Source organism: Papio anubis, chromosome 4, assembly GCF_008728515.1.
Source record: "Papio anubis isolate 15944 chromosome 4, Panubis1.0, whole genome shotgun sequence".
Lineage (NCBI taxonomy): Eukaryota > Metazoa > Chordata > Mammalia > Primates > Cercopithecidae > Papio > Papio anubis.
In genome coordinates this window covers 37,692,379-38,845,811 of record NC_044979.1, presented here as the reverse complement: position 1 = coordinate 38,845,811, position 1,153,433 = coordinate 37,692,379, and the positions used below count along the sequence as shown (strand labels likewise).

Below are 1,153,433 nucleotides of genomic sequence, written 5' to 3'. Positions count from 1 at the left end.
TCTCCTAATGCTATCCCTCCCCTAGTCCCCCACCACCCAACAGGCCCCAGTGTATGATGTTCCCCTCTCTGTGTCCATGTGTTCTCATTGTTCAATTCCCACTTATGAGTGAGAACATGCAGTGTTTGGTTTTCTGTCCTTGTCATATTTTGCTGAGAATGATGGTTTCCAGCTTCATCCATGACCCTGCAAAGGACATTAACTCATCCTTTTTTATGGTTGCATAGTATTCCATGGTGTATATGTGACACATTTTCTTTTTCCGGTCTGTCACTGATGGATATCAATATATCTGTTTTGGTACCAGTACCATGCTGTTTTGGTTACTGTAGACTTGTAGTATAGTTTGAAGTCAGGTAGCATGATGCCTCCAACTTTGTTCTTTTTGCTTAGGATTGTCTTGGCTATGTGTGCTCTCTTTTGGCTCCATATGAAACTTAAAGTAGTTTTTTTTCCAATTCTGTGAAGAAAGTCAGTGGTAGCTTGATGAGGATAGTATTGAATCTATAAATTACTTTGGGCAGTATGGTCATTTTCATGATATTGATTCTTCCCATCCGTGAGCGTGGAATGTTCTTCCATTTGTTTGTGTCCTCTTTTATTTCGTTGAGCAGTAGCTTGTAATTCTCCTTGAAGAGTTCCTTCACATTCCTTGTAAGTTGTATTCCTAGAGTTTTTATTCTCTTTGTAGTAATTGTGAATGGGAGTTCACTCATGGTTTGGCTCTCTGTTTGCCTGTTATTGGTGTATAGGAATGCTTGCAATTTTTGCACGTTGATTTTGTGTCTTGAGACTTTGCTGAATTTGCTTACCAGCTTAAGGAGATTTTAGGCTAAGGTGATGGGGTTTTCTAAATATACAATAATGTCATGTGCAAACAGAGGCAATTTGACTTCCTCTTTTCCTAATTGGATACCCTTTATTTCTTTCTCTTGCCTTATTGCCCTGGCCAGAACTTCTGACACTATGTTGAATAGGAGTGGTGAGAGATGGCATTTTTGTCTTGGTTTTCAAAGGGAATGCTTCCAGTTTTTTGCATTCAGTATGATATTGGCTCTGGGTTTATATAAATAGCTCTTATTATTTTAGATACACTCTACTGTTCCTAGTTTTTTGATAGTTTTTAGTGTGAAAGGCAGTTAAATTTTGTCGAAGGCCTTTTCTGCATCTATTGAGATAATCATGTGGTTTTTGTCTTTGGTTCTGTTTATGTGATGGATTACGTTTATTGATTTGTGTATGTTGAACCAGCCTTGCATCCCAGGGATGAAGCCAACTTGATCGTGATGGATAAGCTTTTTGATGTGCTGCTGGATTCGGTTTGGCAGTATTTTATTGAGGATTTTCTCATCGATGTTCATCAGGGATATTGGTCTAAAATTCTCTTTTTTTGTTGTGTCTCTGCCGGGCTTTGGTATCACGATGATGCTGGCCTCATAAAATGAGTTAGTGAGGATTACCTCTTTTTCTGTTGATTGGAATAGTTTCAGAAGGAATGGTACCAGCTCCTCTTTTTAATTCTGGTAGAATTCGGCCATGAATCCATCTGTTCCTGGACTTTTTTTGGTTGGTAGGCTATTAATTATTGCTTCAATTTCAGAACCTGTTACTGGTCTATTCAGAGATTCACCTTCTTCCTGGTTTAGTCTTGGGAGGGTGTATGTGTCCAGGAATTTATCCATTTCTTCTAGATTTTCTAGTTTATTTGGTTAAAGGTGTTTATAGTATTCTCCGATGGTAGTTTGTATTTCTGTGAGATCAGTAGTGATATCCCCTTTATCATTTTTTATTGCGTCTATTTGATTCATCTCTCTTTTCTTCTTTATTAGTCTTGCTAGTGGTCTATCTATTTTGTTGATCCTTTCAAAAAACCAGCTCCCAGATTCACTGATTTTTTGAAGGGTTTTTTGTGTCTCTATCTCCTTCAGTTCTGCTCTGATCTTAGTTATTTCTAGTCTTCTCTTAGCTTTTGAATTTGTTTGCTCTTGCTTCTCTAGTTCTTTTAATTGTGATATTAGGGTGTCAATTTTAGATATTTCCTGCTTTCTCTTGTGGGCATTTAGAGCACCTGTATCTTAACAATGTTTGTATCCTGTGTCTGGTAACATTGATACCTACAATTTGTTCATAAATATTTGTTGAAAGCGTTCATATTAATTAATGCAGGCCTTTTAGGAGGCATTTTATAGGTAATTACAGTTAGTCACTTTATTTAAATCAATGAAAGCACATATTTTGCCAAATGTGTATTAGCACGAGATATTTGGAAATCCAGAGCAAATTCTAATTGCCCAATATATTCCAGATGAATAATATTTGAGTAAAAATATACCACCACATAATTTTTATTTAGCTTTTTAATTTTGTTTTATAACTATTTGTGTTGCATGTAAATTTTTATTTACGTAAGTCCTGAAGATACAGTTTCAATGAAACAGTTTTATTTTTTTGGAACATAAATGCAGAAACAGAATGGCAATTGCCATTAGTACATCAATTAAGTTCCCAAGATAAATCAGAAATAAAAATAAAAATTTTGTGGGGTTTGGTGCAGAAAGAAAGATCTGTCAAGGTGGTGTCATTGACTAACCACATCCACAAAGCACATCATTAATCTACTATGATCAAGTTGTGGGGAATCTGGCGAAGGATTCTGAGTATCTCCCTCTTTATCCCTTCCAAAATCTGGAATACTTATTTTATTAAGCTATTACACCAGTTTTAACACTTTTCTTGTGTTCTGTTCTTTAAAATAAATTAATTTAAGAAAATCATTTTAAAATTATGCACAGCTGCAGCCTGGAAAACTTAAGGTAGCACCTTATAGTATCAATTTTAGGAGCTTTATTTGGTGCATTTAACACAACTGGTATTGCAAAACCCACTTCACCTGTGCAAGTTAAAAGCCTAGCTTGTTATCCTCTTGGCTCAATGAAATTCTACACTTGATATTTAGTATATACTCTACCATCATTCATTACTTCTGGCAAAATGTTCTGCCTTAGCATTCAATTGCATTCTTCCTTTTTCTTCCTATTCATTTTGCTTTAATTCTGAGGCCCATATGAGGGTAGAATATACCATATTTTAAAAATTACAAAAATTTGTATAGGCAAACCATTTTCTTAAAGTTGATGGCCATATGTTGTTTTTCGTAATATTTATAATCTTGTCACAATCCACTTAAGGAAGTTTGCTTAGATTTCAGTGAAATCTAGTCTAATCTTCCAGAGTGATTTTTTTCCCCCTGGGTTGGGGGATAACGTTACTACAATTAATAATTATGGTGCAGAATTTCATGCAAGTCAGGTGTGCCAGCAGTGTGATAATTTAAACATATTTAAATAAAAACAAACAAAAAATGAATGCACAAACTTGCTGCTGCTTAGATCACTGCAGCTTCTAGGACTCAGTTTCTTTTAATGATTTAAAAACAAATCAGGAAAAGTAAAAATAAGAAAGTTGTACCTGAAAGGAAAAACAATCCATGTATATTTTTTAAAAATTACCATGTATATCCTATTTTCCTTCCAGTCCAAACCCCCCTTTTTTTGCCAGTGACAGGAGTATATTCTTCCATTAAGATTACAGCAGTCTGAATTGTCTACTTATAGCTGCAAGTCCATCCAGGATTTATGCTAATTAAGATTTTTTTTCCCATCAAGAATAAGACTTCTATAAAAAGGAAAAAATTTAAAGTACTCCACAATAATTATACTTCATTTAAATTTGGAAATATAAAAGGCTCTGTGGCAACAACTGATGTTATCCCTTTACATTGATAGATGTCACAGAAAGTACTAATCTATACAGGCTTCTCTTTGTACGCTACATTTTATTTAGAGACAACATATGAAGCTTTCTCTTGATGTCACAAATAGGCACACAGCAGTTATTTTGCAAAATGGGCTCATGGTTTTAAGAGCACCGTTTGTTAATGACAGGTGCACTTAGCTACCATATCTTCATACACTTTTTAGGCAATTGAGCCACCGTGTTCAATGGTCAAAACACTCAAGGGGCTGTATTTGGCAGGTACACATGATGTCCTTGGTACTGAGGAGTCTAGCTTCTCATAGATTTTCTGCACCATGTTGTGAACTAGAGAGCTATACCAATGTCCACTGCCCTTGGACATTCCCCTTTACACTATCGAGGGTTTTACTTACGTGGAACCACCATCCAGATAACTTAAAAGTAAGTTATCTGAATTATTTGAAAAAAAGAACAACTTATTCTTTAACTTCTTTTTTTTATGTGTTTTTTAACCCTATAGAAATCCAAAAGAACTAAAAGAAACTTTGACATGGAAACATCAGGTAGATCTGTGTTATTCTGCAATTGGGTGAAGCTAAGATTTGGAGCCAAAGAATTCTTAAGGCCATAAAGGTCTGCCTATCTCCTTCCTACTTAGCATCATCTCTCAAAATTTCCAACGTGCAGTCTATTCTTCTTCCAGTCCAAACTCCTTTCTTCTTTCTGGATATACCAGGCAATCATTCTTGTATACTGTTCTCTCTAATTGCAATATTCTTTTAATTTTTTTTCTTTTACCCCAAATATAACCATTATTATTTCTCCAAACCCCACACATGCTTCCCTCCCACATTCATATACTTCTCTACCAAGTGAAATCTCCATATTCCTTTTATATTTAGATTAAGTGAAACCTTTCTTAAGGGTGTCAAGCGCAAATTGTTTATACATTCTCTGAACCTACACTTTCTATTTAGCAGTTAAATATTATATTGTCATCCTTAGTCTGTTTATCTTTCTTCTCCATTAGATTTGGACTTCTTAAGAATAGGGAGTGTGCTTATTTATCATCCAGACCCAGATCAACATTTAGAACCCAGTTGGCATTCAATAAATCACACATGCCTATATGCATGAATAAATGGCAAAGCAGAAAACTGGGTAAGTAAACATGAAAATTGTATCCAAATGACATGCAAGCACTCAGACAGGTAGAATAGCATCTGGAAAGAAAGGACATGTAGAAATTGGTTGAAATGAAAAACATTAAGAATCACCTAACTGGTTAGACTCTGTGGCTCAAGACTATAATCCCAGCACTTTGGGAAGATGAGGCTCGCCGATCACCTGAGATCAGGAGTTCCAGATCAGCCTGGCCAATATGGTGAAACCCTGTCTCTACTAAAAATACAAAAATCAGCCAGACGTGCTGGCAGGCACCTGTAATCCCAGCTACTCGGGAGGTTGAAGCAGGAGAATCACTTGAACTCCAGCCTGGGCGACAAGAGCGAAACTCCATCTCAAAAATAAATAAATAAATAAAATAAGAAAGAAAAAATGACTTAACTTATTATTAGACTTGCCAGGTTTTATTGATTAAGGGAACTGGTATGTGCAGATGAGGACCAACAATGTCCATATTACTCACTTAGTATATATCTTTATATATTGTCTATCATTAAGTGGTGTTCTAAGAGCTTTTCTTCTCTAAAAGCATTTTGTAAATTCCTTAAAATTGGTAGGTGTTTATCATCTAATACTACCTATCGTACTTCTCATCATGTGGCCAAACATAAGCTCTCAGTTCATAATTTTAAGTTCAAAAATGTGTTCATGTTTTTCCTAAGAAAGTTGCTGCAAAATTTTAGGAAGTTGTAATAGTGTTACAGGTTGAATTGTGTCCTGCCCTCTCTTCTCAATGTATACATTGAAGTCTTAACCCCCATTACTTCAGAATGTGACTTTAATTGGAGATGTGTTGTTTACAGTGGAATCAAGTTAAAATTATGTAATTGGGTGGACCCTAATCCAGTTACAGTCAATGTCTTCATGGAAGGGGAAATTTGGACACATATATGAATGGAGGAAATATAATTTGATGTAAAGAGGCACAGGGAGAAGATGACCATTTAGAAGCCAAGGGAAGAGTCCTGGATCAGATCCTTCCCCCACAGACTCAGAAGGAACCAAGCTGGCCAGCACCTTGCTCTCAGATTACGGGCCACCAGACTGTGAGATAATAAATTGCTGTTATTTAAGCCACCAAATCTATGGTATTTTATTATGGCAACCCTAGTAAGTGAACAACACAGGGAGTAATAACTTAAATATCAAAAAAAAAATACAATAAATGTCCATCTTTGTATTGTGTCTGTTTGGGTAATGACCTCTTTATTTTATTTTGATGATCCAGAGAATATTATCTTAGTTCCTATATTGAGTGTCACATGAAGATATTTGTTCTCTGTATTCTGAATTTTTATCTATTTAATGTTTTCAACATATTGTAAGATTTGATTTATTGAAATGGTTTCTTATTTAGAAGTATGACCTCAATCACCCTGAAATAGCAATGTTTGCAAGAGACTTTCCTGAATATCCTTAAGGAGAAAGCCAATTGAAAAAATCAAGTAGAAGTCAGACATTTGGAGTCCTCTGGGATATTTTGGTGACACATGAAAGTCCAATTATCTTTCCACTTTATAAACTTATTTCTTAACTTAGAAACTGGTGAGTTTTTTCCTTTAAATCACATCTATTATTCATTGCAAAAAAATGAAAAGGCTCTCAAAATTTTGTCACCACAAAATTATTAAATACTATTTCTCCATAAGTATTGAATTCATAATTAAATCATAAAATAGGTTCAATAATGGGATTTAGTTTAATTGGCTGATCGATAGGCTTTTGACACTTAACTTTCAGATTTTCCCAAGGTACTGTAAAGATATCACTTGAATGATGTATTTATACAGTAACAAAATATAGCATGTGGAAAATGGGTTTAGATAAAGCAATTATTTTTGGTAAAATCAGAAAGTGAGGTACTAAAGTACCATAAAAATATATTTTTTCTGAAATCCCTTGAATTATTGAATTATTTATAATAAATAGTAGTTTTCCCTGCAAACATGTATTTCTTTTTTTTTCTTTTATTATTATTATTATTATTATTATACTTTAAGTTCTAGGGTACATGTTCATAACGTGCAGGTTTGTTACATATGTATACTTGTGCCTTGTTGGTGTGCTGCACCCATTAACATGTCATTTACATTAGGTATATCTCCTAATGCTATCCCTCCCCCCTCCACCCTCCCAACAATAGGCCCCGGTGTGTAATGTTCCCCTTCCCAAGTCCAAGTGATCTCATTGTTCAGTTCCCACCTATGAGTGAGAACATGTGCTGTTTGGTTTTCTGTTCTTGTGATAGTTTGCTGAGAATGATGGTTTCCATCTGCATCCATGTCCCTACAAAGGACACACACTCATCCTTTTTTATGGCCACATAGTATTCCATGGTGTATATGTGCCACATTTTCTTAATCCAGTCTGTCACTGATGGACATTTGGGTTGATTCCAAGTCTTTGCTATTGTGAATAGTGCTGCAATAAACATACGTGTGCATGTGTCTTTATAGCAGCATGATTTATAATCCTTTGGGTATATCCCCAGTAATGGGATGGCTGGAACATATGGTACTTCTAGTTCTAGATCCTTGAGGAATCGCCATACGGTTTTCCATAATGGTGAACTAGTTTACAATCCCACCAACAGTGTAAAAGTGTTCCTGTTTCTCCACATCCTCTCCAGCACCTGTTGTTTCCTGACTTTTCAATGATTGCCATTCTAACTGGTGTGAGACGGTATCTCATTGTGGTTTTGATTTGCATTTCTCTGATGGCCAGTGATGATGAGCATTTTTTCATGTATCTGTTGGCTGTATGAATGTCTTCTTTTCAGAAATATCTGTTCATATCCTTTGCCCACTTTTTGATAGGGATGTTTGTTTTTTTCTTGTAAATTTGTTTGAGTTCTTTGTAGATTCTGGATATTAGCCCTTTGTCAGATGAGTAGATTGCAAAAATTTTCTCCCATTCTGTAGGTTGCCTGTTCACTCTGATGGTAGTTTCTTTTGCTGTGCAGAAGCTCTTTAGTTTAATTAGATCCCATTTGTCAATTTTGGCTTTTGTTGCCATTGCTTTTGGTGTTTTAGACATGAAGTCCTTGCCCATGCCTATGTCCTGAATGGTATTACCTAGGTTTACTTCTAGGGTTTTTATGGTATTAGGTCTAACATTTAAGTCTCTAATCCATCTTGAGTGAATTTTCGTATAAGGAGTAAGGAAAGGATCCAGTTTCAGCTTTCTACTTATGGCTAGCCAATTTTCCCAGCACCATTTATTAAATAGGGAATCCTTTCCCCATTTCTTGTTTCTCTCAGGTTTGTCAAAGATCAGATGGCTGTAGATGTGTGGTATTATTTCTGAGGACTCTGTTCTGTTCCATTGGTCTATATCTCTGTTTTGGTACCAGTACCATGCTGTTTTGGTTACTGTAGCCTTATAATATAGTTTGAAGTCAGGTAGCGTGATGCCTCCAGCTTTATTCTTTTGACTTAGGATTGTCTTGCAGATGCGGGTTCCATATGGATTGGTTCCATATGAACTTTAAAGCAGTTTTTTCCAATTCTGTGAAGAAACTCATTGGTAGCTTGATGGGGATGGCATTGAATCTATAAATTACCTTGGGCAGTATGGCCATTTTCATGATATTAATTCTTCCTATCCATGAGCATGGTATGTTCTTCCATTTGTTTGTGTCCTCTTTTATTTCACTGAGCAGTGGTTTGTAGTTCTCCTTGAAGAGGTCCTTTACATCCCTTGTAAGTTGGATTCCTAGGTATTTTATTCTCTTTGAAGCAATTGTGAATGGGAGTTCATTCATGATTTGGCTCTCTGTTTGTCTGTTACTGGTGTATAAGAATGCTTGTGTTTTTGCACATTTCTTTTGTATCCTGAGACTTTGCTGAAGTTGCTTATCAGCTTAAGGAGATCTTGGGCTGAGACAATGGGGTTTTCTAAGTATACAATCATGTCACCTGCAAACAGGGACAATTTGACTTCTTCTTTTCCTAACTGAATACCCTTTATTTCTTTCTCTTGCCTGATTGCCCTAGCCAGAATTTCCAACACTATGTTGAATAGGAGTGGTGAGAGAGGGCATCCCTATCTTGTGCCAGTTTTCAAAGGGAATTTTTCCAGTTTTTACCCATTCAGTATGATATTGGCTGTGGATTTGTCATAAATAGCTCTTATTATTTTGAGATACATTCCATGAATACCGAATTTATTGAGCATTTTTAGCATGAAGGGCTGTTGAATTTTATGAAAGGCCTTTTCTGCATCTATTGAGATAATCATGTGGTTTTTGTCTTTGGTTCTGTTTATATGCTGGATTACGTTTATTGATTTGCATATGTTGAACCAGCCTTGCATCCCAGGGATGAAGCCCACTTGATCATGGTGGATAAGCTTTTTCATGTGCTGCTGGATCTGGTTTGCCAGTATTTTATTGAAGATTTTTGCATCGATGTTCATCAGGGATATTGGTCTAAAATTCTCTTTTTTTGTTGTGTCTCACCCAGGCTTTGGTATCAGGATGATGTTGGCCTCATAAAATGAGTTAGGGAGGATTCCTTCTTTTTCTATTGATTGGAATAGTTTCAGAAGGAATGGTACCAACTCCTCCTTGTACCTCTGATAGAATTCAGCTGTGAATCCATCTGGTCTTGGACTTTTTTTGGTTGGTAGGCTATTAATTATTGCCTCAATTTCAGAACCTGCTATTGGTCTATTCAGGGATTCAGCTTCTTCTTGGTTTAGTCTTGGGAGAGTGTAAGTGTCCAGGAAATTATCCATTTCTTCTAGATTTTCTAGTTTATTTGCCTAGAGGTGTTTATAGTATTCTCTGATGGTAGTTTGCATTTCTGTGGGGTTGGTGGTGATATCCCCTTTATCATTTTTTATTGCGTCTATTTGATTCATCTCTCTTTTCTTCTTTATTAGTCTTGCTAGCGGTCTACAATTTTGTTGATCTTTTCAAAAAAACAACTCCTGGATTCATTGATTTTTTTGGAGGGTTTTTTGTGTCTCTATCTCCTTCAGTTCTGCTCTGATCTTAGTTATTTCTTGTCTTCTGTTAGCTTTTGAATGTGTTTGCTCTTGCTTCTCTAGTTCTTTTAATTGTGATGTTAGAGTGTCAATTTTAGATCTTTCCTGCTTTCTCTTGTGGGCATTTAGTGCTATAAATTTCCCTCTACCCACTGCTTTAAATGTGTCCCAGAGATTCTGGTATGTTGTATCTTTGTTCTCATTGGTTTCAAAGAACATCTTTATTTCTGCCTTCATTTCATTATGTACCCAGTAGTCATTCAGGAGCAGGTTATTCAGTTTCCATGTAGTTGAGTGGTTTTCATTGAGTTTCTTAGTCCTAAGTTCTAGTTTGATTGCACTGTGGTCTGAGAGACAGTTTGTTATAATTTCTGTTCTTGTACATTTGCTGAGGTGTACTTTACTTCCAATTATGTGGTCAATTTTGGAATAAGTGTGATGTGGTGCTGAGAAGAATGTATATTCTGTTGATTTGGGGTGGAGAGTTCTGTAGATGTCTATTAGGTCTGCTTGCTGCGGTGATAAGTTCAATTCCTGGATATCCTTGTTAACTTTCTGTCTCGTTGATCTGTCTAATGTTGACAGTGGGGTGTTGAAGTCTCCCATTATTATTGTATGGGAGTCTAAGTCTCTTTGTAAGTCTCTAAGTATGTGCTCTATGAATCTGGGTGCTCCTGTATTGGGTGCATATATATTTAGGATAGTTAGCTCTTCCTGTTGAATTGATCCCTTTACCATTATGTAATGGCCTTCTTTGTCTCTTTTGATCTTTGATGGTTTAAAGTCTGTTTTATCAGAGACTAGTATTGCAACCCCTGCTTTTTTTGTTCTCCATTTGCTTGGTAGATCTTCCTCCATCCCTTTATTTTGAGCCTATGTATGTCTCTGCATGTGAGATGGGTCTCCTGAATACAGCAGACTGATGGGTCTTGACTCTTTATCCAGTTTGCCAGTCTGTGTCTTTTCATTGGAGCATTTAGTCCATTTACATTTAAGGTTAAGATTGTTATGTGTGAACTTGATCCTGCCATTATGATATTAACTGGTTATTTTGCTCGTTAGTTGATGCAGTTTATTCCTAGCCATGATGGTGTTTACATTTTGGCATGTTTTTGCAATGGCTGGTACCGGTTGTTCCTTTCCATGTTTAGTGCTTCCTTCAGGGACTCTTGTAAGGCAGGCCTGGTGGTGACAAAATCTGTGAGCATTTGCTTATCTGTAAAGGATTTTATTTCTCATTCACTTATGAAACTTAGTTTGGCTGGATATGAAATTCTGGGTTTAAAATTCTTTTCTTTAAGAATGTTGAATATTGGCCCCCACTCTCTTCTGGCTTGTAGAGTTTCTGCCGAGAGATCTGCTGTTATTCTGATGGGCTTCCCTTTGTGGGTAACCCGACCTTTCTCTCTGGCTGCCCTTAAGATTTTTTTCCCTCATTTCAACTTTGGTGAATCTGGCAATTATGTGTCTTGGAGTTGCTCTTCTCGAGGAGTATCTTTGTGGTGTTCTCTGTATTTCCTGAATTTGAATGTTGGCCTGCCCTTCTAGGTTGGGGAAGTTCTCCTGGATGATATCCTGAAGAGTGTTTTCCAACTTGGTTCCATTTTCCCCCTCACTTTCAGGCACCCCAATCAGACGTAGATTTGGTCTTTTTACATAATCCCATACTTCTTGCAGGCTTTGTTCATTTCTTTTTCTTCTTTTTTCTTTAGGTTTCTCTTCTCGCTTCATTTCATTCATTTGATCCTCAATCACTGATACTCTTTCTTCCAGTTGATCGAGTTGGTTAATGAAGCTTGTGCATTTGTCACATATTTCTCGTGTCATGGTTTTCATCTTTGTCAGTTTGTTTATGGCCTTCTCTGCATTAATTATTCTAGTTATCAATTCTTCCACTCTTTTTTCAAGGTTTTTAGTTTCTTTGCACTGGGTACGTAATTCCTCCTTTAGCTCTGAGAAGTTTGATGGACTGAAGCCTTCTTCTCTCATCTCGTCAAAGTCATTCTCCATCCAGCTTTGATCCGTTGCTGGCGATGAGCTGCGTTCCTTTGCACGGGGAGATGCACTGTTATTTTTTGAATTTCCAGCTTTTCTGCCCTGCTTTTTCCCCATCGTTGTGGTTTTATCTGCCTCTGGTCTTTGATGATGGTGACGTACTGATGGGGTTTTGGTGTGGATATCCTTCCTGTTTGTTAGTTTTCCTTCTAACAGTCAGGACCCTCAGCTGTAGGTCTGTTGGAGATTGCTTGAGGTCCACTCCAGACCCTGTTTGCCTGGGTATCAGCAGCAGAGGCTGCAGAAGATAGAATATTGCTGAACAGCGAGTGTACCTGTCTGATTCTTGCTTTGGAAGCTTCCTCTCAGGGGTGTCCTCCACCATGTGAGGTGTGGGGTGTTGGTCTGCCCCTAGTGGGGGATGTCTCCCAGTTAGGCTACTCAGGGGTCAGGGACCCACTTGAGCAGGCAGTCTGTCCGTTCTCAGATCTCAACCTCCGTGTTGGGAGATCCACTGCTGTCTTCAAAGCTGTCAGACAGAGTCGTTTGCATCTGCGGAGGCTTCCGCTGCTTTTTGTTGTTGTTTAGCTGTGCCCTGTCCCCAGAGGTGGAGTCTACAGAGACAGACAGGCTTCCTTGAGCTGCTGTGAGCTCCACCCAATTTGAGCTTCCCAGCGGCTTTGTTTACCTACTTAAGCCTCAGCAATGGTGGGCGCCCCTCCCCCAGCCTCGCTGCTGCCTTGAGGTTAGATCGCAGACTGCTGTGGGACCCTCCCGGCCAGGTGTGGGATATAATCTCCTAGTGTGCCCGTTTGCTAAGACTCTTGGTAAAGCACAGTATTGGGGTGGGAGTTACCCGATTTTCCAGGTGTTGTGTGTCTCAGTTTCCCTGTCTAGGAAAAGGGATTCCCTTCCCCCTTGTGCTTCCCAGGTGAGGCGATGCCTCGCGCTGCTTCAGCTCTGGCTGGTCGGGTTGCAGCAGCTGACCAGCACCGATTGTCCGGCACTCCCTAGTGAGATGAACCCAGTACCTCAGTTGAAAATGCAGAAATCACCTGTCTTCTGTGTCACACGCGCTGGGTGCTGGAGACTGGAGTTGTTCCTATTCGGCCATCTTGCCAACATCACAAACATGTATTTCTAAACTAAAGCCTCATTTACAAAAACATATAAATGTATCACTCAGGTCAGTTTGTCATTAAGAAATGTTTGTTTTTAAACTCTGATAACAAGAGGGGCAGATGCACAGGAAGGTAGTTCCCTTCCCTTCCTGCTTTTGAGTGTTAACAGAGTGAGGATATAGTGGTGAAGTAGCTGCAACCCTCTTTTGACCACGACAAAAGAGTCACTGGCACATTGAGTGGCAGGACAGAAAAAGGGAAACTCTTGATTTTGCAATGACATCACCAAGCCTCTGAACAACCTTTGAGTGTACGCTTACTAATTTATGGCATATGATATTTATTAGCAAGGAAATATTACTTAATAATTACGAGTATGGAATCTGAAGCCAAGTTTATTTGAATTTAGAGGATAGATTTTTGACATTTACTAGCTGTATATCCTTAGGTAAGTTACTCAACTACTCTGTGCCCTTGAGAAGAAATAGGTAAGTCAATAGGCTTCTTATATTTAATTCTTGCCCATTCCTATAAGCATTATGATGGCCTGGTCAAACATGAAAAACTAAAATCCTGTAAGCCTCTCATAATTACTTGGTAATGATGCTTTTCTAAAGCCAAGAACAGTGGATCAAGATGAATGATTTTGTTATCATGTTTAAAATAAAACCTAAAGGTTCATTATAGGTACCTAGTGTGTGGTTTGGGATTTGCACCATGGCTGACCTTTGATTTCAAAACTCAAGTAGACTTTTCTGAGCAAGGACATCTCACACATTTCCTGGCAGTTTGCAGCTGGAGAGACAGATGTGCCCTGCAAATCCCACAGAGGAAGACAAGAAAGCTTGCTTTTGACTTATCTTGCCTTAATGTATGTGTATTCTCTCCCTGTCTTTCCTGAACTGTATTCTTTACTATAATACCTCTTAGCCATGAGTGTAATTTTACATTGAGATGTGTGAGTCTTTTCAGTGAATCACTAAACTAGTGAATGATTACAGGACAGCCAAAAAATAAAGCTAATATTTATTTTTACCTTACAGATTTATGATGAGAATTAAAATAATTCATACATTTAAAACACTTTTAAACAGTTGTCTGGGAATTATAAAATAAATACATGGGTTATCGATCACTACTTAAAGGAAAAAAACTTTTAAAGTGAATTTCAGTAGCTGTTTAATTACTGAAATAGGAAATACCCTACTCTTTCAAGTTTCCTTTTCAAAAAAAATTAACAAAGTCTGAGCTTTTTAGATGACTGGCCTAAAAAAAAAATATAGATATTGGAAAGAGATCTCTTGATGAGTAATGTGCAGAAAGTGAGAGTACTTCAAATTGTGTTTATAATTGCTAAATTAATGTCAAAACTAATATTTTAGTGTGCATTTGCTGTTGGCCGACGATTTAAATATGGTTGTGCCTCCCGATGCCTGTCCACGGAAGTGTATCACTGCATTAACATTGATAAATTCTGGGTTTTGCTTGATAGTAGTTAGACGATAATAGTACATTGTTTCATTAAAGAAAGGCCAAAAAAATGATCTTCTACTCTAATGAAGTGAGCAGGTTTGTCTTATACCATAACTAAAAAAATGCAACTGTTCTAGTGTTGACAAGAGCTGACTCAATGAAATGAAAACACCATCTGTGCTGAGAAGACATATACCTGTTTGTATGATTTTCTTCTCAACAGCCCCTTGTTTACAGTGTAAGTGAATTTTATATCAATATAAAGTGTGAGTTTACTGCTGCAGAAGTCCGTAACGTAGGAAATAGACACATTGAAAAGCCTAAGATTGATTGTCCTTGTAAAAAGCAGAAACACAGCATGCACCAGTGAATATGTTGAAAAGTACAGAAGGCTTGGAGGCATATTTACATTCACCAGAGGTTCAGTCTTGCATTATACGTTCTAGGAGACTATATTCCAACTTATCCTGCAAATTAGAAAAATTAAAGGTAAATTGACAATATGAAATAACTAAAGATCAAAATTTGTGTTTTTAATGTCCCTTCTAAGATGTGAGATATTATCTTAAATGAATATAGTGTAGCTTTATCATACAATAAAAGTAATTAGTATCTGCATATTGTTTACAGTGTCTGAATATGATTTTTCAGTGTATTTTCACACTGTATACGTCATTGAAGGTAGGATCAGTGTGTGAATATGGCTTTACAGTGCATTTTCACATTCTATACATCATTGAATGTAGATTAAGAATACTAACATTGAGTTGGATTTTACTACCTACTAGATGCTGCAGATTAGACTAGGTTCCCTTCATGATGATGATAATGATAATAAAATAATAAAATTAGGAGCATATACTCAGACAAGGCCCTGAGAGGTACTTAAATACATTAGTTTATGAATGTATCATGTAACACTCACATTGGTCATGGGAATTAGGAAGAACCAATGTTTCCAGGCTTTGTGGGGTCCTGCTACTTAGTTCTAGGTTCTGCTAAACCCAGCCTCTTCTTTGTTGCTCCCCAAGTCCTAGGAGGGCTAGCTGCTCCTTAGAGTTTTTAACTCTAGGTTACCCCTGGGATCACGTTTGCCCTTTCAGCCTTCTGAAATCTTAGAACAGCAAGTTTCTATTAGTGATTTTCAAAAGGGGAGGGAGTATACGAATAGGGTGTGGGTCACAGAGATCACATGCTTTAAGGGCAGTTTCTTACATAAAAATTTTCTCGGCCGGGCGCGGTGGCTCAAGCCTGTAATCCCAGCACTTTGGGAGGCCGAGACAGGCGGATCACGAGGTCAGGAGATCGAGACCATCCTGGCTAACACGATGAAACCCCATCTCTACTAAAAAATACAAAAAACTAGCAGGGCGAGGTGGCGGGCGCCTGTAGTCCCAGCTACTCAGGAGGCTGAGGCAGGAGAATGGCGTGAACCCGGGAGGTGGAGCTTGCAGTGAGCTGAGATCCGGCCACTGCACTCCAGCCTGGTCAACAGAGCGAGACTCCGTCTCAAAAAAAAAAACAAAAAATTTTCTCCTGTTGAATTCTTAGCATGTCTTCTATTTCCAGACTGGACTCTGACTACTGCAGTTACACAAACTGATATAATTTATTTCTTCTCCAATTTCAATCTAATTCCATTAAAAAATATTTATTCAGAACTTACACAATCAGGCACCATTACAAAGGTAACAAAACCACAGACCTCACATTAGACAAGCTGAAAGCATGACTCCTGAGTAGCCCACATTGCCTGCTTGCCTTCTGTTTATACTTCAAGCCACACTACTCAATCACCAATACCTATATTAACCTGTTATACATTTCTGACAGGCTGAAGGGTAACTGCTAATTCTCTCCACCTGATGACAATATTTTAATGCCATTTCTTCTAAAGCCTAGAATTTAATTTTATGCTTTGCTTTTTGAGAATATATATATGTGCTTTTAACCTCAATTCCTTTAGGAAAAATATGAAAGCTATTTTAGCTGAGAGGCTACTCAACCAGAAAAAATAAGTAATAAAAATAAGCAGTGAGAGAAGATTTAAGAGTCTTCAACAGGCGTAACTAGAGTAAACATATGTGTAGATTTGAACAATAGTTTAGAAGTATTACCTCGACTTAGCTTTCGTTAAGATTTTAAGTATTATTATCAATACTACATTAAAATAAATTTATCTCATCTGCCCTGGTCTGTCTAATAGTGAAGGCTATGTACAGTAAAAGTATTCTGACTTTAAAATGTGTTCAAATCTGAGAGATTGCCAGTACTTAGCTATTTCCTTCTCATGATTCTTTATAAGCACAGGATTTTTTATAATTACTTTTCAACATGTAGAGTGCTTGCTGAAAAAAAAAGAATTATCTTGAATCCAAATATCTAGAGAGATCTGTTTCCAGTCTTAGGTGGTGGAAGAAATATTAGCTATTGCTCTCTTTCCAGGTCATCAGGAGTATCATGCCATAGTTAGCCCACTAACACTTTCATATTGCTAGTTCACATGGTCAATAGGAAACACAGTAAATTATAGGTTAGTTAATTTTAGGAAATATGTGCAGGAAGTAAATTCTCTAAGATTTAGGACAATTGAGAATTATCTGAAGGTTCTTGCAAACCTGATTATGTGAAGTTTTTGGTAGAGTAAATCTACCATTTATTTATCTTATTTTCAGAAACACTTATTTTGCGATAATGCCTTTTTGCAACAATCACTTCAATTGTGAGGAAGTTATGTTTAATGTAAACTTTAATACCAAATTCAAATAAATAAATAACCAGTGATGGATATATAATTGTACTTACTGTTATTTACCTTTCTATAAGGTCATATCTGATACCATTTGTTCATCGAAACCAGGTGTCAAAAATCTTCCTAAAAAGCATCAACTTTATTTTATACATTTATAGTCCTTTTAAGAAGACAATTGAACACACACAGTTGCAGAAATTGTGATTATATGTCACTCTGGGCAGCAGTACTTTTTATTTAGATCAACTGTCTCTTCTCAGTCAGTTTCACTCCTATTAGATTCTATATTCTTTTGTATACTAAATTTTTTTTACTCTATTAGCTGAAAATCTCTTATAGTCTGGAACAACATATTATTTATTTTGAAGAAGAAATACTTCTATGATTAATTATTTTTCCTTCTGTGCTATAGCCTAGACCATAGAACAAATCTCTGGGGTATCGGGGGAACCCGACCCCAATAATTCAATGTGAGTCTTTTTCTATTTTCCGTAAGTGTCAACTGGTCTGAGAAATAAAGGGAAAGAGTACAAAAGAGAGAAATTTTAAAGCTGGTTATCCGGGGGAGACATCACATGTCAGCAGGTTCCAGGATGCCCCCCAAGTCGCAAAAAGAGCAAGTTTTTATTAGTGATTTTCAAAGGGGAGGGAGTGTACGAATAAGTTGTGGGTCACAGAAATCACGTGCTTTAAGGGCAACAAAAGATCACAAGGCAGGAGGTTAGGGCAAGATCACAAGGTCAAGGCGAAACTAGAATCACTAATGAACTTCCATGTCCCACTGTGTATGCATTGTCATTGATAAACATTTTAACAGGGTTCAAGAGCAGAGAACCAGTCTGACTAGAATTTGCCAGGCTGGAATTTCCCAGTCCTAGCAAGCTTGTGGGTGCTGCAGGAGACTAAGGTGTGTTTCATCCCTATCTACATCTGCATAAAGGCAGACACTCCCAGGGCAGACATTTCAGAGGCCTCCCCTGGGAATGCATTCTTTTTCCAGGGCTGTTAATTGTTAATATTCCTTACTGGGGAAAGAATTCAGTGATACTTCTCTTACCTGTTTTTGGTAATAAAAGGAATATGGCTCTGTCCTGTCCAGCCCACAGGCAGCCAGACTTTAAGGTTATCTCCCTTGTTCCCTGAACATTGCTGTTATCCTGTTCTTTTTTCAAGATGCCCACATTTCATATTGTTTAAAAACACATGCTCTACAAACAATTTGTGCAGTTAATGCAGTCATCACAGGGTCCTGAAGTGACATACATCCTCATCTTACAAAGATGTCGGGATTAAGAGATTAAAGTGAAGACAGGCATAGGAAATCACAAGAGTATTGATTGGGGAAGTGATAAATGTCCATGAAATCTTCATAATTTATGTTCAGAGAGTGCAGTAAAGACAGGTGTAAGAAATTATAAAAGTGTTAATTTGGGGAACTAATAAATGTCCATGAATCTTCACAATTTATGTTCTTCTGCCATGGCTTCAGCTGGTCCCTCTGTTCAGGGTCCCTGACTTCCCACAACACTGGAGTACAAGTGAGAAAAAAAGGAGTAGGAAAATACAAAATTAAACTAGATTTATATTCTAAGATAGACCTCCTCACACTGAGGAGGATCTTTAGTCTCTCCATCTCATAAATTCCATCCCATTATTCTGACATCTTTTCAACCTGAAATCCTCTGTGTATCCTCTCCATTTCAGTATTAAGCACTGATGATTTTCACTATCTTTTGTGTGTGCTTTTATAATCTCATACTAAATATTCAATAATTTTAAATAAAATAGGCAAAATAGCAAAAACAAAACAAAACCACAAGGTCCATGTTTAGAACCATAGCTGGCCAAAAATTGGTGCTAAATAAATATTTGGTGAATTAATAAAAGGGAAAGACAGAAGGTTGGTGGAAATTAGACTTACGTAGAATGTGCAATAAAGATAAAACACATTAGAAAGCACAGTAATATTATAGAATCATTGATTTCATAGCTGAAAGAGATTATACAAATCAGTGGAGGAAAAATTTGATTCACACAAATTTGATGCACATGTAATATTTTAGAATTACAATAATTATAAACAATAGTTTTCATGAAACAAACAAGGAAAATTTTCTATATTACAAAATCTGAAATCTCACTCATTTAAATAGTTATTTGCTTCTGGTTGCATTTATTTTCACACAGACATGGTTCAACTGCTCATTCTGCCTCAGTCTATTGTGAGGGCTCCTGCTGAGGCTAGGGAAAATGATCTCCTGTTACAGCATCTAGTTTCAATATTGCTGTACCAAATACTAAATCTCACCTCTTATCTTCCTTGTTCTAATTAGCAATCCATTATTATTACATAAGGCTTTTAATCTTTATGGCCATACATTATGTTTATTCTTTCATTGTTAAAACTGTTAGCAATGTAAATTCTTTTGAGAGGCAATTCATTTAAGTGAACATACACATCCTTGCTCTTTACAATCTCACACCATAAATTCTGATTCCTTTAGCCTCCTCATGTCTTTGGAACTTAACAGCAAATAAAATCACAATGACTGTATCTACTGGCAAGAATTAATAGAGTTGCCAATGTTTCTTGATCACAGAGGGAGGGATGTACACTTCTATTAACTGCTTTGAAATGATCTGGGGTCATCATTTCCGTAAGTGTTTTTCCTGATCCCCTATATCACGAATAATGTCTCCTTTTAAAATTCATGCCCCATTTTTTTCTGTCTGTCTTTAATAACACTGACTGGGTGTCTTTTTTTTTTAAAGTGACTGTTTAATAATTTTAACTAAGTATACAATATATATGTATTTTTAAATTCCATTGAAAAATCCTTGTCTTTGGCACTGACATGAGATTCATATATTTATTTTCCTTTTTCACAGCAACAATCAAAATAAATGTTACATATTAGCTACTGAAAATCTTTCTTAAATTAGTAAGTGGCTGACTCAATATTTAAGAAAGACATTCCTCTTTAACAACATCTGTAAACTCTAACAGTTACATCCTGTTAGAACTTTTTAGGAGGCTATTTATTCCTTCAACTATCAAATGGCATTCAGTGGCTAGTATGCGCCAATTCCATAGCATTGATAATTAAAACATCAAGAATAATGCAAACATTTACTTCCTGCACTTCCATTCATAGGCACTGTGAATTCTTTCTGGTTCTATTAAAGAAGTCTTGTGAAGGCTTTTAAGGAGTATCGCTGAGATAGAAAATACTTTGTTGGGAAAAATTATTTTAATACTTCCTGTATGTAAGTATATTAAGACTTTGTGCAGCAGATTGGCTCACCCAATACTAATATAACACTTCCCCTTTTATTTTCTACCTGGGAGCTGGAAAGTTAAATACACAATTACTCAGCTTCCCTTTTGCATATAGGAGTAGAAATATGGCACAATTCTGAGCAATGGAATATGAGTGAAAATACTTTTCAATAAATTCAGAGTAAAGGTTTTTTTCAAAATAAATATACAGATGTAAATGACTGCCCCTGCTCTTTTTTGTTGCCTTAAAATGGGACATGGTGTGTAGATACCAGTTTTTCCTAAATTGATCTATAGATTCAGGCCAAATAAAAACCTCAGGTAATCATTTTGTAGATATTAATGGACTAATTCTAAAGTTTATACAGATAGACAAAAGACAAGATAGTCAATACGATATTGAAAAATGACACAGTTGGAGGACTGACACTTTCCGACATGAACACTTACTATATAGCTACAGTAATCAGGATAGTGTGGTTGTCATGCAAGAATAAACAAATAGATTAATGGAATGGAATAGGCAGCCTGGAAGTAGATCTACATAAATATAGTCAACTGACCTTTGACAAAGCAGCAAAGGCAATACAACAGACCAAAGATAGCTGTTTCAGCAAATGGTACTGGGACAGCTGAACATCCACATGCAAAAAAAAAAAGTCTAAACACAAGCCTTACACTTTTCACAAAAATCAATTCCAGATGAATTATAAACTTACATATAAAACATAAAACTATAAAACAACTAGAAAATAATATAGGATAAAAACTAGATGGCCTTGGATTTCATATTAGTCCATTTTCATGCTGCTGATAAAGACATACCCAAGACTGGGCAATTTACAAAAGAAAGAGGTTTATTGGACTTACAGTTCCACATGGCTGGGGAGGCCTCACAACTATGGCAGAAGGTAAGGAGGGGCAAGTCACATCTTACATGGATGAACCCAGGCAAAGAGAGACAGAGTTTGTGCTGGGGAAATCCGCTTTTTAAAACCATCAGACCTCATGAGATCCACTCACCATTGCAAGAATAGCACGAGAAAGACCCACCCCCATGATTCATCTACCTCCCACTGGATGCCTCCCATGACACATGGGAATTGTGGGAGTTACAATTCAAGATTAGATTTGGGTGGGGACACAATATCAGGTTTGGAAATGACTTTGTAGATATGATACCAAAGACAAAAGATATAATACAGAAAATAAAGAATTGATAAGAGTTTTAAATATTTACACTAAAATTAATATACATTAAAATTAAAGGTTTCTGTTGTGCAAAAGATGCTGTTTAAAGGAATTAAAAGACAAGCCCCAGAATGAGAAAAAATACTTGCCAAGCAATCATCTGATAAAGGAATTATATTCAAAATATACAAAAAGCCCTTAAAACTTGGCAATAAGAAAACAAACAACTCAATTAAAAATGTATCAAGGACATTAACAGAAACATCACCAAAGAAGATACACAGATGACAACCATGTTATATGTCATCAGGGATACATCATAGTGATACTACTTAAAACACCAACAAGATACCACTACATGTATATGAGAATGACGAAAATCTAGAACATTGGCAACACTGATTACTGGTGAGGATGTGGAGCAACATGAACTCTCATTCAGTGCTTGTTGGAATGCAAAATGGTACAGCTACTTTGGAAAACAGTTTGACAGCTTCTCACAAAACTAAACATTCTCTTACTACATGATCCAACAGTGGTGTTCCTTGATGTTTCAGTTGAAAACTTCTGTCCACACAAAAATCTGTACAAGGATGTTTACAATTATAGCACTTGCAGACATCATTGCAGTAACTTGGAAACCACCAATAGGTAAGTGAATCAATAAACCATGGTATATCCAGACTATAGAATATTATTCAACATTAAAAATATATGAGCTATCTCATGCTGCTAATAATGACATTCCATAGATGGGCTAATTTATAAAGGAATGAGGTTTAATTAACTCAGAGTTCAGCATGGCTGGAGAGGCCTCAGGAAACTTAGAATCATGTCAGAAGGGGAAGAGAAAACATCCTTCCTCACATGGTGGCAAGAAGGAGAGGAATGAGAGCCAAGCGAAGGGGGAAGACACTAATGAAACCATCAGATCTCATGAGAACTTAGTATCATAAGAATAGCATGGGGGAAATTGTGTCCCCATGATTCAATTATCTCTCACCATTTCCCAAATTATGAGAACTACAACTCAAGATGAGATTTGAGCAGGGACACAGCCAAACCATATCAAAGCCATAAAAAAACATGAAGGAAATTTAAATGCATATTACTAAGTGAAAGAAGCCAATATAGAAAGGGTATCAAATAGATACGCTTTTAATTATATGATTTTAACTACATTAACCCTAATGATTTTAACTATATGACATTCTGGAAACAGGAAACTATGGAAAGAGTAAAAAGCTCAGTGTTTGACCAGGGTTAGCGGGAGGAAGAATCAAATAAGTAGAGCACGGAGGACTTTTAAGGTGGTACAAATGTTTTGTTTGAAACCGTGATGCTGGATACTTGCCATTATACATTTGTCCAAAGCCATAGACTGTACAATACTGAGATTGAACGCTAATGTAAACTGTGAACTTTGGTCAATAATGATATGTTGATATATGTTATCTATTTTAACAAATGTACTACTCTTGTGGGGATTATGAATAATGAGGGAGGCTATGCACATGTAGTGGTGAGGGGTATATGGGAAATTTCTGTACCTTCCGCTCAATTTTTCTATGAGCTTAAAACACCTTTAAAATATAAAGTCTGTTTTTTAAAACAGTATATGACAAATGGACCTACGAGGACATTGTTTGATGATGAGGTCACACACAGTCATCAAATAACATACAAAACAGAAAAGCCTTGCTCTGCAAGAGCATCATTGATGGCTGATCGGCAGCTGCATCTTTCATAGCTCTTGGGAGTGAGACCATAAAATCCAATTTATTTAAGCCATGAAGGTTAGTTTTTCCAGTTACTTGCAACTGAGTACAATCCTGATGATTCATAGTACAATTGTGGATAACTTTTCTTATTTATTTGATTTTTTGCTGCCATTTCACAGTGTTGCACAACTGAGGAGAAAGCACTCATTCACTTTGTTGGAAACAAAAATTTTGCTCTCTAAGATGTTTTACAATTTCTACAGAGAAATAAAGTTTGATATTTTTAATTTACTACAAATAACTTGCATCAAAAATATGTCAGTGATAGGCAGCATTTCAAAAATAAACTAAATATTCTGTAATTTCATATATGTAATCAGGGGCAGAATTCTTTTCTCTTTGAGAAGAAGAGTTATTGGAAAATGACAGGAGGAGCAAATGCAATGTGGCTGGCAATATTTTTCTGTTCCTCTGTAAGCCAAGATGTGTGGAAGTAGAAGCCAATTTTTCTTCAGTGCTGAGAAATTGAGACTGGATAGCAAGCGAGAGCTGAGTACATTCGAGCAAGATAAAAATGCCATGGCATCAAAAGACTCCCAAATAAAACCTTAGCAGAGAAAATGCAACAAGCCTAGGAGGTTCCAGTACTTACAGACTTACAAGAAAGCAAGGTGTTAAAATTTATTTTTGACAGAAGAGAAAAAAGAGGAAAAGGAAGAAAGATTGCATTACCACCAAAGAAAAATATTTGAAAAAGTGAAAAGGGACCAAGCATATCTTGCTATTTGATTTAATTTGAAGCAGACTGATATTTAATAATTTTTAAACTATGCTAATAATGTAAGCAATTTTAAATAAAATAGACCTTTGATTATGTAGTTATTGGAAATTGGCCAGTTAAATTAAAAAGTATTTTTCAGCAGTGAATAATAAATACCCACACCTTAAATATTTTTAAACATAAAATGCAAAAATATAGAAATCACCATCTGATACAGACATAAGTATTTATTTTCAAAATTTAAAATATATTTCAGACTTTCATACTCATACTTACTTGGATAGAATTATTAGCAAATTATTATTAGGTTTTATGAATTATCCAACCCCATTTTCATTAGAATAAATACTCTTTCCTTCTTTATTCATATGGACCAGTTTATACATGCTTTCATTGAAGTATGTGATTGCAGTAAGTGTAACTAGAATAAATATATAATTAGTTTGGCATAAAATGGGTATATTCTTACTAATCGCTGAACCAGTGGGAACAGTGACTATGTGAGCATATTAGTAGAGTGGTTATATAAATCATTCTCTAAATTAGAAAATTTTGAGAGTGAAAAGGAATGTTAATTGAATGAGCACTGGGAAGCAGTCATAAACTGTGAAGTCCCAAGTAAACCTGGATGTTCAACAACTGAATATTCAGTGTGTGGTGAACATTCATTAATCCATTATAGGAAAAAAGGATATAAAAGTTAGGAAATGTAGATAAAACATAGTCCATTTTTAGGTGTTGCCATTTACTTTCATGTTCATAGAAAATGTCTGCTTGATGGAATTGTATAATGCAGTTTTGTATAATGTATATTCTGTTCACTCACATAAATAATTTAGGTTGAAACATAAGAAACACAATCATTTGAATTAGACCACTGCATTCAGTTAATGAAAGTGAAATAAAGAATATACAAAGGGTGACATCAATTTCACACTCCTAAAATGCTATGAAATTCTACAAAGACCTTTTCAACCCTTCACTCAGAACAGATTTTATTTATTCTGTTAGTGTTAATGTGTTAGAGAGGCTTTGTCATGCTCCCCCAGTGACAACTCAGAAGCCTTGTTCTATCCAGGAGAATGGGCTCGAATCATAGGTTTAAGTCCATTTCTCTAAAGGGCCAGCATAGCCATGTTCCTAAAGACCCTCGTGTCTACCACATTGGTTAGAGTCCATCCACAAGCTATGAAATATTCTCAGTTGCAGCTGAACAGAAGCAACTCTCCTACCACTAACTCAAATCGATATCCCTTATTTGCCATCTCCACCTATTTTCAAAATTTTGTTTCAACATTTGATTATTGTAGCTATTAATGTCGATGTGCTACAAAATAAGCCTTCTGCTATATCAGATACTGCTTTTATGTTTATTTTGGGGTCTGGCTTGAGTAGTGAATGATTGTGAAATGCATGGAAAATGAATTTGAGATTCATATAAATAAGAGAAAAAACAAATCTATTTAATTGACTAATTCAACCTCCCTGAAAGAGTGGGGATTTTCTCCTGTCAGTATATTTTTGTGTCTCCTTCATAACAATTTAGAGACACAAATATTTATAATTTGGAAATGCACAATTCCAGATTCTTCTTTATGTTTCCCCTTTTATAGTAAAACTATGACTGTATGTAATTTTCTGGGTAAATCAAGACATTTAATTTCTCTTAACCTATTTCCCAGATGATGTTTCAGTTGTTCATTTATTCTGTGACATAATTTCAGAGGAATCATTTTCTTTTCAGTTAAATTCTAATTGTAAAAGATGAGATGCCTCTGTACTTTGAAGATTTCATTTTTTTTTTCATAATTTTTCTATAGCATTTACATTACAATGTCCAAGGAGCATTTCAAATTTCTTCATGTAAACTACATCTACTACTAATTACCTAGGATTCTTTTTTATCATAGGTTCTCCTAGAAATAATGAAGCTAGAATAAAACTGGTTCTGAATGTACATGCAAAGAGAATATTATCCTAACTTCCCTTCACTTATTTTCACCAATTATTGTTCTCTCTCTCTCTCTCTCTCCCCCCCACCTCCCTTTCCTCTATCTTCTTTTCTCCTTCTTCCTCCATCACAGACACACATACACAATCACACTGAAACATAAGAGCTAGCTGCAGATATCATTACTCATCACTTCTAAATGCTTAGTGTGCATCTCTAAAGAACAAGGACAGGCTCCTTCATAACCATAATACAATTGTCACCTCTGGGAATTTAACCTTATTACTATTAGTACTTACATATAGATCAGAATCAAATTTCTGGAAACTAATCCAGAATCCAAAGTCATGTTTTGCATTTATTTATCATGACTCTATTCTCCTTTATTCCAGAAAGTCCCCTCAATTTTTATTTTGTCTTTCATAACACTGATACGTTTGGAGTGTCATGAATGGATGTTTTGCAGAGTGAATATAAATTAGGGCTATATGATTGTTTACTGATGAATATTCAGATTAAACACTTTTGACAGGGAATCTACATATATGATAGTATTTTTGTTCATCCACCATATCAGAAAAAAAAGTTATTATTTATTTCCACAGTAAGAGCTCTGATTAAAAAAAAATCATCTAACCTATTTGCTCATTGATAATATACACAAAAATAGTTTTGTAATTATTACTCCAATTCTACTAACAGTGACAAACTTGGTAACTAACTTTACGATGTTTTCAAAGTTCCTTTGATTCTTAGACTATCTCCAGCTGAGACTCTTCAGAATATCATATTCAGAGATTTTTTTTTTCTACTTTGATACAATTATCAATTTTATATAAGGGTGTATAAAATGTGAAAAGGTTAGCCTTGCCTAGCCTCCCAGCCTACATCATTTATTGTGTTATGTTACTATTCAGTTTTAGTTTTTTCCATTCTGTGTATTTAATTTTCCTTCTTAAATATGGAAAATTTTAACATAATTCAGAAGGCAAAATGTCCACAAAGGAATGTCATACTCTTCACTGTCTATTTGCCCTATTCACAAACACCTTTTTGTTGCAAATCAATTACATTTACTCCCCATTTATTTCTTCTCTGTTTCTTATTTGCAGAAATATTCTTCTTTTCTGTTTACACAAAAATTTGTTTTCTACATACATTTTTGTAAAATATAATATTAGTATGTTTCTTGCATCAGATTGTATGAGGATAAAAGAAAAGAAGTGAAGAAAAGGCTGGATATTTTGGAGGAGAGAACACACTTAAAACATTTGAAATAAGTAGTTACATGCATTTATAATATTGATCTTACTCATCTTTCATAAACCACTTAACAGAGCCTGATGTTAAATATATATGCATGATGGTTAAAACTGAGTGTCAACTTGATTGGATTGAAGGATGCAAAGTATTAATCTGGGTGTGTCTGTGAGGGTGTTGCCAAAGGGGATTAACATATGAGCCAGTGGATTGGGGAAGGCAGACCCATATGTAATCTGGTAGACACCATCTAATGAGCTTCCAGAGAACATAAAGCAGGCAGAAAAATGTGAAAAGGTTAGCCTGGCCTAGCCTCCCAGCCTACATCATTCTCCCATGCTGGGTTCTTCCTGTCCTCAAATATTGAACTCCAAGTTCTTCAGTTTTGAAACTCAGACTGGCTCTCCTTGATCCTCAGCCTGCAGATGGCCTATTGTGGGACCTTGTGATCATATGAGTTGATACTTAATAAACTTACCTTTATGTATAATATATATGAGTGTGTGTGGGTGTATATATATCTTTTTATATATGTGTGAGTGTATATATATATATACACATATATATTCCATTAATTATGTCCCTCTAGAGAGCCTTGACTAATATAGATTTTGATACCAGAAGTGGTTCTAGAGGAACAGGATATTAAGGATGAAGTTCTTTCATTGGTTGGGGAGTTTCTGGAGTTGGCTGCTTAGACCCAAAAATGCTAAGGACTTTACTTTTAATAGTATGGAGAAGACTGATAATCCTTGGCATGATCTGTTTAGATAGTTATGGAAAATAAATGCATTTGACACTCCTGATTCATCACTTGTGAGAGACATGGAGTTTAGTGACTCTATACATAATAACTATGACCATATGTGGAGAATCAAGGAACATAATGAAGCTGGTTGGTTGTGCCTAAGTTCAGTGGACAACGTGATAAAATAAAATGATGAACTCTGGGATTCTGTCTCCTTGCTTAAGAAGCAGATACTGAGCCTCAAATCTCCTAAGATTACCCTAGGTGAGAGTCTAATCTCCTGTAGAGAAGGAACTGAAATTGTGGAAAAACAGACACGAGCTCTTATCGTGCAAGTGGCTGACCTGCAGTGAAAGTTGCATGCACAGCCTTGCCAGGTGTCTACTGCTAAAGTAAGGGTATTGATTGGAAAAGAATGGGACCCTGCAACTTGGAATGGGGATGTATGGGAGGATGCTGATGAAGGTGGGGACACTGAGTTTGTAAACTCTAATGAACCTTTTTTCCAGAAGAAACAGATTCTCCATCCCCAGTAGTGGCAATATCCCCTCCCTGACCCATGCTGCCGTCAGCCTTTCCACATTTGTCTGAGGAGATAAAACCTGTGCTGCCTGAGGCAACAGTGATGGCCTCCCCTGAGGCAGTTGCCAGGCAAGGTAATGTTGATTCTCCTCAGGAGCCACCCCCGACACCTCTGTTTGCTTCTAGATCTGTAACTAGACTAAAGTCTTGGTGGGCCCCTAGACATGAGGTTGAGAGTGTGACCCATGAGGAGGTATGCTATACTCAAAAATAACTGCTTGAGTTTTCTAGTTTATATAAGCAGAAATGTGGAGGACAGACATGGGAATGGATATTAAGGGTGTTGGATAATGGTGAAAGGAACATAGAGTTGAATCAGGCTGAATTTATTGATGTGGGCCCACTAAGTAGGGACTCTGTGTTTAATGTTGCAGCTCAGGGAGTTAAAAAAACAAAAGGTTCTAATAGTTTATTTGCTTGGTTAGCTGAAATATGGATTAAAAGATGGCCCGCTGCGAGTGAGCTGGAAATGCCTCCTTTGGTTTAATGTAGAGGAAGGGATCCAAAGGCTTAGGGAGATTGGGATGGTGGAGCAGATTAGTCACTTTAGACCTACTCATCCCAGCTCGGAGGGTCCAGAACATATACCCTTGACCAATGCCTTGTGAAATAGTTTTGTGAGGGCAGCACCTCCATCTTTGAAGAGCTCTGTAATTGCTCTTCTCTATATGTTGGATCTAACAATGGGAACCCTAGTCACTCAACTGCAAAATTAAAATACATTGGGAATAATTGGATCCCGAAGTGGCAAGTAAGGCCAAGTAGTGGCACTCAATCATCAAAGGCAAGGTGAGCATAGCTACCATAATGGACAGCAGAGGCAAAGAGGCAATTAGAATAGTCTGACTCATGTAGAACTCTGGCATTGGCTAATGAATCACGGTATTACTAGAAATGAAATTGACAGGAAGCCTACTGCATTTCTACTTAATTTATACAAGCAGAAAACTTCTAGATTGAATGAACAAAAAACTAATTTGAATTATAAAAACAGAGAATCACGGCCCCTCAATCAATTTCCAAACTTGAGCCAGATTACAGACCCAGAACCCCTTGAATGAAGGAGAGACTGGGTCCCATTGAGGAAGGACCCCAATACATTACCAACAATTTATGCAATGACTTTCTCCCATCCTTCCCCAAAGAGACCTCTGACCTTTTACCAGGGTAACTGTGCACTGGGCAAAGGGAAATGATCAGACATTTCTGGAATGTGGACACTGGCTCTGAGCCGATGTTGATTCTAGGGGACCCAAAACATCACTGTAGTCATCCAGTTAAAGTGGGGGTTTATGGAGGACAGGTAATTAATGGAATTTTAGCTCAAATCTGACTTATAGTGGGTCCAGTGGGTCCCTGGACTCATCCTGTGGTCATTTCCCCAATGCCTGAATGCTTAATTGGCATAGACATACTTAGCAGCTGGAAGAACCCCCACAATGGCTCCCTGACAGTTAGGGTGAGGGCTATTATGGTATGAAAGGCCAAATGGAAGCCATTAGAGCCGCCTCTACCTAGAAAAATAGTAAATCAAAACCAATATCACCTCCCTGGAGGGATTGCAGTGATTAGTCCACCATCATGGACTTGAAAGACATGGGGCTGGTGACTCCCACAACATCCCCATTCAACCCTCCCATGTGGGCTGTGCAGAAGACAGATGGATCTTGGAGAATCACAGTGGATTATCATGAGCTTAACCAAATGGTGACTTCAATTGCAGCTGTTGTATTAGATGTGGTTTCATTGCTTGAGCAAATTAACACATCTCCTGGTACCTGATATGCAGCCATTGACTTGGCAAATGCTTTTTTTTTTCCATTCCTGTTTACAAGACCCACCAGAAGCAATTAGCCTTTAGCTGGCAAGGCCAGCAATATATACCTTTATTGTCCTAACTCAGGAGTATATCAACTCTCTGGCTTTGTGTGATAATCTTATTTGGAGAGACCTTGATAGCTTTTTACTTCTGCAAGATATTACATTAGTCCATTACATTAATGACATTATGCTTATTTGATCCAGTGAGCAAGAAGTAGTAAGCACACTAGACTTACTGGTGAGACATTTGCTTCCAAAGGATAGGAAATAAATCTGACTAAAATTCAGGGACCTTCTACCTCAGTAAAATGGCTAGGGGTTCAGTGGTATGGGGCCTGTTGAGATACTCCTCCTAAGGTGAAGGATAAGTTGTGGCATTTGTCCCCTCTGACAGCCAAGGAAGAGGCACAATGCCTGATGGGCCTATTTGGATTTTGGAGGCAATACCTTCCTTATTTGGATGTGTTACTCTGGCTGATTTATTGAGTGACCCAAAAGGCTGCCAGTTTTGTATGGAGTCCAGAATAGGAGAAGGTTCTTCAGCAAGTCCAGGCTGCCGTGCAAGCTACTTTGCCACTTGGACCATAAGATCTAGCAGATCAAATGGTGCTTGAGGTGTCAGTGACAGATAGGAATATGCTGTTTGGAGCCTTTGGCAGGTCCCCATAGGTGAATTACACCAGAGGCCTCTAGGATTTTGGAACAAGGCCTTGCCATCTTCTGCAGATAACTACTCTCCTTTTGAGAAACAGCTCTTAGCCTGTTACTGGGCTTTAATGGAAGCTAAACATTTGACTATGGGTCATCAAGTCACCATGCGACCTGAACTGCCCATCATGGACTGGATGCTTCCTGACCCGTCTAGCCATTAAGTGGGTTGTACACAGCGCATTCTATCATCAAATGGAAGCGGTATATACATGACCGGGCTCGAGCAGGTCCTGAAGGCACAAGTAACTTACATGGAGAAGTGGCTCTAATGCCCATGTTTTCCACTCCTGCCACACTGCCTTCTCTCCCACAGTCTGCACCAATGACCTCATGGGGAGTTTCCTATTATCAGTTGACAGAGGAAGAGAAGACTAGGGTCTGATTCACACATGGTTCTACATGATATACAGGTGCCACCCGAAAGTGGAGAGCTACAGCACTGCAGTCCCTTTCGGGGACATCCCTGAAGCACAGCAGTGAAGGGAAATCTTCCCAGTGGGCAGAACTTCGAATAGTGTATCTGGTTGTGCACTGTGCATGGAAGGAGAAATGGCCAAATGTGTGATTGTATACTGATTGATGGGCTGTAGCCAGTGGTTTGGCTGGATGGTCAGTGACTTGGAAGAAGCATGACTGGAAAATTGGTGACCAAGAAATTTCGTGAAAAGGTATGCGATGGACCTCTCTGAGTGGTCAAAACTGTGAAGATATTTGTATCCCATGTGAGTTCCCACTAATGGGTGACGACAGCAGAGGAAGATTTTAATAATCAAGTGAAAAGGATGACCTGTTCTGTGGACACCACTCAGGCTCCTTCCCCAGCCACCCCTGTCACCACCCAATGGGCCCATAAACAAAGTGGCCATGTTGGCAGGGATGGAGGTTATACATGTGCTCAGCAACATAGACTTCCACTCACCATGGGTGACCTAGGCACGGTCACTGCTGAGTGCCCAATTTGCTAACAGCAGAGATCAACACTGAGCCCTTATTATGACACCATCTCTCAGGGTGATCAGCCAGCTACCTGGTAGCAGATTGATTATACTGGACCTCTTCCATTATGGAAAGGGCAGAGGTTTGTCCTCTCTGGAACAGACACTTACTCCAGATATGGGTTTGCCTATCCTGCACACAATGCTTCTGCCAAGACTACCATCCATAGACTCACAGAATGCCTTACCCACCATCTTGATATTCCACACAGCCTTGCCTTTGGGATCTTGTGTTAATACTTAATAAACTCACATATATATATACACACACACACACACACACACATTTGTGTCTTTATTTTATTTTAGACTGTTCTTTATGGCTAAAGAAGTGTGACAGTGGGCCAGCTGCAGTGGCTCATGCCTGTAATAGCAGCATTTTGGGAGGCCGAGGTGGGCGGATAACCTGAGGTCAGGAGTCCGAGAGCAGCATAGCCATCATGGCAAAACCCCGTCTCTACGAAAAGTACAAAAATTTTGTTTTTTATATTTTATGGTGGTGGGCACCTGTAATCCCAGCTACTCGGGAGGCTGAGGCAGAACCCGGGAGTCAGAGGTTGCAGTGAGCCGAGATGGTGCCATTGCACTCCAGCCTGGGTGACAAAAGTGAAACTCCGTCTCAAAAACAAACAAAAAGAAGTGTGGCAGTGGGCTCATGCTCATGGAATTCACTGGTCTTACCCTATGATCCTGAAGTAGCTGGATTGATGGAATGGTGGAATGGCCTTTTGAAGTCACAATTACAACACCAACTAGGTGACAAAACTTTGTAGGGCTGGGGCAAAGTTCTCCAGAAGGCCATGAATGCTTTGAATCAGTGTCCAATATATGATGCTGTTTCTTCCATAGCTGGGATTCACAGGTCCAGGAATCAAAAGGTGGAAGTGGAAGTGGCACCACTCACCATCACCCTTAGTGATCCACTAGCAAAATTTTTGCTTCCTGTTCCCACGACATTACATTCTGCTGGCCTAGAGGTCTTAGTTCCACAGGGAGAAACTCTGCCTCCAGGAGACACAACAACGATCCCATTAAACTGGAAGTTAAGATTGCCACCTGGACACTTTGGGCTCCCCCTGTCTTTAAGTCAATGAGCTAAGAAGGGAGGTACAGTGTTGGCTGGGGTAATTGACCTGGACTATCAGGATGAAATCAGTCTACTACTCCACAACAGAGGTAAAGAAGAATGTGCATGGAATACAGGAGATCCATTAGGGAATCTGTCCTGTGATTAAGGTCAATGGGAAACTACAACAACCCAATCCAGGCAGGACTACAAATGGCCCACACCCTTCAGGAATGAAGGTTTGGGTCACTCCTCCAGGTGCTTTGCTGAGGTGCTTTGCTGAAGGCAAAGGGAATACACAAATGGGTAGCAGAAGGTAGTCATCAATATCAGCTACAACCATGTGACCAGCTGCAGACTCAATGACTGTAATTGTCATGAGTATTTTCTCCTCCTTTTGTTAAGAATATGTTCGTACTTGTAAGAAGAAAATATCTTCATTTTCTCTCCTTTTTCCTTTATCATGTGACATAAGATTTATTGACTTCACATCAACATTGAAGTATTGTTAACTTTATGTAATAGTATTTGGGTTGGGGATTGGTGCATTTCTGGTTGTACGAAAGATAACTCTATTACGTTAGGTGTAATTATGACCTTATTATTGCCTTTATTTGAAGATAATGTATGATCTCAGGAGATGTGTATGGGTTCAGGTTGACAAAGGGTGGACTTGTGATGGTTAACACTGAGTGTCAACTTGTTCGGATTGAAAGATGCAAAGTATCAAATCTGGGTGTGTCTGTGAGGGTGTTGCCAAAGGAGATTAACATTTGAGTCAATGGACTGGGGAAGGCAGACCCACCCTTAATCTAATGGACACAATCGAATCAGCTTCCAGTAAATATAAAGCAAGCAGAAAAACATGAAAAGGTTAGACTGGCCTAGCCTCCCTGTCTATATCTTTCTCTCGCGCTGGATGCTTCCTGCCCTTGAACATCAGACTCCAAGTTCTTTAGTTCTGGAACTCGGACTGGCACTCCTTGCTCCTCAGCTTTCGGACGGCCTATTGTGGGACCTTGTGATTATGTGAGATAATGCTTAACAAATATATATATATGCATGCACACACATATATCTGTGTCTTTATTTTATTTTAGACTGCTCATTCTTTGTATCTTTTTAACAAACTTAGTTTTCATATATATATATAATAAATATGTGTGTGTGTGTGTGTGTGTGTGTATTCCAGTAATCGTGTCCCTCTAGAGAATGCTAATACAATATACTAAGGGAAATATTGCTTTCTAGTTCTCATTTAAATCATGAAGCAGCAAAATAACTTTCAATTCACATTTGCAGATGCCTTCATCAATGCAAGTCATTTAAATTTTCTGATTAGATTCGATAGTCTGGACAACTACATAATCCACTTTTATTTTGCACAATCAGATTCAACTGGTGTTTACGTACATACCTCATGCTAAGATGGGGCTAATGTTTCTATACTATTTTTTTCACTTAATCTTTGCAACAATCCTGCATTTTTCCTATTTTGAATTTAAGGAAAGTAAGTCTCATCCTAGTGTCGCTAGTGGCAGAGATAGCTTTGGGACTAGGTGTTTTAATAGAAGGTCTCTTTCTACCAGATGAAAGTAGGCATCATTATTTTTGAATATTCTTCTAGGTTTTTAACAACACTTTTCTTATTTTCATAAATGCATCCTTTGAAGCATTTATATTGCTTCATTCTACTCTCCCAGCCCCCAAAATGATTTCTCCAAAATAATTGTTTACCTTTCTGATTCAATTGTCAGAAAGTTAATTTTGTGGATTGAATTGGCTGCCCCAACACACGTTCTAACCCCAAGTACCTGTGAATGTGACCTTATTTGGAAACAAGTTCTTGGAGAGGCAAGCAAGGTAAGATTAGGGTATATTAGATGAGGGTAGGCCCTAAATCCAATGACTGGTACTTGATTAAGAGAGGAAAATTTTCAAATTCACAGACTCAGAGGACTGACAACAACATGAAGACAGAAGCAGAAATTGGACAGATGCAGCTACAGGCCAAGGGATGCCAGGAATCACCAGCAACCACCAGGAGTTAGCAGAGCAAATAATTCTTCCTCAGAGCTTCCAGAGAGGGAGCATGGCCCTGCCCATCCCTTCATGTCAGATTTCTAGCCTCCAGAACTGCAAGAGAGCAAAATTCTGCTGTTTGCATCCACCCACTAATTAGTATTTTATAGCAGCCTTAGGAAATGAGTACAGTGACGAATGACTTGCTGTCTCCTGCCATCAAATTTTCATATACACCTTCCACAAATCTTTCTGTTTCTCATACTCCAACCATTTTTTCTTGTCTATCCAATAAGAAGAATCCTAAACTCAGACATTTCTCCCATAATAACTGATTTGCTGAATTTAGATGAGCCAAAAAAGCAAGAAGTTAAATTTCCTTCCAGCTTGTCTAGGAAATTCATGGATTTTACCTCTACTTCCTGTATGAATTTTTATCAGATAAAACTTTCATTTTGAATTCACCCCGAGGATCTCTCCTTGTATTGAAGGACCTGAGAGTTCACACTTGCCATCATACAACACAGGGCTTTTGAAACCCTGAGGGCCTCATTACAGAATGGCCCTGCTTCCTCTCTCAGTGTCAGAATGTGGAATATTGACCCTAAAATCAAAGTGTCAGTCCCACTCAACCCTTTTCAAGCATCCTGAAGGCCCTGTGCTGATGAAAACCTTTTTTCATTTCTCTTTTTTAATGTATAAATTGAATACAGAATAAATGATCTTTAATTAACAATTGCATTTTAAAGTAGCCAGTGTAAGTATTGTCCTAAGAAGTCCTGTATGTCTAAGGGAAAAATGTGCACGTATATATTTCTCTACTTGGAAAAGCTAAAATTTATTGCACAGAGAAATTCGAAAGTGAATTAAGTTGACACTATTACAGAGAGAGAATCTGGGCACTGTTTGTCAGTTACTAAATTATTTTTGCCTGGTGCACTTTTTCAAACATTGGACAAGCAAATAGGTATAATACATGGCACACCGTAAGGGGTTAGCTATTTTCTACTAAATTAACCACAACAAATGGAAACAAGAACAGACATTCTCCCGACACTGACTCAGGTATAGAATTAGTATCACTGACACTCACCAAAAACACAAAATAACATGAATAAAAATGAAAATTTTCTATGGAAAATGAGGATACTACATTCATATTTGCTGAATGACTCAGAATACATTCTAGGTGGCCTAAGATGAATGTCAGGTATAATTAGAAATACATTTACATTTAAATTGTTGAATTGTGAATCCCACCAGCACTTGATAGTTTCCTCTGTGTCTTTATTTTATTTTAGACTGCTCATTCTTTGTATCTTTATTAGCAAACTTAGATTTCAAATATATAACAAAAATGACAGAAAACACCATTTCCAATGAATCTGTCAAATGCCACAATACTTTATAAAATAATAAAAGTAAAACCATGATCAGAATCAGGAGACATGCTAAATATAATTATTTCGAACACAAATATTGTCAGGACAGTTCAGTCCTCACCTCTTTATGAATAATACTTACCTTTATTCATGACCGTCTTTTTTTTCCTGGGCTTGTTTCTTTCAACAATTTCAGTGCATTAGTACCATACATCCTGTCATAAGAGATACACTAGTGTTCTGAAATTTGTTCAGTTCCAACTACATATGGTGACCAAAAAACTTTTAGATATTCAGTAGCACAACTGGATCTGTGTTCTTGAAAATGTATACATAAATTACTGCTTCTTCCAATGCCTTAGCATATCATTGTTTTGAAAGTATTTTTCTTCTATGATTAAATAGGGGACGGAGTATCTATGTGAATTAATGAAAGCTGTAAGTTACTCATTATTTAGGAAAGGTAAAAATGTTTTTAACAACATTTAGTAATAGACAAGTGCTAAGTAAAACCTAAGAGGGGACCTGCTACGTCTACCCTAATGAAAAAATATAATTTTTATTTAATATATTTTCATTCAGAGTGAGGTGAAGTAAAGCTCAAGCATTTTAAACTATGATGTTTTATTCATATATGCTTTTCTTTTGTTTTTTAAGATTATATAAATAAGGTTTAGTTTGGCCTTAGTAGAACACACACTGATTCCTCATATCCATGGTTCTAATTAATAATAATTAAAAGACTATGTTCAGTACACAATCACCAGAGACAAAACGTTTAATAAATACCAATGAGACTATACTGAATATCCAAAAACTAAAAATTAAATTATTGTAGTTTTAGCAAATTTGATAAACATAGTAGAAATTAATTTAATTCAAACTTGGCTGTATTGTTTTGGAACAGTAAAACATTAACTGTTTCAGATGTCAAAAAACTTTTCAAATATATTATAGTTGTGTGATAATTCTCTTAAAGTGAATTATGGAAAATACATGTATAGCCTTTTATGTTCTCACCGAAGTTCATGGATATATATTATATCTCTTTTTGGAAGTTTTAAATTGAGTGTAAACAAAAATAAGTGAGGACAGTTTAGTCAAGGAAGAGAATCCACATTAAAAAAAAAATACTTGGGAAAGAAAAACAGTGAATCATTCAGAATCTTTCTAGTTGTATGAGATGGCTACATTGTTGAATGTAAGACCAGTGCTTTTAAGGCATGAGCTCAGATCATGAAGGATCTTAAATGTCAAGAACTGAGACTTTATCAGAAGACTATGCAGAGACTAAAACGATGTTAAGGAGATAGATGTTAGCATTTTAGAAACATCAGTATAGAGACCTTGTGAAAATTGGATTTGGGGAAAGATTGGATGTGGGGAGAAGTGGTTTGCAAGTTTGGGTAGGTCAAATGACATTTTCTTGAATTATTTTTCCTCCTGGAAGAAATCTGAACTCAGAGTAATATGTTCAACTATTTAAACACATAGCACAAGTTTTCATAGGCTGATTGAACATTCATTTCAAAGTCTATATGCCAGCCCCAGAAGTCTGAAGGAGGATTGGAGATATATTCTGGACCTGGGTTTACCCCAGCATTTGACATATATTTAACAAATATTACAGCAAGTAGGATTCTACTGTTCATTATGATCCAAATAATACATATATCATCATTAATTTATTAAGATTCTAGAAAGAAGCACTCAGTTCAAATGTCTTGAAGCAGCAGGCAAAATGCAATTGAAGAGATTCAAAATTTTTTGACCATCAAGACTCAGAAACTCTCTGTTGGAGATGCCAGTGACCACCTCTTTGTCTCTTATTCTAGGGCATGGCATCTGTCCATAGCAGATGCTAAAGCAAATTTCATTTTATTTTTGACATCTTTTCATACCAACGTTTGCACACAATCACATGTACACATACACATATTTATAGAGAATAATAGACTCCGACTTCAAATGCAGAAAAAAAAAAAAGCCTCCAAATTTAGGATTAGGGAAAATAGTATTTAGTCAAGAAAGGAATTATTAGAAGTCATACAGTCTCATTATATAGCCTCATCCTCAACAAAGAATAGCATAATCATGGGACAAAGGTACTCCCTGAAAGACGGGGTATTTACTTATTATATTATTCCCTTCACATTTTTAATGTTCTACATGTTCCTCTGTTTGTTCTTTTGTATATTTTCGTGTTTAATAATTCTGAATATGAGAGAAGTATATGCACACATAAGAAGATGCCATGCTGTTGTCAGATTTTTAAAACGTATGCCTCACAAATATATGTAAACTTTTCTTATAAGAGTGAAACTCTAGTTCTATAAGAAAGGAGCAAACTACTCCCTGATCCCTGCATGAAAGACAGTAGGATATCAAGAGGCCAGAGTATGAGATGCTTCATTTCCCCCTTCCTTTTTTGTTGTGATTTCCCACTGACATATAAAGAAGGTTTGGATAGGACTAAGATCAGAAGTGTAGCAGCTTACAAACAGCAACAACTTGAGAAACCTCAAAAACTACTCAGTGGAATACCATATAGGTTAAGTGTTGATTATTCTACTCATTTTTTCTTTCTCTCCTTAAACAAAACAAAACAAAACTACTCTCTGCCATCATTCAGGATGCTGGAGGATACTATCCTGAGTTCATAGGACTTCTCAAGCCTGTGTACAATGTAGGCTCAGGGTATCTATCATGGGTTGAATTGTGTTCCACCCAAAATTCATATGTTGATGTCTTATCCCTCAGTATGTCAAAAAGTGACTTCAATTGGAGATAGGGTCTTTACAGAGGTAAACAAGTTAAAAATGAGATCATTAGGATGGGCACTAATCCAATACGTATGATGTCTTTATCAAAAGAGGGAATTTAGACACAAAGACACACATAGAGGAAAGACAGAGTGAAGAGACACTCACACAGGGAGAAGACAGTCATCTGCAAGCGAAGGACAGTGGCCTAAAACAGAGTCTTCTTTCATAGTGCTCAGAAGAATTCTCAACCCTATCAACACCTTGATTTTGGAATTCTAGCCACAGAATAGCAAGTACTTATGCTGTTTAAGCCCACTAGTCTGTAGGACATTTATATGACAGCCCTGACAAGCAAGTATCTTATGTTTCTTCCTTCTGCATCATAAGTAGACAGCATCTCCTGGCTTCCAAGGGATTGAATTTAGTTATGGTTTATCATTTTTAATGGACTAAATGAAGTTCTAATATTCTGAATGTGTTTATATTCCTTCTTCATGATCAGTTTTGAGGAATGGCCATCAGTGAAGGTCTCAGTCAATACAGATATGGAAATGCCAGACAAAGGCTAAGAGAGTATGAGATGGGTAGGGGGATTGCCATCCTGGTTCAGAATGGACCAGCTGACAAAGTTCAAATGTACCTGGGGACCATGCAGTGAAAATAATGTACCATTTTGCATAACATGGCATGAATTTATAATATGAATTCATAGTGCTATGACACTGATTTTCTAGATAAAAAGTCACAGCTATATAATCAATAAAAATAAGGTATGTAATCATTAAAAGATGATTTGTTTAAGAAATATTAGTTACAATATCTTAGGAAAATCACATAAATCCTCTCGCTTGTTGTACAAATTTGGTACAAATTGCTGGTAATGGAATTCAAGTAAATTATAAGCAGATGGTTTTTTGGGAGGAGTTCACTCTCAAGTGTTGACAAACATTTCAAAGAGACTGCAAGGAGTTCCATTTCATAGTCAAATCAGCTATAATTGTCTCTCAGTAACCCGTAATAAAGAGATGAATTTTAGTTACGGACTAATTGGTTTTAGATCATTATGTCTTTAATCTCTTTTCCATGAAAGTTCTGAAAATATTCTGAAGACATTCAGGTTGTTCTCTTTTCCCTTGGCTCTTCATTCATGGAATGCTATTTGATAGTAATATACTGCTACTATTTTCTCTAGGAATAACATATTTTCATTAAATTGTGTAAACACATAGAAGGACTTAGATTCTTAGACATTTTCATCCATTCTTCTAGGATGTTTATCAAGCAAACTAAATTATTGTCCATACTTACATGTTATTTTACCAGTACTTCTTTCTATTTCTCAATATTTTTCCCCATTAAGTTTCACAAAATTTTGTTTTTATTCAGTTCCTTGATTTTGTTGCCTTCCATTGCTCATCATTTACCTTTTGTGTTTAGAAGGTATATATTTTAAGTTATTATGCTGCTACTTTTAAGTTGCCCTTTCCAAAATCTTCTAGTTAATTTAATCAGAAGATCGAAAGAAGATATTCAAACTAGTTGTTTCCTGACATGTAATCACAATAGTCGTGTAATGAGATTGTTCACATTTTATATTGCCTATATATATGGCACGACAAAGGCAAAATTTATGTGAGTGTCTTATTGTATCATAGACCAAGTCATTTGTCTGATACATTAACAAGGTACTTCTCACACTGCTCTTCTAGTCCAGCGCCCTGCTGGGCTTATTCAACTTTGTTCAAACTAAGTAAAAGTCTGGTGATCTCAGTTGGGCAAATGGGAATTTGCTACTACTAAGCTCTCAAAAATAATTTCTATAAAATCTTATCTTTATCAACAGACAGATTTGATTTCCTAAGGCCAAAATAGTAAAATGTTAAAAGACAGCTAAGAGCCATTTATAACTGTCATGTCTTTTACAGAAGAACAATGTATTTGTCCAGTGAAAAATGGATCGCAAAGATGCTTACCTCCTACAAAAATCAGGTAATCATGATTATTTCACTCATAGGAGAGCAAACCTGGTATGGTTTTATACCTGTTATAATGAATACATAAGCCGTGAAGATGAACACAAGGCTTTGCTCTGCTTTGAAATCTCCTGTTATCTAACCACCAGATTGAAATTACAGTTAATTAAATCTTCAATTATTTTTCGCGTGGGATTTGGAGAAACTACTTCCTGAGATGTATTTATTCTGAATTAACTAGTAGTTTCAGTAAATAAAAGAGTCAATAATTTATTTGAGATTCTAATAGCCTTAATCTAAAAGGTTTTCCATAATTATATATTTTGGTTGTTGTGACTGTAACTACAAGGACATAAGTGCAGTAATAACTTTTGCAAAATTTTCTATCTCCATTAAAATAGCACAATATACTATTTATTTATTGGCCTTTGATGATTTGCCAAAGTGGATTAGTCAGTGTATGTTAATTGTATAATTGCTTGCAATGGTATTGTGAGCTGCTCATGCTTTTAATTTCATATGATTATTAAGTCTCCCTCACAAGTACCTTCTATTCATCTACTATACACATAAAGAGAGAAACTATTCTGTAGAACACTATAAATTATACCAGCTGAGCTTTAAAAGCCATACAAATGTAGCCTGTGAATAAACTGAACTCCCACCTGCCGTGGGAGCACAATATTAGATATGAAAGCTGTTCTGGAATTCTAAAGATGAACAAGCATAGGAAGAATACAAAACGCCAGCTATAAAACAATTGAACAAACACATTTCCCCTTTTCCCAAAACAATTTACATGCAGTTATTTTGTGACATCTATGACTATTAATACATAGATGTATTACATAATTAAGTTAGAACATACAACATTCAATTATTTATGTTTATTTAACTAAATTATTTTCCTTGTTGTAAAACTACTTTCCTGAAAACCTGTAATCATATCAGTTTAAATCTAACAATAACATGTATTGATCTTTACTGTAATTTCAAACATCCAACATAATTAATTTTAGCCTACAACATAAATGACAGTCATATTCAAAGTAAAGCACATGTATGTAAAGCAGCAAACATGGTAAGAGGAGGCAATAAACTGAATGATATCCTGAAAAATAGTGTTTCAAAATTAGTAACATACATACCACTTAATATTTAAGAAGAGAAGTTTCATTTTGATAAAAGAAAATCCACAGTATTTTTTGGAGAGTAATAGTGGCCAGAATGGGTGATAATAGAATATGGGGTTTCTTTTAGTGATGTGTATAGAAGCAAAAGGTGAAGATAGACTGGCATATGGAATTATAGCCCCTTCATATTACTCCAAACCCAAGACTGAGAGATATAGAAAATAAGTTATATTTATATGAAAAGATATGTAGATTTGAATGAAAGAGGAAACCATAACTCCAAATGATCAGAAACAGAATAATGCAAAAGATAATGAATATGATTTGCTAGAGTTGCCAGCTAAGTTAACATTTGGGTGAATGTGTGAAGTGTCGCTGCAGAATCTGACAAGCAAATCAACATTTTGTTAGCAATGTCAACCAGGGTAGTAGAGCTGTCAACTCCCAAGCAGAGGCGGTTGGTGTGAGACATAGGGAAAGAGACACAGAACTGGCTGACTGGCTGACATATTTAGGAATACGGGGAAGACCTCTAAACCAGAGGCTAGCTACTGCCACATCAGAGGTAGTGATGAGAGCTAAATAACAAAATGGGAAGAGCTAAATATAACAATTAGTAGGCTCAAGAATTCTTTCAAATTATGGTGTGCATTCTGTAGTTGTTATTTATTTGTTATTTTTCAAAGCAGAATTCCTACCCTCTGTCCATTCCTTGTGATAACAACATCTTTACTTTCTTTTGAAAATCCACCTCTCCTCTGTCAGTTCCTCTGAGTCTACGGAAGTGGGAGCTGGGGAACTGCTACTGCTGCCCTCTTGAGAAAAGGATAAATCTTTTCTGAGGAAGGCATCACAGAAAAACGTAGATGAGATAAGACACTGTAAGAACCAACACCTGGGATTTTGAAACTGCATCAGGTTAATCTGCAGTCAGCAGTACTCCTAATTTTCCATCTAGATGAGCCCATAAATTCCCTTTTAGATTGAGAAAGTTTGAGTGATTTTCTTGCCATTTGCAATAGACAGTTCTACTTATTAATAATTTGTAATGTGAAAGTCAACACATGAAAAGTAAGAAAAAAAGGCTCAGGGAATATGGGGCATTGATATGGGGGTAGAGAAGTTCCAATATATTTTTATAATAGAAACTACCAGAAAAAAAAAAAAATAGAAGAGAGTAAAAGAAATCACAATTGGAAAAATGAAAAAAAAAAAAATAGTTTCAACTAAGCACTAAGTGGACTAAGTAATCAAGACACAACATCTAGGTGAATGATGATAATATTTTTAAACTGGAAAGGATTAAAAAATTCATTACAGCTATGGATGAAGCAACATATGCTCACTGTTCTGAAAGGAAGTTATTTAAAATCCAAACTTTTGTAGCCTGATGAACTAACAAATAACCAAGGGCAAAATAAAATTTTGTTTGATAAAGCATGTCTCATAAAGGTTAGCACATATAATTCATATCTGAGAAAATTACTAGACAATATATTTGAGAAAACAGATATAATAACAATTCAAGAGCAAATTATCCAATACCAGAAGTAATAACAACTAAATAATAATATTAAAAAATACTAAAGTCCAATATGTGTGAAGAACTAAGTAAGGTAATATCAAAGCTTAAAATGGGAAATGGAGGTGTTTGTAAAGGGTAATAAATTTTTGGGGGTGAAATATGTTAAAATCAGATACTGATTATTTTTAGATAAACATCATTGATTTCTTCCATTCAATTGCATGTTTCATATCAGCATAAAACAGGGTATAAGGGAATTCAAACTAAAAACTTATCCCTTCCTACCACATTCCAATCCAATCAAATGTTTACCTTTCTTCCTTTATCCATAGCAAAACATAGAAATTTATTTCCTCCACCTGACTCCATTTTTTTCAAACCTTGCATTCTCTCTTAAAGATACTCCTATTGGATTGAAAAACTACCTGTAGGATATTATACTTATCACCTAGGTGACAAAATAATCTGAACACCAAACCTCTAGGACCCAAAATTTACCTATATAACACACACACACACACACACACACACACACACACACACACACGTACCCCTGAACCTAAAATAAAGTTAAAAAAAAATACTCCTGTTGGGTTTCTAAGCCCAAAAATGCAATAGATCTTTTTTTTCCTTCTTTTTTTGTGTGTGTTTTTGTTTGGTTGGTATGTTAGAAAAGAATCTCTGACTTGACCTACTTTCATTTTTCCTTTATGTTCTTAGGAGCATTACAAACATTACACAGCATGATATTCTCTTTCTCATTTCGGAATTGTCGTGTGTTACCTGATGCTACTGTATGGTCTCAGTTTTTCACCTAACTCACTGGAAATGTCTCAGTTTCATTTTAGGAAATTCTTCAGTGCCCAATCTCTTAAAGATTGGAATAACAAAGGGCTCATTACTGAAGCCTTTTCTTATTTATTTATTTTTTAAATGTTTAATTTTTGTGGGTACATAATAACTGTATATATTTATAGGGTACATGAGATATTTTGATACAGATACACAATATGCAATAATCACATCCCAGTAAATGAGAAATTAATCACCTCAAGCATTTTTCCCTTCTTTTTGTTACAAACAATCCAATTGCACTCTGGGTTATTTAAAAATGTAGAAAAATTATTACTGTGTTATCAAATACTAATTTTTATTCATTCTAACTATATTTTGCACACATTACCCATCATCACTCATCCCTCCTCCCGCATTACCCTTCCCAGCCTCTGGTACCCATCCTTCTACTTTCTATCTCCATGAGATCAATTGTTTAATTGTTTAAGTCCCACAAATAAGTAAGAACATGCAAAGTTTGTCATTCTCTGCCTAGATTATTTCACTTAACATAATGATCACCAGTTCCATCCATTTTGTTGCAAATAACAGGATCTTATTCTTTCTTATGTCTGCATAATACTCTGTTGTGTAAATGAACCACGTTTCATTTGTCCATTCATCTGTTGATGGATACTTAGGTTGCTTCCAAATTTTGGCTGTTATGAACAATACTGCAACAAACATGGAAGTGCAGCTATCTCTTTGACATACTGATTTCCTTTCTTTTGAGTATGCACATAGTAGTGGAATTGTTGGATTATGGGTTAGTTCTATTTTTAGTTTTTTAAGAAACCTTCAAGCTGTTCTTCATAGTGGTTGTACTAATTTACGTTTCTACCAGCAATGTTTAAGCATTCCATTTTCTCCACATCCTTGCCAGCATTTGTTATTCCCTGTCTTTTGGATAAAAACCATTTTAACTGGGGTGAGATAATATCTCACTGTAATTTGATTTGCATTCTTCTGATGATCAATGATGTTGAGCACCTTTTCATATGACTGTTTGCCATTTGTATGTCTGTCTTTGAGAAATGTCTATTCTGATCTTTTCCTTACTTTTTAATTGGATTATTATATTTTATTCATAAAGAGTTGTTTGAACTCCTTATATAGTCTTGTTATGAATCCCTTGTGAGATGGGCAGTTTGCAAATATTTGCTCCCATTCTGTGGGTTGTCTTTTTACTTTGTTTATTGTATCTTTGCTTTACAGAAGCTTTTAAACTTGATGTGATTCTAGTTATGCATTTTTGCTTTGATTGCCTGTGCTTGTAGCTATTGCTTTGGAAACATTTGCCCACACCAAAGTCCTGGAGATTTTCCCTAATATTTTCTTGGGGTAGTTTCATAGTTTGAAGTATTAGATTTGTCTCCAATCCATTTTGATTTGATTTTTGTATATGACAAGAGACAGGGGATTAGTTTCATTCTCCTGCATATAATATCCAGTTATCACAGCACCATTTACTAAAGAAACTGTCCTTTCCCCGTTGTATATTCATGACATCTTTGTCAAAATTTAGTTCACTGTAGATGTATGGATTTGTTTCTGGGTTCTCCATTCTATTCCCTTGGTCTATATGACTGTGGCTTTTTATTTTCTGCCACTACCATGCTGTTTTGGTTACTATTGCTCTGTAGCATAACATGAATTCAGGTAATGTGATTCCTGCAATTTTGTCTTTTTGCTTAGGATGGCTTTGACACTTCTGGTCTTTTGTGGTTCCATATATATTTTAGGATAGTTTTTATTTCAGTTCTGTGAAGAATGTCTTGGGCACTTTGATAGGGATTGAATTGGATCTACAGATTTCTTTAAGTAGTACGAACATTTTAGCAATATTGATTATTTCCATCCATGAACATAGAGTACCTTTCCATGTTTTGGTGTTCTCTTCAGTTTTTTCCAGCAATGTTTGTACTTGTCCATTTCATACTACTATGAAGAAATATCCAAGACTAGGTAATTTACAAACAAATATAGGTTTAATGGACTCACAGTTCCACATGCCTGAGGAGGCCTCACAATCATGTTGGAAGGCAAAGGGGGAGCAAAGGCATGTCTTACATGGTGGCAGGCAAGGGAGCATGTGCAGGGGAACTGCCCTTTGTAAAATGATAAGATCTGATAGACTTATTTACTATCATGAGAACAGCACAGGAAAAACACACCCCAATGATTCAGTTACGACCCACCAGGTCCCTCTCAGGACATGTGGGGATTACAGGAGCTAAAATTCAAGATGAGATTTGGGTAGGGAAACAGCCAAACAATATCATTCCACTTCTGGCCCCTCCCAAATCTCATATCTTCACATTTCAAAACCAATCATGCCTTCCCAACAGTCCCCCAATGTCTTAACTCATTTCAGCATTAACTCAAAAGTTCGCAGTCCAAATTCTCATCTGAGACAAGGCAAGTCCTTCTGCCTATGAGCCTGTTAAATCAAAAGCAAGTTACTTGCTTCCTAGATACAATGGGGGGTACAGATATTGCATAAATACACCCATTCCAAATGGGAAAAATTGGCCAAATGAAGGGGTTTCAGGCCCCGTGCAAGTCTGAAATCCAGTGGGGCAGTCAAATCTTAAAGCTCCTAAATGATCTCCTTTGACTCTATGTCTCACATCCAGCTCATGCTGATGCAAGTAATGGGTTCCCATGTCCTTGGGCAGCCTCACCCCTGTGGCTTTCCAGGATACAGCTGCCCTTCTGGCTGCTTTCACAGGCTGGCACTGAGTATCTGTGGCTTTCCCATGCACATGGTGCAAGATGTTGGTAGATCTACCATTCTGGGTTCTGGAAGATGGTGACTCTCTTCTCACAGCTCCACTAGGCAGTTCCCCAGTGGAGACTCTGTGGGGGTCTCCAACCCACATTTTCCTTTGGCACTGCCCTAGTAGAGGTTCCATGAGGGCTTAGCTCCTGCAGCACACCCCTCATGGACAGCCAGGCGTTTGCATACATACTATGAAATCTAGGCAAAGGATAGATGCTTGTCTTCTCAATCCTTGTCTTCTGCACATGCACAGAACCAACACCACATGGAAGCTGCCAAGGCTTGGGGCTTGCACCCTTTGAAGCCATAGCCTGATTGCATGTTGGCCACTTTCAGCCATGGCTGGAGTGGCTGGGACGGAGAGCACAAAATCCCTAGGCTGCACACAGGAGGAAGGCCCTGGGCCTGGCCCAGAAAATTATTTTTCCCTTCTAGGCTTCAGGCCTGTGATGGGAGGTGCTGCCGTGAAGGTCTCTGACATGCCCTGAAGATATTTTTCCTATTGTATTGGTGAATAACATTTGGCTTCTCATTACTTATGCAAATTTCTGCAGCAGACTTGAAATATTCCCCAGAAAATGATTTTTTCTTTTTTTATACTGCATTGTCAGCCTGTAAATTTTTCAAACTTTTAAACTCTGCTTTATTTTTTTTTTTAAATACTTTGCCACTTAGAAATTTATTCTGCCAGATACCCTAAAAAATATCTCTCAAGCTCAATGTTCCACAGACCTTTAGGGCAGGGGAAAAATGCTCCCAGTCCCTTTAATAGCAAGAGTGACTTTCGCTCCAGTTCCCAAGAATTTCTTCGTCTCCATTTGAGACCACATCAGCCTAGACTCTATCAGCATTTTGGTCAAAGCTATTCATCAAGTCTGTAGGAAGTTCCAAACTTTCCCACATCTTCCTTTCTTCTGAGCCCTCCATGTCTCTAGGAAGTTCCAGACTTTCCCACATTTTCCCATCTTCTTCTGAGCCCTCCAAACTGTTCAATCTCTGCCTGTTACCCAGTTGCAAAGTTGCTTCCACATTTTCAGGTATCTTTATAGCAGCTCCCCACTCTCGGTACCTAATTGCTCTATTCGTCTGTTTTCACACTGCCAATAAAAACATAGCTGAGACTGGGTAGTTTATAAAGAAAAAGATGTTTAATGGACTCACAGTTCCACATGGCAGGGAAGGCCTCACAATCATAGCAGAAGGTGAAAGAGGAGCAAAGGCACGTGTTACATGGGCAAGCAAAACAGCATGTTCAGGGGAACTGCCCTTTATAAAACTGTCAAATCTCATAAGACTTACTCACTATCATGAGGACAGCATAGAAAAAAGCCTACCCCCATGATTCAGTTACCTCCCACTGGGTTCCTCCCATGAAACATGGGAATTAGAGGAGCTATAATTCTAGGTGAAATTTGGAAGTGGACAAAGCCAAACCATGTCAATGTTTTATAGCTTTTATTGTAGAAAACTACTTTTTTGGTTAAGTTTATTCCTAGGCATTTAATTTGATGTGTGGCTATTGTAAACGGGATTATTTTTTAATTTTTCTTTTGTATTTTTCACTGCAAATAGAAACAGTGAAACTCAGGAAAGCTGAAGGATACAAAATTAACATACAAAAAACAGTATGTTCCAACTTCTGTTTTTATGACCTTGAGCAAGTCAACCACTCTGTGCCTCAATTTCTTCAAATGTAAAATAGAAAGAATAAGAGTGCCAATTATTTTAATAGTTTTAAAAGAAGGATTAAGTATATTAATGTATACAAAATACTTGGAGAACCATCAACCTCATTAATTGCTGTACAAATATATCAGTATGTTACTGGTCATTGTAGTGATTATAATAATTAACCTCTTCTTTGTCATAACTTTTTGCCAGGTACTTCACTGAGTGTCTTACATGTTTTGTTTTTTTTTTAAATTTAATCCTCACAACATGTGTATGGGATGCTTACAATGATCTCCCTTAATAGAGGAATCATCTCAGTTTGGAGATAGTAAGAAACTTTCCTGGTATCTTTTAAATGATGAAGCCAGAATTTGATCCCAGGCATGAAACTTCAGAATGTTCATGCTTAAGAACTATGATACACATATTTATGTGTCTAGACTTTGAATACTGCATACAGAAAAGACCTTATCTAATTTTATATATAAACAATGTAGAAGATATAGAACACTGCAAAGAAGAAAATCAAAGTTATTCCATCATTGTAATAGTACATTTTCTTCCAGACTTGGCATAGACATAGACAGCTACACACTTAATGTCATGTGTTTTATTTTGTTTCATTTGTATACTATTCCCTTGAGTATGAGTATGGATTCATTTGGCAGGATGACTGGACCTCTAACAGCCACTGAAAACTTAGAAACTTCTTTGCTATAAAGGAAGAATCAGGATCCAGTTGTTACTATATATCCCTTAATCTTCATAGACCCATGAGTTGTTTTGAAGAGCACTTGACGTCTCTTAGCAACTGTAGTTCATACATGTAAATCTTTCTGATGCTCTGGATTTATACAACAGCAAACCCATCCAGAAGGAGAGAGGCCAAAGTGTACTTAACTAGGGATTTGGGAAGAATAGGGCCAGCTGGACAGCATTGGTTGAGTGCCAGAAGAAATACTAGTGTTTTCAGATACAGAGTGTGATGATAAATTTTGTGTGTCAACTTGACTGGGCTATGGTGTGCCCAGATGTCAAACATATGGTTTACTAGCAAGCATGTTGTTGCAAATATTTGCATCTATGTTCATTAAGGACATTGGCCCATAGTTTCCCATTTTTGTTTTATCCTTGTCTGGTTTTGGCATCAGGGTAATGATGGCTTTGGAGAATGCATTCAGAAGAATTATTTCCTCTTCAATTTTCTGGAAGAATTTGAGAATTGGTATTAACTCTTCTTGAAAAGTTTGATAAAATTAATTTGTGAAGCCATCAGGTCCTAGGTTTTTCTTTTATGGGAGACTTTTTTTTAATGATTCGATCTCCTTATTCATAATTGGTGTGTTAAGGTTTTCTATTTCTTCTTGGTTCAATCCTGGTTGATTGTATATATCAGGAATTTATCCACTTCTTCTAGGTGTTCCAATTTGTTTTGCCTATAGTTGTTCATAATAGTCTCTAATGATCCTTGGTGTTTCTGTGGTATCAGTTGTAATGCCTCCTGAGAAATAACAGAGAGACAGGCTTACTCTTCCATCAATCCAGCTTCCCCAATTCTCACTGAAAGTTATGGGTTCTGAGAAAGCTGAAGCTTATGCAAGAGAGAAATGAACAATCTTTAGGGAATCAACATTGTTATGAGAATGCTCTCATAACATGGTAGAGAAGCGTATCCAATATGAGGGCAGAAAAACAGAAGAATGACAGTCAGCATCTGGAATCATTCATGACTCTCTTTGTGTAAGGAACCCATAAAGAGAATAAATATGGAGAAAGTTTACTCGAAGTGTGTATTTTCTGATAAGCAAGTCAGTGACAATTAAGGTTATTGACTGTGATACTACTGTAAATATGATATATCTGTATCTGGGATACTGAAATGTGGAACATGCATTAGTAAGAATGTTTGGCAATGCATGGTGATATAATATCCTATTTCACTGCCTTACCTTTATACTTAAAAGATAGCATTTTCTCATGTTATCAATTATTCTTCAAAATATGTTTTAAACAATTACAGAATACGTCATAATATCACTAAATTTAATCAATTTCATCCATTTCTAAATGTAGTCAATGCCAGTGTTATTGAATCAGCCAGGTAAAAAAGAACCAATAATTAATTTTGTGATTAAATACAGACTAAATAAAACCATTAAAGAGACTTCCACAATAATTCTTTCTTAGAAAGCAGAAATTGTTTATTCCATAATGATGATTTTAAAGTAATAATTCCCTTATGTTGTTGTTAGCCAATAGTTCAAAATAAACAAGCAAACACAAGATTTGTATGTTAGTAATAATCCAATTACTAATATAAATTACGAATTTATAATAATCCAATTACTAATATAAAATGTTTGTCACCTCTCTTTTGAGCAACTAGGAATAAGTAGAGAGGTAGTTTCCCAACTAAAGAATCTAAGATCATTACTTTTACACTCAGTGTTGGAGAAGAATTCTCCCTAATTTGAGGGCTATTCCAGCCCTACCCAACAAATCTTGAAAACCATAACCTATAGGGTTAAATAATTTATAAGTAATGAAAATACATAATTTTTAAATAAACATTTTTAGGAATATCAAAATAACAAGTATACAACTACATTTTATTGATAATATCTGGCATACAATAAAACAAACAACAACAACAACAACAACAACAAAAACTAGGCCTAGAAAAGCCAGAAAAATACAGTTCATAAGGCAATATATCAGTCAATTGAAACCAATACAGAACTTACTTGGATGTTAGGTTTTGTAGGCCAGTACATTAAAAAGATGATTATATCTTCATTCCATAGGTTCAATAATTAGAGAGATGTGGGAGATATAGAAAAAGACTTCCAGTTATAAAGAATACAATATGTCTGATAAAGGATACAATAGATGGAATTAATAGAAGAGTATATATTTCCAAAGAAAAGATTAGTGAACTTTACACCATAACAATAATACACATACACATACACACATACGGAAAATGGGTGAATAAAAAGAACAGGTCATCAGCTGGGCGCACTGGCTCACGCTTGTAATCCCAGCACTTTGGGAGGCTGAGACAGGCGGATCACTTGAGGCCAGGGGTTTGAGACCAGCCTGGCCAACATGGTGAAAACCCATCTCTACTAAAAATACAAAAACTTAGACGGTCATGGTGGCGGGCATCTGTAACCCAGCTACTTGGGAGGCTGAAGCAGGAGAATCTCTTGAACCCGGGAGGCGGAGGTTGCAGTGAGCCAAGATCGCATCATTGCACTCCAGCCTGGGCAACAAGAGTGAAACTCTGTCTCAAAACAAATAAACAAGCAAACAAACAAACAAAAATACCGAGGATATCAGTGAATCATGAAATACTTCAATCAGCTTAATATTTATAAAACTAGAAAAAGGGAGTGGTTACAAAAAAAAGTATATCCAAATATTTTAGATATTTATTATTAGAAATAGGAAGTGGTTACAAGAAATACTATGTTTAAACATTTTTTAAAACTGAAAAACATGATTAACTCACAAATCCAAGAGGTTTATTGAACTCTAAGCAAGGGAAACATCAAGTCAGGGAAAAACAATATTACAGTAAAATTATTGCAGGAATCAATGAAAAAGAAGAGACTAGACCAAATTATTTCAACCACTAAAAGAAAGAAAACAGCCTGTCGACCTAGAAACACACGTTCAGCAAAAATATATTTCAGAAACAAAGATAACATACATTCTCAGATCCAGAAAAGGTAACAAAAGTAATCACTATCAGACGTGAGCTGCGTTAAATGTTAAAGAAATATCTTTAGGCAAAGATAACCTAAGAGTAGGTTGAATATATTTCTATACATATGAGTTCTTATATGTGAAGTGGTATATTATCTCTTGAAATTATAATGTAATAAATTAGAGTATAAAAGTCCTTAAAAAAATTAAAATAATAAAATTAATAATTGTAGCCAATAAGCCAACAAAGGAAATAAATTAGAATTATAATGAATATTCAATTACTCTAGCAGAAGGCATAAAAAGGAAAAATTACAAAAAAAAAAAGAAACAGGTGAGGCAAATAGAGAACAAATACCAATATATTGATATTGATTTCACACATGTTAATAATAACATTAGATGTGATTGGTCAAATTTCTGCAATTAAAGGTAGAAGTCAGATGAGATCAAAACAAAAAACCAAAATGATCTATCTGTTAACTGCAAGAAACACACTTCAAATCTAAAGAAGGAAATAGATTCAAATTAAAATAATGGAAAAAGCATACCGCACTAACACTAACTGAAAATAAGTTAGAAGGACTATATTAATATTAGAGAAAATAGATTTTAAAGAAAAGAATGTTGCCAGAAATAGGGATGATCAGTTTTGAATGATAAAGACATCAATTGATACGTACAACATAAAAATTATGATTATGTACCTCGTAACTAAATTTTAAACTTCGTTTAAAGTTTTTGAAGCAAAAACTTACATGAATAATAAACCATGTAAGGAAATGTTTAATATTGTGAAAAATTCAGTATCTATAGCTCTATAATTGTTAGAACAAGTACACAGAAAATCAGTATAAGTATATATGTATATTTGAACAGCAGTATCCACCAAGTTGACCTAATTGATATTCCTGCACATGCCACTCACGAAAGGAAAATATATTTTTAAAGCTTACAGGGGACAAATATAGATAATTCTCTGAGCCATAAAACAAGTCTCCATATAATTAAAAGCATTTAATGAATGCAAAGTATTTCTGTGTTCACAATTAAATGAGAAATAAATAACATAAAGCTATCTAGAAATACTCTGAATAATTATAAATTAGTAAACTTCTAAATAACCCATGGGTAAAAGAAGAAATCTAAACAAAAATGTGAAAGAATTTTTAGAAGAGAAAATGAAAATGAGAAACGAACTGAATTTTAGCGATGATTCTAAAGTTGTAGCTAAAGGAAAATTATAGTATTTAGTTCCTATATTAGAAAACAAGGAAGATCTTAAATCAAAGACCTCAGTTGTTACTGTATAGCCCTTGGAAAAGAAGAACAAAAAATTAAAGAAAAGAAAAAAAAAAAAACCTCGAACAACCTAATGATGCATCTTAAAGAGCTGGAAAAGCAAGAGGAAACGAAACTCAACATTAGTAGAAGGAAAGAAATGATAAAGATCTGGGCAAAAATAAGTAAAACTGAAACAAAGACAAAGCTGCAACAAATTAAAAAATTGAAAATTTGTCTGTTGAAAAGATAAACAAAATTGAGAAACTTTTAGCCAGACTAAAAAAGAAAAAAAAAAAGACAGAACATCCAAATAGCCAAATAAGTAAAATCAGAGATGAAAAAGGAGACGTTACAACTGATATCACAGAAATTCAAAGGATCATTGGAGATCACTATGGCCATATATATGCCAATAAACTACAAAACCTACAACAAATGGGGAAATTCCTGAAAACACACAACCTACTAAGATTGAACCATGAACAAGTAACAAAATCAAAGTTGTAATAAAATGTCTTCTACAATAGAAAGGTCCAGGACTTATTTTCTTCACAGCTGAATTTTACTCAACATTTAAAGAATAACTGATGCCAATCCTCCTGAAACTATTACAAAAAAAAGAAAAAGAAAGAAAGAAGTAGACTAGGAGGTAGTATTGTAGTATTTTCAATATCATTCTACAAGACCATTATTAGCCTAATATCAAATCAGGCAAAGACATATCCAAAATAGAGCAAACTATCAGCAGAAGTAAGGACAAAAACAATATGATCATTTCAACTGATGCTAAAACAGCATTTGGTCAGATTCAGCATCCCTTTGTGATAAACTTCTCCTGAAAAGAAATGGGATAGAGAAAGAACATAATGCAACACAATAAAAGTCATATACAACAGACCCACAACAAGTATCATACTGAATGTGAAAAAATTGAAAGCCTGCCTCTGAGACCTGGATCACATCAAGGGTACCCACATTTACTACTGTTAGTAAACATGTTAATGGAAGTCCTAGCTAAAGCAATCAGACAAGATAAAGAAATAAAAGGCATTCAAATTGGAAATAAGGAAACCAAATTATCTTTATTTGCAGGTGATATGATCTTATATTTTGAAAAACCTAAAGACTCTAACAATATCTATTAGAACTGACAACCAAATTCAGAAAAGTTGAAGGATACAAAATTTACATACAAAAAACAGTTTGTTCACATATGTTTACACTGCAAATTCAATAGCAGTGTGATTCCATACTCCATGATCTTATACATTTCCCTATTACACTTATAAACAGAAAAAGTGCTAAACTTATTGTTAATGGACTTGATAATAGATGTTCAATTCATTTCAATTCCTCATTCATTGGAAAATAGTAAATACTTTACTGTGCTAGGCCACCATGAGGACTTCAAGGTGAATAAGGATGATTTCTTGTCCTTAAATGTCATACAAAAAAGCATAAAATTGAGCAGCAAAAATTAACTGATGTTGATCTTTTCGAAAAAAACCAGCCCCTGGATTCACTGATTTTTTGAAGGGTTTTTTGTGTCTCTGTCTCCTTCAGTTCTGTTCTGATCTTAGTTATTTCTTGCCTTAGGCTAGCTTTTGAATGTGTTTGCTCTTGCTTCTCTAGTTCTTTTAATTGTGATGTTAGGGTGTCAATTTTTTTTTTTTTATAAACCACTAGCAAGACTAATAAAGAAGAAAAGAGAGAAGAATCAAATAGACACATTAAAAAAATGATAAAGGGGATATCACCACCAATCCCACAGAAATACAAACTACCATCAGAGAATACTATAAACACCTCTAGGCAAATAAACAAGAAAATCTAGAAGAAATGGATAAATTCCTGGGCACATACACCCTCCCAAGACTAAACCAGGAAGAAGTTGAATCCCTGAATAGACCAATAACAGGCTCTGAAATTGAGACAGTAAGTACGAGCCTACCAACTAAAAAAAGTCCAGAACTAGACGGATTCACAGCCAAATTATACCAGAGGTACAAGGAGGAGCTGGTACCATTCCTTCTGAAACTATTCCAATCAATAGGAAAAGAGGGAATTCTCTCTAACTCATTTTATGAGGCCAGCATCATCCTGATACCAAAGCCCAGCAGAGACACAACAACAACAAAAAAAGAATTTTAGACCAATATCCCTGATGAACATCAATGCAAATATCCTCAATAAAATACTGGCAAACTGAATCCAGCAGAAATCAAAAAGCTTGTCTGCCATGATCAAGTGGGCTTCATCCCTGGGAATATGCAAATCAATAAATGTAATCCAGCATATAAACAGAACCAAAGACAAAAACTACATGATTTTCTCAATAGATGCAGAAAAGGCCTTTGACAAAATTCAACAGCCCTTCATGCTAAAAACGCTCAATAAATTCGGTATTGATGGGACTTATCTCAAAATAATAAGAGCTATTTATGACAAACCCAGAGCTAATATCATACTGAATGGGCAAAGACTGGAAGCATTCCCTTTGAAAAATGGTGAAAGATAGGGATGCCCTCTCTCACCACTCCTATTCAACATAGTGTTGGAAGTTCTGGCTAGGGCAATCAGGCAGGAGAAAGAAATAAAGGGTATTCAATTAGGAAAAGAGGAAGTCAAATTGTCCCTATTTGCAGATGACATGATTGTATATTTAGAAAATCCCATCGTCTCAGCCCAAAATCTCGTTAAGCTGGTAAGCAACTTCAGCAAAGTCTCAGGATGCAAAATCAATGTTCAAAAATCACAAGCGTTCTTATACGCCAATAACAGACAGACAGAGAGCCAAATCATGAGTGAACTCCCATTCACAACTGCTTCAAAGAGAATAAAATTGCTAGGAAACTAACTTACAAGGGATATGAAGGACCTCTTCAAGGAGAACTGCAAACCACTGCTCAACGAAATAAAAGAGGACATAAATGGAAGAACATTCCATGCTCATGGATACAAAGAGTCAATATCGTGAAAATGGCCATACTGCCCAAGGTAATTTATAGATTCAATGCCATCACCATCAAGCTACCAATGACTTTCTTCACAGAATTGGAAAAAATACTTTAAAGTTCATATGGAACCAAAAAGGAGCCCACACTGCCAAGTCAATCCTAAGACAAAAGAACAAAGCTGAATTAATCACACTACCTAACTTCAAACTACACTACAAGGCTACAGTAACCAAAATAGCATGGTATTGGAACCAAAACAGAGACCTAGACCAATAGAACAGAACAGACCCCTCAGAAATAATACTACACATCTACAACCATCTGATCTTTGACAAACCTGACATAAACAAGAAATAGGGAAAGGATTCCCTATTTAATAAATGGTGCTGGGAAAACTGGCTAGCCATATGTAGAAAGCTGAAACTAGATCCCTTCCTTACACCTTATACAAAAATTAATTCAAGATGGATCAAAGACTTAAATGTTAGACCTTAAACCGTAAAAACCCTAGAAGAAAACCTAGGCAATACCATTCAAGACATAGGCATGGGCAAGGACTTCATGTCTAAAACACCAAAAGCAATGGCAACAAAAGCCAAAATTGACAAATGGGATCTAATTAAACTAAAGAGCTTATGCACAGCAAAAGAAACTACCATCAGAGTGAACAGGCAACCTACAGAATGGGAGAAAATTTTTGCAATCTACTCATCTGACAATGGACTAATATCCGGAACCTACAAAGAACTCAAACAAATTTACAATAAAAAAAAAACAACCCCATGAAAAAGTGGGTGAAGGATATGAATAGACACTTCTCAAAAGAAGACATTTATGCAGCCAACAGAGAAATAAAAAAATGCTCATCATCACTGGCCATCATACAAATGCAAATAAAAACCACAATGAGATACCATCTCACACCAGTTAGAATGGTGATCATTAAAAAGTCAGGAAACAATAGGTGCTCGAGAGCATGTGGAGAAATAGGAACGCTTTTACACTGTTGGTGGGACTGTAAACTAGTTCAACCCTTGTGGAAGACAGTGTGGCGATTCCTCAAGGATCTAGAAGTAGAAATACCATTTGACCCAGTCATCCCATTACTGGGTATATACACAAAGGATTATAAATCATGCTGCTATAAAGACACATGCACACATATGTTTATTGCGGCACTATTCACAATAGCAAAAACTTGGAACCAACTCAAATGTCCATCAATGATAGACTGGATTAAGAAAATGTGGCACATACACACCGTGGAATACTATGCAGCCATAAAAAAGGATGAGTTCATGTCCTTTGTAGGGACATGGATAAAGCTAGAAACCATCATTCTCAGCAAACTATCACAAGGACAAAAAAAAAACAAAAAACAACAACAAAAAAAACACCGCATGTTCTCACTCATAGGTGGGAATTGAACAATGAGAACACTTGGACACAGGAAGGGGAACATCACACACTCGGGCCTGTCATGTAGGGGGAGAGGGGAGGGTACCTAATGTAAATGACGAGTTAATGGGTGCAGCACACCAACATGGTACATGTATACATATGTAACAAACCTGCACATTGTGCACATGTACCCTAGAACTTAAAACATTATTAAAAAAAGTTAACTGATGTTATCAAAATATAATACAGCCAAAATGTTTCATTTTGAATTATATGCTTAGTATAGAAGATTCAGTAAAGATTTCCAAGTTTGATACTTGTTTGTTTATATTATTAAATATGTATATCTTGAGTCCTAATTTTTTTAGTACAAATATTACTCTGAAGTTCACTCAGTAGAAATAATTTATTTCTCTCAATATCTATCTGCAGTTCAATTTCCCAATGTTTCTCTTGATCTCCTGTAGAGACTGAACCCCTTTGTACTGATGCCAGTCCCATAAAAAAAAAAAAAACTTACTCTGGTTTTTGCTTAAGTTAATTGGGTCAGAGGATTCTTAAACTGGGGCACTGTTGAAACCTTTTGACATCTTTTGTGTATGTTTATCCAATTGTGATAAGATTGCGTAGAAGTTAGGTAGATGATTCAAAACTGTATTTGAATTTAAAAAATTATAGACTACCTTTTTAGGTCTAGATTATCTCATTGTTACCGACGTATATTTCACTTTATTTTATTGATCCTCCACTGAGTTGCTTTCAGAAAGCAATTTATAAAGTACAAACAAACATCCTGGGATTCTTATCCACAAGGAATACTTTCCAAGACACCCAAAAGGATGCCTGAAACCACAGATGGTACTGAACTCCATATATCTTATATTTTTTCCAATACATATATAACTGTAATAAACTTTAACTTATAAATTAGTCACAGTTAACAATATTAATAAACTAGAACAATTATAACAATATGTTTTAGTAAAAGTTAACATGAATTTGATCTCTCTCTCTCTCTCTGTATCTCAAAATGTCTTATTTTATGTACTGTACTAATCCATTTTCAGAACACAGTTGATGGTGGAAAACTGAAACCACAAAAGCAAAATCTTGCAATAAGGGGAAATGTACTAGTCCATTTTCACACTGCTATAAAGCTACTACCTGAGGCTATGTAATTTATAAATAAAAGCGATTTAACTGACTCACAGTTCTGCTTGGCTGGGGAGGCCCCAGAAAAGTACAGTCACGACTAAAGATGAAGGAGAAGCAAGTGCCTTCTTCACAAGGCCACAGGAGAGAGAGTGCACAGGGAAACTGCCACTTTTAAAACCACCAAACCTTGTGAGAAGATCCTCACTGTCACAAGAACAAAAGCGGGAAAATGCAAAACATGGGGATAACAATTCCAGGTGAGATTTGGGTGCGACACAGAGCCAAATCATATAAGGGGAGTATTAATGGTGTAAAGTAGGGTATTTATTATAAATTATTAATTATTAATCATTAATGATGTAGTGTATTTTAGCATTATGGATCTTTAAGGTGAAAAGTTACATATTTTGGGCAGGAATACTACAAAAGTAAATCTGTGTTCTTAGTGCATCATATCAGGGTTTACAGTCTATTTGTCTCATGTATGGTAATGCTAACTTTGATCACTTTGATGACAAGGTAAGGTCTCCCAGGTTTCTCTAGTGTAAAGTTATTACTTTTTATTTGTAATTAAAATTACTTCTATGAGAAATGGATTCATTTTTTATATTGGTCGATATAGGATGTTTGGAAGATTTGTATATATTTGGTTTAAAAGGAGTGTCTGGACACAGAAAACTCCCTTATAAATATTTTTATTATTCTTTTCTGTACAACACGAAAGGGAACTAACAGAGAGTTCTAGGCTGATCTTGATCCACATCTCCTTACTTTGTTAGGTATAACTCTACAAGATTCATTAAGCTACTATTAAAGCTTAATTTAATAGTATTTTTATTTTTAGATTATTTTGATATGGCTTTAACTAGAATTGCAATATTTTTATTATTTTTTTAAAAATCCATTTAACTTTTAATTTTTAATTTTCTGGGTACATAGTAGGTGCATATATTCATGGGGTACAGGAGATATATTGATACACACATGCAATGCCTAGTAATCACATCATGGTAAATGGGGTATCTATCACCTCAAGTATTAATCCTTTGTGTTATAATCTATCAAGTTGTAAACACTTAGTCATGTATTTCACGCCTGTAATCCCAGCACTTTGGGAGGCCGAGACGGGCGGATCACAAGGTCAGGATATCGAGACCATCCTGGCTAACACGGTGAAACCCCGTCTCTACTAAAAGTACAAAAAACTAGCCGGGCGAGGTGGCGGGCGTCTGTAGTCCCAGCTACTCGGGAGGCTGAGGCAGGAGAATGGCGTAAACCCAGGAGGCGGAGCTTGTAGTGAGCCGAGTTCGTGCCACTGCACTCCAGCCTGGGCGACAGAGCAAAGACTCCGTCTCAAAAAAAAAAAAAATATATATATATATATACTATTTAATTATTATTGACTACAGTCACACTGTTGTGCTATCAAATACTGTCTTTTTTTTATTCTTTGTATTTTCGTGAACTATATTGTTTATGCCCATTAACCATACCCACTTCTCTCCCATTCTTGCACTACCCTTCCCAACCTCTGGTAACTATTATTCTACTGTCTATCTCCATGAGATTAACTGTTTTATTTTTTAGCTCCCACAAATAAGCAAGAACATATGAAGTTTGTCTTTCTGTGCCTGGCTTATTTCCCTTAACCTAATGACCTCCAGTTACATACATGTTATTGCATATGAATGGATCCTGTTCTATTTTGTGGCTGAATAGTACTCTATTGTTTATAAGTACCACATTTTCTTTATCCATTCTGCTGAACACAGGTTGCTTTCAAATCTTGCCTACTGTGAAGTGTTTCAGTAAATATAGTAGTACAGATATATTTTCAGTATGTTGATTTACTTGCTTTTGGATATACACCTAGCAGCAGGATAGCTGGATAGTATGGTAGCTCTATTTTTAGCTTTCTGAAAAGCCTCTAAACTGTTCTCCATAGTGGATGCAGTAATTTACATTTCCACCAACAGTGTACAAATTTTCCACTTTCTCCACACCCTTGCTACCATTTGTTGTTGCCTGTCTTTTGAATATATGCCATTTTAACTGGTGTAAGATGATATCTAATTGTAGTTTTTATTTGTATTTCTCTGATGATCAATGAAATTGTGCACCGTTTCATATATCTGTTTGCCATTTGCATGTCTTCTTTTGAGAAATGTATACTGAGGTCCTTTGCCCTTTTTATAATTGGATTATTAGATTTTTTGCTATTGAATTGTTTGAGCTTCTAATATATTGTGCTTATTAATCTCTTTCAGATAGGTAGTTTGCAGATATTTGCTCCCATTCTATGAGTTGTCTTTTCACTTTGTGGATAGTTTCCTTTGTTTTGCAGAAAGCTTTTAACTTCATATGATCCCATGTGTCCATTTTTGCTTGTTGCCTGTGCTACAGGGGGTATTACCAAGAAACTTTAGCCAAGTCCAATGTCCTAGAGAGTTTTGCCGATGTTTCTGTTTAGTAATTTCATAGTTTTAGGTCTTAGATCTAAGTTCTTAATCCATTTTTATTTGATTTTTGTATATGGCAAAACAGAGGAGTCTAGGTTTCATTCTACCACATATGAACATCTACCTTTTCCAGCACTATTTATTGAAAAAACTGTTCCTTCTCCAATATATGTTTATGGCATCTTTGTAAAAAAAAATGAGTTTACTGTAGATGTATGAATTTGTTTCTTAGTTCTCTATTCTTTAGTCGGTGTGTCTGGGTTTTCATGTAAGTACCATGCTGTTTTGGTTACTATAGCTCTGTACTATAATTTGAAGTCAGGTAATGTGATTCCTCCAGTTTTGTTCTTTTTGCTTAGGATATCTAGGGCTCTTCTGGGTTTTTTGTATCCCATACAAATTTTAGGATAGCTCAATTTCTGTGAAGAATGTTGTTGGTATTTTTATAGAGATTGCATTGAATCAGTACACTGCTTTGAGTAGTTCAGACATTTTAACAATATTGATTTTTTTCAATCCATGAACATGGAATAGTTTTCCATTTTTGGTGTCTTCTTTAACTTCTTTTTTTTTTTTTTGAGACAGAGTGTCACTCTGTCACCCGGGCTGGAGTGCAGTGGCCGGATCTCAGCTCACTGCAAGCTCTGTCTCCTGGGTTTATGCCATTCTCCTGCCTCAGCCTCCTGAGTAGCTGGGACTACAGGCACCCGCCACCGCCTGGCTAGTTTTTTGTATTTTTTAGTAGAGACGGGGTTTCACTGTGTTAGCCAGGATGGTCTCGATCTCCTGACCTCGTGATCCGCCCATCTTGGCCTCCCAAAGTGCTGGGATTACAGGCTTGAGCCACCGCGCCCAGCCTTCTTTAACTTCTTTAATCGATGCTTTTTTCTCTCTTTTTTAAACTTTTGTTTTAGGTTCAGGGGTACATGTGAGATTTTGTTACATAGGTAAACTCATGTTGTTCTACAAATTCTTTCATCACTCAGGTATTAAGCCCAGTGCTCAATAGTTATTTATCCTTCTTCTCTCCCTCTTCCCAGCCTCCTCCATCAAGTAGACCCCAGTATCTGTTATTTCCTTTTTTGTATTCATAGGTTTTCATCATTTAGCTTCAATTTATAAGTAAGAACATGCAATATTTGGTTTTCTTTTCCTGTGTACATTTGCTAAGAATAGTAGCCTCCAGCTTCATCCATGTTCCCACAAAGGACATGATCTCATTCTTTTTTATGACTGCATAGTATTCTATGGTGTATATGTACCACATTTTTTTCATTGGTTACAGGCACACCCACACGCTAAGATGAGAAAGAACAAACACAATAACTCTGGTAACTGAGAAGTCAAGAGTGTCATATGTCTTCTAAATTACCATACCAGTTTTCCAACAAGAGTTCTTTACCAGGCTGAGGTGGCTGGAATGATAGAAATATACTTTAGAATATGGATAGAAACAAAAATAATCAAGATTCAGGAGGATAAAAAAAATTCAATCCAAGGAAACTGAAAATTACAAAAAAAGCAGTACAGGAGCTGAAGACAAAATAGTCAGTATAAAAACGAGCCTAACAGATCTGACAGAGCTGAACAACACAATACAAGAATTCCACAATGCAATTACAAGTTTTAACAGCAGAACAGATCAAACTGGGGAATGAATCTCAGAATTTGAAGACTGGCTCTTTGAACTAAGCAGTCAGACAGAAATAAAGAAATTTTGAATTTAAAGAAAATAAGAATAAAAAGGAATGAACAAAACCTCCAAGAAGTATGGAATTTTGTAAAGAGATCAAACCTACAAATCATTGGCATCCCTGAAAGGGAGGGGGAGAAAGCAAACAACTTGAAAAACATATTTTACAGTATTGTCTATGAAAACTTCCCCAACTTTGCTGGAGGGGCCAACACTAAAATTCAGGAAATGCAGAGAACTCCTAGCAGACTCTACACAAGAAGATTATCCCCAAGATACATAATCATCAGATTTTCCAAGGTCAAAATGCAAGAATGTTAAATAAAGCTTTGAATAAACTTTCTGCCCCTGTCTCTTTCGCTACCTCCTCTTTAAGGCTAATAACTGCTAGATTTGTCCTTTTCCATGCTGTTTTTGAGATCCTGTAGGTGTGTTTTATTTTTGTTTTTTTCTTTTTTCTCCTTGACTATGTATTTTCAAACAGACTGTTTTCAAGCCCACTAATTCTTTTTCTGCTTGATCCATTCTGCTATTGGAGGACTTCGATGCATTCTTCAGTACTGTCAACTGCACTTTTCAACTTTAGAATTTCTGCTAATTTCTGTTTAATTACTTTAATCTCATTTAAAAATTTATGTGATAGGATTCCGAATTCCATCTCTGTGTTATCTTGAGTTTCATTGTATTTTCTCAACACAGAATTATCTGTCTGAAAGGTTGTATATCTTTATGTCTCCAGAATTGGTCCTTGTTTCCTTATGTATTTCATTTGGTGAGGTCATGTTTTCCTGAATTTTCTTGATGCTGGTGGATGTTTGTTGTTGTCTGGGCATTTAAGAGTTAGGTATTGACTATAGTTTTTGCAGACTGGGCTTATTCGTACCCTTCTTTCTTGGAAAGGCTTCCCATGCATTCAAAGAGATTTGGGTGTGATCTGTATTCGTCCATTCTCACACTAGTATAAAGACATATCTGACACTGGACAATTCTTGAAGAAAAGAGATTTATTTGACTTACAGTTCCACAAGCTGTACAGAAAGCATGGCTGGGGAGGCCTTTGGAAACTTATAACCATTGTGGAAGGGGAGGCCAGTACATCCTACATGACTGTTGCAGGAGAAAAAGAGAGAGAAGGGTGAAGTGTTGCACACTTTCAAACAACCAGATCTCATCAGATCTCTATCACAAAAACAGCGATCATCTCCCACTAGTCCCCTTCTCCACACTGGGAATTACAATTCAACAGGAGATTTTGGTGGGGAAACAGAACCAAACCATATCAGGATCTGTGCCTTATCTTCATTAGACGATACCTCAAGCCCAGTAACACTGTTGTGTTTGTGGACTAATAGAGGTATTGCCTTTGTGATATTGAATAAGATTCAAAATAATTGTTTACCGGGCAGATACTCTTATTCCCTTCCCTTATTTTCTCCTAAACAAAAAGAGTATTTCTCTCAATCTCTCTCTATCTGCTGAGCCACCTGGAGCAGAGGGTATGGTAACACAAACACCCCTTTAACCACTACCACTGGTAATGTGTGGGGTCAGACCTGAAGCTAGCACAGCAGTTGGGATCACCCAAGGCCCACTGTAATCATTCCGTGGCTGTCCTCTATGCATACTCAAGGCCCTCAAGCTCTGCAGTCAGCATGTGGTGAAGCCAGCCAAGCTTGTGTTCTTCCCTTGGTGGTGGCAAGTTTCCCCAGGCCCTAAGCAGGTCCGGAGATGCTGTGCGGGAGCAAGGGCCTGGTGTCAAAAGTCTTAGACATTCACATGGTGCTTTATACTACTGTGGCTAAGCTGACACTCGAATCACAAGGAAAAGTTTTTCCCACTCTTCTATCCCCTTTCCAAAGGCAGAGGAGCCTCTCCCATGACTGCCACAACAGCAGGACCATAGGGAGTACTGCCAGGCTACCCCTGATGTTTCCTTAATGCCCAAGGGCATTTAAGTCAGCTTATGGTGAATGCTGCCAGGCTTGAATCTCCCCTCTTCAGGGAAGTGGGATCCCCTCTGACCGAATGTAGGTCCAGAAATGCCATTCAAGAGACAAGGCCTGGAATTAAGTGCCGCAAGAACACATGCGGTGCTGTGGCCAAGGTGGTACCTAAGGTGCAAAAAATCCTCTTTACTTTTCTCTCTGCTTTTCTCAAGCAGATGGAGTTCTCTCACCTTAGCCAGCATTGCAGGGAAGGTATTGAGTCTCACCTAAACCTAGCATGTCTCAGAGTCTCACCCAAAGCCTATAGTGTACTATCTGGGTATTACTGCTGATTATTCAGGGCCAGAGGGCTCTTTAGTCAGCAGGTAATAAATCCTGTCTGTACTGGGTTTTTCCTTCAAGATAGCGAGTTCCCTTGTAGCCCAGAGTGTGTCTAGAAATGTCATCTAGAAACTAGGGCCTAGAAAAAGGGCCTCAAGACACTGCCTAGTGCTTTCTCTCACTGTGGCTAAGCGGGTATCGAAGATTCACGACAAAACTCTCTTTACTCTTCCCTCACCACTACTCAAGCAGATGCTAAGTCATTTTTTTCAATGCTGCAAGCTGTGTTGCCTGGGGTTGGGTGGAGGGGTGATGCAAGCACTCTCTTAGCCTCCCTGACTGGCGTCTCACTAGGTCGCATGTCCTCTATGTCCACTGGCTCTGAGCCCAGCACAGCACTAGAAGTTGACTAAGAATTGCAGTCCTTGTGATTTAGACTGTCTTTTAAGTTTATTTAGAACCCCACAGCCCTTTAGCCTATGATAACAAGGCTTTCTGGAATAAAACTCAACCACTGTGATGGGTGATTCCCCTTTGGCTTGGGGTAGTCTAAATACTCCTTCTGTGGGTGGGTGTCAGGTGAATTCATCTGGTTTGGCCTTCTACTATGATAGGGTAGCAGTGAGTTCAATGCATAGTCACACAGGCATTGCTCACTTCCTCCCCAAACAGCTGAGATTCCCTCTTCATGCCACACATCCACTGCCAGGACATGGAGAAGGGGTAGTGTCAGCAACTCAAGACTGTCTTTCCTAATCTCTTCAGTGCTTCTCTCAGTGATATGAAGTTAAAACCAGGATTGTGATTGCTCACCTGATTTTTGATTCTTATGAAGTTGCTTTTTTTGTCTAGATGTCAAATTTGATGTTCCTGTTTGGGGGGTGGGGGACAGTAAGTAAAGGCTTCTATTCAGCCATTACCTTTCCCTTAACTAGAAATTTAGTTGAGATCAACCACGTCTATCTTGATAATTTCTGAAAATATTTTCTAAGGCTAAACATCTTCCTGTAATGGTAAAAGCAGATTTTCTTATTTTTTCTTTCAAAACATATACTTTATTTTGATATTTTAAGGAGGTTGTATCTCAGTTCATTTTCATGGTAGAGATGAGTTAGAGTCCTGAGTTCAATAAATAATTAAGCATTTACTAAAGAAGCTTCATCTATTTCTCCAGCTTTTTCATATTGATTCACCCATCTGGAAACTTTTTACTATCTAATATCAAAATCGCTCTGCACACAAAAATAATCCTTTCCTCACAAGAAACTGCAAGGTTGTGAAAACAGAAATAATGCATTTTCCACTATAAAAAACTGAAACACCATTATTAAATACTGACATGTAATACTTTCTAGAGTAGTTGTATTAAGGCAACATATATCATATTCTGATTGAAGTATATTTTATAAGAGCACCATTCTTAAAGGGTGAGCACTGTGTCACTTGACAAGTATGTATGTTCTGGGCACTGGAGCCATCACAATAATGACATTTGTGGCTCTCGGTCAGAAAGCTTATCTTTTGCATTTCATGAGGACAGTGAACGTTTCTTTAATTATAGCTTCTCCTATACTACTCATTAATAGAAAAGTAAGATGATTCACTAAATATGAATAGAAAATAAGCAATATATGCTTCTTGTATTAACTTCCAATTATTTATCAAAGAGTTATGGCTGAAAAACTCAGATATAGCTAAGAAATACCTGCCCTCGTCCTGTCCAAAATTATTTACAGTTTTTGTTTAATATCCTTAATTTATATACCATCGAGAGTCTTCTACTCATATGTATCTTCCTGCCCTATATACTTCTGAAATTTGGACACAATGTCTAAATATCTACCTCACATGCTCCAAGGTTTCACTTCACTTTAATCCTCCTCTTTAGTTTAACAATTTACGTCCTCCCATTGAATTTTCAATTATCTATTCTTTTCAGTCTCAGTCTACTCACTGCTCTGGATAACTCCCACATCCTATTCAAACTTCTCAAACCAGACCATAAGAACTATATGTGGTCTTCTGCCTGAAAGAAATACTTAGACATTCTCTAGTCCCTCAGTAGTGATTCAACCCCTTATTTTCCCTTTCTATACATATACTCTAGACCCCAATACTTTCTATTCCATTAATATAAGAGATTAGTGCATTCTCTTGATAAAAATAATTTAGTTTTCTAAAAAATTACAATTATTTTCTGATTTAAACATTTTGAACTACTAGAGTATATAGCGATTAGCTTCTATCAGAATAAGGAAACACTATTATAGCTTCCTAGTTTACTGGCAACATGTACATTAAATGTGCTTATGAGCATTTTTAAAAATCCTGAGGCAATATACTGTAAGAAAACTCTAGGAATTCTGCCAAATATTTTGTGATTTGGCTGATATTCAAGAACTTTATGGGGCACAATTTTATTACCCCATTCTGCATGACATTGATTTGCCTTTGAACCCAACTAAAGTCCATTACTCCATAACTCAAGTTAATGGGTATATAGATAGGAAATTTCCTTACCACAGCAGTATTTCTCTCAATATTTTTTATTTATTAAATTTAATAGATGCTCAAAATCAATCAATTTCTAGGAGCACTTCAGAGAGTAATAAAGGATGATACTGAAATGTGTACATTTCTGCAAATCCAGTATGAAATAGAGTTTTAAGAGAGATTTCCGTGTAATAGAGGACATAGAATTTATCTTGCTTATCTGGATTTCTGTAATTTTTTAATTGCCTATAATACTTTGTTCAAAAAATTCAATAATTTTGAAATGTAGTGATGAAAAATGATTTTTATACCAGATATTTACTTATTCAATAAATAACTAAAAGCCTTAGTACAGTACTTCATACGCACAGAGTCTGGTATAATTTTGGTTTATAATGGAACTACTTTTCAATGTACTACCTGGAATAGCACATTTGACAAAGAAGAAATTTAATCCTAGATAGCTGAACAATGCTGATAATAATTGAGAGCTTTAAAATGATTCCCCTCACTCAAATATTCACATGTGGATGTTGAGTCACTAATCAAACTCATGGTTCTGCGAAGGAACTAAATTACATCAAAAGACAATCAATCACAGCTGATATCCCAAGGGATTAGCAAAGAGTCCTTCTACAGCCCAACTAATCAACCCCTAGATAATGTGCCTAAGATCCAAATACTCTGTAAGAAATCCAAATTGCGTTTCCTTGTACACAGCACACTACATTGCATTTTAGCTAACAGAAGATAAAGACAGTGGAAGAGGAGAAGCAGAAGAAGAAAACAAATTTTTCTTATTGAACACACCCATGTAATCATACCATGATTAAGAAAAGAATGTTTCTATCCCTCAAGTGCCTCGTTTTTGAGTACCTCCCTCTCTCACCACCAGCCACTAGGATAATCACTATTCTGATTTCTAACATAGATTAGTTTACCTGATTGTACTCTTCATACAAATGGGATCATAAAATGTAGTTTTGTGTCTGGTTTCTTTTACTTATTATTATGTTTATGAAATTCAATTCTATTGCTGCACATAGTGAATTTTCCATTCCATTTGTGATATATCATTATATTCTAGATAGATGTGCCATAATTTAATTTTCTAATATATTGTTGATAGCTTTTTTATTATTACATGTAATGTTGCTATGAAGATTTGATATTTTACCAGATTTTTCAATTTTCACTTTGGAAATTTCTTTCAGTATATACCTGGATTTTAATTTCCAGACTATAGAGTGTGCACATGTCCATCTTTACTAGATACAGGCCAACAGCTATTTGAAGAATTTATGATCTCACCAGCAGTATATGAGAATTTAAATTTGTATACATCATCAACAACATTTGAATTTACCGTCTTTTTTTTAATTTAGTCAGGTTGGTGGGTGTGTAGTGTTAGCAAATGAAGTTTTAATTGCATTTCTTTGATGTCTATACAGAGTGACTTTTCATGTTATTCAGCCACTTGAATACGATTTTATGCAAAAAGCTTTTAAAAGATCGTATCCTTAGCAAATGTTTCTCTTGTGTTTCCTCTGACTTACTGATTTGTGGGAGTTTAAAAAATATACTAAATATAGTACTTATATGTTAGATACATTATGAAAACATCTCTCATGTGGTTTGTACTTTAAGCTTTTATTTCTATTACTTGATGAAAATCAGTTCTTAATTTATTTCAACACATTTTTATTATAAATAGCACTATTAGTATTCTGTTTAAGACATATATCACTGTCTTAGTTATGAAGTAGCATTCATTTGTTTTCTTATGTTTTCTTGTTTATATTTAATGACTAGACATGAAATCTGTCATAGTTTGTCTTTTATTGTTTGTGCTTTTGTTGGTACATAGAATGCAAATTTTATACCAGTGTTGCATGTAATGATGATGCCAAATTCACTATTAATCCTAATAGTCTTATCTTTGATGGCAAAATCAATATGAGAAGACGCTGAACATTACTATAGATTAGGAAAATGCAGAATATTCCATAATGGTCACATATTGACTCGAAAGCTCAAATTAAATAACAACAACACTGACCATATCACATTTTGGTGAGTATTTGGAGCAATTAGAACTTACACATACCTCTCATGAGAATGTAACATGGTACAGTTCATTTGGAAAATAATTTGTAAGTTTCTTAAAAAGGTAAACATATGTGCACTGTAGCTCAACCATATCATTTTCAGATATCTACCCAACAAATATGTGACCATATGTAAAAGGGAAATGTATGGCAAAAAACAAATGCCAGGTAAAGGGAGATGGACACATATTGTTGTATACTTTTCCGATATATGAAGTGATGCAATATTACCTGAACATTGAATATGATCATTAAGACTTACACTGTAAACCCTAAAATAATTACTAAATCCTATGCCATAATTATCATGTTATATAAACATATATTTGTGTGTTTTCTAGATTAAAGAAAAACTTTTGGGAAATATATGTTTGGAAAATTGAGACATTATTTTTTATGTAAAATAACTCTATTGAGGTTTAATTTACATAATATAAAATTCACCTAATGTACCCCTACAGTTCTATGAATTTTCACTAGCATATAAAGTCGTGTACACAAAGCAAAAATAAAGATATAGAACCTTCTATCACAACAAAATATTTCTTGATATCCCATTGTTGTCAACCCCTTTCTTCATGCCAAATTCATGTCTGCAATTGATTTGTTTCTTGTTCATTCTTTTCTTTTCCATATTTATCACACACACACAAACACACACAAACATTTACACAGAAGTTTTTGGGTAAACATATTTTCATTTATCTTACGTAAACAGCTTGCTGTGGAATAGTTCAGGTGATAAGTATATGTTTAACTTGGTAAGAAACTTCCAAAATGCATTTTAAAGAGGCTGCATCAGTTTGCATCCCCATCAATCGTATATGAATATTGAATTCACATCTTCACTAGCATTTGTATTTGCAGGTATTTGCTTTGTTTTGTTGGTTTTCCCTTCCAGTAGCTATGCAGCGGTATCGAATTGTGATTTAACATGCATGTCCTTAGGGACTAAGGATGTTGAGAACATTTTCTTTCCTTTTATTTTTACTTGGTATGTATTAATTGTACACATTTATGGAACACAGGGTGATATTTTGATATATGTACACAATGTGTACTAATCAGATCAAATCAGGGTAATTAGCATATCTGTCACCTCAAACTTTTGTTATTTCTTTGTGTTGTGAACATTTAAAATTCTCTCCTTTAAGTTTTAAGAACACACAACAAATTTTAGTTAATTATATTCACCCTACAGGGATGCAGAACAACTGAACTTCTTTCTAACCCCCTAAAACTCGGTATTTGTTACACAACTTCTCCCCATTGTTCCCTCCCTTTACCCTCCCCAGCTACTAAAACCCACAATTTTATTCTGTACTTTCATGAGCTCGTTTTATTTTTTTAATTTTTAGTGAGAATATGTGCTATTTCTCTTTCTGTGTCTCAGATATGTGTGTGTGTGTGTGTGTGTGTGTGTATTAGTCGGTATTCATGCTGCTAATAAAGACATACCTGAGACTGGGAAGAAAAGGAGGTTTCACAGAGTTGGAGAGACCTCAGAATCATGGTGGGAGACGAAAGTCGCTTCTTCTGTGGTAGCAGCAAGAGAAAATTAGGAAGAAGCAATAGAGGAAACCCCTGATAAACCCATCAGATCTGGTGAGACTTATTCACTATCACGAGAATACCACAGGGAAGACCGGCCCTCATGATTCAATTACCTCTCCCTGGGGTACTGCCTTCCCAGCAGTCCCCCTAAGTCTTAACTCATTTCTGCATTAACCCAAAAGTCTGAAGCCCAAAGTCTCATCTGAGACAATGCAAGTCTCTTCCACCTATGAGCCTGTAAAATCAAAAACAAGCTAGTTACTTCCTAGACACAATGGGAGTACAAGTGTTGGGTAAATACAGCCATTTCAAATAGGAGAAATTGGCCCCCCCAAAAAAGGAGTTACAGGGCCCATGCAAGTCCAAAATCCAGTGGGGCAGTCAAATTTTAAAGCTCCAAAATGATCTCCTTTTTCTCCAGGTCTCACATTCAGGTCACACTGATGCAAGAGGTAGGTTCCCACAGTCTTGGGCAGCTCCGCCACTGTGGCTTTGCAGGATACAGTCTCCCTCCTGGCTGCTTTAACGGGCTGGCTTTGAGTGTCTGAAGCTTTTCCAGGTCCAGGTTGCAAGCTGTCAGGGGATGTGCCATTCTGGGGTCTGAAGGATGGTTGTCCTATTTTCACAGCTCCACTAGGCAGTGCTGCAGTAGGGACACTATGTGGGGTATTCAACCTCACATTTCCCTTCCACACTGCACTAGAAGAGGTTCTCCGTGAGGGTCCTGCCCCTGCAGCAAACTTTTGCCTGGGCATCCAGGCATTTCCATACATCTGCTGAAATCTAGGCAGAGGTTCCCAACCTTAAATCTTGACTTCTGTGCACCCTCAGGCTCAACAACATGTGGAAGCTGTCAAGGCTTGGGGCTTCCACCCTCTGAAGCCAGCCTGAGCTGGACATTGGCCCCATGTCAGCCACAGCTGGAGCAGCTGGGACACAGGGCATTCAGTCCTCAGACTGCACACAGCACAGGAATCCTGATCCTGGCCCACAAAATTAGTTTTTCCTCCTGGGCCTCTGGGCCCGTGACAGGCAGGGCTTCCATGAAGGTCTCTGACGTGGCCTGGAGACACTTTCCCCGTGGTCTTGGGAATTCACATTTGGCTCCTTGCTACTTATACAAATTTCTGAAGCCAGCTTAAATTTCTCCTCAGAAAATGGGTTTTTCTTTTCTATCAAATAGGCTGCAGATTTTCCAAACTTTTATACCCTGCTTCCCCTATAAAACGGAATTTCTTTAACAGTACCCAAGTCACCTCTTGAATGCTTTGTTACTTAGAAATTTCTTCTGCCAGATACCCTAAATCATCTCTCTCGAGTTCAAAGTTCCACAAATCTCTAGGGCATAGGCAAAATGCCGCCAGTCTCTTTACTTAAACATGACAAGGGTCACCTTTGCTCCAATTCTTAATAAGTTCCTCACCTCCATCTGAGACCACCTCAGTCTGGACCTTATTGTCCATATCACTATCAGACTTTTGGGCAAAGCTATTCAATAATTATGTAGGAAGTTCCAACCTTTCCCACATTTTCCTGTCTTCTTCTGAGCCCTCCAAACTATTTCAACCTCTGCTTGTTACCCAGTACCAAAGTCACTTCCGAATTTTTGGGTATCTTTTCCAGAGTGCCCCACTCTACTGGCACCAATTGGTAGTATTGGTCCATATTTACTTTGCTGGTAAAGACATACTTAAGTCTGGGAAGAAAAAGAGGTTTAATTGGACTTACAGTTCTACATGGCTGGGGAGGCCTCAGAATCATGGCAGCAGCAGGAGAAAATGAGGAAGAAAAGTGAAAATCCCTGATAAACCTATCACATCTCGTGTGACATTCACTATCGCAAGAATAGCATGGGAAAGACTGACCCCCATGATTCAATTACCTCCCACTGGGTCCCTCCTACAATATATGGGAATTCTAGGAGATACAATTCAAGTTGAGAATGGGATGAGGACACAGCCAAACCATATCAATGTGTGTATGTGTGTGTATTTATTTATTTGGTATATATAATATATGTATATATGTTTATTATATTTTATATACACACATTTTTCATTTATCTGTTGATGGAAATCTGGGTTAATCCCATATCTTAGCTATTGTGAATAGCACTGTATTAAATATAGGGTTACAGATGACCATTTGACATACTGATTTCTTTTTCTCTGGATAAATATCCAGTAGTGGGACTGCTAGATCATATGGTAACTCTATTGTTAATTTTTTGAGAAATCTTCACACTTTCTTTTATACGGCTGTACTAATTTACATTCCCATCTACAGTGTGAGTTCCCTTTTCTCTGTACCGTTGCCAACATTAATTATTTTCTGTCTTCTTTAAAATAGCCATTTTAACTGAGGTGAGCTATTTCATTGAGGTTTTGATTTACATTTCCTTGATGATCAGTGATGACAAATTTTTTTCAGATACATTTTGGCCATTTGTATGTCTTCTCTTGAGAAATGTCTCTTTAGACATTTCACTCTCTGCCCACTCTTTTATTAGATTTTTTTTTGGAGAGTTTGTGTTTTTTTAATGATTTCTTATGACTTTTTGCACTTTTATTTTAAGTGCAGGGGCACTTGTGCTGATTTGTTACATAGGTAAACTTGTGTCATGTGAGTTTGTTGTACAGATTATTTCATCAGCCAGGTATTCAGCCTAGTACCCATTAGTTATTTTTCCTGATCCTCTCCTTGCTCGCACCCTCCACCCTCCAAAGACCCCAGTGGTGTTGTTCCTCTCTATGTGTCCATGTGTTCTCACCATTTAACTCCCACTTATAAGTGAGTCATGCAGTATTTGATTTTCTATTCCTGAATTAGTTTGCTAAGGATAATGGCCTCCAGCTCCATCCATGTCTCCACAAAGGACATGATCTCCCTTCATTTTTATGACTGGATAGTAGTCCATGATATATATGTACTATAGTTTTTTTAATCAATTCTATCACTGATAGGCATTTAGGTTGATTCCATGTCTTTGCTATAGTGAATAGTGCTGCAGTGAATATATGCATGCATGTGTCTTTATAATAGAATAATTTACATTCCTCTGGGTATTTACCCAGTAATGGGATTTCTGGGTTGAATGGTATTTCTTTCTTTAGGTCTTTGAAGACTTGCCACACTGTCTTTGTCAATGGTTGAATGAATTTATACTCTCATCAACAGTATACAACATTCTTTTTCCTCTGCAACCTCTCAAGCATCTGTTGTTTTTAGAGTTTTTAATGATAGCCATTCTGAGTGGTATGAGATAGTATCTCATTGTTGTTTTGATTTGCATTTCTCTAATGATCAGTGATGTTGAGGTTTTGTTCATATGATTGTTGGCCATATGTATGTCTTCTTTTGAAAAGTGTTCATGTCCTTTGCCCATTTTTTAACGGGGTTGTTTGTATTTTTATTTTTTTATTTTAGTTTTTTTGTATTGAGTTACTTGAGTTTCTTTTATATCTTGCATATGAGTCTTCACAGATAAATAGTTTGCAAATATTTTCTCCGATTCTATGTGTTATCTCTTCACTCTGTTGATTATGTCCTTTTCTGGGTAGAAGCTTTTTCATTTAATATAGTCCCATTTATCTATATTTGGTTGCCTGTGATTTTGAAGTCTTGGCTATAACATTTTTACCAAGATTGACTTTTTGAAGCATTTCTCCTATTTTCTTCTGGGAGTTTTATAGTTTGGGTGATTATTTTTAAGGTTTTAATCCATTTTGAGTTGATTCTTGTGTATGACGATAAAGAAGTATCTAGTTTCATTCATTTGCATACAAATATCCAATTTTCCTAGCACCGTTTATTGAAGGGGGTGTCTTTCCCCATTGCATGGTCTTAGCAACTTTGACAAAAAACAATTGGCTGTAATTATATGAATCTGTTTCTGGGTTCTCCATTGTGTTTCACTGGTCTATTTGTCTGTTTTAATGCCAGTACCATGTTATTTTGGTTACTATGCCTCTGTAGTATATTTTGAAGTTAGGTAGCTAACTATAGCTTTTTTTTTCCCCTCAAAATTGCTTTGGCTGATTAGGGTCTTTTGTAGTTCCATATGAATGCTAGGATTTTTTTTTTTTTCTCTTTCTGTGAGGAATGCCATTTGTATTTTATAAGGATTACATTGAATCTTTAGACTACTTTAAGTAATATGGTAATTTTAACAATGGTAATTCTTCTAATCCATGAGAATTTGATGTCTTTTTTTGTTCCTTCAATTTTTTTCATTAATGTTTTGTAGTTTTCATTGTAGAGATCTTTCACCTATTTGTTTACATTTATTCCCAGGCATTTTTAAATTTTTGTAGACATTGTAAATTAGGCTGCTTTTACTTATTTCTTTATCTTGATACTTTCTTGGTAAATTGAATGATTGAAATCTTTGCCTATGTTTTTTAATTATTTGTTTTTATATAATCAAGCTTGAAAATTATATATTCTAGATGTAAATACTTTATCAAATATATTTTTGAAATGTTTTATCCAAATCCATGTTCAGTGTTTTAATTAACTTAACATTCCCTTTTTTAAGAGCAGACATTTTAAAAATTTGAGGCAATTATATATATGTAATATATATAATATAAATGTGTATATATATACATACACACATATGTGTATATAACATGTGGTGATGCCTTCTCTTGTATTCATGATATTCATAATCTTTGACTGCCATTTTTATCTCAATTGGCCTGGAAAGAAGTTTTCATTTTTATTTAACTTATTAAGAAATAACTTTTAATTTTATTGATTTTCTTAAATTTCATTGTCAATGATATTGACCTTTGTTTTTCTTATCATTTTTATATACTCCTCTTGATTTATTTTGCTACTCTATTTGCACTTTCTTTGGGGAAAACTTAAACCATTGATTTTTTTTTTCCTTTTCAATGTATTTCAGTACTATAAGTTTTATTCTAAGCACTATCATGCATCTCACATAATTTCATATATCCTGTTTTTATTTTATTCTTTAGTTCATAATGCTTTATTTTTCTTATTTCTTCTATAAAATGTAGGCTGTACACAAAGGTGTTAGTTTATTTCAAAATGTTTACGAGATGTCTTATCTCTTTCTCTTCTAGATTTATAATTTAATCATAGCCAAGAAACACATTTGTAATAGTATAAAAACTTCTATAATTATTGTCATCTATTTTATCATCCAGATTATGATCTATTTTGGTTAATGCTTTGCATGCACTTGAAAAGTAATAAATATTTGGCTGTGTTTAGATGAACATTTTCTAAAGATCTTTTACAGATGACCTCAGACTTACAATGGTTCAACTTTTTGACTTTATGAGAGTGTGAAAGTGAAATGCATCAGTAGAAACCAAACTTCAGTGCAACATTCAGTAAATTACACGAGACAGTCAATATTTTATTATAAATAGGCTTTTTGTTAGATAATTTTGCCCAACTGTAAGCTGATGTAATTTTTCTGAGGATATTTATGATACAGTTGGCCATGATGTTATACAGGTTAGATGTATTAAATGCATTTTTTGACTTACAATATTTTTCACTTATGATGGATTAATCAAGACATAACCCCATCATAAGTCCAGGAGCATCTATAGCCCACTTTCTAAATATAATTCTTTCAAATCTTTTATATCCTTAATTTTTATATGTACTTGCTCTATCAATTATTGAAAGGAGGTGCTGAAACCCACACAACTATAAATTTGGGATTTCTTTTGTATCCTATCCTTCCTTTTGATTCACTTTTTCTTCATCTGGTTTGGAACTTCATGATTAGATGCATCAATTGTTATAATTGCATGTTCACTTGGTAAATTGACCCCTATGTTCAGTATAAAATGAGCTTTCTTCCTTTTTTTTTTTTTTTAAAAAAAAAAGACAGAGTCTCGCACTGTCACCCAGGCTGGAGTGCAATGGTGTGATCTCAGCTCACTGCAACCTCCACCTCCCGGGTTCAAGCGATTCTCCTGCCTCCTGCTAAGAACCTGAGATTGCAGGCACCCACCATTACAACTGGCTAATTTTCTGTATTTTTAGTAGAGATGGGGTTTTACTACATTAGCCAGGCTGGTCTTGAACTCCTGACCTCATTATCTGCCGGCCTCGGCCTCACAAAATGCTGAGATTACAGGCGTGAGCCACAGCGCCCAGCCAAAATGACCTTTGTTATCTCCATTTCTTGATCTGGAATTTACCTTGTATGTAGCCAAACTTTTATTTCAATTAGAATCAGCATGGTATAATATTTTCCATTATTTTACTTTTAAACTGGTTGGCTCTTTCTATGGGAAAAAAAAAAAGATACTTTATTTCTAGACAGGATATGGCTGTGCATCTTTTGTTGTTATTTTTTAAATTCTTTTAATCCAAACTGACAGTCCCTGCCTTTTAATCTGGGTGTTTAAACCATTTACTATCTCTGTGTATTGATATGTTTGAATTTAAATCTTCTATTCTGGTATTTATTCTTTTTTTTTTTTTTTTTTTTGGAACCTACTGCTTTTTAATTCATATGCACTTTTACATTTTAAAAAAGTTATAATTTCACACCTATAATTTTCTGTTCTTTGTTTTAAATTTATATATACTTTTCCATGTCTCTATACAGTTTAGATTTAATGGGTAATGTTATCTTTTTATTGTTAAAAATTGAGGTTTTTTCAGACTTTAAACCAACGAAGATCAAAAAAGACAAAAAAGGGCATTACGTAATGGTAAAGGGATCAATGCAGCAAGAAGAACTAATTATCCTAAATATATTTGCACCCAATACAGGAGCACTCAGATTCATAAAGCAAGTTCTTAGAGACCTACAAAGAGACTTATACTCCCACACAATAATAGTGAGAGGTTTTAATACCCCACTGTCAATATTAGACAGATGAACTAGACAGAAAATTTGGCACATATACACCATGGAATACTATGCAGCCATAAGAAAGGATGAGTTCATGTCCTTCGCAGGGACATGGATGAAGCTGGAAACCATCATTCTCAGCAAACTATCACAAGATCAGAAAATCAAACACCACATGTTCTCACTCATAAGTGGGAGCTGAACAATGAGAACACATGGACACAGGGAGGGGAACATCACACACTGGTGCCTGCTGGGGGTTGGGAGGGTAGTGGAGGGATAACATTAGGAGAAATACCTAATGTAGGTGACAGGTTGATGGGTGCAGCAAACCACCATGTCACATGTATACCTATGTAACAAAACTGCACATTCTACACATGTAACCCAAAACTTAAGGTATAATTTAAAAATTGAGTTTTTTTTCATTTTTACTATTATTTATAAATACTGATGAACATATTCATATTTATAACTATTTTTATGATATGGATCACTCTTTTAATTGTTTTTTATTTTCATAGGTTATTGGGGATCTGGTGGTATTTGGTTACATAAGTTCTTTAGCGGTGATATGTGAGATTTCAGTGCACCCATCACCTAAGCAGTGTACACTGTACTCAATTTGTAGTCTTTTATCCCTCAACCCCTTCTCACCTATTTCCCATGAGTCCCAAAAGTCCATTGTGTCATTCTTATGCCTTTACATCCTCATAGCTGAGCTCTCACTTCTGAGTGAGAACATAATGTTTGGTTTTCCATTTCTGAGATACTTCAATTAGAACAGTAGTCTCCAATCTCATCCAGGTTGCTGTGAATGCCATTAATTCATTCCTTTTTATGGGTGAGTAGTATTCCATTGTGTATATATACCACAGTTTCTTTATCCATGCATTGATTGATGGGCATTTGGGTTAGTTCCACATTTTTGCAATTGCAAATTTTGCTGCTATAAACGTGTGTACAAGTACCCTTTATGTACAGTGACTTGTTTTCCTCTGGTTAGATACCCAGTAGTAGGATTGCTGGATCAAATAGTAGTTCTACTTTAGTTCTTTAAGGAATTTCCAAACTGTTTTCCATAGTGGTTGGACTAGTTGACATTCCCACCAGCAGTGCGGAATTGTTCTGTGTTCACCACATCTATGCCAACATCTATTATTTTTTATTTTTTTTAACTATGGCCATTCTTGCAGGAGTAAAGCGGTCTGGCATTGTGGTTTTGATTTTCACTTCCCTGATCATTAGTATTTTTTCATGTTTGTTGGCCATTTGTATATCTTCTTTTGAGAATTGTCTATTCATGTCCTTAACCCACTTTTTTTTTCTAGTTTGTTTGAAATCATTGTAGATTCTGGATATTAGTCCTTTGTAAGATGTAGAGATTGTGAAGATTTTCTCTCACTCTGCGGCTTATCTGCTCACTCTGCTGCTCACTCTGCTCACTCTGTTCTTTTTGCCATGCAAAAGCCCTTAAGTCCCAGCTATTTATCATTGGTTTTTATTGCATTTGCTTTTTGGGTTCTTGGTCATGAAATCCTTGACTAATCCAATGTCCAGAAGGATTTTTCCAATGTTATCTTCTAGAATTTTTATAGTTTCAGGTCTTGGATTTAAATTCTGATCCCTCTTGAGGTGATTTTTGCATAAAGTGAGAGATAAGGACACAGTTTTATTCTTCTGCACGTGGCTTGCCAATTATCCCAACACCATTTGTTGAATAGGGTGTCTTTTTCCCACTTTTATGTTTTTGTTTGCCTTGTCGAAGATCAGTTGACTGTAGCTATTAGGGTTTATTTCTGGATTCTCTAATCTGTTCCATTGTCCTGTGTGTCTATTTTTATGCCAGTACCTTGTTTTAGTGACTATGGTCTTACAGTATTGTTTGAAATCAGGTAATGTAATGCCTCCAGATTTCTTCTTTTTGCTTATTCTTGCTTTGGCTATGTGGGCTCTTTTTTATTCCACATACATTTTAGGATTGTTTTAACCAGTTCTGTGAAGAATGATGGTGGCATTTTGATGGGAATTGCATTAAATTTGTAGATTGCTTTTGGCAGTATGGTCATTTTCGCAATATTGATTCTACTCATCCATGAGCATGAGATGTGTTTCTATTTGTTTCTGTTGGCTGATTTCTTTCAACAGTGTTTTGTAGATTTCCTTGTGGAAGTCTTTTACCTCCTTGGTTAGGTTATATTTACTCATATATTTTTTATATTCGGTAATCTTCATTTTTTATGTAGATCCAGATTTTAATCTAGTATCAATTTTTTTTACCTGAAGCAATTCCTATAATTTTCCTCAGAATGCTGGTTTGCTGGTAATTATTTTTTTTCCGTTGTTATTTGTCGGGAAGATACTATACTGAGTATAACATTCTAGGTTGGCATTTTTCTTCCAGAATTATAAGGATGTTGCTCTGCAGCATTATGATTCATCATTTCCAAAAATATTTCCATCATCATTCTTTGTTCTTTTGAATATGTATCTTTATTCTATATAATGTCTCTTTCTTATCTCTGTTCTTTTAAATTTGTGAGTTCTCTCTTTTGTAAGATTTATATCATTAGTTTTAAATTGTTTTAATCTAATGTTCTTGGGATTTTTGTCATGTTTCTTGTGTTTGTTGTTTATTGAAGTTTTTGGTTCTGTGGGTTTAGAGTTTTTATCAAATTTTAAAAATTACTTTTTCAGTCTATCATTGATGGGCATTTGGGTTGATTCCATGTCTTGGCTATTGTGAATAGTGTCGCAATAAACATACATGTTCATGTGCTTTTATAAGAGAATGATTTGTGTTCCTTTGGGTATATACCCAACTGAGTTGAATGGTATTTTGGTCTTTAGGTCTTTGAGGAATCACCACACTATCTTCCATAATGGCTGGAAACATAGAAGGGAACAACACACTCTGGGGCCTTTGGAGGGTGAAGAGTGGGAGGAGGGGGAGGATCAGGAAAACTAATGGGTACTAGGCTTAATACCTGAGTGATGAACTAATCTGTACAACAAACTGCCCATGGCACATGTTTACCTATGTAATAAATCTGCACTTGTACTCCTGGACTTAAAAGTTTAAAAATAAAGAAAAGTTAAAAAAAAAAAAGAAAATTATTTGCCATCATTTCTTATTCTAGATTTCCACTGCCCCCACTCCCTGAACTTCTCTTTCTGAGATTCGAATCCCAAAAACATTAGAAGTAGTTGATATTGACCTGCAGTACATTGATAGAACACAGTTCAATTTATTCTGTCTTATTTTCCTTACTTCATTTTGAATTCTTTCTATCTGTAGGCGATATATAAATTGCTGTAAATACCATTCTGGGTTTTTAAAAATTCTCTAACATTATATTTTTATCCATGTTTGGTATGTCATTCTCTGTGCTTCCAGATGTTTCCTTGACATTCTAATTATCTTCTATACCTTCTTTAATATTGAATTCTTTTAAAATATCTGGTATAATTGCCTTGTCAAATAATTCTATTTTCTGTATTATTTCTGGGTCTAGGATTATATGCTGATTTACATCCCAGATAGGCATAATTTTTCTGCTTCTTTGCATGTTTGATGATTGAACATTATATGTTGTAAACTCTACATAGATGCTAGGTATATGAATGAGGCTAGTATTTCTTTAAGTATTTTTTACATTTTTCTGTGATACAGTTAATTTACTTGAAAACAACTTGATCCTTTCTATGTATATTTTTAACCACTGTTATGCTTAAAATCCCAGGGACATTTGGATTGGGTCCAAATCGGCCTCATTACCATGGCAGAATGCTTCTGTATACGTGTCATGATTTGGAGTATATTAGGAGGTTTTTCTACTCTATTTCAAGTCTTGCTGAGCTTTTGAAATTTTGTTCTACTGTTTATGGGAGTGACTGCCTTAAACTTAGGTATTTTTTGTTGTGTTTTGTATTTACAAGTATACATTGCTCAGTATTCACCAAAAGAATCAATCCACGTTCTCTGTGTATACTTTCTCTCTTCACTATTCTTCCCAATTTTGAATTGTCTCCACAACTCAGGAGGTTTCCTTTGCTGAGGCTAAACATTCTCTCCAAGTAATGCACTGGGTATACTTCAGAGCTAACCTCATGCACTTTTCTACTTTCAGGATTTATTTTTACTACCTGATTTGAAGTGTCTGAAAACTCTTATTTCATATATTTTTCTGCTATTTTTAGTTGTATAAGGTGGCAGAGTAAATTTGTCACATCATTATAAACAGATGTTTATGTCACCTGTTCATTAACAGCAAGTTTAAAGATTGCTTGAGGCCAGGAATTCAAGACCAGCCTTAGCAATAGAGAAAGACCCTGCCTGAAAGTAGTTAAAGCATGTTGCGAAAGAGAGAGAGAGAGAGAAAAGAAAAGGAAGTAAAGGAAGGAAGGAAGAAGGAAGGAAGGAAGGGAAAGGAAGAAGGAAGGAAGGAAGGAAGGAAGGAAGGAAGAGAAAGTCAGGCATACTGGTGTGCACCTGGATCACAGCTACTCAGGAGGCTGAAGTGGGAAGATTACTGGAGCCCAGGAGAGATTGATGCTGCAGTAAATTATCATTGGACTTTTGTACTCCAGCCTGGATGAGTGATAGAATGAGACTCCTCTCTAAAAATAATAAATCAGTACAAATAAAGTAAGTTTGAAGATGAATGATATGTTTAAAAGTTATCAATAATAAAACAACTTTTGAACAACTAACAGAAGATGAAAAAAGGCTTACTATTTTCTCTATAGAAATATTATTATAAAATATTACCTCAAAGACAATAAAAGAATAATAGAAAAAATACAGAAAATTATTGTATACTATATCAGATAATATATTTTCTTATTTTTCTCTATTTTATTGTTTGTGCTGTGTCAGCTTTTGAAATTTATGACTATGGCCTATTTTCTCTGTCTAAATAAATATTCCATACTGTATGCATTTTTTCTGTTTTTTCTTTTGTTTTAATCTGAATATGTTCAACAAATTGTGTAAGTTTAAGCTTCAAAAAAAATGGATTCACCATTGTCATTATATGGAGTACAAAAATAAACACTGAAAGAAAATTTTAATTGTGCAGTAATTTTAATTGTTTTGAATTTGGTATCTTTCTTCAATTAAAATTGTATCACACTTGATTTGGTTTCATATGTTCCCATTGTCTTTTAAACCTCAGAAAATTTTCAAAGTATTTTCTCTTATTTGTACATCTTGTTCCATGATCTTGAAAATGTTACTAGTGCAATAGCACCTTGAACATATTACTTCTCTCCATTTAAACATCCTCTTCTTTTAAATAATAAAAGAAAAATATTTTTATTATTATAGACTAAACAAAAATAGGAGCTTGGCACATAGCGGTTAAAAATAACAAAATTCACAAGATATGAAATTAAATAGTATAAGGATTTTACTTATAAAAACGGGAATACCTTTTTGCAATTCTTTCATGATTTCTATAGAAATTCACTGATCATGTCATTTTTAAACAACAAAAATAATATTGCTAAGCATAAAATCAACCTTTTCTTTATCTAGGTGCCTTCATACATGGAAAGAACCTTCTCCCTATGAATTATGTGTATCCCATAAGTGATTATTTCAATAATTTCTGATGATTTTGATAAAGTTGAAGTTTACATTTCTGTAAATTAGTCATCAGACATTTCTATTGTTCCACTCAAAGGCATCATTATTATTACGTCTGAGATTTTGTATTATTTGCTTTAGGTTTTTGGACTTTGTAAATGAACCACCACTTTCAGTGATATCATAAATAATTCCGTTTGCTCTGCCACTATTCCTTCAATCCCCTCAGCCAAACCATGTTCCGTCAACACATCTCGAAATATATCTCATGGAGTCTGTAAACATACTCCTATCACATAAATTACCACACTTGGGTGGTTTATATCCTCCATTCTCCTCCCTTATTGTTTTTTCCTTCCAGACAGTAATCTGAAGGATCTGTGTGACCTGAAATGGATTGGACTTCTAGACAAATTGCTCTATGGTTCCGGCATCATCAGATACAGAATCTGTTGTGTTAAATGCTTTGGAAAGATTGGCCAAACTACACTTGGGAAGTGAGACTAAGAAATAGCAGGGACTACTTCTGGGAGATAATTTTTAAAATTATTTCAAATGCCTGCATTTGAATGATAGGAAATTTATTTGAATAATGTTCTTCAAAATAGTAGTTTGTGCTTTGGGGAGCCATATTGTTTATACAAAGCTCACCTAAGAGTTGTCATAAGGTAGAGAGGGATTATAGCAAAAAATAAGAAAATGCCTGAAGTATTCTTATTAAACAGAAAAATATAGATAAAAAGCCTATTACTAGAGTTATCATGTAATGTTTTTAGAAATTATAATAAGACAAATAAATGATGATCCAAATAAAAGAAAAATATCTATTGGAAGAAAAGTAACACAAAAGTACAAGAATTTCTATAAATATGAATGCATACAGTTACTATCTTTCCTTATACTAGTAATAATATATTCAAGAATTTACTTTGGACACCAATTTTATAAAAAGCAACAAAAATGTAGGTTGTACAATAGAGGTTGTACAGATTGAAAATATTATTGAGAAATTTTTTAAAAGTTAACTGTTTAGAGAAGCAAATCCTATATCTTCCTTACAAGTATTAATTTAGAGGTTTATCATTATCCCCTAATATATGAATTTTTGGTCAAACTAGATAATGTCATTCTCTAAAACATCTAAAACAACATTGATTTCTTAATAAATTTCAAAATGTTAATAAATCATTGTGAAATTGTAGGATGATATTAATAAACATGAAATACTCAAAGCTATATTAATTTAACCTGAACATTTTAGAATCAAGAATTTGAATAATGGATCAGTGTGTGTGTGTGTGTGTGTTTGTGTAAGTTAGATTAATCATAGGAAATTACACAAAGTACCATTATCCATGGTTAAATTAATTATTTTTTCTTCATTCCTTTAAATTGTCTATTTTATTATGTAGTCCTATCAATTCTACACCTCAAATCAATCTTAAATTTTCAACTTGTTTTCCTCTACACTGTCACTACCCCTATAAAATCAATCATCATCTATAATAAACTATTAAAACAGTCTTGCAAAAATTTGAAATAATCCAAAGAGTTATTATAAAAGTCTTCATAATTCAGAAAAAAAAAAAAAAAGTGTTTAAACGCAACAGAATACAGGAGTAATGTTTTAAGAGGTAGTTAATATTTATAAATCAAAGGATTTCTTAGAGTATTTTAGTTTGAGACTGTGGAAGGTAAATATTAAAATGACCACAGATTCTTGCAACTCCCCTCATCAATGGAGGAAGCAGAACTAAAAAGAAATAAAGTAGCATAAAGCATTGAGAAAGCGAGGAAAGGACCACCTAAGGTAGCATTGATGATAACCAAATCAAAAATGAAATAAAAGACCATTCTAAACCATCTTCTAGCCTTTATATTTTAAACTTGTAAGTTATTTTTAAGCTGTTCTTTCTAAAAAAGAACTGTTTATTCTTGTCATTAACATCATTAAAATAATTTTTGATTTTTTATAGACTTCGTGTATACACAAAATAAGTAACAATTAAAATAAAATAATGACTATATACACTATATACATAAAAGATGAATCTTCTATAAAATGACTTTAGGAAAAATTTCATTTTTAGGCCAGGTGTGGTGGCTCACCCCTGTTATCCCAGCACCTTGGGAGGCCAAGGAGGGCGGAGTTTGAGACCAGCCTGGCCAACACGGTGAAATCCCGTCTCTACTGAAAATACAAAACAAAATTAGCCAGGCATGGTGGCGGGCACCTGTAATCCTAGCTATTCAGGAGGCTGAGGCAGGAGAATTGCTTGAACCCAGGCGGCAGAGGTTGCGGTGAGCGGATATTCCACCATTACACGCCAGCCTGGGAGACAGAGCAAGACTCTGTCTCAAAAAAAAAAAAAAAAAGGAAAAAATTCAGTTTTTGAAATCATCTTGTTGAAGTATAAAACCTAAAAGGAATTTACAGGAAAAAGGGGTGGGGGTAGTGTTGGAGAAAGAGTGTAATTTTCCTTCTTTTGCCTTCCCCCTGATTTTCATCATTCTTACTGTTTTGGACTTGCACTTCTACAATTAAATATTTTCATCTTAATTTTTGTCTCAAATTCAGTTTTCTACATGAACAGAGCTTAAAAAAAAAAAAAAAACCTTTCTCAAAGTCTAGAGAAAATTAAACAAGAAGAGGCCATTTCTTCATTTCTTCCTGTATTCTTTAATTCAAGATTATTTTAATTCAGCTAACCTAGAAACTGGTGGGGTTGGAGAAGACCAATACTGGCAACCAAGCTAATTTTATTAAAGGACAAGCCATGGGAAATTACATGATTATGAAATAAAAAGCTGACTTTTTTGTGCTTATTTAATGCACTTCCTATCATAAATTCTGTGCTTCACTTTGTAGGAAGGATACAGTTAGTGCCTTCCCTGTCAAGTTATTTTCTTGAATTCTCTGTGAGACAGTGGCTAAGCAGATCCACTTAGGATCCTAAGGGGATAAACAGAGCACAGAGGCCTGTTGATCAGAGACAGAACTTTTTTTTTCTTTTTTTTTTTTTGAGACGGAGTCTCGCTCTGTTGCCCAGGCTGGAGTGCAGTGGCGTGATCTCAGCTCACTGTAAGCTCTGCCTCCCAGGTTCACGCCATTCTCCTGCCTCAGCCTCCCGAGTAGCTGGGACTACAGGCGCCCACCACCTCGCCCGGCTAGTTTTTTGTAGTTTTTAGCAGAGACGGGGTTTCACCGTGTTAGCCAGGATGGTCTCGATCTCCTGACCTCGTGATCCACCCGTCTCGGCCTCCCAAAGTGCTGGGATTACAGGCTTGAGCCACCGCGCCCGGCCCAGAGACACAACTTTTAAGACAAAACTTGACCCAAGGAGTAAGCACAAGTAGGCAAGTTCTCCCACATTGCTTAACAGACTTTAAATATAAATAAACACAAATAGACTAGGAAAATTATAAAGAACAACTTTTAAAAATTGTTTTAAAAGTTATTAAAAACATTTTTGACAAATGCTTAATGAAGTCATATTTGTTGCCTACAAAATATCTATACTGAAAAATCCTTAGGCTACTCTTTATCTGCCCACCTCCACAGTGCTTATAAGGTATCCACTGCAAAGGATTGCACTTTGCATAATGGAAGACCTGCATTTTTAATATTATTATTATTATTGTTATTATTTTGAGAAAAGTTCTCACCCTGTCACCCCTGCTGGAGTGTAATGGCACAATCATGGCTCACTGCAACCTCCACCTCTCCGGCTCAAGTGATTCTCCCACCTCAGCCTTCTGAGTAACTGGCACTACAGGTACACACCACGATGCCCAAATAATTTTTGTATTATTTGTAGGGACAGGGTTTTGCCGTGCTGCCCAGGCTGATCTTGAACTCTTGAGTTCAAGCAATCCACCCACTTTGGCCTCATGAATGCTAGGATTCCAAGTGTAAGCCACTGCGCCAAGTCCCTTCTGTATTTTTATCTCAAATATGTTCAAGATTGGCAAACACGAATAGGAAAGTGCAGGTGATATAAAATACAAAACAAAACAACAGCACTGAAATAAAACTTAGTTCATTGCTACATAGAAAGACCCTTCTCTTCTATATTCTAGGATATTGTGTGCTATGAATTAATAACAATAATGTGATGCTTTTCAATGTCTTCTCTCAAAGTTACCTAAAAGTTATTCTTTGATTTTTTAAACTTTGGGCTATGACATTTTATAGCTGAATAAATATATAATTTAAGTGTAAGTTATCAGATATTGAAGATTTACATATCAGTTGAATATTACCCATACAGCCTGGATTTGAAGCTGGACATTATGACTAGATGTTATTATTGTAAATCCTTTTGGACTGAAGTTTCAGTTTTATATATAGGAGGGTATATGCTAATGTGGTCAGCCAAAAAGTGTGGGTTTGAAGTGATTCTTCACTTTTATTATTATAAGTGTACATACCGGTTTTCTACTCAATAGTTAACTACCCAATATCTACTTTCTTATAATGAAAATATCTAATTTTCATTTGATGGTTTGTGTCTTTCTCTCTCACTTTCAGTCCATGTGGTTAAAGGGAAAAGGCTCCAGGGATGGGCCATCATTGCAAGCCTGAGCCAACATGACTTTGGCTTTCTGCTAAAGAAACATTCAGAAGGACATGTGGCCGAAGTTGTTCCAATCAAAATGAATCTAAAAACCTTTCTTGAAGCTTCCAGAAAAGAAAGGTTTTTGTTTGTTTGTTTGTATTGTTTGTTTTACTGGATACACTAAGGTATATAAAATGGAGGCTATCTTATAGAATCTGAGAATAAAATCAGTTGAACAGAAATGTTAGGAGATCAGGAAAACTGATTCCAGTTATGTCATTTGCAGCAACATGCATGAGACTAGAGGTCATTGTGGTTTTTGGTTTGTTTGTTTGTTTGTTTGTTTTGAGACGGAGTTTTACTCTTGTTAACCAGGCTGGAGTGCAATGGCGCGATCTCGGCTCATTACAACCTCCTCCTCCCAGGTTCAAGCAATTCTGCTGCCTCAGCTTCCCGAGTAGCTGGGATTACAGGCATGCACCACCATGCCTGCCTAATTTTGTATTTTTAGTGGAGACGGTGTTTCTTTATGTTGGTCAGGCTGATCACGAACTCCCGACCTCAAGTGATCTGCCCACCTCAGCCTCCCAAAGTGTTGGGATTATAGGTGTGAGTCACTGTGCCCGGCCACACTGGAGGTCGTTATGTTAAATGAAATAAGCCACCTTCGAAAAGACAAATATTGCATGTTCTCATTTATATATGGGAGCTAAAAACTTTGATCACATGGAGTTAAGAGAGTAGAAAGGTAAAGAACAGAGACTGGAAGGGTGAGTGGGGAGAATGAGGAAGAGAAATGTGTTAAAGATACAAACATACAGTTAGATAGAAGGAATAAATTCAGTGATGGATAACAAAGTAAGGTGATTACAGTTAACAAAAATGTCTTGTGCTCAGGTGACAGATACCCTAAATACCCTGACTTGATCACCATGCATCATATGGAGGTAACAAAATTTCACATGTACCCCATAAATTAGTACAAATAAAAAAAACGACCCCACCTATTACTTGAGCAAAGAATCAGCTCTACTTTTTAAAAATTTTAACATCTACACTTCTTAGGTAAGTAGGAAAGTGAATCTTGTTATTAACCTAGCTTGTGTGAATTGGATGTGCTCTCACTAGCAACTACAGAGATACAACAAAGCATTAAAACAGTGAAAAAATGATTTGGTGTGCATTTGATTGCTTTGTTGGTGATTAATCTCTGTAGTCATGAGACTTCTACGGAGCAAGGTATTACAATAATTTTCCAGAAATATTCTCATTTACCTATGATCTAACCCATCACTAGTGAACAACCAAAAGCTAAAGCTCCCCAAAATATATAATATATTAACTCTCTATGACATTGTAAAAGTCACAATTATGTGTTGCTCTCTCCTTATTACCTAGAATGAGTTCTGAGGGAAGACTATATCTATATTCATCTTTATTTAACTTTCAGAGAGGACTTACGATAATGTATTTATTTGAATATTCAATAAATGGAAATGATTGACCTTTTCACTAGAACAGAAGGCTCTGTTGAATATGTGCTGTTGATGGCCAATAGAAAAGAGGGAGAATCTACTGTTTCTGATATGATCATTATAATTTTGTTCACTCCAACCAGTCGACTGCTACAGCGGAAACTACAATGCTTACCTTCAAATGCACTGGATTTCAATTTGTTTTACAGTGAATTGAGTTTCGATATCTTCATGTTTACAATAAACAATTTGAAATGCATTCTACATTTGGGGAATTATCCTAGGTCCATGTGCCAGAAATATAGTGCTTTTTGGCAGTCTTCTAATCCCTGGGGCTTAAGTTAAATAAGGAATGGTTTGAAAGTATACAGAATTCTGGGGTGATAAAGCCAAAGAATTTAAATGACTTGCTTGTTTTAGATACTTGCCTTCTCTGGAAAAGCTGGAAGAATGTAAATCTGATTTTTGTATTTTAAGCACTTCCACTGCGTTTTCTATCACATACATATGCACACAAACATGCACACACACAAAAACAGAAATTTTATCATTTTATGTTATAAGTTTCACTGAGACTCACCCCCATACAACATGTTCTAAGAACCTTATCTTATTTGGTTGCACCTTAGACGTCATGCTGTTTATGAGACAAAAGCATGGCTGTTGCTGTCAGCCAGGCCATCTGGCAAGGCTGAAAGTGGTAGAAGGGTGAAAGTAAGAGTCCTACTCCGGCAACTGATTCAGAAACCTATTAGGGAAGAAGTCAAGAATTATGGATTACTAGTTACTATGTCTATGTGCTAAAACATAAAAACACATAAAATCTGTCTAGTGAATGAACACATATATGTATGTTAATTGGCTGGAGCTGTTCTTTAACTTTAGGAGGAGGAAAACATAAATGACCAGAGTAAGCAGAGCATATTTATTTTTTTTCTCTACTACAAAGTAGATATTTTTTCCAAATATTTACTTATCTAATATTTAATAAATTATATAGCTCATAGTAAAATTAGCTATTTGCAGACAGTTATGTAAAACTTCATGTTGAGAAATATCTAAAAGTACATGACACACTAATACACCTTCAAGGTGATATTCATTAGATACGATACACAATGAAATGGAACTTCTGCTTTGTTCTGAATACATTTTATCAGTTATTTGAGAATTTAAAACACATAGTAGAATTACCATTTATAACATTTACTTTTAATATAATTATATCTCACTCCATTTAATTACATTAAAAGAAATAAAAAATGTATCTTGATTTCTTTTAAATGGAGTGGGATGTACTTACCCACAAGAACCAGATTCTACTTCTGAATGACAGATTGACTCTACAATATTTATTGCCTGAAATAAAGATGATTTTCAAGTGTTTTTGATACATGAATATTGTTTCAAAATAATATTAACAAAATAATTATACACACACACTTACACATGTTAACATGACAAGAAAAGTAAAGAATTAACCAGTTGCTTCAAAATTTTCAGTCAGATGAATATATTTCATTAAAACGAGGAAAACTTTACTTGCATAATACAGGAAGCTATCTTAAATCTCTTATTTATTGATATGGGTATTAATATGGGCATAGTAATATAGTGCTGTTATTCTTCTGTGCCTTTAACATTATATATGCTCCCATGGCATAATGTTAGAATACCCATTTTAGATGTAAGTTCAAAATTCAAAGATGAACAACGTAACTGATTGTTCTATATTTGTATGAATCACTTTTATGATTACTTCCGATTGAAGGAGAATGATACAATGTGACTGTGTCCCCACCCAAATCTCATCTTGAATTCCCACGTGTTGTGGGAGGGACCCAGTGAGAAGTAATTGAATCATGGGGGCAGGTCTTTCCCATGCTGTTCTCGTGATAGTGAGTAAGTCTCATAAGATCTGATGGTTTTAAAAAGAAGAGTTTACCCATACAAGCTCTCCTTCTTTTGTCTGCCACCATGAGAGATGTGCCTTTCACCTTCCACCATGATTGAGAGGCCCCCCAGCCACATGGAACTGTAAGTCCATTAAACCTCTTTCTTTTATAAATTGCTCAATCTTGGGTATGTCTTTATCAGCAGTGTGAAAATGGACTAATACAGTAAGTTGGAACCAGAAGTCGGGTGCTGCTGGAAAGATACCTGAAAATGTGGAAGCAACTTTGGAACTGGGTAACAGGCAGAGGTTGGAACAGTTGGGAGGGCTGAGAAGATGATTAAAAAAATGTGGGAAAGTTTGGAACTCCCTAGAGACTTGTTAAACAGCTTTGACCAAAATGCTAATATAATATGGACAATGAAATCCAGACTGAGGTGATCTCAGATGGAGATGAGAAACTTGTTGGGAACTGGAGCAAAGGTGAATCTTGTTATGTTTCACCAAAGAGACTGGTGGCATTTTTCCTCTTTCCTAGAGATTTGTGGAAATTTCAACTTGAGAGAAACGATTTAGGGCATCTGGTGGAGGAAATTTCCAAGCAGCAAAGCATTCAAGGGGTAACTTGGTGCTGCTAAAGGCATTTAGTTTCGAAATGGAAACAGAACATAAAATTTCAAAAAATTTGTAGCCTGACAATGTGATAGAAAAGAAAATCCCATTTTCTGATGAGAAATTCAAGCTGGCTGCAGAAATTTGAATAAGTAGCAAGGAGCTGAATGTCAATCCCAAAGACAATAGGGAAAAGGTCTCCAGGGTATGCCAGAGGTCTTCATGGCAGCCCCTCCCATCACAGACCAAGAGACCCAGGAAGAAAAAGTGGTTTTGTGGGCCAGGCCCAAGGCCCCTGTGCTGTGTGCAGCCTACAGGGTTGGTGCCCTGTGTCCCAGCTGCTCCAGCCATGGCTGAAAGGAGCCAATATAGAGCTTGGGCTGTGGGTTCAGAAGGTGCCAGGCCCAAGCCTTAGCAGCTTCCAAATGATGTTGGGCCTGCAGGTGCACAAAAGTCAAGAATTGAGGTTTGAGAACCTCCACCTAGATTTAAAAGAATGTATGGAAACACCTGGATGTCCAGGCAGAAGTTTGTGAGCCTTCCCCAGTCACATGGAACTGTAATTCCATTAAGCCTCTTTCTTTTATGAATTGCCCAGTCTCAGGGTATCTTCATCAGCAGTGTGAGGGCCCTCATGGAGAACATCTGCTAGGGCAGTGCAGAAGGGAAATGTGGGGTTGGGACCCCCACACAGAGTTCCTACTGGGGCATTGCCTAGTGGAACTGTGAGAAGACAGCCATTGTCCTCCAAACCCCGGAAAAGTAGATCCACCAACAGCTTGCACCATGTACCTGGAAAAGCCACAGACACTACACCAGCCCATGAAAGCACCCAGGAGGGGACTATACCCTACAAATCCAAGGGACATGTCTCCCCAAGGCCATGGGAGTGCACCTCTTGTGTCAGTGTGACCTGGATGTGAGATATGGAATCAAAGGAGATCATTTTGAAGCTTTAAGATTTGACTTACCCACTGGATTTTGAATTTGCATGGGGCCTGTAGCCTTTGTGTTTTGGCCAATTTCTCCCATTTGAAATGGCCATATTTACCCAATGCCTGTACCCCCATTGTATCTAGGAAGTAACTAACTTGCTTTTGATTTCACAGGCTCATAGGTAGAAGAGACTTGCCTTGTCTTGGATAAAACTTTGGACTGTGGACTTTTGTGTTAATGTTGAAATGAGTTAAGATTATGGGGGACTGTTGGGAAGGCATGATTGGTTTTAAAATGTGAGGACATGAGATTTGGAAAGGGCCAGAGGTGGAATGATATGCTTTAGCTGTGTCCCCACCCAAATCTCATCTTGAATTCCCACATGATGTGGAAGGGACCCAGTGGGAGGTAATCAAATAATGGGGGCAGGTCTTTCCCCTGCTGTTCTCATGATAGTGAATAAGTCTCACAAGATCTGATGGTTTTAAGTAGGGGAATTTCCCTGCACAAGCTCTTCTTCTCTTGTCTGCCACCATGAGGGATGTGCCTTTTGCCTTCCACCACGATCGTGAGGCCTCCCCCTCCATGTGGTACTATAAGTCCAATAAACCGCTTTCTTTTGTAAATTGCTCAGTTTCAGGTATGTCTTTATTAGCAGGAATTATAAGCAATAGCACCTAACAAAGGTCTAATGTCAAGAATCTATAGGAAACAAACAAAGCAATATATGAAAAACAAACAACTCCATTAAAAAGTGGGAAAAACGTGAACAGAGACTTTGCAAAAGAAGATGTACACATGACCAACAAGCATAGGAAAAAATTCTCAACATCACCAGTCATTAGAGAAATGCAAATCAAAACCACAATAAGATACCATCTCACACTAGTCAAAATGGCTATTATTAAAAAGTCAAAAAAAAAAAAACCACAGTTGCTTGCAAGGTTGTGGAGAGAAACAAAATGTTTATACACTGCTGGAGGAAATGTAAATTAGTTCAGCCACTGTGGAAAGCAGTTTGGAGATTGTTCAAAGAATTTAAAACAGAACTAACTTTCGATCCAGCAATATCATTACTGGGTGTATATCCAAAAGAATATAAATCATTCTACCACAAAGACACAGGCATGCATAGTATGCTCATTGCAGCACTATTCACCACCGTGACAATACGGTATCAACAAAGATGCTCATCAACTGTGGACTGGATAAGAAAAATGTGGTACATATGCCCTATGGATTGCTATGCAGCCATAAAAATGAACAAAATTATGTTCTTTGCACCAACAAGGATGCAGCTGAAGGCCATTTTCCTAAGCCAAATAACACAGGAGCAGACAACAAAATACCACATGTTCTCATGTATAAGTGGGAGTGAAACATCCAATACATATGGACTCAAAGTTGGGAATGAAAGATAAGGGGGTCTGTTTGGGGGTAGAGGGTGGGAGGAGCATGAGGATTGAAAACCTACCTGTTTGGTACTATGCTTCTTACCTGGGTGATGAAATAATCTGTGCACCAAACCACAGTAACACACAATTTACTCATGTAACAAAACTGCACATGAAGCCCCTAAACTTAAAATAAATGTTGGAAGGGGCCGGGCATGGTGACTCACTCCTGTAATACCAGTGCTTTGAGAGGCTGAGGCAGGCTGATCACCTGAAATCTGGAGTTCGAGAGTAGCCTGACCAACATGGAGAAACCTCATCTCTACTGAAAATACAAAATTTGCCAGGCGTGGTGGTGCATGTCTGTAATCTCAGCTACTCAGGAGGCTGAGGCAGGAGAATTGCTTGAACCCAGGAGGTGGAGGTTGCGGTGAGCCGAGATGGCGCCATTGCACTCCAGTCTGGGCAACAAGAGTGAAACTCTGTCTCAATAAATAAATAAATAAATAAATAAATAAATAAATAAATAAAATAAAAATTAAAGTTAGAAGGGATAAAAACAAACAAAAAAACAAAAATTGAAGAAGACCTGCCTTCTGACTTAACAGCTTTTTAGCAGTTTCAAATCACTTTTCTCTGATACTCATTTTCCTAGCTTGTAAAACTGGAATAAAAAATGTCTTCTCTACCAGTTTATTATTATTTTTTTGTAAAACCTACAGGAGTCCATGAACGTGATTACACTTTATAAACTGGCAAATGTGAGGTAGATGTGAGGTACCAACATAAAGTTTAAAATACTGCCCTAGACAATTAATACTAGGCATTATTAAACCCTCAAAATATTTTTTTCATTAATTATATTCATTTTCATGTATTAAATAGGAATATTTACTAAGTTTGAGAGCTTTCTTTATTCCTTTATTTTTTTCTTCCTTATTTTTCCCCTATCCTGGCCTTGAATAAAGAAATAAGTGTTTCCTTCCCAAGCCAACTCATGCTGAGTGCACAAAAATTGTGCACGCATGGATTTTCAGGATGCCCACAAAGTTTCAGGCATCTCTGTGGCTCATAAGGCCACTGCAGGGTTGCCATGGGTACAAGTGTGGTGAGTACATTCTTGAGAGAACCTATCATATACTCCTGGGAGACTGTGTAATACTGTGGGTGGAGGGGGCCAAAGATGGAGCCACTTTTCCTCCTTTTGGAATGGCAAGAATATATGACTGGACAAAGGACCATGTGTATGTCAAAGAAAGTAGCTGTACTTGGGCTCTCTTATCACGGGTCCATGTCAAAAGGCTCATGACCAGGCAAAGGGTCCCCCCACAGCTAGAGGTTGTGATAGATACTGTGGAGAGTGAGATCTAGAGGTTGTGCTTAGTAAGCAGTCTCAACCAGGAAGATTGTTCATATCAGGGTACTCTTCGATGGAGGAGCTCTTACAGAGCCTCTGGAAGAAACCACACCTGTGTTCCACAAGAAAGCTAAAACTGGAACGCATATCAAAAAGCAAAACATGTGATTCCGTTTTTATATCTCCTTTTACCTTTATTTTTCCTTGGCAAACGAAAAAGAGCAAAATAATATGTAAGCTGAGAGAAGAGGAGAGAAAAGAACAAAAGGAGAAATTGATTCTCTTTCCTAGTGTTGATATATCTGACAACAAATCAAGTGTCTCAGATAAAGTGAGGCACAAAGCATTGAGTTGGATATGTATGTGATCGAACTTATGGTTCAGACTGCAGTGAACTTTTTAAATTACAAAGTGAGTTTTGATTACTAGAGGGATATCATTCTTATTAGTGTACGTGAATAGACAACTTAAGAATAAGCCCAAGATGTCATCAAGAAACAGGAAATGTATACTCAGGAAAACTTGTTTGAAGGAGCAAAAATTAAAGATACTTATTCTGTAAAGTTCTAATGACTTGTGATATTTACTACACACATTTTAGATTTCTTATCATCTTTTCTCTTGTTTGACTTGTTATTCTAGGGCATTTTCTCAGTTTTGACTTCAACATTATTGATTTCATTTTCTCCAATGCAAATTATGTCATATGTTGGTTCCTATATTTTGATATTTATAGAATCTCAATAACGGAATAATGTTTATAAGGTATCTGTATGATATAAGATACCTTATAAACATAAACTCAAAACACACACACACACACACACACATTATTCTTTCATTCCTATTGGGAAGATAAAGGTAAAAACATGCCATATAAATTAATTTGCAGAATTACTGTAATGTTAATATATCTGGGCCATTGTCTAGACTAATTTAAGAAATTGAGGAGAAAAGGAAATTTAAATTAGCTAGAATAACAGAAATGTGACAATAATGATTATGTCCAGTTTGATTAAATCTTGAAAAATTCAACTTAGTTTGCTAGTTTGTTAGATTTATTACTAAGTTATACAATGCAGTAAAGGGTATTAGAAAATAACTTAATTCTGTCATATGCCTAATTATATTAGCTACTCTTATCCACTATATAATGATTAATATTAACTGGTAGTTGTTTTAGATTAATGATAAGTGAATTTATTTCTGTTCAACATAATCAATGCTATACAACACATAACATTTATGTTAACATTTGAATCATATTAATAGTTATCAATGGATTTAATAGCATTTTCCTTATAATTAATCAGAACATGGAAAAGCGCCTTCCTTGCTTATGGGAAAGCATTATCAAACCAACAGCTTGTCATTAACAATGTTAAATATATACTATATTAATAATATATAGCAAATGGTTTACATGATAAAATTTTTTTATTTGAAACAACATAGTGTTTGACATTTGAATGATATTAAAAGACAAAAATGCTAAAAATAAGCAGTATAAAAAAGTTTTGTAGTTGAGAAAAATGCAAAATTTGAAAAATGCTGTTTTAGGCAAAGATTGGGATGAAAAAAAGGTTGACAAGATAGGCTCAATATTTAAACAAATCAGGAATAAACACAACTTGTCACAAGTGACAAAGATAGAATTCAGCAAAAATTTTTCATCATGTCTGAAAAAATAATAAAAACAATCTAATAATTTAAGAGCATACTTCAGTTCTTCTTAAGCTTTAGTCAAATATATATGGTTTTAAGTATCTTCTTGGTTTTATATTCAGAAGCATTTCCCTTATATAAAACATGCTTGTTTATGCATATAAATACATATTTTTAAGAAGTTATGGCAACGTGTTCAAATATCGAACAGTAAATGTATACATATATTTCATAAAGAATTGCACTGAGAGATTTAAATTACTCTGAAATCATCATGCTTACTGAAAGTATTGGGCATTTAAGTCCATCTGTAGTTTTTTATGTTAATATAATTAGTATAGAAAGTTTTTAGGTGCAATGAGCCTTTGTATTGTGCAGCACTTTAATATAGTAAGATTTCTTTTCACCTATGTATTTAACACCATGTGCATGAGTTATATATTTAATGGCATGTGCATATCAGTTTTGCCATCTATTTGAAAAATAATTATGCATGTAGGTGACATATTTGCCAATATTCTTTTCATTTTGGCATTTCTAATCATTCTGGAGTTTTTAATGTATAAAAATTATTTTTCTTTCACGTTGTGGATTCTATTCAAATGGTATCTTGATCTACATTATTAACAATAATGAGCATTTATGGAGATATCGCTCATACATGAAATAAAATAGATTATTTTAGTCTTGCCATGTCAGCACTGGTACTAATTCAAAACCATTATGCTTTTTCCTACTATTAAAATTGATTACTTTGAAATTGAGTATTTAAAGACTTAAAGAGGAAGGGCAGTAATATTCTTGATTATGCCATGGGGTGAGGGATTCAGTCCTGAAGGAAAATACTGAAGTTTCTCTAGAGTTAATATCTCATCATGGAAAATAAAAACACTTGAAATTTTTGGACCAGGATGCAGAGAAACACAAAACATTTGCCAAAGATATAAGCAAAGCTTATTACAAGGTTGGGTTCATTGATAGTACTCACATTAATTTCCGCTGCAGAAAATAAGAGTGTCTTGAGAGCAAGGGCAAAGTTGCCTTATAAGGAGTTTTTCTTTTATTGTGTGAAAACTGCTTCAATACTCAAAGCTTAAGGGCATTTTGCTCTGGCATCACTTTGAAAATGCTTCCTTCTGCTTCAGTTACCAGAGGACGCCTAAGCTGATCTTAAATGTGTTTACAGACATTGTTCTTATGTTCACAATTTATCAAATGCTTTTGGTGCATTGCTAGAGATCTAGGCAACCTTCAGTGCAAAGGACCATGAAACTACTCTTTCCCTAAGCTAAAGTTTTATAATAGCTTCATTATCTTTATTTAATGTTTGTGTAACAAATGAACCCCTAAAACTAAAACCATAAAATAGCATGATTGATCATTCGAATTAATGAGTTAATATACCAGAGACTATAGATTCAAATGAAGATTGCAGTTTTGCCAAAAACTCCTAAAAAATTTTTGATCTTCAGATCATGTCAAATATCCTTTATCCATCTTTATTGGTGGTAAATTTTGCTTTTGGAAACAGTTGCACTAAATTAGGGGTCACACTAGTGAATAAGTAAACAATTAAACTAAATAATTACATTTCAGTGAAAAAAATAGATTATAAGCTAAGAGGTGTATTTCCATATCTGTTGAGGTCTGTCTTCTGTCGCTGAAGAGAGTAAGTACAATTTAGATGACCCTGAGCACCAAACAACTCAGCTGTGTAAAAATAGGGCACACCCCCGGAACTTGATAACACGAGTCATAATACAAATGCGACCTGGCTCATAAAGACCCAAAAGGAAATCAAAGGGTAGTCACAGCCCTAGGTTTGTTGCCAAATAATGTGTAAACCTTCTATTAAAAATTATCAGTGAGTAGTTGTATTGAAATGAATTGGATTGAGACAAAACGGAGTGTTTTCTCTCCAGAGAGAAAATTAGTGAGTATTGATTGACTTTCTCCTTGAATTATTTTCTATTAAGAAATGTATAGACAAATAAGATAAATTATCTCTTTTTGCTTATAAAATATTGTATTGGAACTCCTCATCCAAATGAATACTAAGGGGATCTTTCATAATTCTTAAGATAAAGATTATTCTCACTCTCTAGGTTTCCATGGTATTCATTTGGGTCTATTTAATCTCATTAGAGTACCCTTCTTGTTTTTACCCAAAGTCCATATCATAAATGATTCTTAGATGTTCTGTGAAGAATACCACAAGATGGCAGTATTTCAGAAATGCATTCTTGGAGACATCACTTCTGTATCCTATCTAAAATAACATAATAACTTTGGTTGTATTTTTAGTGACTAAAAATACTTAGTTGTCACTTCAAGTGATTAAGAATTAATGATACTATAAAGTCTGTTTAGTAATAAGTAAGTTGTTTCCTTTAAGTAATATAACTATCAGCTGATTGTTCCAAAACATTAGTAAGTTTCATCAACATATAAATGAGCTGAAGCTAAAGAATTGTCAGATTCATAAATCTCATAATTGCTTACATGTTGGTCTATAACTATAACCATACTTTTAAATTGTTTGAAAAAAAACTCATCCTAAAAGACATCAATTATATTTTATTTCAGCGTGATTGTTTAATAACCAGTTTTAGAACAAGAATTAGAAATTAGCAATTACACATATTAAGTACATCATTCATATTTTTCAAAACAGTTCAGATTTGGGTATCATCGAGCTTCTCAATTTTAATTACTCTCATAAAACTCCAAAATGTTGCTTGTAAAAGAGAATATGGTTTTAACCAAAGAAAATGCTTTCATTTCAAATTTATAAGTATGTAAAATGCAGAGGGTAGAAGGCAGAAGGGTAGCAAACAGCTTTGAAATAAAAAGTGTTATTCCCTTAATGCCTGATTTTAATTTCCAATTATCTGCTCAAAATTTTTAGAAAAAAATATTGCTACAGAATAGTCTAATAGTTGATAGAGCTACATCTGGGTGATGCTAACTATTTTTCTGGTGCCAAGACTCCTAGCTGTTGAACAGTTACAAAAACTCATGGAAATACAATCCCAATATTTTAAATATTGTAAAAGTAGTACCTGTTTCTTAATAACCATCAATATTTAATAGAATATTTCATAATGCAGAACTTGACTTAGGGATAAAACAAACCCCAAAATTTCTATTTGTCAGTGAAAGCTGTATTTTAACCAAAGAAAAGAGAAGATATAAAAATGTATTTTCTAAGATAGTATTGCCACTGAGTTATAACAACTTGAATAATTTCCGTTGAATAAACTGTAAACTATTTTGTGATGTCTTGCCAGAGGTAGTAGTGTGATTTTTTTTAGTTTCAATTACTTTACCTCTCTGTTTGCATGAGTTGTAATTATCTATATAAATACATGTTAAAAGTTTCCATTTTCAGTACAGCTGTGTAATCTGCTGCAATGTTACCCAAGTACAGAGTTTGCATGCTTGCTAGGGTTTTGTTCCATGATATGATGCGATAACCTCTCTACTGTCCCTAATTTATCCCAGCAATCATCCCTTGTGCTAAAATTGGTTGTATAATATAAATACCTTGAGTTTTGTATTCAGAAAATGTTAGTTAAAAGTTTACCTCCCTGAGTAAGATACAGTTAAACTACAACATCTGGGAAGACACAATCAGAAAAAAAAAAGTTTAATAGTACAAGATAGACTATATCATGTACAGTGCGTCATACTCATTGGTGCAGATGTTACTCATTAAGCAGATGTCATACTTAACATATATGATTTTTCCCCACCCTAAAAAAACTAGTAGTTATCCATCACAAAAGATATACACAGAGTAGATTAGATCCTTAGAACAAAGAGCTGAATATCCTGAATAAAGACATTAGATATTTTTAGTACATATCAAAGGGAAACAAGCATTCTGCCATTCTTTCAGTATTTTATTATTAAAATTTAACAAGCATGAAGAAGTTTGAAGACATTTTGAGAATTTTGTATTGATAATTAAACACTCAGTTTTTAGATTTGACAATTAAATTTTTCTACATATTATGCATCTTTCCACCTTTCCATTGCTGTAATGATCAGTCAATATACCTTATTGTGTGTTTCAAATTAGGTTGTTGATACCCATATACTTTCTTCCAAATATTTAAGCATGTATATTATCAACTAATGTTTAATATTTGTAAACTCTTTAGGTAAAATTTATATACAACTGAATGCACAGATCTTAATTTTAGATGTCTCAGATATTTTCGCCAATCCATACACCTGTGAAATCCGAACATTTAACAAAATGTAAAATGTTACCATCACCTGAGAAATTTCCCTCTTGCTCTTTCAAAGTCAATACACATACTCACCACCCCAACAACAATGTTGATTCTTTTGAATTTTATCTACCATAAATCAATTTTGCTTTTCCTAGAAACTGAGAAAAACAGAAGTAAACATTATGTGTTATTCTATATAATGATTTTTCACTCGATATATTTTTGAAATTAATATTTGTTGCTGCCTAAATAAATATTTTATTTTTTTATTGTGTAATAGTATTCCATTGTATGAATATGCAGCAGATTTTTAAAAATCTATTTCCACATTGAATGACTTTCTGCTGTTTCCAGTTTAGAATGAAGTAATTATGAATAAATCAGCTTTGTTTTTTCACATTTTTTAAAATTTTGATTCCCCTGAGTAAATATCAGGAAGTGAAATTGTCAGGAAGAGGTATGTTAAGGTTATAAGAAACTACCAGGCTTTTCACCAAAAGTTAAGGTGCTGAATTCAGGTCCAGCTAAGATGTCATAGATTCATTTCTCCCTGTTCCTCCCCATTAAGTACAACATAAAACCTGTGAAAAATGCAAGAAGTAACCAAAAGAACTCTGCAAGGTGGTAAGGGAAAGGCAAACTGGTTTGGAATACCAAGACTGAAGAAACAACACAGTGGCAGGATATTGTATGTGTCTCCACTAATAGAAGAGGAAGACTAGGTCTGGCATTTCCCAGTTCCCAGCCTAGGAAGAGCAGGCAGTACAGATTACCACATTCTTTCCTCTTACCCAATGAAAGTCATCTGACAACAAGCAGTCTTGTATCACCTTCAAGGAGAATCAAAACCTTATTACCAACAAGCAACCATAGGAAGTACTCTCTTTTCCTGCTAGATCTGAGCCTCCCCTCCTCCCCAGCCACCCCTTCCCCCATGCCCTTCCCTCATTAAGAGATACCACAGCAGCCAGGCAGCAAAGTAAAAAGAGACTAGACCAAAGCAACTGGAGAAATATGCTGGATCCATAGATTGGAACACTATGATTATGATGTTGATTCTTTCAGGCATAATTAATGGATTCAATGCCATCTCAATCCAAATTCCAGCAAGTTAAAGTATAGATATTGACAAACTGATTCTAAATAAGATTCTAAACTGAAAAAAATGCTTATCTATGTACAACAAAATGAAAAAAAAATATATATATATATATATACACCTTCTATGTCTCATAAAAAGCTCAAATACACCATAGACCTAAATATAAAATGAAAACCACAAAAATTTCTGGAAGGTGACATCGGAGTAAATCTCAGTGACATTGTGTTTGGTGATACCTTTTTAGATATAACACCAGAAACACTATCCACGAAAGGAAAAATTGATGTTAGACTTCATTAAAATTTTTTTTAAAAATGTGTTCTGCAAAAGACATTATTAAGAGATTGAAAAAACAAGCCAAAGACTGCAAGAAAATCTTTGCAAAACACGTATATGATAAAGGCCTGGCACCAAAAACATACAAAGACCTCCAAACTCAACAATGAGAAACAAACAATCCAATTTAAATCCGTTTAATTATCTAAACAGATACATCATCAAAGAAGATATCAGTTTTGTTCTGGGATTGCAGATTAAAACAGCAATGCCATAATAACCTACTAGAATGGTGGCTGGACTGGAGAGAGTGTGGGATGGAGGGGTTGGAAGTGTGGCTGTAAAGGCACCATAAGGAAACCTTGTGGGGATGTGAATATTCCGTATTTTGACTGTATCAATGCCAATATACTAATTGTGATCATGTATTATAGATCATGTACTATAATTGTGATTAAGTAAAATATGTTACCAATGAAAAAACTGGTTAAAGTGTTCATAGGATCTCTGTATGTGTTTTTTACTTACAACTATATATAAATGTATAATTTTATAATTAAATATGTATTTATTTTTAAACATATGGATCACAGTAATTCAGAACAATTTTTAAAAGACCTTTCCTTTTCCATTTGAATTGTTTTGATTGATTTAGTAAAAATCAAATGATTGTATAAGTGTAGGACTATTTCTAGTTTTTTTCTTCCATTGATCTATTTGTTGATCTCGTGCAAGTAACACACTCATTATGCTAAATGTATAATAATTCTTGATGTCTGGTAGTGCAAGTCCTGCAAATTTATTCTTCAGAAAGCTGGATTTGACCTTTCTAAGTTCTCTGCATTTCCATATTTTAAGGAGGAAATATCAATTTCTTAAAACAAAACTAGTGTTATAATGCCTGATACTTCTTATAGATCAATTTGGGAGAAATGGCATCTTAAAAATTAAATCTTCCAATCCATAAATATGAAAATATTATCAATAACGATTAATTTCTCTCCACAGGGCTTTGTATCATTCAGCGTAGTAGTTTTACTCCAATTTATTCTTAAACTTATTTTCTGGAGCTACTGTGAATTACTCTTTTATTTTCAAATTGTTCATGCTACTATATAAGAATTTACCTAATTTAAAACTTTGTCATATTTACTTATTATTGATTTAGAGTAGTTCTTCTTTAGGTCACTTAAGATTTTCTATGAAACCAATTATGTCATCTGTAATAATCCACTGCTGTCAAGGCTAGGACCTTCAGTAAAATGTTGAATAGCAATGGTAAAAAACAGACATCTTTCTCCTGTTCTTGAGATTGCGGGGAAATATTTATTACTTTGTCATTAAGTATAATTTTATTTTTATAAATTCCAAATAACATGTTTAATTGTCTTCAATAGTTTTAGTATATTTTCTTATATACTTAATTTTCTGAATATTTTAACCTAAACTGATGTTGGATTTTTTCAAGTGATTTTGCTTCATTTATTAAATGATTGTACAGCTTTTCATCTTTATTCTGTGTTTCTGGTACTTACGTAGGTTTACTTTTTAATTTAAAATTGTTTTTATGTTCTTGGAAGAAATTTCTTTCTGTTATGGTCTATAGTTATTTTTATATATTATATACTATAAAATTATTGTTTTAAATATTTTGATAAAATTTTTCTATGTTCATGATAGATACTAGTCCCTAATTTTCCTCTTCATTTGTAATATCTTTGTGAGTTAGTATTAGGTATATGGTATCTTCAAAATAAGTTTAATGATGCTTACTCCTCTTTTATTTTTAAAATACATGTGTGTCTTTTTATTTATTTATTAAATATTTGATACACTTTACAAATTGTTGTAAATTGTTGTTTCCCTCTTTTCAAAAATATTGTTTTGCATTGTGTCTAATGAACAATGTCTGAAAACCTTTATTTCATGTGTTTACGCCCATATTTTTTGTTGTTTCAGTCAAGATTGTAAATTCCGTCCTTAATACTTCACTTTGTCAGGAGCAGATATCCTTGTTTGCATTTCTTTCTCTTTTAATCAGCTAATAGGTTTTTTTCCTGTGCTTTTTTCAACTAGCTAGTAGATTCTTCCCCTCTTTCTGATAAAGCTAGAAATAAAGCCTGGAGCTAAAGCTTACATGAGCATACTGTTAGTGCATGAGATTTCAATTTAGGGAAATCTTGTATAAAAGAAATAAGGAAGTGAGGAAGAAGTGGAGCAAAAACTAATTCATGCAAGTATCTTGCATAGTTTGCCAAAGATTTTCTTTGGTTGCTCAGACACATGAGATATCTCTGTAGAGGCTATAAGTAAACGCTTTCTTACTAGTGGTCCATCAAAGAAAAAAAAGGTGAATGCTTTATAAGATAGCTCTCTCCAATATCCTGTAACCTTATGGCCAAGTCTGCTCCTCAAAATAGTATTTCTTCTGTGCTGATGTTGTAGTATTCAGTGGTGTCATGTAACTGCTGAGGAAGCTGCAACCTTAGTGGACCCAGTTGGACCAGAACTGGGTTGCTGGAGTTGCAGAATGTGTGATTGAGGTTAAACCATAGCCTCTCCTTTGCCTCCAGGTACAGCTGAGACAATCATCAATAGAAGGATATAAAGTCAGTGCAATGGGGATCTAGGACCTCATAAGTGATGTAAGTCTCTGTGACAGCAGCTCTGGCCAATAAAATAGGCAAGGAGTTTAGGCCCCTTGGTCTGAGGTGACGAAACAGATCTGGAGTGGCAGATAAAATGAATCTGCTGCAGTACTTGAATGACTCCTCCCTTAAACTTTAGAAAAAATAATAGGCAAGAAGAATTTGGAAGTATTAATTAGATATGTAAATCAATGGAAGTAAAAAATTATTTTAATTTGCAGATACTGCTCCTATAATTTATATAGGTATATATCTGCATATATATATGACTTTTCATTCTTAATAAAGATTTTTTAATTCAGAGAAATTACAATATAGAGAGAGATATAGATACATAGATATAATGTTTTCATAAGTAGTTCCTGCCATTTGTTACAAAGTAAATTTCTAAATCTGTTGATCGGCTTTAATTTGTTTTTTTATCGCCTTTCAGCACTTGTTTTATCTACCTTGGGTCTAGATGCCATTCCTTTTGAAAGTAAGTGTATAAAAAGCCACACACACCAAGCTGCTATGAGCTATAAAATTTGGAAAGAGCTAACATCTGTGTTGTGTCTAGGAGAAAATATTTGCTATTGATTCCCTTTAATGGCCACCTAGAGGTCCCATCAAAGATATATGTAATAGCAAATATGGGGTTGCCAGATAATAAACCCTGGAATACTGAATAGAATGGAAGAATTACTCTTGACTAGGAAATAAAGATGGATTCTTATAATTATTTCTTGTTAGATCTGTTTAGTCACCCTACCTCTGGAAAATAAATAGGCTTATATGTAGAAAGATATACAAAAATTGAAAAGTGAGATTTAAAAGTTAAGAGGTGCTCTTATGTAAAATTCGTTTTTGAGTATTATTTCATAAAAATAATTTATAAATAAAGAAAACAATATTTTACTTAAATATAATTTCAAATTGGAGTTTGAGAAGATAAACAATGGAAATTATTTAAAAGATCATATCCTACGTTTAAAATAGATGGAGGAGACAGATTTTCAGTATCTTATTAGGAGAAAACAGTCATAGCAAAACATTATAATCAATTGAATAGAAGATAAAAAAAATGTGAGCTCTAAGATTAATTCTAAACATATGCTTAATAATGGAAATGTTATACTTTCATATTGTGAAAGTGAAATATGACCCTTAACAAAACCTAACTTGGAAAATAGTTACTTTAAGTATCTAACTTCTGGTCTGATATTTCTTGAAAAATAAGACTTACTTCATTGTCATTAAAGGAAGCTAGTAACTAAATTAAGCTCTTTATTAGAAAACATAAGTGCAGAAAAATTAAGTGTTAATTTAACATTTATACAATTATTGAAAAAATAGATTCAAATGTTGATGCTTTTGACTCAATATCTAGCTCCAGTATTATTTCCTACATGAAACCTGTTTTTACTTCCCAAATTAGACATTTATTCTTGCTCTTCAATGCTCATTTAATTGTTACACATTTATGAAATTATCTTTTTTTTTTTTTTGAGACATTGTCTTGCTCTGTCACTCAGGCTGTAGTGCAGTGACACATTCGTACCTCACTGTAGCCTAGATCTCCAGGCTCAAGTGGTCCTCCCAGCTCAGCCCCGAATGAAATTATCTTTCATTAACTTTTCACAACAAATAATAAGCTCCACATCAGGATAAAAGTTGACAAATATTTTGAATGTTTACTCTATGCCAGGGATATTACTAGCCACTCTGATTTTAAAAAGACACAGCCATTTCCTTAATAGAATTTCCAGCCCTGTCAAAAAAAAAAAAAAAAAAAAAAAAATGAATTAAGTAAATAATAAACATTAAAATAGGTGAAAACAAAATGGGTTAAATTTTCCTACACAAAAGTCACTTGACTTTTCACAGATTGGTTATTTGACCATTTTAAATTAGTAAAATAAAATGGGAAATAATATATATCACTACGATAAACTATGTCTCTCTTCAGTAAATGTCAATTGAAATGGCAAAAGGCACAATTGCTTTAACGGTGTATATCAGTATTTATTTGGGCAAATTCTTTATTAAAGCTATGTGTTTTATGCACATGTGCATGTGCACACATGATATTCATGAAAATTTACTTTTCTTTTACAAAATGAAAACCATTTAACTCGCATGAAGATTAACAAACAGAACCCAACTAGCAGTTCATCATGCCCCCTTCTACTGACTGACCACTCCAACAGTAACTACTATTTCAACCTGTAATGCTGTAAATTATTTTTGCTTGTTTTTGAAGTTTATATATAGAAAACAATATGTGATAAACACTTGTGTCTGGCTTCTTTCAGTCAACACTACTTTTGTGAATTTCAGTCTCTGTATTAGTCTATTTTCACACAGCGATAAAGAACTGCCTGAGACTGGGTAATTTATGAAGAAAAGAGATTTAATTGACTCACAGTTCTCCAGACTTAACAGGAAGCATCACTGGGAGGCCTCAGGAAACTTACGATCATGGTAGAAAGTGAAGGGGAAGCAAAGCTTATCTTCTCATGGCGGCAAGAAAGAGAAAAAAATGGGGAGTGCCACACGCATTAAGAAAAAACAGATCTTGGTAAAACTCCCTCACTATCACAAGAACAACAAGAGGAAAGTCTGCCCCCAATTCAGTCACCTCCCAGTAGACCCCTCCTCCAATGCATGGGGGTTGCCATTCAAGATGAGATTGGGTGGGGGCTCAGAGCCAAACCACATCAGACATAAAAGCATGTTCAATTTGTTTCATTGCATAGTTCTCAAGCATTCCATGATCTGAAATATACCACACTGTAATAATCCATTCGCCTAGTGGTGAAGATTTGAATTGTACCCAATATTCAGCTATTAAGAAAATTGCTGCTATTAGCATATATGTTAGTGAATATGTAATTATATTGGGTACATAGCTAGAAGAATTACTGTGTTCTTATAAATGACTCAAAGTTAAAAGTAATACTCTGTTTTGGGATGCTAAATTATAAGATATTAAGGCCAAGAAAAATGATCAATCCAACACACATACAAACAATTAATGAGAACAATATCAACATTTATTTTTCTTCAACCAGCTAAGTAGGTTTTGAGCTAGTGGAAAGAGAAAAATGCTATAGGGGCATACTATCTTGTCAGAAACAGTCTGTCACTGCTTGAGCCATTGCTATGTCAAGAAGTGTGACGTCTGTTAGCCAGATATTCTTCCTATGACTTGCACAAAGATGTCGAAGTATCCTAATGATGTGTCGTCTCAGTCTGAAAACGTTTTTCAGTATTCTTCATCAGGAATGCTGCATAAGTATTGATCAATGACAGTTTGGTTGGATCATCCTTAATGCTAAAACTTGCACTTTGAGCAGCCAAGTGTCTTAAGCACAAAGCTTTATCAATGTTCAGTGCTATTCCAAGATTTCTTTCCAAAGCAATCATCTTGTTTACATTACTTATTTTTAAGGTAAAAACTTGTTTTTAATTTTTTAAAACTTTTCTCAAAACAACATGTTCCAACACAAGCTTTACAGAAATATGTTTATACTATTTCTTAAAAACATGCTTACAATTTGGTAAGGGTAGAATGAAAACACTTTCAACACAAGTTTATTTGGATGGAGGAGGGGATAATTTCTTTTTAGATTCATATGCAAATCATGAGCTTCACAACCCATTTCTGGGAAGTTCCATCTATATTTTCTTGATTCTTACATGTCCACATCATGATTCCATATCTTGGTCACTATTTAAAAGTTTAGTGTGCCTTTCTTAGTAATTTAGGAGTAATAAATTTCTGTTGTATATGTATTATCTATATAGTTTTCATAACAGTTGCATTTCCTGGATTTCCAGGGACACAGAGATGTACCTTGTACAGTAATTACACCAGTGCTTCTTAAAAAGTGTACCTATAAGCCGTATGTTGTGCAGAGTCTGGAAGGATGTTATAATATTCAAAGTATTTCTGATTTTTAAAAAATATTTTTACATGGACCGGGTTATATAATCTGGATAATTTTAGTTCAAGTATCAGTTTGGTTCAGATTGCCCATATTTTTGAGAGTTATATTATTATTGCCATTTTCTTGATGTGTTGGGTATTCTGCCCCTTCTTGATGCTGAATCCGCTACAATTGACCAGCCTAAGTTTGGTTTTGTTATTTATTTGTTAAATAAATTTGCAAGTTTATATGTGATGAGTGAAATACAATCAAGTAATTATACCTTTTCTAATTATTCATTAGTGAACATACATCTTGGCTATACCAAGTTTGCTTTCTGTAACATTTACTTCTGAGCGTAGTATCTAACATCCCTCCTCAAAATCTGTAGTGCTATTCTCAGGTTTCATAAAGTAATAGCTTGCTCCTAACATTTGCCAAAGTTTTCCAAAACTCTGTCATCGATTTTTGTTGAGGTGGGTTTTTTTTTAATATTACATAGTCGTTATTTGAAGACTTGAAACAAATATCATAAATATTATTGGCCTTAAAATAGATAAAAGAGTAGAGGAATATTATGGTAGTCTTGAGCAAAGTATAAGTTATGAGCTTCATAATTGGATGCATTAATCAAATATTTTCATAATGTGTTCTTACAACAGGGTAGAATGGCTTTAGTATTAATACTATATTTTCCATGGCGTGATATGTTTTTCTACAGCTACTCAGCTTGCTCAGCTTATTCAGGGACTTCTTTGGCTGTTACCTCCCCAGATATCACACATAATTTTTGTCTTTTGCCACAATTTATATATATATTTAGAATTATGCCTACTTTTCCTAATTTTTAAAGTGGATCTTTTCTAGGAGAAAAGTGGGGAATAATATTGCAGAAGGTAAATTTATCTTTTTTTATATATTCTTATTCACTTGACATCTCACAGTTCTTGTATCAATTTTCCATTAATTATTTTGAAACTATTTTTTTCTTTATATCCGTTTTTAGTAGTCTATCCCTCTTTTCTATCTTTTTCTTTGTAGTTAGAGGGTGCATGTTACTTCTACCTGATATTATTTCTTCCCAAATCTGAATTACCATAGCTTTGAAATAAATCCCTCGATCTGACGGGAGACCTCCACTTTCATCAAATGCTGACCTCCGAATTATTAATTCCTTTGAAGTGGATTTGGAATAATTATTATATACTAGGTATTGCATCCCTACTTCTGAGGACATGCCCACTATACTTAAGCAATTTTATCTTCATTTCGAATGTGATAAGAGTCCTTGTTACATTTTTAATATTCATCTTTATTAATTTTAGCTTGAATATACACATAGGGTACTCTGTATGTATCAGAGACAGATTCTATGTTTATTCAATTTAAAAAAGCAAATAATAAAAATGTGTTTTCTTAGATCCCTATTCTTATCCCTAGGGTGACTTACTGAAAACCAAGTCAAGTATCTTATACAAAGTCTGAAACATAGGCACTGAACAGAGGAAAACGAATTTTCTCTGCTTATTTACAGGAGAAAGAGTTAGTTGCCTCCTATTCCCTTCCCAAAAGGAGAAAGCAAAACCTTTACTTTTAGAAACGTTGGAAAGATAGAACGGAAAGGATCCTGGGTTCTCACTCTAATCTTTGGGAAACTAAATACATCTCACAGAGTGCAAGAAAAACCTTAGCATATGCAGTTTTTAACATCTAGAGATGCCTTCTAGGTCTTGCCCTCATTTTGCCTTGAAATGGAAACACATACCTCTGGAGTTAAATAAATCTCCCAAGTTCTCTCACTATCTATGCAGTTGTAAATTAACTTCCTAAGGCTTGATCTTAAGAATGTAATTATATTTTGTGTCAATTTTGCTGATATTTGTACTATACACTATCCTCTCTATTTCATAGGCTAGCAAGTATTAGCTTTTTTTCTTAACTATTTCTTCTTTTCTCCCCTGATCATGATATTATCAATAAAATATTCTACCGTTATTTCTTCCTTTCAAGTCTGATTTAAATTCTGTCTATATAGATGGTTTGCTATTACCAGACTATAAGGTAATCTAGTAATTGTGTTAAAGGCCCCTTTCTTTGTGAAGGTCATGTGGAGAAGACTTTCCTATGCTACTAATAATGCAAACTCTATATTAAATTATTAACATGCATGTTTAGGGGCTGTTTCAAATCTCATGTGTTATTTTTTTGCTGTGAAGCAGCCCTGCAATTTTAGTGACATTTTCTTTTTAAATTCCTAACATCAACAATAAATCTCTATTCTTCCAAGGCTTTGTTGACTGGCCCAATGGAGAGTTACATGGAAATATTATTTGTCTAATAAGGTTTTCTTCTAAAACATATTGTATTATGTTGTTATACCTTCTAATCCTCCTGCGATATTATGTTGACAAGTATTTACAATTTGGTCAATGTTAAGTATTTCAAGATTTCACTTAGTTTTATCTCTTTTATGAGCTCTGTTAAATTGTTTGTTTCCAATTTTCCTGAGTTTTTTTTCTTCAAATGGTATTCATTCCTATTATGCATTCATAAATTGGTGCTTTTTACAATATTATAGTTTCTTAACGGCTATACTAAAAATTGTCTCCGTTGTTCCATTTCCTAGTTATTGATTTTTAGGAAGCCTTATTTTTATGTTTTATTTTTATTCTCAATGACTTGCTTGCTCTGGAGTTATTGTTACTTGTATATCTATTCAATATATTAGTGTTTGATGTTCTTCTTTATCACTTTAGGACTTATAAGTAACAGTTGTATAGACAGAATTGTCATCTGACGTGACCAAAATCTGAGACTCCCAGGTATATAGGTCATATATTTCCTAATCTGAGGGTTTATTTAGATGGGTTCTGGTCCTGAACTCTAGAATGCACTGCATTTTTTTTCTTCTTTGTGTTTTTGTTTTGTTCTTGCTATGTTTTAATCTGGGTTTTGGTTACAATCTACAATCCTTGGTTTCCCTGCCAGGACTTTTACATTTTTTTTTTTTTTTCTGATTATCTGAATCATAGCAGTGTTTTTGTGTTAGTGGCATAAACATTTTTCAATTAGGGCATTTTCTTGTTTTCACTCCCTCTTCTGTCCACTATGTTATTTCCCATTTTTATTATATCTAAATATTATTTTATACTATCTATAGGTAACACACATATTTTGCTTTTAGAAATGCAGCTGTAATTTATGAATTTCAAGGTATTTTTCTCTACATTTCTTTTTTTTGCCATTATATTCATTTTAGTTAATTTTATTTTACATTCAGGGGTACATGTGCAAGTTTGTTGCATAGGTATACTTGTGTCATGGGGATTTGCTGTACAGATTATTTCATTACCCAGGTATTAAGCCTAGTACCCATTAGTTATTTTTCCTGATCCTCTCCCTCTTCCCACCCTCCACCTTCAACCCTCCAAAAGGCCCCGTTGTGTGTTGTTATTCTCTATGTGTCCATGTGTTCTCATCGTTTAGCTTCCCAGCCGGGGCCTCCAGCCACTCCTGGAGATGTTCCGCGACCTACAGAGATTTGAAAACTCCCTGAGATGAAACTCCCAGAGGAAGGAGCGAGCCACCATCTTTGCTGTTTGGGTGACTCAGCAGCTCCAGCCTTGGGGCCTTGGAGAGGCAAAGCCAACCAGGTGGTGGAAGCAGTACCCTAGAACGGCACAACAACCCCACAAAGATGTGCCCAGACTGCTTTTTAAGCGGGTCCCCAATCCCATTCCTCATCACTCTGTGGAGCCTCCAAAACTGGGGTCTCTGACTACCCCAACCTGTGTTCTCAGGCTGACAGAGGCTTCAGGTCTCCTTGGGACGTAACTCCCAAGAGGAAGGGCAGGCCACCCTCTTTACATTTCTTCATAGACAATGGCTGAACACTTATGTGCACACACACATACATACATGTGTGTGTATGAATAAGCGTATAGTGTCTTTTTATATTTAATTTTAACTCATAATATTTATCCTGTGCCATATTCTCAGTCATTCAGAAGGCATCTATCAATTCCTCGATTTTTTTCGATAGGAGCTATAATGCTATGTAACTTAGTTTTGTTTCTTAGTACAGTTCTCATTGCTGTCTTTTTAATTTGTTCTGTTTCTTTTACACACAGAGGTCCTTTATACCTTTCTGGTTGTGACTAGTATATCCATTCCATTTTTCCAATGTGGTTATTAATTCAGTGGCTACTGTTATGATTATTAATGGTTTTGTTAGGCCCTGGTCATCAATGTTTCCATTGTTTGAATAGATACCTCAGTAGAGACCTGATATTATTTTTGTGCATTTAATTTTTAATTATATCCATCACCTCTAGTTTTACTTCTTGATCTGTTAGAAAACTAGTGTCATCTTCTTTTAAATATTAAGTAGCGGTCATGGAGCTTTGAATTTTCCTGACTCACGGCAGAATCCTTTCCTTAAAATGTATAGGTTTTTCCCTAATGTATGCTCTCATTCCTAAGACTTCTGTTTTGGGAACTCCTTTTGCTTTTGATGTTTTCTTTCAAATAATTGCCCTAGCTGCCAGAAACCCATCCTCATCATCCTTTATCCCAGGTAGACAATTCATAGATTTGTGATCATATGAGTCATCATTTGGTAGACAGCTAAGTTTTTATATTTCAACTACATTTCCTGCCCTACCTTCCTGTCTGTCAACACTGTGCCAGGTGTCTAGGTTTAGGTTTAGCAAATCAAAAGGCAGAGAACATAGAAAGATATCACTGATGACAAGCACATATTCATTTAGTGCAATATTCACATTTATTTTCACTCAACAACCTGAAGAAGTGAATTAAGGAGGAGAAGGAACAGAATATGAGACACTACATCATCAGGAGTGGTCATCCTCTCACTGCCTTTGAATCACAGATACCTTTGAATCACAACAGAAATAACAGTGAACCCCACTACCAAGATTTTCTTTTTCCAGACTGAAAAGGGCATTGAAATAGATTTACAGTTAACATTTTACCATTTGCAGAATATCTGATTCTTCATGAGAGACAGAGAGAAATTAATGTTTGCTGCTTGGTTCTCAATGACAGTATGACTGACCAGGCTAGTGTTAAAACTTTTACTAAGGGACTAGGGGGTTTTAGGAGCCAGGCATCATAGCATAGAGCCTTATTACTGCTTCCTCAAGCTTTCTTTCCAGTGTAAACCTCTTGTTTACACCAGGTGAAAACATGTTTTTCACTTTTAAAATCTTCTCAAAAACAACATCTTCAAAAACAAGTTTTAAATAAAATGTGTTTATTACATTACCTAAAAACAGTGTTTTCACTTTGACAAAGTAAGGTGGAAACACTGCCAAACAAGTTGCACATTTTAGGGCCCAGGGAAATGAATCATGCTTCATTCATTTTCATGCAAATTATGCACATTACATGTATACATATGTTTAGCTACGGTAAGTAAAATAAGTGGCACACAGTTTCCTAAAGTGGTTATACCAATGTACATGGCCAACTCCTCATATGAGAGATCCAGCTGCTCCATTTTCAAATCAAGACATAGTATTTTTATTTTTCAGCTTATCAGTTACAATGGTACATGGTGATATTAAATATTTTAATTGCAATATCTTGATTACCAATAATGCTGAATATCTTCCTTTTAGGTTTATTTGTGAAGTGTTTGCTTTGCCGATTTTTCTATTTGGGTTTTGTATTTGTTTTGCTTATTGATTTGAGGAAGTTCTTCCAATACTGTGGATACAAACTCATTGTAATTCAGCTGTTTATAGAATCTTTTGAAATTATTCAAGTCCTTTCAATAATTTGAGACTCGTTTTATTTCCCAGAAAAAGGACAATTTTGGTAAGTGTTTCTGTGTTCTTGTAAAAGACATGTTCAGGGTTGTTAGTTTCAGCATTCTAGATATGTAAATTAGGTCTTGTTTTTGAATTTTGTTGTTAAATATTCTATATAATTACTGACTTTTTATTACTTGCTCTATCAGCTAGCAAGTTTCAACATGTTACAGTCTGATACTATAATTGAGCATTTGGTATTTTATTTTCAGATCTTTTTAATCTAATATTTTTCCATTATATTTAAAGCTTATGATTTGTATGTATATGTATGGTTCTATTTTGGTTTTCTTGTTAATCAAATATAAAAATTGTCTTCTATTGGAGTACATGTACTTTCAATGTATATACTGCTATATTTGAGTTTTCGTATGCCATCTCTCATTTATTTTGTTATTTGACCGACGTATTAATAATGCCATCTTCCTCTTCTTCAACTAAAACTCTGACATTAGTAAAACCATGTATGTCATAATATTGCTGTGAAGACTAAATGAAATAAGCATAGGGTATATTTAGCAGACTCTGATTCATTTAGTCTTCATCATAATATTATACATCATATTACTAATGTTAGAGTTTCAATTGGACAAGATGAAAAAGTTCTAGAGGTAAATGGTGGGGATAGTTGTATAATAATCTGAATGTACTTAATGCCACACAACTGTATGTTATAATATAGTTAAAATGGTAAATTTCATGTTAATATGTTTTATCATAATAAAAATTTGGAAGTAAGGTGAATAACTAAATAACTAGCCCAGAATCACATACCTTGTGCTGTATTAAAACTGGAATTTAATCTTATGCCTGTCTGACTCAAAAAAGTGCATATTCTTAACTTATATGGTACACTTTGATATCATTTAAAATGATATTTATGTAAATTATAGCCCCCAATGAAATAAGTTATATTTAGAATGATATAATTTCTACTAAAAAACTGAAAAATAGAAATACTCTGCAAAAGGAGACAATGCTGTTGTGTAATGAAAAACTACCTCAATTGCCATATAATTAAAATCTTGACTAGATATTTGTTCTAGAGAAAATAACTTAATTTTCCAGGGCCTCAGATTGATCTATAAAAGTAGGAAACACTTTTATTAATTACTATTTAGATCTTATATGACAGTTAAATTCAGCAACTGATGGATTATATTCACTTAAAGATATATTATCTAGAAAAGCTGACACTAGTAGTTGATTGCTTAAATGTGTAATGATTGGTTCTTCTGTTTGTACCAAATTATGTTAACTAATGTTGGGCTCAAAAAACAGTGCCCCAAATTATGACACTTTGGCTTTCTGAGTGCCTTGGATTAAAGAAAATTGAAAGGCATCTGAAATAAGCCTCAACACCAAGGTCTTTCTACGACATTTCCCCAGCACCCTGTATCTCTGATCTTCTTTCTTTCCCAAAGTGCTGGAAAGGATTTGCTCTGGAGTGTTCTTAACTGACTAGAGAAGCTTCATTTCAAAAGAAATGCTAGTGTCTTAAAACCCCTTCCTTAGGAATCTCATCAAATAACCAGGAAAGTTTAACCACTAGAAAAGAGGAGAGACTGGGAGACATCACCATGCACAGAAAGAATTTACACCAGTTCTTCCGAGGGCAGCTCTGAGAGATTGCCTTGGAGACTTATCTGAAGCATAGGACAACCTTTGTTCACAGTGAAGTTCCACCATTTACCACCACCTCCCGTAGAACTCAAAGACACTTTGTCCCAGGCTATTGTTCTTTGGGTTCATTCAATTCCACCTGAGAATAATTGAATCCTGTAACCCCTCATCTTCCCTTCCCTTATAAAGATGGATATATAAGCATCTAGATCTCATTAAGTTACTAGGTAATTATTTTCTTGAGATTCCCACATGCTTATGCATATTAAATAAATTTGGTATGACTTTTTCTCCTATTAATCGGCCTTTTGTCAGGTCAACTTCAGCAAATCTTCAGTAGGCAGGGAGGAAATTTTCCTCTGTCCCTACACTGTACTAAACATGTACTTGAAAAGTTCAATTTAAAAAAATAGATGGAGTACGTTTGAGATTTTTTAGATGCTAAAGGAAAAAACAGTTTCTATTTTTTATTTTTCTATATATTCAGAAATCAAAAGTACATGAAAAAATATTGGTAGACCTAATGGAAGATATGGCCTCAGCTCTTTATTATTATTATCATTATTATACTTTATGTTCTAGGGTACATGTGCACAATGTGCAGGTTTGTTACATATGTATACATGTGCCATGTTGATGTGCTGCACCCATTAACCCATCATTTACGTTAGGTATATCTCCTAATGCTATCTCTCCTCCCTCCTCCCACCCTACAACAGGCCCCAGTGTGTATGTTCCCCACCCTGTGTCCAAGTGTTCTCATTGTTCAGTTCCCACCTATGAGTGAGAACATGTGATGTTTGGATTTCTGTCCTTGTGACAGTTTGCTCAGAATGATGGTTTCCAGCTTCATCCATGTCCCTACAAAGGACATTAACTCATCCTTTTTTATGGCTGCATAGTATTCCATGGTTATATGTGCCACATTTTCTTAATCCAGTCTATCACTGATAGACATTTGGGTTGGTTCCAAGTCTTTGCTATTGTGAATAGTGCTGCAATAAACATACGTGTGCATGTGTCTTTACAGCAGCATGATTTATAATCTTTTGCGTATATACCCAGTAATGGGATAGCTGGGTCAAATGGTATTTCTAGTTCTAGATTCTTGAGGAATTGCCACACTGTCTTCCACAATGGTTGAACTAGTTTACAATCCCACCAACAGTGTAAAAGTGTTCCTATTTCTCCTTATCCTCCCCAGCACCTGTTGTTTCCTGACTTTTTAATGATCGCCATTCTAACTGGTGTGAGATGGTATCTCATTGTGGTTTTGATTTGCATTTCTCTGATGGCAGTGATGATGAGTATTTTTTTCATTTGTCTGTTGGCTGCATAAATGTCTTCTTTTGAGAAGTGTCTGTTCATATTCTTCACCCACATTTTGATGGGGTTGTTTGATTTTTTTCTTGTAAATTTGTTTAAGTTATTCATAGATTCTGGATATTATTAGCCCTTTGTCAGATGGGTAGATTCTAAAAATGTTCTCCCATTCTGTAAATTGTCTGTTTGTTCTGATGGTTGTTTCTTTTGCTGTGCAGAAGCTCTTTAGTCTAATTAGATTCCATTTGTCTATTTTGGCTCTTGCTGCTATTGCTTTTGGTGTTTTAGTCATGAAGTCCTTGCCCGTGCCTATGTCCTGAATGGTACTGCCTAGGTTTTCTTCTAGGGTTTTTATGGCTTAAGTCTAATATTTAAGTCTTTAATCCATCTTGAATTAATTTTTGTATAAGGTGTAAGGAAACGATCCAGTTTCAACTTTCTACGTAGAGCTAGCCAGTTTTCCCAGCACCATTTATTAAATAGGGAATCCGTTCTCCATTTCTTGTTTTTATCAAAGATCAGATGGTTGTAGATGTATGGTATTATTTCTGAGGGCTCTGTTCTGTTCCATTGGTCTATATCTCTGTTTTGGTACCAGTATCATGCTGTTTTGGTTACTGCCGCCTTGTAGTATAGTTTGAAGTCAAGTAGCGTGATGCCTCCAGCTTTGTTCTTTTGGCCTAGGATTGTCTTGGCAATGAGAACTCTTTTTTGATTCCACATGAACTTTAAAGTAGTTTTTACCAATTCTGTGTAGAAAGTCATTGGCAGCTTGATGGGGATGGCATTAAATCTATAAATTACTTTGGGCAGTATGGTCATTTTCACGATATTGACTCTTTGTATCCACGAGCATGGAATGTTCTTCCATTTGTTTGTGTCCTCTTACATTTCGTTGAGCAGTGGTTTGTAGTTCTCCTTGAAGAGGTCCTTCACATCCCTTGTGACTTGTATTCCTAGGTATTTCATTCTCTTTGAAGCAATTGTGAATGGGAGTTCACTCATGATTTGGCTTTCTGTTTATCTGTTATTGGTGTATAGGAATGCTTGTGATTTTTGCACATCGATTTTTTATCCTGAGACTTTGCTGAAGTTGCTTATCAGCTTAATGAGCTTTTGGGCTGAGATGATGGGGTTTTCTAAATATACAATGATGTCATCTGCAAATAGGGACGATTTGACTTCCTCTTTTCCTAACTGAATACTCTTTATTTCTTTCTCCTGCCTGTTGCCCTGACCAGAACTTCCAACATTATGTTGAATAGGAGTGGTGAGAGAGGGCATCCCTGTCTTGTGCCAGTTTTCCAAAGGAATGCTTCCAGTTTTTGCCCCTTCAGTATGATATTGGCTATGGGTTTGTCATAAATAGCTCCTATTATTTTGAGATACATCCCATCGATACCTAATTTATTGAGAGTTTTTAGCATGAAGGGCTGTTGAATTTTGTCAAAGGCCTTTTCTGCATTTATTGAGACAATCATGTGCTTTTTGTTTTTGCTTCTGTTTATATAATGGATTATGTTTAGTGATTTGCATATGTTGAACCAGCCTTGCATCCCAGGGATGAAGCCCACTTGATTGTGATGGATAAGCTTTTTGATGTACTGCTGAATTCAGTTTACCAGTATTTTATTGAGGATTTTTGCATCAATGTTCATCAGGGATATTGGTCTAAAATTCTCTTTTTTTGTTGTGTCTCTGCCAGGCTGTGGTATCAGGATGATGCTGGCCTCATAAAACGAGTTAGGGAGGATTCCCTTTTTTCTATTGATTGGAGTAGTTTCAGAAGGAATGGTACCATCTCCTTTTTTTACCTCTGGTCGAATTCAGCTGCAAATCCATCTGGTCCTGGACCTTTTTTGGTTGGTAGGCTCTTAGTTATTGCCTCAATTTCAGAGCCTGCTATTGGTCTATTCAGAGATTCAACTTCTTCCTGGTTTAGTCTTGGGAGGGTGTATGTGTCCAGGAATTTATCCATTTCTTCTAGGTTTTCTAGTTTATTTACGTAGAGGTATTTACAGTATTCTCTGATCGTGGTTTGTATTTCTGTGAGATCGGTGGTGATATCCCCTTTATCATTTTTTATTGTGTCTATTTGATCCTTCTCTCTTGTCTTCTTTATTAGTCTTGCTAGTGGTCTATCAATTTTGTTGATCTTTTCAAAAAACCAGCTCCTGGATTCATTGATTTTTTGAAGGGTTTTTTGTGTCTCTATCTCCTTCAGTTCTGCTCTGATCTTAGTTATTTCTTGACTGCTGCTAGCTTTTGAATATATTTGCTCTTTCTTCTCTAGTTCTTTTAATTGTGATATTAGAGTGTCAATTTTAGATCTTTCCTGCTTTCTCTTGTGGGCATTTAGTGCTATAAATTTCCCTCTACACACTGCTTTAAATGTTTCCCAGAGATTCTGGTATGCTGTGCCTTTGTTCTCATTGGTTTCAAAGAACATCTTCATTTCTGCCTTCATTTTGTTATGTACCCAGTAGTCACTCAGGAGCAGGTTGTTCAGTTTCCATGTAGTTGAGTGGTTTTGATTGAGTTTCTTAATCCTGAGTTCTAATTTGATTGCACTGTGGTCTGAGAGACAGTTTGTTATAATTTCTGCTCTTTTACATTTGCTGAGGAGTGCTTTACTTCTAACTATGTGGTCAATTTTGGAACAAGTGCGATGTGGTGCTGAGAAGAATGTATATTCTGTTGATATGGAGTGGAGAGTTCTGGAGATATCTATTAGGTTCGCTTGGTGCAGAGCTGAGTTTAAGTCCTGGATATCTTTGTTAACCTTCTATCTCATTGCTCTGTCTAATGTTGACAATGGGGTGTTAGAGTCTCCCATTATTATTCTGTGGGAGTACTACTCTCTTTATAGGTCTCTAAGGACTTGCTTTATGAATTTGGGTGCTCCTGTATTGGGTGCATATGTATTTAGGATAGTTAGCTCTTCTTGTTGAATTGATCCCTTTAGCATTATGTAATGGCCTTCTTTGTCTCTTTTGATCTTTGTTGGTTTAAAGTCTGTTTTATCAGAGACTAGGATTGCAATCCCTGCATTTTTGTTTTCCATTTGCTTGGTAGATCATCCTCCATCCCTTTATTTTAAGCCTACGTGTGTCTCTGCACATGAGATGGGTCTCCTGAATATAGCACACTGATGGGTCTTGATTCTTTATCCAATTTGCCAGTCTGTGTCTTTTAATTGGAGCATTTAGTCCATTTACATTTAAGGCTAATTTTGGTATGTGTGAATTTGATCCTGTCATTATGATGTTAGCTGGTTATTTTGCTTGTTAGTTGGTACAGTTTCTTCCTAGCATCGATGGTCTTTACAATTTGGCATGTTTTTGCAGTGTCTGGTACTGGTTGTTCCTTTCCATGTTTAGTGCTTCCTTCAGGAGCCCTTGTGAGGCAGGCCTGGTGGTGAGAAAATCTCTAAGCATTTGCTTGTTTGTAAAGGATTTTATTTCTCCTTCACTTATGAAGCTTAGTTGGGCTGAATATGAAATTCTGGGTTGCAAATTCTTTTCTTTAAGAATGTTAAATATTGGTCCACTCTCCTCTGGCTTGTAGAGTTTCCGCTGAGACATCCACTGTTAGTCTAATGGGTTTCCCTTTGTGGGTAACCCGACCTTTCTCTCTGGCTGCTCTTAACATTTTTTCCTTCATTTCAACTTTGGTGAATCACAATTATGTGTCTTAGAGTTGCTCTTCTCAAGGAGTATCTTTGTGGCATTCTCTGTATTTCCTGAATTTGAATGTTGGCCTGCCTTGCTAGGTTGGGGAAGTTCTCCTGGATAATATCCTGAAGAGTGTCTTCTAACTTGGTTCCATTCTCTCTGTCACTTTCAGGTACACCAATCAGATGTAGATTTGGTCTTTTCACTTAGTCCCATATTTCTTAGAGGCTTTGTTCATTTCTTTTTACTCTTTTTTCTCCAAACTTCTCTTCTCACTTCATTTCATTCATTTGATCTTCAATCACTGATACCCTTTCTTCCACTTGAGTGAATCGGCTACTGAAACGTGTGCATGCAACATGTAGTTCTCGTGCCATGGTCTCCAGCTCCATCAGGTCATTTAATGTCTTGTCTACACTATTTATTCTAGTTAGCCATTTGTCTAACCATTTTTCAAGGTTTTTAGCATCTTTGTGATGCATTCAAGCGTCCTCCTTTAACTTGGAGAAGTTTTTTATAACCGATCATCTGAAGCCTACTTCTATCAAGTCGTCAAAGTCATTCTCTGCCAGCTTTGTTCCATTGCTGGTGAGGAGCTGTGTTCCTTTGGAGGACAAGAGGCACTCTGATTTTTAGAACTTTCAGCTTTTCTGCTCTGGGTTCTCCCCATCTTTGTGGTTTTATCTACCTTTGGTCTTTGATGATGGTGATGTACAGATGGGATTTTGGTGTGGGTGTCCTTTCTGTTTGTTAGTTTTCCTTCTAACAGTCAGGACCCTCAGCTGCAGGTCTGTTGGAGTTTGCTGGAGGTCCACTCCACATCCTGTTTGCCTGGATATCACCAGCAGAGGCTGCAGAACAGCAAATATTGCAGAGCGGTAAATGTTGCTACCTGATCCTTCCTCCGGAAGCTTCATCTCAGAGGGGCACCCAGCTGTGTGAGGTGTCAGTTGGCCCCTACTGGGAGGTGTCTCCCAGTTAGGCTACTCAGGGGTCAGAAATCCACTTGAGGAGGCAGTCTGTCCATTCTCAGATCTCAAACTTCATGCTGGGAGAACCACTACTCTCTTCAAAGCTGTCAGACAGGGACGTTTAAGTCTGCAGAACTTTCTGCTGTCTTTTGTTCAGCTATGCCCTGCCCCCACAGGTGGAGTCTACCAAGGCAGGCAGGCCTCCTTGAGCTGTGGTAGGCTCCACCCAGTTCGAGCTTCCCTGCCACTTTGTTTACCTACTCAAGCCTCAGCAATGGTGGACGCCCCTCCCGCAGCTTCACTGCCACCTTGCAGTTCGATCTCAGATTGCTGTGCTAGCAGTAAGCAAGGCTCCGTGGGCGTGGGACCTTCTGAGGCAGGTGTGGGATATAATCTCCTGGTGTGCTGTTTGCTAAGACCATTGGAAAAGTGCATTATTAGGGTGGGAGTGTCCCGATTTTCCAGGTACCATCTGTCACAGCTTCCCTTGGCTAGGAAAGGGAATTTCCCAACCCCTTGTGCTTCCTGGGTGAGGTGATGCTCTGCCCTGCTTCAGCTCACACTCCGTGGGCTGCACCCACTGTCCAACAAGGCCCAGTGAGATGAATCCAGTACCTCAGTTTGAAATGCAGAAATCACCCATCTTCTGCATTGCTCACACTGGGAACTATAGACTGGAGCTGTTCCTATTCAGCCATCATGGAACCACCTCCAATACATGGCCTCAGTTCTTATACTATGCTCAACTGTCAGCAATTCTTCAATACAGAAATTCACATTTGATTAAATAGTTCAAGATTCTGGAGTACAGAATTTACCCTAACTGGAAATATTCATACTACCACTTATTTTAACTCCCAATCACTTATTTTTCTCATTATCTTACTTCACTTAGCCCATTACAAAGAACTGAAATTAATGTGTTTTATTTTATGTTACTTTTAAGTTGTGTTACCTTCTTTAAAATGGTCTGTAGCAAAAAGTTAGCTAATTTTATTTTATATGGTAACTATTTTCTTGGTGGTGTTATAAGAAGTTTCAATTCAGCCTCACCTCAAAGAGAGAGGTTAAGTAATAAAGGTATTATCAACATTGCAGTTTTAACAGTTATTCTTTATTTCCCAATTTATGTCATATTTACACCTATTGATTTTATAATTGAATAGAACAATTTAATTTAGAGACTAAAGATATATGAGATTTAGCTTGAACTTAAATTCCATGTTCCTCACTTATTAGAGGCAAGTTATTATCCTCTGAGGCCTTTGATTTCATCTTGAAAATAAAGGTAGTAATATTTATCTCTGCTTTATTCTGAGGAATAAATGGGAAATAATATGATAAAATGCAAACTTAAAATGTTATTTCTGTCGCTTTCAGATGCAAAATAAAAATTCAGAATTTAACTGACTTTTACAAGTATATGCCAAGTTAGTGGTAAAATAAGCACTAGAATCACATGTTTGTGTTTTTTGAATATTTATATATATTGCTTTTCAGTTATACTGATAAAAAGAATGCATGCCTTTATTGATATGTTATTAGGATGTGGTGAACAATATAAAGTTTATTTGTATTTTTCTATTTTTTAGGGCATCTTGAAAAAGAACAATCTCTTTTATATTATAAATTTTTATCTACATAATTTGGTAACATGACTAGAGAACTTCCAATCTCAGAGAGGGTAAATAGTGAAGCCAATATTGGAATGCAGAAAAATACTGACGTTCAAAACTAATATTTCTAATATATTACTAGGTTTGTATTACATAATATGGGATAATTTAAAAATATAACTGATAGAGAATTAATTAGGTTACAAATGACTAAGTCTGTTTAGGAAAAAGAGATAAGTACAATAAAAATAAATGGGCACATGTTATAAATAATATTTGAAGACAATATGAAAGCTCTTGAAACAGCATGAACTACTTCACAAGAGAATGGTATAGGCAATATACATGACAGAAATTTAAATGAGGGGTAAAAAAAAACCTCTCTCTCTTTCTTCACAGAACCTGGCTAATAGACTGGGAATGGCAGGTTTGATAGGCTTACACCAGTTCCCTATCCAGGTTTAATTTCTCATATCACCCATTAACTTCAGCCTCCCTTTGTAATAATATTACCTATGCCTGTAAGGAAAAAGTTAAAAGGGTTTCTTCAGATTTCAACTGTTATTATGTTCTCTGCAATAGATACTGGATATTTTTCATACATTTGTTCTGTCAATGTATTTTCTTTTGCCTCTTAGAAACATTCTCTGACATGAATTCATTCTTTGATTAACTGAACTTTGTACAATACCTTGTACATTCAGAATTGCACATACTGGCTTCATAACCTTCTTAGATACTTGTGTCAGGTTAGATTTGGCTTAAATATATATCAGGCTAAATTTTTTTAACTATATACTGCTTATAAGAGACATACATAAAATAAAAGGGCCTAGCCTTCTATCTGGGCATAAGCTTTTGGGGAAAAAAATGCATGTGAATTTGCCTATCTAAGTGTAAAGATTCAACTCTCAAAACAAAACACACAAACAAAAAACCATGAGGATTTCTATCAGAATTCACTGAGTTATATTTTGTAGCAAATAAAACTCTAATCCAAATGTAATAATTCAGCTTTCAAATGATCTATCTGAATTAATCACAAGGACCAGTTACCAGTGGCCTAGAGACAGAAGTAGGGAAAACTACATATTTGTAATCAGCACCTCAAGTGCAAGACTGGCCTTGCCCAAGTCACACGTTTCCATAGCTGACCACATCTAGAGACTGAGGTGAGGTGAGGTGAGCTAGAGAGGCCTAGCCATTTCCATCACTATTAGGCAACTCTGACAGGCAATCCTTGTTCCAGATATTTTATCCTGTTGGCCAGAGTTTTGACAATTTTGCATCATAGCTTGACTTGATTTCACTCTGTCCAATTCTGCTTCCTCTCCCTTCCTTTAAGGTGTGTTGATTCATAATAAACATCTTCTGCTTTAAACTTCATCTCAACAGCTGTTTCTGGTACACCCAACCTGTGATAGTCTGAAACTGATTCAGACCTTGTGAACATAATGATTTTATTTTGAAGAACATTTACTTCCTTTATTACATACACTGTCTAATTCTATTTTTGTTAACTTTTCTAAGGGTGAGGAAGTACATTTGCCTGCTATTTATTTTTCAAACATAAAAACAAGCATTTTCAATGCTTGAAAGTTAAAAGTCTGGTTTCAAGATTTCTCTAAAAATTATTTTGCTATAGTTAATTTAATATTTATTTTTAGTCGGATTCTGGAAAACATAGTGCTTTTATTTCTTTCTTTATTCATCTAAGTGTTCACGTGTGTAACCAAAACTAGATATTTTCTTCCTTAATAGATCATTTTTCCTTCTACATTAATAGAGTCATTAATTTTTATCAGTTTTATACCCATTCAAAATTAACACTATATTTTCCACTATTCCGTTTAGATAGATGTGAACATAGACTAAATTGCAGCCAATAGTATAACTATGATAGGTTTGTTGTCCAATGCACTGCAAGTCAATATTCTGAGACACTAAGTGGCAGCAAAGAAAGAGGTTTAATTTTAAGGCTGCCTAATGAGGAGGTAAGAGGACTCCTCAAATCTGTCTCCCCAAGGAATTTGGGGCTAGGGTTGGGTTCTTAAGGGTTTTGATGTAGGCCAAAGTGTGGAGATCATCGTTTGGTGGAAGAGTACAGGGTGAAGTCATGGAACAGAGAGGTGGAGAAACTGTATTTTCATGCTGATTCAGTTCCGTTGTGGACTTCAAGCTGTTTGGGGTCAGCTGTTCTGCTGGCATTCAGAATCTGAAAAATGGTGATCCTTTAAAAAAGAAGTCTTATGATTTTAACATCAGAGATCTTAACTATAAGAACAATCAGGATGCAAATTAATTCTTAAACGCAAGCTTTATAGTTCTAATATCAGAATTCCTATCTATAGGAGCCATGAAGATGCAAATGATCAGTATCTAGTGCTACCTGTTAGTTAGAAGGAAGAAGGCCAGAGTGCAGCCTGATTAATGCTTAAATATAGCTATATTTCTGTCCAGAATTCTTGTTAGCCTTGTGAGGATGGCTTCCAAAAGATGTTTGAGAATGCCAAATTACAACCTCTAGGACAGAAAATGAAGAGGGGATCTTATTCACTTTCTCAAAATGCGGAAGTAATGGCTGACATCTAGCCATCGTGGACAATGAGGACAAACATTATGATCTAGGAATGATGAAGGAAAAAACTGAATTTACTTAATTCTGGACAATGCAGGGCAGCACATCATCCCTGCAAGGCCTAGATTTGGTCTTACATAACACAGAACATTGTTTTAGCCACCAGGAATTTAGACTTACCCTTGTATGCAGCCAAACTTAATTCTTACTGATACAGATCATTTATTAGTTATGTGTTTTGCATGGGAGTATCACTGATTCTTGAAAAATTGTTTAAGTAAATGATCAATATATTCACATATAACATAGCATAATGATTTAAATCTTAACTCTGATCCAGTTGGTATGCATTGAAGCACTGGTTCCAACACGTATTAGCTTTACGACTTTATACACCTTACTAAGTCCCTCAAGGCCTCACTTTTTAGATTGTAACTTGTGTTAACAATAGTGTCTGCTTCACAGTTTTGTTGGGTGCATTGAATGTGGTAATATATGTCAAATACTGAGCCCTAGGCATACCACATACTAAAAGCTCATAATATTAGTCATTATTGATTTTCTTATATACATATGTAATGATAAACTATGCTGAAAATAAATGGATGGCATACTTTTGGTATAGGCAAAAGATAAAAAGAAGTAAACCTATCTATTCAAAGGTATAGCCATAAGGCTATTTGATACTGGTGTGTTTAAATCATGAGGGAAAGGATGATTTATATTCCTAAAATGATGCTACATAAAGTCCATGATTTTTTTAAAAATCTACTGTTTTCCCTAGCTATGATGGATACTTTTTTTATTTGTTCACAAAGGTATTGTATCTAGCATTCATAGAAGTGGGATCCTCGCTATGGGCAATTAAAAAAAATGGCGACTCCATAAGGAACACAAAAGCTTTTAATGAATTCTTACCACATCTTCTCACTTATTTTAACATCCATGAATACATGCAGTCAGAATTCAGCTCTTTGTGTAATTTAAGTGTGACTAAACTTTAATCAATTTTGTTCTCCGAATGCTTAGCTTCTTAACTGTCATTCTTGAGGAGAAAAAACTATCCCTAGATTATTCACATTCTTTATTGCTAAAAATAAAAATATCCACTCTTTTTTAGATAAAGTACACCATTTCTTTCCTATATCATGCTGCTTTAAAGAGTGTATTTTTTTATTTAATGTACTAGTATTAGAAATGCTTTCATTAAAATGTTTAATTCTTTTAAGACTCCAGGTTACTATAAGCTAAATTTTCTCCTGATACACACTCAAGGGTGATTTCAGGGCCTACCCTGCTATTTCGTGTAGAATATAATAAGCAAGGCACTGGGAATCAAGATTCTACTAATAACACACTCTATGAATTTGGCTGTCACGCCAGATTTCTAAGTGTAACTTTCTAAGCAGTATAATGAGAGAAGCGTCTTGTATAAAGGAGATTCAGATTTATTACTTAACTGTTACATGATCTGCAAAATATGAATAATCTACATTATTTCTTACATAACTAGAATTGTGAACTATAGCATGTTAGGTAATGCAATATGAATGTTAGCAGCACCAAAATAAATCCTTAATAGTTAAATAACTGTGTGCTCTAAAAGTAAGCTTTTATCAATTTGAATAAAGAAATTTAAATACAGTCAGTCAACTGTATTTAATACAATAGGTTTCACATTCTTGTATTCAACCAACTGCAGATAGAAAATTTTCGGCGGAAAAAAATGGATGGATGTATCTGCACTGAACATGTACAGACTTTTATTTCTTGTCATTATTCCCTAAACAATATACTATAACAACTATTTACATAGCATTTACATTGTGTTAGGCATTGTAAGTAATCTAGAGATGATTTAAAGTATATAAGAGGATGTATGTAGGTTATATGCAAATACTAACACCACTTTAATTCAGGGACTTGAGCATCTGTGGATTTCAGCATCCATTGGAGGCCCTGGAATAAATATCCCATGGGTATTAAGGGATGACTGTAGTTTTACACACTGAGTTAGTCTGTGTGTGTGTGTGTATAAGTGTGTGTATGTAGTAGGAAGGGTAATTGCAATTTTGATTATAGCATTAACATATGGTCCATGATTATGGGTAATTTCTTAGTTCAATTAAGCAGTTTCATAAAAAAGAAAGCATGTTTATAGAGTCACTTAGATCAGAAACATTCCAAAATTTGGCTACATTATAAGAAATACCTGCCATTTATAATGTCAGCACAAAATAACATGGATTTGTTTATTTAGGGCTGTATAACACACTTCTGGGACAATCAGTTACTTCTGATAACGAATCATCATAGGGAAACTTTGTGATATATGCAAAGATATTCCATGGGCAATCACAGAAATTTCAAAGATGATTCATGCACATAAAAATCTATAAATCTAATTCTAAAAATGGGATTAGATTTTCTTTGAATGGTTCAGCAATTTTTAAAAACTTGTGATTGCTATAACACCAAAGTAGTTCAGATCACAATAAGTATATTCATTCCATCAGTACCTCATTCTGTGACCTAGTGTTCAGTTTAAGGATTCGTATTTGCATATCATTGAATATTCCAGCCTTTTTTTTTTTTTTTTTTTTTTTTTGCTTTTCCACTAAAGTTACAATTTTCTAATAGGTTGATATCTTGCCCTATTATTTTTAGTATGATTTTTATATCAACAGGGTTTAATGGAATAGAATTTCCAAATTGTTGAATTCCAAAAATTTTCTGAGGAAGAATTCCAATAAATCTCCTCAGAATTTTGTGAAAAGAAAGCTATGTGACAGCATTAACATGAAATCCAGTTCAACTTTGTACAAGTGTTGCTATAAAATGAATATCTTTAAAAATAGGATAAAGATAGAGTTATTTAATATCTTACATTGTCAAATCATGCCATCAATTTGAATTACATAATTAGTAGGAAAAAGAACTTGAGATAAAGACAATGAAGCTAGGCAAACCCACTTTCTTACTCTATTAGATAAACTATTGAAAGTTTTTTTGCCTTCTCATGCGAATGTCATAGATCTAATCTAGAAAATAATTGTCTTTTGTTGTTGTTTTTAGTTGTTTGTTTCTTTTTCTTGTCTATACCACATTTACATATTTCTCACTGCAATGTTATTTGAACTTCTTAGGTCATGATTGTTAACAAGAAGACTAGCAGTATATAGTTGAAGGAAACGAACGTAGTTTGTTGGTGACAGGACTCAAGGTCCTGTTATTAGAAAGATGTTGATTCCTATTCTAGATCATTTATGTTTTCAAATACTTATAGAAAGAGCTTTTTAATTTCCATCAAAAAATTCTACAAAGTTTTTGTATGAGTTCGCATTGAGTATATAAATCAAAAAGTAGGAAAATGATACGTTATCATTACTATCTTAATGTATTAAAATGGAAGTATTTATTTAGGATTTTATTGTAAGCAATATTTTGAAATTTCAGTATTTTTCACATTTAATGATTTCAGATTTCAGAGCTTTCAAGTCTATTTCTAAAACTTTTGATAATGTTATAAATGGAATTGATTTATTAATTTTATTTTCTAATTGTTTTCTATTGTATGTAAACATATAATATATATTTGTATACTTAGCTTGAATCTATCAACCTAAACTCACTCACTAGTGCTGATAGCTTTATATAGCCCAGCATAATTTCTAAAAAAATCAGATCTTTAACATACATTGATAATTTACTTGTTTATTTAAATTAATGTTATTTTACTTTTTTATTTTAATATAATGTTAAGTAGATATTTTGAATAAAAGAGAGAAAACATCATTTCCTTATTTTCTGTTTTATGGTAGACAGTTTTAATATTTCACTAAATTCATTGTATAAAATGTTGACTAGAAGAGAGCATTCATTCTTCCCTTGAACTCAGCCTATGATGGAAGTTATTCAATATTTCACCATATAATTTATGACATAATAACTTTCTATAACTGTATATTATCTGAGCTTTTTTTGTAAATATCTTTTATTAGACGGATGAAGTTCCCTATTAGTACAGAGTTGAGAGTTTTTATCATGCATATGTGTTAGAAGTTTTTCAAAGTTGTTTCTGATGTTTTGAACTGAACTTTTAATTCTTATTGTTTACTTGTTATGATTTATTATCCTGTTAATGGGGTGCACTATTTTCAAATTTAAAAAAAAGCAAAAAGCCTTTACATTCCTGGAGTAATCCACTTGATCATGATATAATGTCATTTTTATATATTGCTGGATTAAATTTGCTAATATTGATTAAGAAATTTGGCTTCTACATTTGTAAGTGATATTTGAGTATATTATGCAAAATAAGATTATTTCAAAAATATAATTCATTTTCATGAATCTATGGTACTATTGATATATTTTATTTATATATACATTATGAATTATAGATGGAAATTCATTTTTTAACAGAAATTAATAAAAGAAAAAAGATAGCCATTTATATTTATCTATTTTTGGTCTTTCATCTTTCAGTGTGGCAGTTCTGGAGTTTCAACTCTGCTTAAGATGAACAGTTGTCTAATTTTAGTATGCTTTGTCACAAACTCCAGCTCTTCAACTCCCCTGACCCTTAATCTCTACTTTTTCAACTCAGTAAGACTGCCATCCTGTTTTGCTCACCTACATTTTTTGGTTCCCCCACCATATACTCTGCTTTTATTTCCCAAGAACTTGACATATGCCACAAACATATATTTGGGTAAACATCAATCTCACCTTGATTTTTTTGTCTTTTTTAAAAATTCAGAGACTCCTATTGAATGAATGAAAACTTTTACTTTATTTATTACAGTTGTGTAAGACAGGAGGATAAATATGCTTCCAATTAATACTATCATGGCCAGATATGGAGGCCACTTTTGTTTGCTTTTTAAATTTTAATAAGATCTTATATTCTACTTGTCTCTGTGAGAATGGTATGAGAATTTGGCCTTCATTAACTGACTGATTCTATTCTTGTAACAATATAAGGACAATATTGTGAACAAAATTATTACACAATACTTTTAATAAATAATCTATGATTTGTAAATTTTATCTGAGTAGATGGGAAGAAGCATATATAAATGAATCTACCTGAGGAAAGCATTATGATTTGGGATTCTCTTCATGCAGTGACTAACTTGTAGGGACTCTTGTATCTGAATATGCCCCTTCCAGAGATGTATTTAGGGCCTTAAGAAAATATTTGGCTTTTGCAAGGCATAAGATTTTCAAGTCAAGGCAGCTCCCATCACTGAATCTTAGCTCCATATATCATGTATCATATGGACAACTACAAAGGAAATTCACTGAAAAAGAAGAACATGTTATAATTGCTAATCTAGATCCACCTATGTAGACTGGAACCAAATGTGGCCTATAATAGTCTTATAAACTTTTGGTTTCAGCTAATGTCCAGCTGAAACTAAAAGACCCCTTGGTGTTTAATGCCATGAGGCTTTATGTGCAGCCTACATGTTTTTGATGAAGCCATAATAATACTTGAAATCCATCATACTAACATGATCAGTCTGCATTCCACTGAGTCCACAAAGCCATCATACTAACATGGTTATTCTGCTTTCCACTGAGTCCAGATCTTACTTCTGCCATATAGCTTCTTAGGCCAGGTCATTGTTATTTCTGAGTCCTATTCTTCCAGAGACTAGTTTTTGGCAATGCCTTTTTTCATCTGCCTCCTGTAAACTGCTTCCTCTGTGGACTGTTTCAACAACCATATTCCCAAACACAGGGCATTTGAACTTTCTATTTCACATATCAGAAACTCTGTTGCCATGGATAATTTCATGACTCACTCCTTAAATTAAATGTATGAATATCTGTGTTGAAATGTTTCTGCCCTATTAGAGAAAGAGGAGGAGAGGGGGAAACAGAGAGAGAGAGAGAGAGAGACAGAGACAGAGAAAAAGGGAGGGGAAGGACGGAGAGAGATTATGTTGAGTATATATTTATGTGTTTATCATATATCTCTCCTCCATACACACACACATGCACACACACATCCCTCACAGGCTGTCATCCGAGGTCCCTGGGTGGTAAAGCTTTGTTTTGTTCTCTGCTTTGTGACTGTCATTAGGAAGAGCACCTGGCTTATTGTCATCATTAATTTTATGGGTCAACTTTACGAGACCACAGGATTTCCAGATATTTAGTCAGACATTATTCTGTGTTCTGTAAGGGTGTTTTTGACTGAGATCAACTTCTGAGTTAGTATACTGAGTAAAGCAGCTCGTCCTCCTTAATGCAGGTGAGCTTCATCCAATCAGTTGAAAGCCTGAACAAATCACAAAAGCTAACCCTCCTCTAAGTGAGAGAGAATTTCTCTTGCTTGACTGCCCTTTAACTGGAACAATTGGTCTTTCCTGTCTTCAAATTGATAAATTGGCTTTTCCTGAGTCAAGACTGCCAGCCTTTTGAGAGGAACTACCCCATCAGCTCTCCTGGGTCTCTAACTGGTCAATTCACCCTGTTTCTCTGGAGAACCCTAATATACTTACAATAGGTGCTCAGTATATATTTCTGAAAATGTTTCATTTTTTCTTACCCATCAGAATATAAATGTGGTTCCTGGATTCTACTTTTGTAATAAATGAATTTATAATTAACAAACCATAACTATGATATAATTATATCAAAATTAAGCCAGTGTGGTTTAAGAATAATATAGAGTTTTAACCTTACATATGCTATTATTTCTGCTAGGTAGAAGAAAATGTATTTGTTATTTTCTGGTGCTAACATTAAGAATGTAAATATTTCATAACTGGAATATTTTTAAAGAATTTAACAAATATAGGAAAATGCTAATAGAAGTTTGGAGAGAGTATTTTCTAAGTATAATAGGAAGGGAAGAAAAGTTAACTTAAGTAACTAATAGATTTGACTATATGAAATTTAGCTTCCATATGGCAAAACAATAGCATTTAATGAATTTAAATAAGGAATAGAGGATAAAAATTTCAATAAATATGAAGTTAAATTAATATTCATTATATATAAAGTACTATTATGATTAAACAAGAAGAACAAAGATATCTATAGAAATTAAGACATGGTATATAAGGAGCAAATTAAATGGGAATGAAAATGGCTGACCCAGGCAAAAACAGTAAGTCTAACTAATAGCCATGTCAAGTGAAGCTAAAGCAAAACTGAAATACGATTTCCACTGTAAGTTTAGGAAAAAAATAATTGATAATATCTAATGTTTAAAATTGCTATAGTATTTTTTGGAGGGCATGTGACAAAAATGGTTACAATTTTTAGATTGTAAAGATGTTCATACATTTAGAAATAGCCACTAAAACCATGCATCATTTTTGTAAGAGCAAACAAGTAAAAACACAGTTATTGGCCAAGTTAACCATAGTGTATCCATATTATAAAATGCAATTCAACTATTAAAATGAATCAGGTAAATCTGTATTATTTTTAGCAAAAATAATGATGCATAGAATAAGGCATATATCTTATTTATTGTTAAAATATTTGTATAGGCCAGGTGCGGTGGTTCATGCCTGTAATCCCAGCACCTCAGGAGGCTGAGGCAGGTGGATCACGAGGTCAGGAGTTCGAGACCAGTCTGACCAACATGGTCAAACCCCATCTCTACTAAAAATACAAAAACTAGCCAGGCGTGGTGGCACACGCCTGTAATCCCAGCTACTCAGGAGGCTGAGGCAGAAGAATTGCTTGAACCCAGTAGGCAGAGGTTGCAGTGAGCCGAGATCACGCCACTGAACTCCAGCCCAGGCAGCAGAGGGAGACTCCATCTCAAAAAAAAAAAAAAAAATTGTATATGCACACATATATATACACACATACAGAGAGGCTCTTTTGAAGAAGAAGGTCATATTGAGGCAGGAAACTATGAGAGGATTTACATTTTTAATATATATTTTTCTCTTTATTTATTTATTTATTTATTTATTTATTTATTTTGAGACGGAGTCTCACTCTGTTGCCCAGGTGACTCTGTCTGCCTCCGCCACACCATTCTCCTGCCTCAGCCTCCCTAGCAGCTGGGACTACAGGCGCCCACCACCACACCAGGCTAATTTTTTGTATTTTTAGTAGAGATGGGGTTTCACCATGTTAGCCAGGATGGTCTCGATCTCCTGACCTCATGATCTGCCCACCTTGGCCTCCAAAAGTGCTGGGATTACAAGTGTGAGTCACCATGCCTGGCCTATTTTTCTCTTTAAATAAATAGCATATTGATACAGTTTGGCTCTGTGTTCCCACCCAAATCTCATATTGAATTGAAATTTCCAGTATTGAAGAAGGGGCCTGGTGGAAGGTGATTAAATCGTGGAACTGGTTTTTAATGGTTTAGCATCATCCCCCTAGTGCTGTCTTATGTTAAAGTTCTTATGAGATCTGGTTGGTTGAAAGTGTGTAGTACTCCCCACTTTGCTCTCTCTCTCTCTTCTGCCGGCCATGTGAAGATCATGCCTGCTTCCGTTGGCCTTCTGCCATGATTGTAAGTTTCCTGAGGTCTCCCTGGAAACAAGCCTGTAGAGCCCACACATCCATGAGCCAATTAAACCTGTTTTCTTAATAAATTACCGAGACTCAGGTTTGTCTTTACAGCAGTGTGAGAATGGACTAATACACATATTATTTCAATAATTACAATATTTTGAAGAAAAATACTAAAGTGACTTTTACATGTATAGAATGTCAAGTTTCATAAATGTTTTTATATCTTTCTTGTAAATGTATATGTTGGGGGAACCCACTCCCAATATTTCAACGTAGGTTCTTTCTATTTTCCATAAGTGTTGGCTGGCTGAGAAATAAAGAGAGACAGTACAAACAGAGGAATTTTAAAGCTGGGCCACTGGGGGTGATATCACATATCGGTAGGACAGTAATGCCTACCTGACTCTCAGACCAGCAAGTTTTTATTAAGGGTTTCAAAAGGGGAGGCGGTGTAAGAACAGGGAATAAGTACAAACATCACATGCTTCAAGGGGCAAAAAGCACAACTACTGATAAGGGTCTAAAAAAGATCACATGCTTCTGAGGGAACAGGACAAAGGGCAAAAACAGAACTACTGATAAGGGTCCAACAAAGATCACAAGGGAAAGGGCAAAAGCGGAACTACTGATAAGGGTCTATGTTCAGTGGTGCACGTATTGTCTTGATAAACATCTTAAATAATAGAAAACAGAGTTCAGGAGCAGAGAACCCATCTGACCACACATTTACCAGGGCAGAGTTTTTCCCCACCCTAGTAAGCCTGAGGGTACTACAGGAGACCAGGGCATATCTCAGTCCTTATCTCAACTGCATAAGACGGACATTCCCAGAGGGGCCGTTTATAGACCTCTCCCCAGGAATGCATTCCTTTCCCAGGGTATTAATACTAATATTCCTTGCTAGAAAAAGGATTTAGCGATAACTCTCCTACTTGCACATCCATTTATAGGCTCTCTGCAAGAAGAAAAATATGGCTTTTTTTGCCTGACCCTGCAGGTGATCAGACGTTATGGTTGTCTTCCCTTGTTTCCTAAAAATCGCTGTTAGTCTGTTCTTTTTCAAGGTGCACTGATTTCATATTGTTCAAACACACATGTTTTACAATCAATTTGTACAGTTAACACAATTATCACAGTGGTCCTGAGGTGACGTACATCCTCAGCTTATGAAGATAACAATATTAAGAGATTAAAGACAGGCATAAGAAATTATGAAAGTATTATTTAGGAACTGATAAATGTCCATGAAATCTTCACAATTTATGTTCCTCTCCTGTGGCTCCAGCCGGTCCCTCTGTTCAGGGTCCCTGACTTCCCACAACATGTATATATTATCAGGATATATACAATAATCTGTTATCATTTTATAATCACAAATATTTCATAAGAGTTAAATAAATCAAAATAAATATTAAGTGATAAATGAATAAAAAATTACTTACATTGAATAGCTTTCAAAGTCTTAGAGCACAAATATGAAGTATATTGTAGAAATATATATTTACATGCATTTTTCAAATAATAAAAATTAAATAAACATTGAATATAAGCATATAATTAATGGTCACATATAGGATAAAAATGAGAATTATTTGGTTGCCAAGATTGAGAGCTATAAAAAATGTATTCATATAAGGAATTATAATTGAATTAAAGATAGTACATCAATACTTTCTTTTCAACTCATGTCCGAAATTATAATATTGAAATGTTTAAAATATGGACAAGTAGCTGCAAATGTTTCATAAAGAAGTGATTTTAAAAGGAAAATAACTACAATCACTGCATCTCATTAACCTCTCTTAAAATAATCTGTCATATATGAAAAAAGTTTAAACATCTAAAGAAAAACTGAGTTCAAATTGCTCCCCACCTAGAGTAAGAATAGGTTATGTTAAACACATGAATTTCCCATTTATGTGATAAAAAAGGAGGCCGGGCGCGGTGGCTCAAGCCTGTAATCCCAGCACTTTGGGAGGCCGAGATGGGCGGATCACGAGGTCAGGAGATCGAGACCATCCTGGCTGACACGGTGAAACCCCGTCTCTACTAAAAAAATACAAAAAACTAGCCGGGCGAGGTGGCGGGTGCCTGTAGTCCCAGCTACTCGGGAGGCTGAGGCCAGAGAATGGCGTGAACCCGGGAGGCGGAGCTTGCAGTGAGCTGAGATCCAGCCACTGCACTCCAGCCTGGGCGACAGAGCGAGACTCCGTCTCAAAAAAAAATAAATAAATAAATAGATAAAAAAGGTATTCATGCCTCAAGGCTGCACTGGAACTTTTTTTTTCTTTCTATCTCCTGGATAACACAATACTGCTTGGAAATATAAGACAACATACACTTACATGAAATATTTATTATATCAGAGATTCTAGGCATTTTGCTTGCTCTTTGTTAATTTTTAGCTAGCAGAATTTTTTTTTTAATAGCAGATATAAAAATAATGTTTGCAGGCTGGGCACAGGGGCTCACACCTATAATCACACTTTGGCAGGCTGAAGTGGGTGGGTCACTCGAGGTCAGGAGTTCAAGACCTCCCTGGCCCACATAGTGAAACCCTTCTCTACTACAAATACAAAACTTAGCCTGACATGGGGGCTTGCAACTGTAGTCCCAGTTACTCGGGAGGCTGTGGCAGGAGAAATGCTTGAACCCAGGAGGCCACAGTTGCAGTGAACTGAGATTGTGCCACTGCACTCCAGTCTGAATGACAGAGCGAGACTCCATCTCAAAAAATTATTATTATTATAAATAATTATGATAATGTTTGCATTCACCAAATAATTTCCCATGAATATTATCTGCTTTGAAAAGTCAAGGAACATACAGAATGTGTCCATGTATATGGATATGTGCTATAAATATGCATTATATACATCCACCAGAGCATGGTTTGCATGATTAAAAGCTACTTGCAGTTAAAAGGTAAGGAGAATGGGGTATAGTGATATATTCATTGTATTAGAGCACCGTACTTTCAAAGAGTTAAAAATAATTTTTCATTTTTTCATATTGTGATTGTAAACTCCCTGAAAAATTAAGAAAATGGTTTGGGCATCAAACCAGCAACTATTTTCTGCATTTTTTTCATTCTTTCAAGGCAGAAAAGAGGCAGGTGGCATTTCAGGTTTTATTGAATAGTTAGGAAGTCGAAACAGAAAACATAATCTTATTTCTGGTTTCTCAAAGGTCATACAACTAGTCAGCAGTACCAAACATTATAGTATCTATAGTTCTGCTTATTTTATGAGAGGTACTTTACATATATTGTATATTTTCATACACAATTGAAACTCTTAAATGCAAATATTATTTTTTATTTAATGGAAATCATGAAACAGGTTCAGAGATATTAAATCACTTGCTTCAGGTTAAGATGGTACACAGTGGCAAAGCTGAGATTTTAACAAAAATATGAATGCCCCCAAAACTTTCTACTTCCCTCCACTCAAATAATTGACTATATTAGTGTTGATAGTTAAACTATGATATGAATTCTAAGGGAGATATTATAGATATTTAATAACAAAAGAAAACAAATTAGTAGATCTGCTCAATAATATTTTGAAAGAAAGTTCAATTTTATCTATCAGGGGAAATTTGCCCCCAATATTTCATGTGGGTCCTTTTCTATTTTCCCTAAGTGTTGGCTGGTCTGAGAAATAAAGGGAAAGAGTAGAGTACAAAAGACAGAAATTTTAAAGCTGGGTGTCTGGGGCAGACATCACATGTCAACAGGTTCCATGATGCCCCCAAGCCGCAAAACCAGCAAGTTTTTATTAGTGATTTTCAACGGGGATGGAGTGTATGAATAGGGTGTGGGTCACAGAGATCACATGCTTCACAAGGTAATAAAATATCATAAGGCAAATGGAGGCAGGGCGAGATCACAGGACTGGGGCAAAATTAAAATTGCTAATGAAGTTTTGGGCACGCATTGTCATTGATAACATCTTCTCAGGAGACAGGGTTTGAGAGCAGACAACTGGTCTGACCAAAATTTATTAGGTGAGAGTTTCCTCGTCCTAATATGCCTGGAAGCGCTACAGGAGACCGGGGCTTATTTCATCCCTTATCTGCAACTGTAAAAGACAGACATTCCCAAAGTGGTGATTTCAGAGGCCTCCCCTTAGGAACACATACTCTTTCTCAGGGCTGTTCCTTGCTGAGGAAAAGAACTCAGTGATAATTCTCCTATTTGCTTTTGAAAGAAGAGAAATATGGCTCTGTTCCGCCCGGCCCACAGCAGCCAGACTTTAAGGTTATCTCCCTTGTTCCCAGTGCCCAGATTTCATGTTGTTCAAATACACATGTTCCACAAACAATTTGTGCAGTTAACGCAATCATCACAGGGTCCTGAGTTGACATTCATCCTCAGCTTACGAAGATGACCAGATTAAGAGATTAAAGTAAAGACAGGCATAGGAAATCATAAGAGAATTGATTGGGGAAGTGATAAGTGTCCATGAAATCTTCACAATTTATGTTCAGAGACTGCAGTAAAGACAGGCGTGAGAAATTATAAAAGTATTAATTTGGGGAATTAATAAATGTCCATGAAATCTTCACAATTTATGTTCTTCTGCCATGGCTTCAGTCGGTCCCTGTGTTCGGGGTCCCTGACTTCCTGCAACATTTATCAATTACAATTTACATAATAATTGCAGTAACAAAATGCTTCTAATTGCAATCTTGGTAATTTAATTTAGTTCATAAAGAAAATTTTTATATTTTAGCTTCTAAGTACTCTGAAGTATGTGCATGTAAGGGAAGCTTGTCTTTTTAAGTGAGATAAACGTGTATCATTAATCTATTTACAACTTTAGGTTTTTTTTATTTAAGTAATGAAAAATATACGTATTAAACCTACCTTCAGATCACATCATCACAGAGTTCCAACTGTTGTACAAGAAATTGTGAAATACCTTTTTTTTCTAATCCTAAAACCAGAATTATATTTTCTAACATACCACAATTATTTGGATGGACAGGATTGTTGCCTGCAATACAAAGCCAAGGAAAATAGCTGCTATTTAAATATCATACAGGCTATAAGTAATAGTTGCTTCATGAGGGAGAAAGAATGTTTAAAAGGGATATTAAATATTTAATATTTACGCAATAATAATACTAATAATATTTTGTATTTATGTTGAACTTGTTAGCCAGAGCACTTTTCAGAGATTGCTTCAATAAACACAAGGCAGTCAACATTACTTGTAATATACCAAAGTAGGACCATGAGTGTGTCATTCAAGTAGACATCTGAAGACACAGAAAGAACTGGAAGAACTTATCTGCTAAATTAAAGGTCAATAGTAAATAAACCACAGCAGCAGAGAAGTTCTTTCCTGTGTCAATCCAAGGAAATATTTGCTACATTAAAGAGGTAGTCACATAGAAAGGAAAGACCATTGCATTTTGACTCTGAAATCTCAGCTATGAACTATACCAGCTATGAGACCTGGTGTAAATCACTTAACTTCTCAGTTCTAAAGGGAGAATAATAATTCTTGGCCAACTTACTTTAAGGGTCAATATAAAGTAAAATATGTTAGTATGTAATAATACATTTTAAATGATGTAGAGCTGTATAAATACAGGATATTCTTATTGTACATTGCTAGATTTATTGGTAAACTGGCTCCAATGGTCAAACAAGTATGATAAGCAGCTTGTGAAACTATTTAGTATTTTCTACTCCTTGAGTCATTTCATCAAGCTCCTGGGAGTTGAACATATTCCCAATAGTCTATATATCAACCAGTTGGTAAGTGGCAACATAAATTCACCTTACCAGGATTCACTCAAAAGATGTAAAAAGAGATTCTGGCAATGTATATAGGCTTTGTTGCACAGTGACAAGTCTTTAGTCAGAACCAAAAAGCCCTGGTATAACCTTACATTTAATGTTGCTTGATATGCCGTTTTATTCCTAAGAGTGATCATTCTTTCGGTCTTTTATTGTTGATCTTTATAATTCTGAGCAGAATTATCTACCCTACAATTGGTTTGAAATATCCAGTAATAAAGTGGTATATAGTGTCCTGCTAAAAATATATCTAAAATATTTTTTGCATGATTGAGAATTTTTCTTTCCATAATTTATGTAAATGAACAATGCAATAATTACAAAAACATGCAGTGTACCAACATTCTCCTTTGGGCCCACATTGCTCATGAGTTATGAACTCTTCTCATAATACTGGATGTTTCCTCAGTGAGCCCCTCAACACAGCACTCTAGAAGACACCACGAATTAAATGCCATTTAACCTAACTTACTCTGTCTGCTCTAAGGTTTGGGATCACTTTAAGAAGTAGGTCAAAGGAGTAGATATCAGTCCTTAGAATAAACACAGACTTTACCAGGATTCTGAAAAATATTTTCTATTTTACTGTGATTCCTGATATGCTGTGGCATAAGAGTGATAATAATAGTGATTATTAGATATGCTGTGGCATAAAAGTGATAATAATAGTGATTATTAATACAATAATTTTTGCCTAATTTTACAAATGTATTTATATCAATGATAATGTTGACAATAAATCATAATTGCTGAAAACAGTAAGAATTGATTTATTGAGTCATAAATATTAGTTATAAAAGATGAACTGATTCTGCTTTAGCTAGGAAGAAAAAACTAGTATATCCAACATAAACAATCCTAATATTGCACAAAATGTGTAATAAAATTAGAGTTTTCCAAAAATGGACAATAGGCAGTGTGAAACTGTGATTCCTGAAAGAATAGACACTAATGAAAATGAAGTGATCCCTACAATCAAAATTCCACAACTGGAGACAATTTGCAGATTGTGACACAGAGAAATGGAATCCAAGCAGAGCACAATTATCTCACTGAGCTGAGAATGCAGAAATCATATATGCCACACTTGCTTTACCAAGGACTAAAACTAAACTCTGACAAAATTCAGAAGGAGTTTAGTCTAATAAAGGTAAAGGAGCTTGGAAAACAAGTAAAGAAACAAAATTACACAAGTTCAAACTGATAATCCAGTATCTGAACTGCCTGCTATACTCAGAATTAAAATGATTTACAAGAAAATTAAGAAAACACAGTGTCTCTACAATGTATTATCCAAAATATCAAACATTCCATCAAAAATTAGACTTATGAGGAAGCATAAAACTATGATTTGTAATTGAGAAAATTTAGAAAGGAAATAGACCTTGATCCTAAGATGAACCAGATGAGAGAAGACTGACTTAAGTGTATACTGTATGCATATTTCAATAATTATATAAAACATGGTAAAATAAAACTAAATTTTTCATGAGTGAAAAGATAGAGAATTTCTGCAAGTAATGAAAATTATTCAAAAATAATAGAAAATTCGAGAACTGAAAGGTAGTATATTAGTAATAAAATTCATGGAATGGGCTTATTAACAGATGGAAATGGCAAAAGAAAATCAAACAACTAGGAGACATATCAATTATCAAAATCGAAGAAAAGAAAGGAGAAAAATGCAAATTAGCAGTACTTCAGTAACTTATGAGACAATATCAAATTGTCTGTCCTAAATGTTATTGGAGTGCCATATTAAAATAAAGTTAGAAAATTCTTTCAAGACATAGTGGCCCAACACCTCCAAAATTTGGTGAATATTACTGATTTGCTTGTCCAAGCAGGATAAATACATAGAAATAATCAAACTTAGGCACACTGGAGTCATACAACTGGACACCAAATATGAATTTAAAAAATTTAAGCAGTCATAGATAAAGAAAACAAGAGTTGACTTTCCATGATAAGACAATGTAATAAAATCTTGAACAGCTGAAATAAAAAAGAAAATCTATAACCTCAATATTATGTATTGGGGTAAACACCTTTTAAAAGTGACACTCTAAATAAATATTCAAATAACATAAGCAGATTATTCATTGCAAGCTCAAGTAGTACACTAAAATTAATCTGAATTGGTCCCCTTGAGGTTGAAGACAAATGATACCAGATGGAAAATCACTTCTACAGGAAAGAATGAAGAACATCAAAAATAATAAATAAGTAATTACAATAAAATACACTTCTTTAGACTTATAATTTTCTTAAAACAAAATCAACTACTTGAAGCAAAAATAATTATTCAGTAAGAATGGTATTCAAGATATATATGAAACATAAAAATATATGACAGTCACACAAAAGATGTGGAGCCTGAAAATAGAATGAGAGAATATAATATACTAATATATTGGTAACCTTGAAAGTGAGAAGCAGGAAATGGAAACTCGAAGTGGGAAATATTAATTTGAGGAGAGAGAAGAGTGAAATGCCAGGTGTGAAGTGTGAAGCTTGACAAACTGGTCACAAACAGTCTAGATAAGCAGACATATTAGGAGCCCTAAAGCAACTAAAAATGATATAAAACGAGGTGGCAGCTAAGGAGGTTATATAGGAAACAAAATGGGACTCTAGAAACTTTTGATAAGCCCCCAAAAAGGCAGAAAAGAAAGAACAAAGAAACAAAACAGAATGGAAAATTGAAAACTATTAGCAAGATGGTAGAGTTAAATCTAGCAAAATCTAAAAATTAACTCTAAAATGGAATAAATAGCAAACACAACATAAATTATATGTTGCATTTACAATATGAAGGTTAAATAAAAACACACACACGTTGAAAATAATTGAGTAGAAAAAGAAATGCCTAGCAACTTGCAAGCATTAAAAAACCTGGTGTTCCTATTTTAATATTAGAGACTATATTAGTCTGCTCTCACACTGCTATAAAAAACTGCCTGAAACTGACTAATTTTTAAAGAAAGGTTTAATTGACTCACAGTTCTGCACGGCTGGGAGGCCTCTGGAAACTTACAATCATGGTGGAAGGGAAATCAGCCACGTCTTACATAGTGGCCGGTAAGCGAGAGCGTATGAAACAGCAGCTGTCAAACACATCGAACCATCAGATCTCGTGAGAACTCATTAACTATCAGGAGAACAGCATAGCGGAACTGCCCCCATGATCCAATCACCTACCGGGTCCCACCCTCCACATATAGGGATTATGGGGATTACAATTGCAAATGAGATTTCGTGGGGAACACAGAGCCAAAGCCTATCAGAAACAGTAAATTTCAGAGCAAATTGTATCATAAGAGATAAAGATGAACATTATATAATAATAGGAAGATCAGTTTAATAGGAAGATGTGACATCTATTAAAACAACATCAAAGTTCAGAAAACAGAAATTGACAGAACTAAATAAAAACTTATAATAATATTAAAGATTTTACCAGTCATTCCTCAATAACTAATCGATCAACAGATGCAAAAATTAGTAACTATGTAGAAAATGTAAAACAAATTTAAACAAATTACAGATGCTCCTGGATAGATTAAGTTATGTCTGGATAAACCCATCATAAGTTGAAAATATTTTAATTATTAACTTCAGTAGTCAATTGTAATAATAATTAAAAGCAGAATCAATGTCAACCCTACACAATTTTTAAAATACAGAAAAAAGGAATATATCCCGACTTAATTTTACAAAGCAAGCATAAATGTGTTATTAATGTCCTGAAAGATATTATAAGAAAAATAATTCTGAAGGATGTAGTTCAAAAAGCCTCAATGAAAATTTCAGATAAAATCCTAAATTCTATAAATATGTAACACATATTGATCAAGTCAGGTTTATCTTAGGATGATAAGTTTGTTGCATGTCAGGAAATTATATTTTTTACCACCTTAATGATAAGAAAAATTATGAGATACAGTTAATGTAGACACTAAGCCTTTGACAAAATTCAACACACCCATTCAAGTTTGAAAATCTCAGAAAACTGGATTTTGAAGGTGTGGCAGTCAAGCCATAAAATGATCCCAAATGATTCCTGTGTCCTAGTAATTGTGAAACTCTCTCCTCTTTAGTATGGTAAAAAACTGTGACATGCTTTTAACCAAAAGAATATAGTAGTGATGAGAAAAGATCACTCCCATGATTCTGTGACCTTGTGACAGTCTTTGTTTCACTGGTTGACTCACTAGAAATTCATTGCTGGTTAGAGAAAAAAGAGACCATAATGGGAAAGCGTGGCCTTCAGTTGAAGACCTGTGAGCAGAGGATTCAGCTGTGCTTGGTATTGACAGTAGACTCTCTCAATCAGTGAAATAATAACTGTGTAGTGTTTTCAACTATTACAGTTTCAGTAATTTATTAGGCAGCAACAGAAAACTATTTTGATACCAAAAAGTGAGACTGCTACCTTAATACTTAAAATGCAGGTGTGGAGGCCGGGCACGGTGGCTCAAGCCTGTAATCCCAGCACTTTGGGAGGCCGAGACGGGCGGATCATGAGGTCAGGAGATCGAGACCATCCTGGCTAATACGGTGAAACCCCGTCTCTACTAAAAAATACAAAAAACTAGCCGGGCGAAGTGGCGGGTGCCTGTAGTCCCAGCTACTTGGGAGGCTGAGGCAGGAGAATGGCGTGAACCCGAGAGGAGGAGCTTGCAGTGAGCTGAGATCCGGCCACTGCACTCCAGCCTGGGTGACAGAGCAAGACTCCGTCTCAAAAAAAAAAAAAAAAAAAAAAAAAAAATGCAGGTGTGGCTTTGGAACCATGCAGAAGGTGGTGACAGATATAAATCCCGGGGCATGATTGAGTATGCCTAAACTGCCTTGAACAGATTGTAGAAATGTGGACTTGAGGATGCTGCTGATAGAGTTCAAAGAAAGTGAGAAAATTGTTACTGGGAAGTGGAAGGAGAGAAAATCACGTGTAGAATATATTTTTGTTTCTATAGATTTCATTTGTTGTAAAGCAACCTTGTATTCTTATTATTATCTTTACAGTATCATGATATATCAAACTTGGTTTAATTTTATTATGCTGTATTTTGCTTATGGTTTTTGCATCAATATTTTACAAGGAAAATTGATGTCATTATTTTTGTTATACCATCTTGATTGAATTTCGTTTCCTATTGAGACCCTCTAACAGGATAAAATGCTAGTTGTTCTTTTTTTTTCTACTATTGGAAAAATGTAGGTAGAATTGTGATGACCTGTTTCTTGAAAGATAATATTTGAAGGCAGTGATCATGTTTTTCTCATCTTTGATACTCCTAGCTTTTAGCATAAGACTTAACAGAAATAGGTAGTCAATAAATAGCTAATAAACCAACTTGATACAAAACTCCATTGTTCAATGTGTGGAAATTATAATATTTCATTTTGACTAATGTGCATCATATTAGGAATGCAAATAACTGCATCTGCATCCCACATACTTAATTTTAGAAAAGAGAGTGCTAATAAAATATGGGCACATTCATTAAGTAACATAAATTACATAAACCATTTGAAATTTTAGTAAAATATTAATATATACAGGATATCAGAGTTTTCATAAAATATGACATGCACAGAAAAGGTTTTATAAAAAAATAGAAATACAGCTTAAGTGAACAAAGACTTGAAACATTCATGGTCAGTACAAATTAATGTAAAGATGAAAGAATGTCACATAAGGAAACATGGGTTTAAGCTTCAGCTATATTTTTTTTAAATCATGTGATTTAAGGTAAGACTGAAGTTCTCTGAATTTCCAATATTGTTTAGCAGGAAAGGGCATAGTTATTTACATCACAAGGATTAAATTAGGTTGTATATTTTAAGCAACTGTGGACTATAACACAATATACAAATATAGAGTGTGAGTAGAGGTGATTAGGTGTAAAATAAAACATGGTAGGTAAAAAAAAGAATTTGATGAGACGATTACATGAGATAGTAAAATCATTGAACAAACACATTTTTCATATACAAAGAAGGAATTAAACAATTACTGAAGCTAAATTTTCAAATACACTGCTCATAAATGAAAAAAGAGAGACAAGCTAAATTAATTTTTTAAACTATGAAAAAAGTATTTCAAGAAATTCAGCAATGAAATTAGGGAGAGGTTTCTCTAAATGGGCAACCTGAAATTGAATTATTTATGAGGTTAACCAAACATATCTTTTGGAACCTGTGAATGTTATGCTGCATGGCAAAAGGGATTTGCAGACACAGGTGTACTTATGGGGAGAGTACTCTGGTTTATCCAAGTGAACCACATGAGCTAATGACATGAGCCCTTAAAAGCAGAGAACTTTCTCCAGCTGAAAGCAGGAGACATAGCAGCAGATGTCACAAAGTTCCAAACAAACATGAGAAGGATTTGATGCATGATTGCTGCTCTGAGATACAGGGACCCAGGCTGAATGACCAAAAATAGGCCTCAAGAAACTAACACAGTCCTCAGATGATAGCCAGCAAAGGAAGGAAAAACTCGGTACTACAAGCTCAAAGAAGTAGCCTCTACCAACTGATTCTTCCCAGATCCTCCTGACAACAGCCAAGCTGAACAACAGTATTAATTTGGGCTTGTGAAACTGAGAATAGAGAAACAAGTTGATCCAACCTGGTGCCTACCAAACAGTGAGATATTACATTTGTGTTATTTTAAATGGCTAAGCTTGTGAAAATTTATTATGGCAGCAATAGAAACTAATACAATCTGTGAGAACAGAATATGAACAGAATTAACTACAAGGACAGTGAGCAGATTGATTAAAAGTGTGTTTCTGGGTCTTACAAATGATTCAAGAAACTCAAAAGAAACTCAAAATATTAATATTTATCTTTTTGAATAAAATTGGTATATCTAACAAGTATTAGAAACATTAAGGAACCATGTCATACTGATTGTTTTTTGTTTTACAGAATACCTATCAGATAAAATTAAGCATAAAATTTACTTAGCCTTTTAAGAAAGCCTTTGAAAAGGTCATTGAGTATTATCCATTATAGTTTAAACCACTATACTTAACACAGTTTTTTTTCATAATGACCACCTAAAGATATATATATATATATATATATTTTAAAGGAAGAAGTGAAGTCAAAAGAAGACTATGCCTCTAGGAGTGAGAGACACTTGTTTGAAGGGAGAGACAGCACTCAATGTCTCAGTGATGAAGAGGAAAACAAAGTAAAGGGAGGTCATTTAAAAGTTCTACATAAGTGAAAAAATATCTCAAAATTAGAAAACACAATATTCCCTTTCTCATAAAAATGTGCAATTCATTAAAGAAACAGGGCTACTTGTACCAAAAGAAAAGCATAAAATTGATTTAAGAAACCTAAAAAGCTACCCAAATTTCTTAATATTGCTTCCATATAAATACTTGTAACTGTTTTTTGGAAAAATATTAGACATTTCAAAATAATAAAAACAGTAAGAATAGGCAATACTATAAAATGCTACTTAAAGAAGAAAATAGTTGATAATCAAGACATTGCAGGTGATAAAAAAAAAGTTTCCCTCGAACCCTCAATAAAGTAGAGAAAAATACAAACCATCGACACAATTAAATATCCTTAAATAAGCACTGAATGACATTAAGACACATCACAAAATGAAAATTTTACTCATTGCATAAGTGAATAGTAAACAGGAAGACAAGAAAAAAGGGTTCAATTAACCAAGTAAAGAAAAATTTTTTAAAAAGTAAGGAATCACCTCGGTAGTCAAGATTAAATTTCAAGATAGGCAAAGGAGATTCAATTCAACTCAAATAATTAGGAACACTGAGAAGAAAAATATAATAACAGCAAAAGAAATCAAAATAAAGTTAGATGCAAAACAGAGATGAGAAAACATAACAGGGAAAAAGCTTAGTTATATACAAGATAGACAAATATCCAAAATATAAACAATTGAATTATATAAATAAGAAATATGAAACTGTATAACAGATTAATTATTTAAAGTCTACTCTGAGAAAGCTGTCACAAAATAAAGGAAAGGACAATTTTTACCTTGGAAAAATACATAGAATAGTTAACTTTAAAATGTTTCATAGCAATATCATATGAAATTAAATGAAGAAAGAATATACCCATTCATAATTTGGATTAATACACATTAATAAAGAGCACAAGAAGTGGTAAATATAGATGAATACATATAAAATACTTTTTTTCTATTTAAAGCAATAATAAAAAAATCTATTTTAAGATATTTAGGCAGAAGTAAAACCATAACAACAATAGCACAATGGATGAGAAGGCAAAATAATTTTCTAACATTGTAAGGTTTTTAATATTATATGTAAAATCATATCATATTATTCAAATGACTAATGATTCACAATATAAACTCTAGAGCACCTTCTAGAAAAAAGTAAGCAAACAACAAGAACAAAAATAAAAGCCTGATCTAGTAAACCAATTCTGGAAGTGAAAAGGAAAAACATTCAAATCCAAAAGAGAAAATAAAAAGTAAAAAGAAATAGCCTTTAAGAGAACCAGAGAAAAAGTAGCCAGACAGTAGACTTAAACTCTACTATATCAATAATCTAATTTAATTTAGAGGGCCAAAACACTCCAATTAGAAGTTAGAAATTAGGCTGGGCGTGGCAGCTCATGCCTGTAATCCCAGCACTTTGAGAGGTTAAGGCAGGCGGATCATGAGGTCAGGAGATTGAGACTATCTTGGCCAATATGACGAAACACTGTCACTACTAAAAATACAAAAAAATTAGCTAGGTGTGGTGGTGTGTGCCTGTAGTGCCAGCTACTCAGGAGGCTGAGGCAGGAGAATCGCTTTAACCCAGGAGGCAGAAGTTGCAGTAAGCTGAGATCACACCAGTGCACTCCAGCCTGGGTAACAGAGCGAGACTCCGTCCCAGAAAAAAAAAAAAGGAACATCCAGCATTATTCCATCTACAAGAAGAGCACACTTTACAGACACAGGTAGGTAAGAAGTAAAAGGATGGAAAAGGGAATACCATGCAAACATGAATCCAAAAAAAGCTAGAATGGCTATATTAAAATTGTGCACAGTACATTTCAAAGTAAGCAATATTAGCAGAGGGAAAGGGGAATATTTCATATGACATCAAGGATACTTGTTAGAAATTTAATGTAATTATGCAGACAAAAAATTCCGGAAGTGGTGATAGGGCCAAGAAGTAATTAGATACTGAATATATACTTGATAGTTTTTCCTAATGTGTTGAACCTGAGAAAATGAAAAGACTCAAAATGATTCCAAGGTTTTGACTTGAAACTATATAGTATTATATTTGCCATTTAGTGATTTAGAGAAAACTACATGAGAACTGGGGGAAGAGAGTAAGAAGTCTAGATTTAAATACATTAGACACTGTAATAGAGATATCAATGAGTCCACCAGATAGTCTGGAATACTGGAGAAGTTCTCATGAAAAAAAGAATAAAAACATTCAATGGATAAAAGACATAAATGCATTAAAAACAAGGAGTGTAGAATTAGAGTCTCCGTATAAATTGAGTATGATTTCCAGAAGGAAAGAAAAGGATAAATAAGACAAATGTGATAGACAAAGTAGAGACAATCATGCGAAATTTTTCAGAATCAGTCATTGGTGGGGCATGACACAAGTGATTAAGTAGGGTAGTGGACACTAAACTCAACAAAAATAAATACCTCCGCTTTATGATCTTCATCATTATCATCATCGTTATCATCTTAAGTACCATCCACAAATGCCACAAAGCTCTGGAATACTATTGTTATTGTACTGGAAATATAAAACTCTAAAGTAGTTAAAACATAAATCAAATGTAAATAATATATTTTCAGGTACAAAAACTAGAAATGATTACATTAAAAAATCTCTAAAAGACTTCTTAAATAATGAAGTTCGTGGTGAAGGAAAAAACAAAGTAAAAGAAATGGAAAGCAAGAAGGTATGATTCCCCAGAAAAATCACTGGAACATACTAATAAATTATAATAAGCAGCTCTAAGTAATGCATTATTTTTAAATAACGTAGTTCAAAATTGCACTTTATTAGTCATTAAGAAAAAGCAACACTGCATTAAAACAGAAGTGTGATATCATTATACATTCACCAGAATAGTTACAGTAAAAATGAAAGGCAATTTAAAATTTTGCTAGAACATGGAGCAACTTGAACTCTCATACAACAGTGGTAAAAATGTAAATTGGTACAACTACTTTGGAAAATTGTTAGGTAGTATCTACAAAGGTGAAATGTTTGTTTAACATATATCCCAATAATTATACTCCTAAATATAAAACACAAAAAATGCGCCCAAAAAATGTACAAAATGATTGATAACAGAACTATTTTAATAGCTTCAGATGGAAACAATTCAAATGTCCAACACTAGTTGAATTATTAAAATATTGTGAGATATTTATGTAGTGGAACACTAAGCAACAATGAAAATGAAAGACTTAAAACTACATCCACACCATGAGTAAATCTCAGGAACGTAAGTTAGAATGAAAGAAGTCAGGCATTGACGACTACCTGCTATGTGATTATACTCACATAATATTTCACAAAATGCAAAATTTATATACTATGTTCAAATTCAGGACAGTGTTTAGGAACAGAAGTTGTTACTGAAAAGATGCATGAGGGACATTTGGGAACTGATAATGTTCTATCTCTTAATCATCTTAGATGAATCTTAGATGTATTCATCTTACTAAGATTTATTTAGGCATCTAATTTATGTACTTCTCTGTATGAATGTAATACTTTGGTAAGAAATTTATAAAATGAAAAATGTGGATGTTGGGAAGACTGGCACACACCAAAAAGATCTTTGGAAGGAAGACATTGACAGTGGATGGAAAGAAGACACACATGCTGGCCTAGGGATAGGGAGGAAGCAGGGAACCCTGCGTGGGCTACTGAGCGCAAGGACTCATTCCTAAACCCCAACAAGTCCTGGAGAAGGGGTGAGTTGAGCAGGCAAAGAGCAACCCACTGTCACCTTGGACTGTGGAATCTTGGCACCATGACCCCCAAGGATACTTGAATTGTCAGGGAGAGCTGTTTAGAGAGGGGGTAGTGTCAGAATTCAGCCACTGTGGAGCAGCAGGTTGGGTGCAGGAGCATCTGTAGAGGAGCATGGACAGGGACGCCCATCCTACAAGGCTCATTTTGATCCCCTAAAAGATTTTAGTGTTACTAGAACTATCAGACCTGAACAGTGTAGGGTAATTTCACCCATGAGATGGGGCTGGTCCAACCTAAGAGCACCTATGTCTTCTGGCCTTTCTGAGGGCCCCAGTCAGTCTGCACCTGTTTGCAATGCAGGCTGGGATGCCCAGCTGTGCTGCCTCCTGGGGGCCACCACTGTAACTCCTGTGTGATGGAATGTGCCTGACCATTGGAAAGCTCCAGCAGAGCAGTCCACACCAACATGCGCCAGGCTTTTCGCACCCACTACAGCATCCCCCATGCCGCTTTGCCAGCATGTACTTACCAAAGCAAACCCCCACATTACCTTACCAGTGTGTCTGTGCAGGGGCTGACTTCACCTCCCTTTCCCCACCAGTGTATATGTGCACCTGCACCCCATCATGCTACTGCTACCAGTGTGAGTGTACCCCACCCGCCCCCACCACACCACCATTGACAAAGAAAAGGTCCACAAGGAGACAAGCATCCCTACCTGGCACCCAGCATCCATGACATGTTCTCACGCATGAAGCCTTCTATCCTCCACACTTGCCAGTATACCCCCACCACCCCTTCGGCACTGACACTACCACTGGCATGAATATATGCACAGAAACCAGTGGCCACACTCCTCACCTTGCATGGCCACTGCTATTCCTGTGCATGTGAGTACAGAAGGTGCTAGCCTCGTGCCCACCAGGACCTTGCTTCCTTGCAGACAACACCACTGGTGCGAATGTACACATAAAGTTGCTTGTAGGCTCTGCCATGTCCCCACACCATGCTGCCACCATGACTGCTGTGAACACCCACAAAGAGGCTGGCACCCCTGTCCCTGCCAGTGCCCTGCCATAACTGAGGATAGCGTACCCTGCCATGCTGCCATTACTGATGGCACAAGCAAACAGGCATGGACCCTGCTGCCATCACACAACAAAGCACCTTCCTTGGCACCACCCATCAGAGTGTTGTGACCAGCAGTCCAGGAACATTTCTGATGCAGCAGGTTCCTAAGCTTGAGGTGGCAGAGAACAAATCTGGGAACCCAATATCAGGACCCCATAGTTAGAAAACACAGTCCAGGAGTCCTGAGTTGATCCTTGGCCCCCTAAAATCTTCCAGAAATAAAGCTGGTTGACTGAACTCACCATACACTCTAATCAAACCCCTAAGGACATCAAAGAGGGAAAAAATTAAAAAGAAAGAAAGAAAACGAATCCAAAGGACAGCAACTTTGGATTGAAGGAACATCAACCCACAAAGATGAGAAAGCACCAGCACAAGAAGGACTCTGGCAACTCAAAAACCTGGAGTGTCTTCTTACCTTCAAACAACCCCACTAGTTCCCTAGTGATAGTTATTAACCAGGCTGAAATGACAGAAATAGAATTCAGAATAAAGATAGGAATAAAGATGATCAACATTGAGGAGAAAGTCAAAACCCAATCAAAGGAACCTAAGGATTACAATAAAATGATGCAAGAGCTCATACATGAAATTGCAATTATAAGAAAGAACCAACCTGATCTGGTAGAACTAAAAAAACACACTGCAAGAATTTCACAATGCAATAACTAGTATGAATAGCAGAATTGACCAAGCAGAGGAAAGAATCTCAGAGGTCAAAACTGGCTCTCTGAAGTAAGTCAAATAGATAGATAGATAGATAGATAGATAGATAGATAGCCAGAAAAGGAAGGAAGGAAGGAAGGAAGGAAGGAAGGAAGGAAGGAAGGAAGGAAGGAAGGAAGGAAGGAAGGAAGGAAGGAAGGAAGGAAGAAAAGAAACCTGAGAAATATGGGATCATGTAAAGACCCATTCTATGACACATTGGCTTCCTTGAAAGAGAGGGAGAGAAACCAAGCATATTGGAAAACATATTTCAGGATATTATCCATGAAAATTTCTCCTCACTGATTAGAGAGCACAACATTCAAATTCAGGAAGTGCAGACAACCTCTGAAATACTACATAAGAAGATAATTCCCAAGACACATAGTCATCAGATTCTTCCAATTAAAGGCAGCTCAAGAGAAGGAGCAGGTTGCCTACAAAGAGAACCCCATCAGGCTAACAGGAGACCCACCAGCAGAAACCCTACAAGTCAGAAGAGATTGGGGGCATATATTCAGCATTCTTAACTTTCAACAAAAAAAGTTTCACATCCAACCAAACTAAGCTTCATAAGCAAAGGAGAAATAAGATACCTTTCAGACAAGCTAATGCCAAGGGCATTCATTTGCCATGAGACCTGTCTTACAAGAGGCCATGAAGGGGATACAAAATATGGAAAGGAAAGACTGTTACTGGCAACTACAAAAGCCCACTTACATACATAGAGCAGTGACACTGTAAAGCAATCACACAAACAAGTCTGCATAATAACTAGCTAACAATATGATGACAGGATTAAATCCATACATATCAACACTATCCTTGAATGCAAATAGGCTAAATTCCCCCAATTAAAAGGCACAGTGTGGCAGGTTGAATAAAGAAGCAAAACCCAACAGCATGCTGTCTTCAAGAGATCCATCTTACATGCAGTGACACCCATAGGCTCTAAGTAAACGGACAGAGAAAAATCTACCAAGCAAAGAGAAAACAGAAAAAAAGCAGAAGTTGCTATTCTGTTTTCAGACAAAAGAGACTTTAAATCAACAAAGATGAAAAAAGACAAAGAAGGGCATTACATAAGAGTAAAAGGCTCAATTCAACAAGAAGACCTAACTATTCTAAATATATCTGCACCCAACACTGGAAAACTCAGATTTATAAAACAAGTTCTTAGAGACCTACAAAAAGACTTAGATAACCACACAATAATAGGAGAATTCAACACCACACTGACAGTATTATATCACTGAGGCAGAAAACTAACAAAGATATTTGGGACTTTAACTCGATACTTGACCTAATGAAACTAACAGACATCTACAGAAAACTCCACCCCAAAATAGAATATATATTCTTCTAAACTGCACATGGCACATACTCTAAAATTGACCACATATTCAGGCATAAAAAATGTTCAGCAAATTAAAAAAATGAAATCATACCAACCACACTCATGTACCACAATGCAATAAAAATAGAAATCAATTCTAAGAAAATCACTCATAGTCATACAATTACACAGACATTAAACAACCTGCTCTTGAATGACTTCTATGAAAATACTGAAATTAAGTCAGAAATCAAAAAGTTATTTGAAACTAATAAGAAAAAGATACAACATACCAGAATTTCTGAGACACAGCCAAAGCAGTGTTAAGAGGGAAGTTTATGACACTAAACACCCACAACCAAAAGAAAGATCTCAAATTAGCAACCTAACATTGCAACTAGAGAAACAAGAGGAAACCAACTCCAAAGCTAGCAGAAGACAAGAAGTAACCAAATTTAGAGCAGAACTGAAGGAAATTGAGATGTGAAAACCCATACAAGAGATCAATGAATCCAAAAGCAGGTTCTTTGAAAAAATTAATAAGATAGACCACTATGTAGACTAAAAGAATAAATGACAGAAGACCCAAAATAAACACAACCAGAAATGGCAAAGGGGATGTTACCATTGATCCCACACACACACACAAAAAAAAACCCTTCAGAGAGTACTATGAATACCTCTAGGCACACTGGCTAGAAAACCTAGAAGAAATGAATAAATTACTGGAAAAATGTAACCTCCCAAGATTGCACAAGGAAAAAATTGAATCCCTGAACAGACCAATAAGAAGTTCCAAAAGTATATCAGTAATAAAAAGCCTAGAAACCAGAAAAAGGCCAAGAACAGACAGATTCACATACAAATTCTACCAAGTGTATAACAAAGAGCTGGTACCATTCTTACTGAAACTATTCTAACAACTTCAGGAGGAAGGACTCCCAAACTCATTTTATGAAGCTAGCACCACCTTGATACTGAACCTTCCAGAGACATAACAACAACAAAAAAATACTTCAGGCCAATACCCTTGAGGAACATGCATCCAAAAATCCTCAACAAAATGCCAGCAAACTGAATCCAGCAGCACATCAAAAAGCTTATCCAATGTGATCAAATAGGCTTTATCCCTGGGGTTCAAGGTTCATTAAACTTTCACAAATCAATAAATGTGATTCACACATAAACAGAACTAAAACCAAACATGACACAATCTTCAATAGATGCAGAAAAGGCTTTGGTAAAATTCAACATCCCTTCATGTTAAAAACCCTCAACAAACCAGGCATCAAAGAAACATACCTCAAAATCATAAGAGCTATCTATAAAAAACTCATTGCCAACATCATACTAACTGGGTAAAATCTGGAAACATTCTCCCTGAAAACTGGAGCAAGATAAGGATGTTTCTACCTCACCACTTATATTCAACATAATATTGGAAGAGTTAGCTAGAGTAATCAGGCAAGAGAAAGAAATAAAAGGCATCCAGATGGAAAGAGAGGAAGTCCAGTTATCCCTATTTCCACATCATCCTGTACCTACACAACACCATAGTCTTGACCCAAAAGCTCCTTGACCTGATAAACAACATCAGCAAAGATCAGGATACAAAGTCAATGTACAAAAATCAGTAGCATCCCTATACAAAGACAACATCCAAACTGTGAGCCAAAACAAGAACATAATCTCATTCACAATAGCCACAAAAAAAGAGCATACTTAGGAATACAGCTAACCAAAGAGGAGAAAGATCTTTAAATCAGAATTACAAAATGCTGCTCAAAGAAATCAGAGATAACTCAAAACATTCCATGTCCATGAATAGGAAGAATTACTAATGTTAAAATGACCACACCACTCAAAGCAATTTATAGATTCAATGTTACTATCAAACTACCAATGAAACTCTTCAAAGACTTAGAAAAAAGCTACTTTAAAATTCATAGAATGTTAAAAAACCCCGTCTCTACTAAAAAAATACAAAAAACTAGCCGGGCGAGGTGGCTGGCGCCTGTAGTCCCAGCTACTCGGGAGGCTGAGGCAGGAGAATAGCGTAAACCCGGGAGGCGGAGCTTGCAGTGAGCTGACATCCGGCCACTGCACTCCAGTCTGGGCGACAGAGCGGGACTCCGTCTCAAAAAAAAAAAAAAAAAAAAAAAAGATTATGAATTATAATAATGCATGTAAAAATGCTGGCATATATAAATTATCTGCATTTCTTGAGATAACAGTATGGCTTTTATCTCATGTGAATTTTATTAATCAATTTTCAAATATTAAACTATCTGGTATTCTCATTATAATACTTTTTGGTAATGATTTGTTATTTTTAAACACTTATGTGCTTGATTTCCTAATGATGTAGTTATTCTGCATGTGTTTCTATAGGCATAATTACTTACTGTTATCTTGTTTAAACTAATCCTTTTTTTTTATTGAAAGAGTATTTATGTATGTTGAAATGCGTAGATTTTAATAGTTACATCTCAATATGTTCAGAAAATTTTAAGTAAACATGTAGCCAATACCACAAACAAGGTAAAGAACCTTTCCATTACCTCAGAAACTTACCTTGTTTCATTTTTCAGTCAATGCCTTCTTCTGAGAGGCACTACGGTTCTGATTCTTTCCTGATAGATTAATGACATATTTTGGAATTTCATATAAGTGGAATCAGTTAGTAAAACATTATTGATATTTATCCATGTTATTTCTTAGAACAATTGTTTATCAATTAGTGTTCCATTTTATGCATACACTGAGCTTATTTATCCAGTCTTGTAGTTGAACTTTTCAGTTTCTAGTTCAGGGTTATTAAGAATAATCAGATTCTCCAAGGTCAAAATTTTTTTTTAAATGTTAAGGGCAGCCAGGAAGAAAGGTCATGACAGCTACAAAAGGGGGCCCATAAGACTAACAGTGGACCTCTCAACAGAAACCCTACAAGTGAGAAGAGGTTGGGGACCAATATTCAACATTCTTAAAGAAAATAAATTCCACACCAGAATTTCATATCTGGCCACCTAAGCTTCATAAGCAAAGGAGAAATATGATTTTTCTCAGATAAGCAAATGCTGAAGAATTTGTTACCACCAGACCTGCCTTATGAGAGCTCCTGAAGAAGGCATTAAGTATGAAAAGGAAAGACTGTTATGAACCACCGCAAAAACACACTGAAGTACACAGACCAGTATCACTATAAAGTAACCACATAAACAAGTCTGCAAAAGAACCAACTAATATCATGATGACAGGATCAAATCCATACATATCAATACTAACCTTGAATACAAATGGGTTAAATGCCCTAATTTAAAAACACAGACTGGTAAGCTGGATAGAGAACCAAGACCCATTGGTATACTGTCTTCAAGATATCCATCCCACATGTAATGACACACATAGTCTCAAAATAAAGGAATGGAGGAAAATTTACCAAGCAAATAGAAAACAGAAAAAAGCAGGGGTTGCAATCCAAGCTTCTGACAAAAACAGACTTTAAACCAACAAAGATCAATAAAGACAAAGAAGGGAACTGCATAATGGTAAAGGGTTCAATTCAACAAGATCTAACTATCCTAAATATATATGCACCCAACACATGAGCTCATAACTCAGATTCATAAATCAAGTTCTTAGAGATGTTCAAAGATGCCTAAATACCCACACAATTATACCGGGAGACTTTAACACTTGAATGACAATATTAGAGAGATAATGTGGATAGAAAATTCACAAAGATATTCAGGACCTGAATAAATTCAGGATGAAATGGCCCTGATAGATATCTACAGAATTCTCCACCTCAAAACAACAGAATATACATTGTTCTCTTTGCCGTGTGGTACAAACTCTAAAACTGATCACATAATCGAAAGTAAAACACTCCACAGCAAATGCAAAAACTGACATCTTAACAAACACTCTCTTAGATCATAGTGCAATCAAATTAGAAATCAAGATTAAGAAATTCACTCAAAACCATACAATTACATGGAAATTGAATAATTTGCCCTCAATGACTTTTTGGTAGATAATGAAGTTAAGGCAGAAATCAAGAAATTATTTGAAACTAATGAGAACAAAGATATAACATACCAGAATCTCTGGGACACAGCTAAGGCAGTGTTAAGAGGGAAATATATAGCACTAACTGCCCAAATCAAAAAATAAAAGTACCTCATGTTAACAACTTAAAATCACAGCTAAATAATTAGAGAAGCAAGAGCGAGCAAATCCCAAAGCTAGCAGAGGATAAGAAGTAACCAAAATTAGAACTGAGCTAAAGGAGATTGAGACATGAAAAACCTTTCAAAAGATCAACAAATTCAGGAGCTGGGTGTTTTGTTTTTGTTTTGTTTTTGTTTTTGTTTTTAAATTAATAAAATAGACCACTAGCTAGACAAATAAAGAAGAAAAGAGAGAAAATCCAAATAAACACAATCAGGAACGGCAAGGGGGATATTATCACTGACCTCACAAATACAAACAACCATCAGAGAATATTATGAACACTTCTATGCACATGAACTAGAAAATTTAGAAGAAATGGATAAATTCCTGGACACATGTACCCTCCCAAGACTGAACTAGGAAGAAATTGATTCCCTGAAATAACAAGCTCTGAAATTGAGTCAGTAATAAATAGCCTACCAACCAAAAAAAGCCCAGGAACAGATGGATTCATGGCTGAATTCTACCAGATGTTAAAAGAGGAGCTGGTACCATTCCTGCAGAAACTATTCCAAAAAAATTGAAGAGGAAGGCCTACTCCCTAACTCATTCTATGAGGCCAGCATCCTCCAGATTCCAAAACCTGGCAGAAACACAACAATAAAAAACTTCAAGTCAATATCCTTGATGAACATTGATGTTAAAATACTCAACAAAACACTGGCAAACCAAATCCAGTAGTACATCAAAACGCTTAACCATCACAATCAAGTAGGTTATAAAGTTCCTATACACATCTTTATAACAACATATGCTTTCATTTTTCTTTCGTAAGTACCTAGGAATGCATTTGTTGGATCATACGGTGGAATTATTTACATTGCACAAAACAATTTTTCATAGGCATATGACCTTTTCATTCATTGTAAAAATGGATAATTATTAATATTATCAACATGAATAAAATATTTTCTTCCAATTCTGTGACTTCCCATTTCCTTATTTGCTTATTTAATGGGTCTTTTGATAAATGAAATGTATTTTTGAAGGATATTTTCACTGAATATACACAGTTTTCATTTAATTCTATTTAGCCTTCTCCTTTTAGCCTTTTAAAACATATTGCATTTTATAGTGGCTTCTATTTTTTCTACTGAGAAAATACTCATTATCATCATTATTGTTCCCCTTTATGTTATTTTTTAAAATTTCTCCAAATGCATTTATCTTTAATTTTCAGCTAGGTGAGTATGATGTGCCTGGGTGTTTTTTATTTTGCATTTTATTATACAGTAGATATATTGAGCTTCTTAGATATTGTGATTAATGTTTTTCCTCAAATTTAAAACATATACAGTTGTCATTATCCAACAGTTTTTAGACCCCATCCTCTCTATTCTTTCCTCTTGGAGCTCAATTACATTTTGTTAACTGGTACTAACTTTTTTGTATTAAATATGCTGTTAAAGACAATTTTTAATTTCTAAATTTCCACTTATGTGGAATTATGTCTTGTTTAAAATTTCTATTCTTCTCCTGAAACTCCCTTATCTTCATCAATTATTCTCCCTTTCCTCTAAATCATTTTATGTATTTATAATAGATGCATTATATAATCCTTGTCTGTAAATTCTGATAACTTCATAATAAGTAGGGTTCATCTATGAGTCTGTTTCTATTGTCAGTGCTTTCTGTTAATAAAAGTTTTAATTTTCATGCTTCTTTGCATATTTCAATAATTTTTATTTCGGATTTTAGTTATAAAATATAAGGAATTACACTTATTTTTGGTTTGTTCTATTATTTCTCCAAGATTGAAAAACCTTTTGTCAGTGATTAGACAGAAGGACAAATTCAACCTTTTATTGTATTCAACAGGTGAACTAATTTAGATTCCTATCAACAGTGTAAAAGCATTTCTATTTCTCCATAGCCTCCCCAGCATCTGTTGTTTTTTGACTTTTTAATAATCGCCTTTCTGACTTGCATGAGACGGTATCTCACTGTGGTTTTGATTTGCATTTCTCTAATGATCAATGACATTGAGCTGTTTTTCACATGTTTCTTGGCCTCATGTATGTCTTCTTTTGAGAACTGTCTGTTCATGTCCTTTGCCCAATTTTTAATGTTTTTTTTTCCTCCAAAATTTGTTTAAGTTCCTTGTAGATTCTGGATATTATACTTTTGTCATATAAATAGATTCCAAAAGTTTTATCCCATTTTGTAGGTAGTCTGTTCACTCTGATGATAGTTTATTTTGCTGTGTAGCAGCTCATTAGTTTAATTGTGGAAGACAGTGTGGTGATTCCTTGAAGACCTAGAACCAGGTCTTTCAATTTGACTCAGCAATCTCATTACTGAGTATATATCCAAAGAAATATATTCCACTGTAAAGATAGATGCACATGTATGTTCATTGCAGCACTATTTACAATAACAAAGACACAAATGCCCACTTGATAAAGAAAATGTTGTACAAATACACCATGGAATACTATGCAGCCCTAAAAAAGAATGAGGTCATGTCCTTTGCAGGAACATAGATGGAACTGGAAGCCATTATCCTCAGAAAACTAACACAGGAACAGAAAACCAAATACCGCATGCCCTCACTTGTAAGTAGGAGCTGAACAATGAGAACACATGGACACAGGGAGGGGAACAACACACATGGGGGCCTGTTGGCTGGGGAAGAAAGAGAAAGAGCATCAGGATAAGTAGCTAATGTGTGTGGGGCTTAATACCTAAGTAATGGATTGATAGGGGCAGCAAATCAACATGGCACACGTTTACCTATATAACAAACCTGCACATCCTGTACATGTATCCTGAAACTTAAAATAAAAAAGTAAAATTTAAAAGAAGAAAAAAGAGCAGGTGCTCTAGAGCTATAAATACATTGAGTTTCCATGTGATCAGACCAACTTCCAAAATCCTGTGCCCTCAATAGCTTTATGACTTTGTCAGTATTTAAGCTGAGAAATTTGTGAGCTGCAATATTCTAATATTTTCGGTGGATACATGGATTCAACTCTAGCAAGATCTTATATTGTCTTGCAGTTTCTCTCTGCTTTACTCTCCCTTGTATGAATGGATTGTTTTTACATTTGGCACTCTTTCATTTCCTGACAAATCATAATCCATTAAAGTCTTCGTTGGTTTCTCCCTGTACCTGAGCATCTTCACTATTTTAGTAAGGGTGCTCTTCTATTTGATATATGACAAGCCAGACACACTCCTTCAGAAATGGAAGCTGCCAGCAGATATAAATTGCTTATTTCTCTCTGAAACTCATTTAACCAAAGCTTTTTTGTGTCCAGTCTTCCTTTTGAGGTAATACAACATTTTGATTTATATTTTCACCTGGGATATTCTTGTGGTTAGCATAGACATAAAGATTTTCTTCATTCTTCTACATCCTATCTACATGTGAAGTTCCTAACATCTAATTTTAAAGCATTTTACCTAGGATGACATTGAGAAAGTTAGTTATAAAATGACAGTTTTAGGACATGCTACCCCCAAATAAGGCACCTTGAAAGTCATTGTCTCACCTTCTCCCATCTTTCTGTGTGAGAGCTGTCCATAAAAGGATTCTCTGGTCTACTTCTCCTGACAGTAGGTCATAAGACCATCATGTAACAGGCATCCTGCCCCATACTTGGGGAGAAGAAATGTCATACAGATACACAGAAGAATCTGAACCAACAGGTCTTGCTGAGTCCTTCCCCCATGCCCCAGTTTATTACCATTAGATTATACTCCTTTTTGTCCAATCATCTTTCTCCACAACTATCCACTTCTTTTATCAGATTTAGCACAAAAACACATAGATTTCCCTGGGTCATTTGGACCTTTGTTTCTAAAAGCTCCTATGTAACATAAAACTTTAAATAAATAAACTCATTATGCTTTTCCCTTATTGATGTCTTCTGTTACATGGATGTCAGCCATGAACCTTTCAAGAGGTGAGAGAAAGATAATATTTTTTATCCCCTATAAAAACAAATGATTTATTTAGTTTATATTCTAGTTGAGTGTGTAGAGCTGCTGCCTTCTGGCTTCCTTGACCTATTGCTTGCTATAAGCATTAGACTCAAACCATGATTTTTTTTAAAGATGAATCTGATTATCGTTGACTCATTTCTTCCTTCTTAGTAGCTTAAAAAGGCGGGGTGGGGGGGCATGTTTGAGTAATCTCATTTTAAATCAGATTGATGAATTATCTGCTCTGTAAAGCTCCTTTCCTAACAAGGTCATTATTGTAACAAGGAAGCTCTATCTACCTTCCCTGAAGTTTGTTAAGAATTATAGGTAAAGGATTCCTTTTCCACGAAGCATGATTTATACTGCATACAATCTATGCCCAGACTTATTATGCACCTCTGTGTGATAAATTAGTTCCTCCTTTATCTTGTGCACAATGAGCTGCCTCCACTTTCAAGTTTTATTCGATAGACGCTATTTCATATTGAAAAATATGTCTCCAGTATTGTGGTCATGCCTCCTTTTCGAACAAACTATATATATATTTTTTACCTTCATAAAGGAACAGGGGTGCACTCCAGTTCTAGACTTCAAGCAGTAGTCTTGACTTTAGTCCACCATCTTACGTGAATTACTTAAAGCCTCCAATACCCTTCAGAATTCAAAATCTTGATTACCATTTTTTGCTTTTAAACTGTGATCCAATTTGCTCTTTCCTTTCTGCCACCACACCACCAAAATGCTTAATGTTTTCAAATACAGTGAGGTGCAAAAGCATGACATCTAGACACAGGCTATCTAAATTTGATCACTACTCTTGGCCTCAGTATCTTAAACTATAATAATTAGAGTAACAATAAATATTAATAATACCTACCTTAGGCCGGGCACGGTGGCTCACGCCTGTAATCCCAGCACTTTGGAAGGCTGAGGCAGGTGGTTCACAAGGTCAAGAGATGGAGACCATCCTGGCCAACATGGTCTAAAATACAAAAATTAGCTGGGCGAGTGGCATGTGCCTATAGTCCCAGCTACTCAGGAGGCCAAGGCAGGAGAATCACTTGAACCCATTCACTCATTGTTAGTTTCAATTTGCTAATACTTTGCCAAATAATTTTTGTGTCTATGAGAGATACTGGTCTGCAGTATTTGTTTTTGCTTTGGTTTTTGTTTTTTCTTGTAATGTGTTTCCTTTATAAATTACCCCATCTTCCATATGTCTTTTTTAGCAACATGAGAATGGACTAATATAGTTAGTATGGCTAGTATGGCATATATTTTTCCATATCTTTACTCCTTCTCCTTTTTTTGAGACAGAGTTTCACTCTATTGCCTACGCTGGAGTGCAGTGGCACAATCTTGGCTCATGGCAACCTCTGCCTCCTGGGTTCAAGTGATTCTCGTGCCTCAGTCTCCTGAGTAGCTGGGATTACAGTCGCGCAACACCATGGCTGGCTAATTTTTGTATTTGTATTAGAGGTAGGTTTCCCTGTGTTGGCCAGACTGGTGTCGACCTCCTGGCCTCAAGTGATCCGCTCGCCTCAGTCTCGCAAAATGCTGGGATTACAGGTGTGAGCCACTGCGCCCAGCCCTATACTTTTACTTCTAACCTAAAGTAACTTCACTTTTATTTTAAAGTGAGGTTCTTATAAACAACCTATAGTTGCGCATTGTTTTTATTATCCACTCTGACAATCTTCATTTGTGGGAATAGTGTTTTTTATTTTTAGCATTTTCTATTGATTCTTAAACATTACCCATATGTTTATGAATGTTGTCCACTTTTTCATTGTCCTTTAACATTATAAATAGTTATTTTCAATTCCCTTCATGACAATTTTAACATCTGTGTTGTAACTGTCTTTTTTATTTTTAAAATGTTCTTAACAAAATTGTATATATTTGTGTTGTATATAAAGATATTTAAGGTATGTATTACCTCACATACTTGTACCTTTTTTGTGGTAAGAATAATTAAAAATCTACTTTCTTACTCATTTTTAAGCATGTAATGTATTGTTTCTAACTTTAGCCACCATGATATACAATAGATGTGCTGTTATTAGTTCTATTGAGCTGGAATTTTGTGACTTTTGAATATCTCCCCAGTCACCACACCTCCCAGTTTCTTGTACCCACCATTACACTCTTTGTTTCTATGAGTTTGACTTTTATACATTCTACATATAAATGAGAAATTGTGGTATTTCTCTTTCTGTTCCTGGCTTGTTTCACTTAAAATAATTTCCACCAAGTTCATCCATGTCATCACAAATGCTAGCACTTTCTCTTAAAGCATTCCTTCGTGAATACATACCAAATTTTCTTTATCTCACCATTTGTTGAGAGGCACTGAAGTTCATTTTATATCTTGGCTATTGTTGCAATGAACATTGGAGTGCAAATATCTATTTGACATATTATCATACTCTGTATATAAACCCAGGAGTAGGATTCCTAGATTATATGGTAGTTCCATTTTTTAATTTGGGGGGAATCTCAATACCATTTTCCATAATGATTGTGCTAATTTACAGTCCCAAGAACAGTGTACATGGGTTCTCTTTTCTCTATATCCTTTTTAATACTTACCTTTGGTCTTTTTGATAATAGCCACCCTAACAGGTGTGAGGTAATATCTCATTGTGATTTTAATTTGCATTTCTCAAATACTTAGTGATGTCAAACAATTTTCATATACCTGGTGTCCATTTGTATAACTTCTTTTAAGAAATGTCTATTTAGGTCCTTTGTCCTTTTTAAAAATTGGATTATTTGTTTTCTTACTAGTAAGTTGATTAAGTTACTTATATATTTTGAATATTAACCACTTGTCAGACTATGGTTTGCAAATAAATTATCTCATTTTGTAGGTTGTCCCTTCACTCTGTTGATTGTTTCCTTTACTGTGCAGAAGTTGTTGATGTAATACTATTTGTCTATTTTTGCTTTGGATGCCTGTACATTTAGAGTCATATCTAAAAATCATGCTTAGACCAGTGTCATAGAGCTTTTTCCTTTTGTTATTTTCTAGTAATCACACAGTTTTAGGCCTTTCATTTAAGTCTTTAATCCATTTTGAGTTGATTTTTGTATATGTCAAAAGATATGGGTTCTTTTTTGTTTGTTTGTTTTACATTCTGTTAGTATGGTATATCACATTTATGTATTTGCTTATGTTGAATCATTTTTGCATCCCAGGGATAAATTCCGCTTGATCATGGTGAATAAGGGTCTTAAGTTTGTCTTTGATGGAAGACTTCTAATTATTTATTAAATCTCCCTACTTATTATTTATCTATTCTGATTTTCCCTTTCTTCATTATTCAGTGTTGATAGGTTGTATGTGTCTAGGTATTTATTCAGTTTGTTAGTGTACAAGTGCACCCGCTTATGATTATTTATATTTCTGTGGTATCAGTTGTAATGTCTCCTTTTTCATTTATAATTTTGTGTATTTGAGTCTTCTCTCATTTTTTTAAGTTAGTCTTGCTAAAGGTTGACCAATTTTGTTTATTTTTATTTATTTATTTATTTTTGAGATGCAGCCTTGCTCTGTCGCCCAGGCTGGAGTGCGGTGGCACAATCTCCACGGCTCACTGCAAGCTCCGCCTCCCGGGTTCACGCCATTCTACTACACGCGCCTGCCACCACGCCCGGCTAATTTTGATTTTGTATTTTTAGTGGAGACAGGGTTTCATCGTGTTGGCCAGGATGGTCTCGATCTCCTGACCTCGTGATCCGCCCGCCCAAAAACCAACTCTTATTTGTGTTGATGTTTTCTATGATTTTTCTAGTCCCTATTTCATGTATCTATATGCCGATCTTATTTCCTTCATTCTACTAACTTTATACATAGTTTATTCTTCTTTTTCTAGGTCTTTGAGGTGTAATGTGTGGTTATTTCTTTTCTTTCTTTTTATTTTTTTTAGGGGAAAGCGTGAACGCAGTACCCCACTACCGCAAATTATGCAGTTCAGTTTCCTACATTTGGGGAAATCACAGAGGTCAGCATATCCGGACTGCGATGGATAAGCTTCGCCCTGGGAAAACCACTTTCGTGATCATGGTATCTCCCCTGCCAGGTAAGTATGTGTTCGGTTATTTCTTTGATATATTGCTTCTGTTTTCATGCAGGTGTTTATATGTTTCATGTAGGTCTAACTTCACTCTTAGAACCACTTTTGCTGCATCCCCTAAGTTTTCGTATGTTGTTTTTCTATTTTTGTTTGTCTCAAGATGTTTATAATTTCTCTTTCAATTTTATTTGACCCATTTGTTGTTCAGAAGCATGTTGTTTAATTTTCACATATTGTGAATTTTCCAGAATTTCTCCATTTATACCGTTTTATTCATACCATTGCGGTCAGAAAAAAATTCTTGATGTTATTTCACTTCTCTTAAAGTTGTTAAGACTTGTTCTGTGCCTAACATGTGATATGATTCTAAACCAACATGTGTATTCTGTCCCTGTTGGAGGGACTGCTTTGTATATGTTTCTTTGGTCCATTTGGTCTAAGTATAGTTCAAGTTCAATGTTTTGCTATTGATTTTCTGTCTGGATTATCTGTTCATTGTTAAAAGTGGGATATTGATGTCCCCTACTATTGTTATATTGCAGTCTATCTCTTTCTTCAGATTTATTAATATTTGCTTTATATGTTTAGATGTTTTGATTGGTGGTGCATATATGTTTATAATTCCTACATCTCCTTGATAAATTGAACCCTTTATCATTACATAATGATCCTTTTTGTCTTGTTATACGGGTTTTTACTTAAATAAAAGTATAGCTACCCTTGCTGTCTTTTGGCTTTCATTTGAATGGAATATATTTTTTCATTCTTTCACTTTACTGTATTTGTGTCCTTAAAAAGTGGAATTATTCACATAATTGATTTTTTTGAAACTCTATTTAGCTACTCTGTGTTTCTTGGTTGCAGAATTTAATCTGTTTATCTTCTAGGTACTATATTGATAGGTAAGGGCTCACTAATGCCATTTTGCTCATTGTATTCTGGTTGTTTTGTAGATCCTTTGTCCTTCTTTTTTTTCTTGTTGTTTTCCATTGTGATTAGATAATATTTTCTAGTCGTATGCCTTAGATTTTCAACTTTTTGCCTTTTGTATATCTACTATAGCTTTTTTATTTGTGGTTACCATGAGGCTTAATGTAAAACATTTTATATATTATATAGAAGCTATTTTAAGCTGATAACAAACTTAATTTTGATTGCATAAGATAACTCTAGATATTTACTCCACCCACATACATTTTTATAGTTTTAATACCAAATTTAAATATTTTTGTATTGTTTATCCCCTAACAAATTATTGCAGCTATTATTTAGTAGTTTTGTCTTTTAACCTTCATACTAAAGACAGAAGTAATTTACACACCATCATGATAGTATCAGAGTATTCTTAATATGGTTGTGAAATTATTTTTACCTGTGAGTTTTATACTTTCATTTTTTTTGTTACTAATTAGCATCTTTTAATCTCATCTTAAGTACTACCTTTAACATTTTTTGTAAGACAGATCTGGTGATGATGAACTCCCTCAGCTTTTGTTTGCTTGGGAAATCTATCTCCTCTTTATTTCCAAAGAAGAGCTTTGCCAGGTATGGTATTCTTGGTTCACAATTGTTTTCCTTCAGCATTTTGAATATGCTTGAATATTTGAATATTTCAAAATATCCATTTAGAAAGTGGAATTATTATTCCACTTTCACCTAATCTATATCTGCTAAAAAGTCCCCTGCTAAAACTACTGAAACTCCCTGATATGTGATTTGCGTCCTTTGCTGCTCTCAGTATCCTGTCTTTGATTTTTGACAGTTTGATTACAATGTCTTGATGTAGACTGTTTGGATTGAATCTGATTGGGACATTTAACCTTTTGTATCTGGATATTTATATCTTTCCCCAGATTTGCAAAGTTTTCTGCTATTATTTATTTCAATAAAATTTCTGCCACTTTTCCCCCCATTTCTCATCATAAAGTTTCTATGATTTGGGTTTTCTTTTTTTGATGCTATTCCATAAATCGCATAAGCATTCTTCTTATTTATTTTATTTTCTTTTTTCTGCTTTCTCAGTATATTTACATTACTTCAAGTTCACAGATTCTTCTACTGGATTTGCTGTTAACTTTCTGTATTAACTTTTTTTCTCATTCATTATATTTTTAGGCTCTAGAATTTTCTACTTGATTTTTTTAATAATGCAAAAATTATTTAATGATAAAGATATTCATAGACTCAATTAATTTAAAATATTAATCATTTAATAATTATTTATTATTATAATTATATAATTTAAATAAATAATTTTAACTGCTAAATTTTTCATTTCAAATCACTTATCGCTTTTCTGATTTCAATAAGTCGTTTCTCTGTATTTTCCTGGAGTTTGCTGATCTTCCTTAAAATAATTATTTTGTATTCTTTGTCAGGAAGTTTGTAGGCTTTCATTTGTTTGGGGTCAGCCTCTACATTCTTGTGGTGGTATTATGTCTTCTTGGTTTTTCATATTTCTTGTTGTCTTATATTGATGTATGTGCATTTGATGGAGTAGTCACCACTTGCAGACTTCACAGGCTAGTTTCAGTGTGGAAAGATCTCCCCCTAACTGGGAAGAGAGGCTGGGAGCAGAATGTGATGGTAAATATTAGGTGTCAATTTGACTGAATTGGGAGATGCCTAGATGGCTGCTAAAGTATTTTTCCGGGTGTGTCTGTATGGGTGGGTTGCCAGAGGAGATGGACATATAAGTCAATAAAATGGGACAGAAAGTCTCATCATCAGTACGGGTGGGCACAATGCAATCAGTTGCGCACACAGATAGAACAAAGCAGGCAGAAGTGGGAATAAGCAGCTTGCTGATTCTCTCACTTTCTTTCTCTTCCTGTGCCAGATGCTTGACTCCTCTCCTCCTGTCCTTGAACATCAGACTTCAGGTTCTTTGGCCTTTGAACTCTGTGACTTGCACCAGTAGCCTCCCAAAGGCTCTTGGGCACTTGGCCTCAGACTGTGGGTTACGCTGTCAGTTTCCCTGGTTTTGAGGCTTTCAGACTTGGACTGAGCCATGCCACTGGCTTCTTTCTTTCCCAAGCTTTCAGACAGCCCATTATGGAGATATGCCTTTTATCATGTCAGCCATTCTCCCTAATCAACTCCATTTTATATACACATATATCTTATTGGCTCTTTACCTCTGCAGAACCCTGAATAATACAGGAAATGTGAAGGCACTTGCTGGGTGGGGTGAAGCAGTTATGACACTTAGGAGGGAGTAGCTAAGTAGTCTTGGTGCAGCTCTGTCAGTTGATATTGATGTTGAAGATTTCTCAGTTTTTTATTGACTCGTTTCTCTTCTATGACATTTACATGTGTTAATTCTTATATAGTTCCCTACTTCCTCAGAAAGAACAGGAAAACTGGAATGGGCAAGAGTGAGAGGAATGCCAGTCCCCCACTGCTTTGGAACAAAGCTTTGTTAAAGTCTTTCCCCCTGGAAAATAGTCCTTTGTTATGGAGAATGACCAAGACATTTCCACAATGATTACTCCTGCCCCTGCCCAAGCCACAAAGTGGTATTTCTTGGATTTTTATCACAAGAATGTGGTTGGATTCTTGGAGGCAAAACCCAGGAAATTATTGGGGCACTCTTACGTCTACATGCCTTTTAAAGAAATTCTCAATCTCAGGCCAGCAATTCAGCTTCAAACAATTTATCAAATTACCATTTAAGTGTGCTTACTACTCTATGGTTCCAGTGGCTTTTGTTCTCAGTAAATAGGTCTCAGCTGTAACATTCAACATTAGCCTATGGAAACTCCTTTCTCTGGCACATCTAACAAGAGTCATTGATTTTGCATTTGTTCAGTATTTTCTTGTCGTAAGGACACGAGTAACAACTTCCAGGATTTTTACACGTCAGTGCTGAAAGTGGAAACCTCTACTTAGAAAAATTGTTAATAATAACATTTTAAGTAAAAAATGGTATGGAAGAGGAAAACTTTATAAGTTACTTCTGTCTAATTCTCACCTTGGATCTGTTTAATTTCAAGTACCTGAATCTATGTGTTTAATAGTGTGGTTAAGTTGTAGTTTATGCTGATTTAATAAACCATAAAAGCAGAAGAAACATTGGATTCAAATAAATTTGTAATTGAAATTCTGCAATTAATAATTTATGTTCTCCTTGTGTGATTAGCCAAAAAACTGGATCCTGGATTAGTCTGGCTGCCAGTTATATCTCAAAGAACATTTGAAAAGAAAAATATGGCTAACACTTTTAAAAAGCCCTTTTTATTTTCTCATTTGTAATATTCTATTTGTTTATTCTGGATGTTCACATTCACAGTCAGATATGAGCAGTGTTTCCATTTTGGCCTATTCTATGTACAAGCTTAATTAAAGATAATAAAAGAAAACCGCTAACTCCAATTTTCTAAATTCTCTTCTGAACCATAGAAGAATAATAACCCCCAAGAACACCACACTACATTTTTAAGGCAAAGTATTAGGCCAGCAGCAGACATTGTCCTCATTTTCTGCCTCCTCCACACAGCCATTGGCATTCTAGGCTATTTTTTTAGTCTGTGATCCCTATCATTAAAGGGTTGGAGCTGATATACAGCCAGTTCCACCCACTGCACAGATGCAGGAACCGATGGAGGAAAACAAGACTGAAAATAAGTACCTGTGATTTAAAAGAAAAAACAGTCATATCAAAGACAAAACATCAAGGCATTGTGAAAGCAAAGTGTGATACAGCTGGGCTATGTTACAGCACCAAAAAGATTTAATTGACTACACATTAATAACAAAAGCTGTCTGCCCAATGGTTTTTAAAAGAAAAACAATGATTAATAATGAGTTATTCAATTTAAAAATATTTTCTAATTACTTAGATATTCTTATATGAAAAATGATTTTTCTGCTAATAAAAGTCTATATTGTAATATTCAAAGAATGAAATAGTGCTGGATTTTGAATATTTTCCAAAGGAAGGAATCTTAGGTAATTTGCATGTGTTTTTTCTTCTGCTTTCTTTGTATAAAAATAGATATAAATAAGGACTGTGGAAAGCTTTGGGGATTGGCACTGGAAAATGACTGCTTTTAGAAGTGTGGATTTTCATAGATATATATTTTTGTTGTGACATTTTGTTTTGCCTTTTGACTTCAGTGAAAGTTTGCACTATTAAACTTTAAGATCAGGCTACAGAAAAGATTCACTAGAACTTCAAAAGCTTCTCTTTCTTGTACTCAAATATAAATGTATCTGCATAAAAATTCTCAGCAACATCATTTGGCTCTTCTATGTGTTGCTGTTCTCAGTAACAAATTAAAAGAAAAATCGCCCCAGGAGGCAACATTTTGTCTCAACGGTACCATTTGGCATCTTCACAGTGACTTCTCCAGAGCATTGCTGCTCTTATTAGTTCTGTGAAGGTGGAATATCATTGGAGCCTCAGGATAATGAAGGCATTGGTTCCATTATGAAGAAGTAAAGCATTTTCCCAAAGTGGCCATCAAGCTGCTTGACAATGAGATAGATTTTCACAGAAAAGACTAATGAAGTTCAAAAAGAAGTAGTGAGTTCAGTTCTCCTTGGTATAATATAAAGCTTTTTCTTCTTCCACAGACAAAAGTGCTCAGTTTCCTTTTGTCATCTTTCCCCTTTTAAGCTTCAATAGCCACTTCATTAAGTGAAACAATGCTGTCACCATCCATCATCTGCCAGGCTTCTAATTCCCAATACAGCCTGGTACTCTGCAATCCCAGTATGCAGGTCACAGTTTCCATCTGGATTTGCATTTTTATCTATGAATTCATAATATCCATAAGTTTTCTAAGAATATTAAAAACATTGAAGTGAAAGAGAGCAAGTACATGTTTCTCCTTTCAATTCAGTTTCTAACACAGTGCATAATATTTTCAGAATTTGTTTTGTGGGGGAGAGAATCTTTTTCTATTTTGTTCACTGACATATTCCAATTCTCTAGGATAGTTCCTGGCACACAGTAGGCCCCCAATATAATGCTGAATTGCTTGTTATACAAAACTTACACTCGGAAAAAAACAGATAAATGCCAATTATTTGTGCTGTGAAATACTGTAATTTATGTTTATGTCATTATGAACAACAGATTTTATAACATTAGCTAATTCTATTTGTTAGAATCAGTACGTGTTAAACAAGAAGACCATTTGACAATATATGAAACATAAAAACAAGTCCAAAAGAATCAAAGAGGCGGCCTTGTTAAGCTCAAACCACAATCAACACTAGGAAGGCAGATCGGCGGATCCACAGATCAAGTCCGAGACCATCCTAGCTAATTAGAAACCCCATCTAAAATACAAAATAACTGGCAAAATGTAGCGCCATAATCCCAGCCTACTCGGAAAACTGAAGCCAGAGAATACGTAAGGCTCCAGGAGGCTTACACGAGTAGAGGCGTGAGATCCGGCCACTTTCTGCACTCCAGCCTGGGCTACAGAGCCAGACTCCGTCTCAAAAAAAAAAAAAAAAAAAAAGAATCAAAAAGGAAAAGACTTAAAAGTATCATAACAAACCAGAGAAAGATTTAATGAAATACGATATTTGTCCACAATGTGTTGACTGATATATCAAGTTTTTTCCTCTGTGTTGGTTCTCATTCCTGTAGGAGGCAATTCTGTCATTTTAAATTGGAAGCCTTCGATTACTCTCAAACATATAGCTTTTCTTCTTTATGATTAGACAAGCAATTAGGTATTTCCCAGGGACATTTGAATTTAAGGTACAAAAAAGATCTGATTTGGGCTATAACACCTAAATCTTCCCTTCTTCCCGACTCTGCAGGTATGTTAATACAACTAAACAAATAGATCTTAATTATTTATTTTATATACCCAAATAAATTAATGTTTCTAAAAGCATACAAAAATGGACATAGTACTCCATTGTCAATATCTTTTATTCTAGGATAAATAAGAATGTAGGACAGTTTCCTTATTTTGACAACAAATAGAATTTATGTATATATAATGGTCTGATTAAATGATTGAAGCTATTCTCACAATTTGTGTGTGGAGATTCAAGGTTGTAGTAAATACTGCACAAGGGAGTCAATGTGGGAAGGTAAAATCTGACCTATTGTCCTCATCTCTTTAGAAATTCTAAATAAAAGATAGGTAGTGCATCAATGGTCAGTAATTAATGGCAATAAAAGTAATCAAATTGATATGTTAATGGACGCTCCATGACTTTCTTCCAGCATTAAAACAGAAAGCTTTTTATCCTCCCAATTGGTATATATCGCTATACTATGATCTAACACTTCTCAGAAACCTGTGACATCTAGAATTCTTATTAGTTATTAAAATTCATTAGTTAAGAATATGATAATTATATGAGTAATGTATGTTCGTGGTTTTTAAAATATTCAGCTAACAAGAAGATTTTCTTTTCTCCTCCCCAAGTATACCCAAATGTATACATTCAGAATTTAATAATATTTTTCATAACTGTATTTTTTCACATAATAATATATTGGAACATCTTTCATTGTTAACTGTGTAGATTATTTTTGTTCTATATAATTGCATCTTTATGTTCCATTGGAAGATGTAGCATAATTTGTTACTTGAAAGTTTGTTTCAGATTTGCTTACTTCACATTGTTTGTTCATAAAGCTTATTTCATATTTGTTACATGAAAGTGTTCTTTCAAAAAATACATCCACATTGTAATAATTTTCAAATAGCCCAGAAGAAAATAAATTTAAAGTAAAAGTCTTCGTCTTCTCACTCGCAAAGGTAATTAGTGGTAAACGTTTGTTTTCGCTCTTCTGATATTTACTATTACATCTATCTTTAAGTGTTTTGAGTCTATTTACTAATTAATTAACTTTTTAGAGTATTGTTGATTCACCATCATGAATTAGAACATTTATGTGTTAACCCATGCCTCCTTATTCCCATAACTCTTCTAAGGGTTGTTTTCTTGATTTAATTATTATATCAAAACACCATATTTTGATTCAGAAACTGTAGGCAGATCTTGTTGTCTATGTTAAATATTGCTGTAGTGGATCTCCATGTTTTGTTCTCCAAGCACCTGTATTTTCATGATCCACTTTTCACTGGATCATATCCATGTGCACAGAATGCTGTTGTTTCTCCTTAAAAAAAAAAAAAAAAAAAAAAACTGTTTTTATTCCTACTTTTTTTCAACCAGTTACTGTCTTTCCTCTATGTTATAGAGAAACTCCTTTGAAAAAGTTGGTTATATATAGTGTCTCTAAATTCTGACTTCCCATTTAATTTTTCTGTATTTACTTAAATATATATCTGCTCTTTCTTTTTTTTATTATTATTACACTTTAAGTTCTAGGGTACATGGACACAACGTACAGGTTTTTTACATATTATACATGTGTCATGTTGGTTTGTTTCAATTCAAATGAGGCTCTGCATATTAAAGAGTACACATATGTTTATATTTTACATGATTGCTGATTTATTTGGAATTACTTATTAGGTTTCAAAGGAATCTCTGCTTTTCAAAGGAGTATTTAATGTATTTCTATTTATTTAAATTATTGATTTACATGAATTTACTTTAAATGTGACATTCTGTGTTTGATGTTTTACATTAATGCTTCCTTCATTTTCCTTCTTTGACTTCTCTTACACTGATTGAATTTCTTTCATTTTCGTTTTTCTTACTTTATGAGTTTGAAAGAGAGAATTCATATACTTTTATGGTTCTATATATACTTTTAGGATTTTTTCCATTAATTTCAATAAAAAAGAACTACATATATATATTTTTAGTAAACTAGAATATTTCTTTAAAAGTGTCAGCTTTCTCTTTGCTAATTTCTATATTATCAACATCTAACATTTTAAAGTTCCTTTTAAATATCAAATTGAAATATGCTAATTAGCTTTCAAACATAACCATAATATCCATATTGTTATATGACTTATCAAAATACCTTACTTATTTACTTGTGTACCTGTTCTCCTTGTAACTGATTACAATTGCCTCTAGGAATTCATGCAAAATAGGCTCGAGGACCCCCATTGATTCCCAAATCAGTGAATTGGGAAATAATTTATTTAAAATAGTTCATTATTTACATATAACCTATGCACAATTTCCACATATTTTCAATAATCTCTAGATTACTTATAAAACCTACTACAATGTAAATAGTTTTGAAATAGCTGTTGTACTATATTTTTATTGTTATATAATTACTTGAAAGTAACAAGTATAATTTGTTACTTGAAAGTTTGTTTCATATTTGTTTATTTCGCATTGTTCATAAAGTTATTTATGAACAAATATTTTTTATTGTGTTTTTTTAAAAACATTTTTTAAATTTTTATTGTGTGGGTTTTAAAAAATATTTTCAGTCCACCTTGGTTGAATCTGAGTACTTGGAATCCATGAATCCAGACAGTCTACTGTACTGTCTTCTGTGGGTTTTTTAAATTTTCTTTCTGAAATATAGTCTTAGATATTCATCTACTCAGAATTTGTGTACTTTCAGGCAAATCAAAATATATTTATTTTCCTAACGAGTGGTAGACTATGATTCCCATGTATCTATTAGATATTCTAATCCTTGAAAGTTATCTGTATTTTCTTTCTCTTTTCTCTCTCTCTTAGTTTTTGAGTATTTTTGTTTGGAGAGCTTTACTTTTCTATTTCATGAAGGTTTTTGTTTTTTGTTTCAAGATTTAATTACAAATATTTTCTTTTTTTACAAGAGCCGTCTTCATATTTGAAGTTAAATGAAATATTGGTAATATTTCAATATAGTATTTTGGTATTTGTAGTCTAGGAAAATATTCAGAGAATGTAAAATTGCATATTTTTGCTATGAACCAATCTTATATCATCAAAAACACTGAATACAACATATGAATTTTCCAAACAATGTACAGTTCACTAAACTGTTTTCCTTTGTCCAAAAAGTGCTAGAAAATATATTTCCTTTAAAAGATTTAAAGGACCATGAAACTTTTTTTTAGGTATCAGTGCCTTTTCTTGAAAGATAACCCCTCTCTCTTCATCCCCTAAAAAATATGAAGCTGAGGAAACTAAATTAAATCAGTTCTCTATCCCCAGTCCCACCTTCAACACCATTTCTCAGCTTCCAGTGTCTCTGCAAAAGTTAATACTTTAATCACTGTCCATTGTCACTTCATTTAACAGAGGAAATTGACCCCGTTTCCATCATTTGAATCACCAGTTCATCTTGTATCCCTTGAAAATGCCTAGACCCATTATAAAACTTTTCTTTGGTCTAGGATGAGCATGTTACTCTGTTCTTTAACCCGCTTTTTTTTATTTCAAACTCTGTCTTCTGGATTCTCTTCATACTGAGTCTTTTCCTATGTATTAGCATGCATTACTAAGTTTGTTAGTGTTCCATATGATATGTTTTAGTGATATGGCTATATATATATACACACACACACACACACAAAAATGTCATATATATATATATCCTAAAAGTCTCACCCTCCATTTTAACCCAGATTTGCTCAATTTCTTCTCCTTAAGAGAAATCACCTCTTCCCAGATAAAGCATGTAAGTTGAATTAGTATTAGCTTAACATTTTCAAGTTACAAATACATTTTTCTTTCACTTTTTACTTTACACCCCTACATTTTCCCTTCCCCCTTTCTATTTCCAATTATTTTTTAATTTAAGGCATGCTTTTCTCCTTTCCTTCAGTTTTTTATAACATTTATATAGAGAACATGTGAATTAATATCCTGACTGCTTTCCAACGCTTCTTTATGTTGCTAGAGTTATCACTGCAGCCAATATTTCAATATTGGAAAATAAAGTAGCAATCATGGTGATCTACCACATCCCTCTTTAACTATTCTATTTTTACTTAAAATAATACAACTATGTAATGATTGTTTTTCTCTGAAAACACTGTGGCAGTTTCTGAATGTTGGAAACCCAAAGAACTGTTTATTGGCATCTTTGTGAACGAGAGATTAAGCATTGAAATAAAGAGGCATTGTTTTAATTTACACAAGGTATTATTTAGGCAAATGGAAGAACTATATTTAGATACTTGAAGTACAATACTCAGAAAATTACTACTACAGTAACAACTTCATTAAAAATAAAAACGAGTTCATTTAATTAAATTAGTTGTAATTGCTAATCTATTAGAAACACTTCCAGAAAGGCTATGGCATTCTTAGATTTCAAGTGAGATAAATCTCAGAGGATAGAAAGCTCATTAACAGTTCCATACTTAAAAATAAAATAAATCAAGATCTAGGACTGTAAAGATTTAGGTGGTTTTTAGAACCTTTTAAAATAAAAGATTGTGAGAGGGAATAGAAGAGCTTATCTTTAGAAAATAATAGAGGATTACTGTAATACCGAAGTTTAGAATATAGCCTATATTTAAATCAAACACAGCAATGTTGTATAACTCCTAATAAAAATGTTACTTAAATTTTACTGTGTTTTTTTCAGTGAAAATCATACTATTAATAATCTGGGAAGAGGCTGCAGTTCAAAGTCTCTGCAACAAATTTTGAGCCTTATATAGTGTGTGAACATTTCAAATGCTACTGTTTACTAGCTGTGTGACCTTGAAAAATTAATTTAACATCCTACATCTCTGTTTCCTAATCTATAAAATTAGGTTAGTAATAGCAAATGCTTCATAGTTTTTTTGAGAATTCAATAATATAATATGTGCAAAGTCCTGAAAACAGTAACTGGAATTGAGCAATATGTAGTTAATTTTAGTGGTTGCTGCTGCTGTTGTTGTAATAATGATAATGATAATAATAATAAACAACTATTTTACTATCATTACTTTGCTGTCTGTCCTTTTGCACATTTCCTTTTCGATTTACATTTAAAGGACCATTTATCAACTAGAGCTCCAAGTGCAATCCATAAATTCCTTCAAATTTTTACTTTGAACATCTTTCTTCTAATGTGGCAACATTCCTCGTGAACCTGCTATTAGATTACCTGTAGCTCTGACATGAGGAAAGATTTTTCAAAACAAGCAGAAACTCCTTTTCCTCCACTCTTTGCTACTTCGCTCTAGTGCTTTATTTCTGGGAACTGTACATTGTAGTATTATAAATGCCGTTGTCAGCAGCCCCCACAACACACTCACACACTCACACATTTCACTTGCACTCTGTAACTTTTCCTTTTTTCTCCTGAGAATCACCACCTTTGAATGCATGTGAAAAATTGTAAGCACTGAAAGGTCAATAGCTTGCCTGGAAGAAAAAAAATCAGCGAACAGCCAAAATATGTTTGGCTGCTTAGCTTTCATGTCATCAAAGACTGATTCTTTGACTCGTTGGATAGGCTATGAGAAAAATTGAAAGCACCTTCCTACTATTTCCCAGGTAACTCTGTATAACCAGACTGAAAGAGACAGAGAAAGAGAGGGAGAAAGAGAGGAAGTAGGAAAGGAAGAAATTGAGGGAAATTAAAGGACAATATACTGCGTAATGAAGGGAAGCTTGGTAAGTTCTTCACAATAACATTGCTCAGGCCTTGGGCATGGGAGCGTACTACAAGATTGCGACGTTATACTTTCCTGATTTTTACAATGGTGGAATTGTATCATTTTGCATTTATGTATAGGTATCTTAGTTGAATGGTGAGATACTATTTTAGCCCACAAGATTAATTAATACTGTATGTTTCTGTACTACAAGAAAATGTTAAACTTTGATGAGGGGTATGTCAACTCAGGCTATTATAACAAAGTACCATAAACTGGGTAGCTTAAAACATAGAAAATTACTTCTTACAGTTAAGGGGGCTGGGAAGTCCAAAATCAAGGTACCAGGAAGGTGGTTTTCATTCTGAGCGCTCTTTAGGCTTGAAGGCAACCCTTCTCACTGTGTACATACTTGGCAGAAAGAGAGAGAGTGCTCTCATCTCTCTTCCTCTTCTTATGAGGGCACTAATCCCATCATAAGGGCCCCATTCTCATGACCTCATTTAAACCTACTTATCTCCCAAAGGTTCTACCTGCATATATCATCACATATGGGTGTGAGGACTTTAACATAAGAATTCGGGGGAGCAAGATCATAAACATTCAGTCCATAACAGCTTGTGTATGTGTGTGCTTATGTGTGTGAGAGAGAAAATTATAAGTTCTGTGCAATTATGTCGAAGTGAAGCATGACAAAAAGAGAATTTTTAACAAAATTTCTTATTTCTTGGCTAGATATCTGTGTATAGGACTTCCCCTGCTGATGCACATATTTATTTTCTCTATTTTTATGCACCACACCCCAGTGCAAGATTTATGAAACTTGAGCCCATTTTTTTCTATAAGTAGAAACAACTTTGATCACAAACAGGCTGATTTATGAGCTGAAAAATACCTAAGACAAGATAACCTTTTACAGAAACCTTATCTTTTTAATCAACTTACATTATATAATACACTATCTTACTTAAAACAGCATTGCTTTAAGTATGAATTATATGCCATTAGAAATATTCTCACTTACAAAAGGCCCAGCACTTCTACATGTCAGCTTAATGATTAGACAAAAATAATGTCAATATTTGAAAATACCTGATAACATGAAGACTTAAAGTTATTACTAGTAATACTAAAGTTGATTTAGAGTTTAAGCAGATAGATTGCTTTGGAAGAATAGACAATTTGAAGACAGTATGTCAATGTAGTTACATACAAAGGCTGGGATATCTGAACCTTCAGAAATCCTAGTTTGTATGTGTGTATATGTGTATGCATATATTAGGTACACTGTTGTATTATAAAAAAACTCTTGCTAAATCTAATTTTTATAATTTTAGATAATAAAATTATAAGTAAGGTTATGACTAAGTTTAAAAAGGGTTAGATGGATGTATAATGAGAAGAAGTCTGGTAGGTTTGTCACGAAAGGGCAATAATTTTCTTTTCATTATCTTTTGGACTTTTTTTGTTTTCTTGTAATTTAAATTCTCAACATCTAGAGCTAAAGATATAAAAGAAAATGTTCAGTCAATATTGCACAAATGAGAGAAAGAAATAATGCACTTGTGTCAGTACATCATGCCTTTTTCCAAAAATGATTTCTCATTTTATTGATAAAATACAGCAATATAAAACATACTTAAATGTTTTATATACTACAACAAAAAATAAATTACAGTAATGTAAAACAGACTCAGGAGAACAGATGCACCCAATGTCATTAAATTATCTACAATTTTTGAAATGTTTTCACTTTTTAAACACCATTATTTTTATATTAAGTTTAAATTGTCTTATCAAAGCAATAATGGAGATGCATTTCCCCGAATCCACCACCTAGCTCTACTCATCATTAATTTCCTTTAAATAGATTTTATTGCTTAGAGCAATTTTAGATTTACAGAAATATTGTGAAAATAGTGCAGAGATTTCCCATACACCTCACATTCAGTGTCCCCTACTATTAATATCCTACATTACTATAATACATTTGTTATGTTTAATAAATGAATATTAATACAGTATTATTAACTCAACCCTGTACTTTATTCAGGTGTCTTTAGCTTTTAGCTAATGTTCTTCTGTTCCAGGGTCCCATCTCGGTTACCACATTACATTTAAGTGCCATGGCCCCTTAGGCTCCTCTTGGCTATAACAATTTCTCAGGTTTTCTTTGCTTTTAATAACCTTGACAGCTTTGAAAAATGCTAGTCAAATATTTCATATATTTTTTATTGGGAATTGTGCAATGTGTTTCTCATGATTATGCTAGGGTTATGTTTTTGCAAGAAAGTTACAGAGAAAAAGTGTCATTTTCATGCATCATATTAAGAACATACACTATCAACATTAATTATCACTATTAATGTTGATGTTGATAACTTTGCTGAGGTAGTGTTTGCTGGGTTTCTCCACGAAGTTACTGATTTACCCCTTTTTGTACTATAATTCTTGGAAGAAAGTCACTATGGATAGCCTACACTTAAGGAATAGGGAGCTCTGCTCCAACTACTAAAGGGCATAGTATGGACATAATTTATTTGAAATTTTCCTGCAAAGATTTTTCTATTCTTTATGTATTTTTTTCCTTCAACTTTTAATTTTAGTTCAGAGGTACATGTGCAGGGTACTTACATAGGTAAACGTGTGCCATGGTGGTTTGCTACACAGATCATCCCATCAACTATGTATTAAGCCCAGTATCCATTAGCTATTTTTCCTGATGCTCTCCCTTCCCCCACCCTTCCCACTGGTGCCCAATGTGTGTTTTCCCCACCCCCATGTGTCCAGTGTGTTCTCATCATACAGCTCCCATTTATAAGTGAGACCATGTGTTGTTTGGTTTTCTTTTCCTGCATTAGTTTGCTAAGTATACTGGTTTCTGGCTTTATCCATGTCTCTGCAAAGGACATGATCTCGTTCCTTTTTATGGCTGCTTAGTATTACATGGTGTATATGTAGAACATTTTATTTATCCAGTCTATCATTGATGGACATTTAGGTTACTTCCATGTTTTTGCTATTGTGAACAGTGCTGCAATGGACAGACACATGCAGGTATCTTTATAATCGAATAACATATATTCCTTTGGGTATATACCCAGTAGAGTATTGCTGGGTTAAATGGTATTTCCACCTCTAGATCTTTGAGAAATCACCACACTGTTTTCCACAATGGTTGAACTAATTTACCCTCCCACCAACAGTGTAAAAGCATTCTTTTTTTCTCCACAACCTCACCAGCATCTGTTGTTTTTTGACTTTTTAATGACAGCCATTTTGACTGGTGTGAAATGGTATCTCATTATGGTTTTGATTTGCATTTCTGTAATGATCAGTGTTGCGTTTTTTTCATATTTTTTTGGCCTCATGTGTGTCTTCTTTTGAGAGGTGTCTGTTCATGTCCTTTGCCCACTTTTTAATGTTTTGGTTTTTTTCTTGCAAATTTGTTTAAGTTCCTTGTAGACTCTAGATATTAGACCTCTGTCAGACAGATAGATTGCAAAAATTGTCTTCCATTCTGCAGGTTTTCAGTTCACTCTGATGATAGTTTCTTTGGCTGTGCAGAAGCTCTTTAGTTTAATTAGATCCCATTTGTCAATTTTGGCTTTTGCTGCTATTGCTTTTGGCATGTTTGTTATGAAATCTTTGCCTGTGCCTATGTCTTGAATGATATTGCTTAGATCTTCCTCTAGTGTCTTTATAGTTTGGGGTTTTACTTTGAGCTGTTTAATCCATCTTGAGTTAATTTTTGTATATGACTTAAGGAAGGGGTCCAGCCAATTTCAATTTTCTGCATATAGCTAGCCAGCCTTCCCAGCACCATTTATTAAAACGGGGATCCTTTTCCCCATTGCTTGTTTTGTCAACCAATTGTTGAAAATCAGTTGGTTTAGGTGGGCAGTCTTCTTTCTGAGTTCTCTATTCTGTTCCATTGGCTGATGTGTCTGTTTTTGTACGGGTACCATGATGTTTTGGTTACTGAAGCCTTGTATAGTTTGAAGATGGGTAATGTGATACCTCCTTTGTTCTTTTTGTTAAGGATTGACTTGGCTAGTCAGGCCCTTTTATGGTTCTATATGAAATTTAAAATGTTTTTTCTAATTCTGTGAAGAATGTCAATGGTAATTTAATGGGGATAACATTGAATCTATAAATTACTTTGTGCAATATGGCCATTTTCATGATATTGATTCTTCTTATCCATGAGCATGAAGTCTTTCTCCATTTGTGTCCTCTCTGATTTCTTTGAGCAGTAGTCTGTAGTTCTCCTTGAAGGGGTCATTTACTTCCCTTATTAGCTGTATTCCTAGGTATTTTATTTTCTTTGCAGCAATTGTGAATGGGAGTTCATTCATGATTTGGCTCTTTGCTTTCCTGTTGTTGGTGTATAGGAATGCTAGCAATTTTTGCACATGGATTTTATATCCTGAGACTTTGCTGAAGTTGCTTATCAGTTTAAGAAGCTTTTGGGTTGAGACAATGGGATTTTCTAGATATAGGATCATGTCATCTGCAAATAAAGATAATCTGACTTCTTCTTTTCCTATTTGAATATCTTTTATTTCTTTCTCTTGCCTGATGGCCCTGGCCAGAGCTTCCAACACTATGTTGAATAGGAGTGAAGAGAGAGGACATCCTTGTCTTGTGTGGGTTTTCAAGGGGAATGGTTTTCAGCTTTTGCCCATTCAGTATGATATTAGTTGTGGGTTTGTCATATACGGCTCTTATTATTTTGAGGCATGTTCCTTCAATACCTAGTTTATTAGAAGGTTTTAACATGAATGAGTGTTGAATTTTATCAAAGACCTTTTCTACATGTATTGAAATAATCATGTGGCTTTTGCCCTTAGTTCCAGTTAAGTGATGAATCACATTTAATTATTTGCATATGTTGAACCAACCTTGCATCCTGGAAATGAACCCAACTTGATTCATTTACTTACATCAGTATGTACTCCTAGATATTTATTTTGTGAAATGTTTTATGATAATATGGATTTCTTTCTAATCTTGTTCATATAATCAATTACATTATTTGATTTTCAAATGTTGATCCACTGTTACATACCTTAAATAAATCCCTCTTGTTGATGACATGCAATTCTTTTCATACACTGTTGTATTAACCTGCTAATATTCCATGGTTAAATATTAATAATATCATCCCTGGTATCCTATGCATACATATTAATCAAATGATACAAATATATTTATCTATATACATTTTTATTAAAATAGTTCAAAATTCCTAAGTTATATTAAGAAAATTTATTAGTCTTTAATCTAACGTCAAAAAATAAAGTGAAGTTAACATGAAAAATTGTAGACGTGTTTCATTTAAAAGTTTTCACATCCAAACATTATCTCAAAAGATCAGACTAAGGATAAGAAAAGTAACTATGGAACACATTAAGGCTGGAATCCTTACATAATTTTTAACTTTGCTCTAAATTACAAATCATCATTTGACTAAGTCATTAGCATTCTTAAATGTCTTCTAAATTTTCCTTTCCTTTATAAAATTTTTGTTAGTAAATTTATTACTATAACATTTTAACATGACATTTTTAATGTGTTAGGTAAATATTAGTACTAGTTTTGTTTTAAATTGATTCAGATATGGATGGATGCTTTTCTCTTCTTGAATTCTTTACTTAACTTATTTTCTAATTGATTAGATTTTTGTCTTTAGGTAGATATATCATGGATGGCTTCTGTGTTGTCATACCTGAGTTCTTTTATATTTCACATAGACTGTTAGTTTATTTTATGCTTGGAAAACGTGTAAGTTGAGTGTAATATTTTTAGGTTATACTTTCTATTATTTAGAGCTTTCCAATCATCATTTATGTGTTTGCAAGCATTTAAGTGATGGTAGAAAGAAGTCTGAGGCTATGCCGACTGTCTTCCCTGCCTGCAAGGTTTTTTCCACTATTTGATGACAAAAATAATTATTCCCTCCAACTTGAATTTCTATAATGTTTCTCTATATTATAAATGATCATAAAGAGCCTATGTGATTGCATTATTTCTGCCTTGTTTACTGTTTCTTGCTATGTTGAACTAATTTTCTTATTTTCTTAGAGGTTCTTTTGGTCCTTGATCTAATTACTTATGTCTCCAAGCTACATTTTCATTCTTTTTTTCTTTTACATTGTGTCTTATAGATAGTATTTTCTTAAATTAAAAATAATATTACAATATTTTCAATCTTTAAGTCATTTGTTCTGTGTCAGCTTCATATTAATCTACATTGTTCATAGGATAATTCTTGCTTTTATTTTCATAAATTAGTTTGCAGAGCTACCTTTCCATTTCTTTTTACATTTTTTTTGTTGGATAGCTTTGTCAAGATCTTTCCTTCTGTCTTTGACAGTCTTGACCATGTTCCTATCATGTCTGTACTGCTTATTTTCCCTGCCTCATTACTATTTAAAACTAGTGATTTTTTCTGCCAGCCACATTTTGGTAGCCTGAAAGCATGACAGGAAAGGAGATACTTGGGTGAGGCAGTGTGTAGCCTTTGTTAGAATACCTGAGCTCTGCTTTGGTTTCTGCAAAGATGTTAAATGCCCTCATACTGTGTCCTCAACAGCTGCCATAGAAACTAGTGCATTGTAAGTTCTTAATTAATGATTTTTGAGTGAAAGTATGAATAAATATATTAGATGTGAGTACCTGTTATTACTTTTCTGCTACAGATTAGATTCCCAATTTATTATGTAATTTGAAATTCACATTTCTATTAGAGCAAATTAGTAGACGCATGCAATGCTGCATAAAGCTGCTTAGAATTTGGACGCTGGTGCCTTTACTCCTATTTTAGTAACCCAAGCAAGTCACACCTTTGGGCTTAATATTGGAGAAGACATTCACATGCTACCCATGAGGAAGTGCTGCAAATGCCAATTGGAAGACTTGTATGCTTCTCTTACAGTGAAGGGAAGAAATAATCAGGAACAAAAATTCAGTGCACCTTAAGCTGCTCCACCCCTTTCATGTGGGCAGTACTTTCCAGAACGCACCAATTATAATATGTGTAGGTAAAGATACTGCTTCAGAATTTTTTCTTCATTTTTGAGGCTCATATTAAGAATTTCTGGCTTCTATTTGCCCATCCAGTGACCTCTTGGGCTTACAGGCTTCAATAAGAGTACTGAATGCCAATACTCTTGGCAGCTTTTCCAGTTTCTAGAATCATTAGTTTCGCAACATTTTTTCAAGGATTTTATTTTTAATGTTCATTTGTTTGAATACTGAAAGAAAATGATGATTTGATGCAGTTCAATTCTGCCATTTTTACATAAGCTGTTCAGGCAGAAATTTTGCCCAAGATCTTTAAAGCAATAATATGTACTCTGATATTCTTTTATACTATCATTTCCAAATATTACAACCTTCTATGCAAGACAATTTTATTCAATGTATACTTTTATGTACTTAATATATGGCTCCTTCTAGATGGTTAGTACAGTCTTAAAATTCCATTAATATTATCTTTATTACTTCATATCAAAGGAGTATAATGTTATTTATTTAATTAATATTTTAGCTAGGCATGGTGGCTTCTGCTTATAATCCCAGTTCTACTGAATTAAGAATTAAGTAATTTTCTATTAGATTTAATTCTTAATCCCAATTCAACTCACTGTATGTAGTTTCATGTTACAGGTATACATACGCCTATATTTATTTTACATAAAACATAATTTATTTAATTACATGAACTTGAAATGCACTCACATTAATAAATAACTTTTACAGAACTGAGAAAAAAAATTATTTATTTTTAATTGTGAAACCAATCTATAACACCTAAGTTCAGGATAGCAAATAACATATTTTGGCAAGTATTCATTAAGGCAAGTACTTATAGGTAACTTTCATAACTCTTAATCAGCAGTGTTATAGCATTCAAAATTGAAAAACCATGGCTGAAAATCAATTAAAACTATAAGTAAACATTTCTCCAAGTTTTAATATTCTAAAACATTTTTTATGAATCTCCACGTGATGCAATTTGAAACTATATCATATCTCTACACTAATATTATTTTATTTTTATCATTTTTCTATACATATAAAATAAAAAAATGTCAGTGTAAATAGAAAACAATTCAAATTAATATATAGAAAAGGTTCGATGATGTCACCTAAGTCTCCTCTTTTCCTCCACTTTTAAATAAGTAATATTAACATATTGCTTTGTGTCTTTCTACAATATAATTTATGCACATATAAAAGAATAATTATACATCCTTGGAGTATTGTCATTATTATGAGGTTTCTTTTGGAAGGAAAGGAGCATAAATCTAGTCATATTAAGTGTATAATTTTGAAACTTTTTTGTTTTTTGCTTGTTTGTTTGTTTGGTTGGTTTTTGAGACGGAGTTTCACTTTTGTTGCCCAGGCTGGAGTGCAATGGCACAGTCTTGGCTCACTGCAACCTCCGCCTACCCAGTTCAAGCAATTCTCCTACCTCAGCCTCCCGAGTAACTAGGATTACAGGCATGTGCCATCACGCCCAGCTAATTTTGTATTTTTAGTAGAGATGGGATTTCTCAGTGGGCAGGCTGGTCTCGAACTCCCAACCTCAGGTGATCCGCCTTCCTCGGCCTCCCAAAGTGCCAGGATTACAGGTGTGAGCTACCGCCACTGGCCTGAAACTTATTTTTAAATTAACTCCATGGTATGAATATTTCTCTCCTATTTTAATAGACAGATGGATAAATAGACGGTGAATTGATATACAGATAGACAAGTGAATAGAGATACGGAGAGATGAAAGAGAACTCTAGAGAGATAGATAGTTATTTTAAGTGTTATATAATATTTCAAAACCAAGTTTTTTAACTGTGGCTTTGTCACTACAACAAATCTTATGATCAATATCATATACATATATATACACACACATAATTACATACTGTTTATCATAAATTATTTTCCAAAAATGTTACTCTTTCTGAGCTAAGTGATAGGCCAGAAACTTTCCAGAAAGGTTGTAGCAGCTCATCTTTCCAAAGGTAACCGTTGAGAGTGCTTCTTTCCTCAGAGTCTATCCCACGCTCTTGGTCTCTCTAATATTCAGGCCCTGGGATATTTAGGCAAAGATGAGGAGAATGTAATTTCACCACTTTTCAGTCTTTCTAATGCTTTTGCATTTCTGCAGTAGACAGCACTCTGGATGTAGACTGAGGCCCATTTGCCTCCAGCAACACTAATGCCTCACACTTGCTTGCTGAATAAAAATTACTCCCAGAGACATACATCCCAATAACATTAGTAATTCTGTAACTTCTTTCTTTTAGCACTAGGGCATGCCTTTATCAAAGGTCTAAAGAGAAAACAAACAAAACAAGCAAACAGACAAAAAACCCTACCCATTAAACCAAGAAAGAAACAGAAACACTTTTGAGGCAAGAAAATAGGGTCTGGAGTCAGGGAACCTAAGACCAATTCAGACTGACTTCCTAGAACTAAATCAAAAGGAAAACCCCACATTTCCATGCCCAAGTAACAAAAGTACCAGAGGCTACTCCGTTTGCAACCTCTGCTCCTCTTCTGTGCAGCAGATGAAAAACTGAAAGTGCCTCTGATTGATTCCTTCCTGCAACCAATCAGGGCTTTTCAATGGGTCAAGTCTTTATTTGCATAAGAGTATAACTTTGTAAGTTTACTTTAGCCTCTGATTGGTCACTATATGCAACCGATCAGACTGATCACAAGACAGTACTTCATTTACGTAGGGTATACACCAAGTAAACAAAGGGAAACCTCTAGAGGGTATTCAAACCCCAGAAAATTCTGTAACTAGGTCCTTGAGCCGTCTGCCCTGGCCCGTTCCCACCCTGTGGAATGTGCTTTCATTTTCAGTAAATCTCTGCTTTTGTTGCTTTATTCTTTTCTAGCTTTGTTTGTGTATTTTGTCCAATTGTTTATTCAAAGCACCAAAAACCTGGGCACTCTGCACCGGTAATACTTTTCTATCATGATAAAGCTGCTTCCTTTCATGATTCAAAATAATTGATTTGCATAAATAATGAGTATTTCTATATCACAGTTTATTCAATATTAAGAAATCGATGTTACTTCTTAAAATATTATCTTTTATTATTATTTGTTTAATCTCGAGTCCTTCAAAAACTAGGAAATTTTTGTGGAAGTTTTTTTTTTTTTTTTTAACTAAGTGGAAGTGTTTGGCTTGACAAGACCTTATTTTGGGAAAGGTGGGTTAGAACCTTGGGGTAGAAATTATACCCTGGACTTGGCACTCCAGACAATAAACCTGGCATGATGCTGAGAATTATGAGAGGGAGTAGTTAGCACTCACAGGGTAATAGAGATGTAGAGTTCCTATTAGAAACTTTTCTTTAATTATCTGATTCGTAGTCTGAGATAAGCTAGAATAAAAGATTAAAACCTATGAAGAGTATGCAGCAAGAAATAAATTGTTTACAATTATATTTAAAATAGTAAGTAAAAGTACTTTACTCATATTTAAATATTCATATTTCCTCAACCTTTGCTTTAAATTTGGCATTACCCTGCATGTGAAGAAAAAAGTTGAATGTAGTTTTTACCATGTATTTTTAAAATATCTGTTTAAGCAAAATATGGTAATCTTTTGCCATATCCAATTAGTTTTGAAAAACAAGGATTCTTATTTATCCATCCACAAAGAATACCTAATTCACTCTTAAACTAGTAGAACATAAGAGGATCACTTTGTTTCAGGTATTGAATATATGTCTATATAAAACATAAATATACATTATAACATAATTTCATAAGAAAGATATTCCACCTGACAAGGAACAGTACAAGTCTTCCTTAATATACAGATGGAAAAGAAGCATAGAGAAAATGTATTTCTCTTTTCAATTTAGACTGTGTAGTCACTAATAGCAAAAGGGACTGGTTTTCAAAAAAGCTATAAGGACCTCAACTTTACCCATAATGGAATAACTGACATGGGAAATGAAGAACTATAAACCTGAACAACAATTATCAGATATTCAATGAAAAACAGGACTGGACTATGAGCCATGAAAGAGAGGAAAGGGAAATGTAAAGGCACATCAATTGTCCAGACTTCGTACTTTAAGGCAGTTACTGGACTGCATCACAAAGGAGGAGGAATTTAAGCAGAGCATAGTGTTCTCAATGAAGTAGTAAAACCAATAAAGAAGTTGGGGAAGCTGAAGCAGATAGAATTTGTGGATCAAAACATGGAAGGAATGGGATATAGACAAATAAAGAGCTCAATAAATCTTTGACGTGTCCCAGTGTCTGTGGTTGAGTATCACCTTGATAAACCTGAAAAATAAGACTCAAAATCACTAAGCTCATCTGTTGTTACTTACAGATGAAAGTAACAACCTATGAAAAAAAAAGCCAACACTTTTTACAAATTGATGATAAAATTCAAACACTCACCAACATTATTATTTCTGATGTCCAAAAAGGAAAAATAGACAAAGACACAGAAAATAATGACACTTGGATAAACATAATCAATATAAACAGACTCAGAAATGGCAGAAGTATTAGAATTATGAGACGAGGACATCAAAATAACTAGTATAAATATGTTCAAGGATTTAAGGTAAAACATAAATATGATAATCGATCAAATAAAAAAATTTTAAAAGAAATCAAGAGATAATTTAAGGTGAAAAATATTATATCTCAAATGAAAAATTAGCTGTATGACCTTAACCGTAAGTTAGATATTGTAAAAATCATTTCTTTTTTTTTTTTTTTTTGAAACGGAGTCTCACTCTGTCGCCCAGGCTGGAGTGCAGTGGCCGGATCTCAGCTCACTGCAAGCTCCGCCTCCTGGGTTTACACCATTCTCCTGCCTCAGCCTCCCGAGTAGCTGGGACTACAGGCGCCCGCCACCTCGCCCGGCTAGTTTTCTGTATTTTTTTAGTAGAGACGGGGTTTCACCGTGTTAGCCAGGATGGTCTCGATCTCCTGACCTCGTGATCCGCCCATCTCGGCCTCCCAAAGTGCTGGGATTACAGGCTTGAGCCACCGCGCCCGGCCTATAAAGATCATTTCTAAACGATTAGTGAACTTAAAGGCATAATATAAAATATTCGAACAGAAACAAAGAGAGAAAAATTATGAAGAAAAAAAACAGAGGCTCGATCTATGGGACAACATCAGACAGAAAAACATAACAATTATTAGATTTCCAGATGAAGAGGGATGAGTAAAACAAATTTTTTTTTAAATAAAAGCTATAAATTTTCCAAATTTTGGCTACAAACTTGGGAAATGTATAGCAAAATAGAACATGTTCTCCTCCCCAGTAATGAGAAAAACACATAATCTACAAATATATCTCAGAGAACTGAAATCACAAGTAATCCAAGTATACTAGATTCCAAAACATGACAAGCTCCTCTTTTGATAGGAAAAATACATACATTATTTTATCTTTTAGAAAACAGAACAAAAGGATGTGCAGGTAAAGAAAATAAATTAAAGAATTCTCAAGGTGACACTTTGGGTGAGAGAGACAGATAAGAATCTTAGCTTGGTCCATTCACAGGAAACAGAAGCAATGACCCCTCGTAGCAATGAATATACCTAGTGACTAGATTGTGCTTTCTTCACATCATTCTCCAGCAAAAAAAAAAAAAAAAAAAAAAAAGTAGGATTATTTGGATGATAATAGGAATAAAGCAGGAAAATATGATTTACATACAAAAAAACTTATGATGCCAGAAAATAAGAAAATACTCAGAAAATAATGAAGTCTTGTAGAAAGAACAACAAAGACAATTTGAAAAAAGAGATCTTGTAGAAAGAATGAGGTCTTGTAGAAAGAACAATGAAGACAATTTGAAAAAGTTCCTAACAACTAAAGCTCAGAAGTTTGAGAAACAAAATAAATACTTGTATTATTAGATTATAAGCCATAGAGATTTATTTTGAGCAACAAAATAAATACATGTGTTGCTAGGTTCTAAGACATAGAGATAAATAACCCAAATTCAAACAGATTAGTAAAGTAAAGAAAACAAAAGAGTAAAATAAAGAAAGAGCGAGATAAGGAAAGGAAGAAAGAAAGCAGAAGAGACAACACTACTTAAAATAGCATTCCAATTAAAGATGTAACACATACTGTTTTTAAATCTCATCAGGCAATTTCTAACAAATCGAAAGATTGATTTTTAAATATAGAAGGACATACCAAAACCTAGAATAACCAAAACAATTTTCAAAAAGAATAGCACATCTAAAGAACTCACAGTATCTAGTTTCAAGTTATATTCATGTATCCTCTGAAATCTAGGCGGAGATTCCAAAACCTCAATTCTTAATTTCTGGGTACATGCAAGCTCAATGCCATGTGGAAGCTTCCAAGGCTTGGGATTTGCACCCTCAGAAGCCACAGGCTGAGATGTACATTGGCCTTTATAGTCATAGTGAGAGAGGCTGGGAAGCAGGTCACCAAGTCCCAAGGCTGCATAAAGCAGGGTGTCCTGTGTCTGGTCCACAAAACCATTTTTTCCTTCTAGGCCTCTGTACCTGTGATGGGATGGGCTGCCACAAAAGTCTTTGACATACTCTAGAGACATTTTTCCCATTATCTTGGCAACTGTTTGGCTCCTTGTTACTTGTTCAAATATCCTCAGCTGGCTTGAATTTCTCCTCAGAAAAATGTGGTTTTTTTTTCTTTTCTATCATATTGTCAGGCTGCAAATTTCCTGAAATTTTATGCTCTTTCCCTTTTAAAATGAAATGTCTTTGACGGCACCCAAGTCACCTTTTGAATGCTTTGCTGCTTAGACATTTCTTCTGCCAGACACCCTAGATCATACATTTCAAGTTCAAAGTTCCAAAAATTTTTAGTGCAGGAGTAAAATGTCACCAGCATCTTTGCTAAAACATAGCAAGAGTAATCTTTACTCCAGTTCCCAACAAGTGCCTCATCTCCATCTGAGACCACCACAGTTTGGATTTTATTGTCCATATCATTATCAGCATTTTGGTCAAAGCAATTCACAAGTCTCTAGGCAGTTCCAAACTTTACCACGTTTTTATGTCTTCTTCTGAGCACTCCTAACTGTCCCAATCCGAGCCTGTTACCCAGTTCCCAAGCTGCTTCCACATTTTCAGATATTTTTCGAGCATCACCCACTCTACAGGTTTCAATTTACTATATTCATCTGTTCTCACACTGCTAATAAAGACATACCCAAGACCAGGTAATTCATCAAGGAAAAGATGGATTCACAGTTTCACATGGCTAGGGATGCCTTACAATCATGGAGGAATGCAAGGAGGAGTAAAGTCAAATCTTACATGAATGGTGGCAGTTGAGAGAGAGCTTGTGCAGGGGAACTCCTCTTTATAAAACTCCCAGATTTCGTAAGACTTATTCACCATCATGAGAACAGCATGGGAGTGGGAAGGCCCACCCCCATGATTCGGTTACCTCACACTATGTCCCTCCCATGACATGTGGTATATCAGTCTGTTTTCATGCTGCTGATAAAGGCATACCCAGGACTGGGCAATTTACAAAAGAATGAGGTTTAATTGATTTGCAGTTTCACATGGCTGGGGAGACCTCATAATCATGGCAGAAGGCAAGGAGGAACAAGTCATACCTTACCTGGATGGCAGAAGGCAAAGAGATGGCTTGGGCAGAGAAAATCCTGTTTTAAAATCGTTGTAACTTGCAATAACCATTCACTATCACCAGAATAGCAAGAGAAAGACCCACCCCCATGATTCAATCATTTCCCACCAGGGCCTTCCCCCAACAAGTGGGAATTATGGGAGCTACAAGATGAGATTTGAATGGAAACAAAGAGCCAAACCATATCATTCCACTCCTGGCCCCTCCCAAATCTCATATCTTCACATCTCAAGAGCAGTCATGCCTTCCAACAGTCCTCCAAATTCTCAACTCATTTCAGTATTAACTCAAAAGTCCACAGTCCAAAGGCTCATCTAAGACAAGGCAAATCCCTTCTGCCTATGAGCCTGTAAAATCAAAAGCAAATTAGTTACTTTCTAGATACAATGGGGGTATAGGCATTGGGCAGACAGCCATTCCAAATGAGAGAAATTGGCCAAAACAAAGGAGATACAGGCCCCAAGCAAGTCTGAAATCAAGCTGGGCAGTCAAATCTTAAAGCTCCAAAATGATCTCCTTTGACTCCGTGTCTAACATCCATGTCACAGTGATGCAACAGGTAGGTTCCCCTAGTCTTGGGCAGCTCTGCCTCTATGGCTTTGCACGGTACAACTTCCCTCCCGGCTGTTTTCATAGGCTTGCCTTGAGTGTCGGGAGCTTTTCCGGGTGCATAATGCAAGCTGTTGGTGGATCTACCATTCTGGAGTCTGGAGGACAGTGGCCCTCTTCTCACAGCTTCACTAGGCAGTGCCCTAGTGGGAACTCTTTATGGGGGCTCCAACCCTACATTTCCTTTCCACACCTCCCTAGCAGACGTTCTCCATGAGAGCCCCACCCCTGTAGCAAACTTTTGACTAGGCATGCAGGTGTATCCATACATCTTCTGAAATATAGGCTAAGGTTCCCAAACCTAAGTTCTTGACTTCTGTGCTCCCGCAGGCTCAACACCATGTGGAAGCTGCCAAGGCTTGAGCCTTGCACCCTCTGAAGCAACAGCCCATGCTATACCTTGGCCCCTTTTACTCACAGCTGGAGTGGCTGGGATGCAGGAGACCAAGTCCCTAGACGGCATACAGCAGATGGACTCTGGGCCTGGCTCACAAAACCATTTTTTTATTCCCAAATCTCCATGCCTGTGATGGAAGGGGTTGCCGTGAAGACCTCTGAAATGCCCTGGAGAAATTTACCCTATTGTCTTATGAATTAACATTCAACTCCTCCTTACTTACGCAAATTTATGCACCCAGGTTTAATTTCTCCTTAGAAAATGGGTTTTTATTTTCTATCACATTGTCAGGCTGCAAATTTTTCAAACTTTTATGCTCTGCTTTACTTACCAAACTGATGTCTTTAATAGCACTCAATTTACCTCTTGAATGCTTTGCTGCTTAGAAATTTCTTCCACCAGACACCCTAAATCCTAAATCATCTCTCTCAAGTTCAAAGTTCCACAAATCTCTGGGCCATGGGCAAAATGCCACCAGTCTCTTTTCTAAAACATAACAAGAGTCGCCTCTGCTGCAGTTTCCAACAAGTGCCTCATTTCTATCTGAGAGCACGTCAGCCTGGATTTTATTGTCCATATCACTGTCAGCATTTTAGTCAAAGTCATTCAGCAAGTTTCTAAGAAGTTCCAAACTTTTCCACATTTTCTTGTCTTCTTCTGAGCCCTCCAAACTGTTCCAACCTCTGCCTGTTACCCAGTTCCAAAATTGCTTTGACGTTTTTGGGTATATTTTCAGCAGCGCCCCACTCTACTAGTACCAATTTACTACATTAGTCCATTTTAACACTGCTGATAAAGACATACTCAAGACTGGGCAATTTACAAAAGAAAGAGGTTTAATGGACTTACAGTTCCACATGGCTGGGGAAGCCTGACAATCATGGCAGAAGGCAAGGAGGAGCAAGTCACGTCTTATGTGGATGGCAACAGGCAGAGAGGGCTTGTGCAGAGAAACTACCATTTTTAAAAGGATCAGATCTGGTGAGACCCATTCACTATCATGAGAGCAGCATGGGAAAGACTCCCTGCCATTATTTAATCATCTCCCACCAAGTCCCTCCCACAACAGGTGGGAATTACGGGAGCTACAAGATGAGATTTGGGTGGGGATACAGAGCCAAACCACATTACATGGAAATTGTGGGAGCTACAATTCAAGATGAGATTTGGGTATAGACACAGCCAAACCATATCATCAAGTATTGGCAATAATTTGAAATAATTGAAAATCTCTTTCATTGCTGGTGGGAATGTAAAATATTACTGCCAATGTAGTACTTTTCTCGTAAGTCCAACATGATGCTACATAGAACCAGAACACAACTCCAAGAAAAATTTGGAAATATGTTATGTTCACATAGAAATTTCTCCATAAGTATTTGTAGCAGCTTTATTCATAATTGGCATAAATCAAAAACAACCCAGATGTCTATCAACTAGTAAATAGATGAAGCACTACAAATGTCTGCATTAGTAATCAATACTTTTTAGTATTAAAAAGTTAGTACATAAAGTAGAATAACCATACATAAGCACTAACTTTTAACTAGAATTTATAGAAATAAAAAGACAATGGAAAAACATCTCTGAATTGGTAAAATAAAGAAAACTGTCCAACTCAGATGCTATATCCATTGATATCCATTATAAATAAGAGTAAGTATATTTGCCACAATCTCGTTTTACAGAATATAGAAAATGTTAGTTTCTCATCTATGTTCATCCATTTTTTTTTTTTTTAACTACGCTAGGTCCTAGATATCAGATTTGAAAAAGCTTCTGTGCTTACCATGTAACCTACATACAACAGAAGTTTGATAAAATATGACAGATTTTATTGGAAAGACTAACTCTGTGTAACTTCTAAAAGAAAATCTTTACAACAATGAGATTTGTCAAGATTTCTCAGACAGTTAAGTAAAAGCATGACTCATTAAAAAAGGATAAATTAGAGGACTACGTCTGTATTAAAATATCCTAATCCTAGAAAGACACTGCCTCAGAGATATTGTGGGTTTGGTTTCCCACAACTTCAACAAAATGAGTATTACAACAAATGGAGTCATTCAAATTTTGTGGTTTTCCAGTGCATATAAAAGTTATGTTTGCCCTAGACAGTAGTCTATTAGGTGTGCAATAGCATTATGTCTAAAATACGTATATTCCTTAATTTTAAAATACTTTATTGATAAATGTGCTATAGCCATCATCTGAGCTTCAATCAGTTATAATATTTTTGCTTGTGGAAGGTCTTGTCTCAGTGTTGATGGCTGCTGACTGATCAGAGTGATGTTTGCTAAAAGCTGGGGTGGATATGGAAATTTGTTAAAATAAGACAATGTTAAGGTTTGTATATTGGTTGACCCTTCCTTTCACAAAAGTATTCTCTGTAGTTTGCAAAGCTATTTGATAGCATTGTACCCACAGTATAACTTATTTCAATATTAAAATTAATCCTCTCAACCCCTACTGCTGCTTCATCAACTAAGTGTATCTAATATTCTAAATCTTCTTTTGTCATGTCCACAATGTTCATAGCATCTGCACCAGAAATAGATTCTATCTCAAGAAACAACTCTTTTTATTCTTCCATAAGAAACACCTCATCCATTTGAGTTTTATTTATTGCAGCAATTCAGTCACATCTTCAGGCTTCTTGTCTAATTCTGATTCTCTTGCTATTTCCACAACAGGTACATTTGAAAACAAAACAAAAAAAAAGCCTCCATCTTACCACACAACCTACATACAACAAGCATTTGATAAAATCTATCACAGACTTCATTGTAAAGACCAAATCTGTATAACTTCTATGAGAAGTTTGCTTGCTCTTTTACAGTTGCAGTTGCTTACTCCACTGAAGTCCTGAACACTTCAAAATCATCCATGAGGGTCAAAATCAGCTTCCTCAAAACACCTGTTAATGTTGATATTTTCACCTCCCATGATTTGCAAATGTTTTTGATAGTATATAGAATGGTAACTTTTTGCTAGAAGATTTTCAATTTACTTTACCCAAATCCTTCAAAGGAACCACTATCTATGGCAGCTGCAGTCTTGTGAAATGTATTTCTTAAATAATAAGGCTTGAAACTCAAAATTACTCCTTGGTCAATCCACTACAGAATGGATGTTGTGTTGCAAGGCATGAAAACATTAATCATAATTGGCATAAATCAAAAACAACCCGGATGTCTATCAACTAGTAAATAGATGAAGCACCACAAATCCCTGCATCAGTAATCAATACTTTTTAGTATTAAAAATGTATTACATAAAGTGGAACAACCATACAAAAACACTAACTTTTAACTAGACTCTATAGAAGTAAAAAGATAACGGAAACACATCTTTCAAAGAGACATGTTTAAAATATATAGAGAGCATCTATAACTCAATAATAAGATAAACGAGCAAGTCTTAAAAGTGAGAAAAGATTTAAAAAGTCATTTCACAAAAGAAGATAGGCAAATATTCTGTAAATACATGAAAAGACACTCACCATCACTAATAATCAGGGAAAGTCAGATTAACACACGTGATGGAACAATGGATACTACTTTACATTAGTGAGAATTGCTGAAATTAAAAGATCAAAAATTTAAAGGATTACCAGAGATGTGAAAAAACTAGAAAATTCACACAATGTTTGTGAAAATACACAATGATAAAATGATTCTAAAAAATAGTTTAGTAGATTTTTAAAATAAACTAAACCATACCCTTATTAAAAGATATAGTGATTTCAAGTCTAGGTATTTATAAAAGCTTGTCCACCTGAAAACTCATATGAATGTATAGTACCATTTTTATGGGATCTGACAACTAAAAGCAGTTCAAATGTCCAGCAATGTGTGAAAAAAAAAATCAAATCAAGTAATAGAATACTAATAAGCAATAACAGAAAAATACTACCCAATTGATACGGTTTGACTGTGTCTGCGCCAAAACCTGAACTTGAATTTTATCTCCCAGAATTCCCATGTGCTATGGGAGGGAACCAGGGGAAGGTAGTTGAATCAAGGGGGCCAGTCTTTCCTGTGCCGTTCTTGTCATAGTGAATGAGTCTCACGAGATCTGACAGGTTTATCAGGGGTTTCCACTTTTGCTTCTTCCTCGTTTTCTCTTGCCGCTGTTACATAAGAAGTGCCTTTTTTAGGCCGGGCGCGGTGGCTCAAGCCTGTAATCCCAGCACTTTGGGAGGCCGAGATGGGCAGATCACGAGGTCAGGAGATCGAGACCATCCTGGCTAACACGGTGAAACCCCGTCTCTACTAAAAAATACAAAAAACTAGCCGGGCGAGGTGGCGGGTGCCTGTAGTCCCAGCTACTCGGGAGGCTGAGGCAGGAGAATGGCATAAACCCGGGAGGCGGAGCTTGCAGTGAGCTGAGATCCGGCCACTGTACTCCAGCCTGGGCGACAGAGCGAGACTCCGTCTCAAAAAAAAAAAAAAAAAAAAAAAGAAGTGCCTTTTACCTCCTGCCATGATTCTGAGGCCTCCTCAGACATGTGGAACTGTAAGTCCAATTAAACCTGTTTTTCTTCCCAGTCTCAGGTATGTCTTTGTCAGCAGCATGAAAACAGGCTAATACAGTAAATTGGTACCAGTAGAGTGGGGCATTGCTGAGAAGATACCAGAAAATGTGGAAGTAGATTTGAAACTGGGCAACAGGCCAAGGTTGGAAGAGTTTGGAGAGCTCAGAAGAAGATAGGAAAATGTGGGAAAGTTTGGAACCTCCTAAAGACTTGTCGAATGGCTTTGCCCAAGTTGCTGACAGAAATATGGACAATAACATCCAGGCTGAGGTGGTCTCAGATTAAGATGAGGAATTTGTTGGGAACTGGAGTAAAGGTGACTCTTGTTATGTTTTGGCAAAGAGACTGGTGACATTTTGCACCTGCCCTCATGATTTGCAGAATGTTGAACTGGAGAAAGATAATTTAGGATATTTGGTGGAAGAAATTTCTAAGCAGCAATGCATTCAAGAGGTGACCTTGGTGCTGTTAAAGGAATTCAGTTTTATAAGAAAAGCAGAGCATGAAAGTTTGGAAAATGTGTAGTCTGACTATTCAATAGAAAAGAAAAACATTTTATGAGGAGAAATTCAAGCCTGTTTCAGAAATTTGCATAAGCAGTAAGGACCCTACTGCTAATCCCAAAGACCATGGGGAAAGTGCCTCCAGGTCATGTCAGAAACCTTCACGGCAGCCCTTCCCATCACAGGCCTAAGGGCCCAGGAGGAACAAGTGGTTTCATGGGCCAGGCTCAGGGTCCCCGTGCTGTGTGCAGCCTGGGGACTTGATGCACTGCATCCCAGCTGCTCCAGCCATAGTCGAAAAGGGCCAATATACAGTTCAGTGTGTGGCTTCAGAGGGTGGAAGCCCCAAGCCTTTGCAGCTTTCATGTGGTGCTGAGCCTCAGGTACACAGAAGTCAAGAATTTAGGTTTGGTAACCTTGGCCTAGATTTTAGAAGATGTATACAGACACCTGGATGCACAAGAAAAAGTTTGCTGCCGGGGTGAGGCCCTCATGGACAACTTCTGCTAGTGCAGTGTGGAAGGGAAATGGGGGATTGGGACCCCTACACAGAGCCCCTACTGGGGCCCTGCCTAGTGGAGCTGTGAGAAGAGGGTCACCATCCTCCAGACCCCAGAATGGTAGATCCACCTACAGCGTGCACCGTGCACTCGGAAAAACCAGACACTCGAGGCCAAAGGGAGGCTATACCCTGCAAAGCCACAAGGGCAGAGCTGCCCAAGACTGTGGGAACCCACTTCAGTGTGACCTGGATTTGAGACCTGGAGTCAAAGAAGATCATTTTGGAGCTTTAAAATTTGACCACCCCGTTGGATTTCAGACTTGCATGGGCCCTGTAGCCCCTTTGTTTTCGTGAATTTCTCCCATTTGGAATGGCTGTATTTACCCAATACTTGTACTCTTATTGTATCTAGGAAGTAACTAGCTTGCTTTTGATTTTACAGGCTCATAGGCAGAAGGGACTTGCCTTGTCTCAGATGAGACCTTGGACTATAAACTTTTGAGTTATTGCTGAAATGAGTTAAGAGTTTGGGGGACTGTTGGGACAGCAGGATTGGTTTTGATATGTGAGGACATGCGATTTGGAGGGGTCAGCTGTGGAATGGTATGGTTTGGCTATTTCCCCACCCCATTCTCAACTTGAGTTGTATCTCCAAGAATTCCCACGTGTTGTGGGAGGGACCCAGGAGGAGGTAATTGAATCATGGGGGCTGGTCTTTCCTGTAGTGTTCTCATGATAGTGAATGAGTCTCACAAGATCTGATGGGTATATCAGGGGTTTCCACTTTTGCTTCTTCCTTTTTCTTTCTTGCTCCAACTATGTGAGAAGTGTCTTTTGCTTCCCACCATGATTCTGAGGCCTCCCCAGTGATGTGGAACTTTAAGTCCAATTAAACCTCTTTTTCTTCCCAATCTCAGGAATGCCTTTATCAGCAGCATAGAAACAGACTAATATACCAATTATGAATCAATGTGAAAAAAATCTCAAAAACATGCTTATCACAAAAACAGAAAAGAATTGATTCATCTTGAATTTTACAGTGGGAAAATCTAATCAATAGTGTCAGGCCTCTGAGCCCAAGCTAAGCCATCGCATCCCCTGTGACCTGCATGTATACACCCAGATGGCCTGAAGTAACTGAAGAATCACAAAATAAGTGAAATTTAAATGGCCTGTTCCTGCCTTAACTGATGACATTCCACCACAGAAGAAGTGAAAATGGCTGGTCCTTGCCTTAACTGATGACATTACCTTGTGAAATTCCTTCTCCTGGCTCATCCTGGCTCAAAAACTCCCCCACTGAGCACCTTGTGACCCCCACTCCTGCCCATCAGAGAACTGTAATTTTCCTTTACCTATCCAAATCCTATAAAACGGCCCCATCCCTATCTCCCTTAGCTGTCTCTTTTTTCGGACTAAGCCCGCCTACACCCAGGTGATTAAAAAACTTTATTGCTCACAGAAAGCCTGTTTGGTGGTCTCTTCACACTGACGTGCTTCACAAATAGTAATATTGAATAAGGAGAGAATATTTCCATAGGGAGAATAAGACCAGAGAAGGGGTGTGGATGACTTAAAGGGGCATGAAGAACTTCAATATATCATCAAGTTGGGTCCACTGTACTGAAAGGACATAAAGATAGATGTGTACCCGCCCCCCACTACACCTTTGTTCTGCTCTCTAATCTTTGCACATACCAGAGATTTCATAAGTTCTGTGAGCACCTGTTTTTCGGCACGTACCAGAGATTTTGTTTTGCACATACCAGAGATTTTGTAAGTTCTGAGGCAAGGTCACAAGACTTGTTTAAGTAAGATAAACTCTTGCTGCCATAAACCTGCTCTCCCGCCTCAAAGGTTGAACTGAAATATCAGAAACGGCGGGAACCAATCATAGTTAGCCAAATCGCCTTGTTCAAACACTAGCCAATCATATATCTGATTTGTATAATAACTCTATGCCCACTTTTCTTAGACTATATAACACTGCTCGGAGCTCAGTGGGGGAGCTCTCCTGCCCGTCTCATTTCGCAAGCGAGGGAGAGTTCCAGGTTCGAACCTGTAATAAAGATCCTTGCTGCTTAGCTTTGACTCTGGACTCTGGTGGTCTTCTTCGGGGAATAAACGGTCTGGGCATAACAGTACATTCCATTGATTTGTCTGTTTATTCTTTCATTGTATTTATAACTGGCAATTCAAAATTATAAAAGCACTGTCTATCAAATTTATAACTACTGGAAATTCATTCAAAGTTTTATATTTGATTTACTGTAAGTCCTCAATTTTGAGGGCATTTTGAATTTCCATTCCTTTTTATGCTTAAAACATTAATTTATGTATAGTTGTGGGATACTGCATTAGCAACTACTGGCCAGATGCTATTTTATATTATTCAGCTTTGTGCTAATGGACAAAGTTTTCTATCACTTTGCAACACACTGTTAATTACAGGAACGTAACACATATTTGCATTATGTATACTAAAGTTAATTCTAAAATAGCAACAAAACTTAAGTGGACCCTTCAAAACTCCTCACATATAACTTAAACAAAGTGTATGTATATAAAATTGAATCACCTAATTTTGTGTGCTTCATCTTTCTCCCTCTTCACTTCCTCCTTACCATCTACTCTATATCAGATGCCATTGTGAATTGTGATTTTTTTCTTTTATTTGATTTTATTTCTCTTTTTGAAACTTTATTAAAAAATATGTTTACTTCTCCAGAGTATTGCCAACAAGGTATAAGAGTTTTGTGTTCTTGCTTGTATTGTAAGTGTCATGCACGTCCGTGCGAAGAGACCACCAAACTGGCATTTTGTGAGCAATAAAGCTTTTTAATCAACTGGGTTCAGGCCGGCTGCGTCTGAAAAGAGAGTCAGTGAAGGGAGATAAGGGTGGGGCCATTTTATAGGATTTGGGTAGGTAAAGGAAAATTACGGCAAAGGGAGGTTGTTCTCTGGCAGGCAGGAGTGGGAGTCACAAGGTGCTCAGTGGGGGAGTTTTTGAGCCAGGATGAGCCAGGAAAAGGAATTTCACAAGGTAATGTCATCGCTTAAGGCAAGGACCGGCCATTTTCACTTCTTTTGTGGTGGAATGTCATCAGTTAAGGCGGGACAAGGCATTTGCACTTCTTTTGTGATTCTTCAGTTACTTCAGGCCATCTGGGCATATACATGCAAGTCACAGGGGATGTGATGGCCTGGCTTGGGTTCGGAAGCCTGACAGTAAGTATATACATATCAATTGACAGCTATGTCCTTCTTCCTATGTGAAATAGGGTGTTAATATCTTCAAGATACTAACAAAAGGAGATAAAGACGAGTCTTAGAATTAAATAGAAAATATTTGTTTTAAAGAGTGAATGAAGAGCCAGTTCCCCCATCGAAATAAGAAAACAATATTCTGTTTATATTCTACATATACCTATTTTTACGTCGCTTAACATGCAGGATATTGTCATGCGCGTCCGTGTGAAGAGATCACCAAACAGGCTTTGAGTGAGCAATAAAGCTTTTTAATCACCTGGGTGCAGGCAGGCTGAGTCCGAAAAGAGTCAGTGAAGGGAGATAAGGGTGGGGCCGTTTTATAGGATTTGGGTAGGTAAAGGAAAATTACAGTCAAAGGGGGTCGTTCTCTGGCGGACAGGAGTGGGAGTCACAAGGTGCTCAGTGGGGGAGCTTTTTGAGCCAGGATGAGGCAGGAAAGGGAATTTCACAAGGTAATGTCATCACTTAAGGCAAGGACCGGCCATTTTCACTTCTTTTGTGGTGGAATGTCATCAGTTAAGGCAGGGGCAGGGCATTTTCACTTCTTTTGTGATTCTTCAGGCCATCTGGGTGTATACCTGCAAGTCACAGGGGATGCCGCGGCTTGGCTTGGACTCAGAGGTCTGACAGATATTCTCACTGTTTATTGTATGTTTATCTCATTGCTGATTTATTTGCAATTAAGTTAAATTGCAATACTCCAGTTATGAAGTGAGAAAATATATTTTCTTGTTGTTTGAGTTAGCTCAGTGAGTTATACAGTAACACACAAAGAAAGTCAAAATTATGCATTCAATTGATAATCAGACCATGCTCTTTTAACTACCACAGCCTCAGCTCACCCTGACCAATATTTCACTCAGGCAGGTAAACTCTAATTCAGAAGTAAGGCAGCAAGTTTTACATTGTTATGTGAGGACTGGAACTTCAAAAAATATATTCAAGTTACATGCAGGTAAACTCTAAGCCAGAAGTAAGGTGACAAGTTTTACTTTGTTATGTAAGGACTAGAACTTTGAAAAATATATTCCAGTTACAGAGAATGTGACACAGTGACATCTCAATAAAATAAGACAGCAATTTTGCTCTTTGCCTATCATTAATATTGGAAGCACCTCTCATTAAAACTTTCCCATAGACATCATATAACATCATGAGGTTAAAACAGCTATAAACAAACATTAAGTAAAATTAAAATAGTTGTTTCACCCCCTTGACAATTTCTATCTTTTGTATTGCAGGATATGAATATATCCACTTATTGTTCGTTCTTTCTAATTTAATGTATTAATGTATTTTTCACTGTAAGGTACTTGAATTTTGTAATAGCTTAGAAAAATGTGGTGGTGCTTGATAGTTGAAAATATGTTGGCATTGTTAAAGCTAATTGCCCAAAGATTTACAAGTAAAGACACATTTAAAGGCACAATCATTATGGTAATTGCTGCAATGAATGCTGTGAACTTTTCAGTATATTGTTAAGCAATGCCCTGGAGAGGTGTTATTTCCAACACATTATTTTTGATATGGCATCTCTTAGACATTTGCTAGTGAATACCCAATTTACTATTGAGGATATATTTCAATAATTTATTATTTATTAAATTATCCATAATCAATGAAAAATTACCATTCCAACACCACCAATATAAATTTCAATCTAGTGAAAAAGTACAGGACGTTAGATTTTAGCATCTGTGGCAGTAAAAAAGCTTAAAATAAAATCAAAGAATTTTACTTGGCTGAAAAGCAATTGTAAGGGAAAAAGATAGGCTTGAGTGAATAAGATTATTAAAAATACAATACCACAGCCACCTTTTTTTTAAGTATATACAAATGGCAGAGCTTTCACCGTTTTAAAATTGAAGAACCTTCATTTAGGATACATTACCTTTTTAAAAAAACTTTTCAGTTCCATACTCTGTGAAAGATACATTCTAGCAAAAACATACGCTCAATCAAAAAAAAAACAAAAAAACCCTATACTCTTTCAATTACTGAAATTCAAAGTGCATTTAATATCTCTGAATGTAGCTGATACTGTAACTCTCACAAGGGGTTGGAAAATCTCATGTGAGATTACAGGAGCTCCATTTGGGAGATCTACTTTGACTGTTCAATTCAATTGGAATTGATCAAGATGGCCTTAAATTTCCTCCTCAGCTTGAGTAAACTTGTCTTTTTCTTGATTATTGGCTCCTGACCTTCCTTTATTTATAGCATTTACTTCAGGAAACTTGCAAGTGTAAGTTTTTTCTCTTCCTCTTTGAGATGTAAATCTTTCTTTAAAAGCCTCTTGCCAGTTTTACAACCCAGAAATATCTTTCTCACAGACCTGAGAACCACTCTTTGAAATGTACTCATGAAAGAAGATAGTATGCATTTCCCAATTTTTATGGGAGAAGAGCATAAATTCTGGAGATGTCTTGCTCAAAGTTGTAAAACTACCTTCTGTCATAAAGTTATGAGAAGTTTACTTTGCTTTGGATGAAGCCAATTAGTACACATAGATAGCCAGTGTTTTGTAATATCCTCTAATAAATTTCTTCCAGCTCCTTCCAGCCTTTGAAAAACCTACAGCCTTCTACTTCAGCAGAGTTGAGATCAGACTTAGTTCTCATCTCCCTCCCCTATTGAAATAGCCTTGAAGGAAAAATTCCTTGACTATTCAACTTTGATGTGATTTTTGCTTTGATTGAATCAATGATCAAATATTTTAGTAATTTAGGAAAAGACCTTTAACTTGGCTAACTTGCCTTACTTTGTTGCACAATGGAAAAACAAAAGAAAACAAATAAAAATATAGATCTTGAATAAGATAACCTGGATTTTAGCTCAGTTTTCTCTATTTTCAAATCATTAAAGAATAGTTCATATCTTCCCTGTTATCACCAAGTAAACATTAACAACATATTAAAGAACAGGTACACGTATATTGATAGCACCTTATGTTTATTTATCATCACTGAACTTATTTTTGTTTTCTATATAATGTATAGATTTAGAATTTGTACTACATATGAAAGATTAGACAGAAATCTGAATAAATTCTGTCTGGTTATTACCATTCAATATTTTATAAGTTGCTACCTCTAAAAAGAATACACTGAGATATTCTTTTAATGTGGTTTTGTTGTAGTTCTGGCAATTAACACATCAAACATTAATTCATTTAAATGAAAGAAAACATATTATTATTCTAATATGGTTAAGCAGTGCCAAGTTGTTGTGAGATTTGCATAGACGTATCATCAAATGGCAATATCTGATCAGTGACAACAACACACCTTCCAGTCTACGTATTTTTCCTAGTTGTGTGATATAGCTTTGATATAATATCAGTGTTACAAAAATTATAATTCCACTCACTAATTTGTAGTCGCTTTATAAAAACACTCTCTGAGTTGAATGATTTCATCCAGAGCTCCTGACACATATCTTAATTTTAGCTAGAAAAGCCAGTGAAATAATATTTCAGAAGCTATCCACAAAAAAAGTCAACAGATTAGCCTACATAATAATAAAGATATTTTATATTAAAAATGTCATAAATACAGTTAATAGACAAGCAATATTTTAGGGAAAAAATGTACAACATATATAGAGGGCAACAGTTTAATATATAATAACCTCTTAAAATAAATATAGTAAATCATTAGAATAATAGACAAAGGAAAGGTACAAACACTTGATTTAAAAAACTATAAAACAAACTACAGTTTGCCAACAAACAGAAAAAGATGTTCAAGAAAACCAGCAAATTTTTGTGACAATCAATTCAAACCAAAAAAATTAAAACTATACACCTATTAGATTATTTTTAAAAATTATTCTTCATATTCAGTTAACATTGATATTAGAGTGATATTTTATCTAAGTTGATTTTTACAGAAATATTTAACCTATTTATGTGAATATGTGAATGTTCACTGAAACATTGTTTATAATGGCTACATTTTACTCATAACATAAATATCCACTGATTAGGGAATGGTTAAACTATGTATGAGGTATTCATTTGAAAAAATTACAAAATCATTAAATCTTTCCAAAAGCTAAGAGTTCTAAAATAATGTTCTAGAAAGAGAGATTTTAAAAAAGCAAAAACAAAAAGCGATTTGTGAAATTATGCATAAGTATTAATATATTTCATCCCATATGTTACAAAAAATTATGTTTTTGTCTATGTATGTACACATATAAATGCATAGACATACTCATATCAGATTTTTTATTGTTGCTACCAATTTGTATAAGATTAGAGAATTAAAGTAGGGCTTTTCCTTGCATTATGTATACTGGTTTAGTTTTTGACTATTTGCTTTCCTTTTTTTTTTTTTTTGAGATGGAGTGTCACTCTGTCGCCCAGGCTGGAGTGCAGCGGTGCAGTCCCAGCTCACTGCAAGCTCCACCTCCTGGGTTCATGCCATGCTCCTGCCTCAGACTCCAGAGTAGCTGGGACTGCAGGTGCCGGCCACCACATCCGGCTAATTTCTTTTTTTTTTTTTTTGTATTTTTAATAGAGACAGGGTTTCACTGTGTTAGCCAGGATGGTCTTGATCTCCTGACCTCGTGATCCGCCCACCTCGGCCTCCCAAAGTGCTGAGATTACAGGCGTGAGCCACCGTGCATGGCCTGACTATTTGCTTTTTTACAATGAAAATATATTGATGTGCTGTTAGTTTGCTTAAATTGTTTTAGTTTTAAAATGGTAAAATACAAAATAGCTAACATCAAAGCTATCCCAAAATTTAATTATTTTAGAACAACAATTTTACCTGGAATGACAAATTTCCAGAAGTTATATTTTAAAAATTTTGATGATGGGAAAATGCTAAAAGTATTTAATTACAGGTATTACATGTGCCATTTCTTTGTAAAATTATGTAATGTCCTTACAATTTTCATGCTATAAATATGTAAATTTAAAAAATTATCTTGATTATACTGCTGGAAATAGTCAAAGATGTATTGGGGCTTACTATTAATTCAGTCAATGATAGTTAACTGGAGCCCTATGGTGATCACTTAGTCAATATCAGAAAAGCTATGAGGACATTTCTGATTATCACATTCCTATCAGATTAAATTTATTTCCAGCAATAACTACTCAGTGGGTTCCACTTGGAACTCTTGTTTCTGCTGCTGTGGGTTATAACATTTAAGATGGTAGAATATTGATGACATTGAAAAAACACATAAAACTTCATTTGACTTTTGATTGAGCTTCACTACCTTGCAGACACAGTGCCTTACTTACTTTTTCATTCATGTAGCCTATTTCTGCTGATGTTTATTTTCTGTTTTCAGTTGATACTATATTTAAATAACATATCTTTCTTTTTATTTTGTTTTTGTTTTATAATTGTCTCACTTACTATTGGAATTCTGGAGTTAACATTGTCAAAGGACTTTAGTTTAAGCCTTCGTATGTTCATTCATATTCAAGCTGAAAGAAAGCAGCTATACTGAAGTAGTAAGCTGTGCTTTTATGAACCAGATGCTGATCTCTAAAAGTCCTCAATAAATAGTAACCCTTTCTGTTTCTAGGTTTCCGAACAGACTGAACAAGAATACCTAACACTTCTATAGTTATTCAGTTCTTACACATACCAGGTAATGTTCTGAGTATCCGAGTTAAATGGAATTTTATTTCCACTTTACAGATTAAGAAGTGAGGAACAAATAAATGCAATAGAGATTATATTCTTAATATGTGATAGGACTCTGATTTGAATGCAGGCTATTAGGCTTCAAATTTGTTTTTTTTTTTGTTTTTGTTTTTGTTTTTTTTCCTGACAGACGCGGTGGCTTTCACCTGTAATCCCAGCACTTTGGGAGGCCAAGGTGGGTGGATCACAAGGTCAGGAGTTCAAGACCAGCCTGGCCAAGATGATGAAACCCCATCTCTACTGAAAATACAAAAAGTAGTCGGGCAGGGTGGCAGGTGCCTGTAATCTCAGTTACTCAGGAGACTGAGGCAGAGAATTGCTTAAACCTGGGAGACAGAGGTTGCAGTGAGCTAAGATCCAGCCGCTGCACTCCAGCCTGGATGACAGAGTGAGACTCTATCTCAAAAACAAAAACAAAAAGATTTTTTTTATTTTCCTTTTTTTTTTTTTTTTTTGCGCAATAATGGGGAGTAGGGTTGTTTTGTTCTGCTATTAAATGCACTTAAGATGAAAATAAAATTAATTTGTAAGTGAAGAAAATTGTCACAGAATGCAATCTGACTCAGAAGCCAAGCTCTCAACCACTGTTCTGTACTACGTCTTTTTTGTGCATGTCTATGTTTATGTTTATATCTATATATCACTCCATATTTATATAGGATATATATGGATATATATGCTTAGTTTGCATACCATACCTAACACATAGTTATTTTAGTTCATGAAATATATCTACTTCATAAATTATATTTTTCCAAAAGCTAACTCATCAAGTCAGAATGGAAACTAACAAGTGGAGCACATCTTGTTCCTATGTAGGTTCTATATACGGGATTAGTTTCTTTGCTGTGAATCATAGACAATTTACTATGGCCATCTGGGCTTGAAAATTAAGAGGGGTTCCTGGCTCCCCACACAGAAAATCTTTATGAAATGTCATAGTCATCTATGTAGTACAACTTTGAGAAATAAAGTGAGAGGTTTTCCTCTAAGAACCTCTAGAACTGAACCCAGCGGTCTTCTGTCTTTTCATTCATTGTTAATGCATGGCACCTGGTCATCAGTGGGTTGAGATTTGTTGTTAAAAGAGAGGCCATGTGGACACTGGACAAAGATCTTCAACTTCACTAAGTCTACATTTTCTCCTACCTAAATTAACATAGGAACAAATCACTCTGCTGTTTATCATAAGTCTCTGGAACATAGTAAGTCCCTGGTAACATCAAAAAATTCCACAAAATGAAAATCATATTATAAAATCATTACCAAAAAGAGTAGATATTTTTTAAAGGAAGGGGAAAGTGCAAACAGGGTAGATTAAGGGCAGAGCAGGTGTATAATCTCAGCGTAAAGAAGAGGAAACTAGTCCCCTAAGGGTTACAAAATCAAAGAGCAAATACCCAGGAGTAGAAGACAGACAAAATTCTCAGTTGATCTTATACAGTACAAACAATCTGGTGAGAAATGCTGAAATTTGAAGAACTCCTCAGATCATAAATTCAACAAGTTTTGGAATGACTCAGAGGAATTTGAATGACAATTCTCCAGAATTATAAAAAAAAAAAAATTCTAAAAATGTATTTCCCATTCTCTTATATAATAATATTTACATTGAAATCTGGGAGTTTATTCTCAGAAAAGAATGGCTTTATCATTGAAAACAGATCATTGTATGCTGTTATGAAGAACTCTGTTACAACTGTAAAAAAAAAAATAGTCATGATACAGACATGATATTGTTATCTAAAATCTCCTCTTGTCTCAGTGCAATAAATAGAAGTAGAGTGATGTCCACTCAGGGTTAAATGTGAGTATTAACAAGGAGTTTAAAGCCTTCTCTTTTATAAGTTGAAAGCAGTCAAAGAATTACATCTCTTAAAAGACATTAGTAAATAACAGATTTTTTAAAAGCTAAAGATTAGAAACATTATATATGCAGAAGTTCTTATGAATTTGTAAGCAGTGAATTACTAATAAGTATGCTAAAGTTTATACTGACTCACATGCAGAAGAAGATTTATATATAAATGCTTACTGTTGGATTGTTTTCAGTAGTGACACTGGAAACAACCTAAAATCAATAGACTTGCTGAATAAATGAAGACAATCCCATGCAATATGTTGTTATTTACTAATTAGTAGGACTAAAGTAGATTTATGTGTACAGATATGGAAAAAACAATCTAAGGTAAAATAAGTAAAGAGAGGAAATTGCAGGTAAATGTGTGTCTATGTATGCATGCATATATATGTCTCAAAGTGTATATAACAGTTGTTTGTGTACATTTAATCTGCACTAAAGATGTTGTTGTGGGAATTGGAGAACTGTAGAGACCAATGGGTGAAACAGGAATATTTTAAGTGGCCACTGGCCCAGCGGATTAACATTGAAAGGCTGAGCCCTGAACAAAGGCACACTTGACTTTTACACACACTTCTGAAAGGGGGTTGGCTGGTTTTAATGACGTGGTGGGAACTTAATGGTGCAAAACTCACTGGGCAGGCAAGCAAGCTTACAGAAGCAGAACAAAGTTAGTTAATCAGACTGTGACAGATTTTGTAACCCAAGCATACCTTGTGACCTTGGAGCTGTATTGAAGGGAAAACTTGAGAAATTGAGAAACAGTAGGGGGATGAAGAGACAGTAAAGGAATTGTTTTTCTTGTCATTGCTCTGATGGGGTGTTAGGAGACTCTCTGAGACTCATTCCTGTGGATTCTGGCTTCCTGGATAGCGTTATTATGTCTCAGCCAGGGCCCTGCCTATTGCTGGCCTTGGAGTGAGTCAGCCAAGTACAGGAAAACTTGTTTTCTCTTTTAACTTCTGCTTCATTCCCCATTTTGATGCTTTTTATAAATGAGGTTTAATAGATACCATCACTATTACTTAATTCTTCATGTAAGGGTAGGTTTTCTTCGTTTGGCAAAGGTTGATATTTAGTTAGAGCCATTAGCTGAGTGTTAGTTTGCCTGGTTACACAAGCCTCTATGGTCTATTGGATGTTTTTAATAAGGAGGAGTAAGAGGCAGGAGAGTAGTAAGCAACTTCCTAGCATGGCCAGAACTATTCTTATTAGAGTTTTAAATCCTCCAACGGATGAGAACTGGCCTCAAAAGAGGGAATCGGGAGACCATCCTTTCCAAGTCTGGACTGGAACATGGGCTAATTTTTGGATTTTGGCAGTTCTATTTTCGATGACCTTCCCATTGTCATAAATTTTTAGCTAGCAATTAGTTAGATTGAACTTCCCACATACCCCTCCCTCCTGGGCTAGGAGGTAATCTAAGGCCAGACTATTTTGATAAACAGCATTTCTCATTTTTGTGGTTTGCTGGACTAATAGATTTAAGGTCTTTGCAGTGTCATTAGTAATGATTTCAAGCACTGCCTGTAACTTTATGATGTGGTTGAACATGTAAATAGGGGTGTGGTATCCATACATTCCATCTTAAGCCCAGGTAGCTGGTCCGTAATATTGGATTATTCTTTCAGGGGGCCATTTGTTATCCTTCCAATTCCCTATGGTTATACTCCTTTTATTTCTCTTTTTAGTTTCATCGTAGACAGGGCACCCTAAGGCTTCTCCTTGCTTTGTAGGGATTAGAAAGAAGGACAGTCTAATTGTCCTTAGTACACAAACTGCTGTCCATTTTGCTGGCAGTTGCCGATATGCGTGTGGCCCATAGATCCAGTAGGGGCCAGAGGGTACCTGCCAAGTATTTGGAGCTTCGAGTTGGTACCAAGAGTGGTTTAAAGAAGGGAAACGGGAGAAGTGGCTAGGATGAGGTGATGTGGAATTATTTTTGCCCTGCCATGAAGTTTTTCCTAGCGTTTCATTGTAATATTGCTGTCCTAGGCAAGTTAACTCTCCTACCGGGAGTGTAAAGGGTTTTCCCCAGCGAGCAATGCAGAATCTTCTGATAATAGAGGTTTTTAAGAGCCAGATGCTCGAGCTTGTGAGCATTGGTTTGGGAGAGGAGACAGAGTGAAGCTATTTTGGCACATTAGCTCTCTTAATTCCCACGGCCATTGATCCCCCATGTTGGTTCCTTTGCAAACATAGCATGAGGAGACATGTAAACTGCTAGCTATGTTTTCAGCTGGTTGGGCAAACAGATTTCTGGCCAAAGGAGGGGGCTCAGGAAACTTCTGGTTGATATGCTCATAGAATGACTTGAACACTCAGAATTGTTGGTTTGAACAGGTCTGAATTTTCTTCATGGTATATAAAAAAGAAAACATTTTTTAGGACGGCTTTTCCCCCTTGATTCTTGGTTAAATAGGAGTATCCTATTGGCTCTTCTATTCCTGTAGTCCCTATCTGTATATTTGGCTTTAAGATGGTGAAATTTACAAGACTGCAAAGTTTGCGGTACAATCTGGCTCTGCTGGTATTTGGGTAAACATGCACTGCCTGTTTAGTAGCCCATGTTGTGCAGTCCCAGGTGGAGCAAGCAGGGGGAGTTCTTACACTTTTACAACAAGTTCCTACAGGAAAGGTTGGTCTCTGAACGTTGCCTGGCAAACATTAAAGTACAAGGATATGGTTCCTTTGTGGAAGGGGGGGACCCTGTTTTCATTTAAAAGGGCTCCCTCTTCTGACCCGTCATGGATTTTGAACCAGGTCCCAGGTAAGAATCTAGGGTCATAACACACATAAGGCTGGTTATTTCCTGGGTCACAGGTTGAGTAGGTGGTCTGGTTGTGAGTACAAGTTCCTAGATGGGTTCCGGTACACTCATAATAAGTATGGTATAATAGAGTTCTGATTTATAGTGCTTCCTGACCATGTAGTATGAGTGCGTCCCTCTTAGAGTTCTCCTTTTAACATAGCTAAGGGGACCAGCAATATTAAGGTAAAGAGTAGCGTACTCATACTCAGCAGGTACAAAAGAGATGTTTACCCAGAGGAGGGGGTTGAGAAAAGTGACAGGACAATAGTAAAACAACTAGTATTATAAGGAAAATTACTAGGCTGAAGATTTCTAGCCACATTTACTTCCCTAATGATGACTCAAGCTTCAGCCGTGCATAGACTAGTCAGCTTCTGGGGTGACTAGAGCAGGACTGTTGTTGTCTCCACTGGCAACTCGGTCTTGTCGCAGGATCAACCTGGTGGGATGGTTTGGGTCCTGATGGCTGGTCCACTTGTCTCGAGCTTCCAGTTTCAGCCAACTGTGGTACATACAAGGCACAATTCCTGCAATTTTAACAGCAGTGGGAGTGGACAAGATTATAGTATGAGGCCCATCCCCTGTGGGTCCCAAAGTAGTGGTTGGATTCAATTTCTTAACCCAAACAGAGTCTCCAGGTTTAAATGGGTCTGTAAGGCTTATGGGCATTCTTTCCTGTACTCAGCCATGGATTTCTTGCATGACTATCCCTAAAGCCTGCATTTGCCTCCTTAAGGCCAATTTCCCTAGTTCACAGAGATCACCCTTAATTTGACCTATGATGCGGGTGGCCGGCCGAACAAGATCTCATAGGGTGAATACCCAGTTTGTTTTGTGGAGGTGCATCAGACTCAGAGGAGGACCATGGGCAGGACCTGATCCCATCTTAGATGAGTTTCTTAGCAATATTTTTTCAGTAGCTGTTTGAGTGTCCAGTTCATGCACTCCACCTTTCCTGAGCTCTGCGGCCAGTAGGCTGTGTGTAATTTTCATTTTATTTTCAACAGCAGTTTTAGTTCTCGAACTATTTCGGCTACAAATGCCAGACCATTGTCTGACCCTAGAGTTAGGGGAAGTCCAAATATGGTGACAATGTATCTTAACAATACTTCAGTCAATTCTCGTGCTTTCTCTGTTCTAGTGGGGAAAACTTCGACCCATCGCGAGAAGATGCAGACGAGCACCAGCATGTACCGGTAGCCCCTGACTTGGGGCATCTCATGAAATCTGCAAGTAGGTTTTAACAGGATGTGGTCCCCATTTCCTGAATTCCCGGGGGCCAAGTGGGCCCTTGACTTGGGTTGTTCTGGGCACAAGTTAAACATTGTTTACAAATGGCTCGGGTGATGGCAGTGAGCCATGGCACATAGAAATGGCGTCGTAATAGCATTTCTAGTGCCATTTTCCCCATATGAGTTCCTTAATGGAATTGTCTTACAAACTTGAAGCTCCCATTTCAGGGATGGGTAGGCAGGCTCCCATTGGAGAATTCCCACCATTCTCCTTCAGTGTACTTTCCAGATACTCAGGCAAACCAGGCCTTCTCATTTGGAGAATAACTTGGGACCTCCAGGAGGGAGGGTTCTGGGAGGAGAGGCGTATCTAGAGTTTCGTTCTTAAAATGCAGTGTAGTCATTGCTGCGCATTTTGCCTCCCTGTCTGCCTTTCTGTTTCCCATGGCCTCTATTGTTCCTGCCTTTTGTTGCCTCTTGCAGTGCATAACGGCCACTTTCTCTGGGGCCCATAGTGCGTCTAAGAGCTGTAGAATTTCTTCTTTGTATTTTATTTATTTGCCCCAGCAGTTAAGAGTCTTTTTTCTTTATATATAGCCCCAAGAACATGCAACATGGCAAAAACATATTTGGAGTCTGTATAAACATTGACCTTTTTGTCTTTTGCCAGCAAAAGAGCTCTCATCAGGGCTATTAGCTCTGCCTCTGAAGGCAGAGGCTGAACCTCCACTACTGAGTCCAATGTTACCAGCATATACCCAGCTCAGCAGACACCATCCAGTATAAAACTGCTCCCATCTGTGAAGTATTCAACACCTAGGTCTCTGAGGGGTTGGTCTGTAAGGTCTCCCTGGCTTGAGAACACTTCGTCTACCGTTTCCACACAGTCATGAAGCAGTGCTCCCAGCTCTATTGGGAGCAAGGTGGCTGGGTTAAGGGTATTTACTGTTTCCAGAGTTATATGAGGATTTTCACATAGGAGACCCTGGTACCAGGTCATCCTTGGATATGATAACCAATGATGCCCTCTCTGGTCGATTAATATTATAACTGAGTGTGGTACCCAGATGGTCAGTTGTTGCCCTAGAGTCAGTATGTCAGCTTCTTGTGCCAATAGGGCAGTGTCGGCTAGTGCTCTGAGGCAAGGAGGCCACCCTAGTGCTATGGTGTCTAGCTGCTTGGATAAGTATGCCATTGGATGATGCCGTGATCCCACGACTTGAGTCAGGACACGTATAGCCATTCCTTTTGGTTCATGGATATATACAAAGAAAGGCTTAGTTATATCTGGCAGTCCTAAGGCTGGGGACTGAGTTAAGGCTTCCTTGATTTGCTTGAATGCCCTCTCCTGGTCAGCCTCCCAGAGGAGGGACTCCCTTTACCTCCGCTTTATGGCTTCATATAAGGTTGCCACTAGGTGGTTGGAGTTGGAAGCACACAAACAGCCTGCTTTTTTGTTCAAGGCTGAGCCAGCATTCTCTTTGACTTACTATGAAGTCTAAATACTGGACTTTTCTTGAGCAGATTTAAGCCTTTTTCCTGGACACCTTATATCCCGCTTTCCACAGGAGGTAGAGTAGGTCTTGGGTTCCTTGGAAGCAGTCCTCTTGGGTTGGGGCTGCCAGAAGAAAGTCATCTATATATTGCAGCAAGGTACAGTTATCATTGGGCATGGTGTAGGCCTTGAGGTCTGAAGCCAGTGCTTCTTCAAAGATTGTGAGAGAGTTGTTGAACCTTTGTGGGAGTCTTGTCTAGGTGAAATGTGATTCACCGCAATGAAATGCAAAGATGGGCTAACTGGTGCCAGGTGAAGACAGAAACATTCATCTTTCAGGTCTAAGCAAGTAAACCGGGTAGCACTTGCTGGAATAAGTCCCATTAAAGTATACGGGTTTGGTAGCACTGGCTTGTTGGTTACAGTAGCCTGGTTACAGCATGTAAGTCCTGCACTGACCTATATTCACCAGATGGTTTCTGTACCAGCAAGAGTGGAGTGTTCCAGGGAGACTGGCATTTGACTGAGATTCCATGTTTGAAGAGCCATTCTAAGTGTTTGTAAATGCCCCGTATGGCTTCTTGGAAAAGAGTGTATTGGTGAACCAGAACTGGAGTTGCCCCTGGTTTTAACTCTACTACCACTAACGCTTGATTTTTGGCCAGCCGAGGTGGGTTATCTTCAGCCCATACTCCAGGAATCCTATAAAGTAGCTCATACAGTTCATTTATTCCCAGTTCTGGTGACTCTTTTGTGTATAGTCTCCATTCCTCAGTCTGTGGGACAGTAAAGGTTAATACCATGGCCTTCGGGTAAGTCACAATAAAAGTCATATCCCATTGTGGCCCAAAAGCAATCAGCCCTTGCAGTTTTTGGAGTAGGTCTCTTCTCAGCCAGGGGACCGGGCAATTTGGGAGGTATAGAAACTCATGCTGGATTTCTTGTCCTCCTATGACACACCTACTTGGCTGACAAAATGGCCTCTTCTCTGGGACCCCAGTGGCCCCAACAACAGTCATATGGTTTTTGGATAATGGCTCTATGGGCCAGGTTACTACCGAGTGTTTCAGCCCCAGTGTCTACCATGAAGTCCATTAGTTGGTCCCCTATTTCCACTGTGACCATGGGCTCCTGGGGGCCTAAGGAGATGGATCCCAGTCTGGCCTAGTCTTCATATTCTTCAGTCTTCACCAGCCCAATAAAGTTGGTGTCTGACTCCCTCAGCATGCAGCAGTCTTTGACTGGTGGCCTTTTCGTTTCGCAGCCCCTGCCATTTTCTTCACTGCTTACTGGACACTAGTTCTTCCATTGTCTCTCCTTTTTGCATTGTGCACATTGATCCCTATCTAGCCCTGAGTGACTTTTGGGTCTCTGTCCAACCTGGCCGTTTCTGCACCTGCATCTGCATCTGCATCCCCTTGTGATGCTAGTTTCCCTTTCTGTGAGGGCGCCACTAGCAGATCAGCCTTTTTCCTGAGCCTCCACTCAGCCTCCCTTTTAGCCTCCTGGTCGCAGTTAACGTACACCTTGGTGGCCACTTCTAAAGCTGGGTGGCATTCACACCTGCAAAGTCCTCTAGCTTTTGCAGCTTCCACCTGATGTTCCCCTGGGCTTGTCCTACAAATGCCTTATTCACCATGCACTGATTTTCAGCGGCCTAAGGCTCAAACAGGGTGTAAAGTTGGAACACCTCACAGAGTCTCTCATAAAACTGGCTAGGGCTCTTATTGATTCCCTTAAGCACTCTGAGATCTTTCCTATATTGATTGCCTTTTTCCCACCTTCCCTCAGCCCTGGCAGCAGTGCTTCTCAGTACCTCTGCAGGTGCTGGAACTGGGTCACATCATTCAGGTCCCAGTGAGGATCTGTTTCTGGGAACTGACCTTGAGCATATGTCTGGACATTAAGTGTGCCTTCTGGCGCTTTGGCTTCTAGCCAGCGGAGGGCTGCCTGGGTTACCTTTTGGTGCTCCTCACTATTAAACAGCATTAGGAGGAACTGCTTGCAATCTGGCCAGGTTGGATTGTGTGTCAGGAAGATGGACTGCATTAGATCTATGAGGGCCTGGGGCTTCTCTATGTAGGAGGGAATATAATGTTTCCAGTTTAGGAGATCAGTGGACAAAAAACGCTGGTAGAAGAAGGTCTGTTGGCCCAACTGGACTTGACCCTGTTCATCATAATATATGGGTCCCTGCATCTCCCTGAGAGGTATTTGCATAGCCTGGGCATGACCAGATCAGAGGCAGCCCACTTGATCATCTTGACTTTCCCCCTTAGGGTTCCAATCTTTCCTTTTGGAGTGGGACCCAGGACATGTCACCATCTGAATCTGACTCCTTGGGGGCTGTTGGCCTCAGTAAAGGGGGGTAGATTGGGATATATGGAGGAAGAATTTTTATCTCTTCTGGCAGTCCCTGCAAAACTGTTTTTTCCTGTGGCTTTCCCTTTGTTTTGGTCGCTGACAGCAAAGCTGATTTTTCTTTCACTTTAGGCTCAGCTCAGGACACGAGTGTTTTGCAGTAAGCTGCTAAGCAGGGCTGCAGCCACACAGGCTGAGTTTGAACTGTATTTAGCCATGAGTTAATATAAAGAAATTGGTCTGGGTGTCCTGGCTGTCCTCCGACCCCAGTCACCACCTTAAATACATGGTCAATTGTTTCCCTATCTATGGTTCCTTTGGCCAGCCATTCAAAACTAAAAGAGGGCCATTCTATTTCACAGAGAGTACTCAACTTCTGGGGGGTCAACTTGATCCCATAATCCCCCCTTTAACCTTTCATAAAGTTCTTTAACCTACATTCTAATGCGGTGGGTTTTGATGAGTTCCCTCCCATGTCCTCCCAGTTATGGTACAACACATTCACTCCCACTTTTGCTTCAGACCAATTAGTCCACCTCCTTTGCGGGAGTTTTCAGATGCTGCTTAGCTTTAATGGAGGATTTGTATGAGTCCCAAACCTGGGCCACCACAATCACGAAATTGTGGGGTGCCTCACTAAGCTATATGCAGTAGCCCTGGAGGACATTTGCCATTAGTCCCAGTCGGTCCCACACGTCACTTGGAGTGTATGGTCTATGCTAAGAGTCCTGTGGCCACCACACTTCACTCCCTGCTTTGGTTCCTTCTGGAACCACCTATTTCACATGCATTCACACACTTCCCCATTCCTAGTTTCCCTCTCTAGGCTGGGGTATAGGTTTCATCCGAATTAGTGAGTCACTCTCGTGTTCTGGGTTCGATTACCAGGTACACCCCAGGAGGTGATCAGGCTCCCCTTCCATCCTTATGGGACAGGTCCTGCCTTGGGCCCAAACCTTAGCACAGCCCTGTAGTGCGCTGTCCTTGGAAACATCCTGTAACCCCTTAGGTTCCATTGTGCTGTCAGGGAAGGGAGACAGGTTGCATGAGAGCTGATCCCCCCTACAGGTTGAAGTTCTCCCAATGGCACCTGGGATCAGGGTTCTTCCCAGGCCTGGGGCTCCAGTACCAAAGGCAAAGGAGACAGTAAATCTTTTGTCTCCAATCTTGGACGAGCCCCCATAAAATGTTACAAGAATCAGAGGACCATAGAGACCAATGGGTGAAACAGGAGGATTTAATTAGGTGGCCACTGACCCAACAGATTAACATCCAAAAGCTGAGCCCTGAACAAAGACAGGGCTTGACTTTTATACACACTTCTGAAACAGGGTTGGCTGATTTGAATGACATGGTGGAAATTTAATGGCACAAAACTCGTGGGCAGGCAAGCAAGCTTACAGAAACAGAATGAAGGCAGTTAATCAAACTGTGACAGGTTTGGTAACCCAAGCATAGCTTGTGACCTTGCAGTTTCATCAAAGGGAAAACAGAAACTTACAAAACTTGGGAAATTGAGAAACAGTAGGGAGATGAGGAGATAGTAATGGAATTTGTTTTTCTTTTCCTTGCTCTGAGTGGGTGTTGGGAGAGTCTCTGGGACTCATTCCTATAGATTCTGGCTTCCTGGATAGTGTTATCACATCTTGGCCAGGGCCCTGCCTATTGCTGGCCTTGGAGTAAGTCAGCCAAGTACCGAAAAACTTGTTTTTGTCTTATAACTTCTGCTTCAATGAAGTGTGTAAATACACACTTACATACACTTGTTTATGTTCAAAATATTTCTGAGAGTATACAAAAAAACTTAAAAGGAAGTTACCCATAGAAACTTGGAATGAAAGATGAGATCAAGAAATGATGAGATTTATTTTTTACATGAGTTTAATAACTCTTTTTAAAAATGCATCATGCAAGTATATTTTTTCATAAAATCTTAAGTTTATTTAAAAATGTGTTTTGTTTAATTCCTTATATTGAGAATTTCATATCCCCCTCCATACATGACAGTGTTCCTCTCATTTCTGATGGAGAAAAGAAGGGCTAAGTGTTTTTCTTCAAATCTGTCCTATGGAGGTCAAAGAAAATAGTGAGAACAAAATTAAAATGCTACACAATGGAAAAGCAAACAAATTTTCAAACTTCTTGATTCTTCCTTCATGGTTTTATTTGCTAAAATCTCAAAGGACCATACTGAGAAAGAGCAGTAACTAGAACCATAAAAGAAAATAATAGAAATGTAAGAAAACAATTATACTTAGTACTAGGGAAAGAGATTAAGAAAATAGTAAACTTAGAGAAAAAGGAAATAATTATATAAAGGTAGCTCTTATTACCATTAACAGCAACTCCCGAGAACGATAAATACCTATGGCAATGGATATTAATGCTGATCTCAGCAGGGGAACCAGAAATTAGAATATTCAATTTATGGTTATAATTTCTAATTTTTCTCACTTTTCTACTTTGGACCAGGTTGAAAGGAGTTACTAACAGATTTATATAAATCATTTGATTTTGTTTTGTTTTATTTTGTTTGTTTGTTTTCTTTTTTTAAAATAACCTAAGAAATCTATATTGTGGAAAAGGATCATAAAGAAAATTGTGTCATGTCTTCCCAATAACCATTAAATCTCTCATTCAACATACTGTTTAAAAGGCTGTTTGCGGGTCAGTCGTGGCGGCTCACGCCTGTAATCCCAGCACTTTGGGAGGCCAAAGTGGGCGGATCACAAGGTCAGGAGATTGAGACCATCCTGGCTAACATGGTGAAACCCTGTCTTTACTAAAAATACAAAAAATTAGCCAGGAGTGGTGGTGGGTGCCTGTAGTCCCTGCTACTTGGGAGGCTGAGGCAGGAGAATGGCATGAACCCAGGAGGCAGAGCTTCAGGGAGCTGAGATTGCACCACTGTACTCCAGGCTAGGCGACAGAGCAAAACTCCATCTCAAAAAAAAAAGCAATTTGCAAAGCAGTATATACAATTGGTCCTGCAAAACTGCATATTTCTATGCATGCATGTGAAAGTGAATATATGCACATGAATGTGAATACATGCAAATAAACAAGAATACATAGATACAAAAATGTCAGGAAATTTCAATATCAAATTAACAGTGTACTTCTTTAGATGAAAGAGTGAATTTTTATATTTGACATGGGAAAATATTAATTTAAATGTTTTCATAAGTTTTTAATAATAAGGTTTTATTAGTTCATATATTATTTTTAAAAGTGGATAAAAACAATAGATAAGTTTATGATAGCTAAATAGATATACAATAAAAAAAAAGATAATCTACTGACTTGAAGATGTTATCTGATTTTTTAAAATTCTAGATTTGAGTTCCAAAAAACTTTCAATGCTTTGAGAAGCTGAACAAAATATACTATGGTTTTTGTTGTTGCTGTTGTTTTCCCAATGTCTATTTAGGTACCTTCACTCTTCACTTGGGCTTTTGGAAGACGGAAACATGGATGAGTTTATTGGCTCTCCAAACTCAAACTTACAGTCCTATGTTATTCTATTGTCTACACTGCAGGAAAAGATGAGTAAATTATTGATTTTATAGTAATTTATATATACTAATATAGATGTCATTACTAAAAAGTTAGTACATTTTTCTCTATCTTCTGAGTGTTTTCTCTTAGTTTTCAATTAGTTTAAAACTAAGGAGTGGTAGAGAAGTATTGTGTAGCAAACTCCCTTCAAATATTTCACATTTTCATACAGTATAAGCATTCATGTTTTGTCTCTGTGGAAAATCAGCCATAATTAATCCTATTTTAAAGAAGCAATATTAGCCTCATATAACTCTCATAAGACACCCAATTGACTCTCTGAAAACCATAAAATAAATCTAGAAATTAACAAAAGTATAACACTGTAACTACCAACCAAAATTTGAAACAATAACAAAATAATTTTCCTAAATAAAAAAGACAGTTATTTTTCAAATTTAAATGCATGTGATTGTCACAGATGAACAAAATATAGAATATTTGAATCAGTGAATAAAAATATTTTAAAAACATAAAACTTTGTCATTTCCAGACTAATCCATATCTCAAGTGTTTTGAATAAACATTCTATTCGGACAATTCACATAATTCACATAACAATTTATCTTAAATTCAAGGGATAAGTAAGAGCATATTTTAAAGTTACTTCTTTTAAAATTACCTCCCCAAAGTTGCATGAAATTCATAGCGCAATATATGGTTAAATTTGTTCAAGAACCTAATTCACAAAAACAGTTTTCTAGTCTCTTTGTACAACTAGCTTATGTTTGATATGTGTATGAAAATGTTCTTGCTTGAGAGTCAAGTGTGGAATCCTAGCAAAAGTTATGATTGCAAATGAAGCTTTGAAGTTTTATAGCAGGTGTTGGATTTGTCTTTTACTTCTCTCCGGAACTTTCCTAACCTTGAACAATGTATCAGTCAGGTCTCCAACATGACCCTCAAATTGAGTAACTGGAGCAGAATTTAACTAATATATAGTTTTACAAAGATGGAGCAAGAAACCAAATAAGAAAGCTATGGGTAATAGAGTATCCTCGTGTTAGCAGTGGTTCAGGGATAAAACATTGAGGCCCAAGTGGTGAGCAGAGAGATTTGCATAATAACCCAGAGAGAGAGAAAGAGCATCCATTGGCCATACTGAGCCAGAGAAGACCCCACAAAGACAGTAATTTTTCTACCACTGCTCTTTATCATTTAGTTATAACGGGAACACAAATGTGTCTCATTTTGAAAGCCACAGAAGTCAACCCACCAGAACATAGAGAAGGTGTAGAAGAGTGAAAGTGTATTTGGAGGGATAATCAAAATGTACCTAAAAGAGAGATAGACAACATGGGAATGGGTTTGGCATCAATATTAAGACTAATAACCACCAGCATTTTTATCTAATGACTGAGTTTTCACCTCTGAGATAGTGTAACAATGTCTCAGCAGGAAGAGAGGTTGATAAAGACATTAATGACACTGAACAAAAGGTAAAATATCAAAGTCTTGCATTGTACTCGGTTTCTGGCATACAATCCTGAGAAATATCCTAATCCCTTAACAAAATACATTCACAAGCATGTCAAGCAATTTAAGCATGCCTTTCTATTTACCCAAGAAGAAACTTTCAAGAAACAATGAAGGGCCAGGCACGGTGGCTGACGCCTGTAATCCCAGCACTTTGGGAGGCTCACGCCTGTAATCCTAGCACTTTGGGAGGCCGAGACAAGTGGATCACGAGGTTAGGAGATCGAGACCATCCTAGCTAACACAGTGAAACCCCGTCTCCACTAAAAATACAAAAAAATTAGCCTGGTGCAGTGGCGGGCGCCTGTAGTCCCAGCTACACGGGAGGCTGAGGCAGGAGAATGGCGTGAACCTGGGAGGTGGAGCTTGCAGTGAGCCGAGATTGCGCCACTGCACTCCAGCCTGGGCAACAGAGCGAGACTCTGTCTCAAAAAAAAAAAAAAAAAAAAAAAGAAACAATGAAAACAAAAATATGACCTCCAACCAAGATCTCACTGCACATATGCCTAGGGAAAGTCAATTATCTATTTCACATGTCTCATGTTAACCTCTTTCTCTATAGCTCTGGGAACCACTGTATCTGCCTGAGTGGTTGCAGCACGTTTCCTTTTTAAGGAAGTATCATATAGACTTCATCAGTTTAGATTTTTGTATGACATTGCTTAGAATATGCAATGAACTTGAGACAGGTGTGCACAATTGACATAAGAGTAATAAAGATTGTAATTGCTGAATGTTAATAAATTTTGTCACTTTAAATAAATTAAGGCATTATGCTAATAACAATTTAATGTCCTGCTTCTTGAAGTGTATCTTGTATGGTCATATGCCAATAAGAATGAAGCCCTGTTTCTGCATGTAATAAGAGATGTGATCCAACTGAGAATTGTTTAGCTCAATTGGGCAGAGTTGGAGATTTATCTAAATCAGGGCACAGGACTAGTGTGGAGTACATTTTGGACAAGGGTTGGCGATTTCATCCAAGTCAGGTAAAATAGGACTGGTGTGGTGTGCATTTGGGTTTTGAAATGAGGCTTGACAACCAACTGGAAGTGTATTACTTTCCACAACAAAGTCTGGGAAATGTATGTATTGTCATTGAAAATAGAATACCAAGATTAGTTAAGTAATAGTCTAAGAGAAGACATTGAAAGCAGATGTTACTATTAATAGATCAAAGCCACATTCAATGCAAGAGATACAGACTGAATCATAAGTATATTGTCATGATACTATGGGAAATAAAATGAAAATTTCCCCCTCCTTAAAAAGCCTGGTGTATTTGGATAAACTAAGCCCTAATTACTGCACTTTAAACCATTTAAAATAATATGACAATAATATTGTACTATACAAAGATATATTTATTCAATATTAGTTAATGGGATATTTATTGAGTGTTATTGTGTGCTTTAGGCATTGGATGTACAAAATGAAAAAAATAGACAAGATTCTGATCTAATGGAGTTTACGTTCAATTGCACAAAAGAGATAATGAGTAAATAAAACAAATGCAAACAAAATGGCAACTAATGATATATGCTATAAACAAAAATTGAGTAGGATAAGGAGAGAGAGCCACTATAACTACCATTTAAGATAGAGGAGCTAGAAGGTGACATTTAAACAAAAATTTGAACAAATTTTGAGAACAAACCATAGAAATGTCTGAATGAAGAACACACAGGTGAAGGAAACATTAAGATCAAAGTTATTGAAATGAATTAATAATTGTCATATTTGATAAAGAGCAAGAACTCCATTGTATTCTAAGCTTGGCACAGAAGCAGGGGCTGATTTCAGAGAAGTAATCAGGAATCAAATCATATAGACTCGTCCAAGCTAAGGTGAAGGGTTGGAACATTATTCTAAATGTCATTAAAAGCCTTGGGGGATTTGGGGTAGAGGGATGTGATGACCTGAGTTAAAAAATGGTCAATATAAATTCTCTGTAAAGAATAAACTACAGCATGCTAATCTCATAAAATGAATGTGAAAGTGTCCTATTCACTTCATTTTTGGGGGAAGAAATTAAGAAGGATTGGCATCACTTCTTTAAATGTTCATAACTAGTGACGCCAACTGGCCCTGGACTTGACTTTGCTGGGAGGTTTTCAATTACTCTTTTAGTATTCTTGCTAGTTATAGGTACAGTTGGATTTTTATTTCTTTTTAATTTCATCTTGGTTGGTTGTGTGTTTTTAAGAATTTATTTCTTCTAGGTTATCTAATTTTTTGCTATATAATTGTTCATAGTAGCCTTGTAGGATACCTTTTCATTTCTGTGGATGAGTGGCAATGTTTTCTCTTTCACTTCTTATTTTATTTATTTCAGTTTTCTCCTTTTTACTTAATCTAACTCATTACTTATCCTTTTTTTATATTTCAATTTTATATTTTGTTTCTTTGATTCTTTCTATTTTTTATTCTTCATTTTGTTTATTTCCGTCCTAATCAAACTAAACCTCTGCATAGAAAATAAACAATTATGGAATGAAAAGACAACCTACACAATTGGAGAAAATGTTTGCAAACCATATATTTGATAAGGAATCAATCTCCAAAATAAAGAAGAAACTCCTACAACTCAAATAACAAAAATAATAAATAAAGAAGAAAATAGAAACAGTCAATGAAACAAATAACCTAATTTTAAAATGGCAGAGGACTTGAATAGACATTTTTTTACAAAGGTAATATACAAATCGCCAACGAGCATGTAAAAATATACTCAACATCCCTAATCACTAGGAAAATGCAAACCAAAACCACAATGAGATATGACCTTACACCTGTTAAGATGACTATTATGTATATATATTTTATATAAATGTATAAAATACAAGCTATATATTTAATAAGCTATGTATGTTATAAAATCTATATATATTATATATGTGTGTGTGTGTGTGTGTGTGTGCACATGGCTGTATGAGTATACAAGATGACAACTGCTGGTGACGATGTGGTGAAATTGGAATGCTTACAAACTGTGGGTGGGAATATAAAATGATGCCACTGCTGTGCAACACTTATGGAGACACTAAGGAGCTTTCTAGCAACACCACATGATCCAGTGGCACATATCTAAAAGGATTAAAACCAGTATCTCAATGAGGTACCGGCATTCTGGCGTTCATTATAGCACTGTTCACAATAGTCAAGGTCTAATTGTCCATCAACAGATGAATAGGTACAAATAATATGGCACATTCATACAATAGAATATTAGTCAGTCTTTAAAAAAGGAAATCCTGCCATGTGTAACATGGATGAACCCGGAGAGCATTATATTACATGAAATAGCCATTCACAAGACAAACCATGCATGATATTACTTATGTGAGGTGTATAAAATAGCCAAACACTCAGAAGAGAGTAGAATGGGGAAAGAAGAACTGTGGAGTTGCTATTCGGTGGGTATAAAGTGTCAGTTATTCAAGATTATTAAGTTCTGGAGATTTTCTGTAAAACATTGTACCTATAATTACAATAATAGATTGTTCACTTAAAATTATGTTAAGTGGGTAGATCTCATGTTGTGTCCTTACCATGATACAAAATAAAAGGAATAAAACTTTTTTTAAATAATAAATGCTAAGGGAGGGAGATTTTTTCAGAGAGACCAGGTAAAGTCTGACTATAGTAGTGTAGGTGAGAGATGATGATCTTATGCCCTTAGAATTTGTGACCTATCATTTCAATAATCATTCTGTGTATTACTTGTATGCTTGTTTTCTAAATCAAAATTTTATTCCTGACAGGGTGTGGCTTTGTGTCCCCACCCAAATCTCTTGTTGAATTGTAATTCCCAATGTTGGGGGAGTGACCTAGCGGGAGGTGATTGGATCATGGGGGCAAATTTTCCCCCTGCTCTTCTGATGATAGTGAGTGGGTTCTCACGAGATCTGGTTGTTTAAAAGTGTATAGCACTTCCCCCTTCCCTTTCTCTCTCCTGCTCTACTGTGTTAAGATATGATTGCTTCCCCGTCACCTTCCACCATGATTGTACATTTCCTGAGGCCTCCCAGCCATACTTCCTGTGCAGCCTGTGGAACTGTGAGTCAATTAAACCTCTTTTCTTCATGAATTACCCAGTCTCAGGTAATTCTTTATAGTGGTATGAGAACAGACTAATACAATTGCTTTTTATAATTCTCAAATAAGCATATGAACTTATCACTTAGAAAAAAAGAGTACTAATTGATACATTGGGTCTGAAAAACATATATAACTTAAATGCTATTTGACACTGACTAAAAATCTCTAATGTTTTCTTTTGTTACTTGCCAAAACATTTCCCAATCACTCTTTTGCATTTGCTTCATACAATTCAGCATCATCTTCTGTCATCTCTGACCAGCTGCTCTGATTGTGAAACTTCAAATAGTTTCTCTAATCACCAGCCTCCCATGACTGTGTTTTAAGTTCTGAAAACAACCTGGGATAAATTTAGAAATCAAGAACAAAGCACATATGAGACTCTAGATTTAACAGCTTGTGCCTTTTAATGGCATCTGTTATCGTGTCTTTGAAAAGCTATTTATCACCACAATTCCCTACTGTACTATTTGAAATGGGTGGCTCTTTTGTCTTCCTCACCCAAACATTTTATGTAAGCAAGATCATTAGGGTGATAATAGGAATATCCATTTAAAAAAAAGAACTGATTTCTGTGTGCTTTGGAAAAACTTAATGTGAATCTTGTATCACATATTCAAATAAAATTAAATATAAAAATTTCCACAATATTTCAAAATACCTATTGCCAGTATTACCTGCTTGACATCTAATTGGACAATCCTTCAGTTTCACACAAACATGGAAAACATGTGATATAATCAAACAGAGTGGAAGGTAAGAATAGAACAGTTGATATTAATGTTTCATTTTATGCCATTGAACATATCCATCATCCATATGGGCTATGATTATCTAACTTGAGAAATTAAAAGTTTTATTCAAACATACTTAAGTTCACTTTGGGGTCTGAAACTTTAGTATTTTTTAGCAATAAAAATCTTCCAGGTTTAGTTCTCCAACAAAATTGTAATATGAATCACTGAGAAATAGGACACGTTTGATCTTTCACTCTACTTGTTCTATGCATTCTATTACCAACACAGACTTTTAACTGAGTGCATATTAAATTGGTGATGTACAATACAAAGTAATGTAGCTTTTAGTAAATTTTAGTAGTTGTACAATTGGAATTTTTATTCTAGTTTAAGAAAATAAAAGTGTTTGTACACATTTCAAGAACATAAATAAGTCTGGTAAGATTTTCTTTAAGATATATGTTAAGTTTGGGGTGTTTTTATTATCTTCCACTTGCATTAATTCATGATACAAGTTTTTCTCTCTCCTTCCCTTCAGCATCTCGCCAGTTTCTTTCTATAAGCAGTGTCAAAGTTTGCTTGGAAGCAGCAGATTATAAAACAAACTAATCTCATGAGCAGGAGAAAATCACTGGGCTCAAAATCTTGCCTGTCTGGAGACAGTCAGACTTTCCATCAGGGACCTGCCAGCTCTAGTTCCACAAATCCACTTCTACAAGCTCTTTGTCTGAAATGAACAAGGTAACTCTGTGAAATACAATGTGTTTAGATGTTCTGTTACTTACTATTTCCCTTTATTATTCAGTTTGCAGAAACTCTACAGACTATATCACTTGAAGCCATGAATAAACCCCATAGCTATTTATAGAAAGATAATACATGGCATTTTTATTTTACAGACAATTTTCCTTCTACAGAAATTTAATACCTAAATTCATGGTAAAATGTTTAGAGTAAGATAGAATGTAATGATGCCAGTATGTGTCAATTTGCTACTTTAGTGTGTTCTGTCATTTTCATCTCTCCTGTTTTCTGAGTGATAGTAATTGATGCTGCAAAAGGACAAATCAATGTATTGTGTTCGTCTCTTCATGAAGCAAAAGTAGCATCTTCCTACATTGAAATGAAAGCCGAAGAGGGCATGAGCCAAAGGAGAGAACTAATTTAGTTATATAATTTTAGAAACAAGATGTGAGCTCAGTTTGTTCAAGGTAGGGCCAAGGCATCTGTTAGTCATAGTCATATACATGTGCAGGTCAAGATTCACTTTCTAAATCCTCACTATACCCCAGTAAAAAATAGAATATCAATATAAACAACCATAAATTTTAGGTATTTTTTATCAGTTTCCAAAGATAAGCATCAACTGGAAGAGTAACATCAGCAAAATGGCTGACCAACAGTCCCTTGACCTTGTCCCCCTCACAAAGTCAACCAGAACAATGACTAAACAAATACATATTAATAAAAATAACAGAGAGAGAGCCAGAGTGTGTAAGAGGAGTAACAGAAACCCTGTTGAGCACAGAAATCCAGGATAGCTACATAAAGAATACAAAAAAAATCCAGGCTTCCACCATCCCGTCCCCCAATTGAGATTAGCTGGGAACCAGGAGGAAATTTTCCCCACAGCAAGGAGGTAAGCAAGAAGATTTCAACAACTCTCTTCGACACCTTAGAAATTGATATAGTTTGGCTCTGTGTCCCCACCCAAATCTCATCTTGTGACTCCCGTAATTCCCACATGTTGTGGGAGGGACCCAGCGAGAAATGACTAAATTATGAGGATGTGTCTTTCCCATGCTGTTCTCATGATAGTGAATGGGTCTCACAAGATCTGACGGTTTTAAAAATGGGAGCTGCCCTGCACAAGCTCTTTGCCTGCTGCCAACCATGTAAGATGTGACCTGCTCCTCCTTGCCTTCTGCCATGATTTTGAGGCCTCCCCAGCCATGTGGATTTGTAAGTTCGATAAATCTCTTTCATTTGTAAATTGCCTAGTTTCAGATATGTCTTTATTGGCATATTGGTCCATGAAAAAGAACCAATACAGACATGTACAGATCTCACCTCACCACTGGGGTCCCATATAGTGCTTACAGTCACTAAGCCCAGCTAAGGGAGCTACCTAGAATTAAGGTTGCTGTGCTCTTCCAGAGAAGGAGCTTACACTGTTCCCCAACCCAGTGGTCACACGACTGCTGTCCTATATCATCTTGGAATTAGAACTACCAGAGTATGTCTTACAATGGGGGCAAGCAGTCATTGCTGCCCTTCATTGATGAGGCTAAGCTGCCAATGGGCCACACCCGTTTGTTGGGCTAACATCCCAAAGCCAAGCGGCAAGCATATGTTATACCCTTCCTCATGGAAGCAAATTGAAGAAGAACCAATCCAACCACCTATCCCCTTGTTCCCTGTGCCTAGAGCTGAAGTGGTACCATCTCTCCCAAGAAATATTACCTTGGCTGTCAGAGCAGTTATGTCTCCAAGGTGCCTATGTTGAAGCAGAGCCCTATATGCCAGAAAATGGTCCTTTGGCTGCCAAGAGCAATCACATGCCCCAGAACCTGAGCCGAAGAGACACCTGGATCTCAGTAAAATGGTATTTATATTCATAAATATGAACATAAATATGAGCTACCCAGCTCACAGGCATGAGCTGAAGCAGCACATTTCCTTCTGAAGAAGAGGAACTCTGGCTAAGCTGAGAAGCTTAACATCCCAGAGCTAAGCTGATGTAGTACCCCATGTCTCATAAAAATAGAGCAGTGGCTCAGCTGCCACATTTCATCCTACAGGTGAAACATCTCTAGTACCCTGCCTGCCTAGAGCTGGACTAACCCCCTAAAGTATGAGCTGCTAAGATACCTCTCTCCTTGCGGAATGGAGTTATCACTGAGCTATTCTCTACTTCACTGCAGGATCCAAATGATGGCTGCACTCTGCCATTCTGTGTTTCTAGCTGCTGCTGCAACTGGCCTCACAGAGTCTGGGATACCATTGAATTCTACCATCCCAGAGTATATAGTCAATATTATATAGTGCCTCATTCTCTGAGATCCAACTTGCCACTGTACCCTATTAAAATGGATTTTCTGAGCCCTGTTGAGTCAGGTTGAACCCCTGGGTTAGAATCACAGCTAGAACCTGACCCTGGAGCTGCTAATTGGTGCCTCAGAGTCATAGATTATGGCTCTGTGGTCAATCTACATCCTACCATGCCACAGAGAGTGAATCTTCAGCCCAAGATCAAGGTGCCACAATAGGTTTGCAAGCCCCTGAGCCTATGGCCCTGGCCCCACAGCCACTTCAAGCACCTGTACCTGGAACCCAGTGCTACTGCAGCTGCTTACAGGCTATGTCAGACTTGAGAAGGATACCCTCAATTTGAAAAGTGGAAATAGAAGAACACCAAAAACCCTTGACACTGAGGACATTAACAACATATACCACCACTGATGCTGCCACAAACTTCCACAGCATAGGCCACTGAGGCACCTGAAGTCATTGGTGAGATTGAATGCAGCTGCAGAAGTTGCATAGAGACATACCACTGCACCTATCCAGAGACGCTTATCACATCCTTCACAAGCAGCATACTAAAACCCAAATGCAAGTGAAAGTCTTTCTCTACAAAGAACACTCTAGAAAGTTTTGAAGACATAATTGCTCCACGAGATGCAGAAACATTGACAAAGAAACATGAGAAAAATAAAAAATAAAGGAAATGTGGTACCATCGAAGGAATAAAATAACTCCTTAGTAACAGATCCCAATGAAAATAAAATCAATGAACTTTCAGAAAATAAATTAAAGTAATGGTCTTAATGCAACTTCACGAGATTCAGTAACAATACAGATAGACAAGTCAATGATATTTGGGAAAGAAAAACTATGATATGAACAAAAATTCAAAAAAAAACCTATAAATTATTTTTAAAAATAAATGGAAATCTTGTAGCTGAAGAATTCAATGAATGAAATAGAAAAATACAGTAGGCGACTACAATAGCAGACTTGATCAAGTAGAAGAAAGGCTCTCTGAACTTGATAAGTAATTTGAAATTACTCAAAGAAAAAAATGTAAGAATAAAAAAGAGTGAGGAAAACCTACAGGTCTTATAGGAAACAATTAAGACAGCAAATGTTCATTTGATGAGAGCTAGACAAAAAGGAGTGAGTGAGGCATTGCAAATCTGCTTAGTAAAATAATAGCTGAAAATTTCCCAAGTTCAGAGTGAGATATGTGTATCCAGGTACAGAAAATTTATAAGACTCCATAAAGTTTCTCTCTGAAACATGTTATAGTCAAATGTCAAAAGTAAAAGACAAAAAAGATTATAAAAATAACAACAGTATCAAGTCACATAAAAGGGAATCTCTATTAGACTAACAACAGGTTTTCTGCAGAAACATTGCAAAGGAAGAGAATGGAATTATATATTCAAAGCACTGGGGGAAAAAAAAACTTTCCAGCCAAGAGTCCCAGCAAAGCTATTCTTCAGAAATGAGAGGGAAATAAAGTTTTTCCTATACAAGCAAAACCTGAGGGAATTCATCATTACAATGCCGATCTTACAAAATAATGCTCAACGGACTCCTATATCTAGAAGTGAAAATATGATAATCATTACCATGAAAACACACAAAGTTATGAAATTCACTAATATAGTAGATTCAAAAAGAAGAAAGAGAAAATAATTCTAACTTATCCCTACAGAAAACCACCAAATTGGAGTGATAAATGGTAAGAGGAAGAAAGAAACATAGAACATAAAAAAAAGACCAGAGTACACAGAACAAAATTACAGGACTAAGTCCTTACCTGTCAATAATAACCTTGAATTAAATGTATTAAATTCAGCACTTATAATACATAGACTTGAAGAATGAAAAAAAGAAAAAGACCCAACTATATGCTGCCTACGAGAAACTCACTTTTCCTGTGAAGTCATATAGACTGAAAATGAAGAAATAGAAAATGATACTCCATGCAAATGGAAACCAAAAGCCAACAAGAGTGGCTGTATTTATATCAGATAAGACAATCTTTAAGTCAAAATCTGTAAAAAGAGACAAATAGGGTCCTTGTATAATGATAAAGGTATCAATTCAGTAAGAGTATATAATGAGTCTAAATATATATGCATCCAATAACACAACACACAGATATATAAAGCAAATATTATTACCTCTAAAGGGAGAGGTAGACGCCAATATAATAATAGTTTGGGGCTTCAACATTTCACTTTCTGCACTGGCAGATCATTCAGACAGACAATCAACAAAGAAACATTAGATTTAAACTACACTTTAGACTAAATGGACCTAATAGACATTACAGAACATTTCACCCAACAACTGCAAAATATATAAAATTCTCATCAGCACATTTACCAGGATAGACCACATGTTAAGCCACAAAACCAGCCTCAACAAATGTAAAAGAATTAAAATGGTATAAAGTATTTTTTCTGACCACAATGTAATAAAACTAGATATTAATACAAGAGGAACTTTTGAAATTGAACAAATATGTGCAAATTAAATAACATGCTACTGAATGATGAATAAATCAATAAAAAATTAAGAAGAAATCAAATAATTTCTTAAAACATGAAATAGAAATGCAATATACCAAAACCTAGGGATATAACAAAGGGACAATTAAGAGGAAAGTTAATAGCAATAAATGCCAACATCAAAAATGTATAAAGATTTCAAATAAACAACAATGCATCTCAAGGAATTAGAAAAGTAAGAACAAATTAAATTTTTTTAAAAAGAAGGAAGGCAGAAAGTAATTTTTTTGAAAAGTGAAACAAAATCAATGAACACTTAGCTACATTGATTAAAAAAACACCAAAATAAACAAAATCAGAAATAGAAAAGCAGACATTATGCATGATACCACAGAAATACAAATGGCCATTGGAAGCTATCATGACTATTACAACTATACACCTACAAATCAGAAAATCCAGTTGAAATGGATATATTTTTCAACACATAAAACCTAACAAAATTGAACCAAGAAGAAATAGAAAATGGGACTGGACCAATTACAAGTAATGAGATTGAGTTTTTAACAAAAATTCTTCCAAGAAAGAAAAGCCTAGGACCTATTTGCTTCAGTGCTAAATTTAACCAAACATTTAAAAAATTAATACCAATTCCTCTCAAAATTTTCCAGAAAATTTAAAAGTAGAAAATTCTTATGACTTAATTGCACAAGACCAGTATTACCCTGATAACAAAACCAGAAAAGGACACAACAAAAAGAAGAAAATTTGTCTCTGATGAATATGGATGCAAATATTTTCAAGAAAACACTAGCAAAGTGAATCTAATAGCACATTTAAAAGGTCATTTACCATGGACAGTTGGGATTTATCCCAGGGATGCAAGGATGATTCAACATATGAAAATCAATAAATAAAATACGTTACATCAACAGAGTGAAGGAAACAGTATGATCATCTCAGTAGATGCAGAAAAAGCATTTGATAAAATTCAAATTCAATACTCTTTCATAGTAAAAGCTGTCAACAAGTTAGATATAGAAGGAATGGACCTCAACACGAAGCCCATATATAACAAACTCATAACCAACATCATACTAAATGGAAAAAACATGAAAGCTTCTCCTCTAAGATATGGAATAAGACTAGGGTGCCCACTTTTAATCAAAATAGTACTGAAAGTCCTAGCTAGCACAATTAGATGAGAGAAATAAGCAATGACTATCCAAATTGGAAAGTAAAATTGTCCCTCTTTGCAGACAACATAAGCTTATATTTACAAAAACTGAAAGACTCCTCCAAAAACTCTTAGAACTGACAACTAAAGGTTTTAAAGTCGCTGGATGCATAATCAACACACAGAAACTAGTAGTGCTTCCTTACACCAACAATAATCTATAAAAAAGAAATCAAGAAAGCAGTCTCACTTATAATAACTTCAACAATAAAATAACATGCTCAGGAATAAATTCAACTAAAGAGGTACAAGAGCTCTACTATGAAAACTATAAAATACAGATGAAAGAAATTTAAAAGGATACAAACAAATTAAAAGAATCCTATGTTCATGGATGGGAAGAACTAATATTATGAAAATGACCATACTACCAAAAGTAATCTATAGGCTCAATTGAATCCCCAGAAAAATACCAATGACATTCTTCAAAGAAATATAAAATAAAATTATTAAATTTGTATGGAGCCATAGAAGACCCTGACTAGGCAAAACAACCCTGAGCAAAATGAATAAAGCTAGAGTCATTACACTATCAGACTTCAAAATACACTACAAAGTTATAGCAATCAAAACAGCATCTTGGTGGCATAAATCAGACACATACACCAAAGAAACAGAATAGTAAATAAATAAATAAATCTACATACATACAACTAACTGATATTTGACAAAAATCCAAGAACATTCATTGGGGAAAGGACATTCTCTTCAAGAAATTGTGCTGGAAAAACTGGATATACATATATAAAATAAAAAAAAAAAACAGATTCCTATCTTTCATCATATACAAAATTCAATGTGCAAGGAACTCAAACAATGTAACAGCAAACAAATATATAATCCAATTAAAATGGACAAATAAGCCGAAAAGATATCTCTCTAAAGATGACGTATGTGAAAAATATGTGAAAAAATATGTGAAAAAATGTTCGACATCACTAATCATCATGGAATTGCAAATCAAAATCACAATGTGATATTATCTTATGCTATGGCTATTATCAAGAAACAATAAATGCTGGTGAGGATGCAGAGAAAGGGGAACTCTTATACACTGTTGGTAAGAATATGAATGAGTCCAGCCTTTACACAAAAGTGTTGAGGTTTTTCAAAAGGCTAAACATAGAACTACCATATGATCCAGGAATCCCACTAATGGATTCATATAAAAAAATCTGCATGTCAAAGACATATCTGCACTCTCATGTTTACTGTAGCACTGTTCACAATAGCCAAGATGTAGAATCAACCTAAGTGTCCATTAACAGATTTATCTTTTAAATGTGGTATATATACACAACAGAATACTATTTGGCCAAAACAAAAGAACAAAATTCTGTCATGTGTGGCAACATGGATAAGCTTGGAAGACATTATATGCTAAGTGAAATAAGCAAGGTGCAGAAAGGTAAATACGTCATGTCCCATTCAAATGTGGAAGCTAAAAAAATTAATATCATAGAGGTAGAGTGTAGAATAATAGCTATTAAAAGTGGAGATAGGTGGCAGGGAGAGAGGATAGTCAAAGCTGGTTAACAGATACAAAAGTACAGCTAGATAGGAGAAATCCATTCTAATATTCTATTGTATTATAGGGTGATTATAAATAACGACAATGTATTGTATATTTTAAAATAGCAAGAAGAGAGGATTTTGTTGAATGTTTGCAACATGATGAAACAATAAGTATTTGAAGTAATGGATATTCTAATTATTCTGATTTGTTCATTGCACACTATATACATGTATTGAAATACACTGTACCCTATAAGTACGTGCAACTATTATGTGTCAATTAAAATTATTTTAAAAGCAAAATAAATATGTGTAAACATTTTAAAAAGAAGTATCAGTAAATTACCTGAATTATGCCCTCAATTTTTCATCTTTATTTTCTGATTAAGTATCAAATTGTATGCCTTTGTAAATAAATAAATATTTTGTTTAATTTCATTTAGTCAAAAACTTTCTTCTAAATATTCACTACACTCGGACACCATCATGTCCTAAGAGAAAAGTATAAAAGTTTTATTATTAAATTAGTTCATAAATACAGAAACATATATGCAATATCATAAAGGGGGTATCACTTACCACTTTTTTAAAAGTTTATTATTGCCAGATTTAAGATGATTGTGTAAACTTCAGCTTTCAGCTGTCACTTTCCTGTACACATTATTTTCATCTGTTACGGCAATGTGTCAATTATTTTGTACTGTAGCTTGTTACAATTTAATAATCTTAAGTTCATGAAACAAAACAAGGAGAAATCAGAAATTAGGGTTCATATTACTTCCAGGTTTGAAGAAATATATACATAGACATTTGTAAAACCAAGTATGTGTGCCTAGATACCTTATTTGAAATGATGAATATTGACATACATATTACAGAATCTCCTAAAATTAGTTCATTAGGTCCTATGGATCTTTGGATACACTGGAGAGGATCAGAAAAAATAACTAATGGGTACTAGGCTTAATACCTGGGCGATGAAACAATATGTACAACAAACCCCCACGACACAAATTTACCTATGTAACAAACCTCCACATGTAACCTTGAACTTAAAATAAAAGTTTAAAATGGGATAATCTAAAATACCAAGAAAATGTATGCATCATGTTAGTGGTACTTGCTATACCTATACTGTTCAGTTGCATGTTGTTTTTTGTTGTTGTTTGGTTTTGTTTGTTTGTTTGTTTTTGAGATGGAGTCTCACTCTATCACCCACGCTGGAGTGCAGTGGTGCAATCTCGGATCACTCTGACGCGAGGGTTCAAGCAATTCTCCTGTCTCAGCCTCCTGAGTAGCTGGGATTACAAGCATATACCACCACACCCGGCTAATTTTTGCATTTTTAGTAGAGATGGGTTTCACCATGTTGGCCAGGCTGCTCTTGAACTCCTGACCTCAGGTGATTCACCCGCCTCAGCCTCCCAAAGTGCTGGGATTACAGGCATGAGCCACCGCGTCTGGCCTGTGTTTGTTTTTAATTTGCTGTTTGGAAAGGTTTGATGTACATTTAAATTCTATTGACACTTGCTATAAACCTTATAATATTTACTTTAAAATATTTAAACCAAATTATATCTCAAGTATGTCAGACAAATATTTTATGCCTTAAGTTATAGGTGGGCTATTGGTATATCCATATGACTTTTTTCAAATTTCTCCATAAGTTGTTTTTGTCTTCCAGCTGCTGTGCTCCTCAGAATTTTTAAAAACATTCATCTTGTTTCAAAGGTAAAATAAGTCTGAAACAAATATTCTTAATTATTTACTCTGATATTTATTTACTTTTTCTAGTTATCTGACTAGAGGTCCTTCTTGGATCTAAATATTTGTCTAGAGTCTATTCTATCAGTATTAAAGATAAATTCAGTCCATTTAGCTTAGCCAATATTAAACTCAAATCAATGAGAATTGTACTATCATTCAAATCCAATGTTTACTACTAAATTGTTAGTTGCAATTCATAAAATGTTTTAGATCTGAAAAAGAAATTTGTGCATAAAATGAGATGTTAATTCAGGGATTTGTTTTTGAGATATTCTTACGCTGGAGAGGCCACAGACATGCGCTTCTGTTACATAACCCTTAGTACAACTGCTTAGCTACCCACATTATCCTCCTGGGGTTCAGCTCTCTGGAGTGTGCCATAATTTGTATCCTCACCAACAGTTTTCTCTATAGGGGCTGCTATATAGAGACCTCATTTCTTAATTACAGTGCAAAACTGCAGGCATTACATTTAGCCACAATCCCAAACATACCTAAATATGTATCTGCATGTGACTATAACTTTAAAATTGAACAACAGTATACATGTCCTTCCATATGTAAATATTTTTTTTTTTGATAAGTAAAAGCTTATTTGATATCTGGATTATTTTTGACTAAGCAAAAGAGAAAATGTGTGAATATCAATCTGGATGCAAACTAGGTTCCAAATTTAAAAACACAAACTCAATTCTAATAATGATCATTTATTATATCATTTTATTTAGACTCAGGAAATATTAGACATTTAAAAGGCTTTTGATAAGAATATCTTTTTAACTTTAAATCTGCTACCGAACATTAATGAATCATCAAACATGGTTTATATATCTCTAGTTAAAATTAGAATTTTTAGAAACACAACATTCAAAAAAATTATTAGGCAGCCATCACCACCCATATCTTAGAGGTTTAGGCTGAATATCATTAGATAAATTAAGTTCCCAACTGCCATAAAATAGAGGTAAATTAGAACTCAAGAATCATTTTATTTTCAACATTATTTAATCTCAAAAGAGTACTCTTAATGAGAAAAACATAATGATTCTTAAGAAGATTCTGATTAACTTACCATGTGAACTGGAGGGAAATAAACTGAAGCACTGAAATGAAGCAAAAGAAAAAACATCCAAAAATTTAGAATTAAGATTGTGAAAATTGTCATGGTGTAAGCAATTACAAATAATTTTATCAGAAAAAATAGTGGAAAACATCAAGTTATTAGTGAATATGACCATGGAACATATTTTCAATTATCAGAAATATAATCCAGATTGCTTTTAAAATTTATATTTATTTTAATAAATATATTAGATAAGACCAGTTTAAAAGTCAACTATTTCCAAAATGCATATGTTTTCCAAAGTGTTTCTTGTCTCTTTATGACCTCAAAGGCAAACACATTTAATACTTAACTATTTCATTTGGTGATTTTCTCCATAGATCCAAATAATATGAATATACTATAATGTATCATATAATCAATTTAAACTTCTTACTATAAGATAATATTATTCTTTGGCTAATTTACACCTTTCATTTTCCACTCAGTATAATTATGCCTCAATTTTTACTTAAAATCATACAGTATTTCCGTGATGATTTTTCAAATATTCCTCACTGCTGAGCCAAGAAGTCTACTCTGAGTACATTTCCTTCCTTTAAAACTTAAAGTTTTTTAAAACTTAAAAAAAGGTTAAAAATCCCTGTCCCTCCCCATTTGATTTGATTTTCTTTGAACTTACAAATAAATCACCACACAAATTCCAGAAATTCTGTAAAATGCCTCATTTTAAAATTTCCCATATTGCCAAAGCTTTCCTTTCATTTTCAAGCATGCTTCATGTTTCCACTCTCAAGACTACTCGTGACATCAGACTTTCTACTAAAATAGGATCTTTGTGCACTTCAGACCTACCATACAACCATCACACAGATACTCTCTTTTGCTGTGATCTTGGGACTCTTTTTTTTTTCCTTCCTTCCTTCCTTCCTTCCTTCCTTCCTTCCTTCCTTCCTTCCTTCCTTCCTTCCTTCCTTCCTTCCTTCCTCCCTTCCTCCCTTCCTCCCTTTCCTCCCTTTCCTCCCTTCCTCCCCTTCCCCCCTTCCCTTCCCTTCTTTTCTCCTCCCCTTCCCTTCCTTCCTTCTTCCCTTCCCTTCCTTCCTTCTTCCCTTCCCTTCCTTCCTTCTTCGCTTCCCTTCCTACCTCCTTCCATTCCCTTCCCTTCCTTTCCCTTCCCTTCCTTCCTTCTTCCCTTCCCTTCCCTTCCCTTCCTTCCTTCCTTTCTGTCTTTCTTTCCTTCTGTCTTTCTTTTTGTCTCTCTTTCTCTTTCTTTTGCATCTCTACTGTGTCGTGTGCCCTGTTCCCTGGATCACAGTTCTGCTTCTGTCTTGACTTCTCTTGTTTTGATAGAAACAATTTTGAAAGGGCTTCCATAAAAAGAGTACAGGACAGTCAAATTTTCTATACTTTCCATACTTTGAAACTAAAAATACTTTATTTACTCTGATATGTATTAGTTTGAATGAATAAATAATTTTAGATTGTAAATACATTTTTCTTCTAAATTTTGAAAATATTTTCTAATATTCTTCTTGTTTCTATTGCATTTAAGAAACTGATATTATTCTGATCTACCATCCTTTGTATTTAGAAAACTTGTTTGTTATTTGAAAAACTATAATGTTTTAATTGTCTCCTAATCACCCCATTAATGAGGGATGTACTGTCACTCTGGGTTATGGGAGATGTCTAAAACATAATATCCTACACTGGAGAGATAAGATCAACAGCATTTTGTTAGTTACATGTACCTACAGTTCAGGGAGGTGGACACTGTAGGTCCACATGAGGTTTGCACTCAGGAACAGGGTGAACAGCTAGAAGCTGTGGGGGGCAGGATTTGTAGTATCAAGAAGCTGGACCTTATCTGTAGGAGAAGAGTGGTGGTTGGGGAATACTTGCAGTGAGGCCATCAGAGGCACTCCCAATTTACCAGCTGTCAAGGCAGAGAATAGTATTAGTTTTAGGACTTATTTCAGAAACATCTCTTTACTTTCTATGCTGTAAAATTCCATGATAATATATTTTCATAAGTTGATTTCTCATTTCCTGAGAAATCAGGCATGTAGGTCTTTGAACCCTGGAAATTCATGCCTTCAGTTCTGAGACTTTTTAAAAAATTATCATTTTAAGAATTTTCTTTCCTCTATTTTCACTTTTCTTTTTTTTTTTCTGAAGTTCTGTTAGCCAGTTTTTTGACTTCTTCAATTACTTTAATTTTCTTTTTTATTTTCTCCTATTGAGCATCATCTTGTCTTCCATTTCTTTTTCTTGAAGGATAAGATTTGACATTTCTACAAATGATTTTACTGTTTCCATAATTATTATTTTTAAATTTTTTGACTTTTTCTCTGAATCATTTTTAAGTACTGTTTAATAGTTGTCATATCTTCTCCATTTTCTCTGAAGATATTACTAGTATATTTCTTCTGTTATTGTCTCCATTTTTTTCTATTTGCTTGCTTTATTTATGTCATTCATTTTTAAATATTGGCAGCCCATTTGTATTTACAAACAAGGCCCTAAAAATTGATTGAAAGTTCTATGTGGATTGGATTTACTGGAAGGTAATCAAGTCTCCTATTTGGGTGGTAAATATGAATCTGTCTGCTGTTGTTTAGGATCTGCATAGGCAAAAGGGCTGAGTAGTCTCATTGTTGTATAATGCAAACTGGGAATTATCAACTCTATACTCAGAATGGCACCAACTCCTTAACTTCCACTTTTCCTAAGGTCCCTAATACACAAAATACACTTCCTTGTTGTATAACTACATTAGGTAGAAGATCTGAGGGACTAATATAGACTCTCCCTCCCTTTTTTTTTTTTAACTAACTTTCCATCAAGCCCCCATTTTTTGTGCCAATACTCACACTGTGACAATATCTGATGTGTCTGTTTCCATGTCTTTCCAAAGGCTCTCTGGGTCTGTCACTACACCCCTACTTCTTCAGCTGCATCCCAACTCAAAGGCAATTAGGTATGCCTTCTTTTTCTTTGCTAAGTTATTTCTCATTTATTCTTCTGACTTATGTATTCTAATACTGTGGGTCACATTTGCAAATTTATCCTACTTTCATTAAAGATGAATTTTGCGGTTGTATTCCGTGACATCCTTGTTAATTTGGTGAGTTTATTTTGTTTGTTTTTTGTTTTCTCACAGAAGAGGTGGGAAGCAATATCTCTTTTCCAGGACATTGAAACCAGAAGCTTAGACAGGAATTAAAATTTATTTTTCTATTTTTTATGAAGCATCTCTTCTCATTTTGACATTCTTTCTTGTCAAATCATTGTGAGGTGGGAATTCAAAAATTACCTCAAAATAAAGATATGTTGTTAAAAATTAATATAGACAACTTTAATTTTTAAAGAAATATCAAAGATTGTGTAGGATTTAGGGCCTTTTTAAAATTAGTTGGAAACATATTTGAGGATAAAGTAAGACTAATATCTCAAAATTACTGTATTTCTTTAGAGCCGAAGTAAGGAAATTATTTTTTAAATTCTAGACCTTTGCAAGACATTTGAGTGACAAAGACACCAAAGAGATTTGACTAAATAGTGTACTACTAGAAGTTAACTTCATATAAGGAATCAGAACATGTCTGACCAGATTTATGCTTTAAAATGGAATTTAAATGCATGTTGCAAAAGTTTTCATCAGTGGTGCAAAAAAGCAATTGAAATTTAAAGTTATTATCTTCACTTCTCTCTTTCCTTTTATAAACATCAGGATCCACAATTTTTAAGGGAAATAAGACAGTCGATCATGATTATCTACCCATACAATGAAAAAACATGAGAAGCTTTGACTTAGAACTCATCAAAATTTTAACAGCATTCCAATACTTGTCATCTTTCACATCTAACTCTTTCACATTAATATAACTTATTCCAAGAATGTAGACTATACTTTAATCCTTAATGCATTATGAGGTACCATTTCCCAGTATGTATTCTGCAGAATGCTAACATGGCAGATACACTTAGAGTAAATGTTTCTGAGGTCAGTATTTTTAAAATTTTGACTCCAAATGAATTTTATGATATTTGAAATGCTTATTCACATACTGCAAGTAGTGCTGATCCATGCCCTAAATTAACACTCTTTCTTATCATGTTTTGTCAAGCTCATCTGATCCAGACTGTTGTTTATTATTTATTTCTAATATAACATCCAGACACTATTTATTTCAGCAAAGTTTCACAAATTTAGTTTTCTATATTTTATTGTTATTTTATGTTGTATTTTTATTTGTTTTTTAAGTCAGAAATACACAACCTAAATAAGATTTTAAAAGGAGTTGCTAATCAAGACATTTGAGGTCTTAAAACTCTGCAAATAATATATATATATGAGCCAAAATTATTCTACTTGTATAACATGGGAGGAAACAGTAATAAATAAAATTGTTACTTCTTCTTCTTCTTTTTTTTTTTTTTTTTGAGACAGAGTCTCCCTCTGTCGCCCAGGCTGCAGTACAGTGGTGCAATCTTGGCTCACTGCAAGCTACACCTCCTGGGTTCATGCCATTCTCCTGCCTCAGCCTCCCAAGTAGCTGGGACTACAGATGCCCGCCACCACGCCCAGTTAATTTTATTTTATATTTTATTTTTGTATTTTTAGTAGAGATGGGGTTTCATCGCATTAGCCAGGATGGTCTCGATCTCCTGACCTCATGATCCGCCTGTCTCAGCCTCCTAAAGTGCTGGGATTACAGGCGTGAGCCACCGCGCCTAGCCTAAAATTGCTGCTTCTTTCTTCTTATGCTATATGTTTTCAGAGCTTTAAAAAGACACATTTAAGTAAATCAAAGGATAAACTCTCAGGTAAGATAGGAGGTTGTAAAATACAGCAATAGGTGCAAGATGTTGATTTTGTTGCTAAGATCTTTTTTTTTAAATCTTTTGTTCTAATTTGTTACCTCCCTTTTGGTTCTAACTTGTTTTAACCGGTACGTCTGAAGCCTGTGGTTTGTCTCACTTCAATTAAATTCATAGCATTTATACTCCCTTCTTCATCACTGGTTTTAAGCAAGAGATTCCCATCACCTTACTCTCAAGGGAAATCTCTAGGCTCAACTTCCAGGGTATTTTTTATGTAAGCAACAGAGTGTTAATTCAACAAAGAACTACATTGCATTATACATTATATTTCAGAAGTATTTAGGTGCCAAATAGGTACTTTCTAAAACTTGAAAAAAGTATGAAAGAACACAATTAGAATGAGTTTAGTTACTCCCTATCAAAAACCTGATACTCCTCTCTGTGTTCGTGACTGCTTTCTTGTTGCTGACTTGGTTTCCAGGTACTATTTACACACAGCAAAATCCAGGATACTTAATCCATTCCCCAGCTAAGTGCTTCTTGTACTTCATGATTTGATTTAGCATTCTTGAGTCAGGACTCTAGTCTATAATAGTCCTGATATGATGACTCAAGAAGGCTCTGGATTGCTTTTGATGGGCCAAAAAAACTCTGCTGTAGTCAAGAAAGACCACTTCTGCTGCAACTCCTATTGACCATTGAAGTCAGTGACTGTCAGCTTGACTGCAAGTGGAAAACTGGAGCACTTATAGTTCACAGACTTGATTTGCACATGTTCCAGGCTTATGATTTTCAAGGCATATTTTGCTGGAGAGCTGAAATCACCCTTTTGAAGAGCTGAGAAGGAAATGAGAATGAAAAAGTCTTTTTTTTAAAGGGACAGAACATTCTGTCTTCAATCCTCCTCACTTCACATAAAAGAGCATTTAAGTAAGTCCTTGCTCTTATAAGTCACATTACTGATAATTTTAGGCAGAAAAAATCAAAGTGGGTATTATTATAGCTTATTCAAACTAATTTATTGAAAATTGGCTAGAAGTGTAGCCCCTACAAAGAACCAAGCATCAATATTACTAAAAAGAATAGGAAGGATAGGTACTCAGGGATTATGGGTGAAGACAGACATGTAGATACATATGGCAAAAACTGTGATTACTCCATTAATAGAATTATGTTTAAAATGTTGTGGTAGCAAAGGCTAAATGCCCGTAGAAGTTAAGTAGTGAGAGAGAACTTTACATATAAACCCCAAATAGAGGATAATCATTACATTAATGTATTGATAATGCTGTGTGACAAATTATGACTTTAATGATTAAAGACTTTACTGATATTTGCCTTATTTAAGCTTTCCTGAAAGTCTTCAAGATTGCTTTTGTGAAAGGAGAAAAATTTTATAAAAACATAGAAATAAAAAGGACACAACATGTTTGAGAAAGGGATGAGTTGTTTTGTGTTTATAAAGTGAACATTACACACCGGGGCCTGTCAGGGGCTAGGGGGTTAGGGGAGGGATAGCATTAGGAGAAATACCTAATGTAGATGATGGGTTGATGGGTGCAGCAAACCAACATGGCACTTGTATAGCTGTGTAACAAACCTGCACATTCTGTACTTGTATCCCAGAACATAAAGTGTTAAAAAAAAAAAAAATTTGTGTTTTGAATTCAGGAGGAACCACTTGGGTCCAGATAGTAAAAGTATTTTATTTGCTTGTTTTGTTTTGTTCTATTAAACAAAACTTGGGAGTAATGCAATATTATCAAATTGTAATAAATAAGAGAGTAATATAATTAGATTTATCTTTTAATAATTTAAAAATCATTGCAGAATAATCTAGTTAACCCATGAGATGAGCAAAAGTGAAAGAAAAAACCACAGGAGAGTATCAATAATTAAGAAGGATGCAAAGCAAAAGTGGTTCTCAAACACTGCTAGTAACAGTCAATTTGGACAGTTGTGGGAATATCTAATTAAGTGGGGAATGTATATACCTCCTGACACATTAGTTTCTCTTCTAAATATATACCCTAGACTATATTTGACTTATGTTCGCAACGAGACATTCAAAAACATCCCTTGCAATGTTATTTGTAGTGGATAGATATTAGAAACAATCAAAATATGCCATTTATTGGGAAACAGAGAAGGAAAATGAACAGTAAGTTGAAACGCTGTTGAGCAATTAAAACCTTCCTTAGGTAAACAAATGTATATCTCAAACACATACCGTTGAGTGAAAAATCAGGAAGTGCCAAGCAATACTTTTATTTGTATTAAAAACTACATAAAAAGAAAAAGTGTATAGCAAACTCAAAACAACTTCTGCCCCAGAGAAATAGAATGGGAATGGAACTGATAAAGAACACTTTAGTTAAGCTTCATGTGAAAATATGACCCATGTGTAAATCTTTTTTATTAACGCATTTTTATGTCTTGAAATCTAAAAATAACTAATCAAGGGAATGGAGAACCTTGGTGATTATCTTAATAATCTTTCAGTCTTTATATATTAAAGAAACGTTAACCACCGTAGAATTATCATGTGAGGAGAGCAAATTCTCAATAGTTTAGCAATAGATAATGCAAGAGTGAAATGAAATACCAGCAGTAAGGATGACAGTATTAGAAAATTAATCAAATGGAGCTGCCATTAACCGAAATAAGACAAACAGGATAGAAAACAGGTTTGGAGGGGGAGTCTAGAATTTTAGCTTGAGCAATAATTCATTTGACTTGCACAAAGTGATCCAAATTAAGAGGGAGTTGTAATAAAGTTAGGAAACTTGGCCAGGCTCACTCCTGTAATCCCAGCACTTTGGGAGGTTGAGACAGGCAGATCATGAAGTCAGGAGGTCAGGACCAGCCTGGTCGATGTGGTGAAACCCCGTCTCCACTAAAATACAAAAATTAGCCGGGCGTGGTGGTGGTCACCTGTAATCCCAGCTACTCGGGAGGCTGAGGCAGAAGAATCACTTGAACCCAGGAGGCGGAGGTTGCAGTGAGCTGAGATCGCACCACTGCCTTCCAGGCTGGAGACGGAGCAAGACCGGGGCCGGGGGGAGGGGGACGGGGGAGGAAGATATGAAACCTAATATACCAAAAAAAAGGTGGAAGTATATATTTAGTATTCATGAGGTAAATGGATAAGGTAACCTAAGGAGAACACAGATCGAAAACAGAAGTGAGCTCAAGACATAATTCTAAAGTAGCTTCTGTTTAGAGGGAAGAGAAAAACGACTGCAAATATTTTTGCTTGTTTTTTAAAAAAGAATTGACATATATTCAGTAGGTAAGCAGACTGCTGAAGAAAATAGTCTACTGTGTGGGTTGCTGCAAAAGATCAAATAAAAAGATGAATGAAAAAGTCACTGAATGTGACAAAAGATTGCTGGTGAAAGCGTAGACAGAAAAGAGATGACAATGAGTGGGTAAAATCTTGAGAAAATAGATGAAATTATTTATATTATTGTTATAGCACAATTTAGCAAAAATCATTTTTATAGCATACATAATTGAATGGGGATGATCTGGCTAAAAGCAATTTTTAACTGAATTGAAATTTAGTAAGGTGATTCAGTTTTTGGCAATATAAGAGAAAAGCCTCTTCAGAAATCTCCAAATCCCATCAGAAAATAGTTCTCATTAGTAGTTTGTAATGAACTAACCTGCAAAATCCTCTGAAAACTTTGTAAAGTTTGCCTTTAATCATTAAATGTAAACTAAACAACAAATGAACATATTTGGCCATATTATTAATTATCCTACTGTTTAATTATGATATCCAGTTAAGTATTTTGTCTGAAAGACATCACTGACAAACATGAGAAGTTAATAGTGCAATATATTTATTTATATAGACTGGTAACTGTTGTAAGGTACATTTTATCTGATTTGCATTTTCTAGAACTGAAAATCACGTTTATTGAAGAGTATAGATTGTCTAATATGAACTTTACACCATTTTAACTCTTCTAAGTTGAATTATGGGAAATACCTTTTCAAAGTTAATTAGTTTTCATGTCATTTAAGAAGTTAAGTTATATTATTTCTACTTGCTGTTTTAAAATCAAACATTTTAAGAGGTGGTATTGAAATTAAATATTAAGGAAACAGTAAGATCTGAAAAAAAAAAAACCAAACCATCTGAACAAATAGTCAGGGAAGGTATATATTACTGATTGCTGGCTTTAACCTGAGGATATTTTCAACTTTTTCTCTTCTGAAAGAAATTCCTTATGACTTATACTGATCCAGTTTTCAATAAATCCAAAAGGAATTTTTCTGTCTTCAAATTCTGTAAACTTTCATCATCATATGACACTGCTCATGTTTCCACTTTGTAAAAAGTGTCTTTATTAGTATCGTTTCCGTGTCTTAATTTGTTTCTTATCCCTCTTCCTTTTGCCTCTTTTAAAAACATTTTTATTAGATTTGATAAATAATAAAACAAATGTATTTAAGTGTACAATTTAATGTGTGCATTAAATTGTGTGTCTGTGTGCGTGTGTGTGTGTGTGTGCGCGTGTTAATGTGGAATTAAATAATTTGTGCCCAGAGGGCTAGCAGTTGTGGTTTTCAAAATACATGAATAAATACTTAGACGAGTCTCCCTACAAGAGGAGAATCTTAAATTCGTTCTCCTCAATGTAAGCTGAGATAGCTTCAAAATAATAAAATGTGGTAGAAGTGATGGCATGTTACTTTCCAGCATCATTTATAAAAAGACTGAGCTACACCTTTGGTTTCTTCTCTCTGTTTCTTTCTAGTGATTTTTTTTTCTGTAGACAAATTTAATTCTAGATAAATTGTAGATAATTTTATCAGGTTAAGGAAGTTATTTTCTATGTTGCTGATAGGTTTTTTTTATAAAATTAGAAATGAATTTTAAACATTGTCAAATAATTTTATTCATTTTTGAGATGATTCTATGGTTATTTCTCTGTAGTCTAATATAGGAAAAGATATTGACTGATGTTTCAATGTTTGAATAATGGAATTGCTGGAAGGTATTCCATTTAGTAATATGGGTTATCCTTTTTATATATATTTCTATTTGCTTTGCTAAAATTTTGTTATATAAATGTTGGTCAGTAATTACATTACTTTGTAATATCTTTTAGGACTTCTGTTTGTTTTATTGTTGTACTGATTTTGATATTGGGGTAACATAAGTAGTTTCTCCTTTTCAATTTTCTGGAAGGGATTGTGTGGAACAGATGTTATATCCTCCTTAAGTGTTTGCTAGAATTCACCAGCAAGGCCATCTGGTCCTTAAGTTTTATTTATTGTGGAATGTCTTACATTTAATATAATTTGTTATTATATATACAATTATTCAGGTTACCTATTTTTTTCTTCCTTTATTCTCCTTCTCCTCTTTTTGTTAGGCAAACTAAAATCCTTATTTGGAATCCATGTAACCATCAATTTCCTTTGTTCTGTTCCAGTAGCATTCCAGAGTATTAGTTGCCACGTCTGCATAATCTCCTCCAATTTCTGCCAGTTTCTTAGTCTTGTTTCACAGGACCTTGACACTTCTGAACAGTACTCTTCAGGCATTGTGTAGAAACTCCACAGTATGAGTTTACCTGATGTTTTTTCATGAATAGATTGACTCTATGGATTTTGGAGAAAAATATCATAAAGGTAAAGTGTCTTTCTCATCACATCACATCACATCGCATCACATCAAATTGTACAGGCTTGATCAAAATGACATTGCTAGTGATATTAGCCCCTGACCACCTGGGTTAAAGTGGCATCTGCCTGTTTTATCTACTGTGAAGTTAAACATCTTTCCTTTTCTATACTTTATTTGTTAGAAGTGACTCATTAAGTCTAGTCACATGCTCAAGGGGACGTGAATTAAAGTCTCCTTCCTGGAAAGAAGGACATCAAGAAATATGTGGATATATATGGCCAGGTGCAGTGGCTCATGCCTGTAATTCCAGCACTTTGGGAGGCCGAGGCGGGCAGATCACCTGAGGTCGGGAGTTTGAGACCAGCCTGACCAACATGGAGAAACCCCATCTCTACTGAAAATCCAAAATTAGCCGGGCGTGGTGGCATGTGCCTGTAATCCCAGCTACTAGGGAGGCTGAGGCAGGAGAATCACTTGAACCTGGGAGACGGAGGTTGCAGTGAGCCGAGATCGCACCATTGCACTCCAGCCCGGGCAACAAGAGTGAAATTCCGTCTCAAAAAAGCAAAAAAACAAAAACAAAAACAAAAAAGATGTGGATATATGTGAACTACCATAGTAATTAACATATAGAAGAAATTCTACCCTGTTTATTACAGGAACGAGAAATATCCCTGCCCCTCTCTGAGTCTTAGAATTTATTTTCTACCAATCCTTTTGGGAAGTTCTGTCCTGGCCTCAAGTCATTTTTTCATTTATGCACTAGGCATTTAGCTGAAGACTCAAGGCTGACACCTTGCAGTTCTGTGGTCCTTGCATTCTGTGAAGTCCTCTCCCATCCAGTTCTCCGCCCCGTGAACTCCAGCCTCCTTTCCCCCTCGCCCTGGAATCTCAGCTCCATTGCAATGCACAGGACTGTTCCTAAGTTTCTTCTCCCTGCACTGTGGCCTGTAAATTATCTCCAGGAAATAGCCTGGGCAGTGACGGGACTTACCTTATTTATTTTCTACATCTCAAGTATCACTATCCTTCATTGCCTGGTGTCTGACATAGTGAAAACCATTATTTCATGTATTTTTTTTCTGATTTTTATTTTTTCCCAATCAAGTGGATAATTTTGTCTCTGTTACTGCATCTCAGTTAGAAGCAAAAGTCTTTGCCCCGCTTTTATTTCTTTCATTGCCTATCTAACTCATAAAATCAGTACGCCTATATCCTTTACCTACAGTTGACAGATTGTTTAATAGTCAAAGTAGATTTTACCCTTCTTGAATTTATCTCTTTTCTTGATTTTTTAATATCGCAGGAAATATTTACTAAGGTTAAAATCTAGAAATCTCAAGTATAAAAAATCCTAGGGCTGCCCCCCGTTTTAAAAAAAAAAAAAAAAAAAAAACTCTCTGAGCATCACTTTTTTGTATTTAAAAATAATGGATAAAAATAATATAGACATCACAGTTATGTTCTGAAGATTAAATCTGAAAAGCATTAAAAGCAACTAGCGCAGTGATTAGCACGTAGTAGAAGTTAAATGGCCTACTATAATTTCCATCTTCGTGAGCAGCAATATCATCTGAATTACCATCATCATTCCAAATATCTTTATTCTTTATTCTAACTACTTTGTTTATTTTGCCTTCTTCCTTTCACTAAAACAGGGTCTTCCCAAATTATCCTTCTATTTGTCTTATCTTTATAACCTTTATTCCTTTATTGATATTTTGTTCCATTGTTTTAATCATGTCTTATGTTGTTGATGATTGCCAAACCTTACCTTTAGCTATTACCTCTTCCCAGAGAGCCTCTCCCAAGATTGTGACTTTATTCTTCCTAACTTCAACTCAGTCTTTCACAGGTGAAATTTAACACATTTCTCAACACCACTGCCCCTACTCACCTCAAGCTGCTTTCTCTTAACATTTGTATATAATTTGCTTATTCTCTATTCTTTTATGCCCTCCAGATCAAAACATTAGGATTAACTTTGATCATTTCTCTTTTTTTCCTTAAATTCAATTCTTTGTATTCATTACCACTACCCTGTGCTATTTCATACTTAATTTTTACTTGATTAGAGAATTATAACACTCTTCAAATTAATTTAGTAATGTCTATATACTTTATTGTTTTGACCATTTAGAAAACATTTTTTTCTCCTATATGAGTGTCAAACAATATACTAAACTCTAAAAATAAATTTCTGTAAATTGTATATATAAAGTCAAATGATGGTCTCAAATTTAGGAGTCAGTGTCATTGAATGGTAGTATTATTATTTTTTTTATTTTTTATTTTATTTTTTTGAGACGGAGTCTTGCTCTGTCGCCCAGGCTGGAGTGCAGTGGCCGGATCTCAGCTCACTGCAAGCTCCGCCTCCTGGGTTCACGCCATTCTCCTGCCTCAGCCTCCCGAGTAGCTGGGACTACAGGCGCCCGCCACCTCGCCCGGCTAGTTTTTTTTGTACTTTTTAGTAGAGACGGGGTTTCACCGTGTTAGCCAGGATGGTCTCGATCTTCTGACCTCGTGATCCGCCCGTCTTGGCCTCCCAAAGTGCTGGGATTACAGGCTTGAGCCACCGCGCCCAGCGGTAGTATTATTTTTTAATCCACATAAAGACCTTTGAAAAATAAATGAGTTGGAAATGTGACTCACATGATTCATTCTGTATACTTTTCAAAATGTGATGATTGATTTTGTATGTCATCTTGACTGGGCTAAGAAATGCCCAGATAGTCTTTCTGGGCGTGTCTGTGAAGGTGTTTCTGAAAGACATTAGGATTTGAATCAGTAGACTAAGTATAGAAGATCATCCTCATCAAAATGAATTGACGTCATCCAATCCAGTGAAGGCCAGAATAGAATAAAAATACAGACAAAGGGCAAATTCACTCTATTTCAGCTGCGACATCCATCTTCTTCTGCCCTAACACATCAGTGCTCCTGGTTCTTAGACCTTCGGACTCAGGACTTACACCACTGCCACGCATTGCCCTAGGTTCTCAGCCTTTCAACTCAGCCAGAATTATGCTGCCAGGTTTCCTGGTTCTCCAGGTTGCAGACTGCAGACAATGGGACTTCTCGACTTCCATAAATGCATGAGCCAATTTCCATAATAAATCTATACATCTAGATCTATGTCTAAATAGATCCTATTTGTTCTGTTTCTCTGGAGAACCCTAATACACAAAATTAATCTTTCTTGCTCATATAATTCTTCAAAAACTTTCTGTTGCTCTATTTCCTTTTAAGTGAAATCTAACCTGTTCAACTTGACATTCAAGTCGTTTGCAGTGTGCCCATCATATTTTCAGCCTGCATATCCCGGTACTTCTTTAGGTACTTAAACTATTTTCTTTCTAATAAACCTCTATTGCTCAAAATTTTCTCATACATGCTACACTTCCCCTTTTTGCATGCTTCTTCTTTTATTTCCTTATTTTAAGTATCCACCTCAAGATTTTTCCTCTGAAATTTCTGCTTGTTAAACTCTATCACTCCCTCCATGAAGCCCATCCTGGTATTTTATCCATATTAATCTATTTTTTCTCTAATCTTCCTCACTGCATTTTAAATGTCTTTTGTAGTATTTATGGAATTCTACCTTTTATTATCTGCATTATATTTATTTTATTTTATAATCAGTTTATGCTGGATTATAAACTCTTTGGTAGTGTTTGCTATTACTTATTAGCTATGTATTTTAAAACAAACTGTGATATCTTAATGTACCTACAAATATTTATTGATTTACATTTGATTTTTTAATGTGAGGTTTACAATATAATATTTTTTTCAATATAAAAACTTACCTGAAAGTTTTCATTCCCATAAATATTTTGGTTTTGGCAATTATACTGTGTGTAATATATAATGTGGATTTTTCCCCTAAAGTAAGGGTATTTTAAAATAACAATGAAGGCTCTGGTGCAAGTATCATTACTGACTTTCCTCAGATTTAGGAGTTGTGATAAGAGGTTTGCTACATAAATTTCAACTTAAGCTAAACTGCCAGGAGGCAGAAGAAGAACACAAGTTCTCTTCAAAGCTAAGAAATGACTCAAATTTGTAACGCTTCTTAGAATTCATCTCTCTGTTAAAGATGCTCTGTTAAGCAACTAGTTTTGTTTCATTAGCATATTAAATAATGAATACAAGTCATGATTTGGTATGCATTCAAATGTATACACAACTTGTGCACACACTGCAATTTTTTGAATCCCACAAAATAAAATACAAACTTTACTTTTTGTTAATACACAATTACATAAGAACACTTTTCACAATTATTTATAAATAACACAATTACATAGCTATCAGAGATATAAGGAATGTTCAAAAATACCTTCATAAATTAAATGTGATGCTCTTCATAGAATATTTATATATATGTACAAATTTACTTCAATTTCCTGTACAGCATCAATTTAACCATATGCAAAATGTAATTCTTAGTTGCTCTTATTTATTCTTATGTTATATATATAATCTATTAAATTTATTATTATTTGGTTTTTCTTCATGCCTTTGTTTCTAACAAAGATGTTATTTTGTAAGTCATGAGTACATATATGTTGATTTGAGTGTTTCTTGTAGGAAATCATCTGAGTACTTACAGGATGGCTTGAGTGAGAACACAAGATCCCATAAAAACAAAGAATGAATTCAGTGTATTTTCTTCAGTCAGCATCTCTCCTAGGATTAGATTTATGCCGTTCTATTTCCAGTTTAATAGCTATTTTGGTCATGAGAATGGACAGATACTGTGTCTTCATCAGTTCCCAATACAATTTATGTGATGAGACTATGGTACAGGAATGTTAATGTTTTATATATTTCTGACAGTAGTAATGTACCATTCTATTTTGACCTTTCCAATATGATACAGATCGATTATATGGGTACTTTATTTCTTCCTTTGTCTACTACTGTAAAAGTCTATTAAGAAAAAGGGCAAAACCAATCAAAATTTCTAATGTGTTAGATAACAGTTCCCCAGTTTTGTTGAGTTAAAGTAGATATAGTTTCACTATTTAAATACATCCATAAATATGTTCCTGTCAGCAGCAGGCTTCTATTATTTTTTAATATAGTATATATATTTTTCTTCTGAATTATAATTTTATGTAATATCTAATCTCATGCATTTCATTGCCAGCTACAAATTTCATAAACAGAAACAAAGAAAGAAATTCATGATGTTTAGCTTCTAGATTCTAGACATTCGGGGGTGTGTGTGTGTGTGTTTGACAAAAAAGAATATTTCCTCTAGATGTTGGACAAGGTAACAAGGTACTTTGAGAAATCAAAGCCAGATGACTTTTCAGAGTAATAAAAAGTTTCTGCACAGACTTGCAAGGTAGCTAGAATTAATATTTGAATGCATAATTTTAAATTATTTATTAATGATAATGCAGACAATGAGGAAAGAATAATCTAAGTCTTTATCATTCCAAAAGTCAACCTATTACTTCATGGTTTAAACAGACTGACTTTTATTTGTTCCATACAAATGTATCTGTTATAAAAACCAACCATTTCAGTCTCAAAAATCTCTCTCTAAGATGCATCAAAATCCTTAAATTAGGAATGTGAGAGATGTCTTATAAGTGCTGTCCTGAGATCTCCTGGCTCATGCCGAAGGAAATCAATTAATAGCAGTCCAGTGATTAAATGCACGGTAGGTCAGGTCTGCTGAGTCAATAATTTCCATTTTCACCACTGCAGGGGTATCATAAAAGAAATACAATGTGTTATCTTGAAGTTGAAATTAGTGTTTTTGCCACCTATAGGCAGCTTCAACGATACTGCAAATCTTTGAGGATCACTCCTTATATAGTTTAGACAAACATTATAATTTTTATTTCTAGTGTGACCATATTTGAACATTTGGGACAAAGCATGTAGTGTGCACTTCTCTCCAAAGTGAAATCAAAAGGCATAATATGACCACACTGTGGTTGAAGGATGTAGCATGGTTTGAGACAAAAATAAAGGAAAAGAATTGAAATTGCTTGTCTTGTACCTCAGTAATCTTCACTATCCACTCAATATTTTTTATAACAGAAGGTGGATTACAATATCTCGTTGGAGAAAAGAGAAAGAGAAAGAAGGAAGACAGCTACAAGCTAACATCTGTTTGTGTTTGTATGGAAATTGATGGTACAATTAACCTGTAACCCTGGAGTTATCTGTTCCTGAGTTTTCCCAAGAAGAAATCTGGGAGTCATCTTGATTACTTTGTTTACCATCATCTGTATCTAACGGTTATTCAAGGCTCCTTACCCTCTCTACTGCCACTGTCTTTTACATTCAACAAATATTTGTCCAGGCTGGGCGTGGTGGCTCAAGCCTATAATCCCAGCACTTTGGGAGGCCGAGACGGGCGGGTCACAAGGTCAGGAGATCGAGACCATCCTGGCTAACATGGTGAAACTGCGTCTCTACTAAAAAAAATACAAAAAACTAGCCAGGCGAGGTGCCGGGCGCCTGTAGTCCTAGCTGCTCGAGAGGCTGAGGCCGGAGAATGGTGTGAACCTGGGAGATGGAGCTTGCAGTGAGCTGAGATCCAGTCACTGCACTCCAAACCTGGGGGACAGAGTGAGACTCCGTCTCAAAACAAACAAACAAACAAACAAACAAAAATATTTGTCCAGTTACTATTTTGTGACAAACACTCTGTCTTCAATTTCACTGGGATTTTTGTAGCTATTTATGTTGTCTATGCCTTCACTTTTAGCTTTATTAGTGACATTCTCTACTGACATTATATGATTTTAATGTCTATAGATACATATTTTGAAGAGCTCATGTAGCTTTATGGTTTATATTCACAAACATTAATGTCATTACATATTCCTTAAGAAATTGGCTACTAACTTTCACTCTAGTAAGATTTCTTTTTTTCTTGCTTGAAAAACATCCTAAATTGCTTAAAATAGAAGTAGCATGTTCTAGGATACTTTGTTTGCAAAAGTTGATCTTTTTGACTGGGATTTTTTTTTTTTTTTACCTTTTTGCTAATTGGCTAATTTCTACTCAATCTCTTGGCTTACTAGTCTAGATTTTGTAATTCCACTATGTGCTTCCATCACAACTTGTTTTTCCTTTTACCTTAGCACTTATCACATTGTGGTTTACTTTCTTTTAAGTAAACCTTTTAGTTTGAAATCTTTGTAGATTCATACACATAGGTGATAAATAAGGTAGAGATCCATGTGCCTCTTATCAATTTCTGCCTGTGGTAACATCTTGAAAAAACTGTAGCATAATATCAAAGCCATGATGTTGACATGGATAAAACCTACCAATCTTAGCCACATCTACCAGATTTACTTTCACTCTTTGTGTGTGTGTGTGTGTGTGTGTGTGTGTGTTTAGTTCCGGGCAATTTCAGCATGTGTAGGTTGTATGTCCACCACCACAGTCAAAATGGAGAACAGTTCCATTACCACAAGCTTTCCTCAGATTGCCACCTATAACCACATCCAAGAGCTGATTTCCTCAGCCTCCAATCCTGCCCTGTATTTATCAACTCGTAACCACTAATCTGTTCTCCGTTTCTTTTCTTTTTTTTTTCATTTCAAGAATATCAATAGAATTATTTAGTATATAACCTTTTGGGACTGGCTTTTTACACTTAGCAATGAAATAAATCAAAGAAAGCCTAAATGGATGCAGAGACATACCCTATTCATGAATTAGAAAACTAAATATAGAAAAAAAGAGAATTATTCTTAAATAGATATATAGAATGAATTGAATTTGTGGCATAATCCCAGGAAGATTTTTGTAGACATAGACAGGCTTATTCTAAAATTTATATTAAAAGTTATGGGCCCTGGAATAGCAATGTTTTTCCATAGAAAAAATGCAGTGGGAAGAATCACTCGACATAATACAAAGGTTTGCTATATAGCTATGTTATCGAGACAGTGTGATATTGGCAGAGGGATAGACACATAGACCAGTGGAACAGAATAAAGAACCAGAATAAATGTGTAAATGTGTACAACTGATTTTTGATAAGGGTCAAAAGCAATTCAACAAATGATGCTGCAGCAACTGAACATCCTGTGACAGAAAAACAAAGCATTCTAAATTGCACACATAAAAAATTAAGTCAAAATGAATATTAACTTAAAGTCAAATACGAAACAATGAAATTTTAGATAAAACATACCGGAAAATTTGGGGAATCTAGGTCTAGGAAAAGAGTTCTTAGACTTGATACCATAAGCATCTAAATTAATTTTAATGGGTTGTAAGGACTTTTTTTGTCTGTTTGTTAGAGATAGAGTCTCACTAAATTTCCTGGACTGATGTCAAACTCCTGCCTTGGCCTTCCAAAATGCTCGCATTGCAGACTTGAGCCAGTGTGTCTGGGAAAGGATTGTGAGGGTTTGATAATAAGGAATGATAGTAAGCAACATACCTCATTTATGTTTGTAAAACAGATGCCTATATATTGCTTGCTCATATCTAACATTCTTAACCGGCTTTTGTTTCCAAACTGCAAATCAACGTTTTCACTCTTTGGCAGCATACAGGCATTGTTCATTATTATCATTATAATCATCATCATCATTATTCACAGTAATTCCCAAACTTAAAAAATCCTTGGGAACAAAGTATCACTCAATCAGAAAGTTGGATTTTTCTCTCATCAGCCATGGCCTGGGTAGTTTCCACGGACTTAGTGCTATCACAGGCTCTTGTCTCCCTAGGGCAAGTCAGTATTATTAGTTGGCAGCATTTTAACACACACACAAAAAAACAGGCACTTTGGGGGAGAAGACAAAAGCCTTGCTCCTGGGGCTAGCAGGAAACATTGAAAGGGCAATGCAAGCAGAGTTCACTTCCCCTGGAAAACAAGGAAGCAAGCTGGTACACCCCAACACTTTGCCTTGAATATAATTCAACGATGTTACCACGATCTCCTTCCAGTTGTCCTCATGTGGGGACTCCAAGATCTAGCACTTGCTGCTAAATTGTCATTCCCCAAGATGAGCTTCAACCCTTCAAGAAAGTCTTCCAACAAAAGTTTTGTTACACTGCCAATAATTCTGTCAAGTTGAGTGATGAATTACTCTATCTTGCCCTTCTAACTCTTTTTTCCATACATCAAATATACTATTTTCTCCATTCTTTGCATATGCTATTGCTTCTGTCTGGATATTTCAAATTTCAAGCATCTCACATTTCTTTTCCATCTATCCAAATCTGTCAGCTTTCATCATGCATTTTATGACTGCCTACTTCAAGATACCTTCTCTGAAGATTTCCAATTCAAATGCAAATATCCCTTCTGACATCCTGTAACATGTAATATTTTACACATCATATGCTATTTTTATTGTGCTTACTTTTTTCTGTGTTTAACTTATGTTAATTTTTTGTTTGGTTGTGTGTTTTGGTTTTTTGTTTGATTTTTTTTTTTTTAATGGTTTCACTCTGTCAGCCAGGCTGGAGTGCAGGAGTATGACCACAGCTCACCATAGCCTTGACCTCCTGGGCTCCAGTGATCCTCCTGCCTCAGCCTCAGCCTCCCAAGTAGCTGGGTCCACAGGTGCAAACCACGATATTCAGCTAATTTTTTTTTTCTTTTTTTTTTTTTTGAGGCAGAATCTTACTCTGCTGCCCAGACTGGAGTGCAATGGCACAGTCTCGGCTCACTGCAGCCTCCATTTCCCAGGTTAAAGCGATTCTTCTGCTTCAGCTACCCGAGTAACTGGGATTACAGGTGCCTACCACCATGCCTGGCTAATTTTTGTATGTTTAATAGAGACGGGATTTCACCATGTTGGCCAGGCTGGTCTCGAACTCCTGACCTTATGATCTGCCTGTCTCAACCTCCCAAAGTGCTGAGATTACAGGTGTGAGGCACCGCGCCTGGCCTAACGTATCTTAATTATTTAATAATCTCCATGAGATTGGGCCTATTGATAGGTTTAACAAATATGAAATATTAAATTTTCTAATTGGATATTTGTGTGTGTGTGCATATATACACTCACACATACACAAATTTAGTTTTTTGAGTTGACGTTCTGTTTAATCAATTTTTATAAAAGTTTTTGGCAATAACTTTGATTCACACAGCCAAATGTTTGGTTTTTATTTAAAATAATCATTGCTATATGCTGCTGAAACATAGTAGATTGTTGGGACAGATTATAAGTGTGTGTGAGGAGGTATGTGTAATGTGACTCTTTAGAAGTTTGACCCTAAAAAGCCTGGTAGAACTTGGGGTACCCTGAACACAGTGTTTTCAGTATCTTGGATAAATCATGCAATGTGTGATTTAGCACTTCGCATGATTACTGTGATTCACATATATTTGAATTCACACTGATCCTCTGTGCTAAATTCAGTTAGATGCCAAGATTTAGAATTTGGGTGCATCCACAATATTTTTCTTTTTTCTGTTGATCTGCTTGTTGTGATTGGTGATTACCAGCAGCTGCCGTGCACACTTGCTGATAATAAGAGATGTTTAGTGTTCTGTTTTCCAGTTTCTCTTGTTTCAAACGCTCCACGATAATCAGCTTATCTGCATTTGGCTTTGACAGGATGAGACTATCTTTACCCCTGTGAGTTTAGTTCTTCCATCATGGATATAAATCTTTATGGCTGGACACACAGTGATGCTGACTGGAGAATAGGGAAGACTAGGCTTCATTCTGGCTCCAAAATGGGAATCAGCCCCTCTCTCTGGTAGAAAATATTTAGAGAGCTTGGTCATCAGACACGCTTGTCTGCATGTCCCCTCATTGTTGACTGGTTTCTGGAGATGGAGGACTGTTTTTTAACAGCACTTCTCGGAAGAAGGGCCAAACATCATCTAGAACTCTGCAAAGATAATGAAAAAATCTCTCGTATCTGCAGGTTAATGTGAATGTGAGGTTACATAGACGTTCCACAGACATTCTCCTTTCTCATTTGCATGACTCAGTCACAACATAGGATCCAAGCTGGTCTATCTGGAAGCAGAGCCTAAAAATCCACATTCTCTGTTTCAGCTCATGTACCCATCGTGTATCTTTGTGCCAGAGTAGCTAATACCAAAAAACTGGTAGAAGGAGAAAAACTCATTGATTGAGAGTGGTGATCTTCATTCTTCTTAAGGACTATAGCTTCTTTAGCAAATCATTTAGTTAAACAGCATGAAAACGTGGTTTCCTGCACTCACCTTTTAACAATTCATCTATTAAATTATATATCTATGTAACAAACATCTTGTCCGTAATATGGAATACATAAAACACTTCTAAAGCAATATTTTGTCAACTATATGTATGTGACTTTTATTTCATTGGTTTCTGCTGAAAAAAGATTGCTTGCTAATTGAGTATATTTCAACTTGGGAATGATTTGTTAATTATTGGTTACTAAAATGTACTGCATATTAGTATGAGTTAAGAGGCTTTTAATATTCCTGCTTCTCAGGTCACACACAATGCCAATTAAACCATGTTCTTTGGGAATGGGGCCCAGGCATCGATGGTTCTTTGAAAGCACACAGAGGATTCTAATGAGTAGCCATGTGTGAGAATCAGTGATTAACTAATCACTCTAAGTACTCATATCAGAGTAGTCATCTCCTCTGGCTTACTGGGATAGCCAAAATTTCAAATGTTTGCTCATCTTTAGCACTTTAGCATATAGATAGATAGTTGAATCTAGATATAGATCTAGATATGCACCCTTGGTACTGATTCGCTCTGACTTAGCCATTGTAAGCATTCCCATTTCTGTTAAACTCTAAAAATAAATGAAATATTTTTGCCTCAAGTATCCTATTTCTATGGCTTTAGACATCCCAACAAAATTCACGCTGGTTCTTCTGTAAGCTTTGCGTGTTGGAGGCAATTTATTCTGTTTGCTGCCCAGTAAAACTCCTGGGCCTGAAAATGGCATCCAAATTACAATAATGGAAATGTGCACATGCCTTGTAACTGGGGTGGATCAGAGAGTAAAACATTAAATAATATGATACAGTGAAAGCAGCTCCAGAGACATTTTCTGGAATCTGCTGTATGATATTCAAGTCTCAATGTTTAGGTTTTTAGAGCATCTTCATACATGTTACTTCCTGCTTTTGTTCGTTTCTGAGCACACATTTCGTGAATGGAAGTATCCAGCAGGATAAAATTGGAGGGTTAATTTAGATACATGTCTCTGAGATGTGAATATCAGTTATCACATAGGAAATACTGAAGACAGTTCCTGCTTCAATACTTCTTTCACCTTGTGGTTGCTTGTTGTTGTTGCCATTATTGATTTTAGAAATTCCTAATAAATAAATGCTTGTTATTGTTGCCATTATTGATTTTAGAAGTTCCTAATAAATATTATGAGAAGTCCAAAATGTGATGAAGTGCATTTGCCAAGAAGAAAAGGCCTCTCTTTCAAAACTCCTTCAGTTTTAATCCCTTCTGAGATATAACCCCTGACAACAACAATCTGAATTCAGTGTGAGTTAAAAATATGGCCACTTTATAATGCACACACCTAGATGCATATACAAGCATACTTCTTTATGTGTAGAATTGCATGAAAATATATTTGCTTATAGAGATATGAGAAAAAAAATGTGTGTTTTATTTTTCTTTCTCTGTTTTCACAGTCACTCTATATAGCAGAGAATGCTTCTGACACACAATGTGTGAAGATTTTTCCCCACACAACAAGTAAGGAGTTCTGCAGTGGACACCAGCTGGCTGTCCTCTAATTCAATTCTATCCCAACACTGTCTACCTGGAGATAGTGTCAGATCCCAAAGGTTGAGGGTTCAGTCTTGCAAAACTGGCCCCCACTTCAGATGCTAGTCAAAAGCACGGGTTGTGATTTGTCCTTCTGACTGACCAGTTGTGAATCAGGATTCCCATGACCCTTTCCTTGGATTTCATTAATTTACTAGAGCAGCTTGCAGAACTCAGGGAACTATGTTTGCTGGCTTATTATAAGGGATATTACAAAGGATACAGGTAAATGGTCAGATGAAAAAGATGCATAGTGTTGGGTATATGGCAAGGAGTGTGACATTTCCATGGCCTCTCAGGGCTTACCACCCTCCAGGAACCTCCACTTATTCAACTATCTAGAAGCTCCTAGAACACAGTTTAAAACAAAATTTTGGAAGCTTAACTAATTAAATATTTGGCCACCAGTGATCAACTTAACCTTCAACCATCTTTCTTCTCGCTGGAAGTTAGGTGGTGTGGTGGAGGTGAAAGTTCTGATCTTTTAATCCTACCTTGGTTTTTCTGGCCCCCAGTCTCCATCCTGAAGCTGTCTAGCAGCCCCCAGCCACCAGGGATTTTATTAGCATAAGAAAATGCTCTTATCTTTCTGGAGATTCCAAGAGTTTTAGGAGCTGTATGCCAGGGAATAAGGACTATGGCCAAATGTATATTTCACAAAATCAGTTTCTGTTTTAAATTGGATTTTTTTATAGGCATTGGTGTTCTGAAACTTGCTACTTTCTAACAGTAGTGAAGACTTTTTCATATTAGGAATTATTATTTCTTTATACAGTATTTTATTTTTATTACGGTATAGTTACAGTAAAATGTGCAGATCACAGTTTGGTGACATTATTGTAGCTACAATAACTAAATAAATAACACTCAGGTAACCTACCCTCCAATCAAAATAGAGAATACTTGCAGTGTTCTGATTTGCATGTTCATACAACATGACTTTTAATGACAACACAATATTGGTTTGTATGAATATGTTATTTTTTTATTGGTGTTAACTGAAAAATCACAAGCTTTATTTCTTATGAAGTATTACAACCTGCAGCCTCTAGCTAAAACTAAAAGCAGGCACTTCAGAGAAAAAAGGAGAACCTGAGATCTATGCCCAGTGAGATTAGCTACACATACCTATTCATTTATGAGGTAGTATTAATGTACGCATACTGAATACACATGTATGTTACATATGACCCAGGTTTTCTTTGGGGTGGAGATATAAGATTTCAATGCATTACAATTAGGCCTTATACATCTAAAGATGAAGCAGAGGTCACTCAGTGCACAGTCTCTGTAAACTGGCCAAAACCAGTCCCTGGTTGGTGGTCCCTTATCAGCCAAAAGTTGCTTAAATCAGTCTTTTGTCCAGTCAAAGCTGTAGTTATGGCTTGTGGAACAGGGGATTTAGTTAGTCAGTGTTTGGTGGTCAGTGAGCTGCAGTTGCCTTAATATTGCTTATCTGGAGGCTAGTGTTTATTTAGCTTCTAGAGAAAAAAGATCTTGTGGCAGTTAGAACAACAGTTTATTCTTTAAGTGTAGGGGTGCATAACTAAAACTTCGGCCAATATGACCTTAGATCTTTATACTTTGGTACCTTATTGCCACAATGAGTCTGTTCTGTCAGTCTTATGTTCCCTATTTTAACATTAATGCTGATCAGTTTTGTCTAAGTCACAAACTGGAGGGGTTATAACAAGGCATGTCCAACCTCCCATCCCATCATGGCTGAGAACTCAGGGTTTAAAGTTTCTCTGGGGTCCCCTTGGCCAAGACAGCAACTATTCAGTTTGTTGGGGAGCTAGGATTTTATTTTTACTTCTCAATTTCTCAGTGTCTTATTGATAAACAATTGTACTGTTTCCATTTTCTCCATTCTAAAAATTAAAATCAGTATCAATATGCATTTATACCTGTGCACATGTCCAGGTGCTTCTTCAGAGTAGATACCCCGAAGTACAAATGGTCACACAAACACTTGTACAGTTATTCCTCTAATAATACTTTTAAAGGTATCACTTTGGCTGACTGGACAATTTTCCTTCATGTTATGAGGAGAGGGAGCCAGATGTAAACCTCCGTGATGACCAAACTCAGAAGAGCCCGACTTGGGGTATGAACATTGTAGTATGTTTCAATCTTAAGTGGAGCTGAATTCTTTCTTCTTATTACTCCTCTGAATTTGTTGTGAAAATCTAGTTTTATGTTAAGCTTTGCTGCTCTGTTTCTATCTCGGATCCCACTAACTATGAAGGAAGTTCCCAGGTTCCCTCTGCTTTGATTTTAGGAGTTTATCTAGAGGAAATCATAGCTACCTACCCACTCCTATAGCCATGAGTGGTTGATTTATTTCTCAAGCAGTTCTTCAATTAAGTACTGATATGGTCTTGCTACAGCTCAATCTTTGTGGATTCTAAATTTGGAGTTTCTCAGCAGCTTATATGGCGAAGTCTGTTCTCACCTATGCAACAGTTTTACTTTATGCCTTTTTTTGCTTGTTGTTTCAATTCATTTTTTTTCCCAAATATGATTTCCTCTGTTTTTTATCTTCTAGAAAATACACATTTGTATCAGTATTTGTTAACTTTATAATTTCTTGTTTTATTGCTATTATTTACTTTAAAATAATATATTTTCTGCTAATTCAATGACATTAAGTTGAAATTAGATGGGAAGAAGAGATAAATGTGTGTGCTCAGTCTGCCACTTGGAAGTAGAATCCAAACCTGCTTCTGGAAAATGCAACTTAGTTCATATAATTTCAATGACTGTGGCAAACCATAACTTGTAAGCAATATCTCCTCACATTTTTATTCTATTTCTGAAGCTAATAGTAAATCATTACACTATGTTTTTCTATTCTTTACTTTTAATACACATAAAAGAGGCAAGAGTTTAAAGAAAATTCTCAACATTATTATATTTAAAATATCTGCTAATGGTTTAAACTTTGTGTCTGAGCATTTGTAGTCATTTGTATGTGTATATGCATGAATGTTATATGAAGATATATGTTTTAGAGTTCAGGGGCAGTTTCAAGTTGAGATAGCACTTGACTCGAGGTTTCTGACATGTATTTGATAATGGATGGTTGATTCCATGAACTGATTATGAGAACACACATTGCCTTCACTCCTCTTCTGAGATGTTTGTAGCTATCTTTCCTTAATAAAAAAAAATAGCTTCCAGACCCTGGGACATATCGATAGGCACCAAGACACTTTGATCCTCATTCCAGCTCAAGCAAAGATAAGAAATTGCTGACTTACTTGAATTACCATGAAAGTTAGGTTTAAATGAGTTATAAGACATTACACTAAACAAACTAATAATTGAATTAAGAGAAAAAATAATAGAATTTACTTCATATAAAGGCTTATTTTCAATGTTTACATTTTATATCAGGCTAAATGATGTTAAAACTCTTTTTGCAGGAAACTGGACCATTATAAAGTAACTTTTGACAGAAGATCCCTAGCAAGATTTTTTGTGAACTTTTTTCTTTTGGTTCATCCATACAAAAAGTAAGAGAGTGAAATAGGAAGTAATTTGCCTCAGCTTACATAGTAAAAACACTTAGGACTCCTTCATATGCAGAGCTCTAGACTAAAGGCTGCCAGAGACCTTGGCCTTGAATGTCCACGGCATAATGTATACTGCTTGGTAAATCAGAGCTCCTCCAGATATCTTGGGAAATTTGTGTAATATTAGAATTGTGAACAGTGTTAACAATTTTCCAATTAGGTACAAAGAAATTTTAATAACATACGATGGTGTGTCTTATTAATAGGTTTTACATTTTTTAAAATGTTTAAAATTTTATGAGAAAAACTTTTGAAAACTTGCTTCAGAAGAAAGCAGTAAAGTCTAGCATAATTAAGTAAAACATTTTGAAGTACAAAAGAGAAAATTTCAGCTCCAAATTATTTCACTTGGAATCAGTATTTTAAGGTTTATAGAGAAGTTGATTTCATATTTGAAATATTGAGTGTAGTAAGGTACTTCAACCAACAAGGGGTGCTTTAAAGGAACTCTTCATTAAAATAAAAGATTTTATACTTATGAATGCTGTCACTAGTACTTACAGTTTTTCTTGCACGAATTCAAAATATTTCTAGCTGTGAAGCAGAAATCGACATATAATTAATTTTTGATCTTAGCAAAGCAGTTTAATCCATAAGTAAGTAAATCATATTAATGGTCTACAAAACTGTGTTTACCTGTAAAAGAATGTTTCGTAAGTGTCAAATGAAGATTGCAAGATTCTTTATGAGTTAAGGCGAGCTAAGTTGCCGAAACAAAATTACAGATATAACATACATTTAGCAAGATGTTAAGATGAAAAAAATACATGCATGTGTTTTTATATTTTTAACAAAATATCAAGACTTGAGCTATATATACACACACACACACACACACACACACACACATAGACACACACACACATATATTTCTTAGTTAAGAGAGAATCCCTCTATCCAGGGAAGATATAATAGATCAGTGAGGTCTCTGCTAAAAATACAAAAAATTAGCCGGGCATGGTGGTGGGCGCCTGTAGTCCCAGCTACTGGGGAGGCTGAGACAGGAGAATGGCGTGAACTCGGGAGGTGGAACTTGCAGTGAGCGAAGATCACGCCAGTGCACTCCAGCCTGGGCGATGAGCAAGACTCCATCTCAAAAAAAAACCAAGCAAAAACAAACAAAAAAACCACAATAGATCAGTGAGAAAAGATGCATTTATGTATGCTTGGGGGGTGAGGGTGAAGAGAGGGGTTCTGGATTCAAATAGTTATGTGGAGTCTCGCACTAACAGCAATTCTTCATTTTCAACAGTGGGCTTCCAAGATCATACTGGCTCTCGCTATTCAAGGCAAGAAGAATGGTGAAAGAACATGGAAGAGTTCACATATATCACATAAAATAATAAATCTGTGTATGAAATGTTTCAGGTAAATTAAAAATAATTAAATAAGAATGAATATAGGTGAGATAAAGTTTTAGGAGAAAGATTTCAAAAAGATAGTAATTGTATGAATGTTAAGAAATTTAACTTTTAAGTAAAAAACAACTTGCTTTTCCAGCTTTATGAGCAACACTTTAAAACATTAACAGTTCTCTTTTTGGAAGATTAGGTTGACATATTAAGCAGTTTAGAAGTCCCAGTTATTTAAATTAATTTTTAATAGGATGATCTTAACTTTATTACATTATAACTGAGCAAACATGCACATTCCCCAAGAACTCATATATTAACAGACCATGCAGCTGTCAAGTATTTTTGAAAAGGCAATCAAAATAACTGTGAAACTATTTTTTATGGATGACATAATCCAAATGCAGAAATGCATTAGAACATCCTCTGCATATTCCATAGCTTAATGACCAATCTCATCTTCATTCAGCATTTTTCATCTACTTGTGCTTAAAAGGATTGAAGTAATTCTAAAACCAGCTTTCATGCAAACAAAATATATTTCTCCAAATTATGAGAGCTGTCAGAATATAAATGCAATGTATTACCTGAGCAAAACGTAAGCCCCTTACCTCTCATGTCTCTTCACAGCTTTACTTTTGAAAAGTATTACCAACTGCAAATCAGTTATATGTTCGAAATCTTTTAAATAGTGGAAGTATACAAAATGCAGCAACTATTAAAATTAGTTAAGTACAGCAAAGCTTCATCATAAACAAAATGAGACATCTTTTCTTATAAATACATTCACTGGATGCAGATAATGTACTGAAGTTCTTTATTTGACCCTCTCTATTTGAGATAAGGAATATAATTTACGTGGATACCAAAGAATCGAATGTTATCATGTCAAGTTGAAAATGATTAAGTGATTTTTTAATCCAGTAATTAGAACCTAATTTAACACAGAAAATTGTTATTGAATTAGAGTATCCCAATTTTATTTTTTCATTTATTGGTAAGTAACCTTCTTTGATGACAATGTATACTTTGCTCAATATATCGGATTTTAAAATGTGTTTTGTAAGCAAATATCTCATAATTTACCTCAGGCTATTATAAATATTGAGTCATTTTCAATAGCCATAATTTTTTTAATAATTGATTTGTGTATGTCTTTCAACTAGTAACTTCTATGTTTAGTACAGATATCTTTCACTGTTGTATTCTTGGCATATAAAACAATATCGAGCATGAACTAATGGCTCAATAAGTACTTTTAAATAAATAAATGAGTTCATGACCTTGAGTAAACCATGTAATAATGCTAATATTAATATGCTATATGTCACAAATATTAATAAAATATACTGTTACCCTAAAACCTTTTGATATAAGATCTCCAAAAGATTTAAAATAAGCAAATCTACTTTTGCATTAGAGGGTTTCTTGTTACTTTAAACACAGGCATTTCAGTTTTCTTCAATTGCCAACCAAGCCTAATTTTTAACCAATTGTCATAGGGTATTTATATACTAAATTAAGTGAAGAGGTGAAATGTTACATCTCAGTTTCAGGATTTGAGTTTTCTTCTTTTCAAAACAGTCCCTATCCATTCCGCAAAACATTTACTACTTCTTTGACTAAGGTATTGAGCTGAACCTATTCAACTTGGCAATCTACACCCTTCTGATTAATTCAAAATGGATTTCCATCATTATTTCCCCTGTTCTACATTCTATTCAATTCCAGTGTTGTGGTAATGATGTTCTCTCTTACAGAACTATTGTGCTACTTAATTGATGTTTGTTATACACTTGGAGATCCTTGGATGGTAGATGATATTCTGGTGCCAAGTACATTATTATTTCATTAAAATTAATGCCTAGATGAAACACAATGTGGGAAGTGATGGCCTGAAAAGTGTTTTCTATTACCACGTAGACAGAATATACTTTTTTTTTTTTTTTTTTTTGAGACGGAGTCTCGCTGTGCTCCCAGGCTGGAGTGCAGTGGCGTGATCTCGGCTCACTGCAAGCTCCGCCTCCCGGGTTCACGCCATTCTCCCGCCTCAGCCTCACCAAGTTAGCTGAGGACTAGTCTCGATCTCCTGACCTCGTGATCCACCCGCCTCAGCCTCCCAAAGTGCTGGGATTACAGGCTTGAGCCACCGCGCCCGGCCGACAGAATATACTTATTTGGCAGCTTTCTAGGTACAGTCTAAGCAGGTGGCCACCAGCAAACTGATACCTATAAGAGAAATATTTCATTCACACAATTTAGGTTTTAATTGAATTATTTACAAAGAATATAAATTCTGAGCTATTTTTGCCAAGTGGATCAATTGCTTTATACAAGGACAAATGAAAACCTATAAGGAAAAATATAAAGCTTCAGATTACATTTACAAGAAAATGCTTACTTTAAAGACACAGTTTGGTGTCTTCAAAGAAACACATTTTAAGATAAACTCTAACCAATACCACTACTTGAAGATAATAATAATTGGCATTTTAAATATATTTATTTATTGTGGTATACAAACATACACAAATACATGCACATACACATAGTCATTCATACATGTATGCTTTGCTTTACTTCATATTGTGAAACATCAAATATTCTTCAAAACACTATTTGGAGAGCTGCTAAATAGACTTTTATTACCACTAATTTAAAAATCAACAGTTAACTGAATTAAACTGTCCAATATTTGATTAAACAATAACAACGTGATGAAATGCATGTTGAAAAATTTGCATAGATTTTTATTTCCTTAACATATATCACTTAATGAGGAATTATTATTTAAAGAATATTAATAAAAATGTGAGGCTCTTGATTTAAAATATTAAATAAGTCTAAAGATTCTAAGAATTACACTGCCACTGGCAGTCCACTTGTACATATGCTTACTGCTTATTTATGATTTTTTTTTTCTTTTTCTTTTTTATCTTTTGGGTATGTGTTGCAGGAAGTCAGGGATCCCGAATGGAGGGATGGGCTGGAGCTGTGGCAGAAGAACATAAACTATGAAAATTTCATGGACGTTTATCAGTTCCCAAAATTAATACTTTTATAATTTCTTATGCCTGTCTTTACTGCAGTCTCTGAACATAAATTGGGAAGATTTCATGGACATTTACCACTTCCCTAATAATACTCTTATAATTTCTTACCTCTGTCTTTACTTTAATCTCTTAATCCCATTATCTTCATAAACTGAGAATGTACATCATCTCAGGATCACTGTTGTACAAATTGATTGCAAAACATGTGTGTTTGAACAATATGAAATCAGTACACCTTAAAAAAGAACAGAATAACAGTGATTTTCAAGGAACAACAGAAGATAACCATAAGGTCTGACTGTCTATGGGTTTGGGCAGAATAGAGTCATATTTTTCTTCTTGCAGAGAGTCTATAAACGGACATGTGAGTAGGAGAGATATCACTGAATTCTTTTCCCAGCAAGGAATATTAATAATTAATACCCTGGGGAAGGAATGCATTCCTAGGGGGAGGTCTATAAACGGCCGCTCTGGGAGTGTCTGTCTTATGCGGTTGAGATAAGGACTGAAATACACCCTGGTCTCCTGCAGTACCCTCAGGCTTACTAGGATTGGGAAATTCCATCCTGTTAAATTCTAGTCAGACCGGTTCTCTGCTCTCAAACACTGTTTCCTGTTAAGATGTTTATCAAGACAATATGTGCACAGCGGGACATAGACCCTCATCAGTAATTTTAATTTTGCGTTTGCCTTGTGATCTTTCTTGCCCTTTGAAGCATGTGATCTTTGTGACCTACTCCCGGTTCGTACACACCCTCCCCTTTTAAAAACCCTAGTAAAAACTTGGTGATTTTGCGGCTCAGGGTTGTCACCACGGTCCTACCAATATGTGATGTCACCCCCAGAGGCCCAGCTGTAAAATTTCTCTCTTTGTACTCTTTCTCTTTATTTCTCAGACTGGCCAACACTTAGGGAAAATAAAAAGGACCTATGTTAAAATATTGGGGGCTGGTTCCCCCAATAGTATGTAGTAGGCACATATATTTATGGGGTAAAACTAAACATATTTTTAATGCATGGAATAAAACTAGAAATTAATAATGAGAAATTTTGGAAAGCATTCAAATACATGGAAAATCATTTATTCAAAACATGTTTTATTTACATAAATTTAAAGGATACAGGTGTAGTTTCGTTGCATGGATACATTGCATAATGGTCAAGTCTGGAATTTTAGTGTAACCATCATCCAAATAATGTACATTGTATCCATTTAGTAATGTCTCATTCCTCCCCTCATTTTCATTCTCCCACCATTCTGAGAATTCAGTGTTTATTATTCCACATTCTATGCCCATATATACACATTATTTAGCTCTCATTTGTAAATGAGACCATAAGGTATTGGACTTTCTGTTTCTGAGTTGTCTCACTTAAGGGCCTCTGGTTTACCCATGTTGCTGCAGAAGACACAATTTCATTCTTTTTAAAGGCTAAATGGTATTCCATTGTGTGTAGATACATATATATACATGGGGACTAGCAGTAATGCACGAAGTACATAAAAGCACCTATGTAATAGTGCTAATTGATTAGTACTGACATGGTAGTCAAAGTATGTGCTGAGAAAGAATTCACATAAATTTAGGAGATAAATATACATGCATATATATGAGAAATTTTCTTTATCCAGTCACCTGTTGATAGACACTTAGGCTAATTCTGTATCTTTGCTGTTAGGAATAATGCTGTAATAAATATATGTGTGCAGATATCTTTCTGATATAATGATTTCTCTTTTCTTTGGATAGATATCCAGAAGTGGGATTGAATGGTGGTTCTATTGTTAGTTCTTTGAGAAACTTCCCTACTGTTTTCCATAGGGTTGTGCTAATTTACATTTCCACTAATAGTGTATAAGAATTTCTTTTTCTCCACATCCTTGTCAACATCTGTTATTTTTTGACTTGTTAATAATAGTAATTCTGACTCGGATAAGATGATATCTCATGATCTTATTTGTATTTCTTGTTCGTATTTATCTAATAATTAATGATCTAGAGCATTTTTCATATGCTTGTTGGTTAACTGTATGTCTTTTGAAAAATGCCTATTCATGTTTTTTGCCCACTTTTTAATGGGGTTATTTGTGTTTTTAATGTTATTGCTTGAGATCCTTGTATATTATATTCTGGATATTTGTCCCCTGTAAGATTCATAGTTTACAAATATTTTCTCCCATTCTGCAAGTCTTCTCTTTACTCTGTTGATTATTTCTTTTGGTGTGAAGAAGCTTTTTAGTTTAAGTAAGTCCTATTTGTCTATTTTTGTTTTTGTTTCTTGGCTTTGAGATCTTAGTCATGAAGTATTTGCCTAGACCAATGTCCAGAAGCGTTTTCCCTAGATTTTCTTTTAGTGTTTTCATAGTTCCGGGTCTATTGTGACATATGTGTCCATATTTTTACCGATTTTCTAGTATTGTCCTTGATGGTTTTCATTTGGTTCATAATCAATTACATGAAAATATATAGTAGAAGCTTTTCATGTAACAATAACATCAATTATTTTGTCTGCTATACGTGCTCCCATATGGAACAAAGGCTTTTAGGCAGAAACATGCCTGGTGTGTTGGAGAGACAAAACAGTGATGACTTGTGTGTTAATACATGAAGAAGATGGTATTAAGAATTGATGTCTGTGATGGGGCATTGACAGCATGATGGACCTTTCGAGGTAAAGTAAGATCATTCATATGAACTAAGAGTAAAATGGGGAGTTTTAGAGGCTTTAGAGAGGAGTCACCAAAATAAAGAAATGTTAAAGAACATGATTGAAGGCAAAGAGCACAACCAACAGTGATAAATTGTATTATTGGGTCAAATATGATAACGATTTAACAACACTGAAGTCATGGACATTGTGTCTGTGGGGCAAAAGTCTAATTGGATTGGGCTTAAGAGAGGATGAGAGGAGAGCGGGTGAGGATAGAAAAGCCATTCAAAGGTTTTTGCTACAACATGGGAGCAAGACAATGCAGGAAACAGGTTTTATGTTTTATTTTATATGTAGAATAGGAAAAATACAGCACACATGAAAGCTAATGAAAATGATCCAGTAGAGAAAATAGGATGTATAGATGAAACAGGTGTTAAAGCAAACTAAATATGGCCTGAGAATGACTCTATACTTCTGTATTTGAGTACTTGTGGATGAACTGTAATTTAGCTTAATAGTCAGACAAAACTGAAAACCTAACTTAATATTATGCACTGTTAACAACAGCTGAGCATTGGCCAATCACAGTGTCCATACTTTGACTACTTATAGACTGCTGACTGTTTGAACTGTGTTCAAATAAGGCAAATACCGAGCTATAATCAATCTTGCTGTTTCTATACCTCACTTCTGATTCCTGTATGTCACTTTACCTTCTTTGTCTATAAATTTGTTCTGACTACAAGGCACCCCTGTAGTCTCTGTGAATCTGCTGTGATTCTGAGGGCTGCCTGATTTGCAAATCCTTCATTGCTAAATTAAATTCTTTTAAATTTAATTGGCTAAAATTTTTCTTTTATTGGATGGTTTCAGAAGTAAGATCCAAAGTGGAGCTTCTAGCAACCCCTGGGAGTGCTCAGTGAACATGCAAGGTACCTGCAGGACCCACTTGTGTCCACTGATCTCTCAGGGTGGCTGGGGATTATGGGTAAGCTCCCTCTCAGATTTTGGAGCTCCAGGAATTTGTGTTTTGAGCTCTTTGAGTCTCTTTGAGCAAATTTCTGACCCAAACTGGGTTTGGAGTCATGACAGAAGCTGGACTGGATCTAGGAATGGATTTGATCTGGGTATTGACTGGCTTGGATCCAGTTAGAGGCCTCTTACATCTGACTGGGTCAGAAAGGAACTGGTAGTAAGCAGTGCTATTGCAGAGATTATAAAATTTGGCTTTTAAAATTCGCAGAGATTTTGTGTTCTATCCCTTTGTTTCATTTTCCTTGTGCCCTTAGGTAGGAAACATCATTGGCTAAGTTCATCAAGATAACCTGAGAGTAAAGCCAATATTTTAGGTAAAAATGGGATCTTTAATTGCTGGAAAACTGATTTACTTCTGGCTTATACATTAGGCCTGGGAGGCAGCTAAGTCTTGCAGAAATGGTGACATCTTACTAAAGATAACTTACAGTGGAACATTCCCAATGAACAACAATACACTGAAGTACATTTAAAAATGAAGGCTGTTGGTAAACCCCCTTTTGGCTAAGAATGGATTTGGCACTATGGGATGTCAACTGCTATTCTCTTTGGAATAATATGCCTTGCACCCTTTGCTGATGGCTGTGGGTGACAAAATTAGGCATATACAGGTTCGTGGGACATGGGGAGTGTTTTCCTTCCCCCTCAAAAAAGGGAAACTTGAGAGCCAAATGAGACTGTTGGGAAAAGATTCCTTCATGACAGCAGCCACAGCCACCTGAACGTTTCAGTGTCACTGCAATGGATAGGTCTTTCTCTGGCCTCCCATGCTTTTCTCTCTCCTTTCCCTTTTTTATCTTTTCTGTTACTCCAGGCAACCACCTTGACCAAAGACCATATGCTGAAACTTCTAGTGGAAGGTTGGATTAAAGATGATGGGGCCCATGTGAGGGCAAATTTAAGCGTTGCCAGCTTGGTATTGGGTGCTAAGCAGAGTGGCTAATGTCTAGGCTTTATCACATGCATTTTGCTCTGGCCAGAATGTAAAAAGGTAATGTTCCTTTATAATGCAGCTTGGCCCCCAGCACGATGGTGTGGCAAGCTGAGTCGCTGAGGTCACTTGGGGAAAGGGAACCCAGAAGTCTGGCATGCTGGCAAAAGGGTAAGAATTTCTTACCAGTCAGATTACTGGCTTCACTCTCTCTGTGCAAATGGTTGAATGAATGGTAAAAATCACTGTTTATTTCTTCTGTAAAGTTCTGATTAATGCAAAAAAGAATTCTGAGGCCAGTATGAAAGCGATATATTTGTGCTATGAATTCATTTTTCTGTGTTGAGGGGTACTTTAGGATAAAACATGGACTTAGGACCCCCATAAGCTTGCTGCTCAAGACGGCCCAACAAGCTGGTCAATTACAAACTTTGCTTCAGGTCCCTGAAACAACCAAACACAAAAGACTAGATGGGGTCTTCATCTTGGTTTATGTCCTTAGGTGCTTGACCTTGTAACCACGTGGCTGTTCTTTCGGTCTCTGCCTTTCAGGGAACAGGAATTTTAGGATTTATGTAATAGTTAGCTCTAAAAATTATCTTGAGTAGTTAAAATCCTTTTTAACCTCAAAATTAACTACTCTAGGCTCCCTCTGAGAAGGGTGAGCTTGCCCCATGCTATAACTCAATAGCTAAGGTTTTTGCCCTTTCATACTGGTAGTCTGGTTCAATTCCCTGCTTAGGAAGTAAGTCCTTTCTGGTTTAATATCTGCATGTCCTTGTCTAGTCTCTTTTCCTCCACAGGCTGTCTTAAATTTTTCTTTCTCTGAACACCTGAAAGTTACCTTTGGTAAAAGTTCAGAAGCTAGAAATATCAGCCATTTGACCTGGCCAAATTGGGTTAAAAAATGTTTCAAAAGGACTTTATTAAAAAGTGCTATGGTTATAAGTCAGTTTAATTAAAAGTAGATATTTGAGCTCTCACAGGCTGGACTCCCTGGGAAAAACAGGAGGCACCCCTTTCCTGGTCCTGTTCTTTCAAGAACTCCAACATAAAACAAGTAACCAATTAAGAAACTTAAAAACTGACAAATGAAAAAAAAAATCTTAAAACTATTGTAGTAATGATTGTCTGTGTAATTATATATGTGTTGTGTGTAATGTTTGTATAAAAGAGCTCTAATTAATTGGCTTAAAAATTAGCGCTTAAATATTTTGAAATCAAAATAAAAAGCCTTTTAGTTCATGTAACTCTAGTAATCTTTGGAAAATAAAAACAGCTTTATAGATGATTGATGAAATAAAGACATTTGTTAAAATTGTGCCGATCAGATATTAGGTTTGCTAAATGCTTTAAGTCATAAACTACTTTGACTTTTGAAAATTGTTCAATTTATTTTGGTGTAGAAAGCTGAAACTGGATCCCTTTCTTACACCTTATACAAAAATTAATTCAAGATGTATTAAAGACTTAAATGTTAGACCTAAAACCATAAAATCCCTAGAAGAAAACCTAGATAATACCACTCAGGACTTAGGCACGGGCAAGAACTTCATGACTAAAACACCAAAAGCAATGGCAACAAAAGCCAAAATACACAAATGGGATCTAATTAAACTAAAGAGCTTCTGCATGGCAAAAGAAACTATCATCAGCGTGAACAGGTAACCTATAGAATGGGAGAAAAATTTTGCAATCTACGTATCTGACAAAGGGCTAATATGCAGAATCTACAAAGAACTTTAACAAATTTATAAGAAAAAAACAACGCCATCAAAAAGTGGGCCAAGGATATGAACAGACACTTCTCAAAAGAAGACATTTATGTAGCCAACAGACACATGAAAAAATGCAAAAATGCTCGTCAGCACTGGTCATCAGAGAAATGCAAATCAAAACCACAATGAGATACCATCTTACACCAGTTAGAATGGTGATCATTAAAAAGTCAGGAAACAACAGATGCTGGAGAGGAGATGGAGAAATAGGAATGCTTTTATACTGTTGGTGGGAGTGTAAACTAGTTCAACATGGGGTGGGTAGCTGGGGGAGGGATAGCATTAGGAGAAATACCTAATGTAAGTGACGATTTGATGGGTGCAGCAAACCAACATGGCACATCTATACTTATGTAACAAACCTGCATGTTGTGCACATGTACCTTAGAACTTAATGTATAATAAAAAAAAAAAAAAGCTGAAAAATTAAGACTCAGGAAAGGAAAAAGAATTGTGCAAGATCCCAGTGCTGGCAGCAGAACTACAACTAGAATTTCAGTTGTCTGACTTCTGATGTAGCATACTACATTCGCACCATGCAAACCTACCCATGTGCAGTGCAAATGAGAACATTTGGACACAGGGTGGGGAATATCACACACTGGGGCCTGTCGGGGGTGGGGTGTTGGGAGAGGGATAGCATTAGGAGAAATACCTAATGTAAATGATGAGTTGATGGGTGCAGCAAACCAACATGGCACATGTATACCTATGTATCAAACCTGCACATTGTGCATATGTACCCTAGAACTTAAAGTATAATAATTTTAAAAAATGAAAGGTTAAATTCTAAATAAGGCCTGGGAATATAAGGAATTAGCTATGCCCCTTAGCTATGGAAAAAAGTAATAAAGTAAAGAGATTTTATATAAGAAAGGATGTTGTATGGTAAAGTCTTGTCCTAAAGTAAAATGACTGGTTATTTCAAAAGAGGGATGTTTAGGGCAAGTCAGAAAGTCTAAACATGTCTTACATGGTATGTGTAAGTCATGAAAGAATTATGAAAAGGAATTTATGCCAGAAATGTCATACAATTTAAAGGTGCTTAGGCCTCCTAAATGCTTCATAAAATGCCATTATGGCTCTTAACTCTACAGCCTGCCTACTTTCCAGCTAGGTAAGGCCTGGGACATGTGGAGTTAGACACTGGAAAGAGTCAGGCCTTATCTGCATTTCTATCTGGGTCTTAGGCTCCACACCTAGTACATAATTAAAATCCCTTACTTAACAAGGTTTTCACCAAAAATAAAAGTCGTTAAGAGTTAACATTGTAACTTGTAATTGAGACTACTGAAGAAATAAGTTTACATGCAAGGTGTGTAAGTAGAATGAAATGTGGTTTTTGTAAGAGATTATAAGAAAGTATGGGAATGTAAATCTTCACCAGGTTAGAGGGTTAAATAATTGTTTTAAATTAAATAAAGCTAAAGATTTGAACAAGTTGTGGAAAATTTATAATTAATTGTAAGAGATTCTATGTGTGAACATACTGACTAAAGTTAAAATAGCGTTGTTCAGTTTTTTCCATAAATTGCACATTGAAATAAAAGCACAACAGAGTTTTCTTAGACCATTGTTCTTCTCTGAGAAAAAAAATCGTAAAGGGTTATAAAAGGTTAATAAAAAATTTACCTTAAGGTCAAACTCATTAAAACTACATGGAATTATAAAATGCTATTAAAAACAATCTTTAACATTAAAAATACACCAATGGAAACATAAAATTTAGTTTTCTCTTTTTAAAATGATTTTTATGTAATATTAAAAGATAATGAAAGGTTTTTGTTTACTTTTTAAATAAACTACAAAAGAAAAAGAGGGGGAAGGGAAAGAAAGGAGACAGAGTCAGTTGGCCTCATGCTGTCTTCACGGGGTCTTCTTTGGAAAGCTGAGTCTTCTCTCTATCAGAATAATGTTTTTTCTTTTAAAATGTTTGAGTTATCATTTTGACTAAAACGGGCCAAAACCGGATTATCATGCTAAATCAGCCAATACTAAAATGGTTTAAATATACAATTTGTACACAAATATACAATTTGGGTACAATTTGAATGAACTTCATGGGCTAAGTCAAATGACATGTGATAACTCATTAGTCATCAGTGCTATGAACCTAAATTGGAGAAACAACTGGTATTCAAGAGTACCTAAGTCCTATGTTAAGCATGGACTCACGAGAAACCAGGACAGCTGCCTTATCTTTCATGAGTCCTTCAAGCTTTTGTTATTAAACGTTCTGCATTCCATGACTCGTCATGGAAAAGATAAAATAATCCAAATTGAATATATTTATGTGATGATTTATAAATTGCAGAAATAGTTTAAAACCAATGTTTGGTTACATATTACTGGAAAGACAATCAAATCTTCAGGTGCATTTGGCTACCTGATGGTCCATTTAAACATTTATAAAAGGATTTCATTCAATTATCACTTTTATTGCATGTTTTCTGGTTGTATAAAAGCTTTCCCATGCAAGAGGGCTGGTGTTATAACAGTAAATTATTATGCTACAGTGTATATTCACCAGGTAAATAAAAAGCTTCTTATGGTTCACTGAGGACAATCCCTTCACAATCTAGAACCTGAAGACTGGATCTTCTGAGAACATCAGAGAAAGACTATCCTGGCCATCCACACTGCAGGAAAACTTTGGAGCCTTGAACCTTGGGTTCATAATCTCACAACTAAGAAGGGTCCCTCCACACTCCTGGAACTGGACATCCATTGGAACCCTTAAGGTAAAACTAACCAGAAAAATTTCTCCCCAGAAGAAGATGGCATCCTTGATGTAAACAACTTTCCCCAAAATCAGAGATCAATACTTCTACTATCACAAGACTCATATCTTTGAATATGTTTTTCCTTCTTTATGCCTCTACGAACAATAGACATGAAAAGGGAGTCCATTATGTGCACTTATATGGTATACTTTTATTTCTGCAGAATTTTGCAGCCAGCTTTATACATGAATGAACTTAGACTTTAATAGATAAAAGATAAGGGCCCAATGAAGGTGAGAAACTTTAGTGGTAAATACATTGCCTCATAATCAGTCAAAACTCCTCTTAACCCACATCACAGATTAAAGAGAATATGCCAGGAGGCCTTCATTCTTTCAGAAGGATATCATTTGTTAGGTCTTTTTTCCATGGTTTAGAATAAAAGAGGCATTAATTAGAAATGTCTCCCTCATAATAGGCTCTACAACAAATTGTACTTTAAAGGCTATCGTTACACAACACTTTAAATTCTCTTGTGAAAGTTATATTAAATAGTAGAATTGGCTAAACAGAAAAATGCCCGTGCAGCTGCTGGCACTTGTGGCCTATGGATAAATACATCAAATGTAGATTATAAAAATTCAATTGTAGGGGATTAATGAAAAAACCGCTTAGTCATATGAGCAGACTCTTCATCTAGTCATTCTTTAATCTATTTAATTTTAGATGGTTTGGTTTATCTGGACCCTGGGTAAGAAGCATAGCCATAATAGTCTCCCTGGTGCACTATATACTCTCAAAGTTTTACATGTTTCATGCACCCATATCTGGAACATCAGATGGTCTCTCTTCAACTCGAATGACAAAAGCTGAAAGAAATGTGCAAGCGTGAGGACACTGTAACCTATGAATGACACACTGAGACCAGAAACCCAAAATGATGGTAACTGAGAGTGGCACTAAGGACCTAAGTTTTGCTCATACTCTCACCTAGGTGGGAAGCTGGCCATAAGGGGGGAATTTTTTTAAAAAACAGAATTATGGGAGGCCATTATTTTGGACTAAGCTCATGCACTAGGCCCCAACAAATCAAACCAAACTATAATGGAGTCACTCGTGCTAAATGTGACATAATCAAACTAAGGCTTTAAGAAGAAACATAGATCCTAGAACAGACAAGGTTTTGTTTTTCTCCTGTAAACAGGATGTTCCTGCATAAGGAGGTACTACCCTCTACTCAGCCCTTACTCCCTCCTTGCAAAACCTGCTGCTCTACTGTTTCCCAGTGGGTTTCACAAACATAGAAGTACATTTATGATAGTGATAAGAACATTAATGACTAAGGTTTTGGTCAATCTCTCAAATTTGAGAAAATGACCAAAAGGGGGGAATTGTTAAAGTAAACTATACATGGTCTGAGAAGGACTTCGTACTTTCGCATTTGAGTCCTTGTGGATGAGCCGTAAGCTAGCTTAATAGTCAGACAAAATTGAAAACCTAACTTAATACTATGCACTGTAACAGCAACTGAGTGTTAGCCAATCCCAGCGGCCATAGTTCAACCACTCATAGATTGCTGAGTGTTCAAACTGCATTCAAATAAGGCAAACGCCGAGCTGTAGCCAATCTCATTGTTTCTACACCTCACTTCCAATTCCTGTACGTCACTTTACCTTTTTTGTCTATAACTTTTTTCTGACCATGAGGCACCCCCGGAGTCTCTGTGAATCTGCTGTGCTTCTGGGGGCTGCCCAATTCATGAATCCTTTATTGCTCCATTAAACTCTTTTAAATTTGATTTGGCTGAAGTTTTTCTTTAATCACAGGGAAGAATTACTAGAACAAGTTCTTTAGTGGAAGGGAGGGGTGACATTTAGTGCACAAATGGGATGTTTGGTTTTACATAGGAATAAGAAAAAATTGATCTTTAAGGCATAAAATCAGGTGAAGATGCTGTAGGTGTGTACAAATGGTGATACTGTAGCAGGACGAGCGGCAGACAAAACTCCTCAGACACGGAGTTACAGAAGGAAGGGGTTTATTCAGCTGGGGGCATCGGCAAGACTTCTGTCTCAAGAGCCGAGCTCCCTGAGTGGACAATTCCTGTCCCTTTTAAGGGCTTACAACTCTAAGGGGGTGCGTGTGAGAAGGTCGTGATTGATTGAGCAAGCAGGGGGCACGTGACTGGGGGCTGCATGCACTGGTAAGTAGATTGGAACAAAACAAGGTAGGGATTTTCACAGTGCATTTCTATACAATGTCTGTAATCTATAGATAACAGAACCAATTAAGTCAGGGGTCGATCTTTACCAGGCCCAGGGTACGGCGCCGGGCTGTCTGCCTGTGGATTTCATTTCTGCCTTTTAGTTTTTACTTCTTCTTTCTTTGGAGGCAGAAATTGGGCATAAGACAATATGAGGGGTGGTCTCCTCCCTTAATACTAGTATATGAAATTGTGTTCTCACAGTATCTTGTTTTCATTTCATCTTGCTCATATGTTTTCTTGACTAAATATTTTAAATTTTAATGTCGGCTTCACCAATCTTATTTTTATAGGCTTTGTAGTTTTTATATCTTTCATTAAAAAATCATCCCTTACTTGTTATGACTAAAAAGTGTCCCTGTACTATTTTATTTTATAAGTTTTGCTTTCTACATTTAGTCCTTTAATCTACCTGGATTATATTTTTTGAGTAAAAATTTTAAAAGGTAGGGGGAACACAATGTTTTAATTTCAATTTCAAAAATTAAAAAACTAATTGGGGATAATGAACATACTAATAATTTATACCATAAAAATAAATTTAAGTATATCTTTCCATTTGTTTTTTAAGTTTAATATCATTTAATACTATTTATTATGATTTACTTTTTAAATAAAGTCCTGTACATATTTTGTTAGAGTTATTTTAAGTACTTACTGTATTGTTAATACTGTAAAGGGTATACATTATTTAAAAACTATTTAAATATCTTATTAAATGTACCAACCATTATTTAAAAACTATTTAAATATCTTATTAAACGTACCAACCGGCCGGGCGTGGTGGCTCACACCTGTAATCCCAGCACTTTGGAAGGCCGAGGTGGGCGGATCACGAGGTCAGGAGATCGAGACCACGGTGAAACCCCGTCTCTACTAAAAATACAAAAAATTAGCCAGGCGCAGTTGTGGGCGCCTGTAGTCCCAGCTACTCGGGAGGCTGAGGCAGGAGAATGGCGTGAACCCGGGAGGTGGAGCTTGCAGTGAGCCGAGATCGCGCCACTGCACTCCAGCCTGGGCGACAGAGCGAGACTCCGTCTCAAAAAAAAAAAAAAAATGTACCAACCTAGAAAGAGTACAATTAAGAAATATCCTTATTTTTATCCAAACACTGCCCTTAAACTGTTTAATTTCCTTTTTTCTTCTTCCCTGAATGATTCCCAATACAGAAGCCTTCACTTTTGACTGCAGAAACAAATTTTATATCGGGAATTATGTCTTGCTTTCAGATATTAAAATATGAGTACAGTATAGTTCAATTTAAAATTTAAATCTCACTTTTAGTTCATGGATTTTGTCTTTCCTTAGCTCAAGACTGACTTATGCCTTGGAGACCTGTACCAAGAGAATATTCTTTCACTGTTACTTCCTCATTCATTACTTTCCTAAACTCTCTGCAACTTCTGGGTTTTTCTTTCTTCTCCAACGTGTGGGTGATGTCAAAGCAAAACTTGAACCAGACAAAGCTAAACAGGCAAGGAAGACTATTCGAGATACAGAGGAAAGAGGTTAGAATTCAGTCTGAGCTCACCACTGCTGAAATAAAGGACTAGAACATTTTTTAGAGTTGGAGTAGGGGAATCTTAGGTCACCTGTGTTTGCTAATTAGCTTTACCTAAAGTAAAAGTAAATTTTCTCTTATCTTCATGATAGGAAGTAGTTTTACAAAGCAGAGTAAGGCTCCCACTGACCACTGGTTTCTTCTCTCCCACAGAAGCTGGGAGATGGGGATTACATTTCAAAGGGATGGCCCCTGGATCTCTGAAAAAGGGCATTTTTGGGTTGTAAAACTGGCAAGAGGCTTTTAATAAATTCTACATATTAAAGAATAGGAACAAAATGTACAATTACAAGATTTATAAACTAAATGCTCTAAGTAAAGAGAAATGAGGGGCCAAGAATCAAGAAAAGTCTGTCTCACGATTAGTCAAATGGAGGGAAATATTTAGGTCCTCTTGGCCTGTGATGGTCCCTTTCTTACTGTTTTGTATCTTAACCAAAAAATAGAAAACAGGAAATCCCCTTTTTCATCTGTAAGTTTTCCTAATGATTTATGCTGGTATTAGGAATGCAATTGATTTGTAAATATTGACTTTTGTGTTACAGCAGAAAATCTGTGAAACTCTTACATTATATTAATTTATCATATGTTGTCTTAGGTGTTGTTTGCAAGCAATGATCTTGCCAGTAAATTACAATAGTTCTGTTTCTTTCTGACTTCTTTTTTTTTCTTCATTTTTTACTTTCCTGGTTCGCTAGGACCTCTTTTATGATGTTTAATCCAAGCAGTGATGGAAAGTATTCTTTTGTGCATTCTGTCTTCAAAGGGAATCATTCACCTTTGAGAATGAGATCTAATGTAAGTTTTTGGGAGGATTCTGTTTGTCAGAAAAAGATAATACGTTGATAGTCTTATTTTACTGAGAAACTTTACCTAAGGATTTGATTTCCCCCTTTATAATGGGTTTGGAAATATAATCCTTATGACTTTAATGTACACAAAGTTAACACTGTTTTGTTCTGTAATTTTTTTCTTAGCTATTTATGCATTTATTATTCCAAGATGAGATAGAAATCAGTTTTGTTGTTGTTGTTGTTTGTTTGTTTCTTTTGTTTTGTTTGAGACAGAGCTTGTTCTGTTTTCCAGACTGGAGTTTAGTGGTGCAATCACAGCTCACCGCAGCTTCGCACTCCGGGACCCAAGAAGTTCTTCCATCTCAGCCTCCTAAGTAGCTGGGCCACATGCACACATCACCACACCAGGCTATTATTATTTATTATTTTTTGTAGAGACAGGATGTCCTTATGTTGCCCAGGCTGGTCTCAAACTCTTGGCCTCAAGTGATCCTCCTCCCTTGGCCTCCCAAAATGTTGGTTATACGGATGGGAGCCACTGCAACAGGCCAAAGCTAGTACTTTTAAAATGTTATTTTTACATTTACGTATTTCATTTCATACCTCTGGAATTAATGTTGGTGAATGCTGTGTCATAGGAATCTAGCAATTTTCCTGATTTTTGTTGTTATTTGAAATGTCTATAACATTCAGTGTTGTGCTAGGATGTGCTTCTCAGCACTATTTTTTATAATATAGTAATGATTATCATGGACTCTTGTGCCAGAATCCTCAGTTTCAAAATGCAACTTCTCTACCTTTGGCTATGTGTCCTTGGTGAATAGGTAATCACTTAGTGACTTGTATACTCATTTTGGCTTTGAAGATGGAGAAAGAGGACACATATCAAGGACTGTAGACAGCCTCAAGAAGCTGAGAAGGATGCCTGGCTGACAGCTAGCAAGGAAATGGTGACTTCAGACTTACAACAACGAGAAAGTGAATTCAACCGATGACGTGATTGAATTTGGAAGTCAGTTCTTCCCCAGAGTCTCCAGTAAGGACCATGGCCCTGGAAAACCTAGATTTTAGGCAAAGAACAACAACAAATACCTTTGTGGGACATATCACCTACAGAAGCTGCAAAATAATAAATTTGTTTTCTTCTAAGCCAATACCGTTAAGGTAATTTGTTGGGGTAGCAACATAAAACTAAGACAAGAGCATGGTTTTGCACATTAACCGAGTTCATTTATGTCAAACACTGTGAATAGTACCAAGCAGGTATTAAGGGATAAATAAACCACGTTATTATTAGGCTAATCCCTCTATTATCTCATTCACCCAAATCAGAACTTATTTATTACAATTTTATTGTACATATTAATGTCTGCTATAAAAGGCACTCTCATATTCTTTTCAAGGTGTTTTTGGTTATACTCATTCATTTCTCCTTCGCACCCTGTCAAAACTGGAAATTTTGTTGGAAATAACTTAAAATGTATACATTTGATTGTCCTTTCAAATTCCATTAATGAGAAAACATAGTTCCTGCAACTAGATTTATTATTAAATATTTCTATGTTTGTGCTCTTCCAATAATTATTTTAGCTGTTTCTCTTATTCAATACATATTCGTAATACTATAGATTATTTCAATTATTCCATATGCTTTAACTTTATTTTCAAGGATAAATATTATCCGTGGTTGCATCTCATTCTCTGTCCTGAATATTTGTTGTATATTGTCACACTCTCAATATCTCATATTTTATTTATTTATTTATTTATTTTTAGATGGAGTCTTGCTCTGTCACCCAGACTGGAATGCAGTGGTGCGATCTCGGCTCACTGCAACCTCTGCTTCCTGGGTACAAGGGATTCTTCTGCCTCAGTCTCCCTAGTAGCTGGGATTACAAGCGTGTGCCAAGCTAATTTTTCCATTTTTAGTAGAGATGGGGTTTCACCATGTTGGCCAGGCTGGTCTTGAACTCCTAAGCTCCAGTGCTCTGCCTGTCTCAGCCTCCCAATGTGCTGGGATTGCAGGCATGAGCCACCGTGCCCAGCTCCATATTTATTTATTATACTAATGTTATATCATTCTAATTATTTGTGTTTATTCTCTAAATTATGAGATTTTTACAGTTGTCATCTATATCACTGATTCTATTTTATGTAGTTTTCGTTCAAAAATAGGCATAGAAATTTCTAGGAACTAGTCTAAGAAGATGTGTTTTCTCTGGGAATGCATAGATATCTACCATCATCTCCTGAAGAGATTTTTTTTTCTCTTTGACTTTGTTTTCCTCTCTCTCTTTCTCTCTGTGCTTTTCTTTTTATTACTTATCAAATACCTTTCTATTTAAATGTATTGTGTTATAATATCATTTTTCCTCTATTTTTAAAGTCAGTATTTTCTTGAATTTTTGAGAAAGCGTAATTATATTTTTCTTATTTATCTTCATGGCTATTTCATTTTTATGTTGATTATTTTTTGTTGATTTTATGATAAAATTCAGTTGCTCTTTGTTTGCTGATCCTACAATGCTGAGCGGTATGGGTTTGACTGTAGGCCTTTTGACAGCTGAAATTTTCAGTACTGGGTTAGTTATTTTCTGCAAGTATTTGTAATTACTTTGAGGACAACTGGGAAATGAACCTGATGACATCATAAAATATGTGTTCCCAGGTCTCTATTGTTTAAGGTTCATTTATGAAACTTAATTTTACCGAAATTAAAGGACTTTCTTGGTCACAGAGAGAAGACATTTTTAAAATACTAGTATATGTAGCTATACTTTTGCCGGGAGAAGTCATTTATAGTAATACGGTGGTAATACCACTATATCTGGACAGATCACAATGTGAGTATCTACAGACTGTGTCTTTCTTTGGTAATTTTTTCCAGTGCAATGCAAACACATCAGTAGAATTCTGTACGTATGCAGACTAGAAATCTACATGTTATTAAACCCATTTTGAACAACTGGCGTCAAGAAGTCTCAAATGTTTTGACCCATTTTAAGCAATTCACAAAGATACTAGCCACTCAACTTCTCAGTGCTTGTTGTTGTTTTTCTCTTATTCTTCTGAAAATAATTGACTTTCATGCATCCTTTCATCTTTTTAAAACCTCAAGGAGAGCCTTTAAAAGAAGCAGACTGGGGGAAAAAAGCCTCAAAGGGAAACTGAAGCACAATTTCAAACTGTTTCGCAGAGCTGGAAGCTGCTGAAAAATAGAACCTGTGCTAGGACTTCTAGATAGCAACATGGAATGGAGCATGGTTTCTCCAGGGACTGCCTTAGGAGTTGTAAGCAGCAGTGCATTCATTCACTAATCACAGCTTCCATCCCAGATAAAAACAAGTGTCTCTTGTTTAGTACAGAGCTGAAGGTATTTGGCATCAATTTGGTTAGCCTTTGACTCCCTTCTTTAAGACCTTCTTTTTATATAGTTGCACTCTTGTCTTAGCATTCTTCCTGTCTCTGAAATCAAAAGCAAAAGAGGAGAGGCCGGGCGTTAGTGGCTCACACCTGTAATCCCAGCACTTTGGGAGGTCAAAGCGGGTGGATCATGAGGTCAGGAGTTCAAGACCAGCCTGTCCAATATGGTGAAACCCGGTCTCTACTAAAAAATACAAAAATTAGCTGGGTGTGGTGGTGCACGCCTTTAGTCCCAGCTACTTGGGAGGTTGAGGAGGGAAAAGTGCTGGAACCCAGGAGGTGGAGGTTGCAGTGAGCCAAGACCATGCCCAGCTTGGGCAACAGAGTGAGACTCTGTCTCAAAAAAGAAAAAAGAAAAAAAAGAGGAAAAACAGAGTATATCAGAGGTTTTGGTGATAGAAACTATTCAGTACTATCCATTTCTCTTACCTCAGCTCGTACACAGTTAAAGCTAATACCACAGTTGAAATTTTATATATAAATATGAAAATTTTATTAATAATATGGGACATGTGCATTATAGAAATAATTAGAAGACGGATTAAATTTTCTCATGCCCATAGCATGATTTTTTTAATCTATTGATAAGCAACAAAATACTGAGTACCTAGAGCATTACACAACATCCATTTTAATATGTCTCATTGTTTTGTAAATTATACATTTGGGCAGGTCTCTATTGGGTGATTCTTCTATTTCATGCACCATCAGTTCTCCAGTAATAGTATTTAGGTGTCCAGTGGACTTATCTGGATGGTCCAAGATGGCTTTGCTCATTATGGCTGGCACCTTAGGTGGTAAAGACTAAAGGTTAAACTCAACTGTAGCACTCCTCTAGTTTCAGGGCCTGTCCAAATGGTCTTTCTGGCAGGGTAGTTGGATAACTTACATGGCAACTGAAGGTTTCAAGAAACTAAGATAGAAGTTGCTAGATTTCTTAGAGTTTAGGCAGAGTGTTGTTTTTATTGACTGAAGCAGTCTTGAGCCAGCCTACATTCTGGGGGAATATGAATATACTCAAACTCACAATGAAAGAATATATTTTCAGTGCTTAATAACAATTTGTGGACTATCTAATGTTCCTCAGTTTAGTTTCTGTTTGTGCATTCACCTCAATAGTACTTATTGTAATGCCATATGTGGCAGGGAAACATTCACACTTTAATATAGTCACCATTTATTCCCTATTTTTGCAAGTATCTATCTTTATTTATTTATCTACCAATCATTTATAATTGATCTTTATATCATATCATATATGTTAAATAATGTATTTGAGGCGGCTAGCCTGAGCTCCCAAAGTATGTTAAAGTGGTATATGGCAAGAGTTGAAGACAAACGTGAGTTGAAGAAAATAACTTTTCTCTAAGAAATAATAAAGCATAAGCACCCATATATTCATCAGTGAGTTAATCAAGTGTTACTTTAGACCTATAAGTGAGAAACATAATTGGCACAATGAATGAGAAACCGAGAACTAACCCAAAACCTAATTTATCCTCAGCAGAAGTCATTCAAGGGGAAAGAAGGCAAACCAAAACAGTGAATTTGAAAGGGGTAGGGAAGAAAAATAGTATGGTATTCTTATTTGTTTATACTTCACTGTAATAACATAAAATTATACAAAAGAAGGAGGGAGGGTGGAAGGGAGGCAGGGAAAAAGGCCAAAGAAGAAAGAAGAAATAAAAGAGAAAGGAAAAAGGCAAAGAAAATGAGAAACAAAGAAGAAGTGGAGGAGAGAAACTTCTGTTAAGAAAAAAAAAAAGGCTGTCATTAGCTACTAAAAAGAAAGTATGTTAGGGTGGGGTGGGTTTTTTTTAATGGCTTTTCAGTACTTAATTCAATGCTGGGAACTGTGCACTTATTAAACCGAGATTAAGTGAATGAAAATATAATCCAATCTAAATATTTGACCAGGTTGGGATACAATGAATTGATCACACATATGGACTTTACTGTTACACGAACAGTTTTAAGTCACCTTTGTAGATATCATCTAAGTAAACATATGAATATTGAATTAATTAGATATTTGGGAAAGACATATAGGTCCTTTCAACTATCTTGAGAAGTAATTGCAAACTTTGTTGAGGATATATCTAAGGCAGGAAGGTAAGTATTAATATAGATCCAATGGTTATCACATATATTTAGAATTAGTCATTTTGCTACAGTGTACAGTTTCTCATATACATTACTATGTATATAAAACAAGCCACACACCATTGTCCTTCAGCACGACACTACTCATTTGTGTAGCATCAATTGTGATGTGCTTTCACACCTGTATTTTAGGAATCTAGAGTGAGAATGCCATCATTGAAAAGGCTATTTTCACCATCCCAAGTCCTTAAAAACAAATCTGCATATGCCAAAAGTATCTTCAATCGCACACTATGAAGAAAACCTAAGTGTGAGTGTAGATTAAAAAGTAACAATTTTTTAAAATTATATACTATTTCTCTTTTAAAATATATTGTATAATGTAGATATGTGTAGAAAAATTTTAAGAACATATATAGCAAAATTTCATGAATCCACAAATGCAGCTTGATCAAGATTATTTTTTTAAAAAGTTTGACTAATATAAATTATTCCTGGAAAGTAGTGATCAAGTTCTCACGAACCGGATTTTGTGCCTGTTTTAAGTCAGTTTCTGGAATCAATTATAATTTTAATGTAAACATTTTAAATCTTATTTGAAAGTGTCAAGTTATATTCACTTATACAAAGTTTATTAATTACTGTAGAATTTAATTAGAACCTCTACTTTATATGTATGTGTATATATGATAGTTTATAAATAATATAAATACAAAATATCTCATTATATGAGATTATATACTATATATTGATTATATATTATGTGAGACAATATGATATATAAATATGTTATACTATATATGTTATATGTTATGTATACATAATATATTACTTCATATCATGTGAGATAATTACGATCATATGTATTATAAAATGCTATTAAATAATATAATCTCATATATGAGATTCATAATTATGAGATAATGTAATCTCATATTATATGATAATACTCATACATATTACATATTCCCATATATTATTATTATATTATTCTCATATGAGAATATATAACATGAGATAATGTAGTTTTATGTTGTATATTCTCATATAATATTACATATGAGATTGCATGGCACAATATAATCTCATTATATATTATATTATCTCTAATAATATATATGTATGTATGTATATACACACACACACACAATTCACAGTTGAACAACACAGGCTTGATGTACATGGGCCCAGTTTTATGGCAATTTTTTTCAGTAAATACAGTCAACTCTCTGTATGTGTAGGGTACATATCTAGAATCCAAGGCTGATAGAAAATACAGTATTGGCAGGACATGAAACCTGCTTATATGGAAGGCTGACTTTTCATATATGTTGGTTCTGCAGGGCCCACTGTGGGACTTGAGCATGCATAGACTTTGGTATAGGTGGGAGGTGTCCTGGAATCAATTTCCTGTGTGTAGGGGTGTGTGTGTGTGTATGTGTGTATGTGTGTGTGTGTACCCATATATATTTACATGTGTGGTAATTTTCAAAATTTCTGTGGGGTGGCTACAGCTTTATTAGTACCATCTCATTACATGCTATCAGTCATTCAAAATATTATCTAAAGAAATATGCATCATATATTGTAAAGAAGAAGAAACAAGCCAAGAGAGACTGTATTTACATAACACTTTGGTTCTATAAAAGAATTCTTCCTATTCTTGGAAGGCAATCTTCTACTTCACTATTTGTTTAGTAGCTTCTGACTTTTAAATTTTTTTTCTAGTTCAAAGAAAAATAATCAAAAGAAGAAAGCAACTTTTTACACATTGCACATACATCTTCCCATAAATTACCTGGTATTAGTATACAATAAATAAATTTCATATAGAAAATTTTAGAAACCATATATTTTGGGCATACTTACCACTACCAACCACTAGTTACCAAAGAGATTGAATATCACTATATTAAAAGCTTCACTCAAACAGACTTGAACACAAAGTTGATGCGTAAGAGTCCAATTATTAATTCAAGAGGCAGTCCATTTCACTTCTTACAGGTATCTATAAGAACTGACTTATCATGAACCAAAACCTGCTGCTTGTCACTCTTCAGTGCTTGGGGTGGCGGTGGTAGGATGTAGATAATTTTATTATCTCTATTATTTACATAATTCTTTGACTTATTTTAATCTCTGTCCCACTGGACTAAAATTTCCACAAGAGTGGAAATTTTGGTGACAGCTATTTTCAAAGCATTTAGAACTTATCTTTCCTAATAAAAAGTGTTTCAGAAATATGGGGTGACTGAATGAACAAATAAAATACAATAGATATATAATAGAGTGTGTCGGATGCTATTGATGAACCAGAACATTTGCTTGGGCCACCTGAGTTTATGGGTACCAACAAACAGTTTCCAACATTCTTAACTCAAAGGTCTGCATCTGTCTCCCTTTTCTGCCTAAGATATATATGTTATATATATTATTTCTACCTTATATATATATAATATATATTACATATATAACATATATATCATATATATTACATATATAATATATTGCATGTATTATATATTATATATATTACATATATTATATATTATATATATATATGAGACAGAGAGAGGCTCTCTTTATCACCCAGGCTGGAGTGCAATGGCATGATCTCGGCTCACTGCAACCTCCACCGCCTGGGTTCAAGCGATTCTCCTGCCTCAGCCTTCAGAGTAGCTGGGATTACAGGTGCCTGCCACCACGTACGGTTAATTTTTTTTTCTTTTTTTTTGTATTTTTAGCAGACATGGGGTTTTACCATGTTGGACAGGGTGGTCTTGAACTACTGACCTCTGGTAATCTGCCTGCCTCAGCCTCCCAAAGTGCTGGGATTACAGCCATGAGCCACTGTGCCCGGTTCCTTTTCTGCGTAAGATGTTTGCCCACTGCCAAGTGAGCCTACTCCCTATTGCCAGATGCAATGGCTGTAGTGTCATGGCGTTGCCACCCACTGGGAGTGACCCTCAACAATGCACTAAGAGAGTTAGTAGAAAAACTTGCCCTCTGATAAAACTATCCTGGGGTCTGTTCCATGATATTTCCAGAGGTCAGCAAGATCCCAGCAGGATTTAGCTTCAGTTGACTTCAGGAGCAACCGGTTCATTCATACGTTATTTATCAGCTTTTCTTTGTCCCCCTTTTCCCACTTCCTTACTTGTGCTTCTCAGTACAACACTTGGGGGAAGCCAAACGATGGACACATAAGTCATCAGTGATGATCGTTCCTCTGGGGAATGCTTATTATTACATCAAGTTGAAGTTAATGAGCATTTGATTAAGAATTAACTTTGCTTTTATATTGTTATATGCCTGAATAAAAAACAAAAATTGGAGTCAGCAAAATTATACACTAAAATGACTTTATTTGATGTATATTTAAATGAAAGTGAAAATAAATTTCAAATTCATTTTGTACAGAAATATGTATTTATTCTTATGCTTTTATGTAAATGCCTATGACTCTGCTACTCATAGTTGTCCTACAGGGCTTAAATTGGAAAATAGAATTCACTATATGTATAATATATTACATAGATTATTTCATATTTGATAATGGTCTTCTCTGTAGGTTAAATAGTCACTATAGTTTTGAAAAATGAAACAGTATCTTATTACATCTCAAGATAAACATTTCAGACATAGAAAAGTGAAATCTTTAATCTTTTATAATTTCTAGCAAAATGAATTTTCAAGCTTTGTGTATAAAACTCTCAAATATGTTAAATATCATTTGTTTTCCAGTATGTTTTCAACTACATTTTATTTTTGAAGGACCTCCTCATAAAAAGATAAAGTAAAAATGAAGATGAAGATTGGAATAATGCATTTTATCTTTAAATGAAGTATTTCAAAACTGATTTATGTTTTCACATATGTATAACTTAGCAGTGGTCTTTTTCATGTTGGTACCTGGGGTGGGGGAAGGGAGGCATGAGTTGAGCAAAATAATGTAAGATGAGATCTATCCTTCTCATGATCAACAAGGTATTACTGACTAACCCATGTGATGAAAAAGCGAATAAAGAGAGATTCCACATTGGACGACAGGATTCTGTTCTAATATCTATGCATGTGCTGTTTAGGAATGTAATATAAAAACTACTATACCTTGGCTTTGTGAAAGAAAAATAAATCTTGGAGCCCCAAAATCACTAAGCTAAAAGGTAAAGTCAAGTTTGCAACTGCTTAGGGCAAATCTGCCTCCCATTTTATTCAAAGTCATCCCTCTGCTCACTGAGATAAATGCATATCTAATTGCCTCCTTTGGAAAGGCTAATCAGAAACTCAAAAGAATGCAAACTTGTCTCTCACCTACCTGTGACCCGGAAGCCCCCTCCCTGCTTTGAGTTGTCCTGCCTTTCCCGATGGAACCAATGCACTTCTTACATATGTTGATTAATGTCTCCCTAAAATGTGTAAAACTAAGCTGCGCCCTGATCACCTTGGGCACGTGTGGTCAGAACCTCCTGAGGCTGTGTCACAGGCACCTGTCCTCAGCCTTGGCAAAACAAACTTTCTAAATTAACTGAGACCTGTCTCAGAGATTCAAGGTTCACATCTCACTAACCACAAAAGGATTTTGAGTGGAGGTGCCACTGACCTTTGACAAATCTCCTACCTGTGCTTAGTACCAGCTGGAGCTATCTTTATGACTCAAACCAATAGGACAATTTGCTGAGGCCTGGAAGTACCCTCTCCAGAGAATCCCTTATCTCCCAGCATTTGGTCAAGATCTAAAGTTTATTTTGCTGTACAACTCCTTATTTTGGAATTGTACTTGCTTCCAACACAAGGAAGGCAAATTTTCCTGCTTCCATGATGATGGAAGGGCAGGTAACTCTTTCATGAATTTTGAGCTCGCTTCCAACAAGAAAGATGAATTTGAGTCTTTTCCTGCTTCTAGGATGATAGAGCAGTCTTCACCCTGAGACTCATCCCTAAGTAAGTAATAGATAGGGATCCACTCTATCATATATCACAGGTAAGTATAATGTTTGGGGTTTCTCTTGGCTAAAGTTAAGATTAACAACCAACTGGTTTTAATTTCTCCTTACCATTGGAGCGCTCAGTAATTGTATAAATTGTGTCATCGTTTGTTTAGTTTAACTGTTTTGTTGTTGTTGTTTGTTTCTGTTTTTATTGTTGTTTTGGTCTTTTTCCCATTGGGTTTGATCAACCACCTCCTACTTGATCAAATAAGTTCCAACTTACCAAGAACAAGCCCTCTGAAGTAGCTAAATTCCCTTGGTAAAAAGGAAGAGGAAAGATTTCTCATTTTGACTACTTAGGGGCTTTATTTACATAACAAGGCCATCTTTTTTGCTATCCAAACCCATCTGAAAGAGCACTTCCAAAGCTAAAGGTTCTACCTTCTTTTTTTCCACGACAACAGCCTGGGTTTCATTCCTAAATCAAGTTCTTTCTGGTTTGAGACTTGGTACTTCCGAAAGAGCAGCAATTTGTCTTAGCTGAAATTTTTTTTTTTTTTTTTTTTTTTTTTTTTTTTCAGACGGAGTCTCGCGCTGTGTCACCCAGGCTGGAGTGCAGTGGCGCGATCTCGGCTCACTGCAAGCTCCGCCTCCCAGGTTCAGGCCATTCTCCTGCCTCAGCCTCCGAGTAGCTGGGACTACAGGCGCCCGCCACCACGCCCGGCTAGTTTTTTGTATTTTTAGTAGAGACGGGGTTTCACCATGTTAGCCAGGATGGTCTCGATCTCCTGACCTCGTGATCCGCCCGCCTCGGCCTCCCAAAGTGCTGGGATTACAGGCTTGAGCCACCGCGCCCGGCCTAGCTGAAATTTCATAATGAGATTTAAAGAGTTTTTTTTTAAAGGAGTTCAATGGTTAAAAGTTAGGTTAATTAAAAGCTAACATCCAAGATATGTGTGTGTGTGTGTGTGTGTGTGTGTGTGTGTGTGTGTGTATTTAAAGGCCTTCATGTTTTCAGGGTTTTTTTCCCCTAGGACTTTTTTTTTTTTTTCTTCTTTGGCGGGGGATGGGGAGGGGGACAAAAGTATTTTTTTCTTCTTGGTTGATTGAATTCTGTTTTCTTCATTTACTTACGCTATGTCTTCTTTCTCTTGCACCCTCTGCTGCATGAGTGACCTATAATAGTTTATAATAACCTGGGCTTCCTTAAAGAAAATGGAGAAGGCACCAGACTCCCTTTCAGGGAGAAATCTGTTTTTCCTCATGGAACTCCAAGAATGTAAACAGACAAGTTCATGTCAGCTCTTAAACTGCTTACTTTTGAATTGTGTTACCTGATTTTTTGGCTAAAATAGTTATTGCAGCAGAGGGTACTCTTGGGTTTTTAAGGAAGAGTATAGTTTAGACACTTAGAAGTTTCTCTGTTTAAAAAAAATTTTAAGGGCATTGTAAAAACATCATATGGTCTAGTCGCATAATAATTCTCCTTTTTAGGAGACACAGAATTAACCTCAAAGATCCAACTAAAAGATAAATAGTCCCTATGTAAATAAAATTGGTCTCCACATACAGTGTTACGATACATTTCTCTAATTTTAAGTTTGATTTGACATTCGTCTTTAATCTCCCTGTAGCACCACCAGACTTTTTCTCTCTGTGTTTTGAGATATAAATTTTACTATCAGATTTTTTATCTAAGAGTTGTTTCCTTCAATATGCAGACTTACAGCTATTTAACTGACAACTGCAATGGTAATGGAACAGGTTATCAACAGTTTGCAAGTCTAAGATAGGGGGAAAAAAAAGGAGGTCTTAGGAATACATAAGACGTACTTCTATCGGTATGCCTAATACATCTGTGTATTTACTGCGTATTATGTGTACGTGACATTCCACTACTGAAAATATATACAAGACCTCTAATTAATTGGCTAAAAGAAAAAATAAAAGAATTTAAGTCAAATGCTTTTACTTGATCAGAGAAAAGAAAGACTAGTCAAATGCTTTTTTAAGTTTACATGACTGAAGTAAAATCTTTAATAAATAAGCTAACTTTAAAATTATTGGTAAAGTAAAATTCCTAATTCATGTGGGACTTAAAATCTAGATGATGGGTTGATAGGTGCAGCAAACCACCATGGCACATGTATACCTATGTGACAAACTTGCATGTTCTGCACATGTATCCCAGAATGCAAAATAAAATTTTAAAACATTATTGGTAAAGTAATATTAAAAATGTCTTAAGAATTGCTAGTACATTTTTGTTTGCATTTAGTGATCAAGCAATTCCATTCTGCCAAATATTATAAGGTGTCAAAATTTGTCATAGGAGACACAAAACTATAAACCCAGTCCAAAATGGAATTATCTTTGCTTGTGTAAATTTTAATAGATAAGACATTGATTTTGGTTTAATAAAAAAAGCCACATCTTGAAGTATTTAGTAAAATTACTATAACTTACTATCTCGTGGCTTTAGACAGTCTAGTCTACAGGGGGTAAGGAGGTTTGTTTTGGGAAAGGACTGTTATCATCTTTGATTTAAAGTTAAACTATAAACTAAGATCTTCCCAAAGTTATTTTGGCCTATGCCCCGGAACGAACAAGAACAGCTTGGAGGTTAGAAGCAAGATGGAGTCATTTAGGCCATATATTTTTCATTGTCTCAGTTATAATTTTGCAATGGTGAGTTTCATAACTTTGATGACTATCACAGTTTTCGTAAATAATCTAGGTAAATAGTTAAAATAATTAGGTAAATGTATGGGATAAATACTTGTGGGCAAACTTGTCATAATTTAGAATCTAAATTGTATTAAATTAAATAATAGATATTTCATTATTTGAGTATTTTCTAATAAAAATATTTTGTAGGAAAACATTTTTTTCTAAAAATCTGTCATTTTTAAAAAGGAAACAATTTTTGTCCAGTTCAAAGATTATGTAAATGTTATATATAAAACAAGGTAAAAGGAACCAGGAAATAAGAGAAATATAAAGAAAGTTATAGAAATAAAATGTATTTTTTGGTAAAAAAAAAGTTTAAAAAGAAATAATTTTATATGAGAAAGAATCTTGTATAGTAAATTTACTCCTATAATAAAATGACTGGTTTTGTATGGTAAATTTAGTCCAATGACAAAATGACTGGTTGTTTAAGAAAGACAGGTGGTGTAATCCAGAAAGTCCAAGCATGTCATTACATGATCAAGCTGTCTATAAATAAAGGGAAATTATCATGGTCTTTCAAGAGATTGGGTTTGATGTAGAAAAAACAAAACAAAACAAAACATTTATACACTGAAGAATTGGTTAGAACAATAAAATTTTCTTAAGGGATTGATTTACTCTTAATAACTTGCAAGGGATTTAAGTTTAGGAGATTTAAGAGATTTAAATTTGTTTTTTTTTAACCCAAAGTTCAACTTTTATTGCATCTCACCATTTTTGGTTTTCTCTTTTGTTTTAAAAGGCACAAAATAGTAATGCTTTCCTTCAAGTAATTTTCAGCTCATATAAGTTCATTTTTGTTTGTTTGTTTGTTTGTTTTTGCCTAGAGTTCTGTTTGTTGTGGCATGATACTAACAATGTTTTCTTAAAGATCTAAAGGAAATGTTTTCATCAAACCTAAAATTTTGTGCACTGCAGAAGATCTTTTATTTTGCCTTTTGGTAGCTGGCCTAACAGATTTTACATTTATTGAAATAATTCCTGTCATTATTATTAACTTTTGGTTTACTTAGAAAAAACTGAGATAAAAAATAATTTAGGTAGTATTATTACATTCATGTATCTTTATATGCTTTTAAGGTACTTATGACATTGAGCTACAGGGCATTGACTTCTGGGTCTAAAAGGGACACCAAGTCCTGCTAAATCTTAAACACTGACAGTGATTAAAACTGGTAGTGGTAAGACTTCTACCAGGCCTGGTAGAAGATGCCAATCAAAATAAACTGCATTTCTGAGACAGAGGGCAAGAAATTAAGGCTATTCAACTACTCATGGCCCAGGGACTACTGTGGAAGAGGGGGGCATGGGAGATTGTAAGTGCTGATTTTTAGCGATAAGACAAGTTTGGCTTCTCTATAAATTAATCATTAATGTCAAAGGCAAACTGATGCGAGACCAACATAAGGGCCCCTGTGTCAGATTAATAAAGTTTCCTTGAAGCATTAACTGACTCCTGAACAAAGGTTCTAAAGATTATGAAAGGCTTATGGAAGTTACATATTATGGTCAAGATTAAAATTTTATAGATCATTTATAAAACTTTGGAAAAAAATTTAATTGGTGTCATGCTGTTTTTATTAGGGCTTATTTAAAAAATTAAGTCTCCTCTCACAAAAAATGATAGTTTTCCCCTTTTTTTGAAATCCTTGAGTTATCACTGGTTTAATGAATGACTTATTTTACAATGATCTGTGATCCTATTTTGTGATATCAAGTGTTTTAAACCTTTGATATTTGATAAACTTTCCAAAATCATATTATAAATTATGTCTTTTTCTGACCTAATTAATCTTTTAAGATATTAGTTTTCCTAAAGCCCAAAAATGATATATTTGGCTTATTTTGTATACAAATTATACAGGAAGCATTGTCAAATATAAAATGGTGTTTGATTTTCTTTGGGCTGAATTTGTATACATATGTTATTGGTATGTATTCCAAATTTATGGAAAACTATAATTCTGATATGACTTAATGTATATTATCAGTAACAATTATAATTGTTATTTTTTGTGTGCACAGAGGTAACAAATTTCCTTGTCAATTGTGTCTTTGACTATGACTGCCCTAAAACTTTTTGTTATCCACAGACATTTGTTGTCTTGTTTAGGTCCTCTTTAGAATGGGGTTTTATAATCAGCTATAAAACTCTAATATTGGCTCTTGAATGCAGGTTTCTGATAACTTTGCAGAGTGTAAAATCAGAATAGAAGAAAAATTTTCAGGACGCATGGAAAGCTGAAATGTTCATGAGTATCAAACAGGACAGGAGTTAACTGTATGGATTCAACCATAGAAAACTGAATTAATCTTTTTAACTTTTTGGTTAAAACATTGCTGATCCTTTGTTTTGTTGTTCAGAGTCAAGGAAATTTTTCTTTTGAGCTACTGACAGCTTTTAACAATTAAGTATACTCCTAGAGCATATCTGTTTCTCTCTACCTCATTTCTCCAGAATTTGGAAACTGTAAGTATTCCTAACTTACGACAGTATTGTTATTTGCATAGGTGCAATAAAAATCTGTTTTCATTTGTAACAGGACACAATTAGTTAAAACTGGTTATTTTACCAATGCTTTGACCAGAATGGTGTGCTTTCCTTTAAGGAATCAAACTTGACTTATAGATCCAATAAAAACCCTTTGGGAAAACTGGTTCATACGTTGTCTACACAGTCCCTGTACAACGTTCCTGACCTGTGGAAAGTAAAGATTATCACTTTCTGAAAGGCCCCAGGAGCACCAAGTTATCTTGGGACCTCAAGAGGAGAAGAATTCACCCAACTTACAGGTATTTGATGGTACAAATCCATGGCTTGGCTCAGCTTTAAATACGTCTTATCTGAAATTCCATCTGTAGAACAAAGTTCCATCAAAGTAATTTTAAAAACTTATGTGAAAAATACTTATTTTTACCGCACTTTATACCAATAATCTGGCCAAGTATAAGAGATCACATTGATCCTACCATGGTTTGTATTTCCATTGTCTTCGATGAGGTGGCTGTTAGTATCTAGAGCTCATTTTTTATTCTGGTTGTTTGCTTCCCTAATGTTGAGTTTCAAGAGCTCTTTGTATTATATATTTTGGATAAAACTGCTTTATTATATATATCTTTTACAAATGTTTTTTCTTATTCTGAGGCTTGTCTTCTCATTCTCTTGACATTGTCTTTTGCAGAACAGAAATTTTTAATTTCAGTAAGGTCTACTTTATCATAATTTCAGTAAAATCTATTTTATCAAGTATTTTTTTCCATGGGCTATGCCTTTGGCATTTCCTTGCATTTAAAAAAAATGTGAATTGGTGATAATTATGCCCTACACAACTAAATCTTCCTTCAGGTATAAAGGCAAACAGAAAACCTTCAAATAGAACAAAGACAATTGTTTTCTTACTTTTGAACCAATATCTTCATACAGTCTTGAACTTTTAGATGACTTACAAGTTACATAGAAGTTATTTAGAAATGGCATGTGATACCATTCCCTCTGAATCCGGTAAGGATCAAAATAGGATTAAAAAAATACCTTTGCAGTCTAAGTTATATATATATATGACAAAAAAGTAATTAAAGATACCCAAGGCATTATTTAAGGGTGGAGAGAGAGGCACGTTTGAGAAAAGATTTTCTAAATATAAACAGGGTAAAAAGGGAAATTATTTTGTTAAAGAAATGAGTTCAATAAATTGATTTTTACTAATGATAATGAATAGGAATGTTCTCTGGAAAGCAAGTTCAAAAGGCAAATGAGTCCAGGAAATTACAATGCTACTTTTGGAAATAATTCTAGCTATATTTTCTAAATGTTTATAGAGAATTTTAAAAAGAACAAAAAGAGACCGTCTAAACTCAGAGTTACATAATCATGTGACATTTATTTAAATCTGCTAGTATGAAAATAGGAAAAGAACAAGCAGGTCAAAGGTAGTTCAAAGATATTATTTCTCTTAGAATATAAATTAAGGAACATTTAAGAAATATATTTTGGGCCGGGCACGGTGGCTCAAGCCTGTAATCCCAGCACTTTGGGAGGCCGAAACAGGTGGATCACGAGGTCAGGAGATCGAGACCATCCTGGCTAACACGGTGAAACCCCGTCTCTACTAAAAATACAAAAAATTAGCCGGGCATGGTGGCGGGCGCCTGTAGTCCCAGCTACTCGGGAGGCTGAGGCAGGAGAATGGCCTGAACCCGGGAGGCGGAACTTGCAGTGAGCTGAGATCCGGCCACTGCACTCCAGCCTGGGCGACAGAGCGAGACTCCATCTCAAAAAAAAAAAAAAAATATATATATATATATATATTTTGCATTTACTAAGAGACAAGCAAAGTAAAGCACTAATACTTTATCTGAAAGTAAATAATATATAAGTACAAATGGTAGCAATTAATATTTATAATTGTTTTTTATATTTGAATTACACTTTATTTTTCCATTGGCACTTCATGCAATATGGAAAAACAAACCCTACCTAACCCTGCCCCATCTTCTCCTTTTTCTCCCAGGGACAGCTATTATTGGCAGTTCTTAGCAGTGCTTTTGAAGATACTCTTCAAGATACTGGAGACACATATAAGCATATAACATGTATTACATTTATGCACATATATACATTAATATAGCCAAAAATAGTTCACTATATACAATATTCTGTACATTGATTTATTTAATTAGCACTATATTTTGAAATTTATGTATAAACATATGTGCAGTTTATTCTTTTTAACAGCTACAGTTGTAGACATACATATACACAACTATGTATGACTGTGTCATATTTAGATATTATCAAATCTCATATATTATTTCCAGTAACACAATTGCTATATCAAAGGGTAAGTGAAATACTAATTTTGGTAAATATTTCTAACTGCATTATAGTTGAACTCCAAACATCAGGTTAGACATTGCCTGTCTTTCCACTTCCTCTAAGATTTTCACATCTAAATTTGGTTAGTGCCTAACCAAGCTATGAAAAATGGCATCACATAATTTTAATATAATTTTTAGAATTATGAGTGAGATCAGTTTTGTATGTTTGAAACTATTAAAATTGACTTTTAATTAAATTGTTCATATTCTTTGTGCATTTGTATTGAGCTAATGTATATATGACATGCATTTTTCTTTTTTTTTAGAAGGAGTCTCACTCTGTCTCCCAGGTTGGAGAGCAGTGGCGCGATCTCGGCTCATTGCAAGCTCCGCCTCCCGGGTTCACACCATTCTCCTGCCTCAACCTCCCCAGTACCTGGGACTGCAGGCGCCCGCCACTACGCCAGGTGGTCTCGATTTCCTGACCTTGTGATCTACCCGTCTCGGCCTCCCAAAGTGCTGGGATTACAGGCGTGAGCCACCAGGCCCAGGCACATTTTTCATATTTATCTAACAAGTAGAGAATCTAGCCCTATTTATGTGATATGAATTGGAAATATTTTCCCACTTCTCTGTCGTTTATGTTTACATATTTTTGTATTCATGCAAATATTTTAAAGTTATTTAACCTTATTTTTACTTTTATGATACCTATTGTGTCATGTTTGTTCATTCCAACATTATTAGAAAATCATCCCATATTTGTGGAACTTTTATAATTTAATTTATCATTCTTAATTTTAGATCAATTCAGAAATTTGAGGTAGATAAAATAGTAGAAGAGGTCTCAACTTTGCTTTTTTGCACTGATTATCCTGTTCTCCCAACATCATTCATTGAATAAATTTTTTCCAGCTGATAAAATCCATTAAGTTCAAGAGTATATTTCTCTCTAGACTTTCTATTCTATCAATCAATTCACCAATAAAACATTTTTAACATATTGTAATTTCAGAATCTACTTTATATTAAACTTTAGTGAGCCCTAGTGAGTTCTCTTCCTTCATTGAAGTTTATTTACTGACTTAATTTTTGTTTCTATGTTTCTGAAACCAAAAATAATTTTTAGTACTTTATTGGATCATAGGAAATTTACATGGAAATTTAGGAAAAATTAAATTATACAATATTGAGCTATCTTATCCAAAATATGACATGTTGTTATATTTTTTACATAATTTTGTCCCAGTGTAGCAGGACGAGCTGCAGACAAAACTCCTCAGACACCGAGTTACAGAAGGAAGGGGTTTATTCGGCCGGGGGCATCGGCAAGGCTTCTATCTCAAGAGCCGAGCTCCCCGAGTAAGCAATTCCTGTCCCTTTTAAGGGCTCACAACTCTCAGGGGGTGCATGTGAGAGGGTCGTGATTGAGCAAGCAGGGGGTACGTGACTGGGGCTATGTGCACCGGTAATTAGATCGGAACAAAACAAGATAGGGATTTTCACAGTGCATTTCTATACAATGTCTGTAATCTATAGATAACAGAACCAATTAGGTCAGGGGTCGATCTTTAACTACCAGGCCCAGGGTGCGGCGCCGGCTGTCTGCCTGTGGATTTCATTTCTGCGTTTCAGTTTTTACTTCTTCTTTCTTTGGAGGCAGAAATTGGGCATAAGACGATATGAGGGGTGGTCTCTTCTCTTACCAGGATATCATTTTTCTACCTTTTTCATTTTTTTTAGTTGAGTTATTGTACCTTTACATGCCAATTGCAGGTAATAATATACAGAATATCTTGCACCATTCCTCCTTTTCCCTGATGGTAAATTGGAAAACTATAGTATGATATGACAACCAGGATATTGATATTGATAAAATCCACTTATTCAGATTTCTCCAATTTCACCTGGAGTGTGTGTACATATATTAAGTTCTATGCAAGCTTTTCACCTGAGTCCGCTGCTATACTCAAAATAATGAACAGTTTTAACATTAACATTCCTTCTGCTTTTATCTGTTACCTACCTTCCTCCTGCTACATTTTCCGTATCTAATTCACAGTAACCACTAATCTGTCCTCCATTTTTAAAATTCTGTCATATCGAAAATGTTATAAAAATACAGTCATGTTGTACAGGCATATCTCAGAGACATTGTGGAGTTTGGTTTCAGACTACTACAATAAAGCAGATATCATTATCAACCAAGTCACATGAAATTCTTGATTTCCTAATGCCTATAAAAGTTATATTTATATAACACTGTACTCTATTATATGTGTAATAGCATTATGTCTAAAAAACAATGTATACACCTTAATTAAAAATATTTTATTGCTACATAATCTAACCATTATCTGAGCCTTGAGGAAGTTGTAGTCTCTTCAGTAGTGGAGAGTTTTGTCTTTATATTGATGGCTGCTGACTGACCAGGTTGGTGCTTACCGAAGGTTTGTGTGGCAGTAACAGTTTCTTAAGACAGCAATGAAGCTTGCTTTATCAATTGACCCTTCCTTTCAAGAAAATTTCTCTTTAGCATGTGATTCTGCCTGCCAGCCTTTTACTCACAGTAGAACTTCTTTCAGAATTGGAGTCAATATTCTCAAACCTTGCCACTGTTTTATCAACAATGTATATATCATTATAAACCATTGTAATGTTCTAAACTGTTTGTTGTCATTTCAAAAATCTTCACAGCACCTTCACTGGGAGTAGATTCCATCTCAAGGAACCACTCACTTTGCTCATCTATAAAAAACAACTCCTCATCTATTCACATTTTATTGTGAGATTGCAGCAATTCAGTCACATCTTCAATCTCCACTTCCAATTCTACCTCTCTTGCTATTTCCATGATAGCCGTAGTTGCTTCCTCCACTGAAATAATGAACCACAAAAAGTCACCCATGAAAGTTAAAATCAACTTCTTCCAAATTCCTGTTAAATTTGATTTGTTAACCTTCTTTCATGGATCATGAATGGTCTTGATGACATCTAATGTGGTAAAACTTGTCCAAAAAATTTTGCCAAGTTCCATCAGAGGAGTCACTATTTATGGCAGCTATAGTCATACAAAATGTATTTCTTAAATAATAACACTTGAAAGCTGAAATTATTCCTTGATTCATGGTCTGAAAAATAGATACGCTGGCAGGCATGAAAACAATATTATTATTCTTGTACATCGTCATCCAAGTTCTTGGGTGACCAAGTGCATTGTCAATGAGCAGTAATATTTTAGAAAGAATCTTTTTTCTGAGCAGTAGTTCTCAACAGTGAGCTTATCATATTCAGTAAACCCATGCTGTAAACAGATGTGCTGTCTTCTAAGCTTTTTTGTTACATTTATAGAGCACAGGCGGAGTAGATTTAGCATAATTCTTAAAGGCCTTGGGATTTTCAAAATCATGTACGAGCATTGGCTTTAGCTTAAAGTCACCAACTATGTTAGCCCTTAACGAGAGAGTCAGCTGTGCTTTGAAGCTTTAAAGCCAGGCATTGACTTCTCCTCTCCAGCTATGAAAGTCCTGGATGGTATCTTCTTCCAACAGTAGTCTGTTTCATTTACATGGGAAATCTGTTGTTTAGTGTAGCTACCATCATTAATGATCTTGGCTATATCTTCTAAATAAGTTGCTTCAGCTACTGCATCAACACTTGCTGTTTCACTTTGCACTTTTATGTTACGGAGATAATTCTTTCCTTAAACCTCATGAACCAACCTCTTGTAACTTCCTATTCTTCTGCAGCTTTTCTCCTCTCACAGTCTTTGTAGAATGAAAGAGTGTTATAGCCTTGCACTTGCATTGTTTTGGCTTAAGGGGATATTGCAGCAGATTTGATATATCTAGACTACTTAATCTTTCATATCAGCAATAAGGCTGTTTCACTTTCTTATCATACATTTGTTCACTTTTGAATAGCACTTCTAACCTCATTCAAGAACATTTCCTTTGTATTTACATTAACTGTTTGGTACAAAAAGTAGGGATTTTGGCCTGTCTTGGCTGCCAACAAGCTTTCCTCATTAAGTTTAATCATTTCTAGCTTTTGTTTTCAAGTGAGAGATGTTCAACTCTTCCTTTCATTTGAACACATAGAGGCCATTGTGGTGCTATTAGTTGGTCTAATTATGTTATTATTGTGTCTCAGAGGATAGGAAGGCCTGAGAAAAGGGAAAGAGATGGGAGAACAGCTGATAGGCAGAGGAGTCAGAATGCACACTACATTTATCAGTAAAGTTTGACATCTTATATTGTTGTAGTTTATGGCACCACCAAACAATTACAATAGTAACATCAAAGGTCACTAATCATAGATCACTGTAACAGATATAATAATGAAAAAGTCTGAAATATTGGGAGAATTACCAAACTGTAACACACAGACAGGAAGTGAGCACATGCAATCGGAAAAAAGGGTACTGATAGACTTATTCAATGCAGGGTTACCACAAACCGTCAAATTGTAAAAAATGCAATATCTATGAAACACAACTAAGGTGAAATTAAACGAAGTATGCCTGTAATACATTTGGGGATGTTTTTTCTTAATTTTTACTTATCATCATTTCCTGGAAATTCACCCATGTTGTTTTGTGTATCAATAATTCGTTCCTTTTTATTGCTGAGTAGTGTTCCATGATACACATATGCCACATTTATCCATTGTAGGAAATCTGAGGTGGTTAAACTTTTGATTGTTGCAAGCAAACCTCTTATGAACATTCAGGTACAGATTGTTATGTGAACATAAGTTTTCATTTATCCGGGATAAATGCCCAAAACTGAAATTACTGGGTTATGTAGTAGTGCTATGTTTAGTTTAGTTTATTAATAGAAACCATGAAACAGTTTTCCAGAGTAGCTACATTACTCTTCATGCCCACTACAAATGTTGAGTGAGCCAATTTCTCTGTATTCTCACCAGCATTTGGCATTGCCACTATTTTATATTTTAGTCATTCCGAAAGGTGTATGTGAGGTTTTATTTTGATTTTAATTTGAATTTTCCTAACGAATAATGATATCGAACATCTTTTCATGTATTTATTTGGATCTGCATATCTTCTTTGGTGAAACTTCTGCTAATATTTTTGTTCATTTTTGAATTAAATTGTGGTTTGTTGTATTCTGAAAATTTTTTATCTAGCCTAGATGCCAATACTTTGTCAGGTATGAGGCTTGAAAATATTTTCTCTTAGTCTGCATCTTTTCTTTTAGTCTTCTTCACATGGCCTTTCACAAAGCAAGCCATTTTAATTTGGAATATGCCTAATTTAATAAATTTAATTTGTGTGAATTACGCTTTCAGTTTCAAGTCCAAGGACTTTTTTTCTAGACCTCAATCCTGAAGATTTTCTCTAAATCTTTATTCAGAAATAACATTTTCTCTAAATCTTTATTTGGGAATAAAATCACAAAGATTTTATTCCTGTTAATTTGACAGCTTTACGTTTTACATTTAGTCTGTAATCCCATTTGAGTTAACTTTTGCATAAAGTGTGAAATTTAAATTCAGGTCATTTTATTTTATTGTCATTTTCCCTATTGATGTCCAATTCCTTGAGCACCATTTTTAGAAAGAACATTCTTCCTCCATTGAAATACTTTTGCTCCTCTGTCAATAATCAATTGGGCATATTGGTGTGGGTCTATTTCTGGTTCTATTTTCTTTTTTTTTTTTTTTTTTTTTTTGAGATGAAGTCGCGCTCTATTGCCCAGGCTGGAGTGCAATGGTGTGATCTCGGTTCACTGAAACCTCCACTTCCCAGGTTCAAGCAATTCTCCTGCCTTAGCCTCCCAAGTAGCTGGGACTACAGGTATGCACCACCACACCCAGCTAATTTTTGTATTTTTAGTAGAGACTGTGTTGCACTATGTTGGCCAGGATGGTCTTGATCTCTTAACCTCATGATCCAACTGCTTGGGCCTCCCAAAGTGCAGGGCTTACAGGCGTGAGCCACCACGCTGGACTCTGGTTCCATTTTCTGTTCCATTGATCTATGTGTCTTCTCCTGGCAATAACCTTGATGACTGTAGCTATATAGTAAAAGTTAATTTAAGGTAGAATAATTTCTTCCATTTTATTCTTCCTTGTCACGATTGTTTGGTCTATTCTAGGGTCTATGCCCTTTTTATATATGTGTTAGAAGAAGCAGCTCTCTATATTAAAAAAGGACTGCAGGGGTTTACATAGAAATTGCATTAAACTTAAAGACCAATTTGGGGAAAAGGGATATCTTTATCATGTCGAATCTTTGAATCCACAAAGATTACATTACTCCATTTATTCATGTCTTTGATTTCTTTCATCAGCATTTTGTAATTTTAGTCATATAGACCCTGCACAGATTTTGTTGTATCTACTTAAATATTTACTTTTGTGGAACAATTATAACTGATATTGTGTTTTTTATTTTGGTTTCTGTGTATTCATACCTATACAAAAAATACTGTATTAAAAGTAATTGAAATCATATACAGTATGTTCCATTTATCAAAATGGAATTTAACTAGGACTCAATAATCAAAAGTCAAGAAGAAAATTTCTAAACGCAGTGAAATTAAATAACACGCTTTTAAAAAAGGAAATCTCTAGAAAGTTTTATTAAACAATTAAATGAATAAAAATTCAACTGAAACACATCCAAATCTGTGAGACACTGCTTAGGCAGTTCTGAGAGGAAAATTTATAGCACTAGATGACTACATTAGAAATGAGCCAGCAATTCCTCTTCTGGGTATATATACAAGAGAAATGAAATCATCACCTTGTAAAGACGTCTATATTCCCATGTTCACTGCAGCATTATTCACAATAGCCAAAGTACGAAAACAACCTAAGTGTCCATCACAGATAATGAATGAGACTGTGATATATATGCCTTCATTTTAAAGGCTAAATAATATTCATATATATACATATATAATGAAATATTATATATACAAACATATATATACATATACATGTACACACACAATGGAATATTATTTAGCCTTTAAAAAGAAGCAAATACTATCATTTGCCACTGCGTGGATAAAACTGGAGGATGTTACAGTAAATGAAATAAGCCAGACACAGAAAGAAAAGTATTGCATGATCTCACCTACATGTGAAATTTTTTTTTTTTAATTGAATATACAGTGATAGAGAATAAAACAGTGGTTACCAGGGGTGGTTTAGGAGGAAGCAGATGTGGAGATGCAGTTCAAAGAATTCAAAGTAGAACATATTTATGATGAGTATGTCTAAAGACTTAATGTACAACACAAGAATTATAGTTACTAATAGTGTATTGTATTCAGGATTTTTGCTAAATTAGTAGATTATAGGTGTTCTTTCCATAAGGGAAAAATAGGTAACTATTTCAGGTGATGAATGTGTTAATTTGTTTTACTATTGTAACCATTTATTATATATAATCATAACATTATGGTGTCTACCTTAAATATCCAAATTAAAATTTATTTTACAAAAACTAAATAAGAAAAAGTTTCAAATCAATAACCTAAATTTCTACCTCAAAATACTAGAAAAAGGAAGCAAGCAGAAGAAAGGAAATAATAAACATGAAAAAAGAAAATTAGTGTAATTAAAAAGAAAAAACAATATAGAAAATCAGCTAAACAGATTCTTGTTCTTCAAAATATTGCTAAAATAGACAAACTCTAGAAAGACTAAGAAAAAAAGAAGACATATCACTAATATCAGGAATGAAAAAGGGGATATTACTGCAAATCCCGCAGCCATTAGAAAGAGAGTAAGGAACTGCTATAAATGCATTATACTCATACATTTGGCAACTTAGAAGATGTGAACAAATTCCTTGACATTTACAAGTTAATTGTTGGGCTTGCCATTCTGCCCTCTATGACCTTCCCACTGATTATCTCCTATCTCACTGACTTTAAACTCACGCATATGAGGCCCTCCATCCTATGGTACTTCACCTGTACTTCAAGACCAAGTCAACAACACATTCTTCCCTGGAAGTCATTCATACATTTAAATTACCAAGGTAAGGCCACCATCACACATGTTCCCAAGCTGGATATTCCACCAGTTGGGTCTCAAAAACTAAATATATCTGTGATTTCTTTATACGTGGTCATAGAAATCCCAGAGAGTATTGTTATTTTACCAAATTAGAGTCTGAAACCTTTTACTCTCATTTTTCCACACTTTCTATGAGCCTTTACAGCTGATATTTTATTTCTTAAGTTGCTTTATGATTGCACGACATTTCTTGTATATTTTCTTTACATTTATATACTTTTATATTCATAAAATATCAATTAAAATGTTCAGACCCAGTCATTTGTGAGTAGTCTATCTTTGTCAAATTTATTTCTTCTGTGAAACAAATGTCTTTAAACTTTTCTATCTCCTCTGGGGTCGGTTTGGGAATTTTTATTTTCTTCAAAGTTTATCTATTCCACTCAAATTTAACATGCAGTTTTACACTTTGTTTTTGTATTTAACAACTAATTTAAAAGAGATTTCAAAGTATTTATCATTCTTTTTCATATGCAACATTTGTCTACAAATATTTGGAATACAGTAAGTTTTTTCAAAGAGATGCAACATAAGAGTTTTTCTTTGTTGTTGTTATTTTTGTTTTTTCCTTTGGAGAATATGCATTCCTAACACCTAAAAGAAAATATGTGTTTTCAGGATATATATAATTCATAATTCTATATGTTGAATTTGCAATCCAAAAGTGAAATACAAGTAACCAAAATATGATAAAGTATAATTGTTTATCTAAAAATAAGATATTAGTTATGATGTTATTGAAATATTCAAATAATAAGATTTTTTAATACTCCAAAATTTATAAAATTCTTGTCTTATAAATACTGAAGCTATTATTTGGTGTGTTGAATAGCCTAAATTGTTGCCTATTTTATTGTAGATTGAAATTTTATCATTATAAACTATCTGTCTTTTGGGTATTTAATGCCATTAAATTTAATTCAGAACTGTCTGACTCTGACATTGTGACCAAGGTTCTTCATCTTTTTGGTATTTTTGTCATTAATTTTATTTTCAAATTATTCAGACCATTTATAGTTATATCACTTTTTAAAAACCATAAAATTGAAATAAGCAGCTTTTACTCATTAAAAATGCAATTATGAAATTACAGTTGTATTTATTGATATAACAGATATATTTGGTCTTACTATCATTTTTATGCTCTGCTTTTGTTTTTGTTCTATTTATAAATATTAAAATCTAGTCTTCTTTTCTGTAATAATTTTGTGTATGTATTTTATCTGAAATTTTGGGAGGTTTGCGTTTTTTATTCTTTCATTCCTTTCATATCTTTAATTTAATATTCACAATACACATAACTTTCTAATCCTAGACCTTGTCTATTAACTTCTAATTTGAGTATAAGGAAGGCACTTTTTCACTTATTTATTTCTGTATTTCTACCTGAATATCTTCAGATTATATTTTTAAAACAGGCTTGAGTTTTAAATTATTTTAGATTTAATGAAAAATTTAGGCCGGGCGCGGTGGCTCAAGCCTGTAATCCCAGCACTTTGGGAGGCCGAGATGGGCGGATCACGAGGTCAGGAGATCGAGACCATCCTGGCTAACACGGTGAAACCCCGTCTCTACTAAGAAATACAAAAAATAGCCGGGCGAGGTGGCAGCGCCTGTAGTCCCAGCTACTCGGGAGGCTGAGGCCGGAGAATGGCTTGAACCCGGGAGGCGGAGCTTGCAGTGAGCTGAGATCCGGCCACTGCACTCCAGCCTGGGCGACAGCGCGACACTCCGTCTCAAAAAAAAAAAAAAAAAAAAAAAAAAATTTAAAGAGTTATCCATAAAATTTCCATAGACCTTCTCACCAAGTTTTCCCTATTATTGACCTCTTACATTAGTATGGTGATTGTTTATGGTTAATGAACCAATGCTGATACATTATTATTAACTAAGGTCTGTGCTTTAGTCAATATTATTATTTTTTATCTAATTTACTTTTCTGCTTCAGGATCCCATATAGGATAACACACTACATTTAGTTGTCATGACTCCTTCTCCTTGCTGTGATAGCTTTTTACTCTCCTTGTTTTTGCTACCTTAAATGTTTGAAGGATTACTAGGTAAGTCCCTCTATTGAAATTTATCTCATGTTTTCTCATGGTTGGCATAGGGTTATGGGTTTGGAGGAGAAAGATTACAGAAACAAAGTTCATTATCATCTCATCATATCAAGAGTACATACTGACAACATGATTTATCTACTGCTGACATTGACCATGATCATCTAGCTGAGGTGGTATTTGTCAAGTTTATCTCTTATAAAATTTTTTTAATCTACTTTCCATAGTATACTTTCTGTATGGAAGCCATTGTGTGCAGACTACACCTAAAGAGTAGAGATTTATGCCCTCGTATCCCACTTGAAGATGGATCATTTATATAAATTATTTGAAATTGTTCTGCAAAGGAGGGGTATCTCTTCCATCTCATTGATATAGATAAATGATTCATTCATTTACTCTCCTTGTTTCATTTACTCAAGGTATAAAGTAAATATCCATGATTTATCTATATAAATGATGTCTATATCTAAATCACTGATAACTATATCAAGTATACATAGTATATCAATGTATAAATATTCATGAGTCCATACTGATTTAGATAAATCACTGATATATCTATATTATACTTATAATACAATATTATAAATCAGTGGTATCTATACCTAAATATAAGTAATGTTATATTGCTATAATAATTTACATTGAAATATTATAGTATTATTTACCTTTAGCTATAGATAGCAGTGATTTATTTATATCAAAATCACTGATATCTATATCAGTATAGACTCATAGATATTTACTTTAAAGCTTGAGTTTATAATCCAATACTAATACATTTATTTTGTGGTTCACATGGTTTCAGATTGGGAGAGCCTTTCAGCCATTGGAGGGGCTTTCAGGTGCCTCCTATTTCCCTTTGACCACCAGCAATAACAATGTTTAGCTTTTTTTCATATGTTTGCTGGCCGTGTAAATGTCTTTTTTTGAGAAGTGTCTGTTCCTTTGCCCACTTTTTGAAGGGGTTGTTTTTTTCTTGTAAATATGTTTAAGTTCCTTGTAGATTCTGGATATTAGACCTTTGTCAGATGGGTAGATTGCAAAAATTTTCTCCCATTCTATAGGTGACCTGTTCACTCTGATGATAGTTTCTTTTGCTGTGCGGAAGCTCTTTAGTTTAATTAGATCCTATTTGTCAATTTTAGCTTTTGTTGCAATTGCTTTTGGCATTTTTGTCATGAAGTCTTTATCTATGCCTATGTCCTGAATGGTTTTGCCTAGGTCTTCTTCTAGGTCTAACATCACTGGAATTAAAGAAATGCAAATCAAAACCAGAATGAGATATCATCTCATGCCAGTCAGAATGGCAATTATTAAAATGTCAGAAAACAACAGATGCTGGCAAGACTGTGGAGAAATAGGAATGCTTTTATACAGTTGGTGAGATGTAAGTGAAATTCAACCATTGTGGAAGAGAGTATGATGAATCCTCAAGGATCTAGAACCAGAAATATCATTTGCCTTAGCAATCCCATTACTGGGTATATACCCAAAGGAATATAAATCATTCTACTATAAAGGCACATACACTTGTATGTCTACTGCAGCACTATTTACAATAGCAAAGACATGGAACAAGCCCAAATGCCCATCAACGATAGACTAGATAAACAAAATGGGGCAGATACATACCATGGAATACTATGCAGTCATAAAAAAGAATGAGATCATGTCCTTTGCAGGGGACATGGATGAAGTTTGAAGCCTCATCCTCAGCAAACTAACACAGGAGCAGAAAACCAGACACTGCATGTTCTCACTCATAAGTGGGAGCTGAACATTGAGAATGCACGGACACAGACAGGGGAACAACACACACCAGGGCCTGTTGGAAAGTGGGAGGGTGAGGGGAGGGAACTTACAGGATGGATCAATAGGTGCAGCAAACCACCATGGCACACGTATATCTGTGTAACAAACCTGCATGTTCGGTACATGTATCTCACTTTCTTTTTTAGAAGTAAACTAAAATAATAACAATAATAATAATAAAATAAATTGCACTTTCTTATTTTCTGGCACTACAAGATATTCCAGGTTCATTTTGTGTATTCCCTGTCACAATCCTAGAATTAGCCATTTCTCCAAAGAAATCTGGGTCCCTTTACTGCAGAATGGTATCAAAACCCGAAATCTGCTATGTATGCTTGTTGATGTCAAGGGTCACTGCTTCTAGGCTCTCTAGACTCATAGGGCAAAAAATGTACCTGCCTATGATTACCCAGGTGTATACAAATATTTATATGTATTTCTACATGTAACAATCTGTATTTATATATTTTATTCTCCATCTCTATACATTTGACTTTTAGATTCCACATATAAGCCAGATAATGTAATATTTTTCTGTGTCTAGCTTATCTCTATGTCAGGCTTATTTCATAATGTCCTCTAGTTTCATGAAAATGACAAGATCACCTCCTTTAATTCAGATTGTTTAATCATGAAATATGTGGGAATTTCCCAGCTACTTTTCTGTTATTGACTTCTAATTTAATTTCATTGTGTTATGAGAACATCCCTTGTATAATTCATATTATTTTAAATTTATTAAGCTGCGTTTTATGGCCTGGAATGTGGTCAGTCATGGTGAATGTTTCATGTGAACTTGAGAATAATGAGTGGTCTGCTACTGTAGGATGGAACTTTCCATAAATGCCATGTTTCAAGTAACAGCAACTTTCTTTACAAGTGAGTTTCCGTATTCTTTGCTTTCTTCTAGACAACCGAGACCAGCAACTGTAAGACCGCTTATCCTGTAGTCTCTTTCATCATCCCTGTCTTCCTGCCTCACTGAGAAAGAATTCCTTCCAAAATTTGTCTTCTAATTTCTCAGAAAACATCATATCTTTTGCATACATCACAAAAACATCATATCTTTTGCATGTCCTTGGATTTTTAAAAAATCAAATGGAATTATTCCCAGACTATGCACTGATGTAGATACTGTTTCAAAGAAAATATAAAGATTGTCTGAAAAACAAATCTGCATCAATTTGGAGCAATTGCTTCAACAAAATAATTTGTGACCCACAGTGCCAAGTAGGTCAACATGCTGTGGTTAGGCAGAGAAATATTTTAAAAAGTTTTGTCAGGAAGGGCCACTTAATAACATGAGAGTTGCTTGACATTACCCTAATAGGAGTATTCTAAATCATGCCCTAAAGTGAATATACTTGAAAAAAGTTCTATTTCTAATAAATAGCATTATGTACATGATATAAATAATAAAAGGTAGAATGTGTTGATGAAATTGCCGGAGGCAGTATAAGTAACTAGAAAAACAACATACAAAATTAAATGCTTTGTTATATTATGCTAATTATAAAAGCAATAATTTGTCACCCATTGAATATTTTGTATGAAATGCTTATTATAATAATGAATGTAATTTAAAAGAAATGGAGACCCTGATGAGGCAATAGAGGTTAAATGGTCTCAATATTCTTTCTCTTAAGCAAATGTGCTCAACAACCATTTATAGTATGCAATTTTTAACTTCTTACAAAACAGAACTCTTACCAAAAATGATAAACATGACGGCAATTTAAGCATTGTTTTAAAAAAAGGGATCTCTAACATTTACATAATCTCCTGGTACTGAAATGTGTATTATTTTAAATGAGTGTTATTTACTTAATAATCTATAAAAAGTCATCTGACTCCTCCATAGATTTTTTTTTTATGCCAAAGCATATTAGAGTCCTTGCAGTGAAATATTAAACCCTTAGGTTATAAAACTTACAAATGAGCCATAACTGTCGATTAGGTCAGTACAGGTGCTACATATGGGCCATCTTTTGGTTAAAATTGCCTATAATATTTCACAGATAAAAATATCAAGCCTGTACCACAATGATTTACTATAAAAAGAAGATGCCATAAAAATGAAATGCATACATATTTTCCTTTCAAAAAGGTGTGAGATGCCTGAAAAACTTGATTTCTAAACATTTTAAGAGGCATTACAGTTCAAGAAATATTCTGTATCTTTAAATGTTTTAGAATGACATGTATTTAGATTATTCAGATTTCATTCTAATTTATTTCCAGTTATGCTGGAATAGGATTGGAAGAATTATTTTAATTTATACCTATAACTGGAAGAACAGGACCAAAGATAAAGAAAGAAAATTAGCAATGTTATGAAGTGAAAGAAACACAAAACTGTAAATTCAGAGATCTTTATTGTAATCTAAGCTCTGCTACTAACTAGCTGTGTTATCCAGGCAAGGTATCTTACTTATTCTATCTTCAGTCTGGTTTTCTCTAGAAGAAAGATATTAAAGTGTAATTTCTAAGGACAATCTCTGAGATAAATCAAGTTCTCAGTTACGAATGCCCACTTTTTAAAGAAAATTGAATTTCAAATTTAGATGTAATTTTTTTTTTTTTTTTTTTTTTTTTTTTTTTTTTTTTTTGAGACGGAGTCTCGCTCTGTAGCCCAGGCTGGAGTGCAGTGGCCGAATCTCAGCTCACTGCAAGCTCCGCCTCCCGGGTTCACGCCATTCTCCTGCCTCAGCCTCCTGAGTAGCTCGGACTACAAGCGCCCGCCACCGCGCCCGGCTAGTTTTTTGTATTTTTTAGTAGAGACGGGGTTTCACCATGTTAGCCAGGATGGTCTCGATCTCCTGACCTCGTGATCCGCCCGTCTCGGCCTCCCAAAGTGCTGGGATTACAGGCTTGAGCCACCGCGCCCGGCGATGTAATTTTTAATAAACAAAATAAATATGGGGGTGCTTTACATTTCTAAATCTACCAGTAAAGTCTCAAAGAAGGACCCCTAGCTAAATGGTAGAGAGAAAACATCAAAATAATTATACATTTCAAGATAATTAAAAATAATAAATTTGTTAATCAAAAATCAGGTTAACATTGAATTGAGAAGTAGAACAATTACGTAATTCCAAACTACTTTTGTTAGTTTTTTATTTAAAATAATTCAAAATATTTAGATTTACAGAAAAGTTGTGTAGTGAAGATAGTTTTCATATGCTCTATTCCGTTTCCTATATTACTAACATCCTAAACTGGTATCATACATTTATCACAATTAATGAAACAGTATTGATCCATTCTTACGAACTAAAGTTCATTCTTTATTAAGATGTTTTTAGTTTTTACCTATGTTGTTTTTCTATTCCTGGTTTCCATCCAGAATATCACATTTGTTTTGTTGGCATGTCCTCTATGGCTCTTCTTGGCAGTGACACTTTCTCAGACTTGCCTAGTTTTTGATGATCCTGGCAATTTTAGGTATACTGGTCAGGTATTTTGCAGAATTCAGGTTTCTCCAAGGTACTATTTTTCTCTTTTCATACCTGTGCTCTTCTGAAGAAAGTCACAATGTACAGACCACGTTTCAGGAGAGGGAAGTGAAGACTCACCTCCTTTAGGACACTGTCTACATTAAGTTCTTCTGCAAGGGAGATTTATTTTTTGTCTCCCTTTATTTATTTATTTATTTATTTATTTATTTATTTATTTATTTACAGCAGTATGGACTCATGGAAATTTATCTTATACTCTAAGTTTTGATCCAATACAACTTTATTTTGTTGATTGAATTTTTCAGTTTTGGCCAATAAAATCTCTTAACATTTGACTATGGCATCTCTTCAACATACTTCCAGAACTGTACATTTTTTTGTACCTTATTACATCCAGTCACTATAAGATATACCAAGACTATCTTGCATACTTCCTGCTCTAGTCCTAGAACCAGCTATTATGTTGCTGTAAAAGTAATTGCGGTTTTTGCTATTAGAAAATGTTTGACGGTATGACAGCTCAAGCCTGTAATCCCAGCAGCACTTTGGGAGGCAGAGGCGGGTGGATCCTGCGAGGTCAGGAGATCCGAGACCATCCTGGCTTCTTTCTGGTGAAACCCCGTCTCTACTAAATACAAAAAGTAGCGGTGAGGTGGCTGAGCGCCTGGTGCTTCTCAGGAGGCTGAGGCCGAGGAGAATGGCGTGAACCGGGCCGAGGCTTGCAGTGAGCTGAGATCCGGCCACTGCACTCTAGCCTGGGCGACAGAGACTCCATCTCAAAAAAAAAAAAAAAAAAAAAAAAAAAATGTGTTTCTCCGAGAGACCTGTTTTATATTTTTTTTTTTTTTTGAACTAGTCTGGCTCTGTCGCCCAGCTCGGCTGGCGGATCTCACTCCGCTCCGCCTCCGAGTTCCTCAACACTCCCGAATGCTTCAGGACCACAGGCGTCCACTTCCGGCTTCAGTTTTGTATTTTCCAATGAGATGGGGTTTCTGCATAGACCCTTCAGGATGTCTCGATCTCCTGACCTCATGATCCGCCCGTCTCGGCCTCCCAAAGTGCTGGGATTACAGGCTTGAGCCACCGCGCCCGGCCTGTTTAATATTTTTTAATTGCAGATGCCATTAGAAACGAAGATCTTGAATCTTCGTTTCTAATTAGTGTCACCATATTGCATTAGTGCTGAGATGCCATTACTTGTATACGCTCTTAGCTTACAGACAAGAGGATATATGTACATATATACACTAACCTGTGTACATGCATGTATCTATACATAGTACTCTATTTGGTGGCTCACGCCTGTAATCCCAGCCCTTTGGGAGGCTGAGGCGGGTGGATCACGAGGTCACGAGATCTAGACCATCCTGGCTAACATGGTGAAGTCCCATCTCTACTAAAAATACAACAAATTAACCAGGCGTGATGGCACGTGCCTGAAGTCCCAGCTACTAGGGAGGCTGAGGCAGGAAAATCGCTTGAACCCAAAAGGCGGAGGTTTCAGTGAGCCGAGATAGCGCCCCTGCACTCCAGCCTGGGCAACAGAGTGAGACTCTGCCTCAAGATAATAATAACAATAATAATAATAATAGTACTCTATTTATGAATCTGTGCCTGCATTAAGTTAGATATGAGTTCATAATGACGTCCCTAAGTCAAATCACTTACCACATGGATCTTCCCAGGCTTACTGTTCATTGTAACCTTCCACTCCAACATTGAGAAAACTGTTCTCATTCACCGTCCATTTTTCAATTCTATTATACAGATCTAGGGGTTTCAGACTCGTTAGCCAAAAGTCTTACTGGAAACAACTTTGTTAACTAGACTGTAATGCTTATATATTGTACCTTTGAATCTGACTATCTCCACTCATTTCCAAAGTGACTTAGGTCAGCACCATTTTCCCCTGACTCCATTAGGTAAGATTATTCTATACATATGCAATAACAGACCTTTTTCATTGTCTGCATTCTATCCTGGGATCTCCCAACTACATAAATATTCATTTGTCATTTTCATACATTAAGGTCCACTCTATGCTATATAATGCATGGGTTACAACAAATTATAGTGCCATGTATCCTCAATTACAGTATCATATACAGCTATTTTATAGCCCTAAACAATCTCATGTGGTTTACATATTTAACTCTCTCTCCCTGCAAACCCTGGCTAGCAGTGATCTTTTTTGCCATGTTTATTTTTGCTTTTTCACTATGTCACATGATTTGGTCTGAATATTTATGTTTCTTAAAATTCTATTGTTGAAACACTAGCCCCCAAGTTGGTGGTATTAAAAGATGGGACCTTTGGAAGCTGATTAGGTCATCCACCCTCATAAATGAGATTAATGGCCTTATCAAGAGACCACAGAGAGAGTCCATTCCTCTTCCACCATATAAGGACAATGTAAAAAGAGACAGCTGTCAATGAATCAGGAAGTGGGACATCAGCAGACACTGAATCTGCTGGCACTTGGTCTTGAACATGCCAGCCTCTCAAACGTGAAAAATAAATTTCAGTTGTTTATAAACCACCCAGTTTACAGTATTTTATTATAGGAAACTGAATGATCTAAGACATCATATAAACAAAAGCCTGCACTTTGTAGCTTTTTCAGACTGACATTTCTTTAAGCAAAATTCATTGAAGTTTCTTCCATGTTTCTGCATATCTAGCTAGCTTATTTTCTTTTACTGGTAAATAGTATTTCATCGTGTGATTGTTCTACAGTTTGGTTACCTATTCACCTACTGAAGTATATCTTGGTTGCTTCCAGGTTTGGTGATTATGAACAAGGATGCTATTAACATCCACGTGAAGGTTTTTGTCGGGACCCATATTTCTAATTCAGTCTGGTAAATACATAGGCATTCAATTGCTAAGATCACGTGGTAACCCAATGCCTAGCTTTATAAACAACTGTCAAACCACCTTCAATATGTCTGTGCTTTTTTGCATGTCCATCAGCAAGGAGCACTCTTGTTGTTCAACATTCTTGCTCACTATTGGTAGCAAGAGGCTTTTATTATTTTAGCCATTTTAATAGGTATGGAATGGCATTTCCTTGCTGTTTTGTTTTGCAGCTCCCTAGTGACAAATGGGATTGTTTGTAGAAAAAACACAAATTGTTTTTCCTGTGCTTTCACAGTACAGAGATCAACACAGAAGACTTCTGTGACCACATGTGTGGGGAATTCTCCTCATCAACAAGCAAACAATCAATTCTGCAGTGAACACCATCTGAGTCTCTTCTAATTCATTTCAATTCTGATGCTATCCACCTTGAGATAGTGTCAAATGTCACCAGGTGCGAGTTCAGTCCTCAAGCCTGCCCCCACTTACAGAGCTAACCACAAGTCCTAGGTTGTTTTACCTGTGCTTCTGACAAACTAGCTATAAAATGGGGATCCTACAAACCCCTCCTTGGGTTTGGCTAGTTTACTAGAGTGGCTCACAGAACTTAGGGAAGCACTTACTTATGCTTAATGGATTATTACAATGAATTTTACAGATGAAACAGCTGAAGAAATACTTAGGATAAAGCATGGGAGAGGTTAACCATGCTTGCATGTCCTCCCCAGGTATGCCATCCTACAGAAACCTCCACGTACTCAGCTATTGCAAAGATCTCCAAACTCTACCCTTTGGGGGTTTTATGGAGGCATCATTATGTAGCTATGATTGATGAAAACATCAGGCATTGGTGATAACTTAACCTTCAGCTCCTTTTCCCTCTCTGGAGATTGGGAGGAGAAACTGGGGACCAGCCCTTATCCTGAAGCTACCTAGAAGCTGTCAGTCACCAGTAAACTTATACTTGATATTCTCAGTATTTTAGGCATCATATGCAAGGAAATGGGGCTGAAAACTAAATATATGTATTTTACAACGTCACAGGGTTTGAACTTTTCATATGCTTATTTTCCACTTGTATATCTTCCTTGCGAAGAACGTTTTCAGATCTTTTGCTCATTTTTAAATTGGGTTGTTCATTTTCTTACTTTGAGATTAAGATGCTCTGTATATTTTGGATACAGTTCCTTTATGAGATACATGATTCTCAAATACATCTCCCAGTCTGTGACTTGTATATTGTATCTTGTGAAAGTGTCCTTCAAAGAGTGAAAGTTTTGAATTTTAATAAAATCCAACTTATCTATTCCTTCTTTAATGGATTGTCCTTATGGTTCTTTTAAAAAATTCATCACCCAAGGTCACCTGTATTTTCTCCTATATTTTCTTTTAGAATATTTACAGTATTAAATACGGCATTTTACATTTAAGTAGGAGAGATGTGAGGTCTGTGTCCAGATTTTTTGTTTGTTTGTTTGCTTGGTTGGTTGTTCATAATGAATGTCCAATTGTTTCAGCAGTCTTCGTTAAAAAGAAAAGCACTAAGTTATTTTGATAGTAGTATTCTTTTGTCAATACCATGCTATGTTGAAGACTGCCGCTTAAGGGTCAGTCTTAAAATCAATTACTGTGAGTTGTGCAACTAAGTTCTTCTAGGAAGAACTGTTTCTCCTTTTCTAGTGCTTTTTAGAATGCTTGCACTTCAATGTAAATTTTAGAATTGATTTGTCAATATCTATAATATATTTTGCAGGTATTTTGGCTGGTATTGCATTGAGTCTACAGATCAACTTGGGAATAACTGACACCAGGCCTCCAATCTATGAACATAAAATATCTCTTCATTTATTTATATCTTTGATTCATTTAATCAAAGATATGTGTATTTCCACATAAAGACCCCGTTGTATATATTTTGGGAGAATAAACATATTGCCTTTGGTCCCTTTGTGCTGCTATAGTAAAATATCTCAAACTGGGTAATTTATTGAAGGAAACCAAAAATGTTTCACCCCAAAATATATATTTTTGACATATTTTGAGATGGCTATTTAGAGGAACTGCAAACACAAAAACAGGCCTAAAAAGCTACTCTTTCATAAGGGAGATTTGCATCTGTAGAGGAAATAAAGTGAGATAAACAGCAGATGCAAACTGGCTTTCTCTGAGGATCCTTCTTGGATCTAGGAAAGATTAACTGAGAGTCTGACACCTTTGAAGGTCTAACAGAGAAACTTACCCCGCAGGCTAACCTCTATTCTTTCTGAGAGTTTCTACCTGTGAGGTTTTATCTGCATAACAAGACATCTTTGCTCTTTGCCTTTCTTTCTTGCTCCCTTTCATAACTTGTCTCGCCTTGCTCCAAGCCCCTATTCCTTCTGTAACCTCAAGACAGTATAAAAACATCAATCATCTGGCCCTTTCTCTGAGTTTTCATATTTGGTATGGCTTCTATGCACATGTATGCACATTAAAAACTGTGTCTGCTTTTTACCTGTTAATCTATTCTGTTTCTTTTATAAACTCAAATGATCAAATATTCAGGGAAAACACTAAACTGCCCCACATGATAAATAACAGAAATTTCGATCTTGCAGTTCTGGAAGCTGAGAAGTCCAAGATCAAGGCACAGCAGGTTCAGTGCCTGGTGAGAGCTGCACTCCCCTTTAAGATGGTGCCTTAAAGGCTGTGTCCTCACGTGGTGAAAAGCAGAAGGGCAAGAAGGGCCTAGCTAGCTTCCATTCAGCCTTTTCGTAAGGCTGCCAATTCCATTCACGTGGGCAGAACATCCATGGCTCAATTGCCTGCAAGGCCTCACTTCTAATGCTGCGTTGGGATTTCAGTTTCAAAGGGGACACAAACAATAAAACTATAGCATTTCTCCTTTGGCTCCCCAAAATTTGTATCCTTCTCACATACAAAACGTATTTATTCCCTCCCAATAACCCCCAAAGTCTTCATTTGCTCCAGCATGAACTCAAAAGTCCAGCATCTCATCTAAATCAGGTATGGATGAGACTAAAGGTACAATTTATACTAAGCAAATTTCTCTCAAGCTACGAATGTGTAAAATCAAACAAGTTCTTGTTTCCAAAATACAATGGTGGCCCAGGCATAGGATAGACATTTATATTCCAAAATAAGCAAAAATAAATGGGTAACAGGTCACAAGTAAGTTCAAAACCCAACAAAGTAAACATTAAATCTTGAGGATTGAAAATCTCCTTTGACCTGATGTCCTGCTTTCTGAGCATACTGGGGTCAGAGTTGGGGTCTCAAAGCCCTGGGAAGCCCCGTGTCCATGGCTTTGCCTCATGCAACTCACATAGCAGCTAACAAGTTGGAGTCCAGTGCCTACAGCTCTCCCAGTCTGGCATTGCACACTGTTGGCTCTGCAGTCCTGGGGTTTTGGGGGTTGCCTCAACCCCATGGTTCTATTGAGCATGGTCGTAGTGAAGGTTCTCTCTACAGTAGCCCAACCCCTGTGGGCTCTCCTATGCATCCTTTAAAATCGAGGTGGAGGCAACCATGCTTCCACTGCTTGGATGCTCTGTACACCTTCAGAGTTAGCACTATGTGGATGCTGCAAGGATTAGGGATTGTACCTCTGGTGTGGTGGTCTGACCTGCACCTGGATGCATTTGAGCTACAGCTGAGGTGGCCAAGGAGCACTGTGCTGAAATGTGAAGGACAGAAACTTGAGGCCCAACTGGGCTGCAAGCCTCAACATCCAAAGGGTGCCCTAGGCCCCTCGCCTGAAATCTCTCCTATCAAGGCCCTGGCATTCTGGGCCCATGATGGTAGTGGCAGCATCAAATATTTCTAAAATGCCTTTAGGGTCATTCTTCCGTTGTTCTGATGAATAATATCTAGCTTTCTTCTATCCATAAAAATCTCCCTATCAAATGTTCACTTATGCACACCCTTGGCATTTTTTTTTTCTTTTTACCAGAATTAGGATTTTTGTTATTTACATGGCCAGGCTGAGAATTTTCCAAATCTTTTAGTTCTGCTTTCCTCTTGATTATAAATTTTGTGTTTAATTTGTTTATTTCTTGGTTTTATTTCAAGTAGAAGAAAGGTTTTATTTCAAGGAGAGAAGCCATGTATCATCCTCGATACTTTTCTTAGATACTTCTGAAAAATATCTTAGTTTGTCACTCACAAGTTCTGCCTTCCACAAGGCAGGAAGTGGGTCATAGACACAATTCAGCCAAGTTCTTTGCTACTTTATAAAAAAGATGGCCTTTCTTCTGGTTTGCGATAAGATATGCCTCATTACCATCCTAAACCTCCTAAGAATAGCTTTTACTGTTATTTCTACCAACATCCATCTGATCATGACCACTTAAGTCATCTCTAAGAAGATTAAGACTCTGTCTATGGCTCTCATTTTCTTCTGAGCCCTTATCAGAATGCAGTTGTTTTGAGCATGCATTCCCAAAGTCTTCCAGCCTCTACACATTACCCAGTTCCGAAGTCACTTCCACATTTTTTAGGTATTTGTTTTAGCAACACCCCACATCTGGTACCAATTCCTGTCTTGGTCTATTTGGGCTGCTATAATGAAGTATCACAGAGTACGTAGTTTATAAACAATAGAAAAATTTATTTTTCACAGTTTTGCAGATTGGGAACTCCTGCAGAATCAGGGCACTGGAAGGTTTGTTGGATGGAGCAGTCTATAAATGTCAATTATATCAACTGTACTTAGAGTGCCATTAAAGTCAACTATATCCTACTGATTTTCTTTCTGCTTGATCCATCAATTACTGAATAAGTGTTATCAGTGCCTCCAACTGAAATAGTAAATTTATGTATTTTCCTTGTAATTCTATCAGTTCTTCCTCATGTGCCTTGATACTCTTTTATTTGGCTCATATACATTTAAAATGTTCATCTTCTTAAGTGATTAAACCATTTATCATTATGAAATGCTCAGTAATCTTTCTTGTTCATAAGTCTGCTTTGACTGAGTAAAATATAGCTGAACCAGCTTTATTTTGACTAGTATTAACATGGTATATCTTTCTCTATCCCTTTGTTGCCCACATATCTGTGTGCTTGAATCTAAAGGGAGTTAGTTTCAGGAAATATATATTGGATCTTGATTTTTTTAATCAACTCTAGTAATCTATCTTTTAATTGGTGTATTTAGACGACTAACATTTAGAGTGATTATTATAGTTGGATTAATATATACAGTATTTATTATCTATTAGTCACATTTGTTTTTTCCCTTTTCCTTCTCCTTGTCTGCCTTTTATATTTGTTTTATTTTTTTAATTTAATATTTTACAAGATCTCTCTAAGCACATCAGTTATTTTGCCTTTCAAAAATTATTTGTTGCTGTAGAGTTTTGACACACATTCGAAATCTATCTTCAAATCACATATCATTTTAAATGCAGCACAGATACACTGTAATAGGTAATTCTCAATTGTTTCCTCTTGTTCCTTCTAACATTGCTGTTTCTATTAGTCTGTTCCATTGCCATAAAGGAATACCTGAGACTGGGTAATTTACAAAAGAAAAGAAGTTTAATTGGTTCATAGTTTTATGGGCTGTACAAGAAGCATGGCAACAGCATCTGCCTTTGAGAGGACTTCAGGAAGCTTCCACTCATGGTAGAAAGTAAAGAGTGAGCAGCTGCTTCACATGGTGAGAAAGAGATCAAGAGAGAGGGGAGGAGGTGCCACAAACTTTTAAACAACCAAATCCTGCATGAACTCACAGAGTAACAATTCACTCATCACCATGAAGAGGGTACCAAGTCATTCATAAGAGACCTGCCCCCAAGACCCAAACACCTTCCACCAGGTCCCACTTCCAACAGTGGAAATAACATTTCAACATGAGAGTTGCAGGGGACAAAGATCCAAACTATGTCAATTTTATTCATTTTACTTATCCACATAATTCCCAAAATGTTGTTAATATTATTACTTTAAGAAAGCAGTTACTTTTAAGATCAATAAACATAATTGATCTTTTATTTTTTCTTGTTATTCTTTCTCTCAGCTTGATCCAAGTTTGTGGCTTACATTCCTTTCTTTCTGCCTGTAGAATATCTACTAAATTTTTTTGCAGGGAAGATCTGGTTGAAAATGAACACTCAATACATAAAAAATTACGTCTTTTTTTACATTTGAAGGATAATTTTAATGGATGTAAATTTTTTTAAAATACTCTAAATATACTTACAGTATATTTAAATATTTTTCACCACTCTATTCTTTCTTCCATGGTTTCTGATGAGTCATCTACTATAATTCTCTTATTTGTTCATCAGTAGGTAAGGTGACATCCTTTCCTTCTGGCTTGTTTTAAGATTTCTCTTTGTCTTTGGTTTTCTGCAGCTTAAATATAAAATGTGTATCTGCAGCTCGTTTTTTTCTTAGCAGTTCTTCTGTTTGGATTTGTCTAGTTTCTTGAATCTGTGTTTTGGTCCCTGCCTTAGTTGTTATAATTTCAAATATTTCCTCAGTTCCTTTCTATTTATCTTCTCTTATTCTAATTACACACTTTTACACTTTTGAAATAATCTCAAAGGTCTTGCATATTCTTTTCTACTTTATTTTTATTATTTTTTCTCTTTGTTTTTCATTCCTGTATGTTAGTAATGTTTGTGGAGGGTGAACATTCTCTAATCTTCTAATTAAATTTGATGGTTTTAGTGGCCTGCTTTCCAGAGTTGTGACTTTCACAAGTGTTTCTCCAATGGTTTAACTTTTTATTTTGTTCTGCTGTCTACTTCTTTTTCCAGCCACAGAGTTCCAGAATGCTGTTTTATCTTTCTTCCTTCTTAGTTGAAATAAAACTAGTATTAGATTTAGAACTGTGTTCTGTCGAAGTCCTTTCCCCTGGGGACCTTGCCTTTATTATGATCAAGGTTCTGGGAATATTGCATAATGATTACTCTTCTCTCCCTAACAGAGCCATGAGGTCATCGTTGGATCTTCACTGTGAGAAACTGGTGGTATTCTTGGAGGTAATATCCACAAAAATCTTGCAGTGCCCATGCTGTGGTTCTGAGGTCTTTCTCACTCTCACACTCGACAGTTCATCAAAAGTCCAGACTCAACAATTCATCAAAATTACCCTTTAAATAATAAGTTATAGCCCCAGGGTCACCTATTCCAAGTAAGCCATTCTTCATTGCTATCTCTCTGTATGCACTCTCTCTACAGATTTGGGGTTCTGTAACTTCAGGACCCAGAAATTATTGGTTTTCAGCTTTTCCAGCTTTTACTATTGTAAGAATGGTGTAATTATTTCCAAGTTCTTTACATGTAATAAATAAATCCTGAAGTGTAACTAAATGCTTTTAAGTATAAAATTCTTAACCAGTGATACCTCATCACCTTAAAAAAAATAGTTAGGTAAGTATCATCTAGGAATCTTCTTAGAAAATAGACCCCTAGAGATTCTGTTTCAGAAGTGTTGTGATCCAGACACCGTTATTATTAAAAATTAACCTTGGTAATTTTTTTTTTTTTTTTGTACAATCAGGTTGTAGATACTAATGGCCTAGAAAATAAAGGTAATTTTCTTAGAGTTATTGTCTCAGTTCAGTAAGGTTGCTATAGCTAAATACCATAATCTAGGTGGATTATAAGCAACAGAAATTTATTTCTCACAGTTCTGGAGGTTGAGAAGTTCACAATCAAGGCACTGGCAACTTTGGAGTCTGCTGAGTGCCTTCTTCTTGGTTCATAGATGGCACCCTCTCACTGCGTACACACATGGAAGAACTGGCAAGGCAGCTCTCTGGGGCCTCTTCTATAAGGGCACTAATCTGTCCCCATAATGCCATCACATTAGTCACTGAATTTTAATGTATGACTTTTGAAAAGACACAAACATTAACATTAATAACAGCTATTGATTTTTATTTTCTACTTCTTTTCATATCTAACATAAACCGAAGTTATTTTAAAGCAGTTACTATGATCTTAAGTATTCTAGTTTTATATTCCTTCAAGAATTTGGTCCCACAGAATACTATAATCAAATATCATCAATCTTTCTTAAGCCTAAGATAGAATGTTGGATCACATTTGACTGGAATCAAGGTATCCATTAAAATTCTGGAAAGACCTTCAAAAGATGTCACATGGAAGCATTAATCAGGTTCCTTAAAAAATGATAGAAGCAATCAATTTAAAATATTGGCATGAAGAGAATACCTAAAGACACATTTAAATTTCTATAGGAGAAAATGGTTAAAATTAATTAGTCAGATATGAGGGGGTTGGAAAACTGGATATGTAAAAGTGAAGTTGGAGATCATGCTTAATATTCTATTACCTTGAAAATTAATTCAAAGACCAGAACAGACTTGACCTCTCTCTATATAATGCAAAGTTAACAGTATAAATAGAACCCAAGAGTGATGAAATAAATTCATTACTCAGAACTGGGCAGTAGCAGAGCCTCATGATTTTGGTGCAAGTTTTGTTAATGATTATAAACAAAATGCTTATGTGTGTGCACATGTACATATCTGTGTATGTGTATTTATATGTTGAAATATATACGTTTCCATCAGCTTAAAGGGATAGAATATTATGAGAGGGAGATAGAGACAGGGAAATGAGATAATGATGAACATAACATATAAAGCTATGTGAGTGAAGACTCCTGGTTTTTATATTCTAGCAGTTTATAGAAGAGAAAAATGCAAAGGGTGCTGTGCATAATTTGAGTTCTGAGGTTATTAGTCCTGCAGGAAATATCCATCTCAAAATTTTGACATGGAAAAGGGAAAATAGATCCAAGTTCCATATTACTAAAAGTACCAGTATTCCAAGTTTTATTGAACAACACTTGATGTTACTGGGCTATAATCTAGGAAATAGCATACCAAAGAATCTATGATAATAATAATAGTAATAATACAAATATGCTAAGGATGTAATGGTGGTAACCTTGAGTAAAAATTTATGGACTCTTGCCTTATATAGAGTGCCTAAATGTAAACAAAGTGTACTAATGTTGACACATTGAACCCCTTCCAAGCCAGCATTTCTGAAATTAGGGAGTTAGAATACGATACAATCAAGTATCAAAAATACAAAGATAACACAGTTTAAAATTTTTATTTTAAATTTACTACTTAGCAAATTTGAATTCGGTCCTCATCAATCCTTGAATTCCTTCTCAAAAATTAAATGTGTTTTACCATTGAGTGAAATAGAGGAGAGGAAATAAATTGTTTAATTATGTGCAAAATGATGTATTGGGCTTTGTGTGGTTTCCTGCCTACCAATGACAATATTAACAATGAAAGTAAAACAAGGTATGAATCCAGTGGCAAGTTTATGATTGTAAACTAACTGTATTCAGAAGATACTTCACTGGTCCCAAAGGTTGAATACAAGCTCATTTAAAGTCAGCTTAGCTAGCAACTTGCCTTCATGGTATATAATAAGATTTCCAGTACCCTGGATAAGAATAAGGAGCTACAAACTTAAATCATACTACATGACACTTCAAAAGGTTTTTTTATCTCACCTAATTTAAGATTCATAACTAAAGCCAGGCTATGATTTTATTCTGACATTTCATCTGCTTAGCATAAGGAAGAGTCATCATGACCTCACAATCTGATCCAGCCACAGTCATTCAGCAATCTAATTTTATACTCAGTGGACTGGAATATTTTCCATCATTCTGGAAGTGTTCTGCCTCATCTAGGAAACACTGGTTCTTACATTTTATCTTCTAAATTAGTTAATGGTGTAGTAGTGAACATGCAGAGTAAGATTAAGTGCATTTGTTTTAAAATGTAGATATTAAAAATCTTATTAATAACTCTTTTTAGATATTGTGCCAGCTGTTTGGTAACGACTGTCCTCTAGTGCAGTTTATACTGAGATATTTGCTTCTTAAAGTTTTCCTGATTAAGTGAATCAGAAGTACTTAGGGTGCAATTTATACTTCTCTCAGTTCCAGATTGATCTGCTACACAGATTAAATTAGAGTTGACTATTAAAAATTTTCATTTTCATGTTTTCTTTTTCAAATACTTACATATGTAATGTTCCCTCTCTGTAACTTTGTTTTAATCTAATCCAATTACAATCAGCATGTATAAACTGGTGAAACAGGAATAATCTGTAACTTTCAAAAATAATTACTATATATTGAGGTTCGGGGCTCTTCTGCAGGTAGATGACTAACCTATCTTTGAATAGAGTGATTAATCCTGCTAAAATCTAGATAAAAACTGAGGCCTAATCATGATAACTAAAACACACTAGCATACTTTGAATAAGGGCTTGGGGAAAGAGATGAAAATAATAAACGCTATAGTCAATGACATTTCTGTTGGGATGCAGAGTGGGAGAAATACTTGATTAGATGAAAATTCTGCTAACGATTACATAGGTCTGCCATCCACAAATCCCCAAAGCAGGGTGCTATGGCTGAAGCAGAAACCCAAGAATGGCGGGGAATATCCATCCAACCAATCGTCTGCTCCTTTCCCCTCACAGTAGCCTCAGAAATATCCCCAGATAATTCGGTGGGTAAGAGAATTGAAAAACTTCACATATTTTTAAGATTCTGTAAGCTGATCTGCAGTAGTTTTTTCTAATATTGTTTTTCATATTATGCCTCTCAGCAGTACTTTAATAAATGTCTCTTAAAGAAGATGAGGTCAAAGACAGTTATGACATTTACTAATACTATTTAAAAGGCCACATTCATAGAGTATGTGAAGCATTAGATAAAATAGCATTCTATAGGTAGACGTATTAATACTTTAGTATTCATAGTGGAGGTGGACTGAAGCATGCTATGTCTGAGGTTACAGGTATAAAAAGACACAAAACCTCACAGACATGCACTGAGCAAAATTAATATTTCTTCAAATGTAATTTACAGGAAACTGATTGTCCCCAAGGACATCGCAAGTTGTCTGCCAGCCCAGGTTTCTCTATTGAATTACTTTATATTATTTAATATGTTTCTATCTTGCCTAATTCCAAAAGTGATTTGTACTTAAAATACCTACAAGAGGAAAAATTGAGTACATGAGAAAATTAGAGCTAAGATCCAAAATATGCAAAATGGAATACATCCATGGAGATGCTATGACTTGAAATAATCATTGAGGTTTTCTACCACTATCAGAATTGACATAAAAATTACAATGAGTTTGCAAATGTCTAACATGCAGACAGAAAAATAATTATGTTAATCATATTGTTCTTGAGACAGAACCTACTTTCTCAGAGTTTGTAGTCCAATCTGTGAGACAAATACATACATACCCAATTTCAATCTACTATCCAAATATTATGATAAATTATTCAAAACATGCAGCCTGGAGTAGAACAAAATAGGATGCAATGACCTACATTGGGATGCTGTTGTAGTAATCCAGACAACTAAGGTAGTCATAGTGGGTATAGAAAGATATTAAAGAAGTGGAATTTATAAAGTATAGTGATAGATTGTACATGGAACATGGCAGATGAAAAGGAAGCAAAGAAACATAATACCACATTTTTTGTTGCTTACACCATTCTCCAAGATTAAGAAACAGGAAGAGGGGCCAGCCACGGTGGTTTATACCTATAATCCCAGCACTTTGGGAGGCCCAGGCGGGTGCATCATCTGAGGTCAGGAGTTCAAGATCAGCCTGGCCACCATGGTGAAACACCCTCTCTACTAAAAACACAAAAATCAGATGAGCGTGGTGGTGGGAACCTGTAATCCTAGCTACTTAGGAGGTTGAGGGAGGAGAATCACCTGAACCCAGGAGGTGGAGGTTGCAGTGAGCAGAGATTGCACCACTGCACAACAGCCTGGGTGACAGAGTGAGACTCCGTCTCAAAAAAAAAAAAAAAAAAAAAATGTGTTTCAAGGAAGTGAGTTACACTTTCAACAAATAATTGAGTTAGAAGCTGCTTAGGAGAAACATAGCTATTTCTGGAATTAAGATCAGCATGAACTTTTCTCTCTGTGTGTTAATAGAAGACAATGAAACACAGTGAACAATATATTCAATAACATCTTTATAGTAAATAAGGGTCCTTTCTTGCACATTATTTTACATGGTCAAAAAATACTATTTAACTATGGTTAAGTGAAAGGAAGTTTAAAGGAAGTATGTCATCCAAGTAGACATCTTGGAGAGTTGGGCTCTGGATAACTTTCTTCTCAAATTATTTGAGTTATTATAATGGAAACTTCTTCCCGTTGGGGATTACTGGGAAAACTATTTCTGGCTCTCCTTTCACTATTGCAAAGAGTGATTTTTCTGATCAGTGGAATGACAAGGATCTCACAGCTATTGATACTCTTTCCTCCGTTATTAAATTTGGAGGTGCTGAAGGTGATTGTTTCAGTATAGTTTTCTCTTTTTCACTTTAAGGCTAAGCTTACAGAAACGTATCAGTCTTCACTGATTCTAGGTACCATAAAATAAACACATCTGTGTCCAGGCCAGGGTCTGCCTTTTAGAAGCACGTTTGAATTAAAGTCTACTTTATCAGCACTTGGAGGACAAGATGAATATAAAACAGTGCTTTTTCTTGGGCTGCTTGAGAAAATGTCCAAACTGCAGACCAAATCTCTGTGCATCAATCTCAGATGTGGATTTTCTAAAAAGTAGCAGAAATGTTTATTTTTGCTGCAAATACAATATTTTAAAATCTAGCTTTCTGAGAAAGAAAAACTAGTATTTTGAAATCAATCGAGAATTTGTGTCTATATTTCAAGCCTTAGAGAGTCTGTAGTAGCAAGGATACAGTTTTACCCCCAACTCACATACAGTCTCTTATTGGGATAAACGTTGGAATACGTAGAAGAATAGATGAAATATATGACACTCAAGAAGGTCTAGACTTGCATTTTGGTGAGTTTCTCAATTATTATGGTATTTAGATATTCCTAGAAAAATATTCAAAATGCATGTTTCCCAATTCTAATCACAGCAACCCAAATCAAACAGATCCAGGGTGGAATCCAGTAATGTGTATCTTTTACAAGAACAACAAAATATTTTGATCCAGATATTCATGTATCTTCTTTAAGAGACACTATTATCAGTATGGAAGCAAAATAACAATATCCCAATCAAGTACTTGTTAAATGTTATGCATCTTGGAGTCTAAAATTGTATTCCCCAATAGCTACGCCAAAAATAACCAATACCCCAGCCACCGTGAACTTAAACAATGTTAATACAATGTTAATACCTGGTCCCAAACTGATTGTTGCTTCTTTTATGTATTGAAATAATAAAATAAGGGTAAAAGGAAATAGTAATATTATTCTCTTAATAATTTGAATATAGAAAACATAAAGAGTACTTACCAATATATTCAAAAGCCAAAAAGTCATAATATTGATAAAAGCTAGAGAGGCATATTGTACTATCTTTCAATTAAGTTTTGAAAAAAAAATCAGAAAATATATGTACTGCTATAAAACTGAAAAGAAAAGATATTAGAGCAGAGAATAAACCAGTTGGTACAGTTGGTAATAGGATGGAAAGATAGCCATGGAGCAATGAAGTCATTTTTACATATTCAAGGATGCCAAAGCTACAACAAAAACCCAGCCTACAGTTTTGCTTTTTCCTAAATCCTTGTTTTGGGGTGTGTGTGTGTGTGTGTGTGTGTGAGATCTGATGCCTATTAACCATTGTAGTACATTTCCCCTTACTTTGGATACACAGTATTACCTTTACTCTGTTTCGTAATATTATAACAGAATACATTCCTCTGCTGGGCATCATTTCATAGGTTTCTAATCTGAAGGTCATTGACTTTATTATATTTATTATATTTTATTTCTAGTTTTCTATAAGAAGTTATATCATATCAAAAAGAAATAATCTTTTAAAAATATTTAATTATAATTAATGCATTACTCCTATTGAATAAAACACACGACTGTATTACACCAGCTTTAATGAATCACTGCTCCACATCTCCTACTTTCCATGCTTTCTCTAATGCCTACTGTCTGACATACTGTGAAGTCAGCTCACAGCGAAGTGTAGTCAATGCAATTTGCAGAATCCGAACAACAGAATCAGAGCAGAGTATAAAAAGTTTAATTTGGTGCTGAAAAGTAATAGTTAAATAATCTTCACTGAGAAAATTAATCCTTTTATATACTTATATGCAGTACTTATTATGTGCTTATTATTAAAGTGACTAATTTCTGTTTGTGTATATGTTTTCATTTTAAGAATTTTAAAATAACTGTGACAATGGATATTTTATAAATTGTCAATGAAATTATGATTCTTTTGTTAAGAGAATTACCTTCCTGTATGCAGAATGAGACTCTCAAACATAAGATATTTAATAATACTTCAACCTGTAGCTTCTTGACATGCTTCATCCTTCCCCTTTTCCAATATAGGCATTTAATACTATAAATGTCTCTATATCCTCTGTTTTTGCTGCATCTGATAAGTTTTGATAAGTTGTATTATTTTTACTCAATTCAAAGTATATTATAATTTTACTGTGAGTTTTGTTCCACCCATGGGTTGTTTTGAAGTGTGTGCTTAATTTCCAAGCATTTGTAGATTAAAAAACATATTTTAGTGTTGCTTTACAGTTTAATTCCACTTTGATCAGAAAAATCTTAATTATTATTTCAATACTTTAAAATTCGTTTACACTTGCTTAAGTGGTTAGCATATAGTTAATTTTGAGAAGTGTCCCTTTTTTACTCATGAATGATATGCATTCTGCCATTCTTGGCATAGCATTCTATAAATGTCAAAAAGAAAAAGTTGGTTAATTGTGTTATTTAAATATTATATATCCTTTATGGTTTTGTGTCAGCTTTGTTTAACTGTTGCTAAGATTTCTGTTCAAATTTCAAATATGATTTTAAATTTTTCTATTTTCCGTCTTATGCCTTTAAATTTTGACTTTTTGCATTTTGAAGCAATGTTAGTAGCTACATATAAATTTTATATGTGTATGCCTCCATTTTTTTTTGACTTATTTTATTTATTTTTATATGTATAAATTTATGGGGTAAAGTGCAATTGTGTTACATGCATAGATTTCATACCGGTCAAGTCAGAGGCTCAGGGTTTATAAGGACAGTTTTATCTACTTAAAAATTTCTTTTCTGGGAGGCCAAGGTGGGTGGATCAAAAGGTCAGGAGTTTGAGAGTAGCCTGGCCAATATGGTGAAACCCCATCTCTACTAAAAATAAAAAAATTAGCTGGGCATGGTGGTGTGTGCCTGTAGTCCCAGCTGCTCCGGAGGTTAAGGCAGGAGAATCGCTTGAACCCAGGAGGCGAAGGTTGCAGTGAGCCGAGATCACACTACTGCACTCCAACCTGGGTAACACAGCAAGACTCCATCTCAAAAAAAATAAAACAAAAACCAAAAAACAAGCAAACAAACAAAATGTCTTTTCTTGCCTCTAATAATATTTCCTACATTAAAGCTTGGAGTTTTAATATTACCATAGTTACATGAAATTTCTTTTGGTTAGTATTTTTATATTTTCATGGCATAAGATTTTTTTAAATTGCCTTCTTTCAATCTATCTATGTTCTCATCTAAAGTTTGACTTTTGTAGAGAGAAAATGACTGGCCTTTCATTATCTTATCCTTTCTGATGACCTTTGTCATTTAACCGTTTATTTCTTTTATGTTTAATCACCTATACATAGATTTAAATCTACCATTTATCTATTTATTTTCAAATTGTTCCATGTATTATTGATTTCTTTAATCTTCTTTTCTACTATTCCCTTGAATAATGAAATATAATTTACTATTTTGTTTGACCTCCTTCATTCATGCATTATTTATATCTTTCTATATTATTCTTTTAGTGCTTAGTTTTTAATGCAGACATGAAAATATGCAGCTCTAACTGCTTATAGCCTTATAGCCTTAAATAAGTAATTTTACCACTTCTTTTTTTTTTTTTTTTTTTTTTTTTTTTGAGACGGAGTCTCGCTGTGTCGCCCAGGCTGGAGTGCAGTGGCGCGATCTCGGCTCACCGCAAGCTCCGCCTCCTGGGTTCACGCCATTCTCCCGCCTCAGCCTCCGAGTAGCTGGGACTACAGGCGCCCGCCACCTCGCCCGGCTATTTTTTTGTATTTTTAGTACAGACGGGGTTTCACCATGTTAGCCAGGATGGTCTCGATCTCCTGACCTCGTGATCCACCCGCCTCGGCCTCCCAAAGTGCTGGGATTACAGGCTTGAGCCACCGCGCCCGGCAATTTTACCACTTCTTAAACAACATGAGGACCTTGTCAAAGTTTATTTCCACTTACCTCCCTTCTCAGTATAAATTTTATTACTTCACTTGTTTTCAAACACACATCATAGTTAATTATTTTTTACTTTCAAATATAAAAAGTGTTTGTTTGTTTGTTTGTTTTTTAACTCTCCTCAGGTATTTTTCATTATGCCGCTCTTCATTCCTTTCTGCATCATCAACCTTCCATTTGGGATCGTTTTTCTTGTGCACAGATGCACCTACAAATAACTTATCAAAGCAGTGTCTCAAGTGGCTAGTTATTTCCAAGACAATTAGGAAGACCCCAGCCAGAAGTTACCTTCAAGTCTTTCCCCTCCAGCCCTCTGGCCACCTCCTTCCTCCACAAATGATAGGATGAGTATAACCATTAGTAACCTGCACCACCTTCTAAACAAACTATGCAAACAGACACAGAAGAATGTCTACCAGAAAATGTCAAATACAAAACAGAAGGCACATCCAAAATTCAACAAGGATACGAGGAAAGCCAGTAACATAAAAAACTTATAGTAACAAACCAAAGTAATTATAATTGCATGAAATATAAAGGTCTAATATGAACGAAGACCTAAATCCACTCCTCCATATTATAATCCCAAAGTTTCAATTTGGAGTTTTTATGCTAACTCTGTGTCATAACTTCCCTGCACTGCTTTTCATTATTTTCTTTATTACATGGTCGCTTCTGTCTTCCTGAACAAAGGCAGAAAGTTTGCGTGCATTTACTTCGCCTCTCCAGGGACTTACATAAATTTTGTTTTTAATGAATAAGTGCTCCGAATTTTAAAATCTGATACAAAAGTAACCTGTGGAATTCAACTTTAAATTAAGTATAAACAATATAATCATCAAGATTATAGTTCATAAAAAATCCATAAAAGAAAAAAATACATAGACATAGGTAAATTTTTTGTAATGGTTGTTGAAATATTGTACAAAATGGTAGTTATGTTGGATTTATTTTCTTAAAAGAATAGAGTTAAATAGCATATTACTTTTCTAGAAAATGTAGCCATGAAATCTTTCCAGAATGTATCACAAAGGGATTAATTGTGAAAAATGTGGCTAAGAAAGATAAGGGAAATAGAAAATGAAGGCAGATTTTCCAAGTCCTTCTAATGGAAAAGGAAGGAGAAAAGAAAATGGGAGAAAGGTTGTCTTTAAAGAAAGACAAGAGAGGCTGGACACGGTGGCTCATGCCTGTAATCCCAGCACTTTGAGAGGCCAAGGTGGGTGGATCACCTGAGGTCAGGAGTTTGAGACCAGCATGGCCAACATGGCAAACCCTCGTCTCTACTAAAAACACAAAAACATTAGCCAGGCATGGTGGCAGGCACCTGTAATCCCAGCAACTCGGGAGGCTGAGGCAGGAGAACCGCTTGAACCTGGGAGGCGGAGGTTGCGATGAGCCGAGATTGAGCCATTGCACTCCAGCTCGGACAACAAGAGCAAAACTCCGTCTAAAAAAAAAAGAAGAAGAAGAAGAAGAAGAAAGAAAAGAGAATACTCCAAAGCCAAGAAAAGATGTGCATATACAAATTGAAAGAGTCTCTAAGTGGTAAGCAGGAAAAGATAAAATAATTATTTAAAAATAAACATGTGTAGTAAAATTAGAGGATCAACAAACAAAAATAACAAAACTTTCTTTTTTTTTTTTTTTTTTTTTTTAAGAAGGATTTTTCTGTTGCTCAGGCTGGAGTGCAGTGGCGCAATCTCAGCTCACTGCAAACTCCGCCTCCCGGGTTCATGCCATTCTCCTGCCTCAGCCTCCCGAGTAGCTGGGACTACAGGCGCCCGCCGCTGCGCCCGGCTAATTTTTTCTATTTTTAGTAGAGACGGGGTTTCACCATGGTCTCGATCTCCTGACCTTGTGATCCACCCGCCTCGGCCTCCCAAAGTGCTGGGATTACAGGCGTGAGCCACCGCGCCCGGCAAAAATAACAAAACTTTCAGACAAAAAAAATAGATTTAGAATGAATCACAATGAAACTTATTTCAGATTTCTCATCAACAATAGAATACAGGAGGCCGGGCGCGGTGGCTCAAGCCTGTAATCCCAGCACTTTGGGAGGCCGAGACGGGCGGATCACGAGGTCAGGAGATCGAGACCATCCTGGCTAACACCGTGAAACCCCGTCTCTACTAAAAATACAAAAAACTAGCCGGGCGAGGTGGCGGGCGCCTGTAGTCCCAGCTACTCGGGAGGCTGAGGCAGGAGAATGGCGTAAACCCGGGAGGCGGAGCTTGCAGTGAGCTGAGATCCGGCCACTGCACTCCAGCCCGGGCTACCGAGCAAGACTCCGCCTCAAAAAAAAAAAAAAAAAAAACAATAGAATACAGGAAACAATAAACATTTTCAAAGGAAAAACAACAGATTCTGTAGCTAAGCAAGTACGAAGCTGAAGCACAACTAATTCAAACATGAAAATTTTCAGAGTATACCATCTAAAAGTTTAATGAAAAAATTCCTAGAGTATACACTTCTGTGAGAAGAAAATTTAATTCAAGAGAGAGAATAAGGTTGCAGGAACAAAAATGAACAAATAAATCTGTAAAGCTAAATGTTAAGTGTAGGTACGTATAAATGGGAAAATGTAACAAATCTAGAAATGAGTTGCCAGACAAAATCAATGGGGGAAGTAAAGACTGGTGGTGAGAAAGTGACAGACTCTCTTTTTGACCAATTTGACAGAAGATAGCTAAAGGAATCAGAAGTATCATTAGATGTTTGTTTTTCTCAGATATGTAGATGCTGATTAATTTTACACACATTTGGAAAATGAGTTTAAGTATGAGCAATCAATATTGAATGCTAAGAGACTTCTGATTCCTGAAGGCTATCAGCAGACAGGAAAAGGTCTCCCCTACTACAGCACAAATAGTCTTGAATTACCACCATGAACATACATTTAAAAGCATTACTTGGCTCATAGAAGAAAATCACCAAAAAGAAGAAAACAAACAAACATCAACTAAAACAAGATCTGCTTAATAAATGCCATTAATTGTTTTGCCTGGGGCAAAAGTCAACAGGGGTCTTAAGTTCTGGAAACTAAGACTTTAGTACACACCAAGGTGTGAGCATATGAGAGTGGAAATTTTAAAGAGGCTACAGTGGTTCCAGATAAGTAGTAACTTTGGCTCCTGGCAAAAGCAAACATAAATAAAGTCATCTCATCTAAACTCAAAACTAAAACTATGGGCCGGGCATGGTGGCTCACTCCTGTAATCCCAGCACTTTGGGAGGCTGAGGCAGGCAGATCACTTGAGGTCAAGAGTTCAAGACCAGCCAGGCCAACATGGTGAATCTCTGTCTCTACTGAAAATACGAAAATTAGCTGGACGTGGTGGTGCGCACCTGTGGTCCCAGCTGTACTGGAGGTTGAGACAGGAGAATTGCTGAAACCTGGGAAACAGAGGTTGCAGTGAGCTGAGATCATGGCACTGCACTCCAGGCTGGGTGACACAACGAGACTCTGTCTCAAAAAAAAAAAAAAAAAAAAATTGCTGGAACTGTTGTTTACAGAAAAGATATATATATATATATATATATATATATTTTTTTTTCTGCAGAGGCCCAGCCAAGCTAGGGGCTCTAAAGAGTAAGTTTCTCTCGCTCCATGCCCTGTCCTCATTCCTACTCTCCACATCTACCTTCCATCCATATACCCTTGAAGTAGCCCTAAGAGAAGCAGCATAGCAATGGCACTGAAAGGATACCAGGCACATTAACTATTCATTTGTCAAAATATGTAAGAAATCACCATAGTGTAGATGATGCCTGTTTTAATTTAGTGTCTATGACTTATAACTACTTTGACTTCTGAAACAAAATAGCAAGACCAGGCCAGAAAGAAGGAAGAAACTAACTCAAATAGAGATGCATCACAAATGCATCTCAAATAGGTATGGCCACCTACTGAATATAAAATTTCAGCCCCTATGTAGTTATTTTCACAGTCTACACAATGTGCAGAACGTGAGGAAGTTTTTCTTTCTTTCTCTCTCTTTCTTTCTTTCTTTCTTTCTTTCTTTCTTTCTTTCTTTCTTTCTTCTTTCTTTTCTTTCTTTCCTTCCTTCCTTCCTTCCTTCCTTCCTTCCTTCCTTCCTTCCTTCCTTCCTTCTTTCTTTCTTCCTTTCTTTCTTTCTTTCCTTCTTTCTGTTTTTCTTTCTTTTATTTTTTTTTGAAGCAGAGTCCCACTCTGTCACCCAGGCTGAAGTGCAGTGGCATGATCCCGGCTCACTGCAACCTCCACCTCCTGGGTTCAAGCGATTCTCCTGCCTCAGCCTCCAGAGTAGCTGGGACTACAGGCTAGTACCACCATGGCCAGCTAATTTTTGCATTTTTAGTAGAGACGGGGTTTCGCCATGTTGACCAGGCTGGTTTCAAACTCCTGACCTCAGGTGATCCGCCCACCTCAGCCTCCCAAACTGCTGGGATTACAGGCATGAGCCACCACACCTCGCAACTTGAGGAAGTTTCTACACTTTGAATGACCCAAGCTCAGATAAGAACATAATAAAATAGAATAATACCTACCTAGACTAGGAAAAATGAAAAGACTTGGGATCTAATATTCATCTATGTACTGATTTTCTTAGACAAAAAAACTTAACCTGTTTTTGCTGAGATTTTTCTTTTTATCAAAGAAAGAAATGAAAATCTTAATGAAGAAAACACTAGGAAATCAAATTGGTAGAAAAGTGAAAAAAATCTCCTCTAATACAAACACTCAGAAAACTACTTCAGTATTAAAAATTTCATGAACACGCATACACATGCATATGGTGCTGGTTTAATAATGATGGAGAAAAAGATTGCAGAGGAAAGAAAGTATATTACAGACTGAAACAATACTACAGCTTATCTAATAAAATAAATTATAAATAGCAAGGAAGATTAGTCATTGCTGAAATCTGTACTGTTACTTTAAACACTGAGGTAAAGGACAAAGAGATTAAAGTGATAAGAATGAGATAATAGGTACAAAGAGACTGATGATCCAACAGAAGCTTCCTAAAATGGAGAATGCATCAACTGAACCTGAAAAATGTATTCAGAGAAATGACACAGCAAAATTTCCTGTAATGAAAACTTGCATCAGTAGATTAAAATATCCCAATTATAGCAAAATGAGTTAAAAGATAAAATCAACTTTGAGTTACACGCTGACTGTTAAAAAGGTCAGATATTTTTAAAGTATACTTCATCTAGGTAGAAAAAGAAAGTCACCTGAAAAGAGAAAATCGGGCTGGACTAAGACATTCACAAAATCAGAAACAGTACAGTAAAATGTTAAAAGTATTGAGGCAATATTGTTACCAAGAAAATGATATTCAACCTAATTTTCACTCAAATATAAAAAAAGAAAGATGTTTTCAAATATGAAAAAGCTCAAAGACACCTTCATGATCCTTTTTTTTTGTTAATAAAAAACTACTTATTTAAATTTTGCTAACCAAAAGAGAGTTAAAACATATAATTGAGAAATGGAGAAGCCATTTAGAAGGGCTGGTGGTATTTACTGAAGTCATATAAATATGACGTTAAGATTTTGAAAGCAGGAGAATTGTAGTTGCAGACTACAGTAAATGTAGTTGCAGAAATGTAAGTGTTACAAGGTAACCAGATAAAAATATTTTCTAAATATTTAGGGAGGAACAAATTGGATTGAGGTTTATAGTGCCAACAACTTTATCTTTCATAGATGGTAGTTAATTAATAATAAATTAATTATTATAAAATAGACACAGAATGGAATTGATATAAAATAGAAATATTAAGGTCGGTGCAAAAGTAATTGTGGTTTAATGGCAAAAACCACAATTACTTTTGCACCAATTTAATAATAATATATTAGTTACTATAAGATAGAAATTGAATTTCAAATAAACAAATGACTTTAACATTGCCAATACCTACTGAAACTCTGACTGTGTTGTCTGTGCTCACTATCTGTATTTCGCTCTTGAACTTGATACAATCAGTTCTTCACTGCTTCTAGTCCATGGAAACTGCTCTTTTTAATATGACCAATGAATGCTATGTTGTCACAGCCAATGGTCATTTCTCAGCCTACATCTGCATATTTCCTCTATCTATCCCATTTGTCATTTTGATTATTCCCTTCTCCTGGCAAGACCTACTTTCCTTGTTTAGGACTTCATAAAATATATCCCAATTTTCCTTTGATACCATGGCTTGCACCCTTTTAATATTTCAATTAATCGTTCTCATGCTAGCAGCTATAAATGTTGTAGTGCTCCTACATTTATGTTCCAGATTTCTCTGTCTGTACTGACTTCTTTGGTGATCACATGTAATTTCTTCGATACGTGAAATGAATTGATGATAGCACTTATATGCTGTCAATTCCTAAACTTTACATCTAGCCTCTCCCTGAACTCTAGTTCAAATATCTAACAACTTCCTTGACATCTAAATTTTAATGTCTGATAAACACCCCAAATTTATATCTAAAGTGGAACTCTTGATACCCAGCCCCATCCCCACCATTTATTGACCTGCTAAGCATCTTGTCTTCCCAATATTGGTAAATAGTAACATTCTTTTCCTTCTTGGCTCCTTTCTGTCATATCTCATCTGCAATTACTCAGCTAATCCTATTGGCTTCACCTTCAAAATATGTCCATTTCCACTGTAGTTTGGTACAAATGTGTCATTTCAATAGACTACATACTGGCCTCCCTGCTTTTGTGTTTGTTCCTACAATGTACTCTTGGCAGTGCATCTAGAATAAGACTATTAACAATTAATTCAGATTATTCATTCTTTTGTTTAAAACTCACTAAGGTATCCCTGCCTGTCTTATAGAAAGGGATAAATAATAATAAAATTAATAATAACAATAATGATTTTCAGTGCTTTCTACAATCTGATCTCTATTACATCTTATTATAGGCAGTAATAATCTTTGATCACCTAGGTTGAACAGTTTATTGAAGGCAAGACTTTGAAGGACCAGTAAGACATCATAATCAAATATATGATAATGAGTAATATGAGAAAGTCTTGGTGGATGTGTCTAAACAGGTCAAAAATTTTAGAGAATGAACTATAAACTTCAATTCAAAAATTCCCAGCACAAAATCTAACCAGGATATGAGAAATTTATCTTACTACAGTAAAGTTATCAATTATAGCCATAATATTTAATCTACAATTACAAAACTATAACAATAGCTGAATTCACAGCCTTGACTAGACTCATGTTTGAAACAAGGGGGGCCTGTTCATTAAATGGAAGACATAATAGAGGAATCAAGACCATCCTTGGAAAGATAAAAATATCTCCTATTTTTTGAGACCCTTGATAGCTTCCTTGAAGTTCTTGTGATGATGTCACTAAGGCACTTTATTGGCAAAGGAAATCAAATTTTTTTCATTACTTACTTCAAAACATCCTCAAGTCTTGTAAAGTCTAGGATGCCTCAAAGGAACAAAATAAATTTAAACCCAGTCTGGGCATGGTGGCTTATGCCTGTAATCCCAACACTTTGAGAGTTCAAGTCAGGAGGATCACTTGAGCCCAGGAGTTTGAGACTGGCCTGGGTAATATAGGGAGACCCCATTTCCACAAAATAAATAGAATAAAAAAATAAAAATAAATCAGCTAGGCATGGTAGTGCATGACTGTGGTCCCAAGCTACTCAGGAGGCTGAGTTGGGAGAACTGCTTGAGCCTGGGAAGTAGAGGCTGCAGTAAGCCATGATTGTGCCATTGCACTTCAGCCTGGGAGACAGAGTAAGGCTCTGTCTCATAAATAAATAAATAAATAAATAAATAAATAAATAAATAATATAGATTTAAACTCATAAAAGTACAAACTCAAATCTCAAAAATTTTGAGAATTTATACTGGGAACAGCCTGAGGAATATGTGGGGATAGATTCTAAGATGATAGAGTAGAAGGCTAAGTTCAGCAGTTTGGACACACATATCAGGGATTCAGAATTCAAAAAGCTGTGTGATATAATATAATTTTGGAGCTTGTTAGTTGGCCAATAATATGCTCAATCAGTTGCCTGAACTAAAAGAAGTGGAATTCTCCAAATTTCTTGGTATGTCAGATATACTTTCTGAGGATGTCCAAATCAATATATTCCATTTCACATGTCCTCTTAAAATATGATATTGACACTCTTCCACCAAGAGGTGTAGGTCTATGGTCTCTCTCCTTGAAATTCAGACAGGCCTGTGACTATGTCAAAAGTAACAATTCACAATCTATTCCTCACAGGATATTCACCCTTGGAATCAAGCCACCATACTGCGAGTATGCCAAGCAGCCACATGGAAAGGCCAGATAGAGCTGCTCCAGGCACAGCCTCATCTGAGGTCCCAGGAGATGACCAGCATTGAGCACCAGACAAGTGAGTAAACAAAATGTCGGATGATTCCAGATCACTGTAGCTGACACTGAGTGTAGCAGAACCCTGTATATTTTTGCCTATTCAGGAACAAAATATAAATTGTCATTGCTTTAAGATACTTAGTTTTGGTATGGCTTATTTCTTAGCAGCAGATCATCAGAACCTTTGGTATAATGTGCCATTCTTTGGCCTATTTGAGCTTAGATCTATTTCTCACCTATTTCCTACTCTGTACTGCATTTCAGCTGGTATGAGTCCTACAAGCTGTATTTCCAGGCTCTACAAGTTGGCTTACCATTTAGCTCAGTTAACAAGAGGAACTAGAGGCAGTTTGGAAGGTGGGAGGGACAAGCCAGAATATTTAGCTTACACATTCTCTGTTTTTCACACAGAGTACTTCGATGACTGTCATCTTGTCCACATCCCCAGCTTTCACAAGACAGATCTGCTGTGGTTTCAGTTTCTTCTAGTTGACTCTGTGATGCTTGGATTCTAGCAAATCTGCCTCCTTCCTTTGTCCGTACATGCTGATGGATGGTAACAGCATTAGCAAGAATCTGTCTTTCTCTCATCATTCATTACAGTATGTGGATTCTCAGATATTCCACCACCTATTTAACAAATCCCATGTATATTATATATGTTTTAAATACTGTAATAAGTCTACCTTTTGTTTCCTGGGTTGGACCCTACCTGAGTACAAATTTAGCTAAAGGAACCCAAATACATAAAGGACAAAGACATTCGGAGTTGATCCATCATGTGCGAACTTCTTATCCATCTCCTAACCAAGGTGGGAGGGAACATCATTGATCAACTGAATTTTGGCTAGATTGCTGCTCATACATGATTCAGCTGGCCCTTAGTATTTTGATTAGTTCTCCAATTCTTCAGTGTGTATTTGGAATAAATTCACTCAACAACTCTGAATATCTGGAGCTAGGTTTGTATGAGGAGGCAAGTAGAAGTCTTGGCTCTCCCACCACTGCTCAAAATAGTAAATCTAAAAGAACATTTCATCCTAGTGGAAAATTCTAGGGTGATGCTATCACATTCCCCTTTAGATTGACTGTTTGGCTCATACTAAAGAGAGCTGCTGATATAAATGTGGTCTTCTAACTTGAGTAAATTATATGACTGCTGGACCCTGTTACGAATCCACTGATCTAGCAAATTATTTGTATTCCAGTAAAAAGAAAATACTAGAAACAGTTGGCTTTTACCAAGCAGTGACAACAAGAAGCCATCTCCGACTTATCTAGAATTTATATAAATGCTTCTGTACCATGTAGTAATCCAAAATCCAAAGAGGTCTTAATCATATTGGCATAGCCTCTGAACATCAAAATTACACACTATATTGATGATGTAATGCTAATATGTTCCCATAAGTAAGACACAGAAGATATTCAAATGCCTTAGTATGGCACATGGATGTCAGTTATGGGAGATAAATCTTATGAAATTGAAACTGTGGCCTAAAGAGTTAAAGAAACCAATGACTACATTCTTGGATTTGTAAGATAGCATATAAAAAAAAGAAGCAAGTTGCCGAAAAGCTAAAACTGAAACTGTATCTCAGAGTAAAAACCTGGTAACTAACAAAAGTTCTTGAGTTTGTAGGATAGCACATAAGAAAAGAAACAATTGCTGCAATGCTGAAATGGCCTCTGCTTGTGAGATGAAAAACAACTGGCTGAAATTGGTAGGAACTAACATGGTTGACTGGAGTTTGCACAGAAGGAGCTTACTGACGTCACGGTCTGAATTTCCACCACGTGTTTCATACTAACACCCCCTGAATTTGCACATGCAACCCAAGAGTTACCGTGAACTGCCATGTCCAAGGACTTTCCAGACCTCCCCTTTCCTTCTACCAATCACCTACTAATCTGAGAATCCATCCCCTGAACCATTTCTAATAAAAAGACAGCATTGAAGCCAGCATGGGGAGACAGACTTGAGCTTGATTTACATCTCCTTGAGAGTCGACTTTCAATATAAAGCTTTTTTTTTTTTTCCAAAAACCTGGTGTCATTGCATTGGCTTCTAGCACATCAGGCAGCAAGCCCCTTTTGCTCCATAACAAAATGATAGGTTTCTGTCATTTCAGTGGATTTTCTAGGAGATTCAGGGCTGTGGGGTATATTATCTATTAATAGACCCACATTGCAAGAAATGTATGCCTCATATAAAATCACCAAATTGTTTTCTGAATGAGTCAGTCAGCAATCACATGGACAAAATAGCCCAATTTATGTCAATTTGCATTTTTTTTTTTCAGACACACTAGTGTTAATAAGTTTTTGAACAAATAGCTATGGTAACAGAGTTAATCATTTGTACTTTTACTTTAACATAGAATCCTCAACAAGATTTAATTGGGAACCTCTACTACCAAGCATCCAGTACTTTCACATTAGCAACCACCTCTGCAATTCAAATGTAGTACCATACCCAGAGCAAGCAGCAAGCCAACTGGTGATACGAAGATTATACAGATGCCTCTCATCTTCAGAGGCAACAATTTCTTATCAACAGAGTAAGTTTTTACTCTGAATTTAGATTCTCCTCCTCTGTTTACTCTTCTTGTCAACTGAATTATCTATGGGATTCTTACTATCTTACATTCTAGTATAGGGCTCCATAGAACATTACTCTGGCCAAAACACTGCCTGTTTAAAAAAAAAAAAAAAAAGGCAATTGGCTAAAGATTTATTGGTCTTTTGCCATGTATATCATCATCCAGAAGTAACTAACATTATGGAATGTATAAATATTGCTTTACAGGAAATAACACCTTGTGAAATTAGAGCACTGTCCTACAATATACACTACATATTAGGAGTACCGATAAATACATGGTGCTGCTTCTCTTAAACAAATCAAAATTCATGGATCAGTTTAACCAAGTGTGGAAGCAGGAGTTACATCTCTCCTGTTTAACGGTAGTGATTTCACACTGATTGTTGCCTTACGTTCTCATGATTCTGAGTCATGTTGGTTTAGAGTTATTACTGTATACGGGAGCACTATTTGCACCATTGAACAAAGAGTTTTCAAGGAATGAAAGGTTAGAAATACCACAGGCTATTGTCAGAACTGAAAGACATTGTAAAAATAAGCAGAAGTGTTGGGAGGTGGTTCGGATAACGTGGCTTGATGTTTAATCCTGATTGTTGAAGTGAAATTATTTGTCATTACGCTTTAGCAAAAGGAAGAAATTTTTCCAAACACTGGCAAAGGAGGGAGTCCTCTAGGCTCCTAGTAATCTGCCTTGTCCTGCAGTAAAGTTAAAGGAGGACTAAAGCCGTACATATAGGCACAACTGCAGTCTTTACATTCTTCAAGAATAATTTGGTTTTGTTTTGTCATATTTTATCATTATTATTATTGAATTATAACTTATATTAGTGAAATTATAGATTGTCTGTACACAAAGAGTTTCGACAAATGTATACACTTGTGTGACTACCACCCAAATTAAGATACATCATATTTCCTTCACTCCAGAGAATTTTTTCATACACGTTTCCACCAAACTTTCCCACTCTAACTGCAATCACTGGTCATATATCTATCACCATTGGTTAGTTTTTCCTGCTGTTGAACTTCATATACATAAAAATCATAGGGTATACATAAACTCTTTTCTGTCTGACTTCTTTCACTCAACATTTTTTGAGATTTACTTATGTTGTCATATGGATCAATAATTTACTGATCCTTTTCATTTTGTTGAGTAGTATTCAGTCGTATGTGTAGATTGCAAATTGTACATTCATTCTCCTGTTAAGATCATTTGGGTTATTTCTAGTTTTAGGTAACTGTGAATAAAGTTACCAGAAACATTCGAATACAGCTCTTTTTGGAGGACGATGCCTTCATTTCTCCTGAGGGATTACTGAAGAGTGGCAATGCTGTACCACAGGAAGGATGAAAGTTTAGTTTTTAGGAAACTGCCAAAAAGAGAATCCCAGCTGTTCCACGCTTGCCCCTATTTCCTGTTGTCATTTGTTTTGATCTCAGCAGTTCTTTTTGGTGTAAAGTAGTACTTCATCATAGTTTTAACTTAAATTCCCCAGATGCCTAATAATATTGAGTCCCATTTCACAAACTTAAATCCATTTGTGTATAAATTTTGTGAAGTATTTTTTCGAGCATTCTGCTCATTTTTAAAGTCAGTTGTTTGCCTGTTTAATGTAGTCATTTAGATTCAATACCCCCTTAATCAGAACTCAGCAATCATTTTTTGTATAAGTGGACCAGGAATTTATAAAATGTATATGAAAATTCCACGGACACAGAATAGCTGAAACAGTCTTGAAAAAGAGGAACATACTTGGAGGATTTATATTATCTGATCTCAAGAATTACTATAAAACCAAGACTGTGGTAATAGTATAGGTATAAACAAATAGATCAATGCCAAAAAAAGAATGACTAGAAAAAGATCCACACATACACGGTCAATTAATTTTTGACAAGATTCAAAGCAATTTGATGGGAAAGTTTTCAGCAGATGGTTCTGAAATAGATAACTATATGGGAAATAAATGAACCCCAACTACTACCTCATACTATAACAAAAATTAACTTGAAGATCATCATAGACCTAAATGAAAAAATTTAAAATAATGCTTTAGCAGAATGTGTAAAGATCATTTTTGCAATCTTGAAGTATGCAAAGATATCTCAGATATTACGAAAAAGCACTAACCATATAAAAATCATAAATACAACTTCATCAAAATTAAAACTGTGTGCTTATCAAAATAAACCATTAAGAAAATAAATGAGCAAACTGCAGATTAAGAGAAAATAGCCCCAAGGCATATGTCTGACAAATAACTTGTACGCAAAACATATTTAAAGACTCCTAAAAGCTTAAGATTAAGAAAAAAGTAAAAGTGTTGGGCCATTTTCACGAGTAAAGATTTCTTTGTTGATTTACAACTAGGTATAGATTGAATTTAGATAGTTGTAATGGATTTCATACATAACCGTACCTCACCTTCGCAATATGACTTTATAATTCCTCCCATTGAGAGCCTCTGGCAGGTACAACTTTCTCTGACAAATGGAATATGGCATAATTAATGATATGCATTTCCAAGCTGACATACCAGGCAACCTTGCATGCTTCTTCCTTCTACCTGGTTGTCATGCAAACAAGCCCAGGCACCCTGCTTAGGATTGAAAGATCACATGGAGAAAAGACAGTCTTACCCAGCTGAGTGCATCCTGTACCAGCCTAGCTTTGGCCAACAAGCACCTGACTGCAAATGCCTGCATGAGCTTAGCCAAGACCAAAAAAAATCACCCATCAGAGTGAGCACAACTTGTCTCCTCATAGATTTGTAAGCTAAATATATCATTGTTGTTTTAAAATATCTCTTTTTATAAGCTCTTTTTTGTTAAAAGTATATTCATAGTTTCTGTTTTTCTTTTTAAAATATTTGCTAGAATTCACCAGGGAAGCCATCTGGCTTTGAGCTTTCCTTTGTGGGAGCAGTTACTGTTTTATTGTGTTTTTCCCTCCTGTATTCCCAGCAGCTAAAGTTGAGTTTAGCAATTAAAATTCTCTTAGGTCAGTTAGGGCCAAGCAGGAAAGCGATGGCACACTCAATGTAAGATAATGCAAGGAATGCTCAGTGAAGGACAAACATACTAGATAGGGTCAGGAGACGGAGATCACAAGGGGCCTTTTTGTACCCTGGGACTAGCAACACTGAGGCTCTTAGCCAAACAATTAAGAGGAGTAGGGTGATTACTGGAACCTGGAAGAAAAGAGGAGCTGTGTATTTCTTGGGATACATCTAGCTCAAGGAAACTAAACAGAAGAGGAGCCTTAATTTTAGTTTCCTTTCTCCCTCTGCTCTTTTGTCAGGGCTCTGAGGTTGAACTCAATTGGAAGCCAGAGATTAAAGGTGCCCATTCTTGTGGTTAAGTAGGTGATCCTCCTAGGACAGAGAACAGGATACAGAAGCATGTGTCTGGGAAGGCAAAAAGATGTTACTGTAGCACTCAAGAAGATACACATTCTTGAGAATAAAATCAACTGACCATGTATGTGTAGGTCTATTCCTAGTCATTCTTTTCTTGGCTTTGATCTATTTGTTTATACCTACACTATTACTACAGTCTTGATGTTAAATATTCCTGAGATATATATTCTTATATATTCTCTCTCTCTGTCTATATATATATATAATATATATATTCAAGAATATGTATCTTCTTGAGTGTTACACCACATATATGGTTGAATAAATTAATGCATAAATGAATGCTTTATATATAATGTTACAGTCACTCTGAAGGCAATTTGGAAGCATATACTGGCATTTAAGGTATTTGAATCCATGTCTCAGAATTCACAATAAAGAAACACTATCATAAAGGCACCAGAAGATACCTTCTAGAAAGATAACTAAAGGGATAACTTTGGTTACTACTTGGGATTAGGGTAAGCTTTAATGGGAAATCTCTCTCTCCCTTCTTTCCTTCCTTCCTTCCTTCCTTCCTTCCTTCCTTCCCTCCTTCCTTCCTTCCCTCCTTCCTTCCTTCCTTCCCTCCTTCCTTTCTCTCTCTTTCTTCCTCTCTCCTTCCTTCCTTCCTTCCTTCCTTCCTTTCTTCCTTTCTTCCTTTCTTCCTTTCTTCCTTTCTTCCTTCCTTCCTTCCTTCCTTCCTTCCTTCCTTCCTTTCTTCCTTTCTTCCTTTCTTCCTTTCTTCCTTTCTTTCTTTCTTTCTTTCTAGATGAGTCTCACTCTGACGCCCAGACTGGAGTGCAGTGGCACAATCTCAGCTCACTGCAACCTCTGCCTCCCAGGTTCAAGCGATTCTCCTGCCTTAGCCTCCCAAGTACCTGGGACTACAGGTGTGCACCACCACGCCTGGCTAATTTTTTTTTTTTTTTTTTAGTAGACACAGGGTTTCACCAGGTTGGTCAGGATGGTCTCGATCTCTTGACCTCGTGATCTGCCCACCTCTGCCTCCCAAAGTGCTGGGATTACAGGCATGACCCACTGTGCCTGGACTATCTGTAATTTTTAAAAAATGAAAAGGAGATTTTGTACATGTAAATGCTTGGATAATTAAAAGATAATTTACATTTTGGAAAACAAATATAGCAATCATACTAGAGATAAGATAAAATAGATAAAATAGAGTCAAAAGCCAAGATAAAATAATTCCTGCAATTAATCATTCCATCACATGTCCCTTATCTTCATGGCAGGCAAAGGAAAATGAATAATATAAAAGACTACAAAATGTTAATCGTCTAATGAAAAAAAACAAACCAGCTAAGATAAATGCTTTATTTCTACTAAGCTCCTCCCAACATTAAACACTTTGCTTTTGTATTTTTTAACAAACTTTTACATAAGTGACAGAATTAATATTCACTGTATTATCTTATTAGAAGTTAAACAAATTGCAAAAGCAACCTTCTCTGTAAACACTTTCTTATATCAAGTAGTTAAAAATGATAGACATTATTATTTGAAAAGTCAGAGAACCAGTCATATATAGTGCATTCAAGTGGTATAATCTGATTAAAGAATAAAGATGCCATATCTTTGTTAATTTTCTAAAATATATTACACGAAAGTATATTCATAATGATAATTATATAAACTTTACCTTTTTAATTAAATATCTTTATCAAGGACAGTTGTAGTCATCTGCCTCCATTCAGTCTACTAAAACAAAGTACCACAGACTCGGTAGCTTCTAAATAACAGAAGTTTATTTCCCACAGTTCTGGAGGCCGAGAAACATAAGGTCTAAATGCCAGCAGATTTGGTGTCCAGGGAGGGCCTACCTTCTCATAGATGGTACCTTCTCCCTGGGTCCTCACATGGTGGAAGCAGCAAGGCAACTCTTTGGGTCATTATTTATAATGGCATGAATTTCATTCATAAAACCTTCACCTTCATCATCTATTCACCCCTTACAGTCCCCGCCTGTTAATACCATTAAATTAATGGTTAGGTTTTCAATGTGTAGAGTGACAAAAATATTAGCAGTAGTTCATAGACAAACTCCAATAATAAACTGATACCAAGCCATAATAGATGTTCTGCTGCTGTTTTCCAATTATTTATCTTCAATGAATAGGTAAAGAAAAGTCATTAAGAAAATAACACATGGGCTACAAAAATAAGATTTATAATAAAAATGAGACTACATGATTTTTTTATGTATGCAACTCCTCTCACTTGATCAATTCACATTAAATTCTCTTTACTAGAACGCATCTCTAATATTTACAGAAAATAACATATTTTATATTTAGAAAATTACACAGGAGCCTATAGTTTACCAATCAATGGTTACAGTTTACTCCTTTAATTGTAAAACAAAACCATAAAGCTGCAATGACAAATTGTTCTTCCCATGAAGAGCTGATTGCCTAAAGAAGAACATCCTATCACTTTATGATTTTGAGTGATGGGTTCATATGTTTTATTTTAAATATTCTAAAGAGTCTTTTTGCTGCTGAAATTTCTTTCCAAGCATACAGAAGTGTTTTTCTTTCTTCTTTTTTACTGAACAAACCTAAGATGCTACTGAAGTAGTAATATTATTATATTTTATACATACATTGGAACATCCCCATAGGCAAACAATTTCAGCATAGTATGCAAAGGGAGTTGTTTTTTGATGATTTTCAGGGATTTTATCACTGAAAGTATCATATGAAAATGCCGTACCTATGACATGACTAGGGCATGATGTTTTCTAAAGGATTATATGTAATCTGCTCATTAATACCCAAAATTGTAAATGAAGTCTGCTAAGCATAAGTAGCAAAATACAAAAAAAAAAAAATTGAGGGTCTCCCTTTCAAAAAAAAATAGACGGAATATTTAAACCAGAACACCCTTACTTCATGTAAACAATGAAAGTTCTATCCAGTTATTTGACTGTATATTTTGGTAAATAGAATATCCTAACTGACAGTTTCTTTATTTTACATGTATATTAGGCCCTTCTTTCAGTACTAAAAAGAAATATCTGAGACCGGGTAATGTATATAGAAAAGAGGTTTAATTGGCTCGTCGTTCTGCAGTTTATAGGAAACATGGTATTGGCATTTGCTCAGCCTCTAGGGATGCCTCAGAAAGTTTACAATCATGGAAGAGGATGAAGAGGTGAGCAAACAGGTTACATGGCAAAAGCAGGAACAAGCAAGAGAGAGAATGTGGTGGTGGGGGTTGCCACACACTTTTAAATTACCAGATCTCACAAGAACTCACTCACTATTGTGAAGACAACACCAAGCCATGAGGGATCTGCTCCTATGATACAAACATCTCTGATACGGTTTGGATTTGTGTCCCAGCCCAAATTTCATGCTGAATTGTAATTCCCAATGTTGGATGAGGGGCCTGGCCGGAGGTGATAGGATCATGGGGGTGGATTTCCACCTTGTTCTTTTCATGATAGTGAGTGAGTTCTCACAAGGTCTGGTTGTTTAGAAATGTGTAACACCTCCTCCCTCACTCTTTTCCTCCTGCTCTGGCCATTTAAGACTCGCCTCCTTCCTCTTCACCTTCTGTCATGATTGTAAGTTTTCTGAGGTCTCCCCAGCCATGATTCCTGTACAGCCTGTGGAACTGTGAGTCAATTAAAACTCTTTTCTTTACAAATTACCCAGTTTCAGGTATTTCTTTATAGCAGTGTGAGAGTAGACTAACACAGAAAACTAGTACTGGGAAGTAAGGCATTCCTATAAAGATAAGTGAAAATGTGGAAGCAACCTTGGAACTGGGTAATGGGCAGAGACTGGAACAATTTGGAAGACTCAGAAGAAGACAGGAAGATGAGGGAAAGTTTGGAACTTCCTAGAGACTTGTTGAATGGTTGTGACCAAAATGCTGATAGTGATATGGACAATAAAGTACAGGCTGAGGAGGCCTCAGATGGAGATGAGGAACTTATTAGAAACTGGAGCAAAGGTCACTTTTGTTATTCATTAGCAAAAAGGTTGGAGGCATTGTGCCTCTGCCCTAGAGATCTGTGGAACTTTGAACTTGAGAGAGAGATGATTTATGGCATCTAGTGGAATACATTTCTAAAGAGCAAAGCATTCAAGATATGGCTCTTGCTGCTGCTAATGGCATATGTTCGTATGTGTGAGCAAAGAGATGCCCAAGGCCTTGGAGTCTGTCCCTTGCCTCACTGTGGCCTGGATGTGAGACATGGAGTCAAAAGAGATTATTTTGGAGCTTTTAGACTTAATGACTGCTATGCTGGGTTTCATATTTGCATGAGACCTGAAGCCACTTTGTGTGGTCTGACTTATTCCTTTTGGAATGAGTGTATTTACCCAATGCTGGTACCCCGATTGTACCTTGGAAGTAACTAACTTGTTTTTGATTTTACAGACTCATAGGTGGAAAGAACTTTTCTCAGATGAGATTTTGGACTGTCGACTTCTGAGTTAGTGCTGAAATGAGTTACGAATGGGCGACTGTTGACAAGGGATTATTATATTTTGCAATGTGAGAAGAACAAGAGATTTGGGAGGGGCCAGGGTTAGAATGATATGGTTTGGATTTGTGTTCACACCCAAATCTCATGTTGAATTGCAATGTTGAATGAGGGGCCTGGTGGGAGGTGATTGGATCATGGGGGTAGATTTATCCTTGCTGTTCTCATGATAGTGAGTGAGTTTTCATGAGGTCTGGTTGTTCAAAAGTTTGTAGCACCTCCCTCTTTACTCTTTTCCTACTGCTTTGGGCATGTAATATGTGCCTCCTCCCTCTTTGACTTCCATCACGATTGTTAGTTTCCTGAGGCCTCCCCTTTCAGCCATGCTTCCTGTGCTGCCTGCAGAACCATAAGCCAATTAAACCTCTTTCTTTACAAATTACCCAGTCTCTGGTAGTTCTTTATAGTCAATGTCTAAGTAATGGGGACTATATATAAAAATCCCACCAGGCCCTACTTCCTCCAGCATTTGGGATTACAATTCAACATAAGTTTTGGGCAGGGACATTTAATATTCTAAACTGAATACCAAGTATGTATACAAACATTTGTAAAAATGATCAGAGTTTAATAAAATGAATTTAATATTTTCTAAATCGTCATGTATCATAGCCCACCATCACCACAGTAGAGGACTTTAAAGGATATATTTATACCCCTTGCCTCTCTATACTCCCTTTATATTGCCCCAGGTGGCAATGAAAACATCTAATATATAGATGCTAATATAAAATATATAGATGCTAATATCTTAGCAGACATTTGACAGAATAAAATCAATTTTAAAGGAATTTTTTAAACATAGTAATATTGAAGAAAGTTTTCTACTCTCAAATCATTTAAAAAGTAATATAGAGATATTTTAAAAAGTACAGATCTATTGGATAATTTAGCATTTTCTGTTCTTGGGATTTCTGAAAATATAATAAAGGGACCAAAATTTTCTTGCTAAGTATTATTCTACATTACCAGGAACTAAGAGAAAAGAGTATGGTCAAACTCCAGGTGTTAAATTAAACTACATAGCATCTTTATAAAAAGCCAAGTTGGGTCTAGTTTAACTGTGAGAATGGGGATCTAAGCAGATAATCCTCATCAGTGCAGGCATGATGGGGGCTGAATAAATCAACAGAGGTATTTTGGTCTGCTGTCATGAGAAAGAAGGCCTGTGACAGTCAGGTGCAGTGGCTTATGCAAATAATCCCAGCACTTTGGGAGGTCAAGATAGGAGGATCACTTGAGACCAGGAGTTTGAGACCAGCTTGGGCAGCATAGTGAGACCCTATCTCTACAAAAATTTTAAAAACTAGCCAGACATGGTGGCGTGCACCTGTAGTCCCAGCTACTCAGAAGGTGGAGGTGGAGGCTGCAGTGACCCATGACTGTGCCACTGCTCTGTAGCCTGGATGACAAAATGAGACCCTGTCTCAAAAACAAACAAACAAAAACCAGAATAAAACAAAGACCTGTGAAGACAGACACACACTGAGGGAAGGAGGATATGTGAAAACAAAGGCTGAAATTGGAGTGATACAGCTATAAGTCAAGGAATGCCAGGGACTGCCAGCAACCACCAGAAGCTAGAAAGAGGAAAGGAAGGGTTCTTCCTCAGAATGAATTATAGCACCCAGAGTAATGAGAGAATATATTTCTCTTGATTTAAGCCACCAAGTTTGTGGTACTTCGTAGAAAACTTTCTTCCGATGTATCCCCAAGAAACTAATGCAAAGATCAAAAAACAAGGAAGGAATTATTTGCTTGCCACACTGCTACTGAAAATAAATGTGCTTTAATAATTTAGAGGAATCTTTAAAATATTGCATTTCCTCAAAATTGTTGTTAAAATCATGACTTCCAGTCACAATGTTCTTTTCTGTTGGTTTATGTGTTTATTGTCTATTGTCTCACTTCCTTGGGGCCTCCTATGCAGCCAACTCAAAGTATTCAATTCAGCATATTCTCAGTGCTCAAATATGTGTAAAACAAAATTTTTTTAAAGGAGACATATAGAAAAGTTGACTAGCATAAAGTCTTAGTAAAATTTTTGACAAAATATTCAAAGCAAATGTAGGAGCTATGTCACTGTCTTTTCCTCTTATGTGTACACAATACTTATAAATATGATGAGATGTCCAAACAACTAAACTTCATAATTTTTACTCGCAGCTGCTGCCCCTTGACAGAACTCTGGCCAAAGCAGCAAAATAAGAACAGAATTTACAATTTGATAAAAATAACTGTGAAAGTGTCCCATCTCAGTAAAAGAGAAGTTATTAGCAAAAATATTTGGACACAATAGGAGTCATGTCTCCATCAACTCCAAAATCTCCATGACAATAAAAATTGGAAAATCAAAGCTATTTAAAAGAAGTCAAAGGCATTTTTGCATATTAATAACTGAAATTAAAATAATTATATAAAACCAGAATTCTTTGCAAAGATGGTATTTACTTTTATCCAAAGATCTACCTCAAAAAAATGTGAACTGATTTATAACTGTCTTAGTAGGAGAAAATTAACAAATTTTCAAAATAAAGAAAAAAGAGTTCTAGACAGGACCAAGGTAGAAAAGATCCCCAGTATCTTTAGTGAACAGGGATTGGTAATTAATCCCACAATCACACTATATACACATACGTACACTTTTTGTTTTTTATATTTATGTTGAAGTTGTCTGTTGAAATGTCTTTTACAACACATTCTTTCTATAGTCAGTAAAACTGTTTTTTTTCATTAGGCCAGAGGAAATAAAACTCAAACTCCAACACAGAAAAAAAGAGATTAGCTACATGTTATGCTATTTCCTTGGTCCCGTTCTTCTGTTTTATATATATATGTACACACACACACATATATATACACACACACATATATATACACACATACATATATATACACACACACATATATATACACACATACATATATATACACACACACGTATATATACACACATACCTATATATATACACACACATATATATACACACACACATATATATACACACACACATATATATACACACACACATATATATACACACATACATATATATACACACACATATATATACACACAGACATATATATATACACACATACATATATATACACACATACATATATATACACACATACATATATGTACACACACATATATATACACACATACATATATATACACACATACATATATATGTGTGTATATATATGTAATTCATCATTCAATTCACATATTGTGTTTATGCAGTGTCCATCAGCTTTGCACCTATAATTTATCACTTTAATCAAGCTTGAATAAAAGGATTGTGACACAGTTGGATGTATGATCTGAGAGCCTAAATTATCTTTTGTTAAGGCCACTTGTTCCCATAGCTTCTTTGAATCCTATGAGCTGAGTCCTAGGAGCTATGGGCATGGTTGAGATCATGTCTCACAGGTGCCTAAAGTATCCTTGATGTTAACACTACAGGACAAGAGAGAACTATTCCTGTACACAGTGCAGATCTCCACAGGGACAGTTCATTTTCTATTGTTTTCTAACTTGCCACAAAACACATTTTTCCTACAATTCAATGTTTAAAAAAACAATATTATGTTGTCAGCAGTTGAACATTAATATAAACCTACTTATAAATTCATCCAGCTTGATAAGATCCACTCAAGAGCTCCAGTGTTTTTGACAATTTAAATAGGAATTACTGAGTGAGAATTTTTTCATCTGTTTTGGCATATCACATTATACAAGTATTTCCTCAATGAAGATAAAACATTGCATTTAGACATTCCCAGTAAAATAAATCCTTGTGTAGAAAGTATATTAAACTCGCAACCAAAATCATAATTAACAGCAATGTATATAAATAGAACACTGAACCAGAAAAACTCAGATTCTACTCCTTACACCACTTAAAAAATGTGACTAAGCAAGTTATTTAACATCTCCTAGATACAAACTCCTATCTGAAAAAATGCAGATAAGAAGATATGTCTTACGAAACTCTATGGACTAATAATTGTGTTATTAGAAGAATAAAATGTATAAGAAAGCAATGTAAACTAACCAGATCCTCAAAGTATGTAGATTATTTCAAAAATTATTTATATTTATTTTATTATTATTTTTTTGAGATGGAGTCTTACTCTGTCGCCGGGCTGGAGTGCAGTGGTGTGATCTCGGCTCACTGCAACCTCCACCTCCCAGGTTCAAGTGATTCTTCAGTCTCAGCCTGCCAAGTAGCTAGGACTATAGGTGTGCGCCACCATGCCCAGCTAATTTTTGTTTGTTTTTTTTTTTTTTTTTAGTAGAGACGGTGTTTCATTATGTTGGCCAGCATGGTCTCAATCTCTTGACCTCGTGATCCACCCACCACGGCCTTCCAAAGTGCTGGGATTACAGGCGTGAGCCACCGTGCCCGGTCTATTTTTATTTTTTAAAAATAAAGTACATATTTTAAAACATTACCTAATGTTAAAAGACAAATGTCAAAAATGGTAACGTCCTTTCCCCAAATTCCCTACTACCAGTCTTACTTCCTGGAGTAAACACTTCTTGATACAATTTTCAGAGCATGTGTTGATATCCTGTTATAGTGATTTAGCACTTTTGAATCTTCTGCTCTTCCCTGTAGCCCAAACCTGTTAACCTACTCGTCTTACCAACATTGAAATTGTTGGATGATTACGTTATCATTTATGTAATGTATTAGGATTAGGTTTCCATTGTAAAAGTTTCTCTGAAATTATTACTCATTTGAGTTATCTATGTCTTCCTGGGTATTTTTTTAATATGCTCCAGCATATCTGTCAAGGCACAATCGTTGTTCCAAACGCCCAGGCATATCGGGTAACTTTTTCCCCATTGGATGCCACTCTTTCATAGTCCCTGATCTTTCTATTCTAACTTTGACTGACCAGCTGTTAATATTGCGAATTAACTTCACGACTCACCATTGGGAATCTCTTGTTTCATGGGTGCCATTTCTTTTTTTAAGTTTCTTCCTCAGCACAGCCCCCCCAAAAAAGGGGTTACAAGAGACATACTGTTTCGTGATTCCTTGCATGTTTAAAAATGTCATATTACATTTTCTCACTTGAGTGAATTTAGCCAAGTATAGATATCTCTCTATTCACCTTCAGTGGATAGTCTTCCTCCTCAGAGGTCATCAAGAAAAGTGGACTACAGAGCAACACAGTCCTAACTCAACTGATGAATACACGCAAAGGCATGAACCTCAAAGCCATTCAGCATAAAACCTATCCTTGCAGGGATACAGATAAATAGCGCAGAAAGAGCAATGTGACGCTGCTAACTCTGGGAAACATAAGCACACCAACCTCCATGCCAGTGAGGGGAAGAAGAGGTTTACACTTCTCAAAACTGTCCAATCGCACAGGCGGAAATTTACATATACAAATATGCTTTATGTTTCAGCTTTGACCTCACCTAATCTTCCATCCAATATCTCACTTGGGGCATTCCACAAGATCTGTTTACTTCTCCCTCCAAATCAGCCTGCTCACTATATAAATGTCATTAAATATGCTTACTTAGCTGGATTTTAGGCTATAGTTTTCCTGCCTCAATAGTCATTTCTCATTACATTATATATCTCTTTACAATCTTTACATAAACAGAAGATCCCTTCCATAATGCCTTTTAGTCAATGGTAGGCATTAAATGGAATCCATCTGTTCTTTTTCTACTCTGTTCTTTGGGTTCCATTTTTTTGTGCAAACTATGTTTATTTTTCTTCATATTCATACTGTACTTTTAAAATGCTATTTTAAGTTGAATTTGTTTAGTATATTTTATTGTCAATTTTACTTATCATCAGTTTACTTTTCAAGGTTGAAAATTAAATGCCTTCAGGGATTTGAAGTCGTTACTCTACTGTCTTCTAAGATCCGGTATTGTTAAGTCTGAGAGCATTCTGACACCCTGTTAGAATGTTTTCTCATTGTTATCGTAGTCTTCATCACAGAGTAAGCAGATAGTAAACTAAACTTCATCTGAGTGTATCCAGAAGCTTCAGGGCAAAGGGGTGCAATATGCTATTCAGAAACAGGAATATATTTGCAAGAAGATCTGGAGTCTCAATTACTTCCCACATTTTTGCAGTCTCAAAGTTTAAAATTTTATAAGCATATTAGGAAATAAAATTTATAAACCAAACACACAAAAATAAAGATGCTTATGATAAAATCTCCTAAGTAAAGGATCCATAATATATTATAAATTAAGTAAAAAATGTAATTACTTAGCACATATCAATGTATTATTTATCTTTAATACAAAAAATATAAAAAATTTCATTTAAATGGCAATAAATATGGTATCAATTTCTGCTTATTAGCCTATTTTCCTGTTTCTATGTAATTGGTTCTGCCTATTTTTTTTTTCATATATTTGCCTGAAAGCTTTATCTATGAACCTAAGACTGAATAACTGAGGAAAGGGGAAACTTGTCAAATAGAAACTAAGCATAAACATATAATAAGAAGAAACTGCCAAATTTAAAAAAAAAAAGACAGAAATACACATCCAAAATATTATATATGTTGGCCATCTGCACAATCTTAACTCACAAGGTAATTGTCACCATTTAACTGCATTTTTCCACATCTTTTTACTGAGTAATAGTGAGAGTAAGAGAAATTTCCAAGTTCCTGTCCTTTCTGATCCATTGATTTGTTCTATGGCCTTCTGTCTTGACACTGTTAGACCTCAATTTCACAATCTATAAAACCATTCCTGTTAGATTTACTTTGGACCCAGTACTCTGGTCTCTGGGATACTTTAGGAGGAAAAAAAGGGATGACACATCCATCCCACATCTTTAGAATAGGCAGTTCAAAATAATTCATGTTTTCTATGTCACCCTATAATCTAGAAGTTTTTCATGCACTATAGTTTTAATTACTTTTAATTTTATATAAATTTAAAAGTTTGCATTATTGATGATTTTTTAAAATTATCTTCAATAAAAGTGAAATAATATAAAGTGCAGTTGGAAAACTACAAAAAGTATCATAGAATATATGATTGTAAAATTATTTTTGTACAATAAATACTTTTAATTTTTTGAACTTGCGGAGAGGGGAGATGTTCTCTTCTAATGACACTGAAGAAACAGATAATATCTAGAATTCTCATCACAAAATATAATCTTCACAGACCTCTTATATTGGTTTAATATGCTATTCTCCTCTTTGTAGATATGAGCATTTTCAGTTCTCTGATATATGTGTTACTAAGTAGAGACAGTGAAAAGAAAGGTTAACCATAATGAAGACTGAGATTTTGCTCAAAAATACACATCAAACATTTTATGTAAATTTGGTGAAAAATATGTCCAACTATACTCACATGCTCTCATCTCAACTTCATTAATCTTTATGCCTTTAGAAGGAAAGCCTTTGCAAGCATCATAATAAAGATTCCTAGAATTCTCTCCAAATCTTCTTTGTTCTTTATTTGTCTTCTAAAGTATTAAATACCATCACATCAATATAGTAATATCATGAGATTTTTAAAATTATTCGATTCCTAAATTTAAAATTATTAGTAATGAGATCAGTGCAATTGATTATTTAAAACAGCCATTTTATATCATCATAATGAAAAAGTTACTTTAATTTTATTAAAACTGGTAACCTCGCCTTTATTAATTATCAATATTTATTTTATTGAATTTAAATATATATAACTGTGTAGAAAAGTTATTAAATTAAGAAGGCAGAGTGTAAGCATACATGCCCCCAGTTTAACAACCGCTTTACTGTAAGGGTCCTTGTGAGAAAGGCTTCCTCACCAGCCACAGAAGTAGGATTAAGACAGGCTGAACGCAGCTTTTCTTACTCCACTGCTAAGTATCTGAAAGTCTATTCTCCTTCCCTAGAAGGTAACTGATCGTACCTCACATTTCTTCTTCAAACATTAATGGGCCATTTATCAAACCTGGGAAATGTCAGCAGATGGACTCAAAGTCAAAAGGTGCCTTATTAATGTTAAATATATTATGTGTGGTTTAGAAAGTATAAACTGCATTTCAAAAAAGAGATGCTGGCTAGAATATTAAATCTATATTAATTTTACAATTAATATATAATGTATAGAATATATTTATATGCAGTACATTTGTACTAATACAATAGAATTAATATAACATAAGACTTTGGAATGCAATTGAATCCAATAATTGAAATACAAGTAATACAGTAGTATATATCATTAATACAATGTATTTAGAGGAAAGAATTTGAAGAGCAAAACTTTCCATTGGTAACTACCTACATTTTATGTCTAGGTTTAAAGACCTAAAATTATTTTCCTAAAATATTACTCTCAAAGTATCTAATTATAATTTTGTAACCTAAGCAATAAAATACAAGTATAAAATCATATTTTATTTAAAGATGACTCAAAATTGTTTGACTCTTAAATATGCAGGTGCAGTACCTCCAGAATCAATATGCATTGGTTGTTTAAAAGGATATGAAAAGAAGCAACCCTTTTTTTCCTTTAAACTATAGATGCATTAGATTGTTTGGTGTTTCTCCAAATGTCTTACTTTTTTCCCCCTTAAGGATATTCTGCAAAGGTCATCTCTTATATTAAATGAGAGTTAAAATACATAGGTTCAATTATTACATAATATTTCATATTATTTTGCTTTACTTGTATGAGAAAATAGCTGTGAACAATGTAAAACATCACGATTTATTGGTCCAAGGGTCATAGCTTTGGATTAAATGGTCGGGAACATCTATCAGTTAAGTTAGATGACTCATAGATCAATTATTGATTTATCTTTATATACAGTGTTTTGATGTTGTTTGAAGAATGAGGGTAAAGAGCAAATTGTTCTTGGTGAATGAAATTCCAATTTAAATTGTATAGTTCAGAGCTAAATTATCACTTTCCCTTATTTTACTAAGCAATTAAAGTAAGATACATATTTTAAATGTGTTTGATGTCTGCCCTTTTGTCCCACATAAAATAACATCCTCAATGCTGCCCACATGATTTTATCATCTTAATTGTTAAAAGCCTCAGGAAAGATCTTACCCATCTATCACATCTCTATTGTCCTTCTTCCATTCTGCCCTTTAATGTACCCTCACCACATTTTGGACACTTCTGGTGGAGGGAGCAGTACAGTGCTTTTCTAGGAACCTCTGTATGAACAATTCGGTTTCCTGTTTGGGTTCTAATATTCTTGCCTATTGTCCCCCTGGTGCATCTGAAACAGTGTAAGAAAAAAGATGTTGTACAGGATATATGCATACTGCTACTGTACAACATTAGAGTAACAGAAGGCCAGGCAGGCTCCAGTTTTATATGACGTCTGGCTAGCAATCAGTATGACGTCTGGCCAGCAATCAGGTTTTTGGTACTGACAGAAGTCTTCATTAGTTCCAGATTGCAGTTCTTATGTTAATTGTATGAGATGTCAATCCTGCTGAAAATTTGGCAATAGTTTCAAATTTTATCTTTAATTCTGGGTGTTTTGACTTTTACTAAATATTCATAAAAACCTTAGAGAGAAAATAATGTTTTAGAAGCAAAACCTTACTATGGTCAACTAGCTATTAAAAGGGAAATATAGTTCTCTTTCCTTATTGACTGCCACAAACACCAAGATTCAAGTTTATATTAATATAAAATTGAGTAATGATATTTTATCTGGGCTAGTATTGAAATATACAGTAACATATTGGCAAGTAGATAAAAACATCCTTTCCTTTGAAAATGTATACACATACATGCCCACACATAATATCCTATTTTATTTGCATGACGTCTGAAATCCACATTGGAGATAGTAAAAAACAGAAGTTCTACTTGAATCTGTAGACATTTTAATCAATAACACGAAGAAAAATTTCTGTATCTCTCCATCATAAAGAAGATAAACAAGATTAAATAAAATAAAATGATGCAAGAGAGGATAGATATGACAAAAACCTTTTAAGTAAATGATTATAGGTATTTCTTAGAAAGGAGCTTGATGATTAAAACATAAACAAAAGCAAATTATAATCAACAAATTTTTCTGAAAATATTGAGAGGAAAATATAAAGGGAAAATAAAACCTGTGAAAGCAGTTTGAAGAAACTTACTGTGCTTAGGAAGAAGAAGATGAATATGATGGAAGAAAATTAATATGAATAGATACCAGCAAACGTTTTCAACTATAAAGATTTTTTTTTTAATGCTCAGGACTTATTGGCAAGGAAAATAATCATGTTATTTACAAAGGGAAAAATTCATGATCGCCTCTGATGTCTATAAGAAAGTAAACATAACATAGTATTGCAGATATAAAACACTAATTTTAATCACATCATATAAATTTAATATTAAATTGAGCATTTAATATTATTGAATAACAATTTAATTATATGTAAAATTTAATATTAAACATATTGACTTGCTTAGAAAATATATGCAAAGGATGCCATTAATATATATGTAACCGAAATTTATAATAAATGGATGGAAAGATATGCTTAAGCAAATGCAAATAGAAAATACATACAGTAATACTTAAATTTGCAGTTAAAGAAAATTTTTAGGCAACTTTGAAGATGAGCTCTTTTGAATGCATGAATTATGGTTATATGAAACCAAAGAAACAACTCAGCATTTGACAGATAAAACACAAAGACATACATACATACACACAAATAACACATAAATAAAATAAGCAATTTCAGATATATGTATTACTCTAAAAACAAGAACTTATTTCTATATGTCCTAAGCATAAATTATATCCCAAGTCCTAAAACCTAATATTTTATATGTCACAGATTAGCCAAATTAATTTCTTAATGAATTTTCTTTCTTTCTTTTTTTTTTTTTCTGAGATGGAGTCTCGCTCTGTCACCCAGGCTGGAGTGCAGTGGTATGATCTTGGCTCACTGCAACCTCTGCCTCCTGGGTTCAAGGGATTCTCCTGCCCCACCCTCCCTAGTAGCTGGGATTACAAGTATGTTCCACCATGCCCGGCTAATTTTTTGTATTTTTTAGTAGAGACAGGGTTTCATCATGTTGGCCAGGCTGATCTTGAACTCCAGACCTCGGGTAATCCTCCTACCTTGGCATCCCAAAGTGCTGTGATTACAGGTGTGAGCCACCACACCCAGCCTCTTAACAAATTTTCTAAAAACAAAACAAGCTGTTGCACACTTGCCTGCCACCCTCCCCCACCACTGCACCAGTGCACACTTGCCTGTGGACACCCTACCACCTTGGTGGCACACACTTGTCCGTGGCCCCCTGCAGCAAGGATTCCTTCATGATCCCCTTACCTCCCTTTCAGAGTGTTGTTGCCAGCAGAGGAGAATACCTTGACCCCTCCAGCATAGCATGGGGCAAGAGAACAAAGCTTGGTCCCAGCCTTCCTGGGGACTAGAGACAGGGAGAATGAAAACAAGCTGGAAAACATACTTCAGGAAATTATCCAGAAGAACTCCCCCAGCCAGGAAATACAGAGAACGCCATTAAGATATTCCATGAGAACATCACGCCCAAGACACATAATTATCAGATTCTCCAAGGTCGAAATGAAGGAAAAATTGTTAAGGGCAGCCAGAGAGAAAGGCTGGGTTACCTATAAAGGGAAGCCCGTCAGACTAATAGCGGACATCTCAGCAGAAACTCTACAAGCCAGAAGAGATGGGAGGCTAATATTAAACATTCCTAAAGGAAAGAATTTTCAGCCTGGAATTTCATATCTAGCCAAACTAAACTTCATAAGTGAAGGAGAAATAAAATCCTTTACAGACAAGCAAATGCTGAGAGATTTTGTTACCACCAGGTCTGCCCTGCAAGAGCTCATGAAGGAAGCACTAAATATGGAAAGGAAAAGCCAGGACCAGCCACTGCAAAAACACACCAGAATATAAAGACCAATGACACTAAGAAGAAACTGCATCAACTACAGTGCAAAATAACCTAATAGCATCATGATGACAGGATCAAATTCACACATAACAATACTAATCTTAAATATAAATGGGCTAAATGTCCCAATTAAAAGACACAGACTAGCAAATTGGATAAGGAGTCAAGACCCATTGGTGTGCTATATCCAGGAGACCCATCATACATGCAAAGACACACACTGGCTCAAAATAAAGGGATGGAGGAAAATTTACCAAACAAATGGAAAGCCAAAAAAAAAGCAGGGGGTGCAATCCTAGTCTCTGACAAAACAGACTTTAAACCAACAAAGATCAAAAAAGACAAAGAAGGGTATTACATAATGGTAAAGAGAACAACTCAATGAGAAGTGCTAAGTATTCTGAATATATATGCACCCAATACAGTAGCACCCAGATGCATAAAACAAGTTATTAGAAACCTACAAAGAGACTTAGACTACCACACAATAGCAGTGGGAGACCTTAACACCCCACTGTCAATATTAGACAGATCAACGAGACAGAAAATTAGCAAAGATATTCAGGACTTGAACTCAGCTCTGGATCAAGTGGACCTAGTAGACATCTACAGAACTCTCTACCCCAAATCAACAGAATATATATTCCTCTCGGTGCCACATGGAACTTACTATAAAATCGACCACATAATTGAAAGTAACACACTCCTCAGCAAATGCAAAAGAACTGAAACCATAACAAAGAGTCTCTCAGACCACAGTGCAATCAAATTAGAACTCAGGACCAAGAAACTCACTCAAAACCACACAATTTCATAGAAATTGAACAGCCTGCTCCTGAATGACTCCTGGGTAAATAATGAAATTAAGGCAGAAATCAAAAAGTTCTTTAAAACCAGGGAGAACAAAGAGACTACTTACCAGAATCTCTGGGACACAGCTAAAGCAGCGTTAAGAAGGAAATTTATAAGACTAAATGCCTACATCAGAAAGCTAGAAAGATATCAAATTGACACTCTGACATCACAGTTAAAAGAGCTAGAGAGGCAAGAGCAAAGTAATCCAAAAGTTAGCAGAAGACAAGAAATAACTAAGAGCAGAGAAGAATTGAAGGAGACAGAGACACAAAACACCTCTCCAAATAGTCAACGAATCCAGGAGGTTGTTTTTTGAAAAAATTAACAAAATAGATAGACTGCTAGCCAAACTAATAAAGAAGAGAAAGAAAAATCAAATAGACACAATAAAAAATGATAAAGGGGACATCACCAATGACCCCACAGAAATACAAGCTACCATCAGAGAATTATCTATGCAATAACCTCTACACAAATAAAGTAGAAAATCTAGAAGAAATGGATAGATTCCTGGATGCATACACCCTACCAAGATTAAACCAGGAAGAAGTTGAATCCTGAGTAGACCAATAGCAAGCTCTGAAAATGAGGCCGTAATTAATAGCCTATCAACCAAAAATGTCCAGGACCAGATGGATTCACAGCTGAATTCTATCAGAAATACAAAGAAGAGCTGGTACCATTCCTTCTGAAACTATTCCAAACAACTGAATAGGAGGGACTTCTCCCTAACTCATTTTATGAAGCCAGCATCATCCTGATACCAAAACCCAAAAGACACACAACAAAAGAAAGAAAATTTCAGGTCAGTATCTCTGATGAACATCAATGCGAACACCCTCAATAAAATACTGGCAAAACAAATCCAGCAGCACATCCAAAAACTTATCCACCATGATTGAGTCAGCTTCATTCCTGGGATGCAAGGCTGGTTCAACATATGCAAACCAATAAACATAATCTATCATATAAACAGAATCAAAGACAAAACCACATGATTATCTCAATAGATGCAGAAAAGGCCTTTAAAAAAAACCAACATCCCTTCACGTTAAAAACTCTCAATAAACTAGGTATTGATGGAACATATCTCAAAATAATAGCAGCTATTTATGACAAACCCACAGCCAATATCATATTGAATGGGCAACAGCTGGAAGCATTCCCTTTGAAAATTGGTACAAGACAAGAATGACCTCTCTTGCCACTCCTATTCAACATGGCATTGGAAGTTCTGGCCAGGGCAATCAGGCAAGGAAAGAAATAAAGTGTATTCAAATAGGAAGAGAGGAAGTCAAGCTGTCACTGTTTGCAGAAGACATGATTTTATATTTAGAAAACTCCATCATCTGAGCCAAAAATCTTCTTGAAATGATAAGCAACTTCAGCAAAGTCTCAGTATGCAGAATCAATGTGCAGAAATCACAAGCATTCCTTTACACCAATAGGTAAGCAGGGAGCGAAATCATGAATGAACTCCCATTCACAATCACTACAAAGAGAACAAAATACCTAGGAATACAGCTAACAAGGCATGTGAAGAAATTCTTCAAGGAAAATTACAAACCACTGCTCAAGGAAATAAGAGAGGACACAAACAAATGGAAAATCATTCTATCCTCATGGATAGGAAGAATCAATATTGTAAAATGGCTGTACTGCTCAAAGTAATTTATAGATTCAATGCTATTACCATCAAAGTACCATTGACATTCTCCACGTAATTGGAAAACTATTTTAAAATTCATTTGGATTCAAAGAGACGCCATATAGACAAGACAATCCTAAGCAAAAAAAAAGCTGATGGCATCACACTACTTGACTTCAAACTATACTACAAGGCTACAGTAACCAAACAACATGATACTGGTACCAAAACAGACATATAGATCAATGGAGCAGAACAGAGACCTCAGAAATACACCACACATCTACAACTATCTGAGCTTTGACAAACCTGGCAAAAACAAGCAATGGGGAAAAGATCTCCTGTTCAGTAAAGGGTGCTGGGAAAACTGGCTAACCATATGCAGAAAATTGAAACTGGACCCCTTCCTTACACCTTATACAAAAATTAACTCAAGATGGATTAAAGACTTAAATGTAAAACCCCAAACCGTAGAAACCCTAGAAGAAAACCTAGGCAATACCTTTCAGGACATAGGAATGGACAAAGGCCTCATGATAAAAACTCCAAAAGCAATTGCAACAAAAGCCAAAATTGACAAATAGGATATAATTAAACTAAAGAGGTTCAGCACGGCAAAAGAAACTATCGTCAGAGTGAACTGGCAACCTACAGAATGGGATAAAATTTTTGCAATCTACCCATCTGACAAAGGTCTAATATGCAAAATTTACAAGGGACTTAAACATATTTGCAAGAATAAAAACAAACAACCCCATCAAAAGTGAACAGACACTTCTCAACAGAAGATATTTACATGACCAAGAAACATATGAAGAAAAACTCAACATCGCTGATCATCAGAGAAATGCAAACCAAAACCACAATGAGATACCATCTCATGCCAGTCAGAACGGCCATTATTAAAAAGTCAGGAAACAGGCCGGGCGCCTTGGCTCACGCCTGTAATCCCAGCACTTTGGGAGGCCGAGGTGGGCTGATCACAAGGTCAGGAGATTGAGACCGTCCTCGCTAACACGGTGAAACCCTTCTCTACTAAAAATACAAAAAATTAGCCAGGCATGGTGGTGGGCACCTGTAGTCCCAGCTATGTGGGAGGCTGAGGAAGGAGAATGGCCTGAACCTATGAGGCAGAGCTTGCAGCAAGCCCAGATTGTGCCATTGCATTCCAGCCTGGGTGACAGAGCGAGACTCCATCTCAAAAAAAAAACAAAAACAAAAATAAGTCAGGAAACAATAGATGCTGGCAAACCTGTGGAGAAATAGGAACACTTTTACATTGTTGGTGGGAATGTTATTAGTTCAACCATTGTGGAAGACAGTATGGCGACTCCTCAAGGATCTAGAAGCAGAAATACAATTTGACCCAGCAATCCCGTTACTGGGTATAGACCCAAAAGAATATAAATCATTCTACTATAAAGACACATGCACACATATGTTTACTGCAGCACTATTTACAGTAGCAAAGACATGGAACCAACTCAAATGCAAATGCCCATGAATGGTAGACTGGATAAAGAAAATTTGGTACATATACACTATGGAATACTATGCAGCCATAAAAAGGAATGAGATCATGTCCTTTGCAGGGACATGGGTGAAGCTGGAAGCCATTATCCTCAGCAAACTAACACAGGAACAGAAAACCAAACACCATGTGTTCTCACTCATTAGTGGGCATTGAACACTGAGAACACATGGACATGGTGAAGGGAACAACACACACCAAGGTCTGTTGACATGTGGTGTGTGAGGGGAGGGAATTTAGAGGATGGGTAAATAATAGGTGCAGCAAACCACCATGGCACACTTACACCTATGTAACAAACATGCACGTTCTGTACATGTATCCTTCTTTTTCTTTTTCTTTTTTTTTTTTTTTTTTTTAAATAAAGGAAAAAAAATGGGCATACTACCCAAAGCAACTTACAGATTCAGTACTAATCCTACCAAACTATCAATGACATTTCTCATGGAATTAGAAAAAATTCTAAAATTCATGTGGAACAAATAAAGAGCCTAAATAGTCAAAGTGATTCTAACCAAACAAAGAAGGCCTGAGGCATCACACTACCAATTTCAAACTACACCACAGGGCTTCGGTAACCTAAAGAGCATGGTACTGTAACAAAAATAGACACATAGACTAATGGAACAGGTTAGAAAACCCAGAAATAAAGTCACACACCTACAACCATCTGACCATTCTGGACATAGGCTTTGGCAAAGATTTCATTATGAAATCTCCAAAACCAATTGCAGCAAAGACAAAAATAAACAAGTGGTGCCAAATTAAACTAAAGAGCTTCTGTAGAGCAAAGGAAACCATCAAAAGAGTAAACAGGTAACATGCAGAATGGGAGAAAATATTCACAAACTATGCAGCCGCAAAAGGTCTAATATCCAGAATCTATAAGGAATTTAAATTAATAAGCAAGCAACAAAGAACCCCATTAAAAAGTGGGCCAAGGATATGAACAGACACTTCTCAAAATAAGAGATACACATGGCCAACAAGCATATGTAAACTGCTCAAATCACTAGTTATTATTGAAATGCAAATTATAGCCACAATGAGATAACATCTCACACCAGTAAGAGTGGCTATTATAAAAACATAAAAAAATAACAGACGTTGGTGAGGTGGCAGAGAAAGGGGAACACTTATACACTTCTGGTGGGAATGTAAAGTAGTTTAGCTACTGTGGAAAACAGTCTGGAGATTTCTCAAAGAAACTTAGAACTATCATTCAACCCAGCATTTCCAATATCAAGCATATGCCCAAAGGAATGTCAATCATTCTACCACAAAGATACCTGCATATGTATCTTCATCACAATGCTATTCACAATAGAAAAGACAAAAAATCAACCTAAATGCCTATCAATGGTAGAACAGATAAAGAAAATGTGGTACATATACGCCACAGAATACTACACAGCCATAAAAAACAACGACATTGTGTTCTTTGCAGCAACATGGACGGAGCTGTAAGCTATTATGCTAAGTGAATTAATGTAGGAACAAAACACCAAATACCACATGTTCTCACTTATAAGTGGGAGTTAAACACTGAGGACACATGGACATAAAGATAGGAACGTTAGATGTTGGGGCCTATTTAAGGGGGGAGGGTAGAAGGAGGGTGAGGGTGGAAAAACTATCTACAGGGTACTAGGCCCACTACGTGGGTGATGAAATTATTTGTGCACCAAAACCTAGTGACGTGCAATTTACCCATGTAACAAACATCCACATGTAATCCTGGAACCTAAAATAAAAGTTGAAAAAAGAAAAAAGTACCAAAACTCCAAAACAGCCATATTAACAACTGTTCAACAATTGTCATTTGAAAAAAAGACACAAATATCCAGTTTCAGTAATGTTTTTAACAAATAAAAGAAATATGAAGAAGCTGTAAAATAATTTTAGAATGCTTCTTATAATTCTATATTAATATAATTTAAGTATATAACACACGTGAACCCTTTAAGAGATTATGAGTAGCATGTATAACAAAAGAAGAAAAGCCTTAATTGACCAATAAATTTGGAGCACCTAGGAAAAACTGTTTCAAAAAATAAATCTAAAAATGGTGCAATCTGAATCAATTATAAGTGACTTCTTTTAGAATTTCAAAAGGGTTTCCATAATCTGTAATGTATGTCAGCACATAGGAAAAACTGAAAAACTCTCATACTCATGATATTAAGGGAGCATACCAAAATCAGGTAAAACACAAAAGTTTACCATAAATTAGGAAAATGATCAATGGAAGAAGACATAATTCACAAGATACAAACTATAAAGAGTAATTGATCTATTGTTAGTATTTAATATTACTTTTAATCAAGTAAATTAAAATTACAATTGTACATTATTTTGCTTTTCTACTTGAAAAATACTTTTCAGAAATATAATGTTACGTATTCCTGAGCAGTAAAATGGGCAGCTTCACACATGCTGGTAAGAATATAAAACGGCACATTTCTGAAGGGCAATTTCATGATATACATAATGAAAATTTCAAAGATAAAAATTATTTCAGCCACTAATTCCACCACAAAAACTGTTTATAAGAAAGTAGTTAAATATGTGCACAAAAATTTAAGTACATAATTTTCATTCTTACCACCTTTATATTGGCAAGAAAACTGAAAATATGTTCGAGTGCAACAAATACGTGATAGATTAATTATCTTTTGACGTATCCACATCATAAAATCATATATATATGATATCAGTTTAATGTTTAGTTATGCAGAAAACACTTATGTTAAATTAAAAATAGAATGTATAACTATATGGCCGGGCGCGGTGGCACACGCCTGTAATCCCAGCAGTTTGCGAGGCAGAGGTGGGCAGATCACCTGAGGTCAGGAGTTCGAGACCAGACTCAACAGGGAGAAACCCTGTCTCTACTAAAAATACAAAATTAGCTGGGTGTGGTGGTGCATGCCTGTAATCCCAGCTACTCGGAGAGCTGAGGCAGGAGAATTGCTTGAACCTGGGTGGAGGTTGTGGTGAGCCGAGATCGGGCCATTGCACTTCAGCCTGGGCAACAAGAGTAAAACTCCATCTCAAAAAAAAAAAACAAACAAACAAAAAAAGAAAACAGCCGGGCGCGGTGGCTCAAGCCTGTAATCCCAGCACTTTGGGAGGCTGAGACGGGCGGATCACAAGGTCAGGAGATCGAGACCATCCTGGCTAACACGGTGAAACCCCGTCTCTACTAAAAAATACAAAAAACTAGCCGGGCGAGGTGGCGTGCGCCTGTGGTCCCAGCTACTCCGGAGGCTGAGGCAGGAGAATGGCGTAAACCCGGGAGGCGGAGCTTGCAGTGAGCTGAGATCCGGCCACTGCACTCCAGCCTGGGCGACAGAGCCAGACTCAGTCTCAAAAAAAAAAAAAAAAGAAAACAAAAGAATGTATGAACATATGACCCAATAATGCTCATTTTTAAAAATGACAAATAAAAAATTATATACATTTATGGGGTACATCATAATGTTTTGGTATATGTACACATTGCGGAATCGCTAAACCAAGCTAATTAACATATGTATTACCTCATAAACTTATTTTTTCGTAGTGAGAACTCTTAAAATGTACTCTTTTGGCAATTTTGAAGATGTACTACATTGTTGTTAACTATAGTCACCATAATGTACCATAGACCTTTTTCAATTTACTTCCCCTGTCAAATAAATTTTGTATCCTTGACCAACATCTTCCCAATAATATTTAAAGGATTATAATTTAGTTACATGTATATAAAACTACAATAAGATGTCAGATTGGACCTTACCTGGTAAGTGGGCCTGGAGCTAATATATGGTTAGAGAAAATGTATCAAATTTCAATCAATTGGCTAAAGCAAATGCAGAGAGGGGAGGCTAACATGTCCTGTGGAATTTACTAGGACATGACTAAACTCAAACTACTATCCAAATCTGTCCTCCCTTCTCTCATCTCCCTGAACAAGCCATGCATGGGCACAACTGTGCTAAGATGTTAACCAAGGGAGGGAGGAATAAAGCTCTTTACCTTTCCAAACTCGAGTCAAATGAAGGGGCTTCCTTCAAGGCAAGTAAAATGAATCCAGGGGAACTACTCATAGGGATTGGGGGCAGGGCATAGTCTTATAGGAAAGGGAGACTAGCGTCTTGTTTCACACTTTTTTATATAGTAAATTGCACTTTGCCTCCTACACTCATTTAAGCAAAGGCTGTAGGGACTCAGAGAAAAACAGTAGATTAGAGAAGCATCCATGGAATTGGCTGCAATATCCCCTGTGATGGTTAATATTGATTGTCAACGCGATTGGATTGAAGGATGCAAAATACTGTTCCTGGGTGTGTCTGTGAGGGTGTTGCCAAAGATTAACATTTGAGTCAGTGGACTAGGAGAGACAGACCCACCCTCAATCTGTGTAGGTACCAAATGATCAGCCGCCATCGCAGCTAGAATAAAGCAGGCAGAAGAACATGGAAGGATTTGACTTGCTGAGTCTTCCAGCCTTCATCTTTCCCCTGTGCTGGAGGCTTCCTGCCATCAAACATCAGACTCCAAGTTCTTCAGCTTTTGGACTCTTAGACTTGCACCAGTGGTTAGCCAGGAACTCTCAGACCACAGACTGAAGATTACACTGTTGGCGTCCCTACTTTTAAGGTTCTGGCACTTGGACTGGCTTCCCTGCTCCTCAGCTTGAAGACAGCTTATTATGGGACTTCATCTTGTGATGTTGTGAATCAACAGTCCTTAATAAACTCCCATTCATATATACATATCTTATTAGTTCTGTCCCTCTAGAGAACCCCGACTAATATATCCCCATTGGTAAGATTCCTGTGGGTAAAGTATAGGGCACTGTGGTAGTGGGAATGGTGACGTGCAAAGTGAAGAAGTCCTGCACAGAAAATCTCCAGAGAGAGTGAACTGTGCAGTTGGAGGCCCCCAAGGTTCTCCATAACAAGCACACACGAGGCTCAGCATTTGGAGTCCTGCCACAAAGTATGTTGTCAGATGACTCGTGTTAGTGAAAAGTCCTCTCCCATTCCTACAAGAGGAAAGTAGTGAAGACATTTAATTATCCCAGGGGATGACTTATCTGTATTCCGGGTCATACGAGCACAAGTTTAAAGAGCTTTGGATGGAAAAGGAAGAGGTCACAAAGCTTTCAACTGAATATGGAATTGGAATTTTTCAATAGACTAGACCCAATTGAAATTTACAAAAATTGAAAGAAATCAAAATCTACGGATTTTCCAAAGCAGTCATTTAGGAATGAAGAAAAAAAAAAAGGAAATTCACCAACATGGTAAAAGGCTATGATTGGAGAAAACTAAAACCACTTCTTTTCTGGAGTCCACTGATTACAAATTGTTTAAAAATCAGTTAAAAGTAATTGCTTGACAAGAAAATGAATAACGGAAAAATAGCCTAGTATTATCGCTTATAAAACTTCACATAATAATTTTGACTACAGTCTTAGAAAGGACTATGTAAGATAATTTATTTAATAACCTGGGAGTGGGGGCAGAACTCTTTATAGCTAACATTTTATGGCAGCCCTAAGTTGGTCAGCTTAATTAATTTCTATCTCAAACTAGCTAATGTCTAACACTTAGCTTTAGAATTTTAAAGACTAAATTATCTGTTAAATCTATGACATGAAAATTGAAGGTTTCAGCCAATTATCTGGATAAATATAAAGATACTGCTTAAGGATAGTTCTGGCCAACTCCACAGGTCCCTGTGAAACAGCTCTTTAGGTTGAAGGGTGTTGACAATTCCTGGAAGCAAATGCAGGTTCCCGATTTTATGACTTCATTTTCTTTGCCTCTGTAAAATCACAGGGATCACTCATCAAACAATAACTAGGAAATGTACTTGCCTAGATCCTAATGACTCATTGTAACACAAGAATCTAGGGCAATAAGGCTGGACCCAGACTGGTATTAAACTATAGCTTTGCCCCTTCTTGGCTGGGTGACTGGGAAGTTATGTGGCTGTGCCTCAGCTTCTTCATTTTTATAAGGGGGCTAATAGCTGTTTTGCTTGACAGGGTTATTATTAAAAAGAAAACCAAATAAAATACAAAAATCACTCAGAATATCAGTATTAACTAAGATATTGATTTTGAGAGATTATTACTATACACAGCTATTGACCAAAAACTAAAGCAATCAATATTTCAGAAAACTTTTAAAAAGTAATAAGCATCAATTTTCCTACCTTTTCCTAAATGATACTCCTACTTTCACCTTCATACCTGAACCATATTATTTTAACATCCTGATGTTTTTCTGGATTATATTTCAGTACTCATGCAGCTGAGTATAATAGGTAATAAAGAGATTGAAGAGGAATGCTCTTTACATAAAGTATCATACTTCCACAATTGAATAGCTGCAAAATTCTTTTTCCTCTGCTAACAAAAAGATATATACTTGCTTTCATCATTGAATGATTTTTTTTTCTTTTTAGTTTTACATCTGGGAAATATGGTATATTGATATTGAAGCCATATTACACTGGAATTTTTACATAATATTCTCTCCCCTTTAAATATCTTAACATTTTATTATTGCAAATATTGAAGCTGAAATTAACTCAAATCCTGTGTTGATCCAGGAATAATTTAAGTTATAAAATTAACTCAGAAGATTATGTGTAAACTGTGATTGAAACAGACTCTCCCGTCTTATAGAACTATAATTTCTCTGCAAAGTGAAATCCAATCAATAATTAGCATTTACCGCTGGGCGTGGTGGCTCACACCTGTAATCCCAGCACTTTTGGAGGTCGAGGCCAGTGGATCACGAGGTCAAGAGATTGAGACCATCCTGGCCAACATGGTGAAACTCCGTCTCTACTAAAAATACAAAATTTAGCTGGGCGTGGTGGTGTGTGCCTGTAGTGCCAGCTACTGGGGAGGCTAAGGCAGGAGAATCGCTTGAACCCGGGAGGCAGAGGTTGCAGTGAGCTGAGATCCTGCCACTGCACTCCAGCCTGGTGACAGAGCGAGACTCTATCTAAAATAATACTAATAATAAGCATTTACCAGTAATTTATATGAAGAGCAAGAATCAATCTCTAATATAATTTTGCCTGTGATAAAAATAAATCTAAATCCCCTATTGCTGGTGGCTTGCATAGAGAGAAGGATAGAAAAAACTAAAGAAAGACTGGTTGAGAGAGGCAAATGTGGAAGAGAAGGTAAGATAGAAAAAGAGGGAGAGGTTGTAAGGGAAGGAAGAAGGTGGATTAAGTTTAATTACTAGTGCAAACATCATAGACCACATTATCCACAGTCATTTATGGGCTAGGGGTTAGTGAGGACAAGTTATCCTTTTATTTCATGGCTAATCACCATCAAGAAAGGGATAACCTTTGGGAATATTTTAATTGGGAAAGTAGCATACAGTTATACATGGGTTTGTTAATGCCCATGATTGTTTTCCAGAAAGAAATAAATACATATATATATTTTTTACTTTGTTTAATACATTAAATATAAATCCTGTGCCTACAGAAGGACTGACTGAATTTCAATTTGTCCTGAGTTGGAAATTAGAAAGAAGATTCATAGAACACTGAATAGACCCAGTTTACTTAAAGTACGCAAATGAAGTAATGTAGCATTTATCCACACAGTAATTGCATCAGGAGTCTTTGCAACATCTCAGATGTAGCTTCTTGGCCCCCTGCCTCAGGAGAAGTACTCTATTGCAAGAGCTGAAATTAAAACAAGCTAATGTAGATAACTCAAATTTAGGAAAGCAGCCTCTATAATTTTGCACTTAAATCTTATACTATTTCAAGTAATCACTGCTGGAGGATATGCCAATTGAGTATAGCTACAACCTACCAATCAGAGGTTTAATCACGAATAATTTTGGTACCTGAGTACAATCTGCTTGATAGAGCATGAACAAAGAATGCTATGTTTATTTTAACTTAGTAGTTGTTAGAAGGCAGAATTGCAAGAAAAATATGGAGTCATGTTGCCAGATCTCTGTGGATTTGGCATAAGAGTTCAGGTCAAATGAACAAAATATTGATGTCCAAATTTTTTTAAATATTTAAGAATTATCTATAAATTTTATGTATTAGAAACTTTAATTGAAGAATACTGTATAGGAGGTCTGTAATATATTACTAGAAGTGAAGCTGAAAGGGTAACAAATCAAACTAGCCAAGATCATTCATTGATTCTTTTTTTTTTTTTTTAATTGAAACGGAGTTTCACTGTTGTTGCCTAGGCTGGAGTGCAATGGTGTGATCTTGGCTCGCTGCAACCTCCGCTCTCGGGTTCAAGTGATTCTCCTGCCTCAGCCTCCCGAGTAGCTGAGATTACAGGCATGTGCCACCACGCCCAGCTAATTTTGTATTTTTACTAGAGACAGGGTTTCTCCATGTTGGTCAGGCTGGTCTCGAACTCCCTACCTCAAGTGATCCACCTGCCTCGGCCTCCCAAAGTGTTGGGATTACAGGCGTGAGCTACCGCACCTGGCGCCATCCATTGATTCTTGATCAGGATTTAGCATTAGGATTACCTTCCTCTGAAGATGTAAAACACTTGCCAGCAGGCTGAGATTCATTTTAATAGTTAAACTTACTAAAATGTAATGTAGGTACCACTTTCAGATTCCAAACATAGAAAACAGGGTCTGACAATAAGTGCTCAATAAATAAACAAATATTTGTTTATTAATTTGTTAATTAGAGTTTTTTAGAACATTCATATTTTTAAATTTTGGAAACCTACTTTGAGTCCCCAAATGTATAGCATTGAATCAAAATCTTGTTTTACAAGCATTACAACCTCCAGTGCCCCAAAATCATGATATGTTGACCTGTTCTGCCAGTGTCATTAAAAATGTATGCATCCCTCATTAGTATGTTATGACAATTAATAATATCATTTAGAAAATTCATCTCCTAGGCAATGAGGACTTGTATCTTCACTATCAGTTCTCCTTTTTTAAGACATTGGCTAAAGAAACATATTGATCATATTATGCAAACATTTATTTTTTTCTATGTGGTCACTGTTTGTGACAACCAAGGCTTATTAACTGTTGGACCCAGTACAGTCTGTCACATGTAATTGATATTACCAGAACTTATCAGGTTCTTCCTTTCCCTGGCATAGTTCTATGATAGTTCTATGATAGCTTCTAAAACAACCAATGTTATAGTCAGTTGCCAGCATTTGCTGGTTCCTGCCTTTACACTATCTTTTTTATACCCTATTTTTGTATCACAGTTACTTATATTTTTTTATTATCTAGTATGAGGATGTGCAAGTCATAGTGGGTAATGTTGGCCATGTAATAACCCTCAAACCTTAGAGGAGTAGCAATATAAATGTTTATTACTCATTTATGTCAAAGAATAAATAGTCGCCAAAAGTAGGAAGAAAAGGTTAAAATTTGTGCAGTCATTCAGAGACACAGGATTACTGAAGCTTGGCCATCTGTAATACATGGCTTCAAATTTAAAATGGTGACACCCAGTCAACAAAACAGGGAAATAAATTGAAGCAAAGCTCCTAACTGCCTCACATCAGAGGCGATGTATCACTTGTGCTCAGAATTCATCGGTGGGAATGAGTCATATGACCCCGCCTGTAATCAAAAGGGTTACAAAACCTATTTTCACAGTGCCCAAGAAAAGGAAAAAGTTTAAGGATCATCTGGCCAGTATTTGACATTGATTTCACATAAATGTGTGGATATTACAGATCTGTTCATTTACCATCATCATCCTCATCATCCTGATACAAAAATTGCCATGATATTTGCAGTATGAACTCTCACACAATTTCCTCAAAGGATGATAAGTCTGAAAAAATTATTTTATGCCAGGCAACATAAAGATATAAGAGATTCTTCCTGTTTTTTTCTTTACCAAAGATAGCAATTTAACTAAGTTTTTACTTCATTTTAAATAGAGAATAGTAGTAAAATTCAACATAAGGGCACCAAGGATACACATGGGCCAAGATTGCTGCAGCTACTGGGTCAATTTTAGCAGTGACATAATGGAAGGGATCTATATTTATGATGACTGAAAATTTATTTTTCAATTTAGTATATATTACTGTACTTTTTGTATTTCTCTTTTACTAATAGGGTTTTATTAACAAACTAAGACATTTTTGTGACATTGACAACAGTTACTTTGAACATGAGTTAAAACCCTTTCAGGCTCCATTGAGAGGCTTTTCCAGGTGAGTGATGTTTAGGTCCAGCCACCTGTGACTGTAATCAGAAAGCTGGTCTGACTTCTGTGACGGTCGAATTGTGTCAAAATTGTCTTAAAGATATAGTATATTCTCTTACAGGTAGAATTTAACTTATTGTTTGCTTTCACAAATTGTTATAAAACTCTAAAACTTTATGTAACTAAGTTTCGGGTTTCCTTTTACCCTTCACACTTTAAAGAGAAACCCATCATCACTTATTTTTATTACTGAAGCCTAAAATTCTAAAAGTCATTTTGTGTGTTTCATTTGCTGGGCTTTTTCTATTCCCAAATTCATTCATATGCAGAATTACCCATGATATTCTGGAGAAAACAGGATGTCATTCTCTAAATGAAACACTTGGAAGGAGGATTATTTCTATTTCAAGCCTCCAGTTTATTTTAATTTATTTGCTGATGGAGCCAAGATCTGCAAGGAACAGTTCCACATTCTCATGCTGATTCTAAGTGCAAAAATCTACATCATGACCTTTGTATTAACAGACACAATATCTCTTTAAAAATAGAGCATTCTAGCCATATGTGCCAAGGCCCTAGTAGATTCAAATCTAAACAGACAACATTACTATAGAAAAGTTTCAGTCTTAAGAAGAGCAGCTTTCACGCAAGTGAATGAGAATTTAAAAAAAAAAAAAAAAAACAGAAAAAGAAGAAAGAATACTGGGCTTAAAATACATTGTCAGAGTAGCAACATCCAAAATAGAGTGAAAATATATGCCTCAACTTAAGCAGTTTTTGTCTGTCACTCATTTCATGCTTTATAATCAGACTCAAGTGAATAATATCAAGGCAATGCTTTTGTTTCCTCAGAATCCATTTCTCCTGGGTGCTCCACTCTATCTCCATGAGTAATCTTCTGCTTGGCACTAAAGGGAGACTGAGTCTGCTACTCACATTGGCTTGCGCTGGCTCCTAGATGTTGTCAAATCAGTGACTTAATGTACATTCTCTCTGCTTGTGTTCATTCTTCACACTCTTCTAAGACCACGGAACAAGATAAATAACCACCAACATATTTGGAATAAGCTATATGATGTAAAAATAATTGAATAGCGGGTGTTTTGTTAATATATAGGTTGTCACTGATTGATATATCCTTGAAGGTGAACATAATTATTTAAGAGGGGACTATTGAAATCATTGAGCATGTGGTCTCTGGGGGAACAGAGGGGCCCTTAAAGGAACTGTTTCCTCACAGGGTGGGGAAATAGATCCTAATTACATCATCAATTAACAGTGTACAGCATTGCATGGTTTACTTCAGGTGACTTATTTAATACATCAACCTTGTGAGTTAGATGCCATTAGTATTATCTATAGTTTTCAGTTGAAGAAATGAAGATTTGCAGAATTTAAGTAATTTAACCTGTTTTGAAGTTAGTATGTGCCAGAGTCATCATTTTATAAAACTCTGATCCCCTGATTCAAAATCTTATGCTTTTATTTTTTTTTTCTAATACGCTAGTGATTTTCAGATTGTATTCTGCAGTGATATGGGTCTCTGAAAAGAAACTTCAGGGGCCACTCTAAGAAGCGAGCAGAGACTCAAAGCAAATATGAATTCAACGCCATCCCTCCCTATATCCATCAAAGCAACTCTGTTTTTATTGGTTGTTTAAATTGGGATTTTATGTAAGATTACATTTAAACATTAAAAAAACATAGTGGCAGTAACAAGTCAACAAAAACAACAGGATTTTAGTACAAAATATTGTACTACATCTTCTTTTTCCAAATAGAGACTGCTCAAAGTGATTCCTCAGTAAATAAATTTAGTCTATCAAGTTTACCTAGGAAAACACAGCAAGGGTTAAAATCAAGTTTTTGCTTATTCGTTTGTTTGTTTGTTTGTTTTTAAGAGACAGGGTCTCACTCTGTCACCCAGGCGGAGTGCAGTGGTGCAATCATAGCTCACTGCAACCTCGAACCCCTGGGCTCAAGCAAAGATCAGGATTTTTTTATGGATAGTATTTTCAGGTATATTTTTTTCTGTGCTAATTTTGTTTAAAGATGAAATTGTCATGTCATTGGTTTAACGTACTGGGTTTAACAAATGTCCTAGTTGTTAATGCCTATGGGGGATCTACACAGTGCCTCTTCTATGAGAAGATAGATAGATCCCTTTGTGACAAGACCTGAGTTCTTGGTCATAGATGATTGAAGTAAGGTTGAGATCTAACCCAAGTTGGGCCAATTTTATTACCTCCCCACATAAAAAAATAGATTGGTACAGCAGGTTAAAGCTGGAAGCTGAAACACCTTATAGTGTAATTTCACAAACTACAGAATTGTCCAGGTTTCTGCTCATTCTGAAGCCTTTGATTTTTGATGCTTCTTCCTCTGATTCCTTGACATTGTTTGTTAGCTCACGGTTTTGTTTTCCTTTTTTTTTTTTTTTGCAATCAAAAATATGTTGCCTAAGAAAGCAGCAATTTAAAAAACTAATTGGAAGCAGTTGTGTTCTGGAATTCAGAGGTGTTTCCCTTTATTTTTATTCTTTCTTATTAATGAATTGAAGAAAATTACTTAATTCCTATTATACTTTATAATGTTATAAATCTATCAATAAATAATTTTCTTAATTTATTTCTAGTATATTTTTATAACATATGAATTTTCCAAATATAGGTAAATTTTTATCTCTATTAAGTCTAATAAATCAATGGGAATGTTCTTCAGATATTAAATCCAATTTCTTTTTTCTCAATTTCTACCTCTAATCCTAGAAATGTATTTTCATATTTGAGGAATCTTCACTTTTTGTATGGTTATCATTCTGCTGAAATATTTTAAAGCAGGTTAATTAATTTTGTAATATTGTCTCAAATGTGATCATTACTGCATGTGACAATTTACCTAAGTCCATATACTAAAACAGGACTATTCTGAACTGTTCGACATATAAAGTAAAAGCCCTATTTTACATCACACTCTATTAACAGAAGTATGAAAAGTGTAAAATGAGTGAGTGTATATAAAGGAGGATTTTACTGATGGTGATTAAGTTTTTAAAATTTTATTGTATTTCACAGTATATTATTTTATTAACCTAGAGGAAAGGAGGACACCTTGCACAACGTTTAGCCCCCATCATTATTCAATTAAATAGACTATTTGGTAAATAAAATTCTCACGGTAAACTGTTGAATTGGGTCATTCTGAACGTCTTCTAATCATTTTTATGGTTTTTTTCTTAATAGTTATACATTATTGCCTTATGTTCCCTTGGTTCAGGTGTCCATCAATTCACAATTTATTAAACAATAACCTCCCAACTGTCCTTCATATCTTTGGCTCCTTTTTTCCTTGCCGTCTCAAATCCAATTCTATGTATACCCAACCCATAAATTATTCCTCATCAACACCAAATTTACCTTTCATCGGCTTGCTAAAAAACAAACAAACAAAACTGTAAAAGTACTTTAATCTCATTTTCTTTTCTTTTCTTTTTTTTTTTTTTTTTTTGAGACGGAGTCTTGCTCTGTCACCCAGGCTGGAGTGCAGTGGCCAGATCTCAGCTCACTGCAAGCTCCGCCTCCTGGGTTCATGCCATTCTCCTGCCTCAGCCTCCGGAGTAGCTGGGACTACAGGCGCCCACCACCTCGCCCAGCTAGTTTTTTGTATTTTTTAGTAGAGACGGGGTTTCACCGTGTTAGCCAGGATGGTCTCGATCTCCTGACCTCGTGATCCACCCGTCTCGGCCTCCCAAAGTGCTAGGATTACAGGCTTGAGCCACCGCGCCCGGCCAATCCCATTTTCAGAAAACAATTTAATACTTTGGAGAGGCATGCAGTGGTCTCTGAATTGATATCATTTGGTCCAACACAAACTACTTTCATAGAACCGGGCACCTTTAATATATTTTATTCTAATCCTCATAATAAATTAGTTGAGAGCATTTAGTTTTCCCTGTTTTATAGCTGAAGAATCTGAGGCCCAGAAAATTTAACGAATTTTCCTAAGTTGCATAGTAGAAGCATCTGACTTTGAACCCAAGTCTGTTGGGATTCCATGAAATAGTTCATGAAAAATAGATTCCAAGGTCAAATAACTTTAGTAACATAAATTATGATATATATCCATCATGGAAATTTAAATTTTCCATTATCATTTTAAATAACTTAAGATACTTACAATTATAAATGTATCCTAATTTGCTTAATTTTTCATTTTCCAAACAAATTGGACCTCCCTACCTTTTTCATGTCTCACTAATATTACCACTAGTAGACTATTATAGAATTATTTTCATCTGCCTAATAAATATTCTGTCTTTGTGGCTTTACTGGGAACTTCTCCCTACTCTATGCAGCCACAGTGATACTCTCAGTTATATATCCACCTCCTCCTATCACAATGATAGACACATTACTCAGGTTGTTCAATGAAAATACCGCATACCATGGACACAGTACATATTTAAAAACTAACAAATGATATAGCCAAAACCAATTAGAATCTTTCCTGAGCATTAGAAATGTTACCTTTACACAGGCATCTTTATATCAAATGTGTGTAGAATAAAGACAAACAAAGTCAAGAGATAGAATAAGTAGCTGAGATATCCTAGGTCCAATTGTATTTACAATAAACCTTGCCCTCAAATTCACAGACAAAAAGACCAATGAATTCTCTTTTGGAATAAGTTTATTTGAATTGAGGTTTGGTCACTTGCAATCAAAAATTGTCCTGACACAAAAAAAGCCTGTGACATTTGTGTACCATGCAATGTACACTGGCAAAAACTGCACAGATCTGTGCTAAAATGCATTTAATTACCTTCATAACACTATAGATCCCAATAAACAATTTTTTTCTAGGTTATCTCCCTTCAACTATCATTTCTTTGTGATTTAATGCATATTTAACTACTCATCAAATGACAGAGGCTTTTTTTCTTGTTGTTGTTTATCATTAAATATTTACCCATAATAAGCTTTAATCATATTGTTATTTAGCTAGTTACTATAATCCAGTTGTAGATCAGGTGTCCTAGAAGCTTTGCCCTGAATGGGGATTCTCGTGCTAGCCACTTATTATGGTACTGTGCTTGGGTGAAACATAAAAGCGAGGGAGAAAAATAGAAGGGAAGAAGCTTATAAAGATGTACATGCAGATAAAATCTAGCCTCCGTCTCATCCCATAGGGAGTTCTAGCTCAGGAATGTTTAGAATCATCCTACACTGAAGTAAAATGTCTCCCTTTTATTTAGGTCAATTCTAAAAAGAATGTAACTGCAACTGTTCCCACCAACACTCACAGAAAGTGAAAGATAGGTGCTTTCAGTCCAGAAAACGTATCTTGCAAGGCTACAACAGAGTCAAATGCAACCTCCAATTCCTTCCAACATGTCCTTGAAATAGCTTTAGGAAACTGCAGGGTATAACCTAGAAAGAACTCAATTATTACAATAAGATTGATCCAGGTTAAATTTCAGCACTGGTGCTTAATTTTTGGGTGAACTTGGACAAGTCATTTCACATCTATTGGCCTAGGAATAATAATACATAGACATTCCTTTCTTTGTAATGATTAAAGATAATATATTTAAAGATTTTGCCACGTAAATAGGCACTGAATGGCACATGTTAATGATACATAAAATTAAGCAGCTTGGTGGTTTTTAAAATCTCAGCACTAGCTAAAACAACATTTGTTATTTGATACACAAAAATAATTTAAAAGTAAATTTTTACTGAGCCTCTTCTCAAGAATAACAAAATCCAACCAGGATTACATACCTAATACTCATCAAACTGCTTTACAGTCTTCATTCCTTCTCGGTCTTGAACTGTACACCACAAGGCAGCTTACTTCTAACATTTCAGTCCTTCCTCCTCTAGGCTCCCCTAAGCTACCCCACAGATCACAACGTACAATAGGCCATCTTGAATTTTTCCTTCTGTATTTGTTTACTAAGGCTGCCATAAGAAAGTACCAACGAGTAGGTGGTGTAAATAATAGAAACTTATTTTTTCTCACCTTTGGAGGCTAGAAATCTGAGATCAAGGTGTTGGCAGAGTTACTTCTTCTGAGCTCTCTCTCTCTTTGGTTTCTCCATGGCCATCTTCCCTTTGTGTCTTCACATGGTCTTCCCTCTGTGTGTGTTTGTGTCCTAATCTCCTCCTCCTAAAAGGACACCAGTCATTGTGAATTAGGGTGCCCCCTCGATGACCTCACTTTAACTTCATCACCACCTTTGAGGCCGTATCTCCAAATATGGTCATATTTTAAGGTACTGGGAGTTGGAACTTCAACATATGAATTTTGGGGGGAACACAATTCAGATCATTACACTTTTGCTTTTCCTGTAGCTAACACTTGCCAGACACTCTCTGTTTATTCCCGTGTAAATTGTGTTGGCCTTTCTGACTTCACAATGTCTGCTTGTTACTCTTTATTGTGATATGCATAAAAATGACCCAGGAGTTAGTCTGGCAAAGGAAAATGCTCATGGGTATTTATTGGGCAGGTGAGAGGGAACAAATATGAATGGTCATTAATTAAAAATTTTTCTGTTATGTTTTATAACAAAAATAGATTAAAAATAATTTAAAAATAGATCTTGTGGAAACACATCTCATTGAGACTCAACATCGGTAGTTACCATCTTATGGACGAGATGGGCTCAATGAAATAATTTATTTTTGGAGCCTGAGAATATTAGTTGAGAAGAGTGTGACGGTTTCATCTTTTTCTCAGGCGAAGTTTTGTTTTACTTTAATTATAAATCCAGAGTGGAAAAATAGACTGAACTATTACAGAGATGGTGTTTACTCTATAAAATGTAGTTGTCTTAAAAACAGAAGATTACCGGATAGAAAATGACTAGATCAAGATTATTTTGTTACATACATATTATGTCTTGATTGTAGAGAGCTTAGAGTTATATTTACCTGTAACTTTTGCCTGAAGGCAGCTTTAGAGTTGGGCAGACACAGGATATCTGAGAAAGAGAGGATCTCTGACAATTTTGTAGTGGGAGAGTCAGCTACTAGGTTGTCTACCAGGGAAAGAAGTCATTTGTTTGATGAGAACACATGTAGCCTTCAACGCCGAAGAATAGAAATCACCGTTAAAAAGAAACACCCTAAGAATCAAAATCGAAATGAAAATAATGAGGAGATGAGAAGTAGAGACTATCAATTTATAAATGTTTCAAACTGAAAGAGAGAGAGAGAAATAAGACTGGTTATTAATATTTGCATTTAGGTTAACTCCCATTTTTTCTGTAAGATGTTCCTCATACTTTCTCTTTATTTTATCAGCAATTTTCCAGTGTCTGCAATAATTATTGCTAAATAACCCAAAACTTTCAATTTCCTTATTTCTTTCCAGTATAAATTTTTAAAAATGAGTTCAATAGCTCAGACCCTTCAGAATAATCATTAACTTACCAGTCTTTTTATTTATTAATATCCTTTCTTACATCTTGTGCTCCCTTTTCTCCAAAGTATTTGTAAAATTCTATTCTCTTCAAACCCTTTGGCTACCATGAATTATTTCTGCCTTTTTTCTTGTACTGAGACCTACAAATAATGTAGCATGCCTTTGTTAAGTTCAGTTTTTGCATTTTCAATATCAGTTTTTATTATAACAATGAGAACCATAATTAGCTTTCTATAAAATTATTCTAATGACTTATAGATACAACTTGTCATCACCTATATAATTATACATTTTATATATGATATATATGTAATATTTCCAGGCTATTTGGAAAATATAAACACATAAGATCCATCTAATATTTGATGGATATATATGTACATATACAAATTCATATATAATAGCACTTCACATGTTGCCTGTGAATTATATACTAAGACTAGCAATACATACTAGAAATATTTGACAAGATATATAATACAGATCTTATTTATATTGTGTTAATCCCACTTAAACTGTATGTAATATTTACTGGAGTAATAGAAAATGCTACCTAGATTTCCCTACTAGACAGCACTCCTTCTGGCTGCTGGGATTACTGGCTGCTGATGGCTCCTCTCAGGAAATAATTCTCAGCTAAAAAGAATATCTTTATCCAAGGTCACATCTCCCTCCTGGAAGTCAGCATGCAACCAATGACTAATTGATGTGGAAATATAAACACCTGATGCCCTTGCCTCAAATTGGAGCAATTCTGAGACATTGTTCCATCTCTAGAGCTCCCATAGGAGCAACTGAGACTTTTGGTGCAGCTACATCACATTCAATTCTTTCCTCTGTCCAAGCCCGCTTCCTTTAATTCTCCACAGATGTTGACCCTGAGGGCAACTTGAATAAATTTTCAGCATGCAAATCTCTGCCTCAAAATTTGTTTCCCAGGCTAACCACCATAAAACCATTGGTACGAGGAATGGACCAAGGAATCAGGCTCTAAAATAGTATTTTGGAACTGGACTACCTCACACTCAAGGGCAAAATAAGACTCCATTGGTTACAGACTGCTGTGATGCACGTGTTAAATTGTACAAGTAGTGAGCAGAAATAAGACAGATATACAGTAGGAGGTTTAATATTTGGGTTTTTAAAGGTTTCTTGGAAGTACATGTTATAAGAACAATGGTATCCTGTTAACTCTTGCTGGATGCCATTTATGGACTGGAAGAAGACAATAAAAAGTAGGTGATTAATTACCTAAGTAAGTGCGGAAGAAGAAGTTTCCTTGGTAGCACAAAAAAAGACTTATCTTCTGCAGCCAGAGGGCAGAAAAATTCTAAGAAAGAAGCCCACGACTTAATTATAAAGAGTAGCAGAGTTTCGGGGAATATAGGGTAGATAACTCTAATGAATAAGGCCAGGACCTAATTATATGAGTAGTGAAGTTCAAGGAAGGCTTATTCTTAGCCTGCTTTCACTGCCCCTATGCCAAACACTGGTTGGGAATGAGGGGGTTACTGAGAATTGGCATGGGGACACCTGTTTTTCTGCACTCAAAATCTTGAAGCTCCAGAATTCACTGAACTCTTTCTGGGCCTGCAAGAGTGGCCAACTTCTTACTGTTGGAGGATAGATGTATATTCTTGATGAAAGCTATGGCAGAAGCCACTGCCTTTTAATATGCGTACCCTTTAGGATCAACCCACATGACCGCTCACCAATTACTAGAACCAAATCACACATGGCCAGGGAAGTTCCGGGCATGCTATGGTAGGGCAGGGACTACATTTCAAAAAAGCTGCTGGACCCATAGCCATTATGTTATATGAGTCGGTATTCTAAAAGTGCTGGATCAAGGGTGCTGAAACATGAGGCTGAGTAAGGAAGAGGTTATTATCTGCAAGCATTGTCTTATAATACAGAATATAACACTCTGGCAAGGATCTCAGGGAACAATACTAACACACTATTTTTGGAAGCATGGAGAAAGTCATGGCTCCCACTAAATTAAGTCGAAATGCCTATGGCAGACGCCGAAAGAAAGGAGCAAAGTACTTGAAGAAGTAGCCATGCTAGAGTGGATATACTACATAAGACTGAAAAACCCATTAGTTACCTTTATTTTGCAGAAAAACTTGAAGGACATCTCATTGAGCAATATGGTACAGAAGGTACTAGTGAAGAGAACACTGTCATCACTGTATACTTTAATGGCTACTATCAACCCTGTTGATAGGGTAGTAGATACTTTTATATTCATAGAAACAATGGGGATTGCACACTCCCTTGCCCCCAGTAAAAGAAGCCAGGTGGAAGGATTTGACTATTAGAAGCAAGTAGAGTTATAATTATCCTAGTGAGAGACAAGGTTGAAGTAGAAGACAAGAAGGCCTTATTACAAAGAAGCATATACGTAGTTAATAGAGCATAGTGTCCCTCGGGTCAAGAAAGTTGGATAGCCAATGAAGTTATTGTTTGATTTATATAATCAAAAGAGATAGAGCCTGAGTGCAGTGGCTCATGCCTGTAATTCCAGCACTTTGGAGGGCCTAAGGCAGGTGGATAGCTTGAGCACAGAAGTTGAGGACCAGCCTGGGACCTGTCTATACAAAAAGATAAAAAATAAACAAACAAACAAAAAACAGCCAGTTGTGGTGGTGCATACCTGTAGTCCCAGCTGCTTGGGAGGCTGAGATGGGAGGATCATCTGAGCCTGGGAGGTGGAGGCTGCAGTAAGCCATGATCCCACCACTGCACTCCAGCCTGGGCAAAAGAGCGAGACCCTGTCTCAGGGGAAAAATAAAAGTGGGGGGGGGGTGCGGAGAGAGACAGAGAGAGAGAGAGAGAGAGAGGAAGAGGATAACCATGAAACCAAAGCCCATTGTCTCAATAAAAGTCATGATCCGTTGTTGAGTGTATAGACCTGAGCCTATTTCCATACCCTTACGCTGTGGACAGAAGTAGATGTCAGGTCCTTAAAAAGGAACAACGCTGCAACACCCCATCAAATACAGAAATGACTCTCCCTACATACATTTATTCGGGTAACCATACACTGAAAAAAAGCATACTACCTAAACATATGAAGAATTATTGGATACAGGGCCTTAGCATCGCTAATTGGAAGCCTGAAGCATCATCTGGTCTTTCCGTTAGGATAAGGGGAATGTAGTTATGACTTTCTTTCCTAGATATTTATTTGGAATAGACATACTTAGTAGCTGTCAGAACCCCTACATTTGTTCCTTGCCTATGCATTAAGATTCATTATAATTAGGAAAGCCAAATGAAAGTCACTGAAACTGTCTCTGCTCCTCCAATCTAAGAGAGTAAATTAAAAACTGCATCTCAGGGAAATGGAAGAGATTAGAGCCACTCCTAAAGACTGTATGGGGTGGTAGTACATTTGATATCCCCATAAAATTCACTAGACTTCCCCTGTAAATGTAAAAAAAAAAAATCCACCCTCCAGATGGATGCTGGAGATGACAATGGATACTGCAAACTTCACTAAGTGATACCTCCACTGTAGCTTCCCTGCCAGCTGTGACGCCTTAGCTTAAACAGATTAACACAGACTCAATTACAAAGTAGTCTTTATGGTTTAAAAATTATAATTTACAGAATCATTTTTCCAGCCCTATTATAAAATATGTCCAGAAGCAGTTGAAATTCAATGGGATAAGACAATTGTACTACTTCTGATCTTGTCTTTTGTCATAACGAAGTCAAAAGAGACATAGGTTTCTTGGTCATTCTATTGTTTCAACATATCAATCGTACAATTTTAGTAAGACTGAGCAAGGAGGTGCAAGTATATTACAGGCCTTGGTTGAAAAAATTACACATGATTTTATAGGGTAGAACTTAAACCCAGTGAAGATTTGGGGTCCTCAGCATGTAAGTGAAGTTTTGGGGAACTAGTAGTCCAGAACGTGCCTTCCACATTAAATAAACTTGTTGAAATTTTATCCCTTCCTTCATTAAGAGGGAAGTGTTTTCCTGGTTGGCCTCTGAGTTTCTAGAGACAGTATCTTCTATGCTTGGGAATACTGCTCCAATTTGTTCAATAATAGACATGAAAACTGCCCGCTTTGTATAGGATCCCAGGCAAATTCAGGCTCTGGTACAAGTGGCCCTATACCTTGTGTCATATATCTCAGCAGATTCTCAGATGTTAAGAGAGTCATGCAGTGTGGACTCTTTGTCAAACCTCAATAGGAAAATCACAACATAGATCCTTACAGTTCTGGAGCAAAGTGAGTCCATCTGCCATAGAAAATTATAAACCATTCTCAGAACAGGTCCTAGCATTCTGCTGGAGTCTGGCAGAGATAAAGCTGTTGGCTATAGGACAGTAAATGACCATGATGCCCAGAATTACCCATCCATCATGAACTGGGTTAGCCAGATCCACCAAATCATGATTGCGAGGCCAGCAGCCATTCTTTGTAAGATGAATGTGGCTCATCTAGGACTGGGAAACACCAGGGACAAGATAATGACATAAGCATGTTGCCTAGATCCCCATGGCATTTATCACTGTTGCACTGATGTCTCTCTCTCACATCTCACCTACGGCCACACGAGGTGGAGTGAAGTCTCAAATCACCAGATGACAAAAGAGGAAAAAGAACATGCCTTGTTCATAGGTGGGTTATCTCAGTACAAGAAAACACGCTAAAAATAGTCCGCTGTTATATTGTAGCCCCATTGAAAGACAGAAGTAAGGAGGAGTCTCTGAAGAGGCAAAGCGTCAGGTGGTATGCTTAGTCAGCACTTTGTATGGAAGGATAAATGGCCCAAAGAGAAACATATAAAAACAAATATAGTGACATCTGGCTTGGCTAATTGGTCTGGGGCCTGGAAAGAGAAAAATTTGAAAATAAATGATAAGGAGGTCCAGGGAAGAGGCATGTTAGAGACATTATTGAAGTCGGCACAAAGGGTGAAATTCTTTGTTTTGTTTATTTACTCTCACCAGGGTATCTGCTACAGAAGGGGCACTAAACAACTAGGAAGGCAGAAGTACCTGACTAGTAATCTGACTTGATCAGCCAGTCTCTGTCGTTGTCTACCCTAGCCATAATAAATTAACAAAGAACCATGGTGGTAAGGATGAAAGATACTCATGGGAACAGCTGTATTAGTGCCCACTCCATAAATCTGATTCCATTACTCCTGTTGCTAAATATATTAGTTGCTTGCCACAGAGACCAACACTAAATCTGGATATGGTATCCACTGAAAAAATAAATAAATAAATAATAAAATAAAATAAAAACAGCCACTTGGTGGCACATTGATTACATTAGACTCCTTTTACCCTGAAAAAGGCAACAGTTAATTTTGAATGGAAATGATATATATCTTAGATATGAGTTTGTCTTTTGAGCTTAGATAACATTTCATCCACTGACATAGACTGAATATAATCATTGTCTTTAAGGAACCACTTTATGCCAAAGAGGGTACAATAGGAGGCACATCACCGTTGAATCACCTGGTTTTATCAGATATCACACTTCCCAGAAGCTTTTGACATGTTGTGTCCTCACGTGTGTATATACAGGAACCTCTGGCGGGAGGAGTGACAGAATTATGTATAAAGTTATCAATTGTTTACGTTATTATTTTAAGAAATATGATCTACATTTACCATATTGAAACACCTAGAGTGAGAATTTCAACCTTGATCTTTTTGAATTGCCATTTTCTTTTCACTATGAATCACTGTCTTTCCACATTTGCCCCTGTGCAAAAAACTGTATAAACAGGAAGAGCAGCAGAAATAGTGTCTCAGGAATAAATGAACAAAATTTCAGGTTAGTGCCTTGTTTATATACAATGATTTTCACATTTGTTTTAATATGGACAAGTTAGAATCAATCTAAATATTCATCAATATGGAATTGGCTATATAAAATATGGCACCTACACATGATCAATAAGCACACAACCATTTAAAATCTGATTTTTTGTTGATTGACTTAGGTACAGTTAGCAAGTAGTGGAGCCTAAGACACAAAACAGGTCACTCTTCCATCTCCTATGCTTTACATGCATATGCAAAGCTGAATGAATTCCAAATTAAGTATTTCATTTTATTTTTATGCATTAATATTCTATGCTGAAAAATGTAATCAATTCTGATTAGTAGTCACTATACCTGGATACAATTCACAGATAAGTTTTATCTCTTCTATTATTAAAAACTAATAAATTGTTCATCTTGTTTTTCTAAATACATCATAACATGGAATAATTCTCATTATATAACATTATGTTAAAAATCAGAATGAGGCCGGGCACGGTGGCTCAAGCCTGTAATCCCAGCACTTTGGGGGGCCGAGATGGGTGGATCACGAGGTCAGGAGATCAAGACCATCCTGGCGAACCCGGTGAAACCCCGTCTCTACTAAAAAATACAAAAAACTAGCCGGGCGAGGTGGCGGGCGCCTGTAGTTCCAGCTACTCGGGAGGCTGAGGCAGGAGAATGGCATGAACCCGGGAGGTGGAGCTTGCAGTGAGCTGAGATCCGGCCACTGCACTCCAGCCTGGGAGACAGAGCAAGACTCCATCTCAAAAAAAAAAAATCAGAATGAGCATAAAATGTTTTGCATGGTCTAATTGATGAACACCTATGGACTGGAGAGGGAGACTGGAGGCTTTGCCCCAACCATAACTCTCTTTTTCTATTTTTTTTCCCATAAAGGTTGAAAGATAAATTTGAATTCTTTTATTTTGAACACATAAAAACAATTACACTTTAATAATATATGTACTATAACAATAGTAAAGTAAAATCATGTATCCAAAAAAACTAATGTAGCACCATGATAACATCTAATTTTGAAAGTATCATTAAAAATTTTAACTTTCTAATATATTTCAATAATTTTCAACAATTACCACTTTAAAGGAGGTACTGTTTAAAATTTTGGGGGGGGGGGCTACTGAAGGAGATGAATATTGTCACCGTGCTTCTCATTTAACAAGGAATTAAAGCTTCAATATGATTACAACAGGAAATAAATATTTAAATTGGGCAACTTATTATTTAGAAAACCACTGTAGTTTAAACCTTTCAGTTTTCTATCCAAGTGATGTAGCTACACTGAAGACCAAGGATATGTGAAGGTTATATGCAAATACTATGCCATTTTATATAGGGGACTTGAGCATCCTTGGATTTTGGCATCTGCAGGGACCCTGGATCCAATTCTCCATGGATACTGAGGAACAACTGAATACACACACACACACACACACACAAATATTCAGCCTTAAAAAGATGATCCTACCATTTGCCACAACATGGATGGACCTGGAGGACATTCTACATGCAATAAGCCTGATATAGAAGGAAAAATATAGCTTGTATGTGAAACACAGAGAATAAAGCAGAGCATCTTCTGTTTTACCCACTCTTCTGCTCTGCTCTTGATGTCTGGCAGGGGAAGTCACCCAGCTGCAATAAGTTGAGAGTGATCGAGGAATCTGACTGCTTGTGAAACAGTCTTAAAATAATTCTCCTGATTTCAAACCTCTCTCATTTTCAGAAAAACCTTTAAGTGACAAGAGTTTTGGGGATCATGTGATATAAACTTGATTGTTTCTTGCTATTCCCTACTGCTGATTTAAATTTTACTTTTAACAGGAATGCTAGTTAACTTACCACTTGTATTTCTGCAATTCGGTTTCGAAAATTGTGTTGGCAACGTTTCCTTTCCTTTTCTTCTGATCTTGTGAATCTATATCTTAGTAAATGTATCCTTTTATGTTTCAGTGGGTTTTCTGGAGAAATCAAATGTGTATGTATGTATATGAATGATCAGCTGCTATATCAAAATAAGAATGTCCATATATAAACTCCTCTTTCTTCCCAGGATATGTGTCTTTTCCCTGTTTCTTAATATTCTATACTTCTGATTGCTGAGGTTAGACAGTAGTCCACTTCTTGTCTCCTTCATCATTTTGCCTTATCCAACCTGCCGATCACTTTTACCATTTCTTCCTTTAAATCATCTCTCAGGATTTCCACTTTCTCTGCTTACTTGGTACCTGTATTCTGGTTCATCCTCATGCCATTTTAGATTCCAGCTCAGTAGACATGAAGCCAATTCAATAAATGTGTGTTAGATTATCCAAATGATACATTTCATGCACTCAATGATCCATTCAGAAATGAGTATTGGAACTGTTTCAACCTCAAATTAAGGTAAAATCTGCTTCTATTAATTTAACCTACACAAGTCTCACAATTTATTGATAATCTTAAAAAGGAAGGAGAAGAAACAAGAACCAAGTAAACAGTCAGTGCTTTCTTATTACATTATCAATTTAATTCAATGGTTTTTGAAAAGCACTTTTCCCAATTTTTAAGTCCATTTATCTGTTGAGATCAAAACATATTAATATTTATTTAACATTGCTCAATTCATTCAATGCATGCATATTCTGTAACTATTATGTGTCAGTTATTTTGCTTGGGTTCAGTTGTGCTTGGATGAGGATGCAAATTTAAATATGAAAATTTGAGAGTGACCTCCCAATGTTCCAAGCCTAGCAGAAGTGGTAAGCTTTTATAAACAGGACACAATATGGTATGCTAAGTGCTACAATGGTGGTGGGAACAAGGCAGATGGGGTGTAGAAAGAACATAATTTTAAGCTCCGTCCACCTCAGCTCTGGGGTAAAGAAAGGCTTCTTAGAGGTAAAAGCAGTTGAAATTATTACAGATATTATTGGAGAGGGCATTCTAAGCAAAGCCATCAAATAGCAAGACAGGATGATGTGTTCCAGTAACTCTGTTTTGAATTATCATATACCATTCATCCTTGTATTTCTGTCACCTGGAATAGATCACAGCTCATGCTATATACTCAAAATTTTATGAAATGAAATTTATTACATTTCATTAATTGAAATGAATGTACCATGCTTGTTGATTTCTTACATATAACAAAACAAAAGAGCAAACACTATGAGGTAACATCCTTGGTCATCTGGTAGGTATCATTTACCTTTGTTCTGGGAACTGCAGTCAATATTCTGTAGTTCCTGCCCTCAGAATGATGAACGACCCTGTTGGAGAAGACTGAGTCTTGTGCAAATAGCACATAATAGAACAATCTGCCCAGTATGTATGCAAAGTAGGAGGTTTCGAGTAAGTGCTGTGAAGCAGAAATCAGGAAACTTAGATTTATTCCCAAACTTCTCTCTAATTAGCTGTGTTAACTTTTTAGAATCAATTATTGTTTGCTTCCCATGTTCTTAATTTAAAAGAATGACTTGCACTAAGTAACGACTAAGTTTATTTTCAGCTTCTAAGCTATACATATATGTCATTAAAATGAGGAATAACAATGCTTCTTTGCCTCTATTCTTTCATAATTGTGTCTGGCGAGGACTGACTTTTGCTTCTAAGGTCAGCACAGAAACCGACTTTCTCTCCTAAACTCCCATGGAACTGTATTGCTAGCTGTGCTATCGTTTAGTGCAGAATAAGATTTAGGGTATAGGTTCTGGCCCGGCATCATTTTATTTTATGGTTTTGAAACTTAATTTCTAGTTGTATAATCTTGGAAATGTATTTTAATCTATCTGTTTATTTATTTCTTCATCTATTTAATGGGAATTCTACCAATACCTACTTCATAAAGTTATTGCTGTAATGGGTTAATGCTCACTCTCAAAGTGTTTAGAAGAGGACTCAGCAAAGAATACATATTTGAAAGATAATTAATAAGTCATGATTACTTAAGATGTTTACATCTTAAGCACCCAGTCCCATACCTTACAAAAAGAATGAGTAGGATACAAGATCAATAGAGAGCTGAGCCCTTTTGTAGGTGTAAATTGCCCAGAAGTGAAGTCTTACCTTCTCTTTCTCTGTAGCGCAAGTGTTTATTCTACTTAGAAATCTGATGGGAGAGTGTAAAACTTTATTCCCAAAAAAGACCTGAATGGAGTAATTATTCCTTTGTGTCCATTATAGTATTTAATAAAATGCCCTCATCTGATCCTTCATCCATGTAAGGAAGAAAAGCTGGGAACTAAGGTTAAATAAGCAAGACCAGCTACATAATTGATAGGCCCTAGGGCAAAATGAAAAAAATGGGGCTCTTGTTCAGAAAAACAGAAAAAGGCACTAAATATAAAACATTTTTATTTCTCCTGTGCATATCTTCTGGTCATTCACGTGAACCATTTACCCATCATATTTCATTTAACAAAACATCAGATCACAATGTAATAATTAAGGATTTAAAGACAGTTACTGGCTGGGCGCGGTGGCTCAAGCCTATAATCCCAGCACTTTGTGAGGCCGAGATGGGTGGATCACGAGGTCAGGAGATCGAGACCATCCTGGCTAACACGGTGAAACCCCGTCTCTACTAAAAAATATTTTTAAAAAACTAGCCGGGCGAGGTGGTGGGCGCCTGTAGTCCCAGCTACTCGGGAGGCTGAGGCAGGAGAATGGTGTAAACCCGGGAGGCGGAGCTTGCAGTGAGCTGAGATCCAGCCGCTGCACTCCAGCCTGGGTGACTCCAGAGCGAGACTCCGTCTCAAAAAAAAAAAAAAAAAAAAAAAAAAAAAAAAAAAAAAAAGGCAGTTACTGCAGAGCATTAAACCAGAATGATACAATTTGCCCAGGTCACATTCCCATAAAGCTAGCTGTAATCTAGAAGCATGAGGGAGATGGGGAAAGGGGCATGTAACATAAGCATTTAATGTTAGTGCAAAAAAATGCAAAATCTATAATGCAGAAAAATCCCACCACATCTCAAAAACTAATACTTCAATGTTGTCAGGCACCTGTGTTTCTCAATGGTAACTTCAAGAGGAAAAACTATATATATATAATTATCCATTAATATTATATATATAATATTAATATATCTATATATAAAATTGAACCTGATATCCAGCATGTGAGTTTATCATGTAACTCCTCCTCTTTACTGACCAGTGTTTCCCCAGCATACTCAGGGTAAAAGTCTAAGTACTTGTATGGTCACAACACCCTATTGATCTGAACCTGTCTCTCTTACCAATTTGTCTTCATCCTATATCATTCTATTCCTTTCTTACTCACTTCCAAGAATGCTGATTTCCCTGTTCTTGCTTAAAAATGCCAATGAGGCCCTTTTCTCTTGGCTTTAGCGTTTTCTCTTATCTTCCTGGAATGCTCTGTTTCCAAATATTCACGTTTACTTTTCTCTTACTTCTTTAAGTTCTCTGCTTGACTGGCATATTTCTGGAGGGGTCCACCCTGACCTCCCTAGCTAAAAATCACTCTCTCGTGTGTGTGTGTGTGTGTATGTCTGTCTCCTCTTGCTCTTTCCATTCTTTCTTCATTGTCTTCATAGAATTTATCCATACTTTTTGTATTTATATTTATGTATTTGTTTATTTATCTGTTTATTTTGTCATCACAGAAGACTACGTATTCCATGAAGTCAGCGACTTTATTTTGTTCACTGCTGCACCTTCACTGCATAGAATGCTGTCTGTCATGTAGCTGATGCTCAATAATATTTGAGAGAGTAAATCAAAAGTATGAAGCAATATAGTCTTGAGGACATTTAAGTGTCAGGCTCTGTGTTAGACCTTTCTGGAAGCCACCCTCTTTAGCCCATTTAACAGGCAAGGAAATGTGGAAATGTCAGGGACTAGATAACTTGATCAAAGATGCTCCTACTGTTCTTCAATGGAAACATTTTAGTAGAACATTAAACCACAGAACAAGAAGAAAACACTTTAATAAATAGTGGGAAAAAATCTAAATCATATGTTCATATAATACTAAGGCTGAGATACTTTACATGTTATGGAAATGACTTAATATCACCTTTGTTCTGTAAATGTCAGTGAATTCACTAAAAACTGATAAGTGATCTCTGGGGCTTTAGCCCCAGATTTTTCTTCTCCAATTTATCCTATCTTCAGACTAATGTTCACAAAACAAATCTTTTATCATACCTTGTCCCCGCTTTTGAACTTTTTATTTTTTAATTTAAAACAGAATGAGATGGTGTCTCACTATGTTGCCCAGGCTGGCCTCAAACTACTGAGCTCAAGGAATCTTCCCCCCATCAGCCTCCTAAAGTGCTGGTATTACAGGTGTGAGCCACTGTGCCCAGCCTTTTGAACTTTTTATTAACAATTACATCAAGGCCAGAGATCCTTGCCTGACTTTCAAGATATTTCATAAATTCAATCTCATTTTTCTTGTATTTTCAAGAAAGATAAATCACACTCTAGTCAGATCAGTGCCCTCAATGTTTCCATCATCTCCTACTGCTCCAAAAGAGATACACTACATACATTCTCATGATATAGCTTTTAATCTTTTCCATTTAAAAAAACAAAAACAAAAACTTCACACTTTAGTGCTGTGATAGGTAGAATTCTAAGATGGCCTTGAAATTTCTCCATTCTGGGGTGAACACACCATAATAATCCACAAAACCGTGTACATGATGGATTAGAGCCCATCATTGTGTTATGTGGTACAGTGGACTTTAAGAAAGTTAGTTTACCCAGGTGGGCCTAACTTACTCAAGAAAGCTCTTTAAAGCAGAGAGTTTTATCTAACTGGTCACAGAAATATAATTCACAAAAAGCATGAAAAACACGAGAGAGACTTCATGCACTACTGCTGGTTTCAAGATGGAGAGGACTGTATGGTAAGGAAAATAATTGGCTTATAAGAATCGAGACAGCACTGGCTCACAGTCGGTAATATGGGTTTATCAGCCTTATATCTGTCAAGGAACCGCATTCTACCAACAGGAATGAGGCTAGAAGTAGATTTTTCCCAGAGCCTCCAAGCAAGAATGTAGCCAATGACTTGATTTCAGCTTTGTGATACCCTGAGCAGAAAACCTGATCACACTGTGCTGACCTTCTGACCAGCAGGCCATGGTATAATAAATAGATATTATGTTAAATGCTAAATTAGTGGCAATTTGTTATTTGGAATAAAAAACTAATACAGTGCCTAATTGCTTCCACTTTACCACCACCGTTTCACAAACATTTTGGTTAAGACTAGGCAGGGCATTCAGCAAAGTAGCCAGAGGATCAGTGCCTTAGTAGTAGTGCTAAGCTCTCCCTGGAAAAAAAGCTATGCTAGCCACGCATGAGCAATGAGTAAATACAGACCTGAAAGGGATCAAAGAGTATGCAAAGAATTTAAATACATAAAAAGTTAAAACTGACATTCTTTAAAGAAACAGCAAAATCTAGAAACACAACTATACAACATGCACAATGTACACAATCACAAAATGTACTATAAAAGCAAAGAAGCAAGAAAATGTGACCCATGCCCAAAAGAAAAAAAATCAGCCAATAGAAAAAGGTCCAGAAGTATCAAAGATGGTGGTACTAAAAGGTAAAGATGTTAAAAAATTTATTACAAATGTGTTAAAATATTTAAAGAAAAACACGAACTTATTGAGAAAAATAAATGGAAAATATAAGAAATGCCTAATGCAATTTTTAGATGTGAAATATACAATAATGAGATAGGATTTAACAGCAAATTACATATTACAAAAAATCAATCATCTTAAAGATAGCAATAGAAACTATCCAAAATGAAACAGAGTAAAAAAGAATGAAAAAGGAACATAGTTTTAGTGGCCCATAGGAAAATATTAAGTGGTCTATCATATATACACATATATTCTTAGGAAAAAGAGTTGGCAGGAAAGTATGTAAAGATACAATAGTAAAAATTCTTCTAACTCTACTAAAATAATTAATAAACCCACAGTTCCAAAAATCAATGAGGCCTAGGCAAGGCACACACACATACACACCACAACAAAATTAAATTGCTAAAACCAAAGATAAACAGAAATTATTACAAGAGGCCAGAAAAAAATACTAAATCATAATGTATAGTGAACCCTAGATAAAAACCAAAAATAACCACAGACACCTTAAGCAAACTATGCAAGCCAAAAGACAATGGAATAGCTTTAGAGTACTATAAGTAAAAACTTGGCAAAATAAAAGTCTTACAAATTGAAAAAGAATTAAAGTCATCTTTATAGGCAGACAGGAGTGTGTACATTGAATACTGTATATAATCAAAAATTACTTCAAAAATAAATGTGAAGTAAAAAAAAATTTTGATAAAAGCTAAATGGATGTGTCATTGACAGACAAACATCACAAGAAATGTTAAAGGAAGTTCCTCGGGTGGGAAGAAAATGATACCAGATGAAAATTGGTATTTCCTGAAAGGAATAAAGACTGTTAAAATAACAAATATGTGACTAAACAAAAATAGTTTTCATTATTTCTAATTCCTTTAAAAGGCCCAAAAGTATACACTGAAGATCATGTTACTTAAATATAAATAAACATTGTGGCAAAATTGCATGAAAACAGGAGCGTAAGAATGGAAGTATGGTGCTTAAGTATCATATATGAGAAGTGATACAACATTTCAAGGTGTACTATAATTAGGTAAAGATGTATGTCTTACACTCTTAAACAGTATTAACAAAAAAGTTATAGATAATAAGTTGATAGTGAAAATAAAGTTGAATATTAAAAATAACTTAAAAATGAAACAGATTGACCTATACAAACAATAGTAGATATAAAATTATATTTGAAAAATATTAAAGTCATGAAAAAATAATATAGGAAAAGAGATAAAGTAGACAAATTCTAGTTAGAAAAAAATGAAAACAAAGAGCAAGATAGTAGATTTACGCCTACCCACATTCAAAGTTACATTAAATGTCAATGATTTGAAAATTCCAATTAAAGGGCAGAGATTTTCAGACTGCATTTAAAAAGGAATCTCAAGCCGGGCGCGGTGGCTCACGCCTGTAATCCCAGCACTTTGGGAGGCCGAGACGGGCGGATCACAAGGTCAGAGTCGAGACCATCCTGGCTAACCACGGTGACAGTCTCTACTAAAAATTACAAAAAACTAGCGGGCGAGGTGGCTGAGCGTCTGTAGTCCCAACTACTCGGGAGGCTGAGGCAGGAGAATGGCAGCCAGGAGGTAGACTTGTAGTGAGCGAAACCCGGTTCAGCCCTGCACTCCAACCTGGCTGACAGAACTCGATCTCAAAAAAAAAAAGCAATCTCAACTAATGCCTCTGAAGAAAATGCATTTTAAATAGAAATACACTAATAAGTTAAATGAAAAATAAAAATATAAAGTATGCAAATGCTAACATAAAATGTTGGAAACACTATATTAATATCAGGCAAAATATAATTTAGAACAAAAGTGTTAACAGAAATAGTGATATTTCATAATGACCAACAGATCAATCAATCAAGATGACAATATAATCCCAGTTGTGTATGTACCAAGTAAGTGAGTTCCAAAATACATAAGCAAAAAGTGATATAACTAAGGACAAATAAACAAATTAAAATTATACTTTGAGATTTCAGTCATGGATAGAGTATGTGCAGATAAATCAGTAAGAATATAGCTGATCTGAAAAAAGTAAAAAACTATCACTGAAATTGTCTTAATTGGTATCTATAGTACATTCCACCAAAGCATAGCAGAATACAAATTCTTTGAATCACACATGGAACACTCACCAAAATAATCCATATTCTATTTAATAACATAAATCATAATGGATTTTAAAGAACTCTAGCCATGCAATGTATATTCTCTAACCAAAATGGAATTAATCAATAAATCAACAATAAAGTTACTTGGAGAATTGCCAAATTTTTGGAAATTAACAAACACACTGCTACCTATCATGTGGGGTAAAGAGAAATTCAGGAAGAACTCAACTCAATTAAACTGAAAATTTAACAAAATTAAATTTTGCAGCTGAAGCTGGGATGCAACTAATGCATTCAATATAAGAAAATTTATGTTACATATACTTACATTAAAAAATAAGAAATGCATAAAATAAGAAATCTGATCATTTGCCTTAATAAGATTCTTTAAAAAGAAAATTAAACCTAACCTAAGCAAAGGAAAAAAAAAATAGTAAACAGCAGAAATCAATGAAGATGCAAATGAGTACACAGTAGAGAAGGGTAATAAAAAGCCCTCAAAATTGAAAAATCCATACCATTTATAAACCTGTATCTATAATTGTCAAGACAAAAAGAGATGACACATTTTTAATATTAAGAATTATAAGGCCGGGCGCGGTGGCTCAAGCCTGTAATCCCAACACTTTGGGAGGCCGAGACGGGCAGATCACAAGGTCAGGAGATCGAGACCATCCTGGCTAACACGGTGAAACCCCGTCTCTACTAAAAAATACAAAAAACTAGCCGGGCGAGGTGGCGGGCGCCTGTAGTTCCGGCTACTCGGGAGGCTGAGGCAGGAGAATGGCGTGAACCTGGGAGGCGGGGCTTGCAGTGAGCTGAGATCCGGCCACTGCACTCCAGCCTGGGTGACAGAGCGAGACCCTGTCTCACAAAAAAAAAAAAAAAAAAAAAAAAAGAATTATAGACAGAAGATCACTGCAGATTCTGTTCTTACTGGGTGAAATAAATATAAGCAAATTTATCCCCAACAACTGTTTGAAACCTTGGAGATTACAGACAAATTACTTGATGGACAAATATTATTTCATGACCAATAGATACTAATACTTTATATTTCATATAAGTTAAATATCATATAATTGCTTTTCTGGTTTTTTTTTTTTTTTTTTTGAGATGGAGTCTCACTTTGTCTCCCAGGCTGGAGTGCAGTGGCACGATATCTGCTCACTGCAATCTCCACTTCCCAGATTCAAGTGATTCTCCTGCCTCAGCCTCCCAAGTAGCAGGGATTACAGCCCACCACCACACCTGGCTAATTTTTATATTTTTAGTAGAGACAAGGTTTCACCATGTTGGCCAGTCTCGTCTCCAACTCCTGACCTCAAGTGATCTGCTCACCTCGGCCTCCCAAAGTGCTGGGATTATAGGCATGAGCTACCATGCCTGGTCCATGTAATTTTATATACATGAAATAGAAAGTAATAGCTTTATACATAATTTGTAATGAATTTGTAATTAAATACTTCCTCCCACAGAGAAAACTCCATACCAAGACGGCTTCATTGGTGAATTTTATCAAACATTTAAGGAAGAAATAATAATACGCTACTAGATCTCTTCCTGAAAATAGAGGAAGAGGAACCAGTTCCAACCTTATTTTATGTGGGCAGCATTACTTTGATAGCAAAACCAGATAAAGCTATTACAAGGAAATAATTCTGTAGACCAATATCTTTTACAATCACTTCCTTGCATGTTCTGTGGTGTGACCTCTACTTAGGCCAGCACTGAAGATGAGCTGCTCTTCCTAGCCCCATTTTCAAACTACCCATCTCTCTAACAACATTCCAAGATACCTCAAAATGGAAGTATTAGACTTAGCAGAGGAGAAAATCCATGTCTTCATGACATTCCTGCTGTCATGATTCCTTCAGAAGTAAATTTTCTGCTATTAAAGTTTATATTTAGAAGCGATACTGTTCATGGTATGCTTGCATTATACTGTATATCAAATGAAATTAACCTGTTTTAATATTAAAAGAAACACAGAAGTTATTAGAACTCTATAAATGTCCCACAGTTAGACTCTATCCAACCTGAAATATATTTTCATGGGAATTTATAGAGATTTATGGATATATTTTATGAAAAATATGTTTGAATTTCAGTTGCTTCCAAATATTTGTCCTTTCTACTTCCTATTTCCAGAAATGACCACCTTTGCTGGGTCCATAAGCATTGAACTGATTATGAGTCAGTGACTATGGCAATATAGGTTAGACTAGAAAAGCCATATAATTATTATTTGCATATAAAACATTAACTTTTACTTTGTTTCCATCAAATTAAGCTCATCATAATAGTTCTTTAATGATTACATTTGCTCTTATTTGAAGGGTTTGCACATTGTTATATAAGTGAAAAATTCAGGCCAGTTTTACTGATATCCCATCAGAAAATGATTTAAGGACTAAAGCACAGTGCATCCATGTTTTCACCACCAAAAATGAAAACAATACGTTGTGAGGTGCTGACTACTTTCACCCTTTAATGTGTTATCTAGACTATCTGTGGTTCCCAGTTGAATAATACATATATTAAAATGATTTTGTTGGACTGGTGGTTTATGATCTGCTGTATTTTTTATACATCTCATTCAAAAACCTTTGGTAAGTTGAGGATTAATCATAGTAGTTTTTATTAAAGATGTTTTAAATGTGCATTAATGACTGCTTATATTATCCACTTGTTCAACTTTTCAAGCTCCAAAATTATAGTTTTATGTGTTGCATGCTTTCTGCAGATTTTTTATTTTGCTCAAATGAGTGTAAAATCGTATATAGCTGAATATATTCCTATTGACATACATATGAATGGGCTCAATAGCTTAATGTAATCTGCCTAAAGATTGTAAGAGTCTGCCTAAACATAAAAATTCAATGACAAGTATATTTTATAAACAGAAATTGATGAGAGAATATATCTATGTAGAGTCTAGACACTCTGAAGTTTGTGACTTGAAGTCAAATTATCTTTTTCTTTCCTCAAATACATTTTTTTACTATAAGTGGAAATTCACTAGCAGTATTCTATTCATGGGTAAGAGTAATGCCAACAAAGTGTTGAAGACAGAGAGTTTCATACAAGTCTAATAAATTTGGAAAAGATAGCATTACCATTCATCATCCTGAATTCCAATTCTAAGTAACTTAGCTAATTGTGTAGCAGAAATCCACATATAAGCAATGAATGTTTGTGTTAAACTTATACTAGTAAATTATTTTTATGGTGCCATTTAGGTCATTCAGTTAATTCCACATTCTCTCATTAATACCTATGCCTATAAACGTGGCTTTAAAACGATGGATAGAGTCAAAGTTTTTTTAAGATGACATTTTATTACCTTTTCATAATTTGGCTTGTTTTAAATTATGTTTAGTCACTTGATAAATGCTTCTCCTGTTTTCCTGTTTTTAAAAGGTAATGTGGCATGAAGCAGTAAAAAGTACTGTACTTAGGGTCAGAAGAAAACACCTATTCTGTCTGTCATGTGAGGTGCAAAGATAAATACTATTTCATTCTTGCATACTGTAAAATATGATAAACATGATTATACAAATATAAGGTTCTATGGGAGAAAGCACACAATGTAAGGTTTTGAAGAAAAAAATTAAAGAGTAGGATATATACGAATAAGAAGTTGCCAGATAGAGAAAGGAGAGGAATGGCATTAAAATCAGAGGGAATCAGCCACAATGTGTGCAAAGAAATAAGAAACAAATGACGACAACAACCAAAAATAAGACTAAAATCTGCAATGTTGTGATATGACTATATTACAGTATGTGTATGTTAATGGTGGTTTTGGGGTTATGGGGAAGAGGAGGGAGGTCCACAGTTGCAAAAAATAAAGTGGGACCATAGCAGATAATATCGTAACTTTATGCTCCAGGCGATGGTGAGCTCTTAAACAAAAATTTAGTGGAGTGAAGTAAAACTTTTTTTTATATCTTTAATTTCCAAATTATCATTGTGCACTGTAGACTTTATCCGGGAGGAAAAAGAAACTGTTGCAGGAAGGCCAATTTTAGAAACCTAAGAGGGTTCATAGTAGAATAGGAATGAAGAAAAATTAATAGATTTGAGAGTAACTTTATACTTTATTACAAATAGTTTATTTTTACTTACAAGGGTAACTACTAAATTTTAATGCCTTAACACAGAAGAAATCCAAATTCAAATTCTTCTTTTACCCTTTTATCATAGATGCAATGGCCACACTGTTATTTTTGAAAGGAATGCCCTTTTTCCCTCACTCCAAATTTCCCACTTCATTATCTAAAAATGGTTCCTCTCATTATTATCCTAACGCTCAGTCTTAACGGATGAAAGTATTTTTCTTCATCTTCTCTCCTAGGTCAGAATTTATTTATTTCTTCTCCTTGCTCCCATGATATATTGCTCGTATGTTCCATTCTTATTTTTTGCTACTTTTACCACATTATAGGAGCCTTAGCGGTAGGGTCCCTACCATGTCTGACAATCTGTGACACATATTCCCTTGATCATAAACACTCAATAAATGTATGGTGAAAGGAAAAATAATTGATTCTAACTCAACTGCAATCTAGATAATGTTATCTTCAAGTTATAAGACACTGACAGCCGGGCGCAGTGGCTCACGCCTGTAATCCCAGCACTTTGGGAGGCTGAGGCGGGCGGATCACAAGGTCAGGAGATCGAGACCACAGTGAAACCCCGTCTCTACTAAAAATACAAAAAATTAGCCGGGCGAGGTGGCGGGCGCCTGTAGTCCCAGCTGCTTGGGAGGCTGAGGCAGGAGAATGGCGTGAACCCAGGAGGCAGAGCTTGCAGTGAGCTGAGATCGCGCCACTGCACTCCAGCCTGGGCGACAGAGTGTCACTCTGTCTCAAAAAAAAAAAAAAAAAAAGACACTGACAAATGATATTTATGGTATAACACAGGATCAGTATTTGATTTTTATGGATATAGGCATCTTTACTCATGTCTATGTGTAAAAGATAATCCTAGTTTAAAATCCCACCCACAAATGTTAGTGTTGACTCTTACAGTCAAATGTATTAATATATGCCCTTTCATATTTATTCTAACGTTGACTGTGAACTCTTATTATAATGTCTATAAGGCTAGTTTATTCAAGTTACCGTTTCTACTAATAGTAAACCATTACTCATATAGAGTTTCATTACATTTAAGCAACCACATCCTTTTAATGACTGAAATGGAACACAGGAATGGAGGTTTATACTTGATTGTACCTGATATGGTTTGGCTTTGGGTCTCCACCCAAATCTCATTTCAAATTGTAATCCCCACAATCCCCATGTGTTGAGGGATGGACCTGGTGGAAGGTGATTAGAACATGGGTGCAGTTTTCTCCATGCTGTTCTCATGATAGTGAGTGAGTTCTCACCAGATCTGATGGTTTTATAAGTGGTGATTTCTCCTCTCTTCTCTCCCCTGCCGCCTTGTGAAGAAGATGCCTGCTGCCCCTTCCGCCATGATTGTAAATTTCCTGAGGCCTCCCTGGTCATGTGGAACTGTAATTCAATTAAGCCTCTTTCCTTTATAAATTACCCAGTCTCAGGGAAGTTCTTTATACTAGTGTGAAAACAGACTAATACAATACCATGGTTTATTAATAAGTATTTGAGTAATGAGTCCTGATGTGTTACTGTAACTGTACCTCTTCTATAAAGATCATTTTTGTGCTGTAAGACCTAGGGTATTTTGAAAAAATTCAAATCTTTAGTATCTGTTCATTCATTATTTTATAAACATTACAGAAACTTATACCTCAGAAATATGGTAATATTTTCCCATACATTACAGCTGTAATAGATTGTACTTTTCAGAAATGACTGCAATTTCCAGTTTCACATCATCTTCTAGAATCTTGCCACTTTGCCATTATAGGGTAATGTTGAACCCCCCTCACTTTGACCTTGAATGGGTTTGTTGAAGCAATAATAAACTGATAGTGACACTATGTGACAGCCAAGATTAGTCATCTAAGCAACATAGTTTCTGTCTAGCTCTTGCTCTGGATACATGCCCTTGGAACTCAGCCACCACGCTGTGAGGAAGCCCAAACAACATGGAGAGATCTGCATGGAAAGGAGGTGAGGCTTTAGGCCCTAAGTCCTGCCCAAGCTCCCACCTGAAAACTGCTACCAATTGTTAATTAGGTGCACTTATCACATGACTTCCTCACCAATGTGTGTATATTGTGACTTCCCACCCACATTATGGAACAAAGAAAATGACTTGTAGTTTTGGGGCATATAGTATTGAAGTAGTTAAAAGGCAATAGTATTCTGAACAAAGTAAATGAAATTATTCGTAAGAGGTACATCCTGTATTAATAGAACATTTCCTTGTAATGTGAATGTGACCTCCAGGACAGCCAAGCTTACTCTGTTTAGTTGGCTTTTTATTATGAGTGCTTAGAACAGACCTCGGCCCAAAGTATGGACTCGGTACATAAAACAATGAATTTATAAGGAGAGATTGATATGGTTTGGATTTGTGTCCCTGTCCAAATCTCATGTCAAATTGAATGAAGGGCCTGATGGGAGATGACTGGATCATGGGGGCAGATTTCACCCTTGCTGTTCTTGTGATAGTGAGTTCTTATGAGATCTGATGGTTTAAAATTGTGTGGTACTTCCCCCTTTGTCTCTCTCTCTCTCTCTCTCTTTCTCTCTCTCTGTCTCTCTTTCTCTCTCCTGCTCTGCCATGGTAAGATGTGCTTGCTTCCCCTTCGCCTTGCATCATGCTTGTAAGTTTTCTTTTTTGTTTTGTTTTCTTTTTTTTTTTTGAGACAGACTTTCACACTTGTTGTCCAGGCTGGAGTGCAGTGGCATTATCTTGGCTCACCGCAACCTCCACTTCCAGATTCAAGTGATTCTCCTGCCTCAGCCTGCCAAGTAGCTGGGATTACAGGCATGCACCACCACATCAGGCTAATTTTTGTATATTTAGCAGAGACATGGCTGCTCCACGTTGATCAGGCTGGTCTCGAACTCCTGACATCTGGTGATCCACCTGCCTTGATCTCCCAAGTGCTGGGATTACAGGCGTAAGCCACTGCATTTGGCCGCTTATAAGTTTTCTCAAGCCTCCCAGTCATGCTTACTGTTAAGCGTGTGGAACTGTGTCAATCAAACCTCTTTTCTTCATAAATTACCCAATCTTAGGTAGTTCTTTTTAGCAGTGTGAGAACAGACTAAATTCGAAATCTGGTACCAGACGTGGGGTACTGCTAAAAAGATACCTGAAAATGTGGAAGTTACTTTGGAACTGCATAATGGGCAGCGGTTGGAACACTTTGGAGGGCTCAGAAGAAGACAGGAAGTTGTGGGAAAGTTTGAAACTTCCTAGAGACTTGTTGAATGGTTGTGACAAAAAGGTTGATAGTGATGTGGACAATGAAATTCAGGCTAAGGCCTTCTCATACGGAGATGAGGAACACATTTGGAACTGGAGCAAAGGTCATTCCTGCTATGCATTAGCAAAGAGACTGGCAGCATTGTGCTCCTGCTTTGGGGATCTGTGGAACTTTAAACTTGAGAGAGATGATTTAGGGTATCTGGCAAAAAAAAAAATTCTAAGCAGCAAAGTGTTCAAGATGAGACCTGCTTGCTTCTAAGAGCCTATGCTCCTTTGCATAAACAAAGGAATAACCTAAAACTAGAACTTACATTTAAAAGGGAGGCAGATGAAAGTTTGAAAAATTTGCAGCCCGACCATGTGGTAGAAAAAGAAATTTTTTCCTGGGGAGATATTCAAGCAGCCAGCTGCAGACATTTACATAAGTAAAGAGGAGCTGAATGCTAATGACCAAGACAATGGGGAAAATGTCTGTAGGGCATTTCAGAGATCTTTGCAGTAGCTCCACCCATCACAGGTCTGAAGACTTAGGAGAGAAAAATTGTTCCTTGGGCCAGACCCAGGGACCTGCTATTCTTTGTAGCTTTGAGACAGGGTGCCCTGCACCCCAGTCACCCCAGCTCCAGCCATAGCTAAAAGGGCCAAGGTATATCTCAGGTCATGGCTTCGGAGGGTGCAAGCCCCAAGTCTTGGCAGCTTCCACATGGTGACGGGCCTGTAGGTACACAGAAGGCAAGAATCGAGGTTTGGTAACCTCCTCCTAGATTTCAGAGGATGTATAGAAATCCCTGGATGTCCACGTAAAACTCTGCTGCAGGGGTTCAGCCCTCATGGAGTACCTCTATTAGGGCAGTGCAGATGGGAAATGTGGAGTTGGAGTCCCACACAGATTCCCTACTGGGGCACTGCCTTGTGGAGCTGTGAGAAGAGGACCATTGTCTTCCAGACCCCAGAATGGTAGATTCACCAATAGCTTGCATTGTGTACCTGGAAAAGCTGCAGAACCTCAATGCTACCTCTTGAAAGTAGCCATGTGGGGGTGTACCCTGCAGAGACACAGAGGAAGAGCTGCCCAAGGCCTTGGTAGCCCATCCCTTGCATCATCATGCCCTAGATCTGAGCCATGGAGTCAAGACATCATTTTGGAACTTTAAGACATCATTTTGGAACTTTAAGATATAATGACTGCCCAGCTGGGTTTCAGACTTGCATAGGGTCTGTTAGCCCCTTCATTTTGGTCAATTTCTCCCATTTAAAATGGCATTTATCCAATGCCTGTAAACCCAGTGTATTTTGGAAATAATTATAATAACTTGTTTTTGACCTTACAGGTTCATAGGTGAAAGGGACTTACCTGGCACCAAAGTCTTAGCTGAGACTTTGGAGTGTAGACTTTTGAGTTAATGCTGAAATGAGTTAATACTGGGGGACTCTTGAGAAGGGACAACTGTATTTGGCAATGGGAGAGGGACATGAGATTTGGGAGGGGCCAGGGGCACAATGATATGGTTTGGATTTGTGTTCCTGCTCAAATCTCATGTGTCAAATATGAAGAGGGGCATGGTAGCAGGTGATTGAATCATAAAAATGGATGTCCCCCTTGCTGTTCTCTTGATAGTGAGTGTGTTCTCATGAGATCCAATGGTTTAAATGTGTGTGGCACTTCCGTCTTCACTCTCTCTCTCCTGCTCTGCTATGGTAAGTTGTGCTTGCTTCCAATTGGCTTCTGTCATGATTGTAAGTTTCCTGAGCACCCTCCACCCAGTCATGCTTCCTGTTCAGCCTACAGAACTGTGAGGCAATTAAATCTCTTTTCTTCACAAATACTCAGTCTCAGGTAGTTCTTTATAGCAATATTAGAATGAACTAATACAGAGAGATAGAAATCAAGGCTAAAAAAGGATAATTAAGGCTTTCAAAAGTATACACAATCGAAATTTTTGCAAAGTGAAATTTGTCAGAATGTTATCTAAATTTATGAAAACGTTAATATACATAAAAATTAGAAAAATGTATATTTAAAACTACAAGAATCTTAAAATCTAACATACATTACTTTCACATTCAATTAATGTTTAATTTCAAATATATGCTATCTTATGTTAACCTTCAACATCATTGTTAAGTGTGTAGAAGTTTTTTATTTAGTTGTCTTATTTGTTTCACATTTTACTAGTACCTGAAATACAGGAATTGATTTAACATCCCCAAAATGTATTTTCATCTGTTTTTTAAATATCATATAATATTTGCAATTTTGATTTAAAAAGTGCTATATTACTTTCTCTAAAGCAACTACCTTCGTGATTTTATCCATAGTATTGGTTGCAAGGTAGGTCGTGTCTTTCTTAATGTTTCCTCCTAAATGAAAAGGTCCTTGCAGACATTATCAATCCAAAGATTCAGATTCAGTCATGTATTTTTCCATTTTACTGACCTGCAGTGAAGCACATCTTTTCCAAGCAACACGTAAGGCATTAGGGGAAAATTCCATAACTATAAAAAATGTTGACTATTTACTCTGCATTGTGAGGCATAGCTCATTCAAAGTATGACTGACAAGAAGACAAATTAACTCAATAGTCAGAGGAAATAAAAATCAGCATGAGAAAAATTATTGAGTGAAAAGTCACTGAGTATGATATTATTAGCCATTTTATATTTCCATAATATAAATTTATCTGTGATAAATCATGGAAACTTCCCACAAAGGATTCATGTATATCCTAAAAATTAACAAAACTATTAATTAGTGTTATTTATAATCACTGGGCTCAATAAATTCAGATAAAATTATGTGGATTACATTTTCTAAAAAAAATTATTAAGACATGTAAAACATCATCTCATTTAGGAAAATGATACCTTGGACAAAAAGAAATATTTATGAAATGATATAACATTCTATTAAGATATTTTTTATTTTATTGTATTCAAATCATTAGATATAAGTTCCTTAAAATTTGTCAAGTGATAACATTTACAGTTTAAACATTAGAAACACTCTATGGTTGATGTTAAATTGTGGTTAGTAATATATCACTTTGAAATTATCTCCTACGGGAAATTCTTGACATAAAAAAATATTAATCGGCCGGGCGCGGTGGCTCAAGCCTGTAATCCCAGCACTTTGGGAGGCCGAGACGGGCGGATCACGAGGTCAGGAGATCGAGACCATCCTGGCGAACACGGTGAAACCCCGTCTCTACTAAAAAAATACAAAAAACTAGCCGGGCGAGGCGGCGGGCGCCTGTAGTCCCAGCTACTCGGGAGGCTGAGGCAGGAGAATGGCGTAAACCCGGGAGGCGGAGCTTGCAGTGAGCTGAGATCCGGCCACTGCACTCCAGCCCGGGTGACAGAGCCAGACTCCGTCTCAAAAAAAAAAAAAAAAAAAAAAAAAAAAAATTAATCCATCACCTATGAATTTACCTCTTCTCATATTATCAAAATTTATAAATAGGATAAAATATGTCATAGTCTATTGCAACTATTAAGTTGAAAAGCACTTTGATATGATTCAGCATCTAAAAATGTAGACTACCAGATAGCTCCACGGTAAATGAATTTCCAGTGTATTAATTACTTACAATAATAGCACCAACAAGTTTGCTCAAATGACTAATGATAAAAGCCTATTTTTTTATTTTACCAAATATCCATTGATAATATCTCAACCTTACTTATTCATCAGCAAGAATACTTCCTAAAGTGTTAAGAAGTAATATTTCTTAAGGACCTCTGAGCATTGCCTTCTGCTTATATTTTATGACACTGCCTTCCTTTAATGTAATGCTTCAGAAATAAGAAATTATGTGTGGATCCCACCATGTTCCTCAACATTGAGTTGATTCTTACTTCCATGCTTTATCCTACACTGTCTTCTGTCATTTCTGGGCAGCTTTCTCTCTTAAATTTCATCTTAACTTGGTAAAACTGGAGTTTTAAAAACTCAGTTGAGGACTGTGTTGGCTAGCTCCAAGACCACCCCCATATTCATAGATTTCCTAGAAAGACTCACAGGATTCAGCCTTTGGGTGTACTTACCACAAAGATTTATTATAGCAATGTAGTAAGGATACACAGTTGGATCATCCTGGGAAAAGGTGCAGTGTTGGGAGGAATCCATGTGATTTTCTTAAGTTTTCTTCTTCCCATGAGGTGTCACACACAGTATCCTCTTCCAGTAACAAAATGCAGCAATATCTGTGATGTGTGCTATGTTTCTGCCCAGTGAAGTCCATTAGAGACCTAGCTGGGGACTGGTCATGCAGGTACCCTCTGCCTAGAATTTACTAGCATTCCTGACTCCCAAAAGAAAAGTAGATGTTAAGTATAAGCCATATTGTTTGCACAGACAAAGCACAGTGAACCACCTTTATCAGTTAACTGTTGACTGGGAACCAAGTTTCTAGATGTCAACCAAGGGCCAACCTTTTAAACAGTCTTCCTATTTTATTTTATATTTTATTTTATTTTATTTTTGGGGGAGCAGACAGAGTCTTGGTCTGTCGCACAGGCTGGAATGCAGTGGCGCGATCTCAGCTCACTGTAACATCTGCCTCCAGGTTCAAGGGATTCTTGTACCTCAGTCTCTTAAGTAGCTGGGATTACAGGTATGTGCCACCATGCCCAGTTACTTTTTGTGTTGTTAGTAGAGACGGGGGTTTTACCATGTTGCCCAGGCTGGTCTCAAACTCCTGGCCTCAAGTGATCCACCCACCTTGGTCTTCCAAAGTGCTGAGATTACAATCGTGAGCCACCAAGCCCGGCCTCAAGTCACCTTTCTAAAGATAGCAGGCTGAGGCCTACTATATTAGTTTTTGGTTTTTGTTTTTGCTTTTTTTTGCACAGGAAGTAATCCTCTATAAAGAATCCGTTTCTGATTCCTGGAAAGTCAGCCACTGGTGTTCAATGCTCCCAGACTTAAATATTTCATAGTATTTTCTGCTTTGGAGTACAATAGCCAATATATTTAGCCTTCTCTCCCATATTACTCCTGCATATCTCTTACATAGAACTTGAAAAATAGAACTCACTTGGGAAAAGTCTCTTGAAAGGATCATAAAGTCCTACTTCTACTTAATTTAGTATTTATATCTTATCCCCCTTTCCATCCTATTCTCTTCCTAAACAATTCACTCTGAATATCATTAAGTAAGTAATTTATCTTCTTTGTCATTGTTAGTACCATATGCAAATATGTGTCAAGGTGTCAAGTAGAAAGGAGGTAGGTTGAGCTGTCATGGCCTGAAGCAGGGTGTTAGAGCCAAGTCTGGTAAGCAGAAAATCCAGAGTAGGAGCAGACCAACACAGGACGCTGGAATCCAAGTAGGATGATGAGGAGGCAGGCATCACTATCGGGAGGCACCCCAGCATGTTGTGTCAGAGCCCAGTAGGTGGGAGGGCATCCAAACAGAGGGAGAACCAAGGTAGAATTGTGGATCTTGGGGCAGTGAGAGGAGGGTGTCTACACAGGGATGAAACAGTGGTAGCGGTGGCTGGCAGAGTATTGGAGGCTAAATGAAGAGAGGCAGTAGTGGGTGTATATTTGGAAAGTTAATATAGATGTAGATATATATTTACATGTATATATTTACTTATATATGTAGGATTTAAAAGACTATATATAGCATATTTGTTTCTAGTCTCCGTGGTCCTAATATATAACAATAAAAATTTTAAATTATTGTTATATTCTTTAAAGAAATATTCCACTGGTTATTTTGATGAGAATGTGTTTCTCAGTTAGGGAGAGAGAAGTCACAAATGTATTATTGCTGTTGATATCAAACATAAGTTCAAAGCACTCCCCAACCCCTACCCTGCCAAGATAAGCTTACTGCATCTAAGAGAACTGGAAGTGAAATTGAGGATGTAGAACAAGATACTAATTTCTAAAGGTTTAATATCAAAGAGCAAATTTCCATAAGATCTAGGACTGTAAGCTCAAGTCTTTCATTAAACCCTTCTACCTCCTGCATTTAGAGCCTACTACAACAGCTATCTTAACACACCAGTATGAAAGATAGCCATCTTTTCCCCTAAATACATTTTCCTTCTACTTGCTGTTTGTTATAATTACTCTTCCAGTCACTGGGCTCAACACCTGCCACTTATCTTTTTCATCTTAGCCTTCCGTACCCAACATTCAGATCATCATGCATAGCAACTTTTTCTCTCACAAGTCATCTCACGCACATTTCATTTACTTTTCTATTGAATCCTTCAGTCGGAGAAGTCTTTTTTTCCTCTTAGTTTCTTCTTATTTAGATTTCTCCTGCATGTAGCTGTAATAAAATTAAGAATTTTTAAAATTTTCTCTATAAATTGGTTAGAGAAATAAACAAAGAGGAAGTTGGATCAGGGTTGGAATATATCTTTTAATTCCTTTCTCCTCTAACTTTGCCATTTCTTTTACTATGCAAGCAATACTTGCTTTGTCTACAGTATTTTCACCTCACATCATACAGTGTCCATGTCTTTTTTCTTTTTCTTTTTTTTTTTTTTGAGACACAGTTTCACTTTGTTGCCAGGCTGGAATGCAGTGGCACAATCTCGTCTCACTGCAACCTCCGCCTCCCAGGTTCAAGTGATTCTCCTGCCTTAGCCTCCTGAGTAGCTGAGATTACAGGCACATGCCATCGTGCCCGACTAATTTTTGTATTTTTCGTAGAGTTGGGGTTTCACTTTGTTGGCCAGGATGGTCTCGCTCGCTTGACCTTGTGACCCGCCTGCCTTGGCCTCCCAAAGTGCTGGGATTACAGGCGTGAGCCACCACGCCACACCGTCTTTTTTCATATTTTGCATGTTTTAAATATGTTTATTGTAAAATATTTTTTAAATGTTTAAAATATTTGTTATTTTTTCTATCCCCTTTTGACTATGCAATCCTTTGCTAGGATAAAAAAGCTATACTTTCCAAATGTCTTTATTCAGAGAAAAACTTATATTTCAAAAAAATGCTGTTGAAAATGAGACACATATAGATCAAGAACATCAAAGGCAATTACTTAATAAGCATTCCAGGTTTGTTGCTCTCCACAGATCCTTCTGCATGGAACTCTGTTTAAAATCAGTTGGAGTTCTGCCCCCACAAAGGTTTCATATAAGGGAAAAAGAATAAGAATTTAAACATAAATAAGTAGAACAAACTTTAATAAGCTCTCTCAATGAGTATTTACCTGAGGGACTGGAACAGCTGCAATGTAAAACCTGCTTAATAACCCTCTATTAAATAATTTTATTTGTTTAAATTAAAATCCAAATGCAGGCTAAGCCATAAACAAAAAAATTACATATTATCATTTTCTAAAAGTGGGGTAATTCAGGGATCTTCTTTTAACTAAATAATTTTAAGAATTCTATTGTTTTGCTTTTCCTTAAACTCTACTACTTTGAATGGTTTATTAAAACCAACCACATAATGGTGTATAAAAATAATGAATATACTTTGTGTATCAAAGTGGCTTGCTAGAGCATATCAAGTGGTTTTAAAGAAAGTAAACAAGCAAATTAATCGCCAGTTTTCTCGCAGACTGTGGCTTCTTAAATGATGAAAACCTTGTAAGACTTCTTTCAGGTTTTCAATGACCATAAATGATTTGGAAATAATTTATCTTTTTCGCCATTGTTAGTACCATATGCAAGAATTTGCTCTTCTCCAGTTTTAGAAAAATAAGACTTTTGTTTCTTCAGAACCCTTGCTGCTTCATTCTCATTTGCAGTCACAATTCTCAGTTTATGGCACTGGAATTTTTCCATAGCAATTAATCCCAAAGTTATAAATATGATAATGAGTCCAAGAAGCAAATTTATATGTTCCTACTTATTTTTCCTTTTTCCCATTTCTGACAAATAAACAGTCTCTTGGAGAATGAAACACTTAGGGAACAGATTCTGAAATGAAACTCATAAGCAAGATTACTTTTGTATTAAAAGAGATCTCCATGTTCTCTCTTTCTCTCATTTGTTTTCCCACAGATGTCAAGCTCCATCAGGGCAGGTTGATCTTGAAAACTCGGGACATTCCACTATTCAACTGGGTGCCTTGCACATTGTGAGTGATCAATAATAATAATCAGTTAGAAACTGTTTTCCTTCTAATTTGCCCCCTGAATTCTTAAGTCATAGGCACAAGTGTGTCAGCATTCATGATACCAAGAATATTTTAATAACAAAATTATTATTTTTACCAGATTTATTAAGGTATGGTTGATGTACAAAACCTGCACATATGTAATATGCACAATTTGATGAGTTTGGCCCATTACCACAATCAAGGTAACAGACATATCCAACACCTTCCAAAGTTTCACTGTGCCCTCTGTTTTGAGTGGCAAGAACAGTTAACATGAGGTCTACCTTCTCAACACAAATATTCTTTATATTAAAAGAACCACTGAGTTCCTTCATAACAACAGCCATCTCATGAGGCTGAATCGAGACTGTAATATGATGGTTAGATTTTGGATACCTATTTGCAAATTTGCTAGTCTTAACAGAGTTCCAATCACATAGATTGTGACAGATTCTCAGAATAGCATTATGGGAACTTTGAGAATTTAGTCCATTTCATTATATAAAATATATTTAAGACTCTCTGTATATGAAGAATAAAGTCCCTGTAAATGGGTTATTTTTAATAGGAACTCTTCAAGGTCTAAAACTTGAAAAGGGGAAGATCTTTTGAAGAGGACTTTGCAAAAGACTTTGACGGTATTAATAAATGGGAAAAAAGAAGTTGAGCTCAGGTTGCCAGCTTGTCTTTTTAATAATAGTCTAAAGAAAGACACAGGGTCACTGCCCTTTCCCTGAAGACCATATCCTAGGGATACTGTGAAGTTTTTGAAAACTCAAATATGTTTTAAGTATTTAGCCTTAGCTATGCTGTGACTTTTATATGTACCCCTTATCTTGCTAGTATATCAGATTTTGTTTCCCCAGGGAACAAAGGTTAAAAACAAACAAACAAAACAGACAGCTGTGTATATTTTCCAATGAATAAAGAGTACAAAAAAAAAATTACCACAGGATAAAGCCCCTCTGCCAAACTCAAAATAGTATGGAACCCAGAAAGGAAATTAAAAATATACTACATATTTTTTCTACATAGTCATAGTTTTTATAAAATGTTTACAATCCATGATCAAATATTTTGGTATTTTTCCTTAGTAGTTTTTTCTTTGGTAGTTCACAATATAAACAAATATAGTGTTTTAAGAAAAAAATTAATACATAAAAATTTGAAGCTGCTAGACTTCAGTCAAAAGTTAATGTACATAACTCAATGACTGGCCAAAGGTTTTGCTCATTTTACATGTTGATTGAATTTCTTTTTTAATTCGGAACTACTATTTTTTAAAATTAAGATGATACTATGTTAAAAATTATCTATTAGAGACTAAAAAAAAGAGTTATCTGGAAAGAGATTTTAAGTCAGATATACTAGTCATATTCTAGTTTATTCTATATACTATATACATATACTAGTATATTCTAGTCAGATATACTAAAGTTATCTTATTTAAAATAGATCATCTAGATCTTTAAATCCATCCTTCTGGGAAGTTGGTATAATTGGTTAAAATATGGGAGGAGTAGATGTGGTGCTCTCCTTCCCTATGACCACAGACATATTTCCTGCCCTGTCAAAGACCTCAGAGAGATACCCGGGGGACAAGTAAGAGAGTATACAGCTATCTGTGCAAATTTATCACTAGTATTGGGAAAAACAAATTGGTATGCAGACTTTACTATTGTAGATGTCTGTTGATGTATTTATGGAGCTAAACTAATATATACTTTAGAGTCGGAAGTCCTGGCAGTGAATCAGCTTCAGCCACTTAGTTGTATAATACAATCCTGGAAAATCATTTAACCTCCTTGAGCTTTGTTTCCCTTTGGGAAAAATAAACATTGGAATAATACACATCTCACAAAGTCTTTTTGAGAATTAACTATAGTAAATACATTGAGAAAGTACTTTTTACAGAGTTGTACAAGTGTGGCTTATTGCTAAGGTAAATTTTTTTTATCCACTGAACATCTTGGTAGTAAATCAGGTTGATTCTTTATGAACATTTTAGAGAGTTAGATTAATAATCTCTAATGGAAAAAAGGTATATATTAACATCTAATTATTTATTCACTCATTCAGCAAACCTTCACTGTATTTCTACTATGTGCCAAGCATGATAACAGATACTTAGGACCAAGAGCTAAAAGGCCAGTGCCTTCTCTCAAGGAAGTTACAGTGCAGTGGCTAAGAAACAGAATGACACAAACAGGTCTCATCTGAGCTGTTACAGACTCTGACGAAGCAGTTAAGTTGGACATCATTTTGAAGAGGTGAGGCAATGGTTCCTGGAGGATGTGAATCTTGAGCTGAGTAGCTGATAACTATGGGGGAAAGGATGCATATACCAAGACCCAAGATCAAGGTACAACACATTAAATTTTGCAAACTAAAAACAGCTGAGCCAGACTGTGAAGTAAGTTAACGTTAAAATATGAGATGAGATTTACAGAGTAGAGGAAACAGAGATCCTGAACAGTCTATATTCTCTTCTAAGGATTAATTTAGGGAAAAAAAGGAAGGCTATTAAAAGGGGTGATGATATGATTATGAGTTCATTAAAACATAACACTCTAAATAAATGGTATACACATTGCAAAGAAAGAAAACTGACCCTATTTGCAGGTGATACAATTGTGTACATAGAAAACTCATGAATTAATAAGTACAACAAAATTGCAGGATACAAGATCGATACACAAAAACAAATTGCATTTCTATATGCTAACAATGAAGAGACGGAATTTGAAATTTGAAAAAACACAATACTATTTATAACTGCTCCAAAGGTAATACAACATTTAGGCATAAGCCTAATAAAAACATATATAGCATCCTGAAAGTTACAAAATGCTGATAAAATAATTTTAAAAAACCAAATAAATGAAGAAACATACCATGTTCACAGATTAAAAGACTCAACAGAAAGATTATCAAGGTCAATTTCCAAATTGATTTATAGGTATAATATAATACCTACTAAAACTCCAGGAAAGAATTTTGTTTATAAAAAAATTAACTCAAGATAGATCATAAACTTAATTTTAAAATGTAAAACTATAAAATATTTAGAAAAAAGCAGAGAAAATCTTCGAGTCTTGGGACTAGGAAGTGTTCTTAGACTTCACACCAATAGCATGATTTGTAAAATAAAAAATTTCTAAATTAGAGCATATAAGGATGAAAAAATTTTGTTTTGCAAAAGCCCCTGTAAAAAGTATGAAAAGACAGGTTCCAGACTAGGAGAAAGTATCTGCAAACAACATATGTGACACAGCGCAATTATTTAGAATATATAAGGAGCTCTCAAAAGTCAACAGTATAAAACAAAACAATCAAAATAAAATGGGCAAAAGGGTAACACATTTTACTGAAGAGTATATGCAGATGGCAAATACGAGCATAAAAATATGTTCAACAAAATTAGCCATTAGAGGAATGCAAATTAAAACCACAATGAAATATCACTACTGTCAAAGAAAAACCTGTCAAAGCTGGAAGCACACTAGGTAAAGTGGAGATCAATTTGTACAGAGGCCACCAGGCATTTTAAAGGAAGAATGAAGGAATGCAGGGCTGGTGAGCAGAGACTCAGTAAAGTCAGGGAACTGGAAAAATTACAAAAATTGGAAGGGGGGTTGCTCCATGTTAAACCCATTTGAGTTTGTTACTGGTGCTTATAGAAAGCAGGCTCCTACCCTCCCACAGAGACTGAATCATAAAGCAGGTCCTCAGCAAGCACTGAATTTACTGGCTTACTTTGGATTCTCCACCCTTCAGAACTGTGAGAAATAAATTTCTGTTGTTTATAAGACACCGAGTTTATGGTAATTTTATAGTAGTTTGAATAGACTAACAGAGTATCAATGTCAATTTCCAGTATGTGATTCTATACTATAATACGCAAGCTGTTACCTTTGGGGAAAACTAGGTGATAGACATAAGGAATCTCTATTATTTCTCACAACTGCATGTGAATTTATAATTATCTCAAAATAGGATTTTTGTTTAATTCACTCTAGGTGCAGTGTAAGGACAGATAGATGGTAACGAGGGTGGAATATATAAGACCTACTGGGTCACTGGCTATGTCTGGGTGTTTGCTGGGGGGGAAGTTGTAAAGAACAGGATGACCACCAGGTTTCTTTGTGGGACTTCACTAATCAAAAGAGAAAAGAGGGAGTAGATGATTGGAAGAGAGAGATGATGCATTCAAGTTTGATCTTGCTGAGTTTGTTTTCCTTGTAATCAACCAAACAGAGTACATAAAATGAGAAGAGTAAAGATAAGAATCCCTAAGCAAGGGAGATATGTACAGTGCTCTTCTAGAATTTGTATGCCTACTTTTCATAGAGCATTTCAATGCATGAAAGAAGACTAAAATATCAGTATCATCTGAATATCAGAACAAGGGGATTTTTGAATTCAGAGGAAAGAGTAAACACAGACAGACATATAGCAAATAATGACATTTCAGTCAGTGATGGATCACATACACACAGTGGTTCCAGAAGATTATAATGGACTGTTGTGAATGGAATTGTGTTCTTGATTTCACTCTCAGCTTGGATGTTACTGATGCGTAGAAATGCTACTAACTTTTGTACATTGATTTTGTATCCCGAAACTTTGCTGAAGTTGTTCACAGAGACAGGAGCATTTGGGCAGAGACTATGGGGTTTTCTAGGTATGGAATCATATAGTCTTCAAAGAGAAGTAGTTTAATTTCCTCTCTTTCTATTTAGATCCCTTTTATTTCTTTCTCTTGTCTGATTGCCGTGGTCACTGTGGAAAGCAGTCTGGAGATTTCTCAAAGAACTTCAAACGGAACTACCATTCAACCCAGCAATCTCATTACTGGTTACATACTCAAAGGAATAGAAACTGTTCTACCATAGAGACACTTGCACATGTATGTTCATCACAGCACTATTCATAACATCAAAGACATGAAACCAACCTAGATGCCCATCAACAGTGGACTAGATAAAGAAAATGTAGCACATATGTAGTATGGAATATTGTGCAGCCAATAAAAGAAACAAAAAAAAAACCAAATCATGTCCTTTGCAGCCACATGGATGCAGCTGGAGACCATTATCCTAAGTGAATTAACATAGAAACAGAAAAACAAATACCACATGTTCTCCCTGCAAAGTGGGAGCTAAACATTGAGCACATACAAACACGAAGAAAGAAACAGTGGACACGGGGGCTTGCTTGAGGGTGGAGGGTAGAAGGAGGGGACTATTGAGTATTATGCTGATTACCTGCATGACAAAATTATCTGTACACCAGACCCCTAAAGCACACAACTTACCCATGTAACAAACCTCCACATGGACCCCTTGAACCTAAAATAAAAGTTGGAAAGGAAAAAACAAAAAGATTATAAGGGAGTTGAAAAATTCCTGTCGCCTAGTAATGCAAAGCCATTGTAATGTCCTTGCCTAATGCATTACTCAGGTGTTTGTGAGGATGCTGGTGTGCTGCCAGTCCTGCAAAAATATAGCACATACAATTATGTACAGTACATAACACTTGATCATAATAATAAACAACGATGTTACTGGTTTATATATTTACTATACTTTTAATCATTATTTTTGAGTGTACTCTTTCTACTTACAAAAGAAAGCTAACTGTTAAACAGTCTGAAGCAGGCTCTTTCAAGAGGTATTCAAGAAGGCGGCATTGGTATGATAGGAGATGGAAGTTCCACGGGTGTTACTGTCTCTGCAGACAGAATGAAGAACATTCAGTAAGAAAAGATGTGGATACGGAAAACAGTAATACTGATAATCCTGCCCCCGTGTAGGTCTGTGCTAATGTAATTGTGTCCTAGTTTTTAACAAAACATTTAAAAAGTTTTTAAAAAGTACAAAAATACTCAGTACTTTGGGAGGCCGAGGCGGGCGGATCACGAGGTCAAGATGGAGATCGTTCTGGCTAACACGGTGAAACCCCATCTCTACTGAAAATACAAAAAATTAAGCCGGGTCTGGCGGCGGGTGCCTGAGTCCCAGCTACTTGGGAGGCTGAGGCAGAATGGCCTGAACCCGGGAGGTGGAGCTTGCAGTGATCTGAGATCAAGCCACTGCATTCCAGCCTGGGTGACACTCTGTCTCAAAAAAAAAAAAAAAAAAAAAAAGGTACAAAAATAGAAAAAAAACCTTGCAGAATAAGAATATAAAGAAAATATTTTTGTACAGCTGTATAACGTGTTGTGTTTTAAGCTAAGTGTTATTACAAAAGAGTCAAAAAGTTACAAATTGAAGTTTTTAAAGTAAAATAGCTATAGTAAGTTAAGGTTAATTTAATATTGAAGGAACAATACGATTTAAAAAATAAATTTAGCATAGTCTAAATATACAGTGTTTATAAAGTCTACGGAAGTGTACAGTAATGTCCTATACCTTCACATTCAGTCACCACTTACTCACTGACTCACCCAGAGAAACTTCCAGTTCCGTAAGCTCCATTCATAGTAAGTGCCAAATAAAGGTGTACCGTTCTTAAAAATCTTTTATACTATATTTTTACTGCAACTTTTCTGTGTATAGATATGTTTAGAGATTCAAATACTTGCCACTGTGTTAAAAATTGCTTTCTTATTCAGTACAGTAACATGATGTACAGGTTTGTAGTCTAAGAGCAAGAGGCTGTACCATATAGCATAGGTGTGTAGTAGGCTATACCACCTAAGTTTGTGTAAGTACACTCTATGATATTCAGACAGTGATGAAATCTCCTAAAGACAAATTTCTCAGAACATATCCCTGTCATTAAGCAACACATAACTATGCAAAAGTATCTAAGGGAATTCCAAATACGGGCTGGATAAAATGAATTGCATTAGCATTATGTATTACAATAAGAAAGAACCAATATTGAGTTCACTCCATGTGCTATTTCACTGGTGTTCAGAAGTATGATCCTGTTTCATCTTCACAACAGGCCTGAAAAGTTAAATTTCGTTATCTACAATTTCTAATCATAGAAGGTAAGTAATTTGCCAAATGAAACAAAGCCAGTAAGTAATTTCTTAAGCAAGATTTTCAATTTAGATGTGTTTAAGTTCTCAGCCCACATTCTTTCCACTATATCAAGAAGCTTGTTGAAGATGGGGGAGGGCAGATCCCAATACCTTCTTAAAAACTGTACATATTATGTTCTTGCTTCTTTGGGGCTTTTGTGAAGTTAAACTCCTACTTTTCCATTTGTAAGTATTCAGTTTCCTACACAGTTTTAAAGGCTCTATTTAGGTTCCTCGCCTCATCTTTACAGGAAAGCATGCCATTATTGGCATTGATTAAATATTCATGGCTCTCCACCCTCTGGATTCCATACCCAGCACCTGTCATAGTGCCACCTTACTGTCTGGACTAAGGAGGAGTTGGTTTTCTTATATTAATTGGTAGTAAGCCCCTCATTTCCATTTTCCAGGTAACATGCTTGTGTGTTTGTTTTCAGGTATGCAGGCTACATAGATTGGTTAACAAGCATCTTTCACTTAAACAAATAGATAAAGAGCAGGTGTCTTCAGTTCCATGTCCTCAAACTTACACGGTGCATTAGCTCTGACTTCATTACTAAACACAGTATTCCTTAAATCTCTATTCTGTAAACAAACAAAAAATTACCTTTGTATCGCTACAGAAAATCCTGTACATGATAAGGATATTTTAAATTCTCTGGTTATTTTCTATACTCATTTTTTAGTTTATGTATTTTCTTTGACATATCCCATTTCAAATTTTCAAGGTTGACACTCATGCCTATGATCTCTAGGGCTTAAAAGTCAATTTCTGTACAGTACAACACACAGTCCACTTATTTTACAAACCAAGGGCAGTCAAACCAAGCCATGAAAAACAATTTTTAGGTAGAAATTAGGCTATTATTCTTAATCAATATAGATGAAGCCTCACTATTGCCAAAGATCTTAATTACTATGATGATGATGATTCAGTAATCTAGATTTAATTTTCAAAGGAATTTCAAAAGGAAACTCTCCACTTCTCATCCCACAACTATCCAAATGCAGACTCAAGCCTAAGTATTAAATCTCATATAAACAATAAAAAGGTGGGTGGCAGCGAAGGGGTTTGAGGCTGTTTACGTGATGTGAGTCTCTGTTGGATCAGTTAATTTTGATACTTCACCTTCCTAAAGCATCCAACCCTTAGGAGCAGATTTAACTTCTCGCCATCCACGCCATCTAGTGGCTGTATATGTTATGTTTGGTTTTAAGGATGATTCCTAATGACTCGGGGGCGGGGTACGCGAAAAACAAAACGGTTGGTCGCGACAATTTTCCTGTGTCTCTCCACCTCAGTTACCCCTCATGCGAACATCTTTAACTACTTTAACTATTTTAAATATGCGCAGTGATGCGCAGAGAGGATGAAGGGGACGCAAACTTTCAGAGACGCACGCCCCTTGACGATGACATTTAGAAAAGGGCTCCACATCCCTCTGTTATTCTAAAGGACGGGAAAAGGAGTTGTGTCAAGACCTCCACCGAGGAGACTCTCTGATTTTTTGGCAAGTTGGACAGATGGCATATTAATCCCTGCAACGTTTAACAATCTGGTTTGGAAAATAAATAAAAAGAGAAAGAGGAAATGCACTTAAAAATTCCGCGTCGGGGCTTTGCAGGTCTTGCCTTCCAGTCGCCCCCAGAAGACAACCAATTCCTGCGCATTCCGCTCCGCTCACTCTCCTTCCCAGCTTCTCTCGCTCTCTTTCCCCCCATTTTCCCACGCTCGCCTTGAACCGGGACTCGGCAGGCAGAAGCAAGGCACGGGTCCCCTTTCTCCTCTCCTCCACCAAACCACCGCAGCCCAGCGCGTGAAGCTTCCCTTTGTTCATCCGAGGCTCGCTTTCCTCCCCGGCAGATCCACCTGGATGCTCTCCCTCGGTGACATTTTGCGCCGGGGCTGGTGGGTGGCTGGGGTGGAGCGAGAGGAGTCCGAGGGGGCGGGGGCGGAGAAAGGTCAAGCCGAGGGAAAGGCAGGAGACGCCTTTCCTAACCTGCGTGGCGGGGCGTGCGCGCGGTTATTTATTTATTTTCTCCTTATTTATTGATTGCACTAGCAGAGCAGCGCGGGGAGCCCGGGGAGATGCAGGACCACCCACTGGCGGGGAAGCAGCTAGCAGCCCTCCCGCGCCCCCGCGCTGCCGAGCGCCTTCTGCCTCCGCGCTCGGACCAGAGCCCGTGCCGGCCCCGGCCCCGGCCCCGCCGCGCCGCCGCCCCGCACCGCGCTGGCCAGGTCCCCGCGACAGTGGCCCCGCAGTAAGTTGGCAGGAGCGAGTCCCCTCCGTTCTCGCCTCCCCCGCACCTTTTGAACTTGTTGCTGCTGCTCTGCTCGCCTGCGCCTGGCTTTTGGAAGGTGAAAAGGAGGAGGGAGGAACGGAGGGATGGGGGAAGGGGGAGAAGAGCTCGCTTGAGCTTTATTTATGCTCCCTCGGCGCATCGGATTCGGCTGCTCGCGAGCTGCTTTCTCTCCTCTTCCCTTTCCGGGTGCACGGCGAGGAGAAAGTCTCTATGCAACTCAGCCCCGGCGCGCGCTTGGCCAGGTATGTACTGCGGGCGCGGCGCGTTCTGCGCGGAAGCAGATGCTGCTGCCGCCACGGCGGCGGCGGCTGCCAGCTCCTGGGCTCTGTAACTGTCACACTGCACCTGAGCTGAACTTGAAAAGAGAGTGAAGGGGCGACTGGGCGAACGCTTTTGGCAGACACAGAGGGTGTTTGTAGACGTGGGGGAGGAGGATCTGTATTAACGCCCCCCACCGTACCCACTGCACATCACCTCCATCTCTGCAAATACAGCCCGAGGAGTAGAGGCAGCAGCAGCTGGACCCCCAAAGAGAGACGTGGGGCAGCGGCTGTGACCGTATCTCCTGAGCTACAACAACAGGTCGCCTTGTTGAGACTCCTTTGGCGGGAAGGGCTACTTGGAAAGGAAGGTTTGAAAGAGTGAGAAGGGTAGGTGGAAGGATTCCCTAATTCGTCGAAATAATTCTATTGGGTGACTCTCGTTCGTCTTCTCTATCCTACACTCCACATACTGACCCCATATTATCCAGACTGTGCCAGGGGAGAAATCAAAGACACCTGTTTGAAGAAACGACTGCACCTGTGTGCTTATTTGTGCCAGAGGGTGGCCTGGCCCACCTGCTGGAAGCGGTTTGGCTAGGTTCTGTTGGGGGCGATTGTTAAGACGTTGTATTTTGTTGTCATTACTCCAAACACCTGTCTTGGAGGGAAACTTGCCCTTCTGAGAACTGTGACTTTACCAGAAGCCCTATCTCGGAATAAGAGTGACACCTCTGGACCACGTTTCTCACTAGTACTTTGCTTGACTGGAGGAAGTGGGTGAGTTGTGGCTGCTTCGGTTGACCCATTGTAGACGCCTCGTCACCCTTCTTCCTTCCACTTCAAGGAGCCATGGCGGCGGGGGTAGCAGCGTGGCTGCCTTTTGCAAGGGCAGCGGCCATCGGGTGGATGCCTGTGGCCTCGGGGCCTATGCCAGCTCCCCCGAGGCAGGAGAGGAAAAGGACCCAAGATGCTCTCATTGTGCTGAATGTGAGTGGAACCCGCTTCCAGACGTGGCAGGACACCCTGGAACGTTACCCAGACACTCTACTGGGCAGTTCTGAGAGGGACTTTTTCTACCACCCAGAGACTCAGCAGTATTTCTTTGACCGTGACCCAGACATCTTCCGCCACATCCTGAATTTCTACCGCACTGGGAAGCTCCACTATCCTCGCCACGAGTGCATCTCTGCTTACGATGAAGAACTGGCCTTCTTTGGCCTCATCCCGGAAATCATCGGCGACTGCTGTTACGAGGAGTACAAGGATCGCAGGCGGGAGAACGCTGAGCGCCTACAGGACGACGCGGATACCGACACCACTGGAGAGAGCGCCTTGCCCACCATGACTGCAAGGCAGAGGGTCTGGCGGGCCTTCGAGAACCCCCACACCAGCACGATGGCCCTGGTGTTCTACTATGTCACGGGGTTTTTCATTGCCGTCTCTGTCATCGCGAATGTGGTGGAAACAGTGCCCTGCGGATCAAGCCCAGGTCACATTAAAGAACTGCCCTGTGGAGAGCGGTATGCGGTGGCCTTCTTCTGCTTGGACACGGCCTGCGTCATGATCTTCACAGTTGAGTATTTGCTTCGCCTGGCTGCAGCGCCTAGTCGTTACCGTTTTGTGCGTAGTGTCATGAGTATCATCGACGTGGTGGCCATCCTGCCTTATTACATTGGGCTGGTGATGACAGACAATGAGGACGTGAGCGGAGCCTTTGTCACGCTCCGAGTCTTCCGGGTGTTCAGGATCTTTAAATTTTCCCGCCACTCTCAAGGCCTGCGAATCCTGGGGTACACACTGAAGAGTTGTGCCTCAGAATTGGGCTTCTTGCTTTTCTCGCTCACCATGGCTATCATCATCTTCGCTACAGTTATGTTCTACGCAGAGAAGGGGTCTTCGGCCAGCAAGTTCACCAGCATCCCTGCAGCATTCTGGTATACCATCGTCACCATGACAACACTAGGGTAGGTGCCATAATGAGAAATGGGATGGAGGTTGGGTATGGGTGAGGCGATTGTGGACCCATTAAGATTACATGATAATTCCGGGGAAATCATTTGGTTTCTTTCCTGAGTTTAGGAAAGCATTATCTAAATGGTTTGGCAAAACTCTTTTGATCTGTGAAATGGGTATAATACACAGGTTGAAGTGTTAAGGCATTGCTGGCAAATGTTGAGCATTGATGCCTGAAAGTGGTAAAGATACAAAGAAATTTTAGAATTCCTGAATATATGAAATAGTAACAATATTTATATTAATATATAAAAATATGACAATGAAAAACAAAATCTATGCACTAATAAAGACACAAATATATACAATGTATATTGAAATTTCTAGAAAATGGTTCAATGCATTTAAATGAAAAGTTTCCAGGTATACTTGAACTATTATTTTCATATGAATAGATACTTATGGTGTGCATTTTTCCTCTAAGAACCATAATTCTTATTTTACATCGTAAAACATAGACTGTAGATGTAATTATCAAAGTATTTTATAATATATATGCACATATTCATATGTATGCACTTTAATAGGTTATTCAGTGTTTTAGAATATCAGAGCTGAAACTGATCAACTCTACAATATGCAGTGGAATTAAATTTGCAACATATTTCAAACTCTAGGTTCATAGTTTCAAAAAAAGAAGCAAAAGACTGTCATCCACACATTTTTTTTTTTAGAATCTACAGATCCCATCAGGCAATGGGCCCACACCCATTAAATACACATAGAAGATAGAGCAGTATCTGGTAAGATGGATGGTCACCAAGGCTGGCTCTATTATAAAATTTGGGGTCCTAATTTCCTTTTAGAATTTTTTTGTGCATTCTTTTTGGGGAGTATAATGAAGTTCTGTAACCAAAGGGACACATTTCTGAATTCACGTTTTTAATAGACTTTTAGGGCTAGAATTAAGTTTTTTTAGGTAGTAGAAAAAAGGAAAGGAGGCAAATGATTAAGAATGTTAGTCAAACTGCAGAAAAGTGGCAACATTTTAAGTATTAGAGAATCTAATAAAATAAAATGGTTAGATCCTTTTACTTTTATGAGTTCTTAGATAAGCTAGGGAGTGATGTTAGTGCCTTTTCTTCAGCTTTATGCTACTATTCTTGCATAGGTAATCAGTTCAGTGAGGATTTGGTAATAGCTGTAAGAAAAAAAGTTATTCCCAAGGCTACTCTTTAAGCTTTGTGTTTCTGGATAATTTAATTGGCTTCTTTAAATGACATTGTGGTTAAAGTCGACTTAATTTTATTAGACATATTGTGTTGTACAGAATTTCTCATGTTGTATGGCCAACTAATGGAATATTTTATATATGAAGAATTTTAGGCTAGGTTAAACAATAAATTGTGGTAAAGAAAAATACAATGATTTATGATTTTTATTTAGTCTCATATTTTTTTTAAAGACCTACTGGTACATTAAAAAAAATGAATTAGTGAAAATCCATGTTCTACTTCTTGTATTTCCTTTTATTCTTGTTTGTAAATTTGTGACAGTTTATAAAAGGATAAGGATGATGCAGAATGCCTTCACAGTGTAGGTGCTTATTCTTTATCAAAGAGGTTTGTTTTTGTTGTCTTGTCATTTTGTAGCAGGATATCCTTATTAAGCACAAATGGGTAGTACAAATCACTATCATGACATCAAATTAGAAGCACAACTGAATAAAAAAGAAGATTCGGTTTTAATAGGAAGGGAAAACTATTAAAATGAAATACACTTTAAACATTTCTTATATATGGCTGTGTTTCTTGAGGTATCAGAGAGTCATTTTAATGCTATATAGTGTCTATATGATTGAATATAGGTATAAAAAGAATGTTGATGAGAATTCTAATTTCGTGTAGCTAATAGTTCTGTAATAGACTTGAGAAGTTAGCATTGTTTTAAAACTTGTTTCTTGGAATGACTTTCCAATTTTTATTTTATTTTGAAGCTTATTTTTGTTTTCAGGAAAAAAAAATGAGGCAACATTAAACATTAGTGACAATTTTTTTATTATGTAAATAAAATACTTAAAAGCACCTATTTTTGAAAATATTTAAGAAATTGAATTATAATGGCAGAGTAAAATCTATGCAGTGGATTTAGTTCACATGTTCCATAGGTAAGTAAGTGGATTAGAAGCATTGAATACACACACTTTCTTAGAACTTGGAAGCTAAGTGGAAGTTACTTTAAAGACTTAGCTTCACTGAAGTTGAACATTTTAATTTTCAGGAAATTAAGCTAATTAATGATCCTGGTTAAATAGAGCAGTCATACTTTTAAGATGTGGAAACGTCGATGTAATCAAAATGAGAACATATATGGACACTTGACAAATCATATGCTTTATAACAGAATTTCATAGGAAAATGTTTTTAATTTATCATCAAAATATATTTATTATGTATTGTACCCTGAAGAAATAGATTCTTATAAGCACTGCCATTTTGGTGCCAACTTTGTGACTCAACAGTTATTTAATAATTCAAAATATTCAATAAAAGCCATTGCCTAACTTTATTGTTTAGGCTGTAGTTCTATACTTAGAGGATGAAGTGTAAGGTGTAAACTTTCTGGGAAATAATAGTTGGAGCCAATATCCAACTATGTCTGAATGATTATCAAGAGTTTTCCATTGTATTATCTGAGCTCTTTTTATGTGGCTATTAATTTTAATGGAGCTAAATGTTCATCAATTAATGATAATAAAAGTGAAAATATGATTATAAACAGAGGTTATCGAAAGTTCCAGCTCATATGAACATTATCTACATGAGAATAAATAATCAAGAGCTTTGTCATTCAGGACTGGCAGAATCATCTGTGGCTTCTAGACTATTTTAGACAATATTCAGTTGGTTTTATGATCTGAGGAACTGAGTGTATCTGTCTTAGAACCAAGGTGTATTTGTATAACCATTTTTTTTGCTCCTTGAAATATCAAGTATATCATTAGACTGTAACTTGACTATGCTTACTATATAAGTCATTAGTTAATCTATCAGAAAAATGAACGCTTTAAAAATAGTTTTCAGGCTACTACATTTCCTACTAGAATAGGAAACATAGAAAGCACAGTTAAAAAAAAAATGAAAAAATAATGTCAGAATTTTTTTTAAGTTTTAGATTGAGTAATCAGGTGGATCTGTTCCTCCATTTCATACGTTCTTTCTGAGCATATTTCACAGGTCCCTGAATCACCCTTTTATCCACCCACCTCCCCTTTCCATAATGTAAACTCTAGTTACTGCCATTAACTGCCTTAGTAGAAAAAGAATCTGGAATTCCTCTTTTGTCCTAAAGTCGTTTGGAAAATAACATCCAGTTGTTATTTTTCATTTAGATGGTAGTACTCAAATCTTACTAAACTTAGGAAATTTCTAAGTGTTCACCAATAATCAAAAATTATTTTGTAAAAATGTACTAAACAGTGTCAAGCCTCAGTTTACCATTGCACCTCATACACATGATCTGGAAATTAGAGGTGGTACCAGGTGGCACATTAAATAATTGAAGGGTTATTATTATGTTAAGTAATATAAATGTTTGCATTCTTGGTCTTGATTATTACCCATTTAGACAATTTCTTTAAAAGAAGGGATCATATTACTCATAAAACTTAAGAATTTCAGAAGTGTCATTTTGTGATCCTTATTACTTTAATTTTAAAACAAAATTGTTTTCATCAAAGTTTTCAATATGGGAAAGTTGCTACATGGCATTTCTGTAAAGTTTGTGTTTAGAGAGAAATTTTATTATTTTAACGATATAAATTATATTCTGATTTCAGAACAAATTTGGGAAAGTAAAAATTTAATATATATCATATATTTATCTAAAACAAATACAGTGGTGTTACATCTTTGCTGCCAGAAAACTTAGCGTAATTGCCATATTTCAATTTTTGTGTGTTTGGTGAATTACTATTTTAAGGAACAACAAAAAAGTAAAAAAGTTTTCACTTAAATTTTCATAGCAATGTGTCAGGGAAGTTCCTTTTTTAGAATGGCATGCTTTGAAATACTTTATCATATGCATATATATGATCATATTTATGATATACGATAACATTATAATTATATATTATTAAAGAGAAGGATAAACTTTTAAATACTACTCTCCTGATGCCTGTCACTATTCTGATTATATAGCTTTGGGTAATGTTGGGAGTATATCTTGCAGATTCATTTATGTAGAGACTTAAAGTTTTTACTGAAATGGGTGAAATTATCTTCCCTTGTGCCAACATCTATACATAAATATTGCTAATGCATTAATATAAAACTCTTTAAAAGGTTGTAAGTACCAAAATTTGTTTTTCTGGTGAAGAGCCATAGTATGAGTAACATCTATTTTTATTTTGACATACTATGACATATTTGTGTAAAGTTCTTTATAGAATATGTTAGTTGATGGAAGTTGAAAATGAACTTTTAAAGAAATGTAGAGAAATGTGTTATGTATTCCTCTTTTAGCATTACAAGTAACCAAATCTTACATGTCTTCATTTTGTTTTAGCCATCACTTGAATTAGAGACAATATTTGATGTGGAATTTTAAAATATGTATGTTAATCCAGCCTCTAGTACTTTACCATTTACTCGGTTGCCAGACAGAGGTATTTCACAAAAGGGCTAATATGTGTTGTTTCAACATAGTCCCCTAGAGAAAATGCTATTGTCTAATTTTCAGTGGGTCTGTTATGCTATTCTTTTTTATTTTTAATTTTCCTTTAGACTACTGAAAAACCATCTTATTTTATTTTTATATTTACATCACTTACTTCTGAACATTCCTCTCAATTATACTCATCTTTGAAAGTGAGCCACTAAAATTCAAATTTCTTATTACCTGATCTCTACATTCCTGGTAGAAGAAAAGTGACCTGTAATTTATTTAAAATTCATAATTTTGTACATTTAAGAATTGTGTGGCTTGTCCATAGTTACATAATTAGATAGCAGCAATATATTTTGAAATTTCACTTTTATACTCATTTTCTTCTGAAGACCCTAAACCATTATCTAGAAATGTCTTACAATAATTATCTGGGGACTGCTGCTGATTATACAGGGATAAGAGAAGGAATACATTTATTATTTATTCCATTAATGTGGTACATTTCTCTCTTAGTTCTATTGATGTGACTCACTCCACATTCCTCAATATCACTGCTGGCTCTGCATTTATTCATACAGCACTGGGGTTTATCATGATGGTTCCCATCTGATATAATACAAACTTGTATTCTCATCCAGTGAACTTTCAGGCCGTTTGGGGGCAAACTACTCAACGGTGAATCTTTTGCCTGGCTTGATGGAAAACAAAGGAATTCAGTTATTTCGCCCTAATTTCCTAAAAGAGTTGGCTTATGAGTCATTAAAAATGTACAATTTAACTTCTCTTTCATTGAAAGAACACAAATGGTGAAAAGTACATTCACTGAAAAGGAAGTATATTTTTTCCTTTAAAGTTGTGAGAATGAATTCATTCCGTTTCCTCCCTTCTACTCTCCATATGTTTTATATTGTTTTCTGAGCAAGGATACACACATACATGTATGTATGTATTTATGTACATATGTATGTATAAGCATTGCTCTCCCACTAGCTTCTGCAGCTAGATTTGATGATGTGGGATAGCATCTGATATTGAAACAAACAAACAAACAAACAAAACCCAGGGTGAAACACCATTTCTGTGCATATTTGCACTGCTCTTTGAATGTTTTGCCCTTTAGTTTTCTCCTTTGAGAGGCAGCCTTTACATTGACCTTCTAAATGAAGGCTTTTCAGCCCCCTAAGCAAGCCTACGTCATCTATAGTTGGAATTGTGCTTGATATTAGTAAGTGCCATCTTTATATATAATTTATGGTTTTACCTCTTGACTTTCTAACTAAATTGAAAGGCTTTTGAGGTTTGAGCGTATACCTTCTGGGGAAGTATTACCTAGTTCGGTGCTCACATGTAGGAAAATATCTATGTTAGTGTGTTGCTGATCATGGTGTGAGATGGCACTTGTACGCCATGGAGAGCTCCTTAGCCATGGAGCAGTGCCATCTCAACATTAGCAATAATCTGCTACTCTAAGCCAAATTATTTTGCTTTGTTCAATATTAAAAGTATTTATATTTGTTATTTGAACATTTTATCCTCTCATCTACTAAATCTACTCTTTTAATTTTTCTCTTTTTGACTGGGAATGGCTGTGAGACCTCAACTTTTTCATCCATAACTAACTACTCTGCAAAGGTTAGAATTAATGGCTGCCAACTGCCATTTTCTCTATCAGTTTGATTTCTGGTAAAGTCCAGGTAAATTGCAGATGCCTCTGGGAGGCGTATGGAGATGCTTCATGATATAAGTGAATGAACATAGAAATACCGCCTTCCCTTGAAAGCCCATTTCCTTATTTAAATATGAGTAGCTTAAAAAGCCCATGGGTCAACAGATACTTCGATGACACTTCATCACTAGAAAGGTGTTCTCTCTTACCCAGTAACACAAGCTGGAACTTATTTTTCATCCAGGTTTTCTCATTTATGCATAAAATAGAATTGTTTAAAATAGGGACATATTGGCTGTAAATGGCATAGGAGATGGATGCAATTTCTGTCTGGAAAAGTTCAATGTAATCACCATCAGGAAGAAGTTAACATTCTAAGGAATTAAAAATCAGATTACAAAATGTAAAGATAAATGTAGGTATATATTCTAGCATAATGCAATCCACTTTGCCTTGGGAATTTTGACAAGTCTGTTATGTAATGATCTAAATCATAAAAAGTGTGGGGGGAGTAGGGAATGAGTTACTAGAGGTTAATAATGAGAAAAAATAACATTGAAAGAGTAGGATGACAGTTGAGATAATGTCAAATAGAATGGGAAGATTTTGTTCTAAAAGTAAAAGGTCTTGTCTTTTTTGCTTTTATGTGGACCTAATTCTTCCATCTTCTTCATTTTCTTCACTTTTAACAATATCAGTAATAGTGCTCTCGGAAACCCAAAATAATACCAGTAACATACACTCTCAGGGAATCAAACTGTGGCTCACAGAGTTCAATTCAACATAACAGACCTTTGTTGATCACTTGCTACCTGTCATTGACCACAGCAGTAACCAAAAGGTCAACTTTCTCAACTGAAGAATGATTTAAAACTAAAATAATGGAAGAGTGATAAATAAAAAAGTAAATGTATTATATAATGCCACATAGAGATGAGTGCTATGAACAAAATACATCTGGGTAACAAGCCTGCTATTTTGCATAGGGGACAAACAAGACTTTTCCAAGGGGTTGGAATTTAAGCCAATGGCTGTTTGAAGCGATAAAATGACTTTCTGACTATCTGGATGAAGAGAGTTAGAGGAAGACAGAAAAGGAGTACAAAGACTTCAAGGTGGGATGAAGTTTCATCAGTTCCATCTAATGTCCCTGTAATAGAAGCAAAGGGAGTAAGGGGCTTAGTAGCAAATGGAATCTGTAAAGTAGTTAGGACTAGACTATGTAGAATGTGATAGACCATAATCAAGACTTCTGATTTCATTTAAGATGAAAAGGGGAGCCATTAGAGAGTTGTGAGCATGGTAGGGATAGGATATGATTTCTGTATTAAAAGGAGCACATGCTCTAAAACAATTAAAAACATTTTTAAATTGTCAAATTAAAGTTAACTTATTTACCATGAATAAATTTTCGTCCTTCATTAGTTTGTCATGTTTAATTTAGCTTAAAATTTATATCCAATTATTCGGGAGATTATCTAAAGAATGAGTATTTTCTAATACATAATTTAATTGTTACTAACAACACAAATCTAGTTCAAATGAAAACTGAATTCCATATTTTAGCTGAAAAGACAAGGCTAGTGCTCAATGGATATGGAATTATTTGGGAACTGATATAGATAATTATTTCTTTTGAATATAGATTTGCATACTTACAGTTGTCAATTCTAATATTAGTGTTCAAGAATATTACATACATTTTGAATTCTATTTAAAGGAGTTTTATTCCTTTTTTGTCACTTTGCAGTAGATACATATATATCTTCTCTGGGTGTTTTGTTAGTTTTATAAGCCTGAAAGATAAAATGGCTTACATGTCTTAAAATCTGTGAAAATTGCCATAGGGTATGTATTTTTCAACATGAATTAAATTGAGACCATGTTTATAGCAGATGTGTAATGAAAACTTGCAGAAGCAAAGCTTTGATAAGAATCACCATGCTGAAGAATAAACTATAACCATGAATGGATAATTGGAAATACTTGAGTTTGGAGAAACAAAAATTGGATTAACATCATAAAAATGCAAAAAAAGGGCTATGCTTTCCAGATAAATTGTGAAAGTAGTTTTTGAATTTAGAGGAATTCAGTGTGGCATCTCACTTTGGCATGCTGTTTCCATGAAGACATTTGCCCTCTAGGTAATTCTGCATCTTACCCAGAAGTTCTTTCCAGAGGCCTATTTCCTGATAAGGAAGCTAGGATTCATGGGGGCTGTCACACATGTATACACACACACACACACACACACACACACACACACACACCCCAACCATTTGCTGGTTTCCTTTCATCATGCTGTAGAAATTAAGGCTGTCTAACCCTATACCATCTTAGTGTACTTTGGAAAAATGAAATTCTTCTCCATATTGTTTTAGATACCACATTCAAACTTATGAGAATATGTCTAGATTGTACCAAATTAGCTGTTTTTGTATTCTTCTTAAATTATATCAACCTACTAATGCACATTAGGCACAATATTGAATCAGAAAGGAATGTGCCCTGCAGACTCTTCCTAATGTTTGATTTTTTGCTTTAGTCTCAAACTATTAGAGTCATGGAATTTTGACTTGCTAGGCTTGTTAGAAATCATTTTGTAGAAACTTCTCATTTTATACTTGAAGAAACTAAGGTAGAGAGTAGTCATGAAATTTATATAAAATTATAGGGTCTAGTTAGTTGAAGAATCTAAGTTAGATTTCTGGAAGATCATTTGAAGTCCAGTGTTCTTTACAGCACAATACACTGGAGGGTTCCCCCATTATATTTCTTTCTCTGCTTTATGCTTGTCCCCACCATTAAACAATATATTAAAAACATAACAGAGCAGCATCACCAAGCAGTGTATGTGCAGGTCTAAAAGTTTCCCCATGTTATCATTAAAAATCTGATGATGACATTGTATTTTATTTGTAATTTTTAATCTAATGAGAGACTGAATTAGTAACAAAGATAAACAAATTCATGTAATACATAACAGGAAATTAAGAATATTGTTCCACTGGTATTACTTTTACTGTGACATTTTTGAGCTGAGAAATAAAGTGTAGCAGTTGTAACTTGCATTTTATTCAACTCAATGATTTGTCATTGGATTCCTTTTATTTTTTCAACCTGAAAATATTTACTCTGGTAGTAACACTGTTATTTATATTTTCACAATGCAGAATATTTTATTATCTTCAGTTATTTGTTTAAATTCAAGGCTGAACATATCGTAGTCAATAATACGGAAAACATCAAACCTGAAAATATCTCACAAGACTAGTTTACTTATTCTTGTGAAATTAGGTATGAGAATTGATGTTGATAGACAATTGGTTTTCAGATACTTTATCGTATCTAAATATACAATTAACAGTCTTTTTGTTCATATTGTCTATTTTATTAGAACATTACTATAGTTAGAAAAAATGCACTAATTTCAAAACATCTCATAGACATTCACAAGAGGATACATCACTGTGAAATAGGATATAAGAATAGATGTCAAAAAGAAATTACTTCCATTTCAGTAAATTCTTAATTATGGAAATTCAAATGAATATTTTTCTAATCTTTTATAGATTGCCTTGCATTTTTTTAATGTTTGCAATAAAGGGAAGTTGTTTTGAAAAACATAATTAACGTAGAAGTATACATGTTGATCTGTTTTCTGCTATTACTTTTTTAATATAGAATTTCTGCTTTTGGATTTAAAATTGTATTAATTAGGTGTAAAATCTCAGAGGATAGCACAATAAATATCCTATTACAAAGAAAAAAGAATGTAGTTTAGAAAATGGCTCGTGACTCTTCCTTATGGAAATAGGACACTTTATTCACTTTATTCAGGGTTGGCATGGTCCTAGAGTAGTGATAAGTAAAGTGCCTATCAATTTTGCAGAGAACTTTATTATTTTTATGGAAAGAGTCCAAATACAGTCATAGTTATCTAAGTGAAAGGTAAGTTTTTTTATTTTAAAAATATTAAAGGGAGGATTTTTTTTCAATCAACTAGCAAATGTTGGCAATATATTCTGAAATACACTATATTAAGCAAAAACTATGAATAAGAAATCACTTTATAGACTGCTCACATTCCTTTTACTTTTGTTTCCTTTTTATTTTCCACACTAATTAACAATTTTTGGATCTGAACATATTGTTTTAATATTACTAAAATATGTGTGAATGTATAATGTGTACTCAAATATGCATTTTGGGAAGCACACACATATACATCAATACAAAAATGTACAGATGTGTAAATATTATATACTGATGCATATGTTGATATATAGCTATATGCACAGTCTTATTTTTCTGGGAAGACATAACCTATTGATGATAATATTTTTGAGAAGATCTGGGGATGTGGGAGATAGGAAAAGCCATTTTAAATTTCACTTTGCACAAGAACATTACAAATAGGTGCTATATGAGGGATTGCTATTATATTATTACTATTGACTATATAACAGTATTAAATATACTACATATTTGCCTTGCATTAGGATAAGTCTCTAGTGTATCACACCAGTAGACAATTAGGCAGGAAATAATTACTGAAGAGTTGTTGATTGATGACACACCATTAATCAAAAGGAATTTCCTATTTAGAAACTGGAATTTTGAGTCACCGTACAAAACATATTTTTAGGTTAGAAATCCAACATTTAATGACTTTGGGTTACCAAATTATAAAAATCTTATGATCCTGACAGACTTGTTTTGAAATTATATACTTAGTCATTCCTGCATTACTTTTTCACTCTGTGCATTTACAAGGAGGAGTTGGAACAGTTTACTGTCAAATAAACAGAGATGATTAAGCAAGCATCAAGTATTAAAGGTGACGGAAAATGATGGAGAATAAAAATTACATTAAATAAAACATTGCTGAGCATAAAATCAGCTTTGAAATTCCTGGCAGACAAAGAAAAGCAGGAAGTGTAGTATTACATGTTTCATAGCTATTTAAGAAAAGAAAGTATCTTACTTCATGAAGAGTTTTTTAGAGAATACTATCTAATAGAAATTTGGGGCAAAATCATTATAAGCAGGTTATTTAATAACATAATGAAATGTGTCTGCACCAGTAGTTTCACAAAATATTTAGAAATATTTTTGATTTGGCTATACCATATACAAATTTTTATAAAGCAAAGTGATAATATTGTATACATATAAAGGTGTTTTCATAAGAAATATACATAATTATCAAAATACATAACTCTCAGATGATTGTGAGATTCATATATAGAGTTTAGTAAATCTAGAGTGATGTTTCTTAATATATACTGAGGATCACCAGGATTAGGATTACCTGGAATACTTATTAAAAATGAATATTCTGGGAGTTCACCTAAAACAATTTAAATAGTCTTTGGAGGTGGGAACCATGATGTCAGCATTTTCAATTCTCACATCAAATATAAGAACCACTGAAGAATGCCCTCTCAGCCTATTTCTAACATCATCCTGTTTTGACTTGAGCTGGAAGTTTGAGTGTCAGTAAAAACAAACCATTTAAGGCTGGATATGGTGGCTCACACCTAAAATCCCACCACTTTAAGAGGTGGGTGGATCACTTGAGATTGGGCGTTCAAGACCAGCCTCGCCAGCATAGTGAAATCCTGTCTCTACTGAAAATACACAAGCATGGTGGAGTGCACCTGTAATCCCAGATACTTGGGAGACTGAAGTAGGAGAATCACTTGAACCTGGGAGGCAGAGGTTGCACTGAGCTGAGATTGCACCCCTGCACTCCAACCTGGGTGACAGAGTGAAACTCTGTCCCAACAACAACAAAGCATTTAAAACTATAATCTAGTAGCTAAAGTGCTTGTTTTCAGTTTTGTTTGTTAGATATTATAGATAGAAAATCAGAAGTCTTGACTAAAGATAAAAAACCAATGCTTTACTGCAAAAGCCGTATCTTATCATGTGCTAAGGTATAAGGTTTCAGAGATAACAACCATTAGTTGGTGTTTAGGAGACCAACTGGACTCAGGAAAATACAGTTGCTTCCTTTTGGGAATTTAGGATTGTGAACTTTTAAAGCTACTGATTTTCTAACATTGTCAAGGATAGGTAGGCTGAGCTTTCCTTAGTGGAGGCACAAGATAATGGACCAATTGCTCATAATAAAAGTAAAGAACATGAAATTAGATAAAAGCCTCTGAACATAGGAGGAGCTTATGAAAAATAAGACAACACAAAGTATGAAGACACTCTATATCTCATGAAACTAGAATATTCTTTGGGTATGTTTTTTCTCCTTTTACTTTCTTTTATATACACAGAAGTTGATTTGAAAGGATTTACTTTCCAAAGAAGATAATTTTTAATCACATGTAAGAGATTTCAAATGTGCAGGACCTAAAGATAGAAAACAAATTACTGGTGGATTCTTAGATTATAATTGAGCTTAAAGGACATTTTATGTAAAAATCCACTGAATGGCTGATTTGATGTTGAGATGTTTAATTGGCTTTTCATGGATGTTAGCTTGTCCAAAATGATTTCATGTTCTTTCTTGATAGATATATGAAATATACAATAAACTTTTTCTCATGAGGTCCAGGTATAATGAGAACTGTCTTACAAAAGGCTGACTGAAGATTAATATGGCCAGAAATTGAAATTCACTTCCTGTATTGGAGGATGCTGTCTAATTAGTTGTGGTTACAGGATTTTTGAACATCAGGTTTGGTAAAAAGATGAAACCTATAGTCAAACGTTATGATATGATCATAGAAGCCCCGATAAACATAACTTCATGCAAACCTAAATGTCACTTAGTTAAGATCAGGAGGCCTGATGTGACAGGTTTGAAATCTTCACTTGAAATGAGGTTAGTTAGATGATACAGGTTTATCCCAAGTCAGATAAATAGAGAAGAGTCTTATAAACCGCTTGTAAGGCCTCTCTTCCTTAAAAGAGTATATATGAAGGAAGAGAGGAAGGCAGGGGTGGGAGGGCAGAGAGAGAGAGAGAAAGAGAGAGAGAGAGAGAGACACTAGGAGAAAGAAGGGTAAAGAGAGAGAAAGTAAGTGGGGGTAAGGAGATGATTTGATTCTTACAATGGGACAAAGAATCCTATTCTGTAGCAGGCACCATCCCTTGTATGTAAGCTGTGTTATGTTTTCATGCTGTCCGCTGACTGCCCCCCTTGTTTGCCACATTTCAATCCTCATTGGCAAGAGAGCTAAATAAAAATAAGCAAAATACTCAATAAAATGGAACTGTCATAAAATTAAGGCCACTCCACTAAAAATTTGTTTAAACAGCCAGGGCTAACCAAAAAAATCAAGTGAACACCTTTAGTTAAAATAAAAAGGAACCAAGAACAAACAACAATAGAAAATGGCCTGAGAAGCAAGTCTGAATTTTGAAATATGAAGTATTTCTGGGAGGATATCAGAGAAAATTAAAGAAAAATCTATGTACTTAATCTCATGTCCCTTATCAGGATCCCAGTAAGAGTTACCTTACACTTCTACCAAAGATTTGAGCCTTGAGTCACAAAATAAACATGTCCTCCTACTGTCCTGCAGAAATGATCAGTGGGCTTGCCAAGAACAGCAGCTATTCTTTAGCTTCTTCACCTTAGGCCAGACATAAACGTCAGCCCAATACCACACACACCATGCTTGGAAGCATCGTCCTGCATTTTTAATTTGGAATATTAAAAACAAACTGGCTTCCAGCTTTTCATCCAACATCTATTTTGATTGGATCTCTGATTCTTGTTCACCTTTATTTTAGTTGGTTTAGAGGAAACTGTTTCACTGAAGCAATACACATACAATTTAATTTTGAAGCTCACATTGTATTTTTGCTTATTTGTAGTATCCCTAGGCACCAAATAAGAAAATTAATAGTTCATAATTTTATAATGCTCTATCTGGGGCCTTGTCATGTTTTAAGGTGCCTCAGTATACGTGCTGACAAAGTTCTCTCTTCGAAGAACTTCACACTTTAGTTAAAATCTCCCCCACAGATTTTTTAACAATGCCTAGAACATTGCTTTGCCAATCATAGATGCTGAATAAAGATTTTTTTAAATCTTTACTGTGGACCTTTACTTTGAAGGTCCATTCAATTTTAGAAATTTGTATCACTCATAACCCTTTCTAGCCACTTCTTCAACCACATATCCTCCGACATACAACTACCTACATACAGAAATAAAATTCCCATAGAAGCAAAGTCTTCAGGTCAATATACGTTAAAATAATTATGCTTGAAATAAACTTAGAATTTTGAGACCTTTTTGATATGCTGATTCATTCCTCTGCAAAACTCTTTTCCAAATACTTATTTATGCTCTTTTACCATTGAAAGAAATCCCCTAAATTTCTGTGCTATTTTTCTCATCTCTATGCTGTTGGCTCATAGCTATACATATCTGTCCTAGACCACTCTTATGAATTTCAAACAATAATTCCCAGCTTTATGCTATCAGGAAATATTATACCCTTGACTTTCCTGGACAATCAGCAGAAGCAATAGCTATATGGAGAATATTTCCAAATCTAATGGAAAATGATTAAACATAGAATATTGTCTAGTAGGCATATTACTCAATATCCTGTACATTAAGAGCTACACGTATATGGAAAAAAAAATATATAATATATATGCTTTGTATATATATGCATATATATATATTTTATATATATATATGCTTTTTTTCTTGTCTGCCAACTTTATTAAAATTTGGATGCTTCCTGATGTGGCTAACGAGAAGAATTCTCAGGCATACACAGGGTCACCAGTAATGGCTGCTATGACCAATTACTGCTGTTATCCATAGGTTAGGGATAGAAGAAAATTTTCTTACCTGACATAAGCAAAATCTCAGGGGCAGAAAATGAAGAGTGTATTCTTGGCACAGTAAATAGATTTTTTTGGCACTCAAATATCTTTTGAATATTGACTGAACAAAAATGTGAAATCAGTTGTCGCTTTTTGAATCTTAATAAATTCTGCTATGAATGGATTTGAAATTAATCATTGTAGCACAAATAATCCATTTATAAATTATATTTGCTCTAGTATTTGTATTTTTATCTATATGATTTTCCCATCATAAGTGCTCAATAAATACTGGTGAAATAAATGAAATAAAAGTGAAAAAAATCTTTCTGTATGCGTAGAAATTTGATTCATTTATGAAGGTAAAAATATAATTTTAGCAGGAAGATGGAACAGACTGCATTAGATGGTATTTGAACTTCGTTTTATGCCCTTAACACTTGAGCCCCCAAATAATCTGTGATATTTGACATGGCATTACTTTACATCTGTAGTACTGTACTCTGTAACTGTCTTTTGCCATCATTAAGCTTATTATTTATTAATAATCTGAAAAATTGGTGTATATTGGGTGTTGAATAGAATTTAACAACTTGAACACAATTGTTTAGCAGAAACAAACAAATATGATGTCCAGAAACACAGAACAACAAATGCACAGTCATATACAAAGCATAGCAGGTAAACACAGAATCCAGATTTCAGTTAATGCAGTGTGCTGACTGTTTCTATATGCTTTACAATATACATGACACTATGAAGAAATATATAAGTATAAGGGATTAAGTTATGTGCGGATCTGGGATTTTGAACCAAAGTCCTGTGACTTTAAATCCTAACTCTTCACATTGGCTGATTCTACAGAGCCTGGATGCAGTTAAAAAATATATTTATGTTTTTATGATAGAAAATTTGTGAGGTCCTGTTTAAGGCTCTGAAATGACCAGTTGTTTCCTTGAGTTGAATAGAATAAAAGTCAACCGTCAATTGTTGTAGCAAATTAGAGCTCATGGAACATAGAAATTGCAATGACATTTGTACCTGATTTTCCTTCTGCCAAATCCTCCTTTCCTTCTTTTAAACCTGTCCTAGAAAATGTCCAGGATACATGTAAACTAAATTTTCAGCTTATTTCTATACCTGTTGTTTTTCTCTCTCTTATTTCTTTGCTAAAACATAATCAGTATTTTTCCCAGATAGTTTAAGATGCCCCATCTCTGTTGTAGTTTAAATAATGTGCAACATAAAATGATAAATAATGCAATATTACCAGTGATAATATTATATATTTTTTGTAATATAAATCTGTCATTTTGTAGATAATTATATCGAAGTATACTAAATGAATATTTAACCCCTGTAAATGTTCTATTTGTGTTTTGGCACACTTCTCTGATAAGAAAGCAATGATCTGAATATTACTTTTTATTTTTTTATTTTTTATTTATTTTTTATTTTATTTTTTTGAGACGGAGTCTCGCTCTGTCGCCCAGGCTGGAGTGCAGTGGCCAGATCTCAGCTCACTGCAAGCTCCGCCTCCCGGGTTCACGCCATTCTCCTGCCTCAGCCTCCAGAGTAGCTGGGACTACAGGCGCCCACCACCTCGCCCGGTGAGTTTTTTTTGTATTTTTTAGTAGAGAGGGGGTTTCACTGTGTTAGCCAGGATGGTCTCGATCTCCTGACCTCGTGATCCACCCGTCTCGGCCTCCCAAAGTGCTGGGATTACAGGCTTGAGCCACCGCGCCTGGCTACTTTTTATTTTTTTAAGTGTCCATGCTGTCTTTGTCCTAATTGATATTAATTCATTTGCAATATTATCCAAATACCTTTTGTTTCACCTTAGTGGTAAGCCATCATATTCTATCACACTTACCTAGATTTAGTGGCATGTTTCACAGATATAGACTTTTAAGTGAGATTCTTCAAGTGGGTAGTTCTTTTTATGCAGAGAATCACAGGATCTTGAAATTAAAAGTTTCCTTGGAGAAAACTTTTCCCTGTTCAATCTTCTACCCATTTAAATTTTCTCTTTCCATGGTATTTTCTACACTTATATGGCCTTCTATGAACTTTTCAAATACTCTGTGTAATTGGAATTTTAAGGTAACCCCTTGCTTTACAACACAGCTCAATTTTTTATCAAGTTTTAAAAAAATGAGCTGAAATGTACACCTTCTACATTACCTATTTATTCAAATTAGGTATTAAGAGGTTAAACTGAAAATGTTTTCATTTTCACATCCTTTCCAGGGTGATACTTGGAGAAAACTATTATGTTCCTCCTTAGGCTTTTTTTGCTGGGATTACCCTCCCTAAGTCAGTCAAACTTTTGCTGTATAATGTGATTTCTTGACCTCCTTATTGCCTTAATTTCAAGTCCTCTGAAGCTGATCTGACTGGAAGAGAGTACATTGGAATCATGACCTACCATGACACCAACACTGTATCTCTGAGTGGATTCTAAGTGCATTGACTTATATAGGTCATGTGGTAAAATATCAGGTCTTTTACTTTTATTTGAAATGCTATAAAACCTTTCCTTTCTTTACACTGTTGATTCATAGTTGAGAATAAACTCTACCATATTTTTAAGAAATTATTGTTAAATTTCATTCCATGAACTAATAAAAATGTATTGTTTTTGTGTTACCCAGCTACATGGCTCGAATGTCTCCATTAGTCTGTTTAATTGGATTACAAAAATTAAACAGAATACACAATAGACAATATTCTTCTGGAAAAGCTATAAAGGAGACTCTTCATTAGTGGAAGTGTTTGTCCAGATCATTGTACCTGAAAGCATTTGCCCAGTGCAACCAGACATTTAAAATCCAGAAGGGAAGGAGAAGAGAAGGAAGACTCTATAACAAATTCTAATTGAATTGTTCTGGCACCCATGTGCTGTTCTGGTTCTGCTTGACCAGAGGCTGAGGATAATTCAGCTTTCTGATGATTTTTCCCTTCACTTTTCATGAGGCTCATCAATAATGAGCCTATTAAGACAACTGGGATGGATAGAGGAAAAGGGTCAGACACATATGGCTTTCCTGTTTCTTTTCGTTTGACCAAAGTCATTTGAAGGGATGAAATGCAAACATCATTATTATCATCGTTATCACAGAAGCTCTCAATGAGTAATTACTCTGAGTCTGCACCATACTCAGCTCTGCTTAACATACACAGTGTATGTTTGATTATGTGTTAATCTACAACATAAGTGTTACCTTTGTTTTACAGTTAAAAAATGTGACTCAGAAATGATTGATGTTAGTTCTGTCTCCCAAACATGTGCATTATCTGTAGAAGCACATAGGGTCAGCAATTATTTATATTTGTCAAATAATTAGTAGTTGTAATGTCAACTGTGAGTCTAGATATAGAAATGCTGTTTAAAAAGTCTTGGTTCAAAGTATGTTACAACCAGTAATGACAAAACTAAATTCTCTGCTCTGGAAGTATATATTTAGAGACTACCATAATATTCTACTAATGCATTCGTTTGTGATTTGCAAAGTTTAGGATTTCTAATTGAAGTCCCTCAACATAAAAAAGCAATTCTCAATACAACCATTCTAAAATAATTTAGTGAAAAGGTGGGTAGATCATGGAGGCTTGTTTATTTCATCTTAGTACAGAAGGAAATAATCCTCTAAGATGTTTTGGATGTTTGAAGTTATCCAAGCATCATTGAAATAATACATGACTGGTTAAAATATACATTCATTATAGCAGAAAGGGCTGATTATGTTACTACTTTAGAAATTGAGTTTATATTGAATACAAACAGTTGTAGACTCTTATCTGGCTTGCTTATTGGTCATGTCAGCAATAATGAATATATTTATCGAGTATGAAATTCATGTCAGCTTACTCTTGTTAAATGGATAAACACTATTTTTAGTGACTAATCATTTTTCTCCTATAATTAATTATATTTATTATATTATCTCTCATTTATAAAATCACTAGATCTGATTATTAGTGCCATATAGTATAAAAAGTTATGATTATGAAATATATCTACATATTTATAAAGACATTTTTATCTAACTGAAAGTTTAGAGAGAACATACGTATAGGTTATAGCAAGCACCTTAGAATGGTTTCAGAGTGTACTGAACATTAATTAGGACTTGATTAAAAACCATTCCTATAATGAAAGAATTTTAAAAAATCATTAATGTGACATAGATTTGAAGAAAAATATTCTTATTAGCCAAACACTTTTGCCTCTTATTGTATGTTTACCTTGTTTATGTTTCTTTCATCTATCTATATAAAGATATGTACATACACACATATATGTATATACACATCTATATACATGCACACATATATAGACATACATATGTGTGTATGCCAATAAAATATATTTGCAATGTATCTTTATCTTGTACTCTCGCCTATGTTAGAAACTCTTGAAGGTCAGGACGTGTATCTAACTTAATTTGTTCTGATACTCTGGGCATTGAATACATTCTTTTGCTGAGTTTTATGTTGGTTTTGATGAAAATACACAGTATTTTATTTATAAAGGGGAATTATCTTGACTTGTAGATAATGATTTTTCAATATGTAGCAGTAAGAATTCATATTGATGCCAGGGAAGCAAATTCAATAAAACATCAGTTTAGTTCAGCTTTGACTGCAAGATTATTGTAATGTTCTGTTTCAGTAGTTATTAGAAAATATCAAGATCTCTTCTTTCATTTATTCAGCAAATATTTGAGTGCCTACACTGGGCCATGTTCTTTCTAAGTGTTAATGATACAAAGATTAATGAGGCATATTTTCTGCCGTGAAAAAAACATGTCATGGAGTAGACACACACACACACACACACACACATTCTACATTACAGTGCAAAGAGTAAGGTAATAAAACTTATGTCAGGAAATTATGGTGCTTGGGGAGGGACACCTAATCTCGTGAGGAGTTTCACAAAAGACTTGCTAAGGGTAGGTTCTGAATGAAGCATTTGAGGATGAATATGAGCTATCAAGAGGAATGGGAATAAAGAGTGGGAAGAATATTCCAGATGGAGGGAATGGCAAATCAAAGGGATAAGGAGAATATTTTTAGCCATAATATACAAATAGCAGTTATTATGTGTTAATTTACTAGTACTCGTACTAAGATTTTTACCTGGATCCTCTAATTTATGCCTTGCAGAAACTTTATGAATTAAGTGAAATTTTTCTCACTATTTTGCAGATGAGATAATGCAAACTCGAGGTGCAAGTGTAGGGGAAGCTGAGATTCAATTGCAGTCAGTCTGACCCCAGAATCCCTGCTGTTAAACACCCCTCTATCTACAGTCTTACCATCTTGGGTTAGGACATTCCAAAAATTCAGAGTGACTATTAATTCTTTCCCAAGGAAGAATTCACTAACAATTGGACTGGAGTCCCACAGCAAAGGTTCATGGGAATATTTGAGGTAAACACTGAATACTCAAGTATAATCTACAAAAATTTGAACACTTTCTAATGTATAGTATTACATATTTAAATGTGTTTTTCACACATTGAAAAGTTTGGCATATCTCTTTCTACTGCTGGAAAACTTATATATAGTCATTCAGTCTCCTTTTGGCAGGGTCAGGATTTCAGTTATGTGTGATATGTAAAAATTGTAAGTGTTGTATTTCGGGTTGACATTTCTTCCAACTTTGGAAAGCTGTGTTTTACATATCATGCTTTTCCAACTGGAGTGTTTGAGGTTATACTTCTAATTGTGACTTTTGTCCTACAAATTTTCACAAAGTTTCTAAGTACTGGATCTCATTAAGTTTAATTCCTAGGACCATAGAGAGAGGAAATACCTGTTTCAATTTAATCTCTTAAAAATGAATTTTCTATTTCAATTAATTCTCCTGAGAAAGACTTAGCTCTAATAATTAGTTCCACATTATATTACATTTTTATAAACCAGAATTCAGTATGTGCCAATAGTGTGATCATATGGAAATGGTAACTGTTTACTTAAGAAAGCCTTTTTAGTTCATAGTAAAATGGTCTAAAAATGAATTCTTTATAGTCATTCTCATTCTCTGAGTGGTACTCATTACAGCAATTGGGCAGATCACTTTAAATGCAATACTGTATTATACATAGTGGCTAAGAGAAGCAATTTTCCAATATTTAGAGAAAGGAAGCATCAAACATTTGACATAGTCATTGGATCTGTTGGCTAGGGTAGAATAACCACAGCCATACCTGTAATTAAGGTATCAATTTAAAAATCGAGGAATAAGCAATTAGAATGCTGAAAACACTATGCTTTTTATCCATTTAGTAATTATTTTCTAAGAATTTTTAGGCAGTTTTTTGAAGAACTGTAGTTTTCACATGAAAAGGAGGCATGATAACACAGCTCTTTTTGTTAGTTGGAAGCTTTAATTTGACATATTTTATGATATTGCTTTAAATCAGTTTTTTTATTTTATTGTTTATTTGTGTAATTTAATAGGTACAAGTGTGATTTTGTTACATGGATATATTGGGTAGCAATGAAATCCGGGCATTTATATGCATCCATTACCTGTATCATGTACATTGTATCTATTAAATAATTTATTATCATTCACTCCCCCCAGCTCTTCCAAATGTCTATCTGTCCAAATGTCTATCCAATGAGATAGACATCTCTAATGTCTATCATGCCACTCTCTATGTCCACATGTACACATTACTTAGTTCCTACTTATAAGTGAGAACATTGGTATTTGTCTTTCTGTGTTTGAGTTGTTTTATTTAAAATAATGACCTCCACTTACATCTGTGTTGTTGCAGAAGACACCATTTCATTTTTTTTATGGCTGAATAGTATTTCATTGTGTACCTAGACCACATTTTCTGTTTGTGATCCATAGATGAACACTTAGGTTGATTTCATATCTTTGTTATGGTGAATAGTGCAACAATTAACACAAGAGTGCAGATATCTTGTTGATACAATGACCTGTTTTTCCTTTGAGGAGACACCCAGTAGTGGGATTGCTAAATGAAATGGCAGTTTTAGTTTTAGATTATTTAAAAATAATTTCTCTGCATCATTATTATTTTTCAGAAACTTCAGTTTTAAACATTTCTACTCATGTAAACTTCTGTTATATTTAACTTCTGTTAAATGCACTTCTGTTCACAAATGGCTATGATTTGTCATGAATTTTCAAGCCTCTTGTGCTCTAATTGAAATATTTTGGAGAACTTTTTTGGATTTTATGTTTGTTCTGTTGAGTAAAAGTCATTGTAAATAATATTAACTTTGCATTTTTAAATGAGTACTCTTTCAAACTGTGTTAATGCCTGAAAATTTAGTTTAGCATTGTCCAGTAGAATGTTCTGTGGTGATGGAAATGGTCTACATTTGTTCAGTTCAGTTCAGTAGCCACTAAACACATGTGGCTATTCAATATCTGGAATGTGGCTAGGCTGACTGGGGAATTGAATTTGTAATATTGCTTAATATTACTTATCTTAATTTAAATGGTTCTATGTGGCTAGTATCCGCTACGTTGGATAGATCAACTCCTGTTACTACATCTTAACAGCATGACTAGTAAAGTATTGTATTTCTGAAGATGAGTAATTGACATATTAACTTAGAGAGACATACATATCAAAAAAGAGTCTCTCTACACACGGGTATCACAGACTTCTCTAGGGGACATCCTCTCCCTAGCTAATTTTATGGTAAACAGTCACCAAAAGGGGAACTCATTTAACTGGAACATCCCAGTCATGGTACTGTGTTATGGTGATATTGAAAACTGTAGTAGATTTTCACATTGAGAAGAACCAGAAATGTGAAATATACCAGTCTAGTGACTAAAATTTTTGGCCACCTGTACTTTTCAGTCCAGGTGTTTAGTGATTGATGATTTCATGATTTTAAATTGAATATCAGTATTATTTGGATGATGGATGATTGGAAGTGCTTCGTTATGCAGTCATACATTTCTGGTGTTCCTGCTAATAATCTCTAAAAATAAGTGTTGCGAACCGGTCACAAAAAGTTTTCTGTGATAAGAACATTGATTTAAACATTTATTTTAATGTTGTCTTAACTGAGTTTAAAACAATGTATGTTAGACCAAAGTAAGAAATGTTTCCGTCAAAGCCTAATCTTTTAAAAACTACACAGAGAATTAAAATCCATTTTTCTTCTGCTCATGCAAATTAGTAATACTTGAGCACTACTATTAGAAAGTGTAGGGAAGTCTTACACTTTACCTGTTATTGCTGTTGGTTCTTGCTGAATCGCAAGTGTAAGTAAAGAAATTGAGAACGGAGGCCTGGCATGGTGGCTCATGCCTTTAATCCCAGCACTTTGGAAGGCCGAGGTGGGTGGATCACCTGAGGTCAGGAGTTCGAGACCAGCCTGGCCAACATGGGTGAAACCCTGTCTCTACTAAAAATACAAAAAATTAGCCAGGGGCAGTGGCAGATGCCTGTAATCTTAGCTACTCAAGAAACTGAGGCAGGAGAATCACTTGAACCTGGGAGGGAGAGGTGGCAGTGAGCTGAGATTGTGCCACAGCACTCCAGCCTGGGCAATAAGAGTGAAACTCCGTCTAAAAAAAAAAGAAAAGAAATTGAGAATGGATTCACTGCTTAATAGTAAAGTATATCATTTAGTCTTGCTTGTTATTATTTTCTTACTATCACTTTCTACTGTCTGGCAAAAGAAAGTAGACAGATGCCATTCACTAACATAAATAAATGAGTCAGGATCAGTGAGTTGAGCGCTTAATAGGAAGTGAGATTTATTGTTACCAGATATTCACCATTCTTTTGTGTGTGTGTGTGTGTGTGTGTGTGTGTAGAGTATAGACTTCAGCTGTGTGTAATAGTTCTCCTGGATGTCTAAAAATTATTTAAACAAGAGACATTTCTTTATTTCTCATATAAAGTTGATATTCTAGAGCTGCTTTGGTTATTTCTTCATCAGAGACAGAGGCTTCTTTCCTCAAGTTCTCTGCCAAATAAAACATACGGTTTTCACCTTATGATCAAGGTGGCTAATTATATCACATCTGCATTCCACAGAGTAGGAAGAAGAAAAGAAAGGAAAAGAGGCAAAGTCCTATGCTACTTGTCATTGAAGAGATTTCTTGGTAGTTTCCACATAAAATTATATTTTTCCAAAGCATGAATATTGCCAGGCCTACTTGCAAGGTGGCTGATCCAGAGGTTTTTGACAGAAAATATGAAGTATTAAGTTCCTAATAGGTTTTCTTTGAAGAGTAATGTTGAAATAGAATGACTTTTCTGCCTTGTTGTAGAAATAGATGATTATTTTGGCATATATCACTACTATTTATAGTATATATAGCCAGATCTCTGCCAATAAACATGCAGAAATTTTTAAGGATATGCCCTAGGTTTTAGCAAAGTTAACTTTAAGGAAAAATCATTGCAAAAGAGGTTGGTGACACTGAGTGGGACAATGACACCGGGATCTATAAAATACCTGGGAAGGGACACAATTTTTTCAGAACAGTTTGAAAGAGATTCACTCCACTAGATTGACTTAATTTGGAACTGACCAGTTCACGTTAGTGGGATAGTATAATTTTATGCTTCCACTGTATTGTGTCCAGAAAATGCAGGTGTTCAGGGGAAGTCAAAACCCTACATGAGCTCTTTGCAGCAAATACATGAAGGAATTAACTAGTATGTCAATAGGAATGGATTGTACATTTATATTAATATCTTTAAGCTCTAGATTTGCATTCTGATTGCTGTCTTGGCAGAAAACCTTAGAAAATAAAGAGCATTTGGATTCCTATTTTAAGAATACTGGTGTATATTGTTTTCATTTCAAAATTATCTGAAGCATATTGTTTGTGTTTAAAATATATAGTGAACATGGGTATTATTCAGAGGAAAAAACACTGAGTAGTGAACAGATCTAAGATTATATACTTGATTAAGTTATTTTATAGCGATTGACGCATTATACAATATTCTCATTAATCTAACAAAATGTAAAGTAACTGTAATTAGAGTGAACGTTTTTATGATCATCTAGACACTTAACATCTCTTCTTTTCCATATTCTCTATCTTCACTAAGATTCTGTTTTTTATGGGCCAACTTTGCCCTTAGACACACTGGGCACAGTGTCTGTGGCCCGTATTGCTTTTAAAGGGTTCATGAAAATAGTTTTCTTACATTTAAAACAAGAAGGAAAAGCTGAACTCTTAGGTCAAGAAATTATTATTTAGTATTAATATGCTCATTTTTTACACCAATACAGTTGTCAAGTGTGATTTTTAATTGCTTAAGGGGGGAAGGGGCCCACAAAGGTAAAAGTTCCCAGGGCTTCAAAAGTTATGATGCAAAGTTGTAATACACACCTGGACAGCCAAATAAGAATCTGTAGAAATATCTCCATTTTTCACGATGAATTATATACAACAATAAAACAATAACAAATAATGAGTAATAACTAAACTGTCTATAATATTACCTATGGACCAAATGTTGTTTTAAGTGTTCTACAAAAAAGTGCCTAATTCGATTGCTACAACAAGATTCTGAGGTAGGTAATATTATTATAGTTATCTTCATTTTACATAGTCTATGCCAGTCTTTCACTTCTAGGCAAGATCATGGGAAATCTGCTTAGCAGATATTAGCATCTGCTTTTGAGCAGTAAACATACATATTCTGTAACCACTGGCATTTTCCCCTCAGTAAACGCATGAAGTAGAATTTGTCATCAGGTAAATGTCCAGTTTCTCCTGCCGTGTTTCTCAAAGTTATGTTTTTGATAAGTCACCATCTAAAATACTTAACAGGCCTTAAAGGTTTGCAGGGTTATTTTTTTTTTTTCAGTCTTAATAAAATGCTAGATTTCTGTGAATTTATTTATTTCTGGAATTGCATACTATTTTTATAAATGAATACTGTGAATATTGCCACATTGTTGCACCTGGTTTTATATCAGCCTAGTTTCTTTTGAGGAATAATATATTGTAACTTCCACAAAATATATGAAAATTTTATTATTTCAATGATACTTGAATTTTTTTAACTGAAGAATTGTGCTTGAGTTGTGAGCTTAAAGGAGGCATTTGTGTAAGCTGAGATTCAAACAGAAAATATAAGTTAAATTTTCCTTAAAATAATTAACAAGAATGAAAAAATATTTTTTCTGGCATCGCTTTGTGCATCACCCCTATAATACCTTCCTAAGAGAACATAGAGAACTGAAAGAGGTAACAAGATGATTACTTTTTCCCAAAATGTGTGTTTTCTGGAATCATATGTATGATTTCAGTATCCTTGCATTATGTGTTTTATTTCTATATTTTTAGTTTACTTGTTAGAAAATGGAACACCAAGCTATAGACGCATTAATATTTTGACATGTTACTGTGAGATCCTGTCATCTACATTATATATTTATATGTACAACATATGATATAAAGAACATTACCTAGTTAATTCATCCACAATAATCAATATCAGTAGTGAAGACTCCCTAAAAGTTCAAACCAGTTATGTAATTACTTCTCTAGTTACATTATTACATTTATAGAATAAATGAATTATTTGCTTAGACTGTGAACTTTAAGATTTTTTGTTTGTTGTTGTTTGAGACAGTCTCACTCTTTTGCCCAGGCTGGAGTGCAGTGGTGTGATCTCGGCTCACTGCAACCTACGCCTTCGAGGCTCAAGCGATCCTTGCACCTCAGCCCTCCAAATAGTGGAGACTAGAGGTGTGCACCACCAGGCCTGGCTAACTTCTTTGTATTTTTTGACGGGGATGGGGAGGTGGTGGTTTGCCATGTTGCCCACACTGGCCTCAAACTCCTGAGCTAAAGCCATTCCCCTGCCTTGGCCTCCCAAAGTGCTGGGATTATAGGCATAAACCACAGTGCCTGGCCAGTATTATTAAATAATACATTAAACACACTATTAAAAGGGTGTCTGAAAGATGTTTTATATATGGTTGAAATGTTGGAATCTAAAAGAGTGATATAAAAACAACTTATTTATTTCATTTGTATCACTATAAAATTCTTCTTGTTAGGAGTTGTGTACAAACTGTATTTAAAAACATATTCTGAAAGAAGAATTTTTCAGTGGTCTTATCTGGACTACCTTTCAATCTGTACCTATCTTAGGACCAAAGCCAGATTTTCAGAATGAATTAATAATTCAGAGAACTTGAGTAGATTTTAGAGGTTACCTAGTCTAATGCTCCATTTTATATATGGATAAAATGGAACATATAAATGTGAAATGATCTCTACAAGGTCACTCAACATTTAGAGGCAGAGATGGAACTAAAAGCAAAATATTAGAACCTCAGTTTCATCCCCATCCTTTACACTTCACTTTGTTACCTGCACTACACGTTATACAATTCAAAGATCTATTGCTAATAAATTTTACTTTGTTTGGCAGACAGTTGTTACAAAAAAAAGTGAGAGATGGATATTACAAGTCAAAATGACAATGTCTTTTGTCAGTAACATTTCCATAGATTACAGAAGGGAAAGGTGAAATAATTACTTTATGAAGAGAGATACTGCAGAATCTGAGAAAGAGTAGATTGTGAGTTTTGTTTCTAGAAATACACAACCAAAGTTACCTATAATTGTGAAAGTAGTCTGTGTCTACATATCATGAAAGAACAAATTGGCTATCTTTGGCCATAGAAGTTCAGAAATGTGTTTTCAGACAGAGCTATTATTTCCCTTTTTTGAAAGAAGAGATCTAAGAGTTAAAGATAAAATCATTAAATATCTGTCTTTGAGAACCCGTATAGCATATGTGCTTTCTTCTAATGTATCATCTTAAATCATGTTTATCCTCCAAAGTAGTATTTAGAAAATAAATTAGTTTCTCCTCAATATTCTGCCAAAGACAAAATTTTTACTTCAGCAGGATTCAGGAAAATGCATTTTACAACTTCATACTCTCTTTGGATATTCCAACATTTAAAACTATTCTTAAGAATGTTCATCCAGAGCAGCAGAAGACAAATTAAGTCTCTGCTCTCCTGATCATCCTTATGTGGGTGAAAGAGAGAATGTATCTCTCTACTCTCATTCTGAATGCGTATACATATCTTTCTTCTGTTTGTCAATGTATCCTTTAAAATAATGACAGCACAAGTGAATAACAGGAAAATAGTGAACTGACCAACGAATAGCACAGTGGGATCTTTTTCCTTCTATTCTGGCTGCGTGGAGTGTTAAATATCGTAACACATGTACAACATTTAGCCACGCGACCAGCATAGCGTTTGTGCTCAATTACTATTGTTATTAATTGTGCTTGCAATGGCACCTTTAGTTGCATTAATAAAGCTTTTGACAGAGAGTGTCAAAATTTATTCTGAAACAGTTAGACCAAATTATACTTGTACCAGCAATGAATGAGAATGCCTGTTGGTATGGTAGGATAAGATCTTCAGGGCCAATCTGTCACTACCACATCAGCATAAATGTCACTGCTCCCTGGGGCTTTTGGATTTTGTTCTTTTTTAGCATGTCTTATATGTGAAGAAATAGAAAGCACATCTGTTTAGTCATTGCAAACACATACCTAATCATGATTCTAACAAATATATAGGAAAGGGATGTTTGGTATTTTGAAACTAAAGAATATACAGCACACAGAATGAGTAATGACCTTCAGAAAGATGGTTCCTGAGACAATTTTCTTAACAATGTGAAGACCAAACTGAATTACATAAAATTTTTCTTGGTGAGACTGCATATTGATGGAGACCTATAACACAATCCTCAATCAATGTGTGGACTCCATGCCGGCAGCATTGGCATGAATCACCTGGGAACTTGTTAGAAATGCTTACTAATATGCCCCACACCAGATAGACTGCATCAAAAATGGTAGGTGGGGCCCATCAATCTTTGTTTTAACATGTACTCCAGCTTATTCTGATGCCAGTTAAAGTTAAAAAGCACTGAAATACAAATTAGCAACTCTCTCTTTCTCCTTCCATATTTCTCTTCTTTCCTCTTTTTTGAAATCTCTTTCTACGTCTTTATTTCTCTCTCTATTCCTCCCTTTCTGTTCCTCCTTTCTTCCCTTGCAAATTGGTGGTTGAAACTAGTCATTGCACTGTTGTTAAATTAGAGAAGTCGCCTAATTTGACCTAAGTATTCTGATAATTCCTAAGACAGCCTGAGCAGGCGATGGGAGTACTTGTCTCTTCATCTCCAGCCCGGCATTGTTTTCACTGCACCGAGTCTGCTAATAGGTTGAAATGCTCTTGAAGAAACCTTCTTCTATTGTCAATATTATTGTCCTTGGAGACATTGTCTCTCTGAATATAATAGAATTTCAGAGCTTACTGATTTAATCTTTCATGCTTCAAATCCAGACACTGTTCTATTCTAGGTGAAAGATTGCTATTTCTTTATTATTAAAGGGAGAATTGTGTCTTCCTAGCTATAATTAGTTATATCAGCCTTCACATCAAAAGGGTAGTAATTTTCTGAGCCAGAGCTTTGCAAAGTAGCAAGAAAATAATTTTACAAGTATCTTTTTCAAGAGCATGAAAATTATGAGGCTGTAGGTTCAAACTATTCTGTTGAAAATGTGCCCAAGTTAAACCAGACATAAATTCATGTTTTACTTTCTTCTTGCGGGCCTAGCTATGTTGCTATGACATTTTATCTCACCTGAAGTCTCCATGAAGAGATGGCTAGATATAAGGTAAAGTAAAAAAGTAGACAACCTGAAACAAAAGAAATTAAGTAGCTGACATATCTTCAACCGAGAGACAATAAGGGATTTTTTTTCCCCTAAGTCAGTGAAGCAATGATAAAGCCTTACCTGTTATCAGGTTTTGTATGTTTATTTTTGCTTCACATTTCAGTTTCCCTTATTCTCAAACAAATCTTTTAAATGTGTCTTTCAAAGCACATTTCTATTTGCATTTTACATTTTCCTATTCAAAATCCTAATGGCTTTGCAAGGGTCTACAGATTCCTCATTCTTTCCCAAACCCTCCCAAGTATTTCTTCCTGGATTTCAAGCTTTAAGTGGTACTTCTCTGCTAATTGAATCCAAATGTGTCTGTCCCAAGCATAGACCAGGTTTTCCCAGAGGTGTTATGTAGAATTACAGTACTTATAAATTAACAACAGACTTCATTATTGCTGACTGAACTTTGATTTGGTGAGCAAGTTCTCAGCATGCTGATTTTGAATGCATTTTAAGGGTCCAAACCCTTGTGTCAGTGCAGCGTGTGAGACTACTCAGACTTACCTGGCTTCCACCTGTGGCAAGTTTCCTAATGTCTGTGAGAATGGTACTAATCTTCAAGTGGGGATAAATGGCTTTACGGTAGAATTGTTTGAAAATTTGTTCAGATAACATAGGTAAAATGGCTAGCATAGAGTGAACATACAGTTAGTGGTAAGTATGACTGTTTTCTGCATTCAAGACTTTCTCTAGCTGGCTCCTTCACCAAGAATTTTATGTCCCTTCCCTTATCGTCAGAAAACCTATATTGCCTTAATGTTGTGGTATATCTCAATCTCACCTCCTCCATAAAACAGCACTTAGTTAGACATTGCCTTACAAAATTTTTAGATCTTTTATGACCATATTTCTCTTTATTTATTAGTAATCAACTGTATTTCTTTCTCAAACTCGACCTTGATTTTTTTCTTTAAAACTGATATTTTTGAACAATGGTTTTGTCCTTGTTTTGAGCTCATAATGGTACTTTGTTTAAAACCCTTCAATAATGAATTAAATGAAGTTTTAATTTTTTAAAAAATAGACAAAACAGCAAAGTTTAGATGGCAGTGAGACAAAACAAGTTGGAATATCCCAAAAATGATTCTGGTCACACTGATTATGCAAATAATTTATTAGAAATAATTAGTGATATTTCTTCTTTACCATTATAAAAAATAGATGTGTTTGCAAAAATATCTCCAATTTTATAAAGCCATATTCACAATCGACTAATAATTGTTTCATTCCTCAAAAACTTTCTCTATGAAACTCCATGTTTATGTGTGTATATAGAGCTTTTTTGAATATTGACTTCTATACCGTTATCATATTTCTCTTGAGCATTATCTAACTGCATTTAATACAATTGAATACTTTTTTAAAATCCAAGAGAATATTATTAGTTCATAAATAATATTCAGTATCAAAATTAGTGAAACACAGATATAGTGACTATCTGCAGAGTATTGGACTATGGTCTGTCATACAAATTGTGAACCCAAGCAGCTATTCTCCCCTGACTCTGGCAAGAGATAAGATATTTATTCTTTGAGGAAATTAAACTGCATTTTAAATTGTAAAAAAGAAAGAATATTCAGGCCTAAATAGCATTAGGTTACTCTAAGGTTTTGATTAATGTAAAAGTTTATTCATACATTTGCTTTTACAATTTATGCTGTGTTAGATTAGAAGTAGATTTTCATGTCTAATATAATATTTTCCCCATCTACATTTTTTTTCCAAACTCTGATGTCATTTTTTTCTACCTAATAGACACAAACCCCTTTGTTTAACTTCATTTTTGTATAGAAAAAAAAAAAAAAAAAAAACCTTCACATCAAATAGGGGAATAATAACTAGTATTTTTCTAGTATTTATTTTTTCAGCGAGGGGAATTTTCAGCATAAAGTGAAATTTTTTAGAAAATAGCAAATGAGAGCTTTTTTGATGCTGTTTTACAAGGTGATAAAAGTATACAAATTTGGGGACAGTGATGTACCTACCTGTGACTACCTTGCAGGTTTCCTGAAAGTTGTACCAAAATATTTTGAACACAGTGTATTCACAATGTTGTGAAAATTGGTTAAGAACTACAACAAGCAAGGTGCCTTTCTCTTCTTGAAAATAATTCCAAGAACTGGAAGTTCCATATCCATCTCATTTCTGAAATGAAACAGTCTTCTCAGTAATAGAAAAATGTTCAACAAGTAAAGTGTTTAGATGTGCCTGTGTGGTCAGATGTATGTTGTGTCACAGCATGCATTACTCATGTTGCATAATCTATTCAGAAAGCATGCCTCCGTCATCTGAGTGGAACATATCAATGTGTAAAATTGGAGTTACTCTTTAGAACTGAAGCAAGCTTTAATAGATGCTGCGCAAGCTTCTGAGACTAGACACCGTGAAGATTCTCTGGGCTATTTCATTAACAAATTGTATCTCTGCAGCCTGCATTTCTCTACATATTTATTGAACAGATAATAGGAAATAACTACTTTTTTGTGAAGTCATGAATAATATGGCAGAAGGATATTAAATGCACTGAGATGTGAAAGAAGAACTAAAGCTTGTGGGTTTTAGAATTTTATGATACAAGCCTTTTTTTGTTCCATGAGTACATGTAGAGTAAACAGATATATTTGAATTGTTTATGTGGACAATTATAAATTTGACATTGCAGCTGCTGAAATGAGACTATCTCAACCCCAGAACTCCTTCCTGTACTTTTTACTGAAATACCCCTTACTGAAGGGCTTTACTAAAGAGAGAGAGAGGAAAAAAAATATCTCTTAGCCGTATCCATAGTGCAGCTTCAAATGACGCAAAACGTTTTATGATTATAAAGGTAGTTTCATGGCCATGCTTCTCATAATCACTGTATGGCTCCTATAAAGGTCATAGGAGGGCCCTGGTTTTTCTAGTCTAACATAGCTTTATCCTGTTTACTGAAATAGTTCCAAGCAGTGCCATGCCGAGATGATACATTACCATTCTTACTGCTATCAGCATGAGAGCTCTTTCAGTTTGTCTTTTGAGAACTTAGCCGGATTTTACAATTATTTTTAACAGTAAGTGAAGAAAAACTCAAATAGAGATAAAATCACAGGGTTAAAGTTTCAAGTGGCCTAGGCATTGTACTTGTTTTTTTATTATTACAAACAATTGCCTTGAATTATATTGGTCCATACAATTTGTTGACTCAAATGTTGTTTTCAGTTGTTACTAATTAGAGATACATGCCGTAGATATAATCATTTTGGTTTTCTCATTAAAAAGTCATATTAGTCTTGTTCAAAGAAGTGTGGGACAGGAGAAAATTGCCTTGCAGGCAGGTATATCTAGAATAAATTTTGTCCATGGCCAATTATCAATTGTGTAAATGATAAGTTGTTTAACTTCTTTGAGACTTAGTTTCCTCACCTGAATAAAACAAATAAAGGATTCTTGTTTAACAAATTAACTTGAACACATCTCTACCCCCTTTCTGAGTTTCTCATTAAACTAAAAGCAAATGAATTTTGGACTATACAAACCTACAAGGAAAAAGAGACTTAGAGATAGAAGATAACAACAAATGAATGTTTATTATAAGATTTTAAAAAATGGGCTGGGAAATATATGGGCAATGGCAAATGACTCAGTGGATTAGAAAAGCCAAGAAGACCTAAGTGCTTTTTACAAGGAACACAAAACAAGATACCAAAGGCTCAATAAGTGGAGATATTTGGTATTTTGGAAGACATGAGTGGGTAATGACTTAAAGGTCATTATGGGAAGAGCTAGACCTTGTGATCCCACTGTCTCACCTGTGCATCCATGCAATCGCTCTTCTCAGATTCTGGCAAAAGATAAGATGTTTATTCTTTGGGGAAATCCAAGAAAACCTTTGAGGGAAGAGAACAGAGGTGAGGCACCATACTGAAAATAAGAGTATTTACAGAAGGCATACTTAATATTTTATATGTGACTGGATGTAGCTCTAGAATAAAAGAAAACAATGTGCATGAGAATGAGTTTCTCTGGTAAATAGTTTAAATAGAAAACATATTTTCTATTATTAATAGAAAACATTAAATATATATATATTTAATTTAGTTGAACCCCCCCCCCCACATATATGTATAATTCTGACACAGATCATTATGTGCCAGCTCTGTTCTAAGTACCTCACAAGTATTAACTCATATAATCCCCATTATCACCTTATAAGGTGGTGTTATTGACTGGACTTCTATCTTCAGATTCACTTAACCCTTCTAATCCAATCTCTGATCTTGTCACTCTCTAGTTTAAAACTAGTCCCTAACAACTCTCTGTATACAATAAAACTGAAACTTTAAATTTTGGCATACATGATCCTTCATTGTCTACAAACCAGTCACAGGGAATTTCTTTCCATGGGCCAAAGTCTCTCATAATGACTTGCCTTTACACACACTGTTGCTTCTAGCTTTTACTCTTTGAAATCTTGTGTACTTCACAAGTTTTTACTGTGTCTCCAAATCTCAATTTTCACTTCTTCTTTCATTCCTTTCCTGACTCCCTCAAGAGGGAACACTGAGTACTTTACTTCCATGCTAGCAGAACGCCTCGGAAGTGTTCCTATGATAGCACTGATGGCACTTTCACTGTACTCCTGAGAGGGGATGGGATGGAGGAAAAGATAGAATCACATTAGTAACACACAATGTTAATTTTATAGTGAAATGCATTAAAATATGTAAATAAAGGCTAACACGGTGAAACCCCACCTCTACTAAAAAATACAAAAAACTAGCCGGGCGAGGTGGCGGGCACCTGTAGTCCCAGCTATACGGGAGGCTGAGGCAGGAGAATGGCGAAAACCTGGGAGGCGGAGCTTGCAGTGAGCTGAGATCTGGCCACTGCACTCCAGCCTGGGCGACAGAGCAAGACTCCGTCAGAGAGAGAGAGAGAGAGAGAGAGAGAGAGAGAGAGAGAGAGAAAGGAAGGAAGGATCTATTAAAAACTAAGTTACTTGTGTTAGTCTAAAATTGCAAAAATTATAGAATAGTATCAACAAATACAGTCATGCAACTGGTAATTATATTTCAGTTAGTAGCACAACATATGTTATTTACAGATTCTAAGGACAACGACGAACAATTTAACTTGATTTATCTTCCATTATATTTTTCTTTAAAATAATTTTTTATTATATTAAGATAATTGACATCTGTCACCTACGATTTGCAAAATACTTATATAAATGTCTGGCTTACAACATGCAGAATAATATATTCAGAAGATTGAGTCTGTTTCTGTGCCTTTATTTCATACTGTAGAATTAATAGTAAATATAATTGTGTTTAATGTGATTGAAGAAAAACTAATGTGAATTGTAGAAAGCTATATAGGCTGGTCATGGTGGCTCACGCCTGTAATCCCAGCATTTTGGGAGGCTGGAGCAGGCAGATCACTTGAGGCCAGGAGTTCGAGACCAGCCTGGCCAACATAGTGAAACCCCTTCTGTACTAAAAATACAAAATTAACTCGGCATGGTGGTGCATGCCTGTAATCCCAACCACTCGGGAGGCTGGGGCACAGGAATCACTTGAACCTGGGAGGTGGAGGTTGCAGTGAGCTGAGATTGCGCCACTGCACTCCAGCCTGGGCAACAGAGGGAGACTTTGTCCAAAAAAAAAAAAGAAAAGAAAAGAAAACTGTATCTTACATATATTGCTTGTATTTGCATGTATACATACGTGTATGTATGTATATGTATGTATATGTGTGTATATATAATAGTAAAGTATATATTACAGTTTATATTTTGTTAAGTTGGCAAATTGATTGATTGTCTTCTCATTTTCATGACATACCCAGTTTGTTTCCTTTTCTCATTTAGGTTCCTGATTAACAGAGCGTAGACATATGCTGCATCTTCCTATTAGCAAAACTGTGCTCTTTAAGAATTTTTGCTGACATGAGCAGAATTTTTGTGGCGTCTTAATAAAAATGCATATTTTAAAGGTGGTATTTTGCACAGTTTTGTAAACAATTATCCAAACTGCCTTTGTTATAAAAATCAGAGAAAAGAAGAACAACAGAAATAGTTTAAACATTTGCCAACACTTTTCATTACAATGATAGTAAGACTTTAATTAATTATAGAGGCAATTGGGATAGAATAGGACAGTGAGGAAATAGCATTAATCTGAGGAAGACTGGGAGTGAGCCCAGAGTTTCCAAAATGCCTCCTTTTAATAAAAGCAATGGAAGCAACTGTTTTTAGTAAAAGCAATGTGGTTAATATTTATTAACCCCAACATTACCGTAGCTATTCTGAATGGATTATCTCCTTTTTTTTTAACTTTTATTTTAAGTTCAGGGTACATGTGCAGGTTTGTTACATAGGGTATACTTATGTCATGGGGGTTTTTTGCACAGATTGTTTCATCATCCAGATATTAAGCCTAGTACTCATTAGATATTTTTCCCGATCTTCCTCCCCGACCCTCTACCCTCCAAAAGTCCCCAGTGTGTGGTGTTTCCCTCTATGTGTCCATGTGTTCTTATCATTTAGCTTCCACTTATAAGTGAGAACATGCTGTATTTGTTTTCTCTTCCTGTGTTAGTTTGCTAAGGATAATGGCCTCTAGCTCTATCCATGTCCCTGCAGAGGATATGTTCTCAGATTTTTTTATTTTTTTTTTATTTTTTTTCTTTTGAGAAAGAAGTTCCCTAGACTGGAGTTTAGCTCTTATTCCCTAGACTGGAGTGCAATGGCATGATCTCGGCTCACCACAACCTCCACCTCCTGGGTTCAAACAATTCTCCTGCCTCAGCCTTAGGAGTAGCTGGGATAACAGGCATGCGCCACCACACCTGGCTAACTTTGTATTTTTAGTAGAGATGGGGTGTTTCTACGTGTTGGTCAGCCTGGTCTCGAACTCCTGACCTCAGATGATCTGCCCACCTCAGCCTCCCAAAATGCTGGGATTACAGGCCTGAGCCACTGTGCCCCGCCCTCAGTTTTTTTTTTTTTTTGTTGTTGTTTGTTTATTTGTTTTATTTTTAATGACTGCATAGTATTCCATGGTGTATATGTACCACATTCTCTTTATCCAGTGTATCATTATTGATGGGCATTTAGGTTGATTTTATGTTCTTATTATTGTGAGTAGTGCTGCAATGAACATGCACATACATGTGTTTTTATAATAGAAATATTTATATTCCTTTGAGTATATACCCAGTAATGGGATTGCTGTGTCAAACAATATACAACAGATATTTTTTTAGCCACATTTTATAGGAAAAGCAAACTGACACAAAATTGCAAAGTATGTACTAAGTTCATGCAGCTAGCAAGTGATTTGTAGAAGATATCTGGAAAGGATATTTGATTCAGATTTTTATATTTCTAAATTGACATTCATGGCTATGGCGACAAAAATTCATAGATTCAGCCTCAAAGAATTACTTAAATTCTTCACTATTTTTCCCAGATGTTGTTCACTGCCTAACTCTTTCAGTAATAGTTCTAGCTTAGCCTTGAGTGAGTGAGCATAAAGAGGCATTATCATCCATGAAATTACAGAAGATAACACTCAGATATATAGATATTGGTAGTCCTCGGGATAGTAGCCACAAAATAAGTTGCATTTGGAGATATGGATGGATTAATGTGTAGTTGGCCTACTGTTCACCAACTATTTTAAGATCAAAAAGGAAAACTTTTGGCATTTTTTAAAAAAAAGACTGATGACATTCTTCCCAACATTTGTTACAGATCTGACTTCCAGCTCTGACAGCATTACCCATTCTAGAAGCATCTCTACTGTGACAGTTTAACCACTATGAGGGCTTTTCCGTTGCAGGAATCCGACGGTGTGGATTTATGTAGGGAGTCTGTTCCACTTGGAACTTAATTAACCCCATGGTGCCCATGGGGCCAAACACTGTCTGCCCTATTTCATACTTTCATTTTTCTTTGTGATCTCATGAAATTTTCTTTTATCTGGCTTACCACAAAAGTTGAATTGAAACATATCTAGATAAGAGATGCTTGTGGTATAGAAATTTGGGTTGCCAATACTGACTGGGAAACTTATCTTAAATTGATTGATGAAGATAGTTGTTCATCTTATTATCATAATAGATAAAATATTTCTATTGTATATGTATATAAATGTATGTATGACAAATAGATAATAGGCAGCGTGTTTCATTATAAAGGTAAAGACATTTTGGAAAGGAAAGCCTTTGTTCAATTTTTTTGTGAAAATAATATTATTAAAATTGTAAAAGTACATTGTGATAATTTTAAACATAGAAAGCATAGTTATAGTTGATTTAAACCAGAATTTTCTGTGTCTCCCTCTTTCTGTTCAGTTAGTAGCAGCAAGATCTGAATGGCAAGGATAGAATGACGCCTTGAAGTAGTAGCAGCTGGGGCTGTGTTGAGTGCCATAGGCTGCCTTGGTAGTTTCCAAATTACTTCTAGGTCTGTCTCTGCTGGTAGAATACTGAAGCATTGCTCTTCTTTAGAAAACTCTGCTCAAGATGTCTCCTGGGATTTTTTTTTTTTTTTGTAGATTTAAAGAACAGTATCCTTCTTTGGAAACATGCAATATTTTTAGAATCCTGTGATATTCTACTGTAAGACATAAGCCAACAGTTTATACATCCCTATCCAGGAAGTTGAATAATAAGTAATCCTGGGGATTTAAACCTCTATTTTAAACCTTTGTAAGGACACTTTTATTTCTTCAGAAAAAGCCAGCATCATCTGAGCTTCTACTCGCTTCAAAAGGAGTCCTATACTAGGGTTTGAAAAATCAACAAATGCACGCGTAAAGAGAAGTATTTAGATTCAGTGAATTTCTTTCTTTTTGAAATAACTTTTATACAAAATATATAGGTAATATTTTTATTTTCAAAATGCATTTTTTGATTCGATTAAGGCAAAGAGAAAAGATAATATGGTTCTCTTTTTTTCCCTAACTCTAGGTTAAAAGACTAATTAATAAAATTGATAATGTATGGACAGTGTGGGAGAATAAATGCATAATCAAATTAGTGCTTAGTAATTATTTGTCATTTCATACATTTTATTCTGTTTATACCGCACTATGATAAAGAAGAAATTATAAATCCTATTTTATGTACAGAGAAACAGACTTTAGAGGCTTGACTGGTCATTCATACAGCTAATATATGTCAGGGCCCGTATAAGCAATGGATCTGTGTACAGCATAAAGGATGCCTGAATAATTACAAATTTGTTGTGTGTATAGTTATAGTATTACAGTACAAAGGAGTGCATAATGGTAGTGCATTGTCAAGATAAAGGTTATGTAACTTGAAATCTATAGTAATCTCTACATAGATGTGGATAAATCCACATTGAATAAGAAAGTATACAAAATGTTATTTAAAAAAATTTAGTATGTTAAATGTCATCTCTTCATTAGCTGCTATACTTTGCAAGCTTAAGTCATAAAGCTCTTTATTGAAATAATGCATGTTATCACCACTGAAATTTTTCTTAAAAGAAAGTATGCACAGCATACACATGCACACATACACACACATACACGATCTATGGAAGATATAAAGAGTACAATTGTTGAAAGATATATGGAAGTAAATTATCAATTTACCAATTGATTACAGCTTAGTTCAACTTAAATTGCTTTGTAAAGGGAAAAAAGCATCTATTAATATAATTTATTTCAGATCCATGTAAGCTTGAAAGAATCAAATCTCTCTGAGCATTTCATTAGGGTTTCTGCTGTCTTCCACCTTCCCCATCACCATTCATTGACTGGCTTAACTCTCAACCACAAAGCGGGAGTTTGAACAGACCCAGGAGTTTTCTGTGGGAATTTGTGTATCTGTGAGAAACAGTACTTGACTTCATATTTACTAAACCTGAATCTGAAAAATCCTTTTTCTACATAGCATGGATGCTTCTCAGTATCTCTAGGTGGTTAAGCCCTAAGGGTATTTTTAGAGTAACACAGTGGAACCAGAAACAATGTAAACCTTGAATTTTGCATAGGAAAACAAAGGGCTGAGGAGCAGAATGACACCTACATTGTATACTTCTCCAGTGAATCTCTGTATCGATTATTTTGCCAGATACAGAAAATAACACACGTAGTGCCTATGAAATTTTCGGCAAATTCTCCTGTCACTGTTATGGGATAGTTCTGAAAGCCCCCAGGAAGTCAGTCACTTTAAATAGTCCCCTTCTATCAGCATATTGTAAATTTCATAGTCATAAATCATTGTTGTCAATGTAGGGAAAGTCAAGCAGTGAGACATGAAAAGTGGTTTTTCCATGAGCTGTGTATGTGTGTGTGTGTGTGTGTGTGTGTGTGTGTAATATTTGAGATTTTTAAGACACAGCGAAATGGACTAAAAATTTGATCCATTGAAAACTGATGAAAATTGAAGATGATTGAATCTTTAGGTAACATTTCCAAAGGTGTTTGTGGATGTATCAGAATTCCAGATTTCTGGAGGGAGGAGGCACACATTGAAACACAAAGAAGGAAAGTATACAAAAACGAATTCATACATATATTAAAAATTGATTGATGGTGCTCAAAGGAGGAAAAGGTAGAAATAATTGTTTATTCCAAAAAACTAAATACATTCATGGTTCATAATAGATCATAACAAACTAAAATTTGGCATTTATCTTCCATTTTAGAAACCTAAAATAAAAAACTGTACTCTTTTACATTTGCCTCAACATCTCTCTGAAGATTTGGAAATCCAGGTGCTTCTGCTTTCTGTACCACTTTTCTTTGCGCCTATTAAAATTCCAATTTTGCTTTGAGAGAAAGAAGAATGATTCTACTTCTCAGAATATTTAGCTAGCTATGGGATGCAGAGGCAATTTTCAGATTTATATTCTTATCACTGCTTCTGTAAGCTCAATTATTTTAACAAGGTCTTTCCAATTTCCCCTAATGTTTTTCATAACTACCTTGAACTTACATTTAAATCAAAACTCATTTTTGAAATAACTCATTTCTCCTAGACTTTTGAAGCTTTCAGCATCACACGTGGATGAAGTTACTATTTCTATGTGTAAAAGTTTGGTGTAAATGTTTCCTTTTTATTCCAATGGATTTATTAAGGGTTAGCCAAAGCCACTCATGTAAATTTTAGGTTTGCATTTTTATTAGTTTATTTTCAATTTGTGTTGACATATTGGCCACTTATTCTGATTACGATGAAAAAAGACTAAGCCTTCAAAACAGATGTACTAGAGGTGTCCATGTGTAAATTTTTTCACTGGACCCAAGAATGGCATCTTTTTTTGTTGTACTGAATTATAGTACTTTATGTTCAGGATTAAAAAAATCAGATTGTGACATCCTAATTGCAAATAATTTTTTTTCTTTTCTTTCCCCCTTCCCTTCCCTTCCCTTCCCTTCCCTCCCCTTCCCTTCCCTTCCCTTCCCTCCCCTCCCCTCCCCTCCCCTCCCCTCCTCTTCCCTTCCCTTGTGCTGGGATTACAGGCATGAGCTACCACTCTGGGCCCTAATTGCAGATAATTTTTATGAATCATTTATATATTCAATGCTTTATTGAACAGAAGTATTATATATATCTCTCTCAAACTTTTTCAATAAACTGTTAGAAATGTTTTGATTTGCTTTATTATGAATTGTAAATGTTCTGGAAAAAACATCAAAATGATGGCATCAAATTCTCTAACATATGCATTAATTGTAAATTAGGTAATTTTGTATTAATATTTCATTAACCTTTACAGTATTTCAACCACTGTTTATGTATCATACCTAACTCATGGCAATTGTGTCTTTAATTATTACATTTTTCTCCAAAAAAGGAATGCATTATACTTTTTATGTATTCAGCTATGCATAGTGTGAATTATGTATCATTTACAACATCTCATTCTAATTAAAAGTACCTATTTACATTATTTAGTTCTAATATACCTTATTAGTTATAAGTTACCCAAAATTTAAGGATAGGTTTAGAATACTGCAAAGTGCAACAAATTGGTTTTCATCCTTATACTTCATCCCCATTTGATTTGTGTGACTCTATGATATGGCTGAGATTACAGTATATGGCTTCAGAAATTAAATTGTCTTTAGAGATTATTGCTACTGTGCATGTGTAATTAAGTGTACTCATTACTGTCTATAAAGCCGTAAAACCCCACAGTTTTATGGGAAGAATATAAAGCCAATGATTTCAAATCAATCAGTTGGAGAGAATTCTGAGATGTTACAAGAATTCGTTTTGTGAAAAACTTTAAGATACACAATCTTCCTGCAGTCAACCTAAATGGATAAAGTAGTAAAGGCTCTGCCATATTAATTTAACAGCATTCACTAAGCACCTGCTGTGCATTTGCCACCATGTTCTCTAAGGTGTGAGGGTTGATGTCAGAGATGTCAGAGGGTTATGAAATGTTAAATTTGAAAAGAATTTTAGAGAAAATCTTGACTAATTTTTCTTCTTTATTGCTGAGACCTGGAAAATGCAAATGGCTTCAGTTCTCACATCTAAAATTAGTATCAACACTAGAATTAGAATGCACAAGAGAAAACAAAATTATATTGAGTGGACCTAAGAGTCAGAGTGGGTGCTGGGTTGACTAGAGATAGTAAAGTGTAAACTGTACAAATTACATAGTCATGCCATAGGAAGCAAAGTCAAAGAATAACTACATATAAAATTTGATTTTTATCACTAAGTCTAGATCATAATCCTAGGCTCTTTCAGAAATAATGTCGAATACACTCATTGATTCTATATGAAGGATGAATAGCATTCTCTGTGAATTGGGGCACTCATAAGGACCAAAACTGTGCTGAATCAATTAATACTTTTATAATACTTTAAATTTAATAAATTATAACATCATTCACAACACTTATGTGTTTTGTAACATATTTATTTGCTTTGATAGCTTTGTTACTTGTTCATATGGCCTGGAAAATTCCTTGAAATTACTCGATGGTGTTCTAAATCCAGAGATTGAGAACAAAATAAAAGCTGATGAGAAAGTTTTTCTTCATTTTAGTGCTTCAGGATTACCTTCCTGGTCTCATATTATGAAGAAATACCGGGAAGGAAATACTTTTTACTAATATAAACAAATAAAGTTCATATTGAATACTAGCATATCAGATTCTGAAGATGACTTTCCACATGTTTGTACTGATCTTTGGAACAATGCATTAAACATTTAGAAACAAATAGAACATCATTCACATGTTGGGTGAATAGGAAGATGAAACATAGCAATAGGAAGATTAAACAAACTAACCTTATGGTAAACTTCAAATATTGTAAAGATTATTTGTAGTTTAAAATATTCACCTATAATTTTTTACTATTATCATCACTACAATTTGATAGATTCGCTCAGTTTTCCTTTCACATGTTACTTCTCACTCCTCTCCTTCCCTATCATAGTTTTACTACATGGAAGCATCAGAGCATTTAATTTTATATTTTCTGAGCTATGTTTCCTTCCCATTAAGCTAGTTAATAGAGATGACTCTATTATCTTTCTTCCTGAATGAACTATAAGTTTGCTATTTGCTTTTTTTCTTATTTCCTCTAAGGCCCTAAAATAATCTCAGGCATCCCTCCAAAATCATTGTGGAGTAACAAGGGCATAGCTATAGAGGTACTTTTTTATTTTTAATATACAAGTTGTAGAAAACAATTACACATTTTTAAACAAACAAATAAAAAAGCCCCAAATGGGACACATACCTTGCATTCACTCTTCCATCACATATACCTTCTATATTAGAATAGACATTCTTATTAACATTAGACATAGGCTCTGGGCATTCAAATTTCTTCATACTGTAGATAATCTTTTAGAAATATTGGTTATGAAAAGGAAGGAGAATTGGATACAGTAACATGGAAGCAAATTCTTTTTCTGCTTCTAAAGGCAGGTCAAAATAAATAACGCTCTTGCTCATATATCTAAAATGTACCTTTTTTTAATCTCTTCTTGATTTAAGTCATTGAAACAACACAGTAATTTCAAACATTTCAGAAGCATTTCAAAAATATTATCAAGGTAATTAGATAGCCAAGAAAATAAGTTGTGTCAAGAGACTAAAGATATAATTCAATGTAATTATAGTATTTTTTCCATGAAGTCTTACTTAATATAAACATTTTGCCCTCCAATTAACATAGTAGAAGCCATATAATCAATATTATATTTTATGTTTTAATTCTATATATTCTAATTAGTATCATGCTACTTTGAAAGCAATGTAACTTTTTGTTTTTTGTTTATCTTTAACATGCAGAGTTCAGTTGGTTAGCATTGAATGTTAGAGTACATATATTAGTTTAGGCCTGTGAAAATGCAAAAGTGCAAGACTGTTATTAATTTGATTTAAATAAATACTGAAATTAAAATGTATTGAGTCATTCAGTCTACCTGAGTGATCCTGTTTCACCTTGTGCTTGTCAGTCAGTACCACTTGTACAAGAACAAACATTGAAAAAAACTTGAATTGGGAGTATGTGTCAGACACTGGAGATACACAGAAATTGAGTAGGGAAGACAGACACATAATATAGTAATATAAGTATAATAATGGATTATATAGAAGTATAGAGGTGTTACAAAGCAAGTTATTATATCTGCAAAGGAGAGTTAAGGAAAGATTAACTTCCAGAAGAAGTGTTACTTTAGTCCAGCCTGGTACAATGGATGTGACTCTACCGTTGTCTAAGATTGGAATGGGCACCCAGGGACTAGCAGATGTGAAACCTGTAAGTGTGAGAATTTGGTATGTCTAAGGAATGGTAAGTGATTCAGTGTGTGTGAAGCTTACAGTGCAACCAGGGTGAAGAGATGTAGGCAGCAAATTAGGGAAAAGGCCTTTCCACTCTACAAAAGGACTTTCGCTTTATCTTGTCAAAGACAGGGGATCACTAAGAAATTTCAAGACAAGGAGTAACAATGTAGCTGTACTTTGGAAAATTGATTGAAGCAGGGTTGACATTGAAAGCCAAAAAGCCAATTAAAAGTTTATTGTAGTGGTTTCAAAGGAAGAAAATGAGAGAGAAGATGTAGTAAAGAAGAGAGACACTTTTAGAAAGTAAAAGCAAAGAGCTAAGAGTCTAAGTGGAAATAGGAGTTAGAGGAAGGGAGGTGATTGCTCTGTTGCTAACCTGGCTGATAGAGTCAGGGGTAGAACCCTTAATGAAAATATAAAAATGCAGGAAGAGCAAGTTTATTGGAGAAGGTAAGTTCATTGGGGGTATAGTAAGGTTAAAGTGTCTGTGGAAATGTAAGCTTCCTGTAAGGAAATATCTTATGAATGAGGGAAGAATTTTTCAGTGGGCTTTTGTTTCCAAGCTTAGAATCTAGGTCAGAAGTGAGTGTTTGACAGTGCTCAATTCATAATACCTTCCCAGCATTAAATACTAACCTTTTTTTATGTATGTGTGCATTTGTAAATTAATCCATTCAAGATAATTTTGTAGATTTTTGCTACGTAGGCACTGTATATCTATCAGTAAAGAACACAGCCTCAGCCGTCTACTATTTTAATTTAGTAGGAAATACCAAGAAGTAAACTAATAATCATAATAATGTGTGATGAGTTCAGATTTACTACATTCTCATATGTAGTTACATCTATATATTTTTTTTTCTGTATTCATTTTTGGATTTTGTTTTGTTTTTGTGTTGTTATGTTGCTCAGGCAGGTCTTGAACTCCTGACCTTAAGCAATCCTTCTGCCTCAGCCTCCCAAAACTTCAGTATTACAGGCATGAGCCACTGCTCCTGGCCTAGGATTATTTATTTGTTAGAAAGTTACTGATTTCCAACATAAGTTATCTAAGGGCTTAATATGTTTGGATATCAATATGCTTTGTTTATTTAAAAATTTGTTGTCCATTTCTTATATTTGAATATTACTTGTTTTTCTTGTTATTGAAGCTACAAAAATGTGTTTATACTTTTAAAATATCTCATATTAGAGATTACAAAGGTGAAAGTACTTTGCATTGTGCCTAACATGGAATATACACACAAGCAACGCTTTTTTCTTCCATTTATTAACTTTGCTCTGGAGTCCTTTTCTTTACATATACTGCCTAATGTTCTTTTTATGTCCAACATACTTACTCTTCCATATTTCATGATTAAGCCTTTTATAAAAGAAACCAAATTTTGAGTATCTTTCTGTCCTCACCAACCTAATCACAGTTAATCATTTGTCAATAAGTATTTGTTGAATACTCAGATTATAACATTCAGAAGATGCTAAAATACACAAAATATGTTCCAAGTGTAGTGTGGAACCTCAGAGAAGACGATGTTAATATTAATGAGAAAATATGAGTAGGAAATTCCCACAGAAATAACTACAAAAGGTGATAAGGATATTGCAAGCAGAGAGAACAAGTTAGTGATTCATAGGCATTAAATTATGTGTATTAAAAACAAAGTAAAAAATCACAAATACCTTTAAATTTAGAAAATAAAGAGCACTTAACATCAAGTAAATTAAATATTTATATTGCAGTGAAAAAACGTTTTTTAAAAAAAGCATAATTAAAATCGATGGAGGGAAAGAGATGTTCTAGTTTGTAGCACTTTTCTATGTCAAATATAAGCTACTTGGATTTAATAGGCATATAACATTTAGAAATATAAAGTAAATCAACAGCCACTTGTTCTATATTACTTTGCAGATGGCGAAACTGAGACTCACGAATATAAATTCCTTCACATAAGTAGCACATCCTCAGTGACAGGATAAAAACAAAACCCAACTCCCTTTCTTTGTCTACTGCTCTTTCTGCTACACATCATTGACAGGTATAGCATACGTTAAAGTTTATAGTATTTTAAGGAATACAGCACATAAAGCAAACACAATTATTTCTAGTCATTTCTAATGTAACTTATGGTTGTGAGTCTACAATTTTGCATAGGTTGCATAATGAGATGTTATGCATATTTCAGATTTTTTTTCATTTACAAAGGAAATATTTATTTTAATTTTGTCACTGGCATCGTCTAACATTTAAAACATCTCCATATCCTGTTCTCTGGGTGTTAACTCCGTTTAAGAATGAAAGATGGCACTCCTCTGTGTTAGCTAGTTGTTAGCATTTTCTATGTCTTGAGTAAAACTCAGTAGCTTTATCTTTTGATAACAGAAAATCTGTTTGAATAAATGGTGTTTAAGGGTTAGATCAATCAATTCTTGGTTTTTTATCTAGTGCCATTAAATTGAAAATTTTAAATTAGATTCTAGATATTACTAAAATGAATGCTTTACTTTAATTGTAATTTTCTGATTTGTCATATAAAATAAATAGTTTTAAAACAAAGCCATTGATGAGCACAGTGGTGTTTTGTTTTGTTTTTTATTTTAAGTTCAGGGATACATGTGCAAAACGGGCAGGTTTTTTACATAGGTATACGTGTGCTATGGTGGTTTGCTGCACCTATCAACCCATCATCTAGGCTTCAAGCCCCGTATGCATTAGGTATTTGTCCTAATACTCTCCCTCCCCTTACCTCCCACCCCTAACAGACCCTGGTGTGTGATGTTCTCCTCCTTGTGCCCTGTGTTCTCATTATTCAATTCCCACTTATGAGTGAGAACATGTGGTGTTTGGTTTTCTGTTCCTGTGTTAGTTTGGATCAGCACAAGGGTTTTAATTAATGGGTGAAAATAATAACTTGGAAGTAAAACCGATAGTATTTTAAAAACAGAGCCAGCCATTTGAAAAAAGTGGTGTTGGTTTCAGGTGAGATTTCTGGAGTTTGTGATCACTGAGGTGGCATTGATGTGTACTGCTATGTGGAGTCAAACTTTGGTCCTAAAGGAACCCTGTATTCACAGCAGGAAAAGAAAGCTAACATCAAAAGGAAAGCAGGAGAATAATAGTTCAATTACCAGTGAAATTAGATACACTGGTTTTCAAAGTTTTTCTTAATTGTACAAATTGATTTTTTAAAGACATGAGCTTGATAAATGACGTGGTTGGGCTCACATAAACACTTATAAATGAAAGTATCTTTGGGACCATTTTGTTTTCTTAAGTTAATGTATTATTAAAATATCATTGTATGGAAATGTAAATACTTATATTGAGTAAATATAGAGCCGTTTATATATTAAATATGCACTTGATTGGGGAGGACTAATGAAGAATGTACCTATGCAGATACTGCCTACTCTTCTTCTGGGCTGCCTAGAAAGAGCACTCTGATAAATTCAATGTAACCTTTTTAATCCAGTTTATTAATAAATGTTTAATTACTTTATGACAGAGTGGAGTAGAGAAATGACACTCATTTTAACTTTGTTCATTGACAGCTGATAAACAAGGAGGCAGAAATTTCTGGCTTAATTCCAAAAGAAAAGAAAAGCGATTACAATAATTTTCATAATAATCTGTTTTTAAGTGACTTTTTCAGTTACAACAATATGCGTAGATGTGCATAAACATGCATGCATATTTATAAAGTAAAATCAAGACTAATTGGTAGCTCATTGTTGAAGGGAAAATATATTTTATCTTGTCTTCAAAATAGAGAATTAGAAGAACCCTTCAAGAAAGTCGTGTAGATAATTATATTCAGATTATATGAGAATATGGATATAAAATAATTTATTAAAATAAATATTAATTTTTCTTACACATGTTCTGCAAATATGTATGGAAATATAAATATTTGTATTTTTTTGTCTTTATCTTCTGTCTTGCCCACAGAAAAGTAAACTGCAGGAAAGCAGCAATATGATCTGCCTTGTTTACAGCAGCATAACCTTTACTTCTAACATTGCCTAGACCTTGGTGGGCATTTAGTAAGCACTGATAGGTGAATGAATGATGTATTGAACTATCTAATAAGTGCAGAACAAAACAAATGTGATCTGTTTCCTTCGTGTCTAATAGATGTGGTAGGGCTAGGATTTAAAAAATCAAATACTTACATCAATAAATATTTATTTACAATTGTTAAGTGATGTGAGGAAAAATGCCACTCTTTTTTTAGATTTGAATGTTACTTTCTGTTGACAATAAATCTCTCTTACGCATAATAAACTGTGCAATCTACAAAGCTTACTACATTACTTAACTTTAGGATCAAAAAGAGAAAAGATTTTAAACATGGAGTCTATTACTTTTCTGGCAATTTACATTCTAGAAATAAAAGTGTGAGTTTGAGTATGGTTACCCATGTTGACCTATTAGCATAAAAGGTCTTTAGAGACCGTAGATAGTATAACACAGGATGTACATTAAACCTTCGGATGTAGATGTGCCAACATAAGTTTTCACACACAAACTTAAGAGGAAATTTAATTATTACTAAATTCAGAATGTGTTTGTAAATGTTTTTGTCTCCACATTTATCTAAAACGTTACTTAATAGAGACCAGTTAACATTTAGAATTCCACCTCCTTCCTACCTATATGAAGAGTGATTCTCCCAAAACTGTAAATAGGATTCATTATTTCAATACTATAGACAAAACCTTGCTAGAACTAATCCTGAATTGCAGCAACTAAAGAAATTTATGAATTAATAACACTATAGGAAATAATCAATTCTAATATGAGGTACATAATATGCTATTTGACACATTTATAGCCTTCCTTGTATTTATTCAACTCTGTTTCATCAGGAAGGGATGGAAAATATGCAAACTCAGATCTTTGAAAGGAAGTACATTACAGTGCATATTGTCTAATCACTCTCACTGCAGAAGTTGCCTTCTTTTAGAAAGTTTTAAATATAACCTTCTTTTAAAAAGCAAACTGTTCTTGGTCACTTAAAAGTTCTTGGGATTTATTTTTTAACTGAATTACATGTAAAACTTTTTGAAAATATTTACTCTATAAGATGTTCCATGTCCTCCTGAGACTTTTCTTTCTTGGTTGAGTTTGAGAACACGCCATAGCAACTATCTCCCTAAATCTACAGATTCAATATTGTCTCAGATAGCAGTGAGCACCTACCGAGCTCTGCAGCACATAATCACCTATGAAGAATTTGATCTTAATTTCTCTCAGTTACTTCCTGTCATTATTCTGCCTGCTACAGCCCTTGTATTTCATCATACAATGTCATGGTGTTCCCATCTGGACCTGGTGGTGGTCTTGTTCAATAGCTCAGTCTTTATTGATAGAGTGTCCATTGCTTAGTTCCTTACAGAGCTCTTATGAGGTGTTGTTACTGAAAGAGTTCCACAGTGTTTAGGTAGGCAAATTCATTAGTAATTTTTTACTTGATACTTGATAGTATTTATTGAATATTAACTTTGTGCTAGGCTCTGTGAATTATCTCATCTAGTTTTTAGAAAAACACAATTGGAGTTAGCATAAAAGGTCTTTAGAGATTATATTTTATTATCCTTATTTTATAGATGAGGATCCTGGCAGTTACAGAGTTAAAGTAACTTTCCAACAGCCATTCAGCTAGTAAATATCAAAGTTGACAGTTTAACCAGGATAGTCTGTTTCCCATGTAGGCATGCTTAAGGTCTATACTATGAATAGATGATGGTGATGTGTTACAAACTCAAGAGAAAACATTTTATCTTAAATAATGAATAAGTGAGTGAATTAGTACATAAAATGTATCTTAACACCAAAGAAACAGAGGAAAAAATTATCAAAATGTGATAAATTTCTCATCTACAGGTAGCTTATCTTTCATTTTTACATTTCCTTCTTCAAAATAGGGAAATCATTTTCTGAGCTTATGTATGAGAAACATAGATTTTAAATATGCATTAGAAATTGTCTTAGTTATGTGTTCTTGATTGTGTAAATTATGCAAGTTAGCAGATGATATTTCAATAAACATTTATTTAATAATGGTGAAACTCAGCTTTCAGTATTATTTAACGAATCATGTTTTTATCTCTCTAAAGTCATTTGGGAAATACCATAAAAATACCTTGCTATAAATTGTTCAATTGCTTACTTATTTGCCCGATCTTAATTTGGTTTTAAATCCCCTTAATCTAGATAATGGGCAGCTACTGCAATCTACTATCATGGAAATAAAATAACACTTTGTGGAAAGATACAACTGAAAGATAATTAAAGTATAACTATCTTAGTATTTTTTATTTATTTTATTTTATTTTGAGATGGAATTTCACTCTTGTTGCCCAGGCTGGAGTGCAATGGCATAATCTTGGCTCACTGCAACCTCTGCCTCCTGGATTCAAGTGATTCTCCTACCTCAGCCTCCTGAGTAGCTGGAATTACAGGCGCCCACTACCATGCCCATCTAATTTTTTGTATTTTTAGTAGAGACAGGGTTTTACCATGTTGGCCAGGCTGGTCTCAAACTCCTGACCTCAAGTGATCCACCCGCCTTGGCCTCCCAATGTGTAGCTTAGTATTTTTTTATACCCACTTATACCTTCTGAATCAGGACCTTAATACGAATTTTCCTTGCCACCTGAAAATTAAGTTAAATCTCCCAAGTGTTTATTCTGATGCTATTTTTATTAAAACGATGTATTTAATAAATTTTGAAGGAAAATAACTGTTGCTTTTCCTAGTTGAAAATTGAGGAATTTTGTTCTATAAAATGAGGGCTAATACATCTTTTTCTGGTCATTTTGTCTTTTCTGAACTGATACTTGCTTTCTCAAGATGTTTTGACAACGAGGGAACTATTCTTAGCTCCAGAATTTACAGTGATTTGATAAAATTCTTTCAAACTACACTTAAACTGGATATTTTAGGTACCAAATAGTTGAGTTAGTCTAGGCAGTGAAGGAAGTACTTTCTGCTGTTATCCATATGATTAAGAGTTTTAAAGAGTGCAGTGAATTTCTGAATTTAGACAAATGTGGAGAATGCTTGCTGATTGTGCTGCAAATTTGTCCAGGACTCATGTTGTTTAATTATTCATGACTTTAAAAGTAGCATACATTACAATTTTGCATCTGTAGATTATTAATAGAATGCTCTTTTAATGGGATGTTCACCACTGAGAAGTGTTTGTCATTTGTTAGTTTGCTTTGTTTTGCTATAAATAAAAAAAGATCTATAGAGGATGTATAGAGTAATCAATCCACTGTCTAGATTGACACTACCTGGGTTGAAAACTCAGCTCCCCATTCACTAGATATGTGAACCTTAGGTAAGCTTCTTAAACTTTTTATCTGTCAGTTTCTTCCTCTCTAAAATGAAGGTAATAAAATACCTACTATAAGTGAATGTTGTGAGGAAAAAAAAAATGAGCTAATCTATCTTAAATACTCAAGTGACAAGCATATAATTAAAAAAATAGACTGGGTGTGGTGGCTCATGCCTGTAATCCCAGCACTTTGGGAGGCTGAAGCAGGTGGTTCACCTGAGGTCAGGAGCTCAAGACCAGCCTGCCCAACATGGCAAAACCCTGTCTCTACTAAAAATACAAAAAATTAGATGGGCACGGTGGTGGGCACCTGTAATCCTGCTACTTGGGAGGCTGAGGTAGGAGAATCGCTTGAACCTGGGAGGTGGAGATGTCACTGAGCCGAGATTGCATCACTGCACTCCAGCATGGGTGACAAGAACGAAACTCCATTTCAAAAAAAGAAAAGAAAAGAAGCATTAGCTAACATTACTCTTCTCAATATAGTCCTTTTCATCAAACTCAAAACAAAAGCTTCAGAAATAAGAAAAAAGCACCAGAAACTGTGGTGCTCATATTCATTTTTCTATCAAAGGCAATGGATGGGTACCATTTTAGAATGAAAAATTATAGAATAATCTTGCAGGTGCAGAGCAATTAATATATGTAGATGTTTGGTTATTTTATTATTTTTAATGCCACTGTTCCTAAAAATGCATGATGCTTTCAAGACCTCAGTAAGGATTTTAAAAATATCTTACAAACTATCAATGTTGTTAGCTATGTAAGATCCACAAAAACATCTAAATGAAATTGAAATGAGGAAGAAAAATTTCCTGCTGAAGATTGAAATAAAAAGAAAATGAAGTGGAAAATGTTTTAAGGAAAATAGTTTTTGTGTGATTCTTTGTTCGTTCTTAATCATTGTGTAAGATTTCAAAACAGTATTATTTTCTTAGGTTTTGACATATTACATTCTTAACCAGTCATAATAGTATAAAACATTTGGGGATATAATGTTTTTCCAAACTTAATATTTTAACCATATGTTCCATTCCTTTTTCACTCTCATAATTAGAAAGATAGTTATTTTGCCCAGAACTTAAATTAAAAGAGAAAAATAAAGATAGTCATTTTGAAGCAAATTAATACCTTTTGGTTAAAATTAATCATTTTTGTGATTTTAATTTGTAACAGAAAAGGATCAAGGTAAAGACCCTTTTCCTTTCTTCCTTGTCTCTTTTTTTGAAAAACAAATTCTTTTTAATTTTAATGTTTGTACACTTTTACCTAGATAGTTTTTAAAATTATTTTATCCTTATCCTGGGATCCCAGGGATGCATTTTAATTACAAAAAAAAAAAAAAAAGAAAGAAAAGAAAAAAAATGAGAGAGAAAAAATAATTTGTGCATGCATTGGTATGTGAGTGAGGTATGAGAAAAGTAAATTTTGTTGGCATATACTATATTAGCAGAAATGATGAGATGATTGATTTTGTTTGTGTTAGTTTTCATAACCCCACAAGTAATTGAAGAAATTAACAGTGATTATAAACTAATATCTATACTTATAATTTATCTTCTAGAACAATATATGAAAAGTTGACATATTAAAGGAAAAACGTCATCATAATGAATTACCTTGTGGCTAACTTGAAATAAGTGAAAATCTCCAGAGAACTCTCAAAAATCACCCTGATGTCTTGGATGCATATTGTGTCATCCTAAGACTTTTAAATACCTTTATTTTATCCCATTATTTCTAGTCATAGGCTCCCCACTCTCCTTTTTTGTTTCTCTTTTAAAAAATTTATTTGTATTTTATTCTCCTGTTCGACTTTCAATTTATTCACTCCACTATCACCACCTCTTTGGAGAAGGAGATATTGTAAAAGCCTTCTACATCTTCCTCTTCCCTAGACTTTCAGTTGGCTTTAAAAATATCAGTGTCTGTCCTCCTCTGCAGCCTCATTCAATTGAAATTGATATCATTAATTATCTCCAATACCTATCGCAATGGCATTAGTAGAATGTAAGTTAAACAAGTTAGCTTCTGAAGCAGCTCTTGAATTCTTCTTACCAATTAAAATAATGATGACAATTATTACACCTTAAAAGACTAGAGAAAGGCAAATATACACTTGTGCAATCATTTTAAAATGTTCATAACTTTCAGTCTATTATCAATTCCCATTGCAGTATTTCCAAATGTGAGTACCAAGGCAATACACCATGTATATTTTATTCATATTTTAAAATCAATGATACATTTACAAACCAAGTTTGGAAGGAATAATTATGTCAAGTAACAAAAAGTAGGTAGATGTGGTTGACATCTTTTAGAATGTTCTTTATTAAATGTAAGAAACCCAAATGCAGTTAGCTTTTCATTGAATCAAGCAGTATTTTTAGTATAAATGAATGGCTGTTGAAGCCTTTATAGCCTGCATGCTTTCTTAAATGCCTCACTGAATGTTTAGTACTCTGGCATTCCAATTTGGAGCTTCGTTTAAAGGAGCCTTTCATAAAAGTTTGGACAGAAACCTGCTCTAGTGGACCATATGGGCTGTTGTACAAAAGAGAAACAAAGTATAAAAGCTCACTGTTATTTGATTGTTTAACATTTTTCTCTTTTTATAAAAACAAAAATTAGATTAATCAGTGACCTACTTTTGCTTTTACAGCCCAGAGAGTCAACAATTTATATAAAGGTTTATATTTACTTTATAACAAGTGAAAAGAGACCTAGACAAGCCTTTTAAATTAAGCAAACTCTTATCCAAGATGATAGACTTATTTAACACCTTCAAAATCATTTCACCTTACTTACAGTTTAAAATTATTTAGATCCATCTACCCATCCAGAGCTGTTGTGAGTAGTCTTAAGAGTCTATGGTATCTTCTAGAATTTGTCTTCATGACATTCCATACAGCATTGTCTGATGATTAGAAGAATATGAGTCTGGAGAACAGAGATCTGGATCTCATTCTGTTTCAGTCCCTTAGTTATCATGTTATTTGGTGTGTTAAGAAAATTGAGGCTCAGCAGGAATGAATTATTTATAAAGGGGGTTAAAGCTATTCCATATCTTCTTCATAGATTTACTGTAAGGAACAAATGAAATATTGTTTTCAACTTTCAAAGGGCTTATAATACATGAGTTATACTAGAGATTAATTGATGTAATTATGTTCAAATGAGTTTTTGCTACTTGGCCTCATCTCACCCAGCGTTAGTTTCTCTTTACACTCAGGTTAGCCATCTTGCAGATGGTTACTATCAATTACCAGAAGAAATAGAAGATATAACATGGACAGATTCTAAGAAATTCAACTCCATTTGTTCAAAAGCAGCACAAACCCTACTCAAACCAACAAACCCTGTTTATGATAAAGCATTTTTGGATTCTTGCCGTAATAGCACAGTTCAAAGAGTAAGAAACATTCAATAAAAATTTGTGAAAATGATTCTAATATAATGATATCCAGAATACAATGTGCTGATTGCATAAAATTTGACATTCTAAAATTTATTGATTATATTATTATTATACTTTTATTTTGATCAAAACAGATATTTTAGCTAGCCACTTCCATTCATAGCAACACTTTGATTCTGGATTCAATAGAGTTATCTATTAGCATTCATCAAAATAAATTATGGTTGCCCAGTATTACATTGTGGCATGAGTTTGTAGACAATCTTTGAGGGCTGGTTTCCAAAATATTTTTCAAACATCTTTTGGCACTTCAGATCTTAACAATATGTGACTACATTTTTAAAAAAATATATTTTAAAATGCTGTGTATATATAATCGTTTTGATTTTATGTGAATAAATTATAATCAGAATTTTGTATGCTGTAGTATAAAGGTAGAAACAGAAATTGGGTTATTGAGGTAATACCTTTGTTTATGGTTTTTATGCCAGTTTTATTTTTGTTTTCTGTTTCAATGGACAGCTCTATAAGAGGAACATAAGGAAACCTGAGTGTGCTTAAAAAAGGTAAAAGGGGGTCTTGAATCCATGTCACATGAACATTAAGAGGAGTAAAATAGTTATGACTGTTTAGCCTAAATAGAGTATTCAGCTATCAAATAGAAATGTTCGGATGTTTGGGTTGCCATTTTGAAGATGACTTTACTTATGTACATGTTAGAAAGGCTAGAACTAACACAACTCAATGGTGGTTACAGGGACATTCACGTCTCTTTAACAAAATAATAGATTTTCTAAAAATTTCAGTCTTATAACTTAGAATTCATTGCTTTATTTTTCTAATAATTCTCATTTATTTGGAATAGATCGTCTATGTTCCTGCAGTAATGTGTATGTCCTTACTAAAGTTGATAACTAACTGTCCCTGACTTGAAAGATACCTATTTCAGTCACAGTCAGAAATAAAAATTACTTTCTCAGAACCTGCAGACAAACCACTTAGTAATAATCAGTTAAACCACATTTTCCATATACGGGTGTTTGTCCTAACAGTCTAGGCATCACAGTATGCCAAGGCTCCATGGAGGTCACATGGTTTTCAGTAGTGCCAAAGTAATATATATTTCACCTCATCTTAAAATTCTAGTAGGGTACTGGGTTCAGCAGTAAAAACAATTTATTTGCATCACCCTCAGGACCCACTGTGGTAAAATATAATAAGTCTTCTTAATATGTAAGCAATTCAGGCATAGGATTTAAATTGTATTACAGTAAACAGAAAAGTTAGCATTTTTTCCTTTTGCCACTTCTTTCTTCTAGAATAGGATAATGTCATAGTACAGTAATCATTCTCCAAGATGGATAGGACAAGCACCAGGTGTGGAGATGACTCCATGAAGAGTACAGCTTGACTGTGTTGAGTCTGTCAAGTCATACCCTTATCCCCATTGAAGAAAGAGGAAAAGGCTAGGAGAATAAAATTGAGTTTAAGAAGTAATCCTGACTGGGCACGATGGCTCACACTTGTAATCCCAGCACTTTGGGGGGCCAAGATGTGTGAATTACCTGAGGTCAGGAGTTTGAGACCAGCCTGGCCAACATGGTGAAACCCCATCTCTACTAAAAATACAAAAATCAGCTGGGTATGGTGGTGCATGCCTATAGTCCTAGCTACTCTGGAAGCTGAGGCAGGAGAATCACTTGAACCCAAGAGACAGGTTTTGCAGTGAGATCATGTCACTGCACTCTAACCTGTGTGACAGAGCAAGACTGTCAAAAATAATAATAATAATAATACTAAGTAATCCAGATAGGAACCATATAAATGAACCTGATAGCAGGCCTTGGTTTGTCCAGGGCTTTTTAATTTTATTTATGTGTTTATTTATTTATTTATTTATTTATTTACTTTTAAGACAGAGTCTTGCTCTGTCACCCAGGCTGGAGTGCAGTGGTGCGATCTCGGCTCACTGCAAGCTCCACCTCCCGGGTTCATGCCATTCTCCTGCCTCAGCCTCCTGAGCAGCTGGGACTGCAGGCGCCCGCCACCATGGCCGGCTAATTTTTTGTATTTTTAGTGGAGACGGGGTTTCACCATGTTAGCCAGGATGATCTCGATCTCCTGTCCTCTTGATCCGCCCGCCTCGGCCTCCCACAGTGCTGGGATTATAGGCGTGAGCTACCGCACCAGGCCAGCTTTTTTTTAAAAAAATATTTCTTCCTTTTCTTTCCTGGCAGCAGTAGTATGGCGATTGCCATTTACAAGTAAAACTCCACGAAAGTTTTTACATTGGAAGCAAAGATTAATTACTATGTTCTTTTAATTTTTTTTTTTTTTTCTAGTTTGCTCAAGTACTTAATCAAACTTAGGGAAGAACAAATAAGCAATATCACAAATAATATTGCGTAAGGAGTAAAAATATTCTAATGCAAAAACTCAAAACCATAATTCCTAATGTTTTTTGGCTATTATTTTTTAAGGTGGGATAAACATATAGTTATATATTTTTTCTTTTAAAAAAACTTTCATCACAGGAATTAGAAGTAACCAAATGCACTGCTCAAGAATATTGTAGAATTTATTTAAGGGCAATGTTGATAGCTAAATCAGATAATGTCTATAGACATTTTCAAATCTGAGCATCCTTGGTTCTGTTAATAATTACTCTGCTTTCTCAATCCCAATCTCTTAAATTTGGGATTTTCTGAAGATTGTTCATATTGCCATCCAATTTGAAAATGCCAACTCCTCTTTTTATTTTTCATTTTAGGGCCATATATGGTTTAGAGTGGGCTTTTTCCAAGTCTCTTGACACGGTCCATCTTGTGATTGCCTGTGTAACTTCTTCCTTATGAAGACATTGTTCTTTGAAGCCAGGTTCCATATATTGTAGAGTTGAATTTTATTAGCATTTATTGCTTTGTTAGTATAGGGATGTAGATAGTAGCTATAGTATTTATTTTATAAATGGATAAATAATTACATAAACCATTTGGATTTTAAGTTTTAATGAAGCCAGTGAAGTCCTTCTCCATGTAGAGGTAGCGTTATTCTAGTTCTTCCCTGATTGAATACCTTTCTGAAAATAAAATCAGTTGTGGTAATGGTGGAAGCCCAAAAGAGATGAGAAAAAAAATCACCCTTACATATACAGACATAAGGGTGCATACATATCAGCTAGGATTTGTGTTAAAATCCTCAAATAAGTGGAAGATTAATGGAGAAGCCCAAATCAGTGTTTTTAGAAGGATCTCTAGGAGGCCACTCTCTTGAACCCTAAAACACTAAAATTAAATTTTAAAAAACTGTTCTAATAAATTAGTTTCTCTCCAGCAAGGCTTTGTTTACAACTTAAACTCTCTATCGCCACCTGAAAGGGAAGATTGACTATACAAAAAATTTAGTTAACTTTTGTTTGGCTTTTTTTTTTCTTGGAAAATTCATGACAAGTAAAACAGAAAAATAATAGATGCCTCTCCATGTGTATACCTTTAAGGTTTCTCACAATTTCGAGAGCTTATCATGCTACAAGTTGGAAGCTATACCTTTAAAAAATTATACTATTTAATTTTGAAACAAGAGTAACTGAATAGTATTATTTTTCACTGCCTGGAAAACCAAATACAGGTCTTTTTATTTATTTACTCTTTGCAAATAGGTAATTTAACACATTCAGGATATTGTGAAAGAATTGCCATGCAGGTAGTAATTTTGGCAATTGAAGTTGAAGTCATTTTTAAATCTCCTATTCAAGCAAAGATGATCAAACCTAACATGTATATAAAAACATCAGGGCCTAGCAAAGATTGTTTGGTGAGGCTCTATCAGCTCAGTGTATACAGTGGAGCAGTGTGGAATATCAGAACATTGCCACTAGGGGCAGGAGACCTAGGTTCTGTTAATGAGTAGGTATTTTTAAGACTTTCACTTCTATTTCTCCATTATCAAAACCAGGAGATTGTAATAGACTACGGTAAATTCTCTTCCCACTCTAAAGTCATGTATCTGTAACTTTAACTTTCTAGATCAAGAAACTAATAGGTGTATGTGTATAAAGATGCAGGTAAGCAAACACATGCAAATAATATGTGTATATAATGAAAAATAAGCACAAGTCTAGAAAGAGCAAAATGAAGAAAGGTAGTAACTGATTATTCATTTACAAAAGTTTTAATTAGGTGTGATTGTTGTTTTGAAAACAAACTTTATATATTTTCTGACATTGTGTCAAGAACTTTCTTCTGAGAAATGATCCTAAGACAATGCATTCTTTTGAAGTTTTAAAAGTTTTTATTGAGCTGCCCAGAAAAAAGTCTATTTGAACATAATATGCTGACATGGTGCATGCTGTTTTACATTTCAGAGTTTCACAGTAATAAAAATTGTCCTTTTATCCATTAAATATAACATCTTTACACAGGAGAGCTCTGATATGAAGATCTTTAGAAATCTCAAGAGTTTAATGGGTACTTAGATGTCTGTTATTCCTGATTGCTGTGCTGTTGTTAGGCATCATAATTATGAGAATTTCATTGTCTCATGTCATTTTATCATTTTTTAAATTTATTTGTGTCTTAGTGTGGTACACTAATCATAAGTCCAAAACAATTAAAATATGAAAAACCTTCACAATTCAGACATAGTATTTGGGTTTTGTTTGTATCCAGTATCTCTTACTTCTCACTAGGTAGTAGAAAGTACAGTGACTTTTCTAAGTTATGTAGCCAGTCTTTGCCTGACTTATTTTGGGCTTTGTTTTTTATTTAAATTTTGTACATTTTTGCTTTCATCCTTTTTTAAGGGCTTTGTTTTTTATCTAAATATTGTATGTTTTTGCTTCCATTCTTCAACTGTTTAATGTGAAGATAGATTTTTTAAAGCATAGTGAAATGGTATTTTGAAGTTACTATAGAATCTTCTTTTACCATGTTCTTTTTATTATTTTTTGTTCTCTATAGGCCTAGTATTTCTTGGGTATATGATTTTATCAACCGAAATTTTTCTTATAATGAGAAAACTTACAAAATAATTTTAAATGTAAAATTATCTTTTAAATTTTTTGAAGGTTGTCTACATCTATAGACATTTGATATGTTTTTAAATTGATTTTAGTTGTATGTTTTAAAATTGTCAGTTAAAATAATTTTATTTTATATGCACTTATATTTATATGCACTTATATAAAACTTTTATATGCACATATATTTATATGCACTTATAATTTTCTATAGAGAGTTGGGTGTAGTGAAGAACACTAGTCTACTAGAAAAGAGACCTGGTGTCACATTCTAACCTTGCTACTATCTTTTTTTATTTTATTTTATTTTTTGAGACAGAGTATCGCTCTGTCACCCAGGCTGGAGTGCAGTGGCACGATCTCAGCTCACTGCAAGCTCCACCTTCCGGGTTCTTGCCATTCTGTTGGCTCAGCCTCCTGAGCAACTGGGACTACAGGTGCCCGCCACCTTGCCTGGCTAATTTTTTTTATATTTTTAGTAGAGACGGGGTTTCACCATGTTAGCCAGGATGGTCTCGATCTCCTGACCTCATGATCCGCCCACCTCGGCCTCCCAAAGTGCAGGGATTACAGGTGTGAGCCACTGCGCCTGACCCCTTGCTACTATCTTTAACAGTTATGTAATCCTAGGCAACAGTATATAACATTGACTTTCAATTTCAGTTTTCTCTTTGCAAACCATGTAAAATGTTCCCCATTACTGTAGTATTCAAGCACAGACTAGAAAAGCAGTATGAAAAAAGCACGTAGAAGAAATATAAATATTACATACATTGTTGGATTATACCACCTTTAAGTTTCCTCACAAATTTGAGAGATTATTATCCTATATACATAATTATTAATTACCCTCTGGATGTAGGCTGTCGTATTTCAATTAGTGAGGACGGATTTCCAGTTCTCTTTAGAAGGCTGTGTGTGTGTGTGTGTGTGTGTGTGTGTGTGTGTGTGTCCAGGTGAGTAGGATATAAGTATGAGCAAGCTTATGCCTCACTATTTTATATAGAAAATATTTTCGGAACATCTACCAACTGTCTGGGACTATTCTAGGCACTTGGGTTACGTTAGGGAAACCCACACATGTGCACACACACACAGATTATTGAGATAGTAGAGAGTGGTCAGTGCTGTTGAAAACAGAGCAAAGGGAAGGGAAGGGGATCAGGTTGCATTTTTTAATTTGGTGGTCAAAATTGGCCTCAGTGAGAAGGTGGCATCTGAGCAAAGAATATCTAAGCAGATATCTGGAGGACAACACTCTAAGGACTAGTAGCAGTGCAAGCCCTCAAAGCATGTGCATGTCTGGTATGTTCTCTGTATAATAAAGAGGACAGGTGGCTGAAGGTAAGTGAATGAGGGAGCCATTAGGTCAGAAAGGGAGTGGAGCCTAATCATAGTCACTGTAGTGTTTCGCAGGTGCTTGTAATCACTTGACTTTTACACTGAGATGAAGAGCCATTAGGGGATTTAGAGCAGAAGAGAGACTAACATTACACAGGGATCACTGTACCTACTGGTTTTAAAAATAGTTTGCACATAGGTAGAAGAAGGAAAACCAGTTAAGAAAGGAATATAGTAACCCAGGTGAGTGATAACTGTGACTTGGTATCAGGGTGGTAGCAATAGAAATTTTGAGAAATAACTGGGGATTCTGCATATATGTAAAGATATTACAATAGGATTTCCAACAAATTGGATGCAGGTATGAGAGAAGGGAAAGATCTGAAATGAAGCCACCATTTTTGTTTCATCAACTGAGAGGATGCTATTGTCATCCACCTATATGAGAAATGAGAAAGAGTCTTAGTGGAGTAAGTTTGTAGGGGGCAAAGGACATGAAAACTTCGGTTTTGGGCATGCCAGTTTTGAAATATCTATTTGACATCTCAATGAAATGTCAGGCAGGCAGGAATAATGAAGTGGTTAGAAGAGAACAAATAGTGTGGTGTCATGGAAGCCAATAAAGAAAGTTTATCAAGGACAATGGACTTGATGTTGATAAGCCAACTCTGGTAAGAATTGAAAAGATGTCCATTTGGCAATCTGGAATTCATTGGTGATCTTGACAAGGATAATTATCAGAGGAAACACCTGATTGGAAAGGATTGCAAATTATAAAAGGATCGAACTAGTGCCACTAACGATGGTCAACAATAGCTATTTTGTTGTAAAAGGGAGAAGACAATTGGAATTAAAACTAGTGGGCAAAATATGGTTTAAGCAGGATTATATTTAAGATGTAGAAGAATGACATTTTTGTTTTGCTGGTGGTGATTACTGTGACTGCATAAGGAAAAATGGTATGCAAAGAAAAAGAAATAATTCCAATGTGCAGTTTTGAATAGGTGAAATAAATTGTATTTGTGCATAAGGGAAGGTTTTACTGAGGAGTAAATATTTTTATCTCAAGAAACTTGATAGAGAACAGAATATATGAGTTCAGTTGTGGATAGATATATGAGGCTGTGAGACTTTCTGAAGCTTCTCCCTTGCTACTTCAATTTTATCAGTGGAAAAAGAAGCAAATTCATGGACTGAGAGCATTAGGGTGGAGGTGTTCAGAAGAAAGGAAAAACTATGAAATAGTTCTCCAAGATAGTGGAGAGTACATGGACTGGTTAAATATATTGTGTTCTGGGCAGCTGTAGTAGTCCTCTAACAATTTGTCAAATTGAATTTAAAGTGAGATCATTAAGACCCGTGTGTTTCTCTGTGCATCTTTAATTGCACAGGTGCAGGTGTTGAAGAAACAATGAGTTAGATTTATGTAGGTCTGTAATTTTGCCTAATAAAAGATGTTAAGAGGCCTTGAAAAATATGCAGGATCAATTGATTGAAGGTCATGTTGGCATCAAATGATTGTTAGAGTTGGCATATTAGAGCAAATGAACTAGAAAGATAGAAGATGATGTCAGAGACATTGATTCATGAAACAGGGATTATAGAAGTATGGACGCTACTGATAATGGATATGTCTATAAATGACCTGGACTTATTTGGCTGGGATTGAGTGAAGGACAAGATGTTAGAGGAAAGAAGATTAAGGAATTAAGCCAAATTTTAGGAAGGATCATATATGTGTTTATTGAAATTGCCAGTAACTAAATTAGGAGTCATGTTGAAGAGAGTGGCAGTTAGGCAGGACCTAAAATAGTTGAGAAAAAAGGAGGGGTTAATTGCAATATCATTAAATGGCTGCAACGGTGAAGATAATGATTAATATAATCTGATGACCGGAAATTGAAAGCTGGGATTTACAGGGAGGGAAGGAAAATAGTATGGAAACGATAGTAACAATAGAAGTGGCCATGTGTCAATGTGACCCTATCTCATGTGATTTTTGAAACTATATTATATTTATCATACTATAGGAATCATTAAGTAATGAAATCTATTTGAGTCATGTGTTGACATTTAGAATAGGGAAGTAAAAGCAAACACAAGGTGTAATGAAAGAGTACATGGATGAGAATCTTTGGAGAAAATTTTGTGTTAGAGAGAATTTGCATGAAAGAGTAAGTCAGATGTGGGTTCCAATCATGGGTCTGCCATTTATGAATTGAGTTCTTCATTAAAGTGCTTCGTCTCTGGAATGGTATAAAAATAACTAACTCTCAGAGTTGTGAGCGATAAGTACAATGATGTATGTAAAACACCTGGCATAGAATAAGCATTTGGTGAATGCTAGTTCTCTTTCACAAAGTAGAGATTCAAATATTGAATGCATTTACAGGGTACTGTAACAAAGATAGACTTCTGAGGTAAACAATTTCTATTTCTATCACCACTGATAAATGATTCATGAGCTCATTCATACACCAACTGTGTGTTATTTCAGTGACTTGAGAATGTGTTTTTGGACTCTCAAAGATTTTCTTTTTCCATTTCTGGCTTTATATTGTATATTACAACATGTATAAGGTGCAACAGTCATAAGAAAATCAGAACATTATTTTCTTTTGTAGTAAATACTAAGGTATTAATTTCTTGTATTACTTTTTAAAATATGTGGATATATAATAGCATTATCATTGAGTAGAATCTAAATGCATAAAATGATTATTTAGAGTATTTTATGAATAATAGAATGCATATAATATAATAATATGGGAAATTTAAAGACAATGCAAATTTTCTGTTAAACATGTACTCATAGTGAATGAATGTTATTAAGTAATTGTAGTTGCTTATATAGAGAATTTGAAAAAGCACTGGGATATATTTCCAGTCTTGCATGATCAATGAGAGAAGTGAAAAATGATCACAGAATTATAAGAATATCTTAGAAAGTGGTCTATTGGGGTGGAGAAAGTAGCTCTATTCCGTATAGTTATTGAGGCACCTAGGATCTCTGCCATCCCCTAGAATCTTCTCATCCTTGTTGAATCCTCTGGATGTGGCCATTCGAAAAGTACAAAAAAGGAGAATGCATAAAAGATTTTAAAAGGTTTCAGAGTTATGTCTCAAAAGGATGCACACTGTTTTTGGCCACATGTTGATGGCTAGGACTAGTCAACTCTGTGGCCCATCTAGATACAAAGAGGCTGGGAAATGCAGTCTACATATGTGCCAGTGTGTGCCAAGGAGAAGAATGCCTGCTTATGGGCGAACTAGCTAGTCTCTTCCAGAGTTAGTGCATTACTAGGTGTTAAATCAGAAGTTATATATGGACTCTGTGGCACAAAAATTGTAGGAAATTGGTAGAACATTTTAAGCTACCTGACTACCAGGTAGCCAGGTAATGATTCACTTTGGTGGACTATCAGAGTAGACCTTAAATGACACATCAATGTGGTTTGTCACAAAAGGTTGGAATACATTTTTCTAGGGAACAGGAATTAACCTGTAGTATATTCCAACAATATAATTAGTCTGAAGAGGAGATAGGCTTTTATTAGTGAAGCATAGGAAATGCTCATATACGGATAGGAAAGGTAAGTGGGACCAGACCAGGGTCTATCTTTGATGTCAGGATGAGAAATTATGTTATTATTTGGAAACTATCTTTTCAGTTATCAGTAAAATAATGTTGGTGATACATTTAATTAAGAGGTTTATAGCAAATGCATTTATAATACTGAGTTCTACTGTTGGAATTTTTTTATTTTGTATTACCCAGAATGGAACACTATTTTCACAAGATATTCAAGGTTGCTTCTTTTTATGGAAAGCACTATATAATCATATGCATGTGCACTTGCAAATGAGCATTTATGCTTAGTGCCATGAAAAGGTTTAGCACCACAACTATCATTCTAGACATCACTGATGGATCCATAAGGTCTTTACAATGGCAAAGAACTTTTGAGCTAATGCAGTTCAAAGCAGTCAGATAATTTTTCCAAGGAATCATAGATGATCTTAAATCTAAATCTATATACAGTTCTCCTAAAGTATGAGGTTCAAAATTGTTAAGAAAGGAATCCTATTTCCTATTGTCATAGTTATAGCAACTGAAGTGTGTATATTGTACATAGAAAGGATCTGGACTAGATTCTTATTACTTTGAAAAATAGCTTATTTTAGCCACAGTTTAAGATAAAAATAATAATATGACACACAAATGGATATACATTAGAAAACAAATTGTGGAGAATAGACTGTACCACCTACTCAGAACTGAACCAGACAAGATAACACATAAAAGAACAGATATTGTAGTAATGAGAGCACAGCTGCTTAGGATTCTACTGAAATGTGGGGAATATTATTCATGGAACAAAGAAAAACAACTAAAGAGAACAGCTTTAAACCAGCACCTTCATATTTAGCCTCATATTGCATAGTTTACATATTTTATTTTATTTATTTATTTATTTATTTATTTATTTTATTTTATTTTATTTTTTTTTTTGGAGATGGAGTCTCGCTCTGTCGCCCAGGCTGGAGTGCAGTGGCCGGATCTCAGCTCACTGCAAGCTCCGCCTCCTGAGTTCACGCCATTCTCCCGCCTCAGCCTCCCGAGTAGCTGGGACCACAGGCGCGCGCCACCTCGCCCGGCTAATTTTTTGTATTTTTTAGTAGAGACGGGGTTTCACCGTGTTAGCCAGCATGGTCTCCATCTCCTGACCTCGTGATCCGCCCATCTCGGCCTCCCAAAGTGCTGGGATTACAGGCTTGAGCCACCACGCCCGGCCTAGTTTACATATTTTAATCATAGCCCACTTCCTTCCAAAAATAGGCTTGAGGCCATTTATAAGAAGATAATGTTGCAATAGCACCAAATCAAGGATAGGATAGGATGGGGTAGTGGTGCAATAATACCACATTAATCATACTAGATTACTAACACTAGAGGTAAACTTTTATTTAGGACAAACTTTTGGCATTTAGCTTCTTGGCACTCAAGTCAACAAAGAAAAATAAAATTATACTCATTATTTGGTAAAAAGAAGGAGTGTGTGGGCTTTTTCTTTCTTTCTTCTTCACAGTTCTGATCTCTGAGAGGAACTTGTTTTGCAATTCTTTAATAAGGCACTTTTACAAGACATGACTTCAACATCATCCCATAAATAAATACTGAACTTCTATTTCCTGCCTAGCTCTCTACTGAGTTCTTGGGACACATAGATGAATAAGAAGCATCCTTACCCTTAAGGAGCTCACAGCTAGGATAAACTTAATTGGGCAATAAATGCAATAAATAAGTTGCTTGCAAGACAAAATGGTGGCCCAAAGGAAAAAGTGGTCAGCAAGGTCAAAGAGAAAAGCCTTCATAGGGGAAGAAAGTTGAACTGATCTTAAAGTATGAGTGTAGATCAAGGATTAAAAAAGAAATGAGAAGAACTTACTCTGATCTTAAAACAAAACAGAAAACCCACAAAGTATAATTGTATGCAGACATTCATAGAGAATTCCTTCAGAGAGCCAAAACAATATAGCCCAGGTGCCTAAAATGTAGGATAACTTGTTTGATTAAAAATACTGCAATTTGAGAAATGAGTGGTTAATTGGTCCCTTCAGCTCTGTTTGAACATAATTGGTTATATAGTGTTCTTCTGGTGGTATGTCTGTTGATCACATAACTAGTACGATTAAGACATTTGTCAAAAAGTAATTTTTTAAAGTGAAAGTCTAGATTTAAAAAAATTGTGGTAACATCTATGTAGCATACAATTTACTATCTTAACCAGTTTAAAGTTACATATGTTCACACTGATGTGCAACCAACCTCCAGAAATCTGTCATCTTTCAAAACTGAAACTCTGTACCTATTAAGCAACAACATCCCATTTCCCCCTTCCCCCACTCCCTGGTAACCATCATTCTACTTTTTCTGTTTCTGTGAATTTGACTAGGTCTCTCATACAAGTGAACTAGCTTATTCCACTTAGTATAATATCCTCAAGGATTATTCATGTTGTAGCGTGTGTCAAAATTTCCTTTTTTTGAAATGTTGAATAGTATTTTATACATTTTGTTTATACATTTATCCATAGATGGACACAGGGTTGCTTTCACGTTTTGGTGATGGTGAATAATGCTGCTATGAACATAACTCCACAAACATCTCTTTGAGATCTTGTTTTTAATCCTTTTGAATATATATACCCAGAAGTTGAATTGCTACATCATATGGTAATTTTATTTTTAATTTTTTTGAGGAAGCATCATACTGTTTTCCATAATGATTGCACCATTTCACATTCCCACCAACAGACAGAGTTCCAGTTTTTGTACATACTCACTAACACGTATTATTTTATGTTTTTCTGACAATGGCCATCCTGATAGGTACGGTGATATCTCATTGTGGTTTTGATATGCATTTTCCTAATAATTAGTGATATTAAACATATTTTCATATGCTTGTTGACCATTTGTATATCTTTGTTGAAATATCTGTTGAAATTCTTTGGCCATTTTTTAATTGTGTTATTTTGTTGTTGAGCTTCAGGGGTCCTTTATATAGCCTGGATATTAACCCCTTATCAGATATAAAGATTAGCAAATATTTTCTTCCATTTTATAGATTGCCTTTTCACTTTGTTGAATGTGCCTCTCAAAATGTTTTGCCTTGAATGAGTTCATAGAAAATCCATTACAGTATTTGAGATTCATGGAATAGGGAAGAGAAGTCATTGTCCTGGGAAAGAAAATGGAAGTGTGAGTTACTAATTATTTATATTCATTTCTATTTTAAAATATTAGCTATTAATGCTCATTTTGACAAGGATAAGGTTAAGAGCTTTAAGTCCTTAAGCCCAGGACAAATTTTGGTGCTTCTTGACATATTTAATAAAAACAAAAACATTTAAAATAAATGATTAACTTTTCTGAAAATGAGAAAACTGTATGTGTATGTCTAAATTAGTCTCTTCAATTTGTTTTGCTTTTTCTCTTTCTCAATTTTCTCTTCTCTCCTTCCTCTCTCTCCCCTCCCCCCCATCTCTCTTTCTCTCTTTCTCCTTCTCTCTGTCTCTTTCTCTAAATCCCTTTATATTGCTCTTGCTTTACTGGTGTCTTGACCTTCTTGTTAGGTAATATAGCACAGTGTCTTGATGAAAAATGTGACAGAAGCTTCTTTTAGACATTCCACTGATTGACATGAAAAGAATTATTAATAACAGCTGTCATTTTCATAGCACATACTAAGTGCTATTTTGTTCTCTGCTCTGGAAAGGAGGAGGATGTGAGAGGTTACTTCCCACATAGTTCCTTCCCTCTAAGGGATTATAGTCTAATGGGAGGACAATAAAATTGGGTAAAATATGTTTGCTGGCCTTCAATGTCTCATGGCTCTTTTTGTTTGAAGCTGTAATGTGAGCAACATTCACCCTAACAGTTAAGCCAAATCTTCACACTATTTTGAATAAGTTACTTCTAAAAGGGCTTAAGTTCAAAAAATGTTATCTTGCTTTTGTGATCTGTATGGACTGTCACTTTGATGCCTTTCTTTTTATTTCTGTTCTGTTTTTGTCTTCCAGTAAATAGTTGTCATACCTATAATCAGGGTCTTTAGCCCTTAACTACTTAAGTATTCAGAACAGGTTTCAGACTGTGGCATATATAGTTATGATAATAAACAGGCCCTGTTCTAACCCAGCTCTGAAACTTCTGCATCTGGGCACTCTACTTATGTGTAAATGAAAACTAGATAGGAACTGTATTAAGGAGCTAAGTAACCTCAAGAAGGAAATGCTCATATTTGACAGTAAGAGGTACATTTTTCAGGCTGGGTGCGGTAGCTCAAGCCTGTATCCCAGCACTTTGGGAGGCTGAGGTGGGTAGATCACCTGAGGTTAGGAGTTCGAGACCAGCCTGCCCAACATGGTGAAACCCCATCTCTACTAAAAACACGAAATTAGCCAGGCATGGTGTTGTCCGCCCGTAATCCCAGCTACTTGGGAGGCTGAGGCAGGAGAATTGGTTGAACCCGGGAGGTAGAGGTTGCAGTAAGCAGAGATTGCACTATCACACTCCAGTCTGGGCAAAAAATGTGAAACTCTGTCTCAAAAAAAAAAAAAAAAAAAAGCTGCATTTTTCAGATAAAGATTATCTTAGTCTGTTCAGGCTACTATAACAAAGAACCATAGACAAAGTGGTTTATAAAGAAATTTATTTCTCTGAGTTCTGGAGTCTAGAAGTCTGAGATGAGAGTGCCAGCATGGTGAGGGACCTCTTCTGAGTTTCAGACTGCTGAAATCCTAGTGCATCATCACTGGTGGAAAGAGAGCAGGAGCTCTCTGGGATCTCTTTCATGAAGGCACTAAACTCCTTTATAAGGCTCCACTCACGTAGCCTAATTTCCTCCCAGAGACTGCACCACCTAATACCATCACATTGGGGATTAGGATTTCAACATATGAATTACGGTGAGAAACAAACATTCAGTCCATTGCAAATATAAACAGGGAACCATCAGATATGCTATAGTGCTATCTATTTGATTCCAAATATCATACATAAATCTCTTAGATGCCGTACAACCCATCGTTTAACAGAATCGTTGTTGTTATAGATGAGTCTTACTAGTTTTCCTCCCTAAACAAGCTGATAGAGGCATGGTTTCTGGAGAGGCTGAGTTGCCTTGAAGTCCTTTTATGATAGAACTTTAAGCAGTCATTTCTGATTGTTTTTATTAAAGCCTATCATGATTTTTTTGTTGTTCAAATGATATTAAAATATTGACAATACTGTCAATTTAGAACCAAGGTGGGCACATGTACCTTGACAAAGATATTATATATCTTGACAAAGGCCACATCTTCTTATCTAAGACAGAAACACTAACTACCTTTCTACATGCAAGGTAGCCAAGAAATTGTTTCTCTGATACAAACAGGGATTCAAACAACCAAATTACTCTATGCTCTGTGAGACTTAATTGAAACATACGTTGCAACTTCTTTGTGAGCAAACACATTGTCCTAAATCTATTCTATCTAATAAATTACATGAGTGACCAAAAGGAAAGCTATGACCTCATGATCCTTTCCTGCTGCACTGTAAGATAGGCTACTTTAGCCATTATTGAATATATTTTTAGGGATTATTCATATCTTTACTTTTAGAAATAGAATATTATATATTTCTAAATTTATATGTATTTGTTATACTGTTGCTACTTAATTTCTGTAGTTTATTATAATGTCCTTACTAGGTAGGTGTCATGTCTTACTCATCATTTCACTGGCAGTAGAGTAGGATTTGCACATAAGTAGGCTAGGGGGCTCATAATAATATACCAAATAATATTTTCTGAATATATGAATGAACGTGTTTACATATCTATCTGTGGTATAGCTTCCCAAGAATAATTTTAGTTAGCCCACTACAGAACTAATACCATTACACTCCATTAATATCTCACCACCCCTCATAAATATGGGGAACTTATACTACTTGCAATTGCCACTTTCTTAATTCTACAGTGAAATAAACTTTTGCCCTTGTACATCCACTATGGAAGACTCACCATGCTTTTCTCATGCCTTTATGTGGCTGATTAGATGGATATCTGAAGTAGTGAGAGGAACATAAGACTACCACCATTGCCACCACATCTAAGCTGCTACACACACACACACACACACACACACACACACACACACACACACGAGGATGCTTTCCTAGGGAATGGTTAGCATTTTAACAATGTCTTTCTGGAATTAATGCACCTATCTTTGTTGTTTAACCCAGTGAGATAAATTATCAGTAAAATGTCCTGAACTACTATTACTAGAGTTTCTGATAATATCTTTGCATGGATTTTCACTGCAGACCACATTCGATTTTGGAATTTTTTTTTTTTTTTTCCTGGAGTAAATAGCATTCATGCTGATTATTCAGATTTGACCTGCTGTTAAATCTTTCTCAGAGAACCTCACTATCAATTAAGGGAGCTTTTGAATTTTTGTGTTATCAAAGATACCATGCAAGTTAATTCATTACACAAATGTTTTTTGAGCACTTGTTATAGCCCAGATATCTTTTATGTGTCACTGAACAAAATGTAAAAGGACTCTAACCCTCTTGGGTCTTTAATTTTGTTAATTTTCTTATTTATTTATATTATTGCTTTGCTATCTGTTAACCCTTTTACTCTAATCCACTGCAGATATTATAAGAACAATGAAATCTTAATGATCTTTACTATTTCTTCTCTTTAATATCTTTTAAGTTCCTTTGTGAATGCAACGTAGTAATTGAATTATTTTTGATATGTATATATACTGTATAGTAAGTAAATGAATGTGTCTACGTTATTTATTGGATAAGACTTTTATAACTTTGTATGACATAAATAATGTTTTACAGATTTTTCAGACATATAATAATAACACTTTGTGAGGTAAATTTATCAGGGTTTATAAAAACTACTAAATCATTAAAGTTTTTATCTGCTGACTTGAAATTCAGATTCTATAATTGTTTCATTCAGGAAAGCAGGCATCATTTTTATTGAGTGAATATAGTTCATTTTCTCAACAAGTTTATTTTATTAAATTGCAGAATCCTATGCTAATACAGTGTTAAGATTGCAAATTTTAACCTTCATAACTCAAGAAAGTGAAAAGTTAAGGTTTTCCTAACAGTATTACTTTTCCTACATTTCTTATGCCTTATGATAAAGTGTACATTTAGCACACTAACCAGCAATCCAGGAATTACATATAATCAGTGTTGGACAAGTTAATGTTACTAAGAGGATCTTAACTTTCATATCCTCTGATTTGTTTTTAAATTTACAGCTTTAACAGTGCACTAATGGAAATACATTGCATTTAATTTTCTGGTTTTTATGAAGCAGACAAGAACAGATAATAAAGATGGAAAAGTTGATAAGTATTATTTCAGTACAATGACTATTTTCAGTAGTGAATTTAAAGATAACCCTGCAAATTTTTTATCAGTGCATTTGATTTCAGAATATTTTGCTTATAGAACATCTGTGTTATTTCTAACATAGCTCCTTAGTCAATTTCAACCTAAGGACAGATTTCTGTTCCCATGATAGCCTATAACTGAACACTTGTTAACATCCACAGCAAGTGAAATCAATTGCCAACTTCTAAATTATGTTTCCAATCATACCTCTATTTTGACAACCAGGTCCACTAGATATATTTAAACATGAAATTACTTATAAACTGAAACATAAAAATAAGTCTAAAGAAAAACCTATCTTAAACTGACATATCTCTATTGAATGTTTGTTATAAAAAGTTTTAAGTGTAGTTATTGAAATATAAATGCCTTTTATTATTTACAGAATTACTTAATCAAGTGGGTTTTTTTGGTTAAAATCGTATAGAATTATCATCTACATTAAATATGTAGATTATTTTATTACCATAGAAGAGTCACAAATTTTCAGAAAACTTATTTTATGTTTTATATTGTGCATTATATATTAAACTTCATTTTATATTGCAAATTATATTTCATATTTTATATTGTATGACAATATATACCATATTATATATTAATATATGTATAACTGGTATATTATTTCAGGTTATATATTATGTATCATACAAAATTAAAAAAAAATTAATCATTGGTTTAAATGGGATCATCTCAAAAAAATCCAAGAGCATACACATACACACACACACACACACACACACACACACACACTCACACTGCAAGGTTATAATCATCACAGGCTCTAAGTCCCCAGTAATGTTGACAACAAACACAGTGTGCACCAGGAAGGAGCATGCAGTAAAATTGACAGTGTGATTTAATGATGTTATTTATTGGCTCTTGTTCAGGGGTCAGATACTCAGGTTCAGAGTTGGGAACTTCATATAATTTATTTTCAACGTTTATACAAATGTAGACCTGGTAGGCAGTTGCCTTCATTGTGTGATTTGACATGTTCAAAAAATGTCCATGCTGAAAAATATATCTCCTTCAGTCTGTCATGGACCCTGCCAACTCCTAGCACTGTATACTATATTCTCTTTTCTTGTCTTTTTTTTTTCTTTCTTTCTTTCTTTTTTTTTTTTTTTTTTGAGACAGAGTCTCATTCTGTCACAGACTGGAATGCAGTGACATGATTTCAGCTCACTGCAAACCTCCGCCTCCTGGGTTCAAGCGATTCTCCTGCCTCAGCCTCCCGAGTAGCTGGGACTGCAGGCATGCACCATCACGCCCAACTAATTTTTGTATTTTCAGTAGAGACAGGGTTTCACCATGTTGTCCAGGATGGTCTCGATCTCGTGACCTCGTGATCCTCAGCCTCCCAAGTAGTTGGGATTATAGGCATGCACCACCACACCCAGCTAATTTTTATATTTTTAGTAGAGTTGGGGTTTCACCATGTTGGCCAGGATGGTCTCGATCATTTGACCTCATGATCAACCCACCTCAGCCTCCCAAAGTGCTGGGATTACAGGCATGAGCCACTGGACTGGGTCCTCTCTGCTATTTTCTGTAACAGTGGTCATTGACCCTGTCTTGATCGAAGATTTCTTATGAGAATCCAAAGAAAGCAATAGATATTTTTCCCAAATACATACAAACATACATATATATTTTTCCCAAATACATGTATTTGGGAGAAATATATACACATACATATATACATACATATATACACATATATACACACACACATATATATACACACACACATACACCCCACAACATTCATGAAGCATTGCATATATTTTCATGAGTTTTATAGAGCATCCCTATCCTTCATAAAGCCTACTTATGGGAAGGTTAAGACTTTTACTGTTATACGAGTCTTTAGAAGAATGTGTTTTAAAAAGTGGGCTTAGAATTTTGCCAGCCTAGGGACAAAATGTTAGCAGGGTAACTTTGTTATACAATTTAGTTTACATGTGTTAAAATATTATAATGTATTTTAATCTGGTAATTAGGTAGGATTTTTTAAAATTGAGAAATATGACTGAAAAATGCAAATAGTGCTAAAACTAAGTCAGTCTACATTTGTAAATAATTTAGAGAAAAATTCTCATTAGTTACTGATAATCATTATTAAACATCGACTATATTTCAGATATTGAAATAAGTGAATATGAGTTAAAGTTAAGGAGATCATATTCTAGGAGTGAGAAAGACATGTCAAATATACAGTAGAAATGGGAGAATTTTAAGAAGTGAATTGATAAAATAATAATCATTAATATTTATTAATTGTGTGCTAGATTTCAGGATTGTATTAATACTCTACAAATTCATCTAGATGATACTGTATATGAATTTCTCATTCTATTTTTATAACAATGTGAGATAAATACTTTTACTTTTTTTTTTTTTAAAAGGCAAACTAACACAGAGCCTGATTAATTTGCTAGGGTTACTCATCTGGGAAAGGGCGAAAGTAGGAACTGAGACCCTGGCTGTGTGAAATATAGCCTTCGTCTCTGAATATTGCATCATCTAGATTTCCTTCTTCAAAAGCTACCTATATAGTAGGACAATGGGGAATGAATGGGAGGAGGAGACTAAGGAAGGAAATGAGTTATAGGGAAGTTTGTTTGTTTATGCCGCAGGCTTTTAATAACCAAATCTTTATGTTAGACAGAAATGAAAATATGTAAGAGGTTGTACTGAGTGACTAATTAGATGCAAGGGATTATAGAGAAAGGAAAAAACAATAGTGACTCCTGGGTTCCTGACTTGAATGACATGGAAAATGATGATGTCTGAGATAGGAAATGAAAGAAGAGTTTGGGGAAAAGGAGGAAATGTGACCAAGAATCAGTTAAGATTATTGAAATAAGAGTACCTACAGGACGTCTGGTAGACCATTAAACATATGGGTCTATAGCTCAAGAAAGGGTGCAGGAATGCTCAAATTATGGGTCATAGACCTATGAGTGGCTCTGAGATACTTTTAGAGGATCCATAATGTCAAACTATTTAAATAATATTCTAATACATTATTTGCCTTTTACATTCTATTGATATTTGCAGTGATGCCACAAAGCAATAGCCTTAGACAATTGAAAGCAGTGATACAAAACTGTTCTATTCTTCATCTCCACATACTCGTTGCTTAAAAATAAAAAGGTAATTTCACTTAAGAATGTGGATGCAGCAAAAGTTACTAATTTTATAAAATCTCAACCTTTGAGATTTTAATATCTTAATATTTTGTGTGACAAAATGGGAAACATAGAGTACTTCTGCTTCATATGAACGTACACTTATTGTCTCAAGAATAAAATACTTGTGCCCTTGTTCAGGTGGTAAACTGAACCAGCCATTTTTTTAATGCGATACCATTTGTTCTTGAAAGAACAACTGACATGTCAACTATGGTTATTCAGACATGGGCATTTGGCAGACATTTTTCTCAAAAATGAAATGAGCCTGTCACAACCACTACTATGAGTTTTGCAACTTTCCAATATTTAAAGACTTTTCTGATAATATTGGTGGTGATGTTGAAGATGTATTTTCTATATAGGCGTTATATAATGAAACTTATCAACATTTCAAAAATTAGTACAACTGGGAGGACCAATATTTTACAAATGTCCAATATAGGATGTTACAAAATTCTGCATAAGTAAAACACATATTCAAAGGGCAAGCTAGAGGAGTGGTTTAAAAATGTAAGAGTATGGAAAGCTCATTGCTATGGTTTCAGAATCCATGTTGTAACTACACATTTGGCAACTGACACTTGTCAAAATTTGGTATGCTGTCGAAGAAGACTATCCACACTTATCTGAGAAAGCTATAAAAGCCATGCATGGTGGCATGGGCCTGTGATCTTAACTACTTGAGGGGGTGGTGAGGTGGGAGGATCACTTGAGGCCAGAAGTTCAAGGATTCGGTGAGCTATGATGGTGCCACTGCGGCACTTCAACTCCCGCCTGGGTAACAGAGGGAGAGACTGCCTCCAAAAGAAACAGAAAGAAAAAAAAAAAAGAAAGAAACGTTTTTGCTTAGTAACTTTATTTAGAAATTCTGGAAAGAAAACTCATAACATTGTATATATGAGATAGATTATATAAACCATAATATTCTTTAGCTTTGATAAGTATCTAGGTGTATGTTCAGGCGAGTAACATTAAAACACTTTTCAGGGGAAAGAATGAAGAAATCAAGTCAATATGCTAGTAAACTTAATCATTCTTCTTGAACTATATCTGTCCAGACTGTGAAGAAATGACCCTTTTCTCCTGCACTTGCTTTTTTATTGAAGCTCTCTAACATACATATACAGATATTCCTTGATTTACAATGGGGCTACCTCTCCATAACCCCATTTTAAGTTGAAAATATTGGTAAGTCAAAAATCCCTCTAGTACACTTAACCTACTGACGTCATAATTACCCAGCCTGTGTTAAATGTGCCAGAACACTTTCAGTAGAGTATTCAATAATTACATAAGGCCAGGTACAGTGGCTCATGCCTGTAATCCCAGTTCTTTGAGAGGCAGATGTGGGTGGATCACCTGAGGTCAGGAGTTCAAGACTAGCCTGGCTAATATGGTGAAACCCCATCTCTACTAACAATACAAAAATTAGCTGGGCATGCTGGTGCGTGCCTGTAGTCTCAGCTACTTTGGAGGCTGAGGCAGGAGAATCACTTGAAGCTGGGAGGTGGGGGTTGCAATGAGCTGGGATCATGCCACTGCACTTCAGCCTGTGTGACACAGTGAGACTGTCTCAGAAAAAAAAAATTACATGAGATATTCAGCACTTTATTATAAGACAGACAGGTTTTGTGTTAGATGATTTGACCCAGCATCATGAGAGAGTATTGTACTGTATACTACTAGCCTGGGAAAAGATCAAAATTCAGAATTTGAAGTACACTTTCCCCTGAATATCTGAATATGTATTGATTTGCATCATCACAAAGCAGAAAAAGCATAAGGCAAACCATCATAAGTAGGGGACTGTCTGTATCTTCTATGAGGAAATTCATGCAATAGAAACCACATCTTCATCAAAGTTTATTGTTATTTACTATTTCTGAGTAACTTTCACTTGATATAACTTCTAAATCCTCCATGTAACTTCTTTGTAAATTATAATACCTCTATCTCCTGAGTGAATTTACATAATTAATTTATACCTAAATAGAGAACATCGAATCCATTTTTGTTTTCTCTAAATTTGTATAGCAAGGAGCATTTAAAGTGGTATACTTTAGAAGAAAGAGCTCCTGGAATATCAAATAACACATTTAGATGAGAAAAAGTTATTAGAAAGGACAAACCAGTCTCAATGGGAGTATGAATTCTGTGATTCCTATGTGTTAACCTTGAATTGAGGGAGGGCACCTAATATTTTATGCCAACCCCATATGACTAATGCTCTAATAGAAAACTACTGAGATGTAATATACTCCCTGAGCATAAGGAATGCTATCCCTGGTGATTATATAATTATAACTTTTTTTACAAAGTCGTGAAATACTGTGTGCCTCCCCTAGGTATGCCTTTAAGTTCATGTAAACTGTAGTTACACTGCTGAGAGTGTAGCTACTATAAGGATAATAGCAAATATTAGGTTCTTTATATACATAAAATCTGGAGACATTGTAACAGGAATGCCAAATCATAAATAAATATTATGACAGGTGAGAAATGATGTGATCATAAAACTGAAATCCTGTAACCATGATTTAATTGAAACATGATTAATCAGGGTAAAGGGGCCCAGTCTGGCCCACTGTTGGGGTATAATCACATGTGGAATTTGGGGAACCCATAATATTGGTTAAGTCAAGAAATAACATGGGAAAATGGGAGCATGAAAATAACCACAATTTCCATTTCCTCATCATTTCTTGCTAATGGCAACTTCTTGGATTTTCTTAGCCAGGATGAACGAAGGATCTATTTCACAGACATTCTTACTAGCACTCTCATTCTGTCTATATCATTATTATTTTTCTTTTACCATACTCTCCAGACTAAGCTCAAGCTCCATGTGAATACAGTCTTTCTCTCTCTTGTCTTATTATTTCCAGGCTGGTTAATGTTACTGGGGTTGTGGGAGGAACAAACTACGTGACCATGTGCATAGGTATTATTAAAAAGTTAGACTTCCAGGCTGAGCTGTGTTTTTCAGTACTGGTTTGCAATCCTTTTGTTTTCCCATAGTAAGCTCTTTATTTTCCCATCCTCCATATTTCATGAGCTTCTTCAGACCTCTTGTAATGCATTCACCCTTTTATTTAGGTTGTTTTTATTTCACTAATTTGTTCTTTTTCTAAGTGAATACTCAGAATCATCAAAATAACTAACATTTATTAAGCAAGTGCCACCAGAAATTAAAATCAGTGCTTAAGCCTTTTTTACCTCTAATAATATTGAAAGGTAAATGTTATTATCCAAATTTTTAAATGATGAAACTGAAGACCAATATACACAGTTACTAATTGAAGCAGCCAGGATTCAAATTCAGCATTTTATAACTCCCAAGTCAAAATTATTTTCATTACGATGTGCTTATCCTGTTTTATACTGGTATTTTAAGTGATTCTTACCTTCCTTTCCCATCAGTAGTTTAAATATGCCTAAAGAATACTTTCATCTATAAGAATTTGAATTTATTTGTTTATTCATGTATGCCTACATGCAATCATCTTATGGTTATTGCAATAAATAAAATATTCCTAGAATTTTAAGAGATTTTTAGAAAGTAGATAATTTTGATTCTTGTACTCCAGAGGATCAGAGCCAAAGAAGGAAGAAAAGATCATTATTTAGTAAATACAGGCAGTGTATTATTTTGCTAGGCCTGTCATAACAAACCAGATGACTTAAAACAATTTATTTCTCACTGTTCTGGAGGCTGGAAGTCCAAGATCAAAGCACCAGCCAGTTTGGTTTCTCCTGAGGCCTCTCTGCTTACAGACAGTCCTAAGTATACTGCTGGTGCCTCTTTCTCCTCTTAAAAGGGTATGAGTTCTGTTGGATTATGGACCCACCTTTACAACTTCATTTGACTTTAATTATCTCTGTAAAGGACCCATCTCTCAATACAGCCACATTGGGGGTTGGAGCTTCATTATATGAATTTTGGAGGCACACAGATCAGTCTGTAATTGACAGCAAGTATAATCATTGTCTTCAGTGAGTTTTAAAAGTATTATTGGTGTTCAGAAAATTGGAGTATAGTGGAGGTGAGGTAATTCTGATAACATGCTAGAACAAAAGGAGATATAAACTAGAATTTGATGGTTGGGTATGGTTTGGAAAAACTGACACAAGGGACAGAATATTCTGATAGAAATTAACTACAAGAGCAAAAATACTTATGTAGGAATTAGCAAGGTGTGTATAACAGGTGAATAAGATGTGTCAGCACAGATGGTGATGACCTTGAAAAATCTTCTCAAAGTTGTCCTTAGGATGCTCCTTGTAGTTAGAATTATTCTTCTCTCTCCTTTTTTACTCATAGCTAAGTCTAACAGAGATTTAGGGGGTTTGTTTTTATTCTCAGTGCATAAATCTCCATTGGATTGATGTGAAACTAAAATGGTCTGCTGGTGGTACATGGGATACGCAATCATCATTGTCTCTTGCACTGAATTCAAATTTTTCATTTTGGTGCTTTAATGACTTCAGTTTAAGGTTTTTTTTTTTTTTTTTTTTTGTCTAATCATTTTTCTTCCTTTCTCTTGACATGAATCTTGTGTTTTTAATCAGCTTAATATCAGCAATATTGCTGATACTGCAAATGTACAGAAACTACCAAGTCTACCCTGATGCATTTGCTCATGAGTTTCTCTTGCCCGAAAAACTCTACCTAACTTCTCTTTGTGAATCCAGTTGCTTTGTTAAGGCTACCTTCAAACCTAACTACTGTAGAAGTCAGCCTTGCCTAAGGTTTGTAACCAGTGAATTTCGAACTATGTGCAGACTGTACTCTTCTGTATTTGATAATATGCTACCTTGCACAAATCTCTGGGTATTTCATACAGGTAAGTTATGTTTTCACAGCTACATGCAAACATTTTCTTTTCTTACTACCTCCATTGCTTAGCATTGCATTGTGCACATAATGTATGCATTGAAAACTTATATTGACTATAACAGCAGAAGCTATTCTGTGGCATAGGTTGGATACTTTAAAATAGAGAGAAAGAGAAACCCTTACAAGCCACAGGTGGCATTTATTGATCTTTATAGTTTGACCCTTCCTATTGTGCTTTATTCTGGATTAGTATTAATGGTATTTTACGAACTGGAATAAGTCAGGTTAACGTGTTCAGTGCTTCATATAAGGAAAAAGATCGAGCTCTGTATGAAGCCTACTTTTTAAATGGCCATTTTTGGAAAGATTTTATGCTCCATGCACAATTTTTTTCTTCATTTTCTTGCCAAAGAAGGAACCCTTCCTCTCTTCATAACAAAACATATTCTGTGTACGTAATAAAGATAATACATGTGAGGAAGGAAATTGTTATAATTTTGCCTGTCTGGTGGCCTTTGACCTTTTCATTATAGTATGACTTGGACCACCACCAATATGGGTTGGAAAATGAGTGACATCTCCAAACATTTTAGATACAACTTCATAATATGGTAAGATCTTATGTGTCCTTGCAATGTTTAATACACATACAGTTTGAAAAAAAATCCCATGTTACATCTATTTTGTATAAATGGTAAGGTAAATGTAGTTCCCCGTTATTCCCTTATCTTTTCCAAAAGAGGAATTACCAACTATAAATTAAAGAGGTAGAGTGTAAGAAGTTCTTTTGATAATAAAAAAATACTTAATATGGGAAAAGTTTCTGCATCAAAAAGCTTTTAAGCAGAGGATCTGATACAGTTGAGCTCTGTGTCCCCAGGCAAATCTCATTTTGAATTTTAATCCCCAATATCCCCACATGTTGAAGGAGGGACCAGAAGGGAGGCTATTGGATCATGGGGTTGGTTCCCTAATGCTGTTCTCGTGATAGTGAGTGAGTTCTAACGAGATCTGAGGGTTTTATAAGGCAGTTTTCCCTGCTCTTGCTTGCTCTCTTTCATCTGCCACCATGTAAGCTGTGCCTGCTTCCCCTTCTGCCATGATTGTAAGTTTCCCGAGACCCCGTCAGCCATGGAACCGTAAGTCAATGAAACCTCTTTTCTTTGTACATTACTCAATCTCAGGTTTGTCTTTATAGCAGTGTGAGAATGGACTAATACAAGATCTAAGTGTGAAAATTATTTAATATAGCTTTTTCTTTTGGAGGCAGTATAACTCTCCATGCAAAATTCTCATTAGGCTGCTAAGAACAATGCTGATTATTACTATCACCAACTCATTTTCACTAAAAATTAATTCAATACATATAATTTACTGAACTTTATTATGATCCAATACTCTTATAGGTTTTGCAGGGAAAGGGCACAAAGGTACATGTCTTGATATCAAGGAGCTTTAAAAGATTATCTTTTGATTTTATAACTTTTCTGACCAAAATTTCCAGTGATATCCTAATATTGATTGGATTTATCAAAGCCTATCTTTGATGTCTATCTGCCCTTTCTTCATCTTGGTGCATATGCTATGCTCTTATCACATCATATTTTGCTTCAATGTTTGATCTGAAAGCTTTGGAAAAACTATCCATTTTAAAAACTGCAAAATTTAACAGGATATACTTATAGTCTGTAAAAAGATTATGCCTTTGTGCCAGTACTCTGTGGCTCTGTAATATTTACTTTGAAAGTAGACTGAGTATTCTAAATACATTTTTAATTAAGCATCTGATTTAGATAATTTGGGACAGAGTGAAGTTGTATTTTGGGTATTTTTCCTCTCTGTCATTGACACTTTTAAACATATTTTCACTAAAAATATGTGATTTGACTCTTCCTAATCTTGATGCCAGTGTTACACACTTTTCAATTTAAACGCACCAAAACTAAAACTTTAGATATAAGAAAACAATGGATGAAAACTCACAGCTTCCAAAAATGGAAATAGATTTTTACTTACTTATTTCATCAGAGACTTGATGTCATTTTTGTTTTTCTTTTTCTTTTTCTACTTTGTGCTATTTATGAGCATAATTTGTAAGCAACAGGTTATATTCTTTTAAAATACTTATGCAGGCAATATGATATATATTTCTTTAAATCAAATTAATTTCAGCTCAAATACTCATCGTCTCTCTGTACACACACGTATGATAAGACTTTCAATACTGGTCATTCCTTGAGGCTTGTCACTGTAGCTCTACACAAGGGTGGTGATTTTTACAAAATCCCCAAAGTAGAACCTCTGTTTTGACTGTCACAGAAGTCTTTAGTTTGGCAGGAAACAGATTACCGTGTAAGCCAAGTGCGAAATGCCTAACCTTAACCTTGAATAAAGGGGCTGCTTAGTAAGTTCCCTTTAGTTTGTTCTAACCTAAAAATTCTCCTTTCTAGTTCTGAAGCAAAAATGATCTGTTTCCCACTCATTTTTATAAGCAGAGCTCAGTCCTTAGGAGCAGTTTCTTGTTTCATTCTTGGAAATGGGACAAGTTCTCTCTCTTTTTTTTCCTAATGAGATAAAGCTTAGAAATAAAACATAAGTCAATTCCTCAGTAGATTATCTGCCTACATTAAATTTTCAATAAATCACCTTCCTGTGCTTAGAAGGGCAATTTGTAAAAGCCATTGATTTGAGAATGGAGAGTTGGGATTTGAAGCATTCAGGGCAGGTGAGAAGAATGAGCAACAGCATCATATGGTGAGTGAGTTGCATGTTAAGCATGTTGTGTGAAAAGAAGGCCATGATAGAACTTTGAAATGCAGAAAGGTGAAGGCAGAATGTTTAAATGTACAGCTTCAAAAATTTTACATATTGATTTGCTATTAAATATAATCACCATTAATCCCTATTTGGCTCATTAATGTAATGAGAGAACCTGGTTGAAAGTAGGTTCCAACGTAAGTTCTAATTCTATTTAAAGATTATTGTGCAGCTAAATATTTAATACCATAAAGAAGTCTAGGCTATTTCTGTACTGTCAGAACTGAATGGAAGGATTTACAGCTCCCCATGAATCTAGTGTCTTTCCTGTGGATCCGATAAAAAACAATGGACTTGGGAGAATTTTCTGAAGAAGATACAGAAAGAAAGCTAAAAAATTATAACCAAATCCATAATTTTTCATTTTCTGTAACTAGGAAGTTATAATTAAAGCTATTTTGCCTTACCTACCTGGGTGAGATTGCATCTCTCATTTGATTGCAAGCCTTTCAGTATGAAATTACAGTTAAGCCTGTAGTAGAAGAAAGAGCTGTTGCAAAATCTTAAGGATTTTTTTTCTAAATTTTTATTGTCTGTTACCCTCTCCATAAATAATTTTTGGAACTATTGTAATGTCATCATTTTTATATAGCCCAACTCTACTCATGTAAATGGCTTTTGAAGTAAAAAGTTTCTCTGGTTTAAATCTCAGACTATCTTACTGGTATAAATCATTTATCTGCTTGACATTTTATAAGCCGTCGTATTCATCTTGAGGTTAAGTGAAGGTCTCCAAAGACATCTAATTAGGAAAGGAAGGAAAAGACAAAGTTTTGTTTTCAAGGCCAGGACAGTGGTGACCCTATGCTAAAAGCCTGGCATTTAATTGTATTTCCAAGTAAAAATATGTAAATAGAATGTGAATGCTGCAGTGTATGAATTATAGCAAAGGCAGGAAATCAGCTGAGAGGCAGCATGCTCTAATAGCTTGCAGGAGCTCTGGGTTCTAGCTCGAGCTCTGTAATAACTAGATGACTGACCTTTTGAAAGTCATTTATCCTCCCTGGGCGTCAGCGTTCTCAAGTATAAAATAAGAGGTTGCTGTAGATTCTGCCTAAGATTCTTAAAAGTCTGTAATTCTGTAACATAGGCTATACTTTATGGCTTCCTTCTAGCATCAGTTCAACAGTGAAATATATTTTATCTTTGGCAATTTTTCAATATGTTTTCTGTTTTTCCATTGACCACCTCTATAGGTTGGATGCAGGGTGAAAAGAACCAGGAAGGTCCAAACAGAGTATTTTCCCTAGGAAAGTATTCATTGGGAGATAGGGAGGAGTATAGTTGGAGAAAGGGGAATGAGAGAAGAGAGTGATAATGTCTTTTAGAGTGACTCTTGTATAAACCCTTGGATGTCAGGCTGTCATGGCTTATATCTGTAATTTCAGCATTTTGGGAGGCCGACGTGGGAGGATCACTTGAGCTCAGGAGTTTAAGACCAGCCTGGGAAATATTGTGAGACCTTGTCTCTACAAAAAAATGTTAGTCAGGTGTGATGGTGCATGCCTGTAGTCATAGCTACTTGGGTGGCTGAGGAAAGAGGATGACTTCAGCTTGGGAAATAGAGGTTGTAATGAGCTTTAATTGTGCCACTGCACTTTGACCCTTGAGTCTGGGTGACAGAGCAAGATCCCATCTCAAAATACATACATACATACATACATACATACATACATACATACATACACACACACACACACACATCCTTGGATGTCTAAGAAATCTCTCAAACCACATATGCCCCAAACTGAATTTCTGATATTCCTCATAAAATCTCCTCTAACCACGTTTTAGCAATATTAGGTAATAGAAACCCCATCCTTCCAATTTCCAGGAGAAACACCTTGCAGTTATCCTTGATTCCAAGCTCTTTCTCCAGCACCTCATGTAGTCCATGGCATTATGTTTCAAATGATGTACCCAGAGAGCAACCACTTCTCCTGGCTACCACACTGGCACTGGTCAAAGCTATTTTGATCTCTTACCTGCTATTACACTAGCTGCCTAACTTGTGTCTCTGCTCAACCCTTGCTCCACTTGAACTGCCAAAGTGATTCTCTCATACTTCATTTTGATCATGTGTGTTACCTCTCAACTAAGGACCTTGTGATAGCTTCCAGTTTTACACAGAATAAAAGCCAAACTGTTTACAGTAGTCAACATAGCGCTCCCTGATCTTCTCCTACCCTTACACTCTTATTTGACATCACCTTATCTTTCTCTTCCTCTGATAGGTCTCCTCCAGCTGTTTCTCTTGCTCACTCTGCCCTTCTCACTGGCATTCTTACTGCTTTCCTTATTCCTGGAACACAGGAGAGGCCTTTGCACTCATATGCCTTTGCCTAGAACACTTTTGCCCAGATATTCACTTGGCTTCATCTCATCCTTTAAATGTCTGGTTTGCCACTCCGTTTAATCCTCCACCTTTATCTATTTTGTCTACTGATGCATCCCAAGCACCTAAAACAGTGCCTGGGCACATAAGAGATACTCAGTAAATATTTGTTGAATGCATTGTTCTTAGATTCTGTATTTCTACCTCTTTGAGTTGACTTACTTTCACAATTTCTAATCCCATCTTAGTGTATCTAGTTTATAAATTTAACATTGACATCAACTTTGTACTTTGTTTTAGGGCCGATTTCTCTGGGGGGAACCCCACCATTGCCCTCTGTGTCATCAACCATAATATACTAAGTGCTCTCCAGAAAGAAGGCTGGTTTAGTAAATGGAAGTATTTTTGGTACTATTAACTCCAGAGAAAAGCAGTGGGAAGAGTACTAGGTTAACTTTCAAACAAAACCGTTCACAGACTAGGAGGCATAATTTATGGACATAATAAGCTGGGACAATGACAGGAGGAGTATTGAAGATAAAATATCCAGTGATGCTTGGTAAAACACAGTAGGGAATACTTTACTTGGGATTAATGCAATAGGTATAGGGAATGAGAGGTTTTGCAGTGGGGGAGAGAAATTGGACTCAGCTCCCAATACAGCATAGGCAACTGGGAATTTATAGGAAAGGAGTGGGGTAGAGGTCAGTGGACAAACATTATCTAAGAGGAAACATCAAGGGTAAGGGGGATTCTGGCTAAACTGACCCAACAGTATTTTTGCTTTAGACAGGCCAGTGTGATCAAACATCACCTGGGGGGGTGGTAGAGGATGAGGAATCTAATCAGACATCAAAGATGATTAGAGATTGAGGATGGGGGGTTCTTGCCAGTCTGACTTAGCAGGATTATTTGCTAAAACTGTATTTGACAAGGAAGTGCACAGATGGGCCTAGGAGAAAATTCAGAAGCCTAACTAAAGTTTGGCCCAGCAAAAGATTTTGTAAAGAGCAAAAAGATTATAAGAAATGAAGTAGAAAAGTTATCAATTATAAAAAGAAAAATGTTAAAGTACAAAATTGGTATTGTAGACAGGTATAAAAATGCATTTAAAGACATTAATAACAAGATGGTGAGTATGTGAGAAAGCCAAGATAAAGCTCATAATTGTTATTTATTTCTTTGTATTTTGCTTTGAGATGAAAGTAAGGAAGGGAAAATGGAGGTTGGGAAGGAAGAAAGAGAGGAAGGAAGGAAGGGAGGGAGGGAGGGAGGAGCGAGCTAATTCAGGGATACTAATTGATGAAGCCTGCTTTTGAGATGTCTCCTGAGCCAAAGTGTCATTTGTAGGTATGGACAGCAAGAATGCAAGGTTAGGCAGAAAGTCAAGACCAAGGATCATGTCAGATGATAGCAGTATAGCAGGTTTTTTACTGGGTCAGGACCTGAGGAACTAAGAAGGCTGTAAGGCCATGTATACATAGGTCAGTGTATCAGCAAGAGCTCCGTTTCCTCTTTTCAGTCCCTATTCAGGGAAGACAGAAGAGGCAGAAATGTGTTTACATTTATTACAGCTAATGGTTTAGTCAATGTCCTGAACAATCCTGCGTGCCCCTGATTAAGGTAAGGGCAGAGGTTCTGGGCCTATGGGGAATGAATGCAGAAATGAGAAAATACTGAGATGTCAATTGTACAATTACTGAATGCTTTTTGACGTGTATGGTTAAGGTTATAGGAAAGAAGGAAATTGAAAGATGCACCTACAGGAAAACATAAACGAGATTTTTCGAGCAAGATGCACATGTTCTAAATAGAAGCTCTGTGGATAGTGTTAATGTAAAGTTCTATAAGTAAGTGAAATAGATGTTCAGGTAAGTAATTAAAACAACATAAATATAACTGGAAAATGTTGAAACTTTGTACTAATTTACATAAGAATAAAATAAAATATTTAATAGAAGTTTAAAAATATTATTAGAAACTTCAGTTAAAATGTTCAGATTGAGAAAAAGCTTTGAGGGGGTAGATAACTGTGCCCTTTATCAGTCATTTTAGACAATTGTTAATTATAGTAGAGATGATTCCAGTTAGTAAACAGCATTGTGGTGAATCACAGAGTCCCATGAAAGTAAGCTTTATCTTGATAGAAGAGAGTCATTGAGTTATGATAACTAAATACAAGCAGGGTAATGTGTATAGGAAACATTAAGCTAAGAGTTAAAGAAATTTTGGCCGGGCGCAGTGGCTCATGCCTGTAATATCAGCATTTTGGGAAGCCAAGGCAGACATATCACTTGAGGTCAGGAGTTCGAGACCAGCTTGGCCAACATGGTGAAACCCTGTCTCTATCAAAAATACAAAAAAAATAGCTGGACATGGTGGCACATGCCTGTAATCTCAGCTACTACTTGGGAGGCTGAGGTGGGGGAATTGCTTGAACCCAGGAGGCAGAGGTTGCAGTGAGCTGAGATCATGCCACTGCACTCCAACCTGGGAGACAGAGCAAGACTCCATTAAAAAAAAAAAAGAAGAAGAAGAAGAAGAAGGGAGGGAGGGAGGGAGGGAGGGAGGAAGGGAGGGAGGAAGGAAGGAACTGAAGAAGGAAGGAAGGAGAGAGAGAGAAAAAAAGAAAGAAAAGAAAAAGAAACTTTTTTCTCCCAAACTCTCAGTGGAATAGATTCTCTATATGGTGCTGCTCCCCTCCCTTCCTGCCGGAACCCAACATGTGACAGAACAGTGCTCTGTGGTCAGAAAACAACTGTCCTAAAAAGCAGCACACAGTTTGGTTCTAACTTTCTGACAGCTACCTGAACATTGTCTATTCATTTGTTAAAAGAACAAATTGGACCAAATTATTTCTAAAATCTGAATCTCTGTCATTATTATGTGACCTTGGTTTAATACCAACTTTTGTGTCACTTTTCCTCATCTGTTAAATTGTTAAGTGGGATAATAGTTGTTAACTTTATCTATCCATTCCTTTCTTCCTCCCTTCCTTCCTCCCTTCTTTCCTTCCTAGAATCAAATTAAATAATATACATGAGAGCACTTTAAAACTTAAAAATTTGGTATGTAACCACAGGCGTAGTTACAGTATCTAAGGGAATGTAGGTTTGCTGCTATTGCACCCATATTATGCGCAGAGCATAGTGCTATGTCTTTATAATGCATTATCCTTCCCAGATTTACATAAGGTGGTTGTCATACACCTGCTACAGACAAGAAACCTGTAATCCATGGGAGTAAAGGGACTTGTTTAAGGTCAAAAGACAAATAGAAGAATTTTGGATTTGAACCCAGGTCTGCCTAATTATTTTCTGTGATTTTAAGAGAAGCAGTTATGAAACGAAGCAAAAGGATCTATGTATGCGGTTGTTTTCCTGTTGTGTTCTGAGAAAAAGTAATGATGACTCTTCCATTTCCTTTAAAAAAAAAAAAAAGACAAAAAGGGTCTGACTTAGCTGTCTCTAAGAACTAGGAGATAATTTTGAGAACAGTATTCCTTTTCCCTTATTATATCTGTATTATTAGAATATCTCATCACTGGAACCTGAAGTTTTAATAAGGATCGTAAAGTAGGTGTTGAGGAGGGAGTGCCTCTATGGGAAATTTCAGAAAATCCATACTTAAACACACACACACACACACACACACACACACACACACACACACACACACACAGATAATTTAAACAGGCCTTCCTCCAAATAATAACTTCTATGGTTAGCATCTTTTCTTTTTCTTTTCTTTTTTTTTTTTTAAATGCAGGAGGGATTTATTGCAAAATTTTAGAAATGTTATTCTCATTACTAAATGGCTATGGGTTTGCTTCTCAGAAGCAAGTTAGGAGATTCAGCTTGTAGTGTCAGTTTCAGAAAACAGTGACCAATTACTTTTATAATCATTTTCAAAAGGAACAAATAGCAATGAGGACACAGCTGATAATAGCTAAATATTTCGGTTTCATTGTCCTATCAAGGTGACTAGGGAAGGACTGCATTCTTCCTGACAAATATCTGCTTTACAGGTTTAAGTTCCTTTGGGATATTTGTTGCCAGAATGTAAAAGGCCTGGGATAGTTGTTTTATTTGATACTAATTCAGCCCGGCAAGCCATAACCAGGAGTGTCACATCTAAATGCCTGGACACACTGCTCATCTTTTCTCTGTGATTGGTCTCAGATTATAGTACTGTGTCAAGGTTCATTTGATCCAAAGCATTTCAGCATCAGCTTTTACTTCTCCCTGGCTTCAATGAAAGAAATTTCTGTGATGTAAAGGTTGAGGATTTCTTAGCCATTAATAATTTTACATATATTACTCTTCCGATTCTTCTGGTGGATCCAGCGATAATTTTTCTTCTTAGTGGTGAAACTGCTAATTGCTAGGTGAGGATAAGATGGAGAGTTTTTATTTTTAATGTAAGTTTCTTGGGTTTTAAGGAATTTCTTGACAGTTTAACTATTTTTTTTTTGTATGGATGCCCAACTACTACACTGAAAAAAATAAAAAATAAAAATAAAAAACCTAATCCATGTATCCTTTGTATACATTTAAAAAAATCCATTAAAGTGCTTAGTAAACATGGGAATGACCGGTCATCTTTTTCATTCTAGAAGTGACTTTTCTCTACCAATGGAAGTCTGATTGTAAGTTAAAAAATATTTGACAGCATTTTTATTTAGAATACAATTTGCAAATTTAGCCTATACTAAGTGCATAAGGTCTCTCTCTACATTCCATTAAAATTTGCAGGAGTATTCCTTTTTACTAATTCTCCTTTATCATTTTCAGTTAGGTTGATAATATGAAGATGTTTGTAGGAAATTTGACTATAAGCCAAATATCTTGGAAATAATTATTGTCATTGATAAAGAATTAAAAGGTTGAAATGTGAAGAAGACTGCAATAAAGACTTAGAAGGCTTTCATGGAGGATAAAGGACAGAATTAAATTAAATATGGTGTCGAGGAGAAGTTAAACCACTGTGTTTTACTTCAAATGTTTTTACTTAATTGGATTTCAGTTATTCATTGTCCTTCAAGATTAGATTTTCTGTGGATAACCTGCTGCTGCTCATTTGCCAAACTAAGCTGGAGCTACTGTTCGTTCACACCTGAGTTTGTTAATGGTTGTTGTAGTAGAGATGGTATTTGATGTTGGTTTTGTTATCTGTGATCCTTCTTTGATAAATGTACGTGAGTTAGAGTTTGAGAGTTAACAATTTTCGTGGATTGAGATAATTTTTTTTAAATAGAAAGCTTTGACAAGCATAAAAGTTTCGAATTAATATTTTTTTAGGATCATCTCAAAGTGTCAAAATGTGCAACAATCAGCTTTGTTGTCCTAAAAAAAGAAATCTGCAAAGCGTGTGTTTAATTAGGTATCTTTTATATTTTGCTTCAGTTTATTTTCAACTCTAAGTCAAAAAGATGTCCCATCAGCGACTGGTTTTTAAAGAAAAAAGATACTATTTTAATCTTCAAAAAACAACAGCTTGCGGGGGTCAATCTTTTAAAGTACATGCTTCGCTGGTTGCAATTATTAATCAGTTTCCTTCAGGAAATCTATGAAATTAAATATTAAAGTACAGATCTAAACAAAGCTGCAGTCTCAGGGCTTCTGAGGGCATGATTTCCTTATTAGCTTCAAATAGCTGACCTTCCTCAATCCAGATGTAGAGTCTGCATGAATATGAAATCCCTCATTTTATCTGTGTACTTCATCATTTGGGCTTTATTTACCTTTTGGCGCTTTATTTCTTTTAATAGGGCACTGTTCCTTAGACGTTAACTTTCCATAATGGCATCGTTAATTGCTAACCAGTTTTGTTTATACAAAAGAAACTTTCACAGTACGCTCAGTTTGTTCATTCACTCAGACAACGATATGTATTTACCACCTGTTATGTACCAGGCAGTACCTAGTTACTTGGAGTCAATGAACAAAAGGAGAACCCTTTCCTCATAAACCTTACATTTTTGTGGCAGATAAAAGATAATCATGAACATGTATCATACATATATCACATTACATACTATGTTAAAAAGTAAGTGCTGTGACAAAAATGAAAAAGCAAACGTAGATGTGAGTCATAGGGGCCAGAATATGTATGGTGGATGGGGAAGAGACTTGCAATTAAAACAAAACAACCCAAAAGGATGGTCTCTGTTTGCCTTCCTATGAAGATTACCTGTGGACAAAGATGTGAAGAAGGTGAGGAACTTGGCAGTGGAGATTCCTGAAGGAAGATCATTCCAGGGAGAGGACCGAGCTAGAGCAATGGCCCTAAAGTAAAACCTTTTCCTGGAGTTTAAGGACAAACTGAGCAAAGAGAACAGCTCTCTAGAGTAAAATAAGCAGAGGAGGAATAGCAAGAGAGGAGATGAGAAAGGGGCAGGGGAGGCGTGGCCAGATGCAGATCCTGGAGGGCACAATTGGCTGATGTTCTTACACTGAGATAAATGGGAAGCTCCTGCAAAGTTTTGGGCATAAGTGATGTCATCTGACGTATTTGCAGTCAGCATGCATTTTGAATGCAGAGTCAACAGAATTTTCTAATGGATTAGAATTGAATTCAGATAGACACAAAAGTACATGTGTTACCTGTAGAAGCCACGGACACCTTGGCAAATAACATTCATAGCAAATAAAAGTGATATTAATAGTAAATAATGACATACATATTATTGCCATTGCCAGATACTCTCTATTTTACATGAGAGAGTAAACACTCAAAACATCCTATAAAGGATTATTATTATTCCCATTTTACAAAAGAGGCATGCAAAGCACAGAAAAATCAGTTCCTTGTCCAAGATAGCAGCGGAAAAGGGACAGAGTTGGTTTTAAATCTTGGCATTAGAGAGTATGTGCTCATAATCTGTACTATTCATATATTGAAACAGATTATACCAGAGCCCCAAACAGGGAAAGGTAACAAATACCTCTTATTTAGAATGAATTTTCTTTCGCTTCTTTACAAGGAAAAAAATAACAGAGCTGGTAAGTGTTGATGGTGCTGAAGGTGAGTGATTTTATTACTCCAGATAGGTTATCTTATGCGTTGGGAACAACCAGTCTGTCAACAGAGGTTTATTTCTCCCTAGTTGCAGCTCTGCTTCCTACTGCCTTCATTTTGGACCTCAGGCCACTGAAGCAGTCCTTGTCTTGGGACATGTCTGTATCATAATTGATGGGAGAGAGAACATGCCACACCATACACTTCCTCTTTAATCTTCTATCTGGTAGACGGAATGTGCCTCTGCCCACCTTTCATTGGCCAAAGCAAGTCATGTGACCATCCCTGAGTTCAGCAGAGCTTTGCTATATGCATGTCCCACAGGCCCCACAGAGAGGGAAATGAAGTAATTTCTGAGTAGATTCTGATCTACCACAGGGACACTGCCTTATTTTTAATCATGCTTACATACTTCGCAGCTGCTAATCTGCTGACGTTTACCAAAGGTGGCAAGGACTATAAATAAAGAAAAGATAAAACGTAGTCAATGTATTTCTTGGACTGGAAGAATTCTTAGACTATCTAATCCAGTGCCTAGGCAGGGAACTCTCGCGAAGAAATTTGATTGATAACGTTTCCTGACTGAGGCTATGGAGTTGAGTGGGAGGGAAGCTTCTGTGGATTTTTCTCAACAAGTTGATTTTAAGATTCCATAAGACCCTTTCTTCACATTCACTCAGCGCTCACTCACTCACTGATTCACCCAGAGCAACTTCTGGTCCAGCAGGTTCCATTCGTGGTAGATATTTTATACAGGTGTACTTTGTCTTTTATACTTTATTTTTACTGCATTTTTTATATTTAGAGACATAAATACTTACTATTCTACTACAACTCCTACAGTATTCAGTAGAGTAACATGCTATATAGGTTTGTAGCCTAGGAGCAATAGGTTCTACCATACAGCCTAGGTATCTAGTAGGCTACAACCTCTACGTTTGTGTATGTACAGTACCCTCCAGTAATGTTCACACAATGACAAAATCACATAACAACACATTTCTCAGAACGTATCCCTGGTGTTAAGCAACATATAACTATATACCACCTTTTCTTTATATCTTCATGTGATGAGGACACTTAGGTTGATTCCATATCCTTGCCATTTTCAATAATGCTGCAACAAACATAGAAATGCAGATATCTCTTGGACATACTGATTTTATTCCTATTGGATATCTACCCAGTAGTGGAATTGCTGAATCTTTGTTTTAAATACAAGGTATAAGATCTGTGACAGAACTTTTCTTGAGGTTTAGGATAATTTGATGCCACTCTTATAAGTGTAATTTACTCTCTTTCTTCAAGTACTGTTTTGCTAGAGATTCTCCAGTGTGCAGGCCATTCACTCTAATTTATCTTTAAAGTCCATTCCTCGACACTGCTCCACTTCTCTTGTAGATCTAGAAGTGGTATAAATCAAATTGAATTGAAAATGGAAAAAAATGCAGAATTCTCTCATAAACAGTTGGTTTCAAAATTTGATATTATAGCTGGTAGTTCATTGGGCAATGAGCAAAGTTTGCTTTTTAAAATCTGAATTCATTTTACTTACTCTTTGCAAATAATTTACTTCAATACATTTAAAAACTAAAATTTTATTTTGTTTTTTATTTTAAAGATAAAAACATTCTCGTAGTTTTCAGACCAAGAAAAAAAACCCCACAAAATTTGTAATGATTTTCAGTTTTTTACAAAGAACTACCTGTTTTATTAAATTGCAGACTCTTTATGTAACAAATCTCCTTTCTTTTCTTTATTTGAAATGATAACTCTAGAACTTTCACACAAATAATCAAAACTGTGAATAGAATTTGTCTTTTTGTTTAACTATGAACTTCTTTCTTACCTGATAGGTTTCTTTTTCCAGAGAGGAACAGGACTGCTAAATTTAGTACTGTCAAATACTCCAGGATCAAAGCTCTCTGCTAAGTCCCCAAAATGGAATAGCTGCCACCAACCTTTCAACTACAAGTCTTTATGCATCTGGACTTTTTGGACTGAAGTTAGTCTGTGAATTGAATTTCTTTTATAAAGTTTTCCTTCGAATTTGTGCCCTTAGCTTCATTTCCCCTCAGGGATCCTTTAACTTCACGAGAATATTCTCTGTGAAGAAGAATATACCTGTCAGTGACTTGTGCCTGAGTCCTCTCAAAATGTTCCTATTCGTTGCCAATGCTCCAAGACTTCCTAGTGTAATTCATTATTAAATTCAGGATATAACTTATTTAATTTTTATAGAGATTATTTGTATCCTGGCATTTCCTCATCTTGTTGTTGCTTTCCTCTGATCTAAGGCTAGATTTTTGAATATAGTATTAATTTACTTCATTTTTCTTCCATAAAGAAGGTAGTAGAATACAATAGCTTGCTCTCTTTGGTAGTTAGAGAACAGAGCCTACCCCTAGGCCCTGCTCCTATTTCTTACTGGTATAAACTGGCACAATGCAATCCAGAATAGCCAGTGTACATTCTTCATATCACATTGGAAAGCAGGAAACTATGTTAGAAGAAGTGATTCATATGCAAATCTGAAAAGCGCTTTACCTACTCCTTAGAAATGACTTAGCTTTAATTTGTTCCTCATTTATGAGAATAATAATGAACTTAGTTGTTCTTCTGGAATATCTGTGCTGTTGTAAGGAGGAACCTGCCATACCTTTAGGACACGTCCAAGAGATGTCTCCACACTGGGAAGAAAGCGATCATCAGTATAAACACTTAAATCCTTAGATATCTAATACCTTTATAATTTGAATGTACAGACCCATGGATAGACCTGCTAGTAGACATAGACAAAATTAAAATGTTCATATGTTAATGAAAATTGTTTGGCTTTTTCTTTAAACATTTATTTTGTGTATGGAGGAGAGTATTAAATTTGAGAAAATTTGCTGACAAATTTTTTTCTACTCACTAAGAATTAAGGCAGTACCATTCAAATTACACAACTTTGAAGTTTATCTGTTTCCATTATGAATTTTGTAAAAAGATTTGGAATTATGTGAAAATCAAATATAGATAGTAATTATATATTCTATCACATTTTTGGGCTATTTAATAAACTGAGAAATATAAGCAATTAAAATAGTTGATCCTACTGCCAGCTTATTTATATTTTAAAAGGTTGTTTTCATAATTATCATATTTTTTGAAAGTGCAGATTGAAAGTAATTCAAAAGGTGGCCTACATGTCCCTTTTCCAGTAGGTTTTTATCTTATTTTGTCTGTATTAAAAAGAAACCTATCTATTTTTAACTTGGAATTACATTATTATATTTTGATTAAATCTAATTTTTGGTACTTATTCACATGATTTTCATACTATTTTTAACTCTTAAAAAATTCTAATGCCTATGACAATTTTTATTTTTTTACTTTTTATTTTTATTTTTATTTTTTTTCTTATTTATTTATTTATTTATTATTATTATTATACTTTAAGTTCTAGGGTACATGTGCATAACGTGCAGGTTTGTTACATATGTATACTTGTGCCATGTTGGTGTGCTGCACCCATCAACTCGTCAGCACCCATCAACTCGTCATTTACATCAGGTGTAACTCCCAATGCAATCTCTCCCCCCTCCCCCCTCCCCATGATAGGCCCCGGTGTGTGATGTTCCCCTTCCCAAGTCCAAGTGATCTCATTGTTCAGTTCCCACTTATGAGTGAGAACATGCGGTGTTTGGTTTTCTGTTCTTGTGATAGTTTGCTGAGAATGATGGTTTCCAGCTGCATCCGTGTCCCTACAAAGGACACAAACTCATCCTTTTTTATGGCTGCATAGTATTCCATGGTGTATATGTGCCACATTTTCTTAATCCAGTCTGTCACTGATGAACATTTGGGTTGATTCCAAGTCTTTGCTATTGTGAATAGTGCCGCAATAAACATACGTGTAAATGTTAGACCTAATACCATAAAAACCCTAGAGGAAAACCTAGGTAGTACCATTCAGGACATAGGCATGGGCAAAGACTTCATGTCTAAAACACCAAAAGCAATGGCAGCAAAAGCCAAAATTGACAAATGGGATCTAATTAAACTAAAGAGCTTCTGCACAGCAAAAGAAACTACCATCAGAGTGAACAGGCAACCTACAGAATGGGAGAACATTTTTGCAATCTACTCATCTGACAAAGGGCTAATATCCAGAACCTACAAAGAACTCAAACAAATTTACAAGAAAAAAACAAACAACCCCATCAAAAAGTGGGCAAAGGATATGAACAGACACTTCTCAAAAGAAGACATTCATACAGCCAACAGACACATGAAAAAATGCTCATCATCACTGGCCATCAGAGAAATGCAAATCAAAACCACAATGAGATACCATCTCACACCAGTTAGAATGGCGATCATTAAAAAGTCAGGAAACAACAGGTGCTGGAGAGGATGTGGAGAAATAGGAACACTTTTACACTGTTGGTGGGATTGTAAACTAGTTCAACCATTATGGAAAACAGTATGGCGATTCCTCAAGGATCTAGAACTAGATGTACCATATGACCCAGCCATCCCATTACTGAGTATATACCCAAAGGATTATAAATCATGCTGCCTATGACAATTTTTACCTCATAGTGGATATTCAAGTCCGAAAGTTATGGATTTGTTACCAGTCAGTAAAAGATTTTGTATTTTAAAGGAACATTCTACAGTTCTTAGTCGGCTTACTTTTTTTATACAATCCAGTTTGGTGTCTCCCACTCCCCACCACCCCCTGCAAAAGTGGACTTGAACTACGGTTAATTATGTTTTCTATGATAATTTTAAGATATTTCTTAGTTGAATTACTTCAAGTACCTCCATATAGGTATCTCTCTCTGCCTTGCTGTACATGGGTTTCATCTTTGAAGTTGCCAACCGGGTAAGCTTCTTCTTAATATATACTTTGATCTTAATTAAGAGACTTGCTTTAACGATTTCCCATTGGCTTGCAGATAAAATTTAGACTCTTTAATGGGCAACTCAAGTCCTTCTTCATGTGGCTTTGCCTTTCCTTTCAGCCTCATAGCCTGTAGGGCGTGTTCTAAATTACTAAAGCACTTTTCCTGTCCCAAACACACTTTGCCCTTTGGCATTGCTGGATCATTGTGTTTCTTCTGCCTGAGTGTGCATCTTTCCCTTCACCCACGCTGCTAGATTTTAGTAATCTTTTAAGGTGTATATCTGATATTTTTTTCTGATGAACTTCGCCAATTATCATGTATTTAGGCCAGACCACTAGCTCTTTTCAGTGTTTACACTGTCGCTGGCCCTTCCTGGAAAAGGAGCTAGTCAAATCTCTGCTTTACAGTCTTCTCTCCATGAGAACTTGGGCTTCTTTAAGAGAGCTGTCTCTTGCCTCATGCCCAGCTCTTGGAATAATGGCAGGAACATATTAGGTACACAATACATGGTTTTGTTTTTGCTATTTGTTCATTTATTTTGTTGTTGTCATTTGATAAATATTCCACAACCAGTAAATTAAAATCCCTGAAGTATCTTAGACTGTGGAATTTATGATTTGTGTAGATATTGCTTGTTTCTAGCAGAACAAACATTTTTGCAGGAATAAGTGAAATAGCTACCTTTTCCCCCACAAAAGGCTATTAAAAATATCAGCATATTGGCCGGGCGCCGTGGCTTAAGCCTGTAATCCCAGCACTTTGGGAGGCCGAGGCGGGTGGATCACGAGGTCAGGAGATCGAGACTATCTTGGCTAACATGGTGAAACCCCGTCTCTACTAAAAATACAAAAAACTAGCCGGGCGTGGTGGCGGGCGCCTGTAGTCCCAGCTACTTGGGACGCTGAGGCGGGAGAATGGCGTGAACCAGGGAGGTGGAGCTTGCAGTGAGCTGAGATCGCGCCACTGCATTCCAGCCTGGGCGACAGAGCAAGACTCGGCTCAGAAAAAAAAAAAAAAAAAAAAATCAGCATATTAAGAAGTTATTCACCAAGGACTTCTATCCATGCCACTTCTCATCAAGATATACTTGGAAATTTAGACTCCTTTCAGTCTCCTCTATGTAAATACCAGGTGGCATAATGCTTATTACATACCATATGGAATCTTTTTAGATCAACAAATCATTGTTTAGTCCTATTTCTTGTCAGTTTAAATGTACCATAACAGTGGAGATATGCCTTTTCAATATGCTGCATGAATTTATATCACGGCTTGATAACTGAACTGTCAGAAATTCTAAATTCATCAGAGAAGGCATTCTTTTTATGTAGATAAAAAGATATGGCTTTCATTCTATTACATGAATTGTCATCATAATATTACCGTTAAAGCTAATGAACCATTCTCTGGCATTTGAAAAGCCAGTTAACATAGTGTTTTCCTGACGAAGCTCAGGTTTATAAATGAATTAAATCTATTTGTGTGGGTGTTGTAATGATTATGATATTATTCCTCAACGTTATAAAATAACTGCTTTCTGTCCCCAATTAAGGCCAGCATGACCTACAAAAGGAAACAAGTCATACTCATTTAATCAAAATAAGATATGTAGGGCTTTAGTGGGAAAATAATCCTATAAGGAAAATTAGTTGTCATAGCAAACATTTCTTACTGAAATCTGAGTTGTACATTGGACTTAAAACAGAATTTGCTGTCATTCAGTGCTGACCAAGCACAGACAGAGCCACACCCTTGATAAAGTTCTAGGATAAATAAATTCATGTTCAATATCCTTTGCTTATCTCTCAGTCAAGAAACTATTAAAGAACAGTGTCAAAAATAATTCCCAGTGACTTTTTATCTGTATTCTATCTTTTTTTTTTTTTTTGAAATTCCATTGAATTTTAGATGAATTCTGGTTATCATAAGAAGGGCTCTGTTGGATGGAGGAAAGGCATAGTTATACTATGAGCTAAGAACTCAGTTACAAATTGTCAATCCTTGCAAGCATCTTCTGCCAACTTTTAAAGAACCAATTTCGGATTTTCTTTGACTTCTTAGGTGAATAAATTATTTAAAAATCTCATATATGTTCACTTACTGGTACTTACTATCTGCCTATTGTTACAGATTTTAAAATATTTTTACTTATATTTTTATATAAAAATAAAATATAAATACATAAGCACAAAATAGAATTATAAAATAATCTATAAAGTGAAAATAAATATATATGTATTTATATATCATTATAAAATATAAAAATACATTTGCATTCTATTACTATCCCTAGTCCTAAACGTATTCTCTTTGAAATATTGAACTGAATGGTGATATTTAGGTTTAGCCAAAGCTCATTGATCCATTTGATTCAATTCAATAGCTAATTCTATCTTTCAAGAATCATGAAAAACTTTAAGCTCAATCCATTTTATCTCAACTGAATGCTAAAATGACAACATTAAAACATCACCTATCCTGAGTTTTTCAAATTTCTGTATGTTAATTGTGTTCTTTAAAGCATTGACACAACTCACTAAATATTTTATATTTGCTCACCTTTTCTGGTATTGTATTGGAAGAATCTATAGCCCAGGTTTTTTCTCTCACCTAGAGAGCTTTTTAGTGTATGTCTTCAGTTCACACAATTTCCCTTAATGTTTCACCTGAAGTGGAAGTTAGAATGTTTTTAAATTGCAATTTGATATTTTTTTTAAGCATTAGATACAGTATTGAAGAAAGTGCTGAAATTGAAATCTGAAAAATTGGGTTCAAATTCTGACTCAGCTATGTATCAGCTGTGTGATTTTAGATAGATCACATATCTTCTATAAAAGTTAATTTTGTCCTTCTAAAGCTGAAAGTAATAATGCTGACTTAACTCCTTCTGAGGATTTTTTAGAAGGATCAGAGAAATATAGGATATAGATTTATTTTTAAATGCAAGTTTTGATATAGAGCTGAAGTATTTATCTTGGAATATTATAGTTTGTTCCTTCATTTACTGTGTGAAAAATACATCCAGAGAAGGCAAACTACTAGAAGTTTAGTGAGCTCAAGTTTTGACAGCCAGAAAGAGTTTGTGGTGAGATTGTTATAATTTGGTTCTCTCACCCCTTGAACAGATTTCTAAAATATTCTATTTAATCATTGAGTAGTATGTTGTTAGATGCTTTCCTAGATAGAACATAATTTTTAAGTTTATTGATTTTGTAGATAATTGTTCTTTCTCATTTCCCTCACCCCAAGGAAAAAAAAAAAAGAGTATATAGTGTTAAGGTAACAGTTTAAGAAGTCAGACAGACATAAATTCATATTGAAGCCTGACATTTAGATTCTTGAACTCTCTAAGCTTATTTTTATTTGTAAGAATGGGAGTCAGTGTATTATTTTATATTATCATTTTAAATGGCAAATATTCTAGGAACTTGCTGCATTCTTTCGTGTTTCCATAGGATGGCACATGCTGTCCCTTCCTGGAATGCTCTTTCCCCATCTGTCCACCCAGAAAGCCTCTGTGTGTCCCTTCAGCTTCATCTCAGAAGCCACGTTGTCCTCAGCAATGCCTTCTGTGATACATCAGCCAGCTTATATGTCTCTTTTTGTATGCTTATGTTGCATATGTAATGTGACCCCCACTAAAACAATTAAATTATTGGTTCACATCTTTTTATTTGATTGTTCTTGTCCAATTAGACTGTGTACTTTTAGAGGAGAGAGGACGCATAGGAGGTAGTATATGGATAATGAATGAATGAACACAGAAAACACTTAAGCCTATAACAGTTAAGGTAAATTTTCTCTCTTTTCTGTATGTATATATGTGTGTATTTGTGTGTAATTTTAAATATTAAAATGTATATTTTAAAAGTAATTATATATGCAATGTTTTAAAATTCATCTTCTGATTGTCACATGCCATGATTAATATTTTGAGAGCTGAAAAGATGACTTACACTAGCGGCAGAATAATGAAAAACCAAGTATGATATTGCTTTCTTTTAGGAAGTGCAGATTTTGATAAGAATATTTGAAATGTAAATTTTACACCAGGAATCACAAAATTTATAGATTTTCCATGATTAAACTTACCCAAACTAAGGTGGAAGTTTTTTTCCATGAAATATTTGGTGGGAGTTAGGAATAAGGTGCAGAATTTCTTTAGTGGCCACTGTATTTTCCCCAGTGACACCTACTGCACGGGATTTTAAGTGAATTTGTAACTAAATACAGTGAAAAGCCTTTTGTTAACTGCATAAGATATTTGAGATAATCAGTATTATTACTATGAAAAAACTGCATGTAAAGCAGGTTCACAAAAATGTGACTCTTTACTGGATTGCCTTGTCATATAAATCTTTAGGGATGATTTCTGCTTTCAACATAACTTTAAAATTCATTAAGTAATAATTCAAAAATGCCAACATCTCAAAAATCTGGCAAGAATAATTTACCTTCTTGTTAGGACTCTTACCTTTTGAAAAAATATAGAATCTCATGTACTGGAACTATTCTAAGGACTGAGAGGGTGATAAAATCTTAGTTGTAATATTACCTTTCTAAGTGGCAAATGGCTCATGTCTTCTACTTTAATCTATGCTGGAAATTTATATGCATGTTTCAGAGAAGAACTCATTTGTAACTGAAAATACAATAAAACTGAAATAAGTGGCCAGAAAATTTTAATAGTTATTTAAAGGCAGACAGATCTCTACTCGTGCAAAATTTTTACCTATGAAATGCTTAATATAATTTTTCTTCAAAGTTAACTCTTTCTTACGAATGGAATAAAATGATTCTAACAATTGTCATAGCCCAGTAAAGTAAAGCAGTGTATTTTCTATGGAATTTCCAAACTTGATATTGTAGTTAAGATGAGTTTGAAAATCCCACTGATAATGTTTTGGTTATTGGCATACCAGCATAGAAGAAGTCTTTCATCCATATGTAATAACATATGTCAGGGAAATAGTAATGATTAGTGAATAATGATTGCCAGTATTTGGTTGAGGGAATTGTGGTATAGATAAATTAGATAATGTGTCGTGTTTAAGGTCACAACTGGCCAATTTCAGTTTAAATTCCATAACCCTAGCTTCTTTATTAGCTGACTATACTTATTTGAAAAACATATTGGCCGGGCACGGTGGCTCAAGCCTGTAATCCCAGCACTTTGGGAGGCCGAGACGGGCGGATCACGAGGTCAGGAGATCGAGACCATCCTGGCTAACACGGTGAAACCCCGTCTCTACTAAAAACTACAAAAAAAAAAAAAAAACTAGCCGGGCGTGGTAACGGGCGCCTGTAGTCCCAGCTACTCGGGAGGCTGAGGCAGGAGAATGGCGTGAACCCGGGAGGCGGAGCTTGCAGTGAGCCGGGCAAGAGCGACCCCACGCCACCCAGCGGGGGAGAAAGAGAGAAACCCCCTCTCAAAAAAAAAAAAAAAAAAAAAAAAAAGAAAAGAAAAACATATTAAATATAGTTTATTTCAATAAAATTAAATATACTCAAACATCTCTGGGTGACTGACAGAGAAACTTCAAATTTGCCTTTCTTTAAGTCATTCTTAAAACCTGTCTGTGGCCCATTACTCTTCTTAAGAGATTTGATTATTACTCCTCCTTGTTGAGTATAATGAAACTAGAGTTCACAGAGATCTTGAGTTAGACTGCATAATGTTCTGCCTAATGTGACTGGGACAAATATGTCTGATGTCTGGGCAAGGGCAGGGAAACACTTCTGCCCTGTTTTTCAGCCTCTCTCTGCCTGCTGTGGCCAACTGAAAGACTCCTGTCTAGATAGTGGAGCCACAAAGTCAAGGCACCTCGGTTTACTGAGACACACTATTTAAAATAGCTGCCCTGGAGTTTTGTAGATACAGAATTTACTTTATATCAACAAAATATAGATATTTTATTGATACTTATTATCATACTCCTATGATATGACACTAGGCCTTGAAGTTTGTCTGTTACTACAGTATAACCTACTCTATCCTGACTTTTACATATTTTCGTATGATATATCAAATAAATTACAATCAATAAATATACCCAATATGTGAAAATATGAATTTATAAGGAAATAAAGTTATGGCAAGTATCATAAATCTAGTTCAAATATTAGATAACTTTCAGAAACAGCTACTGCACAAAGAAAAGAACACTGATGCTCATACATATTTTATATAGGAATATTATAAAACCATGCCAGGATTACTTTACTAACATAATCATTAATAATACTAGAAATAGAACCAAGGTGGACTGCATTTATGTGACTCTCTATGTGCTGTAGAATGTCATTGTCTTTGTCCATTTATTTATGCCTTTCCTGTTTCCATTTATAAAGCACTGTATTTGTTCTGAAGCAAGTAGGGTCCTAGGTCAGGGAGTGTGTAGATGATGAATTGGAACCTGACAACTGGGGTCCTGAAGTGGCTTCTGATACAGCACAAATTCCAAAGTAGTATAACTTTGGGAAATAAGAAAAATAAAAGACAATACAAGACAATTGAAAGAGTCACATAATAGCTTTTTAAACCTAACTCATCATTAGATAGATAATATTTAATAAACCTAATTTCTTTTTGTGTGTAGGTTTGCTTTTTTTGTATATAGTTTAGCTTTTGCTACACACTTACTAATGTTATGACATGACATATTTTTCTGAGAAAAATATCCAGTTGTTATATAGACGTTCACCACTTCAGAGAAAAATCATTGACCATATCGTAAAAAAAAAAAAAAAGGTGTAAGTTGTTTCCCAAAACCCAAACTGAGCCTGCATTCTACCCTATATACATAATCAGGAATGCAGAATTTAAGTGTTCGTATTTATGTGTTACTAAAAATTGTTTTAGATGTATTTACCTCAAGAGCATTGATAACTTTTTAACAATACTGAATTAGTTAAATAAAATATTTTAAATTCACAAAATGGTTTCTTAAAAAGTTTTTGAAACCAGCAAAGATTTAGATAAATTTTTTACAGGCTAGGGTTGCTGGCTCACACCTGTAATCCCAGCACTTTGGCAGGCTGAGGTGGGAGGGTTACCTGAGGTCAGGAGTTCAAGCTCAACCTCGCCAACATGGTAAAACCCCATCTCTACTAAAAATACAAAAATTAGCCAGACATAGTGGGCACCTGTAATCCCAGCTATTTGGGAGGCTGAGGTAGGAGCATCACTTGAACCCAGGAGGTGGAGGTTGCAGTGAGCTGAGATCACCACTGTACTCCAGCCTGGATGATGGAGTGAGACTCTGTCTCAAAAAAATTAAATAAACAAAGATAATTCTTACAACAGATTTAAAGTTTTGAAAAAGTCTCAGCATGCATTGCTAAAGAAAGAGGTAACAAAATATTACACATAATACAATTCTTATTTTCCAAAAGGTAATTATATTCTGTAATTATTTTTTGCCCAAGGGAAGCAACTTCAAGCTTTATTGATAATAATATGATAGACAATAAAAATAAGACATGGTGAATTTATTTCTGGCTACATTCTGCCAAATGCTTTATTTTCTTTTTAATTTGATATAATGTGAGGAACAAAAGAAAGTCTTTTTGGCATTACAGGGACAAATAAAAATAATGGGGTAGAGTAATACATAGAACTGTCATTTGTAATTTTGGTTATACCTGGGGAAGATTTGATTATCCTCAGAGAGAAGTAAGATCTCCAAAAAGTTAGCCAAAAACAGAGATTAAAATGATAAAGAAACAAAACATGTCAAAATTTTGAGCAAACGGGTTCTATGATATATAACTATAAGGTTTGGTTTGATTGAATATTTCTGGTAAAAAGTCTTTTTAAGTATGTAAAAACATTTTTTATTTAAATGAATTTTCCCACTCAATTTTAAGAAATGAAAAGAAGAAAGCAAGTAATTTCTTAAGAGGTTTAACAGTAAACTATTCAAAAAATGATAAAATTCAAAAGTCAAATCTGTCGGTTTTACAGCGATAGGAGCATAGTTGGTAGTTTTGTGTAGTTTATTTAGCTTATAGTTCTATCCAGAATCCAATCCCGTTTGTTATGCTGAACACATTTTAAGTTTTTCTTGAGGAGTTTGAAAAACATATAGCTGATTTGGAAGCATATTCCAACCAGGAGAAGGTGTTGTTTTCCTTTCTTTTTAAATTCAAGAACATAAGGAAAAGTTTTTAGAATCTATTAGTAAGGGTATCCAATTTTCTTCAACTCTCCCCACTTAATCTTGACATTGCCTAAAGTTTGAATATGAAGCCATGATCCTAATTATTCAGATACTGAATAGGACACGTAAGAGCACAAGGATGAAAATTTTATAGAGCGTAGATTTCTATGTTCTGAACAAGAATCTGGTAAATTATGCTAAGCTACTAGAAGAGTACAGGCATAGAAAAACATTCTGTTCATTATAGATAATTCTAATACATCTTTATCATAAATGAACTAATAGTTTTTATCATTATTAAAATTCAAATATAAATGAAATGATGGTGATTTTTAAAAAATCTTTCTGGCACGTGTTGCTAAAATTTTACTTTAGAGCAGAACAGGATGTCTGCTGTATTACTCTTATTAATTTCTTATCTTTTTGTAATGCTAAGTTAATGATCAACATTAGCAAAATGTTTATAAACAACTTAAGTATCTTTTCTTGAGTACATTTTCTTACCCTAACAAAAGTTAAGGATTAATTTAAAAATATCTTCCACTAAGTAATAGTCACAGTAGAATCATACCATAGTATTGTGAATACTTTGGGGGTACTTGCTCAAAATAAATCCCTTGGAGCAGCTCCAAGGATTACTCTTGATTATGTTTTAGATCACCTTTCCTTGTTCTTAAGAGTATATTTTGGTATTGATATGTATTATGTTACTCACAATCTGTCTACTTTTCTTCCATTCAGAGATAGAAAATCAGCAGTCAATATTTTTCAGTGGAGGTGTTTACTAGAGTCCAATGTCAAGATCAAATGTTCCCATAATTTTAAATGGCATTACCTTTCCTGTCACTAGTTAGCTACACCTAAGTTTGCAGTTCTCACCTATGACCCACATGATTTTAAGGCAAATTTGTTGTTTTATGTTTCTCGTGAAGATTATTTAAAAGTGAATCCAAAAGTTTAGATGATACAAATTGTTCTGAAATTAATTCTGAATGATATCTTACCACTCCTCAATCAATAACTAATTTCCCCTTTGGATACAGAATGCATTATTTAAGTTGCTACCTTTCCTCTTTCTTTTTGCTCTTTTTCATTGGCCAGATTTTCTGTCTGTCTGATCCACTTCAGTATCAACCAATGGCATCCAGGCTGCAAAGCTTGCCTTTCTACCTGCATTTATTCTGAATTGTCTTATTTTCCCTTTGGCACCATATAGTCGTTAATTTATTTGAACAAATTACTTAATTAAGAGAAGAAACTATATATGTGAATAATATTCAAATTAAGTTTTTCTTCTTTTTAGTTAGAAAATAGCAATTAAACTACTGGAGAATTTTAAATTCATGTGAAGCCTCATAGTGTATCACTATATGGAATTTTAATACTAATATGTTCTAAAGTTTAGTCAAAAGTCACCAACTTGTTGACATCTGATTACAGAATGAGGAATAGGTCTTGGCTTTAGTAAAACATCGTTGAATATACCAAAATAAGCAACATTTGATCCCACGTTCGATGTATACTTACATGTAATATGTAAACGTGTGTGTATATACCTCCCCACACACGTGTGTGAACTGGGTTATCCCTTTATATCTCAGCTCGGAAGAAAAAAATTCAGTGTAAAGCTTAACTACAGGAACAGTCTCTTGCAGTGTCAAATAAGGTATAACTATTAAAAAGGCAAAATATACTTTACAGTTCATCTTTTAATCATTTTAGTGACATGCTTGTTTATATGTGAGAAAGACTGTATTAGTGAGACAAGACCTATCTGTGTTATCAATCTAGTTAAATTACATCTGGCAAATGTACAAGAATTGTGTATATCCCAAGTCGAACCTTGTTATCCAGGAGAGATTTCTTCTAGGACCCCTGCAGATACCAAAATCTGTGAGTGCTCAGGTCCCTGATATAATATAGTGGGGTATCTGCATACAACTGTGCCATCCTCCTGTATACTTTAAATCATCTTTAGATTACGTATGATACAAGGCAAATACAATGTAAATAGTTCTTATGTTGTATTGTTTTCTTATTTGTATTTTTATTGCTATAGCGATATTTTCTTTTGTTTGTTTGTTTGTTTGTTTTTTCCCAAATATCTTCCATCCATAATTGGTTGGATCCATGGATGCAGAACCTGCACAGAGGGCTGACTGCAACTTATATCTAAGAAATTATACACATAACTTATTAGTTATACATCCATTGTAACTTTTTCTTATTAAATATAAACAGGAAGCAAAAGACTGTCAAAGTGGGTAATATTTAAATGTATGAGTTACCACTAGCTCCATCAGCAAAAACTTCTCCTTGCTCTCCACCAGTGACACACATATGCTCTCAGCATGGATCATAAGTTCCTATCCCTGAATAATACGTTCTGTAGTGTTAACATGAGTTTCTGTAATTATGTCACTATAATACAGCACATTGCATATACATGAAATATCATACATTTATAACTATGTCCACTTTATTACTGGATCTAAATATCTTTTACACAGAATACACACAATTTTTTCTAGAACTTTGATTTTCATGCCCAGAAGGTACCAAACAAATATAGCTTAAGTGAACCCTTATTTGAACATAAAACCCTCAACTGTTTTGAAGGAAAAAAATCCAGAACTAGCTCATATAACTGCCATTTACATTCAGCTTGTCAGAACTTAACATGACTATGCCTGACTGCTGAGAAGGCTGGAAACAGCCATACACAAGGAGAACTTGTGCCTAGCCAAAACTCTGTTCTTATGGAAAAAAGATTGAGTTTCGGGAAAACTAGTAGTCTTTTCTACCTCCACAGACTGTTTGGTTACTCTTGGTTACTCTGTTTTGTGTGAACAAAGCCATTTGTGTATAATGGCTTTTTTCTGAGGGTCTCACTCTGTTCCCAGGCTGGAGTGCAGTGGCATGATCTCCCTTCATTACAACCTCCGCCTGTCAGACGCAAACAATCATCCCACCTCAGCCTGCCAATTAGCTGGGACTACAGGTGCATGCCACCACGCTCGGCTATTTGTTGTTGTTGTTGTTGTTGTTGTTTTGGTAGAGACAGGGTTTTACTATGTTCAAGAACTCCTGAGTTCAGGGTGATCTGCCTGCCTCAGTCTCTCAAAGTGCTGGGATTACAGGCATGAGCCACCATGCCCGGCCCATTTGTACACAACTTTGAAAGCATAAATTCTATCATTTTGTAAAGATGAATATCTTGAATGCAGAAATTCCTTATATGTCTCTGAGTACCCTATGCAAAAAAATTGAAAAGTAGGCACTTAGTAAGTGTTGGTCAAATAAGTGACTTTTCCGAGTTTAGAATCATCCAGGTCGTCACCAATCCATGTTTACCCCCAACGTAAGAAAAAAATAGTTAATAAATAGATAAATGATGAAAATGGGGTACTTTTAACTTATACTCTGCCATAAGAGAAAGGTCACTCAGTTATGCTAAACTCTTGGCCATCAAAGCCAATAACTTAAGTAGATAAACAGAAACAAAAACAAAACCATATGCAGTTTCAAAGGGCATGATGTTTTCATTTGCAGACTCATTAATGCTTTATAAATAGCCAAACTATGAATGATATCTAGTTCAAGACAACATTAAAGGTTCTGAGGAAAGAAAAATGTTCTTGATATACAAAGGTTTCTCTGCCATATACCAGCATTTTCACAGGATCCTCCTTCACTGTACAATTGTAGCTCAGTTGGCTTATGCTTTGGTTTCCAGCCATTCTTCATTGAGCTGTTTTCATTCCAGCCCATAGTTGTTTTCAGGCTCAACTGGAAATGAGTGCAGTGATCACTTGATGATACTAATTCCATCTAGACTTCTTTGTATTCTGAGACTGAGCACACATTATTTTTGGCTTGACACTTTTTTGTATTGATCCTAAGAATTCTGTGCAAGGCTCACTTTTTCTGTCTAGCTTCAGGAGTCTGTCGGGATGACACAGCCATTAAAATGTAGGTTTGATGGTAGGGCAGACAAAAGTCAGAAGCATTTGTATAGTGCATTGTTTACCTCAGGAGTCATTGCACTTGATTTCAGCTTGAAAGAAGACACTAGAATATTTCAGGATATGGAAATATTTCTCTATAATAAAAATCATATTTATTTTTATGTTTCTTCAATACCATTTTATGAGGTACACTCTTAAGTGGTCGGTTTTATATGATTATATAGGAGTGATGCATCCCAGGTTAATCATTTGTCTTGCCAATGCATTTCTCCTCTCTTCCCTTCTTGCCTCTTCTCCCTCAATGGTGCTACAGAGCACAGGGTTACCTTGGAACTCCACAGACATTTTTTTTTTGTCCAGCTGACAACTTCAGGTATCCATGAACAAGCCCCCAAAAAGGACCCAACAACAAAGAGTGAATACAGTTACAAATATTCTTTGGTACTCAATTAGCAATGCTTCTTAAAAAGCCACAAGAATTAGAATTAAGACATCCCTTTATTTTATATTTAGAAAATCAGAAATATTTGTGAGATCCAGTCTTCCTTTCTTAGTTTTTTTAACCTAATAAACACCATTCATTACATGTGTATTCTACTGACGAATGCTGACAGTTCCACAAATTTCACTGTTATTTGAAGCATTTCATCACTCTTAGCCCCTCTTTATTGTCTTAACTTTCTTCATATTAAATCTACTTTCCAGAAGTTTCCTTGAAAGAAATGGAGGGGAAAAATATCAAGGAATTATATTCTGTGCAACATTATTTTAACAAGTATCAACTTTCAAAGTATGACAATAGTTAAAGAATGTTTCCGTCCTCATCAACTTCAGTTCTTTATTCAGTGTAATTACTCCAGTGATGAGACCATTCTAACAAAATTAACTAATCACCAAGAGAATCATCACTTGCTTAATTTTTCTTCAGGATATGTATCACTGTCTAGCATACTATATAGTTTATTTGTTATTTTGTTTATCTGTCTTCCCCCACTAAAGTATAAGCTCCTTGAAAACAAACACTTCTAATTTGTTTGGATTACCACTAAATTCCAGCAGCTGGAACAGTGTCAGCTACATAGTAGACTCTCAATAAATATTTGTTTGAATAACTGAGTGACACAGTGAATGAACATGCATGTGATATATATTTAAAATGACACATTAGTTATGAGGTTTTCCAAATTACCATCAAAATATTTTGGTATAAATAAAAATTTATATAACTCTGTTTTGCCTGTTAAAGGAGGTAAAGATGATAGCTTGAAAACATAGTCAAAAATGTGAAGATTAAAATTGCTGTTTAAAAAATAAATAACTTAATAAAGAGTATTTTAAATCATTTTTTACATTTGAGTGACTATATTTATTGCCTATAAGTCATCTCATAAGCCAAATAGGGACTTTTCCATAAATTTCTAAGCACATAGTATTCTGCATAGCTCTACCCCATGCCTTCTCATTATGGAAGCTATTAAGAAAGCAGCATGAAATCCAAACTGTATTTTATAAATTGATTAGGAAAATAATTATTTAAAATGTTCTTTTGTGAATGACAGAGGTGGAGAAAACATGATTTGCAGAATTTTGGACTAAATGGCTATCCTCTCTTAACTTTCTTTTCTTCAACAATTGAGAAGTAAGCAGTGAAATTTTGTTTCTGTTTCATGATAGAAAAATAAATCTCAACTGAATCAATGCCCTGTCCCTTCTTAGTAGGATGCTGGTGATAATACATTAGTATTTTTAAAAATATATTATTTCTACCACTAATGAGGATTTTACAGTGTCTCTAAGTCATCATTACAAACAAACCCAACTATTCAACATATATTTATATAATCCAAGAAAGTATATGAGATTCTTAGGGTAAAACTCTGATATAATTTTGTTAACTGGCTGCTGTCTCTTTTCCATAAAAATAGATTTTTGTAAATGTGTTTATACTTTTAAAGTTCTGATAGAGTAAATTGTTTTATTGAGTCAATTCTTGTTTGAATGTTTACTAATTCTTTCTGTGAAAAATAAATGGAAGTCTAGAGCATCTAGCATCTATTTTAGATTTCTCGTGATGTAGAAAATTTTATGATAGAATAGAAATTAACCCCTCCTCCCAAGGAACCTTTTTAAATATAATTGAATAAAATCCAAGTTTTAAGTTCAACTATGTAGTGTTGTCTATATTCGTTGAGTTGTACCTGCTTATGTAAATGGAAGTTTAGTAGGAGATATTTGGGTCCAACAGTATCTGCATAATTCATAGCTCTCTCTTCGGTAACAACATGAGGTGTTGTACAAAGTAGATGCCAACAAATATATGCTAAATGAATATATGTGTGAATTAGTTTCTTTTTAGGAAACCAGAAACCTAGGGCTCTGACTCAGACTGGAGTGAGAGAGGAATAAATAAAAGGATGGAGGTGGAACTCGTTTGTGGTTTCAGGGAAAGAACAAAAGGGAACCAGAATCTCAAATACAGTTGGAAAACTTTAAATCCATGGGGGCAAATTGAGAGCCAGACTCACACCTCAATGAGGGTTCTGCAACAGAAACCAATCCAGATGAGCTAGAACCATGTTCCCCATGTGGGCATCCATGGGCATATTCACAGGGCTATGTGTATTCTCTACAAAACTTCTGTTTTGGACTGAGTGATACATTTTTGTTGATAATCTCAAATAATATAATGCAGGATTATTTAAATGGTTATATGTTACATATAACTCAAAATTTTATAATATGTTATATTCTTTACATTATAATATAATATCATTTATATATACATGTACATATATACACACACACACATACATACATACACACATATAGTAAACTGCCAGATTTTACTTCCGAATTTAGCATTTGCATGTATAAATATTTTGATGCATATATATTTCGTTGCCATGTTGGTCTACTTTAATTGTCTAAGACTATAGAGAAAAGAAGTAGACAACACATACATAATTCACTTTCACTAAATACAGGCCAACTGACTTTCATCCACAAAGAAGCTAGTACATTGCCAAGTATGAAAAAAAAATGATGAGAAAATGATGTTCATATAGAGCTTTTGGTAGGATAGGTTTGCTGAAGTCAAAAGGTCCATAATTTAGCAGTTATTGACATTTCAAGTTGCTAAAACATTTCTTTTTTATTATATATATGTTTAACATATACATGATGTTTTGATACACATAGTGAAATGATTAATACACTCAAGCAAGTTAACCTATTCATCATCTTACATAGTTATCTTCTGTGTGTGTATGTGTGTATGGCAAAAGTCTCTAAAATCCACTCTCTTAGGACATTTCTAGTATATAGTACAATATTATTAACCATGGTCCTCATACCGTACATTAGATTTTTAGGTTTATTTATCTTATACGTCTGCAACTTTATTCCCTTTGACCTCCATCTCCCCATTTCAATCCTTCCATCCTCTCCCTGGTCCTGGTAACTACCCACCTTTCTATTCTGTTTCTATATATTTAAGGGTTTTGGTTTGTTTGTTTTAGATTCTGCATATAATCATTCTTTACATTAACTTATTAGTTTTACTCATCATGTTAACCTAGTTTTTATTGATATTACAGTATTGTTTTATTTAAAAACTACTATTTTAGTTATTTTAGGTTTGTGATAATTTTAAGCAAAAAAAGCTTTTAACATGGATTGATGTTTAAGGATAGTTATGAATATTGAAACAACTAAAGCATATCCTGGATTGTTGAATAATTTTTTAAACCTTTGTATGGATCCCCAGACAGTCTCAAATTTCTGTTCAATAAATGGAGTCATAAGAAACTCCCTTGATCACCTATTAATGAGAGAGAGCTGGTTTGGACATTTTATCTCACCATAAACTTATGTTCATGGTCTTTATTGGATAAATGGATAGAAATGATTATTTCCTCTTAGAATGTTTTAAGTTTACATTAATTAATGAGGGGGAAATCAGCACGTTAGTAATTCCTTGAATTAAATACTCTATATTTTACTATCTGTTTCCATAAATATAGTATGTACTAGCTACTAATGGAAATATAAAAATAAATAAGACATAATCAAATTTTCAAAAATAATATATTCTTTGTTCATAGGGATACAATGTTTGATGATGATGATGATGGTGATGATGATGATGATGGTGATGATGGTGATGATGATGACTTCCATCATTTACGGAGAATTTACCACATGCCAGTACTTGTGGTCAGCACTTACATATGTTAGCTACGTTTAATCCTCACAGTACCCTTATGGATCGCTTAATTATTTTCCCTATATTACAGATAAGTAAACCAAGTCTTGGAGAACTGAGGGGATTGAGCCAAATCATACAATTCTTGCAAAGTGGAATGAAAAGGGATTCAGTTCAATTCATATGCTATATACTTCTCCCATCAAAAGTTACATTAAAATATTTCAATGTTTAAGATTCATTACTAAGTAACAAAGAAATAATTGTGATTTTTTTTGTTTTCTTCATTTTGTTTATCAAAAAATAAGTTTATCTTTTTTCATGATTTCATACTTGTTCAATAATAGATACATAATTTGTCATTCCCTGGTTAATTTAAATTTAAAATTTGTATGAGTTATAAATAAGATATGTTTCTTCCCTATGAATCCAAATGTTTAAAGTCATACTCAGTCAAAAACTTAGTTATGGCAAACAGAAGGTTTTTTATTGCAGTTTTTAATTTAATTTTTTATTTTTTATTTTACTTTAAGTTCTAGGATACATGTGCTGAATGGGGCAGGTTAATTACATAGGTATACATGTGCCATGGTGGTTTGCTACACCTATGAACATCATCTAGGTTTTAAGCCCCGCATGCATTAGGTATTTGTCCTAATACTCTCCTTCCCCTTTGCCCCGACCCCTCGATAGGCCCCGGTATGCGATGTTCACCTCCCTGTGTCCATGTGCTCTCATTGTTCAACTCCCACTAATGAATGAGAACATGCAGTGTTTGATTTTCTGTTCCTGTGTTAGTTTGCTGAGGATGATAATTTCCAGCTTCTTTCATGTCCCTGCAAAGGACATGAAGTGGCTGCACAGTATTCCATGGTGTATATGTGCCACATTATCTTTATCCAGTCTGTTATTAATGGGAATTTGGGCTGGTTCCAGGTCTTTGCTGTTGTAAACAGTGCTGCAGTAAACATATGTGTGCATGTGTCTTTATAGCAGAATGATTTATAATCCTTTGGGTATATACCCAGTAATGGGATTGCTGGGTCAAATGATATTTCTAGTTCTAGATCCTTGAGAAATCACCACACTGTCTTCCACAATGGTTGAACTAATTTACACTCCCACCAACAGTGTAAAAGTGTCCCTATTTCTCCGCATTCTCGCCAGCATCTGTTGTTTCCAGACTTTTGAATGATCACCATTCTAACTGGCGTGAGATGGGTTTCTCATTGTGGTTTTGATTTGCATTTCTCTAATGACCAGTGATGATGAGCTTTTTTTTCATGTTTGTTGGCCGCATAAATGTCTTCTTTTGAGAAGTGTCTGTTCATATCCTTTGCCTACTTTTTGATGTGGTTGGTTGTTTTTTTCTTGTAAATTTGTTTAAGTTTCTTGCAGATTCTGGATATTAACCCTTTGTCAGATGGATAGATTGTGAAAATTTTCTCCCATTCTGTAGTTTGCTTGTACACTCTGATGATAGTTTCTTTTGCTGAGAAGAAGTTCTTTAGTTTAGTTAGATCCCATTTGTCAATTTTGGCTTTTGTTGCAATTGCTTTTGATGTTTTATTCATGAAGTCTTTGCCCATGCCTATGTCCTGGATGATATTGCCTAGGTTTTCTTCTAGGATTTTTATAGTTTTAGGTTTTACATTTAAGTCTTTAATCCATCTTGAGTTAATTTTTGTATAAGGTATAAGGAAGGGGTCCAGTTTCAGTTTTCTGCATATGGTTAGCCTGTTTTCCCAGCACCCTTTACTGAATAGGAGATCTTTTCCCCATTGCTTGTATTTGTCAGGTTTGTTGAAGATCAGATGGTTGTAGATGTGTGGTGTTATTTCTGAGGCCTCTGTTCTGTCCCATTGGTCTATATATCTGTTTTGGTACCAGTATCATGCCGTTTTGGTTACTGTAGCCTTGTAGTATAGTTTGAAGTCAGGTAGCGTGATGCCTCACACTTTGTTCTTTTTGCTTAGGATTGTCTTGGCTATCTGGGCTCTTTTTTGGTTCCATATGAAATTTAAAGTAGTTTTTTCTTTTTAGTTCTGTGAAGAAAGTTGATTTTAGAAGCATTCTTTAAGCATTTATTATCTTCTAAGAATAAAAACCTAACTTTTCTTCAAATCTAGACCTATTAATAGTTTTGAGATTTGTTATTTGAATGTTATGAATAATTTTAGCCCTATATTTACTTTTTCTCCAGGCCATTTTATGTAAAAACATGTTTTTCACACCAAAGCCTGTGTTAATGACTTCAAACATGTTTCTTTACTGGAGAGATTCTTTTGCTAATCCAGAACTGCTCCCCCAAAAACTGTCATAAGCCACCTCTTACTGCTGCCATGTTTTTGTTATAAGCAGTTAGTTCTCAGGCACAGGGCTGATTATTTTCATCTAACATTAATATATTTAAGATGGTGAAAGTGACAAATACCAATATCATAGAATTTAGGAACGCTATTATTCCTAAACTGTCCACCAATCACTATGTGCACACTATAGAGTCTAACATTGAGAATATATATTTAAAACTACATTTATCAGATAAAATAGCATGTGCTTATTATTAAATTATCTTGTTTCCCCTCTTTTTCTCCAAACATTTTAATGAGGATGTTTGACCCAATGTGAAAAATAAAAGTTAATAAAATTTGATAGCCTCAATGTCACTTCTTATGTTTTCTAAACTGCCCAAAATATTTAGACCTTTTGAATGAATGACCTTGAGTTTGTTTTTTATATAATGGTGCTTACTAACTGTGTGACCTTGGGAAAATATTAATTTCTTTGAATCTTAGTCTACATGTATTTTAAAAAATAGGAATAATTATAGATAACTGTCAGACTTGTTGGGAGAAGTAAATCATACCAATATATATATTGCCTAGCACAGTATCAAACTTGTCGAGAGCACCATTAATGTTAGTTCCTTCTATCGAATAATCCATGGAAAATCATTCTAAACTCTTTACTTTTATCTCTAAAACTTAGATACTTTTGAAAGATAACTTTTTGGTAAGTATCACCTGGTAATGTGTTCACTTCTCATTGTTCTTTAGCGGGTAACATTTGTGTGAACTGTTTTAAAGTTTTACGTGACGTCTACAAAGTTGTAGGTGCTTTCTTCCCTCTTTATTGTATACCCATGTATCCTTGATAAACTATGATTTACTTAAGCACCATCCATCCTGTGCTATCTAATTATGGAAATATGTGAAGATTTAAAATTTAGAAATTTCAGGCTGATCACTTTGTCTTGGTGTTTAGGTTACAAATTGGTTCATGTAATGATTTTCTTAATTTCTTCCAGAACCATCTGCAGATAATGCCATCAAGCAACATGGCGAATAAAACCTATTACTTTTTTTTTAGATTCTAAAACATATTCTGAGAAAAATATTTGAAATTCTATTGTGTGTAGTAATCGAATGACAAAATTCTTTAACGACCATAGGCTTAAAAATGATGAAATTTTTGGAAATAATTTTTAAACTATTTCACAAAACATATCATAAGCGAGAGAAAAATGTGATAAATTATATCAGGAAGATAACTTACTGTCTTTTTCAGAGCATAAATTATAGTTTTAAGTAAGTATGTACCATAATGAATTTATGTTAAAAAATAATCAGAGATGGGAGGGGCTTGTAGTGTAATCATCCGATGGGTTCTTCCTGCCTGCTGCATAGACAAAATCAATTCACTGAGACTGCATCACTGAAGTAAGAGTTTAATTGATACAAGGCTGGCCACATAGCAGATGGAGTTATTACTCAAATCAGTCTTCCTGAAGGCTCCGAAGTTCGGGTTTTTCAAGGATAGTTTGGTGGGTAGAAAACTAGGAAATGGGTATTGCAGATTGGCTGGGGTTGCAATCATAGGGGTGTGGAAAAGGGTCCGTTTGCACTAAGTCTACCTCTTATTAGGGGGGCCACAAGACTAGTTGAGCCTAGAGTCCTGGCAGGGTCAGCCTGAAAAATATCTCAAAAGACCTCTTTTAGGTTCTATAATAGTGATGTTATCTATAGGAGCAATTGGGGTAGTCACGAATCTTGTGACCTCTGGCCACATTACTGAGTAAAAAGGGATTATAGAAACTAGGCCTACATTTTAGCAGACCTTCAGGACCCTCCCATAATCCTCATCTTGTGGCTGTTCATTAGTTTTACAAAGCAATTTCAGCTCCAGAACAAGGAGGAAATCAGTTTTAGGGACAGACTATTACTGTTCTTTCTTCAGAGCTAAACATTAAACAAAATTTCTCCCATAGTTAGCTAGCCCTACACTCAGGAATAAGCAAGGGACAGTAGTCAGCCTGTGAGACTAGAAGCAAGATGGAATCAGTCATGTTGGATTTCTCTCAGTGTCATAATGTTTGCAAAGGCTGTTTCAGTAGTGACTATTAGACCTTCCTGCAGTCAAGTAATCAGTTAAACCACCTAAATCAAATGACTGTTCATGTACATTGGATGAGTGAGAAAAAAATAAGTGTCTTTTAATTTTTTGGGAATAAAACATACCTCTCTGGCTATTTGGTTGTCAGAAACATGCTACTCTATACTACTCTATAACTATACCGTGCAAATTAAGGATACCAAGTTTAGATTCCCTGTCATTGAAACTCTCCTATGATAACTCCTCCAACATTTATATGCTGGATGTTTAGTCATGAAGAAGTTTATTCCCTGTTTTGTATATCATTGGAGATAGCATTGTTTCTTCTGTAATATGACTGTTTTGTGTCTTTTCAAAATTGTCAATGTATAGTAAACTCTAAAAGAGTACTTCCTGTTCTTTAGTTACAATTTTACATTGTATGTAGTACACATTTCGGGCAGATTTCAGTAGCTATTATTTAATTTCAAACTCAGTATAACTCAGTATAAACAAATGTTAGCTATATAGATGGTTCTGGTTTATTACTTCCTATTTCATTTTCAAGGTAGGAAAATTAACATTGGCTTGGAGTATTGAAGAAGTAATTTTTCCAATGACATGGAAATTGCAGTTTTTCTTCTCTTACTACGGTCACTCAAATTTTATACAAAATTGAGGCCTAGCCTGGGAGGGTTCTTCACTTCAAGGGTGAACTGGTGATCAGAGAAGCAATTGTTATTGAACTGGTACTACTCCTTGCGGAGCAGGACTAACCCATAGGCAGTGTGCCAGGGCTGTTGGCACGTGTATTCATACTCCCTTCTAATTAAATGCTAATTAAGAGGCAGGTTATTCTGAACTTTCTGGAAAATGGTGGGGAGTTTCCAGAATCATATAAGGTAACTTCCAGGCTGTTGCCATGGCGCATTGCCATGCATTAGTAAACTGTCATGATGCTGGTGGGAGAGTCATTATGCTAATGAGCTGTGAGGACAGCTGGAGGTTGCTTTCCTCACAGTCTCCTGGGGTTGGTGGCCTCTTCACTGCATGCTCTTTTGACCAGATCCTGTTTTCATCAGGGTGGGGGTGACCAGAAAAAATCTCCTGCAGGCCGCCTACCTCACCCTCATGCAAGTAAACTGTCTGTTTTACTTGGGACTACATTTTATGTTCTCTTAGGCATCCAACAGAGCAAATCCTAGCAGTTCAGCCATATTTTGTGTAAATAGATTACACAGATTTAATAGCTGAACTTTCAAATAAAGTCAGATTAATAGGTACAAGTCCAGGGCCTGATATGGCCACTTGCTGGCAATTGTTTGTTTAATTTGATTCATGGAGAAAGCCAAGTCGGTCAATGTCAAACTCAATATTCACCCTTTGACCTAAACGTGTATCCTGTGTTGGCTGAATTAATTTTAAGACCAGTTGGTTTGCCTCTTAATTGTTGAGGACAATATGTGAGACTCTGTAGAACTTCACAGAATCTATTGGCATGTCTCAGCTTAGAGTTTCCTGATTTACATCCTCAGGGTCAAAAGGCATATTTTAGGTTAAATGTCCATGCCACACTCCTAACTTAGCCTTGACCAACTCCAAATGATCTACTCTTTTAGGTTAGTTGGAATTGTTATATTTTAGCATTAATATTAAGACTTTATTCTTTGGTTTCTTTTTTAGTAGGAGATTAGTCAGCTGACTTGAATTTGAATTTTTCATTGGGTTTATATTTTAATTGGATACATTAATTATTATTTGTGCATTTCTGCTAACATCAGAAAGCAGAGGGACTTACAGCCATTTCAGTTAGAGAGGATAAGATTTCAGTACTCCTGGGTTTAAATGTGTGTGCGTGTGCACACGTGAGTCCTAATGTTATAAACTAAATGATTTCTGTGTGTTTAACAAATGTGAGCCATTGGTCCTAGGGAAAGACAATGATAAAAGCAAGAACTCTCCAAGTTCATGCCTTACATACCACAGACATTATGACCATATATTTCCACAGACCAGACATCAGTGAATTTTTGTTGTCATTTTATTGAATGACTTGAAGCTTGCTAAATGACTTTACTGTCTTATTTTATCAGTATTTAGGCTGATAAAATGTCCCCCTAGGCTTTGGGAAGTCAAGCTATCTATTTTTAATTATTTTCAATTTGCTTTAAGTTAATCTTCCCAAGTTGTTCCTGCATTGCTTATCTGATTTTCTTTCTTAGTTTATCTATACGATCCTAGGAAAGAAGGCCCTTTATCTGTGAACACACGCCTACCCTGTAGAATAAATACTAAAGTATTACCTTGACCCTGCAGGAGGATGAAAGAGACTTTGGACAGTCAATATGATTGTCCATTTAAACAACTAATATTAGCACAAATCAAGTTCAGTTTGGTGTCTTCCATTAAACTCATTCATCGAAATAGCAAATGTTATTTCAGTAAGAAGCAAAATATACCGAAGAATATTTCTACAGTCCCTGGTAGGTATGATTACAAATATCAACAAATTCTCCACTTATCTGGTCAGTAGTTGATGCTACTTTCACTTACACCACTGATATAGTTAAGGTCTTCTGGCCACAGCTACAAAGTACAGACTAAAATGTTAGAAATCATGAAGATTGTGTTTCTTTATTCTGCATGTTTGATGAGCCTCCCAAAGTTATTGACTTTCAAGTTCTCAATTGTAGTGTTATAAGTCAATTCTACATTTTGCTAAGTTTAATAATATTCTTCAATTTCTTTAAAATGTATTGATTAACAGCTGAATCATAATTTTTGTGGCTCTGTTTACTTGATGATCAAGGCCAAAGTCCAGTAAAAAGCGACAGGAAGTGTATATTCAGGTTGTGGATTTAGCATTTCTGTTAGATGAATTTAACTTAATAATGGCCTAAGAATTTGTGTTTTAAGGATTTAACATAGGCATAAAATGCTCTCTAGCTGTTGATTCCTTATTTTGTTTTTTTAACTTAGTATAAATAAATTTGAATAAACTAAGGTGGCATATACAAATATTGAAATAGAAATAGAAAAGACATATAGATTAGGCCATTTTAAATGCTTATAATTTGGGGAAACATCAATAAGGATGAAATAAGCACTGATTTCATAATTTTAAATTTTATTTTTTGTTGAGACAGGGTCTTTCTCTGTTATCCAGGGTGAGGTGCAGTGGTGCAATCACGGCTTACTTCAGCCTTGACCTCCCAGGCTTAAGTGATCCTTTCACCTCAGCCTCCTGAGGAGCTGAGATCACAGGTGTGTGCCACCACACCCAGGCAATTTTTTTTTTAATCTTTTTATTTTGTAGAAACAAGGTCTAACTAACTATGTTGCCCTGGCTAGTCATGAACCCCTGGGCTAAAGCTGTCTTCTGGCCTCCCAAAGTGCTGGGATTATAGGTGTGAACCATCATACCTGGCCCAATTTCAATATTAGATATAGTTGTATTCTTACTAAACCAAGTTAAAAAACCCTTTGTTTACAAAGGAGAAATTTGTGGGCAGAGAAAAAAGGCATCAAGTAGAGAATATCTTAATAGCCTTTTCAAAGAATCTTGGCAATTGATATGCCTAAAATCCACACTTTATTTTAAGCAAAGAAAAAACTCCATTATTAGCTAAATATTTATTGTTGTTCACAGTGACTGTCACAGTAGTCTACCTATCTACCATACATATAAACAAACAGACAAATAAAACATTTTATGACTTTTTATTATACAGGATGGAATGAAAATTTATTGGGTCTATCCACTTCTCTTTTGCCCATTTTTATTTTCTAGCATTATCTCCTGTAGTTCTTATAGTCTGCCCAAAACCAGATGCAGAGAGCTCTTCACTCTATCATCCAAGCCCTCCTTTGTTCTTCCTATAACTCTGCTCTTGCGTCTCTTTTGGGATGCTGGGTTTCTTTTCCATCAACTCAGCCTAATTCAACCTTTAAAGTTCAAGTCATCTAAATTCTCTAACCCTTTCACCTCCTACCTCCATAAATGTCCATAACACCTCATAAATACTGATAGGTATTTTCTTTGGCTGTTTACCAGCTTGAATTTGAGATCCATGAAGGTAATAAAAACATCTTGGTCTCTAGTAAGTTTTGCACAGTATTGACACATATTAGGTCCTTAATCATAGATTCCTGAATGAATAAATGAAAAAAGAATGAATGAATAAAATTGTTAGTTGTTACATTAACAATTAATATGCAAAAAATAATTATATATTAATAATTTAAAGTTAGCTGGGGGCTTTCATATAATCAACATGTATCATACATCTATAATCATCTTATATCATGTGGGGTCATATTTTTATTAAAGTTATACATACACATAATTTTATACCCAGAGATTGGTTAGGGAAATAACTAATATTTTCCATTATAAGATACTATTTGCTTTGCAATATAAAGAAACATATTGTAGCAAGCATGGGGGCTACTGTTTATTCTGATGCTTTTTACCAGGATTTCTAAATGTTCATCCAAAAGTCTGCTTCCATTTATAAACTATTGGGTATGTTTTAGCCTTCATATATATTTTATAGGAGAAAATAAAGTGGTTCTTTTGCTCTCCTATTTTTTTTTTTCATGTATTAAGTTGTTTGGCAGAGATCACATAAAACATGTAAAGTTTGACCAGATTCTTCAGCTTTTTTAAATGTTGTAGATTTTGGTGTTTATATTTCTATGGATCCTCACAACATAACATCTACTTAAAGTGATTTTAAATTGATTTTATTATCAAACACAGAAATAGTATCTAACACATAATTTTTAATTATTTGATATAATATTTTACTTTTTAATATTTCTCTTTCCTTTTCCTTATTTTCTCAGAGTTTTTCATTGTTGTCTTCTTAAAAATGTCTTTCTAGGGTTGACTATTATATATTAGTCAAGTGTCTGCTGTTCCTAGTGTCTATACTGTTCTGTAACCCACAGTTTACTTATAATTTAGTTATAATTAACATTGTTCCCTATATGATTAAATGTTTTTCTATATTGTCATATTGGTAAGATATTTCAGATGTTTTACCTTTCTACCTATTTAAAAATATTTGTGTAGTAAATATAGAGTTAAACAATTAAAATTATTTACTGTTAACAAATTCCTAAATTCCTAAAAATTGAATTACTCTTTCCAAGGACTTGCACAATTTTGAAAAAAATATATACATATATATGTGTATATGTGTGTGTATATAAATATGTGTGTGTGTGTGTGTGTGTGTATATATATATATTTGTTTGTTTTTGCTTTTTTTCCAGCCAAATATGTTTTAGGTAATTATATTTCAGCTAGCTGGTTGTAAAGTTGGCTATTTTCTGAATGCATAGCATGGAAATACTAGGAGATTTTATATGTATATACACATATATACACACACATAGACATACATATATATGTATATTTAACAATAAAGATGACAGTGACCTTATAGAAGTGATAATTGAAAATAAGAACTAATACATTTCATAAATGAAAAATAGCAAAAATATATATTGAGAATTATCTTGGAAATCATATGAAGCTTCTCTTCTATGATCATTAATTCATTCACCTTTTCAAAAAATTATTTACCGAGGACCTACTCTTTTCCAGGCACTGTGCTAGATGACTAGGATACAAAAACCAATAGGCCATGACCTCAACTTTGTGTCTGTACAGAATATGTTTACATAAAGCAGATTCACTTCTGTAAAATGGCTGCAAGAGATGCCTGAATGAAGTATCTCTAGAGGGAGTGGGTGGGGAAGTTTGTGGAGGCTTTACGGAAAAAAATAGTATTTGATTGAGCTCTAGTAGTGTAAGTAGGAGTTTGTCAAAATGCAAAGATATGCAGTGCAAGCAGTAAAAGGTGTTTTTGTTTGATTTGTTTTGTTTTTAATGAAATGAGATTGTAATCAGAAGTATTTTTGTGTCGACCTTGAATGTGGAATCACCCACACCTTGCTAGGAAATTCAGTAATTTGTGTAAAAAGTGAGAAGTTTTTAAATAAAGAAGTGACAAAATGTTTGTACAAGGAAAGTACTCTTAAAGCAGTGTAGAAAATGGACCAAAGTAGAGGAGAAACTGGTGGCAAGAAAACAATAATAGTTAGAATAGGTCATAGGATAGAGGCCATGTCTTAGACGTGGTGAAAATGAAGAGAAACTAATAAACCAACAAGCTTGATATGCTGCCCAGTTCTCTCCCCTCCATACAGTCTTTTTTTATCACTCTATCTGAAGCCAGTCTCACCTTTTGAGCTCTTTACTTGCACTTCCTCTTAATACCTACTTTACATTATCTTAAATTATAATGCATATGTCTTTGTCTCATCAGCTTACTGGACATAAGGCCCTTATGCATCTTGTATTCCCTTTAGTGTTGGCTATTGTGTATACTATATAGTAGAAGCATAATATTTTTAAATATTTTATGTTTAATATGATACTTAATGATTACTGGTTGTAACAGCATATTTGGCTCAGTGATAACTATTATAGCATTCATCACATTATATCGTCACCCTGACTACATGGTGAACTCTGTGTTCAGAGTCTATGGCGTATTCATGGTGCTTACACTACATAAGAAAAAAAAATTAGAGAAAAAAGCATAGAAAAAAAAATTAAAGAAAAAAAAAACAGAGGGCATCTTGCATTTGATAAAATATGGGTTTACTTTTACTATTTAAAAATAGATATTAGCTATCCTGTCATTTATGTAATCTGATATAAAACCTTAAACCTCTCTATATAGTACTGTGATCATTGTATTAAAATTTCCCATATTTCCAAAAACTCCACTTAAACATTTGGAAAACGTTAACAATAAATAATGTATAGATGCTTCAAATATTTGTTTTTTATAATGTTATTCTTCACATAATAATTTTCATATATATTTGTCCAATAATTTATCCCTAGCTAATTTTATTTTTACTTTATTTATTTATTTATTTATTCATCTGAAACAGAATCTCCTTGTGTCACCCTGGCTGAAATGCAGTGGTGTGATCTCGGCTCACTATAACCTTGGCCCCCCAGGTTCAAGCAATTCTTCTGCCTCAGCCTCCTGAGTAGTTGGAAGTACAGGCGCCTGCCACCACGCCTGACTAATTTTCATATTTTTAGTAGAGACGGAGTTTGACCGTGTTGGCCAGACTGGTCTCAAACTCTTGACCTCATGTGATTTTCTCTCCTTAGCCTCCCAAAGTGCTGGGATTACAGGCATGAGCCACCGCACCCGGCCTCTAGCTAATTTTATAAATTAAAATTACAGTGACATTGTGTCCATGAAACACCAAAACTCAATTATATTATTTTGAAACATGTTATAATGTCTTATGGAACAGCAGCAAAAGTAGAGGTCAAAGCATTTTGACTATTAACATGGCTCTTTTGTTTTGACTTTTTAGGTTACACCTGAACACAATAATTTGTATATTAACAAATATGCCATATTTAAAAATCTGAATACAAAAGGGTTCTACAATAAGGAGGAGTACTTTAGTCTCCTTGGAGAAAATTTAAAAATTGTATTTTATGACTTTTTTCACTGCAAACTAAACAACAAACAACCATATATCAATAAAGCAAAGTCATGTCACTAAAGTACTGAGCTATCAAACAACTTTTCAGAATCATGAGAACTGAAAGTAACACCTTTCCCTGTGTATCTACTGACTTGTCTGTCTTTCCCACTGGAATGTAATACACTTTTTTCAAACTGTCTTTATACTCCCATAGCCTATTAAATGACTGGCACCTAGAAAGCAACAAATTGTTTGTGAAATCAATTAATAAAGCAAGTAATTATTTAATCAATTAAACTACCACTGTGTTTACCAACAATCCTCAAACTTTAATGTGCATAAAAGTTACATGCAGAATTAATTTTAAAATGCAGATATCTAATTCCTGCACACATAGATTCTAATTCAGTAGGCTATGCAGACTGTGACTGTGCATCTAACAGAGACAGCAGTGTTTCTGATTTGGAGCAAAGATCACTCTTTAAAAATATTGATATAGATAACACTAATGTGATCAAGAAACCTTCTTGATTGAGATAACCTTAAGCAAATCTTTGGGCAATTAAGTGTTAATTGATTGTGAATAAAGAGGGTCAAATTAAATGAGCACTGCATGTACTATAAAAAAAAAAAAAAAAGACCCAAAGTGACCATGGGGCACTCTGGTAAAACTCGTGGCTCTAACTTGTCTGATTCTGTGCCTCTTAGATTTGTGAGGTCAGCATGAGTAGAAGGTAAAAGATAAGTTTGGTAAATACAGGACAGCCTATGGATCCTGATAAAATCCAGTGTTCCAATTGGACTGCATTTGGTGTCACTATCCCATGGTTCAAACCAAGAGAAAAGCAGGGAGCGAAAAATCTAGGACAGATAGCAGGGTAGCATCTCAAGATACAGACCATGCAGCTCTACTGAAATAAAAAAAATGGCCTGAGTATGACATCTGATCTCAAGACAAACCTGTCTTTTTTCAGTTCCTATTTTAAGCTGCCTTTTTCACGTTAGTAAATGGGAACTAGGGAATTATGTGCTGTTTCCAGAGTTAGATATGCTTTTGAGGTACTGGCCAAAAAGTACCAAAAGGTAGATCTAAAACATGTATACTTTCTAATTCACCATAAAACCTTTTAAAAATACTGTACAATTTTTGGACTCTGAGCCAGTTCTACTAAACCAGTATTTCTAGGGAGTACACAGTGGGAGTCCATATATATGAACTATTTAGGCGATTCTGATGATTGACCAGGTGTGGGAGCCATGGATTTCAAAAGCTTTGATAGATATTTCATTATTAGAAATGTTATTGTATTTATAGGGATTCAGTCCTCTTCCCCCCATCTTTAGCCACACATCTCTGCCTCTTTGACACAACTCGTCTCCTCATCTGTTGTCTTAGTAGCCTTCTGTCCAAAATTATCTTGCTGTAGACTTGCTTTGTTAGGTATTCTATCCTTTCCTGTAATAGAACTTTATTCAGTTTTCCATCAGTTTTGAGTCTAAGACTTACTTTTCTCTCCTTTCTTTCTCTCTGCATATCCTAAAGCACATTGAAATTGCATATCCTATTCCTATTATAAATAGGATACATATCATATATCTATTTAGGATATAATGCATATCCTAAAGCACATTGAAATTGCATATCCTATTCCTATTATAAATAGGATACATATCATATATCCTATTTAGGATATAATGCATATCCTAAAGCACATTGAAATTGCATGTCGTACTGTTACACATACCCCACCACTCTTTTTAAGTATACCCGCATTGGTAGTACATCAGCTGGGCTTAATTTCTAAAAACAAAATTAGGGCCCGACGGCTCAATGTTTCCGAATAAGTAACCAAAATTGTTACTGTTATAAGAATGTAAGAAAAGGGTGACAAAATGGTGAATTGCTTTAACAAATGGAAAATGAGTTCAGAATGAAGCAGAGTACCTAAGACATTTTACATCTTGACTTGTTTTAACAAGATTCTACTGCTTTGTAATTCATTTATAGAATAGTTATAGCTTCCCATTGGCTCCGTGCTCCCATTTACTCAGCTACTGTAAATAATAGCCATCAGCAAAGCTTTTGAAATCTTCAGATGAAAGGAACTAAATTAAGGAAGCTTCCCGTGTGCATCCCTTCCCCCACAAAAAAGGATGCTAAGAAAACAAGGAACAGGGAGTAAAATGGAGTGATTGTAGTAACCCAATGCATTCCAGCTTTTGAAAACGATAAACATTTATTTTCTGACCTAAGAGTTGTTGTTTTTAATGTTTTTAACTTTTTTTTCTCGATTGGAGCTGGCGATAGTGGATATTAAGATGTGAGAGATATTGAAGGAGACAGTATCAAGTGAGTTACACTGTGTGGATTAATGTTGCAGTAGTTTCTTTCTTTGGTTATTGCCAAGCTAGTTGCTATTTTAAGATTATTAGTCACATGCTTCTGTACCTGAGAGTGAAATTTTTCATTTCCCTCTAAAGATGATTCATTTTGTTTCTTACAGGAGGAACTTTGATAATAAATTCCAGTGTACTTTTTAAAATGTTCCCAGGGACTTAAAATAAACCTGCAAATATTTTTTTTAATTTTATATTATCTTTTTGACATAGTTTGCTTACATAATCTACATATTTTGAATAGATGATTAGACCAAAGGAGCTTGCAGTAGATAAAGTTATAATCTTAATGAAGATTAAACATCTTCTTTTAAAATCTCCTTATATTATTACTGTTGAGTGACAGAATAGATATTCAATCCTTTAAGCCAAGGATGTATAATGGGACCAATGTGTAATAAGTAAATTTGGGAAGCATAACCGGAAATACAGAAGATACTGAACTTACATAACAATATGTTTTGAACTTTAAACGTCACTTTCCACGGTCTGGCTTTCTCTCATGCATTGTCCATATATAAAGATAACTTAGCCAAAGCTCTGAAGCTCCCAAAAGTTGATAAATTCTCCCTTCCAGGGATTAATCCAAAGTAAATTATAATATCTTAATCCCAATTCCAAGTTCCTAGAAGAGAGAATTTGTGACCGTGGAGGCTACTCTTCTCCCTCTGTCAGCTAGGAAGATGTCCGAGGAGATTGTAGCTACAGATTGGCCCAGAAATTTAGTCAAATCACCTTATTATTCATGATTTTTTTTTTTTTTTTTTTTTTTTTTTTTTTTTTTGAGAGACGGAGTCTCCCTCTGTCACCCAGTCTGGGGTAAAGTGATGCGATCTTGGCTCACTGCAACCTCTGCCTCCCGTGTTCAAGCAATTCTTCTGCCTCAGCCTCCTGGTAGCTTGAATTACAGGCGATGGCCACCAAGCCCGGCTTATTTATTTATTTATTTAGTATTTTTAAGAGAGATGGGGTTTCATCATGTGGTCAGGCTGGTCTCAAACTTCTGACCTCAAATGATCCACCTGCCTGGGCCTCCCAAAGTGCTGGGATTACAGGCATAAGCCACCATGCCCAGTGATTTTTTTTTTTGAATATAAGACTTATAATTGAAAACAATTTCACATTCAAAATTTTAATTTTATTAAAACAAGATGAAATGCAAATAAATAATTATGGGGAAGAAAATACATTTATATAATTATATGACAACACAATTTCTAATTTTATTGATCAGAGTGACGTTTTAAAATGTTTTTTCTGTTTAGCAAAATAGATACTTAATTTTTCTTCTGCATATAAACAAATAAAATATCAAGATATTTTAAAAGAATCTCAAGGTATTTTTGCATATCACTGAGACTAACGGGAAGAAAATAAACCATTTTCAGGATTTTTGTTGTGCAAATACAGACATGATTTTTTTTTCTGTAAAGCATATTCATTAAAACTACACTAGAAAATTAACATTTCAGCAGAAACCATACATAAAATTTCAATGTATTAAGACAAAAAAACTAGAGAGTTTGAGCTTTTTTATTTTCCTAATAATGACATTCTGTTTTATTTTCTGAAAAGTTTACTGACAGAGCTTTAGAGGTAACTTAGCAGTATCTGTACTTACCTGTCATCCAGGAATGAGTCACTCCTGAATTTACTAAAAATGATGTTATCAACATGGTTTAGTAGTGAACCTTCGGGAGGATTTTATGATACTGTGTGACACCAGACACTCTCATTAGTACCATAGGTTTCATTAGTACATGTCATTTTTTCCAACATTTGCAGCATTACTGGTTGAATACAGCATATTCTGAACATCTCTACATTTGTGACATCTCTTAATGTCACATTTCTTTATTTTTACAAAAGCTGTTTATAGCTTGTTGGATGGTCTAAACATGTTTAAAAGATGAGGAAATACTGTAAAGCAAGGAAAATGGAAAAAATCATAGACTTTGTGGGGAAAAAAGAAAGAAAAACTACACAGATACATTAAGCCAGGGAAATGTTTGTTTCCTGTTAGTCCTGATACCCATGGAAGGCAAACTTCTATCAGGGCATGAACCTGTGATTTGGGCTAGGGTTCTAAACCCAGCTTGGACAGTAATAACCTGTGTTACTCCTAACCTTTCTTAGATTGATTTTTGATGTGTGTGATAGAGGATGAAAATTCTAAGATTCTCTATTATTAGTATTGTTTTTTTTTCAGGGACCTTTGTGAATTTTTTTCTCCTTGGTAGCTCCTCCTCCTTCCTTCCCTTTCTTCTCTTTCACAAATATTGATGGAGCAAATAACAAATACCCCGTATCATAATAGGCATTGCAGATAAAATCAGGTACTTCATTTTATATATGTAAAGATAGATGATATAATTACTATACACAAGTAGATTCGGTCACTCCAAAGTCACATTTGACTCTATAGAAAATCCCTTTGGGAATGAATTTAACAAAATCTGGATGCTGTTGTTTATTTGCAGTTAACAAGATAATGAAGAAAAATTGTCAGATTTGTGATTTAAGTACTTCCATTTATATTTTATGAATTATCTTAAGGAAGCAAAAGATCTATATTTTTTCAAAGGGGCCAGAATTAAAAATGTCCAGTATAGGTTTAGTCTTTTAAAAGCCAATGCAAGTAATAAAGGTTGTGTTAAATTAAGTCCAGTCCATCATTCGTCATTTTCAATTTTAAAGCTAACGTTTGCCATGTGCTAGTTCAAGCCAACTTTACAAAGCCTGTCACTGCTGATACCTAATGTGGTGAATCCCACTTGAGTTTCTAATGTCTTCCCCTGACATTTCTTCAAGAGTGACTGATAGTGCCACAGGCCCAGGTGGACTGAAGAGTGGGAATTGATACTGATACAACTGAGGTTTAGAAACAAGAAAGAGTTATGGAAAACACATCTTAGTGAAAGATCATGTCTTATTCTGATGACTTGTTTAAAATACAACATAGTTTTTACATGATGTTAGAGAAATAACACATTTCCATGTATATTTCCATAAATGTTTCAAGTAAAAATGGGTAAATAAGCACTAAAAGATATCATTCACATGCACACAGTTATAAGGTTATATCTGCAAAATTTATAACTATAGATGTCACATCAAAATCAAAATTAAGAGAACAGATATTTTAAAAAATCTTCTTGTTTGTCAGGTGATTACTGAACTACTTGTCATCATATGACTAATTTGTCTTTCTAAAGGCAGAATCATGACAGATATTAAGTGTAGAATGAAGGTAGGAGTATTCAATACATTTTGTGGTATTGGTTTAGACATCAGGAAAGTTCCTGGGAAAATTCCATATGCTAGTGAAACTGTAAATTGCATTGAGTGTTTATTGGTTTCTGTCATGGTATAGCAGGTATTGGTTAGTGATTTTTTAAAAAAGGAAAATTCATTTGTTTGTAGCTTTCATTTCTCAGTTATGTATTTTCAGAAAGGTACATTTGTCTTATGAAGGTAGTATAAAGGAACTACTTTCAAATTTAGTTGTCATCACAAACAAATATTTTAATGTAATATATATTTTTCCCCAGGGAAACTAGAGAGGCATATGGTATCTGGTGAATAACTATGGCCCACCAATAGTTAAATATAATGGACACAATTTACTTTTACTTCTTGAAAAAAATTTTCCCCATCAAAAGGATCATTATTTCGAATAAAATTCAAAGTGATATATTTAAAATATGCACTTTTTTCTTCTAGTAATCTCAAAATCAACCTAGTTTGTACAACATAAAAGATGTAAACTCTCAATCATATGGAATTTTCTTTCACTGCATTAATATTCAGTGAAGCTTGTGATTTTAGCGAATCTCTTCTGCTGGTTTAGAAGGAGCAACAAAATATCAGTCTTTTATGGTGTGTTTCCAATAGTTACTGCCCTGGATAGACATGGGAAGAATTCAGGTCATACAATTCAATGACTTTTTTTCAAAAGCAAAACACATGCACACTAATAATTTAAATAGCCTTTCTTGTCAACAATAGAAATATGTGACACAGCAGTAGCTGATTAATAGCAAAATTAATGGTGTAAGCAATAATTGCTAAAGGAGTTCATAAGAAAAGATTGCTTCACTGGAGAGGTGAGACACACATTAATGCAAAGTTAGGAATTGAGCTGAGAAATGAAGAATGGAGACAGGGCCAGAGAGTCATTCTAGGATTAAGAAGTGCGAGAAATGCCCACAGCTAAGGCAGAGGGATAAGAAAGTAAAATGATTTTTTTTTTTAAGATAAGAATGAGCATGGCTATATGAAGGGTATCTGTCTAGAGTAGAAAAACTAGAAAATTAGCTTAGAGTCAGGATATGATGACTTTTGAATGCCTGGCTATGTGATTTTGTCTTTATCTTTTAAATCAGAATTTCACAGAGCACAGTCTTCAAAACAGTAGTTTCATAAGATGTGATAGCTATTCCTCGGAGATACAGTAAGGGCATGAATGAGATTTTGAAGTTCAAATATATTTTGGAAATTCTCAAAGAAAAGAAAACAACAAAATTTCCTGTAATACACCTTCATGGGGCTATGGTTGTATTAATGTGCATTGCAAAACTCCAAGAGAAAGGCAGAGACCAGGTGAACCCCCAAAGTGATTTGAATGTGAAATATTTTTCCCAGGAATCATCCCACAGCATAGGTGTGTACATAGAACAAAACTTAGGAAATACGTTTTCTTTGTCACTGTTGAGCAGGAAGCTGAAGAAGTTTTATTAGCTCTATTGTGTGCCAACACTTTATTAGAGAGTAAGAATGTAGAGATACGTAAGAAGTAGACATTATCTTGAAAGAGGTCGTAGTGTAGTTATAAAAGAAAACCCCACCAAAAGTGTGACAGCACTTGATGCATGCAATAATAAGACTCCAAAGGGAGAGGCAGGCGTACTGTAGTGTTTAGGCACATGGACTTTGGATCGAGACCACTGATGCTTGAATTTTGGTTCCATCACTAACCAGCTATGTGCTATCAGATAATGTCCTCCCTTTCCTGTGCCTCAGTTTTTTAACCTGTAGAATGGACAAACTAAGACCAACTCCAGATGGTTACTACAGAGTTTATAATGCATATAAAGCAGGTTAACAGTGTCTGGTATGTAATAACTTCTATGTAAATATTCAGTTATTATGTATTATAAAAACCTTATAATACAAAAACATAGTAATATAATATAAAAACCTTATAAAATTATAATCATACTATAAAAACATAACATATAAAAACATAAATGCCTTCATGTCTTCCAGAAATATGAAATAATTCTATATTTCTCAAGCGTACTATATATAAGAGATGAAAGATGAGGCTGGAGAGATGTAGATGTTTTACTGAAACGTTTGCACTTCATTGTGTAGACGAAGAGGAGTCAAGGAATGATTCCAGGAAGAAAATCATGATCAGATGTATAATTTCGAAAAGTTATTCTGGCGACAAGCCAAGAGGCTCTTGCTCTTGCAACACATGTTTGAGAAGTGGGGGCCTGTACCAAGGCTGAGTCAGGTACAATGGAGAGAAAATGTCTAGTCCAAAAATATTTAGAGAACGTAATTTTAAACCCATGACGATTGAAGGGATATGAAGGAGAACGAAGAATTGAGAACACATGTTGAGTTTGTAACTCGAAATACTAAATGAAAAATATCATCACTAATCAATTTTGGAGAACAAAAGAGGAGCAGAATGGAATGTGGGTTAGGAACAGTGCAGGAAGACAAACAGTAAGATTAAATTGTTGTCTTTTGGAGTTTGAGGTCTTAATGGTATATATAGGGGGATCTACCTAAAAGATAATACAGAGATATATCTGGAGCTGTGGAGAAAGATCTTTTTTTTTTTTTTTTTTTTTTTGAGATGGAGTCTCGCTCTGTCGCCCAAGGCTGGAGTGCAGTGGCGCGATCTCTGCTCACTGCAAGCTCCGCCTACCGGATTCACGCCATTCTCCTGCCTCAGCCTCCCGAGTAGCTGGGACTACAGGCGCCCGCACCACGCCCAGCTGATTATTTGTAGTTTTTGATAGAGACGGGGTTTCACCGTGTTAGCCAGGATGGTCTCGATCTTCTGACCTCGTGATCCACCTGCCTCGGCCTCCCAAAGTGCTGGGATTACAGGCGTGAGCCACCGCTCCCGGCCAAGGAGCAAGATCTTATTATAGCTAGAGGTAAAGATTGGTAAGTCACTGCTATACCACAACATATAACATGTAGAGACTGGGGAAATAATGAGAATGCAGACACAGACTATATACTGAAGACAGAAGGGTCACCAAGGGTATGATCTGAGAAAAAGAAATATACAACAAAAAGTTTAAGACTCAAATTATGCAAATGGTGTTTTAGAAGTTGTTGTGTGCTTTATTAATGTTCAATTCAAAGTGGGGCTTCCATTGTTCCTTCAGGAGTCATTGTGACCAACACTCCCCTGCCCCCCAACAGAAACACACATATGTGCACACACACACACATACACACAGAATCCAATGTTCTTACTTATTGAGGGACAGATACAGAGTACTGTTTTTCCCCGCTTCTTGACATTATTATATAGATTAGTTTCTTCAAATAATTTCGTAGTACACATTTGAAGACCACTATCTACCAAACACAGTGACTTGAATATGCAATATGTGGATTATTTAAATTACATGATATGAGCACAAAAATACCTTAAAGAGAAAAAAGTATTAGAAAAAAAGAGACAACGATATGTCAAGTAGTACTCCGTACATGTTTCTTAAGAGGGAGGAAGGCTGAGAGGTCACGCTAAGAGCAAATGCACATGCTGCTCTTTCTGTGTAAGTCTCAGGGTCATTGCTACATATTTTAATAAAGACCAAGGAAATCTATGTGATTTATTCCAATTTGGAAAACAGAATGCTGCTGGGAAATGATATGGCATAGTGGAACAAGGCGTTGGTGTCAGAGAGATCTTAGTTGGTTTTATAGCATCGTCCCTTTCTTGGTAAAGAACTTTGGAAAAGATATTTAACCACTATGTGCCCCTATTCCTTCATATGAAAAAAAGTTACAGAATAATATTCACCTCAAATTGTTCATCAGTTCACTAGCTGATGATCATTTGGCTATTATGTTATATACTATGGTTCTATTAACATTGGAAAACACATTTTTGTAGACATATTCATATTTTGCTTCATGAAATATCTGCTTGGGATTGCTAGATAATATACAAATGTTTAACTCTATAAGAAGGTGCCAAACCACTTTGCCCAATTTTTTGCCACATTTTGCATTTCTGCCAACAATGTGTGAGAGTCTAGTTGCTGTAACATCTTTATCCTTGCCTAAATTTGCTGTTGTCAGCTTTTGTAATTTGAGTCTAAAGGATGTGTAGTGATCTTTCATTGTGGTTTTAATGTGCATTTATCTAATTATTAAAAACTGTAAGCATCTTTTCATGTTTTTTGGCCTTTTTTTTTTTTTTTTTGGTCAAAATGATGTTTAATCTTTTGATCATTTATTTGATTGGGTTGTTTGCGTTATAAGTATTCTGTTGGTTCTTCATGTACTCTAGATACAGGTTTTTTATCTAATACATGTTCTGCAAATATTTTCTCCTTCTGTGGCTTACTTTTCATCTTCTTAACAAAGTCTTCCTAAGACAAAATTTAAAAATTTTGATCAACTATGGTTTATCATTTTTTGTTTCAAAGTTTTTGCTTTTTAATCTTATTTTGAAAGTGTTTGCCTGACCTAAAGTCACATAAATCTATGTTTTTCATAATTTTTTGGTCTTGACTCTTATGTTTAAGTTTATACTTCATTTATAGTTATTTTTATGTGATATGAGATAAAAAGTCAAGGTTTATTATTATTACTTTATGCACATTGGTATTACATCCAACTATTGTAGTGACAGTTTTTGAAAAGATCATCATCTTTTCTTATTGAGTATACATTTGCCATTTGTTGAAAATCAACTGACCAAATGTGTATTGGTCAATTTTCAAACTCTGTATTGCCTTCCATCAGTCTATATGCCTGTCTTTATGACAATATCACACTATTTTTACAATGTAGCATTATGTTATGTCTTTAAATGAAATAGTGTAATTTCTCTAATTATGTTCTCATTGTTTAAAATTCTTTTTTGACTATTATAGGTTCTTTGGGTCCATGTAAATTTTAGAATCAGTTTGCCAATTTCTATAAAAATATGCTAAAATTTTAATTGAGATTTTATTAAATATGTAGATCATCAATAGTAGTATCTTCACAATAGTGTGTCTTCTAATCCATGAAGATGATATGTCTCTACATTTATTTATGTCTTCCTTACATTCTTTTTTTAAAATTATACTTTAAGTTCTAGGATACGTGTGCACAATGTGCATGTTTGTTACATATGTATACATGTGCCATGTTGGTGTGCTGCACCCATTAACTCGTCATTTACATTAGGTATGTCTCCTAATGCTATCCCTTCCCCCTAACCCTCACCTCACAACAGGCCCCAGTGTGTGATGTTCCCCTTCCTGAGTCCAAGTGTTCTCATTGTTCAGTTCCCACCTACGAGTGAGAACATGTGGTGTTTGATTTTCTGTCCTTGCGATAGTTTGCTCAGAATGATGGTTTCCAGCTTCATCCATGTCCCTACAAAGGACATGAACTCATCCCTTTTTATGGCTGCATAGTATTCCATGGTATATATGTGCCACATTTTCTTAATCCAGATTATCACTGATGGACATTTGGGATGGTTCCAAGTTAGGAAAAGAGGAAGTCAAATTGTCCCTGTTTGCAGAAGACATGATTGTATATTTAGAAAACTCAAAATCTCCTTAAGCCCAAAATCTCCTTAAGCTGATAAGCAATTTCAGCAAAGTCTCAGGAGACAAAATCAATGTGCAAAAGTCTTCTTTACATTCTTACAGCAATGTTCTGTCTTTTTCAGTGTAAAAATCTTGAGCATTTTAATGATTTATCTCTATACATTTCATGTTTTTAGATGCTACCATAAGTGGTGTTTTTTAATTAAAATTTTCAGTTGTCCATTGTCCTTAAAGATCGTTTATACAAACTCTATGAGGAAATGTCATTTTTTTAAAATTTTTACTTTGTTTAATACCTGGTCACTAGTTCAACCTATTCTTTTGCCATGACTTTTTCCTAGAACTTTACTTCAGATCCAGATTTTGGTGGCCTCAATACATTTCAGTTCACATTTAACAATGATACAAAAGTCTAAAAGAAGAAATATTTCCTTTATAATTATAGTTTTCTATCAAGTTAGGAAAATTAATTGGAAAATAGATAATGAGAGCCTGATTTCAGGGGACTCAGATCTACGCTTTGAGTGACTATGTGTATATGTGGGGGAAATATAAGGAAATACATAATTTTAAAACTTTGTAAGAAGAGGAAGGATGAGTACCAATACACAGAAAGTATATGAAAATATGCTAGGAAGAACATAACAAGTAATATTTGTTTTTTACTCCACAACTTTCACAGTATATTCTTGAGCATCGTGTAATGTGTAAGCTGTGTTACTTATTATTTTACAGATGAAGAAATTGAGCATTGGAAATATAGTACATTTTTTAATATTGTGGAAAGACTAATCAGTGCATAGGCCTTGTGAGTCTTAACTCTTTTCACTACGTGGGTTTCCCCTCACTTTAGCTAGATAGGACTTTTGTAACTCATGTACCTAATTGCATCTTTCAAGATGTATATACGAATGTATTTATCCCTGGCTAAGCACCATCTAGCAACCAAATGCTCAGATAGGTAAGCTTTCATTAATATATATTCACTTCAAACAATATTGTACTACATTTTACTTTTTACTTATGTTCCATCTGGTCCAAAAGTATCTTAAAAACAAGGCTTCACTAGGATTGTTCAATTCTCTCATAAATAAAAAAGGGACTGATTTATAGTAGTTTAATTGGAGTATAGCTAACTTTATAATTGAGTCGCTGAGAAGTTACACATTTAAATAAAACAAATAAAAAATAAATTCAGAGTCATTGCATTAATATAAGCTTCACACAGGTTCCTCTCTTGAAAATTCAGAATGGTTGTCTTATGGTTCGGTTATTCTCAGTCTTACTCTTGAGTTAGTCTCAGTTCTGTTCGTGCATTGTAAAGGTCTTGTGCCATTTCCTTTTCACATGTATTGCATAGAGCTTAAGAATATCACTACGCTTTATGAAACTGGCAATTAATCTGTTTCCAAGACTTTACTTTTGTATTTGGATTCAAATTCATTATTTCCACCTTTCTTACTCCTTTAAAAAAAATGTACATGTAGTATTTGTATTGCATCAGTCCTCCTGTTCCTCCATATATTTTCCTTTTCTGTTTCCGCTTTTTTCCTTTAAGCCTGAAAATAATTGTCTGGCTGACTTTCCTCTAACCCTGAGCTTCCCACCCTGTGTGGTCATCAAGCCTTTTTGTATTGCTATCTTTTAGTAAGGCTACACGTTCACTGAAGCTGTAGTGTTTGAAATATATTCCAGAATGCTTTCTCCACACAGTTTGGGAGCTGTTAATTTTCTCAGGAAATTTCATCAGTTTTGCTTTCTGGTAGAATGTTATTCTGGAACACCAGCCCAAACTCCTAGTGCTTCCATTTTAAGATTTTTTAGGCCACGCTAAAGCAGCAGCCCTTTAAAGTCTACAGCTTCCAGGAAGCTTTGCCAGCACTCCCTTACTGGCAGATCACTTTACTCCAGATCACTTGTTCTTGTGTTCACATTTTAAACACAAATTCTCAGCATTTAGTTACTTTTCTTGAAATCTTAACTAATGAAAATGTGGCAATTGCCTGCAGTAGAAGTTTGATATTATATATTTTGAGTAGATATTGTGACTACTAGCACCACTTTCCCAATACTGTAATTATGAAGAATGTTTATTTAAGAAGTAAGATATTTAAAAGAAGATTCAGTATTCATAACATTGATGTAATCGATAGTGGCTAATTAATAGAAATCCATTAAACAATCCATTGAAATTATAAGGGACTATTTTAGCATAATAAAATGTTCAAGAATTGCTGTAGACTATGGTTAGATTATCTACAGCACCAAACATTAATATTTCATTTAGATAAATTATTTTTCAACTAAAATTATTTTTCGACTGAGTCATCAACTACTAACTAAACTATAATTTCTTCTGGGTTAATTTGTCTACCTATGTCTACCTTTGTATATTATTGGGAAAAAAATGTGTGGTTAATTTTTCTAATTTTTGATATATAATATCAATATTTGTGTTCAAAATATATGTACATATGCATACATACTTATGTATACACATACATAAATCTAGAGAAATAATAATCTCAAACTTTTCAGTATAACACATGTAAACAACCAGATTATATATTTTTTATTATAGCTTAGTAACAAATTAATCCCTTTTCATGCAAATTGTCCTTAAATTCTAAAGCAGCATTGTACTATAGTTCATAAAAAAACACCAAAAAAAGATTTTGTAGTTGAATGGAAAAGAGAAGTTTTTGTTACTGCTTGTTAATACACACTTCCTATCTGCATATTTTAAATAAATGTTTCTTGTTAGCTGATTAACATTGACTAACTAGGGATTTTTTTTTTTTTTTATGGAAGGCTTAGGTGAATCAATGTTTCTGAGATGCTTTTATGGCCTTAGCATGTATGACAGTGTTTTAGTCCTTAAACCAATTGATTATGTTTCAGATATTTCCTAAGGCAATTTTCTTTTTTTTTTTTTTTCAGAGCATGTACAGTAAGTTAATCTATTAAACTGAAGTTAATTTTTTTCCTTTTATATTAAGTCTGATGATGAGGTTATAAGTCTCTAGTGTTAGAAAAAGAAAACAGAAAATACAAATGAAACCTTCTACTTATGGATAATTTCTTCTCACTATCGTTATTGATGCTTTTTATTTCATTTTGAGAATGGTATAATTGTGCCATGCTTTAAAACTAGCAGTAACAAAAAAGACACATTATAATAGTTAATTTATATAGAGAGTGTGGTTCCAGAGGCAGAAAATTTATGGTACTCTATATTTGAAAAGAGTTTAAATTGATTATCCTACTTTTCACCTGGATCAAAAGCCATTTGAGATTGTTCCAGAAAATTTTCAGTCAACAGGCAAAAAATAATTACCAATTGTCCATTTACCATTACTCCAATTTAACTATTTTGTTATTATGGATCATTTAATTAACATTTATTGATTCTACGTATTTCAGTTTTCCTCTGCAATGCAATTCCTTCCATAATTGTTGGTGCATGTTTAACTGAATGGTCTTATGATACCGTAATTACTAGAACCTTGTATCACATTTTGATCTTCTCTCTCATAAGCTTCTCTGCTGCATTTCAGGAAGTCTCACAACCATGCCCTGTACTTATCAAAAATCATGTCATCTCCCCAAATCACTAATTTTGCATTTTACTTTGTAGCACAACTTTGATTCTTGAAGTACCCTCCCCCATATGATCATTCTTTCATTTTGTTGTCACCACTTTTTCCTTGATTCCATTGTCATCGGCCTCTCTTCATCCCTTAGTTTGATTGTTGAAGCGTCCACATTTAATTATTCTTCCATTTCATCATGTCATCTGGCGCCTTCATACTACCATCATAGTCCTCTCCTGATTCATTAGCTTCTCTCACCCTTCCCTTCTGCCTTCTTTTCCCTTCTTAACCAGCTTAGATGACATTATGTCAATAAGAACATGTCAATATCCCAATTTCCTTTGCCCCATTAGTTCTGGTATTCCAATCAAAAAAATCATTAACTCCCAATGAAGTCAACTATCTGTGTTTTCTGACCTGTGTCAGTGCAGCTTAGCTTAGCTAGTAGCAATAACAATGTACATTAAACTACTACCGCGATAACTGCTTTATATTTGTTAGCTTTGACTGGACTATCAACATTGCCATGTAATCATACTATGTTTTGTCTCTCCTACCCTCTGAGAAGATTATTTCAAGCTTGCTCTATTCTCTACAAAATTCCAAGTCCCTATTATTCCCTTCATTCTGAAGATGACCTGGCCTGAACAAAAACAAAAACAACACCAAAAAAAGAGAAGTTCTTGTAAAAGCTTTCAATTTTATATGGGAGACAAAGAAATAAAGTTACAGGGAGCTCTTCAAAGCAACTTTCTTAAAGTCTTGCTGTCATACCCCCACCTGCATCTGCACTATCCACTCCTTATTATTAAATCCAATAAAAGTTTTTTGGGTCTTCTGCCTACTTTACCACAGCTTCCTTCTTGCAACACTGTGTTTTCTTTTTTTCTATACCAAGGTAAATTTTTGTTCTGCTCCTAACTCTCTGAACCCATTTTAACAAGGCCTTTGCTTGCCCATTTTTCTCTACTTTTCTGTTGAATGTTGGGATCTTCTAGGCTCAGTCTGGGCTCTCCCTTCCTTTTCATTCTGTAGTCTTGTCCAGACCAACTAATTTGGTGAACGGCATTAGGTCAAAACCTGGCATTCATACCAGTGACCCATGATTATATCTCCAGTCCAGTTCTCTCCTGACCTTCAGAGGAATATATTCTTTGTCTTCTAGATATTGTCACAGATGTTCAGAAGCACATCAAATTCAGTTAAGTCCAAAGCTACACAATACTACACCCCTACCTTCCTTGCGTGTTCCATTCTTAAAGGGACAGCCATCCATCCGTTTACAAAATCAGAAACCTAGAAGTCATTTTGGACATCTTTGTTTCTTTCACCCTTTATCCAATCCACTAGCAAGCCATGTTGATATATTTTACCTCCAGAGGTATTTGAGTAACTGTTTCTCCACATTTCTACCACTATGACACCCAAGTACAAGCTGCCATCTATCTTCTTTTGCCAACATTGCTTCAATAGTATCAATAATGTTCTCTCTAACCTGCCTATATCTTCTCTTAGATCTCTTTTTTTAATACGTATATAACAGCCAGAGAGAATTTTGAAAAGCTAATATTATTACTAACCTGTTTATTTCTTAAAACCATTCTGCCCCACTTCATTCTCCAGCTACATTGGCCTTTAGTCAGCTGTTTAATGTGCCAACCCTGTATCTACCTCAGAGCCTTTGCATGTATTTTTGCCTCTACCTCAAGGGCACCCCTACTCACATACACATAGCTCCATTGCCACCACCCTTACCTACTCATTTTTACATAGCTCAAAAATCACTTCTTCATAGCAATCTCCCTTGACACTCCAGATAAGATTAGTCTCCCGCAATTGACTTTCATAGTATTACATATATGTTTTTTGTAAAAGCTGGTTTAACAAGTAAATGTGTATTGATCCAATGATAAAGTTCCTTGGCAAACAATCAGTTCAATTCAGTAAACATTTACTGAGTGCCTACTATATGCCTGACCCAGTGTATTGCTCTCACAATCAGAAAAGACAGCCACATCTTTTAAAATAAGGAAAATTATGCTTTCAAAGAAAAATACAACCCTCATTTCAACTGACTGAATGTTTATCAAGTACTTATCATATGCAAGATACAAGGGAAAGAAATAAACCCTCCCTGGAGGGACTCATAGACTAGCAAAAAAAAAAAAAAAAAAAGAAGCAGGTACAATAAAAATAATTATAATGAGTTATATATGATGCAGGTATTTAGAAAGCCTTGTTTTTCGTTTAAGGCACAGTCTTGCCCTGTTACCCAGGAGTGCAGTGGTACGATCTCAGCTCACTGCAACCTCTGCCTCCCAGGTTCAAGCAGTTCTGCCTCAGCCTCCCAGGTAGCTGGGACTACAGGCATGCACCACCATGCCCAGCTTATTTTTGTATTTTTAGTAGAGATGGGGCTTCACCTTGTTGGCCAGGCTGATCTTGAACTCTTGACCTCAAATAATCCACCTGCCTCAGTCTCCCAAAGTGCTGGGATTACAGGTGTGAGCCACTGCACCTGGCCTAGAAAACTTACAGATCAGAAAAGCTCAGGCCAGTCCTGATAAATATTTTAAAATAAATACCTCTTAAATAGATAGGACATCTCATTCCTAAATCTATGTTATCACAGAAAATATTGTGTCCCTCAGGCAAGAAAAAGTTTAGTCTGTGGAAATCAAATTTCAAAGGGACTTATACAAAAATCATACATGTGCTTTTCCTTAGTTGTTAGAATAAATCTGAACTAATCATGCCCCATCCCCCTCATTTCTCCTAGCTTTTCATTTTTTCAGATGACTACAAAGATTTATTGAGACCTTACGGCTGCTCACTGCCTAATAAAGTTCTCCCTCAGTCATCCTGCTAATTTGGTTGACTGGTCTATTTTTAAAAATTAGCAGTTTTCAGAAACAGCCTCCAGTATTGTGGCTGTGAAAAATCTGTTGAGAAGAAATAAAAGGCTAAAACAAAATTGAATACTATAAGCAAGTATAAATTTTTTGGAATGATATACGATCTTGTGTTGTGGCAGTTTGGTCCCCGAGGCAGGAAAGAAAGCAATCTGGTTTTCTGAAGCATTCAAATTTCTCACCTAAGCTCAGCTAAGAGTACATCATTATGGGAAGCAGAGTGGAAACGCACCATTTTATCCTTTAATTTATAGTGTCAGTGGGAACAGCACAACACAAAATCCAGAGTTCAAAGAGAGAAAAAGATCTGGCTTATGGTGGATATAAACTTAATTTCTTTGAACCAGGAGTCTAGGCCCTGCTGTGTAGATTTAACAATGGGCATTCTAGACTTCTTTTAATGACCCTTTATTTTAGAAATAGGATAACATATTCATGTAAAAATATCCACTAAATATCCACTTGGCAAAAGTCTGATTCAAGAAAAGTTTTTTGTTGGATAATCAAGTATTTTACTTGTTTTAAGATAGAACAACTTCTTTAGATTGTCCTTCATTTAATATAAAAGGTCAATTCTGCTTTCTACCTCAGTTGTGATATTAATCTCTGCATTTCATTCTAAATCCTATTAAGAGAGTAGAAGCTTAACTTTATCATATTAATGCCAAGATCTGGGCAAGCATTTATCTAGATATAAACCAGGATATTTGCCTTTCAGAAGGTTATATCCTCATTGTGATAATGAAGAAAGGGGCTTATATGTTAACTACCATGATTCCACAAGACAGAGTGTTTGGGAAGCCCCCTTTCACATTTTTCTAACCTGATAAGCAAGAAAACATAAATTATTTTGAAATACAAAAAAAAAAAAAAAAAAGAAAAGAAAAGAAAAGAAAGAAAAGAAAATGTGGCTTAAGTATAGGCTACTTTCAGCAACCAAACTCTGCCTTGAACTGGACCTGAGGTATCTGCTGTTCCAATGGATCTCAAACCAGCTGGTTTTGTTAGGATCACCTTGGGCAGGGGGGTGTCTTTTAGAAATATTCTTTACTCAGATGACCCCAACACAGAGATACTGGTGAAATTTTCTGGGTGTGGACCTTGGAAGGGGTATTTTTTATTGGTTCCCAGGTGGTGTTTATATTCAGCCAGGCTTGAGAATCACTGGCATGCTTAACCCCAATTCACCAATCTATCAATTAAGCAAGGAGCAACATTCAGGTTAAATAAACAGCTTACTTAGAGTATCAGAGGCTCAACTCTGAGAATGCCATGTAGCCTTCATCTGTACCCCACTCCATGAGTGGCTGTACTCTTTTATTTACTCAATTGTTCCACTAAACAGATCCATTGTTTTGATATTTTAACTATTGCTGAAACAAAGCATTAAGTTATTCAAGCAGGCGGGAAATTCAGTGGAAAAAAATCACGCATTAAATCACTTGCTTGGCTAAACTGACAGTTGGTTTCTGCTGAATATTGAGTCAGGAAGCCCTTACCCAAATCATCTGTTGATGAAATAATATATCACTATACCACTGAATCTGTCTTTTAAAATATATATATGATTGAACATGAGCAAATCTCTGCATTTATATTTTCTTCCAAAAAAGTACTGTTCCTGTTGTCAAATTGGAACATATTGTACTTCCTATATATATCACCCACAAGTCATTTTTAAACCTGGATCACTGTCTATCCTGAAATAAAAGGTCTACTACTAGGAAGGGGCGGCTTTATCCTCCTCCATTCCTCAAAGCTTCAAATTCCCATCTGCTATGCATCGCTAAAGGGCCTGGTGATGCATTTCCCATTGCTTTTGCATTTTTTAAAAAATAAAACTAAAAGAATTATTCAAAGAAAATAAAATCCTTTGTCTATGAATTATATGAAATCTAAGTATATTTAGAATATAGTCCAATCTCATTTGTACTGGCAATGTGTTACAAGTCTTTTTGTATACAAAGGAATCTCTTTGTCATCCATTTGACCAAGCAGCAGGATCCAATGTGAGACCACCCTTGGTGCTCCTCCAGATGGTTGCAAAACCACTAGAGCATTTTGATTCACAATGTGGGAAAGATGTTATATATGTAAAACACACACATGTGTACACATGTGTATATATTTTACATGTACATGCGTGTATGTGTGTATATGTACATGTATACATATTACACATGATATATATAGAAAATCTGGCAGGCTAGTAACCCAGTGGATCCTCTCCTGTGAGGACACAGAAAAAGATAAAAACCAAAAACACCATAAAAAGCTAATGGTCACAACCTATAGTAAGAATCTAAAAATTCCACTAACAATCAGGCTTTTGGAACCAGATTAAGAAAACTAAAAATGGCTGGCCTAAATAAACTTCACTCCCACTGCCCCTCACTGCCTGACAAAAAATAGTAGGAAGGTAATATTTTTTTCTTTCTTTTTTTTTTCCCTCCCTTCATCCTACTAACTAGACTAGAGAATCAGGTTTATTCTACCAAAAAAGGAAGAAAAAAAAAGAAAAAGAAAAAAACCGAAGAGCTGTTCAGTTTGTCCATGATGAGTCTGAATTTCCTAGTTCCTAAACCTGTTTCTTTTTTTTTAAATGATGGCAAAAGTGAGGTACATTAGTGTTGTTATGAGTACTACATGTGATTAATCTACACAAGGCCTTTAGTGCTTAGCATAGAATATTTACTCTATAATTATTAACGATTAATATTGCACTGTAAGAAGCATACTTTCACATGCAGACATGGTACTCATTTTTACATCTACTCAGAGATCAAAAATTACAGAAAACTGAGAGAAGCCAAAAATTTATAAAGAAAAGACTCACTACCAGTGGTTCAGTAGAACAGACTCAAGAGAGCAGTGCCTGGTAGGGTGGAGGTGCTCAACAATTATTTGCAGAATTAATGATAATAGGTCTTGATAGGGAGGGAAAGGAAAAAGAAAGAGTTTGGTGATGGTGCATGTTGAAAGAGCAGTTTTCTGGGTACTATAGAAGTTTAGTTTGCTGGAGACAATCATACCTCAGTACAGCAGAGAGGTACTGGGAGCTTACTTGTCAAGAAAAGTTTCAGAAGGGTGCATACGCATCAGGGGTGAGGAGTAGGGGGAAGGGGTGTCTATGAAAGGAATCTGCTCAACCTGCAAGTAGAGAGTAAAATCCGTCATTTGTTTCCTGATGACTACGGAGGCTGGATAAATTTTCATTATTGGAGTGTAGGTAAGAGGGAAAAAAATGAATTCAAACTTTTTAAGAAATTATAAAGACCAAGGGAAGAGAATATCATTTTCAAGATGATTGCTGGCGAAGTCATACCTCTGAAAAGGATTAGCATCAGAATCACGCATTAGTAATCATTTGACATACATAAAATCATGAGCTCTATGTGACATCGGCAGAGATTTGCAAGAGAACAAATTGAACTGTGCAGTGATATTGCTATAATAATAATATATGTAACAGTTACAGTAAGAAGTATAATTATGATTATTAATAATGTGGCAAGCATTTGTATTTGATCCTATCAAAAATAGAATGCATCAATAACAGTAATGATTATGTCACTGAAATCCAGTTAAAATTATGAAATTATCTTGACATTGTTATATTTCCTAATCATAGCATATGCAAGTCAAGTGCCTGCCACTTCTGTTAATGTCAGATATGACTGAGGGGTGATGGTCAACTATCAATAACAGCAACTATGTCAGCTGTCCTTTCTATGTGTATTGAGCATTGTTACCGCTAATGTCATGGCAATTCTAAATGTGGATAACTACCTCTTCTCTAGAGATGATGAAACTGTGGCTCTGAAAGGTCAGGCAATTTACCTAGAGATAATGATGCAGGAAAAATCTGTGTCTGTGGCCAGTACGCTTCTGCATTTTCGCTGAAGTGACCTGCACACACACAACACTCTCTGAAACTCAGGTTTCTGTTTTGCATAATGGAAACATGAACACATTCATTGCTGTGCTATTTTGAAGACTGAATGAGAAAGGCAGTGTGAAAGTGTTTTTAAACATTTCCATGCTGTTGGATCACACTCTCTGTGATGACACCTAAGCATCTGCATTTCCCAAAGATTCATAGGTGATTGTTAATTTTCAGCCACCATTTGGAAATGCTTTTTGAAGAGAATCTGGCATGAACCACTCAGTCTCACATATTCTCAGAGTTTGATTTATATAGTATTCTCATTTTTAGTTATGGCAATACAAATACTAGTCATCATTTCAGGCTGTTCTCTCAAACTTTGAATCGCTAGGCTAATTACAGCCTACACAGCAAAATAAGGCCCCTCCATCCACAATCCTGGCATGGATTAGCAGTGTTGGCCCACCTGTTCCCTGCAAGAAAAGTGCTCAGAGCTGGTGGACTAGTTGCCACTTTTCAGGGAGCTAGGCAGTTGGAGATCCCATACCAGAAGGATGGCAGCTGGGAAATTCATCATAGACCCAGCAGGATGGAGGAAGGGCAGAAGGTTGTTCAGTACATCTTCCTTAAACAATCTTTAGGAGAATCATTAAGTTTATGAAATGCTAAATATGAAAAAAGGAGTGAAGGGGTGGATCCTCTCATCTGGGCCTGACATATGTAGCAGGGTTGAAATTGTTAATTTCTAATGCAGATATGCCAGAATTTGTACCCTCTTTCTAAAAGTTGTCTAAATATCCTCATGAGTCTTACCATTCTGGCTGGTAGAAAAAAGCATAAAGTTCTCAAGCTTCTTTTAAAATGTAAAACTTTTTGTTGTTTTTCTTCAAAACATTTCCAAAGAATCTCAAGAAACTCTGCGATGAATTAAAATTCCAAATCCAACTCTGAGCTGTTTTTCTCTTTTCTTCTTCCTTCATCCACACAGTTATCCTCATGAGATTGGCGAAGGTCCCCTCTTCCTGGCCTGTCATCTGGGTTTGTGCTGGTTCCACCCTTAAGTGGAATGGTGGTTCTCATCTTTTCTATGAGCATCTGACATTGGTGGCTACTGAGGCTTCTTTATCCCACTTGTTTGTATATATTCTGTATTAGCAACTCCAGTTGCTGAAACTATCCACCGGGAGAACCATAATATCCCCATCCTTTCCATCCTGTTTTCTGGACTCTACCTCTTTTTTTATCACAGCTTCTGTAAAACAGGCTCAGAGCCTTCTTCCATCTGCCCTCCACCTCGCTCTGCTTTCTCTGGGCTTTCTCACCCACAGCCCAGGCAGTGTGGTTATCTCACTGTCTGTGAAGGTAGCTCCAAGGGCAGCCATCTGGCCCTCAACACAGCTGTTTTTCTTGTACCCACTGAAACACTGTAAGATCGGAAAATTTCTTCTACTCCAGGAGTCAAGATAAAATATCAGAGTAAAGTCACCTTACTGTCATTTTTCATCTGCCTAGGATGCTGCTTGTTTACAGGGAGCACACTTAAAGGCAGTCTGTCCCAGATCTCATTCTGCATTGAGACCCCCTTCAGACATTTCTGAACTGCTGCTGTATAGTGTCACTGCCTGCTGAATATGGGACTTCTCTCAGCTTCTCTCAGCAGCTCATGATCAACATGTATTGCACCTTGATAAGAAAGAAGCAGATTGCCTGCAACAGGGCTTTCCCAGACTTATTTGTTCAGTTTTCACTACCTTATTGTTTTGATCCCAAATGGAGGGCTTGTTGTCTGACCTCTGGCTTCACTTCTTCTCCGTTCCAGCCACCGTTCCTAAACCAGAAGGGCATTAATATACTTCACCTTCCTGTATTATGAAATTTCCCTGATTAGTCTCATTGCCTTCTCCAAATGTATCTTTCACCCTTCTTTTAACTTGGGACCATAACACTGGAAGGGTTGAAGGTGAATACAATTTATTCATCAGTTCAATGCTATCTAAAAGATTTTCCTTTTACATTAGATTTCATGCAAGAATTTGGGAGAGGCAGTTCTTTGGAGATGTCAGAAATTAATTGTCACTCCACATCTTCAGCTATCTCCCAGAGTAAGAGCATGCTGCCCTCTTAAAGTCAAGACTCATAGTTTGTAGCTAAATAAATGGATGCCTAGACATTGTTGCTTTCTCCCATAAAGCTGTGTGCCGTGTCTCTGAATGGTCTGAATGCAAGAACCCATCCCATTTAAAATGGGACACAGTTGAAACTGGACTAACTGGTCTTCTTTTACCTTCCTTGATAGGCAGGAAGTATTTCTCTCTCTGGAAAAAACCATTACAGTCATACTGCATTACTGGCTCTTATAGCAGAATGATACATTTTATTGCCTTGTTTACTAACCCTTCTTGTCCTGGTACGCACTGCTGGCATTTTAAAATTTGGCCTTCTATCAAAGCCAAACTGCTGCTTTTAGTGGTTTTCTTTATTTTCTATTAGAGCATTTTAACCCAACTCGAACAAAACCAGATATAAAACTTTTGAATAGCGAAATCCTCACAACCTTTATAAGACAAACGTGCTTTGTTTCTCATTAGGTTTAGCTGCAAGGTTCTCTAGTTCTTCTAAAGGGATAAAAACATAAAATTGGTAGATTATCCTATAGGCCACTTAGAAAATGGCTAATTACTTTGTTCTCTAAATCCTGGCTATCACGGTGACATTGACAAATTATTTTCACTTTTGTTGAGATTGATGACAAATTTGATGCTAGTTTTAATATAAACTTGACTATAAGGGGGTGATAGGGTAGTGGTTAAAAAGAGGGCTTTGAAATCAGATCGTTGGCATTCAAGTCTCAACACTGCCGCTGTTGGGTCTGTGATCCTGGGCACACTAATAATGTCTGTAGTAAGATTACCATCTACAAAATGTAGATAATACTTACCACTTGATAGAATTGAACTAAAACTACATGAGATAAAGTGTGTATAGAATCTGGTTCAGCATAAGATCTCTATGGAAAGAGTGAATATGTTATCTAATGGTTTGTCGGATACAATTTGCAACAACTAATTAAGATGGTAATATCAGCGTCACCATATAAACCAATCACCACAAATTAAAGTGGTAGAATATTTTGGTCACATTCACTTCTGTTAATGGTCATAAACCTAGTTCTAGAAGCCAAGAGCAGATTTCATAGGAAGAAAGGCATATTTGATATGCAGCTGTAGAGTTTCTTGAAGTGTCTCTTGAAATGTATTCCCTGATTAATAAACAGTGCCTTCCTACACATAGATTTGATTTCATCTTCTACTTCATACACAGAGTCCACAAATCCCCTGTAAGACATTTGGACCTAGCTACTGGAAAAAATAATAGGAAGTGTAAAAACTAATGAAGTTACAAATAAATTAACAGCTTACTTGACAATAAATGTGAAGTCAAGTTTAATCTACCTCTTAATCTAAGGAAAATTAGTAAGAGACATTTTTGTCTGCACAGCTTTGACATTGAGCTATGTTTGTGCTTTCATGCAATGCAGATTTTGCTAGTTTATTTCCATGTTAATATCTGCCTCTATCGTAGATTTGGCCTGAAACAATATTTCAAGGAAAAGTTTACTAAAAAGGGTAACAAATTGATTTCATTTTATAGTGAAACTTCAGAATCATTTCTCTTTTCCTGTTCTTTTTCAAAGGGGTACATGCATAATTAGTTTACTTTGTATCGCATATTTTTATATTCTTTTTCCTCTTCCTTATGCTCTTCACTGCTGTGTTTATATTTATATAACAGGTGCAAACTGACCTTATAATGGAGTGAAAAATTCAGTAATTTGGCTCACCTCTTCCATCTAGGTTACTAGAAATGCAGCTTGCCAACTCACTTCCAATGTAGAGAATACTTTGCCACCTAGAAAAGATATATTGGAATGAATATACAGAATATAACATGCACATGCACATGCAAACACTTACATACACAAGGCCACAGATATGTGATGCTTGCCTGCAACAATATTTCTGAACAGTCATTTCATCAACTATCTTTGAGGAATTAATATGTTCAGAAATGTGACATACGGTGATGACACAGCTGTAATAAACACAGGAATTCTGCCTTTGTGGTGACTCCAGTGCCAATATCACCCATTTAATTTCCAGCAACTATTGCTGAGTACTTCAGCTGCTATTTTACTTTAGACATTTTCTAAGCTGAAGATCTCTCACAGGGTTTTCTCTGTAACTCAGTTCTACTGGAATTCTCCCATTGCTTTTTAGCACAGCAACACTGTACTGTAAGCATGCTATGCAGACCTGTTCTCTGGTTATAGACTGCACCATTCATTGAAGTGGCTTTATTCTCTTCATGAATGTGCTAGACCTGGCCCAGTTGCCATGCTAGATCACATTTACCCCTGGCTTGTGGGGAATAAGCAAATTGACCTTCTCCATCATTTCAACCGCTACACCTTTCCTTTTTTGTTGTTGTTGTTGTTGTTTTAATTTCCTCTTACATTTCTGGATTCTTCTACTTTCCTCTCTCCCCTATATTATTTTCCCATTTCTATCTTGACTCTTTTTTTTTTTTTTTTTAGAACTAGTTAATTTTATTTTAGAAGTAAGGGAATATTATAAACATAACACCTGTTAAGTTCCCTCTTTATATAACAGTTATCCTAGGTATATCCATAATTAATCATATTTTTAAAAATGAATAAGAAAATATCTTCTGGGTCTGAAATTGGAAGATCACATGATTAAATTTGTATATAGTTATAATGCTTCACTAAACAGAAAGAAGAAACAAAATAAAAATTAAGCTGAATTCCTTAAACATATAATATATCCTTAAATTTAAAATATATTTTACAAACTTTGACCTCCCAAAGATATAAAAATCTATCTATCCAAACTTAATTTGCATAACATTCTCTTATGTCTCAAAGATAGGGATTCCCATCTACTAGAGATCAAATGAAGAAAAAAATAGGATTTCTTCATGTTCAAACAGATTTATATAACTTTGGAAAGAGATTTACATTTTTGTGTTTCCAAGATTTTGATAATCAATTTAATTTGGGTTTGACTCTTAAAGTTTAACTGACAAAGCTAAATTAAAATGTTTTAACCACATTTTCTTCCTGCCACCTTAGAATGCACTACTCTCTTTGGAGACTATTGTAAAAGCCAATGTATTTTTTTTTTTTTTTTTTTTTTTTGAGACGGAGTCTCGCTCTGTCGCCCAGGCTGGAGTGCAGTGGCGCGATCTCGGCCCACTGCAAGCTCCGCCTCCCGGGATTACGCCATTCTCCTGCCTCAGCCTCCCGAGTAGCTGGAACTACACTCACCGGCCGCCACACCTGGCTAATTTTTTGAATTTTTAGTAGAGACAGGGTTTCACCATGTTAGCCAGGATGGTCTCAATCTCCTGACCTCGTGATCCGCCCGCTTCGGCCTCCCAAAGTGTTGAGATTACGGGCGTGAACCACTGCGCCCGGCCCAATGCACTTTTTATTTGCAAGTTTCCTTTGCAGTTCTAATATTACTCCTGGTGAGTGGAAAATCTCTAAAGGAAATGTCTTCATTGTCAAATGCACCTGATGAATACAGAAAAATCCTAGACTGGCATTTTCAGTTGGTCATGTTTTCTCAAGCTTTCTTTGATGTAGACAGTGGTTTCAGAGTAAATCCTCCAGTGTTTCTCGTTGTCTTCCTTACAGTTTGTTTTTTGTTTGCTTTCCCTAAGCCAGTGCTATTTTACTGTTTTGATCATACGCCAGCATCTGTAATATTTCATACAAACCTGTATCACAAAAGGACACCAGATTCCTAGGATATAGCACGTAGTTTATATCTTTCATCCTTTCCTCACATCCCCTGCCATTGTTCAGTTACACCCTTTGTAAGCAGACCCTTGACAGTTTGCCCCTGTGGACTGCACTGTACCATTCAAATACCATTCAACCAACTTGATGAATTTTAGCATGAGCCTTGGAATAACAGATTTTTAGTCTTTACATGAGAACATTCTTCAGACTATTAACATCTACAGAGGGGAAGAATGGCCATATAAGCTGGGCATATCAACATTTCAACCACTAATATTAACAGTGCCAAAGCTCTGCTATGAAGTACAATGAATTGTGAATCAACTATTAAAAACTGACAGTAAATGAATATTTGAAACAAATATAAAAACCTAAGAATATGAAAACATGTGAGAAAATGTTTATCCATATTTGTAAAATACTTTGTATAAAGGAATTATTTAATTCTAGTAAAAAAGGTATCAATATTTTTAAATCAAAAATCAGGATTCTTGTTTTGTTTTCTACTAGAATAATTTTTCATTCCATTGCTGCTATGACTGTTATCTAAATTGACAAAGATTCTTATATCCCTCTGTCCTTTTCATCTTTGACATTTATGAAAAGTCTTTCAAGACTATACATTTTTGTAGCAATAGTATCCTTCTGTATGATCATAAAATTGTGACTGTTTCTATTTTGTATAACAATAGGGCACATATATAGAGTAAATCTGGCAAACTAGCGGAACCAATTGGTTTACATCTTATATGAAAGTTTGGGGAATAGGAAAATGTATACATGTAAAAAAATCCTGTGAAACTGTCAGAACTATAATTTTACTTTGAATATTATAATCACTTGAACATAAAACAAAGTACATTTACCATATTCCATTTGATGTTTTATAAGACATCTGCCAACTCATTCTTTAAAAATCGACGCTATAATTGTGATTCCAAAAAACCAAGTCAACACATAACTACTTTAGTCGATCATTTGATGACTACTAACAATACTTATTCTTCTATTCCTTAAGATCTAACACGAGCCAAATGCAATGGAACAATCAATTCCAATATGGTATAATACATGCTATAATGAAACAGGTGCAAATGCTATGGAAACAGAATTAGAAGATGACTAAGTGTTAACTAAGGTGAAACCATAGCACTGGGGACCAGAGTAGGAAATAAGCATCAGGAGAAACAAGTGAAGAATGTTTCACTCAAAGAGACATCATGACTAGCAGTCTGAAAGAAAGATCATATTTAAGAAACTGAATATTTATTTGCTTTTCTAATAAAGTTGATGTAGGTGTGGCAGTGGCAGATGGCAAAAGACTGAGGAATTAAATAGGGTCAGATTACAAAGTCTTAACCTATGATAAGGCACTTTGGACTAAAGTCAATACCAAAGAGTAAGTGAATCAGTGAACTTTGACTCTAGGAGGAAGGCAAGACCAGCACAATGCGTGACATTTAGATATTATTGAAGTAATTTAGTTCAGAGATGTTTTCTGAACAAATTGGCTGCAGTAGTTATAGATTTTCAATCAAAAGAAAATTGAAATCAATTTAAAGCTTAGTTTCTTTTAATTCTGGACTATGACAAAATACATAAATACCCCTTAAATATGCCTTAAAGGTTCTTTATTTTTACCTCTCCAATTGTTGCTCTTTGCTACTCCCGTTTTCCATCATGAAACCCTAAAATAAGGAACTGAGATGTTGCCAGTTTTCAGTCCTAAGGAAATAATTGCATGGGGATAACTGTCAACAAGTGGGAAGACGGGAGAGGCTCAGTCCTAGAGAGAAGAAAACTAGTTCGGTGTTGTATCTTTTGAATGTTAGGTTTGTATTGAAGAGCTGAACTCAAGATGTGGTACACAGACCTCTAGGGCGGCCACAATATCAAATCAGGAAATCCACAATATTAAATCTACTTTCATAATATTACTAAGGTGTTATTTCTTTCCAAGATGTTGACGTTTTTACTGATGGTGCAAAATCAGTGGTGGGTGAAGCTATTGGCAGTTAAGCAGCACAATTGTTGTAGTCATTGTAATCATCACTTGCAATAAATAAATAAAGAAAAAACATTTCACTTAACAATGCTCTTAATAAAGAAGTAAATTACTACTTTTATTAAATTTTTATTAAATGTCAACCCTTGAGTACCTGTCTTTTTAATCTTATGACCAAATGGAAGTTACACAAAAATAGCTTGTGCTGCATGCAGACTGTCTCCAGGAAGGAGGAAGAGATGGAGGAGGAGTGGGGCAGGGAGAGGGGGTTGGAGAGGGAGGAAGGGGAAGAGGAAGAAGAAGAATACCTGTGTTATTGTCTCAGTTGTGAGTTGAACTTGTCAGTTTTTTCATGGATTGCCATTATTGTGTGAAAGAACTAGTGAGAGACAAACTATGGTGATTTAGATTTGGACATTTGACAGACATGCCAATATTGTATAAGATGAACCTCTCACTTCACAGAAAACCACTGACAGTATTTGTTGCCAATGATAAAATTTAAATGTTCAAGTAAAAATCAGAAAGTTGGAATATTAGTGTCTGACACCATAAGCTTGACATCTAACAGATACTTCTTGCTGAGATTGGAATGATTTTTTAAAAACATGTTATTTTCATTTACTGTAATAAAATAAGTCAATATTTGGAAGATGCATATAACATAGTAAACTAATATGTTCAAAATGATCTATGCATGATCATGCATGGATAAAAAATCCTTTCAAAGAGAATGCTATACCAGCAGATTTTAATATTACACAGTTCTGTGTTCTGTGTTACTGACTTAAGAGTTCTTTGTATTAGTTTGTTAGAGTCTCTATAAAAATACAACAGCCTGGGTGGGTAGAACAACAGAAATTTGTTTTTTCACAGTTCTGAAGGCTAGAGGTTTGAGATTAAGGTGATAGCATGCTTGGTTTCTTCTTAGGCCCCTCTCCTTGGCTTGCAGATGACTGCCTTCTCCCTGTGTCCTAACATGGCCTTTTCTCTCTGTGCACCTCCCTCGTGTCTCTCCCTCTTCTTAGAACACCAGTTCTACTCTAGAGTGCAACTGTTATGACCTCCTTTAACCATAATTCCCTTGTTAGAAGCCCTGTGTTCAAACATAGTCACATTTAAGGATAAGACCTCACTATATGAATTGTGGGGGACACAATTCAATCTATAATACAGTCTGATTTTTAGGCCAGGCACAGTGGCTTCTGCCTATAATCCCACCACTTGGGAGGTCGACGGGGGTGAATCGCTTGAGGTCTCGAGTTTGAGACCAGCCTGGCCAACATGGTGAAACCCCATCTCTACTAAAAATACAAAAATTAGCTGGGTGAGGTGGTATGCACCTGTAACCTAGCTACTCAGGAGGCTGAAGCAGGAGAATCACTTGAACCAACAGAGCAAGACCCTGTCTTAAAAACAAAACAAAACAAAATCCTGATTTTAGATTTCACATTGAAATCAACTGTTAAGAACCTAGCGCTTGTTGAATTTTAGTGTAATATCAAAGAATACTTATAATTACCTGATAAAATTATTGAAATTCAGCTTCCTTTCTCAACTACATATTTTCATGAAGAGATGTTTTATTCACATACGTTAACCAAAACAGCATACCATAGAAAAATTCAGTGCAGATATGAGTATACATTAATCTTCTGTAAGCTACACGTTAAATTTGCAAAACTTTACAACCACACCATTATCCCACTATTCTTTTTCTTCAGATATATTGTTATTTATCAGAAAAGTGTTATGTTTCTTTTCATTGGTAATGGAACTTTTATTATTTTAAATGAATGAGTTAATGAATTTCTGTATGAATATCTAATATGGTAAATATCAATAAATATATCATACATAACCATAGGCTCTTCGGGTTCTCAATAATTTTTAACTGTCCAAAGAGTTACTGAGACTAATATGTTTAACATCTGCAGCTTTAAAACGTCAGCTTGGATTTTGGCTATCTGTGTTTAGAACTTGTGATCTTCCTGAAGATGATTCATCAATGTCAAAGCACAAGTAAGAAGAAATTAGTAAACTGGTAAAGAAGCCTGAGGAATGCCTGTATTTAAAGCTAGAAAGAGGAGAATGAGCTGGCAAGTAATATTAGTAAGACCTACCTTTTTTAAGTACTATGCTATGCTCTAGGTACACAGAAATGAGCAAAACAAATGCAGCCCATGCCTTACCTTAGCCTGTGGTCCAGTGGAAAAAAAGAGGGAAAACACCTTTTCATGGAAGACGAGAAAAAAACAATTTCAAGGAGGGAGTAGTGAGTATCCATTATTGCAATTAATTCAATTAGATAAGGATAGAAACGTAGTCTCTGTGACATCAGGGAGTTTGGCGAAGGTGGGCTTGCTGAAAGCAGTGAGTTAAGAATGCACATGAATTCTCCACACCTGCCTTTTCAGCATTCAGGAATGGATCATCTCACAACTCTTGTGTTAGATGAGAAAGAAAAGTTGTTCAGAGCCATTGGAGAAAGGAATGCTTCTTGATTACTTAGCCTCAGTATTATTTTTTGTTTCCCATACTCCTAAGGTGCATATTAACCATGAATTAGCAGGACTTGTACGTTTACATTATCTAACCCTGCATTTGAATTATGTCTGTTGACAGACATCAAAAATATCCCACTTAACTGTCCCTTATGTACCTCTCCCCGCTTTCTCTTACTCTTCTTCTCTTTTCTCTATCTCTCACACATGGTCACATTTGCACACACACATCCACGCACATAATCTTCCATACTGTACTGTTTCTGAAAGCTTGGATATGTGTAGTGGTAAGAGGGTTATTGCTTCATGCAGCAGCATAAATCAGGCTTGAGTTCTAGTTCCTAAAACTAGTGGCTTCTGGATGAATCTGCATTTAATTCCATTAAATATATGCTCATGTAGCCTAGATATGTCTTCTGAATCAATCAAAACATTAATATTTTCACTGTGACAAACCTTCAAATATTTGAAGATTGTCATTACTTGTGCCTTGAGTATTTGGTCCCCCAATGTAAATATCACCGTTTATGTCAAGCAGTTCTCAAATAACAAGATTTTCATTACTACGTCCATCCTGGTAACTCCCCTCAGTACCTATTCTAGTGTACTAATATCTCCGTAAAGATTGCCCCAGAATAGCACAATGTGTTTTCCGGTGTGTTTACAGTAGTATGTGTACATTGGGATTCTTATGCTTCTTGACACAGACCCTTCATTGCGATTAATAACCTAAGAAAACATCGTATCAGTGTACATGTATTTGTCTAGCATTGTGTGGATAATGCTTAGTTTTGGAGAGGCATGTGGTAAAACAGGATACTTATTCATACCTTTTATGTGTTTGCATGTATGTGAATATGCACACACACACACACACACACTCCTCATTTGCTGAATGTAACTTAAAAATAGCTTTTAAGAGAAATGAAAACATAACTTTCTGTCAAGTGGCACTACTCCTGATAATTATGGTTGTAATTTGTTTTGGGTTTTTTTGTTTGTTTGTTTGTTTGTTTGTTTGTTTTGAGATGGAGTCTCGCTCTGTCCCCGGACCGGACTGCACTGGCGCGATCTCGGCTCACTGCAACCTCCACCTCTATGGATATAATTTTTATCAAAGGGAAACTTCCCTGGGGTTGCCTTGCTTGGACATTCCTCTCTGTCCACTAGAGAATTATTCCTCTCATCTGTAGTCCCTTCCTTTTCAGTCTGTCTCCTGCCTTACTTTCAGACCTAGCATTCTAGGTCCAAATTGACTCACTTCACTACACCACTTCAAAACCCTTCACGGTTGCCCATCAATTGCAAGGCCAAATCTCAACTCCTCATCTGATTTCCATGGCCTTTTACACTCTGGCTCCTGCTGCTGTCTCCCTCCTTGCTTCAATCACACAGGATGTGTGGCTCTCCTACCTCTTGCTGTGACTTTTCAGACACACAGGAAGGAGATTTGGGAAGATTGAAAAAGATACAATAATCCATATCATCTGGAGGCTTTTTCCAACTGTACATGTCCTTCTCACTCTTCTCAAAGATTTCATATTTCCCGGCAGGGGTGAAGAACCCTGTTGAGCATGACTGCAGCCCCTAGGCACTGTTAATACTGAGAAGGTGCCGCGTCCCCTAGCTGTATGAACATAGATGAAAGATGGAACAGTACTGCTTTACCTGTTTGCTGTATAAAATCCAAATCTTCCTTTAGAATTCTACTCAAATATTAAGCCTTCTCTGAAGCCCTCTCTGTCTTCTATTGTCAGGGGTTATGTAGCACATTGTGTTTGGTTAAACTATTTCAGATGACTATGATTTGGCCATTTTGGCCCATAAGAAACTCACTGTAACATGCTTCAATCTACTGGTAGATCCACACACACACATCTCACTGCATTTTAATCCTTTGTTTATAAGCCTGTCTTGAACTTAGACTGTTACCCCTTGGTGTACATTGTATCCCTGACAACCAGCACTATTGCCTGCATGTAGTGCATGCTCTGTAAGTATTGAATAAAATGGTATTTTCTATTAAAAAAATTAAACCCAATATCCAATAATAGTAGAATAATGACAGTTTGTAGCCATGAAAAGTACAAGTTGAGCGTTAAAATATGAACAACTTGCAGTAATACTTATAGTCTAACAACAAGTTTAAAATATATAAGAATGTTTATGCAAAAAGACAAAACATGAAATATAAGAAATTTTAGGGTGAGTGATGGGATTATGATTATTTTTCTCATTTACAAGTATTTTTAACTTATTATACATAGCAAGTATGTGCTATTCGGTCACCACCGAGGGCACAGAATGTCTTAAATCTTTGTACTTCCTTGCAGTTAGCACAACACATGTGTGTTACAGATGATCAATAATGATCTGTTGAATGAAACTTTTAAGTGCCCTAGTGTAATGTAAGGGAAATCATAGTCAGAAAATATTTTGTTAAAGGACCTCAATGAGCCAAATCCGAACTTGCTTTATTGAATTAAGAAGCACTGGTGAAAGAAGTAAAAATGGGTCCTATACCATTCGCTGTCTTACTCCCATAGACCCCACAAACTGTATACTAAGGGTGGTTATGAGGCCAAACTTCCTAAGACAGTTTGTCTAAAACAAGAGGCATCTATAGGAGGAAAAATTTCAAGTTCTTGTTGATTTTGCTTTTTGACTTTTTTGTCCCGTTTGTGCTATGGGTAAAATTATCAAAAGGATAAAAGCAGAGGTGCCTATGCCTAGTACTTCCATTTCTTTGAGTGCTGGCAATGTACAGTTTTCTTAGATACCTGGAGCAGCTTAAGAATCCACTCTTGATTCCTGCTTGTCAGCATTCTGTCTCCACTCCAAAATGAACAGAGACTATGTTTCTAGAAAAGCCAACTTCTTCTTTGTTACTATTTCCTTTCTCATGTCTTCTTCCTCCCTCTATACTAATTTTCTCCACTGTGAAGCTCACATGAAATAAATTGCAGTGAAACATAATGGCAACTGCAGTGAAAGAAGAAATGGTTAAATCAAGAGCTCCTATTCTGGTTGGAGTTTATTACTTCCTTGTCTTTGGACAGTGGCCTCTTGTGGGGACACCACTGAGAGAGAACGTCATAGCTCATAGGTCCCAATGTGGTGCTTTGACCTAATTAGTTTATTTTCACTGCTGTGTAAAAAGATCCTAGAGAAAAAAAATAGACCTTTCCAGGTGTGAGCTATTACCCTAAAATAGCATTTCCCACCTGCACTAGTCTGTGATCATTGTCCATTAGTAGATGTCAGAGGACACATTGTCTTCTATCCAAGACTCACAGGATTGGAAGACTTGAAAAAAAAAAAAAAAGAATAATGGTATATTTTTATGGTAGAAAACTATTCCTATGTAATCTGTAGGAGGAAAACATAAAAATGTATCTTGCACATTTTAAAACTAGCATATAGAATAACAAACAATGCATTTTATTTATTTATTTATTTGTTGAGACAGAGTCTCGTTCTGCCACCCAGGCTTGAGTGGAGTGCAGTGGCTTCATCTCTACTAACTGCAACCTCCACCTCCTGGGTTTTGGCCCGGCTGGTCTTGAACTCCTGACCTCAAGTGATCCCCTCACCTTGGCCTCCTAAAATGTTAGGATTACAAATGTGAGCAACAAAGCCTAGCCATAACAATAAATTTTAGACAAGCTACCTCAATTCTCTCCAGTTTACATTATGTTTTAGAAAGCCTTTTTTTTTTTTTTTTTTTTTTTTTTTTTTTTTTTTTTTACGTTTAAAAGTAGCCATGTACAGAATAAGAAAATCTCATTTTCTATGGGAAACAGTATAAAGCAAACTGTAATGATGATTAAAACAAATGAATAACCCTATTACAAACTTAATTGTGCATTTATACAATTCAGAATCAATCAAGACTTAGATTTTACATTAATAATAGGAAAAAAATAATTCAAAAGAGATGTAAGCCACCAAACAGAACCATAATTTCTTCTGGCATGTCTAACCAGATATATATATATATATACATATATATATATACACACACATATATATATATATGTATATATCTTCTCTGCCTTTTCTCACTCTCCCATTCCAGTGGAGTATGTTTGTTTGTTTGAGTGTTTGGGCAATTGATGTGTTTTTCCAGTTCCCCTAGTGGAGTTTATTGCATTGTTAAGCCACTGTGCAGCATGTTAGGGAGAATTAGATCCCAGAATTTAGAATTTGCAGCCATGTGGTACCTTTTCTAATCAGATGAAAATGTCAAGAAATTGGTCTAAGAGTAGAGTAGGAGGGCTGAAATGCTGAATATTCTCGATTTCAATGTAAATAAAGATTTGAGAATTATAGTGCTTGCAACTAAAGATACAAGCAGTAACAAAAGGGAATATTTTAAAGCTTTATTTTTGCATTCGAGGTCTATAAGCTATTGTTGCTACTGTATATTTTAAAAATATATTCTTTCCAATAAAAATATTGGCCATCATTCTTGTTTCCAACAATAAGAAGAATATTCAAAAAGTGAAGTACAACATGGAGTAAACAAACATTTTCGTAATACACTTTAATATGTACTCATGATTAAGAAATTAAGGATAATCCATAAATAAAACAATGATATAATAGTTTAGAGAGTTAAGATTTAGGAAGTAGTAAATAAAATAATTATCTGTGTTACTTAAATATAATCCTTAGTATACAATATTTGATTAATAGGAGTTCTCTTATATGTCATGCATAAGCTTGTAGCAGAGAGAAACCTCTGCATAAGCTCAGGCGTTCAGGTATGCAAGAAACAGTTTTCTGTATTTTGCTCTTGCTGAACTTAATTTGTATTCTGGGCCCTGGTTTCATCAAGTGGCAGAAGCTCAGTCTCAGTCAGCGCTAACTGACTGTCCTCCAGGACTGTGTCTGCAAAATGCCAGGTGGGGGGCCATCTGGCCCTCAGTGTCATCAGCTATCCCTGCTGGCACCCACTGAGACTTCCTTCTTCTAGTCTGCTCTGTGGTCACTGGTCCTTGTACGTTGCCACTGCAGCCTCCTTGTCCTCATTCCAAGGACACGTTAGGCCTTCTGGCTCTATGAGTATTTTTTATTGGAGAAATTTTGCTTCTGCTGTACTGCTTCAGGCTAAAGGAAACTGTCAGCTGTCTCAGCCCACAGGCCCAGGCACACTTTGCTCTTTGGGAGCCCCAATTCATCAAAGGTTTTAGTCATTTTCTTCCAGTATGGAGACTTGATCTATGGATGTCAGTAAAGCACTCTCTTTCTCAGTGATGTCACAAATGTCTAGACTTTTCATTTTTGCTCCTCATTCTCTTCCTCTTCTCAGCCTATGGAACTTTGCCCTGAAGAGAAAGCAAATACAGGAAAAACAACTTCTTTACTGACTATGCATTCTTCCAAGTAATTTTGGATGTTTGAACTCAAAATCTAATAGGTAATTTTATTTCTGTTGAATTTTAATGTATCAGCCACTACTGGAGACAATCAATATACAACTTTTTATTTTTTTATTATGTATGTATATATATATTTTTGAGTCAGAATCTTGCTCTGCTGCCCAGACTGGAGTGCAGTGACATGACCTCGGCTCACTGCAACCTCTGCCTCCCAGATTCAAGTGATTCACCTGCCTCAGCCTCCTGAGTAGCTGGGATTACAGGCATGTGCCACGATGCCCAGATAAATTTTGTATTTTTTGTAGAAACAGGTTTCACCATGTTGGCCAGGCTGGTCTCAAACTCCTGGTCTCAGGTGATCTGCCCACCTCAGCCTCCCAAAGTGCTAGGATTACAGGCATGAGCCACTACTCCCAGCCCCAATACAGAACATCCTAACTGCTGTCTGAATTAGGGGGAGGGCTATACGCTAAAAAAGAATACTAAGTGCAGAAGTCACATTGATAATATAATGATAAACCAACCCCCTAGAGATAAATGTTTAGGTAGTCAGATAAAATCAATTAAACTTATATTAATGTATTTATACATCTGATACTGAACAGTATGGTGATGTTTCACTTATTTCCATATTGGATACTGACTGATATAGAATATATGTTTCTAGATTTGAAACTTTTTCTTGTAGTAACCATTGGAAAAAACTGAAAACATCAGCATCGCCTCAGAATGAAGCTCTACGTAATCAAATTCTGAAAGGCTAAAGAAATGTGATCTGCCTTTATCTAATAATAAATTTTGAAGTGCCTCTGAGATTTAATGCCCTTGGATGATGCTCCCTTAAAACCATTTCTCTCACCTGAAGAATTAGATGTTGGAGAGCAGAGATTCTGGGCTGCAGTACGTGATGAAGGTCTGGAAAGTTTGACTTTTATTTTGGTCATTGAAGTTAAGGCACATGCTTTGGAAACCAGATCAGTGGCTGTCGTTATTGGCAAATGATTATGAAACTGAAGAGACTTTAGAGAGGACCAGCCCATATCCCAACAAAGGTGTTCATAGGCAGCCTTGTCATTTTCCTCCAAGAAACAATTTTAGATGTTTGGCAGCACATGATCAAGTGCTTAATTTAGTACCCAGAATCTCACAACATAGATAGTAGTAGTGATCGAGAAAAACTCAATACAGATATTGTCAGCAGTTGACCATGGGGATGGAACAATCTCACAGTCCTCTCTTGTAACATCCTGTACTTGCTGGTATGACTCTTGGTATAGCCTCCTGATAATAATGTGTTCACTGCACTCAGTCTTAAGTGGAATCATTTTATATAGGCCAAGTTGAATAATATTTTCCAAAGATAAAGGCAATAATTATGTGTAGAATGGTTACACTAGAGAAATAACTAATAGTAAATAGATTGATGGATGTATGGGATGGTTAGATAGATGGATATATGGGTGTAAATATCACCTTCAGAAAAGAATTTGATAGACACTAATACTAGTGGGTTTTTTTGTGGCTGCTTCATGGTCATAGTAATAAAACCATATGATGTGCATTACAAGAATTCCTGTACACTAATTAAACCTAAAATGACTTGACATCATAATGTCATACATGAGAAAATATATTATGGGAAGGGGAAAATAGTGATCTGCCAGGATATCTCTGCTTTGATTCCTGTGGCATTAATAATCAGATTTTATTGTGCTCATTCAACTTGACCCAGCTTTTCATTTTCATGTATATAGTTATTGAAATTATAAATCATGCTATATTATTTTAAACAGATTTTTCCATAACATTCATGAATTACTTAATTCACAAATATTTATTAACTTTCTTATTCATGTAAGAATCATGGTCTAGGAACTTAAATCTTGTTCAGCATGGCTGAATCTTAGTTTAAGAAGGTCAATAGTGGAATAGCTATGCCTGATGCTTCTTTGCTTTTTATATGAAATATTTGGATGAGAAAACCAAGCCTGTGCTTTATTAAGAAAGTAGTCATATTTTGAAAGAGACTGAGCTTTGCATTGCCTTTCAGAGGAAATTATGGTGCTTTAAATTTTATGTGTTATTATATGTTCCCTGTAAGAAATTCATTAAATTAGAATATTTTTAGGCTCTAGAACCTACCAATTAAACTAGGATTTAAATTGGTTTTGACTCAGAATATCTTCACGTAGTATTATTCTCTTTGTTCTGAAATATTTAATCAAAATAGTGGTGTTAGGAGAAATAATTGAGATCCAAACACAGAAGCACTCTTTCTTTTATTTTTATTGGAAATGTAATAATTACACATATTTATAGAATGCAGAGTGATATTTCAACACATATATATGATGTGTAATGATCAAATATGGGTAATTAGCATATCCATCACCTCAAACTTATTATTTCTTTGTGTTGAGCACATTCAAAATCTTCTATACCAGTTATTTGAAAATATACAATAAATTACTGCGGACTGTACTTACCCTATAGTGCTGTAGAACACTGGAACTTATTTCTTACATCTCGCTGTAATTTTATACCTGCTAGCCAAACTCTCCATATCCTCCCTTTCCCCATCCTTCAGGGTCTAATAGTCATGGGCATGACTTCTGCATAATATACTGTCCCGCAGGCTCATCCCTGTTGCTGCAAATGACACAATTTCATTCTTTTTATGTCTAAATAGTGTTTCATTTTGTATATCTGCACTTTATCCATTCATCTGTTGATGGACATGTTGGTTGGTTCCATATTTTGGCTATTGTGAATAATGCTGCAATGACCATGACAGTGCAGATATCAGAAATTATACTGATTTCATTTCCTTTGGATAAATACCCAGGAGCAAGATTGCTGGATCATATGTCAGTGCTATTTTTAATTTTTTGAGAAACCTCCATATTGTTGTCCTTAATGCCTTACTAATTTACATTCCTACCAACAGTGTATGAGTTCCTATTTCTCCACATTCTCACCAGCATTTATTATTTGTTTTCTCTTTGTGATAATAACCATTCTAACTGGAGTGAGATATTTCATTGTGATCTTGACTTACATTTCTCTGAATATTAGGATTTTTAAAATATATCTGTCGGCCATTTGTATGTCTTCTTTGGATAAAAGTTTGTTCATATATTTTGCTTTTTAAAAATCAGATTATTTAGGGGTTTGCTATTGAATTTTTTGAGTTCCTTATGTATTCTGGAAATTAATCCTTTGATACATAGGTTGCAAATATTTTCTTCTATACTGTAGGTTGTCTCTATTGATTGTTCTATTTGCTGTGCAGAATCCTTTTAGTTTGGTGTAATCCCTTTTGTCTATGTTGGCTTTTGTAGTTTGTGCTTTTGAAGTTTTATCTAAAGAATATTTTTCAAGGACAAGGTCATGAAACATTTTCTCTGTATTTTCTTCTGTTAGTTTCATAGTTTAGGACCTTACTTTCAAGTCTTTAATCCATTTTGAGTTGGTTTTTGTGTATGGTGAGAGACAGGTTCTAGTTTCATTTATCTGCATGTGGATATCCAGTTTTCCAAGCACTGTATATTGAAGAGAGTGTCTCTTCCCCAACTGGTAAGCTTTCATATATTCCTAGTTTACATCTTTCCATAATGTCTCCTCTCTGAAGATATCTCCTATTACTCTCTTCTTGCAATCTCTGTAATATCACAATCTATTTTTCAATAAGCCAGTTCCCAGAAATGCTCAAAATTTGAGACTATAAATTATCTCTGTCTATAGTAATTCTTCAGTTGGTTGAACAGTAGTTAGGAACCTTCTTGCTGTTGATTCATCTTCTAATACCCACACAGGTGTAGGTACATGAAAATAGAACAATGCAAGAACACCTCACATTGCATCGCAACTGACAATTTCATGGAAAAAAAAAATAAACCACTTCCTTAGCTTTGGAAAGGACGAACTAGTTAATGAGGTAGTGGATAATTGTATGTAAATTTTTTAATTGAGCAGTGTTCTGTAGAATCAGAGAGACCTGCATTTGAATCCTGATTTTTTTTCTTTTCTAGTTGTATTAAATTGTTCAAGTTATTTAACTTTTCTGTTACACAGTTTGCTCATCTATGCTAGTAAAACAAGCCTACAGGTTATTGTGAAAATTGAATTAGTATGAAATTTTTGAGAGACATGTATATGGCACATAGTAGGGCATCTATATGTATATTCCTTTTATTTGTGGCAGCAGTGAACAGATACCATCTTATTCATTTAATTATTCTGGAAATAGCTCTTTGATTTTGAGGCTCATTTCTCAAAGTCAGCGATTATTTTTAATGCTGAGAATGAATGGCAGAGTGGGCTTTGTTTGCATTTTTAATCATGTAAAGTTTAATATAAGATTTATAATAGTGTATAAAATAATAAATGCCTTGTAAAAATAAATGTGTGTGTAACAGACAACTCAGAGAAAATGGAACATAGAAAATTCTCTTTTTTTTTTTTTTTTTTTTGAGACTGAGTCTGGCTCTGTCGCCCAGGCTGGAGTGCGGTGGCCGGGTCTCAGCTCACTGCAAGCTCCGCCTCCCGGGTTCCCGCCATTCTCCTGCCTCAGCCTCCCGAGTAGCTGGGACCACAGGCGCCCGCCACTTCGCCCGGCTAGTTTTTTGTATTTTTTAGTAGAGACGGGGTTTCACCGTGTTAGCCAGGATGGTCTCGATCTCCTGACCTCGTGATCCGCCCGTCTCGGCCTCCCAAAGAGAAAATTCTCTTTTATGTAACATGTAATTAACCTGTAGAAGATTTTCCTGTATCTAGTTAGACAACTAACTAATTGCTGAGCCAGTTAAACAATTGGACAGATATGAAATTAACATTAATAGGGAAATATGACTGTGCTTTAGGGAATATGCTTATCAGAAATAAAGTATGTGCTTAGGATTTATGGTTACGCCACATTCTGCCCATGGCTGTAAATTTCTTTCTAGCACCTTGACTATTGTTGTGGGTCTGTGTGAGCTACCACCAAGTTGGAAGCCAGCTAATATCCAAGAATGTTTTCCCTGATCTCCACCCATTATCTTTTCTTTTTGGTTAACTGACATCCAGGGAGGCTCACTTGACCTGAGAACAAGGAACAGTTTTTAGTAAAAAGTACCAGACACAGGCATATACTTGCTTCCTACTGAAACAGAAACTATATTATTACAACTCTTCCAGAGTCTACAGAGGAAGTTCAGAAGTTCCTGCATCAGGGGACTGACTCTACCAAATTTTCAACTCACAAGTAGCATTCCCCACCAATTGCCCTACCTGGAGTTATCTATTAACAATTAAAGAACTGAAGAAAAGCTTTATGGTCTGGAATCTCAAGGTAGCTGTCCATAAGTCTAATCCAGCCAGAACATATGCTTTGTGTGTCCAGCATGATAATTGATAAGAACATTGGAGGTGAATGCCTTTAAATGAGGCATGCTCTGCCTAGTTTTACCACAGTCTTCACTGAAACAGATTATCTTAAGTTTGTGAATTTGAGATTGCAACTCCTGATATAAAATAACTTTTCTTTAATTGAGAAAGAAAACAACAAGTAGAGACTTTACAGAATTCTATAAAATACAAAATGGCATGCAAAAGTAAGTGGTGACCTAAAAGTCAACAGAGTGAAAAAAAAAAGAGAATGACAAATTATCTTTGAAACAATATATAATTAAAGTATTGAACATCATGATTTATGTAGTTAGATAGAAATTATTTGCTGGGTGCATTAACGGAAAAATTTTAACACATAAAGTAGTGTTTATAGACACTCATCTAAGAAGTCACACAAAAACATTTTCAAGAACATAAAATGGTTTTTGTTTTTGTTTTTTAAGTAGAGACGGGGTTTCACCGTGTTAGCCAGGATGGTCTCGATCTCCTGACCTTGTGATCCACCTGCCTCGGCCTCCCAAAGTGCTAGGATTACAGGCGTGAGCCACCACACCCAGCCAGATAACTTCTAATATACCTCTCCATTCCCAGAGTCTATAATTTCACAATTTTTTCCTGCTGTCTCAAGCCAATCTTTCATTATAATTCTTCTCTCAAATATTTTTGGAGAGATCAGATAGGTAGGGAGGAAGAATTAGAATTGAATCCCTCAAAGCATGTTTCTTTTCTTTTCTTTTCTTTCTTTCTTTTCTTCTTTTTTTTCTTTCTTTCTTTTTTTTTTTTTTTTTTTTTTTTTTTTTTACTCTTGTTGCCCAGGCAGGAGTGCAATGGTGCGATCTCGGCTCACCGCAACCTCCGCCTCCCAGGTTAAAGTGATTCTCCTGCCTCAGCCTCCCAAGTAACTGGATTACAGGCATGTGCCACCACACCTGGTAAATTTTGTATTTTCAGTGGAGACAGGGTTTCTCCATGTTGGTGAGGCTGGTCTTGAACTCCCGAACTCAGGTGATCCACCCGCCTCGGCCTCCCAAAGCGCTGGGATTACAAGTGTGAGCCACCGCACCCGGCCATAAAATGGTTTTGTGATTAGGTTCAACAGCATGTGACACGTAAGCCGTCAAAGCCCTTTGTACAAATGTGGTCAGTGTGGTTGGCATGGTGTGGCCATCATTTTCAGCCCTTGCTTTAAAGCAAACAGGAAGGAACAATTAGTTTCAAGCTATTTGGATTTTTAACTATTAATAAAAGTAAATGAAATTTAAAGAAGAAATTTAAGATCTACATATGTTCTCATAATCACTAATGGCAACTTCACTTTACTTCCTTCTAGGAGATAGAGTGGAAGAGTTTGCGTGCAGGTGTGTGCTTGAATATGTCTGTGTATGTTTGTGTTACTCATTCCATCACTTCCAAGTGTTTCTAGGATGGTGGCTTCCAGTCATGAAGAACTTAAGAAGTGGAGTGGTGTCGGCTTTGACAGAGAACCTGAGGTGTGTTCTCCACTAATCAGGGTGTGCCGTGCTACTAAAATTGCATTTCTGCCACTTGCTTTCCCACTCTGTCCCTTAAGGCAAAGTTACTGTGACAGAATAAAGAGTGGGATAGAATAAATTCTGGCTTTGAAATATTAGATATGGTTTCCTCCCTTTTTCATGTTTCAAACCCTCAGAAAAATTTGAAGATTTCACTGGATATCAATCTCCAATACATAATAATAATAATAATAATAATAATAATAATAATGAAGTAATTGCTTTACGAGGGATAAAAATATGGGTAAGACATTGGAGTCTTAGCCTCTTACCATGGAGACTTTGGCATTATCATAATTTTCTTACTATATATTCTCGTGGTTTATAAATCTCTCCTCAGTAATCTCATTGACAGTTTTCCCCGAACTCAGTCATCTTATGAGTGAATGCCAAATTCATCTTCTTGAATCATGTGACTCCTTATTTACAACACTTCCAAAGTCCGTTCATGCCATTCCTCAATTCCAATACTTTCAAAGACTTCTCATTTCCTACAATTAAGACTCATTTTTTTTTCTGCATGGCATTTAATGTCCAGTATCTAAACTCACTTCTCTCTTCTTTCTTTAGTGAGCTGTACTCTCAGGTTTTCTCAACTGGAGTGCTTTAGGCTTTTCTAGGGGGAGCAACATTTTGTTCTGTGTCACTAATTACAGAATTATTACCTTCTTGGCGTCAGTGCAGTTAATGCCAACAACACTTCTCAGTCATTGTGACAACCAAAACTGCTCACATCAACTTCTGAAACCCCAAGGTGGTGTGCTTTACTCCCCTTCAAGATCTGCTCTTGAACTTTATTTGCCTTCCTGCCTTCATTCCCTGTTCCTGCTGTTTCCTTAGCATGAAATATCACTCCCTCACATCTTCATACCCTTATCCATGATGCATTAATGAAGTTAACCTTGATCCCTAGTTCAAAGAGATTTCTTCTTCTTCTTGAACTTCAAAGGCGATTCACTGAGTGCTTACCACATATCAGGCATTCTTGTCAGGCGCTTTCTATTGCATAATTTCCACTTAAAATTGTGCTTCCTTGCTCATAGTCAGTTGTGCTGAAATTTGCCCACTTTGGAAGGACAACACCTCCCTCCCTCTACCATCTTCCTCCCACCAGAGGGAAAGTTAGAGGTGAAATATAAGATCTTTAGTAATATTAGTACTTAGCTTTCTGCTGTTTCTGAGGTACAAAGCACCCTTTACTAACTTTCATAAAGTCAGTATATGGACTTAGCTACTGCCTAGACTTGTCATTTTCTTTCCTCATCTTCTATACCAGATCAGTGTGCCCTTACGTCAACATCTGTATCTGATCTCTCTTCTTATTTCCTAAGAACCCCAGCAGAGTGCACTGGGCTCTCAAATAGGCCTCAAAAATACTTGCTGTAAAACCCTGGATACTCAAATAATGACCAATGTATTCCAATTTTAAGTGCTTATTTAAAAGAGTAAAGATGTCGAATTTCAAAATCTTGGCTATTGGGGCAAAGGTTGGATGAGAGCAGCTTAAAACCTTAAAACTAAAGTATTTAATGGCATTAATTTCAATGTTTTAAGCAAATATATAAATAATGCTATACACTAAAACTAACGTAAGATGCCAGGAAAAGTCTAATACTTTGAGGATGTTAAGGTGTAATGATTCAGAGAACATAAAGAAGGATGATTGCACAACTCCCATTAACATCAATGAAATTCATATGGTAAAATTAACACTTACCTCAGTGGAAGCATGACCTCAGCTGTCATTGGGCATGTTACTTTTCATGGTGTGTGCTTTTCTCCTTTAATTTCAGGCAATTTAATTTTCTGCCCACTTCACAAAGAAATGTCAGACTGAAAGACTAGAGCATTGATGTTGAACATCTTTCTTCACACATTGTACTTACAGTAAAATTGATTTTGTTATCCTTGATATCACTAAAGGCAAGAAATGCAATATTGTTTCATGTTAACTCACCTTTTAAAGTAGGAATTTAAGCACAAATGACAGTCATATTCATAAAACATCTTAGTAGGAATGTGAAATTTTAAAAGTAAATTTTAAGAAAAGTAATAAGTAAATTATAATAAAAAGTAAATAAATTTTAAAAAGCCATTATTGAAAAACAGTAATATTTTTGTGTTCCTCTAAAATTTCAGGATGCACTATATAGAAATTCAAAAATAATGAATACATGGATTCTGTGTTTCTATTAATTTTCATAAGTCAAATATAGAATAATGGTTAAGAGGACAGTCTCTGAATCTAGACTGTTCACAGATTGGCTCTACCAGTTACCACCTCTGTCATCTTAAGCGAGTTACATCATGTTGCTGGACCTGTTTCCTTATTGAGTAATTGTAAATACTGGAATTACTCCTTCATAAGATTGTTGTGAAGGTGAAATAAATGCATTTAAAGCACTTTTAAGACTGCTTAGCACACAGTGAATGGAAAATAAATGTTCATTATCTATATTATTTTAAACATGATAGAGATTTTGTTGGAAAAAACTAAAGATAAACCAACAGTTATAACACTAGTTTCAGTATTATGCTCTTTCAAAATGTATGTGACATGATTATTATTTGTATTATATATGAAGGAAAAAGAAATCAATATAACATGTATGTTATACAATTATTTTTGAGGACTTGATTTGTAAATCTCAGTAAATAACCAAGAATGGAACCTATTACTTAATCTGTATGAAATGTTTTATCTACTTACCCCTCTCTTAACCCAAGACATCTATTCAATCAAGCTGCTTGAGGAACATTTATTATGAAATTTTGCATGCTTATCACCTAATACTACTGGCTTAGCACTAGTAGGCACTCAGTAAATATTTGTTTAACCCATTAACCTTTATCAAAACAAATATTCCAATTTATTCATATATCACTCCATCTAGCCAGTGCGCCCAACCATCCTTCACCATGTCCTGAAGTCTTTTCTCTTTTGTCTTTGAGGAGCAGTTTGAGCTTCCCTACCTCCTGAATTCTTTGCAGTGCTGCTAGTCCACCCTAATCTCTGCCTACTCAAACTTCTCTCAACGCAGTTCAGAGCGATAGAGTTTACCACTACAGTGACTTAGATGTATGTTGAATTTGATCTTTAAATAAATCATATGCATCTTAAGGGCACAGATGAATTTGATGCTTCTTATGTGACATCTTGCAGTTGTTGTTAACTAATAAGTATTAATTGATAATAATCAACAACCAAATGAGTGCTTACTCTTACCTGCCATGTTAATCTCTCCATTTGAATCTACTTGAATTATTCTCTTTTTGTTTCAGTGTTGGAGTGTAATTGTTCCAGCATAAAAGAAAGGAAGATTTGCCATATTATACCATATTATAAACACACACACACACACACACACACACACATTGTGTCACTCATACATACAAACATATACATACACATATATATTTTCATGGGAAATTATGGCAGGATTCTGACTACTAACTCAGAAACACTAAATGAGTGAATATTTCCCCTATACTCATAGATGAACTGGAGATTAATTCAGTTTGCCCTGTACTCAGTTTCTCTTGTTATAGGGGAAGGGGGATGGCAGAGCAAATATTTTGGAGTTCGCTATGGGTCTGACGTAGCTAATAATTAGTTGTAGAAATCATTAGGATGGAATCGATGTAATTTCACTTTCCATTCTAACATGGCATTTTGCATTTCTAAAAACTTGACTTAGCTGGACCGGAGTTTCTAAAGAATTACTTAGAGATTCAAACTTTTGTTCAGAGTTAATGAAACAATGCAGTGCTTTACTATATAGATTATAACCAAATATTTTATAATAAAGATAGCTGACATGAACTGAAGGAGAAACTGTTTTATCCCCATTTTATATATGAGGAAATTAAAAGCCCAAGAAGTTAAATAATTACTCAAGAAATGGATAAGCCAGGAATTGAACTTAGGAAGTTGGCCCCAACGCCCACACTTATACTGCTGACACTACTGACAGATATCACTAGTTACCTGAACAAGAATCCATGCCACCCACTTCCTTTCTGAGATCCCATCTGTGTGACATTCACGTTCTTAGTCTCTCTAAAGGCAAGAATGGATATATAACCTAGTTTTGGCTGATGGAATTGGAAGAAATGCCTTCTAGGTCTTTCATTTTGTATCCTGGGGGAAAATAAAAAAGAAAGAGTTGTTAAAAGAAGGTCAGTTTTCCCCTAATTTTAGACATTGATGTGTGAAGATGCAATACTTGGAGCTTCTGTAGCCGTACTGTAACTGAAAAGAAGGTCAAGAAAATTATAGAAGAAATGACTCAGAGGCCATACATTTTTAAGCATCTGAACCAACCCTGTACCTCTTTTCTTATGAAAGTCTTGTCTGTGAGAATAATAATCTTTATTGTTTATTGCTATTTTTTATATTCTTACCTGCGCTCAAAATCTCCTAACAGATGAAAATATGAATTTCTAATTTCTAAGACATTTTAAATTCTCAGATTCTATAAAAATAACATTTTATTTATTCTTATAAAAAATTAGTATTCCCAAATGAGGATTTCTAAGCAGCTTAAATTCTTTTGGGTTTTCAAATGGATATGATTATATTTTTAAGACTGTTTTTTTTTTATTTTTTATTTTTTGTTTTTCTATATATACTTTATTCTCTTGACCAGACATGGAATACACACACACATGCACACACACGCACACACACATTGATACACTGGTTTTTCTTTAGTTTCTTCCAATAAAATCTCTATCATGTTTAAAATAAGATAATATAGATAATGAACATTTATTTTCCATTCACTATGTGCAAAGCAGTCTTAAAAGTGCTTTAAATTAATTTATTTCAGCTTCACAACAATCTGACGAAATACAACAATTTTAGTTTTTGAAGTTCAGTTTTGACTAAATATTTTTGAGATTAGATAACCACCTTGATTCATGAATGATTAGTTTGTAAAAATGTTTTAAATTATATTGAGAAACTAGACCAAAAAAACCTTGATTTTTAGAATATGGATCTATTTAACTTTTTATTTCATATAAGAATCACTGTTAGAAATATGAAAGCATATTTCAGCTTAAAGGTAGTGACATTCCCCTACCCTATATTTAAATTGAACCTAAATTAAACTTGTATTAATCAGTATCTGTCACATGAACTCTACCAGCTCCCTTTCACCTAAACAGTCACACACAACAAAATAGAAATCTTTTCTCCTCCTTAAAGACTTCATCTTCAGATAACCCCATACTTGTCCACATTGCCCTACTGGCCTTTCTCTGACCAGATTGAAGATAAGAATTAAAATCATTTAAGGAGATTTCAGATCTATATAAGACACAGTAATCTTTTCCCAGTTTGTCTGAATTTGTGTTTGCTTTCATAAAACATTGGTTTATTAGGAGATAAACATTTTAAATATTTGAAAATGCCATCTTCGTTTAAAGCTAAGAATTTAATTTCATTGTGATAAGCTGGGATGTGAAGACTTAGATTTATTAACATTAATAGAAGCAAATGCTTAATTTCTAAGCCATTAAGATAAGATAACCATTCCTTCCAGAGAATTTCAATTGAAGATCAGAAAGTCCTTAGTTAAGCCTGCCACTCACTCTATAATTTACTTACAGTGCCTGACTACCTATGACGTCAAAGTACATAATGCTACAGCCCATTTCAAATGAGTCTTTAATGACAAAGTGACAGTTTCAGCCTTCTGTAAATAAAAGCACTGAGCAAAACTCAGAGGTTTAGATGTATCACTGTGATCACTCTTTACAATATGAAATATTGAAGACAACAAATTGATAAGAATGACAAAAGCAATACATCATATGATGTCTTCTGAAGATTCTATTAAAGACACATTTAAATACATGTGTTTGACTCCAGTGAAGAAAGCATTTGACTCTAGTGAAGATCCCATTTGGGACTTGAAGTAGCACCCATTCTCTAAGTACATAATAGGGGTTCAATAAAAGTTTACTTGTTTGCACTGGGCGCAGTGGCTCACACCTGTAATCCCAGCACTTTGAGAGGCCAAGGTGGACGGATCATGAAATTAAGAGATCGAGACCATCCTGGCCAACATGGTGAAACCCCGTCTTTACTAAAAATACAAAAATTAGCTGGGCATGGTGACACATGCCTATAGTCCCAGCTACTCAGAAGGCTGAGGCAGGGGAATCGATTTAACCCGGGAGGCAGAGGTTGCAATGAGATCATGTCACTGTACTCCAGCCTGGTGACAGAGTGAAACTTCGTCTGAAAAAAAAAAAAGAAAGAAAAAAAGAAAAAACTTACTGGTTTGAATTACATGGGGTGATGGAGTGGAAAAGGAGAGGGGATGGGTTGGGAAAGGTGTAGCCTCAGGAAAACTAGCAGAGAAGGAGGACTAAGATCTCACAGACAATGGAGAAAGTCCTTAATGAATTTACGTGGGAAAGACACTAAACAACTCTGTATGTACACCAACTGAAACCCTGTATTGAGTTGCAGCATGCATTCTAAAGTCAATGCCACATGATCTGACTTAGAATCAGTAAAAGAAGACAAAGGAAATATAATTTGGCTCAGCATAACTATGAAAACATTTAAAGGAGTAGACTTCAGATCTTATTTGGGATAGAGCTAATTTCCTTTGTCTCATATTTCCATAAAGAAATGACCTACTGATCTACTGCCCAAGAGAGAACAATATTAAAGTGAATTTAATATTGTTGCTGACACCTCTCCTACTCAGCCTTCCCTTAAATGGAAGTGGAGCGATTACATATTGATGATATTAAGGAACCTGACATCCAATGGCCATGCCACAAGAATCATTGGAATTTCTTTGGGCCAAAATTTGAAAACAGTCCTCTAATTCCTGGCCTCATTCTCACTCTCCTTTCTTCTCTTCTCCAATCCCTCCTTTTTTCCTTCTGTCTCTTGATTCTTCCTCAAGCAAAGCATCACCTACCCTCTTACCTGCAGTGATCCATTTGGGATTTGAAGTAGGATCCCTGAGTTTTCCACTGCTGCATGTAACAGTTACAAAGCCATATGCTCTCTAGATTGTTATATGACCCCTGAGTCTGCCTGCAATTTGGTTAGAATCTATAGGAGGAAAAAGGTCAACAGCTTGGCTTACCCTAATGTCCAGTAAATCACCAAATCCTAGGAAGCACAAGTTATTAAGAAATATATATATATTAAGAATAACTCTGGGCCGGGCGCGGTGGCTCAAGCCTGTAATCCCAGCACTTTGGGAGGCCGAGGCGGGCGGATCACGAGGTCAGGAGATCGAGACCATCCTGGCTAACACGGTGAAACCCCGTCTCTACTAAAAATACAAAAAATTAGCTGGGCACGGTGGCGGGCGCCTGTAGTCCCAGCTACTTGGGAGGCTGAGGCGGGAGAATGGCGTGAACCCGGGAGGCGGAGCCTGCAGTGACCCGAAAACACCCCAGCACCCCAGCATGGGAGAAACAGTGGGACTCCGCCTCAAAAAAAAAAAAAAAAAAAAAAGAATAACTCTGTTGACAGGGTAGGGCTTTTGAATGACAGGCATTTTTGTTATATAATTCTGTGCAGAAGAAGTGAGAAATCAATAAAGCCCTATAGCTTATTTAGATGTTTCTTATAAACAGTTAAAACAATACAAATAATAATAAACACTATTGATTAAATATTTACTATAGGACAGGTACTGTACTAGGCCCTATACATTTATTACATCAATTTTTCCAAACACCTTCAAGCTATAGGTTGACAAACTCCAATTCCTAAGTAATGACTGTGGTTTTGCACAGACTTAAAGGCGAATGAGTGACATAAGGTTTATAAATAAGAAACTCATGGCTCACATGATCTTACCTCCCCTCCATGTTTATTTCAGGCTTTCTTCATCAATTGCAGCACAATCACTACCAATCAATCTGCACTGACCAAGAGAGATGAAATTTATTCACCATCCTGGTGCTGTTGTAACTCGTGTGGTCTCAACTCTTGATATGCTATGCTCTGATGTCACTGAAAATTCTAGAAATCTCACCAGCTTAGAAGAATTTTCAAACAGCCGGTCACAGGCTAAGCCAATATGTACCGATTAATCAAGAGTCAATTTTAGCACTCTTCCTGTTTTGTGAACTATTTAGGTAGTCTATATGGCTGACTATTCAAACTATAACAGAAATCAATAACACATTTTTAATGAAAAAATATTTTTAAATTTGATCACTTTCTTCCTATTTAATAGCGTTATGCTACAGACTATGAGAGACAAGAAATACGAGTATATAGAACATACAAGAATATAAGGGAAACATAATTAAACTACATAAAGTTTTAAAATTGAAGAGCTATCGAGCATAGTGACTTAGAGCACAGGCTTTAGTATCAAGTAGCTCTGGATTCAGGTTCTGGTTCTTCCTCTGTGCATCCTTGTGCAAGTTGCTTAATCTCTGTATTCCTTAATATCTTCATCAGTAAAATAATCAATGACAGCCATTGCATACACTTGGTGGGAAGATTGAGTGAAATACGGTATTTAAAAGGCACTTATACTCGGAGCCAAGATGACCAACTAGACACAGCCATTTGGAACATGTGATGCTGAGGAGGGACTGGAACGTCAGGTAGACTGGAAGATTGCAAGCAGATCTTCAGAGGGAAGGCACTGGGAGTGGACAGAGGGAGGATACAGACAGTGGGCCAAAGGGGGAGGAAGCTGGGAACCCTGCACAGGTCTACTGAGCACTAGGACCTGTTCCTGACCTCCAGAGACTCCTGGGGAAGAGGTGAGTTTCATAGATGAGGAGTGGCTTGCTCTCACAACGAACCTCTGGAATCTGGGCAGCAGGATGCCCCGACGCCCCCATGGACTCTTGAGTTGGTGAGGAGAGATGCTTAGAGCAGTGTTGAGAGCAGGCTCTAGCCACTGAAGAGCACAGAGGGTTTGGTGTGTCAGTGTTAGCAGTGGAGCATGGCCAGTGATACCCATTGTCCAAGACTCACCATGTTCTCTAGGAGACTTTAGCCATGCGGTAACTGTTGGAACTAGGTAGAGCAGGGTGGTCATGCCCCTAAGATGGAGCCAGTACCATCTGAGCACCCTCTGCTGGCCTCTCCTGGGGCCCCAACCTGGCCACACCTGCTAGGCAGCATGGCCTCAGATGCCCAACCAGGGTGCTCCTCAAGAGTCCTCATCATAGCTCCTTTGCCAGTGACTATGCCTGACCATTGGAGAGCTCTAGCAGACCAGCCCTTGCCATCTTGCACCAGTCCACCTGATCATCTGTCCATTTCAGCCTGCACTGTGCCACTTTGCCAGCACACACTCACCCAAAGCCACTCCCCCACTTCTTTGCTGGTGCATGTGTGTGGGCAGACCTCACCTCTTCTCCCCCACCAGTGTGCTCATGTAGCATGTCATGCCACCACTGCCAGAATGAGTACAACCCACTGCCCTCCCCCAACTGATGTGTGAGCACTCAGCCATAATACCATTGCTGGCATGAGCATATACATGGACTCCAGAGACCCTGTCCCCTCTCCTCACCCCAGTGTTTCTGCCACCACAGTGAACTAGCTCATGACACTGGTGGGACCATTCACCCTGTACCGCCAACCTGGTAAGTGAGAACATGTGCAGGAATGCTGGTGACCCCACCCAGTCCTGCACTGCCACTGCCACCATTGTGAATGTACATACAATCCACCATAAAACGATCCTTAGCAAATTCAAAAAAACAAATTCATACCAAACACACACTCAGAGTACAGTGCAACAAAAATAGAAATCAATACTAAGAAAATCACTCAAAACCATACAATTACATTGAAATTAACCTGCTTCTAATGACTTTGTAGTAAACAATGAAATAAAGGCAGAAATCAAGAAACTACTGAGAATAAATATGTTACATACTAGAATTTCTTGGACACAGCTAAAGCAGTGTAAAGAGGGAAGTTTATACCATTAAACACTCATATCAAAAAGTTAAAAAGAGGCCGGACGCAGTGGCTCACACCTGTAATCCCAGCACTTTGGGAGGTCGAGGTGGGTAGATCACAAGGTCAGGAGATCGAGACCATCCTGGCTAACATGGTGAAACGTGTCTCTACTAGAAATACAAAAAATTAGCCAGGCATGGTGTTGGGTGCCTGTAGTTCCAGCTACTCAGGAGGCTGAGGCAGGAGAATGGCATGAACCCAGGAGACAGAGGTTGCAGTGAGCCAAGATCATGCCACTGTACTCCAGCCTAGGTGACAGAGCGAGACTCTGTCTCAAAAAAAAAAAAAAAAAGGCCGGGCGTGGTGGCTCAAGCCTGTAATCCCAGCACTTTGGGAGGCCGAGACGGGTGGATCACGAGGTCAGGAGATCGAGACCATAACACGGTGAAACCCCGTCTCTACTAAGAAATACAAAAAAGTAGCCGGGCGAGGTGGCGGGCGCCTGTAGTCCCAGCTACTCGGGAGGCTGAGGCCGGAGAATGGCGTGAACCCAGGAGGCGGAGCTTGCAGTGAGCTGAGATCCGGCCACTGCACTCTAGCCTGGGCTACAGAGCCAGACTCCGTCTCAAAAAAAAAAAAAAAAAAAAAAAAGATTAAAAAGATCTCAAATTAACAACCTAACATCACACCAAGAAGAACTGGAGAAACGAACAAAATAACCCCAAAGCTAGCAGAAGACAAGAAGTAACAAAAATCAGAGCTGAATTGAAGGAAATTGAGATATAAAATTCCATACAAAAGACCATGAGCCCAAGAGTTTTTTATTTAAAATAATAATGATTGATAGACCACTAGCTAGACAAAGAAAAAAGAGAGAAGATCCAAATAAACACAATCAGAAATGACAAAGGAGAGATTACCACTGACCCCACAGAAATACAAAAATCCCTCAGCAACTGCTACAAACACTTCTGTGAGCATAAACTAGAAAACCTAGAGGAAACGGATAAACTCCTAGAAATATGCAACCTCTCAAGATTCAACCCGGAACAAATTGAATCCCTGGACAAACCAATAACAAGTTCCAAAATTGAATCAGTAATAAAAAGCCTACCAACTGGAAAAATTTCTGGACCAGATGGATTCACTGCCAAATTCTATCAGATATATAAAGAAGGGCTTATACCATTCCTACTGAAACTGTTTCAAAAATTGAGAAAAGGGACTCCTCCTTAACTCATTCTAGGAATAAAAGGCATCCAAATAGTAAGAAAGAAAGTCAACCTATCTCTATTATCAGATGATATGTTTCTATACCAAGAAAACCTCATAGTCTCTGTCCAAAAACCTCCCAGATCTTATAAGCTGCTTCAGCAGAGTTTCAGGATAAAAAAATTAGTGTACAAAAATCAGTAGCATTTCTATACAGCAACAATATCCAAGTTGAAAGCCAAATCAAGAATGCAATTCCATTTGCAGTAGCCACAAAACGAATAAAGTTCGTAGGAATACAGTTAACCAAGGAGGTAAAAGATCTCTAAAGCAAGAATAATGAAACACTGCTGAAAGCAATCAGAGCCATCAAAAACAAACGAGAAAATATTCGATGCTCATGGCTAGGAAGAACCAGTATTGCTAAAATGGCCATACTGCCCTAAGAAATTTATAGATTCAATACTTTATCAAACAGTCAATGACATTCTTCACAGAATGTAGAAAAAACTATTTTAAAATTAATATGGGACCAAAAAAGCACCTGAATACCCAAGTTAATCCTAAGAGAAAAGAACAAAGTTGGAGGCATCAAGTTATATGACTTCAAACTATACCACAAGGCTACAGTAACCAGAAAACATGACACTCGTACAAAAACAGACACATAGATTAATGGAAGAGAAAAGAGAGCCAAGAAATAGTGCTTCACACCTACTATTGTCTGATCTCCAACAAAGTTGACAAAAACAAACAAGGAGGAAAGAGCTCCCCATTCAATAAATGTTGCTTGGATAACTGGCTAGCTGTATTTAAAAGATTGAAACTTGAGCCCTTCCTTACACCATATACAAAAATCACCTCAATATAGATTACAACTGAAATTTAAAACCTTACCTTATAAAAACCCTGAAATATTACCTAGGAAATACCTGCTGGACATAGGTCCTGGCAAAGATTTTATGATGAAGAAGCCAAAAGTAATTGCAACGAAAACAAAAATTGAAAAGTGGGACCTAATTAAGCTAATGAGTTTCTGCACAGCAAAATAAACTGTCAATATATAGACAACCTACAGAATGGGGGAAATATTTGCAAACTTTGCATCTGACAAAGGTCTGAATATCCAGAATCTATAAGGAACTTAAACAAATTAACAAGCAAAAAAAAAACCCATTAAAAAGTAGGCATAGGACATGAACAGATACCTTTCAAAAGACGACATACACACAGCCAACAAGCAAATGAAAAAAATGCTCACTAGTCATTAGAGAAATGCAAATCAAAACCACAGTGACATATCATCTCACACCAGTCAGAATGCCTATTATGAAAAAGTCAAAAAGTAACAGATGCTGACAAGGTTGCAGAATAAAGCATATACTTCAAACTATACTACAAAGTGACAGTAACCAAAACAGCATGACACTGGTACAAAAACAGACACATACATTAGTGAAAGAGAATAGAGAGTTTACACACTACTGGTAAGAATGTAAATTAGTTCAGCTATCGTGGAAGGCAGTGTGGCAGTTTCTCAGGGAACTTAGAATAATCATTCAACCCAACAATCCCATTATTGGGTATATACCCAGAGGAATTTAAACTGTTCTACCATAAAGACACCTGCATATGTATCTTCATTACAACACTATTCATAATAGCAAAGACATGGAATCAACCTAAATTCTCATCAATGATGTACTGGATGAAGAAAACGTAGTACATATACATCATGAAATACTACACAGGCATAAAAAAGAATGAGATCATGTTTTTTGCAGCAACATGGATGGAGTTGGAGGTCATTATCCTTAGCAAACTAATACAGGAACAGAAGACCAAATACTTCATGTTCTCACTTAATAGTAGGAGCTAAAGACTGAATACATATGAACACATATGTACTTCAGGGTTAAGGGTGGGAGGAAGGAGAGGATGCAAAAACTACCTGTTGAGGACTATGCTTATTACCTGGTTGATGAAATAATCTGTAAACAAAACTCCTGTAACATGCAGTTTACAAATCTACACATGTACCCTTAAACCTAAACAAAAGTTAAAAAAATAAAAACACTTAGCATGGGGTCTGTACACTTATGGGCAATTATTATTATCTATTATTGTTGATTACTACCAAAAAACAGAAGTTACAGGGTGCAAAGCCTTCAAACCATGCACCTTATAAAGAAGGTCAGCAGGCTTCTCAATGTTTTCCTTTTCAACTTAGCTTTTATCTAACTCACATGCATGGTTTTAACTATAAAATTTCATTTGAATCAAGAATAGTATGATACATTATAGTTTAAGTTGATTGATCTAATGAAAGACTGTTCCTCTAGAAGTAATGACTAGGTGGGTGACATTGGGCAATTTACCTAACTTCTCTACCATGAACCCTTTTCTGTGAAGTAATGGCATCAGTTTGGATAGTACTGAATAATCTGTATGGCTGTCAAAGTCTGTTCTTTAGTTGATATTATTTGGCATTGATTTGGCACTTTAAACTTCAACTCATTTGTACTTATCTTTGAGTTTTACAACATTAATATCTTTATATCGACATAGCACCTAGAGAAATTCAACCATTTATTTCTGTTTTCCTGGCTAATTTTGTACCCAATAACATCACAATAAGTAATTCAATTTTATTACTATACTGATTATTATACTAGCTACAAATTTGAAATCATATGCGTGATAACATGTATAAAGCAGCACAGTAAAAATATATTTAATCTGCTATTTCACCTTTTAGACTGTGTTCCTTTTACAGCTGGCATTGAGTGTCTGTGGCTTTTCCAGGCACAGGGTACAAGCTGTCACTGGATCTACCCTTCTGGGGTCTGGAGGACTGTGGCCCTCTTCTCACAGCTCCACTAGGCAGTGCCCCAGTGAGGACTCTGTGTGGGGGGCTCCAACCTCACATTTCCCTTCTACACTGCCTTAGCAGAGGTTCTCCATGAGGGCTCCACTCCTGCAGCTAACTTCTGCCTGGACATCCAGGTATTTCCATATTCCATACATCCTCTGAAATCTAGGTGGAGGTTCCCCAACCTCAATTCTTGAGCCAGGTGCACCTGCAGGGCCAATACTGTGTGGAAACTTCCAAAGCTTGAGGCTCACACCCTCTGAAGCAATGGCCTGAGGTATACATTGGCCCCTTTTAGCCACAGCTGGAGCAGCTGAGACACAGGGCATTAAGTCCTAAGGCTGCACACAGTAGGTGATCCCTGGGCCTGGCCCAGGAAACCTTTTTTTCTTCCTAGGTCTCTGGGTCTGTGAAGGGAAGGACTGCTGTGAATATCTCTTACATTCCCTAAAGACATTTTCTCCATTGTCTTGGTGATTAACACTCAGCTCCTCATTTCCTATGCAAATTTCTGCAGCAAGCTTGAATTTCTTCCCAGAAAATGGATTTTTCTTTTCCACTACATCATCAGGCTGCACATTTTTTCAAACTTTCATGCTCTGCTTCCTCTTGAATTCTTTGTCACTTAGAAATTCCTTCTGCCACATACCCTCAATCATCTCTATCAAGTTCAAAGTTCCACAGATCTCTAGGGCAGGGGAAAAATGCTGCCAGTCTGTTTGCTAAAGCACAACAAGAGTGACATTTACTCCAGTTCCTAATAATTTTTTCATCTTCATCTGAGATCACCTCAGCCTGGACTTTATTGTCCATGTCACAATCAGCATTTTAGTCAAAGCTATTCAACAAGTCTCTTGGAAGTTCCAAACTTTCCTACATCTTACTGTCTTCTGAGCCCTCTAAGTCTCTAGGAAGTTCCAAACTTTCCTACATTCTTACCTTTTTCTGAGCCCTCCCAACTGTTCCAACCTCTGCCTATTATCCAAGTCCAAAGTTGCTCCCACATTTTCAGGTATCTTTACAGTAGTGCCCCAATCTCTGTGGTATCAATTTACTATATTAGTTGGTTCTCACACTGCTAACAAAGACATGACCAAGACTGGGTAATTTATAATGGAAAGATGTTTAATTAACTCACAGTTTCAAAGGGTTGGGGAGGCCTCAGTAAACTTAGAATCATGGCAGAAGGGGAAGCAAACACTTCCTTATTGATATGGTGGCAGCAAGGAGAAGTTCAGAGCAAAGGAGGAGAACCCCTTATAAAACCATCAGATCTCATGAAAACCAACTCGCTATCACAAGAACATAAAACAATTGAGATGTTTGGTAAACCAAGCACATCCCTAAGCTGCCAAGAAATATACCCCTAAATATGTAGCAAAACTAATATCATAAAGAATGTGTATCTACCTCAAGAGACAGAAGGAAATACTAAGTGTCCCTGCATCTTATATACTAACTCTTTATACTGTGTTTTTTGTGTAGGTCCTTGCAGGTAGGCTTCCAGATCACAGTTTGGGTTTAAGACCAAGGAAGGCTAAGGAAGCAAGTATTTAACATTTTTACCTTTACAAAGACAGTTTTTGATACCAACCAAGACTCAATAGATGAGAGAGTTGTCATAACTAGAAAGAAATTCAGATTCTAAATGGTCAGAATAGATAAAAATGTTTACCAACTCATGCCCACCATAACCACACACAGTGTGTCAAGTTTTGTACCTACCCACAGAAAATGGAAATGAGTAGTTCATATTCCTTGGCTTCACGAGTAACTGTCTAGATAGAGTGATGCTCAAATACAAAACTTGAATGTTATGTGATAGGAGCTATGAAAATATAAAAAGAGAATCCAAGGCTAAGAGGATGAAAATATATGCCAGAATTATTTGAGAATCATTCAGTTATTAACTTTAAATCAATAAACTGAATGGAGCAGTCATCCTCCACAGAAAATCCTTAATGTCGTTCTTTAATCTCTTCTTTCTCTCATATATCATAGCTAATCCCCCAGGAAATCCTGTTGACTCTTCCTTCAGATTATATCCAGAAAATAATAATAATTATTATATTATTAGCATAATTATTATTATGGAAAGACAGTAGAACAGAATAATTATTATATTGTTAAATAATATATAATTTCTAGGAAACATTATTTCCTAGTAATATCAGTAGCTAATATATTATTATTTTTTTTATTACTTCCTACCTGGTCTCCTACTGTCTTTCCATAAGAGTTTACTCCAAATGAAGCATTTAAAGTTGAAAAGCATATACCTCAGAACCTTCCAATGGCCTGCAAACTCTCCCAGAAAACAAACCCAAATACTTAATATGGCCTATCAGGCCCTACAAAATCTGGCCTCAGTTGCCTCCACCATTACTACTTCCCCCCTCATTCCCTGAACTCCAGCCACAGTTACTCCCTTGCCGTTCTTCCAACATAGGATCTGTGCTCCTGCCTTACGGTGCTTATTCTTAGCTCTTACTGTGTTCTTATCTGTTCCTTCTGCCTGGAATGCTCTTTCCCCAATTATCTGCATAGCATGTTCCCTCACCTCCTTTAGTCTTTACTGAATTACACTTTTTTTAGTGAGCCCTTCCCTGGACAACCTATTTCAAATTTGAATGGCTACCTCCACCCACAGCACGACATTTGCCATCCCATTTCTTTGCTTTACATTTTTCCATAGCATTATCACTTTCTAGTCTTTAATATCATTTATTTATTTTGCGTGCCCTTTGTATACCTCCTCCTTTAACATGTAAGATCAGTGAAAGCAAGGATTTTTGTTAGTGCTGTGTCCACATTGCCTGAAATCGTAAGTTGCTGGCATATAGTGAATACTCACAACTATTGTCAAATAAATGATTGAATAATAGATGTCTACCAGTTATGTGAACCAACCCCAAATGAAGGATAAAAACACAGAGAAATTCTCCTTTCAGCTTTACTTTTTCTTTTTGTGCCTCAGAATTTATTTTCATAGTAATTTCAGTATCTGATATTTGGATATTATATTTCTATCCTCATCCCTGTGAACTCACAGTCCAGGAATCCTTCTTTTTTCCAAAGTAAATGTCAGTATAAAGACACTTTTTGTCTGCCAAATATCAGAGAAAATAGAAGGAGAAAACTGAGAGTGCATCTTGTACTTATTTCTTTTTCAGTGCCTTCTTCCTTTTACATTGTTTTCTACTAATGATTCTTATCTTCAAATTTAATATAGGCAGAAACATAAAAGCTCTAGGAGAAGGAAATGCATCCCTTGCTCCAACTTGAAAAGAGAGAAATCCTTTTCCTAGCTATATTCTAGGGTACCAACTTCCTCCATAACTACACATGTTATTGTTATCTTGGGATAGACTTAGTTGAGCTCCCCTTAGACCGTGTAATTCAATGTGTACTATAGACCAGACACTCTTTAGGAGTTTTCAATTCAAACAACAATATTACAGTTCTAAATTATTATCTCCATATTACAGTTTAGAAACTGAAGTTGGACAAAAATAGGAAATGTGCCTAAGGTCGTAATAGAGATGGAGTTTATATCCAAACTCATGTCATCATTACTCCAAAAATGGCTCTTTTTTCACTTTCTTGCATCCTGATTGCAAGTATCTCTTCAAGCATCAGGTCTTCTTTTTCATCATTTCAGTGTTATTCTCAGCCCCCTAAGGCATCCTTAGATTACTAAAAACTTAGAGAATTTATTTCCCCATCAAGACCTTTTTTTTTACATTTTAAAATTGGAATCTAGAATATAAGCTACAGAAATAATTACCCATTTATTTTGAACCTGTGTAGGGAGGTAAGTTACAAAAAGAGATAAAAACAGCTTGTGAAAGTATCAGAGGCACTTGCATACTGATGCTCATTTTATTCTACTAGGTAAAGAGAAACTAGAGGCAGTCACACTAATTTGAGGTTCAGCCTGCCCCTGACCACTTTCTTTCTATCTAAACAAAAAGAAACGCATGGAAGACAAAAAGATCTAAGAGGCTTGGCACTCTTCTTTACAAATTCAACGAGGAAATGTAATTATTTTTCTTATAGGCCATTAGAATAAATTAATACCTTCCCAGATAGTTAAGGGAGACTTTGTTGCATTGATATATTACTTGGAAAAAAGGAAAAATGTGCCCCTTGTTTCTACTTCATGCTTTATTGTTAAACCTCTGTCTGCTTTTTGTTCCATTGTTGCCCTGTACCTTGGATGTTCCTAGATGCCAAAATTCACATGAGACAATGTGCTGCCTATTGTTAAACATATGCCTGCCTCATTGGTTGCGGCTGTGTTGTCATTAGTACCTTTGCCCCGAGCACCCTAGCTTAAAGAGGTTTCTGTTGCAGCTCCAGCTCCTACAATGATTTGTACCTATAGACAGGATCGCAGATAATTAACATTGGTGGCTTGTCAGCTGCCACTGAGATCACTCTGATTCTCTGTGGAAAATATCCACAAGAGCAGGCACTTTTTACTATGGCTTCTAGAGCAAATTATAATTACTTCTTTTTTCAGCTAAAAGAAAACATTTCTTCCATCACTGCTGTGTCTTCAAGCAGCCAAAAACAAACGGTATTTCAGGTATTTTGCCCTCTATCCCCTAGCCACTTTTCATTTGGAAGACCCACAGATTCTTACACCAATGCCCTATTCAGGACTACATGGCTCTGTTTATGAGCTTCCTTTTCATTCATGTTATTTTTTTCACCATGTGTATGATTTTAGATATTTAGGGATGCTGCTAAATATCTGAGGTGCTGTTTGAAAAGATATAATTGACAGAGACTTCTACTAACTGTCAGGGTTTTCCAAGAGGTTTAGGCTGCTTTTTCAAAGAAGACTAAAAATATGTATGTAGATTAATGGAAATTGTGTTATTTTTGCAATGTAGAATGCTATTTTCATTTAAAAAAAAAAACAGATTTCTGTTCCCATTTAATTCTGCTTTTGTCACCTTTCTAAAATCATAATCTTCCCACTCCTGTACTTGTAGTTTTCCATTGCAGAGCTAACAAATCAGTGGGTATGCTTAGTAAATGCAAGAAATTTTAAAATATACTCAAGAAAGTTGGATTCTTACATTCATTCCTCTTTAAAAATAACCAACAAATTATTTTCATCAATATAAATGGAAATTAAGGCACTTAGATATAAGAAATGTCAAACATAAAATTATAAAATTAAATTCCTCTTACAATGCCGTGGGATGTGTAAGAAGTGCTAACAGGTTTTTAGTATTATATCTCTCTTTAGTATTGTATTAATATCTCATATTTTATCTCTCTACAAGTGATTTCATTAGTGTTATTTCCTTAGCACACTTCAATATGTATTGTTCCATAAAATCCTTCCCCAAACATTAGATTTTTTTTTTTTTTTTGGTATGCAATGGTCTAAAGAGTTAAGGCCTTCAAAATTTATTTAAAATTTGATATCTGAAGTTGAATCTTATAAGCAAGGTTGTTAAACTTGAGAAAATTAATACAAATGGAGTATCATCCTTTTTAAAAAGAAACATGTTTAACAAAAATGCCTGCCACTCGAATCTGTTGTACAGATTCTAGATTATAAGATTCATTCAACTTTGCCTTGAGAATAAATTTACAGGTAACAGTAAGCATATTAAAGAGCACAGACATTGAAAACTCTAACTATGATGGGTTTCTGGTCAAGAAGAACATTACTATTTCTAATAATTCCCTTTTGACAGAATAATATTTATGAGTGCCTAAACCTTTAAAACGATTTTTTAAATGTAATTTTTTTTTTTTTTTTGAGATGGAGTCTCACTTTGTTGCCCAGACTGGAGTGCAGTGGCGCATCTCAGCGCACTGCAAGCTCTGCCTCCTGGGTTCATGCCATTCTCCTGCCTCAGCCTCCCGAGTAGCTGGGACTACAGGTGCCTGCCACCATGCCCGGCTAATTTTTTTTGTATTTTTAGTAGAGACGGGGTTTCACCATGTTAGACAGGATGGTCTCCATCTCCTGACCTCATGATCCGCCCGTCTCGGCCTCCCAAAGTGCTGGGATTACAGGCGTGAGCCACCACGTCCAGCCTTAAAATGTAATATTAAAGTAAATAGAATAGTATATAATCTCTGCCCTGAGCCCTTTCCCTTGGCTGAAATAATCATTTACTTTGTTACCTTATCCTATATTGTGATAATAATTCCTATTTTTCATACACCTTACAACTCCTTTCCATGAAAAGAAATAAAACAAGACTGTAACTACTATAGAGGCATAAGAGATGAAAAAATAAACTTTACAAATAAGAACTGTAAGGCAAAATCATACCACTACAGTTGATTTTTATATTTTCAATGAAGTGTGCAAATATTTAATATAAAAAGCAAATAACAGAATACTAATCATGGTTATACTCTGCTTTAATCCTGTTTTCCATATAACCTGTTCATCCAGACTCACTCTTGTACCATCTGTATTTTAAGCAAAGATAGGCCTGGTGCAGTAACAAATCACAGCATCTCAAACTGTAGTACAACATGAGCTTATTCATTTTCTTTTGAAGTCCTATAGAGATTGGTGAAGGTAGCATGTAACTTTCTAGTTTGTTTGAGTATCTGCTTTTTAAACGTATTCTTCCCCCTCACATACAGACTAAGATGATTAAACCATGACTTAATTTTTAACCTTGGCAAGTATATTGCATCTTTCAAGACAGGAATTGTGTCCTTTTTTTTCAATTTTGGTGACGTAGTATGGAAGAATGCAATAATTAAATCTCGCAAAGTAAGTGAACTGATACCCTCCTTCTTTAAAGTTATTTTAAGAATTTTAATTTTTCACATATATAATCTCTAAAGTGAGATGCATAGGTATATAAGCAAGCATTAAATTTTATTTATTAACTTTCGCAAACTACTTTGTATTGAAAAGTATTGCCAGTAATACATTGTGTTAAGCATAATTTTTCTATACATTTGGGTCACTGATTCTTTCACGTTTTGATGTCACTTAGTCTAACATAAGTGGCATTTTTAAAATTAAAGTGTCTAATTTGTATAGTAAAAACAAACTTATTCAGCTGTCAGTCTTTTCTCTTTACTCTTGGGTTGTAAATTGTAGGTTGAAATTTACTAGCAGCCATAGTATTTGATTTGCAGAAAGAAACAAAGGAGGCATCTTTGATTGCCACATCTTTTACCATTTATATCTTGGTTTATCGAAATTGAAGGTGACATTGCAGATTATATTATTACTAGAAAAGGACTGCAGGTTGGAAAAGCCAGGGGTTTGGCTTTCTACCGTAGAAGGGAAATCTTTGAATATAGAAAACTACACACATTTATTATTGAAGTGTAAGAATTGAAAGATAGATAGATGATTGATGGATGGATAGATGATTGATTGATTGATAGATAGATAGACAGATAGATAGATAGATAGATCAACAGATAGATAGATGAATAGTAGAATATCCTGACTGGCTACATTGGATAAACAAAATGTTTTTCAGTTTTGTTTTGTTTTGTTTTTCTTGCAGTTGAGCCTTTTGCTTTCCAGAAGAGCGTATACCAAAGCACCCCAAAGCACGTCACAGGATTGCCTGGTTTCCCCCTAGCTGTCAATTAAACTCTACTGGTATATCAAATTGTATTGTCAGGGTTTTTGCCTCTCGGTGAGTCTGTTCTTGCAAGCTAGTTGGGTATTTTGATTTGACTGGTCAAGGTAAAAAAAAGAAAAAAAAAAAAAAAAAAAACCTTACATTTCCAGAGAGCCAAGCCAATAGGATGACTGATTTGTGGTCATGTGATTTTAAAATTCCCATTTGTTTATTTGTTCCTTAAATGTTATGTGAATAATACACAGTATCTGTCTTTGGGGGCTTAAAAGCTAATGGTTGAAGAAGCAGACATATGCAGAAGTCATAATAGCTCTATGAACTTCAGGAGCACTTCATTTGCTGAGGTGAAGGAGATAGTTAGAGCAAGCTTAGTGTATTCATTTCTTTATTGCTGCCCGACAAATTAACATAAAATTAGCAGCTTAAAATCATCCAATAATTAGTTAGTATCTCACAATCCTCTACATCAGAAGTCTGAGTGGATTTGACTGGATTTTCTGTTCTGGGTCTCAGAAAGCTAACACAAAATTTTGGCTAAGTTCAGCTCCTATCTAGAGGCTCTGGGGAAAAATGCACTTACATGCTCATTCAAGCTAGTGGCATAATCCAGTTATTTGTGGCTGTTATTTGTGGCTGTAGGTCTGAGATCCTTGTTTCCTTGCTGCCTTGGGGCCAAGGGGACACTTTCTGCTCCTGGAAGCCACCTTCCTTCTTATGTATTCCCGTCCATCTTCAAAGCCAGCAACAGCACTTGGAGCCCCCATGTTTCCAATATTCCTGACTTCTCCTTCTGCCATCAGCCAGAGAAAACTCTCAACTTTTAAAGGACTCATATGATTAAACTGGGTCCATCTAGATAATCTCCTTATTTTAAGATTAACTGGCTGGCAGCTGTAATTACAACAGTAAAACCCCTTTTGCCATGTAAGATAATATAATCATCAGAGTAACACCAGGGGCAAAGGTCATGGAGAATATTCCAAAATTCTGCACACCACACTTGGAGAAGTCTTTTTTCAGAGGTAGGTAAGATTGAACCCCAGTAATTTGGAGGAAAAGGCAGAGACAATGGGGCATGGAAATTTATGTCATAATTTGAAGGAAGTTGGGAAAGTCCAGTGTGCTTGTCTCAAGACAATCAAGTGATACTCATCTTGGGTTCTTATACAGTTTCATAGATTTTCATTTATATGTAGCAAAGAGCTAATAACATAAGGCAAAATGTGTAATTTATGTACCAAAGGCTGCTATAGGATCATAAAGAATAAGCACAGAGAAAAAGGGCATCTGATTCAGCCCTCAGCAATGGTTGGAGGTATTAGGAAAGGTTTCCATGAAGAAACCTGAACTGAATTCCTATTAAAGAATAGGAATATTTGCCAAGTAAGTAGATGTAGAACAATACATGGACCATGAAAAAAAAGAAACATAGATCAAAGACATGTAGGATTTAGAGAGGAAGAAACTGGCAAATGCAAGAAGAGTTTCAGTGAAAACCTGATGTCTGATGAGATTAGTTTGCATGTGTTCAGTGTGAGCTGTTTGAAACAAAGAAGTGGAGCTGCCTAGCAGTCAGTTAGACCTGTCTGTCTGTCTGTCTGTCTGTCAGAAAACCTTCAGAGGTAGAGCTGGCTAAATATATTTAAAAATTAAGTTAAACTAAATGATGTGAGCATCACCTTGTATTGGTAGTATTTAAAGTCATAAGTATGAAAGAATTACCCCAAAGGAAAGCATAAGAACATAGGCGTGAGAATCAACTTGCTATAGTAAAAGAGTAATGGGAAGTAAAGAGAATAGAAAATATGGGTGGAGACTACTGTTTCAGTAAGCTTGACTTACAGGGAAATGATTAATACAATATTAGTTTTAAAAGGGTAGATCCACTAGAGAAAGATTTCTCAAAGCCAGTGGGAACACTATGGACATTTGGAGATAATTATTTGCTACGTGGGGCTGTCTAATGCATTATAAGATGTTTAGCAGCTATCTCTGAGCCCTATCCTCTAGATGCCAGTAGCATCCCCTGCAACCCCCAAGTTGAGACAACCAGAGTGTCTCCAAACATTGCCCAAATGTGTTCTTGGAGAAAAACCACTCCTGGTTGAGAACCACTGCTCTATAAGATACTCGTATTAATTAGGCAATCAATAATACCACAGTTAGATGAGGATAAGACTAAATATTGTGAGTGATCCAATGGGGAAACAAAAGCATCTGTTGAAAATAGAAACATTCAATGAAGGAGTAAAATAAACCTAGGAAAAGATAGAGAGTAATACTCTTCACAGGCTTTGAATAAAAACTAAAATAGGTTGGCAGCCAATGATAGCATAGCCAATGATACTTTTATCATTAGAGATGAAGAAATGAAGCAAGTGTCTTTTTTCCTACCTGAGGACAATCAGCACAATACTTCCAGGCATGTCCTGGATCCCAGCCTTTCTTGCAAGCCTTTCTTGCCTTCTCAAGATCATTCCTTTAGCAATGCTTCCTTTACTCTCTCTCTCTCTCTCTCATTAAAAATTACCCCGTCTACAGCTTATTTCTATACCAAAATAATTCAAGATTTTGAGAAACACTGTGCCTACCAACATTAAAGAGATATGCATTCATTTCCTATTGCTGCTATATCAAAGTTTCCCAAACTCAGTGCTTAAAACACAAATTTCCTCTCTTACAATTCTGATATCCAAAAGTCTGAAATGAGTCTTATGTGTCTAAAACCAAGGTACACAGGAGTCCTGCATTCCTTCTGGAGGTTCCAGGAGAGAATCCACTCTCTTGTCTTTTCTAACTTGTACCTATCACCTACATTTCTTGGCTTTTGGTCCCGTATCCATCTCCAGAACACATTATTTCAACCTCTATGTCCATCTTTCCATCTCAATATGGCTTTGTCTTTCTTGCCTCCATCTTAGAAAGACATTTGTGATTCTATTGGGCCCACCAGAATAATTCAAAAGATTCTTTCCACTTCAAAATCCTTAACTTTATCACATCTTCAAAGTCCCTTTTGCCATTTAAGGTAATGTAGGTTCCAGGATTAGGATGTGAACATCTTTGGGGAGCCTTTACTAAGCCTAACACTGTATATTAAAAAGGAAACTGTGACAATGTGATGAGAATAATATAGGTCAGAGACATAGGTTAGAAGAAGAAGAGTTAGACTTGGACGACATTTCGACTGAAAATAAGCCAAACCTTGGTTATGATGTATGGAATAAAAGAGACTGTCCTTTCCATCAGTTTCTTGATTCTCAAGACTAAACTAGAACAGAATCAGTGTCCTTAAGAGAGTCGTGCTGGGGTGGTTGGTATTCACTCCATTGTGTTCTCATTTTTATCAATCTACTAGAAAATCTAGCTGCTTAATTTCTGGTACATTTGGAGGCCATCAGGTGTTCTTTAAATGCAGCCTCTCAAGAAAATAAAGTTTCATCAAAACCATCTGGCAAGTCTACATTTACAAAGGAACAGAGTGACAGACCCAACCTGTTTGGGATACATATTTCATGCAATATGGCATCAGATTAGGCACAAATGCTACTAATCTCTTGTTTGAAAATGGTCAATGGAGGTAGCTTTATTGCTGCACATTCTATTATTAGCCATGTAAAATTTGCAGTCTGTTTACTCCTTTTTGTCATCTGTGTTCAGTTTCACAATAAGCTATACACAACATGCGTTATACTGAGCACTGACGCATTAAAGAAAACGATTGTAACCAGAAGTGGGTGTGGATGCCTAATACATGTAAATGTAGCAAGAAACCATTAGACAATGAAAGTTAGTTCCCAGATGGTAGTACCATCTGGAACATAAATCCATAAAGGTACTTCTGTAGTATTTTTGCAATAAAAAATCAGGCCTTACTGAGAATTTTTAATAGCCACTTACAAAGTTCACTGTTAACATTAATGTTGATAAATGACAATTATATGTATATATATACAAAGTTACATTCATCAAGGTAGGCTCTGGAAGCTTTAGACCTCTGTTAAAGGAAAAGTGTATCATAAACTAATTGGTCTCTAGGAGAATGCTTGCAGCTGGTTTAGTAATTGGGATGTGAAAAATTTTAATTCCATATAGTATAGAAAACAATGTTTGTATATAAAGACTTTCCTCTTTATTTTCCCATTTAAATCCCTCCAAATATTAACAAAGTATTTAATTTTATTTTACATACTCATTGCACAGCCAGGTGAATAAGAAAAAGAATTAGTAATTTATTTTCAGCTTTAAAGTAAATAACAAATTAAGTCCTTCTGCTGTAATATGATTTTCTCGACAGCGGGTTGGAAAATGAGAATGACTTTGCCTGAACATCATTATAAAAGGTGTCCTTTTTAACATCATTATGTTAACCATGATATACACCCATGGCATTCCCCAGACAGTGTAGTAGTGATTATTCTCTCTACAGATAATTTGCACAAAACTCCCAAATTTATACTTGTGATATTCCTTTTGGAAACAATGCAAGTGACATCTATTTAGAAACTTATTTTCTGTAGGCTATTTTTAGAAAATTGTGTTCTTTTATGGATATTTAAAAGGCCATAGCAACAACAAGCCTATCTATATGCCACGATTTTATTTACATATTTATGTATTTTTTAACACTGAATTGGTTCCACTGTTGCCATTTTCTATGGAATGAGAGTTGAAGAACTTAAGGGCTGAATTTTAATGTGATCTGAGAAATGTGCAATAAACAGCAGACAGATTGATTTCCTGGAAACCTGTCATAATGCGATTGCACAGGATATAGGCCCAGCTGCAGGCTTATTCTTCATTGATTCCCTGACTGCAAGCAAAGATACTGCTGACCATGAAATCCCCCTTGTTTCCATATTAGAACTTATTTAGGAAACATGACACTTGCTGGGAGATAACAGCAGATTCTGGAAAGATCTTTGTGGATATGGTGTGGATACACACACACACACACACACACACACACACACAACACAGTACCTGTCATCCTCAGAGTGCCACTCTCTGCCTTCAAGTTCCTATATTTGAAAATTAAATTGAAAACTTACTAACTTTTGATCCATTATGCATTTTATCGGTATAAATTCTTCAAATGTCAAGCATGAGTAATTCACAAAACAGATGAATTGGATCCTCTCATTTGTGAAGCTCAGCACTTCATCTTTGTCGTACCTCTGTAATGGAATAGGTTTAGTTATTAGCTGAATATAATTTTATAAAGATGTGTATTTGAAAGTAAAATGGAATTCATGATTTCATCCACGAATGGCATATTTAAATTCTGCTCACAGCAAAGTGTTACATATAATTTTCATTTTGGAATTTTAAACATCTTTAGTAGATGCATGGATTTTTAGCATTAAATATGTCCTGTGTGTTCATTCTCAGCTCCCCAGTGCCAGAAAACATCAGCAAAAGGATATGGGAGAGTCTAACAGCACTAATGTTGTTAGAGAAATCGGCATTAGTCAATGCTCTGTTTCAGCTGCAGAGGATTGGAAGCTCAGGAACCAGTTCCATTTCTGTCTGTTTTTGTCTGCCAGATGCATAGGATATGTCCCCAGAAAGGTTTAGTGGGATATGACAGAGTCGAAAACCAAATTAGCAGCCCTGGACTGTGACTGTGAACTGGGGTGAAATAGATCAGCACAGATTTCTCCCATCTTCCCTGTTAGACCAATTCTGAGTGTTTTTCTGTTTGACATCATTATAAATCTGAAACGAGTAGGCTAAATAAAAAACTACCAGACTAACTGCATGATACTAGTGTCAGTATTACTGAAATGCAAGACTAAAAACCTATCTTCTGGTTCAAAAAGAAGACTGAAATTTTATATCCTATTAGTAGCATAAAAATGTCACACTTAGCATGTTGTTTCATTTTATAGATTAAGAATATTGGCTGAGCATTACTCTTGAGGGTTGAGATTATGGCTAATAATTTATCTCTGATGGGGTGGAGTACAGTAGAATTTCACTTCTTTTTTTCACTTGCTTGGTATTTAGCACACACATGATATCTAAAATTGCCGTCCTTTTAGTTGCCACAAGATTAATATTTATTTTACACTTGCATATGAAAATTGGTACACAGTGTCTCATGTTCCAAGACACACTCATGTAGTGACAAATTAATAAAGTTCAAGGCTTGAATAGCACCTTTCACCCCTATCACTAGACGCTATAACTAATCAAAATAAAGAGATAAAAGTTATTTCTAAATGTTAAATAAATGAGTTGTACACCAATGAATGTTTGACAGCTAGCAATGTCCATAAGTCTGGAATATTTATTCTTGTAGGCTCTACCTTTCATTTTCTACTCTGCTATCAAGCACTTTAACATAGTGTGCCCTGCTTTCTCACCTAGGTGAGCTATTATCAACACCTTCTTTATGCAGATTAATGTTTTATGTTCTAGATCTAGTGCAATTACATCCTTTTTCCAAACCTAACCATACAAAGGATGTTCTCCTCCTTTCACAGTTCCTTATTCAATTTTCATAAACTTTTTAACTGTCTCCTTTGTTGTTGTTTGTATTTGTTTTCAGAGAAAATAGTAAGTTGAAATGAGGAAAGAACTAGGTGAACTTTAACTTCCAAAGATTTAGAGAGTTGATGATTCTATAAGAATTAGTAACTATTCTAGAAAAGGCATAGAACAGGAATTATTATATATAAGAAGGGAAAGAGAGGGATGGATCTCATGGTGACTCAATCAACTTGCTATTATGTATGTCATATTTTATGACATGCTAATATTATGCATGTCATATATGACATTATATTTAAAATATATAAGTAAATTGCATCCCAATTTTCACTTATTAATTGAATTATGAATGAATTCAAATTATGAATGAATGAAGCCAGTTGGTAAGTTGTCATAGAGCTTACTTCCTGTACATATCCCTTTAACTCAAGAAAAAAATGTGTGCTCTGGGTGTGGGTAATATTAAAATCATTAGATATTATAAGTAAACAATGAATAAACATGGAATACACCTTGATTGGTTAATATGCTGATAGAAATGTTGTGTTACTGGGCTGTCTATAGGCACACTATAGTTAACTATTATATAACATGTAAGTAAGGAAATTCTTGAGTGAGCCACTATGTTTTAATATCTTAGGGAAGATTACACTTCTTTTCAATTGTTACTTCTTGGGGATCAACTGGAAAATTAAATTATTATCTTTCTCGTCGTCTTTCCTTGAATTGCAAATAGCATTAATTTTTTCATATATGATACTAATCTTCAAAATAAAGGTAACTCATTGTGGCAGATGTGCAAACAGCAGCAAGTTATGATCTGCTTGACTGGAATATGAATTATACATTCCTGTAAATGTTTAATTGGAGAAAAAGATTTTCTTAAAGACATCTCCAAATGATCTCTAAAATAGTACATGCAGGAAATATTGATGCCATGGGTCTGGAATCACCTACATTTGATACTGCAGACAAGGTATATACCTTTTTTGACTTGGGTAGCATTCTAATAATGAGTGGACAGAAATTTGAGCTCTTTACTGTCACCGCCTATTTCACTTGTAGCCTATTTAATCTCTTTACGACTTTAATTTACTATCACCTCACAATCACTGTCCACAGGGTCTATGTCATGAGGAGACTGATGATGACAAGATTACATTATTGCTTTGAAAACTAATCCTGTCGGACATGATTCTGAATTCTACCCTCAATTACAGAGTACTAGAGTCAACATCAAACATGCTTTCTATTACTTTTTGATATTGAGTATTATAGAGTATTGGAGCAAACTGTAACCCTATGATAATACTCAGTAAAACAAAATGTAAGAAAAGCAATGACAAATTTTTAGAGGGGTGATGGTATCATGAATGGGAAAAACCTCAAAGAACAACTAGACTATAAGAATATTTATTATATGTCAAGGATTATCTCAGTTAACTGTCACTTTAACTCTCACTGTTTATTATCTCCATTTTAGAAATAACAAGAAAAAACAAGATCCAGGAAGATGATGTCATTTACCTGAGGTTATATTCCAACTATATAGTTGGAGGTTACCTGAGGTTATATAGTTGGAATATTACCTGAATTTATATAGTTACCTGAGGTTATATTCCAACTATATAGCCTCAGGTAAATGACGTCATCTTCCTGAATCTTGTTTTTTCTTTTTATTTCTAAAATGGAGATAATAACAGTAATAATACATAGTATAGTTGGAATATAACCTCAGGTAAATGACATATATGTAGCAGTGGGGCAGGGCAGGATTCTTGCTAAAAAGAAAATGCTAGAATAATATGAACTCAGGGATGGGTGAATAGCGGAACAGGAAACATGGCAGATTAGAGAATACCTGGAATTAGAGCTCATTGTGCCATAGTGGAAACTGCATAGGCTTTCCAATGACATTGTTTTAGTAGTGAATCTCTGTCATCATGGGCACTTTACTTTATCAAACCCTAAGTTTTTGTAAAGTAGTGTTAATATTTTTCACCTGATTGTTGTGAGACTTTAAATAAACACACACACACACACACACACACACACACACAGGTTTTTTTTGTTTGCTTACATTTGGTTGGTTGGTTGATTGGCTGTTTTGTTTTTTTAACTTTATGGAGCAGACCTTGAGTCTTATGAAACACTCAAGCTTTGCAACAGACTAAACTCAGTGAACTAGGCTCTTGACACTTAGGAATCACCAGGACACAGAATGGTATGAACAATGCGAGATCCAGGAGTGGCAATAATTGTAAGTTTGTGAAGACAAAGTGGTGGAACTAGGGAAGGCATATAGGAACAGCTCCAGCCATGGACCTCGAAATAAGCATGGGGCTGAAATCCACAGCAGGAGAAAATAAAGGACCATGAATTGTGAGCAGTTAATAAAGACTCTGGAACAAAAACTAAAATAAAATTAACCTGTCAAAATTTAGACAGTAGTGGGTAGGAGTTCACCGATAGCTAGGACGGCTGGAGGCTGACCCTAGAATGTAGAGCTTTCTGGTCACAGCCGGCCCTGAGAGCTTGGACTGTAAGGACCAGCAGATCAGCTCAGCTTTCAGGGTGGAAGGAGTGTCCAGCTCAGCTGCAACACCCACAGAGGGAGAAAACCGTGGTTCTGAGGGGCATGTGAGAGACGAGGGTGGAGCTTGTGATTGTGCTGGTGTAGCAATGGATAACTTTCACGGATAAAAATATTCACTATGTTAGATATTCTTCTCTAACCCAGAATGTGATCCAGAGCAGCACTGGCTTTAACCACAGTGCTCATCGTCACTGTCACAGGAAATAATGTGTCTGGTAACAGCAACAAAAAGCATCATTATAGGAGAGGATTCAGGTCCGGTTTTGTGCCTCAGACTCTATGCTCTCTGACTGAAAGACTTTCCTCCATGATCATTCGACTGAGTCTTTCTAGTCATTCAGGACACTGCTCAAATGACATCTCCTCAAAAAGGCCTTCTCTGATCATCCCACTTAATACTACCTCTTCCTCCACCCCCAGTTATTCTCGTGTCAGGACAGCAAATTTCACTCAAACACCAGCTCCTGCTTAGCAGCAATGTAATGTGTGTGTGTGTGTGTGTGTGTGTGTGTGTGTGTGTGTCATGTCTGTAATTAACCAGCCCCGTCTGGTGTACTCTATGCACTGGATAATGAGAAAAAAAACAAATAAAATAAACTTTTAATCCAATCCAAGATTTTTTTAAAAATTAAATAATTGTGACAGTGTACAGGATTATTGAACTTTCATGGATAAAAATATTCACTATGTTAGATATTCTTCCCTAACCTAGCTTCCCTCCCTAAGCAAATCACTGGATATACTGGGAAAGAAAGGAGGTTTCTGTGGCCAGGTAGTGAGAAGGGAGATTCAGGAGTCATGGGCGGAATCAGCAACTTAGGACTTCAGGGTAGTGTTTTTTATCCAGGTAGTTGCTGCTTGTCCTGTTGTCATTCTTGACTGAAACCTGCAGTGGTGTAATTTGTGATGTGATCTAATGGTGCATCTTGCAGGAGCTCCAGTCACCTCAGCTGTCACTTCCCTGTGGCACTCTGTGGTCTTGCTGGGCTTCTTTGTCAGCCCCAGCTTATGTGGAGTACTGTCTTCTCTAGGAAGCCACCTTCCCCCATTCTCTTTGGTGGGGCCCTCCTTGATAATTCCCCAGCACAGCTCTGAAGTCAGTAGGCACTGTGGACACCACATGGCAGCTCAGGCATCCCACTGCCTGGCCATTCTGCTCTGCCAAGCTTGTGTGAAGATGCATTTAGGGTCATCTGAGTGGTGGCTCTTTTCAGAATTATTCTTTTTTGTTTGGTTGGTTTTTTGAGACGGAGTTTTGCTCTTGTGGCCCAGGCTGGAGTATAGTGGTGCGATCTCGACTCACTACAACCTCTGCCTCCCGGTTTCAAGCAATTCTTCTGCCTCAGCCTCCCATGTAGCTGGGATTACAGGCACGCGCCACCATGCCCAGCTAATTTTCTTTTTCTTTCTTTTTTTTGGGGGGGGGGGTGGCATTTTTGGTAGAGACGGTGTTTCACCATGTTGGCCAGCCTGGTCTCAAACTTCTGACCTCAGGTGATCCACCTGCCTCAGCCTCCCAAAGTGCTGGGATTGCAGGCCTGAATTATTAATGAGGTGTAGAAGCAGGAGCACTCTCTGCCCTTCCTGTTTCCCTGATTTATCTAACACCCTCTATCTAATACTATCCCATTACCTCAGCACGAGTGCCCTCACCTAGCTTCTCCAGAGAAAGATGCCAGGAGACATAAAGCTTATTTGTTTCTCTACATATTGTCACGCTAGTCTTTGCTAAGCAGAAGCATGATCATCTTCACCATCTTCTTACCTCAAGGCTTTGATTTTTTTTTTTTTTTTTTTAAGAGATGGAGTCTTGCTACGTTGCCTCCAAACTTCTGGGCTCAAGCAGTCCTCCCACTTCAGCCTCCCAAGTAGGTAGAACTATAAAGTGCACACCACCACGCCTGGCTAAGGCCTTCACTTTTAACCATCAAGGGTCTGTTTTTAGATATCAAAACTGAGCAATTTATATTTCACTATCTGTGAAATGTTGCTATAAGAAATCCTAATTGCCTTCAGACCTTTTTGTTCAGAAAAGTCTTGTGTTCACAAAGGCAAAGGAAAAAAAAAAGGAGGATTGATCATTTTCAAACATTATGCCCTTAAGAACCAAGAAGTAATTATATTTCTCACTGTTTAATTTAGTTCTGAACATTGAACATAAACACATAGGGATACATTCTAATATATATGTACTAAGAGAATGATAAAGTTAACTAACATTTGTTGAGTGATCACCATGCACACTGTACTTTCCATCACTTCATTTCTTCTTCCCTTAAGTAAGGATCTACATAGCAATCTTGCAAAATGCTTACCTTGTAGTAGGCTAAATGCCCTATCCCTTTTTTTATTTGTAACTTAAAATTTAAGTAAATTTTTAAATGTCAAGGCATTTTTTATTTCCATTTTCCGTATCTGATGTTCACATCAGTCCTGTTGGTATAAAGCAAGATTGCTAGTAGGTCTCTGTTTTAGAGGTGAAAACAGGTTCACAGAGCTTAAATGACTGATTCCAATGTCAGACAACATGGTGGAGCTATGAATAGAATGCGTGGAAGGAATGCCTTTTTGCTCTTCACTTGCAAGCTGCCTCATGTTAACAATTATCTTATCATATGGTCATGTAGCATTACAGTAAGCAATAGAGAATTAATTGTGCTCATATACAAAGTGTGTAATGCTATGGCAATATAATTCTGAATATTACTCTTAACACAGATCACCAATTTGGTTAAATTTGTTTAAAAAATAAGCCAGAAGAAATAGAATATTGTAACATTACCACTAAATCGCTTCCCTGTTCTTCAAATCACATACTGACAATTGCCAGAAAATGGTTATGGTAAGATGAAGTTTCAAAGGCAAATACCTATCATCATAATCGATCCTTTAAAATGCTTCCTACTTCTATTAGAAAATAATGCATCAGGTTGTAGTATGTAGTTACTTTATAAGTGTTTTCCCTTTTAAGTTTCTATGAGGCCCCAGCTATGTAAGTGGTTGCATCCGCAGAGGGAAAAATGAACCTGGCTCAATTTCTGCTACCACAATTTCCTAGTTGTGTGACTACAGGCAAGTCACTTAACCTTTTAATATCTCAGTTTTCTCTTCTGTGTTATTAGTCTCTATTTGATGGGCTGATTGTGAGGCTTAAAACACATAAACCAACTTACAATGTGCCTGGCACAGGGTAAGCAATTCTTAGCCATTGCTAGAGTATAAACTATAGAAAACAGAAATTCTTGTCTTTGTTCAGTATCATAACTCCAGAGTCAATAACAGTGATTGTCCTAGAAAGGCAGTTTCAAATACATGTCAATTAATTAGGTACCTGGTGTTTAACCCAGTAAGCAAATAGACAATGTGGAACTAACTAGCCACCCTATTCATTTCATATTATGAGCCCTGTAAGTCAATTAATACATTAAACTTGACCTCCCTTTATTCATATTAAATTGTTGTTTTCCCGCTATATGATGTATATGCCTTTGTGTGTGGGAAGGGAGAGGGGAGAAAGGTGGCAAATATTGATTTATCCATAACCTCGTGAATTTCATCCTTACTCCTACTTTCAAAATATCCATTATACTCTATCTCTTTCCAAAAGAGATTTGTATTGACTCATATTAGAGGGCAACACAACCTAATAAAATGGTAATAGGAAATTACAGCCAAAAAAAAAGGAAAAGAAAGAAATATCTAAACTATAAAGGAGCTGCTGGGTTTGAGCATCACAATTGACTCTAAGCTTTTGCACCACCCTTAAACTTTCCAGATGCCAGCGAGAAGGGCTGCCTCATCTCTTGACTAGAGTGGTAAATTAGGTAGTCATCACCACAGACCATTTTTTAGAAGTAGTTGGATTGTTCCCCAACACCAGCGTGTTTCTCACTTTGGCCTAGCATCGGTGCATAATGGTAAGCTACAGATATGTAAGAGAGCAGTGACAGAATAGCTTGGATTTGTTTAGAAAGGCTCTTACTGTGCACTATTATTTTATAGTATGTTGACTAGCTTAGTGTATGCTTACTATGCACTGAATACCTTAGAGTGGCATTCTGAACAATGAAGCACTGCCGTTTAATTTTAAGGGACAGAGAAAAACACCAAGCGAACCCTAATGTAAACTATGGACTTTGCATGATAAGAATGTGTCAAATGTAGCTTCCTCAGTCATAACAAACATACCACTGTGGCGCTGGATGTCCGTTGTGGGGAAGTTTATAAGGGGGAGGAGACAAGAGGTTTATGGAAACTCTTTGTACTGCTCAGCTTTGCTGTAAACCTAAAACTGCTCTAAAAATGAATGTTTATGAATCTAAAGAAAAAGATTCTGAATAATTTACAAAATCTATTGTGAAAAATTACAAAGGGGGCACTCATCATACTACCTTCATTGTGGCTATAGTTTTAATTGTCTTTTTGGTGCTTGCTTTTAATTGTCTCCTTTGTTTTCTTGAGATTCAGTAAATTTATACAGTAAAGATTAATTGGCTAACAAAAAAGAAGAGGGAGAAAGAGAACTATATAAAACTGCTTACACTCTAAGGCAGTTGGTTGGGAGAAGGGTCTGCAGTCGAGCATGCTACACAAACTGGGACAGTATTTATCTGAAGTTGAGTTGACTGAAGTAACAGAGCCAGCTGAATAGTTCAGCAACACTTGTTGGACATTTGTATTCCATGCTTGCAAGGCAAGATCAGCATGAGTATCTATAATTATTACAAGGCACACAAACTGAACTCAAAACTGGTAAGAGTTGCTTTCTTTTTAAAAATTATCGTCACAAACAAATGAAAAAAATTATTGTCACAACCCTCTCAATTTATTTCTCATCACCAGTGTTTTTCTCTTCAAAATTCTTTGAATGGATTCTACCCATTATATATGAATGCTAGCAATGAAATAATAATAATAATAATAATAATGTTATTCTAATCATTCATCATGCATTACATATTAATTCAACAGTAATTTGGAGCAAACATACACAAGAAATACACTTTATAATGTCTATTTGGTTTGTAATTATTCTATTAGGTTTTAGGATCACCCCTAAATGTAGCCCAAATAAAAAAATACGTTCTAAAACATTTGCACTAAAGTATACTAGAAGGATAATAGATACGGTAATGTCATATGGTTTGTGACACTTTAAAATTGTCCTTTATCGCCCATAAATTTTCACTTATGTCACACATTTAAATTGACTTTATATCACCCATAAATTATCACTTAGTTATACTACCTACACCATTGATATCAATAAGTTCTGATAATTTTTAGGCAAAAAACCTTGTAAATGAAGTAGTATTTTCCTTGGAACCAAGCACTGCTAGTATCGTCATCTTTTCTTTATTCCAAAGGCCCATGGAAAGAGTGGAAATTAACTTACCTTCAGTGTAAATAATGAATCATGAAAAAAGATTGATTTTTCCAGGTAGTATGAAAAATGAAGAACTTTTTAGAAAATTTAAACCTCTAATGGGTGGAGATTTGCATAAATATTTTTGAATAATGTAATTATAGCTATAAGAAAAATACTGAGTTGAAATAAAAAGCCCTACTAGCAATTCATTTGCCTGACTCTATAGCAATTTCTTGTACTGGCCTGTAGCTATAATGTTTTCTATCAGACTAGAGAGACAGGGTCTTTTATCTCTTTTTTTAGACAAGCTGGGAAAATAACCATCCTGAAGATTTTGCAAGTATATCCAAGTAAAATAGAAGGAAAGCTTGATTCTCTCTACTTTAATAATGTGGTAAACCATTAACATTTTCCCCTGATTATGTGTTTTTACAGAAAGGCTAGGATCTTAGAGTGTTCTCCTTGGTTCAAATGATAAAATTCATTTGAATTTTATAGGAGCCAGGGAAATCAGTATTTTCTGCACCTTTGCTGTAGGGAACAATTGAAATAAATGTATTGAAATTCATGACTCACACTTGACTACAGGCAATATCAACTTAAAATACATGGTTGTGGTGTTGCAGATGTGTTGTGAGGCATTATGCTTACAGTTTCATCAACTTGAAACAAAGGAAAAGCAAAATCTCCTAACTTTATAACTAAGAAGCTTACAATGTGTCCTCCACTACCTTGGGATTTGTTTTTAAGAAACAAATATAAATATATGTTACAAATTTCTGGGTTTTTTACATTTCAAATATGGAACATACTCTTAGAGTTAAAAAAAGGTAATATTTCTATTTCAATTAAACATTTAGAAGATCATTTTCATCTTACACAAATTTTACCAGTATACATGTTCGATTAAAATATTGACTACATATATATATATATATATATATATATATATGACATTATGTTTAAGGTGAAAATTACACCAAATATTTATAAAATTTCAGCTTTCTTGTATAATAAAATTGGCCTGATATTTTAAAAATAGATATATTATCAAACATTCAAATCTCTGGTTTACTATCTACCCATGGAAATAAAATGGTATTTTCTTTACCTTGATTTTGAAATGCTTTTTAATTTTAGTAAGTTTGTGAACTGATAAGAAAGAAGTGGGTTGGTGTGGTGGCTCATGCTTGTAATCCCAGCACTTTTGCAGGCCGAGATGGGCTGATCACTTGAGGTCAGGAGTTCAAGACCAGCCTGGCCAACGTGGCAAAAACACCATCTCTAAATATAAATATATATATAGAGAGAGAGAGAGACACACACACACACACAATTAGCCTGGTGTGGTTGTGCATGCCTGTAATCCCAGCTGTCGGTGGCTAAAGCACAAGAATCACTTGAAGCCAGGAGGCAGAGACTGCAGTGAGCCGAGATCACGCCACTGCACTCCAGCCTGGGTGACAGAGTGAGACTATGTCTTTAAAAAAAAAGGAAAGAAGTATGAACTTATAGATTTACAAAGAAACTAGAAATCTAGAAATGTATTTAACTACAAAGAAATGTTTATTCCTTATAATGAACTTATAACATCAAAATATATATTATTATTTTCAACAGTTTTTTTAAGGTGGAGATATAAAAAATATGGTGAAAATATTTAAAAACTCTGTTTTGAAAAAATATTTTTAAAATATAGGCTGGAGATTTCTAAAATGTTTATTCTGATAATTCTCAATATGAATTTTCTGTCTGGTTTGCATAAATACCCCCTCTTAAAGGAGAAATAGTCAGAATACTCAAATATAGAGGAAATATGTAAGCCATTATTACTTGGGGGCAATAGGAGGGTGAAGAATACTGATACTGGCCCCCAACAGAAACTCCTGTATTCAATAATCAAGAATTTTATTCATGAAAAGACTTTAAGGTTTAAACTGATGAGATTACCATGATTCTTTGACAATAGAGATCAGTTTTCACATGGCAAATAAATGAGCACATTGAATATTGATTATGTATAATGAGTTCTGCATCTGTACTAACTTGTTCTTTTACCACACTGAAGACTGAATGGATTAATCTATGCAGAATGGATTAATGTTGTTATTGCAGGAGAGGGTTCTCTGGAGAGTGGATTCCTGATAAAAGGATCAGTTCAGGTTTTATTTTCTCTGTCTCATGCATGCACTTCCACCTCCTGCTTTCCACCATGGGATGACTCTTGCCAGATGCCAGCACCATAGTCTTGGACTTCTCAGCCTCCAAAACTGTGAGCAAAATAAACTTCTGTTCTTTAGAAATTACCCAATCTGTGGTACTCTGTTATAGCAGCAGAAAATAAACTAAGAAAGAACATTGGTACCAAGAAGTGGGGCTATTGCTATAATGAATACTTGAAAATGTGGATGAGACTTTGGAACTGGGTTATAAGTGGAGACTAGAATAATTTTGAGGAATGGGTTTTAAAAAGCCTAGATTGCCATTGGTGGAACATCAAGTGTGATTCTGTTGAGTATTGAAAAGAAAAGAAGACTAAGGAAAGTCTAAATCTTCTTAGAGATTACTTAAGTGGTTGTGAACACAATGCTGGTAGAATGCCATACCAATCCTGGTAAAGGCCAGTCTGAGAAGGTCTCAAATGGAAGTAGGGGATAAGGTATTGCAAACTAAAGTAAAAGCTATCCTTGTTGTACAGGAGCAAAGAGCTTGGGTGAACTGTGTTCCTGCCTGAGGGCTTTATGGAATGTGGAACTTAAGAATGATGAACCAGGATACCTGGTGGAAGAAATTTCTAAGCAGCAAACCATGTAGGCTGTTGCATGGCTACTTTTAATGGCATAAAATGAGATGAAGAAGAAAAGAATGACTTAAAGGCAGATTTTTATAATTAAAAGAAAATTTAAGTGGAAATGTTTGGAAAATTTGTGGCGTGGCCTGGCCATGTAAAGAGTGAAAAGGTGGTTTAGAAGGAAAATACTAGGTATTATTGACAATTTACTAAAGACATTACCAGGGATAGAAGGGATCAAGGTGCTATTCATCAAGACAATGAGATAAAGACACTGAAGGCATTTTGGAGATCTGCTAGGCCACTCCTCCTATCACAGGTCCAGAGTTCTAAGAGGTTGGAATGGTTTTCAGGGGTGAGCCCTGGGTGCCGTCCATGAGCTCGTTGTCAAGGGCCTTTTTAGAACTCTGCTCCCTGCATTCTGGAGCAGTGCTTTTTAACTTCCTCATCTTTGACTCAGAGGGGCCAACATGCAGTTCAACCCACTACTTCAGAAAGGTACAAGCTGTAAATTTTGGTGGTGTCCATGTGGCACTAATTCTGCAGGCGTGCAGATTTCAAGAGCTGTGGGGACATAGCTACTTCCACCTAGATTTCAAAGGATGTCACAGATAGTATGGGCGTTTAGGAAGAAACCTGCTACAATGGCAAAGCCATCACAGGAAATTCTCATTAGGGTAATACTCTATGGAGCTACAGGAACAGGGCTACAGGCAAGAACACAGAGCTATGGGGTCACCAACATGTGACTCCAACCCCTGAGAGCTGCTGGATAGACTGAGCCCAGCAAAGCTATAGGGGCAGAGTTGCCTGAGGCCTTTGGGGCCCATCTCCAGCCCCACTGTATCCAGGAAGTAGGACATGAAGCCAAAGGAGATTATTTTCCAACTGTAAACTTTAATGTTGTTTTTCCTGTTGGATTTTAGACATACTTGGGACCACTTAGCTCTTTCTTTTTGCCCTAATCCCTGCTTGTCATACCATTTTATTTTGGAAGTAGATAACTTGTTTTGGCTTCACAGATCAAAAGCTGAAGGCAATGTGCCTAAGAATGAATCATTCCTTGTTTCTCACCCATATATATTTAGATGACACTCTGGATTTTGGACTTTTGAACTGGTGCTGGAACCAGTTAACATTTTAGGTCTATTGGGATGGAATGAATGTATTTTGCATTGTGAGAAGGACATCAATGTTGGGGGCCAGAGAAGAAATGATATGGTTTGAATACGTCCTCCAAATTTCATGTGTTGGAAACTTATTCTCTCATGAAACAGTGTTGAAAAGTGGAAACTTTAGGAGGTAATTAATCCATGAAAAAATTAACGCTGTTATCATGGGAGTGGGTTAGTTATCTTGGGAGTGGGCTCCTGAGCAAAAGAGAGCTCTCATGTGCTTGCTTCTTCCTCTCACCTTCCACCACAAGATGACCCTTGACACATGCTGGCACCATGCTCTTGGACCTCTCAGCTTCCATAACTGTGAGCCTAATAAGTGTTTGTACTTTGTAAATTACCTAGTCTGCAGCATTCTGTTACAGCAGCAAAAAAAAAGAGGCTGAAACAACACTCTTAAGAATTTTTATTTCTAATAATAATTATTGTTGCTAGCACTATGTTCTGAAAACAATGATAAGTTGCTTATGATTAATTGTGTCACTTATTACTCATGACTCTGCCATTCACCCTGACTACTCATGACCCTTATTGTTATTTGCATAGTGCAGGTGAGAAAACCAAGGCTTGGCAAGTTGAGGGGACTTGAGAAACTTCACAAAATTTCTAAAAGATATTGTTGGTATTCAAACCCAGGGAAGTCTGACATGAAAGCATAGGTTCTTAATCAATGTCCTATAGGGCTTTTCCAGATAAAGGCTTTATACTTTATCAATTATAGATTGAAATTCAAAAACCCTCAATTAGCCTTTTTTCCTGACACTATCAGAGTCTTTAAAAATAATATGTTATTTGTACCAGATCATGAAAGGTATGTGGCTTTCAACAAAGGGAATATTGAAAAAGTAAACACACAAAAAGTGGAAAAATGGTGTTTTAGAGTTTGTATATATCAAGTTTGAGATGCCAGAATGACATCCAGGAGGAAAAGCTCAATAGGCAACGGGAATGGGAATCTGGGTCCCTCATCAATTTAAAAGGTCAGAATTAGACATATAGATCTGTGAATTATTTGCATGGAAGTGATAGGTAAAACAGTAGAAATATCTGAGATAGTCTGCTAGAGAAATCGGAAGCTGAAAAACAAGGCTGGTGAAGGATTCTTGAAACTATCTGCATTTGGAGAAAGATGAAAATAAAGAACACGGCAATGGTGACTGGGATGATTCATGGAAGTGAGAGGAGGAAAATCAGAAACAAGAAGCATCAAAGTAACCAAGAGTAGAAACAGTAGAACAAAGAAACAGTAGGAGAAAATGTTTTGGAGATGTTTAGTAGGGTAAAGGAGTCAGTTGTTGAAAATTAGAAAGATACTGCTAAGCTTAAAGAAAGCAATTACAGTCAACTAGTAAAATGAAAGACTGATTGTGTTAGACTGGTAAATTAAGATGAAGAATTAGACATATCAAGTATAGAAAATTGCTTCTAGAAGTTTGACCAGAAAGAGAAGCATGGGTATGAGCAAATTTCTGAGTGGGAAGAAGAATCTGGAGAAGATTGTTTTGCTTTTTAAAATTAGTATTAGCCTGTAGAAATTTGAGTATGTGACTGCTGAAGAGAAAAAAAAGCTTGTCAAAGAAAGAAAGAATGAACAAACCCGGAGATAAATAAAAGACAAAGAGATTCGTGAGGAGCAAGATCCTGGAAGATGCAGAGTGAGAAACTCTCAACAAAAAGCAGGAGAGGTGAGCTTTAAATGTGAGAAGGTAGTGCTGCCTTGGAGATAGGAAATGAGGTCAAGACACATGAGGATACAGGACACATTAATGGGAGTCATGAATCTCTTTCCTTTCCAGTAGTTATGATCAACTAATCATAAGTTTTTACTTTTAGATTTAGGAAGGATTTATAGATAGGACACCATTCCCAGCTAATTTTTTATTTTTTGTGGAGATGGGATGCCACTGTGCTACTCAGGATGGTCCTGAAATCCTGGCTCAAGGGATCGCCTTACCTTGACCTCCCAAAGTGCTGGGATTCACAGACATGAGCCCCTGTTCCTGGCCTCTGATTTATTTTTATATAATACAAATATTTTTATATAATACAATATAATATAGAACCTCCAACTAAGAGATGAAATCTGCTATATCTGTGGCCCCTCATTTTACTACAGAAACGTGTCAAGGTTTTAATACTAAGCGAAAAGCTACCAAAATGATAGCTTTATACTTTAGAGGCTTTTTTCTTTCTAATAAAATATACAAACACACATACACTCCTATTTTAAGATTCAGGCTTATATACATTACACACACACACACACACACTACACACAAAGAATTGCCTTTGTAATGAAGAAAAACCTAAATTGAGAGATTATTCATCAAACAATTAAAAGTAAAATGTTTGCATTTTATTCAACACTAAAAAAAACTTTTTTGTTAATATTTTTAGTTTTAACTGAAGTAGGAAATAATCTTTAATTTAATGTAATTTTTTTTAAGAGACAGGGTCTTGCTTTGTTGCCCAGGCATGAGTGCAGTGGAACCATCACAGCTAACTACTCACTACAACCTTGAACTCCTGGGCTCAAGTGATTCTCCTCCCTCAGCCTCCTGAGTAGCTGAGACTATGGGCAGGCACCATCACTTCCAGCTAATTTTTTTAATTTTTATTTTTAGTACAGACGGTATCTTACTATTTTGTCCAGGCTAGTCTCCAACTCCTGGACTCAAGTGATCCTCCAGCCTTAGCCTCCCAATGTGCTGAGATTATAGGCATGAGTGACTGCACCCAGCCTCATTTAATGTAATATTTGCAGCTATTAATATGTTGTTACAATAACGAGTGAGTTTAGTATGTTATTAATGGTGTAATTACTGAGTTTGCATTCTGGACATTATTTTGACAACCTGTAAAACTCTCACCTAGATGACAAATCTTAAAATGCCCAGAGTTAATTATCCTGGAGTAAGAATGTCTCAGTTGTCCCCTCATATAATGCCAAGAAGGAGTTGTTTCCATGGTAACATATCAAAGTTTGGAATGGAAATACAATTCCTACTCTACAGGTACCTGGTAATGACATATGCCCGGTTTTTCACAAAGAAGATAAAAGTGTAGTCCCTGATTTGCTCAGACCAAAAGGTGACCTCAAGGTGCTTCACAGATGACTTGACTCTACTGAACTCCCTGTGGACAAAACCATGTACTATATATGTAGATGACAATAGAGGATGCTTTTTAAGTCATACTGGCTAAAAATATTTTTAAAATTCAGAACAATTGCCACCTCATCATAAAAGCCTACTCTAGCTATTCTTTCTAAAATGTTAACTTTCAGACCCTTCCTAATGGGTCTTATTTATTATTCTTCCTAGATAAACTGCACATATAACATCTTTTTTGTTTCTGTCTTTTCTGTCTATCTTCTCAAGAAAGTAAGCTCATGGGAGAAGGCACCTTGTGGTGGTGTTTACTGCAGTATTACTAACACCTGGAATACAGAAAGTGTTTGATAAATATTTTAAATGCATAAATAAATGGATGAACAGGGCTGAACTGTTTAGAATTCACTCACCCAAGAGTTACTGTGTTTTTGATGTATATATAACCTTAAAATTTGTGACAAGCTGACTTTTAAATATACGTTATTTGATGGTGAAAACTGTAACTAATATATTTGATTGCTATATATATAATCTTTGGTGGGAACAACCCTTATGCAAAATAATGCTAGAGATTTTTGGTGTAAGTGAAGATATTGAAGATATATGTTTAGCTCTGTTGTATCTTGAAGGCCCAGAGAGTTGTGATAAAAAAATGAAAACATAAAACTAGGGAGGTCAAGAGAATGGGATGGAAAATTATGTAAGAGAAATATAGACATTTTGAAAACTGAAGAGGCAGCCTAGGAATGGTATCTGACTTTGCAGAACTAAAAACAATGAAACCTGAACCTTCAGGGGATGGGGGCCAAGAGGATGTAAGGTGATTCATGCTGCCGAACCTTAGAAAAACTCAGGACTTGTAGCTACCAAATTCCTGTGAGGGTGAAAAGGTAAGGTAAGGAAGATTGATTGAAAATTAAGATAGGTTGATTCCAAGTCTTTGCTATTGTGAATAGTGCTGCAATAAACATACGTGTGCATGTGTCTTTATAGCAGCATGATTTATAATCCTTTGGGTATATACCCAGTAATGGGATGGCTGGGTCATATGGTACTTCTAGTTCTAGATCCTTGAGGAATCGCCATACTGTTTTCCATAATGGTTGAACTAGTTTAATGACAGACTGGATTAAGAAAATGTGGCACATATACACCATGGAATACTATGCAGCCATAAAAAAAGATGAGTTTGTGTCCTTTGTAGGGACATGGATGCAGCTGGAAACCATCATTCTCAGCAAACTATCACAAGAACAGAAAACCAAACACCGCATGTTCTCACTCATAGGTGGGAACTGAACAATGAGATCACTTGGACTCGGAAAGGGGAACATCACACACTGGGGCCTATCACGGGGAGTGGGGAGTGGGGAGGGATTGCATTGGGAGTTATACCTGATGTAAATGACGAGTTGATGGGTGCTGACGAGTTGATGGGTGCAGCACGCCAACATGGCACAAGTATACATATGTAACAAACCTGCACGTTATGCACATGTACCCTAGAACTTAAAGTATAATTTAAAAAAAAAAAAAAGAAAGAAAATTAAGATAGGGGTTAGTTAGCCAGCCACCAAGGGCACAGGGGAAGTGGACCAGAGATTTACTTTCCTGAAAGTTTTAATCACAAAACCAATATGCAAATTCATGGACTCCAGACCCAGGTAGATCATCAAGATGAAAACAAAGGAGATGCATTAAAATTTGCATGCTGAAAAATGCGAAATTATAGGCCTTTTTTTCTGTCTGGTTGACTTGTTTATTGTCTTTTTTTTTTCTTCCTAGTTTGAATAGCGTTGGACTTAATCTGAGTCAGTTACAGTAATTGAGACAATGCAAGGGGAATTTGTAAAATACTACTACCTACCAAAGCTGTCCTTTTAAACATATGTATGATAAGCCCAAAATATATGGGACTAGAACTTGAGGAATACTAGACGTTAAAAAGGAAAATCAATGTGAGCTTTCAATCGCAATTTAAATGAATTGAACTATTAAAAAATCAGAGCTACAAAGGAAACATGCTGCCACGGAACAATTTCAGTGTTCTTGACTGACATAAGCAAATTGGAACTATAAGAAGGATCAAGGCTGCAAGTGGCTTTGAAAGCAATAAATTGTAAAATCAATATGCTAAGCTACTGGAAACCAATGTGAAAAACACAGTGCAGGGGCACTCTTGCCATCCTGCCTGGCTCCCCCCAATGCCTGGCATCTGCATTCTGTAAATTAAATTTCAACAGGTTTGGCTTTCTTGCCAAATAGATCTGCTGCTCTTACTAGAAAAAAAATAATATTCTCTAAGTAAAGATTTTTTTAAAAAAGCAATATATCCTTAATATTAGAACAAGAAACAATTTAGCTCTCAATATCAGAAACTGAGCTAATAATCAAAGCTCAGGATAGAAGAAAACGAACAACAATTTAAAAAACTGAATAACAAGAAAAATGAAGAAAGTGAGATGGGATAGAATAAAAAAGAAGTTGGGGGGGGGGAGAAAGACAGACAGACATAGAGACAGACGCAGAGAGATGGAGGGAAACTCTAGGAAATAGAATGAAATAAAACGCCATCAACTCTTTGCAGGAAAGCTGAGGCTCATAGAACCTCAGGCTTTATGTGCCCTCTTTATATCAGGATCAATTGTGTCCTGACGTTGGGTGAGATCTCTGAGGTTTTGTCCTGTTCGTCTCCATCTGTCTCCCTACCTAGACGGGAGGTCCAAATGCAGTGACCATGTGTGGTCTCCCCAATCCCTCTCCTTCCAGAGCAGATAATGATTCATGTGGGAAGACTAGTTAGTATTTGGACACATCATCCTCACTATCCCTGATACTCTTAAAAGGGCAAGGTAAGGAAATACTGAAATTACATCTCATCCCACTGCCTAGACTTCACTTCAGCTCAGACTTTTTTCAAATAACATGGAAGATATCCAAAGATTCTACATAACAAGTAAAAACCAAATTCAAAATTAGTTATGTACAGCCTGGTATGGTGACTCATGCCTGTAACCCTAGCACTTCGGGAGGTCCAGGCAGGCAGATTGCTTGAGCCCAGGAGTTTGAGACCTGCCTAGGTAACATAGTGAAACCCCATCTATACCAAAAAAAAAAAAAAAAATTAGTTGGGCATGGTGGCAGGTTCCTGTAGTCCCAGCTACTTGGAGGGCTGAGGCAGGGAGGTCTAGGCTGCAGTGAGCTGAGATTGCACCACTGTACTCCAGCCTGGGCAACAGTGTGAGACCCTGTCTCAAAAAAAAAGTTATTCATTATGAGAAAACCCATATAAAAGACGTGAAGTAAAAAGGCCAAGAAAGTAGTAACAATGGCTTTATTTTTATAGCAGCATTAAAAGTATATTTTATCATTTAAATGTTTGTAAAAGATTATATTATTTAAATATTAAAACAACATTTGGTGATATAAGATAAAACGTGCTCTAGATTTGTTTTGTTTTGTTTTCCATCCCTCTGCTTCAGGACAAATGTGCTCTTGATTTGGAAAAAAGTTACCTCCATTCTTTTTGTTTAATTTTTTTTCTTTAAGTAAAATTTCAATTGATGTGCGATACATAGAAAGAAAAATGCAAAATGTGTAAGTGTACAACTCTATGCATTTTGCAAAGTGAATATATTCTTGTAACCACAACAGTAACCAAAACATTAACACTATACAAAAGCTCTTTTGTGGCCCCTCACAGGCTACTTAACTTCTTTCATGTTTATTTACTAATTCTGTGTCCCATTTTGTTACACTTTTCTAGGGTTTTAAAATACATCCTTTCCTGAATTGTCTTTTTGGTTCATTTATTTTTATTTGAAAAAAAATTTTTTAATCTTATTTATTTAAATGAAATTAATATACATGGAAAAATCAACACATCAATTATGACTTAGTTTGGGCTTCTAGCATACTAGTTAAACTACATTATATTGTCTAGACTTTTGAGAAAATAAGCTCGTATTCAATGAGTTTCTCCAAGGAACCTGTCCAATTTTCTCCGATCATTTCAGAGTATAGAATGTTAAATCTTTAGGATAAATAGACAATTACCGGTAAATGTTAACAAGCATCACAATTAGAATTACCACTCTGCTAGAAATAAATTTAGTCTTTTTTGTGTATGTATTAAGATTCTGTATGTTAAACATGGGCCAAAATAATACTATGTTCCCATTCAGACTAGTTTATATTTGTGTAACTAATACATCACATCTTATCATCTAAAACATGTAGCATATATAGGAAATAATTCATACATAAAACAAATGGCTTGTATAGCTGTAGATCAGTCTGTTATTATAACTATAAGTGAATACTCTTAATTTGATATATGTATGAACTAGATATATGCATAAATTATATACAATGTATTAATATGACATATGCAATATATAACAATATACAAATGTAAAATTAATAAATTTAATAGGAAATATATTTTTTGATTAATGAATTTCTTTTGAAACGTACACATTCACGCAGTTGTTGGAGTTATAAATATTAAGCCACAACTTCCAACTAAAATAAAATAGTCATCATAATATGCTCTAAATGATTAACTTTCACAGAAATCCTATGTTCATTACAAAGATCTCCCTCTGTTCCTGATGGATCCTCTGACTTGCTGACACAGACATGTATTATAAAGTGATTTTCTCATATTGCATTTACAGTGATTTCCATAGAGATTAAAATGCTTTCGTTTAAGTTACTATTATTCATTCACTCACTCACATCCTATCGAAAGCAGTGTTACCCTTGAATTAGTGGTATTTCGTTCAGTTAAAGAAAACACTCGGCTTCATGCCCCATCCCAAAGGTACATAGAAGCAGTATCTGAGTTTTAAAGTTAGAAATATGTGTGTCCTGAAAACTTGAAAGAATTAGTGAAAAATGCTTACATTTCTATTGTGGGCCCGCTATGATAATTCTAGCATAAATAGAGAAAATCTCTGAAAACATTTTGGAAATTTTAATCTAACACCTACCCTGATAGGTGGGCCAGCCAGATGCAGCAAAAAGAAAATGGAGAATGGGGCAAGTCACCATTGCCCCACTCCAAAAAAAGAAGAGTCCTCATTAAATGAGGCTCAAAGCCTAGGCTTTCGCAGAGTGGCCTGGAAGTCTGATCCCTGGAGGGCAGGCCAGAATGACTCTGTTTCACAGCAACCCTGGGCTGAACAGCAATCTGGCCAACCATATTACCAGCAAAAATCAGTATCGGTAATTTGGATGGAAATGAAATTACAACAATTTTCCCCAAAATTTCCTTGATATTTAGCATTTCTTTCAGTTATGAATCTAGGCAACAAACACATTGGTAATCACTATACAACTATACTGTCGTATCATATTGTATTGTAGTAGTGGCAAATATCTTGAAATTTCATTTAAACTCATCACTGTTTTATGATCCAAGTAGTTATTAGACCAAATCTGAGAACTTATTGTATAATTTGTTGATAAAGAAACATATCACAATTTTAGTTCTTGATAAATTTATAACTGAACTTCAGTATTACTGTTTTTGTTTTTGTTTTGTTTTGTTTTTGTAATCTTACGTATTTTACTATATGGACTTTAGAACCCTATTAAGAGAAGGAATGCATAGACTGTCACCAAAATACCAAAGGTGTACATGGCTCATAGTCAAGGCACTCAAAATGCAGACTGCGAGTTAAGCAGCAGCGTCATATCACATAAAGTCTAAGGTGCAGAGTGATATTTATGGCATACCTGTGTGGCTCTAGTGAGTACCTTAAGCACTCCCTAGGAGATTACAAAAGTGCTAATGTCCACAAAAGGATTGGAAGTGATTGGATGAAAGAATTATTTACATAAAACACGTATGGATAGCTCAAGAAATAATATGTCTCTCCCTTGTCAGCATTAGTCGTCAGCACCTGGTACAAAATTCCTGCTAAAGTAAGTAAACCCGTCATCTCATTGCTGAAGTTATAACGAGGTTTAGGGAATCACTGCAGAAAGTACTTCCCCCAGAGGTCATACTTTCAAACCAAAAAGTGGGATTTAGTGAATGATTAGTGACTGCTAAAGATCCAGTGACTGAAGAACTACTACCATGCTTTCACACTGCTGAGACATAGGTGAGAAAACCTGCCACCCATTCTTCTAATATAAGAGCATTCAATTGCACCCAAATCCTCAAAATTAAGCAGAAAATTTTGATCAGATAGATTTACCACAATTAGATTCTGAGTCACATTCAAGAAACATGAACACGTATTAGGTACCAAGCGTTGGGGTTCACTAAGTTGAAGATACCTTGAGGAGCAAGAAAACTGTCCTACTGGGTAAGTCCATATTCCCTAAAATTTAAGTGTATTAATTAATTTTGTGACAGATAGTGGAACAAGAAAACTGTCTTACTGGGTAAGTCCATATTCCCTAAAATTTAACTGTATTAATTAATTTTGTGACAGGTCATTATTGGTTGCCTACTATGCACAAGGAACTAATGTGTTGTTCCTACAAAAATAGTGCATATGTACAATTATAGGAATTATAATATCATATAGAAAGGTTTTCTAGCATTATAGAAAAGTTTTTCTTCTTCTTGTAGTGATAACATATTGTAGTTGGTAGTCATCATGCATAATCCAAAGGTAATTTTCTTTAGTAGAACTCTATGGATTAAAAGATTTACCTAGGCTGATGAAGATACTAGCCTACATTCATGGTACATAACAGAGCAAGTTCTGTACAGAGAATTACAGGAAACAGTCATGTCTAAGTATTAAAGGCACAGGGATAGTATTAAATCTTAGCAAAATATGTGTTGGTGTTAGTGGTATAAACGCTAATTTTTAAAAATGAATTTTGAAAACTCCAATTTCTTCATTTTTATTTCAATCTTAATTCACATTTCCTGTATTTAAAATTTTAGAAGCAATTATGGGAAGTTTTAAAGTGCTACTACCTATGTATGTGATTAGTGCAATTTGGTAATTAATGTAAATAATTACAATCTAGCAATTATGGTTTGTTATGTTTTAATAAGATATCTAGAATGTTAAGAGATTTTATGCAACAATGACATTTTTAATTTAAATCTTTAACCATTTAATTTATATCTAATCAAACTTTTCATTGAATGTACCATGCAAACTGATGGTTATAGTTCCTTGTTTTGAAATGAAAAAACATTTTCTTTGTGTCTTGTATAAGCTGATTCTAGACATCAGTATTTGTCTGACCATGCTATTTCATGGCCATCAATCAAAAGAAAGTAATTTATTTCTCTGGATCTTGGAACACTTCAATTCCCATCACTACTCATTCTTGAGAATGAGTAACTAGTAAATGAGAAACTAGTAAAAAGTGAAACATACACACACAAGTATATGTTCTCTGTGGTACCATAAAACCATAACTGAATATGTTATTTAGAAAGAAAGTCTTAAGGTCGGTGAATTTCTTGAAGTCACTTTTAGACAAACTTTTGAGTACCACACCAAAATTTCATATAATCTTTCTACTGAACCACTGTCTTCCATATTGCGTGTGTGTAGTACATACATGTATGTACATGCATACTCATATGTACATATATGTATATATGCCTTAGTCTATCTGGGCTCTTATCTTTTAAATACCATAAACTGGGCAGCTTATAAACAACAAAGATTTGTCGCTCACAGTTCTGGAGGCTAGGAAGCCCAAGATAAGACACCAGCATATTCATTGTCTGGCAAGGGCCCATTTTGTAGTTCACAGATGGTACCTTCTGGCTGTGTCCTCAAACACAAAGCAGCAATCTGGGCTTTCTTTTATAAGGACCCTACAGATGCTCCTCGACTTACCATGGGGTTACATTCCTATAAATCCATCATAAGTTGAAAATATCATAACCTTAAAAAGCATTTAATACATCTAACCTACCCAACAACATACCTTGGCCTAGCGTGCCATAAATATGCTCGGAACACTTCCATTAGCCTACGGTTGGTCAAAGTTATCTAACACAAACCTTATTTTATAATCAAGTGTTGATGATCATATTTAATGTATTGAATACTGTTCTGAAAGTGAAAAACAGAATGGTTGTATGAATACTTGAGGTATGGTTCCTACTGAATATGTATTGCTTTTACACCATTGTAAACTCAAAAAAAATTGTAAGTAGAGTCATCTTAAGTCAGGGTCATCTGTAATCTCATTCATAAGGGGTCCACCTCCAAAGCCTCCACCTCTGAATACCATCACCTTGGATGACACTAATGCCTTGGGGGTTTAGAATTTCAACATATGAATTTTGAGTGGACACAAACATTCAGACCATAGTAATATATGTATACAGAATTCATATATATATATATGAGATATATAGATAGATCTATACTATATATATATAATCTCCCCTAAAGTTTCTGCTCTCTTCCCACACACTTCCCTACTCTATTATCCCTTAAGTATCCTGTAAAGCAATGATAAATATTTTCCTTCTTTTCTTAATGATTTAAGAAGATTTTTTGGCAAAAGGAACATGCTAATATCTGCAAAATAGAGAGCTGTATAATTGAATTATGATACTGATCATTGGGGATATGACAACAAAGAAAGTAATGTCTTTACCCTCAAGGAACTTGAAGTTTAATGGGGGTAAAGAGATATGTGAAGAAATAATATGCAATTTCTTAAAGAATTCTTGAAAATACATAAGAAAAAAACAAATAACCAAATAGAAAAGTGACAAAGGATGTAAACAGGCGTTTTCTTTTCACAGAAAAACACAGACACCAGAAACCTATAAAATGATGCTCGATATTATCAGTAATAAGAGGATGCAAATTAAGGTCATAACAGGATTCCATGACACCTGCTCGATTTGCAAAAATTAAGAATTTTAACAAGGCCAAGTGTTGCTGAAGATGTGAAACGATGCACACTCATATATTGCTCATGGAAGTGGAAACTGGTACCACCACTTTTGAAACTCTTGCACATTTCTATTAGGAGACATCAAAAGTGTTCATAGAAGCATAATCCACAGTAGTGTTAAACTGCATATATTTTAAGTATGTAATTGGTAATAAATCACAAAATATTTACATAATAGAATTTTAAATAAGCAGTAAAAACTGCTGAACTACAGCTAATTATATTGAACTGAATAAATCTTATAAAATAGTAAAGCTGTAAATAAATGAAAGTGTCATTTGGTGACAAATAGAATAATGTTTTTAGGAAGTTTAAAGATAGGACAAACTGAACAATATATTATTTAGGAAAATATGCATATGGAGTAAAAACTATATTTTAAAGCAATAAAATAATAAGCAAAGCAAAGCTTAGCATAACTGTTTCTTCTGGTGGGAAAGGTGGAAGATGGAGTACAGAGGCAGCATTAGGTGGCTTCCAAGACCAGTAAGGTCTAGGAGTTAAGTTATTTTGATGAGTTTTCTGATGTACACTTTATCATGGTGCCTTATACTTTAGTATGCACTGAATATGCTTATTTCTATATATTGTGACACCAAGTTTGAAAGGAAACAATTTAAACAAAGTCGTTTTGTCACATGAAAATGTCTCAAAAATAGCAATCTTTAGATAGCATTACAGAAGGGTTGCAGTTCTACTGGAGAGAAAAATCACCCAGAAAAGCTATATATAGGTCAAACTGACATTAAAGATAGTAACATGTTAGGCATGGATCAATATAGGAAGTCATATCATGTCTTATGAACACAGTTTTTGTTTACTTTAAAAATATGTTTATGTTTCTAGAAAAAGCTCCTTTAAACAATTCTAAAAATATTCAAATTCTCTATTAAATAGCCCTGCTGTGGAATCCAGATGATTTTGTAATCTGCTAAAGTATGGCTGGAGATATATTCTAATGCAATTCAAATTCTACAGAAATTTGTGTGCATGGCATGCTATTTTATTTTTCAGTGTTCTGGACTAATGCATCTTTATGGGAAATGATTATATCACAGCATTTTAAAGTAGATAACATGTCTAAAAGTAGTCAAAATATATGTAAATCAGTATATCAAGTAGGACCTAATGGAACCATTTAAACAGGCTTATTGAAGTTTGACCCATAATTGTGATTGTACCAGTATGTTGTCAATTTTACTTCTCACTGCTAGTTGATCACCAGAGGACATAAATAGCCATGGAGTGTATAATTGGTGCTGTGTTGCCACAAGTAGTTATTTAAATTCAGCTTCTTTCTACTCCCCTGAAATCATGTGCATTAGTAATAATAAACCTGCTGAAATAAGTAGATGTTTTGGAAATACAATCAAATCTTTAAAAGATGTAGGGGTTTTTTTTTAAATATATTTTTTCCTGAGCCGTACTAACCTGTAAACATTCTGTGTTTACATTTTATAAAAGCTAACATTTAAGCCTATTCTATAAGAGTAGGTAATACTGGTTGTTTTTAGGCACTGCACTGTTTTAAAAAGTTAATGAGATCAAACATTTCCTTTTTTAAAAGGTATTAGAAACACATTGTTGGATATTTTAAAGCAGGATAGAATGACAACTTTTTTATACCCCAATTCAATATGATCTAGCTCTTTGATGAGACTTACTTTATCATTGTGAGATAAGAAACAAGCCTGTCAAACCAATTTGCTAAGGTCACTGTGTCCCTTTCAATCAAGAAAGTTGGGGCTGTAGTGTTACTGACCCAGAACTATGCAGGTTGTGCATTAGCATAATGGCTGATCAACCTAATGCATTTTAATGCCATTAACTTTTCCCCATCCCCTGGAAAGAGAATAAAATATAAAAAGTTACAATTTTAGATTTGTCATTGGTAGATTATCTTATTCCTAAATTTCATAGAGTAAAACTGAGTGAAGGAAGCTGCATTCACTTATTCTGGCTAAGGTCCAAATTGAGAGGTAAATTACTGAAAAAAAGGGTGAAGACAACAGTTCAAAATATCTCACCCATACCCTGCCCCACATACCTTAAGCTTAGTAAGCAAAAATGAGTTCTCACAAGTAATAATTCTGTCTTTAAGGCAGCAAAAATGGTTAAAAATTTTCTGGCCTTTGAAAAAGTAAAATGTGTATCTATCATATGATTGTTTAACAGGCTACATTCCCGGGTCCAGTAGCAAGCATGTGACTTAAGCAAATGCTGAGAAGAGGTTGAACTAACGTGAAAACTGGGCAAAAATCCCATTAAAAAACAGATTACTATAGACAAGCAGATTCAGAATTAATACAGGTAAGATGAGTTATTATCAAAGGTTGTTGAAATTAAGAGAGCAAAACTATTGGCTATTTGAAGCCATGGTTTAGTAAGAGGAGGTAGAAGGATCCACTCGGAATCAGAAATCTTTCTCAGCAAAACCTGTCATGTAAACCTGCAACACTCTCTCTGAAGAAGTTGCCCTGATGGGTTTGGAGCAATTGGATCTCTAAGCCTCAGGCTTACTAGGTAGATTGTAATCTCTCTATATACCCTTTTTGTGTCTTCCTTGGTTCTGGTAGGGCCACAGTTGGAGTCAGATGAGAAGGCCACATACTCTAAACTGACTCCAGATTGCACCAGTGTGGTACTGCCACCTACTTCTTGAAGCTTTTCTTAATTCCACTCATTGATTGTGGCCTTTCTCTTTTCCAAATCTCTGTTGTACTTTGTACTAAGTATTATACTCTGGTTTGTGTTGTAATTAGTTTTGTTTTACCTTTACTAAAGATTCTAGCCTTCCCAAGAGTTGGAATTGCAGATAATTTGTATACTCATGCTGTACTACCTAGTACAATGGCCTGCTGAGCTGAATACAATTCATTATTCAATACTATGAAAAGATATTAATCTGGCTTAATAATTATGATAATGACATTTGAGTTTGTCTAGGTTCTTTTTAAGATAAAGATAATTTACAAGAACTGTCATATGTCTGAGACTATAATAGCATCCTTTCTCTGATAAGCGTTATGTGTAGCATATAAAAATAGTAATTAATCATTTCCTGTTTTAACTAGACTGAAATTAAAAATAAAGGATATTGGTAACATCTAGAGATAAAAATAATAAGCACATAAGAACACCCAATTCTATCATGAGCTCTTTAATTGCATTATTATTGGCTGTGGACAAGCTTGCAATGTCCCTTTCATTTGACATACGTTTTAAGTATTTATCTTGCCCTTCAAAATCCCTTGGAGAATCAATATGGCCACAGTTGGGAAATAAAATGTTCATAGGGATGCATACATGGTATTTCTTAGTCTTGGAAGACTTTCTGGAAGAGGTGAGTCCTTGGAACATTTAACAAGATACGTTTTAACAAGTTATATTTTGTAAGATTAGTTTTACATGTTTATTTAAGTTAGAACTTTCAAATGATAGAGATTTATACTTCCCTAATGTTAGGAGGCAAGTGTAGCTCTGCTCCATAAAGTGCTGAGGGCTCCATGTACCTTCCAGCCATCCACTTGGCCGTCCTAGGTCTAACCCTTGTTCTTGTATTCTAACTTAGTAAATGTAACTTCAGCCATTACACTCAGTGTCCATTCCGCAGGATAGAGGCAAAGACAATTTAAACAGCTACAGGGGTTGGAGCACTAGTATGGTTTAAGGAATGGTCCCAGAAGCTGACACACAGTACATTCCTAATTGCATTTTTTTTTTTTTTTTTTTTTTTTTTTTTTTACCTAATCACATACAGTACAAAATAGCCTGATAAAATAGTTTCACTTCAGATGGATATATGTACTCAGGCAAAACTCAGGTGTTTTACTTTCATGGAAGGAGTATGGTTATCAGAGGACACCTAGCAGCCTCTGCAATACACAGTACACATGAAAATAAAATACCTAAAAAATAAATTAACCGAATGACAATAGAGGAAGCAACAAGGTCTTAATGATTTTTGCCATTTGTAATACCAGATTTATTTACTATCACTTAAAAGAGATATCCATTTACCAACATTTTAAATACTATCGAGTAACACTTCTATTGAAACAGGGATATTATACCTTATAACGGACAGCAGATCCCAGGGCCTATTGGAAAATCATTTAATAAGTGAAATGATAGCAGTATATTAAGGCCAGGTGCGGTGGCTCACACCTGTAATCCCAGCACTTTGGGAGGCCGAGGCGGGTGGAACATGAGGTCAAGAGATTGGGACCATCCTAGCTAACATGGTGAAACCCCTTCTCTACTAAAAATACAGAAATTAGCTGGTTGTGGTGGCATGTGCCTGTAGTCCCACCTACTCAGGAGGCTGAGGCAGGAGAATCCCCTGAACCCAGGAGGCAGTGGTTGCAATGAGCCGAGATTGCTCACTGCGCTCCAGACTCCAGCCTGGCGAAACAACAAGACTCCATAAAAAAAAAAAAAAAAAAAAAAAAAAAAAAAAAAAGAGGCACTCGACTGGACGTGGTGGCTAACGCTTGCAATCCCAACACTTTGGGAGGCCAAGACAGACTGATCACCTGAGTTCAGGAGCTTGAGACCAGCCTGGGCAACATGGCGAAACCCCATCTGTATTAAAAATTCAAAAATTAGCCAGGCATGGTGGCAGGCACCTGTAATTCCAGCTACTCAGGAGGCTGAGGCATGAGAATTGCTTGAACCCAGGAGGCAGAGGTTGCAGTAAGCTAAGATCGTGCCACTGCATTACAGTCTGGGTGAGAGAGCAAGACTCCATCTCAAAAAACTAAATAAAAATACAAAATAAAAGGCACTGTGGAAACCTGAACATGTTAGCATCTATCTACAGGAATTAAATGTTGTCCATGAGGATTAAGCTGACTGATATATATAATTTTGTATTTTGTTTAGGGAAAATGAATTGCACTAGATGCGATTTTCAGCATGATCACTTGAAGATATAAGTAAAACTATTAATATATTATAATATTCAGTTCATAGGAAATTTTTCTTCTGGTCTAGCATAAGAAATCTTTGATTTGACTTGCATTTTAAATTATGGGCAGGAAGTAGTTCATCTGCATGATTCTTGTATTATAAATTATATTCTAATTGCCTAGCCTGTCAAGTTTCTATACTGCTAAATATTCAGGGGAAGCAAAGGGAAGAAAACCTCATTATATACAGAACTGTATTTAAATGAATTCTCTGATAAGGGAAACTTTACAAAGCCAGCTTCCATGAACTCATGGAAATTAATGAGTATTCAAAAATGTATTTGTGGTTTTTTATTGTAAATAAATTATAGCTCAATTATAAAACAAATAATAAATCATTTGTGTTAGCCTATCCATTTCATTTTATGTGTTTCCAAAATAAGAGAGAAAACCATGTATATTTTTCTTATTTGCATCATCAGTAACAAGAAGATATTTTATTTCTATTTTTTGTGCTGTGTTTGGGATTTCTGCATAGTACATTTAAAGAAGTATTGAGCTGTATTTCCCAAGAACTTAAAGTCATTTTCAAGTAATAATTTTCATTATGGACATTCTTACAGGTAGCATGGAGCTTTTACTCATATTTTCTTTATTTAGAATACTTTTTCCCAGTCTACTGCAATTCCCTTTGCCCCTGTTGTGCCTTCAACATACACCCTTTTCTTAAAGCAAACCCCACTTAACTTTCAAGATCCAGCATACATGTCATTGCCACAATGTTTTATGCTGTCCCCACCTAGAAGCCATGCCTGCCTCTTTGCCCTCCGCATACACTATATGATAAATAATCTACTTAATCTATCATATAGCACAAAAATGTTTTTTTGTTATAGTACTTTTCTCTTCATCTTATCTATCCTATTAGATGACTCATTTCTTCAAAACCAGTCTCTACGTGATTAACTTTGGTACCACCATTGTACCCACCTAGCATGGAGTGCCCATTCACATAGTGAATGCTCAAAAAATGAAATGCAATAGCCATAGATGCAAAAGAAAAAAAAGAACTTAAATCAATACTATCTTTAATTTGCATCTTCTTCATAAAATTATATATGTGGGCTTTCTTAGTCCCAAATGTTTTATTTCCTCTGAGTGTTCCCTTACAATAATTTTCTCAATTAGAAACCACTATAGGAGGTCAGATATTCTCTCTAATATGAATTTTTGGTATGAATCAAAATTTTATTTGGACTGAGAGCATAGTCCAGAAGTGGGAAGTGATGACTTATTCTGTAGTTTACAAAATTGCAGAAAGGAAAGGCAGAGATAGGTACACACTGTGCTTTTCATATAATCTTCACCAATCATCTTTTACATAAGTAAATGTTCATGTCCCTTAAGTACTTTGCATTGCCATAAATATTTTAATAGTACCTATTCTTTTCTTTTCTTATCACGTAATAAAGTACAGTGTGTTTTGGGGGATAATCTAACTTGATGCTATGCCCTTACTATTGGGGCATTATCGCAAAATTCTTGAATGTAGTCACAATTTTCAATGTTAGAAGTTCCCAGGTATTTGTACTTTTTTGAAATTCTTTCATAGAGCACTAGTTGGACAAGATGTTGAAACACTTTAAATATCTAGGGTGAGTCAATGCAAAAAAGAAATGAACAAACCAACAAATCCAACAAGCAACAATAACAACAGCAAAATTAAACTAAAATTATGTTTGAGTTATACAACATTATAAAAAATGCAGAATTTCACCAGTTAGATAACTTGCTATTTTTGCTTCATTTGGTTGATCAACTTTGCTTTTCTAAATGTGTGTCTGTCTGGGAGTTATGATTTAAATTACATTAAAATCATATATTTAAATTATATTTATTTATATTATATATTTATTTATATTATATACATTTAAATTATATTTAAATATATGGTTTAAATATTATTGAGAATATTCTACCTATAATGGCAATGTCTGTACGTTACTTTTGATTCACTTTTCATTCCATTGTACTACAAATAATGATTAAATCCTATATTTGACTTCTGGCTAGAATTTGTCCTTTTTGTGTGAAAAACAATGCAATGCCTAATGTAATAGGCTTCATAAGAACTCATCAAATGTTTGCTTATACCCTCAAGCTATATTTTGAGGGTTTTGTTTAAGTAAGATTACTTACTCTAGAATCTGTTACTCCATGTTCTTTGTTTCTTGGCTACACCAGTCTTTATGCTTTGACCTACATCATCTTGGGGAACAGACTCACAGCACAGTAATGACCTTGCCAAGGACCAAGAGGTGTTTCTTAAAGAATTGTAATTTCTTGTAACTCGATTTATGTGATTACTGTGTAAAATAGAACTTGTTCAGCAATGATGGATGGCAATGCTGCAGGTATTGACTGATCTTTAGAAATATTTATATGACAGGTCACTTAAGATTTTGTACATTGTAGAAGAGAATAACTGCACGCAGAAAAGATATGAGTTGTGATTCAGGTTCCTGAGCAATGCACTTTTTTATCATATTTCTTCCATGCCCAGTCTAAAAGCTGAACATTTGCCAATGCAATGGCAACAAGCAGCATTTAAATAAATGCCCTCTGCCCTTTCAGAGCATCACCTTCACAAGAAAATACTTATAGTTTTGAAAAACATAAACTGAAATTATTTGTAAAAGTGAAGAATATATTTAAAATAAAAATCTGCTTGAATTATTTAGCTGATAGACTTAACATGTCCTTTGATAGGTTCCTTGTCTGGGAACTGCAGATATGTTTAGACACACAAACATGAGAAACTCGATAAGCCAATCCTGACAATTCTACTTTGTTTATAGAATTTCATTCCTTGCTCTAGGGGATCATATATTTCCTACTGTATTCCCCTGGGTGTTTCAAATTTTAAAAAATCTTCATTTTTAAAATTTAATTTTTCATTAAATATTCATTTGGGGTGACTAGAAGAAAAATGTTTTGACTAAGTTAAAGTTTTTTGAAGCATATACTTTGATATTGTTTCCTCCAATCAATTAAACATGGCATAGGCACAGAAACACAGTCTATAGAAAGAATACAGTGTTTTTAATGAGTTCTTTAAGTCATCTGGACAATGAGATGTAATCAGAAAGCATCTTTTAGTCCCTAATGCCTCTTTAAGATTTATTCAGTGGAGAGTTCTCTAGCCAGTGGTTGGAAATGTGGAAAGCCTATGTCTGTTACTGTGTTTAAGTAGCAAACTCGGTCCCATATAACATCCAATTCTGTATATCAAAACACTGATTTATTTATTTATTTTTTCCTTCCCAAGCGGGGTTCTGCTAAAGGCTGGCTGTTAACTTAGAGAAAGTAGGGTATTGCCTTTCTCCTCTCCTTCCCCTATGCTAAGCTTTCACCCTTTCTTTCACCATTTTGTTAACTAAGATTTCTGGCCTCACCAGGGTTCCAGAAGGATTGAGAGGAGAGCAGAGGGGAGGGGTGGGACAGTTTTTACTAGACTGGCAAGATGGCTCCATCTTCCCTAGGCCTAGCAGGTATTTAAACTCTCTTATGGGAGACTGGGGACTGTCACCTATAGTTCTCTTGGTCTAGATGAAAGTTTCTCTAGTCCAGTTGGTTGCTTACTCCTTCAGCAACATCCAGGAACTCAGCAATACATTTCCAGCTTTGGTCTGCAGAGTGCCTTGCCCCTTCAGGTAGCCCTGTGGAAGAAGACTGCATGTTCTTTTCTTGAACAAAACTATAGGCATGCAAGCTAATTGCCACACATCAGCTGCTCTGCTGAACTCCAGCACCAAGGTAGTTAAGGTGCTTCTTTGCTACTAGATTCCGTGAGTAGGTGCTGGACTCTCATCTTATTTCTATCTGCCGACTGCAGAGGACACACATACAGGCTTTCCCAGTAGTACCATTGAATCTTGTCTCTCTTGATGTGAGGTGAAGTGGGAATCGCTCTTCCTTCTTCCTTGGTGGGAACAGTTAGACTCACAGCACAATTCTGTCCAGGAAATAATCTCTGCATATCTTGTACCTCAGATTTACTTTCCCAACCATTTTATATGTTTGAAGTAGATAAAGGAAAACTGGTTTTTCAGTTTTTATTCACCTAGTTTGAAGTACTCGCAAGGAATGCCCACTAATCTGTTATCTATTGCCTTAGGGTCTAAGACTGAAACATCCATTTAAGAAACTTGTTAAAGTAAATATAATATACTGAACTTCAACTTTTAGTAGTTCTTCTGCAAGCATCCTAAAGTGGATGAAATAAGAAAAAAGCAAGGGAGGAGGAAGAGGAAGTTCATACGTTGGAAGCATATTGTGTGATTTTGCTACAGTTTTCCATTTTATTTATGAAAGAACAAATGACATTTAAAATGTGGCATTAAATGCTATGGTTAGGATAAGAGTAAAAGTAATCCATGCTAATATTTCAGAGTTTACATTTCAAAATTTGAGATTACAAATTAGTCTCTAGAGTGAGAGAGAGAGAGAGAGAGAGAGAGAGAGTTGAAAGCCATGGCCAAGAAACAAGGAGGTAAATGCAGAAACTTGTATGTACTTTTTTCAGTCACTTTCTAAGTCTCAAATTCTTTTAAATATAAGTGTTCCAAACTTTGTCTCCCTTTGCAGCATCCTCCTTCATATTATTTTTCATTTTTCCACCACTTCTCTTTCCTTGACCCTTCTGCATTGTGTCCTCTGCCTTCATTATTTATTTATGAAGATGATGAAAGCTTGCCCACGATTCTGCTTATAATTCCTCAGTATCCTCTATATTTAGTTCCTTCTCAATACCAGAGCCCCAGCTCTTTAAAACTAAAAAGATTCTAGATGTTCATACATACACGTCAGTAGGTCTACTTTATATGAAGCCTGTGGCTTATTCAATTTGGGGGGAGTCACTTTAAGCAGTAGAATACAAAATAATGTATATAAAATAAAGTTCAAGGTCTTTGGAAGGGACTCTTTCAAGAAAGGGGTCCTGAAATTTCATTAGCTTCACCGCAAATCCGCCTCCATATACAAAAAGCCTTGAAAAATCTCTTGCCCCTTTCTTATATCTTTCTAAAACAGGCGTAATTAGATAGCTGCTTTGCTGTGCTTTCCCTTAGGTTATATAAGAATAAATAATGAAAGAGATTTGTTAGTTCAGATCTTCAAGATCTGATTCTAAAGTGGGTGTTAAATATAAAAGCTACATCACAGTAATTAAGTAACTCTTTTTGGTATGCACAAATATGTTACAGTGTACAAAAACATAATTTTGGCTCATTCAACACCCTCACACTTATATAACTAATAATGGTGCCAAAGTGATATTACTATGTCTCTTAAAATAATTCTTTAGTTGAAAACATGCAATAAATAGAATGATTTTTGAGTTATCAGAGAGTCCCTTATTAGGCTAACAAAATTACTTCAACACAGTGAAGTGTGGAACATGCTAGCTTTCTTTTGTTTCATCATTATTTTACATAAACCTTAAAATTATAAACTCAAGTATGTGGATCTATTTTTGTCATTCATTGAAAAAAAGCCTTTATACTGCTTCTTATTGTAAATAACTAAATTTACAATGCTTGTCCCTCATGTTATATTCGATGGCAGTTAATTGTTAGTTGGTTTTAATTATACATCATAGTCTTTGTTCTGGAGACAATCCAAAGAGTAGATCATCTTGGTGTGTAATTTACTGAAACAGTTTCTAGGCAGCCTGCCATACTAAAGACCATGTGGTACAATTGTCATTAAAATTAGAAAAATATTGGTATACATGTTTGAATTAAGGATTAGAGGGTGGCTCCATAAATTATGGAAAGCTCTGCAAAGTATTAATAAGGTTTGAGTTCAGCCAAAGCCTAATTTCCAAATATCTTTGCAATATACAGATGCATTTTTTTTTTTGTACCTGTGGTAAGTTTTTGGTGAATGCTGCTTCTGCTTGTTGAATTCCAGATTACCCATGAATATTGATATACTCTTTTTTAGCACGTGAGTAGGTGGGTAAATAATGTTAGTGTCTGGATATTGGATAAGACACTTAGAAATATTGTTCCACTACAAAATATAAAGCACTTTTGCTTTTAAAAATAAAGGGCCCAAACTCTGATTAATATTTTCTTTAGTTACAGGTAGCATTATTTTTCCAATTTAAAAAATAGTAAAAATGCTCAGACAGTATTTAAAGTCATAAATGTATTCTCATGAAATATAAAAGAACTGCTCTGCTAGCTACCATTGAATAACATAATTAAACACTATTTTATTTTTATTATTTTATTTTCAAAACTCAGTAAAAGCATGTCAGGTGAAGACTGGAGTGAGGTGGCCAAAGATAACAACGTTCTGTAACCTTTTAAATGAAAGATGAGTCCTCCCTCCCTCTTCCCCTTAACATCTATCTTAGGAATCTTCAAAAGCAAATCTCAGAGCAGAGTGCGAGGGAAAAAAAACAAGATGCAGAAACCAAATTTGTATTTCCTGTAGTAAAGCATTCAGTTGCAAATGAAACACTGCAAAATTTAAGGATTTTTATTTTAGTTATGCCCAAGCTATATTCTTTTACAGTAAAATATAAGGAAATATAGAGAAACTGCATGTTTGTAGTAACATAACAACAAACTCTGTGTATTTGTGTTTCCTAAAATCAGACTTAAAAATGCTAAGTTTCAGGGGTCATTTGGTAGGATCTCTTGCCCATGGACCTGTTTTAGCTGACACACTCTACAGCTTTGATGGTTACCCTATGGGCCTTGCTAAACCCAGAGAGATATTAGAATAAGCTATGAAAAGCTGTACAGTGGTAAGAATTCTGGACTCAGAGTCAGTGCAACAAGTAAATAAGAAAAAAGTACTATTAGAGAAGAGTAGGGTCATAAGGCCTGACCTGCTTACTTCTGTCTAATTTTACGTACCATTATGTGGCTGGATGCAAGTTGCTCTTATAACATATAATCCCCTGTCTAACCTTTTTGAAAACAGCACATTTGACATTCAAATATATTTTATTTTCAAGAAAATTAAATACATTTATTATTTAATTTAATGTTTTTATTATTTAGTATTAATAAAACAATTTTAAAAATATATTATTTATTGTCTTTGCTTCCAATACTTTAAACTGATTGTTAATTTTAAACCATTTAAGGAAAAAACACAATCTTACCTTCCTTTTCAAAGCCAGAGGGAAGTGCAAGCTATGATTTTTGAAATTTTTTTCTAGTATTTTAAATAAGAGGAAATACATAAAGAGTAAGTATATTAAAAAGTAAGTACTATGGAACTCTAACTTCATGTAATAAATATTGAGTTCGATCCAAGTGCCAAAAATATGCTAGATGGTGGTACACAAAGATAAATATGATTCATATCCTTAAGCAGCATATAGCCAAAGACAGTGGCTGGTTAATTAGATTAGAGCACCATAGGAAATGATGCTGAGATCACAGATTCCACTTATGGACCAATTAGCTCCTCTTTGTTCTATGGCCATAGATTGCATACAGATGAGACACTTCCATGGTTTTGTGCATTTTTACTCTATCTCCTGCCAAAAAGAATTTGAAAGAGCACACAGCAAAGACAGAAAACTCTAAAACTCTGTAAGGTAATAGAAAAAGCTTTGGGGACCCTCTTACAAAGATCAAACTTAAAAAACATTTGTTTTCATTTCAATCTATGGAAGTCATGGAAACAAATGTATTGATGAACTTAGTAATCTGGAAAATATTTAAAACAGTCCAATGGTTGTAGTAAAGAAAGTGAACAATTCCCTAATTCATTTGTTAGGAAGCGAGTGGTAAACATAAAATCTAGTTTTGGTATACTTACAGATACAATACAAAGATGATACAATACAAAGATAACACTTTGCAGAACTGAGATTTCTTAGTTGTAGCTAAACTATCTGTAGATAGTTTTTTTTTTTTTTTTCACAATAGAGTTTCTAGTTAAGTCCTCTCTAATTTTTTTTATTTAATTACTATCATTACTATCCACGTTGTTTACTGAAGTCTTTAGTAGTCATCTGTTTATTTATTTTCTGAAGAAAGCCCACGAAGGAGCCAAGGATTGTATTTCTGATGAAATTTTATGGGGTGCACCTGTGCATTTACATGTATATTATTTATTACATGGACACTATGATAAATTAATCAGTTAATTTAGTCAGTTCAGTTGAACATTTATTCAAAATGTTTATTCAGTCTTACTTAGATAGAACACAAATGATCATAGACCACATTCTTCCTCTTTTAATCAATATATTAAACGTTGTAAGGAAATATAATTTCTCTTAGTCTGGTTCTTCTAACACAGACTTCAAAAGGATAGCAGGATGGAGAAGCTAGATATATAACGTATCCTTTTATGAATAGGATTTATAGTACTTTATACATTTTATGGAGAATGGGTCTGTTGACTTTTCTGTGTTAACCTATGTGGCAGCGACTTCTAGTTACCCTCAATACCTGTTCTCTTCTTCATTACTAATACTGCCTTGATTTTCAGCTGGTCTTATGGCTACCTGGGTAAAGACTACATCTTTCAGCCTTCCTTGCAATTGGTGTCACCAAGGGATAGATTTCTGGACAATGGGATGTAAGCAGAAGTCTTGAATGTGCAATTTATAAATTTTCCTTATGGAATGTGAACATGCCCATTGCCCTTCCTCCTTCGTCTTGGTTGGAATGCAAACATGATGACTAACACCTCAACAACTATCTTAGAATATGAGGCGACCTTAAGAAGACTACATGTTACGCAGTATCAAGATAGAATATGTCTGGATTTCCTATACCCTCAGACTCCTACTTGCCCTACACCTCCTACTTGCCCTACACCTCCTGAATTTTCTGCCTTTGGGTGAAAAGAAGTAAATTCTTATCTTACATAAAACACTGTTATTTTAGATTTTCTTTTGCTTACACTAAAACCTGATAATTAAACAACACATTAAAAACATTTCTATATAATGTGACTGTTTTATTTCCTATGTTTAAGTTGATTTTTATGGAATTTCATAAAAATAAGCTCACTGGGAGGGTAAATGCCAGATATTTGAAAGCTTATTCTGAAGCATGTTTTCATTAATTTAATGATAAGCTTATCTTCCTTAGAGTTGTTAAGAGGTGTTAAGAGTCTATATTGATATTTTGACCATTTTAATGAATTTCAGAGGCTTTTTTTTTTCTTTATTAGTTGCCGTGCAAACTAAGGCACATTTACAATATTTTAATTAGTGTATTATTGTGAAACAAACTAATCAGCAGGAAGAACTGGATATGTTTTTCTTCTTTTTAAGTTTGTTACTTTAGAGCAAAAATTATTTCTTAGAATTAAAAAGAATCACACTTTTTATTATGAATATCATGTTCTTTGCTGATGTCTAGATTGTAATATTCCATTAGAAAGCTGCCTTCTAAAAATCATTGTTATATATTTCTGTTATCTGGGAGTTGAGATTTCCAATCACAAATGGGTATATAACATTTTCTGAATCTTTGTTATTTTTTGTAGCATCCCAGATGAGATGATAGATTTTGGTTTCATACTCAAAGGAGATTGCCAGAAAGATCTTTTCAAGGAAGGTAGCTGCAGATATAATTCTCCCATTTATTCTGCCCTCTGGCTATAACACACTACTTATTCACATTATGATGAAAAGAAATAAAGTGTGTTTTAAATATTAAATTATATCTTCCAAAATGATTGCTCTAGTACCTTTCACTAATGTTCTAAAGGGAAGCCAAAATCAAAATCAATGTGAAAAAAATGCAAATGCCTCCAGTTTCAAAAGGCCTGTTTTAATCATTCACTGCATAATGTTAATTTATTTTAAAATTGGCCCAAATAATATATAAAATAATCCTTATGGATTATAGAAAGCCTATTTTGCCACAAGAATGACATAGTTTTTTGTGCCAACATTGTGGCATCTACCACAACATTGTGGCAAAATAGATGAATCCACTTTTATCCTCCAGATGCACACTTTTAGATTGGAAGTTGCCTTTTATGATGTATTTTTTTCTTTGGACATCCTTTTTAAAGAAAGGAGTGTTGAACAGACTGCTTTACCCTCAGCTGCTCCATTTCCAGAGACTGGTGCTGACTGCAGTATTAGAAACAAAACATATTTGTGAATATGCGAGTAATATAAACTACCAAAATGGGAAGGAGGTATTACTGCCAACAATTTTCCAAACAGCATATAGACTATATTAATTTAAAACTGGTTTTACTTGTAATTATATTTATAATGTAAGAGTGTTAGGTAACTGTCACAACCAATGGGAACTGAAGGAGTGATGACTGCTAAATGTGATGTGGTGTTCTGGATGGGATCCTGTAACAAAAAAATAATTCTAGGTAAAAAAGTTTAAAATTTGAGTAAAGTATGGACTTCAGTTAATAATAGTGTATCACTATTGATTCATTAATTATACAAATGTACCATAAGAATATAAGATGTTAATAATGGGGAAAACTGAGTTTGGGGTATATATATATATATTACTCTCTAGATTCTTTGTAAACCTTCAGTAAATGTAACACAATTCTAAAATGAAAAGTGCATTTTAACAAATATTTTATTACATTATCCAGAGATAGATATTCAAAAGTAGTCTCTTATCCAGGGTTGAATTGCCATTTAAGTTTACTAGCTTCACAGAGATCAAACTTCTTTCTTCTTTTGGCAACACACCACAGGGGTTCTGTGGCTTTTTAGCAGTCAAATACTGTCTTAACTTTGTTGTTGATTTTGACTTTTATTGTATTTGTACATGGAATAAGAGTTGTGCCATGAGATATTACTAAGCTGCTGCAATAGTTTTATGTTGTTTACTTCAATGCAACTGAAACACAGTTTTCAGTTGCAAAATTATTTGCCAATTCACTTCCATCCATGTACTCGAAGTGGATTTTGCCTTTTGATGTGAAAATGATTTCCACAATTCCTTCAATAAGGAATACAATACCTAGGAATCAATGTTTTGATACCATCTATTATAGGATCACTTTGGTTCATTCTTCTAGCCAAACACTTGCCAAACAATGGAGCTGTGGAATAGCTGTTGTGCAAATACTATCTCTACATCACTGGACATCTAGCTACAAGACCCTACAGGAAGCTATCCATTTTTCCCCTATCATTTCTTGTGCTTCAGTATTTGAAGTTTAATATTCATACTTTCCTATGTGACACAAATCCCCTAGTACATCTTTCACTAGCACTAATATTCTTGCTAAGAGGCCTTATGTCATTCCTAACCCTAAAGACTCTCCTGTCAGTGAAATAGGTTGATTATAGCATATTAAGTACAACATATTCTAGCTGTCAGAGACACTAGATGCTGTTCTAAGCACTCTGCATACATTAATGTTCATGTTGAACAAACGTCTTGACATTGACACTACTTTTAGCTAAATTGTAGAGAAGAAGAAACTGACTCCAGAACGTTGAATTCACTTGCTTAAGATTACCAATTAGGAAGTAGTGGAGGGTTTTGAACCCCTATAGTCTGAGTTCAAATTCACATCTCACTTTGCCTCCCAGCATCTTGTCAATCCATTGAAGATGTGGAGGAAAACATTATTTAATGAACTTAAAACCTAAATTCAAACCCAACCTTAGCTAAAAAGTCTTTAAAACACTTTATATACATTTATTCATTAATATATACAATTTAATTAGATGCCAATCTCCTAAAGTTTTCTTAGGAGGAGAGCTATTTGATATAACTTTTAACAACTGTCTATGAATTACACAAATTCTCTACCTAAGGAGCACTAAATTATTTCCCACATTCAAAACTATTCGCCTGCTGTAACTGTGGATATACTGATTTTTAGAAGGGTTTAAGATGTCAGGCATACTGTTCACAAATTACAAATTTAGCCTTCCTAACCAGTTTTTTCTACTTCAGCTTTTCTCCTCTATCAATTCTCCATGCAGCAGCCACTTCCCTCCTCCTTCTACCCTCAACCCCTGGTCACCACCCCTGCCCCATGAGTCTTTGAAATCCAAGGCCAATCCCATATCCATATCTTCCTACAGCTTCCATTTCGTAGAAAAACCCAAATCCTAAAATACTCCACATGGTCTCACATGACTTGACACCTTTCCCCATCTCTCTCTCTCTCTCTCTTTCTCTCTCTCTCATTCACACACACACATACACACACACACACACACACACACACACACTTCTTAGAGCTTCTAACTACTGACTCCTTACCAGCCACCCTAGTCTCTTGCTATTTTTTCAACATGTCATGAACACTATACGTCAAGGCTTTACTGTTCCATTTCTTGGAGTATTTTTTTTAAATCTGGAGAACTCTATGGTTCACTCTCACTTCCTTCACAACTCCTCTCAAAACATCGTCTTATCAAGGAGACCTTCCCAAGTCTTCCCTCACCCTACCCACATGAATTCTTATTACCATGCTTTGTTTTTCCCCAAAGGACTTAACACTTTGTAACATATGACTCTACATTTAATTGCTCATTTGTTTTTTATCTGTCCTGTACCCAAGAATGTGATCTTCTTGAGGACAGAGACACAGAGACTGGTTTTGTTTACAGATATCTCTAGCACCTGACTCACAGTAGGCATTCAGTAGATATTTGTTGAATGAATAATCAATGAATAAATCCAAAAAGAACTGTACAATTTATGAATTGTGTATTGAGATACATGCAATAATTGTTTTTATTCTTTGGTGATGTATGCATCCCCAGAATGATTTTTACATAATTTGAATACAGTAAATTGTTACTTTGTCATTTTCTGCAGGGGAAAGAATGTTGTTTTAGATTCTAACTGTGCCACATTTTATCAGTGGGACAATACTTATCTTTTTCATCTTTTTGATATTGTTTTCTTGACTGTAATTTGAGGATAATAGCACCTATGCCTATCTCACAGATTTTAATGAAGAGAAAACACTTAGAAGATATTAATTTAGAGTTATATAGAAATATTAGGCTAATATACAGCTGTGCATCATTGACAGCATTTATGCTCCTAACAAAACTGAATTTCAGCCCACTTATATTATATCAAAATAGCACGAACTCCACACCACTTCCAAAAACTGACACAAATGGAAATTCTCCAGTTATGCTTGCTTTTCATTCAGTTCTTGGAGCAATGTGAGACACATTGCCTTTGTCCTAACCTGAATGTGTGAATTACTAACTAGCATTATTTATTCATACCAATACTTCCCTTCATTGACACTGAATAATTGAGAGTTGATTGTATTTAGGAAGATCAACAATCCCAAGGTTCAGTTCACTTTTGAGAGCAGAGAACTCACCAACTTTCAAAGGAATTAATGTATTTCAAAAAACACAATGTAAGTGCCCAATTTTTAGCTACATTAAAAATTGGTAATTATATTAATGAAAAATATGGATTAAAAATTAAGATCTGGTAGAATTATAAGTAATAATAGTGGTAAGTGTATGTACAGTTGTTTCTTTTGTTTATTACATGTAAACATTTATTAAATACAAATAAAAACATTTTTAGTAGCTATTATGGTCAGATTTTAAAATTTTTTTATTTGTTAGTAAACAAAACACAAGTCATTGAAGCTATTGGGCTACATTAGCATCACATCAACTTCTAACCTTCAGGAATTAGAAAAAGGTAGCAATTATAGTCTTAACAATTCACTTTAGAATCAAATAATTAATCATTCATTGCCCATGGCACTAATAAGTCATTAGTCTTGTGGAGGCTCATTATGAAGAGAAATATGTAGACAGGTTCATTTAGGTAATCCTTTCTGAATGTTGATGAGGTTATTTGTAGATGATACTTGCATGTTAGGATCAATTATAACAAATTAGTGAGGGATTTTTTCTTTTTTTTTATAAAGGCAGGGAGGATAAAGTCTGTCTAAACCAACTAAGAATTACAGTTTTAGGGTGCCTTTGAGGTTTCTCTTTCTTTTTTAATTATTATTTTATTTTATTTTATTTTTGAGACAGTCTGTCTCCCAGTCTGCAGTGGTGCAATCTCAGCTCACTGCAACCTCCCACCTCCTGGGATCAAGACATTCTTGTGCCTCAGCCTCCTTAGTAGTGGATATTAGAGGCATGCGCCAGCATGCTGAGCTAATCTTTTGTATTTTCAGTAGAGACAGGTTTTTGCTATGTTGGCCAGACTGGTCTTGAACTCCTGGCCTCAAATGATTCACCCACTGCCTCAGTCTACCAAAGTGCTGGGATTATAGGAGTGAGCCACCGCACTCGTCCTTCTTCGAGGTTTCTTCACAGGTGAGGTGAATAATGAATGGAGCAATTTTTTGATGAAACACAATTTTTATATCTTAATCTATTAACCTGATCAGCTCATAAAATTCTAATAACTATGCACAAACATGCTGAAGTAGGTTTTGACATATGTAACTGAAGCATGTTTTGAGACATGTACATTTGGAAGTTTTTAACCTTAAAAGATTTTGAAGTCAACTAATACACGCAATCAATGTTGACATTTTATTACTATTTTTCTTCTCACAAGGAAATAGTATGTGCTTTTGAATTACCTAAATTCATTTAACTTTTTAATTCTCTATCCCACTTATGATACAGATTTAGGCTGTATCTATGTGAAAATTAAGATTTTTACACATTTGGATACTCTATTTTGGAAAAAAAAAATTATTGGACTGATTTATTTCACTAAAGTGATCCTCCAGTAACATTACTTGGAACTGACTATTTGTTTTGGTTTAGAAGGATACATTTAAGTAGGTGAGCACAGTATAAAGATATGAAGAAACCTTGTTCTATTTTAAATAGTTATAATAGTTGAGAGTTTGGTTTGTTGGTTTTGTTTTTTGTTTGTTTTTTAGTATTTTTTACTTTTCTAATTGTCACATTTTTGTTTTTTGCACATGTAGGTATAACAGAATGTGTCATTCTGGTAAAATTCACATTTAATGTGGAAAAATTTATTTTAAGAAACCAACAAAGTCACTTAAAATATCCATCCAAAGGTCCTACAAATTAAAACTACTCTATAGTTCAGGAATTGTTTTGAAGGCAACTTGATTTAAACCATTCCTCTACTCTAGCAAAACACACGGGCTAACATTTAATGTGTTATTACTAATAGTTTAAACCCACTAATGAACACTTAAGTGTGAATTCATTAATGATAATGTCCCAGACTTTGCCCTTAGAGGCCCACCTGTGGCTTCCATTGAGGCCAGTGGTATATATACTAGAAGGACTAAGCAATTGATACACTGATTTTTTTTTTTTTATCTGTCACCTACTAATACTTACGATGTATAAGTTTCTGGAAAAGATGTGGCAAATTTGAATTATGTAAGTTAAATCCGATTTTCACATTCAAAAAATGAGGTGGTTGAAAGTTTTGCTCATGACCAGTGACCTGCTCATATTCTTACCTGTCCACACCAAAAACCCAAAACATGTGCAATGCTTCGTAACTATCAAAAATATTTTTCTAAAAAACCTGTCAAAACTACAGGAAATCACAGGAAATCAGTTGTGAGGCAGAAGTCATTGTTCAGGTTTCTCAAAAACAGTATATAAATTGCAAATGTCCAAATACAAACACCCCACAAATACATGTCACACGAAGCCCAGGGAATTCATATCCAGATCCTTATGGTTTAAACCAAATATTATAGTAGTCAATTCTAATTTATATCCCTATCTAATATAAGTATTTATAAAATGTGTTTAAATAGGACATTTCAGTACACAATCATGTAAAGTTTTTTGGGTTTTTTCGTTTGTTTTTTACTGATTTTTAAAGTAGTATACTTTTATAGCAGTGGTCCCCAACCTTTTTGGCACTGAGGACTGGTTTTATGGAAGACAGGTTTTCCATGGACAGGAGCTGGTGGGAAATTGTTTCAGGATGAAATTGTTCCACCTCAGATCATCAGGCAATAGTTCAATTCTCATAAGGAGCACGCAACCTAGATCCCTCTCATCTGCAGTTCACAGTAGGGTTCATGCTCCTCTAAGAATCTAATGAGGCCTGGTTCCTAACAGGTCACAGACCAGTACTGGTCTGTGACCCAAGGATTGGGGAGCCCTGTTTTATAGCAACAAATTACACAGTGATTGTATAGTGCTGTAAATGAGTTATTAAGTTAGGAATTTCATTCCTACTTAAAATGCATCCTTATTTTGTTGCATTTTTAAAACATTTTCTTTCTTTGTAATATTATATAATAAGATGAAAGTCCTCCAACTTATACTTTGCATTTTTTTCACACCCAAAATGACAGATATAAATTGCTCTCACTCTTCCCGTTCGGTTAACCACTTTCCAGCCCAGTTGACCTGCTCATCTTCCCTGTACTTGCTCCTGCTTTCCTGCCTCTGCCACTTCCTCTTCTGTTTTTCTCACCTTCACTGTCACCTCACATCAAAGTATTCCTTCATGGCTCAGTGGAAACACATATATTTCGTGAAGCCCTCCCTGATCTCTCCATCTGGAAGTTTTTATTGCTGTATCGGGCAGAAAAACAGAATACACGCCAGTATTACAAGAGATAATTTATATTAGAAATTGTTTAAACAGATGTGGGAAGGTTAAAAGGAAAGAGGAGAACCCTAAGGTTATGAAGAAATAGTAGTTGCAAGAATATATCACATCTAGGACTGGAAGAACAGAAAGAAGAGATTGGCAGTATTAGAACCTACAACCTCTGAAGAAGGTTCCCGTGGAGCTGAGCCCCACACCTTTGGAGGGATATGTTCCCCTGCTGATGCCTCAGGAACTCAGAGACTCCCACAGAGTTGGGACTCACCACCCCAAAAAGGAGGCACCCCAGCTGGCTGGGGCTTGTTTCCACCTCTGGGATTGAGAGAAAAATGAACTATGGAGCTAACAGATGCTGCGAAGGTGACAAGCATGAGGTGATGCCAAGGTGAGGTTGATAGGAGCAGGAGGCCAAACATTGAAATGGCAGATCCTTTCCCCTTCCTTCAGCCAAGTCCTCTTTCATGAGATAAAACTAATCAAGAGTCAGGCAAAGGAGAAGGAGGAGGAGGACGAGGAGGAGGAGGAGGAGGAGGAGGTCTGACAGCACAAAAACAAAGTATAGGAGGGTAGATTTGACACGCAAGATAATACACAACCAGCACCTTAGCATTTTAATTATATCTCTTCTCAACACTTTCTTTCTTCTGATGTAGTCTTCTGTATTATATTATCTCCCATCAGTCTCTAAGATCCTTGAAAATAATATCTGGATAGGATTCATATTTTGATCTTCCAAATTTCAAGTAATGCTGTTTAATAAGGGAATGTATGAATTCCACCAAATTAAAGGCTTTTCCTTTTCAATTACAAGTACTGAACGTTTCATTATAAAAGAAGAGCATGAGAAAATTAGTTTTATTCTTTTATTTGGCACTGCAAATAATTTTCCTAGGATTTTATTCTGTTTATTATAATACACGTATCCAAACAAATACACCCCAAGAGAGTGTCCTTTTTAAAATGTATCTTTTAGTAGTCCATATAATTATACAGATATTGCTTCAATTTCTTGAAAGATTGTTGTTTCTTAGTCCAGTCTTACTTTTTTCTCCCTTTTCCAATAAGAGAAAGTGACAGCAGAATCAGAAAGAGACCCTGAAGGCTTTCTAAATCTGAATGAACTGAAGAAAGAGGCTTCATAGGCTAGGGCATGAAAAATCTGGGGTTCAAAATGAAGACCTTTATGTTACTCACATCCAGAAATGACTTACTGGCAAAAATCTGTGTATATACTGCCTGACGTTCCAAGTGCTGTAAGTGGATCATATGGGGTTTGATTGGCCAAACTCCATTAATATAAATTGCCTGAATTTAATTTGATAGAAAACGGGAAATCTACTGTTGACCTAGGATTGAATATCTACATATATGAAAATACAAATACATAAACTCATGTGGGCTCTTGTATTATACTTCTGAGCTTTTTAATAGAAGGAACATGTTTTAATGCATAGAAATGTTTTACGATGAAATCTTTCTGTTACAACTAATTTGAACAGGCTGTAGAGAAGTGTTGTGTAAAACTACATAAAATTCTGGACATCCTGAGGTTGTTCTGAAAAGAATTCACCATTAAAATATATTGTCAAAATTTTATTTTCTCCAAAGGAAACTATTTGATCCAGTAAAATAATTTTATGTTCAGCGTGTCAAGTTCTACTTTACAAAATAATGGTAAACTAGGAATTGATTATTCATTTTACAAATTATTGACTATGCAATTACTTTTATTAAAGTAACCTTATTGTACATTTAAAAAGCAATTCCATTTACCAAAGTTGGATTTGCACACAATTTTATAGTTAGTGATTTTTTCTGTGAATTTTTCTGTGTTGAGGGACAATTATAGTTAAAACTGATGAGAGTCAGACTTTGTTAATGATATATTCAGTATCCTTTTTAGATAAAATAAGTGGTATTTTATTCTTAGTATATTGTTGAGTCAGAATCTCATATTCTATGACTATTTCTGTAACTGTTGTTCACAAAAACTATCCGTAGCTAAAGTTCAAGTAATAATTAATATCAGTAAGCTGTGAGATGTCAAAAAGTGATTAGTATTTGATTGCTACAATAAGCAGTACAACATAATGGTAAAAAAAAAAAAAAAAAGTACAGGATTTAGGTTGAAATGCAATCTCTTTCACTTACAAGCCATGTGACCTTAGACAAATTAATTGATTTGAACCTCTCAGTGTACAAAATAAGGAAACTAATATCCATCTCTTAAATTTGTTATGCAGATTAAAAATATTAGTAGACCAACCAGACCAACTGGTTGGCACATAACTTCAATAAACGGGAGCTATTTTGAATTTTACCACTACTGCCAAATTTAACCATTTGTTTTCATCTATCTTCATTACATAGGTATACACGAATAACTTATTAGGTTTCATTTTATGAGCGCACTTAGATATAAAACCTCCTAAATTTCATGCCAGTTTTCAACCTCCTACTATTCTTCTTACCTGAAAGCATGATGTGCTGGTCACGTAATATATCGTTTGAAGTTTACACTGGTATGTACTACATGTCTTCTTAGAACACATAAGCATTCATTTTGTTCTCTGCATTTCCTGCAGTTATCCTTTCTGGGCCATAATACTTTCAGCAATTTGTTAATAATGTGTTCTTTGGGCTCCTTGTGGCCCAAGAGCATACAATTATTCATACCTGAAGTAGGAGTTGTTAAATAGGAATCTGTGGCCATGTCTCTACACAAAGTGAACAGCGAGTCTGGGGAATTAAAAAATGAACAGGAAAGCATACTTGTGGCATTGTACTAGACCCTTTACACATATTGTCTTATGATCGGAATGTATTATTCTGCTATACATTTTTCTAAGGCAAATCTATTCTATTATTTCCATCCAGAGATGTTTTCCAAGTAAAGGAAATTTGACTATATAGTGTTAAGTCACAATAATTTTTATAATGGAAATCTTTTTAAAACTTTGAGACATTGTGGTAAATGTTCACAACTTAAAAATAAAGTTACCTAAAAAATGAAGCAAATAGCTTAGGTATCAAACAGAAGATGTTAAATCAACAAGTTCTTGCAATTTCCCCCATGAATTATCTGGAAAATTATGATGATTCTTTGCTTCATTTGGTAGATTTTTTCCTCAAATTATCAGTACACTAAATCATCAGCTAGAATGAAATTCAAAAATTAAGTTATGTGTATAGATTATATTCATTTATTTTATAAACACATTGATATGAAGTTAAAAAGCAATGTTAGAATGAATCTAAATTTCATTATAGCTGTTCTATAGGCAAGAAATGTGGAATATAAGCTAAAGAAATAGCAATTGAAAAACTGAAACAATAGTTTATTTCAACATGATAGCTTTTTGCCATAGGTTTGCCAAAATGTCCACACTTTTAATACCTGGAACTTGTGGATATGTTGAACATGTCCTTTACATGACAAAAGGGACTTTGCAGATGTAAAAAAACATTAGGGAGCTTAAATTAGGGATGTTATCATGATTTATACAGGTAGGCCCAATATAATCACATGAGCTTTCAAAAGCAGAGGAAGAAGAGAGGAAACAGAAGAGAAAGTATGTCAGATTTGAAGCATAAGGACGGCTAGACATGTTGTTGCTGGTTTGCAAATGGAGGGGCAGTGTGATACAGAATATGGTGGCCTTGGCAGTACGTGGTGGCTCACGTCTGTAATTTCAGCACTTTGGGGGCCGAGGCAGGAAGATCACTTGGGATCAGGAGTTCGAGATCAGACTGGCCAACATAGTGAAAACCCTTCTGTACTAAAAATACAAAACAACAACAACAAAAATTAACCAGCGTGGTGATGGGTGCCTGTAATCCCAGCTACTCAGGAGGGTGAGGTAGGAGAATCGCTTGAATACACGAGGCTGAGGTCGCAGTGAGCTGAGATCACAGCACTGCACTCCAGCCTGGGTGACTGAGTGATACTTTGTCTCAAAAAAATATATATATATATATATATGCTGGCCTTAAGTAGCTGAAGAGCAGCTGCCGGTAGCTGACGGCCAGCAAGGAAACAGGGACCTCATCTCTAGCACAGTGAACTAAATTCTGCCCACAGCCTATCTGAGATTCGGAGCAGATTCTTCTCTAGCATCACACCTCATAATTCCACAGAGTCCAGGCTAACACCTTGGTTTCAGCTTTATGAGAACAGGAGCAGAGGAACTATCTGATCCCACCTGTGCTTCTGACCTAGAGAACAGTGAGATAATACATTGTGTTTTAAGCCACTGACTTTGTGATAATTTGTTATGTCAGCAGTAGAAAACTAATTATATTTCCCCAATTCTCTTTCATATGAAACTGTTATTTCATTAATATAGCCATCATAATTTAATGGATATTTTCCACTAGACAAAACTTTTAAAACAAAATAAAATCTATTTGTATGTACTTGGGGTTTTTACACTTGAACCTGATCCATTTCCTTCATATTTATTTAACATAGTTCCTAAAATTCTTACGTGATTGAAGCTAATGTAATATTTATGCAATCAAAGTTAATGTTAAGACATATAATGATTTTGTTAGATAAGCCATGAATATAAATTACAAATTATAATTATTAAAGATCATAATATTTGCACAAGGAAAATATTTTTTTTGAAAGTAATGATTGCAGTCATTAATTTGGTTAGTATACTTTCACAATGAATATATTAACAATAGTTCTTTATAATGAATAAGTAAAACTAGCCATATAACACTGAGATAAAAATATTTACATCATGAAAGGAAAGCACTTGTTTAAATGATATTGTCTACCATTTATGTATAATATTTATGTATAAGTAGCACAGGATAAGGTATTTAAAGAATATTGGAATTTCAGTAATCCTAATTGTGATCATCTATTTTTATGAAATACTCCTAAATATAAAAAAGATTACACATAAGAATACCTCTTACTTTGATATGTCGATATTCATTGAGTTCTGCAGAGTGAGAGAAAAATAACTCACTATATCTATATGTATGAGAATAGAAGTCTTCATTTTACAAATGTTTCCTGAATGGGATAGAGGGATAAAGAGAGTCCTTGACTTTGAGCAGGTTAGAGGAAGTACACATGAGAAATGGTGAATAAAAGGAAAAGAAACAGCAATGGAAAGAAATAAAAAGAGTATATGAGCTCAGGGATACTCCTGAAGAACAGAGAACATATAATAGAGGCAGATGGATACATCTGAGTGAAGAAGTGTGATAGTAAGCAGATTATGAGACATGAGGCAAAAGTTGACAATAAGCTGCTAGTAAATGAAAGAAGAGATGAAAATGTAGAATTCAGAGCCTGTTTTTAAAACACAAAAGCAGAGGTACAGAGAGGGAGAGATAGAGACAGACAGATGAGAGACACAGAAAGAGTTTGCATGTGTGCATTAGCTAAGGTAGTCCTAGCTGTTATTACAAATAATTTCCACATTTTTAATGGATGAACACAATAGAAGTTTCTTTAGACCCGATGTGTCAAGGTGAGTGGCTTTCTTCCATGTAGTGATTCAAGAACCCAGATCCCATCCATCTTGTGGTTCTACCATACTCTGCATTGTCTCTAATGAGACAAAAGAGAATGGAGAAAGTATACTCACTTAGTAAGCAATCTATACATATTCCCTTGATGGAAAACAGTAGCAGGACAAACCCTGGATGCAAGACAGAGTAGTAATTGTTGTCTATAGACTACACTTTAGAAAGAGAGTCATTAAAGGACAGTAGATTTATGCAAATTAAGCCCTGGTAAAAATCATATTGCTGTACATGAAAGCAAAACCTATAGTCTTAGCACCACAGCATAAAAATACTATAAATGTAGTGAGAGGAAAGTAAATATATACTAATTTAAAATAACTTAACCTTAAAATGTATAATATCCAGTTTCAAGAAATCATAAAACCTAACCACTTTGCTCTCAGACTGCAATGTAAGATGTCCAATTAAAAAAAATTATTTTAGGGTTATATTACAAATGTTTTTCTTATTTTTCAATTATACGTCTCATTGCAAAATTAAGGAAATACAAAATCAACCAAAAATGCATCTTTTACCTGTGTCAGATTTATTTTGTGAGCCTAATCAAATTTTATGGGATATTTTATTCTTCCTTGGGCCTTCAAATATTAATGCATTATTTTTTATTAAATATTCAGTATATTTAAGTCTACATATTAAGTCATATTCAGCAAAGGTGTCGATAAACTTGAAATTTTTAAATACAGTCAACTGTCATTTTGAGGCATTCATTTCTCAATCTCTAAATTGAGCATAATAATATATGTCCCCTTACCTCATAGTGCTGTTGCGAGATTCAAATGAAGAAAATATAGGAAAGTTATTAGAACGTAAAAACTACTTTATAAATGCAACTCTTTTTCTCTTTCAATATGTTCCATCTATAATATATATGTGAGTGTGTATATAGTTTGTATACACGCATACACATGTATAAGCACATGTATACCTAAAGTGTACTTGTAGTGTTGTAGCAAAACACAGAAAAATGATCTATTGGGTAGGCTGGGAGAAAAGTCTGTTTTTTTGTACTGAGATTCGTGACATTTCTCGATCCTGTATCATCAGCTATTTAGTTGCCTGAAGGCAAACTCTACACCCAGTGATCTCTCAGGTTGCTGTCCAACTCTATTACTCTCTGAACAAGTTAAGTCATAATGATATGGAATTGCATTTCTCACACTAAGTTGCAACACCTCACCCTTTCTAGTCTCAGCATCCAATTTTACTTTTTGTGACTTCAGCTCTGGACTTCCCTTTATGGTTTTCCTTACCACTCTTTCTAATCACCCTTTCCTGTTACTCCATTTGTCCCTCTTGTCCTCATCCTGTTGGCAGGAAGTGAAATTATTTTCTGCTGCAGTCCTGCATGTTAGCTTTCGTTTGAGCCTTTTAGAAAAGGTCTTGTGTAAGCACGATTCAAAAATCCAAGGTAATCCACCCAGTTGGACACAAAGTACAGTATTAGAACAGAATGCACAAAGACTGACTTCTCAACCAAGGACTTAACGGCGTGACCCTGAGTGAATCATTTAATCTCCGCAGGCTTTTGCTAAGGGAATTACTTTAGTTACTCCTTCCAAGATAGAGATATTTAAAGATCAATGGGATAATATATGTAAAGTGGTCTTTGGAAGAAAGCAGAGGGGTAAACAAGACTTCTCACATGCTCTTTACTTTTGCAAATGAGTGCTCTCTTGTGCTTTGTTATGATTACCATGTAAGTTGTTCACTTTCAAACACTGCTACAAATCCTCAAAAAAGTAGTTGTTCAGCAAAAGTTATAATAACAATCCTGAGAATCATTCCTGATAGCCCAGAAAGGGTAAATAAAAGTCATGAATATTCAGATTCTTTATATTCTAAATCTCCAATTTGATAGAGCTAATTTATGACATTAGACAAATCATATCACTGCCAAGTCCCAGGTTCTGTGTCTCTGGAATGTGATACATTCAGTGCCGGTTTCATGAATAATAAAGTGAATCTCTGTAAAGTGCTCACTTTATGGAAATACTAAATAATAAAGAGATTCCTTGCGTTCTGCCAATTTCCAGTAATGCCCTTTGCCTTCGTTACTTAGACATACCTATCTTTTGATTCTTGTTCTCAATTTGTAGTATTTTTTACTAGACTGGGCAACCGAAACAACCAGAGATAGAAGACACAGAGCCCATGTAGGTGAACCATACAGATGAGGTGGGCAAGTGTTGCCAGTTAATCAAATTTTGCAGTTTTAGGAAATGCAGTCTGTGTGCATAATGGACTTTGAACATAAAATCACATGCAAAACTGAGGGAGGCCAAATAGTCCCTATTCTAACCTGGCAAGGCTTAGAGTCATTATGCTTTAACCATCAGATAAACCTGGAATGTTTTCACAAACTATTATATGAGACTGGACTACGAAAAAATAGTTTATTGATAGGGACAATTCAGAGTGAGAATGAACCCTGATTGCCTGTAGGATGGTAGGAACACTTGTTAATCTTATAACAGAGACACAGTTCAGAAGGTTTGCTACTGTAGTTCTCCTTTTTTCAACAATTAAGTTGGTAGGATCACAAACCTAATCATTTATGCTAACTATTTCCCCTGCCTGAACAGGCATATTCTTCTAAGTCTTGACAAAAATTGGGGTTTGAACATATGTGGATTTCAAAAATCCAACTGTCTAATCAAGAATGCTATGGTATTCTTGATTGCTAAGCTACCAATTAATTTTGTGCTTTCTAATAAATATACTGATTTTTAAACATTTATAAGTAACCAAGAGGTTTAGTAAGGTATCCCTATATGTAAATTTGAGCCTCTTGGACTACTGAGTGCAAAGAGACTGTAGATCCAAACCCTAGGTCTCAGGCAAGGTCACCCCAAATGCCAGATCTTGCATAAAGGCTTTTGTGATTCATCTGGGAGGGGGAAAATAACATGCAGTTACTGTGTGCATGTCTAATCTCGTCTTCCACTGGTCTATAACGTTCTAAAAGTTCAAAGCCATGATTTATTCATCCTTGTCTCTTTAAATAAACCAAAACTTGACTTCCTACTCCCTGTAGATTGACAAACAAATCTTTATTATGACTTGTAAGTAAAAAAGACATAGCATTTATCTCATCTTTCTGAGTGAAAGGAGGCACTGTTACTAATTACTTGTGTGACAATAGCATCAACTTCTAACTGTCCTGGGCAAACTGGGCTATACAGTCACTGTACTTACACTGGATTCTCCATGATTTGAGCACTGCCTGGTTCCCAGGCTCATTCTCATCACACTCCCCATACACACACTGAGTTACAGTCATGCTAAATTATTTGAAGAGTCCACAGGAATGGTGATCTCTCTCATGTCTAAACCTCTGAATAAGATTCAGCCAAAATAGTAGTTCTCCATAATTTCTTCTTTGACTCTCAGAGAAAGCAAAGTGAAATTACTCTATCAATCATGGTTTTAAATATATTGTTATAATCTGTTCTATAAATGTCTGTTGACCTCACCATCAGCCCTACAGCATTCTGTGAAAGTTCTACACCGTTTCTTTTTCTGTTACAGATTTTTTGACTTATTGTGTGCATACAATTAATTGTGGTGTTCAGTGAAATAATTTTTTTAAAAATTTATGGTAATTCAAACTGGAACCCAAATATTATGCTCTGTCTGAACAATGGAACTAGACCATAAAATTAAATGGCATCAACCTGGCTTCAAATTTTATATCTCGGAAGTGACCAGTATATGATCTTTATACACTGACTCACCAATGATGTTTCATAATTTATTAAAGGTAAGCAATTAAATGTTTGTAGAAGGTTACCACCTGTTTTTAAACTGAGCCCATCCCACATATATTTATACACAGATTTGTATATTTATGTGTGTGTTTATATATGTATATATACCCACACACATATATGTGTGTGTTTGTGTGTGTATGTGTTTGGCCTATCAAGAATAACAATTTGTTTTTTGTTTGTTTGTTTGTTTGAGATGGAGTCTTGCTTTGTCAACCAGGTTGGAGTGCAGTGGCGTGATCTTGGCTCACTGCAACCTCCATCTCCTGGGTTCATGCAATTCTCCTGCCTCAGTCTCCCAAGTAGTTGGGATTACAGGCATGCACCACCACGCCTGGCTAATTTTTATATTTTTAGTAGAGACAGTGTTTCACCATATTTGTCAGGCTGGTCTTGAACTCCTGACCTCAAGAGATCCACCCACCTCAGCCTCCCGAAGTGCTCGGATTACAGGCTGGGATCACCACGCCCGCCTTAAAAATTTGTTATATATGTGTGTATATATATTTTAAAATTTATTTATATATTCAGCAAAATATATATGGAGTAAAATGTAAAAAAGTATAGAAAGTTCAAGAAAAAAATTGTTAAAAATCAGTATTTTTTCAAATATAAAAATTAGAGATTCAGCAATGTCTAAAAAGGCCAAAATTAGGCTAGGCGCGGTGGCTCAGGCCTGTAATCCCAGCATTTTGGGAGGCCAAGGTGGGCAGATTACCTGAGGTCAGGAGCCGTAGACCAGACTGGGCAACATGGTGAAACCCCATCTCTACTAATATACAAAAATTAGCCAGGCATGGTGGTATGTGCCTGTAATCTCAGCTACTCAGCAGGCTGAGGCAGGAGAATCGCTGGAACCCGGGAGGCGGAGGCTGCACTGAGCAGAGATCATACCACTGCACTCCAGACTGGGCAACAAAACAAGACTCCGTCAAAAAAAAAAAAGCCAAAATTGAAAAGAACAACTAAAGAAATATACTAAGAATAATAAGGTAAGGAGCTAAAGATAGGAGTAGAGTCTGATTGCAAAATAAAATATAGGAGTAGAGTCTGATAGCAAATTAAAATGTATAGCTATTACTTTGCTTTTAAAAGTTTTTGTTTCAATTCCATGCTAACTTTTAAAATATATTTTTGAAGGATTTTATTTGACCTTTAGTCTTTACACAGTATTAATATAACTATAGCCATCATTTGTTTAAAATGTAATTTCATTTTCCATAATTACCATTGTAACTATTGTGCTTTTACCTTAGAGTCTTGTTAATTCACAATAATGACAGAAAGATAATTGCTGAATGTTGAAAAGTACTAAGTATATGAACAAAGATAGTAAAAGTCATTGATATTTTATCTCAGGATATACTTTATTCACTCATTTTGGCAATTTTAAGTTAGCTTTTAATTATTCTAATACTTGGATTAGTCAATATCCTAATGCACATTCTGTGAAGCTTAAAATACTCACAAGAATTACTTTCTTGCCAACAAATTGTTTGGGTTAGCTAACTTAGGATACCAAACATCTCAAAGGAAAATTAATAAAATCCACTTTCTTGGGAATGTGTTCAACGTCGGGATAGGAAAGATAGATATTTTACACCACGTCTGTCTCTGAGGACGTCACACTCTTGTTTTACTTGGAACTTATATTTCCTTTTAATACTTATAGATCTCTATTTATTCCCAATTCAGACTTTGCATCTTTAGTCATTCTGAATTAGAGAGTTATTATTATGATTTATCTTGAACTATATTTTAGCCTATAACTTCTACCTCATGTTGGTTCTTGCCAGTGTTCCTATCATTGTTTTAGATAAAATAAAATAAATTCCCAGACTCAGTGATGCCTACTAACTCTTTCCCCAAATGTTTGTTTGCTGTTGTGTTCAAATTCAAGTTACCAATCACTTGAACATTCTTAGATATTATAATTATAAACTATTATTTGGGGAAGAGGCTTTAATGTTTGGAGCTGACAATGGAAATTGAGATGTTTCGATTCTGAGCCTAAGTCATGAAGTATACCAGGGCACGCGACTTACCCGCTCTGAGCCTCCCTAGTTATAAATAGTTCTGAATTCTTACCTTATTTTCTGGGAATGTTCTTAATTTATTTCAGAAAACCTACTTGAATTCAGAATGCTATGACTGTAAAGTTTTAAATCAGCATAATAGAAGCTAGTGTAAGTGAAATATATTCAAAATTCCTGCTTACAATTCTGAGGGCACAATTAAGTAGCTGGCAGGAAATCCCAGCCTTTTCCCCAGGTGGCCACAGACTTGGTGAATTCATGCCTTTGCAAGATTTGAAGTGACTCACAAATCTCTCTATCCTTCGTGTAATTCTCCAACAATAACTTTATATGAGCTTTTGCTCTCTAAGGCAAGTGAACACAATGTGCCTAGTGTAAAGCCATTTATCCATTCAGTAATCATTTACTAAATGAATGAATGGAAGATGTAAACCTATAATAAATGCCCAGTTGGTACCCACACCACCTCAGTGAAGTCAAATTGAGACTCCTTATGTTTGTTTTTAGGTACACAACCCTGTCCAAATTCTCCTTTAGAAATATTTTCGATTTCCTTATGTTAGTAACTTCATTGTAACCTAATGGTGTTTATTGTGTTGTTCCAGTACTGTGGATTCTGGCCAAGCATGTTTGGTTGCTGCTCTCTATCTTTCCTTCCCTCTTAACAAGTGGTAATCACCCTCTACAAGCATGGGATTTTCCACAATCGCCAAAGCTTTTCCTACAGGCTAACACAAGTCACTGCCTTTTGTCTTGACCCAATGCACTCTCCCCAGGTCAAGTTCTTCAGCATGCTGATATGTGACTGTGAACTATATATTCTCTTTTATGAATTTTCATGTACATTTCACCAGACATCACTTTCTGAGTCTGATTTGATTCAGAATTCAACTATCTATATTGATTTTGCATTTTAGAAAAACAGCAAAGTGTAGAAGGAGAAATGGATCTTAAATCAAAGGGTTTCAGATGAACCTCAACTAGGAAATTCATGTGGCTTTGGAGAAAAATAATTCCATTAAACTCTCCTAAATTTGACTCCTAATATACAGAAGAAAAATTACACATGAGGTTAAAAAAGTAAGGAAAAAAGTAAGGATATAAGCTTTGCCTTATAATGACCTACTTAAGGAAATTTCTTATGATCTTCTTTTGTTCTGATTATACCCAACAAAAGACTCCAAATATAATGATCAGTATCCCATGCACCCCAAAGGAAACAGATGGAATTATTTTGAGAAAAAGAAACTGATATTCTGTTGATTTATTTTTTAACATATTATGTTGCCAATAAACAATAAAAACAACTAAGAAATGAAGACTTACAGGGAGGAATGATTTAATTCCATTATTAAATACCAAGTTTTGATAATTATTCAATGTGGAAAAATGTTTATCTACATATATAATTGTTTTACATAATTTTTAAATGCTATGATATTCACACTGGACACAGTTTTATTTTTCAATATAGAGAACTGTGATTTTTTTCAATCTTTCTATTTCTATTGACATGTCATTAATTGACAGAAGGAAAATAAGCTGAACTAAATAACTATCTGGAATCAATTTTGATAAGAAGGTAATACAGCTTTCTCATAACTGAAAGGACGTAAAATATTTGACATTAATTCAATAATCACAACAATGGATCATTTTAACTTTCATAACCAATAGAGCTCATGATAATATATTGAAGTGCATCAGATTCATTGAGTAATTATGATGGCATTTTATCAGATCTGCACAATGTACTGGCTGAGGAGTCACATCAATATATTTACCCTAACATATATCGTTACACAATATATAATAAATTTTCTATTTTATGATGTTCTGGGAACTGAGGGAAATGATTCAATTAGCAAGAACACGTGAACTGGGGGAAATTAAATCAACTTCAATAAAAACATCTATAAAACATGTTGCAAGCTAAGTATAGTGGTCATTAGGGGCCTCATTCCTGGAAATCAATAAAACATTTCCAGGGTTATATGTTTATAACTTCTTGCATGTTGGTTGGACTCAGCTCAAGGGCATCCTTAAAACTGCCGGATACCTGAGGACTCCTGACTTTAGGTACACTACATCTCTAGTGAGGTTGCTAAGTATACATTAGCCCTTTGTATGGACCTGGGCATGAGAAAGCTTCCCAGCAAGTGAAATGTGAATTTAACACATCATTGGTAGGTACTGCAGGCAGAAAGAACTCAGGAAAGACTTTGTTTTTCCTAAATGCCCAAGTGATCAGATCCTGCTGCTTGTTCATGATTATGAGACTGTGGATAGTTTCTATTACCTCTTTGTATATTTGTGTATTTTTTCAGCTTTTCTAAAATAACTATACCTTTTTAATTGCCATTACAAAACAAATAAATAAATTCATGTACATTTTAAAGAAAGCAAAAATGCAAGTATAATGTCTTTCTTCACTGCCTCCTCACTCTTCCCAAATTCCTTTTCAGTTCTATTTCCCTACATATAGGGAAGTATAAGGACATGTGTATGAAATGAATAAATGGATGAATGTATACATATCTTTGCAAAATAGGCTAAGTCATATATCCCTAGGAAAAACAGATTTGTAGAGCAGGGCTATTTATCCATCTGTTTTGATCACAAAGACTTGCTGTGACCTAATTGTGGAAACTAAAAAAATAAATACATTTTAAAATGTAGTCATGATTTTTGTTATTGTACTATATGATAAGCGATTACAACAATTCATATATAGTTACTTTTTTCTGTGATTTTATTACTTCTCTGCTACAAAGACAAACATTGTTCCAAGACTCACAGGCCCACAGGGAAGAAAGAATGATTTTCACAGTAGTTTATACAAACACTACTCTTTAAATTGGATCAGGAAAGCTTCTTTAAAAACGACAGCAGTTACAGAATTGAGACTCTCAACTGTAATATAAAATTAAATTTTAAAATTTTCTTAGCTGTGGAGAATGATTGAGCAGTTAGAATGGAAAGGAAAAGAACTTGTTATGTATATAGAAGAGTTTTTTAAAGTGATTCATTATTTTAAAAAAAACAAATTGATGACACATTTTATAAGATTGCTTAGCAATAGATTCTTCTAGTTTGAAGTTATTAAATCAATCCACTTAAAGGTACAATTTGCATAAAATATTAATTTATGGTCATGTAAGGTATTATGTGTCATTTAGAAGTAAACTAAATTGAGATAGGAGTCAGTATCTTTTTTTCAGGACTCTATTCTTAATATACTCAGAGTAGCCAGCAACTTTTAGAACATGGGGCAGAAATTAGCTAACCCAATAGAGATAACACAAAGCAAATAAATGAAACACAAAGATGATACACATTTTGCTGCAATGATTACATCCGTCTATGTAACCGTGGCTACAGTATAACAAAATTTTTCTTTCCCATTTTGGAATTAGCTCTTTCTTAGTAATGCATAATGATAACACCTGTTCCATTTACCACTTTCTCAATTTCTCTGTCTCTTAACTTCAATGTGCCGACCTATGCTTTATATAAGAAAATAAAGCTATAGGATTTTTTAGACCTCCAAATTGACAATCATGTTTATAAACCTATATAGCTAATTGTTTCCTACAATTATTTTTTCTACTAGCAACTAATACATGATTAAAAGCTGGAAAATTATATCTTATGAATTGATGTCTCTTAAAAAATATTTGGACAAATTCCCTGCTTAGTGTTCTTCTCCCTTGGCTCTTGGTAGCTTTCACTACAACCAGGAACTCTGGTGAAGGTAGAATAGAGCAAATGGAAGAGCAAATTGTTCTCTGGGAGCATCCTGACCTATTTGGAAAATAAGCCGAGGGCATGCTTTTTGTCTCCTTTCTTGCCTACCCCTCTTGAGGTTTCCACAATCTCAGTTGTATTAAGGTTTGAGATTAGATAGAATCTAAGTTTGTGCTTAAATGGGAAAGGTGTTCTTCTAGGAGCTTATTCAGCAATAAAACTGAGCATTCTGAAATATTGGAATGTAAAAGATGCCAGGATTTCAGATGTGCTTGGGCCATTTCACCTTCACCCTATTTTCTTCTAGAAAGGTTTTCATGGCAGCATTCCAGCTGCGTTTCTTCCAGTTGAGTTTGAAATGTCATATTACCTTGGCTAAATTTCAACTATGTCAGTAAAATCCCAAAGAGCAAATCAAGCTAGCAGCAAAAGTGCCTTTCCTAAATAAACAGACTGTTGACCCCTGAGTATGAGAAGATACACTCTGCCATTGGGATTATTTCATAGTCAGTTTTAATGAATACAGTCATTTTCTTGTGCATAGGCGCTCAGTTGTTAACTGAAGTTGAAACTCACTTTAACCATCTGTCTCCTTGAACTAAACAAAGTCCACAGCAGCACATGTGGAGTATACTCCTATGCTCTAGTATGACTCACAACCATATTCACCACCCTAACATTCCAGAGACTAGCCTCAAAAAGGAGGCTATCCATGTTCCCCCTAGAAATGATCAGGTCAGGCATGGTGTCTCGTGAATGTAATTCCTGTATTATGGGAGGCTGAGGTGGGAGGATCGCTTGAGCCCAGGACCTTGAGACCACACTGGGCAACAGGATGAAACTTTGTCTCTAAAAAAATTGAAAACTTAACCAGGCACACTCCTGTTGTCCCAGTTACTCAGGAGTATGAGGTGAGAGAATTGCTTGACCCCAGGGGGTCAAGGGTGCAGTGAGCCATGATCATGCCACTGCATTCCATCAGCCTAAGCAACAGAGCAAGACTTTGTCTCAAAAAAATAAAAGAAAGAATTAATAAGATGTACTATTTGTAGCACGACAGAGTGACTATTGTCAATAATAGCTTAATTGTACATTTTTAAATAACTAAGAGTATACTGGATTCTTATAACACAAAGTATAAATGCTTGAGGGGATGGATACCCCATTCTTCATGATGTATTGCATGCCTATATCAAAATATCTCATGTAACTCATAAATATATGTACCTATTATGTACACATAAAAATGTAGAATAAAAAGGAAGATGAGGACTAAATCCACCATGCAATACAGGCTCAATTACTTCAGCTTCTATAGAAACCCATTTCTTCCACTCCTGAAACAGATTATTCAGAGTATGTGATTTCTCATTATTAACCACCATCCTTCTTTGAAGTAGATATCTAACGTCGTCATTGCTTCCAAATACATCATTTATTAAAAACAACACAATGCTCTTTCATAATTCTTGGGTAGCTCGTGAATATCTTCCAACTATTATTAGATTCTTGACCATTTCTTCTAAGGAGCTTGTCTTTTATCCTACTGCATACATTCACTCAGGTTTTCCCTACACTATGTTGACACTAATCATCAAACGCAACATGTCCAAAACTTTATTTTTTATATTTTACTGTCTATCTCTTATTATATTTCTACCTCACTTTATTTGACCATTATTCAAGTAATAATAGAATAATATCAACCATTATTCAATCCCACAAGTACCTGCAATTCATTGACACTACCATATTATTATTATTACTGTTATTATTTTTACTGACTCTCACGCCATTTAACCTCACTTACCACCCTTTTACATTGCTCAGGTTACACGATTCATCATTATAATATTTCCTGGTGTCCTCCCTCATGTTCTATGCCTGTTTTTTCCATATACAACTCATCTGTCAAGTTTCAGCTTTGGTTAAATCCATTTCTCCTCTTACTGCCAGCCTATATGTGAGCAGCTGAACACTGTTGGAGAAAACCAGCAGCTTTACCAATGGATGTTCAATTTATGACCACAGATTTACGGTTCAACACTGCTCAGAAATCCTACTGCATTTCTCTAGTCAATTCACGCTTCTAAACTATGAAGCAACTACTTCATACCTTCTCTCCTCCAACATCGTGTCTCCTCCCCACTCCTAATTCACTCAGCTCATTACCTTGATTTTTATATCCCTTTAAAAAAGGCAATCCAATTATAAGTTTATCATTCTTCCACCACCAAATCTACTAACTTGCCTTTACCCATGCACTTCCCTATTACTTTTTCAATAGATGAACTGCCTCCAAAGCTATTGAAATCCAGCAACTTAAAGTACATCCCATCTGTTCCATGAACTTAAAGTCCTTGTGCATGCCATTAATTCCACATTTCTCCTGCTCTTACCAGCATAAAAGCTTTCTGTAACACTCCCCATCTTTGAAAAGACCTTCCTTAGAAAAGACCTCCTCAAATATTCCTCTCCAGCTGCCACCCTTTATAGAAAAACTGTTTCTATTTATATTACTGTTCCTATTACCTTCTTTCTCAATATTTTTACGATCAGGCTTTGAAGCCCACTCTCCTCTTGAAGGTTCTCTTTTCTGGGTCACCAGTAATGTCAATGCTGCTCATACCAGCGGTCAGTTCTCAGGCTTCATCTTATTTCATATTTCACTTTTATTCAACACAGTTAATTACTGCTTTACAAAAGACTATATACTTGTCTTCTATGCCACCACACTTTCCTGGATTTTGTTTGATTTGTTTGCATGCTTTTAAGTTTAATTTCTTGTTTCTCTTTTTCTTTCCAAGAAATGCTGTGGTTCTACAGTTATGTGACCTTGGACCTCTTCTCTCTTTAATCTAAATGTATTCTCTAGGTGATTTTATCTAGTCTTGTGGCTTTAAAGATTATTGTATAATCTCTCAGTCCTCCAGATTCCAATTCTCCTCTGAGTTTCACTGAGCTGATCATTGGGCAGGTCGAACAGAACTCTGATGTATGAGATGAGGAGGACTAAATCTTATTTTTAAATTTTATTATTAAAAATCAAAAGCAAAAATGATGATTCTAGCTAAATTTATGCAATAATTATTCTAATGTAATCATATCATAAAGTTTTCTCTATAATTTAAATGCATCATTTCTTTTAAATTAAAAAATAAAATCCATGTTTTCATTCTTTAAATATATTGAATATTTATACATGTGAACATGTGATATAGCTACAGAGAAATAAATCAAACAAATAAATACACATATAAACAAGTTTTAATTTAAAGAATAGAAAATTAACTTTAAAATCAGTTAAATCTATAGTTTATTTTTACTGCATATTTTAAAACAGTTAAGCCTATAGTTATAAATAGTTATTTTATCTATCCTAATAAAATTGCTGGTAACATGAATTTGTTATAATACCCTGGGTCTAAAATTTTGTATTTTGTAATAAAAATCTATATGCCACCAAGTCAGTTTTGACATACACAATTTGAGGAAACTAGGATCAAGTTAGTACAACAAAAACAAAATGAAAATGCCAAGCTGAAATTAAAAGATCATGTATTCCTTCAAATCACTACAGAAACAAAAGATAAGCCAGATTACTAAAAGTTAGTTGGGAAATGATACCAAAAAACCATTAAAATACAAATATATTAAAAAGCAAGAAGAAATAAATCAGTTATGAAAATAAACAAATGGAATAAAATACTCAATTAAAAAATGATATGCATGTTATCTGAGTTATATCTAAAATAAAATAGCGCTACAATAACTAAGAATAGTCATCAAGGAGGCAAATGCTCACAGAGAAATATAAAATGAAGATGTAAGATAAGCTACTATATAGTCATATTATCTTATTATATTAAAAAGAATAAATGCATATGTAAACACACATACTCCCCTGAAAGAATATAAAGTAAATTTTATAGTAGTTCTCTGATAGAAATTTGACAAATGATTTTACTCTCTTCCTTTTACTTCTCTGTAGTTTGTTTATTTATTTATTTATTTATTTTTGGTCAATAGCATTCTTTAACATCAGCAAAGGTTAATATCAATACACCATTTAAATAAATCACTGCCCACTTTCAAAACCTTCAGTCTCAACTCATTTACAAATTATTTCGGCTTAAATTCAAGGACTTCAAGAATCTACCCCCCATCTCAACTTTCCAATTATTTTTTTGACCTCTCTGTTATGTGAAAACTTTTCTAACCAAAAATGTCTACATTATGATCTTTAGACATGGTGTACATTCTCACCTTTTGCCAAACTTGTAATACCCTCAAAAGCCAGCTCAAATTTTATTTTGTCCATGAAGCCTTTGAGATTATCTTAACCTTTGGAGATGTCATCGCCGTAGTTTCTGATAACATTTTTAATAGCATTGATCTAGCACTAGGCTAAGGATTTCTAACATTTAAAAAAATTTCATATGTGCCCTATTTATAATGGTTATGATTAAGAAAATAGAGCAAATATGCTGCATCTGGCTCAGAGCTCTACATGCTCTTGTTAATGATGGTACTGCTCTTAATAATGATAACATGTATGTGGACTAACATAAAATTATTACTAATGTAATGGATACATAACTCTGTAATGTATGGATTTTATGACAAAGTACTATTGATCATATTAGTTGAATAATTGGATCAACCTTGCCTCTTCATGCCCAGATCTGTACATGATGCCCTCCATCTTGACACATAAATGATTCCAGAGTTTTTTCCTTATGGTCTTTCAGCCATAATAATGGAAGCTAATAGCTTGAATATCAATTACATGATATTATTTGGGTTAAATAATGACTGGCACGGAATAAATAGTTGTCTCTTTTTGAAAGTGACCAGTTTAAAGAAGAATTGATAGTTATCCCGTCCATCAAAGAGTGGTGAGGCCAAGAAACTTTGCTAACGCCCTGATGTGTGTGATACGCTATGTCATCCACAACTGAACGATTTTGAAAAAAGTCTATTTTATTTAACAACATTCATGAAAGTTTAGAAAATGGATATTAGGAATTTTTTTTTTGTACAAATCTCCTACACAGAGCAAGTTTAAATAATTTGTTTAAATAATTTGTGTAGGTACTCCCACCTCGAAGAGGTGAAGTTTCACTTCTGCCCCTTGAATGTAGGCTGTGCTTGGTGAATCCCAAGAGTAGAGTCTGAAAAGGAGGAGGGGCTGATTTTTACAGTGTGGAAGCTTGGAAAACATTATCTTATCCATGTGATCAAGGTTAATATCCTCAGTGATAAGTCATGTTGATAGCTCATACCATTGCATGATGTAATACGAATAACACTTACCTCCTTACCTACCTAATCCTCCTTACCTAACCCGGTTCATCCTCCTAACCTAACCCGGTGTCAGTCTAACCACAAGACAAACTCAAATTCAGGGACATTCTAAACCCACCAAATCAGTATTCCTCAAGGCTCTTAAGGCCATCTCAACAAACAAACAAAATCTGAGAAATTGCCCCGGTGTAGAGGAACCTAAGGATGCATGACAACTAAATGAAAGGTGGTATCCTGAGTGGGATCCTGGAACAGAAATGATTGCATTAGGGAAAATTAACTAAGTCCCACCAAGTGTGTTCTTTCAGTTGATAGCAATGTATCAATGTCAATTTCTTAATTGTGACAACTTGTATACTGTAATAATGTAAGATGCTGGCAATAGGCAAAACAGAGTGAGAGGTACATAGGAGCTCTCTGTGTTATCTTTGCAACTTTGCCATAAATCTGAATCTACTCTCAAATAAAAAAAGGTTATTTAAATTTAAGGATGTCTCGTGTACTGTCTGTTATAAAATACTGTTCAATGTTTATAGAAAATACTCCACATACCACATCGAGTGGAATGATAAAAGAAATAATTTTGACATTTTGTAAGTAATATTTTTAAATGAAAAGTGTGCTGGTTAAAGAAGAATGTATTCTAGAAAGTCATTCTATCACTCCAGCAAAATTGTTTTTTATGTATAGTCTTTGATTTTAAAGAGTTGTAACTGATACAAATATAGTTGAAATACATGTCTCAATAAATAAGAGGGAAAGTGGATGAATCTCAATAAAGCCTTACTATTATAGTAATCTTCTGGAGAATTATGGGCTGTTCTGTATCCTTTAGATGTCTTCATTCTGCTATGGTTAAAGCATGACTTACTTCTATCATTATTCCTTCTCACAAATAACAATATATACACATTCTGTGTGCTTTTCTCATCTGACATACATAGCTTCAGAACGTAAGTTTATTCTGCTTATTTGGACACTTTTAGTCATAAATCATTTATTATTATTTTGCTGTCTACCATTTCATTACAGTTTCTGGTTTCTTTGAAAAAAAGTAACTATAAGTAGACTATCTTACAGACCCTTATTTAATAGGTGTTTTGTGGCAACATTTAGATGAGGACGTGTCATCGGCTTCTTGGAAAGTTTAGTTTGGAGCTGGAAGGTAACATCACTTACTACAAAATTTTTATTTTTATAAAGGAAAAAATTGAAACAGAGAGGGGGAGGTCACATACTTTAGAGTACATACCTGATGGAAAGAAGATCCCAGAAGCCTGCCTCCCACTGCCATGCTGCCATGCATTGCTCACAAAGTGCTATTCACAACAGTTGTGTTCCCAATGTTTGGGATTTTAACAAGACTATTTAAATTTCTAGTTCTTATCATTTCAAACAGCAATACGTTGATATTTTGACAAATGGAACCACATTCTAAAATTGTACCCTGTGTCATTTGTGGCTGAGAATAGGATATAAATGAATGTGCTATCCATAGCAGGATGAAGGCATCCAGCTGGAGGTAGGCCATGATGCTCAGAAGACCCTTGCGTAGTCCATAATGCTAGATTGTTTTCATGTGCATGTGTATGTGTGCTGTGGGGATAGGCAGCTGCAAGATAAGTAAAAGAAATGTAAGCCACTAATTTTGGTCTTTTATTCAGTCTCCTGCTAGAAATCACCAGGTGATGTGGCCACTAGTTAAGCTAGTCATCCATTTAAAGCATTTTTGAAGCAGATAATAATAGGCATACCTCAGAGATACTGTGTGGTTCAGTTCCAGACAATCACAATAAAGTGAATATCTGAATAAAGCAAGTCATGCAAATTGTTTGGTTTCCCAGTGCTATAATATAAAAGCTATGTTTATACTATATTGTAGTCTATTCAGTGTGCAGTAGAACTATGTCTACAAAAACAATGTATATACCTAAATTTTAAAAATACACATATTGCTAAAAAATGTTAACAATCATCTGGACTGTCAGTGAATCTTAATCTTTTTGCTGGTGGTGTCTTGCCTTGATGTTGATGGTTGCTAACTGATCACGGTGGTGTTCCTGAAGGTTCAGTGGCTGTGGCAATTTATTAAAATAACACAACAATAACATTTTTCATGTTGATTGACACTTCTTTTCACTAATGATTTCCATAATAGCATGTGATGACGTTTGATAGTATTTTACCAAGAGTAGAACTTCTTTCAAAATTGGAGTCAATCTTCTCATACCCTGCATTGCTTTATCAACAAAGTTGATGTAATATTCTAAAGCCTTTGTTGTCATTGCAATCATATTCACAGTATCTTCACCAGGAATAGACTCCATCTCAAGAAACTACTCTTTTGCTCATCAATAAAAACCAAGTCCTCCTCCACTGAAGGATGCCATCCTTCAATCATAGGATGGTAGCAATTCAGTCATATCATTAGGCTCCACTTCTAATTCTAGTTATCTTGCTATTCGTAGTACATCTATAGTTACTTTCTCCACTGAAGTCTTGAACTCCTCAAAGTCATCTATGAGGGATGTAATAAACTTCTTTCTAATTAATTATTTTTTTCAGATCTGATGATGATTCACAATATTTTTTTAAATTTTTTAATTTTTATTTTTTCCAGATCAACTTCTTTTAAATTCCTGATAACATCAGTATTTGACCTCCTACAAATCATGAATGTGCTTAATGGCATTTAGAATGGTGAATACTTCCAGAAGATTTTCAATTGATTTTGCCAGATTCATCAGAAGAATCACACTCTATATCAGCTGTAACTTTACAAAATGTTTTTCTGTAATAGTCTTGAAAGTCACAATTACTCCTTCGTCTATGGGATGCACGATACATGTTATGTTAGTAGGCATGAAAACAGCAGTGATCTTCTTGTACTATTCCCTCAGAGCTCTTGGGTGACCAGGACCATTGTCAATGAGCAGTAATACTTAGAAAAGAAACTTTTTTTTTCTGAGCAATGTGTCTCAATATTGGGCTTAAAATATTCAGTAAACCATGCTGTAAACCCATATGTTGTCATCAAAACTTTGCTGTTTCATTTCTAGAGCACAGGCAGACTAGATTTAGCACAATTGTTAAAGGCCCTAGGATTTTCAGAATGGTTAATGAGCATTGGCTTCAAACGAAGTCACCAGCTGCATTATCCCCTAACAAGAAAGTCAGCCTGTCCTTTGAGGACTTGCTGCCAGACATTGACTTCTCCTCTCTAACTATGAAAGTCCTAGATGGCATCTTTTTTTTAATAGAAGGTTGTTTCATTTACATAGAAAATCTGTTGCTTAGTGTAGCTATCTTCATCAATTAACTTAACAAGATCTGGTAAACGTGTTGCAGCTTCCATCTATGTTAGCACTTACTGCCTCACCTTGTACTTTTATGTCATGGAGATGGCTTCTTTCTATAAACCTCATGAACCAACCTCTGCCAGCTTCAAATTTGTCTTCTGCAGCTTCCTCACCTCTCTCAGGCTTCAAAGAATTAAAGAGAGTTAGGGCCTTGCTCTGGATTAGGCTTTGTCTTAAAGAAATGTTGTGGCTGGTTTGATCTCTTATCCAGACCACTAAAACTTTCTCCATATCAGCAGTAAGGCTGTTTCACTTTATTGTCATTCATGAGTTCACCAGAATAGCACTCTTAATTTTCTTCAGGAACTTTTCCTTTGTATCCATAACTTGACTGTTTTGGGCAAGAGGCCTAGCTTTTGGCCTATTTCAGCTTTTCACATGCTACTCTCACTAAGCGAAATCGTTTCTAGCTCTTGGTTTAAAGTGAAAGATGTGTGACTCTTCACCTTATTAGAACACTTGAGGACATTGAATAATAATTTCAATATCATTGCATCTTAGGGACCAGAGAAGCCAAAGGAGAGGGAGAAAGTTAGGGAAATAGCTGATAGGTAGAGCAGTCAGAATATACACATTTATTAAGTTTGCCATCTTATAGGGACACAGTTCCTGACACCTGAAAACAGTTACAATAGTAACATCAAAGATCACTGATCACAGATTACAGTAACATATGAAAATAATGAAAAACTTTGAAATATTGTAAAATTTACAATGTCACACAGAGTCACGAAGTCAGCACATGCTGTTGGACAAGTGGTGCCACCTGCTCCTATACCACAGGCCACTGGGACAACTACGAGTGCCACCAAAAGCTGCATGGCCACGGTGGGGCAGGAGGACCTGGTCTCTCTGCCTCTGAGGGATGGCCCCCAGCTCATAGCCCACTCTCTGTTTTGAGCTCTTGGGGCCACCAGCACTGGGCAATGCTGGCGGCTGGGCTCTTGATGTAGACTCACCCTGAACTAGGTTCTTCTTCCCCATGTTTTATACAGATGGACCAGAAGCCACCTTCTTCTTCCCCTGCTAGCCAGGGGCTCTACACAGACTAACCTAGGCAATGTAAAGACCAGCCAAACCCCAGGGGCAGGGGGCCCATATGGACCAGGGGGCTTTACCCTGACTGATACACTTCATGAGCTCAGTGAGAAGGGCCCTATATTCACCTCCATTGCTCCCAGGGGCTGTGGATATACAGGCTGGAGGACTGCCCAGGCTCTCACCTGTTTGTTTAACTTATTTCAGTGCTTTATAATAAAGGAAACACTAACCAAAAGGAAAATGGTGCTCATTAGTCCTGCTCAATGCAAGACTGCCACAAATCTGTAATTTGTAAAATATCTGCAAAATGCAATAAAGTAAATCACAATAAATTGAGCTATATATTAATTATAAGTAATATATATCCATTATATGTTATTATAGATAAACACATGTAGACTATATAACCATATTGTTGCTAATAAAGCAACAATAAGAAGGGTTGATTATAACCAAAAAGTCAACTAGATAGACAATTGATAGATAGATATTACATAGCATATGCATACATCTTTATACTTCCTCATGAACAGTTCAGTCCTAGTATTACTGTTTGTTTCAGTTGATTTGCATACTGCCTTGGGAGTTCAGAGACATCTCTGGCAGCCAGCTGGATTTGATTGCCAAAAGCTTTCAAACTCATGGAATCGAAGTCACCTCTGAACAGAGCTTTGGGGCTTATGATCAGTTTGCTGATTTCTTGCAAGGATATCAATGTCTTCAATGCACATGATAGAAAAACAGGAAGCTCACTCTGAGCCTGCCAAGAAACAGTGCTCACAAGGCATCAGAGCCATGGAAGGAACATTGAAAAATAAGGCTCTCCGTGGCACTTGCTGGTGTCCCTCCTGGAATTGACAAGGATATGATTCAAGCATTTCACAAACTGGAACCCATTAATGGAGACACAGGAACAACCTTTAGCTATTAAGTATTTTAAAAAAGAAATTTATTGTATATGTACATTACAACATGATGTTTTGATATACATATAGGTAGTGAAATGATTAATACAGTCTAGCAAATGAACATATCTATAATCTCTTACTTACCAATTTTTTTTTGTGGCAAAAGCACCTAAAAGGTACTCTTTTTTTAGCAAAAAATCCCAATCTCAATACAATATTATTCGCTTGTGATTCATTAGTCCTCTAGACTTACTCATCCAACATATCTGCTACTTTGTATCCTTTGTTAATTTCAAATAGCATTTAGAATAACTAGGTATCCCAGTTAACTCTGAAATCTTAATATGACAAATCAGTGATGCATGGCATGCCACAGACGAAGAGGGCTTAAAATAAGGAAAGGTAAGGGCTAGCTTACTCTTGAAGAAAATTTTCTTCAACAAAATTAGCCACCGTGCCTGGTTAATTTTTGTATACTTTTGTGGTGACGGGGTCTTAACATGTTACCTAGGCTGATCTTGAGCTCCTGGGCTCTCAAGTGATCCACCCGCCTTGACCTCCCAATCTTGTTGGGATGGGAGTTAGAAAATGAAATAGCTAGAGGATCAAATTCAATAAAACATACTTGTAACACAGTTCAGCAACAAGTGTGATGCAAAAAGTAAAATGTTATTTAAGCTTACCTTATGATACAAAATTGTTAAAAACTCTTTCAGACTATCTCCATGAATTTCCTTGTTTTTGATTTGGGCATATAGAACTTGATATATCTATAAATTTACAGTATATTTTATGTCTTTAACTTTCATATCCCAATATAGTTACTTAAATATTATCCAGCTGGTTTCAGAAGACCCATAGAGAGCAGCTTTTCATCATACCTTGTTGATACACTAGCTTTGACTATGTTTTTAAAACATGTCAAAATTTAGGAGTGACATTACAGTTTTTCTTGATTAGAGCCTCAGACATTTGAATGATGCCAAAATCTTAGATAAATATTTGTATATGCAGTGATGCTCAGATTTCCCAAACTTCTTAAGTAGGTCAGCTGTAAGAGAAGTTGTACCCAAGGAAGCTGCCTCCTAGAAGGATTGCTGTGTCTACAAAGGCAACTTCCAACCACTGTAATGGATAAGTCAATCAAAATGATGGGTCAAATTTATCAAAATAAGTGTTCACATGTTTGACTGGTTTCCTTGAATAGGATTCACTCTCTAAAAAAAAGTTAACAATTTTAAGTACTTTCAATGTCCAAATTTGTTAGTTCCTGTTATATAACTAAAAAATATTTTGTAAGAGTGTAATGTTAACTTACTGACTTGATAGTTTCAAACTGACCCAAGTATTCCTTTTTAAATGTCTTTTCAATTTATTGAACATTATTTTATTATATTATTAAAAATAATTCAAGATATTAAAACATAGAACAATATCTCTCCTTTATCCTTCTCCCCACCCCAGCTCATGCTCTATTTCAGATTTCCCTCCAGCACTTTTGTAAATATAGTGAAAAAATAGAAAAATGCACAAAGTCATAAAATGGTCCCTATTATTAAATTCAAAAGTCATGAAAGTTCCCATCAGGTTGCCATTTTTAAACCTAGACACCCAATTTTTAAACCTAGACACCCAATTTCTGTCCTTATTTTAACTTATATAGATGGAAGAGAGAGAACTCCAGCTCCTTTGAGTTACTACTGCTACATAATAGATCAATTGTTCCCAAACATCACTGATAATCAGAAACAATACTGGGAAAGCTTTATTTAAAAAAAAAAGAGAGAGAGAGAGAGGTATTCTAATTGACTATATTTATGAAGATAATGAAAGAGATGGAATTTTTTTTCCATAGAGACCAGGGCATGGATTGTATCTTTAATGTGGGTCTTTCTCTACCTGTGCAAAGATCCACACTAAAAGTAGCTGCCGTAGGACCTTGTGAAAGAAAGCCCAGAGAGTCTACAAGTTCAAATTCCAAAATCCTAAGTCTGGAGAAGGATTTTCTGCGCTCATGCATGAGGCTAGCATGTTCCAAGCACAAAAGGTCCTTCATTGGCTGCCGCTACGACAGACCATGGTCAACTCATTTTCCAGCTGCCTTTGGCTGCATGTCTGGAAGCACCAGATAATCTGAGAGCAGGAGGAGACTCTTGGTCTCAGTGGATTGCATAAGCATGGTGTGATAATTATTCGGCTCAGGAGCAAAGAGCAATGGACCATATTATGTCATTAATCATCAACTTGTATGTACATGTGTATGTTTAATAATAAATTTATAGGCACCCAGGGCAATTCATTTGAAAGTATTTTATAACCTATGTCATATTGAATCTTCTATTCAGCATCCTTCTTTATGATGAAGGATAAATCACTATAATGTTCTGAATGTTTACATTAAACACATAAACCATTTTACAGTCATTTATTGATTTAATGTTTCTATGACCTATTTTATTAAATATTTTTAAATACTTTGATATCAGTAACATGGGTCAAGTATTTGCTTAACACAAGTGGGTAAATTAATGGTGCTATAAATATAACCTGAAACTTTGGATCATCAGGACTTTGTCCTCCAGTTTAAAAGGCAATAAAATTAAAGATAATATCAGTGTCCATTTTCAGATGATAATATCAATATATTGGATTGGATTCAAATGTACTGCAGTGTGTGCTTACCAAATATTGAATAATTTGATTGCGTATCCAAGTGGTCAACAATTTTTAAGTAATTTAGAATAAGTTTTTTAAGAGGGTTTAGGAGAAACAGTCACACTTGACACTATTCATGTGGCTCATTTTTATGTCATCTTATTAGGGTGAATCAGTTATAAAATAAATTGATTTATTTTATTCTTCTCCAAATGTATAAGTTTTCAACTGTATTGATCCTACATAATTGCATGTAAAATAATAAAATTACCCTTATAAGTCTCCCAACTTCTCTCACATCTCCAGCATAAGGAATGTGACCTAATGCTAAAGTAGCTGTAATTGAAATGCCCTAACCATTCATCCATGTTCTATACAGTTCATGTCAACCTGATTCCCTTTTATTCTGAGATTTGTCCTCTCAGTGCTTGATCCCTCAGGGAACCAACTGAATACTTGTATTTCTAAATAATTGAGGAGACAACCTTACGTTTTCCAATGGTCTATTGATAGCCTCTGATGCAACTTGGAAACCTGAGCACATGACTTGGAAGGGATGATGAATACCAAAATGATGTCTGTTTTAACAATTCCTTGCATTACAATGTAGCAAATAGCTACTATTTAGTGCTCACTTGCTATGAGTCAGGCTATGTAATAAATAATTCTGTGATAGAAGTCCAGCAAGGTAAGGATTATTCTTATTAACTGGACCATTTGACCCAACTTACTATTAAGGAAAGTCAGTTTTGGTAATTTCGCATCCAGAAAAAGATAACACACACTTCTACACATGCCCGTCTACACACAGCACTCATACAGCATTGACATGTATTATAGACATTCTTTAAGGTTTTATTAAGGAGGGTAAGTGGTTTCCATTGCATGTTTCATGGAATTTTTTTAAAAATCCAAGCAACAGAACGGGCGCAGTGGCTCACGCCTGTAATCCCAGCACTTTGGGAGGCCAAGGCGGGCAGATCACGAGGTCAGGAGGTCGAGACCATCCTGGCTAACACGGTGAAACCCCGTCTCTACTAAAAATACAAAAAATTAGCCGGGCGTGGTGGTGGGCGCCAGCTACTGGGGAGAATGAGGCAGGAGAATGGCATGAACCCGGGAGGCGGAATTTGCAGTGAGCCGAGATCGCGCCACTGCAGTCTGGCCTGGGTGGCAGAGCGAGACCCCGCCTCAAAAAAATAAAATAAAATAAAAAATAAAAAAATCCAAGCAACGTAACCTCTCTCTCTCTCTCTCTCTCTCTCTCTCTCTCTCTCTCTATATATATATATATATATATATATATATATATATATATATATCTCCGATGTTATCTTCCAGCTTCTTTCTTTGATCTGCCAACATAAATCTCTACAGTTTTCCTTTTTTTTTCACTTCCTCTCTGGCTACTTCTCTCCCTCACTCCGGTTTTATGATCTCCAGGGTTTCCTCATTTTTCTCCAGCAGAGCATACCTGTTTTTATCTTCTTTAGTTATCCTCTTACTGCGTGTCATTTTTCCAATTAGGACTAACAACTTTCTCTGCCTTAAGAGATACACAAAAACAAGAGAAGAAATTAAAATATTTTGAATGATTTTCTCTGTAACATTTGTGCTTTACAGATAAGAAAAATGTAGTCCACGGGAAGGGGAAGATCACACACCGGGGCCTATCATGGGGAGGGGGGAGGAGGGAGGGATTGCATTGGGAGTTATACCTGATGTAAATGACGAGTTGATGGGTGCAGCACACCAACATGGCACAAGTATACATTTGTAACAAACCTGCACGTTATGCACATGTACCCTAGAACTTAAAGTATAATAATAATAAAAAATAAAAAATAATATAAAAAAAAAGAAAAGAAAAATGTAGTCCAAATGAGTTTCTGAGAAGTCAAGTAGCTTGTTCAGCTGGTTAAATACTTAAAATACGATTTTAATATGAGTTTGAATGGGTGATTAGATTCTAAAATTTTGTTTTCTCCTGATATGTAACATTGTCTTTTTGTGGTACAAATTATGTCTAAACCTATGAGCTTTAAAAAACAGAGACTATTGTACTATATGTACGATGTGTGCTTTATTTGAAACCCCTATTGATTTTCAAAACTAGTCTGTTCCTTTTATCTTTCCTTTTTAAGCAAGGAGTGCATTGCCCATATAAGCAGCTACTCTGCAAAAAGTTTGGATATTTGTTTTCAGCCAATCTGTCTTCTGAATAGTAGCTATTAATTGGACACAACTGACTGTCATCCATTTCTGATAACAACCTGAATTTTCAGCAATTATTATCTTCTATGAATTTTTTGATTATGTGTGTGATTGGGATAGACCATGGCCCTAACCAACTAGTCTAGAAAATTGTGAGAGAATAGACATGGAGATGACTACATGACTCCTGAGAAAGCAAATATTGATGATTACTGTCTGCTTCCATGACCAACTTGAATTATGAGTTCTGACAAGAAAAAACATTAGAATTAATGGGAAAATGTTTATTCCTCTCTGAAGAGGCTACCAAGAAAAAATGAAGATGTTTTTATTGAGACAGGAGCATACTATAGAAAACAAATTTCTTAAAAGAGATAAGGTTATATGTTAAGGCAAGTTATAATAGATAGGAGCAGCAGGAAGCAAGACAGAAAGGTAACTACAGCTGAGAAGAGAGGATTAATAGAAGTTATAAATGGCTCATGCTCGGATTACACTATGTGAGACATAGAATCTTATCTTGTGCATAGTTTTCAGCAAAGCTGTCATTTAATTTACATCTGTACTGTAAGGTTTTATTCCCTAAAATGGAGTTATGAGAAATACTATCATCACTAAAATATCTTACTTATTTTATCCCAAATTGAAAATTATCAAAGAGTTTTAAAAGTACAACCATTCATAAATTAATAATCATTATGCAATCACAGGATTCTGGAACTGTTTTCATTAGGGATTATAATTAACCTAAAATTTGCAGTGGACTCTTGACCTTGGCCTTGCAATTGGTTGATTCTTAAAAATGTATGAATTATGGCTACAACTGCAACAATAGTTCAACCACAATCAAATTCTCATGGCATATTTTGCTCTTTGATCTTGGGCATAACTTCTGACCTTGGTAATCATTACACGTTTTCCCACAAATTCATTCTCAATGACTTTTGCTCATTTCTTAATTCTTCAGTGACTGAAAAAGCTAATTCATTAATGTGGGAGTTCAAAATCACCTGGTTTTCTTGGGAAATCAAGTGATAAGAGATGATAAGAGTTACTGAGTCTAAGACTGCTGAGAATTCCCTTATTTTACCTTGGAAATAAGTGCAAGTCTGAATATTAAAAAATGGAGTTAACTTCTACTTAGAGAAAACCTCTGAGAATATTCAGGACTAATAGTTCCTTCATGCTCCTGAAAACGACTTTAGAGATCTTTTCACATTTCTATAAACTCCTTCACTCTCTTCTTCTCTTATATATTCGAACAAACATTGCCATAGGTGTAAATGTGTAGATTCTAATCCTAAAACATGTATTTCAAAGGAAAAATGTCTTGCAAAGGAACTTTATTTGTGCTGTCATCATGTGCAGAAATTACTTCTGTTTCCCACCCATCAATCTCAGCCATTCTTTGTGCCTACCACTGCAGTAGATACGTTCTGAGAATGAGATAGTACAAGATCAAACAAGGCAGATATCTGTCTTCTCAGTCTAATATCATTGATGCTAAGCCAGGTCCCATAGAAAAGATTGAAGAGCCTCAAATTATATGGAGTTATTTGAGTATTAAAGTATGCCTTATTCAGAAATAACAAAATGAGGATTAAATATCTGGAGAAAGGTTTCCATTATGTAAATTATATGAGTAAAATCATATTTTCTCATTCTGTAAAACTTTATTCTTACAGATGAAATAGATCCCAGGTCAGCAATGAAAGTTGTTCAGGGAAAAGAATTGGAACAATCTCTGTGATAAATTAGTCATATATAAATAAAACTTTTCTTCATTTTTAATTTTTCTTATTGATCTGATTTCAATTCTAGGCATACTCTGTGTATCTCTTGTTGCAGATAGCAGGTCAGCCAGCAGAGAGTTGGTAGACCACGAAATGTGATGTAGGGTCTAACAAGCATGACTTTAAAAACCAAGATAGAGTTTATGGGTGTTGAAGCAATTTTAAAAAAATATTTGGAGGGAGTTATAGAGAAAATGCCATTCTGAAAATAAATGAAAAATATGGCATAACTTCTCATTCAGTGACTGTTGTTCAAAAAAAAAGAAGAGGAAACCCGATTTGAATTAAATCTTCCGGTCATTAATTTCTGAATTCATGGGTAGCTTCCTAACTCTGAGCTGATCATATAGCAAAAAGTATGCTTAAACAAGAAATAAAGTGATTGTCTATAAGGAGAGATTGCTCAAGAAACTTAAATTAAAACCTGCAAAACTAAAATATAAAATAACATTCACAATACATGTAAATGCTTATTTTCCCTGTTATATTGAAAAGATAAATATCAACTGGTGATCATCTGGCTTCTGTCTACCCCTCCATGAGACACAAAATTCAGGAAAGTAATGATCTTCTTTACTTTTGAAAATCAAATGTATTAGTGGGTGTCAATATACGTTGATTGAACACAGTTCTAGCCCTGATACTGTAGTGTATATGGAGTGGCCACATGGAGATGACTGAAATAGGAACATCAGCGTAATGCTGTTCTTTCCTTGAATTTCAGCAAAGGGATCTACTTTCTAATAAGAGAGAAAGAATTTTATATTCAGTTTTTAAAGTGACTCACATTTATTATTTCATGGCCCTATCAATAACCCTGTGAATTAAGAGAAAGAAGGCTCACTTATTTCTATTTTTGAAATTAGAAATCTAAGACTCAAAACATTTAAGTGATTTTTCCAAAATCAAGACTAGTAAATCTTTGATGCAACACTAGAAACCATCATGTTCTTCTGCTATACCCTTCCATATACATTCATGTCCTTTATTTGTATTTTTTAAAATTCTTCTGTCTCCTAGGAAACATCTCCTCCCACAAGATCTAAGACCTTGGAAATGTCTAAATTATGATTTGGAGAGTTGGGTTGACAAATTCTTGGACAAGAAATCATTCATCAAGTACCCACATGATAATTATCTACATGGCTAGGAATGCAAAACACAATATAGATTTTAAGTTATATTTAGCATATGAGAGAAATTATTCACTCTATACATTTGTACCTGCTATAACATGTATTTCATGCTATCTGCAATGTAATATCAAATACAAATACTTGTCTTTAAAAATTGTGCTCTCATCATTTGGGTTCTCTGAATATAAGACGATATTTATATTTTGTTTTAATTTTTCTCCTCTGTCTCACTATGCCCATGAGATCTAGATTATGTTATCAAAATCAGAAATGATAACAGCTGTCTCACAACTGATATTCTTAAGTAACTGCAAACTATAAACACTGGCACTAGAATCAAAACAATTAACTAAAAATAAAGTATAAAATATATGTGGAATTATAAGAAATCTACCTGATTGCTGTGTAATTACTCATATTTAAATTTTCCTTCTGTTAAATAAAAATAAATCTTAAAAAGTCAAAGATAGAGAAGTAAATTGTGAATGAATCAAATTTAGCCAGTCTTGGAGGTACTTGAGCAAAATCCCTTGGGCTTGCATCATGAACTTCAATAAGAGCTAAATGACTGAAATCATTCTCCATTCTACTCTAATGTTAACTGAAGAGGTTCTGCCTCTGATTTAACTTTCTGTAAAAGTTGGTTTCTGTAGGTCGTATTGTCCCTGAGCCTCCATTTCCTTTTTGGCCCTCACTGCAAAAGAATCATCACTTCTATTGCCCTGGCAAAATGACAAGCAGAAACTCATAGATATGTTTGTTGTGGTCCTAATAGAAGCAATTAAAACTCTCTGTTCCCTCCAATTTCTCTCTGTTGTTGCTATTAAAGCGTCCAGTACATCTAAGGGTGATATAGGTTTCACAGTCAGCCTGAGGATGTGAATAAATTATTTACCAATCTTTAAAAAAAAAGTTCTCTACTTAAAATAACTCTAGGCAACTAAGAATGATGCTGTTCTACTAAGTTTAATTTTAAGTGCCAAAAAGACTAACAGGTGCTTCCTACATGTTCTTTGTATTGTCTGTGGTATAGAATGTCATCACGTGATTGATGTCTATTAATATTGACTTGAGACTTGAGTAATATATTAAGAATGTGAGGCAGTCAGCTTTATTCACCTTTATATGTCTTAGAGATTTCTAGATACAGCCTTTCTCAGGACAGAGAGAAACGGCAGTATTTCTGAGACAGACTCTGACCTCAGAGTCTGGCACGAACATGTTGTATATCAGAGACCAAGAGCCCTTAACTCCTGGGGACTCATTTGCACATTTCTATGATGAAGCAGTTGTTCTGGCTATATGATCTTTAAATATTTTTCTCATTTCTTCAAAGAAAAAAATGTTTCTGTAGCCAGTAACTAAATGCTCCAGAGAATTGCCTGAAGGAAGTGGCTAGTAGGATTTCCAACAGAACATGTGTTTATGTGGGTAATCAAGATCCACTTCAGGAGCCATAAGAAAAACCTAGAGATGTGTTCAAAACAGCCATGCTGTCTCACTTTTGTGGAAACTGGCCTAAATCACAGTGTTGGAAGAAAGAGAAGAAACAGAGGAAGATAGTCTTATTTCTGACTGGTGAACCAATCAAAACCACTGCACAAACCATTGCCTTCTTTTCCTTCATCTACTACTAGGGAAGCAAATAGAGTTCTTCTTTAGTTTAAATGGCATTGCCAATTCTATGCAGGATGAGTTAGAAAAATCTAAAAGTCCTGCCTCCTCAAAAATGTCCTTCTCTCTATCCTGCCAGGGTAACCTCCTGGCTAACCTAGAATCCCCAAAGAGATTGATTTCTTCGCAATCAAACAAGGAAGGTCTTGCCTCCCAAAAGCTCTCAGTGTGAAAAGAGGATTCCATGACAGTACCCAGCAGTACAATGTGCACATTTCATATTTGTCAAATGAATGAATTCAACAGAAATGAAAGAAGAGTGGCTCTTGTAGCTTTCCCTCAGGAAGTATGTTATCAGAGTCAGTCACTTTACCACAGCCTGATGAAGGGAAGTGATACACACATAGCATTTTAGTGAGTTGCAGGGAGGAAAATGGAACTGTTATTGGTGGTGTATCCGTGGCTGATGAAGACTATAAAACGGAATGAACCAGAGAGACCGACAAGGCAGATGCCGAGTGTCATACAAAAGTGAGGGATACACTTTGGGATTGACCAATGAGAGGTGCATAGCTCATTGACTCTGTGGCACCATTTTTGTTTCAATGCCTGTTTCTGTTTGGCTCTCGCATTTAGATGTAATCTTTTTATTGGACTTTGGATTCAAAAAAAGTACTCTGATGTAGGAATTGAATCTTAACAAGATTGGTATCTGAGTGAAACTGACCCCACATCCATTAAGATGTCAGAAGCTAGAGAATCAAGGGCTGACCCCTTTGAAGAGAAAGCAGAAGTTGCACATCAGATTTAGATGTGGAAATTTTGAAAGCAAGACACATTCAAACTGTACTATAATTGAGCGATGTTGGAAATTAGCAAGCATGTCATTTTAAGGGGGACCTCTATCCTGTTATTGGATTTAATAAAACATTACTTTCTGCTGTACAGATCAGTCACAATGTTTTATAGAAATTAGCTATTTTCTATTGAGGACATAGATGAAATATGTAGAAAAATTAACAGGAGGCGGAAGCAAGAGAAAACAGAAAGGTGAAGAGAGTCATTTTCTCTAAGCATAATACATTCTTGCCCAGACTTCAGTCTTTGCACACTCAATGTTTGTGTGTTGATTAACACTACTGTAGTTTCATCTGTTATTACTTAACTGACATGTCGCTGCAAATTATAGCTAGAGCACAGTAGTGGGTTAAAGATACAAATAACATTTAAAACAATTTCTTTCCTTTATACCTAGAGGAATTGTGAACTCAACAGCAGGTTTTCCCTTTACTCTAAAAGCATCCATCCTGCTAACTGAGTAAAATAGCTGTTTTTCAGTTCATGCTGAGTTTTAAATGTAATGTGTTATAAGGTGTTTATTCTCTCACCGATTAGATCCCATTAGCATTAATGGGAGTTGCCTGAACAAGTGCTCCGTGAAGTAATGAAAATATCATCTTCTTAGGATGCTTTTTTGTGTAATGCTTTATTTCAGAGAAAATTCTTTTCTTAACCTCAGCTATTGTAGGTGCCACATCATTTGTTGTACTGTCAGATTTTTTAATAGTATTAACAAAATGAAATAGAAATAGTCATAAGAGCATAAAGATAAAGGAGAGTTGGGAAGAATAGATCAAAGCATAGATTATTTAACAATCTTTTCCAAATGCAGAGCCAGTCTCACATGTAGCTGGAGGTAGAAGCTGCGTCTATAGAGGGATTTTAGGTTCGTTCAGCACTCATCACCTCACCACCCTGCCACCCCTCCCCTCACCCCCACACCATAACCAATAATTACAGGTTCCGCTTGCTCTAGGGCCTTTTTTTGGTTTTAAAACTGGAGTTAATTTTCTCTTATTTTTAAAAGTTTTCATATCCCTAAAAGGACAATGTATTATCAAGATAGCTTAGTGAGGCATGCAGTGAATAGAATTCTTTCTATTTTACCAATGGCAGAAAAAAATGAGGTAGCACTACATTCAATGGTAAGTCAGAAATTGACCAGAGATTGTCATCTCTTAGCCCAGTGATCAGAATAAAATGATTGGAATTTCCCATCACCCCATTTCATATTTTGCTTTAAATAAGGAGACCCACAAGAAGTGATCAAAGGAAAGGTGCACAATTAATCATGTTCAATTGGTCAAATATCATTGCAGGCTGATATACCCGCAAATTTTTCTAAATAGTGCTTAATGCTATTTGATTCCATTTTATGTGAAGAAACAGGAAATGGTTTTACAAGCCAGCACTTTGTAGTCAACCACAGAAGGCTCAGGCTGTTTGTATTCACACATGCTCTTGTAGGTCTCCAGGGAGTCATTTCAGGATAAAACATGCCTTCATAGCTCCCTGCCTCTAGAGCAAGAACAGTTTGCCTTTATGTTTGTGGATCCTATCAGTTTGAGAGAGAACAAATTCTGAGGGAAGAGGCAAAGTAATATGTCATTTTCGTACGGACTTTCCCAAATAAGCACATGGATGGAGTTGGAAAAGCAACCCTGAAATAGCACTTCTCGCATGGAAATACCTCATTTTAAATGATCAAATTGGGGTGTTAGGATAAGCAGTGGACGTTCTCTAAAGAGAAGATCGTGTTATGTTGAAAGTCCACAATGAAAGACAAGTAAAGAATAAAGAGAATTTGCAATTACTTATTGTAAAGAATCAACCAATTGGCATTCAAGTTCAATATAGCCTCATAACTTTCTTTTCTATTCATTTAGAAGTTTAAATAAACGTGCAGAACTCTTTCTTTTTATACCATTTTCAAGAGAGATTCTCTGGGGAGTAAAGGGAATAGAATAGTTATTGGAAAATATTTGAACAATTTGAGAAAAAAATGATTTCCACCATTTTATTTTATTTTAAGCATATAAAAATTTTCTACTTAAATAAAGTGCTATGCAATTATAAGCCATTTCTTTCTATTACAGGTAGTTTCCTAAAAACCCCTCATAGTGAGCAGCTCAACATATGGATGTATAATTCACAAGTTTTCTTTATTTGTTCATATTTGTTCAGTCATTGGTAAATAGTTATTGTGTACCTTCCTTGTGCCAGACACTATCCTAGGTATTGAAAGTATAATTTTGAATCATTCACAGTGAGTAGAGAAAATTTGAGATTGCATTTCCACCTGGTAGTGACATTGTACCTCTGAGTCAGGGTTTTTCATGAGATGGAAATCATCACATTTTCTCAGTGCAGAGAAAGATATACTATTGCATTTGTTTTATTGCAACTTAGCTTTCATACTTAAAAAAACTGTCACGAAATACTGTTGTAAAAGTCAAATGATTCCTTAATAGGTAAACCATGAGAGGTTTGGATTTATAGCATTCTTAATTTTCCTACTATCAGCCTGTGCCTATTTTTAAAAGTATAGCAATGTATGATAGCCACAGCCTGTAACCTGTGTATCTAGTCATTCATCCATCTAATATTCATGGGATGTTCATTCTGTGCCAGCCACTTGCTGTGCTCAGGAACTCAAGAAATGAAGATGAATGAGACAAAAGCCTTGGCCTCTAGTAGCCTCTGGAGTTATAACACTTTCTGGAGGTCATCAGAAAACCAGGAGACAGAATGCTAGTGCTTGTTTTGCAGTGCTTTTCTCTTCTACCCTCAGGCATCAAGGCATCCCAGTTTGACAAAGAATACAGGAAGCCTAATGGGAAATCAGATGAATATATCTGAGAAAATAGATTGTAATAAATCTCTTCCCCCAAGAGAAATATAAATATTTTATAAGAATATGCAAATTCTAGTATGAAGTTTTCCTTATAATCCCATATATGTGATTAATAGTGAGACCCAAATATGTTAAAATTTCAATCATATTGTACTACAAGAATTTACAAAAGTTACTTTCTATTGGATTAAGAGAATAATCATTGTGTTTATTTATTGGATGTGAAAGAGTAACTAATAGTGAGAAAAGATTTCTAAATTTCACACTTTTTACAAATTAATATTGTGTTTTCCTGCCACTTATCCCTGTAGGAGAGGGAGAATATAGTTTCTACCTTTCTGGTTTCTTGTCTGAGTGTTTTTCTGCTAAGTTTGATGAAAAATGAAAACTCACGGAAAAATGTGATAGAACAAAGGAGTGTGAGCTAAGAGCAGTAAACTGAGAGAAATGTAGCAAGGCTTCTTCATTGGGATTCCTCTTGGTGTCCTTGCATCTTCAGAGATAAGGGTGCCCCTCCCCTCTGAGGGTAGGGAGGTCACCTCTCACAGGAGGGTCTTATGACTGCTCCAGGAGAAGGTCAGGGAGTCCTGCATACACCTGCAATTTCTTAAATTGCTTCAGCTTGAAATAGTCACTATGCCAGGACACCATATTTTTGGGTGGCATCTTCTAAAGCCCATCACTGCTCCTTCGAATGTTTCACTCTTTTGTCGATAGTTTTGAAAACATTTGTAATTTTTCCTAGCTTTATTGAGGTATAAGCGTCAAAGAAAACTGTGTATATTTAACATGTACAATGTGATATTTTGCTATGCGTATACAATGTAATTATCACAATCAAGCTAATCAACGTATCCATCACCTCACATAGTTACTTTTTTCATTGGTGAAGACACTTAAAAGCTTAAGCAAATTTCAAGTATATAATACATTATCAGTAATATGTTCCTCCTACAATCAAAAGCCTGTATATCCTTTGACCAAAATACCCTCATTTCCTTCTCCCATTCAGATCTTGGCAACCACTAATTTAAGCTCTTTCTATGAGTTTGACTTCTGTAGATTCCACATCTAAGTGAGATCACACAGTATTTGTCTTTCTGTGTCTGGCTTATTTCATCTAGCATAATGTTTCTTAGGTTCATCCATGTTGTTTCAAATAGCAAGATTTGTTTCTTTTGTTAAGGCTAAATGCCATTCCATATCTGTAACTGTATCTAAGATAGATAAAGAGACAAATAATCACATTTTTCTTATCCATTCATCCACTGATGCATACTTAGTTGTTTCCAAAATCTTGGTGATTGTGAATAATGTACTTTTTTTTTAAGCACCACTTTGTTTTTACAACTAACTTGTTAGGTCCCTTGACTTTGTGGCTTTGTACCTAGAAGGTATCTTGCAATACCTTCCGTATACTGTGTATTTCATATACTGTTTCTGCTGCTACAGCTGCTGATGAGGTTGATAAATTATCATCTCCATCTATTTCTAAATGGAGAAACAGCTTGCATCTGTTGGGATGACTGTAGGTCATCCTGTGAGTACAGAGATTAGATCACTCAGGAAATGAAGATGATTTTCATAATACATACTGGCTAAAGTGAGATTTTAAAGATATGGACTGGAGTTATATACAGGAGAAAAGGAGATTTCTAGCAGGTTTTTACACCCACATCATATGGCTCAGAAACTGTTGTGATTTGGGCTTCCATACAAGGCATTACTAATTTCCCTTCTTTCCCTCAAGAAAAAAGTTATTATGAGATCAGTTAGACAAAAGCTTGGAGGTGTTCTGAGATCATCTCTTCCTTTGACTTCTTGACCTTGGTAAACAATTGACATCCTCAAAGGCCTATATATTTAATGTGCATCACATGAGAATTAAAAGTGTTTTGTCATTACTCCCACTAGGGTTAGCCTATTTTCCTGCTGAACTGGAGATGATTCAAAGCTCAATCTTGGCCACAAATGCACACCAAATATTAAATAGGAGTTTAGGATTCAAAAGGCAGTAACTACATAGTAGTTAAAACTAACTCAATCATATATTTTAGTGTAAATATGATGATGTTCTTCCTGCTATTCCTGGCCAGTTTCACACCATTTCGAGTATAGGTTGGAGCCGTGGTTCTCAAATATTAACTTGCATTAGAATCACCTGGAGGTCTTACTGACCACAGGTTGCTGGCATCCAGCCCGAGTTTCTGGTTTGTGTCGCTCTGTCGCCCAGGCTGGAGTGCAGTGGCGCCATCTAGGGTCACTGCAAGCTCCGCCTCCCGGGTTCACGCCACTCTCCTGCCTCAGCCCCCGAGTATATGGGACTACAGGCACCCATCACCACGCCCGGCTAATTTTTTTTTTTGTATTTTTAGTAGAGACGGGGTTCACTGTGTTAGCCAGGGTGGTCTCGATCTCCTGACCTAGTGATCCTCCCGCCTCGGCCTCCCAAAGTGCTAGGATTACAGGGGTGAGCCACCGCGCCGGCCAAGAATTTACATTTCTGACAAATTACCAGGAGATGCTGATATTTTCTAGTCTGGAGACCATACATTAAGAAGCCTGGGCGGCAGAGCGAGACTCCGTCTCAAAAAAAAAAAAAAAAAAAAAAAAGAAGCTCTGGATTAGAGAAAAGTCTCATAAATCTATGGAGTTAGCCATAGAATTATACATCGTTAGCTGCTGATTCCTCCATAGATGGGTCCACCTTTCCTTCTTTACAGTTACTTGGGATTTCTCAATTTCTCCTAATCCCCTTTCTTCACTCCCATACTCAAAGGAAGTGAATCTAAGAATGAAACACTGAAAATCTATGAAGTCCTGATTGGTCCCACGTTAGCTGTATGGTACTCTGCTTTCACTATAATCTGAATGCAAATTTAAGTGTATGATAAAGAACAATTCTGTTCTATTAATACATCCACCAGGGATCTGCAGGTCTTGTATCTTCTGATTCCCACACAGGGGCAAGAGTGCCTCATATTCCCAGTGTCTGCTGACCCCTAGTGGTTCGTTATGCCTCCTGCTACACCTAGATTAATTTTTAAAAACTAAACTCATAGAGGATTTGGGTTTGGGGTGATTGTAATAGTGAATAATTCACAGTATTGACCATCATATTCAATCTGAGGGGACATAAACATATTCATATTTTTTCCTGCTTTGAATATGATTTTTGAGACAGGGTCTGGCTATGTTCCTTAGGCTAGTCTTCAACTCCTGGACTCAAGCAATCCTCCCATCTCAGCCTCAGGAGTAGCTGGGATCACGGGATCACAAGTGTATGCTCCTGCATTTGGCTCTTGCTTTGAATATTCTTAATATAAAGTAACAATTGATTGACAAAGCTTTCTACTTCTTGAAAATGAAATCTGTCAGTCAACTTCTTGCAAATTCAGCACAGTGAGTTCTCTACAAAATCCAACTGTTTGCTCAAGATTTATTTTATATAACTGTGGAGATTAAAATCTCTGTGTAAAAGCAGACTTTGTGTGCTTCCAAAGATGTAATTTAATGGCATATTTAAATAGGTATACAGTGTAAATCAAATGTGAAGATAATGACAGTTATTTCAGAGAACATTTAAGTCAGATTAAGTTTCCAATTGAGCTGCTCAATATCCCTGAATATGAACAGATCTGCCAGAAAATTTGCTGGCTTTACTACAGCACATAGTTGTTAAATCAGTATACTTATAAACAAAATCCAGAGAGATATTTTCCCTGATGGACAAAAATGATTCAAATTTTTAAAAAATGCATTAAATATGCCGTATTGCTTATACTTAAAAATTGTAATTTTCAGTGTTTAAAACACAAAGGAGTTTAAAACTGAGAAGAACAGTATTAGAAATGACTGCTACTTCGATAATTCTTGAATCAAACATAATCTTGAATTCTTGACACATGTAAGTTATTGTAGAGTACTGATTATTTATACAAACGTTTCTATACCATCATCTTGTGTATTACTTCAAAGAGATTGATATTAGGTGAAGAATAGTGCCAAAAGTCCCTCCAACACCATTTGTTGCCCTCCCATCTCTCAACGCATCCAAAGTGAGGGGCATAGAGAACACTAAAATGAATAAATTCCCCTGGAGAGCCAAAGAGGATAAACAGTCTTCGCAATGAACAATCTGTATTAAGTGTTGGCCTGATCACCTCACAGTAAAAACACACAGAAACTCTGACTTCCTACCAGATTAAGGTGACCCAGCCATTCTGCATGCATAATTAGAGAGAAGAGAACTCAATAAAGAGCCTTCTCTCAAGAAGCACAGGAGAAATCCGCTCAGGGAAAACAGAGAGGTCTTACTGTGTGTACACTATTTCAACATTTAAGGATCTCTCTTTAGGTAGATAGATCACTAGCCAGAAATTTGCTTCCCTTTTATCTCTATTTCAAAGTCTTTTTCTGGCAGGTTCTTTTAAGATCTCATCAGTTATATGTGGGTATAGTGCTTTACTCACTATGACATTTTACTTTATTGGGATGCAGAATGAGGACTGGCTACTAAAGAACAAATTGTGAAGAGAGAGGATTTATTACACTTTTGCACATAGAAAGAGTATTACCTGAAAAAAAATATGTACCTGCAAATGACCTAGACTTACAATATTAATAACAGATTTACCTGTTTCAGAGACATGAAATATAAATCACTCTAAGGAATTTGTAATGCATTAACATTGCATAAAGCAGGGTTACCTTGGGTAGAGATTTGTCTCTCTAGTATCTTCATTTCAGTTGGAGATTTTGCAAAGTTATTAATTAATGTTTTGCAAATGTTATTGTGCATATTGATAAACCAACAATGTGAATCTCTAAATATCCAGCTCTTGAAGTTTACAATCCAGGATTTTGTCTCCGAACTTTGTAGGATGGCTGCTATTCTTTCATTTTTTCTCTATGTCGCTTACTCCAATCAATGAGAAATGCTTTTCAAAACATTAATTTCTTAATTGATACATAACAGATGTACATATATTGGGAGTACATGTAATAGTGTAATACATTCATATAATGCATAAAGATAAAATCAGGGTAATTGGGAGATCTCTCACCTTAAGTATTTATCTTTTCTTTATGCTACAAGCATTATAATTCATCTTTTCTTGCTATTTTGAAATTTATAAGAGATTATTTTTAAATACAGTCTCTCTATGATTTATTGAACAGTAGGTCTCCAAATGTGTAATTACATAGAAGAAATAAGACTTAGTGTTATAGATATCTTTATACATCATATACAAAATGATGGTATAAAACAATTCATACAATCAATATTTCAGTTTCACTTCCCTACCTTTAATCATGCTGTTGGTACCACTTGAAATATCCATTTATTTCCCTCCTCATGTAAAAAGTCAAAATTCGCCTTTTCCAAGGAGTTCTCCCTAACCTGTCAACACCTATAATTTTCTTCTTTTTATGACTGCTAATGTATTCACTATTTGTGCCACCAACATTTTTACTACATTAGATCTATATTGTTATATATTTGCAGGTTTCTCCATCTGTAGTGTAGGCTTCATAGAAGGTTCAGAACTTTGTTTTCTATTGTTCCTGAATTCCGGCTCATGGAATGGTAACACTTAATAAGTGCTCAGTAAAAATTATTTGAATTAAATGTAATGTCAACATCCAGTGTCATCCTAGTTCGGCTGGCAGATGTAGAGGCCTCTGAGAAGTAATGAGCAACTAAAAAAGAATAATTCTTTTATAGTGGTTCCTAAATACCAAATTCCAAACTCCTGAAGAAATACATGATTTGAAATTTACAAAAGTCTTAATCGGCTAACTTTCTGCAACCTGGCAGAGAAAATTTACAATAAAAATTTTTATTAATGTTTCCCCTGATATCTTTATTATTAATGATTTTTTCACAGATCTGCAACTTTTTCAGAGACCTTACAAAATTGTCATACAAATTTTTGTGGCATGTTTGGTTGTTTTCATATAACTTGAAAATTGACAACAGGATATACCTCCAACTAATTATGATCTGATTCTCATAAGGTAAAATTTTATTTCAGGCTTAAATAAAAGTAACTAGAAACTCTGCAAGGACAAGAATATAAATGGCCCTGATGATTCACAAAAGAAGAGGTGTTACAGTCATAGGTACTAGGATACGACAGTCAGAGAGGCACAACCATCACACCCTTAAATTATAGCATTCTTGGTGATATCAGAAGCTCCAGAAACCTATTCCTCCTACACACAAACACATCCTCAACCTAACTGTTCACCCACAGTAATGGAGGGGAACATTAATATCTTATTTTCAGCTCAGAATTAATTTTATATATCTGTGCATAACTGGATTTCAGGAAGAACTAAATGGGATCTGTAGGATATATGTGAACAGCTAATTAGCCACAAAGTTTCTTATAATATGTTCACTTGAATGATTCTTTCATTGAAAATAATGGTCTACATCCTATGGTGAAACAGATTGAGTCAACTGTTCCCTCTCTGAGCTTTTCAAGTGGTGAGCTGATGAATTTGTCCTTTATAGGTGGGATAATTTGGGCCTTAAATTCCTGTGTTTTTTCCTTTTTAACAGTTGCCCATTTCCTTAAAATATCTACCCTCCTTGTCTGTGTATACTCAACCTAGTCTGATGAGAAGCAAATTACAGTATCTAGGAAATGATTATATCCAACAGGGAATGATAATATAAAAGGAGATGAATAGTCCATAGCATTATGATAAGACCCTTTGGTCTACAAATTATTTGAGTATATAAAATATTGATAAGTGAGATAGCCAAAGTTCATAGAGTAAGTACTGTGTGTGTGTGTGTGTGTTTGTGTGTGTGTGTGTGTGTGTGTGTGTGTGTATGTGCATGTACATGCATTACTGCCAAGTAGACTTAAGCAGTGGTTGAAAAAAATTGGAAATGTTAATACATCCCTCAGAAGTTGAAGCACTTTTTATGAGAATATGATTAGCTCTAACTGCATAATTGTGTTCTTTGATGAAATGATAATCATACCACTACCATAAGCAGAACTTGTAATTTCTAATAAATTTTCAAATGACTTTCATGGTGATAACCATTCAACTACGACCAGTGATAATAGATAGAATTAGCTGAGTGTGTTGTATTTGCCAGGCATTGTGCACACAATATCTCACTTTTCATCTACCAGACAATTCCAAGTGGTCAGCAACTATGCTTGCAGAGTAGTCAGTTCTTCTCATTCTGCAGATGCGAACACAAAGTCTTAGGCAGATGAGCGAAGCTTCTGAAGATCATCCAGGTAGAAAATGGAAAAGCAAAGACTCAGGGCTGAATATTAGCCACCAACTTAAGGATAGGATTTATGCTAGAGGCTATTCTATGATCATTTGGTATCTGGTTTTAACAGTATTTTCTGAATTAAAAAATTAGGAAAATAGCCTGATAGGAACAGCAATTTATACTCAGGAGGAAGGAACAGCATGTTTGAAATAACAGCATGTTTGAAATTCTAATTCTATTGGATAATTACGACAATACAATAGTTTACGCTTTTGAGCACAGGGCAGATTCCAGTCTATGAAACAGTGAGCTGCCATACACTAGAGTTCGGCTTTAGTTAAATGTGATCTTTGAAACGTGATACGTAAGTCTTCTGCATCAGAATGTGAGTTCATGAATTGATTTGCTCTTGGTAACCAAGAGAAAATTAAGCAAGGCCTTAATGAATGGTAACTTTTATTTCCTAAGGACATATTGTGAAAAATCCACCGTCCTTTGGAGCAGAAAGTTCTCAGATGAAGGACAATGCTAACGTAAAATAGATGATTTCATGTTGTATTCAAAACAAGTTTCTATAGACTGTGATAGAACTGGAATGACTTTCCTGTTTCTCTACTGAAATCATAATGTGAATGTCTTTCATAAAATAATAATTTTAAGCAAACAGCGTGTTGGCCAAGATTGTTGGGTCATTCTCAGTTAAAATTTAGCATTAATATGGCTAACTCATAAATAATTCAACATTGATATAAACACTGCTTAGTTTCCACAGAAAAATATTTTCCCAAGTCCCAGAAATCATTTTTGCAGTTCATTTTTATTACACAAAAACTTGCCATATTAATCAGCAGAAGAAATTTTAACTATTCAGTAGTTTTAAAAGGTTGCATTTAAGACTTGCTACTTGAAGTGGAATGATGAATCAAATTTGATGTAAAATATTTTGCCTTTAAAAATCCTCCAGTGAAATAATCAGAGGGAAAAGCGACAGTAAAATGTAGAACTTGTCATTTTTAAGAGCCAATATCATCCTAAATGGTAGGGATTCAGTTTCTGTGAAGCCCTTCTTGGGCTCAAGTTCAACACTTTAATGTGATAATCAGCTTAGGCTAAAATTTTTTGCAGTTTTGGACAGAAAGGTTTGGTGCTTGAAACAGATGCAAATGAATGCTAAGACAGGAGAAATCTTGCAGAATTCAATTTAAAGAGCTGCCTTCCTTAAAATTCTGTCTACTAGCCGTCTCATCGAACGAAGCAACAGGCAGGGAAACCAAGGTTATCAGTCTAGTATTCTCCTGCTTGAAATTTTCTACACGATGTGTTCCTCTCAGTGTCTCACATTTTAAGCATTGAGTAATTGCTCAAATTGATTGGAATCATAAATGTTAAAGGATTATCGAGACCATCGTAATCCAGTTTACTCATTTTAGAGAAGAAAATCAAATTCAGAGAAGTTGTATGTGACTAGCTCAATGCTACAAAAACTTGCCCAAGGTACCAAAATATTCAGTTGTTATACTGAATGTTGATTAGTCTGCAAGCTCGCCATTAGTACTGTCACATTACCACAGCATTGCAAACAGTAAAACTAATTAACAAATATACCAATATGTTTGTGACCAAACGATCAATCTTTTGAAACAATTTCCTCAAGAGGATATAGAAACATTCTAGTAATTGGCAAAATGTTTTGGCGTCACCTTTTCAGAACCAGATTTTATGACACTAATCCATTAATTTATTTAGGACTGAACAGCAATTGAGAGCATACTATGCATTGGGCACTGCAAATAAAGAAGTAAAAGATGGTATGTCCTTCTTCTTATGGACAGCAGGAAAAGTAAAGACAAATGAAAGGAGAGATGAGTAGGAAATATAGTAAATAAAATTGGAAGATAGATTAGATATAAGCTATGCAAGTGACAGAAAGAGAAGGTTATTAATAATAATTTACATATACTATATTAGGCACTGTTCTAAATCTTTATCAAAAACTAATCCTCAAACCAATCCTATGTGGTATAACTGTTATCATCTGTATTTTACAGATGAGGAAACAGAGACTCAGAAAGGTTGAAAAATTTGCCCAAAGTTACAAGACTGGGATATAAACCCAGGAAGATCAACTATAGAGTCCACATTCTTAAACATTAAGCTACCTGAATTTTTTTTTTTTTTTTTTTTGAGACCAGAGTTTTGCTCTTGTTGCCAGGCTGGAGTGCCATCGCACAATCTCAGCTCACTGCAACCTCCATCTCCCAGGTACAAGCGATTCTCCTGTCTCAGCCTCCCAAGTAGCTTGGATTACAGGCATGTGCCACCACACTCTACTAATTTTTTTGTATTTAGTAGAGACGGGGTTTCACTATGTTAGTCAGGCTGACCACAAACTCCTGACCTCAGGTGATCCACCCTCCTCAGCCTCCCAAACTGCTGGGATTACAGGCGTGCGCCACCGCGCCCAATCGCTATCTGATTTTGATAGAATACTTATGATGGCTTGAGAGTCTAAGCAGATAACAGTATTTCTGAAATAAATTGGGTATGAAGGAGTAGAAAAAGGTAATAAGGAAAGGAAAAAGATGGTCAATTTCTTTATTTGGACAGATTTGACGTATCTCTTAAGGAGTCAGCATTTGCAACTATTCATCAAGGCTGCAGACATCTCTTTGAAAGTTACGAGCACAAGAGGTAGCAGTTAAAAATATGAATATGGCCAAGTTTCCTCAGAGAGCATAATGAGTGAGAAATGGGGTTCCCTGAAGTACAAACACCAACGTTTAAGGAAATATAGCAGAAAATAAGCCAATAAAATTAACTGAGATAAAAATGTCAAAAGGAAAAAATAATAAAACGTGAGAAAATTGTATGAAGAATTCAAGAACAAGGGCATGTTTCACAGTATTGACTTCGAAGAGAATTAAAGAAATACAAGAACTAAACATTGGTCACTGGAGTTGATAACAAGGAAGTTATTCCGGTGAAAGAGTGAAAAACTATTCTGTGGTATGTAGAAGCATGATTTTGAGGTGGTCAGGAGTTAGTGACAAGATGATCTCCTTTGAAGAAACTTTATTACCAAGTGAAAAAAATAGAGTGAGGGGAAGCAGAAAAGGATTTTTTTTTTTTTCTGGATAACCACATCCTGATGTTTGTATAAAAAGAGACTGCATCAAGTTGATATCTCACTTTTAAATGATAAACTAATTGTATTCACAATCAAAAAAGTCTCTTAAGGAGAAATTATTTGCCAACATTTGAGACATGTAAAAAAGTATGTTGCAAACCCTAAGAGTAATGCCATAAAATAAAACTCAGATGTATTTTAGTAAATGTACATAGCACCAGAAACTGCACTTGGCTCTAAAGGTCAATAATGCAGACACAGTTCAGAAATAAATTTTTGGTAAACAAAGATAATATGCCAAATTACTACAAGATAATGAAAGAGAGTATATTCCATTAATAAATTATATAAGGTAAAGTATTTTGTGAAAAGATATTTGGCAGTTGCAACAATATTTAGAAAAAGAAATGCTTCAGTCTATCTACTATACAATTAAATTTGGATTAGAAATGTCATGCAATATGGAATTTGTATATTCTTGGTTTATTTTAGACCCTGATTAAGCCATATCTTATTATAGTTGGAGGTTCTAATGTTATTAATGTTTCTTCTAAAATAGAATTCTGACACATCTGTAAGAGAAAAGCTTGATCATCATTAGACAAATAAGTAAACATTCCCCCTTTCCATTATTATAAAGAATATGCACATTGTACGTTCAAGAATAGTTTAGGAAAAAAAAATACTGAAGTAGTAAAAGGCCCGGAAAACCCTTCCTCTTGTATTTTCTATCTCAGATTGCAACACTGTTCAATTAATTGTTGAAGATGTGAGAAACCATGCTATACTCTTCATTTCCCCACTGCCCACATAAATCACTACTCCCATTCAGTTCTACTACTTATGTATACATGAAGCCTAGCTATCATCTAGATTTGAGTTATCATTTTCTTTAGTCTTAGAACAAATCAAACTGCTTTCAATTCTGCTCCATCTCAATCTCAATCCATTCCACAGACCTAGTGATCATTCTGAAATGGAAATCGGTATCTTCAATGTCTTTTGATCATCAGCAGATGGAAGACCAAGATTCTCAACATGTTTTCAAAAAGTTTAATGATCTGACTCATGTTTTCTTCCATCTCTACATTCAGGCCAAACTGAACCCTCACAGTATTTCAGATACTCGAGGCACAATCCTATTCCAGCCTTTGCAGAAACTGGCCCCTCTCCATGTAATACCCTATCCCCATCTTGCCAACTTCTTTACCAGGCTAATGCCTACTCTTCTTTCATTTGCCCACATAGATATCTTCTATACAAATCCTCCCTCGAAGCCACCAGATTGAATTAGGCATCTCTCCCAAAGTTCCCCTTGCAGCCTGTACTTATCCCATCAGAACATTTATAAAACTATGCTGAAATTGCCTCTTTACATATAATCTTTCTACTTGAGGCAACTTAAAAACAAAGAGTTTGTCTTCTTTACTTTTAGGCATATACCAGCAGAAGAATAAATGAATAAGAACAACTCATTTCTATATATAATATGCCAGTAAATTTAGACAAATAACTTTCTCTCCACAAGCCTCTGTTTACACATCTGTCAAAGCATAGACTTACAGAAAAGAGAAAAAGATATAATAAAACTAGAACCCATCAATAATAATAAGGCAAATTTTAATGTATGCTATATTGTTGAAATTTTTTGTAGTAATGATTCCTTGTGAAAGCAATATTACAGATAAAGCTGCTTTTACAAGCAGCTTGAAACAGCAACATGATATTCTTCTTGTGCAGCACTCCATATTCCAGATTTGAGCTTTCCCATCCACATTTTGACAGTCCATCAGTCAAAGGATTCCCTGAAGAAAACTACAATAGTATCCCAAGAATTAATGACTAGTTACTAAGAGTTTGCTTCAATAGATTAGAGCTGTTTGAATAACAAAGATGTTACCCAGCAAAGATATAAATACATATTGTTCTGCAATAGAATTCTTAATATACAGGGTATATAAGACAACCTTAAAAATTAACTCAACTCTTTGGAGATTTCTGCATAGAATTGCTTGTGGGTATATTCATTTTACCAAAAAATATATATAAATTTAAGGGAACAAATTTGCACTGTATAAAACATGATAAATATTAAGAATTGTGTTTAACAATTCTTATGACATTGTATAAGCCTTAAACATCTTATATCTAATTTCTGTGCCTAATAATTATATAGAGTTTATAATAAACTATACAATTTATGTTCCCACTCCTAGAAATTCTGAGTCAGTACTCTGGTTCAAGGCAGAGGAATTTACATTTTAATGAGCACCTCAAATGATTCTGGTATATGTTTCAATCAATTCACACTTTAGTATCCTCTCCACAAAATGTGTGCATCTTTGTTTCTTATTTTAGTTAATATATTGTTGAATATAGCTGCTCATGTAGAGTAACATTTGTAGATACTTGTAATGCGGGGAAGGGGATTCTCATTTTCCATATTCAATTTGAGTTCCAATAATATTAATATATTTTTCTTACATTTTAACTAGAACTCTATGTATTAGGAATAAGTGGCTACACAACAGACAATGATAATGATGTTTTCACATGACTGTTTGTCAAATACTGGTATTAAATTAGAAGATGGAGTGAAAAGCCCTGAAATGCACATGAGAAGAGCTGTTCTGCCATACTTTGCTGTGACCTTAGGCCAAGTATTTCTGTGACCTTGGACAAGGCATCTAATGGCTGTGGACCCCAAGAGCCATATCTGTGAAAATAGATTGGAGTCGTTTAAAAAGTATAATTGTATTGCATATTTTATGTAATAGGTATAGTCTATTCATAACAGAAAAGAGAGGGAATGAAACTTAAGGAAAATAATCATTCTAGGATGGTACCAACTTCTCAGTCAACATCTTTAGTAAAGGGAATGATGGCAAGGCCTTATCAGATACTCATCCAGTAGATAAAAGTATTGGTTCATAATCTAGTTGTGCAACAAGGTTTCTATGAAAAGCTGAGTTAGGATCCATTAAGTGCTAACAAAGTTGATTTGGGGAATTCTGTATGTAAGAGTAATTCTGCATAGGTGTAAAGTCATAGTCTATTCTCTGGACACAGAGATTCCATGGTTTTTAAAATAAAGTGCATGTCTATTAAGTCAATGAAAAAGGGTCATGGGACTTCTTTCTACGGTGTTCCTTCTTTGAAGAGTAGAAGATATAATTGAATATCCTTGCAGAGGATATACCTGAGAAGCAATTTACAAGATTCTGCTGCTGTTCTAGACTTGGGAAATACAAGTATGAATCGTTGACAAATATTTTAACTTTCAAAAGTCCCACAAAGTGAGAGTGGTTACTCAGTTTTCCAGTGATCTATCACAAGGATTACATAATTGTTTTCTGATTCCTGAATCTAGAAGTCATCCTACTTATCAAGCAAAACTTAAGAGACTAAATAATGAGTTCTCCCAGACCACAGCACCTATCTTCAGGGATAGCTGATGGTTATCATAAATAGAAATGACCCCCGGGAGCTTCTGGTACCAAAAATGGTGCACTTGCTCAGGGACTTGTACATTTTTTTCTACCTATTACTGACATATGTATGTCAACTCTGCCACATTGGCATTAATAATATTTTACCCTGAAATAGCAGAGTTGTGCATGGATTGGGGAAAAGGGAAATAATTAATAAGGAAAAGAGAGCTTGATCGCATTATTCTAAATTGCTTTAGGCAAAACAGTCTGGATATTCATACATCTTTTAAAACATTTGTGTCACCACTTTTTGTGTGTATATGCATGGGTATTTTCCTTTTTTTTTTTAATTCATTTTAAGATGAGGTCTTGCTCTGTTGCCCAGGCTGTAGTACGGTGGCACAATCGTGGCTCACTGCTGCAGCCTCCACCTCCCAGGTTCAAGTGATCCTCCCACCTAAGCCTCCCAAGTACCTGGGGCTACAGGCACATGCCACCACAGTTCTAATGATTTTATTTTTTATGGACACAACAGGGTCTTGCTAGTTGCCCAGGCTGATCTCCAACCCCTAGGTTCAAGCAATCCTGCCTCCTTGGCCTCTCAAAGTGCTGAGATTATAGGCATGAGCCCAGTCTTGTGTCACCTCTTTAGCAAGAATTCCCATTACTATTTTTGTAAGGGTCACTGAGGCTCAGAACAGTTAAATAAATTGGCATGACAGAAATACAAATATGTAATATATATATTGTATATATTATTATTATTGTGGTTTCCAACTCTTATCCCCCATATATTTATTATTTTTGTTAAGATACTGTTACTTTTTAGTAACTTTTTAAGTTATGTATTTTTCTTCACATGATTTTCATAGAGCTTTAAATATATGAATTTAAATGTATTTACCTTTATACCTAAAACTCTCACAATGGGCTAAGTTGCCGGCTCATTTGTGAAGTTGATGATTATGCTTTACAAATGAATGCTTTTAAAAAACAGCAAATATTTTGTTTGTGTATAAACCTGTGTTGCATTTTTAGAAATGGAAAATCATTTTTCATCAGAACATCTATTATCAGATTTATTTATTTGAAGGAAAGAAAAATCTTATGAAAGAATCCCCATGTACCTGCTCCTGTGGTGCTTATCAATGTTCAAGGATCATTGAAACCAACACTATTATTTTCCCTTCAACAATTGAAATGATTGCTGTGTTTTTGCATGGGAATAGAAATGTTTTTCTTTGTTAAAAATCTATAAATATGTTTTTAGATTTCCAGTCTGTGGAAAGTCATATGTAATTATATATGCTTAATATAATTTCCTAGTAATTCCAAATCTCAGTAGAAATGGTATTCTGTTTATATTTGTTGCAATATCTCCCTCCACTTAATACAAATGACTACCTTGTGTGTCTTTATTGTTTTGAAATCCATGTGTCTGTCATCAGAAAAAATAGCCCAGGATGGAGGTGAACATAAATTTGTCAACATTTAGAAACTAGAGGTTGCATATTTCTATTTCAAAGAGCAATGTGGTAAAGCACTTGCAGAATTTCAGCTACCAAGGTGAGGACATCTCATAAACTTCTGCAATCACCTATTTTTACATGTAAATGCTTTCAGAGAAACACAAATATCTAAAATGAACAAATGCTTTTATTCTCCCAGAATAAAGCATTGCTTATAATTGCTTCCTGCCATGATAATTATGCAGTATATTATTTTCATTAAGGTTTATATTTCTGCCTGCAAAGCTAGCTACAAATTTTTAATTTTACACACATCATGGGTGTCGTTACGCCAGAAAAGAAAACCAATCTTTAGGGAATAAAATTAGATATCTGTAGATAAGATCACAGTCCATAACCTCACATCAGGTAAGCACACAAATCTTTTATCTTTCTCTCTATTTAGATATACTTTGCATCAATGATGCATGTAATATTCTTGAATTTAACCAATTTTTGCACAGAAGATTAATTTAGCACTTCCTTATGTGTGTTTTTGGTAATAACCTTAGAAGAAAAATGTTTGTAACAAACCAATTTCCAATTTAAAGCATCAAAAAAAAAAAATTCAAGAACACTTAAATAAGCCTTTTCTCAACATAAATAGAGGAACTACATTTAATGACTGTGAGACAGACAGCAAATAAACTCTCTTGTAATTCTGAAGATTAATATTGTAGTAAATTCCGTGGAGTTGCATGAAGACTGCTGTATATTAAGCTAAAAAATTATCAGGCCTAAAGCTCCATAAGTATTTTGTGATTAATTAAAAATTATTGGACTCTGGAACTGCTGAGTTTCTAATGAAACTAACCAGATTCCTATTTATACTCAGCAAAATGTGCAATTTCATTATTAGGATAAAAGACCAATTAAGAAAAAAAAAATCTTCTTGAAATTCAAATAATTTAATTGATATACAGGAAGGAGAAATTAAGGGATTCTATTTTCTTCCAAAATACATTTGTATTTTACTTTAGGGCAAAGTTTTATTAAAATCAAACCCCAGGACTTCCAAAAGAGTTACTTAAAATATGTGGCAAATGTTCCAATCATGGAAATATTGCTTTAAAGTACAATTAATAATCAGGATTAGAACACCTTGCCTTTGTGTTGGAAAATGGATTAGTGCATGGATTCTGAGCCAGACTGCCTGGTTTCTAACTTCCCTTGATTTGTTCCCTTTAGTAAATTGCTAAACCTCTCTCTGTCTTCTATCCCCTTATCAATAAAATGAAGGTGGTACTTCATAGGATTGCTTTGAGGATAAAATAAGTTAATTTAGAAAGTGCTGTATAAGTGTTTGCTATGGTGAAGATGATGATCATTATTAATTTGGTATTTTGGAATTGATTATTTATTTCATGAGGGCAGAGGATTTCATGAGGGCAGAGGCATATCTTTTTTAAAAATTTTGTTCCCCCTCTCAATTCTTAGAATAAATGTTCAATAACTTTGGCTGAAAGAATGATCAATCTTTAACCTCTGGTCGCCGTATCGTTTACTAGCACCCCCAGCACTTGGAAAGGGTAAATAAACAGGAGTAGAGTGAAAAATAAAATGTTAATGTTAGGACATAGTTCTGGTTTCAAACTGATCTAGGAGGAAGTTTGCAATAATAAGTACATTTATCTTTAAATGTACCCATGCTATGCCTCTTCCTTCTACATAAAGATATTTCTAAGGTGACCACATGGTATGTTCCAGTTGTCATCTTCCTTGGCACAGTGTTACCAAAGACTACAAATAACAGAATGCTCTGGTTTCAGACTTCCTTAATTAATGACAAGAGAACCAAAATGCCTTCCACTGGAGTGTTACTAACAATACAATTTCTAATGGTTAATCATTGCCTCTGAAAATTATCTAATTATTTCCTGATTGCATCTCCTTCCTTACATAAAATAAAACTTAATATCCCAAATTATTTGTCTTATTTTGGAGGATTTTATATTGGTACAAGTCAACATTAAGAACTCAGAATAAAAGAAGTTTTAGCCTTCTGCCTATTTACAAGCCTGCCTGTGCCTGGCCCACCAAAATTCCCAGAAAACATGCAAAATGTTCCTGAATCACCAAAGAGAAACCATCAATTGTTTTAAAAACAAAACTGACTTTGGATCAATAAATACAAAATACTGTCATAAAGAAAAATTTCTTTATGTTTTCTAACCTAGTATTACTTTAAAAAAAAAGAAAAAAAAAAAAACCTGAGTTGGAGAATAGTAAAGAAAGTAAACAATATTTTTAGCTTAAATTTCCTCCTTTCCAGTAAAACACAGTATAATATTTTTCTAAGATGCTTTTGTAAAGTCTGTTTATAAACTGAGATTCTAAGATAGAAGATAGTTAAGGTTGATTTGTAATTGGCTGGCAGCTTGCAGAAGACCACAACAGTGACAGGTTGATGGAGCTGTAATAGGGACAGGGAATCTTTCAGACGGTGATTGATTTTTATTTGACAAATTCTAATGATGCTCAAAAAACAAAAAAAAAAAAAACATTGAAGCACTCCAAGCAGTGTATCTGTTAGGTAGTACTTTAAGGATATGTAGAGAAGTGTCTGTGTCCCTCTTTGTGTAAATATTTATTTTTATTGATTTTCCTCTTCTTAACATTGTGTAAATAACTTCTGTTTGAACGTAATTTCAGAATATCTGCACAATAGAAAGAAATTAGATGTTTGCAAATAGACAGTTGAGCCCTGGTGATATTTGGGGTTCTCCCTTTTTAAAAAAAAATATTTGTATTTCACAGAGTGAAATAATAGACATTGGAGACTCCTGAAAAGTGGGATAATGGGAGGCGGGTAAAGGATGAAATATTACCTATTGGAGACAAAGTTCACTGTTTAGGTGATTGGGTAAGCTACAACCCAGACTTCACCACTGTGCATTATATCCATGTAATAAAACTGCATTTTTACCCCCTATATCTATAAAAAGTAAAAAAAAAAAAAAAAAACCCAGCTTGTGATCCTCTGTAGGAAAGCATGCTTACACTTGCCTTGATAGCTGCACATGTATTAAACCTGTGTAATATGAACCAATGAAAAAAGAAATGTTTTAATAATAAAAATGTCCGTTTCAGATAATCTTTGTGTAATTTTTGCATTTTTCTCTTTCTCTCTCAATGAGAGAGAGAAATTTTTCCAAAATCTCATCATATCCTCTTCTATACCCATGTATAAATAGCATATTATCTTTCTTATTAAAGATGCTTCTCAGTGAAGGACTCAACTACTCCATTATTTAATATAGTTTTGTTTCTATAATGATTTTCTCACAGTGTCACCTTCATCTTGAGATTTCTTAAAATTCCGGTCACCAGGCAGTATTTTTTCTCACAAACATAACACCACCAGGCCTATTCTTAAAGCTAAGAGTGACCTTTCTTTTTCTGTCCAATATCCAAAGTGGTATAAACAGTTGGTATTTCTTAAATATGTCTTGTGTTAATAATGTTATAAATGCTTGAAAAATAAAAGTACCACTGTGATACTAACAGTCCCGCAACTTCATCTATATGAGGAGTGTCTGCACGCTGCTCAGATCTCTACTGTCTTATCATTTCTGTGACTATAATGGCTCCTGGTAGCCCTCAGCTTCCCACAACTATACCCCCATGAGCTTCACTGAAACAGATCGTGTAAGTACTTCTTCACAGTTGCACACATTCTGATATCTATATGGTTGGTGTACAGACTACATGTCCCCAAACATCTTTTCCTAGTTCAGCCTTTACTATACTTAGCCTGTATTTGTGACTTATCCATTGATCTAATTTTAAAGTTTTGAATTGTAGAGAGAAGCCAAAATCAATTAAAGAGAGAAAGAGATAGAGAGAAAAATATTATGAAGTCTAATAAATGAATTAAAACTGAAATCCAAAAATTGATATGTAGGGAATCTTGGCTCCAATTTGATGCCCTCAAGTTTTAGGCTCTGTGCCTTCCACATAGCAGTGATTCATTAGGGGTTTGTGAAAGGAACAGAGGGAGAGAAAGACAAGGCAGAAACCTCGCTTTTCCTAGAATCAGTTATTGCATTAAGGATATCTTACCTTTCCATGCTTCTCACACACTATTCAAGAAAAACATAAGGAGGAAACAATTTCAGTTTAGATTTTTATTTTACATAAAGCATCATAGCAAGAAATTACTCCTTAGGGCCCCTCTGCATGTTTAACATCTGTCTTCTCTTTAAAAACCACATAACTCTTTCTCAATGAAGCATCTTCCACGATATACATTACCTAAACATCTGGCTCAGTAAAACCAATTATACTATTAAAAATAAACCACGATTTGCCAACAATATGATCCAGTAGTGTAGTCTTCCTCAAAGTCAGATATTTGTACTCTAAACACAATTGTGTGGATTCCTGATTGGATTTTTCAACTAGAATACTTTTTCTTCTTTCTTTTCTATAATATCATTTAATCTCTACTTTCAAAACCTGATTAGAATGGTAAAACTAGGAATAGTGACAAAAAGTGTAACAACAGTAATCAGACATGCCTAGCTTGCTACCCGGGATTTTTCCAGCTTTATTTTCCTGGCTAATTCCTTTATTAGTGTTGTGTATCTGATTTGCTCTCATGTGCGTATCAGCTGGTTAAATGAAAAGAATGATTTCCTCGATCCTTGTCACGTAAGTTCAGTCAGAAGCCTAGGATGAAGCTAGTGCTTGCTTTTTGCCATTCTAACTATGAATGTTTTTTTTATTTTTAAGTAAATTAAAATACAGTCCATTGATTGTTTAAAAATTGTGCAAAGGCCATCTGTTCAAAAAATATTTTGCTACATTAATGTGAAAGAAGTGAATGTGTAGGTATGTAGGTTGTAGTATTGGACTGCAGAGTGAGTTCAAAGGCAATTCATTCTATATTTTCACTATTTACAAAAACAATGCAAAGGTGTATGGTTTCTACACAGATGATTTTTTATGGTTTATTACTTATAAAATGCCTTATGCATATGTCAGGCAATACATTGCCTTACTTATTGTGACATTTGATGATTTATCACCATTTAATAGTTTGAGAAAGTGTGAACATAATATATATAAATATATATAGAGAGAGAGAGACAGAGTCTCAGTCTGTCGCCTAGACTGGAGTTCAGTGGCATGACCTCCACTCACTGCAACCTCCACCTCCCAAGTTCAAGTGATTCTCCCACCTCAGCCTCCCGAGTAGCTGGGATTACAGGTGTGCACCACCATACCCAGCTAATTTTTGTATATTTAGTAGAGACAGGGTTTCACCATGTTTGCCAGGCTGGTCTTTAACTCCTGACCTCCAGTGATCCACCTGCCTTGGCATCCCAAATTGCTAGAATTATAGGTGTGAGCCATGGTGCCCAGCTATGTGTGAACATAATCTATATAACCAGTTTAACAAAATAGTTTAAAATGGAATCTAAGGGGGAGATGAACAATTCCACACACACATATGCACACCCACAAACACATGAGATATTTTTCTTTTTAAAAATACTATTATTCTCTTGACTTGTAAACTATTTACATGTTTAACATAAAACACTATTTGATTTTGATAAAATATGATTTGTTAGACCATAAGAATCCTTTTTAGATTATGTGACCCTCAAAATACAGTGTTCAATCTGGAATTTTATGGTATTTTCCCAATTACAATTCTCAAAATTCTATCTTTAAAAATTCTGCTAAAACAGCAAGATCTGAGTATTTTCATCTTCCATAGCAGTTAAAGTTGCACATAGGAGCAAAATAAGTACTGTATGTCAGTAATTTTAGAATACTTTTTTCTTTTTTGTGTTTTATATTATACATTACCACAGACATTACCAATCAGATTTCAGATGCAATTTTTAAAATACATATTCAAAATAGCAGCAAGTATTGTTCCCAATGCTCAGGTTTGACTAAAATGTTGAAAGTCTCTATCAGAAATATGGAAAGAAACAAATTTCCAAGTTTAGCCCATCTGAAGTTTCTATAGCACTGCAGACTGAAATGAGGCCTAGCCCTGAAACAAATGTTTCCTGACTTGCACTTTCCCCCATTAAGCTTACTTGAAAACTCCTAAGCTCTATGCACTAAAGTGGGCTGCTCCTCCTAGCAGTCCAAAACATTTAAAAACATTTTTTCATAACAAGTGAAGGAAAAGCGTTTGGGAAACAGATCTTCAGGTGACAATTGGAAGGACATTTCATTCATTAAGAAGTTGTTTAGTGCTATCAATTTGACAGTTTGGTAAATGCAAGAAGCCTAAAAGTGTGAATGTCTTTATCAGAAAAAGAGACATTTGCATACCGGATACAGTCACAAAGTACTAACTTTAATAAGTAGTCAAGCAAGATACCAGACGTTGATCAAAGCACCAATTCTGTAATAGCCCACTTTAATAAATTACAGTTGAGAAGTTATTCTCAAATTAAAACAAGAAAAGAAAATTTAGAATCCTGTGACAGATCCTGTCTTCACTTTTCTGTATACCATTCATTAAATAACTTAAAATTAGGTATTAAAAATACATGTAGATCATTTTAACAAGTAAGTCTCTATACTTTTGTCCCTGTTCTAGTATTAGACACTTAAAAGAAGACTAAGTTAATGATCCTTTTAGAATGAGGAAAAAATAGAACTAATTTGAATGAATCCTAGAAAACGTTAAGGTTTAAGATCCTTGACTTTTTCTTGTTCTTTCACTAAATAGGTAAAGCATACAATTTTATTTTTCTACAGTAGAATCTTATCTAAAATGTGGCAAAATGACATTATGACAGTTGTTTATAATCCAGTTAAATGCATTTTGGGTGTATATTGACCATGGTAGCTTGAACTCAACCACTGTAAAGTGTCTTTGACCATGCAATGAACAGAAATATTTGTCAACAGCCAGCCTTGGATATCATACGTGAATGATGATTTAAAATTCCAATGGCAATAGTTGACAAGGCACAAATGAAAGCAAAAATAAAGGTAAATGTGTCCAATAATGCCACTGATAAAGCACACATGGATTTAAAAGGAGAGACTCTTAACATTTAACAAGAGGCTATTCTACACAATATCAAAAAACTCAAATAAATTAATCAAAAACTTCTAGACTGGTGGTTCTCAAACTTAGCTTCACTTCGAAATCATCTGGAGCATTAAAAAAAAAAAAAAAAAAAAAATACCAGTGTCTGAATCTTACTCTCAGGGATTGTTTTTGTTAGACTGGGGTGCAGCTTGGCCATTGAAATTTTTATAGCTTCCAGGTAATTCTAATGTGCACCAAGGTTAAAACTCACCATTCTAGTTTTTTTTCTCTCTCTCTATGCCCACTCCCCTTTCTCTATCTTTCTTTAAATCACTTTTGCAACATCAACAAAACAAATAGCTGTTGTTTGATCTTTGGGCAATCTATGTATGATGGTTTTCAGCTATTTTTACAGCTATTTTTTTTTATGTAAACAGTGTAAAAAATGCAGCTATTTTTTGAATTATTTTAAAATTTCTTACTTATAAATAAATATAATCCTTAATGTGAGGGCAATTCCATTCTTTACACTTACAAGACATCTAGTTAAAAAAACAAACAACTACTCTTACAGTGTGTATTAGCGTTCTCTAAAGGGACAAAACTAATAAGATAGATATTAGTATCTAATAGTATCTAATAGATAGATATTAGTATATAAGAGTATATATGAAAGGATGTTTATTAAGGAGTATTGACTCACATGATCACAAAGTGAAGTTCCACAATAGGCCGTCTGCAAGCTGAGGAGCAAGGAAGCCAGTCCAAGTCCCAAAACCTCAAAAGTAGGGAAGCCAACAGTGCAACCTTCAGTCTGTGGCCAAAAGCCTAAGAGCCCCTGGCAAACCACTGGTGTATGTCCTAGAGTCCAAAAACTGAATAACTTGTCCAATGTTCGAGGGCAGGAAGCATTCAGCACAGGAGAAAGATGGAGACCGGAAGACTCAGCCAGTCTAATCCTTCCACGTTCCTCTGCCTGCTTTTATCCAAGCCACGCTAGCAGCTGATTAGCTGGTGCCCACCAAGATTAAGGGTGGGTCTGCCTCTCCAAGTCCACTGACTCAAATGTTAATTTCCTTTGAGAACACCCTTCCGGACATACCCAGGAACAAACTTTGTATCCTTCAATCCAATCAAGTTGACATTAAATATTAGCTATAGCATAAAGTCTCCTTACAAAATAATTCCAGCCACCCCAAATTTGTACACCTGGCTATATGATGCTCAGAAACAGCTTACTTAAGTAGCTTACTTAAGTTTTGGGTACTTAAATCAAAAGAATACTCTTATTTAGCCCTGAATGTCTGGCTATGTTTGGTTTGACCAGAAGTAAGCTGGTGACTCTGGTATCATTATGTGGAAAAGAACACTTCACATGCCCCTGCAAGAATCTTTTCCAACTCTGTCCCTCAGCTTTCTCATATCTAAAATAAATGAGTTTAACAAAGTCATGTCTAAGGTTCTTAAAAATTCTCAGGTTGTACACTTTATTTTTTTTCACATTAGAAATTTTTTTCTTTTACATATGCATATAAAGGTATACATTGCTCTGTTACAAAACTAAGCTCATGATGTAGACAAAGTTGTATATCCAGATTCTCCCACAACTTTGTCATTGCTGGTTGTGAAAGTTTTATGCATATTGTGGATATAGAAAAAACTACCCCCAAAAAGTTAATAATCATGCTATCGCACCACAACCATTTTGATATGTTCTTCTTCAGCAATTTTTCAGAGTTACTTAGATTTTATGCATGCACACACACATACATACCCACACAATATTTGAAAAATAATTTTGCAGTAGCAAAGATGAAAACATTTTGAATGAATTAATAAATATTACAAATAGTACTAACACCAGCAATTAAATATTTAGTAGAATTTCTTTCTTCTTTAATGTTATAACAAAAATATTTTAACAGTGCCATACAATTATAAACCATATTTGAAATGCTACAAAATTTTCCATTTTACAAATGGTTAGCTCTTGCCCTACTGCTAAACATTTAGGTTGATTCCGTTGTTTAAATTTTGTAAATAATGTTGTGTAGAATGACAATATATTTGCCTTTGATTACCTCTAATTATTTCCATGAGTTCACAGAGCATGAAAAGTTTTAAAGTATTTTTATTCATATTACCAAACAAGTACAAATTTAAATTTCTTCTAACAGAATGTTAAAAATCTCACACTAACCAAAATTGAGTACTATTTTTTTTTCAGTTGTATGAGTGAATGAAGGATTTACTTCTAAATCTGTTTTCTTCATTATTCCAAGAAACTGTATCCTCTATCCATAGACTTACATCTGAAGGTGAGAAGAATCCACAGATGATTACAGTCTGATAAAGACTGATGTGCTTATTGCTTACTGTTTTAATCTTTTAAGTAAAGTGAAGATATATAAAGATGTAATAATGATTTCTTTAAAAAATAATAATGGGGAGGCTGGGCGCGGTGGCTCATACCTGTAATCCCAGCACTTTGGGAGGCCAAGACGGGCTGATTGCCTGAGCTCAGGAGTTCAAGATCAGCCTGAGCAACACTGTGAAACTCCGTCTCTACTAAAATACAAAAAATTTACCAGATGTCACCGCGTGTGCCTGTAGTCTCAGCTACTCAGGAGACTGAGGCAGGAGAATTACTTGAACCCGGGGGTTTGAGGTTGCAGTGAGCCAACATTGTGCCACTGCACTCCAGCCTGGACTCCAAATAATAATAATAATAATAATAATGACATTTAAAGATCAATTTAATATTTTAAGAAAAAGCTAAATGAAAAATCTGAGAAGAAAGAAAGAATAATAATATTATTGGCAATATGAATTAAAAGCTTCAAAAGTTTTCGTACTTTGAACTCATGGAAATAGAGGTGATCAATTATTGCAGCACATGATTTTCATTTTTTAAAATTTATGTAAGTTTTATTCATAACTTGCTATGAATGTACTGATTGTGGAAGATATCTTTCCTGGAACACACATCATTTTCTACAATTCTATAAGTGACTTTCTCATGCCTTCAAAGATAAGAATGAAGATCTGCCTGCCTACCATATCAGCCTGTGTAAGAGAAACTAAGTTAACTCTGCCTCCCTGGACTCAAACAAAAACAACAACCGCAAAACAAACAACAAAACCTTGTTTTTTGTTTATTTGTTTGTTTTTGTTTTTGTTTTGAGACAGAGTCTCGCTCTGTTGCCCAGGCTAGAGTGCAGTGGCACGATCAAGTCTCACTGCAAGCTCTGCCTCCCGGGTTCACGCCATTCTTGTGCCTCAGCCTTCCGAGTATCTGGGACTACACGCCTGGCTAATTTTTTGTATTTTTAGTAGAGATGGGGTTTCACTGTGTTAGACATGATGGTCTTGATCTCCTGACCTTGTGATCCGCCCGCATTGGCTTTCCAAAGTGCTGGGATTACAGGCGTGAGCCACTGCACCGGCCAAAACCTTGGTATTTTTAAGAAAAAATACATTTTGGGCCAGGCATGGCAGTTCACACCTGTTTTGGGAAGCTGAGGCAGGAGGATCACTTGAGCCCAGAAGTTCAAGACAAGCCTGAGCAACATGGCAAAACCCTGTCTCTACAAAAGAAGAAGAAGAAAAAAATTAGCCTGATGCAGTAGCATGTACCTGTAGTCACAGCTACTTAGGAGGCGAAGGTAGGAGGATCAATTGAGCCTGGGAGGTCAAGGCTGCTGTGAGCCATGATCAAGCCACTGTGCTCCATCCTGGGTAGTGGAGCAAGATCCTGTTTCAAGAAAAAAATAATAATAAAAAATTTTAGTTACGATTGTATTCATTTAAAAAAATCATTTTCCAAAGGAAAGAAACCCCAATTAAAATTTAACTCATTTTATATTGCCTTAAAAGTGCTAATCTAGCACATTAAAACGTATCATTTCTGGTTGCCCCATGAGTTCATAAGTCTACCATTAGCCAATTAATCACATTCTGTCCTTGACAAAGTAGTAAGACATGCCACTTAAGAAATACAGTGTGTCCAGCCTAGCGAACATGGTGAAATCCTTTCTCTACTAAAAATACAAAAATTGGCCAGGCGCGGTGGTTCATGCCTGTAATCCCAGCACTTTGGGGGCCGAAACGGGCAGATCATGAGGTCAAGACCGGCCTGGCCAACATGGTGAAACCCCATCTCTAATAAAGATACAAAAAAATTAACCTGGCGTGGTGGTGCACACCTGTAATCCCAGCTACTCAGGAGGCTGAGGCAGGAGAATCACTTGAATCCAAGAGGCGGAGGTTGCAGTGAGCGAAGATCGCACCATTGCACTCCAGCCTGGGTGACAGGGCAAGAGTGAGCCAAGATTGTGCCACTGCACTCCACCCTGGGTGACAGAGCGAGACCCTGTCTCACACACACACACACACACACACACACAGAAAGAAAAAAAAATAAAATTTGTAAAGATACAGATTTCTGTCTTATAAAAATAAAATTTTTTCCTAGACATTCACTCCAAATCAAATACTTTAATAAAGAAGCTTTTCCAAAGATGTACAGAGTCCATATGTTTCTAACTTTATTTAAGTTAAATAAAGAGCATATATTTTAACCATAATAAACCATAAATAAACTATAAAAAGAGAATAATGATAAAATTGAGCAATTTTCCTCTGCTTTACCTCTCCTTTTTTTTGCCTTTTAAGCAATAAAATAAAAATAAAAATGACTTTTGGACTATACTATTATTATTCTTTTCTTTCTTCTCAGATTTATCTTTTAGTTTTTTCTTAAAATATTACATTGGGCCGGGCACAGTGGCTCACGCCTGTTATCCCAGCACTTTGGGAGGCTGAGGTGGGCAGATCATGAGGTCAGGAGAGCAAGACCATCCTGGCCAACATGGTGAAACCCCGTCTCTACTAAAAATACAAAAATTAGCTGGATGTGGTGGTGCTTGCCTGTAATCTCAGCTACTCAAGAGGCTGAGGCGGGAGAATTACTTGAACCAGGGAGTTGAAGGTTGCAGTGAGCCGAGATCGCGCCACTGCGCTCCACCCTGGAGACAGAGCGAGACTCTGTCTTTAAAAAAAAATAATAATAATTAAATAAATAAAATAAAATAAATAAAAATTAAATTGACCATTAAAATCTCCCACTGTTTCTTTTTTTAAAAAAATCATTATTACATTTTTATATATCTTCATAAGGACCTTGGAATCAAGATCCATTTTTCAAAATAGTAAAACATTATCCAATAAGCACATCAGTCTTTACCAGACAGTAATTATCTGTGGATTCAATTTTTCTCTGTTAAGTGTGGTAGAGCCAAAGAAAAGTGAGATTTTTGATAGGATTGTGGAGGGGATTCACTGCATAGAGCATATGTTGGAGAGCTGGTAATGCCTTTAGTGGTCTAAGCTGGCCATCCTGGCTCCATTTCTGATACTGAGAAGTCTGTGGTTGAGGATTAGTCTCAGATCCCTCAGACTCCTCTTGATTATACCGATGCCTATGCATAACATTTCACATGAAAATCCCAGTCTCTGTCCCATCGCTCACAGATATTAATCAGTTGCACTACTTCAATCAGGATTTATGTATCAGCACAGCATAACCCTCTTACACTTTAAGATTTGTCATCAGGCATTACGAATTCCCAATGGGGGAAAAATGTTTTCATAGAGTAAGAAAGACACTGAACGGAATTTTAGTGTTTGGGAGAACAACTCGTTATCCAACTAAGCTATTAAACCTATTTGGTGTAGCCCTCTTAAAGCATAACCCTTTAGGTTTAGGTTTGCCTAAAAGAAGAAAAAAAAAGGAGAGGGTGACATGGTGCTGGAAACAGGCGAACGATCCCTCCTCCTTTCCTCACTTTCCTGTCTCCTCCACCCCATCTTCCCTTCCTCCTTCTGCTCCACAAGCTAGCAGACAGCAAAACCGGCCGGAAACTAGAAAACTGGCAGAACCCACCAATCAGAATCAGGGTACTGCATACTCAAGTGATAATTATTCAGACAGTCCTGCATTGTTTACAAACACCTGCCCCTGTACCAAATGTCTAATGTTCTCTTTTGATTCTTGGACACATTTACAATTCACTTTTTCTTAGAACTTGTGCTCTGTTAATAAGAAAGATATGGTTTTATTTTATATTGTAAGAAACTATTTTTTATGCTTGACAAGCTACTTTACTATCTTACACTTTCTACCTTGTAATATGAAGTTGGAATCTTAAAAAAAGCCCCCAAAACTTTCATAGCTTGTTTTTATTATGAACTTGCATTTATTAATGACACAATGATCAACTTCTAAAGCTAGTGAGTTTCCCATCCCCAAAAGGAGTCAAAAAAAGGCCAGATCACCTTAGTGTAAGGACAGTTGAACATGGATTCTTAAATTCAGTAGAAAACTGGACTAAATTGTTTTTACATTTTATTTCAACTCCAATAATTCATTTAAGCCACCTATTTTCAAAATTATTTGAGATGACTTTCAATAAAATATATGTGGTTGGTTGATTAAAGTGGAAATTGAAACTACAACTTCTGAGAACTCAAGATTATAATTATTTCTAATATAAAATCTTATTAGAAGATATAATAATGAAGCATACCCAGCTAGGCAGAGTTTTCTAAGCTTATTCCTACATTCTGAACAAATTTGCCAAATATGACTAGTGTCAACAGACTGCAGGTTTTAGAGCCAATTGAATGTTCCTCTCTCTAAAAGCAAGTTTCGTTTGTTTCTTGCTTTCCTGTAAAAACCTTATTGAAATATTTAGTGTCTGAGTTTGATAGTTTTATATCATAGGACATTCTTAGCAGACAGTATCTTGCACCCAGTAGGTAGTACGTTTAAGTGTATGCATTGAATTGAATATCCTAGAACAGACAGTCCTTATCCAACTCTGTCTTCAAATGTCTTATCTCATTCTGAAGAATAGATATAAATCCTGATGAAGTCCTAATTAGATAATAAAAGAGGGATAAAATAAAACAATAATGAGCACAAATAGCAACAATCTAGTGCCTGTCTGTTTAGAGAGAAGCAATCTTCTACCTACATTATTTTCCTTACAGATGAAAAATGTAGTTTGTAGCTTTAGCGTTACGTGCAAATAAAGATTAGGGAACATGAACAGGCAGCAAGCTATTTGCCTGGAATCTAAAATTGGTAGATCTTTACAATTTGTTTTTTGATGGAGTCTTGCTCTGTTGCCCAGGCTGGAGTGCAATGGTGCGATCTCAGCTCACTGCATCCCGCACCTCCTGGGTTCATGCAATTCTCCTGCTTCAGCCTCCCAAGTAGCTGGGATTACAGACATGCACCACCACACCCAGCTAATTTTTTTGTATTTTTAATAGAGACGGGGCTTCACCATGTTGGTCAGGCTGGTCTCGAACTCCTGACCTCAAGTCATCCACCCACCTCAGCCTCCTGAAGTGCTGGGATTACAGCTGTGAGCCACCGTACCGGTCCAATCTTAACAATTTAACAAGGTGCAAATGAAAAATATAAGAAAGCCTTCAGTCCTCTTAGTATTTAAGGGTAATCTATGTCACTCTTCATATAGAACATTCAATGTAATTGCTTCCAGTCTTTTCTCATTAGATTTTTTCAGAACCTTGGCCTGTGGTCACTCTGAGCCCCAGTTCTACAGAAGTGTTAATCACTTCCTCCTCGCTGTCCCTAAAAGATCCCAAGACCCCTCCATTGTGATTTTTTTAAAAAATCAAGTGACCCTTCTCCTACTAGCACCTCTTCCATTTTCCTCCTTTCTAGCAAATCTAAACGTTCCCAATTAAGTTTTTCTCTCCTTTATTTTGACCATTATGTATAATCTCCTCATTCTTAATATTCTGTAGTCAAGCTGTGCCCTCCTTCTGTACTGATAACTGTTTTAAGGACACAATGATCATTTGTTGATTAAATTAGTGGTTGTTTTCCTTCAACCTCCTGCTGTGTTTTCTACTATTGGCCACTTTCTGCTCCTACCACACCTTAGACTGGTGTAGAATTTGTCTACTGCAAGGCCTTAGGTCTCTTTAAAGTACTCTGACTACCCCTCCTCTGCCTCTTTCTCCATCCTCCCATTCCATAAAGTGGGCTTTTCCCTCAAGATATAGACCCAAGCAAATCTTTAAACAATTATAAAAATATATATATTCTAAGATATATAATTAAATAATTCTCCCTGATGCCATCTCTTCATCTCTTGGTCAATTTTTGTTTTATCCTTGGGCCCAATTATGGCCCATCAGGTATTTTATTCTTTATATCATTCATATATTTTTCTTCCTTTCCAGTCTCATTTTTAGCTACTACATATCTATAGAACTTTCAGAAGGACTTCCTGTAGTTTCTTTAGCTTATGACATTAGTTTCTCATCCTGTCTGGTTTGCATTGCTCTGTGTGTGTATGTGTGTATGTGTGTGTATGTGTGTTTTATGTGCACATATCTTGTTTCCTCAACTTCCCTGTCAGCTCCTGGAGGACAGAAAGTATATTGTACATTTGCAGTGTAACCAGTAGTCCTGGCAGAGTCTCTTACTCAGTTAAGATGGTATAGATACTTATAATCGTGAGGGTAGTGGATTAAGTACTCAGTCACTGTCAGGAGCATGGATAAGGAATACAGCATAGCTCTTTATCCATTGCTTCAGATCTCCACTCAGACCAACACACCCTACAGAGCAGGACCCACCGACACGTTCATCGCCAGTTTTGCTAATTCTTCTTGATGACTATTTTCATTTCTGTCCCAAATTTCTATTCAAATATTGATTTTTTTCCTAATGAACTTTATAATATGGATAAAATGTTAGTCAGTTTTTGAAACTGAATAACAAATTGTTGATTTGGAGCATGTATATGTGCGTGTTTGTGTTATATATTGTATTAGTTTGTTAGAGCTGACGTGAGAAAGTACCATATACTGGGTACTATGAAAATCTATTTCCTCACAGTTCTGGAGAAAATGCAGAGAAACTGAGATCAAGGTGTCAGCAGAGTTGGTGCCTGTGAGGTCTCTCTCTGGCTTATAGATGGCGGTCTTCTCCCAGGGTCTTCCCATGGCCTTCCTTCTGAGCCTCTTTGTGTCTAAATGTTCTCTTCTTATAAAGACACCGATAATATTAAATTATGGTCACGTTAATGACTTCATTTTTCACTTAATTAGCTCCTTCAAGGTCCTTTGATATCTCCAAATAATTACCTTCTGAGATACAGGGGTTAGGAATTCAGCATGTGAATTGTGAGGGGTGGCGGACACAATTCAGCACATAAAACTTAAGTAGAAAAGTAATTGTGTGAAAAAAAGCAATATAGAAAGAGAAGAGAAGACATTAAACTTTGAGGAAGAAAAAAATGAATCACAAAAAAATGTAATCAGTCATCTACCCTAATGTCTGAAGAATTCAGCAGGGAAGGTGTTAACCACAGGACACCAGGGAGGTCATGGGACTCAACACTGCCATTTCAGTGAAGAAAAGGAAGTAGCTAATGCATCCAGTGAAATTCCAAAGGGTGTTAATCATATCAGTTTTTGTTCCCTTGAGAAATTCTCTTGAGACTGAGGTAAACATCTGGAATGCACAATTGACGCAGACATATGGAGCTCATGCTTTAATAATATAAATATGCTTTCTGTCCTCTTTGGGAGCATAAGTTACATTTTGAATTACCTCATCACACATATGCTGCCCTTGTGTATCGGCAGTTTAGCATTCCATGCAGATCTAAAACTGTCCCTAGACCTGGGTCATTTATTGATTGTGTTCGGTTGTGGTTTTTACTGATCATTTCTAGTCTCACATTCAGGTGGCTCTTTCAGCACATTTTAAAGTTTCCTTGCTGCTATCCCTGCTGTTATTTCTTAGGTGACTCATGTTGTAATTTTCCAAACTGACTCTCTTCACAGTGAGAGGAAAAGCATTCACACAGCTAAAATGGATTTTATGTTCAATGTCATTCTAAACTATCAGTGAAAAAAAGTTGAACAGGTTAGCCTTTGAAACAGGTACATGGGGAGCATTGTAAAGGGGCTCATTTAGGAATTAGCTACCTGCAGAACATCTTCATGTCAGAAAGATTCCTCGAACTCCCCCTGAACTTTCACAGAAGCATAATGGGACTCACAGTAATACTAATCCTTAGTATCAATCCTAAACACACGGACCCACTTTCTCCCATATCACTATAGGCGACATTCTGCAGACTGTGCACACTCACATGTGCACACACACACGTACACACTTTGGGTGAAAGATGCAATGTTAGTTAAAGCAAAAAAAAATCATAAAATATGCAATTGTATTGGGTTTGTAAAAGAATACATTATTAATTATCATGATTGACGCTGAAATGACCAAAAAAATTCAACAGTAGAAAAAGAAAAAAAATAGGGAAACATGATTTTTTCAGTATATTTGCCTTAATTAGAGAAGTGACTTTTTCCAAGTTGATGATCATACTCTCTTTGGGATGGTGGCATATAAGAAGATTGAGTTTAGACCGGGCTCTTTCAAACTCTGAAGGCATCTCAGAGTTCCTGACACACACTTAGGTGTGCCTCTCTTCTTGAGAGTCACCAAGTGTAATAAAGCCATTACTAACACTTGCTTTTTGTGCCTAAGGGGAGTGTAGAAACATTTTTTTTAAAAAAAAGAAAATCTCCTGGGAAATATTATAATATCCTAAAACTCACGTCTGTGAAGAAATGTCTTTGCTTGGATGATTCTCAAGGAAATATGGATGGAAGAACAGAGGCAGAGAAAGAGCAGGGGATGAGAGGTGGAGTGCGGGATAGGAGATAGTGAAGGTAAATAAAGTCATCATGGTTGACAAAGGAGTTTGATGTGGTCTGATTGGAAATTCTTTAAGCAGATGAGAAAAGGGAGGTGTACAAACTTACATACTTACTAGGTTTGTCTTGGGCAGACAGAAAGAATAGAGAAAAGAATGAAGAGAAACATATGGTATTAGGACATAGTAGAGAAAGCATGGATCTGAATTCAGGTAGAAAAAAAGAGCATCAGTTTGCACCAGACATTAAGTAGGTCAGAGATCACACATTAGGTATCAAGGGGAGAAAAGAGAGTAGGAAATAAGTAGAGGGCAGGTGTCATCCATATAAATAGGTAAAGAATGAATTCCAGGAAGCAGGCCAGGGAATCAAGAATCCGGGCCAGGGCACTAAAGAGGTAACAGGATCACTGACACATCTCAGTGCTCAGTTGTTTGAACCAGGGACCTGTACCAAAAGTAATATTTGAAAGCAATGATAATGAATCTTAATCCCGTAAATGCTCATCTCTAGGAAATTAGATAATCTTTCCCGGTGTCTATGAGCCACCATTTTCTATTCATTTAGTCCACATTAATGAGAAAATTCTCCAGGTTTCACCATGGAAAATTGCCAGCTTGTGAAGATTCATCCTTCAACAGTCATCTGGCTCAGTCCGCTCAATTGGTAAATGCTGAGCTCATTCTCATAATCCTTTCTCAAGAAAAATGCTACGGGCTACTTGACTTGATTTCTATAGACTATTTTTTCTATATAGGAACTATGTGGTCAGATTTTTTTTAAATTTTAGGTATCATACAATATAAAACACACAGTAACTATATACTCAAACACAGACACACACACACACACGCAAACACACAAATACAGGCATAAAGTATAGATGGCTACAGAATGATGACATTACACCTTCCTATGAAAAGTGCACCCATATATCCTAAAGTTAAATTAGTGATATCTAGTGATGTTTGACCCTCGTGTATTTTTTACTGAGGTTTTTTGATTCTCATTTCCTCCATTTAAATAATGAATTCCTCTTGTTTTTGTCAAATGTCAAAAAAACTTTAGTCACACATAAAATTCATCAAAATCTTTGTTCATTATCAGACTTGTAAGATAAGGTTAACATTATTATCAAAATTATTATAAAGGAATTCTGTATTCTGTAATCGATCTTGCATCAGAAATTGACAGGCACAAATGGAGAATGTTTGTCACTTTAAGAAGTAATTCTCCCTTTTCTTTACTGTATGAGTCCATACTGTTGTACATTTTGTAGACTGTCAAGTAAGCAAAGGTACTTTATTAGCGATTTGCAGCATTTTATTGTTAAGATTTTCACTGCTTTCTCAAAGATTTTCTGACTTGCAGAGGATTTTTTTCTTCTTCTTCTCATTTCCTACCAGTGTAGCATTTTAAGTAGGTGTTATAAATCTCTGCCAAAGGCACATTCATAGCCCTGCTTGAATGGTTTCATTTAGACTAGGACTACCCTTACTTTTCAAGTCCCTTCAAGATCTTTATCATAGTGAAATAACACTTTGTTTTCATTAAAGGATAAAGCACAACTTTATAAAAAGCCCTCAAAGTAACTAAATACAGAAGATTTCTTTAATTTGGGGAGTAGATTCAATATTAAACCTTATTATTAAATTAATTTTAAACATCTGTTTGAAATCCAAATAGGGATTTTAAATTATTTTTTTAAGTAGAGAAAGGGACATGTATATTAAGTATATTTTAATGTATTTACTATTTTAGCTCTATAAATCACTCTTGATGACTGCATGCTGTAAACATTTTTCACAAAGGCAAACAAAATGCTCATGTCTTCTTTGGTAATTTTAGTCAAATGTGTTCTAATAGACTTGTGACAAGTATGTTTTTCCCTAATCCAAGACTTCTAATTCAGGCCACAAATATTACTGCAAAATATACCAAATCCAGCAGAGAAATATATTGAGCTGGAGTTTCCAGAAGGGAAAAGTGGAGATAGAAATCCTTCACAAATTCCATTTACAACCTTGCCAAGTAGACACCAAGAATACTAATCTCTTGCAAGGTGTCATAACTTTTCAAAATTTTAGCCAGAAGGCATCTATATAGTATTCTTCTTGATCTGTTTCATGATCAGTAAGAATGGTTTATTCATGTGGTTATAAGTGACCGGGGAACGCATCTCCTAATGACTTTCAGGATTTTTTTTTCCAGACGAATAGATTTCCTAACCGATACATCTTTTGGGGAAAAAAATCAAATGTATCAGAGATAAGATGACCTTTCTCTTTCAACATTTCTTTTGTAACATCAGTCACTCTGCTCTCTTCATATAATGATGAAAAACCCCCACTTTCAGTTTTATAAAAGCTTCTGTCTTCACAATGAGCCATTTTCATAAAACATTACGCTGCCTTTAGGATAAATGCATGTGGTGCGTGTTACAGCCCCCACTGCGTGCTGATGCATTTATTCTTTTTGCTTTAATTTTTTAGTGTTTCAAATGATAGAAAAAAATAATTTAGTAGCATTCATAAATTCAACAGGCACTCCCTACAGGTTTTGTGGTAGACTCTAAGATCACCTAAAGTCTGGAACCAATGTTGAGAGTCCAGGGGTCTTTAGATTATACAGCATGTTATAAATATGTTTATATTCATGTTCATTTGTAAAGCCTAAAATGTCAGTCAGTGAAAGGAACTCTCTTCACCCAGTAAATGACAAAACTACCTGTTTTTATCTTAGCGCATGCTCTTCTCTCCTCAGTTGAACATTTTTGAAGCTATAATTCATAGGATATGTTTCTGTGGTATTTACATAATACAAATTTACATTATATTTAATTAAATCTTTACCCAGATAACGAGGAAATAGTGGCATTCCTTGGCTTTATATTCTAACAGGTGTGTGTAAGGTTTAAAAGTTCCTATCTCATTTTAACTGATATTTTGTAATCCTAAATTCCGGAATTAAAATACTATGAATGATTTTTTTTTTACCCTTTCATGGGGCATATACAATGATCATTGATTTTTATTGCAGCTAGGAATAATAATAGAGGGAGGCAACTGTGCAGTGTGTGTGTGTGTGTGTGTGTGTGTGTGTGTGTTTCCTTGAGTAGGTTGCTCAGACAAGAATCTAGGCTCAGAATCTTAGAGATCACCTACTTTAAACCCATAATCTTGAAACAGAATCTAATAGAAAGCTGCTTGTAGAAAGATAAGGAGAGCACTATTCACCCTGCTATTTATTGGGGAGGATGAAACTCGATTCTGTTTCCCAGCTGCATTTACTCCCACCTCCTCCTGACATCTGTGGGCTAAGGGAACACAAGCTTGTGAAGAAAACTGTATTCAGTCACCAATTACAATGAAAACTCTAAAAGAGGGTGGAGGAAGGAATGGCAAAATAGGAACAGGAACAGGACAGCAACAGGAAGAGGACTGAATTAATTTTATGCCATCGCCTAATGTATATTTTAAAATTTTCCTTATCTGATTTCTTTAGGTTTGGGACATAATTGTCCACCTGCCCATCTGACAGAATTTTACTCAACAAATGCCTCATATAGCCATGTCTTGAGGTTTCAGAACATTATCTCTTGTGCTAAGTTGAATAAACCAAAATTATTCCTTACCATGGAAATGTGTGTTTTCATAAGTGAAAGCAATAAAACATTAACCAAAAAAGCCAGACCCGAAAGACTTTTCTAAGGACACAGGTCAAACCAGACAAGTATTATGTAACCCTAAATTTGGAACTAACACACATGCTCAGTTAATGTTTATTATTTTACAAAGCTGAACTCAGTCATGCAATAGCTATAGACTCCATCTTTCTAAGGTTAGAAAGTAAGTGAATATAAATAGGAATAATAGAATTATAAGTGTGTACTAGAATAAATAAATGCATACTAGGATATGACAGATTCACCATGTGAAATAAATAGCAGAAGTGAATGGTAAGTATGCAAAATACAATAATAAATAAAAATTTAGGCCTATGATTTGATTTTTAATTTTTACCACTCTTACAAAAATACACATTTAATAGACAATGAAGTATACACAAATATATTAAAGAATTTGGTAAGGTGTATATGTTTTTTAAACTTTAGGATCAAGAACATTCGACGTCCATTTACTATAAGTGTAAGGCTTGTCAAGGAGACAGACAGAGTCACTATTGAAGTCCTTTCCAGCTCACTGAGCCTAAAACCCTTAAATGCTGGAACAAGGCAGCAGGCAGTAAAATAAATTTAATGATCATTAACTTTGCTATTTTGATGTCTATTTTAATATACCAAATTTGTCTTTTATGAGTTCAATTTATTTTTAAATAATTTATTCTCTAAGAAAAATAAATGCCATATTTTTTTAAGTGAAGAACAGAAATCTTCTTTCTAAATGAATTCTCTGAATGTAGTTATCATATCTGGACTCAGACTTTGGGCAAGTCACTTAACCTCACTATGTCTCAGTTTATTCCTATGGAAAATGGGGTTAATGGTAGTGCTAACATCATAATGTTGACAGGGAACCTGAGTTGGAACATGTAAATGCTCAATAAATTATTATTATTGTTATTATTATTGCCACTTTATGCACTTTCAGTCAGAAACAGAGCTCTAAAGTTCAAGTCTTGCTTGTGTTCCTTAATTTTCACAAAGGCTTGTAATTTCTTTTTTTTATTGTTTTGTTTTTGTTTTTGAGACAGAGTCTCGCCCTGTCACCCAGGCTGAAGTGCAATGGCGGCGATCTCGATCTCGGCTCACTGCAACCTCCGTTTCCCAGGTTCAAGCAATTGTGCCTCAGCCTCTCGAGTAGCTGGGATTACAGGAGGATGCCACCATGGCTGTCTAATTTTTGTATTTTTAGTACAGCTGGGGTTTCACCATATCGGCCCCGCTGGTCTTGAACACCTGATCTCAAGATATCTGCTGGCCTCAGCCTTCCAGAGTGCTGGGATGCAGGCGTGAGCCACCGCGTTCAGCTAGGGCTCTTAATTTCACCTACTTCACAGTGGTTTGCATCTCCCTTTGATCAGTCATTAAAAAAGATACAGCTGCTTGCCAGAAATTGCATCCCCCAAATCCCTGCTGTTAATCCTTACCAAAGTCTGATTGTGGCAAATAATATTAATAAGAAATTGAAACTATTCATTCATTTATTAGGGGAATTCTGGATGTAAGGAACACACTTCCAGGAGTGAAAATGTCGCTGGATTTTTCAGATTTACATTTTCTTTCATTAAATATATCGCAAATGTAATTTTGTGTCTGTATTTTTGGAGAGAGAAGTTCCAATCAGAGCTTTCATCTGATTCTCAAAAGAATATGCAGTCCCAAAGCCACATCTTTTGTGAGACATTCTGAGTATTCTAATTTTACCCTAGCATCAATTCAGGCCCTCAGAAAATTATATATATAGCTCTACTGGCTTGTTCTTTTCTAGAATTTCTTACTGAATCACACTTTAGTGCTATGGATTTCTTATCTAGTTTCAGTTGTATTCATTATGTAGATCCCTGTCTAGGATAACTTGTTATGAGAACTTCATCAGAGAAATTTTATTTATGTTTCTGTATCAGAAAAAGTTATCAAAAACTGTCTTGTGTTTATATTTTAGATGGTTGAGTATTTTTTTTCTTGGGCTGCTGGAAAATCTATACTGCAGGTTTTCTATGTTAACCTTATTCTGGATTAATTATTTTCCTACTATGATAATGCTTCATCTCAATTTCCCACACATTTTCTTTGGAAAAGTAAAAAATTAGTAGTTTTTTTCCCAATATATGTCACCCAACATGTTCAATGTCTTTCAGTAGAGTAATGCTTCAACTTTCAACCTACATAATTAGAATTAGAAATGAAACGCATTTTTACAAATTTGGTGAATGCTTATGAGATAATTGGGGGCTTGGGGTTAAAATAACATGTTGGTACATTCATAGTTTGCTCTATTCTGAATCAGTGTTCACTGAGTATCATCGTTAGTGAAAAAGTGGATTGGCCTACAGGGAGAGGCAATATGATTTCATAGAAAGTGCCCTGCTCATTAAATTAGACTTAGTCTAGTCCAAGCTCTGCAGACTCAGAAAGAAGTTTATCCTCTCCATGGCTAGAAGACAATAACACCACTAGAAGACAATTCACCTCACAATACTGTCTTAGGATAAATAAAGTAAAGCAGTGGAAAGTCCTGTGAAAGGCACTACAGAAATACAATATGTTTAGTACTCAACTACCTTGCTTAATACAGAATCATAACCATGCTCAACCTTATACTTTTAACATATGGTTAAAGAGCTCTCAAGCAATATAAATTGATTCAGTATATTCAGTCTCCTTTTACTACCTGTTAGGTATATAATCTTGGGCTAGTCTCTGAGCCTCCCCATTCCTCAGTCTTCTCACAAGCTTGTGAAGAGGGATAAATAAGATAATGCAAGTAAAAATGTGGTACTTGCCACTATGTGTGAAGTACAGTAAATCTTGGCTATTATTATTGACATTAATTCCTTCGAGGTAATAGATGTTACAAAGCAAAAACCTATTTCATTAAGTAAAAGATATGTACACTATGTGCAAATGTTTTTATAGAATAGCAACTGGTGGCTGACAAGATTTTATAAACAGTATTTAATGAGATTCTAAGCACTGATTAAAATGTAATAAAAAAAGCTTTAATGTAAATATTGCCATGCTAGGTATCCTAGTCACCCAATTTTAGTTTAACGGCAGTGGCTGAGGGTCTTTAATGAGGCAGCCACTAAGTGATTGTGCTGTCAAGTATGTTTAGTCACCAAGTGCAGGATGCGGCCGCATGCGACAATTCTGACAAAACACCATCCTGCAACAGTAGAGACATGTTTTTTTTGTCTTGTTTTGTTTTTTGTTTTTTTTTTCTCTCTCTCTAACATAAAGTAGCAAATAAGGCCGTGTGCAGTGGCTCACGCCTGTAATCCCAGCACTTTGGGAGGCAGAAGCGTGCGGCAGATCACTTGAGGCCAGGAGTTCGAGACCAGCCTGTCCAACATGGTGAAACCCCGTCTCTAAAGATACAAAAATTAGCGGCATGGCAGTGATACCAGCTACTCAGGAGGCTGAGGCAGGAGAATAGCTTGAACCCGGGAGGTTTCAGGGAGCCAAGATCATGCCACTGCACTCCAGCCTGGATCACAAAGGGAGACTCTGTTTCAAAAAAGAAGCAGCAGCAAATAGACCAGAATGCTTTATCAGTCTATCAATTAATTATACAATATTTTAAAAAGTTTTCTTTGGCAAGGTTTCTTATAAAGTCAAAAGAGCACATTCGTCTTTCTTCATCATGTATCAGTATGCATGCCTCAGCGTTTGTTCACAGAGCTCTTTGCTGCACGTGTGACCTGGTTGGAAACAAGTTACACAGATTGTAAAGACTAGTAAATATCAGTGTTTATTGGCTTAATGAAATTAGGTTCATTTTGATCTAAAGAAAATTAAGATATACACTTACAGTGATCACAGAACTACTCAAAATTGCCACTAGTATTCTTTTTTAATACATTTATTTTATGAAAATATTTAAGAATTTTAATATCTGGTGGGATGACAACATAATCCTAATAAACACTCTTCATGCTCATATTTTCTAGGAGAATAGAGAGATATCTGTTGTCAAGACTCACTGAGAAATATCAAACATTATAAGCAAACAGTTTTTGTTAAAATGATCACAAATAATGGCCAACTGGAATACAAGCAAAATATTTTATTCTATAAGAACAAATATGAAATATGTTCAAAAGGATTCTACGAAAACCCTATTTTGTTTAGCTCAGCACTAACACAAAATGAAAGAAAATTTCGTACCTATCAAATATTCCTTCTCTGAGCAGACATTGGAACCCAAATAAGATGCAGTATGTGACAGCTGATCCAATCACATACTAATTTATCTCTTCATTGTTTCTAAGAAGTACTTGATTTGGGGTAGAACAACCTCCTGATTGATTCACCAAACAGAATTGATTTCAAAATGCACATTCAAGGAACTAAGTAAATTTCCCTACCAGATGAGATTGGTCCACAGACATTGTCCCTGCATATATTGCAAAAGAAGAATATTACAGAATCGTATCAAATATAAACTTCCTGTTCCTTCCCACTGTAAGACCAAGCCAAGCAGTTGACTATGATCGGAATGCCACCTCCTAGCTACAAACCGAGCTAATAGGTAAGAAAAATTCATCCAAACAATTTTGACAGCAAGAGAGCTCCCCACCGTGATGATTATTAATGATTGTTAATAATGGCAATAACTTTATTGGATTCCAAAAGGGAATGATGCTAGAATATATAAATGACTATACATAAATAAGCAAAAAGTGTAAGCAGATCATTGTCCACACCTAGAGTACAAATATGGCCCCACAGAGAGCAAAGGGGAGTTCTCTAATCCCTTACCCACTTCATTAGAAGGAAATCAGTCCTTTTGCTGGAAATCTGACCCTTCACTCCAATTATCCCTCAAGGTGAGAGAGAGAACGGTTTGTCACATATTACCAGAACAGTGCTGTACTTCTGCTCAGATGATCTATTGACCACCATGTCCTCCTGCCTCTGTTGGGCTTCCCAGACCAGTACAGCCTCTGCCAAACTGCCAGAGGCTTTGCGCTCATCTCTGTGACTCACCAGGGACTTCTACCTCTCATAACCAGATGAGTCAGAGGGCAGAACTTCTGGAACTCTGATACGTAAAGGTATGATCCCAGGGTTTTCCAAACCTCGTTGAACATCAGGATCATCTGATAAACTGTTTTCAAAATAGACTTAGAGATCTCATCTCCAACTGACCAAATATAAAGTTCTAAGAGTAGATTTCATGAAATCTGTACTTTGAACAAGTTTCTCATAGTAAAGGTACACACTAAAAGCACAACAAGTAGTTATTAAGTAAATTCCTAGGTAGATACTGAAACGCCCTTGTCTGTGACATTTCAGGTTGCTTTCACAAGTTACCATAGACTGGGTGGCTTAAGTAACAAGCATTTATTTCTCACAGTTCTGGTGGCTGTAAGTTCAGGATCAGGATGCCAGCATGGTCAAATTCTGGTAAGGACCCTGTTTCATGTTGCAGACTCCTAACTTACTGTATCCTCACATGGTAGAGAATGGACTAGAGAACTCTCTGGAGGCTCCACTCTCTTGACCTACATTACTGCCCCAAAGCCTCATCTATTTCAACGTGTGAATTTTGGAGAAACACAAACTTCAGTCCATAGCACCCAGCATACAGACTGGCATTGGGAAATCGCAAATGCCACAGCTCTTTTTTGCCTATGGTAGAACAACAACTACTTCCTTGCCCCAAACTTACTGAGACAGCTAAAGAAGTTCTTAAGCATTCATTAAGAGAATGGAAGCCGGGCACGGTGGTTCACTTCTGTAATCTCAGCACTTGGGGAGGCCAAGGCGGGTGGATCACGAAGTCAGGAGTTCGAGACCGGCGTGACCAACATGGTGAAACCCCGTCTCTACTTAAAATACAAAAATTAGCTGGGTGTGGTGGTGTGTGCCTCTAATCCCAGCTACTCAGGAGGCTGAGGCAGGAGAATAGCTTAAACCCTGGAGGTGGAGGTTGCAGTGAGCTGAGATCGCGCCACTGCACTCCAGCCTGGGTGACAAAATTGAGACTCCATCTCAAAAACAAAAAAGAGAGAGACAGAATGGAAATTAGTGTATCATAAGTACCTAGCATTAGCTCTATGGAGAGATGTTGCCTAAGTCTCTTCCATCCCAGGCATCACACACATCCACTTCAGTTCTACTAAAATCCATATGTAGGCCGGGCGTGGTGGCTCATGCCTGTAATCACAGCATTTTTGGAGGCCGAGACGGGCAAATCATTTGAGGTCAGGAGTTCGAGACCAGCCTGGTCAATATGGTGAAACCCTGTCTCTACTAAAGATACAAAAGTTAGCCAGGTTGGTGGCAAACACCTATACTCCCAGCTACTCGGGAGGCTGAGGTATGAGAATCACTTGAACCCAGGAGGTGGATGTTGCAGTGAGCTGAGATTGCACCACTGCACTCTAACCTGGGCAACAGAGTGAGACTCTGCCACAAAAAAAAAAAAAAAATGTAAACCAGAACTTTTAAAGAAATTACCGTGTCATTGCTAATATCTGAAATACTGCGTTGGGCTTACAGATAGCTAAGTCCAAAAAATCTCAATGACATTTTTAATCCCATTTTTGAGGGCCCATTGTGTAAAAATAATTGAACTTTAAAATGATGGACTGAGTTTTTCTTTAAGCTACACTGTGAGTTCCTCAAAAGGTGGAGCTTTCTATAAATAGCACCCAGCACATAAAATACACTCAAATAATATGAGCTAGAAAGAAGGAAGGAAAAAGGAAGGGAGGGAGGGAGGGAGGAAAGAAGGGAGGAAGGGAGGAAAGAAGGGAGGGAGGGAGGGAGGAAGGAAGGAAGGAAGGGAGGGAGGGAGGGAGGGAAGGGATGAGGGAGAAATCTCTGAGTGAATGAATGAATGACTTCGTTAATGTTGACCTTATGTTTGCCATTTTGTTAGTCTTTATGAAACCAGACCCCAGTGTTTTCAGCCTCTTTATTATTGTGATGTCAAATGAATTTTTCCAGGTGATCTTTGTTTTGATAGGGCAACTTTGCTCTTATTTTGTTTACTTAGTTTCACTAACTTTCTCAAAAATGTAAGTGAGGATATATCCAATTTGTTTAAGAACTCTTTTATAATTATATTAACTTTTGGGCTTTTAAAAATGAACTAAATATTGGCTACATCACTGTCAAATTGTTACTTATGTAGATAATTATGATACCAACCAATGTATGCTTAAAAAGTAATAAAGCAGAATGCATTTGCTCCAGAAATATGAGGGATCAGTTTGTGTAACTGTATATGAGTTAAATGTTAAGAATTTGTGTAATTGTGTATGAGTTGTATGTTAAGGGTGAAACTAACATTTTATGTTAAAGTTATTTAACAATTGTGTGTGTTGTAGAGCTTGTTATGCCAGTTTTTGTTAAAGGAAGGAGGCATAGAAAGGTTCTTAATCTCCATAAAGTTGCACCGATTGTATATGCCAAAGACAGATTTTAAACTCAGCGTGTTTGATCTCAAAGCATACACTCTTTCTAGATAAATCTTATTAGGAATGTGGATCAGCATTGACAAGAATATCCACAGATGGCTGGTAAATAAAAATCTATGTAATTGTACCTGATAAATATTTATCACATCCTGCTATGGTTACCTGTGTAATTGTTGTACACTAAATTAGTTCCTGTGTAATTGTTGTACACTAAAAAATCAGTAAGATTCAGTGTCCACTCCAATGAAGTTCATGGTCTACATGGAAAAATAAAACAAGTGCACATGTGATTATACTACATTGTGCTGAGATCTGACAGAGAGATAAATAATCCTTGTTAACATATTTTTAGCAATTCTATGTGTGAGGCACTGTGCTGAAGAATATATATCAACTTCACAGGAAACTCAGAAAACTTAGACTTGAAGACACTAAGTGACTAATCTATGAAGCTCAAAATCAGGACATCTATTTCTGGCACACTTAAACTTAATTACTATTTTATATTTCTTCCTGGGTTACAAAGTGGAGTGCAGACTGGAAAAAGGGAGATCAGTTAGGTTACTACAATAATCAGCATGAAAGATGGTAAGGACCTGAGCTAGGAACGGCAGCCCTGGTGGAATTGAAATTGAATTAGACAAAAGACGCTTGACAGAGAGAAATGAGAGCATTGATGTCTGACTGGATGTAGAGGAAGCAAAGAGGGGTATTGATAAAAGACTGGGAGGAGTCAAAGATCAAGCTTTCTAGCCCAAACAAAGAGTGGTCTGTATTTTAAAAAATATATTCCAAGGAGAAATTTATAGGGAGGAGAAATGGTTTGAATTTTTGATATGTTTCATTTAAATAAAAGATTTCGTGAATTCAATAAATTAGTCTTTCTAATCAGTTAAGACACAGGAATAAAAATAACTGAAAACATATATGACTGGAATGTCAGCTGATGTAAATGCTATCAGCTGTGGAAGAACACATATATGATTTCATTTTCCTTAATGAAATTCTGAATTGCCAATTAAAGTTCATCCCTTACAAGGGTCCTACAGTCTTAGGCATGCAGAACTTTCTGAACCTTGAAGCGTTCTGCAATTCTAATTACATCACGACCAACAAAGATGTGGGAAACATCTTTTCGGAAAGTGAAACCACCTAAGTGTTTCCCATCCTAAAGATCTTGGGAGAGTGTGCCCAAATCCACCGTTCTTTTTGTTTTAAATTGTATGCTAAAGAAGGCTATTTGGGAAATATACATATTTAGGAAATTAAGACCCTAGTCAGTCTTGTTCCCTGAGTTGACATGTTATCTTAGAAAACAGCCTGTGCCAAATTGCCACAGCTGTGATTTAGGTATCACAGCATCAGCCTTCTGTCCCTAGGGGACTCTTCTTTAAGTCAAAAGGACTATCTGGGCCTGGAGTGGGAGATTTGTTTGAAGATCTAAAAACCACCTCCACAAGAGCATTTAGCCTCTCCTGAAAAATGTGAGTTTTCCTTCAGAGAGAACATTAACCCCAAACCACTACCTTGGCATGTCCAGTTCTGCAGATAAAAAGCCTAATTTATATGTATTTTTCTTCAGTAACTATCTGGAGGAAAACTAAAAAGAATGAAAATTAAGAACGAAGAACAACTAATTGTTCCATTAAAAAACAATTAAGTGGTTTCATTGAGAAAACGTCAATTCATTCTTTATGACTTACAGTTTGATATCATTTATTTTTGTGTAAAAAATCAGGAGCATTAGTGGGAGTATTAGCTCTAATCCTATAAGGTAGTTCCTTTTACTATTGAATAATGGAAATATATTACTGCTCAATGTTTAATGCACTTAAGTGGCAGCTCTATATTTGTATTGTTAGATTATCATTTTATATAGGAAAGAAACATGGTTTATGTAGCTCTTTTTTATATAGGATTGCTAGATCATTTGATAATGGTATATTCAATTTAATAAACTGCCAAACTATTTTCCCACGGGGTTCCATATTCTGCATATTCACAAGCCATGGATGAGTTTTCCAGTTGCTTCACTCTCTTGTCACCACTTAGTATTATCAGGTCTTGGCAAGTGGTTGGCAGGGCGGGGTATTGGTTTATTTCATTTTGATTTTCACTTTAGACAAGTAGTTTTCCACATTTTTCACTCATTTTAAATAATTGGATTGTTCTGTTTTTATGGTGAATAAAGTTATTTGTATTGTCTGTATACATTTGTTTATTGCATATTCTCTTGCAAATGTTTTCTCCCAATCTGTTGCTTGTGTTGTTGCTTTCTTAACAGTCTTTTAAAGATAAATGTTTTAATTCTTAATGAATGTTTAGATAGGCAAATAATCCATCAGTTTTTATTATGTTAACTGATCATGAATTTACTGTCATATTTAATAACTCTTTTACTAATCAAGGTTACTTTTTTCTATGTTTTATTTTACAAGTTTTACAGTTTCATGTTTTACATTTAGGTAACCAATCCATTTTGAGTTAAATTTTGTATATGATATGATGTATAGACTGAGGATCACTTTTTGAAATGTGAATGTCCAATTGTTCCAGCACTATTTGTTTGAAAGATTTTCATTTTTCATTAAATTGCCTGCACCTTTGTAGAAAATCAGTTACACAGATAGATATATATGGATCTATTTTTAAATTGTGGTTGGTTCCATTGATATATTTGTCTACTGTTTTGCCAACACCACTGTCTTGATACTGTAGCTTCATAATAGGTCTTGAAATAAGATGAATTCTTCAACATTCCTCTTCTTGTTCAAAATTAATTCTCTAACATTCCTCTTCTGCTTCAAATGGATTATTTGCCTATCTAAATAAATTTTTGGAATAAAATTATTTATCTCAAAAAATCTGCTGAAATCTTTTCTAGTATTGTATTAAATTATTTGACATGCTTGGGGAGTTGGTATTTTAATGGTACTGAGTCTTCCAGTGCATGAATTCAGTATATTTCTCCATTTATTTAGGTATTTCTTTGTTTCTTTAATTAATGAATTTTGTGTTTGTCAACATAAAAATCTTGCACATTTTGCTAGATTTAAATTTATGCATTTCATAATTTTGGTGCTGTTTGAATATTTTTTAAAAAGAAATTCGAAGTGTTTCTTACTAGTATATAAAAATAAAATTAGTAATTTTCATTTTGCTACCTTGTTAAACTCACTAGTTCTAATAGCATTTATGTAGATTTTCGACATTTTTCTATGTAGAAAATCATATATCTCTGAATACAGGCTATTTTATTTCTTTGTTTTTGATCTGTATACCTTTTTTATTTCTTTGCCTCATTCTACTGACCTCCAGTAAAATGATGAATAAGAGTAGTGAGTGCAGACATTTTTGCCTTATTTCTGATTACAGGAGGAACATGTTTTTCTTTCACAGTTAATTATGATGTTGACTCTAAGTTTTTTGTAGATACTCTTTTTCTAGGTTGAGAAAATTGCCTTCTATTTCTATATTGCTGAGAGTTTTTATCATGAAAGGATGTGAATTCTGACATTTTTCCCTGCATCTAGTAAGATTATCATATTTTCTTTTTTTAATTTAGTCTATTGAAATTGGATTTTTTCATTTAAATAACTTAGTAAAAATCCATATCGGATAATCACAAGATGAATGCTTCATGGGAGAAGGTGGAACCTGTTTCCAGAGGTTTATACACTATATATTTATGGAATGAAATCAGACTTCAACCTTTCAATGACACTCCACAATCCATCCCTTGTATATACTGAGGAGACAGACACCGAAAAGCTTTTTTAGTCTCTGTAAATCTTAAAGAAATTCATCCCAATATTAGTTTATTAATGCTTTAGTTCTGCTCTTTCAATGTCAAAATTTAGAATACTAAAATTAAACATAGCGCCATCAAATCTTAGAGTTACTAGATGTGTAGAATCTTAAAATGTGTCTCACTGGAATAAGTTCTACTAAAACCCAACTTCTGTGGGCAGATTAGTAGATATTTCAGAATGCCACATTTCCAAATGGACCTTAAACTTCATTAACTTTTAATTTCAATTAATTTGCTAAGGGTCTATTCAAAACAAAGCCAACAGACTGTGAAAGTAAGTTGAAAATTGATTTTTCAAAAGAAAAAGGACAAACAATTATCTGTCTAATTACCGGATGAGCATCATTGCTCATAGTAAGACATCATTTGCCTTTTATTTATGAGAAATTTGGGGAAATTGATTATAAATTTCCTTGGTTTTTAATTCTAGATAACTTCATACATGATTTTCGAAATTTGATATAATATGCAGATATAGGAAATATGTTAATTTGTTTTGTATTATTTTCATGAATGTTTTTTAACTGAACAATTGAATGAGTCAGTAAATCAATGGTCACATATTTTTTTAATGATAAAAATATAAATACTCCATTATGTATAATTTCCTAATTTTAGTGCAACACTATTTACGTTTTTTATTTGTATATTTTTATTAGGATTCACTCTTTATCTGATGAGTCAGATAATATGTTTTAACAACACTTAGTTAATAATCACTATACACATTTCTTAAATGTTTTTCTGTGCAAACCCTTGTGCTAGGGGCTGAGAAGAAAAAGATAAATGAAACACAGTGTATACTTTCATGGAGTTAATATGCTATTCTATAGGGGAAATTAGATACATAAATAAGAGTCACAATACTGTAAACACCTTAGAAGTTGGTACTATATTTTATTCACTCATATTTGTGACCATTGTGCTAAACCAATGCTTACCCCAGCATGCACTAACATGCTTGACGCTGCAGTAATAGAACTCTTTAAAAAATGTGAAGGGAACACAAGGGAGCCAATGAACAATTCTTTATATTAATAACTAGTCTGTTCAGAGGAAACAACATTTTAACTGAGTCCCACAGGTGGAAGAAAGAATGAAAGGACACTCAAAGTAGAATAGCATAAGTAAGGCGTTTTTTGTGTGTGTGTGCTAAGGAAAGCCGTTTTGAAGACACAGCTAACTCTTATCGTGTAGGACAATGGTTGTAGAAACTGGCCATTGTTTATTACAGTTAATCTCTGGACAGCAAATAGAGATTTAGCCTTCTGTACAGGAAGTGCAGGTGGCAGCTAAAGAAGTCTAACTCTATATTATGTTGCATAATTTACAACATATTAAACTAGCCACAAATGATTTGAGAGTTGACCTTGAACTATTGTGACAGACCTTTAGCACTGCAAAACCACCCTGACAAATTCTTTCTAACCCTGCCCATGAAATTTCCTTCACTATTTCCTTGAAATAGTCAACTAAAAGCATTAAAACTCTCTACCCACACTGAACTACAGTGTCCCTTAAAATATATAAGCCTTTCTCACTTAGCTAATTTATAGGTTCATCTCTTCATGTATGAGGCCAATATAGAATTCCATTCAATGATTTTTGCAATTTGATCAGCTTGAAGAGGTGAATAAAGGAGATCTTCAAAACTAAAACTGTCTAGTGAAGATAAAAGCATATAATGTAGGATCTGCAGCAGCAGCCATCATTAGTTACTGCTGTTCCCTACGAACTGAAAAAAAGCTGCAGACTTCCACACCAACTGACGGAATGATTGCTTCCATGCCAAGCCTCTGTGGTACAGATGTAAATAGTAAAGTCATGTAAATAGCAGTAAGGGAAAATTTCAATGTTCTCTACATTTATCACATTTCCTCATTTTAGAGAATTCATGAGTATTAAATAGGTTATCATGAAACATGTTCATTCTCAGTGATCATCAAAGTGTGGCAAAATTCATGGTGTTGAGATTAATACCTGTTATCTCTTTTTTTCCACAAGTGCACCACTAAGCTTTAGTGTAAATTTTTCTTGTTTGTTTTCCTCTTTGTCATTCCATTCCAGTCACACAGGCTTCCTGCAATCCTCTATTCAATATGCCTGGACAGAGGTATGTGATGTCCAGTTTTCTATGACCCAACCTCAGCATTGGGAAGCCAGTTATGGAGATGCTGAGCAGAAAGAGGGATTCACGCAGGTAACCCAGATTAGGACACCCCCTTTCAGCTATAGCGATAAAACTAGAATGTTTTATACTATTTGGAGTTTTTCATTAAAATTATAGAGTAAAAATTTATAACCTAAAACATTCAGAAGAAATGTGAAGAGAATCTCCTTTAGAAATGTATTCAGTCTCAAGAAATAACTACTTCAAATACCTTGAGGATTGAATGTCCAAAATTCAGAAAGCCATTGGCTGAGAATGTTACATAGTTTTCACTTTCTTCTCCAGTTGTTTCTATGGATACATTTTAAACAAATTCTTGAAATAAAGTAGAGAAGATAGCAATAGAGACTCACATACAGAAGCAGTTTGTGAGAGTAAATGTTTATTCTTAGAAATCTATTGAAATGTTCCCTTCTACTCCTGGGACAAAGATGAGAAGGAACTCAACACAAATTGTGTGAGGAATTCAATTATTAAACTAGATGGAAATGCTTTAATACAGCACAATATTTCCTGGAAAAATATTATGTAGCCAAAGTATGGAACCTGATACAATAGAAATAACACTACAAAATAACACAAATAAACGAATAAATGGAATGAAAAGATCTACCTTACCATACTCATTGACATGTGACCTATTAAAGGTTACTTAAATCTCTGATTCTTCATCTTTTCATTTATAAAATTAAATCATAATAGAGCATAGTTTGCTATTCCATGGATTTCTGTGAAGCTCAAATATAGTAATAAATGTGGAAGCAACTCTAAGTTCTTTCTAGCTCCTCAACCCCATAGGTTCTTCCTAGCTTCTCAACCTGGATAGAATCTGTGAGACATGCCCCTTCTGAGTTGTGTTTTTTCAAATCCCGCAAATAGGCTACACCTATATGTGCTGGAGCCCCAGACTAGATCATCTCTGTAAGTTGGGCTTTTAGCTTTTCTGAGCAGTAAACAGAGATGGCCTTGAGTTCTATCTATACTCATGCTGTGTATATGCAGTGGGGTCTGGGACTGGTGCCCAGCACTGAGCTTGATATGTATGACTGTTTTGTAATCCAGGGAGAAGCAGCACTGGGCAGTAGAAAGAGTCAAAGGTCAGCAATGAGATAGGCATTGGATCAAATCCTAGCCCTACACTTATTAAGCATATCTGGCTTTGACCTCCTCCCCTGACTCCTTGGAGAGAGCCAAACATCATATCCCAGGCTTCATCAGACGCCTCACAAATTCCAATATTAAAAGTTTCTACGGCCCCTGTCATGTGAAAACATATTTTTGCAAGATACTCAGCTTAGTGATTTTTATCTCTACTGGCAAAAATGTCATTGAAACTTTAGCACTATGTAATAATAAATACAATCCAAATCATACACTTTATCCCACACTGGTTCTTCTTACAATCTGACTATTGTTCTAAATAGAGAAAAGTTGGTATGATACATGGGTTATGTCATTAAACGAGCCTGGATTCAGTACTGAATCTCACTACTTGTTGCCTATCTGTCCTCAATCTTTTTAAGCCTCAGTTTCCTTAGCTATAAAATGGGAATGACTCCTTGAACCATAGCTAGTAGGATCATGTAGAAATTAAATGTAATTTAAAACATTTAATAGAGGGTTTTGACACATTTAATAAATTCTAAAATGTTAGCAATTGCTGTTACTCTATAAGTGAGCCTTGCGAGGAAGTCCTACCTTTTTGGCCTTTTGCTTTCATAATTTTAAACTAAGGCTGGGCATGGTGGCTCACACCTGTACTCCCAGCACTTTGGGAGGCCGAGGCAGGTGGATCATCTGAGGTCAGGAGTTTGAGACCAGCCTGGCCAACATGGCAAAAGCCTGTCTCTACTAAAAAAAAATTAAAAAAAAAAAAAAAGAGTAGCTGGGCAAGGTGGCGCATGCCTGTAGTCTCAGCTACTCAGGAGGCTGAGGCAGGAGAATCACTTCAACCCGTGGCGGGCGGTGGAGGTTGCAGTGAGCCAAGATTGTGCCACTGCACTCCAGCCTGGGTGACAGAGCAAGACTCCATCTAAATAATAATAATAATAATAATATAATAATAGTTTTAAACTAAGGCAGTGTCTTTTCTTTAGAGAATCCAATTTAGATTCAGTGTTCTCTCTGGCAATTAAACTGGAAACAGGTGCTTCTTGCACTCCCTTGTCTTGAATATGCAAAAGTTTGATTTATTTTTATTTATATAATTATGCTTTAATCATTGTGGAAACAGACTGAATATTTTTCAATGCTGTGTTAAGTACAAAATGTAACAAGCAAAATATCTTTTTTATGGTGCATCATCTTTCATCTAAGAACTATAAAAAGAAAAACGTTCATAAATGTAACCTCTTAATCATTCCTTTCATGTGAGTAGAATATTACAACTTATTATTCATATAAGAAAATTATGTTGCAGATTATTCCTACTCTATCCAATTGTAATTTTCTCCTCTCCTGAAGTGAAAGCAACCTTTGAAGTAAACAGTGAATTTTTATTGTTCTGTATCTTTTAAGATGATTACTATTAATTAATAATTTGCTTCAAGATGTTTTCACATCAGTACATGTAAGTCTGCAGCAGTGGTTTTCAAAGGGGTTACTTTGACCCCCATGCTACATTTGGCAATGTCTGGAGACAGTTGCACAACCATGACCACTGTCTAATTCCAGAACATCTTCACCACCCCCAAAAGAAACCACATACTTGTTAGCAGTCACTCTCCAATCCTATCTCCCCCAAGCCCCTGTCAATCACCACTTTACTTTATGTCTCTATGAATTTGCCTATTCTAGACACTTTATGTAAATGCAGTCATTCCATATGTGTACCCTTTTGTATCTAGAATCTTTCACCTAGCATGTTTTCAAGATTTATCCATGTTATAACATATATGAGTACATTGTATTCAGTGATACAGATTAATAATGTTCCATTGTGTGAATATACCACATTTTGTCTATTCATTCATCAATGTATAGAAATTTGTTTCCATTGGGGGCTGTTATGATAAATTCTACTTTTGACATTCATGTATAAGATTGTATGTGAATATATGTTTTCAATTCTCTTCAGTATATTATCTAGGAGTGGAACTGATGGGTCATATGGCAACTCAAGGTTTAACTTTTTGAGGTACTTCCAAATTGTTTTCCAAACTGACTGCAACATTCTAAAATTCTACCAGCAATATGTGAGTGTTCCATTTCCACAAATCTTCCCCAGGACTTGTTATTATCTATCTTTTTTATTATGGTCATCCTAGTGGGTGTTAAGTAATCTATAATTATGGTTTTGATATTCATTGTCCTTATGACTAATGATATTGGTCATCTTTTCATGCTAATTGGCCATTTGTACTGATATAGTGTGGCTATGTCCCCACCCAAATCTCTTCTTGAATTGTTGCTCCCATAACATCCTCTTGTCGTAGGAGGGACCTGGTGGGAGGTAATTGAATCATGGGGATGGGTTTTTTCCATGCTGTTCTCGTGACAGTGAATAAGTCTCACGAGATCTGATGGTTTTGTAAAAGGCAGTTCCCCTGCACACACTCTCTTGCCTGCCACCATGTAAGACGTGCCTTTGTTCCTCTTTTGCCTTCCACCATGATTGTGAGGCCTCCCCAGCCATGTGGAACTATGGGTCCATTTGACATCTTTTTCTAATTACCCAGTCTCAAGTAGCAGTATGAAAATGGACAAATACATGTATAAATTCAAATCATTTGCCAATTTTAAATTACTTTTATATTGTTGTATTATAAGTATTGTCTGTATATTCTAGATATAAATTTCTTATCAGATATATAATTTAAGCATATTTTCTGAGCCATCTTTTCATTTCTTTGTCCTTTGAAGGACAATACTTTTAATTTTGATGAAGTCCTGTTTATCTTTCTTTTTCTTCTGTTGCTTGTGCTTTTGGTGCTGTATCTAACGAATCATTGTTTAATACAATATCACAGAGTTACACCTATATTTTCTTCTATGAATTTTATGATTTTAACTGTCACATTTACATATTTGATCTATATTGAGTTAATTTTTATATATAGTGTGCAGAAGGGGTCATTCTTTTTCTTGAGGATCCAACTGTCCCACTAGTCATTGAAAAGATTATTCTTTCCTAATGATTTGTCTTGGCAGCTATGTCAAAAATCAATTGACTATAAATGTGAGGGCTTATTTCTGAACTTATAATCGTATTTCATTGATATATGTGTGTATAATATAATATATATACAAGATAAATATATAATTTTTATGCCAGTACCACACTGTCTTGGTTACCGTAGATTTGAAATAATCTTAAAAATGGAAAGATGTTCAGACCTCCAACTTTGTTCTTGATTTTCAAAATTGTTTAGGCTATTCTGGGTTTCTGGAATTTCTACGTGAATTTTGAGATCAGCTTGTCTATTTCTGCAACAACAGTAAAAGCTAGCTTGGGCTTTGCTATGGATTGCATTGAATCTGTAGGTCATTGTATCTTGGATTAATTGATATTTTGTATTACAATGACTGATTTTCATATGTTAAACTAACCCTGCAGTCTTGGCAGGATGTTGGCTTTCATCATGGTTATAAGACTATTGGTTTTTAAGTCTTCTAGGGAGCCCGGGAGAAGAGAATGAGAACAGGTAAAGTTAAAACACCAGGAAGCTAATTTTTCTTACGGAGACTAAGGTGGGTTTTTTTTGTTTGTTTTTTGTTTTTGTTTTTTTCTTGACTAAATGTTGCCCATATTGTTGCAAGCCTTTGGTTGATTTCCAGACTTCTGAAAAATTGAATTTTGCCAATTTTGGTCAGAGTTCTCATTGCTTTTATGAAGGAGAGGTTTTCAGAGGGCCTACTCTGCTATCCCTGCTGATGTCTTCCATTAATGCAGTTTTAATGAAGATATTAAATATTCATGGACATTCTATTTAAAAGATCTGTAGGGTAAGAAATCTGCAGGCTCTCAATTTTATTTTCTGGTATGACCCACTGTCTCATAAACCATAATAATTTTCATCTCTATTTCTTTATCTCAGCTAAATATGCATTCATCATACACACACCATCAAATGTATATTCAGTGACTTCTGTGCTTAAGACACTGTGATACCACTTTAGGTAGATACAAAATTAATAAATATAGATTATTCCAAACGTGATAAATAAGATGATTGTAGCTAATACACAAATTAAACTTGGTAAACATCAGAAATGGGATATAGATCATGAGATTTCAAAAAAGGGTGAGGAAAGATTGCTTGAAATAATAAGTAGGGGAAGATACACAAGGGCTGCAGTGTAAATTCTAGATATAGCATGAGTGGTATTAGAATATGAAGGATGGGGGAAGAACATTTCTCAGACAAAGGAAACAGAAAGAAAAATAACATGGACATCAAGAAAACACTAGTCCTAACCAGGAAAAGTGAAGTAGGTCTACTAGACTGTAGCTTAAGGTATCTAAGAGATATGAGAAATAAGATTTAAAGATTAAGCCTTAGCAAAGAAGTACTTTCAATGCCAGCCCAAGGTATGTGACTGGTTTTGTCGTTGTTGTTGTTGTTGTTGTTGTTTTCTGTAGGTGGTATAGAGCCATAAAAGATTACAGAGACCTACGTGCCAGAAAAGTTTATCTTTACATGTGTATAAATATCCAAGAGATTTAAATCAAGCTCATACTATCATCAAGTGTAATCCAACAACAGGATAAAAGACAGTATTATAAAAAGATGGGAAAATTATAAACTAAAATCCAGACTAGCGATGGCAGGATGAAAAAAGGAAAGCACTAGCCTCCTGATGATTTTAAGACTTATTTGTTTTACATTTACTTGTTTTTCAGACGTTGTTGAACCAATAATTTTATAGCAAATGTATAAGGACAACTGAAAGTTCTAGGAAACAGGAATATAGACAAAGAAGAAATTACTCCAGTATCCTTATTTTCAAGTAAATAGAAAAAAATGTAATGGTGTTGCCGCATTTTCTACTTACACTGTCCTTGGTTATGGCACCTTCTTCCAGTTTCTTCAGCCTAATTTATAGTATCTGTGGTCCCAGAAAAATAGATTATTTTGTCTCTCACCTTTTGTTTCCAGAAGTACAGTGCTGAGCTTCAGTATAATATTCAAAGTATATTTGTCTTGTTTTCCTCTGATGTCCCACGTTGGCTGTTTGGACTTCCCACAATCATTTATTCTTTACACCCAACCCTATGAAGTGACATGGTTTTATTCACCCAACCACGGCATAGTAATCATTGGCAGTTAAATATAGAGTTAAATATAGCACCAAAACACCTCAAACACTTCAAAACACCTGAAGTTGAAAAATTCATTCAAAGTTTAGACGAGAGGCTGATGTTGCATGATAGATCTGCTAGCCTTCCAAACACTAGGTTGGCTTTTATGATCAAATTACCTGCTTAGAAACAAAAAAACAAAAACAAAACAAAATAAAACACGCCAAGTAACTGACCAGTTAAATGGTATCCCCCCTATGGAATCATGTTTATGTGGCTCAGTCATCTGTAAAACAAGGAAATATAGCTCTTTGTGTGATTTTTCCTTACTCAGGCTGGGATGTAACCTTGGTTTTCAGCAGGTTAATCATCTTTCGTAACATGGTTAACTGGTAGTGCAAAACTGTTCATAATGTTCTGATTTTTTTTTCTGCATAGTTAAGAATAAAGTAATACAGTTGCTACCTAATCACTGCCTTGAGGACTTTGCTGATGTCCGTAGCCTACTAAGCTGAGGCAGACTAAGGTCATATCATTTAAAAAAGCTTCCATTCCCCTATGATATCTTTGAGCATAGATTAACTGAAATCATTAGCCAACATTTTTCACTACACTGATGAGAGGGATGGGGTTGCATAGCACTCTGTCAACCCTTACATAACTATTCATACTATTTTGGAGTAGCCTTGGGAACATACTAAATATTTCTTGGCTGTCAGAGTAACTGAGGCTTTGCCAGAAACTGATCCACTGATGTGGTCTAACCATCTTTGGGGAAGGCTAATACATACAGTGTGGATGTCCTGACATCACCCACTATTCTCCCGTAATCGCTGTGCTGCAAAACCTTTTGTGTTTGAGTTTTGTGAACTTTTGAAATTTGACACTGCTGATTTTGTAGCACAAAAGCCATATCTGAAAAATGCTCCCATCTATAGTATTTGCAGTGATAGAACTTAAGAACAGCCTGTCTGTTTTTTGTTTAAGAAACTGGCTGTGCCTAACCACCAGATCTCTTCCACTTCGATTCCCAGCTATGTAATTTTCAAAATGAAAATACAGGGCCCCTTGTATAAAAAATTATTTAAAAATTTCGATACAGCTACAGCTGAGCTTTCAACCAAGTGTGGGACTCTTCTAAGTACAGGGCCCTCATAAATCCAGCCCTTTTCTCACTCACCCTTTAACCGTAAGTGAAGAACAGTATTAAATTATCCACCTAGGACTTAAGGAGTTCACATGCTGCTCGTGTAAGCAGAAATACTGAGTGTTTGGACGTACAGTGCTATTTTTCGATAATTTGGAAAGAGTATGGTAATTATTCCACAAGTAATACATATCTATTTGAGTGCCTGCTACTGGCTGAGTGTTATCACATATGTTATTATATTTACTCTTTACAAAACCTCAAATACTCAATGGCATGCGTGACTAAACTATAGAAGATGTCTGATTTTATTGCCCTTAACTCGAAGCTACAAGAAAGACGATGAAAGCAGGTGAGGCAGGCTCCATAATACCTCTAAGCTGACCCAGCCATACTTCTTGGGCTCCCTGAGGATTACAGAACTATGACTGAAACATTTAAAATAAGAATTTAAGAAACACTTTAACAATATGAAACTATCATTGAAACGTTTAAGAAACCGGATATTTCTTCTCAATAACCGAAAAGCTCACAGTGCTAGAACCATGTTTTCTGCGAGTGACTGAGTTTACTCCCATACAAAATGAAGGGAAAATAGAGACTCTCCTGGACTAGGGGACTAGTGTTTGTCTGACTCTAATACGCATATGAGTTCTTTGAGGTTCTCAATAAAATGCAGATTCTGATTCCAGTGTGGGGTAGGACCTGAGATTCTGATTTTCCAGTAAGCTTTCATGAGATGCCTGTACTGCAGGTCTGCAGACTTGTACAAGATCCCAGAGGAAACAAAGAAATTCCCTGCCCCCAAATAAACACAAATAGATACACTGTGCAATCATTATTCAAGCGGAAACTACCTGCAGAGTTTTGTGTTGCCATTCACAGTTATATCGTTTTTAAAGAAGGTGCATTCTCTCTTTTAAAAAAGTGCATGCCTTCACACTGATGGAGAACATGAACAGGGTACTCCTCATCTGCTCACCTTGTTTTTATTGCTGGGTAATGCAGATAAATGTTTATTTTCAGGATTCTAAATGCAACCTGTCCTTTTGTTCTCTTCACCCACTAGGCTATTCTCAGAACAACTCCAGCCTCATATCTACCAAAAGCCATTTCTCACATCAGTTCTGAAAACGCCCATCTTGCTATCCCAAAGAAATTACATGTTATTTAAGTTTTACCTTGATTGTTAAGGGAAGATAATTGCTTACTGAATGCAATGCTCACAGCCTCCAGCAGCCCTCTTGAAGTCCTGTGCTGCACCATTAAATGAAAGCTGGTAAATAGACAAGCCTACCCTGATGAAGAATATTTGGGTTCCTCTATGCTTTATTTAATTAACTCAAAACAGTTTGCAGATATTGCTTAATTATTACACATTTCATTTGTCAGTGTCTTTTTGTGCTTTTTAAAAATGTGAATCCACAAACACTTTTGTTATAAATTCAAAATTTTGTGCTAAGAAACTGAATTATAAAGAAAGCTCAGGTGATGGGACATGACCTTTCAAAGGTAATTTGCTGCAGTCTACAGTCTTAATCTGATCCGGCCACGGGGGATATGTGATTTGGTGCCCTACATTTGCAGGGGGTGTAGGTTAGCATAGAAATGAACTTTTGCTGTCAGAATGTGAGTGGGTTTTGCGATTTTTATTTGCTTCGAGTTGGGGTGAAGGGTGTCAAAGTGGGAGTGGAGAAAATTGTTCTTAAAACTCTAGTCTGTGTCCAGAAAACCCTGATTGAATTGGTGAGATTAGAAAGGAACACATGAATCAGGATGCAGAGTCTAAAACCTAAGAGATACCAATATAAAAAGATTTCATTTTCTGCTCTCCACAACGAAGTGAAAAATGGACTTCATTCCAAGGTGAATCTCCTGATAAAGTGACCTTTTAAGACTCCCTTTGACTGATATTTAAAATATCATCAAAGGTTACAAAACCCTGGAATCATCACAGGGCTCTTGCCTCGCTTCTCTACGAAAACCACTAACAGATGTTAGAAGAGAAATGGAAGTTTCATAGGAAGAAATCTTTGGCTCATGGTGTTTAGACTCCACGGGTAGTACTCTGCAGTAACAGCTCTGCTGAATTTTCTGTTACCAGAAAAAGTGTGTTTAAGCACAATCATTCTGGGTTCTCCAAACTCCGAAATGCACTTAATCCAAAATGAATGCAGAAAATTACTTCTTACAACTCTCCTAATCCACCTCATAGAACATTTAACCAATAACACTCTCTACGCAAGATATGACCTTTGTGAATTGCTTACTACTAATGAGCAGATAGAGAGCTATTGCATCATTGCTGAATTTGTATTCAAGCAATGAATACAAATTTGGCCCTGAATTTGTATATCAAGGGTTGGTGAACAACTCAGGCTGAATTTGAACAAGTAACAATACTTGAAAAAATACCATAACTCATCTTTCCAATCCCCTATGCTCACACACTTAAACTTCCAGTTCATGAAACAAAGACCTAATGTTGTATTTTGGTTCCATAGCTGTGTCTTCTCACAACACTTTCATTTTATGTGAAGTAGTGTTTCCCATTAAATAAAGCAATTAAGAATCATTCAGCAGTGAAGGAAATAGCACATAAGTTGTGTTGCTTAGGTACTAAATAAATGATAAAGGAATATGTCGAAAGATGAAACAGCCATGTCTGTTTTACCGCATTTCACATGAGACACAGATATCTGTTTTACAAACTTTGTTGTATTATTTTTCAAACACAGCTTTTTTCCTTTTATAAGTTCGTCTCAAATATTCAGACTATTTTCCACAGGCACACACTAAGATCCAAATACCCATAATACACAGGCAAACTACAAGTCTTAAAGAACATGCCTTTTAGTCATGGAGTTTAGTTCTAAAACAATAGAGCACTTCTTATTGTGTACTTAATGAATTTTTGTTATTCTTATAATGTTTTATCGTACTAAGAAAATTGATAAATTAATGAGTACTATAATTACATGAGTCTCATAGAGTTACTGTTGTAGGCACTGTAAGGAAGATGGTAAAATAATTAAATTTCTATTGATTAATTGGAAAAGGGTTGAACGTGATTCACAGGCCTCGTTTCATTAATCATGCTATAAATTTAGATTGTAAAATAAAAGAAATTCCAAGTGAACTGCTCATTATAGAACAGTATGTGTATGAATTCAGGAAAAGCACAAGATAACCGTAGAATTTGGGAGAGGTATTCAGTATTTTATATAGTAGAAAACTGGATGTTTAGCCTAATTTTTAATTTCTTTTCTGGTATGATCTGGGATTAGGGGATGTCCACCAGCTATTACGCAGTGATTCAGACAAACAGCATACTATAGAAACTCAAAAGGTCGGTTTTCCTAACTCTCTGCTTGCAGATAGTTGAGTAACTAAAGCCTCAAGAAAGAGGGTTGCGGCCAGGCATAGTGGTTCATGCCTGTAATCCCAGCACTTTGAGAGGCCAAGGCAGGCAGATCACATGAGGTCAGGAGTTCGAGACAGCCTGGCCAGCATGGCAAAATCCTCCGGTCTCTACTGAAAATACAAACATTAGCTGGGTGTAGTGGTGCACGCCTGTAATCACAGTTACTTGGGAGGCTGAGGTAGGAGAATCACTTAAACCCAGGAAACGGAGGTTGCAGTGAGCTGAGATTGCACCACTGCTCTCCAGCCTGGGAAACAGAGCGAGACTCCATCTTGGGGGGAAAAAAAGGAAAGAGGGTTGCAACCATTTGTACAATTAAAAACAGTTATAATTTAGCATTTTTGTTCTCTGTAGAATGAACAGATTCCTACTCCTTGAATTGTTCCTTGCATTATGCCATTATGTAACTCATCCCTGATGTAGTGTGGACATTCTGGCTGGGGAGGTCCTTCTTCTTAGGTCCTTTGTCATTTTCAGGAGTAGAATACAGTCTTTTTTGTATTTTCCTGATTATTAAAATGCCTAACTGGCATCTCCCACTTCCTTGCAAATATACTAACCAAAGTTGAATTCTACATTTCAAATTCCAGTACATATACATATTAACTATTTTTTGCCAAGCTCTAGAAATTGCTTTGATGAAATTATGCAATTTTTGCTATTACTATTGTTGAAGTCTACAAATTATTTGTGTATAAAATGATTTTTAGATAAACAACTCTTTAACAAAGAATTTTAATCTTTGTTGGATTTTTTTTTTTTTTTTTTTTTTTTTTTTGAGATGGAGTCTTGCTGTGTCTTCCAGGCTAGAGTGCAGTGGCACGATCTTGGCTCACTGCAACCTCCACCTCCTGTGTTCAAGCAATTCTCCTGTCTCAGCTTCCCGAGTATCTGGGATTACAGGCACCCACTACCACACCCAGCTAATTTTTGTATTTTCAGTAGAGACAGGGTTACGCCTTGTTGGCGAGGCTGGTCTTGAACTCCTGACCTCAGGTGATCCGCCCACCTCGGCCTCACAAAGTGCTGGGATTACAGGTGGGAGCCACAGAGCCTGGCCTTTGTTGGAATATTTTTAAAATATTAAACTTAAAGCTCAATGCCTTAAATAGTTGGCACAAAGAGCTCCAATGAAGAGTTATTTTGAGGTTTGCTAGATTTGACCTCAGCTCCCCTTCAGCTATAATAAAGTCTATAGAACTGAAAATCCACCTCATCTAGTTTTATTTGCAATTGTAGCACTCTGCTGCTTCATTCAATTCCTTTGCCAACAATCTCCTGAATTTCACCTCACAACACCCCCTCCTCTTACACACATATTCCTTTTTCGCTTATATTTATATGTTCCCCAGCTAAGCCCAATTAAAATGCAATAAGCATCGGAATGAAACTTCATTTACTAACCTAATGTCTACCAAGACATATTAAGCATCACAGGATAAGTATGGTACAAATGTTTTATATTGATATTTTTCTAATGTTAAGTAATTATAAAACATTACTTTGTATTAAAATGAACAAGGATACCTTATGGAGTAAAATGCAACATTTGCATAATTTTTAAGGTAAAGCAAGAGACTTCAAAGAAATTTCTTGAAGGAGATATTTACCATTCTTGGCCTAGGAGAAAACTTAGTGGAAAAGTTTGATTAGGACTAGGCTTTCTGTGTTATCCCACGAGCTTTTCTTTTCAAACAACATACACTAACAATTTAAATCCATTCATCATAGACTCAAAGAATTCAGGGTAAGAAAAGACAAGTAAGGTAGTCCGAACTAGCCTTTATCTACAGAGGAAGAAATGGAGACCCTGACAACCTGAGTGATATTTTTTAACCAAGATCACACAACTACGTACCATCAGTGACAATATGAGGGCTTGGAACCTTGAGTCAAATTCCTATTCTTCCAACTACACCAGAATGCTTCAGGGAAATGCTTGTTGTTCTTAGTTTTATGTTCAGAAATCTTACACAGAAGGAGAAGTTACCAGAATGATCAGTTACGGCATCACCATTGATAGTCCTCCACCAGAACCTGGCTTCAAGATCCTTTATGAATGGAATTTGAACTGACAAATACTTTGTAAATTCTACTGAGAGTGCCTCAGTTTCTGAAGGCCAAATTGTCTAATTATAAGATAATTTTATGTATAAAGATTTCACTATATAGCCTAGGAAGATAATGTTAGTGATGAGGTCAATTTTATTACTCTTTTAAAGGATAAATAAATGGCAATAAACGTTCTTCATTCCAGGGCAATATGTCCTTTGTCATCCTGGAGGCTGACTCTTGTTCTGGCTTTCCTAGGGTGCATCCTTATTTGATAAGGGGTGACCCCATCTCAGAGTGACAAGTGTCAGAATGACCTAGAGCATTGCTGTTTCTTCCCAATTGCCAAGATTGCCTCCATGTTCTTTATCACCATTTTCTTCAGCATTTATCCAGTAAATTCTGCCTGTGTTTACCAGAATTCAATTCTCCATAAATCACCTTCTTTACTGCTCTGCTATTGTATGAAAAAAAAGGAGAAACTGAAATGTAACAAAAATTGCTTCTCTAGGACTTGGGTTTTCTAATATTAAGCTTAATGGTTGATCTGAAACTGGGTCAAACCACATGGACTCTTCTAAAAGAACTGTTTTCAGGGAGTTTCATGGTCACCTTGTGTCTGGTTCTGCTTTTCTGACTTTTAACGTTGGTTTTGAAATGCCCCTCAACCTTTACTTCTGTTTATCCTTCACTAGACCATGAAGGGTATCAGGGCAGTGTTAGTTACTTTTATGTTTTCAGTGTATGACACAGTGCAGGATGAATGCATATTTTGTTGGGAGGAAGGGAAGAAAAAAGCAAGAGAGGAAGGGAGGAAGGGAAAGAGGGAAGAAGCAAATTAGCTTACTGGATTTCACAGGCTTAAAATCAAAGCATTTCTGAAGTCAAACTACCTGTATTAAAATTCCGTTTGCCATTTACTAACTATGTAATCTAAGGAAAAATTATTTTATCCCATTGAGCATTAATTTTCTCAACTAGAAAATTGAGATATATTTGTAACAACTTAAAAAGGCTGTTATGAGGATTAAATGAGGTAACACATATAAATGTTTTAGCATGTGCTATGTACTATTCTATATAGGGCTAACCATAGATAGATCTATGTATTATTTAGCTTTTATTATCTTGAAGGAATGTCGTTAAACCATTTGAGAATCTTATAGAAACTGATCACCTCCTCAAATTATTTCATGGCTTCAACGAACTCTTCAAACTTATTCATGTACTTCATATTAAGAACCACTCATTAAGACTAGTCACATTCTTTCCCAAATATAGATCATGACAAATTTGTGAAGTGAAAGCTTCTTACTTTGTAGGGACCAATAATATTTTCAATTAAAGAGTATATAATATAGAATATACTTTGCATCTCAAATTGAGTAAATGAAGGTAAATATTTTGTGAAAATTTCTTCCAGATGTGTGTGTGTGCCTTTGTGAGTATGCCTTGTGTGTGTGTTAGGTTATAATGTAGTTTGCATTTATCAAAATGGGTCACAGATGAGCATCCTTCGGACCTTGAGACCTAATCATCTTAGCCCTTCCTGTTCTTAGTTACTTTCAGTTTTCTTCCTTCTCTGCCCTTTGTGTTCTCAGTTCCACCCCGTTTCCTTGATTTCCGAGACATTTGAGCACAACAGACACATTAGCACAAACAACTGATCATTGGGGTCACAGTCATTTGCAAAATGGATTAATTAACCCAAGTGGCCACATTAATCATTGTGTATTAACCCCACCAGTAGCATAAATGTCACATTCAGAAGACAAGATGTATGCATCCACATTCTAGGTGTGCCACATGGATAATTTATATTCCAGAGTTTCTTAGGCTATGACCTGGGAACATTTTGTATGTGAAACAGAGATAGCAAGGTGCTTCTAGTCATCACATTCTTCCAGATGACATCCAAAATACCAGTTGTATGCCAAGCTTTGTGTGATAGTGTGATGTCTTAGAGTGAAATTACAGTGAATACATTTCCCAGATTTTTGTAATGAAACTGGTTTAAACCAATCTGCTCCATGAACAGACACTTCTCAAAAGAAGACATACACATAGCCAACAGGCATGTGAAAAAAATGCTCACCATCACTAATCATTAGAGAAATGCAACTCAAAACCACAGTGACATTCTATTTCACACCAGTCAGAAGGGCTATTACTAAAGTCAAAAAATAACAGACGTTGGAGAGGTTGCAGAGTAACAGGAATGCTTATACACTGCTGGTGGGAATGTAAATTAGTTCAGTCACTGTGGAAAGCAGTTATCTTTGGAGATTTCTCAAGGAGCTTGAAACAGAACTACCATTCGATCCAGCAATCCAGTTACGGGGTGTATACGCAAAGGAATATAAATCATCTTACCAAAATGACACATGTACCCATATGTTCATTGCAGTGCTATTCACAACAGCAAACACATGGAATCAACCCAGATGCTCATCAACAGTGGACTGGATAAAGAAAATATGGTACATGTACATCATGGAATACTATGCAGCTATTTTAAAAATCATACTATGCAGCTATTCAAAAAATCATGCCCTTTGCAGCAACATGGATGCAGCTGGAGGCCGTTCATTATCCTAAGCAAATTAATGCAAGAAGCGAAAACTACCACATGTTCTCACTTACAAGTGGGAGCTAAACATTGAGTACCCGTGAATACAAAGATGGGAACAACAAACACCAGGGCCTACTCAAATAGTGAGAGTAGGAAGAGAGTGAGGGTCGAAGGACTACCTATTGAGTACTATGCTCAATACCTGGGCTATGAAATTATTTGTACACCAAACCCCAGTGACACACAATTTACTAATGTAACAAACCTGCACATGTACCCCCTGAACTGAAAATAAAAGTTGAAATAAAATAAAATAAAATAAATAAGCCAATGTAGTTTATTAACATGAAACCAGAATCCAAATGAGTAAAATATGAGTCAAGTTCCTTTCCTATAAAACATAATTACATACCTGTATACAAAAATATTTTCTATTTGTATTTTAGGTAACAAAGACCGTGTTCCCAAGAGCCTAAAATGCCTGTGGATAATGTGGATAGTAAATTCTCTATTCCAATGATAATTAATGTAATTGTCTTCATCCTAAAATAACATCTCTTCAAAAAGGAGAGTTTCACACTGGGTCTCTAAACTGAGTTACAGTTGCACTAACTTTATGGTCCTTCTTTATAAATGTCTTAGGTCTTACAGATGTTTTCCAATTATTAATATAATTAACACTCATTGTTCTTTTAAAGACAGCCATTGTTTCACAAAGAAAATACATAAACTTATTTTAGAAAAGTGCAGGCTTTGTATTGTCTTCCTGCTCGTGTATATTTTCTCTAATTATCACATTAGTGATTAATTCACACTGAACTATGAAAGGATTTTTCAGTTATTGTTTAATTTAGGGTAAACCAATTTTATTCAGCAACACTTTGCAATATTTCAGGCTAAGCAAATCAGTTTAAAAAACATAAAGAAAGTATTTCATTGTGATATTCAGTGTACTAAGAAATTTTTAATTTTTTTTTCAATTTTAATTTAATTTTTTTTTTTTTTTTAGAAATGAGGTCTTACTGTGTTGCACAGGCTACATTTGACCTCCTGGGCTCAAGCAATCCACCCCAGCCTCTTGAGTAGCTGGGAACACAGACATGCATCACCAGGTCCAGCTATTCATATTAGACATTTTAGAAAAATTACCTAAGTAATTCTAGAAGTTCAAAATCATTATTTATTTACTTTCTCTTCCAAGGAATGTTTGGAAATATTTGCAACTCTATACTACAGAAGTAGACCTATCTTAAATGTTTGTTGAATGACTGAATGAAAATTATTAACACGGCTGGGCACGGTGGCTCATACGTGTAATCCCAGGATGTTGGGAGGCCAAGGCAGGCGGATCGCTTGTGCTTAAGTTAGAGACCAGCCTGGGAAACATGGCAAAACTCCATCTCTACAAAAAATACAAAAATTAGCTGGACATGGTGGCATGCACCTGTAGTCCTAGCTACTCAGGAAACTGAGCCAGAGAGGCAGAGGCTGCAGTGAGCCGAGATTGTACCACTGCACTCCAGCCTGGGCAACAGAGCCAGACCCTGTTGAAAAAAAGAAAAAAGAAATTATTAACATGTTAGTAAACAAAAACATGACTAAACTTTTACTCTAACAGTAACTGGCCTATCAACTAAGATGAATAGATCTTCCATGAGAGTCAACTTCTTTAATAAGCTTTGAAACACAAATGTTCAACATTTTAAATTTTATTTATTCTACTTCAGCAGGTAAAAGGAAACAGTTCACTGTTCATGCAAACACTTAAGACACTAGAAAGCCAACCACTGAGGTAATGAATAGTGTTTTGTGCATGCAAACTCAGAAAATATTATTTACAGGCATAAAACAAAATTTGTAACAATGGCAATGGAAATGCAACAACCAGAATATAGTCACATGATGTGGTTCCTTAAAGAGCATTAGCCCAACAGCAAGGAAGCCTTAATTTTATTTTTCTTATTGTCATAACTATTCTTGGCTTATGATCTTTTGAAAATTGAACATCTAATTATAAACTTCTAAAACAAAAAATACAAAAGCAAGATTTGTATCATCCCTAGTCACGATGGTATGTGGAAAAGAACGGGCTGAATAGAATGTTTCGCAAATAAGATAGTCAAGTGGTTGCTTTATTCGCCAAACTAATATTTAGGCTGTATTTAAAATTAATATTTTCTGTCCAATTACATGACATAATTATTTATAATACCTCAAATGATGAGATTCTTAAGAATAATTTTGTAAGTTCAAAAATAAGTCCATTAATTATGAAAAGTAAATAACCTCAAGTAATATTTAAAACTTGCTATAATGAGTTTCTTATTTAAATGCTACCATTCATTCTCTCATATGAAAAACTGAGAGAATTCCATCTGCAAAAAAAAAAAAAAAAAACCTCTTACTTTTAAGAGCACTCAGACACTTTCATTCATTTACAATCCATAACATCCAGTTCAAGAATCTAATTTGGAGTTCAGAGTAAACGTTGAAGTTGGGGACGATGTTCATCTTGTTCACTGCTATATCTTTAGTAGGAGTTCAGTTAATATATTATGAGGAACTGAAGAAACAAAACTCAATCAAAAAAATAAATAAATATGGTAAAAGTGTTTGTGGTTTTCATACAGAAGAACAAAACTTCCTACCAGGCATTTTCCCACCAAAATATCCTAATACAAAAGGCTAAATTTCTTTGGGAAACTAAGTAAATTTGTAATCAACTTATTGTCCAGGAATTTGGAAAAACTCATGGCCTTAAGAGTTAAGCTGGGCCGGGCGCGGTGGCTCAAGCCTGTAATCCCAGCACTTTGGGAGGCCGAGACGGGCGGATCACGAGGTCAGGAGATCGAGACCATCCTGGCTAACACGGTGAAACCCCGTCTCTACTAAAAACTACAAAAAACTAGCCGGGCGAGGTGGCGGGCGCCTGTAGTCCCAGCTACTCGGGAGGCTGAGGCAGGAGAATGGCGTGAACCCGGGAGGCGGGGCTTGCAGTGAGCTGAGATCTGGCCACTGCACTCCAGCCTGGGCGACAGAGCAAGACTCCGTCTCAAAAAAAAAAAGAGTTAAGCTAATTCTCTCCACTGATAAGAAGAGGAAGAATTGACACTCTAAGTCAAAATGTCTTGTTCCAAATAAGTGTGATGATAATAGGCAAGTGAAAATCGTGGTATACAGAGGTCTGGATCCTGGGCAAACCCCGACTCATTTCAAAATTTCAACTTTATATATGCTACTTGAATAGGTAAAATGAAATAGCTCACTGTTCATGCAGGAACTTAAGACACTGGAAAACCAGCCACTGGTGTAATAAATAGTGTTATGTGCACCCAAACTTAGAAAATATAATTTAAAGGCATAAAATAAAATTCCTAACAATGCCAATGGAAACTAAACAACCAGAATATAGTCACATGATATGGTTCCTTAAAGAAGAACCATATGGGCCGGGCACAGTGGCTCACACCTGTAATCTCAGCACTTTGGGAGGCTGAGGCAACTGGATCACGAGGTTAGAAGTTCGAGGCCAGCCTGACCAACATGGTGAAACCCCGTCTCTACTAAAAATACAAAAATTAACCAGGCATGGTAGTGTGTGCCTGTGGTCCCATTACTCAGGAGGCTGAGGCAGGACAATCACTTGAACCCGGGAGGTGGAGGTTGCAGTGAGCCGAGATCACGCCACTGCATCCAGCCTGGGCAACACAGCAAGACTCCGTCTCAAAAAAAAAAAGAACCATATGGTGTCCTGTCACCTGGGCTCTCTCCTATTCTTATTCTCCCAGTCCACTTCATACCCTTTTATCTGTGCTTCTTTATACACAATGAAGGATGAGTTGCCAATTTTTGCACTGTGCTCATGGTGATGCATCTACCTATAGCATTTAACCTAAGAGCTCCCAAATACAGGTTGATACATTCTGAAGCCTGTGATAAATATTTGAGTTATCATGGGAGCAAAAGTAAACAATATTGACAGTGAAGTAAGTTTTTCATTTTTAAAAAAACTTTAAGATCTACTCATTATTACAAAATGTTTTTAAATAAAATAGTCATGATATTAAATATCTGATTTTTTAAATAAAAAACGAAGTAGGTAAACTTTACTGTCACCAAGTACAAATAATTCAAAACATGTATACAGTTGGTAATAGAAAAACACATTCTGAGACTCAGTAACAAGAAGAAAAGAGGAAACATTGCATGTGTGAGAAGAAAACAAGATTAAAGGAGCAAATTTCCGTGTCTCCATTTACAACTGTCATTGACTGATGAAGACAGAAAGTCTAGGCATGCTATGAATGGGCTTTGTTCCTCTTTTATTCACCTTCTTGAAAGAACCCAGCTACGTCTGATATGTCTGTGAAGAATGGCATTCAACTATATAAAAAAGAAGTTTGTTTTATTTATTTATTTATTTATTTATTTATTTATTTTAATGAAACTAGCCTTGTTTCTCAAAGGATCTTTTCTTTTTTCTTTAATTCACTAAAATCTGACCAAGTTATGTTAGAAAGTATTACGATATACTCTGTATATTGTATGTGATTATATGGAAAAGGAGAATGTCACCTATTCCAAAATAAATAGTCTTCTACTTAGGCAAACGGTTTATTATGATGTTATACGGTATTTTAATAAAGTTAGAACTGATGTGTCTGAGTTTGTTTTAAAAGAACTCAACATATGTTAAACCACTCTACAAGAAGGGTTTAATTATTAAGGCATCAACTTCAAAGTTCAGAGATGCATGAAGACTAATATATTTGGATTCATAGGATTCACTTTTATGAGAGGGAGCCTAATGCTGCTTCAGAATAGATATGACAGGTTTTCCATCAGACCAGTGAATGGGAGTTTTTACCCAAAGATTATTTGCCAAGGATTATTAGGTAATTAAATTAATTAATTAACCATGTGAAATTGTTATATATATACAGTCTCATAGTTTCTTATGAGTATTGTTATATATATACAGTCTCATAGTTATATATATGCAGTCTCATAGTTTCTCATAAGTAAACAAACAAATAAATATATAAAATCTACCCTAATTCCACATAATATTCAAGAAGTTATAACAGAATCATAGAATCGTCAAGCTAATGTCATTACCATCTTCTCTCAGACTTTGAAATAACGCTTCCTTTTCCTTACTCTCTGTCTCTCTCTTTCACACACACACACACACACACACACACACATACACACGCACACATTATAGATCCCCTTCCTTTTCCTGTAGACATCTGTGGCTAAACCAAACCACTATATGCCCTTTGCCATCAAATTTGAAAAAAAATTATCCTCTGGGGAATTGTTAATTTTCAAATACCAATGAAATATTTATTTAGTGCCTTCAATCCATTTTGTAGGAGAATCAAAGAAACATAAACTAGACTTAAAAATTTAAAAGGCTTTGCACTCAAATTTGGGAGACATTTTACATATTCAATGGAAATGTAATATATAAGTAGTAATATAATAGACAATTTGAGACCAAAGAATGTCAAAAAGTTTAAACAAAGGTAATAGACTTGGGTTTAAAACCTGACCCAGAAGATACTGATTGGCTAGCGTTTAACTTTTTGTATTCTATTTTTCTGGTATGCAAAATGAGGATACTAGTTACTATATATACCATGGTCATTGCCAAGACTGGAAACAAGTCATGTTAAATGCCTAATATTGAACCAAATATAGGCATTTGAATCAGAAAATATGTGTGTATTATTATTCATGGTATTTCATGGCATTAATAGTTCAATCACGTTTGGTTGTGGCCTGCCCTCCCTTCACCAACCCCTATCCCCTACAACTTTGTTTATACTTCTCTTATGACCCTTACATTCAATCTGCCATGATTATTAAACACTGTGCATTGGTGAGCTGTATAAAGGCAAGTATTATGACTTGCTTGTGTTTGTATCCTCCAAAGCAGAGCTTTTCCAATTTCATACCTAGGGATCTTGCTACCATAAGATTTGATTCTGGCTTAGTAGGTATAGGTGAGGTTCTGAGATTGTGCATTTGCAACAATGCTCCTGGTTCCTCTAACCAAACTTTGAGTATTAAGGTTATATAGCACTTAGCACAATGCCTTACATTTGGGAGATAGTCAATAATATTTATTTGATTAAAAATATAACATTAAACACACTATTTAAATTGTAAAATGGATGATAGAAACAAGAATTGTTTAAATATATTCAGAGGGAGGAGCTATAGAAAGCTTTGTGGTATGAGAATTTAACCAGGTCCTGAAGAATTACAAAAATGTGAATGGTTGAAGTGGAGGGAAAACCATTCTAAATGTGTAGAAGAATTTGAGCCAAACTGTGGATGGAGCAAAGTAAAAGGAATGTTCAGGGATTAATACAGCCAGTGTGACTAAATCATAAGATTTAGGTTAGATTAAAAATAATTAGAAAATGTTGGTTGATGCAAATATTGTCTGACAAGCAATGCACAAAGACAGAACGTTTTTAAGCAGAGTCTGTGAAGTAACCATTTTGTTTTAGGAAAGTTATTCTGTATAAAATGGTTGATGGCAAAGAGAAAAATGAAAGATAGATGGTTCAATAAGGTCTTAACTGTAACTTCTAACTGTATATTCAATTAAGTTTCCGGGATTTAAATTTAACACCACTGTGAAGCACCCTTACACATCCCTCCCTTTGTTATGTTAAATCGCATTCTAACGAAGCCTGAAAACAAGTAACCAGGAGTATCAGTGTATTTCCCTCTCAAGATAAATTTGCTCATGGATTTTTCTACTAAAAGTGCACATTAATATGTTGCAGCTTTCCTGGATTTAGCCATCTCCAGACATTTCAGATCTCCAGAAAATTAATTTATTGCATTATATTGGAAGACGCATATTTAGCACATATTGTCATTATTTTTGTATCCAATAATAGTGCAATTAGACAGAAGCACATGAAATTATTAAAAACCCATAGTGGGCTGGGTGTGGTGGCTCAAACTTATAATGTCAGCACTTTGAGGGGCCAAGGCAGGTGGATCCTTTGAACCCAGGAGTTCAAGACCAGCCTGGACAACATAGTAAGACCTTGTCTCAAAAAAAAAATTCAAAAATTAGCCTAACATGCTGTCCCATGCCTGTGGTCCCAGCTAATTTGGCGACTGAGGTAGGAGGATCACTTGACCCAAGGAGGTCAAGGTTGCAGTAAGCTGTGATGGCACCACTGCACTCCAACCTGAGTGATAAAGTGAGACCCTGTCTCAAAAAAAAAAAATGTGGTGGTGGGAGGGATAAAAAATAAGTCAATTAAGTATCTTCCATAGTAAATAAAAATGTGAAAAACAGGAATGACATTTTCTCATAATATATTCAATGGTAGAGCAAGCAAGCAGTCATTGCAAAGCAGTTTTGATTATATTGTAAAATAATTGACATAAATTTTGATTATAAATTTATGAAGTTCACAGCTGAGAAAAATCACTCACTAATGTATATCTCAAAGTATCTAATTGCAATTTTGCCCATTATGTGATTCACTGCCGAAGGGATACTAGAATGAGACTTGGCCCATACTCTGTAGTATTAACATCTAACTATATTATATAGCTGCCATAAAATTAACCGAGGAGTAGCCCTCATAAGTGATGTCTAAGATCAAGTGATTTAGTGTATTGCATCACTTAGATCCGATGAAGCAGAGTAAGTAATTGGCAGAGAAAAAAAATGAAAAACATAGTAAAATAGCAAAGCAAGGCAACTGCCATTAACAGAAAAATATAATGATCTCATTAAAGACATTGCATACAGTCTGCATTCCAATTTTCAAAACTCTGGATTTTTCTCTAAGCTTTGCAAAAATATTATCTAATATCATATAATTTTAACTTTAATTCAAATGCAAAATAATGTATTTTAGAACTTTATTATTGGTTTCATACATATGTTGCAGTGTTTAATGTACAATGTCAATCATTTCAATTGATTTATTGCCCCTACTTTTAAAATCTGAGATAGAGTAATTCATTTAGTTAAAACAGAAAAGTCCTAAGGTCCATTAACTCATACTCTATATGTGGGATAAAATGTTATTTTACTCGTGGAAAACTCAGTAGAAATCATGGAGAAATTCAAAAGAATATTAAAATAAGGCACATTCATAAATGTATCTAAGCTTTTTGAATTGTGAAATCTGACTGAAAAATTTATGGAATAACTTCCTTATGAGAAGGTTGAGGAAATACTGGATATGTCAGACAAAAAGAACAATAATAAAAAACTCTAAAACCTTTTAATTCAGTGGTGATATAGGTTTTATAGTTTACTATCGTTGATTAAAATAAATCCTTGATAAAAAACTTTGTCCTAACTTTGAAAATTGAAAAAATGAAAATTTAAAGTACCTTCATAAAATCGCTTGGGAAGAACATAATTTTAAATATGTAAGCAAGGACAATAGTGCACTTTAAATTTTGGAACATTTTACAATCCAAACAAGAACCCATTTTCAATTATTCTAAGAACATTTATACTTATTGCAGTTTTTGTTTTAAATTTAAGATTACTATTAAGAATGTGTGGTCTGCATTAGTATTTGATCATTTACTATTCTTGAATTTTCTTTTTTATTGCTTCAGAAATACATAGTTTGTAAATTTGCCTGGCCCATTTTTGTTTCTACATAGAAAACCAGATTATAAGGAGAGTAAGTTAATGTTCTAGATATCAAATTAAAATATTTATTCAAAACCTACATCATCTTTAAGCATTCTAGTGGGGAAGATATACAAGAGTAGCATGGCCTCTTCTTTTAAATATCATATACTCACTCTAGATGTAGCAATGATTCATAAAAGTATGTCCATTATCATTTTATATTTTTGTGTATGTATTTCTAATGAAAAGTGGGATAAAATAATTAGATGGTACTCACCAGAATGATTCCTGAGATTAATGAGTTTGGTAACAAGGTCATGGATGTGTGGCTGTAGTATAAGTGTTATAGTCAATCAACACTATTAAAGTCCAACAATGGCAAAGAAAAATAACACATCTCTAGATCAGTCTATACTTGATGGCACCAATCTCTTCTGGAATATTGGAATTAATTTCAAAAAATGTTACAGTAGTCTGCATTGCACATTAAGATGTATACATTCAAGATTCAAATCTGATTCACTGCATGACCTTGGGCAAAGCATTGCCTTTCTCTTTGTAAGATTTTTAAAAATTAGATTATAGTTTCTACCCTATACCATTCATAATGTTCTTTGAAAGACCAAATGAAGCTCACGGCAAATATACTTTGAAAAGCATAATATGCTAAAGAAATGTCTCACTCCAAAAAAGTCCCTAAAGAAATCCTTGGGCCTGTTTTCTCATGATCCATAAGTTCCTTTCCTTTGCTGTGATGTGCAATATACTGTCTTGGTCTCTTTGAAATTCTCTGTGATTTTTATCTACAGTTGGTTAAGATCTAGTCCCATTTGTGCACAGTATGATGTCCATCATATACCAAGAGGCTATTGTATTTCAATGTTACTTCAAAGAAGTACTTAGTACAGCAGGAACCTGGATGCAACTGGAAACTAAGTTCACCATTTCCACAAACCCTTATTAAGCATCTGTCACGTGTCCAGCATTGTGCTCATTGTGAGAATACAGAGAAGGACAGCTCTGCCCTGTGGAAGCTTTTTTATGTAGAAGAAGAGAAAGGCAAATAAACATATAATAATATTTGACTTTCAATATTATTGTTTTTGAAGTGAATATGAGAATAAACACATGAGAAATGTTATTCTTTGATGAAAGGAATAAACATATAAGAAGTGTTTATTCCTTTTATCAAAGCTAGGTGATTTAATTTATTATCATCCAATTCATGAAAAGAAGTTTCAATTAATAATATGATTCCATTCAAAGTGTTGATTTGTGTCAAATTTTCAAATAATTCCCTATTTTGGAACGTAAAGTTCCTACTAAATGTCACCTACTATAGTTTATTTCAGTCCTTTAAAACTTACTCTTTATTTGTCCATGTCCTTCTAGCAGTCACATATCTAAGCTTCCTGATGAGCTAGCCTTTTCTATTGAATTAAAATGACATGTCTTGGTCTATACTACAGCGTAAGGCAGGGAGAGCAAGGCAGTTGCCCGATAGTCTAATCAATATTCCATGCTTATAGAATTGTATAGCAGTTATAATAAAGTATCTAAACTAAATAAATAATATAAATATATAATTTTAGGTGAATTTATAATACACAGAACACATATATGTATTACATATAATATTAAGACTAGCTATTTATTATAAAGAGGAGAAAAAATCCTTTTATTAGCATACACATAATAATTGCTGTCGCCATCACCTTGGCTGGGCAGGCCTTAAGGAGTCTAATATTAAGGCATCAATTAATCTACAATAATTAGTAATTTTTCAAATGTTTAAATAGTTTATTAGATCAGAAAGTTTGACATTTAAAAAATGCACATGCTGGTACCAAGAATCTTTAGCTCTAAGGAAACATAGTAGCTTTTTTTGTTTTTAATCTAAGAAGCACTGATAGCAATGAATGTTCAAAGATACAGAGTAGAAGAGAACCAGATTTTAAGATGCCAATGCCTTATAAAAAATAAGCAAACCCTCAAATAACTTAGGCAGATTCTGATTCAGTCTCCTCTCGTGAGTTGGGGACAGTTAGCAGAAAGCTAAAGGTGCAAAAATCAAAACTACAAACCAAATTCATGCTATTTTCTGAGCAGCGAGGTCACTTTTAGGGTGAAACCTCAGTACTCTTAGTATGAAAACACAAAGTGGGCAAATCAGTGTAAACATGTCACAGTCCAGGGATGAAGGGAATATGTACATTGCCAGGCACTGAGATAAAGTTAGCTGCAACACTGCCAACCAAATATAACTGTCCTCACAGGAAATCTCCTCTGAGGTAATCCTAATTTTTCAATTATTGCTTCTCCATGTGAATAAGTCAAGATTTGAGAGAAGGTTCAATATGTAATCGAATGAACTAAGAATGCTGTTTCTCTTGGCACGTATCTGTCATAAATAAGAACACACTAATGAATTCAGAGCTAACTGTCCCTAGGGTAGAAAGTACTTTCCCTTATGTGCCTAGGAATTCTAGAGGCTATTGAAGGATCCTGTTCCTTGAGCCCCAGTGCCCAGTTCCAGCCACCACATAAATGGATAGCACCCCAGGAAACTTATATAATTAAATCCATATTTACCCCATTCCCCACACCATCCCTTCATGCAGCTTTTCTGAATTAATTCAATAAATTTTTACTGTGTTCTTACTTTGTGCCAGGCAGTTTTATGTGCCGATGAAACCACAATGAAAAGCCAAGGTTAGAGAACTGGGACTTACATTCTAGTCAGGAAATAAAGACAATACATAAATGATGAATAATATGAACAATGCTATTAAGAAAAATGAACGAGGTAAGGGATTCACGGAAGAACTCTCTGATAAGATAGATGTCATTTCATGACTGGCTTAAGGAAACTCAAAGAAAGAACCATGCACAAAACTATGCGATGAATTTTTTCAACGCAGGAGAAACAAGTTGAAGGGCCTTGAAGCGAGAAACTGCTCAGCATGTATGAGTATTAGAAAGAAGGCTCAGGTGGAAAGGTAAGGGTAAGCAAGGGGAATGGGATGAATTGAGGATAGGGGAGAGGATGCAAAACAAATGACACAGACATTGTAACTAATCAGACATATTAGAAATGAATTGCTCTTCCTATTGAATGATGGGGTCAAGGTGGACGCCGCAAGTTAGATAGTAGGCTGTTGCAGTAATTCAAGTGAGAGCAGTATTGGCTGACATTGGGAATGCAGTTGGAGTGCTTAGACTTGATCAAATTCTGGATATATTTGGAGGCTACTGGATGGGCTGTGGTGTGTCTGAGAGGGTGAGGAATAAGGGATGATTCTAAAGTTTTTAGTCAGAACAACTAGAAACATGGAACTATATTGGAACAAATAAGTGGAAATTAAGGGTCTGGTTTTGAATATATAGAGTTTGAGGTGTGGTTTTAGCATCTAAATGAAAATGATAAGTAAGCTGTTGGCTATACGAGTCTGGAGTTCAGGGAAGAAATTGAGGCTGGAGTTATTAACTGGGGAGTCAATGGTGTAGATATCATAATTAAAGGCCTAGCAGTGAGCACACAAAAGGAAAGAATCCCAGGGCTGACATTTAAGGAAGATAAATAAGATGGCCAAACAACCTCGGCAATTCTCTCACTAAGGAATAAGGTCTCAAAATATAGTGTAGAAAAGTAATTAGCAAGTCAGTTTCATATTGATGCACCAGACACAAACAGTAGTGACCTCAGAACACTGGGGTAATCACTCTTTGGCCAGTAAAAATTCATTAACATTTTGGAATTGACCAAGGCACTGTGGTATCCTAAAGAAAGAAATGTGAGACAGAATCCATAGACAGTGATTTGAAAAGTTAAAGTTGCTGTTGCATTTCTTCAATGTGGAAAAAAGCCTCCTTTTTTCCCCCAAACTATGTAAAATTTTAGATGTCAGTTTCCATTGCTTTGGTTATAAAATATCCAACTATGGTTCAACTAGGTCCATTCCTTCAGGGATATATGGTAGAGAAACTGTTACACCAAAATGTTCAGATTTTTTATATTTCGTAACAGCTTATTATTAATTTTAAATAAAGGAATTATGGGGAAAACAGTTAATCCAAATATCAATAAAATACTAGTAAAGCTTCTTCTTATTGCCTATATCATTAGGGAATTCCCAAACCATTAAAAGAATGATAGAATTGTGATATCTCACTTAAAAGGTATTGAGTCATATGCTTTTCACAATTTGGCTTTCTAAGGTAAGTCACATGAATTTTAAAACATCTAAATTGAAGTTTTGCATTTTCATTTGTTTTTATGTTAATATGAAAATTATTCTTGCCAGAAGCAGACTACAACAGTCTTTTAAAGAAGAAATTGAAATTAGGTATATGTGCCTGTTAATGTTATGAGAATCGCACTAACTGCATCTGCTCAATAAGTCTGTAAATTAGAAAATCTTTGGTTTAGTGATTACATCAGCCTTAAGGAGCTGCAGTTTAAAAGAGATTAAATGTATTTCTAACAACTGCTTCCAAAACTGTTCATAGCAAAGGAAATGAACACCTACTATCTAAAGAAATGTCTGAAAATTTTATCAAGGTAATCTTTTTATTTTCTTGCATTCACGTGGCATTAAATTGAATGTAAGGTATTATTAAATAATACTGTTGCAAGTATAAATAATATTCTTATCATCTTTATCTACTGAGTCATTATCAATCCAAATATTTTTCTGACGTGCCATTGTGCTTGTCCAGACATAAAAAATAAATATAGTGTATGAAGTAGGCCAGTATTCAGATAGTCACACAATCTCAATTTGAGGCTCAGTGATTTTAACAATCAAAACTAGTGTCTAATGTTATTAAAAATAATAGTAAGTTTAAAAAATAAAGTTGTAGAGACTCATTACTTTGTGAAGGCTTAAGATAATGCAAATGTGGAAGACCACATTAAAAATCCAAGCTTTTGTATGAGCATTTTTCACTTCTTAGGAGGATAAACAGAGAAATCAACATTGGGATTTTCCTCCGGCAAGATATAAAATTGCATATTCTACATGATGGAATGCTTGCTAAAACAGCATATTTAACTATTTTATAAAGTTGGGGTTCTGGATGCTATACAAAAAGGAATGACTATCATTTGAACTGCATATTTCATCACATAGATTGGCTTTTATATCTGTAAACAGAAAATGTGGAGAAGTAATTTTATTTATGCATAATTTATTTTATCAGCTTATGATAAGAGCATCAAGTACAAATAGCTCGTTGTTTTCAATTTAACGTAGAAATGGGGATTGCAGATTCTTCATTATACAAATGTACAGACTCCATTTTGAAAATTTCTTACTAAGGAATAACAGAGAAAGATTAAAATGATAGATACCCTATGTGGTAAGCATTGTCCTCATTTTATTAATGTATTCAGTATGTTGTGGCTTCACAGTGAAATCATTAGGCTAGTGTCTCAATTCATGATGTCAGGACTCCCAACCCAATTTTAGGTTCTTGTCATTACTCTAAGACCCCAATTTCCTTGGAGGATAAACGGATTTCTATATTTTTTATAACCTCTCTGGGACATAACATGGTTTCTATATGATTAGAGAAGAGCAATGCCAGTAAATTATATTCATAACGCAGCATCTGCTATTAAAGTCTCCTAATTTTCTATTTCAAAAAAAAAAGATGGTACAGAATATCTCATAATTTCACAATTTGCTGTCATTAGGATGTAATTTCAGCAGTATATATGCACACATGCTGAACAGCAAGAAACAAGCGCATAATTTCAGAAAATAAATAATTCTGTCTTGCACTTATATACACCTTGCATCTAAGAAATTGAAAGTACTTTAAGGAAATGAATTTTTAAAGCCAGAGACAACAATCTGTAAATTACAGTTACTACTTCTTTTAGAGAGGTGAAGTACACAATGTAGAGAGTAAGCAAATGGCTCTCTCTGGAGTTATTTGGAGAAAGAAAAGTACATACTGAAGGTATCTTTTACTACTGATATATGGTAGTCTTTCCATTTTATAACAAGATCTTTAAAAACTTATACTTGGCCAAAATCTCCTACACCATGTCTGTTTATTTAATTTCCCTAAAAAATAATAAGCATGATTTATTTGTTGTTCTCTATATAATGGACACTATACATAAATTAGTCCACTAAATCCTCACAACACCATGAATTGTTAGTTACCGTTTAACAGATGAGGAAATGGGCATAGGGGAGGTTAGATACTTGCCCCAGAACGCATAGTGAAAAGCTGGAGTTAAAATCTTGCTCTGTTACCTTCAGAGGTAACTTTTGAGCTTAGAAGGATTCCATGCTAGACAAGCCAACATCTACCTCATTGGCTGTCTAGAGTCTGTTTGCAAAGAAACATGAAGAGTCTCCCAATACTGGCCAGAATTCTCTCTCATTAAGTTAAGGTGAATCTCCAATCTTGGCATAAGGAGAGGCTTTAAAACCTGCAACAATTCTCAGAAATAATTCCACAGTTAAACATTTACAGGCTTGATTAACCATTATTAATCACAGACGTAAAGCCCTGAATTATCGTCATTTCAAGTATTGAGAGAAAAGGCTCATTTATTTCTTGGAGGAAGTAAGAATCAAGAGGAGATAGGGCAGAAGATATCATTCTTTTATTTGAGACTAAGCCAGTTTGTCCCCTACTGCTTTTGTAACCAATTGCTCTTTTATTAGGACTGTTTAAAGGAGAACAGTTCTACCTGTTGTAAAATTTCTGTTTAAGCAAAGTTGGCAGGTAGGTCCAAAGAGATTAGTTCATTTTAAGAAGCTATTTACCAATGGAGAGAAAAATCACATTTCAAGCACGGACTGCAGTATTGAGACACAACCTGAATCCAATGTATTTGTAAATATGGAAACCAAGTATAAGGCCAGCATTTAGTGGATGGTCAAGAAAAAGAAATAAACATTTGAAAGAAAAAGACATGACATATTCCTATGACAATAAAATACAACCCATACTGACCCATCCAAATTGTAATGAAAGACAAATTTAAGCACATATTTATCAAGATTATCTTATATAATTCTCCCCCAAAAACCTGTGATTGTTAATATCCCCATTTTACAGATGAGGAAACTGGGGTTAAAAAAGTTTGGTGACTTTATCAAAACTATTTGCAAACTATGGACCCAAGATTAGAACACAGAGAACTCAAATCCATAGCCCATCTTCTCAAGCATTTCGCTACTCTGAATTTATCACATGGTATATAAATGATAAAGCTTACTAGTAACTCATGACTTCTTACAATATGGCAACTTTTGCACTACGGTTAAGTAAATTTATAAGCCTGAAAGAGAACCAGGATCTTATGTTGTTTAAAGAATATATACAATTTTAAATTGGGTAGGATAGCAAGGATTTTAAATTGCAGCATTTGGCAAATATTTTAAAGCTCTTTGAGTATAACGGAAAACAAATTTTGTCAAACATATGAAAGATGTGGTCATAAAGATAGAGTCAAAAGTTCTAATCACTAGCTAATGTCACCATGATCTAACAGGCATTTATAGAATCTTTTTTCATTTTAGACAGTGTGGTATTGATCAAATCAATAAAGTATAAAATTTGGAGCCATATATTCTAGGCTCGCATTTCAACCGTAGGCAAGAAACATGCTTCAACTCTTTGAGCCTTAGTTGCTTGAGGATGTTCAACAAGCAAAAAATATTTATTGAAGAATAATACTTATTATAATGCCTTCCTACACCAACATTTTATTTATACTTTTATGTGAGAAAATAGTAATAAAAATTTTACATAATGATTGAGTAGTTTTATTTCACAATACCAGGGAGCCTTACCAACTGCTTCCTTGTAATCCCTACTTGAATGTCTCAAACACATTTTATACTAAATACAACCACCACTGAACTATTCCATTCAACATGTTTCCTAGCACAGGAACTGGTACCACCATACACTCGATATCAATTGAGAACACTGGGTGTTATACTTGTGAACTCCCTCAACTCACTTGCCATGCCCTGTTCACCTCAAGCCTGTTGCATGTGCCCTACTTAGTGACATACCTACTATCAGCTTCATTTCTCACCCAGTGCTTGTAAAAACGTGTAAGCAACCTTTCATATTTTTTCTTGACCATCTCCTTTCTATCCTCCACTGCACAGCCAAAGTGAAATTTTAAAATTACAAAAGTAACCATGTTATCCCCCTATCTAAAACCCTCTAGTAGTTTCCCACTGGTCTTAGGGTAAAGTGCAAAGTCCTGTGAGACTCCCAAGACTCTTCCTCACCTCGCAGGCTAGGACTCTTCCCCTCACCTCACAGGCCATTCTCACCTATGGCTGCTAAATGTCATTGCTGTCTAGATGTCAGCAATCCCCAAGGTTCTGCCTCACACCACCTCTTCCTCACATCTCAGTTACATTATGCTGTTCCACTATCTGGGGATATTCTGCCTTCCCTTGGTTGATTCCTATTGATCTTCAAAATCTACTTGTTGACATCATTTTCTTAGCCAGTCCTTCTCCAGTCCATTGAACTATGGTAGATTATTCTGATAGTAAATAACTTTTAATTTTACTTTCCTTCTGAAAATAGTCATGACACTTATATTTCTTATTTTATGAGCTTGTCTCTCTTGTTCACAGCTCTAGCCCTGGTGCCCACTGTGGTGCCTGATATGTAGCAAGTCATCCATAAATATACTGATATTTCAAAAACTAACTGATATAGCAGATAAATGAAGAATGAAATAACAATACTAAGCATTCAGTTGTCTGGGATAGGAATCAATGTATTTCATCTTGAGACTTACTGAGAGGACTGCAGCATTGACTGGGGGTGCCACTCCAACTTGTCAATTATGTTGGAGTTTCATGTAAATATTGAGCGCAGTGACAGTACCACATTTCCTTCTATCTTTAGATTCAGTAAGAATATTGTAAGAACTACACAAATTTGGTAGGTATGAGAGAATAAGTGAGATTGTTAAAATGTAAAAGATTGGAAATACAACAGAAATCATGTAATCAGGTGAGTGTTTATTACTTCCTTCAGAGTAGATACTATGAAACATGTATGTATCCTAAGGAATGTTTCCATCTTTTATGATACTTGAGAATTTTTCTTTTTAAACTTTATGAAAGGCAATACAAACTTTCTTTGGAATGTCTCCAATGATTACAAATATTTGATCTTCGAGAACATCTTTGAATTTTTAAACCATTCCAATTTAAGAACTACATGATGAGGATAATTGCAGGGATAAAATGTTATCTTTGACTTTGAAAATAAAAGTAGAAAAGTAATGAAATTGAATTTGGAGGGTGAGTCTTAAAGTCTCCAAGAACAATTCTTAAATAATTTCAAAACATTTAAAACAATGGAATAGGAAGACTTCAAATGATGAATATTCATTTGTTTGCCTAGGGTTAGGGATGTTTATATAAAAATCTGAACTACGGGCCCTAAAACTAAGTGCTTTAGGAACTTAGGCTGTGGCCTTCCTGCTCCAGAAACTACTATCTTCTGTCCAAGTAATGTGGTTCTTGTACCTCCCTCTGATCCCACAGCTATTCTGTAGGTTGATGGGTTTATTTATTTGCTCATTTATTTACTTGCTTATTCATTTATTATACTTAACATATATATAGTGATCAAAACATATAATGATGACCTAAAAAAACTGAGTTTGTGGAGTGGGTATCAGGGCAAAATTCTTGATTATAAGCACAGTCAGCCGAGGTGATGGTGTGTGAGGGTGTTATGGAGGTTTACTTAAAGGAAGAACTTGAGTTAGCTGCAGAATTCCCATTACTATTATAATAAGTGCTCTTCCTCATTATGAAATATTTATGTTTGCACTAAAGCGTCTAGAGCATGTTTCCTTGTATTTTAATAATGCTTCATGGGGTATGTTTGCTGTGGATGCTATTATTTTTTGCATAATTAAGTAATGAAGCAATTAGCACAGTAGGCACATGTCAACTAGATAGTGGTTAAAATTTGTGATTAACTAGAATTTTTTGCTGTGCTTGCCAATATTCTCCTTATTACCAAGTGAAGCTGTATTTTTCTCACTATGAAGAGATTGGGTTCCCACATATTTGAAGCTTTGCCTATGTAAGTCGATGAATCTTAGCAAAAATGTCTCCATGTGAAAGTATGCACTGAAGAGCTGTCTGTAAAGATCCGTGAAATAAACGACTAAGAAAAAACATTAATTAGTTCAAACAAAAAATATTAACGAATAAGCATTTTGCAGATTGCCTAAATTGGCAGCTTTCTCCTCTACGGTCTACCAGTGATCTTATAGCTCTTCAATTGTTTTACAGTATGCCTATATACCCTCTGACAAATAGACAATCAGATACTTTAAGGTTAGGAACTTGCATAACTATGAATGGGGAAACTGACCCTTATAAATTCTGACTTTGTGACTCCATTATGTAGACAAACTGGAAAGAAAAGGTAATTCATCCAAGCTCAAGGTCCATGTGTAATTTTATTCAACAGACATTCATCGTGTACCTGCTCTGTGCCAGCACTTTGTCCTATACTCTGAGCCAAAGATGAGTAAGAAGTGATGTCTGCCCTTGAGGAACGTACAGTCTAGATGAAGTGGCTAACTAGATTTGATTCCTAGTTAAATCACATTTCAAAACACGTAGTAAGTGCCAAAAAAAAAATGTTTGCTAAATTTTGACAAGTCTTCGGAGTTTTCAGATTGAGTCTTCATAACATGGAATTTAGGAATATTTTTTCAAGATTTCTGAAGGAGCGTAAAATTAAATAAGAAACTGCTGAGGATAAAAAGTCCAGGCATTAAGTCTAAGGATTAAGTTCCTCCTTTGCTTCTTACTTGCTAGATAAATCCAAAATTTTTTTTGAATTCAAAATATGTGGATAATTCCTGTCTTGCCAAGGTGTAGGAATTTAACCAGACTTAAAATAGATAATGGATTTTAAAATATTATTCAAATTTTTCTTTAAAGAAGTTTTATTTTTAAGCTATTGCAAGGCAATTGTTCACTTAAAGAGCAAGAAATAACTCTTAGTGTAATTCTTTCATTGACACCAACAATACTATACAAACTGAAAAGATTTCATTTCTATCCCTTTTAGATATAAGCATTAACCTAAGGCCATAATTTCTCTGGCCATTCCAGTGCCTATTCTGTATGTGGATGAGTAGACTAACTTGATTTAATCACTTTTTAGGTGAAAAAGAAATCCATCTATGGTGAATTTTTATTAAGTCAGAGTTGGAAAATATGTTCTTCACATTTCTCAAGGTGATTTAGCAGCTTGAAGTGTCTTAAATCCCTATCAATAGTCTGGCAAGTATGATAAACATCATAGAGTTCTAGGACCTAGTTTGAGCAGCTTAGCTCCTGTGTGACTTTTGCTGAGAATCTGAAAATGAAGATCCAGTGGAATCCTTACCTCAAAGCTAAAATAAAGTACAAAGAAATCAACACTGGAAGATAACCATTTTGCAAAAGTACAAACCTAACTGATAGAGGAAACAGTAAAGAAAAATCAGAAAAAAAAATACATTAAAATTGAGGTCTTAGATTATATTGGCTTAAATGGAATAAGAGAAAGTGACTGCAGTAAAATAAAGGTTGGAGCAAAAAGTTTCACAAGTAAATTTGGAATTAGCATCTTCCGCAGAATTTCTTAGACATGTGCTGGTAAAAAGGATCTTTGCTACATGCTCATGAGATGTTTTTATATTTTGCATTTACTGCCTTTGCAATATCCAAAACAAAATAATAGAGTTGTAAAATGTCTGCAGCCTGGACTCTCCATGATTAGTACTCCATCTGAGCTCCTACTGATTTAGTATCTGTAAGGCACACTGAACCAGAAGCCAACTGAGGGATGGACAAGTTTGGTGTCAGAAGCTTAAAACAAAGTGTAAATGCACGTCTAAGGATGTGGCAAATTCCACAGTAGATGTACTAGAAGACTAATTTGGAAAAAGCAAAATTTCCCCTACCATCTAGGGAGGGATTTGGATGCTCTACCTAGTAACCAGATAGTTGCTTTACTAACTTTCAAGCTTATTCTCTCAAGGGTTTAATTTTATGTGAATCCTAAAATAGTGTCTTGGAAAAAATTTAATATTAGCCCTAAGGATATGTGTGATTTTTAATTTGATGACAAATGATTGCCTCCCTAAGATTTTGGGAATAAGAAGTCCCATTTGTAGATAGTGCTTACATACTGAGCGGGCCTACACGTCTCCCTCTCTAGTTCAAGATGGAAAGTCCTCTCTGGAAATCAAGAGTACTTTCATGCAGAAGCTATTCAGACCTGCCTTGGGGTTGTATGGAAATGAAAAAGACTATTAAAAGTAGTAAAGATGTATAGATTACTTAAAGTTACACCTATCATTGATAGAGGGAGCTTGTGGGATATGTGTGCGTGTGTGTTTGTGTGGAGAGAGAGAGAAACTTACAAAAATGAAAACCAAAGTATGCAGGTTGTCACTTTGCCAAATTCCTCTTCAGTGATATTCTCCTGAGAGTATTTTAAAGTCCATTTTTCCAAAACAAATTTATAGAATGATTTTCTTTGGTGTCTCATATATACTGGAAAGAGCTTCAAATGCTAGTGTGCACACATACCTTGGCATTACTGAATAAAGCCTGTAGAATGAAATACTGCAACATCTTTGATGGCATTGATTTGGGGAAGAGGTCTCCTTTTTGGCAGTAGAAGATAGAAAATTCTATCATTTTTTCCGACTTTATTCACACAGTAAATGAAAGTGAAAAAGAATACCTCTGGAAGAGCACAGAATCAGGAGGTCTTCTTTTACTACGGGAACTTAGGAAACTTCTTTCAATATGATACATTTTTATGTGCCAAAGAACAAAGCTTAAGAAATAGTACAGCTGGTCTTTTATAGTGAATAAAATGATTTCCTCCAAAAGACATGAGGTTCACAACCATGGGCCTCTGTCTCTTCATTTTAAAATATGGTACTCCCAGTTTTAGCAGAGAGCAGTGCAACTCCACCCCCTGGGGAAAAGGCTGCACGTTCCGTTTCTTCCCATTTCTGTTGCTCACTTAACACAGCATGGGCACAGTGGTTTTTCAATAGATTAAAGTCAATACTTGTCCCTCATGCTGAAATATTAGATAAAGTCAGTTCAATCTTAGGAGAAATGCAAGCAACCTTTATGCTAATATTCAGTAGCATATGAGAGTAAGGAATTTGTTTAATCTTACTTACCCATTCTTAAAGCTGAAAAGTTTGTCTGCATTGTCGTGTTATGTGTTTGAGCCATGTGGGTAATTATTCTGTGCCAGCAAGTGTAGTGCCTGGAAATGAACAAAAACTTCACATGAAAGGATTTTTCTATCTTCCAGGGGTAGAATTTGTACCAAAGCCTTAGTGTCACTAACATCCCATTGTATATTTTCTATTTTTGTTTACCTAATATACTTACTACTGAAAAATAGAAGGAAAGAACAAATGTTTCTATAACTCTCATATTTACACATATGCGTCACACCACTTCTGACACATTCATTCTGTAGACTTATAGATATTTTAAATGTAGCTTTTTTAATAACATTGAATGCTTTCAAAGATTGATTATTCAGCAGTATTTCTGTCTTCCCTCTGTGGTTTTAGCCCATCCTGTGGTGTGTGCTGATGAAAAGTCTTGTAATAGATTGAGCCTTCACTGAAATTTATTGTCCTTTTTAGATGACATATATAAATATCCTAAATGAAATGTTGGCACCACCATCAAAGTACTAAAATAGGTCATCATTTCTCTCCAGCAATTTCATATTTTACCTGTTTGATGTTAATGTGAATGTTATATTCGGGCTTAATAAATATATGTTAAGAAGAAAAGTAAATGTCAATAGGCTTCTTGAACTCTTTCATTAAATAGTTGTGTTGCATGAAAATACATCATAAGCATAAGAGGCATTATAAATCTTGTTTATCAACGTTACAAAGTACCATATATTTAAAGGATTTATATTTACATCAATGTGCATTTCCGTAAAGAGCAGGCTAAAGTTCTAACACAAATTCGTCAAAAATGTCTTAGAGGAGGAATAATTTTATGTTAGTCATTGTGTGAATGTGGTTACTACTAATAATTGGATTTTTAAGTATCAAATGACCTAAAAAAGAGAAATGTTCGGAAAAGTTTTAGTAAGTTTCTTACTTTAAAAGGAATATCCAGTGTTTAAAAGCTCAATTCAGTGATGTATTAATATCGCTAATAGTTCCTCTACTTCATTTCATTTCATTGCATGGATATTAAGCAGTGACACTTTGAAGTTTTATTCATCTGCCCACTGCATCTGGGGGGCCTTTCTCCTGGGGTGCTTCTCCAAGCCCACGTAGAAGTCCAGTTAAAGTCAGTGGGAGCTAAGTACCCAGACTTGAGTGTAAGTCTTTCCTTTGGTGTAAGTTTTGGTGTAAGTCTTTCCTTTGGCTTCTTGCTCTGTAAGATACTGTCCAGCCATTGGAGAGATTTCATTGAGGACTTTGTTGATGATATGATTTGCATTTTTTGCTATACATTTCTGTTAGGAGGACTATAGAATGAAGACGAGAGAGAGCTGAGGAATGCTATTTCTGCAGTTAACATAGACTTTCAAATTATCCAGACAATTAAAATAAAATCTGATATTAGTCCTCAAGGTTTTGTTTAAGCCAGCTACTTAGTTAACCCAGCAGATCCAATTGCCTAGACTCTGTGTAGATCTGGCATCAGCTCATTCAGGGACTGTCATTTTGGCAGCCCCCAGCTAATCCTGTAATGTTGAACTAGAGGAGAACACATGGGGAAAATGCAAAGAGGTGATTTTCTGGAATGGCTATTTTAAAAGGCCCTGTACCCTCTAGTGCCCCTGGAGACAGGCAGGCAAGAAGATTTCCAGCCAAGTCTTCCCCTCCCTGGCATGCTTTTAGAAACCAAACTACTCTGTGCCCTTGTGTAAATCACATTGATAATGGACATTTTCTCCAAGTTCCTGCCTCTCTTGCCCTCTGGGTACCTAGCTCCCACTGACTTTAATTGGACTTCCACGTGGGCTTGGAGAAGCACCCCAGGAGAAATGCCCCCCGGATGCAGTGGGCAGAAGGCTAAAACTTCAAAGTGTCACTGCTTAATATCCATGCAATGACATGAAATGAAGTAGAGGAACTATTAGCGGCATTATTACATCACTGAATTGAGCTTTTAAACACTAGATATTCCTTTTAAAGTAAGAAACTTATTAAAACTTTTCTGAGCATATTCTTTTTCTTTGCACATTTGATACTTAAAAATCCAATTATAAAAATTTCCTAGAAAGAAAAACCAGTGTTCTGTGTTATGAAGCATAAAAAGATAAAAAAAAAAAAAAAAAAAAAAAGAAGAAGAAGAAGAAAAGCACAGCGCTTTCAAATCCACCTACTAACACATAGCCTGAAAAACTAGCCATTGTCATTCTTTAACAAGATTATAGCTCTTAGAACTTCTCTGTTCTTATGGTTGTTAGGATTTTGATGCCTATTTTAAGTTCACATAACAAAAATATTACTGAATAAAAGTCTAATTAAAACATTTCTGGATATTTGCTGTTGAAAGCCTCCTTTAATAGGGTTTCATTTTCTCTTATGAGAGCTATTACCAGTTCTTTTGACTCTTTTCTATGTATATCACAAATACATCCCAAAATCAAATATATTGATCTTAACCTCAAAGAGGAATCTACATCCAGATCTTTTTCATTACGCTCAACATGTAAACTAATTTTTATTACATAAAGTTTTATGGCTGGGCACAGTGGCTCATGCCTGTAATACCAGCACTTTGGGAGGCCAAGGTGGGTGGGTTACCTGAGGTCAGGAGTTCGAGACCAGCCTGGCCAATATGATGAAACCCTGCCTCTACTAAAAAAAAAAAAAAAAAAAAAAAAAATTAACAGGGCGTGCTAGTGCATGCCTGTAATCCCATCTACATGGGAGGTTGAAGCACAAGAATTGCTTGAACCCAGGAGGTGGGGATTGCAGTGAGCCGAGACTGTACTCCAGCCTGGGTGACAGATCGATACTTCGTCTCAAAAAAAAAAAAAATATGTAGATAATAATTAAACTTTTAAAAAGGATGTTTCAGATAGTTTACAGGGTTTTTTTTTTTTCCTCCTTTGTTAGGTGTTCCACCGCCTTAAGGCAGGAAGAATATTTTAAAATAATAATGAATATTTATAAACTACTTCAGGGTTTACAAAACATTTTCACAGCTATCTCATTTAAATAAACTATTTATTTATAAAGTAGACATTGCAGACTAAAAAGCTGGGTCTCAAACAGGTTAAGTGATTTGCCAAGATTTCACAACTAGAAAGCAAAACAACTAAGGCTTTAACCATGTTTAGTGATACCAAAATTGCATGCTTTTTTCCACAACGTGCATCAGAAATTCTGCAATAAACATTTCAACTCTATGGAAAGAACTTCCATTGTATGGTGTACTGTAGCTCCCACAGCGTATTATTCCATTGGATTTGTCACAAACATCCTTCCAGAAGCAATGGAACTGAGCTTTACACAAGTGTGATGTGGGGAAAAGAAAGATCAGACTGTTACTGTGTCTATGTAGAAAGAAGTAGACATAAGAGACTCCATTGTGTTCTGTATTTGAGATGCTGTTAATCTGTGACCCTACCCCCAACCTTGTCCTTGCAAGAGACATGTGCTGTGGTGACTCAAGGTTTAACGGATTTGGGGCTGTGCAGGGTGTGCTTTGTTAAACAAGTGCCTGAAGGCAGCTTGCTGGTTAAAAGTCATCACCATTCTCTTAATCTCAAGTACCCAGGGACACATACACTGCGGCAGGTCGGAAGGTCTCAGGGACCTCTGCCTAGGAAAGCTAGGTATTGTCCAAGGTTTCTCCCCATGTGATAGTCTGAAATATGGCCTCGTGGGAAGGGAAAGACCTAATTGTCCCCCAGCCTGACACCCGTGAAGAGTCTGTGCTGAGGAGGACCAGTATAAGAGGAAAGAAGGCCTCTTGGCAGTTGAGATAGAGAAAAGCGTCTGTCTCCTGCCCATCCCTGGGCAATGGAACATCTCCGCGTAAAACCCGATTGTATGTTCTATTTACTGAGAAAGGAGAAAACCGCCTTAGGACTGAAGGTGGAACATGCTAGTGGCAATGCTACTCTTTATGCACTAAAAAGGTTTATGGAGATGTTTGCATATGCATATCAAGGCACAGCACTTTTCCTTAAACTTATTCATGTCACGGAGATCTTTATTCATATGTCTTACTACTGACCCTCTCCCTACCATGATCCTATTATCCTGCCACTTCCCTTTTCCAAGATGGTAAAGATAATGATCAATAAATGGGAACTCAGAGACTGGTGCCAGGGCTGGTCCTCTGTATGCTGAGTGCCAGTCCCCTGGGCCCACTTTTTCTTTCCCTATACTTTGTCTTTGTGTCTCATTTCTTTTCTCAAGTCTCTCGTTCCACCTAATGAGAAATGCCCACAGGTATGGAGGGGCAGACCACCCCTTCATGTGAAAAGAAAGTTTGCTAATTAAATGAATTACAAATTCAGATCAGTACATACTGATATCTTTTACAGAATAAGGTGCTATTTTTCTAATGCCATTTAATTTTCCACATATAAGTATTTATTTGTGCCTAAGTAAGGAACTAAGAATATTAGCCATGGGGAATGCAGTTTTAATCTCATGAATGACATTAACATAATGAGAAGAAAATGTAATAATAGCTGTATATCATAGGCTGTAATTTCTGAATGTCAACATAGAGTGAGAAATATTCTAATTTGTGAAGTTAAATTTATCATACAGTATTGAAAACTTCCATATGTTTCTAAAAACAATTAACATAAAAATATATATAATACTCAAATGCAAAAGCAAGTGCTGTTGCCACAGGTATGTGATTTGATCAAAGTAATAGATTTTTATATCTTAAACCATTTAGTGTTTCATTTTGAATGTCTGTGAGGGATTTTAAGAAAGTGAATGACATGCCATTTATTTACCCAAATGAATGACTTTGTGTAAATCATTTCAGCATATTAGAAGCCAAAGTCCTTTTAAAGATCCATCATTGCTTGGAAGACTGACAAATAAGGTTCACAACAACTTATTTCAAAAAATTTAGTTTAAATACTCTTCCTAATCTATATTACATACACACAGTGCAATAAAATGTCAAAAAATATAAACACACAGCACACTACAAAATAATCTAAACTATTTTAACCATGAGTGAAATAGAAAAAAAAAATTGCTACCTACTCTCAAAAATAGGATGTTTACATGACATATTCATTATATATATGAATTCAAATAATATTTACAATAATTATCCTTATCATATTATATTAACATGATAATAGTTTTATATGTTATTTTAGCTATTTTCAGGGCATATTATTAGGATAACATCAGTAATCTAGGTTTATTTCCTCATGTTACCTCATCACAAACCATCTCAAAATAAACTTTGGTGAAAGTGTGTGTGTATGATATATGTAAAGCTTAGCTAAATTATATCCCATTCTCGTTCTTAAGAAAATGAATGAACTCTCTACAGAGACACAACTTACCTGGATTGAGAGTTTAGGGTAATATTTAAAGTCTAGGACAAGAATTTCAGAATATTATATGCAGAGGAAAAGAATATGGTAAGAGTGTCAGATGACCATTATGTATGGAAGATCCTCCATTTCAGGGGCATTCCTGTTTTCAACTCTCCTGGAAAATGTTCTGGTCTCATACTAGAACTCAGCTCCATTTCTGAGGCCCAGAAATATCAGCCAGACTGTACTACAAAATAAGATTTAACAAATCTGGAAAGGTAGATGCTATAAATGATAGACCTGTTCACTTTACCAAGGAAACTGTGGGATAAATGACTCAAAAATCAATTTCCAAATCTCTAGAAAAGAACAAAGTACCAGGAAATGCCCATATTTAATTTCTCTAATATAAAACTATTCCATTATAAAATATAGCAAAGAAATGATTAGCAAAGATTTTGTTTCTCATCAAAATTATAACATCCAACTAGTTTAAATATTCCCTCTGGGCAAAAATTGATGTTATTCCAACAAAGATAGGGATATGCACATCACAAAACGTCAATTAAGAATTTCATGATGTTTTTGGTTATATTTACTGATAAATACTCACTATTGTCAGAAGTCAGGTTTTATCTTTTGATATTAATTAGAAATATACTTACTTAAGATCAAGCCCTCCTACAGAAATTATTTGTGTGTCTAGTATTTATCTCTTATCCTAATATATCCTGAACTAGGTATAACTTTTATTGATAATCTTTCTAAACTCTTCATACTTGCATGATAGATAATGAATATTTATTGAATGAATTCATAGTTATTCTATTTTATGTGTTGCTGGAGTTTTTTTTTTTTTTCCCATGAAGTTTTTCTGTGCTGCATCTCTGTATACTTTTTATATGTCCTTTATCTCCTTTAATGTCTCTCTGTGCTACTGCAATGATGTGTATTCAGACAGCATGTGTTATAGGCTGTTAAATGACTCAGGAAATTGGTTTAGTAAAACAGATACAAGTTCAGAAGTAGTTTGAGTTCTCACAACTAAATAAAGTGATGGAATCAAACTGTACCCCTGAGCCTCATTCCTATAAAAAGCCTGCGTATGAGCGCCACTCGATAAATGGCATGCTAACATATGATTCTGTGTCTAGTGGCTGACCACGTCGTCATGTGGCATGCTAATATAGGGTTCTGTGGCCCATGACTAGAGGCATGCTAATATAGGGTTCTGTGGCCCATGACTAGAGGCATGCTAATATAGGGTTCTGTGGCCCATGACTAGTGGCATGCTAATATAGGATTCTGTGGGCCCATGACTAGAGGCATGCTATCATAGGATTCTGTGTGGCCCATGACTAGTGGCAGATGCTGCACATAGGATTCTGTGGCCCATGACTAGAGGCATGCTAATATAGGGTTCTGTGGCCCATGACTAGTGGCATGCTAATATAGGATTCTGTGGTCCATGACTAGAGGCATGCTAATATAGGGGTCTGTGGCCCATGACTAGAGGCATGCTAATATAGGGTTCTGTGGGGTCCCATGACTAGTGGCATGCTAATATAGGATTCTGTGGCCCATGACTAGAGGCATGCTAATATAGGGTTCTGTGGCCCATGACTAGTGGCATGCTAATATAGGATCTGTGACCCATGACTAGAGGCATGCTAATATAGGGTTCTGTGGCCCATGACTAGTGGCATGCTAATATAGGATTCTGTGGCCCATGACTAGAGGCATGCTAATATAGGGGTCTGTGGCCCATGACTAGAGGCATGCTAATATAGGGTTCTGTGGCCCATGACTAGTGGCATGCTAATATAGGATTCTGTGGCCCATGACTAGAGGCATGCTAATATAGGGTTCTGTGGCCCATGACTAGTGGCATGCTAATATAGGATTCTGTGGCCCACATGACTAGTGGCATGCTAATATAGGCCCCCAGGCTCCATGACTAGAGGCATGCTAATATAGGATTCTGTGGCCCATGACTAGTGGCATGCTAATATAGGACCTGTGGCCCATGACTAGAGGCAAAAAGCACAGGGTTCCCAGGCTCATGACTGGCCGCATGACAGATTGCATGCTAACATAGGGCTCTGTGTCCAGTGGCTGACTACATGACATGTGCCATACTAATACAGAGTTCTGTGTTTCACGGCTGGACACCTGACAAGAGGCATGCTAACAGAGCACGCTGTGTCCCATGGCTGACCACATAACATGTGACATGCTAATAGAGAGTCCTGTGTTTCATGGCTGGCCACATGACAACTGACATGCTAATTTAGGATTCTGCCTCCAATGGCTGGCCACTGACAATTGGCATGCTAATATATGGTTCTGTGTCCCATGCCTGGCCACGTGACAAGTGGCATACTAATATAGGATTCTGTGCCCAATGGCTGGCCACTGAGAAGTGGCATGCTAATATGGTGTTCTATGTCCAATAGCTGACCATGTGACAAATGGCATCCTAATATAGAGTTTTGTGTTCAGTGACAAAATAGCTTCACATTCATATGGATAAAGACATGAACTCAGTGGACACTTAGCAAGTTATGTCTCCCTCTGTGGGGAAGAAAGAGAGATCAGACTGTTACTGTGTCTATATAGAAAGAAGCAGACATAAGAGACTCCATTTTGTTCTGTATTTGAGATGCTGTTAATCTGTGACCCTACCCCCAACCCTGTCCTTGCAAGAGACATGTGCTGTGGTGACTCAAGGTTTAACGGATTTGGGGCTGTGTAGGGTGTGCTTTGTTAAACAAGTGCCTGAAGACAGCTTGCTGGTTAAAAGTCATCACCATTCTCTTAATCTCAAGTACCCAGGGACACATACACTGCAGCAGGTCGGAAGGTCTCAGGGACCTCTGCCTAGGAAAGCTAGGTATTGTCCAAGGTTTCTCCCCATGTGATAGTCTGAAATATGGCCTCGTGGGAAGGGAAAGACCTAATTGTCCCCCAGCCTGACATCCGTGAAGGGTCTGTGCGGAGGAGAACTAGTATAAGAGGAAAGAAGGCCTCTTGGCAGTTGAGATAGAGAAAAGCATCTGTCTCCTGCCCGTCCCTGGGCAATGGAACATCTCGGTGTAAAACCCGATTGTATGTTCTATTTACTGAGAGAGGAGAAAACCGCCTTAGGACTGAAGGTGGGATTTGCTAGTGGCAATGCTACTCTTTATGCACTAAAAAGGTTTATGGAGATGTTTGCATGTGCATATCAAGGCACAGCACTTTTCCTTAAACTTATTCATGTCACAGAGATCTTTATTCATATGTCTTTCTGCTGACCTTCTCCCTACGATGATCCTATTATCCTGCCACTTCCCTTTTCCAAGATGGTAAAGATAATGATCAATAAATACTGAGGGAACTCAGAGACTGGCACGGGTCCTCTGTATGCTGAGCGTCAGTCCTCTGGGCCCACTTTTTCTTTCTCTATACTTTGTCTCTGTGTCTCATTTCTTTTCTCAAGTCTCTCATTCCACCTAAGGAGAAACACCTACAGGTGTGGAGGGGCAGGCCACCCCTTCATCCCTCTCCTTTAATAAGTACTGGAAGTCCTCATATTTAGCAAGGTGAGAAAATAGATACCACTATCTAAGCATCCACCACCAAGATGTGACTTTGTTATTTTTTGTGCAGATGTGGACCAAAAATCACTTCTCTTCAGAAAGATAAAAGTGTGGCCCTAGGAAATAAACTAAAGTCTGCTGGAATTATTTTGCAATCCTGACACTACATTATGACAATCTGTCCCAAGATTTCCTTCCCACGACCATATGTGACCCATTTAACGCAGCCCAATAAGTGATTCTCTGTTTCTGAATGAGCAATGAAGAGGAATTTGAAAAACATTCATCCCTGCAACAACATTGCTGTGGCATCAACATCATTCTTCTCCATGGCCTGCCTCCTTCCTTTCCATCCTCACGGATAGCTCCTTCTTTTCTCTTTTCCCAATAGCTTAGATTTGTTTCAACTCCTTGATGTAATCATGCCCTAAGACATCTTTTTTAAAAGTAATTTTTGTGTTAGTGATTTTATTGACGATGATTTCTTTAAAATTAGTTATTTGTCTTTCAATTTTCTTTATGGTGATTTTTTTCTGTCAGCTCTTATATTTGCTTTGTATGCTTTCAAATCTGTGATCGCCCTTCTTCATGGTTTTTGCCTATGGCAACATGCAGTGAAAAGGTTTTTCCATTGTAAGGTTAGTTGAATGGACAAATGACTTCAATTTTGCTGAAGGGGAAAAAAGAAAAATGAGTATAAAGATTAGTTTCTAAATAAATAAGTTATTAGAAAACAAATGTAAAGTAATTTACAGGTACCCCACTAGTGGGGAAAATAATGAAATAGTTGTGTCTTTCATCTCAGCAGAGATTCGAATTAGTACAGACCATATTCCTTTAGAAAGATAACAATTTAGAAAGTACATTTTCTGCTAGTGAAAATACAAGCCTCACTTTGGTTTTTAAATCTTCTTCCTTGGTTTTGTTTACTCAGATATGTTTAAACTTATGGAAAGACAACTCAAAGAGCCGCTTTTTCTTAAACTTTCAGATCCATTTTTCAGATGTGCGGAGTAGTGAGCAATTTAGCCTAAGCAATAAAGAGTTCACTGAAAAAAAACTTTAGGGTGAAAGTATTTATTTTACCTGAAATATCATGAAGTAATAACTTCAGTAATACCAGGTCTTAAACTATTTTTGTGGTATAGTTTAAGTTTCTTTATTTCTGTTTTTTTTTTCTTTTCAGCCCAATCTTTGTGCATAGTACTCTCTTCATTGATTGAACATATTTGAATTCAAAGGTCTATGATAATAATATGCCTTAAATTAAACATCGTATTAACCTTCAGCACACAGAGTTTGCTTTCGGTGTACTAGCAACAGGCTGCCTGGCAACCCTGACTGCCCTTGAACTCAGTTCTCTGTGGCTGACTGGAGTTATCAGGATGAAACTTTCAAACAACTACACCACAACTGCTGTGCCTTTCAGATAAGGTGGGGATAGACCCATTAACCTCATGTCATTATCTTTATTTTATGGCCGATAAAACTGTTTCTTTTGTGTGTCTTACTCTCCAAGACCCCTCTCACCATCCCCCCTGCTTTAAAAACACATTCATATCATAACCTAATTAAGTTAGTATGTTGCCATATTGAAAATAAGACTCTTTTTGTTTCTACCCAGGTTGAAATGGCAACAGTTTATTGACAGATGTGGCTGTGGAAAAGAACAGCTCATTATTTTCATTTGCATGAATGGCTTACTGTTTTTGCCTAATTACTGTTTAGTACAATACTGCTAATGTTCTCCATTAAATATTTGCCAAATTAACTTTGCTGTAAGTTTTCATTAGTTTTAACATTCAACTCTGAATATAGGTATGCATGCATACTGTGTAGTATTATGCTTACTGAACATGGAAAGCTACTCCAAAATTTTAATACATTTAGCAGTAACGTTAGACAGAATACACAGATTTTATTCCCACATATACAGTATATGCATAGAAATATGTATGCACATAGACATAGATATTTATCTTGTTACACATAGACGTGTACAATAGTCTTGCCTTTCTTTGCAGGCATGTCTAAGTACAGTAATATTAACAATTACAATTAGTTGGTTTTTTTTCTTAATAGAATGAATAAGTAGATGAAAAATTTCTACTTCTAAAAAGACATGATAAAAATAGGTTTTCCTGCCCTCTTAAAAATAGGTTTTCCTGTCCTCCTAAACTATCTGTTTTGTTCTTTAATATTTTGTCCCCATGGAGAGAGATGGAAACACCTAATGGCACATAGTAGAGACAAAATAAATATTTATAATTAAAAAGATGATTAAGGGAAGGTAATGATAATCACAGATGGGAATGAATGAGTTTGGATAGTGCAGGTCAAAAAAGGAGACAGAAAATGAATGAAAAAATTAGAATAGAGAAATTGGGGCTAAACTATGGGGTGCCATGGAAATGGAGGGAAAATTAAATGCGGAGTAGTAGGTGCAAGAGAAGGAGAATAAAATGAAGGAATATATTCTAATAGAAAGACATCAAAAGAGAGAAGAGGAGTGTAAAAAGGCAAGAAAGAAGGTTAGAAAGCAAGAGCACAGTCAACAAGATGGAAAAAGATGGAAGAAGGATCTTGAAAGGAGTAGATGAGGCAAAACGAGAGGTGAGCAGGCACAGAAGTGAAACAGACGCCTCTCTGCAAGAGTGAAGGAATTGGGGTCACTGTGTTAGCTTTGCATTGCCCATATATATTAATGACTTTAGGTTGATTTTAAATTTCAGATTTGATATTTTCCTTAAGCCTATTAAAATTGCAAAAATCCATGTAGAGTTAGACTTCCATGCACACTATGAATCTAGTCAACTGCAGCAATCCAATAACATAACTCACCTTTGTATTTCAACTGGAATCACATTTCATCTAAATGGCTACCGTGCTCCTTATAACCTAACTATGTCTCCTGGCAATACTACAAAGTCGTTGTAAATTGTCTTCTAATTTCTCAAAAGTTCATTTTTATTAGAAGACTTGATATTAATCTAAATAAAAATTAATAAGTTGTTGAATCACACTAGTAAAGTATTTGCATAGCAAATTGAAATTCACTATTGTAAAAACAAGTAGATTCATAGTATCGTTGACACAGGAAGAAAAGATCTTAAAGATACACTAATCCTAACCTCTCATTTAATTTTTGAGAAAAATAAGCCTAGAATTATTGAGATAACTAATTACTGGTAGAATTTTAGGCTAGACATCAAAATAAGACTTCCTTTCTCAATTAAAATCAAGATATTTTGTCTCGTATTTTTTTTTCATTTCAGTCTATGTTATTATCTAAGAAATGCATCATTACTCACACATTAGCACTGATGGGATTTTTTTAATCCTATGCCATTGTTTTTTGTACTATGGCTAGAGTTAAAATTGAAATTCATTGCAGTGGAGAAAAAAAATCTTCTAAAATAAGTAAGACTATACTGCTCAAAAGATAAACAACAGAAGAGTTCAAGAATGCCGACTTTAAGTGCATAGCTGTAGAAAGAAAGAAAAAAAAGAGAGGGACAAGGAGAGAAAGCGGGCGGGAGAAAGGGAGAGAGAGAGAAATAAGAGACAGGGAGACCTGGTAGACTATCTTTTACATTAATCAACATTGGGCTTAGATAGAATAAGTCTCATGTCTTTGAGTTCATAAAAATCAAATAAAGGAAAACAGATCACTAGAACTCTACTAAGGTTTCAGATACAGAGTGTGAGTTTTTAAAAATAGTGATACAAACCAACTGATTTCTGTGAATCATTTAAAAATTTTAAACTTTCTTTATCTAAAGAACTTATTCAATGTCTTTTTCTGACTGTGATCTTCTGGTCTAGTTCACTACGGCCATGTCAGTCTTTAACGGGAGGCACCATGGCACTGCATTGCACAGTGAATGTGGCTTAGTAGTTATTTTGATGGTCACTCAACTAGACATTTTGTTCTAATCGTGTTAATATGAATAACAAATATGCGTAAGAATTCAGAATCAGTAGTTAATTTAGATGCCTCAGAGAGCTGACTTACAAGCCTATAATAAATACAAATAAATATCATTCTATTACTTTGGTATTGCTTGATAGATATTGTATATTGCCTTCGCACTCACTTTTTCTTCTTATAATACTCTGTGAGGTAAACAGGAGAAATCCCACATTTGAAAATGAGATTAAACACATAGGCTGTGTTTTTGCTTACATTCAAATAGTGAGTCACTTTTGAGGTTAGAAATGGAATACAGTCCACTTAATTTCCAGCTTACATCTTCTTAATCCAGGAGACAATAAACCCCATGAAGGCAGGAACTTTTTTCTAGTTTGTTTCTACTATATTTCTCCCAAACTACTGGGTACATTGTAGGTGTTCAAAAAGTTCATATTGAATTAATAAATGAACAAATCTACACAATTCTGCTTCTCATTAATACTACATTTCCTTTTTCTAAATTTTAAAGTTGAGTTTATAAATCATTTTAAGAACATTATTCAAGTCACATTTTCCTCCACCTTAAATTAAGTATCTTTATTTATTTAAGTTGGCCCCAAAGGAAAACATCTTGTATCCATGAACCCCCTCTACTTTTCTGACTTTGCCAGTACACATGATTTTGCCTGTTTTTGGTGAACAGTATGGCTCAATCCAGTTAACTGAAGCTATGGGAAATCCTTTAATTTTATTGTAAGTCAAGCTACTTCTCTACATTCCAAATGAACCAAAGTTCTCCTATACCAGGTAGTGCAGTCTCTCTCTCTCTCTCTCTCTCTCTCTCTCTCTATATATATATATATATATATACACACACACACACACACACATACATATACATATATACGTGTGTGTGTGTGTGTGTATATATAGATATGGTTTTTTTTTTTTTGTTTTTTTTTTTTTTTGAGATGGAGTCTTGCTCAGTCACCAGGCTGGAGTGCAGTGGCACGATCTCGGCTTACTCCAACCTCTGCCTCCCTGGTTCAAGTGATTCCCCTGCCTCAGCCTCCCGAGTAGCTGGGACTACAGGCGTGCACCACCAGGCCCAGCTAATTTTTGTATTTTAGTACAGACAGGGTTTCACCACGTTGGCCAGGATGGTCTCCATCTCCCGAACTCATGATCTGCCTGCCTTGGCCTCCCAAAGTGCTTGGATTACAGGTGTGAGCCACCGTGCCCGGCCAGTGCAGTCTATCTTAGGGGACATGAAGTAGGAACAAGAAGAACTGAAGGGTGGAGAGACACAGTGATTCTCCTCTGGATGCCCCATGGACCTTGGTCTCAGCTGTCCATGTTCCCCAGCAATAAAAAAGGAATAAACAATGAAATGACACATTGTTACCTCATAATGCAGAGACTGTGGTAGCATATATAACTCATTAGAAGTCCAACTCTCCTTGTGTGATGTCAAAGAAGGGACTTTGAGAATTGTAAAAACATTTCTGAGAATGATCTTAATTGGATTACATTTGGGATAAAGGGAGGCAAACTGTCTTTATGGAGAACCTTGAGCTACTCTCTAGGATTGGTGCTTGGATGGCTCACCACTTCAAAACTTGTTCATCCCAACACTAATTTTAGTTCTTTCTGCTGGAGAGGGGAAATTAGGCATAGATTAGATCTGAAGAGAGGAAGAAACTGCGATATCAAGATGACATTTAAAAACAACTTTTAAGTGTTCCAGAACTTTTGTAATTTCCTTATTCTTTATTATAATTTGTACTCATGTTATTTCTTTTAGTGATTAGTAGAAAATCTTTTAGAATGTTGAGGATGGATTTTTGGTGACAGCAAGACCTGAGATGGATGGAAGAGCTGACCCACTAAACAGTGGGGTGTGTGTGTGTGTGTGTGTGTGAGAGAGAGAGAGAGAGAGAGATCTGGTCTCACTCAGACTCAGACTGGAGGGCAGTGGCATGATCATGGCTCACTGCAACCTCTGCCTCCCAGGCTCAAGCAATCCTGTCACCTCAGCCTCCCGAGTAGCTGGGACCACAGGCACACACCACTACACCCAGCTAATTTTTTTTTTTTTTTTTTTTTTTGTATTTTTGGTAGAGATGGGGTCTCTCTATGTTACCCAGGCTCGTCTCAAACTTCTGAGCTCAAGTGATCCACTCTTCTTGGCCTCCCAAGTGCTGGAATTATAGGTGCGGGCCACCGCATCAGGCCCCTCTTTACAATTCTGCCTCATTGAAAAGAACCCCCAGAGACAGTGGAATAAAGAAAAGATTTGAAATCAAATCTTAGTGACTCTGGGACTTAGATAAAGGACCACTCAGTAATCTAGACTGGACCTGAGAGATGGCTTCATTAGTTCATCTGTTCCGTAAGAGGCAATGTCTTGCCTTTGTTCCAAAGCATGTGTTTGGTATCTGAAAGTCTCAGGACCCTGCCCCTGCAACTAACTAGCTACGTGACCTGGAATATGCCAACTGACTCATCTATGAAGGAGGAACAATAATATTATTTACGTCATAGGTTTATTGTAGGGATGAAAAGGAGATGTTATTCAGCATCCATTTATTAATAAAACAAGCAACGGTAACGCACCTACTATGTGGCAAGTGTTATGCTAAATACTGAGGATACACAAAATTTGAGTTCCTGATCTCAAGGTCTCAGTCCAGAGGGATTGCTGAGAGGCCAGTTGATGAACACAAAACACAGTGAGAAGAAATACAATGTAGACAGAGCATTATGAGAATATGGAAGAGGCAGCCATTAACTTTGCTTGGAGAAAGTTAACAAGCAGCAAGCTTGTTTCCCCACAGGGAAGGTTGAAGGCATGTTTTTGAGTGTTTTCTCTCTACCCAGCTTTAAATTGTGGCTTAAATGCATTCAGAACATGTCCAATTCTGTGTTCTCTGTATAGTGTTTCTTGTATAAATGTTTATTATTTGCAATGATGATAATGCCCTTTTCTATTGTTTGATTACTGGGAAAGCAGGGGTGGCTGAAATTTCACGTGGTTCTTCAGCCAGTTTTAACAGCAAATTGTTCCTGATTGTTTCTTCCTAGAATGACTCCAAGAATGCAGGATATTTGATACTGTCAATGAGAAAATATACTTGCTACAAAACATCAAATAACACATTCATAGTCACATTTAATTAAACATGACTGGAGAGTATTCAACTGGAGAGACATAAAACTTTCAACATAAAACAGTCTGTGGATATGAGGAGTGATAGACACTTGTATCCATTGCTGGCTGATGTGCTAATTGTTGCAATTTATATGGAAAGTAATTTGGAAATATCAATCACGATTAATTGTTTACAGAATCTTTGACTCAGCATTACTAATTCTAAGAATGTATTCTGCAGACATATTGGCCATTTGTGAAGTAACATATGTATGAGAATATTTACTGAAGTGATTATAATAGTAAAAGGTTAAAAACCACATAAACATTCAACAAGATGGGGAAACTGGGTTATCAAACTATTAGATAAATTTTATGCATTGTACATGTAATGCATGTTCAAATAATTACAATGGAGCAATATGCAATGGTTAAAAAGAATAAGACAGCACAATATGTACTGACACAATGCCAAGCAAATCTGTAAAGCGCACAATTGTGTATGTGGTACATAATCATTAGTGGACAGAGATACAGATATTTAGATATAAATATAAACACAGCTATGGATATGGATATACATAAATACATTCATATGGATTTTTTATATAAATAAGCTATCCTTAAAAGGATATGCAAGAAATAATCACAATGGTACCAGATAAGGAGATGAAATACAATATTCACTTATTACATACATACATCCGTGCTTTTTGAACATGATATTATGTGTATGTATTACCTACTCAAAAATGCATTGAGTGAATCTAGAAAATAAATACTTAAAACACAGAATATCATCCACAACCATATTTATAACTGTCTTGGTGGAAAGGATTTTTGTAAATACACAAGGGTTATACATGTTAATTCATTTTTATATTTATGTTGGGAAAAGTTTAAATTTTTTCTAAAGGGAGAATATTTTAAAAATTCTTTAATTTACTTTTTCCCCCAGGAAGTAAATAAACTTCAATTACTATACACCAAAAGAGGCAGCATCAGCTATAAAAAAGGGCTTAATCCTGTATTTGATAGCAAAATGAGCCATAATAATCAAAGAAAAAACTTCTGAAAAGAAGAATGTTTGAGCTACAGGATCCTTGGGACGCCAGCAGTAATTTACACACCATTACTTATTCAGGGTTGCATTCCTAATTACTCCTTGGTAAAAAAATAATTATTGTACTGTAGTGATTACTCCTTTCATCACAGAAGAGAAACAATGCTGATATAGGCAAATCTTTAAGAAATAGAACTCTAGTTTGTTGATAAAGTTGTTTATATGCAGTAGTTGAAAGGGAATATATTAATAGCAAAAACATATTTCTTAAAGAGCATTGAGTTTTCCAGCAAACTCTCGTGCTCAAGTATTTCTACAAAAATGTACATAAACCAAGTCAATTTTAAACTTGATTCTAGATTGTTCATGACCTACTCATTTCCTCACACATTTGTGAAAGCACCTTTAAAAAACAATGAAGTAAAACTACTGAGCTGTACACTCACTCAAAAATGATTTTAAAGAGGAAGAAAAATTTGCCTCCTTTAGTATGAATAATTTATCTACATTCTAATTTTAAAAATCCTAAAACAAGCACTATCATTTTCCTACAATAATAATTGTGATTATGTACATCTATATTTCTAGTCAATCTAATCAAATAGGTCGAAATTAAAGCAGAAAAGCCATGCCTTGATTGCATACACTCAATCTACAAGCTTTCTTGTGTTTTCACTTCTTTCAAATTATATTTAGTTCATTCTTTTATACAAGTATTTTAACAAAGTGGGGGAACTTTTTAGTATTGTATCAACTCTTTATCGACTTATGCATTATCTATATTATGTATTTAATACTGAAATAAGTTTTATACTGGCATGTATCCCTTTTCATGGCTGGCCTGGCGTTACTGACCGTTAGTTGTAATATACTTATAAATACAGTTTCTTTAACATCCTAAGCCAAGCAAAATTCAGAAGGTGGAACATACCGAAAATACTTAAGGATATGCTCTAAAGGCAAATGTGTGTTGTGCTTTTTAGATTATGCATAGCACTGCTTCCTTATATTACTGTGGACTGGACTTGACTCATAGGTATCTTACTAAATGAACCATGGAAGACTATTTCCTTTTATAATTCATCACTGTAAAGCAAATGTCTAAATTGGAAATGGTAGAAACAGATCTTTCATTATATTTTTAAATACACAGAGCATACTGAGATTAAGTATTTAAGATTCATATCCAAGTGTATCTATAATGTGTTTTAATAAGGTCATGAATAATGAAGTAATTTTATACAATGTGGAAAACCTGTGAAGTGTAGCACTCAAGTGATATTTATCTATGAGGTGTATCCATTTTACGGTTCCCTTTTCATAAATTTCATTTCCACTTGTGGAGTTGTGTCATGTGCAGACTAATTAATATGACTTATCCTGTGGCTAAGCAGGAATGTTTTTCACTCTTCCTTTATTCTTTCACCTTGTGCAAAATTATTATTCCCCTCAACATCTCATTTATCTCTCACATTCACCCTAGGGAGTCCCTCGTGCAGAACGACTAGGAGGTGTATAAAGGGGAACAGCAATCTGGCAGCCTCATCATAAAATGTGATATGTTAGCTATTTCTCTTTCCAAGGGACCAATCCAGCTGAGACTGTACGAGGCCTCTGGGCCACACACGCAAATACAGCAAACTCACATCCCAAGAAAACTTTTACAGCAAAAAGACAGGGGAAAATAGCTTTGTAACAGAACTTGCTTAAAGGGGGTAAAAAAACAATTCTGTTTTGGGGAAGTTATTCATGTAGAAGAAATAAACAGCTATAGCCATGTGTCAAGAAGAGACATTGTTGCTAAACTAGATATGCATAGAAATGGAATTAAGTTCCTTGCATTCATACTGCTAATTCTGGGATGATTGTTTATTTCCAATAAACAAACACCATTTTTAAAAATTTGGTCAAAAACAGTAAATAATAGTTTGAACACATGTTATTATAAACAAACAGATGGCTTTCTCATAACAGATGTGAAAACAGGCATTGATATATATGTGTTTATATACATATATGTGTATATATGTATACATATGTACATATATATGTACATATACACACATATATGTACACATATATATGTGTGTGTATATATATATCAGCCATTATTATATTGGCCCTCATTTGGGTCTGTGGCTGGCTCTTGGTAGGTAGAAGAGTTTACCCTTAGGTCTCTGCTATAACAGGGTCTAGTTCTGCACAAAAGATTGAACTATTTGTGTCCATGCTATTGTAAAGTAGCCTTATCCCTAGGACCTTCAAAAACAGCAAGTTGAGGCCAGGCAAGGTGACTAATGCCTGTAATCCCAGCAAGGCTGTAATTTCAGCCAAGGCAAGAGGATCACTTGACTCCAGGAGTTCAAGACCAGCCTGGGCAACATAGCAAGACCCCACCTCTACAAAAAGAAAGTTAAAAATTTGCGGGGTATGGTGACATACCCCTGTAGTCCTAGATACTCCGCAGGCTGAGGAGTGAGAATCACTTGCACCCAGGAGGTTGAGGCTGCAGTGAGCTATCATCACATCACTGCACTCCAGCCTGGACAACAGAGTGAGACTCAATCTCAAAAACAAAAAAAAAGGGAGAAGATTTTACTCTTAATTTATGTCATTTATGCATGTGCTTTGCTTTGTGACTAGTTTCAATAGTGAATAGATTTATGAAAATTCATATTACCTAGATTTATTCTTGACCAATAAAACTCATTCTAAATGATTTTTCTAGTATATATATGTAAATTTATTAAGAGAAACTAACTGGCCTGCATGCTAGTTAACCTAAAATTTCATCCACATTTCCACCAAAATTTGATTAATACATCTAATCAACCTCACATGAAGAAAATTGCACATGGGTTCTTGATGTTTCACACAAGAGGTGATTTTTTTCTTTTCCAGAAAGGAAGGTTTATCAATAGTGATAGTTTTAAGCTCCAAGTGAGCGAGAAATTGAGTCTCCCCTGTTCCTGCTATATCTTCAACATCTAGAAAAATCTCTGCATTTGTACTCTTTCATGGATTAGATGCAGACCACCATGCAGAATAAGCCCCAAAACATTAAGACAGATTCGTTATTTCATTGTTTTAATCAAGTAAATTTAATTTGGCAAATGTGATATACGTAATGTCTACTAAGTGACATGGGGTTTAAGCATAAGTGGTAAGCAGTTCACATACGCAATTGAAATGAGCATGATTTTAAGGAACCAAACTTGTTTGTTTTTAATATTCTTCTCCCTTCATTGTACCAGTTTTCTGAGCTTTATTTTCCACCATTACTGTTTTCCATAATACAATGTGAAAATGAAATCATTATCACATCAGCAGCACCATCATACACACCGATATTCAAACCTTGAAAGAAAACGGTCCCAGTTATTTACTTCCAAACAGCTAGTTACCACTTGTCAGGCACCTAGCCCCAACATCCAAGGACTGGTATTCATTCTCTTAATCATTATTATAATCATCTTACTGCCTTACATCAAAATACTATGTTACAAGTCAATACAATGCATTAATTGAAGATGTACTTCTTCCACACACCCACATTAATTCAACAATTATGAAGCATATGGTAGGCATTGTGGGATTGGGCTACACCAGCAGAACTTAGTTGAGTACTAAGAAAATAAAAAGATGAACTTAACTTCTTTCAAACTTAAACACCTAGGAGAGATAAAGTATATAAACAAATTTGAATATTCCTAACTTTATACATAACAGTCCTTGGTATGTAACTAAATGAATAATACATTTTTGTTAGGATTAGTGAGTTAGAAAACAAGAAAGTCCTGGGCGCCTAAAATTCAGGGGTCAAGAGTGCAAAAGGAGAAGCAGCAAATATACCACCAATGGAGGGAAAAGGAGAAAGAGAGAAGAGCATCCAAATGCAAGAGACTTCACAGTTTCCCTCTGGTCCTGCCATGCCTTCATTTGTGCAAAGTTATACAGATGGCACGTCTTCAGATTCTAGCTCTAAGATGAATGGATCCCAGCTATCATCCCACAATAGGGCTGAGAGGGGAGAGCTCCCTCTTCCAAACTCTTTATTAACCTTTACTGAGTCAAAATTCTGCTACAGGTAACACAACCATGCAGTCTCCTTGACTAGAGTCCTTGATCTAACAAGCACGGCAATATCAAAGGCACCATGTGGAAGGAAATATTTGTGTGTGTAATTTCGTGTTGTATTTAAATTCTGTATATACAATAGTAGAAAATTACGGGCAAATGCATGGTTGCCTCATACATTTACATTGCAATTGTGTAAGTTTTCTTTGATTTAGATGTTGTAGTATTCATTGCATACCAGGAGTAGAGAATAGTAAGTAAATTTGCAACTGTCCTCTTATGACAATCCAATGAGACATTTATATTTAAATATAAAACTGTAGCCATCCCTCAGTATACATGGGAGATTGGTTCCAAGAACCCCACGTGTAATAAAATCTTCACATACTGAAGTCCTGTAGTCAGCCCTGCAGAACCCCGCAGAACCTGCCTGTAGGAAAACTAGGGTTTTGTATCCCACAAATACATTTTTGTAATTATGCATTTAGTTGGAAAGAAAATAGACATAGAAGCAGACCCATGTAGTTCAAACCTGTGTTGTTCAAGAGTCAAATACAATTAAGGAAAATATAGCAAGAAAGATTACTTTTAGATTTTCTAGTTGCTGCAGAGACCAGTAAGAATACTCATCACCTCCGATGACACACAGATTCTGTAGGTTCAGTGTGGGTGCGATGTTATGGGTGGGCATGGTTAATATATTTGTTACAAGAAATGTAATAAGTTGTTATAATTTTCCCCTTTCTGCAACATATGGGCATGACTTACTGCTACTTTCAAATAGATTATCCAGATTCTACTATTATTTTAAACTTGGTAACTCATGGCCAAGAAGAAAGCAACTTCTGACTCCTATCATCAGTTCCAAAGTCTTTCTTCCAATTAAAAGCAGTTACCAGTGAACATCCAGTCTTATGACTAAAACGCATGCATTCTTTCTTTTTAATTTTCAAAAGAGAAACAATGATTATATGAAGAAAGCTTCCTAATCAAGAAAAATGTCTTTTCTCTAACTAAAACAAAAGTGAATGTGGAAAGGAATCTTCAATTAAGAACGGATCATTTATTTTCCCTATATATTATTACCTCCTATTTCTTTCCATTTGGTTGGATTTCAATAGAAATAACTTTTATGTTAAGTTTGTTTAGCCTTAGTTTGCTATAAAAACACAAACCATGCCATTATTATTGATGAGGGTCGGGCACCCAGGATGGTCTTGAAAAATCATTATATTCAAATGTGCAAATTCATATCATTATATGAATTAAGGCTTGCTTATGTATGAAAGTAGCAATGGGATTAGTATAAAGTCATTAAAGATTTTTAGGAAGAATATGTTGTATTATAACATGCTCTGTAGTTTCAATCAAGGAATACAGTGCTCTTGGCCTCAGTTAATGGTGTATTTGTAAGAAATATATTCCTATTGCATAACTTCCCTCTAGCTCCAGCATTTAAAAAGAAACCATCCAATAGGTCTTTTTCTAAAAATTGAGATGGGTAAGAGAAAGAGTGTTAAATATTACTTTCTTTAGGTCCTCTCTTAAATGAGGAAATTTTTCAAATGATGTGTAGGTAAGACGTTTATTTATTTTATTTTTGGTTTTTTAATTTGTATATATTTAAGAAGAACAAGTGCAGATTTCATACATGCATGTATTGTGTCATGGTGAAGTCTAAGCTTTTAGAGTACCCATCACCAGAATAGTGAACATCATACCCAATAAGGTTGATATCTCAAGCTAAATAATGATGTGGAGTCAGGGAGTGGAATAGAGAGTTGACTCTCCTAATCACCCGAATGAATCATCTGTATTGCTCCTGGAAGCTGAGACCAAAACCTCTATTTCTCTAACACTTTACAGTCAAGAAGCAGTTGAACTGTTATTTTTTTAAAATAATAAAATATTCTAAGATATCATTAGTCATGATTATTAGTCATGGCCATAGGTTCCTGAAGCTTAGAGGATGAACTCACCTCAGTAAAAGAAGAAAGGAGGCCAAGCACTATGGCTCACACCTGTAATCCCAGCACTTTGAGAGGCCGAAGCAGGTGGAACACCTGAGGTCAGGAGTTCAAGACAAGCCTGGTCAACATGGTGAAACCTCATCTCTACTAAAAATACAAAAAATTAGCCAGGCATGATGGTGGTCACCTGTAGTCCCAGCTACTCCAGAGGCTGAGGCACAAGAATCTGTTGAACCTGAGAGGCGGAGGCTGCAGTGAGCCAAGATCATGCCACTCTACTCCAGCCTGGATGACAGAGGTAGACTGTGTATCAAAAGAGAAGAAGAAGAAGGAGAAGGAGAAGAAGAAGAAGAAGAAGAGAGCAGGAGGTCTGTGAGAAATACTCAGGTTTTCGGTGAATGGCACTGTACACATTTCTTAGAAAATTAAATAATATGATGAAGACTCTTTTAAGGACAACCTACTCTGTGAGTGGACTTTAAGCTTTTGCCCATTGCTGGGATAATGCCTGGAGTGTTAAAGGTGGCAAAATATGCTACAGCCAAAATATGCCATTTTGACATTAGGATAACATTGAGCTACAGGTATTTTTAAACAAAAGCAGCAAGTACACAAAGGGCTCCATGAGCCTGCCTTTTTTCTTCCTGAAAGCAGGACATGAAACTAGAGGGTGTCCTCCCTGTGCAATCGCCTTTCCTTTTTCAACCTATTATAAAAGTGTTTAGGTTTTGCCAATTCTTTGGCTCTACATTACCTAATGAGGGCACCCATGTCAGGCAAAACTTATATTAAGTAAATCTGTGTGCTTGTCACCTGTTAGTCTGTCTTAGATCTGTTTAATTTTTAGGCCCAGCTGAAAAACCCCCAAGAGAATAGAGGTAAAATTTTGCCTCCCCTGTGTTTTTCATCCTTGGCTACACAGTGTTTGCCAAAGAGAGGGTTGGCAAAATATGGCATACATTTTTACTAACATTTAATTGAATGAGCATTATAATCTTCTCCTAAATGCCTCCAAGAATTTAGAGTAGTATTGTTTTTAATCTGGTAAAAAAAATCTCATTAAAACAATTATCATTTTATTATCAGAAAGTACTACATAACGGAGTCATATCTATATCCCAGCATATCTCTCAAATGAACAAGGCTTCAATGATAAGATTACATTCCATTCTTTGTGACACAGTTCTACACAATGGATCTCTCTATTGCATGTCTCTGCAATAGCCATACTCTACAAAGAACATAAAATGTGTGTGCTATTTGTGATGTGTGAGGGGAAGCACACTGAAGTAACATATCGAATAGAATATTTATTCTTTTTTTTTTTTTTTTGGTTCTTAAATAAAGATGAAATTATTCTTCAAATTCTCTTTGCCTTTCTTACTTCAGATAAAATGTGGCTTAGGCACCAAATCAACTACCAAAACAACAGCACCAAAGAGAAAGATTTGAAGCTGGAAGGTGAGGATGGAATGAAGATCTGTACCTGATCCTGATATCTGTCACCTACTCATTTTCTTCAATAGATCCCAATGCTTTTTAAATCACTAAATGACTGCCAGCACATTGGTTGATTCATCTGAATGCTTTCAGGCTAGGAAAACGTTTCAACAGAAGCCTTACCCTTGTATGTAAGGGTCCTAAGCAGGAATATAACTAGAACTGTTTATTGATCCTCAGCAGTCCTATGCAGCTCTCCACATCCTCTGGGCCTGACCTCAGTTGCAACACAACAAGTCCCTCCAGACAAATATCTGATATATAGTATCATTTGGAAGGGTACATTTGCACCATGTAGCAGTACATGGTAGGTTGAACGTAATTTAATTTCTTCCTCATATACGTTCTTGAAGCATTTTCTTAGTACTCATATTACTACATATCTTACTACCAGAATTCACTCAACTGGTTAGATTAACAACAACAACAAAAAAGAGGTTACAGATGAGATTAGTTTATGACCCATTGAGCAATCAGCAATAAAAAGACCAAAATAACAAAAATGCAGGGATTTTTTTCACAAAATTATTTTATGCCTCCCACCTTCTTTAGTTTTTTGAAATAATTGGATAATTAAAAAGATGACAACTCATGACAATCTTCCAATTTTATGATGGTTTTGCTAAACATGATAAATGAAACATTAAAAACTTCAATTTTTTAACTTTCACTTTTTAAGTTTACTAAATTATTTAATTATAGGATTGATATAACAATAGAAATACAAGGTATAAGGAAAAAATCATTTACCTCCACCATTCTACTCTGGCTTCATCTCCCTGAGATAACCAATGCTAACCTATCTATATTTATAGTTCCTACTTTTCTCTATGCTCACAAAAATGTGCTTACATACAGATGATTACATGATTACTTTTCTGTAATATGGCATGTGTTTCTACTTGATACTATGTCATGGATACAATTCCAAAATAATGTGTCTACAGGAGAGGTTGTAGTGAAAACATGCACCACAATATTTCCCAACATTCAGCTGCAGTTTCTTTCCTATCTTTCAAGAAACACCAATTAGTTTCATCACCACTGTTATATACCACAATTAATATTCTAGAGACATTAGAGTACTTGTGCTCAGTGATTCAATTATTGTTCCAGGATATTTGCATAGGAGAAAAGAGGTCTAAGCATGTCAGGTAATTTCTCCATGACCTTTAATGACCGAGAGTGGTGGCCTTCCTTTCAATACCAAATCTCTTTTTCCAAACTGACACTTTTGTGAAGGCATACACATGCATGTTTATGCGAGCACACACACACACACACACACACATACACTGAATCCTGGGTGGTTAATCTTAGGCAGTTTCTACTGTTTCTGTGTTTTAGTTTTGTTGATTGGTTGGTTTTTCGGCCTTCTTATCATCATAAATGTCTTTGGCTTTAGAAACAACTGCTTTTGCTTATTTGGCACACTACTTACTTATTTTTCTGCCTTGGCCAAACTACTTTATAAACCAATCATCAGCAACTTTGAATATAGTCATTAGTACATGTAAAATTATACATATGCTTTAAATCTTCACCAGACTGATCCAAATTTGTATCTTGGTATTTTGAATGTAATACACTGCTATACTCAGGGTATAATTCATATAATAACTTATTTAATAGGAGAGAAGAAATGAAGGGAGGAAGGGAGGAAGAGAAGAAATCAAGGAAAAGAGAACGGGAGACAGAAAGATATAAACAACAAAAAATACATATTTAGCATCAACGTTTAAAAGATAATAATTATCTAACTAGCAGAGGCCACAGATAGAGCTCCCAATATTTTGAGATAGTTTCATGTTACAGGTTTTCAAGCACAAGTGAAATTATAAGGACATGTGTCAAGGACAATTATGTTGGTGAGAAAACAGAATTTATGAACCCTTGATTTTCTTCCAGTCCCTAAAGCTCTGATTCCATGTTGCATCTACGGCTTTCCAGATGCCTTGGCTGTGACTTTAGTGATTCAGTAATTATTCTAAGCAGAGAAATCTGTAGATGAGATGTGTGGAGTTAGGTAAACTTTACTGTAATGCTCAAACCACATAGTAGAAAAATATTTACCAAGTTAACATCTTAGAGTCCCAGATCTAATCCAGAGAAAAGTAAAACATACAACTATCTTCAGAGATATAGTATACTGTATTTAATTATAATTTGTTCTGGCTTATTGCTTTTCATTTTACAAAATCCACAATGATGTGGTTTACTTAACCAGATTTTAAAACCCAGAGCCATAAAATGCTGATAACTGTTCCAGAAGAGTGCAGTGGCACTCTAGTTTATAAACCCAGTGACTTCTTGCTGCTCATGTTTTAGTGCAAACAAGTAGATATTTAAGGGACATTGAAGTAAATAACTGTTGTGTATCATCATCATAAAACCATTGAATAATTGCTGAAATAATCTGATTTTGTTTAAGAGTTGGATGATTGATGAGTTGGCAGTTATTTATGTCTTTCTATAGGTCTAAATTTTAAAATACACCAGATATTTAAGTTGAATGTGACGTTCTCTCCTAGGCAACTGCTAAGCTTAATTTATTGTACATGTACAAATTTACTTGATACACCAATGCACTTTTCAGTATCTTAAATTAATTCCTCATTAACTGTTTTATTTTACTGAGTTGAATACCTGTATAGCACAAAAACAGATTCCAGTTCTTTATTTTCTTCCAAGTAATGTCAACAGCTTTCATTCCTTCAGGGTATGAAGGCAGGGTGTTGTGTATGCCTGTGGACTGGTAGCAATAAAAACAACATAAAATTAGTTAAAGAGGAAGAAGGAGAATTGGGAGATTTTGTGTGCTGCTTTTACTAATCTAAAAGAAATTGTTAAAGTCATTTACTTTACATTCTCTTTACGATAATTGACTCACACAACCCACCTTTATTTCCTCAAATAATTTTGCAATGATCAAAGTAGATTGGATCTTTCTGTGGCTCTATCTGTTTATTACAAGCACAATTATTCAAGTAACAGATAGGGAAGTAATTCATAAACATGCACACCCAATCAGGTATTAATCTGCAGATGCTCCATTAGTAATTAAAGATAATATTTCAAATACGGTCCATATGTTTTGCAAATAACAATGTATTAAATATTAAGTTTTTGATTAGACAAATAAAATTTCAAATCAATCGGAAAATAGTACTGGAGGGGAGGGCATAATTATTAAGAAAACTATTATTGTATGTAAGTATTTCAAAAAATTTAAAGGACTTCATTTTGAAAGATCAAGTAGGTTTGACAAGTATTTACATATGAGTGCATCATGCCTGTCCAGCATTATATCATGAAATATTTTACATCATGGATCAATCTGGTAAAGTATTAGCCATGATTCTAAGTATGCCCTTTTGGGTAGGGAGAGGAAGAGGGGACATTTAAGATCTAAAGAACATCGTGATCTATGGTTTTGAAAAGCAGGAATAAAGAGAAAGAACACAATCAGCAAAGAGAAATACCAAATTCCTTCAACAGAAGAAAGATAAATGTAATTGGCCAGTTTTGAATACCTATGTGTCAGGGACCCAGTTTCTTTCTAAAGATAATAAAGTAAAAGATGCCATTGTTTTACTTCAAGAATCAATAATCTAGTATGAAAATAATACAATTTTAATAAAATAGAGTCACAGAATGTAAATGATACTTTAGGCCACCCTTGAGAACTTCAGATTAAGATTTTTTTACCCTGTATTTACTCAGTGAGAACTCAGCATAGATACAAATAAGAATGTTGCTATTTCTTTGTTCCTTGTTCACATTGTGAGACATGCATAAACTCTTGCAAGAGCATCCCTCAGGCCTGCCCTCTGGACCCAACCCTAAATTTGCTAGGCTAAGTTAGCACAGTTAGCCTGACTTTTAACCACTAGCCTCCTCCACTGAACAACAAACTCCATCAAAGCATAATGCTAGGATTTGCCTCTTTTTACTTGCCACTCATATATGTTCTCTAAGTAATGCAAGGGAAGACAGACAAACAAAAATGAAAAATAAAATATAAAATACAAACCTCTGTAGTTAGGAAATAAAGAGTAAAGAAATTTTAGGTACACATATATTCAATGTATCTCAGTTCTCATACTTATTTTTTTTTATCTACACCAAATCAAAGAACAATTGCAGAAAGGGTAAGAGGAGAGGGAGAGAGAGAGGCAGAAGGAAATGAACAGAAAAAAAGACTCTAAGTCATGCAAAAGACTTCATAAGGAGGAAGTACATCGCAAGCTGAACTTCAATCAGCAATCACTTCTTGGGTGTAGAGTAGCAGATTTATTTGAAGTGTAGCCTCTTTTTCCCTTGGTGGAATAAGACTCTTACTGTAGCAAAGGGTTTGATTTCTTATTTTAAATGTGACAAGGAAAACATAGTATGACTGCTAGTTAGAGTGATGTGGTCCATTTACAAAGATTCTTAACTTTGGGAGACATTTAAGATTCCAATAAAAACCGTATACCTCCCCAGAAAACTGTAGATGCATGTGCTTATAAAGTCTTGTGCATACAGCTTCAAAGTGTTCTCAAAATCCTTGCAGCCATCCAGGGATCAAGGTTTGGAGTATCATGTTGTCTTTATCTCATCTTCATCTCCAATAATTACGGTAATAAAGGAAAGAAGAAAAATATGAACCCCATACTGGGTGTATACAAAAATCTAAGGAGTGGCATCTGACTGGATCAGATCGATGCATGTATGTCATAAGAATCTAGGAAGCACCAAGTTGAGTGAGATTAATGAGCCCGCAGCCCCATATTCCATTCCTAAGAGTGGTATTAAGAAATACTGGCAAGCAAGGGACATACCCTAATGGTTTTCTTTTTAGCTAAGAGGCATTAGAGTTCTTCAACCAAATATATTTTTCTCGTAATAATCTAATTTCTGTCCCTACTCAGTAGACAAAAATATGCCCAAACTTGTCTCTTTATTGAACTTCAGAAGGAGAGTAAAAATAAAAAGAGAACAAAGAGATGGCTGTGACAGACTTGTCACTCTACCCTGATCTCAGCTTTTTTTCCCTCACAAGAAACAAATAGTCTTCTCAGGTGTGAGAAGGTAAAGACAACATGTAATACCAAAGTAAACTCATTGTATTCTGACAGCCCTCACCAGAAGCCAGAAAAAAAAAAGAGTACATTTAAATATCTCATTAAGAAGTTTATTATACCTGAGTAACTCAGAGGAATCACGCACACATTCAAATGTGTGCATCTCATAACTCCAAAATAAAATCAAAATTCAATGAAGCACTCTCAAATAATGGTTTACTAGAGAAAAAAAAAATTAAAAACTGGGACAAGGTTGTGCATTTAACCAGTGTGCTTATATTATCAAAATGAGTGGATTTTCTTCCTTGAAAAATTTCACACATCAATGGTAACATAAAGTTCAGTAATTATATTCTATCTCCTATCTTTCCAACACTGTGTGATGCAGTAATTCTTCTGTGTCAAGATGTGAAGAAGCTGGGAATTGAACAAAATTAAAACACATTTCACATAAGTCGTGAGCTGAGATTACCTCTTTTGCCCAAGTGAAAGCATCGAAGAAAAAAAGAGTAAAAGAAAGGAAAGTCTTTATAACAACAGGCCTTTAAAATAATTATCCCTGCATTAAAAATACCAGCAAACAAAATTCTAACACATCCGAATTGTCCTTTAATTTTTTTTTTTTTGATTTTTCAAAATGTTTCTTAACATAAAACATCAAGGTGGTTGGTTGAATAGTAAAATTACATTGCATCAGTTTCAGGATATTAGTTCAGGTCTAATAAAATTTTAATAGAAATATGTTTAATGACTTTAACTTACTGCTGAATGAATAGTACTCTGCAGGATTTGATAGTATATGACTCGAGAAAAGATTATTAAGAAGAAATATAAGGCACTTTTATAAAAGATATTTGCAGGAAACCATTAGATGATACAGAAAATCAATAATGCCCTAGTGCCAATTTCAGCAATATGAAAATTACAGTGCTCGTTGATATTTATGATGCTAGAGCTACCAAATCATTTCATTTTTATCTTTCACTACATTGGCATTTTTCTTTGTTATCTAGGACCAGTTGCAAAATTTGATCCATGCCTTTAAAACATGTTTTACAGATGATCCTGTTTCTAAACAGCTCTTCTAAGGAAGAACTTTAACAGTCTATTCTTTATACTTTCAGTGTATAAATGGATTGGTAACGTTCTTTCCTTTTAGGGAAGGCATAATAATTGTAAAATATTAAGACATTGAAAATGGATCTTAGTAGAACCAAATAAATAGGACTTAATAAACAGAGTTGCTCAGCTTACTTTTTTCCAAGAGGAAAAGAAAAATGAGAGTCTAGCCTCATTATCTCACATGTTTAAAACTGAAGTCCAAGCTGTAATGAATTGTTCAAGAGTGAAATTGTGTATAGAGTACAAACAAATATCTTGATTTTTTGCCATGTCCTTCTCCAAGTTCCCCCAAATTATCATGCAAACAGGAATATAGAGCTTACACTTATCTGGCTTTTGAAGTAACCCTGTGATTTTTTTTAACTGGCTAGACTATTATAAACAATGGAATTTAGATAAATTGGTAGAATCAGAAGAAGAAATAATGAATGGTGAAATACTGTCGCCACCATTTTTTGACTTGGTGCCCTGGATATAAAAAAACAAAAACTATTTAACTACATGTCCCAGCTAGTAGACTTCTCCACAGGTAAGGAGACACAAAAAGATAACCCACTGGTAGGCTGTCTACAATTGCTGTCTCCAGCTTTAAAAGGACAAAAAAAGTTTAATGATTTCCCAAACCCTGAACTCCTCGAGTTATAGAATATAAAAATAGTAACTGCCTGAGGCAATGTCATCTCACTGGTGGCTTCCATGAATTGTGAAGTCTGCGCCAGTGATAAGAGGCTGGGAGAAAACTTTCAGATCTTAACCCGTGCTAAAACTCTTATGAGTCAAGCTTTTTCCATAGTAGCCAATCGGATAATTTTTAAGCATTAAATTCACATACACTAACACATGTAATAGCAACAACAGTAATAATAAAGGCTAGAGGGAGGGTATACATTAACTCTTAACGGAATCTGAGTCTACTGCCTATAAAGATAAAGATGTGTTAATTACATATAAAGCTTTCTGCAGGACCATAGTCTTCTTGAACTTAGAGGGGTTGAGGGATAAAAGGCTACATTTTGGGAACAGTGTATACTGCTCAGTATAAGGGGTGCACTAAAATCTCAGAAATCACCAATTAAGAACTTTTCCATGTAACCAAAAACCACCTGTACACCAAAAATCCTGAAAATTAATAAAATAAAATAAAAAGTCATTGCTAATACTGCATTTTGGCTTAAACATTTCTCCAACCTCTTCTACCATCCGGACCAGTGTATCATTTTTTTCAGGATCGTATAGAATTTTCCAGACTTCATTTTCTAGGTCAATCTGAGAACCAAATATAAACATGTGAAATATGTGCTAATGCTTACCATTTATATTTTCTGCTAGTTGATAGTTATTTTTTTATTTTTAATGAGCATTCCTTGGATAGTGTTAAATCAGACATTGGCAACCTCCCAAAGATGGAGAAGGGGTGGGCTTTCAGCCTGTCACAGGCCCATGGGTTTGTTCCTGATTAGATCCCCATTCCTGCTGCTGTCCAGAGCCACCACCAACCTCCCCAAGAGTCTGATTTATCACCCTGAGTGAAATCAGAAATTCACTGTAAAACCGTGCCCCACCTCCCTCCAGCTTCCTGGGGTCTGGCTTTTGAAAAGGGATGGGCCGGGCATGGTGGCTCATGCCTGTAATCCCAGCACTTTAGGAGGCCAAGGTGGGCGGATCACGAGGTCAGGAGATAGAGACCTTCCTGGCTAACATGGTGAAACCCCGTCTCTACGAAAAATACAAAAAATTTGACAGGCGTGGTGGCCTGTAGTCCCAGCAACTCTGGAGGCTGAGGCAGGAGAATGGCGTGAACCCAGGAGGCGGAGCTTGCAGTGAGCTGAGGAGATCGGGCCACTGAACTCCAGCGTGAGCGACAGAGCAAGGCTCCATCTCAAAAAAAAAAAAAAAAAAAGATAAAGATAAAAAAGAAAATGGATGAATATAGAACATTGGTGTTATTATTACCTCTGAAAAGATTACTAGTCCTTGGTCTAGACTATAATTATGTTTGTTTACATTTAATAGCTATCTTCCAACTACATAAATTTCCCCATTCCAACTTTTATGTTTGTGCATGTAAATATGTTCATTTCTAATGAGATAAGATTAGTTTTCTTTTTAATTTGTTTACCAAGTGTGCTAACCATAAAATCCTCCACAAATGCCATAGATCAGGGGTCCCCAACCTTTTTGTCACCAGGGTCCAGTTTCATGGAAGACAGTTTTTCCACTAGTTAGATTTTCATTAGGAGCGTGCAACCTAGATCCCTCTCATGTACAGTTCACAATAGGGTTTGCGATCCTGTGAGAATCTAATGCTGCTGCTGATTGGATAATCTGATTTGACAGGCGGTGGATGCCGGTCTACCACCCAGGAGTTGGGTGTCCCTGCCATAGGTGATCTACCTGAGATCTGGATAGAGGAGGCACTCAATAAATATTTATTGCATTAAATAAGCATGCCAACTCACTGTACAACAGCAACCAACTCACTTCCTAGAAAACCAGGTCATTCAGTCATTTTCTCGCCTCTCCTCACCACTCTCATACATAGGAGACTCCTCTCTATACCAGATCTTATCATTCCACAGCATTTTAACGTCCACATCTGTGACCTATTCACCACTTAAAACTAGACACAGCTTATATCCAATGTTACATCCTTTCAGACACCGTCTTGCCAGTTTTTTCTGCCCCTTGATCTATTTCCCCAATTAGAACCGTCAAACCTGCATCATTCTACATATTCCCTCTTCACTCAGTTTCACTGAAAGTGGGTAGAAGAAATATCACACAGGAATGATCTCATGATTTGGCTGATTCTTTCTCATTCCTCAAAACATGCTTCCTAAAACTTTCTCAGCTTATCCCCACCCCTTTTTTTGTAAATTTATCTGCATCTAAGCCTCTCATGGTCTTCCTATCTTCAAAGAGCAGTCTTTATTTCTTTCAAAGCCTATCCTCACCTGCCCTTTTATTTTCATCTCCTTCTGCTTCCTCAGGGACCTTCCTTAATGGATTATCTCCTAGTTCTATAGTATGTTCAACCTACTTCTGTTCAGTGATTCTTTCACTATAATGTAGACATCTGCTTATTTAGAAAATCTTTCTTTGAGTCCTGTTACTCCTTCCTTTTCTTCCTGACATAGAAAAATAAATCATAAAACAAAAGTTCACTCCAATCCAAAGGAAAAATGTTCACTTCCTACAATTCATTCACTTAAACTCTAAAATTCTACTCCAAAAACCACTCTCACTACAATTATCAATATACTCTTTGATGTTGTATACAATGGATACATTTCAGACATGTTGGGGACATTTTCAGAGTAATGAAAGCTACTGACCCCTCCTACCTGTTGAAATGCCTTTGTTGGCTTTTATAACACAGTTTTCTCCTAAGTAATCTACTGCTCTGACCCCTCTGAAGTAGATAGCTGTGTTAATTCCTCTCTCAGTGTCCACAATAACATTTCTTTGGTTCCTTCTCAGCCAAAATTCCCCTAGTTTTCACATTCTCCCTGAGTATACCATCCATTGTTGCTATGCTTTTAAATTACCAACTATAGTCAATGAGCCAGATCTATCAGCAGATCAGACTTGTGTCTCCCTAAAAATTCATATGTTGAAACCCTAGCCCCCATTATTTTAAAATATGACTGTATTTGGAGATAGGGACTTTAAAGAGGTGATTAATAAGTTAAAATGAGACCGTGAGGGAGGAATCTCATCTCATTTGACGAGTGTCCTTAAACAAAGAGGAAATTTGTGCTCTCTTTGGCAGCATATATACTAATATAGGAAGGATACATAAAAGATTAGCACAACCCCTGTGCACGGTTGACATGCGTATCTGTGAAGTGTCTCATATTAAAAGACAGTGAAAGAAAGAGAGAGAGAAGTTTGAAACTTCTTGAAATCTGAACACACAGAGAGACAACAGGGATGTGTGTGTGTGTGCACAGAGGAAGGACCACGTGAGAACACAGCGAGAAGGCAGCCATCTGCAAGCCAAGGAAAGAGCCTCTGGAGAAACCAAACTTGCCAACACCTTGATCTTGGACTTCTCATCTCCAGAGTTGTAAGAAATCAATTACTATTGTTTAAACCATCCAGTCCGTGGTATTTTGTTATGGCAGCACTAGTAAACTAACCTGAGATCCTTCTCTTGAGCTCCAGATTCCTCAATACAAAACATTCTAGTTAACAAAAACTGAATATTTTGTAACTTCCCAAATCCTTGTTCACAATTATATTCATTTTTCTACCCTCAAAATCTGATTCTCTTCTTTTATTCCTGTACTGATAGTAGGAATATAGCTAACCAGTTTCCCAAACCAGAAACCTGGGAGTTATCACTGGTACATTCAGTTTTTTCATCCACCAATTTTACTCGTTTACCAAGTCATGTTCATACTGCAAATCTAAAATCCATCCTCCTTCTCCATATCATTATTTCCCACTTAAATGTTTTATCAACCTCCTTGTTGGTTCCCCATCTTACTACAGCCAGAATAAACTTAGCAAAATGCAGATCTCATTATGTCATTCCTTTGCTATAAATTTTTCACTGGTTTTTCATAGCCAACAAAATAAATCCTAAGTCTTCATTATGGCATAAAATGCCCTCCACAGCCTAGTGACGGCATCCACTATCATCTGCCTTTCCCAGTCTATAGTCCAGGCATCCTGAATCACGTGAAGTTTTTGAAGGTTGAATAATCTTTCCTCCTTGCCTTTTTCCAGCCTTCCCTTCATTACCTGCCTTTTTATTATTAGTAGTAGTAGTAGTAGTATTACAGGAGCCTCCCTCTCTCACCTAGGCTAGAGTGCAGTGATGTGATCTCAACTCCTCTGCCTCCCAGGTTCAAGCGATTCTCCTACCTCAGCCTCCCAAGTAACTGGGACTGCAGACATGCGTCACCACCCTGGGCTAATTTTTGTATTTTTAGGAGAGATGGGGTTTCACCATGTTGTCCGGGCTGGTCTTGAACTCCTCACCTTAGGTGATCCTTCCACCTCAGCCTCCCTAAGTGCTGAGATTACAGGCATGAGCCACTACGCCCAGCCACCTGCCTAACTATCATTCTTCTCCTACAAAAGTAAACACAGACGACATTTGTGGAAAGTCTTACTTAAATGACCTGCCACAGGCTAGCCTGATCTAGGCGCTGCTCCAGTAACAACCATGAGAGCTTTGTGTATATTAGTTCCCTATCACACTAGCATTGCAATAGACTCTTTACGTGTGAGTCTAAGGCACTGGATTTAAAGTCTTTGAAAAACCATGTCTTTGTATCCTGAGGGTCCGGTATGAATTCAATAAATGTAAATTGGTGGAAGAATAAATGAATGAATGAATGAACACATGAATGCAGTTTTAGGCATGTCAAATTCCTCATAGAATTTTCTGAGGGATAAGCCATTAGTAGACACAGATATATTCTGAGTCTGAGAATTTTCTTAGATAAATGTTTTCAGATAAACACCCTAATCCCTCAAGATATTAAATTTTCCCAACTCTTATTTAAAAAATACAGCCACTTCCTACGGGCAATTTATTGGCACATCTACTTAGTTCTGCAGTTTCATAAACATCTAATGTCATAGTCAAACACATATGCCCTTAAGGCCAAGGTCCTCAAACTTTGTATTGCTTTATATTACTTATATTCTACCAGGTGAGTGTGTGTTGGAGGGGAAGTTCTTCTTTTCTCAAAAAAGTGAAATAGTAAAGTATACCTTTGTAATACAATTAATTCAAAATAAGTAGGCCCTAAGTGTGCATCACTTTGGAAAGCAATTATTTTGATTTTTACTAAAGTTTTATAATTACTATTCATTAAAATTTCATCTTATTCCAGCCTCCAACAGAAGTTAAAAAAAAAAAACTACCTACCTGTAGCTTTTGTTGAAAACATGAGTTTCTTTTCCTGCTTTTCTTACAAGTCTCTCAAATTACTCAACTTTCTTATCTACTAATTCTTATCTAGTAATTTAGAGTCACTACAAATTGTTCTTACTACTGCGGCTTGCTAACTTCTTGGGCTTTTAACTGTATCATTCTTTATTGAGTTTCTACTGCTTTTTGTTTATTTGTTTGTTTGTTTTTAGAGACAAGGTCTTGCTCTGTCACCCAAGCTGGAGTGCAGTGGCGTGATCTCGGCTCACTGTAATCTCTTCCTTCCGGGTTCAAGTGATTCTTCTGACTCAGCCTCCAGAGTAGCTGGGATTACAGGCATACACCACCATGCCCAGCTGGTTTTTTTTCTTTTTTTTTTTTTCGCCATGTTGGCCAGACTGGTCTCAAACTCCTGGCCTCAAATCTGCCTGCCTGGGCCTCCTAAAGTGCTGGGATTACTGGTGTGAGCCACCGCACACTGCCAAGTTTCTACTGTTTCTTAATGGTGAATGCACGTTTACATGAAGCATATGCCCAAGTCTCTGGAATATGTATAAGAATGAGTTATAGAGAGACTTCCTACCTGCTATAATACATACCTATTTCTATCTCAGGCCTGTGTGCCTGCAGCTAGAACTGTAGATGTCAGGAATAGGATGACCTCTCAGGTATTATGCTTGCATAAAACTTTGTTATTCCTCAGTTATCTCATTTATCATAGTATTATAATGAGTGATACAGCTGTTGTCCCCTTGACTAGTTTATAAGTGAGCATAGTGTCTTCCTACTTATCTGTCTTTATTATTTTTTATTTTTTGAGACAGAGTCTCTTCCTGTCTCCCAGGCTGGAGTACGGTGGTGTGATGTCAGCTCACTGCAACCTCTGCCTCTTGAATTAAAGCGATTCTCATGCCTCAGCCTCCCTCATGCCACTGCGCCCACCTAATTTTTGCATTTTTAATAGAGATGGGGTTTGGCCATGTTGACCAGGCTGGTCTTGAACTCCTGACCTCAAGCAATCTGCCCGCCTCAGCCTCCCAAAGTGTTGGGATTACAGGCATAAGCCCAACCTCTCTCTGTATTCTTAGCACCAGGAACAGCCTAGCATTTATAGATGTTCAACAAATGGTTGTTGTTTTAAATTGCTTTAGCCAGCTTCTTGTCTCTTGTCAATGTTGAAATAATTTTCCTTAACTTTTTGGTAGGGTAGAATCTTTTTTTTAAATGCTTCTTTTTAATTTTTTCAGTTAAATGAATGTTTAATCATTAACTGTAAACCCATTTTGGATGTATTTTACCATGTTTAGTTGCAGTTTAGACATCACTCAGTCCCACCATACTCTGCTCTGCATCACTGAATTTATTGCACCAAATTCAGTTCCTAGCTGTCTTTAAACTATATGGACTGTTAGTCTTTCTTGGTTATCCATATAGTTTGGAAACCTGTCTAGTATTTTATTTCTCTGACTCAAAACTCTATTTATTCATTTTAGAATGTAGGTATTGTATATTGGCCACAACTTCATATTTCTATTGATTATTACACTGTGATTCATATTGAGATAGATATATTTCAAGATACCAAAGATGAGTTATGAAGTGAACAAAAATCCTTATCAATGATTTACATTTATCCTGGGAAATACTATACATCTATTTGCCATGGTAACCAGGCTTGTTTTCTTACACCATTTCTTTCCCTTGCATCTCTGGCCTGTTTCAAAACATAATGACCAAAATGCTAACTAATACAACCATTTGATAATGCCGGATAGGAAAAAGAAAAAAGATTATGTAGCCACAATCTACATAAGAACTAAGCATGCACTTTCTTTTAAAGGACTTATCTGAAGTGATCTAATTGACTGTGTTGTTGAAGGACAGAAACCTGAGATCATAAAATCATAACTAGTGAGTTTGAATCCTGATTAAATAAACATTCATTAAATCCAATGAGTAATACCCATGGAAAATCAAGCAAGTGTGTAATCACAGTAACTTGAAAACTGCTATTCTTAATCTCAGGGACTCTATCAGTGATCAGCCTGTCAGGACTTAAGAGCAGAAGGTAACTATCACAAGGTCTTTGGAAAGGAATAAAGGCAGGAATCACAAGTAAAGGACCTGCTAGAATTTAGAGACAGTGCAATAGAGACAGTGCTACCAAAAAGGTATCTGTGAATAAATGGAAATGCAAAGTATTTACATGACTCACATCAGGGGGTCTTTGCGTAGCCAGTCACCTTGGAATGAATCAGTACCAGGGAAGAGTAAACCAATAAACCAAGAAATTGATGATGAGAACTAGAGAAGAGTCATAAAATAAGGTCATGAACAGACCATTTGTGAGTCCCAAAGGTTCCATATCCTGCTAGTCTTTGTGAAATAGTTGAGGATAGAAGTGGGTCTGCTGTTGAGTTTCTGTGACCATTGGTGGTAAGAATTCAAATATATATCAAATACTCAAGGCTAATTTCACTGTTACTTTAAATTATAGAAATCTGAATATCCAGAATATAGAACACAAGATCCCCTCCTTCTGGAGACATCAAGAATATAAATCAGATGAAATCTGTTAGTCTTTGAGACATCACCTCTGATAATTACACGTGGTGTTAATACTTTCATTTTTGCTTTTGAAATGCTGTTACTTCAAAGACTAGCTGCTGAAGGAGAAGATTGCAATATAAATGAGATATTTAATTCCTAAGGTGCCTAATATAGGCTTATGTTTTAAAAGGAGATTCAAGCTTATTTCTAGGTCAGTAAAAACATGTATAGCAACTGTTATTTTAGGGTTCATGAAACTAATCAGTAGTCCATATACTTTAATCAATGTTGCATCTATATCCTTTATTGAAAACATAATCATTAATTTGTGGGCCATTTTTGTGGAACCGTCAGTGGAATAGATGGCCTTTATGAATTGAGACCGAGGCTGATCCTTCATGCAATTTACTGAAAATAATAAGCCTTATCAGAACAGAATACATTCACTGTGTTACATTTAAACATCATAATGATTCTTGAACATAAACTCTGAGATGGTTAGGGGGATCTGACCTTAGCAAGAACATCACTTACGTTTATACTAACATCTAAATAAGCATGGTGCATTCCTAATTTCCTGTATGCATTCAATTATATAAGAGTCAGTACTGTAAAAGTATGTTTTTTAATCCTTGGAGCTCTTCTACCATAGAGATGATTATATAAATATATATATGCATATATATGTATATGCATATACACACACACATATATAAACATACACACACACACATACCTGTGTGTACATTTACAGTTCATGTATCTATAGCACTTACGCTATATATAGTGTGTGTGTCTATATATATATACACATTCTCTCTCAATTGGGGCCTACTGTGAATACAAAAATCCAATTTCAGCTTGAGTTGTATATATGTTTACATTCACAACATAAAAAGTTCTGAAGCTTGACCCAATTGTGCTTGACTTTACTGTTATACTTGTAAGGTAACAGTACTTTCTAAAATATTGATATTGCCCTTAAACATTAAACTCTTCAAAGATACTAAATGTGGTACAGAATATATACAGACAATATGATGAGGCAGTTACATTGCTTACATAAACAGTGAAGTTTCCATATTTGGATGTATTTTCATTGTGTATATATTATTCCATCTGGTAGCCTACCCTGAGGGTTTATTTTATCACCCTACTTGTCCCATAAAGATTCTTGAGATTTTTATTGTAAGAAACAATGAAAATGCTAATTAGTTATATTTTTCATCGTAATCTTTTTTTTATACTAAAGGATCTCTCTCCTTTTTTGTTTCTGCTTCTATGTGCTATTTCCAATGAGTTTTGTTGCCCCAAAGCTATCATTTTTAGGCTTCTAATATTGTTTTCTGTTCACAGGGCTTAATAACTACTTTTTAATGGATTCTGTTTACCTCAGAGGCAGGCATTTTGGAGAATTCAGCTTATATTAGGGCAGAATTAAAAAATTCTATGTGGCTTTGGGGGCTTCTTCCCTCAGAAAATTAAAATGGTTTAATCTTTTGACTGAAAGAGGAGCTGACATGATTCTTTTTAAAATGAGACACTGGGATTTGAAATGGATCACAAAAGAAGACAATCCTGCATGAATTTAAATGCATAGACAGTATATTTTATGCACATAATTATTTTAGCTCTTTTAATTATTATTTCTTACCTGCTTTTAAAAAAATGGCTGCCTAACCAAGCACTGGAAGTTGAGGTTCTGTTGCTTCCATAAACGTAACCACGGAGTCCAAGTCGCACATTCTTTTTAAAAGCTTCTTTTTCGACCTAAAATTTTCTCCATTCCTCTGTTCCCTTTAGTCATGAAAAGTCCATTTCATAACTGAATTAAATAATGCTAAATTTAGTACCCAAAAAGGGGTTCTTTAATGTATTCATTTGCTCATTTGAACACGCATTTCTCTGTGCCCCTAATACCTGCATAGATTGATGGCAGGCACAAAGGGTCACCTTTTCATAGCGCGGTTAGTGATAGAATAAGGTAAAGGAAAAAGTCAGAAACGGTTTAGACTTCAGTAGACATAGATAAGAGAATTAAAAGGGAAAGCTGCATTTAATTTTAGAGATGATTAATTTGCATGAGAATAGTTGTCACCTACAAGACAATTTAAAGGAGAGCAGTCATTAACTGATATAAGAAACAATAGTCATCACCTACCACAAATTTTTATAGCCCAAACAAGGTACAAAACAGGGAGGACATTGTGCTAGAAGTTGGAATAGAAAATATATGATCCCTGCCTCTTTACTATCTGGCTGGGAAGACAAGATTAATTCCAGAAAGCATTATCTTCATTTTATCTCCACCTTCTCACTCCCTGGCCTTTTGTCAATATTTCTCCTCTGCACTCATCACTATCTGCCTTGTTTTAGTTATTCCTACATGCACATGTGATACTTGTGATACCAGACTATGAACCCCATGAGGGCAACAACTGTTTCATCGCCATATAAATAAAACCAGGCAGCATTCCTTACAACAGAGAACACATAACAAATATTAGTGAATGAATAAATCAAACTATAAAGCAGGATAACATATGCTAATGCCACATAAATGGGATCTTTGATCAGATATCACGTTAGCAAGGCCTTCTCCAGCCACCTGATGCGTATTGTTCCTCTGGTCTAGCAGCTCTTTAACCACTCACTCTGCTTCATTTGCAAAATTCTTATTGCTACCTTTCATATAGTAAATGTTAACTTATTTTTAGTATAATACAGTCGTATATAAGCTCTTTGGGAGACGGGAATTTGTTTTATCCACTGCCATAAAAATCCCTTCAATTTAGAGCACTGCCTGACACAAAGTTGCACTCCAGTATTTGTTGATCAAAGAAATGAAGAAATAAAAGTATAGGGAATACTGATAATTTTTGTTTTAGATAAGTTGATTTTAAGCCATCCAGATATGTTTAGTGAATACCCAAATACAAAATGAGAAGGAGCAGGTCCCTTATCTTCTTAAAAATCCTGAGTGATGTGCTAACATAATACTTACATGTTGGTTTAGGTGTTAAACTATCAATAATATCATGCTTTAAGGTGAATTCCTGTAATTCACATCCAAGAACTGTTTTCATCATTTGAACAAGTTATTCACATGTAATGTATCTGAAGCCGTATAAACAAGCAACTCCCCAAAGGATACTTATTTCAAACTAGCATTTGGCTGTGATGCGTGGTCCCTAAAGAGCTGACATTGCCCAGGAATATTCATTTCTGAGTGCTGCACTGAGATCAGGATTCCAGGACCTCTGCTGCTACTAAATAACAGATGTTCCAGTGTTTCATTTCCTTTTCACTGGCTAGAGGTATGGGGGATATAGGGGTGGCATAGATGGATTCTAAAATGCCTTCCAGTTCCAATGCTTACAGATTATATTATTGATAGTAAGGATGATTCTGATGGAGGAATGGGGAATGTGATGGGAAACAGCAGGATAATCACATTCCAGCTAAACACATGTGCTCTGTAACCACGACTTTTTACCTGTGCCTACATTTGGTGACATTTCCAACAGAAATACTTAAAGTGCATCAATAACAAATAAGTTCTCTCTCTGTCTCTGTCTCTCTCTCTCTCTATATATATATATATATACACTCTATATATATGATATATACATATTCTCTCTAAATATATGAGATATATATATATATTCACCAACCACAAAATGAAGAATTATATATTGCAGTTTCAATAGAAAGTTAATAAACTTCCTTCTACTAAATTTTTATGTATATAAATGAGTTTTAGGCTTTCTAATTTCTCTTCATCTTTTAATTATAACTATTCACATTTTCTTTGTTGAATGTCAAGAAGCCTGCTTATACTATGAAAAAAACAGTTGAAATATGTGAATGCTGGTTTTATATCAGAAATTGAGGATTATTTTTAATACCGTACAAGGAAATGTCCTTTACTGAATGTCCATATGAAATGGCCTTTTTTCATTTCCTGATAACATAATTAGGCTAACTAAGCAGCTAATACTAACTTAAAGATAATTAAATGAAACTCCCAAAAAGGCATAGTTAAAGTCTAGGTAGATAATAGTGCAGTGGGAAAGATACTGTTTAAAAGCGATTGATACAATACTATAAAATGTAATTAACATGAATTTGCTTTAATTGTAGTTGATTGTTTCATTTTCAAAAACATGCTCTCAAATACTGAGAGAACATAAGTTATCATAACTTGAACTTATTCATTTGATCAATGCAATAGTAAACTTTCCTCATTTTCTTTTTTACAAGTTAAGGAACATAAAAATAATTTTTCAAGATTTTTATATGTTTTCTCTAAGTGCAGCTTTTCATTACATAAGTTATTTCTCTCAGGGATGTATGGAAGAATTTAAAATATTATTTAAAAACATAGGAATATTAATACACAATAAATTATATTATCAGGATATTTAAAATAAAAATAAGTAGTCTTTCAGGTACATTTTCAGTAATGGTCACATTTCCTAATTGATAGAACACAGTGTAAATTAAAAGCCAGGACTAGTAATTAAAAAAGAATGTAAAATGTGTTAAGATTCCTAAACTATACTATTCTTTCTATGAGACACCAATACATATTCAAAAAGCGTAAAGACTCCATTGAATCAGCCAAAAATTACCAGCGTTCTCCACGAATAGTATATAAACTAATCCTACTAATCAGCCATTTAATGATTATTGAAAGACACTGCACTCTTTCTGTACTGCAACATTATAGAGCAAAAGTTGGAAAAAAGACTTCAGAAATGAAGCCATGACAAGAGTATCTGAATGGGAAACATGTTTCTATTATACATTCATTAAAATGCTTTAGCTGTATGTAACACAATAGCCAGTTAAAAGTATTTTAAGAAACAGTTGTTTGTTGTCTCTCTTAACAAGAACTCTGAAGTTAGGCAGTTTAATGGTTGATTCAGCAGGTTAAGAATGCTTGTTCAACATTTCTGCTCTGCCATTATTTGGTTTGTTGGTGATATTCCTACTCAGGGTGTTAAAATGACTACAGCAGCCATAAGCATCACATGTTCATAGAACGACTTGCAAAGAATAAAGAAAGGTCAGCCTTCCCAAGTGTCGGGGACTTCTAGAAGACTCCCCAACTATCCTGTTGGCTAAAACATCTTTACTTGTCCATTTCTAAACAAATCATTGCCAAAGACAGATGGGATTGGCATGACTGACTTAGACAACATATCAATTTATCTCATGAAACACTGGTTGAATACTACTTTTTTCTGAGCAAAGTTTTGTATCAAGCACCAAGCATCATGCCTATCATCCCGTGCATTTTTGATGAATAAACAAAGAAATCCTATGGTTTTTTTTTTATATGCTTTTTCTAATGGTGTCATACAAATGGAGATAGAGGAGGCACTCCAGTCTACTATGATCTTACTAGTTGGCATTTCTTAAACAAGTCTGCAGGAGGATAGAGTAATAATGATGAGTATCCTAGAGACCCTGTCATGTAGTGTTGAAAGATGTCAGTAGAACTCAGAAGAGCTTTATCTTCTGCAGAAAGAGACCACAATAGGAGCACTAATTGGAAAGATGCTGGTAGCATTTCTATAGTCTGTGCAAGAAATAGACACCCAAAACCAATGTGAAAAGTTCTGCTTTCTAATATTCTTAGCAAAAGGAATATTTAATGTATTTAAGTAATACCATAACTGGCATTTCATGCATGTACAATTCTACTATCTAAACATGATTGGGACATTCTGTGCCTAGAGAGAAAATATGACTAAAGAGGCCTGAAGATTTGAGGAGAGCAGTATAATCAATGACCAGATCAGAATAGCATAGTTACAACAAAAGTAAGTTATAATCCAAAAAAATAGAAAAATAAAGGATGAGAATCACCTATAAAGTCTACATGATCAAAAATGCAAACTCTTTCATGTTTTTTCTTTAAGAGAAATGAGAAGTGGAAATAACATTTCAGAGATCCATGGACTTGAAGTCTTAAGAGCTTAAATTCATGGGAAGTAATGGTAGGAAAGGCACAGTAAACAGAGATCGTTCCATTGCTGCTTGCAGGAAACAGCCTTCTTCTTTCTCTTTTCTTTACCTTTTAATGATTCTCTGGCTTCTTACTTGATCCATTGGGATAATAGGGACCATCTACAAATAGAGCCTTTATTTAGTGAAATAGTTGTAATAAGAAAATGCAGTACTTCATCATCACCTGAAAGCAAAAGGGATACTGCTGAGTACAAGGAAAGCCTCTGTCTGTAATTAGAAGTTATTTTCAATGAAGACAAGATTAATCAGAAGAAAAAAGTACAACATGGACTTCTGGAATATTATAACAAGATATGTAAATTTCCTTCTTGGTGATAAGTATAGCAAATTGCTTTATATTTTTCAATCTATTGCTACCAGTTTCATTTTAAGAAGTTAGAGGATTTTGCAATACAAACAGCTTTTGGCAACACATACTCTGGGTAGACCTTAAGTATCTCTATGTAGTTACTTTGAGTAGTCTCTGGTAGACCTTGAGGTAGAGCTTACTACTTAGAAACAGTTTACAGCAGGGCTCTTCAATTGCCTGTGGATCCAGGGCCTGTTAGGAACCAAGGTGCACAGCAGGAGGTGAGCAGAGGGCAAGCCAGAGAATCTTCATCGGTATTTACAGCCACTCCCCATCACTCGCAATACCACCTGAGCTTCACCTTCGTCAGATCAGCAGTGGCTTTAGGTTCTCATAGGAACACAAACCCTATTGTGAACTGCGCATGTGAGGGATGCAGATTGCACATTTCTTATGAGAATCTAATGCCTGATCATATGTCACTGTCTCCCATTGCCCCCAGATAGGACCACCTAGTTTCAGAAAAACAAGCTCAGGGCTCCCACTCGTTCTACATTATGGTGAGTTGTGTAATTATTTCTTTGTATATTACAATGTAATACCAATAGAAATAAAATGCACAGTAAATATAATGCATTTGAATCATCACCAAACCATCATCCCATTCTTGGTCTGTGGAAAAACCGTCTTCCACGAAACTGGTCCTTGGTGCCAAAAAGTTTGGGGACTGCTGGTTTACAGCAAGGCTCAGAAGTAGCAACACAAATGAGTGCTGATAAAGTTAGAAACTCTGTACGTGTCTAAAACAAGACTAGGAGAGCGATAAGAATCCATCTTTCTACTGCAAGAACTATCACCCTTCCAGATTTGGTTGCTATTAACTGGACTAACCTAAGCATTAAGATCATATAGGCTCTGAAAATCCTTCAGAGTCATTAGAATTTTTGAGGGCTAACATATACACCAGTACATGAGTCTGTCCAGGTTCTTACAAACACTTCCCTCTTATCAGATTACATGTATAGAGATATCCATCCGACAATGGAAGCAGAGCACTATAGCACTAACTAGGAGGTTGACATGTTGACATCAGGTGCTGCAGTGTCAGTGGTAAAATTTGTTTCTCTGAGATAAATGATTTCACAGCTAAAGATGGGAAAATTCAACATTAGGTGTAGCCAGCACCTGCTCTATGAGCTATTTGTCACTGTGGAATCTGGTTTTCTTCAGAGTGGCAGTGTCAACTACATATTTGCTATCACAAAAGTAGTTAAATTTCTACTTCACAGCTTTACTTGAATTCTGATAAAATATATTTTGTTCTACATAAGGGAGAAAGCTCTCTAACAATGAAGAAAGAAAAGTTCTCTAAAAATGAGGAACATTCTGACAAAGACAAATTGTTTGAGAACTTTCTCCTAATATGAATAAGTAAAAAGCAATGCTATTCTGATGCCAAGAGAACCTCTTTCTTCCTGAACCCCGGTGGGCAGAAGTTGTCCTATGAAATCTGTTTCTGCCTTTATCTATGTTCCTTAGAGGGAAGAGAAGCACAATTCCTAGATCTCACAGAGCATATTCAAGTGACTGAAGATATTACCCTCCTCCTCACTCCCCAAACACATGCCTACACTAAACAGAATGCAGTCATAGAACTTTCTTTCTGGCAAAGAAAGGCATTAATACTTAAGGGATATACCTAAGGATATTTAAATGGAATATGTTTGTGTTTCTGGCACCCCACATAAGAATCCAGATTCTAAATTTAGATTAAATGGTAAATGGATATTTAGATTTTTTTCCCATATCTTGGCTATTGTGAATAATGCTGAAATGAACATGGGAGTGTAGATATCTCTTAGAGATCCTGATTTTAATACTCTTAGATACATATGCCTAGAAGTGGGATTGCTGTATCATAATGGAGTTCTAGTTTCAAATTTTTGAGAAACCTCCGTAATGTTTTCCCTAGTTGCTGCACCATTTTCCATTCCCACAAACATACAATGGAATATTATTTAACCTTTAAAAAGATGGAAATCCTACTGTTAGCAGCAGCAAATCCACATAGTTCTGCAGCAACCTCAGTTCTTGCCTCCTCAGAAGAAAGAATTCAATTGAGAGGCATAAGGCAGAGAGATGGAGGCAAGTTTTAGAGCAGGAGTTAAGATTTATTAAGAAGTATTAGAGCAGGAACAACAGGAAATGAAGTACACGTGGAAGAGAGCAAAGTGGGGGACTTGAGAGATTCGAGTGCATGGTTTGACCTTTGACTTGGGGTCTCAGATGTAGGCATTCTGCATGTGCAGTGGCCTGCCAGCACCTGGGAAGGGCTACAAGCACAGGGTGTTTACTGGAGTTGTATCCGTGCTCACCTGAGGCATTCTTCCATTACCAGTTGAGTGTTCCTAGAAAAAGGTCACATACCAGTTAAACTCTGCCATTTTGCCTCTCAATACACGTGCTTGAGTCCATTACCCAGATTCTGAGATCTCATCAGGAAACTGCAGATCACTAGTTTCATTTGTTTCTATCTACTGGAAGACTGCCTTTGCTTGGCACCGGTTGTGACCAATTATTATTTTAGAGAGAATCACCTGATGATCACTTGACATTTCTAGTATGTGTGTGTTTGTGTGTGGAGGGGTCCTCTCCTACCCTGGTCATGTCTGCTTGACTACCTACTATAACACTACCATATGCAACAACATGGATGAACCTTGAAAACATTATGTTAGGTGAAATAAGCCAGACACAGAAGGACAAATACTGCATGATTCCATGTTCCTCCTCTCCCCTTTACCCTTGACAACCACTGTGCTACCCTCTGCTTCTATGAGTTTGACTGTATTAGTGTCCAGTGGTTGCTGGGGGGTTCAGGGGAGGAAAAAATAGGAAGCTCATCTTCAGTAGGTATAAACTTTCAGCTATGGTAGATTAATAAATTCTAGAAATCTGCTGTATAACATAGTCAACAGTACTGTATTGTACACTAAAAATTTTGTTAAAAGGATAAATCTCATGTTAAATGTTATTAACACAATTTTAAAAATTAAATAAGTATCTGATGTAATGCATATGCTAATTAGCTTGATTTAACCACTCTACAGGGCTTACATATTTCAAAACATCACGTTGGGGGCAAGCATGGTGGCTCATGCCTGTAATCCCAACACTTCGGGAGGCTGAGTTGGGTGGGTTGCATGAGCCCAGGAGTCTGAGACCAGCCTGGGGAACATAGTGAGACTCCATATCTAAAAAGAACAACATAAAAAAAAAAAAACCCATCATGTTGTACATAATAAATATATGCAATTTTTATTTGTCAATTAAAAAATACATATTTTAAAATGATAAACCATCATAAGCAAATTCTAATCAAAGTGTTTACGTAACAATAAGGTTACATAAATATATAATCTTTATAGTTAATGAAATAGGGATTGAGATTTACATTGTAAAACAGACCCTTCTTTCAAAAGTATCTCTTTTGTTACTGAAGTTCAGCTGTTTAATTATACTCTTGATTGCGTAATAAAGGTAGACAGGTAAATATGCAGTATGGAAAGCATTCAGTGTCTAGTTTGGACTGTGAGACTAAATCCCCACTGCAATCTGGTGGACACATTATTGAGTCTCAGATTCCGTCACACACATGGGTGCATATGGCTTTCTTAAAAGCTAAAGCTGCAAAACTAAAGCCACACTATGTACAGATTTACTCATTCCTAGTGTACACGTAATGTAAAAAAATGCAAATGACTTAAGAGTCCACTTTAATTAAGGGTTATGTAAATTATGCTCTATACTAGGGGTCTACAGACTTCTTCTGTTAAGTACTGTATAGTAAATATTTTCACTTTTGTAAGCCACGATGTCTCTCAAAACCACTCAGCTCTGCTGTTGTAACAAGCAAGCAATCAGAAAAGATGCAAACAAACATGTCTGAGTTTCAATAAAATTTTATTTATCGACACTGAAATTCGGATTTCATGCCATTTTCCCATATCAGCCATTTAAAAATGTAAGAATCATTCTTAGTTTTCAAGTGGTACAGAAACACGAGGAGGGCCAACTTCACCCACGGTCTGACATTTGCCACTCTGCTCTATAGAGGGGACCTTCCCAGGCCCTGGAGACCCGACATCGCACAAAGAAGAATGTGTTGTCCTGATCTCCTTGAAGCTTCTGAACAGCAATTCAGCTGCCATGGATTTGTTAGTGTTGATCACTTGTTCAGCACAGTCTTGTCTGATGGAGCAGACGGAAAGCGCTTACCATGTCTATCATCCACAGTTTTTGTTTCAAGATTGTTCCATCTTGATCTCATAGCATAATCCTCTAAGAAAAAAAAAATGTTAAAAGAACAAGACTTAAGCCTGGTTATGATTACAAAAATAGAAGTAACTGTACCACTCTAAAGATGTACTTTTGTCTATATTTCCCAGTGTTAAGAGTATCAAAAATGATCTCCTTTTATAAAACTGAGCAAGAGGAAGGGAAGCCTTACCTTATGGATGCCAATAACCGACCCTGAAAATGAAAATAAGATTTTTGCAGATGAGATAACTCTGATGGATTCAAAAGCAGACTCCACGTACTCAATTCTCTCTTCCAATTGGTGCTCCCTCTGCTTCACGTTCTTCAGTTCTTTAGAGAGCCTTATCATGGTTATAATACACACAGAGTGTCACTGTAGTACAGGGTCTTATCTTATGAGAAACAGGAGTATGAGCAGAAAAATACACAGTAGTGGGCCGAATTCAGATACTCGCTTCCAACATCACATTGCATTTTTACTTTCTGGGCAAGAAAAATGTAACATAAGACATAAAATAAAAATATTCCACAAGCCCAATACAGAATAAGAGGAAATAGTGGCATTGTTTTCTTTTTGCATCATCAGTTTTGAATCCCAGTGAATTATGCTGCAATACAAATTTGATTTTTTAAAATGTTGATGCCTTAAATACATAGACTGAAATAGATGTTTAATTTTATCTTTAAAATAAAATGGTTCCATCTCAATAATCTGATTCCATAGATTTCTTTCCTTTTGTTTATAAAGACTATGTTTATAAAGTCACCATTTACATAATTTAAACTTAATATTTACTTGAAATATACATGACAAACCACTAGTCATAAAGTGTAAAATGTAGATTATCTTTTATTTTATTTTTGGATCAATAATCTGGTTTAGTAATTATGATTTATATGATAGTTTAGACATAAATCTTCACTATCTCTCTCTCTAAAACTACTTAGATAGCATGCTTGAACATTGCAACAATGTGCTTCTTTGTAGCATGGAATATGCATTTTGCAGTCCCATTTTTTTCTCCTTCTAAAGAGAGGTCATACTGCCTACTGAAGAGGCAAATGAAATGAGGGTAAGGGCCTAAACAACTTTTAATTTAGGGAATATTCTCCATTAACGAATTCCCCAGAGCATCCTTCAGCGAAGGCCACAGGCTTCTTATTTCTCTGTATCAGTATTGGGGAGTTGAAACACTTAGAGGGTATTTGCTAGTGCCTGTCTCTCACACCCATTTTACCAGCTGGAGAGAAGTGTGTAGAAGTTCTAGTCAAATCAGCAATTCTCCTGGACCCTTTCTGATTTTTTCTTCTGTACCTTGTAAATCACAGCACAAACCTTTCTTTGTGATTCTGGTGTTAGCAAATGTCTCTTTTTTTTTTTTCAATGATCGCTTTTTATTTAAAAAATGAAAATATTATTTATTTGTTAAATGATGAGCATTGAATAAACAATTATGTGCCCTAGTACTTGTCTATGAAGGGCTAATATATGACACAAATGTAAAGCATAAAGGAAAAAAAAAAAAAAAACTTCTTTAGAATGGCTTTTAAATTTGCTTTTTTATTTCTAAAATAAAGACATACATACACACACACAAATACAGTTCTATTACTTTTTATGTAATACTTCTTATAAAGAAAGAAAACCCACCAATAACTCTCAAAGAGGTCCTGACCTTGAGTATTTAATTATTTCCAAATATCACCAAATGAGTGGCATCAGGGCAGAGAGGAGAACCACGTGCTTGCACAGACATGCTGAGGTCAGCAGGCAGTGGCACCAGAGCTATAACACCATCCAGTGACGTAACCCTGTTTGCATCACTGACACCTTTTTATTTGCCTTCCCATTCACCTGGTGAAGGGCAGGACACTGGAACAGATGGGAGTAAGAAGTGAAGTAGAAACACATCGAGAAGAGTTAGAAGGCATTTTAGAGTCACAAATAAGAAGTTATATTTCTAATAATGACATTGATCATATTGATAAATATTTATTGACCACTTCCATGTGCTAAGCACTATTCTAAGCCAAGAGAATACAGCAGTGCATAAAAGAGACAAAAACCTTTGCCCTTATGGATCTTACATTCTAGTGGGAAGTGGGAGGGAGGACAGATGAATACAAAATAAAAAAAAGTAAAATGCATAGTATGTTAGAGGGTAATACATGCTATAAAGAGAAAGAAAACAAGAATGAGGATAAAGAATGGTAGGGGGAGCTGAGCTGTGGATGTTGAAATTTTAAGTAGTGTGGTCAGAAAAATCTACACTAAGAAGATGACATTTAAGTAAATACTTAAAAGCAGTGAGGAATGAGCCTTGGATGTGTAGGAAAAGAGAAGTCCACACAAGTGCAAAGGTTCTGAGGCAGTAGCATGTATGGGGTCTATGAGGAACAGCCAAGGAGTTGTGCTAACACAGAGTGGGACAGGGAGTTAACCAGATCAGGTAATGTACGGCCTTGTGGACCATTCCAATGACTGCTTTTACCTACAGTCAGATTGGAAGCCAATGGAAGGTTTGAAGCAAAGAAGTAACAGCTATACAAAATTTCTAACATCTGCTTTAACAGGATCTATTTGGCTACTGGGCTAAACTAGACTGGGAGGGACAAGGCAGAAGCAGGCAGAGCACTCAGGAGGCTATTAAACAATCACTATGGCGGGAGAAGATGGTGGTTTGAAGCAGGTTGTTGGCAGAGGAAATGTAGGGAAGAGATTGGACAGTAAATATATTTCAAATACTAAGCTGACGTAGTTTTCTGACAGATTGGACAGTGAATGTAAGAGACAGAAGTATAAGATGACTGAGGTTTTTGGACTGAGCAACTTACAGATGGTGCTACCTTCAAGTAAACTGGGGGAGACACGGAGGAACAGAATGAAGGGGAGGATTAGAAGTGGAGCTGTGGATATGTTACTGTTGAGATACCTACTCCACATCAAGTGGAGATGACACACAGGCAGTTAGCTATGTGAGTCTAGAACCCGAAGAACAGGTCTAACCTGGAGGTACCCATTTGGGCATCATCCAAGAATAAATATTATAAAGCCAGTGACTAGATGTGATCAACATGGGAAGGAGTGTGAATATCACAGAGAAGTGGTGCTGATACTGGGAGCTGAATCACTCAAGTGTGAAGAAGTTGAGGCAACAAGGAGACTAAGAAGCAGAGACCAGTTTGGTAGGAGGAAAATAAGGAGAATGCAGAGTCCTAAAATCAAATGCAGCAAGAAAATGTTTCAAGGAGGATCTTGCAGTCAACTGTGTCAAATTCTGGGTCAAGGGAGAGGAACACTGTGAACTGACCTTCAGATTTAGCAATTTAGAGAACCATTAAAGGAACAGGTTTGGTGAAATTGTGGGGTAGAAAGTCTCATTGGAATGCAACAGAGACAGAATGAAAGGAGATGCATCAGCAATGGCAATTCTTTCAAGGAATGTGCTGTAAAGGGAGGGAGACAAATGAGGAGGTAGCTGGGAAACGAAGTGAAGTCAAAGGAAGTTTTTTCATTTGTTTGGTGATGGGCAGTGAGAAGAGATACAACATGTTCATGCCAATATTACATGAAGACCATCTCCTAGTGCAACAAAGATCGTTATGGCTGAATAATCTGTACCAAGGGCAACTTCCAAAATGATGGTCCTTGACCATGGTGCTTGGGGATCAGTTAACTTTAAATTCCTTAATACAAACCTTTTTTGGTTATCTTTTATTTTTCTCCTCCAAGTATGTCCATAATATAGTCACTTACTATCATGACAGAAAATGTTATACTACATTATGTTGATGTGAGATAAACACACCAACAAGACCCAACTTTCCCAACCTTGGCAGACTGAGTGAATAAGAAAAAGAGGTTTCCCAGGCACAGTCCTTTAATGCAAAGTTAATCTCATCCTAGATTCCAAGGTCCCCTGCAAAGAACCCATCTTTTCTAGGATTAACAAGAAAAGAATTATTATTCAATAAGAAAGTGTCCTGCTGTTTGGGACTGCTGACTCCTGTTACTTTGCAGCAAGGGCGCTCACATAGATGGGAACTTTGAGTTCTCGATTCTCTCCAAGCCACAGGGCCAGGGAGAGGATTCAGCCCCTGTGGGGCATTCCACACTGTGCAGCTGCCTCAGCTCTGCTCATTAAGATGAAACTCCTATGAAGGAAGGCACTTTATTTTCTATTGATTGGTTGTAATGTGACTGAACTTAGAGTTTCTGAACAACCCACTGTTTTGAACTCCAAGGTACATTTCCCCCACAAAGGAACAAAAGGATTATTATTCATTTAATCAAAGGAAGAGTAAACCTACCAAATCCTACTAAAACAACTACTCACAAAAAAGGTGAGTAAATGAAGCATAAAATAGAAACATGAAGTAGTAGTATTTAGGTTGTGATGTCCCTTATTCAACTTCCTGATTCTAGGAATCTCAAAGTACAGGAGTACCAACATTCATGTATTTTCAAGCTTAATATACCAAAACATAAACATTTGCATTTTCTATTCATTTTCTGAGTTCTACTCTAGCATAGTTTATTTTTCTGTTGGTATACATTAAAAGGGAAAAAGGAAAAGATATTAATAATCTTACTATTCACCCTCAGAGCACCATGTACTTCATACTTAACAGGTATAATTCATTACTTTTATTCATGCACTGCTTTGATTAATGTTTGTCTCTCTTATTAGATGGTGAGCTGATGAAGACAGTGATCATTCTCCTTCTTCAAGGCACTGATTTATTTTTAGTGCCAAACGTAGTTACTTAGCAAATGGGAAGTGGTTAAAAATATTTTTAAATAGATAATGAAAAAAAATTGAGAGGAAGGAACCAAAGAAAGGAAGGGTAGAGAGAAGGAGAGATGAGGTGGAGGAAGAGGGAAAAAGGAAAGAAGCAGGGAAGTTAACTGGCTTCCAATGTGTGATTATTGCAGATCTAGTTCTGTATTTGCTATTTTATATGCACCACCCCAATTAATCCTCGCAAAAAAGTATTATCATGCCTATTTTACAGAATTAAGAACTGAGACTCAAAAAGTTTGCAGTCACAGCCCTGGCATGTAGCAGCTAGACCACAGTCCTGTCTGAATTTGCAGTGGATCTGCTTCTCTCCTTTTCTGCTATATTGGAGCAACAGAAATAGCAACATGGCAGAGAAAGGCCACAAAGGAGATGAAAAATATAACCATCTGTAAATAGAAGGATGGGTGCAGTGGTTCATGCCTGTAATGCCAGCTCTTTGGGAGGCCGAGATGGGTGGTGGATGCCTATAGTCCCAGCTCCTGGGGAGACTGAGGCAAGAGGATTGCTTGAGCCCAAGAGGTTGAGGCTGCAGTCAGCTGTGATCGTACCACTAAAAGAAAATAGACAAAAAGGATCTTTCCTGTCTGCTTTGAAGGAATTAGACTCAGAACCGAAGCTTGACAAGCCATGGTGATGCCTCCTTTCTTAAGCCTATTTGTGCGTAGGGTCTCCGGCTTCCTGCAGTAATTGTCTACATTTCCAAGAATTCTGAGAAAGTTTCGCTCTGTTTCTTATCAACATACTTTGGTGGGGCGGAGCCACCTCAGCTTGATATTTTGGGATATAACCCTTTTCATGTTGGACACCTATATCTAGATATAGGTGATCTTTACAAAGTGTTGTCGTGTGCATGTAGACTGTATAGCCTGGCACCTGGGTCTAATTAAGACAGGCACAATCCATAAATAAATAATGATGACTTGTAAATCCTTTCTTCTATTGAAAAGGGCTAAATACAGAACCAAGTTGGAGAACAGGTATCTCTTCCTATATGAGCCTGGCCATGTATAATGACAAGTCCAAATGAAGATGCCTCTGTTCCAGTGGAACTACAGATATTTTTTTCATAATAATGTACTGCCTCCAATTATGAAAAGACTACATCTAAAAGGGGTTAGAAGGACCACCATAATTCTATTTCATGTTGATATTATTACCCCCAGTGATGCCTACGACGCTCTGAGGTGTTTGCCATTGTGCTGTGCTGGTAAATTGGCTACTCTGAAGTTGACGCTCAGCATCGGGCATACTCGGAAGTATGACCTGGACTACTGCTACTCCTCAAACCCATTACTTCTCTGTGCAGTGACACCAATCCACTCATGTTCTATTCTGTTTCTCTACCTTTGCTCCAGTTGGAATACTGTTTAATATTCCTGTGATTTCTCCCTAACTCTACCTCAACCTCAAGTTCCAGTTTAAATCTGACCTCTCTCCTGAATTACTGTAGCACTTTTGGTCTTCTCCTTGGCCAACCTCCTCTGCCTACCACACACATTTTAGCAAATACTGTAAACTGGATTAATGACTAGATCCTTGATTCCCAGGAAAGTTTGCAAGTTCCTTAGGCGAATAGTTCTTATCTCATTACTGAGTACTCCATGATGCTAAATACATGATATAGCATGATTTTGTTTTATAAAACTCAAAACCGAAAAAAAAGCTCAGTTCAAACTATTGTATATATATAATAGTTTTATAAAATATATATTATATATAATAGTTTGAACTGAGCTTGATATTTTAATAACTTGCTTTATATATGTATCCCATAAGTTTTCTGCCTCACTTGCCCACTTTAATTTTAAGAAACAACAACAAAATGCAGCAAAAGTATGTTTGTCCTCAATTATAAGAAATATTTGGCAATAGAAAACATGCTAACTTTAATATTTTATATTTTCTCTGCCAATGAGACTATGAAATTTCACACTTTATGTCAGACATATTTTGTGAAGGAGTGCCAGTGGATTGTCACATAAGCTGGTTGTCTACTATACTATCTGATGCTTTTTAAGAAGGAGAGTAATTGGGTTAGATTTAAATTAGTGTGTTTTTAGTAATTCTCAAATGTATATGCCTTCAAGTGAAACTATAATGAAGAATAGGAAGAAATAGCAAATGCATATGTGCACTTAATAAATACATTTGTTGATGATGATGATGGTGATGATGATGACAGTGGAAATGGAAATTTCATTTTCTTCTTCTACAGAAAGCCTTCCAATCCCTCCACTCTGCACTTAAAGCTATTGATTTATTTATTTTTTACTAAAGTTTGTGATGATATAAGATTAATCAGCATGCAAAGTATCTCAAAGTAGAAGGACACTGAGTAGTTTATAGACGGAAGTTGATTGACCACACTGCTATGAGTTGATTTCAAAAAGAGGTGTAAAATGAAATGACAAAATAAATCAAAGAGTCCACTAATCCTCATATAAGGGGCACCACTGACTTGAGTTTCATATTACATCAATCCTTTTATTTAATAGCTTCGGTGGAAACCACTCCTGGGAGCATCAAACAAGGCAGCCAGCCAGAAATGTCATTATCCCAAGCAACATTTCTATTGCATAAAGCTACTTAACTCAAACTATAATTTATTTTCAGAAAAAGCTGGTTTTACTTTTCCTGGATAACCCAATATTATATTATTTTCCGTATAGATTGCAGACAAACATATTTGGTCGGTAATGAATAGGTAAAAGGAAATCATTTCACTGTATTAAAATACATTTTTTCCTCAAGAGGAAAACACAGTCTGTGCTGAAGGCTAAATGAACATTTTGCTAAGAGTGCTAGGGCCAAGTTTAATTTAGTCATTCCCATGGCCAATAAAGAGTGTCCTACAAAGACCCTACCCAGCATATATTCTTTTTATGGAAGTATTCTGTGACTTCTTAGGTTATACTGCCATACTAAATTTGGCCATGTTACAAAACTGTGTGAACTAAACCTAAATCATATATTGTATTGTTTGATCAATGCTATGGTTTGAACATGTTCACCAAAGTTCATATGTTGGAAACTTAATACCCAATAAAACAGTGTTGGGAGGTGGGGCCTAAAAAGAAGTGATTAGGTCATGAGTTTTCTGCTATCACACATGGATTAATGCCCTTACCACCGGAGTGCATTAGTTGTTGCCAGAGGTTCTTGTTATAAAAGTGAGTTCTTCAACCACCCCTTGCTCTCTTGCTCTTGTGTTTTCTTGCCCTTCTGTCTTCTGCCTTTGAATGACAAAGCACAAAGCCCCTCACCAGATGCCAGCACCACGCTCTTGGACTTCCCAGCCTTCAGCATCAGGAGCCAAATAAACTTCTATAGTTTATAAATTCTCAGTCTCAGCTGTTCTGTTACAGCAACACAAAATAGATTAAAACAGTAAGTAAAATGCTGATAGATCATCAAGTAAATCTAAGTAAATATTTTAAAACTTAAAATTCCATACATCTGCATATAATGACATTATCTTCTTTTTAACTTGAGAACGTTCTATTTTACACAGCTTTTGAAGCTCTGAGTCAGTAAAATGGTTATCATTTTTTCCACACAGGAAGAGAACATGTTGAGGGGATCAATCTTCCCTAAGCACTGATAAATGAGTGAGTTTGCATTCTAATTACAGATATGGTTTATGTGTTTTCTCCTTTAAAATGTGATTGCTATAAGGTAAAGAAATCAGAGGATAACTTTTTATACTGCAACCAATAATTTTTGCATTACTTAACTAAGTATATTTCCAGTTTTGATGTCTTGAATGCCAGCCACTTAAAAGTTAATATTTTTTCTTCCTAGATGGGTAAAAGAATTCCCTTTTAGATTTATCTAAGTTTGTGAAGATTTTTTTATTATAATCATTTGTTTTAGAAACTAAAGTAGAGCTTGAGGATATTTTTAAAGAATACCAGAATACCTCATAATAAAGAGTCCCTAGTCTGATATGCTAAACAGGATTTAACAGCTTTTACAGAGCATAAATTTTTGCTGTATACTTTAATATGAAATTCATGCATGTGATGATATACAGATTATCCTTTAGAGAGATTTCATAAAAACACGAGAAGATATAAAATGTAAAAATGTAGGGAAGCAGTAAGTTTACCCCAGTGGACCAACTGCAAGAGAATAAAAAGTAGAAGCTGTGGGAATAATGATAAGATAATGCTAAGAACAATTAGCAAAGCTATGACGTAGAGTTAAAGTAGAAGTACCACGCCACTGAACAATCAAATATAGTCGGTAGGACCTAAGTTTTTAACATTATGTATCAAGTGGTCTCAAATAAAATTACTGGACATTTTAGAAAATAGTAAAGAGACTTCATTTACTGGTCACCCAATTGTGTTCATAGATTTTTAAACATCACATCACTATATGTATTTATTTTTAAAATGTTAAGGAAAATTTATTTATATTAACTGTAACCCTCATATTTTAGGGAAGCATATTTGGGTATATAGATTTGTCCTTTTTTTTTTTTTTTTTTGATATGGAGTCTGGCTCTCTTGCCCAGGCTGGAGTGCAGTGGTGCAATCTCAGCTCACTGCAACTTCTGCTTCCCCGGTTCAGGTGGTTGGATCTCCTGCCTCTGCCTTTTGGGTAGCTGGGATTATAGGCATGCACTACCCTGCCCAGATAACTGTTGTATTTTTAGTATAAATGGGGCTTTGCTATGTTGGCCAGGCTGGTCTCGAACTCAGTCTTTTACCCTTTTAATACATTTGGAGACCCTTTGTCTCTCACAGAGCATCTATAGCAAATCACTTAAGAGCATGCATGCTGGAGCCAGATGGTGGGCTTAAGTTTAAGCTCAATTGCTTGCTAATAATGAAATTCTGGACAATGTTCTAAAACTCTTTGTAGCTCAGTTTCCGAATTTGTTACATGTAAGTAATAATAATAGTGTCCACTTTACAAGCCTGTTATGAGGATTAAATGAGATGATACATACAAAACAGTAAGAAACAGTGCCTGGCATGCATTATACTGTCAGTCAGTGTCAACTATTCGTGATTACTGTGAGCTATAAGCTAGTCTACATACTATTTCAGCTTGAAATAATGAAGGAAATTATTCGTGCACAAAATCATTCAACAAATATTTGGTGAGTACCTACTGGTACTAGGCTGTGTCATCAATTGAGTAGATTAGAGCAAATTCTAATGTCAGACCCAAAAGGTAGACCAGCTTTCCAATCACAGTTACCCTACAAAAGGAATTTGGCAATAGATTCTGCTATGTATTTCATCCTTACCACCAAGAAATCAGCTGTGTTCTTTGGGTTCAAAAGATGGGAAAATAAGAAAATACTACTCTGACTCTTCTAAAATTCATGTAGGTATTTCTGTTATATTTTAAAAGTCTTTAAATTTAATAGGAATTTGACTTATTAAAACAGGAGACTTGTTGAGATGGGAGATGATTGAAGTCTAGCACATGAAAATGGTATTAAATCAATGAATAATATGTCCAAATTATGGATCAATTTGCAAAGGTTAAGGAGACATTCATTCCTTTATTCCAAAGCATTTCTTGAGCTTCTTATTTGTACGAGTCACTGTGATAGGACCCAAATATACAGAGACAAACAACCAGAAGCCTTGCTCAACAGTAACTAACAGTGGAGTGGGAATGTTTTGCAAATAAATTAGTGACAACACAAGATGAAAATATGAAACACAAGTATTATGTTGTTGTTATGGAGACAAAAAGTAGGAGGACAGGAGAGAAAAATCCCCTAAGAAGGTCAGGAACGTTTCCAAGAAGAGGTGGAATTTGTTATTAATCTTCAAGGATGAATGAATTTTCCATTGCAAAGACAGATAGAGAAGGAAAATGATGATGTCAAAGAAATGTCAAATGGTGATGTCAAAGAGAGAATACTCTTGAAGGAAGAGAAGGCAACGGTTTGACATTTGACATGGGTAAATTCAATCTTAGATTGATAGATTTTTGTTAATGAGTATAGAAATACAACTGTCAATTCTCACTAATAGAATATACAATTATGAGTCATCAAAAAATACATGTTATGTGAACCCTTGATATACATATTTATGTAAACGATATAAAGAAACTCACGGAAAAACCCCAATAAAAACAATATTTCGGGCATGGAGAAAGAAAAGATACAAGTAGATAAGAATAAGGTGTATCCGCTAAGTTGGGAGAATCAGGACAAGAGCTCCCATGGAAGCTGAGAATTAAGAGAGTTTCAGGGGTGATACTGAAAATGGTGGGAAATGCCATAGATTAGTCAAGAAAAAAATAAATCAGAAAAGCTATGAGTGGTTTACAGTAATCCTTTACCAAGTTTATCTCTAAAGAAAAGGATATAAATAGAACAGTAGAGTAGATGGGCATTGAATGGTGAAAAGAGGGTTATTGTTTAATGGCAATGTTTAGATCAAATGAATGTACTGAAAATAATGAGCCAGTATAAAGGGAGAACATTCATATGGCTAATTCATATAAGTTTAAACATTGTAATGTTATCTTTGTTCAACTAATTCCCCTAAAGTTGCCCCAGACCTTATTGAAGCTAGTGTGACACATTATCCTAACTGAGAGACAGCCTGCTCAATTTACAAAGCCACATTTCTATCTGTGGCATCACATAAGACTTAACATCATAAACAGGCTATCTCTTAGTTTTTTCTTTGTTTGAAGCCAATAGCCCATTTAGATATGCTCTTACAACCCATGACATAAATAATAATCAATACATTATGGCCCCTTTCAACATCAAACTTTGGAGAATTTTAAAAAATAGAAAAATGTGTTAAAGTTAAGACAATTTTAATTAGCTGGGCAAGGTCCTTCATGAAGTAAACAAATGTTGAAATCAATTTTTTCAGTTCTGTAGGTGTAGTACAAGCTGTTTTTTGATGGTTAAGATCTATTTGTTCAGTATTTATTGAATGCGTAAAGTACATCTATTTCTAAAGAGTCATGAAAGGGAAGACAATAGCTAATAAATGTAATGCTAAAAAATGTCTGTAGGATCCATTACACTCTGTGTTGAGATTAGTTTAGGGTGTGTAACATAAAAAAGATAGAAGTATATTTGACTCTTACATAAAGGGAAGAAGTAGACAGCTGATGTGATGACTCCATAAAATCTTCAGGGCCCCAGGCTCTTTCCATGTCATTATTCCCCTACCCTCAGGGTGTGGCACTGGTACTCATGGGTGAAGTAGGATGCAGGAGTTCCAGCTTTTACATTTGTGTTCAAAGTAGCAGATGATAGAAAGAGGAAAAATAAAGATGTTCCCTGTCCCTTTTAAGGGAAGTTCACAAAAGTTCTTGTCAGCATTTCTGCATATATTTCACTGACCAGAGCTTAGACCCATGGTCATAGTTAGCTGGACTAATAACCAAGTTGAATGGCTGTAATGCCTAGCTAAAAAAAAAGAAAATTAGAGTTCTAGTTCTGTTACTAAGGGAAATATATGTTAGCTTTATTAGGAGTTAAATAGTAATTTCCATCATATTTAAAGTTTTCAAAGCTCTTCCTGGCTGATAGGGAGACTGGAACAAGAGGCAAAGTAGGCGCTAGGTGAATTTAGAATGGAAATTAGGATAACCAAATGGCCATATTCAAAAGGAGGCTCATCTTTTCTAAATTAGTTGCTTGGGAAATCCTAAGCAAAAAGAACAAAGCTGGAGGCATCACGCTACCCATATTCTAACTGTACTACAAGGCTACAGTAACCAAAACAGCTTGGTACCGGTACAAAAACAGACACACAGACCAATGAAACAGAATGGAGAGCCCAGAAATAAAGCCGCACACCTACAACCATCTGATCTTCGACAAAGCTGACAAAACAAGCAGGAGGAAAGCACTCCTTATTTAATAAATTCTTTTAGGATAAGTGGCTGGCCATGTGCAGAAGATTGAAACTGGACCCCCTCCTTACACCGTATATAAAAATCAACTCAAGAAAGATTAAAGACTTAAATGTAAAACTCAAAACTCTCAAAACCCTGGAAGACAATGTAGGCAATGCCATTCTGGACATTGGAACAAGCAGTGATTTCACAATGAAGATGCTGAAAGCAATTGCAGCAAAAGCAAAAATTGACAAATGGGATTAAATTGAACCAAAGAGCTTCTGTAAAGTGAAAGAAACTATTAACAGAGTAAACAAACACTCCACAGAATGAAAGAACATTTTCAAAAACTATGTACCTGAGAAATGTCTAATATCCAGCATCTGAGAGGAACTTAAACAAATTTAAAACAAACAAACAAAAAAGAAAGTTAAAAAGTGGGCAAAGGACATGAACACTTTAAAAAAAGACATACTTGTGACCAACAAGCATATGAGAAAAACTCAACATCAGTGATCATTAGAGAAATGCAAATCAAAACCACAGTTAGATACCATCTCACACCATTCAGTATGCTTATTACTAAAAAGTCAAAAAAATAGCAGATGTTTGTGAGGTTACAGAAAAAAGGAATGCTTATATGCAGTTGCTAGGAGTGTAAATTAGTCCAACCATTGTGGAAAGCAGTGTGGCGATTTCTCAAAGAACTAAAAACAGAACTACCAGTCAACCCAGCAATCCCATTACTGGGTATATTCCCAAAGGAATATAAATCATTCTCTCATAAAGACACATGTATGTGAATGTTTATTGCAGCACTATTCACAATAGCAAAGACATAAAATCAACCTAAATGTCCATCAATGGTAGACTGAATAAAGAAAATGTGGTACATATACACCATGGAATACTATGCAGCCATAAAAAAGAATGAGATCATGTTCTTTGCAGGAACATTGATGGAGCGGGAGGTCATTATCCTTAGAAAACTAAGGAATTCCAAATACCACATGTTCTCACTTATAAGCAGGAGCTAAATGACAAGAACACATGGACACACAGAGGGGAACAACACATACAGGGGATCACTGAAAAGTGGAGGGTGGGAGGAGGGAGAAGATCAGAAAAAATAACTAAGAGGTACTCGGCATAATAACCTGAGTGACAAAATAATCAGTACAATAAACCCCCCTGTTGCACGTTTACCTATAAACAAACCTGCACACATACCCCTGAATTTAAAATAAAAGTTAAAAAAAAAATCAGTTGCCTGGGAAGTAGTATTAATTAATTATTGTGGTTATTTATTATCTTTGCTCTGTTTACAGAATTTCAGTATACTACTGGAAACAATAGAAAATAGCCTTAAATGTGGAGGATGTAATCTTGATGTCCTCCATGGTCCAGTGCTTGAAGGGTTGAATAGCAATGTTTAGAAACTCCTGAATGGCTGCTGTCAAAGACAGCATCTAAACAGGAGTCAAATTTTCACACACGCCAATTTTCACTGGCACGTCAGCTGGATACCCTGCCACCAACTCCCTATTAAATTAACAACAAAATCATAGCTGCACCTACCCTTCATCAGCAACTTCCTTCAGGAATTATCCAAGGTCAGTGCTCTTCCATCTTACTACTGCATGACAGGAGTCAGCATTTAGCCATCACCCTCCAGATGGTGATATTCAGGACCTTGGCAAACTGCCTTTCAAAGGTTGTGAGCCCTATTGAGAATAATTATCTAGATATTGAACGATATTTTTCACTCTTTATGGTTAAAGTAATTGGGAGCGATGTGGCTACGTTGGCAGAGCATTTGGCTTGCCTGTTTCCCTTTTTAAATAACTACAAGTGGAAAAACGATGTGAGCCCACTCATCTGCTGTAACATTCAGAAGAATGGTTATTACACATCACTAGAACCTGAATTGGGGCCCTACGTTCAAGAAGAGGAGAAACCAGAGAGCATCCCCAGAGTGAGAAAGTAGCTACTTATTAGAAGTATGTGGCACCTGCAGGAGGAGAAATGCTGATACATTGCAGGTGACACTGGCCACACTGTGGTGTCAGTGGTGTCACATCAGTAGGTCAGACGGGACTTCCACAGTAATCGACAAGGGCTGTGACATGGCTGGCACAAAGCCAGATGAGAACCAAATCCCATCTTGTAGCAACATAAAACCACTTTATTTCACTGTGAGCCTCACTCACTTGGACATCTCATGACACATTTGACAAAATGTTCTGTTCATTTTAGGAAGTCATCCACATTTCTGATGGTTTCCCTGGCATCTTTCTATGGCCAATAATAAAAATAGCAATGGGTAACTCATATTGAGCTTTTACTATATGCCAAGCACTATGCTAAATTTATATTCATTTTATCTCACATAATAATGGCTACTGGCCAAACACTATCCAGTCCTGTCTACTCTCCTTCCAATAGAATTTTGAGTGGAAAGCCTAGATAAAGAATATTACCTTTATAACCTCTATCTGTTTATTTAAGAGGAACAAAAATCAGTATCAGGGTAATCAACCCTGATCAATAGCCAAGGAGCAATTTTAGAAAGAGACATTTCTAAAATATCAGAATTTCATAATATTCTGGTTTATTTTTGGATGATACATTATTCAGGATGGTAAAATTTTCAGGGTTTTTTTTTTTTTTTTTTTTTTCTTACAGGCTTAAGTAAATCTTCTACATCCCTGGGCTTCAGCTTAAAGTACAGAAATGATGCTTAAATCTTAAACCTCTGGTCATCTGAGTTGTTTCTCTTTTAATAATCCTTTCTTCAAAGGCAATTCCTGCTCAGTGGGAAAAGTCACAGCTCCTAAGTATTTATGTACCAAGGTTTCTGTTCAAGGAATATTTAAAAGCTATTGACCAGATCACTGATTTCAATGGCAAGCTATAATCATTTTACATATAGTAAGAAAAGAAACACCTAATAACAAGGGAATAATATGAGCTATGTCTAAATGACCGCATTTTGTATCTTATACATGTTAAACTTCAACAAAATTGATAAAATACTTGTTATTTGTAGTCAGTCTAACCTGGGTTAAAAATCCTGTTTTGCCTTTTATCACTGGAGCAGCCCTGTGTAAATTACTCCATTTATCTAAGTTTTATTGTCCCTCTAAATATCATTACTACATTGTGGGTGGTTTAGAAATAATGCATGTAAAGCATAGCAGGTATTTGATAAATGATAGCAAGTATTACTATCTTTCTAGTATTAAAATGAACTAAATGATACAAAGAGTAAATTTTAAATGAATGTGTAGAATAAAATGTAAACCATTTTTAAAAGGAATTCATATTTTAGTCCTTTAATATTTCCTATTAATGTTCTCTTTTGGAATAAAAAAATGAGTTATTAGATATGAGTTTACCAGAAGCAAATAGTTTTTAATTCAAGCAGAATAGTATTAGGCTATATCTGATATTCTCTCAAGCTATCAGGAGAGGTAAAATGTAATGAAAGGAAGCCAGGAGACCCAAGTTCTTAACTCTGCTGCGACATTTATTCTGGAATTTTGGGCTACATTTTCTAAGACCTCGATGATCTTAATGTAAACACAAGTGGTTGAATTAGATGATCTGGGTGGCTTTTTCCTGTCCTTGCATTCGACAATCATGCGCTCAATATGATGTATAAAATTCCACCAGCAGAAAGTCATTTCTTTGACTGTAGACATTGACAGGCAACATGGTAAAAGGAAAGAACACACAGTTTGAAGTCAGACTTAGCTGAGTTCCAATCCAGCTTCACTTTCCAGTTATATGACTTTTAGCAAGTTGCTCACCTTCTCCGAGGCTGTTTTCTGACTTGCAAAATGCCGATAATAATGACTACCTGCTGAGAATGTTATGAAGATTAGAGATGGTGTAGGTATTCAATAATTGAGTGGACATTCAATTAATCATAGTTATTATTTTCCAGAGTCCTCCAATAAAATGCAAATTCATCAAGAAGGATTATTTTGGGGGATTTTCCTGGTTGCCAGGAATGGAGAGCCACTCAAAACTCAATTAAATAAATGAGAAATATAAAGTATTAGTGTTAATAAGGTTACACAGAGTTTCATGAATCTCAAGACTGAGAGTCTATGGAACCGGAAATTGAAAAGGACGTAAAGCCTCTCCGTCTCACTCTCTCTCTGCCCATGTGTCCCCTTCTATCAGTGCCTTTGATCCCTTCTCTGTCTTTTCTCATTTCACCCCTAATGTCCCCAGCTCCCTGGACTCCTTTCTGTCTCTCTTCTGCCCACAGAGGGTCCCTTATTGACTAACTTCTGTTTCACTCCCAGCTGGGGGATACCAGTACAACCAGAGCGCAGGGCCATGTAGTTCACTGTCTATTTCATAGGGTTGGGCTGTAGGAAGACCCTGGGATGAGTACATAAGAGAGGATAGTACCCCAACATAAAACCAGTACAAAGGGTCACACAAAATGCTTGTTACCCCCGTAATACCAATTTTCTGACAATAAGGTACATAGAGTTGGAGTCAGGGATGGATACAGTTTTTGTGAGTACTGAAGATTATATAATTTTGAGAACCCTCTTTTAGACCAAAAAATAAATAAATAGGGTGATTGTTTTAACCCATTTTCTGCTGCTGCAACAGAATATCACAGACTGGGTAATGAGTAAAGAACAGAAATTTATTTCCCTCAGTTCTGGATGCTGGGAAGCCCAATATCAAGGTGCCTGCAAGTTAATTTTCTAGTGAAGGCTACATCCTCTGGAGGGTAGCAACACTGTGTCCTCACATGGCAGAAGGCAGAAGGGCAAGCTAGCCCAATACTGCATGGAGCCTCTTTTATAAGGATCTTAGTCCCATTCACAATGGAGCGGGTCTCATGGCTTAATCACCTCTTAAAGGCCTCCTCTTTTAATGCTATCACATTGGCCTGAATGTTGAAGGCAACACGTTCAAAGGATAGCAGGTATGAATACAGAATTACATAGAAGAGTGGATATTTGCTTGAAATTAGGAAAGAAAGTACAACAAATTATACATTATAAAAAGGTTGAACGTAACACAAATGTCACAGAACCCAGAAAATACTTTCTGTGAATTAATTAACACACATCTATAATCCTTTTTTCCTACACTTTTAGGCTGTATACTTAGTGCTCACCACTTTGTGTAACAATAATATTAATAATGTTTTCTATAGAGAGAATAGAAAAATAACTATCTTTTCTCTAGCAGAGTTGATCAAAATTTATTTTTGTCTAATTTATTGTCAAAATGTCTTTTGTCTAGTTGATAGTTGAGATATAAAACACAGGCATTTTCATCAGGTGTAGGAATAGTACAGGTTTGTTTTCTAAAAAGATAGGAACTCTGACCAATTCTATTTTATGATTTCATAAAACTTGCCTAATGCAGCAAACCCTGCTCTATCAATTCTATGACTATCAGGAGAGAACTTCTTTTTTGGTTTGACATCAATTAGAACTGAACCTTTTGGTTACAAGTTTACAAATATGATGTTTGGAAGAATTTTCCACACATCAGCTGCTGGCTAGTCTGAGAAATCTATATACTGCCAATGCCAGGTGATTTATAACACACTTACATAACAATACAGGTTTTAGCATTTGTACCTTTGTGTCAGGTGCAGGGAGGGTGGTAAGTGTCAGTCTGGAAAAATTCCTACACTGAGACAACTCTAACAATAATAAGTATTCATGGAAGTGGCTGTGAGTCACACTTAAATGTAGCCCACAAAACTCAAGCTAAATGTATACCCAACTTGCCCCCTTAGTCAGATCCCAAAGCACTCCAACACTCTCTGTCCATAGGGAAATAAGGAGCAAAAGCTGAAGTGAAAAGCAATAGCAATACTAACCTACAGTAGTTGTAATATCTTACTTTAGAGAATTAAACAAATATGTATATGCATGGTGAGCACATTGCTAGACTCCTTCTCAGGGCACTTAAGCTTACGATTTATCAACTTCATTGTACATCTGCCTCTGGTTGGGGTGCATGACAGATTATGATAGGCCAATCACTTAAGATGCTGTTGAGGGATGACAACAAGGCTGAAGTAGAGGGACATTGTCTCTGAGAGTTCAGCTTGAGGGCTCAGGGTGATCAAGGAATGAAGACTATAGGAGAACTACTGATAAGCTAGGCGAAATGACAGCAATGACCAACTTCACCTGTTAAAAGAGTGTGCCCACAGATAATTCTGCATTTGCCAGCCTTTCCTGGGTCCCTCCTCTGCTTCGGCAAGAAACTAGCCAGGCTGCACTCAGAGCTGGAGCTTCATTAAGCAAAATGATACAAGAGGTTTTTTCAGGTAAAAAAGGCATACAAGAGACACCAATAACGTGATTGTCAGAAAGGGAAAAACAAAAGTGACAACTCAAAGAGCAGAAAGACACTCTCAGAATTTTCATAACAGTTGTTAAAATCAGTGACAAGTAAAAGAAAATGGAAGACAGAAAAGAAATAACTTCAATAGCTTTCTTTGAAATGCTGTTGTATACAATGCAATGAAACATAACTAAATCAGGTGACAAGTATACTCAGACCATAAATTACAAACCTTCTAGGTAAGTTCATTAGAAACAGATATGTGTGCATGAGAAGAGCTAAACAAGTAGAGAATTAACAGAATGTAATTGTATTATGTACAAATAAGTCAGCTAAATACCATTAAATGAGTGGTTTTGTCAATAATGATCTTTCTAGAAAAATATTTACACACATGTCTAATATGGATGGATGGCGAAGGTAAAACTAAACATCATCTTACAGACTGACTAAAAATGTTATTACATAAGCCTTTGAGTAATTATAAAATGTATTATGTATTCAGTTTTTGCTATTTCCAGGACCACATTAGTGTTTCTTGTACACATATAATTATACACTTTTCATAGATGTCTTGTGAGACAGGCATTTGTATTTCTTCCCGTTCCCAACCCTTTTCCCAGTTATCTTTCCTACCAATGTTTTATAGCTGAATTAAGATATTTCACCACCCCAAATAAATAAATTTAATACCCTCCCAACCTTCTCAAAACGTGCTGGTCTTTTTTCATTGTACATATCATAATGTGCAACTATGCACTTATTTTTTTTGTTTATAGGTTTAATTTCTGTCTTCCTCTCTACCATGTAAACTCCATAAGGGTAGAGAGTCCTGTTTTGTTTACCCAGTAGGCTCTATATATACAGATTGGTTAAATAAATAAATAATGAGAAAACTGAATCTTAGAAAAGTTAATTAAGGCCATAAGTAAGTGGCAAAACATCATTCACATTCTCTGTGTATTCAAAGCCCTTGAAATTAACCACCGTGTTACCCTGTCCGTGCTAGCAAGGCTGTATAATTTGCAGGGTCCACCACACAATAAAACCATGAGCTCCTGTTCAAAAAGCAAGGAAAATGTGTCATTAAAGTTATTAAAATATAAATCTTTTTTCCTTTCTTCCACAGTTTTCTCTTGACTTGTGATATTTTTGCTGTTTAATGTGGTTCCAAGTAAAGAAAACTTAAAACTTCAAATTATTACCATGAATTTTACCGTTTATCTTTATGTTGTGTAATACCAGTTTTAAATGCAAATATGAGTATTTAATTTGTATGCAGAATCACCAAAATTACACAATTCTTATTTCATAACTTGGATATGCATATGTATTTTGTTCTTACCAGAACAGTAGAAACACTGCATAGAACCAACTCAATTGTTTTTATGTCACTTCTTAATTATGCACACATTAGACGAATATTTTCTACCTTCAACTTGCTGGTGAGCAAGGACGGGTTGAAAGAAAAAGAGGTTGAGGATTTTTTTGTCTTTCTCCTCTCCTCTTATGTCATCATTTCAGCATAAGTATTTGGTTAATAAAGGAAAGTAACAGGAGTAAGAAAACATGTAGTAAGGGTACCTTGGTTGTTCATGTTTCTTTGAATGCCAGACCTTCTTTAGATGTTTGAAGCTAATTCTAGTTTGAGAATAAAGTGTGGCTTTTCAGGTCTGTCATCTCTCCCACTTACTCCAGGCAGATGTGACACACTTACCTAGCACTGGCTTGGAATCTTACTGAACTCTTACATACCATGGGTTCACCAGAATTCTGTGCTCATTTGACATTATAAGTGCAAATGGGGCAGCAAGCAATGGTTTCCATGCATGGTATGCATTTCTCCTGAATTGGGGCCCATACTCCATTGTCCCATTGCATTTCACTTGCAAAACACAAGCTCAAAAATAAAAGTAAGAATTTTCCAGACAGCAAGAGCAGACCATTAAACCAAGCATGAGGCCTTTATGAGCTTATACACCCACGAAGCTGGCCCTGTATACATTCACAGTCTAATGCATCTTACTGCTTTGTGCCTAGTGACACTATATCCAAACTCCCGCAGTAATGAGTCATATTTTAGGAAGATAAAGATACTTGATTTCAGTACACTATGAGGACAATGAAGGATGACAAGTTGTTCCCAAGTCGCTTTTCAAACTTTTATTGTAACTGGCAAAGGAGGCAGATACATATGTTTGCACACCAGGAACAAGGAATTATTTTTATTTGCAGACATTTATAATTGCTTTGCCATTGATTGAGCTATTAAATATTCAAATCTGTGCAGGGAGCAGGTAATTTAGTGCAGCTATATTTTCTCCCCCACTTCATTATTGAAATTGAACAAAAGTTGAATTATACAATCATATAGCTGCAAATATTTTAGCCAGGATAAGAACCTTGTACTCTTCAGCCTCTTTTGAAGAATGAGACAATCATAAACAAGGTCAATATCTTCACTGTTCTTTGAGTCTGGGTTCATTTTCCATTTTTTCCCCAGTTTCTCCTGACATAATCCCAGTTCAGAAGGCATATGTTCTAGCAATTATACCAAAGTTTATCTTATTTACCATCACAGTTTGGAATTGTCTTGGCCTGAGGAGCCAATCTAAAGTTGGTACTTAGATTGTATTTAAAAAATTAAACAAGTTTTTAGGTCTGTTTGACAGATGAGAAAACCTAGTCTTATAAACGTTAAGGAACTCACATAGCTAATCAATAGCAGCATTATAATTTGCACCCAGGACTGGCAAAGCATGCATTCATACCAATTCATTTTCAATAAACTCACTAAAGCCAAAGATAATATCTGTATGCTTTGACCAAACTAGAACTATTATATCTTTTTTATAATTTTCATTAGTCATTTAGCTCCAGTATATTCTTTTGCCCTTGGTTACACATTTTTATTCTGTATACATTGTTTCTTATATATTTTCTACTTTTCTTCCACAATTTATTTGGTGATATAAAATATACAAGAGTATTTTCTTAAACTACATTACAATTAGAACTATATATATGATACAAAAATATGAAATGTAGATGATATATATTTTATATACATTTATATTACATAATATAAACATAAGTAAAATATTACAAAGTAGATTTATGAATTATCTGAGAGATGTCAGATCTCACATAAAGACACTGAATTTAGCATTCGATCAAAAATTCAAAGATACAGATTTCATCAGTACAGTCCTTATACACATTTAGATTTCTGAGTTTATATTCTGCATTCTATATAATATTTATTATTTATTCAGTAAAACCAAAGATTAGTATGTGCAAAGCAATGAGTTCAACATTGTATTTGTGATGACTTGCATTCCCTTTACAAAGATGCTTAAAACAGTTTAACATCTGATAGCTATGAAGATGACCTTTTTCAAACTTAAGAAATTCTAGAGGCCCACGTTAAAAGATATCATATTCCCTTATGAAAACAAGTAGAACCAAATAGGCGATGGAGAATGTCAAGCTAGAAAGGGGACCCAGAGGGCTCCCTACACTAAATCACATGAGGAAATACCTTTTCTTGTAACTGAAGACTTGACATTAACTATTTGTATTTCTTTACAAAGAAGTAAAATACTTTAGTTTTTGTAATTTATAGAGGTTCTTTTCAGGTTTAGTTGATAGAATATTCTGGTTCTATTCCTTGAGACTCCAGTTTCTGAGCAACAGCAGTTCATAAATGATTTGGAAGAGTGAGTTTATTTTTTATTTTTGTTCATTTTAATGTAAGGGTTCACTAAAGTCTGTATTCATAGTTAGAATCATAATTTATTTAAATACCAGGTGATAATCAGGCAAACCAATAAATGAACAAATCAAAATACACCGGCTAAAGTGAATAGTAAAAGAGCTTATTGTGTAACAAAGACTAAATAATTTAAAGGAAAATTAAGGTGAGTACTAAGCTTCATTCAATGCTTGATGTCTCAGGTGCTTCCTCCCAATTTAAAAGATGAAGAGAAGCTGACGTGATCGGTCCTGACTGATGTTCCTTGTCTCACCTTCTGTCAACATGAACCACAAAAGCACTGAAATAAATAAGTTTTTTTTTTTTTTTTTTTTGGTCATGGTAGGTCTAATTCTTACTTGTGTCTGAGAAGTCTATTTAATTCCTTAAAACTTCTATTTGGTGGGTTTTCTTTGAATTTTGGATGTCTGAAATGGTTTTTTTGTTTGTTTGGTTTTTGGTTTTTGGTTTTTTTTGAGATGGGGTCTCGCTCTGTTACCCAGGCTGGAGTGCAGTGGCGTGATCTTGGCTCACTGCAACCTCTGCCTTTCCAGTTCAAGTGATTTTCCTGCCTCAGCTTCCCAAGTAGCTGGGATTACAGGCACCCCCTACCACACCCAGCATTTTTTTCTTTTTTTTCTTTTTTTTTGGTAGAGGCAGGGTTTCACCATGTTGGCTAGGCTGATCTCGAACTCCTGACCTCAGGTGATCCACCTGCCTTGGCCTCCCAAAGTGCTGGGATTATAGGCGTGAGCCACTGCGCCTGGCCTGAAATGTACTTTTTGATTTAGTTTTGTAGTGTAAGAGGAATACAAATGAAAAAAAGACTAATAGATAAGGAGAACGAACAAAAGTCCATAGTGAAAAGTGCAAAACATTTCCATCTAAGAGAGTAAATTTTATTTGGTTTTAAAATAGACGGAAACGAAAAGAAATCGTAATCTTAAATTAGAAGTTCAAAAATCAGCTACAGGTTTCTGAAGTGATGCCTCAGCCTAAATTATCTGAACAAATGTGTAATCTATTCCAATTTCCTTCTTGAAAGACTTTTATTTTCATCTGCAAGGTCCTGAATGCCTGGGTACGATTTAAGCTCTGCCATTAATAAGCATGCACAACACATGTAGATGTGGTCTTATTTATAAATAGGATCATAAGACTGCATGTCAGCTCTTTTAAAAATGTGAGGTCATGCCCACATAGCCCTTGTCACCTCTCCCGTGATTATCCCTGCAAGAATTTAGCCTTGCTAAGCGTCCTTTCCCTTACCTGTAATAAAAGTGTAATATTAATACCCACCCCATTGTGGGGTTACAAACTTATTATAAATGTATTTTTCCATATAAGGTTCTTAGAATAGTGTCCAATAAATGTTATTTATTGTTTAGCCAAGGAGGACTAAAGTTCAGCCCTTTATAAGAGAAGCTCCTAGGAAGTCTATGAACCTTCATGCACCAACTGAGCCTCCAAGAGCAGAGTCCACCTGGATCTGAATAGGACACTTTGGTGTAATAATCTCCATCACGAACTAGGAAGTAGGAAGTGAATATTCATGTCTCCACATTTTACACATAGGAAACCATCTTGAAGAAGTTAGATTATTGAGTACAATGTCACATGGCTAACAGGAGACAGAGCTGAACTTGCCCACAGGTCTTCTGATTTCATGTCTTGCCAAATGAGAAAAACTCAGTTATGTTCCTTCAAATAAAATGTCATCAACTGTGAAACAGTAAGAAGGAGCTACTCTAGTGTTTGCCAATCAGTAGCAGTAGGCTCCTTTTCTTAGCAAAATTCAAGCAGGGCATAAATCTGGGCAAATATGACATCAGAGGTGGACATGAATAGTGACAAGTGCCTCCACATAAAACCGCCATTCAAATGATCCTGTTATCTTTTGCTAATCTGAAATTTAGTTGTATCAGATTTTTCCTGAAACAAACTGAAGTAACAACTGGGGCTTGTAGATCTTATTGTCATTGAGAGGATTTGCTGTCATATTAGTTATGTGAGTTAGTCTTAAATGTGAGGGTATGGACTTTGGAAATTCTGGATTGTTTTGACATACTAGTCTTGTTTTGGTTTGGCTTAATTTTTCTAGAATATCAGAAGCAAATTCAGATACAGCAGATACAAACAAGCTCAGTAATAATATTGACTTTATGATAAACATTTTTCTCTTTGCAATAATTTATTCAAGAAGGACTAATGAGTAAAGAAATATTTTCCTCGCTGGAGGATACCATATCTTTTACAGTGCTAAGTTGATCACATCAATTATTATTTAATCTCTAATGATAATTGATATACAATTAATATAAGAAAATCAAACATTTGCTATATAATTCAGTTCTACAATGCCTCAGTCTCCCTTAAGAAGCTCGCTTATTTTCTTCCTAACAAAAAGTCATTTTATATGCTTCCATTGAGAATGCTACTAAGATGTTCAATCATTGGAAATTTTAATTTACCAGCTAAAGTTGGTGAGATAAACCTTTCTTTAGATGATCAGTTTTGCCAAAAAAAATTACTGCTTCTATCTGATTGTGCAAGTAAAAATAAGTTGGTTGTATAGAACACAATGAAACTAACATATAAAAAGCATTCAGCTATAATTTGTAGATTACTTTGTATGAATGAGCATTAAAGAATGAGCCAATATTGTGTTTGCAAATATCTCTCCACAGAAACAACAAATCTTTGCACTTTTTTCAGCATTGTATATTAATTTAGAATAATAAAACATCCGCAATATTCAGATATCTGCTCTTTCTGTGTCATATTCTTTTCTCACATTTAATATTTTTGTCATTTACCTTCCCCTGGGGTGACAATGGCATAATGAAAAAGAATATAAAATTAGAAAATCTCTTTACAGTAGCTATTCCTATCCTTTGGGAGTCAAGACATCCTTCTTTTCTTGTTTTCGCTTTATAACATGCACCCATTCCTAATTAGAGAACAGAACACTTTATATATATAAGTGCCTCCACATAAAACCGCCATTCAAATGATCCTGTTATCTTTAGCTAAACTGAAATTTAGTTGCATCAGGTATATATATTACACACACACACTTTTCAAGTTAATTAAGTAAAATTTAAATCACAGAATAACTTGTTGAAATATTAAATATAGTGGGATATCAGAAATCAATGATTGAGAATCAAGCACTTATATTCTAAAGATAGCGTAGACCAAATACCCCAAGTATACCTCTCACTCATTTCTCTGACTTCCCTTGGCATTCACCTTCTGGAGCATTAGAGAAAGAGTACAGCCTTTGCTAATCAAAATTGATTAAAGAGACTCTTGGCTGGTAAAGGCAGTTACTTTGGATGACTCACATCTTTCTGCTTGCACATGGCAAGGATTTGGCACGGTTTTTACAGTAAGACTGTTTCTGTCATCCCCAAGATTTTTGTTTTTCTTTTTAGAAATGTTAAGATTAATTCTGGAAAAAATATATTATAGTTGTGTAACCACGTAAGGTAAGTCATTGATCAAGGGTAGTACTGCCCTTCTAATACTACTTAGGCTTTAAATATTCAATCTACCAAAGAATAGGAAATATTGCTACACTAACCTATTTACTTCATGTTAATAACAACTTCTGGGTGTTCTTCTTATCTGCATCCATTACTCCATGATAATGAGATGCTCTTGCTCTCAGAAGATATTATATGTGAAGGGTGGATGTTCCGTATGTAAAGGCACAAACACAGCTAAAACAAAAGCATTACATTTATTTTCAAAGACATTATGTTAGGACCCTAGAATTACTGTTATTGCAAAGTTATGTTGGTTTTTGAGCAAAAAAATTGAGAAGTTATTCAACCTAGCCATCCCACTACTGAATAGTACATCACACATATCAGGAGAAAGATAAAGATCTTAAAGTTAACACATCACCACAGTTCTACATCCTTTTTAATTAATGGCATTATGTTTTAGTAGGTATAGAGTGAAAACACTTTATAGGACTCAAAATATTTTCTGGCTTGATATTAAAGGCAACATGCAGCTTCCCATGTGAGTTCTCTACTCTTTCCTGAGAACCACCTGTAGACTTGTTTGACTTGTTTCATTAATTACAAACAAGGGAGTTTAACTTGTATCACTACCTAAACAATCAAGTTAAAAAGACAATTACTTCTTTTTTTAATGTGAAAGTTTTGTTCAAGTTCACTCAGACAAAATAATTAGCTAAGAGAACATTTTTACTTTTCCACTCAGTAAGGCTAAGCCAAATTCCACTTAAGATTATCATATTTCTAGGCGAGCAAGAGTTCATAATTACCTAGCTTCACTCTTGTGTCAAATCTTCCATATTCTTTTGGCATGTTTCAATAAGAAAGCCTCACTAAGGTAAAGGAAAAACTTTTTTTCCACATTTTATTCCTTCTAAACTATAAAATAATTAGCAATATACTATGTATAAGCAGTAAATCCAAAAAATGAAAAAAAATAGAAAGTTATATAAAAATTGCTTTTTCTGATTTTATTTCATAGAGTTTAAGGAAAAAATTGGCCACTTATGACTTTCCTACATTAATCTGTTTATTAGGTTATTTGCTCTCTTCTCCACACAGAGGGAGGTTTCATAAACGCATATTGACATGCCCACTGTAGGCTTGTGCGGAAAGGAGAATTAATCCTCCATTGTGTAGCAGTCAAGTCCTATTTAGTGGTTTGTCTGCTAAGATCAATACAGGGTCTCTAAGGCATAATGGCTGGCTCCTTTCACTCTTGCTAGACAAACAAATGCCCCTTTTAAAAAATCAGTTCACGAAAAAGAAAAATAAAAGGTTTTTCTAGGCATAACCAGCCCTGGCTAAAACTTTTCAATAGCCTAAGTTTGGATTTCAGTGCCACAGTCTTCATTTCTAGGCCCTTTTCCCTTCTCTAAATGTGACTACTCTTCAGTCTCTCCCAATGAAAACCTGTCTTCAAGAAATAATTTGATATACATATTTAATCCCAAAGAGATGCCTGTATGAATTCAAAGTCTTAATGTGCTACAATTCTCAGGAATACAGCAGTCCCCCATTATCTGAGGGAGATATGCTCCAAGATCTCCAGTGGATGCCTCAATCCAAGGATGGTACTGAACTCAATATATTCTGTTTCTTTCTATACATATATATCTATGATAAAGTTTAATTTATAAGTTTGGCACAGTAAAAGATTAATAACACTAATTAATAATGAAATAGAAAAATTATAACTATATGTTTTAGCAAACATGGTTTTTCTCCCTCGTAATATCTCATTATACTCTACTCTTCTTCTTCAAGCGATGATGTGAGATGATAAAATGCCTACATCATGAGATGAAATGAGGTGACTAACACAGGCATTGTGACTTAGCATTAGGCTACTATTGACCTTCTAGCAATCATCAGAAGGAGGATCAAATGCTTCGAGTGATCCTGGATCATGGAACCATGACGATGTCAATGGTTTGATGTCAGGAGCAGACAATGTCGATGACTACTGGGCAGGTAGAGTATATAGTGTGGATACACAGAATAGAAGGTTAATTCATTATTCAGGCAGAACAAGTAGGGCAGAGTGACATTTCATCATTCTATTTAAAAGTGCACATCCTTTAAAACTTATGAATTGTTTATTTCTGGAATTTTCCATTCAATGTTTTTAAACCACAGTTGACACTGAGTAGCTGGAATTATGGAAAACAAAACAGTAGATAAGAGAGGACTACTGTGACTTTAACAAAGACAAGAATTCTTAGGCAGAATTAGTCTCTGTGGAATTTATGTAATACAGGTAGGCATTTGAGACATGGAGTTGAAAGCAAACCATCTCAGTATCGTCATAGACAGCAACTTACTCCACCTACTTGTAAGATTATCCTGCAGCTAGGAGTTGCCTGGACACCTCTTAAAAAACCACATCTCTTCTATTTACTGCTTGGCTAACTTCTTTTTGTTCCTCTAGATTCAGTTCAAATCTTGCCTCCTTACGGAAGTATTTCACAAGTACACTCAATTTCCAAGGAATCCTACCATCATTTCTATTATTGCGGTTATTACTCTCAAATGTTATTTTCTGTTTGTCTCTCTCTCTCCTAGAGGTCACTAACAGCAATAACTGCTGCTGTTAATTTGTGCCTTTCCACACTTAGCACAGTGTTTGGAGCATAATACCTTCTCCCTTCTCCCCCCTGCACCAATATTACATAAGTGGTAGACAGCAACCAGGGCAGTCAGCTCATTCTCCCTTTCATCTTCTGTCCACCTGTTAATGGAAGGCATCCAGTAATGGTGGAGAGGGGCAGTGATAGGAAAGAGGCAGATGCGCTAAGAGTCAGAGGTGCCTCTTTTCACTTCCCCCAAAGATGTATTTCCTAAAGTCGAGAAGCATGAAATGTTTGAACAAATAAATACATTTTACAATATCAATGTTTTGTTGAGTGGTTTCAAACTCTTCTAGAAGAAACAGCACAACACTTAACCTTTCCAAAGTGAGTTAATTGCACAATGATTGTTCCTTCAAAGTCAGAGTTTGGCCAACTACATACGGCCCACAGGTCAAATGTGGCCCATCTCCTGTTTTGGTACTGCTTATGGGCATAGAAGAGTGTTTGCATATTTAAATGGTTAGGAAATATCATATTTCTTGACATGCAAAATTAGTATAAAAATCAAATTTCAGTGTCCCTCCATAAGGTTTGATTGGATTACAGTGACTCTTGTTCATTTATGGATTATCTAGGCTTGTTTTTGCATTACAAAAGTAAAGTCGAGTAGTTGTGACAGAGGCAGTGCCGTTCTGCAAAGCCTAAAATGTTTGCCAGCTTGCTTGCCTTTTACAGAAAGAGTGCTCTAAATGGGCATATTAGGAACAGCGCAGGCACTTAATCACATTATTTACGACACTTAAAAAAATAATTTAGAAACAATCGAGAGGAGAAAGATTCACTTAGGCTTGAAGAGAGTAAGCCATTGGGGCATTCCTCTTTAGGGTGAATAGCAGAGACATAAATGAGATAATTAACAATTGTTTTCAGGAGGAGTTAGATCCCATAGAGCAGGGAATGTAAACAATAGCCTTGGTTGTCTGGAAAGTGGAACAAAATACATCAAAATATTTAGAAAGCTGAGATAATAAGAGTTCAGTTATTTGTTTATTACTCTAACTTCTTTCCTTCACTGGAAGAGCCTTTTGGGGTGGTTCAATAAATTGAACCAAGTGTTCAATTTGTGATCAGCATCAAAGTTTCCAATTCACTATAGAAACTAGATACAGTTTTGAGGGAGGAAAGAAGAGAGGGAGAAAGAAGAAAGAAAAATATATTTGAGAGGATTATTTGCCTTTAGCTTTTACCATTTGCTTTAACTTATTTTTCACTTTTATATGTGGAAGTTCACGAATTTAAGTGTTCTTATCTAACCAGACAATTGTATTTGTATTTATAAAACCACTACCAAATGTTTCAGGGAATGTGCTTCTGCTGTTTCAAGTTTTAGCTTTGTTTTCTCATAATGAAAATCAACCACCATTGATCATGTAGTGACTGCTCTCAGAGGTTAGTGAAGTAGTGAAAACCCTAATAGGCTTTTACAACTACAAATAAATTATTATCATAACCCCTTATTAGTGGTAGAAACATCAAGTTGTCAAACAAATTCTATAAGAGTAGTCTAGCTATTCACGTAATGACACCTATAATGGAATCACTATGTTCTTTCTTGTATTTAATTTAAAGCACACGTTGTACATTTCCATTTTATTGCCAAAACTCTCATCTGTAATCTTATAATCTCCTTTAAACACAAGAATATTTTTCTTTATTTAAATTTATAACTAACAGCCAGGCTGTGACATGTTTAGCTATAGACTTTCATTAGCATGATAAAAAAAAAAAACCACCAAAATAAAACAACAAGCAAAACAAATACTCCTGCAACAAAAAAGACTCATGAGCAATTGAACTTGGAATTGTATTCATTTTTAAAGGCAACTTGGTTTTACATTTATTCACCTGCCCTTAAAATATGGCTTTAATTTATTACTGATGGCATTTTCAGAGATCTGTTGAAGGATTTAACTCTGAAATGGTTTATTCTAATTAAGAGCTTCTTGCCAACACTTAGTCACCATGAGGCTTGGAAGCCCCAGGGACCAGCTTTCATTACACATTGTGCCCATTTCATACAAGTAGAACATTTTACAATAATCAGATCTAATTTACATCTTTATAATGTTCCCTCGTTTAACACTTTTTTTTCTCACTCTATCAAAACAGATACTTTGGTTCTTTAGTTTGTTCTCCATTTTCAGTGGATTGAAATGCACAGCTTTGACAGAAACTAAAAATCTTCAAGCCTACCCTAGAAGAAGGTCCATCTTACCCTTAGTTTTTAACTTAGTAAGTCTGATTTGCTCGTGATCATTCAAAACACAGAGTGACATGACACAGGAAACTGCTTCCCATCAGTCTCACTACTGTGTTTCCAATCTGGATAAAATGCAATTTTCTGCTTTTGGGAGGGGGCGGGGCTGGAGACAAATAACAATATAACAACTCTGCATCTGGTCCATAATGTTTTGGAACCAGGGTGGATCTTTGTAGTGAGCTGTGGTAAGGTGAGCAGAGCACAGCTTTAGGTGAAGAAGCCCTGGGTTCCTGTTTGGTTACGCCTCTCACTAGCGATCCAGATGCCAGCAGGCTGCATCTTCCAAGCTGGCTGGTCATCTGGTTTCCTGCCAGTTGTGCCAGTGGAAAGCACTGGCAGGAGATTGGAGAGGGGCTGGGGAAGGAGCCAGTGTATTTCTCCTCTTTCTTTGCATCTTCTAAGGCAGTTGCTCACACTACTTTGTGGATCTAGTATTTTCTGCATTGAACGACTGTTTCAATGCAGTCTTTGAAAGAAAGTTCCAGCCTCCATGACACTCTGCCCTAAAACTGAAAAACTTCCTCCTCCCTTTGCCCTGCAGCCTCTTGCTGATGGCAGCTTCCTGCTGTTGCTAATTCCTGGGTTATCTTATGTGATGAGAGTTTTCTTCACTTAGTCCATTCTATTGTAAACACTTGATGTGATTTTTATTTGTCTGCTTAGACCCTGAATATGAGCAATACTATTTTAAAAGTAAGGTACTCTGTTCACAATCCAACCTCATTTCCAGAAAATTAAGTGTAGAGAGGAGCATACAAAGAGATGTAAGAAAGTATGCATTTAATGTACTTAGAATGTGGGATATATGCTGCATTTTAAAAAATGTTTTCTAGTATCAACATATTTTCACAAAATTTGTTTCCTCTTTCTCCTTAAAATGAAACCTGATGGAAATAATTTTTATGGAAAGTTCTTTTCTGTTGGTTTATGTTTAAGCAGGTGTACTTTTTGGGTCATCTTTTTGTTTTGTGTTGTTGATTTTTCTTAACTAGATAGAGTAAGAATATAACCACAGAGCATATTCATACAGAATTCTGACGAAGTAGAACTATAGAGGTAGAGTCATGGATTTTTTAAGATCCTTTTCATGTATATATTTTTTCTGGATATGCCTTAGTTTGTATAGTTAATAAGAAGAATGACTATTCAATCGGTGCTTTAATCTCCTTAGAAGAGGCAAAATAATCCAAACACAAATCCATAAATTTTACTCATTTAATTTTAGGAGATAAGTTTGTCTCACATTGATTGGAATAGAATCTTTCTTCTAAAACATATCTAATGTAAGCCTAAGTTCCCGGATTCTCATCAAAAACAAAGTTTGTTTAAGGATATAGAAACTTTCTAGCTTAAATTGAACACTAGAATTTTAGTGGAAGTGCCTGGCTGTCTTTGGGAGGTTAAATCACATTTTCTCTTAGCTCATTTCCTCTTATATTTAAACAGCTGTGACTATTTACAGGAAGCATCATCATATTAAATTATTTATACTTAAAGAACTTTGGAATCTTAGCAGGGAAGAAGTCCCTGGTTAGTGACTAAGCAGAGAGGTGCACACATAAAGAAGAAACAAGATGATATGGTTTGGCTATGTCCCCACCCAAGTCTCATCTTGAATTGTAGCTCCCATAATTCCCACATGCTGTGGGAGGGACCCGGTAGGAGATAATTGAATCATGGGGTCAGTTTCCTCCGTACTGTTCTCATGGTAGTGAATAAGTCTCTAGACAACTGACGATTTTATAAGGGGTTTCCCCTTTCACTTGGCCCTCACTCTGCCTTTGCCAGCTGCCATGTAAGACGTCCCTTTGCTCTTGCTTCATCTTCCTCCGTGATTGTGAGACCTCACTAGCCAGGTGGAACTGTGAGTCAATTAAACCTCCTTCCTTTATAAATTGTCCAGTCTTAGGTACGTCTTTATTAGCAGCATGAAAACAGACTAATACACAAGGCAAGCCGATGACCTGGCTGTATGAGTGGTAAGAAATGGCCCTATGGTGGTAAACTCCAAACTGGTCCTGTGCTTCCAACACAGGACAGGAGGAGCCCAGGCCCTACCTGGAGTGGTCAGTTGAGTGAGAACACCAGGCCTTTCATAGAACAGCCATTAGATCATGACAAGTATTTGGGAACAGGAATAATATGGATATGGCCAGACCCACCAGGAGGGACACAACTTGTACTCACAGTACCATCATCTCAGTTGGACACTGCTGCAGCCAAAAAGGAGCCTAATTCTCTGCCCCAATAAAGAGGTCAAGTCTTATCTCCCAGGTATTTAGAATTTTGTGCATTCTTTTCTGTAACACTTAAGGAGTAGATAACAGGTGGCAAAATTATCAGGCCTTCTTGGGCAGAATTAGAAATAAGGTATGTATTAGGTCATTACTGGATAATCCATAGGTAATTTTAAAAGCACAGTCAAAAATAAAATAGGTAAATACAACTTAAAAATGCCATGAGACCTCTAATATCTAATGGATTTTAGGCTGTGTAGACTCAGATGGGGAAAAAAATCAAATTAAATAGCTGCACTTCTTGCTTTAAGGCTGCCTAACTGACATTCTCCCCTAAGACTGGTACTGCAGGCATACACCTGGGGACCAGCTTCTCTGTCTTCCCCTGGCAAAGGCACTTAGGAGTCTTTGAATAGATTGTAAGCAATGAACAGTTTCAGGGGTGTCAGCAAGTGAGAGTGGTGGCTGGTTATAAAAAAACAGGCTTATCAACAGCCCTGTCAAAGTGGGGATTTATCTCTGTGCAAGGGATTTGGCTCCTTGGGTGACAGCCTGCAGGGCAGCAGCAGTGACTGGAACCATGCACCATGGGGAGTTTCATCCAACAGAGTTACCTTTCAAAGGCCAGGAAGAGATGGAAGCAACAGCCGCAGGTAACTGAAGAAAGTCCCCGGAGTGAAAGCAGCCCTGAGAGTGTTGAAGATGAAACCTCTTGGTATGGAGAACCAAAACATGCATCTTAGGGAAGCTGGTGACATCAGCCCAAAGCCAAAATGATCAGGCATTCACTGGGACTTTGATCTACTTGATGGACTAATTTTTTTTTTTTTCTATTAGAAGACAAACATGTCTCCCTCAATATACTCACAAGGTTTAGCCAAGAGGATCTTGTTAAGAAAAATAACTACCACATGATGGAATTTTCAGATAATTGCCAATGCTCACTATCTAAGATTAGTAGCAGCCAAGGGAAGAATAGATGGTTATGGAACAATTCAGCCATTTCACAGGATGATGGTGAGATTCAGAGAACAGAGTCTATATTTGTTCAAATTGCTGGATATTTGAGAGGACAAAATCTGCCAAGTTGGAGTTATTTGTATTTTAAAATTATGGCCAAGCCGAGCATGGCGGTGGTGCATGCCTATCATCCCAGCTACTCTGGAGGCTGAGGCTGAAGGTTCCCTTGAGTCCGGCAGTTCTAGGCTGTAGTACACTATGACTATACCTGTCAACAGCCACTGCACTCCAGTCTGGGCAACATAGTGAGACCTCATCTCTTTAAAAAAATTAAAATTAAAATCAGCAAATTCTTGCCAGATTTATAGATTCATGTTTGTTAAGTATGTGACCATGGAAAACAGGTAGAAACTGGAAAAGTGGCAGGTCTCATCACTTCTATTTTCATTTTAAATCATCTAGGTTAAAAATGGATTTCTCGATGTAAATGACGAGTTGATGGGTGCCGACGAGTTGATGGGTGCTGACGAGTTGATGGGTGCAGCACACCAACATGGCACAAGTATACATATGTAACAAACCTGCACGTTATGCACATGTACCCTAGAACTTAAAGTATAATTTTAAAAAAATGGATTTCTCTGAGTATAAAAAGCAGGAAGCATAAACAGTGTAGAACCAGGTTATGCTGGGCGTTTTGTCTAAGTATTGGAGAGACATTTAGAAAAATTGAGGTGGTGACATGATGTTGGACCTGGGGACAAATAAGAAATCTGGTTCAGAAAAAAAAAGGAGGAGACCTGTATCTCCCCTCACTCCCTGCCATATATATTATTTACCATCAGACCTTTCCCTGAAGGATTTATTTAAGCAATAAATATTTATTGACTTCCAATTATTTGCTCAGCACTGGACAAGGTCTGTGCTAGACCTGGGTTTAAAACAATGACATGATCCTTGACCTCAGTGAATTCATGATCTAGCAAGAGAAGATCAGCCTGTAAAAATCTAATTCTACTCTCTCAGTTGCAAGTAGCATTGAAGGCATAGCAAAGGGAGAGTGGATAATCTTATTGGATAGAGATAAAATTGTCAGGAAGTTTTTAAATAAGAATTGACATTTGAGCTTCATCAATGTAAATTGGAAATTTCCCGAAGGATTTATGCAGTAGGAGTGCCAAGAGGAATATTCTGGAAAGAACAGTGTTACAAGACATACAGAAATGGAAAGACATAGTACATTCCAGTAATAGAAAGTTATTTGTTCCAGTGAGAATATGGGGTGTATGTGGGTGAGCAGTGGAGGATGAGGTGGCCAAGTCTTAAAGAGCTGTGGTTATCATGCTAAGGAGCTTGGCTTTTTCCTGCAGGTGATGGAGAGACACTGAAGACTTTTATGCAGGAGAATGACATGACCAGACTCACAGATATGTGAGAGTGAAAGGATAGCTCCAGGCAACAAAGAGTAGGAACTCAAAGCAGAGGAAAATATTTCCGGGGGCTCCACAGCTGGGAAAGCCAGTCCCTAGTGGGTTTTTTGTTTGTTTTTAATGTGTACCTCTCAGTAATCAGTTGTACATCTATTTTCATAACTTCTTTAAAAATCATAATTTTAGAAAATGAAGAATAAAGTGTTAAAAGCATGGCTCTGAAAAGCATACTTTGAAAATAAAATATTCTGTAAAGGAGACTATGTAGTCTTTTACTCGTGGCATTCATTTAGGTAAAAAAACACTTCATTAGGACGTTAGGTCAAAATCACATGTTCCATTTATAACCTTTAAAGCCTTCCCATAATCATATAATAGGCTAAAAGCAAGAGAAAAAAATAGGAAACAGGAAAGAATTTGTTTTTTTAAAAAAAGCACAGCTAAAGAACGCAGTCAGTAAGCCCTGCTGAAATCTCACGTTAAGGGCTTAATGTATAAATGTTGAGAATGTTGAGTAGATGTGCTAAAATCATCTTAGTTCTTTCCTTGATTTTTTCTTTTCTATACACAAAACTTAATCCTTTAATTTCACGTAATTTTCACACTAAGGGTCGTAGTTAAGGGTTTCGTATTTAAAATTGTGCCTTAGCGTTATCTAGCATTACAGAAAATTACTTATCTTTGTAAAAGAAACACAAAATGCTGTCAGAATTATTTTTACATCTTTTTGGAAATAACTTGAAAATAGATAATGTATGAAATTTGTGGGGTACGGGTCAACTATTTCCAGAGGAATAAGATGCCCAAAATATATCCTAAATATTGCATGTGTGCAGGCAAAGATAAGGAATCGGTACAGGCAATTTACTGGAAATACTTTTCTCGCTCTCAGCTTGTGAAAACCAGCAAAGACCTGGTTTGTTTCCAAACTTTCATTTAGGTTTTTATGCCCCCTAGTGGGTATTCTGTATTTCTGCAATTATAAAATAATGCTGATATTTTTCAGCAATTCCTTCGTGCATTGTGAGTTCAGACTCTTTATGTTGGCAATATTTAACATTGATATTCCTGTAAGTATCTTAAGTATTCAACTTAAGAGTTTTAAACATTATTGGGGCTGTAACACTTTGGATAATTTAATAATAGCTGTGAAAACACTTTTCATGAAAACGCATATGAAAACATATAGTATCATGGATTTCCCTGACTCCCTTGAATTTATCCACACATTCCTTGAAAGTGCATAGACTCCGAGGTAAAAATCTCTAATTAGGGTGTGGAATCTTCTAGTTTCCGCTTTCATTTAGTGGGCGCTAATTAAGATTATTAACGCTCTGAATAGTGGAAAGAGATTGTTTTAAATACACTGTTAAAAGAACAGTAGCTCATAATTTGGCTGAAACAGGAAATAACACAGAGTACTTTAAACAACTATATTACATTAGGTGATCCAAAAAAAAATGTTCTTGGGCTTTCCTGCAGAGGTGAGATCGTATAGGAATTGATTCTCCAGGCAAGAGGGTGGAGACAAAATCAAGGCAACTTTTTAGGCAACTATTGATTTTAAAATGTCAAAGAGAAATCTGCCTATTGTGAAGTAATACCAGAGTCCCTCTGGCAAACAAGTTCAATACCACAAGCAGGTGTTATGTAACAACACTCAAAAAAAGGTCATTTGCTATTTGCAAACATTATAGCTACTATAAAAATCATCCATCAAACTGTGATCCTTCTAGAATATCAAGCTGATGGCAGAAAATCCATGAATAACATAGATACTCACCCTAAGGGGTAGAATTACTAGTTACAAAGTGATCCAGCTTCCAGGTCGGAATAAATTCTTTCTTAGACCTCTCAGACTAACACTCTGGTCAAAGAGAAAAATTCAAGGGATACATCAATAATTTAAATGCGCATAGATGTACACACATAATCAACTAACGGCTTTCACCGGGACATTATATACATGACTTACTTTCATCTAACTTTTTAAAGGATACCTGCTTTTCAAATACTTACACCCCAAATACTGATTCATGTCCCATATGAGTTTATTTTAATTATTGTAGTAGTTGAAATGCAGTGTTTTTTTGAACCAGCAACTGCCCTACACAATGTACAGAATGCTCCTGAACTTCTGGGCACCTGCACAGGATCTGTTCATTCGTTCTATTCCTTATACCTAGTAATTTACAATGTTTCCTTGTAAAAAATGAAAAAGAATGTGAGAGATTGAGTTACAGTAACCATCAAGGTTTATTTTAAAATCAGCATTTTCTTCCTGTTGTACAAGGATATCTTCTGTCTTCATGATTATTTATCAATTACATGACTTTTGTTTTCTCTTTTAGTATGTGTGGGACATACTTTCAGAGGTGGAAAGTCATGCATTAGCTGTGGAGATTTGCCTTATATAACATTTGTACTCTATCAAATGAACATACATTTATACCCATCAAATAAAAAGAGAAAAAAAATAGAAACTATGTGAATAGGACTAGGAAGCTAACAGTACTGTTTGAAGATGGTGTAAGAAAATTCAGGGAAATATTTCTCCATTTGAGATATAAAGACAGCCACACTTTAGTCATGCAACTTCTGAAGAAATACTAGACAGGGAAAAATGTAGTAAGATATCAGTGAAATTTGGTTTATAATGAATTATGTTTTAAAATTATGTACATTTTCAATCTATCAATATTACCTGATAAATAGGAAGATGGATAGATGGATGAATGGATGCATTGTCTGCCTGAATTAATCAGATTTCACCAGATTTAGCATTAAGTAGAGTGCATGCCAGAATTCAAGAACTTTGCATGAAACTTTTCAATAATATTTGAGACTGAAATATTTAATAGCCAAAAATTAAATCTCTTCTGAGGAATTGGTCTTCCATCCAAAATAATCTTCAATATTTGGCAAAATATAAAATTTTAACCAGTATTTTTGGGAAGTATGCAAATTTAGAATTAACATTTTTATGCAAAGGGCACTTCCATATTGTACCTTTTTAACTGATATAAGGAGGAAAGGGAGCGGTAAACATGAGGTCTGGCAGATGTCCAGGGTGAAAAAAGAGCAGAAGGAAACTGGTGGCTCTACTGACATAGTAAATATAGGAGAAAGAAAGAAAACTTAGAAGCGGGAGAGAGTAGAAAGAGTATGAGGGGCCAGGCACAGTGGCTCACACTTGTAATCCCAGCACTTTGGGAGGCCGATCTTTGGATCACAGATCACAAAGTCAGGAGATCGAGACCATCCTGACCAACACGGTGAAACTCTGTCTCTACTAAAAATGCAAGAATTAGCTGGGTGTGGTGGCATGTGCCTATAATCCCAGCTACTCGGGAGGCTGAGGCACGAGAATTGCTTGAACCCAGGAGGCAGAGGTTGCAGTGAGCCAAGATGGCACCACTGCACTCCAGCGTGGCAACAGAGTGAGACTCCGTCTCAAAAAAAAAGAAGAAGAAAAGAAAGAGTAGTATGGAGAAAAGTTTCCTTTCAATTAACAAAGTTCAAGTTGCTGTATTATCTAAAATATTTGATAGTTATTCTCTCATGATATATTCTCTTGTTTCCTTCTAACTTTTTTTTTTTTTTTAATTTTGAGATGGAGTCTCGCTCTTGTTACCCAGGCTGGTGTGCAATGGCGCAATCTGGGCTCATTGCAACCTCTGCCTCCTGGGTTGAAGCAATTCTCCTGCCTCAACCTCCCAAATAGCTAGGATTACAGGCATGTGCCACCACGCCTGGCTAACTCTGTATTTGTAGTAGAGACGGGGGTTCTCCATGTTGGTCAGGCTGGTCTTGAACTCCTGACCTCAGATGATCCACCAGTCTCTGCCTCCCAAAGTGCTGGGATTATAGCTGTGAGCCATCGCACCCAGCCTCCTTCTTACTTTTCTGTGAATTCATTCTTTATCTTATTAGACTTTAGGGGCTCCTCATAGTCTTTTAATCAATCTTATTAAATACAGAAAAAAAATATATATGAATATAAACCCCACATATATGTCATGTTTCGGTGTAACTTTTTTTGGGAAATGATTTTTCAAAGACTGAATACATAATATAAAATTCTGAAGAAAAACAGAAAGAACGAAATAAATAATCCTACTGGGCTTAGCATAAATTTACAAATAAGGAGTCAGGAAAAATGAGATGTATTTTTTTACATTGAATGTAAGTAATAAAGTACCAACAGGAAACCAAGTTGCCTAGGATATAAATAATCATTAAAAAGTGGCAGTATTTTAGAAACACTTAAGCTTTCAATGATCATTTCACCACGGTAAGTGTCACTTCGCAATATAAGCTTTCTATTCTAAGCCTTTCCTCCACAGAATTTCAGGGAGATGTGATTCCTGAGGTGTATAATGCGTTTTTGCATACTAGTTAGAAGATATTTTGTTAAACAAAGAAAAGCAGCTGGTTTTGCCAATGAGATATATCCCATCCCTAGCAGATTCTATGCTCAAATACAAGTTTGCAGATAAACATTACCCATTTTCATTTCTCCAGGTCACTCCTAAATGAGAAGAGAGACAAAATGAGTAATGTAAAAACAGACATGAATCATACTATATTTTTTGCTCTTCTCCAACATATTCAAATAGTGAGATACGCTTAAAATATTACAAATATCAACAGCAGTCAGCTTTAAACTGGTAAAATGGAGCAGGGAGAAGGATAGAAGGAGTAATGTAAATTGTACCAAGGAGTATGAGGAAGCAGGCAGCTGGTGTTCCATGGGAACCAGCCAAGGGCTCAGGCTGTCCTTACATGAGAATTTGCAGGACAGCCTGGACTGTCTTAGCACCCCTGCCTGTTCTACTTCCTTGTACTCTCTTACTATCTCCTCTGCTTTATCTCACAACAGCAGAGCCTTGGAGACCATCCTAACTGGCTATAATGTGAGGAAACTCTGTGTCTCTACCCAAGAGTGTAAACGTGAGAGAAGATGTACCCATTGATGAACACTTCGTGCCCCCTTCCTCTTCTCACCATAATCATTGCAGTCCTGCTTAGTCCTTGCAAATACTCACCTGTGCTTTCTCAGTTGTGAAGGAATGTTGGATTATAAAACAAAGATGGTAGAGCTAAAAAATAAGTATTTTATTTTATGTCGATTACCACAGCTTTATGACACGAAGCTTCTCTTATGTATCTGAAACCTCTTTTCCCTTATGGATCCTACTAGACTGTGAATTTGCTGCCTTTCAACAAACTGGTGTATCTCTTTACTTTTCGTAATTTTCTCTAATAATTGCAACTATTCTGAGCTTGCCTATCCTATGACATAGTGAACCAAGAATACAAAAATTAAATAATAAATAATGACTTTTAAAAGTCTTTCAAGGGCAGGAGAAAGTATATGATGGATTCACTTAGCTATTTTATATATTGATATTTTAAAAGGCTTACTTCAATTACATGGACTCAGTACTTGTCTTCTTTAGCCATAATAAATAATTAAGTTTTTATTAAAAATCAAATCTCTTTTTTAAAAGCCGTGTGTGTGTGTGTATGCGCGCGTGTACCTGCGTGTGTGTGTGTGTCTGTGTGTGTGCCTTCTCTGGGGCCTACTGCATAATCAATGCAAAGGGGAAAAACACTGTGTATCAAATATGGCTGGACATTCAATGGGAACTGTGACAGATACATAATTTGTCTCATATGTACACAGCATTGTATAAAAAGGAGTTGACCTTCCAATCCCACTGACCTATCTCTATAGTGAGAATTTCCCCAAGACATTTAAAAATCATCTTCTAAATTCCTTTAGTTTTCACTGTTTCTTCACTAACATAACCTTTAGATTATAATTTAGCTTCCCAGATAGAAGGAGATCATGTTTTATATGAACACAGCATTCTGGTTCTTAGGTTATTATTTTTGTACTATAAATTAATACTGTCATTCTGGTGCCAAAGCCTTGTGGGAACTTTAGCTATGTTAAATTAGCTCAACTGCTGATCACCCACAAACACCAACAGGAATGAGTATCTGAGTCTTCAACGCAAAGGACCAGAGCTCAGAATAGGGTCACTAAATGTCGCACTAGATAGTATCACCTTCTGTCTCTCTCAAGTTTTTCTTCAGCCGATTCCTCTCCATCTCCATATTGACACACATATGTTTTCCCACAAAACAATGTTAGAGTGACTATTGCCTAGGCTACCTCTCAAGATACAATATAACCCCAAGTCCTCCTAAACTCCCTTGAGTATGGAATCTAGTATGTGAGTTCCTTCGAGCCCTGTCTCTCAGGATTACACTCTCTGAGCATTGAGCTCTCCAAAGCCCCAGAATGAGCGTGGAATAGTTGGAGCTCAGACACAGCTGGGTAACTTCTGCAACAATAAGATGGAAAGAACTCCTCCTTGTCCCCTGCCCCAGGAGTGCACTCTTAGACAGTCTCCATCAGTAAAGAAGAGAAAATGTATTCATTCAAGTAGGAGCTGGCCTTATGCTCACAAAACACAAAGTAGAACAGCTGCTGCTTTATTAGCAAGTTTACATTCTAATGTCAGTAGGGTGGATGAGGAGTGAAAAAATAGATCAATAAATAAGAAAATGTTACTTGTTAATAAGTACTCTGAAGATAATCAAATGAGGAAATGTTATAGAGAATGATTAGGGAAGACAGTAAGACTACTGTGAATTAGGTGGCCAGAAAATCACTTGGATGGAGACATTTAAATGACACCCTGAATAATCACCATCTGGGGGCTGCACACAAAACAGAAGGCCAGATGGCCAGTGTGGCCAGAGGCCAGTGAGTTTGGTGAAAGGTGGTGTAAAATATAGGCAGGAACTAAATGAGGTAGGCCCTTGGAGGCAAAACTGAGGAGTTTGGATTTATTTCAGTTTCAAGTCCATTTCAGGGTTTAAACAACATAGCAGTTGTCTAATCTCCATTTCTAAAACCAAAATTCTGGCTGCTATGTTGGTATGAATTGTAAAGTGGTAAATGTAGAAAAGAGAGTCAGTTAAGAAGCTATATCTATGGCTCTGGCAAGAAATGACCATGGTTTGGTTTACTGTCATAAAGAGGCTTGAATGGGATACAATTTGGTTTGCCCAGAGACAACAAGACCAGCTAAGAGATGAAATGTTGATACTGGCAATTAAGTTGATGGCTCTTCCAGTTTTGGTATGAACAACTGCATGGTGGTGGTTCTGTTTAATTATAGGTGGCAGACTTGTGGGAGGAAAAGATTTGAGAGAGGCAGAGGAAGCTAGGGAAATAAGAGTTCCATTTTGTCTGATTTAAATTTTAATGGGTTCTTAGGCATCCAGGGGTAGAAACAATCAGACCAGACCACTCGAGATGTGAATCTGGTTTTCAGGAGAGACATCATGGCTGTCAATATAAGTCAGAGCGTCAGCTGCATAGAGATAGTTTTAAGGTATGAGATTGGACAAAGTCACATAGGAAGTGGGTTTATATGGAGAAGATAAGAGGACTGAAGACGGAGACCTAAAGTACTCTAAGGTTTAGAAATCAGATAAGGGGAAAGGAGGCAGAAAAAAGGATGGAGAAGTGGTAGCCAATGAGGTAGAAGGGAGAATAAGAATATTTGCTAATACTAAAGCCAAGAATAAAAGGAGTCTTTCAAGGAGAGAATAGTCAACTAATAAGCTACAAATGAGAGATTGAGTTAGATTTTTATGGAGAAATGGCCATTAGATTTCACAAGTGAAGGTTAATGGGGGCCTTGAAAAGTTTATTTTTTAAATGATGACATCTGGTGAAAGGAATGTGATGTGCTACTTTTTCTACTTAAATTTCATAACCAACTAAATGTTGAAAAAAAACTAAGTGGAAAATTGTGTTATCCAGACTATAAATTTCAGCATAGAATTATTGAGTATTAAATAAATGTAAAGAACTTTGTCACAGCGTATAAAGGAAAAATTGAAGAGCTATCATTACATCATCTGACTTAACATATTTTCCAATCAAAAAGATTCCTTAATGTTAGAATCATTTTCTACAAGGTTGAAAGGTAATTTTTATATTCAGATATTTATAATTTCTGACATTAACATCTGAAGCCATGTATATTGTAGTCACAAAGTAGAAATAGACATGTCTAAAAAATCATTTGACTTAAAGCAAAAAATTATTAGTTTCAGGTAGAAATGTCTTTCTGTGACTTAAAACAATATATGTATTTTTTTTTCGTTAACTCAGGTATGGTGACATGGTGCCAAAAACCATAGCAGGGAAGATTTTTGGTTCTATCTGTTCGCTGAGTGGGGTCTTGGTCATTGCTCTACCCGTTCCGGTGATTGTATCGAACTTCAGTCGTATCTACCACCAGAATCAACGAGCAGACAAACGAAGGGCACAGAAGGTGCGTATTCAGCTCTATGCAACCATAGTTTAGCACTTCCCACTTTTTATAATGAGCTTTAGTATTTCTTAACGGTTATTCAGTGCTCTGGATTGGTCAGTATGTGCATCAATCAGGACCGAGTAGGTTATTCTACACTAAAAAGAAGCCTAACATCTCAGTGGCTTAAAACAATAAGCAATATTTCTGAATCATGCTACAAGTCCATTACTTGTCCAGAGAATAGAGAGTCCATCTTGACAGTGTGCTTCTGCAGTCTCCAGGAGGAGTAAAGGGCACGATGAATCACACACTGCTTCCTAATGCCCCTCCTGGAAGTGGTTTGAGTCACTTTCTCGTCTATTGCATTAACCAAAGCAAACCACACAGCAGTGTCTAATTTCGAAGTGGGCAGGAAAATACAATTCTACTATGGGGCCAGAAGCAGAAAATAAGAAATATCTGATGAACAGCACTAATGACAGTAGCAAAATCAGAAACAGATTCTTGGCAAATTTTATTAAAATCAGATTTCTAGATCTGATTCACTGAGTCTGTATCTATTAAGGGTCAAGCTGGTTCTAGTAGATGAGGGTTATTAAAGGGCACCAAAATGTGTCTCAGATATTTTACACAGTTGACACAGGAAGTAATCTGATCATCTGTAGCTGAGTTTTATTCTCGTCCTAGCAGCTTACCGTTTGTTTGAACTTCATGCCAGGTAATTAATCCCTCAAGAATAAGCATAGTGTACACTCAACTATAAAATGGAGAAAATAATAAACAGTAAGATTAAGATTATATACAAGTATATGTAAATTTATATAACCACATCATATTATAAATATTTAATGTTTACTTGTGGTTTGTATGTGCCAGTCATTAGCCTAACGTTTTTCACAAAAGAATTCATATGTTAAAAGACAAACCTTAGCCAAATTAAATTGAAAACTTTAATTGAGCAAAGAACAATTCATGAATTGGGCAGCCTTTCAAGCCAGAGTAAGCACAGAAATTCCAGCACAGCCACATGGTAGAAAAAGATTTACAGGCAGTAAAAGGAAAGTGACAATCAGAAAACAAAAGTGAGGTACAGAAACAGTTGTAATGATTATAGCTCAGCGTTTGCCTTATTTGAACACCATTGGAGCAGTTGGCCCCCTTTGATTGGCCAAAACTCAGTGGTTGGCACAAGAGTGGGTTACAGTCTGTTTACTCCTCCATTTAAGGTACAGTTCACTATGCATAGAGAAACCTTTAGGCTAAATTTAAAATATGTAAGGAGGCAACTTTAGGCTAAACTTGAGTCAACACATACAACCTTCACGAAAACTCTAGTAGTTAGTTACCATTATTATCCTCATTTTATAGATGGGAATTCTCCAGTATTCCCAAATTAAGCAATTGTAAGGTCACATACCTGTTCAATTGGAGATCCACCACTCCATCCAAGCTAGTCTGGCTCCCAGGCTCATACACACAAACACTATGATAAGGTGCTGCTCAGAAAAGCTATGTAAATGTTATCATACTTCCCTTCCCCAATCCTTGTCAAAATAGTCACCTTGAGAGGCAGGGCCCTTGTTGCTTAGAAACAATCTTGGAAATCTCTTCTGTAGTTTCCTTTGGGCTTATGGCACTGTATTTCCAGTATTCTTCATGGTCATTATATCTTTGTCCTTTAAGGATAGATTCATTTTTTAAAAAACATCCAAAACCATTCATAATCGTGACTAAAGTGGATGCACAACCTGGGTGATGTGTTATAACTACAAAATACCATGAGAGGCTTTGGTGTAGTTATTCACTGGCTTTGTAGGTAATTCCAGAACAGGATCTTAAACACGCATATGAACAATGTCAGCCTCTTAAGTAAAGTATACAATCTCATGAAGTAAGTCTTTGGAAAATTCTAGTTAATCAGTGTGGCCACACAGCATATTTGTCCAGAGAACTAATTTATGCCCATTGTCAAAGATCTTCCTTTAGCAAAGAATCACTTTTCCAAGTCCTGTAGTTACTTGCTTTATGGAACTCTTCATTTTTGGACGAATGCCTAGTCTTTAATTATTACAGAGAAGAGTTAGAAATAGTCCAGTCAACATGGATATAGAGAACTGATCATCTAATGAATAGGGAGGAGTAGAAAAAGGCACCCTCTGGACAGTTGTAGTCTTATGTAGGGAATACATACTCTTGGCAAGCAGAGGTAAAGGGGTTTCAGCCACAACTGACCCCACCACCAAGGACCTTCAAGCACCACAGTCGTGACACTGCCCATACAGTCCAGTCCCTCCACTGGGTACAATTGCTCATTGTCTAAAGTAACAGGATCCTACCAAAAGTTTAACCTTCAACCACCCATCTATCTCCATTCTAGACATTTCTCCTTTAGTATAAGAGCCAACTATATGAAAACTATAGGAAGCACAAATCTAAATTTCTGATAAACCAATTTCCCAAATACCTGTATTTCTTCAGAGTTTGTCATCTGCAACAAAAAAATCAATAAAGAAAACCTTAGAGTATTTTAGAAGCCTTTTGGTCTACTAAATATTAAATACTAAAATACATTTAGAAATCAAAAGTAAGTTGGCCGGGCGCGGTGGCTCAGGCCTGTAATCCCAGCACTTTGGGAGGCCGAGACGGGCGGATCACGAGGTCGGGAGATCGAGGCCATCCTGGCTAACCCGGTGAAACCCCGTCTCTACTAAAAAATACAAAAAACTAGCCGGGCGAGGTGGTGGGCGCCTGTAGTCCCAGCTACTCGGGAGGCTGAGGCAGGAGAATGGCGTAAACCCGGGAGGCGGAGCTTGCAGTGAGCTGAGATCCGGCCACTGCACTCCAGCCTGGGCGACAGAGCGAGACCCCGTCTCAAAAAAAAAAAAAAAGAAATCAAAAGTAAGTAATGTGACATTCTAAAAGTACACTAGTTGAAAAGTATATTTTGTGAATGCTTTTAGGAATCTTTAAAATATTTGCTATATTTTTAGTTTCTGCCATAATGCAATGAATTTTACAAAGTTTTACTATTAGAAAAATTGCATTAATAAAGTCAAATATAATAACCAAGTATAATATGTCCAGTATGTAGACTGTGACCAATAAACTGAACATAATCTTCTAAGAAAGAACAGTTTGGATATGAACTAAATAAGTTACCAAAGGATGTTTCCTATTTTCCTTCCCAAGAGATTAGGGGGGAAAAAAAAACAGAACAAATGCCCATTAGGCTAAGACAGTTTAAATTTATCTGGGACTGGGCTATGTGCCAAATATTAAAGTTATGCAAAAATAACCAACTAATTCAGTCAAGTAAACATTCAATTCAGTAAAAACATCAGTCCAGCTAATAAAAGTAATGTTACAAAATGGTTTTTTTAGACCATATTTTTGTTGTTTAATTCAATTGCCACGTCAAGACCAAGCAAAAGCACGAAATAGACACAGTATTAATTTGAGAACACTCCCATCATCACCATCAGAAATACTTTCCTTCTTCTAGGTTCTTCCATTTGCAATACTCTTCCTGCTTTTGCTACCCGCTCGTGCTGTTTACAGGGAATACATCGTTTACCCCATTTCTATCAATCATTGATAAAGTCTTAACTAAATCCCAGCCCTTTTTCTGCTTAGCCCTGCCATCTCCAGGATTAACCAAGTTCTGGACCTAGGAATATTGCACTGTCTGCTACTGACTTCTTTCCTCTCTTTTTATTGTTGTTTGGTACTAACTTGTCTCATTTCTAGCACATACTGACATGCTGGTGGATATAGGCCTAAACTGTGACACCTCTCCTCCACTCCCACCCTTGGTAATTGTATTTTAATAGATTTATTGATTCTCTTAGTTAGTCTATAAATATTTACTGAGTAGAATGTATTAGCCAAAATAAAGCTAGATTAATGCAATGACAAGGGGAAGGTTGATATTTTGAAGCAGCTCATTTAAAATATGGATCACATCACCTAATCATCTGCATACTCACAGGCTAACCTGTGAGTAATTATCACATAATAATCATAGTAGTAATTATAGTTATAATTTAATAATACAAATTGCAACAACAAAACCCCTCACTAGTTTCTAGAATGTCCCAGGTGTTTTATATCTGTTTTTTGTAACATTCACAATCAACTTGCAAAGGAAGTATACTATTTCCATTTTACAGATAACTTTCTCATGCTCACAAACCTAGTGATTAAAGTCCAAGGCAAAAAAAGTCTAGTATTATTTGAACTATTAATGTTTTAGGATATTCCTATAGATAATTCTAAATGCAGTGAGAAGTTTAGAATCAATGAGCCAATGTATGGTGTAATATTTTTAATTTTCACATGAAAATTCTCACATTGACTTAGAAAGGTACTAACCATATGTAATCTGCCATTTATCATACCCTGCTAGGGTGGTTTTCAAAGTTTAGAATCATCTGAAAAAGAAAAAAAAAAAAAAAAGATTGTTGAGCCCTACTCCCAAAACATCAGACTCTGTAGTTTTGGATTAGAACCTGAACATTTGCTAATAAATTCCCAGGTGATGAGGTGATGCTGATATTGCCATTTGGGAGACCACATTTTGAGAACCACTGCCTAGTACATTCAGCAATGTCCAAATGAAAGATTTTTTTTTAGGTAGAATAATGAAAAAGCAAGAAATAACTACTTGCTAGAACCTGAGAGTAATCTCTTAGGCTATCTACTATTAAAAACAAAATTACGCAGCTCCTAATTCCACCCAAGAATTTGGTCACAGATGCCCTCCTATATTCTCTTTCAGTTCTCACCCCTTCCAACATGGAATCCTCTTGCAGACCTCTCTTTGCTTAGCCTCTTCCACTGACCCAAATCCCAGCCTTTTTCTGCTTAGCCCTGCCATCTCCAGGAATAACCAAGTTCTGGACCTAGGAATATTGCACTGTCTGCCACTGACTTCTTTCCTCTCTTTTTATTGTTGTTTGGTGCTAACTTGTCTCATTTCTAGCACAGTTATTTTTTCTTAGCAAGTAAAAAGATTCCAATAAATGTCTTAAACTTCTAAGAGATGATAAAGTTTAATATGCTACCTCCACCTGAGGCATTTTACTAACCTTTAAATGAAAGAAACAACTGTAAGCAAAATTTCCAGAATGCATGTTACAGAGAGTGTGGGGGCAAGCATTTGAGGAGTAAGGAATTACCAAAGAGAAACACCTTCTTTACCTCACTTTTAAGGCTGCCTAGGATACCTTTATTTTTCAAAATATTTTGTGATTTGGTAACAAGATGGCCCAATAACTTCCTTTAATCTACCTCATACCTCATCTAGAAATGACTGACGATGTAAGGAAATCAGTGTCTCGGCTGTGTTTGGCTTATAGATCCTTCTCAGATTGACTTCCACCATCTGTTCCACACATACACTGTAAAGTTTATGTCACTTGGTGTAATTAAAAAACAATCTACTTGATAAAACCCATTGTGTTCCACAGCATTCTAACCTGTACTTCACAATACAAGATTTCTATGTCAAATTAGTTTGAGGAAACTTGCAGACTATATATCCCTGTTCTCCTCACAGTAATCATCCACAATGTCATATGTTGTGAGGAACCCAAGAGCAAAGAAACCTGTTTAACACCTCAGCATTTCCCAGCCTTTTCTTGACCACAGAATCAGTCCTTTGCTTCATCTGTTTGATTTAGATTTTACTTTTGACACTTACGAATTCCTTGGAACGAACTTTGAGAAATCCTGCTAAGATTAGATGATTAGACAAAAACTGCAGCTATGAAGAATCAGGATGCATAGGAAGAATATGTTTATGAGACAGACAACTTTTCTCCAAACACTATCACCATTTAAGGCAAATAAATTATTTGAAAATAACTATAATGCTTTTTTTACACTGAAAATGTAAACCTTGCTTTAATTAAAATTTAAGAAGTCTCCTACTTTTCATACAGCTAAGATAAAGTACTTACTGAAACTTTTCTCTAACTTCCATATTATTTGCTGATACTTTGCCGTGCCAGAAGTTGTATGTTCTAAAAGGGTCAGGGGTAAGAGACTGAAAGGAATACATTTGTTTTTACCAGCAGATGGCTTTCTTTTAACCTCCCAATTACATAATCGGCGCTGCCAAGATTGTCATACTGAGAGGGTCAGAAGTAAAATGATTTTCTAAAATATCTTTGTAAAATAATTTCCCTCAATTACCGGCTGGAACCAAAGAGATAATCACAAGTCATAAAGGCTAGTATTCAACAGGCATTTGTTGTGGTGCTCCACAAGACCAATTAAACCAATTAACTCCTATGGAATTGTTGTCGGGTCAAAGAAAAGCCATGATTGAAATTGAGATGGGAAGTTATTTTTCTAACACAGTGCATGACTTAGCATAAATGGATAGTCTGTCTCTAAAGCAACTTCTTTTTTGTCCCTAAGCCCAGAACTACTTCTACAGTAGTGTTTTCCACCATATGTAGGCTTACCATTACATGATGAGAAATGTATGTCATTTTATTTTGCTGGACAGTATTTTTGGTTAATCTATATGTTTCCTTAATAAAAGAAAACAGTATCACCCAATGCTGCTGCTGAATGCTTAGAGAATGAAGGGAGGGAGGAAGGAAGGAGTCGGGAGTCTGGAGTAGAAAGGCAATGAATGTTCCAGGAGACTAAAAAGACTTTAAGACTGAAATTTCAACAATAATCCCTTTTTGGAAACAAATATATGAATTGCTTATTTCTGAATTATTAGGCTAATTCTGAGTCATTTCCAAGTGTCCTTGTCACTTGCTATTGTTTTACTGCGTCTGGTCTGAAATCCTGAAATTGCTGCCCAACTTTTGAAGTTAAAAATTTTCTACCTTCCAACTTCATTCTCTACTATTGTGTTAGTATTTTGAGTGATCTAAACATTATGTTTCCAACAAAGAGTGAAATTTGTCTAATTTTCTCATCATTTATAAGCATGATCTTTGTACAAAGTATATTATTTTAACCTGGAGTCAGCACACAGGAAGAATAAATTTAGGAAGGAAGGGAGGAAGGGTGGTGTTAAAGACAGATGATATCTTAATGCGATTTTGAGAACTTCAAACATCTCAGTGCTACTCTCAAATGATACGTGTGAAAGGCATCTTGGTACAATAACTTTGGAGGGAAATTTGGTAAGACTTTACAAAAGAAACAGACACACACACACACACACACACACACACACATGCACTCTCTTTGGTCCAGGAATAATTTTGCTTTCAGAAATATGTCTTGTAGATAAGCTCATCATCATATTCAAAGCAGGCAGCATTGCTTATAGTTGCCAAAGATGCTTTAAAAATTAATTGGTAGTTGGCCTGGTAAATAAATACTTCTTTGTTTATACCGTAGTATATTATACATTCATAGAAAATGAGGCGGATCTTTACATGTATATATGGAAGGAGTTCCAAGATGTAATTAAAAAACACAACTAAATGCAGAAGAGTGTGAGGAGTATTCTCTGGAGTAAAAATGTATGTGTATATACATGTGAATATATATACTTGCTCTTTTAGGCTTAGAACATTTCTCACAGGATTCTCTAGAAGTATTACCAATTATTGATTCTGAAGCCTCATAGTGGGATGGCTCCAGGGTCACAGACAATTGTTTGCAGGCACTTCTGTAGTATTAAAAATTTTGTCATATGTATATATTTATTTTTCATTTAAAAATCTAGATAATTTTAAAATTTTTATTAAAAAGAGCATTCCAGGACTTGAAACTAAAGATACTATTTTTCTGGATTGTTTAGAAGGGAAAAAGAAGAAATTTTGTGAGGTAAGCTTACAGGGCACTTTTCTAAGCCATCCCAGTCTCTGTTTCACATACACTTGCTAGCTACATGTAATACAAATAGAATGATCACCAAAATAGTGCTCGCCAGGAAGGGAAAACAGGACTCTTTCCATGACAGTCTAAATGCGCATCAATAACAGCAGTTGGAAAGTAGAATGGAATATCAGAAATCTGGCTACACAGCCAGATGCCTAGTACTTTCACTTCAGGGATCTCACTGTAACTTAGAGGAACAATTGGACTGGTCACCTAAACCCTCTACATTGAAGGATGTTATCAACAGACACACACACAAAAATGCTTTAAAAATGAAAAACAATGTTTAAATCTCTCTGGATAGGCTCACTATGTTCTTCATTTCAGCCAATCCAAGAGTGAAACACAAATCAGATGCGCATACAGTTGTGTGGACCCGTGCTGGTAGACAAAGTAGATAAATTCAGAGTTGGTTTTGTTTGTTTGTTGGTTGGTTGGTTGGTTGGTTGGTTGGTTGGTTGGTTTAGAGAGACAGTCCATGTTGTTTGACATGGATCTACCTTGGCTAACTTAAAGGATAATTGCAAAAATATAATTTTATATTGGAGGATGCAGATATAGATGAACAGTGGTTCTTATAAAAAAAAAAAAAGAAAGAAAGAAAGGAAGGAAGGAAGGCAATCAATTCTTGGTATTTAATTACTAATTTTTTAAGGACATTAGTTTAAACAAAAAGGAGTTGGCAGCTGGTTTCCTGAGCTACCGGTCTTCATTTCATTAAGTTACTCAGAGAGGGATAAATGAAAATATACATAAGGTAATACTGCTATTTTTCTTTTGACACAATTGAAAGAAACAATAATGAAATAACTTGATCTTACTGTAAAGACTTAATTATAATTTTCAAAGGCATAAGCCAGCTCCAAGGTAGTTCATTGATTTTACTGATAAATATTAACTGAAATAAAGCACTTAAAAAGGTAGAGAGGTAATTTTCAATAGTTGCATTTGAAAAGCTGGCTTACTTTTAAAAATATGTAGACTGACAATAGGATTATACAAGAGTTCATTCACTGTTTTAAGGAAACAGTTCGTAAATGTTAACGGCATATTTATTGTTCTTCTCCTATAGAAAGCTAGACTGGCCAGGATCCGGGCAGCCAAGAGTGGAAGCGCAAATGCTTACATGCAGAGCAAACGGAATGGTTTACTCAGTAATCAGCTGCAGGTACGGTCAAGCACACCTCTTTTTTTAATGTTCAATTTATTGGTTTGAGATTGATTTAGTTCTACTTCCATAGAATTTTATTATGACTAATTATGACCATGGCTATCCAAACAACAAAAGTTTTTTTGTTTTTGTTTTTGTTTTTTTATAACTTCACCCTATACATCCTCATTGGCTGTAGAAGGTTAGAAAGTGCACTATGAAATACTGCCAGTGAATCATGATGACTATTCATCATTAGGCAATATTTCTACCCTGTCTCTTATTAACATGGTAAAGGTAAAGAAAAAAAAAAAAAAAAAAAGCTCAATAATTCAAATGCCTAATTCTTTTTTTTATTTCAAATTTATCTTCCTTAACGTTCATTTGGATCAAGGGTTGGGGTGGGTGGCTAACATGATGTCTTCTTTTACTTCATAACGAAGAGGGAACAATATTCAATGTTAGGAAGATCATATGGCATAAACTACAATTTGAGAAAATTTATTTTTACCCCGGAATTTTCCTTTAATATTTAGGATTCCAATCTTGACTTACAAAATAGTTTTTATTTACGTGCGCATGATCACGGTTTCCAAATTTTCTAAGCACTAGGTTAAATTTGATCATCAAAACATAACAGCTTCCCATCTTACAAACATAGTTGGTAGTTGAATGAGTAAAAGAGATTTAAAATTTCAATTCAAAGAGGCATGTCTAAAAGACCAGACCATTCATTTGATGAAATTGTAAATGCCGATCATCCAACTTTACAGGAACTGCACATTTGTTCCTTTCTAGTTAAAAAATAAATAAAATGTTGCCAGTTAATAGAGCAGATCTCTCTGTGGAAATGTGTAGCTGAGGTTCGAGTTGTTTGCAAATAAAATAGAAAGCTCTTCTGTCTTCTTTTTGTTAACAGTCCTCAGAGGATGAGCAGGCTTTTGTTAGCAAATCCGGCTCCAGCTTTGAAACCCAGCACCACCACCTGCTTCACTGCCTGGAAAAAACCACGGTAAGGAGACAGTATGACTGCCTTCCTCTGCTCTCCGACATTAATTCCATTTGCCATTCTGCATACTTCATGCTTCCGAGTGTGATTTCACTGTCTGCATTACTGGACAACATGCTAAAAAACAAACAAACCAAAACCTCACAATATTTGAAATTACTTTGAAAGACTGTAATGACATTTCAACTTGGAAAGTATTTTAGAAACTTATTTAGAATGTTTTATTCTTACCCGCTATCTCAACTCTAGTCTAAGAAGTCGGTTAATGCAGATGAAGAGTGGTCTTCCAATAGTAAATCCTACACAGTGTCATTGTTTGTGATTCTTAAAATGCTGATTAGACAGAAAAAAAATTAATGGTGCTCGAGGTTCCCTAACATCTAGATCAAGAGAATAGCAATAGCAATAACAAAAAACAGAGAACAATGGAATACAAGCATTTGTTTCATTCACAACCATAATGAATAGAGATAGATAATAGAAACTATTCTCAATTCCCAGCTACTTGGGAGGCTGAGGCAGGAGAACGGCGTGAACCTGAGAGGCGGAGCTTGCAGTGAGCTGAGATCTGGCCATTGCACTCCAGCCTGGGCGACAGAGCGAGACTCCGTCTCAAAAAAAAAAAAAAAAGAAACTATTCTCATTAGAAAAATGACTCATGTAATCACTTGTATGCCCCTGGGTGCTAAGGAGTGAGTCTGTATTTCTCCACTTACAAGCTCTCATTTGGACCTCCTCATTGGCAAATCTACCAATTTCTTAGCCAGTTTGTAAATAGGAGTCACAGTCTATGATGATTACAGAGCAGAACAAAATCTTCACCATATTTGGATCATGTCATCTCACTCACTCTCGGGTGACACATGATTTGTAATCTCAGTTCTAAAGTATTGCCTGTCCATGTACTTATTTACCAATAGAGTCATTCATGCCTACTATGTGCCCAAGAGTGAGCCAGACCCAAGAAACGCCATGAAATGAGGTGTGGCCTCTGCTGCCATTAGCCTCCATTATAAAACAAAACCCCAGACAGGGCTGTTACTGGAAAAGAGCAGCGAACATGGAAAGCAACAATGATGCCACTGGTCAAGGGAGCAAAGAGGGCAGAGCCATGAGGGGACAGGTCAGGCAAGGCTTCCTGGAGGAACTTGAGTGGAGACCTGCAGGGTGACTAGGAGTTAGCTAGGCAGAGCAATGAAGGGGCTAACAGGTGATAGAAGTACCTCAAGAAGGAAGGAACTCAGCCTGGCAGGAAGTGAAAGAATTTGAGGGTGGTCAGAAGGAGAGAGTGTAGCATGGCAAAAGAGGAGGTGAAGGGAAAGGCAGTGTCCAGGTAATGCTAGGCTTTACAGGCATGTGGACAATTTTGATCTTCAGCTCATGGAAATTATTTAAGTGTTTTAAACAAGGTAGTAACATGATTATACTTGCATTTTTAAATAAAGATATGGACAGGTCTGTAACCTAGTAGGATAAATTTGAAAGTTAAATGATACATTAATAATAAAATGTTAGCCGGGCGCAGTGGCTCACGCCTGTCATCCCAGCACTTTGGGAGGCCAAAGTGGGCGAGTCAATTGAAGTCAGGAATTCAAGGCCAGCCTGACCAACATAGTGAAACCATGTCTCTACTAAAAATACAAAAAATTAGCCAGACGTGGTGGCGGGAGCCTGTATTCCCAGCTACTCGGGAGGCTGAGGCAGGAGAATTGCTTGAACCTGGGAGGCGGAGGTTGCAGTGAGCTGAGATAGTATCACTGCACTCCAGCCTGGGCAACAAGAGCCAGACTCTGTCTCAATAAATAAATAAATAAATATGTAAAATACTTTTATTCTTATCTTTTTTGTTCCCTGTATTTTCCTTTTTTGAGGGCTTTTTTTTAAATCAAAAACCATTTAACACCAACTAATATAAATCGTGCTACCTACAAAAGTACGTAGTAACTAATAACAGAATGACTCCCACACTTTCAATCACTGATGAGATAAATTAGAATCTCATGCATTGCAACTTAGGTATGTGAAACCATGCATTGTAAGAGAAGAAAACAGATTGTGAATCTTTTGTGCACCATTTTTTCTTTGAAATTTAATATTTGACATGAAATTCTGTCTTGTCTGATTATATTATTCCCTAGACTTCAAAGAATAGAATGTTAAATTTCATTTATTTCAAAATGCTTGTCTCAGCAAAGAAATGACAAAACGAGTAGCTAAAACATAATCTATTTCTTATTAGCCAGTGTCTTGCTTCAATTGTTTTACTAATATTTTAGGATGAGAGATGGCTAAGTGGAATTTAGTATGTGCAAAGCCTTCCATTATAAGACTATCCCCACCCACGCAAAGAAAAACAAAGTAGTAATTGAGGTCATTCTCAAGTAGATCAGACCAAAAATGTTTTCCTGTATATTTCTGAGGTGAAATTCTTGCATAGGCATTTCAGGAGGTTTTTGTTAAACATTTTAAAAGCAAAATTGATATCATGTTTCTACAAAATATGATATGTGAAATGATGCCTATTACTATGTCCTACTAGGCTAAAAGTTAAGAAATAGTGATGGAAAAACCCCAAATGCAAACAGAGATCATGAGTACAGCCAGTGATGCCAGTGATGTATCACAAAGATTACAAAAAAGGCCACAAAATTTCAATGCTAATCCCTTCTGTGTCAAACACAAAGTGACACATTCACAGCAGTTATTTATGTAACTAATAAGTCATATTTTTCTGCACTGGGTATTTTTAGAGGAACATATAAATAAATGGATAGTGTCTTGGGGTCTCATTTTCTCATTTAGAAATGTTTTCAATCCCAAGTGAAAATATTTGCTAATATATAACAGACAATCTAACTTGGGGCATCCTATTAAAATAATCTATTTTCCATAACTTCAACCTGTTTTAAAAAATAAAGTCAGTGAAAATTTATAACTTCCCTGTGGGTTTTATCTGTATTCATTTTTTAGGTGTTTTTTTTTTTCTTAGCTTATACCTTCCAGATTTTATGTTTAAATAAATAAATGATATTTCAAGATGAAGTTAGTCTATAAAGGGACACTAGATCAGCCTACAGATGTCAATCTCTAGGTTTAACTACAAAGATAGTTCCACATAATTGCCAAAAAGAAGTGGTTTTGATGTCAATCTTTATGAAAATGGTTTTATTTAACCATTGTGTCAAGTCTAACTATACTTGGGCATATTTGAGCTTTAAAAATAAAGCTACGTATTTCGTTTTTTAAAATGTGCTTCTCTGTTTCTTCATTTACTTACAACTGTGGAACAGAATCACGAGTTTGTGGACGAACAAGTCTTTGAAGAAAGCTGCATGGAAGTTGCAACTGTTAATCGTCCTTCAAGTCACAGTCCCTCACTGTCTTCACAACAAGGAGTCACCAGCACCTGCTGTTCACGAAGACACAAAAAAACTTTTCGCATCCCAAATGCCAACGTATCAGGAAGCCATCGAGGTAGTGTACAAGAACTCAGCACGATTCAGATCAGATGTGTGGAGAGAACGCCTCTATCTAACAGGTACCTGAGATTAATCTGTGTTGTCTGCACACCTGTGCTGGTTCCCAGGGTGTGTCTTCTGCACTCATGTTGTCACCTATGTGACATCTAAATTCCTAGCTCCTATGGTTCAGGAAGAGACAAAACTGGTAGTGTAACAAGTAGGAAAATGGTTCTACTTGCATATCCATTAAGGGTTAAAAGTAGCAGTTATATCAATATTCAAAGAGTCAAAAGAAGGAAACATGATTGGGTGTACACAAATGTGTTTTTCTCTCTTCTGCTCCACAACCTTTTCTTATTTGGGCAAGGACTTTTATACTCAGGATTCTCTTATATATTCAATAGCCTGAAATGATGGTGGACACTACTAAAAGAGTCAAATGAAATTGAGATCAACATGGCTAAAAGTCATTTAACAGCATGTAAAAATATACAAACACACTCTCTGTAGCAGTAAAAATGAAAACTTTGCCTACACAAATCATTTATATCAATATATAATTTTGATCAGAAAGATATTTTTGGCCATATCAAACACAAAATCAACATAATACAAAAATAAGTGAAGTACTAAAATTTTTTGCCTCTGGTTAGTTCATGAACAAGTTAAGTAAAACTTCCGTATTGATATTTTTCCTTTGCTTTTCCTTATTCACTGTCTTTACCACAAATGTGTAAAACGAAAAAGTAGTACACTTAAACAATATATGTCATTAAAATATAAGTTTCTGCCAAAATAATTTTATTCTGTTTTCAAATTGAATAGCATAGGTTTTTAGCATTAGAGTCTGTAAATTCAGTCCCCTTCTTTGTTGGCATTCAAAAGTCTTTGTTGAAATCTGGATGAGATTCTGAATTCAGGTGATGTCAATTTACATAAATTGGATGTCTCTGGGACTAGAAAATTAAACTTAGGAGCCATAAGACTTCTATCTTAAAGATATTTTAGCTTTGCAGCCTTATATCCTTTATAAAAGGAAGTCAACAATGGAAAAGTATCGAGCAAGAAAATCTTAGGACATAAACATCTTAATTATGTTTTCCATGAAAATAAAATAATTAGGTTCAAGCTTCTGTGTATATCCTTCTCTCTCATTTCCCTTTTATCCGCTTCTCCATATAGAGTATACAATTCATTCAAGAATACCATTTGGGAAAACCTTAAAGTATTAGATAGTAATAGATAATTTTTTTTATTTTTATAATATGTGGTCATCATTAAGTTGAGAGATTTGAGGGCATTATACATCCCAAAAAGACATGAAAATAAAAATATTCTGTGGTCAAAAGAATTAAGAAATCAATGTGATATGGCTCTTTCATAGTGGTTTCTCAAACCTCTTAGAGGTCCTGTCTTAAATAAAACTACTTTGTTCAGCCCAGGCTGTCCAGATCTTACTTGATGCTCTTTCCTTCTTACATTTTTTAATAATACTTTTAGTTTGATAAACACTTGATGGAACCAAGTGAAACTGTCTTTTAGAAATTTATTTAATGTTAATTACTGACTATATTCATCTTTAACATAGATTAAGATTTGGGGTTTGATATTTTTAATTATAATAACTTTCCTTAGACAATTAAAATGTTTTTATAAGCATTACAACACATATTCCTCAGTTGTATGAAAAAAATTTAACTAAACAACTTACTTTCTTAATTTTTTTTTTCTATCAGCCGATCCAGTTTAAATGCCAAAATGGAAGAGTGTGTTAAACTAAACTGTGAACAACCTTATGTGACTACAGCAATAATAAGCATCCCAACACCTCCAGTAACCACACCAGAGGGAGACGATAGGCCAGAATCTCCTGAGTACTCAGGAGGAAATATTGTCAGAGTTTCTGCTTTGTAAGACACTCGGAATAGGGTTTAAGAGAATTTGAGTCCTGGCTGTGAAAAGAATCTCAACGTAGAAGAAAGAAGAAACAAATATTCTGCAGATTAAGGCAGCAAAGCAAGAAGGTTGGAAATGAAACAAAAACAAAGCTTCCAATCTTAAGGATGTGAATAAAACCACCAAATGGCATTTCTAGACAGTTTGACCTGTTACACAGAGTAATATTCTGTGGCCCTTTGACTTTGTGAATGAGCACAATGAAATGCCGCCTATTGATGCTTCTTATGATCAGAACTCTTTTTTAATAAAATAAATAAAATAAATCTTTGAACATAATGTTCCAGTTGAATGCAAAACAAAAAAAATATGGAAAACATTTTGATAAAATTTTTTCCTGTTAAAACCATGAACATTGGCTATGATGAAGATTATTACATATGAAAAAAAAAAACACAACATATTTGTATTGACTGAAGGAAACCATCATAATGCATGCTAGAATTCTTTGAAGCAGTGATCTCAGTTTCTTTATGTTGTCTTCAGAATAGGCATGATAAACTATAATTGTAGAAAGGGGTAATTTCTGTGCACTTACAACAAGCTGAGTGTTCATGTTCCATGGTGGGCTGTGCAAATAAACTCCTTTTAGAACTGCAGTATTTCTCATGGGGATACTCATTAGTAAATCTAAAGTGTTCAGATAGTTCAGTATTAATTATCGTTTAACTTTGCACCTAGATACTGTTACAACTGCAATAATTCATTGTACAACTGTTGTATCAGGAATCAGGATTTTTCTGTTGTTGTACTTTCCAGATCTTTATAGATACGGTAGGAGCCACGTTCGTAGAAAAACTTCTGGTGTGGCCAGGTTTTAGGTAACTTTTTAATCCAAAACTATTGTGCCATAAATGTTTTTCAGTAATATTCTTTGGTCCACTGTATTCCTGTGACAGTGCATTATCTGTTCTTGTATTTCTATAGCACCTTTCTATTGGGTTTATCATCATCAACAAGACTAATGTTTACTGTAGTTCAAGTGACTTTCCTACTTTTGTATTTCAAAAAAAAAAAAATTATCTTGTAAGTAGATTGTCATCAATCCCCTTGTCAAAAATGAGAAAAAAAAGGAGTTGACCCATGTAAATTATCACTAACGTCTTTGTTGTTTATGGAAAAGCCCAGATACTGGATCTATCACTATGTATTTTATGAGAAGAATTGACTGGGACTAATATCACAGGATCGGTCATCTCAGAATCTTACTTGATGTGTTATTTATTTTGCCTCAGATCTTGAATACATTTTGAGAATAACTAATGTGGATTGAAATGTAGAGATAAACTAGAGTGCTTTATTGAGCAATATTTGATGAAAGCATGCTTTCTACACCATTCAGGAAAGCAGCACAAATTTATCTCAGAAAAGTTCCTGTGTATTGCGAGGTACAATTTTCTCCAATAAATCAGGAGGACAGGAGTTTGATGATGCAAAGTTGATCTCTGTACATTTAAGTGAAAAGTTTTTATAACTTTTCACCCTTAAAATATGTCAGCAGACATGTCTGCACGTGACAGTGTCAAAAAGTTTAAAGTCAAATGCAAAGTTTTTATTCATTCCAAGCCACCACTGTAAGGAATAAAGCTTAGCTTCTGTACATGGAAAGAGTTAATAATTATTCCTCTATTAGAGATGAGATTTTTAAATGCTTATCATATTTTGTCATAAAAATGGATTAATCCAACCATTTTCAAGTAAAGCCAGAAATCCTTGCTTCCCATTTCTAGAATAGCTTCTAGAACAGTGCTATGCACATATTAGATCTTAATAAACATTTGCTGAGTGAAAGTAAGATAAACTCAACTATCTCTTGGGAAGAACTGGCTTTATCCCTAGCACATCTTTTAAAAAGTTACTAATCTTCCAGCAGTACAAATATTAACAATTATATTAACACCTGCCTCGTGTCACTTTGTGCTTCTAGAGCAATGTCTAGTGAAACTTGTCTGATGGCATTTATTGAAAACTTTCTAAAAAGTAGACTAAGGAAACCATAATCAGAATTACTATGTCTTTTGATTCCCAATGAGAAGTTCTATTTTCATGTTCTTAATATTACATAAAAGAAAATGCAGTTAGGTTATTTCAATTGACAATTCTGCCTCCTCTTTTGATTTATCACTTATCCAAAATTATTAATTTTATTAGGCTTTTGGAAAAGAAAAAACCCTTTTTGATGTTTTAGGTGATTTAAAAAATATACTGTGTTGGTGGTGAATGATTATTGATGACTGTTAAGTGCATCTGTATTGTAAGTGAAATGTAATTATTTCTGTGTACCATATGGAGTAACTAAGGTCATTGTTTTTGACAATTTTGTTTGAAATTCACATATCTTATTTCAAAGGATAGCATAATATCTGCATTATGCTGGAAAAAAATAGACCTTTGGAGAATACTTAAATAAAACATGTGCATGCTTGAACAGGACAAAATGTTGACTGTTGCCCTATTTTGTTAGATTTCATTCCTTAATACACATAATACATCCATAATACACAGGTGGGAGGACCCTGTGAGACATACAACTCGAAGGACACAACAATTGAAAGTAATGCTTAAATCTCATCTGAATGGGTGGAGACAGTAGCTTTTGCCAGTAATGGGAATTAAGGCAGAGACTGTAACAGAAAAGATAGTATCAATTAAGGAAAGCCAGTCCCTGAACCTTATATACTTCTTAAACACCACTACTTGCATTAAGCAGAGAAGCTCGGGGTAATGGTTTTGGTCAGAAATTAACTAAATTCTTAATCAAAGGCTTTATTCTATCTAGGAAAGCAGGGTGATTTATTTGTCTAGCTATTTGTGTGTATGTATGTGTATATGTAGATATAAATTTATTGATACACATATACATAGATTTTCATTCATTTTTAATATGCAACCACTAATGGTTTCTCCTTAATATCCTGGAAAGGATAAAAAGCAAGCAAATGTTAAGAGTTTATAGAAGAAGGAAAAAGACAAAGGAAATTATTTAGTAGAAAGACTGATTTTAACTGGTGATATATATGATCCTCTTGGTGGATAGTCTCTATCTTTTCTTGTTAATTATTTTCATTTATAGCCTTTGATTTATTAGGTGTCAATTTTGCATTAAAAAGTTCAACACGCCTCCCTATTCCTTCAACTTAGTCACAATGTTGGCTTAGAAATAGTCTCTGGGGAGCTATAATATGTCTGCCAGTAACATTGTTCAAAAGAATAAAAAAGGGTTCTTGAAATTAAATTGATGACTCCTCAGAGTTTCATAAGAAAGGCATCTTCTCTTCCCTACAGTGTCATTAAGGTGTTTGTTTTATTAACTCACTGGTACAAGAATGGTTATTACTCTCCACTGTGTAAACATCTGAATTTTCAACACAATTGTGTAGGCACACAGTATTTTTTTAATGAAGGTTTAAATTTTATCTACGAAGGTTTAAATCGTATCTACTTCAGCTGATTGTATTAGGAGAGTAAAATATTCTTTACAGAGTTTGATTTTTTACTTCTAAGGAATTACTAGTTTTGAATAGCAAGTTTGCTTAAGATGATTTTAAAATATAATTATTACAAAAAATTTTTGGTTGAAAATAATATTAAATACATAGCATACCTTTAATCTTTCAATTTACTGCCTGCCCTGCCTTTTTTCTCCTTTATCTTCAAATCTTCAAGCATTAATTATTATTGTAGCAGATTATTCTTTGCCTTTCCCTAAATACTTTTTTCTCTAGCTTTTCTATGGAAATCCTTTAGGTCACATAACTATATTCATTCTACATATAATCCAATTTATTGAATACAGATGATGGGCCAGATGTGGTGATAGAGAAATACAGATTAAGAAACCAGATCAAATCCTTTTGAAGGAATTATCTAGCGGAAAATATTTCAACTCTTTTCTTTACACTACTGTTCATAATCTTACACTTCAAATCTTCACCTTTCCATGTTGACAGTAACTCTTCTACTTCAGTCTCCTGAAGACATCTCTCCAACAGTGGTTACATAAAGATACTATTCTTCAGGGTGCTTTCTAAAATATTTTCATCACGTCATTAACATCTTCTTTCAGTAGGTAATGGTTCTGTCTCTATGGGGGCTGGCAGGCAGGGCAAATGAATTCCTACCTGCCCAGAGAAAGAACAGGAAACAATAAAGGTAAAACAAAACCCAAAGGAAGAAGAGCTTCATGTTTACGCATCATGTTAAAGTTAAAAGAAAAAACTTTCTCAAGTATCCATTCTACCTTTTCAACTATAATTTCAGAGAATGTGAAGAACGCTATTAAAATAGTTTTGCAGGAGGACTAATACACAATGCTTCTGTGAATCTGAACACCACACCTCAAATCGTATTATCTGATGAATCCTATTGAAACATCTGTGTAATTGGGACAACAGAAAGGTAAGTCTGTAAATAAAGGGCACTCACTAATAAGGTGGGCCTAGTTGGTTCACATCAATTCCAAAGCAAGAGGATGGTTGAAGAAGGGTGTTGAATGAGTAGATAACAAATAGTTGGAGAGAGATTTGGAGGAACCCTGGAAGACAAGAGTAGGATATTGGCAATGGCTACAAGATGGCAGAGGCCTCCTTGGGCTTTGACTCTAACTGAAAATACAGAATTTTGGCCTGGTTCAGTGGCTCGTGCCTGTAATCCTAGCACTTTGGGAGGCTGAGGTGGGTGGATCACTTGAAGTCAGGAGTCCAAGACCAGCCTCACCAACTGGTGAAACCCAATCTCTACTTAAAAAAAAAAAAAAAAAAAAAAAAAAGGTAGCCAGGTGTCCTGGCGCATGCCTGTAATCTCAGCTACTCAGGAGTCTGAAGCAAGAGAATTGCTTGAACTCGGGAGGTGGAGGTTGCAATGAGCTGAGATTGCCCTACTGCATTCCAGCCTGGGTGACAGAGGGAGACTCCGTCTTAAAAAAAAAAAATAAGGCCGGGCGCGGTGGCTCAAGCCTGTAATCCTAGCACTTTGGGAGGCCGAGACGGGCGGATCACGAGGTCAGGAGATCGAGACCATCCTGGCTAACACGGTGAAACCCCGTCTCTACTAAGAAATACAAAAAACTAGCCGGGCGAGGTGGCGGGCGCCTGTAGTCCCAGCTACTCCGGAGGCTGAGGCCGGAGAATGGCGTGAACCCGGGAGGCGGAGCTTGCAGTGAGCTGAGATCCGGCCACTGCACTCCAGCCTGGGCTACACAGCGAGACTCCGTCTCAAAAAAATAAATAAATAAATAAATAAATAAATAAATAAATAAATAAAAGGAAAAACCAGAATTTTAAAGTTCAGTTTAGTTCAATTTAATTCCTTGGTTAGAGCTACATATTTCGGCACCAAAAGTTCTCTTAACCTATTACCAGTTTTTAATAGTCATACACCAATACTGCTCAGACATCTCCTACACTGCCTGCAAAATGAAGAACAGAACCCTAAAACTAACAGAATAAGCTATTTCTCTGAGACATGTGAAAGGGAGTTGAAAGAGCCAAGGCTGAGTGGACATTGAATTGGATAGACAAGTTTGCTAAATTTCCCAGTCAGAGACACCTTCTTGGAGAGGGAGAAGATTTCATTACAGAGGATATAACAATTTTGAAAGTAAAAGTGTCATGTGCATCATAATTTTACACAGCAATCATTCTAGACACGCATAATTTATTGGCGATCAATCTGGTAAAAAAAAAAAAAAAGTAAACCCACAGAAGTAAAATCCTAATGCACCCTTTTCATTTTACACTTTCTTTCTTCAATAGATTAACAGTGAGCACTAAATAATGATGATTACAACCACCATGGAAATATAATAATAATGGCTGTTAACTTTATTGGATATTAAATATAGGCCAAGCACAGTGCTAATGACTTCACATGTATCAATCCATTCAGTAATTATTAGCCACGTTTTCTGATGAGAAAACTTTAACACTGAAAAATTGTGAGTCTGGGTTTTCCTAATTTAGATAATATAAAATTTTAAATTATGTATTTCTATGACAGAGTTCCATTGTGTCGAATTATTGATGTTATTTCTTCTTTTAGGCTAATAGCGAAATTTAAAGAAATGGGGGTGGGACACAGAGGGAGGCCTGGACATACCTGTGCTCTGGTGATTGCAGTCATTATCAAGGATGATCATTTTCTCTCCCCATTTTCTTTGGTCCAACATATTTTATCATCTTGTTGTGTTCTGATAACAACTGCTTCCTAATTGACTACTGGCAAATTAAAATAAAATGGGACCTGGCTAGGAAATACATTACTGTCCTAACTGACAAATATTTTTCCAACAAGTCCATATCAGTACAGAATACACATTTAGTTAATTTTCCAGTCACAGAGATGGACTGTGTTAGAGCATCTATTATTTCTCACTTGCTCCCCTTTTTAAATAAGGTCTGCCAAAATTTTCAAGGTTGTTTATTAGGGCCACAGTTATAGCCTGCAGCATTTAATTGGTGCACAGTCCAAGTCGGGAAGGCTGATCATGAAACGGAAATATTTTGGAATTAACATCAATAACCACAATTCTCATCCTTCATTATCTTTTGCATCTTCCTAAATTCTTGCCTGAAAAAATTTCAGAAGATAGGAGCAAAGTGCCTATTGGCATTTAATACCACATACAAAATAAAGTGCAGAGAGATTCAGACAGGCAAAATAAGTGCATAATTCAGTATCCCAAGTTAATATAATATAATTTAAAATACAATTGGATTTTTTTCAATCCTGTTGTTCCAATCCATCCTCACAAACATTTCCAAAATTTTTCTGAAGGTCATTGAAAATTTTTATTTGTTCCTAATAAAATAAAAAGCTCCAATAAAGGTGTAAACATAGACATTTGATTTATTCAGAACTGTAGAAAATTTAATGTACCTTTTAAAATGGTACTTGGGATATAAGTACTTCCCATAAAACTTCTTATTTGGGCTTCATCGTTTGCTTGTTTTATGTTCCAAAATAACACTGGCTTATTAATAATATCTCTTTACTTTCCACTTCAATCTTTCCCTTTCTACTTTTCAAATGGTAAATTTGTTATTCATTGTAAATATTAATATTGTGTCCAAAACTTTCTTTACATGAGAAATTAAGATACAATCATGATCCAAAAGACATGTATGGGAAATTAATGTCACATATAGCTTATTATTGTCAAATTCTGATAAGTTATATAAATTTAATATAATAAATTTTATATTATAAATTATAATTTTCTAAAATTATACAAATTTTATTATAAAATAATAAAAGTTCCCCAAGTTGTCATACAGAAGGATAAAAACACTTAATTTTTGTTTTTTCCAAACTGCTAATACACAGCAGATAGACACTAATACAAAAATCACACCACACTATGAAAATGAGGCATACATATATACATACACGACTACATACAGTCATGGGCCACATAGCAATGTTTCAGTCAATGATGGACTGCATATATGAGGGTGGTCCCAACAGATTATAATACTGTAGTTTTACTGTACTTTTTCTATGCTTAGATTCACAAATACTCACCATTGTGTTACAATTGCCTACAGTATTCAGTACAGTAACATGCTGTACAGGTCTGTATCCTAGGAGCAATAGGCTTTACCATAAAGCCTAGGTGTGTAGCAGGCTATACCACCCAGGCTTGTGTATGTACACTCTGTGATGTTTTCACAAGGACAAAATTGCCTAATGACGTGTTTCTCAGAACTCATCCCTGTTGTGTGTGTTTGTGTGTGTGTGTGTATCAGACAGCTCTACTAATATCTAAAATGAAATGAATTTATTCATCCAAATGTGCAGGAACTGACTAATGAGAGACTAGTGAGAGAAATGGATTTATGAGTGACTAGAAGAACTTGAAACCATGTATCATTTGGAAGAAACAGAGTTTGGAAAACCAGAAGAATTCAATATCATACCAGTTTCTTTGGTTATCATATTTATAATTCAGTTCATTAGCAAAGATTCTGAGAATTTAGTTAAATTGTACTGCAATTATTTACTATTAGATATAGACTTAATGAATTTTGTAGGATCATCTGAAATTAATTCAAGACATTTCTCTCATCATCCAGTATTTCAACCTAAACTTAGGCTGAGTAATAAAGTGATTATAATAAATTCACCTTAAGAGACTAAGATTAGGAGCCGGGTTCAGTGGCTTATGCCTATAATCCCAGCACTTTGGGAGGCCAAGGTGGGCAGATCATTTGAGCTCAGGAGTTCGAGACCAGCCTGGCCAACATGGTGAAACCCCATCTCTACTAAAAATACAAAAATTAGCTGGGTGTGTTGGCGGGCGCCTGTAATCTCAGCTACTCAGGAGGCTAGGGCAGGAGAATCATTTGAACTCAGGAGGCAGAGATTGCAGTGAGCCGAGATCACGCCATTGCAGCCTGGGTTACAGGGCAAGACTCTGTTGCAAAAAAAAGGACTAAGATTAGCTCCATAAATCAAAAACATGAGAACATAAATGCCTAAGTGTCTGTATGTCTGTATCTGAGTATTGCTGATTCTAATGACCTATTTTTTCTGTAATTATTGCTGACTGAAGTCTACATTTAAATACAAATGAACTATATATATTTATGACTATGACTATGGCTTATTTATCATTAGTTGCACTTCTCCATTTCTTCTCATAACTAAGAGAAAAATATATTCAAAATCCAAAGTTTATCATAAAAGCACAACCTCAACTAAGGCTTTTTAACAATATAAAAGAAAGCCAAATAAATCAGCTAACTTAGGTTTCTAGTGCATTCCTCATAGTAGAAATACATAAAATAAAATAATAAAAACAAATTTCTTGTGCATACATTTATATTCTTAATCATAGATTGCCACGTAGTTTACATAGATGTTTTATTATAAAATCTCTTTCATGTTTCAGATAAAAATCAGGAAAGAAAACATTGAAGGAAAGGGTGAACACGTGGACACACACGAACACATACACACTGCACACAAATCAAGGCAGGCAGAATGTGGAGTTTTATTTGTTTTGCCACCTGAGGAAACTAAAATTTTAGTGAAATCTGAAAGAAGACTTTTTCTTGCCATAATCATTATACCTCCTGATTTTTTTCCTTCGTCGATTGTAGAAAATAATAATGTAGCAGTGTTTAGGCTTTTAAATGAATCTTTCCAGAGGTATCGTAAGTAGTATTCTTACGATTACTAAGGGCGTTATCTTTTTTCTAAACTTAAATGCTTTAGAATGCCTGAACCTGCATTAGCTAGTACAAGAAAGAAATAAGATAGCAGTGATTTTGATGCACACATGAAAAAGAAAAAATCCTTATTTGTTAATTTGGAATTTATTAAGCGTCTGTGCTCTTTCAGATCCTTAATACGTTTTCATAACATTTAATCAATTTCTTAGGTAAATTTGTTTAAAACTTTAAGGTAAATATAGCTGGCAGGGGATTTATTAAAAGCAAACCATTCTTCAATTGTATCCTCATGAAATTAAAAGGTACACCAAGAAATTCAAATTCTTGTTTACAAAAATGTATCTGTGAGCTTCTACCCTATTATCCTCCCTACTTTTCAAGTGGCTAAGCCTTTTTCTTTGGATCTTATAATTTATAAAGATCACAGATGTATACATATACCCATATCCTCTGGTTCGTGTTAATCATTGTATATGATACTATGTAGAGAACTGGGGACACACCAAAAGGAAGGAGGCAAAAATCCCTTCACACAATGGGAATGCTAAGTGTATCCAACATATTAAAAAGTATGAGCTAGAACTTAAGAAAGTTACTATAAGTTCCCTTGATGGACAGCATAATGCCTGCAGCTGAAAATTACATAAATTTCAAGACATTTTCTAAAAACAATATTTTTTTAAAGAACAACCCTTGCGTTTTGCTTCAGCTATGGCTACAACAGTATGCCAAAGGGGCTTAATGAAACTCAGGCAATGTAGCTATTCTACTTATTCATGTTCTTTGTGAGCAGGTACTGTGCTCAGTGCTGGGAATGGAACATAAACAAGATCCTGCCCATGGTGGTATTTGTAGTTTATTTGTTGACTTGGACCCTAAACAGGTAAAATTATAATTAAACAACCTAAGTTCAGAGCAAGATGTATTCAAGGGAAAAACATACAGGGTTCTCAGATCAGCAATAAAATGGTGGGATAGGGATGCTTAACATGTTGGTGAAGGAAAAGCCTCTAGGTAAAGATGTGAGAACTGAAAAGGGAAACGTCAGCCAAGTAAATAACAGTCCAGATCTGGGAAGCACATGTACATTTGCTTTTGTAATGTTAAGAACCAATCTATTTGATTGTGAACTTATGGATTATATCAGAAATTAAAATATAAAAATAAAAAAGAACCAATCTGTTTGATTTTAATAAAATTCATGGGTTTTAAATTTTTCTATTCTATTGCCTATTATTTCAGGCCTTTATATGATTTGGGGGCCATAAAATTTTTGAATATGGGCTGGGCACGGTGGCTTATGCCTGTAATCCCAGCACTTTGGGAGGTCGAGTTGGGTGGATCACCTGAGGTCAGGAGTTCGAGACCAGCCTGGCCAACATGGTGAAACCCCGTCTCTACTAAAAATACAATTGGCCAAGCCTGCTGGTGCACACCTGTAATCCCACCTACTCGGGAGGCTGAGGCAGGAGAACTGCTTGAATTCAGGAGGCAGAGGTTGCAGTGAGCCAAGATCGCACCATTGCACTCCAGCCTGGGCAACAAGAGTGAAACTCCATCTCAAAAAAAAAAAAAAAAAAATTGGATGTGATAAATAGATCAAAAGTTTATCAATTATTCTTGATTTCTATGTCTTTCCTTTTCATAGTTAAGTGCCAAAAGAGAGCTTTTATTCAGTGCAAATGACAGCTAACATTTATTCATTAAGCAACTAACATGAGCCATTTACTTTATTTCAATTCGCTGCAACAACCATATAAACTGGTGCTAGGATGACCATTTTCGAAGGAAGGGACAGAAGCTCAGGAAAGTTAAGCAACTTGCCCCAGGCCATACCACTGGTAGAGAAGGATTCAAATTCAGATCTGACTGCAAGTCCGTGTACTTTCCCCTCTAACATCATCTTCCATTGTGTTAACAATACAATTTAATAGTATTGAAGTTGTGTACAACACGCAATTCTAGATTTCATCACTTAAACACAAAAAGTTTAGAAACGTCTTGTGACTTATATATGTCTTAATTATAGGACTAATTATATTTAATCATTGAAATGACTATTAACTATTTATATTGGCCACAGTTGATTTATTCACTTTATTAATTCAACAAATATTGATTAAGCACCTTCTATGGACCAGATGCTCTGCCAGATACTTGAGATGAAACAATTAACAAGACAAATATGGTCCCCGTCATTACAGTGTTTGTTTCTAGTCAGGAAGACTATAATTAAACAAATAAGCACACAGATTGCAAATTTTGGTAAGTGCCATATGGTAAATAATGAGGTATTACAAAAGGGATAACAGAGGGTTCCTCAGTTAAAATTTAAGGTTCAGAAAAATTGTCTTAGAGGAATATCATTTATTGAAAACCCTAAGGAGGGGTGAAAATTCAAAAAAGGAATGAAAACATTCCAGGCATATTCTAGAGGCAAAATTATAATTCACAAGGTAGAAAAGGTCTTGCAACATTTGAAAGCCTTGAACCACTGAGTGAGGGGAAGACTGACTACAGGTTGGAAGGTGGGCAGGGATGAGGCCGTGTATGAACTCACAGACTCTTCCACTGAACAATATGAGACTTTGTTCTCTGTCCAATGGGAAACTATGAAGAATTTTGAGCAGAGGAGTGACATGATCCAATGTATACTTTAAAAAGGTCACTCTAGTTGCTATGTATTGAAGAATGAGTTCAGAAAAGGGCACAAGAGGGAGCAGGAAGACTGATCTGGAAACCATTACAGTAACTTAAGGGAGAGTCAAGGTATGGTTGATTTAGGGTGGTCTATGAGAGAATTGGAGTTAAAGTAATAAAGACTTGATAATGATTGATATCAGTGTGAGAGGTATCTAGGGAAGCTGTCAATTTCTGATTTAAGCAGCTGAGAAGAAAGTGTCATTTGCTGAGATAATCAGAAGTTCTGATTTGAATAGATGTCCATGAATCATCTAAGAGGAGAGTATAAATGATAAGAATAATTTTTTTAAAAAGAATTAGTAAATACTTATTAAATGCTTACGGTATGGCAGGCATAGTTTTCAAGCACCTTAAATGTATTAATTCATTTGTTATCAGAAAAGCCCTATAAAGGATATGCTGATTTAGAAATGAACAAACAGAGGTACAGAAGGGTCACATAACTTATGTAGGGTGACACAGCAAATACGTTACAAAATTGGTATTGAACTCTATGTTTCTGACTCTGACTCCAAAGCCTGAAAGCTTAACCACTCCAGAGATTTCTCCCTTTCATCTTTAAACAAGCAACTAGATATAAGAGAACACTGCGCAGAAGAGGATTCCAGAGCTATTCATTTGAGAAACAGCAGCATAGAGGAGGAATTTAAATCCAAGGGAATGGAATAAAGTGTAGAATAGGAGAAGGATTCCTGAAATGATCTGGGAAGAGCCACAAATGAGTCTGAAAAAGAATGGCCAGACAGATGGGAGGAAGCCAAGAGAATGTTGAGGGATTTCAAGAAGGAAAGGGCCAATGTATTGAATGCTGCTGAAATGTCTCATAAGATCTGAGCTAAGTATTTGAGAATATGACACATAAGATATGCACTAATAGTGTTTGAAGGTTTGGCACCAAATTGGTCATCATTCAACCAAGCAAAACACCTGATGTGATGTGTTGAGCACAAAACCTAAACTAGATTAGAGACACTAAGTGTAGAAAACATTCTTGAGCTGCCAGGCTCTGAAATGCAACTCAGAGATGGGGAGATTTCTAAAGGGAAATCTGGGGTGAAGGAGGCAGATTTTTTTTTTTATTTTCTCAACTTATGAGATATAAAATGGTATGTTCACATGTTGGAAAGAAAGATCTAATAGCTAGAAAAGGAGCGGCTGAAGTTGCAGGCAAGAGAAGAGAAATATAAGGAACGAAATATGAAAAAGGAGAGGGCAGAGAGTCAGAGGGGTGGAGAAGGGCCCTGACGGGAGGTGGGTCACTTCTTCCAAGGAACATGCATGCAGGCACCTCTCTGCAGGGTCCCTTGGCTGGTTATGTGTGACAGTGCATGAAATAGTCACTGAATATGCTCCCTTGCTGTCCTCTGCTTGTGCTCACCGAGGAGTGACTGTGTCTACTGGGAACAAGTTTGCCTTTACACTGTTCTGAAAAAAAGGATCAATGATCTCAAATCTAAAGAGCATCAGGAAACCTCTGAAGCACAGAACTGTACCAGGCATGTCAGGCATTCAGCAAAATTTAGAAACAACTATCTTTTCCATTCCCCACCATTGCCCAGTACCATAGCGAAGGGGAAATCCCTATGATCCGGGAAGATAATCCAGGAGATGTCATCTCAGCCAATAAACCACGCTCCAAGAACCAAGTGTCTCTCAATTTCCTTTTCTGAGACCTTTTCACTCATTCTTATCTCTGGTTTGTTGTAAGTACTAGGAGGAAGACAATTTAATTATAATACTCACAGGAAGATAAAGATGACGATGCAACTCCCAGGATATTTGCAATTGACAAGAGACCACTTAAACTTAATGAGTCTCTAGAGAAATATAAAGAGAGAAGATAATCTGTGGTCTATGAGTACTTGCAAGGGAGCTGTCTATTCTGCCCATTCTGTCTGATCTGCCCATCAATCAGGATGGCCCTGTCTACAGGGGAACACACCAGATACACACATCCAGGCACACATGCACACAAACGTATATACTCAAGACACACACTCAGACACATTCCCAGACACATGCTAACACATCTATCCACACAGCATGCACATAAACACACATGTACACACAAACGAAGACAAACATGCACACAAAGTTTGTGGTACTTTAACTAAGCACCACGTATGGTGAAGACCAGTGTGGCTGACGAATGGGCAGGAATAAGAATATGTAAAAAGTTCTAAGTCAGAGCAAATAGTTTAGATTTATTATTCTAAATGAAATAAAAAGCCATAAGGAGTTTTAAGTGGAGGAGTGACCTGAACTGATTTTATTTTCAAAACGCTCCTGAGAGGTGACAACATGCTGGCAGCCCTCGCTGGCTCTAAGTGCCTTGTGGAATACAGGCTCAGGGTCCACGCTGGCCGTGCTTGAGGAGCCCTTCAACCTGCCACCGCACTGTGGGAGCCCCTCTCTGGGCTGGCCGAGGCCGGAGCCGGCTCTCTCTGCTTGCTGGAAGGCATGGAGGGAGAGGCGTGGGCGGGAACCAGGGCTGCGCCCAGCTCTCACAGTCCAGCATGAGTTCTGGGTGGGTGCGGGCTTGGCAGGCCCTGCACTGGGAGCCTCCGCCCAGCACCACCAGCCCCAGGCAGTGAGGGGCTTAGCACCCGGGCCAGTAGATGCGGAGGGTGCGCTGAGTCCCCCTGCCAGCCTGCGAAGAGCTCAAATTCTCGCCCGGCCTCAGCCACCTCCCTGCAGGGCAGGGCTCGGGACCTGCAGCCCGCCATGAGCAAGCTCCCCTCCCCACTGTGGGCTCTTGTGCTGCCCAAGCCCCCCCGACGGGAGCCACCCCTTGCTCCTCAGCACCCGGTCCCATCAACTGCCCAAGGGCTGATGAGTGCGGGCAGGCGCATAGGACTGGCGGGCAGCTCCACCTGCAGCCCATGCGCAGGATCCACTAGGTGAAGCCAGCTAGGCTCCGGAGTGGGGTGGGAACTTGGAGAACTTTTATGTCCAGCTGGAGGATTTTAAATGCACCAATCAGCACTCTCTGTCTAGCTAGGAGTTTGTGGATGCACCAATCAGCACTCTATATCTAGCTAATCTGGTGGGGACTTGGAGAACTCTTATGTCTAGCTAGAGGATTGTAAATACACCAATCAGCACTCTGTCAAGGTGGACCAATCAGCTTTATGTAAAATGGGCCAATCAGCTCTCTGTAAAATGAACCAATCAGCAGGATGTGGGTGGGGCCAGATAAGGGAATAAAAGAAGCCTGCCGCCTCAGCAAGGGCAAGCCCCTCCAGTATCGTATGACCCTGTGGAAGTGTTGTACTTTCACTCTTTGGGTCCTTACTGTCTTTAAGAGCTGTAACGCTTATGACAAAGGTCTGCAGTTTCACTCCTGAAGCCAGCAAGAACACAAACCCATTGAGAGGAAAGAACAATTCCAGACACGCTGCCTTTAAGAGCTGTAACATTCACTGCGAAGGTCTGCAGCTTCACTGGTGAAGCCAGCAAGACCACAAACCCACCAGAAGGAAGAAACTCTGAACACGTCCGAACTGTCAGAAGGAACAAACTCCAGACACACCATCTTTAAGAACTGTAACACCATGAGGGTCCGTGGCTTCATTCTTGAAGTCACCAAGACCAAGAATCCACCAATTCCGGACATACTCCCATGGCTGTAATGGGGAATACTTACAGGGGACAGAGAAGACTTACTAAGCAAAGCTATTCGGAGGCTATTAAAGTGTTCTAGGTGGGAAATAGAGGAAGGATGAACTGGACTGGCAGCCATGGAGAAGAAAGTTTGGTAGATTCAGGTAGGTTCTTTGGAAAAAAGACATGATGACAGGACTTGCCCAGGAATTAGAAACAAGATAAAGAGTTTAAACAAGTGAGTAGGCCAGGTGGGGTGACTCATGCCTGTAATTCCAGCACTCTGGGAGGCTGAGGTGGGTGGGTCTCCTGAGGTCAGGAGTTGGAGACTAGCCTGGCCAAAATGGCAAAACCGCATCTCTACTAAAAATACAAAAATTAGCTGGACGTGGTGACACATACCTGTAGTCCTAGGTATTCGGAAACCTGAGGTTGGAGGATCGCTTGAACCTGGGAGGCAGAGGTTGCAGTGAGTCAAGATTCACATGGCACTGCACTCCAACCTGGGCAACAGAGACAGACTCTGTGTCACAAAACAAAACAAAACAACAAAACATAAGTGGATAGATTTACTTAGAGAAACCTGGGAGAGAAGGGAGAATCCAGAGTTCTGTATTAGCTGTGGCTCATTTTAAATTCATGTGATCTATGTGACAATGTTCAAGAGAGACTGGATATATAAAACTGGAATTGCAAGGCTAGGTCAGGGCTGAAGATAGAAATACAAGAATTACGAGAACAGAGATGGAATATAATGCATGGTATTGGATGAAGTTGTAAGGTGAAAGTGTTCAAAAAGAAGAGTCCCTGAGCAGCTAGAAACCTCCAACATTGTAAGGTATACAGAGGAGGAGGGGGCAGCAAAGAAAGCAGAAGGAATTGTAAGTAAAGGATGAGAAGCAGTAAGAAAGCATTTATCCATTTTCGTTAGTTTTACTAGGATGTGAACCAACTGAAAAAAAAATATTTTGTGTGGTTTCTCTTGCAAAAACTGAGAATTTGGGCAAGCAAAATTTTAAAGATATGTTCACAAATTATATGATATTCCTTCTTCTAACAAATGGAGTTTAATTTCCCTTTGCTTGTGTGTGGGTTACATTGACTGACTCAATACTAATTGAATCTGGCAGTGGTGGTGGGATGGTACGTCAGGATTAGATTATAAAAAGACTGCAGCTTCCATTGTGAGGTGGCCCATGTGGAGAGGAGCTAAGATCCTGGACTAAAAGTCAGCATCCAATGTTCACTCAAGGCCCAAGGCTCTTCAGTCAGCTGTGGTGAATGTTGCTAATTTTGAGTCTCTCCCTTCAGGGTAGTGGGCTTCCTTCTGGCCCAGGGAGAGTCCAGAAATGCTTTCCAGAGTCAAGGCCTGGAATAGGGGACCCCAAGAGCCCACTTGGTGCTCTACCCCACTGTGGCCAAGCCGGTACCCAAGCTGCAAGGCAAAGTCCCCTTTAGCCTTCCCTCGCCTTTCCTCAGGCAGAAGGAGTCGCTTCCCATAGCCATTACAGCTGGGAATGTGCTGGGTCACACCTGAAGCCAGCATGGCTCTGACTCACAACCAAGGCCTAAGGTCAGTACTGCCTGGTGACCACTGCCCACTATTCAGGCCCAAGGGCTCTTTAGTCAGCAAGTGACGAATCCTTCCAGGACTAGGTCCTTCACTTTAAGACTGCAGATTCCCTTCTAGCCCATTATGCATCCAGAAATATTTTCCAGAAGGTAGGGCCCGGAATGGAGACCTCAAGACTCTGTCTAGTGCCCTGTTCTACTGTGGCTGAGTTGGTATTCATGATGCTAGACAAAGTCCTCTTCACTCTCCCTTCTCTCCTCAAGAAGAGAGAAGGCATCAGTCCTGGAGCTGCAAGTTGCACTTCCTGGCATTGGGGGAAGAGTGATGCAAGCACTCTTGGACACCTCAGCTGATGGCTCTGTAGGTTGTGTGTACACTAAGTCCACTGGCTTTAAGCCCAGCACAGCACCAGGACTTGCCCAGGAATTACAATCCTTGTGGTCTAGACTGCCTTTCAAGTTTACATAGAACCCCAGAGTATTTTAGCCTGTGGTGAGGAACCTTGCTGGAACTCAGCTTTAGACCACTGGGATGGATGATTGTCCTCTGGCTAAAGCTGGTCTCCCTGTTCTCTCCATGGGTGCCAGCTGAGTTCAGCCCTGTGTGTGCTTTCTGCTGTCATAGGGCAGCTCTGGGTTCCAACAAAAAGTCTGATAATCACTGAGTTATCCCTTCCCTAAATACACACATTCTTTCTGTGTGCCACACAGCCACTGCCAGGGAATGGGGAAAGGCTGGTGTATGCGATTCAATACTGTTTTTCCTACGCTCTTCACTGCCTCTTTCTTTATTATAATGTTAAAACCAGGCAGTGATTGCTCACCTGATTTTTGGTTCCTATGAAAGTGTTTTGTTGTGTGAAGAGTTGTTCAATTTGTTGTTCTTGTTGGGAGGACAATCACTGAAGGTTTCTATTCGGCCGTCTTGCTCTACCTCCTCTCCCAGCTATCCTTGTATTTTACTTTTCTGAGTGAATATTAAGAGCTATTCTTTCTCCTTTTTAATAATTGTTGGCATGAGTTTGTTTTTTGTGGGGTGTTTTGTTTTGTTTTGAAATGGAGTCTCACTCTGTCACCGGGCTGGAGTGCAGTGGCATGACCTCGGCTCACTGCAACCTCTGCCTCCCGGGTTCAAGCAATTCTCCTGCCTCAGCCTCCCAAGTGGCTGGGATTACAGGTGCCCACCAGCATGCCCAGCTAATGTTTGTATTTTTGGTAGAGACGGGGTTTCACCATGTTGGACAGACTGGTCTTGAACTCCTGAACTCAGGTGATCCACCCACCTCGGCCTCCCAAACTGTTGGGATTACAGGCGTGAGCTGCTGCACACATCGAGTTTTGTTTTTTAATCTTAAGTCACAGAAACTCTGAGGGGGTAGCTGTGGAATCTGAATCAGGATAGCTAGTTTCTACAGTATCCGTTTTCGACACTTATTTTACTCTATTGAAATCATTGAAAACAACAATACTAATTGGTCTTAGTCCATTTGTGCTGCTCTAATAAGATACCTGAGTGGGTACTTTATAAACAGCAAGTTGTTTCTCATAATCCGGGAAGCTGGCAAATTCAAGATCGAGGCTTCTGTAGGCTCAGTTTCTCATGAGGGCAGCTCTCTGCTTCCAAGATGATGCCTTTAATGCTGTGACTTCACATGGCAAAAACTGGAAGAGCAAAAGGAACTATCACTAGCTCCCTCCAGCCCTTTTATGAGGTCAATAATTTCATTTGTGCAGGCTCCACCCTCATGACTTAATAACCTCCTAAAGACCTCACCTCTTTTTTTTTTTTTTTGAGACAGAGTCTTGCTCTGTCTCCCAGGCTGGAGTGCAGTGGCGCGATTTCCACTCACTGCAAGCTCCACCCCCCGGGTTCACGCCATTCTCCTGCCTCAGCCTCCTATGTAGCTGGGACTACAGGCGCCCGCCATCGCACCCGGCTAGTTTTTTTGTATTTTTTTTTAGTAGAGACGGGGTTTCACCGTGTTAGCCAGGATGGTCTGGATCTCCTGACCTTGTGATCCGCCCGTCTCGGCCTCCCAAAGTGCTGGGATTACAGGCGTGAGTCACCGCGCCCGGCCAAGACCCCACCTCTTAATGCCGTCACATTGGCAATTCAGCTTCAACACATAAATTTGGGGGAATATTCAGACCACAGCACAATCATAGCATCTAATTATAATCAGATAATCAAATTTTTTAAATTTCCCTCATACACTCACATTTTGAAAATTATCTTACAAATGAAAATAAAATGCACACATAAGCAAAATATATGTGCTCTTTGTTATTGAGATATCTGTGGTATTAGACATAAGTTTTTCATTTCTTTTGCTTTCTTCTCCCGACTTTCAACATAAAAGAGAACAATAACATCCCTAAAGGAGGCTGCAGATCTCCAGGAAGAGATGAATAAAACCATCGTAATGGCAGGATTGATCTGGTTCACTTAACTACTCAAAGAAATGTGCATAATTAGCATGTCTTCATAAGAAAATTAAGTTAGAAACAAATTTCATTTATTAATTCCCTTTTGTTTTTGCCTTCTTAGAAGGAGTTTTTAGTAATCCATTTTTAACAGCTTTTATTTAACCTTTAATGTTTTAATTTTTAATTGTTATGGATACATAATAGCTGTACATATTTATGGAGGACATATGACGTTTCGATAAAGGCGTTAGAGTATAATCATCACATGAGCATAATTGGGGTAACCATCGCCTCAAATATTTATCATTTGTGTTAGTAACATTCCAATTCTACTCTTTTAGTTATTTTAACTTATACAATAAATTGTTGTTAACTATAGTCACCCTATTGTCCTACTGACCGCTAGATCTTACTCATTCTAACTGTATTCTTGTATCCATTAACCATCCCCTCTTTATCTCCACACTGCCTCCCAGACTACCCTTCCTAGCCTCTGATAACCATCATTCTAGTCTCCATTTTTTTTTTAACTCCCATATGTGAATGAGAATATGCAATATTATTTGTCTTTCTAGTTTATTTCACTTAACATAATATCCTCCAGTTTCATACATGTTGTTGCAAATGACAGAATCTCATTCTTTTTTATGACTGAATTATATTTCATTGTGTATATACCACATTTTCCTTATCCATTCATGTGTTAATGGACAATCAGGTTGTTTCCATAATTTGGCTATTGTGAATAGTGCTTCAATAAACATGAGAGAGCAGCTATTTCTTCAGTGTACTGATTTCCTTTCTTTGGGGTATATACTGAGGAGTGGGATTGCCAGATCATATGGTAGCTCTATTTTCAGTTGTGTGAGGAACCAACAAACTGTTCTCCATAGCAGTTGTACTAGTTTACGTTCCCACAAACAGTGTATGAGGGTTCCCTCTTCTCCACATCCTCATCAGCATTTGTTATTGCCTGTATTTTGGATAAAAGCCATTTTATCTGAGGTGAGATGATATCTCATTGTAGTTTTGATTTGCATTTCTCTCATGACTAGTGATGTTGAGCATTTTTCACATATCTGTTGGTTATTTCTATGTTTTTGAGAAATGTCTATTTATATCTTTTGCCAATTTTTAAATTAGATTATTTTTTCCTAGTGAACAGTTTGAGCTCTGTATAATATTCTGGTTATTAATATAAGGGCCCTCATTGTAAAAATCACCTTTTCTACATTCAGCATTTTTTTGTAATGTGATCAAACATATTTAGTTACAACTGTTAGCTTCATCTCAATTGTTTCAGTTTTTAAATATTATAATATGAAATATTTTGAAAATACTGAAAAGTAAAAAGAATAAATAAACGTGTTCACACCACTAAGATCCAACAAATGGTAATATTTTGTCATGTTTATGATATTTCAATTTTTCTTAAAAAAATGAAGAATTACAACAAATACAAGAGAAGATTCTCTGATTCTAGTTCCCATACAAATTTCAGGATAATGTTTGTGTACAGAGAGGAAGAAGGGAACTAGAATCCCACAAGACTGTCCCCACTTCAGATGCCAATCAGAAACCACAGGGTATGATTTGTGCTTCTGCTCACCCATAGTTGGCTACAAATTGGGCCTTCCCAAAACTGCCTCCCTGGGTTCAATTAATTTGCTCGAATGGCATACAGATCTCAGGGTGAAACACTTTATTTACACTTATCTATTCATTATAAAGGATATTACAAGGGATACAGATAAACAGGCGGATGGAAGACACATTAAGCAAGGTATGCGGAAGGGACACAGAGTTTCCATGCCCTCTCTGGGGCACCACCCTCCAGGAACCTCCACATGTTACCAATCTAGAAGCTCTTTGAACTTTTATGAACAAAAAGAGGCTTTTATGTAGGCAGGATTGATTAAATCATTGGCCATTGGTCATTACCTTCATCCCTGCTCCCCTGCCTGGAGGTTGGGAGTAGATGAGACTGAAAATTCCAACCCTCTGATCACAGAGGTGGTTCCCCTGGCAACCAGGCCCCACACTAAAGCTATCCAGGAGCTCCCAGCTATCACTCCAATCTTTGGCAATCCCAAAATCCCAAGGGTTTTACTAGCTGTGTGCCAGGAATAATGATCAAAGACCAAATATTAGAACAAAATATTCTCCTAGTGCCCCATTTACAAAGGTTATAAGGAGCCCTGTCTCAAGATCCAAGACAGAAGCCAATTTATATATTTCTTATCATGGTTAACCACTCACCCACCCACTAACTCTGTTCCAAAGGAATCCCCAGGTAATACTACCTCTACCAATGTATTGAGAAATATATTGGTAAATAAAGAACCAACATCCCAGAAAAGTTCAGTGGCTTCAGATCAGTGATGGTGTTTGAAAATGATCTCCTTGACATGGCCTCCCTGATATCCAATCTTAAGGGACAGTTGGTAATTACCAAAATAGGCAACAAGAAGCACCAGCCAAAACAGTTTTAACCACAGATATCACTGAGAGCAACAAGTTGATTATGGTATTCCTAGAACAGATATAGATATCTATACCATCTATAACATATGAAAAAAATTAGAACTTTTATTTTTGTGAACAGAGTCTTAACTTCAAGCAACACAATGGAGAATCACAACTTCTCACTAAGTTCCCAGACTTGAGTCATTTCACAGATATGAGCCCCTTCGATAAAGGGAGGACCAGATACCATCAATAATTCCCACTGTTACACTAACACAAGAAGTTTGTATAAAATTTCTCTCTTGAGTTCCTTCTAAGGCACAGAGCAAGGACCCCGCATAGGTGCCTTCCAGGCCTCTCCCAAGTATGGAAATAAAGGAAAATCTTGAGTTGCTTTGAAAGAAATTTTAGGCACTTAGCTAGCTCTGAGAAGTAAATGAGCAACTTGGTAAATAAAAAAGTAATAGTAGCTGTAAACAATAGCCAAGGAAGTTAGAGTCACAAGATGTTTGGTTCCCTGCAAAACTAAGAATAACATGTTCACATATGTCCCTGAGTTGTGTTTCACAAACCTCGGCCCACACTAAATGGATCCATTGGTACATAGACCTCAGATAAGAAGGAATTGTGGACTGAACTCCAACTGCTGTTCTTTCTAAGGTTCTTCCTAAGGGGTTTGGAGGTAGTCACACCCATGAGCCATACCTAATGTATCTATTCTGCTCATCCCAAATTTTTAAACAAAGCTTTTCTTCCTTAACTAGTTGCAAATCAGAAAACCTTTGAATCTATCTATGACCTGGAAGCACCTGCTTCAAGATATCCCACTTTTTCAGTCCCAACCACTGTATAACTTACATGTATTGATTTTGAATTTTGCCTGTAACTTGAGCTCTCCTGAAATTGACCCCTGCCTTTAAAAACCTGTGCTTGCAAGCCATCAGTGAAGTCAGGTATTAAGCAGGAGTTGCCAGATTGTCCTTGCTTGGTGCCCTGCAAGTAAACACCCTCCTTTCACCTGCTACAAACCTCAATGTGTATGTTTGGCCTTATGCAAGTGCTGAGTGAGTGAACCCCAGTTCAGTTTGGTAACAGTAGTGTGGCTGTACACTGGAGAAAGACAAATACTCAGATTCTTCAGAGATTATTGCACTCGTTCAGAGCTTACAACTTCCCATGGATCCTATATGTCAGTGTGGTCCAGTAGTCATGGGTGGGGGCTTACCGATGCCAATGACCTACATTAAATAAAGTTGAGAAAGCAGAAAGTCTTTGTTGCAATGCAGAAGAAGGAATACAACAATCAGAATCCATCTCACAGTTGAATGCGTGATTCTGTGAATCCCCTCGTGCTTAGCTAAATATTCACTTTCTGAATGCAAAGTGTACATTCAACAATAGGAAGTATACCTACTTCAGCTCCTTGTTTTATGAAGTAAGGGCTCTAAGGTAGGAAGATCAGAAGAAAGTGGCTGGAATAGCCCCTTTTTTGAAAACAGAAAGTCACAAAAAATATTACAGAGATTACTGCAATGATCAAATTTGAAAGACTAAGGGGTAAAGATTTCTGCTGCCTCCTTGTTTAATTCACCTATGTGGCCTATGGAAAAAAACAGATGGCTTTTACAGAATTATGTGGAATATCATAAATGTAATCAGGTAGTGTTGCTACTTGCATGGTTGCTCAAATGTGATTTCTTACTGGAAACCTAGTACGCCATTATTAAATCTGGCAAATGCTTTTTCTCTAGACTGTTTCTTGAGACCACAGAAGCAATTTGGCATGTGGCAGAAACAGTACTGTGGATTCCCTATATTAACGCAGGGGCTTTGGCAACTCTCTGGCTCTTTGTCATAACCAAGTTCCAAAGATCTGGGTCGCCTTATCCCACCGACCATTATGTTTGTCCAGGATTTTGGTAACATCCTTCTAATTGCACCTGGAATTAAATGTGTAGAAATACCAGCCGGGTGTGGTATACCTGTAATCCCAGCACTTTGGGAGGCCGAGGCAGGCGGGGTTACCTGAGGTCAGGAGTTCGAGACCAGGCTGGCCAACATAGTGAAAACCCCATCTCTACTAAAAATGCAGAAAAGAAAAATTAGCCAGGCGCGGTGGCACATACCTGTAATCCCAGTTACTTGGGAGGCTGAGGCAGGAGAATTGCCTGAGCCTGGGAGGCAGAGGTTGCAGTGAGCCAAGATCGTGCCACTGCACTCCAGCCTGGCTGACAGAGTGAGACTCTGTCTCAAAAAAAAAGGAAAAAGAAAGAAAGAAAGAAATACTATTACACTAAAACTAAATTTGTACAAGTCATCATTCACCTTAACAAATATTACACCTTCCTCTCAGTGTGCAGTTTTCCTTTCTCTGTTTTGTTCCTTTACCTGAAAAAGCCCTCTCTTGCCTCACAATTTTACCTCATTTGGCTTCTATTAAAGGATGTGCTCATTTTCCTTTCTTAATTTTCTGATCTTTTTTTTCTGTGACTTTTACTGGTTCTATTTCTTCTCCATTGCCCTTCCCCCGACACACATCGCCAATGTCAGCCCATTGCTCATGTTCTCTTTACATGATACATATTTTTATCTAGAATTTATGAGGAAAGTGGACTCCAGTCTAGGAATTTTGAGGAGAAAGAGATTTAATACAGGGAGTTAGAAACATACACATTAGGCTGGGCACGGTGGCTCACACCTGCAATGCCAGCACTTTGGGAGACTGAGGTGGGCATATCACAAGGTCAGGAGTTCTAGACCAGCCTGGCCAACATAGTGAAATCCTGTCTCTACCAAAAATACAAAAATTATATGGGCATGGTGGTGCACACCTGTATTCCCAGCTACTTGGGAGGCCGAGGCAGGAGAATCGCTTGAACTCGGGAGGTGGAGGTTGCAGTGAGCCAAGATCGCACCACTGCACTCCAGCCTGGGCAACAGAGTGAGGCTTCATCTCAAAATAAAAAAAGAAAAAAAAAAAAGGTACACATTTGTAAAGCTGGAGGAAGCACAAGTTATTCCACAAAGTGGCTGGAAATCTAACAATGAGAGCCCACAGGGGTGAGGTAAGGCCACCAATGAGAAGCCAGACAACAGTTGCCAAGGGATATAAGGACTATACCCTCTGAACATCATGAAACTGCCTCACCTTGAAATAATCTACTCTAAAACTATGCAAGAAAGAAATTCTGAGGAATTCGTTCCAGGCTTCTTTCCTATGAGACAAAGGAGAAGGAGGGAACAGACAGGAGCACTGCTGAGTTGACAAAAGACAACCCAGTTGTTTTCAAGGATGTAAACCCACCACCCTAGAAACACTCATCCCTAATCTGAGCCTTTAAAACAAAACAAAACAAAACAAAACAAAAACAAAAACAAAAACAAAAACAAAAAAGTATCATTCTAATTTTGCCAAGATAATCTCAAACTTGAATCTGAAACAAACTCTTTACAATAGTCTGTCTTCCAGTTTTCTCTTCTGACCCCGGGATTGTATCCTCCATAGTCTTTGACTTTTAAATCAGGAGGTCAAACTTTATTTCTTCTTTTTCATAATCTGTGAATCTCATTGTTTTCTACTTTCCATAGTTGATTTCTTTCTTCTCAACCATGCTGCAAGCATAATACTTTAAGTTATAATTACCCGTTTCCTATATTTCTATATTCAGATCTCCATGCCTTTGCAGTATATTTATCAGCCTTTCTGCATGCTATGCAAGTCTAGATTCAAAAATATGGCTCTGCTGATAAAAACCCTTGTGTAGTTCTCCATGTCCTCAGAATAAAGTCCAAAATTCTCATGAGGCCCTCCGTTCTGCTTCAACTTACCTACATGTTTTTATCTCTGACAGTCATAATGGACTTCTCCCTGCAGTGAACGCACTGTACTAATGTCCATCTCTTTGATTTATTTATAATTACCATGAACTGCAATGCTCTTATTATCTTTTATCATCAAAATCTGCCCCATCTCAAGTGTGATCTTCCCATGATCTGCCAGAACTCCAGCCTGCTTTGATGCCTTGCTTTCTTTGAAATCCCGGATCTGTTAACATATACTTCTGCATTTATCCTTATACTATTTTTCAGTGTTGTTTAATTTAATTCACTCACTAATGATTATCATCACTGTGCCAGAAACTGTACTGGGCACTACTTAAATACTCCATGTTCATTTGCTTGGTCTCTCCACCTAGACTATGAGTTCCTTGAGGCTGGGATTATATTTTACATGTTTCTTATGATCTGTATATTGTCCAGCAAGATGTTCAGCAGATCTTACTAAATTGTATTAAATTGGTCTCAAATTTGGCAAGAGAAAATAAGATGATGAATTTATTGAATTAATAGGGGAAAATAGAATGGAATTAGGAATCATCAATAGACATCTGATTGTCAAATTGTTAGATTGATTCATATTAAACCTCAAGCAGAATAGTAGCACAGTCTTCACCACAGTAATTTCCTTCTTCAAATTTTGCCAGAACATAACTTTCCAGAAAGAAAGAGATTTTTAAGTTATGCATGTGTGGAGAACTTAACAACACAGGGCAATTAAATTCTCACACGCTTAGTCCATAATTTATAAAAGGTAATAGCCCAAAGCTTAATTTTGAGTTCTGAAAAATGCAACTATTATTTTTCTTTTAACTGTTCTACCTAAAGGACCCTGCCCTTTGACAAGCTTGTGAACAATGAATTATAAAACAGAGAGAACTTTCTCCTATTCCAGTAATAAATGCTTTCTATCTTTCCTAGTAGATCAATCAAAGATCGTTATTTATTGGCCCATTTTGTTAAATCTTATTTTAATAATAATAAGGTCTCCCATTTTTTAAAAGCTTTGTTGACATACAAAATGCACAAATTTAATGTCTACAATTCGATAAGTTGTGACATATGTATACATCCATGAAACCACTATTATAATCAAAATAGTGAATATAAACATCACCCCCCAAATCCTCCTAGAGCCAACCAGGGATCTGTTTTAGTTACTATAGATTAATTTGAATTTTCTAGAGTTTTACATCAATAGAATCATGCAGTATGCACTATTTATTGGTTGGCTACTTTTACTCAGTATAATTCTTTTTGTTTTCCCCATATTATTGTATATAACAATGGGTCATTCCTTGTTGTTGCTCAACTGCTTTCAGTCAGCATAATTACTTTGAAATTTATCCATGTTGTTGCATATATCAATAGTCTACTCCCTTTTAGTATTGAGTAATAGTCTATTATATAAATATTACACAATTTCTTTATCCATTAATTTGTTCATGGCATTTAGGTTGTTGCCAATTTTTGGTGATTGCTAGTAAAACTGTCATAAACATTATGTATAAGCCCACGTATGGAAATACACCTTGCTTTCTCTTGGGTAAATTCTCAGGCATAAGTTAGCTGAATAGTATTTTAGGCATATGTTAAACAATTTAAGAAATTATCAAACTATTTTCAAAGTGGCTTGGCCATTTTATGTTCATAGCAATAGTATATGAGAATTCAGTTTCTTCACAACTTCACTAACACTTGGTAAAACTTTTAAATTTTAGCCATTCTAGTAAGTGTATAGTGGTTATTGTGGTTTTAACTTAAATTTACCTAATAAATAATTACACTGAACATTTTTATACATCTATTTTCCATCTGTGTATCTTCATTATGAAGCGCCTCTTCAAATATTTTACCTATTTAATTGGAATTTGCTTTAGTATTATTGAAGTTTGAGAGTTCTTCATATATTCTGGATATGATCTTTAATCAGATATTTATCAGATATGTGTCTTATAAATATTTTCTTCTAGTCAATGACTTTTTAAATTTTCTTCATGGTACCTTTTAATGAGCACTGGTTTTAAAATTTTGATAAACTACATTTTACCAATTTCTTATTTTATGGACTGTGCTTTAGTATCATGTTTAAGGAGCCTTTGCATAAGCTGAGGTCAAAAAGATTTTCTAATACATTTTCTTCTAAACTAATTATTGTTTTAGTTCTACATTTATGTATGTGATCTGTTTCAATTACTTTTGTTCATGTTGTAATGTATAGATTACAGTCCTTTTAAAAATATATTTTTATATGTGGATTTCTAATAGTTCTGGCACTATTTGTTGAAAAGATTATTATTTAACCAAAGAATTGCGTTTGTATACATGTCAGAAATCAGTTGTCCATGTACATAAGAGCTTATTTTTGTACCCCCTATACTGTTTCATTTATCTATTTTTCTGTCTTGACACCAGTACCAGTATAACGTTCTTGATAGCATCACAAGTTTTGAAATTCATTAGTATTATCTCTTTATCTTTTAAAAATTTTTCAACTTCTTTATTTATTTTACTATCTTAGATCTTTGACATTTTCAAATGAATTTTGCAGTTAGCTTGTCAATTTCTACAAAAACACATGCAGAGATTTTGATTAGGATTACATTGAACCTAAAGATCAATTTGGGGCAAATTATCATCTTAACAATATTAAGTGTTCTGGTTCATGAATATACTATGTATCTCCATTTACTGAGGTCTTCCTTAATCTCTGTCAACAGTGTTTTAGAGCTTTCCAAGTACAGGATCCTGTACATCTTTTTTTTAACCCAGAAATACCTCATATGATTTTATATTTTTTATGTTAGTCTAAATGGTATCATTTTATGTAATTTCAATTTCTGGTTGTTTATTGATAGTGTATAACAACTTAGTTTGGCATATTGGCTTTGCATTTTGTACCTTGCCAAAAATCACTTATTAGTTCTAGTAGTGCTTTTGCAGATTCCTTTGGGTTTTCTACATAGATAATCATGTTGTCTGCAAAAGCAGGCAGTTTGGATGGCCTTAATTTCCTTTTGTTGCCTTATGTAATAAGAACATAGTCCTATATATTTACAGATCTAGTTGCCATTTCCTGTGCTCTTCATCCCATTTTGTAAATCCGTATTTCCATCTGCCATAATTTTCCACAGATTTCTATTAACATTTCTTGTAGTATGATTTGCAGGTGATAATTTTTTTAGTTTTTGTGTGTCTGAAAAAGTTTTTTTAAATTAATTTTATTTGAAATCTATTTTCACTGAGTAGAGAATTCTAGGTTGAACTTTTTTTCCTTTCAATGTGAGATGTTATCCTGCATACTGTTTTTGTCAAGAAATTGACTGTCATCCCACATTTGTTTCTCTGCATATCACATGACTTTTTTCTCTGAAGGCTTTAAAGACTTTCTGTGTATCACTGGTTTTGAGCACATTGATTATATTTTGCCTCAGTGTACTTGGGTCTTTTGATATTCTTGGATCTTTTAATATCAATTTTGAAATGTTTTCTAGTATTCTTTCGTTAATCTTTGCTTTGCTCATCTCCCTTGAAGACTCCAATTACTCATATATTAGACCACTTGAAGTTGTCATAGCTCAATGATTCTCTTTTCACTGTTTTCCTTTTTTTTTCTTTCTCTCTCTCTTTTCTTTTGTATAATTTATGTTGCTATGTCATGAAGTTTCTTAATCTTTCCCTCTGCAATGGCTAATCTGCTTTTAATTCTATCCAGCATATTTTAATGTCACACATTGTAGCTTTCATTTTGAAAGTCTGAGTGTTTTAAAAATTATCTTTCCTCTTTCTACCTAATTTTTTGAACACATAGAAAACCTCTATAACTCCTCTTTTTAATGTTCGTATCTACAAGTTTTAACATTTGTGCCAGTTATGGGTCTATTTCAATTGATTATTTTCTTCTCATTATGGATCACACTTTCCTAATTTTTGGAAGGCCTGATAATCTTTGATTGGACATGTCAAACGTGAATTTTTTCTTTGTTGGGTGCTGAATAGGTATGTATTTCTATAAATATTCTTGAGGTTTGTTCTGAATACAGTTAAATTATGTGGAAACAAAATCTAAGGTCTTGTTTTCATGATTTGTTAGATGCCAGTAACATTTGTTCTAAGGTTAATTATTTCTCATTACTGAGATGGGACTTTTCTGAGTATTCCACCCAGTGCCTTGTGAATTATGATGTTTTCCAGTCTGGCTAGTGAGAATAGGCACTATTCCCAGCCCCCTGTGGTACCAGTAGTTTTTTCTCTAATCCTCTTGGATATGCTAATCTGTACCCTGCTGAATACTCAAAGAGGAAACTCCATATCCATAGGGTTCTTTATTTATGCATGCGGTTCTTTATTTATGCCTTCTTTATTTATGCACCTAGGCTGTACCCAGGTTCTCCCTCCCTTCACCACATCCTGGAAACTCTCTCAAAGCAACAAGTGGGGGAAGCAATAGGACTCACCTCATTTGTTACCAGTAAATTAAAAGTCACTGTCCTTTATTCCCTGATGGCCAATGTGTTAAAAATTATTGTTTCAAGTATGTTAGTCTTTGTTCTTTGTTGGTTTGTTTATTTCAAGCAGGAGGGTAAATCTGTTCCTTGTTGTTTTAGCTTGGTTGGAAGTAGAAGTCCTTTTTTGTTTTTCTTAATGTGAATGGAGATAAATAAATTTAAGATATTTTTATCATAGAGAATTAAAGATGATATATATATACTTGCCAAATTCTTAGAATAAAATAAAATAAATAAACATTGACAGGACTCTAGATTGTCCTTGATAAAATATTTTTCAAAAATAAATATGTTCAGACACAAAACAAATGAATAAAACTGTTGAATATACACAAAAAATTCATAAATACTAGTTAGCAAAAGGCAGAAATCTATTAAAATAGCAATATGCTATAACCATAAAATTAAGAATAATTTTGGACATCAGTTAACATTGTAACTCTCTTATAAAATATTTGAGTACAGACTTGGAATTTTAACAAAACTCGTTCAAATCCCAACAATATCACTTACTTGCTATGTAATTTGGGGCATATTTCTTATCTCTTTTCATAGGCACTTTATCTTGGCTAAAAAACTGACCTCATTAAGATTATAAGAAGAGTAAATAAAGCACTGTTTGGGGCACTCGCACAGAAGTTTTGGAATGCCACTTATTTTTTTAAGTTACTTTCTAGAATTGTGTAGAAATTGCAAAGTTAGGGGTGATCTGCTCCAATTTCTCACTCTCCGTGGATTTTTTTCAGAGATGTGCACTCAGCTTTTACTTTGTACACTACCAGTCAAAGAAATTTGTATATTTAAAAGCTAAAGGATTTAGGGTTATGTGTGAAAGCATTTTATAAATCTAGGACACTATTATATTGTTAGACTAAAAGTACAATCTGATAGTTCACTCAGACATTTATAAGATTTGACTAAGCTTTAAATGCATTCTGCAGATGCAATCTACAACCGTTTACAGCTAAGTCAGTACTTAGCCCATGCTAACCCAGTGTCCTCTGTCTCAGTCAAGAAAAACAGATAGCCTCCTTTACAGCTGTTTCTCCTTGTTGGAATCATTTTAGGCAATGGCTTTTGATTCATTTAACTGTCTTGTAATTCATGCATATATTAATTTAGATGCACAACAAATAGATATGCAACTGATACATAAGACGTATTGCCTAGGCCTATGCAAAATGCTGAGTGGGAAAAAACAGCATGATGTTTGTTCCCAAGAAAGACCAGATAGACAAGCAAAGAGAGAAAAAAAAAAAAAAAAAAAAAAAAGCTGGTCCCCAGTGGCTCATGCCTGTGCTCAAGTACGTTGGGAGAAGGAAGTGCGTGGATTGCTGGAGCTCAGGAGTTCGAGACCAGCCTGGGCAACATGGTGACCCCCTCTGTAGCCTGGCATAGTGGCTCATGCCTGTAATCCTAGCACTTTGGAAGGCTGGGGCAGGATGATTGCTTGGGCTCAAGAGTTTGAGACCAGCCTGGGCAACACGGTGAAACCCTGTCTTGACCAAAAATATAAAAAATTAGCTGTATAAATATAAAAAATGGCACGTGCCTAAGGTGCCAGCTACTCAGGAGGCTGAGGTGGGAGGATTGCTTGAGCCCAGGGGGTAGAGGCTGCAGTGAGCCAAGATCATGCCAGTGCACTCCAGCCTGGTTGACAGAATGAGACCCTGTCTCAGGAAAAAAAAAATAATAGACAGATAGATAGAGATATAGATATAGATGATATAATTGAAAATACAAACATCAAACTAGATGTCATGGTAACAAATTAATGCTGAGCTCCGAGAAGAATGAATTGTTGTGGACTGGAGTAGTCAGGAGAAACTTTATGTAATAGGTGGCTGCTGAGCTGGGACTTCAAAGTTGAGTACAAGCTGAAATTGTGGAGATGAGGTTGTACCAGCGAAGAACCATGATGAGAGCAAAATCAAAGAGACATGTGATATGTGGGATGTTAGAGGCAATGAGTGGACTAGGACTGGTCCTGTTGGCTGGTTTCTAGTGATACTTGAGAAAGTATTATGGGAGATAGATTTGGAAAAATAAATTCAGGTAGTGGAAGACTTTATTCTGCAGGTACTGAGGAGTGTGGCAGAGATTTGCTAGTTGACACCAATACTCATTACCCATTCTTTCTGTGTGGTCATTGAAATTCCTGGTTTAACCGGATGCATGGGTATTCAGAACAAAAAGCATTTACAACCCTTCCTTGTAGCTGTGTGGTGTCAATGGAAGTGGTGTGTGCTTCTGAGTAGGTCCTTAAAGGGAAGAGGTATTCTTTCTTCCCTTTAACTTTCCCTATTGTCTGGCCTATTGTGTGAAATGTGGAAGTAGGCTGCTACTTGGGTCCATGTGAGCAAAGCGAACACCTCAGCATTGTAGAGTAGCCAGAGAGAAGGATCTCGAGTCCCAGACAGCTTCGGGCAGCCATAGTTTGGGCTACTCACATACACATTTTATGAGCTAAAATTTCACTTCTATTTTCTTTAAGCCACTGTATTTTGAGATCCATAATGTAGCAGCCAAAATTTTGAATTGAGCTATTGCTTCCTCGTAGTCCTTATGGTAGCCAGACAAGGCCTAGGGTGGCCAGTGGCCCCTGAGCTTCACGTATCCTAACATGCCGTATAAATAATATATACATGAATGAGTTGGGAAGCTCCGCCTTTCTTACAACAAGGAATCTCTGGAAGTGTTTGAGTAAGGAAGCAGCAATATAAGAATAAAGTTTCACAGGAATTAATCTGAGTGACATTTAGCAGATCAGTGTTGCCTGGGGCTAGGAGTGGGGACTGCAGGATTTATCAGAGATGGGCAAGAGGAAACTTTTTGACATGATGAAAATGTTCTAGATCTTGATTGTGGTTGTGGTTACATGAGTATATATAGTTGCCAAAACTAATTAACTGTATACTTGAAAGGGGTATATTTACTAGGGGTGTGTGTGTGTGTGTATATACATATATATATGTGTGTGTGTGTATATGTGTTTATATATATGTACATAAAATCTCAATAAAGTTGATTTAAGAACTTAATTTGGGCTGGGCAGAGTGGCTCATAATCCCAGCACTTTAGGAGGCTGAGGTGGGCAGATCACGAGGTCAGGAGTTCAAGGCCAGCCTGGCCAACATAGTGAAACCCCATCTCTACTAAAAATACAAAATATTAGATGCGCACCTGTAGTCCCAGATACTTGGGAGGCTGAGGCAGGAGAATCGCTTGAACCCAGGAGGCAGGGGTTGCAGTGAGCCGAGATCACGCCACTGACTTCAGCCTGGGTGACAGTGTGAGACTTCATCTAAAAAAAAAAAAAAGAACTTAATTTGCCTGTGTGTGTATGTGTGTGTACAAGATACTTTAGATAATTTATACTTGTTCTTGGGAAATAATAGTAGGAATGAGGTTAGACAAGAGCATCATTTTGAAAGAAGTAGTAATAAAATCTGGAGATCAATTAGGCCTGGTGATATTGATTTACATGTAGGGAAATTTGGCTTTTCTACGTAAAGAATCATCTGAGCTTCACCACGGGTCGGTGAAGATACCATGCCACAAAATGGGGAGAGTGGAAGTACAGCTCTGCCACATATTAGCTAAGTACATTTATTCAGTCTCTTGGAGTCCCTCTTCTTCATTTGTAAAATAAAGTGGGGTGCCTGCAAATTGCAAATGAGTTGCAAAGAACAGAGAAAATAAGTGTAAAGAACCTCCTACATGTGCCTGGTACCTAGTACGCACCCCTGAAAGTATGAGATAAAGAATGACTGCAATTAACACATAAAAATAGAAAAAGAAAAGCTTTCAAGATCAAGATGATACCAAAGATTCTGTATGTTTCTAGGATGTGAGGAAACGAGAACTCAGTTCATAGGGGAGACGAATCTACTTGTAAATCTCAGAATGACAATAGGAAGAGGGTTGGGTGAAGCAGCATAGCAGTTGGCAGTGTTTTTAAAAAGGGGGCAGCTCCTTTGCCAGAGAAGATTCAGTAGTATAATCATTTCTTGTTTTTACCTCCCTTGACTCATCCACAGGAGTGGGAGTTCAGACAAAAGGAAGCTTCTGTGGCAATCTATTTAAGATTCTCCTCATATAAGATTTGGTTCCCAGCCCATTTTCTGTCAGGCTTCCTGAGATGGGAAAGCAATGCATAAAAATTCTCAGGCTTGACGGTGAATTCTCCAAAGCTCCAGACTGAAATTTACAGCTGCCTGTAGACATCTCCATCTGCATGTCCTGCAGGCATCTCTAACTCTGTGTCTCAGACCAAATTAATTACCCTCTCATACTCGTTCCCCTCCAGTCTTCCATCTAGGTTAATGCCATGCCAATTTGCCAGGCGCAAAATCCAGAAATTTCAGTTCTTTTACTTCTTGTCCCACACTCCTTGAGGTCTATCTACTGCCAATTTTTGTGGATTCACCCTGGTGTGATCTGTTTTATGCACTCTTGATTTTTGACGTCCATTGTTCTGGTGAGGATCCTTATCCCTCTCCAGGACCACAGCAACAGCAAACTATCCAGTCTCCCGCCAGGACCTGCAGTGTGTACAACTCTCGAGCGCTCCACTTACCTAGACTGTGGTCAATGGTGACCCACCCACTCAGGAGTTGCATAATGAGTATAACTGTCTCCTGGTCCCCTCTTTCTTACTTGGCTAATCCAGTTAAATTAATGAAATATTCATCATTTCTCTTTCTGAAATCACTTCGGTGACTTTACTTTTAGCCTACAGAACAAAGCACCTAAACTCAAATTTCATTCATTTGCTCTCCCATGGCATCTCTTCAAGCATTCTATGATCTAACCACATTGAACCATAAGTCGTAACTCCAAAATGATGTATACTTTTTAACCTCAAACTCATGGCTCATGGAACGTTTTCCACGAGCTAGCTAGACTCCACTGCTCCTTCTGATCCAGCTTGAAGGCCATCGCCTTGGCATAGCGGCCTTAATTCCACTCTACTCCATCTCTTATTCTTAAGAAAGGCCCTACTTGCTGTATATTCCCTTATTTATTTTTCCTGTGGTTAGCACGAGTGTCTCTAACCCAGATTCTACAGTGTTTAAGGACAGACATCATCTCTTGTTGCCATCTCTGAGTCTCCAGGGCACTTTGAATGGACTGTTACCCAGTCTAAAAATAATCTTCTTAAATTTCCACTTTTAAAAAATGGTGATTTTTTTTAACCAAAGAAAGCTTTTAAAAATTCCCAAAGAAACAGTTAACAGTTTTGTTTGCAATGTACCCAAACAGTGAACTCCCTCAGCTCTACTGCATTAAATACACTTTTTTAACTCCCTTGCAGTTTTATTATTCCAGGTGCACTGCTACCATAAGAGGCTTTGTGGGCTATTGCTATAAATGTCATTCATTCCCATTAAGCAAGTGTATTATATACAAAATGATTGTCTAAATTTATGTTGACCATTCTAGAGGGTAGTAAATCAGGTAATACATCAAAGTATCTGAGGTCTAAAAATGTAGAAAGCAACTTTTGTAATTTGAGGACTTTTCATTTTACTGAGTCCAACATGTTATATGCTTGCTCTTTCTGTGACTGTAAGACATATTAAAGAAAGAAGCCGCTAAATTTGACCATTATACAAATAATTCAAACAAAACTCATAGATATCTATCTCAGTTACGTGGGTATTTTAGGTGAAATTACAGGGATTTGGGGCATTGAGGAAGTTATTAGAAGGGATGCTTTTGGCTCTGATTGAACAAGTACTGTACTCAGTTTTCATTAAAATCTATGGAAGATTTTAAATACGGCAGTCAATTTCAAGTATTGTATTCCTTGACTCATTTGAAGAGAATTTGAAATTAACTAAGAGACTCATATTCTCTTAAAAATTAATAATAGTTATAAAACTGTGATTATGCAAACATTGAAAAGATAAATTAACACAAATGGGCATATTTTTATATTATCTCAAACAAGTATATTATTTAACATTTAGCTAAAAAGCAAAAGTGAAAAATAAATGGGCATCTTTTTGACTCTTCTCAGTGAAAACACATACTCTTATAGGTCTGTTCTATAGTTTGGAAATCAATATTAATACTTTATGCAATCATTCTTTCTCATGTTTTTCTCCCTTTGATAATCTTCTCAAGTGGCTTAAGTGCTTGTAATGTATTAAAAAATAGGCACAGACAAGTCATTACTCTCTAGAAAATATTTATTGACACATTTTATTTTTCTTTCCATATTCTGAGAAATAAACAAAATACACAAAATACAGTAAAATGCACTTTTCCCATTTCAAATAAATATACTATACTCTTGTAAAAAAATTTAATAATCTGTGTAATTTGCCACAGTATATTAATCAATGAAATAAAACAAAGAATCTCTAAATTGTCACGTGTTTTAATCATTCTCACAAGCATTTTTCTGGAGAAAAAGAACATTATTTTCTGTAGAATTATATTGACTTGGAGACTATTGCTTCTTGTTTGGAGAAGGCAAAGATAAGTTTTTTAAAAAGTGTTTAGTGTCAAAAAGAGTCTTCATTTGGGAGAAAAACAGCATACAAGTCCTTTCTGAATCAACTAAATTATGTGCAAATTTTCTTCTTAATACTTCCTAAAGACCAGACTACATTCTGAATAATGATTCCTATGTATCACACTGGTAATTTTCAAAATTAGTGGTTAAGTATTTAAATTAACAGTTATATGTGTAATATAAGCCCAGGACAGAATATTAAAGCTCTATTAACAGGAAAGGCTAAAAATAATGATGCTATACAGGACAAATTTTCCTTTTCATAATGGTTATTCTTAACATTATCAGAACTGAAATCTACTGAATTATACAGATTTAACACAGACTTATATACAAATAGATCCCTGATCAGTTTAAGACAATGTGTTAGCTTGCTCTTTTAAGTGGTAAGAATATTTTAGTAACCAGCAAAAATTACATTTAGGTAGTCACCAATATTGAAAGTTTTCTGATGTATAATTTATTTAGCATCAAAAGAATAGATCGCTGAGTAATAAAAGTTATTAGTATCTTCTAACTTCCTATGTTAGCATTTAATTAGTACTTTCTATACTAGTTGGTAGAAGTAAATCAACCTTTACTGTAGCTCCAGTTCCACCATATGTGACTCGTTTGTATAGATGCAGAAATGCTAATCAAACCACGCTGCCTCAAAACATAACTGTGTTCAGTCATACACAGGCTACACAGTGGGTATGACATTTGTCTTCAGCATTTTTTTTTTTTTTTTTTTTTTTTTTTGAGACAGAGTCTCGCTCTGTAGCCCGGGCTGGAGTGCAGTGGCCAGATCTCAGCTCACTGCAAGTTCCGCCTCCCGGGTTCACGCCATTCTCCTGCCTCAGCCTCCCGAGTAGCTGGGACTACAGGCGCCCGCCACCTCGCCCGGCTAGTTTTTTTTTGTATTTTTTAGTAGAGACGGGGTTTCACCGTGTTAGCCAGGATGGTCTCGATCTCCTGACCTCGTGATCCGCCCGTCTCGGCCTCCCAAAGTGCTGGGATTACAGGCTTGAGCCACCGCGCCCGGCCTGTCTTCAGCATTTTAAGGGCATCAGTTATTGTCCAGGTGGTGACTTATGACATGAAACTTTTCCCTCCTCATTTTAAAGCATAGAATAGTATATGCTTAGGTATTATTTTATGACAACATTTTTATTCTACCTGTTTCTGAAACACATAGTATGTACTCAAAAATTCACAAGTCTAATAAAACAAGTTTGTGTTTTTCTTCTGTGACATTTCTTTTTATAACTCCTCCATCTCAAAGTGTGTGTTAAAGCTGTTTGCCATGGATGTGTGTTCAAAGATTCTTGACAGGCTTGGTTTCAACAGTTCTACTGAGGGACATGACAGGTGCTGAGAGTTCTCATTCTTCAAGGACATCATTTGGTCTGTCACAGGCTCCCTTCTATCATAATACAGAGCCCAGAGCAGAGTAATGGTGAGAATCATGGCCAGAATTTGTGTCACTCCAATGGAGATTCCCAGAAATCTCAGCACCTGCAGTTGTTTGGTTCCTCTCAAAAAGGAATACATTTTCTTCCCACAACCCTGTAAAAGAAATACACAGTCAACATTACTTTAGATATGTTACAGAAGGCCAAAAATAGTTAATGAAAGCAAACAATCTGTATCAGTTAATGAAATCATTTGGATCATAAAGTTTAAGACAGTGGTTCTCAACAGGGAAAGCTGATGAGAAGAAGGAGAAAGGGAAGTGTGTAGCTTTTGAAAAGCTTGTCCAGCTGATTCCAATGAGCCAACCCCTTCTTTTGTCTTTCTCAAAACCTGAAGTTGAGACCCACTGGTATAAAACCCAACATCTAAAGCAAGGGTTGACTTACTTGTTTTCTTTTTTCAGATGGCCAGATAGTAAATATTTTGGGCTTTGTGGGCCATATGGTCTCTATGGCAACTACTCAGCCCTGCCACTGTCACAAGAAAGCAGCCATAGACGGTAAGTGAATGAATGAATGTAGCTGGGTTCCAGTGAAACTTCAAACACACAAAAAGGCATTAGGCCAGATCTGGCACACAATGTTCATGATTTAATAATACTTAACACTGATTTGGTAAAGTTGCTTCTCTGGCCACCTTAACCTATTTGATACAAACACAAGAAATTTGCACAAACACAGACATACACATACATTCTGTGGGAAACTAACATAGACATCACAAAGACAACTCACCAAAATTTAAGTATTTTTCAAACAGTTCCACTCAAATACTCTATGACAGCTCATTCACTCTTAGGTTTATGTGTCATTTTAATAAGCATTTTTAAATGACACAGTGATACAGCAGATAGAAATTATTTAGGCAGATAGTGAGGGTAAAAGAGTCCTTGGCGGGATTTTCCTTTTAACAAAAAGCAGCTCCAAAATCATTAAAAGAACTGCCTGAAAAATCGAGCTGTAGACATAGACAAGCAAGCGGGAAGCTTGCACAGGTGAATGCCAGCAGCTGTGCCAATAGAAAAAGGCTACCTGGGGGCCAGGTATGTTCAACATGGAGGCTCCATCTTCCCTTGTCTTTGTGTATACAGTAAAGAAACAGGTAACATGGTGCCAGCCAAGTACAGAACCCATCAGAATAATAAAAGATTAGGGTGGGGGTGGCCAGATTTTCATGCACCATGCAAATGGTACACCTGGTCTGACCAATCTTTCGTGCCCTGGTAAATCAGACTCTGCCTCCTCAAGATTATCTATAAAACCTGCTGCATTTTGCTGTGGACCAGAAAACCCACTCAGGAACCCTCTCTGCAGGAGAGAGCTCTTCTTTTTTTGCGTCTATTAAACCTCCACTCTTAACCTCACTCCCTGTGTGTTCACATCCTTGATTTCCTTGGCCTGAGACAACTAACCTTGGGTATTACCCAGGATGGACGATGCCACTTCAACAGTATAGTATAATGGTTAAGATCATGAACTGCTACATGATTTGGGGCAAGTTACTTAATCTCTCTGTGCTTCAGTTTTCTTGTCTAAAAACATAGATGATAATAGTGCTTACCTGTCTGAGATGTTGGGAGGATTAAATGCACAGACACATTTTAACACTTAGGATAGTGCCTCATAAATGTTAAGAACCCAACAGGTACAATCTCTTGTCTCATATGTCAGTTCACAGATTATAAAGTAGAAAGATCAAATTAAAAATAGATGGAAAATCTATGATTAGCAGATATTAATGGAAAAATATGAGGCACAACACTTCATGAAAGAGTATGAAAATACCAGCAGCACAGCATTATGTCACCAGTGAGTACTTCTGCTCAGCTCTACCCTACAAGAGCAAGGTGGCTGCCACTGTTCTACAGGACAATGAGATAACTGTCCAAAATGATTACTTGCTACTGAGACATTAGATCATTAGCTTCCTGATGAAGCAGAGAAATGTTTTACATAGTTTGAGAAGAGTCACCTCAAAATTTGTTAAGTTAAAAAGGTTTGGCTTCAGACATCTGGAAAATAATTTGCATAGCAACTTCATTTAACATCATTACCAAATAATGTGGCACTATTTTCTCACATCTATCTTTGAAGAAATTGATATAAAACAGCCTTGGATCATGTTTAGTTGATTCCTTACCTATGTTCTCAGTACTTAGTACAAAAATGGACCTTCAGTGAATAAAGAATTAGCATGAATATATTAATATTTTAGTAATAATAATTATAACAGATTTCAGAATTAGAGGTAAACTGGCTGGGTGTGGTGGCTGACACCTGTAATCCCAGCACTTTGGGAGGCCAAGGCGGGCAGATCACTTGAGGTCTGGAGTTCAAGACTAGTCTCGCCATCAGGTGAAACCCTGTCTCTACTAAAAATACAAAAATTAGCTGGGCATGGTGGTGCATGCCTGTAATCCCAGCTATTCTGGAGGCTGAGACATGAGAATTGCTTGAACCCAGGAGGCAGAGGTTGCAGTGAGCTGAGATCGCCCCACTGGACTCCAGCCTGGGCAACACAGTGAGACCCTGTCTCAAAACAAAACAAAGCAAAACAAAAAAAAGCAAACAAAAGAATTAGAGGTAAACCAAAGATACAAAATTCCAGTTAGGAGGAATAAGTTCAAGAGGTCTACAATACAACGTGGTGACTATAATTAATAACAATGTATTAGTTACTCAAAAAAGTAAACCATTCAATAAATATATATGCTGATGATTCAATTCTGTGAAATGCTGTCAGTAAATTACTTGATGTTTACCCTTTCAATAGTGTCTGGGGCTTACATTGTATCTCTATTGTCTTAAGATCTCCTACCCCTTTAGACTAATTCATTTTAAGTTAAGAAACTGTGCCAGAAAAGTAATATTTCCTTTTCAAATCTGGGAATAAAACAAGGCAGAGTTGATAATTAAGTAAAGTTTATTATGTTTCATATCTTGGCACTGTTCAAAGTCTATTTCAGTGTATCTTAAACAATCACATTTATTTTTAAAATGATACAGTAAATTCTATCACCTAGGATGGTTGGGGAATGAGACCTATTAATACGGAACACTCTAGAATGGGAGGGGTCCTTGGAAGTAATGAATTCAACTTTTTATCTTTTAAAAACATGGCAAAAAAGCACTTGTACAGTGACATAGCAAAACTGGCATGGAAAGGACCTCCAAAGAATCTCTACTCATGTAAGCAATGAAAACACTGGCAAAAAACTGTTAGCCTCAATTTTTCTAGAATTCTGGAAATTAACCAAAGTCTTGCAGCAATCTGAGGAGCGTTTATTCACGAAAAGCCGCCGAATCTCATTAGGAACAGCAAGCGCTATGGAATTTTCATTTGCCCTATTCCCATCCCTGCTCCCCTTGGTAGCCTGGAAAGCCAAGAGCCTGCAATCCTGGTGAGAACTGGCAGCCTAGCCGCCACCAGAGGGCGCAGAATGGGGTTGCAGCTCCTTCAAGGCCCCATTCCCAGACGATTGTTATTGTATGGCTGATCTGGCGGTTCCCTGGAAGACCCCACTCAGAAGGATGTCTTTATTTGACCTGAACTTGAAGCTCGACTAGGGAAAGCCTCTGGTCCCCCCCCCCCCCCCCCCAGGAGGTTTCCGACGACAGTTAGAGGTAACTATTGATCTCTGAGGCTGCCTGAGGCAGTTGGTAACAGTTGTGCACAAGGGGGCTTGACAAAGCTCTGGCATATTCGTGGGGATCTCGGAAATTACACACATGAATAGGGCTGTGCTTAGATTCAGGGGCTGTGCATAGGCCCAGGAAAGATCTGCAAAGATACTAAGATCTCTCCTCTGGCTGACCTTGAAGCTCTGTGCACCCTTGGTAAAGGCCAGGAGACTCGCTGGTTCTAGGTATCTAAGGCATCTAAGGAAATCTCTGTCCGTTCATTAACTGACCACTAAGCTAACTGAGCAGAAACTTCAAATGACCACATGTGACAAAGAATACAGCCTTTAGAGAATTCGTTTAGAAAATGCTATCGAACCAACAAATAAACAACAGCAAATGTTGGAGAGGTGGAAAAATCTGATTTTCTGAGTTGTCACATTATATTATTTAAAACATCCTGTTCTCTTAAAAAAAAAAAAAAACAGTTATAAGACATGCAAACAAACAAGAAAGTATGACTCACAGGGGAATAAAAAAACAATGAATGAAACTGCAGTTCTAATGAGAGGGACTCCCCGCCTCACTAGACAGTCCTGTCCACACTGGAACAACACTAATTTTTAACAAGCACTTCCTTGTTGGAACCTGACTTCTTCGTAAGGAAAGATGCACTGGTTCTAACTCTGCTCTCAACCCTTCCCTTTTCCATAAGGTAGAGAGTCACAGCTGAAGAATTTATTATCTCTTTCCCTTTAACTATTCTCCTCTCCAGGCTAAATAGTCCTAGTCTTCAAGTTTTCCAAAATATGTACACTTCATCATTCTGTCGATCCTTTTCTAGACTGTGTTGATTCTGTCAATGTTTCTTTGAAAATGACATTGATTTGTAACTTTAAAAAAATATAAAATGCAATGAAATATTAAGACAATCAAGGTTATTGAAAATGACTTTGGATTCCAATGACAAAAAAAGCTTTTTCGGTTGCCCAGAAATGTAGACATGCAATTGTATTGACATTTCACATAGTTGGGACTTGGTGTCCTTCCAGATCACTGGTCCCTGAAGATTATCTTCACACTCAGGTAGGCAAGTATGCTTTATTCCAAGCAAAGGTCCTAGTTAGACTCCTCCATTTTTATGGCAAAATATCAGGTGATCATTTCCTCATTTTGTTTAAAAAGCATACAGATAACTCCTCAAACAAGGCAGAATTTCAGTCCTTAAACTTGTCATCAGAATTCATTAAACTATATTTTATGCTTCTCTATCAAGAGTCTCTCCAAAAGAGGTGTCAACTACAGATTATCTAAAAGAAATGAAATCAGTTGACATTATAGTACTTTATGTCCATCCATCAAACCAGGTCACTAAAATGTGCCAACTTGCAATATATTAACTTATGCCTTTGCATATTATTTTCTACCAAGGTACATTTTAAGGGTATGTATTGGAAAACACCATAAGAAACTGCTCTATAAAATTTGTGAAAAATGATATTGAAGATATTTTTTCTCGATAAAGTAGTAGATATAAAATCCCACTGGATAAAATATTTAGAATCTCTCCTAACATTAGAATTATGGTGATGATTGTATCTCCTTTTCACCCAGGCGGTCAGGAAACTGAGAGGCAAACAGGACACTCAACCACAGCAACTGTGTCTATCTTCATGTTAAGCACATCTACTTACTCTTTCCTTTCACCTTGACTTTCCAATTCTGTTTCTATTTTATTATTAATTTACTGTATTTTTGTTGTATACTGCCCCATATCCTTTAATAAATTCAATTTTAAAAGATACAGAGTATAATTATGTAAGTAAAAGCACAAATTTCTCTATAGTCATGCAATTAAATATTTCTTTGCTGACTCATTAGGCAGGTAGAAACTTGCAGCAGACAGGCGTTGATAAAATTAGTACATTTGTCCCCACCCATCTCATGTTGAAATGTAATCCACAGTGTTGGAAGCAGGGCCTGGTGGGAGGTGTTTAGATCACGGGGGTAGGTCCCTCATGAATGGCCATCCTCTTGGTGATAACGGAGTTCTCACAAGATCTGTTTCTTTAAAAGTGTGTGTTTATTGCAGCACTCTTCACAATAGCAAAGACTTGGAACCAACCCAAATGTCCATCAGTGACAGACTGGATTAAGAAATTGTGGCACATATACACCATGGAATACTATGCAGCCATAAAAAGGGATGAGTTCATGTCCTTTGTAGGGACATGGATGCAGCTGGAAACCATCATTCTCAGCAAACTATCGCAAGAACAGAAAACCAAACACCGCATGTTCTCACTCATAGGTGGGAATTGAACAATGAGAACACTTGGACACAGGAAGGGGAACATCACACACCAGGGCCTGTTGTGGGGAGCAGGGAGGGGGGAGGAGGGATAGCATCAGGAGATCTACCTAATATAAATGACGAGCTAATGGGTGCAGCACACCAACATGGCACATGTATACATATGTAACAAACCTGCACGTTGTGCACATGTACCCTAGAACATAAAGTAGGAAAAAAAAAAAAAAACTGCAGAGCACCGCCCCCCATCTCTGTCTCCTGTTCCCACTTTGGCCATGTGATGTGCCTGCTGCCGCTTTGCTTTCTACCATGCTCAAAGCTCCTTGAGGCCTTCCCAGGGGCAGAAACCATTATCATTTACCCTTCCTGTACAGCCTGCAGAACCATAAGCCAATTAAACCCCTATTCTTATAAATTACCCAGTCTCAGGCATTTATTTGTAGCAATGCAAGAATTGCCTAACATAGGTGTCAGGCTGAATATCAGTGAATCATTTTCACAAGTACTTAAAGTTAAGAACCAACTTTGCAAAGAATAGTTCTCTTCTTGAGAGGACAGTCAGTATGTTTCCAGATGTGTCTGTGTAAGATGATTGACCTCCTCAGTCACTCTGTAAATTCTTCATTGAAATAGCTCCAGGGTTTTCTTTCTGTTCTGAATCATTCTTATTGAAGTAATTCAACCTGAACATAACCCTGAGCATATTTTGAGCCAGTCAAATAATTATGCATAAGGTTTACATTTTTCAGTGTGAGCTTGTCTTGAAAAGTAAGACATTAAGTCTAGATAAAAAACATAGATGTGTTCATATGTATTGATTATACTATTTATAGATATTTAGCTGCATAAACAAACATTTCTGTAGAGTAAAAAGTGAGACAAATGATACAATTCAAAACTGCATTTCATTTCACAAAGAGTATTTTATTCAGAATAGGAAAGAACCGAAGTTTACTTAGTTGCTTTTCTCAAAATAAAATACTCTGAATTAATTTTACTTGAAAATGTTTTCTTCCTAAAGAAAGCTAGGTTAGCCCTATGTTAATAACTTCAGATAATTCAAAGGTATGAATAAGACACGTTGGCCAACCTACTTTACTTGCTACAATATTAAAATTCTTGTCAACCATTAGCTGTAAATAATAACACTACCTTTATCAAAAGAAAAATCACAAATCCCCTACATTTCCTGGAATCTATTTGAAGGCATGTCAGGATGCCTCATTTCACTTGAGGAAATTATACACTTGAAATTATTCTCTGATCTATCTCCAAAATGAGTTTCTAAAATTGGAAGAACACCCATGGCTTTTCAGTACTCAATATTCACAGGCCACATCAAAAAGTCGGGCAGCCTTTTAATGTGCTTACCAAGATAAAGTATAAATAAAATCTAGGTGCCAATACATGCCAATATTAATGTTTTTGTAAATATCACTCTCAAGTTTGAAATACCTATATCGATTATCAGATGCAAATATACAATCTTCAATCCTCTTTCTTCTAGAATTGAAGTAAATGATAGCAGTTAATGAGCTCACAAGATTTAAACAGGTTAGAGCAAAAGTTCTCCACTGATAATCTTAAGCTCTGCAGGGAAATAATGCTTCCTTTAAAAAAAGCAGCAAGCAATAAAATTCACTACAAGACTTTCTGTTCTTTAGCTGTCTCTTAGGAGAACAGAAAGATAACTAAATCTGTGCATAGGAAATGCAGTAGAAAAAAGTCATCTTATTATTTATTAATATATGAAAGATCTTCATATCTCATTTAACCCTCACAATATCCCTATTACATAGGTAGCATAAAGAAACGTAAAAGACTGCATTTACTGATCATTTTTCATTTTTACCAAAAAAAATGTAGTTACAAAGAGGCTAAAGTCAAAAAACCCGGAAGGCTCCATGCTCACTAGTTAGGTCAGTTCCAGCAGGCTGACGGAGCACAGTTTATTCACAAACCCCTCCTGCGCACATTTTCTCTCATGGGGGCCCATTTGAGTACCTTAAATTTGCATCTATAAGAAGTTGGAGGGTGTTAAAACAAGCAAAGAGAGAAACTGGACCAAGTCCCAGAAACTTTGACCTGAAAATCTACCTTCAGCCAGCACAAACGCACATAACCAGAAAATACACACTTCCCTGTCATTTCAAGCAAAACTAAGGGCAATTTAGCTAGTTAAAAATCTAATCATAGATCAATACATTTTCTACTTACTTCAATAAATACCTTAATAAATTATTGTTATTATTGTCATCAGCTACCACTGTGGTAAGTGGTATACTAACAGTTTCTCATGTCGTATCTCAATTTATCTTTGTATATTACAATGATGTGGGTACTATTAATATCTTAGTAGAGATAAGGGAACTGGGATGTAGAAGAAAAAAATCTCTACACTCAGCTTGCTCTTTACCATGTAGTCACCATCTCAAAACAGTATCTCTGCCCTTAAGTGTTGGCAGGTCACAGAGTTCTGTCCTTGGCTGCATGTATTGCATCATTTCCTGGTGTGGTCTTATTTCCCTCCATACCTTCATTGCCTCATGTACACTGATGACACCTGTGTAAACTTAGTCCATCCACCCACCTACTCACCCAGTCTGTCCTCCATTTGATCCACAGTAATTAATGTGTATGTAAGAACATAGCTTCTGGCCAGGCACAGTGGCTCACGCCTGTAATCCCAACACTTTGGAAGGCTGAGGCGGGCAGACCACGAGGTCAGGAGATCAAGACCATCCTGGCTAACATGGTGAAACCCCGACTCTACTAAAAATACAAAAAAATTAGCCTGGTGTGGTGACAGGCGCCTGTAGTCCCAGCTACTCAGGAGGATGAGGCAGGAAAATGGCGTGAACCCAGGAGGTGGAGCTTGCAGTGAGCCGAGATCGCGCCACTGCACCAAAGCCTGGGCGAAAGAGTGAGTGAGACTCCATCTAAAAAGAAAAAAAGAAAAAAAAAAAAAAAACAAAGAAAAAATGGAACATAGCTTCCTAGCCAGACCACATTTTCCAGCCTCCCTTGCAGCTAAGCAAAGCCATGTGAGTTCCTGCCAACAAAATCTGAACAGTGGTGATGAGTGTAGGCCTTCATGCATTGGGAGTTCTCCTTCTCACTCCCTTTCTCTCCATGACTGGAACTGGAGACCAACTTTGGAAGACAAGGTATTTAAAAGGCAAAGTTGTCTCATCATTCTGGCCCCTGGATGAACTTGTGCAGCAGAGCTGCCTGGAGGCGTAGATCAGGTCATTGGTCTATGAAAGAGAAACAAACTCCCAGCTTATCCAAGTCATTGTATTTTGAGTTAGCACTTTCCTTAATTAGTACACACAAAATCCGTATCTCTATCTGAGTTCTGTCTCCGAAGCTCATATTGCCTCCTGGGTTTCTGCAAATGGAATACCTGACAAGAACCTTAAATCCAGTATTTCCAAAATGAAAATAATCAACTCTAACCTCTCCCTTCAGTAAATAGCTTCCTCATCTGTGAGAGTCCAAATCAAAGTCAAGAATGCTTGCAAGTTCCCTGTTGTTCACTCCCCACAGCCAATTTATAAGCCAGTCCTGTTCATTCTACCGCTGACATATCTTTCACATTCATTCCTTCCTCTCCATACTAAACGCCACAACCTGAATTCCAGCCCCTACCATAGCATGAGTTATCTGCTACAGTTTCCTACCTCAATTTCTCTGCCTTAAGACCCAGTCTTCAGCTTAAATTCCCCACCTCAACTCATTCTCTACAATGCCAACAGCATGACGTTTAAGCTTAAATCTAAAACTGTTATTTCATAAGGTAGCTTTTCAGGTCAAAACACTATCATGGCTTTCACGTCCATAAATTTTAAGGGCAAAATTTTCAAGTCTCTACTAATAGTCCAAAAGGAAATATCATTTGATTGAATAGAGAATAGAGAACAGGGCCGGGCGCGGTGGCTCACGCCTGTAATCCCTGCACTTTGGGAGGCTGAGGCGGGCGGATCACGAGGTCAGGAGATCGAGACCATCCTGGCTAACACGGTGAAACCCCGTCTCTACTAAAATACAAAAAATTAGCCGGGCGCGGTGGCGGGCGCCTGTAGTCCCAGCTACTCGGGAGGCTGAGGCAGGAGAATGGCGTGAACCCGGGAGGCGGAGCTTGCAGTGAGCCGAGATGGTGCCACTGCACTCCAGCCTGGGCGACAAAGTGAAGACTCCGCCTCAAAAAAAAAAAAAAAAAAAAAAGAGAATAGAGAACAGGAAACTCACAATTGAATGATGTCGAGAAAGAGAGTGAAAGAGAAGAAGAATGCATTTGCATACCTGAAACAAAACTGGCAGAATGGTTTAAGACCTGATAGGATCAAGCAAAGCCTGAAGATAAAAATGGATCTTCCCCCCTACCAAGCCCAAACTGATCCCGCAGGGCTTTGAATGATAAAACAAATACCACCGCAAGTCAGAGTCAACCAGATCCCATCAGCAGCTACTTGCAGAGGAGATAATGAAATCAGTAGAGAGACAGGAGGGAGCATCTTTGACTTTATATAAAAGAACCCTGAGAATGGAAATTCTTGAGGTATTCCATCTAAATAATCACTGAGCCTGCAAACTGCAAACTACCTACCGTTGACTGACTGAGCAGGAGGCTTTATGGATGTTTATCTGAGAACAAACTTTCATTGTTAAAAAATCAGAATCCTATGACTACATTGTCCTAAACCATCTTTTTATAGTAATGCCTCAAATTTGTGAATATGTTTCCCTTTTTATTTGGCAACTATTCACAGACTTCAGTATAAAATACCCACGTATTATCAGGACGTACAGGACTCTTCAGAATCCAACCCCTGTCCTCTGTATCCCTGTAAACGTGGCCCTTCTCACACCCCGTGCTCCAGCCGTGCTCTCTTGCTTCCAGCTCTAACTGTGCCCCATTGTTTCTTGGCTGGGAATGCCCTTTTCAGCCCTGTGCCACCCTAATATTTTCTGCATGTGGCTTACAGATACTTATTTGTTAAGATTAGAAGCCCAAAGAGTTACTACCACTGCTATGTGTTCCCATTGTGTATCTCAATCATAAAGACAATAGCAATTGAGGATTGCCTGCTGTGTCTCATGCTCCCTTTTTTTGTGCCGACTTAAAGATTTTCTAATTCCTACCTTTTCTTTTAGTCACTGATGTGGGGAATCTGTTCTAGGCAGACTTGACCAACTTCCATGTTGGTGTAACTAGCCAGTACCTAGCTGGAGGTCTAAGCTATGACCTCTCACTCCCTGTGTCCGCCTTCTCTTTTAATACTTGCCCCTAATTTTTTGTTTCAAGTGTGGCAATTTACTTGGTCTGAGTAGAATACTACTAATAACCAGAGAGCTGGGTTGTCTGGGAAAAAACAATTGACCTTATATCTAAGTGGAGCTTGCCAGAAGGCAAAGTCCACCCCCAATCATGGCCTTTTATTCCCACACCACTCTGTCAGGTCTCCACTTATGGCTCAGGAGTGAGGAGGAAACATTTATGATAATATAATGTTGTATATGAAAATTATAAAGCAAAAGTTATTTCTGTCAGTCAAAACAAATAGACATACACTATTGGCTCATCTTTCTAATTAGTCAAAGATGTTAGCAGGAAAGGAGTGTTAACAAAAAGTGTTGAGAACTAAAACATCGCCCAGAAAAAAAGATTGGTTACAAAACAAATATCATTTGCCAAGGACAGCAGAGTATAGAGGAGACAGGTGAGGGCAGTATTTCTAATCAGGATGAGGGCTCAGAGTGTGAATTCATGACTCTCAACTCAAACATCGTACAACACTCAACTGAGAGAATAAAACCCTCAAACAGCCCATCTCATATGGTTCACCACTGATAAAGTTTCTCTCCATGACCAAACTCTATTCAGACTCCACTGAGTTCTTTTTCAACTGAACCTTAACGTTTGGACTTTGGAGTTTGTCTCTGCATTGTTCAATTTTAGCAAGAATCTTGGTAAGTTGGTTTACGGAGACTCCCCATTCTTCATACTTTATCATCCTTGATATCTAACTGGCTTCTTCCTTCTCCACCCATCGTCCAAGAAATGTCTGATCACCCTGGCCTGCCTTTAGTACAAGTCTTGTTAGGTAAGGTTTGCCAGAATCTCATCCCTCACCATGTTTCCTCTTAATGATTTTCCATCCTCGGACCCCCAACCTGTTCCTTGACTATAAATTCCCACTTTCCCATGTTATATTCTGAATTGAGCCTAATCTGTCTCCCCTCCTGCAAGACCACACTGCAGTGGCCTTATTCCTATCCCGATAATCCCCACTGAAATAAAGTTTTCCTCATCATCATTTTTTTTGTTTTTGAGACAAAGTCTCACTCTGTCGCCCAGGCTGGAGCACAGTGGCACAATCTAGGCTCACTGCAAGCTTCCCCGCCTAGGTTCACATCCCAGGTTTGAGGAGATTCTCCTTCACCTCCCAGGTTTAAGCGATTCTCCTGCCTCAGCCTCCCAAGTAGCTGGGACTACAGGCATGCACCACAGAATCCAGCTAATTTCTGTATTTTTAGTAGAGTTAGGACTTCATCATGTTGGGCTGATCTAGAACTCCTGACCACAAGTGATCCACCTGCCTCAGCCTCCCAAAGTGCTGGGAATACAGGCGTGAACCACCGTAACCGGCTCCTTATCATCTTTAACAAGTGTCATTAAATGATTTGTTTTTTCTTTAGCAACATGAGCTACCCTCACTTTTACCCTGGAGTAGCACCTCTACAAGTCTGTTTGCCTCCTGTGAGCACTGGTAACCCACACCCACTTGTCATCATGAGGTTCTTTTTCCTGTAAGCCAAGACTCAGAGAAGAAGGTCACGTCCCTTCACAACCACACCCCTGTACTTCCCAATTTCCTTTATTCATCGATGTTTTCTAGCACTGGGAGAGAAATGAATAAACTTATAAAGAGGCACACATGGGTCTGTCAAAGTAGAAATTGTTAAGATTATTTAAAACTCACACCCAACACATGGAAAACAGAAAGTCTCAGGGTCTAAAGGAAAGGTGTCCCAAAGGCACACAAGTGTGGAGACATGTCTGCGTCCAGCCCTTACATACATCTGCGAGAATACTACTTTTCTGAAGAAGCATCCAATATATTTGAACAGAAGAAAGCTTCTAACTACTAAACAAGGAAACGTGTCTCTGGAGGTATATTTTAGTTGACGTTCTGTCCCTCTTTGTTTTACATTTTGAGTCAGTCCATTTGAAGCAGAGCCTGTTGTGAGCCTGTTTACTTCCATTTATTTTTCTTGATGTAGCACAGAGAGGAGGAAAATGGCATTTCAGCCTTTTTGAGGGGCTATTTATGCTAAGTTTCCTATCTGAGACAGTAAGTGCTGCAACTATTCTTTACAACCGTGTTTTTCCATTCTTTTACATATGGAACCCCAAGAAGAGCTGATGAAAGCTATGGCTCTTATTTCCTAGAAAAAAATGGATATAAAATGTTGAAAACAATTTTTGCAGTAACACTTTTTCCTTGAAGTCCATCCAAGAAGCGCCCCGGTCCCTGGGCAAGAGGTTGAGAGTCCCTGCTCTATAAAGACTTATTTTCTAACTGCTGTCTTTATGTCTTTGATTTATGCTTCTCTTCTCCAAATCAAGTCAAGACACTGCACTTCAGTAACTGATATGATGAAAAACTCAGCACGTGAGAGAAGACAAGAGATACCATAGGCTTATGCTTTGCCAACTTAAATCTGAGTCTGATATTTTGCCAAGGCCAATTCTTACACCTCGCATTTAGAGTGTGGTTACACAGGTGATTCCAAAGAACATGGGAGTGGGCTGTCAGCAATCATGGGCCCAGACCACTCAAGGGTGGGCCTTTATACTTGCAGTTTCCTCGGCCAAGAACACTGTTCCCCAGCATGGCTGCTTCAACTGGTCTCAGTTCACATATCACCCACACAGAAGAGGGTCTATTCCTAACAATCTATCTTAAGTAACTCCCTCACCAACAAAACTGCAGCACATTACCCTGTTCAGTTTTCAAAGTGCTTACCATCACCTGAAATTATTTTCTATTGCTGTTTTTTTTTCTTGTTAAACGTATGTATCCATAACCAGAATATAAGTTACAAAGGAGAAGAAATTTTTGTCTGCAACACTCTCCACTATATCCCTAGCATTTAGAAGAGCAAATGGAACCCAGTAGGCAATCACAAAATATTCTGAATGAATATTGGTTATCCTATCATCATTTTGAATGAGTGAATGTGATAGTTCCAAACTGAGGGTCAGAGGTATTTTCATTACAGATTTTTAAACGTGTACTTTAATATAAGTTTGTAGCTTATTATGGATATTTGAAGAGCTGTGTGCCAAACCTAACAAGGCTCCTGAATGTTTCTAAATGTGCAATTGTCGCTATATTTCTGCTGTCATTTTTCACAGGTTTCCAAATGCGTCATAAAATATTATTGGGTCAGGGACCATGCAGGCCACCAGATGGTTGAGAATGATTTATTTCCTTGATTTCAGACTACTGAAGAATGATTGCAGGAAGAAAGCCAGTTTTTATCTCTGAGCTTACAGAATATGAAAGATAAGAGAGACCTTGTGGTTCATCTAGTCTGGATTCATTCTTAATTTAAAAAACCATTCTACACTACCAATGACATGGTTATCTGACCTTGACTCCAATATTTTTAGTGATGAGACACTCGTTATTTTACAAGATAACCTGTCTCACAATTGGACGGATTTTGATGAGCAAGGTCTTCCTTCTATTGATTCAAAATTTCCTTCCTGTAACTTCTGGCCCTTGGAGCAACAATGTGTAAGTCTAGTTCCTGTTCTGAATTATGAACTTTGAAATATTTGAAGACATCTCAACTATCTCCCTTCAGTGCTCTCAACTTCTGAATAAACATCCCAAATACCTCCAGCTGTTCCTCACTTATTTCTCCCTTTAGAACCCTCATCTTCCTACTGAACGATCTCTGGACACACTGTAATTAGGAAACATATGTTCTCCAGGGCAAAGTGGAATTATGTCTTATTTTTAATTATAGATTTAATTGTACTTATGCCATAAAACTACTATATGATCCTCTTTTGTAAGTCAACTATGCATATAATTGCATACTATATCATTACCAATATCAGTATATGTTATTAGTTGTAAAATGCAAAAGCAGGTTACTCTGATATAATAAGCCCCCATCTTAGCTGGAAGTCTGTGTCTAAAGAACATCTCATGGCTGACAATACCAGCTTACTATTAAAATTCTTTAGATAAAAATATGAGAAATTTTCAAAATAATCTGGGCTATCAACTTGCACATGCACAATAGTATGGCTTGTTTCAATTTCAAAATTCATGAAGCAAGCAATTATAGATAGCCTGAAAGTAAAGCATCCCATTATAAAGTAGTATTATTAGTAAAAACAATCTAAGACAAACTAGTAAAGATGAATTGTATTTTTACAACAATAAAATTATATTAAATGTTTAATGAAGGACAGTCTTCAGCTAAATAAAGTAAAACTGAAGAGAATTAGTCCATATTCAGACTTTATGGGAAGATCTGGTAAGTTGACCTCATGATCAATAGTAGTTATAATCATAGCATCAGTATTAATCCCTAAAGCAGATACAAATTATATCATAATGTTGTGGCCCAATAATTGTCCATATTGACTTACTACTGGTAAAAACTAGCAGACGGACAATTCACACTAGGAAATTTAGTAGGTTTCAATTTACACATCTATACTTCTACCTGTACTGCAGCCATCTGTTCTTTTAATGTCTAATAGTGAGTTATAGTATATTTGAATATCCATAATATATTTCTATATAATACTACCTCAGAAATATTAGTACTGTTTTCTGTTTTATGGAATAAGCAGGAGTTTGCTGCATTTATTAGTTGATGATTGCTACTACAAACACTAGCCAATATTTAGCTTTCACACAAAACAAAAGAACTAGGTTCAGTGCCATAATCACTGAAGAACCTACAGACACTAACCCAACAACTTTCTGTTCAATAAACTATATCTTGTGTACTCGTTTTCATTCAAAGCCAAATGTTTCTAAACAAAGTATGTATAAAACAGTAACATCCAAACACAATGCTTCTCAGCAGTGTGAGTATGACAAAAAGTATTCTGATCATCTTTTAAAATAAAAAGCCTGAATTATTCAATTGTTTCCATAATCCCTGTGATCGGTTGCATTATATCCTCCCAAAATTCATATGTTAAAGAGCTTAGTACCTCAGAATGTGATCTTATTGGAACGTAGGATTGTTGCAGATGTAACTAAGATGAGGTCTGACTGGAGGAAAGTGGGCCCCTCGTCCAATATGACTGTTGTTCTTATGAAAAGGGAAAATTGGGAGACACACACACAAGGAGAACACCATGTGAAGATGAAACAGATCAGGGTGATGCTTCTAAAAGACGAGGAACCGGGAAAATTGTCAGCACACCACCAGAAGCTAGGAGAGAAGCATCAACCCTGCTGACACCTTAATCTTGGAGTTAGCCTCCAGAACCCTGAGACAATAAATGTACGTTGTCGGAGCCACTCAGTTTATGGGACTTTGTTATGGCAGCTCTAGGAAATTATAACAGTTTTTAAACTCCTAAAAAATACTTGGCACTCTCCTTTGGGGCATGCCTTCAGAGTCCAAAGCACTTTATTTGGGATATCCTTAAATGGTGACATATTCTTGTCCTCTGAGAGATGAGTAACAGCCCAGAGTTACTCATATCTAGGACATGAATATAATGGATCACTTGTGTAGGTGGTACAGCATTCTTTTAATTAATTACAACATCCAAATTAATTAATTTACAATATCAATTGACTGCCCATCTCAATAACTGCTTTGGCAGACAGTCTAAGAGATGCTTTGAATGGTAGTATTCCTAGGGAAAAAAAGTATAGCCTCCTAAGATAACTACCTTGAAATATATCAAAATGCATGTATTATAAATGCTGATGTAGTTTGTGTTCATTCTTTATAGCCCTACTATATATACATGCTTTATATCATGAATAGTGTGAGCAGCACCTTGTGATACCAGGTACTTGACTAAAGATGTATCTGGGGAATGATCTCAACCCCTTAGCCTAAGCAGTTTCCCTTCTATCTGATTCACATTTTGCATTTCCATTCCAGATAAATACTGCCTAACAAAACTTTCTGTGATGAAGGAAATGTCTTATATCTGCATTGTCCAGGACAGGGGCCACTAGTCACAAGCGGCAGTTGAGCACTTGAGATGTAGCTTGTGCAACAGAGGAATAGACATTTAATTTTCATTAATTTTAATTCAAATGGTCACATGTAGCTATTTGGCTATCATACAGGACAGCGCAGTCTTAGATTTTAATTTGAAAATAGAATGTTACTGCTAACAAAGTTTGAAAATCACCAGTAAAAATGAATGAATAGGAAAACTTCTCCTAAAATGGAGTAACTGATTATTCTGATCAGTTCTCCCAGAAAACACAAGTATGTACATTTCTTGGGCACATGAGGATTGACTTTACTGCCAGTGAACATAAAACTTAATCAGTGAACTAAAACTGGCATCACTAATCATTAGCCAGCAGGGGGAGCTGAAGAGTAGCACGGTAGCGTTTTCTTTGGAGAGGTTCTTTTTTCCCCCCTTCTATGTGTTGGTGGTCTATGTGGAGGCTCTTAAAATACGTATTCTGTCCAGGAACTCCAAACCCTGCATTTCTTGCATATCCAGTGTGAGCTACATACTCTGCCTGTGTCTGTTTCAAAGGATCCCCAAGCGGTCGCAACTTGATTCAAAACAAAACAGTTCAAAATCCAATTAATTACAAAACGTGGTCTTTCCCACTTCCCTTTGTTAAAATGTGATTAGTGTTTAGATTTTTATATTTTTTTAAAGCTTTCTTCTTCTTCTCCCCATATCAGAGAAAATGTTAAGGCCTTTTATATTTAGACAGAGAAGGAAAATTTCATTGGCATATTGTTGATTCTTTAAAGTTATTCCTAAGAAAACATTTATCCATAATAAATTAACCATATATGGCCTTACCTCTTGATAAAGGTCACTGAGATCTTCCTGGTGGGCCTGTTTGGAACATCCTGGGAATTCTCTAACACAGCAGGAATCTGGGGGCCAGTCCATCTCTGTCATTTCCAACCAGTCAGTGAAATATACCACTCCACAGCACTTAAACTGCAAAAAAAAAAAAAAAAAAAAAAAAAAAATCACTAGTCAGCCTCAGAAACCACAAAACTATTTTCTTAACTTATAGGAGATTAAACATCAGTTTTTTAAAATTTTTGTACCCAGAGCTACATCTGTCATCACCTAATGATATGTGTACAGTCTGTGTTGATGATAGAAATGTAGTAAAGGAACACCATGGCTAACCATTGCATAATGGAAGAATTCTGAGTAATAATGCCCATAACACATCAAAACAAATCAGGCATGGCTGAGACTCACTCCCTAGCTGTAAGCTTGTCTACAAGAGACTATACATAGCAACAGACTGAACATACACACTAACAAACCCAAGTAGGTGACACCTTATCTTTATCATTAAACCTCTAACCACCAAGGGCCAGTAATCAAATTTTTCTATCGCTCAACATATTCAAATATTATATTAAAAGTTTCTGTAATCTTTGTAAAAACATGTGTCGACCAAAGCCCACATCACAAAAAGTTAGCAGACATCAATTCCTCAGCTAGTAAAATATCCAAAAACTTTAAGAAATAAACATAGGTCTGGCCAACTAGTGTTTATTCAACTAAGGTTCTTGAAATAAATGTTCATATTCTATTACCACAATCTCAGAAGAAATGGTGTGCCCTTAGCTTGAATAAAATTGGAGTTAAGAAAAACTATATTGACATTTTTTCTTTTTTATCTCATTTCCCCAAAGATTAGCAAAAGCTTTCTCTGATCAAGGTTTGAAAGCACTGCTTAAGGACCTCTATAGATTAGATTCAGAACAATTATCTATGATGAATAATCTTCTGTCCTTGAGTAGAGAGGGAGGTTGCTCTTTCCCCTCTAGCCAGAAACAAGGACTATGGGCAGTCACCGAGAACTCTGCCGAGTGACTGGCTATGCAAATCATGCAGTCCAACAGATCAATCTATGTTCAGGTTTCACATTGTATCATAAAATATCACAATCCCCCACCATTTCAAAATTTAACTAAAATTAATTTTGAAGAATTCTGGACTTCTCATGCAAAAGGAAACAACAAAAATACTACAAAGTATTCTGTGTTGTTACACTGGTCTAAATGTCTGATTTTTAAACAGAAACAAAATCACCTTAAGAGGATTATAAATGATGAATTACTGAACAGTATGGGTAATACGAAAATTTTGAGAAACTTAAAAAATACTTTCTATATATTTTTCTTCTTTAAACTTGCTCTCAAAGTCATGAGTATACGATCGACATCACAAATTTAGTCAATAATTTGACATTACATATTTCACACAATACTTTAAATATCCTTAAATAATATATGTAGTATAAAGACTTCACTTCATAAAAATCATAAAGAAGGAAACGTTAACTTTCCATGTCCATCTTTTTAAATCCTTACACTCAGAGAAAATTCATTTCTCTCCTTTGCTAATGACATGAGTCCTTTCTGTGTTGATGACAGAACAGTTCTTGGAACTCTCTAACTCCATCCAGCAAGGAACAGCCTATTTATATGGCTGTGTCAGGGAATGAGATATTCTACATAAATGACTTTCTCAAATATAAGTATATAATGTTCTTTCTTATTATAAGTATATAATGTTCAGTGATGAACTTATTTTTATTTTAGTAAGTATTTGTATAGAATTGCCCGTCTTCAACAGAAGATACTGAATTTATTCTGAAACTTTTTCTGAGAACTCCTTTAAGTAAGCCCAACATCATACCAAGATATTACTGTAGTCTACATCTCCTTGTCATTTTCCTGTCTCCTTTAATATTGTGTTGTGAGATAGTACCACTCTTGCTAATGTGTCAAGCTCTAGAAAATACCATCCATTTTATATATGAGTAAACTGAGCCCTTTGACGGTCAAGTAGCTTGCTAAAATTACAGGCCAGAGTGTGGCACAGTCTGTTCCAAAGCCTATGCTCCAACTACTATGTTAAAATAAATAAATGAACACATTTTTTAAAGTTAGTATTCTAAAAAGGTATTAAATAAACGTCAATGAAGCTTAAGTGAGAGTCTGCTAAGTTGAGGTATGTGCACAGAATTGCACTGAATGAGGAGCAAAGGAAACCGGCACCTGATAAAGTTGCTTTCTGCAATATAGGTTATTCTAGAATTGTGTCCCCCACCCAAATTCATATGTTGAAATTCTAACCCCCAGTACCTTAGAATGTGACTTCATTTGGTGATAGAGTGTTTAATAGTAATTGTTAAGTTAAAATAAGGTCATTAGGGTGGGCCCTAATCCAATATGACTGATGTTCTTATTCGAAGAGGATATTTAAATATAGTCACATATAGAAGGAAGACAATGTGAAGACACGGGGAGAAGATGGCCATCTGCAAGCAGTCATAGCAAACTAATACAAGGGATTTAAAAAACTCTTTCACGTTCTCAGAGGTCTTCACCATCTCCATTTACACAAAACAGTCTTATGATAATGGAGGAGGAAACTTACCATGTAACAAATCTAAAAATAAGTGTGCTATCTTTTGCAGTACTTGTACATTGTCCATCTAGGTGGAACTCCCATCAGAAAAAAAAAAAAAAAAACTCACTTTTTAACCTGGATTATCACTGTCTACATCACAAATTCCAGAAAATAACAAGCTCTGGGCAGCATCTACTCAGGACAGTAGCTGACATAACTTACTATAAATTTCCTAATGCTTATTTTCTCTTTGTGTTGTTTTTAGCACAAATATACAATAAATAAACAAAGCTAGGAAGCACTTAAATAAACAGGAAATCTGTGTTACAATGATAATTTTTACCATCTCAACAGTTGTATACAGAGAGTCAGATTTGGAGATTGTCCTGGACTTGAACCTCTGCCCATATCCAGGACAAAGCAAGTGAGCAGAGATCTTGCTATCTATCATGTAAGATATTAATTCTCAAATGCTTTGCAGCCTAACACTAAGATAAATTAAAGGAAATTAAATACTTATCCATCTGGGAATGTCACTTCAATCACAAGGAAACTGCTTGGAAGAAGAGCTTGGTTTGAAGCAAGATCAATGGTTAACTTCAAGTCACCTAAACATCTGAATACAGTCCCCACTTGAGAAGATGGTTGGGTGCAGTGCTACACGGCAGTTAGGTAAGAAATGCTAAAAGCACCTATATTTTGTAATGTTATTGTTAATAACCATAGGCTAAATGAAATCTAACTTATGACATCGTTTAATCTTCTCAACAACCTGAAGAGATAGGTATTTTTATTATCACTATTTCACAGGTGAGAAAACCAAGACTTAACGGGGTTATGTATATTATAGAAACTCACTTAATAGTAAGCAGCACAGCTATGATTTTAACCAAGGTCTTTCTGACTAGACCATGCCATTAACGATATACTGACCTCAAAGTCCCAAATGAGAACAATCCTTTTTTTAAAACTAAAATTATGTTTAAAATATTGAGAGCTCTAAAAGTCATGAAAAATCTATTTGTCTGGAACTTGGATATTTATCAAGTTAACCCTCATAAAAAGAAAACTTCACAATAATTTAGCAAAATGGCTTTTCAGAAGTTCTTAAATATATGTGAACCATGTGAAATAAAGGGGAAATGGTATATATGGGAGGAAAATCAGGCCATGAAGTTACTTGAGATATTTTTCAAGAAAGAATTGCACCGGAGGTTACTGAATCATAGGCTTAATTTTTCAGCACAGAGGAAATTGCCAAAGTCAAAGCTTTAAACATCTGGTTTGAAAGTGCACCACTTACTTCACTCTCTCTACCTCAGAAGTTGCAGCACTTACCTCTCTCTGAAAAAAATTCCAAGCATGAGTAAGCCACTGATATCTAGGTAATCCATAATTTGTCATCCTGGCTTTCAAAGTGACCATATCTGACCACTGTACTGGAACCTGGTAATAAAAAGCAAAATATCAACAGCTATAACACACACACACACACACACAGATTCACACACACACACACACACACACACACACACTCGGAATGTCTTATAATTGACAAATACTATTTTAAATTTATATTTGCTTGTGGCCTAAATTTAGCTCAGAGTATTCAATGTAGTTTTTGGACAATCTCAGTGTGTAGATTTTTGTGATAAATGATTAGGTATTTTGTACTAACGAAAAAAATGAGAAATCACTTTAATGCTCAAGGAAATCACAAACAAGTAATTAACTGTACATTCTACAGACATACTGAAAATTTTCACATAACAAATAACCTCTGCAGAGAAATGCCCTTAATTTGACTTCAAAATGCTATGAAGTTTTTGCTCTTTTAAGCAACTGCAGATAATAGTATTAAAACAAAGGGGAAAGAATTAAAAAGGGAAAGACTTTGACTCAAGTTAAGCCTCACTCTGGGATAATTTTGTCAACACTTTTTCAAAAGTTGTAATTAGGAGGTATATTAGAATTTAAGAAAGAACAGTTCTCCACTTTTACACTGTTGGTGGGAATGTAAACTAGCACAGCCACTATGGAAAACAGTGTGGAGATTCCTTAAGGAACTAAAAGTAGACCTACCATTTGATCCAGCAATCCCATTCCTAGGTATCTACCCAGAGGAAAATAAGTCATTATACGAAAAAGATACTTGCAAACTCATGTTTATAGCAGCACAGTTTGCATTTGTAAAAATGTGGAACTAGCCCAAATGCCCATCAATCAATGAGTGGATAAAGAAAATATATATAGCATGGAATACTATTCAGCCATAAAAAGGAGAAAAATAATGGCATTCACAGCAACCTGGATGGAATTGGAGACCAATATTCTAAGTGAAGTAACTCAGGAATGGAAAACTAAGCATCGTATGTTCTCACTCATATGTGGGAGCTAAGCTATAAGACACAAAGCCATAAGAATGACACAATGGACTTTGGGGACTCGGGAGGAAGGATGGGAGCGGGATGAGGGATAAAAGACTACACATTGAGTATAGTGTACACTGCTCAGGTGATGGATGCACGAAAATCTCAGAAATCACTGCTAAAGAACTTATTAATGTAAGCAAATACCACCTGTTACCCAAGAACCTATTGAAATAAAAAAAATAATAATAATAAAAAAGAAAGAACAGTTCTTAAAGTATTTCTGTGCTTCTATTCTCCAATCACCTAGCACCATGTCTATTGCAGAGTATTTAATCATGACAGAGCTTTAGGTATACAATACCACAGTCATTGTTGTAATGCAATACAATACAACAGTCATTGCTGGCCAGAAATCTGGTCAGTATATCAAGCTATGATTTTACTCCAGGGCCATGAGAAATGGAGGTATACAAATGCTAATCTCATTACATACATAGTATTAAAGCAACTCTGGGAAACTGGATGGACATTCCCATCTGATCTATGAAGTAATATAGACTGGGCTTAGTAAAGCAAGCTTGACATTCAATAAATAACACAAAGATCAAGAACCAAAAAGGAAAAAAGGCAGACATGAGCAAATAAGGCTCCAACAGAACTAGAGATTAGGATTATTATAAAATCTTATTTTTTAAGATAATCATATCAATAGAAGCAGTTTCAAAATTCCTGACCACAGAAATTCATTTTTTTCCTTTGTTAACTTTTTTTTTTTTTGATTACTTGGAAATATACAATAAAACATCCAAACACTTGGCCACACATTTTTTCCCCAAATAATGAGCAAAATGGGTGTACTCTGTGTTCATATATGCCTTCAACAAGGTTCAGGGAACTAGTCAAAGTTCAAACTACTCACCATAAATTAGTATTATCTCATAACCCTTTGGGCATAAAATAAATGGAAGTGAAGTAAATTAACTAGAAATGTACAATCTGAAACTATATCATTGATGGATTTTATCTAGAGAAGGAATAATGAATAGAAGGTGAATAGTATAAAAAAACAGAAATGAGAAAGCAGATTATCTGATGTCAAGTCACTTGATTTACTTAATATATCAATTTTTTAAAACTTTACCTTCTAAAATAAATACAGGTTGTTTCCTTATTGTGACCACGAACAATCTGAGACCAAATGTGGAAGAAAACAGAGGAGACCATTGAGGTTCTGGCACAAATACTGAGGTCTGGCCATAAAGTAACACACAGGTTGATTGGTTCCTTGCATGGAACAGCTAAAAGCACAAAGCCCATTCTATGTAAAGGCTGGGTTCTGCAAAATTTGGCAGATAATAAACTTTAATGGTACTTTTCATTCACACTGCTATTAGTGCAAAAGCAATAAAAAACCTGACAAACTTTTTTTAAAGAACTGCTTTTACATTTCACTTTTAAACAGCCCTTGCTCCATTCTGGTGATGTAATGGGAAAGATTTGCAGAAGCAAAACAGTGATGCATGCCCTCAACTGGAATGGTAGTGGGCACCTATTTAGTACTGCAGTACTCAGGAGCTAATCGTAGATGGTCTCTTAACAGAATAGAAGAAAGTATCTAGGCCGGGCGCGGTGGCTCAAGCCTGTAATCCCAGCACTTTGGGAGGCCGAGACGGGTGGATCACAAGATCAGGAGATCGAGACCATCCTGGCTAACACAGTGAAACCCCGTCTCTACTAAAAAATACAAAAAACTAGCCGGGCAAGGTGGCGGGCGCCTGTAGTCCCAGCTACTCGGGAGGCTGAGGCAGGAGAATGGCCTGAACCCGGGAGGCGGAGCTTGCAGTGAGCTGAGATCCGGCCACTGCACTCCAGCCTGGGCGACAGAGCGAGACTCCGTCTCAAAAAAAAAAAAAAAAAGAAGAAGAAGAAAGTATCTAAATAAGTATACATTCATTTCAATTTCTTCGTATTTCTTAGAATTACTTTAAAATCAAAACATTTCATTTCAACCATCTTAAGCGAAATCATTTTGAACTTGCTGTATCTTGGAAGATTTACCAAATATTAGTATGGCATATACACTCTAATGCCCATGTTTAAAATCTGCAAGAAAGTAAACCAATTGCTAAAATCCTTTTAATTACCAAACAGAACACAATAAAAAGCTGAGGTAACAGGATCCCGAACTAATGATAAGATATACTCTCTATGGTTTAAATGTCAAGGAGACACATTTATCACTTGAAAACAGAAAAAAATAAGAGAGACAATCTTTTGACCAGTAAACCACAGAAACGGATTCTCTGGAGCCGAGTACTTTTTCAATCCCCTAATAAAATTTCCAGGGATGGGGAGAAAACATGATTTTCAAAGACAGCAAACAAGTTCCTATATAAACGGGAGAGTTCATGTTAATAAGAGCTCTGAACTTTTTATTAAACTAGTTAGAATCTGAGCTAACTTTTCACCTTTTCAGGAACTCTCTACTTGCTTAGTGCTGTTGAACACTGGAAGCATGAGTGTCTTCACAGAGAAACATATGTGTGAGTGTGCCAAAGCATCACTGATATGTAAATTGGAGTGTGTAGAGTAGCCACTGGTCTGTGGTTACTACTTAGTATTCAAAACAGTCTCAAAGCACAATGGTAGATTCACCAAAGAATCTTTGAAGAGTATATCAGCACCAGAAATGACTTCTATTTTACTGTTCAATTGCCAAATGACTCTCTTCACTCTGAAACAAATACAATATAATCTCTGTCCCTTCTAGAGAGTCACTACATTTTAAAATGTTGAAGACGTCCTAGGGAACTTGTCACAGATGCAAATGCCCAGTCCTTGCCCTTTCCTCCCTGCCTTCCCCTCCATTCTGACTGAGCACATCTGGGCTGGAGCCCAATAATGCACACTTTTAAGAATCATCCTGGGTGGCTCCTACTGCAGATGGCCTAAGAGCTACACATGGAAAAACACCATTTTACTAAAACAGAATTACTCTACAAAGTTTATGGGGAAAAAGTCTGGCCTCCCTCGACGAAAACAAAGAGCATTCACAGACATGCAAAAGCGTTCGACATCACTAGCAATAAATGCAGTAATTTCCCTCAATGAAGTAAGCAAATGTTAATAAGTAATAATACCCAGTGAGTGCAAGGGTGAAGTGCAAGTGGTAAGCCAAACATGACTAGTAAAAATCTTAAGACTGAGAAATTTCATGCTCATTTATGCTAGCTATAAAAGTTGTCCCAGCCATTTCAACTGCTGAAATAAAAGAGAAAAAATGAAGAGCTATATTCAAGTAGCCAAGTGTGGAACTGTGAGAGTGCTTCTAGATTGTGCTAACCACACAGCAACTCTTCAAATACACCTCTTACTTAAGGTGGAAAATGGTTCTGCCTGTTGCAAACAGGAGATGTAGGCTTCCTAGTCATCTGTTCACTATTGCAGTCAGCATTTTAAAAGGCTTTATGTAGGTGTTCAAAAATTTTCAGACTAATCATTTGCGAATATGAATCTTTTCTATTATTAACTCCAAAATTGGTAAAATTATTTTAGAACATATACTATTTTTAGTCTATGATACCCATGTTTAAGCAGCCTGTGGAATTAAAGAGATATACAGAGTATACCAAAGAAAATTTTACAAATTATGACTTGGAAATGTGCTTCAGACACAGAAAAGAAAGTGTTAGCTTTCAGAAGTATTGGGACTATTAACTGTTATCATGTAGCATGAACATTCAAATTAATAATCATGTGCCTAAATTACTCTAAAGTATTGATATGGTTAGGCTTTGTGTCCCCACCCAAATCTCATCTTGAATCGTAATCCCCCTATCCCCACATGTCAATGTCAAGAGACAGACTAGGTGGAAGTAATTGAATCATGGGGGCGGTTTCCCTCATGCTGTTCTTTTGATAGTGGGTGAGTTCCCACGAGATCTGATGGTTTTATTAGGGGCTCTTCCCCCTTTGCTAAAGACTTCTCCTTCCTCCCACCATGTGAAGAAAGTGCCTTGCTTCCTCTTCACCTTTTGCCATGATTGTAAGTTTCCTGAGGCTTCCTCAGCCATGCTGAACTGTTAGTTAACTAAAGCTCTTTCCTTTACAAATTACCCGGTCTTGGGCAGTTCTTTCATAGCAGCGTAAAAATGAACTAATACTAGTATCTAATTTAAAAGGTTGAACTGTTGTTTTAGATTATGGTTATATCTATTTTGAACTCACCATAAGTTCCTGTTCATATGTCCAAACGCCACAAGCCAGTTCTACACAGAAAATGACAAGCAAACTTCCAAAGTACTGTAGAAAAACAGAAAAGTATGCTGTTATTATAGCACCAAAATAAAGTAGGCTCCTCAAAGACAAACTTGGTATTATGTTTACCTAGTGAACAAGAAAACAGAGGCGAGTTTTCATGAAGCCTCTCAGAAGCAGATGGGGAAATTTTCAGCAAATTTAGAAATATCTGCAGATAACACTGAATATTCATCTCAGTGAGTCATAGTTTATTAGCCATCTCCTGAGAAAAATCTTTTATAAATGCCACTACTTTCATTAGGATAAATAAGAATTTACATGTTCTAGTCTGATAAACTTTAATCAAGTTCTCCAAGAAAGGGGACCTAAGTCCTTTCAAAGTGGACGGGGTGCAGTCAACAAGTTCAATGCTCTGCCCATGAGCAGACTTTAACTCACTCTTCTAGGCAATGGGGGTGGGGCGTCTCCTTTGCATTCTTAGAAAAAGCACAACATAGAACAAAATCTCAACCAGTGTTGACACTTTATATAGTAAGTTTCTATTATGGGGAAGGCACTTGGGATACAAAAGAATATCAAAATTCTGATAAGGCACACATAGGCAAAAAATAACACAAAGTTTAATACAATGTCAAAAACAGAAATGGAGATAAAAATTCAAGATTCCTATGAAATAAGAGAAATATGCAGTGTTCCAAAAGGTGAAAAGGATTGGAACAAAGAAGAGAAGAGAGAATATGAGGTAAATAAAAGCCACGAACAAGTGTGCAGAGGCAGCTGCAAAGTCAAGCAAAGAATCAGGGAACAGGAAACAGATCCATCTAGCTGGAGTGGGGTGGTCAGAAAGAGGAATGAGAAGCGATCAAATGGGAAAGATGGACTGAAGCCAGATTATGGTGAACTTTAAATAATACACTAGTGAATTTTAAATCCATCATGCAGGCATTAAGGTAGCATCTTTCAAAGGTTCTGAATAGGGGAACGACATTATAAACTGATGAAATAAAGGCAAAGTTCTCAATGATTTGGAAAAAGGAAGTTTGCTAAGGGGGAGGGTGGAGATCCCTTAGAAGGTAGCACAAGAGGAGGCATGAAGTGAGCAGCTGAACTTAGATGATAGCCTTGCAAACAGGCAGAAAAGAATCATTTTAAAAGGTATAGGAAAAGAAAATTGACAAGGCATTAGACTCATTGAATTTAGAATGGAAGAGAATGATGTATTTCACCAAAGCAGAGAAATTGGGAGGGGTAAATAGCTCTGTGGGAAGATAAAAAATCTAATTTTATTTGATTAACATAAAAATGTTTATCTAACTATCAGAAATGTAGACTTGGCTGAGTGTGGCGGCTCAGGCCTGTAATCTCAACGTTTGGGTTTTGGGAGGCAGGAGAGTCACATGAGCCCAGGAATTTGAAACCAGCCTGGAAAATATAATGAGACCCCATAGCTACAAAAAGAAAAAAAAGAAGAAGCGAAGAAAATTATCCAGGCAGGGTGGTGTGTGTTTGTAATCCTAACACTTTGGGAAGCTGAGGTGGGAGGATCACTTGAGCCCAGGAGATTGAGGCTGTAGTGAGCTATGATCATGCCACAGCACTTCAGCCTGGGTGACAGAGAGAGAACCTGCCTCGGAAAAAAAAAAAAAAAAAGTGTAGATATGAAGCCCACATAGCCAAGGATGGAATTGAAAACCATTATTATGATTAGAAAAAAACAACAACTTTTGGATAGTGCTCTGTTTATCAAGCACTTTCACAATGAATTCACTCAAGAATCCTGTGAAATAGATAAGGCTACCTCATTTTACAAACAAGAAAATTAAACAGCAGATAATGGGACTTCCACAAGAATGGGCATAATGAATTTGGGAGCACTGGATCACTGTAGCTGTGTTCCTGTGTCACACCTTGCCCAGTTGTGGTGGTAATTTTACAGAGGCAAGCCGCAAGTTTACGAGAAAGAACAAGCTCTCTGAAAATCATCCTCACTAATTTCAGCAGGAATAAAACTTCATTGCAATTATGAATATTCCATTCTATTCACAGTGGGAGGTCAGGGTGGGAGTACCAGGTAGTGACGATTTGTGAATATCCTCCTTCACTGGACTGAAAGCTCTACTAAGGGCAGGTACTTTCTTGCATTCCTCATCACATAATAGGTGTTCAATGAGTATTTGTTAAGTAGAAGAATAAATGCAAACAAAGCAGAGTGGTATGATAGTGAGTAGGACTGGGAGCTACCTTGGACTGGGTGATCAGGGAAGGTCTTTTTATAAAGGTGATCTTTAAAATGAGTCAGTATAGACAAGAAAGAAGCAATGCTGTTAAGACTTCAGAAAAAAAGCAATCCAGGAAGAGGAAATACCAAGTGTGATGTGGCCTTGCATGGTGGGCTAGCTAGTTAAAAACTCAATGGTAACTGGCACACAGAAAGAGTGGGATGGGATACAGGGTATGCAAGTAGATGTTGTGAGGTGCAAAGAAAACAGATCATTATGAGCCATGGAAAGGATTTTGGATTTTATTCTATGGGTAATTCAAACCCATTAGCAGGTGGCATGATCTAATGTACATTATAAAAACATAATTCCAGCAATTTTGTGAAAAAATGACCTGTAGAAAAGCAAGGTGTGATGAATCAAATAAAAGATTGCAGAAGTAGAATGAAGGAAAGAAGATGGAAAAAGTGGACTGAATTAGGATTGTGAGCCATCAGGATTCAAACTTAAAGTTTCTTTGTTTATAATATTTGCTAATAAAAGGGGGAGTGGAGTATAAGATACAGAAAACGGGGCTGATTTTCTACTACCGTAACACACCCCCTATGATTTAAAAATATAAATCATTGCTATTGTTTTAATATGGTTCCCTCCTATTTCTTTCATATGAAAAATAAAGAATACATAACTGCATAATCTCTCAGACAATAACACAGCTTCAAAATAACTGTTGGTTCAAAGGATAAAGTAGTACTTTGTTAAGGGGATCTCATTTTGCAAGCTACTTTTATTTTTGGCATACATAGTATTCATGGTCAGCTTTAATATACTCAGATATCATTTCAAAGTATTGTTATTTCTAGACCTTACTTTAAAGATTTCAGCCTTAAAAGTATGATTAGAAGAAATGTTGTGAGCATAGTACTTCAAGCCAATTTTTCTCCGAACTTTCTTTAATGCTTTACTTAAGAGATTTCTAGACATAAAAAATATTATATTTGCATCTTATGTTACAAAGAGACCAAATGTTCAGTAACTACATACTAGATCACTTTTCTAATCTTTGATAAGAAAAGACCCTTAGAGACAGTGAGACTCCAGAGAAAAATTAAACTATGAGACATTTTTTGCGTCTCAGATTCTTAACCTAAATTCGTTTCATATTTGACGTCTGGCTCCAATGAAAACCAAAGCATCCCTGAAAAGGCAAGATATGTTTACCAATAAAACACGGACATGGATGATGATTATTATTTAAAAAATAGGAAATTCCCAGACTTTGCCTTGAGGATAACCACGTAAATTTCTAGACAGGTTTTATAACCTTTTAAATCCTACTTGAATATTCTCTCATTTTCTGCCTCTTGGAGTCATTAATCAGTTCGCAAATGTAGCCCATGATTGGTACGGAGGGGCTAAGTTTCCTATGAGCTGGACGCTCTTAACTCTGGGAAAGCTCTAAAATGATTGTATCTTTCAGATTTCCAATGGGTTCATATGATGCCAGTTCTCCCATACAAAATAATTTTTTTTCTTTTTTCCACTAACACTCAGGAACGCTGATTTGTTTGACTTTGAGGTTGAAAAGACAAGTTTCATCAACATTATAACACTTTCTTGGAATACATTAAATTTAAAATTTGATTCAAATAAAATATTTTTACAAATGATGTTACAGCTTCACGGTCAGCTGTCTTTTCTTCGTTGTTATTGCTGTAGCCTGAAACATCCAGTGTTCCAATTCCAAGGAAAACATTAAATGTCAAATTCATCCTTAATACAGGATAAACAGACCATCTGCATCTACCCCTAAATTTTCTTTTGTGGCGAGATCTCAGGCCTTGATAAAGTCAATCTGATACTGATTATTGCACTGAGAATCACTCAGCTGCTATTTAGTTTAAGAGCTAGATTTGAAGCATCTATAAAGCATGATGCTAATCCTTAATTTAATAACAAAATTAGCCCAGAATTAAACACAGCTCCTGCTGAGTTGTGTTATGGTATGAAGTGTACATCCATATCAATTTCACCACACAGACACCTGTTATCTTCAACATTACTGGGAACATGTATGTCTCTCCCCTGATGGTGGCAGCAAGTGTTTCTCGTGTTTCTTGCTTTCCCAATGCATATGGTTGAACGAGATGGTATGTACCAGTCTAGTTTGCAGAGCAACTCACCCTATCTTCTCCTAGTGGGTTTTCTTTCTAGAACGATGAAAAGTGCTCTGAATTTGGAGTTAGATTTAAGTTCAAAACCAGCTCTGAAACATATTGTGTGATCTTTAGCAAACCATTTAACTATCTTTGTGTCAGTTTGCTTATCTGCCTGATAAAGATAAAAAAGAACCCCCTTTTATAGTTTCCATCAAGGTTGATTTGATATATGTGAAAATGCTTTGGAAAATGGAAAGCATTGTAAAAAATGCTATTCTGTACTAGTCTGTGAAACAACATCCATAATGACTTGTCCTCTCTTTCCATACGTAGCCTTCATTCTCTGCAGTGTGCCACAGTGTCTTCCTCATCATTGTTTTCCAGTATTTTACCTCCGATTCTTTATTTTATTACTTTTCTCCCTCCCTCTGTGTGTCGGGGTTTCCTTGTCTGCTGTATTTCAGGTCTCAGAGACTTTGGCTTGTAAACCACTTGGCTGCCCTACTCATAAGTCACAGTGCTCCCTCCACTGCCAGATCATCAGTTCTGGCTGGCAAGGATCTTGTTCTTAAACATTACTTTATCCCCATTGTCCAAGCAGCACCTGTCACCCAGCAGGTACTGGGTGGAATGTCAGTGGAAATAATGACCAGTTTACCGACTAAGACCAATTTCAGTGTTCCCTTGGGTTTCTCTAATTTGAACCTTGAGTGTCTTATTAACATTTGACTCCCTTTAACTTCTGCCTATACATTTCTATTTTAAACATTGCCTCTCTTTTACCAGTGTCTTTTCTGTAGATTATGCTGTAATAATCCAATATGCCTTTAAACATTTAATGCAGTTTACAAGTGAAAGAAAGGGAGTAACATGCAAACTCTCCCCATCTCAAGCTACTACCAGCTAAACATTTTAAACAAATGAAGAATGAATAAATACATGTCTATACAGGAAATTAGAATGTCATTATTTCCATTATAAACTATTTTACTTGCTTTGAAAAAATTGTTCAATACAGGGTTCCTCAAAATATCTAAGCTCCCTTACTACAGAACAACTAAAACTTGTGTTCCACAAATAAGTTTTATTCCTAAACCTACATTTAGGGAAAAAAAAATGAATCTAACACAGCATTCTGATAATAGGATACACCCCCTAAATGATGTAATCAATCATATTTTTTCACCAAGTCACTGAAGCTGAGAATAAATAACTTTCAATTCAAAGATGGGTGCCTTCATGTTTTAGGTAATAGAAGATTAAATAAAACAATGTATGTGAAATTGTCTTGTTGACTTAAAAAAAAATAAGCTGTAAAAATGGAAGAACATAGGCTTTGAAATAAAATAGACCTGGCTTCAGATTTTGGTTACTTGACATATCCGTTGGCTAGTTTTGGGCAAACCACTACACCTCAGTTTCCTCATTTGTAAAGTGAGAATGTTAAAATTACCTTGCAATGCTGTGCAAAAGATTCCATAAGGTAAAGTGCTGCTTCCTTGTAAGCACTTCCTAAAAAGTAGCCATTATTAACCATATCATAATTTCTACTAGAACACAAACTCCACATGAACAAGAGGTATCATTGCTGTTTAAATACTTACTACACTACCTGGCACATAGCAGACACTCAATATATGTTTCTTGAGTAGAGGTAATTAGGAGTAGAGGACGAGAATGATGGTGTATAAAATTGCTCATCCTCCTGAGACTATCAGTGTCACTCCCACAAAAGGGTGTCTAATCCCAAAGGCTATTACATGAACTTTTAGTAAAATCCCGGTCCAGTGAGACTGTATTTGGTATTTTCCAAAACATTTTTATTACAAAACTAAAGCAGGATGGGTGTGGAGGGTGGGGAATGCCACTTCTTTTTTAAAAGTAGTGAAATCAATTTGTCTGTTATCTTAAACAAACTGAGGTTGGTCACAGAATGACCAGAATGACATGTTACTAGTCCCTTTGTCCACTGGAAGTGTCTGAGGAGGAAAGGAAGGGCAGGACACCCACCTTCCTATTTAAGCCCTTGGGGATGTGTGGGTAAATGCATCCCCTCGTAGAAACAAAGAGGATTCATTCCCACCCCCCCACCTCCCACTTTTAAAGTTATTTCACATCACTATATGTATGCAGTCAAAATAGTAAAATCTCAAGGAAGACCCTTCTCTTAAAGAAACATTTATTTATAAAAATGATCTGCTTCCCTGATACCACCACCCGCTAGGATTTCCCCCTAAAGAAAGCAGATTCAACACTTGCCCTTATCCCTTCTTCCCCTTGAAACTTCACTAAAACAATAGTAAAGGGATATTTTTAAAGGCATAATCCCAGAGAAAACTGAAAAAAGGAAAAGGAGACAACAGCGAGTATATTTTGGAAAAGTGCAAAGCAGAGAGCAGAGTGACAAATTTGTCAGGAGTCCCCCAAAAGGTGAATGATAAAGCAATAGTGGGAAGACCTGATTCACATCACAGAGTCCCCAAAATACTCATGTATTGGCAGCTCTGAGGTGGGGATAAAGAGAGAAGGACTTGTTGAAAACCCCATTTAGGAAGAAGTTAGACCTGCCCCCCAACACAGGCCCCTCTCCCATCCTATGTAGCAGGGTGACTACCCTACCTTCACCAATAGAGGTGCTTAAGGAAGTGGAGACACTAAAACAGAGAGTCAGGGCTGGGGACAGCAGGTATAACAGATGACAAAGTACAGTACTAGAAACACAGAATTGAAGGTCAAATGTACATACTTTTCCTACAAAGGTTCAAGACTCAAATCAAACCAAAATAGCAGTGGACTTCTTAAGGACAGCAGACAAGTGTCTTCAAATTTCTGAGGAAAAAGTAATTTCCAATCTGGAATTGTATAGCCATCAGAATTAAAGCATGAGGGTTTATAAAGCCATTTTCAGGGACAGAGACTTTAAAAAACCTACTATGAATATTTTTTTCTGGAAATTACTGAAGACATGCTTCCTAAAACGAGAGACTAAACAGAGAAGGACAATGACTTGGAATCCAGGAAACAGAGGGTCTAACACAAAAGGGAGGCAAAGGAAATTCCAGAATGGTAGTAAAAGGATATCTCATGATAGCAATAGCTTCAGGAGGCCTAGGTTGGAGCAAGTCTAGAATGTTCTGAGAGAGATATATATCTTTTCAAGATATATATATATATCTTTTCAAGATATATATATTCAAGATATATATATATTTTCAAGATATATATATATATAAAAGATGAAATGCCCAATATATTTGACTATATAAAGAAAAAAACTTACGACAGAAGGAAGTAATTCAGAGTTGAATTAAACATAAATATATAAAAACAAAAAACAAAGAAATTGATGAATTTCAAGAAAAACAACAGATCGTTCCAGAAAGAAAATGTAAACCCAGTGCTTTATCGGATCCAGCTGTAAACAGCATTTACATGGTCATAATCACGTAAACACCAATCTAACCATAATTATGAAATACCTGAGTTGAGGTGAGATAGGAAGTATGGTGGGAGGCACAGCAGGAAAGGTTGCCAGTTCTTCATCTTCCATAAGTGGAAGCCAACGGATAGTGGCCAAAACTAAAAACTATATAAACTAAAAGATATTACATAAATATATGATTTGGAGATATGGAAGTAAATTCCAAAGGAATCTGCTCAAACAAAATTGAAAGCAATTGCCTCTTGGGTGTGGAAAAATGCCAGGATGAATGACTGCAATGTTTCATCATAAGCCTTTTGGAACTAAATTAGCTCTCTAAATTATGTGCTTGGAGCACACTGATAAAAGTAAAAACAAAATTAAAACCAACAATAGCCCTCCGCAGGCCTTGACACCAAAGAGAAAAGACTTTGTAGCTGAAGGACTTTGAATATGCTTTACATAGAAAATTGTAAGTGGTGCAATTATACTTCAGGGTTATGGGAAATAAAGGAGGTGAATGGAGAATGGAAATATTCTAACTGCTCAGGTACAGTCTTCCTTTCCCTAAATGTGTCCTCAGTAATTCAAAATAGAAGTGGTGTAACAAAAATATAAAAAGTGTATACTGAGGCTAGACCCTGCTTTGAAATGTGAAACTCTTCTGCAATATTGCCTATTAAAACTATACATTTGGGAGGTCAAAGCAGGTGGATCACCAGGTCAAGAGATCAAGACCATCCCAGCCAACATGGTGAAACCCCATCTCTACTAAAAATGCAAAAAATAAAAAATAAAAAATAGCTGGGCATGATGGCACACACCTATAGTCCCAGCTACTCGAGAGGCTGAGGCAGGAGAATTGCTTAAATCCGGGAGGCGGAGGTTGCGGTGAGCCGAGATGGCTCCATTGCACTCCAGAGAGAGATTCCATCTCAAAACAAAAACAAAAACAAAAACAAACTATGCATACAGTTTGCCCAAATCAGTTTGAATATAATTATTTTCCATGTTCATTTCAGTCATAAAATCATAGAACCTAGAATTCTGTTACTGTCAATTTCATTCAATGATAGTCTGGATTTTGCTTATTTGTATTCTATTGCCTCTGAATGAATGAAAAATTGAATTGTTTTCTTTTCACGTCTTTACTTCTTTACTGATAATAATGGGTATTAACAAACTTTCTAAAAAGACAATATTTGCTTTTGTATTAAGTATTTCCAATAACTTTCACTTTGGGGAAAATTGACTTTTTAAAATTTTCATGTCTAACTTTTATTCATGTAATGAAGACAATCTTCTTCATTAGCAATCTTCTCTAACAAAGCCAATCAATTTATTGAGTGCCTGTATTGTGGAAAGTATTAACTTGTGAAAAGTATTAAACTTGGTAAAAGCAGTTGAAGAACATAGGAAAAGATACTTTCAATCACTAAGAGCGTGTTTAATATACTCTCTACATGTAAAACTTAACACCCTCATTCCTTTCAACTTTACAAAGGGAGGACTCTATGATATATATTATCTAAAGAAAACAAAAACCCTATATATAACTCACCACAAATACAAAAGGCAACTGTTTTCCAAACTGATTTTCTATATAAATGCCACTGCAAATGAATTTTACATTAAAAGAATTGTAATGTTTTCCTTGAACACTTTTACATAAGTTTATTTTTGTGCAAGCAAGCAGATAATTAACCAAGTATCACAGAATCCCCCTCAATAAGAATCTACTACACTGAAAGAAAAGTAAAAAGTATAAACAACATAAAGTTATTTTAACTTACTGTTCTCTGAATTTATAACTAAAAACTCAAAGACTTTTTTCATAAGTAACATTCAACATGATTTAAAACCACAAAAGTCAGATTTGCTTATCTTGTAAAATTGATACAACCTGTGATTTATCTCCCCCCAACTAAAAGTTATTTCAAAATATAACATCCTTTACTGGACATTTTAATATTTTTAAAACATGAGGCCTTTTGACTCCTATCTACATGCTACATAGCCAACACTTTTAATAAACAAAAAGTTTGATGAAAGGCCTACGTTCACTAAATGATAAATGATAAACTCCAGTCTCTATCCTGTCAAATACTAAACTCTGCAAACTTTCAGTGCTAAGTATCTTTATGGCAGTTGTTTATTTTTCCTTTCCCAGTGATTGGAGGTTTAAAAATATTATGTTACTTATAGTTAGTAAATAAGGGAATTCCATTGCCAAATATTTGTACAAGATAATGGAACAGCTGTCCTTCTATTAGGAATCCATGGGGAATAAAATACTACCAACCTCAAGAGTACTTGCTGCTGAAAACACATAAACACACGTAGCCTCTGTTTTAGCTATAGCAGCACACACTTGGTAATTTCTGAAGGCCAATCATTCACCATGTCCAGTATCTCTCTACAATTTTTTTTTTAAGTCAATAGAATCAGGTCAGCCTGATCTAGGAAAAATAAACTAGAACTATAGATCAATGGTTAAAGAAAGAGTCTTGTCTTAGAGACCGTCCCAAATCCGCCAGTATCAATAACTACTCAGGACATGCAGAAATTTAAGCTCAGATTAAAAATGTACGGTCCTTTGTGCATGCTTGTACTTGAATAAATATTGAAGATTCTTTCTAAAGTTGTATCTTAATTTATTCCCCTTTTCAGTTTCATTTACATTAATAATTGCTGAGCTAATTTCTTATTAAAGATGTTGGTGAAATTCAAATTAGTAAGGGTTTGCTTCACGTGATGTTCAAACTACTAGACAGAGAAATGTGTTATGCCAGGATGTGCTGGTGTAGCTGAGGGCTACAAGTTCCCAGGGTCAATGATGTACATCATGAGAGGTAAGGCATTAAGGGTCAGTCAATAAAACATCTAAACACACTAGAGAGGTCACCATGTATATGGCGTCTGTTGCCTGGTAAGCTAAGTCAGCTAAAGTGTGCAAGCTCAGCCCTATCTCAAAATATTTACAGGCTGTTACTGGTTTCTGAAGAGGGTATCTATACAGATTATTGGGCCATTCCTAAGAATGTGAGACAGGGGTCCCCATTACCAAAACCCACACATGAATATGCAAACAGGAAGGAGCCTTAGCAATATCTCAAGCAACACAGCCAAAATAATACCACACAAAATTCTGACCCTTATTGTGCCTCTCACTCCGACCTAACCAAACATGTCCAGATCCTTCCCAAACAAAAGAGGGGAATGAGTTCACTATAGTCAGCATCTTTATTTTATTAAATTTTTTTTGGAGACAGAGTCTCATTCTTTCACCCAGGTTGGAGTGCTGTGGCAAGACCTTGGCTCACTGCAACCTCCCCATCCCAGGTTCAAGTGATTCTCCTGTCTCAGCCTCCCAAGTAGCTGGGATTACAGACATGCACCACCATGCCTGGCTAATTTTTGTATTTTTAGTAGAGATGAGGTTTCACCACGTTGGCCAGGCTGCTCTTGAACTCTTTACTTCAAGTAATCCACCTGCCTCGGCCTCCCAAAATGCCGGGATTACAGGAGTGAGCCATTAAGCCCCGCCAATAGTTAGCATCTTTATGAAAACACTTTCATAAGTCAACAAGTTAGGAAATGAGAAGTTTTAAAAGACGTTTGATTAGGCTGAAATAAAACTCGTACTATAATAGCTCTCAACAACTTTTTAGCTTATCTATAACTCTACGTCCGTGAAAGTACCTCCTTCTAAATCACGTTTTTTATTTTCAAACAAGATATATACTTTATTTTTTTATATTCTCCAGAATGATCACAAACCCTATTTGTTAAAAAAGGGTATTAAAGGAAATAGTTTCCTTTAAATTTTACAAATCCATATATATAAATATTTATTACAAGTAAACAGCTTGCTCTTTTCATTGATAAATATATTCATGCAAATACACTTTCTTCCTAAATCATAAATATTTTTATTCCCACAGAAAAAAAGTGTAAGAACACTATTATTTGTGAATGTAACACTCTGATTCACAGTCATGCTCAATGTTCAGAGAAGAAAAATTATGTATAAACAATGATAAAATTAAATCACCAAACTTGCCAAAACATTAGTAATTCAGTCTAAATGATAGAAGGAAGTTTGAATTAACTACAAATTACAGAATAATTGTAAAGAAATGCACTTTTGTTACAACAAATATTTGAATATAACAATGTTGAAAAGTAAAGAACTGCTTTTATAAATAAACCAATGATGACATGAGGAAAGTATATCCATTATCTCTAAGTAAATGTTTTTAACATCCTTGAAAAGTTTATTCGTAAAAATTTGTTCTCCAAGTTTGTTTAAGCAGTTCTACCACAGTCGTCTGACACTAGTTAATTGTTTATGAAAAGTCTTTTCCCTGAAGCTGAAAAATCGCTGCAGCGTTCCAAAGAACTAATGTTGTAACCTCAGCAAGGTCCTCTTGGTGCTGGCTTGCTTCCCTAAACTCACCTCAGCCCAGCACCTAGTGTCTAGGTACCTAATTTAGCTTAGTCACTATATTTTTAGTATCAAATGTGAACTAAAGACATCTAGATTAATAGAATTTTATTTATAAAGAGCATCTGGAAAAAATCTAAAACATTAGATGGCCTTCCCCACATGAGTACCTTTATTCGTTCATCAATAAAGGCATATTGTCAGAATTAAAGCATCTCCTCCATTCTCTCTTCTATCATTACAAACGGTTATCAAAACGTGATACTCCCTTACTTAGCCAAGAGTAACAAGACCAGGTATCCATTTCTCCCAGGTAAATGAGCAGAAGGTCCAGGATTAGGGAATAGACACTCCCATCAGGGATACATAGCAAATGATAGATCAGATCGCGCTTCTGCTCACAAAACTTCAGATCACAGAGTATGCTTGACATTCAATTTGGCCCCAGTTCACACAGCCAAGTCTCAGCCATATCTGGTACATATCTACCCTAAGACATACATGCGCCTTTCTCCAAACCCACTGTGAGCTTTCCAGTCTTATCACAATGGTTCCTTCCACCAGCCTTTGGGTCTTCCAAAGCGCCTTTTTTCCCCTGGCCCACTGTCCAACAACCACTCACTGCCGCTTGCCCGTCTCCATCACATCTCAGCTCAAATACTTCCTCAGGTCCTTTTGTTAAATGTTCTTAACAGAAGACAACTATTGTTCCTTAGAGTTTTTTTGTTTGTTTGCTTTTGTTTTTTTACAGTACCTTTAAAAACACAAAGAGAGAACGTTTGGAGTAAAAATATTTTCATAATAAAAGGTAAAAAACCCTAATTGTCTCCTTAAAAGTTCTCAGTCTGTGCTTCAACTCAGCTGTGCAAGCCCTACACAGAATGTGAAACTGTAAAATATTTTAAATGCTTGTTTACTGGAAAAGACACTGCAATGATTCATATTTTACTTAATTAGAAATTATTTTAAGTTGCGATCATCTAATAAAATTCTGTTATTTTATTAACTCTTTAGAATTGTATTAATATTCTTCTTAAAAATCATGTTTCTAAAGTGTCATTATTTTAAGGAAATTTGTTGTTTCTAAAGTTTAAAATTTTTAAACTAAAATAATGTCAATATAAAGAAAATTCAGGAATAACCACTTATTTTGGAATAATTCAAATGCATTGCTTGACAGAAATACAAAGTGATACAACTACAGTGTTAGTACATTTTAAATACAATTTAAACTATTGTTTCTGTCATCTAAGCTGAGAAGATTTATCTTAGCCTGAGCATGTCACCTGAGCCTATATCACCTTTTCTCTGAAAAAGGGAAAAGATATACGGATTACAATTCTAAAAATGTGCGTTTTTAAAATTTATGTAGTTTCAAGAAAAAGCTTACCTTAACTCGTGATCTTATGTAGCCAACAACTTCATTAGACATTGCACATAAAGCAAATACTAACCATGTTTTTTTTTTTCTAAATATTCCATCTAAAAGCTGCTTTCCTCACTGGCTTAAACGACTTAATTCTCTCATCTTTTACAAATGTTATCTGCCCCTTGTTTAAACTCTCTCTACATTTAGGATACTGTTTCCTGAGTCATCTCCTTTTAAATGAATGTTTTCTGGTTTATGTTTGCCAAAGGAAGTTAGTAGAGAGATACGTGGAAGTAAATGAGAAAGTGAAAACACTGCACAATTGCTGAATTCACCTCAAGGAAGCATTCGCTGAACTGGTGACCAGTATTCATAGGTGGAATGAACATTTCAATAGCATGTGCTGCCAGAAAAATACCTGACTTTGAATTTTCCACAAACTCAGGACAGTCACCAAATCAATGGATATTGAAATATTTCACTTACATTTAACTAACATTATCTCAAATGTATATATCTAAAAACAATCTATAATAAGGTTTAAAATGCTTGCAGTGACATAGCACACCATACAAAAACTTGAATCATTCATATTTCAAACCCTGAAGTAAGACAAAGGTCCAATGACCAGCCAAAATCCTGTCATAAAGACCCAACACTAAGGCCATGAATATCAGACAGTTGTCCTGGGCCCATCTCTGACACAACATTTACTTTTGAAGACATCTGCTGACATATTTTCCTGGGGCATCAAAAAACATAAAATATTTACAAAGTAAATTTAACTGAGGGGTTAAAAGATCAATATGCTGAAAATTATAAAATACTGATGAAAGATGACACAAATAAATAGAAAGATATCCCATGTTCATGGATTAGAAGAATTAATGTTGTTAAAATGTCCATACTATCCAAAGTGACCTATAAATTCAATGCAATCCCAATCAAAACTCCAATGTCATTTTTTACAGAAACAGGAAAAAAATCCTAAAACTCCTATGGTACTACAAATTCCCCAAATAGCCAAAGTAACCTTGAACAAAAACAACAAAGCTGCAGGCATCAAGCTACCTGATTTCAAAATATATTATAAAGTTACAGTAACCAAAACAGCATGGTATTAGCCTAAAAACAGACATATCAAGCAATTGAAAAGGACAAAAGAAGTAAACTGACACATTTACAGCCAATTGATATTTTGATGAAGATGCCAATAACACACAATGGGAAATGGAAAGTATCTTCAATAAAGGGGAACAACTGGATATCCATATGCAGAAGAATAAAATTACTATTATTTCACAGCATAAGCAAAAAAAAAAAAAAATGTATTAAAGATTTAAATGTAAGACCTGAAACTGTAAAACTAGTAGAAGACAATGTATGAGAAGAGCTCCAGGACACTGATCTGAGCAATGATTTTTTGAATATGACCCCAAAGTCACAGACAGAAAAAAAGCAGAAATAGACATATGAGAAAATATTAAACTACCAAGATTCTGCATAACAAAAGAAACAATTAGAAGAGTGAAACTCATGGATTGGGAGAAAATATTTGCAAACCATGTATCTGTTAAGGGACTAATATCCAAAACATATAAGGGACCCAAACACCTCCATAGCAAGAAAGTAAACAACCCAATTAAAAAATAGGCAAAGGACCTGAACAGATATTTCTTAAAAGATGACACGCAAATACCCAACAGAAGACAAAGAGATAAAAAAAATGCTCAATATCACTGTTAGGAAAATACAAATTCAGACCACCATGAAACATCAACTCATAGCTCTTAGAATGTTTACTATCAAAAAAACAAAAGATAACAAATATTGGCAAGGCTTTGGGGGAAAAAAATCCTGGTATACTGTTTTTGTAAATATAAATTAGTACAGTCATTATGGAGAGCAGTATGGAGGTTTTCAAAAAATTGTGAATTGAATTACCATATGATCCAGCAATCTCACTTCTGAGTATACATCCAAATGAAATGAATAGGAATGCCAAAGAGATATCTGTATTCTCATGTTCATTCCAGCATTATTCACAATAGTCAAGACATAAAAGCAACCTAAGTGTCAATCAACAGATGAATGGATAAAGAAAATGTAGTCCCTATATACAACAGAATACTATACAGCCCTAAAAAAAACAAGGAAATTCTGTTACTTGTGGTAACATGGATGAACCTGGAGGACATTATGTTAAGTGAAATAAGCCAGCACAGAAAGACAGATACCACATGATCTCAGTTATATGTGGAACCTAAAAAAGTGTTGATCTCAGAGGAATAGAGAGTAGAATGGTGGTTACTAGAGGCTGGTAGGGTGAAGAGGAGGATGGTTAAAGGATGATTAGTGAGTACAAAGTTTCAGTTAGACAGTAGCAATTACTTTTAGTGACCTATTGCATAGCATGGTGACTACAGAATGATGTATAATTGTATATTTAATAAGGATAAGCTGTATATTTCAAAATTGCTAAAATAGTAAACTTTAAGTGTTCTCACCACAAAAAATAAGTGGGTGCATCGGATATGTTAATTAGCTTCATCTAAGAATCCCAAAAAGTATACATACATCATTGAAACATCAAATTGCACCCTATGAATACATACAATTATTACTTGACAATTACAAATAAAAATTTTTAAATTATAGTTTTTAAAGAATTCTAGCTAACAAGTCAAATAAAGTACATGTATTGAGTAGATATGTTTCTATTATATAAAAAAAGTATAAACGCTGAATAATTTTTCATTTCCTGATGTCAAGCAATAAAAGCATTACTATCATGTAATGCTTTATCCATAATTCTACCTCAGCAAGGTTTACTGATTTCAGCCACCTTCCTCCAGCCCCAAAGTCTTACTTAGTTCACACCCTTATCCATGGCTTCTGGGGATGATAATGTAATCACTAACAGGGCTTTCTAATGTCTCCCGCTTAAATGGGAATTATCATTTCATCACAAGCTGGAAATACCCATTGGTTCTTTACAGCCCAAAGAATAACATCTAACTTTTTGATAAAGACCTTCACAATTGGACTTAACTTCATCTTCTTCTCACTGTGCACCAACACCACAGCCACACTGACTTTCTAAGTTTTGCCTAAGTTTTCCCTGTCCCTTCACTCCTCAGTGTTTATACACAGTCTTCATGTTGCTGTAAATCTCCTTCCTTCCTCATCTCCACCAGGAAACCCTTATGTATTTTCAACATCCAGTTCAAATAAAGACTCTACTGTGAAACATTCTGGAAAGCTCCATTTGCTCCTGATTCTGGATTCCCACAGCAATTATTTATACATTTAATATTACATTTCGCTTTGTAATTTTCTTTCTATTCACCCCTTTCATCTTGGTTCTCTCAAGTATCTATCACAGATGGGTACTCAATACACAATTAAGGAGGGCAAAAGGAAAGGAAAGGAGAATGAGAGGTGAGGAAGGTAAAAAGGAAAGGAGAAACTGCTTGATTCTTTGAGAAGATAAGCAAAAATGATAACCACAGTAGAAATTTTAAAGTTCATTTTATAATAAGCATACGAAAAAACCGTATTTTTAGAAATTAAATGACTACCGAATGCCTTGGAGTAATAAATGAAGTATAGTTAAGTCTTCTAGAAACAATGCCAGTAATTAGTTAAATGCCTTATAACAATACTGTGGTGCAGTGAAACATGTGTGGTCTTTGAGCACAGGCCGCATTTGAATGCTAACAACAATTACCAGCTGTGTATCTTTGGGGATTCTACTTTTCCTCATTTGTAAAATTAGTCTAATAGAGTTGCTATGAGTATATTTTGAGAAAACAAAGGTAAAATATTGGGCAGATACTGAACATACGGTAAATGGTATGATGAATCTTCATTTAGAAATAAAGTTTAGGCTATCAACCAAAAATATAAACAAAATAATAAAGACATACAACTTAATAGATTAATGTTTACTTAAGGACTTATGACTAGCTATATAATTATAAAATTCATGACCATGTAAGAGAAGGCCTTAAACAGAGACTCTTTAGAAAATCAATTACTACTTAAATATATGCTGATTTACATTATGATTTTAAACAAATAAACAAAAGAAAAAAGAGGGGAAATTTCTCCAAGGCCATTAAAATCTCACTTGATTTCCACTAAGGAAAGCATTCAGATCTGGTTCAATCACTCTATATTTAAAGAAAGTTTGAAAAGTGCAAGCACACAATCAATAGTTATATTCAAAGTCTCTGGAAAAATAAAATTGAAAAAAAAAGCATATCTCCTTTAAAAATGATTCATTTGTATTAAATACATAAGGTACGTCCAACTGAATTTCTGACAAGTGCTTGACTACCTTGTGGTTTGCTGGCAATTGAGCATATATTTGCATCACATCCTGACAAATGATGATCTCCTGATGGTGACATTCAGCTGTTGTCAACATCATAAACATGTCTGTTCAATCTGCTGACATTCCCTCTGAGCTGGCACTGCTTTCCTAATGCCTATGTTAATAGCAAGGTAAAACTGCAATAACAAGTGAATTTCATTTAGTCTACAGCTAAAGCCTTGGGAAGTACCCATCTAAGGCTTAAAACCAATTTCAATTTAGCTTCAATTTCTCTTTTAAAAGGAGAAGCAATTTCTACTACTGAAATTACTGTGAAAGGCATGGCATATTCCAGTTTCTTTTCTTAGTCATTTTTGGCTTGTTTTCCCATTATAATTAGAATTTAATTATTCTTAATCTCCTCATACAAATACATAAAAATTGCTGTTCTACGACAGTTTCACACTTACTAAGAACAAATCTAATGAGTATGTTTGCCAGATAAAGCAAATAAAAATAAACATGTCCATTTAAATTTAAATTTCAATCAATAATGTTTTACTATATGTATATTCTAAATATTACATGGGACAAACTCATACTAAAACATTATTCATTGTTTATCTGAAATCAGATTTAATTGGGCATCTTGTATTTTATTTGAGAACCTTAAATTAGGGTGTTTTAACAACCTATATCTATAAATCTATTATTCAAAAGGAGGATGAAATTCATGACCAAGGCTTCTTGGAAATGTTTTCCAATAGGTGGCGTCTTAGCTTGTAGAGGTTTTCTGTTGCTTTTTGGTGAGGGCTGCGGGGAGGTTGGTTACAAAGACCTGTTTTGAGGGAGGCTCGTTTACTTTTTCTTGATCAGTCTGTTGAACATTGGCATTTTTACTTTTGCTTGAACAGCACAACAGCCAAACTGCCAGCTTTTTTTTTTTTAATATATATAATCATTCAAGAGATATGGCAGCTCTCTGAGATACCAATTGTCTTTTGAAAAATAGCTTTCTTACACTAATCTGTTTTACAGGTCTTAAAAGTAAAACAAGGCTTTGAATACAGGGAAATGGATAAGTTGGATGAATGCATTCTGCTTGTTTAAACATTTACATCCAAAATAAAAGTAAGAAACTTCCTTAAAATTTTGTTTTTAATTAGGATAAAAGGCTAAAGGCACACAAAAAATACTGTAAGTTACTTTGCAAATATTTGCCAAAGATCTTACATCATGTCACACTCTGCACTATTTTACCGCCAGACCCCCATGAGCCATTCCCCTTGTAATCTAACCTTTTCTAACAGCCAAATTCCTCTGCTAAAATCTCATGCTCATCATTGCCTTCCAGGCAACATCTTTAATCTGATGTGCTGGTCATTCCTACATTCACTATTCTAATTTATTGTCTGTTATTCAATGATTTAATAAACACTTACTAAAGCACTGAGCAAGGTGAATGGTTCATATTACTAAGTTGTTTGCAGTCTGGTAGTCTGGGCTGATTATTAAAAAGAAAAGGAAGTTTATAATAAGGGAAATACACTAGGCTTCAAAAGTTGAGAAAAGTCTATTAGAGACATCAGTAAAGGCCCAGTGAGAATGGGCTTCGCAATCAGGAATGCCGAGGTCTGAATCCAAGCTCCCATCCTTACTGTTGAATGACTTGTGGCATATTACTGACCTCTCTGAACTTCATTTAATAATTACCTATCTCAGATAACTGTCGTCAGGTTTAAAATGAAAATGTTTTATACATTACAGGACACATTTGTAAACACTTAGGCAAAAAATCAGCTATTATAGAGTAAAATGGCAAAATTGTTACAAATATTGGAACTTGACTGCCACGGTCTGAATATTAGATCCTCTCTTTACTAGCTGTGTAGACTTAGGCAAGTCACTTAATCTCTCTATGCCTCATTTCCTCATCTATATTAAGTGAATAATAAGGGTAATTCAAAGTTTTAGTCCAATTTCATACTCAGCAGAGAGGATAAAATTGATTAACTCATGTACAAGAACTCTTCATTTTAAAAAAAAATTCAGGTAAAACTCTACAGTGTCTGGCACTGTAAGTACTCAAGAAATGTTAACTACTTCAATTATCATCAGTGTCATAATTATTATTTAAAGAGGTAGCATTTCAGATAAGTCTTCATGGGCTAGTAATATTTAAATGAAAGTACTGAGAAGAAATTTCTGGTTAAGCAGACAGCAAGAATAAATGTAGAGAAGAACGAAGCAAGAAAGTTTGTTCAGGGATCAGAAAATACAGAACCAGAGAATAATGAAGTAGATAGGAAAGTAAAAAATGGCAGATAAAGGCTCGATTGTAGAAGGGCTTGGTGCACGTTTGAGGTGTTGGTACATACTTCATTACCCAATAGGGAGTCTCTACACCTGTCTGAGCAGGAAGTTAGGAAAGCCTGAACTTGGGCATCCCAGAGGAGGATAGAGAAGAGAGGACAACTTCCCAAGACTGTAGAATCTGAACTGAGAGGAGATGGCAGCTGTTTAGAGGAGAGGGATGTGGGGAGGAAGTCAGAGAGGAAATTGCCTGAGAAACAGACCAGATGCAAATTGGTTGTGAGTGATAGATACATGGGAGTTGAGACCACAGATCATTCTTTAGCAAGGGGGAAGCTACGTTGGGTCTAGACAGAGTAAGGACTAGAAACCTGCCATGAGAGGAGAGGCAGCCCCAAGGGAATGGAGAACGAACTGCCAAAGGCAATCAACAGGAAGGAGGAACCGAGATGTAGATGTTACCTAGGGACATATGGAACAGCAATGCATAAAAAGATGCTTTGTAAAAGAGAGTACATCCAACAAGCAAAGTGGGGATGGAAAAAGGCAAAATCAATCTATGTTCATCATCCTCCCAGAGGGTGACACTGAACCCTTTGGGCTGAGCTTAGAGCTCTTCTTCTCTGGCCTCATAGCACCCAGTGCAAACTCTATTAGAGTTCTTATCTCATAAAGACAGGTCTGACAGCAAAAATTGGTGGTATATATGATCAGTAAGTGTTTAGAGAAATAATGAATGAGTAAATTAGTAGCCTTTAGAACCTCAGTCCTCCATGCCACTTTTGCATTATAATGCTCTTTCCAGTATTACAAACTGGACTGTCATTCACAAGTCTAAGATTTGCCCTACTTCAAGTAGCAGGCCACATTACTTTGTTGTTTGTCAGTTTGCATTACTAGCATTTAAGCAGCCTAAGGGAATGCATAAAGAGTTTTCAAAATGTGTTTCCAAAGCCTTTGTAGTTCCATGAAATCCCTGACCCTACTTGCCCTGCCTCCCTCCAGCATCCCACTGCATAGGGGCTGTGCAGAGTAAAAGCTGGGAGGAGGGAGGAAATGGCAGTCAGATCTTAGTTGGTTATACAAGAGAGACATCATTGTAAGACTGTGTTTTCAAAAAGAATTCTGAGACTTTTTACTTAAAGCTTGAAATATGTTATACTCCACTCAAATTATAGAAGGTTCATGTAAAGTAAGTCCTTTTGTTTATGTTTAAATTATTGCCCAAATATCTAAAATTGTAAAATAAGACCCCAAACTTTTCCACCATTCTCCTTTCACTGTATACCTATATGAAGAGAAACAAAGCAGTAGGCATGTTTCCCCATCTCTGAGTGTGGTTTATTTTCTTTACTTTTTTTATTTTTTATTTTTTTTATTTTTGAGACGGAGTCTCACTCTGTCACCCAGGCTGGAGTGCAGTGGTGCGATCTCGGCTCACTGAAAGCTCGGCCTCCCAGGTTCACGCCATTCTCCTGCCTCAGCCTCCCGAGCAGCTGGGACTACAGGCGCCCACCAACACGCCCAGCTAATTTTTGTGTTTTCCAGTATTCAACCTGAACAGTTATCCTCCAGGAAGCTAAGTAATACATTAGCACAGGTTATACTGTGAAATGCAAAGCTTTAGTCCAACTTCACACTAAGATTCTGTTTTAATTGGCTTGGCATGGGAGCCAGTCAAGCATGAGTGTGTAGGAGCTGACTCCTGGAGCCAGTTTGTTCTCATCTGTCCCCAGCTCCACATTCAGTTATGATTTCATGTTGGTAACTTAAAATTGACCATGCTGGAGAATTTACCCCACGGAAATTCTCAAATGCTACAAATCTGAGCTTTTTTTCTGCCCAGTGATCCAGCTTACCAGCACACCACTCAAATAGTTTAAGTTCTTTACATGAAATTAACGCACAGCCAGGGCTGAGACCTACTACAAAGAAAGCATATACTCAATGAATTAGTTTTTCAGCCTTATATGTCTGCAACTGTACGTTAGTAATCTCACCACCTGGTGCCACTAGTATATATTTTACACATTAAGTGCTCTTCTAAAAATATCTATATAAACAGCATTTTAATCAACTCAATTTTTTAATGTTAAAAATGCTTGCCTATTTTTGAATTAAAAGACCAGTCACAGAATTTAAATGGTGAAACTAATTTAACAAGTACCTAGTGCAACTCTGAGTTAAAAAAATACTAAGATTATAGAAACTGAGACTCGTTTATGTTCTCTAAGCTATATAAAGGCGGTGACAGGGCTATTACCTATGTCTGCTACCTCACAATCTGAATTTCCACACGAGCTTACAGGGTGAATTTGTTTAAAAATAGAAGAGAAAGAAACAGTTCCTTTATGGCTTCTCAGTTCCAGTCCCAAGGGGACTTTTTGAGTGCTAATAACGACAAGGACACTAGAAAAAACTCATACTTTCAAATGAAAATGTCAACACGTAGCTGGAGTGAAATAATTAAATTGCTTATATATATTTCCATACCTCATCATCCAACTACAGCAAATATGTGTATTCAAATAATCTCTTGTGAAACGAAAGCTTCCCTCCTTACAGGATGTTGTTACTGCTATCACTGCTCCCTAATCTTGTGAACTGATTAAAAAATAATACATTACTGGTTAATCTTTTTAACTATAATAAAGAGAAAATATAACATCATACCCATGCAAGAAGCAACAGATTTCTTTTCACCGTTCCACAATATCCTAACATCCCCACAATGATAAGAAAACAGCAAACAGCAATCATGACCGGATGAACCACAGGAAAGTAAGTCAAAATGACTGCTTCCTCTACCCTGAAAGAAGAAACATAATGTATTAGAAATAAAATATAATCAAAATGCACCCAAGACATAGTAGAAGGCACAACTGTGATTTGTGTTAATAATTCTTTAAATCACGATGCCTCCAAACTAGTGACTGTATTGTTATTTTCAAAATCACGGTGCTATTGTTTTTATGTTTATTTGCTCACTTGCTTTATTTTTGGTTTGGCAGTGTTTGGTTTTTTTTAATAGAAGTGGTAGCTTTCCTACCCCAACTCATTTAATATATAATATACGGGACCTTGATAAAAGGTCCATCTATAATTATCTCCGAAGCCTTAGCCTAAGTAAATCACATGGGAGCCTTTGCTATTTCCCAGCTGGGAGGAATCTCCTTCCTCTTCTCTAATCTTTGACCCCATGTGCACTACGTTTCTTTTCCCTGACAATTGATCCTCCCCCAAAATGTAAAAAACTGCTATGCAAAGGAAAATCAATCTACATTTGAAGAAAGGAATAGGTAGAAATGATTTTTGCTAGAACACAATGAAAAATTCATTAACCGAAACCAGTATTAATGATAAAAATTAACCGTTATTAAGCTAAGTTCCCCTGTGTTAAGGACTTGAAAAAAAATGTTTTTCATTTAATCCTTACCACAATTCAGATGTCATATATTATAATACAGTCTCCATTCAGAGATGATGGAGTAAAAAGTAATTTGTCCCCTGTGTTATTAGTAGATTAACCCTTGAAATTTGAGAACAAAAAAAATCATTGTGGTGTATGGTTTTCATTACCCCAAGAATATGAAGGTAAGAGGAAGCTGATGGTAATCTTCTTAGGGAAAAGTAACTATGCTGGTTCTTTACACGCACCTATGACATGGCTGACACACAACCAGAAGGACAAGCAACTGCTATTACCATACCCAGAAATGTCTATATAAACATGCTGTCACCTGATCCCCGCTAGGACCAGAGGCTCACCTTAAGGAGAACTCTGGAGGATGCAAGTGTCTGTGACAAAGGTTGCTATGGGCAGGAAAAACTTTTCCAAAAGACCAAGGGAGAGCACTACCATATAAAGAGCTGAGGGCAAAGTTACTTAAAAGAAAGCATGAAAGAATTCAATCAATAATTATAAAGTATACCTCGTTTCTGCAGTTAAAGTGAGAACATTATTTAGGTAGTCCCTCATCCAAGCAGAAACTGCCAACACACTGATGGACATTAACTGGGGAGAAAAAAGTACAAACTGGTTACCAAAGATTTACATAACATTCACTGCAGGATTAATAATAGGAAAATTAAGGATTTCGTTACATAATGTCTTTCCCAATTACCATTTGCTACATCTTGAAATTTACTATTACTATAAATATCTGCCATTCCATTTTGTAATCATGTCATAGGCACCAAATAGCATACCACCCAAATGGGATACAGAAAACAAAACTATTAAGTGGCTGATCCCAGGTTCAGGACAGAAACTGCACAAGATGAGGAGGCCACAGAACAAATAAATTATCAAACATATAAGATGTGTCTAAAACACACTGTCATTCTTAAAGGCAAGGAAGCAATTAAATACTATTACTGAACAATTAAATATTGTCAAAAAAAGTCACAGGAGTTAATTTAAAATGACTTCTACTGGCTAAAATTCAAACAATTTAAGCATTAAAATGATAGTAATAGTAGTAACATTAAATGTAATCCTTTGATTCATAAAGCGCTAAAGTATATACACTCATACTAACACATATATGTGCTAAAGTATATAAACTCATAATGAACAAAATTCTCTGGTCATCTTTGTAGAAAGTTGAATACTCAACTCATTCAGAAAACTGACAAGAATCTATGATTTCTATTTATCCTACTTCTCCCAAACCAACTAAAGGAAGAACCAAGGACTTGATTAAACTTTTTATGGAAGAATTTCTGTAATATTTGCAGGAAGCATTCTAGAGCATCACCATTTAACAACCCTTTCTCAAATAATGGATCTCAAAAAAAAAGATCCTCAATGGCTGCAATTCTATCAGGTCATTGGTTCTCAATCCTGTCTGTACGTTTGAATCATTTAAGACTGAAAAAAATTACTGAGCACAGGTTTACCCTGGACTAATTTTAGGGAGTAGGGCTTGGGCATCAGAAATGTATAGCAGCTTCACAGATATTCTAACAGGTAGGCAGGGCTGAGAACCACTGCATTAAATGAAAGGCTGGTGGAGAGTCAGAATGGAGAGAGTAGGCGTATGATCCAGGACCTACTGGTCACTCTTAGTGTCACAAAAAGACAACTAGACATAATGTGTCTCCCAACATGGTACGATCAGAAGCACACAGAAATTCCTATGAAGTATTTTCACCAGAAGGTCAAACTTGAGTCAAATCAATCCTCCCGCACTATCAGTCAATAAAAAAATATATGAAATAGATTTAAACAGGTTAAATGCCACCACGAGAAGCAATTAGCAAAATCAAGCATGTGAGAAATTTTACAGGACAAATGATCTGCTTTCTTGAATTGAAAAACAAAACAAAACAAAAAAACTGGCAACTTAAAACAAAAAGGAGAGAGGGAGAAACTCTTATAGATTAAAATAGAGATTACCCAGTGCAATACATTGACCTGGTTTGGATCCCGATTCAAACAAATCAGCTACATAGAAACATTTATGATACAACTGAGGAAAGTTTAACCCTGAACGAATGTTTGGAAATTTTAAGAAACTACTTTGATTATTTTAGGTATGAGAATAAATTAAATTTATTTTTTTAAGGGTCTTTATTTTCTAGACTTATATACTGAAGCAATTTTAAATGAAATACATTGATATGTATACTTGGAAGAAAAAAAATAAATGAAACATAATGATGGCTGGGATATGGTTTAATAATTAATCATGACCGGTAGAAGTTAGGTGGGAAGTAGAGAAGAGCGTGTTGATAATTGTTGAAACTGGGTAATGAATAATTGGGGATTAATTATACTGTGCTTTTCCACTTTTGTATATGTTTTAAATATTTTCATTATTTAAAAAATTAAAAAAAGAAAACTAAAACAAATTAAGAAGAAGTCTTCCTGGGAAGCTCTCCTAAAAGCTGCATATTATTAATTCTTAAGTTTGAAATGTCATTCCTTCTTTGATGGAAATTTTTTTGAAATGTGTATTTATCTTCTTAAGTACAATGTAGTGAAATTCAACTTACCCTGATTTTTAATAATTTCTGGTATCTTAATGAACATCAATTACCATTACGTGCTACAGCTTTAGCTTTAAATGCTGATATAATGAATACATAGAAGGTAGAAATAAGTCTGCGCTAACTCAAGTGGTGGCCATAAAACATGCTTTCTGCATGAAGGCTCCAAGGTAAACAGACTGTGTAGAGCTCTAAAGCTTTGAACAGTAAATTATGACTATCTGCTTGGAAAATCTGCTAGTGAATTCAAACTTCCATCATTTATTACAAATATTTACCGAACAACTACTATGTGCCTTGGACTGGGCGAGATTCAGAGACTGACAATAAATAAGAGATCTAGGCCTTCTTGGAACCTCTTGGGGAACACAGGCAACAATTATACAAAGAAAACAATTACAAACTGTTTCTAAAAAAAGTGCCATGAAGCACAGAAAAGGGAAATACCCTGTTGAAGATCTCTCAGATCCTGAGTGGTAGAGCTGGGATTCAAATTCAAGCTGTTGGGCTTTGAAGCATCAGGGTTAGTCACTGTCTCCCAAGTTTAGAAATAGGCATGGTATGTTTCACAGAGGGTGAAAACACTACCCTACACGGCATGTAGAATTCCTTTTTAGAAAGAGGGGCAGTGGGTCTCCTGTAGAAGTCAGGTTCAGTCTAAATGTCTGAACTACTTTCTTTGGTGAATGGGAGCTCAGTGGTTCTTAACCTGTAAATACAAATGTATTTCAACATAATTAATTTCCTTTGTAAGCCAATACATTTTGTTTTGTGGATTAAAATACAGATTAATAGTAATATTATATTAATTATATTAATCTTTTATGGAAGAATTTCTGCTAATATTTGTAGGAAGCATTCTAGAGCATTACCATTTAACAACCCTTTCTGAAATAATGGATCTGAAATAAAATACAGATTAATAGTAATATTATATTAATATCACACTACTATTAATCTGTATTTTAATCCACAAAGTAGAATGCAGTTTAATATTCTGACAATAGGCCCACAGGTTTATAAGACTGCCAAAGGAGTCAATGGCCTATAATATAGGTTAGGAACCCGGGGACCACAGTCAAGAGTAGAATTAGGCCAGTTATTATTATTCTCATGTCTGTTAGAAATGAACAGATTATAAACCTCATATAAGTTACAAGTGGGTCAGCCGCAGTAAATTAGTCATGTTTCTAGCTTCTTTTGATGCATTAACATCTGTTCTGCATGCATACGCCAGACACATCCTGCTCAGGAGAACCTAAAAATGTGCCTAAGTCACCTTGCCTTGGCCTGCTGCCTCCCTCATTGCTGGTTCCGTCCTCAAGAGGAGATGTTCTCCCAGGGGTGCACTTTTCAAATACAAACAATGCAATCCAGAATCCACACTCCTAAGTACCTCCCTTATGGGGCTCTCCCACTTAGGGGCCACTATACACCTGCCCTAATCACCCCAAGGCCAATTGTTCAAACTGGCCAATCCTAAACCCACTTACCTGCCTCACCTATACCTTCCCATAGAAACCATGGTATAAGCACTTGCCCACAGTTCCCATCTCTCTTTCTGCCTTGTGATTGACCCTAGTGTTTCCCCTCTTGCTCGCCACCCTCCATAATGAGATGTGTACTCCATGTCTTGGGATTTATGAATATAATAAACTTCTCAATGGCAGCCATCTCCTGGTTTTTTGGCCTTAGCATACCTAATTGACAGCAGAGCATATTAAAACACACAGAGCTAGCAGAAGACTGTTGTCTCTCTGATGAAACCTGTGGGCACGTGTTCTCCCTCTACTTGGCTATATGTGGGTCTTATGTGGTGCATTAGTCCATTCTCACACTGTTTTTTTTTTTTTGAGACGGAGTCTCGCGCTGTGTCACCCAGGCTGGAGTGCAGTGGCGCGATCTCGGCTCACTGCAAGCTCCGCCTCCCAGGTTCACGCCATTCTCCTGCCTCAGCCTCCGAGTAGCTGGGACTACAGGCGCCCGCCACCTCGCCCGGCTAGTTTTTTGTATTTTTAGTAGAGACGGGGTTTCACCATGTTAGCCAGGATGGTCTTGATCTCCTGACCTCGTGATCCACCCGCCTCGGCCTCCCAAAGTGCTGGGATTACAGGCTTGAGCCACCGCGCCCGGCCGTCTCACACTGTTATAAATACCAGAAACTGGGTAATTTATGAAGAAAAGAGGTTTAGTTGGCTCATGGTTCCTCAGGCTGTACAGGAAACATGCCTGGGGAGGCCACAGGAAACTTTCAATCATGGTGAAAGAGGAAGCAGGCACATCTTACATGGCCAGAGCAGGAGAAAGAGAAAGCAGAGGAAAGTGCTACACATTTTCAAACAACCAGACCTCATGAGAACTCACTACCACAAGAACAGCAAGGAGAAAAATCTGTCCCCATGATCCGATCACCTCCCACCAGGTCCCTTCCACAACACTGGGGATCACAATTTGACATGAGATTTCGGTGGGGACACAAATCCAAACCATATTATTCAACCCCTGGGCCCTCCCAAATCTCACGTCCTTTCACATTCCAAAATACAATCATACCAACAGTCTCCCAAAGTCTCCCAAAGTCTGACTTGATTCCAGCATTAACTCAAAAGTTCACAGTCCAAAGTCTCACTTGAGGCAAGTCAAGTCCCTTCTGCCTATGAGACTGTAAAATCGAAACCAGTTAGTTACTTCCAAGATACAATGGGGGTAGAGGCATTCACTAAATATTCCCATTCCAAAAGGAAGAAACTGGCCAAAACAAAAGGGCTACAGGCCCCATGCAAGTCCCAAATCCAGCAGGGCAGTCACTAAATCTAAAAGCTCCAAAATAATCTCCTTTAACTCCATGTCTCACATCCAGGCAACAATGATGCAAGGGGTGCAAGGGGTAGGCCCACAGGGCCTTGGGTAGCTCTACTCCTGTGGTTCAGCAGGGTACAATCCCTGCAGTTGCTTTGTTTCACAGGCTGCCATTAAGTGCCTGCAGCTTCTCCAGGCACAAAGTGCAAGTTGTAAGTGGGTCTATCATTCTGTGGTCTGGAGGAGAGTGGCCCTCTTCTCACTGCTCCACTAGGCAGAGACCTAGTGGGGACTCTGTGTGGGGGCTCAAACCCCACATATCCCTTCTGCACTGCTCTAGTAGAGATTCTCCATGAGGGCTCTGTCCCTGCAGCAGACTTTTGCCTGGATATCCAGGCATTTGCATACATCCTCTGAAATCAAGTCAGAGGCTCCCAAGCCTCAACTGTTGCCCTCTGTGCACTCACATGCTTAACACCACATGGAAGCTGCGTAGGCTAACAGCTTGCACCCTCTGGAGCAGTGGCCTGAGATGTACCTGGGCCCCTTTAAGCCATAGCTGGAGCTGAAGCAGCTGGATAATAGGGAGCAGTGTCCCAAGGTTCTGCAGGGCAGAGGGGCCCTGGGCCCAGTCCATGAAGCCATTCTTTCCTCCTAGGCCTTCAGGCCTGTGATGGGAGGCTCTGCTGTGAAAGGTCTCTGAAATGCCTTTGAGGCATTTTCCTCATTGTCTTGAACATTAATATTCAGCTCCTCTTTGCTTATGCAAATTTCTGTAGCCAGCTTGAATTCCTTTCCAGAAAATTAGTTTTTCTTTTCTACCACATGGTCAAGCTGCAAATTTTCTAAACTTTTATGATCTGCTTTCCTTCTAAATATAAGTTGCAGTTTTAGAACATCTCTTTACTTACGTATATGACCATACAATTTTAGAAATAACCAGGGCAAATCTTAAACACTTTGCTGCTTAGAAATTTGTTCTGCCAGATTACCCTAAATCATCACTCTCAAGTTCAAAATTTCACAGATACCTAGAGCAGGGGCACAATGCCACAATCTCTTTGCTAAAGCATAGCAAGAGTGACCTTTATTCCAGTTCCCAGTAAGTTCCTCATCTCCATCTGAGACCACATCAGCCTGGACTTCATTTGTCAATATTACTATCAGCATTTTTATCACAATGATTTAACGAGTCTCTAGGAAGTTCCAAACTTTCCCTTGTCTTTCTGTCTTCTTCTGAGCCCTCCAAACTGTTCAAATTTCTGCCTGTTACTGAATTACAAAGTCTCTTTCACATATTCAGATATGTTTATATCAATGCCCCACTCCTGATACCAATGTTCTGTATTAGCCCATTCTAGCACTGCCATAAAGTAATACCTGAAACTGGGTAATTTATAAAGTGCAGAGGTTTAATTGGCTTACAGTTCCACAGGATGTACAGGAAGCATGGCTAGGGAGGCCTCAGGAAACTTTCAAACATTGTGGAAGGGGAAGCAGGCACATCTTACATGGCCAGAGGAGGAGTAAGAGAGAGAAGGGGGAGGTGCTACACACTTTTAAACAACCAGATCTCTTGAGAACTCACTCTCTACCATGAGAACAGCAAGGGGGAAATCCGTCCCCATGATCCAATCACCTTGCACCAGGCCCCTCATCCAACATTTGACATGAGATTTGGGCAGAGACACAAATCCAAACCATATCATGTGGTATTTTATTTCATTATCTAAAATTATTTTACAGTTATAAAATCTCCTCTCTTTATCACTCTTCAAAGTAATGACTTCTGTTGGTTTCTCTATTCTATACTGGCTTTATAGGATGTTTAGCCAGTTTTCAATAACATAGTTCTTAGTCATGTCAACACATTATTTCATTCTTCATAGTGTACAATTCATTATCAGTGTAGTTACTACACATAGTTCTTCCATTTTTAACAAACAAAAAAAAAGTGTATATCGTTTAAATGGTGTATTCCAAGACATTTCTTATATGGCAGGATGATTAAAAGTCTGGGCTTTGAAGTCATTCTTCCATTCAAAAATCATATATTGGTCACCCGCTCTTTGCCAGGCACTGTGCTATGTGTTAGGGATACACTGATGAACAGTAACAGACACTATCTCTGTGGTGCAATTAACTAAGTGAAGAGGACACAGGTTAATCAACTCATTAGAGATATAAATATGTAATTGAGAACTGTATGAAGTGCTGAGAAGAAATAGTACAAGTTTCTGTATGAATCCCTTTTGGAGGGCCTGACCCATTCCACGGGGTCAAAGGAACTTCTCTAAGAAAGCTAAGATCTAAAGGATAATTATCAAGTTACTCAGGAAGAGGAGGGTTGAAAATAACCTTCCGGTCAGAAAGAACAACGGCCCCATGAGGGAAGGCAACATGACATGGTAAGGAAAATTTGCACATGGTGAGAAGGAAAAAGCAGGCAGGGGTGAGACTGCATGGAGTCTTGAAAGCCATTTCAAGGTATATGGGCTTCACCATCACGACAATGAGAAGCCACTGAATTTTGAATTTCAGCTAGGAATTCTAGCTCTACTGCCTTTTAGCTATATGACATTCAGCTTGATCTTTCCTATGCCTCAGTTTTCTCACCTGTAAAATGATATAAAAATAAGGCCTACTTCATAGAAGATCCATATGACAAAAAAAAAAAAAAAAAACAGAGTGAGACTCTCATATACATTACCTATAATTACTGCAAGTCACTTTAGACTTAATCTTTCTCAGTCAGTCTGAAAGATTAGATTACTCCTAAATCAATTCTGAAATGGAATCTTCAGCTATTTGAAAGTCTACCAGATGGACAAGAGAGGAAGCTCTTTGATACAACTACTTATCAGACTATCATGGTCAATTTCAACATCTCTAACACTAAACTTATCTCCATTCCTCCTAAACCTGCAAGTTCCTCCCACTGTTTTTCCTGTAAATGGTATAATCAATCCTTCAATCATGTAAACTGGAGACTTGGCAGGAAGGCTGAACCTCTCCCTTTTCCTCAGCTCTATATCTAATTAGTCTCAAGTCCTTCAAATTGTACTGGCAAGGCGTCGCGTGAATTCCTCCCCCTTTCCTGCCACAGCTGGCTGGTTCAGGCCTTCATCCTCTCTTGCTATCCAATTATAATTACTTTATAATAAAACTCTTCAGCTCACAGATTCCACCTCCAATTCACCCTTCGGTTACTTTTATAGAACATAGATCAAATTCTTCTGCTTATAGCTACCCTTTATGGTTCTTCTTCAACTACCATTTATTTAATCTTCCCTCAACTCCCTTGGAGAGAACAAAGTTTCAACTCTTGAGCAGGGCACACCAGGCCCTTTTCAGCTACCCCTTAACCTTTTTCTTAAACCATGCTTCCTGCCAGCTCTTTCCTACACACATTCTATATATGGAAAACAACGAAACTGCTTGCACCTCTCCAAAATGCGCCATATGCACCTCCCATTGCCTATCCATCTTCACTCCTGCAGTGCATTCTGCCTGGAATACCATCCTGCCCCAGCTTTCCTGTTCTCATGTGCTGAGCAACATCTACTTCTCCTTCAAGGCCAGCTTGAACATCAACTAGAGCGTAAAGATTTTCTCCCAACTGCTGCCTTACCTACAGATCTTTTCCCTCTTAATGCTCTTTGGACAGACCTTATAAAGCAGTTATCCTGCTGTTCTTGTTTCTGTCCATCCATCTCATCCCAGCAGAGGGCACAGAACATTTCTTATCTCCCTACCACGTAGAAAAGTACCAGGCTCAGTAGTGGTGCCTAATATATGTTAGGTGAGCGAATGAGAAAATAATTAAATTAAAGGGAGATGGTTTCATCCTGCTAGATAAGCTGTTAGAGATTTTTAAACAAATTAGAAGATGCTGTAATAAGAACTGAGCTTTCTATCACTGGAAGTTTTCCAGTAGAAAGATGGTTTCTAAAAAACAAAGTCAAAGATTTATATATCAGATTAGAAGCTGGCTAAAGTGTTCTCAAAAGTTCTTTAAACTAAAACTTTGCATTATACTCTGTTCCAATGTTTTCCTCACAGGAGTATACCCAAACATTTCAGCTGTGCACAGAACATTAGTCAAAATAAATAATAACACCAAGCCTTATTCTATAGTAAACAAGCAACCCTGGGAATAAAGCGGCTTTTTCTCAAGGAATTGATTCCAGAAACACTAAATGTCTGAGAGCAGTTTCATCCTCAACGAGTGAGGCTTTACTCACTGGGTTCGAGAAAATAACAATAAAAACAAATACAGTGCATGCCTATAGCAAGAAACTGAACTAAAACGAGACTAGGTCAACTCAAAACTAAACCTGATATTAAACCTAGAAGCGCAACTTACGAGGGGGATTCAGGACTCCTTGCTAATCACGTTATTTTCTGCTAATTTTCCAAATTAACTATGAAAATAATCCTTCAAATGCCACTCACATTGGCTAAATTATTAGGAACATTATAGTTATCATATGTAGCTAGGCTTTATAGCTCCTTACGTTTTCTCCAGTATTGCAACATGTTACTTGAAGCTCAAGGAGACATTTTAAAACTATATGAAGTGTTACTTGATAGAAACATATTTAATATATTATTTGGCAGGACATTTGTCACAATCTCTCTTGCAAAATACTTAGAAAATGCTAGCTTTCAACAAATATTTAGAAACATAAAATTTGCAGTGCTGAGGATATGGTCTGCTTTTGTTTGAATATAATTATATAAAAACAACTCTTGAATCAAGTTGTTTTCTGAATCAGAATTGTATGTGTATGCACATTTCCTCAGTGTATTATGGAATGTGTACCTATAATTTCCATAAAATAGTAAGGTCACAGTCGAGAAATAGTCTTTTCTATCTTTCGAGTGTCTGCCATCTGTTACATATAGTCCCACATAAGATGACAGTGACACAAATAATTTCTGTTCAAGGATGACGGCTGTCTAAAACCACCTACCTAAACTTTTCATGTCAAACCTGTTAGCAAAGAGAAGAACGTAAAAGAGAGACCTGAATCTTAGTTACAGCTTTGTGTATATAGAAAAGGACTTTGACAAATAATTCAAATTTTCATAATTTTTATTGGCTGATCTTGAAAATGGAAAAAGTAGACCAGAAGCTTTCCTTCTTTAAAAAAAGGATTTAAATTTTGGGGGTGTTTTTTTTCTGTCTCCCAGGCATGATCATAGCTCATTGCACCTGGAACTCCTGGGCTCAATTGATCCTCCTGCCTTGGTCTCCCAAGTGCTGAGGTTACAGGCATGAGCCACCACACTTAGCCTTTAAATTGCTATTTGTTAAAATGTAAAAGTAAGATCAAGCCTTGATTATTTGGAGGCTGGTCGCACAAGGTGAGTCACATGTGTGTTTCATGTTGCCAGGCCTGCTCCCTTCTGCCTTTTTGTGAGTCTGTGCCTTCTCAGCTTCCCTCTACCAGGGGATGGGCAGAAGGAAAGAGAGCAAACAGGTAACACTATTTGCTAAAGCTGTGAAAGAATAGGCCATGTAAATGATGGCTGAAATACAGTCTGGAGATTACTAGTGGGTATCACTTCAGAATGAACATCAATGAATTAGAGCTGAATAAATCAATAGCACCCTGGAGCTGTTCCTACTGATAGTTTTTCTAGACCATCATGTTTTCCTATAGATAGGGTGACCATGCATCCTGATCTGACCAGAAGAGATCCACGATAAGCCTCTGTTGTTTGGTCATAACTCTTAACAGAAATATCCCCTTTTCTTCAGTCTCTACATTGTCCTGGTTTCCATGATAAAGTATATGATTACCCTATAGTCACTACAGGTAAAAGAAGAGTAAAATGCCTCATTCTACAGGATAGTTTCTGTGCAGTCTAACTGCAGTAAACTCCACTTCCCCCACATCCCAGCTCAGGATTATTCCCTGAGTGGAATCAATGAGGCAGGAGCCTATTGCTCAGTACGCAGCAGAATGTGCTGTGAAGAATCTTCCATGTACTTCTCAAAAAACATTCCTTAAGACGAATGCAGCGGCTCAAGTCTTTGCTCAGCTGAGCCACAATGTATATATAAAAAAGTAGATCAGCTTTACTCTGAGACTAAAAGACTTTTTTTTCTTTTTTTTTTTTTTTTGAGACGGAGTCTCACTTTGCTGCCCAGACTAGAGTGCAGTGACACGATCTTGGTTCACTGCAACCTCCACCTCCCAGGTTCAAGCATTTCTTCTGCCTCAGTTCCCCTAGTAGCTAGGATGGCAGCTGCATGCCACCATGCCCAGCTAATTTTTGTATTTTTAGTAGAGATGGGGTTTCGCCATTTTGGCCAGGCTGGTCTGGAACTCCTGACCTCAGGTGATCCACCAGCCTGGGCCTCCCAAAGTGCTGGGATTACAGGCATGAGCCACCATGTCTGGCTGACTAAAGGATTTTTTTATGGTTAAAATTTATTTTAAAAGACCACAAATATTTGCTGGAGGGCTTTCCACTATTTCTTAGGAAGAGTTCAAAAATACTTGAATACCGTTCATAGCATAAAGCTGAGGACACCAATTTAAGATGCAGTATTTCAATATGATTCATAAATGTCCTTCCTGTGAATTCAAACTTCTACTTGCCAAGAATCTAACTCTTCAGATTCTGTATGGATCAAACACCTAAGGTTCACTACGGATGGCCAGAGAAAAAGAAACAGAGCACTGAGCCTCTTGTCTTTTCATCTGCCGTGCATATATCCCAAAAGCATAAACTAATTTCCTGTCTACTTTTTTAGACTTTCTTTTATAAGTTACTTTTCATATTTAATCAGGGTAGTTCTTCTCTATTGCTATTATCTTTAGTAATGGTAAGTAAAAAACAATGGCTCTTATAGAATGGTGAGATATGGGAGTTTATATTATGCATTTAGAAAATTAGAAACAAATACATATTTGATGAATTTTAAGTTTTCGCCAATGTCAGAAATTTTCAAGGAGAACCATATTTATCCATATTTGTAATAATAGAAAATTACCATCTAAGAAAGACAAATGACTAAAAAGCTAAGAAGCTGTCTTTAAAATGGTGGAAAGCTCTCATTTCTTTAAATAATACGCCATTTAAATTTTACTAGTAGCAAAAGCGTATAAATTTGAAGTAAAGGTAACCCACGTCCTCACTCCATCATGGAGAGAAGGCGAATCATGGTCTCAAAAGAACCCTCGGGCAGTTCACCTACCCACACCATCTCCTATGAGCTCCTTCCCATCCTGAATTCACAAAACTCGTGACAAACCTAGAAGGCCCAATACTTTTGTGCCGACTCCAGTACAACAGTACTAGAATCTGGCTTCTTCATCATGTGGAAAAGACACTGAACAGATGACAAATCAAGGTGAATGGATCCATATAATAAAGAGAATGTAGAGCATGTGTGATCTCGAATGTGCTGTGAATTGTTTCTTCTAAGACACATTCATGGCTTACACTTAAAAACACATCTATGCCTTACATTTATAAAAAAAATACTCAATGTATACTTTTTAACTTAAAAAAAAAAAACAAAAAAACTCTCAGTTTGATTTTTGACTCTCAGAACAGGAAAACAAAATTGAATGGGTTCCCAATGTTTTTGTGATTAAGATTTATTTTTCTTTTCCCTAAAATCCTAGTGGGGTAGAAAAGATAAGAAGGTACCAATATAGTAAAAATAGATTTAAAAAACTAAGACTACTTAAAATGCCAGTGCAGAGTAAAAGCCTATAGCTTTTGACCTCATGGGTAATGGGGACAATGTCATCAATCTTGCAAACCCAGAGGGAGGAACAATCTCCCTCTTCATAGTCAGAATGTGAAGTCTGGTTTAAGAAGTGGGGTTCATATGCCACACTGATGTGTTCTACTTGTAATTCCAATGAGAACTAAAAGCTAGTATTAAAGCCTTGCTCCTCAGGGTGCGATACTCAGACCAGCAGCATTGGCATCACAGAGGAGTTTGTTAGAAATGCACTCTCAGGTAGAACTCAGGACACACTAAATCCAAATCTGCATTTTAACAAGATCTCCAGGTGATGTGCATGCACTCTGAGGTTTTAGAAGCACTGTTCCAGAGAATTTGGAATGAGCAGGTGGACAGCTAATCCCTTCCTTCTGAGGATGTTTACTTGACTTCTTTCATGCAAATAAATCCACCACTGTTTCCAGCAATTTAACTTCTACTACACTTGGATAAAAAACAAAACTGGACTTTCAATTCCTGTTCTGCTACTTACTAGCAAGTTATTGAATTACTCTGAGTACCAGTTGCTTTACCCAAAAAAAGAGAGACAGACAGACTAAGAAAACTATTTTATGGGTCTATTATGAGAACTAGATGAGAGTAATGTTAAGAATGGCCAGGAATGTCTCCAGCACAGGCTGAAAATGGCTTCTGACTTGGTAATGGTAGATCTGCAAACATTGCCTTAACACTGAAAAAGTAAAATGAGTATCCCTAAAATTAGCCTATTATACATTTCATACTATTCTAACAAAAATCCCAACAGAATTTTATTTTTTTTTTTTTTTTTTTGGAGACAGTGTCACTGTCGTCAGCCTGTAGCGCAATGGGGCAATCTTAGCTCACTGCAACATCTGCCTCCTGGCTTCAAGTGATTCTCCTACTTCAGTCTCCCGAGTAGCTGGGATTACAGGTGCCACCATGCCCAGCTAATTTTTGTATTTTTAGTAGAGACAGGGTTTCACCTTGTTGGCCAGAATGGTCTCAGTCTCTTGACCTTGTGAACTGCCCACCTTGGCCTCCCAAAGTGCTGAGATTACAGGTGTAAGCCACCGTGCCCAGCCCCAACAGATATTTTTAATTGGATAAAATAATCTTAAAGAACATTTTTAAAAAGAAATCTTAACCAAGTCAAGAAATGAAGGCATATATATACACATATATTTATATTTATACATATATTTATATTCATTTTTATACATAATATATTTATATTTATACATATAAAATCCTGTAGAAAATTATATTACAGGCCGGGCACAGTGGCTCACACCTGTAATCCCAGCACTTTGGGAGGCCGAGGCAGGTGGATCATGAGGTCAGGAGTTCGAGATTAGCCTGGCCAATATGGTGAAACCCCATCTCTACTAAAAAATACAAAAATTAGCTAGGCATGGTGGTATGCACCTGTAGTCCCAGCTATTCCAGGAGGCCGAGGCAGGAGAATTGCTTGAACCCGGGAGGCGGAGGTTGCAGTGAGCTGAGATTGTGCCACTGGACTCCAGCCTGGTGACAGAGTGAGACTCCATCTCAAAAAAAATAAATAAATAAAAGAATATTATATTACAAAGAATATAGAAAAGTTTGTTTAACTATTGTATAGAAATAGATAACATAAATGAAATTAACACTTAAAATATAGGGCAAACCTAAATGATAAATATGAAATACTTAATGAATATGAAATGAAATGATATATGTGAAAAACATATATAAAATGATGCTCATGCTCACTGGTAGTGGGGTAGGTACAAAATAAAGTAACAATGAGATAATACTTTAAATGTTTCAGATTGGCAAAAATTTAGAAGTGCGATGTTACCAACAAGATGGCAACAAATATTTTTGTACATATAATGGGGTAATTACTGCTTTTATTTTTAGGGAACAGATTCCCAGAACAAGATTGCTGGGTCAAAGGAATTGCAGTAGTGGTAGCAATAGTAGCAGTATTAATCATAACAATAACAATTACTATGATTAGTACCATAATGATAGTAGCAGTCCACCTCCTGGTAATCTGCTAGAACATCATCATTATTGTAGTAGTTATAGTAATAACTGCAACACTGCTATTGCATAGATAGCACTTATTATGTGCCACTGTTCTCAGTGCTTTATATATGTTAACTCTAATCCTCCTCACAACAACTCTAAAAAATAGGTAACTATGATTCCTATTTTACAGGCTAGGAAACAGACAGTAAATGTGCCTGGCAAACATAGTGAGAAGCAGTAGCTATTCTGTATGTTAGTTAGATAGGTTGGCTACTTTTGTTTTTGTTATCATCACATATATTTTTACATAGCAATTCCACTCCTATGACTGTAACTCAAATGAGAAACTAATTTAACAACAAAAAAATCAAGGATTTACATGTATAGTAGTGTGTATCTGTCATGGACAGGTATGAGTAAATCTTTGTATGAAACAAAATACAGAAAAATGTAGACAAGATGCTTAACCTGGACTATTTTGTTGAAGCGTAGGTGATACTAGGAGAAGAGGAGGGCTGGAGAAAGAGGGAAGCAATCCAAATAAGTCAATAAATCGGAACACACTCACACACACACTGCACACAGAGATAGAAAGTTAGAAGGTTTAAGTACAGGGTAATAACAAAGAAATAATGTTTACATTCTCTGGGGACACAAAGAGCCCTGGAAGAGTTTCAGGAATAGGTGCTTCTTTGCAAAGTTCATTTCCAAGAGGAGTGATACTTTTGTTGAATGACTTGGTTCTTTTTTTTCCCACACAATATAAAGTATTAAGAAATTTTTCAAAGCTTGATTCTTTATCGAACAATAACAACAACAACAATCTTAGTAATTCTAAGGTTCAAAACTCAGTAAGGGTCAAGTTAAAGACACTGTCTAGGGGCAAGAAAGCTGAGTTCTGTTCCTGGCACTGCCACCATTGGACAATTTGATCTTTGGCAAGTCACTTAATCTGCACTTAATTTCCTCACTTACAAAGGAAGGAAGTTCAACCAGGCCATCTTTAAAGCTCCTTTTAGAAGTGGAATGTGATGATTCTATAATTAAAAAGCACAATGTAGAAAAGTGAAAAACTAGTAAATAGGAGTGATAAGTATCAAACATTTTAAAGAAATGGAGTTTAAAATCTTAAGAACTTGTAATGATCCAGGTAATTTAATGATTCACTTAAAAATTGAACTTTTAAGAAGTATAAACTACAATAAGATCAACTTGTGATTTTACATTTCCAAATGGTGAATTTAACTACCCAATGCTTTAATTTTGAGAAATTAATGCTTTAATGTTGAGAAAAGGAATGCTATTTTAGATATTTTCAGATTACTCACTTAAGTAAGACTTAATTTGTCCTTTAAAATGGGGCCATCTATAAGGTGCAGCTCAACCAAAATGTCATCTTCTAGAGACTACATGTAATAGCCCTATGACAAAAAGGCTGGGCAATGCCAGCCAGTCAGCATGCCAGCCAGTCAGCCACATAATATTGCACAATAAAATTTGTAACAGAAAATTTTGAATAAAATTGTTAATAGAACACAAAAAATGGAAATAACAATTTGCTTAAGAATGGCAGCCTCCTGAAGCAACATTCACAGTTTAAATTGTTATATTTTCCTAAGTTTTATAAGTAATAATATGATTACTAATCATACTCTATGAAAATTTAAAGCATAAAAAGTCATTAACTCATAGGGCATAAAGATTTCCATGAGCTTGTTACATTTTATGTATTTTTATTTCCTTAAATGGTTATAGGATTTTCCAAAAGCATACACACAATTCCTTAAACTTTGCCAACTTAGAATTAGTTACATAAAAATCACCCTTCAGACTGTATGGAATACCCTAGACAAATCTACTCAGCCTTTTTATGATAGGTTATCTGGGTGTGAATTCCTTGCCCACCCCCCCCCCCCCAAAAAAAATATTAAGACTTGGCCCAACTAGATTTTACAGGCGACAGAGATGCAAAGAAACAATTTCTGGCTTGTACAGTTATCTAAAATTCCTGCAAACAAGCGGCTCCGTAAGTGGTATGTCATAATTTTCTTATCTACGAGTACAAGCACGTGCATTTATTTATATCCCTAGATTAACTTCAAGTCTAATTTTACTGCCAGTAGTGTCCAGGGGTGGATTTCTTTGTTCTAATTACAAATGGAACTTGAGCTAGATCAAAGGCATTTTAAGAAGGTCAAATTTTACTTCTCTGAAAAATAGAGGGTGTTATCCCATGTAATTAATTAATGCTTAGCCATGCCCTTTGGCGCATTATCCGGTGGCTGCAGAAAACCAGAGCCAGCCGTCCCCACCTGTTGGTGCAGTGAAACTTACTTACCCAAAAGAGCAGATTGAGGGCGTAGAGCAGGCAGCGCAGACACTTCACCGAATCTTCTCTGGCCATTGTGAGCCCCGTAAGGGAGAAGCCCCATCCTTTCACCACATCCTACTCCCGAGGGCAGAACGACAGCGATCTGCAGGGGGCGGGGGAGAGAGAACAGGGGACATCTCACCATCACGCTCCCCACTGCCTGCCCGTCCCTCCTCCGCCAGCCCTCAGCAGGGTCCAGAGGGTCCCGAAGCCCAGTGCATTCGAGACATCGCCTCATCAAAACTCATTTGTTAAAGTCATAATAGTAACTAAACTCCCAAAAGTTCCAAACCGGCTTCAGATAACACCTGCTGGGAAAAGAAAAGAGCAACTATCCAGATGAATGAAGTCGCACAGTAAACTCGCGTTCTCAGGGAACACGCGACGGGGCCCTGTGTATTCTGATGAGACGCTCTTGAAAACCTCCCTCACCACGCCCCTCCTCGGGGACCGCGCTGCTCGGAACTGTCCTGAAGGTTAGAAAACACACTGCCCCCTACCCCGGACACGTCACAGGAGCCACCGGCAAGCCCGAGAGCATGAGCACCCTTCCAGTTAGGACAGTTCCTGGGCACTCCAACTCAGCACCCCTCTACCCTGCCCCGCAGCTCGGGTGTGAATGCAAGGGACTGGGGGGTGGGGGGAGGGTTCGGGGGGCGCAGCGCGGAGCTGGGATTCCGCCCGGCGACTAGGGTTTCTCTGGGAGAACGTGAGAAATGATGTTTTCGGCCCCAGAGTGATGGATTAGCCTGGGACAGGGGGCGGGGGGCGGGGAGGGGGCGCAGGGGAATTAGGGCCCGTGCAGCTGTGCAGACGCCGGGTTAGTCATTCAAACCCCCTTCCCCCGCCCCGGCCGCTCCCGCGACCCCTTGCTCAAAGCCGCCCGCGGAGCACAAAGCGAGCGCGGCCACCGACCCAGCCATCGCGTCCGCGCGCCCCCGGCAGGGCGCGAGGGGAAGCGCCGGCGGCAGGGAGCCCCAGAGCCAGCCCTTAAGTAGTTTAACACACAGCGCGGAGGGCAGCCGCCGGCGGGCTGGCGGGACAGCGGGCAGGAAAGGCGACAGACGCGCGGCCACTTACCGTAGGCTCTGGGCCCCGTGCCCCACGCCCGCCGGGGTATAGTCGGGGGCGCACGGCGGGGGCTCATCGGAGCAGGGACCTTCTTCGCGGAGAACCGGAGGGCTTCATTGGCTTCAGCTGGAGACGCTTCTTTCTCTTCCTCTCCCCCCGCCGCCGCCGTCGCCGCCTCCTGGGAAAAAGAAAAAAAAAAAAAAAAAAAGTCCTGGGCAGCAGTTGCTGGAAAGTCTCTGCTAAGCCACCTCCCAGCGCCGCTGTCCCTCCCAAGTCCTCTCCGAGTCCGGACGAGGCAGCGGCGGCAGTCAGGGCCAGCTGCACAAACTCTCAGCGCATGCTCGAGCCGCTGTTTGCCGGGGTTGGGTCCTAGTGGGTGTTTCTTGTCCCTCTCACCCAGCGAGAGTCCCCAAAGGGACGCTTCACCTCTGCAGGATAGGGTCCAGAAGATAATGCCTAGGAACTTGGGAGAAGTCCGTGCAGTAAATCCCTTTAAAATGGTGGTGTCGAAGGAATGGAGGCTGGGTTGTAAGCACAGAGAAACAGGCTTTTATTATATGAAAATATTTGTGTTTGAGAAGGGGGGTGAAGGGGTGGCCCAACCCTATTCCTGCAATGAGAAACTAGTTTTCACAACCTTTATGGAGCCACCTCCTGTGATTTGTTATTAACATGGTGCCCTGTGATCCTTCTTATTGCTCTGTTGCCCTCCCTGATTTAAAAAAAAAAAAAGTTCTTTCCCACTTTCACACTGCACTAATAGCATTTACGGAAACATCAGAGTAATCATGTCCAGTCTGAACTGCAGAAGAGGAGGAAAGAACATTTTTAACTCTTAGAAGTAACTCAAGCTTTCCAAAATTTCTCACGATAAGATTGTATTGAGTTTTAACTGGGTGATTTATTTTGAAATGTGTACATAGTAGTGGATCTTTGGAAAATCTAATTTTTTAAAACTAGAAATTCACGAAGTATTGCACAACAAGAGACCATCCTTCCAAAAGAATCTTCCCTTTTAGAAGTTAGAAGTTTCACACTAAATAAAATGCCACTGGATCATATCCTCCACATAAAATGTGGATGTGTTATGCCTCACAATACTGCTCATTTCTAGGATTACTTTTGTGGGCACTGCGTGGCCAATAAAACTTCACCAACAAATATGAATTACCTGGAATACGAGCAACAACTTTGAGAAAACCTAATAACTAGAGTCCTTAAATTTCCTTGAAGAAAAAAAAAAGAAAAGAAAATTGGAATCCTATGTCCATGACTACCTGTCTAGAGTCAGTTGCTGCATGACTGGAGTGACGATAAGACACGCAGTCTCATATGGAAAGAAGCAAAGTCAAGACCAAAAGACAACATGGTTGTCCTGGGTTAGGCTAGGAAAATTATTGGTAAGCAAGTCACTAAGCAGTACGGAAGACAGCAGCCAAAAGAGTATAAAGAAGTATAGCCATGCACAAAAAAAAAAAAAAAAAAAAAAAAACCACCAAGAAAAGTGTCCAATTATCCACCAGATGACTCCAACTCTGATAATGAAGCAGCTTCTAGAATCTTGGGGAAGAGTAAAGAAACCCACTTTTATCCTGTGCCAGCTTCTTCTCAAATTAGGGTGCATGCCTATTTTAAGGAATGGCCTGCTGAAACAACCAGCCATCCAAATGCTGTTGGTGCCACACATTCCCCAGAGAGGTATAAACATCCCTGCATTGAGAGGAGTCCATGACTGCTATTAAAACTAAGAAAAAGAGTGCCAACAATTCCCATGTGTCAAAGCAGAGATCCTCTTCTACTTCTAGAAAGTAGTTAAGTGCCCTTTCCTTAATTCATAAACCTTTAAGGGTCAACTGCCTTAAAGCAATAAAATACTAGAGGAAGTTACCTTAGAAGTATGTATGTCCTCTTCTTCCTAGCAAACAAGGAATATAGATCCAAGAGAAATTAAAGTAGTTGCTCAATGTCACATCTATAGTCCAACCCAGATTCCAAAGTAAAATCCAGAATAATGGCTCTCTAACTAGCACACTAGTTTAGTGGTTCTCAAAATTATTGTACACGAGAATCACTTGGAGAGCTTTGAAACAACCCTAATTCTCTGGCATACCCGATACCACTTAAATCAGAATCTCTGCAGATGAGGCCTAGACATACAGGTTTTTCAAAGCTCCCAAGGTAATTCTAGTCTGCAGCAAAGTTTGAAAACCACTGCAACTAGGACTTTACAGCTGTCTAAAAACTAGCAAAAGGGTCTCTTTAGATTTTGTTGGATCAAATCCCTCTCCTGTGAGTCGATAAATTGGGTTTATTATCCCCATTTTACAAGTTAAGAAGAAAGCAGAGCTGTAGTTACTGCTCTAATATTCCTGATAAATGGTCATCAGAGACAGTGAATCAACATTTCAGTAGAGGAGACTTCACCACATTTGAGACATTGCAGTAATGGGCAGTTTTGATTGCTTAAACTTGACCATACCACCTTTTAACTTCTACCCTTCAACCTTAGTTCCACCCTTGGAGTCCATAGCATGAGCAAGCCTTCTTCCCATATGACAGCCCTTCAACTACTTGAAGGCAGCTGTTCTCTCCCTCTCCAATTCTTCTCTTCCCCGGAATTATGGAAGCACAGTAAGACCTGGCATCGCAGCTGTCATTCTGAGGGTTCTATATTTTTCTCTGGGAGATCTGGCTTTTTGTGTGTGAACAAAAGGAGGATAGAAGTATCATAATATGGACATAAAAATTTGAATGTGTAATAACATATTAGGAAAATTGTGTGGTCTATTTAGTACCCATTAGTCAGGAACCCAATTCTGTGGCCAGGTGTGCTCCATTAAGTATTGTTTCAGTGGTGTTACCTACTGTCCCTCATGCTGAAGATACTAAGACAAGTTCTTACCCTCCAAGAAAAGGCAAAACTGTCCTTTCCTATTATATAATAATAATAACAATAATAATAACATCAAAAATAATAAAATAAGCATTTACAAGGAATCACATATATGTCAGTCCCAGTGTCAGGAGTAAAACTCAGTTATTCATTAAGAGAATACAAGTTCCTCACTCCATAAGGCACCCCGTTTGTCCATATCTTATTCTGTTCATTCTGCTCAAGTTGTAGAGAGAAAAAGGATAACACAGGAGTCTGGATGTATCAGTTGCTATTCTCTCTTAGTACAAGACCCTCACAAGTACTCTCCTAAGCCAGTTCTTTACAATTAATATGGGATAGACACCTAATGTGTTTTGAACAAATTATATATGTCTGACATAATAGATGCTTCTCACAATCGATCTTATTAATTCCTCATAACCATATGTTGAAATACTTGAAATCAATTCAGATAGCTGATTTTTACCAGACCCACACAGGTAGTAAACAAAGAAGCTGAGATTCTAAGATCTGTCTGATTCTTTCCACTGTTAATCTGCATTACAATAACATTTCAAATCTGGTTGGACAAGACTTAAGAGGAAAATTTTCGAGCTTTTTAAAATTAGTTTTCGAGACTATGAGGCTGAATTTCAAATATATGTACTTAAACTGTCACTGATAAACCTACTTTCACCTCACTTCTAAAAGAGTATACAGACCTAATAAGACCTGAGAAAATCGTTTCATTACTGAATTAAGTAGACTGCTCTCTACTGTGAGGTTAGGGCTGCCAGATAAACTACAAGACACCTCATTAGATTTAAATTTCAGATAAACAACAATTTTTTTTTTGGTATAGGCATGTCCCAAATGTTGCCTGGGACAAATATTACATTGGACATACATACACTAAAAAATTATTCAATGTCTACCTGAAATTCAAATTTAATTGCAAATCCTACATTTTTATTAGTTGAATCTGGCCTCCCTATGCAAACTAGCAAATGCACTCAAAGAGCTACAAAAACAAATACGTTTCACATAAGAATGAGTCCAGAAATAGTGATTCATCTGCCCAGTAATGATATCAAGGAATCAGTTATTTTTCCTCCTTACTCTCCTGACACACACAGTGAGTCATCATACTGTCCTTAACTACCTCCTCTCATGGTCACAAGATGGCTGTGCAAATTCAGACATCATTTTCAGTTACCATTACTTCCAAAGGAAGAAGAAAGTATTTCCTCCTATGAGTTTCTCTTAGGATCAACCAAACCTCTCCCAGGAGTTCTGCAGCAGATTATCCCTTTGATTGATTGGCTGGAAGCTGGTCATGTCCTCATATATCTACCAATTACTGACAAGAACTATGGTTCTACCATAACTGGTTTGTTTTGTTTTGTTTGAGAAAGAGTCTTGCTCTGTCACCCAGACTTGAATGCAGTGGCTCGATCTCGGCTCACTCAACCTCCACGTCCTGAGTTCAAGTGATTCTCATGCCTTAGCCTCCTGAGAAGCTGGAACTACAGGTATGCACCACCATGTCCTGCTAATTTTGTCTTTGTAGAGACGGGATTTCACCATGTTGCCCAGGCTGGTCTCAAACTCCTGACCTAAGGTGATCCACCCACCTTGGCCTTCCAAAGTGCTGGGATTACAGGTGTGAGCCACTATGCCTGGCCAGGTTTTAAACCAATCAGGATGTATTACCTGTGCCTGGGACAGCCCTTCTCTAAAGCACACGGCCAAACAGAGGAGGGTAGATAACTGAACACAGTCAGATTTTTATCTGAACTGAGGGATAGAGGAAGGCATAGTACCATCCTCTCTCTTATTCACTGCTAGGACATCCCAGCTCTCAGCCAACCATTTTGGGGCACTACTTAGCAAAGTTTCTTAGTTATTGAAAGAACTACTGAAGCAGGAACCTCAAGGCAATAACAAAGGACCCTGAGAAAACTCAGATCACATCATTTCTATCCCATGCCATAAGCTTACTTTCAACATCGTGATTTGCATTTACACACCAGGTAATTCATTAAAGAAGCGCCCAAATCAGTATCCTCCTATGAAACTCTATAACACTTTTCTCTTAAACATTATCGAAACCTAACCTTCATGCAAAGTTTAGAAATTTGGACTCACTTTACCCACAGATTTAATAAATATTTATTGAATTGTTACTACAAACTCAGAACTGTGCTAGGAGATACCAAGAGTTCTACCATAATCTTGACTCTCAAAAATTTATAACTTCATTAGCATGCTTCTTCTTCAGCAAGAAAAATTTATAGACTATAAGAGATCTTTTGGCCACACTTGGTAGCTCATGTCTGAAGCTCTTTGGGACGCTGGGCCAGGAGTTGGAGACCAGCCTAGGAAACACAGCAAGTCCCCTGTTTCTACAAAACATAAAAGCTATTATCCAGATGCTGTGTGCTCACCTGTAGTCCCAGCTACTGAAGAGTCTGATATGGGAGGATCTCTTCAGCCCAGCAAGTCGAGGCTTCAGTGAGCCATGATTGCACCGCTGCACTCCAGCCTTAGCAACAGAGCAAGACTCTCTCTCTCTCTCAAATAGTAACAACAAAAACAATAACAAAGAACTCTTTCTCTTAATTTTCAGTTATTAGAAACAAAATGTAAAGAAAAGGCAGGAATACACGTCTATTTACAAACAGCTGCCAATTCCTGCTTTTCTCAGAAAGATCCCTCAGGAATTATACTGTTATTCCACTACATCATCTTTTTGTCATGCCCACAATACAACTAGGGAAAGATAATCAAATAGTTACCAAGAATATTAGATATTTGTCTTCGCCTGCTGCTCTTTTCATTTTCTTGGTGTGTTTTAAAACTTCCAGCTTACTCCAGTGCTATACTAAATAAAACATTTATTTATGACACTAGATAAAATCTTCTGTTTTTAAAATTATTTCCAGCTGGCTAATCCGAACTCACAAGTGTCCTCATCCTACCATGTGTAAAACAACCATTTTATTTTTATTTGTGTATATGTGTACTAGCAATAACCATGTATGGAAAACTGGAGATGTTGTAAATTCTCATTTCAAATTTCATGGTTTGAACGTAGAAATGATTGACTGATGAAAAAGAAAAAAAAGTTTGTGTCCTTGGTTTCTTCTAGAAGAATGCATTTTTTCTCAATGCATTTGTTTTCACTGCAAAGAATTATTATTTCTAGCAATTGCCATTATGTTCTATTATCTTTGTATGGTCAGTTTTCTTTTGTAGAAAGCAGTGTTAACTGATTGATTATTACTCACAGCGATAAAGGAAGATATATCATGTCAGCAACATAAGACACCCATAAATAACTCATAGCTAGTTTTATTGACTATATGCATTTCTATTATTTTAATCTATTTCTTGGCTTTATCAGCAATATTGTTCCCTATAACTGACTAGAGAAAATGCTTGAGATATAGTATGTTTGATTTAAGAAACATACATATTTTTCCAAAATGACTGCTAGAAATTAAATTATACATTTTGTTGTGAGTTTTATATTGGTGGTGTTTTATGAGTCACTGGTTCAGAGAGAAGAATCTTTCCAATTCTGCCAAAATGGAGATGAGCTGGTTCTCACTTTGGCTTAAAAAATGGCAGTAGCCAGCTTGGGCTGCAAGGCTGACCATATGTTGACTGAATTAACTAGGTCTCAACAGCTCTTCCTCAGGTGAGACATAAAAACTGAGAATATAGCTACCAAAATCATGTTACTCAAGTCGGCTCTCTTTCTTGATCTTTTCTTCCTTTTATTGTCACCAGCTTGCGCATGTGCAAATGACATCATAAATCATTTCCCCTTTTTCCTTTTCTCCACAACTTTCCTTCTATTCAGACCAGTGTTCCCAACTATCCCATGAATTTATCACATTTTTTAGACATCCAGGTTTTTACAAACGTGCCTTATTCAGTTATGGGAACAGGCATGGATGGCCAGAACCTAAAAACTAGACCAATCAATTAGGGTGTGACTGGAATTTGAGTGAAGACCCATCAAAAGGCAATGTAAATTCAGGCAGTCAAGCAGAACCAAGTATGAAGGGAATGTGTTGGCAAGTACTAGGTGGAAATTATGGCAGGAAGACAGATGGCAATGTCACAGAATCCCAGCAAATGGTAACAGAACTCAGTGGCACAGGAATCAGGCAGCAAAAACATGAAAAGTGTCACGCAAGTAAGGAAAGACTCCAGTCCATGTCAAGATGAATTAGCCAGTCTCTGCCAGCACTCAGTTGGTGAAGTTGATCCAGGGAGATGAACTTAGGTTCCTAGAAAAGCAAGATTCAAAAGCAAAAAAAAAAAAAACACTGTCCCAGATAAACTTCTCTAGACCCTACTTTTAAGAGTGGTAATGTTAAGTTTTTAAAAGTTAGAGGTTTCCAGATTAAGGAAGATCTTAAAGGCTGGCCTGAGGAGTTCGCAGTTTACTCAGAGACAATAACAATCCTGAAACATGTTGGTATGAGCAGAAGAATGACATAAACAAACGACAGAAGGAGTTCAAAGTCAGACCTGGATTTAAATGCTGGCTTTACCAAATGTTGGTAATGGTAACAAGCCTCAATTTCCTTATCTGTATACCTACCACCTAAAGTGGTCATGAGTAATATGTAATTATAAGCCTAAATTTAGCTGGGGTCACACTGTCCTTTAAGGTTTAAATAGAATAGGCCAGCCTCTTTCCCACAAGCAGTGGGTGAAAATGTTTTCCCCTTGCAATCCCTCTGGGGATTCTAGAGATGGGGAAAGAAGGAGGAAACACTTTTTCTCCAGTTCTGAATCCATTTATGGATCATCTTTCCAACTCATATATGCTGTTCTTTTCTCTAAAGGGTGAACAGCCTTCAAGAAAAGATTTCTTCCCTCTCACAACATAGGACAAGCCTATGTTCATAGCTGCCTTTGAGCGAAGTCACAAAGAATCTGAAAGTATTTCTGTAGCAGCACCGTATACAACTCAAAACCAAATATCAGAAATTCTCTAGTCCTACTTATTTCTTCCTCATGGTCTTTCCCTGCAGTTCCCATGTTGATTGGCTGCCTCTTCTCTGATCTCACTCACTGTTTACACCCCAATTCTAAATTCCTGGTAATTTCTCAGGCAGACAACATAGCTCTCTTTTTTGTTTTACTGTCTTCTTTCAGTCTAGGCCTCAGAGAGCTCATCTTTCACATAATTCTCTCCCTGCAAGAAATTCTGGTGCTTTTTACTTAAAACAACAACAACAACAACAAAAGAAGGAAAGAAAGAAAGAAGGAAAGAAAGAGAGAGAAAGAAAGAAAGAGAGAGAGAGAGAGAGGGAGAGGGAGGGAGGGAGGGAGTCACTGTTACAGTGCTTACTATATGCCAGAAAGTATTCTAAGATACATATATTTGTATAAAAAATGTCATCCTTAAAAACGCCTATATTATACATGAGAAAAACAAAACAGATCATGCAGTTAGTAAAGGTGAAGCCAAAATTCAGTGTGGGGTGTTGTGGCTCCAGAGTCTTGTGATAACTGATAGCACCAAACAAAGTGCCTAGAAGTAAATGGCTGTATGATTATTAGGAAGATTATTCTGATAACCATGTGTACGATAAACTGGAGACAGGGATACCAGTAGTGAGACAATTATTTGGCAGTATTTAGCAAAGAAGATTCTGTGGATCACTAAACTTTCAAGCATTCTATAGGCAAATGCATTTAGGAAATGCTGACTAGTATGTTGGCCTCCTAGAACTTTTGCAAACTCTAGCACAGTAGAGATTCTGAGAACTCCTATAAGAAAGGAATTTCCTTCACTTTGTATAACCCAGCACTTCCAAAATACATTTGATCAAGTAATCTCTGTGTATCTCTGTGTGTTTTTGTGCCTGTGTGTGAGAGACAGAGAGAAAAAAAGACAGACAGAGGAGTTCTTCTTAATAGTGAATAAACCTAATACTTATTTGCACATATTTTGAGAAATATCAATTTCTACAAAGAAATACAGAGCTATTTCAAAGGACTTAGCAGCTAAATAGATGTCAGGCACAAAGATACAGAAATACAGGGGAAATATAAGTGATATATAGTTTGAATGTATGTTTCTGTCAAGTCTCATGTTGAACTGTAATCCCCAGTGTTGGACGTGGGGTCTGGTGGGAGGTGTTTGGATCATGGGGACGAATCCCTCAAGAATGACTTGGGCCATTCCCTTGGTGATAAGGGAGCTCTTGCTCTGAGTTCACACAAGATCTAGTCATTTTAAAGTATGTAGTACTGCCCCACGCCCTTGCTCCTGCTTTCACCATGTGAGATGCCTACTACTTCTTCAGCTTCTGTCATGATTGTAAGCTTCCTGAGGCCTCTCCAGAAGCAGAGGCTGGCATTTTGCTTCCTGTATAGCCTACAGAACTGAGAGTAAATTAAACCTCTTTTCTTATAAATTACGCAGTCGCAGATATTTATAGCAAGGTAAGAACGGCCTAATACAAAAAGGAACTTAAATTTGACCACAAGCATTAAAGTACCTCCTCATGTCTATCGTGCCTTACCCCAAGGTCCAGTTCATTCATTTGGAGGATCCAATGATCACTATCAAAGCCTGTATAATATACATCTATTTTAAGCCACTGTCCTCACTTCCACACTCCATTACAAACTTGAAGAAAACAGATACTCCCCAACACTGAAGCACTTTTGCAACCAGTTCTCCATGCTTGAATATTTTTCAAATCCTTGTTTCCCTGCCTCTATCATTGTTATTTGTTTCTTTTTCATCTTCATTTGATCTTTGGATGTGACACTAGGCCACTTTCTTAACAACAAGCTTTATTCCTGTCTTTAGTCACAGTGTTTGTTGACTCCCCCAAGCCATCATAAGTGACCATCTTTCCCAGTCTGGGCCAGCCCCAGAACTGAACCCTCCAAGCCCAGCAGTTCCCAGCACTAGTCCTCAGTGGTGTCCTTCCAGGCTTACCCTAGGAGCTCATGTGACACAGACATACAGCAAAACTGCATACCAAGGAAATTATACTATATTTTCAAGAGTATAATAGGTTATAGAAAGAAATTTAACTGAGAGAGAAATAGACATAGCAAACATTACATCCACTTTGGCAAGGCTAAAGATCTCATAAGAAGCTCATAAGAAGCCTTGTCTTCACTGGACTTAAAAGTAGTTTCACGAATGTCAGAAGCTGTAAAGACAAGATAAGGGAGGGCAGGAGAATTTCTGAGACTGTGCTTAAATTGCTGCATTTCCCCAACATATTCCCTCTTTAAAAAGCAAACTCCTTTGGTACGTATCCAGTGGCTTGGATACCTAACCCAAACTAGAAGTAATTAAAAAACAAAACAAAGCACATTTTTTCTTTCTTCTCAAGACCATAATCTCTTATGTCATCCCAATGACATCTTACCACCTTTCTCTTCCTCTTTGACTCATCCAGTCCCTGAGTGTGGTGCAGTGTGAATACTGGATCCCAGTCACCCTTTCCCAGTCACCTTTGCCCCAGTCACCCTTGCCCAGTGCATGAGATTGACCAACGGATTCATGCTAAGAGAAGCAAGCCGAGAGGACCTCAGGCTATTGTCTCTCTGACTCATCTCAGCTCCTAGGATATGAATATCATTAAGAGAAGTTTACCATTGTCCTCATCCCCATCTCCAGAGCTCTGTCTCAGAGATTTTGCCTGGGGGTAGAAGTAAGACATAAAACAGATAGCTTCTAATCTCTTTCCAGAGGAACTGATTTTATGTGCAAAAAAGCATGGACAAGTGTAGGAAAAGAGCCAGTTGCATAGTAAGAGTGACACCATCTTGAATTAAATCACCATGATGACAGATGTTTGACTCCTGTATACCAACTTATTCTACAGCAAAATGTTTAAATGATGTTTGTAGCATAGCTAACCCCTCATAGAGATGCTTTCTAACTTCCCCAGTGGTCAGAAGTTTCAGCAAGAAAGCCTGAAGTGTGACCCCTGCACATCCCTTTCCCTCAAAGCTTGCTATATAAAGGATACTTTCTAGGCAGGGCATGGTGGCTGATGCCTATAATCCCAGCACTTTGGGAGGCTGAGGGCAGCAGATCATTTTGAGGGTGGGAGTTTGAGACCAGCCAACATGGTGAAACTCCGTCTCTACTAAAAATATAAAAATTAGCCAGGCATGATGGCAGGTACCTGTAATCCTAGCTACTCAGGAGGCTGAGGCAGGAGAATCGCTTGAACCCAGGAGGTGAAGGTTGCAGCGAGCCGAGATCATGCCACTGTAATCCAGCCTGTGCGACAGACCGAAACTCCATGTCAAATTTAAAAAAAAAACAAAAAACAAACAAAAAAACTTTCTAGAGGGCTGGACACAGGATCCATCTTCTTGAAGCTGCCTGAGACATTTCTTTGGTTCATAAGTCCCTAATAAATATTTCTTGCTGAGAACCGGATTTGTCAGCCTTTCTTCAGCTTTCCAACTCCCTTGGCCTTTCTGGGTAGGTTTGCATATACCTGCTTACCAGGAAACAGGCAGTTAGAGCCTGAGGCTGCTCTCAAAAACAGTGATGGTTGTGATAAAAGGCACTCATAAATCTAATGAAGGTACAGCCTAAACCATATGGTCTAGCCTATATCTTCATTAGATCCATAAATGAAGAGAGAATCTGGGTTTTAGACAGCTGGGCAGAGTCATTCTGCAGTCAGAACAAATATCAAACACTGACCTCAGAAACTATTCCTTTGAAGAAGCTACATTTTGATTGGATTAATTTGTAGAGGAATACATGCCGAAGACATTGTTGAAAATGACACAACAATCAGCAGGCAACTTTCATTTATTTTTTATGTATTCACAGGCACGATCATAGTGCACTTCATAGACCCTGAAATCCTGGCCTCCTCAGTAGCTGAAACTACAGGTGCATGCCACAGCACCAAGTTAGTAGAGTTTAACAGCTGACTGTAGTCAGGAAAAGAATAGAACAGCCCCCTATTAGGACCATTGTCATCCCAGGGTGACTGTGAAAAAAAAATGCTGTGCTTCCCTACAGAGCAACCTCAGAGGCTTCACAGTATAGGAGAAAATATATTTCACAAAAATAATGTGGCCAGTTACTAAAAAAATAAGTAAACAAATAATAATAAACCCCAAAGGGGAAAAGAGGACCAATATCTAGAGTTGCTAAAATATATTATCTAAAATGTGCAGTTTCCAATAAAAAGTTTTGAGGCCTGACAAAAAATAATAAAGTATGACTCATAAAAGACCTAAAACAGACAACAGAAACTGCCTGTGACAGTGACCCGCTGTTGGATGGAACAGAAACACATTTCAAAGCAGCCCTCATCAATATGTTCACAGGTCAAAAGAAGGCGTGAGTAAAGAAGCCAAGGAACGTGTGATGGCAATGTCATATCAAACAGAAAATCTCTATAGAGAGATTTAAACATTACAAAACAGAACAAAATTCTGGAGTAAAAAAGTACAAGAAGTTAAATTTAAAAATTCACTGGGCAGGCTCAACAGTAGATTTGAATTGGCTAAAGAATTAGCAAACTTGAAGGTAGATCAGTTGAGATTATATAGCTGAAGAACAGAGGGGAGAAAAGAATGAAGACAAACTAACAGCACCTCAGAAAAATATTGGAACACCATTAAGTGCACTATCATACACGTAACGAAAGTGCCAGAAGGATAGGAGAGAGAAAAGGAAGATGAAAAAAAATTTGAAATAATGATGACTGCAAACTTCCCATATTTATTAGAAAACAATAAAATACATGTCCAGAAAGTTCTGGTGCATTTCCAGAAAGCACAAAGGATAAGTGCAAAGATACTCACAAACAGACACAGCATAGAAAAATCCTAAAAGTCTAAACATGAAGGAAATCTTGAAAGCCAAAAGAGAAAAATGGCATATTATTTACAAGGAAACCCCAATAGGCTTAACAACTGACTTCTCCAAAGAAACAAGAGAGGCCAGTAGACAGTGGGATAATGTATTAAAAGAGCTCAAAGTAAAATACAGTCAATCAAAAATTACGTATCCAGTAAAGCAATCTTTCAAAACCAAAGGTGAAGTAGAGTTTCCCAAACAAACAAAAAATTGGAAAATTTCTTACTAGCAGACCCTCCTTATAAGAAATACAAAAGGAAATTCTTCAGGCTGAAGATGATAACAGATAGTAATTCAAATTCACACAAAGAGCACCAATAAAGCTAATATTGTGTGATTATAAATGACAATTCAATACATATTTTTCTCTTTTCTTCTCTCAATTGATTTAAAAGCAATTGCATAAAATTATATCTATATACTAAGAGCAAGAGAAAAAATTGTTAGGCTTATAACATATAAAAATATAACACAAGTAAAATATATTTGCCAATAACAGCCCAAAAGAAGTGAAGGGGAGGAAAGTTGTAATGGGCTAAGAAATGACTACAGATAATAAAGTAATAACTAGAAAGAAAAAGAGAGAGAAAGAAAAGAAGGAAGAGGAAGGGAAGGGAAGGGAAAGGAAATGGAAGAGAAGGGAAGGGAAGGGAAATGGAAGAAAAGGGAAGGGAAAGGAAGGGAAGGAAAGAAAAAAAGGAAAAAAATTGCCCATGCCTGCTTCATCGCAGTTAATAATGCCAGCGCTTATTTTTCTTAGCAGACAACTTGCTAAGTTCCTGATGCCCCTCTTCTGCATGCTGGACCCCTGAAACAACCCTGCTGCTGTGGACAGTAAAACAGGAAGGATAAGCCCACTTACTGCCAGACCTTCCTAGAATCTCTTTGTCTCCCAGTTATGGCTTGCCCTATTTGCCCTACACTATTGGCTAAACACTAATTATGGGCTCCTGCCTCTACTTTCCCTGCCTAACACTGCAGTTTAGAATCCTGTTTGGAATCAGAAACCCTTCCCAAATTCCAACTGCTTGGCTAAGCCTCACTACTATTCTTAATATTTCCCTCTAGAGGCTAGACCTTGCTCCCTATAATTTAGTTGCCTTCTTCCTTTGCAGGGACCTGTTGAGAAGGGACCATTAAACCACTATAGTGTTACCACTTGCTTAGTGACAATTTTTGAATGTTGTCTACCATCTGCCCCCACAACTATGACCCCACCCCGCAACACACACACACACACACTCAGTGTTGAATCTCCTTAGATACTAAAACCTGCAAGAAGCAAGTCAGGGTCTGCTTTGACCTTTCTGACATGTCCCTCAAGCCCTAGAGCTGCAGTATTTTCCCAGCCCCTGCCTATATGAACCTGTGGAGATGAGCATGGTTTTGTGACTTTGTTTTTGTTTTGCCTAAATATGCCTGACTTTTAACAGTGAATACATTAAACTGTTTTCTCAGTATTAATCTCAGAGCTTATGAACGTGAGCAGCTTATCAGCTTCTCTAGTAAGTAAATTTATAATATAATTTTCTGTATCCTCGCTCTCAAGATTTTGGTGATTTATTATTTTTGCTGGTCATAGGTGTGCTTGCTGCAAGCTACAGAGCTCTCCCCTTCCCTATCCCCTGCTCTATTTCCTGCCAAAAGCAAAGGAACAGATCTTATAGTCTACCTTAGACAGAAATTCAGGAGAACCAAGATGACAGAATCGAACTCAAAGTCAGAAGAAATACACTCTAATGAGAGTCTTGAAAAATTAATGAGCTTTAGTGTGAGGATTTTTTTGATGTCTGTTTTTGCATAAGGGTTTAAAGTAAAAATATTGTGTGGGTGTGTGTTTAGTCATCTATGTTTTGTGTACTTAAGGTTCTGAGATAAGTGGCTTCTTGTCATTAAATAATTATTGAGCTAACCTTTTGAAAAAAGACTATGAGAAAATATTTCAAAGAAGTTTTACTTTTAGCAGATCATTTTATTTCCAAGTCTAATTTTGTATCTGAGCTACTTCAAGTCTATAGTCAGTGAAATGACCAGTAAACTGGGAAGAAAACTAAGGTTCTAATCTGGTTTTTTCCAGAGGCAGAAAACCTAGAGTGCTTAATAGCTCTCCATTCAGAGAGATAAAGAGCTTTTCATTTCTAACATTCTATTAACTTGTTTAATTTTATTATTATAGTTTCAGTTTTGAGAAATTAGATCACATATTTAAAATTCTATCTCTTCTGGGAGGGAAAGATAATTTTTTGTGTAATTTTACAGTATCATAGTAACTTTTTCAGAGGTAAAATACCCACAACCTAACAGCCTTTTCTTAAATCTAAACACTAAGTGCTAATATGGGGAATGTCCTTTAATCCTATTGGTAACAGTAGTTCAGTGTTTTGAAAATGACAAAGTACATGTCAATTTTTAGGGATCAAAGTTAGGTTTATAATATTAGTTTATATAGGTTCTTTGGTCAAAAAAAATAATAAAACCAACTGCCTGTTTCTAAGAGAGCTTTGGAAATAGTCCATGTGTTATAAAAATCAAATACTCAAGTTTCCTCTAGGTGTATCTAGATTGATAAGCATTAGATTTGCTTTCTTTATTTTTATTTTTTTGGTTTTTCAAGTTTGAAGATGGTTGTGATTAAAACATACAATTGTATTATGAATCCACATTCATACTTAGTCATATAATTATTTTGTACATTGAACCTTCATTGCAGGCGCTAATTGGTAGCTACTAATTTCCTTTGTTAACTTGGATTGAAGCCCATAAATCTCGATGCATTTAACCTATATTCTTTCATTCACAGAATAAAAATAACAATATTTTATGACTTACATGACTTGATAGTCATCACAAAACAATTACTGTGTCAGTAAATCAATAATAACTCGGTACAAGTATTGCAATTCTCAATTGAATAGACTGAGTGAAAGGTGTGATTTTCAAAAGACATGTTTTCTGCTAAAACTAACAGTAGTGTCAAATGTTTTAGAAATTTTTGTAATGCAGATAATGAAACTGCGATGAATTCAACTAGAAATACCAAACTCATTTCAAATAGCTGGCTCATTCTTAAGAGTCACATTCCTCACTTTGCACTTTGCATTCTCCACATGAATACTGCAAAAGAAACATTTAACACGCCCTGATGAATATAACAATTATAACACAAAAGAGATCATTAATGCATCAGAACAGAAAAGTACGGTCTGTTAGCGTCTAATTAGGTTTCTGCTGTAATTATCCTCCATTTGATAAATTTTCCTCATGTAAAAATGATAAAACAAATCATGGGCATTCACTTAGTTTAATTAGTTAGCAACACTAAGACAAATTTAGTTTAATCTGCACTCTTTTATGTACTTTTTTCTAAAAATCTTAACTATAGAAAAGCTGAATATTTTAATGGTTTAAGTCTTTCACAATACCCACATCATAAAAATCTTTCCTACACAACCTTACCTCCTATCCCAAACAAATTCAAACATTGTGCATGGTTATATGTATTGAAGCATTACAAAGGAGAGAGGGGATTAAGGAAGCATTGTATGACTGGATTTAGAGAATAAATGAAGGGGGGAAGAAAGGAAGAAGAAAAGGAGAAAGGAAGAGAGGAGTGGGGAGAAGAACAGATACTGAGAAGGAAAGAAAGAAAAGAAAATGAGAGTGGAGGAAAGGCGAAGGTAGGGGAAGAGAAGGAAGGAAAGGAGAGAGGATTTAAATAAAGAAAGGAGGCATCAGAAAAAAAAGGGTTAATGAGATGACTGGAAGGGAGAGAATCAGGAACACAAAGATTGTTTTGCATTCATATCACTCATTGGTGTCCAAGCCTGATTCTTAAAAATGATCTATCTAGCTATCTTGCTAGCTAACTAGCTAGCTACCTACTTACCTACCTAGCTACCTACTTACCTACCTACCTATCTGGCAGTGGAAGCTGTTTTGTTAAATCATCTTTCTATCTCTGGGGGAAAAAAAAAACACATGAGAGAGGACTAAATTCTGCCTATAATTCTCCAAAAGAGAAAATTCTTCAAGTTCCCTAACAATTTGTTCTCTTCCTTCTGTAACAAAGAAAGCTTTGGACTATCCAACTGGACTGATTCAGTCTTATATCACAGGATCAGAAGTTCTTGCTGCCTCCTGGAAAATGTGGCCTTTGATCCCCAAGGGGGTTGCACAAGGGAAGAAGCAAACTTCATTTTGGTGCTGAAAAGCAACATAACGTGTATGCTTGATTTGGGATGGTCGGGACATCTACTCCGTCTGGACATGCTGGAGAGAATGAAAAATGAGATCAATTCAGGAAACAATGCATCTGTATTAGTCTGTTCTCACACCTCCATAACGAACTACCTAAGATTGGGTAATTTATGAAGAAAAGAGGTTTAATTGACTCATAGTTCCACAGGCTTAACAGGAAGTATGACTAGGAGTCCTCAGGAAACTTACAATCACAGCGGAGGGGCAAAGGCGAAGCAAGCACCTTTTTCACATGGTGGCAGGAGAGAGAAAGATCAAAGGGGGAGGTGCCACACACTTTTAAACCACCAGATCTTGGAAGAACTCACTATCCTGAGAACAACAAGGGGGAAATCCGCCTCCATTATACAAGTACCTCCCACCAAGTCCCTCCACGAACATTGAGAATTACAATAGGATATGAGATTAGGGTGAGGACACAGAGTCAAACCATATCAGTATCCAACTGGATTTCCTTCCAACTTGTTTGCAACATGGAAAAAAAAGGTCAATCTTTCTCATTAATAATTTTAAATAATTTATTATCAGCTAAGTTTATATGCTGTTTTGATTGTCTTTTTAAAAACTGCTTGGAGAGGCTATGCTAAATGAGTTCCTCCCAAATATTTATGTATAATGATCCTGAGATATTTCAAATGCATATCTACATTAAAATGTTGTTTCAATACATAAATGGAATTTTGATTTGTACCTCTAAAATCCATTCAACAGTAATTCAATTTTGATTATAGATCTGAGGTGTAAAGAAAATAGTGGCTCTAAAATCTCTTCTACTATCAAAATTAATGTTTAGTAAAATAAATACCTGATAAATGATCCAGGATGCATGCTGAGATACATTGGTTGAACTAAAACATGAAAAGTATGATGCACACCATTGATTCAAGTTTTCAAGAAGAAGAAAACATTTGGGAACTGCTATCTAATTTTACTAGAGCTTATATTTATCTGGGAAGCATTGATCTGGCTATAACAGTCTTTGAAACATTGAATTCTGAATTCTTGGTAAATAGCTGCTGCTCTGGGTCCCCTGACTTCCTGGTTACTCTGTCCACTCTTTCAAAGTCTTTGTGCTATCTAGAAAATAAAGCATTAATGTTGGGACACGCTGTGTCTTCCAGTATCTGTTCCAATAACTTGGAACATCCATCCTAAATTGTTGGTACCTGGACCATAATGGTATCAAATATGTTTTAATATAACCCTTGAATAGAATATGTATTTCAGTTTCACCAACATGAGAGAATATGTTTTCAGGGATGAATGGGGTCATCGAATAACCATAGGTTTTTGATTATTTGTTGGTGGGTTGTTTTTAAACTGCAAGTTTTTTATACCTTTCTTTTCTTTGGCAAGGCCCAGCCTATCTCATTCAGTCTCTAGGCATCATTAAAGTTTGTTCTACAGACACAGGTGCCAAAATAGTGACTCAACTTCCATTGCCTCCATTGGCCTCCTTTTCTTTGGTGATGTAGGCAAATCAGGGCATTTTGTCTTCTTTCTTCCCATGGTCTTTTCCACCTCCCTCAGTAAAAGAAGGATGTATAATATGTAAGCTGGTCCTCCTCTTACCAGCACAGCAGTTCTTTAAATAGATTAAGGAGCAGAGAGGCTGAGGATCCCAGGATTTTCCTGTACAAATTTTGGATGTAAGTTATTCATTTAGTTTCCCGGGGCAAACTTCCTTTGGATCTGGGTTGAAGGTACCACAACTAGCAGAGATCAACCCTGCTCACTAATAATTCCTTTCACAGCTCTAACATTCAATAGCTTTACTCTCCCCTTTTCATGTTGAATCCCCTGAAACTAAGACCACTGTTGAGAAAAACCACTCTGCTCTAGAGCCTCATCCCAAAGCTTCATTTCAGTTTAATGTGCTCAGACCTCATACATCTTCTAGGCAGTAAAGAAAGCCTTCAAGTGCACCACCCACCACCTAGGCCTGAGATGATGCCCAGGAGATGAAAAACCAACTTCATCTCCACCACAGACACACAGTGGGGCTGGCTACAAGCATGTACCTGCTTGTCCTGATCTTTCTTGTTGAATTGAGTATCTTCAGTTTAGTTATTATCCATAATTGTTTCATCCTAGTCAAAAACATATTCAAAATAATTGCAAGAGTTTATATTTTACATTAAGAAGTACAGAAGTGCTAAATAAAACAGCACTATCTCTTCTTTCTGCATTTTGTGAAAAGAAAAAATATTTTGCTGATCAAATTAGTTACTTTGTTGTCTCCCTCTTCTCTGAGTTAAAAGGGCTTCAGGTGAGAAGTGATGGAACATTGATGTGTCATATGAAACTTTCCCTTTTCCACTCAGCACTAAGGAAAATATTTGCCTTCTACTTAACAGGTCTTTTCTTTAAAACTTGCTGAACTTGTTTTTTAACTTAGTAACTTCAGTGTGAACCATAACAGGGATGTTTTAGATTTTCATCTCTTTCATGCCTAGGAAAAAAGAAAGAAAGAAAAGTTCCCAAGCTTACAGGCTAAATAAGGAGAATGAAGAAAAGATTGTTAGTTCACAAAATGATCATTTAAAACTATCATCGGCTTGTTAAATCATTGCTTTCCAATAAATACCAACCAAAAATCACTATCACAGACATAATATATGTAAACTGCCAATATAATTTCACATTTTTTTGACAACAATGTGTAAAGAACAAATAGAAACCATCATTCATCCTTAACAGATATATAGTGCTTTTAAATTTTAATGGTAATATGTGCTCATTATGCTAACTCAAACTGAAGCGTATGGCAAATCCAAGTTTTTTATGCTCTAAAAACATTTCAATTCTACCTGAAAATACCCTTCTGTAAATCCACCTATGCAGTTAAAAAAAAATTGGTAAGACGTAAAAGTATACACAGTTCAGCATAAGAATATTATAAACTGTTTCATGTACTCAGCAAAATTATGCAATTGAAGCTAAATAAATAGTCATCGAATTACTACCCAAAAGAGTCAGCAGCTGCTTCTATTTAAGGTTTTCACATACGTCTTTGCTGTTCCCTCCCTGCTCCCCCAAATTAACCCAGGATTAATTTCAAGAGCTCTTTCTCCCTGTAAGGCACTGGGAGATGATGGAATGGGGAGCAGCTGCATGTTCTGAGCCATTTTATCCCTTCCAGCTATTTCCCTTGCTTTTCTTTCCACAGTCTCTCCCTTCCCTTGTACAATCTCAATTAGTTCCCAAGCTTTAAAATACATTTTACTATATGTCCTGGTGATTCCTGAACACATGTCTCTAGCCTGGAATCCCTCTACTGGGAACTTGAGACTCTATATCCAACCAACTATAGGACATCTCAAGCTGAATGTGTACAAGATGAAGCTTTCCTGGCTGGAATATCACACAACTTTTCAGTAAGTCAGGAATAGCATCACCTTTCATTCAAACCATTCTTTCAACCAGAAACCTAGATTTTATCCCTGATTCCTCTTTACTTATTTCTATACTGTGTTCACGCTAATGGAAAATTCTATCAATTCTGCTACAAAACATGCCGCAAATCCATTTCATTCTCTGTCTCCACTGCCACCAGCCTAGTCAAGAAAACTGCCTCCCATCACTGGACTACTTCCCACAGCCTTTGCTTCTGTATCTGCTCTGATTAGTTTATTCTCCATAAAAATATACAGAAATATTTATAAAATACAAATAAAATCAAATAATGTATGTACTTAAACAGTGAAGCAACTTTTCACTGTATTTAGAATAAACTGCAACTGCTCACCATGGTTCACCCTGCATGAAATTGTCCCTATATGTACCTCTAGCATCTTCCCATCAATCACTGTACTAGAACCTCACTGGTTTATGCTTGATTTCTCAACTGTATCAATCTCTTTTCTGCCCTGGGTTTTTGATGTGCTGTGCTTTTTGCCTGAAATACTCGAGCTCCTGACCTTCTCATGACTATTTCCTTCTAATTTTCAAAGTTTCCTTCAAGATATCATGCACACTGACCTTACCTAAAGCAGGTCCCATTCCACAGCTATTGTTTACTTCATCTCTTTTTTTTTTTCCAGTAAACAACTTTTACTTATTTTACATGTACTATCTCATTTAATCCTCCTAAGTAGCATGTGCAATAGATATTATTGACCTCATTTGACAGGTAAGAAAACTGAGGTTCCTGATGGTGAAAAATTTGCCCAACGTTGCATTCCAATAAACAATAGAGCTGGAAATTTAAAACAGTTGAACTAGCTCAGAAGTTAAAAAATCTACCTCATTTCAGATAACTAGAAAATGGATCTGGCTAGTTCTAGTTTAGAGTTTTGAGTTCTTTTTACTGAACTATGCTGCTGCCTTAATTCTAAAGGAATAGTGGCTAAATACTTTTCATGTCCTCCAACTTAAAATAGACCAGAAACCCCCCCCCACACACACACATGTTTTCCATATATTGTAGACACTATCAAAATGATAAGAGATTATGGGAGGGGAAGAGCAGGAGAGAGGTAATATAAGTAACTTTATTGTCTCGTCCACAATTTTCTGCACTTTTCAAAATTTACTACTAAAAACATACCCTGTCATAATTAGAAAACCACAATAAAATGTTAAATAGGTCATAATTAAATAATTAAATAAAGTAAGTTAAATGGAAACATCTGATCCTTTTATGTTAATTTTATGAGTACTTCTTCATTGCTTTCATAATTTTTATTAATTTATTGGATTTTTCAACTAATTTTATAGATTGTGTTATCAGAATTAGTCAAAGGGCTCTATAAAACTGAGATTAGAAACTATAATCTTCTAAGACTTTGCTTCCTCTGTATATTTTCCTGAGCCAATCCATCATCGACATTTTTTTATTAATTCTAAAGCCACCCTAAGTAATATTTATATTCAAATTGTATATTCATTATATCTGAAATTAATTATAAGGAATGGTACATTATTTACACAAGTGACAAATGCTTCTCAGAGATATTTGATTTTTTCTGTAGTTGTGACTATTCTCTAGAGTTCCATTTATAACCTGTATCAGTCTAAAATTGCTGCACCGTGAATCCAGCTTCTTACTGACAACTCACTGGCATTTCTACAACAATAGGCCTAAAAGAAAACTCTTTACAGCCCCAAGCTAAATCAAGTGCCCCCAGTGATGCTCCCATAACACCCTATGTAAACTTCTTTCAGCATGCAAATTGTATATCACAGTTACTTGTTTGTATAGTCCTCACTAGATGATAACCTTCTTAAAGGCAGTCCTGTTGTTCATCTCCTTAGTATCTAGCAATGTCTATAGTTGGACGTAAAAAAATGACTTCTTTAAAATAATATAATAAAAACTAGTAGTCTTTCCTCAATCAACATCTGCATCATAAGAAGTATAAAGTTAGTCAATCAATATATGTTTTATCCCTAAAAGATTCAGTTAACTGTAGACTAGATTGGGAAAAGTTCAACGGAACAGTTGATCAGCTGGAAATTTTTGACTTTTGGTACACCAAACAGAAGATATCCACAAAGTGTATTTGGGATGATGGTCAAGTGTTTGATTTCAGTGTTCTTTTACTGCATGGAATTTGTGTCAGTTTTCTTCTGTTATTCATTAGATTCTATCTCTGTTGTTTCATTTAAAAGGTGTGTTTAGATGTACAAAGACTTCATTGAAAAATAGTGAATTTCAGTAAGGCTGTAAGTGCAGGAGATATCTTTCTGCCTTTATGTAGCTCTTAAAAAAAAAAAAAAAACAAAAAAACCCTCACACTTTTTGCAACCAGATCTTGTCAGCATCTTTGATCTCTTTCTCTCTCTCTCTTTCTCTCTCTCCTCTCTCTGTCTCTTCCAGGTCATCCTATTAGATTCTTTGAATGTTGTTTAGAGTTGGGGTCTGAAATAAAATGTCACTTTCAGAATTTCATCAACCACGACAGTAAGTAGAAGATAATGTTTTTAGAGTTTCCAGAGCGGAGATTCAAAGTCTGATGCTTTGCCTCAAATAGTCATAAGGACCGGGGGGCACAAGCATCCACTGGCTATATGAACAAAAGAAACACTCAAAAACATGGCTGGTGAAAGAAAGAGATCCCAAGGAATTAAACAGACAGCCCAAAATCTATATAGACAATTGTGTCGCTTAGGGGTGTAAGGTGTGCAATCTCTGGGAGATTGCATGAGGCCAGAACTTCAACTCTGTGACTTAGAGTTCTGGCAGGGTATTCTTTACATTATGTAGACCATTGGCTAACTTTGCAGAAGGGTCTTTGGAGCCTCCATCTGGTTGCCAGCCATGATTCACTGCAGCAGCATGCTGTCAAGACAGCTAGTCTTTCATCCACACACACGCATGCTGACCCTTCCGCAGAAGCTTACCCTTTCTCACCTAACAACACAAACAACCTTATTTTCACACTACCATTAAGACTCACATCTATTATTTATAGGTTGTTATGTAACAATTCTTTTCATATAATACTTCTAAGCTTCACCACAACCCTATAGGGTAAGTATTATCATCCCCAATTAGAAAAATAAGAGGTTTGCCCAAGTTCTCAAATCTAGTCCAAAGCTGAGCTGGGATTCAAACCAAAGTCTGCCTGTTTCCCCAATCCCCTTGTCACTGATAACTAGTGATCTATTCAGTCATCGCAATAAATCCTGGAGAAGGGACAAAAGCCATTTTGAAGTGCAAACCCATGAAAAATCATTAAGTAAATTACATGATTGAAGTTACAATTCTGTCTTCATGATTACTAGAACTGACTTGCTTATCATAAGAACCTATGATTATCACTTAAAGTGTGTGCTTTAATCTTGATGATGTGTTGTATTTTTAAATATTCAGTTATTTAAAAGATAATGTATTTTAATGAGGCGAGACAGAGTTTTGCTCTTGTTGCCCAGGCTAGAGTGCGAGGGTGTGATCTCAGTTCACCGCAACCTCCGCCTCCGGGGTTCAAGTGATTCTCTTGTCTCGGTCTAATCCCGAGTAGCTGGGATTACAGGCATGTGCCACCATGCCCGTCTAATTTTGCATTTTTAGTAGAGACAGGGTTTCTCCATGTTGGTCAGGTTTGTCTTGAACTCCCAACTTCAGATGGTCCTCCCACCTTGGCCTCCCAAAGTGCTGGGGTTATAGGTGTGAGCCATCTCACCTGGCCGCAAGTTATATTAATTCTAAAATGGAAGGAATTGCTAATAATGCTGTCAGAATGTGGTATGTTAAAGGTCAGTTGTCTGTCTCCCTAGTCATCCTGGGTTAGCATTATCTTGATGAATTCCCATGGTCTGATCTAGAAACCTACCTCAATTTTTTAACATCAGAAACTTGATTTGTCTATATGCTAAAAGTGATTGCTATTAAATGAGAGTTTTGTTTCTACCAGACTAATTTTTATTCCTAAAAAATTATTAACAGACTATGTTAGTTTCTTTAAATATTCAATTTATTCATGTCATAATTAAAAATGATTACTTCTTTTTATGGTCTTCAGTTCATTTTATAAGCCTTATTACTCCACTTACAAAGCTAGCAAATTTTCAATCACTTTAAAGGAAGCCTTTAGTAACTATCTAGAACCAGTTATAAACCTTGTTAATTAAACTCCTTTTAACATTTTAAACTACATTAATACCTTTATATACTCAATTTCTTTCTACACATATGTACATTTATCTAATAAACTTTCTCAAGTATTAAGTAATACTCAATTTCTTTCTACACATACATATTTTTATCTAATAAACTTTCTCAAGTATTAAGTAACACTTACAAAATTAATAAACAAAACTTTTAAATGGTTTATTTTAGTTTTCCTTAAATAATCAAGTATCACATCTACACTTAATTGTATTCAGTCTACACACACATTTCTAAATCAACTCTCAATTAGACATTTTAAAATGGTGTTACAAGCTTGATCTGTTATTCTAACAGATTAGAGTCTTTAATACATTATGAATGCTTATTACAGCAAATACATGCATGTTAATTAATGTAAAAATAATAATATTACATTGTGTTTGCCTTAAACATATCTACTATTAATTCTAAATCTCCCCAGATATAAAAAATGCTTTTCCACAAAGGAAACACACCATCTCACATTTTGGGGGTTATATCCCTACATAATTTTTGGAACTGCCTTCTCAGTTTTTCAATGATCAGAGAATAGTTGAGGAACAAGACTTAATCCTGTCTCTGATATGGATGGAACATATCGACTTCTATAAATTATAACACACTGTTAATAAGGACTTCAAAAATGAAAGACAAACATTTCGTGTGGCTCATGTTCGTTAGAAATGAGTTACATTCTTATCTAATTTTCAAGTCAGGTTAGAATCTATAACTTCCACCTAGGTGGCCATATCTCTTAATTGGATTTTGTTTTCCTTAGTTCTTAAGGTAAGTAAATGTCTTCACACCTAGGGGTAAAGACATTTGAGTGTAAGGCAATCCTACATTTTCTCACTTTAATCGAATCACACAACTCTTCCTAATATTAAAGGCATATTGGATTGTAATCTGAACTCTCTTGGAGCTTTGTCTATTTTGATCATAAATTTCAAGATCATTCAAGTGATGGATCTCTAAAGGGCAGATGCATATTAACCAGACTCACAAAAGAAAAGTATCAAAACAAAATGCCTATGTATTCATTTATCGGGAGAACTATAACTGCTAAGGAGGTCAGGCACTTAAAAATATTTTGATGTACACAAGATTTTCCTATAAACAAGCCTCAAAAAGTGGCAAGTTATTATCTGAAGGCTGCCTGGTGAGTATGGAATCAGAATAAGAGAAGTTATGTATATTATTTGGATAATTAAGGATCTCAGCATGAAATAATCTGATATATCTGCCAGAGTTTGGAGGACCCTAATAGACAGCAGCCTTTCCTTCCCTGCCAAGTTTGGTACCAACTAAAAGGCAAATATAGCGTTAAACAGATGGAGCTCAAAGTGTCAGCTTTATTACTGATTAAGGCTAGGTTAAAGACACAGCTTTAACAATGCAACTAAATGAACTTGAAAATATTTCTTTAATAGATTAGATTACTAACCTTGTTATGTTATGATACAACTGTTCAATCCCGGTTACGTCCCTAGCCATGCCCCTGACCACAGGGCGGTAGAGGACCAAAATGCTGTAGCATCCCACCTGTGCTAAGAGGCTGCTTTCTGGAGGGGGATGGCGAGAGAGAGAGAGAGAGAGAGAGAGAGAAGAGAGAAGAGAGAAGAGAGAAACAGATAATATGAGACAGAGAGAGCAAAGAATGTCATTTTTCTTTCACAAATTTCACTTGTTAGATAAGACATTTATTCTCCTGTGGGAAGGATTGAGAGTTTGGACTGTTTCTCTTAGGGTATCCTTTCACATAAGGAATGAAGAATAAATGCCTCCTAAGTCCCAGCGACATTCATCTTTACATAAAGGATATATATGCCAAAGGGTCAGAAAAGAGTTGTGCATCTGGATCAGAAGTGCTTCTGCCTACAATGGAGTCAGGATGGGACTGCCGTTTTACACCTCTGTGATTCTCAACTTTCCATGCTTCTATTGCAATCCAATCCCTTTTCTCGTTTGCAGTTTTTTAGAGTTCTATTAATATATTAATCCAGATTGATGTCAAGTTTTGTGAGCTTGTAAGCTATCTGGCCTCTCTAAACAGTCTTTGCATGACTCTGCTTGGATCCATTATCTATATATCAATCTAAATTCCTTCAATTCCAAATTCACGAAGGATGCTCCCCACAATTCCACCAAAAAACTCATACTTAGTACTTCTATTATAAGTACTAAAAGTTGTAATATAGAGAATAATATGTCTGGAGAGAGTGAAAATATGATCAACTACTGATCACCCAAGAGCTAATTATCTCGTTTGTATTCTAAGCATCCATCTTAGTTCTTTCCTACCTCCTTCTGTGCACATGCTAATCAGTTATTTTTAGACTGTGTTTCTACCATGAAGGAGAATTCATGAAGTATTTTACATGTTTCTTACTAGAATGACTTTTAAAAGGTATCTTTCATATAATTTATCTATATTATTTCTGTTCCTAATAACAGAAACCCCAAGTGTTGTATTTATTGAACTCCTGTTGATACATAGAATTCCATAGCATGGGTTTAATTCCTGAATGGTTTCTATCCCTTGCTTTACTAGCAATTCTTTGAAAAGGAAACAAGGATTATAGCTTTAAAAATTGGATAATAACAAGAGATGAGATCTGTGTTCTCATTTCCATTCAACTACAATTTACTTATGACATTTGAACCCACTGTGATCCTAATGTTATAATAACAAAAATGAATGTTTTATATAACATTGTGTCTCCCAAATGAAGTTCCACTGAACACTAGTTCTAAGGATTAAAGTATGTTTCATAAAAACAACTTCATGATCAAATAAGTTTGGGGAAGTGACAATTAGACAAACTATTTTTTTACAAGACTTAATAGCAACTTTAATGTTCTATTAAAAATACTGTATTTCATCTACCCTGACTTCCTTTTAATTGTATGATGAAGAGTTAATTTATGTTCCATTAATAAATGAAAAATACTGCTAACTAAAATATGGCACTGGAGCCAGGTACCTTGGGATGCACCTGTAGCCCCAACAACTTGGGAAGAAAAGGCAGGAGGATCATGTGAGTCCAGTAGTTTGAGGCCAACCTGGGCAACATAGCAAGGTGCCATCTCTTAAAATAAAACTGACACTGTTATGCAATGACCTTCTTAAAGATGAGGGTTTCTTAAGTCTCAGTATTTTTATTTTATGCTTACTAAAAGCACGTCGTTAGACTTATTTAGACAAATATTTCAATTACATATCTTTCTTGTATTTACATTAAAAGGAAAATAAACCATGTAAGACATTCCCAACACAACTGACCTTTGAACAACATCTCTCAAAGTCAGAAAATCTGTATATAACTTTTGACTTCTCAAAAACTTAAGTACTAACAGCCTACTGTTGACTGGAGGCCTTACTGATAGCATGAACAGTAAATTAACACATATTTTGTATGTTATATGTATTATATAATGTGTACTTACAATACAGTAAGCTAGAGAAAAAATGTTAAGAAAATCATAAGGAAGAAAACATATATTTCTATTCATTGAGTGGAAGTGGATCATCAAGAGGTCTTCATCGTTATCATTTTCAAATTGAGTTGGGTGAGAAGGAAGAGGAAGGCTTGGTCTTGCACAGGAGTGGCAGAGGCAGAAGAGATGGAGGAGGTAGAAGAGAGACAGGAAAGGCAGGCACACTTAGTATAATTTTAGGGAAACACATTTTCATTCTTGCTGACTTTTTTGCTTTTTCATTTCTTTAACAATATTTCTATATGGTACCAGTCCTTCTTCCACCATTTGCTTTAGTTTCAGTGCCCACATCATAGAAGGGCCCATGTCATAAAAAGAAGTCAAGGCTATCTTGAATCACTGAAACTTCACCCAGATTGTCTAATGTCAATTTGTTTTCTAGCATGGTTTCTTCTACAATTTCTTCCTTGTCATCTGGCACTGGTTTAGAAACACTTATCTCTATCAAGTCATCTTCTGTTAACTCCTCTGGTGTGGTGTCTATTAGCTCTTGAATTTTTCCAAGATCTGTATCTTGAAACCTTGTACCTCTCACCTTTTTTTTTTTTTTCCATATCCACAATCTCTTTCATGATTTCTTTAATTTGATCTGTCATAAATCTTATGAAGTCATGCACAACATCTAGACACAGTTTCCTCCAGCAGGAACTTGTGGTTTGGGGCTTGATGGCTTTCACAGCATTCTCTGTAATGATGATGGCATCCTCAGTGGTGTAATCCTTCCAGATGTTCAAGATGTTCTCTTTATTGGAGTCTCTTCATAGCACTGACAATCCTTTCCATAGAAGAGCCCTTGTAATGGGCCTTAAAGGTCCGTATGACTCTCTAATCTGGACAAAGGCTAAATTATATGTGTTTGGGGACAAGTACATCATGTTGATGCCTTCAGTGTTTAACTCATGGATTTCTCGGTCACCAGGGTTATTGTCCAATATCATAAGAACTTTAAAAGGCACTCCCTCACTGGCAAGGTACTTCCTGATTTCAGGGGCAAAGCATTGGTGGAACCAATCCAGAAAAAAAAGATTCTCGTTGTCCAGGCCTTCTTGTTGTACAACCAAAGGACTGGCAACTGGTGTTTATCTTTTCTCTTCAAGGCTCAGGGGTTAGCAGCTTTATATATAAAAGTAGTCTGGATTATAAACTTGACTGCCTTTGTGCAAAACAGTAGAGTTGGCCTGTTCCTGCCTTAAATCTTGGTGCTCATTTCACTTTCTTACTAATAAATATCCTTAGTGACACATTTTTTTTTTTCTAGAATAGGGCACTTTCATCTTCATTAAAAACTCTTCAGGCAAATATATTTTCCCCTCAATCATTTTCTTAATAGTGTCTGGAAACTCATCTGTTGCCTCTTGGTCAGGAGAAGCTGCTTCTGTTATCTTGACATTTTAAAGCCAAACCTAAACCCTTTACTAAAAGTGTCAAACCATCCTTTGCTGGCACTAAATTCTCCAGCTTTAGATCTTTCACCTTCTTTTTGCTTCAAGTTGTCATATAATGACTGTTTTTTCTCAAATCATATTAGTCTATAGGTATGCCTTTCCTATAGAAATCCTGCACCCACATAAAGCTGCATTTTCAATGCAAGATAAAAAGGTACTTTGCAAAAAAATGCATGATTTTTGTGCCTGCTGACATAGCTGCAGTGACCACTTTGTGAATTTCTGTTCCTTTTTCTTACAGTGTTCCTTACAGTGGATTTGTTTATCTCGAAATAGCAAGAAACGGCATCTGCAGACCTCAATCTAAAGTACCTATCAAGCAATTCAATGTTTTTTGTAATGTCATGATTTTCTCTTTTTCTGGGGAGCACTTCCAGCATCACTAGCAGCACTTAACATGGGTTCCACGATGTCATTCAAGATTTACAATATTGCACAAAACATGATGAAAAATACACAAGAACTGTGAGGGACAATTTTTTAATGTGATGTGCAGTTTGCTGGAGAGATGAATGGCTCATATGGAGATGATTAGCATCGCATGGCATTTTAAGCAGATACTACCAAAACTGGAGCTCACTGCCATAGCAACAGGAGATGGCTATGAAATTATTACAACATTACAGTATGCCTACAGTTAATTTTATGCAGTTTTGATTTAATACTGCATCTTTACTTTTTTTTTTTTCCATTTCTCTTGACTGCGAATGGTACAATGTATGTATGATCTGTTAGGGATGTGTGTAAGTTTTGATAAATTTTAACTATTTATAGTAGAGCTGTGCATATTTTATGGTAGTAAATAATAAAATATATACTTGCATATACATGTATTTGATGCATTTATGACGTACCTAACTTTTTCTGAATTTTTTTCTAGATTGCTAGGCTAAACAGTTTGCATGTTTTTTTAGAAATTGTTACAAATCTCCAAAAATTTTCCAACATGTTTATTTAAAAATACACAAATAAGTAGACCTATGTAGTTCAAATTCATGTTGTTCAAGGGTCAACTATAGTGTTTTACACTCAAAGTTTAACTACACTAGGTTACTTTTTGGCCCAGTGTCATTGATACTCATGTTGTTCCACATATAATGTCCTCTGTTCCATCAACAGCATCAAGGCTGAAACATTTCTAAGGAAGGATCTAAGATTTTCTTCCAAGTCAATGACATTTCTCTCTTAGTTCTGATGATGTCATATGATATGGTTTCGCTGTGTCCCCACCAAAATCTCATCTTGAAATCTCACATGTTGTGGGAGGTATCCGATGGGAGGTAAATGAATCATGGTGGCATGTCTTTCCTGTGCTGTTCTCATGATAGTGGATGTCTCACATGACCTGATGGTTTTAAAAAGGAGAGTTTCCTTGCACAAGCTCTCTTCTCTTGTCTGCCACCATATGAGACATGCCTTTCATCTTCTGCCATGATTGTGAGGCCTTTCCAGCCATGTGGAACTTTAAGTCCATTAAACCTCTTTCTTTCTTTTGTAAATTGCCCAGTCTTGGATATATCTTTATTGGCAGCATGAAAATGAACTAATACAGTAACTTGGTAATGAGAGTGGGGTGCTGCTGAAAAGATACCCAAAAATGTGGAAGCAACTTTGGAACTAAGTAACAAGCAGAGGCTGGAACAGTTTGGAGGGCTCAAAATAGGAGGGGAAAATGTGGGAAATTTTGGAACTTCCTAGGGACTTGTTGAATGGCTTTGCCCAAAATGCTGATAAGATATGGACAATAAAGTCCAGGCTGAGGTGGTCTTGGATGGAAATGGGGAACTTGTTGGGAATTAGAACAAAGGTGACTCTTGTTGTGTTTTTGCAAAGAGACTGCTGGCATTTTGTCCCTACCCTAGAGATTTGTGGAACTTTGAACTTGAGAGAGATGATTTCAAGTATCTGGTGGAAAAAAATTTCTAAGCAGCAAAGCATTCTAGAGGTGACTTGGGTGCTATTAAAGGCATTCAGTTTTATAAGGGAAACTGTACAAAAGTTTGGAAAATTTGCAGCCTAAAAATGTAATAGAAAATAAAATTCTATTTGCTTAGAAGAAATTCAAACCAGCTGCAGAAATTTGCATAAGTAACAAGGAGCCAAATGTTAATCCCCAAGACAATGGGGAAAATGTCTCCAGGGCATGTCAGAGGTCTTCACAGCCGACCCTCCAATCACTGGTCTGAAGGCCTAGGAGAACAAAATGGTTTTGTGGGCTGGGCCCAGGGTTCCTATGCTGTGTGCAGCCTAGTGACTTGGTGCCCTGTGTCCCAGCAGCTCCAGCCATAGTTGAAAGAGGCCAACATAGAGTTCAGGCTGTGGCTTCAGAGGGTGCAAGCCCCAGGCCTTGGAAGCTTCCATATGGTGTTGTACCTGCCAGAAGTCAAGAACTGGGGTTTGGGAACCTCTGCCTAGATTTCAGAAGATGTATGGAAATGCCTAGATTCCCAGGCAGAAGTTTGCTGCAGCGGCAGGGCCTTCATGGAGAACCTCTGCTAGGGCAGTGCAAAAAGGAAATGTATGGTCAGAGCCCCCACACAGAGTCCCCATTGGGGCAGTGCTTAGTGGAGCTGTGAGAAGAGGGCCACTGTCCTCCAGACCCCAGAATGGTAGACCAACTGACAGCTTGCACCATGTGCCTGGAAAAGCTGCAGACACTCAACACCACCCCATGAACACAGATGGGAAGGAGGCTGTACCCTGCAAAGCCACAAGGGGGTAGCTGCTCAAGACCATGGGAACCCACCTCTTGCATCAGCATGGCCTGGGTGTGAGACATGAGGTCAAAGGAGATCACTTTGGAGCTTTAAGATTTGACTGCTTCACTGAATTTCAGATTTGTATGGGGCCTGTAGCCCCTTCATTTTGGCCAATTTCTCCCATTTTGAATGGTTGTATTTACCCAATGCCTAAACCCCCATTGTATCTAAGAAGTAATTAACTTGCTTTTAATTTTACAGGCTCATACCAGAGGGACTTGCCTTGTCTCAGATAAGACTTTGGACTGTGGACTTCTGAGTTAATGCCAAATGAATTAAGACTTTGGGGACAGTTTGGAAGGCAGGATTGGTTTTGAAATGTGATGATATGAGACTTGGGAGGCACCAGGGACAAATGATATGGTTTGGCTGTGTTCTTATCTTGAATTCCCACCTGTTGTGGGAGGGACCTGGTAGGAGGTAATTGAATCATAGGAGCAGTTCTCTCCCATGATCTTCTTGTGATAGTGAATGTCTCATGAAGTCTGATGGTTTAAAAAGGGGAGTTTCCCTGCACAAGCTCTCCTCTCTTGTCTGCTGCCACATGAGATGTGACTTTCACCTTCCGCCATGATTGTGAGGCGTCCCCAGTTCTGTGAACTGTAAGTCTACTAAATCTCTTTCTTTTGTAACTTGTCCCGTCTCAGGCATTATTTTTATTGGCAGCATGAAAACAGACTAATACAGCCTAATTTTAATTTTACCAAATATGTCAAAGACATGCTTTCATACAGCAATCAGGAGTCATATTCCTTCTCCCAAATAGTCTTTGAGTGGTTCATTGACTGACACACTCATGGGTTTGAGTTGTCACTAACGCCAGCAGGAATGACAAGCAGGTTCAAGTACGTGTAGGTAATGAAAAGTAAGACCCGACTGCCACTCAGCCAACATCAGAAGATGCCACTGATTGAAATTTAACGGCACTAAAAATGAAAAAATATGTGTCCTAGAATTGATAAAATATGATGTGTACTAAGTACCTACTCTTTACCAGGTATTGTCCTGCATGACAGGGGAGCACAAAAATGAGCAAGCCAAAGTTCTTGCCCTCATAGAATTTAAAGCAGCTCCCAAGTATATTTAACCATTGAATACTTTTGCATGGAGTTACTATGTTTCATAGAAGACGCTACAAGAAATATTAGTAGAGAGTTTTAGGGTTTACAAAAGCCTTTCTCTAATGTACTTTCATCTATAAATAGAACAATGATAAAAAATTTGGAAAGTACAGAAAAAAGTAGAAAGAAAAATCACTCACAGTCTAAACCTAGAGACAATTCCTATTAAGATTTGGTGTATTTCTCTTCAGTCTTTCTCTGCTACCCACCCCCCGCCCCCAACCAAATTGTGTCTGGACATAGCTTAAATATATCAAATAAGTGTTAAAAATTGGTTTCTAGTTTTTTAAATAGAAAAATGGTTTGGAATCTCTAATACATACCTGAAGGTTTATGGAAGGGAGTTAATGATAATCTATAGCCTATTTTTAAAATCTTTCAATGTCAATATTTAAGACTATTGGGTTCCAATTTAAAATGAGATAACACAGGTATTTAATTTTGTTATCCTCCTTACACTTCGCTAAAATTAAAGGAAAGAAATTTTTAAAAAATTAAATCCACAAGAAGGGAAAGAACAGAAAAATACACACCTGGAAATAAAATAACAATCAGAAAAGCAAATTGATTAGTAGAGATTGATTTAGTAAACTGGAGAAATTACAAATCTCAAACAATGAGAAAAGCTAAGAAATCCCAATTTACATTTCAGGGTACTTAAAAATATAGGATCTTCCAACACTAAATACCTCTGGAACCGGGAGTAAAATAAGCTCAAATGTCTAAAATAAGAATAAATGGATAGTAGCTATTAGAGCTGACTTAGTCCTTAGTTCAATCCACACTCCCCTCTCAATCCCTGAGCACTGGGATGCTGCTGCTCTGACATCCTAGCTGAAGAGTTGTTTTGGAGAGGCACAGTTGACAAAGCAAGTCCTCTACCAAAAACAGGAAGATTTTAAAAGGCCATAATGGAACTAAGTGTCAAATATAGAGGCTCCCACCCCAGTCTTCCAGCATCCTTTCCTCACTGGGCTCTCAGAATGCTGACTCTAGAATCCCACCCAGGCCACTAGGAGATTCTTCTCTGAAGAATCTGTCTGGCTTAAGAGAGAAAACTAAAGATTCTGTTGTGAAGATTATATTGTGAGGGATTTCTGAAAAATTTGTGCAGCACACTCTACTGCAGAGGTCAACATCAGCAAACCTATATGTGCTCAGAGTTTCCAACTATATTTTTAGTCTCCCAGTCTTAAGGTAACCAAATCATACTGATAACATTGCCAGATTTAGCAAATAAAAATACAGGATGATCAAATTTGAATTTTGAATAAACAATTTTTTTTTGTACAAGTAGATGTCATACTTATTTGAGACCTATTTACACTAAAAAAAAGTATATATTTATCTGAAACTTAAATTCAACTGGGCATTTTATTTCCATATAAAATATATCCATTTTATCTGGAAACATTACACAGAGGTTATCCAAGGAAAGACTATAACATGGAAGGGAGACAGTATAACAAAAAGAAAAATGAAACAATAATATCAAAATCCTGATGGAAAATTATTACCAATCTAGTGGTCTAAACTCACTGAAATATCAACTGGGTATGAGAACAGAATGTTTTCAGTTTCCATCAAATCGTCAAAATGTTAATGGCAGATCTCTTGAGATAGTAATGTTTCAAATGGTTTAATCAGATTTTGACACAGAAAGTCAAAAACAAACTCTGTTTTTTTCTTTCTGTGTATATCAGTGTTCATATGATATGCATATAATTAGAAAAATCAATAAAGCTCTTTTCATTTTGAATAAAAAAACTCCTATACACAAAAAGTCATTAAATGAAATTACGTAGGTAGCTTTATTTTTCCAAATTGTTATTAAATTGTATTCCTACACATTTATTTTTCTCTAAAGTTAATACCCCATATATTGTGTGCTGCATGAGTTCAAACTCCATTCATAATCAAAATCTGTATGATTTTTCTGAGTATCAAGAGCCTTTTCTTGTACTTCTATCCAAATACTAACCAGTCCTGACCTGGCTTAGCTTTCAAGATCAGGTACATTTGGGGTGGTAGACCCATGCATTGTGTTTATGTTGCGGCTGTAACAAACTACCACAAATTCAGTGGCTTAAAACAATACAAATGCATCATCTTACAATTCTGGAGGTCAGAAAGCTAACAGGTCTCACCAGTTTAAAATCAAGATGTCAGCAGGACTACTCTAGGGATGATCCATTGTTTTGTCTTTTTCAGTTGGTAGAGGCAGTCTCTATGTGTCGTATTGTGGCACCTTCTTCCATCTCTCTGACCATTCTTCCCTTGATTCTCTCTTTATCCAGAAAGGTCATTTTAAGGATTCATGACATTAGATTGGGCCTACCTGGATAATCCAGGATAATCTCTGGATCTCAAGGTCCTCAAGATTAACTCGCATCTTCAAAGTCCTTTTATTCATGTATGGTAACAGATGCCAGGAATTAGAACAGGGACACTTGGGTGGCCATCATTTTGCCTACCATATCTGGCTTGCAGACACAGATATATAGTTCTGCATTTATCCATGTATAATTTTCTCCTGATTTTAAAAACATAGAAATGTATTTTAAATCTCAGGAAACATATTGTCAAGTGTGGGGAAAAGAAAGAAAGAGCAGACTGTTACTGTGTCTATATAGAAAGAAGCAGACATAAGAGACTCCATTTTGTTCTGTATTTGAGATGCTGTTAATCTGTGACCCTACCCCCAACCTTCTCCTTGCAAGAGACATGTGCTGTGGTGACTCAAGGTTTAAGGGATTTTGGGCTGTGCAGGGTGTGCTTTGTTAAACAAGTGCCTGAAGGCAGTATGCTTGTGAAAAGTCATCACCATTCTCTTAATCTCAAGTACCCAGGGACGCATACACTGCTGAAGGTCGGAAGGTCACAGGGACCTTTGCCTAGGAAAGCTAGGTATTGTCCAAGGTTTCTCCCCATGTGATAGTCTGAAATATGGCCTCGTGGGAAGGGAAAGACCCGATCGTCCCCCAGCCTGACACCCGTGAAGGGTCTGTGCTGAGGTGGACCAGTATAAGAGGAAAGAAGGCCTCTTGGCAGTTGAGATAGAGAAAGCATCTGTCTCCTGCCCATCCCTGGGCAATGGAATATCTCGGTGTAAAACCCGATTGTATGTTCTGTTTACTGAGAAAGAAGAAAACCGCCTTAGGGCAAAAAGCGGGACTTGCTAGTGCAATGCTGCTCTTTATGCACTAAAAATGTTTATGGAGATGTTTGCCTGTGCATATCAAGGCACAGCACTTTTCCTTAAACTTATTCATGTCACAGAGATCTTTATTCATCATAGGGAGAAGGTCTTACTGCTGACCTTCTCCCTACGATGATCCTATTATCCTGTCACTTCCCTCTTTCTAAGATGGTAAAGATAATGATCAATAAATACTGAGGGAATTCAGAGACCGGTGCCGTCGTGGGTCCTCCGTATGCTGAGCGCTGGTCCCCTGGGCCCACTTTCTTTCTCTATACTTTGTCTCTGTGTCTCATTTCTTTTCTCAAGTCTCTCGTTCCACCTAACGAGAAACGCCCACAGGTGTGGAGGGGTAGGCCACCCCTTCATCAAGTATGAACATAATTTATTAAAAATAAGTTCTAAACAAAAAATGGAAAACATTGTTACGATAATGATCCAATTTTAAAAACAGGTACTTTTCAAGATTTGTCAAAGAAAAATGCAATCATGTAAATACTAAAAGTAAATAATGTAGGGTTTTTAAAAAATAGGGTTTTTTTTTCAATAAACTTTTAACAGACTATAAAATTAGACTGCTACAAAGGAGGAGTAAGAATTATTTTACATACTATTCATATCCCTAAACCAGGGTCAGCTTTCCAAACAGGTGAAATGAATGGCAGTGGGAGGCAGTTGGTGCACACTATCCCGCCCACTTCTGACACTCCATGTATTATCTGTGTTGAAAGTTCCTCCAACAGGAATTCATTCCTTTGGATTCAAATCCTCTATTAAAATGCTAGTTCCCAGAATAAAAGCTATTAGCAAAAACCTTGGCCCGGATTTATTCAAAACTAGGATAACACTTGACATTTGAGGAAGGATATGCATCAGAAGAAAGCTACCAGAAGCTAGCAGTGGGCCACTGAAATAGAAAATACAATAATTATATATTCCCTTATTTTCCATTTTTTAATGCACCACCCTCTGCCAATAGTAAGACAAGTCATGCATGCCAGCGGGCTAGTGAAAGAGAAAATGTATGGATATATAGGTATTTTTATTAAATTTAAAAAAATTAATGTCCTGGCCAGAGAGGAGATTGACAAGGGATTCTTGATGAAATAATATGAAAGCTAGATATAATTTTAAAGAAATGAAAACAGATACAGGCAGCCTATCATAAATCATTGATCATATTTACACCTCATTTTTATAACATTTTTCCTGCAGCAAACATTGTTTACTCATAATAAAAAATAACCTGAAATTAATGCCAAATGCCCAATGAAAATATTGCAAAGCAAGGACATTACTTGTAAGATTATTTCTGCTTCTGCTCAGAAGCATCTGAAAGCTTTATATCACTTGGTGGTGTATTTCATTCTAAGCAGCCTCATCTACTTTCATCTCTGTGCTATGTATAGCATACTGAACTATTTTCATAAGATCAAAGGGAAACTCACTGTACTTTACTTACAGAGGCAAATTTAATGCATAACCAGGGTACTTATTTTACTAAACTGACTAGTCCCTTTGAACTACTGTCTTCACTGATCCATAGACCATGCTCTAAATGTGGAGAAGGCTTCCTTGACTCAGGAAAATGTTCTTATCCTAATTGGTGTACTTCCTTTGAACTGCCTGTTGTGAGTTTCACTATGCTGTAAGTGCTCAACAGCAGTTGGTTCAGGAGGCATGGCTGCATAGTCCTTTAGAAAACAAAACTAAAAAAATAAAAAATACAACCAATACAACAAAACTGAAAGTATCTTATCTCACTATCAATAGTGAATAAGAATGACTCATTTCAAAGTACATAATTATGATATTAATGGTTCTTACAGTAACTGGTACACTTCTCTGTTTATCTGGCTATGAAATAAGCTATTATGCTCACTTCTGAATTGATTGAAGTAGGGAATATACTTGCTTTGTGTGTTACATTAATACAAATATGAAAGAAAATATATGTGAAGTGACATGATGCAATGGAAAGAACATAAATTTGAGGTCTTTGCATTCCAATATAGCATTAATGAGCAGTGTGATTTTGCCTAAGTTGTTAAATGTTTCTCTCAATCTGATATTCCTCATCTTCAAAGTAGGAAGCCACATTTTGTGATAGACATCATGCTGCTCACCAGTATTTATGGCTCTCATGCCTTAAGCCAAAATGAAGGAATGTTATTCTCTTCCCCATTGAGTTTATGCATGATGCCATAACTTGTTTTGGGCAATGAGGTATAAGTGGAAGTAATATGTCATTTCTGGAAAGAGGCATTAATTGGCATTGTGAAACTTTACAGAAATGTCTCTTTTCTGGAACAATTTTGGAAGCATGTGTTGATATGACATAGACTTGCAAGGCTGTGCCCCCAGTGAAAGACAAGTGCCTATGAGAATCACCTAGATCTGTAAATCTTGCTATTTTAAGCTACTGAGATTGGCTTCTACAGGATAACCTACCTTATTCTGACTGAACATTGCTGTAGGATTAATGCAAGTTTTAAGTGAAATAATGTACATAAAGCACACAGCTGACTGCTTGGTAATGCTGATTAATAGATGTTGGTTCTTTTTCTTCTCTTTTTCTTTAAGATCTTGTGCATTAAAAGAAAAAAGTGAATCTGCTATTATAAGCTTACAATAATATAAAGTTCATAAGGTTTTCCCCTCACTCACTCCATTCTTTCCTATGACCTTGGTACCTCTCCTATGTTTTCCCTGGCTCACAACAACCAGCCATTATAGCCAGAGGTAAAAATAAAATAAAATAAAATAAGATAAGATAAAACTTTACAACCATTTCCTCATTCCTCTTAGTGGCAGTCTCAAGAACTTAAAGATGGTTAAAATCACCTGGAATTGCATTTTTGGCCCCCAAAGCTGCAAGGGTGGTCCTCTCTGGATTATCTTCCTTCAATGCCATGACTTGTTAAGGGACTGTAATCCTGTGGTACAGGCACTGGGAATTGGTTAAGAGTATGGACACTGCAGTTGAACTCCTTGGACACGCATCTGCTTACTTCGTTATGAGTTAGGGATGTTGATGAGTTAGTTTCTCAAAACTCAGCTTCATCATTCTTAGATGCAGTGCCTATTTCATAGAAACAGGCCACTTCCCAAGAACCATAGCAGTTCTGAAGAGTGTTTTCCATTATGTTTACTTCAGGGTCACAATTTCCCTTGGTCTAATTAGTCTGAGAATTAGCTATATATCTATTAAACTTATTTTGGTCTTAAGTAAATTTTCTTAAATTTACTTGCAGGATGTAGGAAATGAAAGCATAGGTGGTCTGTTCCAAGATGGCCAAATAGGAACAGCTCCGGTATGCAGCTCCTAGCGCGATCAACACAGAAGACAGGTAATTTCTGCATTTCTAACTGAGGTACCGGGTTCATCTCATTAGGACCAGTTGGACAGTGGGTGCAGCCCATGGAGGGCAAGCCAAAGCTGTGGGGGGGACATCACCTCAACTGGGAAGACAAAGGGTTGGTGGATTTCCCTTTCCTAGCCAAGGGAAGCCATGACATGCTGTACCTGGAAAAATGGGATATTCCTGCCTAAATACTGAACTTTTCCAATGGTCTTAGCAAACAGCACACCAGGAGATTATATCCTGCACCTGGCTCAGAAGGTCCCATGCCCACAGAACCTTGCTCACTGCTAGTGCAGCAGTCTGAGATCAACCTGGGAGGCAGCAGTCTGGCAGGGGAAGGGAGTCTGCCACTGCTGAGGCTTGAGTAGGTACACAAAGTGGCCCGGGAAACTCAAACTGGGCAGAGCCCACTGCAGCTCAGCAAGGCCTGCAACCTCTGTTGACTTCACCTCTGAGGGCAGGGCATAGCTGAACCAAAGGCAGCAGAAACTTCTGCAGACTTAAACGTCCCTGTCTGACAGCTCTGAAGAGAGCAGTGGTTCTCCCAGCATAGGGTTTGAGCTCTAAGAACAGACAGACTGCCTCCTCAAGTGGGTCCCTGACCCCTGTGTAGCCTAACTAGGAGACACTTCCCAGTAGGGGCCAACTGACACCTCATACAGGCGGGTACCCTTGTGGGACAAATCTTCCAGAAGAAGGATCAAGCAGTAATATTTGCTGTTCTGCAATATTTGCTGTTCTGCAGCCTCCACTGGTGATACCCAGGCAAACGGTCTGGAGTGTACCTCCAGCAAACTCCAACTCTGCAGCTGAGGGACCTGACTGTTAGAAGGAAAACTAACAAACAGAAAGGAATAGCATCAACATCAACCAAAAGGACATCCACACCAAAACCCCATCTGTAGGTCACCAACATCAAAGACCAAAGGTAGATAAAACCACAAAGATGAGGAAAAAACAGAGCAGAAAAGCTGAAAATTCTAAAAACCAGAACACCTCTTATCCTCCAAAGGATTGCAGCTCTTTTCCAGCAATGGAACAAAGCTGGATGAAGAATGACTTTGACGAGTTGATAGAAGTAGGCTTCAGAAGGTTGGGAGTAACAAACTTCTCTGAGCTAAAGGAATATGTTTGAACCCATTGCAAGGAAGCTAAAAACCTTGAAAAAAGGTTAGCTGAATGGTTAACTAGAATAAACAGTGTAGAGAAGACCTTAAATGATCTGATGGAACTGAAAACCATGGCATGAGAACTACGTGATGCATGCACAAACTTCAGTAGCCAATTTGATCAAGTGGAAGAAAGGGTATCAGTGATTGAAGATCAAATTAATGAAATAAAGTGAGAAGAAAAGTTTAGAGAAAAAAAAGAGTAAAAAGAAACAAACAAAGCCTCCAAGAAATATGGGACTATGTGAAAAGACCAAATCTATGTTTGATTGGTGTACCTGAAAGTGATGGAGAGAATGGAACCAAGTTGGAAAACACTCTTCAGGATATTATCTAGGAGAACTTCCCCAACCTAGCAAGGCAGGCCAACATTCAAATTCAGGAAATACAGAGAACACCACAAAGATACTCCTCAAGAAGAGCAACCCCAAGACACATAATTGTCAGATTCACCAAGATTGAAATGAAGGAAAAATGTTAAGGGCAGCCAGAGAGAAAGGTCGGGTTACCCACAAAGGGAAGCCCATCAGACTGACAGCAGATCTCTTGGCAGAAACTTTACAAGCCAGAAGAGAGTAGGGACCAATATTCAACATTGTTAAAGGAAAGAATTTTCAACCAAGAAATTCATATCCAACCAAACTAAGCTACATAAGTGAAGGAGAAATGAAATCCTTTACAGACAAGTAAATGCTGAGAGATTTTCTCACCACCAAACCTGCTTTACAAGAGCTCCTGAAGGGAGCACTAAACACGAAAAGGAACAACCAGTACCAGCCACTGCAAAAACATGCCAAATTATAAAGACCATTGATGCTAGGAAGAAATTTCATCAACTAATGGGCAAAATAACCAGCTAATGTCATAATGTCAGGATCAAATTCACACATAACAATGTTAACCTTAAATGTAAATGGGCTAAATGCCCCAATTAAAAGATAAAGACTGGAAAATTGGATAAAGAGTCAAGACCCATCCGTGTGCTGTATTCAGGAGACCTGTCTCACATGCAGAGACACACATAGGCTCAAAATAAAGGGGGAAGGAAAATCTACCAAGCAAATTGGAAGCAAAAAAAAGCAGGGGTTGCAAACCTAGTCTCTGATAAAACAGACTTTAAACCAACAAAGATCAAAAGAGACAAAGAAGGCCATTACATAATGTTAAAGGGATCAATTCAATAAGAAGAGTTAACTATCCTAAATATATATGCACTCAATACAGGAGTACCCAGATCCATAAAGCAAATCCTTAGAGACCTACAAAGAGACTTAGACTCCCACACAATAATAATGGGAGACTTTAACACCCCACTGTCAATATTAGATTGATGAGACAGGTTAACAAGGATATCCAGAACTTGAACTCAGGTCTGCACCAAGCAGACCTAATAGACATCTATAAGGCTCTCCACCCCAAATCAAGAGAATATACATTCTTCTCAGCACCACGTCACACTTATTCCAAAATTGACCACATAGTTGGAAGTAAAGCACTCCTCAGCAAATGTTAAAAGAGCAGAAATCACAACAAACTGTCTCTCAGACCACAGGGCAATCAAATTAGAATTCAGGATTAAGAAACTCACTCAACACTGCACAACTACATGGAAACTGAACAATGTGCTCCTGAATGACTACTGAGTACATAACAAAATGAAGGCAGATATAAAGTTGTTCTTTGAAACCAATGAGAACAAAGACACAACATACCAGAATCTCTGGAACACATTTAAAGCAGTGTGTAGAGGGAAATTTATAGCACTAAATGCCTACTACAGAAAGCAGGAAATATCTAAAATAAACACCCTAATATCATAATTAAAAGAACTAAAGAAGCGAGAGCAAACAATTCAAAAGCTAGAAGAAGGCAAGAAATAACTAAGATCAGAGCAGAACTGAAGGAGACAGAGACACAAAAAACCCTCCAAAAAATCAATGAATCCAGGAGCTGGGTTTTTGAAAAGATCAACAAAACTGATAGACCACTAGCAAGACTAATAAAGAAGAAAAGAGAGAAGACTCAAATAGATGCAATAAAAATGATAAAGGGGATATCACCATCAATCCCACAGGGATACAAACTATCATCAGAGAATACTATAAACACCTCTACGCAAATAATACAAAACCTAGAAGAAATGGATACATTCCTGGACACATACACCCTCCCAAGACTAAACCAGGAAGAAGTTGAATCTCTGAATAGATCAATAACAGACTCCGATATTGAGGCAATAATCGATAGCCTACCAACCAAAAAACGTCGAGGACCAGGCGGATTCACAGCCAAATTCTACCAGAGGTACAAGGAGGAGTTGGTACCATTCCTTCTGAAACTATTCCAATCAATAGAAAAAGAGAGGATCCTCCCTAACTCATTTTATGAGGCCTGCATCATCCTGATACCAAAGCCTGGCAAAGACACAGCAAAAAAAGAAAATTTTAGACCAATACCCCGATGAACATCGACGCAAAAATCCTCAATGAAATACTGGCAAAACTGAATCCAGCAGCACATCACAAAGCTTATCCAACATGATCAAGTCAGTTTCATCCCTAGGATGCAAGGCTGGTTCGACATATGCAAATAAACAAACATAATCCATCACAAAAAAACCAACAACAAAAACCACATAATTATCTCAATAGATGCAGAAAAGGCCTTAGACAAAATTCAACAGCCCTTCATACTAAAAACTCTCAATAAACTAGGTATTGATGGAACGTATCTCAAAATAATAAGAGCTATTTATGACAAACCCACAGCCAGTATCATACTGAATGGGCAAAACTTGGAAGCATTCCCTTTGAAAACTGGCACAAGACAAGGATACCCTCTCTCACCACTCCTATTCAACATAGTGTTGGAAGTTCTGGCCTGGGCAATCAGGCAAGAGAAAGAAATAAGGTGTATTCAACTAGGAAACGAGGAGGTCAAATTGTCCCTGTTTGCAGATGACATGACTGTATATTTAGAAAACCCCATCATCTCAGCCCAAAATCTCCTTAAGCTGATAAGCAACTTCAACAGAGTCTGAGGATACAAAATCAATGTGCAAAAATCACAAGCATTCCTGTACATCAATAACAGGCAAACAGCCAAATCATGAGTGAACTCCCATTCACAATTGCTACAAAGAGAATAAAATACCTAGGAATTCAACTTACAAGGGATGTGAAGGACCTCTTCAAGGTGAACTACAAACCATTGCTCAATGGTATAAAGGAGGACACAAACAAATGGAAGAATATTCCATGCTCATGGATAGGAAGAATTCTTATTGTGAAAATGGCCATACTGCCCAAGGTAATTTATAGATTCAATGCCATCCCCATCAAGCTACCAATGAATTTCTTCACATAATTGGAAAAAACTATTTTAAAGTTCATATGGAACCAAAAAAGAGCCCGCATTGCCAAGACAATCCTAAGCAAAAAGAACAAAGCTGGAGGTATCATGCTATCTGACTTCAAACTATATTAAAAGGCTACAGTAACCAAAACAGCATGGTACTGGTACCAAAACAGAGATATAGACCAATGGAACAGAACAGAGGTCTCAGAAATAACACTCTACATCTACAACCATCTGATCTTTGACCAACCTGATAAAAACAAGAAATGGGGAAAGGATTCCCTATCTAATAAACGGTGCTGGGAAAACTGGCTAGCCATATGTAGAAAGCTGAAACTGGATCCCTCCCTTATATCTCATACAAAAATTAATTCAAGATGAATTAAATACTTAAATGTTAGATCTAAAACCCTAGAAGAAAACCTAGGCCAATACCATTCAGGACATAGGCATGGGCAAGGGCTTCATGACTAAAATACCAAAAGCAATGGTAACAAAAGCCAAAAGACAAATGGGACCTAATTAAACTAACTTTCTTCTGCACAGCAAAAGAAACTACCATCAGAGTGAACAGGCAACCTACAGAATGGGAGAAAATTTTTGCAATCTACCCATCTGACAAAGGGCTAATATCCAGAATCTACAAACAACTTTAACAAATTTACAAGAAAAAAACAACTCCATCAAAAGGTGGGCAAAGGATATGAACAGACACTTCTCAAAAGAAGACATTTATGCAGCCAACAGACACATGAGAAAATGCTCATCAGCACTGGTCATGAGAGAAATGCAAATCAAAACCACAATGAGATACTATCTTACACCAGTTAGAATGGTGTTCACTAAAAAGTCAGGAAACAACAGATGCTGGAGAGGAGGTGGAGAAATAGGAATGCTTTATACTATTGGTAGAAGTGTAAACTAGTTCAATGTGGGGTGGGTGGCTGGGGGAGGGATGGCATTAGGAGAAATACCTAATGTAAGTGACGAGTTGATGGGTGCAGCAAACCAACATGGCACATCTATACCTATGTAACAAAGCTGCATGTTGTGCACATGTACCCTAGAACTTAATGTATAATAATTAAAAAAAGAAGATGAAAAATTAAGACTCGGAAAGAAAAAAGAATTGTGCAAGATCCCAGTGTTGGCAGCAGAACTACAACTAGAATTTCAGTTGTGTGACTTCTGATGTAGCATACTACATTCACACCATGCAGAGCTACCCATGTGCAGTGCAAAACCTGAGCATATTTTAGCAATAAATTTTAAATGCAAAAAAAAGAAAATGAAAGCATACAGAAATAGTACAAAACAAATTTTCCAGTTCAGTGAATACAAGAAATGGTCCTGAACACACATAGTATTTTTAAGAGCTAACATGTATAGATCACTGACTGTGTGCCAGGCACTGTGCTAAGCACTTTCCAAGCACCATTTATGTAATCTTCACAATTCGATGAAATTGGCACTGTAACTAAGAATGATGAAGCTGAGTTTGAGAAACTAACACATCAACATCCCTAGCTCATAATGAAGTAAGCAGAGACGAGTGTCCAAGGAGTTCAGCTGCAATGCCCATACTCTTAACCAATTCCCAGTACCTGTACCACAGGATTACAGTCTCTCATCAAACCATCCGATAAGTTATCAAGTTATATGGGTTGCCAATTTGTATAAGCAGATCATTCTAAACTGATTTCTTATATACTAAGCTGCATTCTTCAATTCCCGCTGATTAAGGTGACCGCATTTCTCCCTATAAATGGAAAGCCCACATTTATGTACAGGAAAAAGAATATTTGTACCTGTAAATTTACAGGAAAGCAGCAGGATTACCTGAAAATCAAAAGAAATAAAAGAGAACACCTTTATTTTCTCTTTGTCATCAGGGACTCAAGTAGCAATTATTTGTTTATTATCTTCTTGGGTTATTTACAGAAAATATTTACAAGGAGATATTTCTGAAACATATTTATTGAAGTATTGAATATGGCTGTATAGAAGACAGACACCATACCAGGAGTATCTATGAAACACAAAGATCTGATCCCTACCTCACCAAACTCAGCTTCAGAAGACAAATGGTTGAAATGTATGCCAGACTTTATTGTTGTTGTGGAACTATGGTCACCTGATGTGATGGGAAAGGGAATAATGCTGCTTCAGTTTTCCTGGTAGAATGCTTCAGTTTCATTCAACATTCATGTTAATTAAAAGTGTTATGAAAAATTATCTCTAGTGCCTTATGTTCTCATTCCTCTCATAAGAGAAAAGGAAGGAGAAGATATTCATTACTTTAGCTATAGATTTCCTTAACCCTATTTTTTTTGGTGTAAGAAGGCTGCTTAGAGTACTTCAGAAATTATGAGACAGAAAGGAAATATTATGTAAAATGAACTGAGAGAGCAGCATAGAATCAAAAAGCAAATGAATAGTTATAAATAGAGTTTTCTATATTAGGAAAAAAATATTTTAAAATGCCAAATAGCTTCATCATTTTCCCCCATCCTCTTTATTTCTACCACCATTTGCACATATATGTTTCTGGTATTTCTATGTATATATGTATGAAGAATAAGGGCTATTCAATTTGTAAATATTAAAAGGCTACAGGAAATTTACTAGATCGGAATTTCTTGATCATTTGTTATCTACTCAAGTCTCCCTTCTAAAATACTCTCAGTTCTACAGAGACAAGCAGTATTACATGGGGGAAATATTTGAGGCTAAATTGGGCCACATAGTTTCATATAACATGAATAAATAAATGTTCATATAAGTATAAATATACGCACAGAGTCAAAAAGAATTTGAGAAGACATCTACTTCATAGCATGCCTCTAGGTTGGGCAGTCTTGAAATTATCAAAGGCAGACAGCTACCTAAGGAGTTTTGCTTGATTGACCAAAAATTTGCTGCAGGGAGAACAGCTAGATATGGAGTGATAAGTAAACTGAGTTTTCCTCAGACAAAAATTTTAAAACTTAACTTCATTCAAGTTTTATAAATTATCACACTATCACCTGCTAGTTTTAACAACTGAACAACGCAAAAACTTATATAAGGAGTTTTAAAAAAGATACACTAGCTCTCATTTTAAATACCCTTCCCCCAACCCAACAGAAATAACCTGCATTTCCACGTAGTTATACCAGCAAATGCATACACACATATTCTCTTTCCTTGTTTTTCCCCTACTCCCCCCAACACCCAGCTTTTGTTTGTTTACTATTTTACAAAAGTAATATAAATATGCCATTTGGTTTTTTCTTTAATAATACATCATATGCATCCTTCTGGGTCAATAGATGTAAACAGAATTCACACTTTTGACTAACTGTGTTATGTGGATTAATTAAAATGTGTTTACCCATTCCTCTATTAATGGCATTCAAATTTTTAATAGTTTTTGACCATTGGAAAGTTTCAATAAATATTCTTATGAACTATTTTGTTTACTTCTTTCTATGCAATAAATCCTTTGACATGATATCAGCCTAATAACTATCTTGTATAATGAAAACTCCCAATAATCATCTCAGCTCCTTGGAACCCACAGCTCTAAGTCAATTCACCTATAGCTAGTTGGCCTATCAGTATTTCCCTTAATGATCAATTTGTCTAAACCAAGGTCAGATTAGGCATTTGGTATACCATGTAAGTTCATTATTTGATTCCTCCTCTTTAAATATTTGTTTAAGAGTAATGTCGTGGAAAAATTATTTTCTACTAATGATAACTAAATACCAACTTTATGTTCAGAACACTTATTACATGTCCTAAATATCACAAGGCATCTTGGTTTTTTGTAACTCTCTTTCATTTATAAATTATTTTGTACATCATTCTTTTAATTTTATTTTCCTTTCACTGCGAAAGAATAGTGCCCTAATTATCAACTCATCAGGAGGTGTTTTAAAGGTATTTAAGTTAATAAAATAAATCAATTGTTCCCAGACATAATGTATGTCTGCAGAATTAGGAGATAGAGAATTAAAATGGAAAGAAGATACAAAAATAACAAGTAAATTCAAAAGACTGTGACTTATTAATGTTGGAAATAAAGTGCAGTAAAATATAACAGAGTACGTTGTTTAATTCTTGGGTTCTTGCTGTTTGTACACACATATATACATATTGGCATATCGTTTAGAAAAAAAATTATTGAAACCATCATGCACAAGGCATTATGCTAGATAACATGGAGTACCATATAACTTAGAAGACATAGTCCCAACCCCATATTTGTGTTATACACAAATAGGTAAACCTCTCTTCCATTGCCTTCCATGGTGATGATTTATTTTAGTGTCGGTCAGCTGCTCTTCAAAAAAGAACACATTATACATCTTCTATTTTATGCTTCTCATCACTTTGCCAATAACATTCTGTTTTTTGCTACCTAAAGGTCTTCTGATTTCTATCATAGAGTTTGTCTTTTAAGGAGCAAGCATGGACTTATTTTAATACTTTATATAGACAGGATATATTATGTAATATGAGGACAACTGTGTTTCAAGTGGATATAAATAATAATTTTGGCCTAAGCCACAGAGGTAAATAATTTCTAGGTGACAAAGATATAAGACAGCAAATGGCCACCTATTCCTTCACTATATATTACTTTGTTAGAAGCGTATCTCCAAAAGACCTTTGCTATAATGCTTCCACTGGAGTGAATTGTTATAGCATTCCCATTCCGATGAATTTGTCCTCATTCTAAATGCTTTGAAGTTTCAGAATACCGTAAGAATAAATGAAACTGTATTTCCCTTCTGCTGTGGCTGCAAAAACCCAGTATAGACAACTCCTCCTGATGACAACTTAAAACTTCGTACAAAATACTACCTGAGGACTCTGCAAAGCAAGACACATTGTGGAGGTGAGCCAGAAATTGCTAAAGCAATCCAAACTGGGTGGGTGGTGAGTCCTTTACCTTTGTTTCTTTTCTCTTCATAGAGAAACAGTAATTAGTTAATTTGTCATCAGAAACCATGGAAGCTGAGAAAGAGTAGTAGAAGGTCTTTAAGATGTTGAAAGAAAAAAATTATCAGCAAAAAATTCTTTATTCAAGGAAAATATCCATCAGGAGGAAAAAATATAGAAATTTTCATATGAAAGAAAATGGATAATTTTCTTTAGCAGACTTATTCTAAAGCAATACCAGATGAAATTCTTCCAGCTGAAGAGAAATGATACCAGAAGAAACTTGGATATTGAGGAATGAAGGAAGAGTAAGAAAAACGGTAAATATGTGGTTAAATAGAAAAGACAGCATTTTTTTCACTTAACTTCTTTAAAATATATGTAAATATTGAAAGCAAAAATTATAACATTGTTTGACGGAGTTTTCTGTGTATGTAGGCGTAATATATATGACTGTTACAGCATAAAGGTCTTAGAGTGAAATAAGAAGATTGATACAGTAGCAAAGTTTTTACATTTTATTTAAAGTAGTGCAATGTTGACTCCAATTATATTGTAAAATGGAAGTATCCACAGTATAATACCTAAAGGAACCAGTAAAAAATAATGCAAATAAATATACCTAAAAATCTAATGTATAAATTAAAATAAAACACCAAACAATAGTAAAATAATCCAACAGAAGGCAAGAAAAGAGAGAGAGGCTCTAAAATGGAGGGGACAAGCAAAACAAATAATAAAGTGGTAGATTTCAACTATTTCACTTAATGCGTTAAATATAATGGTATATATATAAAAAATAAGAGACTGTGGGTTAAACAAAAACAACATACATCCATATGCTATTATAAAACCCTCCTTAAGTATAAAAATATAAGTAGGATCAATGATTATATTACTTTCACACAAAGTAGACTTTTGACAAATAATTTTACCAGGGATAAATAGCAACATTACCTCCTGATAATGGGGTCATACATATACACTGATGTGTATGTTAAGTACACAAATGTGTATGCACTTAACATCAGAGTTTTGGGTTACATGAAACTCATATTTTACAGATAAAACACTCACCAAAAGATTGAATTTTCTGGGTTTAAAAAAAAAACAGATTTAAAAAAGCAAAATCATACAATTCTTACTGTAACAATTAAACTAGAAATCTAGTAACAGAAGTAATTAAACTGGAAAACAAGGATGTGGAAATTATTATTTTATTTATTTATTTATTTATTTATTTATTTATTTATTTTGAGACGGAGTCTTGCTCTGTCGCCCATTCTGGAGTGCAGTGGCGCAATCTCGACTCACTGCAAGCTCCGCCTCCCGGGTTCACGCCATTCTCCTGCCTCAGCCTCCGGAATAGCTGGGACTACAGGCGCCCGCCACCACGCACGGCTAATTTTTTTGTATTTTTAGTAGAGATGGGGTTTCACCGTGTTAACCAGGATGGTCTCGATCTCCTGACCTCGTGATCCGCCTGCCTTGGCCTCCCAAAGTGCTGGGATTACAGGCGTGAGCCACCGTGCCCAGCCGTATGTGGAAATTAAACAACACACTTTTAAATAACCAATATATCAAAGAAGAAGTCACAAGGAAAATTAAAATACACTGTAAATTGATTGAACATAAAAATATAACATATCAAAATTTGTGGAATGCAGTTACAGCTGTGCTTAAAGGGAAATTTACAGCATTAATGCATACATTATGAAAGAAAAAAAGTCTCAAATCTAGGATCTAAGCAAAAACCTAAGAAAACTCTTAAAAATAGAACAAGTTTAAACCAAAGTACATGGAAAAAGAATACAAAAAATAGAGTGGAAATACATAAACAGAAAAATAATTGAGAAAAGTCAATGTAACCAAAAAAGTTTTTGTGAAGATCAATATGATTTATAACCTCTGGTAGAACTGACCCCCCCCCCGCACACACACAATTTATCAATATCAAGAACAATAAAAGAATCATTACAGATTTTACAGACACAAAATGTATTATAAAGAAGCATTATGAACAATGCAATGCTCATAAATGCAATAACTTAGGTGAAGTAGATGTATTCTTAAAAAGAACTTTCAAAATTCACTCAAAAGAAACAGATAACCTGACTAGTCCCACATGTATGAAAGAAATTGAATTTTTAGTTTAAAACCTTCCAGTAAAGAAAACTATAAGCTCAGATGGCATCACCGGTGAATTCTACAAAACATTTAAGGGAAAAAAAACACACACACACACCCCAAATCTACGCAAGCTCTCTCAGAAAATAGGAGAACAATTTTCCAACTTATTTTATGAAGTTAACATTATTACACTATATCTAGCTAAAGACATCATGACAAAGAAAACATCAAACCAATATTCCTCATGAATATATATTCAAAATTCCTAATTTGTATTCAACAATAGAAATAAGTGATAATACTTATAACCAAGTTGGGTTTACCTAAGAAGCAAGGCTGGTTCAAAATTTGAAAATCAAACAATATAATATATATTATCAATAAATAGACTGAAGAAGAAAAACTATATGTTAATCATATTCAATGTAGAAAAAATATTTGATAAAAATTCCACATTTATTAATAATAAGAATTCTCAAAAAACTAAAAATACACAAAACCTCATTAAGCTTACCAAACGCATCTACAAAAAAGCTTCAGTTAATATCATTATTAATGGTGAAAAATTAAATGTTCTCCTCTAATATTAGGAGCAAGGCAAGAATAATCTTACTCCTATTCAATATTGTATTGGAGGTCCTATCCATTTCAATGAGAAAAAAGAGTAAGATAATTTGAAAAGGAGGAAATAAAACTGTCTTTATTTGCCTGATTTATAGGACTGTCTATGTAGAAAGTCTCCAAAAAATCTACCATAAGAAAAAATAATTCTCCTATAATAAGTGAGTTTAGCAAGAATATAGGATATAAAGTAAATTGTATGTCTACATACAATCAACAAACAATTGGAAATTGAATTTTTTTAAAAAATTAAAAGTACCTTTACAATAGTGTCACAGAACATAATGCACTTTCTAACAAAAGGTGTTCAAGATCCATCAGACAATAATAGTAAAATGATAAGAGAAATCAAAGACCCTAACAAATGGAGAGATATACCATGTTCATGGTTTAGAAGACTCAGTATTGTCAATATGCCAATTTTCTCTTGTACTGCTTTATAGCTTCAATGCAGTTCCAATTAATATCCCAGCAGATTTATATTTGTAGAAACTGATAAGCTGATTCTATGACTTACATGGAAAGACGAAGGAACTAGAATCACCAAAGAGTTTTGGAAAAACAGATAGTTGGAAGACACTAATTGCTTGAATTTAAGTAATCAAAACAGTGAGATATTGGTGAATGGATAGACACGTATGTTAATGGAATAAAATTGAGAGCCCAGAAATAGATCTACACAAATATGGTCAATACATTTTCAATAGAAGTGAAGGTCGTTCAACGAACACAGCTGGAACAACTTGACATCAATATGTAAGAAAATGAAACTTGGCTCATTCCTCATGTCTTATAAAAAAGTTATGACAGCCAATCGAGAAACTTGAAAGGTAAAACCTACAAGAAAACATAGAAGAAAACCTTTGTGATCTTGGATAAGGTAAAGATTTCTTAGATATGACATCAAAGCCCTATACATAAAGGAAAAAAATGTTGAATTTAAATTTGTGAAATTTAAAACTGCTCTATGAAAGACAATGCAAGGAATGAAAAAAGCTGCAAAGTGGGAGAAAATATTTGCAAAACATGACTCTAACAAATAACTTCTATCAAAAACATATTAAAAACTTACAAAGCTCAATAATAAAAAATAATCTATTTTTTCAATACCAAAGATTTGACAAACACTTCATTGAAAAAGATATGGAGATGACAAATAAGCTCATGGAATGACTGCCAACATCATTGTCATTAGGAAAATGCCAATTAAATTCACAATAAGAGTGTCCGCTTCTTAGCATGGCTAAAAATTTAAAATAACAATATCAAGTGTTGGCCAGAATGGGAGCAACTGGAACTCTCATGTATTGCTGGAGAGAACATAAAATGATACAACCACTTTGGAAAACATGTTGACAGATTTTTATGTACTTAATCATACAGTTAACATACAATCAAATGGTTCCAGTCCCAGCAATCCTACCCCCACAAAAGGAAAACATCTTCCAAATATTTCTAGAAGTTTTATGTATAATTGCCAAAAGTTGGAAATAACCTATATGACCTTCAGCTGATGAATGGGTTAATAAACTGTGGTACATCCATCAGTAGAATATTTCTCAGCTATTAAAATACACTCCTGATATACACAAAAACACTAATGAATCTCAAATTCATTTTGCTAAGTAAAAATAATTTGACTCAAAAAGTTATATCATGTCTCATTCCATTTTTATGACATCCTGAAAATGTCATAAAACTGAAGAGAAAACAAATCAGTCATGGGTTGGGTATGCTGGGGCTGCATACGGAGAGGGCAGATGATGACAAAAGGGGCATAAGCAAGTTTTGAGAAATGATGGGGCCGTTCTAAATGTTGATTGTGGTGTATTTTTTGAAACACAAAAGAAATGATTTGCATTGTATGTGAGTTATAACTCAATAAAAAGTAAACATTACCAAGAAAAAGGAAAATGTTTTCTAGTAACTACAAAACATATTGCATTTGAATCAAATGTATTAACTCTATCAAAACCTGATGCATTAACTTTTATGGATTTCCCTAAGGTACAAGATGTAACTATAGTTTGGGGTATTTTTTGGCATTTCATCCACAAATGTCTACATAAACATGATATAAGGCCCATATGTCTGCCTCTTAAAAATGTATGCTTTGTGTGGCATAAGCAGAAAGTTGAATGGATAGCTTGGCAGCTGTTAGCATTTGTTCAGTTTTCATTATCTGATGTACACGGGAAATAAATCTTTTCTTTTGTCAGAAGTAGCAAAAAGGTTCAAGTTTTGCTAATTCGTTTACATAATTTTTTTTAACTGGAAAGAGCAAGCAGAATTTTCTCATGGTTTTTAAAATACAGGAATTAATTTAAAATTGTACTTTAAGCATAATAACAATTTCAATGACATAAAATTTTAATATTTCAGGATAAACTATATAAAATACAAATCATTGCTATAAAAAATGTAAGATGTGCACAAAAAAGGACTTGTTATATAAACCTATTTGGAAAAATAGTGGCATTACTTGAAAGGAGAAGTCAGCATGAAATGAAGCCGTTAAGAACAGACATTCATTAGATTTCTGAAATGTTTGACTCCCCTTCTCTCCTTCCTAAACTGACTATGTGAGGCCCATTGCCAGCCTGGGCCTCAATCCATAAAAATACAGAACACATAATATCAAATCCTGTCCTACATAACATTTTTCTACCAAAGCATGCTTTAAAATACATTAATGACCTCTCACAGTGATGTTATTTAAAACAATACATAGAAATACATTAATCTGTTTCTTTTCTGATAATGTTCTTAAGAAATGTATCAATGAATTAACTTGGTTAAATAAAAGAAAATATCCTTAGCATATAGATGTATCCATTATTTATTTCCAGTCATGATGCTAGAAAATTTCATCATTTATTACAAATAAATATATATCTAATTAATTATCATGAATCTGTCTTTACATTAGTAAATTGATTCAAAGGGAACTACACCAAAATCTAGGATATGTGATAAGACGCGATTTCTTATAGAAATTGAGCTAATTCATCAAATTTTCAATTTCTCTAAAAATAAATTTTTTTGAAATGTTCTTATTTTATGACTTTTTAAGCCTATATTTACCTATTTTTATTTAGCAACAATCTTTTAATTGAGAAAAGAGAACATGATATATACAATATTAGGAAGTAAATCTTCAAGAGACAGCTGGGAACATTATCTGATATAGATATTCTGTACTGTGTAACTGTTTTATGTTCAACAACCACATAGTGTAAATAGCATAGATGTAAGTGAATGAATGAGTGACTTACTAACACCTTGTTACAGAGAAGCGTCTCTTATTCAGCAGCATCTGAAAATTAGATCTGAGTAACACGTGGCTCATTTAAGTATATGGAGTCTGTGGAACATCTCAGTCTCTCAATGCTACATAAATCCTAACACAGTAGTGAAGCTTGGAGGTATTCCCCTCAACACAGGTTGTGAAGGGAAGATGCTCATATTGTAAATACAATCCTTTAGATTTAGCCCTCACATTCAAACCCCACTCAAGCAGAATGTTATGGTCTCAGATCCTTGCAAGTGGTGGAAAATGGTGAAATAAGCTAGCAAAATTAAATGTAACAAAACACTACGTTCTTCTGAGTGGCATGGCTCTCTGCTGGATGGAGGTATGGAAGCCATAATTAAATGTCCTGGTGGCATTTATTTTTCTTCTTGGAAATATCATATACCACAGGAAATTGGAAATGAAGGGAAATGGGAAGGGTGATGCAGAGGTGGAGGTGCCTTGGGAAGCAAAGCCATTCAGACACACTGTCACTGGAAGAGTGACCGAAGAATGAGAGGTGATGCATCCAGTTCAGCGGGATGGAGATGTCTCCCACCTTACCAGTGTTCTGTTTGAGGTTTGAACCACATACTTTCAAGAAGGTGGAAGACAATCATTTGTGACACTATCTCTCCCTCACCAAAGGTTCCAAAGCTGTAATGCTGCCTGAGTGATACCTTAAGCCAACACAGGAGTCAGTTCCCTGCCTCTGTCCAAGGATGAAAACCAAGAAATAAAACTCTATCTAAAGCTATGTAATGCAATCTTTTTCTTTTCTTTTCTTTTCTGTTTTTTTTTTTTTTTTTAAGAGGGAGTTTTGCTGTTGTTGCCCAAGCTGGAGTACAATGGTGCAATCTCGGCTCACTGCAATCTCCGCCTCCTGGGTTCAAGCGATTCTCCTGCTTCAGCCTCCCGAGTAGTTGGGATAACAGGCGCGCACCATCACACCAAGCTAATTTCTTGTATTTTTAGTAGAAATGAGGTTTCACCAGGTTAGCCAGGCTGGTCTCAAACTCCTGACCTCAGGTGATCTGCCCACCTCGGCCTCCCAAAGTGCTGGGATTACAGGTGTGAGCCACTGCACCTGGCCCTTCATGCATTCTTAATCCTGAAAGTAGACAATCATCTTCCTACAGGAGATTTTTAAATTACAATTAGGGCTGAGATAAAAGATTATATTTTTGAAAAGGTGGGCTGATAAGTAAATTGAACTGAACTTGTGGAACACATCTCAGGGAAACTTGTTGATAGGAACTTCTATGAGACTTTCCATGGAGAATTAGGGATTGGAGTGCAAAGAAGGGCTCTTGTCAGAGGAAGTGAAGAGTTCACCTTGGTTGACTAGTTCACATTTGTAGAAAAGCAAAGAGTGGAGTGAACAGGATTCTTCAGTATTTCTCAGTTGGTCTCCTTATCTTCAGGAAGGTTCAGTTGCATACAAGAATTGAAGGGAGAAGAAATTTCCGACAGAAAATCGTGTGTTCACATAGTACCTTAGAGACCAAATTTGGAGAAACTTTACCATCCATTATCTAAAGCCCCAAGGAAACTTGAGAGAGGCTCACTTTAGGTTTAGGAATAATGAAAGGACAAACTCTAGAGCTGTCCTTTATATTTATCCTTTTGAAACACACACTCCAGTCATAGAACATGGGTGCAGATTCAGGTACCTTGTGCAGGTTATGCTACCTCTGGCAAGACCACCGAGCAAATGGGAAAGCTGCTCTGTATAAAATGTTGCTGTTGGAGAACCAACCTGCATATAACCCTGTGCTGGACATAATCAGGTACCCCCACAAATAGTTCCTTCTCCAGCAGGGTTCTAATAATGTTAATTCAATGCTGTCATTTCCATGCCATTTTATGGTATGGAAAGTCTTTATATTTGAGGTTCAATTAGACATAAATATAGACATAAGAAGCTAGGCTTTATAACTTTAGCTAGGTCTGTTATCAAATTTACTCAGCTCAGGCTGGGGAAATATTGAAGTTGCATTTTGCAGAACATCTAGGCCTTTATTAACTATTTTTAAAATGGCAGGATCCTTCTCAAAATGGCTAAAAATATGAGGTTTAAAGAATTGCCATCAACTGTTTGGCTTTGACCAAGGAAAATGCATTATTTATCTTTCTTATTGGCACTTTTGTAGCTGTGACAACAAATAAAGTCTGTATGTGAGTGTGTGTGTGTGCGCCTGTGTAAATGATAGAGAGAAATGGAGATGGGGAGTGGGGGTGACTGGGATAGAGAAGGGCTGTAGCTGTGTATGCATATTGTCTGGCTATTTGTATTTTGATGTGTCTGTGCATCTGAAACCTATGCAGATGTGGGAGGAGAGAAGTAGCTGTAGTTGAGGTGGACAGTATAAATTTATGAAAAATAAAATTTTTGAAACTATACTAGTAGTTTCCTAACAGTAGAGGTCATATGTTTAAAAATTCCTGTGTGAGAAAAGGTATAGTGGAGAAAAATGAAATGGAGTAACCGAAATCAGAAATTAACCAATTAAAGCTTTTATACTTTTATGTTCACTACACAAAGCAGAAAAGAAAGTATTAGGCTCCCTCTCTTCACTGCAGTCTCAACAAGATGCATGCACAGCTGTTGCATCAAGTTGAGGACTAGGCACAAGTCAATGCACTGTTTATAGAGCCTGAGTCCATGAGGTCCAGGGTCAGCTTAGCAATGCAGCCAGACAAAACCACCAATAAAGCTATTTTTAAATAATTTTAGCTCATACGGACTTTTAAAAGTCCATGAAGAAGACATACATCTACTGCAATACTTCAAATCCTCCTTTTCTCTCTCATTAGCTTCTTTCTCCTATGGTAACTTCTGTGCCTCTCTCTTCAAACTGTATCCGATGAACTTCCACGAAAGTTTTAGTCCTTAAACCCTGTTACTGTGCAAATTGTTCTCTTTCTGCCCACATTCCTTCTCCTAATAGGTACCATGAAAACCTCAAAGACCAATCAAGCAAGACAGAACATTATTTGGAAACCAGTATGGGTGGAAAAATTCACTAGATAAAGCCAGAATTTAGTTTAGTAGATAGGAAGAGAAAATAGGTCAGTATCATTTATCGTTTAATAAATTTGCCATCTCACTTTCCACTTTTTTGTTTGTTTCTTTATGCAAATACTTAATGTCTTTGTGATTTGATGATGTAGACATGTTGACATCTACATGCCAATTCCTTCCTTCCTGCACCCACGTCCTTATATCCCTAGTTCGTGTTCATCAACTTCTTTGGTACATGACGCAGCTTGTTCATGTCACTTCTAGGGACTGTTTTCTTCCTTTACACATGCCTTATCTTTTCCAAATCTTAATTGCAAATTAAAGTATTTTTTCTTACTATTTTATTTACTTCCCTGTTCTATTCCTAATCCTAGTTCTTTCTTCTTTAGCAATCAACAAGAGTGATTTGAAAAGTCACATATACTAGAATCCCAAATTGAACAATTAACACAGATATATACATAAATAAATTAACAAATTATCAAGTTTTGCCAAAGGAGAACTTTTTTCTTGGGAAAAGACTACTATATTTCCAAGACTGCCTTAGCTGATACAAATAAACTTTTTAACTGGAAGATTATGTTTTGTTGAAGGCATTATTGCATTACTTAAAATTGGGTGGTACAATCTGCTATGTGTTTCTTCTACCCAGTGATCGCAAATGCCCCCTTTTACTTTACTGCAACAGCTGCTTCAACATCCTGTTCACAGTGGTGTTGGGTTGCATCAAGGATCACTGAAATACCAGAAGACTGGCTGTGGTCCAGGATCTTGGTGGTGGTGATATTATCTGGTCATTTTAGATAAAGTATGCCTTCAATTGACGGTGATGAAATATATTATGAATAAGATACAGTAATTATAACAGATGAGATCTCACAAATATGCAATAGGCCATAATCTGCCACTGTTCTTTAAACCTTTAGTTTGGTTAGAAATCTGAAGCCAGTATCATAGACTACTCTGCCTTCCAACCTAGCCAATTGTGATTTATTGTTGCATTTAGTGCACTATTTCACAATGTGTGCTGCCTAAGTGTGTGTGCAGTGATAGCTTTAATTCTAGTTTGGCTGATATAAATATTCAATGCATGTGGTATGTCCATAGCAAAATGTTAAAAAATGCTACATTAACTCTTCCAAGCAGTTGTTTAATGCTAAATAGAATAGCCAGAACCAGTTTTTGCATGCATGTTGCCATGCTTTGTGTCACAAGCCCCCAGAAACCCGACCAAACCATATTGGATCATGCAAAGATCAATGCCTGACCACAGAAGACCTAGCCCAACAACTTCTAATGACTGCTGATTAGAGAAGCTGTCATTTGGGTAGAGAGTAACCGTGATCATGTGACTCTCTTTTTCAGACTATGAATGCAACAAAGAGGCTGCAGTTCATTTTTAAAAAACAAACAAACAAACAAACAAATAAAACACAGAAGCAAACTCTGGTGCTGTAAAAGTGAAGGAGACAAAACTTTGAGAAGAATAGGACCACAGAGTCAAAGTTTGGATAAAGACTTGGCTACAAGCAGGAAGGAATAAGGAGGTGGCCACAGACTAAGGTTCCTTGACTGACCTTCCTAGGATTACAGTTTAAATTCATGGAAAATATAGATTTTATGTTACAAAGCACATTTATCATTCAAGATCTGTGGTGTTGACTTATGAAAAGCTGTTGTTTTTTACAAATAACAAAGAAAGAAATAGAAAAAATTTCCTAGCAAGCTTCTGAAAATGAAATATTTACATATCATTTGCATTTTTTCTGGTAAAATGTACATAACCTAAAGTTTATCATTTTAACCACTTTTAAGTGTATAATTTAATGGCATTGAGTATATTCAGAATGTTGTGAAAATTAAAGCGGGTCAGGGCAGAGGAGGGCAAGGTTGGTTTGAAAACCTCCTCACCATAATTTTTATTGTATTACAACCAGGACTTTTGCTATTAGGCATGATTTAAAACTGCTACCTTAAAAAAAATACTTGTGGTAATTAAGCCACTTATTTATTACTTGGCCTGTGGCCTATTCTTATCAAACCAGAAGTTAAATTTACTTTCTGTGAGCCTAAGGCTATACTGGAAAATACAGTTCTTGTTCAAAACAGCTTAATTCATACATACTTTAACAACCTATAAATACATACATATAGTCATTCTCTTTCTGGTTATAGATACACCTACACATTCAGAAAAAAAGTTTAGACTCAAGGTTTTTAAAATATTTTTACCATTTGGTGTTTCATTTTTAAAAAACAAGTAATTTTAATTGTTTGATAGAAGAACATCTTTTGAATAATCAACCACAATAGGAGAATCTGAGATATTTGAACACCACTTTAATTCAAAAAACTAGGCTCTTTTAAATCACAGTGCTAGGGGCTCTTTTGAGAGACTAAATCCGGCATCTGTAAAATAAAGATAACTGCATATGTTAAAACAGAGTTACTAACATTTACTCATATTCAAATTTCAGTGTCTGTTCAATACCTCAGACTAGTAATGGTGGACACTGAATAAAGCACACATAGTTCTGAGGTCCCCTCTAAGAAAAATAATGCAAATACACAAATGCAAAAGTCACTATTTATTCCAAATGAAAAAGAAACCACAAGTTTACTTTTTTTAAGTGGCAAACACCACAAATATTTAAACACCTAGAAATATGGGCTAATATTTGTATTGATTAGTCAGACCCATCTCTGAATTATTACTTTTTTCACTATGCTTTTGGCTATGTGCTTTTGATGTACTTTTCATATAAGGATGATTTTGTAATATTGTTTTCTATTGAGAGGTTAGGAAGATAACTCACTCTTTTCTCAAATGGACAATATTGTCGGGGATTTTTGTGTTAATAGTATAGATAAGCATCTTGCAGCTTCACAATTCTTTACTTAACGTCACATAAATGTTTAGGATTTTTTAAAAACTTGAGTAAACGTCTACCATGTTTCTGATTTCATCTAAGAGCTGTGTGATATCAAGGCAGGTGACATTTTCTTGTGTAGTTCCAATCTTAAATGTTTTTGTACATTGACAATACTCATTAACCAGTCTGTCACTGATGTACATATAAATTGTATCTTTCTTCACTATTCCTCAAATCAATATTTTTTCATTTCCTATTTAAAAATTTATGATATTCATAATTTCCTATGTTGTTACATTTTTATTTTTCAAAGTTTCTTGGATGAATATCATACTGAATGGGCAAAAACTGGAAGCATTCCCTTTGAAAACTGGCACAAGACAGGGATGTCCTCTCTCACCACTCCTATTCAACATAGTGTTGGAAGTTCTGGCTAGGGCAATCAGGCAAGAGAAAGGAATAAGGGGTATTCAGTTAGGAAAAGAAGTCAAATTGTCCCTGTTTGCAGATGACATGATTGTATTTTTAGAAAACCCCATCGTCTCAGCCCAAAATCTCCTTAAGCTGATAAGCAACTTCAGCAAAGTCTCAGGATACAAAATCAATGTGCAAAAATAACAAGCATTCTTAAACACCAGTAACAAACAGAGAGCCAAATCATGACTGAACTCCCATTCACAATAGCTTCAAAGAGAATAAAATACCTAGGAATCCAACTTACAAGGGATGTAAAGGACCTCTTCAAGGAGAACTACAAACAACTGCTCAGTGAAATAAAAGAGGACATAAACAAATGGAAGAACATAACATGCTCATGCATAGGAAGAATCAATATTGTGAAAATGGCCATACTGCCCAAGGTAATTTATAGATTCAATGCCATCCCCATTAAGCTACCAAAGACTTTCTTCACAGAATTAGAAAAAACTACTTTAAAGTTCATATGGAACCAAAAAGGACTCCACATTGCCAAGACAATTCTAAGTCAAAAGAACAAAGCTGGAGGCATCATGCTACCTGACTTCAAACTATACTACAAGGCTACAGTAACCAAAACAGCATGGTACTGGTACCAAAACAGAGATATAGACCAATGGAACAGAACAGAGCCCTCAGAAATAATACCACACATCTACAGCCATCTGATCTTTGACAAACCTGAGAAAAACAAGAAATGGGGAAAGGATTCCCTATTTAATAAATGGTGCTGGGAAAATTGGCTAGCCATAAGTAGAAAGCTGAAACTGGATCCTTTCCTTATATGAAATTAATTCAAGATGGATTAGAGATTAAATGTTAGACCTAAAACCATAAAAATCCTAGAAGAAAACCTAGATAATACCATTCAGGACATAAGCATGGGCAAGGACTTCATGTCTAAAACACCAAAAGCAATGGCAACAAAAGTCAAAATTGACAAATGGGATCTAATTAAACTAAAAAGCTTCTGCACCACAAAAGAATCTACCATCAGAGTGAACAGGCAACCTACAGAATGGGAGAAAATTTTTGCAATCTACTCATCTGACAAAGGCCTAATATCCAGAACCTACAAAGAACTCAAACAAATTTACAAGAAAAAAAAAAGCCCATCAAAAAGTGGGCAAAGGATATGAACAGACACTTCTCAAAAGAAGACATGCATACAGCCAACAGACACATGAAAAAATGCTCATCATCACTTGCCATCAGAGAAATGCAAATCAAAACCACAATGAGATATCATCTCATACCAGTTAGAATGGCAATCATTAAAAAAATCAGGAAACAACAGGTGCTGGAGAGGATGTGGAGAAATAGGAACACTTTTACACTGTTGGTGGGATTGTAAACTAGTTCAACCATTGTGGAAAACAGTGTGGCGATTCCTCAAGGATCTAGAACTAGAAATACCATTTGACCCAGCCTTCCCATTACTGGGTATATACCCAAAGGATTATAAATCATGCTGCTATAAAGACACATGCACACTTATGTTTATTGCAGCACTATTCACAATAGCAAAGACTTGGAATCAACCCAAATGTCCATCAGTGACAGACTGGATTAAGAAAATGTGGCACATATACACCATGGAATACTATGCAGCCATAAAAAAGGATGAGTTTGTGTCCTTTGTAAGGACATGGATGCAGCTGGAAACCATCATTCTCAGCAAATTATCGCAAGAACAGAAAACCAAATACCGCATGTTCTCACTCACAGGTGGGAATTGAACAATGAGATCACTTGGACACAGGAAGGGGAACATCACATACTGGGTCCTATTGTGGGGAGCGGGGAGGGGAGAGGGATAGCATTAGGAGATCTACCTAATATAAATGATGAGTTAATGGGTGCAGCACACCAACATGGCACGTGTATACATATGTAACAAACCTGCATGTTGTGCACATGTACCCTAGAACTTAAATTATGAAAAAAAAAAAAGTTTCTTGGATGTTCTGATTCTTTAAAAAAAAAAAAAAATAGACAAAATCTCATTCTATTACCCAGGCTGGAGTTCAGTGGTGCCATGATAGCTCACTGCAGCCTCGAGCTCCTGGGCTCAAGCTCAAGCCATCTTCCTGCCTCAGTCTCCCGAGTAGCTGGACTATAGGTGCACATCACCATGCCCAGCTAATTTCTAAAAAAAAAAAAAAAATGTAGTGATGGGGTCTCACTATGTTGCTCAGGCTGGTCTTGAGCTCTTGGCTTCAAGCAATCCTTCTGCCTCAGCCTCCCAAAGTGTTGGGATTATAGGTATGAACCATGGCACCTGAACCCTTTTTCTTGTGTTCATAATTTAGGCAATCAGAATTTTTACTGTGAGATAATAAGGATTTCTGACATTTTCAAGTGTCTTCTATTCTTCTTTAAGTTTACTTGTTTTTTTGTTTTGCTTCAATTGGGATGCTTCCTGAAAATCATATTTGACTTTTGATGAGATAAACAGTTTTCAATAAAAGAAGCCAGATGCAGAGGCTCACGCCTGTAATATTAGCACTTCGTGAGGCCAAGGTAGGGGGACTGCTTGAGGCCAGGAGTTTGAGACCAACGTGGGCAACATGGTGAAGCCCTGTCTCTACTAAGAATAAAAAAACTAGCTGGGTATGGTGGCATATGCCTGTAGTCCCAGCAACTAGGGAGGCTGAGGCCAGAGGATCACCTGAGCCCAGGAGGTTGTGGCTGCAGTGAGCCATGATCACACCACTGTACTCCAGCCTGGGTGATGGTGAGGCCTTGTCCCACTGCCTCAGGAAAAAAAAAAAAAAAAAAAAAAAAAAGGAAAGAAGAAAACTAATGTGAAATTAAAGAAAAAGCCATTTTTAAACTGACAGTACACTGTACTGAGGTATATAATTGTGTAAATGAATACTACACACATTGGCTTATTGATGGACATTGATAAGAGTTTTTTTTACTGAACTAGTATTTCTTCAGGTCATTTAACTGAGTCAGTAGCAAGTTACATATTTGGTTGTAACGGCCAGACTTCTTCAGTTCATTTTATAGCAAACAGGCTAAGATACAATCTAATATATTTGAAAATTTAAGATGTGTGACTTCACACATTAATTGCTTATAGTACTACAAAACTTTGGTGACTCACAAATAAGAATTCTGATAAATATAATTTTGAAATATTGAAAAAAGTATACATTCTGCATTTATAATTCTACATGTTTCAATAGCAAGTATATTGCTAATAAGGGAGACCACTTTTGACAAGGCATTGATGAAAACTGAATCTTTTTTTCCTTTTTTTTGAGGCAGGGTCTCACTCCTGTCACCCAGGTTGGCGTGCAGTGGCATGATCCACAGATCGCTGCAGCCTCGACTTCCTGGGCTCAGGTGATCCTTCCACCTCAGCCTCCCGAGTAGCCGGGACCACATAGTTTTTTGAATTAAAATGGTGTCCAAGTAGTAGAAACGTGGTTTCGCCATATTGCCCAAGCTGGTCCTGAACTCCTGGTCTCAAATGATCTGCCTACCTCCACCTCCCAAATTGCTGGGATTACAGGTGTGAGCCACCGCAATTTGTGAGCCAGCCTGCTTACAATTTTATACATCACATAATTATAAGAAGTTTCGACAGACTTCTTGTTTCATCTATTTAAAATGTGTCCCTCATACCTCCCCTGCCCCTGACCCCGCTGTCCGATCCATCTACCTCCAGTGCTCGTTCCTATAGCACACATCTATAGGATGGTATGGGTATGACCCTGCACCTTTGTGTCAGAACAGTGTGAGTCAATATAGCAGGCACGAAAGTATTCCTAGAAGCCAGCCCTACAAACTACATCAATACATCTTCTTAGATTCACATAAAAGGTATGTCTTACTCAAATTCCCATCAGATCCTCAACTTGCTCAGAACTCCAAAGCCACCCAACCAAAGGATAATGTGACAGAGAGAATGCTGAAGTGGAAAGAAAGAGGTTTTAACCAAGTGCAAATCTTTTATTGCAAATTTTACAAAAATCATAAAACCATATGTAGTGGTGGGTTGAAAGGTGGCCCCGCAAAACATATGCCTATGTGCTGGCCCCCAGTCCTGTGAATGTGACCTTATTTGGGTAGAGTCTTTGCAGATGCAATTTAGTTAAGGATCTTGAGAGGAAACCATTCTGAATTACCGAGGTGGACCCTGAGTCCAATGACAAGCATCCTTATAAGAAAAGAGAAGGCAGCCATCTTTATGAGAGAAGATAAACATCCTTATGAGAGAGGACATAGGGCTCAGAGAAGGCCATGTGAAGACAAAGTGACACAGACACAAGGAATGCCTACAGCCACCAGAAGCCAGAAGAGGCAAGGCAGTGTTCTCCCCTGGAGCCTCCAGGGAGAGTGCAGCTCTGTGACTTCTTGATCTCAGACCTCTGGTCCCCTGAACTGGGAAGAAATTTCTGTTGTTTTAAGTCATCAAGTTTCTGGTAATTTATTACAGCAACCGTAGGACTAACACACCATATCAACATTAGAGTCCTTTCCAGAGCCTTATAAGAGATTCAAGTCAGTGTGGGGCTCTGACACTGAAGCTTCCTTAGCTCTACAGTAGATTTCCTCTGCCTTGAACAAAAGGACAGCCAAACTTTTCTTCTCTAATGTTATATTTGAAATAATTTCACATTTATTTTTCACACAGATACCCCAATTATTGATATTTGATAACATTTTGATACATATGTAGAGAATAAAAAACTGTTCAGAAAAAAAATTGTTCATAAAAACAAATTTCTGTAATTGTTCAAAAAAAAAATATGTAGTTAATAGCCATGATTCTCTCTGCTCCAAATACTTCTGCACATAATTCCTAAGAAAAAAGTCATTCTCTTACATGTCTACAGGATGATACAAAAATCAAGAAATTAACAATGATTCAGTAATATTATCTAATTTAAAGACAATTTAGATCTCTTCCCAATTTTTCTAATAATGTCTTTAAAGAAAAATCTGGTCAATATTGTAATCAAAGATCATACGTTCTGTCCTTTGGTCTCCTTTAGTTTGAAATTATTCCTTTTTTCTTTGTTTTTTTGGCTTACAATTTTGAAGACTATAGGTCAATTATTTTGTAGAATATCCCCTAATGTGGGTTTGTATGATATTCCCCTATGATTAGATTCAGTTTATACGTTTTTCTATAGATTGTTACAGAATACTACATTTCTGTAGAATGCTACAGTAGTAATGTTGGGTCATATTAGGGGCACATGATATTGGTTTGCCTTATTTTTGTTGATGTTAATCACTTGGGTTTCACTATCAGACAAGTACTTGTAAAACTGCTATGTTTCCCTTGTATTTAATAAATATTTTGGAGGAGATACTTTGAGACTACATAAATATCCTGTTCCTCATCACATTTTTACCCACTTGTTCTAGAATCAGCTAATGATTCCTGTCTGAACTGATTATTAATATGATAGCTCCCAAGCAATTTTTTTTCAAACACCATCATTCCTTCAACATTTATTAATAGTTGACATTACACTTAAGAGTTTTTGCTTGTCATTTATCTCTCAAAAATTTGGCCAATGGGAGCTTATTTAAACTCATTCATAAGGACATCATAAACTTTTTATGGGATCTAATAAGACCTGAGATGGGTAGGTATGGTATAATAAAAAATATATTTGGTTTGTCTCTGATTGCGGGCACAGAGCTCCTAAAACTCTTGGAATTTCTTGAGTGGGAGGAGGACTTTTTGTTATTTATGACAAGCACCTTTTAACTCCACCTGAGTTATGTTAATTAGGTGACTTAGCAGTCCCTAGACTGCTTCATGATGGGGGCTGATCACCAGAAAAACCAACAAGGTGGTTAGAGTTAGAACTTTCTAAACTCTCCTCTAACCCTCTGGGAGGGAAGAGAGGTTGGAGATTGAGTTCAGTCATCAGTGGCTAAAGCTTTAATCAGTAATGCCTACAAAATGAAACCTGCATTGACAACAAACAAACAAAAAAACAAAACAAACAAACAAAAAAACTTAAATAATTGGGTGTGGAGAGTTTCCAGGTTGGTGAACATATCAAGGTGTCAGGAGGGCATGGAAGCTCCATACCCCACTTAACCCTCATTTCTTGCCCTATGCATCTCTTCCATTTGGCTGCTCCTGAGTTGCCTTCACTGTAATAAGATGGTAAACATAGGTAGTGTTTTTCTGAATTCTCTGAGGAGTTCTAGTGAATTATCAAATCTTGGGGAGGGATGTGGGAACCCTTCAAGTTGTCACCAAGTTGAGCAAAAGTGCAGGTAGTCTGGGGACCCAGGACTTGCAACTGGCATCTGAAGTAAGGGCAATTTTGTGGGACTGAGCCTTTAAACCTGTGGAGGCTGACACTAACTCTACGTAGCATCAGAATAGAACTGAATTGTAAAAGACACTCGGTTGGTGTCCACAGAAAATGGAAGAATCGTTTCATGCTAGAAAAACTTCAAAGTAGGGATAAGCCAGTCTCCCAAAGACTAGATACACAGAGTCAGTTTATAACCTTTTCCTAAAGTAAATCTTTGAATAAAACACAGATCTAGGATGAAAACAGCTTCCACAACCCTGGACAGCAATGAGGAAGTTAGGAGAAAGAAATTAAACTAAGACAGTAGGGGATTTTACCTTTCATACCTGGTCTGCAGCCTAATGTCCCCTCTGCTGTTCTGAGGATCTGATGATCCTCCCAAGTCTTCACTGAGTCATCACGGAAAATAAAATGAAAGACTCACATTTTACAGCTGGATTTTGTCAATTACAAGAATGCAAGAACAAGAGAGATATACACAAGCTCAACGTGACTCCTCACTACACCTTAGTTTCTTAGTCAAACTTGGTAGGTGTGTGATTTATATCCAAAATACAATCAGGGATTGCATTTTCAATATTTAATTCTATGAACTTCCAGAAAAGTTTACTAGCAATTGCCAGAAATAAACTTATATAGATTGCCCAATGAGCTGTTTCAGGAATTTTTAATGGGAAATGCTATCTCCTGTGAATTTAACTGAGTCACTGATACATAGTTTAATAATATCTTCTAAGGATTCCAACTTTAAAGCAGGAAGATATTCCTTAAAAAGAATTTTTTGCTGTACTTTATTGTGTATTCAAAGATTTTAACAGGAATTTTAGCAAATAAAATTAATTATAAGAATCAATTAATTTATACTAGCTATTGTACAGTTATACTAAAATATACATTTAGAACTAATTTTGGTAATTCATTACTGTTTAGTAAGGTTTTAAAATTTAATATCTAGTTATTGATATTGCAAATCCAAAACCAACATAGTTCATTTACATAATCTATCATTGTTTTGGTTTTAGAGAATTTAAAAAACAAACAAAAAAATTATGTTTTGTTCTAAAGATAGTACCATATTCTTTGTATAAATACCTGTCCTTAAAGAATTCTGTCAATCATGACACCCTTTGATCAAATCAGTTATAAAATTAACACTTTTCCACATTCTTGTATAAATACCTTGGCTCATAAAGCTATATGTTATTAATCATTTCATTGTTAGGTAAATTGCTTCTTATCAAGGAAAACTCATTCTTGAATCAATAAGAGTATCAAAAAACTTAACTTTCTACAAAAGCAAATAATAATACCCTCCACATAAGGCTTGTTCTATAGAGTAAATCTGGATTGAAGAGCCACAATCTACAACCCCAATAAATGATAATTTTGAAGAAAACTTGTGTAGAAGCACAGGACCTAAAAATTAAAAGTTCCATTATTGTGGTTAACCAGACAATATACATTTCAATAAAGTTAATATTTTTTTCTTATTCCCACACATATTTTATCCAATAAAAGGGGATTATATAAAACTCTAATTGTCTATGAAAAAGATTACACTGACTAGCACAGTGCTATTAAGCTTGAAATTAATTATTGAGGTTTAACATATTGTACAATAATAGATACATAAAGCACATTAAAATCATTATTAAAATAGTAGAGGAGGCCAGAGCAATAACAGTAGGTCAGAAACATTCAATGTTCAGAGCATAAGTATTACTATGATGGCAACTCACATCTGTGGCACAGGGTCAGTGTTAAATTAGCAGAAAGAACTTAAGAAAGAAATGCCTAAATACATGCTATGGAGACTGCTGTGCTTTGACCAAGGTACTAGAAGAAGACTGAGAATACACTTAAAAGACAAGTGCTCCTATTTGTAGAGAAGAAATCTAAGGTTCTGAATTAGTCGTAACCGAAAGATCCTTCCTAATATATATATTATAAATTTGAATAGAAGCCATTCCTCTCATTTTTTTGAATAGAACTTTAATGTAATGTCTGTGAGTCATGTTCCTCTTTGTACTGACCTCTAGTCCTGAATTTGGGTGCCTTTTTTCCCCAAAAGTTTATTTTTAGCCATCATGAAACAGGAACTCTTTTAAAGTTATGATTTCTTGACCCGTAAATTGCAAAATTGTACAACAATTTTCAAACTGTGATCAATTATTTTTATTCCTACTGTGTTTTCAAAATATAAGTATTTACAAAAACAGTAATTAATTTTGCGTTTTAAATATAAAGAAAAGTACATCTAACACTTTTCAATCATTGTTACTATCTGAGTTTCTCAGGGCCCAGAAAATCAACTGAGTTTTTGAGATACTCTTCATTCTGTTCCTAGTTAAAACTTTTATGCCCTACTCCTCATTTAATTGTTAAGAGATAATAAAACAATTCACAAAATATACCGATTTCTGACAACTCCCAAAGAACAGGCATTTTTATCAGGAACGACGCACTGAATGGTGGCTTGTTTTGGTGAAGCTACTTTTGGAAGGAGGGCCTTCCCACACAAACACTTGCCAACACTGCAAGAACCCAGCCCTAGGTATCAAAATCATGATGGAATTATTCTGTGGATAAATGAGGACATTAAGACCAAACAGGCTTTAAAGTAAGAAAAAAGTGAACAGTGCTGTGTTAATTCAAATCAAAGTGATTTTTATTGCTGTCTACCCTGCAGATTGATATTTAAGGAAGCTATATTCCTTTATTGCCCTACAAGTGCCATTGACTGTAAACTACTTTGCTTTTTGTTATCTTCTTGCCTCTCCTCACCTTAGCATTAAACCTTACTCTTTAGTTGCCATAAAAACTGTTTAAAAGGCTTTCTAAAATATATTGGAAATATCTGGGAACTATTAATTGAGTGCTTACCACGTGGCAGATAGTAAGTCTTTCATCTTATGTACTCTACCACACATAATATGTATTATCATCCTCACCAGATGCAGAAGACAGGAGCCTACAGAAAAGACCAAATTACTCTTCAGTTCCCAAATGAATATATGTGGTAGAACTGGCACTGGTACCCAGACCCAACCCCAGTGCCCATGACTTTAACCACTCTTCATTACAGTGCTTCCAAAAGTCAGGCCCTCTCCTACGAACTTTACATATATCTACTCTTTTAATCTTTACAACAACCCTATGAAGTAGGAACTGTTACTATCCCCACTTAGAAGTGAGGAAACTGAGGCAAGGAGCAGTTAAATACAGCCAGTAAGTTATGGATAAAGCATTTACTCTCATGTTTTCCAACTCCTAAGCATGTGCTGCTAACAACTGCATGAACAGAAGTGTTAAAAACAAAGCAGAGTATATTTTGAAGACATGGTAATATATAAAGTTTTAAGATAAAGTCAAAATGTATCTCTAATATTTTCACAGCATTAAAAACAATAAACTATATTTAACTAAAAACTTTTGATAGGAATCAGTCTTCAGAGATATTTTAATATTTGAATGATCCAAAAGCACCCTTTCAAAATTACATTATATTTTAATTTATAAAAGACAATGCAAAGATGGGCCTTTAAAACTTGTATTTTTTTTACTATATACACTAATAAAATGTTAAGTTAAAAATTAATATTTTTAACTTAAAGGTTAATCAGTTTTAAAGATTTATTTTGTGCTAACAGTAAATAATGTGTAAACTCATTTAAACAAATTTTGAAAAAATAGAAAGTAAATGGTTAATTGCTGATGATGTATTTGCAGACTGCAAAAAAAAAAAAAAAGGAAATTATGACTAATTCAGCTGCAGAAAAAATTAGCTGAAAGAGAAGAAGGTGTGTATTTGTTTACATTTGGGCTAACAGTCAAGTTTGAAGACATACGGAAATTCCATTTTCCTGTTGATGAATCAAATAAATTAAAGATTCTGATCTTGAAATATGTGTTACCATCCATAATACTTCTTCAGTTGAGAATGCACACATAGTTCAAAGTAAAATACCACATGTTTGTGGTAAAGGGCCATAGTATTCAATATTTATCATCAAATTTCATTTATTGACATAGCTATCTCTAAAAGTTTACGGTAAAAATGAGTAACACTGGTTACTTTTGAAAAAGGAATGTAATAGCTACCGATATGAATGATACTAATCACCATCCTAAAAGCCAAATTGAACATGAGTGAATGTTTGCAATGTAGAATAGAAAGGGAAACTAGGAGGTAAGTTTTATTAGACGTAAGTTTATGTAAGTGGTCAGTTTTTAATGGGGGTTGAAAGATTTTCTTAAATAATTCAATAAACATTGACTTTAAAGCTCTAAGTTTTAAAGGAATGAGAGGGAGATGAACAAAGAACTTTCCATTTGAACAAAGGACTTAAACAAAAGTGGGGCGGGGAAGATAGCTCTAAAAGTTGTGAAGACATATAGGTTGCCATTAACTCTTTTTCTACCAGATTATACTACTTGGCTTTAAAGTAGAAAGCACTGTAAATGGGAATGAGAAAGAAATCAGTTTCTCCTATGCAGAGAAATTAGTTGGGAACCTCACAAGAGAAAATGATGTATTATATTTGATATATATAATGATTAACAAAAAGTGTCCAAAATGCTGAAACAAAAGCTGGAGTTAGGATCTACAGAGACTGTACATGACTGTGGGGATCTGACACTAAGAAAGTTTCATGGCAAGTGCTGTCCTTAATTTAGAAGGGAAAGACATAGTTTATGTTAAACAGTAATTGCCGCAACTGACGACAAGGGAGAAAAAAGTCCTTAAATAATTTAAGGCTCTTTAAATTGTGCTCTAAATATTTATTTCTTGGCAAATTATAGAAAATAAATGAAACATCAAAAACAGAAAACGGCACGAGGTTAGAACTAAATCTCAATGTAATTGTCATATCATGAGTGAAATCTAATACATTAATCTATTAGATTGGCTATAAAATCAGTTACAATATACAATATACAGATATAATATACAATATACGATCAGATACAAGAGATATATTTAAAATAAAATGATCTCTAGGGAGATTGAAGGTAAAGGGCAAAAAATACTGACCTTGAAAAATAAGTTACAATATACAATATACAGATACAATATACAATATACAATCATATACAAGAGACATATTTAAAATAAAAGGACTCAAGGGTAAAGAGCAAAAGAATACTAATCATGAAAAATGTTGAGTTTGTAAAATTAGTATCAGGCAGTTATGAAATCAAAGCAAAAGGCATTATAAAGAAAAAAGTGAATCCTTTAAAATGATAATGCAAGCCACAAAGATCTCTCTCACAGATCTTTATGCATCCAATAACAGCTTCAAAATTCAAAATGGCTAAGCTGCAGAAGGTAAAAATAGATACAGAAAAACAATAATACCTAGCTCAGAGCTTGATAGATTAAATAGAGATAAAAATAAGTTAGGATGTAAAGGCTCCAAGTAACAACAAGGACTTTAAGGTAGACAATGAATACAGTATCCTCAAAAAAATATATAAAATAACTTTCCAAAAATTACTTTAAGCTTTTAGGAAAATTGACCATATGTTAAGCCACAAAACTGAATAAACTTAAATTATAGAAACAACACAGAACACATTACCTGATCACAGGCAATAAAATTAGAATTCAAAAAGTATACAGAAAAATCTTCACAACTATCTAGAAATTCAAAATTTTAGTTAAGCAATTATAGAGTGAAAGAATGTCAAAACCAAAATTTTAGAATATTTGGAATATATACTAATGACAATGAAACGTACATAATTACATAAGAATGAATAAAAATAAATATGTATTGAACTCAAGAATTTGAAGAAATAATCATCAAATAACATGAAAAAGAAAATTGTTTTCAATAAAGTTTTTTGGTTAAAACCAATAGATTCTATGTTTAATCAATTCAGGCAGGTTACACATTTTATCAGAAGACATCAGGAAGCTCATTAACCCTCCAGCAGGACTCATAAACTAGGCTTAGAAGCTCCACAGCCAAGAACAACATTAAAAAAACACAGCACTGAACAGTCATCACTGCTAAATATGGAAATTGCAACTTGTACCATCAGCTCCGCACTGGATGTGAACGCTGCCCCTCTTAAAATGAATTTCTCATGATGCCAGCTTCCCCATCACTTTCTGATTCAGTCTCCTGTGAGTCCATCTGATTGGCCAAGCTGAGGTCACATGCTGTGCCACAGTCTCAATGTTTGTGCCCCACGCCACTCACAAACTCATATACTAAAATCAAATCCCCAGTGCAATAGCATTAAGAGGTGGGGTCTTTAAGAGGTGATTAGGTCATGAGGGTGAAGTCCTTATGATGGGATTATTGCCTTTAAAAAGAGGACTAAAGGATCTGGTTTGTCCTTTGTACCCTATGAGGATTTGCTGGTGCTTTGGTCTTGGACTTTCTAGTCTCCAGAACTGTAAGAAACAAATGTCTGTTGTTTATAAATTACTCCTCTGTGGTGTTTTGTTATTGTAACCTCAAAGAGTTAAGGCATGCTTTAAAGAAATCTGGGAGAGCAATAATCTACCTGGCTTTTGTTCATGTAAGATAAAGAACTCCCCAAACCTAGAGACTGTATTTCATAACAGCTCAAAAATACGACAAATACCACAGCCGACTGGATTAGCTTCCCAGCACTAACACATACCTTTACCAAACTGAAACTTCTGAAAACTGCATCAACAAAAACAACTTAACATAATGCAACATAATGCCACTATTCCTCATATAATGAAAGCAAGTTCACTCTATAACAAAAAAGGAGGCAATTCGGGTCTTATAAATTGCTACATCTAAACCAGCAAAATCACAGCATTGGAAATCAAATATTTGGGAAGCAGATAACTCCCATTCGAATTCTTACATTCTAGGACTCAATATATTCTGGGTACTAGAGAAGCAGTTCTATATAGTTGTTCCTAGTTCCAAATATATAGATATAAATATATAGTGCATCCTATAAGACAATACACCAACCATATAAGGTGTCTCTCAAGTGGCACTAAATCTAAGTTTGAAAATTCTACCAATTCATAGAGTAGACTCCTTTGAGATTATTATAAGGTAAGACTTGTGAATCCTATAAATATTACCTCATTGCTTTATTTATTTCACTGTGAAATGAATTATTGAGTCAGATACAATGACTGCAATTAGATATTTAGTCAATCCATAGATGGTAGAAGGGAAAGTGAATCAAAACTGGGTTTATCCCACTAAAGAAAATATATTGCTCCTTCTAACGTGGAAGATGTCCAACATATTCACAAGCTGGGCATAACTGGTTGCTGTTGCTATTAATTCTGGTACATAGTAGTCACACTACCAAGTCAATCTGGATGAGGAAAAGTTCTTGTTGAGCTCAAGCAAAACCTCTGCCCTTGCCACGTGTCCACTGAGCAAGCCTCAGGGTTGAATAGGAAAAGTAACTGACAACATCCACAGAGTTGGGCATCTTGCTCACCTGGTTAAAGAAAGCCTATTTTTCTGTGGAGGTATTTTTGTAAACATTCATATGAGACACAAATATTCTCATACATTGGGTCTAATACATGTCATTTCCCCCAAAGTCCTCATTACCAACCTTCCAATGTTGCTTTTCCCAAGTCCCAGATCATTTAGTCAAATCATTAAAGCATAACCATGAATTGGTATGCTTAGTTCCTTATCTCAAGTCATCCCACTCTACAATTCTTTTTTTTTTTAAGTGAAAGCAAATTTACTAGAGAAGTAAAGAAACAAAAGAATGGCTACCCCATAGGCAGAGCAGCCCCACTCTGCAATTCTTACAATTAGCATTGCTGCCATTCTGTTCAGTTCTCATGGCTAGTCCAATGATGCACCTTTTATCTGAGTTTACCGCAGAAGAAAGTATCAGGAATCATGATGGGGTAGTCCATGACAGAGCCTATGGCTTATTTGAAATTATACTATTTGGGAATAAAATCCAGGAGAGTATAGGTGAAAGAATAAAAGCGTGTGAGGGAAGAAGGCACAGATAATATAAGAGGATGACGTTTTGACCTGGCCACTGTTTAGTACTACTGCATGTCCTCAAGAAGTGTATATCTAGAGCACATTTCTGGATAATCACTGGGTGGGTTGGGAGGTAGAGAAATTCATTGGTTGCCACTCTCCAGTGGTCAAAAATTTTCCTTACAGTGTGTTAATTTTTCAGCAGGGTGTGCATGCATAGATGTGATCATGGAGCAGAAGCAGGAGGTAGGTAGCATAAAGCACAGGCTGGAGGTCAGAACTGCATGATATAGACAAACGGGAAGAAACCAATTGTGTGATAAGAGTGCAAGGCATCCCTCTGATTGTGGCTAAATGATGTCAGTTAAATCTGAGGCAGTTTGGAAAAATAAACAGATGCCAGAAGCTCTGATAGAAGTCATCAAAGTTGCCTGATATACAAAGACTCACATCTGTAAGTTCTTGATATCCAGTCCTGGAAGCATTATTTTACCATATAATGAGCCAGCATAATGTCCAGTAAAATGCTGAAATGATCAAGGTCCTGAGGGATTAAACTATGGCATGGAGTGGAAGCAAGACAGTAAAGGTGCACTGCTGTCCCTTCTAGATGAAAGACACCTTCTTTCAATGGTCTGGCTTATTGGGATATAGAAAAAAATAACATTTCACAGATAAATAGTTGCATAACAGGTCCCAGAATATGGGCTGACTTGCTCCGATAAACAGACCACATCCGAAACAACAGTAGTAATTTGCATCACCTTACAATTTAACTTTGAAAGTCTGCTTTCATTCTTGCAAAGATGCCTTAGGCTCAATGGCAACGTAACAAATATCAGAACCACTAAGAACCACTAAGCTTCTCATTATTCCATAATAAGTAATTATGGAGCTATTAATATATGCCAGATACACTTCTCCGTAATTGTGTACAACAGTTAATAAAATAAAAATCTCTGCCCTGATGGAGTTCACATTCTAGTGCACAAAAGACAAAAATACAAATCAATAAGATATATATGTATATATCTTATATGTTGTATGAGATAGTTATATATAAATAAGATCGATCTTATTTATATGTATATTTATCGATATATAAAATATATGCATATATTTACAATATATAATCTTATCTTACAAATAAATTATATATATACACACACACATATATATATACACAATCTTGGACCACATAATGGCATTTTGGTCAATGACAGACCACATATGCGACGGTAGTCCCACAGTTACAATGGAGCTAAAAATTCCTATTGCTTAGTGATTTGTGTTACAGTTTCCTATAGTATGCAGTACAGTAACACGCTGCAGAAGCAATAGGCTGAATAGCCTGAGTGTGTAGTAGGCTATATCAACTATGTTTGCGTAAGTACATTCTGATGTTCGCACAATGACAAAACTGCCTAACAATTCATTTCTCAGAATGTATCCTCATCATTAAGTGATGTAATAAAGAAAAGAGAGGAGGAGTACTTGGTTGAGCGAAGGGTTGGGGCGGGGGGTGTTGAAGTTTTAAATAGGGTCGCTAGAGAAAATCTTACTTAGAAGGACGTAATTTGACTGATATCCATAGAGTCATAGGGGAGAAAGCAAGTTGTGAGACATATCTGGAGGAAACAGCTGACAGAAAGGTCCTTAGGTAGACACCTGCCTGGTGTGTTCAAGGAAAAATAAGGAGGTTGTCATGGCTATAGTGCAGTGAATGAGGTGGAGTAGAAGAAAATGACAACAGAGAGATCACAGGAAGTCAGGTCATTTGGGGCCTTGTGGGCCATTGTAAGGACTGTGGCTTTTGTTGTGACTTAAACGGTAAACCACTGGAGGGTTGTGAGGAGAGGTGAAAGGTCATTTGACGTACCTTTTAGGAGGATAACTATGCACTAGTCATGTAGAGAATGGACAGTAAAGAGGAAGGGGAAGAGGGAGGCAGGGAGACCAGTTTAGCACACTACTACAATCATACAGAGAGATTATGGTAGATTTGTCCAGTGTGGACTAGGCAGATAATCTTCAAGGTTTAATGGTAGCATTGTTCTCTCCGGTATTCCTGAAATGTGTTATCACTTGAGAATTGGATAGTGCTAGAAGGATAAAGTGATTTCCACTGGCCCTTTCCTAGTATTGTTCCAAAGCAGAGATTCTCCCAATTGTGCAGTACGTTAATATCTATTTCAACATTACATTAAGGAACCGATGAATTATCAAAGACTGAGTTCAGAGGGGTAGTAGGTGTACTATGAGGCAGAGTTCCTTGAAAACTACATCACTCACACGAATCCCAAAAGTACCTACATTCATCTGTGAACTGTAGAATTCTCTGTACTCAGGAAGCAACAATTAGTTAAGGGCAGTATCCAATAGTCTCAGAAAAGGTAGGTATATTTCACCTAAGCGCAAATTGTATCTTTGGAGAAGGCTAGAAAAAAAAATAATGGCATGGACTTACAATGATGCAAGGTCCCTTTTCAAGTGCATCAATCTCCCCATCATTAAAGGGAATCTAGATGTGTAAACTAATTCAGGTCTCAGAATCTAATATGGTGGTTCCAATTAAGATCCTGTTCTCCAGACCTCGAGTTTTTGGTTAGAGAGAATAAAGACAACCTTCGTGTGTTGTCCATCTACTAATTTATATGAACCTGATTAACATTCAGCCATGCATCACTGAGCTTTATTGAAGGTCAGATCATTCAGATTAACACTCAGGCCACAGAGATATTAAGAGGACTAAGCCCATTTGCCCCTGTAGTTAAATGTGGCTATTTCACCCATGCTATCTTGGATCCTAGCATGCCTGCTGCAATCAAAGAGTTCATATCAACTGCAGCATCTTCTACCAGCCTCCTTAGCCTACAAAGAATGTTCTCCCAGAACATTTTTTAAAGTTACTGATGTTGTGCTCAAAATACATTTCCCAGTGTCTTGATAAAGGGAAAGTCTTCAGACATACTCAGCAGATATGATTAGGAGGAGGGTGAAAGAAGAGCATTTTATAAATTCATTCCAAGCTTCCTATCTCCCTAAGTCTTGCATTCATCTCTTCAAGAAATTTTTGGCACCTCAATCCATTAAATGTAGGCCACCGTTAAATACTTATTTAGTCAACTAGTCAAACAGAACTGCTTCCAACTGCTTAAGCCTACAAGAATCAGATTCACTGGCATATGCCCCAACATGGAAAAATTCAGCCTAACCTGAAATTGTTTCTCCTGTCTTAGTTGAGCATCTTCACAATGCATTTACAATTTCATTCTCCCGTGTTTTTTTTGCTGATACAAGTTAGCAAATCTTGTATATGTGGGTGCATTAACCTTTTCGTCTTAAGTTTGACTTTGTATTTGGCCTTCTCTATAAAAAAAAAACAAACAACAACAACAACAAAAAAACCAACAGGTGTTTTTATTTATGGCAGTGTAAGCTCAGAAATATTTGAAGATCTGAGTCTTCTGAAACCTCTCATAGGACCACATTTCTGTTCTTCATGCCCTGAACTTTCATGGAAAAAAAAAAAAAAAAAAGCATTGTGTTCACATAAGATATATGGTAGGGCTGTGAATTTTTCTGATGCTACAGTCCTACAACCCATAGGATCTAGTTTGAAGTTTACTGGTTGCAACACATTATTATTTTTTTGTCACAGTCAGACAAAAATTTTGGGAATGCATTGAGAAAACAGTTTAGTTTTCCACTGTTATTTTTTAATTTATTCAGCACAATGTTAAAAGCAAACACCTGATCTGGAATTCTTCACAGCCTTCACACTTGAGGACAACATAACTGATACCTAAATCAGACAAGGCAAAGACTAGAAAACTACAAGCCAATAATCAATAATCCTCATGAGCATAGACACAAAAAATCCTCAAAATATTGGCAACTCAAATCCATTAATATATAAAAAGTATTACTATAGTATAACCAAGTGGGGTTTACCCCCAGAAACACAAAGTTGGCTTAGTCATCAAAAATCAATCAGTAAAATGTACCACCTAATCAGAATAAAGGAGAAAAATCATATGCAATATCATGAAATTTAGGTAAAGCATTTGACAAAATTCAACACCAATTATTTATTTACTTTTTTTTCTTTGAGACAACGGAGTAGATGGCATGATTGAGAATTACAAGGTAACTGAGGATGTAATATAAGAAAAACAGAGAAATTATACACTACAAAAACAGAGGGAAAATGAGTAATAATTAATGGTCCCAATATAAAACAAGGTAAAAAGTGGCATGATTTTGAGCATGTGATGGAGTGTCATAAAATGGTGCTCAAAACATTTTTCTTCAATTGCCCCACAGTTGTAATATTAAACCCCCAGAAGAAAAGGTTCTTTGCCTTAGTATTAAAAAAATTATATCGTCATAGCGATATAAATGTTACTTATTTCTAACGTTTTAGAGTTATCCTACAGACATCCCAATAAAGACTCCGGGGTAATCTTATTACAGAGCAGAACATATTAACAAACATGACAATGTAAAAGGATAGCTAAAGGAGGTAGAAAATTGAAGGGGAGGAGATAAAGATAGGAAAAAAGTTAGGCGTTCTAATAACTTTATCTTCTGAGGAAGAGTCAAGACAGCCTGTCTCAAAATGATGGAGTTAAGGTTGTGTTAGAGTTAGGAGTAGGATTATACACACATAATTAACATTAAAATTGTAACCAATAAAATATCAAATCATTAAAGTTATATTTCAGACCATGCAAACAAGGAGGAAGTGTAAGTGTTGTATATTGTCATATTTTGTATAGAAGAAGCAATGTATCTCATCTAAAATTAACAAATTAAGACCTTTATAAACACATAATTTTGACTTCTGCAGGCCACCGTCAGAAGAATGTAAAACAGAAATAGTAATTACCTCCAGGGAACGGAAGGGAGATGAGGACGAATAGGGCAGGAGTCTGTTGCCTTTTACCACAACCTCTTTTACGCTATTACTTTGTTACTACATTCATGTACTACTCTGAAAAATATCTATCATGTGTCAATTCTTAATTTTATAATAAAATTGGGGGGACAACTAAATGACCACTTAGAATATAAGTATTTCAGATTACTGGTCTTTCATTTTACCATGATATTTGTTACTATAAATATAATATTTTTTAAAAACAGAGTCAGGGTAATAGTACTGCATTTTTAAAAATGGTCTATCAAACTACCTCTAACTTTTTGTTTTTTCTGATGAGTTTTTAAGTTGGAAAACAGACTAAGGATGCACTTTAGAAGTTCTTTAAGCACATAGAGTACTAACATAAGGAGACTAAATGCCTCTGAATTTCATGAAATCAACTACAAAAGAACATATGTTTATAGTAAAGAGTATTGGGTCAAGCAGTACAAAAATAAAGATTATAAAATACTAGAACAGGCTACCAATAAAACTGTGATCAACTATACATTAATATTAGGTGATATATTTTATTTTCTCAATATTTATATACAATTGGTTTTTTTCCCCCCCCAAAAAAGGTAAAACATTGGAGATATCAGTACTCAGGATATACATTAAGAAGGTAAAAAAGTCATGGTTCCTATATCTGTGGAACTTGTATTTTAAAATCTTCAATACATCTTTGCATAAAATGTGTTTTTTCCTAAAACATACAAAATTATTTTCTTTTGCTTTATTGTTTTGCATCTGCTATTATTTTTGTTTTAGGAATTAGAGAAGTAGAAAAAGAAAAAAATCTATGGAGGACAAATGATAATGTAACACAAAAATTTGTTTATCACTGCCCTCTACTGTACAATTTTCTCAAACCGACACTGATTAAGGAAATGACAATGTGACTAAAAGGCACAAAACACTAACCCAAGAATGTTGAGTATTCTTCAGCTATAGTATCTATCTGCAGCAGAGTTTCTTAATCTCATCATTATTGACATTCTGGGTCCCGATAATTATTTGTTGCAGATGGCTGCACTGTGTATTGTAAGACATTTTGGCAGCGTCTCTGGCCTCTACTTACAAGATGCCAGTAGTACTTCCCCAAGTCATGACAACTAAAATATCTTCAGATATTGCCAAATATCCACTGAAGGGCAAAATCACTCCTGGTTGAGAACCATTGAGCTACAGGTTAGCAGTTCTATCTGTAATTCGGTTTATTTACAAATCAAAGCCCTAAGCATTGAACAATGTTACCTGTTCCCATGGATCCACTTATAAGCTATATCTGGATGGCATACAGAATTACTTGTTTACTCCGTCAATTTAGTTCTAAAAACACACCCTCACATGTTGAACTAGATGACTAAGCTACTCAATAGATACCAAAACACTGATGATGCTATCCCTCTTAGTATCATCTTCTCCTGCCATCAGCACACAATCATCCCAGGGTGAGTGAGTATGTGCAAGAAACAGGACTTCACTTGGCATCCAAAACAGACTCCTCTCTCTACATTTACTTAATTCCAAAACCTGAATTATGCTGTTTCTGCTACCTCAGATGACCTTAACCTAGCATTCTGAATGTTGTCCCATGTTCCAGGATTTGTCTTGGCAAGTAATTCTTTCCTCCACATGTTTTTAACCTCATTTCCTATTTGTGTATCTGCTTCCCCCAGATCCCTGACCTTTATGCATCTGACCCAAGGTCGGTAATGGGACTCAGAATCCTAAATGCTTCATTTGCTTAATGACCTGGCTTCGTATTTTGACACTTGGACACCATCTGGACCCTGACAGCAATATTAACCCAGCATGAAAGTCTTTTGAGAATAAAATAGTTTTGAGAATAGTTGCAAAAATATTGGACCAACGTTTTTAGAACTTAAAGAAATTTCGAGACACAAAACACCACATAGGTTGTCAATCTCATTGCTTTCATTTTGTGTGTGTGTGCGCACAATATATTTCTGATTATAAAATAATTTTAAAGTTTGAAAAATATAGAAGTAGATAAAATACAATCACCTGAAATTCCATCATTCAGAAATATCTATTGTTAACTTTCAAAATGTAAACTGAAGTCTAAAGTATAAATATGTCTGTATGTACCCATGTATCCACATACTTTTTTTTTCAAAAGTACTATCATATTCCACACAGCGTTGTGACCCATGTTTTACTTCATAATGTATCCAGGAATGATATCCAAAATAATTACCAAATCACATAGCAGAGGCTGGCCTCATTGAAGCAAAGTTCTGCGGTGCATGTTTTAACTCTATGGGAGCTACGTAATAAGAGGCCCAAAAAGTCTCGTAGGAAGGGTCAGGGCAGACAGGGTGATATGAGACACTGCAGTGGCTCAGAGGAGCTGCTATTTAGAAGCATTTCCACATTTTAACAACTGATTAGGGTTGTACCAGTGTAAATATTCTGATTAGCATCCCTGTGCATACTGCACATTAATATATAGTTAGTAATCAAAAACATGGTATTTAATGACTACAAAGTCTGACCTGTAGATATTTTATGTATTGAATCTTTATATTGCTATCACTTTTTCCTTTTGCTGAATCAATATGATTATCCATTAAAAAAACTCTACCATAACTCAATAAAATTTATGTAACTTCCTCTTGATGAATCTAGTCCCTTCCTCAAAATTTCACCACATCATAGCATCTAATACATTATGTTTAAATCATTTCCTGAATCATCTATTTCTCTTAAAAAGTTATATGTTTTGCAAGAACAGGGACTGTGTCTTGGTCATGTTGTGCATTATTAGTATGTGTTGTTCAGTAAATATTTACTGAAATAAACTGTAGTAATACTATTTCTCAAATTCCCTAGATGTCTTATTTATTATGCTATATTAATATTTACAACTTCAAAGAGTTTTTAAAAATATAGAGCTTCAAGAATTACCATATTACTTTCAATTTCCCTCTGCCTCTCCTTTTAGGTTAGCCTAATTAAAAATCGCTATGAAGGGGGTTGACCTACTTCTGTATTTGAGAATTCTTCAAAGAATTCTATTTAGAATATTCTTCTCAGCATTCCAGTCCAGCTACTTGAATGACAATTGGAATCCCATTTTCTTCAAAGAGCTTAATGGTTAACAATCATGACAACTTTATGTTGCCCTCTCTATTCTGAACTTGGAATCTTATGAACTTCTGCTTAATACTCATGCATTCGTTCATTCAATAATTTATCACATCTTTATTGAACTCACATTACCTGCCAGATCTGTGGATCAACAGATGAATAAAACATGGTTTCTGCCCTTGAAAAATTCCAAATGAGTCGGAAAGGCAGGCTCTAGACCACGATGTGGTAAGTCTCATAAGATATTCATGGACAGAGTGTAAAAAAGCACTGTATTGTCATACTTCTACACTTTATTTCCTCAATGGCAAGAATACCCTAACCTACTTTACAAAAATACTTTTTACCCTGCTAGCAAAATAAATATTCCTAAGACTCTACTGATTTGGATTCATTGAAGACAAGGTAAAAAATAAAAAATAAGAAAAAAGCTAAAATTTTCGAAACACCACTTCTTGTCAGTATCATAGAGTACCTGTGTGATACTAGAGAGCAGACAAGGAAAATCTTTGGAGCATTTCCAGCAGTGTAAAAAGTCCTTATAGTCACTGAAATATTCTCATATTGTGTTACAAAGAGAAGATGGTTGGTAATTTATATTCACATTACCAGTCTCACAAAAATGAATGCTAGAGAGTCTAAGTCTTTCAAAATCAAACCCAGGGAAACAGTTAAAGACAATTATGGCATTGTGTATAAATACATTTACACCTGTTTCCTGTGAGAAGTATTTAAATATACTTACCTAGCATATCTGGCACCTGAAGTAGTTAATTTTAACATGCTCCTTCTCTATACAAGAATATTATTTTTCAGAAATAATCATGAAATTAAATGAATAATGATAATGAACAAAATAAATTCAGAAAAGGCAAATTTTCTTTTTCTCAAACTTTATCATATAATCACGCTTGTGGTGAACAATTAACAATTAATAGCATTGAAGAAAAAAGTAATGATTATCTTTAAAATTAGATTTAAGCATTTTTTTTGGAAAGAAACAATGGCCTGTTACACTAATGAGTCACTACATTAAAATGTTATAGCCATTAAATAAAAAACAAGAAGAATAACAATCTTAATACATTTCTATTTTCAAAATATTCAATTCAGTAATGTGTTTCACATTTAAACTAAAATTTGCATTTAGTAAACAAACACAGAGATACTACACCTAGCAGTTCAGTTTCACTGTTTTAAATTTAAAATACAAATAAAAACTCCGAGTGATCATATATAACTGAAAGAACTCAAGTTGTATCTTGTCTTTTATGTCCAATCAACTATTTACATAATGTCTCAGTTATTAAAATTTCACCAAAACTGAAGCTAATGTTTAGACCTTAGACTATCAGAATATTTTTTCCAGGAGAAATATTTCATCACTGACATTGTTTAGAATTGCTGGCTCATGGTGGTAATAAAAAGCAGGCTGTAAAAGTCAGTTTTATTATTGTTTTTAAATCCTCTAACGACAATACATCCCTTTATTTGCCTTCTCTGGGGTGACTGCTTCCACTGTAGTGCCCTTGGCATGGCACTTACTAGATCATTTATCTTTGTACTGTCAATTCTACAAATAATGTTTTTCCTGATTACATTTATGTGCTGGACACTGTGCTAGGTACTCTTAAACACTGTCTCCTTTGAGACTTGTCACAATCCTACAATGCAAGTGTTCTTTCTTACTCTCATTTCATGAATGAAAAAACAATGTAGGGACTCTGAGTAACTTGGCTCAGGTGATATGAGTAAATAACAGAGACAGGAGTCAAACTCAGATATGATTAAAAAGCCCACAACCACCCAATACTACTTTTCTTATTCATGCAACAAATATGAACTTAGTGTCTTCTGCAAGCTTGTAACAGAGCAGTGCGTAAGAAACAATCCCTGTCAGCCAAGGATCAAAGATGAGTTAATCATCTACTTTTCCTAGAGGTGGTCACTCTCCTATTTCTATCATCATAGAAATTTTTATCTACTCAGAAACTTCATCTAAATGTCATCCTAGCATATGTACTCATGTGTGCCTCCACTTTTTTTCCCTATCCTCTCCTTCTGGAACTCCTACGAATCAGGTATTAGAAATTTCAAATTGATTCTCCAATTGTTACATGTTTGTTTTTTGTTTTTTTATTTCTTGTTTGTTCTACTTTCTGGTTTAATTTCATCAGTCGTGACTCCCAGTACTCACATTTGTAGAATTCCTTTTTATTGTATCTGCAATAATTTCTTCACTTCTTCTTTTCTTTCAGGGTTTTGCAATGTTTCAATGCGAGCTCACCATCCACAATTGCTCCTCTCTGTGTCCTAAGATGAGGAACATCCTTAAAGGATATTATTATATATTATTGTATTTGCCTCTCTGGGGGGTCTCTCATCTTTTGCCAGGCCAGACCAATTTTTACTGTCTTGTTTAAAGGGTCTCTGTAGCTTGCGTGCAGTCTGAATTTGGGTTCCACACCCACGCATGGTACAAGTTTGAGGTCTAAATTCCTCTGGGTTGCCTTTTCACCCATGATCTCAGGTGGATGGATAGAAAGCTTTATTATTGTTTCCCCAGGCAAATTCATAGGAGTAACCCTTCCTGATTACTGGTTTATTACAAGATGGTTAGCGTTAGCTCCCTGCAAGCACAGTACCTGAGGCTTGTATCTTTACACAGTCAGAAACCAACAAGTAAAGCCCAAAAACTCTCAAGTTCTTTCAGCTTAACCAACTTTGAGTTTACTCTTATTTCTGGTACCTGGAGATTTCATTCTCTGTTTTAAGTGTTATCCTTACATTTTTTTCCAGAATTTCTATTTGTTTTGAGGGAATGGTTTTGTGATGGCTTTGTATCCAGTAACCCACCATCTATATCAGTATTATCCCTCTATCATCCACTGAATGCATAGAGAGCAGTCCCCTTGGCAAAATCTCCTTAACTATCCTCCCATTAGATACTTGCCTTCTTCCTCTCTCTCCTCTTTTACTCCAGATTCTCCATTACCAACGCCCAGCAACCAGTCCAGGAAATTAGAACGTGCATAAAGAGGTTTCTTTAGTAGGTATTAGGGGAGGGGGGAAAGGCTGAAAACTTCCACAGGTGTTTAAAGGGAAGAATACCATCCTATTGATGCTGCTTATAACCAACCCAGTGAGTGACTCGATGAGTTTCGAATATGTAAAAGTAGGTTTATGTCATGATAGCATTTTACTCTGCTTTCTTCCCACATCACAGGGATGATGCACTGCTTGGTGTAAAGTTTAAAAATTTTCACTTCAAAGTTTTAATAGGTTTCAAGATGGTAGTTTTCTTTGTAAGATAGGAAAGTGTTAGAACCTTAAGACTTCAAGCAAGGGTTCCTCGAGAAACATGCTATGTTAGGGACTTAAATTTCCCCTTGTCTTAGACTCAAAACAGTCATATTCTATATCTACTTTTGAATCCTTTCCCTAAATTTTAATTCCATCTATTTTTATTTACCTAGTAGCCTTAACTGCAGTGTTTTTTATTTTGTTTTGTTTTTTTTAAGACAGTCTGGCTCTGTTGCCCAGGCTACAGTGCAGTGGCGCGATCTCTGCTCACTGCAAGCTACGCCTCCCTGGTTCACGCCATTCTCCTGCCTCTGCCTCCTGAGTAGCTGGGACTATAGGCACCCGCCACCATGCCTGGCTAATTTTTTGTACTTTTAGTAGAGACGGGGTTTCACCATGTTAGCAGGATGGTCTCGATCTGACCTTGTGATCCACACCTCCTTGGCCTCCCAAAGTGCCGAGATTACAGGCGTGAGCCACCGCACATGGCCAACTGCCGTAGTCTTGCACAGCCTTCCTTGCTTCATTTCTCCCTTATATTTAGTATGACAGTGGCAGAATCACACTAGTAGGTGAGATAATCCTAGAGTTCTGGTGGTGTCCAGCCTCAAGAGAAGCAGGGGCACAAGGTAGAGCTAAGAGCAGCGAAAAGGAATATGAGTAACTTAGGAGGACACATATGATATTAATGATGGTAATAGTTGATGTTTATTGAATCATAACATTTACATGGCATTAATATAAGTGTTTTGCATAGATAATACTTCAATCCACACTCCTATGATTCTGCTACTGTTTCTATTTTCCCATTAACAGATCAGGAAACAAAGGGACAGAGTGTTAAAATTACTTTCTCAAGGTTATACAACTAGTGTTAGAGAAACTGACAAAGAAAGGGGGGAAAGGCAAGGAAAAAACTAGATCTTCTCTGGGGGCTCTCACCAGCAGGAGTTTGTGGGCCATGTATTTACTGTCTTGTACTTGTAAGTTTGCCAGTCTCTGTGTCTTTTCATTCCCAATTTCAAATCACAAGAACATGTATCTGATAGGTCCAGCTTTGGTCAATCCCTGATAAATTAATGAGTTTTGATACAGATATGGTCAATCCATATGAGGAGCACTCCCTAGAAAAGCAGTATTGGTTTTAAGTAGGCAGCCACTGGAAAATGGTATCTACTGTATGACCTAATGATGTAAGAAGTTATCACAAGCCTTTGCAAACATAATTTCTGTAGCTCAGCTGATACATGTTCCAACAATAAAAGTTACATTTATTAACTAAAATATACAATGTGTAAGTTTTATTTTTGGTTTCTGTGGAGTGTGTATTTATACTGACTGAATTGGGAACCATTTATTATCTCATTTCCCTTAATATGGAACACTCCCTGAGGAAGCTCAGTTTACACTGAAATGATGGACTTCTATTTATGATAGCATACCATTTTAGCTACTCTGAAAGAGCCACCTGGCGAAAACAACTAAAAGTGCTAGATTTTAAAAAATACACTGATGAACTAGTAGGAAATTAAGGAATTTTCAGAGGTAATATAAAAGGGGAAAAAGAAGGAAAATGAAAATATCCTGAGAAATAAATGCAAGCCAAAGTAGGCTTTTGTTCAGATACTATCTGTCAAGTTCTGGACACCTAGAGCTCTTGCTTTAATAGCTGTGCAGCATGCCAGGCTCAGAAGATAAACCCAAGTATCAGTTCAAAAGGAAGAGTCTTATAGCAGACAAAAATCTGGGACCCCAATGGACTATACGCTCCATGTAAGGGTAAATGACTTATAAGCCTCATGCACAAAATAGGCCAGTAATGAAACGTGTCTTGGCCTTGGAGCCCAGTAAAGAAAGAAAGAAAAAATTCTCCTCTGAGAATCTGTAACAATTCATTTGGGATAGAGGCCCAAATTCAATCTATCTGTGCAATACAATAAACCTCAAGTGGACAATTTAATCTGGTCCTAGGGTTTATGATGTCTCCAAACAAATTGACAAGCAAATTCTAATGCTCTCCAGGAAAACTCAATTTCAACTCCAGCCTCAAAGAATCCTTATGCTTGTAATCCCAGAAACAGGAATTCAGAGTCCAAAATCACAATCCAACAGGAAATAGGCACCATAAGCAAAAGTGCCCATTTCTGAAGCAATAGCGCAAAAAGGCCCACACATTTTTCAATATTAGGTTTAACAGAAACAAGATACAGACTAAATAATTTGTATAAATTAGAAAATGGCTTGAAAAGAGAACCAAATAGAACTTCTAAACCTGAAAAATTCTGAAAATTCTAAAATAAAACATATAAAAGAAAGATTAAGATAAATAAGAGAATAAAGAGAGTAAGTCTTAACGGAAAAAATGAGAAATAAGCAATACTGAAAAGACAATCGTTGAAAATTTTCTAGAATTGTTGCAAGACACCAATCCTGAAATTTGGGAATCCCCTCAAATCCTAAGCATAATTTTAAAAATTTAAGGAAAGAAAAGGGAATAAGAAAGGAATTTAGACTTAGATCACTGCAAAACTGCAAAAAGACGTCAAAGAGATCTTAAAAGCAACCAGAAGGAGGAAGGATGGGAAAGAGGAAAGGAAGAAAGAAGGAAAAGAAGGGAGAAAAAGATTGAAAGTACTTGATTTTAGATGCAAGTAATGAAAAAATTAACTAGAAACTAAAAAATTCTAATTCTTATTCAGATCGAAGTAAGGTTCCGTTGAGATTCATCATGATTCATCATTCACGACAGGGAAGTTTCCTGCTTAAGATGAGTGAAAACCTTGAGTAAGAGTATGTAATGGAGAAGGAAAGCAGGGAACACACACACACAGTTTCAACTGCAATCTGAAAAACACAAAATGAAAAATAAATTATCAACTAATGACAATTTCCCCAGAAAATCGAAGAGCTAAGAAGAGAGGAAAACAACACCTAGTATTTATTGAATGCAAGAGTTTTTAATAAAAACAATGTAAAAAGAAACTGAGTAGGGACGTACTAACTATATCACAGGAAAACCTTCGCTGGGAGACGTCGCAAAGTAGAAAAAGAACGCCCAAGACAACCAACCTCGAATATGGACTATTTACTCAACATAAAGTTACTGCTATTACAGCCTATTCGAAATGAAGGCTCCATTCGTAATTCATGGCTGCTCACTATGATGATGATTATTATTATTACTATTATTTGTGGGTGCACATTGTATGTATAGATCAATTACATTAGAATGACGATTAGACGGACTGCAAACTACAATACGTAAGTGGCTATTGACACTATTTGTGCATCTTTTAATCTGGGAAATGCATATTCACTCCACAGTCTCAGTTTAAACCATTTCAAAATTAGACATAAGCCAACCAGGTGTCTCTCTTATATTTTAGGAGTGAATAATGAGGATAAATTCCAGCAGAGAGTTCTAGTTTAAGTAACCCAAATTCCCCGAACTTTGCTGATTATTCTAGCGTTTAGAACCTTTGCTATTTGCCTGGCACTTCTTGAAACCCATGACTCACAAACGCCGGGGCATGGAATCACAGCAAAGAACAGGTGAAAAGTTGTTCCTAGTTGTGTTATGCAGGCGCACACAACTCCCGCCATTCTCTGTGCAAAAATCAACAAATAAACAGAGGCACCGCATTTCGGATTCTGTTACGCACTGTTTGCAATGGCGCCTGGTATTGGTAGTTTCTACGAGGGGAGCCGCCAGCGCGCCAACCCTTGCTCAGCAGGAAGAAAACTACATTTCCCACAAAGGCACGGGGGCGAACACCGGCCGGCTTACGTCATTCCTTTAACCAACCAATAGCAGTTCCGGGCGGCAGTGAGGCAAGCGCCGTCAGGCGCCAAAGTGGTTTTTTTTTTTTTCTCTTTTTTTTTTTTTGCCGGAGTCGAGCGGGTGCTGCTAGCGGAGGCGCCATATTGGAAGGGACAAAACTCCGGCGACAGCGAGTGACACAAATAAACCCCTGGACCCCCTTGTTCCCTCAGCTCTAAGGGCCGCGATGTTGTACCTAGAAGACTATCTGGAAAGTGAGTGCGCGGCGCTGGCGGCGGCCGCCGGTGGGACCTGCGGGAGGGCAAGAGCGCGAGTGGACGGGCAGCGAGATGGCGGGAGGGAGGGGGCGGCGGGGGATGTTTCTCTCTCACGGTAACTGGCAGCCTCGTTGTGGGCTGCCGGCCCCCTCGACCCCCCTGACGCACGCGCGCAGTGACGTAAGCGCGTATTTCGCCGTTGGCCCCGCCCCTCTGACGGACTCTCCCTTTGACAGTGATTGAGCAGCTTCCTATGGATCTGCGGGACCGCTTCACGGAAATGCGCGAGATGGACCTGCAGGTGCAGAGTAAGTCGGCGCGTCTGCTCTTCATGTTGGCTGCGCGCGTTCAGTGCCAGACTTGCTTTTCATCACTGCTAGCGCCTAATGCTCTTTCACTGTCCTCTGGCTCACTCCGCTGGTGCATAAGGAGTTGTCAAAAAGAACTGGCAGCCCTGAATCTCGCGTTTTCCTTCCCTCCCATGCTACTTTTTTCTGGCTTTTGCAAGAGGAGGCGGCATTGGGACAGGTGTATTCCTTTCTAGAATGTAGGATTGTGCAAAAAATATTTCTCTACCGTCATTGAGATAGTTATCTATGTTTCAGTGCACGTCAGCATAATAAATGTTGAGATGTTGTCTTGAGCCTTTTCGTATCGAACTTAGATTTCAGCATTTATACTTATTTTAAAGTTCATCCTATTCAGTTTTTCAAGAGTGGAGAGCATAGAAGCACAGGTTATATATAGCTCTTTAGAGACCCTGGCGAATGTCAAATTTTGAAAACTTCGTTACACATTATAAGATACATTTTAAATTGTAACAGAATCGTCATTTTCTTGGTTAAAATGAGTGACAGAAATTAGATTTCACTGTAAAGTTTCTTATGTGCTGTACTAAAAATTTTAGCAGTTAGTGAACATTTATTTTTCTTTCAGTGATAGCTTGGTAGTCTCTGTGACTTTTTCCCCAAATTAACTTTGCTCTTTCGTAGGGCAAGGACTATAAATAGGTGGCTTAGGGACCACTTGCTGCAGCTGAGAACCTGTCCTTTTCACTGCCCCTGTCTTCTCTGCCCATGACCACACACCCACTTCTATACCCTTTGTTTATGGGTATATTTTTCCAGTAAGTTTCAGGTGGCACATAATAAAAAGTGGTGGCATGGAAGCCACCTTCTGTTCAGTGGATTGTGGTATGAAGTATGAATTGTGTGTGTGGTTCTCCAGCTATCTCACAAATTCATTTTAATTTTAGTGTAGTCGAAATGCTAAAGATTTGCTGAAGAAGTATTTTCTGCAGGACTGAGCATAGACATGGATGTCAGATAGATCTGAGTTTGTTTTAGGGCTTTACTAATTTACTCATTGACTCTGACTGTATTACCACTTGTGTGGGGCTTTCATTGTCTATAAAAAGAGAATCATCTAAGGATTTAAAATATTACGGATGGATTAGAATTTATAGTATCTGATACAAAGTAGGCATTAAATAAAGGGTAACTTATTTTAAATTTATTTTTATATTTTGTTTAAAATTTTAAATTCTCATAATTTGGGCTTACAGAATACATATTACAGGGTTTTTAAACGTGCATTTCTTTACAGTAACGAATTTTCTGAAGTTAATAGATATTATGGATTAACAGAACAGTGTGCCAAATAAATTCAGAAATGCTTATTTAAACAAAGGAAGATACTGAAAATTAACCATAGTACTTCACAGAGTCTTTAAAAGGCTATTGTGGACTGAAAATCTCCAAAAGAAGTATGCTATGAAAAGATTTTTCTCAACTTACGTAACAACAGAATCCTTTTTATTAATTTTTCCTTTTTTTTAAGCAGACATCCAATGAGATGATTAGTCTTAGCACTTAATTTGGGGAAAATTTATCTAGAATTAATGTTTAAATGATTGCACCTACTACTTTCAGTTGGGATATGACATGATGAGATGTTTAATGCCATATACCAAATCTTTTTATCACTTTTTCTTGTTAAAAGAAATGTGAAGATTATCTAATGGTGTTTTCATTGTGTTTGGTACATTTGTCTGATTAACACCTATAGCTTTTGACCCCAAGGCTGTATTGCTCAAAATTATAGGATAGAGCCGATCTACTTTGTTGACTCTACTTTGGCTATTGGAAAAAATTTTGAAATAACAAAAACAAAAATAATCTGTCAATAAGGAAAATTGTAACTTTTTAAAGGAAGGTAATTGAGGCTTTATATATTTACATAATCAAAGCATAACATATTTAAGTTACTGGCAAAGTGAAAGAGTATATATTGTCAGATTTTTTTCCCTCCCTAAATCAAACCATGTATATTTAGTATATGAATTTGGTCATTTAATATGATTTTTTTATTATGTCATAGATGCAATGGATCAACTAGAACAAAGAGTCAGTGAATTCTTTATGAATGCAAAGAAAAATAAACCTGAATGGAGAGAAGAACAAATGGCATCCATCAAAAAAGTATGTGCGACACTTTGGATAATTTATCAAGAAATATTGGGACCCTCTGAAAAAGATATTTCAAAATTAAATAGTGATCTGGATATCAAAATAAGGGAATATTATCAATGACTCTTTAGAATGTAAATAATTTAGTGTGGTTTAGAGCTTCAGATAGCGATTTTTAGTCATTAAAGCATTTTGGTAATTAAAAATATTGTTTCAATAATTAGTGACTATTAGAAAGTGACAGACCATTTAAAAGTTACATTTTTTTCTATTTGTTTTATTCTAGTTGTGTATAATTAAAGTTGAGTCATTTCCAGAGATGGAGTACTGTATTCCAGTTTTGTCCACAAACTAGCGTAAATAAACATCAGCAGACCTTGAAGAATATTTTATATATTGCTAGGTACCTGAATTAGTGGGCCCACAGAAGAACAAAATCTTAAAAGTTAGAAGGAACTTAAGAAAGCCTTTTAGTTAAAAACTCCAAATTTGCACGTGAATTGGTCTGGAAACATAGAATTCTTTGAGGTTTTGTTAGTTTTATAGTGGTTATAGCTCTCTTCCAGAACTGAGTGAGTATACACTCACATCTCAAAGTTTGCTTTACAAATATGATCCAGTTCATTCCGGGATGGATACATTTGAAGAACAACTGAAAAAGACTTGAGTTTGGTCATGACTCTGCTATTTAGCTGTGTGACATTAAATCTTGATATTTCTGAGTAATAATGCCTTCCGAAACCCAGTGTTCATAGAATTGTTCAAGGATCAACTAAGAGGCCGGACCTGGTGCCTCACACCCATAATCCTAGCACTTTGGGAGGCTGAGGCGGGTGGATAACCTGAGGTCAGGAGTTTGAGACCAGCTTAGCCAACCTGGTGAAACCCTGTCTCTACTAAAAATACAAAAATTAGCCAGGCATGGTAGTGGGTGCCTGGGATCCCAGCTACTTGAGAAACTGAGGCAGGAGAATCACTTGAACCCGGGAGGTGGAGGTTGCAGTGAGCCTAGATCGTGCCACTGCACTACAGCCTGGGCAACAGAGTGACAGAGTAAGACTCTGTCTCAAAAAAAAAAAAAAAAAAAAAAACCAAAAAAAGGGGATCAATTAAAAAAGAAATTTGGAAACTACAAATTGAGTAGTAATGTTGTTATTTATTCTACCACATGGAGGGAAGATTATTTCTGTTAGGGGAAAAAAAAAAATGATACTCTATAACAGAAGTGGTCCTAGCTTGGAAGAAACCTGGAGGGACATGTATTTGTGAGTATAGACATGATATAGCCACATCCCAAAGTCACTAATCATCTCTTTAACCTAATAAATTTTTGGTGGAGTGCACCTTGAGTATACCCTGAAAAGTCTAGTACCCCATGGAAATTCATAGTATCATCTTCTTTCCCCCTCTTTTTTAAAAAAATAATTTAATAAGTTGAGGCAAAATCTAAAATATAGATTGAGTTGTATGAATATATACCTATTTTAAAGTGGGAGTTATAGAACAACTGGAAAATAGGGAAATGCAGATCAGAATCCTTTCAATAGCTGAACTTTAACAAATTTTTTTTAATGGAATGCAAATGTACTCTACAACTTAGATAAATTTTAGTTAACTTTTTATTTTAAATACTGTTCGTTAACTCATATAACTTTTTCTAGACTTACGATGGCATTTGCTTTTAATTATATCCTTTCTAGAAATTCTGAACATCTCCCTTTTACTCTTGGCCATTGTGCATAAAATCTAACCCTTTTCCATCCACCCTATTTCTAACAGGTTTTTGTTTTGTTTTGTTTTTTGTTTTTTTGAGACAGAGTCTCGCTCTGTTGTCCAGGCCAGAGTGCAGTGGCCCAATCTTAGCTCACTGCAACCTCTGGCTCCTGGGTTCAAGCAATTCTTGTGCCTCAGCCTCCTGAGTAGCTGGGATTACAGGCGCCCACCACCATGCCCGGCTAATTTTTGTATTTTTAGTAGTGATGGGTTTTTGCCATGTTGGCCAGGCTGGTCTTGAACTCCTGACCTCAAGTCATCCGTCCTCCTTGGCCTCCCAAAGTGTTGGGATTACAGGCATGAGCCACCATTCCTGGCCTCTAACAGGTTTTTTATTACTAAGGTAGGATGACTGTGGTAACAAGGTATGATAATGAAAATGCAGTTTTATGTCCTGCATACGAATATTTTTAAAGAATTAATTTATTTTTGAAATGAAAATGTTTTCATTCAGGACTACTATAAAGCTTTGGAAGATGCAGATGAGAAGGTTCAGTTGGCAAACCAGATATATGACTTGGTAAGTAAAAGTAATGTGCATACTGTGTCATAAGTACTTGGATAATAGATTATGTCTTAAATTGTATTGGCTTAAATGTAGTAGGAGGAAGCAACTAAAACTGAAGTATTGCTCTCTTGATCACATCTAATTTGACATTTCAGTGTCCATTATTTTATGGTTTCTTTGTGGAAAAGTCAGAGTCCACAGTGTTAGTGAATGTGGTGAGAACTGTACATTTTAGCAGGTCTACACTGCGGTAAGGTGGTTTCTGATGTTAGATATTTTTTAAACGAGAATTAACGTTTAACTTTATTTTCCTAATCCTTGTCTTCTTAAGGTAGTGTGTTTACTTACCTCACACATCATTTTGAGATTGTTTCTGTGGTAAAATACACCTGAGAAGACTGCCTTGACAAGAGTTGTTGGTAGTCTGGTTGAAATGAAGAAGAATCATTTGAATCAGTGTTTATGTGAGTGATGTTAATAGATAGTATGTAACAGCTGTGTCAGTTGTTTACGCAATACAAGATGACAAACTTCAAACAAGATTCTTTTTTTACAGCAGCAGTTCTAAAAGATTGAAAACACCAAGAAGATAGATAGAATATTCACTATTTCTCATATTGATGCAATTATGGTGTTCTTTTTCATTTGAAACATCTTCTCCTAAAATACATACTTTAAGAAATAGTCATTTCTGTTTTTGCATTAAAGTAAATTAAAGCAGAAAACATGCTCACTTTTGGCTAACTTCAGTGTATAGATTTCATACGCATGTTGTCTTTCCTGGGTACGGATTTATTACTGAACAAGTACGGGTAAATGAAATGTCACTGGTGAGCAAGACACAAGAGAAAAGGTGAACACCACATATGGTGTGAATTGTAAATGCTTGTACCAACCTTGAAAACGTGTCATGTAGAGCCATGGAAAATGTTTAGTTGTTTTTATGCGGTACACACATTTTAATGGCACTAATAACCTGGGCTCTTTTGTTCATACAGTTATTCTGAAAAAATTTCATAAAAGACACTGCCTAAAGATAGGTAGAATAGGCTGTAGCTTGATTTACTGTAGAATGAAAACAAAAAAAGTTCTTAATTGTTTCAGTCTTTAATTATGTCTATAAACTTAGAAAAAGACATTAACATTTGAATCTAGACTGATTTGTTTAGTAACATTCTTCCTCATATTTAATGACTGTATGTATCAGTCCTTATTTAGAGACTGCCTGCCTTTTAATTCATAAAGCTCTTTGGTTCTATTCTTTGTTTTGTTTATTCTTTTGTTGTTTTACTGCTTGTTAGACCTTTACTAAAGATATTTTGTGTATTTAGAAAAAATATAAATATATGCTTTTTAAATATGTGTGTGTGTGTATTCATCTCTTACTTATAAACCACACTGTTCATCCACTCTGTGCCTGAAAAAAGGGAGTTGTACCTGGGTATAATGGAGGAATAAGAAGCAAATACTAGGCCGGGTGCAGTGGCTCACACCTGTAATCCCAGCACTTTGGGAGGCCGAGGTGGACAGATCACGAGGTCAGGAGATGGTGACCATCCTGGCAAACATGGTGAAACCCTGTCTCTACTAAAAATACAAAAAAATTAGCTGGGCGTGGTGGCGGGCGCCTGTAGTCCCAGCTACTCGGGAGGCTGAGGCAGGAGAATGGCATGAACCCAGGAGGCGGAGCTTGCAGTGAGCCGAGATCCGGCCACTGCACTCCAGCCTGGGCGACAGAGCAAGACTCCATCTCAAAAAAAAAAGTAAATACTAGAAATGGCTTTTGTCCTCAAGGTGTCTGTAAACTACTGTAGTGGGGCAGACATACCTGCAAACTAAAATGGAGAACCTATACAGAAACATGTAATAAACATTAACACAGTTGAATATTAAGGGGTGTCTGCTAAAAAACATTGAAGTAAGTCATGCAGAGTTACTTAATGATTTCTTAGAGGATATAGGAAGAGTTTTGAACAGAGTTTGTTTAGAAAGTCAGGGTGCTGAATTAGGTATTGTATTGAGGGGAAAGCATTTCACTCAGAGATAATGACATAAACAGAAGGAAAGTACAAATTCAGAAATTAATTGAGAAGGGATAGATTACCAAGGCTAGAGAGTGAAATTATAAAGGCGAGGTAGTAAATTTAATAAAACATAAGAAGTGTAACCGAAAGCAGGTGTCCATAATGGATCCATGCAGACGTGAGTTCAAACCCTAGCTCAGCCATTTAACTGACACCATGACTTTGGAAAAGTTACTTAATCTTGAATCTCAGTTTCCTGCTGTAAAAAAGCAATATTAATTTATACCTTACTGGAGGGTTTGCATTAAAATACCTATAATGCTATTAGTTTGGCAGATAGTAGGATTTGCTCCTTCTTTGAGAACTCAGTCCAACTCATTTCCTGAACTGGAATTTTCTAGTTTCCTGAAGCCACTGCTTCCCTTTCAACTCTGCCAAGCTGAAGCTGCTGTCTCTCACTCCCCTGGTATCTCTGAGGCTTCTTTTTGTCTTCTTTTTCTTCCCCCACCCCTTTTTTCTGTACCCTCCTTTGCTCTACCCTCTTCCTTTTTATTTATTTTTTCTTTTTCCCTTTCTCCCTCCCTGCCTTTCTTTTTAAATACTTTAATCCTATTTCAGGTGAGCATTATATCCTTAATATAAAAAATCCCTTCTCTTTCAGACTTAGTGATAATCATCTCAGTTGCCCTCTACCTTTTATCACTATAATTTAATGGCTTCTAGGTGAGTCTCAGATTGAAAAACTGGCATCTGGTTCACAGTTCTCTGTTGAAATCATCTTATACTACCTAGCCATCTACTTCTTTGGCTTTTGTAAATACTAATCCACTTCAGTTGCCACAGACTGAACCTGATCATCACTTGGAACTGCCCTACCTGTGATACTTCTTGCATCTACATTTCATTTCTTCCTATTTTATCAGCCCTTTCCTGTTCAGTCAAGAGACTGGTTGAACTCTTGATCTCTTTTCTTATAGGTTCCTTCCACATTGCTGCTGCCTTAGGGCATGTTTTTACTTGCTGCATTTTTGCTTCATCACTTATGCCTTCTCTTTTTAATCTTTAGCCTCTTTTCTTTCTATTGGCTTCTATACCACAGCATTTTAACATGCTCAGGTCTTCCTCATATTTAAAAAGAACCCAGACAATCTAATATAAATCCTGTCGTGACCATGACTCTGCTTTAGCCAGTGTAGTCTGTAGTTTCTCATTCAGACTCTTGGACACTCCCTTACCTTTGATTTATTCCTAAATTTATGGCAATTGGGGTTCTATTTACCAACCCTCTAATTTCATTTCGTAAATTCTTTATTGCCAAATTCATCAGACAGCTTCAAGTCTTTTTAGCTGACAGTATTAGTAAATGTAATGCTTATTGCTATTCATTTTGTCTTGCCATTCTTGATCATGTATTACCATGTGACTGCCTGCTCTGGATGCTCCCACCTTTGTGTCCTTCCTTAGTCTCCTTCTTGGATTCAGCCTATAATGATGGTGTTCCTCAGGGTTCTATCCTTGACCTACGTGGTTTCTTACTCTTCAAGTGGTTCTTACATGAAGGTGATTCTCTTCCCCTCTTCTACCTGCCAAGAGGGCCAGGAAGACCAAATTCCACACACTAAAGACCTGTTCTTTCAAATGCCAGTTTTATCCCCAACCTTTGCACACCACCCAAGTTGAGAAACACTCCTCTATTACCATTCCATGTGTTCTGTTAGTGTTAACAATTATACATTAATTATTCCTTAATTAATCCAAGCCCAAGCTGTTTCTTTTGAGTCTTTTAATCTTATCTGAATATTCCCAGACCCTAGAACTCAGTGTTTTGAAATTTAAAACTCAAAGCATCTCCTTTTTCTTCTCTAACTACCCTTTCCTGTCCCACCACCAACTTTTTGTTTCTAAATCTCAGATGGGGCACTGACCTTGTAGTCATTCAGATTAGGGCACTGAAAGTCACCTTATACTCCTTGTCACTAACTTCCTCACATTTAGTTAATCACCATGTGTTGTTCATTTTACTTTATAAATACCTCTAATTGTCCTTTCTTCACCATTGCTGTAGTTCAAGTACTTAAAAAAAATGTAATTATAGATAATATATGTACATGTCCTAAGTGTACAATTGACATTTTGACAGACCAGTACCCCAATCAAGATATGGAACATTGTCTTTCACCCTAGAAAATTATCTTATGTCATTTTCTAGTGTCTGTCCCCTCAAGTACTCTTCGTCTCTCACCCAACTATAATAGCTTTTCTAAATGGTTTTTCTGCCTTTGATTTATCACTGTTTTCCTAAAATACACATTTAAGCGTGCTGTCTCCTTGTTAATTTTTTTTTCTTTTTTTGTTTTTTTTTTCAAGGCAGAGCCTTGCTCTGTTAGCCAGGCTGGAGTGCAATGGCACAATCTCAGGTCACTGCAACCTCCGCCTCCCAGGCTCAAGCCTCCCAGGTGCTTGTACTACAGACACTTGCTGCTGTGCCTGGCTAATTTTTGTATTTTTTGTAGAGATGAGGGCTTCCTATGTTGCCCTCAGGGTTGGTCTTGAACTCCTGGGCTCAAGTGGGAGGCTTTGGCCTCCCACAGTGCTGGGATCACAGGTGTGGGCCACTGCACCCAGCCTGAAATTCTTAAGCATTTTGCTACTGACTTGTTTGATCATGCCATGTAGAAAGTTCTTGATTTGGTTTCTGCCAGATCTCTAACTGCATCTCTTTGTTGTCCTCTGTCCCTCACCACCATCCATGTGCCCGACCGTGGTGAACATACTGTGTCTGCATGACTCTTCCTGACTGGGATGAGTTTCTTTTTCCTGTTTACTTGGTAACCTTTTTCCTATCCTTCATAATCCTACACATGCCTCTTTATTAACATAGTCTTGATAACCTTGATATTCATATCATTTATATCTAGGAGAAGATATTTGACAGCTTATGACAGGAAAGGCATGTAAGAGTGGTATTTACAAATGCATTTATTTTTCCCTCATATAAAATACCTGTTGGAGGAGGCAGACCAGGGTTTGTATGGCCACCCCAACGCAATCACTGTCCCAGGCTGCTTCTAATCTGTTCCACCATCCATTCTGGACAGGAAGAAGACTTGCAGTAGGGGATTACTCAGAAGGGTGCATTTTGTAGTTTAGTCAGCTCTTTGAAGGAGTCTTCCTGAAAATCTTACTTACTGCCATCTTATATCTTATTGGCTCCCTCTAGCTACATGATTACCCCAGATAGGTGAAGTTCTGTCAGAAAGAAGGGGAGAATAGAAACTATGCAGCTAATTAGCAGTTTGTGCTTTACTCTGTCCTCAGACATGTCAGCCTCCAAATCAGTCTTACTCAAGTGATAATTGATCAAATAACATTGTAATTATACATTTACCTTTGCTTTTGTGTTTGTCTTCCCTAGTATAAATGTCAGGAACTGTGTATTTTTATTTTAGTGTCTTCAGAACCTAACATAGCTGTTCTTCAGTAAATATTTGTTGAGCAAAAATCACCTGAATATGTTAATAGAGAAGAAAAAGCACTAACATGACCCCCAAGTTAGGAGTCTTGGTGAGAGAGTTTAATGCTGCTATTGTTGGTGGAGATGTATTTTCGTTGGGAAGCAGTTTCTCCAGGGTACTAGAGTATGCTGAGATTGGTTCGGTTTTGATGGACAGACGAGGACAGACTGCAGTATACAATAGCTACTTTTCAAGGCATAACTTCAAGAAGTAATATATAATTCAGGTGAAATTAGTTTCCTTTATAGCATCACTTTGAGAGACAAAACACCCAATCTTATGATCCTTTTCTTTGCTCCAATCTTTTTGGTTTCCCTCTTACTAAATTGCTCTCATAATTTTGTTACTGTCTTCAATTTGGATAGATTTCCTTTTCTGGTACATAAGTTCATTTTGAAAGTTCTTGTAAAACAGGATTTGCAGATGAGCATTCAGTAAAGGGAATTTTTTTGCAATAAAAACTTATAGTAATAAGTAATATGTATGTTTTGAGCATTTTAACTAAAAATATCTTCAACTTTATAATACTTTTTCCTTCCTAGTTTTAATTTGTTTGTTTTAAAAGAGCTCCCCTTTAATGAAAAAACAGATTTATTAAACAGTGAAGTAAATTTTACTATTCAAAGTAATGAAAATATTGGGCCTCCAGTTAACATATTCCCTAAAAAAATCTTTTTTTTTTTTTTGAGATGGAGTTTTGCGCTTGCGCCCAGGCTGGAGTCCAATGGCGCAATCTCAGCTCACTACAACCTCCGCCTCTCGGGTTCAAGCAATTCTCTTCCCTCATTCTCCCGAGGAGCTAGGATTACAGGCGTGCACCACCACCCCTAGCTAATTTTTGTATATTTAGTAGAGACAGGGTTTCACCATGTTGGTCAGGCTGGTCTCAAACTCCTGACCTCAGGTGATTCACCCACCTCGGCCTCCCAAAGCGCTGAGATTACAGGCGTGAGCCACCGCACCCGGCCATTTTTTTTTTTTATAAAATAAAAAATATTAGCTCTCCTGACCAAGGGGTCTGAGGGTAGGTGAGGTTTTTGGTCATTCTGTACCCCGAGAGCCTGACATAGTAGATTAAGTGAACAATGAAGAGAAGGACAAAGGTTTCCAAGGTAATCTAACCCAGTGTCTTCCAAACCTTAGTCATCTCTTTCATGCCTTCACGATTTTTACAATACCTACATACTAAGTAAATTTTTAGATGAAATATGTTTAAGAGGAAAGCTTACTAATTTGATACTACAAATATAAGTAAAATACTAACATCACTTATGAATACATAATTACCAAAATGTCAAAAACAATTATGTACCTTCCTGGAAAACTTGTGCTTTGTGTAGCACATATCAACACAGCGTCTTGTAATATTTGGGCACTTTATGCCTGAGGGAAAGAAATTTACATTATTACCCTTACATGTAATTAGAGTCAGATATAAGGGAATTACTGACTTGTTCAATTGGGAGGTCACTAAATGGAGTTACCCTGTCAAATTAGTTATTCTCCCCGAAATAACAATAGTAAACATCCAAATGTAAGTTGATAAATAATAGAAATGGCATTCCTATAAAATATAACATCTGAGAACTGAGACTACTAGTCTGCTTTAGAGGGGAGTGGATGGGACATAATGTAAATGTAAAACTACAGTAAATTCTGTTCTGATATATTTTACCCAAAAAACAGTGATATACTTGTATTTGTACAACTTTATATAGTGGGAGAGTATGACGTGGAAGAGTATGACTTTCATTCATTCAGCAAGTGTTTATAGAGCTCCAGCTATGAGCAGTCACAGGTAGCAGGTGGGCAATAATGACACAGACAATGCTGAGGCAAAATGTTTTTTGTTTGTTTGTTTGTTTTTTGAGACAGAGTTTCACTCTTTTTGCCCAGGCTGGAGTGCAATGGCGCGATCTCAGCTCACTGCAACCTCCGCCCCCCGGGTTCAAGTGATTCTCATGCCACAGCCAGTAGCTGGGATTACAGGCATGCACCACCACACCCAGCTAATTTTTGTGTTTTTAGTAGAGATGACATTTCACCATGTTGGCCAGGCTGTCTCGAACTCCTGACCTCAGGTGATCTGCCCACCTCAGCTTCCCAAAGTGCTGGGATTACAGGTGTGAGCCACCGCGCCCGGCCTGGCAAACTATTAAATAAAGACTATTTTAGATTTTGATAAGTACACAGGAGGAAATAAACATTGTGGAAAGGAGAGAGGAAGGGGGAGAAAGGGAGAGAAAAGTGAATAACTGGTGAAGGCTGTTCAGAATGTAGTCTAAGGAAATGACATTTGAGGTGGTACTTGGAAAATGAGAAAGAACCACCTGTTGGAAAAGCTAAGGGAATAATGTTTCAGGCACGTGATATACCAAGTGCAAAGTCTGGAGTGGAAAAGACTTGGCATGTTGAACCAAGAGAGAGGCCGGGGTGGTTGGTCTGTGGTCTGTAATGGGAAAGGAGCAGCGTGAAAGGAAGCAGGCAGGAACTAAGGTATGGGGGCCTTGCGAGCCAATCTAGGAGGAGAGTGATTCTTAGTCTAAAGCAGTGGGAAGCCAGTGAAGGACTTTAAACAGAGGCATGGAGTATAGACCTTAAAGGAGATTTTGTGTATGTATGCCTTTGCTTAAACATTATATTATAGGAATTTTAGACAAGCATGTATTACTTTTACAGAATTTATGGTACGTCACCATAGTATGTAATTGTGTTTGATTTTGTCCCTCAGTGTTTTATATGGCACTGCATTGCGTTGTATCTTTTTCATTGAAATATTTTATTTACTTTTAAACCAGTAGTAAACTTTTTTTTTTTTTTTCTGTGACCATCACTGCACTGGTCACCTCATTTATTAAGGAATAAACCAAACTATGTATTATCAACAAATGAAGAAATTTGTTTTAGGGGTCCGGTAAAACTGACAAGTTTATTTTAGTAGCCATTTTAGTGAAATTTGACTAACACACAGAAAATCTATCCTGTTAAAATAATTTTCTTCCAGAAACCTGATACTCATAAATAGTCGTTAAACACTTATTTGTGTTTCTCAGCCAGATGTCACTGTCATAAGGATGTATTAGATTGCAATACCTAATAAAGTTGATTTATACATACCCTGATAAAATTTGAGCTTTTAGTTGATGCTTGAATGATTTTAGCAGTCTCTTGCGGTGCTCAATACCCTTGAACTTGCTTCTTTTTTTATATCCTGGCCTGTTCCTGAGATGATTATATTTCAGATGCACATTTTACCTATAAATTTGAGAGTTTTCATCTGATACTCTAATTAAGGAAATATATTATGTGAGTTTGACCTTTTGATTTCTGTACTGTCTTTATTGTCTTTCAGGAAGATGATTAGACAAAGTTGTATGCTAAAGCCTCTCAAGTATTTGTTTCAGCATAACGATAGGTCACGTTTTCATCTAGTTTAAATGTAATTTAGAGATATAAAGAATCATTTTCATGACCTATCATCTGAGAAATACTTTGCCATCATGGTTTCTTTTTCTTCCCCAATTTACCCTCCTTACTCGCTATTACCAGACCCTTTCATGGATAGAAATTTAACTTACTGCTGTCAATTTCAACTTAGAATGGAACAGACTTGATTGCCTATTTCGAAAGGGCAAGCTAGAAATCTAAATTTTATAAATTGATTATATTGGAAGCAGTAGATCATGTAGAGACTTTAAAAAAGCTGTATTTAGTTGTGTTTGGGTCCATTTGTGATACACTTTAAAATTTGAATATTGGAAAACCAGAGAATCAAAAAAGAAAGAGTCACAGATTACAGCTCTATGCAAATATAGGATGAAGGATTTGTTGTTTTTTTTGTGCAGAGGGGCCAAGTATGACTTAAATTTGCTGTGATCATGAGTATGTTAACAAGTAATGTTGCTAGAATATCCTTTGTCTTTAAAGAGGCTAGAAAAATTATAGGAGTTTAAACTTAAAGCTGTTATGATTTGGGGTTGTAGATATGATTTGGGGTTATAAGGCAGGAAAACTTTGTTTATAGCACTTGTTGACATTAACTGGGAAAAAAATGAATAGTTAGACTCTGTAGTTAGCCCTGTCTTAGGAATCTGTGGCTAATGGAAAAATCTCTCAACTGGATCAGTACCCTCTTTACTATAGTAAATCAGTGTTATGAAAGCAGATGTTTGTGGAAGGGTGAGGTAACTTAGGTCCTTGCTTTGCTTGATGCCTATGGGGACAACATGGTGATCAGCTGTAAGAGGTGCCTTAACCGTTCAGAATCATGTAGGTTGAGGGAATGCACATGATGGATTTGAGGCAAGTTCGCAGCTCTTATTATTGCTGTTTAATATTGTTTAAATATCCTAGTGCTTTATAGCTTAAGTTAATTCTTGTGGTCAGTGGTACTTTCGAACTTCTAATTTGATTTAGTACAACAGTGATAAATAGAAAAATAATTCTCATTGCCTAATAATTGTTTATAATAATAATCAGTTCATAATCTCTTTTACATATGAGGAAGTGAGAATGACTGGAAGCCGTCTTTTAAAGCTGCCTACCACAAGTGGTTAAGGCTTTTCTGTCTTTGTTTATTTTAACTATGAATTTGGTTTTTAGAGTTATTAACCCTTTAAGTTCTAGTGCCTTTTCTGAGCTATCTAGTATTGAAAGTCTCGTCATTATTTTTCACATTTTCATATGTAATGAACTTTATCAATATATTTAATAAAATGAAACAATCCTTAAATGCAGAGGTGAAGTGAGTTAGAGTAATGTATATGGTATGAAAAAGAAAAGTCTTTATCTCACCCTAACCCTAGCCCCTCAACCTAACATTCTTGCTCACTGTGCTTTATATACATATTACATGCTACATCATACTTTGTTTTTCTCTAAGCATATTGTCTGTCTTTCTGTCTCTATACGTTTTTTATTGTGATTCCTTTTTTCCCTCTATTTGAGTACAATCCATCTTTACTGTCTAACTAATTCATACCTCCTTTGTGTCTACCAGTGTTATTTTTTTATGTACAACTTTTGACTCTTTTTGAACTGTTGCTTATTTGTGACATCTAGACTATATTTTTATCCCTTATTATATTAAAAATCATATGTAAATCTTGATTTGTCAGCTAAATTCTAATTCCTATAAAGGCAACAATTCTCTTCCATTCTTCATATATCCTTCATTTAATCCAGCACCAAGCACATAATAGCTCAATATTTATTATTAGTATAATTGTAGGTACAAAAAGCAGTGGAGTGTTTTCATTGCATTAGCGGTCTTGGAACCTAAATATGAATATTTTTTCTGATTTCCCTTGAGATTAAATTTTGACAATGAAAGAGGTATGCTCAAATAACAGACGTCTGTGTTCGCACTATTATTGGAAGGGAGGTTCCATTAAAGGATGCTCAATTACCTGCAGATTCTTTGAATAGGAGCAAGGATCCATAATATGTGATGATACAGGTTTTTAAATATTCTAGAACTCTGAAAAGTAATGTGTGTGTAAAGGTAGAAGGAAAACTGGCTTTCAATTATTGAAAAATCACAAACCAACACCCTAATGATTGTTGTTAATATATAAAATACAAATAATAGGACAGTATTACTAGTTTTTATACTTGAGTTATATTATTCTGAAGAATGCTTTTCAAAAAATAAAAACAGTTGTTTTCTGCATGCAGAAAGTTCAGAGGTCAATGTCAGGTAAATGGCAAAGCACAATTCATTACAAATAAAGTTAAATTTGGCTTCTGTAATTCATTAGCTGTATGACTTTGGCCATATTACTTAAGTAACCCCTCTGAGCCTTAATTTCTTCACCTATAAAGTAGAGACAGTAATAACCTCAAAAGATCAGCTTGAGGGTTAGAAAAGATAGGTCATCTGATGCGCCAAGCACATTACCTGCTCTTCGTAGGCATCTAACCCATGCACGTTGTGTTTTGCTACCTTTCTCTCCTTCTTCCTCATGTTAGTTATACATGGTTTAATTCTAAACCTTACTTACAATGTTGCCCTGATGCAGTATCATAGCACATTTTGATATCTGTAAGAAAGTTATTTCTAATTCTAGCAGTAATCCAATGTGAAACTAGACTTGGAAAAGGATGTTGTCAATAATGTGACATGAATATTTTTCAAAGAATTTGTGTGTTTTTTTGTTTCACTTCAAAGTAGTTTGAAAAAGTATTAAAAAATTTAATATTAAGCTTAAAAAATACATTAAGACTTTTTTGTTAGCTTGAGGCGTCATACAATTTTCTGAAACTAGTCAGAAGATCTCTCAGTGACAAAATAAAATTTTGCCACATTAACTAGGGAAATTGTATTTTAAATAAAATAATTTTAACCAGGCCCTTTGAGGAATGGAGTTTTCTGACTAACAACCCCTTTTGTTTCACCTCTTCACATAAGTGTTTACAAGCATTATGATTCACTCTCATGCCTTAGAGAAATAAATGTATAGAATATAGGAACTTCTTTGTAGACTGAGGATCTTTCATCATTCTAAATAATAGCTTTTATCGTGTGACAGTGACAGTGTGGATGATGGCCTTATAAGTAGGAGGAGATTAGGCTCTAAGTAATCACAGGGCATATTATGAAAAGTGACCAGCCTCCACCATCCCCTCCTCCCATTCTCTAATCCCTAATCAGTTTTGCTTTAATTTTCATGTCCTTACTTCTGAAAATGGAGTATAGAACATTTCCTAACAAGTTGAGAGTCTGGGTCTTAGAACTTAAAATTTATTAAAGGAGACTTCGGAGATTATTTAGCCTAGCACCCTCATTTTATAGATTAAAAACCTCTGAGGCATAGGTTAATTGACTTGCTCAAGGATACTAAGCAGATTGACTAAAAGAAACAAAGATTTAGGTTTCCTCATTAAACTGACACTTTAACAGTGTCCCAAATTTTGGTGGTTATCTTTGATCTTCTTTGAAACAGGTAGATCGACACTTGAGAAAGCTGGATCAGGAACTGGCTAAGTTTAAAATGGAGCTGGAAGCTGATAATGCTGGAATTACAGAAATATTAGAGAGGCGTAAGTAAAATTTACAGTTTTCCATCAATATTGGACAGTACATGTGCAAATCACTGAGAAGACCTTGTCTCACAGAGGCTTTTGAAACCTGCCCTTCAGTGGATGGTGGCATCCAGGTCAGATAGCTTGGACCCTAGCAGTTGGAAATGTTTGGGTCATGGATACTGAGAGAGATAATATAGGATATCATCCACTCACTCTTTATGAAATAACATATTAAATCATTTTATATTCACATATATTAGTAAGTTGAGTGGTAAGAACAAATTTAAAGAAACGTAACCATCGGGACACAAATTAACCATCTTGCATTAAGTATGTTGACTTTACTCTGCCTCTTTATACACTTAAGCTTTGAGGAAGGTTGTTAGTTTCTTAAGAATTGTTTTATGGCTTTTCCTTAACTGCATATACTGAAAAAGATTCCATTGGTTTCATAACACTACCTCTTTTTCTTAAAGAAGTGTTTCCCTCTTTCCCTTATCAGCAAGAAACCATTTTAATATTTCTTTGCAAGGCTCTATTTGATCTCCTGCTATAACTTACCCCTGTCACTTCTTTGGTGTGTCTTCCCAAAAATGGAAGCGTGAGCACTGTTTCCTTGACTAATTTAGCATTTCCTCCAACCTAAATAGGTAATATACATAAAAGCAGTTAGTGTGGTACTTGTTATAGAGTAGGCACTCACTGGATGTTAATTGAACCAAGTTAGTATTATGGCTAATTTCTACTAGAATTTAATTAAAACTTTCAAACATATTTTTTCTTGATGCATTTCAACAGCAAGAATATATACCTGTTTCTACACACAGATGAAAGTTTTCTTTACAGTACCAATCTATGTATCTCTCTATATAGTCACTAGAAGTCAGCTAGGGAAGCCAATCACAGATCTGCCTTGGTGTCTATAGTTGCATTTTTGTGTTCAAAAGTAGATGCATCACTTTAGATAATCATCTATTTATTTGTGATACTTTTCTTCTGGAGGAACCCTATATAAAGATAATAAGTATGTTGAGACAAAATTAAAAATTCTGTAGCTGCTTTGATTTTTTAAAAATGCTGATGATAGCTGTGAGTAATGATAATTCATGCCTATTCAGTACTGCAGGAAGGTTACTAAAGCATCCTCTCTAAGGACACAGACATATGAAACAAAATTGGATCAAGTTATAAAAACTGCTCCACCCTGTGCCCTGCCATAATTTCATCTCAAGGGATCAAAAATAAACCCAGAAAAATTTATTTAGAGGTGTTTTAAAGCTTGGTGTTACAAATTCTATTCCTCACTTTTTGCAAACAAATCCCTAACTTCTTTTAGGAAGTCTTTATTACCATAATGTCATTTTAATGATCAAATAATTTTTTTCATATAGTAATGTCCCCCATCACATAGAACTTTAGAATCTCCCATTAAAACATCTTCAAGTCAGTAAAACTAGATTGACTCTTACCAGTAATGAGATTACAATGTCCATTCATTCATTTATATGCCACCCACTGTGGTGAATTCCCTAATTAGACACGAGTATTCCTTGAGCCATATTGTACTTAAGGTAAATATTGGGAAATGGATAACTTATTGTTTAGAGAGAGGATATACTCAATGTGGGATGGACAGTGGTGATCCTCTAACATGTCTGGCTAAAATAATACAGGCATATGCATCAGAACTTGCTAGTCCTCTGCTGGGTAAGGGAACTCATTGCCTGTAGTTGAGTGACATGTGAAGTTCTGCGGTGACATTTAATGGTGGTGTATCTCTGTGCCTCTCTTCTTTTAGGATCTTTGGAATTAGACACTCCTTCACAGCCGGTGAACAATCACCATGCTCATTCACATACTCCAGTGGAAAGTAAGTTTGGTGTAGTGCAGCTAAGTTTTAAAAACAATGAAAACCTTATTATATCACCTGTTTCTCTTTTTTTAACTCTACACAACCAATTGAGAAGTAAATCCCTTCTTTTTTTTTTTTTTTTTTATTGCAAGTACGGGCAGACTTATCTTTTTCCTTGAGGAGAGCATAGGTGATTCGGAAATGAGTATTCTGTTTTCTCTTAAATGTGTAGAGGGAGAATGTATAGTACTAATAGCATATATTCCCTTCATATACATACCTGATTCTCCTTAGGGAGCTAAGCATATATTCTAATAGCATATATTCCCTTCATACGCATACCTGATTCTCCTTAGGGAGCTAAGCATATATTCTAATAACATGTATTCCCTTCATACTCATACCTGATTCTCCTTAGGGAGCTAAGCATATATTCTAATAGCATATATTCCCTTCATACGCATATCTAATTCTCCTTAGGGAGCTAAGCATATATTCTAATAACATATATTCCCTTCATACACATACCTGATTCTCCTTAGGGAACTTTTCAACTGAGAGTTCTCCTTAGGGAGCTTTTCAACTGAGCCAAACAATAAACTATTTTGTAATAGGCCCTTTGTCTTTTTTATCCTTGCTTCTCCAGTGCTTAACCTAATGTTTGGCATATAATTAAGTCTGAATGGTTGGTAAGTCAGTGAGTGGATGAATTGTTAGTCAGATGACTGCTGGCTAGTTGATACAGTCAAAAAATGACTGTATCAGTGCTTCTTTTGACACATCAATTTGGTGGGAAAAGATAGTTGACTGAACACTATTCTCAGTGGTAGATGATGTTTTGGAAACAAAGTTTCCCTCGCATTGTATGTGAGCCCATGGTGTATCTTGAGTTATCTTTAGTACTTCGCTACTGAAGTTTTTTAAATGGTGGAGAAGTCTACTCTTAATAAACATGTGACACAGAGTTCTGCTTGTCCTGGCTTCTGAGGAAGCATCATGTTCTGTATTTTATGAGGAACCCAGATCATACTGTTTCACGTTATAGCTGGATATAAGTATTATGCCTTGTCCATAGTTCTCTAAAGTTTAAAAACACGTGAATTCTTTATTTATATTTAGAAAGGAAATATAATCCAACTTCTCACCATACGACAACAGATCATATTCCTGAAAAGAAGTTTAAATCTGAAGCTCTTCTATCCACCCTTACGTCAGATGCCTCTAAGGAAAATACACTAGGTAAGTTAATTTTTTTAAATACGATTGCTTTGTTTGTTTGTGTTGGAATAAGGGGAAATAAAATCTTTCAGGATTAATGAATCGTACAGTTTCTCTACCTGGTTAAATTATACATATTGAGAAAGAAGAAAAAGGAAAACCAGATACATTATTCAGTTGACTTAATGTACAAGTGACATGACAAATTTTAATAATTTTATATCTGTGTTGGGAAAAAATGTAATTTAGACTCACTGACATTATGTTCTCTGCAACTATTTTTATTTCTTTTTTACATCTACACAGGTTGTCGAAATAACAATTCCACAGCCTCTTCTAACAATGCCTACAATGTGAATTCCTCCCAACCTCTGGGATCCTATAACATTGGCTCGTTATCTACAGGAACTGGTGCAGGGGCAATTACCATGGCAGCTGCTCAAGCAGTTCAGGCAACAGCTCAGGTAAAAAGTAAAGGGTTTAGAAACAAAATGTTACATTTTGTCGGAATCATTGGAAACCTAATAGAAATAACTGGATGTGAACAAATAGTTTTCTAACATTGTATAGTTTCATTTTTAAGTCATGGGTTCATGGTATCTGAAATTTTATTTAATGAAATAATACAGAGGAATTACCTGATTGATAATGAAAACTAAAAAATAGGTTTATCATGCAGATTATATGCAGACCCTTCTCACAATAACTGCTCATGTTGCCCGTGTTCTTGACTGCTGTCCACAGCACGTGCTAGCATAGTTCTTTGTTCCTTCTGCCAGTTCCACGGCTTCCTATGTAGCCTTGGACTTAGGTCGTCTTGAGTTTGTTCACTTCTGTATAGTTTGTCTGTATTCCAAATTAAGAAGTCACCCATCGCATAGTTTATATTCTAACTGTAAAATCTTATTTTAAATCTTTTCGTAAAAAAGGTTAGGCCGGGCTCAGTGACTCACACCTGTAATCCCAGCTCTTTGGGAGGCCGAGGCAGGTGGATCACTTGAGGTCAGGAGTTCAAAACTAGCCTGGTCAACATGGTAAAACCCCATCTCTACTAAAAATACAAAAAAATTAGCTGGGTGGATGGTGGGTGCCTGTAATCCCAGCTACTTGGGAGGCTATGCAGGAGAATTGCTTGAACCTGAGAGGTGGAGGTTGCAGTGAGCCAAAATCATGCCACTAGACTCCAGCCTAAGTGACAGATTGAAACTCCACCTCAAAAAAAAAAAAAAACGCTTAAAGGCCAGCGATGAAAATAATAGTCTAAACAATATAAATTAATATTTGATAAACCAAAATAAAACTATAATTTGTAATACTTGAAAAAGAAAATCTACATATTTACATATATTGATGCTGTCAATGAATGTCTATTTAAGATGAAGGAGGGACGAAGAACATCCAGTTTAAAAGCCAGTTATGAAGCATTTAAGAATAATGACTTTCAGCTGGGAAAAGAATTTTCAATGGCCAGGGAAACAGTTGGCTATTCATCATCTTCGGCACTTATGACAACATTAACACAGAATGCCAGTTCATCAGCAGCGGACTCACGGAGTGGTCGAAAGAGCAAGTAAGTTTTATTGGTACAGTAGCCCTACCCCTTTACTGGGCGCTTGGCCTACTTGACACCTCAGCCAGGCCTCTCCGTGTTAAAGGCAGGATATAACGGCTTAAAATGAACCTTGCAGAGGTGGGGAGACATGCAGTTTTCATTTTATAGTGCCATACTTTGAAGGGGTCAAGTCTTTAAAAAGTATTAGAGTTGTTTTTAAGTTTTCTAGAGTCTTAAATTGAGTCTGTTAATAGATGACTTCCATTTATCTTCTTTTATTCATTAAGATAAATCATTTTATGGAACTACTTTTCATTTATTACCCTTTATTTTGCCATGTATGTCAAGGTAAATTAATGCAAAGCAAATTATATCCTGGTGATGATTTTGTTTTTTTTTAAACAAGATTGTTCATTTTGATGAAGAGTAAGCAAAGCATCTTAATTCTTAGTCTTGGGCCCCAAAAATGAATGGTATGAAAATATCCCTAGATTTTGTATATGAGACTTGGGATCATTTTATAAGCTTTGAATATGAAAACTTAATAGCATTTATCACTGTCAATCCCAGGTAACTGAATATCCTGGATGTTTACACATAATGAAAGTTCAAATGCTAGGCCAAAATAATTAGTTACCTAGTAGTTACATTTTCTGTATTTTTAAATATGTTATATTTTTTGTGAATTAATCCCTAAAAGAATGATCAATATGAAATAACCACGACAGAAATGTCAAACATCTTAAAAATTAATTCATCTTAATGGTGCAAGTTTAATATAATTTCTTATGATAAAGTTCTATACTTGTAGAATTAAAATAGCGTATGGCTTAGCAATAAATTACTTGTGAATTTTCAGTCCTGGTTCCCTGCCATACTCGTGGTAGGTATTCACCCATCAATTGATGGTTATAACCACTTTTATCACATGGTTTTGTGTATATGTGCTTTAGCTTTTGATGAAGAGTATTCAGTTTACTTAAAAATACAAATAATGTCTGTAAAGTAGCCAAAATTTATATTAATTCTTCAAAGTACTACCTATAATTTAAGTCATTGGTAAATCCAGATTACTTTAGCTTAGACTTTAATTTATACATTTGATGTCATTTCATTTTATACTATTTATTAAGGAGTTATTCTCTGGTAACTTCTGGATGGTGAGCAAATAAAACTTATACTATTTTTTTCAGAAACAACAACAAGTCTTCAAGCCAACAGTCATCATCTTCCTCCTCCTCTTCTTCTTTATCATCGTGTTCTTCATCATCAACTGTTGTACAAGAAATCTCTCAACAAACAACTGTAGTGCCAGAATCTGATTCAAACAGTCAGGTTGATTGGACTTACGACCCAAATGAACCTCGATACTGCATTTGTAATCAGGTAAAAGTCTGGTATATGTCTATAAAAGTATAATCTGAATAAACTGGAAGAAAGAGAACTATTTCATTTTTAAGCGTTTTTAAAAACTCACTTAAAATACCCTTGCTTTGTTTGTATACTTTTCTCTCCCTTCTTACAAAAGTGACATTTGCTGTAAATACTGAGTATAAAGAAAAATGTTACCCATAATCCTAGCCCTCAGATACAACCTGTAATAAACATTTTTGATGTACCACTACCATATACCTCACGTGCACATTGGCTGCCTTAATAAAATTCAACAGACTGGGTAGCTTAAACAACAGAAAATTATTTTCTCACAGGTATGAAGGCTGGGAAGTCAAAGATCAAGGTGTCCATTGACTCAGTTCTGGAGGAGGGCTCTCTTCCTAGATGCAGACTGCTGCCTTCTCACTGGGTCCTCACATGATAATGAGGGAGAAAAAGAATGCTGTGGTGTCTCTTCTTGTAAGGGCACCAGCCTTTTCAGAGTAGGAACCCACTCTATGACTTCGTTTAACCTTTACCACCTCCTCACAGGCCCTGTGTCCAATTGCAGTCACATTGGGGGTTAGGGCTTCAACATATGAATTTTGAGACATAAGCATGCATTTCATAACACATATATATGCAGATAATGCACACACGTGTGTGTATGTAAGTTTGTCAGTAGGAACCACAGTGTATACCTTCTTGATACTGGCTTTTTTCTCTAAATCAGGTATACCAAACATGATTTTTCTTTAAAATCATGTTTGTAATCTTCACATAGTTCTCTCTTATACCATCCACTATAGTTTTTTTAACCAATTCGTAGCTATAGATTATTTTAGTGGTTTTAATTTGTTTGAAATTAGGGATAATATTGTGATAGGCATTTTTTAAATGTAATCCATTTTATACATCTGGTTTTTTGGATAATCTTTTAGCAATAAAATTAGGCATAAATATTTGACAGACTACCAAAATATATTTTCTAGAAATTTATTACCAAAAATTAATGAACATACCTGTTTACTAAACACTGTCCAACAACTGGATATTATTTTCTTTTAAAACCTAAGTACCAATTTGATAGTTTTATGTCACAATTGTTTTAAATACACTAATATTAAAGTTGGACATCTTTTGACCATTTTTGTTTTTTACATTATGAATTGACATCTAATAGTGTTGGCTGATTTTTCTATTGTTTTTATTATGTGCTTTAAGTATTTGCTTGATTTAGTTATTTTTAATAATTCTAAAATTTTGATTTTTTGTAGTTATGGCTGTTAATCTTTTTTTTTTTATGAAGCAAGCCATGGATTATCTACTTAGAAGGGCTTTCTCTTTGGCTCTTCTTTCCATAAAAATTTGTCTTGTATAATATTTTCTCCTAGTTTTTATGTGGTTTTGTCTAGTTCTTTGCATGCTTCAGTTTCTTCACATTTAAGTCTTAGTCTATCAGCAGATTATTTTGTCTAACAGTGTGAGTTACCAATCCGATTTTTAAAAATTTTAACAATTTGTTAGCTGTTCTACTATCACCTGATAAACATTTTTCAGCACAAATGGTTAAGGAAAGCATATCCTGTATTCTCACAACAAAAGTAGATTACTTGTAAAAGAACAAAATCAGACTGAACCTAGAGTTTTCCTCTGTAACACTAAAAAACTAGAAGGTGATGAAATATTTCTGTAGAGCTTTCAGGGAAAAATTAAGAGCCCCCCCAAAACTTGATATTCAAAGAAGTTATTTCTATGCATAGGACCATATAAATATATTTTCACTCATGCAGAGAATCAGAAGGTATGCCATCTAGTTAATCCTGTCTGAGAAATTATTCAGTCCACTGAGAACTTCAGTGAACTCAACAATTAGCAAGTTACACCCTAAAGTGCTGGTGATGAACAGCAAAAGCAAAATGAGAAAGGACATAAAATAGAGAAGTTTAGAAGTTTCAAGGAAGTGGACTATTAATTGCAAAAATATAAATGACCTAATGTGACCCAAGAAGTAAAAACTTTCAGTAAGTAAATAATCAAGAAAGAAACTGAAAATTTTTACAATAAGAATTGCCCAGAAAGATGACTCCTTCATCCAGGTGATTTATAGGGCAAGTTCTTCCAGACTTCTGAAGGGCAGATAATTCTTGTGCATTTCTTCCCACCCTTGCCCCATGCTGCCCAAGAGAGTAAGTATTTCAGGAAAAAACTAATTATACCTTGATTCTCAGTGTAATTGTATATTCAGTGTATTTCCCTCTATTTTCCAGCAGTGTCATAAACAGTTAATTGGGATTTAGGTGTTTGTTACATAGTCATAATAAAGATATTTAATTTTTTTTTTAACTAGGTATCTTATGGTGAGATGGTGGGATGTGATAACCAAGATGTAAGTATTAAATTTTTCTATTTAGGAATGAAAAAAATCACAGGTTGTCATTACTTGAATATTTGTCTTATTTGCTGTATGGCTTGGTCTAAGAAAACAGGTTTGCAGGTATATTAATTATGTTATGCTAATGCTAGAATATTCCTCTTCAAAATAGGGTAATGTCCCTTAATGTGTTCCCTATTTTAATTTTTAAAGCTAATTTTATGGTTTTCTGTGCAGATGGTTTGTCTCAGAAGTGTTATGTTGTATGAAAATTATAAATATCCTCCTTTCCCTTTGCTAAAAAATACTGTGTTTACTAGAATCCGGTTCATTTATCACATTGAAGAAATGGAATTTTAAAACAATTCATTCTTTCAGGCTGCACCATGCTAAAGTGAAGGGTGGGATAATTGAGGATCTAATGTGAGATTATCTTCCTCTCATGAGTATAATATTTTTTACTGTACTGTGCAGGTGTCAGCTGATAAGAGCCACCTCTGATCTAAAAAGTAAAGGAAATTTGAAAGGAAGGAATTCCTGGTTTTTAGGAGACTTAATTTTAGTTAGAGATATGTATTTTTATTCAATACTGAGAATATTGTTGTCTAGTAATTTTGACTCCCTCCTTATTTAGTAGTGACAGGATCCTAAGATTAACAAGAGTTTTAAATTTGTAAAACAATCTGAAGATTGAGGGAGTTGGCTAGATGCATTAAAATGTGTACTTTTCCTAGACCTGATAGGGTCACAGCAACATGCTCACGTAGATGGGAACAGACCCTCCTTCTATTTCCCTATGTAGAATCCCTTGTAGGCTGTTTGTGGTTATTGCAAAAACAGTATTGCCCAACCATTTCAAGAATATCACTGTAAACTCTTCTGGTACAGTTAGTGAAAATGATGAATAAGATTTCTGTGAGTACCAGCATCATGCTTCTCTGATTCTTCTTATTCCCAGTTGCGCTCTTTAGAGTGCTAAGACTTTCCTTGAAAGAGTTTTCTGCTTAATATGTTTCAGAGAGGAATACTTTTTCTCTACATTTCTAGGAATAGAGACACCCAGGTAGAAAATCCAGGGAGTAAGACATAAATTAATGTCTTTAATTACAGTCAGCTTATTCTGCTTTATGAGACAGCAAATAAGGCTATTAAATAAAATCTTAAGATATATTTACCTTCTACATAGAAGACTCATCTCACTTCTTTTTGCCCTTGAAAGTTGAAAATTAGTGAATTTTCATTCATTAGGATGATGGGACTAGATTACATGGACCTCAGGATTCTTGAAGATGCGTAATTTTTTGTGCCTTCATTTCCTCATTCCTGAAGCTTATCGTTTAGTCTAAATGATGTCTAAATAATCTAGATCTAAAAATTCTGATGTTACGCATCCAATTATTGTTAAATTAAATGGATTATTCAGTCTCCTGAGCATATTTTAATATACTCTCTTGCCTTCAGAAGTACTGAAAACTTGTTTTTTTGTAATTTTGCCTCTAGTGCCCTATAGAATGGTTCCATTATGGCTGCGTTGGATTGACAGAGGCACCAAAAGGCAAATGGTACTGTCCACAGTGCACTGCTGCAATGAAGAGAAGAGGCAGCAGACACAAATAAAGGTGGTCCTTTTGTTTGAGGAAGAAATAAACTTCAGCTGAACATTTTATATAGGACTTTAAAAAGAAGAGAAGAGAAAGAGGAAACAATGCATTTCCAGGCAACCACTTAAAGGATTTACATAGACAATCCTATAAGATCTTGAACTTGAATTTTATGGGTTGTATTTTAATAATGTAAGTAAATTATTTATGCACTCCTGGTGTGCTATGAATATTATTCCAGTTAGCCTTGGATTATTTCAGTGGCCAACATATGCAGACATTTGTACTCCTCAACCATTTTCTCAAAGTAATGGGCATTCTATGATTTAGACTTCAAGGAATTCCAATGATGAAGATTTTAAGGAAAATATTTTATATTCAACAGGTATATTCTGCTGCATGTACTGTACTCCAGAGCTGTTATGTAACACTGTATATAAATGGTTGCAAAAAAAACAAAAAAATAAGTCAGTGCTTCTAAAAAGAATTTAAGATAATGGTTTTTAAAATGCCTTTATAATAAGCTTTGTTTCTTTGTGAAACTAATTCAGCAGGCTGAAGGAAATGGTTCATGTGATAAAGTGGGCTGGTATCCTCTAGAGTACCTGGGTACATAAACAGAAACTCCTGTAGGTGAAAAGTAATTTGTGCCATTAGTCTTTCTATGTTTCTGCATCCAGATAGAGTGCAGTTCATGAGGGAGGGGGCGGGGGACTGAAGGGGCAAGGGCGTTAAAGTGATACATTTTTATACCAAATGTGTTTATTTTTTTGTGCAAGTAATCCTTAAAATTGCAATTGTATTAGGTGTTAAAATAAAGTTTTTAAAAAATTACTTGTATTTATACTTTACATACTTAATAATGAAAATTTCTGAATTCCAATTAACTCTCAACTTTCATAATCTAAAAAGAATCAGAGGCCCAGGACACAGAATACTGTGTAATCTGTGATGTCTTTAATAATGTTTAGAATTTGTGATATGAGAATACAGGAAAGATATTTTTAATGTAAATTTGAAATGCCAATGTATTTTTTTTTTAGAACATCTTCTGGCTTTTCCTTCAGTCTAAAAGACATGAAAGAAGTGTAAGTACAGCAGTTAAAATGAAAATAATGGTTATGGGTGTTTTGACTGGAGGCAATGTATCCAAATAGAGTGAAGAGACCCCCCATGGTTGGGAGCTTCAAATTCAGCTATTTTCGATTCTGCCACTTACTGATACGACAGTTAATTCAAATTTTGTATTGCTCTGGGCCTTATTGCACCAGGGTGATGCTGGCTACAGAATAGGTCTTATTCTATAGGTGCTATTTAAATTATAAATTTGCATAGTGGAAGTTTTATTTAAAGTATAATATCGAGTCTGGTCTATAGAAAAATCCTTAACTTTTAAGATACTTAATACATCATATATCTTTTATATTGAAACGTACGGGGTCCATCAGATTTCTGCTTTAATTAAACCACTTACGAGCTTCTTAGAACTTATTCAGATAACAGTGTAAAATCTATGCAGTGCTACCCAAAGGGTGTGAGGTAGATAGGGGATTTCAAAGGTCTCTTCCACCTTTGAGATCCCATGATTCTGAGCTGCCACAGTCTGATTATACAACTCTGCCAGCCCCCTAAACAAGTTAGGTTCATTTGTGGGTACTCATGATTTCATAATATCGTGATTATCACCATTTCATGATACTCAATATTTTGAGATTTTATAACCCTTTAAGAAGTGATAAATAATGTAGTATTCAATTCGTTTATCAACGTATATTGCCTGGAAATACTCACATGTATCATTTACATCCTCTATAGATTGTGACTGTTCCAACCTCATTCATTTTATAGAATTGGTCAAAAGAAAAAGCCTTATGCACAGCCTTATTTGAAAAGAAAGTTCTTTGTCTGAATCAGGAACATCCTGTTTTCCAGCTGCTACATCCCCTTTCAGTGTGTGAATTCCACTCCTTACCAAATCACTTAGAAAACACTTTGACAAGTTTTAAACTTAAACACTGAATATTTTATGAAGCATGCATAAAGAAAGAAACCAAAATTTGGTGCAGGTATTTAGTAATGGGTAGAACCTGTTAATATCTGAATCATATATAATGGGCCCAAACATGGAACTACCTCATCGCCCCCCCAAAAATGTGGCCAACTATTAATATTCTTTGTGACATTTACACCAAGCAGCAAAGTAAGTATTTCTGGTATTATAAAGTAAACATTCAAATTCTCTGTTGTACAAAACTCATGTAACAGTTGGTGGGACACAATATCCAAATGTGGGTTCAGAGTTCATAGGTGGTGAAAACTGAGGCCTTACTGCTGTGGAGTGTATATCAAAATGTTCGTGGTGACACATTTGAAGCAATAAATGGCTTAATTAAATGCCAAAATGAGGCTGAGTGTTTGATCAGCATACAATCATTCTTTTCTAGGGCAGTTTATATTTTTTTGCTCTCTTCTCCTTTAAAGCAAATTCCACGTTTTAGGTTTTTAACCATTTTAAGTTTGTGCAATGTTAGTGCCCTTTGTCCTTAGACTTTAGAAATGGTCTTATTGACCTAATTAATTATTTTAATCTTGTGCAAATAAATGTCTAACAAACTTGGGTTATAAAGGGGTAAGATACTCTTTAATGAGTAGACATTGCAGTGGTTTCCCCCTCAGCTCGCACAGATAAAAATACATTTAGTTTTTAGCAGATGGGTTTTAAGAGAAAAAAAGACCCTCAACAATATTTTTTAACTTTACAAAAATTAAGCACCTAGATGCTGAGAATATACATACGAAGGTATTATATGTGTGTGGGGGGAGTTGGTGGGGGCAGACATGTTAAATGTGATATCTTGATAAATGCTATAATGGATATACAAAGCACTGGGAGAACACTGGGAGGCAGGGAAATTGATTACTGAAATAATCAAGAAGACTTAACAAAGCAGCTATCATTTGAACTGAGTCCTAAAGACAGATGTAGTAGAGATGGCGTTCAAGGCAGAAGAGACTCTTCAAGGCCACATGCATTCTGGAACTTAAGGCAGTCTGGAAAGGGTGGCCATGAGGCAGGTAGGCAGTGTCAGGGAAAGAAGCCAAAAGACAGCAAGAGTCTATTCATGAAGAGCAGGAGTTGTTTGTCATAGGAGTCTAGGGTAACATTTATGTATTGTTGTTTAACTATAGTTATGATTATTTTAACAGTTCAGTGAAATCACTGATTTAAGTATGTTCCCTTATTAAGATTATAAAGTAGGGATGACTTAAAATTAATTAGTCTGTAACTTGGAAAATGTTAAATTTAGGTGGATCTTTCCCTTGATTTTTGAAAGACAAATTAAAATTGCTAGTCAAGATTTTTAGATTTCCTTATTTTTATTATTTAGATAATAAAATCAAAACTGCTCAACCGGTTTATAGTTTCTGATCCAGGATCTTAATATTCATGATCTGATTCTGCTACAGAGAAATAAAGTTTAAAGTGATTTAAAGATGAACTAACTTCAGATTTCTGGGTTTTTTGAGTGAGGGTCTCACTCTGTCACCAAGGTTGGAGCACAGTGACACAATTATAGCTCACTGCTGCCTCTGCCTCCTGGGCTCAAGCGATCCTCCTGCCTCAGCCTCCCAAGTAGCTGCGAGGACAGGCTTGCACCACCAATGCCTGGCTAATTTTTATATTTTTTGTAGAGACGGGTTCTCAGTTGCCCAGGCTAGTCTTGAACTCCTGGCCTTAAGTGTGTGTGCCCAGGCTAGTCTTGAACTCCTGGCCTTAACTAGCTGTTTTTTGGCTTTTTATTGTTGTTTGTTGGTTGGTTGGGTTTTGAGGTGGAGTCTCGCTCTGTTGCCCAGGCTGGAGTGCAGTGGCATGATCCTGGCTCACTGCAACCTCCGCCTCCCAGGGTCAAACAATTCCCCTGCCTCAGTCTCCTGAGTGTCTGGGATTACAGGCATGTGCCACCATGCCCAGCTAATTTTTGTATTTTTAGTAGAGACAAGGTTTCACCATGCTGGCCAGGCTGGTCTTGAACTCCTGACCTTGTGATCTGCCCGCCTTGGCCTCTCAAAGTGCTGGGATTACAGGTGTGAGCCACTGTGCCTAGCCAGCTGTTTCTGTTTTAAGCAGTAAGTCACTTATACCTTCTAAGTCTGTGTTTTAACTAATAGATTGTTCGATGCCTACGCGTTATTAAAATATTCATTTGAAAGCAATTTAATAATTTCTTAATAAACTCTCCAGAGCCGTATAATTCAGTTTTTAGTTAATCAGGTACCACTTTTAACTTTCTTCACTGTTAAAGGTATTTACAGAGGAAAGCATTATAATCATTTATCTTTCTGCTGCTTATTAAAAGTTGAAGATTTGATGGCACTTATTGCCAGTGTGGGATGTGAGAGTGTGGCTGTGTGTGTCTGTTGATGTGTGGTTTATTCACTTTCTCCACCTCTACCTGCCTACGTTAATTAATACGCATAGCTCTCCTGAGGAAGGTGTATACTAGTATGCTGCTAGTCTTTGAGGACGGACTAATTGAAAACATTTACAGGTTTCATATCAGTTGTAGGAAAAATTAGTGGTCATATGTTAATTATTTTTTTGAGTTTTTGTTGCTTTATTCTTTTTTATATATATACTTTAAGTTCTAGGGTACATGTGTACAACGTGCAGGTTTGTTGCATAGGTATACGTGTGCCATGATCGTGTGCTGCACCCATTAACTCGTCATTTACATCAGGTATATCTCCTAATGCTATCCCTCCCCTCTATCTCCACCCCACAACAGGCCCCGGTGTGTGTCGTTGCCTTTCCTATGTCCAAGTGTCCTCATTGTTCAGTTCCCACCTATGAGTGAGAACATGCGGTGTTTGGTTTTTCATCCTTGCGATAGTTTGCTGAGAATGCTGGTTGCATTGTTAAATCTGCTCCAGTACAGGAACCCTCCATTCTGATACGTTAAAATAAGAACAATTGTAACAGGTGTCAGGTTACTTTAAAAAGCTGTATAAGTCAAATGTAATGCCCCATACATTTGAGTCGAGCATAAATATGAGGCAATCCATTAGAATGATTTCACTAATATTATAACTAGTTTTAATATTTAAACTATTTGGTCTTAATAAAACTAATTATAATATTAGTAAAATCATTCTAATGGATTGCCTTATATTTATGCTCAGATAAATATGAGGTATTAGTAAAATCTAATTCTAATGGGATATGACCTCTCTGGTATATATCCCATTAGAGTTTATCAAAGTTTATGATTATATCCTTGAATTTTTTGTGTATTTATCTTAATATGGTCATTCATTTTTTTTCTTGAATGCTTTGAGGAACTGGCTGTAAAGATAATTTTTGTGGGTTTCCCAAATGTGCCAAAACACATTTTCACTTTACCAGTGGTCACGGTGCATAAATGTTTTCAAAAGAGTGATCTGTTGAAAAAAAGAAAAAAAAAAGGTTATATATTGTTAGAGATCATATGGTTTAGATTAGATATAGAAGTAACCTTTTGACTTATGTGGTGGAATGTGACCAAAGGGCTATACTCAGTCAAAGAATGTTTCCTTCTTACCCAGCCAGATTAGCTACATGAATGCCAGCATTCATTGAAGTGATGAGACAAAACCTTCCTCTCTCCCATCCACATCACCCACATCAATTTTCAGATAATCAAATGACACTTACATAAAAGTTTTAAAATACCTTTTATTTTCTGAAAATGGAAGTGACTGTTTGAATTGTGATTACATTGAAAAAAGAAAGCAAGAAAAGGGAAAAGAAAACAAGCTAAATTATGTGGTTATTTTGAGACATTTTTAAAAATGTATACAGTTTCCGAAGAATCTTGTTTTGCAGGTTTATAGAGAAGACACATGAGATTCTTCATGCAGAACATTGTTTGAGCTGTCATACAACAAATGAAGGTTAAATGTTTTATATATTATTGAACTGATTCAAACAGAAATTCTGGTTCCATACCAAGGTATAAATTTATGTCCTGAAGAAAGTAATGAAAAAAATAGTGTAATTCATTGCGTTAAATATTTACCCAATGAAATGTTTACCTCACCCCTCCCACCCACCCTCATTTTACATGTGTGCTCACTAATTGAAGTCATTCTACCTGTCTCTCTTTTAGAATGTGTGTATACATATATACAGATATATTTCTATATCTGTATATATAATCTTTTAGAGGATACAAACTTCAAAGACAAATTTGAGAGGCTTAAAGGAAATTATATGCCCAAAGTTGCATTTGTTTGGGGAAGCGGTATAATTACACATTCGGGAAATGGCTAAAATTCTAAGGAAGTTAATCATGTCATTGCCATAAGTTACTATTGTAACTTAAGTAACAGACAAATTTCAGGCAGCCATATGTAAAAAAATGTGCAACAACTATTTGTTCAGTTAATTTTGAGTTTCTTCACCTTAGCACTTTAAATAAATTCTTATTTTTATAGGTTTTGGTGGTACACATGCAGTTTTGTTACATGACTCTATTGCATAGTGGTGAAGTCTGGGCTTTTAGTGTATCTGTTGCACAAATAGTGAACATTGTACCCAATAGGTAATTTTTCAACCCTCAGTACCCCTCCACGCCACCCTCCTTTTGGACTCTCCAATGTCTGTTATTTCACTCTGTCTGTCTGTCCATGGTGTAGCCATTGTTTAGCTCCTACTTACAAGTAGAGAACATGTGGTATTTGATGTCTTATTTCACTTAGGAAAATGCCCTCCAGTTCCATTCAGATTTCAGAATGAAATAAATGTACAAAAGACATTTATTTCATTCTTTTTTTATGACTGAATAGTACTCCTATGGTGTGTGTGTGTGTGTGTGTGTGTGTGTGTGTGTATTACATTTTTTAAATCCGATCCACAGTTGATGAACATTTAGATTGATTCCATATCTTTGCTATTGTGACTAGTGTTGCAGTAAACATATGAGTACAGGTATCTTTTTGACTAATTGTGTCTCCTGTCCAATCAATCAGGCCTGATGGCCTGACCCTGTTTAACTTTCTGAGATCAGATGAGATCAGGTGTGTTCAGGGTGGTATGACTGTTAGATTGATATAATGATGCCTTTTCCTTTGGGAAGATACCCAGTATGGGATTGCTGGATCCAATGGTAGTTCTGTTTTTAGTTCTTTGAGAAATATCCATAGGGTTTTTCATGGAGGTTGTATTAATTTACTTTCCCACCAGCAGTGTATAGTTTTCCCTGTTCTCTCTGCATCTTCACCAACATCTTTTGTTTTTCTATTTTTTGTTTTGTTGTTGTTTTGTCTTAGAATCTCCCTCTGATGCTCAGGCTGTAGTGGATCTCAGCTCACTACAACCTTCGCCTCCTGGGTTTAAGCAATTCTCGTGCCTCAGCCACCTGAGTAGCTGGTATTACAGGCATGCACCACCATTCCCAGCTAATTTCTGTATTTTTAGTAGAGATGCAGTTTCGCCATGTTGGCCAGGCTGATCTGAAACTCCTGGGCTCAACTGCCTCGGCCTCCCAAAGTGCTGGGATTACAGGCATGAATCACCATGTTCGGCCATCTTTTGTTTTTTGACTTTTTGCCATTCTGACTGGTGTAAGATGGTATCTCACTGTGGTTTTAATTTGCATTTCTCTGGTTAGTGATGTTGATTTTTTATATGTTTTTTTTGGCCACTTGTATGTCTTCTTTTGAAAAGCGTTCATGCTCTTTCCCCACGTTTTAATGGGGTTATTTGTGTTTTCTTGTTGAGTTGTTTGAGTTCCTTGTAGATTCTGGATCTTAGCTCTTTGTTGGATCATAGTTTGCAAATATTTTCTCCCACTTCCAGGTTGTCTGTTTGTTGACTATTTCTTTTGCTGCCCAGCGTCAGCACTTTCAACATTTTGTGCCCAATGATTCTTTGTTGTGGGGGCTGTACTGTACATTGGAGGGTGCATTTCGCAGCACTTCTGGCCTCTGTACACTAGGAGTCGGTAGCAACTCTGCCTCTGCCTTACCACCCCCTGCCAGTTGTGACAACCAAAAACATCTCTAGAATTACCCCCCAAATGTCTCCTGTTTGGGGGGACACAATTGCCTCTACTTAGTTAAATGTTACCATAATGTGAAACCTTGTGGAAAAATTGAAATAATAATGGAAAATATTTGAATTTATGATGTGTAGAATTCTATAAATACAAATTTTTTAAACAATCACTTGCCAAGGGTGCTGGATTCTCCCAGGGGATGGAGGTGAGTAAAATCTTCCATCATAAGCAGTTTATATGGCAAAGGATTATAAGTACAGTAGTAACTAAAATACGGCACAGATGTAATGAAAATCATTCTGGTACTGGTGCAAGCAAATTCAAAATTTCTATGAAAAAGAGTCAGTTGTGAAAAATAAAGTGAGCAGTTGAAAACTGTGGAGAACTGAAAATGTGTCTGTCCCATTTAAAACAGGCAGCACCGAGCATTAGCCTAGGGGAACTCTGGGTGATTTGTATGCTCAGAAGCACAGGTCTGATGTACCATCTAACATCCAAAGCATTTAGTTTGGAGGATTTGGTCTATCTGGACTCTTTGTTCATCTAGAAACTTACAAAGAGATTGACAAACAAAAACTAAGAAAGGAATAGTAGCAAAATGAAGAATTTTCGCTGCGGCATTTTACTTTCATGTGTAAATTGGACAAATGCTATGCACGAGGGGAGTCCTGCACATTCTTCCTATCACCCTTTGACACAATTCCTGGACCTTTGCCATAGCCTGCTATCACCCTTCACAGCCTAGGGTGGTTTTAGGACCACTGAAAAGGAAGAGGGAAATCTTCATTTTAAAAAAAAATGCACAGAAAGCTTCATAAAAGATTCAGGTGTCTTAAATTGAAGTCCGTAGTCTGTACAAAAGTTACACTGTATGTATACATAACCCTGTGGAATAATACATCATCAGACGTATTTACATATACCTTAATTGAATACAGCATGTATCTCCTAAGGGACAGTGAAGGACTCTACAACAGGAATCTGACATTTCACATAGATTTTAAAATTGAATCTTACATGTGTTTTGCACTAAAGAGAATAAGCACATGCATTTGACTCATGCTGTTCTTTTCCCACCTATAAAACAGAGGAGATTTTGCGTTCTGGGTTTACAATAGAAGGTAATGGTAACATAATATTCTCAGATAATTGGAGACAATGGTCACCCTACCCTGAAAACTACCATATCTTCACTCATAAATCTGGGAAAGAAATTTTTTGGATTCCTACTGTCTGCAGATGAAGGCTAAATAAACTGTTAAACTTGGAAATGATAGCCCTCCTTGATCTGTCCTTGATCTGTAGCTAACACTCTTTTTTTCGGCTCTGTCTCAGTGGTCTCCTCCTAAGACATAAGACCTTTATTTTCCCTCTTGCAGGAGTTGAAATCTTTGCGACTTGTTAGGGCCCAGTCGAGAAGTGGCTACTTTTTTCTTATCACCTCTCAAAAGATGTGAACTCCTTATTTTGATTCTCCATGGTTCTTGGAATATATCCATCTTAGTTGTGGCTGGGACTGCTATCTGTTTATCAGCCTTATTTCCTTTTCCTCCTGGGCATGTAGCTAGACCTCATTTCACAACTCCATTTCCATTAGGTGGGTCCATGTGAGTAGGCTCTGGACAATAGAATATGGCACAAGAGATATATGCCAATTTGAAGCTTGACCCATAAAAAACCTCCCACAAAATTCACCATGCCCTTTCTCATCCATTGTCTGCTGATGGGAGGCAGAGGATCCCAGTGAGTATCCAAGATTCTAGGTTATGGAAAGTCACCAGGTGGAAGGACCTTAGGTACCAAATGTCTTAGAGAAAACTGACAAACACTTAAAAATGATGTGAGTGAGAAATGAGCTCTTACTGTATCAAGCCAATGAAATTTTACCGTTATTTGTTGCAGCAGTTATCATGCTGTGACCCATTCATCAGTGTGTTTCTTATATTTCAGTTGTTCGTAGTATTTGCCACATGTCTTCTGTTTTACCCAGCACCTAGGGTGATGTTTCTGCATAGTAGAGAATCAATGTGTCATTCAAGGTTTAAAAACATCATCTTAAGTTCATGGCTTATGGGACAAGTTCTAGAGTCAGCATTAGATAAGAGGTGATAGGAGCTGAGAAGAGGGCTGCCAAACTTTCTAAGGAAGAAGTGCTGGAAGGTTAGAGACCAGGCATTGCTGATAAGACTTCCAGCACTTAATTCATGACTTCACTGCTAGTAACTACAGCTGGATTTTACCTTATCATAGTCAGATAATATCTTGAAAGGGAAAGGCTGTTCCCTGCAGAAAAGCAACAGAGCCCAGCATCTGAAGACAGAGAGGAAATCCCTGTCAAAATGTATCCCTAAAAGCATACATTTTCGTAGCCTAGGGTGACCTTTGAGGTCATCAGTTGATCCCTGAAACCCCTGTTTTATGAGAAAGATGGGACTCAGAGGGGTTGAGAAATATATTACTTTCCCAAAGTTCCGAATCCAACACTGGAATTTTATGTTAAGAATACTTTTATTCCCTAGTTTAAAAAAATAAAATTTAAAAAATACCTTCTTCAAACAATTATTTGAGTGCATACTTTCCTCTTACCCCCACTCCATACCAAAGACCAAATGAAATGTGTGGGAAGGGAGCATATATTTTGTGTTGGAGAGGTTTGGGGAGAGAGATTGTTCTGTTTTGTCCAAGCTCGAAATGATAGGATCCTGAAAGGTCCGTTAATCTATTGTCCCAGATTAATCTGCTTAAATACAGGCCCTTGAATACTGAAATTATTTAGTGTAAAGTATACTTTATGAAATTATATACACAAAAGCATTTAGTCTGAAACACTGTCAGAATCTACAGCCTCATGGTTCTAGTGAATATTTACCCTCTCACCTCATCCCTAAACTAACTTGTTCTCTGTCTTTATTATTCCCTGTTTTTTTGTTTTGTTTTGTTGTTTTTGAGACAGGGTCTCACTCTGTTGTTCAGGCTGGAGTGCAGTGCCACAATCATGGCTCACTGTAGCTTTGACCTCCCCGGGCTCAGGTGATCCTCCTACCTCAGCCTCTTGAGTAGCTAGGACCACAGGCACACACCAACATGCTCGGCTAATTTTTGTAGTTTTTTGCAGAGATGGAGTTTCGCCATGTTGCCCAGCCTGGTCTCAAACTCCTGGGCTCAAGTGATCCTCCCGCCTTGGCCTCCCAAAGTGCTAGGATTATAGGTGTGTGACATCACAACTGGCCTCATTCACTCTGACTCCTTCAGGCTCTATCATTCTATTCAAATGTGTGTAACCTATGGCTCAGGTATAAATACCTCCCAGGTAGAGTCTCCACATGCTGCTTTCATGCCACCCTTGCCCTCATCCTCCCAAACGAGCATCTGCTGGTGGGTGCACTTCTGTCTCAAAGAGGGAAGGGAAGAGAACTAAGAGCTCATGTTTGCTTTTGGTGTTCCACGGGGCTCATTATTTGATAATTATCTTTTTATGTGTCTGACACCACATCACCCATTAGCTCAGTGAGGACGGAGCACAGCCTCAGGATTCAAACCTTAGCAGACATGCATTCAGCATTCATTTATCCTACAAATACTCACAGAATGCTTAGTTGCTTTCCATATATTATCTCATCTAGTTGTACCAACCACACTTTAAAGGAAACATTAATATCCTTATTTCACGAATGAGGAAAGCTGAGACTTCGGTCAAACCACTTGTTTAAGAACAGCTGATAAAAGGCAGTGCCATGAATCGTATCCAGATTGGGTTTACTCTAAAATCAGATGCTTGTGGATCGCCTTAGTCTATTTGGTGATAATTCCTGCTATATCTCCTTTCCACCTCTTGTTTACACCTTCTCATGCTACATCTTTGCTCTCTCTTGCAAATATTTCCTTACTGCCTTCTTCCACTT

The 1,153,433-nt window shown here is 35.8% G+C and overlaps 3 protein-coding genes, 4 long non-coding RNA genes and 2 other non-coding genes across 23 annotated transcripts; 5 read left to right on the top strand and 4 right to left on the bottom strand.

Moving 5' to 3' along the window:
* Positions 1-169,236: 169,236 nt before the first annotated feature.
* Positions 169,237-169,400, bottom strand: LOC116274832. The gene has a single exon (XR_004183597.1). It is a non-coding gene; the product is annotated as a U1 spliceosomal RNA (small nuclear RNA).
* A 244,886-nt stretch (positions 169,401-414,286) lies between these two features.
* On the top strand, positions 414,287-425,867 carry LOC116274487. The gene is made up of 3 exons (XR_004183161.1): positions 414,287-414,368; positions 423,619-423,694; positions 425,795-425,867. It is a non-coding gene; the product is annotated as an uncharacterized LOC116274487 (long non-coding RNA).
* A 7,095-nt stretch (positions 425,868-432,962) lies between these two features.
* Positions 432,963-917,401, top strand: KCND2 (potassium voltage-gated channel subfamily D member 2). The gene is made up of 6 exons (XM_003896505.5): positions 432,963-435,279; positions 899,386-899,548; positions 908,460-908,555; positions 909,457-909,549; positions 912,837-913,084; positions 914,744-917,401. The coding sequence occupies exons 1-6, from the start codon at positions 434,165-434,167 to the stop codon at positions 914,919-914,921; spliced, it is 1,893 nt and encodes a 630-aa protein (XP_003896554.2). The 5' UTR covers positions 432,963-434,164; the 3' UTR covers positions 914,922-917,401.
* Positions 433,158-434,025, top strand: LOC103883202. The gene has a single exon (XR_645344.4). It is a non-coding gene; the product is annotated as an uncharacterized LOC103883202 (long non-coding RNA).
* LOC116274723 lies at positions 840,058-840,164 on the top strand. The gene has a single exon (XR_004183505.1). It is a non-coding gene; the product is annotated as a U6 spliceosomal RNA (small nuclear RNA).
* On the bottom strand, positions 862,709-945,447 carry LOC103883204. 8 transcript variants are annotated; one of them, XR_004183155.1, is made up of 13 exons: positions 930,845-930,886; positions 928,583-928,656; positions 919,389-919,497; positions 918,898-919,084; positions 912,824-912,955; positions 903,902-903,960; positions 901,995-902,018; positions 901,092-901,206; positions 900,226-900,287; positions 895,689-895,713; positions 892,966-893,049; positions 881,719-881,857; positions 862,709-863,550 (listed from the first exon to the last, which is right to left on the bottom strand). It is a non-coding gene; the product is annotated as an uncharacterized LOC103883204 (long non-coding RNA). The 8 variants fall into 8 exon arrangements; XR_004183153.1 differs by lacking the exon at positions 919,389-919,497; XR_004183154.1 differs by lacking the exon at positions 919,389-919,497 and having other exon boundaries at positions 881,719-881,798.
* LOC110742901 lies at positions 871,545-874,303 on the bottom strand. The gene is made up of 3 exons (XR_002521169.2): positions 874,222-874,303; positions 871,849-871,898; positions 871,545-871,730 (listed from the first exon to the last, which is right to left on the bottom strand). It is a non-coding gene; the product is annotated as an uncharacterized LOC110742901 (long non-coding RNA).
* Positions 945,448-952,722: 7,275 nt separating the features above from the next.
* Positions 952,723-1,023,268, bottom strand: TSPAN12 (tetraspanin 12). Of its 4 annotated transcripts, XM_017957124.3 has the most exons (9): positions 1,023,105-1,023,268; positions 1,022,688-1,022,856; positions 1,021,575-1,021,710; positions 1,004,625-1,004,707; positions 1,003,366-1,003,501; positions 980,414-980,488; positions 975,153-975,260; positions 971,229-971,372; positions 952,804-953,326 (listed from the first exon to the last, which is right to left on the bottom strand). In XM_017957124.3, the coding sequence occupies exons 3-9, from the start codon at positions 1,021,638-1,021,640 to the stop codon at positions 953,021-953,023; spliced, it is 918 nt and encodes a 305-aa protein (XP_017812613.2). In that variant the 5' UTR covers positions 1,021,641-1,021,710; positions 1,022,688-1,022,856; positions 1,023,105-1,023,268; the 3' UTR covers positions 952,804-953,020. The 4 variants fall into 4 exon arrangements, with proteins under 4 accessions (XP_021791895.2, XP_017812613.2, XP_009202021.2 ...); XM_021936203.2 differs by having other exon boundaries at positions 952,723-953,326; positions 1,022,688-1,023,223; XM_009203757.3 differs by lacking the exons at positions 1,022,688-1,022,856; positions 1,023,105-1,023,268 and adding an exon at positions 1,021,916-1,022,069.
* A 90,766-nt stretch (positions 1,023,269-1,114,034) lies between these two features.
* ING3 (inhibitor of growth family member 3) lies at positions 1,114,035-1,142,329 on the top strand. 5 transcript variants are annotated; one of them, XM_003896507.5, is made up of 12 exons: positions 1,114,035-1,114,207; positions 1,114,447-1,114,518; positions 1,116,590-1,116,690; positions 1,118,906-1,118,971; positions 1,131,443-1,131,539; positions 1,133,323-1,133,394; positions 1,134,496-1,134,615; positions 1,134,901-1,135,058; positions 1,135,971-1,136,164; positions 1,137,340-1,137,532; positions 1,139,871-1,139,909; positions 1,141,395-1,142,329. In XM_003896507.5, exons 1-12 carry the CDS (start codon positions 1,114,180-1,114,182, stop codon positions 1,141,509-1,141,511), a joined length of 1,257 nt encoding a protein of 418 aa, XP_003896556.1. In that variant the 5' UTR covers positions 1,114,035-1,114,179; the 3' UTR covers positions 1,141,512-1,142,329. The 5 variants fall into 5 exon arrangements, 4 of the variants coding, with proteins under 4 accessions (XP_003896556.1, XP_009202025.1, XP_009202024.1 ...); XR_645351.2 differs by lacking the exons at positions 1,131,443-1,131,539; positions 1,137,340-1,137,532; positions 1,139,871-1,139,909; positions 1,141,395-1,142,329; XM_009203761.2 differs by lacking the exons at positions 1,131,443-1,131,539; positions 1,133,323-1,133,394; positions 1,134,496-1,134,615; ... (3 more) ...; positions 1,139,871-1,139,909; positions 1,141,395-1,142,329 and adding an exon at positions 1,119,519-1,120,321.
* The last annotated feature ends 11,104 nt before the right edge of the window (positions 1,142,330-1,153,433 follow it).

Excerpts from the sequence above, each read along its gene's own strand:
- KCND2 (XM_003896505.5), top strand. The coding sequence starts at position 434,165 with ATGGCGGCGGGGGTAGCAGCGTGGCTGCCTTTTGCAAGGGCAGCGGCC. Across the intron at positions 435,280-899,385 it reads GTCACCATGACAACACTAGG|GTATGGTGACATGGTGCCAA; the intron begins GTAGGTGCCATA and ends TCGTTAACTCAG. Across the intron at positions 899,549-908,459 it reads ACAAACGAAGGGCACAGAAG|AAAGCTAGACTGGCCAGGAT; the intron begins GTGCGTATTCAG and ends CTTCTCCTATAG.
- TSPAN12 (XM_017957124.3), bottom strand. The coding sequence starts at position 1,021,640 with ATGGCCAGAGAAGATTCGGTGAAGTGTCTGCGCTGCCTGCTCTACGCC. Across the intron at positions 1,004,708-1,021,574 it reads CCCTCAATCTGCTCTTTTGG|TTAATGTCCATCAGTGTGTT; the intron begins GTAAGTAAGTTT and ends TTTTCTCCCCAG. Across the intron at positions 1,003,502-1,004,624 it reads ACTTTAACTGCAGAAACGAG|GGTAGAGGAAGCAGTCATTT; the intron begins GTATACTTTATA and ends TTCTTCTTTCAG.
- ING3 (XM_003896507.5), top strand. The coding sequence starts at position 1,114,180 with ATGTTGTACCTAGAAGACTATCTGGAAA. Across the intron at positions 1,114,519-1,116,589 it reads GATGGACCTGCAGGTGCAGA|ATGCAATGGATCAACTAGAA; the intron begins GTAAGTCGGCGC and ends ATTATGTCATAG. Across the intron at positions 1,131,540-1,133,322 it reads TACAGAAATATTAGAGAGGC|GATCTTTGGAATTAGACACT; the intron begins GTAAGTAAAATT and ends CTCTTCTTTTAG.